The sequence below is a fragment of the Alligator mississippiensis genome, chromosome 12, assembly GCF_030867095.1.
Source record: "Alligator mississippiensis isolate rAllMis1 chromosome 12, rAllMis1, whole genome shotgun sequence".
In the NCBI taxonomy this organism is placed as follows: domain Eukaryota; kingdom Metazoa; phylum Chordata; order Crocodylia; family Alligatoridae; genus Alligator; species Alligator mississippiensis.
Window position 1 is genome coordinate 30,938,484 of NC_081835.1, and position 1,055,154 is coordinate 31,993,637.

General features: G+C 45.5%; 4 protein-coding genes and 2 long non-coding RNA genes across 15 annotated transcripts; 3 read left to right on the top strand and 3 right to left on the bottom strand.

Moving 5' to 3' along the window:
• Positions 1-1,285: 1,285 nt before the first annotated feature.
• On the bottom strand, positions 1,286-120,418 carry PPARG (peroxisome proliferator activated receptor gamma). 6 transcript variants are annotated; one of them, XM_019494977.2, is made up of 10 exons: positions 120,349-120,418; positions 102,679-102,769; positions 97,015-97,156; positions 93,098-93,164; positions 56,728-56,955; positions 49,199-49,368; positions 47,389-47,527; positions 27,965-28,164; positions 18,616-19,066; positions 1,286-6,180 (listed from the first exon to the last, which is right to left on the bottom strand). In XM_019494977.2, the coding sequence occupies exons 5-10, from the start codon at positions 56,945-56,947 to the stop codon at positions 5,933-5,935; spliced, it is 1,428 nt and encodes a 475-aa protein (XP_019350522.1). In that variant the 5' UTR covers positions 56,948-56,955; positions 93,098-93,164; positions 97,015-97,156; positions 102,679-102,769; positions 120,349-120,418; the 3' UTR covers positions 1,286-5,932.
• Positions 120,419-188,122: 67,704 nt separating this feature from the next.
• Positions 188,123-811,511, bottom strand: SYN2 (synapsin II). Of its 5 annotated transcripts, XM_014597696.3 has the most exons (13): positions 811,020-811,506; positions 526,109-526,166; positions 505,098-505,189; positions 472,101-472,257; positions 430,797-430,886; positions 302,215-302,277; positions 297,046-297,188; positions 284,718-284,792; positions 282,555-282,657; positions 257,792-257,941; positions 198,750-198,810; positions 194,352-194,595; positions 188,123-189,019 (listed from the first exon to the last, which is right to left on the bottom strand). In XM_014597696.3, exons 1-13 carry the CDS (start codon positions 811,355-811,357, stop codon positions 188,884-188,886), a joined length of 1,710 nt encoding a protein of 569 aa, XP_014453182.1. In that variant the 5' UTR covers positions 811,358-811,506; the 3' UTR covers positions 188,123-188,883. The 5 variants fall into 5 exon arrangements, 4 of the variants coding, with proteins under 4 accessions (XP_014453182.1, XP_019351843.1, XP_059571899.1 ...); XR_009456083.1 differs by lacking the exons at positions 188,123-189,019; positions 194,352-194,595; positions 198,750-198,810 and adding exons at positions 210,611-210,698; positions 211,682-212,045 and having other exon boundaries at positions 811,020-811,507; XM_019496298.2 differs by lacking the exons at positions 188,123-189,019; positions 194,352-194,595; positions 198,750-198,810 and adding an exon at positions 209,753-210,698 and having other exon boundaries at positions 811,020-811,511.
• On the top strand, positions 374,142-423,668 carry TIMP4 (TIMP metallopeptidase inhibitor 4). The gene is made up of 5 exons (XM_019496430.2): positions 374,142-374,462; positions 413,821-413,918; positions 420,864-420,978; positions 422,053-422,177; positions 422,436-423,668. The coding sequence occupies exons 1-5, from the start codon at positions 374,333-374,335 to the stop codon at positions 422,631-422,633; spliced, it is 666 nt and encodes a 221-aa protein (XP_019351975.1). The 5' UTR covers positions 374,142-374,332; the 3' UTR covers positions 422,634-423,668.
• Positions 555,029-568,287, top strand: LOC132244522 (uncharacterized). Its single transcript, XR_009456081.1, has 3 exons — positions 555,029-555,111; positions 562,344-562,380; positions 567,324-568,287. It is a non-coding gene; the product is annotated as an uncharacterized LOC132244522 (long non-coding RNA).
• Positions 811,512-918,963: 107,452 nt separating the features above from the next.
• Positions 918,964-924,654, top strand: LOC132244525 (uncharacterized). Its single transcript, XM_059715919.1, has 2 exons — positions 918,964-922,396; positions 922,516-924,654. The coding sequence occupies exons 1-2, from the start codon at positions 919,255-919,257 to the stop codon at positions 922,608-922,610; spliced, it is 3,237 nt and encodes a 1,078-aa protein (XP_059571902.1). The 5' UTR covers positions 918,964-919,254; the 3' UTR covers positions 922,611-924,654.
• Positions 924,655-1,040,924: 116,270 nt separating this feature from the next.
• LOC109285356 (uncharacterized) lies at positions 1,040,925-1,043,273 on the bottom strand. Its single transcript, XR_002093102.2, has 3 exons — positions 1,043,106-1,043,273; positions 1,041,712-1,041,841; positions 1,040,925-1,041,095 (listed from the first exon to the last, which is right to left on the bottom strand). It is a non-coding gene; the product is annotated as an uncharacterized LOC109285356 (long non-coding RNA).
• Between the last annotated feature and the right edge of the window lie 11,881 nt (positions 1,043,274-1,055,154).

A 1,055,154-nucleotide genomic window follows, 5' to 3' on the forward strand; every position in this document is an offset into this window, starting at 1 on the left:
ACACCCTCAAGCTGCAGGGCGAATTTAGGATGGAGATTAGAAGGAATGTCCTGACTATGAGAGCGATGGAGCATTGAAACAGGCTACCTAGAGAAATTGTGGAATCACCATCCTTGGAAGTTGTTAAGAGCAGGCTGGACAGACACTTGGCTGAGATGGGTTAGTCAGGAAAGATCCTGCCTTGAGCAGGGGGCTGGACTAGATGACTCCGTGAGATCCCTTCCAGCCCTATTTTCCTGTGTCCCATCTACATTATCAGTCAAGGTTATTTACAGGAGTGGTTGCTAGGAAATCTATTGGTGATGAATATTATCAGTGGAGGGTCATTTTCTTAGTATAAAGGAAGCTTTAAAATTCTAAAATAAATTTCTGACACATATCTAATGCTTGATGAAAAGGTAAGACGGCTATTAAATGTACACAAATTGAGAATCAGTTCCTGAAAACCTTATTCAAGCAAATAATCTTTAGCAGGGGTGGATTCGGGGGGGCGGGGAGGGGGCAGTAGTGAGGTACCCTAGAGCAGCAGCAGGGAACTCTTTATATGTCCCCAAAGCAGGTAAGAATCCCCTCCCTTACCTTGCATGCTCAGCAGCATCTCCCTTTCTCTCCCATTTCTCCCTCTTGCTCACTGCTGTTGCTTTCCCCAGCTGACCCTGGGTGAAGTAAAATCCAGAGCCACTCCTGACCAGCTCCAGTTGGGCTCAGCCAATGACAGTGGTAGCAGATGGGGTCCCTCTCCCTGCCCAGTTCCCTTGGGTGTTCTCCACCAGCCCAGGAGCAGGCTCAGGGAAGGGAAACCTGCCCACCACCACTGCTGTCTCTGACTGAGCCTGGCTTTCTGCACAGCCAGTGTTTGCATCCCTGGCTGGAGTGGGGCAGGAGTGGCTAGGACACTGGTGGTGGTGGTAGGTGGGCTTCTCCAGCCTGTGCCCAGAACTGTAAGTAGAGAGGGCAATGGGGGGAATGCCGGGGGGAATGCCGGAGGGGGCAAAATGCTGCTGAGGATATAGAGAAGGGGAAGGCTAAATGGGGTGGGGGTGGTTCACACATGATTCAGGGACTTAAAATGTACCTGGCTGCTGTTCCTGTGACAAGATCTGTGTGCCGGGGGGGTGGGACACAGGGTACAGCCACCCCCACAGCAGCAGTCTCTGATCCAACACTCCCCTTTTCAAAATCCTGGATCTACCTATGGTTTTTACTCATGTGAGCAGTGCCTGCCTCCCCATTTTATTGTCTAATTTTATATTTTCTCCCCTAAAAAAGAAAGGCAAGTTTAAACTAGGAGACAGAATAGCGGTTTAATGTTTTTAGAATGCATAGAAAAGTAACAGAAGCTCACTTTCCCACATTGTGTTAGAAGATGCCACAATATGGTGGACAGACAACCATGGGGGAGCGTAACATTCAAACATGGTTAAAAATGTCTTGAAAAGGAAGACACATACCTGCTGAGTGTTTCTAAGTGTTAGCAACAACATTTTTTGGTAGCTCTCAAAATCAAAAAACAAGTTGTTGATATACAGCTTGGGACATCTCTCCTAAGCTCCAGAGTTTCTGAAAATTTCACAACCCATTTATAAATTCCCATTAGCAAGTTCCTTATTTTTAATAAATAAAATCCCATTGAAACAAAATGTATTTACAATTAGACCAAAATTGTTCATGTAATTCACATGAGAAAAATGCTATTTTTGAGAAAATGCTTTTCTATCTTCACTACAGTCATTTATTCTAAATTAGTACATACCAATTGTCCATTAAATGAACATTTTTCCCTTAAGACCTATACTTGTAGAAAAAAATATTTTAGGAGGGACTTCCTAACCATTATGTAACTGTTTAGAATCATAACTTTTTTGTTATGAACCCTGCAGATAACTATAACAATCTAGATACTGTTGGCTGTATTGCACTGATTTATTTGAAATGTGCCACAGCTTAATTTTACTTGGTTACAGATGTGCATGTTTAAGAAAAGTAGCAGTTTAGCAATTTGAGTAAATGTGTTTTTTGGTTACACATGTTTTCCTGTCATGAAGCCATGACTTTAATTTAATTTTCTTTGACTTTCATCCACTGTCTTTTTCAGAAAGCACTTTAGTTTTACATCTAAAAGAACTTGCCCTGCAGTTATTCTTTTCACAGGAACTAATTCTGTGCTACTCACCCAACTACTAATGAAGCCACTGTTGGGTAGATTGTGCAAAATATGCAGTTTCAGATTTATAATTTGTGCTATGTATCATTACTGTGGGAAATATATAGCAGGGAACCATTTAAACTAGATTTGATACAACATCTTTTAGGAGAGGATGAACTCCTTGATTATACAGGGGTTTCCCCACTCTGTTGATAGGCAGCAAACTTCAAATAGCAAATATCCTATGGAAAACTACTAAAAAAATAGAACACTCCTTTTTGAATCTTAACAACCACAAATTGGCCAATGTATAATCTCCATCACAACTTGATACCCTGCAAGCAACCATCTGCCTTGTTTGAACTGTGCACGATTCTGTGCATGAACTGTGCAAGTTCTATCACAGCAAAACCCGCTGCCATCTTGCAGTATTCCATCTGCAGGAGGGCAGTCACATCACAAGTGTCTGGGGTGATCTCCTTGCTAGATGAGCAGACATCAAAGCTGTGCCCACACTGATTTTGGAACTCTATTTGTAGGTTTTAAACCTTAAAGCCCAATTCAGAAGTCTAAACTGGCAAACAATTCCTAGTGGGCATAATGCTTACATAAGTCAGAGACCCAGTAGCTTTAGAAATGTTTTTAGGATTGGGCTGTGTATTCCAGGAATTTGGAACTGCTCTGATGCCTTCTTCTAGGCCATTCATTGTGTAAATTACATCAGCTTAGACTTTTTAAGGCCAGATCTGGAGCAGAGCAGATTCACACTGACTGAAGATCCAACCTGGATTTTTAATTCATAGGCAAATAACACCCCCTAGTCCACTTAGTCATCTCTGAACTCTATTCATTAGGTGTAATTACCCTTGTCACTTATAAAAAACAAAACAATACAATAAGGAATTCTCAGGGGAGTCAACTCCCTACTTTACATCTTTCCATCAGTTGCTTTTTGGTTCCTTGCTTTCTTCTGGCCTTCAGTCTTAGGGCACAGACAGAAGTTACATTTTTCATGTGACTGGCCCCCTGAAAGGGCTCTACAGACATGCCATGACACATGCGCATGGCTGCAGAGTGCTTTAAAAGTGGCCAATCATGCAACAAATTAACCTTCAAGTGAAGGACCAGATGAAGGCACTCCACTTGGGAGCACCTTAGGTAACTTGTGTTCCATAGGATTAATTTTTGTTGGGATCGGGGCTGGGCTGATGAAGCCCACACCTGACCCTGGGGTTGTCTGCAGGAAGGGAGAAGAGGGGTGGAGCAAGCTGCAAGCTGGGCAGGTGCAGGTGGATTAGAGCCTCCCTGCTTCATGACCCCCACCTCCTCTCTCCAGCTCAGGCCAGACAAACCACAGCCTGCAGCTTGCTCCCCCTCCTGTCTTCCCCCTCCATTCCTGCCGACAGCACCAGAGCTGGGAGGGAGAGGGGGCAGGGCTGGGGGACAGGGGCAATCCCTCCACTGCCGCAAGGCTCCATGGGCTTCTGCAGCCAAGCTCAATTCCCCCCACTCCCTCCCCCCAGACTCCACAGGTCTGTTGGGTTGGGGCGGGGGGGGCACTCTAACTCATAGCTCTTTATGTAAGGCACCATGAGATAGAGCAAGGGCTGCACATCTGTCAGTGCCTTTAATTACACCAATACACCTCTCTTCTTGAGCCAAACTGTTAGGCTAGGGACAGACATTCAAAAAGCCTGAGCCTGTATTGATTCACTCTTTGCGGGTTAGTCTAAGCTGCGCAGCTTAAACTGATTAATAACTGAACAGACATTCTCTGTTAAACCAGGAAATGCAGCCACATGCCTGCAGTGACTCAAACTAGAAGCTAGTGGATGCTAGAGCATGCCTACCAGCCGCTGCCAAAAGGGAGGGAAGAGAGATGCCCTCCAAGGCTCTCATGCCTCTCTGCTTGAATGGAAGGGGCGTGGCCAGGCACCAGCCGGAGCTAGCAGATGCACAGGATGCTAATCACCAGCCTGGGGTGGGGAGGCTGACAGACTGAGGAGTGGGGTTGGGGAAAAAGTCCTTTCTCTGAAGCAATCATGTATTGAACATAGCAATTTGCAAAGCATATAACAGGGAACTACCAAAAATCTTTGCCTAAGCTAAGATTCAGCCCAATAAACACAGCATACACAACTTAGTTTAATTTAAAATGTAAACCAGGAAGACAAGAATTAGTTTTACTAATCCTGAGGGCAGAGTTACAGACAGGCATTCAGAAAGGCTCTGTTTAGGCATATAGCTCTCTGCATTCTTTGGTGAAGCTGTCTGCAATTTCCCTTAATTACATCTCCAGCACGGGTGATGATTGTCAGGTCTTTGCCAATGCTTTCTATCTCTCAGTCTGGTCCTGCAGGTCTAAACCCTGGGCTCACAAGTGCAGGGCTTGGATCTGCACACAGGATTCTAGCTTGCCTCTCTTCCCCATCCCCCTAGGATATGCTGTGAAATCAATCCCCCCCCCTGCAAGCTGCAGAGACTGCAGCCAAATCCCTGGGGGGTCTGAGGGAAAGAGGGGACAGAGGGAGAGTGTCCTTGCTTGGCTGCAGGCAAGCCATGGAAGTGTGGCTGGGGCTGGCAAAATGGAGCTGCAGTCCTCAGGGTTTGCCAGTGGGGGGTGGGAGGGGGTGCGGAGAGGAGACAGAGGGAGAAATTTGCCTCAGGAACCATGGCACGCCAGCATCTGGGCACACCCTGCCCCTGCACGAGCTAGAGAGCAGAGGAAAGGGACAGAGAGCATGCTGGGATGCTGGGGCTCCTTACTGGTGGCAAGTGAAGAAGTTGGAAGTGACTTCTGCTTCCCTTAGATTCATTCAGGATCACCTCCAAATATAGTCCTTCTGGTATTCTTACATGAGATGATGGGGGCAAGACATGTAACACCACGACTAATCATATGAGCAGCGAACATTTCTAAGTTTCTTTCCTCCCAATGCTAAATGCTGGCATCTGAATGCAAAATAATGCAGCAGGAGATTACATTGCAGGTTTATGATTGTACAAGCAAATCTAAGTCCTGCTTTTGTTTTATGGAATTCACCTTGTTTCTATTTTAGATGGCATTTTGGGATGAATATGTTGTTCAATGATGATGTATCTCATATACTGTGGAAAGGTCTTGGCATGAGTTAATTGCAAAGGCTCCCTTTTCCTAAGTGTGATAAACAGTACATCATTTCCTGACTTCACTTTGTCCCTTTTGGTTTTACCTATGAAGGCTGAGCCAGATTCACATTCATACTAACCCTCTTTGCTCAACTCTGGCAGTATAAAGGGGTTTTAAAACGGGCACAAATGTAATCAGAACCAACAAGCCTAACTTAAGTTTGAAGTAAAAAAAACTGCAGTAACCTACAATTCAATCACTGCTGTTGTTGCTGACTTTAGATTTCAATCATACAGAACCAGATATCTTAAATGTTCCCTTAAGAAATGTTTGTGGAAAAAGACTTTTATTTTGAGTTGAAAACTTAACTGCATGTTTAACCAGCTTCACTGATGTTTTAATCATATTGGACAAGCAATTTTCTTGTAGAAATAAGATAGTTAAAAATTAAGTCTGAAAATACTGTCAACAATTTCATGATATAGACATTTTAATATTAAAAGTATATTGTAAATGTGTCTTTATAAACAATATGCATAAAATAGATCTACTATGCTAAAGCTCTCTTTTTAAAATGCTGTTTCACAGTAATTTCTTAGATATGTATTGGTCTCTCAAAGAAATAGTGCAATTTGAAGAACGTACATTATGTCAGTGGATTAGAATGATTGGGGTCACTAATACAAGTCTTTGTAGATTTCTTGTAGGAGTGGGTGAAGACTCATATCTGTCTCCGTTTTCTTTATTATTTGCAATAACTGCACATGTTCTGTTACAATCTGTCTGAGGTCCGTCATTTTCTGAAGCAACTTTGCAAACAGCTGTGATGACTCTGGGTGATTCAGTTTTAACTGGAGCTCCAAAGCTTGCAACAAATTATCTTGTATATCTTCAATGGGTTTCACATTCAACAAACCAGGACGATCTAGAAAAAATAAGTTAGGATGGGGAGTTACTGACTGTATTAGAAATTTTAATCTAATTTGTTTATTAAAGGTTTCTCCAGCATGCTGGCCTTCTAAAAGTAGCAGCTGACAACCATACAGAATTTTTTTTTTTCTCAACAAGACCTTTTTTAGAGCACTCACAAGGAAAAAGTAGTCTTAGAAACAGCACATCAAAGTTGCTTATGTAGAGGTATACATGCAGCCTATGGCAATGTATAGTCCATCCTGGATTTCAAGTGTCTCCATGATGGGAGAGTAAGAAAGAAAGATGCTTTGAAGGATAACAGTCTTAATTGGTCATCCAACAATGAATCATTAAAATACAGGTACATGAATCTGTTTGTTACCTTTTAAAAAATTGCAAATGGGTTTGACTACAGCAGTTTAAAAATTGCATGGGCTCTGGAAAGCAAGCTGCCAAGTTAGAAATAGCTTCAATGGAAGACACACAACCTAACAGAAGGCAAAATTTGGATCAGAGGATCTCTATTCCTCTACCTTGCTAGTCTTAAAGTTTTTAGCATTAATTGTGCTATGCTCATACTGTATTTGTTTATAATCCCAATTCTTTGCTGCACTACCTCAAGCACCAGAGGAATCTTATGGATATTATGGCAGTGCAGGAAGGATGCTTCAGTGACATCTTCTCCTCAGGATGCTTGTACAACTGGTGCAGGGGCTGTCTCTCTTAGGTTCATGGTAGCAAATACAGCACAACCTCAAGGTAATGTACAGTTTACAACAACCCCTATTTTAATGATCCCAAATGCAGGAACTGATTTTTCCACTATCATGATGCAGCAAACTGACTAACCCTTTAAAGTGAACAATTCCCAGGCCATACATTACACTGAGGTTGGACTGTAGGGGCATTGACAGACATGCAACTCCTTGGTCTAACTCATGGAGCTTCATAGAAAGCACCATGAATTAGACAGACCCCCTGACCCAACAGACATTCCCTGTTGGATTGGGGGGGGGCGGGGGGAGTGGCGGGGAGAAGGGAAAAGTGCAGGACTGAGCTCCAATCCAGCCAAGGAGCTGCCTGCCTGCAATCTGTCTCCCCTAGCCCCGCTGAAGGCTCTAATACACCTGCCCCCACTTCAGCTCAGGCTGGGCAAAACCCAGCCTGCAGCTCCCTCCCCCTCCTTTCTCCCTCTTCCATCCTGCAGACAGCAAAGGGGGCAGGCCTGAGTTGCATCAGTCCAGCCCTGCTTGTGTGTAGGGACTGACGGAAGTTAATAAAGGTGCTCCGCTTTGAGGTACCTTCATCTGATCCCTCATTTGATGAGGGTTAATTTGTTGCATGACTGGGCACTTTTAAAGCACTTTGCAGCCATGTACTTCTGTCACGGCATGGCTGTAGAGCACTTTCAAGAGGCTGATTGAATGACAAATGCCACTTCTGTCAGCGCCTTAGATTTTCTCCATGACAGGAATCCTGTGCCGGATATTTACAACCCTTTGAAGTGCTAAATTTGTGTGAAGAGTCAGATTGAAGAGGGCACTTAGGCACTTTATTTGTTTCAGGTCTACAAAGAACAAACTCTGTGCTACATCTTAGTACTGATACTGGTGTACCTCTCCCTATCTTTATGCGTATGGGAATACATTTTCTTTTACTTAGTAATGGCATTCTACTGCTAGGGAATACCAGTTTATTGCTGCTTTCAGGCATACAGGTATCTTGATATATCTTAAAAAGAGTCTTGGGTTGTTTGCTTCATGTGAAACCATTTGACAGACTCTATAATAGGACCATTTGCTCTCTTAATTTCCCACTCTGTGGTTCTTTTTAGGCAGTGGCCATTGCCATCTAACATGATTCCTGGTTATTTTTCTAATTTCAAGTTATATATGACTTGATTCTACAGAAACTGAAACATAAGGACAGTGTCTTCAAGTGTCTTCGCGCTTGACAATGAGAGCTAGTGGTTTGCTAATGCTTTGGTTGCTAATGAATAACACGATAAACCCACTTTACAATGGTTATGGCATCTTGACAATCAGAATCCAGGATATGGATAGGATACAGCACAAGTTAGTAATGTAAGCAAAATTGTCTGGTTAGCAACCAGATTAATCACATGCATTAGCCAATAAAAAACAACACATACAACCAGTCTCAATGACTTCTGTATGGAGATCTCTCCAGTTTGGAGAGGAGAAGTGGCTGATTGGTACCCAGTATTCATTGCTGGTTAATTACTCTGCAAGATACGTGTCACAAGAAGCTTAGCCAATATTGGCAGTGGTTGATGAGGTATGTTATCCTGAGTAAACATTAGCTCAGCACTAGATTTGCAGGAAAAAGGGTGCTCTCTCTCACACTTCAGCTTTATTTATCAAGCACCACTTCCACGGGTGTAATCTGAAACCAAGATAAGTAGCACTGTGAAAAGTATGTTTGTACAGTAAGTCTGCAGGGTAGCTACAGCTGTGGCACCTGAGACATGGCCTTAGTCTACAGCTGTGGCACCTGAGACATGGCCTTAGCAGGGAGAATGATCGGGCTTTACTGTAGACACTTTACCCCAGACTTTAATTTATTCAATCCCTGTGTGTGAGGTAAGAATGGAGGATTGGGCCCAGGCTACTCCAAATCACCATTATAATCTCCATGTGCTGGGACGTGTTAGCTTGCTATCACTGTCAGTAGTAGCCAGGCTAATCTAATATCTGACAGGGCTGATCGCAGTCCCCAGAGAAGCGGAAACCAGCTCTTGTGCAGCATGCTGTGGCTAAGCGCCCTCTTTGCTTCTTATGCTGAGGATATGGAGAACAGTTAGTATTGTGTCCTGGAACCAGCTCTGTACTAGATGGGAAGAATCCCTTTGTATTGTCAAGAGTTATATACATAAAGGAGAGTTAGTCTACTGAAGAATCAGGCCTGGCCACAGTCAAAGGCTAGATCAGCAGTTCTGCAGGTACTGCTCTTAAGAAATGGTGTTCAACTATGGTCTGTGGACCAGATCCAGCCCCCAGAGTGATAGGATCCAACCAGCAGCATAGGGGATCAGCGGTGTACAGCTCGATCTGGCATGTCCCTTTACCTTCCCTGAACCCATGCCACTGATCCCCCTCCACAACCAGAGGTAAACTCTTCCTCTCTCTCCCCACTTCCCTCTGTCCCCTTCCTCTAGCATAGACAGATACTTCTCTTCCTCCTCACCTCCCCTATCAGGCTATGTGTATGGAGGGAGAGTGGTAGCCCACAGTGCAACTGAATCACAAGCACCTGGCCCACCACTCTTAAAAGACAGGGCTCCACTATTCTGAGATCAAATCATTGGGATTCAATTACTTAAAATAGTTGCTTTATTTCTGGGTGGTTGTGGAGATAAAGTTTTCTTACAATGATCTCTCCTAAATAAGAGCAGTGTTTGTGTTATTCCCAGCTCTTCTCAGACAGATAGTTAATATGATGCAGCCAACACACGTGGAGCAAAATCTGAGTTTCAAAGTTCAGGAGCATTTTGATTTGAGGTTTTGGCTCAAGCTCATTTCTAGCTTTCACATCTCTATACTGGATAGCAGAATTACAATCCCAAAATCATAATGCAAAGGAAACTGGGACTCCAACTTAATCCATAAATATTCTTTATATATAAATGTCTGGATTTATTTAAATAAGCAAATGAAATTTGCCAACACTACACATTTGGGAGGTATTTTCAATACAAAGGTAGATGGAAATAGCATAAAAGAGGAACTGGACAACCTTGAGTCCTGGAATCACTGGGATAGAATGACATTTTATACTACTAGAAGGTCATACACTCAATTCAGTGACTAATACCAAGAATTCTTGATATAACCTGTGACTCCTCAGAAATTTCAGAGAAGGAGTCCAAGGTGTATTAATCCATCACAGGATGGTTATGAACCACCAGTGTCATGAAGAGGCAAATTCAATCCTAACACACTAAAAGACAATATTTTGAGAAGGCACAGAAACAAATGCAGTGGCACTCTGTCAGAGGAGTGAGGTTTGGGAACAGCCTTCCAATAAGATGTAGGGCACACAACCCAACTGCTTTTAAGATGAACTTCAAAACTTTATGACTGCATTTATATAACCTACTTGCCTGACACAGTGTGGGACCCCATAGTCTTAGAGGTCCCTTGCAGCTCTCTATTGCTAGTTATTAACCCGCACAAAGTTGCCAGAGGTCACTAATGCATGCAAGTCTACTTGTAATACTATACTTTTATGGCCCCAAAATCTGGCAGTGTGAGAAAACTGCAATCAGAAAAACAATATGTAAGCAAACAATTCCTTCTTACTGGTTTTCCAGAGGGCTTTGACAATAATTTCAAACTATTTTTTTAAACTATCTAGAGGAATGGGACAACTTATGGAGACTGGTTTTTAGACTATCTGGGCCTGTTAAAGGTGATGTAATATCCATTTGATCTCCAAACTATCCTCCAGAAAACTCCCAACTCTTAATATTTCAAGGCTTTTGGAATGCAGTAGCTTTAAACATCGCTGTGGGCTGAAGATGAACTCTGAACTAACAGAGTATGACTCAGTGTACAATAATATAAGAACAAAGACTTCACCCTTTATTTCCTTTGAGATTATCCTCCATTTCCCCTGTTTCTCTTAATGGTGGGAATTTTTAGGGTGAGTTTTTCAGACCAAAATCCACATCAAGACAAGCAAATATAATTCTTAAATCTGACTTTCAGGGTCCCTGAAACAAACTCAGAATGTCTGCATTTAGGCTAGCATTTTCCAAAGAGCGTAAAGGAATGAAGACCCCCAAATTCAACTGATATTCAGTCAGAATTCAGGTCCTGACTTTGACAGGCTCATCACAGGGTATTTGGTAGGAAGGAGGACACCAATACAAGATGCTCCAGGCAGAGGAGGCCCTGTGGAAGAAGACACAAAAGTGGGAGGGCAATATGAAGGTGAAGATTACCTGGGAGACTTCAGATGAGCAGAAAACGAGAGTGGGATTAGAGATAAATGAAAAGCAAATTATGGATAGGAGCTTTGAAATTGAAAAAAAAAGAACAGAGTGAGAGGAAGCCAGCAAAGGGAACCAATAATAAGAGTGACAGGACAGAAGACTTTTGGAAGTGGCATTTTTAAAGACTTCACTGAGGAGATATTTGGTGATAGGAGGCCAAGGAGGAATAGGTGGCAACTGCTGAAGTGGGAAATGACCAACATGAGAAAGGAGTGAAGTAGAATGATGTTTTAAAACTTATATGACAATTACACAGTTTTAATCAAGAGCAGACAGAAACAAGTCCATTCCCTGTAAATTCAGGATGCAGTCCCATGACAGAGCCATCATGGTAACCAGCATATTTTTGAGGCTATATTTTTATCTGTTTTTCATAATCTCAGATTATTAAAATTGAGTGCAACAGTTTGCTAATAAAGTACCTTTTATCCAGCTCAGAAAATCTTAGCAAAATGGCCTGGTTTCACTTTTTGATTATTATAGAAGTCTTTAAACAATCTTATTCCTGTTTCTCACTCATTAACACAAGTATTTGGTTGGAACTCATTAACACTGTATTTGGTTTGGAAGTACTGCAGGAAAATTTTAAAATTAAGATAAAAACCAATTTCAGTGACTGGAAAAGTTACTTAAATTTTTATGAACTTTGTAAAACTTTTTTTAAAGGTCCCCTAGATTTGGGATCTAAACTGTGTTTGTTTAAATTAATAACATATTGTCTTAAGCAAAAAAAAAAAAAGGGTTTACAAATCTGAAAGCCTCTTTTGGATGCTAATGCCTTTAATATTACGGACATTTGTTTTTTGTTATTTGTTGCTTATGAAATGGCCATCTGCCTGACTCGATGTTTTAGGCTAGCATGGGGAACTGCATCATGTGTTACATCTCTCACAGCCATCACTGTTCAAGGTCACCTAGCTTGAATACACATTCTGAAATCAAAATGTGATAAAATACACAAAGCAACTTACTGGCTGATTGAATTTTTATAAGTGCTGCTTCCATTACTGAGGCAGTTATGACTCAACAGTTTTAGTTTTACTTACCAGTCTGTCACATGCATTCTCTCATCAGGATTTTGGTTCAAAGCCCATACTGATTATCTTCAGTCACTAGTCTGACAGAAAACACTTCCCTATTCTAACAGGGTTACAAGAAGTGGAATCTCTATAACAGTCAAAACAAAATGATTTCTTGATAATATTCAGTGATAAAACCTCAAGTTTTTCAGACTGTAAGCAATGGTTTAATATAATAGGTAACAAATGGTTGCTAGTCAGTGCTCTAGATTTGTTATAAAACACACATAGTAAAAGACAGACAAATCAGTGGTGCACACAGACTTGACCTGAAATCCTGGGTCTGAATGCACTCTGACTGTTAGATCAGAGCATGGATCCAATTGCACAGCTAGACCCTTTCACAGTTAGACTGAATTCTAGATTCAAATGCTCCCTAAACTTTGCAGGGTATTAAATGCAAAAGCTAGGGTTTGGAACCAGACATTCCTATGTGGCTCCATCTATGCCAGAGGAATAACTCCACAGAAGTGGCCCTGTAAATTTGGATTCGATTTGTTTATTAGATGGTTTAATGAGGCACTGAGTAATAATGAGAACTGAGCTTAATCTGAAATTCAGTATTCCGTGTCTCAGAATGAAGAGGTCATTTGGGCCCTGTTTTAGCAAAGCATGTTTTCATTTGCAAAGCATGTTTTCATAAGTTATGTGCTTAATTAATTTGCTGAGTCAAAGCCTTGGTATAGAAATATTTTAATTCACCTCTTTTATTTTTATGGTTGGGTCATACATTTAGCTGGATCTGGCCTTTCATAGGTATTTCTAGCTATGGGGTTATATCTAGTACATAAACACACACACACAAAATAAAAATGACAGCTCTTCAGTTTTTCCTAGACATGTATTCTATAATGCAAACACCCTAAAACAAAAAAAGAAAAAGGGACAGGATGGGAAAAGCAGCCAATCATACACACCTTCTTTTTATTTACATGCAACCAGTAAGAAATCATGTGCACTGAAACAAAAGTGCACAGAAATGTCTCATAAGAGCCATGCTCAGATTTATAAATGTATAAACTAGACTCTTGGTATCCTTCCATCCAAATTAACATGGCAAAATGTAAATGTATACACCTTTACAAAAGGATAACACAACAGAAAAAAGCCCTTCACTTTTTAACCCTTTGGCCATCCTCTGTCAGAATTTATACCTCAGTTTCTGTGAAGAAACACCTCTCTTTTCCAGTAATCTGGTCAGTTATGAACTTTACAGGAATGCTAATGAATTAGTTCAGTGAGACTGTGTACATTTAAATGCATTTAGACAATGGGGGAAAGGCACTTTTGACATCTAAAATTTCATTTTTAGTTCTGCTTGCATTACTCAGATGACATTCATTAAACAATCAAGGTTCTTTCCATTCTGATGTAATAGTAAAAGTCTGCCAACCATTATTTTCCCTTCATCAGTTATTATATTCTGTGAGCTTTCCCCCTTTTGATATGAAACTAAGCTAGTGGCATGCTTTCTTCACCACTGCATGTGAAATAAGCCCATAGACATAATGAACTTCTCAGTGAAAAAGTGTCATTAAAGTGGCCTTTAGGATAGTCAGCATGCTAGGACCAAAATCTGAACTATCCTATTCCTCTAGATGGTCTTTTCTATCACAACATTTGTACAGGGCTGTAGGGGGAGGCCTTCCTATCTGACCCTGCACTACAGCTGTTCTGCAACCTCCTGGGGTGATAATACAGCACTTTTCACAAGCTTATTCACAAGAGTATTTTTTAGAGAAAGAAAATGCTGCACGAAGAAGCAGTCACTTTCTCTATGGCCCTGCTGAATCTCTTATATTCTACATGTAGTTGAGGATGTATTGCTGAGGGGGACACTTGATGGAGGGTAATAATGACTGGGGCGAGGGAGAGACATTCAAAAAGCCTGAGCCTGAATTGATTTAACCTTTGCAGGTTAGTTTAACCTGCCTAGGCTGAATCAGTTTGTAACTGTAGAGACATTCCCTCTGGACTGAAAAAATGCAGGCACATGTCTGCAGTGGCTCAGGATAGAAGCTGGGGGGGGGGGGGGTAGAGCAGTCCTCTCTTCCCATCTACAATGCTGAGCTGGGGGGGGGGGGGGGGGCTCTGATTAGGGAGGGTTCCCTCCCCTCCTGACCAGCCCAGCAGGGAATTGATAACACAGTGTTTATCACCCCTAAATGAGTGTTTATCAGCCAATGGGATGTTACAAACTACCTACTGATTATGACTTCGTCCTGTCTGCCACAGCATGGACCATAGCCAGCATGTGGTCTGCTAGTTAATGCTGAGAGGTGTCTGTGTAAGGCAGAGGAGACAGGAATCTCTGCTTCAGCAAGGAGTGGAGAGGGGAAGGGGGGAGCAGGAGGAAGCCAGGCAGATGCTTGCAGTCTCTGTGGGAGCTGTAGCCAGGGAGCAGAGGGGAGGGGCCAGCCCTGCTGTGGAGGAGAGGGGCCCATCCAGCCCACAAAGCATGCCGGGATGCTGGGGATGTCTGCTTTATCTTAAACTAGCAAGTGGTCTGGGACAGACATTGCATAAAGTGGCTTGAACCAAATCAGTTAAGTCTGATACTACATTCAACCAGGTTTATCTCAAACCGGTTTCAGCCATTTTCAAACTGGTTTATGTGCCCCGAACATCAGTTCTGTTACAGGTTTAAACCAGTTTCTGATCACTTAAACCAGTTTGTGTGTAATGTCTGTCCCTAGCCTGGGAGAGTCTCTGAAAATGTTTTTCCAAATTTTACTTTAACAAAGTACATTTTTAAAGTACAGCAAAAGCTGTGTTAACCGGCACCTTACAAGCTGGCATGCTCTGTTAACTGGCATGCTGGCTTGTAAGGGCTTGTAAGGGAAAAGTGAAACTGGAAGTGCCTACCGTGGCACTTCAGGTTTTGTGGAGCTCCCACAGCCTGGGGGAAAGCAGCCTGTGCTGCCAAGCCCTTATGGCCCAGGGGCATAGCAGGCTGCGCAGGTCCCCCCTCCCTGGCCCTTGGAGCCTGTGGGAGGGTTGGCGATGTGGTAGGAGGGGCAGCAACATGGCGGGAGGGTTGGCAACACCCCAGACGTGGTGGGAAAGGCAGCGGCCCGAACAGGCAAAGACGCCTATTCAGGCCGCTCAGTTATCCAGCATATTCTGTTATCTGGCACCCTCCATTCCCCGTGCATGCTGGATAACAAAGCCTTTACTGTAAAATGAATTATAAAAAGCTTGGATGAAAACTTTACATTGCTGACAATAGGATAAAAAATGTCCCTTGTCAGAAATAGGCATTTTTTTGCTGCCCATGAAAAGCACTGTTTGGCTATGTGTCTATGGTAAGTTTACTGTTCCTGGAGATCCTGCCTTCAAACACACTGTCCCACGCTGGGCAGGCCACCTTGTAAACCAGCAGCAGTGTAACTGCATACATATGAGCAAGCTTATTAGTTTGAGGACAAACTAATTGTCATTGTCAGCACAGCTAATTAGCCCAAATGCTGTGCAGAGGCATCAACCCTGCTTACCATTTAAGCAGCAGCCCACACAGGCTAACACAGCATTTTTAAGGTGCTCACTGCTGGGGATAGTAAGTTTACTATCTGGGCATAGCCTCGGTCCTGCCAGCATTTTTTTGAAGCAGCAGAATATTTTTTCCTTAGCTGAAAATGTTCAGTATTTTTTTTTTCAGGCAGAACATACACATACACATTAAGAACAGCTGTTAGGTTTTATAATAATGGGCACCATGCAGCATTTGGAGGGACCTCAGCTAAACAAAGTGGCCCACTGTGCTTTGAATAGCTTAGCTGAAGCTCAAGTTGGTGACTCTGGAGGTGGGATTACTTTTAATTTGTTGCCATTACAGTTCATTTGTCAGCTTCTCCCTATGATTATAATGTGGGCATTTTGCCTTGTAAAATACACCATGTATGAAACTGTCTCAATCTCAAATGATTTAGAAGTTCAGAGGAACTGTGATGCGTTCCAAACTTTCACTTGACAATGAGAAACTTTTCCCGTTCAATGTTCCAGCTGGAAATAGCCTTTTCTTTTTCCTCCTTTTTAAACAGCATAAGAGGTACCACTTAAGGGGACAGCAGATTCAGCATTATTTGCCTAGGCAATGACAGTGTCACTTAAACAGAAGCAAACTATTTGGCTGTAGAGTCTTTGTAAACTGCAGCTAAGAGCACTTGCTAGTTATTTTCTAGGGTATACATATATACACAGATATATTTTTAAAATTCTTTTAACATTGCAAGATTCTAATGAATGATTCAAAAAGGATGTATTGGCTCTAGATCTCTAATTTTCAAGTGTAACTGTCCTGATTCTTCAATTTTTAGGCTGGCTAAGGCCCCCTGAAATATTAACAAGATCATCCAAAAGAGCCAAGAAACAGGATTTTATTCTCACACTTCATTAAGCCTGACAGTATTAAATTGCCTGTTGTAAAGAGAGAAGACTGCTTTTCATGCATTTTACTAGAGATATGCGTTTAAACATCATAAGCAGGGATCTGACTCTCTAAACTAAAGGACAATACTATTCCCAAGAAGACAATGAGTACTTATTGTCATGGATACATGTTTTACAAAACACTGTTCTTATTTTAACAAGTTTTGAAGACAAATAGGAAGCCATCACATTCAGGAATCTGTCTTAGTATCTGAAAACTACAAGATTTCTGTGAAAATGGAGCTCATTTATATGTTAGAGTGATTGGATCAAATTCAGAATTATTTTAGGACTAATTAATAAAGTTCAATAACTAGTTTATGAATCTCTGGTTTCAAATTATTCATACAAGACAAAGAAATACTACTGGCTGATGAATCTAACTCAGAGTAGTTCAGTATTTTTGTGGATTATTATCTACATGGGATCCAAAATTTAACATTACTTACATCATACCTGTTTCCTCAAATATAAAACAAACCTCACTGAAATTTAACAGACCCAGAATTACAGTAACAGATTATGAGTACTCTTTTTTCAATTAGTATAGGGAGGATTTTAGGAGGCCTGTTTCTCATCTAACTTTTCACTAATATTAGAAAACTCAAAATATTGGCTCACTTTCTGGAATACCCTGGTAAGCTTATATAACTCCTACAGCCAACTAAAAATGTACTGGTATCATATTTCTTCTTTACTGAATTAACTCAAAGTCCTCAGGGATCAATTTGTTTAAAAGTCTTGCTCAAGAAAAGGTCTTCTGAGAAGAGCTGTACTTGTTTGAAGTGGATTTAGCTAGTCTAATAAAACATGTTGTGATATTGTATTTTCACTGAATGAAAGAGAATGCTAGAACTAATTTTGCATTAGTTTAAATTCAATGCATAGCAAATCAAACTTAACAAGGCTCTCAACAAAATGTTTGATATTGGTAGGATAATGTGGTTGCTTATGTTAAAAAATAATTTAATAAAGAAGCCCTCTGTATTCAGAAGCATGCACATGTTTCCTATCTCACATCTGCAGTGCAGAACTGAGCCCACATACACAGATAGCTGGATGAAATTCTATTCTAGTTTATATCTGTACCACAAAGCTGAAGTCAGTGGAGCTACAGAGTAAAAGAACTGATTGGCTTCAGACTGCTACCAGCAATTGATTCACAAAATTCCACAAGAGATGACAGACATGGAAGGAGACAGAAGAGCTGATAATCTTCAATAAAGAACAGAAAAAATTCCCTGCCTTCTTTAATTCTAGGTTGTAAGAGATTACAAATACTCTGCTGCCTTAGCCTTAGGATTCATTCTGTCCTGAAAATACAAATATACATACTAGCCTGTCAGCCAGGGAAGGTCTGAACAGAGCTTATACCCCATCTGATTTTCAATGTTAGTAACCCCTGGTTTCCTAAGTAACTAATTATTTTTATTTTACATTGAAGATTCATTACTTCAAAAAAAAATCTATATTTGTGTAAGTCAAATGCTGAGTGATTATTTGAAATTATTATTGGGATGCAAGTTATTGGTAAACTATTAAAATTCTACACAATCTAATTCTGGGTGTAAAAGAACTCTAATTATAGCAAGCTGCCTTTGAAATGCTCTTGCTGGGATGGTTCCCACCCTTCCTGTTTTGAATAAGACAGCCCTGATTTTGTTTTTTTAAATGAAATATACTGCTGACTCAGCAAGCATGGCCAAATTTGTTGGTAACAGCAGCACGTCTGCATGAGCACTTTGTATCAGGGAGTGAAGGAGGTGCAGGGAACATCAAAGCATTGGAAAGTCAATCAAAGGTTATATTTAAACAGCTTCATCTCTATCCCTGAGTACTTCTGACCCCCCCTTTCCTGTTTTGACAACTGTTAAAAATGGCAACCATATACAAAAAAACAAGTATATTAAAAAGCAATACTTACCACCACTGAGTATAATGACTGCTATAAATATTGCCAGGTCACTGTCATCTAATTCCAGTGCATTGAACTTCACAGCAAACTCAAACTTGGGCTCCATAAAGTCACAAAAAGGTTTTCTCAAACTCTTCAGAAACTCCCGTGTCATGAATCCTTGTCCATCAGATATAAGAACCCCATCTTTATTCATCAGAGAAGCCAGAAGTGTATATATAATCTCATGGACACCATACTTCAAGAGAGTTACTTGGTCATTCAAATCGAGGTTCACAAAGCCTGGAATATTCTTGGCAAATTCTGTGATTTCTTGCACTGCCTCCACAGAGCGAAACTGACACCTCTGGAAGATGCGAATTGCTACCTCTTTGTTCTGTTCTTGAAGGGGTGACACATGTTTGCATTTGATCTGATCTTCTCCCATCATTAAAGAATTCATGTCATAAATAACAAATGGCTAAAAATAAAAGGAAAAATATAATTCAGTTTCACGTATCACTTCTGTGTACAACACATTACCAAAAGACCGCAAAGTACAATAAAACACATAAATCACTGTTAGGAAACACATGGAAGTAGAACAGGGAATGTGCAAATACGTATCAGTGTACCTAGGGAGATTACTTTTGGGTTAAAATGTACATGTCACTCTTTAGAACAAACATTCTTACAGTTAAAAATAGTTTGTTGAAGAGAAAAGTCATTCCAAAAAATTTCTCACACTTGCTGTGAATCCACCTTCTGGAGTTTAGAGTTTTGGAAAGGCAATTTTTAAAGAAGTCAATAAAAGCAATTTTTTAAAACAAAAAACAGTTTTCACTCCTAAAAAGTATCTATTAATGATGCCTTATTTATTTTCATAAAAGTGTTTAATTCAATGTTCAGAATGTTATTAATAAAATACTGTTACCCCTTTTACCTGAATTTTAATAGTTTATATCCAATAATATATAGAATTATACTTGACTGTTAGTAGTTAGCAGTATTAGTCTGAAGTCAGGTAGAGGGCAGGGCAGGGTGGCACATTAGGACACTTTTACATGTGCTCTAGAGGTGGGTGAGGGGCAGAACTATAATTAAAGTAGCTCTGAGAGCCACCCTAAAGTGCCACCACATCTTGTATATCAGTATCCCTGTGCTTAAAAATGGTGGCAAGGGTGCTTGAACTAAAGCTCATTAGACCACCTTTAGTTCAAGCACCCCTGTCACCATTTTTATGCATGGGGACACTGATACACGAGATATAGGAGGGTGCTGGAGAACGGTAATTGCCATGATCCAGCAGACTCGATTAATCAAGTCTGCTCTGACATGCTGGAATTCCAGTATGTTGAAGCACCCTCCACACTTGTGTATAGGCACCCCTAGAAACTAACTTGTTCAGAAATGCACACACTTTCATAGGCATCAGTCTACTTTTTCAGATGCTATAAATGGAAGTAGGCTGCTGCCTATAAAACTTTTGCATTTTTGAATGAGTTAATATCTAAGATCCTGGCCACACATTCAATTTAAGGCATGATACAAACAGGCCAGAAAGTTATTCCACGTATAATGCAGAATAACATTGTGGATCGTTTACTGTACTATCATGCCTTAACCTGATTTGCACGTGTGGCAATTAACAGGATGCAATAACCTGTTAACTGCATCCTAAACATAATGTGTATCAGAGACCTAAGGTGCCACCCTACCCTGCCTTCTACCTGAATGTCTGAATTGTATCTTCATTGGTAGAACATTTTTATAGACAGATATAGTATCTTCAATATTTTTTTACCTCATATGATCATTTAAAATCCTATCCTAGAAAGTGTTGCAAATAATCTACACTCTTTAACCGTGACCATTTTATAAAATGTACTCATTGCTATTAACTTCATCATACTAAAAGGAGTTAAGAGTTTCTTAAACTCAAAAAACACGTTAATGAAGAGCTACTTCATACAAAAAATAGCATGATGTAAATTACAATAAAAGCAATTCATATGATGAGTATGCCTGAAAAATAAACCCAGGCATAAATAAATAAACCCTGGAATATATCAATTTGAAAACAGATTTAAAAAAATTATGCCAGAAAATCTTTTATAAGCTGGAAACAATCTATTTCAAAATAAGCAGATGTGAGTCCTCTGGGTACGATCTGTTAAAATAGGTGGACAAGTGAAGAGCTCTGAATTTATTTTAGGAACCTTCATCTTTATGCCAAATTATTAAATCAAGCGCATGCATCATTTACCCAAGATTGTTTGAGTCTGCCTTGGAAAACAAAGAATTCATTTGGCTACCTTATGTTTTTCCATGCTGCAGTTCACTTTTTCTCTTACTATTTCTGTCATACTTGTCTGTTTATACTCTTTCAAGGGATTAAGCAGCACCAAAACCTCTATTGCACCACTATGCCAGATATGTAGAACTGAAAAATGATGTACTTTGTTAGCTTTCATGCTTGCAACCCAGATTTTATAGTCTTCATTGCTCACCTTATTCCATATCCATTAATATTAATGAAGAAACTTCCATTCATCTCAAGAAGCACTGGATCAAGTCCTAGATTACTGAAGTCATAAAAGTATTTTAAACATGTACCAACTGGATTGTGTTTTGCTTCCAGGAAATGTGCCATTTGAATTTTTATTTTTCAGCAAAAAAAAAAAAATCCTTTTGGCAGTTTAAGAAAAGATTGCAGAATTGGATGAAAAACCTCCATGTTAAGTTTAAAAGGGAAGACAAAGACACGGAAGAAGCAGAACAGTTGGGGTGCATCTAGATGAGCGCATACATGTGGTATATGGCGCTGCAAATATGTCTGCAGTACCACATACTGCACAGTCAGGTGTTCTTTGTGCTGCACGGGCATGCTGCCCATGCATATGCTGCTCCGCCTTTTTTTTCCCTGTTTTTTTTTTACTCCTGGATATCCAAAAAAAGAAGCAGTGCACACATGGACAGTGTGCACTGTTGAAAAGCAGAGCTGGGCTGCCCAGAGCTGCACTGCAGCTTCCAGCAAGGCTCTGCCTGGCAAGATTACCTCTGCTGCAGCCCCAGGAGGCCCCTAGGACTCCAGGTAAGGCTGCTGGAGTCCTACCGCCCTTGGGGTAACCTGCCACACACCAAAGTGCGCATGGCATACGTGTTCCCTGGGGACAAGTAGCTGTGGTGCAAGATGAGCCACTGCTACTTGTCCCCAGAGAACCAAATGTCTGTGCTCAACTGGATGCAGCCTTGCAGTTTATAAGGTGGTCCATGCTTTATAAGACGATCTACTGCTTCAAAAACATTTTAAAGATAGATGCTAATACATAAACAAACTGGATCTACATAGATAGCTATAAACGTGAGCTCTCAATATTATCTTTAATAGATAATAATCATGGGGTGCTATTATTTCTGAATTGCACTGATTCTCTTAGTTACTTTCCTGCCTCAGTTCTAAATACATCAAAGTTTCTTCTTAAGTTCTCAGTTTCCATTAATAGTAGATATACTAAGTGCTCAAAAATTCTATGAATTCTGACACACAAGTAGTTCCTTCATTAGGAACAAGTCTTTGGAAATCCATCTTGTGAGTTGTGCCATCACCCTGTGTAATGTTTATTCGTGTCTTTGACTAGTCTTTAGTGGAGAAAATTCTGGTATGTATTCAATAAGACTAACAAACAAAAGTTTTAAATCCTTTGCAGGGGCACTTGAGTTTTTCTGGGAAATAGTATGCAGTACACTTGGTGCATCTATACATGCAAATAGCACATAGCAAGAAACTTCAGCACGGTGTGTGCCGGAATTTATTGCTGCTGGGTGCAGGTTGCTCCTGGGCACGGTGTTTACACATGTGCCCCTGACCACAACACATTGAGTCGGGGTGGAGCAGCCCCAACTGGCAGAGGGTCCAGGGGATCAGACTGCCAGCCTGGAGCTGCTCCATCTTGGTTCAACATGCTTCCGAGGGGCTGGCTGGGGCACAAAGGTGCTCCAGTGTGGGGCAGGCAGCCCTGCACTGTAGCAACCTTCTGCCCTAGCCAGCCCCAGTGTTTTGGTTCACTAAATAACTCTGCTGTAGGATGGTCTTTGTCTCAGACAGTACTATTCTACAGTGGGGCTAATTAATTTATTGCACCATAATAGGGGTGCATGTGTAGAAAGTGACACTTAACTGAGGAGCTAATTAGTCAATTCCACAGTAAAGCGTGTGTATAATGCACCCACTATGAAAAAGGACTCAGTGCTTCTGTCTGTAAGCCCATCAGAATTTTCCACCTTGTTCCAAGATCTTGCTCATCAATTTTGCTATGAAATACAAGGAGGGTGGAGGGATAGAGGGGGGCATATTTTGGATACCATAATGTAACTGTTCTTGCAAAGCAATCCTCTTGGCTATGTAAAAAAATCTTATTTCCTTTATGCAAAAAGCTGTTTTCTAGGAGCCACATGGCACTCTCTTAAAAATTTAAATTAATTGTAATATGGCTTCAGAGAGACCAAAACCAAATGAAATAAAGGGGTCTTTTTCAACAGAATCGGCATCTAAAACTTTTGCCTATATAAAAAATATTATGATTTAATTAAATCACTCGGGAAACCTAATTAAGCTTCTCAATATAAGGCATCCTTAAAAATAAAATAAGTGTCCATACAATGGAATCATACTCATTCAATTAACTTATTTCTAAACCAGTTTAGTTAAATTAATAGCTTTCTTACGTGTACAAGACCTATACAATTCTAAAATTCCAATTCCAAAAAATTGGCTAAGTGGCAAATGGCTTCAGGCTAGGAATCTGAATTAAAATACAAGCAGCAGAAGGTACAACACTGGCTACATAGCTACTGTACTAGGACACAACCCTTGTAACTTCTTTGAGGGGTATGAAATTTAAAAAAACCCATGGCTCTGAGAAATATCAGCAAGATCTACACAGATGTTTCTCAAGATTTAATGTACACATTCTTCCAGTTCTGGCAACAGAGGAACACTTTCATGTACATAACTGGATGGAATAATGGCTAAATGAACATAGGCTTCTGAACCTCCCGTTCTGCTATGTCATTCTCTTATTCTTTCAACAGATTCCTACTTGCTCTTTAGCACCAAACTTGAGAAAATCATTGTTAATAACATCTGTTCTCTGCATGCTTATCTGCAAAAGATATAAAACTAGTTTATATCATTTGGGCTATTACACAAATTGACACTTATGGAGTGAAAATAAATAAAAAAGCTAAAATGGGCCAAGAAAACATGATTTAAAGATTCAAAAGAACTCTGTAATCAGAAGCTTATCTTGCTTTGGTTGAGGAGCTCTATACATTCCAGAACAGGACTGGTTATTTAGTAATTTTAGATTTTACACACCACTTCTGCATATCCAATCCTTTTCATGTGGTGCAGATATAATTAAAGAATATAAATAGTCATTGTAGTAAACAGCTTCACATCTCATAGCACAAAGTCCATTACAGTACAAATAACATAAATGTTTTAATCATTATTTACTGTCTAAGAGCATTCAGTCTCTGTGGGTAATTTAAACATGACCTGAAAAGTGGCAGCAACTTATGCATAGAGGTGTCTATTTGTGTACTGTTTTATGATTATCTCTAGTCTGGCAAGGGTTTTTAAATTTTAATAAACAATAAAACATCATGTGATGGCACACTATATACATGACATAGATGTAACATCCAGACATCACAAAATCACTTCCAAAGTCCAAGCAGTTATTAATTAACTACCCACCAGAGCATAAGACCAGTTATTGAAATCTAAGACAGCTTTAAAGCATCTTGTAAAACAACACAAAGATTTGTGGATGTACCATCATCGGTACCTGTACCATCATCGGTACCATCATCGGTATGGATTTCTGGCCACAAATATGAAACAATTGAAGACAAGATAACCCATAAAGAATCCATACAAGTTTCAATGTATTCTGGGATAGGATATCATGTTTTTATGCTCTGACCCTTTAAAAACTTACATAGTTCAGTAACTTTTGTACAAAGGACTATACAAAGTCAACTCAATGTAACTACTAATATGCATAAAATGATTCACGCCCATAAAAGTTTGTAGTATCAGAACCTCAGTCAGTGCTGCGTATACATCCCCTCAATGGGTGTGTCTACATAAGATGCTTTACTGCACATTAAACTAATCTAATACATAGTAAAGAATCACTGTCTACATGTGCACAGCAATTACGGAGCAGTATATTCATGTAATGCACCGTCTTCTAGTACCTGTAGATACAGGTACTAGAAAAACAATGCATTAACTAATGCACTGTACCACATGTGTAGATGCTGACTGGGAGAAATTGATGCTGACAGCAGGGGGCCACACAGGGTCAAGGAGAGCTGTCATGGCTGCTAGGCAGCTGCTTCCCAGCCACATGGAGATTGGGATGGGTTTCAGTTTCCGTGTGGCTGGGAGGTAGCTGCTTCGCAGCTTGACAGCTCTCCCCGCCCTGTGGAGATTGGAGGGGTCCTGATCTCCATCTGCCTGCCCAGCTGAGACAGCTTCCCCCATTCCTTTGGGGCCAGCCTGATCTCCCCTGAGCTGGGATGGAGCTGCTTATCCAGCTGAGACAGCTTCCCTCATCTCTTTGGGGCCAGCCTGATCTCTCCCGAGCTGGGATGGAGCTGCTTATCCAGTTGAGACAGCTTCCCCCATCCCTTTGGGGCCACCCTGATCTCCCCCGAGCTGGGATGGAGCTGCTTATCCAGCTGGGACAGCTCCCCCCACTCTCCAGAGCTTGGGGTTAGTCCCTGGTGCTCCCTGCCAGCCTGGGGCTGGCACCTAGGAGAACCTGGAACTCCTCCTGGCTGCTGCAGTGGGGCAGAGTAGGGCAGGAGCAGCTCTGGACTGGTCTGTTCCTATTGGGCTCAATTTGCTCTCAATGGGGGTATACATACAGATGTGTGCCATGGAGCTCTTTAATGAGTTTGAATTTTCTGTACAGAAAATTCAGAAGCATTAATTGCACGTGTAGATGCACCCAATGTGATTGCATTCAATAACATTGATTTAATACTGTATTTCATTACATTAATTTAAGTAATGTGGAACATCAATGTGAAAACTGCATGTAGATTCACATTAGTTATAATTTTGGGACAAATTCCATACTATTGTATAATTAGGGCTTAGTTAAAAAAATAAAAATGTAATATGCAAAAAAAGAGAAATTATAGTAAAATATATAAAGATTCCATTAAGAAGGCTCAAAATTTCTCTAGAATTTAAGTGTGTCACTGAAAAAAGTTTTCAGACAGTTCAGGAAGGAAATCTTTTTGCTGTGGACTGATTTGAATTTGCAGGGAGAGACAATTACTTCAAGGATTTTTTGCTTTTCTGTTGCATTGGCATGTGAATCAAGACCAACTGCATCAAGTTTAGAAATAGAAATAGGATAAGAATCAATCCTGAGGAGAGGAGTAGAACACCTCATTTTCCTCAATGAAATGTTGACTCTAATATTTTAAAAGCCAATGCTGTTAGTGGTTAATTTTTTTTTACTGGTTATCTTAGCAAAAAGATTTGGAAAAATATCCTTATCTGCTACTGATGAACATAGTGGCAGTTATGGGATGAGAGAACATTTAATCAAGTCAGCTCTTTCATTTCCAAACAGAAAGTGGTGGATCTCTTAGCTCAGATCTTTCTCCCTGAAAGGAGAAATTTCTGGGATGTCCCTTTAGCTGAATTGTCCAGCCAAGCCTAACCTAAAGACTTGTAAGCTTCCACTGTGCTTCTCAGCTTCCTTCATAACCCGAATACAGAGGATTCAGGTTATGGAACTTTCCTTTTAGTTCTGCCCTCTATCTCCAGCCAGATCCAGAGGAAATGCTATAAGGACACACTGAATGCATACCTGAAGAAAACAGATGCCAACATCAAGAGTTGGGAGGGGCAGCTTGCTAACTGACTCCAGTGGTGTCAACCTCAAACACACAGCAGCCTGTTTTGAGGTAATGTGTCTTGCCCTCAAAGCATAGAAATGAGTGCAGAGGAAAGAAAAGAAGAGGAATCCCAGGCTATAGCCTATGCTACCCTGTGGAAAGACCTGCAACTCTCAAGTCATCTCAATGCACTGTGGTAGATCATCATTGAATTTAGGGACTGCCAATGACTTTCTCTAAGAGGTTATTCTTGTGCCTGATTAACCCAGGTTGGATCAAACCAACTCAAGATTATGTCAAATCATCTAATTCAAGTTCAGATTTTCTGTGTGTGCACAAGGCTTGAGTCTAAAAGAAACATTCAAGTGATAACTCAAATTAAGTTTGTTGTAAAGACAAACCATTAGCTATGACTATGACCTCTGGACCACACAAGGAAGCACTGAAATGAAGCATGGCACACCTGCTCAATAATTTCACTGCTGCAAGGTATCTACGTTATATCCATTTCAACTTACAGCACATGTTTCACTGTAGCATTCCCTAATATGATCCTTTGACAGTGTAGACATGCCCTTAGTGGCAGCCCAAAATGTGTAACATTCTTTTTTACTCTTGATAAAATCAAAGGAAATCAAATACACTGTCTCTAGCATGTTCCTGACAACCAAACTCTCTGCTATCTGTTTAAACAAATATATCAACACAAACTGATTTTGGTTTTAGAAAAGCTGTTTTTATCCCTATGTAACTGAATGATACAAAACCAAATTCCACATGGTTAAAAGGATGCTATGTTGCTACATGTTGCTTTAGAATTTTTCAAGGAAACCCTCAAAGTACATATCCCTCTATGTATAATGTTGCAAAGATTTTCCTGTAATGTGTTTTCTTAAAATTCTACTTGCAGCACCACAGGATGCTGAATTGACCCAAGATAACTAACTTAAATGCAGGAAATCATCGTTACATCTTAGGAACAAGCAGTACATTTTATGAAGAGATGCAATCCTGGTTCTGTGAATCATTTGCCAGTTATGGGAAAGGAAAGTAGAAGAGTACAACTACATTAGATTATTTCTTTGGGGTCACTGCTAGTACTGGTAATATGTTACTATATGAATGTTTGCAACAGAATCTCAGCTTTTTGTCTACCAGATACTTAGCCCTATTAAACAGATAGTATGGCAGATAGAGGAGGGGGGAAATGGGAAGAATGGTTCAGGGAGTACAAAAAGGTTAAGATGACCTTCAAATTCTTGTACTGGTTTCAAGTATTTTATTAGGTGAACTTGGAGATTTTTCAAATAATGTTTACTTATCCTATCTAAAAACATTTCCTGTGTTTAAGACACAGCTTGAAATATGTAACTGCCAACAGCAATTTTTTTTTTACTGTGTCAATGTGGTAAATCATTTACTCAAAAAAAAAAAGCAGAGAACTAACTGATTTGTCTGTCGTCTTTCCTGTCAAGATTGCCCTCGCCTTGGCTTTGGTCAGAGGGAAGGACTTTATGTATGAGTCATACAAATGCTTGGCGAGGGCTCGCAGGTCAGCAGATTCAGGGTTTAGCTGGTCGATGTCACTGGAAATCTCCGCCAAGAGCTTCTCCTTCTCAGCTTGTGGCATTCGCCCAAACCTGATAGCTAAAGAAGATGACAAATTATTACATTAGTCATGGCTGCACCTAAACACACATGGTTTTTTAAAATAATCCTTTTCTCATTTTTCATAATGATCTTTCTAAAATTTCATTATCATTAAAACAATGCTTAGGTAAGCAAGAGGAAAAATTATTGTACTTGGTAATCTGGATGAGCAACCAAAAGGCTTCAGGAATTGTTGTAAGAGCACAATTAGGGTGTAGGCAGAAGTGTAGCTCCCTGGTCTAACCCTTACAATCTATGAATCTGTGGTGCTTTACAAGAAGGAACCATGAATTTGATTGATTCTCCTGACTTACAAACATTAGATGTTGGGTTGGAAGGGTCAGGGACTGAGCTCTAATTTGGAAATGATCCAGGGAGGGAGGCTGCATCTCTACGGACTCTTCCCCTAGTCCTGCCCCCCGCTCTCCCAAGCCCCCAGTGCTGTCTCAGGATGGGAGAGGGAGAAGGCAGGGGAGGGAGGTCCATTCTGGGGTTTCCCCAGCCTGTGCTGGAGTGGCAGGGTGTGGATTGAAGCCCCCCATCTTAGGGGGACTTTGGAGTGCCTTCATTTAAACTCTCATGTAACGAGCGTTCAGATTATCATGGGATCAGGCCCTTTAAAGAGCTCTGTGGCCATCCACTTGTGTTAGTTCATGGCTGGACAGAGCTTTCAGAGGCCAGATTGGGCAAAAATTGTTACTTCTGTCTGAACCCCTAGAAAAGGAAGCAATCTGTATCATCAAGCAGTCTGAAAGCATGTCAGATGAATGGGGACCCTTGTTTTCTGTGATAAAAAAAAAATCCTCAATTTTTGGATTAAAAAAAGGAACCCAAAATCCACATTTTCCCATGATTAAAATGAAACACCACTATCACCACTATATATATTATACATAGTGGCATTTCATTTTAATTATGAGAAAATGTGGATTTTGGCTTCCTTTTTTCAATCTGAATATTGGGGATTTTTTTTATCAGAGAAAACCAGGATGCCTGAAGATGAGCACCATTAACCTTGCACATGGCATTAGGAGAGTCAAGAGGCCTTGAGTTGTTGGTTCAGTTACTGTTAGGGTCTTGGGCAAGTCACTATACTTCCCTGTCTCACATTCTCCATTTAAAAGTCCCTACAAGTTTCACTGGGGTACTAGGAGGATCAGTTAATATCTGTAAAGTGCTAAATAATTGGGGTGACCATATGGGACAATATGAAATCTGGGACAAAGTGAAATCTAGGGCACTGCCCCACTCAAGTCTGCAGTGCTGCTGCAGACAGAGGTGGGGTGGGGCAGCATGTTGCAGTTCTGATACTACTATTCAGGCCTGTTAATGACCCATTATTCTTTACTTCACAGGTATTAACAACCACCTCCCTTTTTTAAGGGTCATTCCACTAACCAAGCTAACCTATTATAGGGCAATTTTGCTGTCTGCTAGGGCTTCCTATTTCATAGCTCATGGTGTATCACCTCCCTGCCCTGTGCCCAGGAAGCTCATTTTAATTTTCCTCAGCCGGTTGGACATGCTTCTAAAATCCATGACTGTTCCAGTCAAATCGGGACATACGGTCACCCTATAAATAATAGAAAGTATTATCAGAAGTCATTATTAGGAGAATTAAGGGGTGAGACAGAAGACAAAATCCTGAAAAACAGATAGCTTTTAAAAGGCAGCTTAACAAATGCAGGTTTGTTGTTTTTAAGTTAAAAATAAAGAAAAAGACAAGGAAATGGTAGGTGTTGAAAGTTAGTCCCAAACACATGCTATGTTAACATAACAGGAAGTGATTTTTCCTAATTACTTTACCTCATAAGAGACGAACTCAAATATAAGGCAGGATACAAGGCTCATGTCTGTACAACTATGTACCATCCAAAGGATTGTTTGTGCGTATGGGAATAGATATTGCAAAATATTTCAAACAGCTTGCTAATGGACTTAATTTTTATACTGAATTAAGTGCATGGATTACATCAGTTTTGTTGAAGAAAATAGGACAGAAAGAGCAACAAGATTAGACAGAAAGAAAAAAAATCAAGAGATAAAATAAAAAGAAAAAAAAAAGTTTTGGTTTACATTGGGTAGAGATTTTCCAGTTGCCAGGGTTTTGTCTCTTTTTTATACTAATATGTTAACACAGGACTTCTAAACCAGGGGCACTTATTTGAACTATGCCTCTTTCCTTCTGTAAGGATACTTGCAGGAATCCTCTTTACACTGTGTTGTTGGAACAGAAATAGCATTTTCATCAAGACTGAAAATAATATGTGATGACATAAAAGCAAATCAGAACCATTTAGCACCTGTATACTCACTAAGGTTCATACCTAGTAAAGACAGGATTGTTTATTCTTACAGTTTCCATCATCGTTGTCTTTCAGTAGAGCTGTACCACTAAAAGAAACATGCTATCTCGCTTGAAATGTTCTGGGTGTCCCTTCAGTTCACATTTCAGAATTAAATCAGAATGGAAGGAAACCTAGCAGTTCAGCTGGGACTGCTTAATACATACTATATTTAGTTTTTTTTCCACCAAAATGTCCCCTGCTTATAATTTCTTCATATGGAAACTTTTGAATAATTGCCAATTGATATTTTTTTTTGGACCAGAGTCCATCGTATATTCTTTTTCTTTTTTTTTCCACAGGGAGAGTAAATGTACTTAGTCAGCTACCAGCAATAGTTTCCAGTGAGATATCACTGCCAACCCTCCTGATTACTTATGGCTTGGGAAAAACATTCTCCAAAATCCCAACTACAAAACATTTAAAAAAAAAGAAGAGATGCCATATGTGAATTTGGATGGCAGCACGATGGCTCAAAAGAAGTCAAACAATTCTTTAAGAATGAGATGAAGAATCCTGCATCAAGAACGTGCTTTCATGTGTATTTCTGGCAGCCTGTGTCACTGTAATGGGAGTAAAATCTCTCTTTCCTGTAGTCTATGACCTGGTGCCCTTATGTAATCCCTGCTCAGCACCTCCACATCACTATAACGGTGCTGGTACACTGGTAGCTGGCCTGATGTCCCTCCTCCCAGTAATCCACTGCAGTCAATTTTTTCTATTGACTTCAGTGGGCTCTGGATCAGGCCTAGGGAGATGAAAGCCCCTTCTATATGGGAGTTCCCTCCCACAACCTCATGAGCAGGTGGGATGTGTAGGTTCTCTGGCAGGGCCTGTCACTGACAAGTCACTTCCATCACAAGATACTAGACTTGTAGATGCACAGTAAAATTCATTGCTAATATGAACAAAAACATTACATTCAAATTCAAACCTACATTAAATCTATTAATATTACTGAAATGCTCAAATCAATTAAATAATACCAGGGATGATTTAAGCTCCAAATGCTTAAATAAATATTCTGAGGGAGCATCTACACGCGATACTTTACTGTGCATTAGATTAATTGAATGTGCAGTAAAGCATCACCATAGGCTAATTAGGCTAATGCACCATTTGCTAGTACCAGGAATAGGAGTACTAGATTAATGGTGCATCTGCTACTGTGCAGTAGCACATTTGTAGATGCTGACCAGGAGAAATTTGCTCCCAGGTAATAGGTGGGGGGTGCCACCGCTTGGTTAAGCTCTGAGGCAGAAGAGGAATTATGCCGGAGGGGAACTATCTTCCTGATCCCCGTGTGGCTGGGAGAGCTGTCCCAGGAGTTGGGATAGCTGCATCCCAGCCATGTGGAGATCGAGTCAGGACCCAATCCCCACTGAGCCCAGGAGAGCTGTCCCCACTCAGCAGGGACATTACCTTCCAGACACATGGGGATCAGGAGGGTCCCAATCCCTACGTGGCCAAAAGAGCTTGGCTGCTAGCCACATGGGGATCAGGACCCTCTCAATCCCCAAGTGGCCGGAAGAGTTGTTCCTGCTCAGTGGGGATGCTGCTTGCCAGCCACATGAGGATCCCACATGGCCGGCAGGCAGCATTGCTGCCAAGCAGGGACACCTCTCCTGGGCATGTGAGGATCAGGACCAGCCCCCATACCCAATGTTAGCCCTGGAACTGGCACCCAGGGGACCCTGAAGCTCCCCCTGGCTGCTGCAGGTGGGCACAGCAGGGCAGAAGCACCTTAGATTAAGCTGTTTCTGTCAGGTGCAATTTGCTCCTGACAGGGGTGCACATGTAGATGTGACCTGGAGTGCTTTCATAGCCCTGAATAAAATTCAGGGTCATTAACTGCAGGTGTAGATGTGCCCTGAATGGAAAAACAGAGCCTTGATTTTAAAGTTGAACTAGATTCTGTTGCTATGACCAGAACTTATACATGTAAATGGGTGCATCTACACGTGCCCTTTAATGTGCAATAGCCAATTTTACTGCACATTAAAGTGTTACGTAAAAAAAATGCGTAATTACACTAATGCATAGTAAAACAGGCTACTGTCTATTAAGCATCACTTTAAAACCATGCATATTAATTACTGGGCATTTAGAACCCATTTCTTTAGTACCTCACATTGGAGGTACTAAATTTAATGCACATTAGAAAAAGTGCCTTAATGCACCCAATAGCACTTACTCAGCCACATAGGTTATATACATTTTTGGGCTCATACACAGTTTATCATTTTATTATCCTGTAATGTTTGAACTTATGCTTCTCTTACGTCCCAACCAAGCACACCACACCACAGGTCAGGCATTATCTAGTTCCTTCTTCTGCCCTCTCACTGCACTGTTCATTTTAGTCACAGGATAGAGAGCAGTATGGAAATTTATGGCCCACTGACAGCAGATAGCTAGGCTAGAACGCAAAGCTTATTTTCTTTCAGGGCAGCCATCACCTCACTGAGACGTGCATCAACTTGCTCAATACTTCCTGGGCTCATATATTTCTCTTTCTCTCTCTCTTTTTTTTTTGGCTAACAGGGGGCTTCTGAAGGAGAGGGGACTGGTTAATAACTGACCTGTGTGGTAGGCATTAGAGCACTATGCTGAGAAGTCAATTTGGCAGTGGCTATAAGAAGGTTAAAGCTTTAGCTGCAGGGAGAGAATGTGACACTGAGGAGGAGTGGGCTCTGGCCTACAGCATGCCCAGCACAGATCGAGTACTGGAAGTCATTCCAGCTTCCATTCCTAAATGGGAATTAGCTCCCTTACTTAAAACACCCATCCCAATTTTGGGGGCTAATTTTCAGGGGAAAGGTCCATGTTGTATGCAGATAAATATGGCATATGCCTGCCTGCCTAATGAGAAACCCATGGAGCATGTGCAGTAGCTGTGTGTACTTTTGTGCATTCACACTGCATGAGTAATAAAATAGCAAACTGTGCATAAGGCTGCTTACAGACATTTGGGATAGGGTGGGGAGTGTTAGAGGGAGGTTAGATCACGTTAAAAATGGTCACCTGATCTTAGTTTGCCCACATGTGGACCTTGCACTTAGCCCTAATTAAACTGAATTAAGTGTGAACTGTACAGAAGTTCCAAGAACATTAGATCGTTCTAAAAATGGCCACTCCAATCTAAATTAACCCTTCCTCTGAGGTAGTCTATCTTAAATTGGGTTGCCCATTTTTAGACCAATCTAACTTTCCTGAACTTCTGTATAGTTCACAGCACAGACCCAAGGCTGGGAAAGCCAAGCCAGTGGCTCCAGAGCCTCTGGCACTGGGCCATTTTTAGCCCCACAGTCCCTCTCCGCTGCAGACCAATCAGCCCAAAACCCCCATCCCACAAGCCACTCCCAGTTCTGGTTTTATCAGTGTTCATCAGTGTTGGGAGCCAAGGAAGTAAGTCCCAGTGGGGAGAGGGGAAGAAGGGATTGGGGTTGTAGGTTCACTAGGGAGGTTGGGGGGCTAAAAATATCACTGCATCCCTCCAAGCCCTTCTGCAGACATTGTGAGCCCCCCCCACAATCCTGACAAACTCTTTCAGACCCAAGCAAGCCTCCTGCAGATCCTGCCTACTCCCTTAATCCTCCCATGGATCCTGCTTGCTCCCTGATCCACCTTCCCCCTATCTTGACTTACCTTATATCAGGTGGCTATTTTTAACTTGATGTAACCTCCCTCTAACCTCCTTGAATGTCTGTACCCAGCTTGAGTGCCAAAAACACCACTTAAACAGCTGGGTAAGCACCATTTATGTACATGAAGAGTAATGGAATTTGGATTTATCTGTATATCAAGGATACTAAAAACTCATTTGTTTTTGCTATTACTCATTAATATCAGGAATCATAAAACTGAAGTCACAGGAAGTATACTAAACTGATTCCTTTAATATTCCCTGCATGAAGATTTTTCTCACATTTCCTTATAAAGCTCACTTGAAGACTTTTCATGTTGAAAACTATGGGAACTTCGGCTGCATCCGGGCAAGAAGGGACATGTACCTGTAGCAGCATAAATTGCTTCAGTGCATGCCCTGGTATGTGTGCTTTATTGCCAGACAAATTGTCCCTCAAAAGGCAAACTGCTCTTGCCCAGCTCCTCCCAGCTTTTCAGCCAGGGATAGCTGGAGATTGGAGCCAGTCTTACCTGGTGTCCTGGGGCATTTTACATGTCCTCTCGATGTGGCACTGTGTACTTTTAATTAGCAAGATACACTAATTAAAAGCACCCATGTATCACATGTATCAGCAGTGCCATGTGCCTCCACTCAGAAAATGGGGGCAGTATGCTTTGAACTAAAGCATATTGAATGTGTTGTAGTTCAAAGCACACTGCTGCCATTTTCTCAGCGTGGATATGTGCTGCACTGCTGATACACGTGATGCGTGAGACTGCCAAAGCACATCAATTTATATGCTCCAGTGTGCTGGACTTCCAGCGTGTTGGAACAGGCTCCCTGCATGTGTGTAAGTGTCCCTGGTGGTGTGCTAGAGGAGCAGGGGCACAAGTCAGGCAACACAGAGGCTGGGACAGTAGCTGGCGCATGCTTATTTTGTGTGTGTTGTGCCACATTTTATTCTGGCATTTTTGTAGCACAGTACACATTTTAACATTCACCATGTGCAGTTTGTGGCACCACAAAGAGGTTTGTGGTGCTACAAACCTCATGCCCCTGTTTGTCTGGACGTGGCCTGTGTGTTGATTTCATACTGTTGGCATCAAAGATTGCTCTATAAGTTTTTACAGAATTTTTATGCTTAAAGAACCCTAATCCTTCCTCTTTGCTTTGATACAAATATACTGTGATGTACATTCCCACAGTTTACATAGTTCCATAGTTTATAAGCTTGCTTCCTTTTTCTTAAAATTCTACCTGGAGCATAATTTTGGAAGAATATGAGTGAGAAAGAAAATAAGCAAAGCATTAATAAAGTCAACAAAATATCTCTGAAACAATAAATTAAATTTCTCCCTTGTTGAAAAAACACAGGACCCTTAGTTCTATATGTAGATTTAAAAAATGGCTTCAGATGTTTTTATAGAAATATTGATTTTCTGGCTATTCAAGGAGAGACTTCTTGTTAATCACTGAATACTGTTAATGGCTTGTTTATAATAAAGATTAATGCAGTCTGCATAGGGAAGTCACATAATAGATTGTTAAAGAATGTTTTAAGTTTCACTTTTGGGGTTCTAGCATTGCATAATCAATATCCTGTTTAATAAAGTGTCTGACTACTATCAATGTAACACAAGGCCAACTGTAATACCATGTACATAAAACAGATAGACTGAATATATTACATTATTTCATATGAGAATGCAAACAAACTATGACATTTCAAACTCCTGCTGACAGCAAAAAGGGTTAATCAAAATAAAGTTTAAATTACTTTTTATAGTAGACTGCATGGAATCATAGTGTGAAATTCAGATTTTCATTAAAATCATATATGTTCTCATGCAGGCTGGTTACATGCTTGAATGAGTGTCAAACTTCTGACAATTAGCAACATTATATCTTATGATTAATGTGTCCACTTAAAACATATTTGTTCATTTTGCAATAACGTCACTACGGCAAAGTGTCCTGCAATACTCTGATGCCTTTGTAGAGCTCTTGCCAACAAGTTGAACTCCACCTCTCATCTCTCTTTTGAGGAAGGATTGACAAAATGATGACTCAACTTAAATGTGGTCTAGAGAGACTTGGCAGGTTATTAAAGTGAATTTTCTAACCTTAAGGCAAAATAAGACACAATATTGGTGTTAAAATTTAGGATCTGTGATACAAACAGATTATCACTTTTGCCCATATAAATAGTAACAAATACTAAATTCATACTGCAGTTTCTAGATACAAAGTATCGACAGTGACAAACTCATGCTTTAGGACACTCAGTATTTACCATATATCTATTGTCTCTTTAATCAAATGGAGATAGTGCCACTAGCTATTTGCATTTACATCCTAATTCTGCAAAGTAGGGAGAAATGCCCAAGACATGAATGGGAATGGAATTTAGTAGGAGTTGGCAGTTCTCATTATTTCATCAACAATACTTAGGGACAAGCCCTGGGAAGGCATTGCACTTTCCTAACAAAGGCTAGGCATTACACGCAAGCTTGATAGTCAAATTGCTCCGTTATGTTAAATCCTGTTTCTAAGTGGTATTGTATTTGTATGCAATAAATTCTTAAGTAAGCACACATTCTGAGAATTTCAGATATACATACTATGAACTCCCTAAAGCAGGCTCTTAGATTTCAAACAATTCTTATTTTAAGATAGAGCCTAACTAGAACTAGACTAGATACTGGGCATATCTATGTAAGATGCTACTGTGCAGTGGTTACTGTGCATTTATTTAGTACTTGTATAAGCAAGTACTAAACAAATGTGCAGCAACTAGAGTTACTGTGCAGTAGCACCAGCAAATGTCTTTTAAGTGACGCTACTGTGCAGTAGCCTAAAAATACTGTGCAGTAGCTTATTAGCACTGTCCATGCTATGACGTGCTACTGCGCAGTATTATTCAGCTGCTGCAGTCAGTGTCTCACGTAGATGTGCCCACTGATATGAGGCATGATCCTGAGAACTTTTTAACTAATATAAATTGTTCTGTTCCTTTCAATTGGGACTATTTTCAGGAGTGAAGGTTTGCAGGATTGAGCTTTTAAACTGGAAAACTCATTGGAAATAGTCCACTTTTTATAAGACTACTTTTGTATAAAAGAAAAAGAAAAAAGGACCATGTGTTACTTCTCCTTGCTATATTTAAATATTCTTTCAGCTCTAAAATAATTTACTAACTTCCACAAGTTCTTAAATGATAAGGTTTAATTTAATTTTTTCCATCCTGAAATCTCTTGAGGTCAAAGTTCTTTCAGCAAATGTCTGCTGGAACATACCTAAATGCTCTACCATTGCAGAGGTCAACAATATTTTTTGGCAGAGTGCCGATAATACCGGCCATCAGCAACAAGCCAGACTGGGGCTCTGCAGACGCTGGTGTAGCCGTTTGCAGCCCCCCAGTTGCCTGCCGCAGCCAAACCAGGCTCTGGGTAGGCCTCTGCCACCTGCTAGAGAGCCCAGGCTGCTCACAGCAGGTGGTGAGGAGGCTGCAAGAAGCTGCACCAGGGTCTGCGAAGTCCCAGCTTGGCTTGTTGCTGGCAGCAGGTACATGTCCTCCTTGGCTAGGGACAGACATTCAAAAAGTCTGAGCCTGAATTGATTCAATCTTTGCAGGTTAGTCTAACCTGGTTAGGCTGAATTGATTTGTAACTGGACAGACATTCTCTCTGGACTGAGAAAATTCAGGCACATGCCTGCAGTGGCTCAAGCTAGAAGTTGGGGGGGTGCAACAGCAGCCCTTCCTGCCCTTGCACAGCGCTGAGCTGGCAGGGGAATGGGGTGTATGGCTCAGCTAATTAGGGAGGTCTGCCTGCACCATCCCAGGCCTTTCCCCACTGGGTGCTCAAGGGGTAGGAGTGTTACCGGACCCCAGCCCCTTGCTATCACTCTGAGGCAAGGGGCAGGGGGATGCAGTGCATGCATCTGTTGACGATATGGAGCTTTTCAATCTCCCTCCTTGCTTCTTTATACGGTCTGCAGCAAACTAACAGGCAAACAGGTCAGCAGGGAGCTGATAATAGTGTTTATCACATCATCAGCAAAACAATAGTCTCTCTCCATTAGTTAAAACTCTTCAACTTACCAGCTTACCTAAGCGGTCACTGTTCTGTCTGTGTGTCCCAGTGAAATGGGAGACACAGACAGACACCTCTCAGCATTAGCTAGCATACCACATGCCTAGGGTCCATGGGGCTGGGGTCTGTACTGTGGGAGATGAGAGGGAGGGCGGGGGGATTCCTGCTTCAGCAACGAGCAGTGGGTTGGGGGGTAGGGCAAGGGGAAGCCAGGCGGACCCTGCTGTGCCTGCAGTCTGTGCCAAGCTCCAGCCAGGGAGCAGAGGGAAAGGGCCAGCCCTGCTGTGGAGCAGACAGCCCTGCCCAGCCCAGCCCAGAGAGCATACCGGGATGATGGGGAGTCTGTTTTATCTTAAACCAGCAAGGGGTCTGGGACAGACATTGCATAAACCAGTTTAACCCAAATCAGTTAAGTCTGATATGCTACATTCAACCAGGTTTATTTCAAACTAGTTTCAGCCATTTTCAAACTGGTTTATGTGCACTGAACATCTGTTCTGTTACAGGTTTAAACCAGTTTTTGATCACTTAAATCAGTTACTGTGTAATGTCTGTCCTTAGCCCTTGGGGCAGACAGCAGTGAAGGGGCTAGGGCTGCACTGCTGCAACAAGGATCAGGCCTTTCACAGCTCCCCCACCATCCAACTCAAGGCACACATGCTAAGCAAAATGCCTTCACGTACCATGATCTGGCATGCATGCAGAGGGTTGCCTACCCCCATACCATGGGATCTTGTCAGACAATGAAAATGTTAGAATTGCCATAACAGGTTTCTGACAGATCTTTAGAAACAACAAAAGTTAACTGGAATAATTCAAAATAGAGAGGTTGATTTTCTGTTGGGGGTTAAGCTGTATAAACTGCACTGGTTTTAAGACTAAAAGGGAAACCAGACTAGCAACAGGAACTTTGCTAGGATTTCAAGTACTGGTGATTTGGTTCACTGCTTTGTGGTTCAAGAACTTTATTTCAAGCCATGTTACAAATTTATGGGAGCTTTCCTACACATTGATAACAGCCTATCACTGGACAAATACTGCCAATATAAGTATTTCATGAAAGGAGCTTGGGTTTGGTTCTGTAGTATAACATTGCACCACAATGGGTACATCTGTATGAGAAACTTTACTAAGCAGCAAACTAATTTGCTTCACAGTAAAGCATCACTATTTACACATGTGCAGCAATTAGGACACAGTACACTAATTTACTGCACTGCCAGATAGTCCTTTCAGATACAAGTGGTATCTGGCAGTGCAGTAAATTACTGTGCTTAAATGCACATGTAGATGGTAATGTTGATATTAGTTTAATCCAGCTCAAATTGAGCCAGAGTATATTCAGTTGCATTAACTGCATGTGTAGATGTGCCTAGTATTCCTAACATGTTGTGTTTAAATATTAGCCCAGTCCTATAAACCTTGATCTAGTGAGTTTGTCCCACAAGTAATTTAATTTTGATGCCAAGAGCCATAGTGATCTGTAGTTTGCTGTACTAAAGCCAATAGTGTCTTGGCATATGCATTGCAATGAGTCACATAAGTGCAACAAGTTACACATAGCTGTAGTTCTACATGAGGCTGCACGCAGAAAGTGATTGTTAAGCTTTCCCTTGTTTCAGGGGAGCTAGTGGACCTGATTCAGAAGAAGGGTCAGAGGATAACAGATGCCCCTCATCTTGTACAACTTGAACATTTCATTTTTCCAAAATAACTTAGGCTGCTTACAGATATGAAATCCCCCCCAAAACAGTACTTTATTTTTAGCTTGGTGCACCCCTGCACCAAGTACAGCACATGCCCAGAAGAAGCCTCACACCAGTTTGACCCTGATAGTTTCAGCTATTAGATAAAAGTGCCAAAAAAGCACTGCTGAAGTGCATAATCTATACAGACACTGGGCAAACTGGGTCAAACTGACATGATGCCTCTTCTGGTAAAGCACCATTTTTTCCCCACATCTGTCAGTGGCCATAGTGGTATAGTGCTGAGGATGCTCTGCTGAACATCAATTAACCTATAGTAAAGTCAAAAACAATTTTACTGTGCTTATTTTTCCAGCAAAATTAAGTAATAACTAACAGCATTATGGAGACTGTGGAAGTTGAACTGTGTATGGGTTAAGGGTATTTCTGGCCTGTTTATATACCTTTGACAAAGGGATACCCAGGGCAGAATCTATTTCACTTTGCCTGCCCAAATGGCATTTACCCAGCCATGTAACTGCCATTTTTGGCACTTATGCACAGTTTGAGATCCTATTCCATGTGCAGTATGGATATGCCAGTGCCTACACAGCTACTGAGTATGTTCAGCCCTACACCCTGGCAGGACTACATAGTTCCGTATATATCAGGGTTGGAAATTATTTCAGCTGGAGGGCTGCTTAATGAGTTTTGGTGAGCTGTTGAGGGCCATGAAGGTAGCCGCACCCCTTTATAGGTGCCCACCCCCTGGTTGCCATCTTGGGAACCAGAAGCCCCGCCCCCTAACCCCAGGCTCCACACTCCTGCCAGCTCCAGCCCCATGCTCCATGCCCCCACACAGCTGCAACTCTCCCTACCCCCACCGCTTCCCTACTTGCTGCCCAGAGCAAATGCTGCAGCAGGGAGACAAGGAGGAGCTGCTGGACGCCAGGGAAGCTGAGCAGTTCCCTGGTGGCTGCAGTACTGGCAACAGCAGCCGCACCCAGAAGCTGTGTGCTTGCTGGGCTGGGCCCTTCAGCACACGAGGGTGGAGGCAAGGAGTATGGGTTGGGTGGGGTACAATTAATTGATAGTTGCCTGCGGGCTAGATGGAATTGCCTGGCAGGCTGGATTCAGCCCATGGCCCATATTTTCCCCGCTTCTGGTATAAATGTAGCTGAGTATAAGTCCTGAAATTGTAGCCTGGAAAAAGAAGTGGAAGAGGAAGACCCTCCTATATTTTAGTTTAATTGTGGCAGAAGGCCACCTCTGTTTCTCCCCAAAACTCTGCTCTGTGACCATTTGGTTAAGATGGGCCCTACAGAGGGTACACACCTTACCCTATCTTTTTAGGTAACCTGAGCTGGATATATTCCTGAGGGAGGGGGGAAACCTGCTCCCTCTGCCTACGTTACTGGCATCACATACCTGGGTGAGGGGTTTGGGCTACCTGGGGAGCTAGGAACTGTCAGTCTGCCCAGAAACTAGTGATGCATTTCAAATTGGTTGGCTGACAGCCAACAGGTGCTGGCCTCCATTGGAACAGGTAAATGAGGTCATAAGGGCTATATAAGTTAAGTACTGCCCAGGAGGATGGAGTAGCAGCCATGAGGAAAACTCAGAGAGAGAAGAGCTGGACCATCTGAAACTTGCTCTCTCTCTCAAAACTCATGATCAATGGACTGCCTGCCTCCAGAAGGAATCTCCACCTGCCTCTGGATGATACCTGTGAGTAAGCTACCTGAGATCTAACTAGATATATAGCTTGCATTAACTCAGATGCGTGATCAAAGGCTACTCCAGCCACCCAGTTTGCTCTATGGGATTTCTCTGATATTGCTCTATCCTGTACCCTATTCCAACCCTACCCTTCGTAACCAATAAAGTTTTCCTTAGTACCTAGCATGGGAAGTCTATTGGGAGAGGGTCTAGATTATGCCTTGGGGGTCCCCTTGGTTCGGCTGACTAAGGGAGACTACTACCTGTACTTCTGACTGAGGGAAGCATCCCAAGTTCTTGAAGTGAATCAAGAACCCTCGAGGACTACTAGGCCTGTGTTTCCCAGGGGGCACAGAGTCAGAATCAAGCCCATCCCTGGGTGGTGGCAGTTCTACCCCCAGGCTAGCAGCTTTGCTCCAGGAAGGGGGTCGGCCAGACGTGAGGCACCCCCAGGGAGGCACTCAGAGCCTGGAAGGTGGTCGGGCGCAGTGAGGTGGGTGGCTCAATGCAGGAGCACCCCCTACTGGCCCGCCACACTAATCTAGTAATTAGGGTATTCACTCAGGCACAGGAAATTCATGTTTTCACCCCCTCTCATCCACAGTAACTGATATAAATTGCAGGCCACAGCTTAGGTATTACATAATTCTCTCTCTAGCCCTCCTCTTGAAGCTAAGCCATTATAACTTATATTTAATATTTAATATTGGATAAAATGGATGGAGAACAGTGGGGATGTTTCTGCTGCTTTGAAAGCCAAGGTCCAGATTGGAACCCAGAGCCCCCTCCCTTTAAAATGCATCCATGAATTTAACATGCGTCATTTTTATTTATTATTGTTTTTAAGTTGCCCCTTTTTAAAAAGTCTTTTTCTTCTTTGGAATTTTCTAATTTAATTTCTTGGGTTTTTTTTTTTCTTTTGGGAAGTATAATTTACGAAGAGATGTCAGAAATGCTTAGTGGAAAATAAAGTTGCATCAAATTTGGAGTGAACTTTATTTGTTATGAATGGGTCAAGAAGAGATTATTTATCAAAAATTTGTAAAGGTTTATTTTAATACAATCACAAACAAAAAATTGGTGTACCATAAGGGAGAATCTGAAATCTTCTATTCAATTTTTGTTGTTCCATGACCATGAATGCATTTATGCATAATTTAATTTAGAACTAAATCTCAGTGGCATAGGGGGAAAATCCTACCCAATGACACATGAACAAAGTGTTATACAATTTCCCATTTATTTTCAAAGATATTTTAGAGTAGGAAAGGCTCAGATCTTATGTCAGCTTGACTACAAGGATTAAAAGAGAGACTTTGTATTTAAAGATATAATCAGCTTGATTCTTATTTTTTGAAGTGAAAAAAAAATAGCACAATTGAACATGACAGATTTACCCAGCAAATGATACTCTTAGGCAAAAGTCTAGGGAATTGATTTCTTTGAAACAAAATTACCTTGGCAATCATATCTTAGATCTAGATATAATTTCTCAACTTTTTCAAGCTCATCCACGCTGCCTTCAGAATTTAATTCAAAACAAAAAAAGCCAAAGCCAATTCCTAATGTACAGCACTCTCAGACTAACATTAAATAATCCAGAGCTACATTCTAGTACTCTACCAGTGTGTGTTAGCTACCAAACAAAGTGGTAAACAGGGGCTAACCAAACTTTATGTACTAGTTAGGAAACAAGTCTGCCCTTGTTGTTTTACAAACAAGTGCCATTACTGTTTTACAAACAAGTGGGCCCTTATTGATTTCTGTGCTGTATACATGTTTGGGATTTTTAAAGTTAGCATCTGGGTCGGACCCAGAGGGTGGTGGTTGACAGAAGACAATTGTCATGGTGCCCTGTGACCAGTGGGGTCCCCCAAGGCTCTGTCCTTACACCTATATTGTTCCACATCTTCATTAATGGTGTGGACATTGCAGTCAGAAGTGGACTGGCCAAGTTCGCCGATGATACCAAACTCTGGGGTAAAGCATCCACACCTGAGAACAGAAGGGCGATCCAGGCTCAGGAAATGGGCGGCTGAGAACCTGATGGTGTTTAACACCGAAAAATGCAAGGTTCTCCACCGTAGGAGGAAAAACCTGCAGCATCCTTCTAGGCTCGGCAGTGCTACGCTGACTAGCACTATGGATTAAAGGGACTCGGGGGTCATGATTGACCACAAGATGAACATGAGCCTTCGATATGATGCTGCAGCTAGTAAAGCGAGCAAAATGCTGACTTGCATCCATAGATGCTTCTCAAGTAAATCTCGGGACATCATTCTCCCCTTGTACTCGGCCTTGGTGAGGCCACAGCTGCAGTATTGCGTCCAGTTTTGGGCCCCACAATTCAAAAAGGATGTGGAGAAGCTTGAGAGGGTCCAGAGAAGAGCCACGTGCATGATCAGAGGTCAGGAAAACAGACCTTATGATGGCAGGCTGAGAGCAGCAGAGGCATGAGCAGGGGTCATATCGCCAGGGCAACAGGAGGGGAGCTCAGCGGCAAAGAGATTCCCATGCAGCCCCACTGTCCCCAGCCATGCAGGGTCATGCCCGCAGTGCTGTGGAGGCCCTGGGGGGAAGGAAGCAGGGCGGGAACTCAAGTCTGCAGCCTGTGCCTGCCTCATGCACAAATCTGGGGAGTGCAGGTCCTCCCTGCCCCATAGGAGTGCATGTGGTGGCAGGGAGCAGGCCCTCCTCCTCCCCCGCCTGAGCCCGCAGCAGGTGGGAGTAGGGGCAGGGGATTGCGGAGCTGGGTCCACAGCCTTGGCAGTTGGGGGCCCCCTCTGGCAGGGCTGGGGAAGCAGAGGCTGTGGGTGGGGGGCGAGGGGCACCAGCAGGGTTGGGGGCGGGCTTTCATTTTAATAACGGATTTTGGGTTTTTTATCAGAGAATTCATGCTTTATGGACTTCAGTGGAGATACATAAATGTACCCTGTTGTGATATTAGAATCTGACCCAGTGCCTCTCTTTATCTTCCAAATTGGTGATACATTTCCATATACATCACTGCATGGTACTGCATTTTAAAAGGTACAATTTTGCTTACCTGTTTCACTAGCTTTTAATCTTCTACCTTCATGAAATGTAAATATATTGTGGTAAGCATAATGGCAAGGATATGACTAAGTAGGAATAAAATGTTTGATTCACACACTATTGCAAAATTCTGCCTTACATGCTCATGGTTAACACTGAAATGAGTGGAAACCACAATGCTAATCTGCAAGAGAATTTGGCACACACCTTGAAAATAATAATAGTAAAAAACCCTGAATTACTATAAAAATACCCACAGAAATACTTTATACTGAGATTTATTTTTGAGAGTTAGTGTTGCATCCCAGGAACTTAAAAACCATATTTTCTATTAGGAAAACATTTCCCATACCAATTTATACTCACTGCATGTATTAAGTTCACAAACCACAGTTAAGTTTTCCTCTGGGGCACAGTACACTCATTTTTTATACTGAGAATAATGAAAGTTCTAAAAAAACCACAGAGAAATTATTTTCCCAGTCATGTTTGCAATTCTTTACTCTTAGAATTACATAAGTCTCTGCGTTATGACATTTAATTCCTGTTTTTATAAGTCTTTGCCAAAGAAAGAGTAAAGAATCTTCATTTTGTCTGTCTTGTCACCCTTCAAAAGTCCTGAAATAAGCATTTTCACATGAATTCATAAACTGACTTTAATGTTCAAAGAAACTTAATTTCTCTGTGCCCTGCAAGGAAGGGGAAAATTAGAGATGGGCCAGTAATTTACTATTTATGCCTATCTAAAGTTCTGCTGGGATCCTTTTATACCATTCTTAGCATCCAACCTAGTTAGACATTTTATGCAGCAAGTTCCAGTTATGATTATTTATAATTTGTGGTACATTCCCCATTCTACTTGCTGTAATTAGCAAGATCATTATTGAATTTGGCCCTACATGCAAAAGCAGAGTTTAGCTAGGAAGTGATACAGGTCACAGTCAGCTGTGTTGTATTAAGCGCTCAAATATGCTTGAGGTGGTCTGAACACCAAAGACACAGATGTACATGGACAAACAAGCACTTTAAGGGTACATCCAGACATGAAGGGCACATATAGTTTGTGGCCCCACAAACTTTTTTGTGGCCCCACAATCCTCACTTGTTGCACATTAAACCATGCACAGCCCTGCTAATTTGCCACCTGTGGGCAATATCCCCTGTTACCACATGCTGCTCCCTGACTGGCTGGTGCACAGGGTGCCTCAGTGCAGGGGCTGCCTGCTCTCTGACTGGCTGGTGCACAGGGTGCTTCAGTGCAGGGGCTGCCTGCTGGCTATCTCCACACTCTGGCACTCTGTGCCCCAGTCAGCCCCTCCTTCCCCACCTCCTGCTCTGCAGCACATGGAGCCCAGCTGGGAGCTGGGAGAAGCTGGATACAGCCCATAACAAAGGGCAATTGCAGGGGCACGCACTGTGGCACAAATTTGTGCTGCTACTACTTGTGCCATGGCAAGCACACAACCTTGCTCATCTGGACATGGCCGAAAGCTGGTCGAAGTGCTTCAAAAATGACCCACAGAAAAAAATTAAAAAGGAACAAGTTTGAAGCACTTCCTAAAATGTTTGTATGCCCCAGCAGTCCTCTGCATTCCACAGTGCTCTGTTCCCCACTCCACCTCCCTTAGGGAGTGGTGGGAGGAGCAGGACAGTCAGCCAATGAATGCTCTCCTTGCACTCAGCTGTCTTTGGAAACCTCCAAGCTAGGGACAGAAATTGAACATAAACCAGTGTAAGTGACTGGAAATCAGTTCAAATCTGTAACACAATAGAAGTTCAGTGCACATAAGCCACTTTCAAAATGGTTGAACACCATTTAAGATAACATGGACGGATAGAGGGTCAGACTTAACAGATTTAGGTTTACTGAACTCCTGTCCCTGATCCCCTCCAGATTCAAGTTTACTCAGAGTCCCCCCAGAATCCCAGGATGCATTGTACCTTCCCCACAAACCTCCCTCCACTTGCAGGGTAGGTGGGCTAGCTTTGACCCAAGCTGTCTGCTTCAGCTGAGCAGGGAGGCATGCTCTAGCAGTGCCTGGCTTCTGGCCTGAGCCACTGCAGGCATGTGGCTGCATTTCCAGAATCAAAAATGAGTGTCTGTTCACTTGCTTATCAGTTCAATCTACACAGCTTAGACTAACCTGCAAATATTGAATTAATTCATATTGGGCTTTTTGACTGTCTGTACTTAGCCCCAGCGACCAGAGACCAAGAAGCATGCAGGGGTCCCTGCTATTCAGTCCCCTGCCTGGAAAGCAGTGTCACTGAATACCTTCATGGCCTTTTTGTAGCTCTCCAGTGAGGGAGTGGCCGCAAGGGCACACATCTATATGGTGTCAAGTCTGAAGTGCTCTGGAATTTGAAGCTCTTCAAAATCTGTCCATGCCCACAGTGAAACAGAGGAAGTTAATAATGACACTAGTCATGAGTACTGGAAAAAATGTATCTTGCCCAGGAACCACAGCAATATAAAAACACAGGCCTCATATTAGCAGTAATCGTAGATCTCCCTTGCTGTTTTTTGTCTAATACAAAGATGGTGCATGTCTTGTAAAATTTTCATTCTAGTTATGTGTTTATACAGTACCTGGTACAATGGGGCTGATGTTCATAGGTACTCCCACAAGACAAATGAAAATTTATTACTTGTATGTTATATTTTACAGATTAAATATCATTTGTAAAAAAAGTGCTGAAAATCTAATACTTACCATTATGTGACATGCCAACTGCAAGGCACTTCTGGAATCTGCAGTACTGACATTTATTTCTGCTTTTCTTATGAATGCGGCAATTAAGATCACATCTGTCATAAATCAGCTTTAATCTGATTGTTCTTCGAAAGAAACCCTGCAATAAATATAAAAACATGGGTAAAATATCAGCATAAAAGTATCTGTGATTATGCAAAAAACATGCTACACGTGCTCCATCATGAGTCATAATATTCTATTATTGACCATACAACAGGTTTTCCATCTTCCCACTCTTTTGATGTTAAATTTCAAGCAAATTCTAACACTAGCTGTGGGATATGTTTCTTTCTCTTTTTTACTGTGTTTCTTTACTTTCTTGCAAATCTTTTTGTTTTTCCCTTTTTAAAGATTCATTTTCCTCTACCTATACTGTTTCCCTGGGTGTTCTTAGGGCTGACCTTTTTTAAATAGGTATTTCTGGAATCTATTGCCTAGGATTATTATTTATCCAGAGCATTCAATTTTTTTTTATTGTTTGGAACTTACTGGTGTGCAAAGTACAAGAGCACATGAAAAATTCTAAACCACTTGCGCAGGGTAACTACTGAACAGAGCAATGTAGGCCTATAAAGAGATACATTGTTGTTGATTATTATGGAAATTCAAAATCTTGTCTTTTGCAACATTCTTTTATTACTTCAAAGTTTATACAAATAGAATCTAACAATGTAACAAAAATATTTCTGCTCATGTGGTGGTTCAGAATTTAGTACCAGTTATGAATTCTGCATAAAGATGCAGCTCTTTTAGCCAACTATCAACAGCATAAATAATAGCCAGTGAGCAATAGGACATTTCAGAAGCAATGTGTTTCTAAATGGATTATTGCTCTTGTTGGATTAGATCTGTAATGCAAAATTAGGACTGTACTTGAATAACCCCCATATGATTGTAATCTTAGATTATTCATGCACAGTTTATAGCCAAGTTTATTACAAATCATTACTTGCTACAACCTCATACCTAAATTATAAGCATGGTGCTGACTTCTATTTACATAATTCATTGTGACCTTAAGTAATCAACAATACACATACTATTCTTTAGATAATTTTTTTGTTTGCAATTTTGACTTTCATGCTTTTGTTCAACATTAGATTAGGTCTATCCCATTATGCATCTTTCACAGGACATGATGAATTTCACTTCAGGTGCTTTAAAATACTGAATGTTGATTTACCTTCTTTACTAGTGACTCAACAAGCTACAAGAAACAAATATTATCATTTTATTTATACTTTCCTGATGACCCTGGCATTGATCACCTATTGCTGAAGATAAGATGTCTTTGTAGTTTTTTAAGTCACTCTCTAATATCTCGAGACTTTCTATAACTGTCTACACCTGGGCAAAGCGAGTGCAGAATGCTACCAAATCAGAATAATAGAAACTGAACATGCAGTTACCTAAGGTTGGACTAAAAACTGGAATTGGGCACTAATCTTCCTTTAACTCAAATCTACCTTTTAAAGTAGTAATGGGATAAAACTGATTAGATAACCTTTTCTTGTAATTGACCAAACTGAAAATAAATCTAGCATAAATAATAAAATGAAAATTATTAAATTATTATTTATAATTAATTATATTAATTATTAAATTAATTTTAATTATAGAACGTGTCTGTAATAGATAGAAAAACATTTTAAACAAATTGCATTAAATTTAACAGTAATCTCTCAGATTCTTTTTTTAATGAGTGATTTTTCACTTGGTAATAGTAGCAAGTTCTCATGACAGAGAGGACACTCATGTGACCACCTACCTTACAGCCTTCACATGCATGTACACCATAATGAAACCCAGAAGCCTTGTCTCCACACACTCTGCATTCTATAATCATAAGGGAATTAGAAGATTCTTCATGAGGTTTATTGTACAACTGGACTTTTTCTGAAAAATAAGGTGGAGAAGGAGGCTCCATTTTGATTGCACCTGTGTATGAAAAAATAGTACCTGGTCAAAAAGTACAATAAGATGTCAAGAAGTAACAATAAATAGATTCATTATAACTAGCAACCATAGTATAAATAAGGCCAGATTCTTAACCCTGTTTAATAAATATTAAAAATAATGAGTTGTAAACAAAAGGTGTAAAGTACTATAAGCTACATGCAGCCATATAAGCAGGCTATAAATGAGGCTGAACAATTCTGAAGATGGTAGGCTCTGGAGTAGAAAGAGGATCATAGATTCAGAATTCAAATCTGTAGTGTACTCTCTCACTGTTCAAAGGCCTTGTAGTATTCATTGCAAATGCAGGGCTGAAGTCCCTAATGTGGTCTAAAAACACAATTACATGAAAGAACCAGTCAGTTTGATATTTTGGATCATTAAAGAGGTTAATGGTTCTAAAGCTGCTTAAGCTCTTAAAAATATGTCTTTCTACTGGAAAATGTGGTTCAGTCTCAGTGGGTGCATCTACACATGCTGTTAAGGCAACACAATACACTTAGGCACAGTTTCTGCCAGAGTTAACTGCTCCTGGGCACAGGGTCTACAAGTGTGCCTGGGACCACAGCAATTACAGCTGGGGCAGAGCAGTTCTGAGCTGGCAGGGGCATGGGGGGTCAGCCCCAGGCTCTGGGTGGTGGCGTCAGGTGGTGGAGGGGCTGTCAGGGTCCAGAGGTCTGGCAGGGGCCAGAGGTCTCCATTAAAAGACAGTACTATCCCCAACAGTACTATCTTACAGAAGAATTAATCTACTGCACCCTAATACCAGTGTATGCAGGGCTGGTACAAACATTAGGTGAACTAGGTAGTCGCCTAGGGCACCAAAGTTTGGGGAGGGGGTGTCAAAAGTATATGCAGAACAAAATAACAGGAACATCATTGTAAATAACAGCCCTGGCACCACCTTGGTCTAAGAACTTTGGTTCGGTAAGGGGAGAAAGACCTCTGAAAAGATCTCAGAGGAAAGCTCACTAGAATCGCGACTCCTACCTTTTCAACTCTCAAGTGGACTTATGACAAGAGCATACCACTGGCAGTGTCATCCTAAAAAATGAACCCCTACTCCTATATCATCTTACAGCTCATTAAACTAATTTCTTACACCATTTTTCTCCCTTCTAACCACTCCTTTTAAAATCTAAAGCATCTTAGATTTCATCAGATGCATTTAAGATTTCATCAAGAGTAAGATGACCAAAATACACCAACTCCGGGTACAGATATGAATTGTGCCTGTAATTCAGGAAACAGGCTTCAAGGTAGGAATTTCTTGGTTTGATTTTGTAGATCTCAATGTAGTTCTTGACGTAGTTATCGTAGGTACACCTGAGTGGTCATGTTTAATATTCTCAATTTTATAATGTCTAGAAATGGTCAGAGTATGATTGCTGAATCATTACATTTAATTCTTGTAAGAATGCATGTGATTTTTTAAAGTAAGTTGAACTAGGGATAAGGATTTATGTACAAATTATGTTTGGATACTTATGTGAGAGATACGTAGGCATTTAGAATATGTGTGTTAAGGCAGAATGAGTGCTAATTAATTGCTAGCAAGCTCAAGAGATATTTTTTAATTAGTTCATTATATAATGCCTGTATCATTGTTGTGTAAGGAAACAGTTGTATGACTGTGTGTACAGAACATGTAAGGTTGGTTGACCCAGAAATCATAGGATATGTGAGATAAATAAACATAACTACTCAATGGATAATGACAATTTACTTTATAGAAGACCATGCTAAGGAAACAGGAAAACATCTGCTTGACCACGCAGTCTTGACCAACATTAGATAACCAGTTGCCATGTTTACACCCTTAGTCGTACATCCTAACAAATACCTTCCTGATTGCAGGGGCAGTTTGCCCATTAAGGCACTTTAGGCAGTGCCTAGCCATATTTCTTTCATGATAATTTAATCAATTGTCCACATTATTAATGTCATCACAGCCAGAATTTTCTTTGAAATTGTTCTTAGATTCATGAATGACACGTGCCCCTGGCGGCGGCAGGAGCATGGCGGAGGGAGCACTGACTGCCTGTAGACACCACCAGCGGTGTCAGCAGTGGGGGGAGGGGGGTCACTGGCCACAGGCACCGCTGACAATGTCGGCAGCGCCTTTTTGTAGGGGGTGCACCGCTACGCTCACGGCATTGCCCCTATGCATTGCTCCTGCTTAGATTGATTGTTCTCTATATTGATAATTTATTTGAAACAGTTTAAAACCGTGTCAGGGGAATGGTACCATGGCAGATAGAAAAAACCCGTCTGGAGCTTAGTATCATAAACGAAAAGCTGAACAGGAAAAAGAATAAGCAAAGCAAAAGGGTTCCATCCTGAAATACCTTCCATTTCAACCACATCAAGATGGAAGCAGTTCACAACATCAAGGTGAAGGAAGCTCACATCAAGACAAAGGCAGCTCACAGCATCAAACTGACACTGAAATCGAGAAAATTTATTCACCTACAAACACACATGCTGAAGTTGAGGTAGATAAAGATAATAAGGGAGCAGAAGGTACATATATGAAAGATGAAGAAGGTGCAAACAAGTTACAGTACGGTGACCCTGCTACATGGCCTAGATGTGATGACCCTGTGCGACAAATAGTGGTGGAACATGGACCACCTGAACAAGTTCAGGAATTTCACTTCCCTAAATATGGAAATAAAAGAAAATTCTCTGTGCATCATTGCAAGAGATTACTTACCAATGGGGAAGAAATGTATTGACAGTGGCTACAATATTCAGTGTCAAAAGACTCAAGTGTTTTGCTTCTGCTGCAAACTGTTTAGCAGTAAAGCAACTGGTGCATCATCACTTACTGAAAACAGTTCGAAGGACTAGAAAAACATATCTGCAATTGTCTCTTCTTATGAAAAAAAGTTGTGAACATTTGGAAAATTTCCCAAACTGGAAAGAACTTGAACTGTGATTGAAAAACCAGAGAACTATTGATGAAGAAAATTTACATGGAATCAAGTGAGAAGAAAAATACTGGCAGTAAATATTGGAGTGACTGATTGCTTTAGTGAGAGTTCCTGGTGGGCAAAACTGGGCATTCTGCAGGACAAATTAAAAATTATATAGTGCTGGTAATGGAAACTTCTTAAAATTTATTGAATACCTGGCTGTGTTTGATCCAGTCATGAAGGAGCATCTGCATAAAATAAGTGACCATGAAACACATGTTCATTAACTTGGAAGAAGGTGTTGCAGGGCACTAAGGTGCCTGCTCCTTTAAGGGCAGAAACTGCCTAGAGAGTGCACCCTAGCAGTCAGGCAGGAACCCCCACAGGTGCAGGATATTGTGGCAGCAGACCTAAGGAGGGAATGATCCTGTACCTGCAGCCAGTCAGCTGATCAGAAGAGGCAGGGCCCCAGGGCTGGGACTAGAGGGTCAGTTCCCTGCCAGCAGCCAAAGGGGAAGGAGCCTCCCGGGAGGAACTGCCCAGGGATGCTGCAGCTGCCAGACATGCTGCACTTAGGGCTAATGGGGCTCCAGGAACTCACCAGGTACCCTTGCCTACAAGGCACTTAGTGCCAGGGAGGAAGTTTGACTCTTTTAAAAGGGCAGAGCACACCCTGAACTTTTTGTGTTATGTTATAGCCCAGGGGCTCATATTTTTGGTTGATGTTTCTATAAACACCGGTGGATCAGGCTGAGGCTATTGGGGAAGGAGGAGCCTCACTGGGGGCCCACTACAGTGTGGGGACCCCAGTGACAGGGAGGCACAGAGATGTAGGGGGTGAGCAGACCCCAGCGGCAGGGGCATAGAGATGAAGGGGGTGAATAGACCCCAGCGCCAGGGGGTGTGCAGACAGGGCTGTGGAGAGCCCAGCACCAGGGGGCATGGAGAGAGACAAGTGGTGAATACCATCTGCAAGGCTTGGGGCATGGTAAAAGGGAGGTTTTGGAGCCATGCATCTAGCCCATAAGGCTGAAGGTGCCCCAAGGCAACCATTTTTGTGCAAGACTCAAAAAGGGTCCAAGAACCCATAGGGTTCAGCGGGGTCCATCAGGACCGTGCCCAATGTAAACTCGAGGGCAGCCTCCCTATTCAAGATAATTACCAACAAGATGTGGCAGGTGAGAAAGAGGGTGTCCAATGGGTAGGACTGGCAAGGTCAAGGAGCCCTAGGGGTATCACGGCCGTCCCTGGGGACCCTGTACCATGACAGAAGGCCACAGAATGAACTGATTCAACTCCTAGCAAATGCTGTTAAAGAGAAAATCGTAGAAGCTGCCCATTCTGCAAAATACTTTTTAATAATTCAGGACTGTACACAAGATGTGAGTCATATTGAGCAGATGACAATGATCATTCATTTTGTAGATGTGGCAAAATCTACAGATGTGGATAATGCTTACATCTCAACATGTACTGAAGTTTATTTCTGAATATAAACTGATAGTTTTCCCAACATCTTCATTGCTCTCTGCATTCTTTTGACTCCTAGTTTCTGTTTGCTAGTGAGGAGCGTAGGTTCTCAAAGTTAAAATTGATAAAGACATACCTTCGTTCTTCTATGCTGCAAGAGAGACTTGTTGGACTGGCCACCGTGTTGATAGAACATGAAATAGCTGGAAAACTTTGTCTTAAAGAACTTGTTTCTGAATTTACAAAACTGAAAGCATGAACAGCAAAGTTCTCATTTCTTACACAAATGTTCGTGAAGATTTTCTTTTAATTGTACACATTATAATAGATTCTATTAGATTTTTTGCAGTATAATTGCTAGGGTTAATGAAAAGTGTGAAATAATCAATACTGTTTTTGTTTTTATTGTTTTACTGTTCATTTTGAATATCAAATAAGTACATGTAAAAGTTCATTCTAGACTTCTTATTTTCCTCTATATTGGAAGTGGTGGGGGCACCAAGGTAAACAGTTTGCCTAAGGTGCCAGTTACCCTTGGACCGGCCCTAAGTGTGAGTGTGGATGGTGTCACTTTACTGTGGAGCTAATTTGTCAACTCCACAGTAAAGCACACATGTAGATGCACCCAGTGGCAGCTTACTGTTACCATCTTTCTCTTATGAAAGTTGTTCACTGAAGCATCCCAGTAAACACAAACAAATATGGTAAATCTTCAACGATCTACAGTGTTGACCATAAAAGAAAGCATTGATCTTTCTACCCATGATCACTAATCATACGAATAGGACAGGTGCTCTCCAAACCAGCAAAGTTAAGGACAGAATTTAGCAGTTGACAGACAATAAATTATAGCAAAAAATCAAAAATATGCATTTAATAATTAATTATGAACATGGATATTTAACAGGAGGACAATGGTTTTTAATCAGTCTTTAAATACCTTTTTATAACACTTGCAGTTCACCTTCTTTGCAACAACTGGATGTCAAGATAAAAATCGTTCTGATATTTTAGAATGTTAGAAAAGACCAAATCCCAAAGTCTTCACAGTCATGTTAATGGAAAGTTGCCTCATTGAGGGCATCAAGATTTTATATTCTATTTGTTTCTATGCTGGGTTATTAGAGCCTCATGGGTATTTCCTACCAAAGAAATGGTTATATATAAAAATGTTTTTTCACCTATTGGGTTAAATAGTGGTTCAGTGGAACTGCACAGCTTCTCTTTGTATCTTCCCTATAATAAATGGCTAAAGAACTGAATCCCAAATAGAGGCTTAACAATGCAGCTACTTGCCCATGGCAGCTGTGACGTAAGAGAGCAGCAGCAACTTCCAGATGCCTCTTGCCACTGGTGTGATCACGACGCTGCAGAAGCCCCGGTTCCCCTGCCCTAGCTATGTTTCTGCCCACAAACAAAAATAATATCAGGTCAAAGAATCTTCTAGCTGATCTTGCAACAGAAGGTCAATAATCTGATCTTCAGCAGGAGTAGGGTGACCAAGCCTGACTGGGAAAGGTTCAATTGAGGTGTTACTGACAACTCAGAAGCTAGGGGCTTCTTTGCTATCCTCTAGCAATACCAAAGGTAAACTGTACAATTCTAAGGGCTTCCCTACATTAGAAAAATCAATATTGTCATATTAATACAAACTTCCCTAATACAGACAAGATTTAGGCCACGATTTCATTAAACAGCTTAGGATGCAAAAGAGATTCTCACTTTTAGGTAACATGCTATGGAAATGCTAGCCCTCTTATCAGATGAAAGCAGGCCTGTGCGAAGTGGCTAGTATTCGCTTCAGATTTGGCTGATTCAGGGGACAGTGATTCAATTTGGTGATTCAAATCACTGTCCTGATTTGATTCAGCCAAATCTGATTCAGAGATTTGGCTGCTGCTGAATCTCCAAATCAGCCAGGCCCATCCCCCCCAGCTGGGCAATCGCTGCCCTGCCCACCCCAGCTCCTGGCACTTGTTAAAAAAAAAAGCCCCGACTCAGTGGGTGTTGCCGGGCAGGTGGTGATCCCTGCTGCCCCCCACTGCCCCATGCTGCATGGCGGGCTCTGCCATGAGCCCCCCAACCCCCCCTGTCTGAGCCCCAGCCCTTCCCATGGCTGCCCTGTCCACCGTGATGGCCCTTTAAGAACTCCCCCCCAAACCCCCCCCCGACACACCATTCCTGCTGGTGGGAGCGATCCACATGAGACCCTAGAAGCCCCAAGGCTGCTGCAGGAGCTGGTGAGTCTTGGGGTTTTTCTTGTTTTTTTTTTTCTTAAACGGCCAGCGCTGACCCAGGCAGGGCAGCCGTGGGGAGCCTGGGGGAGTGAGGGGGGGGGGGTCGGGGGGCTCATGCAGAGACCTCCATGCAGAGTGGGGCAGTGGGGGGCAGCCAGGATTGATTCCCCGCTCAGCAGCACCCAATGAGCACTGGGGCTTTTTAAAAAAATGCCAGGAGCTGGGGTAGATGGGGCACCCGTGGGAGGGCTGGGGGAGCAGGCAGGGGATACGGGCTGGCAGGGGTCCCCCATGGTCCCCTCCCCCATCACCCTCCCACTTACCAGAATGGAGTCTGGGTCCAGCTCCCTGCTACAGCCACCAGGGACTGTCCGAAGAATCAAAGCTCTCCGAATCTTTTCCGAAGATTCAGAGAGCTTTGAATCAATTCAGACCTTTTAATTGCTCCCCTGATTTGATTTGTATTCAGAGATTCGGCCACCAAATCGGGCCAAATCTCCTCCAAATTTAATCACTACCCGAAGCTTTGCACAGCCCTAGATGAAAGATATTTGATTTGGTTATTTTTTAAATAAAGCTTCAAGAACATTTTTGTCTAAAGATGTGACCCTTATTCCAAAGGGTCTGAAACAAAGCTCTTTTGTTGAGGGCATGCTTCTTAAAGCACTATGCAATTCAAATAGGTATATTCTGAGATGTAAAAAGAAATTACTTACTTTGACACTCCTGAAGCTTGATGTCATATTTGTAATCAAGGACTGTCTGGTCAGTTCTTGCAAGAGGAATATCTTCATAATGTGGTGAAGAAATGCTAGAAAAATCAACGGTTGTAAATGGCTTTATATCGAAGGAATGGGAGTGATCATCCATTGCAGAGAGATCCACTGAGTTAATTCCAAAATTAATCGGCCAAAATGGCATTTCTGTGTCAACCATTGTAATTCCTACCAAAAAAAAAGGAGAAAAACAGACAGACATTTAAAGAGTTGGCTTTTTCTTTGTGCAATGGGGCTTGAAAGCTTCATATGACAAAGTGATTTTGGGAATAAATGACAAAAATATACACAGGAAGCATGATATACTGAGAATTTAAACTATCATATTAACTTGCACACCTTTCCCCAGAACTGGAATACATTGTTGTAAGCTGGGAAGCTAATTTTTTTCTGCCCAAAAAAGAAGCAGGAAGATGCTGTAAAGTGGCTTCTGCTTCTTTTCCTTCTTTTCCCTCCAGCAGCCCCATTTAGGGAGGGGCGGAGTCCAGCAGGGGCAGATCCAGAAGGGGGTGGAGTGGTGCAATCACAACCCATTTTCATTCCTGCTCAACCCAAATTTAAAGACAAATGTACAGGACAGCAGCAGCATTTCTATTCAGGACTGGCTGAGGGAGTCAATTGATTTCATGTCTCATCATAATCTAACTGATTCCTGCTAACTGCTCTCACTTCACAGGTGTTAACACCCCTGTCTCTTTTGTTAATGGTCTTAATTAGGCCTGTGTGAATAGGCAGCTATATGATTCAGCTTCGGATCCGGCTGCTTCAGATGCCAGGGATCCAATCCAGAGCTCCGGATTGGGTTCCCGCTTCGATTCGGCAGAAATGGCTCTGAAGCTTCAGAGCTGCTTTGGAGATCCGGCCATAGGGTGTAATGGGGAATCAATGAAATATCTATAACTTTGTTGTTTTTGTCTGATCTGGATGAAACTTGCAGAGATGGTAGCCTATGCTGAGAGCATGAAGCCTACCAAGTTTCAATAAGATAGGTGTAGGGGTTTGGGGAAAACTGCACCCCAAATTCTTGAAAGTAAAACTCATGTCACTTGTACGTGTTACACCACAGGGGGGTAAAAACTGCAGGGGTGGTGTCCCCTGCTGAGGCCATGAAGCCTGCCAAGTTTCAAGGAGATAGGTGCATGGGCTTGGGGGGAAGTGCACCTCAAGCTGCTGACAGGCAAAACTCATGACAGATGAACCTGTGTGTGTTAAGGTGCAGCGGGCTGAGAACTGCAGGGATGGTGGCCCTTGCTGAAGCCACAAATCCTGCCAGCTGTCAAGGAGATAGGTGCAGGGACTTCTGGGTTCTAAAGCCCTGCGCCTTTAGCTGCTGATGGGCAAAGCTCGTGACAGATGTGGCAGGATCTGGGCACGGTTGCCCATGAACAACTGCCCTGTCCTGTCTACCAACCTGTGTTCCAAGCAAGAGGGTGTTCAGTATTGCTGGTGATGTAGTGACACACCATCGCACCTCCTTGGATCCTGGCTTAGTGGAGCAGCTGGTGTTCCTCAAGGTGAACCTCCCGCTGCTGGGGTTTCCCAAGCTCTACCTGCAGATGGAGTGAGTGCCACCCTCTTCACTCTGTCCACATCCTTTTCCTTTTTTCATTTTTTAAAAAACATTTAATGCCCCGCTCTCAGAGCTGGAAGCAGCACTCACTGCATCACCAGTGAGTAGGGGAAGAACATGTTCCTGCTGAGCTCCCATGCCAGGACAAACGTGGAAGTATGGGCTGGTGCTTTGGGGAAGGAGGAGGCCCCAGGTCCTGGGCATGACCAGTAAAGCTGCACTCTGCCAGGGTTGGGAGGCATGGTGGGACTGTTGGTGGTGCGGCAGCCTCAGGAAATGACAGGACCAAGGATCTCCCTGGTGAAAGATGGGTAGGAGGCACCATAACCTCCAGCCACCACACACACGCACACAGTCCTGGCTGGTGAAAGCCCAGACCCATCATTTCTTTGACAGGCCTGAGACTTGCTGGTTGCAGTGGAGTTCTGAGGCTCCAGGTGAGTTTAGCTTAGCTGCCTGGGATACCAGCTTTCAGGTATCCTTCATTAGGCTGAGGAAGCACCTGCAGTTGGTGTGTGTGCTGTTCCTGGATGGAAGGAATAGCAAAGAAGCAAGAGGCTGGCATGCAATGCAAGCAAGAAAGCCAGTCAGTGAAAATGGTAATGGAGGCATCAGGGGGTGAGGGATTGCTTGGGATGTTGGGGGAAGAGGGACGAACCACTTTTCACAGATGAGCCTATGAACTGCACTTCATCAATCTCCTAGGTACAGAAACTCATGGACTCAATATAGACAGTGGAATTCTGCCACACTACAACCTGCCAGACATCTGACTCCCCAGGTACCTCTCCACTTCTACCTGCTATATCCTCTGCCCCCATTCCCCACCCCGCAAGGTTTCAACCCGAAACCTTGCTAAGATATATTTCTCTAATTATTCAGTTGGTCTACTAAAAGATACCAGATTGACCCAAAGAACCTTGTCTGCCAGTGCCATGTCTTTAGACCAACACCCCTAGCATCTGTCCCCGGTCAGCTGCGCGGAAGGAGGCAGGGCCCTGGGCACATCTAAGCCCCAGGGCTGGGGCTGGCAGGGAGCATTCTCTGGCAGATGCTGGAGAAGAAGCTGCTGCAGAAGAGGAAAAAAATGCTCTGTGACAGTTTGGCTGCCTGAGATGCTGCTGGTGCTACTGTATCTGCTTACTAAGTTATTATTATGTGGTGTTATTTAAAGTGGTGGACTGGAATGAGGCTGTAGGGAAGGAGGAGTCTTAATTGGGGCACTCTACCACGTCATGTAGAGGCCCTAGCACCAGTCAGGGCACGCCTTAACACACAGCAGCTTGAGGTGCAGTTTCCCAGAAACGCCTGCACCTATCTCCTTGAAACCTGGCAGGCTTCATGGACTCAGAAGGAGCTACCTTGCCTTCTATTTTCACCGTACTGTGCCTTAACTCACATACGTGACACAAGTTTTGCTTGTTAGCAGCTTGAGGTGCAGTTTCCCAGAAACCCATGCACCTATCTCCTTGAAGCTTGGCAGGCTTTGTGGCCTCTACAGGGGCTAGCATTCCTGCTGTTTTAATTTGAATCAGGCAAGAAATGACAGTTATAGGCAGTTTCGTTATCCCCCATTATAGTCTATGGGCAAGACATCGAAAAAGCATCAAAATAGCAAAAGTTTCAATGAAACAGAACGGAGCAGTGCTTCAAAACGAGACATCGATACAAAACACTGTCCTGTCAAAATGGTGAAACATAAGTTGAAATGAAACAGCACTGTTTCGCACAGCCCTGGTCACCCTATTCATAGATGGTTATTCTTTTTTTGGACAGTGGTTCTAGATATGGATGTATCACAGCAGAAATTGCGGACTTTTTACAAGCAAGTACTCACATGATTCTAGGATCTACTTCTCATTTCTAAACTTCAGGTGAGAGGGAAGATCTAACTGATTAGGAAAGAAGAGCCCACTAAATTGAAATTGTTCTAGGATGAAGTACTAGGCAGCTCCTTAGCAAGCCCTTCATCTCCCTGTTCCCACAAATTCTCAACAGTTGGACCCCAACCTACTCTTAGCAGAAGCAAGATCTGATTAATGGTAATTCCTGGCTAACTTAAACAAGCCAAAATGACCTTGTGAATTTATATTATTGGTTGTCAAACTTTCAGACTTGTTTTAGATTTCATTAAAAATATATTATTTCCACAAATTCCAAATATCCCTGTATATCCATAGTAGAATTGTCTCTCTTTTTAATTAATCAGATTTCCAAATAAAAGCATTAAAAAGTATAAATGAAAAAATTATCAGTAGCTTGTTTAACTAGTTGAACCTTCTCCTTAGGAGTCCATTCTGAAACATCATAGCAATCATTTGCTTAAATACATCCTTGTTTAGTTCAGTGAAGTATTTGACACTGTAAGCAGTGCTGTTAATGAGACTTAACCCCATGATTATGAATGTCAGAAATTTCCAGCACTGGAAATCTGTTTAGGTGAGAGAACAGTATAGGCGTTCAGCGCACAGCTAGTCTCTCTTCCCTGCTCCATGTGCCGTCCCCAGACCAGCATGACCCTGGTCTGGAGAAACCATGGGCAGCACTGTCTGCTCTATTCCTCCCATTCCCAGATGGGGAAGGGGTGGGGTGGGGTGGGGTGGGGAGAAACAGAGTAGCAGGGAAAGACATTTTCTGTCATTCTACTCCTCTCACATAGACTGAACTGGGAAGGGAGTGGAGCAGCAAGGCAATGCCCTTTTCCCATTCCCCAGACTGGGGTGGCTGCAGTCTGAAGAAGGAATGAAGACAGTGGGACAATGTGCCCTGCCCATTCCCAAACCCTGGTATCCCAGTGTGGCATCAGCATCAAGATTAGGTTGGCATTGGGACTGGTGCCCTGGTCTGCAAATGGGCTGTCAGGTGAGTGGGTAAAGTGCAAGGTTCCCAGTCTGGGAAACTGAGGTTCCCACCAGGAACCTTACAACCCCAGCAGCCAGCAGACTTTTTCACTTTGTCCTACAGCACCTTGGGGGCCACGAGGCAAGGAACTTTTAAATGCCATGTCAGGGAAGCTCTGGAGCTCCCCATGACCTGTGTGCCTGTTAGCCCTGCATATATACAAATGCTGCACAGGGGGGAATTTTCTCCATGTGGCACTTGCACAGCCACATGCTTGCTGTCCCATATCAGACTGGGAGGGGAGTGGAGCAGCAGAGCAATGCCCCCCATGTGTTCTCAACACTGAAGTCCCTGGTCTCAGGATGGCTCAGAGGGGTAGCAACAGCTTACCTCCTCTATGATCAGAAGTGAGTTGTGCATAAGTGTCTCCCAAGCTTGAAGAGTGGGGCCTCCCCAGAGTGGAGGCTCGTGCTTCACAGAGGAGTCTAGCAGAAGCATACAGGCCTTCAGTCTTGTGAGAGAAACTTGCACATGGAAAATCTTTCAGGTCTTAACTAAGATCCCTCTCCTACAGAGGTCATGTTTCCTTCTGGAGAAACTGAATGAACACTTGTATGCTCCTAGTTTCTACCAAAAGAGTAGTGAATTCTTCAGTAAAAAGGTGTCACTTGTATGTGGCCCATGTCTACAGTTACAGCACATGCATAAAGTTAAATATAAATTTAAGGTGTTTGTTTAACAGTGATTGATCATGTGTTTAATGTTAAGGATACCCTTTGCAGAATTCAGGTATATGAAAGTAGAACTGCCATTAAACTCAACCACAGTGATGCACTGAGGTTAGTCTTCAAAGGAAGCATCAAAATAAGAACTCCAAAATATCTATACATTATTGATAATCCATGCATTATATTCACATCATTTTAAGGGGTCAACGAGTTATACTTTCTAACTAATATGCTTCAGTTTGCAAACTGCTATGAGGTAATCAAATTAGCTCAAAGGCTCATTAAGCTATATTTTATGCTATAGCACAGTACCTAGGTGTGATGACTAGGGAATCTATCTATGCATAATTCATGAAATTACTGAATCATTGAATGTATGTTGAATGCACCATTTATTGTCAGAGCTGTGTTAGGTCAAGAACAGGGACACTGGAGGGTTGTTAAACTGATGGCTTTCATTCTGGTGAGGGCACCTCAGAACAATGGGATGGTCAAAGCTTTTAAAACCAGTTTTATCCAACTTCTTGGAAGGGGGCTGGGTTTTGAAAGAGTGGAAAGTCCCCAAACAAGAGAATAAGAAGGAGGACAGGTGCTTCCTGAGTCCTAAAAATGACAAACCTGAAAGACTTAGGAGGAAACTCAGATGAAAAGAGATAAGGGAAGTTTAGCAGTTTCAAAGCTCATGGGTCCTTTAAATCACAGGACCAGCTAAGGAAGCAGGTAACTGACTGCCTGATTCAGAAAAGACTGCATGTGGTGGTATGTAGAAAGGAGGTGGAGCAGGCCTTGGACTCTAGCAAGCAAAGTGGTGAAGAAACTGCAGCAGGGAAATGCATACTTGTGTTCTTTTGTTTTTTTCTAGATCTGTTTCTTGTGCTATTTAAAGAGAGACTGGCTATAGAACCTCTTGCACTATCTGTGTGCTTGCACTGTCACGTGTTCCTGTGAAGCCCCAATATAGCAGCCTGAGGAACATTTAACTATAGGACCATTAGCAGGGATGTGATTATAAGCATCTCCTTAATTTAGGACAAGAAGAAAAAGATCCAGTTTTATAATAAGACCTGGATCAAATAAGATCACATCTACTAAAACAGACTGTCTTCTGTGTTAGATAGAAATTAATCAAAACTGTCATCATAAGCAGCTCTAGCATTATGGCATGAAATAGGCTTTCCTTTAAAAAAACCCAAATGTGTGATGTGTACATATACACTGAACCTGGAGAAACTGCATTTTTGCTTTAGTTGATTGTTGTATACTATTTCTTACACATAAAAAAATGAGTATGAATTACAGGCATTCTTATTCATGACCATCAATGCCAATCTACTACTATGTTGTAGACAAACACATGATTATCCAATGACTGGCTTTAATGCAATCTTCTCCAAGGGGTAAGGCTGACTTCTCCTACCTCTCCAAGGAGGGGTCCAAACAAGGGTACTTTTAGTTTATTAGGATTTCCTTGGCCATGGAAAACTCCCTTTGGCTTCAGAAGGAGTTACATACATGTAGCAGCAGTAGGGTCACACTTCCATAACCCTGGAACACCAACATTTAGAACAAAAAATGAGAAATGTTTCTGTCAAAAAAACGGAAATATTACTAACTGTTGCAGAGCACTTAGGTGCCCTGCTCCTTTAAAGAGTAGAAACTGCTAGGGAAAGAGCGCTAGCAGTGAGTGGGGAGCCCCAGCTGCTGGTTACCAGGGCAACCAGAGTACGCTAGTGGCCCACACCTGCCAGTGGTCAGCTGACTGGAAGGGGCAGGGCCTGGCTCACACACAAACCCCAGGGTTGAGGTCAGGACGGCAGTTCCCTGCCAGCAGTCAAGGGGGAAGGAGCTCTCCCAGAGGAGCCAAAGCGGAGAGGCCTGACTGCAGGTACAGCCTCTGATACTGGTGAGGGACAGAGCACCCCTGGTGTGGCTTGAAAGATGTTATAGCCAGGCAGCTTGAATTTATGTTATAGCCCAGGGGCTTGTGTTTTGTTTGCTGTTTAAGACTGGTGGCTTGGGTGAAGCTATTAGGGGAGGGAGGAGGCCTCATGGGGACCCATGGAAGTGTGGGGACCCCAGCACCAGAGAGGGCGCAGCATTAGGGGTTCAGTGAAGGCGCGGAGCGAGACAGGGCCGCGGAGAGCCCGGGCGCCAGTGAAGGCGCGGAGCGAGACAGGGCTGCGGAGGCCCAGGGAGGACAAGGGGGCCAAATTACAACAGGGCCCAGACCAAACAATGTCGGTACCATCTGTGAGGCTTGGGGTGGGGTAAAGGGTTGTTTGGAGCCACGCATAGCCCATAAGGCTAGGGTGCCCTGAAACACCCACTGTAAATGGGATCCACAAGGGGTCCGGGAGCCCATGGGGTTAGAGAGAGTACAGCAAACCACGTCCACGAGGACGTAAAGGCAGTCTCCCTACTATATAGCTACCATCAAAGATGTGGCGGGCAAGAATCGAGGGTGCCCATTGGGCCAACTTGGCATGGTGAGGGGGCCTTGGGAAGATCACGGCCATCCTGTAGGACCCCATCCCATGACAACTGGTGCATTGGACAGGAAGCCAGCCATGCACGGGGAAGGAACCCATGTCCCTGAGAAGGGGAATGAACCTTAGGGCTAGAACAGATATAGTGAAGTGCAAGGCAGTGAGACCAGGGCTCGGGAAGACGAATCAAGATTAGAGACTAGACTGCCATTAGAGACTATAGAGGGGAAGACGTTAGGTTTGGCCTAGGAATAAAGTAGAACCATGGCAGAAATAGTGAGTCTGGAAGGCAGGCAGAAAGAGGCCTTTACCTGGCAGTTGTGGGCAGACGATGTTGAGGAAAAAGCTGCCCGTCTAGAGTTTGAGTTGGAAACGGTGAAGTCACAAAAGGAGCAAGCTGAGGTGAAAGTGGCCACTTTAGAGCTGCAAGCACAACCCGGGAAGAAAGAAGGCAGGTCTAAGGAGATCAAGCACCTGATTGCAGTGGAGGTAGAGAAAACTCGAGCGCTGGAACGGCTCATGGCAGATGAGGCCAAGAAGAGCAGACAGAGGGAGTAGAAGTTGCAGGAGATGCAGAAGGAGATGGCTGAATGGAGGAGTAAGTCTCCTGAACCTGGTATAGCCCAGATAGTAGAACAAAAGGAGGTACTACAGAAGCTAGAAATATTAAAGAGCCTCATAGGAGCCCTCCAGAAAGAAGGCCTGCATGAGGACCTGGACAGCTGGCAAGAGTGATGCTTCCAGGCCGAACACCTGGTTGAAGAGCTGTGAGAAAAGCTAATGGAGAGCCATAACCAGCCAGAAGAGACGGGGAAAGTTATAGCAAAAGAAATGGAGAAAGTGAGAGGATACATAGCGAGTCTTGAGGCATTACAAGATTAGACACAGTCCCTCAAAACGGAGGTAAGAGCCAGAACTGAGGAGTGTGCGGAACTGTGGGCTCAGTGGGAAAAGGTGAAGAAGGAAAAGGACCAACTGGGGGAAGAGAGACAGTCCCTGAAGACCCTTTTAGAAGAGAGCACAGCCAGGGAGACGGCGTTGCAAGCAGAGAGAGAGCAGCACACATTACAGAGCACTCAACAACAGAGGGATAAACTGATTGCAATAGGCATGCAATTGGAAGAACATGCATCCAGGGCTAATGCACAATGCCAGGAGCATTTTTGAGAGCTTGAAGACTTGAAAGGGATCTTGATAGAGACCGAAAGACAGGTGGAGACTGCGCGGCTGACGTGCCTAAAGGTCCAGGAAAACCAAGAACCACCCAAAAATACTGGGCTAGAAAGCCCCAGGAATGAGGGGGCAGCAGAGCAGCAGGAAAAGAATACAATGACGGAGGGACCTCCTGAAACGGATTCTACAACAACAGGGGAAGAAAGTATCCCCATAGTTATCGAGTACCTGGAGCAAAAATGGGGTTAGTGGGTAAGTCAGTATGCAGAGGAAATGAACTGCCTGGAAGAGAAACTAGAAAGACTGGCCAGCAGGGATTGTACTGGGATATTGATAGTGCCAAAATAGGTACAACAGATGGAAGTAGATGAGGGGGATATGGCAGCTGTGCAAGAGAGTGAGCGGGTCAGTGTGAGAAGCAAGAACAGTGAGCTAAGCTACCAAGGGCACACTCAAAAGGAGCAATGTCCAAAACAAAAAGGCCAGAGACCAAAGATGGCCCAGGCTCTGGCATATAGTAGACCAGATACAGGTTCTGAAGGAGAGAGAGTGGCAGAAGCCCTAGGTAAAAGGTGGGCCCAAGAGCCCGAGACAGGGAATAGAGGCCAACCCCCCCAGGGAAGCTAGGGGAAAAATAGAAGTATGCCCTGAGCTCTATCTTGAGGGCAAGCTACCAAGCCCTGCACAGAAGCAAAGGCCATGCCAGACTCAGACAGCAGACCGAGCTAAGGAAGCAAAAGGTTCCTCAACACCAAAGGTAATTTGGCTAGAGGAAGAATGAATAGGGGGACGAAGGCCTTGCGTATATGTTTGTAACATCCCAGGGCAAGTTAAATGGTGGACCCTGAGGAAATTAGTTGAAGCTAGAGTCGGGAGAGTAGCCTTTGTGAAGGTGTATACAGGGCCTGGCGGAAGACAGAATTTTGGAGGGAGGAACATGCCCAGAGAGCCCTTAGGGTACAGTGGGAGCTTTGGGGAAGGCTCATGGACTGGCAGGAAACTAGAGGGAGAAGGGACTCTTTATAAGGGGCCCAAAGAAAAGGAGGTCCGGGGCACTTGAGGAGTAAAGGGGAAAAGGTACGTCAAATAGTAGGAGGCAGCTCTCCCAGGAGGAGGGAGGAGGCTTTCTCTTCATGTTGAAGAGCTGTAGAAGAGGAGAAAAGACAGGCCTAAGTTACTCTACCAAGGCTGGCTAATGTGGAGGGACTACCTGTGGCAGGGTAACTCCGGGCAAATCCCACATGGTGCACCCCTGGGGAAAATGCAAGTAGGAGGTGCCTGAAAACCTCCACCTCCTGTTTCTGAGTTGCCGGGTGACTGAAGAAAGGCTGAGAGAAGCCCAACGGATGCAATACCCGAAAATGTGAAAACCCACTCAGGTGAGTTAGGTTCTTAAGGGGAGAGGTGTGTCACAGAGCACTGAGGTGCCCTGCTTCTTTAAAGAGTAGAAACTGCTAGGGAAAGAGCCCTAGCAGTGAGTGGGGAGCCCCAGCTGCTGGTTACCAGGGCAATCAGAGTGAGCTAGTGGCCCACACCTGCCAGCGGTCAGCTGATCGGAAGGGGCAGGGCCTGGCTCACATATAAATCCCAGGGCTGAGGCCAGGATGGCAGTTCCTTTCCCGGAGGAACCAAAGCAGAGAGGCCTGACTGCAGGTATAGCCTCTGATACTGGTGAGGGACAGAGCACCCCTGGTGTGGCTTGAATGATGTTATAGCTGGGCAGCTTGAATTTATGTTATAGCCCAGGGCTTGTGTTTTGTTTGCTGTTTAAGACCGGTGGCTTGGGTGAGGCTATTGGGGGTTGGAGGATGTCTCATGGGGACCCCAGTGCCAGAGAGGGCACAGCATTTGGGGGTGTACTGACCTGGGCGCCAGAGAGGTGCAAAGCGAGACAGGGCCACGGAGAGCCCAGGCGCCAATGAAGGCGCAGAGCAAGACAGGGCCAGGGAGGACAAAGGGGCCAAATTACAACAGGGCCCAGACCAAACAATGTTGGTACCATCTGTGAGGCTTGGGGTGTGGTAAAGGGGTATTTGGAGCCACGCATAGCCCATAAGGCTAGGGTGCCCCAAAACACCCACTGTAAACGGGATCCACAAGAGATCTGGGAGCCCATGGGGTTAGAGAGAGTACAGCAAAACGTGTCCACGAGGATGTAAAGGCAGCCTCCCTACTATATAGTTACCATCAAAGACGTGGCGGGCGAGAATCGAGGGTGCCCATTGGGGCAACTTGGCACGGTGATGGGGCCTTGGGAAGATCATAGCCATCCTGCAGGACCCTGTCCCATGACACTAACATTTTATTTTCTTTTTAGCTCTAGAAGTATGCTATTACTGAATAAAATGCAGCGTTTAGCATTTGTATGCCTAAACTTCACTGTTACTTGGTATGGACAAGCCTGGTATCTTCCTTCTATCTGCAGATAGAGGCAGGGATGGTACAGTCAGTGGACAGCACATCTGGCTGATAATACCACAGCACTTTCCTAACATGTTTTCAGGCCTGAATTATGAAATGTTTTTCTTTTTTATTAAGTTTTAAGGGAGACAATGCAAGTTAAAATAAGCAGATTCCATTTTTCCCAATTATAATGATTGTTTAATCTGAGGGGCTGGGTTCTGTACAAGCTGGTCTTTCCTGGCTATTTCTCACTTTATTTAGTTTGTCTTTATAACGTGTGTGTGTGTGTGTGTGTGTGTGTGTGTGTGGTGGAAGGGGAAATAAAATCTTCAAGACTATGCTGAATTATAGTCTATATTCCTCCTTTGTTCTTTGCATACCAAGAACAAGGAAGGAAACAGTGGTTGCAACCATTGGTTACTATAGGTCACATTCTAATTTCCTTTTATACCACTCTTATTTTTATTGCACAATAACATTTTGGGTCACAAGACATTTACAATTCCTTGAACAAAGGCCTATGCATGCCTCACCTTCTGTAGGTCAGTATCTCATGATTTTTTTCAAGACTTCTTTGTGCAACTACAAGATTTAATTAAGTCAAACCAGTATGCTTCTATACACATATTTTTAAAAAATCCATTAAGTGGTCTATTTTTACAGCTGCTTCAGAAGGCCAAATTCGTTTTTCAGGTGTCTAGCAATTGTATCATGTATATCCAGTCTACTGTTAAGATGTAAGGGCTTCTTGGTTGATTGAAGTCAGTTGGCACGTCTACATGTGCGCCTTAATGTGCAGTAGCTTATTTTACTGTGCATTAAAGCATCACATAAACTCTGTGATTATGCTCATGAACAGTAAAATAGGCTACTGTGCAATTCATTACTGCACATGAAGGCAGCCTAATGCACATTTCTTTAGTACCTCACACTGGAGGTACTAAATTTAATGCAAATTAGAAAAAGTGCCTTAATGCATGTGTAGGTGCACCCAGTGGTACTACTCATAAAAAGAATGTTAGTAATAGGCTATAAATTTCTTATTTTTTCCCATTTAACTTGATTAATTTGGCCTATACCTTTAGCCTATACCGGTGGTGCTCAACCTTTCAGCCACATGGGCCAGATAAGTGGCATGGAACCAGTCCGTGACCTGGGTCCTGTGCTTGTGGTCAGTCTACAGGCCTGATCGAGCAAAGGGTCAGTAAATGGTTTCAATGTGACATTGTCCTGGCCCCATACATCAGATCTAGCTGTGCATGCTAGCCCAATCTCATGTGCTGGATCTGGCTATGGAGTGACCTGCATGCCAGCCTCACTACATGCTAGGATGAGCTAATGTATATGGCCATGTTATCTGGCCCATAGGGATTCCCAGGGGTCTAGAAATTTCTCAGCAGGGGAGCTACAGTTAACGTTACCACCACCCCCCCACCAGATTTTTGGACCCCTGGGGAGAACCATGGGCCAGTTGACATGGCCTTCCTGACTGGATCTGGTTGAGCACCAGTGGCTTATAAGAACAAACCATAGACTCGGCCAATTTGCTTGCACATTGCCTGCAGAAATGCAATGGATTTGTTTTTGGCAGATTAAGGATATGATTCAGGCAGTAAATCACAGTATTTAGCCACAGCAAAGAAACACTGCATCCCTGAAAGGCAAAATATTCCTGAGACCTTCCTTATATTCAGAGGACAGAAAATATATCACACGCCTTTAAGCAACGTAGTATATTTTCCAACATTGTGACCAGCTAGCACCACAAGCCAGCACAGCTAATTGTGTATGAAGGGAATGGTGACTTTTGCCTCCTCTTGCTTTTTCCATTGTAAGTCTAGCTATCTGTGTCTAGCTGTCTGTCCCTTATTCAGATTGGGCAAGGAGTTGTAAGCAGCTAATTTCCTCCCCTACCCCCCACCCTGCCATTACAAGGCTGTATAATTGCTAGCACACAACTTGGCTCCCTAGCATTAAGTGCACAGGTGCACTTCTGACTTGCTGGTTGGGAAAAAATGCAGTATGACTTATACCAGGGAGTTCAAGACGGCTAGTATTCTGCACACAGGAATATCTCAAGCTTCAAATATATCACAGCTTTGTGTCACTCTTTTTCATATCAAACTTCATCTATAGGGCATTTATGAAAATAAGAAGAGCCAGGCAACAGTGATACTGCAGCCAGTATAATTTACAGATGTTTCAGAATTATTCAACCTTTTGAATTTGCTCAGTATTTTATCTCAAAATCAGAGCAGTTGTGAATTACTCATTATAGTTTAGGAGTTAAAATCTTCACATATGTAAGCTGACAACTGTTTAGCCATTTGTTTTAGTCTCAGATTTACTTAAAGATACTTTATTCAGTTAAATAAATGCATTGTTGAAAATAGATGGATTCTACCACAGACTTTTATCCAGTTTCTGTTCTATTTCTTAATATTAAACTAAATAAAAAATTTAAACAAGTGCTAATTTTATTCTCGTTCTTATGTGACTGAACTAAAATGGTTATTAGTACTCCAGTATTTATGTTTAACAGTTCAGTTATGAGACATGTTACTGTATTTAATTACCCTTATGTTTTGTTTTTTTGTCTGGCTTTTCTTGCCCATAAGAAATTATACGTACAAACCAACAAGGATTTTAATTGTAGCCTTTTTCATAGCCCTGAGGTATTTTCCAACAACTAACAATGGCTCAGGGGTAACAATCTCAGTAAGCACTTTCATAATTCTGGGCAGTGCCATAAAACTCAATATGTCTCTCCAGGCAAAGGGGATTCAGTATAAACTGGGGGAGAATTTCCACTCCACACTGCAAATTCTGACTTATGAATTTTAGTTCTCAGCCAGCCTAAAGTGGCAGCAGAGACATCTTTCACATAAAGATATATATGGAAATGCTTCCACATTCAGTCATAATAAGGACAAGAAATGAAAGGGAGAGCATATGGAGGTTTATATACAAGGAAGTAAAGAAGAGACGCATGAACTTGTGCAATATTTGCCTGGAAGAGTTATCAACCTGTATAATTTTAGGAGCAGCCCTGATGACAATGTATTGTTGATTTGGTGCTGATTGTGGAAAGCAGTCATATCTCTAGGAAATTCCATTCAACATGATTTGCAAATAAAACCAGTTCCAAATTTGTATGAGGGTAATTCACTGCAATTTTTTCCTTATTAAGGCAACAGTAAACAAAAGATATAAAATAAGAGATTACCATGGTATGAAAAACAGCTTGGGTCACAAGTTATCCCTTACCATAAACAAAACTTACTCTCAGTTACCCTGAAAGGCCTGTTGTACAACATTCTAGACATACTCTTTTCATATAGACAAAACTATCAAAATGTTACCAGCCATTTAAATGAAGCAGCCAGAATGCCCTACTTTAATCCAGGCTACACAACAGCAGAAGAGGAAAAATACCAAAAAAATCTGGACTTAAAAAAAAATTAAAATAAACTGGTTGCAAATACACACATACACAGAGATAAATATATTATTTTGAGATTGCTTTAATTTTTGTACTGAAAGATATTACATGTACAGTTTGAATTTTTGTGGTGTGTGACTGACTGATTACAAATTATTTTACAAATTACACTGACATGCTATATACAAGTCCTACTCCCACAGAACTAATAAGGGTTTTGCCAATGACTTCAATGGGAGAAGGATCAGGCCATAGTGAAATAATTTGACATAAATAGGGTGTTACATTTGAAACTGTCCATCTTTAGAGGAGACCACAGTCACCCCTAACCTTAAAAGATGTAAAACTATCGGCTTGACATTCCTGCATAGTTGCTGATCCTCACCACAGGAACAGTGCAAGTTTTCCACATATCCCTACCAATATCATTCACCCTAATTACATGCACCATTTCCTCTGAAGTAAAAAGTTCCATTTATATTGCAAGGGGACAGAGGGTCAGAAAAGTACTATAGGAAAAGAAAGAATTGTCTCATGGTTAAATCCACTGAATTCTACCTACAGGGACTAAGTACTCTCTGCCTCTGCCACAGAGTTTCTGTTTGCCTCGGGGAAATCACTTGCAAAATGTTTTACTTCATTGGCTGCTAATGATGTATTGTTTTCTAAGTAACCAGTTTGAGATAGCTGGGGCCTGATTTTTCACACATGCTGTGTTCTCACAACTGTAACTGAAATCAAAGGGAGCTGTAGATGCTCAGCCATTCTGGTAGAAAGACAGTTTGGTCAAGAAAAAATGTACTCTTTTGGAAAATGGGGAGTCATAGTTCTGCTACTGATTCATCGTACAATCTTGAGATATGACTTGGCATTTCAGCCATGACTTCCCAACTACAAAATGGAAAGACTGCTACTAAATACCTGTATCACAAGTGCCTATCTGTAAAATGAAGATAACTGGTAATACTGCTGTTCTTCTATTTCCTGTCTTGTCTATTTAGATTACAAGTTATTTGAGCAGAAACTGTCTGATTCCATGTTTGTACAGCACTTAGCACAACAGGGCCCTTATCTTGGTTGGAAATCCTAGGAGGTATCTTATTAAATAATCAGATATAAAATTATCTACTGGAATCTTTTGTCAGCATAACAAGATTTACTTTTTTAAAAAGTAACATTTTTGTACTACATATTAAATAAAGGTCCTTTGATTTGAAAAGCATCAGAATTCACATATTTTTTCTATATCTTAAACAATAAATGCAATGCAGACAAGTGTTTTTGTTAAAACTTTTAAAATAACTGATGTTTGAATTCCTGATGCCTTTTTATTTTAATAATTTTCTGTTCTGTTGGGGATACAAAAATCCAGAAAGTGGCACTAGCACTGTTTTGTGCTCTGTAGCTACAAAGTCAGTAGAGGGAGCACAACATAACCAATACATCTTTTCACAAGGACTCTAGCACCATCAATGATGCTGTTACACAAACAAGACATTACATAAAAAGAGCCATCTTGGCTTGTAGTCTATAAAAATCAAGGTCTGACAAAATAGCTGAGGGAAAAAAATGCAAAAGTCTGGTGAAGTTCAAGCTTCAGTAGAAGATCAAATTAAAAGCAAAAGTGATAAAGAAGTGCTTTAAAATACTCATTATGGGTCTTTTAGAGTGCCTCCTGGATACCTAAACATTACCGAGAAAGAGACAAAAATTATCTATTTTTAGATTCACACACTTGTTAATAGTTTTAGTACAGCAGATAGGAGAGACTGGCAGTGTAATTCACATAGATAAAGGATACACTGAATGATATTTACAGGAGTTCAAAATGGTAATTTAGATCAACCGTTGGGGAACAAATTACAAGTTACGAACTGCCATGATCATTGGGAAAAGCAGCTTTACTTTAGTTAAGCAATGAAACCAGGTTTGCCAACTTTTCTGCACAATAAACTCAAATGCCTTTCCCTGAGAATTCAGTGTTACCTTTTGACATTCCTCCTTTACAGCGACATACTGTAGTAATGTAATATGTTGTAAACTCAATTCTGCATATACCTTAGACCATTTAAGATGCATTGTATTGCTGCCAGCAATAGATTTGCCACTGTTTATCAAATATGGGTTCATAAAAACAGAACATTGCTAAGAAAAAAAACCCCTGAGCTTACTGAAGAACAAACATTTAGGAAGGTTTTCAAAATTATATATTTTAGAATTAAACAAACTAGAGGTGATGAGCTGGTGAAAGAGAAAAGGACTGCTTTTATTATTATTGTGATTTACTAGTACAACCAAAGCTAAAACACCCACAGTGCCCACTAGCAAATACTGGATTAAACTCAGCCCTCAGGTAACTAATGACTCTTACACAAGAGAGTAACCTGTTACAACAGGATTGATCTGGCCCATTCCTTTTAACTCCAAAATCTAGACAAAAGACTTCCATCTTTTAGGGCTTGACCCTAACTTCTGTCTTATTTAAATTCAGGCTAGGACTTGACCAATCTCTTACGACAAACACCTTGACAGCAAAGATTCAATGCAAGCACCTTACTTCTTTTTGCAAAGGGAAATAAGCATTCTGTATAAAATAGAAGACATACCTTAATGCCTCTAGACCAGATGGCCTTGTCATATTTGTATGTAGGGAAGAGATGTATTATAGCTGATAGAGGTATATTCAATAGAGCCTGATACAAGAATTGGTCAATTACTATTATGTTCACTGTCCCTGTATGATTAAGATACAAGAGAACTTCCTCAGCCAGGTACATTCATAGCAGCAATGGGTAAAATTCTGGTCTTTGAAGGGGCAGCAGAAATTAGGATCATTTTCCCTGGAAGAAGCTGCACAAAAGAGCTCATCAAAGAACTGAAGAATTTTCGCCCACTAACTCTAAAAACTGCAAACAATTTCTCTAGAAATGTAAGTTGAGGATTATGGACAGATCAAACCACTCACCAGTTGCAGGCATTCGTGTTGTTACCAAAAGCATGTATTAATCACCAATATCAGAACAAAACAAACTGTTCCTGCGCAATGCAAGAAAAACGGGTGCCCACAAGTATGTTGCAGCGGCCTGTCTTGAGCCAATAACAGGATTGTTCTAGTACCCAACACGCAGTTGTCAACATCCTGCAATTTGCCTTAAGAAAGGCCCGATTTGAGCCAAAATTTACATCTTTTATGCATAGAGCAAATTCTCTAAGATATACAGGATATGTTTACACAGCAGAATGCACTGTCATGTACAGATACTTAAAGTACCTCTAAATAAGTCATATCAGCTACTGGGAGCAGGAAAGCTTCATTAGGTAATTAGACCTTGAGACTTAGCTTGGGTGTTTCTGCACAGCACCCTACTGAGCTGTGTATGCATTGCATTAATATGAAGGTAGATCAGTGAGATTCAGCTTGGCTTTCCCCATAAACACATTCTGTAGCTGCAGCCATTTCAAAAAGGTGTGAAATTCCTTCACACTTTTAAGACATGATAGAACTAAAATCTAGTCTGACCTTACAACCTATAATGTTTGTAGAGAAGTAGGAGGCAACCACATCAGTGTCAGTAGGAAATAGCTTTTGAAAGGTAATTTTTGTCCACAAAACTGAATGATCCTTGCAAGCAGCGATCCCTCTAAGAACAATTTTGTTGAAGCTGTTGTCATTTTTATTGGAGTCTGGCTAGTGCAGGGGCATAATGAACTGACAGAAGACAAAAAATGACAAATAGGCTGGAGTCTCTCATTTATACTAACAGTATTTTATACCCCTCTGGCAATACGAAGAATCCTCAATGCAAATTAGAAACAGGCCCAAATATGCCTATTCAGGTGTGCTAGAAATTCTACAATCTTACTTTAAAGATTTCATTTAAGCAACTAATTGCATTCTGAAAATGTGTTAATATTGTGAAGATCTCAAAGTCTAGTTCATTATACAGGATATAAATGATTATTATTTACATGGCCATGAACAAAATAGGGTTGACAGAAGCTGAAAAAATTGGAAAATGGAAGATGGTGGTAAAAGCTATATGGCTATGTATAGACAGTCAAAAAGCCTGAGGCTGAATTTATTAAACTGTGTTGATTGAACCAATAAGCAAGTAAAGAGACATTCACTTTTGATTCTGGAAATGTTGCCACATGGCTGCAGTGGCCCAGGCCACTAGCCTGGGGGGCACTAGAGCATACCTCCCTGCTTGGATGGAATAGACAGCTTGGCCCAAGGCTAGCCCACCCATCTGTGAGGGGAGGTGCAAAGCATCCCGAGATGCAGGGGGACTGAGAGTTATTTGAATCTGGAGGGGATCTGGGACAGAAGTTCAATAAACTGATTTAACTTAAATAGTTAAGTCTGATCCGTTCAGGTTTATCTTAAATTGGTTTCAGCCACTTAGAAAGCAGTTTACGTGCACTGAACTTCTGTTGTGTTACAGATTTGAACTGGTTTCTGATCACTTATACTGGTTTATGTGTAATTTTGGTCTCTAGCCTATGTGTTTATACACTTCAAACAGCTTTATGTACTTAAAGGGATTAGAATATATTTTTAAGAATTAGTTTTATAGTAAGCAGAAAAAAGAGCTCTTTTAACAAAAGAATTTATGAAGGACCTGAAATGAAAATGATGCAATGTCGTTCTCTGAATGCTAGAAGGTACTAGAAATGAAAGTATCCTGTTCTTACAGATTTTCATAACACTAAGAGGTATAATAATGTTTGGTTTTTACCATATTATCAACAATGACTCAAATACAGTCTGTGGGGAGCTGCCCACAATGTCCTTGGAGCTGCCTGGGCCAAAAAACTACACAGGGTATTTAACTGCTTTTTGTAATCTGCACTGTATTAACCGTAGGGCTGTGTGAAGCTTTGGTAGCTAATTCAATTTGGAGAAGATTTGGCCCAATTTGGGGACAGAATCTCCAAATCTGAATTGAATTGGGAGACCAATTAAAAGCTCTGAATAAATTCAAAACATATGAATTGATTCGGAAAAGCTTTGGAAAAGATTAGGCCACTTCGGATATTCAGCCATAGACTAAACAGGCAGCTGACACAGCTGCCTTCAGCTGGTAAATCTGCTGGGGTTGGGGGTGGAGGGACGGAAGGGACATGGGGGAGGGAGGGATTGGGGCTGGGACAAGATGCCCAGCTGGGGTGGGGAGGGGCCCACTACTCGGGGAGGGGGCTGGGCAGGTGCAGGATGTGGACACGGCAGCGCTGGAAGTGGGGGCTCTGCCCTGCTGCCGCTTGCCCAGCCAGGGCAGGTGGCGAGGTTGGGATGCAGGTGCGGCTTACTCTAGGCAGAAGGGGATAAGTGGCAGCAGGGCAGAGCCCCTGCTCCCAGTGCTGATGCAGGTGTGGCAGTGCTGAGAGCAGGGGCTATCCCTTGCTGCTGCCTGGAGTGAACTGCTCCTGCATTGTGTCCATCCCCACCACTGCTACCCCTGCAGGGCTTTTTTTTTTTTTTTTAAAGCTCCGCACTCACCGGCTGCAGCAGCAGGAATTGGGGCCTCTGGGCACTCATGGCAGAGCCCACACATGCAGCACAGAGCAGTGGGCAGTGGGGATTGCCCCCCTCACTTGGCATCCATGGGGATCAGCCCCCTCGCTTGACACCCGTGCGGCAGCTTCCCTATGGCAGGATGCCACTCACTGTCTGGGAGTTGAGGAGGATCCACGTGTCAGCTGAAGCCCAGCAGTGCTCAGCCCCAGTGGCCCCAGCTCCCAGGTAGTGTGTGGTGCCCTGACGAATCACGGTGCACCTGTGCCATGGGGCAGCTGCCGTGCAGGTGCTAGGTTGGGGGGGGCATCCCCACTGTCCCCCACTGTCCCGCACTGCATGGGGGGGCTCTGCCACGGGTGCCCACAGGCCCCAGTCACCACTGCTGCAGTTGGTGAGTGAGGGTCTTTTTTTTTAAGTGCTGGGACTAGGCTGTGGCCAGGCTTGGGATGGAGCCAGGCAGGGTAGCCATGGGGACTTCTCCTGAGGCTCCTCCCACTCAGGAAGAGGCAGGCAAAGCCAGATGAGCAGCAGAAGAACCTGCAGCCACTCGGCTGTGCCTGCCTCTCCCCGGCTGATCCAAATCACCGAATCTCTTCAAACTGGTGCTGAATCTTCCAAAGCCAGTTCAGGTGAATTGATTCAGGACAGTGATCTAAATCTCCGAATTGAATCACTGTCTTCTGAATCAGCCAAATCCGAATGGAATACTTCCCTATTTGCACAGGCCTAATTAATAGTGTTATGAACTTAAACTAAAACTAATCTTAATTAATTTTTTCTTCCTATGCCCTTTGCTCAAGCACAGCTTAAAAAGATCATATTGTCTAATATGGAAACAATTATTAATTAATTTTGTTGTATAGAAAATTAAAAGGCAGAGTCATAAAAATAAGATACATTCTGCTATTGCCCAATCAGAAACAACAGAACATGGATCTCCTATAGCTACAGAAAAGAACTGTTGAAGTAGAGATATATCTAAATGTTATCTAATTTTCTGATCACACAATTAGGCACAACAAATTAATACTCTGAGTAACAATTATCCTGAGGAAAAAAATGTAATTAATTGCATTTCTCTACAAAATTGCCCTTGTTGCACTCAATGATACAGAAATGGTATCTCATGACGTAAATCTTATCCATTGCTCTATGAATCATCATTATTTGAAAAAAGATACTGATAGACTGGCAGGTAATCAGGGTCAGTTTTGTAATAAGAAAAGATGGCTTCTTTCTGGAGACCTTTGCCTTCTTTGGCAAGTCATAATAGCAGACTGTACCAAGCTATGAATGTAGGAGTAGGCTTTCTCTTGTCATATAAGTGGCTGAAGACTACACTGAATTGCTGATTTACAAATATACCAACATACTTTACTGTATGTCATGAACAAAACCCTATTGACTAAAAATCGAACCTTATTTTAATTGACAAGCGTATTACAATTTTCAGAACTGTACTTGGCCCAAAGAGTCAACACACATTTATAACTGGCATTATTTATTATGGGTAACATTTCATATTCCTCAGAGGGCTACCACAAGTTTTGCAAACTGCAGGATATCCACATATTCTGAATGCTATTTGTGCAGTTTTAAAGCTACATTGAATGCTGGATACTCTTTTGAGATATTTGGCAACTGAATAACCTTATATTTGAGAACAGGATCTACTTCCAAGTAATTTATGATTAAATTTCTTTTTTTGTTGAATGAGGTGGCTAAAGAGAATGCTGCAAAAAGTCCTTTCTTGTATCCCAAGGAACAGGCACAAATACAAGGAAATCTATTCTATTTTGTTTCAAATAGGTCAATACCATTTTAAATATCATGGTTTAAAAAAAATAAATTTCCTACTATATTACAAGGCATAAAGCTGGTTCCACTGAAGCGAATGAAAAATTTTGCATCAGTAGCAAACAGAGGAGGGCCCAATGGGTTATTAAAAGAAACTAATTTCTTTTCACTATTTATATTACACATTGAGTTGTTGTGCTGTGTTACTGTATTTTAGATAAGATGATAATGCTTTTCAGAAGTTTATGACATAGTAACTTTTGGAACAGAGATAACTGAACTCATGATATGCATGTACTGTGGAGTCTTTTTCCTCTCCAGAGTGTCCTAAAATGAATTTCCTTTGCCAGCTACAGAAAGCATTTGAAATTAATCCTATAGTTCAAGCAAATAGGACATCACTTTATACCAAGTAAACTGCATGTTACTTCATTTATCTGGCTTTAAAGACTGACTTGATTCTAGTGTAATTTAAACCTGTTATTACACGTACCCTAGGAGTTGTGGAATTTAGATGGCTAAACACCACTACCTTTGCTGTATTAGGCACCATTGCATAACCTCTGAAACAAGCAGAGTTGTTGCAGCTGTATGCATGGAGGTAGTTAGCATTATTACTCTGAAGTCAGACAAAAGGTAGAACTTAACTGGGTGAGAGGGCTGGGGCATGAGAGTCCCCAAAGTGTGGAGCTGTGTGGCTAGGTGGCAGGCAGGGGTCTGGGCCCCTGCTGTCTGGGCTGACTGGGAGCTATTTCTGCCTGGGTCAGCATTTACATGTATATTTCACTGCATTTAATATCTGTGCCGTAAGACAGTACTATCCCGGCAGTATGGTGAAGTTAATTAATTTACTGCACCCTAATACTGGCACTCATGTAGACGCTTTACTAATTAGTCAACTCTGTGGTAAAGCACACATGTAGATGCACCCAGTATCCCTTTAATCTCATCTTTGTAGTTTATTGTTTTTGCAAGCCTTTGTTTTGCATTTCTATCTTGAAAGCAGATAATTCCAAAATCAGGGCATTTCTAGTATTAATAAGTATACTATGAAATGTAGATGTCAGAATGAAAAGACAAACTTTATTAAGGTTTTCATTCAGGTTTACAAGATCTACTATGTTTCAAGTATATCATATTTTAAACAGAAGTTTTATTTTCATGCCCAAACATTTCTAATTAGTAACAGTGTGTTAGGGTATAATCAAGCTTCTCTTGAAGGTAAGGGAAAGACTGATGACTTCCATGTAATTTGCACTGAGCAAAGCCCTGAAGCACATACTTAATTGTGAAGTATATGGTTAAGGCTTATTGACTTCAAATAAGTGTTTAAATTCTATTGAAGTTAAGCATTTGGCTAAACACCCTTGTTGGACTGGGATGATCCCTAAATTTGGGCCTTATTGCTAAATTACAGATGATAACACACACACACACACACACATGCATGCACATGTATATAAACACATATGTAAATCTGTTGTACAATAGCTGCACAAGAAATTAGGTTCCTTCCAATTCACTACTTACAAAATTCATGGCACGTAATGGTGGATATCTGGCACCTAATAAGATAGCAACAACACTAAACCCAAAGCCACAAACTAAGTTTAAAAACCCCCCCAAACCTTGATAAAACAGACTCAGAACCAGAGGCATAACTGGATGCTTGAGCACTTGGTCAGCTGTGGCACAAGGGGCAGCATCAGTGGCTTCACTGGCAGTGGTCGCTGGGCAAGCAATGCAGCTGCTGCTGTTTTTGCACCCCCTCCCCACAGGGGTCAGCACTCAGGCATCAGCACCCAGTTAAGTGTGATATTACATCCATCCAGGTTTATCTTAAATGGGTTTCAGCCATTTTGAAAGCAGTTTATGTGCAATAAGAAGTCCTTAGATATGTAGGGAACAGGAGGAAAACAAATGGAAGCATGGGGCCATTGCTTAACAACTTGGGACAGTTGGTTACCAACACGCAGAAGAAAATTGAACTCCTGAATGACTATTTTGCTTCAGTATTTCACCAGACTAAGGGGAAAATCATACTAGATAAAGTTCAGAATGGGAATGGTGGAAATAACCACCTTCCTATTGTTGACGTTGAGCTGGTGTATGATCAGTTACAAAAGTTAGACATTTATAAGTCAGCAGAACTGGATAAACTTCATCCGAGAGTGCTGAAAGAGCTGGCCAAAGTCATCACAGGACCTCTGGCGAAACTAATTGCACTTAGGGAGGTCCTTGAAGACTGGAAGAGGGCCAATATTGTGCCCATCTTCAAGAAGGGGAGGAGAGAGGACCTGGGAAACTATAGGCCAATTAGTCTAACTTCTATCCCAGGGAAAATCCTGGAAAAATTCGTCAAGAAGTCTATGTGCAATATGCTTGCAGAAGGTAGGATTCTGAATGACAATCAGCATGCCTTCGTCATGGGCAGGTCTTGTCTTACCAATCCCATGTCCTTCTACAACCAGGTAACTTGCCACCTGAATAAGAGAGAGGAAGTTGACGCTGTATACCTAGACTTCCAAAAGGCCTTTGATCTGGTATCCCATGATGTTCTCATGGGAAAATTGGAGGATAGCAGGCTTAACTGCTTTACAGTCAGGTGGGTAGGAAGTTGGCTGCACGGTAGGACCCTGAGAGTTGTAATTAATGGATCTGTGTTGTCCTGGTGAGAAGTGGCCAGTGGTGTCCTCTCACTGATTTCATATTTCTTACAGAAAGTGTGTGGGATCAGGATGTAAGCATAACAGAATTTGAGACTGAAATTGCACTCTTGTTCAACTGTGAAAAATGACTAAAGAAAGTCTGTGAATCAGTTATTAATGGTGTCATAGAATGAAGCTACTTTATACAGTTTCATTTTTGAATACTTGCTGAGATAAAAGTAATTTTTGTTTTGTTGCCCATTCTTGTTCTTTTGTGGGGAAAGAAGGGTGGCATCATAATGTATAATGTAACACTTTATACCCTATAGTCAACCCAAAAGAAAAATACACCTAACTTTTCTTATGAGATAAAGAATGACAACCATAATTGATATTTATTTGGCACTTCTCAAAATGTGTTTAACTGAATACTAATACTCCAAATAGAAATAATGAAATTCTTTAACACAGGGGTACTAGGTCTCAAATCAATTAACTGCTTATTTTCAAAATCAATAAACTTAACCCCCACCCTGAAATTCAGTTCAATGGTAAATATATTTTCTAATGTAGAAAATATAGAGATGCTGCCACAACCCTAACTTTCTATGACCAACCAAAGAACTGCCATTTTGAAAAGTGACACATACAGTAGTTATTCAACACAATTTAAGTATGCTGTCATCAAATCCCCATTGCAGTTTCCACTAGAAAAAGCTCCTTTTCATTAGCTTCCCTCAGGAATAGGCCCGTTGGGAGTGTAAAAGGAATTCAGCAAAGATACCTGTAACTGGGCACATCTATGTGTGCAATTAATGTGGAGCTTATTGCCCCAGAGTGTATTATTCCTGGGTGTGCTGTTTGAACATAGACCCAGGACCACAGGATGTTGAGGTGGGTCAGAGAAGCCCTGGCTAGCAGGGAGTCTGGGGGTCAGCCTGCTAGCTCAGGGCTGCTCCTCCCTGGCTCAACGTGTTGTGGAAGGACTGGCTGGGGCATGAGGGTGCTTCAGTGTGGCACTAGCCAGCAGGTATCCCCTACACTGAAGCACCCTCATGCCACAGCCAGCTGGGGCAGCATCTACATGTGCACTGCTGCTGAGTAAAAAACTCTGTGGGACAGTACTTGTATTTACAAGTACAGTAAAATCTCTGTTATCCGGTACTTCACCAACCGGAATACCTTACTAAGTGGAATTTTCTCACTGCGCTGCTTTGCCCCCTGCTGTGCTGCCAAAAGTGGCTGGATGCACACAGTGCTGCACCATGCCACTTTCACCCCCTGCTGTGCGACTAAAAGCAGCCAGGTGCACACGGTGCTGTGCTGCGCCGCTTTTGCCCTGTGCTGTGCCACCAAAAGCATATGCATCTGGCTGCTTTTGGCAGCACAGCAGGGGGGCAAAGCAGGGCAGCGCAGTACCATGTGCATCCAGCTGCACCTCTTTGCCTCCTGCTGTGCCACCAAAAGCAGCCGGATACACATGGCACTGCAAGGTGTCGCTTTTGCCCCCTGCTGTACTGCCGAAAGCGGCCTGACTCACACAACACTGCACCATGCCAGCTCGCCTCCTGCTGTGCGAAGCCCGATGCACACAGCACCACGCCATGCTGCTTTGCCCCCTGCTGTGTGCAGACCAACATACATGGCACCATGTCACACTGCTTTACCACCTGTTGCACTGCTTAAAGCAGTGGGAAGCACACGGCACTGCATTGCCTTCCTGTCTGCTGCACCACTCTGAGGGTACCCGCAGAGGTTATCTGAGTGTGCGTGCCTCTCCCCACTGCTGCAGCAGCCTGTTGGTTGTCAGCATAATTGTCAGGCTGCAGCAGCCTGACAATTATGGCAACCAATATGCTTTCTATTGCATCAAAAAGCAAAGGTGAAAAGCAACAAAGAGCTGTGTTGACATTAATGCAGAAAATAGGCAGATGTCTAGAAAAAGGTGAGACCCATAATGTTCTGATGAAAGAGTTCAATGTTGGATCATCAACAATATACGATATCAAGGCTCAAAAGGAACAATTGCTCAAATTCGTCTCTAGTTCTGAGACAAGTAAAGCTATTGAAAAATACTGTACTCTACATAAGCCTAAATTAGAGCAGCTTGATACTGTTTTATATGAATGGTTTTCATTAAAACAATCAGAGGGTGCCCCTATCTCTGGTCCAATGCTCGTTGAAAAGGTGAAAGATTTCTATAAGTAAATGGATTTGACTGAACCCTGTGCACTTTTGGCTGGATGGTTTGTGCATTTTAAACTTCGTCATGGCATTAGAAGGCTAGATGTGTCTGGTAAAATTAAATCGGCTAACCATGCAGTTGCTGAAAAATATTGTGGATTTTTTAACAAATTAGTTGCTGAGCACGATCAATCCCCTGACCAAATCTACAATGCAGATGAAACTGGCATATTTTGGTGATGTTTGCTAAATTCTACCCTTGCTGGTACAGGTGAATTTAGTGCTGCTGCTTTCAAGCAGAATAAAGACCAAAGAACTGTGTTTACGTGTGCTAATTTAGGAGACGCACATAAAGTGAAGTTCTTGGTGGTTGGAAAATTGAATCATCCTAGAGCTCTTAAGGGTATTATACATTTACCTGTTGTTTACAAAGCCCTAAGTAATGCATGGATGGACAAAGGAATTCTTTTTGACTGGTTTCATCATGTTTTTGTACCTGCAGTGAAAAAACATTTTAGAAAAATTGGAAAACCTCAAGATAGTAAAGGTATTCTGTTATTAGCAGGGATCTGGGTTTTCTGTTTCCCACAGAAAAACAGAGAAAACCATGGTTTTCTCGTTTTTATCAGAGAAAAAAATGGATTTTACCTTTTAGCAAAGAAACCCATAGATTTCCCAATTTTGTAAAGAGTTCTGCAGGCTGGCAGAGTTTTAGCCTACAAGAGGAAAAAGGGTGCGGAAATCCACAGACGGGGTGAGGGGGAGAGGAGGGCTTGCATGCGGTGGCTGGGCTGTGCACATGTGGCCCGCAGAGGCCCTTGCCCCTCCAGCCCTGCTCCTGGGTGTGGGCACAGAGACACACTCCCCACCCCCATTCTTGATCTGGCTCCTCCCAGCCCCTTCTCTTTCCCCTGGCCTGCCCCTTCCCCTTCCCCACACACTTACCTGCTGGGGGGGGGGGGGTGTCTGTCTGTGCCTGTGCCTGCCTGTGTGTATCTGTGCCTGCATGTCTGTGCCTGCATGTGTGCATCTGTGCCTGCATGTGTATGTCTGTGCCTGCACATGTGGGGCTGGGGGGAGTGAGGGGCACTAGCAGGCCCAGGTGAGACTGTGGGGGACCTTTAATTTTAATCACAGATTTTGGTGGGGGGGGGGGTTATCAGAGAATTTGTGATTTTTTTAATCAGAGAATTTGTGATTTTTTTATCAGGCAAAACCAGGATCCCTGGTGATTAGACAAATCGTTGAGCTCACCCTCCTGAACGTGAGTTTGGCTAGGGACAGATATTACACGTAAACTGGTTTAAGTGATAATAAACTGGCTTAAACCTGTAATAGAACAGATGTTCAGTGCCCATAAACCAGTTTGAAAATAGCTGAAACTGGTTTGAGATAAACCTGGTTGAATGTAGTATCAGACTTAACTGATTTGGTTCAAGCTAGTTTATGCAATGCCTGTCCCAGACCCCTTGCTGGTTTAAGTTAAATCAGAGTCCCCCAGCATCCTGGCATGCTCTCTGGGCTGGGCAGGGCTCTCTGCTCCACAGCAGAGCTGGTGCCCCCGCTCTGCTCCCTGGCTGGAGGTTGGCACAGACTTGTAGGCACAGCAGGGTCTGCTGGCTTCCCTGTGTCCCCCTCTCCTCCTCCCTCTCACCACTTAATGCTTAAGCAGAGATCCCTTCCTCCTCTCTGCCACAGCAGGGACCGTAGCCAGCATGTGGTAGGATAGTTAATGCTAAGAGGTGTCTGTATGTGTCTCTCTCTCCAGTTTCACTGGGATATGCATACAGAACAGTGACCCTTTAGGGCTTTTGGAGCCAATCAACAGGTCAGCTAGTAAGCTGTTTAAGAAGTCTGAAGTAATGTGGAGAGAGGCATTTGTTTTGCCAATCAGGTGATAAAGACTGTTATCAGCGCCCCTCCTTCCCCCACTCCCGCTCCCCTTCCTCCGACTGCCTAGCTCGCCTGTCAGTTTGCTGTAGACAGGATAAAGAAACAGGGAGGGAGATTGAAAAGCTCCATATCATCAACACATGCATGCACACTGTACACACTGCCCCTTGCCTCAGAGTGCTAGCCCGGGGCTGGGGGCTGGCAATACTCCTGCCCCTTGAGCAGTCAGTGGGGAAAAGCCTGGGACCATGCAGGCAGACATCCTAAATGAGAGAGTCCTGCCGGGGCCTGTCCACACCACCTTCAGCTCATCTCCCTCCAGAAGGGAAGGGACAGTTGCTCTAGCACCCCCTTACTTCTAGCCTGAACCAGTGCAGGCATGTGCCTGAATTTCTTCAGTCCAGAGAGAATGTCTGTCTAGTTTCAAACCAGTTCAGCCTAGTCAGGTTAGAATAACCTGCAAAGATTGAATCAATTCATGCTCAGGCTTTTTGAATGTTTGTCCTTAGCCTTGGTGTCAGGTAATATTTGTAGCAGTTTCCTGCCTACCAATATAACCTCACTAATTCAACCAGTGGACCAGGGCATTATCCAGAATATGAAGTGTCATTACAGACGAGATTTTCTGAGACAGTTAATCAATCATGAAGGCACTATGCAGAACTTTCAATTTCTTTATAACATAAAAGATACAATTTTGAATGTGGCTTGTGCCTAGAATTCTGTAAAAGGTAAAACATTAAGGAGGACTTGGAGAAAATTGTGGCCTAGTGTTCTGTTTGCAGAAGGGTCTTCTTAAGAAAAAGACTTTGAAAAGGCTTTACTGTGAGACCCAGAAAAAATACAATAGTTCAAATTCTTGAAATGGTGAAGGATGCTCCTTCTACACATCCAGTCAACAAACTTAAAGAAAGTGAGATTTCATAGATTTCATAGACATTAGGGCTGGAAGGGACCTCGGAAGATCATCAAGTCCAGCCCCCCGCCCAAAGGGCAGGAAGTCAGCTGGGGTCATAAGATCCCAGCAAGATAAGCATCCAGTTTGCTCTTGAAGGTGTTCAATGTAGGCGCTTGAACCACCTCCGATGGCAGGCTGTTCCAGACCTTGGGGGCTCGGACAGTAAAAAACTTCTTCCTTATGTCCAGCCTGAAACGGTCTTGTAATAGTTTATGACCGTTCGACCTAGTCATCATCCCTTGGGGCGCTCTGGTGAACAAACGTTCCCCCAGATACTGGTGGTCACCCCTGATAAACTTATAGGTGGCCATCAGATCACCCCTGAGCCTGCACTTTTCCAGGCTAAAGAGCCCCAGGGCTCTCAGCCTGTCATCGTAGGGTCTGCTTCCCTGACCTCTGATCATGCGCGTGGCTCTTCTCTGGACTCTCTCAAGCTTCTCCACATCCTTTTTGAATTGTGGGGTCCAAAACTGGACGCAGTACTCCAGCTGCAGCCTCACCAAGGCCGAGTAGAAGGGGAGAATGACATCCCGGGATTTGCTTGAGAAGCATCTATGGATGCAAGCCAGCGTTTTGGTTGCTTTACTAGCAGCAGCATCGCATTGCAGGCTCATGTTCATCTTGTGGTCAATCATGACCCCCGAGCCTCTTTCTTGCATAGTGCTAGCCAACATAGCACTGCCGAGCCTATAAGGATGCTGCGGGTTTTTCTTCCCAAGGTGGAGAACCTTGCATTTATCGGCGTTGAACACTCATCCGCCCACTTGCTGAGCCTGTCGAGGTCAGCCTAGATCATCCGCCTGTCTTCTGGTGTGGATGCTTTGCCCCAAAGTTTGGTGTCATCGGCGAACTTGGCCAGTCCGCCTCTGACTCCAGTGTCCATATCATTAATGAAGATGTTGAACAGCATGGGTCCAAGGACAGAGCCTTGGGGGACCCCACTGGTCACAGGACACCATGATGAGTGACTTCCATCAATTACTACCCTCTGGGTCCGACCACGGAGCCAATTTTCCAGCCAGTGGATCGTGGTGGACCCAAGGCGACAATTGGCCAGTTTCACCAAGAGGTGATCATGGGATACCAGATCGAAGGCTTTTTTGAAGTCAAGATATATAACATCTATCTCTTCTCCCTTGTCCAGGTGATAGGTCACCTGGTCGTAGAAGGAAATGAGATTGGTCAAGCAAGACCTACCCGCAACAAGCCTGTGCTGGCTATCCCTTAAGATGTTGGTGTTGGCCAGTCCGTTAAGGATGGCCTCTTTAATAAACTTTTCTAAGATCTTCCCCAGGATAGAAGTCAGGCTGATGGGCCTATAGTTAGCCGGATCCACTTTCCTCCCTTTCTTGAAGATAGGCACCACATTGGCCTTCTTCCAGTCTTCGGGCACTACACCAGACCGCCAAGAGTTTTCAAAGATCCGTGCTAGAGGCTGGGCTATGATGCTCGCCAGCTCCTTGAGTACCCTGGGGTGAAGATTGTCAGGGCTGGCTGGCTTGAAGGTATCCAGCTTCTCAAGATGTTCCTTCACGAAGTCAGCATTAATGGAGGGCAGGGGATCACCCTCACCCGGATTTCCCTGTCCCGTAGCGGGCATGGGTGTCCTATGGGACTGATGAAAGACCGACGCAAAGTACCTATTTAATAGGTTGGCTTTTTCCTGGGCGTCACTTGTCAGTTGCCCCATCTGGTTCAGCAGGGGTCCAATGTTGCCCCTGCTTTTCCTCCGGCTCCCCACATATCTGAAAAAGGACTTTTTATTGTCCTTGATGCTCAAAGCTAGTTGGAGTTCAGTTGCAGCCTTGGCTTTCCTGGTATGCTCCCTACAGGACTGGACCAGTGAGGAATAATCCTCCATATAAGATATATCTTATAAGATATAAGAGTGGGTCGAAGTTGACAAGGAAGTTGAAGTAACACATGGTTTTAGTGATGCAGAAATAATAGTGTTGTGAATCCTGAAAAGTCTAAGGTCACTGAAAAAGACTCTGAAGAGGATGGCTTTGGTAAAGAGGAGAAAATATCTTGGGCTAGAACTGCTTCATATATTGACAACTTCATTAAATTTGCTGAAAGGCGGAGTTGTTAGTCTGCACAGTAGGTTATGCAGTTACATGTTATTCACTTTAATTTCATGCAAAAGGGACAGGCAGCAAGTAGGCAGGCTGATATCAGGAATTTATTTTAAAAAAGATTCCAGGGCTTGTTATAAAGCCAGTACAGAATCAGCCCCATCACCATCAACTTCTGCACCTACAATTGATGTAGATGACTCTGAGGCACTGCAAGACCCCCCCTTGCCCCTTGAATCTCCAAAGAGGCAGTAAATTATGTACAGTACAGTAGCGTAAATGATTTTAGTTATAAGTTACATCACTGCCTCAGGATTTCTCTTCACTCCAATCCTGCTTTGCTACTACTTGATTGGTGAGTACCTCTTTACTATTTTATTCTTTATACAGTATGTTATACTGTAATGTACTGTACATTAATTCTTCAAAGATTTGCACAAGTATGGCACTATATAACTCTCAGATAACTGGAATTTTTAGATAACTGGCACCCCCCATTCTCCACTCGTGCCAGATAGCAGAAATTTTACTATACTATTCTGCTGCAGAGTTAATTAGTTTACTCCAGCCTAATAGGGGTGTGCGTCTAGATGCATGACGCTTACTGGCTGCATCTACATGAGACAATGACTGTATAGTAGCCTGAGACTACTACACAGTAACACTGCGTGGCAGTAACATTACTGCATAGTAGTTTCAGGCTACATGCAGTCAGCGTCACAAAAAAAGTCATTGGTTGACACTACTGCACAGTAACCCAAGTTACTGCACAGTCATTTAGTATTTGTTTATACAAGTACTAAATGACTGCACAGTAATGACTGGGCAGTCAGTTTCCTGTGTAGACACAGCCACTGAGGAGCTAATTAGTCTACCCTGCAGTAAATGTCTCATATAGATGCACCCACTCTGTCTAAATTAATTATTCAGAAGAGGTTTTCTTTTGAACTGATTTAATAAAAACATTACTTGAGTGTTACCTTAGTTCTCTGGTACCAAAAGTTCTTATGTTATTATGCATTAGTTGTTATCTGAACACAAAGAAAGAAATGACTTCTGCCTCTATGGATTTGCAACGGAAAAGACAAAATAGGCTTGGTCTGCAGGATAGGGATAAGCTCATAGTCTTAATAAGTACTTGGTTTCCAAAGGCAAGAAAGTACTGTACAGTAGGCTCATCTACATGAGACGCTGACCACACAGTAGCAGAATAATATTGTACAGTAGTGCGTCATAGCACCAACAGTGCTAATGCACTACTGCACTGTATCACTGTATTAGGCTACTGCACAGTAGCATCTCTTAAAAGATACTTGCCAGCATTACTGCACATTTATTTAGTACTTGATTATACAAATACTAATTTATTTATCATTACTGCACATTTATTTAGTACTTGATTATACAAATGCACAGTTAGCACTGCACAGTAGTGTCACACACAGATACGCCCAGTATGGATAAAACTCTGGTAATCTGGATGTTTCATTGCAAGAAACCACAGGTATGGCACTGTTACAGACCTATGCTGTTATGGTATTCTACAGCAAAAAACCTTGCTGTGTTACAAGTTTGTTCAACATGCAACTAAGCTGAAACAAAAGAAGGGTGCTTTTTATTTTACTTTCCAGATTTATTATTTCTAATGTTTTTTTTTCATTGATTTTAATTTTCCAACTCCTGTGTTCTGGATCCAAAGTTTCTCCAACTCATCCATTAGTCAGATATCACCTGTATAATGCCTTGCTCCCCTCTCCCCTTTGGCCACATGAGGCATTTATTATGTAGCTAATTTGTTAATTGTCCACCAGAGTTCGTGTGTTTTCCATGAACACCATTCACCCAGGAAGCACATTTTTGACATTTAAATAAGTTTACCAGTATCCTAATCTTGTTTTTTCAAAGCTATTTTTCAAAGCTGCAAGTATTTGTACCCATAACTTGCAGGACCCAAATGTTCCACATTCAAAAGATTACTTTTTATATTTTCTTCACATGTTAACTACTGAGGACCACTTCACAGAGTGAATCTTCTACTGATGTCAATGGAAATGTTATACTACAGAGGCATCTCTGTCCAAGAATGATGGAAACTAGAATTTCAGGTTCTAATAGCAGATTTCTGCAGTAGAGTCAAAATGTCATTTTTTTTTGTCCAATGGCAAAGGCAGAATAGTGCTCCCAAGAACAACAGAACACTTAAGAGATGCAAGCTTAGAATTTCCTTACTTTTGACAATTTATATCACAGCTTTTACATTAACATATTTTAAAAATTCCTTTGTTTTTCAACTGGAAAGTAAACTGTAAAAGTGAGAGAGAGACATTAAATAGATTTGAAAAGCTCTTAACATTGTGTGCATAAATATCATTGGGACTATGAAATATTTCTCCATCTTAACCTTTAGGAAAACTCCGCTTGTGAGTTCAGTCAGAATGTTCATTTTAACCCTTGGGCTCCAGGAAGCTGCACTAGAGAGATGGAAAACTGTATATTGAAAAAGGATTAACAACATTAACTCATTTCATAGTGTATCAAGCAGCTGTTAAGAGTAATGATTTTCAGTTACTAACAGCCTGTCAAGGTTTGTAACAGTGACATTGAAGGGGAAAGGCCAGATATGTTAATACTAAGTCCCTGAACCATCTAGTCCTTCTTAACTTGGATTTCTTAGAATCAACCGAAAGATGCCACTCCACATTACATTTTTTTCCTGTTTTCTTCCTGGCTTTGACTTACATTGCATGTTTCAACCCAGTGAACAGTTATAGTCAAGTTTCAACCCCATAAGTGTAAGAGCTAATGATTAATTGGTGATACAACTTTAACTATAGTGGTGCAAACAGAGAAGTCACATTAAATTTTAGCAGCAATAAAAGGGGAGGAAGAAACAAATTGGGTAAATTTCAGTTCCCTTCTTCATGTCATGTGTTCTTGTCATCAGCTTGCCTCTTCTATATTTAAAATTATATAAACATTCTCTTTCTAAGTCCTAGAGATCTTTCAAGTTAATTGTCATGATAAATTATATAGAGCACAATTTAGGTTTGACACAAATGTTTAAGCACATTTATATACTTTTTTTCTAGAAAGTTTACTATGAAAAATCATATTAATATTATATACATGCATTACCTCAACCTTCATATGCTTGTGATTTCCATATTGTGCAACTACAAATTAGAATCCTGCCTATACAGTTTGGAGTACTTAAGTATTAGACTGCTGTAGTTCTAAATCAATTTGCTCTTTATCCTCACTTCATTTTGACAGAATCCCTATAACTTAGCATGCAATAAATTATGTTGTCATATTTCAGTATCTTTACAACTAGGTTTATTTTCTAGGTAAGCAATTACCCTATGAGGAACTAAAAGTTCTTACTGTGACTTTTTGTAACTGCTCAAGCATGCCTGTGTACAGCTAAAATATTGTGTGGTTCTGGAGGGATGTGTTATATCTGTGAGTAACTGTAGCTTCTTACTGTTCTAAGTTTTCTACTCAAGATGATTTACTGTAGCTTTTTACTGCTCTAAAACAATTAAAAAACAAAAGTTTGCAAATTTTAAATTAACTGAATTTGAAGCAAAAATCACAATGTAAATTATAGAGTTATAAATTATAACTATAAAGACTGAGTATTACTTAAAGAACCATTACAAGATTAAAATATTTCCAGTTTAAAATGTAGCAGAAAAAACAGCCCCCACCAACAAAAGAAAAGAAATAAACTAACAAAGTTCATAATGGACATTTGGATAATATCCAGTGCATTATACTACATTACGCAGCTGAATGTCAGGAATAGGACACTTCTTGCATTCTTTCTGTATGCAAAACTCCCACTGAAACTATTCTGGACCATTTCAAATACAAACTGGGTCCTTAAAAACAGGCTGCTTCCCACACCCCACACTTCCTGTTCTTGTGTAGCAAGGCAAGTACATTTGTTATAATCATACTACCACCTTCATGCATAGAAACCTGATCTTTTTGTGGTAGTTTTAAATGACCCCTCATGAGGAATAATATATTTGGTTTAAAAACAGGACAAAACTTGAAGCAAAGGAAGAGCAAGGACAAATTTGTTCAAACTCTTAGTGAGGAAAAGTTCAGAATTTAGGGCTTAGGCAGACAAGGTTCCTTGGATGAATTTGATATCTTTTATTAGACCAACCCAAATAGTTGGAGAATAGTTATTAAGCAAGCTTTCGAGTTCAAAAACCCTTTGTCAGGCTAAGGAAGTTTCAGCAGTTGGTGTGTGCTCTTCCTGAATTTAGGGCTTGATTTTCATTCATCTCTTAATTTTCCTCACAAACTATGAATGTTGCCTGGAAAAAAATGTTAAAATGGAGGGGCAAATGTCAAACTTTGTCCACTATCCAGAGATTTCTGCCTTCCCCAGGCTCACAACAAGACAGTTGTCTTGTATCCAATGAGTAGCTTCACTTAGGCCAGCTATTCTCAACCAGGGTGATGCTGGAGATAAGAGATAAGTGCAAGCTCAGGTGAGAAGGTAAGTGCAGGCTCTTCCCTTTCAACTGCTCTTCCTTCTCCCTCACCCCAACCCTCCTCTACCCGCTCCAAAACTCACTGCAGTGCAGGCTCTTTGCTGGCAGCTGCTACTCCTCCTTCCTGGCCACTCTTCCAGCAGGTAAATACTATAACAAATATATTAACAAATACTATATGTTAGATTTTTTTAATGGGATGCTGCTCAATTCACAAAAGTTATGGAGAGGTGCCTCAAGTCTAAAAGAGTTGAGAACCACTGATCTAGGCAAGCCTAAAGTACAAAGGTTGACTCTACAAAGTGTGCATGACATAAGATGTAGAACTGGTAGAAAGAAGCAAAACTCCTCATGTTGTGGACTATGGAGCAGATGATCAGCTAGTATAAACTGTTACAGGATCTGGCTCCTGGTTCATTCTGTATTACATTACACAACCTACGTTCATTTATTTAACCAAGATAATAGCTAATATTTCTGTGGAATCCTGGCTTTTAGGAAGCCAATGGCAGAACTTCTATTAATTACAGTGGGCAGGTCTATACAAGATGGTACTGTGCAGTGGTTACTATGCAATTATTTAGTACTTGTATAATCAAGTACTAAATAAATTCACAGTAACTGGAGTTACTGTGCAGTAGTGCTGGTAAATGCCTTTTTAGTGATGCTACTACGCAGTAGCGTATTAACACTGTTTGTGCTCTGACATGCTACTGACTACTTAATTAGTATTATTTGGCTGATGAGCAATTAGCGTCTCGTGTAGATACACCAAGTTAGGTCAGGATTTCATTCTTGATCTTTTATTGCCAGGGTGCTTGGTGTGCCTCCTGATCAATATTAGGATATGGAGTATTCAAATCCCTATGGCCAGCACAACCAGATGTAGCATGCTAATGGGATTCTCCCACGTAGTCCCTGCAGCGAGCAGCTCAATCACTTCAAGAAAAACATTCCTCTACAATCCCAGATCTGGAAAAAGGCCACACACTACTGACACCACTTAAAACCAGCTCTGGTGTACTGTTTTCAGAGAAACAAGGTCTACATTTTCAGACATGATGCAGAGAATAGTTTACACTAGTATAGAGAATTTATATCGTATTGTGGACCAGAGTTGAGGACAGAGAATGGCACATTAAATTCATCGTCCTAGCGTTAAAATAAATCAAGATGCACCATAAGCACTGACAGAACTTAAATGCAAATATCACTATGTTTCTCAAAAGAAGACATAAAGGAAGGTGATTGCTAGAACGATACCATTTGTTTGCTACTTATTTTTTGCTCTGTGATAGAACAGAAGCAATGCTGCACAAGGGAACATGTTACACATTAGTGAAAAATCTCTGTGGGAGTCCTGATGATCTTAACATTCATATTCAGAAGGAATATCACTCTGTCTAAACACAAAGCAAGAACTTTAATGTAGTTCCCTGTGTGTGCCAAAGCTTAAAGAGCCATTATATTGCTACATGTCATGGAACAAAAGAGAATAGGAGGAACAGGAGATGCTTAAATCAAAAGCATATGGAGCCAGTTTGATCAATTTGAGGAGGTAATTAGCCCAATCCTCTGTTATTTTTACCTATAAAGAACAAGAAAAGTTGCTGCCAACTTTTATATATGCAACAACCTTTAACAGTTGAAACTGTTTGACAGAAAGGGTCTGAATAGTATTCCCTATTTCAATTACAAGATAAAATATCTTCAAAACTCAACTTCCCAATTAATTTAAGAGCAGTTTTTCCTGATTCTGTGTCTCATGCCGAAATGGCCAGTGACATCTTTCTCCTTTTCTTCCCTCAGAAACAGACACATCTCCTGTTGACTTTAAAGGCCTTGCAAGAACCCTGGAAAAAAGCTACAGGGGGTTATGGAACATATCAGCATTACAGAGGAGGGAAGAGAAAGGAGGGGAAAACCTAAAGATAAAGATCTCTCAGAATCATCAATGAGGGATGCCCCCATAAATCTAAGGCCAGAACTGGAAACTGTATCCTGCTGATTTGTCTCTTTATTTCACTAATTCTTCCAAGATGCTAAAAGACACTCACTGGAAGCAGTTTAATAGCACATTGTTGGAAAATTGTTAGTGCCTTAATCATACAAGATCATTCTGAGGCTCCTTGGGAATTTAGATTTGCACAGCTTATTAGGATGTGACCTTTCCCTCTGATTTTTTATTTTAAAATCAAGTTAACATGCAATTTCCCCAGTGGGAGTAGCTGTGCTTCCTTCACAGATAAGGAAAATAGTAATGGCAATTCATATAGAGGAACTTTTATATTTCTATAGTACAGGCAACATTGTGGTCTTGACAGACATCCAAAGCATTCCTAGAGACTGAGGGGAAAATCACGTGATATGTTAATGAAAAAAAAGCCCAAAAACATAATCAAAAGGTATTTCCCTGAATCTTTCACCCAATTTTTTTCAACAGCCAAGTCATATGATATTAAGTTTGAGTCACTTTGGAGACATATAGGTCCCACCAGTTAGGGTGATGCTACTGCTGGTTGTGAGATAATTTTGGTATTAATTGCTTTGAATCTGGACTACTATTTTATGACACAATTCTGAAGGACCCATTATCCTCACTGGATTCTACAGAACTCAGCTCTGTTTCTCTGTAGCTCTGAAATTGTCGCACTTCATCAGACTCCCAGCACCTCTTTTCTACCAATTTATTTACTCTTAACTAGAGATCCAATGAAAGTGGTTGGACTGGTGCAGGAGTAAGAATTTATCTGCCCAGTTCCTCCCTAATTATTTTTCTTTGCCCTTTTTATAATAGTATAATCTTTTCTCTGTACCCCCAGACCCAGATTCCTTTTAATTGAGTTTAAATTTCCAAGTAACATGCAAATACATGAAGAAATAAATAAGAAATAAATGGAAGTTTCAGTGGTGCTGCATATATCAAACACATTTCTATATTCTAAATTTTATATGAATCAAGATTGCAAAAGTTCACAGCTTTTGATTATGAAATTATTTCCTTGGCATAGTAACATTCTTGACGACGATTAGGTCAGTGGTACACCAGGAAAGGAATAATTGAAATAAAGAAATTAAATATTTTTCCTTTTGAACATTAAGGGAAAAGGATAAAGGTATCATTCATTGTGGCATTCCTATCCAAATAAGCTTTTCCCACAATCACAAGGTAGTAAATAGTGAAATAAAGTAAACATTTTCCTTAAGTGTTTAATTCCCTAGAATAATCTTGTTAAATTAATACATTGGCTAAGCGGTATAAGTTTTTATTCTACATATGATCATCTTCATGACGTGAATGCTGTCACAACACTGGAGTCAACAGAAGAATGGAACAGCACAGGTGTTCCCTGAAATAAATTTGGTGCAAGCCAATCTGTTTTAAAGCAGCAGGAGTCTCTAATCAGTGAGAAATTATTCACTAGATTATGTGAATCTATGTAAAACTGCACATATTAGGGTGGAATCCTCACTGGAGACATGTGAATTGTCCTAACTACTTTGTACTTTGTAACTGCTCTGCAACCAAAGTTTGGCTTCCTAAAATTTTCCTGCAATTACTATTAGAATGGGTGCCCCTAAGTATTTAGATTTGCATTTCCAGAAAGAACCCTCCTTTCAATGACTGACAAAAGATACTGGTTTATTGATTTCAGAATCAAGTAACTGGCAGCCCTTAAAATCAATTTAAATTCAGGGTAGGCCCTAGGAGTTAATTTGCAATTGACCTGAGGCTAATCTACCTCTTGGATAAGTAAGAAGAGTCATTATCTAAATTACAGGTTTAAAGCCTTATATAAAGAAAATGTAACACAAGACTAAATACATTCAACCTAATACAATTAATTTAATTCATCTCCACAGTATATTGGTGCTGTATGTATCAGATCCCAAGTTTTTAGTAAGAAGCTCAATACAGTTACTACTGCACAGAGAATTAAATAAAAAAAACTTGACAAATTATAAAGCAAGAGTAAGGAAAAGCAATCTGTTGACTAACCTCATTTTAAATGGCACTGCCCACATGTTTGAAAAATGATTCAGCCCAAGCTGTATCTGTGTTCCTTCTGCTGTGACACCGAATTTCTACATAGGTGCATAGCGTAGGTGCTAAGAGTTTATTTACAGAGGGCAGGACCAACCTTGCATGTAAACACATAAAGAACATGATAAAGAGCTTTGTGTCCCATTAGTAATTTACAGAATTATGATTTGCTCCTCCCAAACACACCTATAATTGAATTCCTCTGTCATAAAATCACTGGGACCAAACAAGTTCTGATATCTTTTATCAAGCCTCTTTTTCTCATCATTTGTTAACATATTTATTATGGACCTTTTCTTCTTTTTATAGATTCATTTACTTTAGTTATAAATTAACCCTGGAATTTACCCTCCCACAGATCACAAACTCCAGCTCTTTTATTCTGCTTGCAAAAGTTTCAAGCTTATGAATTTATGGTTTAGAGCCACTTTGAACAACAGTTGATAATTAAAATGAGTGAAAAAAATGAGCTTAAAAATTCAGATTCAATATGCATAGAATTCAAAAGTTTACATGCTTCTTTGTGCCTTTCTGATCTAAAAATCAGGCTAGATATAGTTAAGGGGAAACATGTTCTCTTGTGAGATTTCTGGTGCTTCTTTCATGGTTGACAAATATAAAGCACAATCCAAAAATTCTTACTCTGGATAAAAATTCAATGTTTCAACTGAAGATGTATGCTATTTCCCAAGTTAGACAGCATTTTTTCAGAAGGAGATCCAACTTCATTTTATCCAATTAACAAAACATAAATATGTTTTTAACACAATAACAAAAATAATGAGCATTCAAAAACCCCACACATTTTTATTAATGTAAATGTTTAATATACAGCCAAAACTTTAGTTTCAGTAGCTAGGATAATACACCAACCATTTGCTTTATTACAGTCTGTCTTTCCCACATGCAAAACAGCTTAAATTTTGAGGCTTGATGTAATATGACTTTGCAAGGTAAACCTGGCTTGTCTAAAATTTCACTCCTGTTCATACTAAGAATTTTCAGTGAAAAAAATGACTTAGTGATGATTCAGAGAACTGATAATCAGACTTACAGAACCTTCCATCCCTAGGTCACTTTAACAGATCCAGCTTAGTCTGGCTGTGACCATGGCTGTTACATATACTGTATATAATGAGGTAATAACTTAATCTTCTTCCTGGTATATATGTCTTCCTCATCAAAATACAGTCACAAATGGCACCCATGTTTTAAAAGGAATTTATCTGGACTTTTTATGTCACGTATATTTATTCTCCCATAAATCACAAGTTAAAAGGTTCAGTAACCTGTACATTACGTGATTTTATGTGTAAGTAATGTATTTGTCTCACAATGGGGTTTTCCACTCTTAATCCACCTTCCAAGCAAAAGGAGCTTGATTTTGCTTCTCTTATTGGTAGTGTAACAATTCTACTCATGAGGTTACTTGACAGTCAACTGAAGTTAAAACATTTTGTCTCTCTGATTTATAATATTCTATAATTATCAATAACGTCTAATACATAAAACTATGTCTGGTGTTCTTTGCGAATTTTATAACTGATAAAAGATATGTTCCCAAATATTTCATTTATTTAATTATCTACCATAGGTTATTGCTGTATCTTTGTTTTGTCTTTGCAAAATATGGCATATTTTGCTTTTTTAACAGAATCAATTGTGATATACTGGAATAGTCAAAATAAATTATCTCAACTTTTACAACACATTTGATTCTTCTATGGTAAAATAAAGACCAAGCTGTTGAAATATATACTGTTAAATATCTTAAGCTTAAAGTTTTCATATCTTTTGAAATATAAACTTAATTTAGCAGTCTTCTCCTGATCGTACAAATCACACTGATTTTAATATTGCCCTTGTTAGTGCTGCATATTTTGAAAAAGCAAGTCTTGTGCTCTTATATACAAGTCCCACTGTGCAACAGAATCAAACCCAGAAGGCCCTAATACATAACTGTAGTTCTAGTGAAGTCAATGAGTCTTTGGGGTGACCTGAACAGACCTGAACAGAGCCCTCTGGAGGATCAGAGCCATAAAATGTGCAAAGTACCATCTACTGCCACACCTTGTGTACACAAGCTCATAATTTTGTTTGCATGGGGGGACTTTCACTCAAGGCAGAAGGAATTTTCAGAACAAACAAGATGTTATTTATTCTTTAAAGGTGACCTGAATATTTCTGCATCTAAAAATATGATATAATGGTTGATATGTATAGGACAATACATTTTTTTGCCACATAAGAAGCAATAACTGAGTCCCTTCCAAGGGTTTAACTATAAGAAAAACAGGTTTTGAGTACCCAGGGGTATGATTTTTAAATCAAGACTTCTTTTAGATCTAGAACAGCCATTGCTGGAACTGTAGTGGATCTTGCTTATCTTGAGCCTCAGGTAGGGAGAAATTTGAGAGAAAGGAAGACAAATGCAGAGAAAGGAAGATATATTTTTGAGACAGGTTGGTTTTAAATTGGAAAGACTCCTGGACAGTAGAGCAATAATTGCAAGTATCTTTTTTAACTATGAAAAGATTAATACAGATTGAAGTTTCAGCAGTGCCTAAGCACTTTGGAAAGGAAGCCCAATTGATCTTCCATGGTATTTCAGCTCTCAAGTTGCTTAGGTACTTATGAAAATGTCTAATATATTTATGTGAGGGGCAAAGATTTCTTAGAGTGATATCTTTTATTGGACCAACTATGCATTTGGGATGGAGTTAGACAAGCTTTCAGGTAACCTGAGAAAGAATGTCTTGGTTTCAAAAGCTCCTGGTCTGCTCCAGTCAAACACGGACCCAAGCCGCACGCAGTGCCTGTGAGCACCGTGTGGTGTGTCCTAGAGCATGTGGTGAGTACTGTGCAGTAGCCCTGTGCAAAGTGGCTAGTCTTCGCTTTGGATTCGGATTCGGCCAATTCAGGGAACAGTCATTCAATCTGGTGATTCGAATCACTGTCCTGAATCGATTCAGCCAAATCTGATTCAGAGATTCGGCCACAGCCAAATTGGCTGAATCTCCAAATCAGCCCCATCCCCTGCCCGCTCTCAATGGCTGCCCTGTCTGCTCTCCCAGCTCCCGGCTCTTTGAAAAACAAAGCCCCCAGTCACTGGCTGCTGCCAGGCAGGGGTGGTGATCCCTGCTACCCCCAGTTGCCCTGTGCTGTGTACCCCCGCCCACTCCCCCAGCTCCACCCCCATGGCTCCCTCGCCCACCCCAGCTCCCAGCCCTTTAAAAAAAAAGGCCCCACACTCACTGGATCCTTCCAGGTGGTGGTGGCTATCCCCACTGCCCCCCAGAAGCCCCAAGGCTGCTGCAGCAGCTGGTGAGTTCGGAGTTTTTTTTTTAAAGGGCCAGAAGCTGGGGTGGGCAGGGCAGCCATGGGAGGCAGGGGTCAGGGGGCTCATGACAGAGCCCCCGATGCAGCGCGGAGCAGTAGGGGGCACTGGCGATCGCCACCCTGCCCGGCAGCAGCCAGTGACTGGGGGCTTCTTTTAAAGAGCGAGGAGCTGGGCTCAGGTGGGGCAGCAATGGGGAGGGCTGGGAGAGTGGGCAGGAGCTGGGGAGCACTCAGGGGGACTGTGGAAGCAGGCAGAGAAATTGGGCCTGGCAGGGGTCCCCCCACGTTCCCCTCCTCCCTCCTCCAGCCTCCCCTCCCCCACCCGCTACTTACCAGCATGGAGTCCGGGTCCAGCTCCCTGATGCAGCCAGCAGGGACTGCCTGAATCGTTGAAGCTCTCCGAAACTTTTCCAAAACAATTAGGAGAGCTTTGAATCGATTTGGACCTTTTCACTGGTCCCCTGATTTGATTTGGATTTGGAGATTCAGCCACCAAATCGGGCTGAATCACCCCTGAATTGAATCAGCACCCAAAGCTTCTCATAGCTCTACTGTGCAGTCCAGATAGGGTGGCCACTACATGCTGCACAGCTGCTGAACTGGCCAGACTGTGCCACACACGATGCCCACTCCAGTCACTCCGGGATCTGCATGGATCTCAGACCAGCTGGAGTAGCTACCAGGTCAGGTATGCTGAGGGAGGGTAGAGGGGGAAGGTAAAGGGAAGGAGGTCCAAGGGCCAGATCTAGCCCATGAACTGGCCTTGCACGATGGGCATGCACCGTGCCTCATATAGGTCTGATCAGACCTGGGGGCTGCATGGGAGGCCAGATAGCAGGGTTCCATGGGCTGGATTCAGCACTCAGGCCATATGTTTGACATCCCTGCTGTAAGATATTACATTTCAGTATTATCACGAGTCTGTGGTCAATGCTCTTACAGATTAATGTAAGAGGAATATTAACACAATTCCTTATTACATATTCTTTTTCTCCCAGGTTTGCCAAACTGGGGCAGCTGAAGGGCTACTAGGGCCAGCAGCAACTCCCCTTACGTTAGTAAGTACCTGAATGCACTATGTAGGGGCCTGACAGCTACCATGAAACCTCTTACTTTCTTTCCTATCCCCCATGAGCTACAATAACTCATGCAAAAATAGTACAGTTCTTCCTGGGCTGAATAGATTCCATTTTAGACTGTGACATCTCAAAAGGCATAAAGCAAATTGGTTTTAATAAAACTAATTAGGGAAGGCAGAAATGGAAAAAGTCATATTAAATTTGTCAGTGCATATTCTTTTCAGTAAACAGTATTTTCTACAATATATTTTCTCCAGTCTAATTTGAGAAGTCTGAATCAGTAGCACCTCTCTCACTTTGTGGAGGAGCAACTCCACAGTTTAATACATTGCATTGTCAGAAAGCCCTTTTTTCCCAGTTTCCAGACTAAATTGCCTTAACTTTGTTCTATTATTCTTAGTTATACCACTATGCATTAGTCTGATTTTGTATTTTCCAAAGAAGATTGAAGGAGTTAGATCCTCAAAGCGCATTGGGCTACATTGAAAATGCCAGTCCTAAATAATTCTTTTTCCTCTTTGGTATGATATTTGCATCATTTATATACTTCTTGTCATGTTGCGTGGCTGAAGCCATAAATTAAATTAATTTGTGGTAATTTAATTCCTTCCATGCTCCTGATACTCTGCCTGGCAACATGGAACCCCAAACTGAATGCATTATTACAGAGAATATTGTGATGTTTCACCTTTGTAAACTCACGTCTAATTTGCTGTCCTCTACCATACTTGGGGTAACCCCCATTTTCCCCTACTCCTCTTCTCCCTCCTTCATCCCTCTCCCTTCAAATGCAGGTCTGAGAAGACTGAGGAAAAAGTAAGCTAGATAAGCCACCCTCATCTTCCCTGCTTGGTTTATATTTAATGCCCACAATACTTGGAGGATGCTGAGCTGACCAGAAGCCTGATTGCTGCCTCTCTGAATAGTTTGTTCATTCCAATACAGAGCAGTGACTAATGAAAGGGCAGCCAGTTCATAGCCAAGCTCCTACAAAAAGGTCAAATTTCAACAAAAGGTTAAGGTTGCCACACAGGCTGAATGACATTATGCTATGCCACACTTCCTGTTGACTACCAGGGAGTAGGAGAAGCAAGAACCAGTTGTAAAGTCTGAATTAGAAAATACAGCCATGCTACATTACAGAAGCATCAGTATTATGTAAAAGTATTTTATTATTAGTTAAGTATTATATTAAACTTACCTCAGTCTTTACTTCTATACACTTTCTGTTCTATTGTCCTTAGTGACAGGGGACCTGGCATTTGCTGTTAGTACATCAAACAGTTCGGGTTCTGGCAGAAGTAATGAGAAGTGAGATTGCATTTAAAAACCAGGAACAATCTTGAACTAAAACCAGCAACCAGCAGAACTCCCAAAATACTGCAGAAAGACTGTTTTTGTGGCACTGGTACCATGTCTTAAACCAAACAGAGACAAAAAAAATTAATAGGAAGCCAGATATAGTGCAGTTTTGAGACCAAACAGGTTCCACAAAGTATTTTAAGCGCTAAGTAATGGATCTTATTCAAATGTCTGTATTGTAAGGATTCTCTGCTTAATTCTTTCCTCTAAACTAGCACCATCAGAGATAATGTCTCCCAAACCTCCCTATAAACTTCCTCAGATATGTCTTGATTTTTAATTTTCTCCTTGGCCACATTCATGGTTTCTCTCTGGCTTTCTTCTCTACTGGGCAATTACAGTACACCAGGCTCAATTCACCACTACAAGAAACAATTATGCTAACCCTTCAGAACATAAAATAGCTCTTAATATCAGATTAAAGGTAATATAAATTCTCTGTAATACATTGGACACAGAACATATCACAGGTTTGCAAAATGTTCCACTGTGCAATTTTAATTTTGGAAATATTTTTGTTTGTAAAAGTCAGTAGAACACATTGTTGATACTATTTTTATTATTTTTTTAAAACAAAGTTGATAAGCCACACAAGAGCAATTTTCTGAGTCTTCATTTAAACTTTCACCTATTTAGAACTGGCACCCTGATAACCCAAAGTGAATTGAAAGAAATGTATGACTTCCAAAACTTCAACATTACATCATGAAGTATTAAACAGTGAATTACGTAGAGTTCAGTTGTCTGATGTGATTTATGTAACTTTTTCCTTGTAGAGAAATCTGTCTTCCTCTACAACACTGGGAACCAATCAAAAGATGACAAATACTACATTCAGTTGGTGATGCACAGAACAATGAAAATGGTAATATCAAGGCAATAATTGCTTCATACAGGGTCCACTGATGAAATAATTTACAGGAATATATATTTGCAAGGAGAACTTCAATTACAAAAAGATTTCTGAAATATATATCTACCAGAACTGATGTTTCCTCCAGGAAATAAGGATATATTGGCACTAGAGTGCCAACTGGCGTGCCCAGTATTTGCTTTTTAAGATACTAAATCAATTACTTTTTTCATTGGTGGGGCAGCACAATGGTCTATGCCAGGGGTTTTCAACCTTTTTTAATAAGTGTACCCTGGTGTGGGGAGGTTGCAAGTGGTGGAGCGAACCCAGAGCGGGGAGCCAGCAGCGCAGAGTGGCAGTGCTCCATCCCCATGTACTCCTGTGTACCTCCTAGGACGTTTCAAAGTACCCCCAGTGGTATGCATACCACCGGTTGACAACCCTTGGTCTATGCCATAACATATGCCATATCTTTGTACTTTTTTCCTATTTAACCTAAATGTAGCCCATAATACAGTGATTTAATTTCTAGTGATCTAAGTTTTATACAATGAGTTAGGCTACCCTAAGTAAAAAAATTCTGAAGATTTCCTATATGTAACCATATCAGGTTGGTAAAGAAAGTAGACACACTGATGTTAAGTGGGCCCAATGAACAAATATTTGACTACATATAGGCATATTGCCAGGAAATTATGTAAGAAACTCTTGTGGGTCCCTAATTCCTGATGTTATAAGGTTTTTGTTGCCTTTGTGAAAACTGCTACCCAGGTCAATGGAACTGACTATTTCTTATTGCAAGAGGCTCATGATGGCAAAAATGTTACAAAATGAAATTGAGATGAATGGTAGAGTTGGATATGGGAAACAAACATTACATTTTATTATATGACACCAGATTCTCTCTTTCAAAGTATTAATACACAGATATTATTTTAAAAATCTACCAAAAACGAATAATGTTTTCACATGATTTCCAAAAATATGCTTTTTTACTGGCCGTAGCATTGACTGTACTCTTAGCAAACAACAAGTATTTTTACAGAACTGTTAATAATTTGAAGCTTGCAAAAGAACAGCACAAAAAGTACATTTTTATTTTCTGTTTTTAAGTTACATGCTGTCACTAACAATTGTAATATTATTTTTTCAACTTCATCTTACATTCAACTGTAAGAACACCTAGTTACTGAGACTTGATACATTTAAAACTATTGTACTTTTAACTCAGGAGTCAGCAATCTATGGCCTACAGTGGGATTCAGCCTGCAAAGAGATTTTATCCAGCCCACCGTGCTGGGCCAGCAGTGGCACTCAGCAGCTCGGAGAATCAATGGCAATCAGCACTCGGGAAAAACAGCAATGGTGGCTGGGCCACAAATATCAGAATGACTTCAAAGACACATATATTTGGCCCATCATTGCTTAAAGGTTGCCAACCCCTGCTTTAACTGAGTTAAGTAAGCTAACAATGGCCCTAGTGCAGGGGTGGTCAAAATACAGCCCACAGAAGGCTTTTGCCTGGCCCACAGTGGGTTTCTCCATTCTGCCCAGCCCAGGCACGAGGGGCAGCCCAGGCCATGGCACAAGCAGCCATTCTCTTCCCCCCACCGCTCCCCTGGGCACAAAGTAGAGTTGTGGTGGCATGGCAGCCGGACTCCATTTCCTGGCAGCCCCAGTGGCGGCAACTCCTGGCTGCCACATTCAGACCTAGCCCCAGTGCCAGGGCACTCTGGCTCATCCAATCTGCACCCACCACCAGGGTCAGATCCTGAGCGAGCAAGGCACATGGTTGGGTGGCTGGGATCATGCCATGGGCTGGCTGGGATCATGCCATGGCTGGCAGGGTGTGGGGCCTAGAGCAAGATGGGCAGGCAGGGCCAGGGCCCTGGGAGCTTGAGGCAGTGACAGCGCAGGGTTGGAACCCGGGGCAGAGTCACGATCCGCTGCCTGCATGCCCCTGCAATGGGCATGGGTTCCATTGGCAGGGGCATGCAGGAAGCAGATCACACCTCTGCCATGGCTGTGGCCCCACGCTGTCACTGCCCCATGATCCAGGCCCCAGACACAACTCCCTGTCAAACTACTTGTGCTGTCTGCGTAACTCCTGGCCAGTTTCCATGGAGACCCTGGGATCATGGGGCCATGACAATGTGGGGCCAGGGCTGGGGCTGGGGCCAGGCCAGAGCCCCAAGTCTGTGGGCAGGAATGTTAAGGTGGCCACTGGACCTGTATTATACTAGACTATTATGTTTTTAATCCCTCTGTCCCCTGTCCATAGGGCCATTCCAAGGGGGTGCGAATCGGGGCAACCACCCTGGGCCCCATGCTTTGGTGGGGGGGCACAGAGCTGGGCGGAGTGGCCACAGCCCCTCCTGTAGGGCCCACCTAATGCTGGTGGCTCTGTGCCGCTGCCACTACTGGCTTTGTGTCCAGCTGCTCACGCCCTCCCCCACCGCTGCTGCCAGCTTCTTTGCATCCGGGCCCTGCACGGGCTTATTTGCCCTGGGCCCCACACCTTGCTAGGGTTGTCTGCCTGTCCCTTCCTGTTTTGCAGTTTATTGGTAGAAATGGATATCAGTCATTTGTTCCCACGATTCTATTGGCTGTAGAGGTGGGGTAGTGCACAGCTAGGAGGAGCATGTTCTGAGCCACCCAGGGAGGAGGGAGCTGAAGGATCCTAGAGGCTGGCCCCTCTGCTAGGGTGGCCATCATAGAGGACAGTCTGGTTGTCCTCTGCCCTCTATTGATACTAAACCAAATGCCTTTATGTCCTCTATTTTTCTCTTGAAGGAGAAATAGAGGACATAAAGGCATCGGATTTTGTATCAATACAGGACAGAGCACAGAGTAGTAGAAAACCAGAATGTCCTCTATGATGGCCGCCCTACCCTCTGCGCCTGTGCGAGGAGCCATGGTTGCAGTGCATGTGTGGGCACAGCAGGAGCTGAGGCACTGCTGCATGTTTGGCGTGTGCAGGTGGGTCTGGACCCTGGGGCAACTAATCTGCTGGAGCGGGCACTTGGTTAGCACACATACTTCCCTGCACTGCCTCAGCACAAGGTAATGGCTTTGAGAGCAGGGAGGGGGAGCATTGCATTTGTATCTGCTGGAACACCAGTGGGACTGGGAGGAGGGTCTTGTCACCATCTTTACACTTACAGAGCAGTCTGGTGAGTCCCTGGGGTGTTCTACTGAGTGGGGAGAGGAAGCTTTGGGCAGAGCTCTGGACTCCTGAGCACCTGGGCTGGCTCATTAAACCATTAGTTCTCCTCTGGGACAGGCAAACTTGTCTGTATTCTGTGGGAGGAATGGAAGATACTGCTGGGCAGCTGGCTGCACTGCCAGAGGCATCCAATGCCCACTGACGCCACTCAGCCCAACTCTGACCAGAATGTGCCCAGGGCAGATTCCTGGGTACCCAACGTCTCTGCTGAATACTGATGGGGGGAGGGGAGGTCCCTGTGCAGTGTGTGCCCCTGGCTCCCAAGTCTGGAGCTGGGCTGGAGTGAGATCGGATCTCAGTGTGGGGAGGGGTTTCTCAAGCCTCACATCAGCTATGCCACATTCTCTCAAGGCTGGACTGTCTGGATAGAATAGCTGAGCTGTGGGATATGTGAAACCATGATGCAGGGGGAGGTAAGGCTCCCTGTTGGCTGAACTGCAGAGGCTCACAAACTTGCTGCTGGTCTTAGCACTTGCTCTTGCTCATCTCACAAGATGCCATGCATTCATCAGCGTGGGGTTCATGGATCAAATAGCAGTCTTTTTGTGGTCTTTTTGTGATGGCCCTGCTCCTTGCTGCTGATTGGCCAAAGGTCCCAGTGGCCCCACCCCTTGCTGCTTATTGGCCAAGGTGGTGGCCCCCACCCCTCAATACTGACTTGCCAAGGGGCAGTGGTCCTGCCCTTCACCAAAAGGATGTCCTATATTCTGGGGATGTGTCCATGACCACCCGAAGGGATGTGCAAGGAGTGCATCGTGGCTCTATCCCAGACCCATGCTGTCACTGCCCCGAGATTCTGGGGTCTCCATGGAGACTGGCCAGAAGCCACACAGGGGGGGTATGTGGGTGGGGAGATGTATCCTGGGCTGGGATTGTGGGGCAGTAACAGTGCAGTGCTGGGGCTGAGCCATGATCCACTCCCTGCATGTCCCTGACTGCACAACCTGTGCCCATTACAGGGGCATACAGGAAGTGGATTCTGGCCCTGCTCCAGGCCCCAGCCCTGTGCTGTCACTGCCCTGTGACCCCGCCCCATGATCCTGGTGTTGCCCACCTGTCCCGCTTCCAAACAGGGTTCCCTGCCCACCCTGTGTCCCCATCTCACATAGGGAGTTTTGGTGAGTTGTTGTGCTGGGGGGCAAAGGGGTGATGACCCAGTCTCACCTCAGCAAAATTCCCTATATGGCCTGAAGGCCCAAATAATTGCCCGCCCCTGCCCCAGTGTAAATAAAATAATACTAGCTTAAAAAAATCATTCTGCTAGTGTAGGTTATTTAATTCAGAGAACTGGTATGAAGTTACAGTGGCAGAAGAACTTTTCTGTTATGAGGGTTTGTTAGTATAGCTATAGAAGCATAGCTGACAAACACTTTCTTATACAGGCAAAGATCAACATCTGAAAGATTATTTCATTTGTCACCTCAGAAACTGTCTCCAACAAAAGAAAGGTACCAGATTGGTACAAGAAAGTTCTGTCAGTAAGCAAAGTTTTAAAGACAAGTAAAAGAATAGCAAAAAACCCTCACATTCCAATAAATAAATAAATTGATATACTTTTAAGTTAGGAAGTATGTTCTTTAAATCAAATATATACTGGTACTGACTAAGCAAATAGAGAATGGTAGACATGCTTAAGTGTGAATGAGGGTACTCCAGCTGCTTAAAAGAAGAATTTTAGTAAAAACTTACTAAATAATACTAATTGGTAGGGCTGTGTGAAATTTCAGCAGCTATTTTGTTTCAGAACTGTTTGGCCCATTTTGGTGCCCAAAACACAGAATCCGAAACAAAACGGAAGACATCTATGAAACTAAACAAAACCATCTGAAATGTTTCAGAAATGTTTTGAATGTTTTGGAATGTTTCAGAGGTGAACTTGTGGGGAAACAGAAACTCAGAAGAGAGAGGGGGAAGGGGCGGGGAAAGGACAGCTCTGATATTGACATCTCTGGCTTGGCTGTGTCTGAGATCTGTCCCTGAGGTCCCTTCCAATCCCAGTGCTCTGGGGGAGGGACGGCAGCCTGCTATCATCCCATTCACAGATCCAGGGGCCCACACCCCTGGGAGGAGTCTGGCACAGCCCTGCAGCCCTCTGGGGGGTGGTGTGGGCCCCCAGATCTGTGTGAGGGATGACAGCATGCTGCTGCCAGCTAGGGCCAGCGCCAGCACTCGAGTCTACTCAGTGCAGACCACACTGAACACTGGAAAGAACCCAGTGCTGGCACTGGCCCCAGCCAGCAGCAGTAGCCTGCTGGCATCCCGTGTCCAGATCCAGGGGGCTACACCCCCCAGGAAGCATCCAGCACAGCCCCACAGCCCTCCTTTTAAGTGCCGGGAGGCTGGGGCCGGGCAGGGGATAGGGCCAGGCAAGCCAGCCATGGGGGCTTCTTCCATGGCTCCCCCTACCAGGGCAGAGGCAGGCACAGCTGGAGGAGCCATGAGAGAAGCCCCCATGGCTGCCCTGCCTGGCCCTATCCCCTGCCCGGCCCCAGCCTCCCGGCACTTAAAAGAAAAAAAATAAAGCCCCACACTCATCGGTTGTAGCAGTGGTGATCAGGGCCTCTGGGGGGCTCATGGAAGAGCCCCCCAATGCAGCGAGGCAGTGGGGGGCAGCGGGAATTGCCCCCCCGCTTGGCACCTGCACGGCAGCTGTCACATCGTGTGAGTGCAGCAATGCCCACTGCCCCCCACTTTCCTTCACTGCACGGGGTAGAAGGGCTCTGCCATGAGCCTTCAGAGGCCCTGATCACCACTGCTAAAGCTGGTGAGTGTGGGGCTTTTCTTTTTAAGTACCCAGAGGCTGGGGACGGGTGGGGGATGGGGCTGGGCAGGGGCACCATGGGGGCTTCTCCTGTGGCTCCCCCCACCAGGGCAGAGGCAGGCACAGCCAGAGAAGCTGCAGGAGAATCTGCAGCCACCCGGCTGTACCTGCTTCTTCCCGGCCAACCTGAATCTCTGAATCAGCGCCAGAACAGCGATGAAACTCCGAAACAGATTCAGCCGAATCGGAATGGAACAGTGATCTGAAATACCGAAACGAATCATTGTCCTCCGAAATGGCCAAATCCAAAACTGAAACAAAACACAGCCATTTCACACAGCCCTACTAATTGGGTGAAGAAAATCTAGCCACTAGCAATTTGTTACTGTTCAAGCAACAGAGGATCACTTGCACCACTAGTGAATTTTAAGTACCTCATCTCAGGCATAGATGTGAGTTGGAAATAGGGCTAGCAGATGAAATGCTATTCTTTCATTGTCATAGAGACAGCTGACACCTCAGTCTCAGACATTCTCAGAATCTTCCATACTTGTTCCTCAATAAGCTTTAAATCTCCACTGGGTTTTCAATTTATAGAAATGTGTGGAAGAGTGTAATTTAAATAAGATCACAGAAAAAGAAAACTGTATACATGAATGCAATGTTTTGCTTCTTAGGTATAACTGTTATCTCTTGATTTTCAGGGGTTTATAGGTGTGCAACTGATGGAAAAAATTGTTCTTCTTGTTTTGAAATTATTGGATGGGGTTAAAAGTGAATCTAGTAACAGTACAAAATAAGCACTGAAAATTCAACATAAAATATGGTAGCTGAGGTACCACAGAAGGAAACACATATAACTAATTTTGAGTTTTTTATCATAGAAAATCAGAGGTTCCCCTGCCCTCTTCACTCACCAGGATGCAGGTCCAGCTGTGGCTGTTGTCCCCTACTCCCCACTGCTTTATGGCACTGAGCAACCCTGATATGCCAGTGCCCTGTCTATGCCAAATTGAACAGCTGTGCCATAGATGACTATACAGTCATGTGGGTGGCAAACTGGCTTAAGGGTTGTACCTAGAGAGTGGTGGTGGATGACCTTGAAAGATATGGGCAGTGGGGTCCCCTAAGGTTTGGTCCTTGGGCCAGTGCTATTCAACATCTTCATCAGCGACTTGGATGAGGGCGTGGAAAGCACTCTGTCCAAATTTGGAGATGACACCAAACTATGGGGCCAAGCAAACACACTCATAGGAAGAAACCGAATTCAGACGGACCTGGACAGGTTAGAGAAGTGGGCAGAAAACAACAGGATGCAGTTCAACAAGGACAAGTGCAAGGTGCTGCACCTAGGGAGAGGGAATCACCATCACACCTATAGGCTACGGGATGACCTTCTCACCAGCACAGAGGCAGAAAGAGATCTTGGAGTCATTGTCAACTCCAGGATGAACACGAGTAGCCAATGTGATGAAGTAATTAGCAGAGCTAACCGCACTTTGTCATGTATTAGTAGGTGCATCACAAACAGGTCCAGGGAGGTGATGCTCCCCCTGTATGTGGCACTGGTCAGGCCACAGTTAGAGTACTGCATCCAATTCTGAGCTCCACAACTCAAAAAGAATGTGGACAACCTTGAGAGGGTCCAGAGGAGGGCCACTCATAAGGTTAAGAGGCCTGCAGAGAAGGCTTTATGAGAAAAGGCTGAGGGACATGGGCCTTTTCAGGCTCCACAAAAGAAGGCTGAGAGGGGATCTTGTGGCAGTATACAAACTCATCTTGGGGGAGAGGGGAGGTGAGCAGCAGGGAATAGAGATGCTCTGTTTACCAGAGCACTCCTTGGACTAACCAGAAAAATGGCCACAAGCTGACAGAGAGTAGATTAACGTTGGACATCAGGAAGAACTTCATGGTTAGGGTTGCCAGAATCTGGAATGGGCTTCCAAGGGAGGTGGTGTTCTCCCCTACCTTGGGGGTCTTCAAGAGGAGACTGGACAAGCACCTGGCTGGGGTCACATGATCCCAGCACTTTTCCCTGCCACTGGCAGGGGGTCAGACTTGATGATCCTTTTAGGTCTCTTCTGACCCTAGCATCTATGAATCTATGCTGTTGCCCCTCACTCCCAAGCCACAGCCCCCTGACCCTGATGGTGCCCCTCACTCCTGACCCACAGCCCCCTGACCCTGGCAGTGCCCCTCACTCCCAACCCACAGTCCCCTACCCCCCCAAAGCAATTCTGATGCCCCTCACAGCCAACCTGCTTCCCCCTGTCCCCGCCAGTGCCCCTCACTCCCAACCTGCAGTCCCTGGCTCTCCCGGTGCCCCTCACTCCCTGCTGGAGTGGGGCCCCCAGCTGCCCCATGTGACTTCACAGGCTAGTGGTCTGTGGGGACACAGTGGCGATGGCCTCCAGAACGAAGTGCATGCAGCACACCTCATGCAGAACCACAGAAGAGCTGGGGCACCATATGCAGGCTTGCACTGCTGGCAGAGGCTGGGGCTGAAGCATGGTGGGGAGGACCAGTGCCATCCTCCCCAGCATTAGCCTTAAGTGGAGCATGGCTCTGGCTTGGGCCATGCTGCAGGCAGCAGGAGGAGGGTGAGGGGCTCCAGGGCCTGTCCCACCCGGGCCAGGGTGCAGTGGCTCCAGTGGCTCCAGCTTGTGCGAGTGGTGGTGGAGTGAGTCCAGCCCCATCACAGGCTGGAGGAAGGAAGAAAGAACACCTCTGGCACCCCCCGCTGAGGGCTTGGGGTGCATGACAGTATGGGTGTGGCAGAATGCCATCTCAGTCTCTCCCCAAACTCTGCTATCACATTTATAACCTATCTGACAATTTGGTTACCATGGTCACTGCAGAGGGCAGGCACCCCTGCCTCCATCTGCTTCAAGTAACCCTGAGCTGGATAAATTCCTAAGGAAGAGGGGAACCTGCTCCCTTTGCCTATGTGACTGGCCTCACACACCTGGGTGGTGGGGCTTATCTTCCCTATTGTTCTGAGCAGTGACATCATGACTGGGGGCGGGGCTAGAGATGGTGCCAGTCTACCCGGCAACAAGTGATGCAATTCAAATTGGTTGGCTGGCAGCCGACAACTGCTGGCCTTCATTGGATCAGGTAAATGAGGTCATAAGGTCTATATACGTTAAGGACTGCCCAGGAGGAGGTGTGGCAGCCTTGATGAAGACACAGAGAGCAGCTCAACTGTCTAGCTCTCTCTCTTGAAACACATGGGCACACTACAAACTGCCTGCCTCCAGAGGAAAGCTCTATCAGCCTCTGGATGATACTTGTGAGTAAGCTCTGCGAAATCTAACCAGATATATAGCTTGCAGTAATACAAGTGAGTAATCAAAGGCTACCTAGCCAACCCATTTGCTCTAAGGTATCTTTCTGATATTGCTCTACCCTGTACCCGCTTCCAAACCTATTTCTTGTAATCAATAAAGTTCTCCTCTGTACCTAGAGTGGGAGACTTATTGGGAGAGGGTCTAGATTATGCCTTGGGGTCCCCTTGGTCCAGATGACTAAGGGAGACCTTGATTTGTGCTTCAGACTAAGGGAAGCACCCCAAGTTCTTGTAGTGGGTCAAGTACCCTTCAGGTCTATAAAACCTGTGCACCTCATAAGGCACTGAGCCTCATGAGTGGTGGCATTACTCCCAGGCTTGCAAGTGTGCTCCAGGAAGGGGGTTGGCCAGGAGTGAGGCACCCCAAGGGAGGCACTTGGAGTCTGGAAGGTAGTCAGGCACAGTGAGGTGGGTGGCTCAGTGCAGGAGCATCCCCTACTGACTTGCCACAATGGGCACCAACCTCCAGCACAACCAGCCTAGCCACACGGCTCCCCACAGCCTCTGAAGGACCCCTCTGCCCCCTTCCCCTGATGGAGAGGAGGTGCCTCCGGGCAGGCCACACTGGTAACAGTGCCAAGCTGGGTGCATTATTAACACTGAATGCTACATCAGACCCCCTGCCCTGCCACAGCTCCAGCACCCAGACACCTTCCCCCCACTCCACATGCCCCTGCCACCCACCCACTCACACATATGCCCCACACAGCCCCCTGGACAGTCCCCAAGCCCTGGCCCTCTAACCCTCCCCCCCCGCCAACATAGACTTACCCCACCACCCCGGCTGGCTATATGCTGGCCATGTGTGTGCCTACCTTCAATCGCCATCCTCCTGCTCTCCCCAGCCCCAAGCAGCTCCTTGCAGGCTGGAAGGCTGCCAGTCTGCAAGGGGAAACCCATGATTTCCTGTGGTTTTCTCCTTTAAAGGAGAAAATCCCCATTTTTCTGCAACAAATGGAAAACCTGGATCCCTGCTAGTTAGGTAGGAAGACATCAACAAAGACAGTATGTAGAACCTGAACCTATCATGAAGAAATATGCACCCTATGAGAAACAGTAAATAGAAGTGCCTGCATTTTCCACAAGCCCCATACCTAGCCAGTACTACAATGCATCATCCCGTGGGAAATAAAACCTGTTTTTCTGACTACACGTACTATAAGATCCAAGTGAGAATGTTAAAACATATAATTAACATTTTTGTTTTCAAAGCTCCTTTTTTGAAAAAAAAACCTAAGTCTTTTGGTATCCTGTTAATTTCAAACCACTGAGGTTGAGAATTTCCTTCAAAATAACATTAAATATGCCCAACATATATATTGAAAAAAGATTTAAAAATGGATATTGAGTGTCAAAGATCACCTGCGGTGGGGAGGGGAGTGCAGAAGGAGGGAGAGAGAGATGCAAATATCAAATGTCAGTATTGCTGCCCTAACAGCAGCTATAGTATTTACACAACAGATGGCTTGTATGATCTGTAGGTATGTACAAATGCACATGCAACTTATTATATAGTATAATGAAAGAGTACAGTATGAAATAAAACACTGTATGATAGAATGCAATGTAATTACATATGATATAAAGTGGTTTAAGAGAAGATTGTAATTCTGGATATGGCTACTTTAAGCAAATATGAGCCTCCCTGCAAAATAATTTGATTGGACTTAACTGAAATGTACGCAACCTTTCCCTCATCCTACCTGCTTCACATACTCCATGCCAGCTGCAAAAGTTTATGCATAGAGCTGTGTGTGTATGTGAAGAGAAGTTAGAGGAATTTTAGCGGTTTCCTTTTGAACAAGAGTTGGAGCTAAGAAGTGGAATCTATAACACATCATAGCTGGATTTGTGATAAATATGAAACACATCCTAATTCCCTGTGAAGCTCATGTTATTATTGACAGAGAGATGCAAAACAATGTGAAAAATCTCATTCTCTTTATGTTTTACGGCATAAGCAGTAAACATTGTATCATTAACTGTGGGACCTCACTTACTTCAGTCTGATTTGTATGACTAGCATAAACTAATCCTCAGTGCAAAGCCTGTACAAAAAAAAATAACATAACTAAACTAGCATGAGAATCTAATCACATTAATTGGAAAACACGATGCAGAGAAATCTATCACTTTGGTTTCACAAGTCTTCCAAAACAACGTAAAATAAACTATTTCGGTGTCCTTTATGTGATCATATGAGCTTTAGCCATCTAGCCTTGCTGAACAAACATCAGCTAGCCTGGAGACCAGTCCTATATTCTCTGTACACTCAAATTCCTCAGTGATTTCGCTGGGAGCACTGGAAGCATTCAAAATGTAAGTTAGTCTCTTTTACAGTCTAACCTGTGTTAAGTTGACTGAAAATACTGAAGTCAAAAGCAAATCTCTCAAGGACAACAATCTAGAATTTAAGTCTTGGATGGTGTGTGTTGTGTGCATGTACATGTTTTGTAGGGCAGTTTTCTTTAGTGTTTACTTTGAGTACTGTGTATTATATCTCTCAGTTTAGGCATCTAGAGTATCTATATATTTATTCATAATATATACATTATTAATATGATATAACTAGGGGAGTGACTGAGTCACACCCCTCCCCTGCCCCACACTGACTCCTGGTCCACCCAAAATTTAAAAAGAACTGCCTAGCAGTGGAAGCAACATTTCTATGCAGACAGCAGTGAGTACATGACTTGACTTCATGGTTTATTATAATCTATTTGATTCCTTCTAAACTTGTCATTCCATAGGTGCTAAAGGCCCTATCTCCTTTTTAAATATACTGATGTTCCACTAATCAAGCTATCCTACTTTCTGCAATTCCCGGTGTCCTATTTACCAATTATTTCCTATTTCAAATTGCAAACTGTTTTTAACTCTAGCTAAAAACAGTCAGGTGTGCAAACATTAATTCAGGTGAACACCAACTCAGGTGCAGAAATAATTTCTAGTGAAGCACTGGATGCACTGTCATGATGATCAAGAAAGCTAGATTTTGTTTTATGAATTTGAAAGATATGTGAATTTAATTCTAATGACAATAGGACTAATGAAAGAGCATCTTTGGATCAATTTTTGCCTAGTTTGTTGTAGTTTTTTTATACATAATATATGATACAATAAATTAATGCGCATTCCAGTAAAGATAAGTTTGCTTTTGCTTCTATCTTAAATTAAATAATATAGCTTTAGGCCCTTAGCATACTAGTGAAGCTTTTAGTTTCTTTTTACTTGGACAAAAATATGTGTTGTGTTACATGTGGTAATGCACCATACCACCTGCACCCCCTCTTTTCATAATCCTAGATCTGCCCTTCATTATATGCATGTATGTTTGTGTGTGTGTGTGTCTGTGTGTGTGTATTATATGCAGTCTTTGGGCATATGGTGCAATAAGGAGGATTCTGTTGCATAATAGTGGGATAACATGCATACATGCACATCTTGTATTGCAAATGTACATAGATACTGCACATGCACTTACCCACATAATGGAATATACGTGTGTGCCTGAACCTACATATACACAGATAGTTAAGCTTTGTTCTTACAAAAAAAAAAAGGTAATTATCAACCAGCATAGTAGACTTTGGGATTCACAGACTTGAATTCATAGACTTTGTCCTGAATGCACAGACTGCATGGCTTAAAGGTGATATGCTTAGTCATGAGGGAAGGGGGTGGCTTAAGCATGTCTGTGAAGCATCACCTGCTGTTTGATTCCAGAAGTTCATGACGTGGCTTTTGAGGTAGCTGCTTATCTTCTTGTTTTTCTATTTTTAACGGACATTTTTTCACTACAGTAGCCAACATCAATGAAAAAGCAAAGTGAAAATAAATGTACTTAGGGACAGGTATATAGAGGGGTGGATGTTTTCTAAATGTTTATGTATTATATGGTTACAGTTTTGTCATAGCACGTATGCCTAACTTTATGTATTTTAATTCTTATAACAGAATCCATTATTGTTGTATACATTAACAAAAACACATAAATATAATTACAAAGTTTGAGTTGTAAACCAGATCATCTGTGCTCTGCTTCTGCATTTGCATCTTGTGTACTGGGATAAGCTACTGGGGGTAGCCCATTTGTGTATTTACAGTGCTTAATTCAATGTCCACAATCAGATGCAAGTAATACATAATTCATAACATTAGATACATAATTAATTTTCAAGAACTGTTTAGGGAAAGGATATGTGTTTTGCCTAGTAGTTTTGCTACCCTTAGGATTTAATTAGTAATTGGGCCTCAAAACATGTTGGAGAGGAGGTGAGATAAAGTGTATGAGCTGGTCCTGTAGTCTTGACTTCTAAGAGCATTTTAACTCTGGAAGAAGTGCATGATTAGACCCTACATGTAGTTAATTGTTTGTTAAGTCCTTTCTTGTTAAAGAAACCTATGGAAGACTGAGCTATATGGCCTCTGCACATGGGAGAGGAGAGTGAGCTTTATTACAGCAGAAGCCGCAAGAGGACCCCCCAGGTATCTGAAGGAACCCATGCTGCAGTGACAACTTCAGATGGGGCCTATGTGCAAGCCAGATCTAAGATTGGGCCCTGGAGGATAGGAATTCTGTGATTCACAAGTCTCATACAGCACCTATAGGAATCAGTTTAAGTTCCATTACCCTGAATTTTGTTAATGCTGAGCCAGGTCCCAAGGTTCCCAATCAGTTTTCATTTAGCCTTTACTTGGATGAGCCCTCATAGTAGGTAAGGGAATTTCACTGGATAAGGACTCAGTAAGTAAGACCCTTAGGAACTGACTTGTTAATAGGAACCACATGAACCCATCCTTTTTACAATATTTCAGGGTGTGTAGTTACAGAAGACTGACCAGAGCAAAGTGATTTTTCCCTCCACAGTTATTAATTTCTTTTAACTTTTTTAACATGTAGAAAATGAATTGGTATATTACTGACAATTATTGCAAACAATTGAAAAAATAAGGGTCTCTTTTAAAGAGGGAAAAAATGAACATTACAAAGATTAACCAGGATTAATCATCAGATAAGAGGCTATGTTGGAAAAAAATCTGCTTTAATAATCCAGTAATGGCTTATTTTAAAAAGGAAACTAGTGGAAATAAAGTCACAACAACGCAACTTGAAAAAAAGTGAAAAGCATGGTGTCCGTGACTTTTACAAAAAATTATCTTGGAGTATTTTGCAAGTATTTATTCAGATTTTTCTACAAGTTAAATTTAGGTAGTGCTTATCTCCTTATTTAGCTTGTTTTCTGTGGTAATTCTACAGAAATGTTTTAGAGCAGAAACATACGTGGACAATTTTCACAGAAAGTGAATTTTAAATTTACAGTCTTGGGTAGCTGTCCTCTAGACCTGAATTATACCCACTAGAACAGGGAATAGAAAAAATCCTCATAACATCCAATCACAACTAATTAAAGTAGCTGAGATTTTAAATACCAAATATTCACTACTAACTGCTCACAGTTTGGCCACAGGCAGATAGCTAATGAAAATGTACTGAAAATAATTCTGAATAATAATTCGGGGAAAATCAAAATGTGTTCTCAAATAATTCCTAAACTGTAAGAGGCAAAAGTCATTACGTGAATTATTGGCTGTGAATTACTTTGCCCAATTTTATTTCTACTTATTTCCCACTTTGCTGATGTAACTATGGGCAAAATCATTCTAGTACTTACTGCTGTAGGAAAAGATTTATATTGACATCAGTTGAACTGGGCCTGAATGCAAGAGCTCTTTAGACACTGAAGGAAAAAAATCAGAAAAAAGTTCATCCGCCATGTCACTGCTAGATGTTTTTACCAGTACCATAAAGCAAAAGTTAAAAGTTGAAATTATAATACTCATCCTAACAGCCCACCAATTTATGGTCATTTTGCTGTAGTATTTTATTGTGTAAAGTACATACTTCAAATTGGAGAAGAAGGCTAATTCTTTATATGAAGGTATGCTATGACAAAAGTTTCATGGTACACTGATTTCCAATAACATGTAATATATTTTTACGATTAGGTATCATCAAGGAATATAAGTGCATCAGTAGGGCTCCAATAGCGTGTGTGTGTCCGCGTGTACCTATAGGCAACTCTACTACATACATATGCACATATAATGTAAACCATTTATATACCTGATGTCCAAGTATATCCAAACCCAGCAGCAGGCCTTATAAAAATACTATTTAAAATGCGTGTCTTCAATTTGATCAGCTATTTGTCCCATTGACAAGAGTCCACATTCGCACTGTGCGGACTACCCTATCACTCTAGAGCAGTGGTTTTCAACCTGTGATCCACAGACCCCTGGGGTCTGCAGACTATGTCTAAGGGTCTGTGAAAGATGACTACGATTAATCAGAAGTATGTGAACAACCACACTTACAATTCAAAGTGTTCTGCACCTCCATTTGAAATGTTTTAGGGGTCCACAAATAAAAAAACGTTTGAAAGCCACTGCTCTGGAATGATTCCTCACAAGCTTAAAACTAAATCTTGAAGTCAGTTTACAATAACTTTCAGTGAGACCCAGAGAGACTAATGATGAGAATAAGAGTGTAATATCAACGAGAGCCCAACAGACGGGACTTGTGCGAGTGGGACAGCAATGGACACAGTGGGGGAAAAAAACCCTGGTCATACCCAGTTTACTGTCCCTTTCAGCCTCCACTCTCTGCCCTTGTGACACAGGGCACTGGGCAAGATGGACCTACGGCCTGACCCAGTAAGTGGCAGTTCTCATGCCCTTATGACACTGCAGGTTCAACAAGGTCCAGTGGTTGCCTATGGGCTATACTTCTGAGCTAATATGTACTACAAGTATTATACAGTATCTATACAGAGCATCACCAACACATTCCTGGTAGATATTTTATACGTTTGGAAACCAATCTCTGCAACCTATTCCCCAGCAGCAGCAGCTCTTTCCGAGCTGCAGGAAGCGGGGCACAGAGGCCATTCACCAGTGAAAGATCTGCATTTGGGGGCAATTAGAACTAGTCCTTTCCTGTCTGAGGAAAGGACAGATAACAAGCTGCCAGTTCTGGAGCCCAGGCGCAGGGGGACAGCGGCGGATCTCCGAGGCCTTCAGAAGAAGGCTTCTACGTCATGGCACGGGTATAACGTCACGACTAGCTCAGCATGTGCCCGCATGCCGCTGAGTTAGCCGGCGGGACCCGCGCGGCTCAGTGGAGAGAGCCCCGGGGAGCCCCGCCGCCCCGCCGCCCCCTGCGCGCAGGGCGCGGGCACCAGACGCCACCCGCTGCCGCCCGGGCTGCTCGCGCTCCCCCGCCCCGGCCCGGCCACGGAGCGCCCCGCGCGCACTGACCTGCCGCTGTCAAGTCTCGCCCCGGGAAACTGTTCCCTTCTAGCGGGATAAACTCGCCCCCTCGGCCCGGCCCCCGCCAGGCGCCGCCCCCGCCCGCCTGGCACCGCCCAGCCCGCACGGCCCTCCCCGGGCTGGCGCTGCCTGGTGCCGGCCGGTCGGCCAGGGGCGAGGGGTGCGGGCGGGCCGGGCCACCCCACCTCTCTGCTTGCTGACGCCCGTCCCCGCGCCCCGGCCAGCGCTGGAGTCCGGTCCCTGCCGCCTCTGCCCGAGCGCGGCCCGGCCGCCGGCACATGCAGCTGCGTCGCGGGCCGGAGTGGCCTGCCCGGCGCCCGGGCACTGCCCGGGGGAGACGTGTTTCTGAGGACGCTTCGCAGGGATGGAGCTGCAGCGAAATCTCCCCGGCCCCTGCCCCTGGGTCCTCGGTTCTCCTTTCCCCACGGCCACGGCTGCAGGGGCTGGGAACGGTCTTGGTTCGGTCTTGGGCTTTTCTCCGTCCTGCCCAAGAGACAGCAAGCTCTTTTGTGCAAAAATATGTATTTCTATAGATAGAAATAATATACACGTTATATAAACAAATTATAAACCTATAGAAACACACACACATGTTTATGTAGGTTTATAATATCATAGAAATATACACCTATACCTTTACTGTCCTGTGACCAGTCTTCACTTGAAGACAAACTAAGTGTTACCAGTTTCATTTGACAGTCAGTAACACACATGCACAGTTAACCATCACCACCCCCATTACAATGACTGCACCCGCATGGCCTCGCGACCCCTCGTCATCTCCTGTAGAGTTACAGCCATGCAAACTGCCTGGGGTCCCGCTTCCTCTGTCCGTCTCATTCTCTTGGATTCTGTTGGCAAGCACTTGGATGGGAAAGAAAGTCCTAAGATGAAGAACATTTAGAGTGGCTTCATTTATTTCCAGATGCTCCAGGATACAACATCTTATCTTTGCACTGTCCTGTCTTATACAACACCCCTCCACCTCCCAAGTCGCTTGGACATCATTAGAAAATCCAGAGGGTCCCTCACTAGAGTTCTGTCATCTGGCAGTCTTAATGGGGCATCTACCTTTGCTTCAGCACTTCTATGTCTGAGGCAATTTATAGGTTAGTCTTGAGTATGCCAAAAGACCTGATGTACACATATACACTAACATAGCCGAACCCTCTTTTTTTAATTTTATTTTCTGAGAGCAGTCTTTTTGTAGAAACTTGAAGCAGTATGGTTAATTTTTTTGTGACAAATCTGTCCAGATGGGCTTCAAGTGATTGCTCATTCTGCTTTTCACACAGAGAGAATTTGCCAACATGTGCCTTCCCCTCTCACTGTAAAGTTTATGCCCCACTAATGTGGAATTTGGTGGCAGTGTTCTCTTTTTATTTTTCTATCTCATGTTCCTATTTCCCCCTGTTCATATTAATACTATAATAGCACCAAATTGGCTTAATCTACAGTAAGGCAGAAAAAACAGCTAAAACAAAGTTGGCAGTCACAGAGCTCATGGTCTAGAATTATTACAAGGTGCCACTGATAAGTGGAAAAATAAGGGAATGGTAGGTAATAAGAAACAGAAAAAATAGATGTATGTGTATCAATTATCAACCTTAATTACCTGGTTTTTTTTACTCTGGACACCTGATAATTATATAGGTCATGTCCAGTTGGAGATGACAGTGTATTTAGCCAGAACCAGGGACTCTGAAAGGTAAAATGACTTGTTCATCATTGCTTTTTTATTTTTAACAAAGAATACAAAAATCAGCTTTAGATATTTTCTGCAAGACATTCCAAGTTGAACTGCTTCCTTTTTTAGAAAGCAGTCTTTCCTGCCCAAGTACAGGGGGGCTAGACACAATGCTCTGAAAGGTCCTTTCCAGCCCCTAACAACTATGAAACTGCATTCCCTATTCAATTTGAGTAAATAAGTTTCTCAGAGAGCAAGAAGCGCTGCAGTTTATTCATGCACAGCACATGGAGCCTGGTCGGAGCACCCCCAGCTGGCTGGGGATTTGGAGGGGCCAACCTGCAACCCAGTGCTGCTCCCCATGGCTCAGCATGCTGTGGAAGGGCTGGTTGGGGCGTGAGAGAGCGTCAGTGTGGAGCTAGGCAGCTGGCACTGAAACACCTTTGTGCCCCAGCCAGCCCCTCCAGTGTCTGCACATGTGCTGCTTTGGAGTCTTTTACTGCACAGCAGGATAGTACTTGTATTTACAAGTACAGTCCTGCTGCAGAGTAAATTTGTTTACTCTAGCCTAATAGGAGCACACATGTATATGCTGAGATGTTTACTGTGCAGCTAATTAGTCTATTGTGCAGAAAATGTCTCATATAGATGCGCCCCCAAAGTCTCAACATTTGTAAGGGTAACAATCCTTTATACATTTTCATCTATACTTTCTTTATAGATGTGAATATTTTTTAGGGAGCAGATATTGAAGGTTTGCATTCCTAAAACGTATAGACCATGAACCAGGTGCTTGTATTTTATGATATAGTAATTCCTAAGACTGGTATGCAAATGGTAAAAATCTTACAAGGACACGAAGGGGAAAGATTGATACCCTTTACCTTATCTGCAAATATCCTAGTTCCAATTCATATTTAATTATTTAGACTTTTTCCCCATTGTGTGTATGCATGGAGTCTCTAGGTGCATTACAAAAGTTTAAAAGCACAATTCACACACTGTATCATCCTTTGTGTTCTGGAAAGGAGGGAAGAGTATCCAGCCAAACTTCCAGCACCTAGAGGGCAATCTTATATTCACACAGTATAACTATAAATTCAGCAGTCAAAAGGACTGTTCTGGTTGTGGGAAATGTGCTGATTATGAAATAACAGCATTTACATTAAATATGTCAAGTAACTACTATATGGCTACTTATGTAACAACAAGAACATTATAGTATCCATCCTGTTTCTTTTTGGTTGTTGGAAGCATAGATTGATAGAGAAAGTAAACTTAAGACCTCTTTCTGAACTGTATAAACTTTCTACTGAATGTCAGCTCATCTAGAGTTAACAAGGGCATCATAGTGGAATATCTTAGACTAATTTGTCTGTACTGCCATCTTTTTGTCTCCTAAGAAAATGTATATGTATAAAGAGTTTCACTGGCATTATAGCCGTGGTCCTTTCTTCTTTGACTTAATTCTATATTTGTTTCCACTAAAGGGAAAATTGAATAACTGGAATGCTACCATTGGAGGTATACAGAGAAAGATGGGCAACCTGCAGAATATGGTAAATTTCCTTAGGCAATGACAGGTTCTTGTTATGACTTCTTTTTTCTATTTGGAGTAGAGGTGGGCAAAATACAGCCCACAGGCGAGATCTATTCTATTTGGCCTGCGGGGCCCCTAAAAATTTTAGAAAATTAATATTTATCTGTCTTTGGTTCCTGTCAAAAATTACAGGAACCAGAGATAGTAGGACCCAGGGGAAGCCCGGCAAGCCTGCCCGGCCCCAGCAGGGGCTTCTGGCCTGGGACCATGTCACTGCACTGGCACTGGAACCTCAGGTAAGGGGCAGGGGGAGGGCAGGGAAGGAGCCTGGGGAAAAGCCGCCCCTTGCCCGCCCTGTGGCCAGTGCTCCCTGCTCCAGCCACTCGCAGCCCATGCGGGGTTACCTGAGCAGGCACAGGCAGCCCCATGTGGGCTGCGAGCGGCTGCAGTGCGGGGCGCAAGCCATGAGGCAGGGGAGGGGCCGCTTTTCCCATGCTCAGCACCAGCTTGTAACCTGCCCCCAATGCCAGCCTAGGCCCTGCTTTGGAGACTACATTCTGAGTACTGTCATCCCTTTTGTCACATGGAAACTAACTCTGGAACCAGCGGAAGCACTGAATATAGTGCATGTTGCACGTTTAGCTAGAGCAGGTCAAAACAGGAACCTTTAACTAAAACTTCTTTGAATTTTAATGTTTGGATAAAAAGAAATAACAATCTCAACCCTATGGTTTTAATTTTGGAAAACTGATACAACACCATGGTGCACAGCTGTAGTTAAAATGATCCTTGCTTCACTTCTGTTCCCACCTCTTCTCTAGACTTATCTCATTTTTCTTCTCTCCCTCTAGAACTGTAGTTAGTTCCTTCTGTTGTCATAGAATGTCGTCTTCATCTCTCTGAAGAGTCTGCTTGATTTCCTTGGCTCTCTAGACTATATATTCAGTCTGACCAGCAGTCTCCAATTTACACATTTTATTCTTCTGGAGTTTGAGTAAGGGAATCTACCATCGTAATAGAACACAGTGGAAACAGAAGTGTGCTCTAGACAACTCTGTCTCTCAAGCAATCACTTCAGGGTATCTAAAGATTCCAATTAGTTATGCTGACCTTCACTTAAAACAATCAGTGCTTCCTGGTTCATTGGGTAATCAGACCATGACAGCCTTGTGACTGAAGTGCAGAGCAGTGACTTTTTGAAAATTCATATAATTTCTGCAGTTGGACAGATTTAGAATTCTTACACGAGCCAGAACTGCAACCTGAACACAAAACTGTGCTGGCATCAATGATTAGGGGGTGGATAGTATTGTGGTTAAGGCACGGGACTAGCTGCTGAGAGATCTGGGTTCTATTACTGGTTGTGTCACAGACTTCCTGTGGGTTATTGGGTAAGTCACTTAACTGAGTCTCATTTTCCCCAACTGTAAGATGCAGATAATAGCTACATTACAGAGGGATCATGATGCTGAAGTCCTAAGTATTTATCAGATGGCTTCCTGCTTTCAAATGGAAGATGGCATGCTCCTCGTTCTTTTTTTTCTTTAGCTGCCATTGAAACTGATTAATGGAACATTAATGAAATGTTTTAATTAATGACGCTTTTTATTATTAATCAGCAATTAATCATTTTCAATGGGAATTTGCCTATGAGAGAGCTTTAAAAAACTAAAGAAAAAAAATCACAATTCTTGACTCAAAGATTTTAAGAATATTTGTTTGTCAGAGTCAAAACAACTTCATTCTTAAAGAAAGTTAAGTTTCTTTGTGCTAGTGTAAAAAAGGCTCTTCCATGACCTTTACACCCTCATAATTCTTCTGAAGGATTTAATTTTCTTCCCTTCACTGTTTGTTTTGGAAGACTGCTGTGAAAGTCTCAGTGCTTCCATTTCCTATAACCTTTGCCTTATTTTATAGTTTGTATACATTAATACTCTCATAACAATGTTAAAATGGTATCTGCCTTTATATATTTTAATTTTTAGAGTACTCTTGGATATAGAAAATACTGTAGCCCAACTGAATGATGGTTCTATAGATAAATAGAACATAGATATACTTTTAACTGAAAAGTCCCAATGAAGGTGATGAAATTGAGAACATCTGATATAATAGTGTAGAGACTAAAGTATTGTCATTTTGGCCACGTCCAGATGAGTGCGGACATGTGGTATGTGACACTGCAGTCTCAGCTGTGGCACCCCACATGCAGGTATTCCCTGTTCTGCTACTTTGCAACCCAGGGGGGTTTCCTGACTCCAGGAGACCTCTGGGTCAAAGAAAACACACCAAAAAAAGGTGGGGCAGTGCATGTGGCGGCAGTGTGCACTACCCAAAACTGAAGCCTGGCTGGCCAGAGCCACACTCCAGCTCCTGGACAGGCTCCCTGCTGCAGGAGTGTCACAGCTGCAGCTCCCCAAGGGCCCCAGGACCCCAGGTAAGTCTGCTGGGGCCAGCACAGTTTTCCCCAGGCTCCCTTACCCCACCTGGGGTTACCTGCCACACCAGAGCACACAAAATGAGCCACTGCTACTTGTCCCTGGAAAAAAAAACATCCATGCTCATGTGGACATGGCCTTCCAGTATTTTGGCTATTGTGGTTTATCTCTGAAACTGGTGCATTACAGCTCCATTTCCTATTCTGAAGAAAAACCACAGAAATAAGACCAATATTGAAATATTTGTCTTGTTATATATTTAAAAACAATATCTTTCTGGATAAACTCATTGTATCCAGTTGTTAAGAAGCTAGAACAATTTTTAAAGAAAACCACTTGTTTAATCTCCCTATAGGTAGATACATTTAGATGGATGGTTTTAAAGCTTACACATGTTTAATATTAATTTATAAATATTTTCTACATAATTATAATACTACAAGTGCCTGTATTTATTTGAATATAAGATGAACCACCAATAATTAGATTCTATATATGGAATATTTATACATTTGTTATACTTTTCCAGGTAAGAAATCTAATTATTGGAGGTTTGCCTTGAATTTGTCCCCCTCCCATTGTTACAGCAGGGAAAATAAATCTGGAGGGTTGGGTTGCCCCCTTGCCCTCTGCCCCTTCTCAACTTTTTTCCCCTGCAGCGCTTTCTCTCCCTCCTTACTGTCCAACTCTGTTCTTCCTGAGCATGTGGGAGGAGCAAATTTGAAAACACTGACCTTAAATAAACATATTTGTAATAATTTGCATATAATACCTGTAGACTTAGTCATCCAGAATTGATATATTTTATCTTTTTTTGAAACTGCTGCAAGTTTTGGAACAGGTATTCCATATTTTGAAACTGCTGCAAGTTTTGGACCAGGTATTCCATAAACACACTTTAAAGCAGCACTTTTGTACCTACTTATATATGGCAAACTATGCATGATATTAGTCCAAAGGCAAAAGGCTCATGATTTACCATGGGCTGGTCCCCAGCAGGGTCAGTTGTGTTTCAAGCCATGGTGAACCCCACAGCTCAATGCTGTGTATACTCCAGATGCCCCCAACAAAAGATCTATGGGCTAATTAACCCCTACTCATGACTGGAAATGGGTGTTCTTGTCATGAGTCCTGGAATCCTCCAAAAATTTATATGCAGATGAAGTGCAGAGCAACCTGGTCCAGCTCAACCTCATGGAGGGCAGAGCCACATCAATCATACACTACTGGCTGAGAGAAGGAGGCGAAAGAGGTTGGACTGGGTGGACTGTTCGGGGCCCTGTTTGCCAGCCATTTAAGGCTGGTAAAGGAAAAGGATTAACTGGAAATGGGAAAGAAAGGTGCAACTCAGCTGCGGAAGTGAAGAAATGTATGTAGTGTAGTGATGTGCTGCACTAACCTAGCTTTGTGTTAGATTCTCATCAGCATGTTCGCCCAATATGGACCATGTGTTTTATAATCATGGTCAGCGTTGGCTGCATTCAATCAACTTCATACTTGGTTTCCATTACTGATCACATACTGTTTTTGGCAGCAGTTTAATGATAAACAATGTATTTAATGAAGTTTCCTTGTATGCAAATTTAAGATGAGGGGCTTTTTTTCCCCATGCTTACTGGGGGGAAAGCCTCATTTTGTAATTGAGTAAATATGATAATATGATGTTGTCAGAAGGCAGGTAATGTTCACCATATAATACACCATTTACATTTATCTCAGCAAGAGTAATTTACCATTATTCAATCTGGCCTGCAACTCTGTCCCTCAGTGTTCAACCTCCAGACTGCCATATTCTGGGGAAGAGAAGATGAGCCGAAGAAGAATCTTGAATTGTGGTTCCATTATGTAGTTCAAGAATATTATTGTAGTTTTGAAAATCCTACAATTATATAATTTAGTATTATTGTATTTGCATTGCTGTACCCCAATAAAATTAGAAACACTAGGAAAAGCAATATCAAAACTAAAATTTAAACACACTTTACTAGCAAGTGTACTTGACAGGGCTTCTTTGTGCCTTATCCACAAAGATTATGAGTTTGTGACACCTTCACCTGGAAAACATTGGGCTCCTATAGATATGTGTGGAGCCTGTTCCAACATGCTGGAAATCCAGTGCGTCGGACCAGACTCGATTAATCGGAAATTGATGTGCTCTGGCAGCCTTCCATGTCATGTGTATCAGTGCCCCCACACTGAAAAAATGGTGGTGGGATACTTTGAAATACAACACATTCAATGACCTTTAGTTCAAAGTGCCCTGCTGCCATTTTTTCAGTGCAGGGACACATCGGGACACTGATAGATGTGACGTGCAGGTGCTTTTAATTAGTGTGGCTTGCTAATTAAAGTGCCCAGTGCTGTGTCCCAAAGCACGTGTAAAAATGCCCAATTACTGAATTCAATCAGTAACAGTTCGTGCAAATCCCTCTGGAGGTCCCTGGTTTCCTCTACAGTGTTTTGGCCAAGATAACAGCCATCACACAAATAATGCTCATTTGTCCATCTAAGCATACCCCAACAAATCAGGGTCACACACAACTTTAATGCTGCATATTTTTACACATGCATTTGCACACATTAGTTCAACAATGGGTCTAGTTGGCAAAATGAAACCTGAGTATTTTTAACATTAGGGCCACAAATATCAGTTTTTGGCAAACTTCAGTGTAGATATATACATATGCCAAACACCTTGATTCACTAAGGCCTCAGACTAGAGTCAAATTTCATTGCTCACTTATTATTTAATAATTTTTGTGATTGAATCATCATCACAAACACATTCTTATCTTCCATAGTTACGCTGGGTAAAGAATCTCTATTTTTACTCCCCGTTCATAACTGAAATCTGTTTTACAGAAGTATAAAAAAAATAAAATGTGGTCAGGAATCACAGCCTGAAATAAATACTATATCAAAGTCTTCTTTTTTCACTTACACCAGTGGTTCCATTAATGTCTCAACTGCCCTCTTGAATTGGGCCTCATGAATCCAGGGCTCAAAATATGGGGGAGCTCGGGGGGGTTGAGCCCCCCATAAGAGATGAGAGCCCCCCAGCCCTCCCCTTGCCTCAGGTGGTGACAGCTCCTTCTGGCTTCCAGGTGTCACCGCCATAGACCCCCCCCCCACAAGAGTTGGAATGTAATTCAAACCCTGCATATAATAAATAATGGTTTTATCATGTATCATAAGTACTTTTTAAAAATAGTACTGTAAAATAAATAGCCAGTTTTTAATTTCTATTAACCATTAGAGGATACTAGGTAACTTTAATAGTGAATCAGTGGCTATTTTGGGAGAAAAAAATGTAACAGTAATTTTCAGGAAATAGCTTTTTTGTTCCAAAACAGCTGTCATTGAACACCATTATATCTACAACAATTAAAATTATCTTTGGTAACTTTTAGTATCTGGCACTGCTCCATTATTGTTCAGTTAAATATTTTTCAAGTATGTTAGGACTTCTGCCCACTGTGTGCCTCTGCGACCCTTCATTGTCAATATTCCACTTCTTACTTTTGTGACATTACAATCTCTCTTCAGAAGGGACCTATGTGATTTTTACATGAAGATTCTGCAAGGTCCAAAAGATTTATTAGAACTAAAGCAGGAACACTACAGGGTAATTACAAACCAAAATTTATAGCATAGACTTGCTTTGTGAAGTGGTGATTGGCAAGAATAATAGCTGAGAGCACAAGCTAACATTTAAAGTAAATTAGGAAACATGTCCAGACATCCTGGTGAATTTAAATAACTGATTGGACCAGAAATGGGGGAAAAGTAACACTGAGGCAGGGACAAAACAAAAAACAGCAAAAATAAATGCATTTCTAATTCAGGGTATAAATACAGTAAAATATTTTTTTTTATAAGTTATGACATTAGATTTATTTTTTTTTAAAGCAGGGGATTTTTCTTGCTGGGTGCTTCAACTCTAATCCATATGAGATGCTAATTGCGATTGGATGTTCATCAGTGTAAGGACCTTATCTTCTTAATTCTCCATACCTAGTACAATGCTGATGTCTCTCACACGCAGAAATAATAGTGCTTTAAAAAGCCCAAACTATACTGATTTCCTATGTACTTTATTAGTTGTTATTATATATTATGGAAGTGTCCATGAGCCCTTTAAATGCATGGGAATTCCCTTGTGCTAGGTGCTGTACCAAAGTGGGACAAAAAAATGCTCTCTACTCCAAAAAGCTTGTCATCATAGGTACCATATATAAATTCTTTATCAAGAGAATATTTTGTATATTGGATTTATGCAAGATTGTATATGCAGTCGTAGGAACTTAGCAGCATAATTGGGGCAGGGTAAAATGGGCACCAGAACCAGGCACCAACGCAGAGAGGGTGCCAGAAAGATGCCACCTCTTCCAGAGTCTTTACCACATTTGGAGGAGCCCTGCCTGCTCTGGCTGTAGGAGCCAAGCTGAAGAAGCCTTATGCCACTTGGCTGTAGAAGCTATGTACAGGACCAGCAGGAGTAGATTTGTGCTGCCCAGGCCTTAAAGTTGAGTGGAGAAGCCCTGTGCTGCCAGGCCACTGAAGGTGTATACAGGGACATGGCAAAAGCAACCCCTACTGCCTGGCCAGGTTCAGGGACACAGCAGGACCTTTGAGTCCTCTGGGTAGGTAAGACCCTCCTATGACTGGACAGCACAGGGGCTGCTCCAGCTCAGCTTCTAGGACCAAACAGCATGGGGCTGCTACTGCTGTGTCTCCAGCACCCAGCTCCTATGGCTCCTAAACTGAGTGCTGCAAGGTGTCTCCAGCTGGGCACCTATGCCCTGGGAAGCACAGAGCTGCTTCAGATGTGGCCACTTGCTGGTGTTGCCAGGTGCCCAAAGTTTTGCTCAGGGCACCAAAATGTATAGTTACACCTCTGTAGGAACTAATATGAATATTCCCCTTTCACATTGCACATGTAACATACATAACACGAGATGCCTTACGGAATACATATGTGTATGAAATACATGTATTTTCTACTTAGGTGGTCTTGTGAGCTTTAGTGGTAAACTTTTCTTTATACATTATTTTCTAATAATGACTATACTTGTGTGAGTACATATGTCAAATAATGTCTTATAATTAACATAGGCAGTGTGTTTTACAGACGGTTAAATGTAGCAGAACGAACAGTGAAAAAAAAACCTGTCACCCTCCTGTTGTTGAAGAGGACTGAAATAATTTTAAATTGTGCTTCCTTGTCTTGTGTTTCAGAATTTGTAAACTTTGGGCCAGTTCATTCCTTTCTGTGTTTCTTTTCCTCTCAGTATGCTTTACACACAGCATTATGGAGAGTTTTTGAGTATAATAGTTTACAAGTTAAGAACTCTGACTGCCAAAAATGGAAAGTAGGAGCAGACAACCAGAAAGTAGGGGCAAACAACCAGATTTATTTTTGAAATTATGAATTCAAAGTCATGCAAAATAACTTAAAGCACACTTTGAAAAACTCTCTCTGTAAAAATGACATAATGGAGGCCCATATTTATTGCATACCAATTTCTACAGAACAAATCTGTTTAGTTAACAAGCATCAAAAATGAATGCTTAAAATGTAAATCTAATCACAGTAGATCCTTTACTTGTGTACTTCCATTAAAAAATTAAAATATTCAGGTTTTGTTATCAATCATTGTGGGAAAAATAGTTTTTTATCAGGATAACTTAGCTAAGTTAACATATTTAAAATGATATCTTTTCTTTTACCATTGTTACCCTTTTTCCAGAAGAAGTGTAAGCATGGATACTAGGCTACAATTCGGGTCCATACAAACATTCAGGCAGGTTAGGAGGAGATTATATCACATTAAAAATGGCCACCCAATCTAATTTAGTTCATCCAGGTATGGACCTTATCCATAAATCCCTAGTTAGGTTGATCTTAGTGCAAACCACACAGAAATTAAAGACAGTGGATCGGTCTAAAAATGGCTGACACAATCTAAGTTAACACTCCCTCTGAGGTAGTCTAATTTAGACTGGGTTGGCTATTTTTAGACCAATCTAACTGTCCTGAACTTCTGCACAGTTTCCAGAGCAGCTCTAGGTCTGGGAAAGGTCAGCCCGGGGGCTGCATTTTTCCAACCCCCTCCCTGGCACCGGGCTATTTTAGCCCCCCGGCCCTTCCCCCATTTCCCCAACTGCTGAGCCCCTGCTTCCTCCTCACAGGCTCTGCTTGCCCTGTCGCTCACCCCCATAGACCCTGCCCGATCCCCAATCCCTTCAACCACCCCCCAAGCCTGAATGCTCCTCTGATGCCCCCAAGTTCCATCCCCACTAGCACCTCCATCCTGACTTACTTTACATTGGGTGGCCATTTTTAACTCAATCTAACCTCACCCTAACCTCCCCTAATATCTGTACACACCCTTGAAGTCACTTACTTAATGGGACAGATGAGACACTGTTTTTTCATTTGCAACTGTTGAAAATAATTACCAGAGCAAGTGTGAACCACCATCTCTGGTGGATGTGAAGAGTTTTTGATTTGGTACATTTTGTGAAAGCAACATAAACATTTCAAGGCACTAGAAAATGAAGCCTAATGCCTTTCCTTCCCAAACTAGGTGCATGCTTCTTAGAGGAATCAGAACAAAAGAAAAAGCTGTTTAGGAAAAAAAATGTTTCTTGAACCATGTTGTGAACCCTTCAGCTTAGACATATTTTTCTTTGAGGACATCCGATTCTTGTAGACAAAGGAGAACAAACTGTCTCATCTGAGTTGCAGTAGCATGAAAGCCCTACAGTAGGGTGAAACCTCCACAAAAGAACCATTCCCTGATGCTTAAAATCCTCACATTTAATTTTCCATTTTCGTAATCCAAAACCAGGAGCATATTTCAAGATTTGCACTCTCACTACAATTAGTAGGTCAAAAACAGTTTTACTAAAGCAGTTGCCCTAATGAAACTTACATTAGACAGGTTAGAAAAATACAAAGAAATTGGGTTTAATAACCTAAACCCTTGTCCTCTGACTTAGATTATTAAATTTACTAATTTTACCTCAGCATGTTTCCATTGTTCCATAAAGAAAGAATTAGCATAGCTCTGTTCTCACGTATAGCCCCAAACTCCTTCTATTTTGTTTTCCCTGTCTCTAATATCCTGTTTACTCACCAAACAGTTCCAGCTCCTTTTTGTCCAGAGGCCTTTACCTGAATACACCTTTTTTCACTACCTTTTTTTGGTTAGTAACCTACTTGGTTCTATATTGGTGTGTTCTATTTTCATCTGATCATTTTCCAGTTCAGATTCTTGAATACTCTTAATACTTTTGCTGTTCTGTCATTTGAGGAATTGTCCTTTTAGAAGAATATTTTAATACTGGCAGTTTTCTCTTTCTGTGCCTGTACACTCAGACAGAATGAACCTGGATGCCACTTAAACATGTGAACTGATAGTGCTCTCCCATTAGTGGGTGTTTAGGGGGAGTGTCTAATTGCAAAAAGCTACGCTGAACAACCCTGAGCAACCCTGAGTTCTGAGAGCATGGCAATTCTTTTGCATTGAAAGTGGAAACAAATCTTAAATTCAGCTTTTTCTGCTTCCCCATTCCACACCACATGCTGTTGTAATGATTATCTGAATATTCAGGCTCTTTCCAGAAGAAATAGAAAGTAATTTATGAAATGACTGTATTTTCAGATTGATTTATTTAGCCACCTCACACATAAAATTTTCTCTCCAGTTTGAATGTTGTTGACTTGTGGCTATCCTTGATTCTTAGCATTTTCTGGTTTTTACTTGTGCCAGTTTTCTTACTATCCTGCAGTTTCTTAACCTTGGACAACAACTACTAAACTAATGTGGAAGCTCTCCCATGTGACCCTTTAAATAAATTCTAAATTTTTCCCATAAATAATTTCAAACCGAAATATGTCCCTAGACCCACATTTGAAGCAGAGAACTACACTGGATAGATTCCAGTCCTTAGAAATCCCTTGTAAATGAAATGAGTTCTGCTTAATTGGTTTAAACTATTTTTAATGGCTAGGTTTCTGCTAAAGAGGTAACATCAACCTGCATGTGCCCCAAAATGAAACCAATTATGATGCCGGTATGATAAGTTGGGGTGTGGCCTCCAGATCCTAAACATCAAGGTTTTTAAGTACAATTGCTTCAGACATTCGCTTTTATTAAAACGACAATGCACCCCTTCTTTTGGTACACTCACAGCAAATCACAACTGGCCAAATCTTGCACTCAGACATGTTCAGCATGTGGTTGTAACAGGAATTATGTGGGTATTTGAGGGAAGATCTTGGTCCAATTAATGCACTGCCTGAATTAACATCTCCTTTTGCTGTACAGTAGGATAGGAATTCACTCAATGTCCAAAAAAGGAAAAGAGTGTATAGCAGTCTGCAAGTGCATAGCTGCGGTCCCAAGAGGTTAGTTTGGAACCAACAGTGAACTGGCTTTCTGATGAAGAGACAAGACAAGGGAAACGTTCTAAACTGTAGTAGATAAATAGCATGGGTGTATGCATGGGGGGGTTACTCAGTGTTTATCAGTATTAGTGAGTGATGTTTCTAATTTCTTCTGACTCCAATACTGCCTTAAATAAGAGAGAAAATGAAAAATAAGTAGGAATGTAATGACATGGCCTTCCTTCTCCCCCTTTGCACTGGGTAGACAGAGAATTACGAAGACATTTTCAACTCTGTCTCATGTATAGGGATCTACTGAAATCAAAGCAGATGCTGGCCAATTTTGCAGGCAAACCATGGGCCTGGCAGCCATTTTCAAGGCAGAGTGCAGTGAAAGCCTCTGCTTGGCCAAGGAGCCCCAGTGGTCCCACCCCCCACTGCTGATTGGTTGCAAGGGCTGTCTGTCATGTGGCCATGCCCTGCCTCTCATCACCGATCAGCAGTGAGGGGCAGGAGCAGCAGTCATCTTGTCATGCCAGTAGCTCCCTCACCCCTTTCCTCCCCTGGTGGGCTGCAGCCACAGAGAGTGCTGGCTCCTCAGAGGGAGCCAGCATTTTATTTTCGGTGAGTTTTTCTTTTTCAGGGAACCCACCAAAAGTGCAGATTCCATACTTTTTTGTGGGGCCTGCCTGAAATTGTGGTTTCTGCAAAAATTGCAAAATTGCAATTTCAGTAGGTTCCTACTCATGTGTACTTCACAACAGTGATTCCAGTCAGTCAGAATATATATGTAAGAGACTAGAAGCCTTCTGTATCCCTAGATTTCTCCTACAGTTAGGCACAGATAATTTCAGTTAGACACAGATATCTTCTTCACACTTTCTTTTTCTCTCTGCTGAAGAACTTGCAAAAGCATTATGAGAGGCATTAGCAATAACATTTATGAAGTTGTAGCAGATGGATGAGGTACCAGACAACTGAAAAAAGGTGAACAGAGTACTCTTTAAAGAAGGGAACAAGGTGGAGCTGGTGAATTATAGATGGGTCAACCTGCCTTTGGTACAGAGGAAGTTACTGGACCAAATTATAAAATCAGTTTGTAAACATCTACAGAAGGTGATCACTAGCAGCCAGCATGTGTTTGTTAAGAACGGATTCTGACCAACCAAATTGCTCTCCTCCTTTAACCAATTACATAGTTGAGTGCATGAAGGAAATGCAATGGACATAGTATATTTGGACTTTAGTAAGGTGTGGCACAGCACCTTTGGGTGCCTGCCAGCTTAAGGGCAGAGTCAGGCAGCTACCAGGTGTCTGATGGCAGCAGCCATTTTGAGACAAGTGATATAAAGGCTGCAGTTTGCTGCTGCCAGCCCAGGCAGAAACATCACTTGGCTGAGCTGCAACAGGAAAATCTTGAGATAAGAGCAGGAGGCTCTTGGTCCTGGGCATGACCTAAAAGTGCACCCTGCTAGGGAAGGGTGGCCTGGTGGGGTTCCTAGTGGCATGGGAGCCCCTAGGAAATGCCAGGCCAGTTATCTCCCCAATGAAAGGTGAGGAGGGGCACCTTAACCCCAGCCCCTATCTTCAGGTGGGCTTTGGAGGCAGTTGTGAGAGTAGTGGGACCAGGCATGGCAAGCAGAGCGCCACCTGGGCCCAGCAGGGATGTGAGATCCCAGAGACCCTAGAGCAGGTAGCGTGGAGTTGTGGGAGTCAGGTATGTTCATGTGTAGGCACCTGAGCCCAGCAGGGATGTGAGATCCTGGAGACCCTAGAAGGGGTAATGTGGAGTAAGTTGGCTACGGCCCTTCCTGTTGCTGGTTGCTACAAGCTTGGTCTCAGGAGCTTCTAGGGAGAAGGTGGCCAGGCCTTTTCCTGCCTCTGGCTACTGCTAGCTGCTGGCTTGGTCTCAGCTTTTGGGGGTAAGTTGGCCACACCCCTTCCTGCCTTGGGCTGTTGCTGCTGCTGCCCCCTCCCATGAGGGGGTCCTCTGCTGCACGCTGCTGCCTCCCCTTGGGGAGAAGCCCACTGCACTGCACTACACCCCAGCTTCTGCACCCCTGTTCTGGCCTGCTGCCCAGCCCACTGCCGAGCCGCAGGCAGGGGACAGCCTGGAGAGGGAGCCTGCACTGCCTGTGGACCCTTCCCCCACCATCACTGACGGAACCTAAAGGTGCTTTGCCTGCCCCAGCTGCTTTGGCAGGCCACCCTCTGCCTTCACCTCCACTTTCACCTGAAGCACACCCTGCATGGCTGAACTGGATGGCTACTACCATTGCTGCTGCTGCCACTTCCATTTTTCCTCTGCTGCTCCCTCCCAGGATAAAGGGAGATTTCCCCGCTGCACCACTTTGCACCACCTGGCACCATACCTGCACTGGATTTACTCCCTAATTGACTGATTGCTCCTGCTCCTGCCACTTTGTTTTTCCTGCCTATTGCTCTGTGGAGAAGCCTGAGACCTCTGCTGCACTGGCAGGTGATACTCTGGCAGGGAGCCAGCAGGGCCAGAGGCTCTCCTCTGACCACGACCCTCCCTGGGGGGTTCCCAAGCCCCCTTCCCCACCATCAGGGACCAAGGGCAAAGGCAGTGGGAAGGGCTCCTCTTCAGCCTCCTCCACAGTGTGGGGTGGGAAAGGCAAGGGCCCCACCCCCAAGCCTAGACTACCAGTGCCTGAGGGGACCAGGTGCACCACACCAACCAGCACACCCACTCAGCCTGTCCCTGGCCCTAGCTCCAGCCCCAACAATGCAGCCCCCCAATAGGGGAACCTCAGCAACGTACAGGTGGTCGTGGGGTGATGTACAGCTGTGGGGCCTGGACCCTCTACCACTGGCCCTCCCAGTTTGGGTGGCAGGGCCCCCTTTCTGGAACTCACCTGCAGGCACAGGGTGAAATGCCAACTGCTCAAGTAGGAGAACCTGCACTTTGAGACCTCAGTGCAGGCCCTGGCTTGGGTAGTGGGGGCCCCCAAGATTGTGGATGAGGTTTAGGGGCTGATAGATAGTCCCAAACAGAAGGCCATGGAGGAAGCCGCTCATTCTGCTGGCCAGGGCCTACTCCCCTGAGACCACAGGCACCAAGGCTGAGGCCTTGGCCTATCCAAAAGAAAGCCCAGCATTGGATCCTCTTCCATCTGACAATCTGGGGAATACAGGGGCCCTAGGGCTCACCCTGGTGAGTCCTGAGGAGGGAGATCCTCTTTCCCAGGACCCACCCCAAGGCAGACAGTGAAGCCAACCCGGTGCCTGATGGGTCTCTTTCCTCCCAGAAAAACCTCACTTCCAGCCTGCCCCATGGTCCCACACCAGAGGGGGTTGGGGTGGGGTTCCCTGATCAACAAGATGATCTTGTAGGGGACCCTGTGCAGACCTCCCAGGGCTCCAGCTCTACCCTACCATCTTGTGAAGGAGCCCCATACCTACCCTTACCCCCACCCCTGTCCAAAGGGGCTGCAGAGCTCTCCCAATCCCAACCAGAGTCCAGGGTCTTAGCGGACTGGGGGGTTCAGATGATGCCCAAGGAGCCCACTGAGGCTCAGGACCAGGAGGAGGATGCCCAAGAAGCAGCAGGCTCCATGGAGCCTGCAGGCCTCTCAGTCCTGGTGGTCCCGGGGTGAGCTACTTGCATTTCTTGACCACAGCTACACCCACCAGTCCGCCAGCAAAGTACAGCTCACCTTGGACCACTGGGAAGACTTTGACAGCGTCCTTGCTACTGCAAGGGTGCTAGCAGGGGATGGCTAAGGGCCCAAAAGCTGCATTGCCTGAATCTATAGGTGGGCCCACAGTTTCATAGATGCCCTCTATAGATATGGGAGGGCTTTATGCTAGCTGATGGGCCCTACACTGGGCATTGAGATGTGTGAGGCCCCTGATGAACTGCCTACTCCACCCCCCTAACTATGAGGTCATTTAAGATTGCAACCCTCAACGTCCGTGGCTATTGAAAGGGTCTCCAGAGATGCTGGGTGCTCTCCTTCTTTCAGGAGGGTGGGGGGTACCCCATGGTATTCTTGCAGGAGACCCTGACAACTCCAGCTGATGAACCTAATTGGCAGCTGGAGAGGGGAGGCAGGATCCTTTTAGTCACCTCTCGGCTGCCTGTTCTCCCCAGGCCTGCAGCCAGAGATTCTCGAAGATGTTGAGGTAGTGCTGGACCACCCGCTGCACCTCTGGGTCCAAGTGTAGGAGCTGGTCTTGAACCTTCTGAACATGGCACCCTGTGGGTGTTTGGCTTCGGGCCCCACTTCATGTGGGCTCTCCAGGTGCTGTATGTTTCTGCAGAGTGTTTGGTCAAGCTCAACTTGACCCTGACAGAGCCCATCCTGTGCAGGAGAGGGGTGCATCAAGGCTGCCCACTGTCAGGCCAGTTGTACACCTTGGCCCTAGAGCCCTTCCTCATTATCCTGTGGAGGTGGGTGGTGGGGTTGATGTTCTGGGAGCCGGTGGTGCAGATGGTCCTGTCAGAGTGTATGGTTTGTGCCTCACGGTCCAGGACTCGGGAGACCTGGTGCAGGTAGAGGCCTGCCAGGCATTGTACTTGATGGCCTCTTCTGCCCGGGTCAACTGGGTCAACAAATAAATAAAACATTGCTCAACTAATTTGATCTCTCTCTCTCTCTCTCTCTCTCAAGACTTGCATGTTTATCTATATCTCCATATAGATATAAAGTGAGATCAAATCAGTTGGGCAAATTTACTGATATATTTACAATTTTAAAGCAATTTGGAAGCCCACCAGTGCCTCTATCATCATAATATAATAAATTCTAAATATCTATACAGTTGGCATTTACTTTAGGCTTTTTCCCCTAGAAAAATCAGAGCTGCCCCTACCCCCCCTTGCTAACCAGGATGTGTAGTTCTGAGCAGTACTGATATGCCAGTTCCCTGCCCCTGCCCTTGTCCCTCACTCTCAACCTATTGCCTGTCCTCCACTCCAGTCCCCTCACTCCTGACCCACTGGGCCAGGTATGTGGGTGAGGGGTTTGTGGGGGTGGCTTTTGGGTGTGGAGGGAACATATGGGGGGTTGCTCAGGAGGGGTGCATCCCCTGCACAGCTCATGGACTTTCCCCCCCAACAGGGGCCAAAGCCCCCTAAGCAGGGCCACATGCCCCCTCTGCAGGGTCTACTGCCCCCCATACAGGGCCCATGTGCCCCCTGCCTGGCCTCAGCCACCTGCTTGCTCACCCACCCAGCCCCAGCCCCCAATCACTCCCCCACCCAGCCCCAGTGTCACCACACTTGCTGTCAGTAGCAGTGGCTGTTGGGGCAACTCAGGGCCTCATGGCATAGCACCCCCTGCATGGTGTGGGACAGCAGGGCTTGGCCCCTGGCACCTGTGCTACCGCTGCTGCATCATGCTGGTGTGGCTTGGCTTGATAGGGCGGGGCACAGTGCTGCGCACTGTCGAGCAGGTTAGGGCCACTGTGCCTGTCACCCAGGGCCCAGCGCTGCTCAGCCCGAGTAGCCCTGAGCTGCCTGACAGTGCGCAATGCCACATGGTGCCCTGCCAAGCTGGGCTGCACCAGCATGATGTGGCAGTGGCAGGGGCAGTGCAGGTGCCAGGTAGTCAGAGCTGAACTCCGCTGATCTCTGCTGTCCTCCCACTGCCCCACGCCATGGCAGGGGGGAGCTGTTCTATGAGGATCCGAGTGGCTCCAATGACCGCTGCCACCACTGGTAAGTGTGGGGCACTGGGGCTGGGCGGTGGAGGTGGGCGGAGCAGGGGCTGGGGCCAGGTGTGGGAGTGATCAAGGGAGTAATCAGGGGCTGAGGCAGGGTGGGGGAGCAATCAGGGGAGTGATAGGAGGCTGAAGTCCGGCAGAGGAGTGATTGGGGGCTGGGAGAGGGTGGGGGAGTGAGTGGGGGAAGCGATTGGGGGCTGGGGCCAGGCGGGGGAGTGATTGGGGAAGTGACTGGGGGCTTGGACTGGGCAGGGAAATGATTGCAGGAGTGATTGAGGGCTGAAGTTTGGCAGGGGAGCCATCAGGAGCTAGGAGTGGGTGGAGAAGCAATCGGGAGTAATCGAGGGCTAGGGCTGGGGCTTGGTGGGGGAGCGATCGGGGGGGGCTGGGGATGCGGGCAGGTGGGGGACCCACCCCTCCAAAGGGCCCCCCTATGGTCCCCCCCTTCAGTTCCCCCCACCCTCTACTTACCTGTCACAGAGCCCAGGTCCAGGTCCATGGAGCCTGCACTGCTGTTTGTCCTGCACAAGCAAGCAGCATGCTTAAGCCCCGGGGCAAGGGCCAGCCATAGAGATGCTCTGGTTGGCTACCAGAGCAGCTCTGTGGAGGACCCGAGCCTCTGGTTGCCTCAGGGCATGGCTGGAGTATTCCCCCCCCTCCCCCTCAGTATTTTTTGATACCTGGATCTCCGGGTTTCAATTTTTGCCCCTGTATTTCAAATACACAGTGCGGGGAATGTTTTTTTGTTCCCAGTGTGCATCTTGAAGCATCTTATAGGAGTTTGAGATGCTGCAAGAGGCACATGAGCACTTGTCCAGCATCCTATGATTCTATGACTTCCAGATCTGTTGTACTATATACCATTAATAGATGGATCATGATCTACCATAAATTTTACTGTACAAGGAGAAGGAGAAAAGGGGGGAGGGGAGGAGGAAGCTTTCTTCCTTTAAAAAGACTTGCATGCTTATTTAGGATTCAACAAAAAGAAGAAAATTTAGTTCTCAGAGACCTTCCAGAGAATTTAGCTTGACCAATCCAGTTTTCAAGAATCAATGTGCAGTTTAGAGAGAGTTGATTTTCAAAGTCCCTACCACACACAAATTTAGTCACAGCTATTCCCTCTCTTACTTCTCCTTGGAGAACATTAGTCTCTCTCTTCTAAATCCCAGATTATCAAATGAGGTGCACCTGCTACAACTGTGAAGCCTGCAGTAGAATCTAAGTAGATCCTTTTCAGTATCCTTGAAACGAGTGTGAGGAGCTTCTTTAAGTTCTGACTTTGCTGGAATTCTCTTGCACTATTGTTTGTTTGCATTATCTTCTGTAAGACAAATAGTCCTTTGGTACTAAGTGATATTTTACTACCATCCTGTTTTTTTAAGTACCAAAAAAATAAGTGAATATTTATGTGAAAGTTGGGAAGCTGTGACTTGGAAAAAAGAAGAGACTTGAGTAGTAGAGGTGGCAGAAGGGATGCTGCAGTTAAAGTTAGTCACCTTCTAACCTGCTAATTTTAAATTTTGAAATATTTGCATGGCAATAGCTCTTCTAAAAGCCCTCCACTCAGAATGGAGCAGAGTTATGAGTAAGTATTTTAACTACTTGTGGTCTATGAAAGAACAGAAAATAAATGCAGTAGTTCATTTTTAAACATTTAATAAATTCTTTAGATGTAATGCGGAAATCAGGCATGTTTGTGTGTGGCTGGACTGGGGTACAGGGATACCTAGATCTTTGCGTGATGGTAAAATTCTATTTTTAAAATGCTCTTTGGTACAAGCGCACTGTTCACTCAAGCCTTGTCAAAAATGGAAATTACTGATAGCATGCATGTTGGATAGTGAAGGCTTCTATTTACCTGTAAAGTACCAGATAAATTATATGTGACATATCATTCTTTTCTTCACCACTTTGTATAGCTTCTGAATAAGCTTTTTTCTCTAGTTTTCTCTAGTTTCTTTAGGCCAGAACCTAAATAAACTAAACAGGGATAATATCACTCCTCTTTACACCTTTCACCATTGGTGGCTGACTTCTTTTATTATTTTGCATAATAATGCAAAAATCTCTGTAGTCACTCAAGACATGATCACAAACTGCTTACTGTAAATTATTTAAGCAATCTCCTTTGGGAAAGTCTGCCACTTATTTTCACTATTATCAAATGATGTCTTAAGATAATTGTTAGCAGGCAATTACTGGCACAGTAATTTGCCTTGTTGAAGAAATACATGTAAATATATGTAAAAGATGTATAATGCTTACCGGGATCTAGGAATTTAAGTTACGGCCAGAGTCTGAGTGCAGCTTGCCTAGGGCTTTAGTGCCACAGACACGATGTACTCATAGTTAAATAGTACAGGGTGTATGAGTTCTTACCATGTACGGTCGCTTTTACAGTATACATGTAACACCCTTGAAAAAAAGACACCATAACTTAATGAAAGGGTCAGAGCAGGGATAGTGAGAGAGGCGTGAGCCCTAGGTGTTGATTCAAAGGGGGGCCAGAACAGACTCTGGCACTGCCCTTTGTGAGTGCATTTTGCAAAGTAGTGCAAAGTTAGTGCATTTTGCAAACACCCAGAACAAAATACACATTCAGAAGAAAAATGGTCTTTTACTGTTTGGTATCATCTTGTGAACTGCTTGTTCATCATGTGCCACCCCCTAAATTATTGTCAGCTCCACTGAATATCACAAGCCTTCATTGTACCTGTGCATGTGACATCATTAGGGTTTGACTGTATATCATCAGTCATTATGAACTGGTCAATTCCATAGAAAAAGTTTAGCTGTTGTCAGTGTCCTTGTCTCCCACTCTTAGAATATGCTGAGGTTCTATCAGTTATACAGCTCAATTGAAGCAGGAAGAGAGCGCAAGTGTGATACTATTAAAGAGCCAAACATTTTTCTTGGGCATTAAACACAAATTAACAAAACTGGGAGTGGATGGTGACAACTACTGTCTTGGAACTTTACAGAAAATAATATTCCTCCCACTTATAAGGAGAAGAGTTAGCAACAAACTAACTGAGGCTGATAGGATGAGAGGAGCAGCCTTCCATGGAAGAAATTACCTTTATGCAGTTTTGAAAGGATGTTTTGCACAGTGTCTCTCTCTGCCTGAAATTAATCTCCATGTTTAGCCCTCCTTTTCAGTATCTGCTACTAGGTAATAGATATTATGGAGATAGCGGCTCTTGGCCTTTCTATGATGTTCTATGATAACATCATATAAAGATAACATTTATATGATAACATTCTGCCATCAACTGAATGATTTACTTGGCTGCTGTACTGATATCTCAATTAAATGGTAAGTCCAAGCAAAATCCCCAGTACCTACCTGGATAGAGGCTTATCTGAATCATCAGAAAGCCTGGTGTGTGTAGTGATGTACCAGGGGTTAATTAATTAGACAGGACAAAGACTCCCAAGACCTATCCAGGTTCCATTATTAGAGCACCAGTGAAGTTAGCTATGTAGGAGGTAATGGGAAAAAAAAGACAAGAGGATGTGATATTCTTTATGTTTAAAGAATATCTTGTGTATGGCTTATGTATGCAAGACCACTGGCTAATTTACGATCAAAGTGTGGGTGTCTGATAGAAAGATGTACTTAAAAGAGTAGGAGAGCTACATAACAGCTTATAATTTAGCTGGTTATGGCCTATGACATGAGAAGCTGAATTCTATATAGGATTAAGTGATTCATTTATGGTCTATAAGTGTGTATATGGGGAGAAGATTTCTGATAGCAGAGGACAGTTTAAGGCACAAAATGCAATGATTGGAAGATAAAGCTAGAAAAATTTTGAATAAAAAAAAGGTGCACATTGTTACCAGTGTAATTACTGGAACACCATGCCTGGTTAATTGCACCACACCCCTTTTAGAATGCCTTACCTAGAGAGGCATGCTAGTTGTGGTCAGTCTAGTAATGATCAATTGCCCATTACTTAAAGTCTTAACCAAGACTAGATGTTTTTCGAAAAGATGTGTTTTATCACCATTTATTTCTGGCCTGGGAGGGCATATCCAATGTATGTGCCATGAAAATCAGACCATGTGATCAGAAATGTTTCTTTTGACATTAAAATCAATAACATAGTTCTTGACATATATGATAACTTTGAACAAAATCTAGCAATAAAGTATTTCTGTGATTTTTAGAAGCAGGAGTCATTCTGAAAGATTATCTACTATAACAGAGGGATCTACTCTAGCCCTCTGTTTAAAGTGTTCTCACTTCCATCTCCTGTTTTTGATCCTATAGCCATCAAACCTTCTATCTAACAATCCATGATTATAGGTATAATAAATCTTGTTCAGCAATGGCTAGGCTAGGGAATTTATTCCGTGGGCAGGTTGTGCTTGTTTTGTAATCAAATTCTGTGCACATTTCTTGTTTCATCCTAATTTCTAAATGTAATTGTTTAGATTCCATTCTGTCTTGATTTTTGCATAGTCCCACACCAACATGAAGCCCTTGGCATATTTAACAGTATCACATAGTGCAGAATACTAAGCGCTTTGATTACTCCTCTCTTCTAAGTATGGACCAAACCCTCAGCAGATGCCATTTTCTTTAGCTGCATTTCAGACTGTGGAGCTATGCTGATTAACAAAACTGAGGATATGGTCTACTATCTCTAATGGAAATAGAACAAATAAATATAATTGAGGCAAGTATATCTTGGTTTCCTTGTGATGCAGTTTTTTAACATAGCAGTAAGCTTTCTCAATAATTCCTGAAAATGCTAACCTTTGCCCTCCTCATTACAAAGTGCTATATCCAGCAGCTGAGGTGAACTCTGTTGTGCCACCCAGAACTGAATGGGACAGCAGTCACATCCACTCTTGGCAGATTGCTTTAGTCTTGGACCCAGTTCCTTGCATCCTGATGCTGAGAATTCTGTTTACTGCTGTTTTCACAATAGCCTCTGAGAACAAGTTCTCTGAGAATACAATAGTGTACCTCCAAAAGAGTTGCCAAGAGAAAAAAATCTTGACTTCCTTTTTTGGCTGTGGTAGGATATAGGTAAGGCTGAGCAAAGGTTCTTAGCCAACAAGAAGGGTATAACAACATATTTTGGCTCAAATAGTTTCCTCAAGGGGAATTTTTGGGGGGGAAGGGAGGTGGAGAGCAAAAAGTCTATGTTGATTTGTAGGGGAGGGATGCACATAGGGGATAGAGGGAAGGAAATGTATTTCAACCAATATTTATAGCACTGAGGAAGGAAACCATGTTCAATTCTGCCATGGTTCAAATGAGTGGTGAAGAATCCAATCCAAAATAGAAGAGAATGCAATGACCCTCCGTTATGAAGAGCTGGACTTCTTGTAAACAAACAATGTACTATATGTGCTTTATTAATAATAATATCTTTACAGTCAGAGAGATTCCCATAAAAGGAATAAGTAACAATGTCCTAGATACCTAGGAAAAGATTCTGGAGTGAAGGGGCAGAATGGCACATAGAAAGATGTGAATCCACAAGGTGATTATGCTCCCCAGTTAACCAGGTACCATAACTCTTCTCCAGCTGTCTTGAAATCCTCCTTAAAGTCTGATCCCAGGATGAAAGAGAAAATATCCATGCTGGCTTCCTTTTCTTCTCACCTTTGGCAAGGAGACAAAGATGTTAGGTGTTGAGGGGAAAGGAAAAGAATCTTGAGCGCAGAGAACAGAAAAGAAGTAGGGTAGCCATGACCTCAGAAGGGTATATGTAGAGATCTACACTGACTAAATACCATTGATTTCTTTCGTCGATACCTTGAGGGGATGAAGGGGGGTAGATTAGAGGTAAGAGATTTTATTTACAAGGTTGAACAGAAGAGACAAAGATGATTGTCGGGGAATATATTTTTTTAATCAGAGATGAGAAAAGAGAAAATCAAAGGGAAGAAGAGACTTGGAAGGATGAACATACTAGCTTCCAGATGCTGTTTGATCAAAAGAGGAAAAGGAAGGAGCAAACCATTTCTAAATACAAATACAAACTGGTCATAAATATTTTTACTAATTATAGAGTTGGTATTAAGTAGGCAAACTAAAGATAGGACAGTAGTTTTATAATGCTGGCATTAGTCTTATGGAAGCTCTTGTAAGCACACTGTTTATGCAGTTCATGTTTAGTCTCACTTTCAAAATGAGAATTGCTTTCATTTCGCTCAAAATCCCCCATGTTTTTTAAATTAAACTTCAACTGAAGAACAAATGGATTTAAATTACAGGAAAAATGTTTCATAAAATGTTGAAAAGTTAAGTGAAGCCCAAAACTTAAATTCTAGAGGGTTGGCAGAACTCCAAGCACCATTATGTTCTCTCTTCTTTCCTCATCGCTATAAAACTGAAGTCATGAGGCCACAGCTTTAAATCCCTGTTCCTCTGAAGGGTACTTGAACTAATATGGACTACCTCTTTTATGTTTGTTAAGGCTTTCTGGAATCTCAGCTTCAAGTGCAGCATTTCTAGTGTGTTAATGGTTCTAGCAATGAGACTTAATAGGAGAAGGAAATAAATCTTGTTCAGAAATAAATAATCACCTTAGGGCAAGGATCAAGTGAGAGATATGGGTTGCCTCTAGGGCAGGTGTAGCATGGTAAAGCACGCTGGCTTGTTTGGTTGTTTTTTGAGGGTTTTAAAAAAAACCCCACAACTATATTGGCCAGAAGTAGTAATTGCTCTGGGGAAGGGGAGGATGAGAGAATGAGCGTGGGTGGTGCACAGGAATTCACTTTGGTTGGCTGAAGGCTCAACTCTAACTAGAAATATGCTGACTTGAGTTTGTGTGTGTGTGTGTGTGTGTGTGTGTGTTATAAGAATAGCTGATTTCTTAATCCAGTTTTGCAAGTACAAACAATTACATTGCCTTGTAAAATAGCTGCTCAGATTCCATAGTCTCAATGTAACAAAGATCAAAATGCTTCTTGCCTTTTGGACTCGTTTTTTTTACTCTTGGTAATGCAGAAAAAGTCAAGGAGTTTGAAATTCATTCTTTAAAATCTGTGTTAACGTAATGTTATCTTGTGGAAAAATCTCTCTGAAATGGACTCTGCTGCACTGATCTTTTGTATTCAGTGGTGTCAGGGAACCCTTGTGGTTTTAAACATACTTGCTGTTTTGTACTATATATTGATGTGAGAATTGTGCTACCCAGTACCTGTGGTTGAAACTGGCAGATGAAAAGAGCCTTGGCTTTTGAAGAAAGAGAGTAAAATGCTCCATGCTTGTCACTTTCAATATTGTCTGATTAGGGTAGTTGTTATATACATATGAAATTTCAGAATAGCTTGTTGCTTTATGCATGCGTCTAGATATTATATCTGACGTATGCTTTTTCAAAATGACTGTGACACTTAAAGAGCCATATGTACCCACAAGAACCCACCAGTGGGGCTGCATTTAGAATAAGAAACATACAATACTTAACTGCTTCATGCTTAAATCAAGTCCCAAGTGAACAGTTGTGTATTGGCATTTGAAACCATGCAGAAAATAAATCGGCACAGCATCACATTTTTGGCAGGAATGTTTGCTCAAGATAATCCCAAGGCTGATCTGGCCCATGCTGACTGTCTCTCATCCCAACAATGAGTTATTCTTGTAGCTTTTTAGGCCCAGTGTTGAGGTCATTTACCTTTTTGAAGTAGGGCTTCAACATCTACGGTCAACAGAAGCATAGTTAAGAAATAAACATCCAATGAAAGTGGAATACCTCGTAATCAACTGGACCAACCTGCCTCACAATCTCAAATGGGCCTTGCCATTAGGTCAAAAATTTGCTCATGGAGCAGGGAAGGAGGACTAGGACTCATTGTCTCATCTGGAACCCTTGCTCCCTTGCATTCTTATCGTACTGCTCCTTTTGCCTATTCTGTGCATTATGTCAGTTATCTGCAGCTATCCTGTTAATGACCCACAGCCTGTCCCTCAGGGAGTTCACATATTGAGGGCTTCACCCTGCCCTCTTCATCTGTCTCCCACCCTCCATGGACCAGGTCCAACAAACTCTGTGGGGAATGCCCATATATCAATTCAAAAGGGGCATAACTCAAAGAGGCCTGAGGTGCCTCCCTCACTGCAAATAGGAAGGGAGGAACTAACAGGTCCCATCACCTAGGGTCCTCTTGGGTACAGCAGTGAAGCATATTCTTAAGGGTCCAATTAAAACGTTCAACCAGCCCCTTGGTCTGAGGGTGGTAAACCAAAGTCCTCAAGTGACTAAACGTGAGGACTTGACAGACACTCTTGAGGACATGAGACATGAAGTTAGTCCCCTGATCCGTTACTATCTCCTGGGGAATCCCCACTCTGGAAATCCATTTAATCAGTTCCTCTGCTATTTTCAGGCCCTTAAGAGTCCCTAGAGGTATGGCCTCAGGATACCAAGTGGCAGTTGATAATCACCAGTATAAATTGGTGACCACTGGACCTCAAGAGATCAAGTGATTTCCTGATGCCCTCCTTTAGCCGCCCCACCAGTGCCTGCACATCTGGTGACAGCGGCTTGCCCCAGCCAAGAACATTGATCCCCTGGAAGCTCTCCATTTGGCTTTGAAGTTCCCTCACTACATGGATCACCCAGCTAAGGAGGGCATCGCCAGCACTGAGGCTGTCGGTAGCTTCAAGGAAGGGCTTGAGGACCACCAAGATCTGGGACACGGTTACCACTCAGCTCTGTTAAGGGGGATGCTGATCCCAATCTCCCTGAGCAAGGCCATCTCATAGATGGCCTTCTGTTGCTCCACCAGCCTCTCGAGCATCAGGTATGTGGAGTTCCACCGAGTCTCCATATCCTGCATGATTTTGTGCTGTAGGATGTTCAGCTCTGCTTGTTTGTCCCACAGGATCTTGGCCCTCTTGAAGCTCCAGTGGAAGTAGCCTGCCAACATCCTGCATTTGGAATTTGCTGGTGGTGCTGGCATCATCAATGGCAGCCCCGTCTCCCTACAAGGAGTCCTTAAAAATGAGGTGGAACTTGTGTGCCACACATTTGATACCAACAAAGGTGGCATCATGGACCACTTTCACCATATTGGCCTCATTGTCAGTGACCTTGAACCTGCGGGTGAGCTCACCATGACCAACAAGCTACCCCTGCACTAAGCGGTTCATGGCCCCCATGATCTCTGTCGCTGTGTGGGACTCATCCATCACCTCGGCTTGAAGGAGAGCCCACCAATGGCCTGACTGGTCATGCCATATACCCTGTGAGGGGCAGGTAGGCATGATTTCCACCCTGGCTGCTCCAGATGTCCGAGGTAAAGTGTAAGGCCACCTGTGGACCTGCCTTGTGCAGCTCCTCCCTCAAGTACTCCCTGCATGCCTAATACAGGGAGGGTACCACCATCCTGCTGAAGGTAGTACATGTGGGCACTTGGTATGATGGGGTCACAAGTGCCATGAGCCACCTGAACCCTGGATGATCAACTAAGGAGAAGGGCTGGCCATTCACAGCAAGCATCTCCCCAGTGGTCTGGGTAATCTTGCTCACCTTTGCAATGCACCCCTCTTTCCCCCACTGTTCCAGGGTGTCCTGCCTCTCCTTTGTGGGGATGGAGGCTTTGGAGCAAGAGGAGGACTTCTTTTTGGGCATGCTTCCACTGGTGCCAGGCTGAGGAGAGGCAAGGGCAAAGGGGTGGTGCCTGCAGAGATGCATCAGCATCCCCATGGTGGTCATGTGTTTTGTTCCCTTGCCCTGGCTGGTTTGGCTCCGCAGTGCAGGCAGATAGCATATGTGGGATCATCTGCCAGCTCAGAATGATCCCGTACCACGCTACCCGCTCACTTCTGGGGTTTGCATCTGTGGATGCTGCCTTTTCCCCCTCCTCAGCTGGCAGAGGCACAGCAACAGGAGGAGTGGACTCAGCTGAGCTGCTTACCTCCACAACCTCTACCTCAACCTCCTCTGAAGTGCCTTCTGGGAAAGGAGACCTGGCTCTAGGGGAAACTTGAGGGGTGTAGAGCACATACGCAGATAATTCCTCCTCCTTCCCCAGAATTTCTCTTGCTATGGTACTCAGATCCAGCTCCAGCTCTTCCTCTGGTACTGGAAGGCTCAGCATGGGAAGCAAAATGGGGGTGGAGGAGACTGTCATGCTGGTGCTATATGTTGTTGTGGTGGTGGGCTTATGGGTGCTGCTATTGGAGGGGAGTGCCACTTAGGCAGTGGCACTGCTCCTCTCTCCTTGCTGCCAGTAGAACCAGAAGCCTCATGCCTGCTTGTTGTAGGAAAAAGGCTGCATCTCAGTTTGGGGGGGGGGGGGGGGGGCGGGACTTACACCTCTCCCTCATACCCCTCTTCTACTCCTCCCTGAAGGCTTGCCAGCTGCCTTTCCAGCATGGTTCATAGTGTGTTTGGTGTGCTGGAAAATCTGTGTGTTCTTCTGTAATGTAATATGTATTTATGTAATGTATATAGATAATTGTATGTATATATTTATGTAATTTATGCATGTATTTATATATTTATGTAATAACTAGAATATATATGTACGTATATGTTCCAGTATAAATTCTATATTATAATATGCAATATTTGCTGTGTTTCCCTGCCCGGTAAATGGAATGCACATTCTGAGAGAAAGCACAGATTTCTTTTCTGGGGAAAAAGAATCAAAATAGACTAACAAAAAGAAAGAGGAATTTGCGGGGAGGAATAAATTGAAAGGAATGAATATAATAATAAAAGTTATTAGGAAAGGAAAAGGTATTGGAGGATCTCACTTGCTAGTCACAAGCTAGCAAATAGGAAGTGATAAGTTTTCTTTGACACTGCTGAGCTGCTGGAAGACACAGCTCAGTAAGCTGACCCCTATGTACAGAGAAAGCTCAGTTTGAACAATGTTTTTTTATGTTGTTTTTCTGTCCCTTTCCCAGAGCACTAGGATTGGAAGGGACTTCAGGGAAGGATCACAGTCACTGGCCAGCTACACATGTCAATATCAGAGCAGTCCTTCCCCCCTCTTTCCCCTCCCTCTCCTTAGTTTCTCTTTAGCTGCAAGCAAGTCTAGCTTCCAAAACTCGAAATGTTTTGAAACTTTTCGCGTGCCCTCGTTCCATTTCAAAGCTGTTTTGAAGTCTTTCATTTCAATTTCACTGTTTTGAGCTTGAAATGAGTCAAAACAGTGTTGATACAAAACACCTGTCAACATTTTGCACAGCCCTAACTTCTAACCAGGTGTGCTGGAAGGGAGAGAAGATCTTATTTATTTAAATTGGCTTTTGGTTGCCACAATAATCATAGAATCATAGAAGTAGGGTCAGAAGGGACCTTGCAGATCTTTAGGTCCGACCCCCTGCTTGGGCAGGAAGAAAACTGGGCTCAAATGTCCCAGCCAGGTAGGCATCAAGCCACTTCTTAAAGACCCCCAGGGTAGGAGCCAGCACCACTTCCCTTGGAAGTTGGTTCCAGATCCTAGCCGCCCTGACTGTGAAGTAGTTCTTGCGAATGTCTAATCTAAACCTACTCTCCAACAACTTGTGGCCATTATTCCTTGTTATCCCAGGGGGCGCTAGGGGAAACAAGATCTCCCCCAACCCCTTCTGGTCCCCCCTAGTGAGTTTATAGATGGTCTCCAGGTCCCCCCTCAGCCTTCTCTTGTGAAGGCTGAACAGGTTCAGGTCCCATAACCTCTCGTTGTAGGGTCTGCCCTGCAGTTTCCGGATCATGCGGGTGGCCCTCCTCTGGACCCTCTCAATGTTGTCCACATCCCTCTTGAAGTGGGGTGCCCAGAACTGGACACAGTACTCCAGCTGTGGCCTGCCCAGTGTCACGTAGAGGGGGAGGATCACCTCCTTGACCTTACTTGAGATGCACCTGTGGATGCACGATAAGGTCCGGTTAGCCCTGCTGACCTTGACCTTGCATTGTCAGCCCATGTTCATCTTGGAGTCAATAATGACTCCAAGATTCCTTTCTGCCTCCGTGCTCTCAAGAGGGGAGTTTCCCATCTTATAAGTGTGCTGCTGGTTACTACTGCCCAAGTGCAGCACCCTGAACTTGTCCGTATTGAAACGCATCCTGTTTGTGTTAGCCCACCCCTGCAACCTATCCAGGTCTTTCTGCAGTCTTTCCCTCCCTACTAGCGTGCCCACCTCGCCCCATATTTTGGTATCATCAGCAAATTTGAACAGGTTGCTTTTCACCCCATCATCCAAATCACTGATAAAGAAATTGAACAGTGCAGGCCCAAGGACCGAGCCCTGGGGGACTCCGCTGCCCACTTCCCCCCAGGTCGAATATGACCCGTCCACCACCAGCCTCTGAGTATAACCCTTCAGCCAATTCGCAATCCATCTGACCGTGTAGGCATCAATGCCACAGTCACCTAGTTTTTTAATGAGGATGGGGTGGTCGACAGTGTCAGAGGCCTTGCTGAAGTCCAGAAAGACTACATCCACGGTGACATCTGCATCCAATGCTTTTGTGACCTGATCGTAAAAGGCAATCAGGTTGGTCTGACATGACCTGCCCCTAATGAAACCGTGCTGGTTGCCCTTGAGCATCATCCCTGATGCCGGCCTGTCACAGATGTGCTCCTTGATGATCTTCTCAAAGAGTTTCCCCAGGATTGAGGTAAGACTGACGGGGCCTATAGTTGCCCGGGTCCTCCCTCCTCCCTTTTTTAAAGATGGGGACCACATTGGCTATCTTCCAATCATCTGGCACCTGGCCCGAGCACCACGAGCACTCGTAAAGCCGTGCCAAGGGCCCTGCAATAACCCCTGCTAGCTCCCTCAACACCCTGGGGTGGAGAGCATCTGGACCTGCTGATTTGAACAAGTCCAGCCCCTCCAGTAGCACTCTAACCTGGTCCTCCTCAACCTTAGGTCTTGAGGCATTCCCCTCGAGTCCATCTTGAATCACAGTGGGGCAGTCCCTGTCCCTGCACAAGAAAATGGAGGTGAAGGATTTGTTAAAGAGGTCTGCCTTCTCCTCTGGCGCGACCACCAGATTGCCCAGCGTATCTTGCAGGGGCCCCACATTTCCCGATGCCTTCTTCATCCTCCCTATATATTTGAAAAAGGACTTTTTATTATCTTTGATCTTGGACAATAGTCCTAGCTCTATGTCCGCCTTAGCTTTCCTAACAGCTCCCCTACAGGCCCAAGCAGTGGAGGTATACTCCTCTTTGGAGATCGCGCCCCCTTTCCACCAGGTGTACACCACCTTTTTGGCAATGAGGCATTCCCGGATGTCCTTGGTGAGCCAGGGAGGCTTTTGGGCACTCTTGCCCTCCTTGATTCTAGTTGGGATCATCACCTCTTGGGCCCTGAGTATTATCTCCTTAAGGAACGACTACTCATCTTGGGCACTGAGTTCCCCTGCCCTCGAGAACCCCAGCACCTCTCCCACCAATCTCAACTCCTTGAAGTTGGCCCTCTCGAAGTCTAGGTCTAACGCCTTATTGCAGGCCCTTGTCACCCTGCGCTGGATGATGAATTCCAGCAAGCGATGATCGCTATCACCCAGGTGGTCAAGGACCTGGAGGCCCCTTACCAGATCATCACCTGTGGCCAGGACCAGGTCCAACAGGGCATTTCCTCTGGTGGGACTGTGCACCTCCTGGGTTAAGTGGAGGTCCTGTATCTCAGCCAGGAGCCTCCTGGATCAGTCCGACCTGGCTGACTGCTCCTCCCAGATGTCTGGGTAATTTAGATCACCCATGACAACTACATCCCTTGCCTTAAGTGCCTCTGCAAGCTGGCCCGAAAATTCCCGGTTCAGCTCCTCCCCTTGGTTGGGGGGTCTCTAGTAGACCCCCACTGTTACATCCCTCTCCCCATGACCCCCTTGTATCTTGACCCAAAGCACTTCAGCTTGCCCCTCCTCCAACCCCATTTTGCTGGCAGAGGATGTGAATTGCTCTTTGACATAGAGCACCACACCCCCTCCCTTCTTTCCTTCTCTATCCTGCCTGTAGAGCCTATAGCCCCTAATGCTCACTGCCCAGTTGTGGGATGAATCCCACCATGTTTCTGTGATCCCTACTATGTCTGGGTTTGAACGGGCTATTCTGAGGGTGAGTTCCTCCTATTTATTCCCCATACTCTGAGCATTAGTGTAGAGGCACCTGAGGCCTCCTGAGGTTGCTCGTGCCTTCCTCCCACTCCCAGGACAGTTGTGGCCTCCTGCTCCTGGGATGTTTATACTTACCTGTGCTTCCCTTCCTCTTGTCACCCTGTGTGCTGGTGAAGCATCCTCTCCGCTCGTAATGATAATGAAATGGATTATGAGCCACAAAGTCCAAGAAATATGCAGGAAGCAAGATTTATTTGGTAATATCTTTTATTGAACCAACTATAAATGTGGGCATTCTATACTTCTAAATGGAACTATATAGCATGCTACAGTTCTTTCCAAGACCCGAGGAAGGGCACTCTGTGCCTGAAAGCTTGTCTAACATCTCTCCCAGTGATACTGTTAGTCCCAATATTACTAAAGAAACCTTGCTTCTTACAGTAATCATGGCATATCTATCTACTTGAAATAAGGAAACACAGACCATATGCAGTCATTTGCAAGTTATAGGCATTTTTTGTGCATTGTATGGCAAGGGCCTAATGTAATCTATATGTTTGCTTGAGTGTTTAGTCAGAAAACCAGGCAATACAAGAGCATATCCTTCTCAACCAAAATATACAGAGGTAGCAAATATTGCCTTTGTACCTGGAGAGTTTTACACATACATGTTTCTAACAACAAACATTTGCCTAAAGTGGTGGTTCTCAATCTTGTTAGATACAAGGGATCCCTTATTTTACTCAAGGCACCTCTCAGAAAATGCCAGCTCTTTGCTTTTGCTCTTTTCTTGATTATGGAAAAATAATAGAACACTTCTTGTGTTGCAAAAAATTCAAAAAGACAACAGGTCAGAATGTTTTTGACACTATGGATTGCAATTTGAAATCTCTGGCTGCATCCAGATAAGCGAGCATGTACCTGTTACAGCACCTCAAAGCAGCTTGAAATGCCACAAGAGGCACACTGAGAATGAATAAATGTGCAGTGTGGACTCTAAATTTAATACAAGGAAATCCCAATATCAAAAAATAACATGCCGGAAAATAGTAGCGCAGCTGGACAAAAGGCCCTGAAGCTACCAGAGGCTGGGTCCTCCAGAGAGAGGGGTGGTTTCCGTGCCCATCCCCTGGGGTGACAAGGAACAATGGTCATAAGGTGATGGAGAATAGGTTTAGGTTAGAGATCAGAAGGCAATATTTTACAGTTAGGGTGGCCAAAATCTGGAACCAATTTTCCAGGGAAGTGGTACTCGCCCCTACCTTGGGCAAATTCAGAAGAAGATTGGATGATTACCTGTCTGGGGTCTTGTGAACCCAGAATTCATTCCTGCCTGTGGCAGGGGGTCAGGCTAGATGATCTGTTCAGGTCCCTCCTGACCCTAGCTACTATGAAACTATGAAACTATCCCCCTTCACAGTGCACAGCTCCACCTTGCAGCTGCCAGCAGCAGCCATCAGGGTGCTTATGGCTTGCCTCAGGCACAGGTCTCCAGTAGTGCATGGTGCTGCTTCAGACCTGGGGGCTGCACATGGTGTCTGGCCTGCTGGTGCACACCCTCAGACAGAATCAAGATGCTCTTGTTGTCATCTGGGCTCCTGGCACCACACACAGGGGCCATGCACCCTCAGGCCAGGGTGGGTCCTGCCTCCATGGAGCCGACCTGGACCAACAGCATGTGGGGCACATGGAAGCAGGACCTGGCCCAGCCTGAGGGCACATGGCTTCTGCATGCAGTGACAGGAGCTGTGGGTAATATTAAGAACCAGCCTGGTTCTGCCTGAAGGAGTGAATCAGCAGGCTGGGCATGCATCAGGTACAGCTCTCAGGTCTTAGGTGGTGCCTCACCATTGGAGGTCTCTACCAGGAGCTGGCCATGAGCACCCTCATGGCCACTGCTGCTGGGGGGGGTGGGTGGGCAGGCGCTGTGCGGGGATGTGGGTAAGAGACCCACACCTCCCAAAAAGTCCCTCTCACCCTCACACATTCCCCCCAGACCCACAAACTTCCCACAATCCACCCACAAACCCCACACCCCAAACTACCCCCAGAAACCCTTCACCTGCATACCCACCCACAAACTCCACACCCACAAACTCCACACCACCCCAAGCCCCTGCACAAGCCCCGCACCACCCCCACAAACCTCACCCTCACAAACCCTACACTTACCCACAAGCTCCCCCACATCCCCCACAAACCCCACCCCCAGCCCCCACACCCCTTCCCCCAGAACCCCACATCCTCCTGACATATCTCATACCCTGCATGCCCAGCCACCAGACAGGATGGCACAGGACCTGCTGGTGGAAGCTATAGCTGCAGGGCAACTGCCACACTGCAGCCCTGCCCTTTGCCCACACTGGTGGTGGGATATGTGGCCCCAGCCTGGGGGGGGGGGGGCTTCTGGTCTCAGGAACCACTTGGAGAGTGCAATGGGCTGGGGGAGAGGTGGAGATGGCAGCAGAGGTGTGTATGTGTGTGAGAGAGATGAGGGTCAAAGATAGGGAAGCACTTCAGGTAGGAGTATCTGTGAGAGCCAGACTTAGAGCACCCCCTGTTCCCCACCAGAGTAACCTGTGCAGGGGGATACCATCTTGGAAGGAAAGGGGCTTGCCCAGCCCAATCCCTGAGCCACAGTCAAGGGCTTCCCAGGATCACTGGGGCCTGGGCATAGGTGCAGGGAGCAGGACATTAAGGGCTGGCACAGTTCAGAGCCACAAAGCAGAGGGAGAGACAGCTGCGGCTAGATGCATGTCCTGGTGCTGGGACAGAGCTGCTGCCAGGAGGGAGATAAGTGGGGGCAGGCAAGGGCAGTGGGTCAGGAGTGAGCAGCACTGGGGGGCTGTGGGTTGGGAGTGAGGGGCAAGGGCAGGGGAAGAGAACCAGCATATTATCAGTGCTGCTTAGCACCCCACATTCTGGTGAGCAAAGGGGGCAGGAGTAGCTCTGAATTTTTTATGATAGAAGAACCAAAAGCAGCCACCAAAGTGTAGAGATATTTAGAATTCATTTTATGATGATGATAAAGGCACTGGTAGGCTTCCAAATTGCTTTAAAATTGTAAATATATCAATAAAACTTTGCCCAACTGATCCTTCTATATCTAGTGGCAATTCATTTTGATTATAGAAAAAGAAGGATTTGGGGTATTTTAATGGGAGAATTTGGATTTTTTATCAGAGAATTTGCCATTCTTAAACAGGGAACACCAGGATCTCTGCTAGTGAGGCAGAGAAGCCTGCCCAGGGCCAGCACCAGGGACCCAGCTGGAGGGCAGATGAGGTGGCTGACCTCCTGGCCATTTGGGGCCAGGAGGCCATGCTTTGACAATTCAAAGCAGGTGATCACAAGAAGCACATCTTCTTGGACAATAGCTGCCCAGATGGCACAGCGGGAACACAGAAGACATAACCGCATAGATTTAATAGATTTCATAGACACTAAGGGCTGGAAGAAACCTTGTGAGATCATCAAGTCCAGCCCCCCTGCCAGAGGCAGGAAGTCTGCAGGATCAAATGACCTCTGGGGGGAGTCTGTTCCAAACCTTGGACACCTGGACTGTAAAGAAGTTTTTCCTTATATCAAGTCTGAATTCGCCTTCTAGAAGTTTGTGGCCATTAGACCTAGTTATCCCTTGGGGAGCCCTGGTGAGCAACTGTTCTCCCAGATCCTGATGCACCCCCCTTATATACTTATCCACATCCTTCCTGAAGTGGGGAGCCCAAAACTAGATGCAGTACTCCAGCTGCAGCCTCACTAAGGCCAAGTAAAGCAGGAGGATGATGTCCCTGGTTTTGCTTGAAATGTATCAGTGGATACATGTCAGAGTTTGGTTTGCTTTGCCGGCTATGGCATTGCATTGGTGGCTCATGTTCATCTTGTGCTCAATCAAGACTGCTAAGTCTCTTTCGGTCATGGTGCTAGCGAGTGTAGCACCACCAAGCCTATAAGTATGATGATGTTTTTTTCTCCCAAGGTGGAGTACCCTACATTTCTCTACATTGAATGCCATCAGGTTTTGGTCTGCCCACTTTGCAAGCATGTCCAGATCAGCCTGTATCCCCAGCCTGTCCTCCAACATGACCGCCTTCCCCCATAGTTTAGTGCTGTCTGCAAACTCTGCCAGTCCACATCTGAAGCCCGAATCCAGATCATTAATGAAGATATTGAAGAGTACCGGCCTAAGTACTGAGGCCTAGGGGCTCCACTGGTAACCTTGCACCACATTGATTTATTTCCATCAACTAGTACCCTTTGGGTCTGACCCCAGAGCCAGTTCCCCAGTCACTGGACTGTGAGATGCTCAAAACCACAGCTTCTCAGCTTGGTTATGAGGACAGTGCCACCTGAAGGCCAACTGTGCAGCCATGGCCCACTGGCAGCTGGCCCAGAGGTGCAGTATCTGTATCACAGCCCATGTGGACATGTGGTCCCCACCTGGGTCTGGCAGGCATGCAGCCATGGGGTTGTGGATCCAAAGGGGCGAATGCTGCCACAGGTGGCAGCAGGTCACATCTAGGCAGCAGCCCCCATGGCCAGACTGCTGCAGTGGATAGAGGCTGCAGGGGCCACTCTAGGTTAGGGCTGTTTCAGCAGTCCAGCTGGCACAAGAGGGTGGTATCCCCAGACACCAACTGGCCAGGCCTCAGACGTTCCTGAGGGTAAGTAGCCCTGAGCTGCTCACCACGGCAGGTTCTTACACTGGTGCTGGCCCCAGCCTCTATCTCCCCCTAGCTGCAGACCAGGGAGGAGCTGAGCAGGGTCAGTTTGCCCCAAGTGACACAACTTGCCCACACCAAAGTCATGTTCAGGCACGTGTGCTGAGGTACAAATCTCTGGCACAAATTTGTATGGCTGCTATTTGAGCTGCTGTAAGTGTACCTGCCTACATGTGTGGATGTGCCCACTTGGTTTATCTTGTATGTCTTGTTTAGGTATTTGCACACATAATTTCATAGATTTCATAGATTTCATAGACATTAGGGCTGGAAGGGACCTCGGAAGATCATCGAGTCCAGCCCCCTGCCCAAAGGGCAGGAAGTCAGCTGGGGTCATAGGATCCCAGCAAGATGAGCATCCAGTTTGCTCTTGAAGGTGTTCAATGTAGGTGCTTGAACCACCTCCGGTGGCAGGCTGTTCCAGACCTTGGGGGCTCGGACAGTAAAGAAATTCTTCCTTATGTCCAGCCTGAAACGGTCTTGTAGTAGTTTATGACCATTCGACCTAGTCGTCATCCCTTGGGGCGCTCTGGTGAACAAACGTTCCCCCAGATACTGGTGGTCACCCCTGATAAACTTATAGGTGGCCATCAGATCACTCCTGAGCCTGCGCTTTTCCAGGCTAAAGAGCCCCAGGGCTCTCAGCCTGTCATTGTAGGGTCTGCTTCCCTGACCTCTGATCATGCGCGTGGCTCTTCTCTGGACTCTCTCAAGCTTCTCCACATCCTTTTTGAATTGTGGAGCCCAGAACTGGACGCAGTACTCCAGCTGCGGCCTCACTAAGGCCGAGTACAAGGGGAGAATGACATCCCGGGATTTGCTTGAGAAGCAGCTATGGATGCAAGCCAGCGTTTTGGTCGCTTTAGTAGCCACAGCATCGCACTGCAGGCTCATGTTCATCTTGTGGTCAATGATGACCCCAAGTCTCTTTCTTCCATAGTGCTAGCCAACATAGCACTGCCGAGCCTATAAGGATGCTGTGGGTTTTTCTTCCCAAGGTGGAGAACCTTGCATTTAATGGCGCTGAACACCATCAGATTCTCGTCCGCCCACTTGCTGAGCCTGTCTAGGTCAGCCTGGATCACCCACCTGTCTTCTGGTGTGGATGCTTTGCCCCAAAGTTTGGTGTCATCAGCGAACTTGGCCAGTCCGCTTCTGACTCCAGTGTCCACATCATTAATGAAGATGTTGAACAGTATGGGTCCAAGGACAGAGCCTTGGTGGACCCCACTGGTCACAGGACACCACGATGAGTGACTTCCATCAATTACTACCCTCTGGGTCTGACCCCAGAGCCAATTTTCCAGCCAGTGGATCGTGGAGGACCCAAGGCGACAATTGGCCAGTTTCTCCAAGAGGTAATAATTGCGTGGTACCCTGAGGCACCCTTAAAAGGATCTCACAGAACCACAAGGTGCTGTAGTAGCTTGACTATACACCTTTACAAGCACTCATGGTGCTCTGGCCAGGTGCCAGAGGACTGGAAAAGGGCCAATGTGGTCCCCATTTTTAAAAAAGGGAGGAAGGAGGACCCAGGAAACTATAGGCCTGTTAGTCTTACCTCGGTCCTGGGGAAGCTCTTTGAGAAAAATATCCAGGTGCATATCTGCGAGGGGCAAGCAGGGGAGTGTATGCTTAGGGGCAACCAACATGGGTTCATTAGAGGCAGGTCCTGTCAGACCAACCTGATGGCCTTCTATGACCAGGTCACAAAATCCTTAGATGCAGGTGTCGCGGTGGACATAGTCTTTCTGGACTTTAGGAAGGCCTTTGGCATTCTTTCACCCCATTCTCATTAAAAAACTAGGAGACTGTGGCATTGATACCTACACAGTCAGATGGGTCACTAATTGGCTGGAGGGCCACATGCAGAGAGTGGTGGTGGATGGGTCATTTTCGATCTGGAGGGATGTGAGCAGTGGGGTTCCCCAGGGCTTGGTCCTCAGGCCTGCACTGTTCAACATCTTCATCAGCGACTTGGACGAGGGGGTGAAAATCACCTTGTTCAAATTCGCAGATGACACTAAGATGTGGGGAGAAGTGGGCACGCTAGAAGGGAGGGATAGGTTTGAATTGGGTCTGAACAGGTTACAGAGGTGGGCAGATGAGAATAAGATGGGATTCAATACTGACAAGTGCAGGGTACTGCACCTAGGGAGAAAGCACCAGCAGCTTACCTACAGGCTTGGGAACTCCTTTCTTGTCAGCACAGAGGCAGGAAAGGATCTTGGAATCATTATAGACTCCAAGATGAACATGGGCCGCCAATGTGGGGACGCGGTCAGGAAGTCTAACCGCACCTTGTCATGCATCCACAGATGCATCACGAGCAGGTCCAAGGAGGTGATCCTCCCCCTCTATATGACATTGGTCAGGCTGCAGTTGGAGTACTGTGTCCAGTTCTGGGCACCACATTTCAGGAGGGATGTGGACAACATCGAGAGGGTCCAGAGGAGGGCCACTCGCATGATCAGGGGCAGCAGGGCAGGCCCTACGAGGAGAGGCTATGAGACCTGAACCCATTCAGCTTCCACAAGAGAAGGCTGAGAGGGGATCTGGTGGCCGTCTATAAACTGGCCAAGGGAGACCAGCAGGCAATGGCAGAGTTTCTGTTCCCCCCGACCACTACTGGGAGTAACAAGAAATAATGGGCATAAGTTGATGGACAGTAGATTCAGGTTAGATATCAGGAGGCACTACTTCACAGTCAGGGCAGCTAGGATCTGGAACCAATTTCCAAGGGATGTGGTGCTCGCTCCTACCCTGGGGGTCTTTAAAAGGAGGCTAGATAGACATCTTGCCAGAGTCATTTGACCCCAGCATTCTTTCCTGCCCATGGCAGGGGGTCGGACTTGATTATCTGCTCAGGTCCCTTTCGACCCTACCAACTATGAAACTATGACTGAGAATCACTCATCTGGAGAATATCAGTTAATGATAAAGATTTTTAACAGTCTTTGAGCAAATCTTATCTTGGTGCAGCAATGAAGCTGGCAGGATGGCAACAAAGATTGGTCAAATAAGGCTTGTGTCATGACAGGTTATGGTACAATACCTGCCTAGTCTACTTAGGCTTCAGTAATAGTCATGGTTCCACTCCTGCTATGAAACAGATGATCCTCTTGATCCCTGTGGAACTCACCACCACCAGCTATGTTGGTTCTCTTTTACTCCCCTTGCAAGGGAACAGGTTCATGAGCTTTCTGGTATGCTACTTGAGTCACCTCCACTTTTCCTGTAAAGCAACATTATTGGTCATAGCTGGTATTTACCTGCTTTTCAGGATATTTTGTAGTTAAATAGCTTTCTTCAGGAAGGTGACACTTAACTTCAGTAGGTATGAAGACAAATGCCTTAGACGCAAAAGTAGAATTATTTTTCCATTCATAGTTTGCTTAGATACTTTCACTAGTTCTTGAAAAATCCATTAATTTTTTTTAAGCCTATGAATCATTTTGTTTCTTAAATGTATTGCTTCTGAAAGAAAGAGACAAGAGCTGCACTGTCATAACACTGCTTGCTCACAAAGCTACACTGAATTCCTGCTGGGTGGCAGGGCAGGTTTCTTTTGACTTTGTCAGGTTTAAATGTTCCTGATGTTCAATACCTGATTCTTACTTTCGGTTGATTAGAAAGTGAATGTACTTGGCTTTATCAATTTGCTGGACCCTTTGTGGCTTGGATAGTTATAGACATGGGATACTTACCAGGCAACTGTTAAGTGCCAATATTTTACCCAAGGTTATCCACTCTGTTCTAGGAAACTGAATAACTGCAACTAAAAAAAGATAAAATGGGTATTATTATAATAATAATAACAACAACAACAACAACAACAATTAAAACAACAATACAATGAAGACTTACTTAGTATTATTTTAAAGGCTATTGAAAGAAGTTCATGTAAATTAACATGTCCTGATAGTATATATACTTTTCAATCTACTCCAATTTTTATTTTCTGTTAATTTTCTTTTCATTCTAATTCAATGGTATTTTTCTCTTTTTGGCAGCATATTTTGGAGCCTTGTCCAAGAAATTTAATTTGTCAAAAAACCTTGATGTGAACAGAAAAGGCTTTTTGTCAGAAGCAGTCAGTGTTTTCTGACCAGTTCCACTCTGAAATCACTTTCAGCACTGGTTCAGAAGGGCATGTTGCTGAATACGGTTGTTGGCAATTACACACTTTCTAATTTAGATGATGGACACATGAGAATGCACCAGAAAATGTACTGTATAACTTAGGGACAAAAGTTACTCTTGACTTCATTATTCTTCCAGCATGTTACTCAAACTTTTTGAACCTATGCAAGGGAAGTTATAAAATCTAGATTTTAAGAAAATAATGTTTGACATTTTTTTAATGGTTAAAGTGCCATGAGAGTAAATGTAGCCTGAAGTATAGTATAGTATTTTGGCTTAGAAATGGGAACAGATACTTGTGGATCACTCTAAATAAGCCACTGGTAAATGAATTGAAACAATGCTTAAGTTAGAAATTGGAAACATCTGTGTCCTGCTTGATTTTTTTCCCTGTATGTCTATAACTGTTAGGGACTTTTTAGAAGATCAAGGCTGACTGGAAATACGGCCCTTAAATTCTTCTAATTCTTAGGGACCATTTTAAGCTCCATGCATAGCCCAAAGGAAATGCTGGCTTTATCACTGCCTGATGATGCAATTCTGTTAGTTTAGATATGTGGTATCTTATTCCAGTATCTTGCTTCAGACACGTATGTGATTGCTTCCTGTGAGGGGGAAAGGAAGTAATTAGTAAATAGCAGAAACTGCAAGCATAATGAATGACAAGGTACGCTGAGCTGGGTCTCCAAATCAGTGAGTTCTGCTATCATTGCATCAGCCTTAAGTAGAGGCTAGTCTGGGTGCAGAATGAGGACAGAAATGTGACGTGGCAGTCCTGTGTTATCCCCACAGCTTTCACCCACAAAGTGAAATGCACACAGGTGAGCACCATGCATTAGGTAGAGGTATCTTAGTTGTAAGCTGGGGCTGTGACCCAGTCACTTCAGAATGTGGATAGGTACAGGATTCTGGCAGCCTGTCTTGTTGGATTCAGGAACCTTGTAATGTGTTGCACAATGGTAATCTGGAGTATTCAGTTGGGAACAAATGTTTCATCTTTATACTATAAATACATAAATCCTTTGGGAGGTGAGTTGATCTAGCACATGGTATGACATAATACTTATTGTCTTATGCCCCCCCTATCGGAAGAATTGGCACTGATTCAGAGAGATTCAAAGATTCAGTCTTAGACTATAATGGTGAATCACTGAAATACCTACAACTTTGTCATTTTTTGGCTGATATGAATAAAAGGTGCAGAGATGGTAGCTCCTTATGAAGGCATGAAGTTTGCCAAGTTTCAAGGAGATAGGTGCAGGGGTTTCTGGTAAACTGCACCTCAAACTGCTGAAAGCTAAACTTATGTCATGTGTGTGTTAAGGCAGATTTGGATGAAAACAGTAGGGTTGGTGGCCTCTTCTGAGGGCATGAGGCTTGCCACATTTCAAGGAGATAGGTGCAGCTGTTATTGGGAAACTGCACCTTAGGCTGCTGACAAGCAAAGCTCATGACATGTTACTTTATGTGTGTGTTAAGGCACACCTACACTGGTGCTGGGGCCTCTATGTGACACAGTAGTGTGCTCCAATGAGGTCTTCTCCTCCCCTGCAGCCTCATGCTGGTCCACCATTTTAAATAACAACAGGTAAGCACTGAAACATAGTAGCACTAGCATCTCAGGCAGACAAACTGTCACAGAGACTTTCTTTCCTTTTCTGCAGGAGCCTCTTCTCCAGCAGCTGCCAGAGAGCTTTCCCTGCCAGCCCCAGCCCTGGGGCTTAGATGTGCCCAGGGCCCTGACTCCTTCCAGTCAGCTGCCTGGGCACAGATGCTAGGGGTGTTGGTCTATGGACATGGCACTGGCAGACAAGGTTCTTTGGGTCAATCTGGTATCTTTTAGTAGAACAACTGAATAGTTAGAGAAATATATCTTAGCAAGGTTTTGGGTTGAAAAACCTTTTGTCGGGCTGAGGAAGCACCTGTAGTTGGTGTGTGTGCTCTTTCTGGATGGAATAGTAAAGAAGCCAGAGTCTGGCATTCAATGAAGGCAAGAAAGCTAGTTAGTGAAAATGGAAATGGAGGAGTCAGCAAATGGAAATGGAAATGGAAATGAGAGAGACAGGCTGGGGTATGGGGGAAGGGGGAGACTAAGGAGAAATTCTAGCCATCCAGAGCAACCACCTCCCCAGTGCTTTGGGTGACCTCGCTTACCTTTGGAATGCATCCCCCTTTGTCTGAAGCTTTCCACCACTGCTGTAGGTTGGCCTGCCTCTGCTTCATGGGGACAGAGGCCTGGAGTAAGAGTGGGACTTTTCTTTGGGCACACTCCCACTGGTGCCAGGCTGAGGAGGAACAAGGTCAAGGGGGTGCTGCCTCCTGAGATGCAGCAGCATTGCTGTGGTGGTGATGTGTTTCACCTCCTTGCCCTGACTGATCTGCCTTTGCAGTGCTGGCAGATAGCATACTTGGCATCATTTGCCACCTCAAAACGATCCCACACTACACTATGCCCCTCCTTCTGGATTGAGGGTGGGGATCCTGCTTTATCCCTCTCCCCAGCAGGCTGAGGCACAGCATGGGAAGCTGAGCCACCTGCTCCCACAGCCTCCTCTGAGGTGCCTTCCTGAGAAGGAGACCTGGCTTTGGGGGAACTTTGAGGGGTGTGGAGCACAAACCCCTCGGTCCCCACAATTTCTTTAGCTAGGGTGCTCAGGTCCCCTGGTTCAAGATCCAACTTCTCCTCTGGCACTGGGAGGCTCACACTGGGAGATGAAATTGGGGTGGAGGGGGCTGTCATTCTGCTGCTGGTGGCTATTTCTGGTGTTAGGGGAGGTGGTGCAGGTGCAGGGACATGTACTGCTCCCACCTCCTTATTCCCACTGGCAGCAGAAGATTCATGGGTGCCAGGAAAAAGGATGCATCTATGTTTGGGTGTGGGGGGGGGAGGGGGGGACTTGCAGCTCTAGCTCTCCCCCTACCCCCTCTAACCCCTCTCTCTCCCCTGCCAGAAGACTTGGCACCTGCCTTTCCAGCGCGCTTCATATTAATCTTTCCTGTGCTAGAAAATGTGTCTATGTGTGTGTGCAGCTATAATATCCCTTCTTTTTCTTCTCTGATGTATGATTGTGTCTGACTTCTGTGTTTTGTTTCGTTTTGTGTGTGTAACTAAAATAATATATCTTCTTTTTCTTCTCTGATGTATGACTGTCTGAATTCTTCTGTGTTGTGTTTAATAATATCTCTTCTTCTATGATATATGTGCATCTGACTTCTTCTGTGTTGTGTTTAGTCTGTATGTGCATGTAACTAATAACTATATATAACCTCTTCTTCTTCTTCTATGAAGTATGACTGTTTCTGACTTTTTCTGTGTTGTGTTTAATAATATCTCTTCTTATTCTATGATGTATGTTTCTGACTTCTGTGTTGTATTTAGTCTGTATCTGTGTGTAACTATATAATATTTCTGCTTCTTCTCTGTGTATGTATGTGAGTGTGTGTAATGTATGTGCTTTCCTGTACAGTGATGGATATCACTGCCAGGGAAAACACAGCTTTATTTTTAAAAACTATGGGGGGAATATAACAAAACAAGAACAAATAAGAGGTTTTTGGGGGAAGAATAAGTTGAAAGAAATGGATTGGATGGGGATAAGTAGAGGGATTTTAGTTAGTAAGCTGTATCCAACCCTTCCCAAGAACAGAAACTAGCAGGAGATTGACTAGGTAGGAAGCCAAGCCAGTCCAGTAGTACCTGTCAGATGCTGTTACTCAGGAAGAAACAGCTGACAAAAGACACAGAAAGGCTGTAGACAGTGGCTTATATGCTGTTTCTATGTCCCTCCCCCAGAGCACTGTGATTGGAAAGGGACTCAGGGAAAGATCACAGTCACTGGCCAGCTAGAGATGTCAGTCTCCACCCCCAACCTGCTCCCCCTCTCGTTCCCAGTTTCTGTTCTTCTGAAAGACTGCCTTCCAAATCTCCAAATCTTTTCTGAATCTTGGAGGTATTTTTCCCCTCCTGATTCAATTTGGATTCAGTGATTCAGCCTCCAAATCGGGCCGAATCTTCTCCTAAATAAAATCAGTGACTGATGCTTTGCACACCCCTATTAAAAATACTACGTGCTGTTTCTGCCCAAACAAACTTTCTGCATACAAATTTGAGTGCCCCTTCTTTGACTCTGAACATTGTTGTTATCAGCAATCCCTGATTTCGAGGCTGATTTCTATCATGGCTCATTGATGAGTCTTGAAGTGACTTAAAAGTCCAATTTTTGAAACACAGTTCTGTCTGCAGAAATTGCAGGTCTTTCTGCAGGGAGAAAGTAGGCTGCAGGCTGGGATTTCTCTCCTTTTCCTTCCTCTACTTTTGTCTCTGGTTTGAGGGCAAGACACTTTATCTTGAAGCAGGCTGCCACTTGATTGAGGTTGTGTTGCCACTGGAGTTCATTAGTAGCCAGCTCTTCCCAGCTCTTGAAGCTGGTGTCCATTTTTTTGAGAATGCCTTCAATGTATCCTTCATAGTTTCATAGTTGGTAGGGTCAGAAGGGGCCTTAGCAGATCATCAAGTACGACCCCCTGCCATGGCAGGAAAGAGTACTGGGGTCAAACAACCCCGGCAAGGTGTTCATCCAGCCTCCTTTTAAAGACCTCCAGGGTAGGAGCCAGCTCCACTTCTCTTGGAAGTTGGTTCCAGATCCTAGCCACCCTGACAGTGAAGTAGCACCTCCTGATATCTAGTCTGGATCTACCCTCTGCCAGCTTGTGACCGTTATTTCTTGTCACTCCTGGTAGTGCTCGGGGGAACAGGGACTCTCCTAATGCCTATTGGTCCCCCCTGACTAGTTTGTAACAGGCCACTAGATCCCCCCTCAGCCTTCTCTTGTGGAAGCTGAACAGGTTCAGGTCCCTTAGCCTCTCCTTGTAGGGCCTGCCCTGCTGCCCCCTGATCATGTGAGTGGACCTCCTCTGGACCCTCTCAATTTTGTCCACATCCCTCCTGAAGTGCGGCACCCAGAACTGGATGCAGTACTCTAACTGTGTCCTGACCAGTGTCGCATGGAGGGGAAGGATCACAACCTTGGACCTGCTTGAGATGCATCTGTGGATGCATGACAAGGTACGTTTGGCCTTCCTGACCGCGTCCCCACACTGTCAGCCCATGTTCATTTTGGCATTATAATGACTCCAAGATCCTTTTCTTCCTCTGCACTGACAAGAAGGGAGTTCCCCAGGCTGTAGGTATGCTGCTGGTTCTTCCCCTCCAGGTGCAGCACCTTGCACTTGTCAGTGTTGAAACCCATCCTGTGCTCATCTGCCCACCCCTGTAACCTGTCCAGGTCTGATTGCAGCCTATTCCTCCCCTCTAGTGTGCCCACTTCTCTCCACATCTTAGTGTCATCTGCAAATTTGAACAGGGTGCTTTTTACCCCCTCGTCCATGAAGATGTTGAACAGTGCAGGCCTGAGGACTGAGCCCTGCAGAACCCCACTGCCCACATCCCTCCAGGTTGAATAAGACCCACCCACCACCACTCTCTGGGTACAGCCGTCTAGCCAACTAGTGACCCATCTGACTGTGTAGGTATCAACACCACAGCCTCCTAGTTTTTTAATGAGAATGGGGTGAGAGACAGTGTCGAAGGCCTTCCAGAAAGACTATGTCCACCGCAACACCTGCATCTAAGGATTTTGTGACCTGGTCATAGAAGGCCACCAGGTTGGTCTGACAGGATCTGCCTCTAATGAACCCATGTTGGTTGCCCCTAAGCATACTCTCCCCTGCTTGCCCCTTGCAGACATGGACCAGGATAATTCTCTCAAAAAACCTTACCCAGGACCAAGGTAAGACTAACAGGCCTATAGTTTCCTGGGCCCTCCTTCCTCCATTTTTTGAAAATGCGGACCACATTGGCCCTTTTCCAGTCCTCTGGCACAACTCCAGAGCACTATGAGTGCTCGTAAAGTCGTGCCAGGTGTCCCACAATGACCTCTGCTAATTCCCTCAGCACTCTGGGGTGGAGATCATCAGGACCTTCAGATTTTAATTCGTCCAGTCCCTCCAGAAGTTCCCTGACTAGGTCTTCTCTGATCCCAGGCCTGGGTGCACCTCCCCTGGGGCCTACGGGGGTCCCGGTGGGGGGGATGACCCGGTCCCTGCTCGAAAAATGGAGGCAAAGAAATTGTTAAGTAAGTTAGCTTTGCTGTCTGGTGCGATGGCCAGATTTCCTAGCGTGTCCTGCAGAAGCCCCAGGTTACCCAGTACCTTCTTTTTACCCTCTATTTATTTAAAAAAGGACTTCTTGTTGTCCTTGATCCGGGTAGCTGGTCCCAGTTCCATCTCTGCCTTGGCCTTCTTAACCATCCCCCTACAGCCCTGAGCAACAGAGGTATAGTCCTCCCTGGTGATGGCCCCTCCCTTCAATTGTAGCATTTCCTCTGGCCACCATGAGTTCTCAGGCTGCAACTAAGCTGGGAGCTGAACACTTGTTTTGGGAGTCAAGAGTTGGTCATACATACACAATGTATGGCCTAGCAAAGTTGCTGCTTGAGGAACATTGACTCAATGCTGGTAACATTGGCTTCAGTAAGGATGCTGGCATTTTATGCAGCCATCTTTCCATTATATGCAGAGGATTTTCTGGAGGCATAATTGGTGATATCTCTCCAGGTTCTTCAGATGACAACAACAGGGTGCCTATATTTCACATTCATAGAGTAGACCTGGATGTTGGTGTCTTTCTGGTTATTGTAATCAATAAAATTATGCCAGAGCAATTTTTTGACAGAGGTGCCTGAGCACCAGATCCTGTGCTGGATTTTCTCATCAGTGTTTGCTCTCTGAGAGGTGGCTACTGAGGGAAAGGAAGTGTTCAACTATCTCCAGGATTTTTCCCTCAAAGGTAATTTGTGGAGGGGGGGGAGTCACATTCATGGCCTGGAGCAGGCTGATAGAGTTTGTTAAGACTTAGTGATGTTGAGAGAAGCCCAACATTTAGTAGGCTGCTGCAAAGAAATACAGCACAATTTTTTTCAGTGTGAGCAAGTATGGCCCAGTCATCAGTGTAGTGAAGGTCAAGGATGGTTACTTTGAATATTTTGTTCTTCAAGTGAAAATGTCCCAGGTTGAAAAGCCATTTGGTATTTAGTGTTGGTTCCAGAAGTTAGGTGATCCTTAACAAGAACTAGCACATAGAATGCAAAGAGAAACTACCTCCTGGTTGTTAACTCTGGTGCCTAACAACAACCCATATATCAACCTTAAATGTGCTACTGTCAGTTGCTTCTGCATAGATGTCCATGAACATGGGTAGTGTTTTGTGGCTATTTTCAACAATTCTACCAAACCCCAAGTGTATCCTGACTATAGCAAAAAAACCAACAGGTAAGTTAGACTTACCCAAGCCTCTCTATAAAGAGAATGCAGGGATGTTGGCACCAGTAAATTTTGTGTGTATGGTGGTATTGGTTTGTAGTTGTTTTTAAAAAAAATTCTGAGGCAGCTGCTGATCCAGCTATCGGTGTCACTTGTGAACACTTTCCTTTTGTCCTTTTCATGGTGTTCGAAGAGAAAGTATTAGTGGCTATTTACCAACATGTAACTAGAAAGAAAATGGAATTGTGTTCTTTCTGAAATGCTGAGTCATGCTGATGTTTTTTGCTAAGCACTGATGCGATCCTCTTTATCACAGGAAGAGCCCTTCTTTGGTAATTAAAGGCACACCTCTTATTTCAATAGTTTTTTGTAAGAGATTGTTGACATCTTAGAGCTAACCCAATCTGTACACATCATATGTTTCCATTCACAGTACTAAAGAATTAAAGGTTTAACATTTTAAAAGATCTAAAAGGCAAACTTTTGTGACGTATCTTACCCTGTTGCCATGGGAACAGGAAGAGTATATGCACAGCCTCAGAGGGGATAAGAGACTCCTCTGTGCCGTGTTAAAGTAAACTTACTGCTTTAAGACAAGAAAGGCATTTTGAAGAAACTGGTTGAAGGATCTGTCATTCGTTTACATAATCACTATACCACTGAACACACTTACAAGTATTTGTCAATCTTAGCCAAAGAACTAGTACTAGAAAGTAAAGGTTTGGCTTCATTAGAGTTTAAACTTTAATAGAAAATGTGTTGCTCCTGTCAAATAAGAAATGTAGGAAGATAGCCAAAGATAAACTAACTTCAGTATTTCCTTCAGGAGCTATAAAGAATATTACAAATATTGAGGTAAAAGCAGTCGTTTTTAAAAATGAACGAGTTCCAAAGCACGACTTCAAAGTCTCTAACATCAACTCAAGCAAAAAACAAACTATTCATCTTCTTATAGTCAGTTGTTTATAACAAGATATTGTGTATGCTGTAAGATAGAGACTGCTTCAAAAGTCCCTTGCTTATTGTGGACTATGGTTTGTAGTTACCTGAAATACTTTAAGATTGTTATGAACTTGCTTTTTTATATAGAAAATAATTTATTGTATTAGGGTGGTTGCTTTTTGCTTTTTGCTTGTAATCAATGTAAGCAGTGTATAAATAAATGTGGGCAGTTCTAGGAGCATTGAATCTGACTGTGCACGAGATGTAGTCAATGACCAAATGGCTGTTGATTTCAGTAGTACAATGACAGGTCTACTGTTAGGTTCCCATTTCAGGAAAGCAAAAAAAAAAAAAGTTCAGGTGACTTAAAATGGCTAACGTATTAAGTAGACATGAACTGCACTGGGTGTGTTAGGGGAGTTTAGATAATCAGATGATTAGTTCATGGTCACTTTGCTGTTAGGGGATCTGTGGTTGGAAAGGGTGGGTTTATTTTACCTCCTTTGTGATTCTTAAAGGATCTTGATTACATTTCCTGCAGGACTTAACAATTTCATAATACATTGCATACATACCTTGCCTACTTGATATTTCCTTAAGGTTCTGCCAATGTTTTCATTATTAGGTTGTGTTTTTGTGCTAGGCATGGGTTGTAAAAAAAGAAAAAAAAATCACGCCCAGCATGAGCTTGCCCTGCTGTCCCAGCTTCCTTTAAATTTAACCACAAATAGTGTTGGTTTCCAGCAGCCTTTGTGCATTTTTTCAATTTTTAAAAGGCTTCATTTTCTTTTCTATTTCCTTTGCAAGCCATGTGAAGAGCCGTTTATCATACTCTGGAGCTGTGCTTTGGTGTGGGGAAGGGGAACATATGTAAAATTAACCAAACTCTTCGTTCCATTGACTAAAGTGAGTATTATGCTTGCATGCTCCCCTGTCTTAAATCTGATATGTGCTTCTAGTAAACTAACTTTGGACCTAACCCAGGCTGATTTTCCAATAAGTAAAGTAACTATGGGGAGAGGAGATGCAGGATTGTGTCCTTAGCGTGGGAGTCACAGCAAAAGCATGGACATTAAGACAGACCTAGGAGCCCAGGAAATGCATTTCATTAATATTTTGTTCCATTAGTTTTGTTCTAATTCTGGCTAAGGTGAAAACTGGCAACATTGGCTGGTCTCTTCCTTGCATCTTTTTTAACCAGTGAATTTTGGGCTGACCTTCCCAAGTGCATTTGCGAGTGGCTGTAATGGTATACTGATTGAACAGTCTGTCCAACAAAAGGCTTTTGGCTTTTGTATAGAATAGGAGTGAAGTCCTTTTGTAGTGGCTTGGTGTGAGTGCCAGGACTGCCAGAAATGGAGCAGCATGGTTCTTATGGGTCAGGACATGAGAGGATTCTTGGCAGGTGTGTGTGGTAAAAGCTTCCATTTCTTTATGGTATAAATTTCACACCTGAATTACTAACATGGCCAGAAATAAAGGATTTTATCATTTACATTGACAAGAATCAATAATATGGACCAAAAGAGGCCTGAAGAAGTTACATAAAGGACAATACAATCCCTTTCAATGGTGGTATAGTGGTGTTTCATCCTGAAATGTGAACATGTAAAAATGGCACCTTCTTACATTCTTTGGCTTCTTCATGCCTATTAGAGAGTTAAATCTACTTTAGTAACAAACTCCTTTAGTATTCATATCCCGCTGAAACTGGCACAGCTAAGATGGGCCGGCCACCTCTCAAGAATGCCTGACACTCACCTGCAAAAGAAAGTCTTCTATGGCAAACTGTCAAATAGGGTACGCTTTCCTAGCACAGCAAAGACACCTTAAAGGTGTCCCTAAAGAGTTTTGGCATTGACCCAGAGTCATGGGAGCAAATCGCTTGCAACTGTCCATCCTGGAGGTCCCAAATCCAGAATGGAGCATTGGCCTTTGAACAGCAACGCATGGCAGAAGCAGTGAAGAAACATGCGGCCAGGAAAACAAAAACCTCCTGTATCCTCATCACTCTCCTGCCCCTGCTGCAGCAGATTGTTTAAAGCAAAGTTCTGACTTATGTCACCTGTGTACTCATGTGACCTAACCTCCACCCCGCTTCATTCTCCTCCCTTCCCCTTTTTTCTCCTTTTCCTTCTTTCTCCTTTTCTCTTTTCTTCTTCCCTTTTTCTTTCCCACTTCTTTTCTCTCTTCTTCCCTCCCCCTGCTGGATGCAGTTGTCTTCGCCTGCGAAGAATGAAAGTATATATAGTAACAAAACTACATATTTTCTGATGCTTTTTACTCCTCTTACCACTGCAGGGAGTACAGATGACAAAGGGGCTGGATTCTGTTTCTCCTTGGCCATAATTAACAGACTTGCTCATTAAGTTCCAGAAAGTTCTTTGGTTCTCCTCTGTCAGATCTGTAGTGAAGATAGGTCTGAATTAAGTTTTTTTTTTCATTTATTCAGTTTCTGTGGTCTAATATTTCCAAGTGTTTGACTGTGACTTCTTATGATTACGATATCTAGGATTCCCAAATAGTCTCCCATCAGAATATTAGCCCAGTCCCAGACCACTTAAAACTGAGATCAGATGAAACTCGATTCAATATGGTGTAACTGTAGGCTCCAGACCATGGAAAATCATGTAAGTTCACTGGGGGAAACTGCTTTTCAGCAGGTTCACTGATGGTATAACTTGGACTTGAATGGTTTTTGAGAGTGGAAGGTTTAATTCTGGCATCCTGGACAAATTCAAGCTTGTTCCAAACAGCCTACTCATCCCTGCACCTGGGGCGCTCCTCCCAAGATCTGTCTGCGTTTCACCAATATGTGAAAAGATCCCCCTGCACATCATGAACATTTATGTGAAGCTTGTCAAGTACTTGAAGTCCTAGGTGTAAAAGTATAATGATGTGTGGAATGTAATGCTAGTGGGTGTGCTTTTTGCTATTTTCCTGCACAGAAGTAAAAGCTCCTTGTTTTCCCCTTTTAAAATCCCCAAGACATTTAAGCCACAAAGCAAAGGAATTACATGACAAAATGTGCCAGAGTGGAATGCATAATTATTCCAAAGAAGGGTAGATCAGTTCAGAACTTGTACTGACAATAAGGGAAGAAGCAATATTCTTGCCATGAAGTTATTTCAGCTTTGCATGTCCCAGGCACATTTTCTCTTTTAGCAAAAAAGGTGTAAAAAGTGTTAAGGTCTTAAGACATGTATACCCTGTATGACAGACCCAATATGACGTGTATGGCAGAACCAATATACATCATGCTGTGATGAGCACCTGCCAGTGAATGTTATTGTAATGGGAGAAGAGACTGAGATGTTGCGCTTGGAAAGTGAAGCCCAGTAGAGACAGCCACTATTTGCAATGGCCAAGGGAAAGACCTGAAGAAGAAACAGAAGAACGCTTTCTGGATCACATTTCAGACATTCCCCGAACATGTGGGGCTCAGGCCCTAAAGTTACAGTACTTCATCAAAGACTGAGATTTTTTACAATCCTATCATCCTATGAAAAAAGATATATTTATAATAAGTAGCAGTGGGTGTAACTAACAACACCCTTTGAAAAAATGAATGCTTCACTGGGACAGAGAAGGGCAATGACTGACCTGTAGTAGAAGCTGGCAAATAAAGAGTTAAGAAACCTTTCTGAATTCCCTTGATGTTTAAGCACAAGTACATAACTAACCACATGAAAATGACTCTTTTCTTAGGAACCACTGAGTTTCAGGGCAAGTTAATGATGGTCAGAGCCATATTGATTCACTACCACTGTTCTGTAGTACTTGCAGCCTGATTCTGTAGGCACAGAGACCAGTGGATAATTCTCATTGCTCTCATAAAAGGGATGAGGTGCTTGCTGTGATTGTCTGCTCCATTGTCTACTCAGTTTGCCTGGCATGTACAGATCCTCTGAGGGGGCCCACTCTGATGTTGCAAGTTAATATGGCAACATGGTCAGCAGGCAGACCTGCTTGTGTGTAGTATCTTGAGACAATCTTTGTAGCAGGCTGCTACACTTCTGAGCACACCAGGACTGGGGGCATGTGAGCCTCTGAAACTTCTTGTGTGTTAAAAACAAGCTTGTGGGGAACACGTACATCATGTCTTGCATGCCGTGTCACAGGGGACATTACAGATGGACCATTTCATGTCATTATTGTTAGTGCAGCCAAACTCTGTAAAAGACTTGTGCAAATAGCAGACCACAAAAGTTTGACTTGAACTGTCCAAAGCCAGGAAATGTTGAATGAGGGTGGAAATAATCAGGTTAGTAATCTACAGTTTGAAAAGTCCCTCTGTAAGTATTTACTAATCATCTGTTTCAGAAATCTTTATACACTAAATCTCCAGCTAGTGAACTTAGCATGAGTTAGCATGAGAGGTGTCAGTTTAAAGATAGTTTTTGCCAACACATACTTTTCTATCTTTTTTTTTTATAACTACTGCCTGCAAAAGTACCTGGCTTGTTCTTGCTCTAGGTGAAGTTAGAGCCAAGACTCCCACTGATTTCAGTGGAGCAGGAAGTAACAAATGGGGCTGCTGACACTCCCCAATCTCACTATACTCAGCAGAGGCTTGCCATTTCCCTTCCTCCCTTCAACGGGACTTCCTCCTCTTCTCCCCCATCTGGCTTATTACGTTTTGCCTGAAATTTCTAGCTCAAAATCTCAGCAAACAAAGCCATGTCAAAACCCTGACATGTCAGCCCTGGTTTTGTGCTACTTGTTAGTGCAGGACAATGAACAGTCCCAGATCCCTGGTATCTCTTTTGACCAACTGCTTCAAAGTTCTGAGTTTGAAATCAGAATAAAAGTAGGTTGGGGGGTTTTTGTACCATTTTGCAGAGGCCTGGTGTTTGGCTTGGTGGCAGCATTAGCAAATCACTTGGACCTTATCTGTGAAACTCCTAGCTCTTGTCAGAGTGCTGCTTAACATGAATGCTGCCTGCACATAGTGCTAATGGAACCACTGTATGAGAATCCTGACACATCTTACATTAGAAAAGACAGAATGAACTCATATAATGGTATAAAAATAACTGATTGCTGCAATTTTCTTGGTTCCTGGATTTACATCAAAGATGGAGCTAATTAATTTACTAAAAAAATGCACCAGGGACACCAGCATACACACCGGATTGTCAATAAACAATATTTCCACTGGAAAAGGAGCCCAGTCTTTACTCATGCTTTACTTTGAATTTCCAGAATGTTATTCTCATGTGTGGGACTTGCATGCATCCTAATCATTGGAAGTGAGTATTTCACAGGTGTTACTGAATTATCCTGAGTCTGGATGGGAAGCTTATCTATCTGAATTTGCTCTTTGCTTATATTAGGTTAAAAAATGCCTTGATTCTTCAGACATCTGTTTCCTCTTTTTCTTTTTAAAATAAGAGTCTGTTCAGAACCTTTCTTAGTAAAAGAGGATTAATTTGTAAGGAAACACTCTTTTAAGTAGAGCTAGGCAAATGTAGCTTTCTCTGGTTCTAAGTGTATGCTAGCATTATGAATGCAAATGGTCTCAGCAACTGAGACAGCATAGGCAAGTGGGAAAATCGGGCACTTATTTGAGTGACTAAGTATTGGATTGGAAATCTAACCTTAGGTGTCCTTGAAAAGTTTCATCTTAGAGGTCATAATTTATAATTTTTTTGGAAGGAAAAAGTTCTGACTAGTTGAAAAAATTGAGCAAGTGCCATAAAAAAGCATTTCCATGTTAGAGACATGATGGTATTCCAGCATACAAAGCCACCCAAAAAACCCTCTTTCTGATGAGAGGTGGTCTTTTTAATAACAAAGCAAGTTTCTAGTTCATAATATGGTTGGATCAGTAAAAATGTGTGTTAGTATATGAGTGCATGTGTGTATGTATGTGTGATACATATGTGTGTATGTACACATATGCATGTAAATATTAAATTGTTACAACAATCAAAACTGGCTACTAAAATGCTCCAAGTAAGTTGAATGCTAGCAGAGGGCTTTATCTTGCCAGTAGCAAGTGGAAGGGGGCAAGGTTTACTTAATCTCCTCTCACACCTAATCGAGTGACCAGGAATGGGACAGAGGTACATTTTCCATTGAGGGGCTGCTTTGGGCTTGGGAAGGCCTGAGGAGCTTATATAATGACATGAGGGTGAAATTGTCCTGTCCCCCCACCCCTCCAGTAGAGAGCCCCTCTCTCAGTCAAATATAAGCAACAGCAATGTAGATCTATTTTTTTCCACACATTTTTTAAAATAGGGATTTCTATTGTGTCACTCATTGAGAGAATTGACCAGGTGAGCTCCATAGAAGTATTAGGGTTGCCTTTTAAAAACAACCATAACACCACATTCCCTGTTTTTTACTGGAGAGATAAACAAATCATTCATAACCAATCTGTTCTCCTGGGTGATATTAATTATAATATTTTAACAATTGCTTAACTATATTGGCATGAACAGGAGCCGTCAATGCCAGGCCGCAGCCAGCAAGGCCAGCCATACCTTGTCATGCATCCAAAGGTGCATCTCAAGTCGGTCCAGAGAGGTGATACTCCCCCTCTATGTGACTTTGGTCAGGTTGCAGTTGGAGTACTGCATCCAGTACTGGGCGCCACACTTCAAAAGAGATGTGGCCAGTCTGGAGAGGGTTCAGAGGAGGGTTACCCACTTGGTGAGAGGGCAGCAGGACAGGCCCTACGAGGAGAGACTGAAGGACCTGAACCTGTTCAGCCTCAGCAAGAGGAGGCTGAGGGGAGACCTAGTGGCTGCCTACAAGCTCATCAGGGGAGATCAACAGCAAATAGGTAGAGCCCTTTTCTCCCCAGCACCACCTGGGGTGACAAGGAACAATGGTAATAAGCTGATGGAGAATAGGTTCAGTTTAGAGATCAGAAGGCAATATTTTACAGTTAGGGTGGCCAAAATCAGGAACCAACTTCCCAAGGAAGTGGTCCTCGCCCCTACCTTGGGCAAATTCAAGAGGAGGTTGGATGATCACCTGTCTGGGGTCTTGTGAACCCACCATTCATTCCTGCCTGTGGCAGGGGGTCAGGCTAGATGATCTGTTCAGGTCCCTTCTGACCCTAGTTACTATGAAACTATGAAACAATGATTGGGAACCTAACTGAGAAAGCAATCACTAGAAGGCATTTTATAGCGGTCTTCACAAAGTTTTGTATTATATTTAGTTTACAAATGGAAGATGAAACAAATGTTGCATGGGCCAAGATATAGCACTGTATGCAGGGGCCAATGGTCTTCATAAACTGCAGTCTATAGTAAAAGTGATCACATCTGCAGTGGGCTTTCCAACTACATTATGTCTGAATTAGATGCAGTCTTTAGGCTACTGGCATTTTAGCAGTGCGGCCCAATAATTGGTGCCAGTTATAGAAACCTAGCAGGACAAGGGGCAAGTGGGCATCTAGACTAGGCGCTAAAGTTACACATAAACCAGTTTAAGTGATCAGAAACTGGTTGAAAGCTGTAACAGAACATAAGTTTAGTGCACATAAACCAATTTAAAAATGGCCCAAACTGGTTTGAGATAAACCTGGTTGAATGTAGACTTAATCAATTGAGGTCAAACCAGTTTATGGAACTTGTGTCCTAGACCCCTTCCTGGTTTAAGTTAAATCCAAGTCCTGCAGCATCCCAGCATGCTCTGCAGCCCAGGGTTGGGCTGGGTTGGGCTGTCTGTTTCAGCCAAGCAGGGCTGGTTCTGCCCTTCTCCTCTCTAGCCAGAGCACTATCATTGGTCTGGCTGGCTGAAAAAGGGTGGGGAAAACCAGGGAAAACCCTGCTCTGGAGTGCTGCTGGGTTTTCCTGGCAAGGGGGCAGCATCCCTCGCCAAAAGACTGATTTAATCCTCCCCTTCCCCTCAGGCTACTGGTGCCACGGCCCTGGGTGCATGTGGAGCCTATTGGTGCCAGCGCTGGCCCCCTGCAATGGGGGGAATTAAACTCCTGCTTCCCCTCAGGCTACTGGGGTCTGGCCTCACCCCTGTTCTGCTGCTGGCCAGCAAGTGAGTGGGGACTGGGAACCTTTGACAGGCAATGCTTCTCCCCTCCCTCTCCAGGCATACCCTGGCTGGAGTCCCTGCAAGCCAGGGTGGAGGTTTAAACCCCTCCACAATCATACTCAGGCCTGCCTGGGCCTGGCCACACCCCTGCCCTCAACTTAGTTTCCCTCCCACTGAGGGCTCACTCTAGTACCCCCTGGCTTCTGGCCTGAGCCGCTGCAGGCACGTGCCTGCATTTCCAGAGTCAAAAGTGAATGTCTATTCACTTGAAAATTGGTTCAATCTACACAGGTTAGACTAACCTGCAAAGATTGAATCAATTCAGGCTCCAGCTTTTTGAATGCCTGTCCCTAGCCTTAGAGCTCACAACTTGCATATAAATTCAAAACCCAAGCTGCGTAGTGAGGCAACAGCAATTATTTACATGGGTGACAGGGCGAGTGACTGATTGGGATTCACAAACTAATGTTTATTGAGGTCTTTTGTCATAGTTTAGAGGTTTAGTCTCTTAAAGCTGAAACTTTGCATCTGGAACACAAGCATGCACCAGCTTGCATGTGACATGCAATAGCACACTTGGAGATACAAAGAAATTTTGGCACTGCAGAGAGGTGATATGTTATTAGACTGTGTGGGAGGACACAACATGCAAAGCTGATTGCTTCATCTGTTTTTTGTTTCAGATGGCAAAACGAAGACTGTGGTGAAACCTGTTCTCTCAAAAGAAGAGGTGGGAAGAAATTTTATATTACACTGAGATACTTTGCCTCAAGTACAAAGTAGGGGCCTGACTAATGAACTACCTGTAATGCATATTGTACTATATGTAGTTAAGACTAGACAGGTACTAATTATGCACAGTGCCACATTATGCATAATCTCTGTGCTTACACTGTAGTAGTAACAAATTTCATAATTTCATAGTTTCATAGTTGGTAGGGTCGGAAGGGACCTGACCAGATCAACAAGTCTTACCCCCTGCCATGGCAGGAAAGAGCACTGGGGTCAAATGACCCCAGAAAGGTGATTGTCTAGCCTCCTTTTGAAGACCTCCAAGGCTGGAGCGAGCACCACTTCCCTTGGAAGTTGGTTCCAGATACTAACCTCCCTGACTGTGTAGTGCTTCCTGATGTCTAGCATGAGCCTACTCCTGTGGCCATTATTCCTAGTTACTCTGGGTAGTGCTCGGGGGAACAGGGCCTCTCCCATTCCCCACTGGTTCCCCCTGGTAAGTTTATAGCTTGCCACCAGATCCCCTCTCAGTCTTCTTTTGTGGAGGCTGAACAGGTTCAGATCCCGTAGACTCTGCTTGTAAAGCCTGCTCTGCTGCCCCCTGGCCACGTGGGTGGCCCTCCTTTGGACCCTCTCAATGCTGTCCACATCCCTCCTGAAGTGCGGTGCCCAGAACTGGATTCAGTACTCCAACTGTGGCCTGACGAATGTTGCATCACCTCCTTGGACCTGTTCGTGATGCATCTGTGCATACATGACAAGGTGCGGTTAACTTTACTGACCATGTCCTCACATTGGCTGCCCATGTTCATCTTGGAATTAATAATGATTCCAAGATCCCTTTCTGTCTCTGTGCTGACGAGAAGGGAGTTCCCCAGCCTGTAGGTATGCTGCTGGTTCTTTCTCCTTAGGTGCAGTACCTTGCACTTGCCAGTATTGAATCCCATCCTAGTCTCATCTGCCCACCCCTGTAACCTGTCCAGATCTAGTTGTAGCCTGTCCCTTCCTTCTAGCGTGCCCACTTCTCCCCATATTTTAGTGTTGTCCGTGAATTGAACAAGGTGCTTTTCAACCCCTTGTCCAAGCTGCTGATAAAGATGTTGAACAGTATGGGCCCACGGACCGAGCCCTGGGAGATTCCACTGCCGATATCCCTCCAGGTTGAGAATGACCTGTCCACCATCACTCTCTGGGTGCGGCCCTCCAGCCAATTTGTGATTCATCTGACTGTGTAGGCATCAATGCCACAGTCACCTAATTTTTGAATGAGAATGGGGTGAGAGACAGTGTCAAAAGCCTTCCTAAAGTCCAGAAAGACTATGTCCACCGTGACACCTGTGTCCAAGGATTTTGTGACCTGATCATAAAGGGCAACCAGGTTGGTCTGACAGGACCTTTCCCTAATGAACCCATGTTGGTTGCCCCTGAGTATCACCTCCCCTGCTGGTCTGTCGCAGATGTGCTCCTGGATAATTCTCTTAAAGAGCTTCCCCAGGACTGAGGTAAGACTAACGGACCTATAGTTACCTGGGTCCTCCTTCCTCCCCTTTTAAAATTGGAGAACACATTGGCCTTTTTCCAGTCCTCTGGCACCTGGCCAGAGCACCATGAGTGCTAAAGTCATGCCAGGTGCCCCGCAATGACCCCTGCCAATTTGCTCAGCACCCTGGGGTGGAGATCATCTGGACCTGCTGATTTAAACACATCCAGCCCCACCAGAAGTTCCCCAACTAGGTCCTCCCTGACCCTAGGCCTGGCAGTGCCTCTCATGAGTCCGTCTGGAACTCCAGCAGGGGAGATGTCCCGGTCCCTGCTCAGAAAAATGGAGGCAAAGAATTTTCATAGATTTCATAGACATTAGGGCTGGAAGGGACCTTGGAAGATCATCGAGTCCAGCCCCCTGCCCAAAGGGCAGGAAGTCAGCTGGGGTCATAGGATCCCAGCAAGATAAGCATCCAGTTTGCTCTTGAAGGTGTTCAATGTAGGTGCTTGAACCACCTCCGGTGGCAGGCTGTTCCAGACCTTAGGGGCTTGGACAGTAAAGAAATTCTTCCTTATGTCCAGCCTGAAACGGTCTTGTAGTAGTTTGTGACCATTCGACCTAGTCGTCATCCCTTGGGGTTCTCTGGTGAACAGACGTTCCCCCAGATACTGGTGGTCACCCCTGATAAACTCATAGGTGGCCATCAGATCACCCCTAAGCCTGCGCTTTTCCAGGCTAAAGAGCCCCAGGGCTCTCAGCCTGTCATCGTAGGGTCTGCTTCCCTGACCTCTGATCATGTGCGTGGCTCTTCTCTGGACTCTCTCAAGCTTCTCCACATCCTTTTTGAATTGTGGAGCCCAAAACTGGATGCAGTACTCCAGCTGCGGCCTCCCTAAGGCCGAGTACAACAGGAGAATGACGTCCCGGATTTGCTTGAGAAGCAGCTATGGATGCAAGCCAGCGTTTTGGTTGCTTTATTAGCCGCAGCATCGCGCTGCAGGCTCATGTTCATCTTGTGGTCAATGATGACCCCCAAGTCTCTTTCTTCCATAGTGCTAGCCAACATAGCACTGCCGAGCCTATAAGGATGCTGTGGGTTTTTCTTCCCAAGGTGGAGAACCTTGCAGTTATCGGCATTGAACACCATCAGATTCTCGTCCGCCCACTTGCTGAGCCTGTCCAGGTCAGCCTGGATCACCCACCTGTCTTCTGGTGTGGATGCTTTTCCCCAAAGTTTGGTGTCATCGGCGAACTTGGCCAGTCCGCTTCTGACTCCAGTGTCCACATCATTAATGAAGAAGTTGAACAGTATGGGTCCAAGGACAGAGCCTTGGGGGACCCCACTGGTCACAGGACACCACGATGAGTGACTTCCATCAATTACTACCCTCTGGGTAGTAACTTGTTAAAGAGGTCAGCTTTTTCATCTGGTGCAACTACCAGATTGCCAAGCATGTCCTGCAGAGGCCATACACTACCCAGTGCCTTCTTTTTACTCCCTATGTATTTGAAAAAGGACTTCTTGTTATCTTTGATCCTGGTCGCTAGTCCTAGTTCCATCTCTGCCTTAGCCTTTCTAATAACCCCTCCACAGTCTTGAGCAACAGAGGTATAATCCTCCTTGGTGATAAACCCTCCCTTCCACTGGGTGTACACCTTTTTAGCTTTCAAAGGTTCCTGAATATCTTTGGTGAGCCATGGGGGCTTTTGAGCACTCTTGCCCCCTTTGGTTTGCATTGTGACTGTCACCCTTTGGGCATGGAGGATCGTCTCCTTAAGGAACAACCACTTGTCTTGGACTCCCAACTCCTCTACCCTCCGGGACCTCAGTGCCTCTCCCACTAATCTCCTTAACTCATTGAAATCAGCCCTCCTGAAGTCAAGGGCTACTGCCTTGCTGCAGGCATTTGACACCCTGCACTGGATAGTGAATTCCAGTAGGTGAAGATCACTATTGCCCAGGTGGTTGAGAACCCGCAGTCCCCTCACCAGGTTGTCACCTATGGCCAGGACCAGGTCCAGCAAGTCATTTCCCCTGATGGGACTGTGCACCTCCTGGGTTAGGTGGAGGTCCTGTATCTCAGCCAGGAACCTACGTGAGCGGTCAAACCTGGCTGACTGCTCCTCCCAGCAGATGTCCGGGTAGTTTAGTCCAGGTAATTTGCTTTAGTGACCTTAATTCTAGACAGATTAATCTCTGTAAAGTATTTCAGAGACACAAAAGGCTACCAAATGCTTACTGCTGTTACTGTAGCACAGCATCAGGTGTTTAATCTAACAAAAATAATTGTTAAGATACAGTGCAAAGTTGTAGGTGATATTTTATTGGATTAATCAGAAATGGCAGCTAATTTAGTGGAGAAAGGTTTTTAACTCATAGAAACAGAAAATGATGTCCTCTCCTTGGCATGGACCAAGTACACAGGAATAGTGGCACAAGCAAAGAGGCTTTCCTCCTCAAAAGAGCATGTCCCCGAAGGTAAAGTTGAATCATGGCTAGAGCAGCATGAAAGCTGACACATGGAGGTGTTCACACACTTCACCAAGACTGGCATTTCATTCAGTAGCAGGCTGTGCTGTGCACTTGAGACCATCACAAACAACATCATCACAGACTTCCCCACCAACATGCTTCAGCCTTGACCTGGAGAGAGCATACACCCTGGCTAGTAGGGCTGTGTGAAGCTTCAGGTGGTGATTTGATTTAGAGGAGATTTGGCCCGATTCAGTGGCCGAATCTCTGAATCTGAAGTGAATCAGGGGACCAATTTAAAGGTCCAAATTTATTCAAAGCTCTCTGAATCTTTGGAAAAGATTTGGAGAGCTTTGATGATTCGGGCAGTTCCCGGTGGCTGCAGCAGGGAGCTGCAGCTGACTTGGAGCTGGTAGGTACTAGGGGCTGGGGGAGGGGACCATGGGGGGGACCCCTGCCAGCCACCCCAACCCCTGCCTGTGCCCCTAGCCCCCCCACCCCCTCCCGCTCCCCCATGGCTGCCCCCCCACCCCAGTTCAGTACTTTAAAGAAACACCCCAGTGCTCACCAGGTACTGCCAGGCGGTGATCCCCCCCCAACCCCCCTCACTCCCCCAGCCCCACCCATGGGTGTCCCGCCCGGGTCAGCTTCAGCCCTTTAAGAAGAAAAAAAAGCTGAGAAAAGCCCTGGGACTCATCGCTCCTGCAGTGGCCTTGGGGCTTTAGGGGCTCATGCAGAGCCCCCCATGGGGTGCAGGCCACCGGAGAGCAGCGGGGATCACCCCCTGCCAGCAGGAGTGGTGAGTTCTGGGGTTTTTTCATTTTTTTTCCTTAGAGGGCTGGAGCTGGCCAGGGCAGGGCAGCCATGGGGGGGCTGGGGGAGTGAGGGGGCGGTCGGGGGGCTCATGCAGAGCCCCCCACGCAGCATGGGGTAATAGGGGGCAGCAGGGATCGCCCACTGCCCAACAGCAGCTGGTGATCCAGGGTTTGTTTTTTGTTTTTACAAGTGCCAGGAGCTGGGCCAGGCATTGCCAGGCTGGGAGAGCGGCAGGGTATGGGCCCGGCCTGGATGATTCAGAGATTGGGCAGCAGCTGAATCTCCGAAACAGATTCAGCCGAATCGAATCGGGACAGTGATTTGAATCACTGGATTGAATCACTGTCCCCCGAATCAGCTGAATCCGAATCCGAAGCAAATACTAGCTGCTTTGCACAGGCCTGCTGCCTACTTTCTCTGCAGACTAGTTCAGTTTCTCGACCTGCTGAGTCCTCAGCTGAGAATCCAAACAGGGAGACACTTGTGATGCTGCTTGTGATGCGGACACCTGCTTTTCAGAAAGTGTTTGCTTTAAGATTGTCAACCCTCAAAGCACTAACTGACAGATAGCTGTCAGGTGCTAACATTTTCCAATTTAGTTTTGATTTGGAGTTGGAAGTGAGGAAATCCATATCTCATTGCCATCCTCCTGATCTCCTGAGCCCCTTAGGTTGCTGAAAAAACCTGAACTGTATTGCCACTGTCTGTGCATGTGACTGTGTACCCTTTATCTATACTTCTTAAACTGACATTTTAGATTAAGGAATAAACAGAAGCCTCTTAAGTCTTACAGAAGATTTCACTTTTTCATGTAAATCAATTGTATATTACATAGGATTTTAATACAGCAATGCACAATACTAACATGTTATGAACTCTCTTTTTAACTACCACCCCCTGCACCTCCAAACCCTAAAAAAGTGCTGTTTTAGGACAAATATAAAAGCTTTGTATCTCATAATGGCTGCATATTTGTTGTATGTGACAACTGCCCCCATAGACCTACCATAGTGATTATTTTTCTGTCCTCTCTGTGGTATACACTCCTTAATGTAATGAAAACATGACAATATTTTCACTATGTGTAGAAGTGGGATTGATACTTCCTTTGCTGCTGTTTATCTTGTTAGCATTTCAGTGTAGGGACGGCCTTTAACTGGATACATGAACAAAAATAATTATGAATAGGCTTTTCAGTACTTGGGGTTTACGTCTGCATGTATGTTATAGGTTTTTCCCTCTTTCTTTCTCCATAGTTTGGCAGAGATTTTTCCCCATCTTCTACTTGTTGTGGGGAAGACGATGATCCCACAGCTGTATAGTGTAGGAACAGCTACACCTGTTAAGTTTCTGTCGTCTGGGGGATGTAGGTAGATGATACAAATGCGTGCATGTGGTGTCTATCTTATTAACAGTTTTTACTGGGGTTTTGTCTAGAGCAAATCCACCACCTCTTGCAGACGAAAAGATGTCAGTCAATCAATGTTTAGAACAGAAGCGAGGGCAGATCTAATGTGAATTCTTACCTCTGGATCATTTAAATGAGGTATAGAATATATCTCAGTAGAGTCTAGCTCAGGATTCTGAAGGCAAGTTCTCCATGAGAGGAAGATTTAAGGAAAAGAATTAAACAAACACCCACTCACATTCCCCTCCCCCATTCAGTGTCAGTTTGTAACTCAAAAATCTTTGCTAAAGACTATAGCTATTTAAGCTTGACATTCCAATGGCCCCTTTTTTCTCTGTACTTCATTTTCAGATCACAAATGAGCACATCACCTATTGTAACCTTTTAGTCTTGTAAAATTGCAACTTCAGTTCCCTAAATATTTCCATAGGGGGCCAAATTCTTTTTAAAGCAATGGCAGAAAGTGGAATTACACAGGACTTGGGTGTATTTTTGATTTAGCGCATCTAAATCAGTCTGTATCTTGTTGCACACTTGTTCAGTCTGTAGAATTAAAACATAACTTGATACAAACACGAAGAAAAAAAGATTTGAGGATCTGAAAGCAAGTTCCTCTGTGGGAACGTAGAAAACCAGCAGCTTATTTCTCCTCACAAGAATTAATGTGGCAAATAAGGGAAAGGAAATGCAGAGATCTCTTGACAAGGGACCACACTCTATGAAAAGTGTATGAGACAGAGGGAGCATGGTATTAACTTGGCCTTAAGAATTCTAGTCATGATTGATTCTGCTTCACACAGACTTTTACTTTAGTGAATGTTTTAAAATGCTGTAGAGAAGGTTTTTTGGGTAGATGTGATACCTTTTATTAGATGAACTAATAGTCGGGCAAATTGTTCTTTGCAAGCTTTCAGGCACAAACACCCTTCTTCAGGCTTATAGGGCATTTATACATGTAGCTCTGTCTGCTCCGATGTGCCAGAAATCCAGTGCATCAGAGCAGACCTGATTAATCGAGTCTGCAGAGCACGCCAGCTGACTTGCCCAGTGCTGTGTCATATGCATTTGTATAAATGACAAAATGCATGTCAGTGTGCAGAAAATGGGCATCGGTGTGCTTTTGAACTAAAACACCTTTGATATGTTTTAGTTCAAAAGCACAATACCACCATTTTCTCAGCACCGACATGCATTTTACCATTTATACAAATGCCTAAGATGCAGCACTGGGTGGTTTTAAAAGCAGCTGGTGCTGCAGCACATCCACATGTACTATGGAGAGTCTGCTGGTGAATTGTGTTCTCTGCTGGGTAGAATAGAGGCCAAAATGCAAATTTATGAAAATACAAATGCGTGGCATTGAGGATCAGAGGGAGGGGTGGAAGACAATATACGTGAGACAGGTGGGAGGGAAGGGGAGATGTTGAACTGCTGATAGAAAAATGTAGCTGGTAAAATGCAGACAGGTTACCTGGGGTTATCAGATGGCAGGCAGGTTATAATGTGCCATACATCCAATGCCTATATTTAATCCATGATTTTTTGTATCCAGTAGATTTAGGAAGTTAAGTTCATAGGCCCATCTACAAAAGGTGTTTTGTAAATTCCCTTTGAGGATTAAAGGATTAGAACCAACAACCTTAAAATGCTGCAGTTACCCCATCCCCGAGAACTTTTCTGTTGCAGCCAGTCAGGGCAGCATTTCAATATGCAAAATATCTGAGAAAGCCTAAGCTCAATTCCAGTGAATGGTAATTTTACTACACTATCTTCCTCTTGTTTGATGTATGCAGTTATTATTTTGGTAATCTAACTTCTTATTGGCAGTGACTTCAGTGCCTAAATATTTATCAAAGTACACCACTGATTTGGAGACAAAGTCTGTACAAAACACCAAGTACACCTACTTGGAGAAACACTCTTTGCAGAAGACTGCTTTTTATCAAGCATGATGCTTTGCATTTATTAGAAGATGTACACAAAAATAGGGTTAATAGTATAGATCATGCATGTTACTTTACAACTCCGATCACTTGTTACAAGTTGGAAATAAATGCTCAGTAGACATATGTGAGGATACAATAGTACATACACATACTTTGTTTATGACATTCTTTTAGCATTAGGGACAACTCTCAGCAACACAAGCAGAAGTCTATAGTCACTGGAGATGGAAGGATTGTCAAAAGAGGAGAAAACTGCTCTAGTCTCTCACAATATTGAAGTGGCAGAACAGGAAGTACCAGTATGAATTGCCTCTCAAGGATGTGAGGCAAGAACAAATTAGGTTAAAACTATACCCTGGCAGTATAAAACGTTTACACACAAAATAAACATGCATTGCAGTGCACCGGAGATGAGTAAAGCAGGGAGAACTCCCTTGACACCGTGCTCTATTACTACAGTTTTACACAGAAAAGTCCAATAGTGTGATATATAGTGCAGTCACAATAAGGCCACAATATTACAATTGACAAGGACCTTAAAATTAAGCGTTCTGTAATAATATAACTTTCTATCATTTATATAGATTTTATACAGTGTACCTGAATTTCATCTCATCATAGTCCTTTTTTCAGAAGTTTAACATATTGCTTAATAACACACTTGAAACAGTTGAAAGGAAGATGGCTCACAGGGGGAAAACACTAATATTCACTAAATTCTAGACTATATGCACCTGGATGAAACTGGCTAATCAGAGAAAAGGCTAGCAAAGGATTTCCTCAAGTTTCGGATAGTTTCAGCTTTTGCTTCATCCTCATTCACAGATGATCGAAAGAAGGGTGATTCTGTGAAACTGAAGGCATTTGTCAAAGACTGTGACTTGCTGCAAGATAAAAACATGCAACGTGGTTAGTACAGTCCCACTGTCAACCAGCTTCCATACAATCATGTTGCATATGTATGGAAACTATATAAAAAGGGAAACCTCCATGGAATGAAAACAGTTTTACAAATTTAAACAAAAGTGAACAAGAGGAGAAAATATTAGTCAATAGCATACAGAGCTGCTAGAAAACAGTGCATTTCCTCTGTCTTTTAGTTTGAGAAGCAGGCTCCCATGCATATTTTATAGGATAAGTTGCTTAATAACCAAGCTAAGCTCTTTGCTGTTCAAAAATACTAGGGCTCAATTGTTCCTATTGAATAAAAAGACTAATGGAGAATTTGGCCTATCAAATCAAATTCAGAGCATAGGAAGCCCAAATCCAGGATGATTACTTAAAGGGGTAGAGTTTTGTTTCTTAGGAGGCAATCTCTCATTGCCACAAGGATGAAAGGAGGCATGTCAGTCAGTTTGAAGACTTGAGTCCTAAAGTTGTAATATCTGGTGATGACATTAGGTGTTTAACCCTTAACTCTTGCTTTTTTGATTTTTAATTTTTTTTAAATGTCTTTGATGATTTTTAAAGAATAATTATCAGCATTGGTGCATTTACTGTAAGCAAGTAGCCTAATTATGACAAGTTGTCTGTAGTGTTGTCATGTAACCCTGGTATAAATATGTCTCTGTGAATAGAAATATGTCCTAGCATAAAGAAGCATAATGGCTAAAAGTTAAAACTGTGTCTAAGCCAAAAGTCTTAAGATAACTTTAGAAAGCTAGGTTGAGATAAAAGAAAAAATTACTGAAATGTACATACTGCTGAATGTTTTAGTATGTATGCAAACAATTGTCCATACTTTAATTTGTAAAGATAACTGGCTTTCTGGGTATTCAGTCAATCAAGTTCTCTTTATCTTATCACATATCAAACAATTTAGCAGAAGACTGCTGTGAGATTTTGCTGTATTAAACCAACAACACAGTTTCCTCATTCATGTTGTCTCATACTCGCCAAGTATGACAGTATAATTTGCAACTCCTCTGCTTCCAAACTACTAGCATACAACAAAGTAGTGCTACAGGCATTTCATGCATTTCATAAATTATAGCTGGGTTAATGAGAAAAGGCCAATAAACAGTTGAGTTTGCACTGCTTAACGGAGGGAGGGAAGCAGCGCTTGATCAGTAACACAAAAAGCCTAATTAAATATTTATTCATAGTTTAATAACCTGTATGCACATGTTAGGCAACAGCATGTGGGTGAATACAAGAGATGCAAATGCAAATACACACAGTGCAGTTAAGCCAAAAGGCAGGAGATTTTACTTGGACACTAAAATCTGCTGTGGAATAAATTTGCCTCTTGGTGAAAACTGCAAAAAGTGTTTTTAACCTCAGCAGGAATGCCAGACTAGACCTGTGGTCTGAAATGCTTGCCAATGAACACTGACCTCTCAAAAAGTTTTTATTGGAATAGGGAAAAGTGGAAGGAAAAATGAGTTTAGTTAGTGTTAAACTGGGAACAGAGATACAAATAAATGGTGGTGGTGGGGTATCATTCTAATATAATAAAAGCCGTAACACTTCCAATTGTGTGTCTGTCTGTCTCTAATGCTCCAGGCCAACTGTGCACGCACTGCCTTATTGACAGATAGACACACAGGCAAGGTGGAGGTGGAAGTGGAGGGGACCAGGGTGTGTTCCACCGTGTGGGGAGTGTGGCTGCGGTGGGGCATGGTGTGAGGTTGCAGGGTGCCTCAGGGAGTGGGTGTGGGGTGTGTGGGCAACAGCTGCCGGCTGCAGCAGGTGGTTGTGGGGCAGGGTACGCACTCCACACTTGCTCCCTGTGCAGCACTCTGTGGCTGTGTCCCCCATCCCCATAGGGCATGAGTGCCAGCTGTGGCCACGAGGTGCGCTGGGCAGGGGGTGGGGGCGTGGTGTGCAGCTGCAGGGTGCTGCACAAGGTGCCGGGGGGCAGGAAGGGGAGGCAGGTCACGGTGGCCTGCTGCCGCCGCCAGAAGGGCTGGTGGGGGACTGGGGCTGAGGCTGTGCCAGGTTGATCCTGGCAGGAGGAGTGGGGGCCTGTGCTCAGGCTGGGCCAGGCTGTGAGGCCATGAGAGCCCAGTGGCTCCTCCAGGGCCAGAGGCGGGTGGCTCCCGCCACTGCGCGCACCACAGGGGAGTCGGGGAGGGGGACCCACACTGCCCCCATGCTCCCTGGTGCCCTGGCCCTGCATGAGCCACCAGGCTCTGATGGCCCCACAACCTGGCCCGGCTGAGGCCCCAGTTACGGTGAATGTGGCTGTGGCTGGGTTGGGCCATGGGACACTTGGAGCCTGGTGGCTCTTCCAGACACAGTGCCGGGGAACCCAGGGGGGCATGTGACCCCCTGGTCTGTGCATGGGGCAGGGGCGGCTGCAGCTGCAGGATCCACTCTGCCTCTGCTCCCTGCCTTGCTACCCCTGCTTTGACAGTGACGTGGCCATAGGGCAGGCCAGGCTGGGCAGCAAGGCACATGTGTGTGGTGTGGGGATGGTGTGTGACTATGGCTGGGTGTGTGTGGCATGTAGCATGCTGGCGGGTGTGTATGGTGTGTGGCTGTGTGTGTGTGTGTGTGTGTGGGTGGGTAGGCAGGTGGGCGGGGGTGTGTGAGGTGGGTGGGTGGTGTGTGGCTGGGTGGGAGGGTGGCATGTGGCTGGGGAGGGTGGGTGTCACGTATGGCTGAGTGGGTGTGTGTGTGTGTGTGGCGTGTGGGTGGCATGTGGCTGGGTGGGTGGGTATGGCATGTGGCTGGGTGTGTGCATGGCATGTGGCTGGGTGGGTGTGTGTCATACATGGTTGAGTGTGTGTGTGTGTGTGGCTTGTGGGTGGCATGTGGCTGGGTGGGTGGGTGGTGTGTGGCTGGCTGGGTGGGTGTGTGCTGCTGGGTGGGTGTGGGATGTGGATGGGTGGCTGGGTGTGTGGCGTGTGGCTGGGTGGGTGGGTATGGTGTGTGGCTGGGTGTGTGCATGGCATGTGGCTGGGGTGTGTGGTGTGTGGCTGTGTGTGCATGTGTAACGCATGGCTATGTGGATGTGTATGTGTGGTGTGTGGCTTTATGGGTGTGGCGTGTCTGTGGCATGTGGGTGGCATGTGGCTGGCTGGGTAGGTGGTGTGTGTGGCATGTGGTTTGGTGTGTGGCTGGGTGGGTGGGTGGCATGTGGCTGTGTGTGTGTGTGTGTGTGTGTTTGTGTGTGTGGTGTATGGTTGGGTGGGTGTGTGGCATGTGGCTGGATGTGTGTGTGTGGCATGTGGCTGTGTGGGTCGGTGTGTGTGGCATATGGCTTGCTGGGTGTGTGTGGCATGTGGCTGGGTGGGTGTTGTGTGCGATTGGGTGGGTGTGTGGCATGTGGCTGTGTGGGTGGGTGTGTGTGGCTGGGTGTGTGTGAGGTGTGAGGGGGCACATGGGGCTCAACACAGAGTGTGTGTGTGTGTGGGGGGGGGGGGAGCCGTTGTGCATGGCCAGACATGGAGTGGCAGCAGCGTGGGGCAGTGGGTGGTGGCGCTCTGTCCCTGCTGCCCACCCATCATTCTTGATGGGCACTTTGTTAGTGTATACAATAACTGTTTTTTAAATGTCATCAGCAGAACCTCATTAAAGTTTCAAACTGTTTTTTTAATCATCTGTCATGGCTAAAGAAAACTTCTTCCATTAACAAGTGTGTATGTAAAGAATGGATTAATTTATCTTAGAGGGAGGACAACAGGAACATGAAATCCAATGGTCCAGATGCAGCCACATTTGACCTCTTCTGGACACGAGTGTCCATTTGAGCCTCATTCTTTGAATGGCACTAATCAGATCCCCATCATAGTCTGTCTGTAGGTGGAGAGGGGGCAATTGATTCACATTTTAGTTTTAATAGTTTAGTAGGGGAAAAAAAAGAATTGGTAACTCACGTGGATTTATGGTGTGATCCAAAATCTATTTTGTTTCTTTGTTTTTTTAACATAGGGCATGTATGAACATACATTTTAAAGGGGGTGGGAGGAGCTGCTGTTCAGGAGTACACATTACCTATTATGATTTAACTGCTAGGTCTGTCTTATCCTCTAGAGATGCAGGTTAGATAACAAAATCACTGGATGAAGCAGAGTCAAAGTTGGAGCAGTTTTGCTACACATGTTTTGATAAAGAATGATGCAGGCATAATAGTTACACTGTAAGATTTGGAAAGCTTTGAATTGATTCAGACCTTTAAATTGGTCCCCTGATTTGATTCAGATTCAGGGATTTGATCACCAAATCAGACCGAATCTCCTCCAAATTGAATCACCACCTGAAGCTTCACACAGCCTTAGTGCACAGTGCTACATTGGAGAGGTCTCCAGCGGTGAAGCCTGGAACCATGTGCAACTGATCCCACCTAGTCAGCGTCCAGTCAGCGACTGGTGGGGGGGAGGGGTCCCCCCATGGCCGATCACGCCAACCAGAGTGGGAGTCCCCCGTGGCTGATCGCATTCACCAGGAAGTGGCAGCTTCCAGGAGTGCTGCAGTTGCCTCGTTTGGTGCTCATACTCCCCAGGCAGCGCTCGGAGGGGTGATACTGGCACTCCCACCCAGCCGCCCTGCCCATCGCCTAAGCAGGGATCACGGCCTGACAGGGGGTGCACCAGTGCTCTCAGGGGGTGCATGTACACCCCTGTGCACCCCCTACATGTCGCCACTGCCTGGAACCAAAGGATTCTTTTCTGTTGTACACACTTAGTTGAACAAGCATTTCCACTTCCACTACTGTATACAATAGAGATGGTTTGCATGAATTACTGGTACTGTTCATTCAAGCATCAATGTGTCACTGAAAAGCAGCATTCCACAGAAACCCATCCTAAGCGTTACTGAGTGCATTTGCTTAGATTATTTTTCATTTAGGTCTTTTGAAACTGGAATCCGTTGTGTGAATGACTTCAAGGTTAAAAGTTTAAACAGATAAGACTTCCCTCTTTTCTGTACAGCCTCTCAGCACACCCAGATCATGAGTCAATGACATTTAAGGAGGAAAAAAAGAAATGAAAGGGATGATGCATTTTCAGGGTAAACCTGGTTTGAGCAGAAAATGTGCAACTATTATAGGAAATTTTGCTTTTACAGCACTTAGAATATCAATAATGACTTTCTCTGAATAGGAACAAGTACAGAATGGTGTGTGTGTGTGTGTGGGGGGGGGGTGTTATACCTTCTATACACTTTTGCACCCTTCTATTACATATGAAGTTGGTACTCAAGCTACTGTAATGGAGACACAGTCAAATTCCACAATGAGGAGGGGAGGAGAAATAACAAACATCTTACTTAAGTTGTGGATGAGACTGAGGCTTCTGCTGTGGAGCAGGCTGTGGCTGTGGTTCCTTTTCCATTGATAACCCGACACTGGAAGGACCTGGAGCCTTGGCACGGGGTTGCTGAGTTGTAGGTCCAGGTGGACGCTGTGGCTGGGAAGTTGAGGGCTTTGCTGACTGCCCCGAGGGGAACATGCGCTGTGGTTGCAATGGCTCCTGGCTTTGTGATTGCGTTCCTTGGGGTTGCACTGGGCCCCCTAGGTTCAGTACAAGAAAAACTTCATAATGTGACAGTTTCAAAGAGCTCAATAATAATCTGTCAAGTGTTGAGGCAATGTTTTGTTAATATGAACTACCAATTTAGTTTAGTCAATACTATTAAATACAATCAGTACATTAATAGCTTACTTATGGCTCTTCTCCATTCTTCTTAAAATAACTATGCAATATGAGGGGCCAAAGTTATTCCACATGTAACTCCACTGGGATATCTTTGGTGAGAGATTTATAAACAGAAGGACATGCCAACATTATATTACCTCAATGGAAGCATCTACTGCTTTTTATGTTGTTATTGCAATACTGTTTATCCAGACTTTTAAATGATCTCCACCTTTATTCACTTTCCATTTGTCTTAACTTGTGTAGCAGTAAAACTACTTTAAAATTACACTAGTTCTTTGTAATGACACTAGTTGGGAGACTTTAAAATAATTTGGTAACTTATTTGACCAATTAAGAACACAAAACATATGATATTCAAAGCTAATGCTTAATTACCCAAGAGAATGAGTTAATGCCTTTCCACAGTCTACAATATATTCGGACATATAAAATAGCACTGAAAAAAATTTGAGAACAGTACATGCAGCAGAAACCTAAGTTGTGAAATCCATGACTGAACGGATTAGCACGCTTCTGTGGAGATGCTTCCTGACAGAAAATGTCCTCAGTGGGTGCTTCTCCACATGCAGGGGCATGTGGTTGCCACAGCAAAAACAGTAGTGGCACAAATTTGTGCTGTTGCTTTTTGCTGCTGTGCACACCCCTGTATGTGGAGCTGGTGCAGAGCAAATTGCCCTGGGTGAAGTTAGGGAAGGCTGGAGCCAGCACCTGTACTGGCTCCAGCAGTCCTCTCTGGAGTCCGGGGGCCTCCCAGGGCAGCAGCGGTGGTGATCCATCCACTTGGAGCCTGGCTGGCAGCTAGCGTGTGGCTCTAACCAGCGAGGCTGTTTCTGGTGGTGCACACTGCTGCTGAGTGCGCTGCCTTTTTTAGTGGTTGACACACTGGGCTCTCCGGGTGTCAAAAAACCACCGTGCTGCTAATTAACAGTTAATGGGTGCACATGTGCCATGTGCAGTTTGTGGTGCCTCAAACAGGTTTAAGGTGCTGCAAACTGCACATGTGCACTCACTGGGACGTGCCCAGTGAGATTCCAGTCAGCTGGCACTATACTTTATCTAGTATCAAGTGTCTAAACATGATTTTCACTGGGAGTCTTTTGGTGATTTAGCACTTACAGAATAATATTTATTCTTGCATGTGACATGGCTCATCTAGTACAACTGAACTAAGGGGGCACAGAGCAGGGACTGCCAAAGCTTTCATAGACTTGCTTGGATAATCAGTCAGTCAGTCAAAATCTGTATGCAACTGAACAGCAAAAATTACATAACTCTATTGATCTCTCTGTTTTGGAAATATCAGAATTTTAAGACCTCTTATGAAGACACTGACTGCCTGCGTAAAATTGCTTCTTTTTTCAATAATCCCAAGAGAAAAAAATAACCATATCTGTAAGGAATGGTACTGGTGCAATATTCCATAGTTTTTCTTTTAAGTAGATTTCCTGTTTATAGCTAGTTTTCCACTTACTCCCAGTTCATTTGTGTGTCTAAGAACAGTACATACTAGTGCTTCTAAGTGTCTAAATACTGCCAATTATAGCAATGAGTTCTGCCATCTAAAGGTAAAGACCTATTGTGTTGGGGAGTGAAACTTCATCATTTATTAACTTTAATGATGTTTGTAAGAAATGCTCAAAGGTGGTAATACTTTTTGCAACACCTTAACAATATTAATTTGCTTATTAGCCTCCCTTTACTCAGTACTGAAAAAAAAGATTCCCCCCCCCACTTGTATATAGAGGCTTATAATGCCAGAAAATTTACACTGAAGACAGATGTAACTTTCTTTTATTGCACATTAAGCTGTACAAGATATATCACATAAGAGATACTGCTGTCACACTTCCAGCATTTGCTCACTTTCTTGCATCTGGATTGTACAAAAAAGCAACAATCATGAAAGAAACTTTTACCAAAAGAACCAAAAGCAAAACCAAACATTAATCCTACACTGTAAAACATCTGTTCCCTGTTACCCACAATATTGCACCTAAGCATGCTTACATGCAGAGAGACATTTTGGCTTGCTTCTTGTCTGTGATATTTAGTAATGGTGTATGCCCTTGTAAGTCCTTTACAATCAACAAGCTGGAGTCCTATCTCAAATGCAAATCTCTTCTTTGCACACACAGCTCACAAACGTCACATGAAAAGCACTTGTGAATACTCACACTACTACATGCAAAAAACACTAACTGCTTTAAATAAAAAGCATTCACCAGATTCATTTTGTCACCCAAGGGCAGTATACTTGATTCACATCTATATGGTATCTTGGAGGTAAGGATTTGTGAATCTGATCTGGAGTGGTCTCTTTCCCCACACACAATGTAAATAGCCAAGGACATCATCAGAGAGATTACAGACCCAGAAAAACATTGATTACTAAAGCAAAATTTTCACGTAATTTACTGAGAGGCAGTAAACCATAGCACTTGCCACTAACATTTATATAGCTAATAATGCATATTGAAATTGTCACCCGCCAGCCTGCTTTTACAATAAAAAAGTGCACAATGCTGAATTTCGTTGGTTTTTTTCCCTAGTGTTTGTAGGGAAAATAAAAGTAGAACATAATTTTGTTTTAAAGGAAAACAATATTGTTTGTATTAAGGTAGTTACCACTATTTGCCTTTGTATAGATTCTAAATGACAAAATAAAGGTTGGTTTACAACTAAGTTTTACAGTATGTTAGAATAGTGCAGCTTGTGTTCCTAGGCTAGAATTCTCATAACAGTTTAACTGCCTGCCTGAATATTGCATGTGATATCAAGAAGTGAATTGAATATATGGGAGTCAAAAGCAGTTATGGCTATCGAAAGTCTGGCAGTAGTCAGACATGTTGGGTCTTTTTTTGCACGTTGAGTTATGAGTAAAGATTTTATAAGCCCTATCATGTGATTCATCCTGGAATAGAATATTTTAATGCATATCCTGACATTTCGGGGCTAGAATACTAGTGCTGTGATGACACTTGAATGTTTTTGTCTTTTATTAATGAGCCAGATCCTTAAGCTAGCTGAACCTACAGCAGCTGAGGCCTTGATATTTAGAAAACGAGATTTTATAAGGGGCTTAAACATTTTAAAACACTTTCTATTACACTTTGAGATAGGTTTAACTTTTTTGGTAGGTAAAAATTTTGGGAGAAATATTTGCCTTTGTTTTTATAGAAATTGTACATGGCTAATTCAGAATGGCAATAAAGAAACATTAAATATGCTGTTTCTGAAGATATTGCACATAAATGGACCATTTACATCGCTTTCTAGGTAATAAGTTAATGCAGAATTACTAAAAATATGAATACCAGTATGTAAAATATAGGATATTTAAATGTTTCTGGGAAAACCGTCTTGTATCTTATGGAGTCACAGAAACACTAGAGTTCTACTACTCTTATCTATAAGTAAAACTCAAATATTAACAAACTTTATAAAATTATAAAAAAAAAGCGCCTCATTCAACAAATACTAAATTAGATCTTTTAAAATATCTGGATCAGCTGTCTATGTTAGTCATGCACACACACACACACACAAATAAAAAGTACGAATATCACACGCACATACTCACGGAGTTAAGCAAAAGTATTTAAATCTGAATCTTATTTGTGTTTTACCTCACAATATATAATACTTAAAAAATACTGTCTAACCATCCATAATATACAGTCTCACTGGACTCTGTAGAGGCACAATTTTTTTTACACTGTTGACAACAGCCCTGAAATCACAAGTTATACAGAGAAACGTAGGTAAGCATTACAAGCACAGACATGAACAGGTAAACAACCAGACAGTATAGTTGACACTGCATAGAAAAAAACACAGTCCAGGTCAGCACTGAAACAATGCAAAAACTGCACAAAAACTGGTATGTTTGCTTTTAAGGTTGTTTTTTGGCTTTAACCCCTGCTTTTATTCTCAATTATCTAAGTAGCCTGGACTTGTTTTGGTCCTACTGCAACGCCATTACAGTCGAGAATGTACTGTAAACAACCTTGAGGTGGTGGTCGCTGAGGTGGGAGTTTGTTTGGCTCTGGCTCCTTAAGTGGTCCACTCTGGAAGATAAATACAAAAACAGAAGAGAGTGAAAATTAGAGTGGCATAGTTACAATAACAAGTCTGCTTGTGTTTCCATTTGTTTGCAGCTTACCATGGTCCCTTAGAAGTTTATTTAGGTAACATGTAAAAGTCTAGTGTAGAAACTGCTTGCTTCTGTGTGTGTATCATGGCATACAAGAGCTCAGCTTTGGGACATTTTCAAAAAATGGTTTTCCTTTTCAGCATGTAGCCATTATGATCTATCTAATATGGGCAGTGTCTCCTTACTTCTAAAGGATGAGGGCTCTCCAGTATCTCATATCTGCTGCTTTCTCTATGATTCTGTGAAGGAAGCCATTGGCATGGATTGAGGGGTGGAGGGGGGAAGGGAAGGGGGTTGCCTTCTTTTGTAACTGGGGGTGCTGAGCTTCTTCCTTGGATCTCTCAAGCATATTTTAACCACATTTACTGTGACAGGTTATTAGCAGTGCCCTTGTTGCCCTGCTTTACCTGTGGCAGGTTTAGGGTTTCTTGGTGTTTTCAAGGCAAACTTCTTTGTACTTGTGCAACAAGGTTGCTTGTGTAGTTTTTGGAATATCTAAGACACATACAGGATGGGTTGGATACGGGTGATCCTGACTTGAACAAAGGGTTGGACTAGGTGTCCTCCTGAGGTCCCTTCTGGACCTACTTTTCTATGGTTCTACAATTCCTTTCAGGTCTTTCTCTTCTGATTTCTGTTATCTTGAACAACATTTCTGTGTCACTGACTGTCCCCTTTTCAATGTATAAAATAAAACATTTGAGTTTCTGCTTGCAGCTCAGGGATAATTGGAAACACAGCAAAGCAGAATCTGTGGGTGCTAGTTTCACTTTGATTCTAAGGCTGAACATGGAAAAGGAAATGAATTACTCTGGCTTAGCTGTTTTTCTGAGCAAAATTAAAGGAGGAAGCAAAACCACAGATAAAGAATGAAAATCATTTAAATTACTTCATTCTACCCTGTGTGACATGTTATTAGAAACATGTCCTATTTAACTGTTCAAAATAGATTATTTTCAATGTATATTTCTTTGGAGGAAGCAATAGGCCTGAACCAAAACTTTCTGGCAGCATTAAGACCCAGACCTCAGCTTTGTCTTAGGCTCATCATTATTATTTTTTAAGTATAATATATTAAATTATTGGACAAAGTAGCTTGTGTTTTTTTATAAAAAATCCAGAAATTGAATTTCCATTTGTCAAGAAGGAGAAAACCCAGAATCTATTAAATGGTGAATATAAAATGAATTAATATGTGTTTTTTTTGGGGGGGGAGGGAGTTCTTGAAAAACTCACTGTTTTTAGACAGATTTGTAATTGATCTTAGCACTGAAGAAATAAATCTTATGCCTAATTATTAAAGTTCCTATGCAGGAATCTAGAAATTGTAATTTTTGTGTGTTGCAAGGCAACAGCATTCTAGCCTAAGCAGCTGTGCGGAATTTTTTTATGTCTACTTTAGCTGCATAAATAAAAGACAACGTGACAGGTCCAACACTTAATTGTTTTGGATTACTAACTCCAAGAAAACAAGAAGGGGGGTAAAAAAAATCATACATATGTATAAAAGGAATGTGGCAAAATCTGGTTGTCATAAGAGGGGCTGAGCAATTACATAGTTTGCTAAGAGCATCAATACAAAGACAGGGATAAGTAAAGGGAAAGACACTTTCACAAAGGACATGATTACCATACCTGGGAAGGTCATTTAAAAACCTCTAAACTGGGAGTGAACTATTTAAAAGGTCAGTCATCTTGGTTCTACAAATGAGGCTGTGGCCTAGAAATTGTTCTTATAGCTAAATTAGACAATATTATAACTCTGGAAATAGACCAGTCACTCTTTGGACGCTGGGCAAACCAAGACAGGGAACTGGAAGCCTTTAAGGTTCCGCTTGGGGTCATTTCCTTCATGTTATTCCAGTGAAACACTGTATTTGGCACTTTCCTCCAAATAAATTCATGGCCTTGGGTGCTCCAGGCTGAAGAAGCTGAAACTTTCTGTAACATTAGGGAGTTGCTGTTGCTTGTGCCCTCCCCACATGCAAAACTCCAAAGAAAGTAGCAGTCCTGGGGGAACTAGGTATAATAATGCCATAGCAAAGACATTTCCCCATTCCATGCCCTCTTGGCTGGAGTGTGTGTGATGTATATCCCCTGTGCTTGCACAGACCTGCTGCAGAACACACACTGCGTGGGCAAGAACCTTCAGTAACTTCTGGAGGATGGAATCAAATGAGCATGTGACTCTTCTTTGAGAGCTAACACTATACTCATTTGTTTTATAATAGTAGTGACTGCTAGAACTACCCTGAGGGGTTTTGTGGCCCTACTTCTACATTTTCTTTTTTTGTGTAGGCCTTTTGGCTAAAATCAAGTGTGACATCTGAACTTCCTGGGATTTGCACATAGGATGCTTGCCTGGATACAAGGAGTACCTGAATTCCCTGGCCTGTGGGTTTGGGAGGGAGGATATTAGCCTGAATGTAGTTTTAGAGAGAATCAGTGATTCAGACATAGACACAGCTTTAAATGTTTTTTGCTACATACCTCGAGGTACCAGCATGGCTCATGAACTCTGCAATGCTGGGGTGCATAGAACATCCCACAGGAACGCAGGTGACCCCCCACGTGCTTGGTGGCAAACCCAGAAGTGGATTGGAAGTACTTCCGGTCCGCTTCTGGGTCCGCTGGGGAGTGAGTAGTGGGCCCCCCTGCACACTCCCCTGACTTGGCGATCAGCCACAGGGGACCCCAGTACCCCCCAGACCCAGAAGGCACCAGTTGCCAAGCCAGGGGGAGGTATGGGGGGCCCCCCCAAGTGCTCCCTGGCGGACCCAGAAGTGGACTGGAAGTGCTTCTGGTCCACTTCTGGGTCTGCTGCTGAGCGCGCTGGGGAGCCCCCCACACTCCTGTGGGATGCTCCATTTGCCCCAGCATTGCAGAATTCATGAGCCGCCTGCTACCTTGAGGTATGTAAAAAAAACATTTAAAGCTGTATCTATGTCTGAATCACTGAATCTTTACGAATCAATTTGGAGGGTTCTGATTCGATTTGGAGAGATTAAAGGGTCCTCTGATTTGATTCAGATTCGGAGATTCAGCCACCAAATCGGGCCAAATCTTCACCAAGTCGAATCAGGGATGAAAGCTTCACACAGCCCTACTGTAGCCATTTAGTACTTGGTTATGCAAGTACTAAGTGACTACACAGTAACAACTGTGAAGTCAGTGTCTTGTATAGATGCAGGCTGTATGTATTTGTTTTTGTTCTTTTTTTAAAGTTGAAATAAACGATTGTGTGAAGAACAATCAAGTCTTGTTTACAGGACCTAAAAATGGAAGCTGATTCTTTAACATGGTTATGAATTTAAAACAGTGTCTAAAGGTCCTTTGACTGTTCTATACCTTGAGGCTAAAATAAGTTTGCTACTTTTCCATGTGCTGGCAAGGTCTTGGGCTTTATTACAGATCCCATTAATCTCTCTTCCCAGGACAACACCTTTTTACATGGAATGCTATTATCCTAAATGAAGCATTCCAACACACCTGGTAGCATTTTACCTTCACTTTACTCCAATACATTCCCTGTCTAAACTGTTTGGAAGCTTTAAAACCTTTGCATGCTTTCCTACTGAAGATGCAGTTAGCTATCTCTAGTTGCTGATTGCAGCTATCTTGATTTTACCACCCACACATCTTCTGTTCACCAAATATCACCTGGTGCTTCCAGGAACCTTCCAATCACATGTCTATGCTACTTTTGCTAATTAGCCAACCCACCCCAAAAACCTAACTAACATTATAATCTTAAACTAAGAGATTTTACTTGTTCGATTATTCATTGGTCTACAGTAATCGGTTCACTTTCAGGAGTCTGCTTCTCAGACAGTAACCTTGATGTTAAAAACAGGCTGGGAACCAAGTCTTCTCATTCCCCACTTGCTTGATTTATGAGCCAAAACTTCTAATGAAATCTGGACTTTTCTTAAAACAGCAGTTGTTGGCAAATTGACTATAGACCATTATTCTCACCTCTCTTAGTTGGTGTACTAATGCCATTTTGTCAGTTCTTGTGGGCAATGTAATCCCTCTCAAAAGAGATGCGCAGGTTCTAGGTCTGTGCGGAAGATCTATCCTCCTAATATTTCCATAATTGTCCAGCCTAGAAGCTAAACCTCTTTCCAGTGAAAGCCTTCTGTAGTCAGGTGAGTGCTATAAAGCAGGCTACAGTGATTTCCCAACTATGTGTATAACAAGAGGTACTTTGCTTGCATAAGTATCTGGGAAAAAAAACCAACCCTTGAGCTAGTATAATTACAACCAGAGTATCTCTTCTGTGGCTAGATAATACCCTCCTTGCTTGGAATCAGTGCAGTAGTATCACATAGACTTTAAGTAAAGACTCTATACATTTCTGTGGAAGAAGAAATAATAAAGTGGACTTTATCAAAATTTAGGAAGGACAGGGATAAAAAAAGGATTAGTTGCTCTCCAAAGCCTCCAAAAACTCCGAGGACTTGGTCATACAGTAAAAGTTGTGTTATCTGGCACTTTACTATCCGGAATGCTCTATTAACCGGCATGCTGATCGATGCAGCAGAAGTGAAACTGGAAGTCCTACCATGGCACTTCCAGTTTTGCTGAATCCTACTTTGCCAACTTTGGACCACGGCCTGAGGCAAAGCAGCCTGTGCGGGGCCCCGCTTCCTGTCCCCTGGCACACTGATGCCAAGGAGTGAAAGCCCTAGTGCACAGGATGCAGTGGGAGTGATGGTGGCCCAAACAGGCAAAGACACCTCTCAGATAACTGGCACATTTGATTAACCTGCACTCCCCATTTCCCATGGATGCTGGATAACACAACTTTCACTGTATTAACACTTGTTCTATCTATATATGCATAATATAGAGACAGTGCGTTTTTATATATGATTGAGTTTTAGATAGTTTGGATAATGCTGAAGTGGGTGGCTGCTGAAAGCAGTAATTTGGTGGGGATACAGCTGTTGGGCAATAGAGATGCTATACTGTGTACCTGTGAAAATTGGTTTTGATTTAGCTCAGTTGGAAAGTTTTGAAAACTGTAGTAAGAACATGTGCAGTGAAGTTTTTTTAAAACAATGAAGGAAGCTTTTTTGTAACTTGTTCAACATTCTAGAAGGAAACTACGTCTTACAGTTCAGGAAGTATAGGTATAAAATGAGAACTGACAGAAGTTAAACAGCATTAGAGTTTGCAAAGATGATTAAAATTAAATAACAAAGGTTCTTTTGTCATAAAGAACTAAGCAAGTTGTGTGAACACAATGAAGGGAGGATAGGATAGAGAATAGAAATAACCTAGCTATGGCCTAAATGCTTAATTAATGCTTTGCTTCACTTTTTCATGGCTATAGCATTGAACATGTAGGCAAACACAGAATGGCTACCCTGTCTTCAAAATAGGATGGCTAGAAGGACTGAACGTATGGAAATGGAATGGAAATGACTACATCTAAGTTGGAAGCAAAACCAAACTAGCTTAATATACTCAAAATGGGGAGACTGGATAACATCACAGGATTCTGGAATACTGGCACATAAAATTATGAGAGGGAGAAAAGGGGCAGGGCAGCCTGCACATGTGGACCCTGGCAGCTCAGAAGTTTGACAGCCCTGTTTTAGACAAAGGAAATCTCATCTATCTAGACTTCAGTAAGCCATCTGATACAGCATCAACATTACTAATTAAACTGGAGAAGATAAGGATTAGTAGAAGAATTGTAAAGTGGGTAAGGACCAAGATGAAGGAGAGACAACAAGGGGAAGTGTTAGTCTGGAGACATTGATGTTCCCCAATGAATGGCCTTGGGAAAGACCTTGTTTAATATATTTTTATTAATGAGTTTGGCACAAACAGTGGGAGTGTACTGGTGAAATTTGCTGATGAGACACATGGTTGGGAGGCATTATCGATACAAAGGATCAGGGATATCATGTAGGAAGAATTGGATGGTTTGAAGATTGAAGTAACAGAAATTAAATGAAGTGTATTACTCTATAGGTGCATGCAAGTGAAAGTTAAATAGTTTGCTCCCACAGTCTACACTATTTTGAAAGTCAGAATGAAAGTCAATGTGCGCTCCTGCCCTCCAGGAAATAAATGTAGATAGAAAAAAGATCCTTGGTACAGCATTTAAGGCTGCCTTGCATTCTAGTTCTAATTTGATTTATAGGTGACTTCTTAGAGTAAGATAACACAGCCCTGAAGAGAACTAGTTCCAGGAAACTGATAAGCAGTCTTACATGCTGGCACACGCCTCACTTCAGAATCAGATTCTGATTATGAGAGATACAGTGACTGGTGAGACAGATTCTAATGTTAATGCAAACAATAAAAATCATTATATTTATTTTTTCCTCCTTCCTGGAGAGACTTCTCCAAGTTAATATTGCCAAGATGAATTCATGAATTGGAAAAAGCATAGATTAGCTATTGTTGCTAAACCAGTTTGCCCAGTTACCTGTGTAAAACGTCTCAGTGTTTTCCACACAATGTGTGCATGGAAAAAATTCTTACAGGAAAGGAAAACAGTCATGGACTTCTTGTGCTTAGGCCACTCTGCAGCAGCACAAAGTACAAAGGGATTTATTTCCAAGACTTCAGAGGAGTAGCCCAAATTGAATTTTATAAATGTGCTCCCTTATTTAATAACTCCTTAACAAGTGATAATTTTTTAGTGTGGCCTTAAAAAAGCATGCTAATATGACTTGCTTCTTTTTAACCAGGGGACCCTAAATATAAAAATTATAAAAAGCAGGATTCCCCCACTGTGAAAGAAATGCATTAAATGGTTAGAAAATAGTAGTTAAGAAGTGTAGTGTCTGCTAGAGCTGGATTATTCCTTTCCATTGTTCGCCAGGAACTCTGTCAGAATGGTGCTGTCTTATTTTATTGAACCTATTGCTTAAAGAGACCAGATTCCTAGTCAGTATAAGAAAGGGGACTATTAAAACTGTAGTTGTAAAGCAGGCTTGCAGGCAAGTCACTCCAAGTCAAAGAAGTATTCCCTGGAGACAGTGAAGGAATGCAGGCTATGTAGTGGAAGAGAGCTCCCCCCTGTGTGATAAAGGGTAAAAACAGATGTTGCATTTGTCCCAGGAGAAATCCCTTTGTTCTCAGCTCATGCATATCCAGCTATTTTCCTGTTTCAAGTCCCTCTGAAGTATGCTAGATAAAATGTACTAACACTTTAGCCTAAGATATGCCATTGTATGTCTGTCCAGTTATTCTGGTTCATTCTAGGGACAAGCCTGTCAGGCTGCATTCTGTCGCTGGCCACCTACTAGGGAAGCAGCAGCAATGAAGGTTGGAAAGGTAACAGCGTAAGCAATTGTGCCACTCCTGTTTTGATCTGGGTCAAATCCTGGGATAAGCAGTCCCAGTTACATGAGACATCTGTTTACAAAGGAATACAGAAGCTGAGACTAACACATGAAGAGACATTTTAATTACACGCATGTATAAGTGTATGTATGTCACAGAAAATACAGTTTATGAAAGTGAACTAAAGACTGGGTAGAAAAGACTAGCATGTAGATTTCATCAGGAATTTTCTTATGAATTTTTTAATTGGAAAATAGTGATGCATGAAAATTAAAATTTCTCACATAAGTGTATGTACCATTTCGACAGGGATAGAATTAGTCAAGATGAGGGAGATGCACCTGATAGCCTGATTCAGACCAGGGACTTGGAGCTCAATCTCCCACATTTCAGATGACTGCCCTGGAGACTTAACTATCAACTGTTTTGGAAAGGACCAGGCACTCATTTTTCACTTTAAATGGTCTCTTTGTTGTGTCCTGATGTAGAACAGGAACATTTTTTGATGTTGCAAAACTTTTGCAGGGCAAGGTAATCATTTTCCACTTCGCTCCACTAATAGGGATAGAGAAGCATCTATTGTAGTATATTCAACATCCTTTAAGGATAAAGTCCATTTGTTCTTTTCTTGAGAACAACCACCTATAAAATTTCAGGATTTTCAAAGACAATGCTTGCTTCCGCAGACTGAGATGAAGAGAAAGGAGATGATCCTCTAGAATGTGGCTGACAAGGATAATACACCAGTTTGTACTGAAGGATGGAGGACAGAAAGGAAAAAAAGATACTTACTGGGCATGTCTACACATTCAATTACTGCTATATGGGTTTACTCCACACTAAATTACTGTGCAGTAAACCCGCCCTGGGCAGGTGTCCACATGTGCAGCCATTTAAGAGCAGATTTGCTGCTTATGACAGTAGCTTGCCCCTGGCCACCTCCAGTCCTGCACTGCTCTGCTGCAGCAGCCAGGGAGAGCTGGAGGCTCTGGTCACAGCTGCCTGTGGGCAGGAATCTTCTTTAAAAGCCAGGAGCAGATCTGAAGCATGCTGCAGCTTGCTGGCACAGCCCTCTGTGACTCTTGTCACCACAGCCTGGGCCCACTGCATGATGGCTGTTTCATCCCTAGGCCCCAGGAGTGACAACCTGCACCCTGGGCTCCTGCATGCCACCCTGCTTACTGCGCTTCACTGCCGTGGCAAACACTACCTGTTCCAAGTCAGTTTCAGTGCTGCCTGATCCCCTGCATGGCACGGCCCCATGGCCAGGCTCACCACGGCATCTGAGGCCCACTGTGACTGTGCTGCTGCTGCCCAGACTAGTGCCATCCATGAGCTCCTGGGGCTCCAGCCCCGCCATTTGTGGGCCCGTTGGGTCAGCCAGGACTGGTGGCTGAATGTCGTCCACCACACCTGGGATGACAAGCAGTGGCTGGAGTCCTTTCACATAGATTCATAGATTCATAGATGTTAGGGTCGGAAGGGACCTCAATAGATCATCGAGTCCGACCCCCTGCATAAGCAGGAAAGAGTGCTGGGTCTAGATGACCCCAGCTAGATACTCATCTAACCTCCTCTTGAAGACCCCCAGGGTAGGGGAGAGCACCACCTCCCTTGGGAGCCCGTTCCAGACCTTGGCCACTCGAACTGTGAAGAAGTTCTTCCTAATGTCCAGTCTAAATCTGCTCTCTGCTAGCTTGTGGCCATTGTTTCTTGTAACCCCCGGGGGCTCCTTGGTGAATAAATACTCACCAATTCCCTTCTGTGCCCCCGTGATGAACTTATAGGCAGCCACAAGGTCGCCTCTCAACCTTCTCTTGCGGAGGCTGAAAAGGTCCAGTTTCTCTAGTCTCTCCTCGTAGGGCTTGGTCTGCAGGCCCTTAACCATACGAGTGGCCCTTCTCTGGACCCTCTCCAGGTTATCCACAGCCTTCTTGAAGTGTGGCGCCCAGAATTGCATGCAGTACTCCAACTGCAGTCTGTCCAGCGCCCGATAGAGGGGAAGTATCACCTCCTTGGACCTATTCGTCATGCATCTGCTGGTGCAAGATAAATTGCCATTGGCTTTTTTGATGGCTTCGTCACACTGCCGGCTCATGTTCATCTTGGAGTCCACTAGGACTCCAAGATCCCTTTCCACCTCTGTGCCACCCAGCAGGTCATTTCCTAGGCTGTAGGTGTGCTGGACATTTTTCCTCCCTAGGTGCAGCACTTTGCATTTCTCCTTGTTGAACTGCATTCTGTTGGTTTCTGCCCACTTGTCCAACCTGTCCAGGTCTGCATGTAACTGTTCCCTGCCCTCCAGCGTGTCCACATGACCTGAGCCACCTCCCAGCAACTCCTTGATCAGCTCCTGGAGCAACAGGCGACCACCATGTGGCTGCCTCTCCCTGCGGAGACTCAGCTGGCCATCACCCTGCTCAAGCTGACAGTGCCTGCCACCCTGTGCTACATCAGCTATCTCTTCAGCATAGGCAGGGTGACCACTGGGGAGGCTGTCCTAGAGGCCTGCGGCACCCTCCAGAATGTGCTGGTGCATACCATGCTCCAGTTGCATGACCCCCTGGAGGTGGTGGTGGGGTTCCATGCCCTGGGCTTCCCCCAGTGCATCAGGGCCCTGGATGGGACCCACATCCCCATCACCTGCCTGCCCTGGGGTGACTGCCCCTACTACAGCTGGTGGTGCTTTCACTCCATCATGTTGCAAGCCATCAGTGTCCACCACAGCACCTTCACCAATGCGCGTGGTAGCTGGGCATGCAGTGTCCATGATACCTGCAGCTTCCTTAATTCTGCCCTGCCAGCCCTGGAGAATGGGTGCTTTGTACCACAGGTGCTAGACCTCTAGCTGGGCGAGGTGGCAGTTCCGCCTCTCCTCATCAGAGACCCTGCCTACCCTCTCCTCCCCTGGCTCATGTAACCCTAAACCAGTCGGCTGGACCCCTAGCAGACACACTTCAACAGGTGCCTGGGCCAGACCCGCACACTGGTGGAGGCATGTCTTTGGCTGCCTGAAGGTACACTGGTGCATCTTCACTGCCTGCCTTGAGATTGTGGAGGCCAACATCCCCCCAGGTCATTGTTGCAGACTGTGTGCTGCATAACATCTGCGAGGCCTAGGGGGAACTCTTCTGTGAGGCCTGGGCAAAGGAGGTGCAGTGGGCAGAGGATGCCTGGCACTGGGAGTGCCAGCTGTGTTGGCAGCAACTGCGATGGGTCCCACCTCCAGGGCCCTGGGCGAGCCACACACCAAGCAGTTGGGGACTGGACACCGAGTGCAAGAGAGGCTGGTGGACTACCTGCTGCTGCACTCCCTGCTGTAGGCCACCTGGATGACCAGCCATGGACCCAAACTGCACCACGCACCCCCAGCACCACGCTCAGTACAGACAGTTTTGTGGAAAGCACTTTATTTCCCTCTACAAACACAGACTACATCCCCACTTCTTCCCCAACAATAGAGTCCCTTCTCTGTCCCTCAACAGACCCCACCCTGCAATCCCTCCCATACCACAGAGCCCCCACCCGAACCACAGAGCTCCACCACTAATCACCCCACCCACCACCAATAAAGCATTGTCTTCCCCATGCAGACTATGTACAGTGTACTTTGTGTGCCCTCTTGGGGTGGGGGACAGTAGGGTGGGGTCTCCTAGGAGGCAGAGCCCGGGGACAGACACCCAGCACCCTAGCCTATAGCCACACCATTATGAGTCCACATGCCATGGCGAGGCTGGCAGGTGGGGGGCTCACCTGGGGTTCAGGGCAGCTGCTGCTATGCTAGTGTGGCTGGCTCCCCAGCCTGCAGCCAGTGGCCAGGGCCAGCAGGGCCCATGTGCGGTTCTGGCTCCACTGAAGGCAGCTCCTGCTCTGGGGTCTTATGGACCTAGGGTGAATGCAGGGTGGGAGGCAGGGCACAGGTGGGGGGGATGGTTGGTGGGGGTCCTGTCATGGGTGCCAGGGTTGGGGGACCTGGTCACTGGAGGCACCATTACACCTCAGCCCAAGCCCACTGTAGGGCTTGCAGCTGGGCAGTGGGTGGCTGCCAAGGGACAGGCGGGGCTAAGGCCAGGGGCTGGTCAGTAGATGGCACAAAGGTAACTGCCAAGGCCAGGATGGTGTTTGGCACCCAGTGGTCCTCCTCCATGGCCTCCACTGCCCTGGCCACAACAGTAGCCTGCTGTTCCTGGGCCTCCAGCATTGTCTTGAGGAGGGTGATGTGCCTCTCTTTGAGGGCCAGGAGCCTGTCCCAAAATGCTGTGTCTGCCCGGTACCTCTCCCACTCATGTGTGATGTCCTCTGTGGACCAAGCCTACAAGCCCATGAGCTGCTCCTCTGCCATGATAACCAGCCAGTCCAGCACCTGGATCTGGTTTTGGTTCTGCTGCTGCCAAAGCTAGCACATATGGAGGGCTCTGGGTGAGACTGGCATTGACCCTGGTGGTTCATCTTCATGTGCAACTGGTCCTTCTCCCCCTCGTGCAGCTGCTGGACCTGCAGAGCCAAGAGAAAGAAACTGTTTGTGAGAGCCTGCAACATTTCTGACATAACATTCACTATACCAGGGGGCTCTGCACTATCCGGCCTCATTTCAGGGGTTGTGCGCACACAGGTGCTCAGGGACCATGGTAAGTTGGGTGGGCAAGCCCTGGCACAGGCAGATGGTGGCCGAGCCCCACATCCCTGCTGGCTCTGCAGGGGCAGATAGGCTACTGGGAGCCTGCCACAAGCAGCCTGCCTTCTCCACCTCCTTCCCAGGCCTGGCTCCTGGCAGCACCTTCTGCTATGGCTCCAGACCCATTCCTCTCCCACTTCTCCTCCTGTAGGCCAGACCATCTCCTCTGTTGCCACCAGGCCCACAGTGCCGAGGCTCAGGAGGCGAGGGGCTCCCAGCTGATTGGGAGGCAGAGCTGGTGATGCCCCCACCCTCTCCACTGGGGCCCTCCCAAGAGAGGCAACCTGTGGCTGCTCTCTCCCCCCCTCTTCCCCCTCTGTGTACCCTGTGCTCCAAGCATGCCCCTAGTGAAAGTGTCCCAGGTACACCACAAGGAGCTGTTTGTGTGGACCAAGGGGTGCCTGACCCACTACACCCTGCTGCTACTGCTCACCATAGTGCCCTAGGTGCATCTGAGAACTGGTGTGGGACCCTGGGCTTTGACAGCATGGCGGGAGAGCTCACAATTCTCTGCAATGTTCACTGCTGCCTCAAGGGGCATCTGTGCTTGCACAACATGTTCCTGCCCCCTGGAGCCGAGGACATTGCCACTGCCAGTGACATGTTTCTCTGCATATGAGAGGCCTATGGTTGCCTAGCTGAGGAGGCACAGGCTGCTAAATAAAATATTGTACTCCCTTTCATCTCCCTGCATGCTGTAGGGGAGAACTCTGGAGGACAGGGCAGCTCAGCTGGGCCAGGCAGGTAGAGGCAGAGGCAGGTGCAGAGGTGGGGAGAGCAGTTCCCTCAGTGTGGGTCTTACCAGGTGGGCGTGGCAGGTGTGACCTGTGGCTTGAGTCTGTCCCCGCTGGCGGCAATGACATGCGAGTCCTGGTGCTGTCCTAGGGTGCAACAGCATGGTGTCTGGCTGCTCAGGCAGGGGCCCCCTCTGGGGAGGAGTTGGAGCTGCTGAGAGTAGGTTGTGTCATGACTGGGTTGGCCTTCTGGGCAGGGCTGCACACCTGGAGCTGGCAGGGAAGACACTGGCTGAGGATGCCAGAGCTGCTGGATGACGCTGGGAGCAGGGACTATGGCGAGATGGGGTCCTGGCGTTCCGAGGGGGCCTCCTCTGCTGATGCCTTGTCATGATGCCAGGCTGCAGTGGAGGCTTGGGCAGGCTTCCTGTGCTAGAATACACAGCACAACTCAAGCCAGGGTGCTGGGGCATGATAACCTGATCCAGCTGCTGTGTAAAGTGCATGGACCTGTGGGCAGCCCCTGTCTGGCAGTTGTAGTCAGAGATGCTGACCAACTGTGCCCACAGAGTCTTGACATTTATGCAGCACTGGCACACTGATTGGTGGTGCCAACTCTTTTGTGTGCAACCCGACAGGCCTTCAAAGACATGGGCATTGGAGCGCTTGCTCAGCGAACTGGCTCAGGACCTCATCCTTGCCCCACAGTGCCACAAGGTCCGCTGACTCCTTCTGGGACCAGTTCCACTCTGGGAGGCAGTGTGCGCCAACAGGGATGACATCAGTGGGTCTCCCTTGATGGCCCACAGGGGCTGTGTACCAGATGATGGTGAGTCTGGGTAGATGCCTGCAGCACCCAGCACAGAGGCATGGCATGGGACAGGCAGGGAGGTGGTGGTGCTGTGCCAGGGGCCAGCACCCAGGTCTAGGCAGGCTGTTATGGCTGGCCTGGGGTCACTGGTGTGGGATTCAGTGGCCAGAGATTGGCTGCAGGTGGTCCAGGGCCTCAGAGTCACTGCAGAATTTTAAGAAGCAGGCTGGGGCAGGCAAACAGCTGCCTCAGCTACAGGACTAGAAAAGCTCCAAACCCTGTGGCCCTGGGGCTAGCCCAAGGGTGGCCCGTTGGTGGTGGGGCTGACCCCCTTGGTGGTGGGGCTGACCGGGACACTAACTACAGTGTGGTTAATTTGCTGCCTGTATTTGCAGATAGCAAATTAACTCCACAGTAGATTAATTTACTGTGCAGTAAGCATCAGCATGTATAGACAGTGACACTTTACTGCACAGTAAAATTAGTCTACTTCACAGTAAAGCATCTCATGTAGACATGCCCACTATGTTTAAACATGAGCTAGAACAAGCAAGGAAAGCATATATTGTTAGTTATAAAGATTTGCCTCAACTTCTATTTTTAAATAACTGGGGGAGATGAGCATCCTCCCTCCTGAGAAGGCTACTGAAATGATGCCACTTGCTGCCACTCTGTCCTAAGGCTTACTTAGGGTAGGGTGAGGGCAGGGCCTTTTCCAGGGCCCTTGTTTGTAGGACATTGTCTCTCAGCAAGTCCTGAGAAGAATATTTTGAAAGCACTATCACTTCCACTCATGTTTAGCTGTGTTCTGCTTGTCTACCAAAGCTTGGAGCTTGGTCACTGGGTCTGGTTTATGATTTCTAAATTGGCAATTTCTCAGGTACCTTTTTGGTGATGTATGTGCAATTATCCAATACTAAATAAATCTTGCTCCTACTGTACTCTGCCTTTATTTGGGCAAACTTTTGCTAATGTCAATGGGATTTGGCCTCAACAAAGTCCTTAGCATTTGTTTCCTACTCTATTCTCTACTTCAGCAAAGACAAGTAAGGCTGCTGACACACATGACATTTAATACATGTTTAATAGGCTATTCATGCCTTAAATAATAATCCAGCCACACAGTCAAGTCAATTTAAGGCATGGCAATATAGTAAACAACCCACTAAATTAGTCCACATATGTGTAACAACTTATGGCTTGCTTGTATCATGTCTTAAATAGAATGTGTGGCCATTTGAGGCTGGCTCATGACAGATCCCGACACTCAGCTGAGTATGAGTAAAAATTCTGTGTGCTGCAGCAACCCGATCCCAGGGTCTCTGTATGCTGGGACTTGTAAAAACCATGTGTGCTCCCCCTCCCCCCCAGCTAAGGTTTTGAAAATCAGCTGATTGTTGGCTGGTGCCAGGAACTGGACTATGGCTGGTTCCAGATCACAGCTTATTCCCTGGGCCCAGCTGATAATCAGCTGATTTTGGGCACCTGTGTTTCAGTTTTCAGGGCAGGATCATGATCCTAGGCTCCCCCTGCACTGGCAGTAAAGTACAATTGGGATCAAATCTCTGATCCCCAAATTGTGCATCCTGCCATACAAGTGTAGCATTACTGGAAATGCAATTGTTGGGATCATGGATTTGGTCCTATCATACTGTAAGATGAAGGTCTGTCAGGGGCCTAAATATCCATCTCTTATGGAAGGGGTTTTAAAGCTGCTTACTGGAGGGAATTTTTTAAACAGTACTTATAGGTTGTTATATACTCTTTCCTAGCTGGCTGGGGCCATTGTTTAGTGTTTACAGGGTGTGTCTACATGTGACACTATGTCGGCATAGTGATGCACTATGGTGACGTATTACTGGAAGGCACAATCCATGATGCTGATTCTGTGTTGCTGTAACAATGAGCCACCTTGCTATATACAGTGCTATATTAAAAAAAAAACCAACATGTGCTGCCAAAAAAAAAACAAAAAACTGTTACTACACCGTCATTTAGTACTTCCTAAAGCAAGTACTAAATGATGGCACAAAAACAAATGCATCATGAGGGGCACGTATAGATGTGCTCACAGTTGCTTACTCAGTAATTACTGACACACAGCTAATCACAAGAAGTATTTATATAGACATCATCACTAATAAATATCCAGCAAGCTGCATCTTCACCAATTCCTGCAGCTCATCAGTGACAGTAAGCAAGCAGAAGAGTTGGGTAATAAAGGCAACCACATAATTCTAATATTATAAAAGCCTTAGTCTGTCTGTCTGTCTGTCTGCCCATAACACTTTATCTGCACTCTGACTGGCTGACTGAAGCAGCCAATCAGAGTGCTCCACAAGCGTTCAACAGGAGATGGTGCAGCAGAGCACCATCATGACAGCGAAGTGGCAGGAAGGACCGTTCAGAGCATGGGGGAGGCGAGGCCAGCACCACTGGTCTCAGCTCCCCTGCCCTGCTCTCTGCAACCAGTGCCAAAGACTGGGCAGAGTGTGGGAGAGGTGAGGCCAGTGGTGCTGGCCTTGCCTCCCCCTCCCCACTCCCTTGAAGTGACACCGAGGACAAAAAGTGGGGGTGGGCCCAGACACGGAGGGATGCAGAGCTGCTGGTACCCAACAAAAGCCAGCAGGGAGGGAGAGAGAGGGGAAAGGAAGGGGAGGGAAGGGAAGGAGGAAGTGGGGCATGGCAGCAGTGCCCCACCGCTGCCACGCCCCAACAACAGCCCTGAAGGGGGGGAGGGATCAGGCCTGGCCCTGAAGTGGTGGGGGCAAGGGTGGGGGGAATGGGTCTGCTCACCCCCTCTCTGAACTGGATGAAAAGTGGGGGCAAGGCCAAACATAGGACTCTATCTCTGCCCACCATGATGGTGGGGGGGCACTGCTGCCACCCCACCACCACCGGGCCCCAACAAAAGCTGGCAGGGGGGCATAGTGACAGTGCCTCGCCATCACCAGGCTCTGCCAACAGCTGGGAGGGAGGGAGGGGGGAGGGGAATGGGGAGGGGCGGCCAGTGGATGTGGGCCGGGTGGACCTGGAGCACGGCCGGGGGGGGGGGGGGGGGGAGACACGGGCCTCTGTCCATGCCCTCACCCCCCCCACATCAGTCTTGATGGGCATTTGGCTAGTTTACTGTATAAGAACATAAGTATTTTTCTTTGACAGTGGTAGGGGTGGATGCTATAGAGGGAGAGCGTTGAGTTGGATAGATCTAGAGTGATCCATCCCCATTCAGTATCCTCCTTGTCATCCACCATTATTGATTTAGAGATGCCAAAGTAAACAACTTCAACCATTCTGTTCAATAACCATTAATATATTTTCATCCATTAATTTATCTAGTCCTTTTTTGAACCCGGCTATGTTGTTACTCCATCTGCTGATGTGTTAGAGCTTGCTGAGAGGAAAAAGGTTGCAGGGAAAAGGGAACCCTTGAGATCAAGGAACAGGAAACAGGCAAGCTGCAGAGGTGTTTGCTAGGGAAGGCCTCCTTGGAAAAAGAGGCATGAAGTGAGAGGGAGCAGATTAGAAGACCCAGACATATGGCAGGAGGATGTCACAATCCCAGAGCCACTGCCCCTTCCATCTCTTCCTCTGCTACTGCCTGTGAGATGTCTGTCCAGGAAGGACCACACACCATTGAGGCTTCTACCCAGGTCCTGGTTTGGTGCTCTGCAGACTGCAGCTTGCAGGTTCCTTCCAGTGACAGCCAGGTTGAGGAATGCCTGCGATGTGAGTGGTGCCTTCTGGTGGTGTCGCTCAGGTAGCAGGCAAGAGATCTACAGGGACAAGTAGCAAGGCTCCAAAGCATCCTCTGCCATGAGGACTTAATTCCATGCTGGAGGAAACCTTTAGGACTGCGGAAGAAGGGCTGCCAGAGGTGGTTTTAGAAAAGGAAGGGGGCAGGGACTCCCAGGAAGGTGGAAGCTGGAAGGTTGTATCTTCTGGCAGCAAGAAAAAATCATTACCCCCATGTGCCTGGAGAACAGATATGGAGCACTAGCAACAGAGGAGGGCACATTCCATTAGTGGAAGAGGCCAGGCAGGAATCCCCAAGGTGGAGAGCACTGAGACCAGTGCCACAAAGAGCAAGTGATGGATGGTGGTGCTTGGAGACTCCCTTCTGTGGGGGATGGAGGAATCCATCTACCAACCTGACCTGTTGTCCCAGGAGGTCTGCTGCTTGCCTGCAGCGTGGATCCAAGATGACACAGAAGGATTACTGAGACTCATCTGACACTCTGACTACTACTCTATGCTGCTCATCCACGTGGACACCAGTGATACTGCCAGGAGTGACCCTTAGCAGATCAGGAGTGACTACAGGGATCTGGGTGCAAGGGTGAAGGGAACAGGGGCACAGGTCATGTTCTCTTGAATCCTTCTGATCAAGGGGAAGAGCCTTGGTAGGAGTGGATGCATCCTGCAGATCAATGTATGGCTATGCAGGTGGTGTCATGCAGCGATTCGGCTTCTTCAACCATGGGAAGTTGTTCCAAGAAGGATTGCAAGGAAAAGATGGGATCCACCTGATGAAGAGAGGGAAGAGCATCTCTGCAGACAGGCTAGCTAACCTAGTGAGGAGGACTTTAAAATAGGTTCACCGGGGGACGGAGAACAAAGCCTTGAGGTAAGTGGGGAAGCAGGGCACCTGCAGGAAGCAGAAGCAGGAGAGGGTGACAGGGGAGGCCTCATTCTTCCTGAGAAAGTAGGGCAATGGGCTACTCACCTCAGGTGTCTGTACACAAATGCATGGAGACTGGGAAACAAGCAGGAAGAATTGGAAGTCGTCACAGTAAAGGAACTATGACATAATTGGAATAACAGAGACTTGGTGGGATAGCTGGAGCACTGTAATGGATGGGTACAAACTGTTCAGGAAGGACAGGCAGGGGAGAAGAGGAGGAGTTGCACTGCATGTGTGGCAGAATGACACCTCTGTCTCTCCCCAAAAACTCTGCTATGTGACAATTTGGTTAACTTGGTCCCTGTAGAGGGCAGACATCCCTCTCTCAGGTGACAATGAGCTATAACCTGAGCTGGATACATTCCTGAGGGAAACCTACTCCCTCTGTCTATGTGACTGGCATCACATATGTGGGTGAGGGGCTTATGCTCCCTATGGTTCTAAGTCGGGGCTTGAGACCAGAGCAGGTGCATGTGTGCCTCCAGCACACATGTGCCCCCTGTACTCACTGGCAGCAGTGGCAGTGGCAGATCTTCAAAAGATAAGTGGGGGTGAAGGCATGGAGGAGCCAGTGTAGCTGAGGAGGATCTGGAGGGGGAGCCCCCCAGAGCCCTCTTAACTGAACTGGCAGGGAGCCACACTCCCAAGCGACGTGTGAAAACAGCGTGCAAACAGGTGCACTCTGTAGGGAGCAGGTGCACAGGCAGGGAGCAGGCTAGGGGGAGGACTCCCCCCTGAGCAAGTGGGGGCTGCCCTGAGGCTGATCCCTGGGGCAGTGGCTGTGGCAACCCCAGGAACTGGGGTTCTCCCTGCAGGAGTGAGACGTAGGGAGCGGGGCAGCCAGCAGGCTCTTCCGGGGAGGCCTGATTGGCTGAGTTAGCCGGGAGTGGCCTGATTAGCTGCTGGGCTGGCGCAAAAAATTCAAACTGTGGCCTTTAAAAGCCACAGTTTGATCAAGCCCCCAGCAGTTGGGGCTTGAGACCAGAGTGGGTACATGTGTGCCTTTAGCACGTGTGCCCCCTGTACTCATCGGCAGCGGTGGTGGCAGTGGCGGTGGTGGCAGATCCTCAAAAGGTAAGTGGGGGCAGAGGTGCGGAGGAGCCAGCGCAGTTGTGGAGGATCCAGAAGGGGAGCCCGCTGGAGCCTTCTTAACTGAACCGGACGGAGCCACGCTCCCTAGCCATGCATGAACGGAGCACGCAAACAGGCGCACTCTGCAAGGGCATGCCAGCATTTGTGCAGGTGTTTGTGCAAGGCGGGCGCGCAGGAGTAGCCAGGAAAGAGTCTCCAGCAGGGGAGAAAGGAGGACTCGTAGCTCTACAGACATGGTAAGGACATGGCGCGCTGCTGCCTGGGACTCTGCCCTGGTGGCTCTGCCTACCTGGGGCTCCTCTGAGGCCTCCACCCAGATGGGGCCCATGGGGGGCTGGTGGCGCCCTGCCCCCCTGTCTATGGGGGCTGCCTGGCAGGGACCCTGCGGCCGGGGGCGGGAGAGGGGAGTGGGAATCCCCTCACCTGTCCCTCTTGTGTCCACCTTCAGGCCTTGGAGGAGCAGGTGAGGGAGCTCCAAGGGTGAGGTCAGCAGGCTGTGAGGGATCGGGGCTGCTGAGTGTCACAACCAAATTAAGTAGTGCCCATGTCACAAACAAGTAATAACCATTTAAAACAGTTTTTTCTGCACTGGGTTAACAATAATGATAGTAACCGCTTTTTTCTGCGCATGTCAAAAAGAAATTTATTGCTGCGCCACTAACAGAGATAAAAACTTTTGCCTTCTTTGCTTTATATAAATCATTATAATTGGTCAAAGAAAACAAGGAGTAACCCTGTGAAAATAACACCCTAGCAAAGACCGCTAGATAATTGGCGATTCTAATTAGATTTATGACGTGGTGAAAAACAATTGGCTATCATACAAACAAAACCCGTTTACATTTTTCGCAAAGTCGAAGACAACTCTGCCCACACCTTGGAGTAAATCTGACAATTTGATCAGTTGTCAGCGTCTTCCCGCCGCGACCTCCCTGGCGTACCCTTGCCCCGCATGCCCGATAAGCCGACCGCCGGCCCGTATATATATATCTGCAGAACGACGATCTCTAAGCTGTAACTAACTAAGTATCTCTGACCTCCGTCTTACACCACCTTGACGTGAGTAAACAATCTTGCTTTGCAACCGATAAACGTCCACCTAATTAATTCCACTCCACGTGTCACAAGTACCCGCCTGATGGCCTTCTAAGGCCCCAGACCCTTATCTGCCCGGGTGGGAGTCAGGGAGAGCTGCTGGCCAGCTGCCCTGGGTCCCGACACCGAGGACAAAATTGATAGGTACTTTTGCAGGGTCAGAAACCTAGTGGAGAAGCCTCCAGGGACAGACCCACCACAGCGGTATGGCAGATGGTCTACTTGTGCTACCACAGTGTCATCTCCCCAGGTACAGCTGAGGAACAGGTACGAGGCCCTGGAACTGTGGAGGAGGAGGTAGGAGAGGATGCCTCCAGAGAAGCCGATGCCACTTCATGCACGGCACTGACTGAATGATGCTGGAACACCAAGAGGAAGTGACGGCGGGTCCTCATCATTGGCTATTCCATCCTGAGAGGAACAGATGGGCCCATCTGTCACCCCGATCCCATGGCATGTGAGGTTTGTTGCCTGCCTGGAGCTTGGATTTGGTACACCATGGAGATGATCCGGACCTCATATGACCCTCTGAGCAATACCCCATGGTCCTCATCCACATGGGAATTAATGATGCAGCCAGGGGCATCATGAGAGACTATAAGGCTCTAGGGGCCAAGCTCAAGGAGATCGGGGTGCAGGTGGTTTTCTCTTCTATTCTTCCAGTGAGCAGACTCAGACAGTGCCATAAGGCATGCATCGGTGAGGTCAACTGGCAGCTTTGGATCTGGTGTTACCAGTGGTCCCAGGGGCCTTGGACCATGACCCACATTTCCGCACAGAGGACATGCTTGGGCAGGATGGGCTTCATCCCTCCCCAAAAGGTAAGCGTGTTTTTTCTTACAGGCTGGCTGATCTCGTATGGTGAGCTTTAAACTAGGTTCACCAGGGTACGGGGACACAGAGGAACATGAGGACACTTTGCCATCAAGCCAGATGATATGAGCAGGTAGTATTCAGGTAAGTGACAGGGGCCAGGGCAGACTTAAGAAAAAGGGGGCAACACGTGCACCTACAGGAGGCCTCAAAAGCCTCTACTCAAATGCTCGAAGCAAGGGGAATAAGCTGCAGGAACTCACCCTCCTGCTAGCTAGCAAAAACCCAGACCTAGTGGGGCTCACGGAGACCTGGTGGGATTCTACCCATGACTGGGCAGTAGACATTGAGGGCTACAGGCTGTACAGGTGAGACAGAGAAGGGAAAATAAGGGTGGGGGGTGTAGCGCTCTACGTTAAAGAGCAATACATGTCCTCGATGATCATGATGGGGTCAGAGGAGGGGCAAACTGAGGTGCTCTGGGTAAGAATGCAAGGCGGGTGTGGGGAAAGGGACTTGATAGTGGGTGTCTATTACAGACTGCCTCACCAGGGAAATGAGCTGGACCTGGAATTCTCAGGTCAGCTCATGGAGGCTGTAAAGTCAAGGGATGTGGTTGTCATGGGTGACCTAAACTACCCAGACATCTGCTGGGAGAGGTATTCAGCCAGGTCCGAATGCTCATGTAGGTTCCTAGCTGGGATACAGGACCTCCACCTAACCCAAGAGGTGTATAGTCCAACCACGGTCAATGCACTGCTGGACTTGGTCCTTGCCACAGGTGACAACCTGGTGAGGGGTCTGTGGGTACCCAACCACATGGGCAACAGTGATCATTGCCTGCTGGAATTTACTATCCAGCTCAGGGTGGTGAGAGCAAGCAGTAAGGCAAAAATCCTTGACTTCAGGAGGGCCGACTTCAGTGAGCTAAGAAGATTAGTAGAAGAGGAGGCATTGGAGTCTCAGAGCATCAATGGGATAGGAGTCCAAGATGGGTGGTTGTTCCTCAAGGAGATGATCATCTGAGCTCAAAGGGAGTCAGTCCCAATGCATACCAAGGGGGGCAGGAGTGCTAAAAAGCCCCTATGGCTCAGCAAAGGCATCCAGGAATGCCTGAGGGCAAAAAAGGAGGCATACAAACCGTGGAAGCAAAGGGCTATCACCAAGGAGGATTATACCTCTGTTGCTCTTGGCTGCAGGGAGGCTGTTAGGAAGGCCAAGGCAGAGATGGAGCTAGGACTAGCAACCAGAATTAGGGATAACAAAAAGTCCTATTTCAAATACATAGGGAGTAAGAAGAAGGCACTGGTGGTAATGTGGGTCCTCTACAGGACAGGCTTGGCAATCTGGTGATTGTAGCAAATGAAAACGCTGACCTCTTTAATGAATTCTTTGCCTCCATAAACCTGAACAGGGATCGGGACATTTCCCCCACTAGGATCATGGACAGACCCAGGGGAGGCACCACCATGCCTAGGGTCAGGGATGACCTAGTTAGGGAACTTTTGGAGGGTCTGGATGTGCTTAAATCAGCAGGTCCCGATGCTCTTCAGCCGAGGGTGCTGAGGGAATTGGTGGGGGTCATAGTGGGGCCCCTAGCACGGCTTTATGAGCACTCATGGGGGCTCTGGCCAGGTACCAGAGAATTGGAAAAGGGCCAACATGGTCTCCATTTACAAGAAGGGGAGAAAGGAGGACCCCAGCAATTATAGGCCAGTCAGTCTTACCTCGGTCCTTGGGAAGACCTTTGAGAAAATTATCAAGGAGCACATCTGCAAGGGCCCAGCAGGGGAGGTAATGCTCAGGGGCAACCAACATGGGTTCATTGAGGGCAGGTCCTGCCTGACTAACCTGGTTTCCTTTTATGACCAGGTCACCAAGTCCTTGGATGTGGGCGTTGAGGTGGACGTTGCCTACCTGGACTTTAAGAAGGCCTTTGACACTGTTTTTTACCCCGTTCTCATCAAAAAACTAGGCAACTGTGGTATTGATGCTTACAGTCATATGGGTGGCAAATTGGCTAGATGGTCGCACCCAGAGAGTGGTGGTGGATGGATCATTTTCAATCTGGAGGGATGTGGGCAGTGGAGTCCCCCAGGGCTCGGTCCTGGGGCCTGTACTGTACAACATCTTTCTCAGCGATCTGGATATGGGTGTGGAAAGCACACTGTCCAAATTCACTGACGATACCAAGATATGGGGCAAGGTGGGCATGCTGAAAGGGAGAGACAGAATTCAGCTAGATCTAGACAGGTTACAGAGGTGGGTGGATGAGAATAGGATGGAATTCAATGCAGACAAGTGCAGGATACTGCATCCAGGGAGGAGGAACCAGCAACACGCCTAGAGGTTAGGAAACACCCTTTTTGTCAACACAGTGGTAGAAAGGGATCTTGGAGTCATTGTTGACTCCAGGATGGACATGAGCTGCCAATGCGAGGAAGTGGTCAGTAAGGCTAACCGCACCTTGTCGTGCATCTACAGGTGCACCACAAGCAGGTCCAGGGAGGTAATCCTTCCGCTCTATGTGGCATTGGTCAGGCCGCAGTGGAGTACTGCATCCAGTTCTGGGCACCACACTTCAAGAGGGATGTGGCTAGCATTGAAAGGGTCCAGAGGAGGGCCACTCGCATGGTCAAGGGGCAGCGGGTCAGGTCCTACAAAGAAAGGCTAAAGGTCCTGAATCTATTCAGCCTCCACAAGATAAGACTGAGAGGGGATCTGGCGGCCATTTACAAACTCACTGGGGAGACCAGCGGAAATTGGGTGAGGCTCTGTTCCCTTGGGCACCACCGGGGGTTACTAGGAATAATGCCACAAATTGTTAGAGAGAAGGTTCAGGCTGGACATCAGGAGGCATTACTTTACAGTTAGGGCTGCCAGGCTCTGGAATGGATTCCCAAGGGAGGTGGTGTTCTCTCCTACCTTAGGGGTCTTCAAGAGGAGGCTGGATAGATATTTGGCTTGGGTGTTATGACCCCAGCACTCATTCTTGCCCGGGGCAGGGAGTCAGACCTGATGATCTGTTTAGGTCCCTTCTGACCCTAAGCATTACAAAACTTTGAAACTATAAGCAATGCCAACCTGACTAGGAGGGGGATAGAGACCCTGCCAGTCTACTTGGCAACCAGTGATGCATTTCAAATTGGTTGGCTGGCAGCCAACAGGTGCTGGTCTCCATTGGACCAGGTAAATGAAGCCATAAGGTCTATATAAGTTAAGGACAGCCTAGGTGGAGGAGCAGTAGCCATGATGAAAACTCAGAGAGAGAAGAGCTGGACCATCTGAAACTTGCTCTCTCTCTCTTGAAACTCATGATCAATGAACTGCCTGCCTCCAGAGGGAATCTCCACCTGCCTCTGGATAATACTTATAAGTAAGCTACCTGAGTTCTAACTAGATATATAGTTTGCGGTAACTCAGATGCATGATCAAAGGCTACCCAGCCACCCTGTTTGCTCTATGGGACTTCTCTGATATTGCTCTACCCTGTACCCTATTTCAAACCTACTCCTTGTAACCAATAAAGTTCTCCTTTGTACCTAGCATGGGAAACTTATTGGGAGAGGGGCTAGATAATGCCTTGGGGTCCCCTTGGTTTGGCTGACTGAGGGAGACCACTATTCGTGCTTCAGTCTGAGGGAAGCACCCTAAGTTCTTGAAGTGGGTCGAGTACCCTCAGAGACTACTAGGCCTGTGTTTCCCGGGGGCACAGTGCCAGGATCAGGCCAGACTCTGGGTGGTGGCAGCGCTACCCCCAGGCTAGTGAGTGTGCTCCAGGAAGGGGGTCGGCTAGAGGTGAGGTGCCCCCAGGGAGGCACTCAGGGCCTGGAAGGTGTTTGGGCACAGTGAGGTGGGTGGCTCAGCACAGGAGCACCCCCTACGGGCCTGCCACAGTATGTAAAAGAGCTGTATGATTGTTTAGAGCTTCAATATGAAACTGGAGATAGGCCTGTTGAGAGTCTCTGGGTTAGGGTCAGAGGGAAGAGCAACAAGGGTGATGTTGTGGTGGGGGTCTGCTATTAACACCAGACCAGGAGGAAGTGGTGGATGAGGCTTTCTTCAAACAGCTATCAGAAGTTTCCTGATCACAGGCCCTGGTTCTCATGGGGGGCTTCAATCACCCTGACATCTGCTGGGAAGTTAGTACAGCAGTGCACAGGCAATCTAGGAAGTTTTTGGAGAGCATTGGAGACAATTTCCTGGTGCAAGTGTTGGAGAGACCAACTAGGGACCATGCTCTTCTTGACCTACTGTTCACAAACAGGGCAGAATTGGTAGGGGATATAGAAGTGGGTGGCAAGTTGGGCAGCAGTGACCTGACCACGAGATGAGTGAGTTCAGGATCCTGGCAAAAGGAAGAAAGGAGAACAGCAGAATATGGGCCCTGGACTTCAGAAAAGCAGACTTTGACTCCCTCAGGGAATTGATGGGCAGGATCCCTTGGGAGTCCAGTCTGAGGGGGAAAAGAGTCCAGGAGAGCTGGTTGTATTTTAAAGAAACCTTACTGAGGGCATAGGAACAAACCATCCCAATGTGCAGGAAGAATAGCAAATGTGGGAAGCAACCAGTTTGGCTTTGCAGAGAACTCTTCAGTGAGCTTAAGCACAAAAAGGAAGCTTACAAGAAATGGAAGCTTGAACAAACAACTTGGGAAAAGTATAAGAATATTGCTCAAGCATGAAGGGATGAAGTCAGGAAGGCCAAAGCATAATTGGAGTTGAAGCTAGCAGGGGACATGAAGGGTAACAAGAAGGTTTTCTACAACTAAGTTAGCAACAAGAGGAATGTCAGGGAAAGTGTGGGTCCCTTACTGAATGGGGGAGGCAACCTAGTGACAGATGATGAGGAAAATGCCTTTTTACCTCAGTCTTCATGCAAGGTCAGCTCCCAGACTACTGCAACCAGGTAGCACAGTTTGGAGAGAAGGTGAGCAGCTTTCAGTGGTGAAAGAACAGGGTAGGGACTATTTAGAAAAGCTTAGATGTGTACAAGTCCATGGGGCTGGGTGCAATGCATCTGAGGGTGCTGAGGGAATTGGCTGACATGATTACAGAGCCACTGGCTGTTATCTTTGAAAACTTGTGGTGATCTGAGGAAGTCCTGGGCAACTGGAAAAGGGTAAATATAGTGCCCACCTTTAAGAAGGGGAAAAAGGAGGATCCAGAGAACTACAGACCAGTCAGCCTCACCTCAGTCCCTGGAAGAATCATGGAGCAGGTTTTCAAAGAATCCATTTCTAAGAACTTGGAGGAGAAGAAGGTGATTAGGAACAGTCAGCATGGATTCACCAGGGGCAAGTCCTGCCTGACCAAACTGATTACTTTCTATGATGACATAACTGGCTCTGTGAATGCAGGGAAAGCAATTGATGTAATATACCGTTTTTGATTGTAATATACCATACTGATACTATTTCCCACAGCATTCTTTCAAGCAAGATGAGGAAATATGGGTTGGATGAATGGAATGTATGGGTTGGATGAATAGAAAGCTGGCTGAATTGTCAGGCTTAATGGGGAGTAATCAATGGCTCAATGTCTAGCTGGCAGCCAGCATCAAGTGGAGTGCCTCAGGGATTGGTCCTGGATATTTGTTCAATATCTTCATTAATGATTTGGAAAATGGGATGGAGTGCACCATCAGCAATTTTGCAATGGATACCAAGCTGGGGGGTATGGTAGATACACTGGAGGGTAGGGCTACGATTCAGAATGGGCCAAAAATAGGTTCAATAAGGAAAAATGAGAAATCCTGCACCGAGGATGGTAGAATCCCATTCTGTGCTCGTCTTGCTTTGAGTATCCATTCACATGCTGCCCTGGCGTGGGTGCCTGGTAGTGGACGCAGGGAGGTTTCGTGCAACCTCTGACAGGGGCCTTGATCACCCTGGGGAAGGCCCCAGAACTCGCCTGCCATGACTTTGAGTGTTTCTTCAGTGGTGGGGTCTCCTGTTGGCGGTCCCTCGAGGCTGGTTGTTCTGCCTGATGGATATTCGCGGGGCTCCACCTTCCCTACACCCCTTCCGTATGCCAGCCTCTGATGGGCCACCTGATCTTAGTGTGGTTGGCCCTCCAGTCTTGATGACTCTCACCCATCACTCAATCGCAGGTATTGGGTCTACTCCTTGTGTCTGATAGTCGTCTGTTGCTTCTTGCAGGCGGTCCTTTGATGTATGACCGTTGCCTGGATCTCTCAATTAAAAGTTGCAAGCAAGTAAAATAAAACAACAAAATAAAACCGGAGACTACTGAGGAATGGGCACCAGTCAGAAGGAAACAAAAGGGAAGATGCCAGAGAGAGGGAGAAAGAAAGGAAAAAGGAAAAGGCAGGTACGCAACAAAAAAAGAAATATCAGGTTGAACTGCCTTATTATACTGGCTCTGCCCTAGAGCCTGTGCCCTGCTGGGTCCCCCCACACTGATCTGCTCTCTACTGGATGAGAGCTTCTCATTCCTCTCTCTCTGGGATAATTTACTTCCCATGATGCAGTATGTACATTTCTGGTATGGAGAGTGTCTGCCATACCCTGTGTTTTTCCCCGCTCTTCTTGGAGCAAGGCCTCTTCCACTGCCTCTCCCGCTCTCCCTCACTTCCAGCTGGTGCCAGCTTTTATCCAGGCCAGCCAGTGATCATCCGTGATGTCACCTGCTGGCCTCAGCTGTATATAGGCACGGCTAATGAACCGTGTGGGTTCTCCTCGTCAGCAGTGCTCATTTGGTGTCTGGAGCCTTAAGGTAGGTAAGTTTTCTTTACTTTTGGGGTTTCTCCTCTGGGGGTGCATAGCCCCTGTGCTAGTACCCCTGGGACACATGCACTGCTATAGCCTGGGGACTGACTGGCTAAGCAACACCTCTGCAGAAAAGGACCTAGGGGTTACAGCAGACAATAAGATGGATAAGAGTCAGGAGAGTGCCATTGTTGCCAAAAGACTAACAGTATACTGGGCTGCAGTAGGAGGAGCATTGCCAGCAGGTAAAGGGAAGTACTTATTCCCCTCTATTCTGCACTGGTGAGGCCACACCTGGAATACTGTGTCTAGTTTTGCCCCCCCCCCCCCCCCCCCCCCCCCCCAACTATAGAAAGGATGTGGACAAGTTGGAGAGAGTCCAGCCAAGAGTAACAAAAATGGTTCAGGGGCTGAGGCACATGACTTCTGAGAAGAGACTGAGGAAACTGGGGTTATTTAGTTTGGAGAAGAGAAGACTGAGAGGGAACTTGATAGCAGTCTTTAACTACCTGAAGGGTGAGTCCAAAGAGGATGGAGCTACACTATTTTTAGTAGTGACAGGGGACAGACAAAAGACCAATGGTCTCAAGTTGCAGCAAGGGAGGTGTAGGTTGGATATTAAGAAAAACTTTCTCACTTGGAGGGTGGCAAAGCACTGGGACAAGTTACCTAGAAAGATGGTGGAATCTCCATCCTTGGAAGTTTTTAAGGCCCAGCTTGACAAAGCTATGGCTGGAATGATGTAGTTGGGGATGGTCCTGCTTTGAGTGGGGGTTGGACTAGATGACCTCCTGAGGTCCCTTCTGACCCTAATTTTCTATGATTCTAACCAAATGGGCATTTCCAAAGAGTAGTTTTTTAAAACTATTATCATGACAATATCTGTAAATTCTTATAAACTTTCTTGAACATCTGAGAACTACAATGTAATCAGAGCATTACAGTATGAATCCAGTTTGAGGGAAGCACTCCTCAAACATGATCTTCCATTGGTTATTAATGTGGTTAAAACTAACTAGAGCCTTACAAGACTCCTTATGATGCTCTGTCACCAACATTTTCTAACCTTTGTATTCTGTTTCTCAAATATGCAGCTCCTTCTGTTGGAGAAGTCAGTTAATAACATTCTTCAGTATTCACACGGGACTTAGTATGTGGTTTATCCTACCGCTTTGATTTTACTTCAGTACTGCCACTAGGGGCTGGCATTATTTTCATGTTTAGGACATTTCTCCTAGCCTCCCAATTACTTATTTTGGAACTAACATCCCCACTCTCAAAACCAAAAACAGGGAAATCTGTCATAAGAAGACACTCAAGGGGGCTAATGTAAATCAAATGCTTAAATGGAGTGAAGGATGCTTGTTGGTGACTGTCTGGATTCTGTATATTTAGGGATCTTTTCAGCCTTTTAGACTACTCAGGTCCCACCTCAGCCTTCAACCCCACAGACACATTCAAGATTTTGTAGTTATGATGAAGGAAAAAAAACACCTGAGCAGTCTGTGAATTATTAGGGCGTGACTAGGAATGCCTTTGTGCAGTTTATCTTAAGTCTGCATGCATAATGGACTAAGCCAAATTGAACAGAGCTACAATATATAGAATAAAAGTGTCCAGGGGCACAACAGTAGGAAGCTTAGTGTGGGATAGTTTTGAGGGTTATTTCCTTGCATGGACTGGGCCATTGAGCCTGTATAGGGAAGCCGTATAGATGTAAAAGACTTATTTTACAGACCTGTATAGGAATCTGATCCCTACTCAGGAAGGGCAGACAGTTTAGTGTCAGAAAATGAGGTCTATCTACTAGTGGTTCATCTGTTGCCTCTTATAGCAGCAAATAGAAATAAATTGTTCTTATTCACCCATTTTGATTTTATCTGCTCTGTCCTGTCTAAAATTACATATTCTTTCATAGTGGAAAATTAGATCCATAGTAGTAGCTCTGTGTTCAGAAGTGTTCAAGCTTACTATCTGTGATACTAAGTATCTGTGACATGTCTTCTGTGACATCTGTGATGTGTCTCAGACTTAGTATCTGTGACATGTCTTCTACCTGTCCAAATAGATTGAGAGTGATCACTCAAGAAGTTTCTGTTTGGAGGACTACACATCTCTTTATCCAGACAAAATGACTAATTGTCAAATGCGACTGATCTGGATATTTGTCTTAATCTGGATGCCTTGCCAGAGATGAAATGGTGGGGTCAGCAGCCCCCTGCCCCCCTGTCCGTGGGGGCTGCCTGGCGGGGACCCGGAAGCTGTGGTTGGGGGGGGGGGGGGTCTAGAGGCTCCCTTGCCTGTCACTCTTGTACCTGACTTCAGGCCCTGGAGGAGCAGGTGAGGGAACTTCAGGCTGAGATGAGCAGGCTACAGGGGATCAGGGCTGTGAAGGATGAAATTGACATGTATTTCCATTCTCTGCAGGATCAGTCTTCCAGCAGACAGAGCTCCTGGGAAGGATGCCCAGCAGAGGAATGGCAGAAGGTGACCACCAGAACCACGGCGGCTCGGGCTAGCATGGTGGCAGCTCCCCAGGTACAACTGGGGAACAGATTTGAGGCCTTGGCAGCCTTGGAGGAGAAGGTCAAAGTGGATGCTTCCGGGGGGACGGTGCCACTCTACACATGGCACGGTCTGAGCAAGGACGGAACACCACGAGGAAGAAACACTAAGTCCTCATCATCAGAGACTCCATCCTGAGGGGAATGGGGGGTCCCATCTGCTGACCTGACCCCATGGCATGTGAGGTCTGCTGCCTGCCTGGGGCTCAGATTCAGGATGTTACAGGCATGATCCTGGACCTCATTCGACCCTCGGACCAGTATCCCATTGTCCTAATCCACGTGGGAACAAGTGATACGGTGGGGAGCAGTCCAGACTGCATCATGAAGGACTACGAGGCCCTGGGGGCCAAGCTCAAGGAGATGGGGGTGCAGGTGGTATTCTCCTCTATTCTCCTGGTTGGCTGATCTTGTACAGTGTGCTGAGCACTGCTAGGAGTAACAAGGAATAATGGCCACAAGTTGACTGAGAATAGGTTCAGGCTAGACATCAGGAAGCACTACTTCACAGTCAGGGCGGCTAGGATCTGGAACTAACTTCCAAGGGAAGTGGTGCTCACTCCTACCCTGGGGGTCTTCAAAAGGAGGCTAGATAATCACCTAGCCAGGGTCGTTTGACCCCAGCATTCTTTCCTACCCATGGCAGGGGGTTGGACTTGATGATCTGCTCAAGTCCCTTCCAACCTTACCAACTATGAAACTATGAATATAACTCTCTCTCAGATTTCCATATTTTAATATTACAGGGTACAGGGCCTTTCAGATATTCAGCTACAAATTTGGTGCTGTTTCTAAGAATATGATTCAGAGCACAGGGCATAGAATATAATTCAAGATATAAAAGACTTTTCAGTTAAATGCAAACAAACTAGTATCTGAAGGGTTCTTCCATTTTGCTGTGAGCTAGAAATTAGTTTGTAATCCTGATAAAATTATTCTTAGGAAGGTTTTTTTTTTGTATAAACTTCTGTTTCCTAGTGAGAATGCATACATGGCATCTGTAACCAAAACTTTGAGAATTTAAAAACATTTTTTTCCACCCAGCACATGGATAACTTTAGGCATGTGAGGGGTCTTGTTTTCAGAATGTAGGATAAAACTAAGAAGACATACAAAAAACTAAACTTTTTGTTCCAAAATGATAACTTTTATTAGACCAACTGGGAAATCACAAAAAAAAAATGTCCTTTTCTGCAAGCTTTTGGGATCAAAATCCCTTCCTTCATCAGACTCTGGGAAAAGTATAGATGGTACAAGAGGGTAAAAAGTCCCCATAGGTAGGAAATAAATGTCATTTATAAACTTAGGGTAAAATTAAGGACTTTTTGATATAGATCTCAGACAACATGCTATGATAAGAGCAGTTCTACCTGTTTTGACATTTCTTTTCACCACTATGCTTCTGGTTTGGAGTTTTGTGTTCTTTGGCATAGTAACTGAAGAAGCAAATGTAACAACAGTTAGTAAAGAGAGGTTAATCTGAAGTCAGACAGATGGCAGGATGGAGTGAACTCTTCCTACCAAAATTTATGCATCTCTGATTCAGTTAGTCTATGAAGTGCATCTCTACCCTGTCTTCTAATTGTTAGTAAGTTACAGATCTTCTGCCCTCCTCTTATAGAAGAGAGTGAGCTCAGATTTTTTGGCCTAAGAGTTCTAAATTTTATTACACTAAAATCTAATCAGAGATATTGGAGATGGACATGTGGTTCCACTGTAAAAACTGAAGTATGGGGTTTCACACCTAGGGTCTAGTCTTGCATGTTACCTTCTTATAAGTTATACTTATATCAAAGTGAAGCCCCCCTGAATTTCACTTAGGACCATCACACAGAGGAAACTAGGTGCCAGTTTTCTCATAACAACTTTAGTTAGTTGATGAATACAAAGGGTGTCTGTAGATGTGCGGGACACCTACTCTGATATGCTGTAATTACAGTGTGTCAGAGCAGACTCTATTAATCAAGTCTGTTAGCATGCTTCAGCAGCGTCGATGTCTTGTGTATTTGGCATCCCCATGCTTCAAAATGGTGGTGGGGGCACTTTAATTAAATCTCATTGTACAAGCTTTAGTTAAAGTGCCCCTGCTGCCATTTTGAAGTCTGGGATGCTGAATACATGAGATGCTGTGGGCGCTTTAATTAGAATGGCTTCCAAGACCTGCTTTAATTAAAGCACCACTCCCTGCCCCCAAACTTGTGTAAAGATGCCCAAAGATATTTTTTCTGTTAGCTTTAATTCCGCAGTTTTAACCTGGAGTCTGAAAGGGAGCTATCTATTCTTCTTGGTGCCTCACACAGGGAACATATGTAAAACAATGTTACTGGAAGCTTGATTTAAGTCAGTCTCTTCCCATTCTCCTTTGAATATTAGGGCTGTGTGAAGCTTCACTGGCTGTTTTGTTTCAATGCTGCTTCGACTCATTTTGAGCTGGAAACAGCAAAATCAAAACGAAACAGAGGGCTTTGAAACAGCCTCGAAATGAAATGAGGGCAGTCGAAACTTTACAAAAGTTTCAAAAAATTTCAAGTTTCAAAGCTGAAGATGGGCTTGCCTTCAGGGAAACAGAATATAAGGAGAAGGAGGGGAGAGAGGGGGGAGAAGAGGGGGGAGGAAGAGGGGGAAGAGAGGGGAAGGACTACTCTCATATTGACTGTGTCACTGGCCAGTGACTGTCATCCTTCCCTGAGATCCCTTCCAATCCCAGTGTTTTGGGAGGGGGATGGAGAAACAGCATAAAAGGCAGCATTGTTTGAACTGCTCTGCTTTCTGTCTTGGGGTCAGTTATACTGAGCTATGTGTTCCAGTAGCTCAGCGTCAGTCAATGAAGGCTATAGCCCTGAATGATCTTCTGAAGGGTTTTCTACTTGCTAGCCTAGGCTAGCCTAGCAAAAGGGATTTCAGAATACCTTTTTGGATTTTTCTTTCTTCTAGATGCTTTTATTTTATTATTATATTAATTGAGATATTCTTTTTGAATTTTATAATTATATTGGATAGGATCACACTATAGAATTTAATTTATATAGGAAGGCAAATACATTTATATTTTATTTCTATATAGTTAAAGCTTTGCAGCATACATTAGAGAATTTATATAGGAAGAAAGATATATTTATATTTGTTTTTATACATGTATGCTTTGCACCACACACATTAGTGTGTACTAAGGTGCCACCTTAGTAAGGGGGGGCATGTGCCCCACCTGTGACCAGTCCTGCCAACTGGGGGGGAGGTCCCCCACAGGTGATCCTGCAGACTGGGGTGGGAGGTTTGCCCAGGTGATCCTGTCATGGTCAAACACTGCGGCCAATTGCTGTGATCGCTGCAGCTGCTTCTGGGAGTGGCTGTGGCTGCTTCTGGGAGCGAGCACCGGCTGATCATTGCAGCCACTCTTGGAAGCTGCTGCAGTGATCACAGCAATCAGTCGGTGCTTGCAGAAGAGGCACCGGTGCTCCTGCCTGCCCCCCGCTTATCACCTAAGTGGCAAGCGTGGCCAGTCAGGGGGTGCACCGGCACTCTCAGGGGGTGCATGTGCACCCCTCGTGCACCCCCTACACATTGCCACTGTCTGCAGGCACCACCCCCTTGCTCCTCCTCAGCCTGGCACCAGTAGGAGCGTGCCCAAAGGGAAGTCCCCTTCCTGCTCCAAAGTCCCCGTCCCTCCAAAGCAGAGGCAGGCCACCCTGGAACAGTGGGGGAAAGGCGGACAGAAAGTGGGGCACATTGCAAGAGTAAGAGAAATCAACCAGAGCACTGGGGAGATGCTTGCTGTTCATGGCCAGACCTTCTCCTTAGTTGGCGGCCAGGGTGCAGGTGGCTCATGGCAGTTGTGGCCCCATCTTACCAAGTGCCTGCATGTACCACCTTCAACAGGGCAGTGGTGCCCTCCCTGTATGAGGCATGCAGGGAGTACTTGAAGGAGGAACTGCACAAGACAGGTACACAGGTGGCCTTACACTTCACCTCAGATATCTGGAGCAGCTGGGGTGGCAATCACACCTATCTCTCCCTCACAGGGTACTGGTGCAACCAGTCAGGCCACTGATGAGCTCTCCTTCAAGCCAAGGTGATGGATGAGTCCCACATGGCAACAGAGATCATGGTGGCCATGAACTGCTACTGCTTGGTGCAGGGGTGGATTGCTGGGCAGGGTGAGCTCACCCACAGGTTCATGGTCACCAACAATGGTGCCAATATGGTCAAGGCAGTCCCTGATGCCACCTTTGTTTGTATCAAATGTGTGGCACACAAGTTCTACCTCATTCTCAGGGACTCATTGGAGAGACTCCTTGGAGGGGGTGATGGTGCCAGCACCACCAGCAAACTCATTTCCAAATGCAGGAAGGTGGCAGGCAACTTCCACTGGAGCATCAAGGGGGCCAAGATGCGGTGGGACAAACAAACAGAGCTGAACATCCCACAGCACAAAATCATGCAGAATGTGGCGACTCAGTGGAACTCCAGATACCTGATGCTTGAGAGGATGGTGGAGCAACAGAAGGCCATCCATGAGATGGCCTTGCTTAGGGAGATTGGGATCAGTGGCCTCCTGAACAGAACTGAGTGGGATACCATCTCCCAGATCTTGGTGGTCCTCACGCCCTTCCTCAAGGCCATCAAGACCCTCAGCACTGGTGATGCCCTCCTTAGCCAGGTGATCCCCATAGTGAGGGAACTTCAGAGTCAAATGGAGAGCCTCCAGGGGATCAGTGCTCTTGGCTGGGGCAAGCTGCTGTCACCAGATGTCCAGGCACTGGTGAGGCAGCTGAAGGAGGGCATCAGGAAATGGCTTGATCCCTTGCAGTCCAGTATGGTCCACATGCTGGCAGCCACATGTGACCCGAGGGTGAAGGGCAGTGTATGCTGCAGCCAAAGCTTGAATCAGTAAGATGGAGGTGCTGGTGAAGATAGGGAGGTAGAAGGTTGGAGGTGGGGGGACATGGAAGAGGGGGATCCTCTGTCCCATGCTAGCACGCCATCCACCAGCCAGTCTTCTCTTCCACCACAGGTGCTGCCCATGTGGGCCAGGTGCTTGGCTTCCATGGTGGGGTCCAGAGGCACCAGACCCCACCATCAGGCAGGTAGCTCTCAGGCCTTGGTGGCCTGTAAAGTGGTTTGTAAATTGTTCTCTCTCAGGACCCGGCATGAGAAACTGAAAACAGAATGGGTTTTTTGGGAGGAATGTGCCCCTACAGGTAGTTGGGTATTGTTGTCTTTGATAAATTCTGGGGGTACTGGAGATTGTTGGCAGGTTCTGTGTTTTGAGCTGTAGGAAGTTGGCTTCAGTTCTGGTGACGCAGTTAGGTGCTTGTTTGAATTTACAAACCACTTTTCAGCACCAGGCCTATGAATTTCACTCCATCAGCCTCCTAGGTATAGAAACTCATGGACTCAATATAGACAGTGGAATTCTGACACACTACAACCTGTTGGACGTCTGACTTCCCAGGTACCTCTGCACCTTTACCTGCATTGCTACATCCCTTTTCCCCCTCCACACCCCACCCTGTCCCTCACCCCCTGATGCCTCCATTTCTATTTTTACTGACAGGCTTTCTTGCCTGCATTGCATGACAGGCCAGCCTCTGCGCTCTTCACTATTCCTTCCATCCAGGAACAGCACACACCCCAAATGCAGGTACTTACTCAACTTGAGTAAGTTTTTCAAACTGAAAGCTTGCTAAAATATATTTCTGTAACTAATCTATCATTTAATTTGTCTGCTAAAACATACCAGATTAGATTGAGTCAAAGGAAAGGACCTTGTCTGCCAGTGCCAAGTCCTTAGACCAACACCCCTAGCACCTGACTGGAAAGAGCCAGGACCCTGGGCACATCTAAGCACCAGGGCTGGGGCTGGCAGGGGAGTCCTCTGGCAGCTGCTGAAGAAGGAGCTCCTGATGGAAAGGAAAGAAAGGCTCTAGTAGTTTGTGACAGTTTGGCTGCCTGAGATACTGCAAGTGCTACTGTGCTGCTGCTGCTCACTAAGTTATTATTTTACTTGTTATTTAAAGTGGTGGATCGGACTGAGGCTGTAGGGGAGGAGGAGACCTCATTGAGGCACACTGCTGTGTCATGTGGAGGCCCCAGCTCCCGTAAGGGTGCACCTTAACGCACACACAGTGTCACCCACCCATGTCACGAGTTTTGCTTGCCAGCAGCCTGAAGTGCAGGGTCCCAGAAGCCAGAACCCCCTGCACCTATCTCCTTTCCAGCTGACAGGCTTCATGGCTTCACCAGGGGCTAGCAGGCCCACAATTTTTACCCTACTGTGCCTTAATACACACGTGACACAAGTTTTGCTTGTCAGCAGCTTGAGGTACGGCTTCCCAGAAACCCCTGCATGTATTTCCTTGAAACTTGACAGGCATCATGGCCTCAGAAGGGGCTACCATCCCTACAAGTTTCATCCAAATCAGGCAAGAAATAACAAAGTTATAGGCAGTTTTGTGCTTCCCCATTATAGCCTATGGGAGAAACATCAAAACAGCGTCGAAACCACAAAAATGTTTCAACGAAATGAAATAGAACAGCAGTTTTGAAACAAAATGAAATTTGAAATGAAACACTATTCCATTGAAATGTTGAAACAGAAATAGAAATGGAACAGTGCCATTTTGCAGAGCCCTACTGAATATGCCTATGGTAACTAACTATATTAAACTAAAAATGAAGAAAAATTTTGAAAAGCTGAATGCTTTGTGTGGGGGGCATTCTGGTTACTTAGAGGAAGCACAGAATTTATTCTTAATTTCCTGTTTAATGTAGTATTGCTTCTGGAATTGAATGAAAAAGCTAATATCAAAAAGAAGAAATACCACAAGATGTCACTATAACTCAAGTAACCAAGATACATTATAGCAGAGATGCTGCTCTCTATGCAGGAAGCTTTCGTACTTTAAGAAAAAAAAAGAAAGGTTTCCACCATTTACAATTCTTTTTGAGGGTCATCATTGTGTTTCATTCATATCATTCATGTGTTTCATATGTATCATTTGTATCAGTTTTTACTGTTTCTTAACTTCAAACAGAATGTCTTAGACTGTCTCATGGCATTTAAATGAGGAAAGCATAGGCCACCTAACTTTCTTGGTTTCAGGGCAGGGATATCTCAGTAAACACATTTTAATGTGAAGGGAACTTTGTATATTGTAGTTTACATCTTCAAAAGAACTCAGGGTCAGATACTAATTCTCTGTTGACTTGTATTGTAAAATTATTTATTTAAATATACCTAAAGTGAGTAATAAGTCAAAAAAAGTTTGCACACAAACTTCCTGGATATTTCCAATACAAACGAGACACATAATCAATACAAGAGAGACACATTGATCACTTTCATTGATGCAGCCTGCAGAGAATTAATTGATCATATCTGAACAGTCAGATAGCTGACTTGCATTTTTTGACAATACTAATTTATTTACCTTATGTCAGTTTTTAAAAATATAAATCCTCAGTTAAGTGGGCATATTCAGATTAGTAGAACCACAGATTGCTTCCACCACAAATTCCAGGAATGTGTCTAGCCTGTCTGTTTCCCTGACCTTAGAAAAAGTTTTTGCCAAGCTAGTAAGATAACATAATTTGGAGAAGCTTGAAGGTTTCAGTTTCCAGAAGATGTCCTTAATCTAGAGTTATCCTAAATTTCTAGTTACCTTTAAGTCCAGAAACTACTAACTGTGCAGTGCAAAATAACTCCATTGAACCTCAGCATTTCTGTCCTTAATTTTAAATATTGTACTAAGAGACAGAAAGAGGGCATAGGACTGCTTTATGGATGCTACAGAATTATTTAAACATAAACAGTGATTTTAACCAAACTATTTAATGCTAGACTGCACTACTATGGATATAATTACAATAGGCAGTTTATTTTGCTCCAGTTTAGCAAGACATTTAGTGTTTACTTACCAGGATATACATTTGCTGCTACTCATGGAGAACAATTTAATGCAGTCTTTAATTTGCGTATCTGTTGGGTGGTCTTTCCTCCCCGAAAAGAGGCAGAAAAATAAGTGCTTAATGCCAAGGATGGAGAAAAAAAGAAATCTTTTCCTTCTGGCTGTGGAGGTATTCCAGAGTTATGACAACAGTCTGGATGCTGGTGGGTTTGTGTAGCAGAAGCTCTTCCAGCCTTGGTTCTGGTCCTCCCCCGAGTCATCCTCTATTGTGCCTCAAACATTCTGGGTGCTTGCACACGTGATGGGGGCTTAATCCCCTAAATTGAAATGGTGGATTTTTAATTGTGATGATTAAAAACTCATTGTTTTAATTAAGGTGCTTCTGTCACTCTTATGGCAAGGGACCTGATTTTTTTTTTCCACAAAGACTGCCCGCCTCTCCAACAGCCAGGGGGTGACCTGCTGCCAGGCCAAGCAGGCCTTGAGCTGTGGGGGCCCACAGAACTTTCCCTCTGCAGCAGCAACACCCACTGGGTCCACCCAGGTGGGCTGCTAGTGGGCTGGGGACTGCCTCAGCTTGGAGGCACCCAATCCAATGCTTCCATGAGTCCGCCTGGGCTTCCAGTGCGTTGTGCACTGTTCCTGCCACCTGCTCTGGCTGCCACCACAGCCAGCTGCAAGGCAACCTGTTCCCGGGTGGTCCCTGGTGGTGGGAGCAGTGCATGGGGCGCTGCTCCCCAGGTGTGCTTGGGGATGAGTTGGATCCAGTGGGTGCTGCCTCCAAGCTAGGGAAGTCCCTAGCCCACTAGCAGCCTGCACTATGGAGGGAAAGACTAGGTCCCTGCAGCTCAGCGGCCACTCAGCATGCCAGCAGCTCATGCAAGCAAGCTCCACCAGAAAAAAAAATTGGTGAGGGGCCTGATCCATTTTTTTTTCATGGAGCCTGCCTGCAGCTGGGGGGCAAGTTGCTGGTGGGCCATGAGTTGTGGGGGCCCCAGTCCTTCCCTCTGTAGTTGTGGTGCCCCTTGGGGCCACCCAGACAGGCTGCTAGTGGGTTGGATGCTGCCCCAGCTCAGAGGCAGCAGCTGCCAGATCCAACTGGGGGAGTGGGAGGGGGGAAGATTTCTTTTTGATCAATTTCTACACCAATCTACTGTATTTCATTTCACTATACCAGGTTTTCTTTTGGGAAAAAATGTTTCAAAATACATATAATGACATGATACATTAAAGATTGAAATCCTTCTGGATCTGAAAAATATTGCAAAAAAAGGCCAGTAGAATATTGGGTTGTAATTAACAGGACTTATTGCTTATAAGTCAAGGGAAGAAGTGTTTCTTCCACTCTCTTCAGCATTGGTGAGGCCTAACTTGGAGTACCTTATCCAATTTGGGCACTGTACTTCAAGAAAGACATGGGCAAATTAGAAAGAGTCCAGTGCAGAGCAGCAAAAATGATTAGTGGTTTAATCACTAATGACTTATAATAAAATGTTGAAGAACTAGGGTTATTCAGCCTGGAGAAGAAGACCGAAGAGAGATTCAATCAGCTATTAGATAAAAGCACTGAAAAACCCTGCTGAAGTTGAAGTGCATGGGCTATACAGACACTGGGCAAGCAAGGTCAAACTGATGCAATTCCTCTTCTGGGCATGCACTGCATTTGGTGTGGGGGTACACCAAGCTGAAAATAAGTGCTTGGGGTTTTTTTCCACATCTGTAAAAGCCCCAAATGCCTACAGGGTGTTTATAAATAGGATGGTGATTGACTATTCTCTCTGGTTGCAGGGACAGGACAAAAATAATGGTCTTACATTCCACCAAGGGAAATTTAGGTTGGTTATTAGGAAGAACTCTCTAATTGTAAAGGTGACTAAGCACTGGAATAGGTTATCTGGAGATGCTATGGTATTTCTCTCTTTAGAAGTTTGTAAGAGCAGGTTAGACAAACTCAGAGGCATAACAAGGCAACCAGATGCCTGGGGCAATGTGGGGGCAGTGGCAACTTCTAGATGCTGCTGTGCTGTTGTTACTATTACGTGTCTGTGGTGGCAGAAATTAATTTTGCACCTTCACAAGTCAATGCCCAGGGCTGCTGCTCTGTTCACCTTGTCCTAGTTATGCTACTAGATAACACGTGACAAGAATGCCACAGGAAAGCCCAAGCCTGAGGTGAGGCCGCCTGAGGTTTAAACAGGGATCCTGCCTTGAGCAGGGGGTTGGACTTTATGGTCTCTTGAGTCCCTTCCAGCCATAATTTTCTGAGATTCTATGATCCCTAATTCAAACTAGTTGGAGAAGTGGCTGTTTCACTAGGGAACTGTTGATCATGCACCTATTACGTTCCTTTACGTGCTTATTTTTAAAGAAGGTGAAATAAAGACAACAGCAAAGATACTGTACCTAGCTTTACTTCAAACTGACTTCAAATATGCTTTGCTGATATATCATAGAATCATAGAAAATTAGGTTGGAACGGATGTCAGGAGGTCATCTAGTGTCCCCCCCGCCCGCTGCCCCCCACCCCACTCAAAGCAGTACAGTCCCTAACTAGATCATCCCAGGCAGGGCTTTGTCGAGCTGGGCCTTAAAAACCTCCAAGGATGGAAATTCCACCACCTCTCTAGGTAACTCATCCTAGTGCTTCACTGCCCTCCTAGTAAGAAAGTTTTTCCTAATATCCAACCTCTTGCTGCAACTTGAGACCATTGCTCTTTCATTTGTCGTCTGCCAACAGTCTAACTCCATCCTCTTTGTAATCACTCTTCAGGAACTTGTAGGTTGATATCTAAGCCCCCTCAGTTTTTTCTCTAGATTAAATAAACCCAGTTCCCTCAGGCTTACCTCAAAAGTCATGTGCCCCAGCTCCCAAACCATTTTTGTTGTTACCTGCTGGACTCTTTCCAACTTGTCTGCATCCATTTTGTAGTGGAGGACTCAAAACTGGACATAGTACTCTAGATGTGGCCTCACCAGTGCCAAACACAGGGGAATAATCACAGTTTCATAGACATTAGGAGCTGGAAGGGACCTTATGGATCATCAGGTCCAACCCCCCTGCGCTTGGGCAGGAAAGACCGCTGAGGTCAGATGACCCCAGCAAGACACTTTTTGAAGATCGCCGGGGTGAATTACTGTACCACTTCTGGGGGAAGCCTGTTCCAAACCTGCAGCGCTTGGCTTGTAAAGAAGTTTTTCCTTATGTCTAGTCTGAAGTGATCTTCAATCAGTTTGTGCCCATTGCTTCTTGTCCTCCCCTGGGGGGCCTTGGTGAATAGATACTCTCCCAGGCCCTGATGCATGCTCCTGATATACTAATAGGCTGCCACAAAGTCCCCTCTGAGTCTTCTCTTCTCCAGGCTGAACAGTCTCAAGTCTTCCAGCCTCTCCTTGTATAATCTGGTCTCTAGGCCTCTAATCATGCACATGGCCCTCCTTTGGACTCTCTTGAGCTTCTCCACATCCTTCCTGAAGTGTGGTGCCCAGAACTGGATGCAGTACTCCAGCTGCAGTCTCACCAAGGCCGAGTAGAGTGGGAGGATAACATGCCTAGCCTTGCTCGAGATGCCTCGGTAGATGCATGCCAGTGTTTGATTAGCTCCACCAGCTACGGCATCCTATTGGTAGCTTATGTTCATTTTGTGGTCTATCATGCCACCCAAGTCTTGTTCAGTTGTGGTGCTGGCAAACATAGCACTGCCAAACCTGTAAGTGTGTTGTGGATTATTTCTCCCCAGATGGAGTACTTTCATTTCTCTGTATTAAATGACATCAGGTCCATCCACCTTGCAAGCCTGTCCAGGTCAGCCTGTATTGCCAGCCTGTCCTCGAGCATGACCACACTGCCCCATAGTTTTGTGTTGTCAGAGAATTTTGCCAGTTCACTTTTAATACCTGTATCCAAATCATTGATGAACGTGTTGAAAAGCACTGGTCCAAGCACTGAACCCTCAGGGACAACACTGGTCACCTTCCGCCATGTTGACTCAGTTCCACCAATCAATACTCTCTGGATCCTACCTCAGAGTCAGTTACCAAGCCACTGGACCATAAAATAGTCGAGGCCACATTTTCCCAATTTTACCATGAGGACATCATGTGAGACCAGGTTAAAGACCTTTTTGAAGTGCAAGAATATGACGTCAACCTCATTTCTCCTATCAAGGTGGTTAGTTACCTGATCATAGAAGGAAATGAGGTTGGTCTGATTATGTCTGTCAATCTGCTGGGAATGCTCCTACTAATGCAGCCTAGTATGTCATTAGCTTTCTGGGCAACAGTGGCACACTGTTGACTTATATCCAGCTTATTGTCCTCTGTAACCCCCTGATCCTTTTCTGCAGAGCTGCTGCTTAGCCAGTTAGTCCCAAGTCTGTAGCAATGCATGGGATTCTTCCATCCTAAATGCAGGACTTTGCACTTTTCCTTGTTGAACCTCATGAGATTTCTTTTGGCCCAATCCTCCAATTTTTTTTAGGTCAGTCTGAATCCTATCCCTACCCTCCAGCATATCTACTACTCCCTCAGCTTGGTGTCATCTGTGAACTTCCTGAGGGTGCAGTCCATCCCATCTTCCAGGTCATTAATGAAGATAGAGACTGAAAGAGACTTGGGGGTCATGACTGACCACAAGATGAACATGAGTCACCAATGTGATACCATAGCCAGCAAAGTGAACAAAACACTGGCTTGCATCCACTGATGTTTCTCAAAAAAGTCCCAGGATTTCATCCTCCCATTGTACTCAGCCTTGGTGAGGCTGCAGCTGGAGTACTGCATCCAATTAAAAAAGGACATGAAGAAGCTTGAAAGAGTCCAGAGGTGAGTCATGTGCATGATCAGAGGGCAAAGAGAACAGGCATTATGAAGAGAGGCTGAGAGCCATGATATTCTTCCACCTGGAGAAACAAAGGCTCAGGGGTGACTTGGTGGCGGCCTATAAGTACGTAAGGGGTGTTCACCAAGGTATGGGGGAACACCTGTTCACCAGAGCATCCCAAGGGATGACAAAGTCCAACAATCACAAATTCCTCCAAGACTGTTTTAGGCTGGACATAAGGAAAAACTTACTTACTGTCTGAGCCCGAAAGGCCTGGAATAGACCCATCCCCAGAGGTGATGCAAGCACCTATTCTGGACTCTTAAGAAACATTTGGATGCTTATCATGCTGGGAACTCTTAACCCAGGGATGGGCAAAATACGGCCCGCAGGCCAAACCTGGCCCATGAGGCCATTCTATCTGGTCAGCGGGGCCCCTAAAAAAAATGTAGAAAATTAATATTTCTCTGCCCTTGGTTCCTGTAAAAAATGCAGGAACCAAGGGCAGCAGGACCCAGAGGAAGCCCGGCAGACTCCAACAACAGCAGGGCCCACCTGGCTCTGCCCCCCAGCCGGAAGACCTAGCCAGGGTTTCTGGACTGGGAGCACATGGCTGCCCCGGTGCAGGAAGCTCAGGTAAGTGGGGGTGGCAGACCCCAGGCAGGGAAGGTGGCGGGGAAGCAGACCCTCCATGCCCTACACCTGGTGCCCTGCACTGCAGCTGTTTGCAGCTCACGTGGGGCTGCCTGTGCCCACTCTGGACAGCCCTATGTGGGCTGTGAGCACCTGCAGCGTGAGGCACCAGGCATGGGAGGGGCTGCTTCCCCCCCCCGCGCTCAGCTTTTCCCTGGGCTCCTTCCCTGCATGGAGAAAAGCAGCCCCTCGCCCACCCCATGGCTGGCGCTCCCTCTTGCAGGTGCTCGCAGCCCACGCGGGGCTGTCTGGAGCAGGCACAGGCAGCCCCAGGTCAGCTGCGAGCAGCTGCAGTGCGGGGTGCCAGGCATGGGGCAGGCAAGGGGCTGCTTTCTCCACCCCCCATGCTCAGCACCACCTTGTAACCCGGCCCCACTGCCAGGCTGGCAGTGGGCTGTGTTACAAGGTGGTGCTGAGCATGGGTAAAAGTGGCCCCTCGCCCACCCCATGGCCAGCACCTTGTGCTGCAGCCACCTGCAGCCCACATGAGGCTGCCTGTGCCTGCTCCAGACAGCCCTGTGTGGGCTGTGAGCACCTGCAGCAGGGAGCGCTGGCCCTGGGGCGGGTGAGGGGCTGCTTTTCCCTGTGCTCAGCACCAGCTTCTTCCCTACCAGCAAGCAGGGGGTCAGGGCTGTGCGCTGCCCCCCGCCTGTACTGCGAGGCTGGGGGGCACTGGGTGTGAGCGGGAGGGAAGCCAGTGGGAGCACAGGGCCCACACCGGTGTTCTGGGGCCAGTGTCGGTGGGGCCCAGAGTAGGGTGGCAGGAGCACGGGGTCCTGGCTGGCAGAGGCTCTATGGAGTCGGACCAGCTCCCCCCTCCCCCTGCTGGTGCAGCCCAGCCCAGCTCCACAGACCCCTGCCAGCCTGCACCCTGCTCTGGGCCCCACCAGTGCTGGCCCTGGGACATTGGTCCCAAGACATTGGGACATTGGTCCCAAGATGGTGACCAGGGGGTGGGGCACCTGTCAAGGGGTGGGGCACCTGTCAAGGGGAGGGGCTACCCATGCAGCCCTCGACAGCCTGCCAAAACTGGGTAAGTGGCCCTCCACCCAAAATAATTGGCAGCCCCTGCTCCAACCCTAGCTGACTTCCTGCTACCTGGGCAGGGGGCTGGACCCGATGACCTTGTGAGGTCGCTTCCAGCCCTAATATCTATGAAATCTATGAAAGTCTATATTGAACAAAACTGGCCCCAAGACCGACCCCTGGGGCACTCCACTTGATACTGGCTGCCAACTAGACAAATCATGAATCAGTATCTGTTGAGCTCAACAATCCAGCCAGCTTTCTATCCACCTTACAGTCCATTCATCTAACCTCAGATTTCTTGCAAGAATTCTGTGGGAGACTGTATCAAAAGTCTTGCTAAAGTCAAGGTATATCAAGTCCACTGCTTTCTTCACATCCACAGAGCCAGTCATCTCATCATAGAAGGCAATCAGGTTGATCAGGCATGACCTGCCCTTGGTGAATCCATGCTGACTGTTCCTGATTACTTTCTTCTTCTCCAAGTGCTTAGAATTGGATTCCTTGAGGACCTGATCCATAAGTTTTCTGGGGACTGAGTTGAGGCTGACTGGTTTGTAGTTCCCTGGATCCTCCTCCTTCCCTTTCTTAAAGGTATTTCACTGGTAAGAAATATATCATACATACATACATAAATATGACATATTTCAGACCAGCCAGACTCACCTTAGTCCCCAGAAAAATAATGGATCAGGTCCTCAAGGAATCCAATTCTAAGCACTTGGAGGAGAAGAAAGCAATCAGAAACAGTCATCATGGATTCACCAAGATATCTCTATCTCTATCTGATATATTTCTTAACAGTGAAACATACAGAATCTCTGTGGATGTACTTTTTTCTCTGTTAAAGGCTGTCCCTTTTACAACAGCCTAGCCCTTTTGGCAATATTGTGGATGTTGTAACATGGTCTTGATACAGCTCAATACAGCTCAAATGAGATAGACTTGACATGTTCTTACCAGGACCTTTTGTAGATCTGCATTATCAAACTTACTTTATAATTTACCGTTGTAGTGTGGTATTTGTGCTTCTGTACTCAGGTCTAACTCTGTATCTTACTATTGCTAAATGGTTTATCTCAACACTATTCAAGTACCACTGGCTGCATCTACATGTGTGCTTAACTGCCAAGTATACTAATTTCATAGATTTTATAGACACTAGGGCTGGAAGGGACCTCAGAAGTTCATCAAGCCCACCCCCCCCACCCAAAGGCAGAAAGTCAGCTGGGGTCATAGGTTCCAAGCAAGATAAGCATTCAATTTTTTCTTGAAGGTGTTCAATGTAGGTGCTTGAACCACTTCTGATGGCAGGCTATTCCAGACCTTGGGGGCTCGGACAGTAAAGAAATTCTTCCTTATGTCCAGCCTGAAACAGTCTTGCAGTAGTTTATAACCATTCGACCTCGTCATCCCTTGGGGTGCTCTGGTGAACAAACATTCCCCCAGATACTGGTGGTTCCCCCTGATAAACATATAGGTAGCCATCAGATCACCCCTGAGCCTGCGCTTTTCCAGGCTAAAGAGTCCCATAGCTCTCAGCCTGTCATTGTAAGGTTTGTTTTCCTGACCTCTGACCATGCATGTGGCTCTTCTCTGGACTTTCTCAAGCTTCTCCGCATCTTTTGAAATGTGGGGCCCAAAGCTGGACGCAGAACTCTAGCTGCAGCCTCACCAAGGCCGAGTACAAGGGGAGAATGACGTCCTGGGATTTGCTTGAGAAGCATCTAAGGATGCAAGCCAGCGTTTTGGTCACTTTACTAGCCGCTGCATTGCATTGAAGGCTTATGTTCATCTTGTGGTCAATGATGACCCCCAAGTCTCTTTCTTCCGTAGTGCTAGCCAGAGTAGCACTGCCGACCCTATAAGGATGCTACAGGTTTTTCCTCCCAAGGTGGAGAACCTTGCATTTTTCAGTGTAAAACACCATCAGATTCTCATCCGTCCATTTCATGAGCCTGTCCAGGTCAGCCTGGATCGCCCTCCTGTCTTCAGGTGTGGATGCTTTGCCCCAAAGTTTGGTGTCATTGGCGAACTTGGCCAGTTCACTTCTGATGCCAATGTCCACATCATTAATGAAGATGTTGAACAATATGGGTCCAAGGACACAGCCTTGGGGGATCCCACTGGTCACAGAGAACCATGACAATTGACTTCCATCAATTACCACCCTCTGGGTCCAACCACGGAGCCAATTTCCCAGCCAGCTGGTTGTGGTGGATCCAAGGCCACAGTTGGCCAGTTTCGCCAAGAGGTGATCATGGGATACTAGATTAAAGGCTTTTTTGAAGTCAAGATATATGACATCAATCTCTTCTCCCTTGTCCGGGTGATAGGTCACCTGGTTGTAAAAGGAAATGAGAATGGTCAAGCAAGACCTACCCACAACAAACCCATGCTGGCTATCCCTCAGGATGTTGGTGTCGGCTAGTCCATTAAGGATGGCCTCTTTAATAAACTTTTCTAAGACCTTCCTCAGGATAGAGGTCAGGCTGATGGGCCTGTAGTTTGCCGGATCCACTTTCCTCCCTTTTTTGAAGATAGGCACCACATTGGCCTTCTTCCAGTCTTCGGGCACTACACCAGAGCACCAAGAGTTCTCAAAGATCCGTGCCAGAGGCTGGGCTATGATGCTCGCCAGCTCCTTGAGTACCCTGGGGTGTAAACTGTCAGGGCCAGCTGACTTGAAGGTATCCAGCCTCTCAAGGTGTTCCTTCACGAGGTCAGCATTGATGTGGGGCAGGGAGTCTCCCTTATCCGAACCTCTCTATGCCGTAGCGGGCATGGGCGTCCCATGGGACTGATGAAAGACTGACACAAAGTACCCATTTAATAGGTTGGCTTTTTCCTGGGTATCAGTTGTCTGTTGTCACATCTGGTTTACCAGGGGTCCAATGTTGCCCTTGCTTTTCCTCTGGCTCCCCACATATCTGAAAAAGGACTTTTTATTGTCCTTGATATTCGAAGCTAGTTGTTGCAGCTTTGGCTTTCCTGGTTTACTCCCTGCAGGACTGGACCAGTGCAGAATATTCCTCCTTAGTTGCAGAGTAGAGCAGCAGCGTCTACACATGCAATGCTATTAGGCTACAATAAACTAGTTAAGCCACCATAAGATAGTACTATTGGAGACAGTACTATCTTATGGTGGGGTAATTAACTGAGATTAAACACATGCATAGAAGCTGACCACAGATATAAATTGTGACTGCTCAGCCGAGCCAGCAGGGGGCCAGATTTCTGCCTGCCCCCTAGCCACATGACTCTGCACTGTCAGCACCCTTTTGTCGCAATCAGCTGTCTGCAGCCCAACACCACCACTCAGAGCCCAGAGCTGACTCCCATCCCCTTAGCCTTGGCATGAACTCCTCTGCCCTGACTCAGATTGCTGCTGTCCTGGGTGCATGTGTAGATGCTGCACCCAGGAGTAGTTTACTCTGGTTCATGCTGCTCCAGAGTTTATTGTTTTAAATTAATTGTACATGTAGATGCACCCACTGCGTACCATAAGTACCCTTAAGTTGGAATCATTACCCAATCTATACAGATCTGACATATTTTTTCTTTTTAATTACTAAATCTAAAGGCTCTGAGACATTGATATAAAATCATTTGCACTGTTTGAATATTTGTGTCCAAAATCTAGCTTGCTGATCTACATGTTTGACAAAGATCCTTCCCACCAACAGATGTGGCCACAGGAATGACATCTCTATGTCTCTAAGGCTGCAAAAAGAAATTCCAGAAATCCTCTTGTCTCAAGATCCTACAAACGGCCACACCCATTGTTCCACTTCAAGTACCCATGAAGTATGAAAGATACGAATGTGCTAAAACTTTTTTTCCAGGGACATCTCTGGACAACTTGACTTGCATTTAAAATATGCAAATAGTAAAAAAAATACATCTTTTGGCCAAAAATATAGAGCATTTTCAAGGAAATCAGACACATCCTCTGCATGCCTCTCTACAAAAGATTAAGTGGAAAATAAAATCCTGTTAAGACACAGTTCTGAAGGTGACTTATTAGAATAATCCTATAAGTATTATTACAGCTGGGCTTCTCATGAGTTCTAGGCTTCTCACATCTTTGCATGGTGGAACCTCTTAAGGGATTTGAGTGTTGGTATTAGGGCTGTGCAAAACAGCACCATTTCATTAAGACTTCTGTTTCTCCATTTCAACAGGACAGTGTTTCATTTTGAGTTTCATTTCATTTCAAAAGCACCATTCTGTTTTACTTTGTTGAAACTGTTTCACTGTTTTGACTCTGTTTCGACGTTTCGCCCATAGGTTAAAATGGGGAAGCATGAAACTGCCTATAACTTTGTTATTTTTTGGCAAATTTGGATAAAAGCAGCAGGGATGATAGCCCCTTCTGAGGGCATGAAGCCTGCCAAGCTTCAAGGAGATTCATAGATTCATAGATGTTAGGGTCGGAAGGGACCTCAATAGATCATCGAGTCCGACCCCCTGCATAAGCAGGAAAGAGTGCTGGGTCTAGATGACCCCAGCTAGATGCTCATCTAACCTCCTCTTGAAGACCCCCAGGGTAGGGGAGAGCACCACCTCCCTTGGGAGCCCGTTCCAGACCTTGGCCACTCGAACTGTGAAGGAGTTCTTCCTAATGTCCAATCTAAATCTGCTCTCTGCTAGCTTGTGGCCATTATTTCTTGTAACCCCCGGGAGCGCCTTGGTGAATAAATACTCACCAATTCCCTTCTGTGCCCCTGTGATGAACTTATAGGCAGCCACAAGGTCGCCTCTCAACCTTCTCTTGCGGAGGCTGAAAAGATCCAGTTTCTCTAGTCTCTCCTCGTAGGGCTTGGTCTGCAGGCCCTTAACCATATGAGTAGCCTTTCTCTGGACCCTCTCCAGGTTATCCGCATCCCTCTTGAATTGCGGCACCCAGAATTGCATGCAGTACTCCAACTGTGGTCTGTCCAGCATCCGATAGAGGGGAAGTATCACCTCCTTGGACCTATTCGTCATGCATCTACTGATGCATGATAAAGTGCCATTGGCTTTTCTGATGGCTTCATCACACTGCTGGCTCATGTTCATCTTGGAGTCCACTAGGACTCCAAGATCCCTTTCCACCTCTGTGCCACCCAGCAGGTCATTCCCTAGGCTGTAGGTGTGCTGGACATTTTTCCTCCCTAGGTGCAGCACTTTGCATTTCTCCTTGTTGAACTGCATCCTGTTGTTTTCTGCCCACTTGTCCAACCTGTCCAGGTCTGCTTGCAGCTGTTCCCTGCCCTCCGGCGTGTCCACTTCTCCCCATAGCTTTGTGTCATCTGCAAACTTGGACAGAGTACATTTGACTCCCTCGTCCAAGTCGCTGATGAAGACATTAAAGAGTATCGGTCCAAGGACCGAGCCCTGCGGGACCCCACTGCCCACACCCTTCCAGGTCGAGACCGACCCATCTACCACGACTCTTTGGGTGCGACCCTCTAGCCAATTCGCCACCCACCGGACTGTGTAGTCATCCACATCACAGCCTCTTAACTCGTTCACCAGTATGGGGTGGGATACCGTATCGAAGGCCTTCCTGAAGTCTAAGTATACGACATCCACCCCTCCTCCTGTGTCCAGGTGTTTCGTAACCTGGTCATAGAAAGAGACTAGATTGGTCAGGCACGATCTGCCCGCCACAAACCCGTGCTGGTTTCCCCTCAGCATAATTTGCCCTGCTGGGCTCTCACAAATGTGAGCCTTGATAATTTTTTCAAAGACTTTACCAAGGATGGAGGTGAGACTGACTGGCCTATAGTTGCCCGGGTCCTCCTTCCTCCCCTTTTTGAAAATGGGGACCACGTTAGCCCTTTTCCAGTCCTCCGGGACTTGGCCCGTGCGCCACGAGCGTTCGAATATTCCTGCCAGTGGCTCTGCAATGATGTCGGCCAGTGCCTTCAGCACCCTCGGATGGAACCCATCCGGGCCTGCCGATTTAAAGGCATCCAGTTCTTCCAGATGACTCTGCACCACCTGAGGATCTACGTATGGAAGTCTGGCGCCTTGCTGCTGCCTCTCTACAACCCCAGTGAGAGACTTGTCGTGCCCCTCACTTAGGAACACTGAGGCAAAGAACTCGTTGAGGAGTTCAGCCTTGTCCCCCCTGTCTGTCACCAATTGTTTCTGCCCATTTAGCAGTGGTCCTATTCCTCCCTGGGCCTTCCTTTTACTCCCTATATATCTAAAAAACAATTTCTTGTTGTCTTTTACTTGGGTTGCCATCCTCAGCTCCATGGTAGCTTTGGCCCGCCTAACTGCCTCCCTACAAGCACGAGCAGAGGAGGTATATTCATCTTTAGTGATCTCACCCTGTTTCCACTTTTTATGTGCTCCCCTTTTGGCCCTTAGGCTGCCCTGGATTTCTCTGGTCAGCCATGGAAGCCTCCTGGCCCCTTTCCCTTTTTTGCCTTGCTCGGGGATCGTCTTGCTTTGTGCCGAAGGATCGTTTCCTTTAGGCACAGCCACCCTTCTTGGGCTCCCCAAGTTGGGGAAGCTATGTGGGAAGACTGCCTTTCTAGGCATCCCAGGTGGTGGCGGCTCCTTCTGGCTTCCACTGCCACCACTGCCCCTGGTACTGGTGGGGAACTATGCTGAACAGCCCTGACCTGGCCCATCCTGTGCCCCCTTTGGACTCACCTGTCCAGGCTGAGCAGCAGCAGCAGCAGCAGCAGAAACTGCTGCTTGGCATGAGGTGAAGGCGGCCCCTCCCCCTTGCTGCCTCTAGGCAGTTCTCGCTGCTGCTGTCAGGAGCCTGCACCGCACTCGGCTGCCCTGCATCTCTGTCACTGCCCCCTCTGGGCTGCCCTGTGGCTGCTTTGTACTGTCACTGCTGCCACACTGGGCAGCCCAGAGGTAGCAATGACTCAGGGCAGTCCAGAGGCAGCAGTGATGGAGACGTAGGGCAGCCTGGCATGGTGTGGGCTCTGGGAGGCTGCAGTGAGAACTGTCTAGCAGTGCTGAAGGGGAGGGGATGCTTTCCCCTTGTGCAGAGCCTGGTGCAGCTGCTGCTCAGCCTGGGTGGGCAAGTCCAGAGGAGGCACGGAGCGGGCCAGGTCAGGGCTGTGTAGCACTGGTTCCCATCAGTACCACGGGGGCTGGGGGCAGCAACTGGAAAGAGCCATCACTGCCCAGGCTGCGTAGAAAGATAATCCCGCTGTGTAGCTGCCTCATCCCTGCTGCATGCCCTGGGGGTGGCAGGATGCACCACAGTCAGGCGATGCAGAGCAGGCACAGGGTGGGGCTGAGGCTGCGCTCTGCTGGTGGTGATGGGGAGGTGCCACAGGGCACATGGGCTCTGGGCTGTTGCAGGGTGAGGGCAGGTGCTGACTGGCTCAGGGGTCACACACAGAGGGCTCCCATGTACATCCCACCATATCCTCAAACTCTCCCCTACAAACCCCACAACCACACCCTCCCCCACCATAAACACCCCATAAACACTGCACCCACCCACACCCTCCTCCACACACCCCACAAAATCAACACTGACACCTGCACACCCCACTCACTGTTACACCCCCCACAATATACACTCACCCACACATATACCCCCAGCCACCCTCCCTCTCCACATACCTCACAACCCCCACAAATCCCATACCTACCCCCACATACACCCACACATCCCCACAAACCCCCATACCCACCCACCCACCCACATCCCCACATAACCCCACAGCCTTCCCCACACCCCACATACATACACATCCACACACAAACACCCACAGTGCCCCACAAACCTCATACCCACCCACCCACCCACACCCACACCTACCCATGCCCACCTACGCCTCCCCCAATATAGCTCAAGATGAAGTCTTACTCTTGTATTACACAATCATCTCTCTATATAGCATACAAACACACACAAATCAGGACAAATTTAAAAAATAAATAAAATTAAAATATGTTATTGTGGATGTTTGATTTTTAGTATATACTTTGTTTTATTTCTGATTCCAAGATGGAAACCCCCCTTCCAAAAAGGAGTACTTCCAGGGGCAAAGGTAGGGACTTCAGGTGGCAAGGGGCAGGGCTTGGGGGGGGCAGGGCTTCTGGTCCCAAGATGGGGACCAGGGGGTGGTGCGCTTGTCAAGGGGTGGGTCCACACTTGCAGCCTTCAACAGCTCACCAAAGCTCATTAAGTGGCCCTCCAGCCAAAATAGTCACCTGTCCCTAATCTAAGCTGTAGAGTGAATTATGGAATGAAATTCCAGAATGGAAGAGCACTGTAAAGGTAATACACTCAATGTTGATCATATAAAAAAAGTAGCATGAGGAGGTATGAGCCCTACTATGTCTTCTCTCCTTTACAGATTAACTTTGCTGTGCTGAGACTGGCATACCATTGTGCCTCAGTAAGGAGTCCGGGCTGAAGTTTTATCTGCTGCATGTTATCTTAATGGCTCATATTAGTTGAAGCTTTTTGCTGATACTCCCAAATTCTGCACTCATGAGGACCCCAGGCAGGTCACTGGTGTTGGAAGGTCCTTGACTTTGGAACTCACTCCTCTGGCAGTCCAACTATGCATGAACATGTTATCCTTCAGGCATCATTTCAGCAAAAGACTTGGCTATTGTGGCTCTAAACAAAGGCTTCTTTTTCTAATTTTCAATTTGTTTCCTGGTGGGTGGGTGGTTGTTTGGGAAAGGGTTAGTGATGCTGACCATTGTGGGCACTTAAAAATTGAAGTTTTCTTTTATGCACAATGCACCCAGATGGCACAGTAGTGGGCACACTATAAATAATTAAAACAAAAACACAGATAGTACTGTAATTCAAAACTCAGCATGTCTATAGTTGCACCACTGACTCTACTAAGCTGTTCATTTAAAAGTGGAATAAGTAGCCAAATATAGAGATGACTCTTTCTTTGCTGTTTATAATACTAAAGCTATCTATTTTGGAATCTTGCAGACCACACATATATTCACACACTTTAGTTGGAATAAATTACTGACTGCATGCTATTTCACAATGACCACAAAAGAGAGCGGGGGGGGGGGGGAGGGGGGGGTTCCCTCAGGCCCTCTGAATGGCCTGTATTTCTCAAGAGAACCAAGGAACAAATTAGAAAATAAGCAAACTGTCCAACTGAAGGTAGGATAAGCTAGGCCTACCTGATTGATCTGATTAGTTTTATAAGATCAGCTGTTTAAAGCTGACCTGCACAATGGAGAAAACTGGCTTGCACTCTTTTTTGATTAAAGATATGCTTTAAAAACCTGAAATTTTGGACTTTTAAAAAGTTTTATTTTTCCTGATGTTTTTTAATCTAGAAACTCAAAACTTGTTTGTCTTGAAAACTGGTAAGGTTATGACATAACAAATATCAAGAAAGGAAAACTTGACTAATTAAGAGGCAAACCTGCAAGCAATTTTGAAGTTACCATACATAACAGAAAAGGAAAACCACTACATTTCTCTTTTTTTTTTAAAGGAAGTTTGGATTTTGGTTGCATCAAAGCATTTGTCAACTGTTAACTCAGTAGTTTTGACAGGATATAGAAAAAGAGAGGGTTATTTTAAATATTATCCCTTTGCAGGTTTCAAAAAAACAACCTGAACTCTGGCTGAACTCTTCAGTAACCTACACTTGCCAATAGCTGTTCCTAAGGCCCATAGCAGAAATTACAGATGTGCTTAACTGATTAATCTGCAATAACAGGTTAATCATATCTTAACTGGTAACCTTGTCACATGTTCATTTAGTTAATGATATGATAAAACAGGAAATAAGCTATAACATTATTACACAGAATATGTGTAACAACTTTGTGGCTGGTTCCTGTCATGCCTTAAATTGAACATGTGGCCAGTACCAATCAGATGATCTGCGCTCCCAGCCCTTTAAGGCTCCAGTACACTCCTGCGGCTGGTGATCTGCTGCTGGTGTCCCCTTTAATTTAATGTCTATCAGAAGTCTAAAGTACAGTAGCAGAAAATAAATGGAAGCTCAGTAATTACAACTGAATGCTATTTCTTTAACAAAATCTCCTACCACATCATCCCATCCAAAGATTCACTCTTAAAAACTAGATATCTTTTCATGCACACCACATGAATTGCATCAGTTACTAAAGAAGTATTTTAAGGATTTCTGTAATAGTAAACTGATGAACTGCACTTTTAGTTTTGAGTGTATAAATAGGAAAATACCCACTTTGTGTATAAAGTACAGCCAATTTACTTGTGTAGAGGCAGCAATTGCATGCACAAATACCTCTGAAATCTAATGCATGGTGTCTAACTAGTACCTATGATTTTCTAGAGGAAAAAAAAATTGCCAGCTAATCTGAAAACACTTTTTATTCAATCCATCTATCTTACAAAACTTTCTGATTTATGTTGCATCTTGTTTTGGTACTTTGACAACTCTTTTTAATTAGAATTTGCCACATTTTAGTATAGAGCTAGCAGCTTACTGGTCCTGAGGAAATGTGTTTTCAAAGTAAATATTTTTTTTCTCTGTGTTATTCTTTTTTGGTGCCCTTTACAATAGACTTAGTCAACGTGGATGGAAACTTCTTCATTGTGTGTGGTTATGTGGTTGAAACAATTTTGTGTTCGGTCTCAAGTGGCTATAATATAAATAGAAGCCACACCACTTCTTTATGTAGGATGGTGTTTTTTGTAACTTAAAGTATGATGATACATTTGAAAAGCAAATTAGTCCTACTCCATCAAGAGATGGTCTGCTTGAGGTGCGCCACAGACTTGTTTTCAAACTGTTTACCTGGGTTCAGGCCTATTCAGAATAAAAATAGACTTTTGATGTAGGTTTGGGAAGCCCTACCCTGCAATATGGGCTTGCTGCTTAAATGACCAATGCTAACCCTCTGGGTGCAGCTAGACAATTTAGTTCTCAATTGCTTTTTAGGACTGAGTCTGAGTAATGCCGGGTACTTCAGTCTATTAACTGATATCTATAGAAGCTACAGTTGCTCAACAGAAGTTGGGATCAATCCCATTGACTGTCCTGTGAACTCCAGAAGAAAAAATATTTAGCATTTATATGGCACTTTACATTTTCAAAGCATGGTGCGAATAGGAATTAATCCTTGGGAGTGTGGCAAGGATGAAATAAATAACATCTCATTTTGTAGAGAGTATGCACATCCCCTGTGGACCCCTAGTGGCATCCAAGGCCCAAAAATGTAGTCAACCAATACTATGGAAAGACAGGCTTCTCATCCTTTGGATTCTAGGCTTCCCCTCACCCAAGATGAGGTATCTTTGGCTCTTTCTGACTCCCCAATATGGTACTTTAACCAACACACAATAGGACAGGCATTTCTCAGTGCCTTCTCTGCCACTCCTTTTGAAAGGCAAGGTTCTTGGAGTAGATGTGACATATTTTATTAGAGCAACTGAGTAGTTGGAAAAAAATTCTTGGCAAGCTTTTGGGCACAGTCACCCTTCTTCAGGCATAGGGAGTCTGCTGTTCTGAGACTCCAAGAAATGAAAGGATCTAAAAATGTGGCAGGATGTTAGTGAAAATGTAAATAGGTAGAATTAATAAGACAAAAGGTGAGGCAGAGAGGTGAAGCAGAGGGGGGAGGGGGAGAGGGAAGAGAGCAGGGGAAAAAAGGCTTAAGGAAGACAGTGCAGTGATAGAGTACAAGGTAGAAAAGAGGCTGTCAGGCAGCTACCTGGTGAATCAGATGTCAGGCAGGTTATAATGTGTCATAAACCCAATGTCTATGTTGAGTCCATGATTTTTTGTATCCAGTAGATTTATTAAATGATTTATTCGTAGGCTTATCTATGGAAGGTGTTTTGTAAGTTCCCTTTGAGGATTAGAACTGAGAGATCAGAGAGGGAGTGATTGTCCTGTGAGAAGTGTGCACCCACAGGTAGTTGGGTATTCTTGTCTTTGATATATTTTCGGTGTGCGTTCATTCCATTGTGTAGTTGTTGTTTGGTTTCTTCAAAATATTTCCCCTCAGGGCAAAACCTGCCAACATATCTCCACCACCCCCAGTATAACTGCACCCCACAACAGAACCATCACCATTACTGGATCTTACAGTGGAACCTCCAGAAATATTATATATCTCATCCCATGCACCAAATGCCCTATGGAAAAATATGTTGGAGAAACCAAACAACAACTGCACACCAGAATGAACGCACACCAAAAATCTATCAAAGACAAGAATACCCAACTACCTGTGGGTGCACACTTCTCACAGGACAATCACTTCCTCTCTGATCTCTCAGTTTTAATTCTCAAAGGGAATTTACAAAACATCTTCCATAGATGAGCCTACAAACTTCACTTCATAAATCTACTGGATACAAAAAATATAGACTCAATATAGACATTGGGTTTATGACACATTACAACCTGCCTGACATCTGATTCACCAGGTACCTGCCTGACAGCCTCTTTTTTACCTTGTACTTTATCACTGCACTGTCTCCCTTCAGCCTTTTTTTCCCTGCTCTCTTCCCCCTCCCCCTTCTGCTTCACCTCTCTGCCTTACCTTTTGTCTTTCTAATTTTACCTATTTACATTTTCATTGACATTCTGCCACACTTTTAGCTTTTTTCATTTCTTGGTGTCTCAGAACAGTAGAGGCTCCCCGTGCCTAATGAAGGGTGACTGCTCCTGAAAGCTTGCCAAGAAATTTTTGTCAACTACTTAGTTGGTCTAATAAAAGATATCACATCTACTCAAAGAACCTTGCCTGCCTATGTCCTTTGACCAACACGGCTACAACCAAAAACCCAGCTCCTTTTGAAATGGATCTACTGCCCCTTGCATTCAATATAGTCATTGGATAACATGGGTGGAGAGCAGTTGAGAAGTTTCTGCCTCACTGGGCATAAGGGTCCACACTAGAACTGAGGTATCCCTCCCTTCCAGGACAGCAGCCACTTCACTGAGCCACATAACCTCTGGCTTATTTTTCTTTCCGGCCTCACATATCTCCCACATACCTCCCTCTTATGGCTATCTGGAGAGGGTTACATTTAAAAGGAGAGTTGGAGAATATACTTGGTAATGGATACCTGGGGCAAAGCAGTTAGCATGTTATGCTGGGAAATCAGAGAGATGCAAGTTTAAATACCATTCTGGGGAAAGATTGGGGATTAGAATAGGTTCTTCAACTTCCTGGACAAGCACTCTAGCCACTTGGCTAATGGGCAAAAGACAGGAAGGCGCTCATTGTCTGCCTCCTTATCCACATACTTGCCCAGGCTTTGTGGCCAGGAATAGCATTCCTAACTGGGCATAACTGGCATTTTTGGCACTTAGATGTACAAAAATGGCATGCAGATGACCAAATCTGGTCACTTAGATGAGCAGGAAGGAAAGAGAATGCTAGCCAAAGTGACTTGTCCAAGATCATAAGAGAAGTCCTGTCTTCAAGCCATTAGAACATGTATGACAAGAGGAATATTGCTTCTTTCTGGTAACACTGCAAGTTAACATTTTCACCCAAACAATCTCATATTGAAAGTGCTCTACCAAATGCAGTAAACAGTTCTGGTGCATTTTAATTTTGATCCAGTGCATTCCCTCCCACCCTTCTACTAGTTTGCCTATTAGCTTAATGATATGATTACATTATTAGCTTTACACAAAGCAGTTCTCAAGAAAAAAACTACTTTTTTAAGGCCACTTGTCTAGGCAAATCAAGGCAAGTGATATCTACTGCAGTGTCTCTTTCATTTCTATGAGTCCCAATGCTTATGTTTTCCCAGAAACAATGCCTTCTAAAAATGACAGTTGTGTGCAGCATAGACTAATGGCATATAAATCCTCTTGCTGGGAGTTGCATGCTAGGAAGTTTTTGAATCCTTGAAGTTGTAGCTGTATAAAATTTCTCATGTTAAATTATTTGAAGCAAGTGAAATATTGTTCTCAAATTGATACAGAGCATTTTACTGTGCAATAAAAAAAAGCAAAAGTTACATACTTGAGGCTGTTGAGTGGCAGTGGGTCTCTGAGGAGATGGTATAGGTGTTTTGGATAACGTTTGGTTCATTTTGCTTACAACCAGCTCAGTTATATGTTGCCTGTCTTCAGCCTGATGTTCACCAATCAAAGGCATTGCACAGTCCATAACCTATAATATACAACAGTGGATTAGTTAGTGAACTAGCTTTGCAGCAAACACATGTCCAGTATATGTAAATGTCAGGTCATCCACCTCATTTGTTCCATTAAAAAATGTGTTCAGAGGAAATGGAATTGAGCCTATCATCATGCCTTCAGCAGCCTTGAGACTGCAGAAGCCCCTTTTTATGATTTGAGAGCAAGGGAATAGCCACTCTCCAAGGCAGCATCACTTCCCAAACTCAAACCAGTATACACAAAGGTGACCTTTTTAAGGGATGCCATGCATGGTCAGTCCATGAGGAACATAGTTCCTGAGAGAAGAGACTCTAGACTTCCCTTTGGATAGTCTGAGATCTGAAGTATTTCCCTAAGAACACTGGGCTAACTTATGTTTTGGAAGGCCATCCATCTTGCAGCATTGTGAGGCTCAAGCCATGACCCTTCAATGGAAAAAAAAACACTGAATTTTAATTTCTTGGCATTTTTCTCGGATTTTTTCTCATGCAAGGGAGGAATCATTCTTTAGTGATTAATGTAGAATTTGAAACAAGGCCATTTGTGCAGCTATTATTGTTAAGTTTAAGACAGTCTACTTGCAGTGTGGAGTGCTGATGACCAAAGTGTTACCACAAACAAATCAGAAATACCACACAGTGTATTGTGTACTTTGTGTACTGTGTGAGTTCAAGTGACCTGTTTTAGTAATTATTTGCTCTATAGCTGGACAAAACACTGATCTCACATACCGGAGACTATGTCCAGTTTGGACAACCCAGTCGTATATCTGTGTTTGCTTTTGAAATCAAGAAAAGGAATGATTAAGTAACGAGCAGAAGTGCTGCTATTTCTGTGGGAGAGTAAAGAAAAACTATTTGTTTTTTTAAGAAATTGCCATCACTTCATGCTTCTGTATAGAAACTGTTCTGCAAAAGGAAAGGTAGCTCTCTCTCATTGGCTTGTAGTCTGTGTGATTTATAACTGTGAATTGGAGTTGCCTGGAAGCTTCTAGGCAATAACACAAGCTGTTAGACATTTTGGGTGGAAAAAGTAGTTGAACTAAGCCTTGGCACTGGCAATACTGTATATTTAATAAAGTCTGTACCTACACTGTGTTCTTCCTCCAAAGTGAATCCTAGTCCTCTACTTTTCAGTCTGCAAAAAGCAGAATTGGTGCATTTCAATTGCACAAAGGAAGAGGCAGAGATTGGTATAAAAAATGAGGGGGCAACTGGAACAGCAGCACCAGGCATTACCTTTATGTGGGGGGCATAAGAATAGCCACTGCTGCCACGAGCATGGTGGCAGCCAGCACTGCTCCAGGTGTCATGGGTGCCCTGAGCACAGAGCTGCCCTGTGACACCTTTGGTGGAGATTGTGAATTCCATTATGATGTGGCCAAAAGTCTATGAGTACTTGCCATGCAGCAGTACACGGTATGTTTAGAGGTGGTGCAGGAAACCTATGGATAAGCAGAAAGTGAGAGTACCTGCACTATATGGATATTCTGGTTTTCTTTTGTTTTGGAAGGAGTATCTTAGCAACTGCAGAATTTTCCCATGCCATTATCCTGAATAAATGTGAGTCTCTGCATAAAATCTTGTCCCATTTCAATGTGTACCCCTTTTTAGTCAGTGCCTAACCCACACACTCAAACTGGATGCTCAAAGGAGAACTTTAGACCTAAATGAGCAAATGTTCAGTCTAATAATGTTTCAAAACTGTGGTGTCCAGTCTGAATCTCTGTGAGCTTGAGGATTTTCAAACTCTGATTATAGCTTTAAATCAATTCTTAAAATGACCCAAATAACAATTTTATATTATTTTATTTACTGTTACTGTGAAAACATAAAATATAACTGTATGTGATACCCTGAAACTCGTATACTTATTTTCCTTTTCCAAGCTCATTTTCAGTAGACAGAAGTGTTTTATACTCATAATTGAGATGATGACAACCCTTGATTTGGGGATCTTCAGATCTATGAAATCTCAGAGATACCTCAAGCATCAAAAATCTTTTTCACAGATAACAAATCCCAGACTAAGGCAATCCCAAATTAAACTAATACATTAAGTCTTGAGCAGCTGTTTATAAAGTCAGAAGTAATGCAAAAAGTGCATAATACTTGCATTCTAGGCTTTTATAAAGTGTATAGGGCTTTTCCCACATGATTTTTCTTCAGTGGAACAATGCACTTTTCTATATTCCTTGTTATGTTCCTTTGATTTATTGCATATTTAAGTGGCAGCTGGAAAAATGAGGTAAACCAAATACTATATTTATATTTTTAACACAGAGTTTATTCTTAAGGTTGTTTCCTAGTTCACCATGTCCTTGAGAAAAGGCTAAATGCAAAATCTGCAGGAATAGCTTGCTCTGATTTTTTGCAAAAGGAAGTTACAGCCAGTACATTTTAAGGCTTAAACCTGCTGTCATTTGGTGTTAACTTGGAGTAATTTCACTGAAGTCAATAGACTTTCATTGGACACCAGGATCATGCCTTATGAGACTATTATGCATTGTCTCTGTGTTTAGCACCCAATCTCTACTCCTATGTAAAACTGGATTTCTCAATGGAATGGAGAACCAGGAGAGTTAAATATAATGTAACATTTGCTATAATTCATGGCCTTTGTACAGATTGTGTCAAGAGCTAGGCACCTCAGCCTTCACTCTAGGGCAGGTTACTATAACTGGAACACTAGTTTTAATTGGTACTGCATTAGTGCCAAATGGCCCATTTATTAGTATTCAGCAGGTTATCATCAGATTATTTCTTCTGGCTAAAAAAATAATTGTCCTTGAGGTGGGAGTGGGAGAGGGCTACCAGAAATAGAACAGACATTCTGGCCAGGCTGTGATAAGTGATTTGGAAACATAAGACTGCCTGAATGCTTAACATGAGCCATTATTCATGCTAGGCATTTCAGATGGTCCTTTAATGTGCTTATTTGGTATCCATAATCAGTAGTTATTTTTTAAATCATGGACTATCTTTTAGAGGCCTTTCTGACAGACCTTCTACCTAATTTTATCAATGTTTTCACCAGGAATAATTAATGCTACATAATGTTTTGAATTTAAAAAATTGCCTTAGGTATTAGGTATTGGGCATATTGATGCCTGCTGTGGAAATAAGTTTAACCAGGCCTCTTACTTGACTAAGAAGAGAGAGAAAGAGAAGAGAAAAAGATGCTGATGCTATGTGTTTTAAAATGTTCTAAGATAAGGAAAAACCTTCATGCCTTGTTTTGTCTGTGTGCAGATGTTAACCTCCTCCTTTCCAGGAACCAAAAAAAAAAACCTGATAGCTGTTCCCAAAACACAATGTGTTTGCTGAAAAAGTAAACTGCTTATGTGTGACAAATGAATGATCAACTTCTTCCTGTTTCTTTCAAGGTTGCTTTGTCTGAACCCTGCATCTTTTCTCGCTGTCTAAAGTATAAATACGCTTGTAAACGTGTAGAGGTCAGAATTCCTTTGAGAACCCTCCTTGTGATCACTTGTATAGCTTTAAATAAACCAAGATGGCTCTGTCAATTCTGATACAACCACAACGCAAAGTTTGATTTCTTCCACACTGCCTTGCCCCAGCAAGATAGGCAAGAATTATCCCTGTTAAACCTAAGGAAACACTTATTAGTAAACCTAAGGAACGTCTTATCTTTGAATTCTTTTTTATAAAGCTGGTGCTCATAGGGCCTTATAGAATAATGGAAAAATAGGACTGGAAGAAAACTCAGTAAGTCATCTAGTCCAAATCCTTAAAGCAGGATTGTCTCTGACTAAACCACCCTTGTCAAGTGTCTGTCTAACCTGGTCTTAAAAATTCCCAAGAATGAAGATTCCACAACCTCTCTGCATAGCCAGTTCCAATGTTTACTTTCATAGTGAGAAAGTTCTTCCTAACATCCAACCTAAATTTTCCTTGATACAGTTAAAGACTATTGCTCAAGTTCTGGCTCCTGCACCCACAGAGAACTTCGTAACCACCCTTCGGGTATTTGAAGATTATCAGATCCCCACTTGGTCTCATCTTCTTTATACTAAATAATCCTAGTTCTCTCAGCTTTTCCTCTAGTCCAGTTTCTCAGGTCTCTAATCACGTTTATTGCTTTCCACTGAACTCTTTCTAATCTGTCCACATTTTTCTGCATGTGCAGGGACCAAAACTGGACACAATACTCCAGGTGAAGTCTCATCAGAGCCAAACAGAGCAGAAGAATCAGCTTTAGATAAAAGTGCCAAAAAGCCCCGCTGAAGCACCTGATCTACACAGATGCTGGGGAGCAGGTCAAACTAACATGTTACTGGAGCCTGAATTGATTCAATCTTTGCACGTTAGTCTAACCAGATTGAACTAATTTGTTAGTGAATAGACATTCCCTCTTGACTCATTGACTCTGGAAATGCAGGCATATGCCTGCAGTGGCTGTTCCAGCCTGCAGCACAACCCCTCCGTCTCTTCCTCCACCCCCGCTAGGAAGAGGCATGCACTCCTTGGGAAACCATGACAGGGGGTCATAGTCCCTCCCCACCCTTGCCACTCCAACGGCAGGAGGGGGTGTGGCCAGAGGCCAGTCGGAATGGCTCCCTTAGGTGTTGGAGGCACAGAGAGGGTTTATTTCCCTGCTCCCTCCAGCATCTGGTGGAGGGGGAAGGGAAGAACCTTATTCCACTGCTCACCCAGCACAGGGAACAACTGGTGGAGGTGGCAGTCGGGGCTGCAGCCCCCTGGGGGCAGAGAGGACAGTAGGGGGAATAAACCCCTTCCCTCCCTCCTCTGCCTCAGGGGGCCATGCCAGCTGGCCTCTGGCCATGCCCCTACCCCTACCCCTGCCACTGCAGCAGAAACGGAAAAGTGCTAGGCAGACTCCAGCTTGCGTCCATGCTGGTGGGACAGGAAAAGAGAATTAAACCCCCTCCTGGCCAGTTCACATGAGGCTACTGCCCAGGTTGGCCATGCCTGTGCTGTTTGAGCAGTGAGTGGAGAAATGCCCGGCAGGTCTGTGCTAGTGAGAAAGGGGAGGAGGAGGGAATAAGCCTCTTCCTTGCCCCCTTTGGCTTCGGGGGGGGGGGGGCAGCGTATGGCCGTGCCCCCGCCCCTGCCCCTGCCTGCCTGTGCTCTGGCTAGGGAGCAGAGGGGTGGGGCCAGCCCTGCTCCACTGGAGCAAAGAACACAGCCCTGCCCAGGGCTGCAGAGCATGCTGGGATACTGGGGGACTCTGGTTTAACGTAAACCAGGAAGGAGTCTGGGTCAGAAGTTCCATAAATTGGTTTGATCTCAATCAGTTAAGTCTGATACTACATTCAACAAGATCTATCTCAAACTGGTTTCAACCATTTGGAAACTGGCTTATGTGCACTGAACTTATGTTTTGTTACAGGTTTAAAACAGTATCTTCTCACTTAAACGGGTTCATGTGTAGCTTCTGTCCCTAGCCCTGGGGTTTTAAGTTCCCAGTCATACACTCCTTCATTCAGACACTCCAAATGCCCTGCAGTTGGGCTTTCTCAACACGACTGACTGTTTCCTCTTAAAGGGACAGGCCAACTTTTTGTAGGCCTCCCAGCCTTCTATTTTTGATCCTATCACTCAGAAAAATTGAATGAACAAAACCAAATTTTAAAAGGTTTGGGTAGAAATTCAGCAGGAGTCCTCAGGTTATACAGAATGTGTCCCTGAGTTTAGAGAGAAGCACTCAAAGATGAGTCTGAGAGAGGAGGAAAATATATGTGAAACAAAAAACAAGGTAATAAACCTGACTTGCTACCTACAATAACTTTAAACTATCCTTAATTCAACCAGTTATGCTAACTTGTTTTACAGTTATTTGGCTTTTGTGGTTCTCATTCAGGCATTTCAATTATTTTCAAGGATTTTTTTTCCTGAGGTTTTTTTCCTTTAGCCATATCAATAAAGAGAACAACAAACAATTGTTCATCACTGTGATCAAGAGAATAGAGCCTTCTAAAAGTTCTTATCATTTACCAAGCAGACAGTGCTGTTGCCCTGTCATGTAAATTCTTGTCTCATGACATTTTTAAAAACTTATTTTATTTTCCCATGATGGAGCATAGGGCTATTTCTTAACCATTATAATAGCTTTAATCAGAGGACTTGGAGACTCTTAACATCCTTATAAATATTCTCATTACCAGTATTTAAAAAAAATGAACCTCACTCTGCAGTGTTTCATATACCTTTATTTCAAAATCAAGTCTTATTCATAGTCACTATTCCCTTTTTCATATTTTTGAAAAACATGATTTATGCAGATTTTTTTTAACTACTTAAATACACTGGACCTTTTCTCTCCCTTGACCTTTTATCATACTAGTGCAAAGTAATCATTCTCTGTATCCCGGGTGGCTTTGTTTTGCTGCTGGGAATGACACCAATATGAAACAGGATGACAGGATTGTGTTAAAGCTGGTACTGCTGCATGTGTAATGTCTTCTGAGGACTGGGAGCAATCAGGCCAGTTTGGTAGGTTTTTGGAACTGGCAGCCCCATATATCACACTAAAACCTGCACTGTTACAAAAGTTGCTGCACTTCTTTCTAGTGCTTCACTCACTTGCACAGCCATGGCTGACAATCTGCAGAGCATTCAGCTTCATAGGCCATGACCAAGGGTGCTTTATTATTATCATATTTGCCCTGCCAGAAAATGCACCAGTTGGTCTGCATCAACCTAGTCAGCACTAGCTCAGTGTCTTGCCAGTCAACATGTTTGCTGACAAAGACTTTACAATTAAGTCTTTTATACTTTGAAGCTATCTGGCCATACTTGGGGGGGGGAGGCTTTCTAAAGCAGCAGTTCTCACCTGAGGGTCCGAGCTGTTAGCAGGTTTCAGGGGGTCCACTTGGCCCGGCCCTATGCAGGAAGGAGTCACCTTGGCCCCCCAGGGCTGAGGCAAGTCCCTAGGAAGGGACGGGGTGGGCCCGCCCTGCCTGGTCTTGCAGCCTCCATCTTGCAGGTGGTACTGCAGGCAGGTGGGCAAGGCTCTGCATGCTGCTGCTTAGGTGAGTGGGGTCCTGCGGCTCCCCACTGCCTAACCCTGCCTGCTGCACCTGGGGCTGTGTGGGTGGGGCTGGGGAGCCCATCAGTTGTTGAAACACTGTGAGCTGTGGAGTTTTTATAGCATGCTGGGAGGTTGGGGGGGGTGGGCCTCAGGAAGAAAGAGGTTGAGTACCCCTGCTCTACAGAACCCTGAGAAAGGGTTTGGAAGAACTCCCTAAGTTTTCAAAGAGGATGTGTAAGCACAGCGGGCATATTGATGTGGAATCCACCTAGATAACATGACAAAAATGGCCATCTCTCCTTAATAATGCTCCATAGGATGGGCAGCCCTTGACACTCTTGAAAGCTCTCCTCTTAGGTGGTCTGTCAAGGAAAACATTGAACAGATAGCCCAAGAAATGCTGAGTCAAAGGTTGATGTGAAATGCACACCAACACATGATGAACTAGGGAATAAATCAATAAAAAAGGAAGGGTAGACTTTGGAGCATCCAGAAAGGGTACTAGTCATCAAGGGCAGGGATGCCCAAGTACCATAGGATCGTAGGAAAATAGGACTATAGGAACCTCACAAGATCATCTAGTCAAGACCCTTGCTCAAGGTAGAATCATCCCTGACTAAGCCATCCTAGCCAAGTGTCTGTCAAACCTGATCCACAATTTCTGTAGGCGGCCTGTTCTAATTCTTTGACAACCCATCTGTTTAGATGTCTAGTCTAAACCTACTAGGCACTACTTCACAGCCAGGGCAGCTAGGATCTGGAACCAACTTCCAAGGGAAGTGGTCCTCACTCCTACCCTGGGGGTCTTTAAGAGGAAGCTTGATGTCTATCTGGCTGGGGTCATTTGAGCCCAGTTTTCTCTCCTGCCCAGGGCAGGGGGTCGGACTTGATGATCTACAAGGTTCCTTCCGACCCTACTTCTATGAACCTATGAATCTATGAAACCCTTATACTAGAGTGGTATCTATATGGGAAATGGGTGCATTATTCTGAGGGGCAAAATTTTTTATAATTTAATTGGAACTGATTGGAAAGTATGGGTGGCAAATAACTTACATTAAGCACCCCTATAATAAGGAAGGACAGAAAATTGAAGGCACATTGGCTCATGAAAGGTACTCTCTCACTTACTCTTGTTGAAAAGGTAATTGTTGGCAGAATGCTCAGAGAACACCACTAGGATGGCATGAAACCCTTGCTGGCAGAGGGCCATGCTCTTCACTGTACTCTGCTACTATTGTCCTCAAGGGTTAAAGAAAACATTAGTGCAAGGGTAATTCTGGCACTCAGGCTAAGAAACTAAGACTAAGGAGTGAGAATCCTTCACAGATGGTATGTTTGGGGATTATATTTTCTTTCCTAATAAAATAGTTATAATGACTATTTTCAGGCCCAGGGTCAGAGAGGACCTAGTCAGGGAACTTCTGGTGGGGCTGGACATGTTCAAATCAGCAGGTCCTGACAATCTCCACCCCAAAGTGCTGAGGGAATTAGCAGAGGTCATTGCGGGACCCCTGGCACAGCTTTACGAGCACTCGTGGTACTCTGGTAAGGAATGGGGATGAAGAGGGAGTACTGGAAACAACTGAAGCCCTAGGACTATTTACTGCTAATACTATATTTTAGAAGAGAGAATAGCACCTCCTTACATATAATAGTGGTTAGAGGAGAAACTAAGTAACTTATATCCTAGTCAGCAAAGAGAAAGGAAAAGGTTTATAAGCAGCAAGTTCACACTGGCGAAAACAGTACTGACTCATCATAGACCTCTGATTGTAGTTATAGTGATAGAGTAAGAAAGAACTATTACAAAAAAGAGAAGAATTAAAGTGAATTCACAAGGAGAGAATTTCAGAATTAGGAAGGAAAGGACAGACAACAGAGAAATCGGGCTTCACAAATTAAAGGGCTCAAGAATTAATGAAATACTATGAAAAAGATAATGCTGAAGAAGTGAATTGAAAGACAAAGAAAGGGAAATGGAAAGAGACATTGTATGGAATGTAAAAAGTGCAAAGCATAATAAAATAAAAACAGAGAATGGCTGAATACTAGATATACTAGTTGAGGAAGAATTTGTAAGAGAAACATGAAGAGTGGTAAAATTCAAAACACTGGATACCAGTAATGGTATAATATGTTAAAGACAAAGGAAGGAAGAAAAGCTATATACACAACAGCAGCAAGATTAATGTGGCGAATATAGTACTGGAAAGGGATAAAGATGGGACCAGCCTAACTAAAGGAAAGAACATAAAGTATCAATGGAAAGGTTATTTTGAAGAACTGGTGAATGTTGAAAATGAAAGAGAAACCATGAATTTAATGGGAAAAATGGAAAGACCAGAACCAGAAAAAATTACTATAGCTGCAGCAAAACTTAAATCTTCTAAAGCATATTGTTTATCTATATTGAGATGATTAAAGCAATGAGAGGAAGGGGCTGAGTGACTCTAGAGCAGGTGCCTGCAAAGTCTGGCCTGTGGTAGGATTGGGCTCACAGTGGACTACATCTTCCAGCTGCCCCTGCTAGCATTGCTGTGGCTGGTTTCCATGAAGACCCCAGCAGCAGCAGTGACACGACAATGCAGGGCCAGGGTTTCCATGGAGACCGGCGCTGGCAGGGCACATGGCTGGGTGGGGAGCTGCTCTGGGATTGGGATCCTGAGGTGGTGACAGCATGGTCCAGAGCTGGGGCAAAGCTGCAATCCACTGCTCGTATGCCCTGGGCAGGGGCTTGAAGATAGAGGATGGTGGATCTTCCCTGGCTCTGGACCATGCTGTCACTACTACAAGATCCCAGCTTCAGCTATGGAGCAGTTCTCCACCCAACCATGTCCCAGACAGTGCTCCTGGGGCCAGTCTCCATGGAAACCCTGGCCCCGCACTGTCATGGCACCACTGCTGCTGGGGTCTCCAAGGAAACTGGATACAGTAACACAGGCAGGGGTTGCTGGGAAATGGAATCTGGCTGCCATTAGGATCCATCATTTTGCCCACCCTTGCTCTAGAGACTGCTAATGGAAGTTTGGTAGAGAGAAACAATCTCATATATAAGCAAAAGGGTGATATGTTAAAGCATAAATGATATAGGAAAATAAAGTTTGTATAAGAAATGTCTTTGAAAGGTCATGTGTAAGTAATTGAGAGAGAGAATAAAGAAACACAAAATGAAGTTTGGATTTGTGCATGGTGAAGACCCAGAATTACAATATTTGTGATGTGAGAGATGTACAAAACATTTCTACAGGAGGAATAAGAGACAGCATCATGCATTTTTTAATTAGAAGAAAGTTTTCAGTAGAATTCCCCATGTACTAGTGCAGGGGAAAGCAATTATTTCAGCTGGAGAGCTGCTTAATGAATTTTGGTGAGGCATTGAGGGCCTCAAGGGTAGCCCAGCCCCTTGATTGGTGCCTTGCAACCTGGTCGCCATCCCACCCCCTAACCCCTGACCTTTGCCACTACAAGTCTTTCCCCTTGTCAAGGAAGTACTCCTTTTAGGGGTGAGGGTTTGCTTGTATATTGTGTGGGGAGGGGTGCGGGGGTGTTGGGGGAGTATATGGTTGGAGGTGTGTGTGGGGTGTGGTTATGGTGCAGGGGTGATGTGTGGGAATGTAGCAGTTGTGTGTCTGTGGGATGTGAGTGGGGTGTGTGTGGGTGTGGTTGAGGTGTGGGGTGTGTAGGACCGTTTGATGTGTGTTCCCTGTTCGATCAGGGAATGGGGTGTGTGAGGGGGTGTGGGTGCACATGTGAGAAGGTGTAGGTGTGTGCGTGTGTGTGGTGCGTGGGTATATGTGTGGGTGTGTGTGGGTTTGGGATATGTGTAGGGGGTGTGTTTGTGGTTGAGGCCTGGGGTGTGTTTGTGGGCATGGTGGAGTGTGCTGTATGTGTGTGTGTGTGTGTGTGTGGGGTGTAGGTATGGCGGTGGTCAGGGTGTGGGAGTATATGTGTGGGACGTATATGGTGGGTGTGTGGTTGGGGTATATGGGACAGCATTTGGGGTGTGTGGGTATGGAGAGGGGTGGAGTGTGTGAGGGGGTGTGGGTGCATGTGTATGGTGTGGGTGGGTTGGGTGTGCGCATATGGGAGACTTCCCCCCTGCCTGCTCTTTGTGATGTGGCTCAGCCCAGCCCCTCTGCAGGTGGAGGGAGAGGAAGTGGATCAGTGCTGACTGCCTGGCTTGTAGCATGTTGTGAAGGGCAGGAAAGCAGCTGCCACCAGCTGGCAGCAATAGAAGCCCCTGCAAGAGGGGAGGGAGGGCAAGGAGCTGAGCCTGGCATCACCAGCTCTCTTAGTCTCTGTCCCACACCTGCCTGGTGGGACTGCAGCCAAGCCTGTGCTGGCTCCTGCTGCTCTTTCTCCTTTCTCACGTGCCTGCCTGCTGGAGCTGCATCAAGTGCTCATTGGCTCCTGCTGCTGCTCCCCACTTCCTGTCTGTCCCTGCCTGCCCATTAGGGCTCAGTGAATGGCCAAACTCCTTCACATCCCGTCCCATTCCCCACCTCCCTTCACATCCACACAGGCTTCCCCACCTGGCATGAGCAGGACCAGAGTGAGCTGCAGGCAGAGCCCACTCCACTCCCTCAATGCTGCAGCTTCCCCTTCCTACGGGCTGCCCGGAGCACTGAGGCAGGGATAGGAGGAGGTGTCGCTGGAGGATGGTGGAACACAGAAGTTCCCTGGGCAGTGGCAGCAGCAGCCCTGCTCAGATGCTTTGCCTGCTGACTAAGGAGGCTGGGAGCACAGCATAATCTGCCCCGGGCAGGACTCAATCCCAGGCAGAGCATGGTGGGGCAGCCTTAATTGGTGGGTGCCTGCCTGCAGGCTGGATCCAATCAGCTGCAGGCTGGATCCAATCAGTCTGGATCCGGCCCGCGGGCCATATTTTGCCCATCCCTTTACTAGTGTATTGGAAGAAGCATCAGAGAAGACCATGATTCTGAAAGCAATACTTGGAGAGATAGAGCAGTAGGCAGAGTTGAATGAGAAATTACAGAAGAATTTGACAGCAAGACTGGCCTACACCAAGATTCAGCATTATGTCCATTCTTTTTTATTTGGTGGTCTGGGACCCATTCCCTGCAGTGAGTCCACAAGGGTCCCAGAAATGGAGCCGTTCCTGAGTGCAGGGAGCAGCATTCACAGTGGCATGGCCCTGGGTATGCACGAGGTGGCCCAGGCTTGCAACTCCCCCTAAGAAGGATTGAGCCACTGGGATGCATGAACAAGTTATGCCACTCCCCTGAGGCCTGGACTGAGTCCTCCCTTGGCGAAACATTAGCCAGGCCAGGGAACTTATGAACATGGCCCCACACAGCTCCTTGGGACACTTTGGTCAGTGGGGCAATGGGTCTCCCACCGGGAAGTGGCACTTGGGTAAGATAGCCTCAATAAAGAGGCAGGACGAAGAACTTCCCTAGAGGAAGGGAACCACTAGAGAACTCTTGCGTCTCATATTTTGGAGTGTTTATTGATTGTTTGATACATTCTGTGCATTTTTGGAGTGTTTATTAACTATTAACTGTACACCTTGTATTGTAGAATGCCATTTATTGTTGTATTTACTTGTTCATATCATTTGAACCATTATGTTTACCTGTTTGTATTTGGGTATAGTTATATGTATTTATAACCTGTAAATACTCACTTTAGTTCACTACCTTTTTATATATACCTATATTAAATTTGTATTTGGTTAAGACATCACTTTCTATTCCTCCTCTATTGAGACTGTAAGTATAAAAAGAAGTGAAAGTTTAATGGACATTAATTTGATGTTTTATTAGCATGATCTGGAGAGAGAGTTAAAAAACTATATGTTGAAATGATGCATTCATAAAATTCTCTCTCATTTCTACAGCCAGTCTCTGGTGTAATGGAGCCTGGCAGCTCAGTATTCAAACAGGTGAAAAGAGCAGAAACCAAATGAATAGTTCAGATTCCTGCATAGAATAATTACTTGGCTTTCCTACTGCTAAACCTGACAACTCATTCTCCTAGGTAAGTGATTCTTTAATTAGTTTCATTACTTCCTGATAAGACTTTGACTTTACAGACATGGTCCTTTGGAGTATGAAAGTAAATCTGCCAAGCATTCCATTTGCCTTAGCACGTAGCAAGCTGCGCTTTAAGTCAGTAAGATTTGTGATAAAGTACATGAGTGGTCACACCAGGTATTCACAGTGTACCTCTTAATTGGAATTAATCAGAAATTGTAGTCTTTCATTTTTTCAGCAAATGATGGTGTCCCATCAAAAATATTTGCTTCTTCTAAAGGATCTCTAACTTTGAACAAAGAATAGGCTAAACAGGACTTCTTTGTCAAAGGTCATGTAAAGTCCCAGGAGTTGTTCCCAACACTTTTCTTGGACCTGACAGGCTACAAAGATCATGTCAATTGCCCCATGGAATAGTCTGAAACCACTGAGATTCTGGCAAGATTTCCTCAACAAGAGGTAGAAGATGGTTCAGGAAAAAGTAGGCAAGGATTTTCCCTGTTGTGAAAAGAAGGGCAATACCCTTGATAGTTCCCACATACAGACTTATCTCCTTTCTTGAAGATAGTGATGATGGTAGTCATGATTCCTTAGGTCCCCAGGGATCTCCTTGTTGTTTAAAATTTGAAGAATAAATTAATAGTGTGTCAGTATAAGTTCCTCATCACCAGCCTTGTAGATTTAAGCAGGTATGTCACCTGGTCGAGTAACCTGTTGTTCTTGGTTTCCTTGATGATTCATGCCAGACTTCAAGGATAGGAGGGTTAGCAAGGGATCCCCATACAGGTTGTTGGGGGACAGACTTGATAGTGGCATCCCTCAGTTGACTTGACTCATGGTTCAGGAGCACCTCTAAGTGCTCTTGAAGACCTCACTATGGCCTTTGACTCCATCAATAGCATGGCCCTATTGAAAGTACTGGCCAGATTTGGATATCCTGAAAAGTACATCAAGGTCCTAAGGCTTTTCCATGACCAGATGACTTTGACCATTCTTTGCAGCTGACTGGAGACAGATCAATTTGTCATCTGAACTGGAACCAAGCAAGGATGCATCATTGCCCCATTCTGTTATCAAGTTTTCATAGATTTCATAGACATTAGGGCTAGAAGGGATCTCGTGAGATCACCGGGTCCAGCCCCCTGCCCAAGGGGCAGGAAGTCAGCTGAGGTTAGATCATCAGCAAGATAAGCATCCAAGCATTTCTTAAAGGTATTCAGAGTAGGTTCTTGCACCACTTCTGGGGGGAGTCTATTCCAGACTGTGGAGACTCAGATGGTAAAGAAGTTTTTTCCTTATTTCCAGTCTAAAATAGTCTTCCAGCAGTTTGTAACCTTGTCTTCCCTTAGGGTGCCCTGCTAAACAGATGTTTTCCCAGTTCCTGATGCACACCCTCTTATATACTTATAGGCTGCCACCAAGTCAAACCTGAGCCTTCACTTCTCCAGTCTGAAGAGTCCCATGCCTCTCCGCCTCTCCTCACAAGACCTGTTCTCTTGACATCTAATCATGCTCTCCTCTGGACTCTCTCAAGTTTCTCCACATCCTTTCTAAAGTGTGGACCCCAGAATTGGTTAAAGTAATCCAGCTGTGGCCTCACCAAGGCTGAGTAAAGCAGGGGAATGACTTCTTGGGTCTTGCTTGAGATGCTTTGGTAGATGCAAGCAAGAGTTTTATTTGCTTTGCTGGCTGCGACATTTCATTGGTGGTTTACTTTCATCTTGTGGTCAATCATGATACCCAAGTCTCTTTTGGTCATAGTGCTAGTGAGTGTAGCACTGCCGAGCCTATAAATATGATGTGGGGTTTTTCTCCCGAGGTGGAGCGCCTTGCATTTCTCCATGTTGAATGTCATCAGGTTTTGATCCACCCACCTTGCGAGCCTGTCCAGGTCAGCCTGAATTGCCAGACTATCCTCTAGCGTGACCACACTTCCCCATAATTTGGTGTCAGCTGTGAATTTAGCCAGTCTGCTTCTGACACCCTAATCCTGATCATTTATGAATATATTAAAAAGTAGTGGTCCAAGTACTGAACCCTGGGGGACGCCACTGATCACCGTGCACCATGTTGACTCGGTTCCATAGACTATCACTCTCTGGGTCCTACCACAGAGCCAGTTCCCCAGCCATCAGACCATAAGGTTGTTGAGGCTGCAGTTCCCCAATTTTAACATGAGGACATCAGGGGACACTAAGTCAAAAGCTTTTTTGAAATCTAAATATATGACATCAACCTCTTCTCCTTTGTCCAGGTGATGCATCACCTGATCATAGAAGGAAATGAGGTTCATCAGGTAAGACCTACCCACAACAAAGCCATGCTGGCTATCTCTCAGAACACTGTCTTCCATTAGCCTGTTGTTGATGTGTTTTTTGATGATTTTTTTTCCAGGATCTTTCCAGGGATTGAGGTCAAACTGACTGGCCTGTAGTTCCCTGGATCTTCCTTTCTTGAACTTTTCTTTCTTTCCTGAAGATAGGAACCACATTGGCCCTGTTCCAATCTTCAGGAACCTCTCCTGAGTGCCACAAGTTCTCAAATATCCTTGCCATTGGTCATGCTATGATGTCAGCCAACTCTTTTAGCACTCTTGGGTGTATTCCATCCAGGCCAGCTGACTTAAGGATGTCCAGTTGTTCCCTCACAAGATCTTCACCAATTATAGGTGTATGATTGCCTTTACCCTGGTAGTCCTGCATCCTATCAGGTAGGGTGAGATCCCCTTGGGCTGGTGGGAAACCAACACAAAGTAATTGTTGGGGAAATTAGCTTTTTCCTGGGTGTTGGTTGTCAGTTGCCCCATTTGGCTCAACAAACTGATGTTGCCCTTGTTTTTTTTCCAACTTCCCATGTATTTGAAGAAGAACTTTTTATTGTCCTTGATTCATGTAGCCAGTTTGAGTTTGGTTTCAGCCTTGGCTTTTCTGGTCTGCTCCCTATGTGTGCAGGTCAGTGCTGCATATTCCTCCTTAGTAGTAGTTCCTGACTTCCATCCCTTATAAGCTCCTCTTTTCAGATTCAGAAGGTCCATGAGTTCCCTATTGAGTCAAAGGGGTCTCCCAGTCCTTTTGCTATCTTTCCTATGGGCCAGAATAGACTTCCATTATGCTTTTAGGATCATGTCTTTAAAAAAGCAACCACTCATCATGGATTCACCTCCCTGTCAGATCATCGTCTCTCAGGGCCTCAAGAACCAACCCCCTGAGCTTGTGAAAATAAACTTTCCTAATGTTGAGGATTTTTGCATTGCTGACTGATATGCCAGCTTCAGGATGGAGAGAGAAAGTGATGAACTCGTGATCACTGTCACTAAGCTTCCCTTTGATCCTCAGGTCTCTGACTAGTTCATCCCCTTTGGCCAGTACCAGATCCAGCAGCGCCTTACCTCTTGATGGCCCATAGACTTCTTACTTCAAATAAAGCTCATCAATGCAAGTGAGGAAGCTTCATGTGTAATAAGATTTGGCTGAATGCTCTTCCAATGAGATGTCAGGGTGGCTGAAGTTGCTCATGATGACCATGCACTGAGAGTGTGCAGCCTCTGCCAGCTCCCTAGCAAATTCGTGGTCAAGCTCTTCCTCCTGGTTAGGTCTGTAATAGACTCCTACAGTTGTATCTCCTTTACCACGTTCTCCTGTATTCTAACCCAGAAGGTCTCAAGTCACCCTCCTTGGTGCCAGTCTCTGCTTATAGGGAAGTGTACTGCTCTTTCACATAGAGAGCTACACCCCCACCCTTCCCTGCAACATGATCCCTCCTGTACAAGGTACAGCCATTAATACCTGTGGTCCAGTAATAGGTAGAGTCCCACCAAGTCTCTGTTATCCTTATGAGATCATATTCATTTTTACTTAGCAGAAGGGCCAGTTTCTCCTGTTTGGCACCATGCTCCTGGCATTTGTATACAAGCAGCTAAGCCTGCCATAGGAAGCCCTAGGCTTCCGTGTCCTCTTAGAAGAGTTCCGTTCTTGGGAGTGAGTTCCCTTGTGTTACCTGACCTGCTGATTCTGTGTTTAACACTTCCAAGGCTTGCACTAGTGATTGTCCATCTGTACCCTGGCCATCTTAGTTTTTGACTGTCATCCTGGTTCTTGTTAAGGATTGCCTCCCTTCCAGAATCATCAATGAATACCAAACAGATGAAGGGATTTTCAACCTGGGGCGTTTTTGTTCAAAGACCAAAGCATTCAAAATAACCATCCTTGACCTTCAGTACAATGAAGACTGTGCCATTCTTGTAGACACTGATGAAAGCCTCCAAACTACACTGGATTATTTCACAGAAGCCTACTGAACTTTGGGCCTGTCTCTCAACGCTAAGGAGACTAAAGTGCTCTATCAGCCTGCTCCAGGCCAAGAATGTGACCAGCCCTCCCACCCTCAAATTACCATTGAGGGAAAGACCCTGGAGGTAATTGAGCACTCCCCTTACCTCATTAGCTAACTCTCTCAGAGAGCAAATGCTGATGAGGAGATCCAGCTCAGGATCTGTCACACAACCACTTTCATATTGTTTTGGCATGTTTTTATTGATCAAGATCGCTGGAAATACGCTAAGATCCAAGTCAACCAGGCAGTCATTATCCTCACCCTCCTCTACACATATGAAATGTGGGTGACTTACCGTAGGCACCTCAAGAGCCTAGAAAGATCAATGATGTCTGGAAAATCTTCTTCATCAAATGGGAAGATTGCCACACAAACACCAGCATCTTTACTGAAGCCAATGTTACCACGATTGTGTCAGTGATCCTCAAGCACAAGCTTCACTGCACTGGACATTGTGTGTGGATGCCTGACTCTCAACTCCCAAAACAAGTGCTGTACTCCCAGTTTAGGAGCAGCCTGCGATCTTGTGGTAGCCAGAGGATATGGTACAAAGACACATTGAAGGCATACCTCAAGAGAACAGATCTGTGGTTTAAGGACTGGACTCTTAAGTCACCTTAAACCCCGTCAGTGAGCCATGGTACAGATCATCTTTGAATCAAGGGCTTTCTGATGTTATTTGTCCAAAAATGAACAGGGATTGTAACCAGATTCAAGAGAGGATAGCTATAATATGATATTTGTTTCATGAACAGCATCACTTTAACTCACTGTGCTTCCTACTCTCAGATGTCTAGATCTGGATTATTTTTTTCAAAAGATGCATACAGAATCATGCAAGTATGAGTTTTTCCTCCTTAACATTTAAACTCTAAGGAAAATGAATATTTAAATTGGAAACTGAAGGAGATTTGAGGAAGTTCTGTTAAAATTATCACCTCATTTTCATCAGGAAATGTTTGATATTTGTCACTGAACAAACCACATTCTAGAAAAATTCATTTAGCTGTAACAATGGGTCACATGCACACCAGTACATTCCAATTTGTGCATCAGGGCATAGCAAAAGAGATGAATGCCCATTATTTAGGTTTAGAGACATTCTAGTTGCAGACAGAGACTGATTTAGGCAACCCTAGAGAGCTGGAATATTTTGCATTCCACTCCTTTTGAAAAGAGAGAGACAGGTCCTGAGATAAGATACAAATGCATTATTGTTTATTCTGGTGACAGATCTCTGTAATGAGAGTGCGTACAGTGATGACTGTTCAAATGAAGGAGAGAGGGTGAGGTAGAAGGAATACTGAGATCCAGACAACAACATTTATAGGCAGCATTCTTGGTCTAACTGAAGACCACTTCCTTTGCAAGGTGTCCGCAAAAGAAAGAATCTGTAGTATCTGTGATTAACCATAAAGGAACATTATAAGACCGATGTGCCACAGTAAAGGCAAAATGAGTGATGGCTGATGTCATAAGTGTCAGGGACTGATCAGGCACACTGCAATGATTAGGCAGCCATACCCAATCTATTAACTGAAGCTATTCTTACTCAGTGAGAGTGGTGAAGGAATGGGAGGTACAGAGAAAATGGAAGCTACCGTTTGAAATTAAATTATTTTAAGTAAAAGAATTTTTTTGCTTAAAATCCCTTTATTCAGTATGTGATTGAGAACAGCTGTATTGGCCTTAAAAAGCTGCATCAGTGGAAAAATTCCCAATAAATAACAGTATGTGTATGCATGGAGAGAAAGAGGTGGTTTTGGTGACAGGTTTGCCTGATTCAAAAATCTGAAATATATAGACTGAATTTTTACTTGTAATTGCTTATCGCTAAGAGAGATATTGAAAAGCATTTATAAACATGTTAAGGCAAGAATCGAAATGCCATCAGGAAAAATTCGACAAGGAGCTAAAACTTTCACAATAGTTTTCTTTTGTTTCATAACAAACTTATTCCTTACTGTGGGACGCTAAGTACTTGTAAATATGCTTAAGTGTTGCCAAAAGTCCTTTGGCAATATTTGTATTTATTAATTTAGTATTCTAGCAGTGCGGTTGTAGCCATTATGGTTCAGGAAATTTCCAAGAAGCAAGATTTTGAGATGTGGTACTCTCTTTCATTGGACAGACTTTATAGTTGGGAGAGCTATTAGACATGGTCGTAAGCACAAAAATGCCCTTCTTTGGGTCCAGGAAGGACACAGATATAGCTTAAGCTAAATGCCAGTTAAAGCAATTGTTTTTGTTTAACCTCATTATACTAATGAAAATGATCACTTAAAATGGGCAGCTAGCCTATGGATCAAAGAAAAGTTATCAGTAATGGTTACAAACCAGGTAAAGTTGCTGTAGTTAAGCTATAGAAATAGCTACAGACAAGGCCATTTGAAATGGGAGAGGGCCATTATTACCCACAAAGCAAAAAGACGTTAGTAGAGATACCAGGTTGGGAAAAAATCCTTGAAATCTTTACGCAATTCCACCATACCCTTGAAAAATATCATACCTTGAACAAAATTTTACTACCCTCTGCCTGACTTTTAGACAACCTCCCAACCTTGCCAAGCTTATCAGGGGCAAATTTTCTACTAACCAAAACCCACTCAGAAGAAAATCAAGCCTAAACAATTAATGCAATGCCTTCCAATAAATCTCCACCATCACCATGACTGACATACCTCACAATAAACCATCAGAATCCGTAGATCCTACACATATCTATCAAAAAACATTATATAACTCATTTAAACCACTGACTGCATCTATGGAGAACACGTGTGTAAAGCTAAATAAGCACGATGCTCCAGAATGAACTCCCTCAGAAAAGTGATAAAAGGATAGAAAAAAACAATCACTAGTGGATTTACACTAGTCACAGAGCAACCACTCCATATCTTACCATACATTACTTGTCCTCAAAGAAACATAAACAATTACATAAAAAATTTCAGCAGATAAGTGTGGGAACAAAAATTTGTAACTTTACTGGATAACAAAAACCATGGACCTAACAAAGACTTTTTTTAACTTACTAGTTCCGGCTGCTAACCTTGTTTTGTTCTACAGGTGATAATGATCCTCTTTCTTGAGGAAGCGCATGTTGTGCCCAAAAACTTGTTCAAGATCTTCATTAAGTCAGTTAATTCAGGAAATGTAGTTATGCTTATGATCAGTCTTGTCTCTAGTACACGATATGAATGTTATTATTAATACGTGCCTGCCTAGCTCAAGAGCTTTGAAAGGAGACTAAACAGCTGATTATGGAAAATTTGCCAAACAACACTTTAACCACCTTCATTTTTGTAAGAAGAAATTATCACAAAAGGCTAAGCAATAAAGCAATAAAAATATTTTAGTTTTTTCTTTTCTTTCTTTCTCTCCTCTTAAGTGCTTGTTAGACATTCTCTCTCTATGCCAGATAGAACACATATATGTACTTAGAGACTCAGTTATGTGAAAACTTATTTCTAGCAAATGCTACATGAAAACCTGCTGAAGTTGGTCAATCTTTATCTGGGAAACTATATACACAGGAAGATACATTTGTGGATCTGGGGCCAAATGTTGCACCTAAATCCAAAGTTGATTTATGTTTTCCTAATGTGTGTGTGTTTGTATGTGTGTACACGCATGCATGCCCATGCAAACATGTATTGTACAGTGATCTATGAATAACAACTATCAGTACCTGCATTATTTTATCCTGTCAACATGTATACACAGTTTGACATTAAATCTGCCAGTATTTAGCCTCTTCTATAAAAACATATCCTAAAAATGAGGTTGCGACCCTAGCACAAGTAGGTATATTCATACTAACTTTGATGTAACTAGCACAGGTAGCACAGGTAGTAACAGCAATGAAGACAGGATGGCACAGGCTAGCAACATGCACATGGATCCAGGGTCCACAGCTTGTATAGCCCCTGCTGAAGATTTTGCCACTCGATACTTTACTCAGAGGTACTTTACTCATGCTAGTTAGATTAAAGCTAGCTTGGGTACACTCTTCATATTAGTCATATTCATTTTGCTTTGTAAAAAAGACCTGACATAACAGCTTTTCAGTACGACAGTAGGTAGGTCTTTGCCCTATCTTGGGACCATGGGCGACTGGTGCTGCCTTAGTCAGAAGGGCATGTGCCCCCGCAGTGACCAGTCAGTGACCAGAGGGGTGGTCCCCCTGTGGCCGATCTCGCTGACCAGGTCGAGGAGGTCCCCCTGCAGCTGATCATGAGGCAGCGGATCACTGCAGCTGCTTCTGGAAGCACCACGGTGGTCCCATTCCTCGGCCAGCACTTGCAGGGGGGAACCTGCACTCCCGCCTGCCCATCACCTAAGCGGCAAGTATGGCCAGTCAGGGGGTGCACTGGTGCTCTCAGGGGGTGCATGTGCACCCCCGTGCACCCCCTATGCATTGCCCTTGCTTGGGACTGATATCATATTGCCACTGCTTGGGACCACAGTAAAGGCTGCTTAGTGCTAACTTTTTAATTGTTACCACTATATTTACACGTTTTTTACAGGTATTGTCACGAATCTGAACTCCCAAAGCAGTTCTGCATTTCAACAGATTGCACAAATTTCTAATTATCCATTTTGGTGAGCACGTGCTACTATTTTCCAAACAATCCAGTTGATTTTGGAGAAGGGGAAGGGATTGCTCTATTTTAGAAGCTTTATCATTCCGGTGCAATGTCTCTTTTTCATTACATCTATATATATAAAGGGCTTAGTCTATCTGTCTGTGTGTCTGTCTGTCTGTAGTGGTTTTGGCCAACTCTGCATGTACCGCCAAGAGGGTGGGCAGTGATTGGCTGCCCAGGCTTGGACTGCACAGGCCCAAGTTGGACCCGCTATGGGGGAAGTTTATGGCGGTGGCAAATACCACAGCCACCTGAGCAGCAGGGCTTCCCCAGTCCTCCCTGCCTGAGGGTGAAGGGGGGGTCATGGTAGTGGTGCCCCTCTGCTGCCCATCCCTGACACCCCCCAGAACAGCTGGCAGGGAAGGGGAGGCAGCGGGCAGGGATGGAGGGAGTGAGGGAGGGAAGTGGGGTGGGGGGAGGTGAAGGGGAGGTCATGGTGGTGGCTGTTGTTGGGGCCAGGTCATGGTGGTGGTGCCCCCCCCACTGCCCAGCCCCAACAACAGCTGGCAGGGAGGGGAAGACAGTGGGGAGGGAGGGAGGGGAGGGGACAGGGGAGGGGAAGGGAGAGGAAGTGGGGGGAAGCCCCGCTGTGAGATGGAGGCGGGAGGGGGAAGGGAGTCCCTGTACTGGAGGCTGGAGGAGAAGGCGGTGGTGGCAGAGGGAGTCTTTACATGGCTGGCCCTGAAGGGTGAGCCGGTGGGGGGGAAGGGGAGGCCATGTAAATACTCCCTGAAATCCGTCATTCTTGATGGGCAATTAGCTAGTTTTTATATATTTACTGCTACTGGAAAGATAGAGATCAGTTTCTGAAACTGTTCTGCTGTTTAGAATTGTAATCATCTAAAAAGCAGGAGTTTGTCTGGTATAGAAAGTTAGGTCAGGAGAGGTATCATGTTTGTAGTTGCATCTGCAGCTTACCTTTCCTCCCACAAATTCTGACAGGTACTTATGCTGACTGAATGCTGTAGGCCTGATCCAGAAAGGTATGAACTGCCTTTTGGCCTTATGGGGAGTGGTAAATTTTCCTAGATTGGCTCAGCAACTTGTAGAATTGTGCTCTATGTCCATGGTAAACCTTGGGTCCAAGAACTATCCTCTATTTTTCAAGTCAAGGTCTGGCAGCCCATTGGGTTAAGGGACACCAGTTACTATAGCAACAGCATGCAAAGGAACAACTGATCTAGCATCATATCTGGTCACCCATTTTCAGCTGAAAAAGCTGGAGACAGCCTTCCAAGAAAGGCTTGAACTCACACCTCCGAAGTCATAGCAGAACCCTATAAGTGCTGTGCTCTGTGGGCTTAGGTTAGAAGCAAGATAAAAGAGGGGGTTATCTTTAGAAAAAGGAAACATGCACTTTTTCTTACTCTCTAAGTTCTACAGCTTAATAAAAAAATTTAAATAACCACTCAGAAGAAGCACATTAGATTTAGATATCTGCAGCATATGAGAAGGAGTTAAACTAGGGGAGTTTGGAATAGAATTGTTCACTTTGATCTGCAGGATTTGTATATCATAGTTTTGACATGGACAGATTGAAGAAATGTGACTACTGTGGTTTCTATTCTTCCAGATCAAAGGGACATAGTGATTAAGTTTTGAAAATTATGGCACTGAGGATTTGTTCCAGCAAGATGCCATATTTCCTCAGCTACTACAGACTCTACCAAGACAGCACTTAGTAATCAATACTGATGACAGATGAGTCCCAGTGGCATTTTTTAAAGTTCTATGTGCTTTGTTTTTTCTGAATCTCACAAAAAATCAGCATACACAACACAAACCTTGTGGTTTAACTTTACCTTGTGCCATTATTTTAGTGGCAGATATGACTAACTAGCAAGAGGGAAAAACTTGAAGATCTCAATGTACCTTGGTGGCTTGCATAAAATCACCATTGCTTTTTGTTTCTGCAAATCAGCATTGCCTTCAGAGCTGTGAAATTCTGCAATCTTCATCAATTTTGATGGCTTGAGTAAAATGGAAAGCAGCAGCCAATACTGCAAAGATCTTGGGTGGTTTGATAAATAACTTGGGATCACTCATTTTTTGGCTGTGATCAATGACAAATTTGAGGTAAAATATCCCCCAAATGACAAGGGTTAAAAACTCATACTTTTAAAAACAATACATAACAATATCTCTTCTTGCATTGGTGGTTCATGAGGTATCAGATCTCGAAAATCATGTTTCAGGCTGAAAAAGGCACATGGTTTCTATTATGTTCTTAATTTCTTTTTCCATGTAAAGATATAATTTTGTTGGGGTTCCTTCAGGACATTTCTGTCTATAAATCTTCCACCAAAGTAATATTGGTGAGCCCATTCAGGAAGAGAAGCATAAGGGTTGGGAAAATATGATATCTACATTTGGCTGTGTTTTGTAGTTTGTGTACATTTCCTCAAAGACTAGAAAACATTATCATATGATATGGTTATATTTTCCAGCAAGCAATGCCACTAACTTGGACATGTGGCCTTGCATTATGACTTAAACATTGTTCAAAAATACCCTGAAACACAGACAACCCAGAATGACAGCCTAATCTTACAGAAAGTGGTTTTACTGAGGTCTTTTAATAAGTACAGGTATATGACGAGACAACTCTCACCTCAAAAATATAATCCTTTCCATCCTTGCCATGTACAGCTTTGACAGCACAGATATCCAAACCACCAAACAGTTCAGAACAGGTGTCAACCCAGAGCTTGTACCTGTTGAGTGAAAAGAACATTTCTGAGTCTCATCCTATCTTTCATCTATTATCAACCAAATATGAACTCAAGGTGGTCAATGCTACACTTATAAATAAATCATTTAACAGTGAAACTGTGGAATAATTCTGTATACAGAAGTCTTATAGCATTCAATAGAAAATGATACCTCACCAGTAGCGCTTGGGCTGGTTTCCCTGGCCCTATGCTGTCACAGCCCTGCTGCTCCTGGGATCTCCATGGAAACCAGATGCTGCGATGCAGGCAGAAGCTGCTGGGAAATGGAGTATGCTGTGGGGCCAATCCCTTTGCCCACCCCTGATCTATAGTATTGTAAAGTAGGAGTGATATGGGTTTTAAAAATACCTTAGTAAATCAACAAGGTTTGAGATGCCTATTTAATTATTATAGCTATTGCATTTTACAAGTTTTTTCCATATGGGATGTAGTATTGATTCAGCATTCTTTAATATTTTAGATAGCATAGTATAATGAACTGGCCATTTTTAGACTCAAATACATTACCTCTTGCATTTTTTTAAAGTTTATATCCTCGGAAAAATAGATTGTTACAATACTCTTTGATCCTGTTGGATAGTTTTCCTCTACAACAAGTAGTAAAAAGTAGTTAAAGTTCTTAATACAAGAAAGGTTTTTCCATTCGATGCTCCTCACACTGGAAAGCATGGGTAACTGTCTAGTGAATTAACATAAGATTTTCTTGCCCCCCCAAAAAAGAGTAAAGCAATTGCTGCACAGAGTATGGAAGAACTGAATAGAGGATATAGGGAATCACACAATTCTACTGTGCATGTGTCTGTATTCTGTCTTCAGTTTTTAGTATTCAGCTTTAAGTGAAGACACCATGAGTTGAGGGCAAGATGGCAGTTGTTGTCCTGAGAATTTTTATTTACAAAAACTCTCTACACATAGCCTAGGGACCCTCATGGTACAATCTTGAAATGATGCACCAGCCAAATATCACAGCTCTTCCCAATCCATGGACTGACAACTCTTGTTTTTACATTTAAACTGAAGAGAAACTTATATTTTAAACAATACATTTATCATGTACTTTCCCTGTCAAAGATAAAATATTTACATTTAAGTGAGACCTATTCTTTTTACTGCCTATCTCCTCCTCTTTCTTGATCTAGCCTCTGACTCATAATAATGACTGTCACATCACAGTAATTTATGCTACAAAAAACTGATGCAATTAAAACAGGATTTTGACAGTGTTGTAGAATTTCAGGAAAAGAGAGTCTGGACTGTAAGAGACAAAGCTCTTATTCATAAATAAATAATTTCAGTAACAATATACTTTCCAAGTAAATCTATTGCACATTCTGTGTACTTTTTTATTTCAAGTATGTTCCAGTGGAAAGGCTTCTCTTTAAGCAAAATATTGTTCACTAATATTTGTACAAATGTTTAAAAATTCCAGATGGGAACATTTTGCAATGAATAATTTGTTGTTTTTTCTTTGGGCAAAATATTTTTCTCTAAAAGTAGTGATTTTTGGATGCTGGTCAGTTTCAACATCTGTAGCTATACTGGCTGTTCTGATAGCATCCACTTATTTATAAACAGTTTTTGCCTTGTAGCTGTGCAGAGTTTTCAAGAACGAACTAGTAGGCTGTTCATGAGGTCAGATAGCAGAAAATGTGGTGTATGGGTGAATATAGGAATAGACTGCTTAGTAGTAAGAGAAAGAAAGTTTAACCCAAGCTAAGGAGAAATTGTTGACAGATGCATGAAAGGAAAATTTAAAACAAAGGTGAAAAAGTCTGCTGGGGATAAGACCTCAGTCTTGGTGCAAAAGTGTCCTGAGAGAATCCCAGGTGATTCCAAGGCAAGTGCACAGATTTAGATTTAGATTTTGACTTGTCTAGGCATGCTCATGTCCTTTTATGTCATTTAATGGATTTTTTTCAGAAGAAATTAGTAGGACCTTCATTTAGTAGTAGCAGCACCAGAATCAGAAATGTGGTTTTTAATTAAGTTAAAAAGGAACATAATTAAACTTCTAATTAACTCCTATATAAAGCTGTACTTACTTATCTGACATAGCAATTTGTTCCAACATTGCAGAGCCTGTATTTGTCTTCCAGTTTCCAGATATGGAAGTCCGCCTGAGTGAGAAAAAAATGACAGACAATCAGGATTTCTATGTTTTCACTCTTTCTTGTTCAAGTTGTTCTTATTCCTACATGAATTCATACAAACAGCTAACTTTTTCTTCAATCCTGCAGCTTGCATTAGAACATCCAATGTGTAAAACATAAGTCTCCATAAAATGCAGTGCATAGATGTTATAAAGTATGGAAATGGCAGTTTTCTTTCCTTCACAGCCTTTTACTTATTCACATCTACAGGTGCTTAGGACAAGTGTTACTACTCAGCCGTGATATTATTAATAGATTATAATTAAATTGCTGACACAAGTAAAATGGCCACAAGTATAAAATTGTGGTTGTACAAATATCTCTCTCTCTTGGCTTCCATGGTGATCAGCTTTAAAAGGAGGACTGAAGAGGGGCTAAGACAATATCTAATTTATGGCCTGATGGTTTGTGTATTGAGCTGGGGAGCAGCAGATGTAGGGTTAAACCCATCTAAGTGAAGGAGGACTAGAACCTCATTGTCAAAGTGCCTTAACTACTCAGAAGTTGGGCTAGAACGTGGAAGGATCCTCCTATTCCACCCCTGCTTTTGTCTGGTTATGATTTTTCGACTTATGCTTGCTCACATATTGTGTCCCCACACTGCCTGTGGAGCAGGATTAAAAACTGCATATAAATGCCCAAATGGCAGGTTTATGGCTGGAATTGCCATTCAAGGCACATAAAGTGAACCTAGGTTCTGCCTTTTGGGTTCATCTCTGAGCAAAGTGAATTTTTTTCCAACAATAACCTTATTTTTAGACTTTATCTGACATCCTTAATTTTCTAAGTGATACTAACTTAAATATATTCTGAAAGAGTAGTCAAAATTACTCTGTTAATGGATTTCACCACTATTAAGTCTCTCAGAAGTCAAAGACCAACAAAGACCAAAAGTCCAGTTCTGGGCACTGCACTTCAACAGGGATGTGGAAAAACTTGAGAGGTTCTAGAGAAGAGCCACCCATATGATCAGGGACTTGCAAGACAAGCCATAAGAGGAGAGCCTGAGGGACTTGGGCCTCTTCAGCCTACAGAAGAGAAGGCTGAGAGGTAAATTGATAGTGGCTTACCGCTACATCAGGGGAGTACATCAAGAACAGTGAACAGTTGTTCACTAGAGCTGTGCAAAGCTTCAGATCGCAATTCAGATTCGGAGATGATTTGGACAATTTGGAGGCTGAATCTATGAATCCAAATCAAATTGCTAGAAGCTTTAGGCTTTGAGAATCGATTTGGAGCTTCTGAATTGATTCAGAAAAGATTTGGCGATTTGGCCATAGGGTATAATGAGGAATAATGAAATATCTATAACTTCGTTATTTGTTGGCTGATTTGGATAAACTTGCAAAGATAGTAGCCTCTGCTGAGAGCAAGAAGCCTGCCAAGTTTTAAGGTGATAGGTGCAGGTGTTTCTGGGAAACTGCACCTCAAACTGCTGACAAGTAAAACTCATGATATAGGTGACACTGCGTGTGTGTTAAGACACAGGGGGTGAAAACTGCAGGCCTGCTAGGGCCTGCTGTAGCCACAAACCCTGCCAGCTGTCAAGGAGATAGGTGCTGGGGGAGTCTGGGTTCTGGAGCCCTGCACCACTGGCCACAGGCAGGCAAAACTCGGGGCATGGGTGCTTGTGAGACTGTGTGTGTTCAGGTGCACCCTTCCTGACACTGGGGCCTCTGCACAACACGGCAGTTTGTCCCCGTGAGGCCTTCTCCCCCACAAACTCATGGGCTCAATATACACAGTGGAATTCTGACACACTGCAACCTGCTGGACAACTGACTCCCCAGGTACCTCTGCACTTTTACCTGAGCTGTTACATCCCCTTCCACCCCCCACCTCAACCCCAGCCTATCCCTCACCCCCTGATGCCTCCATTTCCATTTTCACTGACTGACTTTTTATCCTGCATTGCATGCCAGGCCAGCCTCAGGCTTCTTTACTATTTCTTCCATCCAGGACCAGGAGACACACCAACTGCAGGTGCTTCCTCAGCTTGACAAAGGGTTTTTCAACCCAAAAGCTTCCTAAGATATATTTTTCTAACTATTTCATTTTTTTCATGATAAACATATAAACATCAAAACACAAGATAAGCCATCACACACCATGAGTAACATATATCCAACACAACATCTGTACTTCTTGCTGTCAATTCCTTTATAAAAAAAAAAGGCTCTCTGACAGTTCCGTCTGGGTACCTTTGATGCTGCTGGTGCTATTGGTGTTGAACCAGCTAAGTTATTTTGACCTGCTGTAGTTTACAGTGGTGGACCAGACAGAGGCTGTAGGGGAGGAGAAGACCTCATGGGGGCACACTGCCATGTTGTGCATAGGCCCCAGTGTCAGAAAGGGTGCACCTGTACACACACACAGTCCCACAAGCACCCATGTCCCGAGTTTTGCCTGCCTGCTGCCAGAGGCGCAGGGCCCCAGAACCCAGACTCCCCGCCCCCGCCACCGCACCTATCTCCTTGATAGCTGGCAGACTTTGTGGCCACAGCAGGCCCTAGCAGGCCTTCGATTTTCATCCCCCTGTGCCTTAACACATACACAGTGTCACCCATGTCATGATTTTTGCTTGTCAGCAGTTTGAGGTGCAGCTTCCCAGAAACCTCTGCACCGACCTCCTTGAAACTTGGTAGACTTTGTGGCCTCAGCAAGAGCTACCATCCCTGCAGTTTTCACCATGCTGTGGCTTAACACACACATGTGACATGAGTTTTGCTGTCAGAACTTTGAGGTGCAGTTTCTCAGAAACCCATTCACCTATCACCTTGAACCTTGGCAGGTGTCATGCCTGCAGCAGGTGCTACCATCCTTGTAAGTCTCATTTGAATCAGCCAAAAACCCCTGAAGTTATAGATATTTCATTGATTCCCCGTTATATCCTATGGCTGAATCTCTGAATCTCTCCTAATCAGCTCCAAATCTTTTCTGAATCAATTTGGCCGAATCAAACCAGAAAAGTGATTCAAATCTCTGAATCGAATTGGCTGAATCTGAAAAGGCCAAATCTGAATCCAAATTGAATAGTTGCCTATTTGCAGAGGCTTGTTGTCCACCAGGGCACCCCTAGGGAAGACCAGGAACAATGGATACAAAGGATGGAGGATGGGATCCACCTCCAAGGAGGAATATTCTGCACTGGTCTGAACCTGCAGAGAGCAAACCAGGAAAGCCAAGGCTGAGACGGAACTCCAACTGTCTACAGGTATCAAGGACAATAAAAAGTCCTTTTTTAGATTTGTGGGGAGCCAGAGAAAAAGCAAGGGCAACATTGGACCTCTGCTAAACTGTATGGGTCAACTGACAACCGATGCCCAGGAAAAAGCCAACTTGCTAAATGGGTACTTTACGTCGGTCTTTCACCAGTCCCATGGGATGCCCCTGCCCTTTACGGGATGGGATGACCTAGATGAGGGAGATTCTTTACCCTCCATCAATGCTGACTTTGTGAAGGAACACCTTGAGAGGCTGGATACCTTCAAGTCACCCAGCCCTGACAGCTTACACTCCAGGGTATTCAAGGAGCTAGCAAGCAGCATAGCCCAGCCCCTGGCATGGATCTTCATGAATTCCTGGCACTCTGGTGAAATGCCCAATGATTGGAAGAAGGCCTTCAAGAAAGGGAGGAAAGTAGATCCGGCAAACTATAGGCCCATCAGCCTGACCTCTATCCCAGGGAAGATCTTAGAAAAGATTATCAAAGAGACCATTCTCAACAGACTGGTCAATGGAAAAATCCTGAGGGATAGCCAGCACGGGTTTGTCATGGGTAGGTCTTGCTTGACCAATCTTATTTCCTTTTATGACCAGGTGACCTATCATCTGGACAAGGGGGAAGAGATTGATGTCATATATCTTGACTTTAAAAAAGCCTTTGATCTGGTATCCCATGATCACCTCTTAGCAAAAGTGGCCAACTGTGGCCTCGGCTTCACCATGATCTGCTGGCTGGGGAATTGGCTTCATGGTCAGACCCAGAGGGTGGTGGTTGATGGAAGTGAATCATCGTGGTGCGCTGTGACCAGTGGGGTCCCTCAAGGCTCTGTCCTTTGGCCTATATTATTCAACATCTTCATTAATGATGTGGACATTGGCATCAGAAGTGAACTGGCCAAGTTTGACGATGGCACCAAACTCTGCTTCCACATCTGAGGACAGGAAGGCAATCCAGGCTGACCTTGACAGGCTCAGGAAAGGGGCAGATGAGAACCTCATGGTGTTTAACACTGAAAAATGCAAGGTTCTCCACCTTGGGAAGAAAAACCTGTAGCATCCTTAGAGGCTTGGCAGTGCTACGTTGGCTAGCACTACGGATGAAAGAGGCTTGGGAGTCGTGATTGACCACAAGCTGAACATGAGCCTTCAGTGTGATGCTGCAGCTAGTAAAGCAAGCAAAACACTGGCTTGCATCCATAGATGCTTCTCAAGCAAATCCCAGGATGTCATTCTCCCATTGTACTCGGTCTTGGTGAGGCCGCAGCTGGAGTATCGCATCCAGTTTTGGGCTCCACAATTGAAAAAGGATGTGGAGAAGCTTGAGAGAGTGCAAAGGAGAGCCACATGCATGATTAAAGGTCAGGAAAACAGATCTTATAATGAGAGGCTGAGAGCTATGGAGCTCTTCAGCCTGGAAAAGCGCAGGCTTAGGGGTGATTTGGTGGCCATCTATAATTTTATCAGGTGTGTTCACCAGGATCTGAGGGAACATCTGTTCACCTGAGTGCCCCAAGGGATGACAAGATCAAATGGTCACAAACTCCTCCATGACCATTTTAGGCTGGACATAAGGAAGAACTTCTTTACTGTCCGAGCCACCAAGGTTTGGAATAGACTGCTGTCAGAGGTGGTTCAAGCACCTACTTCGAATGCCTTCAAGAGACATTTGGATGTTTATCTTGCTGGGATCCTAAGACCCCTGCTGACTTCCTGCCCCTGGGGCAGGGGGCTGGACGCGAAGATCTTCCAAGGTCCCTTCCAGCCCTAATGTCTATGAATCGATGAATCTACAATCTCCTGGAAGGTTGCTTCAGGCTCAATTCCAGGAAAAACTCCTTCACAGTCAGGGTGTCCAGACTGTGGAATAAACTCCCTCCAGTGGTGGTGCAGTCACCTATGCTTGAAATCTTCAAAAGGAGACTGGATAGAAACCTGGGTATCTTGACCCCAGTAGTCTTTTCCTACCTAGTGTAGGGGGACTAGACCTGATGATCTACAAGGTCCCTTCCAGTCCCTAACAATCTGTGAAAATATGAATCTATGAATAATATAAACTTACAAAGACTCCTTATTACAGCAGGTTTCATTCTAGGAATCATGGTGAAATCACATTAATAATAATAATTAGCTCATCTCGGTTTTTTCTTTAAAGCTCTTTAGGAGCATTTAGATCAGGAGCCTTGGCTGCCATGAATGTAGACTTAGCAGAGCTGAAGACCATGACAGGGAAAGATGTCTCACTCGAAGCCAGTTTTTGCTCTCCTTATATGAAAATTCTCCCACTTTAAAAGCAGGTCTGTTATGCTGGCTGTAGAACTATCATAGGGACAAGGTATGGTGCCTCCCCAAACACACTACTTATCACCTTCTACTTGCCTTTTCCCCCACTGGAAAGAAGGGAACATGTTGTCTGCTACCTAAGGCTTCTCATTCCTAGCTGCTTGTTTAGACTAGGACTGGCCAACTGGAAGCCCACAGGCTGCATGGGGTTGGTGTATTCAGTCACTGCAGCGGGAAGGGATCACTGGGGGTATGCTCCTGCAGTGTAGCCCAGATAGTGTGTGGCTTAGGGGCTATATGATGCTGCCACATGTGGCTCCTGGCCATGCTGAAGTTGGACACCCCCGGTTTAGACCATTTCCCCACTGTTCATCAGTGCAAAACAGCCAGAACCTTGAGCACCAATGTTCAACTAAGTTAAGGTTCTGTCTTGCTGTGCATACAGTAGTTACTCTAAGTCCTTCCAGCTTCCTAATTTTTCCTTCTCTGCTGGCCCATGACACTTCAGAATGTCTCATCTCAATCTCTGAGAGCTCTGTAGCTGACCTTCTGTTCCTGACCCCAGTCCATTTTGCTTATTCTATGTTTTCTATTACAACAAGATAAAAACTACAAAGCGTTTTCTGTGATGCTATTTAACTTTGTACATGGATGTGCTTCAGATTATTTAAGTTTAACATAGAGCAAAAGATTTGAAAAAAAAATGAACAGAGGGCATATCTGAATGCAGTTTATTGCAGTTGACTAAGAGTGTGACTAGCACCACAGTAAAGCATCACAGTCTACACATGCACCTGTATTAGGGCTCAGTAAACTAAGTAACTCTAATGTAGGATAGTACTGCCTGACACAAGTACCATCCTACTGTGGAGTACTTATGTGCGCTTAAACATATGTGCAGACTGTGATCAGGTCTGGCTGGGGCACAAGGGTGGTACCGTGCATTGACTGCCTGCCAGCTAGTCCCACACTGCAGCACCCTCATCCCCAGCCAGCCCCTCCATCGCCCAATGCTGCCACTGGGAGTGAGGAGCTGATCTCCTGGGCTCTCTGCTCTAGGTCAGCTGCTCCCAGATGCCACATCTTCACATGCACCTGGGACCACCCCAGCTCAAACTGCTGTGATCCTAGGCACATGCAGGCTAGGGACAGACATTCAAAAAGCCTGGGCCTGAATTGATTCAATCTCTGCAGGTTAGTCTAACCTCACTAGGCTAAATCAATTTTTTAACCAGACATCCCAGAAATACAGGCACAGGCTAGAAGCTGGGGGGGGCGCTAGAGCAGCCATCCCTTCCCTTTCACAGGGCTGAACTGAGTGGGGCGTGGCCAGACCCCAGCAGGACACTGCGATTGGGAGGGATCCCCCCCCCCTTAATAACAGAGCATTTATCAGCTCTGTTATAAGCCTTTAACACACCATCAGAAAACAAAACCTCGCTCATTACAAGCTCTTCTTAAACAGATTTTTCCAAAGGAAAATGCCTACCAGCCTCTGGCTTCTTTACTATTCATTCCATCCAGGAAGAGCACACACCAACTGCAGATGCTTCCTCAGCCTGACAAAGGGTTTTTAAACCCAAAAACTTCGTAAGAAATTTTTTTCTAACTATTTAGTTAGTCTAATAAAAGATATCAAATTTACCCAAAGAACCTTGTCTGCCTTTTCCAAAGGAAGGAATGCAGGGACATTACCATCTGAGCTGTTGTTTACCTCCAAAAAGCTCTAAGTGAACACTGTCCTATTTGGCTTACATACATAGCATTAGCTAGCATACCACATGCTGGCTACAGTCTGTGCTGTGGGGGAGAGGAGGAAGGAATCTCTGCTTATGCAGCAAGTTGTGAGAGGGGTAGGAGAGGGGCATGGGGAAGCCAGCAGATCCTGCTGTGCCTACAAGTCTCTGCCAGAGCTGTAGCCAGGGAACAGAGGGGACAGGCCAGCCCTGCTGTGGAGCAAAGAGCCCAGCCCAGCCCAGCCCAGCCCAGCCCAGCGAGCATGCCAGGATGCTGGAGGTGTCTGGTTTATCTTAAACCAGCAAGGGGTCTGGGACAAACATTGCATAAACCAGTTTGACCAAAATCAGTTAAGTCTGACACTACATTCAACCAGTTTTATCTGAAACTGGTTTCAGCCATTTTCAAACTGGTCTATGTGCACTGAACGTCTGTTCTGTTACAGGTTTAAACCATTTTCTAATCACTTTAAACCGGTTTGTGTGTAATGTATGTTCCTAGCCATGAAGATGTTGAGCCTAGGAGCACCTGACTGTGGTTCAGACTCGGCAGGAGTTTATTGAGGAACATTAATATTGCATGTAGATAATCCCAGAGGTGCTAATTACAGATTAAGTAGGGAAATGACTCCTAGCAGATTGAATATAATACATTTGTTTCTAGAATGCATCTATAGCTCATATCTATCTTTGTGGAGTGTGAAAAGAAGTTATCATAAACTTAAAAAATTAAATCCGAGATTAATACAATGCTTCCTACTAGTTCACTTTTAAAATGTCCCCGTAAATTTGATGAAAAAGCATTGGCACTTCAAAGCAGAAATTTGAAGGCTTTTCTAGCCAGTGGCTATAAAGTGTCTAGGTGGATATGGATAATTTATAAATATATGGATAAATTACTAGTTGCTGTACATGCAATGATGATCTGACGTTTTGATATTATAGTACAGACTGTGACTTTACACTGATGTGAGACTACAAATTTGTTTTGTTGTTTTGGTCAGGATAAAGAAAGTTATAGACTCAATATATGGTGCTTTGGAAAAAGAGACAGATGATTTAATATCAGTTGGTATTTTTATATTTGCATGGTTTTTTCATAGAAGGGTTTCATTAAATCTCTTTAACTATACTTCCTGCAAGTCAGATGTAATGAATCCTGCAGTGATACTAGTGCAGTTAAGTATGCATTGCAAAAACTTTTGAGGAGCTGTGGTATTTGGAATGATATAACATTGCATTTTGCTACCATCTTTCCTAACAGATGATAAACACCCTTGTTCTGTGAGTCATGGATTTAGTTATACCACAATTTACCACAGAATTACAATACTGACCATCTTAATAGCTCTTTTAAAATACAAAAACAAATGTTCAGCTGGCATTTTTGTGGTGGCTCTAAGTACTATGTTTTTGTCTCACAGCAGAAAATAGGAACCATCTGGAGAACAATATGCTACTAACACAACTTTTATGAATGCACACAACAGGTGGCATGCTATTTCCCTGTGGTCATTTTTCAGTTGTCCAATTGACATTTTTGGCAGTTACCTGTCCAGGAATACCTTCATGTAACCTTGCATGCATGGATGACTACATAAGCATATACCTGACCATTAGTCCTGGAAACATCTTCTACTTTTTAGACTCAGTAGCTTGTCTGCGCCTTGCCCAAGGGGTAGATAAACCTACATTTTTCTGACTTCCCAGAAACAGTGCACTAATCACAGCACCATAGGTCTGCAATTGTATCAACTACTTTTCCATGCCCCAGTTGAGACTGAACTACTGTCCCTTGCATTTAATAATACTTAGAAGGAAATTGATGGAGGGCAGTATGGTCCAGACTGTAATCTAGGGACCCTTCTCTTGCAGGCCAACAACCCCCACACACTCTAGCTTGCCTACTTCCTTCTGGCCCTACATGTCACTCCCTTGTGGCTGCCCAGAAGGTCAGGTTCAACTGGAGCACTTGAGCACACAGTGGTGCTCAACCTTTTTAGACTCCAGGCCCTCTTCCACAACTTTTCTGAATCTGGCAATTCTCCATTTCAAAAACTAATTTATTGCAGTGCTGACCTCCACACATGGGGGCTGTGCTAGGGGAAGGGATGAGCATTTACCTTGCTACACAGGGGCTGGGCCAGAACAAACAAATATTTACCTTTTTACACAGGGATCAGGCAAGGGCTTATACCCTGCATCAGCCTTTAAAGATCTCACAGCTCTGCAGGGTGCAGCAGTACCCCAGCTGAGTATAACTGTCCTAAGCCAGGCGTGATGAACTCCTAGCCCAAGAAGCAGATCTGGGCCACGGGGCAATGTTTTCTGGCCCATGAGCTCCCCAAGGACTTAGAATTTGGTGGCAGGGGAGTAATGGCAGCTAACTGCTGCTTCCCTGCTGTCAAATTTCTGGACCCAGGGGGACACCTGTGGACTGGATAGCAGGATCCTGGTTGCTAAATTGAGTTGGGTGCTGCAGGGTGGCAGTGAGCCAAGTGGGACAATGTGGGGCAGCAGGGAGCAGAGTAGCAAGGGGCAGCATGGAGCAACGTGGGGCAGCAGGGAGCCAAGCAGGTCAGCAAAGAGCAGGATGTGGAGGCACAGGGCAGCAGAGAGCAGAGCAGAGTGGCAGGGAGCCAAGCAGGGCAGGAGAAAGCTGAGGCGGGTGGCACAGGGCAGCAGAAAGCTGAGTAGAGTGGCAAAGAGCACAGGAGAGAGGTGTGGGGCTGCAGAGAGCCCAACAGGCTGCATATGGCCTGATCCTGGGAAGCAGAACACAATGGGTGTGTCTATACATGCATTAACACACTTTAGTTAATGCTCATTAAATCTAGTACCTTCATTGTGAGGTAGAAAATGTGCATTATCTTGTCTTAATGTGCATTAACTAAAGAGGACAGTGTTTAGGTAATGTTTAATGTGCATTAGCTTATTTTAATGTGCAGTAACTAAATAGCACATTAAAATAGGCTAATGTGCATTAAAGCACACATGCAGACCCACCCAATCTGGCCTGTGGACCCACCCCATGCCACTTATCCAGCCTGTGTGGCCAAAAGATTGAGCACCACTGCTCTAGACAATGCCTGACTTGTGGTGTGGTGATTAAAATGCTGTGTTTGGAAGTTAAAACAATGTAGGTTCAAACCACCTCTGGGTAAGGAAATAGCGTCTTAATTAGTGCCCTAAACCACAAAGTCATTAAGTCAAAAAGATGGACAGTCCTTCCTCAGTCTACCAGCCTCTAGCCCTTGGCTTTGGGCTGCCTAAATTGTCAGGTTGCAACCACCCATGTTAGCCATGTACACAGCTAGTATGTATCCTACCGGACATGTTCAGTCTATGTGCATAGTGGGTATGCCCACATACACTTCTACACTCCCAGGAAGCAGAATGGGTACCAGCTTGTAAGTCCCAAAAATGACACTCAGATTACTAAAAATCTACCATTTAGATGGCCATGTTTCATGTCTCAGAGTTTGGAGAGCGTTCTAGTCTGTGTTCACAGTAAACAAATGTAGGGCCCAGCACTGTGAGAGGCCAAGCTCTGAGTGCCTACTAATTTTGTTACTGATGAGGCAGAACATACCAAAGCAGGAGTGGTCCATTACCCCATATGATTAGGTCATCAGCCAGAGAATAAACCTCCTTAGGACACATGTCATAACTATTCTGCAGTCCTGCCTCACAGTTAGAACTATACTTTTAAGGGGCCATAAGCTGCAAGATGCAGCTAAGCAGACCTGATGGGTGTGATCACTTAATCATATGGATACACTGCTGTTTTCAGTTAAATCCCCAAATTAACCTACCATAAAACTTGCAACATCTGTATAACATGTATTAATTTCTATGACACATCTCTAACACTTGTGTATCTTAACGTTTCTCATTTGTTTGAAGTCCAATAAAAGAATTAGAATGTAATTATACATACGCAGATTTATTTGCCCAATTTTGTGTTCATATACAATAATTTTCTCATGCTGACAATATGGGAGCCCCAAGCCACATATTATACATTTCTTATGTTTCATTGTTTATTACACCAACAACTCAGTTATAAGCATGAAGACCAAAATGAGGCTCCAGTCATGCACTGGCATGTAGGCAGATCTTCACAGATATCAAAGGAGCTCTTCATCCTCATGTGTACATTTTGTTGCAGGACTAGGGCTGTATTCTAAATGCACATGATGTAACTCTAGTTTTTGTACCATTGACTAAGAGGTACATAGTTCTCTGTGGATGAAAGTTACAAAGTGCCATCCCAAAATCTGTAGCATGTAAAGAAAACTGGCTCTTGTGTTGTTAAAGAGATTTAAAAAACAAACAAACCACGATTTAAACATCCCCTATAAAACAAATGGATCCCACTTCCAATTGCTTATTTCTTGACATTTAAAATACTCTGAGAAACTGCTGAGGGCAACTTGTTTCATAAGAGCTGCAGGAAACTATTCTGGTATGCCTAAGAGAGGCATTATTTCTCCACCATAACTCCTGCCCCTTCCCCCCCCCCCCCCAGCCTGCCCCCCCATCTCAAGCATTAATTTGGCATCTTTTAAATCTTTGAAAAATAAAAATCCATCTTACTATGTTCACAAGCTCACCTTAATTCCCTTTTTTTATAACCTCTGTAAGTTTTCATTTAGAAAGATCACATTCATTTATTTTTCTTTTCTTGAAGCTTTCTTATTGTTACTTCTCTAATAAATATAATTCACCACAATGCATTATTAATGTGACTATGAAGCAGTTATGATCAGATTTTTAGAAACACTTTTTAAATTAATGGAAATATGCATCAAATTATAAGTATAAAAGCATAAAAAAATTCCTTCTAAAAGTTAAGATAATACTCTATCTTTTTAAAGACAGATTTCAATCAAGTGACCCATTCAAAAGTCTTAACTCTGGCTCCTTTGTAAATGTCGAAATTGGAAAATGAAGGAAGAAGAAAAAATTTGGCTCACATGTATGCTTTGTAGTTACTGCCTATCTTTTGGATCCTGATGTCATACTTGGAGTCTATGAAGGGTTCAGTGGTAGCATAGGTCTGGGTAAGTGCTACCACACTGGCTATGTCCTGAAAATCGTAGTGGTTGTCTACCTTGACCTGTTGTCATATCGCAAATAAACAGCATGTGAAAGAGAAAAAAAATGCAACAACAGTTAGAGATGTGTTGTAAAATGACACTTGTGAGAAATATGCTTTTTAATATTAAGTTTACAAAATTTAGCATAGACATTTTAACTATGTAGAAAGAGCCATCTTTCACAAAACCAGAATAAGGCAATAAATATTCCTACAGGAAGGTGTGTAATTTATAAGCAGAATCATAATCATTTCTTCTGTAGGACTCAATTTTAAAATGCTGATGGCTTTGTGTCAAGTTCTACTAAGAGTATATTATGTCAAGTTTTAGAAAGAGTGTGATGATATGACACATCTGCAGCTTATGAATTCTGGTTGGTAAGACAATCAGTTTTCTTCCCCTTCTTTGCAAGAAGCTGAAGCTTGAATGAATGGAATTTCTCTGGGTATAGAACAAATATTAGGTGTTAGTGCTGGGTCATAAACACTACAGAGCTTGAAAGATTATAGAGGTCCTTAGTGGAAAAATTGATAGAGGGAAAGAGGGGATGCCTTGATGGTGGGACCAGCCTCGGTCAAAGGAAACTGGTCACGGGAATGAAAGAGCAGGTGTTGAGATACTGAACAGAAACCTCACCTAGAGGACTAGATTCCAGTTCTGAGGAATACTTCATAGATGAGGAATGTGAGATAGCATTTAACATATATATATTTCAGTGTGTCTGGATCTATACATTTCTTGTGTTGTATCACATGAAATGTGCTTTCATTACCATGCGTTTCTGAAGTAGAAAATTGTAAATCAGAATGACCACAATGTTTAAGCTCTAGGAAAAGGGTTTGTCAAGCTATTGGGGAAATTTGGAGAGACAGGATTAGTCACAGAACTGAAGCACTATGGGCTTGGTGTGTGGCCAGTGGTAGGTAAAGAAAAGAGCTTTGTGGCAATAATTATTTCACTGTAGTAATCTGGCCTGTCAGTTTTACAGGTGTATTGAACAGTACTTCTAGTAGGAACAGTTATGACACGTCAAAAGGAAAACTAAGAACTTAATGGCATGATTTGCCCATCAACACTGAAATCTGGCTATTATTTATGCCATTATGATCCAGGACATCATGCTAGTTAAGCTGCCACTAAACTGAACTTAAATACATCTGTGGAGTATTGAGTACCAGTAATGCACAGATTAGGAAGAAATAGATTTATGAAAAAATTGAAACTGAAGGTGTACAAATCCCTCTTTTCTCAAGGATGCACAAACTTTTCACCACTTTTACTTTTTCCTTGTTTTAACCAACCATATTATAGGAATCATGAGCTAGTCCTCTGAAAAGCTGTGTCCTGGACCATAGAGCTCAGGACACACACAAGAATTCCTCAAGATAAACCCAGTTTTTCAGGATCTAAACCTGCATTTCTGAAATGTGAAGTGTAGTGCCTTGCTTAATGGGCCAAATGCTACTCCAGCTGAAGTCAAAGTGAATTTTGCCATTGATTCAGTAGAAACAAGAACACAGTCAAAATGATCTATTCATGCTTGAGTTCACGGGCTAGGCTGGGCTGGGATTATATGCTTTGATATCAAAGTGGCCCAATTATATCACAGCTTGATATAATATGATACATATAATACATACACACACAAAATATTAAAATAAAAGTACAACAAAACATTTATTAAAAAGCTATCTGTCAGTTTGGAACACTTCATAAACCAAATTCATTGATGATAATAATCGTACTAACTAAAAAAATCTAGTGTAAGTTGTTTAGAAAACAAATGGCAGAGGGTGTAAATGGCATTGCACCGATCCTGGCATTTAGCAGTGATGCACAATTATGGTAACATCTTCCTTAGGGGAAGTGCTGTGGTAATACGAACTTTGTACCTGTTACATTGAGTTCAACAATGTATTTGGATCAAAGATTTCCAGGGGGGATGCATTTCCTTTACTGAACCAGTTCAATCTAATTTCCGATCACAGGTCTGCGCTGTTGTTTAAATTGAGTTTTATAATAAAATTTAATTTTTAAACATTTACTTCCTCTCATGCCATTGCAATGTAATGATTTTAGTTCAATAAAAAAGAAACTGAAAGGCAGATTTCCTATTTCCTCCACATCCTTTATAAACTCTTCTTATAAATAAGTATAATGCTCTAGTGCCCATGTCTTGAAAGAGCTCACACTGTAAACACTTAAATGGGTGTTGAATGCACATATATGAGGGCAGAGCTTAGTCATTAAAATGGAAAAAATCATTAATAAATGGAAAACATTAAATGTTGTAGTAAAAATCCCATTAAAGAACCAGTGTTTGTGGGAATGGAGGAAAAATAGAGTGACTAAGATACAATACGGAGTTTAATGCAGGAAGAAGAGGTCATAAACTCTCCCCAGATCAATGGGGTGAAAATATTCACCAAGGTAAATTTGGGTCATTTTGATTTTTCTAAAATGTAAGCATTTAAAGACATCTTTAAACAAGAAGTGGATTGCTTAGATGAGGGCTGTCATCTAATAGGTGGGGATTACATATGCAGTAAGGGCGGCCCCTAAGGAACCCCTGCACTGTGTGGGCTGCACTGGCAGCTTGCAGCCTGGTATCAATAGAATGCAGGCCCTCTTTCCCTCCGCCTTGTGGATTGCCCAGGTGGAATGCAGACCCCAGCTGCACAGCCCTGGGTTAAACAAAAGAATTCTTAAATCATGTGATTAGGCACTTCTAGGTTTCAGTCACAGGTTACTCCTGGATATATCCATAACTAAGGATTTTACTGAACCTATAGATAAGGACTACTTATATAATGGTTTCAGCCTGCCCTGTATTTGTGGATCTCCTGAGGGCCCATTTTTCAGCTCTATTTTTCTATGATTTTACATTGTAAGCCACTCCCTCACTCATCATTGTGAGGTGAATGATATAAAATCACCTTAAACACTGTGGCTGTGTGAAGCTCCGGGTGCTAATTCGATTTGGAGGAGATTTGGCCTGATTCAGTGGCCGAATCTCCAGACCCCAATCGAATCAGGGGATCAATTAAAAGGTCCAAATCAATTAGAAGCTCTCTGAATCAATTTGGAAAAGATTAAAAAAGCTTTGGTGTTTCGGGCAGTCCCTGCATGCTGCCACAGGGAGCTGCACCCGGACTCCAAGCTGGTAAGTAGGGGGTGGGGAGGTTGGAGGAACCCGGAAGGGGGACCATGGGGGGACCCCTGGCAGGCCCCATCCCCTGCCTGCTTCCCCAATCCCCCCGAGCCCCCCCCCAATCCCTGCCTGCTCTCCCAGCCCTACCCCATGGCTTACTTGCCCCAGCTTCCAGCCCTTTAAAATAAAGCCCCCACTCACTGGCTGCTCTTAGGTGGGGGAGGGTGATCCCTGCTGACCCCCACTGCCCCATGCTGCATGGGGGGCTCTGCCATGAGACCCCCACTTGCTCCCCCAGTCTTTCCTCCTGCCATGGCTGCCCCGTGCACCCCAGCTCCTGGCCCTTTAAGGAAAAAAATCTGGACTTGTGTGCTGCTGCAGTGGCCATTGGGGTTTTGGGGGCTTATGCAGAGCCCCCCACACAGCTCAGGGCAGCAGGGGGGATCATGCCCCTGCTGGGCAGGAGCCAATGAGTCAGGGCTTTGTTGTTGTTTTTTTTTTTTTTAAACAGCCGGAGCTGGGGCAGCCATGGCAGGCCTGGGGGAGTGGGCAGGGGTCAGGGGGCTCATGGAAGAGCCCCCCCCACAGTGTGGGGCAGTGGGGGGCAGAGGGGATTGTCCCCCTGCCTGGCAGCATCAAGTGAGTGGGGGCTTTTTTTTTTTTTCTTTCCCAAAGAGCTGGGAGCTGGGGCCAGGCGGGGCTGGGAGAGTGGGCAGGGGATGGAGCCTGTGTGATTCAGAGATTCAGCGGATTTGGCAGCAGCTGAATCAGACTGGGCCGAATTGATTCAGGGCAGTGATTCGAATCATCAAATTGAATCACTGTCTCCCGTGTCGGCCGAATCTGAAGTGAATTCTAGCTGCTTTGCACATGCCTATTAAATGCCTGTGACATGCAGCTGTCCCAGGAAATGAACAGAACAATTATTTAACAACATGCAGGTACTATACAGCCCAGTAAGAAAGAAATAAAACATATTTCATCTAGTTGACAACTGTGAAAATTTTGGCCACCCCAGGCAAAACGTATTTCTCAGCCCAGACTTCCCAACTTGTAAACCTATAATTGGGTTTTCAAGTAATTTTGCTGCAGTCAATGGAATTATCAGTATTAAAGTCCTGATTCAGGAAAACACTTAAGCATGTACTTACATCTATCTCCATTCAGAACAGGAATTAAGTCACCTTGCAGTATAAATGTGTTTAAGTATTTCCCTGAACAGAAGTGTTTTCTTGAATGTAGGCCCAAGCAAGGTTTTGACTAGGGTCAGATTAGGGTTGCCAACTGTCTGTAAATTTATGGACAGTCCATTAAAAAAGAGCTCAAAATTGCTGGTCCATAAATCCTGTAAAAAGAATAGAGCTTCAAAATAAGCAGTCCTGAGCTCCTTTCAAGATATGTTGCCTGAATGAAGCCACATTCAAGCATCAATGCTGGACAGAGAGTGGAGCAGTACTGCTTAGAGTCTAAGTGGGAATGTTGCTCAGCACCCTGCAGTGCTGTCTGTCTGTCAGGGCTTTCTGGTTCACTGGAGCCTCTGTGGTTCCTTGCAGCAGGGATGGATCTGCGGGGCTGGGGGCAGGGGAGGTGGGGACTGGGCTAAGCTGAGGTAAGGCTGCGGAGTGAGGTGGTCGAAAGCATGGTGTGGGGTGCAGTCAGGCTCGTCAGTAAAATGTTTGCAGACTGCTGGTCAAAAAAAGGAAAAAGAAAAAAAGATTCTTGTGGTGGCAACCCTGAATCAGACTCCTAAGATAGAATTTGGCCAGCTTGCAAGTTTTAACATCCAGTTTGGAGAAGACTCCACATGTTAATATTTACAAACTTTTTTTTTTTTTTTTTTTTTTTTTAAATACTAGGAGCAAGAAAACCCCTAACATATAAGATAGCATCTTCACCTTTCCCATGCCTGAATGAGCATGTCCAATCTTCACAACAACAGGGAATGTCGGCATTGTTAACTAAGGGGGAAGAAAAGAAAAAAAAAATTAATTCAGTCATCTAAGGCATGAACAATTTTATTCTTTATGTAGCAGTTCAGGATTCATCGATAGTTCCAGGCTACATCTATTAAGGTTTTAAAGAACACTATTGATGTGGAACACTCTTCTCCATCCCATTGAGCTCTGTCTTTAGTTTATACAGAATAACAAAGAATAATACAGTCAGGGCAGTCCTTCTCATGCTGGTTATTTTAAACTGACATTTGTAGACTGCTCAGACATTTAAACTTGACTCCAAGGGTTAGTTTAAACAGAAATTATACACATGAATTAAATACCATGCACAGCATTAAGTGATTGTATGATAACAAGCTACTTTCCATTAGTTCAATTTCAGAAACGATAAGTTTTATTTAAATAAATTTGAAGCATTTTCTATTAACCTTTCACTGTCAGCCATTCCCATGACTCAGCACCTCCCAGGTTCAAGGTCTTAACTGCAGGAATGGGGCATCTTTGACAGACAGTATAGTTAGGATGGTGGTTGTTGCTCTGCTTTGTCAACTTTTTAACTTGACATTCCTGGACTTCCCACTGCTTGCTTATTTATTTATTTAATCAATCAAGCACGTGATTTCTAGTATTCTTAGCACCTATCTGGTGATTTGACTGTGATTCCAAAGCATGAGAACAGCATAAAAATATAACAGATACAAATATGCCAAGGTACCAATGTGCCTTGAATATGCCAAGGTGTTTCATCTCCCATGAATTTCAGTGCTTCACAACTAAGGCTGGTTCTTACCTGCTATCCATTCATCCATCCTTCCATTTATCCATCCACCCATCCATGTCTATTTTCTTCTTAAAAACCCATTAAACCAAAGTTTTTACTGATGTGAAGCAATGTGCAAGTAAACAATAGTAAATATTTACATAATGATTTATAGAATTTTACCTAGCTGAAATAATTCTGAGAATTTAGACTATTTCAAGCAAAACTTATTTCCCAGCCCAGGTTCCCAGGTTTGCAAACCTTAAATTGGCTTTTCAAGTATTTTCACTGCAGTCAGTAGGATTATCAGTATTAAAGTCTTGATCCAAAAAAACCACTTAAGCATCTATCTTTAGTCAGAGTGGCACTTAAGTTGCCTAGCAATATAAACACCGTAAACATTAACCTCATGATTTGTAGAATTTTTGGCATTCTTTTATTGTGCTACAGTAGTAACCTTTAATAACAACATCAGTAGCCCACTCATATTTTTATTTCTTTATATCTTTTAAAGAGGTTTTAAGATGCACGGTGAATCTTTTGGAGCTGAACAACTTTGCAACCAGTCCTGCTGCCCAATAGCACATTTCATTGATGAATCACTCTGGATCCACCTTTCTTTCTGTAGTATGCAGAAAAGCTAGTTGTTTTTGTAGCAAGTTGCATAATGTTACTGTTTCTTTATTTTACTTTTTTCCCCTCCAAAGCAAATGTTGACTATAATAATAGAAAGGAAACATGAACTGAAAACCTTAAGGCTTACAAAATAAGTGTGGAATTTCCTATGTAATGCCACATCCTCTGGCTGAGTTTAAAAGCATGTACTGTGAGGATACACTTTGGCATAAGGCAACAAGGTAACTAGCTAACGTTCCATGAAAATTGGCATCTGCTGCTGTAAATTCCAGCTGCACCTGGGATTTCAATTATTACAATATTTACTTGAATAGAACATGACCTTGTTCATAAGATGACCTCCCCCAATAACTAGATACTCTATATGAAAAAGTTATAAATTTGTTATAGTTTTCCAGGTCTAGAATCTAATTATTGGAGGTTCACCTGAAGTTGTTCCCTTCCCACTGCAACAGCAGCAAAAATAAATCTGGATCAGATAGTTCTATCTTCTCGGCTTCCCCCAAACTTAAAAGCTAGGGGGAAAGCACAAAAGTAGTCACCCATTGCCACAAAATTGTGCAATTGAGATCCTCACATTTGGGGCTACTTACAGGACTCAGCCTGCCTGAAGTTCAAGGGACATGCCTCATCCTGCACAGGAGCCAAATGAAATTAAGTAATTTTGTCTTAGGCCAAATTAGCCAAATCACTAATTCTATCTATCAGCTGAAGAGAGCTCAGTCATTCAAGCCTGTGTGGCGCTACCACCAGCAAGTATCTTACTTTCCGGATTTTTTTTTTTTTTTTTTTTTTTTTTTACAGCCTGGAGCTTCAGATACTCTCAAATTCATGACAGGTATCCTGTGTGCAGGCTCCAAGGCCTCAGTTCAGATGCTGTCTGGTCTTGCTTGCCTGTAGCCAAAAGGCCATAGGAGGAAGCTAGAGGAAGAGATTTATTGGCCTTTTGGCTCAGATCAAGTGTAGCTCCTGTTACTCACTGGAGCTGGCATGTAGGATGTCAGCCTATTGTGGAAGGTAAGATACTTGCCTGTGGTAGTGCCACACAGACTTGAATGATTGAGCTCTGCTCAGTTGATAGAATTCAGAACTAATTTGGTCTGAGACATGAAATTTAATTAAAAAAAAACCAAACAACCTGACGACAATGACAACTGAAAGAACTGGAAAAGAAATAGGCAGGGATCAGGGAGATAGGAATGGGGAGCAGGGACAGAATGAGCTTATGGACATCCTCGCTGATCCTGTTCAACTGCACAATGGAACTGCTAGCCCAGATGCTCAGACAGGATCCTGGAATCAGTGGAATGCAGGTCCCCAGGGAGAACTGGGAGGTGATGGTTCAGGCCTACATGGATGACCTCAACATCTTATGCACAGACAAGTGGAGGACTGAAAAGGTACTGCATCACATAGGTATGTGAAGCGGTGGCAGGGCCAAAACTCAATGTGAGGAAAAGCACCTGCCTAGTACTCGGTGATCTCAGGGACCTGTCATCCCTGGAAGTCTCCATCCCCCACAAGGGGTAAAGTGTGTCAGGGTGGAGTTTGAGCCATAGCTGACTGGAGAGAGGGCATGGGAAAAGACTGGGTCAAAGTCAAATGGAGACTGGCTTTGTGGCACACATGCCACCTGTCAATGGGAAGGCGTGTGGTGCTCACGAAGGTTGTGTTGCTACCAGTGCTTCTGTACACCACACTAGTCTTTCTCCTCACCCCAACACTCCCTCCTTCCCTTGAGTAGATTGTCCACAGAATCCAGAGAACCATGTGTGTCATCTTCTGGGGCTCCAGAGGGGAAAAAGTGGTGAGGAGAACCTTGTAAAAGATGAAACAGAAAGGCGGCCAAGGAATGCCAGATGTCCTGCTATTCATGTGGGCCAAATACACAAGTCAGATCTGCAAGCTGGCAACTGGAGCAGGGTCTAAAACAGCCTACTTTGTGAAGTATTTTGTAGGTAACATATTACAATGCTGGGGAGTACACATACTGCCACTGATGAGCCTAGCCACCTGGGAACGCCCTGGTTCTACAGAATCCTGGAGCAATTCTACAGCAAGTATGAACTATGAAAAGAAGGCCTGATAACCCTAGCACACCACTGCAAAATGCAGGAGGTGGTGATAAAAAGGGACATTGCGTTACCAGTGGCCTTACTCCATAGCAACAGCTGCCAGTCCATGTGGGAAAGGATCTTCCATAAGGACCTACTGAAGTGGCAGGTAGACATGAACTGACAGGTAGTCCACTGACTACTCCCAGTGTGGGCACAGCGACCCAGGAAGGGGCAGAGAAGCCAACCATACTGCTTCAGGGAAACCTGCCCATGGAAGAGAGAGACAATGAACCACATCCTGTGGTACTGTCCGTATGCCAAAGGGGTATGAAGGAAAATGTTTATACTGCTCCAGATGGTGACAAGAGTCAAGCTCCTAACCAGAAAAGCAGCTGTTTGGGCACCTTTCCAAGCAGCAGGAGACCCCGATGGCCAGTTGGGGGAAAAATCCTCATTTTAGGATCAATTAAATCTGGTATGTAAGCTACTGTGATGACTTCAGACTCCACTAGGTTGGTAACAGAGCTAAGACATAACATTATTTGCTGATGCCTCCAAATTCACTGCTCTAAACATTGTACTATTCAGGGAGGAGATATAGTATAAGGAAGCAAGATAATATAATATTCAGAAAAATAGAGTCTGGAATTACAAACAAGGATGTACAGTTTGGATTATTTTTAAACAAAGTAGGCACATACTGACAGCCCAGTTTTTTCTGCTCTCCACAAGTTAGAAACAGGAGAAAAAGTCAATGTGGAAAACTGCATGATTCCATTTTAGCCCTGTGAACAGCCAGAACAGTACCTGAAGAATTTTGAAACTATGCATTAACAAGAGATCTTATGCTGTAGCTGTAAAACTAAATGATAATATTCATACATTGAAACTTGATATATCTGAATAGTATTTGACATCAAGAGCCTTTAGGAAGAGTGTATTTTATAAAATTAAAATATCTGGTTTTAAGGTAACATTAATTTATAGAAAAATGCTAAAAATACAATTTTCAGTATATATAATATTGAAATATCACTTTTCAGACACTCTTCAAATACTTTTCAGAATGCTGGGGAATTTAAAATCACAAGAATGCATATGTAATAATGTATTAATATATTAATGTTTATTAATGCTTTTAATTTGCTAACCATTTAACAGACTCCATATAGTATATGAAACATATTTCACAATTGAAAGCCTGTTCAAGCCTAAATAAGTATATGTTTATATACAATTTTGTTATGCTCAGATGGTCAGTTATACTTCAAACTTAGGTATTTACAAGTGTAAATGACAGCTTATGTGCATATTCAAGAAACTTTATCTGCAAATTAGGAGTACTTTTGAATGGGTATAAATTTAAAAAATATTTAAAAGGCTTTGGGAGGATGGGGGGGGGTAAAATGTGTGATATTATAAGGGTGTAGTTACAGATTACTTTAAAATATTTTAAATCTGTGGAATGTTACCTGGATCAAGCAGTCCCAGGGGGCACTGCAGGTGAGGAGGGAAGCACTGGGCCCCTGTGGAGCTCAGACAGGCAGGCTCGGGGGAAAGGGGGGGGGAGGGCTGCTGCTCTCCCCACCAGTAGTTTGCTCTCTCCTCCCAGCCACTGGAGAAGCAGGTAAAGATCGGGCTCCGACACGGGTGTACATGATACGGGGGTTTACTTTGCTCTAAATTGAAGCGGTGTTTTAAAAAAAGAACACTGCTTCAATTTAGGAAGAATTAAGCACCTGTGTCGTGTACAAACCCCCAAGAAGCCCACCACTGTGGTGCTTGCATGTGTAAAAATGCCCTATGCTTTCTCAGAGGCGTAGAAGCAAGCATGGAGGCTGTGGCTTCCCTCACTCTGCAGTCAGCAGCAGCCAGCTGGAGCCACAGGTGGGAGTAGAAAAGTCTTCAGAGAACAACTGTTTGAAGTGAACGAGCAGGGGGAGAAGTAAAGAGAGGTAAAGAAAAGGACTGAAAATAATAAAGGACTGAAATCTTGTACTTTTCACTGAATTGGGATTACATGGTGGGGGGAGGGGGAGGGAGGAGGGGCATGTTGGGTTTGCACTCACAGCAGGGCAGAGCTGAGGCCCAGCAAACTCACTGCATGCCATAAGGGGAGAGGAGTTTGGTTAGCACTCATACCAGAGAACCAATGGGCACACTGGGAACAGAGCCGAGACCTAGGGGGCTTCATAGAATCATAGAAATTTAGGGCTGGAAGGGACCTCGAAAGATCATCGAGTCTAACCCTCCTGCTCTGGGCAGAAATATTGCCGAGATCAAATTATCCCAGCAAGGTGTCTGTCCAGTCTGCTCTCGAAGACTTCCAAGTTTGGAGATTGCACCATTTCTTTGGGAAGTCTAGTCCAGATTCTGGTCACCCTTACCGGAAAGAGGTTCTTCCTTACATCCAACCTGAAACAATCCTCTAACAATTTATGGCTATTGCTCCTTCTCCTCCCCTGGGGCACCCTAGTGAACAGTTTTCCTCCCAGCTCCCAATATTCACCCCTTAAATACTGGCTTGTTATATGCCATACCAGGGCAGAGATGAGACCCAGCTGAGAATGATTTCCATTCTCTGGCTCATTTTCTTCATGGAGGTAGGTAATAGGATTGCTGTTGCTGTTTGCATAAAGCCAAGCAGTGAACTGGTAAACTGCACCTGGGTGCTCTAAGTGGTCAAGGTGTGCTAGCAATACATTCCCTAGGGGTGGGAGGATGTGTTGGCTTAGGGCCAGTCCTACCACCTTGGGCAGTAGAATTCAGGAAGGTTGAAAGTCTGCTCACAGAACAAAGGAATAGGAAGGTTAGGAATAGTGCATTCTGGGATGCTAGATGAACGGAAAATCTCCCTGAAGCAGAATGACAACATTATGGAACAACCTGTGTAAAACAGATCAAAGATAACCCTCACCTGAAGTGGTGAAATTAAAATATTTAGAAGGTACTTAGCATGGATTAACACCCTTTAATGGGCAAATACTCCCATTTTAAGTGCCTTTATGATAGTTTAAAGTTAACCTATAACACCACCTTAAAGTTTTTTTTCTGGTTGTTCAAATCTTGGCTTGTCAAGGGATATAGAAGGGGCTCCTTTTAATTTCACAACACTCCACCCAAGTGCCGTGTCTCCTCTCAAGGGCCTATAAAAAGCTGGCTGAATAAATAAGTTAAAACTTTTCTGTTAACTTGAATGGTTGACTTCATTTTTGACATTTAGCTCCCAATTCAGCAAAGTACTTAAGCTATCATTGATATTAGGCTTGTCCTTGGAATGCTTTAATGAATTGCATTTTTAATTGTCTGGGGATTGTTTTTTGTTTTTTTTTTTTTTTTTTTACTGTTGCTCTGGGGAAACAGCTTCATTGGGAACTTATCCAATCTTTCAGTATTTGGGAACAGAGTTAGAAGTATTAATAACAGAATGTCAACATTTAGCACTCAAGCAGATCAATGCTGATCTATTCTGGTCATGTTTGTGTTTCTATATATTTCACCAAAAATTGTCAACATGGTAGGAAATTTTTTGTTCCCCAAATCTCCAATTTCTGGCAAATGAAATTGCAGTATCATTCAAATAAACAAACCTTTTAAAACAAACCTTTTATCCTAATAACAAGTTTAAAATATCATTTTTAATTCAACTGGTTTTCCTTAACAAAATTCATTCACAACACTTATCTCCATTATGTGACCCATCAGGGTAAAATAACTTTAACAAGATCACCGAATGAATTAGTTGCAGACTTTGGAATGAAAGCCTGTCCAGCTTACCTATTCAGGGGACTGCAGTGCTCACAAAGATGCAATGTACTTATGTAAGACCCAACATTCTCATTTGAATTATTGTATATATTTTCTAAGTTACATACATATTTCCTAAATGACCTATCATCCTTGAGACACATTTTGCTCTTATTTCTTCTATAACACTTTTGCATGCGTCTATTTTTGACTTAACTGCACTTTTATCATTTGAATTGCTGCCAGCTCCCTTTTTATGCCTTCCTTGTTACTGTGTTTTCTGACCCATGACTCTCACTTGCTGAAGTTATCATCATTAATGCATGTCAAATTAATGTAAATGAACTTTTTGCTTTCCCCATGTGGTTCCCACTATTTAGCACAGTTGTAAAATACTTTTGAGGAGTGGATTTGCTTAGGAAAGGAATAGCTGGTAATAAATTGTAATTTTTTCAGTATTTCTTGTCTTCCACAAGCAGATAATACCTAATGTGTTTCTTTCTGTTAAAAATTCAATATACAAACTATTTCCATTGTCTGATACAATGCCTCTAGGCCCAATCTTACTTTATTACCTTTATTTATACATGAACAAGTTGGTACTGATGAAACTCATTACTTAGACTCAGTGGTCATCACTGTGGAAGTAAGAGTTATTTCTCCTCTCTCCTCCAGCCTCTTGTACTAAGAAAACCAACAAAGCTACCATGTGAACCAAGCAAAGCTAACATGATGGCAAGTTAAACAAATTCTATGAGCCTTCAAAACAAAGTTGTTTTCTGAATCTTTTTTTAAAAGCTTGTTATATGGTTAAATAATCTGCAAACTTTTTAATTGTGATTTGCTCAATGCTGCAGAGGACGTGGGGCAAACAACCATTTTTATAAAACTACTTGGGCGCATCCACACGAGCGCACATGTGCCTCTTGCCCTGCCTCAAACCCCTTTGAGGCAGGGCAACAGGCACATGCGGGAACAAAAAAACCCTGTTCTTTGCGCTGCAAGTTTGCAGAGTGGGGAGAAAGTTAGACCCCTGGATATCCAGGGGTCTAAAGAAAAAAAAATAAAAAATAAAATAAAAATCAACGTTTAAAAAAGCGGCACAGGAGACCTCCATGGAGATGCTCTGGCTGCCAGAACGTCTCTATGGTTGGCCCTTGCCCTGGTGCTCAAACACACACCTTGGGGGCCTTTCATGCCAACACTCAACTATGGGCGTATCCACTCATGCAAGCACTGGCTCTTCCTGGACCTGCCGCCAGGGGGAGCTAGAGCACCTCTGCTGTCCTCAGCAGTATAAGAAGCTGCCATGTACTGGCCCCATCCATACAAAAAGCTGCCCTGGTAAGTAGCTTGGGGCTACTTGCTCTCTGGAGCTTCTGGGGCCCAGCCAATTGATACCCAGGGACACTACTCCTTCTGCCAGCTGGACTGCTACAGCAGCATCCCAAATCCATTTTTTAAAATACTCCAAAATCCATGTTCTTCCACATTTAAAACAAAACACTCTATACACAAACACACACATATATCTAGACAGAGACAAGTTGGGTAATGCTTTATTGCTAGATTTACAATGTTAAATCAATTTGGAAGCTTACCAGTGTCTCTATCATAATGAAAAACTAAATTCTAAATATCTATACGTGTTGATGTGTGCTTTTGGTTTTCTTCATACATGATGGGTATGTGATGGCAGGATGTAGTGTTTGTAGAAAGGGGGTGAGAAGGGGTGTGGGGGAAGGTGGGTGGGTGGATGGATATGGAGGGATGTGGGTTGGTCTGTGCATAGGAGTGGGGCAATTGCTGGGGGCACTGTGGTTGTGGGGACTCTTGTGTGGGGGCTGCTCAGGGTGGGTGGGCCCCCTGGCCCCCACAGGGTGCAGGCCCCCCAAGCCCCCCACCCAGGGTCCCAGCTCCCCCCTAGGAGGGCCCCAGCCCCCCTGCCCAGGGTCCCAGGCACCCTAGAGGGCCCCCCACCCAGGGTCCCACCTCCACCCTGGAGGGCCACAGCCCCTATTCCCTACAGGGCCCCAGCCCCCCTGCCCAGGGCCCATAACTAACTTTTAATAGCAGCAGTGGGGGGACCATGCACTAAGCCCAGCCTGGTCCTGCCAGCCCTAGGGCTGCTCTTGCCACCCAGCTGGGCTGGTCTTGTGGCAGCAGGACCCAGCACGGCATGCGGAGACCGTGTGCCAGGCCCAACCAGCTATGGCCATTGTAACAGGACTCAGTGTGGTATGTGGGGACCGCGTGCCAGGCCCAGCCGAAACTGGGGCCCCTCTGCAGCCTGGCCGGGCTGGACCCAGATCCCTGTGATTCGCTAGTCTGGTTTTGCACTGGAGTGGGTCGTGTGGCTCTGGGAAGTGTGCACAGGAGCCACGCCTCCTGGAGCCCTGTGATCCACTCCCATGCAAAGCTGGACTAGCGAGCCACATGGGGCTGGACCAGGTCCTCACCCCCCCACAGGCACAGGGGGTGGAGGCGGGAGCTGGCCCTGGGGCCTGGCTTATGCTGACAGGACCCAGTAAGGCACGTGGTTTCTGCGTGCTGCGCCGGGCCCTGCCACCTGGCCAAGCCCTTCCTATAGTGGCAGGACCCAGCCTGGTGCATGGGGACGACATGGAGGCAAGCCAGGTCCTGCCAGCCCTGGGGCTGCTCATGTGGTGGCACGAGTAGCTCCAAGGCTGGCAGGACCCGGCTCGGCTCCACACGGTTCCGCCAGGCTGAGCGGGGGAGCGCGAGCCATCTGGGGCTGGCAGGATGCGGCTAGGCTCCGCACGGACCCCAGCCCTGGGGCTGCAAGTTTGTAGCGTAGGGAACATTTTGTCATTCCTGCACATGCCTGTTGCTCCACCTCAAAGAGGCACGTGCGCGCTCATCTGGACACACCCTATAAGGCAGCAGCAGCAGATTTTTTATAGTTGAGCTATAAACCACTGAAATGGTGTTTATAATGGAGATGCTGTCTAACCTCTAACTATAGGAATACAAATGGCACCTCTGTAATTAACAGGACCATACATTTTTCCCCCATGATTCCACAAGCATGCAATCCTTTGGAATAAACATTAAGTAAAACTTTGCTTCCTGCCTTACAAAAATGAGCCAAAATCTTTAATGGAACTATGTAGGGTTCATCTGTCAGTAGAGTCTGTATCATGTTATTGGGATATGATGCATCATGTCCCAGTAAAGGCAGAGAGGGTAGAGGTGGGTCTGGTGGAGGTAGGTGGGTATTGACAATGCCAAGATTGAAGCAAAAGCAGTATACCAAGCATTATGCTTTGTTTGTACCCATCACTGAGGTAGCATCCAGCACAAAGCCAGAGTTGAAAAGTAAGCAACCTGATACAGGTATTCCTCTATTGCTTGCCTTGTGAGCAGTACTGAAAGCTATGGCATTACAAAGACTGGAAGAAGGCCACTGTGGTGCCTATCTTCAAGAAAGGGAGGAAAGTGGATTTGGCAAACTACAGGCCCATGAGCCTGACCTCTGTCCTGGGGAATGTCTTAGAAAAGTTTATTAAAGAGGCCATCCTTAATGGACTGGCCAAAGCCAACATCCTGAGGGATAGCCAGCACAGGTTTGTTGCAGGTAGGTCTTGCTTGACCAATCTCATTTCCTTTTATGACCAGGTGACCTATCACCTGGACAAGAGGGAAGAGATTGATGTCCTATATCTTGACTTCGCAAAAGCCTTCGATTTGGTATCCCATGATCACCTCTTGGCAAAACTGGCCAACTGTGGCCTTGGGTCCACCACGATCTGCTGGCTGGGAAATTGGTTCTGTGGTCAGACCCAGAGGGTAGTAATTGATGGAAGTCAATCATCATGGTGCCCTGTGACCAGTGGGGTCCCCCAAGGCTCTGTCCTTGGACCCATACTGTTCAACATCTTCATTAATGATGTGGACACTGGAGTCAGAAGCGGACTGGCCAAGTTCGCTGATGACACCAAACTTTGGGGCAAAGCATCCACACCAGAAGACAGGAGGGCAATCCAGGCTGACCTAGACAGGCTCAGCAAATGAGCAGACAAGAACCTGATGGTGTTTAACACTGAAAAATTCAAGGTTCTCCACCTTGGGAGGAAAAACCTGCAGCATCCTTATAGGCTTGGCAGTGCTATGCTGGCTAGCACTACTGAAGAAAGAGACTTGGGGGTCATCATTGACCACAAGATGAACATGAGCCTTCAATGTGATGCTGCGGCTAGTAAAATGAGCAAAATGCTGGCTTGCATCCATAGATGCTTCTCGAGCAAATACCAGGACGTCATTCTCCCCTTGTACTCAGCCTTAGTGAGGCCGCAGCTGGACTACTGCATCCAGTTTGGGGCCCCACAATTCAAAAAAGATGTGGAGAAGCTTGAGAGAGTCCAGAGAAGAGCCACGCACATGATCAGAGGTCAGGAAAAAAAGACCTTGTGATGGGGTCTATGGGGCTCTTTAGCCTGGAAAAGCGCAGGCTCAGGGGTGATCTGATGGCTACCTATAAATTTATAAGGGGTGGCCACTAGTATCTGGGGAAACGTTTGTTCAGCAGAGCGCCCCAAGGGATGACGAGGTCAAATGGTTATAAACTACTACAAGACTGTTTCAGGCTGGACATAAGGAAGAATTTGTTTACTTTCCAAGCCCCCAAGGTCTGGAATAGCATGCCATTGGAGGTGGTTCAAGCACCTACATTGAATACCTTCAAGAGAAATTTGGATGCTTATCTTGCTGGGATCCTATAGCCCTAGCTGACTTCCTGCCCCTCAGGCAGGGGGCTGGACTCGATCTTCCGAGGTCCCTTCCAGCCCTAATGTCTATGAAATAAAAGAACTGGCCAACGTCATTGCGTGACCTATGGCAAAGTTATTTGAAGACTTTTGGTGCTCAGGAGAGGTCCCAGAAGATTGGAACAAGGCCAGAATGGTCCCTATCTTTAAGAAAGGGAGAAAAGAGGACCCAGGAAATTACAGGCCAATCAGTTTGACCTCAACCCCTGGTAAAATCCTAGAGTCAATTATCAAAGAAACCATTACAGACAAGATAGCAAAATGCAGTATTCTGAAGAATAGCCAGCGAGGGCCCAAAGAAGAGCCACTTGCCTGATTAGAGGCCTGCGGGGAAGGCCCTATGAGGAAAGGCTAAGGGACCTTAACCTCTTCAGCCTCTCCAAGAGAAGGCTGAGAGGGGGACCTTGCGGCGGCATACAAATTCATAAGGGGAGAGCAACACGAAGTAGGTGATGATCTGTTCACCAGGGCACCCCCTGGAATGACAAGGTACAATGGCCATAAGCTACTGGAGAGAAGGTTTAGGCTGACATTAGGAGAAAGTTCTTCACAGTCAGGGTTGCCAGAATCTGGAATGGGCTCCCAAGGGAGGTGGTGCTCACCCCATCCTTGGGGGTCTTCAAGAAGAGACTGGACAGGCACCTGGCTTGGATCACATGACCCCAGGGTTGGTGACTCTCTTTTTTTGCCTGCCAGGGGTAGGGGGTCAGACTAGATGGCCCACTGAGGTTCCTTCCAACTCTATGAATCTATGAACCTATGACTCTATAAGTATATCAAGGGCATACATCAGGGCTTGGGGGAGCATCTATTCACCAAGGCCCCCCAGGAGAGGAGAAGAAATAATGGGCACAAGCTGATTTGAGGATCGCTTCAGGCTAGATATAAGGAAAAACTTCTTTACAAGTCAAGTACCGAGGATTTGGAACAAACTCTCCCCAGAGGTGGTACAGTCATCCACCCTAGTGATCTTTGAAAAGCATCCTGACCCCCATCTTACTGGGGTCATCTGATCCCAGTGGTCTTTCCTGCCCAAGTGTAGGGGGGCTGGACCCAATGATCTGTAAGGTCCCTTTCAGCCCCTAACAACTATGTATGTATACTATGCAGGGGGCAAGGGGAAATGCACCTGCCTCTTGGCCTACTGCTTCCTCCACCTGCTGTACAGACCCTGGCTGGGGTGGGCCAGGGCATAGGTGGTCAGTTCCCCCCTCACCTGCCACGCAGTGCTGGGCAGGTGGGTGGACAGACCTCTGACCTGCTGGCACAGTGGGGGAAGTTGGGCAGGAGCAGCCCCACCCACCCACCTGCCTGGCACCATGAGGATGGACTCCATCTCCCAGGCTGCCATACAATGCTGAGCACGTGAGGCTGCTTTTGCCCAATGTCCTTCGCTGAGCCAGCAGAAGCCAAAGCTGGAGATGCCACCTGCAGGCCTACCAAATTATTTTATCCAGCCCACGGGCAGGCTGCAGCTCTGGCTTCTGCTGGCACCACAAACCAGATACAGTCAATTGGCAGTCTAGATATGGCCCAGGGGCTATATTTTGCCCACCCCTGATATATTTTCTCAATTTTCAAGCATTTAAAATAATAAAAGTCTTATTAATACCTAATTTAGTGAATTTGTGGCATTGATTGTAATTTAGCTCTAGGGATTGTAGAAACACAGAATGGAAGTCAGTCTTTGAAGCAGTGACTAACATCATCAGAAAAGCAAAAATGTCCAAATGTAACTACTTTTCATATTTTAAAAGTGATTTATTTTTAAGAATGACATATTCTTATTAAGTCAGAAACAACAAGAGTGGTGGAAACTATCGGGTATGCTAGAGATGTCATGTCATGTTATGTGCCCACTAGCACAAACTTTCTTGTATGGAATACGTAAATTACAGATTAAAATGTTGCAGTTCTTGATAAATTGGTATAAATTGATATAGTTCCACTAAAGCTACATCCACAGAGGTTCAGGCCCACTGGTTTTAGGCAAGTTACATAGCTGAGGATTTAACCTCAAACAAGATAACACGAAAGAGGAGGATTAGGCCCATTATGCTGTCTTATGGTATTCAGTGGGGCTGTGCGAAGCTTTGGGTGCTGATTTCAATTTGGAGGAGATACGGCCCGATTCAGTGGCCAAATCTCTGAATCTGAATTGAATTGGGAGACTAATAAAAAGGTCTGAATTGATTTGAAGCTCTCCAAATCAATTTGGAAAAGATTCAGAGAGCTTCGGACATTTAGGGAGTCCCCACTTGCCGCCGCAGGGAGCTGGACTTAGACTCTGTGCCGGTAAGTAGGGGTGGGGTGGGAGGCTGGAGGAGGAGGGAGGGGACCACAGGGGGACACCCACTGGGCCCCATCCCCTGCCTGCTCCCCCAGCCCCCCGGAGTGCATCCCATCCCCTGACCACTCTCCCAGAAATGTCGATGACAGCTCCACCTGGCCCCAGTGTACTGGTGCTTTATTTAAAAAAAAAAGCCCTGTACTCACTGGCTGCTGCAGCTGTCAGGGCTTCTTGGGGCTTATGGCAGAGTGTCCCCGCACAGTGTGGGTCAGTGGAGGGCAGCAGGGACCATCCCCTTGCCTGGCAGGAGCCAGTGAGCGTGGGTTTTTTAGGGGTTCTTTTTAAGTACTGGGATGCCAGGCAGGGCAGCCATTGACGGGACTGAGAGAGTGGGTGGGGCATGGGGCCTATTTGATTTGGAGATTTGGCCAATTCAGCATTGGCTGAATCTCTGAATCAGATTTGGCTGAATCAATTTGGGACAGTGGTTTGAAACACCAAATTGAATCACTGTCCCCTGAATTGGCTGAATACGAAGCAAATACTATCCAGTTTGCACAGGCCTAGTATTCAGGCAATAACAAGGACAGAAGTGTTTTCTATGATTTTTTTTAATACTTAGTCTCTGAGGGTGTGTCCACACATGCAAGCACGTACGCTTGCACCAGCTCAAATAGAAATGATGCAATTTGAGCCGGGGCTTTCTGCCTCAGTGCACATGCTCAGACATGCACTTTAATGTGGAGCAAATTGTGCCACTTGGGGCAAAAGAACCCTGCCTGGCTCCTCCCAGATCTGCAGCCAGGGGGAGCTAGAGCCTGGGGCCAGCACCTCTGCTGTCCCCAGCCGTATAAAAAGCTGTCCAGTCCTGGCCCCATCCATACAAAAAGCTGCCCTGGTAAGTAGCTTGGGGCTACTCGCTCTCTGGAGCTTCTGGGGCCCAGCCAATTGATACCTGGGGACACTACCCCTTCTGCCAGCTGGACTGCTGCAGCAGCATCCCAAATCCATTTTTTAAAATACTCCAAAATCCATGTTCTTCCACATTTAAAACAATACACACACACACACACACACCCCCTAGAGGAGGAAGAAAGACAGAGATAGTGAGAAGCTGCATAATGTTTTATTGGTATATTTACAATGTTAAAGCAGTTTGGAAGCCTACCAGTGTCTCCATCATGAAAAACTAAATTCTAAATGTCTATGTGTTTGATTTGTGGTTTTGGTTTTCTTCATATGTGATGGGTGTGTGATGTGGTGTTTTGTAGAAAGGGTGTGGGGGAGGGTGGGTGTTTTGGATGTGGGTTGGTCTGTGCATAGGAGTGGGGCAATTGCTGGGGGCACTGTGGTTGTGGGGGCCCTTGTGTGGGAGCTGCTCAGGAGGAGTGGGTGCCCTGGCCCCCACATGGAATGCCCACCCCCCCCAGTCAGGGTCCCAGCTCCCCCCTAGAGGGCCACAGCCCCTATTTCCCCACAGGGCCCTAGCCCCCCTGTCCAGGGCCCATAACTAACCTTTATTAGCAGCAGCAGGGGGACCATGCGCTAAGCCCAGCCTGGTTCTGCCAGCCCTGGGGCTGTTCTTGCCATCCAGCTGGGCTGGCCTTGTGGCAGCAGGACCCGACACAGTATGCGGAGACTGTGTGCCAGGCCCAACCGGGTCCTGGGCCCCCTCTGCAGCCCAGCTGGGCCCAGATCCCTGAGGCTCGCTAGTCTGGCTTTGCACTGGAGCGGGTCACACGACTCCAGGAGGTGCGCCCAGAAACGGCACGTCCCAGAGCCCTGTGACCCGCTCTGGTGCAAGGCCGGACTAGTGAGCCACAGGGGGCAGAGGTGAGAGCCGCCCCTGGGGCCCAGCCCATGATGACAGGAGCCGGCGCGGCATGCGGTTGGTGTGTGCTGCACTGGGTCCTGCTACGGCTGGGCCCTTCCTATAGCTGCAGGACCTGGCCCAGCGCACAGCAACCAGGCAGAGCCAAGCTGGGTCCTGCTGGCCCTGGGGCTGCTTGTGCTGCCTGGCAGCCGAGCAGCATGAGCAGCCCCAAGGCTGGCAGGACCCAACTCAGCCCGGCACACGGAGATTGCGCGGAGCTAGGGAACACAAGCCGCCTGGGGCTGGCAGGATGCAACTCGGCTCCGCACAGTCCCTGGTCGCCAGGCCAGGCGGCATGAGCTGCGCGGTCCCTAAGCAGCTCATGTTCCCCAACCCAGCCTGGCGTGCAGGGACCGTGCACAGCCGAGCTGCATCCTGCCGGCCCCAGGTAGCTCGTGTTCCCCGACCCAGCCCAGTGCACAGATACCACGTGGAGCTGAGCCGGGTCCTACTGGCCTTGGGGCTGCTCGTGCCACCTGGCTGCCAGGCAGCACAAGCAGCCCCAGAGCCAGCAGGACCCGGCTCAGCTCCACGTGGTCGCTGCATTCCAGGCCAGGTCCTGCAGCTATAGGAAGGGCCCAGCCACGGCAGGACCTGGCATGGCACGTGGGAACCGCATGCTGTGCCAGCTCCTTTCAGCATGGACTGGGCCCCAGGGCTGGCTCCCACCTCTGCCCCCTGTGCCTGTGGGGGGAGGGGGGGGTTAGGGCCTGGGCCAGGCCCATGTGGGTCGCTAGTCCGGCCTTGCACCGGAGTGGGTCACAGGGCTCCGGGAGGTGTGGCTCCTGGATCTATGTGACCCGCTCCAGTGCAAAGCCAGACTAGCGAGCCTCAGGGATCTGGGCCAGGTCTTCACCACCCCCGCAGCCCCAGGAACATCTCCCCCCCACCACTCTCCAAACCCCTCCCGACATCCCCCTGACATGCATGAACCCCCTCCCCACCAACTTACCTTGGACAGCACCGGGGGCAGCAAGAACACAAAAGAGTTGCTCTGGCCAAAACCAGAGCATCTCTTTTGGAGGACTGGCTCTGGGCACAGTCTTGAACCATGCCTTGCTCCACTGTATTGCAGAGTGGGGTTTTTTTAGACGCCTGGATTCCAGGGGTCTAATTTTCTTTTTCAAGTTTGCAGCGCGGGAAACGTTTTTTCATTCCCACACTTGCCTGTTGCCCCGCCTCAAAGGGGTTTCAGGTGGGGCAACAGGCATGTGAGCGCTCATCTGGACACACCCTGAGAGGTTTTCCTACTGTTTAAGACAAGGAATAACGAAGTGGGCACCTAGAAACTTTAAATGATTGCAAACCATTTAGTAGTAGGTCTGCTCTGGAAAGAAAGTATCGCTGTATAGCTATTTGGAGAGGTGAGAGACATAGACATGTTATTAAAAACATCAAAGCTTTTTCAGACAGGATATTACAGTTGCATTTTAAGCCTATATATGCTGCAGTACTTCCATTACAGATTTAATCACTTTGAATATTTAATCCCTCATTCTCTTTTGTCCTTGAACCTTTCAGCAGTGCAGTTAACCAAGACTGGTTAGACTTCTAACACTTGGACAGGTGGCCAGTCTGCCAAGAGATTTTAAAGTATTATTACTATACTCATTAAGGCTCATGTCAAACATGAATGAACTCCAAGTCTGAAGGTGCCCTATGATAGCAACCATTACATTTGCCTGATCATTAAATATATTAATTTATTTCCTGATATTAATATATGACAGAAATCATTAAAATGTCATTTCAGTGAAAGCAACTTTCACATTAAATGCTCTCCAATATGAACTGTAAGCATCTTAACTTTTCTTATCTGAATTTTAAAGGATTATGCCTCTGTAGATTTTCAGTTCTTCTTTTTATCTGCAGAACATAATATGCTTTTTACTAGGGCTGTGCAAAGCTTCGGTCCCTGATTCAATTTGGCAGAGATTCCGCCTGATTCGGTGGCCAAATCAGAATTGAACCAAAGGAACCTTTAATCTCTCCAAATCAAATCGAAACCCTCCGAATTAATTCGGAAAGATTCAGCAATTCAGACATAGATGCAGCTTTAAATATTTTTTCTGCATACCTTGAGGTAGCAAGTGGCTCGTGAATGCTGCAATGCTGGGGCACATGGAGCATACCACAGAAGCACAGGGGGCTCCCCAGCGCACTTGACAGCAGACCTGGAAGTGGACCAGAAATACTTCTGGTCCACTTTTGGGTTCACCACTGAGCATGCGGTTCCCCCCAACCCTGCTGTCACGTGGGATGCTCCATCTGCAGCGTTGCAGCATTCACAAGCTGTGCTGGTACCTCAAGGTATGTAGAAAAAAACATTTAAAGCTATGTCTATGTCTGAATCACCAATTCTCCGAATCAGTATCGAGTCTTCAGGTTTGGATTCAGCCGATTCGAATTGGGGACAGTGATCAGAATCAACAAATTGAATCACTGTCCCCGATTTGGGCTGAATCCGAATTGAACACGGCCCGCTTCACATACCACGCCCCCCCCCTACTATTTACTCCCTCAGGGACCATGTCTCCAGGTTCACAAATCAAAATTGTACCAGCCATGAACCATGCAGCTCACTCCAAATTCAGATGCTTTTTGAAATTAAACTATACTTTTATTATTAAAAAATGTGAGAATTTTTAAATTCCCTGAGGAGAATTCTACTCCTTAGAGTATGTATATTTGTATTCATTAGAAGCAGATAAACAGAGTTTGTCATTCAGCATAACAGCATTATTTTACATTAGAAAAAAACCCTCTCGTTCCTAAAAATAACAGCATTTGTACCAAAGTTGTGAATTACTAATATTAATATATGTGGTATTATATAAAGAACCATAATCCATATTTGGAAAAAAAAATGTTGAACTTATTTATTCAGCAGCACATTTTCTACATTCCTATCCCAAAATAATTTAAGTATTTAATACCTAGCTCTTTAGTACTCCATGTAGGTATAAAAGTTCAAGCTAAAAGATTTCACTTCAAGAGTGAGGGTCTGAGTGAGCTTGTGCTTTTATATTTAAGACTAAGTTTGAGTGCATTTTGCAGCTTTAGCATCCATTTGCCTTATTTTACTTTATGGTACAAGCTTGAAACCAAACACAGTGTGAATGTACCCAGTAGATTGGTTTTTTGTTCAATACAGTTTTTCTTTCATTTGTAGTATTGCATATCCCTTGCATGTGTGTCTTTGTCTAGTATTTTCATGTCATTACTTAAGATACATTTTTGTAGCATATTAGCTAAGCAAAAATATTTCATAAAAATGTTGTGCCTAATGATTTTTCCTGTTTTACTTTTTTTTTTAATTGAAAAACCCAAATCTTTTGAAGAAACATCTTTTACTTAGAAATCCTGAAAGACCGATTTTCACAATTAAAAAAAATAGACTTGAATGAAAATTTTCATCTTACCTGTGGATTTCACAAAAGAGCAGCCTTGCACACATTTTCTAGAACTCCTTTTAATATACATTACAGTTCTATTGTGATTGATATTTACCTATCTATATGGTAGTTTGGGGAGCTGTTTTATAGAGGTCAAAAGGGTAGGGTGTGGGTAGAGAGATCAAATCTCATACATTTTGTATAATAGTAACAAAATTGCCCCAGCTAGTCCATAGTAGTGAGAGCCTATAAGAGGGCAGCCCATACAAACAAAGTGAGACTTCTAGCATGTAGCATTAGATAGGAGCACTAGTGAGGGAGTAATGCCATAGCTTTCAGTACTGCTCACAAGGCAAGCAATAGAGGAATACCTGTATCAGGTTGCTTACTTTTCAACTCTGGCTTTGTGCTGGATGCTACCTCAGTGATGGGTACAAACAAAGCATAATGCTTGGTATACTGCTTTTGCTTCAATCTTGGCATTGTCAATACCCACCTACCTCCACCAGACCCACCTCTACCCTCTCTGCCTTTACTGGGACATGATGCATCATATCCCAATAACATGATACAGACTCTACTGACAGATGAACCCTACATAGTTCCATTAAAGATTTTGGCTCATTTTTGTAAGGCAGGAAGCAAAGTTTTACTTAATGTTTATTCCAAAGGATTGCATGCTTGTGGAATCATGGGGGAAAAATGTATGGTCCTGTTAATTACAGAGGTGCCATTTGTATTCCTATAGTTAGAGGTTAGACAGCATCTCCATTATAAACACCATTTCAGTGGTTTATAGCTCAACTATAAAAAATCTGCTGCTGCTGCCTTATAGGGTGTGTCCAGATGAGCGCGCACGTGCCTCTTTGAGGTGGAGCAACAGGCATGTGCAGGAATGACAAAATGTTCCCTACGCTACAAACTTGCAGCCCCAGGGCTGGGGTCCGTGCGGAGCCTAGCCGCATCCTGCCAGCCCCAGATGGCTCGCGCTCCCCCGCTCAGCCTGGCGGAACCGTGTGGAGCCGAGCCGGGTCCTGCCAGCCTTGGAGCTACTCGTGCCACCACATGAGCAGCCCCAGGGCTGGCAGGACCTGGCTTGCCTCCATGTCGTCCCCATGCACCAGGCTGGGTCCTGCCACTATAGGAAGGGCTTGGCCAGGTGGCAGGGCCCGGCGCAGCACGCAGAAACCACGTGCCTTACTGGGTCCTGTCAGCATAAGCCAGGCCCCAGGGCCAGCTCCCGCCTCCACCCCCTGTGCCTGTGGGGGGGTGAGGACCTGGTCCAGCCCCATGTGGCTCGCTAGTCCAGCTTTGCATGGGAGTGGATCACAGGGCTCCAGGAGGCGTGGCTCCTGTGCACACTTCCCAGAGCCACACGACCCACTCCAGTGCAAAACCAGACTAGCGAATCACAGGGATCTGGGTCCAGCCCGGCCAGGCTGCAGAGGGGCCCCAGTTTCGGCTGGGCCTGGCACGCGGTCCCCACATACCACACTGAGTCCTGTTACAATGGCCATAGCTGGTTGGGCCTGGCACACGGTCTCCGCATGCCGTGCTGGGTCCTGCTGCCACAAGACCAGCCCAGCTGGGTGGCAAGAGCAGCCCTAGGGCTGGCAGGACCAGGCTGGGCTTAGTGCATGGTCCCCCCACTGCTGCTATTAAAAGTTAGTTATGGGCCCTGGGCAGGGGGGCTGGGGCCCTGTAGGGAATAGGGGCTGTGGCCCTCCAGGGTGGAGGTGGGACCCTGGGTGGGGGGCCCTCTAGGGTGCCTGGGACCCTGGGCAGGGGGGCTGGGGCCCTCCTAGGGGGGAGCTGGGACCCTGGGTGGGGGGCTTGGGGGGCCTGCACCCTGTGGGGGCCAGGGGGCCCACCCACCCTGAGCAGCCCCCACACAAGAGTCCCCACAACCACAGTGCCCCCAGCAATTGCCCCACTCCTATGCACAGACCAACCCACATCCCTCCATATCCATCCACCCACCCACCTTCCCCCACACCCCTTCTCACCCCCTTTCTACAAACACTACATCCTGCCATCACATACCCATCATGTATGAAGAAAACCAAAAGCACACATCAACACGTATAGATATTTAGAATTTAGTTTTTCATTATGATAGAGACACTGGTAAGCTTCCAAATTGATTTAACATTGTAAATCTAGCAATAAAGCATTACCCAACTTGTCTCTGTCTAGATATATGTGTGTGTTTGTGTATAGAGTGTTTTGTTTTAAATGTGGAAGAACATGGATTTTGGAGTATTTTAAAAAATGGATTTGGGATGCTGCTGCAGCAGTCCAGCTGGCAGAAGGGGTAGTGTCCCCAGGTATCAATTGGCTGGGCCCCAGAAGCTCCAGAGAGCGAGTAGCCCCAAGCTACTTACCAGGGCAGCTTTTTGTATGGATGGGGCCAGGACTGGACAGCTTTTTATACGGCTGGGGACAGCAGAGGTGCTGGCCCCAGGCTCTAGCTCCCCCTGGCTGCAGATCTGGGAGGAGCCAGGCAGGGTTCTTTTGCCCCAAGTGGCACAATTTGCTCCACATTAAAGTGCATGTCTGAGCATGTGCACTGAGGCAGAAAGCCCCGGCTCAAATTGCATCATTTCTATTTGAGCTGGTGCAAGCGTACGTGCTTGCATGTGTGGACACACCCTCAGAGACTAAGTATTAAAAAAAATCATAGAAAACACTTCTGTCCTTGTTATTGCCTGAATACTAGGCCTGTGCAAACTGGATAGTATTTGCTTCGTATTCAGCCAATTCAGGGGACAGTGATTCAATTTGGTGTTTCAAACCACTGTCCCAAATTGATTCAGCCAAATCTGATTCAGAGATTCAGCCAATGCTGAATTGGCCAAATCTCCAAATCAAATAGGCCCCATGCCCCACCCACTCTCTCAGTCCCGTCAATGGCTGCCCTGCCTGGCATCCCAGTACTTAAAAAGAACCCCTAAAAAACCCACGCTCACTGGCTCCTGCCAGGCAAGGGGATGGTCCCTGCTGCCCTCCACTGACCCACACTGTGCGGGGACACTCTGCCATAAGCCCCAAGAAGCCCTGACAGCTGCAGCAGCCAGTGAGTACAGGGCTTTTTTTTTTAAATAAAGCACCAGTACACTGGGGCCAGGTGGAGCTGTCATCGACATTTCTGGGAGAGTGGTCAGGGGATGGGATGCACTCCGGGGGGCTGGGGGAGCAGGCAGGGGATGGGGCCCAGTGGGTGTCCCCCTGTGGTCCCCTCCCTCCTCCTCCAGCCTCCCACCCCACCCCTACTTACCGGCACAGAGTCTAAGTCCAGCTCCCTGCGGCGGCAAGTGGGGACTCCCTAAATGTCCGAAGCTCTCTGAATCTTTTCCAAATTGATTTGGAGAGCTTCAAATCAATTCAGACCTTTTTATTAGTCTCCCAATTCAATTCAGATTCAGAGATTTGGCCACTGAATCGGGCCGTATCTCCTCCAAATTGAAATCAGCACCCAAAGCTTCGCACAGCCCCACTGAATACCATAAGACAGCATAATGGGCCTAATCCTCCTCTTTCGTGTTATCTTGTTTGAGGTTAAATCCTCAGCTATGTAACTTGCCTAAAACCAGTGGGCCTGAACCTCTGTGGATGTAGCTTTAGTGGAACTATATCAATTTATACCAATTTATCAAGAACTGCAACATTTTAATCTGTAATTTACGTATTCCATACAAGAAAGTTTGTGCTAGTGGGCACATAACATGACATGACATCTCTAGCATACCCGATAGTTTCCACCACTCTTGTTGTTTCTGACTTAATAAGAATATGTCATTCTTAAAAATAAATCACTTTTAAAATATGAAAAGTAGTTACATTTGGACATTTTTGCTTTTCTGATGATGTTAGTCACTGCTTCAAAGACTGACTTCCATTCTGTGTTTCTACAATCCCTAGAGCTAAATTACAATCAATGCCACAAATTCACTAAATTAGGTATTAATAAGACTTTTATTATTTTAAATGCTTGAAAATTGAGAAAATATATCAGGGGTGGGCAAAATATAGCCCCTGGGCCATATCTAGACTGCCAATTGACTGTATCTGGTTTGTGGTGCCAGCAGAAGCCAGAGCTGCAGCCTGCCCGTGGGCTGGATAAAATAATTTGGTAGGCCTGCAGGTGGCATCTCCAGCTTTGGCTTCTGCTGGCTCAGCGAAGGACATTGGGCAAAAGCAGCCTCACGTGCTCAGCATTGTATGGCAGCCTGGGAGATGGAGTCCATCCTCATGGTGCCAGGCAGGTGGGTGGGTGGGGCTGCTCCTGCCCAACTTCCCCCACTGTGCCAGCAGGTCAGAGGTCTGTCCACCCACCTGCCCAGCACTGCGTGGCAGGTGAGGGGGGAACTGACCACCTATGCCCTGGCCCACCCCAGCCAGGGTCTGTACAGCAGGTGGAGGAAGCAGTAGGCCAAGAGGCAGGTGCATTTCCCCTTGCCCCCTGCATAGTATACATACATAGTTGTTAGGGGCTGAAAGGGACCTTACAGATCATTGGGTCCAGCCCCCCTACACTTGGGCAGGAAAGACCACTGGGATCAGATGACCCCAGTAAGATGGGGGTCAGGATGCTTTTCAAAGATCACTAGGGTGGATGACTGTACCACCTCTGGGGAGAGTTTGTTCCAAATCCTCGGTACTTGACTTGTAAAGAAGTTTTTCCTTATATCTAGCCTGAAGCGATCCTCAAATCAGCTTGTGCCCATTATTTCTTCTCCTCTCCTGGGGGGCCTTGGTGAATAGATGCTCCCCCAAGCCCTGATGTATGCCCTTGATATACTTATAGAGTCATAGGTTCATAGATTCATAGAGTTGGAAGGAACCTCAGTGGGCCATCTAGTCTGACCCCCTACCCCTGGCAGGCAAAAAAAGAGAGTCACCAACCCTGGGGTCATGTGATCCAAGCCAGGTGCCTGTCCAGTCTCTTCTTGAAGACCCCCAAGGATGGGGTGAGCACCACCTCCCTTGGGAGCCCATTCCAGATTCTGGCAACCCTGACTGTGAAGAACTTTCTCCTAATGTCAGCCTAAACCTTCTCTCCAGTAGCTTATGGCCATTGTACCTTGTCATTCCAGGGGGTGCCCTGGTGAACAGATCATCACCTACTTCGTGTTGCTCTCCCCTTATGAATTTGTATGCCGCCGCAAGGTCCCCCTCTCAGCCTTCTCTTGGAGAGGCTGAAGAGGTTAAGGTCCCTTAGCCTTTCCTCATAGGGCCTTCCCCGCAGGCCTCTAATCAGGCAAGTGGCTCTTCTTTGGGCCCTCGCTGGCTATTCTTCAGAATACTGCATTTTGCTATCTTGTCTGTAATGGTTTCTTTGATAATTGACTCTAGGATTTTACCAGGGGTTGAGGTCAAACTGATTGGCCTGTAATTTCCTGGGTCCTCTTTTCTCCCTTTCTTAAAGATAGGGACCATTCTGGCCTTGTTCCAATCTTCTGGGACCTCTCCTGAGCACCAAAAGTCTTCAAATAACTTTGCCATAGGTCACGCAATGACGTTGGCCAGTTCTTTTATTTCATAGACATTAGGGCTGGAAGGGACCTCGGAAGATCGAGTCCAGCCCCCTGCCTGAGGGGCAGGAAGTCAGCTAGGGCTATAGGATCCCAGCAAGATAAGCATCCAAATTTCTCTTGAAGGTATTCAATGTAGGTGCTTGAACCACCTCCAATGGCATGCTATTCCAGACCTTGGGGGCTTGGAAAGTAAACAAATTCTTCCTTATGTCCAGCCTGAAACAGTCTTGTAGTAGTTTATAACCATTTGACCTCGTCATCCCTTGGGGCGCTCTGCTGAACAAACGTTTCCCCAGATACTAGTGGCCACCCCTTATAAATTTATAGGTAGCCATCAGATCACCCCTGAGCCTGCGCTTTTCCAGGCTAAAGAGCCCCATAGACCCCATCACAAGGTCTTTTTTTCCTGACCTCTGATCATGTGCGTGGCTCTTCTCTGGACTCTCTCAAGCTTCTCCACATCTTTTTTGAATTGTGGGGCCCCAAACTGGATGCAGTAGTCCAGCTGCGGCCTCACTAAGGCTGAGTACAAGGGGAGAATGACGTCCTGGTATTTGCTCGAGAAGCATCTATGGATGCAAGCCAGCATTTTGCTCATTTTACTAGCCGCAGCATCACATTGAAGGCTCATGTTCATCTTGTGGTCAATGATGACCCCCAAGTCTCTTTCTTCAGTAGTGCTAGCCAGCATAGCACTGCCAAGCCTATAAGGATGCTGCAGGTTTTTCCTCCCAAGGTGGAGAACCTTGAATTTTTCAGTGTTAAACACCATCAGGTTCTTGTCTGCTCATTTGCTGAGCCTGTCTAGGTCAGCCTGGATTGCCCTCCTGTCTTCTGGTGTGGATGCTTTGCCCCAAAGTTTGGTGTCATCAGCGAACTTGGCCAGTCCGCTTCTGACTCCAGTGTCCACATCATTAATGAAGATGTTGAACAGTATGGGTCCAAGGACAGAGCCTTGGGGGACCCCACTGGTCACAGGGCACCATGATGATTGACTTCCATCAATTACTACCCTCTGGGTCTGACCACAGAACCAATTTCCCAGCCAGCAGATCGTGGTGGACCCAAGGCCACAGTTGGCCAGTTTTGCCAAGAGGTGATCATGGGATACCAAATCGAAGGCTTTTGCGAAGTCAAGATATAGGACATCAATCTCTTCCCTCTTGTCCAGGTGATAGGTCACCTGGTCATAAAAGGAAATGAGATTGGTCAAGCAAGACCTACCTGCAACAAACCTGTGCTGGCTATCCCTCAGGATGTTGGCTTTGGCCAGTCCATTAAGGATGGCCTCTTTAATAAACTTTTCTAAGACATTCCCCAGGACAGAGGTCAGGCTCATGGGCCTGTAGTTTGCCAAATCCACTTTCCTCCCTTTCTTGAAGATAGGCACCACAGTGGCCTTCTTCCAGTCTTTGTAATGCCATAGCTTTCAGTACTGCTCACAAGGCAAGCAATAGAGGAATACCTGTATCAGGTTGCTTACTTTTCAACTCTGGCTTTGTGCTGGATGCTACCTCAGTGATGGGTACAAACAAAGCATAATGCTTGGTATACTGCTTTTGCTTCAATCTTGGCATTGTCAATACCCACCTACCTCCACCAGACCCACCTCTACCCTCTCTGCCTTTACTGGGACATGATGCATCATATCCCAATAACATGATACAGACTCTACTGACAGATGAACCCTACATAGTTCCATTAAAGATTTTGGCTCATTTTTGTAAGGCAGGAAGCAAAGTTTTACTTAATGTTTATTCCAAAGGATTGCATGCTTGTGGAATCATGGGGGAAAAATGTATGGTCCTGTTAATTACAGAGGTGCCATTTGTATTCCTATAGTTAGAGGTTAGACAGCATCTCCATTATAAACACCATTTCAGTGGTTTATAGCTCAACTATAAAAAATCTGCTGCTGCTGCCTTATAGGGTGTGTCCAGATGAGCGCGCACGTGCCTCTTTGAGGTGGAGCAACAGGCATGTGCAGGAATGACAAAATGTTCCCTACGCTACAAACTTGCAGCCCCAGGGCTGGGGTCCGTGCGGAGCCTAGCCGCATCCTGCCAGCCCCAGATGGCTCGCGCTCCCCCGCTCAGCCTGGCGGAACCGTGTGGAGCCGAGCCGGGTCCTGCCAGCCTTGGAGCTACTCGTGCCACCACATGAGCAGCCCCAGGGCTGGCAGGACCTGGCTTGCCTCCATGTCGTCCCCATGCACCAGGCTGGGTCCTGCCACTATAGGAAGGGCTTGGCCAGGTGGCAGGGCCCGGCGCAGCACGCAGAAACCACGTGCCTTACTGGGTCCTGTCAGCATAAGCCAGGCCCCAGGGCCAGCTCCCGCCTCCACCCCCTGTGCCTGTGGGGGGGTGAGGACCTGGTCCAGCCCCATGTGGCTCGCTAGTCCAGCTTTGCATGGGAGTGGATCACAGGGCTCCAGGAGGCGTGGCTCCTGTGCACACTTCCCAGAGCCACACGACCCACTCCAGTGCAAAACCAGACTAGCGAATCACAGGGATCTGGGTCCAGCCCGGCCAGGCTGCAGAGGGGCCCCAGTTTCGGCTGGGCCTGGCACGCGGTCCCCACATACCACACTGAGTCCTGTTACAATGGCCATAGCTGGTTGGGCCTGGCACACGGTCTCCGCATGCCGTGCTGGGTCCTGCTGCCACAAGACCAGCCCAGCTGGGTGGCAAGAGCAGCCCTAGGGCTGGCAGGACCAGGCTGGGCTTAGTGCATGGTCCCCCCACTGCTGCTATTAAAAGTTAGTTATGGGCCCTGGGCAGGGGGGCTGGGGCCCTGTAGGGAATAGGGGCTGTGGCCCTCCAGGGTGGAGGTGGGACCCTGGGTGGGGGGCCCTCTAGGGTGCCTGGGACCCTGGGCAGGGGGGCTGGGGCCCTCCTAGGGGGGAGCTGGGACCCTGGGTGGGGGGCTTGGGGGGCCTGCACCCTGTGGGGGCCAGGGGGCCCACCCACCCTGAGCAGCCCCCACACAAGAGTCCCCACAACCACAGTGCCCCCAGCAATTGCCCCACTCCTATGCACAGACCAACCCACATCCCTCCATATCCATCCACCCACCCACCTTCCCCCACACCCCTTCTCACCCCCTTTCTACAAACACTACATCCTGCCATCACATACCCATCATGTATGAAGAAAACCAAAAGCACACATCAACACGTATAGATATTTAGAATTTAGTTTTTCATTATGATAGAGACACTGGTAAGCTTCCAAATTGATTTAACATTGTAAATCTAGCAATAAAGCATTACCCAACTTGTCTCTGTCTAGATATATGTGTGTGTTTGTGTATAGAGTGTTTTGTTTTAAATGTGGAAGAACATGGATTTTGGAGTATTTTAAAAAATGGATTTGGGATGCTGCTGCAGCAGTCCAGCTGGCAGAAGGGGTAGTGTCCCCAGGTATCAATTGGCTGGGCCCCAGAAGCTCCAGAGAGCGAGTAGCCCCAAGCTACTTACCAGGGCAGCTTTTTGTATGGATGGGGCCAGGACTGGACAGCTTTTTATACGGCTGGGGACAGCAGAGGTGCTGGCCCCAGGCTCTAGCTCCCCCTGGCTGCAGATCTGGGAGGAGCCAGGCAGGGTTCTTTTGCCCCAAGTGGCACAATTTGCTCCACATTAAAGTGCATGTCTGAGCATGTGCACTGAGGCAGAAAGCCCCGGCTCAAATTGCATCATTTCTATTTGAGCTGGTGCAAGCGTACGTGCTTGCATGTGTGGACACACCCTCAGAGACTAAGTATTAAAAAAAATCATAGAAAACACTTCTGTCCTTGTTATTGCCTGAATACTAGGCCTGTGCAAACTGGATAGTATTTGCTTCGTATTCAGCCAATTCAGGGGACAGTGATTCAATTTGGTGTTTCAAACCACTGTCCCAAATTGATTCAGCCAAATCTGATTCAGAGATTCAGCCAATGCTGAATTGGCCAAATCTCCAAATCAAATAGGCCCCATGCCCCACCCACTCTCTCAGTCCCGTCAATGGCTGCCCTGCCTGGCATCCCAGTACTTAAAAAGAACCCCTAAAAAACCCACGCTCACTGGCTCCTGCCAGGCAAGGGGATGGTCCCTGCTGCCCTCCACTGACCCACACTGTGCGGGGACACTCTGCCATAAGCCCCAAGAAGCCCTGACAGCTGCAGCAGCCAGTGAGTACAGGGCTTTTTTTTTTAAATAAAGCACCAGTACACTGGGGCCAGGTGGAGCTGTCATCGACATTTCTGGGAGAGTGGTCAGGGGATGGGATGCACTCCGGGGGGCTGGGGGAGCAGGCAGGGGATGGGGCCCAGTGGGTGTCCCCCTGTGGTCCCCTCCCTCCTCCTCCAGCCTCCCACCCCACCCCTACTTACCGGCACAGAGTCTAAGTCCAGCTCCCTGCGGCGGCAAGTGGGGACTCCCTAAATGTCCGAAGCTCTCTGAATCTTTTCCAAATTGATTTGGAGAGCTTCAAATCAATTCAGACCTTTTTATTAGTCTCCCAATTCAATTCAGATTCAGAGATTTGGCCACTGAATCGGGCCGTATCTCCTCCAAATTGAAATCAGCACCCAAAGCTTCGCACAGCCCCACTGAATACCATAAGACAGCATAATGGGCCTAATCCTCCTCTTTCGTGTTATCTTGTTTGAGGTTAAATCCTCAGCTATGTAACTTGCCTAAAACCAGTGGGCCTGAACCTCTGTGGATGTAGCTTTAGTGGAACTATATCAATTTATACCAATTTATCAAGAACTGCAACATTTTAATCTGTAATTTACGTATTCCATACAAGAAAGTTTGTGCTAGTGGGCACATAACATGACATGACATCTCTAGCATACCCGATAGTTTCCACCACTCTTGTTGTTTCTGACTTAATAAGAATATGTCATTCTTAAAAATAAATCACTTTTAAAATATGAAAAGTAGTTACATTTGGACATTTTTGCTTTTCTGATGATGTTAGTCACTGCTTCAAAGACTGACTTCCATTCTGTGTTTCTACAATCCCTAGAGCTAAATTACAATCAATGCCACAAATTCACTAAATTAGGTATTAATAAGACTTTTATTATTTTAAATGCTTGAAAATTGAGAAAATATATCAGGGGTGGGCAAAATATAGCCCCTGGGCCATATCTAGACTGCCAATTGACTGTATCTGGTTTGTGGTGCCAGCAGAAGCCAGAGCTGCAGCCTGCCCGTGGGCTGGATAAAATAATTTGGTAGGCCTGCAGGTGGCATCTCCAGCTTTGGCTTCTGCTGGCTCAGCGAAGGACATTGGGCAAAAGCAGCCTCACGTGCTCAGCATTGTATGGCAGCCTGGGAGATGGAGTCCATCCTCATGGTGCCAGGCAGGTGGGTGGGTGGGGCTGCTCCTGCCCAACTTCCCCCACTGTGCCAGCAGGTCAGAGGTCTGTCCACCCACCTGCCCAGCACTGCGTGGCAGGTGAGGGGGGAACTGACCACCTATGCCCTGGCCCACCCCAGCCAGGGTCTGTACAGCAGGTGGAGGAAGCAGTAGGCCAAGAGGCAGGTGCATTTCCCCTTGCCCCCTGCATAGTATACATACATAGTTGTTAGGGGCTGAAAGGGACCTTACAGATCATTGGGTCCAGCCCCCCTACACTTGGGCAGGAAAGACCACTGGGATCAGATGACCCCAGTAAGATGGGGGTCAGGATGCTTTTCAAAGATCACTAGGGTGGATGACTGTACCACCTCTGGGGAGAGTTTGTTCCAAATCCTCGGTACTTGACTTGTAAAGAAGTTTTTCCTTATATCTAGCCTGAAGCGATCCTCAAATCAGCTTGTGCCCATTATTTCTTCTCCTCTCCTGGGGGGCCTTGGTGAATAGATGCTCCCCCAAGCCCTGATGTATGCCCTTGATATACTTATAGAGTCATAGGTTCATAGATTCATAGAGTTGGAAGGAACCTCAGTGGGCCATCTAGTCTGACCCCCTACCCCTGGCAGGCAAAAAAAGAGAGTCACCAACCCTGGGGTCATGTGATCCAAGCCAGGTGCCTGTCCAGTCTCTTCTTGAAGACCCCCAAGGATGGGGTGAGCACCACCTCCCTTGGGAGCCCATTCCAGATTCTGGCAACCCTGACTGTGAAGAACTTTCTCCTAATGTCAGCCTAAACCTTCTCTCCAGTAGCTTATGGCCATTGTACCTTGTCATTCCAGGGGGTGCCCTGGTGAACAGATCATCACCTACTTCGTGTTGCTCTCCCCTTATGAATTTGTATGCCGCCGCAAGGTCCCCCTCTCAGCCTTCTCTTGGAGAGGCTGAAGAGGTTAAGGTCCCTTAGCCTTTCCTCATAGGGCCTTCCCCGCAGGCCTCTAATCAGGCAAGTGGCTCTTCTTTGGGCCCTCGCTGGCTATTCTTCAGAATACTGCATTTTGCTATCTTGTCTGTAATGGTTTCTTTGATAATTGACTCTAGGATTTTACCAGGGGTTGAGGTCAAACTGATTGGCCTGTAATTTCCTGGGTCCTCTTTTCTCCCTTTCTTAAAGATAGGGACCATTCTGGCCTTGTTCCAATCTTCTGGGACCTCTCCTGAGCACCAAAAGTCTTCAAATAACTTTGCCATAGGTCACGCAATGACGTTGGCCAGTTCTTTTATTTCATAGACATTAGGGCTGGAAGGGACCTCGGAAGATCGAGTCCAGCCCCCTGCCTGAGGGGCAGGAAGTCAGCTAGGGCTATAGGATCCCAGCAAGATAAGCATCCAAATTTCTCTTGAAGGTATTCAATGTAGGTGCTTGAACCACCTCCAATGGCATGCTATTCCAGACCTTGGGGGCTTGGAAAGTAAACAAATTCTTCCTTATGTCCAGCCTGAAACAGTCTTGTAGTAGTTTATAACCATTTGACCTCGTCATCCCTTGGGGCGCTCTGCTGAACAAACGTTTCCCCAGATACTAGTGGCCACCCCTTATAAATTTATAGGTAGCCATCAGATCACCCCTGAGCCTGCGCTTTTCCAGGCTAAAGAGCCCCATAGACCCCATCACAAGGTCTTTTTTTCCTGACCTCTGATCATGTGCGTGGCTCTTCTCTGGACTCTCTCAAGCTTCTCCACATCTTTTTTGAATTGTGGGGCCCCAAACTGGATGCAGTAGTCCAGCTGCGGCCTCACTAAGGCTGAGTACAAGGGGAGAATGACGTCCTGGTATTTGCTCGAGAAGCATCTATGGATGCAAGCCAGCATTTTGCTCATTTTACTAGCCGCAGCATCACATTGAAGGCTCATGTTCATCTTGTGGTCAATGATGACCCCCAAGTCTCTTTCTTCAGTAGTGCTAGCCAGCATAGCACTGCCAAGCCTATAAGGATGCTGCAGGTTTTTCCTCCCAAGGTGGAGAACCTTGAATTTTTCAGTGTTAAACACCATCAGGTTCTTGTCTGCTCATTTGCTGAGCCTGTCTAGGTCAGCCTGGATTGCCCTCCTGTCTTCTGGTGTGGATGCTTTGCCCCAAAGTTTGGTGTCATCAGCGAACTTGGCCAGTCCGCTTCTGACTCCAGTGTCCACATCATTAATGAAGATGTTGAACAGTATGGGTCCAAGGACAGAGCCTTGGGGGACCCCACTGGTCACAGGGCACCATGATGATTGACTTCCATCAATTACTACCCTCTGGGTCTGACCACAGAACCAATTTCCCAGCCAGCAGATCGTGGTGGACCCAAGGCCACAGTTGGCCAGTTTTGCCAAGAGGTGATCATGGGATACCAAATCGAAGGCTTTTGCGAAGTCAAGATATAGGACATCAATCTCTTCCCTCTTGTCCAGGTGATAGGTCACCTGGTCATAAAAGGAAATGAGATTGGTCAAGCAAGACCTACCTGCAACAAACCTGTGCTGGCTATCCCTCAGGATGTTGGCTTTGGCCAGTCCATTAAGGATGGCCTCTTTAATAAACTTTTCTAAGACATTCCCCAGGACAGAGGTCAGGCTCATGGGCCTGTAGTTTGCCAAATCCACTTTCCTCCCTTTCTTGAAGATAGGCACCACAGTGGCCTTCTTCCAGTCTTTGGGCACTACACCAGAGTGCCAGGAGTTCTCAAAGATTCGTGCCAGGGGCTGGGCTATGATGCTCGCCAGCACCTTGAGTACCCTGGGGTGTAGATTGTCAGGGCCAGCTGACTTGAAGGTATCCAGTCTCTCAAGGTGTTCCTTCACGAGGTCAGCATTGATGGAGAGCAGGGGATCATCCTCATCCAGACCTCCCTGTCCTGTAGTGGGTGTGGGCATCCCATGGGACTGATGAAAGACCAACTCAAAAGTACCCATTTAATAGGTTGGCTTTTTCCTGGGTGCCAGTTGTCATATGTCCCATCTGGCTTAGCAGGGGTGCAATGTTGCACTTGCTTTTCCTCCAGCTCCCCACGTATCTGAAAAAGGACTTTTTATTGTCCTTGATACTCGAAGCTAGTTGGAGTCCAGTTGCAGCCTTGGCTTTCCTGGTTTGCTCCCTGAAGGACCAGACCAGTGCAGAATATTCCTTCTTGGAGGTGAATCCCATCAATCCTTTGTAGGCATTTCTTTTTAGCCTCAGGAGGTTTGCCTCAGGATCCCTGGAGAGCCCTCCAGGGGGGGCTGCTGTGCCCTCTTGCTGCCTTTCCTCCAAGATGGAATAGAATTAGCTTGTGCATTGAGGATCGCTCCCTTAAGGAGCAACCAGTCTTCCTGAACTCCCCTCCCCCTGGGGTCGTGGTCCCTTAGGGCTTCACTGACAAGCCTCCCGAGCTTGTCAAAGTCGGCTGTCCTGAAGTCAAGGACTTCAGTGTTGCTGACTGACTTGCCAGCTTTACGGCGGATGGTGAAGGTGATCAGCTCGTGGTTGCCGTCACCCAGCTTCCCATTGATCACTAGGTCGCCGATGAGGTCATCCCCAGTTGCAAGTTTCAGGTTGAGCAGCGCTTTACCTCTCATTGGCCTGTAGACTTCTTGGGTCAGGTAAAGGTTATCCATGCACAATAGGAAGCTTTGCGACTGCTTGGATTTTGCTGAGTGATCCTTTGGGTGGGAGGTCTGTAGTATACTCCCACCATTGTGTCCCCTGTGCTGTGTTTCCCACGGATTTTAACCCAGAGGGTCTCCAGTCATCCACCCTGGTCACCAATATCAGCTTTTAGGGATGTGTAGCTTTCCTTAAGATAGAGAGCTACACCCCTCACCCTTTTATCTACTCAGTCTCTCCTGTACAGGGTATAGCCATCTATACCTGTGGTGGAGTCATGGGTGGAGTCCCACCAGGTCTCCATTATCCCTATGACATTGTAATTATGTTTGTTAAGCAGGAGGATGAGTTCCTCCTGCTTATTCCCCAAGCTCCTGGCATTTGTGTACAGGCAGGAAAGTGTCCCCTTGAGGGTTCTTGCCTTGCCCACAAATTGTACCAGGGCTGGGGCAGAGGTGGGCTCCCCTAAGTGCCTTGACCTGCTGGTTTTGCAAGGGTTGCTCAGCAGGCCAGCAGTGGCAGTAGTCCCCCCTGTCCCCCAGTAGGCTTAGTTTAAAGCCGGGTGGAGCAGGTCAGCCAGTCTGGTTGAGAAGAGCCACCTCCCCAGTGGAGAGAGGTGGAGGCCATCTCTTCCCAGCAGCTCACTGCCTCTCTCACCAAAGAGCGGGCTGTGGTCATGGAAGCCAAAGCCTTCCCGATGACACCAGTGCCGCAGTCTTTGGTTCACTACCTGGATCCTCTTCAGCCCATACCCTGAGACTGGGAGGATCAAAGAAATCACCACCTGTGCTCCCAGACTCTTTAGTCCCCCTCCCAAATTCCTGTAGTGCTTCATGACCCAGCTGGGAGCACTCTGAGCCATGTCATTGGTGCCCACATGAATAAGGAGCATGGGATAGTGGTCTGTGGGCTGGAGGAACCTAGGGATTTTCTCCGCAATGTCTCAGATGTGGGTCCCTGGCAAAAATGTCACCCAGAGTCAAGAGCTTGACCAGGAGTTCACCCAGGAACTGGCTGAGGCCGCATGCTCCAGGAACATGGTTGTCTTGGGGGACTTCAACTACCCAGACATCTCGTGGGAGGATCACAAGCACCTTAATCACACAGACATAATTTTTAGCTGTCACAGTTGATTTTCTGGGGGGAAAAAAAAAAAAAAAAATGTTTTAGGATTCTTATGGAGACAAGGTTCTTTGGGTGAATCTGATATCTTTTATTAGACCAACTTAAATAGTTAAACAGTTTAATAGTTGATCTAATAAAAGATATTAAAATTCACCCAAAGAGCTGTGTCTCCATAAGAATCCTAAAACATTTTTTCCAGAAAATCCACTGATCAATATTAAATGGTAGAGGCATATACACAGAGCAGTAGCAATATCTGGTCAGTGTTCTGCTCTGGAATATTAACAGTCACACCTTTTTGCTTTATGTCACAAAACTAATGGCCCATTTGCTACAAACCAGGACAACATCAGTGAGAGGAAACAGTGGTCATCCACATTTAGTCTTCCCTGGCTAGCTTGATTTGTTCCCTTCTCCTAGTCTTTCAGCGGGAAAAAGAGAAAAAGACATTCTTGCCTCCCTTCAATGAGAAACAACTGTACACTGTAAGTTCTTGTTCTCAATCCCCGTCTTCTGGACATGTTTAAAACTAGATATGCCTTGATATCTGATATCTTGCATTATTTAAGTTGGTCTAATAAAAAAAAATATCAGATTCACCCAAAGAACCTTATCTGCCTATGTCTTTAGACCAACACAGCTACAACCTCCACCCCTGTTAGGATTCTTATAAAATACACTGAGATTTATTTACAGGTGAATGCATTTATATAGGCAAAATATTTACATTTCTGCATGGAAATTGGGTGCTTAAATCAGGCCACATTATACACCAGAGTCCCAAGTGCCATGTCTGAGACAATTTTTGTGGAGGGTATCAATTTGGAACTGTAGCATGGGGCGGTAATAATTAGTGGCAGGAGCCAGGCAAACAAAGGCACCTTGAGAAATGATTCAGAATTTTGGCAGCTTCTCTGGCTGACCTTGGAGAAAGGCCAAGCTGTTTGCTAACTACAATGTGGTAGTGGTATGCAGCTCACAGGAAATTAGGCATGTGAAAAAGTATGGGAGATGTAACATGAAAAGGAGCAGGTGAAAAAGAAGGTATTGTAGTAGGTGTTGTAGCCCTTTCATCTATAATTTTACTCAACTCAATTTTAAGGCCTATAGGTGCTTATTAGATTTAATGCTTAATATGGGGAAAGACCCCACTTTTTGACCTAGTGAGAATTTTTCACTGTTGCTCAGGGCTTGAATGAAAGGAGCACAGTGAAGATTGCAGTAATGTTTCCTGCTCATTCATCTCTCCAAAGTTCTTCATCTTGATTTTTTGTATTGAAAATTATATAGTGGAATGAGAAAATCCTCTGTGAAGGCACCTGCAATCCAGGAGCAGCAAAAACAGCCCTGCTACTTAAACATGTCAACAAGGCTAAGGAAAGACATTACACATAAACTAGTTTAAGTGGTCAGAAACTGGCTTAAACCTGTAAGAGAACAGATGTTCAGTGCGCATAAAGCAGTTTGAAAATGGCTGAAAACCAGGCTGATAAACCTGGTTGAATGTAGTACCAGACTTAACTGATTTGGGTCAAAATGGTTCATGCAGTGTCTGCACCAGACCCCTTCCTGGTTTAAGTTAAATCTGAGCCCCCAGCATCCTGGAATACTCTCTGGGCTAGGCAGCACTCTCTGCTCCAGAAAGCTGGGCTGGCCCCTCCCCTCTGCTCCCTGGGTGCAGCTCTGGCAGACTGCACGTACAGCGGGTTCTGCCTGGCTTACTCCTGCTTCTCCCCTCCCCCTCACCACTCCCTGCTCAAGCAGGGATTCCTCCATCCCCTCTGCCTTACACAGACTCCTCTCAGTATTAGCTAGCATACCACGTTCTGGCTATGGTCTGTGCTGTGGGAGACAGGACAAAAGGTAGACAGGACAGTGTCTGCTTAGAGCTCTTTGGAGCTAATCAACAGGTAGCTGGTAATGTCCCTCCCTCCCTTCCTTGGAGACAGTTGTTTAAAAGCTTAAACTAATTAGAGATCCTTTTGTTTTGCTGATGCAGTGATAAATGGTCTCTGTGTAACTTCCTGCTGTGTTGTGTAAATCCCTGCTGGCTCCCTTGTTGACCAGCAAGGGGGGGGGGGGGGAACCCCTCCTTAAATCAAGGAGAGCTGCAGGATTGTGCCAGACTCTTCCCAAGGGTGCGGGACCCCAGATCTGTACACCAGATGACAGGAGGCTGCTGCCGCCACCTGGGACTGGCAGCAGCAATAATCTGCCTTGGTGCTGAGTGTGGGCTGGGCCCAGCTCTGGCCCTAGGCAGCAGTGGCAGCTTCCTGACATCCGGCGTACGGATCTGAGGGCCTGCACCCTCAGGAGGAGTTTAGCACAGCCCTACAGCCCTCTTGAGGGTGCGGCCCCCATGGTCTGTGCAAGTGTCACGAGTTTTGCTTTGAACAATTTGAGGTGCAGTTTCCCTAAAACCTATGCACCCATCTCCTTAAACCTTGGCAGGCTTCATGCCCTTAGAAGGGGCTACCATCCCTGCAATTTTCATCTGAATCAGGCATGAAATGACAAAGTTTTAGGCATTTTTATGGATTCCCCATTATAGCCTATAGGCAAAATGTTGAAACGCGTCAAAACAGTGAAAAAGTTTTGATGAAATGAAACGGAACAGTGTTTTGAAATGAAATTAAACTCTGTCCCTTCGAAATGGTGACATAGAAGTTGAAATAAAATGGTGCTGTTTTGCACAGCCCTGTCTATCCACCTCCAAATCGGTTCAAGCTTTGCAGGTTAGTCTCACCTGCAAAGATTGAATCACTTCAGGCATAGGCTTTTTTAATGTCTGTCCCTAGCCCAAGAGTCATGTCCCTCCACTGAACCTGACAAAATAAACTGAGCCTATGCTTAAAAAAAAAAAAGGAACAAAACATATTGTGTAACTACAGGCAACTGGCAGTGCTATCAGTCTGGTGGATGTGGATTCACTTCATTGGATTTGTGTAGTGAGCAGAAGTTCTGACATCCTTTTTGTTATAAACAAATTTCTGCATTGTTGTGTTATTCCTTTCTAACCACCAGCAAGAACCTGAAACTTTTACCCAAGGAAAGATCAGATAAATTTAATAAAATTTTTGCTTAAGCAAAAAGTGAATAAAGAGCTCAGGATGTTAACTCATGGGCTCATGCAGATTGTTTTAATGCTTAGAAATCATAGCAGACCTGTCTTACTCAGAGGCTGATTTAGGATACAAAATTGAAAGTATTTGTTCTGTAAAGGGTACATGACTACAGCTTTCCAAATGAACACAATAATAAATGTATCAGCAAATCTGCCCCTTTATTTGCTCTTATCAGGTCCATGAATACTTAACTGCAATAATAAAAAGAATGTCCTGGGATTTGGAAATGTGATTCTGCTTTTGTAGAATTAGAAACCTGTAGATATTTAAGTGCTTAGTTTTCTGACTGACTGACAAACTCAATAAATCAGAGTTATGTGAAAGCATTAAAATTCACTAATCTTGAGCTGAAGGCATTTCCCCTAAATGTCTAGGCATAACAATCTAAAAAGCCCAATTGCTTCTATAATTCTTAGTGTCTTATAATGGCATGAAATGTAGCTCATTATCACCTTTCAAGAGTTAATCTGATGCAATTCTTATAGATTTCATAGACATTAGGGCTAGAAGGGACCTCGGAAGATCATCGAATCCAGCCCCCTGCCCAAAGGGCAGGAAGTCAGCTGGGGTCATAGGATCCCAGCAAGATAAGCATCCAGTTTGCTCTTGAAGGTGTTCAATGTAGGCGCTTGAACCACCTCCGGTGGCAAACTGTTCCAGACCTTGGGGGCTCGGACAGTAAAGAAATTCTTCCTTATGTCCAGCCTGAAACGGTCTTGTAGTAGTTTATGACCATTCGACCTAGTCGTCATCTCTTGGGGCGCTCTGGTGAACAAACGTTCCTCCAGACACTGGTGGTCACCCCTGATAAACTTATAGGTGGCCATCAGATCACCCCTGAGCCTGCACTTTTCCAGGCTAAAGAGCCCCAGGGCTCTCAGCCTGTCATCGTAGGGTCTGCTTCCGTGACCTCTGATCATGCGCGTGGCTCTTCTCTGGACTCTCTCAAGCTTCTCCACATCCTTTTTGAATTGTGGAGCCCAAAACTGGACACAGTACTCCAGCTGCAGCCTCACTAAGGCCGAGTACAGCAGGAGAATGACGTCACGGGATTTGCTTGAGAAGCATCTATGGATGCAAGCCAGTGTTTTGGTCGCTTTACTAGCCGCAGCATCGCACTGCACGCTCATGTTCATCTTGTGGTCAATGATGACCCCCAAGTCTCTTTCTTCAGTAGTGCTAGCCAACATAGCACTGCCAAGCCTATAAGGATGCTGCGGGTTTTTCTTCCCAAGGTGGAGAACCTTGAATTTATCGGCGTTGAACACCATCAGATTCTCGTCCGCCCACTTGCTGAGCCTGTCCAGTCAGCCTGGATCACCCACCTGTCTTCTGGTGTGGATGCTTTGCCCCAAAGTTTGGTGTCATCGGTGAACTGGGCCAGTCCGCTTCTGACTCCAGTGTCCACATGATTAATGAAGATGTTGAACAGTATGGGTCCAAGGGCAGAGCCCTGGGGGACCCCACTGGTCACAGGACACCACGATGAGCGACTTCCATCAATTACTACCCTCTGGGTCCGACCACGGAGCCAATTTTCCAGCCAGTGGATCGTGGGGGACCCAAGGCGACAATTGGCCAGTTTCTCCAAGAGGTGATCATGGGAAACCAGATCGAAGGCTTTTTTTTGAAGTCAAGATATATGACAGCAATCTTTTCTCCCTTGTGCAGGTGATAGATGGCCTGGTTGTAGAAGGAAATGAGATTGGTCAAGCAAGACCTACCTGCAACAAACCTGTGCTGGCTATCCCTTAAGATGTTGGTGTCGGCCAGTCCATTAAGGATGGCCTCTTTAATAAACTTTTCTAAGATCTTCCCCGGGATAGAAGTCAGGCTGATGGGCCTATAGTTAGCCAGATCCACTTTCCTCCCTTTCTTGAAGATAGGCACCACATTGGCCTTCTTCCAGTCTTCAGGCACTACACCAGAGCGCCAAGAGTTTTCAAAGATCTGTGCTAGAGGCTGGGCTATGATGCTCGCCAGCTCCTTGAGTACCCTGGGGTGAAGATTGTCAGGGCTGGCTGACTTGAAGGCATCCAGCTTCTCAAGATGTTCCTTCACGAAGTCAGCATCAATTGAGGGCAGGGGATCACCCTCACCCAGACTTCCCTGTCCCATAGCGGGCATGAGCGTCCCATGGGACTGATGAAAGACCAACGCAAAGTACCTATTTAATAGGTTGGCTTTTTCCTGGGCGTCAGTTGTCAGTTGCCCCATCTGGTTCAACAGAGGTCCAACATTGCCCCTGCTCTTCCTCCGGCTCCCCACATATCTGAAAAAGGACTTTTTATTGTCCTTGATGCTCGAAGCTAGTTGGAGTTCAGTTGCAGCCTTGGCTTTCCTGGTCAGCTCCCTACAGGACCGGACCAGTGCAGAATAATCCTCCTTGGAGGTGACTCCCATCCTCCATCCTTTGTAGGCCTTTCTTTTTAGCCTCATGAGGTCTGCTAGGTCCCTGGAGAGCCAGGGGGGCTGCTGTGCCCTCTTGCTGCCTTTCCTCCGAGATGGAATAGACTTAGTTTGTGCATTGATGATTGCTCCCTTGTGAAGCAACCACTCTGCTTGAGCTCCCCTCTCCCTGTGGTCATAGTCCCTTAGGGCCTCACTGACAAGCCTCCTGAGCTTGTCAAAGTCGGCTATCCTGAAGTCAAGGACTTCCGTGTTGCTGACTGACTTGCCAGCTTTTCGGTGGATGGTGAAGGTGATAAGCTCGTGGTCGCGGTCACCCAGCTTCCCATCGATCACTAGGTCGCTGACTAGGTCATCCCCAGTTGCCAGTACCAGGTCGAGCAGCGCTTTGCCTCTCGTTGGTCCATAGACTTCTTGAGTCAGGTAGAGGTCATCCACGCATGAGAGGAAGCTTTGCGACCGCTCAGATTTTGCTGAGCGATCCTCCCACGAGATGTCCGGGTAATTGAAGTCACCCATGACAACCATGGTCCTGGAGCATGCGGCCTCAGCCAGTTCCTGGGCAAACTCCTGGTCAAGCTCAGGACTTTGGGTGGGAGGTCTGTAATAGACTCCCACCATTGTGTCCCCTGTGCCATGTTCCCCACGGATTTTAACCCAGAGGGTCTCCAGCCATCCACCCTGGTCGTCAATATCGGCTTGCAGGGACGTGTAGCTTTCCTTAACATAGAGAGCTACACCCCCGCCCCTTTTGTCTACACGATCCCTCCTGTACAGGGTATAGCCATCTATACCCGTGGTCCAGTCATGGGTGGAGTCCCACCAGGTCTCCGTTATCCCTATGACATCATCCTTATTTGCATTGAGCAGGAGGATGAGTTCCTCCTGCTTATTCCCCAAGCTCCTGGCATTTGTGTACAGGCAGGCAAGTGCCCCCTTGGGGGCTCCTTCCTTGCCCACACAAGGGCTGGGATTTTACCAGGGCTGGGGCAGGGGTGGGCTCCCTTAAGTGCCTTGAACTGCTGGCTTTGCAAGGATTGCTCAGTGGGCCAGCAGTGGCTGTAGTCCCCCTGTCCCCCAGCGGGCTTAGTTTAAAGCCCGGTGGAGCAGGTCTTCTTGTGTAACTTTTAAAGTAGAGAACATCTGGCTATTGGGATGCTATTTTGAACATAATTCAGATGGCTCTAGCTCTGGCTGTTATATCCATTTTATTCTATCTCTATAGCTACCTGCCTAAAAAAGTCATAGATCTGTACTTCATATGCTGTACTAAGGGAATGAAACTTTCAAATTAAATTAAGACTCTTTTTGTAGCGTTCTTCTATATTACTAATCTGCAGAGCTATGTTATTAACCAGTGAGTCAGGAACTTTGGGCTGCCATTCACGGCTCTGTCATTGATCTCCTTTGTGACTTTTTTTCACTCCTTTTCTCTATTGCTCAAACATCCAAACTTCAGCTGCTGCACTAGGTGCTCAAGGTCTTTGAAAATCAGGCAGTTTATTTAGGTAGTCAGATCTGGATTAAATACTTAGTTTTAGGTATGCATATCTAAAAATGTTGACTTCAGCCTCTCTTTCTTTCCTATCCAGACTTCCATACTGAACTTATCAATACTGTCCTATTTTTGTGCCTCAAGTTAGATGAGATGGTTTGTGTCCCAATTTTAGTTGTAATACTGGGAAGACTATTTACTCCTTTCTATCATCACATTTTGAAGTTCAGGGATCTGTTTTACTACTGTTGTATTCCAGGATTTCACCAATATAAGTGCATTTATTTCAAAGAGGGCCTACTTCTTTAATACTGCACAGCACTTTAAGATCCACAGTTGTAAGCGCTCTAGAATGGCAAAGGTTTATTGATCTCATGTTCTACTCTCATTATTTCCATTATTTTAAGAGGGATTAAGTCATATTATATGATTTTTCTTCCAGGAAATTTAATTTTAAATGCATCTCTAAATGTAAGATGTATTTTAATAAGACTGCAAAAATGTTAGACTTAGGGAAGACCGTTTACTTAGAAACTTACAAACAGCTAGAAAACAGGGAATATTCACACTGAGAACTGTCTGGGGCTTTAAAATCCTCAGAATTGAATGAACTAGAGAGACCACAATAGGAAATCAGAGGGAGAAAAAATTTAGCAACAACAACAAAAAAGTTTCATAAACATGACTCAAGGTTAGTGTTTAAATATTTATCTTTCCAATAATCCCCATGGAAAGTTCACTCGACCACTCAAATGGTCAAACGTTGTAATTTGTTTGTGGATTATGCATCAGCCTAAATCTAGTTTTGTACTGCTTACTTTGGAAAAAGGCAATAACAAAAAAATTAAAGAATAAAGGTGTCTTTTTTGTTCATTTGCTTCCTTCCCAGAAATAGGCAAGAAGAGCACTAAGTCAATAAACAAATAGAAGACATATTTTATCTTGCCTCTTTGGGTTTAGTAAGTATAATATTAAACTAAAAAGCTTAAACTTTCAGTTCTTTAAAAGTGCAGCTATGAGAGAACAGCATGTAACTATTTGTAGAGGCAGCCTAACACATTGCACCGTTAATTACCAAGTAAAGGTAATTTTTAGTAGCCTTGAAGTTAAAATTCTTAAAATGGGTGCAAGGAAAAATCATTTTCTTTTATTCAATTGGTTTTAAAATACTGAAAAAGGTTGGGTGTAGGGGGGAGGGGAGCGTGTTTTAATTAGATTGGTTCCCAGACAGCTGCTCTAATTAAAATGCTGCCCCTGAACATTTAAAAATGGCCATGGGATGCTTTAACTAAAGCAGGGGCTTATACATGTGATACTGTGGTGATGCTAGAAGATTCTAATTAGATTGCAGAGCAGGCTTGATTAAGCATTCTAATTAGAACATGTTGGAGCACGTGTATAGGCTCCTGTTGGAACTTGCATATTGACACTGCAGACTGGGTGCAAAATGCTACCAATTCAATGTAATCACTTTAGGGTACATCTACATGTGCAGTTAATTTGAAGCAATAAACTGGTGCTTATTGCATTAGAGTTTATTTCTCCCAGGCACACTGTTTGAATGTGTGCCTGGGACGATAGCACATTGAGCTGGGTTGGAGCAGCCCCAGCTGCCAAGAGGTCCAGAGGGGTCAGTCTACCAGCCTATGGCTGCTCCAACATGGCTCAACATGCTGTGGAGGGATTGGCTGGGGTGTGAGGGAGTTCCAGTGAGGGGCTAGTCAGCAGGCAGCTCCTGTACTGAAGCTCCCTTATGTCCCAACCAGCCAGATCAGTGTCTACACATGCACTGCTGCACACAAATAAACTCTGCAGCAGGGTAGTAACTGCATTTACAAGTACTACCCTGCTGCAGTGTGTATTAGTTTCCTGTGGCCTAATAGGGCCACGTGTATAGATGCCAAGAGGTTTATTCCATAGCTAATTATGCAACTCTGCAGTAGACATCTCATGTAGATACACCATTATGGATTCATTTTGCCTTGGTGCAAATGATGACACAAGATGCAAACTAGTGGGTAATCAGCCACACTGATATTTTCTTGTTAAGCTCCAGGATACTTGCTGTAAGTGTTGTTAGAACTCTGTCTCCTAAGAAATCTAAAGATGCAGTGGGAGGGATGGGAAAGATGCTGCCATTAGGGAGCAAGGTCACTGAAGACAGACAAAGCTTAATTCTAGTTCCATTGTTCCAAATACAGGATTAAGGAGGTTTATATGCTAAATCATAAGTGAAGTATTGACTGAATTCTGTGAAGTGGTGAGTTCCCTCAATTCCCACTGAAATTAGTGGGACTTGAGGATGCTCAGCATTTTGCAGAATTGGGTCCTATCAGCACTGGCTATACAATACTGAGAACCCTCAGTTTCTACTGATATAACCCTGAGAGACTGAGTCTTATGTAGGCATTTCTTATATTTACTGAAGTCAATAGCAACTTGCTTCCAGCATAAGCAGGGTCATGCCTAAAGCATCATACTAGTAAAAAACTGCTAAAAAAACAGGTCTAAATCTGTAATGAGTGACCTGATGGTAGAAAATAGTGTATTCATGCCAGTATATTACTCTCCAGAATGAAAACAAAAATAGTGAATAAGAAAATACCCTAAGCATGAAACAGTGATAAACCAAAAAGCCCAGATGTCACAATGTTTGAAATACCCAAGATTACTTAGTGAAATTTTGGAAAAACCTTTAGACTTCCATAAACAATACCTCTACTCAGGCACAGCAGTGTTTAACTAAGTCCCGGTTATTCTGCTTTTTAAACTGCTAGCTGGTGTTTCCAAAAAAAGGTGGTACTTGACACATTGTAAAAAAAAATTATGACAAATGCTGTGTTAACTTTCGACAAGAAGGTTAAGATGTTGTAACCCCAGGGCCTAAGCTTCTCTTCTCTGTTCTACTGTGTGTCTTGGGGGACAGAATAGATCTTACTCCTGGTATGACCTCTCTCTCACCCCAGACCAGACCTTCATAGATCCAGCAGAGGAAGCTCTGCCATTATCAGCCTGGGTTTCCAGGACGGAAGGAAGGAAATTCTCCTTCTGAGGAAGAAAAATACCTAAAACATCAGTTGCTTTGAGATCGTGCTTGCCACAGGCAATCAGTAAAGCAAATCAGGAAGAAGGATTTATTACAGAAAAAAAAACACTTACCTACAAAAGCGACTATAGTTTGAGAGAGAGATGCAGGAACAAAAGTCAGAAGTATAAAATATTACTCTGTTTCTCTATCTAGAAATGGCCCCACAGTAATCCCTTGTAACCAGCAATTTCCCTGCAGCTGGTGTCAGCCTGTCCCAGATGAGCCCTAGGTGGATTATCCAATTCTCTTTACCAGTTCGGAAGCTGGTGCCAGAAAATTCTAGGGATTTCCTGAACACCCTTTTCTCTGCAGGCACCAGGTTTTACATCTTTCTAATTTCCTCTTAGTTTTTAGAGAGAACAAATAGTATGTAGATAAATTGTCTTTCTGCACCAGGTGGGACTTGACTGAAGAGGTATCTCCATCCATGTTTAACTCCCCTTTCCAGATAAAAGCTTCTGTGCCAATTTACCTAGTCATTGTTTCAATTCATAAGGCCCTTGCCTTAAGGGTGTCAAATTCATTTGGCTCCACAGGCCGGATGAGTGGTGCAGGGCCAGTTGGGCTGGATTAAGCTCCATTCCAGTGCCTGTGTCACCTGCTCTAGGACTCATGCTGCACACAGAACCTGTTCTAGATGGCCTGGAACCTATGTTGCACACAGCATCCTTGCTGGTCCAAGACTGCACTGCATGTGGCCCCCAAGGCTGCTGCATTCAGTGCAACTCCTGGACCAGCTGGAGTGGGTGCTGTATGCAGCATGTGACCCAGGCAGGCATCATACGAGGTGCTGGTCCCAGAGTGGGCACTGTGTTCAAGTGTAGTCCTGGACCCATCAAGGCAGGTGCTGTATTGCACAAATCAAAACCAGCCCGAGTAGGGGCTATGTGCAGTGTGCTTCTCAGGGCCCTGTATGTGGGGCCAGTCCAGCAGCATGTGGGTCAGCTCAGGCCCAGGGGCAGCACCATGGGCCTTATGATGGGACTCTGCAGGTTCAATCCAGCCCACAGGCCATATATTAGACATCCTTGATGTAAGGGGTAAGTGTGACCTTCTCTGAATGGGAATGGTTCTGTGAACTTCATAAAGGGAATTCTCTTTTTATAAACTTATTTTTTACAATGTAATGAAAATATGTTAAGCAGCATACATTATGACAAAGAACAGCACAAATGTCCCTATTATCATTGCTTCATGTACAAGTATTTTTAAGGTTATTAAATCTGATGGATATTAAAGTGGCTTAACTTTTCAGAGACATTAGACACCCAAAGCTCCTACAGGAACTACAGGTGATTATCAACCTCTCTGCCAATCTGGCCATAATTTTTTTGTTTGCTTGTCTTAAATATTGATGACTCTTCAAAGTACCTGTTGTTCACAAATCTTAGATCTTTTTGATGTGTACAAGACTACTGCAAATGCTGTAAGATTCCAATAACTATATGAAAAGAAGCTGATACAGTTTTGCTTAAAGACAGATATATCCAAGATGGATATATCTTAATTAAATTTATTTTACTTATATGTTATTTATGAATTCCAGTCACTTTTTCCTTGTCTCAAATGCAACTCCTACTATATTCCATGCAGATAGTGCACTAAGTTAGTTTTCCCACAATGAGACCTAGACCAGGGCCTCAGGCATAGCTATCATACAAACAGATAGTAAGAGTGACAAGCCTGCAGTCTTTTTAATTGCCCAAATCTAAGACAACTTGTAATTTAAGACACAGAACTTAAGTCTAAAATTAACACCCCCTTCCCACCCATTGCAGTGGGGAAGCAGCACTGGGGAGAAAGCAGTGGCAGGGAGAGAGGGAAGTGGCGGGGGGGGGGGGGGGAGTGAGGCCATCCTGCCCTTCTGTGCCTTTCCCCATAGTGTCTGCTCCTCCCCACACATGAATACCCCTCTTCCTGTCTGCCCCTCAGCTCCTTACTACACTCCCAACCACCTAACCCCCTCACTGCTGCATGCGGCACTTCTGGGTGGCTCTGAGATGGGTCCTTTGCTGGGTCCATTGTTGCTCTCTGGTTGTGCACTGGGTTCTGCACTGCTCCCTGAAGGGGAATCAACACACAAACAAAAGAGCAGCAGGAGCAGCATACAGCCAGAGAGTGGAGAAGGAATCAGCACTGGGTCTTACGCTCCTCTCTCTACCTCAGCTGATTTCCCTGGCTCAGCAGTGATTCTAAGACAAGGCTTCATTTTCCCCATGATGAACAGAGAAAAAACAAACAAACCTCATCTTGGAAATCACATAAATATGGTACTACCATTCTTAATGTTCACAGATATCACAGCTCAGTCAAATCTGCCCCTGTAGGTTGAATTTAAAGTTTTAAACAATTAGAGTTAAGTAAGAAACTGGAGATAGCTTCAGTGAAATCCAACCTCTAGAAGGCCAAAAAATAGAGCTGAAAGTGAGAGCCCCTCAAAGAGAACACCCTCCTAGTTGTCCCCCTCCTATTCTAAGCTAAGGAGACCATAGCTTGTGCCTGTCTGGATGACTGCCAATATGGACCTGGGAGACCTTCTCAGGGTGCCTACAGATGTTAAGAGCTGCACTCTACCTCATGGTGCTTTACAGAAAGCACCATGAGTTACAGCTCCCCAGTGTTTGCCTATTGGGTTGGGGGGGGAAATCAAGGGTGCCTGCACTAGACCTAGCTAGCAGCCTCCAAGGGGAGGGAGCAGTGCAGAGCTTCTGAGTGGGCTTTGCCTGGCCAGAGCTAGAAGTGGAGGTTGGGGGGAGGAATGGAACCCTCTCATTTTGCAGGCACCCCCAGCTACCCTGGAAGGTCCATGCTGCTCCCTCCCCCTCTGACAGCCCTGGGGGTGAGGTTGCACTGGTTGGCCCAGCTCCACAAAGCACAAAAAATGAACCCTGGAGGGAACGCAAATTTCCTAAGGCACTCTGCTTTAGAGCACCTTCATTTAAGACTTGTTTTGAAATAGTTAATTTGTCGCGTGATCATTCATTTTAAAAGCACAAGGCAGCCATACACAGGTGTTGCATCATGTCTATAGAGGGCTTTCAGGGGCCCAATCACATAAAAAGTGAAACCTGTGTAAATGCCTTCAAGTAACCACACCTCAAACCATTTAGGGATTAATATAATATTTTTCTTGCCGTTGTTTTAACTGCTCAAAGTTATTGTGTTTAAAATATTTGTACTGTTTATCCTGTTAGCCCTAAACCAACTAATGCTTAGTTATTTATTTGATATATCAATGTCCATGGTGATCAACTTAGGAATAGAGTCTGCAGAGCCCAGTGAATGAAGTGCCTACAGTACTTGTCTCCAAGATCATGGTACATGCTGCTACTGCTTAGACCCCGTAAGGACCGATATACCACAATACTAAAATAGGGTTAATTACCTCACTGAAGGTAAACCATAAAGCTCACCTTGACATTTTCAGATGGCCAGAGTAGACCTTTATGAAGGGGTGTAGAAGGTTCTTGTATAAAATACTGCTTACCAGGCATGCAGCTTTGAGCTTTTTTAGCAGCAGCTTCCTAGCATATGGATTGCAGTGGATGCCGTGAAAGCTTATGTTGACTTTCCAATATTCTAATAGTAATTAATCTATGGCAGTGTATCTTAAAAAGTGATAATGTGAAGGACTAGCATGGAGAGGAAGGGATAAGAGTGCAAGTTACTAGCAGATTCGGTTCTGAAGTATAAAACTGAAAGTATGATCCCAGAATAAGTGATGCACAAATGCCTAAGTTTGAGAGATTTCTGTAATGGTAGCTTTGAAGTGTAAATTTGGCCATTGGCTGCTAACTCGGAGCATATAAGAGAAAAAAAAAAAAAAAAAAAAAAGGTATTGTATTAATGAAACAGCACAACTTTCAGTGATCTGTACGTATCAGCATGCTGTGAGCTATCAGTACCCCCCCAGCTGTAATTTAGTACAAAGAGATTGGGGGTGGACTGTTACACAGCAATCCCTGCAGTAATTTACTGTGAATGGCACACTGTGCATTTTATGAGATTTCGGAGAGAGCACATGTACACAGCGAGGGAAAAAAAAAAAAATAAAACTCTCTCCTATAAAATCCAATTCCTACTGCTTTTGTGAAGTAGGCCTCTATAAGGGCGCTTGTACATGTGACAGGGGGTTTAGTCCCCAGGGTTTCATTTTATGCCCCCTAAACTGAAACAGTGGGTTTTATTTTTTCCCCCCCTCACTGTGTATATGTGCTCTCTCAGAAATCTCATAAATACTCAGTGCACTATTCACAGTAAATTACTGCAGGGATTACTGTGTAACAGTCCACCCCCAATCTCTTTGTACTAAATTACAGCTGGGGGGTGCTGATAGCTCACAGCATGCTGATATGTACAGATCACCGAAAGTTGTGCTGTTTCATTAATTTAGATAATTTTATTGTGTCATTTCATTATTTTCATTAATTTAATTAATTTTTACACATATTTTACACACTCTTAAACTTTTTTACCACCCCCACCCCCCGCCACTAAGCAAAGAAAAACCTTTCAGCCATCTTTGGCTTCCCCCACACCCCTCCCACCCTGTCACCACAGACCTAAGGGCCAGCTACTACCCTCTCCTCCCCTGCCCACCACAAAGCAAAGGAAAAAACTTTAGGATTCAGCCATCTCTGGCTTCCTCTCCTCCACCATCAATGAAGACCAACCTCTGCCCTCCTGCTAGAGACAATGTACGTATGGCAGAAGTGTTGCAACAAAATCTTTTATTTTATTTATACAGTCAACAGTAACTATTAACTGCTGAATGTTTTAATGTTCAGTTCCGATTGATTGGTGGCCTACAGAGCACCCACTCCATCTGCATCAGCCAGAACATGTGTGGCCAGGCAATTCCATACAATAGCTCCCTGATCACTGTTCGCTTGCTGATCTCAGGAGGCACCTGCCTGCCCACCTCTGTCTGGCTGCTGCCTCCCTCACTTCCTGCACTACCTCAGATCATGAGTCACTGAAAACCTTTCCCCCGATATCACAAATATTGTGAAGCATGCAGGCTGCCACAATGAAAGTTGTAACGTTTCCTGGATCCACCTCAATCTATTGCCCTGTGGGGTAAGGCCAACTCTCAGGATCTCAATATTGCGCTGTTAGACAGGAGGGTGAGACACAATTGCACATATACAAACTGTAACAGGAGGGATGTCAGGGTTGCCGTGCTCTCCCCTGCTGCCCCCTTTACCACGCCAAGCTGTCGGCTCGCACCCTCATATTCTCGTCCGCCACGACTTTGATTGTATATATTTTTATAGGGAACCTACCTTCCTTCTTCTTGGCCATGGTTGTCCTGTCACCTCTATTTCTTCTACTCATAGATTCATAGATGTTAGGGTTGGAAGGGACCTCAATAGATCATCGAGTCCGACCCCCTGCATAGGCAGGAAAGAGTGCTGGGTCTAGATGACCCCAGCTAGATGCCTATCTAACCTCCTCTTGAAGACCCCCAGGGTAGGGGAGAGCACCACCTCCCTTGGGAGCCCGTTCCAGACCTTGGCCACTCGAACTGTGAAGAAGTTCTTCCTAATGTCCAGTCTAAATCTGCTCTCTGCTAGCTTGTGGCCATTGTTTCTTGTAACCCCCGGGGGTGCCTTGGTGAATAAATACTCACCAATTCTGATTTGTGCCCCCGTGATGAACTTAAAGGCAGCCACAAGGTCGCCTCTCAAACTTCTCTTGCGGAGGCTGAAAAGGTTCAGTTTCTCTAGTCTCTCCTCATAGGGCTTTGTCTGCAGGCCCTTGACCATACGAATGGCCCTTCTCTGGACCCTCTCCAGGTTATCCGCATCCCTCTTGAAGTGCGGCGCCCAGAATTGCATGCAGTACTCCAACTGCGGTCTGACCAGTGCCCAATAGAGGGGAAGTATCACCTCCTTGGACCTATTCGTCATGCATCTGCTGATGCACGATAAAGTGCCACTGGCTTTTCTGATGGCTTCGTCACACTGCCGACTCATGTTCATCTTGGAGTCCACTAGGACTCCAAGATCCCTTTCCACTTCCGTGCCACCCAGCAGGTCATTCCCTAGGCTGTAGGTGTGCTGGACATTCTTCCTCCCTAGGTGCAGCACTTTGTATTTCTCCTTGTTGAACTGCATTCTGTTGTTTTCTGCCCACTTGTCTAACCTGTCCAGGTCTGCTTGCAGCTGTTCCCTGCCCTCTGGCGTGTCCACTTCTCCCCATAGCTGTGTGTCATCTGCAAACTTGGACAGAGTACATTTCACTCCCTCGTCCAAGTCACTGATGAAGACATTAAAGAGTATCGGTCCAAGGACCAAGCCCTGCAGGACCCCACTGTCCACACCCTTCCAGGTTGAAACCGACTCATCCACCACGACTCTCTGGGTGCGACCCTCTAGCCAATTCGCCACCCACCGGACTGTGTAGTCATCCAAGTCACAGCCTCTTAACTTGTTCACCAGTATGGGGTGGGATACCGTATCGAAGGCCTTCCTGAAGTCTAAGTATACGACATCCACCCCTCCTCCTGTGTCCAGGCGTTTCGTAACCTGGTCATAAAAAGAGACTAGATTGGTCAGGCATGATCTGCCTGCCACAAACCCGTGCTGGTTTCCCCTCAGCATAATTTGTCCTGCCGGGCTCTTGCAAATGTGAGCCTTGATAATTTTTTCAAAGACTTTGCCAAGGATGGAGGTGAGACTGACTGGCCTATAGTTGCCCGGGTCCTCCTTCCTCCCCTTCTTGAAAATGGGGACCATATTGGCCCTTTTCCAGTCCTCCGGGACTTGGCCCGTGCGCCACGAGCATTCAAATATTCCCGCCAGTGGCTCTGCAATGATGTCGGCCAGTGCCTTCAGCACCCTCGGATAGAGCTCATCCGGGCCTGCCGACTTAAAGGCATCCAGTTCTTCCAAGTGACTCTGCACCATCTCAGGTTCTACGCATGGCAGTCTGGAGCCTTGCTGCTGCCTCTCTACAATCCCAGTGAGAGACTTGTCGTGCCCCTCGCTTAGGAACACTGAGGCAAAGAACTCGTTGAGGAGTTCAGCCTTGTCCCCCCTATCTGTCACCAATTGTTTCTGCCCATTTAGCAGGGGTCCTATTCCTCCCTGGGCCTTCCTTTTACTCCCTATATATCTAAAAAACAATTTCTTGTTGTTCTTTACTTGGGTTGCCATCCTCAGCTCCATGGTAGCTTTGGCCTGTCTAACTGCCTCCCTACAAGCACGAGCAGAGGAGGTATATTCGTCTTTGGTGATCTCTCCCTGTTTCCACTTTTTATGTGCTCCCCTTTTGGCCCTTAGGCTGCCCTGGATTTCTGTGGTCAGCCAGGGAAGCCTCCTGGCCCCTTTCCCTCCTTTACCTCGCATGGGGATTGTCTCACTTTGTGCCCAAAGGATCGTTTCCTTAAGGCATAGCCACCCTTCTTGGGGTCCCATCACTTCAAAACTCCTACCCTGAAGTGCATTCTTGACTTTTCACCTGAGTTCATTGAAATCAGCTTTCCTAAAGTCTAGCACTTTCACCCTACTAGTTACCTTACCCACTCGACGTCTTATGGACTGTAGTGTGTTTTCTGTACTCCTCAGCCTTATGGGATATGCGTGGCTCCTACCTCTCCAATACCATGCCCCAAGCCTCACAGATGCAATAGACGTTGTTATGCCTCTCTGTTCGTGCCCTCTCTAGTACTCGGGCTCTCCAGTCCCGTCTCTCTCTCTCTCTTTCTATGCCCTTCACTCCAGGGCCTTCTCAATAGTGCCGCCCTTCACTCCAGGGCCTTCTCAATAGTGCCGCCCTTCACTCCAGGGCCTTCTCAATAGTGCCGCCCTTCACTCCAGGGCCTTCTCAATAGTTGCCCCCTTTTCTGGGGCTTACCACGCCTGCACTGGGGCTTCTCAACAATGCCTCCTTCTCTGGGGCTTCTCAACTGCCCCTCTCTGGGGCTGGGGTCTATGTACTCCGTATGCAGTCTCCTCACTGACGCTGGGGTCCCCACACTATTGTGAGTCCCCTATGAGGCCTCCTCCATCCCCTAATAGCCTCACCCAAACCACCGGTGTAACCAATAGCAAACACAAACAGTAACATAAACACCAGCCTCTTGGCTACCACATAAACATAAGCCACTAGCTATAACTATGCTCAGGCCTACCGGGTTCTCTATCCTACCGCGGTGACCAATGTTGCTCTGGCATTCAGGCTTAGCTTCTCTTTTCTGGCAGGGAGCTCCTTCTCCCTTAGCTACTGGTCAAGAACTGCCTCTGGCCTCCTGCCTGTGCTTTATATAGGAGCCAGGCCCTGCCGCTTTCTTCAGCTGGCTAGGCAGGTGCGGGTCATTATCCCACTAGTTGCCTCAGCAACCAGCACCTGAGGAGTCTTCCCTGCTCTTTCAGGAGCAGGCACCTTAGTACCCTGCTACACAAACACACAAATCAATTAGGTGCATATACACACACACTACCAACTCAGACACATACACATTCAAACCAGCCTAGGCACATGCATACCTATCAATTCAAGCACATATGCTATACGCCCCAAAAGTTAGACACAGATCACTAATTCATATATTATGCACACAATGATATATATACATACATACACACACACACAAAACCCACCTACACATACACACAGGTAAGTTCCTAACTTGGATAGTACAGTGTGTATGTGTGTGCTTGGGGTACCTGGGGGAAGGTTCAGGTGAGAGAAAGTTAAAGCGTAGGGAGTGAAAGTTGCCAGAACTGGGATTAGAACCAGTAGACTACAGAGAACCTGGCTGAGGAACTGAGGCTTAGGTATACTTAAGGTAGACTGGGGCTGGAAACTGAGGCAGACACCTGAGCTATTGGGGGGGGGGCAGATAAGTGGTGGCAAGGAGGAAATAGTCAGGAAACAGACAAAAACACAACTCGGGATTCAAAATAACAGGTTTGTTAAACAGACAACACACTACACAGCCCCATGAAGTTATTGGTTCCCACCCACCCACTCACAATAGCAGCAGGAGAAAGAGACTCAGTGGAAGGGTTGAAGTCCAGGTGGGGAAGAGAAGCAGAGTCCAAGTCCTTGGTTGAAGAGGGGGTAGGGGGTGATAGCTATCTATCCAGGCTGGAAAGGGGTCCTTGTCCAGTAGGTGTTGTCCAGAGGGGGGGGGGGTCGCTGGTAGGGCCTCTGGGTGGATAGGTGGTGTGGCATGGTGCTGGTCCAGATGGAGAGGGCGTCCCAAGGAGTCAGTCTTCACTACCTCTTTTATGGGGCAGACTACCTCTAATCTCCTATGGGGAGGGCCTGTCCAGGCAATATCAGTCTTGTCCCAGAGGGCTCCAGGTGTTCTTACTGAGCATGTGCAGCCTGGCACAATGGTGGGTTGCCTCATCTTTTGTTTCCTGAATGCTGAGGGTGGTTCCAATGGCTGGGTCATTGGTCCAGGTCATTGGTCCATTTTCAGAAATGGTTGGGGAAGGGGAGGGAATGCATTTTAAAAGGAAAAAAAAGAAAAACTGGGGGTTTTGCTACAAAGCCTGTACTTGAAGGACCTCCACTTTGCTTTCACATGGCCAAAGACACATTCAACAGTCATATGGCATTTGCTGAGATGGTAGTTGAATATGGACTTTTGCCAGTCAGTAACTTGTCCTCCATATGGCTTCATGAGTCATGGCTGGAGGGGGTAAGCCACATCTGCTATGATAAGCAGGGGCACCGCAACACCCAGGATCACTGCATCATGGACCCTGGGTGCATATAGTCCTTTCTCCATCATGCCAGGCAGCGGCAAGTTTCGAAAGACATGCACATTATGAGTGCTGCCTGCCCAGCCTGTATAAATATTAGTGAAAGGTCCTCAGTGATCCACTATGGCTTGGAGGATCACCAAGGCAAATTTCTATCTGTTGATGAATGACTGGCTCTTCTGGGATTGGGATAGGACCGGGATGTGTGTGCTGTCCAATGCAGCCACACAATTAGGGAACCCCATTGCCTTGAAGCCTTTGACAACTTTTCTGGGGTTTCCTGGGGTTATGGAAGCAAAGTATGAAGTTGTTCACCACAATGTCCTGCAGCTTCACACACTGCCACTTCAGCCTTGCAGGGAGCCAAGCTGAACTGATTTCTGATGCAACGCAGGCTGGTGGGGGTGGCCAATTTTATGATGGCCATGGCCACCATCTTTTTCTGGTGGTATGGGGTGATGTATGACAGTCTCCCGGTGCTCAATGTATGGTGATACCAGCAAGACTATGTGGAATAATGTGTCCCTGCTCATGCAGAAGGTGTTGAGCCACTGCTGATCATTGCAAGACAAGAGTACGATAATTCCCACCAGTCAGAGCTGCTTGTGTGTATCCAGACCATGTGATCATTCCTCTGTAGGTTGATCCATGGAACCATGGCAATCTCAAGATCCGTAGCTACCCCTAGGGTCTCCAACTGCAGCTGTTCGGACATTGCCTCGTATAACAAGGTATGTGAAGCTGCTACCCTGCATTGGTGCCTCTGTACAAAGGCCTTCATAGCATGCATTGCATTTAGTAGCTGCATGCCTGCATTATCAAGTGTCTCCATTCTCCAGTTGGACACCTCCAGGGAGTCCAAGAACATCTGGTTCTCATCACTGATTCCATCAGGAGTGAGCTAAGCCATTTTATTATGCAGAAAACAACTGTTTCCTTGGAGCACTACTTGCTTATGCTAAGAGGGTTGACTACGTAAAGCTTTTGAATACGAACATTAGCATTAGGATAGTCATGTCCTTTAAATTTAAATTCCTAACCTACACAGCTCAGGTTCCTGTAAACACACCTCCTGTAAAACCTTGGGGTGTCCAATGTACCCAGAAACTCATCATCCACCCAGGGGTGCAGAACATAGCACCTAGCAGAACAATGACCAGAGCCACCTTGAATTCCCCTCCCCACCCCCTGAGAAAACACCCTAAACATGGCAGAAGCTGGGGGAAGAGAGGTGGGTGTGAGGTCCCCACACCCTTTTTTTGAATAGCTTCCATTAGTACATTGAGAGCTATGCCAGACATCTAATTGTCCGAGGTCTCCAAACACCCTGGTTTTCCAGGACATGTGTTCAGTGGGAAAAAAGCAGATGTTGAGCAGAACGCTGAAATGACTGAACCCTGAATTAAGGAAGAGATGGCAAGTTTCAGGAGATTGGTCTTAATGGCATTACTAGCCCTGCTCTTTACATTTCAATTCCTACACATTGCTGTAGCTGCCCCTCTTGTAAAATCTTGGGGAGTCTGATGACCCCAGAAACCTGTCATCTGCCCAGGGGTGCAGAACATAGCACCTAGAGGAACAATTATCAGAGCTGCCACAAATTTCCCCTCCAGCAGACCCCCCAAACCTGGCAGAAGCTGGAGGAAGAGAGGTGCATGTGAGGTCCCTGCATCTTTTTGTTTTGAATAGGTCCCATTTGCACCGCCCATCTTGGGGGTTTTTGCTTTTTGGGGTTTACCTCTGAAATCTGTCAATGCTCAGTGGTAAAAAGGCAGGTGCAGAGCAGAAGACTAACTGAAAGAACCCTTATTTCTCCCCCTCCCCCCCATGACCTAATAGACCCCCTAGGAGCACAGTTTAGTGACTGATAGGTTGGACATTGTGGTGGAGTGGGGGCAGGGAGGGGGAAATGTGCTTGAAGGGCCAGCAGCAATTCCTTTTAATCAAGCTGCATAGCAGGCAGGCAGTGAATTTTGTGTGTTATTGGCAGCGAGCCATTAAGACCTATCATTCGGGACAATGGGTGCATGCCTTTCAAAGGAGAATGTTTAAGTTGCCCAGTGAACTTTGGGGACCCATTAGACTCCTATTAGGTGTTAACTGCTCAAAGCAGAACACACCCAACAGGACCAGAGCCCACCTCTATTATTGCAAAGATTGACTGCAAAAAATCCCTGTCCATGCATGGCACAACAACATGCCAAATAGTGACCATGTGTGAAGACACTGCTCCTGAGGGCCCCTGGCTGACAGACTGATTGGCCGCGCAGGAGCCTCACAGTGCCAGGCTGCCCAGTGGCCCACGTGTTAAGACATCACTCCCAGTGGGTCATGGTGTGAAATGCTGTGCATTTGAGAAGTAGCCAGTGAGGAAATGAATGGTGATGGAACTTACCCGCTATTCATAAAGCGGCCACACTTTAGGTTCATGATGAGGTTCACGGAACACCTCTTGTTGGGTTCACAGAAAAGCAGCGAGCAAATTAGTGGTGCTTTCAGGGACAATCACTCTGCAGCCAATTAAAAAGGGATGTTTTAGAAGTGTGGGGTAAAGGGGCCATAGAGGTCTTGCTCCCAGTGGGACTTGTTTCCTGTAACCACCCCTCCACTGGCTGGAACAGGACACACCCAACAGGGCCAGAGCTCACCTCCCATGTTTTTGTAGAGAATGAGAGCTAGACAACTGTCTGGACAACAAGGGAAATTTGGGGATCCATTAAGCTCCTATTACATGTTAAATGCTCAGAGCAGAAGCCTTTAATACAGCGGTCACCAACCAGCGGATCTCAATCCACTGGTAGATCTCGGAGCCTCTTGTGGTAGATCTTGGAGATTCTTGGAGTCAATCCAAGGCTTGGGTGGGGGGCTGAGTGCCCACATGCATGCACGTGCATGCCCCAGCCCAGCAGGTCAGTCCATGGGGGAGGGAAGGGGCGGGGGCTAGATTGAGGCCCCCAAGGTGAGGGACAGTGGGGCAGAGGCAGGAGTAGGGTAAGATGATTGGGGGCCTGGCTGGGTGGGACTTACCTGCTGGGGAGGTTGCCCCCAAATATTTTTTTCTTCTTTTGCCTCAATCTGCACCCTCTACTTTTCTCCTCACAGATTTACCTGCTGGGCGGGAGAGGGATGGAGGGGGGTGGCAGCAGTGCACAGTAGATCTTGGGTTGCTTTTAAATGCCAAAGGTGATCTCCTACTTAAAAGGGTTGAAAACCACTGCTTTAATAGCATGCTTCACTGTGTGGGATTTGTATACTAGCGCTGAGGGGGTCAGGGTACGTCATGCACCACATTATCCCCAATAATGGAGAAGGAAATCCATACACCACATATTCTCACCAATCTACAAAAGAGACCGGGATCATCCCAATCTTCCACTCCCCAACACACACTAGAACATAACTAGTGAAGTAAGAGATGACAAACAAAAAAATTATTTATTTGAATGATTTATTTAATGAAGTAAGAAAAAGAGGTCAGCAGAATATTGATTCATGTCAGGCTCTGCAGCTACACCTGGTGTCCTAAAATATTCATTACACACAAATACCTGCAAATTGTAGTGGTACCTGGGGGACAAAGGGGCTCAGTACACATAATTCAGTACACATAATTCAGTGAATTAGCATGTACACATGACAGATTTATGGCTTCATCATTGCAAGTTGTAACAATGCAACTAAACTACATCGGGCTGTGGTTTAGTTTGTAATGATGAAAACTAATTTAAAGCACTCAAACCTTGTGTACATGTAAAGTGTGATGCCATTAAGCCACACAAAGGGAAATTAAGCCACATAAAGAGAAATTTTTATCACATGTACATTGTCTTGCCATCACATGTACAAGCACCCTAACACCATGTAGCATGGCTGAAAGACAGAATGATTGGTTTAATTTTCCAGGTTATTTTCTCATGTTGCTGAACTCTATTTTATTTTCTCTTTAAGCTCAAAGTTTACCAGAATAAACATGTCCTATACCAACTGACATTTTTAAAAACAATGATACAAATTTAAATATTTGAAGTTACAAGAAATGGCTTCTTTTCATTTCAGGAAAAAATACTTCATAAGCAAGCTGTCTTACTGAGACCAGAAGAGGGGTTTGGGAGAGCAAAGGGTGGGAAGCCAGGATAGAAGAGCAAAAAAGCAGACTCAAATGATAAAAACAGGTTGAATCCACCTCCCCACTTGAGTTTCCTTTAAAGTAGGCGAAGAGAAATTAGGAGCAATGACACATGAAATCCATGTGTTTTGGACTGTCAAATGAGCCATAGTAGCCATGGGACAGGTTGGTAGACCTACTGTGGTGTGTGCATGTACACACACACACACACACAATATTTTTTTTAAAAAAAGGCCTGCTAGTTTCACCTGGGTAGACCCCTCAGGCCAGACCAAGTCAGCAAAGACCCAAGGGATGAACAGTATTGAAAGCCAAATCCTCGGCTTGGATGGTCTGCTTCTTGGACCACTGCCTCCTAACAATGAAAGCAGAAATGGAGGACAGATTGGGGGGACAAACTGAGAGGTGCAGAGGCATGTGGAAGATGAACATCAGCCTCCTGGATGATGAAAGGATACAGCAAGAGTTCAGGCAGAGCTATGAAGACTGGAAAACCCTAAGAGCAGCATATAGGAACTACATGGAGTGGTGGGCCAGTTTGAAAGAGAGGACAAGAACTTTCCTCCAATAGGCCAGCAGAAGATGAGCCTGGTTCCAGAAAAAGAAAATGTATATGGCTTAGCTTTTATGCTTAGCATAGCTTTTACAAGCTTTGGAGGGTAATATTCTTTTTCATTATTTCTAGGTTTGGGTCAAAACCAGAACTATTTATCTGATCCACCCTGATAATGGGTCAAGATGAGATCTGAATCATTTGCAAATACTATCCTTTTTGATACAACGTTACATTTGCCATACTATCACTATCACATGGGAAGACAATAACCAGTATATACTCACATACCATATGAACCATTTCCCCAAAATCAGTCCTTCAGAATTGGAGCACGTATTTTAAACAGGGAAGCTGATTCTTCTTTCCCAGAATAGAAGTAGGGTAGAATACCGCAAGCCAGACACTGACTCATGGCTTCCCCTTCCCCCTGGAGATGCAAAGGGCAGAGGCAGAGTCCAGTGTTAATACTCTCAGCCACTGGTGAGGCAGTAGCTTTTGGCAGAAAGGGTACTGAACTGGCCGAGGGTGAACGAGCTGCTGCAAGCAGTCTGTAGTAGCTTGATGGGGCTTGTGGTGTGGAGATAACAAGTGGTGCACCAATAAAGATTTTTTGGGTTGATACCGATGGTTGATTATTAACGAGCCATATGGACCAATACTGATCTGATTGCCAATATGCAAGTCTGGCAGCTTGGAGAGCAGCGTCAAGCTGGTAAGTTTGTGGAGGGAGGGAAGGGGTGGGGGCAGATCAAGGCCCCTGTGGTGAGGGGGGGAGTGGGGCTGGGGATGGAGCCATGAGCAGCTCATCCGGGGGGCACGGGAAGGGCAGGGGTGGCTCCCACTGCTGCATGCACCCCTGGGGGAGGCATGAGGGGCATGTGCCTCCTGGATCTATGTGTGGGGTGAGGGCGGGCTGCCCGCTGAGGGCTGGGGGTGGCACCAGGCTCCTCCGGGGGTGGGTGGGCTACTTAGTAGATTACAGCCACCCCAAAATTCACCATGGCCCCCCACATATCTCCCCTTTCCAGCACCACCACTACCCAACCTGAGCGCAGCCCCAGCCCAACCCCTGCTGGAAAGAACCCAGCTCTGCCTCTGTCGGGGAAGAAAGGGGGGGGGGGTTGTACTTTATGTCAGTGAGCAATATACATCAACCCTCATCAAGACAGAATCCAAGGTTGAGAAAGTAGAAGGATTGTGGGTTAGGCTACATGGGGGGCAAGGAGAAAGGGATTTGGTAGTAGGGGTCTGCTACAGACCCCCACACCAAGGGGAAGAAATAGATGCAGGGCTCCTGAGGCAACTCTCGGAGACCATAAAAGCTAAAGAGGCGGTAGTCATGGGGGACCTAAACTACCCGGACATCTGCTGGGAGACGCAGACAGCAAGGTCCCATCGCTCATGCAGGTTTCTAACCTGTGTACAGGACCTCCACCTGACACAGAAGGTGCATGGTCCCACTAGGGGGAATGCCATACTGGATCTGGTATTGGCAACAGGGGATGATAGGGGACCTCCAGATTGGTAGCCATTTGGGAGACAGTGATCACCTAATAATAGAATTCAACATAAGACGTCGAGTGGGTAAGGTAACTAGTAGGGTGAAAGTGCTAGACTTTAGGAAAGCTGATCTCATTGCACTCAGGCGATTAGTCAAGGATGCACTGCAGAGTAGGAGTTTTGAAGGGATGGGAGCCCAAGAAGGGTGGCTGTGCCTTAAGGAAACGATCCTTCGGGCACAAAGTAAGACGATCCCCGAGCGAGGCAAAAGAGGGAAAGGGGCCAGAAGGCTTCCATGGCTGACCGGAGAAATCCAGGACAGCCTAAGGGCCAAAAGGGGAGCACATAAAAAGTGGAAACAAGGTGAGATCACTAAAGATGAATATACCTCCTCTGCTCATGCTTGTAGGGAGGCAGTTAGATGGGCCAAAGCTACCATGGAGCTGAGGATGGCAACCCAAGTAAAAGACAACAAGAAATTGTTTTTTAGATATATTGGGAGTAAAAGGAAGGCCCAGGGAGGAATAGGACCCCTGCTAAATGGGCAGAAACAATTGGTGACAGACAGGGGAGACAAAGCTGAACTCCTCAACGAGTTCTTTGCCTCAGTGTTCCTAAGTGAGGGACACGACAAGTCTCTCACTGGGGTTGTAGAGAGGCAGCAGCAAGGCGCCAGACTTCCATATGTAGATCCTGAGATGGTGCAGAATCACTTGGAAGAACTGGATGCCTTTAAGTCGGCAGGCTCGGATGAGCTCCATCCAAGGGTGCTGAAGGCACTGGCCGACATCATTGCAGAGCCACTGGCGGGAATATTCGAACGCTTGTGGCACACGGGCCAAGTCCCGGAGGACTGGAAAAGGGCTAACGTGGTCCCCATTTTCAAAAAGGGGAGGAAGGAGGACCCGGGCAACTATAGGCCAGTCAGTCTCACCTCCATCCTTGGTAAAGTCTTTGAAAAAATTATCAAGGCTCACATTTGTGAGAGCCCAGCAGGGCAAATTATGCTGAGGGGAAACCAGCACGGGTTTGTGGCGGGCAGATCGTGCCTGACCAATCTAGTCTCTTTCTATGACCAGGTTACAAAACGCCTGGACACAGGAGGAGGGGTGGATGTCGTATACTTAGACTTCAGGAAGGCCTTCGATACGGTATCCCACCCCATACTGGTGAACAAGTTAAGAGGCTGTGATGTGGATGACTACACAGTCCGGTGGGTGGCGAATTGGCTAGAGGGCCGCACCCAGAGAGTCTTGGTGGATGGGTCGGTCTCGACCTGGAAGGGTGTGGGCAGTGGGGTCCCGCAGGGCTCGGTCCTTGGACCGATACTCATTAATGTCTTCATCAGTGACTTGGACGAGGGAGTGAAATGTACTCTGTCCAAGTTTGCAGATGACACAAAGCTATGGGGAGAAGTGGACACGCCAGAGGGCAGGGAACAGCTGCAGGCAGACCTGGATAGGTTGGACAAGTGGGCAGAAAACAACAGGATGCAGTTCAACAAGGAGAAATGCAAAGTGCTGCACCTAGGGAGGAAAAATGTCCAGCACACCTACAGCCTAGGGAATGACCTGCTGGGTGGCAGAGAGGTGGAAAGGGATCTTGGAGTCCTAGTGGACTCCAAGATGAACATGAGCCGGCAGTGTGACGAAGCCATCAGAAAAGCCAATGGCACTTTATCGTGCATCAGCAGATGCATGACGAATAGGTCCAAGGAGGTGATACTTCCCCTCTATCGGGTGCTGGTCAGACCGCAGTTGGAGTACTGCGTGCAATTCTGGGCACCACACTTCAAGAAGGATGCGGATAACCTGGAGAGGGTCCAGAGAAGGGCCACTCGTATGGTCAAGGGCCTGCAGACCAAGCCCTACGAGGAGAGACTAGAGAAACTGGACCTTTTCAGCCTCTGCAAGAGAAGGTTGAGAGGCGACCTTGTGGCTGCCTATAAGTTTATCACGGGGGCACAGAAGGGAATTGGTGAGTATTTATTCACCAAGGAGCCCCCGGGGGTTACAAGAAACAATGGCCACAAGCTAGCAGAGAGCAGATTTAGATTGGACATTAGGAAGAATCTCTTCACAGTTCGAGTGGCCAAGGTCTGGAACGGGCTCCCAAGGGAGGTGGTGCTCTCCCCTACCCTGGGGGTCTTCAAGAGAAGGTTAGATGAGTATCTAGCTGGGGTCATCTAGACCCAGCACTCTTTCCTGCTTATGCAGGGGGTCAGACTCGATGATCTATTGAGGTCCCTTCCGACCCTAACATCTATGAATCTATGAATCTGTCCCCAGCCTGTAATGGAAGCCTGCCTTGCCCCCCAGATCTGTGCATGGGGCAATGTGCCCCCCATGCCCGCCCCAAGGTTATGCGCAGTGGCGGGAGCTGAGCTCCCTGCCACCTCTCCCTGGTGCGTCCTGGACAAGCCGCTTGTGGCTGTGTCCCCCATCCCACCCCAGCTGGGCAGCATTTGTTCCAGCCTCAGCCCCAGCCCCTCCCTCACCATGCAGGCCTCAATCTGTCCTCTCAGCCCCTTCCCCCCTATGGGCTTACCAGCCAGACTCTGCTCTCCAAGCTGCCAGGTTGCGCTTCAGGCTTCATGCATGCTGTGGCTGCATGCACATATGCAGCATTTAACTGACAACATTACGAGTCACATCAGCCAAAAAAAGCCAATTGTTGATAATGTAAATTTTCCTTTTATTGGTGCTGATATGCACCTCTAGGGATAACACTTTAATATTTATAGGAGCTCATATGAAGAACTATTTAAAATAAAAAGGTAACAGTCTGTCTACTGCTTTTGTAAGGGTCTAGGGCCTAGCCTTTTTGCTGTTCTGGCATACCAGGAAATTCCTGCTGTCTCACTTAAGACTGCTGCCTGGGATGCCATACTTTCTGGCATACTGTGTTCCCAGGAGGACCTACTCTATGTCACACAATTGACCATGACTTTGGAAAAACCTTTTTTCCAACATTCTGCCTTCCAAAAACAAGGTGTGTTTCTTATTAGGGACATATAGTATGCAAGAAAATATGGTACTAGACTGAATTAGAGTTTCATGAGGTTCTCTCCATATAAATATCACTGGGTATGTTTAGACAAAATGGGGGCCCTAACTTGAAGTGGTGGGTTTTAAAAACTGCTTCAATTTAGGGCTGATTAAACCCCTAGGTTGTGCACACACCTTACCTGACTCTCCAGCGTGGAGGGGAGAGCGAGTTGCCAGTAGGAGGACCTGCAGAGGGGAGTTGCAGGGGGTGTGTGTGGCAGCGGTGGTCCCACCCCAGGCGGCACCTGCCTGTAGGCACTCAGCTCAGACAGTCCTGGGGGCACCACAGTCACAGAGCACCAGGAAGAACCAGGCTCCCTCGCAGCTCAGGCAGACAGGCAAGCTCCAGTGGGGGGCAGGGGGAGATCAGGCTCACTGCTTTTCTTGGGCGGAGCTGCTTTCCTGGGCTGTTGCCAGGCTACCTGCAGAGCTTCCTGCAGAGCTGTGGAGCTGGATGGAGCCCAGTGCTTCACTTCACAGCTGTAGGGCAGCAAACTAAAACTCCTCAAAGGGTTTTAGTTTGCTGCACCCCAAGTCATTTAAGGTGCATTATGCCACCGAATTTCGTACAGTAGCTGGAATTAATGCACAATATGCCACCAAGGCATGCAAACACTGACACTATTAAAGCAGGGCAAAAGCATTTAGCCCTCTTTAAAGTGTTATGCACACATGCTTCTCGCTTTGTCTACACAAGGCCAGGATGTTGATATTATATTTTGCTTCAATTCTGTTCCCATTCTATCATTTTAAAATTCATTTTCTTTGCTATGCTTAAGGTTTTTATTTTCACTCCACAGCAAAATAGGTGTAACCCTAAAGAGTCCCATTACTGTTAACCACAGGTATGTAATATATGTTGTTTTTTCTTTCCACCTTTATTTCATCTTTAAGTTCATTTTTATGCTGGAGATCTGTGTCCTATTTTGAACACCACACTTCAATTTCAATTTATTAAGGATTCTGGCTGAAAGCCATGCTCCCATAAACAACATAACCAACATACAACCATAATATAAATTTAAATAAAAATAACAAAATGCAAATACAATAATAAAATACGGCCAATCTATTGAAAAGCATTATTCCTACAACTAGAATTAACATAATCAATTACAAATATGCTGATAAATCAGTTTCATAGATTGTAAGGCCAGAAGGGACCTTGGAAGATCATTGAGTCCAGCCCCCCCCCCACCAAGCAGGAAAGATAACTGGGGTCAGGTGACCCCAGCAAGGTGACTGTCTAGACTCCTCTTGAAGATTTCCAGGGTAGGCGATTGCATTACCTCTGGACACCACAGCTTATTCCACACTCTGGACACCCTCACTGTGAAGAAGTTTTTCCTAATGTTGAGCCTGAATCAATCTTCCAGGAGTTTGTGGCCATTACTCCTGGTTTTCCTCTTGGGTGCCCTGGTGAACAGTTGCTCACCAAGCCCTTGATGTACTCCCCTAGTGTAGTGGTAAGCTGCTACCTGGTCCCCTCTCAGCCTTCTTTTCCTCAGGGTGAAGAGTCCCAGATCCCTCAGCCGTTCCTCATATGGCTTGCCTTTTAAGACTCTGATCATATGGGTGGCTCTTCTTTGGACTCTCTCAAGCTTGTCCATGTCCTTGTTAAAGTGTGGTGCCCCAAACTGGATGTAGTACTCCAGCTGCAGTCTCACCAGTGCCGAGTAGAGCAGAAGAATCACCTCCTTGGCTTTGCTGGAGATGCATCGACTGATGCATACCAGGGTATTATTTGCCCCACTGGCTACAGCATCACACTGGCAGCTCATATTCATACTGTGGTCTATTATTACCCCCAACTCCCTTTCATTCATGATACTAGTCAGTTTGGTGCCATGAAGCCTGTAGGTGTGTTGGGGGTTGCTCGTCCTGAGGTAGAGCACTTTACATTGCTCAGCGTTGAACTCCATCAGATTCTGATCCGCCCAACTTGCTAGCTTGTCTAGGTCCACCTGTAACTGTAACCTATCTTCAAGCGTGACCACGCTTCCCCATAATTTGGTTTCATCTGTGAACTTGTCCAGTGAGCTCTTCACCCCCACATCCAAATAATTAATAAAGATGTTGAAAAGTACTGGACTGAGCACTGACCCCTATGGGACACTACTGCCCACTTCTCACCAGGGTGACACAGATCTGTTCACTTCGACTCTCTGGGCCCCATCTCGCAGCCAGTTTCTCACCCACCTGGCTGTCTCAGAGTTAAGCCCACAATCCTCCAATTTTCTCACAAGGACATTGCGGGATGCTAGATCAAAGGCCTTTTGGAAGGTTAGGTATACAATGTCAACCTGCTCTCTCATGTCCACGTGGCGAGTTACCTGGTAATAGATGGAGACGAGGTTGGCAAGACCTGCCCTTGATGAAGCCATACTGGCTGTCATTCAGAATCTGACCTTCTGCAAGCTTATTGCAGACAGACACCTTGATGAAGTTTTCTAGGATTTTCCCTAGGATGGAAGTTAGGCTGATTGGCCTATAGTTATCCGGTATCTCCCTCCTGCCCTTCTTGTGGATGTGCACAACACTGGCCCTCTTCCAGTCCTCAGGGACTTCTCCAGAGCGCCACAAGTTGTGGAAGAGTTTTGCCAGGGGTTCTGCAATGACTTTGGCCAGCTCCTTCAGCACTCTTGGATGAAGATCATCTGGTCCTGCTGACTTGTATATCTAATTTTATTAATTGATCATACACCAATTCTATGGCATACTAAGAAGACGATTATTCCTACCATGCTCATCCTCTACTCTACCTGAAGTGGTTTTCCCCTTGGTCTGGTGAAAGACCAAGGTGTAGTAGTCATTCAGGAAGAATCATGAATCTATAAAAATGTTCTGCATAATTCCACAATTAAGACAGTAAAAAACAAATATAGCGATAAAGTTTATTGGTCATATCAACAGTAGAGGATGATCGCTTTAGCCTTGTAAGCAAAAATAGTAAGATGGTGTACTAAATATGGGTCTATTTGCTGCAGGAGCCATATTAATTTCTCTCTATGTGAGAAGTATTAGGGTTGATAGCAGTCGATAAAATTTGGAAGGAATTTCAAGCACCTCAATGTTGCGCTGCCCAACTTTTGTGATACTACAGGTGTCCTGAGTTTCAGAAAGCAAAATTAGATCATTCCTGGCATTTCATGTAGACCATCCTGAGAACTGAGTTATCCAGAATCACAAATTCCTTTAGAAAATCTTGTCCAAGATGTATAGTTTTTGCTTATGATAGAGGTTACATCTGAGTAGTTGTAAATTGTTGCCCGAGTTCTACACTACTGTTTTGTGGTTTTCACACTGTATTGCACTCAACTAGCCCTATAGAGAATAAAAACAGGAAGCACTTTTGTTACATGAAAACAGCCCTCTTCTATGGTCACTCACTTTTCCAATCATTACCACATTTTAAAAATATCACCTATGTGCAGATGGCATTGAAAGATTCTCTTAAAGGTCTAATAGGATTGCACCAAGAGCACCCTCAGACAATATGTAAGATAATAAAAATAAATTGTTATTGTATTCACACAATTAACATACTTCCAAACAGAACAATTTAAGGATTATTAAAACATGAGATTCTCTTTTTATGTTGATTATGTTTAAATTTCTGTAGCAAGTTTTATGCTCAGTCTAACATAAAAATCTAATGCCTGTTGGCCCCTGTAAAAAAAAAAGTAATGATTTTACTTTTATTTATTTACAGACATTATTTTAATCTTCTGGGGCGCACATGACGGTCGTCACAATATACATATGACAAAAATGTAATTTGTGTGGCTTAATGGCATCACACATTACACACGTGCAGGTTTGGAGAATTTTACATGACGTCTGGACGTAGTTTAGTTTGCAATGTTGCAAAATGAAATGATGCAGCTGTCAGCTTGTTCCCCGGCCATGGGAGAGGTGGGCAGGCTCTGCAGGAAAAAAAAAAAAAAAAAAAAAAAAATGATTGGGCCCCTCACTGCTTCTGCTTTCAGCAGGCGTCTGCTGAAAGCAGAAGTGGTAAGGGGCCAGATCCCATTTTTTTTGGTAGAGCCTGCCTGCCTGTCTTGTGGCTGGGGTGCAAGCTGCTGCTGGGTCGAGCAGCTCCTGAGCTGCAAGGGCCCCAGTCCTTCCTTCAGTGGTGGCAGTCCCCCCCAGACAGGCTGCTAGCAAGCTGGATGCTGCCTCAGCTCAGAGACAGCTCAGATCCAACTCTTCCCCAAGCCTGCTGGGGCTTCCAGTGCCTCATGCACTGTTCCCACTGCCTTTCTGCTGCTTGTGAGCATCCAGAAATGGGTGGCTTTCCCTGGGGCAGCATGGGAAGGCAGCAGGAGGGCAGCTGGGTGTCTTAGCAACTGGAGAAGGCAGCAAGGACAATACACGGAGTGCTGGAAGCCCGGATGGAATAAGGGAAGCTCGGGGTTGGTGGGCTTCCAATGCCCTGCACACCATCCCTGTAACCTTCTCCGGCCACCAGAACAGCCAGCTGCTCTCCTGCCACTTTCCCGTGCTGCCCCAGAGGCAAGCCAGACTTTTTCTGGGCAGTCCCAGGTGGTAGGAAGGTGGCACGTACAGTGCATGTGGTGCTGGAAGCCCTGGTGGGCTCAGGGAAGAGTTGGATCAGGCTATGTGCTACCTCCAAGTTGGTGCAGCATCCAGCCCATTAGCAGTCTGTCTGGGCATCCTGGGGGGTGCTGCCACTGTGGAGGGAAGGATTGGGGGGGCCCCCTGCAGCTCAGAGGCCACTTAGCCTGCTGGCAGCACACCCCCTGGCTGTGGGCAGGCTCCACTGAAAAGAAAAAAAAAAAAAAAAAAAGGATCGGGCCCCTTGCCATAACAAATGAAAAATTGAATTGGTGGGTTTCAATTAAAAACCCACTGTTTCAATTTAGGAGGCATATAATAAAACCTTGGGGATTAAACCCCCATTATGTGTACAAACATCCCTGAATTACAAGCTTTTACTCAAAGTGCTTTTAGTAAGCTACTAGACTGACAGCATCGGACACAAAAGTCTAGCACAAGTAAAATGCCAATATACACATTTTGGCACACAACACTAAGGTGTCCTAATTAACTATTGTTAGGGGAAGATTCTTCATCCTCTAGATTTATTCAGTCTTTGAACTTTGCTAAGATGGTTGCTAATAGTGTCTGTCAGTGCCATTGGCAATAGGAGTTCTCAGGTCCTCTAGGAACCTGTCAATCAATTTTTTTTATTTTTTTTTTTTATATAGACCGCTAAACAGTCACCCCACTGTCACTTCCAGCACCTACTGTCCAGAGTTAAAGTTCATAAGTGATAAATGATTTGGCACTCGCACGCAATTCTGTTTCACCCTGCCCAAGTCCCTGAAAAAATGTTAGTTACTTCTGTAAGCATTTTACTCTTAACACTAAATCACAAAAAGCAGCAAGGATGAGGAGGATGCCTTTTGAATTAACTGTTTCTCAAAGATTCAAGCAGTGTGGAATAGGATCATTTCTTGGCACCTAAGTCCACTTAGGTATCTAACAGGTGGAGTAAGATGTGGTCCAGTGTGACAAACTGCTTTTCTTTAAGGGGTTCTATTTTAAGTCACCTCATCAGTCTTAAAAAGGCTTTCACCCAACAAGGACACTCCTCCAGAGAGATAATTTACACATTTGAAGGAGCCAGCTGGATACCATGAGAAGAACTGCTGCAGTACAGAACATCCCCCACCTCCACGAATCACACACCACTGGTTATGACATATCACCCTTCCCTCGAACGCACACGGAAAATCCTCAAACAATTGCAACCCATACTAGAAACAGACCCTATTCTTAAAAAGATCTTCCCAGAACCACACATCCTACCCTTCAAACAAGCACCGAACCTCACTAACCTCATCACCAGAAGCAAACTTCCTTAGGCCCAAAACACACTGAATGGATCCAGACTATGCCATGACAAGAAATGCAAAACCTGCCAACACATCTCCACCACCCCCACAATTATTACACCCCACAACAGAGACATCGGCATCCCTGCATCTTACAGCTGCACCTCCAGAAATGTAAAATCTCATCCAATGCACCAAATGCTCTGATGGAAAATACGAAGGAGACACCAAACAACAACTGCGCACCAGAATGAATGCACACTGGAAATCTATCAAAGACAAGAATAACTGCAGGGGCTCATTTCTCGCAAGAAAACCACTCTCTCTCCCATCTCGCAGTTCTAATCCTCAAAGGAAACTTACAAAATACTTCCTAGAGACAAGCCTATGAACTTCACTTCATCAATCTCCTGGATACAAAAAAATCATGGACTATAGACCTTGGATTTATGACACATTATAACCTGCATGACATCTGACTCCCCAGGTACCTCTCCACTATTTAACTGCTATATTCATCCCCCTTTTTTTCCTCTCTCACCCACTGACTTCTCAATTTACTTCTTCACTGACTGCCTGTCTTGCATGCATACCAGACCCGCCTCTGGCTTCTTTACTATTCATTCCATCCAGGAAGAGCACACACCAACTGCAGAGACTTCCTCAGCCTGACGAAGGGTTTTTAAACCTGAAAGCTTGCTAAAAATTTTTTGCCAACTATTTAAGTTGGTCTAATAAAAGATATCAGATTCACCCAAAGAACCTTGTCTGCCTATGTCCTCAGACCAACACAGCAACAAACTACACCCCTGTAGCTTATATACAGGTTCCTCTCAAATGTATAAAAATCACCATCCTCTCTGCTCAGACCTTAATGTGCTGTTCGCATGAGAAACCATCTATTATAAGGGCAGTAGAAATTCACGTATACAGGCTGTGAAAAAAATCCAGCAGATTATAGGAGTAAAAGGTTTGTAGGTAAGAGATGAGGGCTCTTCATTTCTGGAATTAAACTATTTTTTCTATGTGCCTACTGAGTCCAAGGAGCCTATGGACTCGTAGTAGCTAGCAGAAAGGGCATATCTGTTGATTAAGATTCGTAAAATCAGGACGGCAGAATAAGGGGTCCACCCAGAACATTTATCACAGGGATATTTTTGTTGTTATTTCAAATTAAGTGTATGCTGAAGTAGAAAAAAAAAAGGCTTATATTTCTGCTTTTATTTTTAAATTGGTAATGCTTGTAGTGACCAATTGTTCAAAGTTTACATGCATGGCATTGAAACATTTCTCTTTATTCATAAAGTTCTATACAACCTGAAAACAGGGAAGTTATTTCAAGAAAATGTAGGGAGGAACAGGGGAAGATCCAGGGCTGTGAATGTAACCAGAGCTGAAACAAGGATATTAGGATTACTTTTACATATGTTGTTTACGTTGGCCATGATAGGGAAGGTGGCAGAACTTTTTCTTTATTAACATTGGCATGAAGTTTATCAGATTATTTTATTAATCTCTATTCTCCTAAAGAGCAGAAATCAATTGCAGAAATATGAAAAAAGATTTTTTCAAAGCTTTTGATTATTAATAGTCACACTGACTCATAACAACAACATTGTGATGCAACCCACTAAGGTAACATCTCTTTTGGTACAATAAGCCTGTCATACAGTATTTTCACCAATGATGTGCTTTTTCCTTAAAGGAAGGCGGGGTTACTAGTTAGTGTCACAGCCATAAATAAGAGGGTCCTATGTCCAGGAAATTAGAAGTCAGTTATCATTAGCATATACTCGGTCTGAGCATTAGAGGGCTTTTCTAACCATCTAAGTCTGTTGAAATCGAACTTCACAAGGAAGGAATCAGACAGACACTAGGAAATTTAGATGTAAGATCACCAGTAAGAGAATATTTTCTTTAGCTGGCCAGTTAAACGTGGTTAAGGCAGCATGAACTCTGTACTCAGTACCTTGTTGTTTTCAGTGCTGCTTCTTCTGACGCTCAGAATTCAGGAGCTCGTAGAGGCATGCAGCTGTGCCCCTGCACATCCACAGCAACTAATCTGTGATTCCGCTTTAGGTGAGTCATAACAACTATACTTTTAACGTTGTCAGCAAGAAAGTAATTGTAACTAAACTAAGTGCTGTGATATTTTTTGTTCTACTCTCTAGGGAATACATTAAACAAAGTAGATTATTCACTGAAAAGGTTTAAAAGCAGAGTGTTCTTAATTAAAGAGACAGGTATATAAGATAATGCATTTTAAAATGTATCTGATATTTGTTAGTAGCTGTTCTGTTTCCCTTCCTTTTTCAGTAAATATTCTAGACTATATGTTGTTGAGTTAGCTGCTATATTAAATTAGTACTTTTTAAAATGCAAGAAAGAACTTCTATATTAGCTTTCCAAGTGAACAGGAAAAATATTGTCACTGACAAATAATTCCAGCTATGTTAAATATATAGAATGGGAAATTATATATAAAATATGTAGGTACAATATATTAAGCAGAAATTATGTATGTGTGTTTTAGGAATAACTAGCTGCCACAGCTCTGTAAAATCCAGTGAGGATATATATTTAAATCAGTTGATTTGTGATGTACTATAATAAGGTTTGGGTATTTTTCCATTTTGCAACAACAATTTTAGCAGGTAAGTATAGGCCTTTTTATCTATAGACAGATTAGCCACAGGAATTCTGTACTACATTTCACTTTCCAGTCCTAAGATGGCTGTGTTTCATGATATTCAAATCAATATATAGAAAAACTAAAGATCTCAAAATTAGACAACATGGGGATAAAAAAAAGTGACATTTTGTAGTCTTTGATTTCATTAGCTCAAGCTGTGGCTGGTTAGCTTCTATCCTGTGTGAACAGTAAATGTAGAACATGAGTTTCCAAAGTGTCGCAAAATTAGCATCTCTATGGGGTAGGCAATACCTTCTGCATACTGATTAATTGCTTTTATACACTGATAGAAATTCTTTGTAGCCATGACAGACTCTAAGCTCTGTTTATGGCCATCAGTTAAATTGTTTTTTTTAATCCGGTTTTGTTAAGCAATCCTTTTATTAATTTACCTATACCAAACATCCCAGATTAGGGTTATTTGAGGTGTGGAAAGTTCAGGTTACTTACTGCTTAAAAATTATTATACTACACTATTTGTCCTCTGCATTGAAAAAGTTGTTGCAAACACCACTTTTTTCAACAATCAACTTATATTGTTTATTTGACAAACATCCAGCATTAGAAAAAGAACTCAAGATACTTATTACATAAAGTATTCCATTAGGTTAAGGGAAATTACAAGGTTCACATTTCCACAAATATCTTTTATAAACAGGGGATCTCCCTTTTTCTTTGTTATGACTAAGTATTAGGGGCAGAAAATAAAATTACATTGTATTTGATATTGATCCTCAAGCACTTACTAACACACACAGTCCCACTGATATTAAATGGAGCATGAACACAAGGGCCCTTTGTTTGGTGTTTACCACTTGAATTTGCTTTTATAAGTACTGTAAGTAGATACATTTATATACTGAATAAATATCCATATAGATATACATGCTATAATTTCTATAAGCAAAGAGGACTGTTTGGTTTGCTAGAGCAACGATACACCATATAAGCATTGCAAAGTGGCAGGGAAAGACCAGTAAAGAATTCACTGTGGGCTGGGGAAGTCTCTACTGACAAATTTAGCAAAGGTTGTTCTACATTATCCTCCACCCACAATGTAAGAGGAAGGAGATGTACTGGGGGAGTTTTATGGGCAGGGCATTGGAGAATGCTGTTCTTCTCTGCAACACTATTATACGCTGGGGCCAGGTGGATTTGAACCAGGAAGTTAGTTAGCTCCTAGTGGTCAGCCCTTTCCACTCTCTACTAGACTGTCTAACCAAGGCACAGAACATTTTATCCCTTATCAAATACACACACAAGAATACTTTTAATCTGTTTTGATTGAAATATTATTAAATGTTAAAGATAATTTTATTTTAGTGTTTATATAATTCCAGATATTTGTAATAACAAAATGTAGAGCCTGCTGCCTCAGTCACTGATGTGATGGGAATTTAACCTTTAACTTTGAAGGGACCAGTCCAATCCAAGTTAAGATTTCAACACTTAACCAGAATTGCAGAGTTTTTCAATGATGTAAACGTTAATCATTCAATTACAGAGACTTTGCAGAATACAAAAGAGGTGAATCTCTGTTAAACAGGACACAAACAGTGAGATAATGCCTCAACCTGTCCTATTTATATAGCACAAAGAATGGCCTATAATGAAGTTATTATCTTCCAACTTCAATTCCTTTCTACAATTCAGTTTTCCTTTCCCTCAGGTCATTTCCAAATGGAATGGGTGGAGGGGTGGTGGTAGAGAGAGTTAAATCAACAGACCTGACTCCAGCCACTAGCTGAATGTGTGAGGCCACTCAGAAACCTCAGCATTCAGCTGGATCCCCAAGAAGAAACAAGCAGAGAAATTAATTAAGTCTGGGCCAAGCACTTTTCACTGTAACTTTTGTCCATGTGATTAGTGGTGTGACACTTTGTCTTTTCCTGTCAGGGGGTTTTGTGGCTTCACACTGCCTTTCTCTAAACATCCATAGCTACCAAACAGTGCAAGTAACTTGGTAAAAATCACAGACTTTCTGACAGTTCTAGAGTGAGAGGCAGTCTCTAATCCTGCCACTTACATGCAAGAGGAGGACAGACTGGGAGAATGTGAGAATTTAATAAATGCCAGTCATGGATACACAAAAGGGGGTAGTGTGATAGGTTAGTAGGTTCTGTACAAACACCACCACAGCTACTGACTTCACAGGTGGCCCTGGGCTAATTATTTAATCTCTTTCAATCTGTCAGAGACAAATGTTGTAAGGCACTGAACACCAACTTTAAATTGCTGAAGAGCCTTACCTCATATTTTACTTCAATGGAAGAGGAGGGTACTCAACAATTCCCGTGAGGGGTCATGCATTTTGCAGCTAGAGGTCCTCAGTTTTAAAAAAGGATAAGTCCTTACTCATTTGTGGCTCATTCCTGAAGGTTGTGGTGGTCCTTCAGGAATGTGCTTAGTGTCTTCAGCAGCTTGAGGGTTAGTAGCACTCTCAGAAGAGATTGGTGTCTCAGACCAGGGTGATAAGAATTGCCACAGAGTACTAAAATTATTAACATTCTATAAATTAAATCAAAATAAGTCTGTATTCAAGGCTAGCTTCTATGGTTCCAAAATACCTGTCAGAATCAGAAAGGTTTGTTTTTAAGTAAACAACATGGTACAAATACCTCCATTGTATGGTACTAATATCTTCAAATGCATCTGATAGAAAGGAGCAGAGGTTTCAGGCTTGAAGTAAGCTCAGTCTAACAGCAAGTTGGACCCAAGGCAGCCAATGATATTTTTTCCAATGACTACAGTTGGCTAGGAGTGTATCCCTTAGTGACCATTTAAATAGAGTTTCATGGTGAAAAATTGCAATCATTAATGCACTGTGCACAAAAAATATTTTTGAAATACTAACATGTGTAGACTTAAAAAGACTGTATAAACCCCAGCTTTCTTTAAAAGGTGGTTCTTGCTATTGTTGTAATGTACCATGCTTGATGAGGCAGTAAACAAGTTGATCATTTGGGAAAAGAGTAAATATTTTGCTGGGTTTTTGGTTGTAGTAAATATTTTTGCATTTGCCACCTATAGAATATTGGATTCCCTATCTTTGAAGTTAGCTCAGTTCTTGGTTAAACAGTTCTTTTCTTTATATAATGGAAACAATATTTTTATTCAAGCAGTTAGCATTACACAGTAATAGAAATGACAGATCTTGGGCAGACATACGTATTTTTATAGAGACTTCCAGAGATTTATTGAAGCAGCATTTCTCATACTATGAAGGAGGCCTTATGGCTGAAGCTTGTCAGCATTTTAAGCTAATTAAAATCCTTATAAGTCCATTGAGACCTGGTATTGCAAAACAGTGCCAGACTATACTAAATTATTTCACATTTAAAAATAATAGTAAGTATTAAGCTTACCAAAACAATTTCCAGTCAGCTCTGGTAAGAGTGTTCTAAAGTGACAATAGGTCATTTCTATTTCACTGAATTTCAAGTGAAAACCTTCACTATTCTATTTCTTTTTATATCTGCAAGCCCCTCACTCACCACATTTTTCTTTTGTGTAAAGTTACTACAAAACACCCATTTTTTCACTGAAAGTCATTTTTCAGTGTCAATGTGGACAGCAGCTCTACTTGAGAGGGAAAAAATACCAAACCATTGTCAGTGTATACAACTTGGGAAAATTTATCAGAAATATTTCAAATTTAGAACAAGAAGTGATTACAGTGACTGTAAAACAGGTTTCATGTTTTGCTAGTAATACATGGCTAACCTGTACTCTAAATTTACCTCATGGTGAGGTACAGTCTGGATGATAAGTCATTGAGAAAAGTTAAGTATATGCATAAAACATATTTGCACATTCAGAGCTTTAGTATCTATATGAATGGTAATAGCTAGGGGTGTGAGAAGTGGGTCCTATTCGATTCAGATTCGGCCCAAATAAGGGTCAGTGATTTGATTCATTGATTCGGATCACTGTCCCCGATTTGATTCGGCCAAATCTGAATCTGAAGATTCGATGATTTGGAGAATCAGCGATTTGGACATAGACACAGCTTTAAAAGTTTTTTTCTACATACCTTGAAGTAGCAGGTGTGGCTCTTGATTGCTGTGATGCTGCAGCGCAAGGAGCATCCCACAGGAGTGGGGGGTGCCTTCCATGTCCTTGGTGGTGAACCCAGAAGTGGACTGGAAGTACTTTGGTCCACTTCCAGGTCTTCCAGGGAGCGTGCATGGGGCCCCCACACCCCCCCTCCCCGGCTCAGTAATTGGCCACAGGGGAACCCCGGGTCCACCACCCAGACCCAGGAAGCACCAGTCACCGAGCTAGGTGGGTGCAGGGGAGCCTCCCAGCATGCTCACCAGTGGACCCGGAGGTGGACTGGAAGTGCTTCTGGTCCACTTCTAGGTCTGCCGACAAGTGTGCTGGGGAGCCCCCATGCTTCTGTGGGACACTCCATGCACCCCAGCATCGCAGCACTCACAAGCCACCTGCTACCTAGAGGTATGTAAAAAAAAACCATTTAAAACTGTCTCTATGTCCAAATCTCGGAATCTCTCTGAATCACTTCAGAGGGTTCCGGTTTGATTCAGAGAGATTAAAGGGTCCTCTGACTTGATTTGTATTCAGAAATTCAGCCATCTAATTGGGCTGAATCTCCACCGAATCAAATCGGGGACTGAAGTTTCACACAGCCCTAGTAATAGCTACATCTTATCACAATGAGAATTCAACACATATGGGTTGGATCCTTAGTATTCAATTACTGTACTGCATTGCTATGGCAATGCACAGTAGCTGTATGCTGGCTTAATTAGTCATTAGAGCCTTCTCCACCCCAGAGGAATTTCAAGATGGTATACAACCAATGGAATAACTCCTATTGCTGCCCTTGTCTGGTTTCAGTGCAGAATATACTCTCTCATAATACACATTCCTTCCCCACCCCCCAAAGTCTCCAAGTACCAAAATGACTACTTGGGGTCATAAGCAGATGGGCATAAATTAAAACAATCCTGAGCTACTTTAATTTATGCTGTGGACAGAACAACCTCCTAGCTGGACCCTGGATTGAGGGTTGCCTTTGCACCTTGCAGAACAGAGCTCAGACAGACTGGCCACATCCACATGAGCATGGACATTTGTTTTCCCGGGGACAAGAAGCAATGGTACAATTGGTGCCACTGCTATTTGTCTCCAGGGAATGCGTGTGCCATGCACCCTCTGGCATGTGGCAAGTTATCTTGGGTGGCGTAGGGGAGGCTGGGGACAGCATTGGGATGGTCCCAGCAGTCTTACTTGGGGGCCTCCTGGGGCCACAGCATCAGTGATCCTGCTGCTCGAAGCCAGGCCAGCAACTGGAATGTGACTGGCCAGCCAGGTTTTGGTTTTGGACAGTTTGCACTGTCCCCTCATATGCCCCTCCACTTTTTTTTTTGCACAGGTTGTTTTGACCCCGGAATCTCTGGGATCTCCTCTGCCCCCACATGCTGCTATCTTGCAGTACAGAGAACACCTGGGTATGTGGTGCTACAGATGTGTCTGGATGCAGCAACTGGGGCTAGACAACTTAATTTTTGATGTCTCTTAGTTTTTTGCATTTTTTCCCATAGCATGTAAAGGGAAACACTTACACAATTTAGCACGTCTACCATTTATTCTACTGCTCTCTGCCAGATAGTAGATGTCAATGCTTTGTAGGCTGGCTTTCCTTTGGAAGAGAAATCAGTAACACCAAAGTCTGGGTGTTCTCCTAACAGCACTATTTACAGCTCCTGAAAGGAGGCACTTATAAAACCACACTACTTTAAGGGATCTCAGTCTCAGTATCAATGCTCGACTCCCAGGGTACAATTCTGGGAAGTAAGAAACATTGAGGCAAACAGCAAACTCTTGATGCTTCCCATAGTTCTTCCCTTTCTCACCATGGAACTACCCTAGGAAACTAACATGCAGCATTTCTTCCAAAACTAAAAACATGCTCATATGCTATGAAAAAGAGCTATTTTAACAGCACCATTTAGTGACTCCTGCTATTCTTGTTTCCAGAGGACTGTATATATTAACTCATAAATTGTTTCAAAGCCTGTGCAAAGTAGAAAATAATATTACACAATTTGTAAGATATGGAAGATACAGAAACAGAAGTACTTCAACTGGAGGAACCTTCCTAATACAAAATTAGTGGTTGAAATAGAACTGAGCCAAAGTTCAATAAACTTATTCACAACCCAGAAAACAATATGGCAGGATGTTGTTTAATATGCAAGAAGTTTATGAAACATGGATACTAAGTTCAATAAGTGTCTGAGGGATTCATCTATTTCTATAAATGCAAATCTCAATTCATTTTTAACTATGATTGTGACAGGGGGCCATATCGGGCCCACCTGTCCAAGTAGGGGAGTCCACCCTGTCTCACCTGCCATGACTTTGGTGTTCCCAAATGTGGTGTGAAAATGTGGGAGGTTGCCCATTTTACTGCCCTAATGCCAGGGGGCACTATCCAGGGCTTCATACCATCCCTATATCATGGCCCATGCCTCGCAGATGTTATTCCTGAGTTGTCTATGCTCTGCCCTGAGGCCAGACCAAACTCGGCATACTGTTAGGCTTCACTCATACAGACCTGTTCTGGGCCTCACGCATACTGCCTCCCTCTTATTGGGGCCTCTATCATTCTGCCCTCTCACTGGGCCTCTTGCACTCACGCCCTTTATTGGGCCACATTCAGCCTTCCCTGCTGTCTTGAGTGGCTCCCATAGGCCATCAGGCTTGTCTCTGCACTCCTTGGCCAGCTGTGGTACAGCCTTTTGGGCCTCTCCCGCAACACTTATCTGCAAAGTGGCCGGGCAATTTGCCAAACACTGGGCTAACTCTGTCCCTGGTCCTTCACTGGGTAACAACCCACCGGTTCCCTAATTGGGGCCAGTGACTCGCTTTTCTATTCAGGTTCCCTCTATGCCACCTCACCCAGCCTTAGGCCCACTTGCAGCCTCAGGTGTCCAAAGACTTACATAGGTCTCAATACTCATCCCCATCTCTCTCATACTCCACCTCTTTGCATGCGTGGGCCCTGTGCCTGTCTCTGAGTGTGGATAACCCACCAGGATGTGGGTGCTGGGTTTTAAGGTACCCCTCCTCGCCTTTCACTGGGGAGGTAACTGGCCTGACATTTCTGGGGGACTGTCTCAGCCCTGTGGGCCTGGACCTAAAATGGCCACCTCATCAGGGCTGGCCTGCACCTGCCAGTTACCTGGTCTCAGCCTTAAAGTGGCAGCCACTCAAAGGCACACTGCTACTATGATGCAATTACTAGAAACATCCAAATACTAGGGCTGTGCGAAGCTTCGGGTGGTGATTTGATTTGGAGGAGATTTGGCCCGTTTTGGTAGCCAAATCTACAAATCCGAATCAAATCAGGGGACCAATTCAAATGTCCAAATCAATTCAAAGCTCTCTGAATCTTCGGAAAAGATTTGGAGAGCTTTGATGATTCAGGCAGTCCCTAGCGGCTGCAGCAGGGAGCTGCAACCACTCCGAGATGGTAAGTACTAGGGGAAGGGGAGGGGGACTGGGGGAGGCTACCATGAGGGGACCCCTGCCAGACCCCCTGACCTCTCCTGCTCCCTCAGCCCTCCCAACCCCCGCCTGCTCCCCCAGCCCCCACCATGGCTGCCCCCCCCAGCCCCAGCTCAGTACTTTAAAGAAACTCCCTAGTGCTCACTGGGTGTTGCCGGATGGAGGGGTGATCCCTGCTGCCCCCCACTGCCCCATGCTTCATGGAGGGGCTCTGCCACAAGCCCCCTGACCCCTACCTTGCTCCCCCAGTCCCCCCCACAGGTGCCCCGTCTGTGCTAGCTCCGGCCCTTTAAGAAAAAAACCCCAAGAAAAGCCCCAGGACTAGCCACTACTGTAGTGGCCTTGGGCCAGTGGCATGGGGCAGCGGGGGGCAGTGGGGATTGCCCCCCACCCCTGCCGCTGGCAGGAGTAGTGAGTCCCAGGGTTTTTTTCTTTTGTTTTTTTTTCTTAAAGGACCAGAGCTGACCCAGGCGGGGCACCTGTGGGGGGGGGGGGGCTGGGGGAGTGAGGGGAGGTTGGGGGGCTCATGCAGAGCCCCCCATGCAGTCTGGGGCAGCAGGGATTGCCCCTGCCTGGCAGCACCCGGTGAACCAGGTTTTGGGGGGTTTTTTTGTTTGTTTGTTTGGGTTTTTGTTTGTTTGTTTTTTTTTTTTTACACACACAAGTCCTAGGAGCTGGGGTAGCCATTGCTGGGCTGGGAGAGGGGTGGGGGATGGGCCTGGCCTGGCTGATTCGGAGATTTCAGCAGCAGCTAAATGTCTGAATCAGATTTGGCTGAATCGAATTGGGACAGTGATTTGAATCACCAAATCAAATCACTGTCCCCTGAATCAGCTGAATCCAAAGTGAATACTAGCCACTTCACACAGGCCTACCAAATACACAACAGTAATGCATCTTATTTTTGTCATCCAGTAAGCTACCATAATCAGTTATATAAAGAGTGCATTTTCTTATTTATGTTTATACAAAATGTTGATGTAGTATTTCAGGAATCCCTTATTATTCTTCACTTAAACATGGTTCTACAGATGTGAATGTTATTCACACATTAAACAAAAGTGTGCAAGTGATTTATTCATGTCTGAACTATTTTAGTCAAACTTCTGCTTCTTCCAAAACACACTGTAATTAGTGCCAATCCTACCTCACAAAACAAAGCTCTTATCAGTAAAGGATGCACTGCTAACACCTTTTTACGAAGTTTTTCCATACATTGCAGTTAAATTGCAATAGAAGTAGATATTATTTCTTTAATAACTAATGCTCCAAGCCCTTTGAATGCCTTCCAAAATCCATAACAAACAAACAAAAAACCAACAACCCCCCACCCCAGGAATGATACTGCAGTAGAACGTACCCATACTTGTTGCAGAAATGCTGTGGTCTCAATTTGGAGCAACTGATCTTTGGGGTCCTTTCCAACCCTATCATTTTATTCAGTTACTGACCCACACATGACCATCCTAATCTATCCTGTTACTTTTTTAATCAGCAGTAGTGTAAGGCTCTCTAAACTGCTCAGTGACTTCCTCAATAACTATAAAGAATACAAATCCTTGTGCTGAAAGTAACAGAAGGGACTAGTTTTTGTGCATCTCTCTTGTAATTACCTGTAATGATAATTTCCCTACAGCATCCTTTAGGGTCTTTGTAGGATGTGGATCCTCATGGTTAAACTTAAAGATCCTTCCTGCCCCTGCACATGGTGAAACCAGCCTAAACTGCAGGAGGCAAGGGTCATCTGCTTGATGTCCATTTGCCCAGCATCAACTACTGTTCAGAGCCCATATGCAGTTCCAATGGAATCAGAATGCCAGGACTTATCTTCTCTCCTCTCTTCATTATAGTTTAACTCTGGGAGGTTGGGAGAGTACTCTTTAAAGAAAGGTCTGGTCGTACCCAACCTCTTTATATACTTGGTATACACAATGACTCCCTTCTGCAATTTGGGATAATGGGGGAAAGGGTGGTGCTTAAAAATGGTTATTCCATGTGCAAGATGGTAGTTCCCCACACATATAGTCCAAAATTGCACAAATCTCCCTACTTGGATTGGCTGTTAATCCACATGTTCAGACTTGCTATCACTTTTTGAATTTCTCACTGACATGCACTCAAGTATGGAACCTGAAGTCAAAGAAACTACTAGTTTAAATAAGGATTGAAATACCACACTCTTCTTGAGAATAAGAACTATTCACGTGAATATAATCTGCAAATCAAGCCCATGCTCACTTCAGTTATGATACGCAGGCATTTTGAGAACTTACTGACTTAAAATTCCTCTTTCGTTAGACTTCATGGCTAAATTCCTAACTAATTTTTCAGTTAATGACATGAAATTTTTTTAATGCATACATAAGCATGCTATCCGAAGAAGGAACAACAACAACAATTTCCTATCTACTGGAATTAGTGTTTCTTTTGGAAGCCAGCCATTCAGATATGCAAATAGAGCACCATCTGGAAAAATAAAATATCTTTTCTTTCAACATTTTCCTAGTGCTGTCCTTAATAGTTTATAAGCCACAACTGTAAAAAGCAGTGACACAATGAATCATTATACAATACAAGAGAAACTGAAGCAGAGATTTACTCACTGAGTGGATTATTGTGAATGCATGCTGCACTTTTCAATTGGAATAATGGCATCAATTGTAAAATATTTAGTTTTGCTTATTATCAGAGATAGTCATACCATGTAGTAAAATAAAATTATAAGAACACCCAAAATCTAAAAATCTAAAAGTCATATATGCAGTACCATGTTTCCTATCTAAGCCTGGCTCCATGTGCATCCCAGCTGCTGGGGGCAGGACCTGCTTTGGAGCATCCTCCACCCCACCCCTGGTTTAGCTGTGGGCTGCAATAGCAGCAAGCAGGGGAGGAGGGGAATGGGAGGGCAGGGAATGTACAGCTGAGTATGGGGTGAAGGTAGAAGGGAGGTCAGATTCTTACCAGCTTGATGGAGTTACAAAAAATGCCCCATTGCTGCTCCTGTGGCACAGTCTGCCCACTCTGGGGGGGTCGGGGGGGGAAGAGGGGAGAGGACTGGGAGTCAGGGTTCAGACATCCCTGAAGCAAAGGTCGCTGCTCCTGCATGCTGGTCTCTAAAAACCTGGACTGGCCCATGCATCCTTCCTCTACTTGTCAACATACCACATCAGTTTATTTGCAATTCTGATGCTATTTGCAGACTTGCAGACTTTCTCTTGTGGCTAAAGGCCTCAGAGGTTTTGTATTACACATCCTTTACTTACCCCAAGTGATACAAGCCTGCCTTATGCAAGCTAAAGATCCTGGGATATTCCTTTAATATTGTTTGTCTGTAATTCAAATTGATGATTGTGGCCTCAAATTTGGGGGCTGTGGCCCCAAATATATTACCTGGTGAAAGGGAATTCATCACAGTCCCAGATAAAGTTTTTCTGAGGTCCTTCCTATTCTCTGATGTGTAAGGTAGATATGCCTTCCTTTCCTTTCAACCTCCCACCTTCTTTCCTTAGTTCTACTCCATTTGGGGTTCCTCTTAGTTTTGGGTTATAGACCATCAGTAGGATTTTTGTTTTGCTCAGGCTAGAGGCCTGCTGTTTTTTCAAAGAATTTAAAGGCTTTTTAAAGTTTAATTTGGAGACCTTGAATTCAGAGGATATATTTTCTAGTGGTGCACTGATATATTGGTGCCATATCAGATTGGCACTAATAAAAGGAAAATTAACATTATTGGCTATCAGCTTTTTTTGGCTGGTGTAGCTGAAAACATCACTGATAAAAATCATGTGCCTTCTGGCCAGGGCCCCAGACACTGCATGCATGCACGCAGCCACAGTCTGCACATGGCCAGGAATGTAGCCTGCAGGTAATTCTGTGGAAGGGAAGGGATGTGGGATTGCAGATTGAAGCCCCCACAGTGAGGAAGGGAGTGGGGTAGGGCAAGGCCTGGGGGTGCTGCCCAGCTAGGGCAGTGAATGGGACCCTGGGACTGGGGTGGGGAGAAGGACGGAGCCGCGGACGACTTGCTCAGGGGGATGGATGGGGAGGCAGGGTGGCTCTCTGCTGCTACACAAACCCCTGGGGGAGGCATGGGGGGCATGTGCCCCCCCCCAATCTGTGCTTGGGAAGGAGGCAGGCTGCCTGCTGTGGGCTCAGGACTCTCTGCTCTGCTGTCTTTGCCCCAGGAGCTGCACACTGGCTGCCCATCCCCTGCTCACTTGACAGCAGTGGCAGCAGCAAGTTGTGCCTCCTGCCACCAGGCAGGTAGGGGACACACCGCAGCTAGTATGTGGCTCCCAGGATAAAGGCAGCTGAGTGGAGAGCCCTGGGCAGCCTGCCTCCACCCTCACCCAACCTGGTTCCACTCCTAAAAGCACCCCCATGCTTAAAAATGGTGGTGGCAGCACTTGAATTAAGTCATTCAATGAGCTTGAGTTCAAGTGCCCCCACCACCATTTTAAAGCTCCAGGATGCTGCTACCCTGGACGAGTTGCCCGCAGTTTTGTCCTGCTCTCTGCCCCAGCCCCAGGGTCCCATTCACCACACTGGCTGCACCACCAGCTCCAGCTCTAGCCCCTGTCCCTGCCCCTGCCTTTGCTCCACTCCCTCCCATCAAGACTGGGCAAATACCTCCTATGTTATCCTACAAAGGTTGCCTTCCAAAGAAGAAGAGAGTCTACTATGGTAACTGCTAGTGGACATTCTCCAGTTGTGTTTATGGAACCATAGATTATAGGTCAAATTTTGCATTCATTTCTATTCCTGCCTTCTCTCTTGTGGTCAATATTTGTGGTCCAGCTGGTGATTGTAATTTTGTGTTTGGCTATTTTATTGATCACTGTTGCATTTATCACCAAGGTAGCCTTTAGCTGTACTCACAGAAAATGTAAAACATGAGACATGAACAAAATGAATACTTATAGTTAAATATTATTAATATTACTTACTAAGCAGTAAAATATTCATTATAAATGCCTTTTGCACTTAAGGTTGATTGACATTGGCTCCAATTCGCTTCTAGGCACAGCAAAAAGGAGGTCTTCAATTCAGAAAGCCATCCCATTGTACACAAAGAGTGAGATTTTTTTAAGTGCTCAGCACTGGTCTAATTCTGCTCTCAATTTAACTCCAGTCTAAGTAAAATTAGGGGAGGGCTATGCAATTCTAAAATTTCACCCATAAAGTTCAGACTTTGGAAAGAAATTATTGTCTTGCTTATATTCATTGGCTTGAAGGCAAAGAAGTTGAGAAGTGAGATCTCTACTAACCATATTTGAGGCCATTTGGACATTAAAAGATAGTTCCTCATGGACAGAGTAGAAAGTGTGCACAGAGCCTTGATTACAGATGTAACACTTTTACTCTAGCACTAATCATTCACGATGATCTAGAGCAGGGGTGTCAAATATATGGCCTGTGGGCCAGATCTGCATCATAGAGCCCCACCATGTGGCCCCCGGTGCTGCTCCTGGGTCTGATTAGACCTACACAGGGCATGCTGCCCCATTTGACACCTCTGAGATTCAGAGCTTAAGCTGAAACCTAATATGCATTCAAATACTGTCCTCCACCTTTTTCTCCAAATGACCATGGCCATTAAGCTTCTACCTAGATTCTCAGTAATGCTAGTATTAATTCAGTGAAACTCAAATTAAAGATGCAGAACGTTACTTTATTTGAACTGCAGTGTCTAGATATGCATATCCAAAACTCCTGGAAGAGGCTTAATTAAAGGCACTATGGGCTCTGATGCACAATCCCAACAATTGTGCTTCCTGCCATGCTACACATGTATGCAGGACATGCAGTTGTGGGATTGGGGATCACATCCTGATCGCACTATATTTCCAGTGTAGGGGGAGATGGGGATCATAATCCAGAGCTTCGCCTACACTGGCAAATAAGAAGCTAGCCAACTGTTCCCAGCCTTGGGAGCGTATTGGAGTCAAGGGATCCACTGCTCCCCAGAGGCTAGGAGCGCAGATCAGGTGACCTGTGCTCCCAGACTCTGGGGCACAGCTAGAGTCTAGGGCTCTCATATGTCCTCATGGCTGGGAGTGGCAGCTGATCATGGCTCCTAGCCTTGGGGACACACCTGATGCATCCCCAGGCTGGGAGCAGTTGGTGCTTCCTGCCTAGGCAGTGCATGGGAGTCAAGGGCTCTAAATACTCCAAAGGCTAGGAACTCCAGCCTGGCCACAGGAATTATTTTGTGTAATAACTTTGAGGTTATTCCTTATTTTATCCTTTCATAGTATCATAATACTTAGGGTTGGAAGGGATCTACACAGATCATCAGGTCTGACCCTCTTCCCTGGGCAGGAACGGGTGCCATGATCATATCACCCCAGCCAAATGGAGGTTGAATAGGTTCAGGCATCTCTTTGTAGGGCCTGCCCCTTGACCATGAGAGTGGCCCTCTTCTGAACCTTCTCAATGCAGGCCACATCCCTCTTGAAGTGCGGTGCCCAGAACTGGACACAGTACTCTAACTGTGGCCTGATCAATGCCCCATAGAGTGGGAGGATCACCTCCCTGGACCTGCTTGTGATGCATCTGTATATGTGTGACAAGGTGCCGTTAGCCTTACTAACCACTTCCTCGCATTGGCAGCTCATGTTCATCCTGGAGTCAACAATGACTCCAAGATCCCTTTCTGCCACCGTACTGACAAGAAGGGTGTTCCCCAGGCTGTAGGTGTGTTGCTGGTTCCTTCTCCCTAGATGCAGTACCTTGCACTTGTCCATGTTAAATTCCATCCTATTCTCAACCACCCACCTCTGTAACCTGTCTAGATTTAGCTGGATTCTGTCCCTCCCCCCCAGTGTGCCCACCTCACCCCACAACTTGGTGTCATCAGTGAATTTGGACAGTGTGCATTCCACACCCACATCCAGATGGCTGATAAAGATGTTGAACAGTACAGGCCTCAGGACCGAGCCCTGGGGGACTCCACTGTCCGCGTCCCTCCAGGTTGAAAATGACCCATCCACCACCACTCTCTGGGTGCGACCATCTAGCCAATTTGACACCCATCTGACTGTGTGGGCATCAATGCCACAGTTGCCTAGTTTTTTTATGAGAATGGGGTGAAAGACAGTGTCAAAGGCCTTCTTAAAGTCCAGGAAGATGACATCCACCCCAACTCCCTCATCCAGGGACTTTGTGATGTGATCATAAAAAGAAACCAGGTTAGTCAGGCAGGACCCTCAATGAACCTATGTTGGTTGCCCCTGAGCATTACCTCCCCTGCTGGGCCCTTGGAAATGTGCTCCTTGATAATTTTCTCAAAGGTCTTCCCAAGGACCAAGGTAAGACTGACTGGCCTTAATTGCCGGGGTCCTCTTTTCTCCCCTTCTTGTAAATGGGGACCACATTGGCCCTTTTCCAATCCTCTGGTACCTGGCCAGTGCCCTACGAGTACTCAGAGCTGTGCTCCTATCCAGAGTCTGACTAAACCCAGCTCTCTTCCTGTGAACTGGGGCCCTCTTTAGTTCCCTCACCACTTGCATGTTGCTTTTGCAGGCTGCCAGTCCCCTTAAAAGGGCAGGTGCTCTAAGCACACTGCCACAAACATACCTCTCAAAACTGTGGTCTGGCAAAAGCCCACAGCTAGTAATGGGGGGACAGGAGGAGCAGGAGGAGGAGGAGACTCCTCCCATGTTCAAGCCAATAGCTAAGTTGGTAGTCTACCTGCCCAGAAATCAGGAGACCTGCCCCCTCCCACAGGGGGTTTAAACCAATATCCTCCTAGAATAGTGCTGTAACCATAACATCATAAGATAGGCATTATTGAGGCTCTTTTCCTCTTGAAGATGAACTGGTGCACTTTGTATTTAATATTCTTTTGAATAAAATGGGTAGGAAGCAATGGGGAAGTCTCTTTTCAATTGGGAGTAGTGTCCAAGCTAGACTTCAGGATCCCTACCCTTTTGGAGCAGCAGCCACCTCAGACCCACTAACTTGTTCTTTTCCCCCTGGCTCTACATATCTTCAACTCTTGGCTGCCCAAAGGCCAACTTGCAAAGGATGGCTGGAAAGGGGGACTGGTTAATGCCTAAACTGTGGCATGGCAGTTAGAACAGTGTTAGGAAAGTGTAACAGGGGGCTTCCTCAGGGCCAACCTCCGTGGCCCGCCCACCTGTTCTTGGGCCAACCACCCACTTTCTCGCCCACCATGCCTTTATGTGAATTGATTCACTAATTGATGTCACTCAAGCAGGAGGCTGCCCATTTTTGTGCCCTGATGCCAGGGGGTGCTCTCTGCGGCTCCTTTCCTCCCCAGTACCGCAGCCCAAGCCTCACAGATGGCATCTTGATGTTCACATCTTCACCGGCCCCCACGCTGGGCCCCAAATCCTCCTAACAGGACCCCTCTATGATCCCTCCAATCAGACGGCCTCTCCGCCTTCATTCAGGCTACTAGCCCCCCAAAACCATTTTCCCCTCAGGTGTGGTCCCCCTGGGACCTTCAGCTACTAGCCCTGGCCCACCTCCAGGCCAGTCGGGACCCCAGGCCCCCAGCTCTTGGGCATCCCTCCCGGTGGGCCCCTGGTCCTTTTGACCCTCCTGGTCCTGTCCCCAGCATGGGCCAGTCGAGGGTACTCTCTTGTTCAGATTGGGTCTCTAGCCCCTCACTCTCTCCCAGGGTCCACCCTCTGGGCCCCTCACAAACACTGGGGTTACCCACCCAGTGGTGGGGGCTAGGGGTTAAGGCACCCCGACCCGCCTTTCACCAGGGTGGTAACTGGCCTGGCATTTCCTGGGGGCTCCCGCACCACTGAGAGCCCCACCAGGCCACCCACTCCCGGCAGGGTGCAGTTTTAGGTCATGCCCAGGACCAGGAGCCTCCTTACCATCCCCTACAGCTCCTCCCTTACCTCCAGATGATCTCAACAGCCCTCCAGCCAGGCAATGTTGCTGCCTGCCCTCCAGCAGCCAAAGTGCCCTGTTTATATAGGCAGCCCTTGCCTCCAAAATGGCTGCCCTCGTCAGGCACCTGGTGGCTGCCAGCTCCAGGCCCTTAAAGTGGCAGGCGCACACAGTGCCCTGCCACAGAAAGATAACTTTTGAAACCACTTCTGGGTGAGCAAGCCCTAGAACCTGATGCCTGTGTATGTGGCCCAGCTATTTGGTTAGAACATGGGTCTTCCTTCCTCTCCTGCTTCTAGTCATGGGCTTTTGTTGGGTAGAATTTTCTGACTTATACTCACTCAGCGTAGGCACATACAGACCTGCATACCAGCTCAGGCAGTGTCTCTCCTACTACATATGCTCAATAGCTGTGTAGATGCTTATGGATAGGATCACAAACTGTGATCACAGACTGAAAAGTGCCAAAAAATGGCAATTATGTGGCTTGGTAACTGCCATTTGAGTGCATAAAGTGGAACAGTATTTTGCCCCTAGACTTTGATTTTAAAGGATTTTGCATCCCCATAGCTTCAACTGAAATCAAAGGAGCCAGAGGTGAAAATAAGGGCTCCAGATAATTTTGGTATCCCAAACTAGGACACATTCTGAAAAATGTGAGTCTTTACAGTGATGATTATAACAACCATGTTATTGGCACTCTGGCTAAAAAGGGATTAATGGCAATTGTCACTTGACTTCTGTCTCAGGTTGTATGGGCCACCTGTGACCACAGCCTTGAATAACCTGAAACAAAGTCTAGGTTCCCCTTCAGGGGTCATCCTAAATAGCATAGAGATCATCTTAAATAAAGGAATGTGAAGTATGATTTGCACCAGAATTCCTCCTGCCTTCCTGTGGCTCTGCTGCAAGCATAGGCAGACAGTGATGTGGCGCTGTGTGACCTGGGCTCCTACATGCTGAATGGACCCGGTCTGGCCCATCCAAGGCCATGCACTAGTGGGCTAGGCTAGGTCCATTAAGCATGTAGGAGCATGTAGGTCACACAGCACTGTGACATTGCCCACTGTGCCTGCAGCAGAGCCACAGCCACGTTGCCTGCTGCCACCGGTGCTGTGGGGCAGGGTGGGGGGGCAGGCATGTCGCAGCCCCAGCTCAAGCCCCTCCACATCCCCCCCTGCCACTCCCCATCCCCTACCACTCCCCATAGCCCCCAAGACCCCCCTCCACTCCCAACACCCCCCCGACATCCCCCTGCCACTCCTCACACATTCACATCCACCCACACCCATAAACACCCCCCCATCCCATTCCCTAAATTACCTTGGACAGCGCCAGGGGCAGCAGGAGCACCACAGAGATGCTCTGGCTGAAACCAGAGCATCTCTTCTAGAGGACTGACTCCTGTGTTTGCTCCAGGCATGGATGGTCTGGGACTGTGCCTTGCCCCACTGTTCTCTGGAGCATTTTTTTTTTTTACCCCTGGATAACATTTTTTCGTTCTCACATGTGCCTCTTGCCATGTCTGACAGGGGTATGAGACGCAGCAAGAGGCACGTGCGCACTCACCTGGACGTGCCCATAGGAACAATGGAGTCACAAATACTAATCCAGGTAATGAGATAAAACTCCATAGTCTCTGTCTAAACCATACTTGGCACAAGCCAGTTAGCAGATGATTTCTTGTTCTGCAAGTGCCCATTCAAAAAGCTTTTTAAAGGTTTGCTTATCGAACAAGCTATAGTTAAGCACTCCTGCCATAATTTTTTAGTGCAGGGACGCTGATACATGAGACACTGGAGTTTATTCCAGCATCAAGTCTGTTCTGATGAGCTGTGATTACAGCAAGTCAGAGCAGCCTCGCTACTTGTATATAGGCAACCATTCTTTCTATTCTTTCTATAAAGTGCATATCTACCCTGCCTTCTACTTGACGTCAGACTAACACAGCTAACTACATCTATCTTTTATTGGACCAAGTTTATAATGGGGGAGGGGGTGTTAGATTTAAACATTAATCAATTTAAGCATTGAAGTAGACCGTAGTTCCACAGCAGAACTCAGTAGCTTATTTTAAGTAATTGTAATAATGTCCGTACATAATTTTAGTCACTTTAGTACTATGTATGTTGACACTGGTAGTCTCTTGTATACAAAAACTTATGACAACGTGTAAGAAGTTCCTGTAGTAAAAAATACTGTTCCTAACTCAGAAAAGTCATTTCAATGCATATAGGATAACCACTTCTAGAAGTTAATTCTCTGCCACATTTTGATATAGAGCTGCACTATTTGATTATATTATGGATTTGCCATCTGGTTGGTTTTAAGGCTGGAGTCTTACCAGTGAACTACATTTTTGCACAGTCATATGATTACAGAACAGCCACATGAAAGTATGTACAAGAAAAGTGCTAATCCCCAAGAATATTCTAATATAGAAGGAAAAGAAAACAGCATTCAGAAGCACAGAGGAACACAGTAGCATCATAGCAGCAGCTGTACTTCTGCCAATGTAGGAGACACTAGAGCAGGGATCGGCAACCTCTAGCATGTGTGCTGAGTGTGGCACACAAGGCCATTTTGCTTGGCACACCGTGGCCAGCCCCGGCTCCAGGTAGCTGCTGCCAGCGACGGAGCCCGAGCTGCTCCCAGCACTCTGCCCGCTGCTTGCTGCAGCTGCCCAGAGCCCGGGCTGGCTACAAACAGCTGTGCCAGGCTTATCACCTCTGTGCCAGGAGTGGGGGAGAGACCAGGGCTGAGCTGCCCCAGGCCCCACCCGCTCCGACACGCCAGTGCACGCGCCGGTGTGGAGCTGATTCCGGAGCCCGGCACAGCTGTTTGGAGCCTCCCAGCTGCAGCCGGCCCTGGCTCTGGGGAGCTGCTGCCATCCAGGATCCCCGGCTGCTCCCAGCAGGCAGCTGGGATGCTGTAAGCCCTGCTGGGAGCAGCCCAGGCTCCGGCAGCTACCCAGAGCCGGGGTAGCTGCTGGCAGCCAGAGCCTGGGCTGTGGTGCAGGGGCTTTGGGTGGGGGCAAGGGGCAGTAGGGCTGGGGGGCAGGGGCTTTGGGTGGGGGGCACAGAGCAGCAGGGCTGGGGGGCAAGGGGCACAAGCAGGGCATCCTCCCATGTACCCCTTGCCCTCATTTTGTTTTTCTGCCATGCTGGCACTCCGGCACCTTCCGAGGTAGGCATTATGGTGTTTTTCAGCACTCCGGCCAAAAAACATTGCCTACCCCTGCACTAAAGTTATCCTATGAACCAAATGGCAGCACTGGAAGGAAAAATTTCAAAGCTTAGCTTCTGTGACTGCCATCCACAGAAAAGGTAAAAGGGCTTATTTTATAGAAATATTTTCTTTGTAAAAAGATTTTAAAAAACCAATTTTTTATAAATGCTTAACTTTTGCTTCACCAGTTACTGAAATATTTTCCAGTGCACTCTGTAGGTTAACTACAAGATTATTTTTTTATGCCATTACAATATTTGTTTTATTTATTCAGATTTGTTTTTACAACATTTAATGTGTATTTGTTAACCTTCCATGAGATAGTTGCTACATGAATTCACATCAGTGGGTGCCTATACATGAGCAGTAAGGCTGTTCCAACACGCTGTAATTACAGCACATCATAGCAGGCTTGATTATTCAAATCTGCTGGAATATGGTAATTACTGCACTCCCACAGATTCCAGCGTCTCGTGTATCAGCGTTCCCATGCGTAAAATTGGTGGTGGGCATGCTTTAGCTAAATCTTGTCAAATGAGCTTTAGTTAAAGTGCCCCTGCTGACATTTTGAAGTGTAGAGACACTGATGCACAAGATGCTGCGGGCAATTTAATTAGAGAGACTCTTGGAGCCTCTCTAATTAAAGTCCCCCTCCCCCTCCACTCCTGGACCACACGTATAAGTGCCAAATGTACTTTCTAAATTAGTTGAAAGAGAAGAGAAATGAAGTAGAATATCCCAAGGCCTTTAATCAATACACATACATGGACATGAGAATTTATATGTGCAAAATTAGCAATTCTTTATCTAACAGCAGGAATAGTGTGTAAAGGGTGTGTGTGCATGCTAATACATGTAGGTATTTGGGGAATTCTTTCCATGCATAAAACTTGTAAATATTTGCTTATTGGGCAGGGACCATGGCTTTGTGTTGTCTTATTGGAACAAAATTCCAAAGCCTAACATCTCAGTGGAGTCGTATTAAGAAAAAAAATATGGTTTAATATTTAGTCCTTGTCGTGAAATGTTTCTCACCTCTCAAAAGAAAAACTGTAACACTGGGTACATCTACATGTGAAATTAAGGTGTAGAAAGAAACTCTGTAGCAGTTTGTGCCTGAGTCAACTGCTCTTAGATACAGCATTTACACATGCCCCTGGGATCACAGCACTGTGAGCTGGGGCAGAGCAGCTCCAGGCTAGCAGGGGGTACAAGAGGTCAGCCCCAGGCTCCAGGTGTCAGTGCTGAGTGGCAAAGGGGCTGGCTGGGGCACAAGGGAGCTACAGTGCAGGGCTAGGTTGCAGGCAGCCCCCGCACTATAGCACCTTTGTGCCTCAGCCAGCCTCACCATTTACACATGCATTGCAGCACAGTTAAGTACTCTGCCATAAGACAGTACACATTATTATCTTACAGCAGAGGTAGTTAATTTACTGTGTCCTAATATCACTGTATGTGTAGATGCTGACACATTACTGTAGAGTTAATTAGTCATCTCCACAGTAAAGCGGACATGTAGGTGCACCCACTGTGAAGTATTCAATGTTTTCCATATGGGCTGAGAGATTCACTAGCATCAAACTTAGGGAACTAGAATAATTTATGATCATGTTCTATTTACATATTTTTCCATCCCTCTCAGGCATGTGGCAGGGCTGTGGGGTGGTGAATGGGTGCAGGGGGCAAGTGGCCAGAGCTGGTGCTGCGTGACTCACTAGTCCAACTTTGTACCAGAGCAAGTCACATAGCTCCTGCACAAAGGCACAGTAGCTGCATGGCCTGGACCGGATCAGGCCAGTGGGGCACATTTTCCGTGAGGCTTGGCAGAGCACATTTTCCATGAGGCTCAGGTGCACCTGAGCCTCATGGAAAATGTACACTGCTGGCCTGATCCGACCCAGGCTGCGCGGCTACTGTGCAGCACAGGAGCCACGTGACCCACTCTGGTGCAAAGCCGGACTAGCGAGTCATGCGGCGCTGGGCTGGGTCCTGCTGCATGCTGCCTCCCCGCCTGCACAGCACAGGGGCAGTACTGCTGCCAGAGGCTGGACCCGGTGCAGCACGCAGGGACCATGCACCAAGCCATGCTGGGTCCTGCTGGCACTGGGGCTGTCCACTGTCAGGCTGGCCCAGTCTCATGGTGGAGGACCTGGTGCAGTTGAGCACATGGTCCCTGCACACCACGCCAGGTCCTGCCACCATGGGACCAGGCCGGCCTGGCTGTGTGAGAGGCCCCAGTGCCGGTAGGGGCTAGTCGTGCGCGCAGTCCCTGCCGGACCCTGATGGCATGGTCCCTGCCAGCCCACGGTCCCTGCTGCAGAAGGTAAGTTATGGGCCCCACATGGGGGGAGGCTGTGGCCCTGCAGGGTGCCTGGGACCCTGCGGGGGGGGGGGCTGTGGCCCTTCAGGGGGGCAGCTGAGGCCCTGTGGGGCAGGGCAGTCCCTGTGCTGTGCAGGGGGGTCTGCACCCTGTGGGGACCAGGAGACCTACCCCTCCTGAGAAGACCCCCCACAAGGTCCCCCCACACCCACAGTCCCCTTGCAATTACCCCACACTCACCCACACACCAACCCACATCCCTCCACACTCCCCCACACACCCACCCGCTTTCCCCCACACACCTTCCCAGCCCCTCCCTGCAAACCCCACATCCCCCCATCATGCACCCATCATGTGCGGAGAAAACCAAAAGCACACATTCACACATATAGATATTTAGAATTAATTTTATCATGATGATAGAGACATTGTTAGACTTCCAAATTGCTTTAACATTGTAAATATACCAATAAAGCATTACTCAACTGATGGATCCCTCTCTGTCTCTCTCTTTCTCTCTCTCTATATATGTATGAGTGTGTATAGAGTGGTCTTTTGTTCTAATTGTGGAAGAACATGGATTTTGGGGTATTTTAAAAAATGGATTTGGATACTGCTGCAGCAGTCCAGCTGGCACAAGGGGTAGTGTCCCCAGATACCAATTGGCTGGGCCCTAGAAGCTCCTGAGAGAGAGTAGCCCTGAGCTGCATTCTAGGGCAGCTTTTTATACTGTTGGGGCCAGCACAGGTGCCCCAGGCTCTAGCTCCCCCTGGATGCAGATCTAGGAGGAGCCAGGCAGGGTTATTTTGCCCCAAGTGGAACAATTTGCTGCACAACATAATGTATGTTCGAGCACTTGTGCTGAGGCAAAAGGCCCCAGCCCAAATTTGCATTGCTTCTATCTGAGCTGCTGCAAGCGCACATGCCTGCATGTGTGGATGTGCCCAATGGGTTCTTTACTTGTTTACTCCTCCCAGTGCTGCCACCTCCTGCTCTCTGTGTTTTCTCCCTTCCCCCCATCCCTTCCACCTTTGTATTCAAATCTCTCTCTCTCCTTCTTATACACTGCTCCCTGCATATTCTTTTACAGAATCTGATGAAGTTAGCTTCAGCCCACAAAAGTCTGTGCTCTCTCTCTATATACATATATACTATTCACTTAAACATAAGATGAGGTTTCCCTCTCAGTCAACATAAGAAGAAAGGCACCTCATCTTACATTTGCATACAAGGAAATCTCATTAAATACTTTATCTATCATTAAACTGCTGCTAAAAGCAGCATGTGCTCAGTAATGGAAACCAACTGTGAAGTTAATTAAATGCAACGAACACTGAGCATGACTATAAAACATGGCCCATATGGGGCAAAGATGCTGAAGAGAACCTTTTTTAATGTGAATGTGTGTGTGTGTGGCCCTTCAAAAAATAGGCAGTTGTTTCCCCAAGAAAGAGCAAGCACCAGGCCTAGAGGTAGTGCAATACCAGTCTGGCATGCAGAGAGGCTGAAGAAAACTCTGACACCCTCCCCTAGTGCCAAAAATGGTGATGGGAAACTTTTTCTACATACAGAACCCCATGGGAAATGATTACCTCAGTAACCAACTCCAACTCTCCACCCATCCCATCAGTCCTCTGCTGGTTCAGTGAAATAAGTGTCCCCAGTCCTTTTTCCTCCACTTCTTCTCAGATCTCTTCCTTGTCCTGATCGATGTAGTATTCATTTTCATGCAGCCCCAGCTTCAGGTGCTCTCTTTCAGTGAAAGCCAACCCCTTAAAAATGGAGGTTTCTTACTTTCTATAAGCAAGTTTTAAAACATGTTAATAAAGTTTTTAATAACACATCCTCTAGTCTCTTTGGTATGAGTCCATATAATACCATCTCCCACTCTAATGACACATTTATTTTGGTGATGCTCAGAAAGTGGTAGACCCTTTACCACACCCCCTTTGCACGGCCCATCGTTCCTTCTTCCCCACATCGCTCCCTTGGCACAATGATGGGCTCGTCGAGCTCCATCTATTTCCACCTCTCTCATCAGCAAGATATTTATTACAACCATCCATGCTAGCTCAGCATGTCCCCTTTTAGTTGTTTACCTTCCACCGCTCCCCACACTCTCCTTAATTGTCCTTCTGTGAAGCTCCCTATCAGCACCATCCTGTCCCTCTCCCTTACCACTTTCATCAATTTCTTTTAATCCTTCAGGATCTCCAGCCCCACCTTTCCTATTTTATACCTCTGCATGAAACCTTCCATCCTGATATAATGAATTGGTAGTTGCCATGCCCATGGACTCTTTAAAGAGGTCTGATATGCTCCCCATTTCCTCAAAAATGCAGCTGCATGAAATCGAGTGATAAGTGTTGCTTTCCCCTCTCCCTCTGTTACTGTCTTGCATACTACACTTACATATTTCACATAGATGAACAATCCCAAGTCCAGAAGCCCCCAACCCCCCTCTCTCTTGATTTGAACAGTTCAGTTCTAAACAAGCTTTCCCTTTTGGCATTCCAGAAGAACACACATAGTTCCCTTTGTACTTTTGCTATCTGCTGCCACATCAGTGGGAATACAATTCTGGTATATAGAGTAATTAGCAGTAACACAGCCTTAACCATCACCACTTTCCCAGCAAAGAACAGCAGACTTCTAGACCATAACCAAAGTATTTGCCATATCCTTGCTGTTACCTTTTCCCATGCTGTATTACCTTTCCCTTCAGCATCCATTTGGATCCCTAGCACTCTGATTTCTCTCTCTTATTTGAAGTCCCAACTTCTCCAAGGTGCTCCAGTTCCCCACTCCCATTATGGTGCTTTTTTATCTATTTAATTTAGCCCCATCACTTCTCTGTACTCTGTATGCTTTAGCACCCTTTCCACTGAAAATCTCTAACTACTGTATTTATATCATTCATGTATAATATGCATTTTACCTCTCCCCTTCCCAATATATCTTTACTCTGCTTATGACCATGTCTTTTCTTATTCTTTGTGCTAACAGTTCCATGCCACACACAAATAGTCCTGGCAACAGAGGGAACCCTTGTCTCACTCCTGTACGGATTTTAAAGGCCCCACTTAGATACCCATTAATTTGAACTTGACTCTGCTTCTCTATACAATAACCGTACCAACATATATATTTCTCTAGGAACCTCATTTTTCCTGGCACTTCAAATATGTAATCATGATCCACTGTGACTCATACTTTTTCTAAATCCAGGTTCACAATAACAGCGTTTATTTTCCTGTGTTGGATGTGGGACAGTGTATCTACCTCTGATCATTCTGATAGCTTTAGAGATCCTTCTACCTTGTACTGTGCATACTTGGTCTTCATGTATTATCTTCTGGAGGTTTCTCCTCATCCTCAAAGCCAGCAGCTTGGCCATTAACTTAAAGTCTATATCGGGGTTGTCAACTGGGGGTACGTGTAATCCTGGGGGTACTTGGGGAGGTCCCAGGGAGTACATGACAGCAGTGCAGAGAAGCAGGGGTACTTGGGAAGTGGCAGCACGGGGGGTGGGGCCGCTCCAGGGGGTGAAGCAACATCCATCACTCCATATTGCTGCCATGTGCCATTTCCCATTGCCAAAGTACCCCACTTATCCACAACATTGGCTTTGCATCCATCCATCCGGTGGGGGAAGGGTCATTGCTGACAGCCAGCTGGACACAAAGCCAGTGGTGTGGAGAAGCGGGGGTACCTGGGAAGAAGCGCCATGGGGGACAGGGCCACCACCACCATCCATCACTCCATGCCACTGCCACCAGGTGCTGCACGACGCTTTCCTGTGCCAAAGTATCCCCACTTCTCCACACCACTGGCGTTGCATCTGGCTGGATGACAGCACCCCCTGGTGCACAGCAGTGGCACAGGGAGCTTGCACATGGCAGCCGCCCCCACTGCCATCTATACACTGAGCACCGCTGCCGCACGCCATGGAGGGATGGGGTGCTGGTGGCCAACCACATGTGAAGCCAGCAGCACGGAGAAGCAGAGATACTTGGGTGCAGGAAAGCGGCATGAGGCTGGGCTGCCACCCCCATCCATCACTCCATGCCACCACCGGGAACTACTTTCCTCTGCCCAAGTATCCCTGCTTCTCCTCACTACCAGCTTCATGTGAGGCCAACCGCCAGCACTCACTCCTCCCCCAGCATGTGGCAGCAGAGCTGAGTGTTTAGGTTGTGGCAGGGATGGCCCTCATGTGCCAGCTCCCCGCGGTGCTGTCACGCGCCGGGACAGAGGGGGTGCTGACGGCCGGCCAGACTCAAAGCCATTGATGTAGAGGAGTGGGAATACTTGGGCATGGGAAAGCAGTGTCCCATGACGACATGCAGTGTATAGATGCTGGTGGCGGCCATGTGCGAGCTCCCCGTGCCACCAGTTCCACATCTGGCCATCTGTCAGCACCCCTGTGCTCCCCCTACGCTCTGCATCCAGAAGGGGTACCCACCAGAAGGGGTACCCTGCTTAAAAAAGGTTGAAAACCCCTAGTCTATATTAAGGAATGTAATCAGTCTCCAGTTTTTCAGGAGTTTCTTCTCCCCTTTTTTGAAGAGTAAGATCACAGTGCCTTTTGTAAAATCTTTCCCTGCCTCTCCTGTTTATATTTCCTCAAAAACTTCCACTATATCCCTCCCTAATCATGCCCAAAATTTTGCATAAAATTCCATAGGTAGTCCATCTGCTCCTGGTGATTTCCCTCTTTTAAAGGCTTTTAAGCACCCCTCCATTTACTTTAAGCTAATCTTTTCTTCCATCATCTTTGCTTCCTCCTCCTCTACTTTCTCTTCAGCCTATTCCAGCAAATCCTTCATCTTCCTGTCTATTTCCTTCTTCCGATACAGCTCTTCATAAAATCTTCTCATTGCCTCTAGTACCTCCTCCTGCTTTTCCACCCTGGTACCACCTTCTTCCCACACCACTTTCAATTCTCTTTTTGGCATATTCACTCTAAAAGAAAAGTACTGGGACCACTCTTCATTTTCTCCTACTCAGAGTGCTTGTGCTAAAAAAAAAAGTTCTCTCTCATCTTTCTTTTAAACCAGATTTCTATCTCTTTCCTTTTTCCTTCTAGTTCTTCACATCAGTACATAGATTGATAAGTGACACAATCCTATCAATTTATTTAAAGTCTTGCAAATTTCTTCTAATTGATACATTAGAAAGACTTACTTGTAGAACCTGACATGCAGCATACACAAGGCAATGCTGGTAGTACTAGTGAGAAGCATACAAAGCCAAGAATGATGTCTGATAACAAACATTAACAAGCAAGGCAAAGAGGGATTCTCTTTACACACACAGATTCACAGAAGTTTAGAGCTGGAAGGGACCTCATGAGATCATTGGGTCCATCCCCTCTGCTCTGGGCAGGAAAGACTGCTGGGGTCAAATAACCCCAGCAAGGTGTGTGTCTAGTCTCCCTTTGGAGCTCTCCAGGGTAGGTGCCTGCACCACCCCCACTGGGAGTCTATTCCAGAGTCTGGTTACATGAACTGTGAAGAAGTTTTTCCTTATATCCATTCTAAAACTTTCTTCTACAAGTTTATAATCATTGCTTCTGGTTTTCCCCAGGGGTGTTTTGGTGAATAGTTGTTCACCTAGCCCCTGATTCTCACCCCTGATGTATTTGTAAGCTGCCACCAAATCCCCCCAAGAAGAGACACTTGTATGATTAGAGGCCTGAAGAGCAAGTCATACAAGGAAAGGCTGCTTTAGGGTCTTTATTTCTACGCTTAAAATAAGGAAGCAAGGGAATTTAACATCCTGGCACTGCTTCCTTACTCATAGTCAGTACAATCAGGGACCTATCCTTTCCTCACAGGATAAAAGTTATGTAAAGTCTGATGGGAGAATGCGGTTCCCCTCATTCTAGTAATGTGACTTTTGGTTATGTAACAATTTTCTACCTTTAGTGCAGAGATTCAAATATATAGAAATAGATCAGAGAGGTCAAGAAATGAACCAAGAAAGAACTTAGCATTTTATCACTTTTATAACTACAGGACTGCTTCAAACTAGATTCGCAGCTTTCAAAGTAGTCTGTCCAGCACAAGCAAGTACAGGTCAGAGTTCTTCCCAGTCTATGCCAATTTAAATCAGACATTTATCTCTGAATGGCCAGGAATTAACATGCAGCAAGTAGAATGTAAAATAACTAAAGCTGGCAGAGCTGACTTATCTGCCATATTCATATGAATACAAACTATACTACAGCAATAATGTGATTTATTTGATCATATTTTTTACTGGCAGAGTAGATTTGCACTTTATAGACTAACTAGAGCAGATATACTGTATTTACTCAAATCTAAGATGACACTGAATATAAGAGTACCCCCCCCCACCAATAACTAGGCTCCGTATATGGAAAATTTATAAATTTGTTGCCCACCCACTGCTACAGCAGGGAAAATAAATGTTGGGGGGTCAGTGCCACCTCTCCCCTTACTATCAGGCCTGCTCTTCCTGAGCACATGGAAGTAAGAAACACATTTGGAAAACAGTGACTTTGAAATAAACGTACCTGTAGTAATTTGCATATAGGCAAATTACTATGGGTGCCTGTATACTTAGAATTGATACATTTATCTTTTATGGAAACTGCTGCAAGTTATAGCATGGGGCAGGGGGAGGGGTTTGCGGAGGGGGGGGGTTGGAAAATGTTTTGTGTTCCAGGTCAGCTAGCCAGATTAGTTCTGAATCCTTTTGATTGAGCAAAACTCAATTGTTCCAACTCTGTATGTGGTGCTGCAAGTGGCAAGTATCTTCCACTCCAGACTTTTCAGCCTGGGGCTTCAGATACTTCCAAATGCCTTGGCAAGCATCCTACATGCAGGTCCAAGCCTGGAAACTCAGGGTTTGGATTCCCCCAAGTCTCACTTGCCCTCAGCCAAAGTCCAAAATAGCAAGCTAGGGAGGAGTCCCTCATTTCCATGAAGCAGGTGTGTAGCCAAGATTTTCCAACTGGAAATTGGCCAGTAGGAAGCTAATTACAAGACTTGCAGGGTTTCCTGTCTGCAGTGTATTTGGACAGGTTCACCTTTCACTTCACAATGCCATTTGAATCTATTTCAGCTCAGATACCAGACCAGTGCAGCTTATATTAGTAGATGTTTAGGATTGTGAATCCAAAAAAGATGACAAAGTTGGTAGGGAAATACATAGTGCCCGAGCAAGGGACTAACGATAGAGGGATGGGGATGAGGAGGGGAACACAACTAGGTTACAGGAGATACAATGTTAGCCAACTAAGCCCGGGGGTGGGGAGAGGGGGGAAGGGGGAAGGGGCGGGGAGGGGGTTCGTGACGTTGAGAGAAAAAGAAGATAGATACATACAGACCTGTTACAATGGTCCGCAATGGTGGAAGAAGTGGTTCGAAGAAGAAGTGTCTCAGTCCATATAGAGTCTCATCGCAGGGGTCCTCTTTGGGTGGAGCAGGGTCATCTGTTGTTGAAGAATCCTCTCGAAGTGAAGGTCCATCTGGTGCGGGGCGGGGGTCAGGCGGTCTGGTCCGGCGGCGGTTCATCTGGTGGGATTGGAGTACTGGCGGTGGTCCATGATGTGTTCCATGTAGATGTTGCGGGACCAATAGATGGTGTCGGACACCATGAGGCAGCGCATCAGCTTGGCGTAGCGGTGGGAGATGTGGCAGGCACGCAGGAAGCTCTCGTTGCTGGGGTCCCAGGCTGGGGCCCCACTTGATCTTAGCCCACAAGAGGCCGAGAAGCAAGCACTATTAGGCCAGGTGGGGCTGGCCCTATATGCTTCTGCCTTGTGCAGCCAGGGACTTAGGTTGGAGCTGCATGTTACAGGGCCATGTGGTGCTGGCCCCACATGCTGCCACCAACTCCAGTTGAGGACTGGGGTGGGAGCGTGGGAGCTGCATGTTATGGGGCCAGGTAGGGCTGGCCCCACTTGCTGCCACCATGTGCAGCCAGGGACTTGAGTGGGAGCACTATTGGTCTCAGTGAGGCTGGCCCCATCTGCTGCTGTGACCTGCAGCTGGGGACTGAGGTGGGAGAACGCAGAGCTATGGGGCTGTGTAGGGCTGGCCTTGCTCGCTGCCATCACATGTAATTTCAGGGATTTTCACACTCTGGGGACTCTAAGGACTCCCTCACACACACACAAACACCCTCACAACTTCCCACATACCCCACCACCCACCATACCCCCAAACACCCACAGCCTCCCATAGCCCCCCTACACACTCCCACCCGCATACCCACACTCCTCACATCCTCCCACACATTCCCACCACAACCATATAACCCACACCCCTTCACATTGCCCCCCACATCCCACCCACCATATCCACACCGCACACCCTCCCACACATACACTTCCCAATCATCCCTCCTACATACACCCCCTTACTCCTCCAACACAATATACAAGAGTAAGACTGTATTTTGAGCTATGATGCAAGCACCTATAGATACACAATGCAAACACACATACATCAGGACAAAAATATTTTTTAAATAAAATGAAAACAAGTTATAATAAATGTTTGAATTTTTTAGTCTATGATTTTTTTTCCAGTTTCAAGATGGCACCCTCCCAAAAGGAGTACCTCCAGAGCAAGGGAAGTGACTTTCAGTGGCAAAGGTCATGGGTTAGGGGTGGAACTTCTGGTCCCAAGGTGGTGACCAGGGGGCAGGGGAAGGGGCTACCCTTGCAGTCCTTGACAGCTCACCAAAATTTGTTAAGCAGCACTCCAGCCTAATTAATTGTCCACTCTTGTCTTAGGGACATACAGACAGATTTATGTTGATGTATACTGACATACCTCCATTAACAATGGATACCGCTATGCCAATTTATATCATCTGTAGTTTTCTCCTTAGAGCTTTATACTAATGTACCCAGCTAAATAAGAAAATAATACTTCAATATTTACAGAATCTTGAATGGAAGGTAGGAAGAATTGCATTACTATCTTTTGAGATGACAGACAAATACATTCCTTATACAGCCACAAAAATCCAAGCTGTCTTGATCTTCTAATAAGGGAGGAAAACTATAGGCAATGAAGTATGCTGTCATACAGCTGTTATACATGCTATCACACAGCAGCAGAGAGGGCAGTGTCATTACAGTGTACAGTCTGAGTATGCTGGAAAAAATTCTAGTTATCTTCTAGCTTAGTTTACCATCTGTTGAATCACCACACCTACCACAGAAGATTGGACTGTTTAAACTCCAAGCTCCAAGCTAGTGATTTGGAATTTTTGTACATGTATTTGTGTTGCTGTTCTTTATTGTGGTTCTATAGTCCTATAATCCGGCCATTTCTGAACTCAGTGTTCTTGTTTTATTCATGTTCATTTATCCTTTTCAACCTAAAAATGCATTCAGCAGGAAGGATGGAATTTGAAGGCTCAAGCCCAGCATTTAGATACTTACCAATTTCTAGGGCAGTTTCAATTATTTAAAATTCTAGTTTACAACCTGAGCTAGAAGGTTAAATAAGAAGTATTTCCAGAATATGTAGACTGAACTTTCATCTGTGCTGTGACAATTCTGGAGCCTGTGAAGCAGTCAATGTCCTGGTACAAATGGGACAATAATTGACGTGAGAGTCCAAGAAAATTTCCTCTCCCCTGTGTAGCAGAACTGCATTCGTTCTGCTTTATCCATGGTCCTCTGTGCCTATAGAAGGGTTGAAGCACAAACTTTCCGTCCTGCATGCACAAAATGGTTCATCAACTTCAAATACATAGTGGGTAAAAAGAAGGTACCGAGTAATGTGGGGCCTCTGCAGGACACGCTTGGAAATCTGGTGGTCGCATCAGATGACAAAGCTAACCTCTTTAACAGATTCTTTGCTTCCATTTTTCTGAACAGGGACAGGGACATCCCCCCCACTGGGATCCTGGATGGACACAGGGGAGACGCAGCCAGGCCCACGGTCAATGAGGACCTAGTCAGGGAACTTCTGGTGGGACTAGACATGTTCAAATCAAGAGGTCCTGATGATATCCACCCCAGAGTACTGAGGGAATTGGCAGAGGTCATTGCAGGACCCCTGGCACAGCTTTACGAGCACTTGTGGTGCTCTGGCGAGGTGCCAGAGGACTGGAAAAGGGCCAATGTGGTTCCCATTTTCAAAAAAGGGAGGAAGAGGACCCAGGAAACAATAGGCTTGTTAGTCTTACCTTGGTCCTGGGAAAGCTCTTTGAGAAAATTATCCAGGAGCACATCTGCAAGGGACCAGCAGGGGAGATTATGCTTAGGGGCAATCAGCATTGGTTCATTAGAGGCAGGTCCTGTCAGACCAACCTGGTGGCCTTCTACGACCAGGTCACACAATCCTTGGATGCAGGTGGCGCGGTGGACATAGTCTTTCTGGAATTTAGGAAGGCCTTCAACACTCTCACCCCATCCTCATTAAAAAATTAGGCGACTGTGGTGTAGATGCCTACACAGTCAGATGGGCTGCAAACCGGCTGGAGGGCCGCACCGAGAGAGTGGTGGTGGACAGGTCATTCTCAACCTGGAGGGATATGGGCATTATTTTAGCCCAGGTAAAGAACAGCATAACTGTTATATCAAATGGTTCACATGACTGTGTGTGTATCATTACTCAGAAACCCATAGTTACATTTGGACATTGTGGATGGGAGGATGTTGGGCTGTTTTCGGGGGTTTTTTTTTTTACCAGTTATAGCATTTAAATAAACTAAACTTTCTTCTTTTAAATGTGAGAGCCACCACCACTCTGGGGTAGGGATCCATGAGTACTCCTTTTTATTATCTGACTTAAGAGAATGCTTCATAAATTTGGAACTGTTTTGTTATTGTATTCCCTCTTCTTTATTTAGCTGCTTTTCCCATAAATAGGCAATTACATGTGATGAGAAAGAACATTAAAAAACAAGAGGATAGATTGGAGCCAGGAAGAGAAAGAGCAGTTGGAGTTTATTTACCTTGTCCAAAGCAATTAGTTTGCTCACCTATGTATTCCTAGTGGCAAGACTGTATAAACACAGAAGACATGAGTTGTATCAAATTTTTCCAGACTCATCTACCCAGGTGGGATCTTGTCAGAAATTAATTGCTATAAGATCACCAGAGAATAAAAGGAGGTTTAAATAGAAATAACTGTGACAGCCACAGAATATTAATTAGAAACTGTTGTGACATCAAGATGGATTTGGTGTCACATTATCTAATAGCTGCACCAACTGGAAATATATAGACATGTTGACCTCAACAGTTGGTATTACTAACTATAAGTATAACATAATAGAAAAAAATATTGTCAGATGTCATAATATTCCTAGATTAGGAACAGAGGGTTGTGGATTAAATGTTCAAGGCTTATATTATTTAACACTATACACTTCTAACAAATATACTAATTTTTATTCAATTTTCCCTCACTTAACCCTAAACAAGTTAGAAATAACTCAGTGACATTCTGAGAATACACTGCTTTTAAAACTTATTAGGGAAAAACTTATTAGGGACCGGGTCACCCCCCACAGCGGGACTCCCGTAGGTCCCAAGGGAGGTGCACCAAGGCCTAGGGTCAGTGAGGACCTAGTCAGGGAATTTCTGGAGGGACTGAATGTATTTAAATCAGCAGATCCTGACCATCTCCACCCCAGAGTGCTGAGGGAATTAGCAGAGGTCATTGTGGAACCCCTAGCACAGCTTTACGAGCACTCATGGTGCTCTGGTGAGGTGTCAGAGGACTGGAAAAGGGCCAATGTGGTTCCCATTTTCAAAAAAAGGAGGAAGGAGGACCCAGGAAACTATAGGCCAGTCAGTCTTACCTCGGTCCTGGATAAGCTTCTTGAGAGTGTTTTCCTGGCATATGTCCACAAGGGGCCAGCAGGGGAGATTATGCTTAGGGGCAACCAACATGGGTTCATTAGCCACAATCAGTTTAAACTGTGCAGCTTAGACTAACCTGGAAAGAGTGAATCAATTCAGGCTTGGGCTTTTTTAATGTCTTTCCCTAGCCCTGGAGATACTATTTTGATGTGCTGTTAAACAGTGCCATGCTCCATCTTAAAGATACGGATATTTCAAATGTGAGCACATCACTTCCCATACAGTTTAGAAGTGACTTTAGTATCTTTCAGGCTGAGTGTTACTCTGAACATTTATCTTTATTTTTTATTTATGTTAAGAATGATAATGAAAAAAAAATGTATTACTATAGTTTGTCCAATCCACATAAAGAAACCATTTTTAATAAAAATTTGACTGGCAGGGATGCTCTAGCACCCCCTGGCTTTTGGCTTGAGCCACTGCAGGCCTGTGGCTGCATTTCCTGATTTAACAGAGAATGTATGTCCAGATTTAGAAAGATCAGTTTGGACTTATCACATTAACAGCCTCATGCAGACACTTCTGTATACCTAGATTCTTGATAGGGACCTAATAACTAGTTCATAAAATGGTATGGTGATGCTAAAACAACACAGTAGTGACTACAGTTAGTTTTCAGGTACACATTCAAGAAGCCGAGTCAGCAGTGCTACAGTTGAAATCACGGTATAAAAAAAAAAAAGACTACAGACCAGGAAGAATCATGTGTCAAAATCTGCATTAGGAGTAGAGAAGCAGCATTGTATAGGCCAAAGAATGCTAAACCAGGAAATGCTTGTGGTTAGAAACAGAAGCAACTGCATGAATAAGAGGTTTTAGGAGATAGCTAGAAGGTATGATTGAACAATTTAACTTAAAGAACAGAAATAAGATAAACAGGAAGGACTAAAAGGTCCTGAAAGATTTGTGTGTGTTTGGATGAGAATTGAGGAGAGCAGTGTTGAGAAATAAATAAAAAATACTTGAGTCCCAGACTTCCTTTAACAAACATAATTTTTTACCTTAAAATCTCAAGTTAGAATCCTTCTAACATTAAGATGTTTTCTCTTAAAAATATGAAAACACAACAACAAATCTAAAGATCAATTTTAGTTTTTCCTTTAACCCTGATTGCCTGTTAACAATATTAAAACATTGTACTTCCAGCCATATATAGTTCCAGTAGTGCTGTTTGACCCATTTAGTGATAGCAAGTGTGCATTCTTCTCTGATAGTCACAAGTAATAAATAACTGAAAATAGCTTGCGTTTCAATTTAAGGTGCAAAGAGGAATGTAGCTTTAGCTGGATTTTAAAAAGTTTCATTAACTGTAAATACTGTCTGATATTGGGGCTATTTTTGTAATTTTGGAACTACAGCCCCTTAATAATTTTCTTTATGTACTGTTAAGCCTTTTAAGTGACAATTGTTTTAAATAAGGAGTGTTGCAAGGAAAGGCTAAACCTACTTCCTTTCCTCCGAAACAAAGAATTAATGCTCACCATCCTCAACACACCATTTTAAACTATATTAAAGCACTTGAAAGCACTTTTAAGTGGGAGCATAACACATCTGTAGGTACTTTCTGATCTACCCTTTCCTCATCATCCAACTCATAAGTTGAACATACTTTTAGGATCTAGAATGATATTTCATTCAAGGATTCAGCCTCCAAGGCTGCAGCCATACGTATCACACACATTAATTTATCCATTTTGCTCCCCTAATAAATAGGAAATGAAAATTGCCTGTTATTAGCTGAAGGTGACCTTTTTACTGCTCTAAAAAAATTACAACCTGGGCCACATTATAGGCCCACTTCTTTCTTGCTTAAGATACAATGGCTTAAGGTCATCTACAGTATGGCTGCTGACAGACAAGAAAAAACACCGAACAAACCGGGCTTTACTGGAAGAGGCAGCGTGTTAGTTCAACCCAGCTCCACAATGGTGCAGTTCAGCAGGGCTTTTTGGCACTTTTATCTAATAACTGACTTAGTCAACTATTAGATAAAAGTGCCCCCCTCCCTGGCTGAAGCACCCGATCTATACAGACATTTAGTGAGCCAGGTCCAAGTAACGGGATGGCTCTTCTGGGCATGTGCTGGGCTTGGTGCAGGGACATGCAGAGTTTAAAGTGAAGTACTGTTTTTTGTTTTTCGGGGGTTTTTGTAAGCAACCTATGTTTTCAACCTTTACTTTCTAGATGGAGCCATGACCCTTGTTTAGCAAGTTATGATGAAAAACATTCCAACTTTAAATGTGTTATAGAAATCAATTCATTTTTTTCTCGGATCTAATTACCAAGAGACCTCCCCCCACCTTAGGATGACAACTGTGATTTTTTTCAGAGTGTACAGACCACATTTTTAAGTGACATACATACATTGCATATTTATTTTAAGAAGTGTGACCTCTTTTACCTTCTTCAATGGTAGAAATAAAAACAAATACAACTGTGAAAGTATCTAGAACTATTTCCAATAACTGTTGAAGAACAACTTCTGCCTTCTTACTATATGCCTGAAAAAGCTTTAGAAGAACTTTGTGCCTAGTCTCTTATCTACTTTTACTTAGTATCTGTAGATAAGAAAACTAGATAGGGAAAATGGGGCTTTTCTAACCAACTAGTCAAAAGACTATTTTTATACCTACACCTGTGTCTAGCTGCCTGCCATCTAAATACTAGGTAGAATATTTTTAAGGGATACTTGGTAAAAGATGGGAAAATACTGGGTAAACATATTCTTCCAATACAGAGGAGGAAACAGGCATTTTAAATGGAAAAAATGAGAAGCAAAGGACCATGATAAAAACTTCAGGCCAGAACCTTTGTTGCAAGAGTGAAAGGGCAATTATACCTCTTCAACACAAATGAGAATGCAGTATAAAGTCTTCTGCTGAGGCAGTCAGCAGTTAAGCCAGAAATCATAACATTAAGGTCCCCCCCTACCCACACACACACATTACAATCATTTATATGTTACCTGAGTATTTATAGCACAAACCATTTGTTTCAGGATAAAAACTGAAGTGTTTTATTTTCTGTGCACAAGGTAGGTAAAGCATTTAAGATATCACTAAAGGCAACAATAGACGATACACAGTTACACAGTTTGACACAGCTACTGTGCTGTGGCTACTTTTTGTTGCAAAAGAAAGAACTTGGATGCATGATTTTATCTACTAATTTCCTGCAGAACATTCATATTTCTAGCTCACTTGTCCTGATCTTACTGAATGCTGACTACAGTCTGTTCAACTGCTGGATTTATGCATACTGATTCAAAGCCATATACATTTTTTAAAAAGTCTTTCCACTGATAACTGTGGGTGCAGAATCAGGCCAGAAGAGCCAAGGTTTGAGATTTTTCAAACCTCAATAGGGCAGGGGTCAGCAGCCTTTTGCCTGTGCACACCAGACCTTATGATCTAGTTGTTCCTGAGGGCCAGAAGAGTATACCCCTCTTCCCAGCAAATATAAGCTCGGGTGCTGTGGAGCCGCAGGCTCCACAGTAGAGGGGAGCACTGCAGAGCCAATGGGTGGTGTGGCACAGCTCTATGTCACTGATTCCCTGTGTGAGATCAGATCTCAGGTTGTACACCTTCATAGCCCGGATCTGGAATGCAGGCCTTAGGTTGCTGACCTCTGCAACAGGACATTTAGGCTAGGAATAGACATTTAAAAAACCTGAGTCTGAATTGATTCAATCTTTGCAGGTTAGTCTAACCTGGCTAGGCTGAATCAGTTTGTAATTGTACAGGCATCCCAGAAATGTAGACACTTGCCTGCAGTGGTTCAGGCTAGAAGCTGAGGGGGCACTATAGCAGCCCTTCCTCACTTCCATGGTGCTGAGCTGGGGGAGGGGGGGTATGGCAAGGCCCTGGCACAATGCTCTGATTAGGGAGGGGTTCCCCCCCCTTATTACCAGTCCAGCAGGCAATTGATAACCTAGTGTTTGTCACCCATAGCTCAATGTTTATCACTCCATTAAGAAAACAATAGAGGGACATTACCAGCTACCTGCTGATTCTGCCTTTGTCCCGTCTGCCACAGCACCAGCCGTAGCCAACATGTGATCTGCTAGCTAATGCTGAGAGGTGTCTGTGTAAGGCAGAGGGGACAGAGAAATTCCTGCTTAGCAAGGGGTAGGGAGCGAGGGGGGAGAGCAGGGGGAAGCCAGGCAGACACCTGCAGTATCTGCTGAGCTCCAGTCAGGGAGCAGAGGGGAGGAGCCAGCTCTGCTGTAGAGCAGAGAGCCCTGCTCAGCCCAGAGATCATGCTGGGATGCTGGGGGAGTGTGGTTTAACCTAAACAAGCAACAGGTCTGGGACAGATATTGCATAAACCGTTGCCAAATCAGTTAAGTCTGATTCGACCAGGTTTATCTCAAACTGGTTTCAGCCATTTTCAAACTGGTTTATGTGCACTGAACTTCTGTTCTGTTATAGGTTTAAATCAATTTCTGATTACTTAAACTGGTTTTGTGTGATGTCTGTCCCTGGCCTTAGAGATACAGTTTTCACCTAAGGCAGTGTGCATCTCAAGCCAGACATCCAGAAGAGCTCAGAAGTCATGAGCTCTGAATTGAGTATAGAAATAAATTGGCTGAATGGGATCCGCTTGGTGTTGAGACCATTAGAAAATCTGGTCCTAGATCTATAATATTGGAAAATTTCAAATCAATGCAACATATTTTGCTTTATTGAAAATGATGGTATGTTTCCATACTAGACTATGGCAATATTTTTAGGTGTTAACTTAATCTTTAACATATTTGCATTAATGAGCATTAATAGTTTTTTCTGAACATTAAACGCAACATCCACCAGAATAAAGCAGCAAGCAACCAGTTATGTTGATTGTAAGAAAGGAAAAATATAATATGCAATAATTATGGAAAAATCAGGCATATGCTCTTTTGTAATTAAGCCTTTTTTTCTCCTGGCAGTAATTCGTGCAAAAATATCCAGTGAAAAGGTGGTTCCTGCCAGTGATGACCCTCTTGACACTCACAAAATGATCCGGTATGAAATCAAACAAATAAAGGTACATGGAATCATTTGGTTGTTTTGAAGTGCAATTCTGATTAATTTAGTAGGGCATGTTTCAGCTGAACTAAGCAACAAAAATCTCTAGAATTTGTGAGCAGGATTTGTCTGACTCTTAGGATTATGGCGGGGTGAACTGCTCATCGTGGATAATTTAATAAAAAAATGTATTTCTTATTCCTGTTCATTTAAGTATCTGCCAACAAGCTGATTTTGAAGAAAGTATCTGTTATTCGTAATTGTTTGATGAACACTTTATGCAAACATACTTTTAACCTATGTTCACTATGACTCTTTGCTTATTTTCTCTTTGTAGTCAATGCCTGGTCATCCAACTCACATGACATTGTTCCTGATTTTTCCTGGATGACACAAATTTTATAAACAGAGAACAACAAACTTTTCCAGCTGAAACAGCAAAGACCTTTGTTCCATAAGTGAATAGGGGTATTTGCAAAAAGAAGAGCCCTTCCCAGATACACATACAAACAAAAAATCCATTTATATGAATGTTCCCAGAAAAGCAAACAAAAATGTGGGTGTGCACAAAATCCAAAAGTGATTCAGAATTTGGGAAAATGTTCATCAAACTGTTTTTGCCCCTATTTGTTCACCTCTACTTGTCAGGTACTTTCAATAATACACTCTTACAGGAACAGATCTTGGCCCTACACAAATCATGTACAAGCTCTCATTGTGGTGAATAAGACTATGATTTAGCTATTTCTTGGTATCACTAAAAAATGCAGGGGGGGAGAGGTTGGGTGTGGTGGGGGAGGGGGATTGTTATGTGTCTTCAATGGGCTTACTGCTAAAATACCTTTCACAGTCTAGTTTTGGAACAGCAAACATGACACATGGAAACAGTGCAGAGACAGAATTGCTTACATTGATGGTGATGGTGATACCAGCAGGTATCAATCTTACCAACTATCAAGGAATAATTAAAAAAAAAAATTCATGTTGTGCTCTAGAAATGCTATGACTGATAAATAACAACTGCAAATGAAATGTAATGGATACAGTTCTCTTTTTTGTATACATAGCATTCAATTTACTTAGCACTGACTTTAAGTTAAAGCATAGCGTATTAGATCATTTATGATCTCATATACTGTACATACATTTCTAAATTCTAAGAGATACTGGTTATAACCTCTCTTTGGATTCACCTGGTAGCACTGACCATTAGAATGAAAAGTAATGGATCTCTTCCCTAGCATTTGCCTTTAAAGAAGTCATAAAATAGTGCAGTGAGAAATACTTACCATAACTGTTGCATGCAGTATTACAAATAATCATTTATGAACATTCATCTAATTTTTAAACAACTTTCCATCTGCTATACTGGGACTTCTTTGGGATTCACATCCATGAATATTCCAACATAGGGATTCTCAAATAGCTCCATTTAATGCAATTTAACAACTGAACATAGAGTTGGGAATTTTCCATTAGAATGGCTTGGGAAACTGAAAACAAAATAGTGTAATTTAGATCAGTTTAGCCCAAACTGGAATATTTTAGATTTTGAACTAATATGACACATTACATTTCCATGTGGTTCATTCCCTTATGGGAATGATTGTACCAATCCCATTATTTCCTATGACCCAGGCTCTCTGGAAGACTACTTTTCCTATTATATAATGAATTGATTTTTCTGTAACCAAATTGCATGGTGCATGTTGGGAATCATGTGATTATGCATAATTATAGTACATGGAAGCCAATTAAGGCATGTGAATCTAAAAGACAAAGAAGCAGCAGCACCATATGGAAAGCAGTTAATGCTGAAATGATTCAAAAGGACACATTTTGTATCATTTCAACAAGCAAAATATTTTTCTTTTAGGAATATCAAAATGTTGGTTTTAAATAAAAATATCAAAATGAAGGATTTGGCCTTTCTGAATTAGTTTTTTAAATGCTATTGTGCAGAAAATTTGAAATTTCAGCTATTCATCCCATTGCAGGAAAAAACAACCTCAAATGCTAACATACCAGTATTTCCTCTAGGACAGAAATTCTGAATTCTTCTCAACTCCAGCTGGAAATAAGGAAGAGTAGGATTAGCCAGCTCTCTGCAAACCAGAGCTTGGAAACTAATTTGCAAACAAGCTGGTTAGCAGAAGGGCTCAAGACTAAATTAAATATATGCATTCGTGTTGACAATTTGTCACAGAAACTCCATGCTAATTTGCTCATTTTCATGTGACATATAGCAACAAAAACATGTGACCTATGTTTAATGAAAATAGCTCCAATTTCAAATTATGTATCTGGAACACTGTTACTGAACTGTTTGATCTGCTTCTACTCAGTATAAGCAAATAGGAAATGCCTTTTAAAATGTTTTCAATTACTTCTCAACAGGGTCTTAGAGAAGGTTATAAAAAAAGTATTTGAGTGTAACAGGGCATGTCTACATGTGCATTTAAACACAACTAAATTGAATGCGTTAAGATAATGCGCATTAAGTGATTTTTTTTGGCAAGTGTCTACATGTGCAGGCACTTGGCACTAAAGTTAGTGTAGTTGGACAATTGTACACGCCACAAAATTGGCCTTTAAAGCAGCTTAATGCCCTTTTGCACCACTTTAATGGTGCAGCTGTTTACACATGTCGTAAAACATGAGGTACAAATCTGGGGTGAACTAATTTACAGTGGGTGGCCATTTTGAACCCAATCTAACCTCCTCCTAATACTCCCTAAATGTCTGTACTTAGCCTTTTTTTTTTGTAAACAAATGGTTTTATAGGTAGTAGTGAGCAAAATAGTGCATTTTTTCTTCCACTTATTTTTACCCTTGGTAAAATGTTGGGTACTTTCAGCATAGAAGGGACTCCTTTAAGCTATTCCCATTGCAAAAAAAACACCCAACCCAAAACAAAACAAAAAACATTATGTTGAAATTGTTATTTTAAAAGTATTGCTTCCATTACAGCAAAATACAAGTTTCAACGGGCTGGAAGAAACTTTACTCATATTTAAAGTTTGGGGCACTAATGATATTAGCACAATTATTTTTTTTTTGCAACTAACAGCATACCTTTATTACTAGTTTTATAAATTATTTATTATAATAGTAACACAGCAATACTGACACACTGTACTCTGTATGTTTTCCATTTACAAACAGTTACTTTAATTAAGCTAGCAATTTTTCCAGTTGCTATTATTGTCTTTCACTGGAACACTGTTTAGAACTTTGTGTTAACAGCAGGGGAAAGTGAATGATCTGTAAGAACATGTGGTTTTTATAAATAATAATTGGCTTGATTTTGCCACCCACAATTGTACTGAGTAGTACTTTACTATGCAAGTAGTCCTACTGACTCTAATAGGAACAGCTGTGAAAAACTGCTAAGGAAACGAGTGGTAAAATGAAGACCAATATGAACACACCATCTGAGAGAAAACCAATATACTTCATAAACTTTGATTAATACATAGGAAAAATTCAGATCTAGCACATGTGAATGCAATTCCAATGAAATTTCTAGGCTGTATGACAAGTTTATGACAGGAATGAATTTGTCCTACAAACAAAAAGTGGGACAAATTCTCACTACTCCTGTACTAGAGGAATGTATCTGGATCCAGAATAAAACTCAGTGAATGCTTAAACGTCACTATACTACACAGTAATTTAGAAAAGTAATGTCTGATACAGCTGAAAATACCTGGAGATATAGCATACAGAACATAATATGACAGCACAAACTTATTTGGGATATTGGGGTTAGAGCACATGTTCCAAAGAAAAGTAACATGAGGTCTTTCAGTGACTCCCAGTGGTCATGGCCTGAAGTATGACTCTATGACAGCATAGATCTCTACACATGCTCTCTAGGGCCAGGACTGATCATCACCTATAGAGAGAATGGTGCCACCTACTGAACAACCAGTACTGCCGCTTCCATCAGTCAATTTCTTTTATAGAAGCCTTTTATCTAAATTAGTTACCCTAAAGGAACCTAAGAGCTAAGTGCATCACAGCATAGGCCTTTATTTATTTATTTATTTTAAAGGTCCTGTGTCCGGACTATGGCAATACTTTTCACAATTTAAAGTTTGATTAGTATAGGTCTCTATGTCTGCCTTAACTTGAGAGTATTTTACAGTGATCTACTCTAGTTAATCTCTCTCAAATTAATTAGCTCACATGAAAGCAACTATACTGTAAAATAACACTTTAGCTACAGCTTGGTCTTACAAGCAATTGACAAGTTATGTTAAATTAAACTACAGATTATGCCAGTGATTCTCAACCATGGTGTAGTGGCATTCTGGGGGGCTGTGAGATCCCTTTAAGGGTGCCGCACCACTTAGCCCCTGTGTGAGTACATACATGTGCCTGCCCCAGCTGTCCTGATTTTCAGAGGGCTGAGCACTTGAAACAACTTTAATTTCAACATGAGTCATACAGTCTTGGCACTCAAATATTCAGGTTTTTTTTTTTTTACTATAAGCAGCCTTTTTATAACATGCACATGTTCTCTGGCCTCCTTTTTTAGAGGATCATATATATTGGGACAAACTTTGTAGGCTGAGATAATTTAATTTACCTCATGGAAATATAAATAGATACTATCCGAATTATTCTTTAGTATTTTGGGGCTTGCTTGTTTTGTTGACATGGGTGTTGCTTTACTTACGATGGAACATCTTTTGGTTGGGATTTTGTTCCCGTCATTAATTTCAGTTTAGCATCTAATATTTTTGTACCAGTCTAATGACAACAGTCAGTTTTTGCATTATTTTTCCATTCCTTAATCAAAAGGCTTAAGAAAATCAACATATTTACAGTATATTTTCTAGCACCCTATACCACTTAAATTCCCTGAGACAACTTGCATATCATAAACATATTTTCCAATGACGCCAACTGCATTTGGGAGAACCTGCCCTTGGGAGCTATGAACCTTGTCCACAGCTGTCTACACATAGCATGATGTAACAAAAGGGGCCTCCTCTGTGATGTACTTTCAGTTAAATCATATGAGATGATGACAACCAATCAGAACTTGATTAGCACCTAATGGTTTCCTCTCATGTTTGGGTATAATAGGATTTATTTTGCTCTTTTAACAGGAGCTATTTTAAAAATGTATTTCAGAATTTTCTATGCTATTTGAAGAGTAAGCTATATCTTGAATACTGCATGGGCTATGTATTAAGCTTTCCCATTTCAGTTGACTTCTGAATGTTGGAAATTTGTAATGCCTTATCTCATTAAACAAAATTAGTTGTTTTTACAGTAAATCACATTGGGCTAAGCTCTGTACCTGGATGCATGTAGGCAACTGTCGCAGGGCACTAAAGTGCCCTGATCCTAGAAGAGCAGGAACTGCCTGGGGAGAGCCCAAAGAGCCAGGTAGGAGCCCAGGTGCAGGTTGCCATGACAACCGGAAATTAGTCAGCACTTGTATCTGGTCAGCTGGCAGGAAGGGGCAGGGCCTTGCGCCCATATAAACCCCAGGCTGGAACTAAGGGAGGCAGTTCTCTTAAGGAGCCCTCTTAGAATGAGAAGGGAAAGAGGCCTGACTAACCCCTGCTCCGAGTAATGGTAAAGGAGCAGGTCACACCTTTGGCAGCCTGTGTTAAGTTATAGCCCAGGGGCTTATGTTCTGTTTGTAGCTTTATAACTCTGGTGGTTTGGGTGAGGCTATTTGGGGAAGTAGGAGGCCTCGTTGGGGACTACTACAGAGTGGAGACCCCGGCATCAGAGAAGGTGCAGCATTTGGTGGGGCGCAGAGACCCCAGTGCCAGAGAGGGTGCAGCATTTGAGGTGCGAAGACTCCGGCCCCAAAGAGGTCACAGAGACAGGGCTGCAGAGAGCCCAGTGAGGACAAGGGGCCGAATTACAATGAGGCCGAGGCAAGACAACGCCGGTACCATCTGCAAGGCTTGGGGTGTGGTAAAGGGGTGGTTGGAGGCACGCATATAGCCCATAAGGCTAGGGTGCCCCGAAACACCCGTTGCGAAGCAAGACCCACAAGGGGTCTGGGAACCCACGGGATTCAGTAAGTCCATCAAACCGTGTCCAAGAGGACTTAAAGGCAGCCTCCCTATTTTAATATTTGTCATCAAAGATGTGGCGGGTGAGAACTGAGGGTGCCCATCGGGCCCAAACTGGCACGGTCAAGGGGCCTTAGGAGAACACAGCCAGCCTTAAGGACCCCATCCCGTGACAGCAACCTTTACGTGAAGATAATACTTTTGCAATAGTATTTTTTGCTACATGTGTTCTTTCATTACACCACCCCCAAGACAATACAGAGGAAGAATCTCCTTAATGTTTTGATAACTGTATTAACAGTGTTCCACAGTTTGTACTAACGATAAAAATCTAGGTACAATGCTGGGATTCTCAGGCTAGATGTATGGTGTCCTTAATGGTACTTACAAAGATAGTTACAAAGACATTTACCAAAATTAATACAATTAATAAATCCTGTGTCTTTGGGAATCAGCATTACACCATGCAGTTTTAGATGGGCTAGTAACTACAGTGCTGTTAAATCCTTAAGTCCTTATATATAAAGTATAAAAAAAAAACAGACTTTCTAATATTAAGAAGTGGTGTGAGCATCCACAATAAACTACTAAAAGCTGTAAGTCTATAAAATGCTAGCATCATTCCCTTCACAAAACAACAGAATAATTTATTTTCGAAGTAGAGATGGAGGTAGAGCAAAACCCAGATCTGAACAATGATAAATGTTTTTAAGTATTAGTATTTCTGATACAGAATCCAGACTGCACAGCTTAGGTTCAATTCTATTCTCAAAGAGGAATATTGTATCATCCTTTCAGCTATTGCCCATGTGTGAAATACTGTTCAACTACTCAAAAGTTTTGCTTTTTAAAATCATATTTATATTTACCAATAAAATTGTTAGGAAAATTACACACAATTTCTTGGTAATTTTCAGATGTTTAAGGGGTTTGAGAGACTGAAGGATGTCCAATATGTCTACACTCCTTTTGATTCATCTCTTTGTGGAGTGAAACTTGAAGCTAACAACAAGAAGCAGTATCTCCTTACGGGTAAAGTACAACAAAAACAACATACCAAATCGCTATAATGCAGTGGTTCTCAACTTTTTTTGTAGCAGAACCCATTTGTAAACATTGATGGCCAGTCCAAACCCAGTGCCCCTCAGTCATGACCTACTGCTCCTCACCTCCAGGCCCCAGTCCTCCAGTGTTTGGGGTAAGAGGTGGGTATTTGGGGGAAAGTGGGGTGTGTGTGGGGCATGGGGGGCCCCCAAGCAGCCCCTTGCAGGCTAGAACTCTGCCAGCCTGCAAGGGAAAAGCCACAATTTCACAAATTTTTCTCCTTTAAAGAAAAATCATTTTTTAAAGTTTATTGATTCATTTTTAAAGTTTGTTCGTGACCCTTTCATATATTCTTGCAACCCACTCTTGGGTCATGACCAATGGTTGGGAAACACTGCTATAATGGATATACTATTTAATGGTGCACAAATGTTACACAAATGCTGAGTTTGTGTAAATATAATTTTGCTACTCAAATTACCCAAAGTGATATCAACATTCATAAGGAATAACATTTACATACTGAGGAACATTTGGATATTAATGCTCTCATATACCACTTTCAGTATTTCAATTGGTAGATATCAAAATAACTGACAAGAGAGGTCAGTGTCATGACAATTATTTTTATAAAGGCTGGAGTTGCTCTAGCAAGACTTAGTCCATTGTTTTATCATATCCCTATTGAATTCAGGCTCATCATGCAAATGCTCCCATGTGTGAATAGTCCAACAGAGTATGATATAACTAGTCATACCCAAAAGTTTGCAGAACTGGGGCCTTAATTAGCTGCAGAAGCTTAAGAGTGCGTGAAAACACAAGTCTCACACATTGTTGTCCTAGTTGTCCCTGGTTGGCAGAATATCACCATCTTCTGGAAAAAGATACCCTCCAGTCTTTAATATTAATTCTGCATGAGGAAAACTGCACTGTTGTACTTGTAGTTTAAACAACATTTACAGAAAAAAAATGTGAGAAATTTCAGAGTTGTCTTGAAATGTAGAATGCTGATTAGAATACATCCATTTATTTACTTTATTGCTAATGTTTTCGCCATTACAGGCCAGATTTTAAGTGATGGTAAAGTTCTCATCCATTTATGCAACTACATTGAACCATGGGATGATCTATCCTTGTCTCAAAAGAAGAGTCTTAATCAAAGATACCAAATGGGTTGTGACTGCAAAGTAAGTACAAAGTTGAGTTTTTAAAATGCCCTTTCTAGCGGCAGTGGAACTTTTGTCTTGATGGGACTGCAGAACATTCACAATATATTTTATAAAATTATTTGATCTCCACATCAATAAATATTATTTACAGATCACCACTGACATTGCAGATAAATATCATTCATACCCTGGAAAAGTATGATGTAAAAGAGAAAACTGATATTCTAATGGAAATTGTAATGAATATACTGACTCATTTAGCTTTTCACATTTTAGATTACTACCTGCTACATGGTGCCTTGTTCAATCACTACACCAAATGAATGCCTTTGGACGGACTGGCTGATAGAAAGAAAGCTTTATGGACATCAAGCCAAGCATTATGCCTGTATCAAGAGAAGTGATGGTACTTGCAGCTGGTACCGAGGTGGCCCTCCCCCAGAGAAAGAGTTTATTGACATCAGTGAACCTTAAAATTATCACTTCCTATAAAGCCCCGGGGGCTAATTCCATCAAACGTTGCGCACACAGCTTTGAACTGCCATCGTCTAATGTATCTGTTGTTTAGAAACAAAAACAAATTGTGCTGTACAATGAAGCACAGAGTTTGAGGAATTGGCACCCAGGCAAGAAGAGGAACAAATCCCTTTGAGGTAGATGCTCTGTAAAGTTCTACCTTGTATAGAAGGGTTTTAGTTGAAAATGTTCCTCTGTGTCCTTTAAGGCATAACAGCTTTCCTTTTTATCAATATGAATGTACAAGAACAAAAGAAAGATCAGAGTTTTTCCCCCTGCTCCATTTACCTATCAGATTAAGAAAACTCCATGTTTTATTCCAAATCAATCTTTCTGATAAAATGAAGAATATTTTATAGAGCTATTTTTTCTGTCTGGAGCTGTCTTAGTACAGAAGAATTATTGTACAGTGTATATGTAAAGTATTAAGCAATGTGCTGTAAAAAGATGCAAAGATCCATGTTTTGTTCATTTTTGTTGAAGCAAGTTAAACGTGTTTGTGATTAAAAACCTCCATAGTCTTTGTTTTGTACATTACTTAACTATCATGTCTTTCTTTACCCATGTATTGTGACACTTGCTAGTAATTAAGCTAAAATACATCTTTGATAATCAGAAACACCTATTCAGTTCATTAATCTAATGGACTGCATTATATTGTAGATAAAGAAGTTGAATGTTCTAATGTTTTGCTATTGCCTTGTATCAACAGAAACGTTATGACAAAGCCTAGTCTAACTAGATTTATGACAAGAACAAACCACAAACATTTTCAGTGCAGTAGTGGCGCTTAGTAATACCTTTATACATGTCTCATTATTATACTTCAGTTGTATTACTGTTATAAGCACTGATTCTAATATTTATGTGAACAATCTACAAACAAGGCATTTAGAGTCTCAGCTGGAAGTGTCTTATAACAAAAAATCCCATATAATTTATTTGTCATCTGTAATTGTTCAGGCTGAAATAAAAGTTTACCATTTTTGGATACTCATTTGCACTTTGTCATAATGAATTTTACAGCTTACAAAATTCTAGCAGGAAGTTAATCATTTTTGTATTAAAAAAACAGGTAAGATTCTAATATCTGACAACAGGATGCTAAGGGCCAGATTCTATCACATTTATTAAGTGTGTAAGTGGATTTAAGCACCAAGTGCAGTACTATTCTCTGTTCAAATCCCTGGAAAACTGTTAAAACAAAAGATGGGTGCGCCATCTCCTCCTCACTGCTTTTGTGTGATTCACTCTTAAGGGTTACACAGTGCTGTGTTCCAAAAGTAGGTGGATTAATGGATTTTCAGGATTTTAGCATGGTAGAACAGAATCATATTTAGGCACCAAGGTCAACTTAAAGGAATTAACAGATGGAAGGGAATCTGGCTCCAAGGACACACATCAACAGCTTGAATAAGATAAACACCAAAGTTTAGAATATATATCCATATTTACCTCAAACATTTAAGGTTCTAGATAATGAGCAGGAAGCATTATAATGAAACTCTGCCATAACATTTCCTGTATTTCTTGATTGTGGCCGGGCAAACAGAAGTTGATACTGCATTTCATTATGTAGACTGCAGTGTTGGCTAGAACTAGCTCAAAGCGAGCTGGCGTATGAAAATTTAGAACACTTAGGCTAATTATTGCAAAACTAAAAAATAAGTGTAGGCTTGGTTCGGTTAATTCCATTTATTGTTGTATGCAAGTTGTTTATCCACTCCTAATATTCAAACTGTAATATTTCTAAACTACTGATTGATGCATTATGAAACAGGTATATTATTAGAAGAATAAATGCTCTATGGAGCTGTTGTAGTCTACTGAGTCTAAAATCTAGTATCTGAATAATGTCCATATTTAGGTTACTCTACAGATCTGAAAAAGCCATTAAGACCCCAGCCTTTCAAAAGAGATATGCATATACTTACATTTATGTTCATCAGCTGCTTCTTTCAACTTAATGGATGCCCCTCACATGCATAAGTAGGTGCCTAAGTGTGTGTTGGATCAGGGGCTAAGATCCTATATATACATTGGGTAAAAGATGTACATTTGCAAAAACTATAAAAATATGTATTTTGATTATAACCTATACTCAGTACTCCCTATTAGTACCCCTATAGCATTTATATATATTAAAAGACAGTAACAGCTTTAGGAAAGCTATATATGTAGAATAATAAACACTACTGAAATATTTCCTGGCCAAATATTTCCATAACAACTTGGTGAAATTTTAATACTGACATTCCCATGAAAATGTTTGGTTTGGGGTGGGGGGGAGGGGGATGACTGTAAAAATAAATAGAACAGTCTCATCCAACAAAAAGTGCTTATGTTGCAGAGTACATATGTCTTCCTTGTGACAAAAAAGAATGAATATTTAGCAAGAAAAGTGAAAAACGGAATACAAAGCACCACCTACAGTTGATATTTACAGCCACAAAGTGGATGACCTGATATACCCGTCCCGTTGCCAGTGCCATTCTGTAAGTGCCAACAGTGGGATAAGATTAGAGCCTCAGCCTTACATCTGAATGTGCTTACTTTTTTTACTTTATAGTAAAATAGAAGATAGCAGGTTATAGTTAACACAACAAAGGAAACATGTTGCCTTCAATCTATATAAAATATATAGAATATTAACAAGGTGTAACAATTAAAGAAAAATGCTTTGTTCGGTTCCAACAGAACACAAAAGGGACTGAAGCCAATGGGAACATGAAGCATTGTTTGTTGGAAGAATAACTCAACAATATCACCTAATAATCAATACCTCACCCTTTATTTTATTTTAAATCAACTTTATTTTAACTTATGAAAATTAAATACCATAATTATTCATAATTAAATATAAATCACTGCTTGTATTTTGCACCCAGGAAAAAAGCAGTTTGTAAGAAGCTGATTTTATCCAGACTTATTTCAGTTATTTACATGCCCTGAAGGCAACACTACTTCCAAAAGTGAAAATGAAATGCAAATATACTTTCTGGTAGTGTGACATACTGTTAGTACAATATATATATGTCTGAATATATTCTATGGATATAGGTAGAGAGCTACAACTTATTTCCCTCCATCATACCAAAACAAGTCCAAGATGGAACTGCAAGAGCTTAATGATCATATAAGTTTTCTATCCATGTAGCTAATTTATTCAGCAGAACACACAGAGTATCATTCTATTGTAATGGTCCATTTTGAACAGCACTAGTAAATGGATATTTTCTGCTTTGTAACTTGTTTATTGAAGTACTGTTTATTTTAAAGTTACACAATAACTAAAACTTAAGCTCAATGAACATAACAAACATTGTCTTTCATCCAATATTGTGCAATAATTTTTATTCTTCAAATATTTATGATTTGTATTTCAAATAAAACTTTTAGGTATACATTTTACAATATGAGATATCCATATCCTATATGGAGTCTTATGAACATTCTGTAATTGATTTTCCATAAACTATTCAATATAACGTATTTCGAAATCAATTGCAGCCCAGTCTGATTTCTGTCTGAACTTGAATCTGACCGTGTTTTCCACACTGGAGAAAAAGAGACCAATCTTTCTAACATCACTAAAGAGGGATATAGAGCTTTAAAAAGCAACTTTCTTAATTTATATTTAATTTTCCTTTTGATTTGTCATTGAAAAGGACTGAAAGGAAATTTGCCTACGGTACAATTTTTTTCAGACTATATTATTTTCCTAACAAGAATTTTCCTTGTATTTGCATTAATTTATTACAAACAACAAACTATTTTTAGAATGACTGCTCTCTACCTTCTGAAGTGTGTGTGTGTGTGTGTGTGTGTGTGTGTGTGTGTGTGTGTGTGTGTGTGTGCAGGGTACATTGAAGGTCAAAGAAGAAAAATACTGCATGGTACATCATTTGGTTTTACTTTGAATGTGACCCATCTGATTTATATTTACAACTGGGAAAACATAAGAAAAAGTCATGCAGAAAAACAATGAAAAATCAAAGAAAATTACTGAAATTAGGTAAGAGTACTTGGATGTAGTTTTCATAACATCCTCCTAGTTAAATTCATCACCACACACAAAAAATAAACTGGACAGGATTTTTTTTTTTTTACATGGCAGAAAAAGTAGGAGAAAATATACTGAAAAAGTGAACTAATTCCAGAAAAGGTTGCAAATATCCAGGCAGCAATGAGTTTGAAAGCTTCACAACACTGTAAAGATTTAATCAGCTTTTGAGCTAAATGTCTTTGTTCCAAGAAGCTTCTCATGAAAGCAGCTCCCAATATTGCATAAAGGTATTTTATTTACTTACCTTTTATTTCCTTTTGAAAACACAGTACTAGAGAGTCATGTACAAATGATCATCAGACTATATAAGAAGCAAAAAGAATAGAAGCATAACAATAACTCAGGCCTGCTAAGTTCCAAATCTCTAAAGCTTCAAAACACCCTGCAAGTCCTAACATAGACAGTTTTCAATTAGAGGGAAAACGAATTTATTTATGGCTGAATGTAAAAACGGGCAGAGGCAGACAAGAGTAGAACTACAACAGAAACTCTTTAAACATCTGGAAGCATCATTATAGGTAAAAGCAATCTCAAACCAGTTTGAACATTAAGAATAGTCTGAACAAACATTCAACTCATATACTGAGAAAACTCCCACCTATGAATCATCATTCAGCCCAACCCTGTACAAATATCCTAACCAAACTATTTGGTATCCTGTCTTGACCACATGTTTTCTAAGTTACTGGGTTCACAAAATTTCCCCCAGAGGGAAAAACAAACAAGGCGTTCTAAATCTAACTTTCCTCAGTTATGTGGTACATTTGAAATGTGTCAACACAATACTAATAGAGTCATCTCCAGCCTAATATTAATTACGTGCAAAATGGTTAACATCTCCCAAGACTAGTTAGCTTTTTACAATGAAATGAAAAAAGGAAAAGGCCTGCTAACCATTCATGTAAGAGAGGTAACTGAAGGCATAAGGGCAAATCTGTTTTCAAATATTAAGTCTCGTGTCTGTCAAACAACCTGGGCACTTTTACACGTGCTCTGGGAGTGTTGGGGGAGGGAGGGCAATTTAATTAGAGCGACTGTGAGAGCTGCTCTAATTAAAGCACCACAGCTCTCACATATCAGCGTCCCCACGCTTCAAAAGGGCAGCGGGGGTGCTTGAACTAAAGCTTGTTCAATGAGCTGTAGTTAGCTGCCCCGACCGCCATTCTTAAACGTGGGAATGCTGACACACGAGATGCAGAGACTGGCTGGAATGCAGTAATTACCATGCTCCAGCAGACTTGCATCGGAGCAGCCTCACAGCACATGTACAGGCACTCCCTTTGATGCACTTGGAAGAAATGCTTTCCATTAACAGCTCTCCATCTTTTTATTTCTGTTGTAGACATAGAATTCAGCTAGTAATCTAAGATAACAGTTTTCAAAAGAACCTGATGGAGAAATTGAAACCTCAACCAATTCTTGTACTTCAATAATGGGATATTTTATTCTTCGTTTCTATATACCTATATTTAGAACACATACAAGCAAAATAGGCAGGTTTTCAATGTGTTTGTAAAATTATTGAGAGCACCCATGAATTATGCAAAGAAGAATGTAGATCAGCCATTATGTAGATCTCGGCCATTATCAGGATTATAAACAAGATATAAAGTAAAATTTAGGAAGCAAAAAATTTACTGCATCACTAATGCGCTGTTCTGCTTCTGGAATTAATTATTTCATATCCAACAGAAAGGACATTTGGTCCTCTCTTGCTTCACTTTTCAACAACAGAAGTAACAAAGCTGTTGACTTCACTATTGTATTTACTTATCCTTGTGTCAGGAAAAGCCCTCCTGCTCTCAAAGGATATTTATATGTTCAGGACCACAGTTTGAGACTCATTGCTGTGTACCACTCTTACCATGGCTATGTCAGGAGCTCCTTCAAAGAGAAATTTACCATGCAACAAAAAAAGAAACAAATGAAGCAAACAGTCCAGAGGGGCTAAAAAACACTAGGGCAAGAAAAATGGAATGTACCACTATTCTGCCTCCCTCACCACACATAAGAAACACAGTGGGAAAGCAACTCATGATGTTCAATTGTCTGGGGCACAGAAAAAAAAGAAGGCATACACTGCAACAGTACATACTGCATTTGATTTACAGTGATGAAACATTACACAACAGCACTGAAAAATGACATCAGGGTTTGGTGCTGAAAATATTGTTTTGTCTCAGTGGGATACTTTGTTTCATTCAAAGGGTATTGGGCTGGGCTCCTCTACCCAGAGTAAGAAAGTAAGAATTAGGGAGGTAAATATCATTTTTAAAAATATTTGTTTAACCTCCTCTAATTATATTGGTTAATCATGTAACAGACAATACAGCAGCTCAGACACAGCTCCTGGGGTGAGGAGGCAAGCCCTGCCAGACAACACAGCTCACAGGAAACCCTGCATCTGGGAAGGAGGGAGGGAGCACCTGTAAACAAGCATCTAATTGCTTAATTGCTGAGTTATTAGGCTGCTCCTTGTTTTCCTCCTAGGCTATGGGTACTAGTCCTCACCCCCTCCCCACTCCCTTTGCCTGCTCTGCTGCCTTCTTATTTCTGCTGTGCTCCTGCATGGCTTCCCTTCCCTGCCAGACTGTGCCTGTTCAGGGTTAAAGGATATCAGTAAGCTAGCCAGTTATCACTGTACTTATTGGTTAAATGATGTAGGTTTGCTTGTAGATTGAGGATGCTACATATAATCTGTATCTCCAGGAAAACTCAAAAAAACCTTAAATTTATTCTCCTCCCCTTGATCAATCCTCCCCATTTTCTACTTGACATTTTAGAAAGGACTCAGATTTGGTTTCAGCCCACCCACAAAACTCCAAGTTATAGGTATCATATTAACTCCCCTGGGTCTGCAGCAGATGCAAGATGCAAGCCTCTTTCTTCCTTGAGTGTGTTAATAATTGGGTTGCTAGTGAAGGCCACCATCTCTCTGTGCCTGGATCTTTCTTAGTGGGGTAGGAAGTGGTGTGGGACAGACCTCTGCTCTTGCTGCCAACGTTTTTGGGCACATATACTATGTGACGGAGCTCTGCTCTGATGCATTCTAATTAACATGTGTTGGAGCGGACTCAATTAATTAACTGAGTCTGCTGCAAGTCTTCTGGAGCGTGTCAGAACCTCTCTAATTAAAGTGCCCTCCTCTCCACCCTGGAGTACATGTATGAAATGAACTATTTGTGAGCTACTTCAAAATTCCTTTTGAGGCAGCTAGGGAACTCCAAAAGTCACCTACCAATAATGCATTAAGGTTGAAAGCATCTGACATCTTTAATACAGGGGGCTGAGAATCCCTATATGAAACAACTGCATGTAGAATTATAGGGCATCTTACAGCTTACCAGACAAGCTGCTGGCATTAGGGACATTCAAGCTGTATGGTGACATCAGATTCATATACCTGCCTAGGTATTTCCTTCCCAAGAAGTTAGTTCATGACTTGAGAGAAGCAATAGTCCATCTCTAGCAACTCGTCAAAGAAAATGCTGGAGAAAGTAGCCACCTGAGTCCTCTAAAGACCCAACATTTGTGCAACCAATTCACAGGAACAGCTTGAAAAGGTAGATAGCATAAAGTACACTTGATTGTGGGTGTGAACAATTATTGTCTGGGCAGAGGGGTGCGACTTATCAGCAGAGCAGCTCCAGCATGTGAAGGTAACAGCACGTGAAACAATCTGATTTTAGGTGAGTTCAAGGTTTTACACAAATATGTCATACAGCCTTACTCACCAGCACTAAAGATACTGAATATTCTAGCATGCAACCCACAGGACTAGCCTGGAAACATATCCATACACTCTCCTGTGTACTTTATAATTCGTATTTTTTCTGTTCTTTAGAACCAGTTTGTCTTTTTTAAAGCTGAAGGTACTAATTTTTCAATTAACAGAAGGATGCTTTCTCGTTGTCATCCAGTATCATGCCACTGGAAGTTTCCAAAATGGTATTTTAAAATAACTGAGAGGGGGAAAAAGGGAAAATGAATCATGGGTAATTATAGTTTCAGTTCTATTCATACAGCAACTGACTTTTAGTGTTGTTTGCACCTACCATTTCCTTGTGATTTGGGTAAAATGTTTGTGCAATTAGAGGGAACTTCTCAGGACCCAGAGTTTTGTAGATGGACACCATCTGCGCAAACTGTAAAAGAAAACAAAGCAAAAAATAATGTTTAAAGACTGAGCAAATTCTGTTGAAATCTTCAAATTGTCATTCTACATCTTAATTCTGTAAAAGCTAATCCTTTTATTGCATATATGCATAGATAATACACAGTGGGATAATGGGTTTCAACATCTTATACTTTATGTACCTTAAGATGATTTTGTGATAATAGCATAATTATATGAGAAATTATACAAGCAACATTATATTTTACTACCATTTTTTATTTCAAGGTCTTGAAGTACTTTACAATTATTAATCTATTAAGACTTTTCGCAAGTCTGTGAAATTGATAGGTAATTTTACCAGATGGGGAAATAGAGAGAGAAAAATTGGCTTGCGTTACATCACACAAAGTCAGGTAGGGAGCAAAGAATATGAGTTTATTTCCTAGTTGCTTTACCTGTGTCTTAGCATCTGTTCAGTGTTGTTGGTCCACAAAGATCCCAATCACTTAACAGAATGTGCATTATATACACCTGTATGAAACAACCATTTCGCTCTTTCTTTTTCATGTGGACAGCAGTAACAAACAATGCAAAGCAATCCTACTCAATAATTTATGGAAGAAAATAACAAGGAATTCCATAGCCAATGTCAACTAATGGAAAATATTTATAGCCTGATCCCTCTAATGCAGAGCTTTCCAAACTTTTCATGTTGGTGACACTTTTTAGACATGCATCATTTCGCGACACAGTAATTCAGTTCCGGGGGAGGGGCCAAGGGAAGCAGACATGAGTAAGGGAGCTCCGCAGTGCCCTTCCGCAAAATTTTCTGCATTTTGCGCGACACACCTACACACTGCCGCCGACACACTAATGTGTCGCGGCACACAGTTTGGAAAGCTCTGCTCTAATGAATAGATTGATTTTTATATTATGGCAGTTTAAAAAACTAAATCACTCCTGAAATTACAGCTTGGCAAGTAAGGTTTCTAGGGAGCAAGAAGAGGTTGGCAGTCAGAAGACCCACTATTGTTTCAAGCCTCCAAAGCTTTTGGCTTGTACATGCCTGTGATGTATTTAATTATCAATATGCCAGCATTAGACATACACATCTTAGCACAAGTTTGAATAGTGGGTTTTGCTGGTAAAAAAAGAAAGAAAAAAGAACAATAGAACACTGTATTGTAAAGCAGTTAGATCAAATATCTACTATGTTAATACAAATTAGGGTATGGGCCAGAAACTGAAAGTTATGGAGAGGAAATAAGGCTGTTGAAAGCTCTGAGTTGCATTTTCAACTGGCAGAGAGGATTTGTTTATTTTAATAATGTTTATTTAAGTTTTCTATTTCATAAACACATTTTTAAATTTTGCAGGACAAGGGAAAATGCCTTTCTATTGAGTAGCTTACAGTGGAAGTTGGGTATACATTAGTTGGATAGAATACAGAACAAAGATAAATGAGGGAAAGGAAGTTTTATTCTGAAAGAAAGAAAACTTTTATGGGTAGGATTCTTCATAATTTATTATTTAATTATATTCCAGTTAAGGACCTCTGAAAACCCCTGCATTTGGAATCAGATATACCCATTCTATCAGAATATCAAAACAAACAAACTCAATTTTCAGACTGAACAGAAGACATGGGCCTTTCATATTAAAGCCCATTTAAAAAATATATGCTTAAATAAACCTGCTCAAAAACCAAGCCATTGTGTTTTACTTGTGGGTCTTAAACACAGAAGAGCTAATAGCCAATGAACAAGGAAGGTATGAACCAGGTTTTCAATTGTGATATACACTTAGAGATTATGATTAAGATGAGTAAAACAAGCAAGGAATAAATTTAAGAAAAAGAAGTCACTTCAATGTTGTATACTTAACACTGAAACAAATTAAAGCTAGCATGGGCATATCTACAAGAACTGCAGTCACCCCTTTACTTTTAGTCAAACCCTCAGTTTCAACACTAACCATTAGGGCTGTGCAAAGTTTAGGGTCCCTGATTTGATTCAGTGGAGATTCAGTGATTCATTGGCTGAATCTCTGAATTCAAATCAAATCAGGGGACCCTTTAATCTCTCTGAATTGATTCGGAGAGATTAGGACAGATTCGGCCATTTGGACGTAGATACAGCTTTAAATGACTTTTCTACATACCTCTAGGAAGCAGGGGCTCTGAATGCTGCAGTGCTGGGGCAGATGCAGAGTCCCACAAAAGCTCAGAGGGCTCCCCAGCATGCTTGGCAGCGTACTCGGAAGTGGACTGGAAGTACCTCCGGTTCACTTCTGGGTCTGCTGGGGAGCATGCTACAGGGCCTCCTCATGCCACTTCCAGGTTCACTGCTGAGCATGCTGGAAAGCCCCCTACACTGCTGTGGGACTCTGCATTTTCCACAGCACTGCAGTGATCACAAGCCTCACTGCTACCTCAAGGTATGTAGAAAAAAACTTTTAAAGCTGTGCCTGTGTCCAAATAGCTGACTCACTGAATCAGCATCGCAGCTTCAGATTCAGATTCAGCTGAATCAAATCAGGGACAATGATCCGAATCAACAGATTGAATCACTGTCCCCCAATTCAGGCCAAATCCAAATCGAAATTGAATACAGCCCATTTCACACAACACTATGAACCAAGTTAGAGAACTTCTGGAGGGGCTGGATGTGTTCAGATCAGCAGGTCCAGATGCTTTCCACCCCAGGGTGCTGAGGGAATTGGCAGGGGTTATTGCGGGGCCCCTGGCACAGCTTTACGAGCACTTGTGGTGCTCTGGCCAGGTGCCAGACAACTGGAAGAGGGCCAATGTGGTCCCTATCCTTAAAAAAGGGAAGAGGGAGGACCTGGGCAACTATAGGCCTATTAGTTTTACTTCAATCCTGCAGAAGCTCTTTGAGAAGATTATCAAGGAGCACATCTGTGATGGGCCAGCAGCAGGGATGATGCTCAAGGGCAACCAGCGTGGTTTCATTAGGGGCAGGTCCTGTCAGACCAACCTGATTGCCTTCTAAAATCAGGTCACAAAATCACTGGGCGCAGGTATCGCAGTGGATGTAGTCTTTCTGGACTTCAGGAAGGCCTTTGACACTGTCTCCCAGCCCATTCTCATTAAAAAGCTAGGCAACTGTGGCATTGATGCCTACACAGTCAGATGGATTGCAAATTGGCTGAGGGGTCATACTCAGAGAGTGGTGGTGGACGGGTCATTTTCGACCTGGAGGGAAGTGGGCAGTGGGGTCCCCCAGGGCTCGGTCCTTGGGCCTGCACTGTTCAATTTCTTTATTAGTGACTTGGATGATGGGGTGAAGAGCAGCCTGTTTAAATTCGCAGACGACACCAAGATTTGGGGTAAGGTGGGCACGCTAGAAGGGAAGTACAGATTACAGCAGGACCTGGACAGGTTACAAGCGTGGGCAAATGAAAATAGGATGGGGTTCAATACTGACAAGTGCAGGGTGCTGCACTTGGGCAGTAGGAACCAGCAGCATACCTATAGGCTGGGGAACTCCCTTCTCAAAAGCACGGTGGCAAAAAGAGATCTTGGAGTCATTATTGACTCCAAGATGAACATGGGCCGACAATGCGAGAACATGGTTAGTAGGGCTAACCGTACCTTGTCCTGCATCCACAGATGCATCACAAGCAGGGCCAAGGAGGTGATCCCCCCCTCTACATGACACTGGTCAGGCCACAGCTGGAGTACTGCATCCAGTTCTGGGTGTCGCACTTCAGGTGGGATGTGGACAGCATTGAGAGAGTCCAAAGGAGGGCCACTCGCATAATCCGGGGACAACAGGGCAGACCCTATGAAGAGAGGCTATGGGACCTTAACCTGTTCAGCCTTCACAAGAGAAGGCTGAGGGGGGACCTGGTGGCCATCTATAAACTTACTAGGGGGGACCAGCGGGGTTCAGGAGAGACCTTGTTCCCCTGAGCGCCTCCTGGAGTAACAAGGAATAACAGCCATAAGCTGCTAGAGAGTAGCTTTAGACTAGACATTAGAAGGCACTACTTCACAGTCAGGGCAGCTGGGATCTGGAACCAACTTCCAAGGGAAGTGGTGATGGCTCCTATCCTGGGGGTCTTTAAGAGGAGGCTTGACGTTTACCTGGCTGGGGTCATTTGAGCCCAGTTTTCTCTCCTGCCCATGGCAGGGAGTCAGACTAGAAGATCTACAAGGTCCCTTCTGACCCTACATCTTTGAATCTATCTATTATAATGACCAAAAACAGTCTGTGACCATAGCAAACAAACTGAAACACCAGAACTATTTTGTTGTTTCACTTCAGTGCATCTCTTCAATGTAAAAAGATTTTGCTATTTGTTTTTTATGTTTTTTGATTCTTCCATGCCAAAAAGCAATGCATCTAATTTTGTCTATTAACAAAAGCTTTATAGAGTTTCATGAGCCCAATCCTGAAAAAAATGTACTCTGTGTGCTCAAATGCATGAGGATACCCAACAACTTAAAAAAAAAAAGAGTTCGTCATGGAGCAGATCCTCAAGGAATCCATTTCTAAGCACTTGGAGGAGACAGTGATTAGGGACAGCCAGCATGGATTCACCAACGGCAAGTCTTACCTGACCAACCTGATTGTTGCCCTGAGGGGGTCAGGCCAATGCTCAGGATCTCAATATTGCACTATTAGACAGGAGGGCGTGGTGTACAATTGCACATGCACACATAAAAATCAATTAAGCACACAGACAAGGTTCCTTGGGTGAATTTGATATCTTTTATCAGACCAACCCAAATGGTTGGAGAATAGTTATTAAGCAAGCTTTCGGGTTCAAAAACCCTTCGTCAGGCTAAGGAAGCTGCAGCAGTTGCTGCATGCTCTTCCTGGATGGAATGAAAAGTAAACAAGCCAGGGGCTGGGCTGGGCTGGGGAGTCAGTTGCCAGGCAGATTGTAATGTATCAAAAATCCAATGTCTATTTTTAGTCCCTGATCTCTAGTATCCAGCAGGTTGATGAAATGGAGCTCATAGGCTCATCTCTGGGATGTGTTGTGTAAATTTCCCTTGAGGATCAGGACTGAGACTGGAGAGAGAGTGGCCCTCCTGTGAGAAATGTGCCCCCACCGGTAATTGGGTGTTTCTGTCTTTAAGCACACATACACTCACTAGGTGCATGCACCCCTACTAGGCATACACACACTAGCAACTCAGATACACACACGTTCAAAATAACCAGTCTAGGTTCATGCACACCTATCACCAGTTTAAGCCCATACACACTATACACACCAAATTTAGACAGAATCAGTTACCAACACCTGCACATCCAACACACATACGTGGATTACTAATTCATATACCATACACACACAATGATATCTATATATGTATATATATATATATATGTGTGTGTGTGTATTCACTAATGCACACACATACCACCCACCTACACATACACACAGGTGAGTTCCTAAGTTGGGTGTTGTGATGTGTGTGTATATATGTATGTATGTGCTTGGTGTACTTGGGATACCTGGGGACAGGTTAAGGTAAGAAAGTAGAAGTGTAGGGAATGAAAGTTGCTGAAAGTGAAAGTTACCGGGACTGGGATTAGAACTGGTAGACAAGAGGGGCCTGGGCTGAAGAACTGAGGCTCGGCGGTAACTTTAGGTTAATTGATCTTAATTGATTAAAAGACAATGCCCAAAGCCTGCAGAACAGGGGAGCGATGCCGGCACACAGGCTGGGACTGGAGCCAGAGCTATGGGGGAGCTGAAAAGATAGGTGGGGAGAGGGAAAATGGGACTAAGGGAAAATGTGGGTGTTAAAGAGGGGCTCTGGGTGTGGGGAGCCAGAGGATGCCTCTGGGGCAGCTAGAGAAGTTGCAGGGAGCGGCAGTAGGTGCTGGGAGCTGGAGAAAGGCTCCAGCTGCTGGAGAAAATTGCAGGACAGCCATGAGGAGCTAGGAAGCTGCAGGTGGGGGGGAGGGGAATGACTACAAAAGGTGTAGGGGAAGCCTGAAAACAGAGAGACGGACAGCAGAAAATCACAGGAAAGGTGGCAGGAGAGACTGAAAGGCAGCAGGGCAGCGGGAAAGCAGAAAAAGACAGCAGAAAGTTAGAAGGAAAAGGCAATAGGAGCAGAGGGAGAGCAGAAAATCACAGGAAAAGCAGCAGGAGAGACTGAAAGGTGGTAGGACAGCGGGAAAGCAGAGAAAGACAGCAGAAAGTCACAGGGAAAAGGCCATAGATGGCATGGGGGGCAGAAAGGCAGCAGGAACAGCCAGAAAGCAAGGAGAGGCTGAGAGGTGGCAGAAAAGGGGAGACGGAATTGGGAGGAGATCGGGACACTAGTGAGGGGGGGGGGGAATGGAGCTGAGAGAGAGAGAGAACAGGGCTGGAATTTAAGATGGGGAAGGAACTGGGATTCAGTAAAGCATGACCCGACTTGAGGTTGCAAATGACAGTGGTTTTATTGAACAGGGGAGATGGTGACACAATGTCTTATTGGTTCCCTTGCACCCACCCCCACACACACACACATGCGTGCATGTTAAATAAACAAAAAAAAAAAAAAAAGGAAAACTGGGGGTTTTGCTACATGATTGCCTTCTGTGATGAGATGATGTGAAGGAAATGTAGCAAAGGGGGGGGGTGCATGTCACATGGGCTGCATCAGCGGGGATCACATGCCTTATGGACCATACCAAGGCCCCCCCAGGCTGCACACCCCATGAACACCCACCCCCAACCATTGTACCATGCACCCATGACCCCCACTGTTATACCATGTACCTGTGACCCCCCCCCCCATACTGTATGCCCACAGCCCCCACTGCTGCACCATGCACTCATGCAGGTGCTTTCCCCCCACCGCACTGCACACCTGTACCCTTGACCTCCCAAACCCTTCCCACTGCACCTCAGGCTTTTGACCCCCCAACCCTCCCCACTCCTGGTAGCGTTGCATGTCCCAGGCTAACTTCCATTTCCCTGTGCTGCTATGCTGCCCTGCTCCTTGAGGTGCATGTAAGAAACAGCAGCTGGAGGAGGAGTGGGGGGCCCAGAGACACTAGCTTTTATTGCAACCAGAGAGATGAGGGGAGAAGTGGCTGGGCACGAATTTGGAAGCCATAATTCAACCCCTTGTGAGCTGCATGCAGAGACAACCCAAGCAGAGTGCGGGGCCCGGGGCAAATCAGTGTGTGCAGGGCCCTGCCCCTAGACATGAGGAAGCCAGTGGCAGATTCAGCAGCGGGCGGGGGGGTGGTGAGCGGCCGGATGTGCCGGATTCAATGGTGGATTTGGTGGTAGGAGGGTGGGGGGGTTTGCTGAGTGGCCATAAGTAAAGCTGGCAGCAGTGAGGAGTCGCCACACTGTTCTGCCCGGCTCCGTGGGGCCCCCCAAAGTGCAAGGTGCAGGGCGGTCACCTCAATTTGGACCCCCCAGGGATGGTCCTGGCTGCATGTGGCCAATGGTCCACCAGCTGGATAGCTTTCCTTTAGAATATGACTTTTGAGGGTATGCTATTAAGTCAAAGTAACTAGTTTGGTCTTAAATCATACCTCTATAGTGCAGGCATGACAAGGCTACCATGCATTATTAAGGGTTCCTGTGGACATGTGGGAATGCTGCTCTGACGCACTATAATTACAGCACATCGGAACATGCTAATTAGTACACTCCAGAAGCTTTCATGTCTCATGTGTTCAGCATCCCCAGGCTTTAAAATGGTGGTGGGGGTATTTAACTAAAGCTCACTGAATGAGCTTTAGTTAAAGTACCCCCACCATCATTTTGAAGGGCAGAACACTGAATACATGAGATGCTGGGCATGGTTTAATTAGAACAGCTCTTGGATCTGCTTGAATTAACCCCCTGAGACTGTGTAAAGACTGCTTAAGTTACCAAAACTATTCCTGTGCTGGGGCAACATGGGTTTCTATAGTAAATTCTTGAAAGACTGTCTAGTTTAAAGTTAAATGTTTTCAGTAATAAAATTTCCATGAAGTGCAGAACATGGGTAGGCTTCTGTTACTGAAATAAAATATAAAGTCAAATATACTAACACCAAGTCACTGGGGGAAATCCTTTCTAAAGAAGTAAGCCCACTGAGCTTAACATTTCAGCAGGGGTATTCAACTCTTTAGCTAGGAAAGAATTTTAAAAAATGAACAGAGATTCAAGTTCTTTTGATTGTGATTTTTAGCTGAATTTACTCAGCAGTGTTTGAAGATTGGTTTTGCCCTTTTGAACTGACAGCTATGAGAAATATTCAGTTAAATATATTTATGTTTTTCAGGTTCTCCTAAAAAAAATCTTGTGATGTGTAGCATTCTCAGTAATGTTAGCTCTTCCCTTTCTAATGTCTTCGGAATGAAAATAATTTCATCTTGACTAATAGATTGTATCTCAGTGAGAGAATAGTAGAGGGCCAGCTGAACTCTCTCTGATCTGCAACAATGCAGAGGAACAGTCAGAGGAACAATGCAGAGGATACAGATAACAAGAAACACTTAGGGAGTGCTTTGGTTTCAAATAAAAGCTTTCTGAGGTTTTTGTTACACTAAGAATGGAAGACTGTAAATTTGACTGTACAAATGTACTGCAAGCAGGCAGCTAATGGTTATAAAATTTATTTTGTGTTAGCAGTAAAACTAAAGTTTGAAAAAAGAACTCACTTACTATTTCAGTTTTATTAAAGTGCAGTTAAACAGAAGAATATAATCAGTAAAAGCCTCAAAGTAATACTAAAGCTGAAAATGTATCTATGGTATTTGAAACGGGCCTGTGACACCTGTCAGTAATAAAAGTGTATAGTTGTACCAGGTTGAAGAATCTGGGTATTTTGGTATACTTTAAAGGAGAGTTGCCTCCCAGGTTCCCAGGTGAAGACCTATATGTAATCTATACCACTGTTTCCTACTGGAAAAAAAAAATCAGAATTCCTGAACTACATACCATAAAATCTGTACTACAAACTGAAAGAGATTTTTCTTTTCTCTTGTGTCTTAGGGGCTTGTGGTTTTAGAGTAGGAGGATCTATGTTTTGTCTTACTGGTCCTTTGAGATTCCAGCTGGTCACAGAATAAAGTATGGTGACAACCATGGGATGCTGAGTGCTCACAAACATATGGACAGAGAGTATCTTCCAAACTAGAAAATAATATATTTCACTAATCCAGAATATGCATGTATCCTACTTCTAAGAAAAGAAGAACAGGGGCAGAGGAGACCACAACTGTTTTTTAGGCACAGAAAAATATGTATACTCACTCTATATAGATTAATTTTTTAACATGCTTGCCACTGAGAATCATCTTGCCTTCCATTGCAATGGCAGGTGGGCAAGGCTGAGCAGCAAGGAAACAAATGCAGCACCATTTCAATTTTGGTGAAATAAAATTTCCCTGAACACCTGAGGATGTACCTGCTGGAAACAAATTGAAGGGTGAGTCTCCCATGGTTTAGCCCAATAATGGTTTAGAGCAATCACAAGTCCTCACTCAACTCCTGCTTCCCACCAAATGGTTCTATCTTCCCCTTGAAGATTGCTCCTGGATAGGAATATGTGGGACCACGTGAAGGTAGTTATTTCAGGTGGAGGGCCACTTACTGAGTTTTGGCAAGCTGTCGAGGGCCGCATGGGTAGCCATGTCCCTTGACAGGTGCCCTGCCCCCTGATCACCATCTTGGGACCAGAAGTCCCACCTCTAACCCCTGACCTTTGCCACCAGAAGTCCCTTTCCTTGCCCCTGGAAGTAATCCTTTGGGGAAGAGAGTTTGCCATTTTAGGGGGAAAAAAAAATTACAGGCAGTCCTCGACTTACGACGGTTCAAGTTCCGATGAACCGCAGTTAAGAAGTTTGTAAACTGACACCTGGGTTTCTAAGTTCCAACCCGGGTTTTAACTTTACGACGCTGAATGAAGGATACAGGTCTGTTGGTGGAAGGGGAAGGGGAAGGAAAGGGCCATGGGGGCAGATCAGATCCCCTATGGGAGGGGGGGTGCTGGGGCTGGAACAGTGGGTGGGGCAAACGCTGCCCAGCTGGGGCTGTGCTGGGCTCTGGGAGCAGGGGCTATGGGTGGCGGGAGAAGCTGCAGCTCAAGCCATGGCTCATCTGCCTGCTCCCCTGGCTGTAAGGCAGGCAGCTCTGGGCTGAGCCAGGTGGCCGCGGGAGAAACCACAGCTCAACTGCCTGCTCCCCTGGCTGCCCCCGCCGGGGGGAGGCAGGCAGCTCTGGGGCTGAGCCGGGCTGCTGCAGGAGAAGCCACAGCTCAAGCCATGGCTCATCTGTCTGCTCCCCTGCCTGCCCCTGCTGGGGCAAGACAGGCAGCTCTGGGCTGAGCCAGGTGGCCACGGGAGAAGCTGTGGCCTGTCCAGTGGCTCCTGCTGCTTGTCCAGAAGGGCACGGGGTGTGGGAGGGACATGTGACCCCCAGATTTGGTCTGGTTGGGCAGGGGTGGGCTGCACTCGGGGCAGATCCGGGGGCACATGCCCCCCCACCCTCCATGCACTTCCAGCCATGTGGCCAGAGCAGCAGTGCGCCACTTGTCTGGGAGCCATTTCCTAGGCAGCTCCTCTGGTGCTCAGTCATCACTGCTGTTACTACCACTACAGCACTATGGTACAGTACTGTACCTGTACGGAATAAAGAATAAGTCCCAGTACTGTACTGTACAGTACAGTACTTTATAACAAGTTCACTGCGCTGCCCATGTGCTCTTCTGTTTCCATACTTTTTCCAAACTGCCCATAATAATGGCAGAAAAGCATAAATCCGATAGAAGTGATATTTCTTCTTCTAAGAAATGTAGAACAATTACTATGGAAACAAAAATGGAGATAATTAAGAGGTATGAAAAAGGTGAGGTCCCAGCTGAAATGGGAGAGCTTTGGATATCCCCCAAATGACTATTGTGACCATCCTGAAAGATAAGGCAAGAAGTCAGGAGCATATTAAGGATTCAGCTCCTATGCACTCAACTGTGAAAACTAAGCACCGTGTCGGACTTATTGCTCAGGTTGAGAAACTGTTAATCATTTGGTGGAAGGATCAAAATAAACACCATGCTCCTGTGAGTTTAGGCATCATTCAGGAAAAGGCTAGGAGTCTTTATGATGATCTAAAGAAACAACAGGGGGAGAGTTCTAATGCTGAGCCTTTTATTGCAAGTAAGGGGTGGTTTATGCATTTTAAAGCCAGGGCCAATTTGCATAACATCAAGGTCTCAGGTGAAGCTGCAAGTGCTAATGAAGAGGCAGCTCGTGCTTTTCCTGAGACATTGGCTGAAATCATTGAAGAGAATGGCTATTGTGCTCAGCAATTTTTTAATGTTGACAAAACTGGGCTCTTTTGGAAAAAAATGCTATTGAGAACCTACATTGCCAAAGAGGAGAAAGCCATGCCAGGGTACAAAGCTGCTAAAGATAGGCTCACTCTTTTGCTTGGTTCCAAAGCTGCAGGTGACTTTAAACTTAAACCTTTACTTATGTACTGTTCAGAAAACCCCAGAGCTTTGAAAGGACATTCCAAGGCATTTCTCCAAGTGATGGGAAATCCAATCCTAAGGCATGGTTCAATAAGAACATTTCTGAGGATTGGTTTAACCATAATTTTGTGCCAAGTGTCAGGGATTATTGCAGCAAAAACAATCTTGCATTTAAAGCGTTGTTAATCCTTGGCAATGCTCCTGGTCATCCAACCATCCTTGATGACATGCATCCTGATATCAAAGTGGTGTTTCTGCCCCCCAACACCACCTCATTGTTGCAACCTATGGACCAGGGGATAATCGCATCCTTCAAGGCCTACTATTTCAGGTGCACATTTGCCCAGGCCATCAGGGCAATTGAGAAGGAAGGTGGACCAACTCTGAAGGACTTCTGGAAGGGCTTCAACATATACCATGCAGTTAAGAACATTGGTAAGGCATGGAATGAAGTCAAACAATCAAATATGAATGGTGTTTGGAGAAAATTGTGTGTGTCAAATAAGTTTGTGTCTGACTTCCAAGGCTTTACAGACGCTGTTGAAGAGGTGACCAAAAATGTTGTTGAAATGGGCAAAGAACTCAACTTAGACGTTGCACCAGAAGATGTTGATGAGTTGCTGGCATCCTATTCTGAAGAATTAATTCAATGAGGTCCTTATTGGTTGGAACAGCAAAAAGTGGCAGAGGAAGAAGATGCACCTACTGTTGAAGAGACTCCTCCTTGTAAAATCTTGACAACAAAAGTGTTGGCTGAGGCATTTCAACATTTGGAAGCTGCCATGTCCCTGTTTGAGGAACATGACCCCGACATTGAATGCAGTGCATCAGTGAATAGGGGCATATCCAGCATGTACAGCTGCTACAGAGAAATTTACAAGCAAAAGAAGAGAACATCTGTCCAAACTTCCTTGTGCACTTTCTTTAAGAAAGCAGACAAGACTCCTGAGAAGACTCAAGCCAAGAAACCTTCAAAAAGTCCAGCAGAGAGCAGGCACAGAAAGCCCCAAATAAATATGATTGCTATTTACAATACTGTATAAATACATAAATAAATACATATAGACAAGTAATACAGCTACATTTATTTTATATAATTGAGTGAGTACTGTACAAAATTCTGGGTTATTTTGGGTGAAAATAGGGTATCAGGCCTTGGTTCAGGAACCAATCCCCCATTATAACATTGTTTCCTATGGGAAAATTGATTCCAAGTTACAATGTTTCAACTTAAGACGTGGTTTTCAGGAACCAATTGTGTCATAAGTCTGAGGACTGCCTATATATACTAAAAATTAAACACCCATAATAAGATACTTTAATTTAATTTAAAAAATATATTTTTGTCCTGATTTGTGTGTGTGTGTGCTGTATATGTAGAAGTGATTGCATAATAGCTCAAATGCAGTCTTACTCTTGTATATTGTGTGGGGTTTGCAGGGGTTTTGGGGGGTATGGGTGGGTGGGTATGGGGTTTGTGGGGAGCTGTGGGTGGGTGAGTTTGGGGGCTGAACATCTGGGCTGAGCAGCAGTGGTGTGGAACAAACTACTGCTCAGCATGGGGGAAAAGCTGCCTCTCCTCCTCCCGCTGCTGGTACTTCCTGGTGTAGCCATTTGAATCCCACATGGGGCTGTCTGTGCCTGCTCTCTGCTGCTACCACTGCCCCATGGGGCAGCCCAGAGGTGGTGGTGACACAGAACAGCCCCACCAGGGCTCCGGGTGGCTGCACCAGGAAGCGCTGGCCACGGGGAGGGGTTGCTTTCCCCCCCACTGAGCAGCAGTTTGTTCTGCGCCGCCGCTGCTCAGGCCAGATGGGCAAGTGCAGGATGCATGGGTTTGGGGCATCATACGCTGGTTCTTGCCTGTACTGGCAGGGGCAGGGGATACTGGGAGCAAGCAGGCAGATGGGAGACAGTGACAGCTGGGCAGGAGCACAGGGCCAGCACCCATGTCCTGGGGCCAGCGCTGGCAGGGGCCACAGTGGGACAGCAGGAGCATGGGGCCCCAGACAGCAGGGGCTCTATGAAGCTGGGCAAGCTCCCCTCTCTCCCTGTTGGTGCAGCTCAGCCCGGCTCCGTAGACCCCTTTCAGCCCGCACCCTGTGCTCCTGCCACCCTGCTCTGGGCCCCGCTGGTGCCCTGTGTTCCCACACACCCACTCACTTCCATACCCCCTGCCTCTGCTATCACTTTCCTCAGTGCTCTGTCCGCCTGCTGGCCACTCTGCACCTGCCACTCTCCACATGGCTGGACTGCAGGACTCAGCAGGAGCCAGCCTGGCCCATCCCCGAGGACTGGGGCAATTGCCAGCTGTCCTTCGCTGCCTTCCCACCCCCGCTTTTTACCTGAATTTCCCTCTGGCACAGGGAGACGGGAACAGCCCCATGACCCCAGGCCAGAAGCTTCTGTTAGGCAGGGGCTTCTGTCAGGGAGTGGAGGAGGTGGCTGGGTGGGCTTTGCTGTTCAGCATCCTGCCATGCCTTCTCCTGGATCCTATTGCCCCTGGCTCTTGTCATCTTTGACAAGAAATTTTAAATTTAGAAATCTTTGAAATTTAGAAAATTAATGTTTATCTGCCCCTGGCTAGCTGTGTAGCCAGGCACAGATAAACATTAATTTTCTAATTTTTTAGGGGCCCAGGCCCAATAAAATGGCCTGGTGGGCTGGATCCAGCCTGCGGGGCGTATTTTGTCCACTCCTGCATTAGAGGGTATATGGTTCAGTGACATGGATGTTGTCCTGGTTAGGAGAGGGCTCTTTGTTCTAACCTAGGCTCTTGTTTCCAAAGTGGCAGAAAACTTCCCCATGGGTCTACTTCCATTTTACATAATGAATGTTAAACGCAAGACGCAGAGGATCAGCTTCAAATGGAGGCTGTAAAGGTCTGGATAATGCCTAACCTGTATCGTGGTGATTAGAGCACTGTGTTGGGAAGCAGGATGAAACCCTCTATGAGTAACAGGAGGCCTAGAACCAGGGTTTCCTGCTCCCCAGGTGACTGCCCTAGCTACAAGACCTTTTGGCTAAATCACAAGAAGTCATCCACCTCCTCGTCCCTCCTATTTGCTAGTCATAGGTACTGGCCTGGCTACAATGGGACTTTCCAGGCCTTATGAGTATACTTAGGTGAACATGCAGCAACACACACCTACCCAGCCAGAAAGCAGCTGTACTGAACCAATAGAATCACTGTACTGTTGGCCTTAGCCTCAGATTTTGTGGGAACCACCAGATTTAAAAGCTCCATGGCCCTTTCAAAGAAAGTGGAAATTACATCTTGGGGAAAGTGGAGGAGGCACAGACCATGCATCCTGCAGAGGATAGCCAACTGGCTGTGCCCCAAACAGCAGTTGGGGAGCCAGCTGCACCCCACATGGGGCAGGCAGGGAGGGAATCTGGGAATACAGTGCCTGCCAGATGTGATGGGGAGATACTGTGTATTGCCTTCCTGGAGGCTGAAGAGGCCTGACAAGGTGAGTGAAGGGATGTAGGGTCCAAAGTAACTCACACCCCAAGAAAGGGGAAGAGGCTCTGGACAGCAATGCAATGGTGCCCTGCCTAGTCACCAGGCCGAGCCATTTTGAGTTCATCTTATCAGTTGATTAACATTATTTCTGAGCCCTACATTAATGCAGACAGGGGGGAAGAGGTCCCCAAAAGGATACCAGCCTCAGCCTAACACTGTGAGATGCATCACATGACAAACACCTCCAGTATTTCAACAATAGCAAATATCACCTGAGTGGAAAGGGGTGAGGTGTGGGGAAGGAGCAACCCCACAGAAGACGCACCCACAGTCATATCCAGCCCACAAAAAACTACTGGAGTGTCTCCAGGTGAGTACAGGGTTATCATATGAACACCAAGTTGTGGCGGGCAGGCAGGTTAGGTATGACATAGCTAGGCGTGCTGGGCACACCCATGATACTGCAGCAGTAGCGCAGGGTGGGAGCCTATCACAGTCATGTTTATATTTCCTGTGATTTGTATACAGTTCACTTTTTAAACTTACATTGTATGTGCATGTGTTACCTTTGTTAAATTATGCATGATACCAGCATTCTATCAAGATCGTTAACAATACCCTTGTTATGCTTTTGTAAACATTAGGTACTTTTCCAGAGGCTGGGTGTACGCACTTTTGCTATCTGATGCAGAATGGAAGGAGAAGGGAATTTGTTTCTAATCTACAGTATAATTATTTGATGCTGACCACATTTTACATATTCCATTTAATCATTAGTGCTGAGTAAGACAGACAACTCATTTAAATGATTTAAACTTTCAAAGTGAATGCAGAATTGACAGACCCACTCATCTACCAAATCTGTTTGGATGCATTAATGGAACACAGAAAAGATGGGAACTGACAGAAGAACTTCATGTCCATCCTATTATTTCCTACTATTACATACAAGGTAAAAGACAAAACAGTGTGATTATGAAGGGAAAATAAGCTTTTATGGTTACTTTTCAAGTCAGAAAAACTGAAGATGAGTTAAAACAGGAATCAGAAGAGGATCCAAACCAGAAATGTTAGGTAACAATATATCTGGCAAAGAGAAACACTTGGACTACTGAAAAAGGGAGTAAGCAAGCATTTAAAAAAGTAAAGAGGTTAGGATTTAAGGAAGAAAAGGAAGAATAGAAAGAAGAATTGCAGCCAAGGTTACAGTTTAAGAAACAGAAAGATTTAGGGCAATATTTATTAAATCAAGCATCACATCATCCTCAGCCAAGAAATCTTTCAGAATTTGCTGTTTTAAATATCACAGGATATAGAGGGAAGTTCATGGATACCACATGGGCTTGATAATCAGGTATCAGATCAAGCCCTGTAATGAGGTCTCAGTCTCACCATACCTTCTATTGTCGCTGGGCTCTCTATGTCCCTGTAGCTGTGCCCTCACTGGCACTGGGGCCTCTACATGATATGATAGCATGCCCCAATGAGGTCTCCTCCCTACAGCCTCAGTCCAGTCCACCACTTTAAGTAACAACAGGTAAGCAGCACCAGGCAGCCAAACTGTCACAGCCTTTTTTCCTTTCTTGTAGGAGCTTCTTCTCCAGCAGCTGCCAGTCCCAGCCCTGGGGCTTAGGTGTACCCAGGGCCCTGCCTCCTGGTCAGCTGACTGGGGACAGGTAGTAGGGGTGTAGGTTGTAGCCGTGTTGGTCTAAAGACATAGCAGACAAGGTTCTTTGGATCAATATGATATATTTTAGTAGACCAATTGAATAGTTGGAAAAATATATCTTAGCAAACTTTTGAGTTAAAAACCCTTTGTCAGGCTGAGGAAGCACCTGCAGTTGGTGTGTGTGCTCTTCCTGGATGGAACAACCAGTAAAGAAACTAGAGGCTGGCATGCAATAGAGGCAAGAAAGCCAGTCAGTGAAAATGGAAATGGAGGAATTAGGGGGTGAGAGACAGGCTGGGGTAGGGGGGAAAGGGGATGTAGCAGGTAAAAGTGGAGAGGTACCTGGGGAGTCATGTGTCAGGCAGGTATAGTGTATCATAAATCCAATGTCTATATTGAGTCCATGAGTTTCTGCACCTAGGACGTTGATAAAGTGCAGTTCATATGCTCATCTGTGAAAAGTGGTTTGTAAATTTAAACAATGAACCTTGCTAACCTCATCACCAGAAGCCAACTTCCTACAGCACAAAACATATCAAATGGATCCAGACCATGCCATGACAAGACCTGCAAAGCCTGCCAATAATATGTCCAGTATGGGGATATCTTCACAATACATATCTCCATCAGGGCACAAAATGCCCTGATGGAAAATATGAAGCAGACACCAAGCAACAACTGTGCACCAGAATGAGCACACACTGAAAATCTATCAAAGACAAGAACACCCAACTACCTGTCTCCAATCTCTCAGGCCTGATCCTCAAAGGGAATTTACAAACCACTTTTCATAGATGAGCCTCTGAACTTCATTTCATCAACCTCCTGGATACAGAAACTCATGGACTTAATATAGACAATGCAGAATTATGACACACTACAACCTGCCAGATACCTGACTCCCCAGGCACCTCTCCACTTTTACAAGTTACATCATCCTTCCCCCTGCCCACCCCAGCCTGTCCCTCACCCCCAATGCCTCCATTTCCATTTTCATTGACTAGCATTCTTGCCTGCATTGTATGCCAGCCTCTGGCTTCTATACTATTCCTTCTATCCAGGAAGAGCACACACACCAACTGCAGAATCTTCTTCAGCCTGACAAAGGGTTTTTCAATTTGAAAGCTTGCTAAGATATTTTTTCCAGCTATTCAGTTGGTCTACTAAAGGATATCAAACTGACCCAAAGAACCTTGTCTGTTCGGTGTGTGATTCCACAACTCTGTGCCTTCCCTACACTGTGGCCTATGCCTTGCAGACGGCATCCAAGGCAGCTAAGCTGAGCTCACCTGGAGCCTCACAACTCCACTGCAACCAGCAAGCCTCAGGCCTCTCAAAGAGCTTAGGGGTCTGGGCTTTTCCCAGCCAGGACTGTGAACGTGTGTGGCGGATGGAGGTTAAAAGGAGCCTCCTACCTGCCTTTCACCAGGGAGGTCCTTGGTCCTGGCATTTCCTGGGAGCTGCCATGCCACTGGCAGTCCCACCAGGCCTCCCAACCCTGGCAGGGTGCAGTTTTAGCTCATGCCCAGGACCTGGGGCCTCCTCTTTCCCCATGGCCCCATCCCATTCCTCCAAGTTCATTTTAGCATGGGAGCTCAGCTAGAACATGCTCTTCCCCTGCTGGCTCTTGATGCAGTGAGTGCTGCCTCCAGCTCTGAGAGCAGGGCATGAAATGGTTCCAAAACCAGAAGCCAAAAGGAAATAGGTATGTATGGAGGGAGGAGGGTAGCATTTACTCTGTCTGCACCTGGAGCTTGGGGAACCCCAGCAGCAGGAGGTTCACCTTGAGGAACACCAGCTGCTCCACCAAACCAGGATCCAAAGAGGTGCAGTGGGGTGTCACAACATCCCCAGCAATGATAAACACCCGATTACTCAGAACACTGGTTGGAGGACAGGACAGGTGTTCCTGGGCAACTATTGGCCATATCTTGCCACATCCGGCTATGGCTTGCCCAGTAGGCCAAGGGGTCACACAACAGTGGCTCCACGCCCTCGGAAGATAGGCAGCCACCAAGGCCTGAGTGCTACCTGCTTGATGGTGGGGTCTTGTGCCTCTGGACCCCACACTCTGCCCCCTCTCCCACCCTGGCCAGAAGAGTGGCCTCCTGCCTTTCCAGCACACTTCACATTTGGTGTGCTGGAAAATCTCTGTGTGTTTCTATAATGTAATGTATGTATGTATGTAATATATAAATATGTGTTCTTGTAGCATATGTTGTGCTTTCCTGAACAGTCAATGCAGACTGTCAGGGAAAACAGAGATTTCTTTTATGTGGAGAAAGAATTCCAGAGAATAACAAAAACAAAAAGAGGATTTTGGGGAGGAATAAATTGAAAGAAATGGATTAGGAAAGGGTATTAGGGTATTTTGGAAAGGACTGGATCCCACTTGCTAGGAACAGACTAGCAAGTAGGAAGTGAGAGCCTTCCTGATGCTCCTGCTGCTGCTGAAGGACACAGCTCAGTAAGCTGACAATGGCACAGCTGACAAAACTCATTTCAAACAATACTTTTATGCTCCTTCTCTGCCCCTCCCGCAAAGCAATGGGATTGGAAGGGACCTCAGGGAAGGATCACAGTCACTGGCCAACAGCTACACATCAATATTGTGCGGGCTGGGAGCGGTCCGAGGTTCTCGGGGGCGCGCGGCGGGATGTGGCCAGCAGCCCTGGCACGCGGGTCGGGGAATGCAGGCCGGCGGACTAGAATTAGGCACGGACGCTTAGCGGTTGATTAAAGATTATTTCACTTACACCGAAGATGGTTGCGGTGCAGGCAGGAAAACTTGCTTGAGTTGCGGTTACAGACAGAAAAGAAGAGAGGCGGACAAGAGTTCCTTCCATGTGAACCTCTAGCCCAATCCGGTTGAAGGCTCTAGACACGCGAGCCCGTCGTGTCAACCAAAGAAAACAACTAAAAGCAGAGAGCTCTGGATACACTCACACGAAGTTTGCTAGGCTCCGTGGAACTTGCGCGCAGGGAAGGGGTTCGTCGAGGGATCGTTTGGCGACGGGGAGAGGCCAGAGGTTGATCAGACCCCTGTAGCCTTCTTAAGATACACGCTGGGTCCAATAGGCTCCGCAGCGCTTAGAGATCTTCACAAGACGTGAAGTTCTCCTCCTCCAGATGGTTGTGGAGTCCTCCAACTTGGGCGGAAACTGCTCAAGCCTCTTACAGGGCTAGCAAGCCAATCGCTAGCCGCCACGTGGGAATAATTTAGAACTGGCCAATAGTGGGACACAAATTTGCATGCGAATGGCGGGAACTCCTTTGCACCATGCATTTCTCTTTGCAACTAAGAAATGCACCCTGCAAAGAAAGCTCCTAGTGGCGGGAAATAATTTAGCAGTGCTGAAGCGCACACACATCAAATCACACCCTTGAGTTGTGACACCCCCCCTTGCTGAAGGCACAGCTGAATTATGCTACATGTTCGTCACTCGGGTGATCAAGAGCTCTTACCACGGGTCGCTGAACTAAACGAGTAAACACAAAATTCGCTAACATAAGAAGTTTGTCCTCAAGGGATCGAATCAAATAATAACCAGCACAAATACATATACACATAATCAGATTCATAACAAAGAACTGCACGATCAGGGCTTCAGTGGGCGTCATGGCGAAGTTGCGCGTCAGGCCCTCACTTCTTCCGATGATGTTATCTTTCTTGGGGCTTCTCTCCGCCACGCACTCTGAATTCCAGATCTGTAAACAAAAACTCTCAGAAAATAAGTTAACGTATAACAAAATATTTACAAAGTTTCCATGGAACTACACTATCATATAATACAGGTGTTTGCTACCTTGAACTACCCTCTCTTGCACACTCAACTAGATGAAATCGTCGAGGAGCCGTCGTCTAGTTCTTCTAGATAATGGAAACCTAACTCATAGGCCAGTTGCCATTGGCCTGCGTCCCCTAAAATCCGAAGTTGCCGCTTATTGAGTCCAGAATGCTGTAGGAGAAATCCAAACTTGTATCGCTCCTCTGGTGTTCTCTGTGGCAATGATGGAAGATCGGATTCGCGATGTCTTGCGCCTTGAGTCTCAGTCGGGTGTCGACGTTCCCGATCACTAGATAATCTTGGCTCCATCAGGATACGCAGTCATGACAACTGACGAAGGAGGTTGCTCACGGGTTGGTTCACCATTGGGTTAAGCAGAATCCGGAGGACGATGATGTTCTTTCGCCCATAAACCTCAAGACAACTATCTATGCTGTGAACGGTCACTGGAACAGTTCCAGGATCTCGTAGATGACGGTGAGGCCATGGTCTTATTTGCTGGAGTGATGTCAGTCCCAGCACACATGCTCTGGGGTTCCAGGCACAGTACGAGACTCCGATGATCGCTAGCATAAGTTGTTCTGCGCCGGTATGTTCTGGCCATCCGTCATGCCATGCGTGGGCTTTCTGACCGATCAGTCCTGCAACAAGCACTGGCAGTGGAATAGGCCAGTGAACGTTGAACGCCACCATTTCGATGTCAGTGACATGTCCTCTACTCCATGAAGCTTGTCTGACCAAGAAGCTTGCTTCTTCCTGGTTCAGCAGGTCAGATCCAAGTTCCACAACCAAACGTCCCAACCATACAGCTAGAGTTTCTTTAGGTTGGATTCTTGATTCTCTGCACAACTCCTGTAGTTCAGTTCTGGTGCGAGCATAGTAGGCAGTAGCAACTCGGTTAGTTGTTACAGGCTGAACTACTGCTGCAGGAGTCATTGCTGCTGTTATTACTTCAGGCAGGAGGGGCGGATGCACTCCTCCGCTCGACTCACCCTTCCGTTGGCATGAAGGCATGGTCGCCAGAAGTGACGCTGCGTCGGTGGGCGGGGTCGCCGGAAGCGACGCTGCATCGGTGGGTGGAGTTGCTGGCCGAACTCTCGTGGGTTCCTCCGAAGCTCCACCCTTCTCTTCCGTTTCTTCCACACGCTCTCCCTCTTGCTCGGCGCCATCTTGGCGTGGCATCTCAGGATTTTCTTTCGCAGCCGCTTCTTTGACCGCTTGATCGGCCATACGCAGCTGGGCTTTCAAACTTAAATTCTTTTGCATTAAATCAGTTATTGTACGGAAAGTTGCAGTTAGTACTCCCCCCTTGTCGTATTGTGGGGCCACCCTCTCATTCGCGGCGCGTTCCTCCGTCTCCAGATCTTTGTGGAGCTCGGATGGAAGCTCGTGACCCCTTAATCTAGACGCCAGCATAAAGGGGGCAAACCAGTCAATCGGCACCGGTTCTTCACTCTCCGGAGCACATCTTAGGCAACGGGCACACTCCCAGGTGAGGGTCGGGTTCACTGCGCCTGCTGGGTTGACTCTGGCGAGGAACACTGTCGAGGGACCTGAACAGGACCCGCTCATTGCTCATTATACACCCGAATGCCGCAGGGTGCAGATACACTTCCCTCTCTCTTGGGGCTCCGTCTTCGGAAGCTCCCTCTTCTCCAGCGAAAGACGTCCGCTGATAAACCTCTCACCCATTCCGCCTGCCTGGTGGTAAGCGATATGTGCCTCCAGTTCCATAAAGCTTTCTACTTGGTGTTTTCCACTGCGCCAAGGGCAGTTCTTAACTAATTCTAGCTCCAGCGTGCCTTCCCCTGATCCCATCCTCATCGCCATGTGTGGGCCGGGAGCAGTCCGAGGTTCTCGGGGGCGCGCAGTGGGATGTGGCCAGCAGCCCTGGCACGCGGGTCAGGGAATGCAGGCCGGCGGACTAGAATTAGGCACAGACGCTTAGTGGTTGATTAAAGATTATTTCACTTACATCGAAGATGGTCGTGGTGCAGGCAGGAAAACTTGCTTGAGTTGTGGTTACAGACAGAAAAGAAGAGAGGCGGACAAGACTTCCTTCCACGCGAACCTCTAGCCCAATCTGGTTGAAGGCTCTAAACACGCGAGCCCGTCGTGTCAACCAAAGAAAACAACTAAAAGCAGAGAGCTCTGGATACACTCACACAAAGTTTGCTAGGCTCCGTGGAACTTGCGCGCAGGGAAAGGGTTCGTCGAGGGATTGTTCGGCGACGGGGAGAGGCCAGAGGTTGATCAGACCCCTGTAGCCTTCTTAAGATACACGCTGGGTCCAATAGGCTCCGCAGAGCTTAGAGATCTTCACAAGACGTGAAGTTCTCCTCCTCCAGATGGTTATGGAGTCCTCCAACTTGGGCAGAAACCGCTCAAGCCTCTTATAGGGCTAGCAAGCCAATCGCTAGCCGCCACGTGGGAATAGTTTAGAACTGGCCAATAGTGGGACACAAATTTGCATGCGAATGGCGGGAACTCCTTTGCACCATGCATTTCTCTTTGCAACTAAGAAATGCACCCTGCAAAGAAAGCTCCTAGTGGCGGGAAATAATTTAGCAGTGCCGAAGCGCGCACACATCAAATCACAACCTTGGGTTGTGACAAATATCAGAGCAGTCTTTCCCCACTCTTCCCCCTCCCTCTCCTTAGTTTGTATTTCCCTGCAAGCCCGGCTTCAGAACTCAAAAATCCTCGAACTTTTTAAAACATTTCGAGTGCCCTCATTTTGTTTCAAAGGTGTTTCGAAGCCCTGTGTTTCATTTTGGTTTTGGTGTTTCAAGCTCAAAATGCCTCAAAACACCTTCGAAACAAAATGTCTGTAGAAATTTTGCACATCCTTATTTTACATGCAGCTGCACAAGTCATGGCTGTCACACCATTATGCTGAGTACCTTAAAATGCAGAGCTACAGCTACTTTACCACTCAGGAAGAATATGGTGGAACTTCGGGTTCTCATTCTAACTGCTTCCAGTGGTGAGTGGAAGGAACTGGTTTTGCTGTAGCTGTCCCCTAAAGACTGGTGGGATGAAAAGGCCATCAAGAAAACCTGTTTCAGTAGGATTCATGCACTTCCATATCCTCACTAGGTGAAGTAGATGTCTGCTCAGTGTGCAGCCCAGGGGCTGAACAAAAGCTAGACAACTCTGATTTACCAGAACTTATATAAAGAACTATTTACAGTAAAAATGTGACAGTCTTGATATTGCCCTTGAAAAGATATGTGGCCACGCCTTGCTGCTGTCTTGCCATATCAGGAAGTTCCTGCTGCCTTACCGTGACTGTCCCCTGGGATGCCACACTTCTTGGATCCTCTGTTTCCAGGAGGACTTACTTTATGTCATATAGTTAGCCATGGCTCTGCAAAAATCTTGTTCCTTACATTCTGCCTTCCAGAACCAAAGTATGTGTCTGATTTGGGGGTATGGTGAAAGAAAATACAATACTAACAATATAGAGGGAGGAATAAGGGATATACAGAGCTCAGTGAGGTCAGGTGTATATGCAATGAAACATGCATCATAACCCCTGACCATATTACCCTGGAATAGCTATTGGCGGCTTTACTTAGGAAAAAATACAGAACAGACTCCTTTGTATGATTAAGTTGCAGCCAGTTTCAGGGTGGATGTTTTCTATACTTGTCCTCCACCAACAAGGATTTTTTTGGCATGTACCTAGGTGCAGCCCTGAGCCAATTTTTGGCCTATTGTTTGGAGTTGATGTTCAATTCCTGTTTTTCTAAATGGAAACTGTGTACAGAATTTCCATAAACAGCAATAACTATTCGGTAGAGGATTTGTATTTTAACACCTTTGTCACAGGCGTGAAGCAATGCTAAAAAGTCTGTAAAAAAAAAAAAAAGCAAATTTACAGTCAATAGAAAGTTTCCAAAATACCTTTTTTCTCTCTTGTGCACATTTATTTTTTAGCTGTGTCTTAGTTTCCAGCAGATTCTTTGACACAAGATTGAAAGTTATCAGTATGGTTGTGTTCTGCCTATTAGCATAATTTCAATAATTTAGGTCAGCAGGAAGCTGGAACAAATACAACTCAATTCTTTTATAGGCCCTCTCCCTGCAGAGTGTCTACACATTTCATGCCAGTGCTCAGATTATCAGCGTGTAGCCTTCAGTACAAAAGGGAGCAAGACAGCAAACTAACAGTGTAGACAAGGAGAGGTAAAATACACTAACTCAGCACTCAAAGAAACAAAATCTATTTAAAACAGACTATCCAAAGAGAGAAAGATGTGAGACTGCAGAAGGAAAGTGCTCAATAGGAAGACAAACATGAAAGCAAATGGGGAAAATGCCCTGCAGAAAAGATTCAAGGCAAAATGCAACACACTGAGTTAAGTGATCTTGGCAAAAGACAACTGAACAAAAAGTGTACCATGACAAAAAACTTGTTAGCAAGGGGCTTGACCGAACTGCTTGTAAAACTGTGAGGGAAGAGATGCATGAGATTTGTAAAAGATGTATTATTAGTAAACACACAATTATGAGAAAAGGAAAAGTTGTAACTGGACTTTGCTTGGAAACTAAATAAATTTCCTTAAGTAGGATTTCAGATTGATTACAGGCCTCAAGGCAAATTGGTTCTGACATTAAAAATGATTACTTGAATCTTTCCTGACATTAAGCTGCTTATCAACAATATTTCCCTGGAAGGAAGTATGTGAAGCACTAGTGATCATTGCAGGGGTTTTGATACAAGCTCATTTCACATATGAACTCCACCAAAAAAAGCAGCTTTTGAAATTTTCTTGCATTTAAAATAGGGGTGGAGCGATAGAGATTTTGGGGGTCAATACCAATAGCCAATTTTTTTGGGGGGGGGGGGCAGCTCCCACCACTGCACACACCCCAGGAAGCCACGGGGGGGGGGGGGGTGCCCTCTGGATCTGCACAGGAGAGGCCTGGGGGGACTGGAGCTGGGGGCTGGGGCCAGGGCTCCGCAGGGCTCTTCCCAGCATGTGAGGTTTTGTGCTCAGGGCTGCACTTCCAGTGCTGGGAGGGAGGTTAAGGGTGGGGGGGGGGAACTCCATAACCCCCCTCCCAGGGCCGCCTGCCCCAAACGCAGCCCCCATGCACCGGGAATGCAGCCCTGACCACAATACCTCACACACCAGGAAGAGCTCCCCAGAGGCCTGGCCCAAGCCTGCAGCTGCATCCCTGCCCTCCCCCCCACAATTCCTCCTCCCCCACACAGATCCAGGGGAAACATGGCATCCCCGTGCCTTCCCGGGGTGCACGCAGTGGTGGGAGTCATTCCCCCCACCCCCGGATGAGCTGCGGCTCCGTCCCGCATCCCGCTCCACCCCGGCAGGACAGCACCTGCCCCAGCCCCTGCCCAAAACCCTCCCTCACCATGGAGGCATTGATCTGTCCCCCTGACGTCCCTTCCCTCCCCTTCCACCACAACAGACTTACCAGCTGCACATAGCTCTTCAAGTTGCCAAACTGTGCTTCTTGCCATCTACATGTTGCACTGCGGCTGTGCGCATGCACAGACATTTATCAGCTAAATTATCGGCCCCATCAGGCTGATTTCCAATACAATCAATTTTTTTTTTATATCGGTGCCAATCTGATATTGGACCTATATATGGATGCACTTCTAATTTAAAATTTAAAATTATGTTAATGTAGCCACAGTCTGGATCTTAATTCTACAGTCCTCCATCTGTTAACTACAAGCAGCATCTTCTTCCTTTCCTCCCAACCTATCATTTGGGGAAGGCAACAGCTGAAATTATTAATGCAATCCTTACAATACTTTGTACTGTACTAAACCAATTTTATTTTAAATGTAGTCTAGTGACGTATTCATGAATTAATTTACTCTATTCCATGCTTTCACTGAATTATAGAACTAATAACAATTTGCAAACATTTAAATATGTGAATCTTAGGCCCCTGACAGACATTACGTTTAAGATGTGATTAACTGGTTAATCACAGCTTAAGTAGTGACCTGACCACACACTGTGGTGTGGTGTGGTAAAATGAGGAATAAGCCACAAAGTTACACAAAATGTGTGTAGTAACTTTGCAACTGGTTTATATTATGCCTTTAACTGAACTAATGGCCAATGCCCTGTCTCTGGAGCACACTGGAGCTTTTCAAGACTCCCATGTGCTCCATAGGCTGGGAGTGCCCCTCAGCTGAATGAGCTTCACAACTAGGGAAGTGCATAGTGTACTCCTGCAGCTGGGAGCTCTCATCAGCTGAACAGGTGCCCACCTGAGCTGGGAGCTGGGAGCCAAGCAGTGGTGACAGGTAGGGCATGCATGGGGGTGCATGTGCACCCCCTGAGAGTGCTGGTGCATCCCCTGACAGGCCATGCTCTCTGCTTAGGCAATGGGTGGAGGGGCAGGAGGCAGTGCTGGTGTCCCACTGTGAATGCCAGCTGGGGAGTGGAACATTCGGGAGCACCATGGCCACTTCCAGGAGTGCCATGGATCCTTCCTGGTCAGCGCGATCAGTCATGGGGGGACCTCCCCAGTCGCTGACTGGTTGCTGAAGGGGCATGTAGCCCCCTGACTCAGGTGACACCAGTCGCCCATGGAGCCAAGCTTGCTACTTATCAATGTAGGGGAGCCTGAGATTGGGCTCCTGCTGCACTGGCTATATGGTACAATAGGATCTGATGCAGGATCTTACAATCATGTCTCCTGCTGTACATGTATGGCATGATAGGAAGTGCTATTATTGGGATCCTGCATTAGATTTAATCGCACCTTTACTTTTAAGATCTCACTGATCGTCATGTAATATATAATCAGAGAATATGTTTTAAATGTGGGCTCAAACATATCACTCAGTAACAAAACATAGACTTCACTTAGGGTATGGATAGATGTAATAAAACATTTTCAAGGCCTTTGGAACATTTCAAAGGGTCAGCTATGCAGACATATATGCCCTTTGAAACTTCTGAAGGTGTCTGAAACATTCTGATTAGGCATGATACCATGATGATCAGCTCTGCAGCATCATATTATCCAAGTTCTGTTTCCTGTAGAATACCTTAAAGTTGGTAACTAGGAAGTTTCTGTGGTTCTACAATGCCAAATAATCAATATTTGGTGGATTTTACATTGTATAAAGCAGTAACAATTTCTGAAATGCTCACCATCATGCTACAGAATAGGACAAGTCTATGTAGCAACTAACTCTAAAAAACAGTGTTTTCCCATCCTCCCAGCCCCCTTTCCCCCCACCCCAAGAAAAAAGTCAATGTTCATAATGGGTCTATAATTGAAGGATGATATGATACATTATATGGGCTTCCAGTTACTTCAATGGGTATCTTCAATTCAGCATTTCAAGTTAAAACCAAACCCTGCCAGCCTATGACCAGTGAATTAAGATCCTACTGCTCATATGTTCATTGCAGAACCTACTATTATGTTGTAGATTATGTCATCCCTTCCACTAGGGCAAAGGTACAATTAATTTATCAACAAACCCATAAGATATTTTTCCAGAACCAGCCATTGTTACATAACCTTCACAAGGCAGAATGCAAATGCTGACAGATTCACAGCCACAGGGGCTGCTATACTTTGTCTTTACCATAAAGAGAACAGAGCAGCCATCATGGAATTACACCTACTCCACCTGTAAGGACATCTCATTTCTCTGAACATAAAGAAGAATGACCGTACAACTGAAAACCTTTGTTACTTGTGCACTGTATAATTTTGCGGAATTGGGGCAAACCACATACAATATAGTTGAATATATATAGTTGAATATACATAGCTCTGTTTGAAGATTCTATAGCTATATACAAGACTAAATCACCAACAGTGTTACTTGGAAAGAACTCCATGGTAAGGCTAACAGATTTGTCAACTATAAATGTTTTTTCAAGATCAAGAGCTTGCCCTTTGGGCTGTCTTCAATTTTCTGGCTAGGATTCCTGGTGTTGAAAAACACTGAGGTTAGGGACAGACATCCAAAAAGCTAGAGCCTGAATTGATTCAATCTTCTTAGGTTAGTCTAACCTGGCTAGGTTGAACCAATTTGTAAGTGCACAGACATTCCCTCTGGACTGAGGAAATGTAGCCACATGCCTGCAGTCCCTCAGGCCAAGAGCCAGGGGGCACCGGAGCATGCCCTTGGCTGAAGGGAAGCTGTGCTGTGGGGCAAAGCCAGCCCAGGTAGTAGCCTGAATTGAACTGGCCAGGGAGGAGGTTTAATTACCCTGTCCTTGTCCCACTGGCACACACCCAGGCCAGGGTCCATTTGGCGCTTCCCCCTAGCTGCTGCAGTGGTGGAGATGCAGCCAGATGCCATCCAGCAGGGACTCTGAGGCAGAGAGGGAAAGGAAGGGGGTATTCCCCCCTCCCTGCCCCCTCTCCAGGAGACTGTAGCCTGGGTCTGCCCACCCTGACAGCCACTGCCGCCGATCGCTCCATGAGTAGGGCCAGCAGGAGTGTCTACACATCACCCTATGGCGACATAGCAGTGCACTATGTTGTTGTATGGTGCACTATAGTGACATAGCAATCATGTGGCTCTATACTTGATCAGCAGCTATGCTGCCGTAGCAGTACACTCCCCCATTTTAGTGCAACCTGTGCCACACGCACGGGACAGTATGGGCAGTTACTGCACCGTGCTTTACTACTTCGTTTTAGAATACTTCCTTTTGGAATACAAAGGAATACTTCCCAAAATGAAGTACTAAAGCACGGCCATACAGTGATGTGTAGATGTGCCTAAGAGAGGCTAATCCTTGCTGCCCACAACCTGGCAGAGTTGTATCTTTTTCCATGATTTTACAGAGTGACACTTTATGCTTATCTAAGTATGTGTGCCTGAATTGCCCCCAACATGGTCTCCATTTCCTCACTTGCCCAGCTCCCTCATCTCCCATGAGACCCTTGAGGTCAACATTATGATATAATACTGTGATTATTCATGAATGGTTTTTTCCATCATGTTTCCAGTCATATATATTAGGCACTATAAAACAAATTTGATTTTTTCAAATGTAGTACCACAAAATTCAGAAAAGTTATGGAGGGGGCTTGGAGTCTATAAAGGTTGAGAACCACTGGTTTACACAGTCCATCCATCTTCATTCACTGATACCTTTTTAGGTAACCTGTTAAGTAACCCATTTGCTTTTCCTTTGAAAGAAACAAAGGAAACATTGCTAAATATATCATGACAGTGGCAACAGTTTATGGAGCAAAAGAAGAACCTATCTGTTGTTCTGAAATAAGAACTTCAATGGATTAGCTGTTACTTTTTACCAGAACATGAAACACAAAAGACTTCATCCAACATGATGGACAGAAATAGTAATATAAAAATTATTATGTAGCAACCTCAGTTGTACTTAAACAATAATTATAATAGCCTCTGACTCTAAAGCATTTTTGGGCACGTCCATACATGCAAGCACGTGTGCTTGCAGCAGCTCAAATAGAAGCAGTTCAAATTTGAGCCAGGGCTTTTTGCCTCAGCACATGTGCTAGGACATACACTTTGTTGTGGAGAAAATTGTGCCACTTGGGGCAAAATAACCCTGCCTGGCTCCTCCCTGATCTGCAGACAGGGGGAGCTAGAGCCCAGGGCCAGCACCTGTATTGTTCCCAGCAGTATGAAAAGCTGCCCTGTCCTGGCTCCAGCAGTACAAAAAACTGCCCTGTCAAGTAGCTCAGGGCTACTTGCTCTCTGGAGCTTCTAGGGCCCAGCCAATTGGTACCTGGGGACGCTGCACCTTGTGCCAGCTGGACTGCTGAGGGAGCCCTGAGAGTTCCCTATACCCTTTACCCACTGTAGCAGTCTGGCAGTGGTGGCTGCTGCCTGGCTGTGACCTGCCAGACCTGGATGAGGCATCTGCCACTCTGGGACAACTGGCAGTGGGCTGTGGCTTCAGGGTTGACCTTTGTGTGGCACTACTGCTATGTGTGCCCTTGCCCGGTCATCCGGGCAGCTATCACCCAGAAGATGTTCTGGGTGTGGTGGCCTGCTTTGAACTGTCAAAGCATGTCCTCCTGGCCCCAATTGGCCAGGAGGTCAGCCACCTTCAGCTGGGTCCAAGATGCCAGCTCTGAGCAGGCAGGGTCCTGCCGCTGGCCTCCCTATCAGGAATTCTGGTGTTCCCTATTGGAAAACTGAAAAATCTCTTATAAAAAAAATCCCAAAGTCACTCTGTAAAATACCCCCAAATCCATGTTCCTCCACAATTAAAACAAAAGACAGCTATACATAGAGAGAGAGAGAGAGACAGAGAGACAGATAAACAGTGATCAGTTGGGCTTGTTTTATTGATATATCTACAGTGTTAAAGCAATTTGGAAGACTATCAGTGTCTCTATCATAATAATAAAGTAAAATCTAAATAAATGTTTCATGAATTCATGAATACATGAATATATGTTTTGCTGCCCTCCACAGGGGCTACTGCCCCCCCCCAGTGGCCACTGCCCCCCCCCCACAGGGGTTACAGCCCTCCCTCAGGGGCCATGGCCCCCCAAAAGGGGAAAGCCTCCCCAGGGGTTACAGCCCCCCTGGCCCTCCAACAGGGGTCACAGCCCTCCCTGCATGGCCCATATGCCCCACCCCCACTTGCTCCCCCAGCCCACTGGATTGCTGCCCCACCTGGCCCCATCCCCTGCCAGCTCCTGAAGCCCCCATATAGCTACCCTCCAGCCCCATCCCCCACTTGCATCCCCAGCCTCCAATGGCTGCCCCCCCAACCCCAGCCTCCGGCACTTAAAAAAACCAAAGCCTTCACTCACTGCAGGAGTAGGGGCTGGGGCAGCTCTGGAGCCTCCCGGCAGTCCCCCCAGGCAGCACAGGGCAGCAGGGGTTTGGGGGGAAGGGAAGGGATCAGGGGGCTCAGGGGGCAGGCAGGGGTTGTGGGGCTGGAGGAGGGGGTGGGGCTGGGCAGGGGAGGGAAGGGATTGCGGGGCTGGAGGGGCAGGCAGGAGGTGGGGCCAGGCAGGGAAGGGATTGAGAGGGCTCAAGAGACAGGCAGGGGGTAGGGCCTGGCAGGGAAGGGATCTGGGGGTCAGGGAACAGGCAGAGCCAGTGGTGGTCCCCCCCATGAACCCCTCCCCCCTCCTCCAGCCCCCTGACCCCTTACTTACCGGCAGTGGAGCTTGGATCCAGCTCCCTGCTGCTGCCATGCTGCCTGCATCTCTATGGAGGATCCAGCCTCCAATTGCCTCAGGGCACACTTTTTTTCTGTGCAGATTTTTTTGACCCCTGGATACCCAGGGGTCTAATTTTGCCCCTGCACTGCAAGTTTGCAGCATGGGGAACATTTTCTCATTCTTGCTTGTGCCTCTTGCAGCATGTCAAAGGGGTTTAAAACGCTGCAAGAAGCACGTGCGGGCTCATCTGGATGCGCCCATTGACTCTAAAGCCTTATAATAGCCTCTGACTCTAAAGTTCTTATTGATAAGAAAACTAAAATTGTTTAAAACGTGATCAAATGCTACAAAAATATGCATTACATTTGCTTAGACTATGCTCCACGGTAAATTTTTTATGGGAAGTGGGTTGGGGACCACTGAATGACTTAAAACTGTTCTGAGAAATGCAGGAGGTCCACTGAATCTGGACAGTACTGTAAAATACTTCCACCCATGAGTTTAAACCCAGGTATTTGAAAGACAACTTTTGCTTGCCAGAAGACATTTTGTCCCCAGCTATACTAATTTTTGCACCTATCAATAGGGCTGTGCGAAGCTTCAGTTCGCAATTCAATTCAGAGAAGATTCGGCCCAATTCAGAGGTCAAATCTCTGAATCCGAATTGAATCTCTAGTGTCGCTGCCGTGCACTGCAGCGGGGGGGGGGGGGGGGTCCAGAGCCTTAGAGGCCGTCAGGCGGGTACTTGTGATGCTTGGAGTGGAATTAATTAGGCTGAGGCTTATCGGTTGCAAAGCAAGATTGTTTACTCACGCCATCAAGGTGGTGAAAGACGGAGGTCAAAGATACTTGGTTAGTTACAGCTTAGAGTTCGTAGGTCGGTCTGCATAAGTGGTCGGATAGAAATGGTCGGGCAGAAAAATGGTCGGGCCGGCAATCGTTGATTTACGTCTGAGATTGGGTCGAGACACGGGGGGGCGCTGACAAGTGATCAAATTGCCAGTTACTCTGACACGTATGTTCAGAGGTCTCCAAGGAGCGTACGGAGGTCCCCCTTCTTCTTCCTCTTTGCGGAAGTGTATGTGGGTTTTATTTGTGTAATAGCCAATTGCTTTTCACCACGTCATAAATTTAATTAGAATCGCTGATTACCTAGTGGTTTTCGCTAGGGTGTTATTTCACAGGGCTACTCCCTGTTTTCTCTGACCAGTTATAATGATTTATGTACAGCACAGAAGGCAAAAGTTTTATCTCTGTTAGTGGTGCAGCAATAAATTTCTTTTTGACATGCGCAGCAAAAAGGCGGTTACTATCATTATTGTTAACCCTTAGTTAACCTAGTGAAAAATAAAACTGCTTTAAGTAGTATCTCTTGCTTGTGACATGGGCACTACTTAATTGGGTTGTGACATCTAGAAGCTTAAAACTTTTGGAATCGATTCAGAGCCTCCAAATTGATTCAGAAAAGATTTGGAAGAGATTCAGTGATTTGGAGATTCCAAACATGGTCTTTCTGGGGAAACAGAAACTTAGAAGAGGGAGGGGAAGCAGAGGGACGAGGGGCGGGGAAAGACTGACATCTCTAGCTGGTTAGTGAGTGTGATTTCTCTCTGACTGCCCTTCCAATCACAGTGTCTGGGCAATGGGACATAGAAACAGCATAAAAGCCTCTGTCTGCAGGCTTGCCGTGCCTTCTGTGAGCTGGTTCTGAGTGAGCAACAGCATTAGAAAGGTACTGGACTGCCTGGCTTGCTTCCTAGTCAGTCAATCGCCTACTCCTTTTTTGTTCCTAGAAAGGGTTGGATAGGATATAGCTTAGCTTAGTTTAGCTTAGAATCTCTCTACTTAATACTTATCCAATTCATTTCTTTCAATTTATATTTGTTCCTTTTTTTTCTTTTTGCAAACTTTTAAAAAAGAATGCTCAATGTTTTCCCTGGCAGTGTGATCCATCATTGTGCAGGGAAGCACACATTAAACACACTCACACAGTTTGAGCTCCACACCCCTCAAAGTTCCCCTAGACTCAGGTCTCCTTCTCCAGAAAGGAGCATCTTGGAGGAGGGTGAGGTTGTGGAGGCTCATCACCAGAACTGAAGCCAACTTCCTACAGCTCAAAACAGAAAACCTGCAAACTATCTCCAGAGAGATACACCAACTGCAGGTGCTTCCTCAGCCTGACAAAGGGTTTTTTAATCCGAAAGCTTCCTGAGATATATTTCTCTAACTATTCTGGTTTTTTTCCATAATAAACATATAAAAATAAAAACACAAGATAAGCCATCACACACCATGAGTAACATATATCCAACACAACATGTGTACTTCTTGCTTTCAATTTCTTTATAAAAAGAAAGGCTCTGTGACAGTTTGGCTAGAGATGCTGCTGGTGCAACTGCGCTAGTGCTGCTCACTCACTAAGTTATTTTACTTGCTGCCATTTACAGCGGTGGACTGGACTGAGACTGTAGGGCCTCACTGGGGCACACTACTGTGTTGTGCAGAGGCCCCAGTGCCAGGAAGGGCGCACCTGAACACAAATATACACACCCAGTCACACAGTGAGGGTGCTTCTAACAGACACACACTAGGTGCTCCTACTTGAGAGTAAAGAAGGGCCTGACAGTTTAGTCTGGCTACCTTAGATACTGCTGGTGCTACTGATGCTGAGTCACCTAAGTTATTTTTACCTGCTGCTGTTTACAGTGGTGGACCTGGATGAAGCTGTAGCGGAGGAGGAAACCTCACTGGGGCACAATGCCATGTTGTCCAGCAGCCCCAGAGTCAGGAAGGGTGTACCTGAACACACACATGGTGTCACCCGCCCATGTCATGAGTTTTGCCTGCCTGTGGCCAGAGGTGCAGGGCCCCAGAACCCAGACTCCCCCTGCACCTATCTCCTTGACAGCTGGCAGGCTTCATGGCTGCAGCAGGGCCAAGGAGGCCTGCAGTTTTCACCCCCTTGTGCCTTAACACACACAGTGTCACCTATGTTACGAGTTTTGCTTGTCAGTAGCTTGAGGTGCAGTTTTCCAGAAACCCCTGTACTTATCTCCTTGAAACTTGGCAGACTTTGTGGCCTCAGCAAGAGTTATCACCCCTGCAGTTTTTACCCTGCTGTGGTGTAACACAGACATGTGACATGAGTTTTGCCTTCAGAAATTTGAGGCGCACTTTCCCAGAAAGCTCTACACCTGTCAACTTGAAACTTGGCTGGCATCATGCCCTCAGCATAGGCTAGTATTCCTGCAAGTTTAATTCAAATTGGCCAAAAACCAACAGAGTTATAGATATTTCATTGATTATACTCTGTGGCCTGATCTCCGAATCTCTTTGAATCAGCTCCGAATCTTCCGAAGCTGATTCAGCCAAATCAAATAGCAAAACTGATCTGAATCTCTGAATCAAATTGCTGGCATCTGAATAGGCTGAATCCAAATCCAAATCGAATAGTTCCCTATTCACACAGCCCTACCTATCGACACTGCTGACACAGATGGTAATTGATGCCAATCATGGTCATGATTTTTTGTGTTTTATTACAAACTTCACTCTGACAACTGAGTGATTTTCCTTGGGCCAAACAGTTATCAGCTACTCCACCTGAGCCAGATTCAAGACATCCTTTATGTAACCTTTTATCAATCCGTTGCACTTTCTAGTCCGACACTATAATTCACTTCCAGCTAAATAAATTACCTGGGGCAGACACTGTCTATTTCCCATCAACTGTTAATAAAAACTGTGACTAAATAGATATATCTGGACATTTGGTTTATAATTTTAAATTAAACTTTTGACCTTTTACATAACTTTTCCATGTAAGGTAGCTGGCCTGGATGAGTCCCCAAAAATACCTTCTCAAAATTTGCATCAGCCATCATCTCTGAACACACATGCCATTAGACCAGGAGTGAGCAATTATTTTCATTGGTGGGCCACTTAAGTTTTGGGGAGCTGTCAAGGGCTGCACACAGAAAATATTTCAGAAGCTACTATTTTAACAAATTATAGATAAAAAACCCAAATCATATACTAAAAAATAAGCATATATTATAACATATTTTAAGTTTATTTTTAAAATATTTTTATTTTTCTGAGTAGTATATATAGAGATGATTGCATAATAGCTCAAAATAAAGTCTGACTTGTATATTAGGTGTGGGGATGTGGGGGTGTGTGGCGGGGTCTTTGTGTCAGTGTTTGCATGGGATGTGGGGGTGTGGGGGGTGTGAACATTTCAGGGGAAAGGTGGGGACCGCCCACGTGCTTGGTTCCTGGGAACTGGTTGGGGTGGGGGCATGGGGAGCATGCAATAGAGCTCGCCATGGCAGTTTGGTGCAGTTGCAGGTGTGGGACCAAGCCCCGTCTTCTCCCACTGAGGGTAGCCTGTGCCCACTGACAGCACTGCCCTAGCTCCAGCCCTAGCCCCAGCTAGCGCACAAGTGTTCCTGGTAGGGCTGGTTCTGCTGCTGCATCCACCTGGGTACTGCTTGATTACCCTCACCTCCAGTGGCTCCTCCTCCTCCTGCCCCTGCTGTGCTGCTCCAGGAAGCAGGTACTGAGGGTAAGAGACAGTGTCTGTGAGGTGTCTGCCAGGCACCACATGCCCAGCCAGGTGGTGGGGAAGCTGCAACTGGGTGGCTCCTGCCCCAGCATACGGGGTTACAGCTCCAGCTTCTGGCCATCTTCCACCCACATGGCAACTAGGGCTGTCCAAAACAGCACCAGTCCAATTTGACTTCCATTTCAACAATTCAACAGAACAGTGTTTCATTTCAAGTTTTGTTTAATTTCGAAAGCACCATTCCGTTTCGTTTAGTTGAAACTATTTTGCTGTTTTGACATTGTTTCAATGTTTCACCCATAGGTTATTATGGGGAAAAATAAAGTGCAGCAGGCAAGCAGATCAGGGGGTCGCTGTTGCCTGGGACAAGTGCTGGGAAGATGAGGGGTCCACATCCCTGGGAGGACTCCAGCCCAGCCCCTGGAGCCCTCCTGGGGGTGTGGGTGAGCCCCCAGTCTGCCTGCTGGATGAGAGGAGGTGGGTGATGCTGCCTGGGACCGGAGGCAACAGCGAACTTCCCGGCATTGGTCCCAGGTGGCAGCACTCAGCTCCTCTCATCTGGCAGGAAGATCAGGGGCCCATACCCCCGGGAGGACTCTGGCACAGCCCCCACAGCCCTCCAGGGGGTGCGGGTGAGCCCCTGATCTGCCTGCTGGATGACAGGAGACGGGTGCTGCCAGCTGGGACTGGCGCCGAAGCCAGAAAGACTGGCTTCGAAACTTGAAACAATTCAAAACTTTCAAAACATTTTGAGTTCCCTTGTTTCATTTCAAAGCTATTTTGAAGGCTTTTGTTTCATTTTGATTTTGCTGTTTCGAGCTTGAAGTGCATTGAAACCACTTCGAAACAAAACACTGGGTGAAATTTCACACAGGCCTAATGGCCACTTGCAGGGGGCTGCTCATTGCATTAAGCAGGCAGAGTGAGTGAAAGGTGGCTGGCAGATGGAGCTGAAGCCCCTCATACTGGGGCAGGAGCTGCCTGGCTGCAGCTTCCCCCCTGCCTAGAACAGCACAGCAGGGGCAGGAGGAGGAGCCACTGGATGTGGGGGGAATAGAGCAGTACCTGGGCAACTGCAGCTGCAGCAGGAGCAGCCCCACCGGGAAGGTCAGGGTTGGTTGCCTCACAACCAGAACCCAAGGAAACAGCTTGAGGTGCTGCAGGTGGCAGCTGGTTTCGCTGGTTGCCGCTGGAGGCTTTTAGAGAGGCAGCCGCCATTACCTGGGTTTTGAAGGGGCTCCACGGGCCGGAGGGAACTGTTTGGTGGGCCAGATCCAGGCCGTATTTTGCCCAACCCTGCTCTAAGGGGTGTCAGAGGCTGTGATTAGTCCATGAGGCAGCAGGTGCCCTGGGGCCACATACAGACATAGAGGGCCCACCAAGTGTGAAGACTTTAGTGAGTCCAGTAGGGTCTGAGGTAATTTACTGGCAGGAGGCTTGCTTGGAGCTTGTTCTAGGGCCCTGAGGGTAGCCTCCCTTTGCAAAATTTACTAAGAACATTAAGTCATGATGAAGGTGGGGTGAAGCGCCAAAGTAGGACAGGAGCTGAGTGGCCACTAGAGGGTGTCAAGGTTGCCCTTGGAACACTGGTCCTATTACAGTACCCTATTCTGATTTTATTCCACCCTGGTCAAAGTCACCAAAAAAATCAATGCAAAAGGTAGATTTTTGTTTGTACTCTTCTTTTATGACTCAACCTTAAGGGCAAGATGCTGCTGCATTATTAAAGTAGATTCAATAATGAATTTTCAGGGACTTGAACAGGATGAAAATTCATTGCACTTAGATACCTAATAGATGGAACAGAATCTGGCCTTGAGTGCTGGCATATGTTGAGTTATTGAAGAGCCTGCCCTAAAGTGAAAGAATGTCTGAAATCATAAAAGCTGATGCTGGTTGGATGCCTGTAGAAATGATTCTCTGTGGGCATTCTGCATGGTTATAAAAAAAGTGTATCACTTTACAAGTAGACTTATAATTAGAGGACACAGTTAGCAAAGACCAGATCAAAGGTTTCTGGTGAGGTTTCTGAATAACTGAGAGACTATTAATGACCCCTAGTAACAATTATATCAATGATGATCACCAATGGTATTAGGAAATTCAAGTTAAGGTGTTCAAAACAAAAATAATATTGCCCTTTTGTGTCTGATACCACAGGGATGTTCTGTGCTTAGCTAGAAGCTATCGCTCTTGCTCTTGCTCTCTCTATAGATATATGCACAGAAACTAGAAATATTTACAGGTTCAAATTATGCCTTCAGTCACGTACCTTAGTAAAAATAGCTTTTGAGAAACAATCTGTAGTAGATGGTTGAAAACTTAAAGTGGTTGAAAACTTAAAGTGGCCCAGCATGTGTAACTAGAGTGACATCTGAAAATAGTCTGAATATCTGAATTTTCTCAAAATGGTAATCTTTGAAAGGTGTCAAAAGGTGGTAGTACTTGCTGGACTATGTCCAAACAAGGATCAAATATTTAAAAAATAGGATGTTTAGAATTGAATAGAAATCCTATTTTGCCATTAAATGTTGTGTCACTATCTAACATTCTAATGTTATCTGGAAACACTGTCTTTTAAATACTTATGCCTAAAAATGTCAGTAACAGTGCATTTTGTTTGGTTGTAGGGTATACAGTATAAAATGAGCAAAATATGCAACGTTAACTGGTTTAATTTAGTTTTACATATGTAACCTCATATTTGCTTTAGCATAGTGTTCTGCACTGATGTTGTAAGAAACACATAACCAAGGCTCATGGCTGATCTTTTTACATATAAAAAAGTCAGTTGTAAGAGAAAAAAATGCTCCTTTTTCGCTTTGATGGAACAACTTAGTTGAAAGTCTAGCACAGGGGTAGGCAATGTTTTTTGGCTGGAGTGCCGAAAAACACCACAATGCCTACTTTGGAAGGTGCCAGAGTGCCGGCATGGCAGAAAAACAAAATGAGGGCAAGGGGTACATGGGAGGATGCCCTGCTTGTGTCCCTTGCCCCCCACCCAAAGCCCCTGCTTCCCAGCCCTGCTGCCCCTTGCCCCCCCACCCAAAGCCCCTGCCCCCCAGCCCTACTGCCCCTTGCCCCCCACCCAAAGCCCCTGACCCACAACCTGGGTTCTGTGGCTGCCAGCAGCTAGTCCGGATCCAGGTAGCTGCTGGAGTCCGGGCTGCTCCCAGCTGGGCTTGCAGCATCCCAGCTGCCTGCTGGGAGCAGTCTGGGATCCCAGCTGGCAGCAGTTCCCCAGAGCCGGGGCCGGCTGCAGTCGGGAGGCTCCAAACAGCTGTGCTGGGCTCCAGCATCAGCTCCGCACCGGCGTGTGTACCCACGCATCAGAGTGGGCAGGGCCTGAGGCAACGCTGCCCTGGTCCCTCTTCCGCTCCCGGCATGGAGGTGATGAGCCTGGCGCAGCTGTTTGTAGCCAGCCCAGGCTCTGGGAAGCCGCAGCAAGCAACCGGCAGAGTGCAAACAGCTGTGCCGGGATCATCACCTCCGTGTTGGGAGCTGGGGAGAGACCAGGGCTGTGCTGTCTCAGGCTCTGCCCGCTCCAGCATGCGGGTGCATGTGCCGGTGCAGAGCTGATGCCGGAGCCTGGCACAGCTGTTTGGAGCCTCCTGGCTGCAGCCGGCCCCAGCTCTGGGTAGCTGCTGCCAGCCAGGATCTCGGGCTGCTCCCAGCAGGCAGCTGGGACGCTGAAAACCCTGTTGGGAGCAGCTTGGGCTCCATTGCTGGCAGCAGCTCCCCAGAGCAGGGGCTGGCCGCGGCGTGCCAAACAAAATAGCCTCGCATGCCATGCTTGGCACGCGTGCCAGGGGTTGCCGACCCCTGGTCTAGCATATTATGTTTACAAAAGCTTTCAGCTGGCTAGTCAAGCTCAATACAGACATAGATATTTCATCCCCCTCATGATTCTAATGCAACAAGAAGAAGACTGCAATGAGGTATTATTCGTTTGATTTTATTACACCATTATTGCATATAAATGTCACTGCTACTGCCTCACTGCCCAGCTTTACTGCATACAATGAATCAAAGCATTAAGAAGTGCCACATGGTGCAGAAAATAACAAATGCATTAAAATAATGTGTGGAGTAAGGTAAAATAATCTTACTAAAGCAAAGTAAGTGATATGTTAATTATGAGGTTCCTACTTTTGTTTATCACAACATATAAAATGTTATACAATTAGCTGAGAGCTGTATATATTAAAGGATTCTTGGAGGTGTTTTTTTAAAAGTAAAGAGCTAAAAAAATAGAAACCTGAAGGCAGCGAATAGAAGAGAAGAAAATTGCCAAGTGTACATTTTCTACTCATATTTCAGAGGAGAAACATATGAATCACCTACTATTTATAATGCATGGCAGCAGTTCTGGAAGTTTTATTAACTACTGGGCAATTAAAACTGCCAAAGAAAAGTAATTTCAAGGACCATAATCATCTTGTGCCTCTCTCTCAAATGAACAATGTAATGCACAGATCTCTATAGTAAGTTCCTATTCCATACACACCACAAAGATCACATTATATCTTAATTCCATTCAACTTTATAAAGTGAACTCAAACAGAACATATGAGTATCTAAAAGGCCTGAATAAATGTTTGTTTTGACTTGGATATGGTTTTTATAAGGGAACAATCAGTGACCCCACTAATTTCCTATTATCCCATAAGTAACCAAGGGCAGAATCTGATTCCCAGTAAGTACATACAGGATTATGAAAAGAGCTTTCTAACAAGGAAGACTAATAGCTTCATATTTCCATACTAGAGCACTGGTTAAAAATTCACAAGTGTACAGAAAACACTGGCTAAGAGTTAACTTAGATTATGTTCAAAGCCACAAATACAACAAATATTTTCTTTTTTTTTTTTGCGGGAGAAGCAGTGAAGAAACTGCCTTCCTCACTAGAGGAGGATCTTAGCACAGTCTGTCAGCCAGTTTCCTCTCTTTATTTAACCTTTTTTATTAAAAAATATTTTCTTTCTTTACTGTACTGACACTGTAAACTGCAACTGGGTTGCTTTCTAGCTCTTTCATTATAGGTCAACCACCTTAAAAATTAACTTTATGGCTTATTACCTAAGAAGAAATGGAGATAAAAAAAAAGTAATGACATAATGTTTTGCACCACACATCTACATTCAAAATTTTGTATCTCACTTACCACCCATGGTTTGTCACAGAAGTTGTAGATTGACTCAAGGGAGTTAACACTCGGGATGCCAGCATATTGCATTCCAATGATTAAGTTACGGAAATCTTCATTCTCAGCCATACTGAACGAATGTTGTCGAACAAGAACAAAATCAGGTCTGAATGATCTGAAGAGAAAAAAAGTATGTAACTATTAAGTGATGATCAAATTACTTTTTCATCTGACAATAAACAGCAGTCTTAGAAGGGAAAGTTGTACCAGCTGCTGGACAGAAAAAAAATTAAAATAGTATTTAAAAGGAAGGTAATGAGTTGAAAATCAAAGACAGCTTGGGGCAGTGGGGAGCAGCAGGGATTGCTCCCCTGGCAGCAGCCAGTGAGTAGGGGCTTTTTTTTTTTTTTTAAGAGCCGGGAGCTGGAGCTGGGAGAGAAGGCAGGGGATGGGGACTCATGACAGAATGCAATGTGGGGCAGTGGGGATCACCCCCCACTCCACCTGGCAGCAGCCAGTGAGTGCTGGGCTTTTTTTCCCCAAAGAACTGGGAGCTGGGGCCAGGCGGGGCAGCCATTGGTGGGGCTGGCAGAGCAGGTGGGGGATGGGGCCTGTCTGATTCGGAGATTTGGCTGATTCGGCAGCCGCTGAATATCTGAATCAGATTCAGCCAAATCAGCTTGGGACAGTGATTTGAATCACCAAATCAAATCGCTGTTCCCCAAATCGGCCAAATCTCAATCTGAAGCAAATACTAGTCGCTTCGCACGGACCTACTGGTTTTCATACAAATTACTTACAGATGCACCTATGTACATATGTTTAACACCAACAGAACATTTTCTTTTAGAAAATCCAGTTGGGTCATACCTTTATACATAATGCCATGCTACAGATGAGCAGAACAAAGTAGCAAGAGCTTGTAGATTGCTCTCCTATTGGAGGATAATTCAGTGAAGTAGAATCTGCATGATTTCTACTTTTGATGTGCTTTAGGCAATGGATGGGCATTACATGTTTGCCAGGAGAAAATCCTTTCTCTGGGGACACAAATCTAGCATACTGCCATTCAAGGGGTTGCTTGCAGAAGAGAACTGGCTCTTAGGCAAAAAATTGAGAGTACTTCCAACCAGGAAGATCTCTCTTCTCTCATGCCATCCTGAATATTTATACACACCTCTCAGTACTATAATAAATCCTTGGCTGTCCCTCCTCTCTACCAAGAAGGATGGCGGGCAGGAGAGAACTGGCTCTCTGACAGCTTGCCCAGGGGTCTGCTGCCATTGTTTTAACACTCCGGGAGAGTCCTTGGACTTTTCAGGTCACCTTGGGTCTGTTCAAGGTATGAGGCATCATTCTTCTGTGGGTGAATCCAACATGAGCATCCCCAGCATGAGTCAAGCTGTGGGGGAATGCCCTCAACCCTCAGTTTGCTAATTGGCAGGACTTCAAGGGGTGGAATCCCTGGGTTCCATGGCACTCCCAGTCACAGGCTCATCTTCCTGTCCCTAAAGCCCATTGAACCCAGTGGAAAGCATAAAGTTAACTTAAATAAACTCTACTTCAGGCTCTAGAACAATAGTTCTCAACCTTTCATGCTACCCCTCATTGGAATCAAGGCACCACATGGACAATTCCAGCTCGTAGCTTTCTGGTTTTTGACTATGGAAAAATAATATAGCAAAACTTTTGTTGCAAAGAACTCAGAAAGACCACAACAGGTCAGCATGTTTGATGCTATGGATTTCTGTTCGAAATCTCTGGGTTTACCTTGTGAATCATGTCTAAGAGTTTGCATATCAAATAGGGCTAATATTGTCCTTAAAAGGATCTTAGCAGTCTGGTTCAGAATCACTGGTCTAGATTCACCACAAGACCTCTTGTGTGGGGGAGGCCACTCATAGCAGAAAGAATGCAAGGCATGGAGGCTGTCCTGGCAAAAACAGAACACAATTTCACTATATACTGGGAGAAAAAGGAATCAGTGTCATCTAAAGCAATGACCTTGAAGAGGAAATTTGCAGGACTGCCATCACCTCTCAACCAAAAAATTGTTCAGACAGCTACAATTCAGCCACTTTGGTAGTTACATGAGCCCTGAAGGAGGGTATTAGTGACAACTTTCCTGCCCTCACTTAGTTTGAATCCCCATTTGAGCCTTCATTGCCTGGAAGAATAATTTACGCTTCCTTGCACTGGCTTTTGTCGGTGTGGCCCACTAAGTCATATACTTTCTATATGATGTAATATTTTGTTTCTTAACTTTTGCATTTCAGGACTGTTTTATTTTTTATAAAGTTGAAGACATTTAGTGTTTCTTTAATAAATGTACAATGTCTTAACATTCAGCTTTATAGAAACCTGAGTATATTGTTATAGTTTCAATATGTATTTTCAATTACTGTAATGCTAATCAAACTCAATTAGGTTAATGCGCTTGCTTTACTCAAGTGCAATATAATTGTTAATGACAACTCTATTTTAGTACAATAGGGACCTAATTTATGCTAAATCAGCTGTCTTTAAAAAATAGGAAGTGTAGGTAACATTAAATACAAGTCTGTGAAGGTGCAAATCTACCCTGCTGTCTGACTAACATGACTAACCACTTCTTGCAAATATTGAAATGCCATTAAACAAAACAAGCAGTGTTTGTCAAAGAGCTTAACAGGAAACACCAAACACCAAGCCAAAGTGAAAAATGATGCCAGAGAATATTTTTATGATTCGAAAACAAGTCTGCCCACATAAATTTAACTTCAACATAATTAAGGGATGTGTTTCATATTCCCCCTGTATCCTTTTTTGGCTGTGATAAATCATCATGTTCCACAGAAGGTTAAACACAGTTGGCAAGACTCTGACCTCATTTAAATTATTGTAAGCCCAAAGACATTCCTTTGACTTCAAAACTGTGCAGTGTAAGGATGATCAGAATCATTTCAGTATATGCAATCAGTAAAACAGTTCAATGCAGTACCTCATACAGTTGTTAATTTAAGACTAGGGTAACATTCCATTCTTTCCTGGACATCTGAATGCCCACATTTGGTCACCTACATGGTAAATGTGCCAAAATTGCTACTTATGCACAAGTTAGCCTTCTATCTCTGGACACATAGCCCTGAGCATCTGGACAAATATGAATAACTACATATGCACCTAGCTGGCAACAAAAAAGGAGAGAGGAAAAGCCTTTGTGTATTTTTCTGCCAAACGGCTCAGTGGTTATATGGCACTCACCTAGGAATGTGGAAGATCTGGGTTTTGGCCCTCCTCTCTCACCAGAAGAGGTTTAGAAGCTAAGCTTCCTTTGACTTCCCAATATAACACTGACAATCACACCACACATCAGCCATCAACTAGGACCTTCCCCAGTCCCTGCTTCGAAGCAGGTTCCTTGGGCATCCACAAGAGGGAGGTATGTTAGAAATCTGTGGACCAGATGCAATGGATGACCTGTGGCATGATGATTAGAGTCCTAAACTGGGAAGTCCAGAGTAATGAGGTTCACCAAGAAAGGGGGTCTAGATCCCATGACCTCCAGCCTCCCAGCTGAGTACACTAGCTACTGAGTTATGGGGTCACAGAATCACCCCCTTTTATGTTCCTAAGGCTAAGTCTAGTAGTTATTGGTTCTGGTGGACTCCATTTCTGGGCATCTAAGGACACTGTGTGTCTACATGGGGTGTATACAAATGCCCTAGTTGCTACTGCGCATGCCCAGTCAAAGTGACTTATGTAGCTGCCCAGTCATCAACATGCTTAGGGCTGTGTACTCTGGAAGAGAATGCCAGCCTAGGCTTAAAATAACATTTTTGGCACTTAGATGATGAAAAGTTCCATGGAGATGGACTGATCTGGACATTTAGCTGACCAAGAAAGGAACAGAATTCTACCGTAAGTTCACCCCTTATGCTCTAAGAAGGGAATATATAAAAATCCCACACTCTTCCTCAGCAGATGTTTCTCCCAATGCATATTTTGTCCTCCCTGATGACTTGAGTGACAAAACAAATACTGTTCTTTATTCCTGTTAGATCTGCTGAGCTAAAATAGATACAGAAAAGTGAGCTGGATCCTGTTGCTTCTTGTATATCAGCATTCAAAGTACTTTCTTTAGGCTTCCCTTTGCTCCCCTTGAGGGAGGCCTCAGTAAAATTCCTGCTTCTGTAATACATGCAGAGCAGGAAAGGTAGCTCCATAGTCAAGAAGGGATGGGGACAAATTTTACTCCAGCTGGGTACTGTGGATTCCTTACACTCCTCATACAGAGGGGCAGTTTATATGGAGTAATGTTCCCAGAGGGGACAAAGCATACGAGTTCCCTCTCTGATTTTAGAAGTCCCTTTGTGCTCTCCCTCACAAACTCGAACTTGGAACATTTTGTGATGTCACGAAAAAATGGGTGTATTGCTTAACTTCCATGAAAATCAGATGTCGGAGCATAATATGTGCAGTTGAAAGTGCAGTCCAGTGTCACTTCTACAAATAAAAATAAAAAACCTGATGTTAAGTACCAGGTCTGAACCAAACTTTCTTTAGAATCTAAAGGATTATGCCATGCTTTTCCATTTCCATTTTCCAAATTGGAATAGGAAGTGATGAAACACTGTGAGACATCCTTCTCTTCTATGATTCCTAGTAGGGATGGAAACAGAAATCCCAGACATGTTATTCTCAGAAGCCTGTCAGCTGGATTTTGAGGAACAAATCCGGAACTTTACATTCAGAATGGCTTTAACTTGCAAGGGAATCTCCAGGGGACATCTGAATATGGGGTTTTGTGTAGGCCTATTATCAAAAGAAGCACCATTAACAACATTTAGAGCTAGACAGGATTCTGCTTTCAAACACTTCCAAAGTAGGTAGAGCCATAGGCTCTTTTTTGGATAAGCTGGTTCAGGTACAAATCTGACCTCAAGACAAACTAAATCTTCCCTTCATTACTACACTTTAACAAAGTGAGGAGGTGGAACTTCGGGCATTTTACATGTGTTCCCGATGCGGTGCTGGGCACTTCTAATTAATGAGTTGTGCTAATTAAAAGCGCCTACGTGTCACATGTATCAGTGGTGCAGCACGCCTCTGAGAAAAATGGCAGCAGTGCGCTTTGAAATAAAGCATGCTGAACCATGTGTTTTAGTTCAAAGTGCACTACTGTCATTTTCTCAGCATGGACGCATGCTGCACCACTGATAAACATGACACATGAGACTGTTAGAGTGCGTTCATTTATATGGTCCAGCAGACTCGACTAATTGAGTCTGCTCTGATGTGCTGGATTTCCAGCATGTTGGAGCAGGCTCCCCACATGTGTGTAAGTGCCCTTTGATATTTAACAATGCAGAAGGTTAAGGGAAGCAGATGACCTGGAATCATAACCCTGGAATAAAATCCTCATTATGCTTCCTAATATAATAAGGCCCTGTAATTTGCTGGTGACTGGCTTTTATCCACACTGTTTTGTTGAGAGCAGTGGTTCTCAACCTTTTTAGGCTTGAGGTACCCTGCCTTTAACCTGAGGAACCCCTTGGAAAATGCTAGCTCTTGTTTTTCTGTAGTGAAAAAACAAATGAAAACTAATAAAGCAGTTCTGTTGCCAAAAACTCAGAAAAACCACAGTAGATCAGAATGCTTTTGACTGGACCATGGGTATAGACAGTTATACCCTGTACAGGAGAGATTGAGTAGATAAAAGGGGCAGGGGTGTAGCTTTCTATGTTAAAGAAAGCTACACATCCCTGCAAGCTAATATTGGCGACCAGAGTGGATGACTGGAGACCCTCTAGGTTAAAATCCATGGGGAACACTGCACAGGGGACACAACAGTGAGAGTCTACTACAGACCACCCACCCAAAGTCAAGAGCTTGACCAGGAGTTCGCCCAGGAACTGGCTGAGGCTGCATGCTCCAGGACCATGGTTGTCATGGGTGACTTCAACTACCCAGACAGCTCGTGGGAGGATCACTCAGCAAAATCCGAGTGGTTGCAAAGCTTCCTAGCATGCGTGGATGACCTCTACCTGACTCAAGAAGTCTGCGGGCCAATGAGAGGTAAAGCGCTGCTCGACCTGGTACTGGCTACTGGGGATGACTTAATCGGCGACCTAGTGATCCAAATGGAAGCTGGGTGACAGCGACCATGAGCTGATCAACTTCAGCATCTGCCATAAAGCTAGCAAGTCAGTCAGCAGACTTCAGGACAGCCGACTTTGACAAGTTCAGGACGCTTGTCAGTGAGGCCCTAAGGGACCATGACCCCAGGGGGAGGGGAGTTCAGGAAGAGTGGTTGCTCCTCAAGGGAGCAATCCTCAATGCACAAGCTAATTCTATTTCATCTCGGAGGAAAGGCAGCAAGAGGGCACAGCAGCCCCCCGGCTCTCCAGGGATCTAGCAGACCTACTGAGGCTAAAAAGAAAGGCCTACCAAGGATGGAGGATGGGATTCACCTCCAAAGAGGAATATTCTACATTGGTCCAGTCCTGCAGGGAGCAAACCAGGAAAGCCAAGGCTGCAACTGAACTCCAACTAGCTTCAAGTATCAAAAACAATAAAAAGTCCTTTTTCAGATATGTGGGCAGCTGGAGGAAAAGCAAGGGCAACACTGGACTTCTGCTAAACCAGATGGGACATATGACAACTGGCACCCAGGAAAAAGCCAACCTATTAAATGGGTACTTTGCGTCGGTCTTTCATCAGTCCTATGGGATGCCCATGCCCACTACGGGACAGGGAGGTCCGGGTGAGGATAATCCCCTGCCCTCCATCAATGCTGACCTCGTGAAGGAACACCTTGAGAGGCTGGATACCTTCAAGTGAGCAGGCTGTGACAATCTACACCCCAGCATACTCAAGGAGCTGGCGAGCATCATAGCCCAGCCCCTGGCATGGATCTTTGAGAACTCCTGGTGCTCTGGTGTAGTGTCCAAAGACTGGAAGAAGGCCAATGTGGTGCCTATCTTCAAGAAAGGGAGGAAAGTGGATCTGGCAAACTACAGGCCCATCAGCCTGACCTCTATCCCGGGGAACGTCTTAGAAAAGTTAATTAAAGAGGCCATCCTTAATGGACTGGCCAACGCCAGCATCCTAAGGGATAGCCAGCATGGCTTTGTTGTGGGTAGGTCTTGCTTGACCAATCTCATTTCCTTTTACAACCAGGTGACCTATCACCTGGACAAGGGAGAAGAGATTGATGTCATATATCTTGACTTCAAAAAAGCCTTCGATCTGGTCCCTGATCCCCTCTTGGCAAAACTGGCCAAATGTGGCCTTGGGTCCACCACAATCCTCTGGTTGGGAAATTGGCTCCGTGGTCAAACTCAGAGGGTGGTAGTAGACAGAAGTCAATCATCTTGGTGCCCTGTGACCAGTGGGGTCCCCCAAGGCTCTGTCCTTGGAGCCATATTCATAGATTCACAGATGTTAGGGTCAGAAGGGACCTCAATAGATCATCGAGTCCGACCCCCTGCATAAGCAGGAAAGAGCGCTGGGTCTAGATGACGCCAGCTAGATACTCATCTAACCTCCTCTTGAAGACCCCCAGGGTAGGGGAGAGCACCACCTCCCTTGGGAGCCCGTTCCAGACCTTGGCCACTCGAACTGTGAAGAAGTTCTTCCTAATGTCCAATCTAAATCTGCTCTCTGCTAGCTTGTGGCCATTGTTTCTTGTAACCCCCAGGGGCGCCTTGGTGAATAAATACTCACCAATTCCCTTCTGTGCCCCCGTGATGAACTTAAAGGCAGCCACAAGGTCGCCTCTCAACCTTCTCTTGCGGAGGTTGAAAAGGTCCAGGTTCTTTAGCCTCTCGTCGTAGGGCTTGGTCTGCAGGCCCTTGACCATATCAGTTGCCCTTCTCTGGACCCTCTCCAGGTTATCCGCATCCTTCTTGAAGTGTGGCGCCCAGAATTGCACACAGTACTCCAACTGGGGTCTAACCAGCGCCCTATAGAGGGGAAGTATCACCTCCCTGGACCTATTCATCATGCATCTGCTGATGCATGATAAAGTGCCATTGGCTTTTCTGATGGCTTCGTTACACTGCCGGCTCATGTTCATCTTGGAATCCACTAGGACTCCAAGATCCCTTTCCACCTCTGTGCCACCCAGCAGGTCATTCCCTAGGCTGTAGTTGTGCTGGACATTTTTCCTCCCTAGGTGCAGCACTTTGCATTTCTCCTTGTTGAATTGCATCCTGTTGTTTTCTGCCCACTTGTCCAACCTATCCAGGTCTGCTTGCAGCTGTTCCCTGCCCTCCGGTGTGTCCACTTCTCCCCATAGCTTTGTGTCATCTGCAAACTTGGACAGAGTACATTTCACTCCCTCATCCAAGTCACTGATGAAGACATTAAAGAGTATCGGTCCAAGGACCGAGCCCTGCAGGACCCCACTGCCCACACCCTTCCAGGTCGAGACTGACCCATCCACCACGACTCTCTGGGTGCGACCCTCTAGCCAATTCGCCACCCACCGGACTGTGTAGTCATCCACATCACAGCCTCTTAGCTTGTTCACCAGTATGGGGTGGGATACCGTATCGAACGCCTTCCTGAAGTCTAAGTATACGACATCCACCCCTCCTCCTGTGTCCAGGCATTTCGTAACCTGGTCATAGAAAGAGACTAGATTGGTCAGGCATGATCTGCCCGCCACAAACCCGTGCTGGTTTCCCCTCAGCATAATTTGCCCTGCCGGGCTCTCACAAATGTGACCTTGATAATTTTTTCAAAGACTTTACCAAGGATGGAGGTGAGACTGACTGGCCTATAGTTGCCCGGGTCTTCCTTCCTCCCCTTTTTGAAAATGGGGACCACGTTAGCCCTTTTCCAGTCCTCCGGGACTTGGCCCATGCGCCACGAGTGTTCGAATATTCCTGCCAGTGGCTCTGCAATGATGTCGGCCAGTGCCTTCAGCACCCTAGGATGGAGCTCATCCGGGCCTGCCGACTTAAAGGCATCCAGTTCTTCCAAGTGACTCTGCACCATCTCAGGATCTACATATGGAAGTCTGGCGCCTTGCTGCTGCCTCTCTACAACCCCAGTGAGAGCCTTGTCGTGTCCCTCACTTAGGAACACTGAGGCAAAGAACTCGTTGAGGAGTTCAGCTTTGTCTCCCCTATCTGTCACCAATTGTTTCTGCCCATTTAGCAGGGGTCCTATTCCTCCCTGGGCCTTCCTTTTACTCCCAATATATCTAAAAAACAATTTCTTGTTGTCTTTTACTTGGGTTGCCACCCTCAGCTCCATGGTAGCTTTGGCCCGTCTAACTGCCTCCCTACAAGCACGAGCAGAGGAGGTATATTCATCTTTAGTGATCTCACCTTGTTTCCACTTTTTATGTGCTCCCCTTTTGGCCCTTAGGCTGACCTGGATTTCTCTGGTCAGCCATGGAAGCCTCCTGGCCCCTTTCCCTTTTTTGCCTCGCTTGGGGATTGTCTTGCTTTGTGCCCGAAGGATCGTTTCCTTAAGGTACAGCCACCCTTCTTGGGCTCCCATCCCTTCAAAACTCTTAATCTGCAGTGCATCCTTGACTAATCGCCTGAGTGCATTGAGATCAGCTTTCCTAAAGTCTAGCACTTTCACCCTACTAGTTACCTTACCCACTCACTGTCTTATGTTGAATTCTATTATTAGGTGATCACTGTCTCCCAAATGGCTACCAATCTGGAGGTCCCCTATCATGTCATCCCCTGTTGCCAATACCAGATCCAGTATGGCATTCCCCCTAGTGGGACCATGCACCTCCTGTGTCAGGTGGAGGTCCTGTACACAGGTTAGAAACCTGCGTGAGTGATGGGACCTTGCTGTCTGCGTCTCCCAGCAGATGTCCGGGTAGTTTAGGTCCCCCATGACTACCGCCTCTTTAGCTTTTATGGTCTCCGAGAGTTGCCTCAGGAGCCCCGCATCTATTTCTTCCCCTTGGTGTGGGGGTCTGTAACAGACCCCTACCACCAAATCCCTTTCTCCTTGCCCCCCATGTAGCCTAACCCACAATCCTTCTACTTCCTCAACCTCAGATTCTGTCTTGATGAGGGTTGATGTGTATTGCTCACTGACATAAAGTGCAACCCCCCCCACCTTTCTTCCCCGACCTGTCCTTTCTGTACAATCTATAGCCCTCAATATGTACCGCCCAGTCATGGGATGAATCCCACCAGGTCTCTGTTAGCCCCACTAAGTCATAGGTGTTTAGTGCAAGCAGGAGCGCTAGTTCATCCTGCTTGTTCCCCATGCTCCTAGCATTAGTATATGGGCACTTGAGCCCTGCGACTGGTGCCTTTGCTGCCCCCCCGCTCCGAGTCCCAAGGGGCCCATTGTTCAACATCTTCATTAATGATGTGAACATTGGAGTCAGAAGCGGACTGGCCAACGTCACCGATGACATCAAACTCTGGGGCAAAGCATCCACACCTGAAGACAGGTGGGTGATCCAGGCTGACCTGGACAGGCTCAGCAAATGGGTGGACGAGAACCTGATGGTGTTTAACACTGAAAAATGCAAGGTTCTCCACCTTGGGAGGAAAAACCTGCAGCATCCTTATAAGCTTGTTAGTGCTACGCTGGCTAGCACTATAGAAGAAAGAGACTTGGGGGTCATCATTGACCACAAGATGAACATGAGCCTTCAATGCGATGCTGCGGCTAGTAAAGCGACCAAAATGCTGGCTTGCATCCATAGATGCTTCTCAAGCAAATCCCAGGACATCATTCTCCCCTTGTACTCGGCCATGGTGAGGCCGCAGCTGGAGTACTGTGTCCAGTTTTGGGCCCCACAATTCAAAAAAGGACGTGGAGAAGCTTGAGAGAGTCCAGAGAAGAGCCATGCACATGATCAGAGGTCAGGAAAGCAGATCTTATGATGACAGGCTGAGAGCTATGGGGCTCTTTAGCCTGGAAAAGTGCAGGCTCAGGGGTGATCTGATGGCTATCTATAAGTTTATCAGGGGTGACCAACAGTATCTGGGGGAACATTTGTTCACCAGAGTGCCCCAAGGGATGACAAGATCGAATGGTTATATATTACTGCAAGACCCTTTCAGGCTGAACATAAGTAAGAATTTCTTTACGGTCCAAGCCCCCAAGGTCTGGAATAGCCTGCCATCAGAGGTGGTTCAAGCACCTACATTGAACACCTTCAAGAGAAAATTAGATGCTTATCTTGATGGGATCCTATGACCGCATCTGACTTCCTGCCCTTTGGGTGGGGGGCTGGACTCGATGATCTTCCGTGGTCCCTTCCAGCCCTAATGTCTATGAAAACTATTAAATCGATTCCTGGGTTTATTGTGGTTGCCCCCTAACACCTGTGAAAGGATCTCAAGGCATTCCAGGGTGCTGTGACACCCTGGTTAAGAATCACTAATCTAGAAAACTCTAAGAAACTTTAACATTCCCAGCCTGAATGTAGTGGTCCAAGTATGGACAGTTGTATTTGATTCTGAATATATTGCATAAAATTTTTCAGAAGCAATATTTTAGACGTTAAGAGTCAGTAAGTGACATTGTATTCTGGATGACCAACTGGTAAAGCAATGCCTGTTTCTAAGAAGTTATCTAAAAGATATTTGGAGGTTAGTTCTGAGAACGTGTGATCCAGGTTTCATGGCAGAGTGTCAAGGGCATTGAAGTGCGTCTGGCATAAGGAAATTCAATTTAATGGCACAGCATGGGTAAAATATTTGAAGGATTAATTATCCTTCTTTAGTTTTGCAGACCACTCAGGGCAAGAGAGAGACTGCACCTCTGTCTGAAAAAAAAGAACAGGGGGCTGAGGCCATCATCTCAGAGACATACTATGCACTTAAAGGAAAATAACTAGAAGTGTCCCTTTCTAATACGACCTCCCTGATCAGAGCTAAGTCTTTATTTGTTTTAAATGTTCAGATTCAGGTTTTCCAGATTTTCTACATGCTAATAAGAATGATTCTGTAAGTAGTACTGGATGGAACTGAAAAGGGCTGCAAAACAGCGGCACAAGGCACTGAGGCAACACAGGAGTCAGTTCTCCAGGAGAGATACTCTGGTTTCTGGCCAGATCATCTCTGTGGTGCTCCTGCTGCCCCTGGCACTGTCAAAGGTGTTAGGGACATGGGGTGGGGGGGTTATGGATGTGGGTGGGAGTGGGTTGGTGTGAGGAGTGGCAGGAGGGTGTGGGGGGTTATGGGGAGTGGTGGGGGATGTTGGGGGGGTTGTCAGGAGTGGAGGGGTTTGAGAGGGGCTATCAGGAATGGAGAGGGATGTCAGGGGGTGTGGGGAGCAGTGGGGAGGGGGATGTCCCATATGTGCTTGAGTTCATGGAGGGGCTGAAGTTGGGCCTGCCACACACCTGCCCCCTCCACCTGGCAGCCGCAGGCAGGGTGGCTGTGGCTCTGTTGCAGGCACAGTCAGCAGCAATGTGGCACTGTGTGACCGAGGCTCTATACATGCTGAATGGACCCAGCCTAGCCTGCTAGTATATGGCCTTGGACAGGCCGGGCCAGATTCATTCAGCATGTACGGAACCCGGGTCATACAGTATTGCATTGCTGCCAGCTGTGCCTGCAGCAGAGCCACAGCCCCGCTTGCCTGCTGCTGCCGGCGCCATGGTCACTGGGTGGGAGGGCAGGCATGTGACAGTCCAAGAGCCATCTCTAGGGGTGTGTGGGGCCTGGGGCATATCAGTTCATGCAGTGCCGGGAGATGGCAAGTGGGGACAGGGGCTTGGCGAGTGGCTGGAGTGCAAAGCTGGTGGTGTGCGGTATCCGCGGCAGAACTGGCAACATGTAGCAGCCACAGTGGAGCTGAAGGCACATGGCAGCCATGGCGAGGCCTGTATGGCACTGTCCACAGGGCCCCCCCAAAGTGCGGGGCCCAGGGCAGTTGCCCCAATTTGACCCCTCCTAGAGAAGGCCCTGGGCAGCCCCCACTGAAGTCCCTCCATAAAGCACATGGCGGGGGACAATCCGGCCCAGCCCATTGTGGCACAGCAGCCTGGCTTTCCACTGGAGTGGGATGCATGGCTCCAGGAGGAAAACGTGCCATGCTGCTAGCATGAGTTTGCATAGGAGCCATGCCTCCCAGAGCACTCTGGTGCAAAGCCAGGTTAGTGAGCCATGCTAGGCCAGGTCCAGTCCCACCATGTGTCTCCTCGCCACAGGCACTGTGGGTTAAGCAGCGCTGCTGCCAGATGCAGGACTAAGCATGGTGTGCAGGGATCATGTGTCGCATTGACCTGGATGCTGCCAGCACTGGGTCTACTCACACCACCAGTTTAGGCTGGTTCCATGGCAGCAGGAACCAACTCAGCATGCTGCATGCTACGCCAGGTCCTGCCACCATAGAACCAGCCTGGCCTGGTGGTGCAAGCAGCCCCAGTGGTAGCAGGACCCGGCTCAGCTTGGTGCGCTGTACTTGTGTGCCACATCAGGTCCTGCTGCCATGGAACTGGCTCGGCCTGGTGGTGTGAGCAGTTCCACTGCTGGCAGGACCCAGCTTGGCATGACACGCGGTCCCCACAAGCAGTGGGTGACACTGGCAAATGGCATCAGTCCTTGACAAGGGGTGCAGGCAGTGTCAGCTCTGAGCTGCTTGGGGCTGTGCCGTGCCATGGGGGGGCTGGCAGCAGCAGGCTCTGAGTGCCCCACTCCCATTGCTGCTGCAGGGGGTAGATTTTGGGGCCTGCAGGGGGGCTGTGGCCCTGCAGGGTGGCTAGGACTCTGCAGGGGGGAAGCCCATGTGCTGTGTTGGGGGGGAGGCTACACCCTGTGGGAGCCAGGGGATACACCCCTCCTGAGCAGCCCTCCCACAAGATCTCCCCATGCCCACAGTCCCCTGCAAATGCCCCACACCTACCCACACACCAACCCGCATCACACCACATGCCTCCACACACACCCACCCGCCTTCCCCCACCCCACTCCTGCAAACCCAACATGCCCCCATCACACGTCATGTGAGAAGAAAACCAAAAGCACACATCAACACATATAGATATTTAGAAGTTATTTTATTATGAGGACAGAGAAACTGGTTGGCTCCCAAATTGCTTTAACATTGTAAATATACCAAAAAAGCATTGCCCAAATGATTTCTCTTGTATCTGTATTTGTATTGTGTTTTTTTGTTCTAACTATGGAAGAACATGGATTTTGGGGTATTTAAAAAAAATCAGTTTGGGATACTGCTGCAGCAGTCCAGCTGACACAAGGGGCTAGTATCCCCAGATGCTAATTGGCCATGCCCCAGATGCTCCTGACTATTCGTATCTTCCAGAGATTGTGGGCCTTAAGGCCCACCTTGTTAACTAATAGCCGCCACTGTGTGGGGCCAAAGTTTGAAAGATACAACTGGTAATGTTTAATCTATTTATTTATTTATTTTGGTGGGGCAACTAAGGAAGAAAAGGGTAGGAGTGACATGGGGGTCAACGGTTCAAAATGCGAAAAGAAGTTCTCTGGAGGGAGACACTAAGCAGAGCCCTCCGAGGACCTACCAGTCCTCAAAGGCATCCAAGGAACCAGTGGATGCTGCCCACTGGTGCTATGCCTGGAAACGTGCATAGACAAGTGAGAGGAAAGCAGCCCCACAGTCTCTGAGCACCTTCCTGGCCAAGTACAGGGTCCACTTGGCTAGGGCCAGGAGGAGGTTGACCATGAGGTCCTGGGACTTGGTGGGGCAACCAAAAATAAAAAGATGAGGGGTGAAGTTCAACCAGAACCTCAGGAGGTGGTTCTGGAGGTGGAGGGGCTGCATCTTGGTGCACTTGAGGGTCATGTGCGCCAGGGTCTCCCTCTACCCACAGAAGGGGCAGGAGACTGGGGTGTCTGTGAAGCTCGCCACATCCACATCCTTGGCAATGGCTCCATGGAGGGGCCACCAGCTGAGGTCCCCAGTGGCTCATGAGATGAGGGTGGAGTACAGACTCAGCCACTGGGGTGACCCAGCCATACCCTTGCCGAGCAGGTTCTGCCACTTGGTGTCTGGGCGGAACGCGAGGGTGGCATGATGGATCATGCAGCACACAAACATGTAGAGATGGTGATGATGGATGGTGGAAAAGCAAACTTGTCTGGTGTTCCCCCAGCCAGCACAGGTGGTAGAGCAGGGAGCGCCTTGAGGCCAGGTGAGGCATTGGCCCCACAACAAACTCTGGTGGGCTGGAGGACATGGGGGAGGGTGGGAACTGCCACCATGCAAGACCTGGTCAACAAAGGTAAGGGCATTGGGAGGTAGGGCAGATTTCACCTCCTGGACCAGATGCAGGTCACACATCGTGAGTAGATCCATGTGGTGGGCCAGTGCAGCGGGGTCCACATACTTGTGCCTATCATAGTCCAGGAGGTCTCCAATGTGGGTGACACCAGCCAGGATTAACCTCTGTCACAACCGGGGTGCCTCTGCTGTCAGCACCTCCAGCTGGGGGTTCCAGAGGAGGGGCTTGACGAGCAGGTCAGCACCCTGGGTGAGTGTTGCTGGGGACCTGGAGGTGGAGACCAGCCTTCAGGCCCAGAGAAGTTCCTTGTAGAACTCTGGTAGCCCTCACAGGTCCTGTAGGGAGAAGCATTCAGCGGAGGAAGGCACGCCCCAGGTGGCCCCATGCCTCATGGCTACTGACACCGTATAAGAGTTTCAGGAGGGCCTGATGGGAGAAGGTCAGAACTTGGGTGCACACACAAACCAGGACCTGGCTGCCCTCCTGCAAAGGGAGGCTCACAACCTCCTCAGCAACCCAGTGCTGTTCTGGCCAGAAAAAACTCCAGTGCCCATCTCTGGAGCCCTGCCAGGCATCAGGCAGAGGGCAGCCAAAAACTTGGACAGAGTGAGAGGAGCCTCCAGCCAGTCCTGGTTGCCTGTGCTGACCTGCGGGAGTCCCTCCCACAGGGCCTGACAGACTTTGGCATCGGTCGGATCCAGGGAGAAGAGCTCTTCATAGAAGGCCCCCGTGCGTCGGCGCACCTCACCTGGATCTGTGAGGGGGGTGCCATCACCTGCCAGAAAGAAGGTGATGTACTTCTTGGCTCCCTGCTTCCTCTCGAGGGCATAGAAGTAGTGGCAGCCACAGTCCAGCTCCCAAAGGAGTTGGATGCACAAGCAGACAAACTTACTGTGGGCACGGTGGTCGTCCAGAGACCAAAGCTATTCCCGCCTCTCCCGACACACTCCGCAGAGGGACGGGTTGATTGGGTCAGTGGCCAGGCAGGTCTAACACTTCCCACTCCAGCTGCTCCCAGACCGCCTCCCTCTGCTGGGTGTGCCCCTGAGTGTAGCTGTGGCAATAAGGCCTCCGCAATTCAAGTAGTACACTGAAGAGAAGCCTCAGCAGTACTTGTGGGCAGCAACCAGGAGGAGGGCGAGAATAATACAAAATGGATCTGCAGAACTTGTGCAACAATTCAAGACAAAAGAGAAGTCCTAGCAGTACTAGTGGCCATAAACAATTCACATATTACAGTGTGTAAAGGCAATTCATAATTCTTAATAATTCATAATTCTTAATAATGTTGGTATTTACTTTGGTACGTATTCATTACGCATTTCATTACATGCTTATTTACAGCAACAATCAGTTGATAGTAGGCTAGTGAGGGGACTGTTGCTCAATGAACATGAGTCCCCTCAATGATACAGTTTATACTGCATAGTGTACTATTGAAAATAGCCTCAGCTGCATTTGTGGCCTGGCCAGCAACCAAGAAGGAAGGTGACAAGAAAGCCTTGCCTTCCTCCTGGTGTGGTATCAGGCTCAGAATTCAGTGCTTTTCTCCAAAACAGAAGGCCCAGCAACGAGCATAGAGGGACCTAGGGATGAAATTGCTCATTATAACCAGTAACCAGGAGGTGGGCATTCTCCCCTGCCCCCCCACCCGCCATGGGGGAAGAGGCAGGGAGGGTGCATAATACCCTGGCTTATGCTTACTATCTGCTTTCTCATCATATAGAATCAAACTGTAATTATAAGTCTATATAACATAAGTCTATATCATATATTGGCTATAGGTATATGGCGGAGGCCCAGGATATGGGTGATGTACGCCCAGGGTATGTGGTATACATGCTACAAGAGGCACTTATGAGGGGTGGGGGGAGTGATAAGGCAGATCTACCTGCTTTGAAATGCTGTGATAAGGAATCGAACCATTACAATTATTATTGACCATTAATAAATCATAATTAATCTTAATATTATTACAAACTCTTATTAATATATTACTATTGGAATTAATATTATTTACTCGTATTATTAGTATGACCTGTTATTATATTATAAGTGTATAGCATGAAAGTCAACTATAATTATGATGCATAATAGTTCAGTTGTTGAGAGTATCCTGAAGGAAGTGTTGTCATCCTCTTCATCTTCTCTTTCTTCCTTTCTTTTTCTGCCTCTTGTCACACCAACACGGCTTGATCAGCCTGTGGTTAGCAGTGGAAGGGGATCTAAAAACTGGAGGGAGAGAGGATAAAAAGAGCATTGGAATTTGTATTGGTGCCTCTTGTGCACCTTGTGTACCTTCCTTCACACCCATTAAATTCCACCAGCCCTGTTTACAATAAAATTGAACTAAACAATGCATCCCCCCAAACCAGAGATGATCCTATCAGAATGCAGGGCAGTGGCATACTGATGGCTGTGGTCAGGGTGGCTGCACTGGATGTGGACGCAAAGGGGGCGCCATTGGCAGGTGCAAAGGGAGCACCACCACTTTGCGCCATTCACCCCCCCGCCACCACTGATGCTGACAGCAGCTGTCTGGGGCATGTGGGAGTGAGGATGGTGACACCCCAGGCCCTGGAGACCCATGGTATGCCACTGGTGTGGGGCTGTGGCCAAATTAGCACCCCCACTACAGAGCTGATCCTGCATGCCATCACAGCAGTGGGGGGGTGGGGGGGGTGGAGGGAGTAGGGGAGTTAGTGAGCATCTGGATGTGAGGCCGGAGGAGGCGCTGAGGAGTCGCCCCCCTCTGCTCCGTCCGTCTACATGGGGCCCCTAAAGCATTGTGCCCAGGGCAGTAGCTTGTATTTGCAACCCCCTAGGGACAACCCTGCCACCTTCAGGGCACAGACAGGTGTCAGGTGTCACTTACCAAAGATGGCGCATAGTACATTGCTATGTCCTCTTTCCAGTCATACATCGCAGAGGTGTGGGCAACAAATAGCACTCGAAGCTTCATTGCACCCCAGTTGATCAGTTTGCAGTCTTCTTGAACCCTGGATTCACGTTGCTGTGCCCCCAGGGGCAAGTCTCCTAACTGGGATGAGTCCTTCTCTGCCCTCGCTGTGCTGTCATCCCTCACCCACCTCAAAACTCCCTCGTTGATACAGCAGATGTGCACCCTGACCTCTGCTCCCCCAATTTATAGTCCTTCAGCAGGGCAAGTGCCACGCCCTCCCCACCAGCAACTTTGTTTTGGTGTGGAAAAAAACCCAGACACTCTGGCGCCAGGCTGGAAAGGAGCACAAAAAGGAGGGAAAGTTTGCAAAGTCCCTGGGTTTGTGTGCAAGCAAAGCAAGTCTTAAACCCCATGCCGCCTCCCGACCCACACCCTTGCTTTGGTGTTCCAAAACAAAGGAGACAGTGCCTGGCACCTGGCTGGAAAAGAGCATGAAAAGAATCTTGAAAAAGTGCATTTTCAAAGTCTCTATCTAGGGAAAATGCAATGGTTGTCAAGGATGAACCAAAGAGCCTGGGAAGGCATGACCTCTATCTGACTCAAGAAGTCTATGGGCCAACGAGAGGTAAAGCGCTGCTCGACCTGGTACTGGCAACCGGGGATTACCTAATCGGTGACCTAACGATTGATGGGAAGCTGCGCGAAAGTGACCATGAGCTGATCAACTTCACTATCCGCTGTAAAGCTGGCAAGTCAGTCAGCAATACAGAAGTCCTTGACTTCCGGAAAGCTGACTTTGACAAGCTCAGAAGGCTTGTTGGTGAGGCCCTAAGGGACCACGACCCTAAGGGGAGGAGAGTTCAGGATGGGTGGTTGCTCCTCAATGGAGCAATCCTCGATGCACAAGCTAATGCTATTCTGTCTTGCAGGAAAGGCAGCAAAAGGGCACAGCAGCCCCCTTGGCTCTCCAGGGAACTAGCAGACTGCCTGCAGCTAAAAAGAAAGGCCTACCAAGGATGGAGGATGGGATCCACCTCCAAGGATGAATATTCCGCACTGGTCCAGTCCTGCAGGGAATGAACCAGGAAAGACAAGGCTGTGATGGAACTCCAGCTAGCTACAAGTATCAAGGACAAAAAAAAGCCCTTTTTCAGATACGTGGGCAGCTGGAGGAGAAGCAAGGGCAACGTTGGATCCCTACTAAACTAGATGGGACAACTGACAACTGACGCCCAGGAAAAAGCCAACCTATTAAATGGGTACTTTGCGTTGGTTTTTCATCAGTCCCACAGGAAACCCATGCCCATTATGGGACAGGGAGGCCCGGGTGAGGGAAATTCCCTGCCCTCCATCAATGCTGACCTCATGAAGGAACAGCTTGAGAGGCTGGACACCTTCAAGTCAGCTGGCCCTGACAATCTACACCACAGGGTACTCAAGGAGCTGGCGAGCATCATAGCCCAGTCCCTGGCATGGATCTTCAAGAACTCCTGGCACTCTGCTGAAGTGCCCAAAGACAGGAAGAAGGCCAATGTGGTGCCTATCTTCAAGAAAGGGAGGAAAGTGGATCTGGCAAACTACAGGCCCATCAGCCTGACCTCTATCCTGGGAAAGGTCTTGGAAAAGATTATCAAAGACTCCATCCTTAAGAGACTAGCTGACAGCAATATCCTGAGGGATACCCAGCACGGGTTTGTTGCGGGTACATCTTGCAAGGGAGAGGAGATTTCTAGAGGTTTTTCTAGAGGAGATTAATGTCATATACCTTGACTTCCAAAAAGCCTTCGATCACCTCTTGGCAAAACTGGCCAGCTGCAGCCTTGGGTCCACCATGATCCCGCTGGCTGGGGAATTGACTCTGTGGTTGGACCCAGAGGGTGGTGGTTGACAGAAGTCAATCATCATGGTGCCCTGTGACCATTGGGGTCTCCCAAGGCTCTGTTCTTGGCATTTGGAGCATTGTTTCTAATATATGTAGTTATTGTGTTCTTAATGTTTGTGGTATTTCTTAAAGCTAAGCGGTGTTATATGTGTAGCAAAGAAATTTAAAATAAAATTGCGTTGTATGAATTAAGTGTGCAATCATTGTGAAATCGTGCAATCAACTAAATACTCCCCCATCCAGGCACATCTAATGAATCAGTAAATTGTGTGGGACCTTTATTTCATAACCCACTAGAGACACATCCATAGATGCTTCTCAAGTATATCCTGGGACATCATTCTCCTGTTGTACTCGACCTTGGTGAGGCCGCAGCTGGAGTATTGCATCCAGTTTTGGGCTCCACAATTCAAAAAGGACATGGAGAAGCTTGAGAGAGTCCAGAGAAGAGCCACGTGCATGATCAGAGATTAGGAAAACAGACCTTATGATGACAGGCTGAGAGCTATGGGGCTTTTTAGCCTGGAAAAGCACAGGCTCAGGGGCAACCTGATGGCCACCTATAAGTTTATCCGGGGTGTTCACCAGGATCTGGGGGAACAACTGTTCATCAGAGTGCCCCAAGGGATGACAAGGTTGAACGGTTATAAACTCCAGCAAGACCATTTCAGGCTGGACATAAGGAAGAATTTCTTTACTGTCTGAGCCCCCAAGGTCTGGAATAGCTTGCCATTGGAGGTGGTTTAGTCACCCACATTGAACACCTTCAAGAGAAATTTGGATGCTTATCTTGCTGGGATCCTATGACCCCAGCTGACTTCCTGCCCCTTGGGCAGGGGGCTGGACTCGATGATCTTCCGAGGTCCCTTCTAGCCCTAATGTCTATGATATCTATGAACCCCTGTGAGTGACTTTGCAAAGTGGTTGGTGGCTTGCAAAAAAGCAAGCCAGGTTGTTCGGGGGTGACAAACCACTTTCCTTCTCTCAACTAAGGGAGGTAAAATCAGAAGCACTATGGCCTCAAAAGTGACTTTCCAAAGTGGGTGCTGCCTTTGCAAAATACTGGTGTGCAGGCCAGCACTTGTGTGTTGTAACCCACCCAGGCAGTCCCTCTGTTTACCTCTGGAGCCCCCCTGTGTACCTGTCCAGAGAGATTGCCATCCCCTCCCCACCCCAGCCCCGTGCAGTAAGCAGCAGGAAAAACAAACAGAGAAATTAACCCAAACAATGAACGAAATCCACCTTCACAACCAAGCAGTGTAAGGGTAGATATGGAGGCAGACACAGGAAGCCAGAAAACCATGAGGTTTTATTGTTTGCAATACACTATTACACTATTATAAGCAACTTGTGCAACATGCTCTTATAACGCACTATTATAAGCAACACTATTATAAATCAACTTGTCCTTCTTTGCCTTCACCTCACCATAACCCTGAACTGCCCCTGTCTCCCTGAAATGCAGTGGCACCCTTTTGGCCCTGCTGGAAGTCATATGGCCCTCCTGCAACCCCAATGAGTTATGGGGAACAGGCTTGGCTGTAATACTCTGTCCTGGTTTTTCCTGCAAAGAGGCAAGCTGAGCAGACCGACGTTTCCCTTTCAGGCGTGGTACCCATTTATTTAAGAGGTAGTTGTGCACACTCTGAAAGGTATCGCTGAAATTGTCCTATGACCTCTGTAATTCAACATGGGACTCATTGAGTACATCTTTCAAATGGTGTCTTGCACTTCCTTGAGGATGTGCTTAGACTTCAGGAAGGCCTTTTAGACTTCAGGAAGGCCTTTTAGACTTCAGGAAGGCCTTCGATATTGTATCCCACCCCATACTGGTGAACAAGTTAAGAGGCTGTGACTTGGATGACTACACAGTCCGGTGGGTGGCGAATTGGCTAGAGGGTCGCACCCAGAGAGTCGTGGTGAATGGGTCGGTTTCGACCTGGAAGGGTGTGGGCAGTGGGGTCTCGCAGGGCTCGGTCCTTGGACCGATAATCTTTAATGTCTTCATCAGCGACTTGGACAAGGGAGTGAAGTGTACTCTGTCCAAGTTTGCAGATGACACAAAGCTATGGGGAGAAGTGGACACGCCGGAGGGCAGGGAACAGCTGCAAGCAGACCTGGACAGGTTGGACAAGTGGGCAGAAAACAACAGAATGCAGTTCAACAAGGAGAAATGCAAAGTGCTGCACCTAGGGAGGAAAAATGTCCAGCATACCTACTGCCTAGGAAATGACCAGCTGGGTGGCACCGAAGTGGAAAGGGATCTTGGAGTCCTAGTGGACTCCAAGATGAACATGAGTCGGCAGTGTGACGAAGCCATCAGAAAAGCTGATGGCAGTTTATCGTGCATCAGCAGATGCATGATGAATAGATCCAAAGAGGTGATACTTCCCCTCTATCGGGCGCTGGTCAGACCGCAGTTGGAGTACTGCGTGCAATTCTGGGCACCGCACTTCAAGAGGGATGCGGATAACCTGGAGAGGGTCCAGAGAAGGGCCACTCGTATGGTCAAGGGCCTGCAGACCAAGCCCTACGAGGAGAGACTAGAGAACCTGGACCTTTTCAACCTCCGCAAGAGAAGGTTGAGAGGCGACCTTATGGCTGCCTATAAGTTCATCACGGGGGCACAGAAGGGAATTGGTGAGGTTTTATTCACCAAGGCGCTCCCGGGGGTTACAAGAAATAATGGCTACAAGCTAGCAGAGAGCAGATTTAGACTGAACATTAGGAAGAACTTCCTCACAGTTCGAGTGGCCAAGGTCTGGAACGGGCTCCCAAGGGAGGTGGTGCTCTCCCCTACCCTGGGGGTCTTCAAGAGGAGGTTGGATATGCATCTAGCTAGGGTCATCTAGACCCAGCACTCTTTCCTGCCTATGCAGGGGGCCGGACTCGATGATCTATTGAGGTCCCTTCTGACCCTAACATCTATGAATCTATGAATCTATGATGGCATCATCCTTATGCAGTGACTCTGGAGTTCATCCCACCAGGAATCTGTGTATGCCACTCTGGCTAGTGAGGACTCCGCAAAAATCTCAAGCAAGGTTTTGCAGGACCATCTCTGCTTGCTGTGAAAATCTCTGCAGTGCTCTGCTGTAGTGTGAGCAGGGTGCCATTCCTGGCGGCCATGGGTCACGGTAGCTGATAAACAAAGGAAAAAGCAATGGTTGCCTTTCCTCCAAGAGGAGGAAAGTACACACCCCCATCTCTACCATGCAGTGCACAAAATGCTGGCAGGCCCGGAAACAAACCCTGCAACAGTAGGGTACCACTCATATTGCCCAATATGAAGTAGTACCCACTTCAGAAACAGGTCCATGATTGCCACTGCCCATGCTAACTGCAAAAAATTAATTAAAGCAAATAATTAGTTTGGTGTCTGTTACATTATGAGCTAATGAATCTGTCATGCACCACCACTGAAAGAACATGGCAACTGACCTACAGCAACACATGAATTCTCCCCCTCCCTCCCAGACCTCCAAAGCCAACCAGCACAAACCCAGGAGTTGCCTGGCAGTGGCAAGAAGCACATTACAAGAGACTTACCAGGTCCAGCATGTTCCTGGGTAGCAGTAGATGATGTATCAGCCACATGGGTTTCTTCCTGACCCTCCACCTCCTCTGCTTCAACATCCGTGCTAGTCCTTGGAAGGGAGCTAAGTGACACTAAGTGTATGGTGACTGACGGTTCTTCTTGCCAGTCATGGTCAGCAGGGAGCAGTGTGCATACAGCTGAGACATGTTCATGGTTTCACCCACAGGAGAGGCTGCTGCTGCTGCCTCCTCCTCCTCCTGCCCAACCCCAGGGCTGAAAGTCTCCATACGTGGGTTGTCACCCACATCCTTGGAGAGAATAATAGACAGCTTGCTGTAGAAGGGAGCAGTTGTGCGACCTGCCCCACAATGAGAGTTTGCATCTTTGGCTCTGTAAAACACTGATCTCAGGGACTTGATCTTGCACCAGCCCTCGGTCCAGTCTGTTACGTCTCAGCTCTGTGTTCTTGGGCAACCCTGGCACAGGATGCAGTCTGTCTGACTCACAAAGGACTCACCCCCCCCCCCTACCTAAATGAAACTGATTAAGATGCAGTGAGAGATGCACCTAAGACCCTCACCAGATAAGGGTGATAACAGTGAAACAACTGCCCTAGGTCTCATTTGCATCCGAGATGGAACCAGATGACCATTCATTTACATGAGAGATGGAAAACAGAAAGCCTGAAGCAGAGACTGCAGTGAATTCTGGGACCGGAGAAGCAGGAGAGCACTGCATGATGGGGAATCTGTGCTTCCAATGTTAATCAACCCATGTTCACACACACCCAGCTAAGCATTTATCAGACCAGTTCTAATCTGGATTTGCTAAGGACTTCCCCCCCCCCGCCCCAGACACACACACACAGCTCTAAGTTTAATAGGCATCTCGGGCCGTACATTCCCCGGTCCCACTATGGGAGGCCTATTTAAACTTGATTGACTAAAACTTGGTTGCCGGGTTAGGGAATGCTGAGGCAAGAGACCGAGTCAGAGGGGGTACGGGCAACATTTGAACAATGGTTAAGGGTTCATCACAGCATCCAGCCTGCTGGAGCCCTAATCCCAGGTGTTGTCATATCTTTCCCGAGACGACTGGTGGAAGTCCTCTCCACAAAAGGTTATGAGCACCCCAATAATTGCTTTAAGTCTGTTAAAAGACTATAGTAAGATCTGGAAAAGTCATGCTAAGCTGAGGCTTGTGCACAACAAGTAAAAATCCAAAATCCTGATGCTGCAAGCTATCTATTGTTCCTGAAGAAACAATGAGATATCCCATCAGTATATCTGCCATCCATAGGAATTTCAAGCTGGCTCCCAAGTATTTGGGTTACTCCCTAATCTTAAGTGTTTCCTGATTATCAATCAGTTTCTTGAGATGGTCCAAACCAGATAACCCCTTGTCAATAAGAAAAGACAATGATTTACACTACTGAGGGTGCTTCAAAGCAGCTGAACTGAGGGTATAAAAATCTGTAAGTGTGTATGCTGCAGAAAAAAAAAGAAGAAGCAGGAGGAAAGGAGAAGGAGAGGAAAAGGAAAGAAGAAGAAAACTCCTGTGCTGACAACATCCCCTGTTGTTCTTAGGACGCTGGAAGAACAGATCGTCTCTCTCTTCAAGGACTGTGCTATGGACTGTGCCTGTCAGCTTTGCAGCCTGAGTACTGTGGACTAGGTGAGATCCCAGCGTTCTCTCTTCTTTCTAGGCATAAACTTCTGAACCTGAACTGTATCAGTTAAGCTTGAGCTAAGTTTCCCCAAATACTTAGTGAAACCAGGGTAGTATTGTCATTGTTTGTGTTTGTTTTTCTTTTGCATGTCTATTACTACTAGTACTATTATATATTTCATATGCTTAGCAATAAATAACTTTTATAGGCAAACTGGTAGTAATTGGGTATATTTTTCCTTCTCTGCTTCTTTTTCCTCCCGTGCTCTGCAGCAACACTTCTTTTACCTATGCTAAAGATCCCTGTGAAGCCCAAATTATTGTGGGGTCTGCTCATCAAGAGGCCAAAGATTGGGACGTGTTGAGTTTGAAACACATAAGGGGATCAGCTTGTACAGGCTGATTGACCCAGTTTGACTCAGACGTGCCCTTATGAACTGAATGCTGGCCCATGAGGGTGTCAGCTGGACACCCAGCCGGATTCAGAGGGATTCTGTTTACCTGTGTGCTTGTGTTTGACTGCAGTTTATTGTTGCTCTTATGAACTGATTCTTGGCATATGAGGGTGTCAGACTGTCAATGCTGATCAGCCCGGCCAGGTCAGGTGTGTCACATTAATTTGTGTGTGTTTGTGTGTATGACTGATTTGGTGACTGGAGGAACCCAGTCCCATTGAGATTGAGTCCTGCAAGATAGCTCCACTGGGGGTGAGGGCTTGCAGAAGGGAGAAATACAGCTCCGTATAGTAACACAAGCAGCACATTGACAGAATCACCAAGACCCTAGAAACTATCCCTAATAAATGAGCACACCCCAAAGTAATGGGCAATTTGGTAACAAGTCACAATTGTGCCCTTGTGCCTGCATGCCTTTTGCGATCTCAACATAAGCAGGCTTATTCCTCCTACTTTCCAGCCTGTCTATGATCCTTTGCTCTGACCAAATGTCATTTAAGTCCTCCAGTTCTTCCCAGATCCAGTTGGGTCCACGGGCATTGGAGGTATCAGCCTCCTGGTTTGTCAGCTCCACAGTGCTGGCCTTGGCTTTCTGAGACATGGTGAAGCAGTTTGTGGTCAACAGCACAAGCAATTTATGAGAGAGGGCTGGAAAAATTTGGGGTGAGGGGTGCCTTTATACTCAGGCTGTGCTTGCATGAGGGTCTGGGAAAATTCGTAGGATTGTGAAGTCATTATCTATAAGTGTCAAAACACCCAAAGGTGATGAAGCACCCAGTTTACCAACAAAGACCTGGTGATGGGGTAAATAAGGCCATTGTACTTTGGGGTGGCTGCTCAATGGCCTGGAATATTGCAAACACTGATACCTATCCACCTGCTTGTGCACAATAATTTTATTGCAGAAACACAGCCTGTTTTCCCTGAAGTGGCAAAGGTTTTGTGTAGCCTAACAGGAGAGGAGTAAGCAAGACATTTTTGTTTGCAAGCTTGATTAGATCAGAACACCAATGGCTGCTAAGAATGTGCAAAAGCCCCAATGCCCCAGAGTGCTGGGATGAAGTGTTGAAAAAACAGCTACACCAAGCTCCATACCACAGAACACCCTACAGTCCCTGCCCCCCACTTGGTACAGACAGGTGAGAAGCCACTGCTGATGGAGAGGCGCAAAATGGGGAATGAGAAGCGCTCCCAGCCGGGTCATGACCTATTGATTACAATGGGCTGTGGGCCTAGCCCACTAAAATGACGTGTGCCACCACTGTTGGGCAGTGTAGAGCCTTGTTACAAATCAAATAAATACAGGGGACAAAGAATGAAAAACAGGGTGTGCATGTGAAGGTCACAGCGCCAAAACAAGTGCTCCCTGGGGGGAGGGTACCAAGCAGAGCATGCCAGACAGCACCCACAAGCACTCAAACTCAGCTACAGTGCCAGCGGCTACTGTCCAGCGATGCTTCACTCAGATTCTCGACTGGAGGACACCAAGGAAGAACACCCCAATATCCCATCCAGGTCATGAGGTGCTACAGGGATTTGGGAGCAGGGCTAAAGGAGCTGGGGGCACAGGTGGTGCTCGCTTCGATCCTCCCGGTCTCGGGCTATGGGCTGAGGAGGGAGAGGAGAATCCAGGTAGTGAACCAAAGACTGCAGTGCTGGTGTCATTGGGAAGGCTTTGGCTTCCATGACCAGAGTCCACTCTTTGGTGAGAGAGGCAGCGAGCTGCTGGGAAGGGACGACATCCACCTCTCTCCACTGTGGAGGAGGCTCTTCTCAGCCAGACTGGATGACCTGCTCCACCAGGCTTTATACTAAGCCCTCCAGCGGATGGGGGGTCTACCACCACTGCTGGCCTGCTGAGCAACCTTTGCAAAGCCAGCAGGCTAAAACACTTAAGGGAGCCCACTCATGCCCCAGCCCTGGAACAACCAGTAGGCAAGGCAAGGGCCCCCAAGGGGACACTTGCCTGCCTGTACACAAATGCCAGGAGCTTAGGGAATAAACAGGAGGAACTTGTCCTCCTGCTTAACGCAAAAAATTACGATGTCATAGGGATAATGGAGACCTGGTGGGACTCCACCCATGACTGGACCATGGGTATAAATGGCTATACCTTGTACAGGAGAGATTGAGTAGACAAAAGGGGCAGGGGCATAGCTCTCTATGTCAAGGGGAGCTATGCGTCTCTGCAAGCCAACATTGGCAACCAGGGTGGACGGCTGGAGAACCTCTGGGTTAAAATCCGAGGGGAACACGGCACAGGGGACACAATAGCAGGAGTCTACTATGGACCTCCCACCCGCAGGCAACAGCTTGACCAGGAGTTCACCAAGGAATTGGCTAAGGCCGCATGCTCCAGGTCCATGGTTGTCATGGGAGAATTCAATTACCCAGACATCTCATGGGCAGAGAGCTCAGCTAAATACAATCAGTCACAAAGCTTCCTCTCCTGCGTGGATGACCTCTATCTGACACAAGGGGTCTATGGGCCAACGAGAGGTAAAGCGCTGCTCGACCTGGTACTGGCAACTGGGGACGACCTAATCAGTGACCTAATGATCAATAGGAAGCTGGGTGACAGCAACCATGAGCTGATCACCTTCACCATCTGCCATAAAGCTGGCAAGTCAGTCAGCAATACAGAAGTCCTTGACTTCCGGAAAGCTGACTTTGACAAGCTCAGGAGGCTTGTCAGTGAAGGCCTAAGGGACCATGACCCCAAGGGGAGGGGAGCTCAGGAAGAGTGGTTGCTCCTCAAGGAAGCAATCCTCAATGCACAAGCTAGTGCTATTCCATCTCAGAGGAAAGGCAGCAAAAGGGCACAGCAGCCTCCTTGGCTCTCCAGGGAACTAGCAGACCTCCTGCGGCTAACAAGAAAGGACTACAAAGGATGGAGGATGGGATCCACCTCCAAGCAGGAATATTCTGCACTGTCCAGTCCTGCAGGGAGCAAACCAGGAAAGCCAAGGCTGTGATGGAACTCCAGCTAGCTACAAGTATCAAGGACAATAAAAAGTCCTTTTTAAGATATGTGGGGAGCTGGAGGAAAAGCAAGGGCAACATTGGACCTCTGCTAAACCAGATGGGACAACTGACAACCAACACCCAGGACAAAGTCTTTCATCAGTCCCATGTGATGCCCCTGCCCATTACGGAACAGGGGGGCCTGGGTGAGGGAGGCCTGAGTGAGGGAGATTCCCTGCCCTCCATCAATGCTGACCTCATGAAGGAACAACTTGAGAGGCTAGACACCTTCACGTGAGCAGGCCCTGACAATCTACACCCCAGGGCACTCAAGGAGCTGGCTAACATCATAGCCCAGCCCCTGGCATGGATCTTCAAGAACTCCTGTCACTCTGGTGAAGTGCCTGAAGATTGGAAGAAGGCCAATGTGGTGCCTATCTTCAAGAAAGGGAGGAAAGTGGACCTGGCAAACTACAGGCCCATCAGCCTAACCTCTACGCTGGGGAAGGTCTTGGAAAAGATTATCAAAGAGGCCATCCTTAACAGACTAGCTGATGGAAATATCCTGAGGGATAGCCAGCACGGGTTTGTTGCAGGTCGGTCTTGCTTGACCAATCTTATCTCCTTTTACGAGCAGGTGACCTATCACCTGGACAAGGGAGAGGAGATTGACGTCATATATCTTGACTTCAAAAAAGCCTTCCATCTGCTATCCCATGATCACCTCTTGGCAAAACTGGCCAAATGTAGCCTCGGGTCCACCACGATCCACTGGCTGAGGAATTGGCTCCGTGGTCAGACCCAGAGAATGGTGGTTGATGGAAGTCAATCGTCATGGTGCCCTGTGACCAGTGGGATCTCCCAAGGCTCTGTCCTTGGATCTATATTGTTCAACATCTTCATGAATGATGTGGACATTGGAGTCAGAAGCAGACTGGTGAAATTCGCCAATGATACCAAACTCTGGGGTAAAGCATATTACCTGAGGACAGGAGGGCGATCCAGGGTGACCTTGACAGTCTCAGGAAATGGGCGGATGAGAACCTGATGGTGTGTAGCACCGAAAAATGCAAGGTTCTCCACCTTGGGAGAAAAAACCTGCAGCATCCTTATAGGCTCAGCAGTGGTATGCTTGACTAGCACTACAGATGAAAGGGACTTGGGAGTCATGATTGACCACAAGATGAACATGAGCCTTCAATGCGATGCTGCGGCTAGTAAAGTGAGCAAAACACTGGCTTGCATCCATAGATGCTTCTGAAGTAAATCCTGGGATGTCATTCTCCTGTTGTACTCAGCCTTGGTGAGGCCGCAGCTGGAGTATTGCATCCAGTTTTGGGCTCCACAACTCAAAAAGGATGTGGAGAAGCTTGAGAGAGTCCAGACAAGAGCCACGCACATGATCAGAGGTCAGGAAAACAGACCTTACGATGACAGGCTGAGAGCTATGGGACTCTTTAGCCTGGAAAAGCACAGGCTCAGGGGTGATCTGATGGCCAACTATAAGTTTATCAGGGGTGTTCACCATGATCTGGGGGAAAGATTGTTCATCAAAGCGCCCCAAGGGATGACAAGGTTGAACGGTTATAAACTCCAGCAAGACCGTTTCAGGCTGGAGATAAGGAAAAATTTCTTTACTGTCCGAACCCCCAAGATCTGGAAGTGGTTCATGCACCTACACTGAATCCCTTCAAGAGAAATTTGGATGCTTATCTTGCTGGGATCCTATGACCCCAGCTGACTTCCTGCCCCTTGGGCAGGGGGTGGACTTGATGATCTTCTGAGGTCCCTTCCAGCCCTAATGTCCATGAAATCTACGAAATCTATGAAATGCATGGCAATGGTGAACAACACAGTGAAGAGATCTCCAATGTGGAGAATATGGAGGACATGGGTGAGCAGGAAGAGGAAGTGGTGGTACTGCTTCTGCAAATGCTGTTTACCCAGGGATTACTGCTGCAACGCTTGAGAAGGATAGTAACGGTGCTAGATTGTTCAGTGGCAAGTTGTGTTCCTGCTTTAACAGCATTAATGATAATAATAATAAGAAAAATGTACCCAGTGGACTTGGAACAGGTACACACAGGAAAGCAAAGAAGTAGAAGTTAACTGGACTTAGTTGAGAAACCTGAGGAGGACGAGAATCTGCAGTGTGGGCCTGTGAGAGCAGCTCGGACTGGGGGGAGTGAATCATGCTGACTTGGAATGACCAGCAGTGGCTGGAGATGTTCCAAATGAAAAGGGAGACGTTCTATTATATCGTCTTGATGCTGGGGCCCCACATCGCGAGGCAGGACACTAACATGGGTTGGGCCATCCCACCAGGCAAGAGGGTTGCAATGGCCATCGTGAAACTGGCCAGCCCTTCCAGCCTCTCCTACATCGCGAACCAGTTTGGCATGGCTGCCTGCACGGTTGGGCTGGCAACTCGTGAGGTATGCCAGCTGCTAAAGGAGATTGCTGCAAACAAAATTATCTGCGCAGCAAGTCAGAGATTGCTTTAGTGAGAAGGGGTTCCTGAACTGCATAGGGGCTTTAGACATCACTCACATCCTAGTGCTGTGACCTGTGGGGAAGGGAAGGGCTTTCACAAACAGGAAAAGATATGCCTCTATGATCCTGCAAGCTCTGGCGGAGCACTGGGGCTGGCTCATGAACATTTATACTGGGTGGGCTGGCAGCACGCAGGATGCATGTGTGTTCAGAAACTCCCCTCTACCTAGCCTCATGGAAAAAGGACACTATGCACCCAGCGTGGAGGAGACAGTGATCTGCGGTGTTGCTGTTCCTCTAGTTATGTTAGTGGACGCTGCCTGCCCCTAAAGTCCTGGCTCACGAAGCCATATGGAGGGCATATACGCACTTACAAGATGGAGCCAGAAAATATCATGGGCTTCGTAGTGGCAGCCTGAATGCTGCACAATATCTGTGAGAGCTTCGGAGAGGTTTTCAAGGAGTTGTGGGAAGAAAAAGCATGACAGGCAGCGGCCAGACAACAGAGATGTGTCCGGACAGCAGCAGCAGCAGCACAGGGGCTGCGGAGATATCCTCGAGGAGAGGCTGGTCAGGCAGCCCTTGTGCGTGATTGTTTGGCAGGATATATTGCTGACAACAACACCTAAGAGTGCTTTGTTCTTACTCTTGGTTATGTTAAAATAAATACATTTACACTTTAAATCTGTGTTTGTATACAAGGGCATGCGGTGTTGCAAATGGGGGGTGGAGGAGAGGACAGTCAGCGGAAGGGAGAGGAAATCTGGACTGGGCTAGGGGTTTGCTGCTTTCAGACTGTCAGTGGTTTGGGGGAGAGGGGCATTACACATTATCACCCACATCTGAATGAACCCCTCCCCCTCCCACATGGCTGAGAAAAATAACTATAGCTCTTGGCAGGCTAGGTGGGTGGGGAACCAAGCTGAACAGCAAACCACATTTTCAAAAACATTTCAAAAACATTTATAAAACATTTCACAACACACCCCCAAAAGCCATATGAGGCACTACACAAACAGATTGACGATGTACCTGGGCAGGGAATGGGAGGGTTCCAATGGGAGCCCCTCTTGGAAAATGAGCTCAGGAATGCTGGGAAATGTAGTCCAAAAAAAAAAACCAGAAAAAAAAAAAAAAAGCCAGAAGAGCTGACCACCACCACCAACATCGACAGCAACTGCCAATAAAGCAGGGGGAAACAAACACCCACCTACCCGCTACTCTAAACCCTGAACATTTTATGATATCAAAGCAGTTATCATAGCAGTTATAGTAAATTTAAAAAACACATATATTTGTAACATGGTGGGATGGGAAGGGAAAGGAATGGGAGGGGAGGATTCACATGGATTGTCCTTGGGATTGGGATGGGGTCTTTGGGATCGCATATTGACAGTGAGAGACCAGGCAGACTAAGCATAGGCAGGTGCAAGTGACAAGGATTTTTGGGTGACCAGGGAGACTCCCAGTGAGAGTCAGGACTGTCCGGTCTGGGGATGGGAAATGGGGAGACTGGCCAAATGAGAGGCTCCTGCTGTAATACATTAGGAAAGATATTACAGGGGGTAAATTGGCATTTGACTCCCCCTACTGAAATCTGCAGGGAATGACACACGAGAATTAACTCACTTGAAAGCACCATTGGTGCAAACATGAATGCTGTGTTGTGCAAACACAAATGCACTGCACCAAAAAAAAGCTGTGCTAAAATTTTCAGGCACTCTGCATTAATGCCCATGTTGTCTACACACTTCCTAAGTCATTGTCTATGATACATGTCTTATCAAGATTCCCTGCAGCTGCATTAAATACAGCCAAAGAGTGAACATTTTACTAGGGAATCCAAGTTAAATTTTCCATTCACAGATTATTCTTCCAAATTATTTCTGTTGATTTTATTTTACTTTATACAGTTTTACTTACCTGACAACTTTGGTGCCATTTCGAAAGACCTGGATGTCTATAGCATAATTGCCATCAGCATGGGCTATCAAGTTGATCTCTGAAAATTCTGCCTAAGAAAAAAGAACCGCAATAAATCAACTGGTTTTTAATTTACATTGTAACTAATATCTTTCTTCTCATTTTAAATTTTTGTGTTTAACAGCTAATACTGTACCTAGCATTGACAACAAATACCTTTCACAATAATAAAAAAAATGACTCAGACACACATACACCACCACAGATTTGGCACAATTCTAGCATGTGGTCTCTGAAAAAGAGTAAAAGGGCTACACATATGAGGGATTTGTCATGAGTGAGAGCTTGTGATTCATGTGCAGGATGATTATAGGGGTAGTTAAATCCCAAGCTGACAGAGAGGAGCTACAGAAAGGTCTCACCAAGTTAACGGAGTGGGCAAAAAAGTGGCAGGTAAACTTTAATGTTGACAAGTAGGAGGTAATGCACATAGGGGAAAACAACCTTAAGTATAGCTCTTGGCAGGCTAGGCGGGTGGGGAACCAAGCTGAACAGCAAGCCGCATTTTCAAAAATATTTCAAAAACATTTATAAAACATTTCACAACACACCTCCAAAAGCCATATGAGGCACTACACATACAGATTGATGGTGTACCTGGGCAGGGAATGGGAGGGTTCTGCATGTTGCACAATATCTGTGCAGATGCAATGCTAGGTTCTGAACTAGTTATACTGGGACTGGGCAGCAGGGAGATGCGCTGCAGTCACACCTGAGGAGTGGGAAGGAGCATTGGCCATGCAGGTACAGCTCCTCACCACCTGGCCCTGGCATAGGCAAAATTCCCCTTTATGGATGCTCCCCAGCACTAACGTGCCACTGAAGCCCCCTCTGTGCACTGAATCTAGCAGCTTCATGGACTGCATGTTGCCAATCCTTGGTCTATAACATCATGAAAAGCATGGATAACATGAATGCAGAACTGTTATTCACCAAACTGCAATATACTAGAACTCATTGATGTTAGCAGTTGATGGGTCTAAAACTAAAAAAAGAAAGTACTTTTTTTAAGCAGTGTGGAACTTACTGGCACAGGAAGTCATAGAGGCAGATAGCTAGGTTCAAAAAGGGACTGGATAAATTCATGGGTGATTAATCCATTTATAGTTATTCAACAGAACAGTCATGAATGTATCCTCTAACACCTCTAAATCAGTGGCTGCACATGCTAAGGAGGGTATGAGAGGGCAAAGATCACTATAGATATGTCCTGTTCATATGTTCTCTCTCTAAAGAAGGGCTGTCCAACTTCTAAACACTTGGGGACTATATGACAATGGGTCACACCAGGGCAAGCCTCAGGACCCCAGAAATCACATAGAAAAAACCCCTCTTCCACACCCCCTCAAAGGCCTCCCCACTGCAACACAGCCCAGGGTTCACTTTCAGCTTCCTGTACAATGCTGCACCACTCTGCATCACCCCACCTGTTGGGGGGCAGAAATTGGAACCTGGAGGAGGTAGGGGGGCCTGGAGACTCTGGCTGGAACAATGGGGGAAGTGGCAAACAAGGGACAGGGTGGGGGGAGGGGGAGCCTGGCAGCCAAACCTTACATGGCCCACAGGCTGCCAGCTCTAAAACATTCACTCTTGCCACTGTCAGAGGCAGGCTTATCTGTTGTGCTCAGCAAATGTAGTAGGGCTGTGTGAGTCAGCAGCGATCCAATCTGGCTTTGGATGCAGCCGCTTTGGATGGACGCGATCTGATCCAGGGCTCCAGACTGGGTTTCCGCCTCGATCCAGCCGAAGCAGCCCTGAAGCTTCGGATCCACCTCGGAGATCTGGCCATAGGGTATAATGGGGAATCAATGGAAGATCTATAACTTTGTTGTTTTTTGTATTATTTGGATGAAACACGCAGGGATAGTAGCCTCTTCTAAGAGCATGAAGCCTGCCAAGCTTCAAGAAGATCAGTGCAGGGGTTTGGGGGGAACTGTACCCCAAATTATTGAAAGCCAAACTCACGTCACGGCTATGCGTTATACCACAGGGGGCTGAAACCTTCAGGGCTGGTAGCTCTTACTGAGGCCACAAAGTCTGCCAAGTTTTAAGAAGATTGGTGCAAAGGTTGGGGGGGAACTGCACCCCAAGCTGGTGACAGGCAAAACTCTTGTCACGTCTATGTGTTACAATGCAGGACGGGTCAAAACTGCAGGGGTGGTAGCTCTTACTGAGGACACAAAGCCTGCCAGCTGTGAGTGCGTGTCCTAGAGGAGGTCTGAGTGAGTGCTGGTCCCTGCCAGGCTGCAAAGCCTGTCAGCTGTGTGTGTCTCACTGGGAGGAGTCTTTTGTTTGGGGCCCTGCACCCCAAGCTGCTGACAGGCAAAACTCGTATGTGGGTGGGTGACACTGTGTGTGTGTTAAGGTGTGCCTTTCCTGGCACTGGGGCCTCTGCACAACACGGCATTGTGCCCCACTGATGCCTCCTCCTCCCCTACAGCCTCACTCCCAGTCCTCCGCTTTACATTAGACCAGGTACAATAACTTAGCTGGCTCAAAACCAGTAGCATCAGCAGCAGCATCAAAGGTACCCACATGGAACTGTCACAGAGCCTTTCTTTTATAAAGGACTTGACAGCAAGAAGTAAAGATGTTGTGTTGTGTTGGACATATGTTATTCATATGCCAGGCCAGCCTCTGTCTTCTTTACTATTCCTTCCATCCAGGACCAACTGCAGGTACTTCCTCAGCCTGACAAAGGGGTTTTCAACCCTAAAGTTGGCATCCCGGGCAGCTAAGCTGAGCTCACTGGGAGCCTCACAACTGCACTGCAACCAGCAAGCGTCAGGCCTGTCAAAGACATGACAGGTCTGGGCATTCCCCAGCCAAGACTTTGTGCATGCGTGCACTAGCTGGAGGTTATGGTGCCTCCTCCCTGCCTTTCACCAGGGAATTGTTGGTCCTGGCATTTATGGGGCTGCCGTGCTGCCAGCAGTCCCGCCAGGCCTCCCTACCCTGGCAAGGTGCAGTTTTAGCAGTCATGTCCAGGACCTGGGGCCTCCTGCTTCCCCACAGCCCCAGTCCCATACCTCCAAATTCATCCTGGCAGGGGAATGAGCTCAGCAGGGACATGTTCTTCCCCTGCTGGCTGGTGATGCAGTTAGTGCCCCCTCCAGCTGACAGCAGGACATTACTTGGCTTTTCAAAACCTCAAAAAAGGAAACTGGTGCAGACGGAGTGAGGAGGGTGGCACTCAGTCCATCTGCAGGTGGGGCTTGGGGAACCCCAGCAGCGGGAGGTTCACCTTTAGGAACACCAGTTGCTCCACCAACATAGGATCCAAGCTGGTGTGGTGGGGTGTCACAACATCCCCAGCAATGCTGAACACCCTCTCGCTTGGAACACTAGTCAGTGGACAGGACAGGTGTTGCCGGGCAACCGTGGCCAGATCCTGCCAGCTGTGGCTTGCCCAGTAGGCCAAGGGGTCACATTCCAGTGGCTCCACATCCTCAGCGAGATAGGTAGCCACCGGAGCCTCGGCGCTACCTGCCCGAGGCAGGGGTCTGGTGCGTTTGGACCCCAGCATTGAAGCCATGCCCATGGCCCACATTGGCAGTGGCTGGCATGGAGGAGACTGGCTGGTGCTAGTGCTGGCACCGGTGCTGCAAGTGCTGGCACGGGAAAGTGGATGCCCCTCTTCCACATCCCCTCACCTCTGCACTTCAGCCTGCACTCCCTGACTTTGTTAATCAGCACCTGCATTCAGTGATCAAGGGTTTTGGGGCTGCCAGTGCACGTGCTCCCCTTCACCTCCGGGTCGCACATGCCTACCATCATGTGGACCGTACTGGGCCATAAGGAATCCAGCCATCTCCTGATGCCCTCCTTCAGCCGCCTCACCAGTGCCTGCATGTCTGGTGACAGCAGCCTGCCCCAGCCAGGAACATTGATCCCCTGGAACTTCTCCATTTGGTTCTCCAGATCCCTCACTAGGGGGATCACCTGGCTGAGGAGGGCATCGCCAGTGCTAAGGGTCTTGGTGGCCACAAGGAAGGGCTTGAGGACCACCAAGATCTGGGAGATGGTACCTCACTCAGCTCTGTTCAGGGGGGCACTGATCCCTATTTCCCCAAGCAAGGCCATTTCATGGATGGCCTTCTGTTGCTCCACCATCCTCTCAAGCATCATGTATGTGGAGTTCTACCGAGTCTCCACATCCTGTATGATTCTGTGCTGCGGGATGTTGAGCTCTACCTGTTTCTCCCGCAGCATTTTGCCCCCCTTGATGCTGCGGTGGAAGTAGCCCACCACCTTCCTACATTTTGAAATCAGCTGGCTTGTAGCAGTACTGGTGGTGGTGCCGTCACCGGCAGCCCTGTCCCCCTCCAAAGCTTCCCTCACTATTAGGTGCAGCCTGTGTGCCACACAGTGGATGCCAACAAATTTGGCATCACAGACAGCCTTGACCATATTGGCCCCGGTCTTGGTGACCATGAACCCGCGGGTGAGCTCGGCCTGCTCAACAAGCCACCCCTGCACCATGCTGTTCATGGCCCCCATGATCTCCCTTGCCGTGTGGGCCTCATCGAGCACCTCGGCTTGCAGTAGAGCCCACTGATGGCCTGACTGATCGCACCAGTGCCCCGTGAGGGAGAGGTAGGTGTGATCACCACCCTGGGTACTCCAGATGTCAGAGGTGAAGTGCAAGGCTACCTGCGGCCCTGCCTTGTGCAGCTTCTCCCTCAAGCACTCCCTGCATGCCTCATACAGGGAGGGCACCACCGCCCTGCTAAAGATGGTGTGAGCAGGCACTTTGTAAAATGGGGCCAGAAGTGCTATGAACCACCTGAACCCTGGTCACTCAACTAGGGATAAGGGCTGGCTATCCAGGGCAAACATCTCCCAAATGCTCTGGGTGATCTCACGCTCCTTGGAAACGTGCCCCCCTTTCTGTCCACATTTCCCCCACTGGTCCAGGGTGGCCTGCCTCTGCTTTAGGCGGAAGGGGGCTTTGGAGCAAGTGGGGGACTTCACTTTCAGCACACTCGTACTGGTGCCAGGCTGAGGAGCAGGAGGAAGGAAGGCAAGGGTGTGGTGCCTCTTCAGATGCAGCAGCATGGCTGTGGTGGAAAAGTATCTCATGTCCTTGCCACGGCTCATGTGCCTTCAGCAGTGCTGGCAGATGGCAAACCTGGGATCATCTGCCACCTCAAAATGATCCCCCACTACACTACTCCCCCGCTTCTGGGTTGAGGGCGAGGATCCTGTCTTTTCCCCCTTCTAAGAAGGCTGAGACTGAACAGCAGGAGGAGCTGCCTCAGCTAAGCCACTTGCCTCCACGTCCTCAGCCTTCTCTGAGGTGCTGCTTTCCAGAGGAGACCTGGTTCTAGGGGATGTGTGAGGGGTGTGGAGCACTAACTCTAACTCAGGCAAAGCGCTGCTCGACCTGGTACTGGCTACTGGGGATGACCTAGTCGGCGACCTAGTGATCGATGGGAAGCTGGGTGACAGCGACCACGAGCTGATCACCTTCACCATCCGCCGAAAAGCTGGCAAGTCAGTCAGCAACACGGAAGTCCTTGACTTCAGGAAAGCTGACTTTGACAAGCTCAGGAGGCTTGTCAATGAGGCCCTAAGGGACTGTGACCACAGGGAGAGGGGAGTTCAAGAAGAGTGGTTGCTCCTCAAGGAAGCGATCCTCAATGCACAAACTAAGTCTATTCCATCTCGGAGGAAAGGCAGCAAGAGGGCACAGCAGCCCCCTGGCTCTCCAGGGACCTAGCAGACCTCCTGAGGCTAAACAGAAAGGCCTACAAAGGATGGAGGATGGGAGTCACCTCCAAGGAGGATTATTCTGCACTGGTCCGGTCCTGTAGGGAGCTGACCAGGAAAGCCAAGGCTGCAACTGAACTCCAGCTAGCTTTGAGCATCAAGGACAATAAAAAGTCCTTTTTCAGATATGTGGGGAGCCAGAGGAAAAGCAGGGGCAACGTTGGACCCCTGCTGAACCAGATGGGGCAACTGACAACTGACGCCCAGGAAAAAGCCAACCTATTAAATAGGTACTTTGTGTCGATCTTTCATCAGCCCCATGGGACGCCCATGTCCACTACAGGGCCGGGAAGTCCGGGTGAGGGTGATCCCCTGCCCTCCATTAATGCTGACTTTGTGAAGGAACATCTTGAGAAGCTGGATACCTTCAAGTCAGCCGGCCCTGACAATCTTCACCCCAGGGTACTCAAGGAGCTGGCGAGCATCATAGCCCAGCCTCTAGCACAGATCTTTGAAAACTCTTGGCGCTCTGGTGTAGTGCCCGAAGACTGGAAGAAGGCCAATGTGGTGCCTATCTTCAAGAAAGGGAGGAAATTGGATCCGGCTAACTATAGGCCCATCAGCCTGACTTCTATCCCAGGGAAGATCTTAGAAAAGTTTATTAAGGAGGCCATCCTTAATGGACTGGCCGACGCCAACATCTTAAGGGATAGCCAGCACGGGTTTGTTGCGGGTAGGTCTTGCTTGACCCATCTCATTTCCTTCTACGACCAGGTGACCTATCACCTGGACAAGGGACATGAGATTGATGTCATATATCTTGACTTCAAAAAAGCTTTCGATCTGGTGTCCCATGATCGTCTCTTGGAGAAACTGGCCAATTGTTGCCTTGGGTCCTCCACGATCCACTGGCTGGAAAATTGGCTCCGGGGTCGGACCCAGAGGGTAGTAATTGATGGAAGTCACTCATCGTGGTGTCCTGTGACCAGTGGGGTCCCTCAGGGCTCTGTCCCTGGACCCATACTTTTCAACATCTTCATTAATGATGTGGACACTGGAGTCAGAAGCGGACTGGCCAAGTTCGCAGATGACACGAAACTTTGGGGCAAAGCATCCACACCAGAAGACAGGCAGATTATCCAGGCTGACCTGGACAGGCTCAGCAAGTGGGCGGACGAGAATCTGATGGTGTTCAACGCCGATAAATGCAAGGTTCTCCACCTTGGGAAAAAAAACCCGCAGCATCCTTATAGGCTCGGCAGTGCTATGTTGGCTAGCACTATGCAAGAAAGAGACTTGGGGGTCATCATTGACCACAAGATGAACATGAGCCTGCAATGCGATGCTGCGGCTAGTAAAGCGACCAAAACGCTGGCTTGCATCCATAGATGCTTCTCAAGCAAATCCTGGGACGTCATTCTCCCCCTGTACTTGGCCTTAGTGAGGCCGCAGCTGGAGTACTGTATCCAGTTTTGGGCTCCACAATTCAAAAATGATGTGGAGAAGCTTGAGAGAGTCCAGAGAAGAGCCACGTGCATGATCAGAGGTCAGGGAAGCAGACCCTATGATGACAGGCTGAGAGCCCTGGGGCTCTTTAGCCTGGAAAAGCGCAGGCTCAGGGGTGATCTGATGGCCACCTACAAGTTTATCAGGGGTGACCACCAGTATCTGGGGGAACGTTTGTTCACCAGAGCGCCCCAAGGGATGACGAGGTCAAATGGTCACAAACTACTACAAGATTGTTTCAGGCTGGACATAAGGAAGAATTTTTTTACTGTCCGAGCCCCCAAGGTCTGGAACAGCCTGCCACCGGAGGTTGTTCAAGCGCCTTCATTGAACACCTTCAAGATGAAACTGGATGCTTATCTTGCTGGGATCCTATGACCCCAGCTGACTTCCTGCCCTTTGGGCAGGGGGCTGGACTCGATGATCTTCCGAGGTCCCTTCCAGCCCTAATGTCTATGAAATCTATGAACTCTGATTCCCCCTCAGTCCCCAGAATTGCCTGAACCAGCGCGCTCAGCATCCCTGGTTCTGGCTCCAGCTCCGCCTCTGGCAGTGGAAGGCTCACACTGAGAGCTGAAATTGGGGTGGAAGAGGCAGTGACTCCACTGCTGGTTCCCACTTCTGGACTGAGTGGAGGTGGTGCAGGTGCAGGGACGTTAGGTGCAGACACTGCTCTCACCGCCTCACTTCCATTGGCAGCACTGATGTCATGGCTGCTCAGGAATAGAATGTGTCTGTGTTTGGGACGGGGGCGGGGCGGGGTGGGGGGCTTGCAGCTCTAGCTCTCTCCTTACCCCCTCTCCCTCCTCTGCCAGAAGACCTGGCACCTGCCTTTCCAGTACACTTCATATTGATCTTTCCTGTGCTGCAAAAGGTCTCTGTGTGTGTGTGAATCCTTTTGTATATCTGTCTTGTTCTCCTGTGAATAGCTGTGTCTATCTTATGCTGTGAATTAAATTATTTGTGTCTTCTTTCTGGGTCTCACTATATTGTCTCTGCTGTTCTGAATGAAATGGTGTCTTCTTTCTGGCTCTCATTATATTGTCTATCTTGTCTTGTGCTGTGACTGAAATTATTTGTGTGTCTTCTTTCTGGCTTTCATGATATTGTCTATCTTGTGGCGTGAATGAAATTATTTGCATGTATTCCTGTGTCTCAATACATTATCTGCGTCTTGCTGTTCTGTAAATATCTGTCTGTCTTCTTCCACTGTGATTTTTTTTCTATATTCTGGGTCTCTGTGTGTGCGTGCAAGAAAGCAAGCAATCTGTACCTCCCTGCACAGTGATAGGTAACACTGGCTGGGAAAACACAACTGTTTTTTTGCAAAGTTTCCAAAACAAGTTCCCCAAAAAATAATTCAAAGAAATAAATTGAATTGTAATACTACTAATAATTGAATTGAATAACTAAGCTAAATTAAACTAAGTTAAGCTTATTCCTGACCACTCCTTTATAACACGAAAAAGCAGCAGGCTGTTCTCAGTCGCAGCGTTCTTCTCTCTCTCAGCTGCTGACAGGGAACGAGCTGCAAAATGCACAGAAGGGCTGGAAATAGGCACTTTTATACTTTTTTTAGTCCCACACCGATGCTGCCATCGGAAAGGTAGCCAGGGAGAAATCCTTCTCACTGGCTACCTAGAGATGTCAGTCTTCCCCCCCCCCTCCCCTTCCCTCCCTGCTCCCACTCTCCATCCCTCCCCCGCTCCCCCTCCCTCTTCTAATTCCCTCAAAATGGCTGAAGCATCTCTGAAGTGGGTCTGAAGCACTTCAGATGCCCCTGACCCACTCCGGACACCATTACTGGTATCCCGCTTCGACCCGGAAGTGCCGCTTCGGACACTGAAGCATCCGAAGCGGGTCTGGATCCAAAGCGGTATCCGAAGACTTGCACAGCCCTAAAATGTAGGCCTAGGTCCACCACAAACAGCTAGAAATCCCCCTTAAAAGGGAAGCCACTGAAAACACAAAAACTGATTTGTTTCAGGCAAATAAAAAAGAAACCAGGAATGGGAGTGAGGGTTACAGGTTCAAAACACGAGATCCAGAAGAGGACACTGAGTAGAGCACACCAGTCAGCTGTCAGAGACAGGATACTTGGCTATCTGGATCACTGGTTTGACCCAGTGTGGCACTTCTTATGAGCATATTTCCTTTTTAATTTCCATTTAAAAGGAGAGGTATTTATTTTTGCTTTCCCTAATATTTTAATAGGATATAACTACAGAAATAATAACATTGTCAATTATATTTCCCAGACACTTCATTGCAAAACTGTTATTTAAAGACAAACTTGGTATACAAATAGAGCAACTGCAAACTTGGTATACAAATACAGCATCTGCTTAAAGCATGTGTTTGTGAAAATGACCTGCATTTATCAGGACTGAGCCCTTGGACCATCTTTTATAAAACTGATGTGAACACTATACAATGGAAATGGTCAGGGTTTGAATTACACTTTGACTCTTGGGGTGGGTCTGCAAAAAAAACCCAAACTTGTTCATTGATTAACAAGTCCACCTAAGTGAAGGAGCAATCTGATCAGAGTCATCCCCCCAGGTTATGATTTGTAAATCTTACGGAAGGGCTCTTGTTTCTTATGAAGGGGCTCAGCTGCTTCCCCCCCCCCCAATCCCCTAGCTCCCCCTTAATTCACACTCTGGAAATGGTAACAGTTTTTAATAGTTGCTTTATTAGTGAACCTTCTACAGAAATGTCAACTAAGATAATATTTAATTTGATACTGATTTCTAAACTTTCCGATTCATAAATCAGACCGAAAAAACAAGAATTAACATTTCATATCATTCCACTTAGCATTTTTTCTCACTTAATTACAAGTTTAGTAAGTGCTAAAATGTTGTGTGTTACCTTTATTTATACAATGAATGAGCCTGCCTCCTTCAACACAGAGTGAGGCAAATTGCTCTGAGATCCAGAGTAATGGAGAAAGGGATTCTCTCAAGCCAAGCAAAAAACTGTTATTTTGGTTCACAGGCAGCTCCAAAGTAATGGGAAAAAATATTTCATGCAACAAACATACTTATTAGTACTCAGATCTGAAAGGACACCCACTTCCTGTCTGTTCCTGCCCTACACAAACTCACTAGAAATGGGAAGCACCTGCTATATCTAGGGCTGCGCGAAGCTTCAGTTCATGATTTGATTCAGAGAAGATTCGGCCCGATTCTGAATCAAATAGCTAGAAGCTTAAAATTTTCTGAATCAAATCGGAAAAGATTTGGAAGAGATTCAGCAATTCAGAGATTCTGAAGGCGGTTTTTCTGGGGAAACAGAAACTTAGAACAGGGAGTGGGGGAGAGAGCGGGGTGTGGGAGGTGGGGGGAAAGACTGACATCTCCAGCTGGTCAGTGAGTGTGATTTCTCTCTGAGTGCCCTTCCAATCACAGCGTCTGGGGGAGGGACATGGAAACAGCATAAAAGCTTGCTGTGCCATTTGTGAGCTGGTTCTGAGTGAGCAACAGTCAGAAAGGTAGTGAACTGCCTGGCTTGCTTCCTAGTCAGTCAGTTGCATGCTACTTTTTGGTCTTAGAAAGGATTGGATAGGATATAGCTTAGATTAGCTTAGAATCTCTCTACTTAATACTTAGCCAATTAATTTCTTTCAAGTTCTCTTTTTTTTTGTGCAAATTTTTAAAAAAGAAAGTTCAGTGTTTTCCCTGGCCCTGTGATTCATCACTGTGCAGGGAAGCACACATTATACACACACACACACATCATAGAAGAAGTCCGATATTCATAGAAAAAGAAGAGATTGTATATAGTTATTACATTAGTTATTAATATTATTAGTTATAGTTAGTTTTAATAGTTTGCATACTGACTAAAGACAACACAGAAGGAAACAGATAGAGATTCAGAAAGAAGATGAAGGTATTTTAGGTACACTACACAACACAGAACAGTACAGTAGGCCTATGCAAGCAGGCAGGTATTTGATCTGGCTTCGGATTTGGCTGCTTCAGATGCCAGGGATCCAATCCAGAGGTCCGGACTGGGTTCCCATTTTGATCCGGCTGAAGCAGCTCGGAAGCTTTGGAGCTGCCTCGGAGATCTGGCCACAGGGTAAAATGGGGGATCAATTAAATATCTATAACTTTGTTGTTTTTTGTCCAATTTGGATGAAACATGCAGGGATGGTAGCCTCTGCTGAGAGCATGAAGCCTGCCAAGCTTCAAGAAGATCAGTGCAGGAGGTTTGAGGCAACTGCACCCCAAATTCTTGAAAGCAAAACTCATGTCACGTGTATGTGTTACACCATAGGGGGGTGAAAACTGCAGGGGTGATGGCCCCTGGTGAGGCCACAAAGCCTGCCAAGTTTCAAGAAGAAAGATGCAGGAGTTTGTGGGAAACTGCACCTCAAACTGTTGACAGGCAAAACTCAAGACATGGGTGATCCTGTGTGTGTTAAGGCACAGCAGGCTGAAAGCTGCAGGTCTGCTACCCCCTGCTGTGGTCACAAAGCCTGCCAGCTGTTGAGGAGATAGGCGTAGGGGGGTTCTGGGGCCCTGCACCCCTGGCTGCTGACAGGCAAAAGTCATGACATGGGTGCTTGTGCAACTGACTGTCTCTGTCTTGGGGCAGTTGATTGTCTGTATTGATTATTTCCTCTCCTTAGTCTGTGGTTTTGTAGGTGTTAATCATTGCTAATTAACTAATTATCTAGTAGCTACTAGTAGCTAGGTTCTGTGTATTGAGCTGGTTCCTGAGCCAGGAGTTTTGCCTGTCAGCAGCTAGGGGTGCAGGGCCCCCAAACCCAGAAGCACTGCACCTATCTCCTCGACAGCTGTGGCAGGCTTTGTGGCTGCAGCAGGTGCTAGCAGACCAGCAGCTTTCACCCTGCTGCGCCTTAACACACACAGTGTCACCCATGTCATGAGTTTTGCTTGTCCGCAGCTGGAGGTGCAGTTTCCCCCAAAACCCTACACTTATCTCCTTGAAACTTGGCAGGCTTCATGCCTTAGCAGGGGCCATGCTCCCTGCAGTTTTCAGCCCGCCGCATCTTAACACACACAGGGTCATCCATGTCATGAGTTTTGCTTGACCGCAGCTTGAGATGCGGTTTCCACCAAACCCCTCCACCTATCACCTTGAAACTTGGCAGGCTTTATGGCCTCACCAGGGGCCACCATCCCTGCAGTTTTGACCCCACTGTGATGTAACACATACACATGACCTGAGTTTTGCTTTCAAGAATTTGGGGTGCAGTTCCCCCAAAACCTCTAAACTTATCTTGTTGAAACTTGGCAGGCTTCATGCTCTCAGAAGAGGCTACCATCTCTACAAGTTTCATCCAAATCAGGCAAAAAACAACTAAGTTATATATATATATTTCATTGGCTCCCCATTGTACCCTATGGCCAGATCTCTGAAGCAGCTCTGGAGATTTTCCAAAGCAGCTCGGAAGCTCTGAACTGCTTTGGAAAGCCTAACGAAGCCAGCACTTTGATCCAGACATGCTGCTTCAGACGCTGAAGCGTCCAAAGCTGCTCCGGATCCGAAGCGTGGTCCAAAGCCTCGCACAGCCCTACAGTACAGTAAAGAAACACAACCCAGAAGAAGAGAGAGAAGTTAAACAGTCACCCATTCAGAGTCAAGGCAGAGAGCACATCACTGAACAACAACACATACACACACCATATACTTTATTAACAATCAATCAATAATCAAACTGCAGTCTATTACACAAAGTGAAGCAAATAAATCAGAGAAGCTAGAAGGGCAAGAAGAAATCTTAAAGTCACCCAGTCGGAGTCAGGGCAGACAGCACATCACTGAACAACAGGTGAGCTCAGCTTAGCTGCCTGGGATGCCAGCTTTTGAGTTGAAAAAGCCTTTGTCAGGCTGAGGAAGCACCTGCAGTTTGTGTGTCTCCTGGTCCTGGATGGAAGGAATAGTAAAGAAGCCAGAGGCTGGCCTGGCAAGAAATGCAGGCAAAAAAGCCAGTCAGTGAAAATGGAAATGAAGGCATCAGGGAGTGAGGGACAGGCTGGAGTGGTGGTGGGGAGGAAAGGGGGGTGTAGCAGCACAGGTAAAATTGCAGAGGTACCTGGGGAATCAGATGTCCAGCAGGTTGTAGTGTGTCAGAATTCCACTGACTCTACTGCTGCTGAGTCACGTAAGTTATTTTTACCTGCTGCCATTTACAGTGGTGGACTGGGATGAGGCTGTAGCAGAGGAGGAGACCTCACTGGGGCACACTGCCATATTGTGCAGCGGTCCCAGTGCCAGGAAGGGCACACCTGAACACACATACAGTGTTACCCACCCATGTCATGAGTTTTGTCTGCCTGCGGCCAGAGATGCTGGTCCCCAGAACCCAGACTCCCTCTGCACCTATCTCCTTGACAGCTGGCAGGCTTCGTGGCTGCATCAGGGTCTGGCAGGCCTGTAGTAGTTTTCTTCACCCCCTGCACCTTAAGACAGACACAGCTGGCAAGCTTCATGGCCACAGCAGGGCGAAGCAGGCCTTCAGTTTTCACCCCCCTGTGCCCCAAGACAGACACAGTCACACAAGCACCCATGTCATGAGTTTTGCCTGTTAGCAGCTAGAGGTGCAGGGCCTCAGAACCCCACTGCACCTATCTCTTTGACAGCGGGAAGGCTTCATGGCCACAGGAGGGCCTAGCAGGCCTGCAGTTTTCACCCCCCTGTGCCTTAACACACACACAGTCACCTATGTCATGAGTTTTGCTTTCAGGATTTTGAGGTGCAGTTTCCCAGAAAACCCGGCAACTGTCATCTTGAAACTTGGGAGGCATCATGCCCTCCGCAGAGGCTACCACCCCTGAAAGTTTCATCTGAATCAGCCAAAAAACAGCAATGTTATAGATATTTCATTGACTCCCCATTTTATTCTATGGCCTGATCGCCGAATCTCTCCGAATCAGCTCCGAATCTTCCAAAGCCAATTCAGCCAAATCGAATCACAAAACTGATTCAAATCTCTGAATCAAATCACTGGCAACTGAATTCACCGAATCTGAATTGAATAGTTCCCTATTCGTACAGGCCTAGCTATAGCCTTCCACCCTGTTCTGGGGCCCTCTGCAAGCCAGTATGCTCCAGTGCTATAGCAGCCAGGGGTCTTCTACACATGAATTTTCTTGCTGTTTTCTTTTCCTGCATTTCAGAAATTGCTGCTTGCTTAGTTTGTGAACTTTCTCCACTTGCTTTATGCTCGAAATAAAACTCCATATATGTATAAAACACTATGACTGTTATTTAATACAACATGTTAAGATAGGTTCATTGACCCAATGTAGCAGAATTGGGACCCAGGGATGGCCATGACACCCCCTGGTGGCCTTGTGACACTTGCTTTGCTTCAACTTTCTGAGTACCCTCCCCCTTTTACCCACTTGCCTGCACCACCTTGCTGTTAAATCTTACTGGGAGAAAAGGAGGCTGCTCCGGGTCCCAGAGTGAGCTTTTAAATGTTAGGTGGGCCCTCCCAGCCTGTTGGTGCCCCAGGGCACTAATTACCTTAATGGCTAATCTTGTGGCCTCCAATCTCCCTTACAGCCACACACCATGCCTCCGAGGTATTACCAATCTTCATATAAGTGGGCCCTTTGCCCCAAAACCATCAGGCCACCTCAGGCCTCATTTCCCTTGTTGGGGCCTCAGCCTTCCTGGCCTCCACCCTCTGCTCTGGCTGGCTCCTTTTTAGTGTGGACCCACTGTACTGGATCTGGCTTCCTGGGCTCCAGTCCTACTTTTGCCCATTTGGGCCCTGGTTCTCATGCCTCTTGGGCACTGGGCCACCTGGACCTGTTCTAGGCTGCAAACTTTTGCCTGGTCACCACCTCTCTGCACCAGCCCCTGGCAAGGCTCAAAGCTGTCACGTGCCCCTCAGGCACTGCTGGGACCTCCATCTCCCCTTCAGTCCTGAGCCAGTTCACTGGTATAAACCATAACAAAAGAATAAGCTCACTGGCTGTAACCCAAAGATCTAAGCATGCTGGTTGCATAGCAAAGCACTTCTCATCCTGCGCTTAGCTCCTGATAAGCTCTCAGAACCTTACTCATAGTTGCAGGGTCTCAGTCCATTTGCTAGAGCTCCAGCCATCTTGGAGCAGAGCTTCTTCCCTGGGAGTCTGCCCAGCTAGACTGACTCCCTGGCCCAGACTTTGAGCTTATTATCTCTCAATCCCCGCTCATGTCAGTCATGTGTAGGGTCTTAAGAAAACTGTGATTTTGTGGACTGAGCAGATACCATGAAATTAGCACCAAGGGTCATGAGCCTGTGCCAGAAAAAAGTGTGAAAGCATAGGTTTCCCTTTGCAGCGTGGCAGCATTCCAGCCTGCAAGAGGAAACCTGCACTTTCACAGCCTGCAAGTGGCTGTTGGGGGCATGGCCAGGACGCAGCCAGGCAGCCACAGTGTATAGGGAGCAGAGGGGGAAGGGCGTTTGGTGGGCCAGAGCTTGGAGACTGTCAGGTGGGGACAGGGTGTGTGCCGTAGGTGGAGGGAGAAAATATTATTGGGGGGGCTGAGCGAAGGAGATTACCCAACAGGTAAGTTTGTGGAGGGAAAGGGACGGGGGGGGGCAGAGCGAAGGAGCATTGTGTGTGGGGCAAATCAAGTCCTCTGCAGTGAGGGATAGAGTGGGGTAGAGGCAGGGGCATGGGTGAATGGAGCCCCAAAGCAGATGGTGGGTCAGTTGGATCCTGGGCAGCTCATCGGTGGGGAGGCTCCTGTCTCTACGTGTACCCCAGGAGAGGCACAGAGGGCACATGCCCCCCAGATTTGTGCTTGGAGTGGAGGTGAGCTGCTGCTGCAGGCTGGGCTCTGTGCCTGCTGCCATAGCTTCAAGAGTCACATGATGCCATGTGTCTGCTGCCGCTGGGCAGGCAGGCAGGAATGCAGTGCAGCGGAGCAGCAGGAGGCACATGTGGCTCCCCAGCCATACACTGGTGTTTCTGATTGGGCTTGCTGGCTGGCTAGTCTGCCAGGGTAGCTTATTCCTGCTGGCCAGCCTGTTTGCCCTATTAGGGCTTGGCTCGGCTGCCTGCAGTTCTGGGTTTTCTGATGCCTGTGGACCTGCCCAGTTTGCAGCTTACAGCTCTGCAACTGCTCCTATGGAAAGTTACTCCCCAAAAGGGCCACCACCTGTGTAGTTATGAGTCTGCCTGATGGTGACTGGCTGGTTTATTAATAGCTAGCCCAAATATTAACTCTCTGCCTGCCTGGAGCCAACTCAGATTACTGCAGCTTCTCTTAAAATGATAGGAGCCCTCTGACTTCCTATTACACCCAAGTTAAGTGTGCAAACTTGTGGCTGTGGCAATTCAAGTGCCCATATGATTGGCAGGGTCCAGAAAAAATTAAACATCATCTCAAACCTTCATTGTCTCATCCACAAAAGCAGTTCTACGACCTAAAAGGAACTCAGTATGAAAAGACCCTTGAGCTTATGTTTAGCTTTAACTGACTTCAATGCATTTGAAAGTGAGCAATTCACATGACGCAGACGGCACAGAGAACAAACACCAGCAGGAAGAAATGCCAGGTCCTTGTCATTGGGGACTCCATCCTATGAGGACTGGAGGGTCCCATCTGCCATCCTGACCCCATGGCATGAGAGGTCTGCTTCATGCCTGGGGCTTGGGTTCAGGACATCATGGAGAGGATTCCGGCCTACATCCGACCCATAGACCAGTACCCCATGGTTCTCATCCACGTGGGAACAAATGACGCAGCCAGGGGCAACCCAGACCGCATCATGAAGGACTTTGAGGCTCTGGGGGCCAAGCTTAAGGAGACAGGGGCACAGGTGGTATTCTCCTCTATTCTCCCGGTCAGTAGGCGTGGACAGCGACACGAGGCCAGCATTGGCAAGGTAAACCAACGGTTATGGAGTTGGTGCCGCCAGGTAGGCCTCAGGTTCCTGAATAACGACCCATGCTTTCGTGCAGGGGACTTGCTTGGGTGGGATGAGCTACACCTCTCTCCTAAAGACAAGCATTTCTTCTCTTTCAGGTTGGCTGATCTCGTGTGGTGAGCTTTAAACTAGCTTCACCGGGGGAGGAGGCTGCAGGAAGTCTTAAGGACACCTCCTGACCAAGACAGGTAACATACACAAGGAGTACCCAGGTATGTAACAGGGGTCTAGATAGTCTTGAAAATCGGGGAGTGGCACACGCAGCAATCCGAGGCCTTAAATGCCTCTATACAAATGTTCGTAGTATGGGGAATAAGCAGGAGGAACTGCCCTCTGAATAGCCTGTTCAAACCCAGACATAGTAGGGCTCACAGAAACCTGTTGGGATTCATCCCACAACTGATTGGTTAACATTAGGGGCTATAGACGTTACAGGTGAGAGAGAACAGGAAGGAAAGGCGGGGGTGGACGCTCTATGTCAAAGAGAAATACATATCCTCTACCAGCAGGATGGGGTCAGAGGAGGGGCAGGCTGAAGTGTTCTGGGTCAGGATACAGGGGGGCCATGGGGAAAGGGACTTAACGGTGGGGGTCTACTACAGACCTCCCAACCAAAGGGAAGAGCTGGACCGCGAATTCTCAGGTCAGCTTGCAGAGGCACTTAAGGCAAGGGATGTAGTTGTCATGGGTGATCTAAATTACCCAGACATCTGCTGGGAGGAGCAGTTAGCCATGTCAGACCACTCACGGAGGTTCCTGGCCGAGATACAGGACCTCCACTTAACCCAGGAGGTGCACAGTCCTACCAGGGGGAATGCCCTGCTGCACCTGGTCCTGGCCACAGGCGATGACCTGGTAAGAGGACTCCAGGTCCTCGACCACCTGGGCGATAGCGATCACCGCTTGCTGGAATTCACCATCCAGCACAGGGTGCCAAGGGCCTGCAGCAAGGCAGTAGCCCTAGACTTTAAGAGGGCCAACTTCAATGAGTTGAGATTAGTGGGAGAGGCGCTGGGGTCCTCGAGAGTAGGGGAACTCAGTGCCCAAGATGAGTGGTCATTCCTTAAGGAGACGATACTCAGAGCCCAAGGGGTGACAATCCCAGCAAGAAGCAAGGGGGGCAAGAGTGCCCAAAAGCACCCCTGGCTCATCAAGGGCATTTGTGAATGCCTGATTACCAAAAAGGAGGTGTACACCCGGTGGAAGGGTGGGGCTATCACCAAAGAGGAGTATACCTCCACCGCTCAGGTCTGTAGGAGGCAGATACGGAGCTAGGGCTAGCATCAAGGATCAAAGATAATAAAAAGTCCTTTTTTAACTATATAGGGAGAATGAAGAAGGCACCAGGTAATGTGGGGCCCCTGCAGGATATGCTTGGCAATCTGGTGGTTGCACCAGAGGAGAAAGCAGACCTCTTTAACAAATTCTTCACCTCCATTTTCTTGTGCAGGGACCGGGACTCCCCGACCAAGATTCCAGATGGACTTGGGAGAAACGCTGCCAGGCCTATGTTTGGGGAGGACCAGGTTAGAGAGCTTCTGGAGGGGCTGGACGTGTTCAAATCAGCAGGTCCAGGGTGTTCAGGGAATTGGCAGGGGTTATTGCGGGGCCCCTGGCATGGCTTTACAAGCACTCGTGTTGCTCTGCCCAGGTGTCAGATGACTTGAAGAAAGCCAACGTGGTCCCCATCTTCAAAAAAGGGAAGAGGGAGGCCCCGGGCAACTATAGGTCGATTAGTCTTACTTCAATCCTGGGGAAGCTCTTTGAGAAGATCATCAAGGAGCATATCTGTGATGGGCCAGCAGCAGGGATGATGCTCAAGGGCAACCAGCATGGTTTCATTAGGGGCAGGTCCTGTCAGACCAACCAGATTGCCTTCTAATATCAGGTCACAAAAGCATTGGATGCAGGTGTCGCCGTGGATGTAGTCTTTCTGGACTTCAGCAAGGCCTTTGACACTGCCTCCCAGCCCATTCTCATCAAAAAACTAGGTGATTGTGGCATCGATGCCTACACAGTCAGATGAGTCGCAAATTGGCGGACAGGTCGTAGTCAGAGGGTAGTGGTGGACAGGTCTTTTTCGACCTGGAGGGAAGTGGGCAGTGGAGTCCCCCAGGGCTCGGTCCTTGGGCCCACAGTGTTCTATTTCTTTATTAGTGACTTGGATGACGGGGTAAAAAGCAGCCTGTTGAAATTTGCTGATGATACCAAGATTTGGGGTGAGGTGGGCATGCTAGTGGGGAAGGACAGATTACAGCAGGACCTGGACACGTTACAGGGGTGGGTTAATGAGAATAGGATAGGTTTCAATAATGACAAATGCAGGGTGCTGCACTTGGGCAGCAGGAACCAGCAGCACACTTATAAGATGGGAAACTCCCTTCTTGAGAGCATGGAGGCAGAAAGGGATCTTGGAGTCATTATTGACTCCAAGATGAACATGGGCCAACAATGCGAGGTCACGGTCAGCAGGGCTAACTGGACCTTGTCGTGCATCCACAGGTGCATCTCAAGCAGGGCCAAAGAGGTGATCCTCCCCCTCTATGCGACACTGGTCAGGCCACAGCTGGAGTACTGTGTTCAGTTCTGGGCACCGCATTTCAGGAGGGATGTGGACAGCATTGAGAGGGTCCAGAGGAGGGCCAGCTGCATGATCTGGGGACAGCAGGGCAGACCCTATGAAGAGAGGCTACAGGACCTTAACCTGTTCAGCCTTCGCAAGAGAAGGCTGAGGGGGGACCTAGTGGCCATCTATAAACTCACCAGGGGGACCAGCAGTGTTTGGGAGAGACCCTGTTCTCCCTAATCCCCCCAGGGTAACAAGGAATAACGGCTACAAATTGTTAGCGAGTAGGTTTAAACTAGACATTGGAAGGCACTACTTCACAGTCAGGGCAGCTAGGATCTGGAACCAACTTCCAAGGGAAGTGGTGCTGGCTCCTACCCTGGGTGTCTTTAAGAAGAGGCTTGACATCTACCTCGCTGCAGTCATTTGATCCCAGTTTTCTCTCCTGCCCAGGGCAGGGGGTCAGGCTTGATGATCTACAAGGTTTCTTCTGACCCTACTTCTATGAATCTATGAATCTATGTAATGTCAGTTGTAAGTCTGGTGTACCTTTGAACTGTTTTCAGATCCAGATAATGTAGTTCTTTTTCTCATTCCTCCAGGCTCCTCTCCCTATGGCACTTTCAGGCTAACATACCCATTCAGTACTGTTTTCAAAATGTGCTAAAACTGCAGTTTCTGGATACTCTTAAAGAAGTAATGGGGTGAAGCACGAATCCAAAATCCAATATTTAGACCCATTGGTCCTTTGGGAAATCAAGTGCTGTAGTCTACAACTTTGGTCATTTCATTTTTATGCCACAGTGCAAACCTAAAGGGATCTATCAATAGTTATCCTAACATATATACAAACACTTGAAACTTTGTTGTCATCTGCTTAGGCTGCATTTCAGGGCCAAAGTAATCATTGGGATAATCAGCTACATAATGAAGGGGCTAGTACTTTGACCTTAGACTGCAGTTTGTCATTTCACAACCATGACAGTGTATTAGAATAAACAATTAATGGAACAGGACACTTAAGCACACCCTCTACCTCCACAAGTGATTTTTTTCAGCAATTATAATTCCCTATGAAATTTTACAGTAGAAAAGTTTTCACTAAGTTTGTTTTTGGAATTGTTAATGAAATTCCACAAATGAAGAGTCCAAAAATTCAAAAACACAGTTTTACCTACATAAGTTCTCTAATGTACAAGGGACTAGACAGAAAATAATACAAAAAATTAAAATATAGAGTAAAAATTGTTTAGTTACCTGTTCCACTTTTATGTCATATTCTCCATGGATCTTTTTTCCACGAAAACTCTTGGCCCTGGAAAAAGAAAAATATTGCTATGTCAAATACAATAATAAATAAACTGGCTGCATTAGTGTACTTGAGAAAGAACATAGAATCACATAGGAAACGGGGGGGAGGGAATGTGAGAGGTCATTTGGTTCGTATCACTGGCCTAGGGCATAATCAACTATATCAGGACTATTTTTGAGTGATGATTATTTCACCTGTTCTTAAAAACCTTCAGTGATAGAGATTTCATAGCCTCACTAAGTAATCTAGTCTTCATCTAAAACAACATTATGATTAGAATGTTTTTCTTGAAGTTTAACCTGTATCTCTTGTCACAACCCAGTGATTTTGGTGCCTCGGCACGGTGGAATTTTCCCACCACATGAGAGCCTCTTGCAAAGTAAAGGTTTTCTGTTGCAGCAGAAAACCCCCGGTGCAAGAGAGTTCCCGCCATTCGAATGCAAATTTGTGTCCCGCTATTGGCCAGTTCTAAATTATTCCTACGTGGCGGCTAGTAATTGGCTTGCTAGCCGTTTAAAAATTAGCGCGACTTCCGCCCAAGTCGGAGAACTTTGAGCACGCTGCAGAGTGCCTCTGGAGAGATCTGACTCGTGGCTGAGCTGATCGATAGACTGATCACCTATCGATTCTTCTCCCCGTTGCCGAGTGCAATCCCAGACGTATCCTTTTCCCTGCCGGCCTGATTTGTAGACGGACGTGCTGGCCTGAACCCTGCCAGCTGGAACAACTAACGTAGTTGTTCAGATGACCGGACCATTTTCGTCGCAACCACAAGCGACGTAAGTAAAGTTTTACAACCATAAAGCTTTCTCGGCCTCTCTATTCACCAGCCTGCCCGATGAACGAGCAATTATTAAATCACCTCGAGTCGGCTTTGGCCGTCCGAGACATCTCTAAGCCCTTTACTCCTGGTCCTAACTAGAGATGATATGGAATAACGTTTTACCTTCCTCTTTGCAGCAACCTTTGATATCAATTTGAAGATTGATATCCTGCCTCCCTTCAGTCTTCTCTTCTACAGCCTAAACAAAATATCTTCTTTTAATCTTTCCTTATAGGTCACATTTCAAGACCTCTGATAATTTCTATTGCTCTTTTCTATCTATCCAATTGGTACACATAATTTTTGAATTCTGCTGGCTAAAAGTGGACACAGTATTTTTTACCAGTGCCAACTGCAGGGGAAGGATTACTTTGTGTGCATCTTAAATATAATTTGCCTGTTTATGCATCCAATATGAAGTTTTGTTTTATTGTTTTCCTTTGTTTGGGGTTTTTTGCCACAGTGTGAAATGTTTGGTTTATGATCTACTACAGGGGTTTTCAACCTTTTTAAAGAAGTATACCTTTTAGTGGCAGCAGCTGGATGCGGAGTGGGAGGGCAGGGGCGTGGTGGTGGCCACTAACACCACTCTGCCACTGCTGCGCCCCGCCTTCCCACAGCTGGTCACACATGCAGCTCCATGCGCTGCTGATGGGCCTTGCATCTGGCCAATCACATGCTGCCTGTCAGCAGCTCATGGAGCTGCATGTGAAACTGGCCGTGGTAAAGTGGTGTGTGGTGGTGGCATGGGGCGGTGGTGGCGGCACAGGGCAGTGTATGGAGGCGGTAGCTGCTCTGTGCAAGCTTCCTCCCCACCACGTCTGGCCAGTTGGACAGTGCCTGTGTAGCCCGCAGAGGGGCGCTGCTGTTCTCGCCCCCCTGGCCCTGCTCCTGGGAGGTGGCAGTGCTTCATCCCTGTCTGCCTAAATATACTCCCTAGGACCTTTCCAAGCACCCCTAGGGGTACATATACCCCTGGTTGACATGCCCCTGATCTACTAGACTCTCTAGATTATTTTCTCTGGAAATGCTGCCTATTCAGTTTTTTCCCATCTTGTATTCATATTAGGAATAGCATGTTGCTGTTGCTTTTGTCTTCACTGAATTGTATGCTGTTTCCACTTCATCAAGAAAATAAATAAATTCCAATCCTGTTCTCGATAGTGGTTGCACTCCTCCCCATTTTGGCATGATATGCAAATTCAGTAGTTTTTCTCTATTTCATCATCCAACTCAAAAATGAAAATATTGAATACCATGACAGACCCCACCTCGAATCAAACTTTTTTCTGTTTCACAGGTAACTATTCTGCATATGGCTTTCCAATTCATTGGGAATCCATGTGACAGTTATTTCATCAGCCACACTTCTCTAGATTGCTTAGGAGAAAGTCATGACACAGTGTCAGAAGTCTTCTTAAAGTTGAGCTATATCATATCTACTACTTTTCTATATACATGATTTGACACTCTGTCATAAAAGCAATTAGACTGGTTTGACATGATTTGTTGCTGATACATCCATATTGGATACAATTTATCATCTTATCTTCTTGGTGTGTAGGAATATGTTATTTGATTATTTGTCCAGAAATTTTCCTGGAAATTGAAATTTGGCTGACTGATTTATAATTCAATGGGTCCTCCTTTTCCTCCTTTTTTAGAGACAGGCACTATGTTTATTCTTTTTCAGTATTCTGGAAGCTCATCCATCTCATAAATGTATTGGTAACAGCTCTGAGATAGCTTCAATCAGTTCCCTAAGGACTATGGGTTGAATTTCATGAGATGATGTGGAGAATGATAGTTAGCCATGTTATAAATACAATGTGTTGCTTTGTCCAGTGATATATGACCTATGTGGATGACTTCTCTGTGTTGATGAGGACAACAGAATTCCTCTTGTTGTCACCTACAACCCCCAGCTTGAACACCTGGGATACATCATTAATCGTGTGTAATCATTAAACACTAATGACCAGTGAGCTGACAGGGAGCTCTGCTGGGACCCTTCTGCCACGAGAGCCAGCAGATCTTAAGCTCTGTGGCCTACAGTGCATGGGACCCTGCCCTGTTCCACCTACCAGCTGATTGTCAGAGCCAGGCAGGGGTGGTTCTGTCATGGCCCCCACATGGCTGCAAGAGCTACAGGTGTGCCTGGGTTCCACCAATTAGCAATGGAGGCTGTGGAGCTGATCAGGATAGCTGGGCATGAGGGAGTGTTCATTTCAGCAACAGTGTCAGCTGATCATTGGGGATCCGGGTTTTCTGTTTCCCACCGAAAAACAGAAGAAAATGCAGATTTTCCCCTTTAACCAAGAAAAACACGGATTTTTCCTTTTAACAGAGAAACATGCAGATTTTCCACATTTGCAAAGAGTTCTCTGCAGGCTGGCAGAATTCCAACCTGCAAGGGGCTGGGGGAAGTGGGAGGGGGGTGGTCAGGCAGGAGGTTCCATGCCCATGTGCGCACTCACACATGTGCATGACTGCCAGGGATTGAGGCCCCCATAGGGAGGGAGGGAGTTGGGCAGGGCTGAGGCTGGGGTTGGGGCTGCTGCCCAGCTGGAGCCTGGGGCTGGAATGCGCAGGTACAAGGCCCAGGCTGGGAGCGGGACGGTGCTGTGGGAAGCTTGCCTAGAGAGCGGCAGCAGGGGCTGGACTGGATCCCTGCCATTGTGCACATTCTCAGCGGAAGCAGAGAGGGCACATGCCCCCCAGATTTGTGTATGGGGTGGGGGTGGGCTGTACATCGCAGGCTTGGGCTCCCCACCCTGCCGCCCTCCCATCCAGGGCTTCTGCAGCCCAGTATGCAAGACCCAGCACTTGAGGGCAGAGTGGCGTGAGGAAGCTCCTTGCCGCTGTGAGCCCTGTGCTGCCCTGGTGAAGTGCCCCCTGCCAGCCCAGCAGTAGTGGGAGTGGCGGAGCAGATTTGTGTCTCTCGCTGCTGCTGGGCAGACAAGGGGCACTGTGCCAAGGCAGCATGGGGCTTACAGCAACAAGGAGCTTCCATGCCCAATTCTGCCCTGTCTCATTGGGTCTTGCCCACTGGGCTGCAGAGGCTCTAGGGGGAGGGCAGCACAGTAGAGAGCATGAGCTCACAGCCTGCACCCCTTCCAATGGTCTCCACTCTAGCCATGCAGCCCATGGGGGAGGAGAAACCAGATTCCATACTCCACTCCACCGCAGCAGCCACCTCCTCCCACAGACTGCAGCCAGGGCTCAGGCACTGCTGGAGGAAGAGCAGGTGGCTGCAGACCAAGGTCCATGACCCTGTAACCCTGGCAACTGGAGGCCCCCTCCAGCAGGACTGTGGGGCTGGAGAGCTGTGAGTGGGGAGTGAGGGACACCAGCAGGGGTGGGAAGGGGCTGTGGATGGGGAGTGAGGGGCACCAGCAGGACCAGGGGGCTGTGTGGGGAGTGAGGGGCATCAGCAGGGGCAGAGGGGTTGTGGGTGGGGAGTGAGATGCACCGCCAGGACCTAGGAGGCTGTGGGTGGGGAAGGAGAGGCACCAGCAGGGCTGGGATAGCAGTGAGTTGTGAGTGAGGGGCACCAGCAGGGTTGGGGGACTGTGGCTTGGGAGTGAGGGGACTGGACCTGTGTCCTGTTGAGGTAAGGGGACAGGGGGAGCTCTGACTTCCCATGATAAAAAGCCCCAAATCAAATATCAACATTTATAGGTACTTAGAATTAATTTTATTATACTGATTGAGGCATTGGTAGGCTTCCCAGTTGCTTTAAAATTGTAAATATATCAATAAAAGATTGTGTTCAATTGATACCTATATATATATATATATATATATATATATATATATATATATATTAGTGGTGTTTCATTTTAATCACATTTTGGGGGTTTTAGTTAGAGAATTTGCAGGGTTTATCAGAGAATATGCAATTTTTAAACAGAGGAAACCAGGATCCGTGCTGGTCATTGACACTCTCACAGGGAAGAGAGCAGGCTGCCAGTGACTGTCTCTCGTGGGGACAGGGGACCCCAACAAGCCCCATAGCCCCATGGCTGGAGAGCTTTCCTTTAAAGTGACTTTGTAGCTCTCCAGCAAGGGAGCTGGAGTGCCTATACATCCCAAAGCGCTATATTTTTGTAGTGCTACCAAATGAGAAGGCACTATGTACTATGCAGCACTAACAATTAACACCTCTCCCTACCTTCATACCTCTTTGTAGTTGTGCCTATTTTGTGCCTTGGCCTTTCTGATTTTTTTTCCATACATGTGTCAGTAATCAGAAGCCAGTCTTAAGTTTTTTTATGATCTTATATGTTATGTACATATACACACAGTAGATTATACACTGATGTATTGCATAAGCACATCCTCAAACCTACATCTTCTCTTTCTTTAGGAGCTTTTCAATGATCTTACTTTGGAAAAATCAACCTCCTGACATAAGAGGTATCTCTTATAAGATTAAAATACATTTCAATCCATTGGTTAAAATATTGTCAAATAGTTATTGATTACAAGATTTGATCCTGCTCCTCCTAAAACCAATATAAAAAGTAATTATTTGCAAAATGAACAGGATCCTAAAATGAATCTTGTTACTCTATATAAATTAGGGCTGTGTGAAGCTTCGGTCCCTGATTCGGTTCAGTGGAGATTCGGCCCAATTTGGTGGCCGAATCTTCAAATTGAATCAGAGGATCAATTTCTTGGAATCATTCCAGAACCCTCCAAATCAATTTGGAGAGATTCAGACAGATTTGGATGTAAATACAGCTTTAAATGTTTTTTCTACATACCTCTAGGTGGCAGGGGCTCTGAACGCTGTGGTGCTGGGGTGCATGGAGCGTCCCACAGAAGCATGGGGGGCTCCCCAGCACGCTCAGCAGCAGACCTGGAAGTGCACCAGAAACACTTCCGGTCCACATCCTGATCCACCAGGGAGTGCTCAGGGGAGGCTCCCCGTGCTCCACCCCGAGCTCGCTGATTGGTGCCTCCTGTATCTGGGGGGGAGGGGGGGGCACCTGGGGTCCCCCTGCAGCCGATTGCTGAGCTGGGGGGGGGGCCACAGGAGGAGGCAGTGCACTCCCTGGTTGACCAGGAAGTGGACCGGAAGTACTTCTGGTCTACTTCTGGGTTCACTGCCGAGCATGCTGGAGAGCCCCCAGTGCTCCAGTGGGTTGCTCCATGTACCCCAGCACTGCAGCATTCATGAGCATTCTACCTCAAGGTATGTAGAAAAATTTTTTTTAAAGCTGTGCCTGTGTCTCCATGCCCTTCCGGGGTGCAAGCAGCGGCGGGAGCCACCTCCCCCCCATGAGCCACAGCTCTGCCCCACCAGCCCTCCTGGGCAGCACCTGCCCCTGCCCCCCCTCACCATGGGGGGGCATTGATCTGCCCCCCACACCCCTTCTCTCCCTCCTTTCCCCTCCTCCCTCTCCTTCCACCACAACAGACTGACCAGTTGGAGACAGCTCTCCATGCTGCTGGCTGTGCTCCTTGCTGCCCGAGTGCTGCACTGTGGCTGTGCGCAGCATGGGCATTTATCAGTCAAATTATCAGCTCATCAGGCCGATATCCAATACAGCTAGTTCTCTTTATATTGGTACCAATCTGATATCACACCAATGTATCAGTGCACCTCTAATTCTTAAGTAGTTATTCCATGTTTTATGGTTGAGATTCCGAGAATTTCAGATATATAGCCCTTAATTAAGAAGACCAAAGGCAAACATCAACACTATAACGTTACTGTCCCTTCTTCTAATATCAGCCTTTCATCCTGACAACAGTGTTGCTCTCTGCTGAATGGCAGCAAGGGCTTGTAGCCTTGTAGACTAGTTTTCAGTGGAGAAAAATACAGTGAGGAGAGCTTTCTTCATCAAGGGATTTCAACTCAGTATCAAAGGCCTGTTTCTTAAGGAGAAATACACCTTAAGATCTGACCTCCCCTAGAATCCCTGGCAGAAAGCAAACTATCCCACTGTTTATATTGTCCCCACCACACCAAATGGTTGCTTAACTTAAATCTAACCATAACAATGTCTTCCAAAGTATCAGAAAGAGAAAAAGACCTTGGAAGCCTCTATGGAACTGCACCAATTTGTAATATTTTCCATAGTAAAATTTACCTAATTAAGTTCATTCTTTCCTATTGATGAAAACTATTATAAAATTGATTTTATACAGCAACACCTTTAATTAACGAATTCTAGCCAATTCTTTTCTAATTCAAGTCACAGATGGTCTTTTCATCCATCCTCCCAGTCAGCGGTCATGGACGACACCTCAGCAACTGCATTAGAGAGGTCAACTCACAGCTTCGAAGCTGGTGCCATTGTACAGGGTTTGGATTCCTTGACCATGACCTGTACTTCCAGGATAAGGCCTTGTTTGGACGAGATGGGCTACGTCTCTCTCCAAGAGGTAGGAGTCTGTTCTCTTCCAGGTTGGCTGATCACCTATGCAGGGCTTTAAACTAGGTTCGTTGTGGGACGGGGATGTTGGCAACAGAGTGAGACCAGGAATGATGAACCATGAGCTAGGTGCTGGAACAGTCCAGGTAAGTACCAAGGGCTCTGCTAAGCATCAGGATGGGGAAGTAGTAAGGGTGCCTACTGGGGGGCTTAGATGTCTCTATACTAAGGCTAGGAGCATGAGGAACAAGCAGGAGGAACTTGCATTACTGCTTACAAACAAAGAATTCGACCTGGTTGGGCTATCAGAAACCTGGTGGGACCCTACCCATGACTAGGCAGCGGGCACTGAGGGCTACAGGCTGTACAAACAGGATAGAGTGGGGAAAAAGTGGGGGGGGGGGCATTGCTTTCTATGTTAAGAAACAATATACATCTTTTATAGTTAAGTTGGGCCTAGAAGAAGGGCAAATTGAGGTACTATGGGTCAGATTACAGGGGAGTTGGGGAGATGCACCATGTGTTGTACCTAGGGAGGAAGGATCATCAATACTCCTATAGCCTGGGAAGCACCATTATAAGTAGCACAACTGTGGAAAGGGATCTTGGAGTTGTAGTCGACTCCAAGATGAACATGAGTCACCAATATGATGATAAGTAAACCTAACCATACTCTTTCTCGCATAAGTAGATGCATCACAAACAGGTCTAAGGAGGTGATACTTCCCCTTTATGCAGCATTGGTTAGGCTGAAGCTGGAGTATTGTGTTCAGTTTTGGACTCCATGCTTCAGGAGGGATGCAGATAACCTGGAAAGGGTTCAGAGGAGGGCCCCCCACCTGGTTAAAAGTCTACAGGAAAAACCCTGTGAGGATCGATTGAGGGACCTGAATCTCTTTAGCCTCCGCAAGAGAAGGCTGAGAGGTGATCTTGTGGCCATCAACAAACTCATCGGGGGGGACAGCAGGAAATAGGAGATACAATGTTTACCAGGGCACCCATTGGGGTAACTAGAAACAATGGCTACAAACTGAAGGGGAGCAAATTTAGATTGGACATCAGGAAAAAAAATTCTTCATCATGAGGGTTGCCAAAATATGGAATGCGCTTCCAAGGGAGGTGGTGCTGTCCTCTTCCTTGAAGGTATTTAAGAGGAGATTGGACAAACACCTGGCTGGGGTCATCTGAACCCAGAACTCTTTCCTGCCCAGGGCAGGGGGTCGGACTCGGTGATCTAATAGGTCCCTTCTGACCCAAAAATCTATTAAATCTATGAAGTTCATCTGAGTTGTACCTCTTTCTTCAGTGGCAGCAGAATCAAACTCCTACTAATTAACTGAAAATACTTGGCTAATATATTTCCCAAGGGTCTACTGGCTGCAATGGATGAGAGCTGACACAGTAAATTAACAAATATATATATATATTTTGCTATGACATGCAGAAAAAACATTCAGCAATTTATTCTGGAAGAATAAGTATCTGGTAAGAAGAGAAAAGGGAACTGTGGATTCACAATGGGAAGCTACTACTGGCAATCGCTTACATTGTCCTCTTGTAATAGAGATAAATTATATTGTAGGTTTTAATTTTATTGCATTGCTACAGGAAATACATTTTCAATGCAAACACAAGATTACTTACTTCATTTTTTGCCAGAGTTTTAAGTAGAAATTTAACATGTGATACATAAATATTATTAATTACATGCAGTTCTTGACTTGAGACTTTTTGAGTTGCGACAAACATCACTTACAATGTTTATAAATTGACACCCCGTTTCAATGTTCTGACATGGGTTTTGACTTTATAACAGTCAATACTATGTGCACCTGGTAAGTGGTGGAAGGGAAGGGGCATGGGGCACAGATCAACACCCCTTGGGGTGAGGGAGGGATCGGGGATGGGGCTGGGATCAGGGCTGGGGCAAGTGCTGGGGCTGGGTGGGCATAAGGGGGGTGGCGGTTCCCACCACTGCACGCTGCTTGTCTAGCCACTCATCTGGCAGTTCCTGCTGCTGCTCCTGCCACTGGTCTAGAAGGGCATGGGGGGGCATGTGCCCCAGATCTGCGTGGGGTGGGGTGGGCAGGGCCAAGTCTCCACAGAGCTGCACTCTGGATGGGCAGCAGGGTCTACAGTGAATTTTCAGGTTGCTGCAGCCTCCTCATAGCCCCTGCTCAGCTGGCTGCCCCGCCCTGATCTGGGTGCAAAACCCCCCATGGCCTGTAAGCCAAGGCTCATCTGGGGGGGATGAGAAGGGAGGGGTGGCTCTTGCAACTGCACGCCGCTAGTCTGGAGGCAGCACAGAAACTCCACCCCATGCCCGCCCTGCCCCAGCTGGGTGAGAAGCAGGAGGGCATGAGGGGGCATGTGCCCCCAGATTGGAGCAGGGCAGGTGGTGGAGTGGGGGCTATTGGGGGGGCTGCAGCCCCTCCAAAATTCACCGTGGCCCTCATTGCCCACCTGGAGTGCAGCCTCCTGCCTCCCTGCCTCACTGCGCAAAGATCCGGGGGCACACGCCCCCCCCCATTCCCTCCTGGACCAGTGGTGGGAGCAGTGGTAGGAACTGTTGGTCTAGCTATCAGACAACCAGCGTGCAGCAGCAGGAGCCATCCCCCCCACCTGCATGGCCCCAGCTGGGCAGTGCTTGCCTCCGCTCTGGTCCCATCCCCATCCCCAGTCCTTCCCTCACTGCAGGGGGCATTGATCTGCCCCCACATCCCTTCTCTTCCCCCTCTCGTTCCACCACTTACCAGCTGAACGCAGTATCAACCATTGTAAAGCAACCAATCCCCCATTTGTAACACTGTTTCTATGGAAAAATTTGTTCCAAGGTGTGACTTCTTGACTTAAGACATGGTTTTTAGGAACCAAGTGTGTCGTAGGTCTGAGGACTGCCTGTATTATTATTAACTAATTGTGTTCTGAAATAGCATAAGTAATGAGTGTCTGAATATTCACTAATAGATAAGATTTTCTGCATATTAAAGGAAAATTTTTAATTTCATCACTTTAATAAATCCAGTTTCTGATTATACATTCTTTAATTTACATTCTTTAATTTTTCTTTCTAAATATTGAATAGTCAGCTGTTATTTAGAAAAGTCTTTTGATCAAGGAAGGAGCTGTCTATGCAATTCTATAAGTGTCATTAACTCACTCCAAATCAGGATTGATCATAGAATCATAGAAGTAGGGTCGGAAGGGGCCTTGAAGATCTTCAAGTCCGACCCCCTGCCTGGGCAGGAGGAAAACTGGGCTCAAATGACCCCAGTCAGGTAGGCATCAAGCCGCTTCTTAAAGACCCCCAGAGTAGGAGCCAGCACCACTTCCCTAGGAAGCTGGTTCCAGATCCTAGCCACCCTAACTGTGAAGTAGTTCTTACGGATGTCTAATCTAAACCTACTCTCCAACAACTTGTGGCTGTTATTCCTTGTTATCCCGGGGGGTGCTAGGGGAAACAAGGTCTCCCCCAAACCCTTCTGGTCCCCCCTAGTGAGTTTATAGACGGTCACAAGGTCCCCTCCTCAGCCTTCTCTTGTGAAAGCTGAACAGGTTCAGGTCCCGTAGTCTCTCATTGTAGGGTCTGCCATGCTGTCTCCGGATCATGCGGGTGGCCCTCCTCTGGACCCTCTCAATGTTGTCCACATCCCTCTTGAAGTGGGGTGCCCAGAACTGGACACAGTACTCCAGCTGTGGCCTGACCAGTGTCAAGTAGAGGGGGAGGATCACCTCCTTGGCCCTACTTGAGATGCACCTGTGGATGCACGATAAGGTTAGTCCACGGCAGTTAGCCCTGCCGACCGTGACCTCGCATTGTCAGCCCATGTTCATCTTGGAGTCAATAATGACTCCAAGATCCCCTTCTGCCTCCGTGCTCTCAAGAAGGGAGTTTCCCATCTTATAAGTGTGCTGCTGGTTACTACTGCCCAAGTGCAGCATCCTGCACTTGTCCCTATTGAAATGCATCCTGTTTTTGTTAGCCCACCCCTGCAAGCTATCCAGGTCTTGCTGCAGTCTTTCCCTCCATACTAGCATGCCCACCTCACCTGAAATTTTGGTATCATCAGCAAATTTAAACAGGTTGCTTTTCACCCCGTCGTCCAAATCGCTGATAAAGAAATTGAACAGAGTGGGCCCAAGCACTGAGCCCTGGGGGACTCCACTGCCCACTTCCCCCCAGGTCGAATATGACCCATCCACCACCACCCTCTGAGTATGACCCTTCAGCCAATTCGCAATCCATCTGACCGTGTAGGCATCGATGCCACAGTCACCTAGTTTTTTAAAGAGGATGGGGTGGTCAACAGCGTCAAAGGCCTTGCTGAATGAAGTCCAGAAAGACTAAATCTGCAGTGACACCTGCGTCCAATGCTTTTGTGACCTGATCGTAAAAGGCAATCCGGTTGGTCTGACATGATCTGCCCCTAATGAAACTGTGCTGGTTGCCCTTGGGCATCATCCCTGATGCCGGCCCATCACAGATGTGCTCCTTGATGATCTTCTCAAAGAGTTTCCCCAGGATTGAGGTAAGGCTGATGGGCATATAGTTGCCCGGGTCCTCGCTCCTCCCTTTTTTAAAGATGGGGACCACATTGGCTATCTTCCAATCATCTGGCACCTGGCCCGAGCACCACAAGCGCTCGTAAAGCTGTGGCAAGGGCCTTGCAATAACCCCTGCTAGCTCCCTCAACACCCTGGGGTGGAGAGCATCTGGACCTGCTGATTTGAACACGTCCAGCCCCTCAAGAAGCACTCTAACCCGGTCCTCCTCATCCTTAGGTCTGGGGGCATTCCCCTCGAGTTCATCTTGAAACATGGTGGGGCAGTCCCGGTCCCTGCACAAGAAAACGGAGGTGAAGAATTTGTTAAAGAGGTCTGCTTTCTCCTTTGGCACAACCACCGGATTGCCCAGTGTATCTTGCAGGGGCCCCACATTTCCCGGTGCCTTTTTCATCCACCCTATATATTTGAAAAAGGACTTTTTATTATCTTTGATCGTGGATGCTAGTCCTAGCTCTATGTCCACCTTAGCTTTCCTAACAGCTCCCCTACAGGCCTGAGCAGTGGAGGTATACTTCTCTTTGGAGATCGCACCCCGCTTCCACCAGGTGTATGCTGCCTTTTTGGCAACCAGGCATTCCCTGATGTCCTTGGTGAGCCAGGGGGGCTTTTGGGCACTCTTGCCCCCCTTGCTTCTTGTTGGGATTGTCACCCTTTGGGCCCTGAGTATTGTCTCCTTAAGGAACGACCATTCATCTTGAGCACTGAGTTCCCCTGCCCTCAGGAACCCCAGCGCCTCTCCCACCAATCTCAACTCATTAAAGTTGGCCCTCTTGAAGTCTAGGGCTACTGCCTTGCTGCAGGCCTTTGGCACCCTGCACTGGATGATGAATTCCAGCAAGTGATGATTGCTATCACCCAGCTGGTAGAGGACCTGGAGCCCCCTTACCAGATTATCACCTGTGGCCAGGACCAGGTCCAACAGGGCATTTCCTCTGGTGGGACTGTGCACCTTCTGGGTTAAGTGGAGGTCCTATATCTTGGTCAGGAACCTCCTGGAACGGTCTGCCATGGCTGACTGCTCCTCCCAGCAGATGTCCGGGTAGTTTAGATCACCCATGACAACTACATCCCTTGCCTTAATGTGGGTGTTCTCTAGGTACCATGCATATATATTTCCCCAAATTAGATTGCCAAACACTAAATATAGTGTTTGATCTCTAAATATAGTTGATCACTAAATATAGTTAAGATATAAATATGACAAAACTGAACATGTTTGTATGAGCCAGGGTATTTGAAATTAATCTATTTTTTAATTTTATAATGTGACTGGGAAGCAGCACACTGGACACACCTTCTCCATCACTGCCTATCTCTCCAGCTATGACAGTAATGAGAAGCAATGCCCAAGGAGAACAGCAGTGGGATCTTCTTTGAAATCTGTCTAGGAAGGCACTATATACAAGGCACTATACACGTGGACAGCCAAGACTCAAGGTACATCAAACCTGCATTCTTGCTGCCTGCCCCACCATGACCCAGACACACTACCTAGTCACAGCAATGTCAAAGCAAGCCTGCCTGGCTCATGGCACCCTGCAGAAGATGCCCATTGCCAAAAGCAGCGTTTCCCAACCTTTTCTATTCCATGGCACACTTACACGGCCTTTTTCATCCCATGGCACACTGGCTGGACATGGAGCAGCAGGGGGAAGGGGAAGCAAGTGGCCGGATGCAGCAACAAAATTGAGATTGCATTGTCTGAGACTGGATTTTCGTTTGTAACAGTCAACCAGAATGTGTCCAACAGCATGTCACCAAATTAAATTTTAAAACTGTGATCCATCCTTAATTTAGTAAGTTTCTCTTGAGCCAATAATGAAATATTCTTAGTGTTTTCCATTGCAGATAAACTCCAAGGATCACTGACCCAGTTAAAATTTTCAATATGAACTGAAGAGAAATAAAAACTAAATGTCTCTTCAAGATTTTTCAAATGCTGGACCAAAACACTAATAGTTGGATCTGCTGGAGAGATTTTCATTTTTTCCTTGCATTTTCCTGTTCAGATCATTGAGGTGTTGGAAAATATCAGCCAGGTAAGCAAGCTTTGCGCACCATTCTACATCAACAAGCAGGTCCATGTATTCCAATTTGTCAGAAGTTAACATTTTTAATTCCTCTCTCAGTTTGTACAAACATGATAAAACCTTTCCACGGGAAAGCCAGGGTACTTCCATGTGCAGAAGCAAAGTCTGATGTTCTGCTTCCATCTCCTCATACAACAAGGAGAAAAGGTAACTTTTTAAAGGTTGTGCTTTTATGACATTTACAATCTTTATTGCTCCCTCCAACACTAAAGAGAGCTCTACAGGTAATGTTTTAGTCATAAGCGCTTCCCGGTGCAGGAAACAGTGGGTCACCAAAACACTGAGGTTTTGTTCTTTGACCCTGCTTACAAATCTTTTCAAATTCCCCATCTTTGAAGCAGCCTTGCCTGTGCAAACACTCAGGCAGTTTTTCCAGTGTAGTTCTCTCTGTTCAAGATAGTCCATTGTCACGCCGAAAATTTCTTCTCCAGTTGTACCTGGCATCTGCTTGCAAAATAAAAAAATGTCCTTTATACTATCTCCATCAATGAACCTGACCTTACCCAAGAGCTGAGCATGACCACTGATGTCTGTTGACTCATCAAGCTGCAGTATGAATTTTCTGCTTGATTTCATTTTTTCTCGAACAACAGTTTCAATGTCAGCAGACATGTCGTCAATGTGGTGATGCGGCGACTTATCTTATTGACTGAAAGGGGAACCTTTGCAATTTCTTTGATTGCATTTGAACCTAACATTACTCTCACAATGTCTTTGCATGCTGGTAAAACTAAAGACTCTGTGATTGTGTGTGGCTTTTTGTCTTTGCAACAAGCTCAGTGACGAGGTAGCTTGCTTCCAGCACTTTATCAGACACTGCTACACTGGCTGTCATAATTCGCACCTGCTTTTCATTTTGATCCTTCAAACACATGAAATAGTCTTTATCCCTGTTAGCAAGGAATGGATGCTTGGTTGTAAGATGTCATTTCAATTTACTTGGAACCATGGCATGATTTGAAAGTTTGTCTTTGCACACAAGACAGTGGAATAGGGCAAGATGGTTCCCCAGTAAAAGAAAATCCATAACGCAAATAACTGTCACAGTAGTCTCTGCTCACAGATTTTACTTTCTTGTGCTCGTGTTCAGCTTCGTCACTGCAAGTGGATGCGGAAGCATCAGAATCTTTTCTTTTCAAATATTTATCTATTTTCCTTCTCCCTTTTCTATTGTAGTGACTGGGGATTTTTCAAAGCAAAAATTTTTAACGTGGCGTGAGGTTTGCAAAAGGCAGCCTATTAGAAAGTGTTCCCCACTCTAATGCATTCATATCTGGTGCCAGAAAGTGGATCTTTAACTTCTAATTAGCACATCTCCGGATCTGTCCAAACAACCCTGCCATGTCTATCCTTGCAAACACAAACAGATGAGCTCCCCTGGGGACTCTCAGCCAGCTCAACACCTACCAGGGAAGTCTCGTGCCAGAGTTAGCAGCACGCTCACACTCTGCAAAACACATGCAGGAAAGAAAGGACACTAGATCTAGCCATTAAATTGGATTCCAATATTTACACACCTTCTGTCCCTGAGCCACCTGACCATAGTTGGAGGGGAAAAAAAAACTTGGGGGGGGGGCTGAGCGTGTGCATGTACATGTGCACGCGTGGCCCCCTGGGCGGGAAAGTCTGTGGGGGGAGGGGTTTGGGGGATAGAGGGAGAGGGAGTGGGCCTGTGGCTGGGACCAGGACAGGGAAGGGATTGGGAGGGGGTGTAGCCGGGCCAGGCCTGGGATCAGGGCTGGGGCCTGCTGTGCCCATTCCTTCCTCTACACCTGGGTTCATTGCATGGCACCAGCACTGGGTGCGCCTCCCCCCAGCCCCACACATGCCCCAACCCCACGTTGCCCAGGGGCCAGAGTGGGGCCAGCCTTGGCTGCGCTGATGGGCCAGAGGCAACAGAGCCCCTGGAATGTTTGTGCTAGCCCCGCCAGGCCCTGCACAGCTGGGGTGGGGGGCAGGGCACGGGACAGAGCCGCAGCTCATCCGGGGGGCATGCAGAGGGGGTGGCAGCTCCCATCACTGCATGCATCCCGGGAGGCACAGGGGTCACATGCCCCTGATCTGCATGGGGCAGGGCACTGCTGCTTCAGGCTGAGGCTGGCACAGTGCTGGGCTCTTCCCAGCAGGGGGGCCATGCTATCCTGGGGGTGGGCAGTGGTGGCATTGGGAGGGGGGTCAGGTGGGCTATAGAGAATCTTGGGGTGGCTGCAGACACCCCCGTAGCCTCCTTCCAGCACCACTGCTGCCTACCCCCAATGTAGCATGCACCCCCTCACCGGTCAGTGGCAGCTTGTCCTTCCTCGTGTAGATCTGGGGGCGCACACCTCCGTGCTGCCTGCGGTGCATGCAGCAGCAGGAGCCATGCCCCCCTGATTAGCTGCTTGCAGCTCAGTCCTGTATGGCCAGCTGGGCTGTGCCTGCCTTGCCCCACCCCAGCCCCACTCCCGGTAACCCTACAACTAGTAAGCCGAGCTGCAACCAAGAAAAAAAAAAAGGGACACCCTCATTACATTTTTAATTAAAACCCCATCAGTGACTAATTAGGTACTGTAAAACCTAATTTTGAGCAATCTCAGACAGACACAGAGCAGGGGGGGAGGGTGGCACACGGCCAAAGCCAGTCTAGATGCGCCACCCCCTGGGGCCGGCACTGGCTGGAGCCATGCCCTGCCAGGAGCCACACCCAGCACTACTTCACAGTCAGGGCAGCTAGGATCTGGAATCAACTTCCAAGGGAAGTGGTGCTCACTCCTACCCTGAGGGTCTTCAAAAGGAGGCTAGATAATCACTTAGCCGAGGTCATTTGACCCCAGCATTCTTTCCTGCCCTTGGCAGGGGGTCAGACTTGATGATCTGCTCAGGTCCCTTCCGACACTACCAACTATGAAACAACTATGAAACCCCTCCAAAATTCTGTGGCATACCTGGCCAGGACTATTTGCTATACAGAGAAACCACAGCTTGCAGAAAGGCAGTTAAACTTTGAGGCTTTATACTGGAGTTACTATGCAAATCAGCCAGCCAGGGAGATGGCAGTGTGGTTGTGAACCCATTCACAAACAGCTGATATTTACTAGAGGTGTGCAAATTGGGCCCTATTCAATTTGGATTTGGCCCGAATCAGGGACAGTGATTCAATTTGTTGATTCAGATCGCTGTCCCTGATTCGATTCAGCCAAATCTGAATCGGAAGATTCAAGGCCAATTTGTAGAATCAATGATTCGGATGTAGACACAGCTTTAAATGTTTTTTCTACATACCTTGAGGTACCAGCACAGTTTGTTAATGCTGTGATGGTGGGGTGGATGGAGCATCCCACAGGAGCGCGGCGGGAGCTCCACACGCTCAGTGGCAAACGCAGAAGTGGACCGGGTCCACTGGGAAGCACACTGGGGTCCTCCTCATGGCCCCCTCGGCTTGGTGATTGGCTGAGGGTGATGAAGCACCCCTGGACTTCCACTTAATTTTAACCAGGGAACAGCTTTGTATGTTTTGAAAAAGTATTTTATCTAACCAAGGGCATAGAGTAGGTTGTTTAGGCTGGGGGAGATTGCTTGTTGCGTAGTTGCTGATTGCTGGCCTCGCTAGAAGGAAAAGCTGTATCAACAAAGTTCCGGAGCTGGAAGGGGGGTTACTTTGGGGGGAGCTGGAAGGGGGGTTACTTGCTGGGCTTGCTATACTTTTCATCACATCAGCAAGTTTAACCTGTTACGTAGCTATATAAGGCAGACGCCCACTGGGGTGTGTGTGCTTGCTTTGCGAACGATTGCCAAGCACTATTTTCTGCGCAGAAATAAAGATTAAGTTGGATCCTTCACCCCTGTGTGTTTATTGGCACAAGCGCACCGGGCACAAACTCACTGTCCTTTGGGGACAACAAGGGGGGACCCTGGGTGGCCCCCCACACCTAGAAAGCACCAGTCAATGACCCAGGGAGATGTGGGGGGCCCCCCCAGCGTGCTCCCTAGCAGACCTGGAAGTGGACCAGAAGTGCTTCTGGTCCACTTCCTGGTCTGCTGCTGAGCGCACTGGGGAGCCCCCCACACTCCTGTGAGGTGCTCTATTTGCCCCAGCATTGCAGCATTCATGAGTTGCCTGCTATCTCAAGGTATGTAGAAAAAACGTTTACAGCTGTGTCTATGTTCAAATCGCTGAATCTTTCCAAATCTCTCCAAAGCGATTCAGAGGGTTCCGATTCAATTTGGAGAGATTAAAGGGTCTCCTGATTCAATTCACATTTGGAGATTCAGCCACCAAATCAGGCTAAATCTCTATCGAATTGAATCAGGGATCAAAGCTTCACACAGCCCTAATATTTACATTTCAAAAGAGGAAACCTTTAGCAAAGGGAATCCATTCTCAGGAGGCAAACATCTGGAAGGAATTTCATAAGAATATAATAAGAGAGAGCCTATATGGGTAGCCTAGGAGATATGGGTAGCAGTTTATCTGTCCAAAAGGATGTAAATATTTCTTTGTTTTAAATATAATGGTAAACCAAGAATAACATTGGGCCTGGCATTTAGGGCATGGACCAATGTAATGCTCAGAACATTCTAAACACACTTTAAACCCCCAGGGCATTTATACACATACCTTTTTGTCACTCAATGCTCCAGAGATCCAGTGGGTTGAAGCACACTTGATTAATTGAGGCTACTCCACATGTGAGCTGACGCACATTGCACTGTGTAACGTGCTATTGTATAATAGGTGAAATGTGCGTCTGTGCACAGAAAATGGCAGCAGTGTGCGTTTGAAATAAAGCAAGGTGTTTTAGTTAAAAAGTGCGCCACTGCCATTTTCTCACCTGACACGTATTCCACTGCTTATAAAACTGCATGTGCAGCACAAATATGTGTACAAATGCCCCGAGAGTCTCAACATACATACCACTGAAGACCAGCTTAGACTTGCTAGAATGTTTCAACTTGAAAATCAAATATTTTTTTGAATGAGTCCTCCATGTACTGGCTCAATGTTATATGGGGACACAGAGTATTCCATGCCTGGTATTTGGTCAGTCCTCTAGACATCCCAGACTGCACTGCTTCTTACCCCTGACACGTGCAGGGCAAGGGGCTGCCAGAACTATATCAGGAACATCCCTTTGCACAACAATGGGCAGACTGCACCATGGGAGCAGAAGCAAGGACTGCTTTAAAGTCCCAAGACCATGGATGGCTCCAGAGCTGTTCCTACCCCATGCCAGTTACATGAGCCTGGAACCATGGAGAATAGGGTCTTTAGCAGGGAGGTGAAATTAACAGCATGGATTTCAAGGCAGCAGTTGAAAAACTGTTGATGATCTGGGGAGCTGTTGAGATCTTGGGGGCCTCTGGAGCACACACCCCTTGGGAACCATAAGCAGGGTACCACACAGCTCCCCAGACCCTGCCAACTCCTCCATTCTTCCCTGGAAGGCATAATGGTCTGGAAACTCTACCACCCTCTGGTGGCATTTTGGCACCAATACACTCTCCAAAAGGTGAGGGTTCTACTTAAGAAACCTTAGCATTGTACATGCAGACAGTTCTATCCAGGGACAATGGTAAATTATCCCCAATCAGTATCACTCTTGGAACAGTTCAAGCATTATGTCTATCCACACCCACAGATGCATAAATGGGAGAGGAAGTTACCCGCATAATAGTATATGGGGAAAAAATTCTGAACTGGGGTATCACAGCACTTTGGTGTGCCATGAGATCCTTTTAAGGGTGCCAGACAATATTAGCAATGTGGTGTGCAAATATCTATACGTGATTCACAAGATAAACTCAAAGATTTCAAATTGGCTTCCACAGTGTCATAAACAATCTGATCTTCTTTGGTCTTTCTAAGTACTTTGCAGCAGAATAATTGTTTTATAATTTTTCCATATTCAAAAAAACCCAATAAAAGCTGGCATTTTATGAGGGAAACCTAGAATCTAATGACAGGGTGCCTTGAGTCTAAAAAGGTTGAGAACTGATATAAGGGTGCTTATAAGAACTGAGAGGTTCTGATAAGTTCTGTGGTTCTATAAGGTGAGGAGTGCTGATAAGTTCTGTGTCTAAATGTGTGATTCTCAAAGAGGATGCCATGGCACCCTGGGGTGCCTTTGAGAGCCTTTCAAGGGTGTAACAGTCTCATATAACCATGGGTGACTGGTGTTGCCTTAGTTGGAGGGTACATCCCCTCCCCCGTGACCAGTCCCACCAACTGGAGGGGGGTCCCCTGCAGTTGATCCTGCCTGGGGAGTCCCTCTGCAGTCAATCCCATGACAGCCAATCACTGCAGCCAGTTGCTGCAGCTGCTTCCAAGAGTGGCTGCGGCTGCTTCTGGGAGCGGCTGCAGAGCTTGGCCAGTGCTTGCAAGGGGGGAACCAGCGCTTGTGCCTGCCCCCCTGCCCATCACCTAAGTGGTGAGCGCAGCCAGTTAGGGGGTGCACCGGCACTCTCAGGGGGTGCACCCCTATGCATTGCCACTGCATATAACATTAGCACTGTTAGGTTGGCAAACATGAATTCACAAGATTAATCCAGAGTTTTCAAACAGAAATCCATAGTTGTAGACTTTCTGAGTTCTTTGCAGCAGAAAAACTAAATTACCATATTCACTCAAGTCTAAGTCGACCCTGTATTTAAGATGACCCCCCCAGTAATTATATTCTATATATAGAAAATTTATAATTTGTTATACATTTCCAAGTATACAATCTAATTACAAGAGAGTTGTCTTAAATTTGCCCTCCCCCCCTCCATTGCTATAGAAGAGAAAGCACTGGTAAGTTATGAGGGGGAAAGAAAAAAATGCTAATAGAATATAGTATTTTTTATGACTTGTTTCAGTTCTAGTATTATTAGAGATAATATTAGAGTGATGATATAGCTGTGATAGTCCAGGAATTATGTAAGAGACAAAGATTCTTTGGATGACATCTTTTATTGAACCAACTGCATGGATATCTTAACTACGCAGTTGGTCCAATAAAATATATCATTGAAAGAACTCCTTGCCTCTCAAATAATATTAGACAGTTTTCCTAAGTACTATGGAGGGTACGAAATGTTCAGACCAAAATATTTATTTATTAGATATATATGTTGCCTCTTCCAACAAAGACTCAGGGCAGCTTACAGTAAGAGACAGAATAAGAACACAAAAGCAAGTGGAATTTTAAAATAAAATATGAAACAAAAACATCTTAAACAAATGTGACTTGTGAAAAAATGTAACTTGAGATTTTACACACACATACAAGTAAGAACTCTTTGCCAGTCAGCTGACTTTAAAAGAAGCAGCTATTTATTGTTTAGATATAGCAAATATGCTCCTAAGGACAGCTGTATGAAGATGCGCAGAGGTTTTGAATTTTAAATTGCAGACGTTCGCCATGCCTAACTTTAAGCATGAATTCAGTTAGGCTGCTTACATACTTACATTTAGGCAAGTTCATAAAATGTAACCAAACAGGGACATCTTAAATAGAGTACAGATAAGCTGGGCAAAGATACACAATAAAAACAATTTATTGCGTGGCTATCACATTGTCCTATGCTTTTGGATTGCATTTTTGATTCATCAAGTCCAAGCTTTATTCTGGAGCAAGGCAAATTCAAGTTATTATGAGGTACTATATTATCTAGATCATTATCTAGATTGCATGGCACGCAAAAGAATTTTGATTTCTGCACGCACCTTGGGTCAGACGGTTAAGAAGTCAGGGCTGAGCTGCCACAACAAAGATCAGGCTCCTTGCAGCTCCCCAACCATCCACCCCTGGCATGCCAACATCTTATAAGTCAAGGCAGAAGGTGTTTTTGGCTCTCTGCCAAAAACATTGCTGACTCGTGATCTAGGTTATTAGGGTTGGCAGGCTTTTGTTGATCAAGGGCAGAGCTTGTCACCCAAATATATCTAGAGGCTGGAAGTCTCTCCTGTCCCTCCTTCCCCAGCAGCCAGCTGCCTGCATTCATTCTGCTCTGCTGAGTCTATGTTCCCTTTTCTGCAGACAGCAGAGGGGAGCACTTCAGAAGGGAAGGGCAGCATGGCACAGCTCCATGCCACTGATCCTTCCCACTATGACAGATCAGACCTTCACAGGCTAATCGGACCTCTTTGAAGACCTCCACAGGCTAGTAGGACCTGCCATGGACCATAGGCCACATACCCTGTAGTAGACGACAGGAAAATAAAAAAAATCTCTATATTTTGGGGATAAAAGAACTATAAAAGCCATAGTTGAAACAGAAAAACTGTTTTTTTTTTTTCAAAAATGGAGAGCACTGATGCAGACAATGAACTCTTCAGGAAAAGTTCTTAAGTGTACAACAATGTATGCAAGAGACAAGGATCTTCTTGTTAATACCTTTTAGTAGAAGAACTGTATATTTGGGAGAGTTCTTAGAAAAGCTTTTGGGCACAAATTACCCTTTCTCATCTTTTGGTACAGGCCTGAAGATGGGAACTTTGTGCCTGGAAGCTTGCCTAAGATCTCTTCGAACTATAAAGTTGGTCCAGTAAAAGATATCACCCCAAAAGTTCCTTGCCTCTTGCACATTTCTTGGATCATCACAGCTACAACATCATTCTACCAGTACCAAAACAATGCATGACTGAAACATTCCAATGTATACCAATGTATACCTGTTTCAAAAAGTGGGCCTTACCTCTGGAAAGCGCTAACAACTGAATCGTTCTGCCACCGAACTCCTCTGAAAAGATGTTAATGTATTTGGAAGCAGATATTAATATATTTGGAGCTTCTGAGTTTTATTTATTTATTTATGCTATAGCAATAGATGAGGCAAATGCAGCATAAGACACAGAATAAAATAGTTTCATAAACTAATAAACATAGAATGAGGTAAGCTGAAAAATACGCTTGCAAATGATTCAGCTTTGTGAATAAGTTTTGACCATTTAGATGTATCACCAGTCCCACAGCACTTGCCCTAACAAATGCCAAGAGCTGATTAATTCCATGGCAAAAGTTTGTAAATTAAATTTTTTAAAGTTCTTTCTTCAAACAACCAGCAAGGGGCTCTTTAATTCCCTACATGATTAGGGTCTAGTTTATGTACTGGAACATGCACAGTGTCATAGTTAAGGTGAAATACTATTCCTTTGATTCACCTTTTCTTTATGAACAACCCCTGGATGATCTCTGGCATGGTTCACATTTCAACAAATTATTTCAGCTTAAAAAATAAACAGTAATAGTAAGTGGTAAGTGATTTCATCTAAAGCCTGACAACAAATGTTAAACACAAGGGAGCCAAAAATATATAAACTGGCTTAATTTCGTAGTAGCATTAAAGGCTGCTACATAGCATGCATATATTCAGCATTTTCCTGTAAACTGCAAAACTTTGATCTGCATTTCTCTAAAACATAACTTTTATGGTGAGCAGTCATGAATCCCTAGTCTCACATGAATAATTTTAGAGTGTTCATTATGCACTAGAACCTATGCAATCATTTACTAACTGCCTAAATTACACTCTGTCACTGAAAAGGGGGGTTGAGGAGCAATAGCACAGCATGCTGTGGGTGCTGTGACTTATTTACCAAATGTCACTTTAAAATCCTTGGAAGTTCCTATATGGTCTTGTCACGGTGGCAGAAGGCCACCTCTGTTTCTCCCCAAAAACTCTGCTCTGTGACAATTTGGTTAGGATGGGCCCAGCAGAGGATACATACCTTACCCTATCTCTTTAGGTAACCTGAGCTGGATACATTCCTGAGGGAGTGGGGGAAACCTGCTCCCTCTGCCTACATTACTGGCATCACATACCTCGATGAGGGGCTTGGGCACCCTGGTGAGCTAGAGACTGCCAGTCTGCAGCAACTAGTGATGCATTTCAGCATCCCAGCAACTAGTGATGCATTTCAAATTGGTTGGCTAACAGCCAACAGGTGCTGGTCTTCATTTGACCAGGTAAATGAGGTCATAAGGGCTATATAAGTTAAGGACTATCCAGGAAGAAGGGGCAGCAGCCACGAGGAACACTCAGAGAGACAGAAGAGCTGGACCATCTGAAACTTGCTCTCTCTCTCAAAATGTACTATCAAGGAACTGCCTGCCTCCAGCAGGAATCTCCACCTACCTCTGGATGATACTTGTGAGTAAGCTACCTGAGATCTAACTAGATATATAGCTTGCAGTAACTCAGATGCATGATCAAAGGCTACCCCAACCACCCTGTTTGCTCTATGGGATTTCTCTGACACTACATAACTGTGTACCCTATTCCAACTCTACTTCTTGTAACCAATAAAGTTCTCCTTTGTACCTAGCGTGGGAAACTTATTGGGAGTGGAGCTAGATTATGCTTTGGGGTCCCCTTGGTTCGGCTGACTAAGGGAGACCACTACTTGTGCTTCCACCTGAGGGAAGCACCCCAAGTTCTTGAATGATTCAAGTACCCTTGAGGGCTACTAGGCCTGTGTTTCCCAGGGGGCACAGAGCCCATCAAGCCCATCCCTGGGTGGTGGCAGTTCTACCCCAGGCTAAGCAGGTGTGCTACAGGAAGGGGGTCGGCCAGACGTGAGGCACCCCCAGGAAGGCACCTGGAGCCTGGAAGGTGGTCAGGAGCAGTGAGGTGGGTGGCTCCATGCAGGGCCATCCCTACTGGCCTGCCACAGTCACTACTGGTAATGAGTTTTAATCCATCCACAGAAGCTCCTGAATTGCTTCAGTGGAAGGTAAGAAGTTTAAAGCTAGGATTCCTAAATAAGGCATTTTACAAGAGTATTGTTAGCTGTCAGTTTGAGGAAGGTTAACAAAACAAATTACACCAAAGGCAAGTAAAAGTAGCAGCTCCCTGCATAGGTGTGTGTGAGGGAAGAAAATTGATGGGCTCTTTTTTTTCTTTATGTGAAATTCTCTGCATAAACAGTTACTTGCCAGAGCCTAATGTACAGCAAACAGACAGGTATTAATATTAATGTCCTATACCAAGGCTGTCAGAATCAGCACTTACATACAGGGTGTTTTGAAAACGAACAAAAATATTTACACGGTTCATGCTACACATTTCATACTCTAGGTAAAATCTCACGCTAATTTAAAATCAAACAACTTTGCAAACAGTTGTCACAGATACAGCTGAATGTGAACTCAAGAAGCTACCCATTTTTGGCAACAACAATGAATGAAGTAGCAAAGGTTTTTAAAAATGCTGTATAAATAACAAAGACCTGCAAAGTTTTCTTTTTAACCAAGAGAAGCAAACTCTGAACCTCAATTATTCATGCAAAGATACAAAACTTCATATATTAACTTAAGGTGGCATGCAAACTAATCATACTTAACTAATCCCAAACTAAAGTAATGAATAAAAGAGGAGAAAAACAAAGTTCTCTCTCTGGAAAAAAAAGAAGTGTGGGGGGGAGAATACTTGGATGAATGTATTTACCTAAGCTGTATATTATGAAAGTGCAAATATTTCACTTGCAGTAAATAACAGATTAAATTCCCTGCCCTTCCACGAACTATTTAAAACAACTGTTTCGTATGCATGAGTGGGAAAGGCAGAAGACATCATCAATGTTCAGAAGTTAAAAATAATTCAAATCTTTTATTTAAATTGCAGAGATTTAGGAAAAAAAGTATGTGAATGTCCACATTTTGGTGTTAACCTAACAGAAAACAAAAATTATACCTGGACATAACTGTTCATTTTTTCAAAACCTAACTTGTCAGACATTTCTTTAAAACACAACTAGGGACAACATCAACAGAAGACTGAATGTAGATTGAGTTAGTTCCTCAATCTTGACAATTTTACTTGTCAGCCACATCCAGCATCTATATAACAGGTTCAATTACACCAAAAGGTTGCATCCAAAATAAATATGAACCCAATTCAGTAAATCCTTGTTCATTTGAGTAACTCTTCTCACTGGGATTGGGCAGCAAAAGAATTACTTGCATATTGCTTCTTTTCCACTGGGTTTTCTATGTGCAATCTTCATTTTAGGTTACTTTAGTTCACATATGATTTGACTTAAGAAAGGAAATACATTGAGGGTCAACCTTTCTCTTCTGGGGAACAGAATGATCATGATGCTTATTCACATCCATGAGAATAACAGTGAATTAAGAGGAGTGATAAAAAGGAGTGCTGTGTTAATTAGAAAAAAGTTTGTGCATTAGTTAGAACATTAGTACCCCTAGGGTGTACACAGTAAGGCTCTGTGTGTGCACAGTGTATATAGACATGAGCATAATATACTTCAAGCAAGATATTGCTATCTAGCACAAATTGCATACCTCCCAAATTGGATTTACAGGTACTCTTCACTTAACGTCATCCTGGCTAACATTATTTCATTACTACATTGCTGATCTATTAGAGAACATTCTCATTTAAAGTCACGCAATGTTTGGTTATAGCACCACCTGCTAGTAGGTAACAACTGCGATGTAATTGGATTTGCTTAAAATCATTGTGCATAAAGTCGCATTGTTCAAGAACATAATTCCAACATTAAGTGAGGAGTAGCTGTACTAATAGTACTATATGTAAGTAAGAGGTATCAGGAATCTCTGTGTTACTACATCTCTTATTAGCATATACTTGTTAATTTTTCAGTGAAAACAGTGTTGAACCATACACTGAATAAAGGTTTTTTTATCAAGGTATGACTCACTTTCAATTTAAAGCCAGGTTTTCAAAAGATGTAATATATTACTTGTACCATTCAAAATCTCTATTTTTGCTTTATGAAATTTTGTGCGTTCTTTTTGTTTTGCTGACATTTATACAGACAATATAAAACATGTAAGACACAATACAGTGCAAATTTTATTCTATTGAACATAAAGAAATTTCTGTTATTTTCACAAACAGCATTATGGTGAAAAACTGGTTTCTAAGAGTTAATTAATTTGTTTTAACTTTGCCAAATATTTCATTTTCATATTACCATAGTAATTATCTTCTGAAAATATTTTAAGAAAAATAAAGTCACTGTACACACAGTGGCCTTATTTTTATTGGATCTTCACCACTCTCAGGAGTTGTAGACACCTGTAGATCTTACGTATTCAGAGTTCCATGCTTCAAAACGGCAGTGTTCAATAAGCTTTAGTTAAAGATCCACCACAACCATTTTGAAGTGCAGGGACACTGAATACATGTGACACTGAGGCTGCTGGAGAGTGCTAATTAGCAGATTGAGTCCACTCTGACACGTGCTAGGAGCAGGCATTGGGCTTGTGTATTAGGGCTGTGTGAAATTTCACTGGCTGTTTCATTTCAACGTTGTTTCGACTCATTTCGAGCTCCAAACAGCAAAATCAAAACAAAACAAGGGCAGTTGAAATGTTTTGAAAGTTTCAAAACGTTTTGAGCTTCAAAGCAGCCTGGCTGAGTTCCTCTCCCCAGTGCTAGGATTGGGTTGGGGAAGGGAACTCAGTCCAGTTGAATTCCCCTCCCCAGCACTATGATCAGCTCAGCCCAAACATAGCCCTGGGGAGTGGAACTCAGCTGAGCTGGGCTGAGTTCCCTTCTCCAGCCCGACTGTAGCACTGGGGAGGGGAACTCAAGTCAGCTGGGCACAGGGTTGCAGCCCCTGATTTGCCTGCCGAATGAGAGAAGCCGGCTGCTGCTGACTGGAACTGGAGGTTTGCTGGCCTGGGTTCCAGGTGCCAGCACCTGGCTTCTCTCTCTCATCTGGCATGAAGATCAGGGGCCTGCAACCCTGGGAGGACTGGCACAACCCCCACAGCCCTCCCAGGGTTGTGGGCCCCCAATCTGCCTGCCAGATGAGGGAGGCTGTTTTGAGCTTCCCCATTATAAACTATGGGTGAAACATCAAAACAGCATCGAAACAGCGTTGCTGTTTTGACAAAACAAAACGGAACAGTGGTTTTGAAACTAAACAAAATTTGAAATAAAACACTGTTCCGTCGAAATGTGAAATGCAAGTTGAAATGCAACAGTGCCATTTCACACAGCCCTAATGTTGTCCCTAGATGTCCAAATTTTGAGGACTTTTGGACTCTATATGCATTATAGAAATTGCTAATATCTATTTGAATGTAACAGATGCTCTTTTGTCTTTGCCTATATACCTCTTCTACCATTCATTGTTTTATATAAAGTTAGTCCCAAAACTTCATGAGTCTCCAAGACTATCAAAAATTACTTTAGAGAATAGAGGACTTTAAAAGACAATCACTTGCTATCAGATAAGTGTTAAGACATATTGCTGCATATGAAAAAGGTGAAAATTTGACCAGTATACAAGACAATGGCTGGGGCAAGACTGGATTGTGGTAACAAGACTGCCAAAAAAATAAAACTTCGCTAATGGCTTGCAAACCATTAGGCATTGAGACTGTGGAGTACTTGTGGTACCCGATACCAGACCCATGCCATAAGATGATAACAGTCATAATAACAGTCTTCATCCTTCTACCACATCTGAAAAGACATGGTTAAAAGTATTGGCAGAGTGCTGACATGCTCATCACATGTGTATTTCCAAGCTAAGAGAGCCAAAGGAAAGGCTGAGCCAGTGAAGGTGAGGTAACTACTGTGAAAATAAGTTTAACCAGGTCTCTTACTTGACTAAAAAGAGAGAGAAAGAGAAGAAAAAAAGATGCTGATGCTATGTGTTTTAAAATGTTCTAAGATAAGGAAAAACCTTTATGCCTTGGTTTGTTTTAATATATTAATTTCTGTGTACAAATGTTAACCTCCTCCTTTCCAGAAACCAAAAATTAATAGCTGTTCCCAAAACACAATGTGTTTGCTAAATAAGCAAACTGCCTACGTGTGACAAATAAATGATAAACTTCTTCCTGTTCCTTCAAGGTTGCTCTGTCTGAACCATGCATCTTTTCTGGCTGTCTAAAGTATAAATACGCTTGTAAACATATAGAGTTCAAAGTTCCTTTGAGAACCCTCCTTGTAATCACTTGTATAGCTCTAAATAAACCAGATGGCTCTGTCAATTCTGATACACCCACAACGTGAAGTTAGATTTCTTCCACAATTTGGCGCCATGACTCGGATAGGGACACCCAGAATGATCGGTTGAGATACAGACCGTCTCCTCACTGACGCCCCAGTGCCAAACTAAGGTAAGAGACATTTTGAAATCTCTATTGGGGCTTTTCAGTGAGAGAGTGTCTTCCTGTTCGCTGCTTGAGGCTTACCCTATCCAGCCCTTTTGCTGCCAGAATTGTCAGACCCACTATGTAAGTAGGAACTGTGAGTAGAAAAGAGTTTGAAACTGTGTTGCTGTTGTCAGTTAATGTGTTTCCCCGTGTGAATTGAGTTAAGTTCTGTAAAGAACTATGAGGTCTTTCTGAAGCTAGGAGTGGAAACCTCATGCAGCCACCCCGAGGATGCCAGACTTGTTCTGTGTGATCTTCGAAAGCAAGGGTGCAAGGTGGAAACTCTTAAACTGAAGACAATCAGGATTGCGTGACAAATTTTCCCTACCCCGACTCTCATGAATGAGCCGTGTCTAACAGTGAGTAACTGCATTGTGTGCCGTTGCTACAGAGTCTTGTCTTTGAACATTAGCCACAGCATTCCCGTGCCACTAGCAAATCTCACGACCTGACCGAACACCCTCAATAAGCCTCTCCTGTGTGAAAGACCTGTATGAATTGAGCTTAAAGACATGGGAAGCGCAGGGTCTAAAGACGTAACGGCTCCACCAAAAGGGACTCCAGCATCGTACATGTACACACACTATGGCGATAAAAGTTGTAAGTTTCTAGAAAAATGGAACTGGTATACCGGAGATGATTCTAGCTTGCAGTTTCCCCTGGAGGGAACATTTGATTTAAGTAAAATCATTCATCTCCGCAGAGCACTTGAGTCAAGAGGCAGTAAAACGTCGCAGACTCAGTGGGACACATTTTTTGATTGGTATGCAAAAGCTTCCAAAAAACATCAAAAATCTAAAGTTTGGAGCCTTAAGGACTCCCAAGAAAAACTAAAACCCCAGAAGTTTAAAGATGAATTGGAAACTGTAAACAATTGTTATGTGCCAACATGGGCAGATTTAAACCAATTAATGAAAAGCGTTCTGCCCTCTGAGGTCCGTAACCACCTCATCACACAGGCTAATTGGCCTTCTCAAGACCCCGGAATGGAAGGTTGCTTAGTAGATGCCCGAAAACGCCTTCTTGAGGCCGTGCTTAAAGCCCCAGAAAAACTGACTGGGCCAAAATAAATAACTGTTAGCAAAATAAAGGAGAATCCCCAGCAGACTACATGGATCGCTTGAAACTCGTATTTGAAAGACATTCTGGCATTAAGGATGCAGCTGAAACTGCCCCAGAAGCAGTTGCCGCCGCTTTTGTCCAAGGACTTCTTTCTAAAGTCCAGGAACAGCTGCGTACAATTGCTGCAGGATGGCAAACTAAAACGCTTACAAAACTAGTCACCATTGCTAATCATTGTACAGTCTGCCAAGAAAAGAAAAAGGAATCCACGGAAACTAAGCTAATGTCTTTACAAATACAGACTTTAGGCAGAGGTAGAAACCAAGGTTTCCATCAAGGACAATTCAGAGGCAAGGGACGTGGTCATGGAATGGAATGAGGAGAATTTCAGTCCCAAAATAATGACAGTTGTCATTACTGTGGCCAACCAGGACACTGGAAGGGTAAATGTCCTCACCGGCCTGGCCAGCTGGGGATGACGTTTGACCAGCCACCACCTCCTCTCACTCAATTCTCTGTCCCAAATCAAGGAGCCTCCTGTTAAAACAGCCTAAGAAATGATAACGTCATCACAGCCCCACTTCTCTCACTGAATCAAGAGGATCCCTTCGTTTTCTTTTTAATAAATAACACTCCTACAAAATGTTTAGTAAACACCAGTGCAAGTCACTCTATTCTCCAAGCTAAACATTTTTCTACAACTCCCCTCTCCTCTGCTGTTGTAAATGCTGTAGAAATTTCAAATCAGATAGTTCCTCTTCCTGTTTCCCAACCTTTACATGTTTCTCTAGATCCTGTTTCTGATCAACATGCCTTTCTCCTCAGTCCTTGTTCTCCTGTTAATTTGTTAGGCAAAGATTTGCTTTGTAAACTCGGCTGTACTATTTATTGTTCTCCTAATGGTGTTTATTTAGATGTTCCTGTGTTAATAAAATGGCTGTACTTGCTACCCTAGCTAGCTCACCTCCTGAGCCTAAGTCCCCTAATCTTTCTGTGTTACAAAAAAAAATCATAAAGGCTGTCCCTCCATTTCTCTGGTCCCAACATGCTAATGAAGTAGGGCAAATCCATACTGCCCAGCCTGTAAAAATTAGATTAAACCCTTTATTCTTTTTTGTCATAAAAAAGACAGATTTGCACTTGCTGTGCTCACTCAAGCACATGGAGACAAGCACCGTCCCATTGCTTATTATAGCTCTGCTCTTGACCCAGTTGCAGCCGGACTTCCTCCATGTCTTTGTGCTGTAGCTGCAGCTGCTATTACTGTTCAACTGTCCTCTACCCTTGTATTAGGCTCTCCCCTTACTGTTGCTGTCCCACACGCTGTAGCAGCCCTTTTACTAAAAACTAAAACTCAACACCTTTCAAATGCTAAATTGACTAAGTATAAAATTTTGCTTCTTTCTGCTGAAAATATTATTTTAACTAGATGCCCTGTTTTAAACCCTGCCTCCCTGTTACCTACTCCTTCAAATGGTGAACCCCACAATTGTACTGCTGTTACTGCCCACCTAACAATGCTCCGCACTGATCTAAAGGACACCCCCTTGCAAAACCCAAATCTAGTATTTTATGTTGATGGATCATGTCAAAAAAATTCAGAAGGTTCTCTTGTTGCAGAATAGGCAGTATGTTCCCAATATGATGTTATAAAAAGCCATCACTTGCCTAATGTGTATTCAGCTCAAGTTGCCAAGCTTGTGGCCCTTACCAGGGCTTGTACCCTAGCCTCTGGTACATCTGTTAATATTTACACTGATTCTCACTACACTTTTAGTATTGTACACAATTATGGTCAACTTTGGAAGCAAAATGTCTTCCTCACCTCAAAAGGTGCCAAAATTAGTAATGGTCCATATGTAAATGCCTTAAATGCTTTACAGTTACCTTCTGCTGTTGCTATTATTAAATGCCAAGCTCACCAGAAACCTTATGATAATGTTACACGTGGAAATGCTCTGGCAGACTCCCCTGCCAAAGCTGCGGCTATTTCCACTCCTCAGGCTACACCTGTGTTTTTGTCTATCTTGACTAACCAGTCTCCATTGGCAAGTCTTCACGATGTTGCTCTCCTCCAAGATCAGGCTCCAGAACCAAAAAAATATACGTGGAGACTGGCTGGGTGTTTGTTACACCCTAACCATTTGTGGCGCTCCCCGAATGGCTGCCTCGTTGCCCCAACAGTCCTTCTTCCCTATCTTGCTTGCATACACCACGGCATAGCACACGTAAGCAAAGGGGGGATAATAGAAGCTGTTAAGCTTGATTGGTTTGCTTCAACTTTTCCATCTGTGGCTCAACAATACTGTTATACCTGCCCTATTTGTCAAGCCCAGAATGTGAAAAAGCCTGTAAAAACAAAAAGGGCAGTACATCCCCCCACCTTGGGGGCCGTTTGTAAATTTACAAATAGATTTTATTCAAATGCAAAAATGTTGTTCTTAACAATATGTCCTTGTTATTGTATGTATGTTCTCCGGATGGGTAGAAGCCTACCCATGTGCAAAAGCTGATACCATCACTGTGAGCAAAAAGTTGCTGGAAGACTTTATTTTGAGGTTTGGTATTCCTTTATCCATAAACTCTGATAGAAGAACTCATTTTACTGGGCAAATAATAAAAAAAGTCTGCAAAGTCCTGCAAATCCAGCAGAACTTTCATTGCCCGTACCATCCACAGGCCTCAGGCCAAGTGAAACGCCAAAATGGCATTTTAAAAAATAAACTGGCCAAAATTTGTGCTAAAACTCACCTAAAATGGCCAGATGCACTTCCTATAGCCCTTATAAGCATAAAATCTACTGTCAACCGAAAAACTGAACTTAGCATATACATTTACATAATAATACTATTTTAGACTACTGTATAGCACTAAAAAAGTATGTTAAGGCTTCTCATTCATAGGTACAAGCAGTTCTCCCCAAAAAACAAATAAGCCATACCATTCCATCCTGCCTGGTAACTGGGTCCATGTAAAAGTCCATCAATGAAAGTCATTGCAGGAACCCCGCTGGAAAGTCCCATTTCAGGTACTTCTGACAACCAACACTGCAATAAAGTGTCAAGGACTCCAAATGTGAATCCACGCTTCACACAGTAAAACAACCATCAGCCCCGTTAGACCCAAAGTCTCCTCCATATCAACCTTGTAATCAGCCTCCACAAACTGGTAGTAAGCCTAGCGCCTGCCAACAAAAAAGCTCAAAACCAGTAGTAAGCCAAGCGCCTACTGGCAAAAAAAATTTGCCACTACAGAGTAAAAATAATGTACCCCAACAACACCACTATGCCCTCCGGGAAAAAAAAAAGGCCTCTACCTAGTTCCTGGTTCCCAAGGTGGGGTTAAATAGTCATAACTTGGGTACTTCTCAGTCTTGCCTTTTAAATCATCTTATATAAACTTAAAGACTCACCAGCTAAAAAAAAACTTTGTAAATCAAACTAAACTTCAAAACAGGTCAAAAAATCACTCCCACACTGGCATGCTCACCAAAACACTTTTCTTCAACTGTCTTATCAATATGCAAAGAATTTAAATGTTTCTAAATGTCAGGCCAAAAACAACAAAAAAAAAAAGGCCCAAAAGGGGGAATGTGAAAATAAGTTTAATCAGGTCTCTAACTTGACTAAAAAGAGAGAGAAAGAGAAGAAAAAAAGATGCTGATGCTATGTGTTTTAAAATGTTCTAAGATAAGGAAAAACCTTTATGCCTTGGTTTGTTTTAATATATTAATTTCTGTGTACAAATGTTAACTTCCTCCTTTCCAGAAACCAAAAATTAATAGCTGTTCCCAAAACACAATGTGTTTGCTAAATAAGCAAACTGCCTACGTGTGACAAACAAATGATCAACTTCTTCCTGTTTCTTCAAGGTTGCTCTGTCTGAACCATGCATCTTTTCTGGCTGTTTAAAGTATAAATACGCTTGTAAACTTATAGAGTTCAAAGTTCCTTTGAGAACCCTCCTTGTAATCACTTGTATAGCTCTAAATAAACCAAGATGGCTCTGTCAATTCTGATACAACAACGCAAAGTTTAATTTCTTCCACACTACATATGCATTTCAATTGACCTAGCAGTGAAAGAAAACACAAGACTAAATATGCATTTCAAGAGAAACTTGTAAAAGATACAGGAAAGATGCCCTGTACATAACAAACACACCCAGCTTACATTTCTCCCAACAAGCGTCCAATGTACAAGGTGTTAACATGTCTGAATCATTCAGTGTATGTCTGGAGTGTGCCCCATTGATAAACAAATAATCCAATAGAGGTTTGGTGACACCTCTAAGGATCCTTTTGGACCACTCAGACCGGGGGCAGGCAATTATTTTGGGTGGAGGGCTGCTTACTGAGTTTTGGCAAGTCATCGAGGGCTACATGACAGGCAGCCAGGGGCAGATAAATATTAATTTTCTAAATATTTTAGGGGCCCCGCGGGCCAGATAGAAAGTTCTGGTGGGCCGCATCCAGCCTGTGGGCTGCATTTTGCTCACCCCTGACTCAGAACCATCACCTGTAAATTGACCTATAATTGCAGGGGCTGCAGGAAAAAACAAGTCTTCACACCTACACAGAGCCAAACAGGAGCCAGGCAATTAACAATTATACCTTTTTCTCCCTATTTGTTTGGACTCTAATCGGCCAACTATCAAGGAAAATGCTTTGCAGAAACAATATAAAAACTAAGCAGATTTCCCAGCAAGTTGTGTGCAGTCCAGACCAAGCCATCCTGCCACCCAGCCAAGTAGTGAAGGATCCACGCTTTGAGGCTGTACAAGAACAACTTCCTGCCTGCACTGGGTAAAGAACTCTGTGCAGCTAAGATAATACTAAGGACTAATAGCTTGTTTTATATTGGGAAAGAGTCTTTTCTGTTTAGTTTTGTAGCTTGTTGGAAGTTATTAAACAGGCCTTTCTGCTATTCATCAACTGAATGTTGTGTCAATTCTCAGAGCACTAGGTTTAAAAACCCGCTTTCTAAGTACAACAATATTTCCAAGAACTAAATTTTAAACTGGTTCATGTAAGAGTTTTTAGTTTTAGCAGTGGCATCTACTGAGGTAGAGCTTACTAGTTTATGATAAAATCTATCATGAAGAGCCTATAAATTTGCAAAGTATTGCTTTATTATTATTTATTAGCTGGCTCTGTACTAAGCATCATGGATTATTGTAACAGGTCCCCTAGGTCACATTTCAGTTAAGGCAGTTTAGCTATGTTATTAATCATTAATTCAGCTGAAAAGAGCCTTGTTCAATGGAAGGCACAGCAATGCCAAGTGCATAAAGGTTATTCTTTCCAATGAGTCACTGCATGGTTTGACACTTCATGGAACCCCCCCCCCCCCCCCCTTTTTTTTTTTAGCTTTGGTGTATGACAGGACATGAGTAAGTACATTTGCTCATTCTGAACCAAATCCTGCCATTTTGAGAGAAAAATATGAAAACATAAAAATGCTAGTTTCTGTCCACAGAGTTCTAGGGAAGCAAGCACATCCTAGCCTATTTTTGCATGAGCCTCTGTTGCCAAAGATATGTTTTTTCAGGCCCCTTCTCCTCTGCTTGCTGCTCCCCAACCATGATCATTATTCTTCTGCTTCCATGTGGCTTCCCTCTTTACAATACATCTTCATCTTCCCATCATGTTTCAATGTGCAATCACTGTCTTAGCTGTCTGTATACCAAATTTGTCCATCTTAACATCTGGAAATAACATTATTGGCAAAAAAGCTACATTCCTGTGGAAAGGCCATGATCCCAGTGGATGTTATTCCATGATGGATCATCCCAGACAGTATACCAAAATAATAATGCATCACAAGGATAGAACTATCACAAATAATTAGCTTCCTGCTTTGATTTATATGACTCAATTAGGCTGCATAATAGTTCTCCATGGGAAGCAGTGAAAGCCCCATAACTTGGGACACTTAAAACTGGACTCAGTAGAACACAAGTAAATTACTGCAAAAAGCAATACTTCACTGGCAGTGGGCCAAAGAAGATAAGTTATTTTCCATTTCTAATGTCTATGTGTGGTAGCAAAGATGAGGGGAGGGAGGCAGAGGAATTATGGAAAATTATGAAAAAACTGAAGTTTCTAACTTATTGCAATGGCCTTCTCTTCCCAGAGTCAGAAGTATGGATCATACTGAGCTTCAGGAAAAGGTGAGATCTTAAGCTATTTAAACCCTCCAAAATGCCACTTATGGTAGATCCTGTGCTTCAAATCCAAGTGATGCCTGAAGAGCAAAGCATTTATTTATCAAAGAAGGATTCTCCTCTCTATGCAATGATGAAATTGCAGGGATAGGTTTAACTTTAACGCCCCTAAAAAGTCCACAAATAATCTAGAAATGGACAAGAAATATTAAAAATATCCCATACATTCCCTTGTCTGAGCAGGATTTCTCTCTTTATTTCTTGTGTTTTGTCCAGAATCATTTTAAATGTACCAAGTAATGAGACTTCCATAACATTCTGTGGGAAATTATATTCCACAGGGTAAGAGAACTCTGTCAGGAATTTACTTCTCTTTCTTAATTCAAACCACATTTTCCCTCTAATTTATCCCATCCCTCCTTGTTGTATCCCTTTATTCTACTAACAAATTATTTTCTTTTGTATATTTACTCAATATTGTCTTTATTGTTTTTAACAAGATAATGCATGTTGCAGCTGTTTTAATCTTTCCTCATAAATTAGACCCTCCAGCCTATTATCCATTTTTTTCTCTATTCCAAACTCCTTCCATTTGGTTTTCCAGTAACAATATGAACATAACTGGATAAAGTATTCCAAGTGCAGTTTTGCGAGAGCTGTAACACTGTGCCTCCTAGTCTTGCACAAATAGACCATATTTTAATTTTATGGCCATTTTTGCACAACACAAACACATGTAATCTGCTGGCCACCATCATGACAATCTCTTTCATCATTATTACATATTAAGTTCTATGCATTACACGTGTTCCCAAGTATCATCTTGCATTATTCCTAACTCATTTTCATTTTATTTTCTCATCTCATTATATTTTGTGTCCATTTTAATCACATTCTATCCTTTTTTATTATTCCTTTTCTGTCTCACTGGTATTTACAATTCCAGCTCAATATAATCGGCAAATTCATGGATGTGCCATATACTTTGGCTCAAAGATAATTAATGAAGGTGGCAAACATTTTGTCAGCCTTTTATTTATCTTTATTTTATCTGATTATACTGTACTTACCATACCAGCTAAAATAAAAATAATAGTCTGTCTGAGTTCTACAATATTTGTATGGTACTACTTTGCATAGATCTTAGGACTAGATTCTTATAGTTCCCTGGGAACAACTGTGCCATAGAATCAGAGAAAAATGAGAGTTGAATCTCATCAACTCACCTAATTCCAACCCCTTGCTCAAGGCAGGATCAGTCAACAGTGCACCTGGGCACAGAGGGGAAACTTATTTATGGCTGACTGCACATGAGGGGTTGATGCAACTAGCATCATGCCCAGCTGCCACTCTCTGGCCTAAATAACTAGATCCCTATGTACAAGTTCACCTCTAGTGTTTTGGAGAAGAATTTTAAGTAGAGTGAGCATATTGCTGCAGACATGACAGAAAAAGACAAATAATCACCAACCGAACAACCCAGAACCCATTTTTTCTCTCTATTAAATGTAAATTTTTATTAAGCTCACTAGCCTGAGGAAATAGTGAGAGTGCTGAAGGAAATCTTAAGAACTCCTTGCAAAGAAGACAGTCGATCTCAGTACCACAGGTCAGATAGAAGCTGTAGCAAATGACAGAGAGAACTGGAAAAAAATAGTTTCTGCCCTGGTACTAATGTTGGTGTGGAAAGGATGACTGAATGGAAGCAGTATAAATGTTTTTAAAAATCCTTTTATGTATTTTATGTGCCAGCCCTTATGCATTGCTGTGGGTAATGGCTCCACTTGGGAGTTGGGAGAAAAGGGTAACTGGAGTGGGGAAAAGAAAATGCACATGCTGAGTATAATACAGCTAACAAGGGCTTGCATAAGCCACTGGCCCTGGCAAATGAATAAGAGGACTCCTGTTGGAGTGCCTTCATGCCTGGATTAGCAGAGCTCTCACTCCTTGGATTAACACAGAACCATATTTTTGACTGATGAGGGTATTACAATAGAAAATGTGTGAACAATCAGCACAGGGGGGCTGGTAATTACCTACCAAAATATAATACAGTAAAAGCTGCATTATCTGGCACCTTACAAGCTGGCATGCTCTATTAACCGGCATGCTGGCTTGTAAGGTAAAAGCAAAACTGGAAGTGCCCACCGTGGCACTTACGGTTTCGCTAAGCCCACACGGCCTAGGGCAAAGCAGCCTGCGCTGCCGACCCCCACGGCCCAGGGCATAGCAGCCTGTGCTGGGCCCACCTCCCTATCCCTTGGGGGCCGTGGGAGGGGTGGCAATGTGACAGGAGGGGTGGTGACACACCGGATGTGGCAGGAGAGGCAGCGGCCCACATGGGTAAAGACGCCTGTTCGGGCCTCTCAGGAAACCAGTATATTTTGTTATCTGGCAACCCCCATTCCCCATGGGTGCCGGATAACAAAGCTTTTGCTGTATTGGGTTCCTGTATTATCTGGGGCCATGAAATGCACCTCTCTAGACAAAGGGTAGTTCTATTTTGGGACAATGTAAGGGAGGAAGTTGTTAATTATATGGAAAACTGGTGCCAGTAAGAAAGGCGGCAGCCAAGCTAATTGCTGGCATCACCTTGTGGAAGGCACTCCAATGAAGGTTCTGATTTGTTACTGGAATTAGAAGTGGACCGAAAGGAAACCATTCCTTCCACATCCAAAAAAAACAAAACAAAAGAAAAACCCAGAAGCAGTGTAACAAGCATTAAGGACCTTCAACCTGAAGGTTTTATTGGACATATGTTAGGGACTCTATGGCCAAATCAAAAAGTCAAGTGGAGCCAGCACCTTGTTTTCTTGGTCCATGCTTATAACTTGACAAAATGAAGCGACAAGCACAAGCCCACACCTTCTAATGTTTGGGCAGGAACCGTGTCTGCCTATTGACCTCTGCTTCGGAGCTGCAAAGCATAAAGAGGAGTACATTACCTATCATCAGTACATGACAAGACTAAGAGAGAGGCTATGTCGGGTCTATCAGGTGGCTAGGGGAGCGGCACACTGAAACACCACCTGACATAAGGCCCGGTATGATTTGCGTGTGTGCGCCCAAGAGTTGCAGCCAGGCGACCAACTTCTCCTGCAGAATGTGGGGGTGGTTGGCAAGCATAAAATCACTGACTGATGGAAGGCAATTCCATATATAATTATACGGCAAATGGGAGACTTACCAGTACAGGATAAAACCCAAGGTCAGTCTAGGACCTGAAAACATTGTACACCATAATTTGCTGTTACTTGTGGGAGAGTTAGTGGGACACACCATTGCCTGACCTTGAAAAAGAACAGTCTTGACCAGTCAGAAAACATGGCATGAGAACTCATCAGACTAAGCTGTACAATAGCCCATGAGAGTATCTGACCCATGAGACTGACGGTGAATTGGAAACAGATTTTTCTGCTAGATTGGATATAAGTGACGGAACGTGCTGTACCCTGTACCTCCTGGAGGAACCACAAATGCCAGGTGTGGCTGGGTTCACTCTTCCCAGTGATGAAACAGCAGAAGGCCATGACAACCGAAAGATGACTCTGGTCCTCCCCTCTCCTAAATCGCTGTGTGAAAGGCCTTTCTGGAACCCAGTGAATGACACTCCTCAGCCCATTCAAGTGAGGAAGCCAGTTCAGTGCCTTACCTATGACACCCCAGGCATAGCCTTCAAAATTCCCATCTCTCATACTGGCAATGCTAAGATAACGATGTCACTACCTCAATTTACTGGGGACAGTAGATCATTCACACAGGGGAGGATGTAACAAGCATTAAAATGCACGTACCTTAGAGAGGAGTGCTTCATGCCAGACACAGTGTGGCTTTGCAGGAGCAGAGGTTTGTCTCTTCTAAGGCACCATAGGGAGCAATGAATTTTGTCCCTCTGGGGATACCAAACTAAGGACAAATGAAAACCTGCCTAAGTGAGGACATCTTGGAAGTTGGAAGCCCCAGGTAGGAGGCTTGCAAACAAAAGGATCCATCAGCGAGCTCAAGAAAAATCCCAGCCTCCTGATTAGCTGGGAGGACTCCTTAAAGAGAGGAGGTTTTTTTCCTGCCCCCAGGGGGGCAGAAGTGGGAGAGAAGGCATACACTAGAAGATGGCAGAAGGAGCTGTGCAGAAGTGGATCCACCCCGTTGGGCCGGCTGGAGCTCACAAGGGGACCTCCGAAGGACCAGGGAGCACTCAGCTTGGAGAAACCAAGCCAGGGATTCAGGAAGTGACAGGCTGAATCCCACAGGCATACCATCCCCAAGGAACCCATGACCCCTGTCCAGGGTAAGAGGGAAGGGGAGCCTGGAGGGAGTTAGTCCCAGGTTGCCTTTGGTCATTTGTGAGAGGTCAGGCTGACCTGAGAAGAAGGGGATACTGAGCATCATGCAGGGAAGCTGTGTAATGGAGGAAATCCTAGGAGGGGTGAGCAAAGGGATTTAGAAAGACCAAGAGGGGCTGGAAAGTGAGGTGGCCCTTGCGTTGCTTTGTTCTGTTTTTGCTTTTGAGTTAAGGTTTGTATCAGCGGCAAGATAGCACTGTCTGAGGGTATCGGAAGTCAGAGTCAGCTTATCAGACGAGCCAGAAGGCACGGTGTCCTCTACCGGCTGCTGCCTGAAAAGCCGGCTGAAGACAAGGTTGTGTGCGCTAAGCCCAGCAGGCCCCAAGCTGCACCCTCTGCTGACCACTGGAGAGACTGCAAAAGGCATTTTATTGTCACCCTGATGCATAGTGGTAGTAAGTCAGAGTACCCATGTATTTGAAGTGCTGTATTACCAATGTGAATTATAGTATGTTGTAGTTTAATTTGTGAATGTTGAGTTGTTTACTATTGATTGTTAACTGGTATTATTAGTCTAGTTATACATTTTTCTTTTCTGTGTCATTTATAAATTCAAGTTCCTATAATTTATATAGTATTAAAGTTTTATATATATTTATATATCAGTTTGTATAGTCTTGCACTGGATGAAGGGAACTCAGAGTACTCTGCTGCTTGGCTGCTACAAATTCTCTGGTGGACTGGGAGAAAGACTGAGGCCACTAGCAACCCAGGATCCAAAATTGGCAGTAGTCCTGCCCCAGAACAGTGGACCAGGATTACAGAAGAAACTGAGGAAAGGAACAGACAGTGTTTATGTCTAGTATACATAAAGTGGTCCCACTGGGACCCAGTAGCTGGTCCCACTAATGGGAAGGGGACCTGCTGTGACAACAGTATCAGAACATTAATCATCGTTAGTGCTTCAGTAAATGATTAAGGAAGGAATCTTGCCTTGAGATGTAATGACTTGCATTTGCACTGCTGGGCTGTTTCCACAGGAAGTAAAATTAAAGTTCCACCCTAATTAAACTGTTTCTTGCCTCTTGTTTTTCCTGCAGTCCAGAGAGCACTGCACTGCAAGCCCTGGTGTAGAGAATAAGCCAGTGGCTATGAACAAAGGCTTGAGTGGTAAGAAAGAGAGAGTTGCAACAGACATAGATGAACAGATTTTGCAACTGGGCTGCATCATCAGTCTCTCACCTATCTGGAGACACAGAAGAGGATCTGCCCTTTCAAATGCACCCTGGGCTTGAAGTTCATTTTTTAGAAAAGTAATGTTCCTTCTCCTGTACTCTAGGTTGCTAGCATTACACAACTATCTTTGAGGCTGGTATGAACAACTGGCCACAGGACTATACAGGATATGGCAACTGTCACAATATTTTCTCAAGGGATATTTTGTAAGGTGAAACCAGTATGCTCTCATGACCAAATATTAGTCTGTTTTCCTATTAATGTCTCAAAAATCCCACACCTCAGATTATGTAATACTTACCATTAGCCCATTACTCCTGGGCAAGAATTATAGTCACTCCAAAATCTCTGTTTTTCTGCAAATCAGATGACAAATGAAAATATTTTACATATCCATTCCCTTGTCGCTAGAACACCTCATACTTGAGGTAACATATTACAATCTTTGCCAATTCTGTTAAACTCATTAAGACTAACAACTTTTCCACTTTTCTGTGGATGAGTTCATAAAAATATTTTGCTCTTCTTATAATATGAAAAAATCAAATTTTAATTGTAGCCAATGTTACGCCTCAGCTCTGTATTCTTGGGCAACCCTGGCACAGGATGCAGTCTGTCTGACTCTCAAAGGACCCTGACAGAAAGCCTGAAGCAGAGACTGCAGTGAATTCTGGGACCAGAGAAGCAGGAGAGCGCTGCATGATGGGGAATCTGTGCTTCCAATGTTAATCAACCCATGTTCACACACACCCAGCTCAGCATTTATCAGACCAGTTCTAATCTGGATTTGCTAAGGACTTTTCTCCCCCCCAGACACACACACACAGCTCTAAGTTTAATAGGCATCTCGGGCCGTACATTCCCCGGTCCCACTATGGGAGGCCTATTTAAACTTGATTGACTAAAACTCGGTTGCCGGGTTAGGGAATGCTGAGGCAAGAGACTGAGTCAGAGAGCGTATGGGCAACATTTAAACAATGGTTAAGGGTTCATCACAGCATCCAGCCTGCTGGAGCCCTAATCCCAGGTGTTGTCGTATCTTTCCAGCCTGCTGGAGTCCTCTCCACAAAAGGTTATGTGCACCCCAATAATTGCTTTAAATCTGGAAAAGTCATGCTAAGCTGAGGCTTGTGCACAACAAGTAAAAATCCCAAATCCTGATGCTGCAAGCTATCTATTGTTCCTGAAGAAACCATGAGATATCCCATCAGTATATCTGCCATCCATAGGAATCTCAAGCTGGCTCCCAAGTATTTGGGTTACTCCCTAATCTTAAGTGTTTCCTGATTATCAATCAGTTTCCTGAGATGGTCCAAACCAGATAACCCCTTGTCAATAGAAAAGACAATGATTTACACTACTGAGGGTGCTTGGAAGCAGTTGAACTGAGGGTATAAAAATCTGTAAGTGTGTGTGCTGCAAAAAGAGAGAAAAAGAAAGAAGAAGAAGAAGCAGGAGGAAAGAAGGAAAAGGAAAGAAGAAGAAAACTCCTGTGCTGACACCATCCCGTCGTTCTTGGGACGCTGGAAGAACAGATCGTCTCTCTCTTCAAGGATTGTGCTACGGACTGTGCCTGTCAGCTTTGCAGCCTGAGTACCATGGATTAGGTGAGATTACAGCGTTCTCTCTTCTTTCTAGGCATAAACTTCTGAACCTGAATTGTATCAGTTAAGCTTGAGCTAAGTTTCCCCAAATACTTAGTGAAACCAGGGTAGTATTGTCATTGTTTGTGTTTGTTTTTCTTTTGCATGTCTATTACTACTAGTACTATTATATATTTCATATGCTTAGCAATAAATAACTTTTATAGGCAAACTGGTAGTAATTGGGTATATTTTTCCTTCTCTGCTTCTTTTTCCTCCTGTGCTCTGCAGCAACGCTTCTTTTACCTATGCTAAAGATCCCTGTGAAGCCTAAATTATTGTGGGGTTTGCTCATCAAGAGGCCAAAGATTGGGACGTGTTGAGTTTGAAACACATAAGGGGATCAGCTTGTACAGGCTGATTGACCCAGTTTGACTCAGACGTGCCCTTATGAACTGAATGCTGGCCCATGAGGGTGTCAGCTGGACACCCAGCCGGATTCAGAGGGATTCTGTTTACCTGTGTGCTTGTGTTTGACTGCATTTTATTGTTGCTCTTATGAACTGATTCTTGGCATATGAGGGTGTCAGCCTGTCCATGCTGATCAGCCCGGCCAGGTCAGGCGTGTCACGTTAGTGTGTGTGTGTTTGTGTGTATGACCGATTTGGTGACTGGAGGAACCCAGTCCCATTGAGATTGAGTCCTGCAAGATAGCTCCACTGGGGGTGAGGGCTTGCAGAAGGGAGAGATACAGCTCCATATAGTAACACAAGCAGCACATTGACAGAATCACCAAGACCCTAGAAACTATCCCTAATAAATGAGCATACCCCAAAGTAATGGGCAAATTTGGTAACACCAACTGTACAAATTTTAATTGTAGCCAAAGAGGCTTGTGTAAACCTGTGCTGTAAGACTCAAGTAACATGTTTTACTCATAAATTTGTATGTGCTTCCTTCAATCTCATGTACTATAACTAGAGTATATGTGAAGTGTTATACATGCATATGCATGCTCCAGAACTCACTTGGAGTACTGTCTCCAGTTTTGAGCCCCACACTACTAGAAGAATGTGGATAGCTTGCAAGAGTCTAGAGCAGAGCAAAAATTATGTCTGGGAGGCATGACTTCAAAGGAAAGGCAAAAAGTTATTTAGCTTAGAGAAGACTGAAAGGGAATTTGCTAAAAATGTTCAAATAATGAAGAGCAATTATAGAGAGGATGGAGTCAGTCTATTCTCTGGGACTATAGGAGACAGAACTAGCAGGAATGGACTTGAGCTGCAGCAAGGGAAATTTAGGTTGGAGATTAGAAGGCACTTTAGGACTATGAGCGTGGTCAAGCATTGGAACATGCTACCTGGAGAAATTGTGGAATCTTCATCCCTGGCCATTTTCAAGAGTAGGTTAGATAGACACTTAGCTGGGATGGTTTAGTCAGAGATGTTCCTGCCTTGAGATGACCTTGTGAGGTCCTTTCATGACCTAATTTCCTATGATACTATTATGAATACATGGCAGAGTGAAATCATCTGATCCATTATGTTACCATGAATAATCAGTTTAGGAAAAGCCCAAAAGACTTAGCTCCCAGAATTTCAATGCACAAGCTAAACCAGTTCACTGTGATGAACCATCACTGCTTACAGAACCTGGGTGGAGTTCAGGTGTCAATTCAGCAGTAACATACCATTGTTGTGTATAAAGGCATACCATTGCCCAAATGTCCTTCAGTGTCTGTCTTTGCTTTCTAGAGAAAGAATATCTGGAAACATATTTTATTTTGGTTTTTTATACTGAGCTGTGTGCGGGCCGGGCCCCGATCCCGCCCTCGTCGCCATGCGACGATCATCAGAATCATCGGTGATTCCGATCCCATTCTGGCCGCCATGGGCAAGCCGGGGACGAACCGGGGTCGTACCGGACCCGTCTCCAGTGCACACGGGCTGTGGCCGGCAGCCCGGACATGCGGGGTGGGAGAGAACCGCAGGGCGGTTTAGCGCACGCGAGTTAGAATTAGTTACGGAGGCGTAATGGTTGATTGAAAAGATTGTTTACTTACACCCAAAGATGGTATTGGTGTAGGCTGGACAGGTTTCCAGGCATAGCTCCTGCTTGAACCCTCATTGGAGGACTCTGACAAATCGATTGCTCCCACTGAGTTTGCTAGGCTCTGCGGGTCCGGTTAAGTTGGGCTCGAAAAGCTTCCCCAGAGTTATTCAGGCTCCGCGGGTCCGATAAGTTTTTCCCCCGGAGTTTGCTAGGCTCCGCGGGGTCCGAAATTACAGGAAAGGGATACGTCTAGGATTGCGCTTGGCGACGGGGAGAGGCGAGAAGCGAAAGCTCCGTAGGCTCGGTTATATTGCCTCTCTTGCCTGCTTAGGGGAGGCGCGTTGGGTCCGCGAGGGTCCACAGTGCTTGGAGATCTTCACACAGAATCTCTGTCTCTTCCTCCCTCCTCCGGCTTGGGCGGAAACTACCCAAGCCTTTTGTACGGCTAGCAAGCCAATTGCTAGCCACCACGTGTGCCTAAATTAGGAATCGGCCAATAACATGGCGCGGATCCTAATACAAATGGCGGGAACTTCTTTGCAATGTGTATCACTACAGTGCAAGAAAGAGATGCACACTGCAAAGAAGCTGCAATCCGGTGGGAAATCCCCTGCTGCACCAGAGCTCTCTCTAGCAGCAGAGAACTCTACCGTGCAAAGAAAGCGACAAATTTGGTGGGAAATAATTTAGCGGTGCCGAAGCACACACACAAACAAAAAATCACAACTTTGGGTTGTGACAAGCTGAAGAGCAAAAAGAAAAACCTGAAGGTTTGTATAGTAATGGAGGGGATTTAGGACTGTACGGTTGAAATTCTATACAACATAGCTTGAAAGGACTGAACTCACATTCACTTAGAAGCTCTTCAACAAAAACCTAGATACATACATCCCTTTGAGAGCAAATGCATCAGTGTCCAACAAACTGTTTTAAAGACAAGTTAACAATACATTCAAAGGGCATCATATTCTTTACGTCAGTCACGGGCCAAATATATAGGGGGTAGGATCAGTTTCGTTGGTCCACTGTGCTCTTTCATGTTGTCTCACGTAATCCAAATGGAGTGGAAACCTCCCCCAACTCATATTATGTAGGAACTGGCTTTGCCACATTTTGTATCTCCCTCCTGGCTGATCAGTGGTAGGGGTAATTAGGAAGTACAGAGGAGCTGGCAGGAGGAGAGAACTCAGTACAAATCACACTCACAATCCCCTACATATTAACTTGCATTATTCCAATTCTTCTCTTATTTCTTACTGTGCCAGGTATAGTTTCTATACAGAATGTCCCTGTTTTTCTAAGTATCCGCAAGAGTTACATTTATTTGCAAGCATAATGTTGCATAAGTGTCCATATTCCCATAGTGTATACTTGATCTTTACTCATTATTCTTGTTATTTAATTTCCAGGAACTCCCACAGTGTTTTTTTTCCCCATATAACCAGGGAATAATACAGTCCCAACCACAAAAAGCTCATGCTTTCAAACCCCAGCCCTGAAAACGTCTCAGTATGGTATGCATGACTTCTGTATTGAAACGGTCCTGCACTGACTTCAGGAATCTGTCCCTACAAAGCAAGGTGAGACTGGAGCTTCTCAGGAATTTTCCAAAATAGTTTTTCCTCAGAAAATGCCAATGCATCCAAGTGATGTATAAGGAATATATTGATTTAAATGAACTTCTGCTAAAACAAAGGCTCAGTATGGATGGAAACCACCCTGTTTTCCTGCCGGTTTGCCTGGTAGGCTGCCAGGGAGTTTTGGGATCACAGGTTTTCAACTCTGAAGATTCTTATTTGAACTGCCTAGAGCTGTGGGACCCAGGGCTTCCAAGCTCTTTGAGGCACTCCCCAGCTGTAGCAGTGGCTTTTAGGGGTTTGGCTTCAGACTTTGTGCTGATTTGTAACTAAAACTTTTCTAGAATTTCTGCAGAAGAGAAATCTCTAATTTAAACCAGCTCTAACTGGTACCTAAGACAACTAGCAAAATTGAAAGGGTGGGGAAGAAGGATAAAGCAGGATGTTCTTCTATGGTGTTGCTTACAACAAACTACCGTATTAATATATTTATGTCTTATGTGAATCATATTAAAGCTTGCCCTATACTTGTCCAGGCAATTCAAAGAGCTTCATTTACTCTGCGGTGTGCTTTCCCAAGATGCAACAAAAGCCACATCCTAGAAAATTATACTGTTTAAAACCACTAAAAAGTAGTAAATAATCTTTCCTTGGTGGCTAGATGATTGTATCTTCCATCAAAGTAAATGGCATGGCTCCCTGTGGCAGGACACTGTTAGTACCTGCCACTTTAAGGCCCAAGAAGGCAGCATCCAGGTGCTTGATTGCGGTGGCCATTTTAGAGAGCAGGCTATAAATAGGGAAGCAGCAGTTTCCTACTAGTAACCATGAGAGAGACATCAGCTGGTGGAGCTGAGGCTCAGGAACAGCTTGGAGGTTTATAGGCTGGGGCTATGGGGGTGGAGGAGGCTCCAGGTCCTGAGCATGACCTAAAACTACACCCTGCAGTGGAAGGGAGGCCTGGTGGGACTGCTGTGGTGTGGCAGCCCCATGAAATGCCAGGCCAGTTACCTCCCTGGTAAAAGGCAGGATGGGGGTGCCTAATAACCTCCAGCCCCCACACAGTCCTAGTTGAGTAATGCCTAGACCTATGAAAGCGTAGACAGGTCTAATTAACACCATAATCATGTATCATGTATCATCAAGGTGTGGCAGGAGAGAAAGGCAGGCAGTTAGACCAGAGACAGGTGGCCAACATCAAACTGGCCCGTGAAAGGCCACCTGTTGTATTCCCTCTGAATCATAATAGCATTATTAAGACCCTAGCAAATTGAACAGCTAGCTCCTCCATGTATATTCAATAACCCCAAAACCCTCTGTACAGGCAGCCAGTGAAATGCTTCCACCTTATTTAGCATTCTTCATGCCACCATGTCCTACCTCAGACCCTGCTCTGGTGAAGAGAATTCACATGCCTCTGAGACACAAAACATTCACAATCTTTCAAAGTATGTATAGCTGTGCTTCATTCTCTCAGAGTATTTTTAATGCATCTGAAATATCAACTGCATGTAAGATGAGGTAACTCCTATGCAATATGTTTTTAAGATTTCTTTCACTTTATTCATAACATTGCTCATAATTAGACCAAGGTGGAGTAACAGGCCAATGCAGCGATATGGTTTTTGGTACTCAAGCCAGCTTGCCTATCTCTGCCCAGCACCGTACTGTGCTATGTAGACATACTCTAAGTTTAGTATAGCAGTTGGCAGTGTCTTTCTAAAAGTACTATATGCACTGAATCCAAGTATATCACATGCTGGTTTTTGCTGCCCTCTTCTGTAGAAATAAACGTATACAAGACTTGCTGAAAAAACTCATTTCCAGTGCAAGTTAAATAAAGGCTTGAACGTTCATTTTTTTAACTGCAAATTTTTAAATCAAACTATACCAATAGTTTGAGAAACCACTCCCTCCACTCTTAAAGATTATTGGCCAGTTGGTTGCCACATGACAGATCTGGTTGAAATTAATAGCACTATTCATTATAGTAGTGTCAAGCATGTGTGTGGGATTGTGTTGAATTACTTAACAAAGGGTAGAACTAACAGGAAAAATCTTGCCGTGCACAAACTTTTTAAGGCTGCGCACCTGCCCAGAGAGGAGCTGGGTGTGGAGTGCGGTGGAGGCACCGGGGCTGGCATGGGACACCTACTGAAGGTAAGCTCCTCACTCCTCAAGCAGGGCAGGCAGCGGCTCCTCCCCGAGGTGAGGTGAGGTGAGGTGAGGCAGGGACAGGGGCTGGCACAGGCTCTGCCAGTTCTGGGGAACTGCTCTGCACCCCCATATCACCTCGGGAAGTGAGGAGGCACATGGCATCAGAACTGGCGAGCGGAGCAGTTACCCAGAGCCAGCGGAGCCCGCGGAGCAGTTCTCCAGAGCCGGCAGAGCCCGCACCAGCCCCCAGCCCCAGCCCTGCCTTGCCTCACCTCAGGGAGGAGCTGCTGCCTGCCCCACATGAGGAGTGAGGAGCTTACCTCTCACAGCGGCCCAGGTGCCTCCCTCTCAGTTCTATCAATTGATTGTGTCTGGCCCATGGCTGGGCCACAGCATCAATTTTACCAATCGACTGTGTTCGGCCCATGGGACACTTACTGGCAGACCGTGCAAAAAGGGGGAGGCGGGACCAAAGTGGCGCGCTCACGGACTGAAGTGGCATGCTCACGGACCGCTACTCCTTAGAGGGAACATTGTCTAGGATAGCCTCGCCTCTCCAAGCCATCAGTCCTTTTCTGGCACTGTCCCCTCTGCCGTGCTTCTCCCGCCAGAGATTACCAGTTTAGTGGAACTACTTGGAGCTCCTTAGCCAGCTGGTTGCTGGCTCGCTGCCTCCAAGGTGATCCCACCTGTCTTTGTGGGTTTTGGGATGCATGTCCTTCCCTCTCCTCTCCACATCCGGATTCTCTCCCCTCTTTCCCATCTTCTGAGGCTACTCTAGCATTATGGAGCAGCTACTCTGGAACTGCAGCTCTCGGGGAGCTCTTCTTTCTTTCGCCGGCTTCTGCCAGCACTCAGTAAGTATCCTCGTAGTCTCCTCTTCTCTACAATGTGCCTAAATGACTGGACATTTGAGTTCAGGAATGGTATGCAGTATGTCTAGAAATTAGCTTTGGATCCTTTGAGGTAAATGCGCTAATAGAACTGATAATGAATATTTCCTGTACACAGCACAGAAAAGCATTGAGACAGGGATGAATAACAGTTCTTGATAATCATCAAATTTCCTTTTTACTTTCAATAGTTCTTTTTTTTTATTTTAACTTGGGTCCCTGAAAAAAGTACCATTAAACTATTTTCACACATATTGAGTTTGTATGGGCTTCATGATATCCTTCCCCTTATTGTAAATGGGGCACTTAAATGTACAAGAAAGTGGAATAATATGTTCTAATATACCATGCCCTCAGGTATGGACACAGTGCACAGCGGTCTATGTGGTAGACCAAAAATCAATTAAAAAGAAGGAGTCATTCCTACTATGTATGAGTGGTAAAGAGCTTTTGTGATATCTTCTTATTAAACCAAATGTATAGTTGGGAGAGCTGCTGGATAAGCTTCTAGGCCTGAAGTGCCCTTCCTCAGGTCTAAGACCAATTCCTTGCATCTGAGGAAAGGCACTTGAGATCCAACAGCTTGTCCAACAGCTCTTCCAACTATACAATTGAGACAAAAATGCCTTCCCTCTCATACATTTCCTGGACTATCACAGTTACAAAAACACTCCAGCCCTACTACTCATACTTTGCTAACACATACGGTCACTGTTTGAGGCTGGGTAGTGATATAGCACTGTGTGGTTGTCTCAGACCTATTTGTGTGAAACTCACATCAACATGATTCCTTCTGCGACATCTAGCGTGTGTAGATGAAACAGGGGCCCTAAACTGAAATGATGAGTTTTTTAAAACACCACTTCAATTTAGGGCAAAGTAAACCCCTATGTCATGTACGCCCATGTCTTACCTGCCTGTACAGTGGCGGGGAGGGGAGGGCAGATGCCAACCGGCAGAGTGGTCCCTGGGCTGTAGGCGGGGAGCGGGGAGGGAAAGTGCTTCCCTCCGCAGCAGCGGCAGCCCCCCCCCAAGGTGGCACCCTCCCACAGGTACTCAGCTCAGGTGGTCCCGGGGGGCACCGTAGGCACGGAGGAAGGACCAGGTCCCTGCACAGCTCATACAGGTAGGTAGGCTCCAGGGGGGAAAAAAAAGATCAGGCTCACCGCTTTTTTATTTCTTTGGTGGAGCATGACTTCCCAGGCTGCTGCTGAGCTGCCTGCACAGTCCCTGAGCTGCACAGAGCTCAGTGCTTCACTCCACAGCTGTAGGGCAGCAAACTAAAACACCTCCAAGGAGTCATTTAAGGTGCATTACCTTTCACTTTGGCTGGAATTAATGTGCAATATGTCACCAAGGCATGCAAACATCAACACCATTAAAGCAGTGCAAAAGCATTTAACCTGCTTTAAACTGTTGGACACACGTGCTTCTCATTTCATCTATGCATGCCCTTTGGCTCTACAATTCTTGCCTGTTAATTTTTTCAGCTGTAATGATGTTTTAATTCTGAAAAATGCTTGTTACATATTTTTCTGAGAGAATTCCACTGCATTAATGAAAGATTTGAAAATTATTACATCATTTTACTTAGGTTCTATACTGCAAAGATTGTAGTGTGCCACAGTATGACCACTGAAACTACAGGAAGAAAAATACACCAAGAAAATAAAACAAGGCAACTTTTCTGACAAGTCTCCTCCTCTTCTCAGAATCCAGCTTCCCAGGGCATTTCACAAAACCAAACAGAATCCAGTGTATTCTAATATTATACTTAAAAGTATGCCTGGGTTTGTTTTGTCTGGACTAAAAATATCCCCGGTACATGGATTATTGATTTCTCAAAATAGCAATGTTAGCTAATAAACAGAAGGGCTGAGGGCCTCTGTCCCTGAAGATTTTCAACCTCCCACTGAGGATTAGCTAATAAGACAGTTTACTGGTATCACTGATGCTGCTGAAATTAATTTGCTTTTGGCACTGAAACTGCAAAGCCATCTTATTGTAATAGATTTTCATCCCTCTTTGCAGGCCAGCAAAAATTTCAGGCTGCTCTGATAGCTGCTTCAAGTTCACTAGAGGCATCTGGCTGAAATAGTTCTTAGACAAGAATGGCATAAATACCATATTCTGATACCTTAAGCTAAGGTATCAGCAACTCAAGGTAAGGTAGCAAGAACCCCCTGTAACATTTACAACCTTTACAGGTCTTGCATCTATTATGACCTAATGGAGCCTAATGAAAAGAGTATCTAATACATATGGCAATATGGTAAATGAGCACTATTGGTTTTGCTATTTAGGAAAATATACAAAGACTTTCTTTGCTTCCAGTTTATGTGAATTAACTTTGAATTTGGGGACTGAAAATCTCATAGCAATACAATTACAATGGCTGCATTTTGCTTGCTTTCAAATTTGATTCACAACCACTTGAAATGAGAGTTGGGTGCTCCCAGCAGACCTTATTTGAGGTTTTAGTCCCTAATGAAAGCTCAAACCAGGGAAAACTTGTCTTTTTCTCAAATAACAGTATTACAGACCCTGCAAATGTGGGTATATATCAAAGGATATGGGTGTAAACTGTTAAGATACAACTGTTACATCATAATTCTATAGCAGAACTGCTTCAGCTGTATGCTGTTTAATTCAGGGTCAAAGTCAGATTTAACTAATTTCTGTCACTGCAACATCTTGCAACAGCTCCCCTCCCCTTTTAAATTTTGATGTGGTCAAAGAGTATTTTGTCCATACCCAGAGGGGCACACAAACATTTTAACATCACCCCAACAAATATAAATATAAAAGACAATTTCTGTAATAATTTTGCAGTTATAGCCCCAGAACTGTAGGACCAATTCATCTAGGAGCACTTGGATGGAACCAAAACCCCTTCTTTGCTCATAGAGGAGCCATGATGACAACTGTAGATTGCTAAGGGCCTGGGTAAGTTGTAACACTACTTTTTTCCGAGATGCTTTGCAAGTAAATGGCTGCTGTAAAATCTAGCTGGACCTCTGTGGGATAATGGTACAGGCTGCCTGAAAGATGATCTGAATCCACTGCATTCCTAGTTGCTCCTTCCAGGGCTAGTCTGTTCAATTTGTGGGTCACACCCACTGATTTCAGCATTGAGTGAGCCTCTACTGTTAATCAGTGCTCAACTATTGACCCTCAGGCAATTACAAGTCTACAATCCATGGCACAGATTTCATTTGGATGAAAAATCATTGATGTAAAGGACTACAGTACTGTTCCCATGAAGATATTGCCATCTGGCAAAGGAATAAGCAAAGTGTGTACGTCTTGCTGTTATACAAGATCTGGACTCCACTTTTAGCTACTGGTAAATGTTTTTGTTAGTGAACTTGTGACAGAGTGAGGATAATTTTCCTCATGAGCAAACAAAACAATAAAAACTGGTTTGGAAGAAACCACTTATTTTCTTATCCCACAATGACCTCTGTTGTGATGCAACTGCCTAGCATGTGTAGAGTTTCCAAAGAACAGAAACTCTACATACTCATATCACAAGTTTATTTTAAGAGAGAAATGTTAACTTGTTCATCGAGCTGTCTCACCAAATTAATCTTCTAATTTATAGTAGTTACCTTGGGACAATTCTACTATCAAGGTAGCTGCACCTTGTGTAACATAAAATAGCTCTAGTGTCATGGCCATGTGAAAATCTTCCCTAAGGGATGTCTTTAATACTTACTATTTGTTATAATCTGATTTGTTCCAAAAATAATAGATTTTCTAATTAGAAGCATTTTCATTATCCCTAAGGATGCCATCCTGGCAGAGGAACTGTAACTCCATCACAGGCAGGGGAAGCAGCCCCACATTTCCATCAATATGGAGAAGTATAATGCTGCTTATGCTTCATTTAGTATCTTGTTGCAATATTAATTTTGCCAAAGATGATACTATCTTGGATCTAGATCAGTAAACCCACACAAAACCCTTTGTGCAACTTGTTCCTACTAGAGCCCAGATTATGTTCCTTGTGTACAAGATTATTTTGGAGCAGAGAAAACTACCTTCAAGATTGGACATGAAACTCTAGGATCAAAACATGGAAACTAAACCCAGATCTGTCACAGTAGCAAGAAACACCAGGGCCATCTTAAAATATATTGAAATGCAAATGCCAGTCCCATTCTTCATTAATAATGTTTCAACTAATATGTACATATATAGATACTGTATTTACTTGAATCTAAAATGAACTCCCCCCCTCACTCCCCAATCAGCATGGGGAAAAAAGCCCCACAGGGAAAAAAGCAGAAGAGGAGGGTAGGCATTAGGGCTGTGAGAAATGTCGCCTGGCATTTTGTTTCAAAGCTGTTTTGATGTATTTTGAGCTCAAAGCAGTGAAATCAAAACAAAACAAAACAAAAGCCTTAAAAACAGCTTTGAACTGAAACAAGGGAAATGTTTTGAAAATTTCAAAACATTTTAAGTTTCAAAGCCAGGCTTACTGGCTTCAGCCAGCAGCACCCACCTCCTGTCATCTGGCAGGCAGATTGGGGACTCACCTGCATACCCAGGAGGGCTGTGGGGGCTGTGCTGGACTCCTCCCAGGGGTGCGGGCCCCTGATCTGCCTGCCAAATAATAGTCTGCACCCGGCACTGGGAAGATCAGTGCTGCCACTGGCCCCAGGTGGCAGCATCCACCTCCTGTCATCCGGCAGACAGATTGGGGGTCTGCACCCCCAGGAGGACTCCAGCACAGCCCCCACAGCCCTCTCGGCAATGTGGCTGGACCCCCAATCTGTGTGCAGGATTACAGGAGGTGAGTGCTGCTGCCTGGGGCCAGCAGCAGCACAGATCTTCCCAGTGCTGGATCTAGCTGGCAGCACCCGCCTCCTTTCATCTGGCAGGCACACTGGGGGCTTGCCCGCACCCCAAGGAGGGCTGCGGGAGCTGTGCCGGACTTCTCCCAGTGATGCAGGTCCCTGATCTGCCTGCCAGATGGCAGACCAGTGCTGTGTGCAGCCCACACCCAGCATCGGGAAGATCAGTGCTACCGCTAGCCCCAGGCAGCAGCACCAGCCTCCTGTCATCTGGCAGGCAGATCAGGGGCCTGCACCCAGGAAGGACTCCAGCACAGGCCCCACAGCCCTCTCGGGGGTGCAGGCAGGCCCCTGATTTATGCACAGGATTACAGGAGGTGGGTGCTGCCTCCTGTCATCCAGCAGGCAGATCGGGAGGACCCTTGATATGTGTACGGGATTACAGGAGGCATCTGCCTCCTGTCATCCAGCAGGCAGATCAGGAGGAGTCTGGCACAGGCCCCACAGCCCTCCTGGGGGTGTGGGTGAGCCCCCAATCTGCCTGCCTGCTGCATTTTATGATTCCCCATTGTAACCTATGGGTGAAATGGCAAAACAGCATCAAAACAGCAAAACAGTTTTGATGAAACGAAACAAAACAGTGCTTTTGAAATGAAACTTGAAACGAAACACTGTTCCATCAAACCAGAAGTCAAAGCGGAACAGTGCTGTTTTGCACAGCCCTAGTAGGCACAGCTATAGCTTTGATTCTGGTCCTGAACTTGGATCAGAACTAGTCAGACCCACAGCAGTCACCTGCCTCTGTGCCCCACTTTCGCTTACCCTCTGCAGCTTCTGCCTGCCCCTCTGCCCTCTTCCTCCCCGCCCCGCTGTCAGGCACAGCCCAGCTCTAGCTCAGGCTGGATTCCCTCCTGGGCACAGGACACAGGGAAACTCCTTCCCCTGCCAGTCAATCAGTATTGCTGTATGGTCCAGCAAGATCTGTGCTTCAGCGAGGGAATAGAGCCCAAGAAGCAACTGACATTAACAGCAGAGGAGAGCTAATAGGGAAGAGGCAGAGACTGTTGGGAGTAGCGGGGAAGAGGGAGAAATTGTGGAGTTGTGGGGGGAAGAGGCAGGGGCTGTGGGGAGCTTGGGGGTGTGGTGCAGGTGGCAGAGGCAGGAAGTCTGTAGGGGAAAGAAGTAGGGGGGGGAGGGCAAAGGGCCACCTGACCCCCGCAGCCACCTGACCCTCTCAGCCACTACTTTCTCTGATGTATCAGTGGGGAGGAAGGACAAAATCAAGGCAACCCTTGATAATTAAATTCTACACTTTGAAAAGTATACCAAATTTACAAATTTTCCATATATACAATTTAATTATTGGGATCATCTTAAATTCAGTGTCATCTTAGATTTGAGTAGATACAGTAAGCACACATGGTTTCCTGTGAACATAATGTGAGAATTTGCTATTATTTCTTATCTCTGAAATAACAGAACCAACTCTGTGATAGCAGAAAAGTTAAATTGTGAGGAAAGTACTGGTAAGGGAAAATCACAACTGAGAAGGGACCCTATTGCCTGCTTTGCCAGTACAGGTAGAGGGGATGAGGTTTCAGCAGCTCTGGGGGGCATGGAAGGAGGACTTCAGTCCTATAAAATTCCATTACTAAGGAGATCACAACCACCCACACTTTTTTTTTGGTTCAGTGGCCAAACTGAAAAATTAAAAAGGACCAAACTCAAGAAAAGAAAATATTTTTTGGCAAACAAAAAATTTGATTCAAATTAAAAACAAAAACCAAAAGAAAAGAAGAAGAATTTTGAAAATCAAAAGTCTTCTTCACAAAAGGGCTTGAGGACCACACTCAGACCCAGGAAAAGGAGGTAGTGTTTACTCTTTCCTTACCGCCTATCATTCAATGATTAGGACACTCACCTGGGATGTGGAAGATGCAGCTTCAAACCTTTCCCTGCCTCATTAGGAAAGATCCTTGCACCTGGATCTTCTCTCTCTCAGGAGCGTGCACTAACCACTGGAATTTCAGTTATATACGGACACTGACAGAAGCTCTACCACCATTTCCATTACTGTATTTACTCACACACTACGTATCTCCAAACACTATACTTTCTCACATATAGCTTGCTCATGAATATAATACACATCCTATTTTTGAAAGACCTGAAAAAGGACAAAATGATCTTACTTTGGAGTATGTTTATGTATCTGAGGGCTGCAGTCTCTGGATCCTGGTTGTGGTGGGGGTCATGTGCTAGGTTTAGCTGTGGACTAACCCCACATGCTGGCCTGGACCAGTTCACAGTGCCATGTCAGTCAGTTGGGTGCTTCCCAGAGGTCCAGAGATTTGGCAGTGGTGGCAGGGATAAATGCTATGGGGGAACACCTCTGGATGAATGCTGCCACTGCTCCCACACTGCAAAGTCTCTGGAGCCTTGGGGAGCTGTATTTCTCACATATAATGTGCATCTGTGTTTCCCCCTGCTGGTTGGAGGGAGAGGGAGAGGGTGGTCATGCACATTTTATGAGAAATATATGAAAATACATACAACTTGTTTTTGGAAGAATGCAGAAAAAAACATTTGCAGAATCTTAACTGCCACATCATGGGCTCAGCATGGCTGAATGGTGCCATGCAGAAGGGGAGGAGGCCAATCCTCAGTGTCACTTAGTCTCTAGCTGCAGCTTCAGAACTAGAGTTCCACTGCTCAGAAGTCATAACAAGGTGAATGCTAACTGCGACCCTGAAGGCCACCCTGGGCTGGAAAAAAACACAGCTTATGGCAGTCATTACAGGAAGCTATTACATGGCAGGCATTAGATGCTTCCATTTCAGTGCAGAAAATCAGCTTCTCCACTTAAGACATGCACTCTAATTTTGGATAGCTGATTTTTGAAGAAAGAGTACCTGTGGTATACTAGCAAATACACTGTGCACATGGGGCCCAAGTGCCCTTAGAGATCTGACCTTTTGTTCCCAAATTTAATGTGTATTTATGTTAACAGTGGTTTAAATGCCCGCAATGCAAACATAGTGCATTTTGAACATATGTTTATTTGTTCCAATGATTTTTTTTCACATTGCTAAAAAGTGAGGAAAAAAAGTTAGGTCAGCCCAAAATGTTTCTTAGGCCACCAACTCTCCCCTCTCTCCCCACAATGTACCAGTTATTCAACTTTCACACTGCTCTGTTTGTGGAGTACCTAGCACAATCAGTTTCCAGGCTCGGATTAGCCTGCCAAGCACTTATAACATTTATTGTTCCCTGAATTAAGGAGGCCATCCTTAATGGACTGGCCGACGCCAACATCTTAAGGGATAGCCAGCACGGGTTTGTTGCGGGTAGGTCTTGCTTGACCAATCTCATTTCCTTCTACGACCAGGTGACCTATCACCTGGACAAGGGACATGAGATTGATGTCATATATCTTGACTTCAAAAAAGCCTTCGATCTGGTGTCCCATGATCGTCTCTTGGAGAAACTGGCCAATTGTCGCCTTGGGTCCCCCACGATCCACTGGCTGGAAAATTGGCTCCGGGGTCGGACCCAGAGGGTAGTAATTGATGGAAGTCACTCATCGTGGTGTCCTGTGACCAGTGGGGTCTCCCAGGGCTCTGTCCTTGGACCCATACTGTTCAACATCTTCATTAATGATGTGGACACTGGAGTCAGAAGCGGACTGGCCAAGTTCGCCGATGACACCAAACTTTGGGGCAAAGCATCCACACCAGAAGACAGGCGGATGATCCAGGCTGACCTGGACAGGCTCAGCAAGTGGGCGGATGAGACTCTGATGGTGTTCAACGCCGATAAATGCAAGGTTCTCCACCTTGGGGAAAAAAACCCGCAGCATCCTTATAGGCTCGGCAGTGCTATGTTGGTTAGCACTATGGAAGAAAGAGACTTGGGGGTCATCATTGACCACAAGATGAACATGAGCCTGCAATGCGATGCTGCGGCTAGTATAGCGACCAAAACGCTGGCTTGCATCCATAGATGCTTCTCAAGCAAATCCCGGGACGTCATTCTCCTGCTGTACTCGGCCTTAGTGAGGCCGCAGCTGGAGTACTGCGTCCAGTTTTGGGCTCCACAATTCAAAAAGGATGTGGAGAAGCTTGAGAGAGTCCAGAGAAGAGCCACGCGCATGATCAGAGGTCAGGGAAGCAGACCCTACGATGACAGGCTGAGAGCCCTGGGGCTCTTTAGCCTGGAAAAGCGCAGGCTCAGGGGTGATCTGATGGCCACCTACAAGTTTATCAGGGGTGATCACCAGTATCTAGGGGAACGTTTGTTCACCAGAGCGCCCCAAGGGATGACGAGGACGAATGGTCACAAACTGCTACAAGATCGTTTCAGGCTGGACATAAGGAAGAATTTCTTTACTGTCCGAGCCCCCAAGGTCTGGAACAGCCTGCCACCGGAGGTCGTTCAAGCGCCTTCATTGAACACCTTCAAGATGAAACTGGATGCTTATCTTGCTGGGATCCTATGACCCCAGCTGACGTCCTGCCCTTTGGGCGGGGGGCTGGACTCGATGATCTTCCGAGGTCCCTTCCAGCCCTAATGTCTATGAAATCTATGAATCTCAAAAGGGAGAGTTTATGAAGTTCTACGCTGTGGGAGAGGGAACCTAGGGGGGGAGATGCCCATTCTGTTTGGTACTATTATCCCCTAAGCACCGTGGTAGCAGGTAAGTGCCTGCTGATCCTACTGCCCATTTACAGACCCTTCTTTCAGAGGTGTTCTGGAGGAAGTGCCTAATTAGGGGAAAAAAGCACTTGGAAGCAAAGCTGAGGGAGGACAGGAGTTGGGGGTTAATGCTGAAGTCCAGGGTCTCTATTTGAATGACATCTGAATGGATTTGATGGTATACACAAGTTTTGGGGATGCAAAACTTCCTGGTACTGTTGTGAGGGCAGAACAGTTGTTTTAGATGGTATCTCTATGGAGCAAGGACTGTCATTTATTACAGGTGTGCATCACTTAAAGTAATTGGAGCCCACCACGGTTGAGACTTTTCAGCCTGAAAATGCCAGTCTAACATTATCATTAAATTATAATAAATAACTCTCATGTTGGATGAATTAAGAGAAAGTACTTTAGGAGTGGAAACTGATGGCATTTCCTTTTCTAATAAGCCTATTTAGGGCGAAGGGTAACGGGACCTCAAACATATGCCCAGTACTGATATAATATTGCTTTCTGGAGGAAAAGGATACTTAACTCTTTTCCATCAGCTTTTAATAAACAGAGATCAAACCCAATATCAGCTAGGATTAGATTGTGAATCCCTTGTTTACGATGGTGACCAAGATGAATAGTTCCACTGACATCAATAGGATTATTTATGTGGCAGTTTAACAACATGAGGATGAGGCCCCCACCATGATCTGTAGATTACAGACATCTCAGTGGACAACTCTGTGAAGTGCCATGCAGATACAGTGGATTCCTTATTGAAATCACTTTGGGAAATGGTGATTTGATTCAATAACGGGCTGATTCCATTAAAAGGAGACCCCTCCCCTCCACAGACTGCTTGTGCCCCTCATCCCCCACCAACAGGTGCCTGGCCCCCCAGCCCTGCCGGAGGGGGCCCTCAGCTGCCAAGGCTACAGGGTCAGGGACCCGGGACAGCAGCCCTCTTGTACTGGCAAGAGGTGGCGGCTGCTGCAGTGGAGCAGAGCATGGCTCCCCACCTGCTGCTGTCTGGTGCAGGCTCAGTTGGGGGTGGGGCCACTTCCCCAGAGTGGTGCGCACTCACAGAAGGGCAGGAGGGGACCCACACTTCTCAGATCTGTGCACAGGGTGGGAGTGAGTGCAAGCAGTGAGGGCAGTGGCATGGGGTTGCCCCTCAAAGCTACCGCGCATGCTGGACCCCTCAGCATGAGAGGTATACTGCCTGCCCGGAGCAAAGATTCGGGATGTGAAGAAAGTAATTCAGGCCAGGATCAAGACCACCGATTACTACCCCATGGTCCTAGTCCATGTGGGTATTAATGATGCAGCCAGGAGAACCCCCGATCACCTGATGGCGGACTACAGTGCTCTGGGCGGCGTGCTGAAGGAGTTCGGTGCACAGGTGGTATTCTCTTCCATCCTACCAGTGAACGGACGCGGAAGACGGCATGAGAACTGCATCAGAGAGACCAACTGGCGGCTTCGGCAGTGGTGTCTCGAGGCAGGCTTCGGCTTCCTGGACAACGACCCACACATTACGACGAGAGACATGCTCAGTTGGGATGGACTTCACCTATCCCCCAAAGGTAAGCGTGTGTTTTCTTCCAGGTTGGCGGATCTCCTCCAGCAGGCTTTAAACTAGGCTCGTCAGGGGGAGGGGAAGATGAGGGCGGGGGAAGCTGTGGACCACCAAACCATGTGGAACCCACAAGGCCAGCCCAGCCTGAAGAATGAACATTGGGAACCTGCAAGCCATGGGGCGGCCAGCACTACAGCACAGGTAAGCAACGAGAAGGTAAGAAATAAGGGGCCTCTTGGGACTCAGAGCGGGGGGGCAGCAAAGGCACCAATCGCAGGGCTCAAGTGCCTATATACTAATGCTAGGAGCATGGGGAACAAGCAGGACGAATTAGCGCTCCTGCTTGCACAAAACACCTATGACTTAGTAGGGCTAACGGAAACCTGGTGGGATTCATCCCATGACTGGGCAGTACATATTGAGGGTTACAGATTGTACAGAAAGGACAGGGTGGGAAAAAAAGGGGGAGGGGTTGTGCTCTATGTCAATGAGCAATATGCATCAACCCTCATCAAGGAATCAAAGGATGAGGAAGTAGAAGGATTGTGGGTTAGGATACATGGGGGGCAAGGAGAAAGGGATTTGGTGGCAGGGGTCTGCTACAGAGCCCCACACCAAGGGGAAGAAATAGATTCAGGGCTCCTGAGGCAGCTCTTGGAGACCATAAAAACTAAAGAGGCGGTAGTTATGAGGGACCTAAACTACCCAGACATCTGCTGGGAGACGCAGACGGCAAAGTCCCACCGTTCATGCAAGTTTCTAACCTGTGTACAGGACCTCCACCTGACACAGGAGGTACATGGTCCCAGTAGGGGGAATGCCATACTGGATCTGGTATTGGCAACGGGGGATGACATGGTAGGGGACCTACAGATCGGTAGCCATCTGGGGGACAGTGATCACCTAATAATAGAATTCTTTATAAAACGTCGAGTGAGTAAGGTAACTAGTAGGGTGAAAGTGCTAGACTTTAGGAAAGCTGATTTCAATGAACTCAGACGATTAGTCAAAGACACACTGCAGAGTAGGAGTTTTGAAGTGATGGGAGCCCAAGGAGTGTGGCTGTGCCTTAAGGAAATGATCCTTCAGGCACAAAGCAAGACAATCCCGATGCGAGAGAAAAGAGGGAAAGGGGCCAGGAGGCTTCCTTGGCTGACCAGAGAAATCCAGGGCAGCCTAAGGGCCAAAAGGGGAGCACATAAAAAGTGGAAACATGGAGAAATCACCAAAGACGAATATACCTCCTCTGCTCGCGCTTGTAGGGAGGCAGTTAGACGGGCCAAAGCTACCATGGAGCTGAGGATGGCATCCCAAGTAAAGGACAACAAGAAATTGTTTTTTAGATATATTGGGAGTAAAAGGAAGGCCCAGGGAGGAATAGGACCCCTGCTAAATGGGCAGAAACAATTGGTGACAAACAGGGGGGACAAGGCTGAACTCCTCAACGAGTTCATAGCCTCAGTGTTCCTAAGCGAGGGGCATGACAAATCTCACACTGGGGTTCAGCAGCAAGGCGCCAGACTACCATGTGTAGACCCTGAGATGGTGCAGAGTCACTTGGAATAATTGGATGCCTTTAAGTCGGCAGGCCCGGATGAGCTCCATCCGAGGGTGCTGAAGGCACTCGCCGACATCATAGCAGAGCCACTGGCGGGAAGATTTGAACGCTCGTGGTGCACGGGCCAAGTCCCGGAGGACTGGAAAAGGGCCAATGTGGTCCCCATTTTCAAGAAGGGGAGGAAGGAGGACCCGGGCAACTATAGGCCAGTCAGTCTCACCTCCATCCTAGGCAAAATCTTTGAAAAAATTATCAAGGCTCACATTTGCAAGAGCCCGGCAGGACAAATTATGCTGAGGGGAAACCAGCATGGGTTTGTAGCAGGCAGATCGTGCCTGACTAATCTAGTCTCTTTTTATGACAAGGTTACGAAACGCCTGGATACAGGAGGAGGGGTGGATGTCGTGTACTTAGACTTCAGGAAGGCCTTCAATACGGTATCCCACCCCATAATGGTGAACAAGTTAAGAGGCTGTGACTTGGATGACTACACAGTCCGGTGGGTGGTGAATTGGCTAGAGGGTTGCACACAGAGAGTTGTGGTGGATGGGTCGGTTTCGACCTGGAAGGGTGTGGGCAGTGGGGTCCCGCAGGGCTCGGTCCTGGGACCGATACTCTTCATCAGCGACTTGGACAAGGGAGTGAAATGTACTCTGTCCAAGTTTGCAGATGACACAAAGCTATGGGGAGAAGTGGACACGCTGGAGGGCAGGGAACAGCTGCAGGCAGACCTGGATAGGTTGGACAAGTGGGCAGAAAACAAAAGAATGAAGTTCAACAAGGAGAAATGCAAAGTGCTGCACCTATGGAGGAAAAATGTCTGGCACACCTACTGCCTAGGAAATGACCTGCTGGGTGGCACGGAAGTGGAAAGGGATCTTGGAGTCCTAGTGGACTCCAAGATGAACATGAGTCGGCAGTGTGACGAAGCCATCAGAAAAGCCAATGGCACTTTGTCATGCATCAGCAGATGCATGACGAATAGATCCAGGGAGGTGATACTTCCCCTCTATCGAGCGCTGGTCAGACCGCAGTTGGAGTACTGCGTGCAATTCTGGGCACCGCACTTCAAGAGGGATGCGGGTAACCTGGAGAGAGTCCAGAGAAGGGCCACTCGTATGGTCAAGGGCTTGCAGACCAAGCCCTACGAGGAGAGACTAGAGAACCTGGACCTTTTCAGCCTCCACAAGAGAAGGTTGAGAGGCGACCTTGTGGCTGCCTATAAGTTCATCACGGGGGCACAGAAGGGAATTGGTGAGGATTTATTCACCAAGGCGCCCCCGGGGGTTACAAGAAATAATGGCCACAAGCTAGCAGAGAGCAGATTTAGACTGGACATTAGGAAGAACTTCTTCACAGTTCGAGTGGCCAAGGTCTGGAATGGGCTCCCAAGGGAGGTGGTGCTCTCCCCTACCCTGGGGGTCTTCAAGAAGAGGTTAGATAGGCATCTAGCTGGGGTCATCTAGACCCAGCACTCTTTCCTGCCTATGCAGGGGGTTGGACTCAATGATCTATTGAGGTCCCTTCCGACCCTAGCATCTATGAATCTATGCAGGAGTATGTCACCAGGGATCCCAGCCCCTGCCCCCTGGATGAGCCATCCACAGCCCCATTCCAGTCAACACTGAGGCCCCCAGCCCTGCCCAACTCCCTCCTTTTCTTCCTATGGGGTCACAATTTCCACCCCCTCCACTACCTGCAGAAGCTGCTTCCCAGGCTCCCTGGGGCCATGTGTATGTACAGTACATGCACATGGCGCCCCCTGCCTGACCACCCTCCTTCCACTCCCTCCCTGCAAACCGGAACTCTGCCAGCCTGCAGAGGACTTGTTGCAAAACTGAAAAATCCTCAGGCTTCTCCTGGAAAACTGATTCCAAAAACCAAAAATTGTGATTCTAGTATGAGCGATTTTTACATGTAATAATATACACACACATAGTTTTGATTTTCACAAGTTGATTGAAATAAGCCGCTGATTCTATTAACCAGTGTTTCTATAAAGTGGAATCCACTGTACATGCACAACTCATTGCAAATTACAATAATGCAGCACACTGCAAAGTCAGATGGCAGAGACTGGGGTGAAATGTGATCAGGTCCAAATCATCCAAAGCCTAGGTTATGCAATCACGTTGATTTCCACCTCTTTCTAGTTAAAGGGTCAATTCTGTAAGGTGATGAGTATCCTGGACTCACAATGAAGTCAACAGGAATGGAAAGCACTCAGCATGTCACAGGATCAGGCCCTGGGTCATTTCCTTTAGTAATTGTGCTTCATTAGTTTTGCAATTTTGGCTTCCTTTGAAGCCAAAATTCCTTTTAGTTTGTGTTGTCAGAATACATACTACTATTTATGACAATAGTTTTAGGCAATTTATTTTCTCCTCCACACATTTCTTGCTGTTGGCTCCAGGTACTTTGTAATGATGTAGTGTGATAGTGTATACTAACTAGAAGTTAATGATAACACAACACTTCAATTACCCTTAGAGAGCTGGTTTTAGGCACCCTGGAATCCAGAGGATTGGGATGTTAATAAATGTTAATGTGTGCCTATCCTTTTTTATTTTTATGGGCATAACTGACATCCTGCCCACTCTCTCAGCAATCCCTAGACAAATAAAACCAAACCTTTTTAGGTTCCTTAATCTCTCTCTTGATTTTTATAATTCACTTTAAGAGGAAAGAAAACAAAAATAAAGAATCAGTTTATTATGTGTTTTAAAAGATAATGATGGACCCATATAAGTGACATAGGGAGCTTTATTTGTCTGCATTATTAAGCAGACCAAGCACATACCAAGGCTCATACCAAGATTCTGGTATAACACTGCCATCTGCCGGCTAAAATTTTATTACAGTCAAATATAACGTTTAAAAATTCAAATTTTTTTCATGTATGAAAAAGAGTAGCTTGTTTTCATTTAGGAAGTATTACTGAGATATCAAAGATGTAACAACGTTAATACAAATTCATAAAAACATTTGATACTGGTACCTTGTATTATTTTAAATTCCACTATTATTCATCATATACACTCAAAATTAGAATGAACAGAAAAGGTATATTCTGAATTTGAATATTTATTTTCTTCTCTTTAGTGATGCTGGCTATTATATAAATAAATGTTATAATTTTGCTACTGTGGGTTAGAAGCTAACGTAAAATTAAGCTACAGATCCAGAAGTTCTATCCTAGTTCCCAAACTGTATTTACCAAAGTATTAAAAAAATTTAATCCATTGGAAAGTAATATTTTCAGTATTTATGTGGAAGTAAACTTCACAATACTATAGTCATAAAATAAGTATATTTAAAATATATTTTATTATGGAATAAATGATAGTAATGAATCACATATAACATACTGAATAACAGAGGCACACATTAGAAAACATAATTTTAATGTCTTAACTTTCTTTAAAAACAGCAAGTGTCAGATCATTCAGCTAGTGACTTATTGCATATAATTTTCATATCCAGAGAAATGATAAATCAAATTAAACCTTTCATTCTAAATGCATGTGTGTATGTATACACACATGCCATTTATTTATGAGCCATAAGCAGCTGTAGTCAGAATATCAATGTAACTGCATCCTTTGCATGAAATCTGACACTCAATTATAACTTATTTATCAAATCTGAGGAGTAATGATGATATTAAATCCTACAAGAACTGATATACATTTCCACATTGCATTAATCAAAATGTCTAAAGGATGAATAGGAATAATAGGATGATATATTTCATCCATCATATTTTAGACTAAAAAAACATTTATAAAAATAACGCTGACATCATAGCCAGCGGTACAGCTTTTCATAAATTTGATGAATATATTGGTGTAACTTGACATAAGCCAAAAGCATAATTCATTTATTCATCCTGACTTTGCAATTTGGCTAAGTCTTTCATACTGAGCAAGGTAAAATGTGAGACCCTTGGATTTGCTGGAAAAAGGATAGCAACATAGGGCAGGGTGTACTGGAACTATGCTTTATACTTTAGTCTATTTCTATGTACCCATAAAACAATTAAGAGGTTAAATCAAAACCACCCAGTATCTGAGCCCTAAAAGGGCTGATATATTCCCCCTGCCCATACTAAGAATCAAAAGTAAAAGGGGACTAGAACTGTGGCTATGTCTCCGCAATATGTCCACCTGAGAGAAAGGAGAGGTATATTAAACATGCGGTAGAGAAGAAAACAGTATGCACCGCTGACATGCTTCTAGGGTTATCATATGTCCAGGTTTTCCTGGATATGTTCTGTTTTTTGGCCCCCCTGTGTTGTGTCCGGGGGGGGGGGGGGGTTAAAATAAGAGCAAAATGTCCCGGTTTTTTGCTGTTCCTCTGCCCTCCCAGGTAGCTGAGAGCAGTAGGCAAAGTGATTGGCTGTCGGTGGTCACATGACCCCAACAGCCAATCACCTTGTAGTAGAGCACAGATATAGCAAAAAACAGCCAGGGGGAGGGAGGGAGAGCAAGAGAGCAGCATGGAAGCTGCTTGGGCAGCAGAGCTGGGGGACAGGGGGCTGCGGGACAGGAGTGAGGGCCACTGGTAGGGCTGGGAGGCAGGGTATGTGGTCAAAGGTGAGAGGCATCACTGGGTAGGAGGGGCTGTGGGTGGGGAGTGAGGGGCACCAGTGGGGCTGGGGGGGCAGGGGCCACAGATCATGGGTGAGAAGCACTGCCTGAGCTGTTGGGAAGCTGCAAGTCAGGGTTGAGAGGCACCAGCAGGGCTGGTCGGCAGGGTGCTGCGGGTTGGGAGTGAGGGGCACTGGCAGTGCTGAGAAGGGCACAGGGGGCTAAGGGTCTGGAATGAGGGGCACTGGCAGGGGGGAAGGGGCACTGACAGTGAGGGGCACTGGCAGGGGGGCAGGGGTAGGGAGTAAGGGGCATCACCAGGGCTGGGTGGGGGACCAGGGGTTGCAGATCAGGAGTGAGGGGCATGGGGGATGGATGACTGCATGTTGAGTGTGAAGGGCACTGGCAGCACAAGGGGGTTGTGGGTTGGGAATGAAGGGTACCAGCAAGGGGTGGGGGGCAGGGTACTGCTATTTGGGAGTGAGGGGCACTGGCACTGCTGGGGTCTGTGGGTCCAGAGTGAGGGGCAGCAGCAGGGCTGGGGAGGTGTGACTTGTCAGTGAGGGGCAACAGAATGAGCAGGGCACCAGCATATCACTGCCCCCCACCCCCCCCCATCATGTTTTCCCTACCACACCCCCACCACTCTCCCACTCCCTGTGACAGGCATCCTTTTTTTTGGACCTGGAAATAGGGTAACCTTACTGTTTCCCACCCTCCCCATTACACTAGCTTCTGCTGTAACTGCCCTTCTCTCCCTCATGTGCTCTCTTTCTCTGATTTCTAACAGTTGTGAATGATTTCGGCAAATCCCAGCCATAGTAATTTATGATGCTGAATACTACATATGTGACAACCAATATAAAGAGGAACCTGACTTGCTGAACAGCTGTACCTAACTCTGTCTGTGGTTAGTGCCCTGGTAGAGAGACCTCAGTCTTTGCAGGTTAGTCTAAACTGCACAAATTAAATTAAAACACAAGCGAAAAGACATTTACCTTTGATTCAGGAAATGCAGCACATGCCCACAGTGGCTTAGGCCAGAAGCCAAGAGGCACTACAGCACAGCTCTCTGGCGGGTAGCCAGCATGAGCTGTCTGTTCATTTCCTCTTCCTGCTGTCCCCAAGGTCTCTGGGATTTTAAGTCCAAAACACCAACAGCAGGACTCTGCAAGGTTGCTCATCACTTCCTCTTCCTGCTTCTAGGTGCCTCTAGGATTTGTAGTCAGTTGCAGCCAGCAATAAGCTTAAGAGAGGGAAAGGGTGTTTAACACACCTTCCTGGCCCCAGACACCAGCTGGGGTTTGTGTGGTGGAGGCAGTATCCCCACCCCTGAAGACTGGGCTGCATTACCAGCTGGGCTTGCCACCCCGCTTCCCCCCATCAGCCAGCCTTCACTGGTCCAGCTAGGGAGCAGAGGTGTGCGGCTAGCCCTGCTCTCTGGAGCAGACAGCCCAGCCCAGCCCAGCCCAGCCCAGCCCAGGCCTGCAAAGCATGCAGGGGGACTGTGATTTAATTTGAACCAGGAAGGGTTCTGGGATAGAAGTTTCATAAACTGGTTTGACCCAAATCAGTTAAGTCTGATACTACCTTCAACCAGGTTTATCTTAAACCGATTTTGGCCATTTTGAAACTGGTTTATGTGCACTGAGCTTCTGTTCTGTTACAGGTTTAAACCAGTTTCTGATCACTTAAACCGGTTTATGTGCAACTTCTGTCCCTAGCTCTAAACACTGGTGGAGAAGGAATACCACTCCTATCTACTTACCCATCTAGGCCCTGATAGTCTAAAAACATTCTTTCAAATTTACCACAATTGAGCTGCCATATAGCTAAAGGAAGAAAACGGATGTCAAGGCTTGGTAGCAGCAGATCTCCCAAGTATGTTTCATTTGTCCTCTAATGAGACTTGCAAGTTTTACCATGATTCTAGAATTAATATTTCAAGCTGAGGCACAGCACCCATTGTCCCACAGCAGAATGGAATGTATTTACACATATCCCAAACTGACAAGGAGAAGGTACCCTGATGCAAAGACCAGGAAAAAGCCTTTTTTTCCAGTGTTCAGGAGACAGAAGAGAAAAAGAGCATAAAAAACTGAGATAAACATTAGAACTAAACTGCGTTTCTAGCAAATTTCCAAACTCCTGTTTGTCCCTCATGTATCAATATAAATCTACAGTAAAGCTATAGTAATCAGTTTGTGGTGCCCAAAAGTTTGTCCATTAGTTCTCCCAACTATACACTTGGTCCAATAAATCACAAAAAAAGCCTACCTTCTTGACATTTCCTGGACCATCATGGCTACAGCACACTAACCCTATTATAGCAATCAGTGTAATGAGATATAAATAAATGAGAAAGTCAAGAACCAGTCCCTGCTAATCCAATTAGTATAGTGGTGCTTATCTTCCTCCTTTAGTTATTCTGCAAGTTACATTATAAAATATTTAGAATATAAGGCAAAAATTTTCAAATGAAAATATATGATATACACCACGGGTGGGCAAAATACAGGCTAGTATGGTACCCTGTACAATAATTATTTCACTGAAATAATATAAATTGACAAGAAAAACTATTAAGACTTCAGAATAAAAAATGGCCTTCTACTAAGGATATGAAGCTATGCCATTAGGGGTGAAAGGATGTCAGAAATGATGTGTGTAACTTTCCTCCGCTGGAGATGTCCTCATGTCCAGACCTCTGGGATTCAGCAGTTTAAGGAAATTCAGCCTCTTTTGGCTAAAATTTCAATTTCCTACAGAATTTTCTAATCCGTCTTGCTTCCTCTGATAGTTCTTTCTCATTTTGGTCCTTAGTTCATAGCATGCATGATGATAGCATAGGTCAGTCTTATATTGATACATAAGAAGCAGTTTAACATCAAAGTCCATATACAAAAACAGACAGTATAGCTGGTTCTCATCAATGTGTGCTTAAAGTAACAAGTAGCTGTAAATGAGCTGTAAAGAGACATTTCATGTAGGTTACTGACACTGACAGACATTCAAATTAAAAGGAACAGTGGAATCTGATCCATGATCCCCAATAATCTCAACTCCTGCCGTGCAAGATTGTGGGATCAGATCCCAGTCATGCCATTTTGCTGGTAGAGGGGGAGCCCAGGATCTCCTTGCACCAGCAAGTAACAAGCTGGGTGCCTAGAGCTCCCAGCCATGGGAGAGCTGGTCAGCTGATGCTCCTAGCCACAGGAGCACATCAGAACCCTTCAAGGCTCTGGGGCACTCCTGGGGCTGGGAGCACTGATGAGCTAGTCAGCTCTAGTGATGCATTCAATTTAAGGCACAAGGGGAACCAGCCACAAAGTTATTACACGTACTTTATGTAACTCCCTGTTTTATTGCAGTATTAATTGAATGAATATATGGCTGGGTTACTACTTAAGACATGATTAACCAGCTAATCACATATTAAGTGTAATGTCTGCCAGGGGCTGTAGTAATAGAGACGGTGGCCAGAGATTCCTCCAAAATCACTCTTATTTAAATATAATTTTCAGACTTGGTTGTCAAGGCAGCCCTTAGAGACCTGCACAGCTTAGTTTGATTTGAGTGTTATTCACATTTTAGTTGGAGTGTTTGTGAAACAGTCCCTCTGTACATATAAATTGTAAGCTCTAGCATTTTAGGATTCACAGTCTCTCCTCTCAAACAGACACACATACACACACACACACATCTGAACATTCCTTAAGTGTTTATAAAAGGTTTATCTTTAATTATCTATTTTTTTTTTCTTTTTTACAACAGAAGCTAGTGTTCTGAGTTTTCTTTTCCTGTAGTTGAAGGAAGTAGGATCCTTCTAGGATGTATTTATCTTATGTGGGTTAAATAGCCCCCAAGGATTAGTTCTTTTCTGAGGTGCAGATTTACCAGTCAAATTCCATAACATGCACAATATGCTCACTTGCAAAGAAAGGCATCAAACCCACCAGCCTGAACAGATGGAATCAAGTCTGTGGGAAGGCAAAATCTGTTAGCACGGGAATCTGAAGCATTCAAAAATTAATGTCTGTCTGTTTTTTGAGCCTTTAGGGTGCACTCCTGTCATGTTTTTAAGCTTTCCCCCCACAGTGATGAGTGTTAGAAAACTACTATTAATTTTTAAAGTGATGCCTGAGATTCTCACATAATCACATACCCCAAGGAGTTGGAGCTTTAAGAAAAGACATCAAGTATCTCAAGACTCATGATAAAATCACGAGCATTGCCAACATTGACAGCAGGACTGGTACTGTTAGTGGTTATTAATACAACAGACTTTGGAGGCTTGGTTTCATATTGTGCTGGACTCACTGTCAGGTAATAAAACAAAAGGGAGTTCACTAGGTTTGGGAGGGCTGTGATTACTTACATCTTGAACAGCTATTAGGTCAGGGGTCAGCAATGATTTTGGGCAGAGTGCCAAAAACACCCAACAACCTCATCTTGTAATATGTTGGCATGCCACGGGCAGATGGGAGCCACAAGGGGCCCAATCCTTCTTGTGGCAGTGCAGCCCTAGCCCCTTCCCTAAGGCACATATGCCAAGCAAAATGCCTTTGCGTGTCACACTCTAGCATGTGTACCAGGGGTTGCCTACCCCTGCACTAAGCTATAAATTATTTTTTCTGTGGGTAGACAGTTTTGTTTAACTCACAGGTCACATCAATTTGAACTTGAACAACACAGATCAATAATATTTTACCATAAAAGATACTATTAAATTTATTAACATTATAATAAATTCTATAAATGTCCTCCTGGGTAAAAAAAAAAAATAATAATAATAATCAATAAACATCTTGCTTTTCACCTCAACCAAAATCTTTATTATGAGAGAAAATATATTTTTAAGAAGGTATAATATTTAACAGTGAAAGATTTTAAAAGTTTACAAGTGGATGGAATTTTAAATAAGGAAATTAGATACATTAATATGTATCACTAAAAAATCTAAAATTTAAAAAACCTTTAGAGCTATCTCATGTTCTATTTCCATGATATTTCACATAAATCAAATAAAGCTAATTCAATATAACAAAATTAGATCAGTGATAAAATTTCATATCAGAATACACTAGGTCAGCAGTTCCCAAACTCTGACAGACAGAGTATTTGACAGACAGTGTATCATCAATTTAAAATGGTACAGACTTAGGTACCAGCAGCAAATTTTTCATACACATAGGTAACAGCCTATGTACTAAAACAACATCAAAACATTTAATAATCATAAAACATTGTTTTATCAGTTATGGTAACCATATAAAACAACTGTAAATTGAAAAAAAAAAAAGAATGTAAATCAGGGGTAGGCAACATTTTTGGCCAGAGTACCAAAAAAACCTGCAATGTGTACCCTGTAAGGTGCCAGAGTGCGGGCACACCAGAAAAATAAATGGTTTACAAGATGCCTTTCAAGCTCACCAGGATTTATGTGCAGGATGGAGGCGGCTCCCACTGCACACTGGGCTCTGTGCCTCCGGAACCGCACGTGATGCCATGTGCCTTCCACCACTGGGCAGGCAATGCACGGAAGGCACATGACATTGAGTGTGGCCATGAAGCAACAGCAGCCCACCCCACACACAAACCCGGGGGGGGGGGGACAGGTACCCCCCTATACCTACCCCAGGTGTGCACACTGGTGGAAGCACCCCTCCACGCCCTGGATGAGCCACCTGGGGCTCCCACTGTCCCACCCCACTCCCCAGGGCCACATTCACCTTTGCCCTTGCCTCTGCCTTACTCCCTCCTTCACTGTGGGGGCCTCAATCTTCCCCCCTGCCCCTTCTTCCCCCCATGCCCCTTTCCTCTAACACACTTACCTGCTGGGCACTGCTGCACATGTGGCCGGGCTCCATTCCTGGCCACCTGCAGCAAGCTGGGGTAGGTGTCTGTGTGTGTGCCCCACCCCTGCCCCAAGCTTTCCGGGTACCACTCACAGGTTGTCTGCGTACCACTGGTGGTACATGTACCACACTTTGAGAACCACTGCACTAGGTAAAACTAAACTGGTTACCTCTCTAAGATAACATAATCATGTTAACTATATCATTTCAGTCTTTGCTCTTGTTAAAATCAGCAGATTTAAATATTGAAATAAAAAAAATCAAATAGTTTCCATGTGTCCATCTGTTATATTGTAAAAACACATAAGAAAAAGTAGTATTTGCTTCTCAGGCAGAAATATGCATATAGAATATGGTTTACAGTTGATTTTTTTTACAAGCTTTTAGATAGAAAAATGCTAAAATGCAGCAGAATCACTTGTCATACTGTTGCAGCAGAGGGATAGCTCTGTCAGAGAATGCCACAGTAATTCATTCTATGGAAACCTTAAGAAGAAATGAGAAGGCCATGAATGAAAGTAGGAGGTTCAAAATATATATATGTTTGGGCTGGGCTGGGCTGGTTTTGACAAATATTTAATTTGTTAGAAAACCCTGTTCTGATCAACTGAAGGCAAGATGGTAAATTTGACACCAAACACTTTTAGCTGTTAAAATTTGCCTGCATGAAGGAAAATTGATGCCAGGGTTCCACATTTACTGAACATCCCAATTTTCAGGGTACTCAACCCCTGAAATGTGAAACCTGGTTTCAATTCCCTCCCCTGCCTGACAGGATGTGAATAAATTTCTCCTACCCAAAGGAATCATGCTGCAAGGTATTCTGGGATGGACTTCTCCCACTCAGAATAAAATATTTAAATACTAATTAGAACAGGAACTGGAATCCACATGTCCCTATTACTATATTCTCACCCTCCCTGGCTCAATGAATATTTATTTTTTTATAGAGTGGAACAGTGATTCACTGCAAAAGTCTTTTCGATGTGTTTATACTTTTCTCCTGACCGCTTAAAATTGTTTGCTTCATGGCAATCCTCTTGTCAGGTCCCTTCTTAGAATATCCGCTTCTTAGTTGCTACTGGCTTATCATTTTACCTATGCCCTTCTCCTCTTCTGTTTTTGTTTCGTTTCAGTTTGGTTTGGTTTGGTCTGTTTTTTTGTTTGTTTTTTTTGTCTCTCTTCTGTTTTTCTTAAATGTATTTGTTTTTTTTTAGCCCTCTATAGTTTTTTCCATCCTTTTCCCTTCTTGTAATGGCTGTATACCTATGCTACATGGTGCTATGCTGCATGACATATGAGAACCCTGCTAACAGTTTTGCATAATCTCTTATGGTTTACAAGATGCCCTTCAAGCTCACCTGTAGCACCTCTGTCTTTAATGGTACACTAGATAAACAAGCAACTAATTTCTAACCTACAAACCCAAGGATTATACCACATCTACACAAAGGTGTCTGCTTATCACATGATGTGGCACTGAGACATCTATATACATTTACTCTGTAAAATCCACTCCTGCTTTTAAAGAGTTTAGATGCAGCAGAGCTAAGAATCACTTGTTATATAATATACTGCTTACAACCACTGATACAGCATCAAATGGTATTATAGCAAAACTTGCTCCATCCAGACACTCAGAGCAATAGAGAGAGAGAATTAGATTCATCATAGTAGGCACAGACTAACAGACCCGAAACACACTTTTTACAATGTCCATTCACAGCAGACATGGATACACATAGTGTGGACAGTGACAGGCAGGAAAATGAGGTTGGCGTGAATGTAGTAAAAGTGCTTCTAGAAAATGAACAGGTGTCTGTTTTTAACAAGATTTTAGTTTTTAGAGCTGATCTTCATAGCACATCTTTGTAACTGGATTATAAGCTACACTAAATTAGGTCAATGTCTTTCCTCAAGTTTGACTCACTCATTTTAAAGATCATCATCTCTAAAATAATAGAGGTCCTCAACACATGGTCAGTTCTTCTAATACTCTAACAGTCATACACGAAAAATTAAGATTCTCTCTAATAAAAATAAAACTGTAGGGAAGGAAAATTCAACGGATTTTGGTCAGAAGGCAGGTGGGCAGGATACAGTTATTTATGAGAATTTTTGTCATGGGACAAATAGACTGAGAAGGTTACGTTTCTTCCAAATTAGCAGAGTCAGTTGCATGCAAGATTGATATTATCAGATGCTGAATACATTTATACAGAGCCCTTCAGATGATATTTTAGTTACCAGATTGATTTAGATGATCTCCATCTCCTACTGAGTCATTCCTTGGTTCAGACTGAAGAAAACAATGACACTGGCTATTTGAACATGATGTTCATGTCTTCACTCGGAAAAATATTGGCTCGCTGAAAAATAAATGCTACCCAAACCCCTTCATTTAATTTTAGGCATCTGTATCACCAAGATTGCAATTTTCTGTTCGATCAATCTATGGATTAGACTTACTACGGCAGTAAGAGCCCTACCCAGGAAACAGGGAACTGGTATATCGGAGTTCCTCAGGAACAGTAATTTAGTGAAACAAAAAAAGTGATACACATACATGAGCCTTGAAGATAAAAAACCCAATCACTAACTGGCTCCATAATCCTGGGCAAGGTAATTCATTTCCCTGTACTCAAGTCTACCCATCTATAAAAGGAGGATAAAAATAACTTAGGGCAACTGCAAGGACTAAATTCCATGCAGAACTTTGAAAGCACACAATACTTTAAAAAAAAAAAAAAAAAAAGTCCAATTTTATTTCTAGTTAAGCCAATGAATTGCTATATGACACAAGACAAATCACCTGTATATCTTAGTATCCCTGTCTAAAAACAGCAAAAATGTCACCTCTAGCACTGTATTAAATGGTATGTAAAATGTGATTTGCCATTATCATCCTGATAATTCAGTTCCTGTTCAACTGTAAGTCTCAGCTCAGGAAAGCATTTGAATGTATCCTTAAACCCATCCATATGCATAAGCATAAGAAGAATCCATACACAAACATAGAAGATTATGGATCAAAATCAGGTGGAAAAGCTGCGTATACAACATTCTTCCCTAAGCCCCCCTAGTGATCTTATTGAGGTCTCCCAATTAATAGGATGGGGCATTTTTTTAACATTACTCTCCAGTGGCAGTTTTATAAGTAGCTGCATAGGTTTTACAACCTGGAACTGGACTTGTACTATTTGGTACAAGAGAGTAACAGGCATGGAAAACATGAGTCAATTTAAAACCTACCAAGGAACATGAAAAGATATAAATATTTGAGCGCCTTTTATTGAATTTGGAGCTGAGGTATGTTTACAAGATACTGATGGCAAACATTTTCAGTGAAGAGGGCCATCAAAATACATATATAAACTATGCATAAGGCATACAGAAACACTCCTTGCAAAAATAATTGGAAAAAAACACAGCTTTAAGACTATATAAAAGATAAGCACAGCTTACAAAAATTAAATTAGTAGTCCTTTTAATGGAAAATATTCAGCTCTGTGTCTTGCAGAATGTTATGGTTATTTTCATTCCTGTTTGTAAGTTTGAAATCTGAACTGGTATTTTGGAAAAAGATAATTAATTGCTCTAGCTCTAATACTTGGAACAGAACATTTTAATCCTAAGGATATAGTTTCAGAATTGTCAATTTATATGTTTTTTATAATGAGTTTCACAATAAGTGGCATTTTCCTCAACACACTAACTTTGAAAGTCATGTGATTAAAATGAAAGCTGAGATTTTTCTACAAAACTGTTTCTGTGATGCAGAGAGAAGTTTGGAGAGTTAACAGGTGGGACTCCAAAACCAGAAGGTAAAAACCACTCAAATAGAAGGGATTTTAAAAAGACGCAGATGATTTCTAAGCCAAGCACACGTTGTTAGGGGCATGAGCAGCAATGTTTGAATGACTAAGCTAAGCGATACAGCAGTTTTCTAAAGTCTCTGGGAACATGAAATGCTTTTTTGTTATTCACAATGCACTGTTCTATTACTAGGGAGTTGTATTTATCCTTATGGAGATGGAAAAGAAGGATTTGCCATATCAAGTAGGGCTGAGCGAAGCTGTGATTCGTGATTCGATTTGGAGAAGATTCAGACCGATTTGGAGGCCGAATCTCTGAATCTGAATCGAATTGTTAGAAGCTTAAAAATTTCTGAATCAATTCAGAAAAGATTCAGAAGAGATTCAGTGATTTGGAGATTCAGAAGGTGGTCTTTCTGGAGAAACAGAAACTTAGAAGAGGGAGGGGACCAGGGGGAGAAGGACTGACATCTCTAGCTGGCCAGCGAGTGTGATTTCTCTTTGACTGCTCTTCCAATCACAGCGTCTGGGGGAGGGACATAGAAACGGCATAAAAGCTTGCTGTGCCTTTTGTGAGCTGGTTCTGAGTGAGCAACAGCATCAGAAAGGTACTGGACTGCCTGGCTTGCTTCGCCTGCTCCTTTTTGTTCTTAGAAAGGGTTGGATAGAATATAGCTTAGCTTAGCTTAGAATCTCTCTACTTAATACTTATCCAATTCATTTCTTTCAATTTATATTTGTTCTCTTTTTTTGTGAAAACTTTTCAAAAAGAAAGCTCAGTGTTTCCCCTGGCACTGTGATCCATTAATGTGCAGGGAAGCACATGTTACACACACTCACACATCACAGAAAAAGTCAGATATTCATAGAAGAAGAGATTGTATATGGTTATTACATTAGTTATTAATATAATTAATTATAGTTAGTTTTAATAGTTTACATACTAACTAAAGACAACACAAAAGAAGTCAGAAAGAGATTCAGAAAGAAGAAGAAGGTATTTTAGGTACACTACACAACAGAACAGTGCAGTAAAGAAACACAACCCAGAAGAAGAAGAGGGAGAAGTCAGAAAGTCACCCACATTCAGAGTCAGGGCAGAGAGCACATCACTGAACAACAACACACACACAGAACCATATACTTTATTAACAATCAAGTCGCAGTCTACTACACAAAGCGAAGCAAACAAATCAGCCAAGCTAGAAGAAGTCAGACAGACACACCTTTTGTAGCACAGGAAAGATTAATATGAAACGTACTGGAAAGGCAGGTGCCAGCTCTTCTGGCAGGGGAGGGAGAGGGGCTAGAGGGGGCAGGGAAAGAGCTAGAGCTACATAATTCCCCCACCCCCGCAACATAGATACATCCTCTTCCCAAGCAGCCATGAGGCTTCTGTTGCCAGCGGAAGAAAGGAGGTGGGAGCAATACCTGAGGTCCCTGCACGTGCACAACCTCCCCTAACTCCACAAATAGGCACTAGCAGTAGAATCACTGTTTCCTCCACCCCAGTTTCATCTCCCAGCATGAGCCTCCCACTGCCAGAGGAGAAGCTTGAGCTGGAACCAGGGGACCTGAGCGCCCTGACTCAAGCAATTCTGGGGACCGAGGAGGAATCAGAGTTTGTGCTCCACACCTCTCAAAGTTCCCCTAGACCCAGGTCTCCTTCCCCAGAAAGCAGCACCTCAGAGGAGGCTGGGGTTATAGAGGCTCAGGCCAGTGGCTCAGCTGAGACAGCTCCTGCTGCTGTTGTGCCTCAGCCTGCAGAGGAGGGGGATAAGGCAGGATCTCCACCCTCAACCCAGAAGCGAATGAGTAGTGTAGTGTGGAAGCATTTTCAGCTGGCAGATGATCCTAGGTTTGCTGTCTGCCAGCACTGCTGAAGGTAGATCAGCCAGGGCAAGGAAGTGAAACACTTCACCACCATGACAATGCTGCTGCGTCTCAGGAGGCAGCACTCCATTGCTCTTCTTCCTGCTCAGCCTGGCACCAGTGCAAGCATGCCCAAAAAGAATTTCCCCGCTCGCTCCAAGGCCCCCATCCCCCTAAAGCAAAGGCAGGTCATCCTGGAACAGTGGGGGAAAGCTGCAGACAGAGGGGGGCACATTCCCAAGGCAAGAGAGATCACCCAGACCACTGGGGAGATGCTTGCTCTGGATAGCCAGCCCTTCTCCCTATTTAAGTGAACCTCAGGAGGCTCATGGTGCTTGTGGTCCCATCTTACCAAGTGCCTGTACACATCACCTTTAGCAGGATGGTGGTGCCCTCCCTGTATGAGGCATACAGGGAGTACTTGAGGGAGGAGCTGAGCAAGGCAGGGCCTTGCACTTCACCTATGACATCTGGAGCAGTTAGGGTGTGGATCACACCAACCTCTCCCTCACAGGGCACTGATGCAATCAGTCAGGCCATCAGCGGGCTCTCCTCCAAGCAGAGACGCTGGATGAGTCCCACACAGCAAGGGACATCATGGTGGCCATGAAACGCATGGTACAGGGGTGGCTTGTTGGGCAGGCTGAGCTCACCCATGGTTTCATGGTCACTGACAATGGGGCCAATATGGTCAAGGCTGTCCGTGATGCCAACTTTGTTGGCATCCACCTTGTGGCAAACACGTTTTACCTCATAATCAGAGATGCTTTGGAGGGGAACAGGGCTGCCGGTGATGGTGACCCCACCACTACCATTATGAGCGAGCTGATTTCAAAATGCAGGAAGGCGGTGGGCTACTACCACCACAGCATCAAAGATGGGAAGATGCTGTAGGAGAAACAGGCATAGCTGAACATCCCACAGCACAAAATCATGCAGGATGTGGAGACTCAGTGGAATTCCACATACCTGCTGCTCGAGAGGCTGGTGGGCCAACAGAAAGTCATCCATGAGATGTCCTTGCTTGGAGAGATCAGGATCAGTGGCCCCCTGAACACAGCTGAGTGGGGTACCATCTCCCAGATCTTGGTGGTCCTCAAGCCCTTCCTCAAGGCCACGGGAAACCCTTAGCACTGGCGATGCCCTCCTCAGCCAGGTGATCCCCATAGTGAGAGAACTTGAGAACAAATTGGAGAGCTTCCAGGGGATCAATGTTCCTGGCTGGGGCAGGCCGCTGTCACTAGACATGCAGGCACTGGTGAGACAGCTGAAGGAGGGCATCAGGAGATGGCTGGATCCCTTACGGTCCAGTACAGTCCACGTGCTGGTGGTCACGTGCAACCTGAGGGTGAAGGGCAGCATGTACACTGACAGCACCGAAACCCTCGATCACTGGATGTAGGTGCTGGTCAACAAAGTCAGGGAGGCAGAAGGGCAGAGACGAGGGGATGTTGAAGAGGGGGATCCACTTTCCGGTGCCAGCACTCCCAGCACCTGCACTGGCACCAGCACCAGCACTGGCACCAAGCAGTCTCCTCCACGCCAGCCACTGCCAATGTGGGCCATGGGTATGGCTTCAATGCTGGGGTCCAAACGCACCAGACCCCAGCCTCAGGCAGCTAACACCAAAGGTTCAGTGGCTACCTATCTTGCTGAGGATGTGGAGCCACTGGACTGTGACCCCTTGGCCTACTGGGCAAGCCACATCCAGATGTGGCCAGATCTGGCCATGGTTGCCCGGCAACTCCTGTCCTGTCCACTGACCAGTGTTCAAAGTGAGAGGGTGTTCAGCATTGGTGGGGATTTTGTGACACCCTATCACACCTGCTTGGATCCTGGTTTAGTGGAGCAGTTGGTGTTCATGAAGGTGAACCTCCCACTACTGGGGTTCCCCAAGTTCCACCTGCAGACGGACTGAGTGCCATGCTCCTCACTCCGTTTGCACCTATTTCCATTTTTTCCTTTTTTTTTTAAAACCAGTGGATGCCCTGCTCTCAGCTGGAGGCAGCACTCACTGCATCACCAGCCAGCAGGGGAAGAACATGTCCCTGCTGAGCTCGCTCCCCTGCCAGGACAAACTTGGAGTTATTGTAGCATGAACTGAACTCATGTAGCTAACGTTAACATAGAGTGTAATAATAGTAAATATAACCATGTTAGTCTTGTCCTGTAAGCAACTTGAAAACTCCATTTTGTATCCTTCTGCTTGACATAAGTGAATGAACTCTGCGTAGCCTTTATGTATGTGTGTGTGTAAAAGGGTGAATGGTAAGAGAATGGCATAGAGATGGGAGAAGAAGATTTAATTGTTTATGTAAGCAACAAGGTGCCAAATGTAAGTTACAAGTCAGTAAACTAATTAATGAATGGCTGAAGAATCCCTTTGAAGCTCAAGGACACAAAGGAGATAACAGAAGAAGAAATTCTGCCATATGGGCAACAAGAATACTCCAAGGCTAGATAAGCTGAAGACAAAAGAAGAACAACGGCAAAAACAGAAGCTGGGTATGGAAAAACCCCAAAGCATTGAAACAAAGGACGCCAATCCCTATAAAACAACACTTTGAAAATGCCAAGTTGGGTGAGTCTCTTTCTCTCCTGCTGTTTCATCAGAGCACAGATGCATCTGTTCACCCCTCTCCAGCTGTTATCTTTAAATCTGCTATCTTCAAATCATTATCATCTACTCAATAAGCCCAGGTTAGCCACCCTGGGCTGATATCGATCAACTATTGCTGGTAACTATATCTGGTGTATGTGTGGATGAAATGGTTGTTTTGTGTACGTGTATGCCTGTGTGTAATGATGTGTATGATGATTTGTGTGCGTCTGTATGAATGGTGTGCCCAAACCTCTATGTCTAACTCATGTAATCAATAAATGCGGCACCTTGCCTTATCCCCCTTTATAAAGTCTCGCTCGTGATTTTAGCAGTTGGCAATTTGTGTAACAGTATGGGCTGGGGCTATGGGGAAGGAGGAAACCCCAGATCCTGGGCATGACCACTAAAACTTCACCCTCCCAGGACAGGGAGGCCTGGTGGCAGTGCAGCAGCCCCATAAATACCAGGACCAACAATCCCCTGGTGACAGGTGGGTAGGAGGCACCATAACCTCCAGCTAATGCATGCACACACACAGTCCTGGCTGGGGAAAGCCCAGATCTGTCACATCTTTGACAGGCCTGAGGCTTGCTGGTTGCAGTGCAGTTGTGAGTCTCCAGCTCACAGGAAAGTTCAGCTTAGCTGTCCAGGATGCCAGCTTTTGGGTTGAAAAACCCTTTGTTAGGCTGAGGAAGCACCTGCAGTTGGGGTGCCTCCTGATCCTGGATGGAAGGAATAGTAAAGAAGCCAGAGGCTGGCCTGGCATGCAATGCAGGCAAGAAAGCCAGTCAGGGAAAATGGAAATGGAGGCATCAGGGGTGAGGGACGGGGGGAGGAAACGGGGGGTGTAGCAGCACAGGTAAAAGTGCAGAGGTACCTGGGGAGTCAGTTGTCCGGCAGGTTGCAGTGTGTCAGAATTCCACTGTCTAATCTATATTGAGCCCATGAGTTTCTGTACCTAGGAGGTTGATAAAGTGAAGTTCATAGGCCTGGCTGTGAAAAGTGGTTTTCACAGACATCTGACTCCCAGACATCTGACTCCCCAGGTACCTCTGCAATTTTACCTGTGCTGCTACATCCCCCTTCTCTCCACTCCAGCCTGTCCCTCACCCCCTGATGCCTCCATTTCCATTTTCACTGACCACCTTTCTTGCCTGCATTGCATGCCAGGCCAGCCTTTGGCTTCTTTACTATTTCTTCCATCCAGGACCAGAAGACAAACCAAATGCAGGTACTTCCTCAGCCTGACAAAGGGGTTTTTCAACCCAAAAGCTTCCTAAGATATATTTCTCAAACTATTCTTTTTTTTTTTCATAATATAAACATAAAATCACAAGATAAGCCATCACACACCATGAGTAACATATATCCAACACAACATCTGTACTTCTTGCTTTCAATTCCTTTATAAAAAGAAAGGCTCTGTGACAGTTTGGCTAGGCTACCAAAGATGCTGCTGCAACTGTGCTAGTGCTGCTCACTCACTAAGTTATTTTACCTGCTGCCATTTATAGTGGTGGACTGGGATGAGGCTGTAGGGGAGGAGGAGACCTCACTGGGGCGCACTGCTGTGTTGTGCAGAGGCCCCAGCACCAGGAACAGCGCACCTGAACACACACACACACACACACACACACACACACACACACACAGTTGCACAGTGAGGGTGCACAGCGAGTGCTAACGGACATGCACTTGAGAGGAAAGAAGGGCCTAACAGTTCAGTTTGGCTACCTTAGATGCTGCTGGTGCCACTGGTGCTGAGTCACTCAAGTTATTTTTACCTGCTGCCATTTACAGTGGTGGACCGGGACGAGGCTGTAGGGGAGGAGGAGACCTCACTGGGGCGCATTGCCATCTTGTGCAGAAGTCCCAGTGCCAGGAAGGGCGCACCTGAAGACACACACGGTGTCACCCACCCATGTCACAAGTTTTACCTGCCTGCAGCCAGAGGTGCAGGGCCCCAGAACCCAGACTCCCCCTGTACCTACCTTGACAGATGGCAGGCTTCGTGGCCACAGCAGGGCCTGGCAGTCATGCAGTAGTTTTTTTCAGCCCCTTGCACCCCACCCTAAGAGACACACAATTGCACAAGGACCCATGTCATGAGTTTTGCCTGTTAGCAGCCAGAGACGCAGAGCCCCAGAACCCAGAGTCCCCCTGTACCTATCTCCTTGACAGCTGGCATGTTTTGTGGCTGCAGGAGGGCCTAGTGGCCTGCAGTTTTCACCCCCCTGTGTCTTAACACACGCAGTGTCACCTATGTCATGAGTTTTGTTTGTCAGGAGCTTGAGGTGCAGTTTACCAGACACCCCTGCACCTATCTCCTTGAACCTTTGCAGGCTTTGTGGCCTCAGAAAGAGTTATCATCCCTACAGTTTTTACCCCACCGTGGCCTAACAGATACATGTGACATGAGTTTTGCTTTCACAATTTTGAGGTGCAATTTCCCAGAAACCCCTGCACCTATCACTTTGAACCTTGGCAGGCTTCATGCTCTCAGCAGAGGCTACCACTGTGGCAGGTTTCATCCAAATCAGCCAAAAAATGACAAAGTTATAGATATTTCCTTGATTCCCTATTATACTCTATGGCCAAATCTTTGAATCTCTCCAAATCAGCTCTGAATCTTCCGAAGCCGATTCAGCCGAATTGGATCAGAAAAGTGATCCAAATCAAACCACTGGCATCCAAATTGGCCAAAATTGAATCAAATAGTTCCCTATTTGCACAGGCCTAATACCAAGCATTATACTAATCTCTGTAGCTTGCTATCATCTCACACAGAAATCTGTATGTATGTCTTTGAAGAAGGGCTAATTCTAGAGATTCCGCTTTTAGTGCAAATCAGTAAGGCTAGGGACAGAAGTTATACATAAATTGGTTTATGTCTTCAAAAACTGGTTTAAGCCTGTAACAGAACAGAAGCTTAGTGCACATAACCAGTTTCAAAATGCCTGAAACTGGTTTAAGATAAACCCGGTTGAATGTAGTATCAGACTTAATTGATTTAGGTCAAACTGGTTTATGAAACTTCTGACCCAGACACCTTCCTTGTTCAGGTTAAACTAGAGTCCCCCAGCATAGGCTGTGTGTTCACTTCCTCTTCCTGCTGCCCCCAAGGTCTCTGGGATTTGCAGTCCAGACATACAGTAGTAGGAATCTGCAGGGTTGCTCATCACTTCCTCGTCCTGCTTCCAGGTGCCTCTGAGATTTGTAGTCCATGATCCCAGGCAGCAGGACTCAGCAGGGTTGTTCCCTTCCATCCAATACACGCTTACTTCAGAGAAAGGACTATTCTTGTTCAAACTTTTATGAATTCAATGCCGTTACGTTTTCCCTGACTCATCCACTTCTCAGCCTGGCAGGCACTGCCCCCCGCCCCCTCCTTCCCCTTCTAGGGAGACCTTCCAGCTAGCTCTGGGCTGGAGTTTAGCCACACCCCCTCCGCTCGACCTGGGAGCAGGGAAAAGCCTTGGAGCTGGCAGGCTGGAAGGTGTGCTCTAGTGACCCCTGCTTTTGGCTTGAACCACTGAAGGCATCTGCCTGCATTTTCTGAATCAAAAAGTGAATGTCCATTTCCTTGCTTGGCGGTTCAGTCTCTGCAGCTTAGTCTAACCTGCAAAGACTGAATTCAGCCTCAGGCTTTTTAACTGCCTGGACTTATCCCAAGTGGTTACATCCTCCTCAACAAAAAAATTTTAGCTACTAAAATTTTGTTGCCTAAGACAACGGTTCTCAGCCTTTTGCACCTTACATCCCACCAACCATTTTGTCAAAAAACCCTGGTCCCACTATGATAAACCCCCCCCCACAAAATTGCACTGTTTGAGACATCTGTTGATTCATCTATCTGAAGTGCAAACAACTGATTTGTTCAATGAGTTGAAATCCCACCTACACGACTTTCAAGTCCCACCAGTGTGACACGTCCCACTGGTTGAGAAACACTGGTCTAAGACACTTTCCTTATGTACCCAAGTATTGCATCCAGTGATGCTTTAAAGAAAAGTGAAACTTCACCCTATGTGCATATGTTTGTTTGTAGTGCTACAAAAGTGCTACAAAGACCTGAAAAGTCCCTGCAAAGATGCACTCTCTGGCCAGGGGGAACAGGAGGCTGCTCCTTTGCCATTCCCTCCGCTGAGGGCCTGTCAGTAAGCCTGACAAGCTCATGAACCAGCTTGCCTGATCAACAATAGGTGTTGGGGTGCCTCAAAGCTGCTATGACAACAGCTGATTGGGTGTTCCTCCGCCCCTAGTGGATACCACCCAATCAGTGGTGGTATCAGCAGCGGGGACATGGCGGCAGTGAGCAGGGAGCTCCAGCAGGCATCCACTGTGGTTTTGGTGGTGGGGGCAGGACAAGTGGGGAGCTTCTGCAGGCAGCCACAGTGGTGTCGGTGGCAGGGGCGGGCCAAGCAGGGAGCTCCCACAGCTAGCTGCAGCTGTGTCGGCAGTGGGGAGGTGGGAGTGGTGCCAAGCAGTGAAAAATAGAGGATATAAAAGGCGTCCGGTTTCATATTAATAGAGGACAGAGGACCAGAAAACCGGAATGTCCTCTATAATACCAGATGAATGGCCACCCTAGTTGCTACCCCTTCAGCCCAATCAGCTATTGCTCATGTAGTATCCATCCCATTAGCTGTTGCAGCTGCAGCAGAAGAACACATGGCTGTGACAGTTGGAGCAGTGAAGAGACCTGCAGCTCTGCTCCCTGCATGTTGTCATGAGGCCAATGGTTCTCTCTCTCCCCCCCATGGCAGAGGGGTGGGAGAGCCAAGTACTCAGGGATGCTGCAGGTACAAGAGATCTCCTGTTGTGCTCCATGGATCGGTCCAAAACCTGCATGTGGTGTTATAAAATGCAGTGCTACAAAGAAGTTCCTGTCTGAAACAGGAACTCTCTTGTGGGAGATCCACCATCTTTGTAGCACTACAAACAGAGTGATCCTATGGACACAGGCTTTTTGTAGTGCAATCAGGGCATATATGGTTTTAAAAAGTAGCATGTGTAAAAACATCAAAATGTACACAACCAGTCATACAGCACTCTATGATGAAGACAATATGGAAAAAAGGGAGAGGAGGGCTCACAACCCTTTTTTTCTTCATGCCTGGCCACAAATGCTGCTCTCATTGTTGAAAAAAAAAAATCTTAGCAAGCATTCTACTTTAACAAGTGTGTATTATTAATTTCATATGGACATGCTAAAGGCTACTTTACATAAGGCATACTAGCTAAAAAAATCCTCCATCAAATCGTAAGATTTAAAAAAAAATTTTTTAAGAGTTCATATGATTTGAAAACCTGACTGCTAAAGACCTGCTTAATGAGAGACAGTTTACCAACCTTACTACTATGTGTATAGTACAATATGCTTTTTCAGTAACCTCCTTCCTAACCTAGAATAGTAGCCAGGTAACTTCAGACCTTGATTTATTTTGAGGATAAATATTAAAAAACAATTATTTTGCGCTTGGTTTAACTGCAAAACCAAAGCTAGGTGTGTCTTTGAACCAATGAATTCAATCAAGTATATCTGACATATGAAACAGTCATTAGCAGAGCATAGTGTAGCTGCAAAGCTGCTTTACAGAACAGAGTTCAAGTAATTTAACTGCTTGCAAAATCCAGTGGTTCATGAAGAGTCTTTTTTCTCCTAAGTGAAGTTGTTTTGTATGTGATTTAATGCTTATGGCCATCGTCTTTCTGTAACACTGTTTCTAATTCGAAGCAACTCAGTATAGACATCACTGTAAGAAAGCCTGCAGTGAGATCTGCAGCTGGAAAACCCAAACAGCTTCATGTTTTAAAGAACAGTGCAGTGCAAGCTGAATGTCCAGGTACATGATACTGAAAGGATAAAATAAGAATGAAAAGGAAGACAGACGAAAAGAATACAAGGAAGTCACAATTAGCTTATAATAGTATGGACAAGTATTTTTCAGTAATTCTGCAAACTATGATGACTCTTATACTCACTTTGTGTTCTGCTCAGTAAGGTTTCTGGCCTCAGTCTATTTTTTCTTTTATTATATCAATTTTTTAAACAACACAAATCATTTAGGGCAAGGCCTGATTATAACTTACAGGAAGAAGGACATCTTGATTTGTCTGCCATATAATAATTTTTCCACTTCCTTCCCTTTCCTTTTTTGTGTCCTGAAATACATAAGGTACATTAGTGCCCTAACACCACAGTATTATTTAAAGATTAAGAGGATAACCTTAACCAAGTATCTTGCTGTATTTGAAGTGAGATAGCTAATGCTCTTTTATATAACACCTCCCTGTTTAAAACATTTTCAGTGTGTACATACAGGGAAGTATTTACACAATAGGCCAAATTCTTTGTCCATTTATACTGAGGCAATCTTCATTAATTCAGCTGGAATTTCACAGGTGTAAGTGAAAGCAGATTTTGTCTCTGAAAACACATACTGTGATAAAAGAGCATTTCAGGCCATTAGAGAACAGTGGGTATAAATAAAAATTTTAAAAGGCTTAAAGAAAGAAAACAAGGTTTCTGAATCACAAAACAATTTCATACATTGTCACAAAAAAATAAATCAAATGTTACTCAGAAGCAGTTAACTAAATGTTGGCCTTCTCCTTCCCAAGTCCTTCAAAATTGGAGCTACTCTATTATTCTCTAATAGTTATAATTTTTCTTAAGGTGACAGATGAGGGGGACAACATTCTGGCTAAAAGATACCAACATTTGATACATATACTTTAAACACGCATGCATACAAGCACTATACACGTGTGATATGGGACTGTTCAACTTAGAAAATAGAAGGCTCCGGAGGGATTTGGTAGCAGCTTACAAATATATCAGGGGAAACCATCAGGGGCTAGGCGTACAATTATTCACCAAAGCGCCCCAGGGGACAACCAGAAGCAATGGTCATAAACTCCTAAAAGAAGGTTTCAGACTGGATATAAGGCAAAATGGCAGCCCTAAACTTCTGTGAATGTGTGTGTGTATATACACGCACTCACGCATATGTGCACAAGTATGTGCCAAGGTTTTCATAAGCACCCAATGGTCCCTCCCGACAAACTTGAGGTCACATCAGGGGGGAAGTAGGGGAGACAAGGGCTAGGCAGAATTCCCAGCATATTCTTAAATAAATAAATGAATGAATAATTAAACTGTGAAGACAGTATAAAGCACAATAACTGTTACATTTTGAAATTATGGCTGCACAGACACAAAGATGATGCTATGAAATGTTGTTTGAAAGCTCTCTCTGCATCTCCCCTAGCCCATTTGCACTTAGCAAGTTCTTCACAAAAAGCAATGGTCTACCCTTTCTTCATAGACAGCTGCAGTAGAGAGCTCAAGCAGGAATAAGCAGCAGTGTGGTACTTTGATGCCGGAAGGGTTCCCTCCATTCCTCCTGCCAAAATTAAAAATGTATACACATGAAAACCCATATTCCCAAGTGCCCATATGCTTGGAGGGCAATACAGCAGTGCACAGGCAATCTAGGAAATTTTTGGAGAGCCTTGAAGACAACTTCCTGGTGCAAGTATTGGAGAGAGCAACTAGGGGCCATGCTCTTCTTGACCTGCTGCTCACAAACAGGGAAGAATTGGTGGGGAATGTAGACATGGATGGCAATTTGGGCAGCAAGGACCACGAGATGATTGAGTTCAGGATCCTGACAAAAGGAAAAAAAGAAGAACAGCAGGGTATGGATCCTAGACTTCAGAAAAGTAGTCGTTGACTCCCTCAGAGAACTGAAGGGCAGGATTCCCTCGAAGGCCAGTCTGAGGGAGAAAAGAGTTCAGGACAGCTTTTAAAGAAACCTTACTGAGGGCACAGGAACAAACCATCCTAATGTGCAGGAAGAATAACAAATATGGAAGGCAACCAGCTTGGCTTAGCAGAGAACTCTTCAGGGAAATTAAACACAAAAAGCAAGCTTACAAGAAGTGGAAGCTTGAACAGATGACTAGGGAGGAGTATAAGAATATTGCTCAGGCATACGTGGATTAAATCAGGAAGGTCAAAGCACACCAGGAGTTGCAGTCAACAAGAGACATGAAGGGTAACAAAAAGGGTGTCTACTAGTATGTTAGCAGCAAGAGGAAGGTCAGGGAAAGTGCGGGTCCCTTACTGAATGGGGAAGGCAACCCAGTGACAGATGAGGAAAAGGCTGAAGTACTCAAAGCCTTTTTTAGCTTGGTCTTCACAAGCAAGATCAGTCCCCAGATTATTGCACTGGGCATCACAGTTTGGGAGAAGGTGAGCAGCCCTCAGTGGCGAAAGAACAGGTTAGGGACTGTTTAGAAAAGCGGGATGCATACAAGTCCATGAGGCTGGACCATCTAGTAGCAACAGGGGGCACAACTCCATGCTGCCGCCCCCACTGCTGCCAGCATACTGGGTAACATTGGTCAGAGTGCTGCCAGCAGATCAATGGAAGTGATTATTCCCCTCAAGTCAGGACTGGTGAGGCCACATCTGGAGTACTGTGTTCAGTTTTGGGCCCCCCAATATAGAAAGGATGTGGACAAATTGGAGAGAGCCCAGCGGAGGGCAATGAAAATGGTGAGGGGACTGAAGATAGGCTGAGGGAACTGGACTTATTTAGTCTAGAGAAGAGGAGACTGAGATGAGACTTAATAGCAGTCTTCAACCTGAAGGGGGGTTTTGAAAGAGGATTGAGCAAGACTACTCAATGGTGGCAGATGACAGAACAAGCAGCAAAGGTCTCAAGTTGCAGCAAGGGAAGTTTAGGTTAGATATTAGAAAGAACTTTCTCATTAGGAGGGTAGTAAAAAACTGGAACAAGTTACCCAGGGAGCTTTTGGACTCTCCATCCTTGGAGGTTTTTAAGATCCGGCTAGACAAAGCCTTGGCTGCGATGATGTAGTTGGGGATGGTCCTGCTCTGAGCAGGGTGTTGAACTATTTGACCTCCTAAGGTCCCTTTCAGTTCATCTTTACTATGATTCTATAAACTATCACAGATTATTCTGATAAGCCTGATAAGTCTTCATCCTGTAGTTTTCAGATCCCTGGGGTCTGCAGATTCTATCTATCTAAGGGGTCCACGAAAGATGACGACAATTAATCAAAAGTATGTGAACACTCACACTTACAATTCAAAGGGGTCTATACCTCCATTCAATTTTTTTTAGAAATCCACAAATGAAAAAAGGCTGAAAACCACTGTGATAAGTTAAAGGGAAAACTCCCAGAAAAGGACCCTCGCTATATTAGTGAAATTTGGTTTATTCGTGAATTATGATCGGTCCTGATGTAGCAGTCGCAGGGTAAGGGCAACTCTTGACTCTGCATGCGTGTCATAAATAGAACATATTTCAACATCGTTCCTTTGTATGCATTATTTTCTAGATAATTTTTAGGTATAATTCGGGCTGTTGGTTTTAACTTAAGACAGCTCCATATGACTTAGGTAATAACTACTGCTAATTGGGTATCTTTCTTTGTACCTTTCTTCAGTGGTTTGAATTTCTTAAATGTTGGAACTAGAACTAGCCAGTTCCTTGATTTAAAAGGCCCAGGCTAAAGACAGGAGGATCAGTGGAAGGTCTTATTTTTCCTCTGGATTGACAGAAGCAATTCAAACCACCCTATACAAGTGCTTGTTTAATTTATTCCTAAAATTGAACAAACACACCTGATTCATAACTATAAGGCATATTGCACAAACACACCAAGAGCACCTTAACCTGCTACAAGTAAAGCAAGGGAATTAGATAACGGTCAATGTCCTGCTGCTGCACGAGTTGTTAAAATACACTCAAGGGGAAGAGGGTCATGCCCCGGCTATAGAAGGTGGCAAAAAACCTCACAGTCCATGCCAGTCCAATCATGGGGTAAAATTTCTTCCTGATCCCAAATGTAATCGTGAGCAGACGGGCAAGATCTTTTAATCAGGATCCTCACAATTCTTTTAGTGTCTGCGGAAGCATTGGTAGACCTTAGTCAAACATCCACAGCCTTGGCTGCAGCCAACACCCAATTCTCCTATGAACCATTGAGGGGAAAAACCCAGATATGTGTAGCAACAGGAAGAGAAAAAAGTTCCTTCCCAGATCTACATGGCAACCAACAAGGCCCAGAATCATAAAAAAACCCAAACAAGTTCCACTCAACTTAGCAAACTTGGGACAGCAAACAGCTCCACACATCACACTTCTTAAATGGAGCCAAAAACCCCTTTCTTGTCATCCTATCCCCTCCATAAACATAGCCCAACTCATTTAACCTTCTTTTGTAAATAAGCCAGTTGTGGAGCACTGTTTCATTTTGCTGCAAAGAAAGGTCCTCGCCAATATCCATTGCTCTGAGCTGCAGTTCTTCTCATTCAGGGGTTGGACTAGATGCCCTCTGAAGGTCCCTTCTAGCCCTATGTTTTTCTATGTTATGTCAGTGGTTTAAACTGAGGATTGGAGGGATTATATAGAAACTAAATCTTCATTATGACAGTACCATATTTAACAATTTCACAACTGTCATCAAGAAGCATTTACTTTTGAGATGGGCATAAATACAGGAAGCATCTTTAGGTTAGCAAAACTGATAGGAAGCAATCATTCTTATTAAGAGAATACCTAATTTTATGATGTTATACTGTGTGATACAAGATCATTGGAGAAATATTACAACATTTCTGAAAGTATGACACTTTAGGGTTGAAAAAAAGATTCAATGTATCATAAAGGCCAAGTTGCCAGGGTAACTCTTTTTTCATTTAATTGTGTATTACACAGAAATCTAAAGCACACAAAATATCTAGCTGTAAACTGTTCGTGTGCCACTTCTGCTGTCTTTACTGAATTATTTGTTTCAATATTCTTTTTGTTGGCTAGGCAATCTCTCTATACAGGTAAATCATAAATATGGATTAGATTAATAGAAATTCCAGTTGTGCTCTTATAATGTTATTTTTTCTAGGTAAAGGTTCATTTTTAAATGGACTGGCCGACGCCAACATCTTAAGGTATAGCGAGCACGGGTTTGTTGCGGGTAGGTCTTGCTTGACCAATCTCATTTCCTTCTACAACCAGGTGACCTATCACCTGGACAAGGGAGAAGAGATTGATGTCATATATCTTGACTTCAAAAAAGCCTTTGACCTGGTTTCCCATGATCACCTCTTAGAGAAACTGGCCAATTGTTGCCTTGGGTCCTCCATGATCCACTGGCTGGAAAATTGGCTCCGGGGTCAGACCCAGAGGGTAGTAATTGATGGAAGTCACTCATCGTGGTGTCCTGTGACCAACGGGGTCCACCAAGGCTCTGTCCTTGGATCCATACTGTTCAACATCTTCATTAATGATGTGGACGCTGGAGTCAGAAGCGGACTGGCCAAGTTCGCTGATGACACCAAACTTTGGGGAAAAGCATCCACACCAGAAGACAGGCAGGTGATCCAGGCTGACCTGGACAGGATCAGCAAGTGGGCGGACAAGAATCTGATGGTGTTCAATGCCGATAAATGCAAGGTTCTCCACCTTGGAAAGAAAAACCCGCAGCATCCTTATAGGCTCGGCAGTACTATGTTGGCTAGCACTATGCAAGAAAGAGACTTGGGGGTCATTCATAGATTCATAGATGTTAGGGTCAGAAGGGACCTCAATAGATCATCAAGTCCGACCCCCTGCATAAGCAGGAAAGAGTGCTGGGTCTAGATGACCCCAGCTAGATACTCGTCTAACCTCCTCTTGAAAACCCTCAGGGTAGGGGAGAGCACCACCTCCCTTGGGAGCCCGTTCCAGACCTTGGCCACTCGAACTGTGAAGAAGTTCTTCCTAATGTCCAGTCTAAATCTACTCTCTGCTAGCTTGTGGCCATTGTTTCTTGTAACCCCCGGGGGCGCCTTGGTGAATAAATCCTCACCAATTCCCTTCTGTGCCCCCGTGATGAACTTATAGGCAGCCACAAGGTCGCCTCTCAACCTTCTCTTGCGGAGGCTGAAAAGGTCCAGTTTCTCTAGTCTCTCCTCGTAGGGCTTGGTCTGCAGGCCCTTGACCATACGAGTTGCCCTTCTCTGTACCCTCTCCAGGTTATCCGCATCCTTCTTGAAGTGTGGCGCCCAGAACTGCACGCAGTACTCCAACTGCGGTCTGACCAATGCCCTATAGAGGGGAAGTATCACCTCCCTGGACCTATTCGTCATGCATCTGCTGTTGCACGATAAAGTGCCATTGGCTTTTCTGATGGCTTCGTCACACTGCCGGCTCATGTTCATCTTGGAGTCCACTAGGAGTCCAAGATCCCTTTCCACCTCCGTGCCACCCAGCAGGTCATTCCCTAGGCTGTAGGTGTGCTGGACATTTTTCCTCCCTAGGTGCAGCACTTTGCATTTCTCCTTGTTGAACTGCATCCTGTTGTTTTCTGCCCACTTGTGCAACCTATCCAGGTCTGCCTGCAGCTGTTCCCTGCCCTCCGGCGTGTCCACTTCTCCCCATAGCTTTGTGTCATCTGCAAACTTGGACAGAGTACACTTCACTCCCTCGTCCAAGTCGCTGATGAAGACATTAAAGAGTATCGGTCCCAGGACCGAGCCCTGCGGGACCCCACTGCCCACACCCTTCCAGGTCGAGACCGACCCATCGACCACGACTCTTTGGGTGCGACCCTCTAGCCAATTCGCCACCCACCGGACTGTGCAGTCATCCAAGTCACAGCCTCTTAACTTGTTCACCAGTATGGGGTGGGATACCGTATCAAAGGCCTTCCTGAAGTCTAAGTATACGACATCCACCCCTCCTCCTGTGTCTAGGCGTTTCGTAACCTGGTCATAAAAAGAGACTAGATTGGTCAGGCACGAACTGCCCGCCACAAACCCATGCTGGTTTCCCCTCAGCATAATTTGCCCTGCCGGGCTCTCACAAATGTGAGCCTTGATAATTTTTTCAAAGACATTACCAAGGATGGAGGTGAGACTGACCGGCCTATAGTTGCCCGGGTCCTCCTTCCTCCCCTTTTTGAAAATGGGGACCACGTTAGCCCTTTTCCAGTCCTCCGGGACTTGGCCCATGCGCCACGACCGTTCGAATATTCCCGCCAGTGGCTCTGCAATGATGTCGGCCAGTGCCTTCAGCACCCTCGGATGGAGCCCATCCGGGCCTGCCGACTTAAAGGCATCCAGTTCTTCCAAGTGACTCTGCACCACCTCAGGATCTACGTATGGTCATCATTGACCACAAGATGAACATGAGCCTGCAGTGCGATGCTGCGGCTAGTAAAGTGACCAAAACGCTGGCTTGCATTCATAGATGCTTCTCAAGCAAATCCTGGGACGTCATTCTCCCCTTGTACTCGGCCTTGGTGAGGCCGCAGCTGGAGTACTGTGTCCAGTTTTGGGCTCCACAATTCAAAAAGGATGTGGAGAAGCTTGAGAGAGTCCAGAGAAGAGCCACGCGCATGATCAGATGTCAGGGAAGCAGACCCTACGATGACAGGCTGAGAGCCCTGGGGCTCTTTAGCCTGGAAAAGCGCAGGCTCAGGAGTGATCTGATGGCCACCTATAAGTTTATCGGGGTGACCACCAGTACTGGGGGAACGTTTGTTCACCAGAGCGCCCCAAGGGATGATGACTAGGTCGAATGGTCATAAACTACTACAAGACTGTTTCAGGGTGGACATAAGGAAGAATTTCTTTACTGTCCAAGCCCCTAAGGTCTGGAACAGCCTACCACCAGAGGTGGTTCAAGCACCTACTTTGAACACCTTCAAGAGCAAACTGGATGCTTATCTTGCTGGGATCCTATGAACCCAGCTGACTTCCTGCCCTTTGGGGACTCGATGATCTTCCGAGGTCCCTTCCGGCCCTAATGTCTATGAAATCTATGAAATCTATGATTAAATATTAAGTTTTACAAAATACATTCTAAGAGGATTCTCTCAAATTATTTAAGTTACAAATTAAGCAAAGTGTGCCCACCTCTGTTCAACTAAGCGCTCCCGCGCAGCCTTCACCCGGACTATGGATCGCGTCTGTCCTGGGCTCATGGGTAGACCCCACAGGCTACCCCTGCTGATGTCAGGGAGACCCCTTAACTTTTCTGCCACGACTTTGTACATTGCTTCAGTGGAGGGGTTCCCCCTTGGGCAGCCTCCCGGATCGTCGCGCCTTCCGGTGGGCACTCACAGGGCTCTGGCCTCCCCTACACCCTGGTCACTCACCACCTTGGGCTGCCGATCTTTGGGCCCCTTTGGTGTCCTCGGCTCCTCCCCAACTTCTGTCTATGGCTTGCCAGCCGCGCATCTGTGTCTTCGGGCCTGGTGTAAGGTCCATGAAGTCCCATGGCCTAGTCCCTCCAATAGGGCTCCCTATCGCCCTATACTAAACAACCTGTGACGTGACGTGACGTGCCTGACCACCATCGTGATAACTAAGGCCTCTAAACTACTGGGCCGAGAAGCCCAAAGGGGTGCCTCTGGCCTCTGGCCTGTGTGGATTGCTCTGGGCTCGGGTTCCACCGCCCTAGCAGCTCACCCACTGGGGTGTTGAATCACTGCCTCTCTGTAAGGCTGCTATGGGCCCCGAAGGTCCATCATCCAACCCCATTCCGGGTCTTCGTCCGCCCTCTGGTGTGACCCGATGATGCCCCGTTGGACTCGCCCCTCTGTTACCTCGTCTCCGAGGCCCGCCCCCCCACAGGCTCGCTCCTTGGCCTCAGCACCGGCTCGCCCCGACACTGCTCTCTTGGCTCCTCCTTCTGGTTCCTCCAAGGGTGCTGCCGCTGGCTCCACTGTGGGTGCAGCTGCTGGATCTCCCACCGGCATTGCTCCCACCTGCACTGCCGCCTCTGCGGCTGATGTCGCTGCTGGCTCTCCTGCTGACTCTTTTGCCGGCGCTGCAGCCGGCTTCCCCGTCGGCTCTGCCACCGTCACTGCTGCCAGCTTCCCTGTCGGCTCTGCCACCGACGCTGCTGCCAGCTTCCCTGTCGGCTCTGCCACCGACGCTGCTGCCGGCTTCCCTGTCAGCTCTGCCACCGACGCTGCTGCCGGCTTCCCTGTCGGCTCTGCCACCGACGCTGCTGCCGGCTTCCCTGTCGGCTCTGCCACCGACGCTGCAGCCGGCTTCCCTGTCGGCTCTCTCGGAGCCCCTCCTGGCTCCGCCCTCGGCTTCCCACGCTGCCAGGTGCGGCGGCTGATCCTCTCCAAGTGAGGGCTCATTCCTCCAGCCTCCACCCATCAGCCGCCCTGCCGCATCATCGGGGCCACTTTTTATTTCTCCCAGGCAGCGTCTCCCGCCCACGCTGCTCGGCCGCAGCTGTATAAACGCGCGGCTAATCACCTTCACTGGTGGTTTCGCCGCGTGCCTCTCCTCCAGCTCTTCGGGCTCTGCAGGAGGTAAGTGGGGCTCTCTTTCGGCCCGGGGTCCTCCTGCCACCCCAGCTCCCCTGGGACACAGAGATATGTTACTGAACTGGGGATAAAACAAAGCTGGATACTATAACTGAGTTACATTGAGACGGGGAACCTTGAGGGAAAAGCACTCAGGCTCTCTATGTTTAAATGAACATCTGTCCCAGATGGGGGACAAACTTCAACTGCTGAAACTCAAGTGTTTCATATTGTTTAGAGCAGGGGTGTCAAACATATGATCCACAGTGCTCCTGGTGGGTTTGGGGATGTGGGTGTGAAGCTGGTAGGAGTGGGGCCTTCTGCAGAATCCAGGACCTTATTGGATATGGTTGTTAGCAGCAGGGGGATGAGTGAGAGCTGTAACAGTAGTGCCCTGCTTTCCCTACTAAAAAATGTCCTGCAGCCACTTGTCCCATGACCTCTTGCCCCACCACTGCCACTGCCCCACTGTCTCCATTGCTTCCAACACAGATCTGACATGGAAACTTGGAAGCAGCCCTGTGTTTAAGATCCAGCACAAGGCACAGGGTGAATTTAACATCTTTGCCTTAAAGCAAAGGGCATATTTTTATTGTCAGGATGATATCATGCATGTCAAGTCACTGATGAGTAAAGAAAAGAGGTTAATTGGTCTAAAGGAGTAGAAACTTCAATTAAACAGGTGCCATTTGCTCTCCCTACTGAGAGTCTGAACCTGCATTCCTTTGTGATGCATGGAACAAATTTTTCAAGGGTCACAATTCTGAAAAGGCTGGTGTAGAAACATAGAAGAAACATTGTCACTGAAAAAAAAATCCCAAATTCTGTGCATCATTAAGAAGTTTGAGACCCTCAGTTCCTTGGCAATATTACAATTCTCAAATCAAATGCTACACATTTAAAATTAATTTTAAAGTCCAGAATTACTATGTCATATGAGGTGGTGAAATATTTTTTTCTGAGCACACATCTAATGATCAAGACAGATTTATGGTGAACAATAGGATAGGAACTTGTGTTGGCCACATATCAAAGATTCTTTCAAAATTCAATATAGCAAAACCTATCTAGCTTTTTCATTAAAATTCTGCAGGAATTCTAACAAAATTCCTTCTCTTCAGTTGTAAAAGAGCTGCACTGGGCCCCAGAACAGAAGTCTTACATTTTTGTATGTGACTTACTTAAAAATTACCACAAAGCTCTCTTTGTAGGTGTAAGGTTCACTTGAGATCTTTTATTCTACTTTTTAATAGCATGCCTCTTGGGCATCTTTACACATGTTCTGGAGTGGAAAAGAGGGGAAGGGCACTTTAATTAGAGCGGATCTGAGAGCCATACTAATTAGCATCCATCGGAGCAGACATTCGGCACGTGTATAGGTGCCCCTTGTGTCTATGTAGCAAGTGGGCATCCTGGGGCCAGTCAGATTGTTGCCCTGCCCACTTTTCTCTGGGAAAACCGCCTACCTACTTCTCTCACCATGCCTTAGATGATACAACCGAATAATGATAACAAGGTGCCAGCCTACACATTTACTTGACCTTATGTCAAGGGCCTATGTACATGGCTCCGACCTTCCCTGTATTGTGCCCCATGCTTCGCAGATGGCATCCATGTTCTTCCAGTGCCTCACACTGGGACCTGAGCTCCAGAGTCTCACATAAGACTCTCACTCCCTGCTGGAGCTCGTAGTTCCAGTGCCCTAACACTGGGATCTCCTTCTGTCCATTGCTCAGCCCTTACCAACTCAGGGCTCCAAGCTTCACTCCTACTCAGGGCTCCAAACCCCATCCCCTTCCTTACACTGGGCCTGGCCTTATCCCCTGCCCTACACTGGGCTACAACCCCTTATCCCTTCACCCCAGGAGCTTCTCGCATAGCTCCCTGTAGGCTCAGGGCCCATCCCTCTGGAGCCACACACTAGGCTCCTTAATGCAGCCTCAGAGATCACAGTGAGTCTGGGCACTGTCTCTAGCCCCTTCACTGAGCCAGGACCCTGCCTTAGATCTCACACTGAGTCTGGCCCCTTGCTTTGTTCTTCAGGGTGTGCTCCCCTAGCCTTTCCCCTCCAGAGGGTTTCCTGCAAGGCAGCAGGGGGTAAGGCTTTCTGGTGCCCCATACTCGCCCTCCACTGGGAAGGCCCCAGGTGTGGCATTTCCTGGAGACTGCCCTGCTACCAGAAGTCCCACTACACCATCCAACCCCAGCAGGGTGTAGTTTTATGTCATGCCCCAGGACCAGGAGCCTCCAGCCATTTCCATAGCTCCTGCCCTTACTTCCAAGATTCATGAGCAGCACCTCCAACTGGGTGGTGTTTTCCAAGCTGCTAGGTGCAGACTGCTGGCTTTGCTGCTCAGGGCCCTGCTCTTGTAGTGCACAGCGAGACCCTTTTCCCAATTAGGTAATTAGGCCTGATTCGGAGAATAGTCAGCTGCAAGCTGCTTTGCTACTGCCCATGCCGCTAGGAGTGACAGAACACACGCTGTGCTCTGTTACAGTCTCTCGTGTCCACAAAGAGCCCCACTGGAGCACATGCCAGTCTGAATTCCCTAAGACCAGTATAGGGAACAAACAGATGTCTTGATTTCCAAATCTGGAATTACAATTCCAGGATGCCACAGCTACAGGCACTGTAAATTTTAGATTACTCCACTCTCCAACAACAGGCTAACTTCTATTCTCATGGAGGCACCAGGTCTAGCAAAAAAACCAAATGTCAGTGGTGCCCCCTCATAAACACAGAGCACATCATCACTGCACTGAATAAAATGGATTATAACATCCAAGGTTCATTCACCTGCTCCTCCACCAACATCATATACACCTTCACCTGCTTACACTGCTCCTCTGCTGTCTATAATGGACAGTCAAGGCAATCCCTACGTGAAAGATCTGACACTGAACTGAAATCAAGTCCAGAAATCCATAAAACCTTGTGGCAGACCACTTTAACCTCCCTGGACGTTCCATCACCGACCTCAGAGTAGCTGTTCTCAACCAGCAAAATTTTAAAAACCACCTTGAACATGAAACTGTGGAATAAGAATCATCCCCAGATTGGACTGCATTGAGTAGAGCCTAAGAGGCACTATGGATTCTTACTGCATTACCTGGATTAGCTTTTATGATGCCTATGTCCCTATGGGTTGATTGGTTTGTTTTCCTCTTCAAGCCCCTTTGCCTCTCTCAGTACTGCCCTCTCTCCTTCCTCCCCCACTTTCCCTGTCTTTTGTATTTGAATCTCTTTTTCTGCTTGACAGCTTGCTCTCTGCAAGTCCCTTCATAGCATCTGATTAAGTTGCTTATGAAAACTGCATCTTTGAATTAGTTAGTCTATAAAGTGCAACTCTGTCTTGTTTTATGCCTGATTTCTGACTTAGTTAACTGCCTCTCTGTATAAGGCAATATGCATATTACCTATGCAATGACTTTTCTGTTTCTACTAAGATAAAATGAAACAGTTAAATTTTCTATACCAGCTATTGTTAACCAATAACTAGTTTGCAGCTTAATGACTAACTCTTTACTAGGTGAATTCTGAGATACTCTAATGCTATGTGTCATTATAACTGATGTTCAAATCATGTCCCAAAGACTAAATGTCTAATTAACATAACTTTTTGCTTTACAGTTTGGAATATTGTTCAGAAAAGAGCCTCACTAAAATTTTAAGAGCTGTACAGCTGTTGGGGTATGATCAGGATGTAGATGGTCAGAGCTGAAACCTATGCAGTCACAACCCAGGGGATCAGAAACAGACAAGGTCAAGGAAGTAAGGGCCTCAAGTAGAGTCACAGAATCAGGAGCAAGCAGGTGGGTTAGGAAGCCAAGGTCTGTAGGGGGCTAAGTTGTAAACAGTTACCCTGGGTAGAACTATAAGCTGATGGAAATCAGGAACAGGAAGCAGGGACTCAGAATACAGTCACTAACCAGGGAGTCTCACAGGTAGCTACAGCTGTAGGGGACCGGCACATAGGCATTCACCAAACTAAGCCACAAGCCAGCTGTCAGAGGACAGGGGTCTGGACTGGAGTCTGAAGCTCCAGGGGTCAAGGAACTGGCAGGTCAGGAACTAGGAACAAGGATGAAGCCAGGAAACCAAAAAGCAGGATGTAGGAACAGGAAACTAGGTGTAACAAGGATGATCCAGGACACTAGAAACAAACAGGTAGGAACCAGAAACTGGCAAACTAGGAATCAAAATGTAGGAATCAGCAGGAAACCAACAAAGTAACCAGAGCTGCCTAGGAGCAATTGACCCTGCCAGCAGCTCTGATTCCTGACAAAAGCCAGCTGATGAAACTGCTTGGAAAGGCTGATTTTTTAAATGAGAACACTATGAACTAAGATGGGGAAAGATATTGTTACTAAAACCAAAGCAAATGGGACTGAATGTACCCTCCAAATATTTTAGGATGATTTTTACTGGTTTCCATTTAGAAAAGAGAGAGTTGGATTCCTGCTAAGTAGATATCTCAGTCTGGTCTGATGGACCTTCTATATGTCGTTTTGAGACAAAAATATTCCATTCAGGGACAATTAGTAAGGACCTACCACATTCACAGCAAAAGTGGGATGTGCTGCAGCTCCTTTAATCATGCAGGTTCCCCTGTGCACCTCTCCACCACTGATTGGTGAAGGGATCACACTTGCAGCTAGCTTCTGATAGGTGGGGAGGTGAAAACTGTTCTTTTAAATATGGCACCATTTTTGCTTTCTGCTGCTGATTTCCTGAGGGGCCCCAGTGGCCCTGAAGTTTGTTGCTGACTGGCGGGGAGGCAGAAACCATGCCATGTTTAAAACCAGGGTTTTTGCTTCCCTGCTGATCAGGAGGAAGCAGTGGGGCACACATTCATGTTCTTTTGCCTGCTGCTTCCCGCCCCCTGCCATTGATTGGAAAGGAAAACCATAGTTTTAAACATGGCATGGTTTTTGCCTCACTGCCAGTCAGCAAAAAGCATTGGGGTCACAGTCAGTCAATCAGTGGCAGGGGGCAAAAATGGGGCCATATTTAAAACACCAGTTTTCACCTCCCTGCCAATTAGAAGTGAGCTGCAAGTGAGGTCCCTTCATCAATCAGAAGGGTTGCGTGGGGGAACCTGCAAGATTAAAGGACCCACAGTGCACCCCACTTCTGCTGTGACTTAGGTAGGCCCCTGAAAATAATATCTGCAGGAATTCAGAAGTGACTCAGCAATGAAATAGAATCCAGTTATGTTGGATGCGCAATCAAATCTCTAGCAAGAAGAACAATTGCTCTTAAACCAGTAGTTTACTTTTAACAGGTACCTTGAGTTTTTTTGGAGACTTCACATCTAGGGCTATATAGCTTATCCTGCATAATGAAATCAGACTCCAAGAAGGTATGACTGCAAAGTGTTCTATATATTAGTTCAATCAGAAATGGAAACTGTCAAGTAGGTATCAGCTCCGCTGTAACACAATAAGTAGATCTTGGATCTAATTAAGAAACTGGTGGGGCATCCAGGGCTAATAAATAAAGACAGAAGAGGGAAAAGGCAGCCACATGGGATCTGGCATGGAGTTCCATAGTAAGAGCCAGAACTGAAGGGCTGGAGAAGGCTGAGATTCAGGAAGTCGGAAGAGGATGGAAACCTTTTGTGAGCTGGCAATCAAGGGCCAGAAGTCTAGAGAAGGCCAAAAGGGGGACAGCAGAAGAGATTTTCTTACTGAGTTTCCCAGTCCAGAGCTGGAGGGACACTAGGGGCTTCTTTCTTCCTTTGCAGGGCAATAGAGGTAATTAGCAGAGAACAAATAACCAAGTCCAGATTAGTCCATTTCAAAAGTGGCTTGATGTAGGCTTGAGATGCTACTTGTAAAAGATCAAAGTGGGCACAGATTTTTTAAAAGATGGTCCAGTTTGGGACAGCTATCCACAGTCACAATGCTCATTGTCTATCATTTTCTAGAAGTATAAGAGATTATCATATTTGTATGCAATTTTCTAAAATGGGTCAAGGCACACCACTGTTTCTCAGGTAGTTTGGAGCTTGGAAGTTATTTTGTGAGGTATTTGTTCAAGGTATTATCAGTCTAACAAAATTTTTCTGCTATGCCTCAGAACTTTAAGCTTAAAGCTCAGATAAAGCTTAAAGAAAATGGTTTGTAAGACTTCAGCAGCCTTGACAGTAGATTCCAAAATTAATCATAAATTGACATATTCCAACTGGCCACAGTAGTCATGGTCCAAGTTCCTAAGCAGATTTTGGGGGGCAGTATATGTGCACTATCAAATGGGCATTCATTTTTAAACATTCCAGTTGTGATTCTCAGTGAAGCATTACATTAGGCAACCAGAGACTAGGTATGCATGCTGCTCAGCCAGACAGGTACATAGAACACTAGAATCACAGAAAAGTAGGGCTGGAGGGACCTTGGAGGACATTTAGTCCAACCCCCTGCCTGAAGCAGGATTATCCCTTTCCAAACCATTCCATACAAATTCTTGTGTGACCTATTACTAAACCTACACAGATCAACCCTGTCACAAAACCTAAGCTGCCACAGGTAAATCAGGGGGACACTGTGGCTAACATCCTGCTACTGCAAGGGTTATTAAAACATACTTGAGAGATCCAAGGAAGAGGGCCAAGTCCCTCCCTAAGAAGGCAAAACTTCCACAGTTTTTGCCAATCTGACCATGGGATAAAATTCCCTCCTGACCCCAAATGTGGCAGTCAGCCTGATCCTGAGCAGAGTGACAAGATCCTTTAGCCCAGGGGCGGACTGCAGCCAGTTGCCATGGAGACCCCAGCACCATGACAGCATGAGGCCATGGTTTCCATGGAGAGCAGCCCCAGCAGTGCTGGCAGGAAGTGCAGCTGGGTGGGAAGCTGCTCCAGGGCTGGGATCTTGCCATGGTGACAGGGTGGCCCAGAGCTGGGGCAGAGCTGCAATCCACTGCCTGCATGCCTCAGGCAGAGGCATGCAGGCAACAGATTGTAGCTTTGCCTTGGCTCCGGACGACACTGTCACCATGGAAAGATCCCAGCCCTGCCCCTGCCACTACTGGGATCTCCATGGACACTATCTTCAACGATGCAGGCAGGGGCTGCTTGGAAAGGAAGTCCAGCTGCCAGCTGGATCCGTCATTTTGCCCAGTAACTTCAAGATTTTAGTTCCAGCAGGAGCACTGACAAATCCCATTCAAAATCCTCAATGCCCAATGCTTCTGAAGAAGGGAAAAAAAAAAACCCTGATGGGGGGAGGGAAGAGGGGAAAAATTCCATCCCAACATGATGTGGCAACCAGCAAGCCCAAAAACATGAGAAATACCCATTGCATAGCATAGGCATAGCTACTTGTTGATCATCCCTTACGAGTGTTTATCCACCTCTTTTTGAAGATTCCACAACTTTTTAGTCTACTTCATTGTCTCACTGTTTTAACAGTGAAGACATTTTCCTGATACCCAATCCAAACCTACTTTGCTGCAATTTCATGGCATTGCTCTGCATTCTGCTCTCTGCAGCAAGAGAGAAAACGTGTTGTGCCCTATCTTTAAGGCAGCTCTTCAGGTATTTGTACACTGCTATCATGTCCCTTCCTAAGCACCTTTTCTGCAGGCTGAACATGAATGGATACCAGATGGATAGGACAGGAAACAAAACTCTGGTATCATCAAGAGAAAGAAATAATATTTACATGAAACAGAATAGCAGAGCAGCAGGGAAGAGTTGCACCTTAAAGATTACTGTATTTAATATATGATAACCCTCCAATAATTTGTCTCTATTTATGGAACATTTATAAATTTCTTATACATTTCCATGTACAGGATCTAATTATTGGAGGTTTGCCTTGAATTTGTCCCCCTCCTACTGCTATAGCAGGGAAAATAAATCTGGGGCATCAGGTCAGACCTTGTCCCCTGGCCCCTGCAGCCCATTCCCCTCTCCTTACTGTCATAACCTGCTCTCTCTGAGCACATGGAAGTGAGAAGCAAATTTGAAAACACTAAGCTCAAAATAAACAGACCTGTAGTAATTTGCATATAGTAAACATAGACTTAATTCATGCAGAAATTATTCATCATACCTCATTTTTTATATTGGTGTAAGTTTTAGCACAGATAAACAGACTTTTAAGTAGTGCTTTTGTACTTACTTATATATGGCACAAACCGTGCATGATATTAGTCCAAAGCCAAAAAGCTCACAATTTATGATATAGTTCACTGGGATGGGACCCCAGCAGAGAAAATAGCATTGGAAGCCATGGTGACACTAATTCAGTACATGTGCACACTCCAGATATCCACAAAGGAGCCATGTGCTAATTAACCCCCAACTCATGACTGGAACCACGTGTTCAGAATATTCCAAAAAGTTATATGCAAATGAGGTGCAGGGCAACCTGGTCTAGCTTCACTTCATGGAGGGGGTGGGGTAAGGAAGGTTCACTAGTCATGTGTACCAGGCTGGGAAAGGATTCTGGGTGAACTGTTAGAAGACCTGTTTGGTGATGTTTTCTATGAATTTGCTCAGATGCTATGAATCATTTGATGAAGTAAGTTGTCATCTATGAAAGCTTATGCTTTTCTGAATGACCAAGTCTCTAAGGGCCCTGACAGATACTATATTTATCACAAAATGCATTAATCACATGATCAATTGTAAGATCCTACATGCTCAGTCAATTTAGAGCGCTGCACCTCATGGCTCTTAGAGTGGGGTCCCCTTGCAATGGCAAATTGAAAGGCTGATGCCTGGCTATCCCTTATACTCATCTGTGTGACTGGGATCTGACAAACTGTATCCTAGATCCCAAAATTCATGCATCCTATCATACGACAAATACCGTTGCAAGACATGCAATTTTGGGGATCCATGATACCAATTAGCAGATTCCAAAAGCATGACTAAACTAATACCTGCCAGGGGTCTAAGGTGTTGCCTTGACCTGCCTTCAACCTGATTTCAGACTAACAGAACTAGCTGCCTCTGTCTATGAAACAGAATTTGTATTAGACAAGGGCTAAGGCCCTATCAAAGGGTCCACAGAACTGAACAGGAGAATAGATAAGGAAGACAGGGAATCAGGAATTTAAGGAGAGGTCTCTTAGTGTGGGGGTGGGGAGGAGAGAGAGCAGAGAAACCTTGTGAGACTAGAGGAAAGAGGGACACCAGCCAGGGAGGCTGAAAGATCATCTGAAAAATTAGCAGGATTAGTAGCTGCTAAAAAGAGAAAATACCAGGGAGCTGTTTCAGGTTAGATGGTAGCAGCGAGGCTTTTCTAGGTTTTGGCATTGTACATCTGCTTCCATACCAAACAACCTTTTTTCTTTTTTTTTCAGTAATAGGCAATAAGCCTGTTTTGGCTTTTTATCTTACAGGTCATCTTGCATGAGAGTGATTTCAGGATGATTGGCAATAGCAGGCATTCCATTCACATGGGAATGGCAGACCTATTGTGTTTTGTAACCCCAGGGAACCCTAAGAATGTGTGCGTCTTTCCCTCAGTTGAGATAAAAAGTCTGGCCAGAGTGCTCATAATACTGAGGCTTGCTAGACAATGAAGAGTCTCCAACGAGTGGAGCTCTGAGTACAGGTAACAAGACAGTGGGAAGAAGACCTGGAATTTTGAGGTCACCCCAAAACGAGACCAGAGGTTGTCACTGCTCTAAATAATTTTTTTTCTAATATTTACATTTCTTCAGTTGTATTTTCAAAATACCCTTTTACTGGTTTTGACCACCATTGATTATTTAATATCTTGTAATATATCCAAGGTATTCATCTATGTGAATTGTAGTTCCATTTTTATATTTGGAACAGTCCATAATGAATTCTTGCCGGATAGGCTTAATGGAATTGTGGAAGATTCACTAGCATTTGGAAGTCATCCATTTGTAGAAAAGGTTTTGCTTCCTTTCCAAATGTTTTATTTTTTTAAAGAAGTAAGACAAATGCTAATATATCCCCCTAATTTGATAAGGCATCATCATCTTTTCATAAGCAACATAAAAGCTACTTATGGTATGAATTATGCTCATGTACTATTCAAAAGAAAAAGTAATGTTGGCCTTTTTAAGTAGCCTTGGATTCTGCCCTCCCCAGAACATGCATACACATATAGGTGGTACTCAGCAAGCTAACAGCCTATATTCATTCTTCAGACTTGTTTTTAATAGTTTTTGTAATGCATTATCACCACATTACATAGAAGAAGAGTCTCACCTGGAAACCAACTCAGATTTCTTTTATTTCCTAAGAGGAGACAGAGACATATGTTTAAGATAAGTGACATACATCCTCAACTGCCTTTTTTACTCTTTCAAACTCTCATTTCTCTATTTTCTGCAAATAAAAGAAATAAATATTTGATCTGGAATAGGAAACTCCTGAAAAAAAAATCAGAACTGCATTCTGGAACAGTTGATTCCTGCTTGTGAAGTTGTTCACAAATACTGACACAGGGATGGCACAAATCTCCTTCCCTATTCCCATGATGCCTCTGATAAAAGTTGATCTAAAGTAAGCCTTATAATTCTCCACACTAACACGTAAAAAATGAGCAACTTCTAAAGAACTAGCCCCACGTGTATTACGTTGGCCCACCAACCACACTTAGCTGCACCATTGTACTATTTCACACTCCCTTTAAAGGTAAAGGGTAAAATGAAGCACAAAGTAGTGAATTGCCCAAGATATCACAACATGGCAACAACATAGGAAACCAAAGCCAGAAATCTTGCTCCCGAGTTCCCTGTTTTAACTCATTCAATTATGATGCCTAATCAAGAAAGGGTCCTCGGTGTGCATTGTCAAACAGAGGGAAGAACTCAGAAGCTGCTAAACAAACAAGAAAAGCAAATATTAAAAAATCATGAATGAAAGCCTCTGAACTTTTTAAGTACATCTGAGTATGAACAGATTAGCCATTTGGTAGGTCTGATGTATGTAACTGGAACTAACAACACAGTTCATACAAAATTATCTATTCTCTGACATCAAAAATGTCTCTTTCTCTATGAAACTTCCATAAAAGTCACCAAGAGTTTCTCATACAAAACCCTTGACTGCTAGTCCTTACTGACTTTTGTTTCAATAAAATATTTTCTCTTTCCCATGTATTGAAGAAAAGTGTATTGCATTTATTTTTTTAAACTAGATTGTGCATGCAGATTTCCGTTTCCCTCTTTACCTCATTGGCTTAAACAGCAAATTCCAATCTCCAAAAAAATTATACTGTTCTAATATCCCACAACCAATATCCCAATATTTTTCCCACACAAACTCACCAATTAATGGAGTACTGGCTGTAGTTTTGACACCCCTAAGCAGAGAAAGGAAATTAGCTATATTAGGCAAAGCCATGTTAGGCTCAAGTCAGATAGAAGGTGCATCTCTATTTTGACACTTTTGATATAGAACGACAAGTATTTTCTGAATATCTGCACTTGAAATCTCATTTTGGGTAATTTTATTATTTTTCATGATATCCTGAATAAATATTGAAAGCTATATTTGATTAATCATGCAAGAAAATGCAACATATTGAATGAAATAGAACAAAAGGGCATGAGGGCCATCTGGAATACATAGTAGTTGCAATGCAGTTAAGTATTTCTGTGGGTAAAATTTCTACAGATCACTTTTGTACTAAACATTGATAAATATCTTGATAATTATTATAGAAACTACCAAATTGCTCCAAATCAAAGACAACTTCAAATTTAAAACAATCCTTCAATAATCAGATTCTCTACATGAAAATGTATAAATTTGTTAGAATTTTCCATGTAGAGAATCTAATTGTTGGATGATTGTCTTAACTTTGTCCCTACTCCTCTCCCCAACATTGTGGTGGGGAAAGTGGTGGGAAGCAAGGAGCTAACCCCCTGCCCTCCCTGCCTACCCCCACTGTTCCTTGCCCCCACCATGGCTGTACCTGCCCACATACATGCCCCCTGCCACAAATTCCACTCCCTGGGAGGAACATGTGGCAGAGAGCATGTGGGCAGGCACAACTTGGGCTTGTCACCCATGACTGTGCCTGCCCCTGCCACTTGCTCCTCCACCCCCTCTGCCACCTACCCCCTAATCACTCCCCACCATTTCCCCCCACACCTGTGCCTGCCCTCTCGCCATTTGCTCCCCACCCCCTCAGCAACCTGCCCCATACGTATGTGACACCTGTGCCTGCCCCACCCAACCTCTGTTCCCTCTGCTGCCTATCCCCCACCTCACCAACTTATCTTCTAATTGGCTCCAGCTCTGGCTGTGGCTTAGTCAGGAGCAGCAACCCCAGCTTCAACCCCAACCCCAGCCAAACTTGGCCAGGTGGAAGCAGCAGCAGGAGCTTTGGCACTGGGGCTGGGGCTCTGGGGCAAAGGTAAACAGCAGTGAGAAAAGGTAAACAGTGGTGGGTGACAGGCTGCATTGTCTCTTCCACAGTCTTCCCAATCTACACATCACAGGTCTCCCCCGTGCATTCCCCCCCCTGCCACAGTCAATCCTGCACTCCCATCACATACCTCTTCCCCTGCTGCATGAGCATCTCAGGTCCAGGCAGGTGGTGGCTCAACTCTAGCCTGAGCCCCAGGCCCAGGTCTGAAACCAGAGCAGAGTCACCACCTGCTGTAGCCCAGTACTCAAATCTAAGAGGAAGTTTTACCACTCCCCATGTTGATTGAACAGAACAAACCTTGCCTTGGACCAAGACTGGTAAATATTAAAGTAGTTTAAAGGCAGTGCCTTTTACTGTAAAAAATCAACAAACAACTTATGGCACGTAGCTAAATTAGACATTCAAAAAAGAGAATTCATGTAAGCTCTTTCTTGCAACTCCCTACCAAGATCCAAGATTGGTTATAATTAGGGATCCAGATTTTCTGTTTGCTGTGGAAGAATGCAGGTTTTCTCATTTCAAGGAGAAAGCCATGGATTTTCATCTTTAAAGGAGAAAACCACAGATTTTCCTATTTAAAGGAGCTGCTTCAGGTTGGGGGAGCAGGAGAAGGTGACTGATGGCAGGAGGTACCACATGCATGCATGTGGCCGGCATGTAGCCAGGCAGGGGGGTGGGAGCAGCCCTGGCAGTTGGATGCAAGTAAGTCTATGGGGGGCAGGGGGTGGAGGGCCAGAACTTGGGGACTTCCTGTAGAGCTGTGGGGTGTGTGTGTGGAAGGAGTGTGGGGAGGGGATGGGTGTGTGAGGGGAAGCAGATGCCTGCTGGCACTGGAGGAAGGTGCCCAGGCTCTGGGTCTTCAGCGGGGCAGGAAAGATAGGGTGAAGATGTCTCCCTCCAGCAGGAAAATGGGGTGGGGGGCCAGAAGTTGCTACCCAGGAAGGGCCATGGCAAAACCACTTGGCAGAGCATGGGAAAGCCAGCCCAGTGTGGGGAGTGCCACAGGCCTCCCCCGCTCCTCCTCCCTCCAGCCTGCACCAGGGCCAGACTCGCTTCACCACCACCTGCATGTGTCGGAACTACCATAGCTGCCATGCTCTGGCCCAGGCAGAACAAGGGCACCTGGAGGCCCCCTCCAGAAGGGCTGGGGGGGGGACAGGGAACCACGGCTTGGGAGTGAGGGGCACCAGCAGGACTGGGGGGGCTATGGCTTGGGAATGAGGGGCACTGGGAGGAGCTGCTGTTAGAGAATGCACAGCAGTTGTTATATATGCATGAGTCTGTGGTGATACAAGAGTAATAAAAGCACTCCAGTTTTAATCTCCATTCATCCAAGGTCAAAATTAGGAAGATTTTCTCACTTGTGTCACTGTGGCCTAATCCATTTGAAACGCTAGTGGGAAGGAGGTTGATGCCCGACTTTAAACTCCTTTGAAAATCCCAACCAGAAAAAACAACTCCAAGTTACAGTCCATAGGGATGATTTATTCCTCTCTAGCTCTAAGCCTGCTTACTTTAGGGAAGTGTTCTTCAGGGCTTCCTGCAGAGCCAGAAGCCAGAAAAATTAATTTGCTACTGAACATCATATTTAATCAAGTGAGCAAGCTTGTGAATGTTGCTGTATAATTTCACTGATATTCATGAATGCAGTATTGGCTTCCCACAAAGATAAATGAAAAAACTTCAGAATGCTTTCTTCTGCCTTCTGTGGTCTATAAGCAGTTACAGAAGTTACATTTTTTTATGTGATGGGGCTCTGAAAGCTCTCTACAGCCATAACATAAACATTCATGGCTTCAGAGTACTTTAAAATGGCCAATCACATGAAAATTTAACCCTCATCTGATGAGGTATCAGACAGGGAGGCACTGTAAGGCAGAGAGCCTCAGGGAACCTGTGTCTAGTTTCCGTATGAAGGTTAATTTCAATCAATTTCACCTGCATCCCATGTGGCTTTACATGGCTGTCACAGAGATGAGACAGACTCCTCCCTGCACAGAAGGGGATGGGGTAGAAGAAGGGAGCTCCCCCCACCCAGCCACCTGGGCCCAACCCAGCTACCCCTGCTGGGGTCTTGGGGGGAGCTAGGCCAGATCTGCATGGCAGGGGGGCTCCCTTCCTGCCCTCTCCCTGCACATGAGCATCTTGACAGCAGCAGAGGTTGCCACACCCAGAGCTGGGGTGGGGGGGAAACAGAGGTGACCCCCACCCACCTCACAGACCCAACTTGGCTATCCCTGATGGGGTCTTCTGGGGAGCTGGGCCAGCCCAGGTCCATGAGGTGGGGGTGTTTTGTTTCCCCTCCCCTGCCCCAGCTTTGGGCACAGAAGCTTCTGCAAATGTCAAGACATTCATGTGAGGGGGAGAGAACTCCCCCCACTGTGTGGGCATGGCCTGGCTATCCCCAAAACTCGAGCAGGGGTTGCTGGGGAGGGGGACATTCATGGCAGTGGGGGTGGAGGCTGGGGAGAGGGGCCAGTGAAGGTAGGCTCTGAGCCCCTCTATCCAACAGACAAACCCTGTTGGGTTCAATGGCACTGTAACTCACAGCACTTTAGAGTGCCACTCCAACACACTTCCTGTACTTGTGTACACACCTTATGGGTTAATAACTGACTGTCACTGCAATCTTCTTTATGGGCCCCAAAAAACAAGAGCCAATCTATACACAGACTTTGGACCAATATGACCATGCTTTTTAGATGAAAAACACAGCAAAGTCTCACAAGTGACTAACTGATCCTTGTACACCATATATATTATATTGGAATAACTATCTACACAGCAGGCACACCAGCCTATTTTAAGTAGGCTAGTATAGGAAAAGAGCACAGACAAAATTTCATGGAGCAGTTTTAAAGGGCGTGGAGAGTTGCTGCAAGTGTTATGTTGTAACATTTATACACACAAGAACCTGCCGTGATACAAGTGTAGGAAAAAATTTAGCCCTGCTTCACCTGGGTTGAAATTATCATGATTTAGCTCATTTGCATTGCTATAGGCTGCTGTGTGCCTCCAAGTAGCGTCTTCCCCTCCCCTTTGAAACCACTCCTACTCAGCACTTGTCTATGTTCAGAGTAGCCCACTTGTTGTACCTGAGGTGACAGGCTGTTTTACTGGCCAAAGCATGGAGAGGGAAGCCAAACATACCACAGCAGTAGAAAAAAATAGCCAGAATGGAAAGTTAAAAAGGGCTAGTTGGCTTAAACCATACTGAATGCAGGCAAACCCAAGGTAGTTCAAGATATAATTAAGGGTATATTGATTAACTGAAATACAGATATGTGAGGCTAAATTCTCAGCAAGGCATGTTTGTCTCAGAGGAGTGCCACACTAAGGCAGCTATGCTGATTCCAGCACCCAAACAATGTCATTTACAGCCAGCTTGGGGAACTTTACTCAATACTACACTATCACGTAGACAAACTTCAGTGAAAGAAGCTCAATTCTAATTAGACTTGCCAACAGACTCTGGTGGGTAGAAGGGGAACATCATTACCTCAATTAACATTACTTGGAATTCTGTTACCCACCTTTTTTTTTTAGCATAGGCCAAATGAGCAACCCAGGACTGGTCTACACACCAGATGGCTCAGGGCTGGCCTTGTAGGGTGGACTGGACCCACGGACACTTCTTCCCCTCCCCTGGCATGCTGGATCTAGTGTCCATGGCACTCATACCAGTTTGTCTGGGACTCCAGCTGGTCTGGGGTAGATACTGCATGCAGCAGGGGGCCTGGACCAGCTGGAACAGAGCAATCTCAGACCAGCCGAAGTGGGCACTGGAACCAACAGAGGACTCACAAAGCCCCTACCCACACATGCCAGATCCAGTATTTGCTCTGGACAGTCTGGGGCTTGCGCTGCATGGCACACTCACCTGCGACCAGTTGGAGTGGGTGCTGTGTGCAGTGCAGTCCTGGACCAGCCACAGTGGATGATGCAGGCACTGGATCTGGTGTGGGGGAGGCGGGGTCCTGGGCTGGTCCTGTGTGGGGCCAGCGCTGGAGGCCAGATGATGTGGCTCCAAAGGCCATATCCAGCCTGCATCTTTGATATCTCTGCTTTATACTGTATTACACATTCCCAACTTGTTTATGTTCTTTCTTCTTTCATTGGACTTAAACAAATCCAGTAAATGATTTCCAGGCTTCGTGCCAGAGTATGAGTCACTTTAACTGGGTATTTCTAGTCCTTTTTTAAAAATATAGATGAGAATTTGTTAAAGCCCATAAACTGCTATTGGGATTGATCTCTAATTGCACATTCTATATCAGAAAAGATTCTTCCATGTTTAGTAATTCCTAAGTATTTAGAGAAAGGTTCTTTCTAAATTTTACTTTTGACCTAAACCTTCCTATTCTTCTGAAGATTGCCATTTAATTCTATTGTACAGTATCTCTGCAGACGTGAATTATTGTGAAGATCATAAACCCTAATATATACAAGATAAACTAAAGATCTCCACCAGCAAACCCAGAAATAAAAGATGCAAAATTAACTTGCAACAAAAGAATATCTTATATACAATCAATCACTGATTTTATTTAAGTGAGAGAGACAAGGTTAAAAAGCTTATTATACAATCTCTGTCAAACAACGAAAGAAAAAAATTCTCAGTTCGGAAGTATTCATTGCTGAGTTAAAACAGCAATGAATTCTGAGGAAAATTCCTGTAAATAATATATTTATTGGTCATTGCTTTAAAGTATTTTTTACTTTATATTGCACAGATAAAATGAGCATTGTAAGAATGAGAAGAATGATACTTCTCAGATTATGAAAGAGCTCCTGCTTATAAACAAAAGCTATGAGTAACTTGAAAGACATCATAAACAGCTTTATTTTAAGTGTCATTCTAGCCCCTAATCAGAAATGAGTACTAATTCCTAGAAATTGCACACTCTTCTAAAGTATGGAATTTCAACATGATCCCTGGGGTGGGAAATTAGTTTACTGGAGGTACAGGTTGTTTTTGACAGTGTGGCAAACTTGGCTCTCAGTAACATTAGTAGGAAAGCAAAGAGCTAGTCATGAGAAGGGCCCAGCTCATGAATATCATAGCCTTTTCCTGTGGGGGGAGGGAAGGGGAGGGGCACCATTTTTGTGGTGCTCCCCCCCACCCAATGCCCCCAATTGGCTGAGGGGACTGGCTGAGCCTGGCCACCATTGCCAGACTTGGGGCAGGGATCAGAAGTGTCCAAGCAGGAAGCAATGGGGGAGGGGTGGGGGGGAGAGGCAGGATAAAGGGTTGCAAGGTGGGCAGGGGGAAAGGAGCATGGGTGGCATTGCTTGCACGTGGGGGGCCACTGCCCCCCAGCCTTTTCCAATGCCCACCTCTGTGCCTGCCCCAGGCTCTGCTCACGTGCCAGGGGGCTGCTGCCCCTCAGCTTTGCTTGCTGCTGCCCCTGGCCCTGGTTCTGTTCTGCATGCAGAAGCCCAGCTAGGGCAGCACTGAGCATTTCCCTCCCACCGCCCGCCTGGCCCTGCCTGGTGATACACCACTGCTGATGATGATGTTGCAACTAAATGCCATGGGAAATTCCACAGCAAGCAGCCATATCATGGTATTTCATTGTAAATTGCATTTTTCATGAAAATCACTTAATTTCACAGTTTTCACACAAAAAATATACAAAAAATTGTGATTTAGACTAGGCCCTAGTCACAAGGGTTGCTCCAGCTTTACGCTGAAGGCAGAGTTTGACCCAATGTTATCAAAGCAATTAAAAATGAGTTGCAAACTTGCTTTGCTGTAATTCACCTGACAAGTGGTAGGCAAGGAACTGCACAGAGACATCAAAGTTCTACTACTACAAATCACAAACTTACTTGATTCACTTATAACTCTCATCACATTATGAATCTATGGAGAAAGTCAGTATATCAGCTCTTGGAAAACTGTCTTCTAGTTGTCAAGATACAAATGGTCATGTATAAATTGCAGTACATCTGCTATCATTCATAAAATATTTTGAATCTGAAGCATTTAATGTCTATGTTTACAGCAAAGGTATCAGTTCACAGAATCTTCAAAAGGACTCACAGGTAGCTTTTGTTTAAATCATAGATCATAAAGAAGTAGGGCTGGAAGGGTCATCGAGTCCAACCCCCTGCCTAACGCAGGATCATCCCTATCCAAAGCATCCCATACAAACCATAATCTAAACTCTACATGAAACTACATAACCCCCGCTACAAAGGAAGGCAAAAATCCCCACTGTCCATACCAATCTGACCATTGGGTAAAATTTCTTCCTGACCCCAAAAATGGCAATCAGTCTGATCCTGAACATACACCCATCTCTCAAACTGGATATGGGAGGACAGATCATTGGGCCCATGTAGAATATCATATTTACTCAAATCCAAGATGAGTTTTTTTTCCCTCATTTAACATGGGGGGAAATTAATCTCATCTTGGATTTGAGTATGGTGCAGGGCAGGCAGTTGCTGTGGCTCCAGCTCCAACTCTTGCCCTGACCCAGGGGAGACTGCATGGTATGTGTGGGGGGTGGGGAGAGGAGGGGAGGAATACAGGGGAGACCATGCAGTACCAGGGAGCTGCTGTAGCTCCAGCTCCAACCCAAACCTAGGGCTGGAGCCAACGCTGCAGCTACTGCAACCTGGCTGGGGATGGAGCCATGTGTGCTCTGTGCCCTGGGCCAGAACCACTCAGAGGTGCTGAACAGGGTAACTGGCAGGGAACAGGGGGCCCACACCAGAGGAGCAAGTGGCCATGGAACAGGTACCAGGGGGGCAAGAGGCAGGCTACTTACCGACCCCCTGCTATTGCTTCCCCCCTGGCTGGCCCCCTGCCACAGAGGTGGGGGAGGGCGGATGAATTTAAGATGACCCCCAATAATTAGGTTCTATACATGGAAAATTAATTAATTGTTGGTGGGTCATCTTAAATTCAAATTAATTTTAGATCCAGATTCATATTTAGATTAATAAGATTCCAAGTGACTTAAAGGGTCCACCTGTATTGATCTGAACAATAGATTAGGATCGGATTGAGAAGCTAAACTGAATACCTGTGAACATTCTAAAATCTTTTGAGTGAAGCTGGACTGTGTTAGGTTATGGGTAGCTAGTCACTTGTAGCATTACAAAGTAGCATGACTTTTCTAGTTGGGGAGCTATAGAGTTGCGTCCAAGGCAAGCTCTCCAGCCAGACAGTTCCAGCCAGGGGACTCTTTAGATTTGCCCACCCCCAGGGGAGCCTCATCATCGCTGACAGCCTGTCCTCACCACTGCCAGACTGTCAGTGACCAGCTGGCAAGTGTTGAAAAGCAGGAGCTGTCAAAGACAGGCCTCTACCCCCTGTGTGTTGACAGGAGTGAGAAGAACTGTGCTCCTTGGCTCTGCCATGCCCATTAGTGCCACTGTGCTGAGGGAGCACTGGTTCTTGCTACTGCTCTGGCAGTTGTTCCCACAGTGCAGTGGCTACAAGAGCACCAGGTCTTGCTAGGGCTATAGCAGCTCTGGAATGGACTCCTATAGTGCTGCTGCTGCCAGAACCCTTGCAAGGCACAAACAACACTCCCTGCCAGCCTGCCAGCTAGACAAGCCACACTCCCATCCCTCCCTCCCTCCCATCCCTTTGGAGCAGGGACAAGGCGAGCTGCCAGGGCTCCAGCTTTTGCCAGGATTTTGGCAGCAGTAGCAGGAAATCAGGCTCTGGCAGTGCTGACAGTGCTCTGGCAACTGTGGCTGTGATAGCAGGGTCTCAGCAGGCCTCTCTGCCAGCTCACTGGTTGGGTAGGCCATCACGGGACAAGCCAGTCTCCCTGCCTCTCTCCGTCCTACTCAAAGATGGGCAGGAGAGGGCTGTGAGATGCTGGGGGTCCTGGACACCACTGTAATGCTACAAGCAACTAAACAGCCATAACACATGGCACTACAAAATACCATGTTACAGACAAGATCCTTTTTCAAATTGGTGCTTTTCTATAATGCTGACACAAACTTTATAGCACTACAGAGAGGCTACATATTTTGTAGTTCTACAAACGTAATGGCTGTCCATAGAGAACCCTTAGAATTCTAAGGGATCCAGTTTTATTGCAGGTATTTCACAAAGCTCACAAAGTTACTGCTTTCACTAAGAGATTTCATTACATTTTCAAAGAAATAACAATGTTTAATTATAAGGAGGACTATGTTGCCCCAGATACAAGCTTCTCCAGCCAAGTTTGTTATTGAAAGATGATAACTAGGGAATTGGTTAGCAGGTCAACATCCTAAATTGTTACTGTGCATCTAAAGTCACATCTACTGATTTACTGCAACAATAGTAAAATATGGAAATTTATATTAGGTGAACATTTAACCCTTATTATGCAAAATGTGGATATTTAAAACAAATGATGATACTGCAGACATGTAATCAACATTGTCAAACAGTTCTCTCTATAGTGTTGGATTTGAATAACTTACAAATATTAGTTTAATGATTAATCTGTCAAAGAGACCCCTGAAAGACAGGTGTATTGTATATCAATAGACAACTGAAGATCCATTATGAGCATTAGATTACCATTACTATTGCCACTGGGAAACCTCTTGGTAGGCAAAAAGCACTCTCTGGTGTCACTATACGTACTGTCATGAAAATAATCATAAGCTAATATTTAGGCACCATTCAAGGCATACAGACAAACAGTGAAAGGTTTAACAAAATCCAGATTAATATTCACCTGTGTAGTGTGCACTTCATTTCTATATTTCCTATGTATTGAAATTAATTAAATAAAACTAAGCTAAAATATTTCCAGTAATGTCAGTAGGATTCTTGACACTTCAGTGATGAGAGGTAGATGAGAGGTGTTAATAAGAAGCTTGTTCAAAGACTTTATTTTAAATTGGGCAGGGTCTTGTTTTACCCAGGCTACATTTGCCTCTAATGCTATATAATATTTGTAAACATTGCTGGGGGAGGGGGGAATCCCAGTGAATAGCCAGCTTCATTCAATTAACTTCACTCATGATCTTTTATGTATATTTAAGTTAAATTTACTTTTTGATAAAGCAATGCTATATAATTGTTTTGTTCCAGGATTATTTCTCAGCAAGGTGAAATGATGTTATTTAAAAGCCTGAATGGAAAACTTTGCTCTTGAGGTAGATGCATCTCCCAAGGAGACATTTTCCATCACCAGTTACATATGAAATGCTAATAGTACTCTTGTTAATTATATAATCTAAGCAATAGCATCTCATTATCTTCTTAATTTTAGCAGACACAGGAGAAACCAAAATATCTTCCTCCTGCTGTTGATCCAGTATATGCAAACATATATATAAATATACACACATGGGTTTAAAATTTCTGCAAGGTAAGGATAGGAGATAAGGTTCAACATGGATGTATTTAGACTAAGAAAAAGAACTAGGGATTTAAAACTTTCCAGAAACAGTAGTCGTAGGTGTGCATCTTACGAGTAAAAATACATCCTGAACAAACATCCATGCCGTTCAGCTAGCGGACTGAAAGCAATGTCTAGACCAGATATTCCTCTAAGTTCTAATCATCAGTATGAGGCCTCAGCTCTGGACTCCCCAAGTACTGCTCATTAACTTTACTATCTCAGTCAACTTGACTTGTTTTCTAACAGATGGCGAACTGACTTTCTCTGACTAAAGGATCTTTCTTTAGTGGCAGAAATAGGGTCAGATCTTATTCCACTTATTGGGCACCTAAGTGGACTCCAGCACCTGACTGCAAATCTACTCCCCACAGTTCAAGTCCCTGAAAATCCACATTACATCTACTTTTTAATGCACCTTCAAAATGAGACAAAAAAGAGCAATGAGGAGATAGAGGATCCAACCACTTTGTTTTTCAGAGATTCGACCATGTGGAATAGAACTGTACTTGGGTATCTAAGTCCACTTATGTGCCTACTAGATGGAGTAGAATCTGGCCCTTAAACCCTCTGTTGCCCAAATTATTCTACATGTTGGCACCTAATTTAAAGGCATTTTCTATGCCAGAATGCCCTATAAAAAATAAACAGGCTACAAGAGTCTTTTCTGCCAACATTTTAACTATCATCTTACTGACTAGAGCCACTGAAACTGAGCTTATGCAGTCTTTCCAACAATGGATTACCTAACTCCTTTTCTTACCACGGTACCATGCCTTGCAATAGACCCAGATGTCAGCTGTGCCCCCTCATCAATACAGACTGCCTCATCACTGGACTGAAAACATAGATTATAACATCCAAGGTTCATTCACCTGCCCCTCTAGCAAGGTCGTGTGTGCTAACACCTGCTTACGTTGCCCCTCTGTTGTCTATTTTGGACAGATGGGGCTATTTCTATGTGAAAGCATGAATGGAAATTGATCTGACATTAAGCCCAGAAATCCATAAAAGCTTGTGGCAAAATATTTTGGCCTCCATGGACATGCTACCACTGACCTCAGAGTAGCTGTTCTCAAACAACAACATTTTAAAAACCATCTTGAACATAAAACTGCAGACTAAGAAATCATCCACAGGCTGGATTGTGTTAGATCTGGTATGAACAGGGACTATTGAAGCTAATCGCATTACCTGAATTAGTTTTTATTAGGGCTGTGCAAAGCTTTGAATGCTGATTTGATTCGGAGGAGATTCAGCCTGATTCAGTAGCTGAATCTCTGAATCCGAATCGAATCAGGAGACCAATTAAAAGGTCTGAATTGATTTGAAGCTCTCTGAATTGATTCAGAAAAGATTTGGAGAGCTTCAGTGATTTGGGCAGTCCCCGCTGGCTGCAGCGGGGAGCTGGACCTGTACTCCATGCTGGTAAGTAGGAGGCAGGGGAGGGGGGACTGGAGGAGGGGGCAGGACCATGGGGAGACCTCTGCCAGGCCCCATCCCCTGCCTGCTCCCCCAGTCCCTCTGAGCACCCCCTGACCCCCGCCTGCTGTCCCAGGCCCCCCCATGACTGCGCCCCCCGGTCCCAGGTCGTCCCAGTTGTTTAAAAGAAAAGCCCCTACTCACCAGCTGTTACCAGATGGGAGGGTGATCCCCACTGCCCCCCACTGCCCCATGCCACATGGTGGGCTCTGCCATGAGCCCCCTGACCCCCGCCCATTCTCCCAGCCCCACCATGCCTGCCCTGCCCAACAAAAAAAAACCCTGCACTAACCGGCTGCTGCAGCAGCCTCGGGGCTTCTGAGGGCTCATGGAAGAGCTCCCCATGCAGCATGGGGCAGTGAGGGACAATGAAGAACGCCCCCTGCCAGACAGGAGTCGGTGAGTCCCAGGCTTTTTAAAAAAAAATTTTAAAGGGCCGGGAGCTGGGGCAGGTGGGCAGCCATGGGGAGCTAGGAGAGCAGGTGGGGATCAGGGGGCTTGTGACAAGAGTCCCCCACATGGCATGGGGCAATGGGGGGCAGTGGGGATTGCCCCCCTCACCTGACAGCAGCCAGTGAGTACAGGCTTTTTTTTTTCCCAAAGAGCTGAGGTGAGCAGGGCAGCCATTGAGAGTGGGCGGGGGATGGGGCCTGTGTGATTCAGAGATTCGGCTGATTCGGCAGTAGCCGAATCTCCAAATCAGATTCAGATGAAAAGATTCAGAACAGCGATTCGAATTACCAAATCCAATCACTGTCCCCTGATTCGGCCGAATCTGAAGCGAATACTAGCCACTTCTCATGTGCCTAGTTTTTATGACCATTATGTCCCTATAATTACTATATATTTGTAATTAGGTGCAATTTTACTCTATTTTCTGGCTGACTTCACACTACTATGGCTACCTAACTCTCTCCAATTAAAAGTGTGTAATCATTTAATAAGTTAATGCAATGAAGTACAGATCTAGCCAATACCACGAAGGAGGAAACAAACAGAATGAACAAAATTAGACAGTGTCTGTATTCTTCCACTTCTAAAAAAGAAAAATGACTACATCAAATTTTCACAATTATTTTCATGTGAGCAAATAACATGTCTACTATCCAGACATTATCATGAATGGCATGAATGGGAAGGAAAGTGGACCAGAAGAAAATGAACAGCAGAGAAAGAGGTCCACACTATAAGAAAGTTTAAAGATATAAAATTCATTGGACGATTTTTTTTGGAAAGGTGGAAATGCCCTTTCAATAGAAATCTCACAGATGCATAATGCTGCACACTACCTTCACTTTTAATATAATTCATTTAGATACATGTGAAACTAGTATTATATTTGATGTAAATGAATGAATACTGTAAATGAAAGTGGGATTCAGTGCCTTTCCAGGCAAGCAGTAACACTCTTGATGTGCTCTGGAAACCACCATGGAAAACAAGTGAATGTGAAAAATGCCAGCAGCCCTATAATAATGATGTAAAGCCACCTCTATATGTGTGGATGGCACAATGGAATCTAGTATGTGATCCACATAATTGTGCCTCCTGCCATGCTATGCGTACCTTATTGCTGGTGTGGAGGGAGTCCAATCTGGAGCTCCCCCTGCACTGGCAGGAAGCAAGCTCAGGAGGCTAGGAGTCCCCTCAGCTGTGAGGGGCTCCCAACCACAGAAGCACTCCTCCACACCCCCCATGGCTGATGGCTAGAAAATGGTATTTAAAGGTTTGCTTTTGGGAATTGGCTTGTAGGTAAAGTAGATATGCATGAGAACGATGGTTCAGGGCAACAGCAAGGGTTAATTGATTTCTAAAAGCCTGTTTGTGACAAGTTTCTTTGAGGTCCACTGTGCCTGACACAGACAAGCAGCAAGCAGACACACAGGCTGGGAAATTGAAGACATGTACCACACTGTTCCATAACATGAGATAAGGGACTCTGTCATGTTGGCCAGGTCATAGTGCCCAACTTCAGGGCCCTTAAGATTTCCAATTTTGGTAATGGACCAAATTAGGAGAACCTGGTAAAGCCCAATTTGGATGTGTGCATGTGATGGGTTTGTGAAACAAAGGAATATACTGACAAGACAGAACATGGACAGTATGATGACCACAGGAAGACCAATCAGTGATGCTCAGAGATGAAGAGGCATCAGAAGGAAGAAAAGATACAAAAGGAGGGATTTCAGAGCAGCAAAGGGTCCCTGAGAAGGGAACCCAAGGCCATCATGGACAGAAAGCACATCATCAGCCTGTCTCACCCACTCCACTGGGAGGCTGGGTGGGGTGGTCAATCTCAGCCTCTGACCTCCAGGCTGCTGACATCTGACATTCAAGAGAACCTCAGAGTGAAGTTCATGTATTTGACAGATGTACCCTGTGAACCCCGTGACTGGTCGATATAGAATTGTTTGCATTATTCTTATCTGCTATCACTGTGTATCAATAAAATGTGCCTATTATTGAATGGAGCGGCTGTGGTTGGTCTGAGGGTTTGGGTCTGTCCGGAACAAAGTATAAATCCAGTGCCAACAGTGGCTAAGAGAGACAGCTGCCATGATTTCGCAGTTTCCACACTTCCCTGAGACTGGAAGATCACAGCTGCTGAGATATCCCAATGCTGGTGATTTCAAGCAGCCCCAAGACTGGGAGATTACAGCTGCACCCCATGGCTTCCTGGACCCAGCTCACTTCCAGCACCAGGAGGTGTGCTGCCATGACCCAGTGGCTGCAGCTGCAGGCTCAGTTGTGGGACTACCAGCCCTGGCTGGGCATGGTGCACCCCTACAACTGGGATGTAGCACGGGCTCTCCAGAAGCAAACCCCTGCTACACATGCAAATTAAAGCTCGATAGCAACCAGCTATAAAGTTAATACACAATTTTTAGTTCTAACTTTATAGCTGGTAGGAGCTTTTTATGCATGGTAAGTAATTTGCACATATAGTTGTTCTCAAGGTAACTGTGCAATTAAACAGGTAATTGTGTGATACCTGTAATGTGCAGAGGGGGCCTAATATGCTCACAAAATATCTCTACTTTGCCATAATCCATGAGAAAAAGAAGGTATCTATATTTTTCACATAGAAAAAATAGGAATACATAATTTTTGTACTAGCCTTCAATAATCAGAGAGAAAGGGCAAAGGGAAAGGTTCCCTAGTGATGCCACGAGTGGGTAATTATATTGAACCTACCAAAAATCTGATTATAATAATTTCCCCTCTCATCCTATTGGCATTGGCACTCTTTAAATATATCATGCATGCAATTTAATATGCCATTTCAGGACAAGAGAAGCTAGGTCTACATTTTCTCACTTCACTTAAATCCTTTATTTAAGGCAATTCTCTACAGCCATGAAACTATTCTTTGTTTCATGTACCCTCTTTTCATCACTGTATTGTGTTTTTACTCATCTCCTTCAAATACCATATGCTTTTCTACTGTCTCTCTTCTGCACATTTTAAAGGAGTTTATGCATGTATTTAAATAATGCATTGTATTTTCTCATCTCCTAAAATTACAGCAAGTTAGGGTATTGTTTACTAATTACTTTATGAAATACTGCTTTGTAGTAGTGGTGGTAGCTGTATAAGGCAGCTCTCAGTTTGCTCTTCAGTGCTTATTTCAGAGTGACAGAAGCTAGGAACAGATGTTGCCTTTGTCCTGGGACAAGTTGTGCCTGTGTTTGTCCCAGAATAGAAAACTCCTGGTCTTGTGTACATAGAATGGGGACACTGTACATAGGATGCACAGTGTACATAGAATGGGGACACTTGAACTTCAATTGGTTTCAATGGGCTTATTAACTCTGTGTTATTACTAGAAGTTCTGTTGGGAACTTAATACAAACTGTGGCTTTATTGCTGTTTCACCTACTCTCTACAAGCCTGGGAAGGAAGGATACAGAGTGAAATATATCCTCCAGTTGCCATGCAAGCCAAGCCAACAACATTATCCCTCACCTTCCAAATCTGGCATCAGATGTCAGTCCATGCAGTCCCAAAGAACGGGCAGACAGTACTACAGAAGTGTGAACTGCCACACCCCATTCCAAGCGAGTGAGGTCAAATTACTGTGCAGGGAAGAACTGTCAATACCTTATATGTAGTAAAATAGAAAAAGTAAATTATTTATTTTACAACATATTTTATGTAAAGGCTGCAAAGACAGAAACTGTGTACTTCATAAACCATTAACATTTTTCACTGCAACATTTTTTTCTGTAAAAAAAACACAGACCAAGTGAAACAGTTTTTTCCTTTTTATGTTTTCTAAGATTTTTCCATATCAAAAATTGTTGAGCCCTCCCATCTGTCATAGTTTAACTTTTTTCCCTCGCTGAAAACAGGAAAGAAGGGAAATAATGGACATACATAGGTTTTAGTGTTTTAAAAGTTATAGAAAAATTTCAACCAGTCCAAAGTTGCAATGTTTTAAGGAAGAAAGGAAGTGCAGGGTCATAACATGCACGTCAATGGGTACTTCCTGGCACAATGTCAACCCCATGCAAACCTATGGGGACTTATAGGGAACAACTACAAGCAGACCTGGACAGGTTGGATATATGGGCGGAAAACAACAGAATGCAATTCAACAAGGAGAAATGCAAAGTGCTGCACCTAGGGAGGAAAAATGTCCAGCATATCTACTGCCTAGGAAATGACCTGCTTGGACGCGGAAAGGGATCTTGGAGTCCTAGTGGACTCCAAGATGAACATGAGTAATCAGTGTGATGAAGTTATCAGAAAAGCTAATGGCACTTCATCGTGCATCAGCAGATGCATGAGGAAGAGAACCAAGGAGGTGATACTTCCCCTCTATCGGGCGCTGGTCAGACCGCAGTTGGAATACTGTGTGTAATTTTGGGCACCGCATTTCAAGAGGGATGTGGATAACCTGGAGAGGGTCCAGAGAAGGGCCACTCGTATGGTTAAGGGCTTGCAGGCCAAGCCCTATGAGGAGAGACTGGGGCACCTGGACCTCTTCAGCCTCCGCAAGAGAAGGCTGAGAGGCAACCTTGTGGCTGCCTATAAGTTCATCATGGGGGCACAGAAGGGAATTGGTGAGGCTTTACTCACCAAGGCGCCCCTGGGGGTTACAAGAAATAATGGCCATAAGCTAGCAGAGAGCAGATTTAGACTGGACATTAGGAAGAACTTCTTCACAGTTAGAGTGGCCAAGGTCTGGAATGGGCTCCCAAGGGAGGTGATGCTCTCCCCTACCCTGGGGGTCTTCAAGAGGAGGTTAGATAGGCATCTAGCTGGGGTCATCTATACCCAGCACTCTTTCCTGCCTATGCAGGGGGTCGGACTCGATGATCTATTGAGGTCCCTTCCGACCCTAACATCTATGAATCTATGAACATAAAAATATAGTGCTATTACCAGTCACTCAAACAGAGCTTAACAATTAACTTAAAAACCAAATGAGCAAAAATGCCCAATAAAGTATTACATGAAGATTCCTAAACAGAAGTCAGGGTGAGATTAATGAATATAGTAAAGATAAGTTATTCTTTATGGCCAAGGAATCAAAAGAAGTGGTAGAATAAAACAATCTCTTAAAAAGCGCTAAGGGTTAAATCTTGTTTTGTTTTATGCATATAAATCAGAGATGCTCAACCAGGGTGTCCCAGAGATCCTTTGAAGGGTGATATGGGGTCTCCCCTTTTTGGACCCCAGCTGCTGTGTGAGGAGGCAAGCATTAAATTAGTTTTTGAAATAGGGTACCACTCAATTCACAAAAGCTATGGAGGGGTGCCTGGAGTCTAAAAAGACTGAGAAACTCTGACCTAAATGGCATGTACACAGCCATGGAACTGTGGTTTTTGGCACTTAACCCACACTTTAGGATTTTACTTCATCACAGGAGAAAATGGAACCACCATATATGTACATGTGGCAGAAGTAAAATGGAGGAAGAGGAGGCCCCTTCCTATCTGTCAGACAAATAGCCTAGAGGTTAAGGCACTTGTCCAGGAAGTAGAAGACCCAGGCCCTAGGTCACACTCAACAAAAAAAGTGCTCTAACCAGGAGGGCCAGGAATTACCCAGACCACTGTCCAGGACTTTTCTAAAAGCTGGTTCAATGTACCTTGTATTTAATATTAATTGAATAAAATGAAAAAAACCCAACCCAGCATTGGGTCCAAGGTTCCTTCCATGGTAGCATCCATTCCATTGAGCCATAGACCCTCTCACTTTCTTGTTTTCTTCTGGAACCACTAGTGGGAAAGCTTCAAGACGGTGGCGATGCATAGGGGGTGCATGGGGGTGCTCGTGCACCCCCTGAGAGCACCAGTGCACCCCCTGACTGGCCACGCTCGCTGTTTAGGTGATGGGCAAGGGGGGCAGGTAGGAGCACTGGTGCCCCCCTGCAAGCACTAGCTGGGGAGTGGAGCACCATTGCACTCCCAGAAGTGGCCACAGCTGGAGCGATCGGCCACAGCCACTCCTGGAAGCAGCCACAGCCACAGCCACTTCTGGAACCAGCTGCAGCAATCAAACAGAGTGATTGGCTGCTTTGCAATCGGCCGCGGGGAACCTCCGCCCCCACCCCCACCCCGTCAGTGGGATCGGCTGTGGGGGGGGGAAGCCCCACCCTCGGTCACTAACTGACTAAGGTGGCACTAGTTATCCATGCTTCAAGAAAAGGACTGAAGAGGGGTCTGGGTAATATATACTGCCCTCAGCCTGGTAGTTAGCCCAAAGTCACCAGGCTCAGAAGGTACATATATACTTATGAAGGAGTTGTGGATGAGTGTCAGTTAGAAATCACTCTTTTGAGATCTGGATAAGTAAAGAAAAGTACAAGGCAAACTGGTTTGGAAAATCACTTACATGAGGATTTAAAAGACAGGTCCTGACTAAGATAAGAGGACATTTCATAGAATAATGAGAAATACAGAGCACCAAGGACTTTTATTGTCTCAGACATGAGAAGCAGGGAACAATCAACAACAAAAAAAAGGGGGGAGAAGGTCACAATTAATAAAAGAAACACTTTTTATAAAACATGTAATTAAGCACCATGGAACCCACTATCACAGTGACTAAAGTAAGAATTCAGCAAAATTCAAAATGAGATTGGACATGTATAAGAATATTAATAGCATCCAAAGATGTCATAGAAATCACAGAAAATTGGGGCTGGAAGGGACCTCAGGAGGTCATCTTGTCCAACCATCTGCTCAAAGCATCCCAGCTAGATCATCCCAGCCAAGATTTTGTTTAGCCGGGTCTTAAAACCTCCAAGGATGGAGATTCCACCATCTCTCTAGGTAACCCATTCCAGTGCTTCACCACCCTCCTAGTGAGAAAATTCTTCCTAATATCTAACCTAAACTTTCCTTGCTGCAACATGAGACTGTTGCATCTTGTTCTTGCCACCACTGAGAGCAATCTGGCTCAATCCTCTTTGGAACCACTCTTCAGGTAGTTGAAGGCTAATCTCAAATCCATCCTCACTCTTCTCTTTTGCAGACTAAGTAATCCCAGTTCCCTCAGCCTCTCCTCAGAAGTCATGTGCCTCAGCTCCCTAACAAACTAGTGTGCCTCAGTCCACCTCTGTTGGACTCTCTCCAACTTATCCACATCCTTTCCGCAGTGGGGAGCCCAAAACTGGACACAGTACTCCACGTGTGGCTTCACCAGTGCAGAAGAAAGAGGAATATTCCCTTGACCTGCTGGCAATACTCCTACCAATGCAGCCCAGTATACCATTAGCCTTCTTAGCGACAAGAGCACACTGTTGGCTCATATTCTGCTTATTGTCAACTGTAACCCCTAGGTCCTTTTCTGCACAGTTGCTCCCCAGCCAGTCAGCCACCAGCCTATACTGGTGCATGAAACTGTTCTGTCCTAAGTGCAGGAATTTGCACCCATCTTTGTTGTACCTCATGCATAGGCAACATGTAGGGGGGGCACAGGAGGGCATGTGCCCCCCCCCAAGATTGGCCTCTGTCAAAGCCGCCACTGGCTTCTGTGGATGGTCACCTCCCCCCCCTCACTGCCGATGCAGCTGCCAGTGGCTGCAGGTGGTCCCCGCTCACCACTCACTGCTACTGACAGTACAGATGGCAGCTGCAGGCAGTCCCTGCTCAGCCTGCCCTTGCCACCAACATCACCGCAGCTGCCTGCAGGCACGTCCCCACTGCTGACACTGCCTGTGGGCAGTCACCATGCCCCCTCCACCTCCAGGGGCATGCGTCATTCATGACCTCATGAGATTTATTTTGGCCCAATCCTAAAATTTGTCTAGGTCACTCTAAATCCTAACCCTACCCTCCAGTGTATCTAGTACTCCCCCCAGCTAGGTGTCATTTGAAAACTTGCTAAGGGTGCACTCTAAGCCATCTTCCAGGTCATTGATGAAAACATTAAAGAAACCAGCCCCAGGACTGACCCCTGGGGCACTCCACTTGATACCAGCTGCCAACTAGACATCAAGCCATTGATTACTACTCTCTGAGCCCGATGCTCCAGCCAGTTTTCTATCCACCTTACAGTCCATACATCCAGCCCATATTCCTTAGTTTGTCTGTGAGAATGCTGTGAGAGACTGTATCAAAAGCCTTGCTAAAATCCAGGTACACCACATCCACCAGTCTTCCCACATCCACAGAGACAGTCACCTTGTCCCTTTCTTAAATATGGGCACTATGTTTGCCCTTTTCCAATCATCTGGGACCTCTCCTGATCACCATGAGTTTTCAAAGTCAATGGCTAGTGGCTATACAATTACATCAGCCAAGTCCCTCAGCACGCTTGGGTGCATCCCATTCAGCCCCATGGACTTGTACACATCCAGCTTTTCTAAACAATCTCTAACCTGTTCTTTCACCACTGAGGGCTGCTCAGCTCCTTCCCAAACTGTACTGTCCTGTGTACTAGTCTGGGAGCTGACCTTGCCTTTGAAGACTGAGGGGGCCACAGGAAGACGAGAAGACACCACCCAAGCAAGATAGATGATGCATGCAAAGAGTGCCCAGGTAAGAAACAGGGGTCCGAATAGTCTTCCTAATCGAGGGGGTGGCAAGCACAGCTATGCAAGGCCTTAAATGCCTGTATACCAATGCTCGGAGTATGGGGAACAAACAGGAGGAACTCGCCCTCAGAATAGCCAGTTCAAACTCAGACATAGTAGGGCTTACAGAAACATGGTGGGATTCACCCCATGACTGGGCAGTTAGCATTAGAGGCTATAGGCTCTACAGGCGGGATAGAGAAGGAAGAAAGGAAGGTAGGAGGTGTGGCACGCTATGTCAAGGAGCAATACACATCCTCTGCCAGCAAAATGGGGTCGGAGGAGGGGCAAGCTGAAGTGCTCTGGGTCAAGAAACAAGGGGGTCGTGGGGAGAGGGATTTAATGGTAGGAATCTACTACAGACCCCCCAAGCAAGGGGAGGAGCTGGACCGGGAATATTTAGGCCAGCTTGCAGAGGCACTTAAGGCAAGGGATGTAGTTCTCATGGGTGATCTAAATTACCTAGACATTTGCTGGGAGGAGCAGTCAGCCAGGTCGGACCATTCCAGGAGGTTCCTGGCTGAGATACAGGCCCTCCACTTAACCCAGGAGGTGCACAGTCCCACCAGAGGAAATGCCCTGTTGGACCTGGTCCTGGCCACAGGCGATGATCTGGTAAGGGGGCTCCAGGTCCTTGACCACCTGGGTGACAGTCATCATTGCTTGCTAGAATTCATCATCCAGCGCAGGGTGACAAGGGCCTGCAGCAAGGCGGTAGCCCTAGACTTCAAGAGGGCAACCGTAAACGAGTTGAGGAGATTGGTGGGAGAGGTGCTGGGGTTCTCGAGGGCAGGGGAACTTGGTGCCCAAGATGAGTGGTCGTCCCTTAAGGAGACGATACTCAGGGCCCAAGGGTTGACAATCCCAACAAGAAGCAAGGGGGGCAAGAGTGCCCAAAAGCCTCCCTGGCTCACCAAGGATGTCTGGGAATGCCTGGTTGCCAAAAAGGCTGGGTACACCTGGTGGAAAGGGGGGGAGGCTATCTCCAAAGAAGAGTATACCTCCACTGCTCGGGCCTGTAGGGGGGCTGTTAGGAAAGCTAAGGCAGACATAGAGCTAGGACTAGCATCCAAGATCAAAGAGAATAAAAAGTCCTTTTTCAAATATATAGGGAGGATGAAGAAGGCATTGGGAAATGTGGGGCCCCTGCAAGATGCGCTGGGCAATCTGGTGGTTGTGCCAGAGGAGAAGGCAGACCTCTTTAACAAATTCTTCACCTCCGTTTTCTTGCGTAGGGACCAGGACTCCCCCACCGTGTTTCAAGACGGACTCAAGGGGAACGCCTCAAGACCTAAGGGTGAGGAGGACCGGGTTAGAGTGCTTCTGGAGGGGCTGGACATGTTCAAGTCAGCGGGTCCAGATGCTCTCCACCCCAGGGTGTTGAGGGAGCTAGCAGGGGTTATTGCAGGGCCCTTGGCACGGCTTTATGAGCGCTCGTGGTGCTCGGGCCAGGTGCCAGATGATTGGAACATGGCCAATGTTGTCCCCATCTTTGAAAAAAGGGAGGAGGGAGGACCTGGGCAACTATAGGCCCGTCAGTCTTACCTCAATCCTGGGGAAACTCTTTGAGAAGATCATCAAGGAGCACATCTGTGATGGGCTGGCATCGGGCATGATGCTCAAGGGCAACCACCACGGTTTCATTAGGGGCAGGTCATGTCAGACCAACCTGATTGCCTTTTACGATCAGGTCACAAAAGCATTGGATGCAGGTGTCGTCATGGATGTAGTCTTTCTGGACTTCAGGAAGGCCTTTGTCACTGTCAACCACCCCATCCTCATTAAAAAACTAGGCAACTGTGGCATCGATGCCTACACGGTCAGATGGACTGCAAATTGGCCGAAGGGTCGTACTCAGAGGGTGGTGGTGGACCGGTCATATTCGACCTGGGGGGAAGTGGGCAGCGGAGTCCCCCAGGGCTCGGTCCTTGGGCCTGCACTGTTCATTTTCTTTATCAGCGATTTGGACGACGGCGTGAAAAGCAACCTGTTCAAATTTGCTGATGATACCAAGATTTGGGGTGAGGTAGGCACACTAGTAGGGAGCGAAAGACTGCAGCAAGACCTGGATAGGTTTCAAGGGTGGTCTAACAAAAACAGGATGGGTTTCAATACAGACAAGTGCAGGGTGCTGCACTTGGGCAGTAGTAACCGACAACACACTTATAAGATGAAAAACTCCCTTCTTGAGAGCACGGAGGCAGAAAGGGAACTTGAAGTCATCATTGACTCCAAGATGAACATGGGCCGACAATGTGAGGTCACGGTTGGCAGGGCTAACCGGACCCTATCGTGCATCCACAGGTGCATCTCAAGTAGGGCCAAGGAGGTGATCCTCCCCCTCTACTTGACACTGGTCAGGCCACAGCTGGAGTACTGTGTCCAGTTCTGGGCACCCCACTTCAAGAGGGATGTGGACAACATTGAGAGGGTCCAGAGGAGGGCCAGCTGCATGATCCAGGGACAGCAGGGCAGACTCTACAATGAGAGGCTACAGGACCTGAACCTGTTCAGCCTTCACAAGAGAAGGCTGAGGGGGGACCTGGTGACCATCTATAAACTCACTAGGGGGGACCAGAAGGGTTTGGGGGAGACCTTGTTTCCCCTAGCGCCCCCCGGGATAACAAGGAATAACGGCCACAAGTTGTTGGAGAGTAGGTTTAGATTAGACATCCGTAAGAACTACTTCACAGTTAGGGTGGCTAGGATCTGGAACCAACTTCCAAGGGAAGTGGTGCTGGCTCCTACCCTGGGGGTCTTTAAGAAGCAGCTCGATGCCTACCTGGCTGGTGTCATTTGAGCCCAGTTTTCCTCCTGCCCAGGCAGGGGGTCGGACTTGAAGATCTACAAGGTCCCTTCCGACCCTACTTCTATGATTCTATGAAAAAAGGCATCGAGCATTTCAGCCTTTTCTGCATCCTCTGTCACAAGGTGCCTCCCCCATTTAGTAAGGGACCCACACTTTCCCTCATCAACCTCTTGGTACTGACATACTTGTAGAATCCCTTCTTGTTACCCTTCACATCCCTTGCTAGCTGCAACTGCAATTGCACTTTCGTCTTCCTGACTTCATCCCTGCATACCTGAGCAATGCTCTTACATTCTTCCCTAGTTATTTGTCCAAGTTACCACTTCTTATCAGCTTCTTTTATGTGATTTAGTTTACTGAAAAGTTCTCTGGTAAGCCAAGGTGGTCTTCTGCCATACTTGCTAGTCTTCCTGCACATTGGGATGGTTTGTTCCTGCACTCTCAGTAAGGCTTCTTTAAAATACAGTCCTTTCCTCAGGATCCTGAACGCAATCATCTCATGGTCACTGCTGCCCAAGTTGCCATCCACTACTACATTCCCCATCAATTCTTCACTGTTTTTGAGCAGCAGGTCAAGAAGAGCATGGCACCTAGTTGGCCACTCCAGCACTCGCACCAAGAAGTTGTCCCCAACACTCCCAAAAACTTCCTGGATTGCCTGAGCACTGTTTTTTTGCCCTCCCAGCAGATGTCAGGGTGATTGAAGTCCCGCATGAGAACCAGGGGCTATGATCAGGAAACTTCCAATAGTTGTTTGAAGAAAGCCTCATCTACCACTTCCTCCTGGTCTGGTGGTCTGTAAAGGCACCCACCATGACATCACCCTTGTTGCTCTCCCCTCTGACACTAATGCAGTGATTCTCAACAGGCCTATCTCTAGTTTCACAATGGAGCTCTGAGCTATCATATGGCTCTTTTACATAAAGTGCAATTCCTCCTCCTCTTCTCCCCTGCCTGTCCTTCCTGAACAGTTTGTATCCATCTATGACAGTGCTCAAGTAAAGCGACCTATCCTACCAAGTCTCTGTTATTCCAATCACATCATAGTTCCGTGACTGTTCAAGGACTTCCAATTCTTCCTGCTTATTTCCCAGGCTCTGTGCATTTGTGTACAGATACCTGGGATACTAGTTGATTCCTCTGATTTTTCAGGAAGTATGAGAGCACTTCCCCTGTGGCCCCCTTCTGCTTGTTCTTCCTCCAGGTCTCCCACTTCCCCACTTACCTCCGGGCTTTGGTCTCCATACCCCAGCAAACTTAGTTTAAAGGCCTCCCCCCCCACAGAAGGGAGTCTCCAACCAGAGTCTCCAACCACCACCACCTGTCCCTTCTTCCTGGCAGCAGTCATCTTTACCTTTCCCAATTTGGTGAGGCCTGGCCTGTCATCCTCCACCAATGGAATGTGCTCCTCCCTCTCTGCTGCTAGGGCTGCATATCTGTTCTCCAGATGAAGCATTGCAGGCAGAGGTGAAGATCTCTGCTTGTTGCCAGAAGTCACAAGCCTCCAGCTTCCACCCTCTTGGGTGTCCATGTTCTTGTAACAAAACCTCCAATTTTTCTTTTTTTATTATTTAAAAATACATCCCCTTCCCTTCCCCTAGCCATTTCTGACTTTCACTCTGCCCTCTCTATCCCTTATAAATGATTACAAGTAATACTAGGTAAGCTAAGTTCTTGTATACTATTATTGTAATAAGCCCCTTTTTATATTGTAAATAGTGTTCTGTTATGTTTGTATTTATTTTTACTGTTTTATATTGTTTTATATTGTATTCCTATCATTTGTGCATTGATTTTTATTGTTTCATATTAACACTGTATGATTTAGGCCTGCAATGTGGGTTGGCATGAGTGATGTCAAGTATCCATTTTGTGTGTCAGGTTCCCATCTTGTCCCCATGCCCTGTTGTGTAAGTATGTTGTAACCCATGATTCATACCTACCCCTCCTATGTAAATTGGTTCCTGAATAAATGGGGATGAATGAGGGTGCTTGAGAGACAATGGTAGTAGGTCTAAAAATAGCTCCCTCTGAATGACCGAACCATCAACTCGATGACCCAACCATCACACTGCATTGACCCTCCCCGGCTCAAGATTTGGAAGACAAAGACTGCTGCAGAAATCAGTCAACCCATCATTACAGACACCTGAAACTGCATGTCCTTACCTAGGAGTGCACATGCTCAGTACACCCAAGGCTGACTCTTGCCTGGGCATGCCCCTGCCACGAGGGTCATAGGAGGTCTGCCCCTGTAAAAGGGGGCAGTGAAGATAGACCCAGTGGGACACCATCTTCACCTGGACTAGACCTGCTCCATGTCACGCTGCCTATCAACCCAGAGGCCCTGCCAGCAACCCCCCCCCCTCCCCTTTGGACAATACCTGCTGGAGAAAGACCCCGACTGGCCATCAAGGACCCCCTCCCAGCCTGGATAGGTAGCTATCATCCCCCATCTTCTCTTCAACCAAGGACTTGGACTCTGTTTCTCTTCCCTACCTGGACTCCAACCCTTCCACTGAGTCTCTTTCTCCTGCTACCATTTTGTGAGTGTGTGTGGGAGTGCTTGTGGGAGTGTGTGTAGGAACCAAGCTGTATAGTACAGTGTTCATTTAATAAATCTGTTATTTGTAACCCTGAGTTGGGTTTTGCTTTACTATGGTTCGGCCCTGCTCCAATCTCTGCTCCTCGCCCCTGATCTCTGCCACTTGCTCTTTAGTTACCAAGCACCCCAAGCATAGGTACCACAGGCACCAACACACACACACACACACACACACACACACACACACACACACAGTCACCTGAGTCAGTGTTTAACCTGTGTGTATATGTGTATGTATGTGTATGATTTCATGTCATTATCATTAGAACATATATGTGCTTGAATTGGTGATAGGTATGCATGTGACTAGGCTGGTAATTTTAGATGTGTATGTGGCCTGAGTTAGTAGTATGTATATGTGCACCTGGTGGGGGTGTATGTACCTAGAGTGTGTGTGTGCACCTAATTGATTTTTGTGTGTTTGTATGTGCAATTGTACACCATGCCCTCCTGTCTAACATCATGATACTGAGATCCTGAGCGCTGGCCTGGCCCCACAGGGCAACATTCTCTCTCTTCTCTACTGCTCCCTCTTGCATTTCTTCCTCCACAATCCAGGAGGTCTCCTCCAGCACTGAATCGATGAACGCCTCATGGCGGAAGATGCTTTGGAGCCTCACCACCTCCTCTTGTAGTTCTCTTGGCTGTTCCCTGAGAGACACCATGAGGAGGCACCACGCACACCTCAGCCACTCCCTGACCTGGCCACCACTGGAAGGAATGTGCAAGCCACAGTCCCCACAGCACTGAACCTGGACCTGGGTGGCAGCGTTGATGGTGAGCAGTCCTGCCTGGACAGAAGCCCCACAGGTGCAGTGGCAGTGGCTCTGGTGTTGAGACATCCTCCACCATTTCCCTGGGTCTCTTAATCTGCTTTCCCTCTCTTACTGCTCTTCTTCTAAGCACACCTTCTCTAGCAAACTCACCTGGAAGCTGGCTTGCTTATTGCTCGTTGACCACCAAGGGGTTCCTTTTTTTCCTGATTCCTCATGCTAAGCTGAAAGGTTTGCCCCTCAAAAAGGTGGGGGGAGGGAATGAACTGGCCTAGGAACTGGCCAGCAAACTGCCTGCAAAATGCTTACCCTGTTTACAGCCTCTGTTTGCTGGCTCCCTGGTCAATGTTATATATAACCACTAATAACAAAAATGTTGAGGAATGGATAACAAACCTCAGGATCTACAGCTAAAATCAATCTATATCTACTCAAAACCAGGATTAGACATAATGCAGGAAGCAGATTTCCCTATTTATGCAGGGTTCTTATACCTTCTGATACCAGTATTTGGTACTACAGGCTGGAGACAATGGAGCAGATGAACTTCAGTCTCACTGAATCTGGCAATTTCAAAGTTAAGCTTCTTTAAGTATTAATGGCAGAATTATGTCCAAAATAACATATACTTGTTATACAACCTAGCATCATGTACACTGTAGCTGATTAGTCAATAGCATGAAGACAGGAGATGTACCACTGCCACAATTCGTAAGTATTATGGCTACACAAAGCTGCTCAGAACAAAAAGATTACAGATCCCTATCTCTTCAAGAGTGAGTAGTCCAAAACCCAGAAGAAAAATGGCAGCTGCTATAGACACCAGATAATATCAGGAAGGAGCAGAAGCTCAGCACAGTGCCTGTGACAGCAGTTGTGAGGAACCAGATGCTGCTGTTGAAAAAAAACATCTTTCACAGATCTGTACCTAGATTTTCCTACTCTCATGAGAAAAACATGGCAACAGAAAATAATTCCCCCAAATGAGCTCTTCTGACTGAAAGATATTACCAAACTATCTACTAAACATGAGTGCATGCATATGATACATAGGAGGATGCATCATACGCTGAAGAATTAATTTGAAAGTTCAGGTGCCCTGCCTTGTCATGTTGCTTGCCTGTCATGCATGCACAACTGAATGGCAAGGTAGAGACATCCAAATGATGTGTGGCTGCCCTAGACAACATTTAAAGTATGCTTTCAAGTTGCACCTGCTGTAAACAATATACTAGTTAACCAGTAGGAGTCACTGGCTGTTGACAGACACCACTGTGCATAAAGTAAGAGACAAGACAAACTGTATTTCAAACAGTGATTGGTGTAGCAGACTGCATAAAATGCAAAAGCAATAGTTACACAGTGGGTTTTTTTAGGACAAATGAATTCTGGAAGAGGCTTCTTGTTATGTATTAGGAATTGGCCGTCTTCCCATTTGGACACCCATTGCAGGTGGCTTCCAATCCTGCTACCATGGCACCATCATCTGTGGTTACAAAGGGCATAAGGTGACAACAATTTGTGTATCAGAAAATATATCCCAGTTCTCAATATCATTTTTTGTTCAGATCAGGAAAAGAAAGGGGAAAAAAAAGGAATGCATCTAATACTTATCTCCTTCCATTTAGCCTACTTACAATAATGCTTACTGTAAAATACAAAAGATAACATTACATATCTGTCTAAAACTCTTTATTACACAACCATAATAGCTGTATTAATAAAGGAGTGTAGTTGAAGTGGGAGATAGAACTTGATCTTAACTGTCTGCTTTAGCATATATGAATGTGACAAAAAGAAATTTACATGACTGATTTTGTAAGGTGCCCTGGAGGACTACTATACTGAAAAATGCACCCGTTATTTTTGCATTGAGTAATAAATATATAAAAGCAGGTACTGTCATGTGCAAGCAGAGAAGAAATTCCAAATAATGCTATTTGAAAACTTGGTCTTTGCTGTGGGTACAAAAATAATAAAAATTCTAAAGGCAGCTTACTAATATACTAAAAGGCTTAGCTTGTCTGTCTGTCTGTTCATAATGCTTTTGTCTAACTGCACATGCACCAATTGGCTTTGCAGGCTGGGCAGCCAGGGGTGGGGCCACCTGAGTTCAAATGGGAGCCTCTCTGCCACACCACCTCCTCCTGCAGCCTCTTTGGGGCGGCTCCCTCTGACCCACCTCCACAGAGGCAAAAAAAATATTGAGTAGAGCACTTTAAAGGCCAATCAGTCTGACATCCATCCCTGGAAAGATCCTGGAGAAAATCACCAAAAGGATCCATTAGCAACAGGCTAATGGAAGGCAACTTTCTGGGTGCCAGACAACATGGCTTTGTTGCTGGAAGGTCTTGCCTGACCAACCTGATCTTCTTCTATGACCAGGTGACACGTTGCCTGGACAAGGGAGATGAGGTTGATGTCATATCTGGATTTCAAGAAAGTCTTTGACTCGGTCTCTCATGATGTCCTCATGCTTATGCTGGGGAACTGCAGCCTCGACCATCTCATGGTCCAATGGCTGGGGAACTGGCTCCAGGGTCATACACAAAGAGTATTAGTTGACGGAAGTGCAAGTGGTGTCCTTCAGGGCTCAGTACTCGGGCCAGTACTCTTCAACATCTTCATTAATGATCTGGATTTGGGCATCAGATGTGGACTGGCAAAGTTCATGGATGACACTAAACTATGGGGGAAGGCAGTCACGCTGAAGGACAGGGTGGGGATACAGGCCAATCTGGAAAGGCTTGCAAGGTGGGCAGACCAAAACCTGATAGCATTCAATGCAGACAAGTGCAGGGTGCTCCACCTTGGGAGGAAAAACCAGCATCATACTTATAGGCTCAGCAGTACTATGCTCACTAGCACCACGACCAAAAAAACACTTGGGGGTCTTGATTGACCACAAGATGAATATGAGCCACCGATGCAATGCCATAACCAGCAAAGCAAACCAAACTCTGGCATGCATCCACCAATGCATTTCAAGCAAAACAAGGGATGTCATCCTCCCGCTCTACTTGGTCTTAGTGAGGCCACAGGTGGAGTACTGCGTCCAGTTTTGGGCCACTTCAGGAGGGACATGGATAAGCTTGAGAGAGTCCAAAGGAGAGCCACTCACATGATCAAAACCCAAGAAAGCAAGCCTTATGAGGAGAGACTGAGGGACAAGGGACTCTTCAGCCTGGAGAAAAGAAGGCTCAGGGGGGATTTGGTGGCAGCCTATAAGTATATAAGAGGGGTGGCACCAGGATCTGGGAGAACAGTTGTTCAGCAGGGCTCCCCAAGGGATAACAAAGGCTAAAGGCCACAAACTTCTGGAAGGCTGATTTAGATTGGACATAAGGAAAAACTTCTTTACAGTCCGAGTGTCCAGGGTCTGGAACAGACTCCCCCAAGAGGTGGTGCAAGCACCTACTCTGGACTCATTCAAAAAACATTTGGATGCTTATCTTGCTGAGATCATTTGACCCCAACAGACTTCCTGCCCATGGCAGGGGGGTTGTACTCGAGGATCTTGTGAGGTCCCTTCCAGCCCCTAATGTCTATGAAATCTATGATCTGCTCCAGACCATAAGCTCATATAAGCTTGAATTACTAAAAGCTAATTATGCTTTATTTTCCTTTCTTTCCTATTTTGGTTTGCATCTGGATTGTCAGGGTCCTCAGTAAGAACAAAATACTGTCCATTTGGTTTCCTAATCAGCCAGTAGCATTTTACCATAGATAACTTTCTTGCTTGCCTTTTCTAAACTTAATACCACTCAAGCTCAGATGTTACAAAAGCCTAGGGTGCTGAAATCTGGTCCTAGAGTAGAAGCATTACTAACTAGGCAACTAGGCAATCATTCTAAGACAATCTGTCACAAAAGACAGAAAAATTAGGTAAAAGCTTTGTTATTGCTGCTTGATGAATAAATTTAGTTTCTTTGTAAGAAATAAGAACATATTACTCATCTTTATGTAGTTTATTCCAACGGTACTCAGAAATCAATAGTAAATAATTCAGCTGCTAGAAGGGAACACTTTTATACTGATACAAGTTACAAAGCATATTACTATAGCAAGAAGCCCACAGTATATGTTAAATGACTTCTAACATAGCAAAGAAGCAAAGTCCATTTAAATTAAATGTCACTTAGAAATTGCTGCTCTGTTGCACTAATGGCTCTAATTTACACACAATTTAGAAGCAAAATAGCTGTATTAAAAACTTGCTGAAAAACACATTTTTAAAAATAAATCATTGGCTTTTTTAATGTTTAACAAACAACCCAGATCTACCATCAAATTCACCCAAGGAACCTTGTCTGCCTATGTCCTTAGACCAACACAGCTACAACCTAAACCCCTGCCAGATCTACCTTAGCATTTATTAGAGAAAACCTTTTACAGGTTATATTGATATTTTTTCCCTATTCAAATACTCTTCTAGCGCTATTAAAAGTAAATGACATCAGAAAATAGTTACATTTCTTAAAAGAAGGTGAACAAATATTTGATAAGAAATGTATTTAGGGAAACAGTATAAACAAATCTAGTATGTATGCACTCTCCTGAGAGGGTCTTTAACAATCCTGTACTTTGGCAATAAAAGTACATTCAGATGTTAAAATACTAACACACCCATTTAAAAGGTTGCTGTATTAACTATAACATTAACTATTTATAGATTCACAGATTGTTAGGGGCTGAAAGGGACTTTGTAGATCATTGGGTCCAGTCCCCCTGCACTAGGCAGGAAAAGACAACTGGGGTCAAGTGACCCCAGAGAGGTGACTGTCCAGTCTCTTTTGAAGATTTCCAGGGTAGGTGACTGCACCACCACTGGAGGGAATTGATTCCACAGTCTGGACACCCTGACTGTGAAGGAGTTTTTTCCTGGAATTGGGTCTAAAGCAGCCTTGCAGGAGCTTGTATCCATTGCTCTTGGCCTTCCCCAGGGGTGCCCTAGTGAATAGCTGTTCACCAAGTTCTTGATATACTCCCCTGACGTAGCGGTAAGCCACTACCGAGTGCCCTCTCAGCCTTCTCTTCTGTAGGCTGAAGAGGCCCAAGTCCCTCAGCCTCTCCTCGTATGGCTTGTCTTGGAAGTCCCTGATCAGGTGGGTCTTCTCTCAACCCTCTCAAGTTTTTCCACGTCCTTCTTGAAGTTCAGCGCCCAGAACTGGACGCAGTACTCCAGCTGTGGTTTCACCAGTGAAGAGTATAGTGGGAGTATTACTTCCTTAGTTTTGCATGAGATGCAATGGTTAATGCATGCCAGAGTGTTGTTTGCCCTGCTGGCCACAGCATCACACTGCCAGCTCATGTTCATGTGATGGTTGATCGCTACCCCTAGGTTCCTTTTGGCCATGGTGAAAGTCAAATTGTCACCACTGAGCCTGTAGGGATGTTGGGGATTGTTTGCCCCCATGTGGAGCATTTCACCCCCACATCCAAATCATTGATAAAGATGCTGAAAAACACCAGTCCAAGCATGGACCCCTGAGGGGGTCACTGGCCACTTCTCACCAGGAGGACACAGATCCGTTCATGAGAACTCTGGGTCCTACCATGCAGCCAGTTTTCTACCCCCTGAACTGTTGAGCAGTTATGTCCGCAATCTTCCAATTTTCCACAAGGATATAGTGGGATGCTAGATCAAAAGCCTTTTGGAAGTCTAGGTCTATAATGTAGACCTTCTCGCTCGTGTCCAGGTGGCAAGAGACCTGTTCATAGAAGGAGATGAGCTTGGGAAGACAAGATCTACCCGCAACAAAGCCATGCTGGCTGTCGATGAGACTCTACCCTCAACAAGCGTATCACACTTGGATTCTTTAACGACTTTTTTCAGGATTTTCCCTGGGATGGAGGTTAGACTGATTGGCCTATAGTTGCCAGGGTCCTCCCTCTTCCTCTTCCTGAAGATGGGCACAATGTTGATCCTCTTCCAATCCTCAGGGATCTCCCCTGTGTGCCACAATTTCTGAAATATTATCAAAGAAAAAGCAAGTTTAGGCTTCAATTTCCAGCTACAATATATAGACCCTTAACTATGAAGCAACTTGTAAGGACAGACCCTTTATTTTCAAGGCAATTGCATTTTTAGACTTGATCAATCCTAGGCATTACAACGCATGATCTATAAAACAACTTTCTTTAGCGAACTGTGAAGATCTATTTTCAAGAAGAACGAGAACATAAATGAAATACACTGCCTCTTACAAACACATGGTTTCTTCCTATGTCAGCCTGTGACAGGCTTCTACCCTACTCACCACAATGCCAGCGTCCACCTGGACAGTCTGGAGGCAGGCCAGCCAGCACCATGTGACCAGAAGGAGCTCCACCAATTGGTCTGGGGCCCAGAGACCCCAGCATTAAAGAGATCCCAGAGACAGAAGCAAGGGGAGAGCAATTCGGTGCACTGGAACTGGAGCTGGATTCTCTCCCCACAGCTAGATGGGACTACTTCCTCCCAGGGCCAGCATGCCTGGAGAAGCAGCATGCACGCAGCCCACCAGAGTTGCACTCTTTGTGGCTGAAAACTGGTTGCTCTCTCTGGGGTCAAGTTCCCTGGGAAAACCCAAGAAGCCTCAATCGCCAACAGGGCACCGGGAACCCAATCAGGCACCAGCCTAATTAACACAGCTGGCATGCTACACTGCCCAGACCTGACTGTACTTTGGCACCCACGGGGGCCCACACAGGACTATGCAAGTCAGATGAGACTGAAAGAGGACAGACTAATGGGCAATCTGGGCATCCACCACAGGGAAAATCCAGCAAGGAGCTCCCTCTGGCACTGAATGTCCTGGCAGAGCATCCACAAGCCCAGAGCATGCTGATAGGGGATCGGTGGCACTGCAAGCTTTGTGTAGGCACAGCAGGGCACACCTCACAGCATTACCATACATGACTAGGTGGCAAGATGGGCAGAGCTCAGACCAGAGCACCAGCAGAGGTACACCAATATATTGGTGACATATCGTATCAGCACCAACGAAAGGAAAATTAACATTATCAGCTATTGGCTTTTTTTGGCCGATGTAGCCAATAATGTCACTGAGAAATATAATATGCCTTCTGGCCAGGGCCCCTGGATGCTGTAGGCATATGCACAGCCACACACAAGCACATGGTCAGGAATGCAACTGAGCAGTGTGAAGAGCTGGTAAGTCTGTGGACTTGAAGGAGTGTGGGGGAGGGAAGGGGCATGGTGGGGCAGGGCGAGGCCCCCATAGTGAGGGAGTGGGGCAGGGGCTTGGGGTCCTGCACATCCAAGGCAGTGAATAGAACCTGAGGCCAGGGCAGGGAGCAGGACAGAGCCACAGGTGACTTGTCCAGGGGGCATGGCAGGATGGAGAGGGTGGAGGCTCCCCACTGCTGTGCACACTCCCTGGGGGAATTATGAAGGGGCATGTCCCCCCCCGCCGATTAGTACATGGGGCAGATGCGGGCTGCCACTGCAGGCTTGAGGTACGTAGAAAAATCATTTAAAGCTGTGTCTATGTCTGAATCATCGAATCTCTGAATCTCTCCAAATTGATCCGTAGGGTTCTGATTCAAATCGGAGAGATTAAAGGGTGTCCTGTTTCAATTCAGTTTTGGAGATTCAGCCGCCAAATTTGGCTGAATATCTGCCGAATCAAATCAGTAACCAAAGCCTCACATAGCCCTAGTGCCCTGCCCCTTGAGCAGTGTTGCACCTGGGTCTATTCACCCACCATGACTTGCTGTTTACACTGGATTTTACCCGTGGAGGTGGTGATCAGTGGTTCCCATAGGGACCAGAGTGGCTCTATTGGCATTTCTTCTGTGGGGCTCCTCCTTCCCTACACCTCACCCTTTTCCAGTCAGGTGTTTATGACCAGCCTGGGTGAAGCTCAGTGGCAGGGCCTTCTCCTCCTGCACTGGGGCCTGATGAGGATGATGACTATGAGAGGTCTTGCTGCTGTCCTGTATGCTCTGAAATTTACAATGCAACTAAAAATTAGGGGTGCACCAATAAATATTTTCTTAGCCAATACCAATATGATATTAATGAGCCATATCGGCCGATACCAATCTGATAACCAATTTACAAGAATGCAGAAGGGCAGCATGGAGAGCAGAGCCCTGCAGGTAAGTCTGTGGAGGGGGGGGGGCGCAGATCGAGGCTCTCATGGTGAAGAAGGGAGTGGGACAAGGGCAGGGAAGGGCAGGGACTGGAGCTGGGGGCACTGCTTAGCCAGGGTGATGAAGGGGACCTTGGATGTATGTTCGCACCACTGACCAGCAGATAGTGCTTAGGGATCGTTAAAGCACAGTTCACATTCCATTTAAGGGTTAATTAAGAACACAGACAACTCAGTCTCCTAAAAATCAAAGTTTAACTTTATTACTTAAACAAGTATTATTTTATCAGTTTCTATATTCAGAGAGAGAAAAACACTTAGTACAATGATCTCACCCAATCCCAGATGTTACTTTGCTTCACAGAAAAGATGGCCACTCTGTTCCTCTGTTCCAAAGGGTGCATCATTGGCTGGGATGATCCAGACATACCTCAAGGGTGAGTTTAGGGCTCACCATTCATAACTCAAGGGACCAGGCAGCTTGTGAATGCTGAGATGCCAGGGCACATGGAGCATCCCCCAGGAGTGCTGGGGGGGGGGTCCACAGAAGTGGACTGGCTCAGTGACTGGTGCCTCCTGGGTCTGGGGGGGCACCCAGGGTCCCCCCATGGCCAATCGCTGAGCTGGGAGGGGCACAGGTCCTCTTTTGGGTCTGCCTCCGAGTGTGTGGGGGGGCCCCCTGCACTCCTGTGGGACATTCCATCTGCCCCACCATTGCAGCATTCACGAGCCATGCCTGGTACCTCGAGGTATATAGAAAAAGCATTTAAAGCTGTGTCTATGGCTGAATCACTGATTCTCTGAATCAGCATTGAATCTTCATATTCAGATCCGGCCTAATTGAATCGGGACAGTGATCCGAATCAATAAATCGAATCACTTTCCCCCTATTTGGGTGAAATCCAACTTGAATACGGCCCGTTTTGGACACCCCTACAGGGCACACACATTGGCTGGTATGGTAGTTGTGAGCCTATCACACAGGTTACTATATTTTTTATTTTGTGTAAAATCTTTGCCTTGCTACTAAAGTCCATTTGACCTTGAGCTATTTTGCACCCATGAGACCTGCTTCAGACTGCACTGAAGCTGACTGGCAAAAATCCTTTAGATAACAGAAAGATGACCAGATTCATGGATAAAAAAAAAAATAAAATACTTTATGAAACCTTGCTGATGTCTCAATTAATTTGATGGATGGCAGTAGCTGAGTCAGAAGTGGTATGTATTGATTTAGATAAAATACGGTTACCCACCACACATAAGATACATACTCAAATATGATGCAACAGATATGGAAAATATGCTAGGATTTTAGGACTCTTTTTTAATGGTTATGTTTGAATAATAAACTGACCTGAAAGTACTTAGAAACAACAAAGTCTACAATCCTTAAAGGTTAATAAAGAATTTAGAAAACACATGATAGGACTAAGCTGTTCTTTGGGGAAATCAGCAGTTTTTCAGTACACTGACATGGCAGATAGAAGTGCTCTGATCATGAAGTTCAATTTATCATCTGACCTGATCTGCTACCTGCAAAAGCTTTGAAGCAGTGCATTTGTTATACACTCCTTGCAAACTCTTTTTGGAGCTGCAGGTAGAAAAATCACCTTCATCTCCCATTGGCAGTGTGCCATCAAAATGATAGCAGCAGATTTCCTATTTAAAATTAGCACAATTGTCAATCTGTTATGCCATATTAAGTCACATCACACATTAGTGTTACTGTATCACATCTTAAATCCACCTCACATTATGTGGTGCTGAGGAAAAAATAATTAATTCTAAAGTTACTGTATGGTGCAGCAAGAACCTGATAATTGCCATGTATCAGTGTAACCCTAGGAAAACATAGGAGGAACAGGAAAAATAATTTATTCAATAGGATGACACTGAATTGGCAACATGGGGTGGTGTATTGAGAGGGTCTGATTTTCTCAAAGCACTCAACGCATTTTTTAATAATTAAATAATCTGGACATTTATATTCTGTGGCTTTGATTCAGTTTCTTTTCTTCCTTTTCCCCTGACAAGCTTCACTAACTGTAATACCCTGGAAGTTGTTCAGCAGTAACTGGAACAAAATGTGGAAGACAACAGAAAAGTATACACAACATAGGGCTGAAAGAGAGAGGTTATCTACCCCTGCCCCAAGGTAGGATCAGATCACTAAAATTCCTGACAAGATGTTTCTCTAACCTATTTCTAAAATCTTCCAGTGATGGAGATTCTACAATCAGGCAAGGCAATCTATTCCAATGATCAATTATCCCTTAACATTAAAAAGTTCTCTTTATGTTTAATCTAAAGCTTTTTTGTGGCAATTTAAACCCACTGCTACCCGTCCTACTCCCACTGACCCTGGAGAATAACCTATTGCCTTGCACTTTGTAAGAATCTTTTATATATTTGAAGGCTGTTAGCATACCTACTCTTGACATGGTTTGGTCCAGAAGGTGTTAAACAGAGATGATCACTGGAAGAATGGCATATTTTAGGAGAAAGGGAAGAACTTTTTCATTTTTAATTTACAGCCATCATGCAGGCAAAGTTGGAAAGAAGAATGTTACTAAGGAGGCATAAAGTTTGGGGATGAGGAAAAGTTACTGCAAAATAAAGCATATTCTTCCGGCATGAGATTTGCCATTTTAAGACTCCACAATGTTGCTTCTTACATATTAATGGACTGCTCTGATAACTTGCATTCCCTTGATCTTCTGGTTATTCATATTTTAACCAAAATTTAATCTATTCTATTTACTCTTCCAACAGACTACTTGTAATGATCAGGGTTCAGAATGAAGAAGAAATACTGTTTCACCAAGGCTCCATCCTCAGTTACACTTTAAACTTAATAAAAAAAAGGTATCAGGAGAAATAAGGGGTCAGGAGAAATAAGAAATTTATAAATGGTTTGTAATATATTACTAAACCAGACATAGCTCATTTTTTTTCTGAGACGCTGCCCAAGGCTCCAGGCAAAATGGAAGCGCTGTACCTGTTAATCTTGAAGCACAGAATTTTGTGACCGTGGTATTACCTTTTGGGAAAAAGTTTTATCCATGCACAATGATTATGATATTTGAAAAGAAGAATAAATGGCAGGTTCTCATCAGGAAGATGAGAAAGAGGCCACCGTTCTACAACTCTTTACTTCATTTTCATTAGATTTCATCTCTTTAATTAAGAAAATCAGATTGGTTAGAGAGGTGTTCTTTAGATTTAAACTATATGGGCACATCCAGATGAGAGAGCATGTGCCTCCTGCAGCATCGCAAAGCCCTGACAGACACTACAAGAGGTATGTGCAGGAACAAAAAAAGTTCCCCGTGCTGCAAATCTGCAGTGCAGGGGCAAAATTAGGCTCCTGGATATCCAGGGGTCAGAAAATACCCCAGGGGGAAAAATGTGGGGCAGGCAAAAGGAGGCAAGCAAAAGGAGGCTCAGGTCCTCCACAGAGATACTCTGGTAGCCAGCCAGAGCATCTCTATGGCTGGCTCTTGGCAGTGTGCCAGGAGATGTACCCATGCTCTGCGCTGGTAAGTAGGGGGTGGGAGGGCTGGAGGAGGGGGAAGGGAACCATGGGGGGGACCCCTGCCATCCCCATCCCCTGCCCTCTCCCCAAGCCCCCCAGATCACTGTCCCACCTGGCCCCATCCCCCACCTGTCCCCCAAGCCCCATCATCCCAGCAATTTAAAAAAAAAAAATCCTTGTACTCACCGGCAGTAGCAGCTGCCATGGAGGTCACTGGGGCCTCGTGGCAGAGCCCCCGCACACAGCATGGGGCAATGTGGGGCAGCAGGGACTGGCCCCAGCCGCCTGGCATCCGCACTGCCACTGCCACTTCATGAGGGTGCAGCCTGGGTCGGCAGGGCTCCATGCACTGTCAGGCAGCTGGGGCCACTCGGGCTGAGTGGTACCAGGCCCCAAGTGACAGTCACTGAGGCCCCAGCTGTCTGACAGCGCATGGAGCTGCATGGCACCCTGGCGACCCAGGCGCACCCGCACGATGGGGCAGTGGCAATGTGGGTGCCAGGTGGCTGGGACCAGTCCCTGCTCCGCCCGTTGCCCCATGCTCTCTGGGGTGACTGCCATGGCAACTGCTACTGCTGGTGAGTGCAGGGTTGTTGGGTTTTTTTTTTTTGGGGGGGGGGGGGTTAAGTGCTGGGAGGCTGGGGCCAGATGGAGCAGCTATCAGGGGTCTGGGGGTGCAAGTGGGGGATGGGGCCAGCTGGAGCACCCATCAGGTGTCTAGGGGTGCAAGTGGGGCTTGGGGCCAGGTGGGGCAGGCGCGGGGGGTCTAGGGGTGCAAGCAGGGATGCGGCCAGGTGGGACAGCCATCAGGGGGGCTGCAGGAGCTGGCAGGGGATGGAGCCAGCCAGGTGAGGCAGCAATCCGGGGAGCAAGTGGGGTGGGGCACATGGGCCCTGCAGGAGGGGGGTGGCTGCTGTGGGGACCATATGGCCCCTATTAGGGGGCTGTAGCCTCTGTGGAGAGGCAGTGGCCCTGTGAGGGGGCAGTCCATGTGCTGAGCAGGGGGGCTGTGGGGCAGGGAACCTACCCCTCCTGAGAAGTGCCCCCCATAGTCCCCCCCAATGATCTACTCTCACCTACCCACACACCCCATGGGTCCCCACATCCCTCTAAAGCCACCCACACCCCCCACCCCACATCCCCCCAAGCACACATCCTCCATGCCCAGCTGCCAGACAAGATGAGACTGGCTGGCAGGATCTGTGGTTGCAGGGGAAGCTGTCCCCATATCCTGGTTCATGAAGGGGTCAGGAGGAGCTCTAACTGCTCTATGGTAAGAAAACCAAAAGGCAAACAACAAAACATATAAGTATTTAGGATTAATTTTATTATGATGAGAGAGACACTGGTAGTCTTTCAAATTGCTTTAACACTGTAGATATATCAATAAAACATTGCCCAACTGATCTCTGTCTCTGTCTTGTTCTCTCTCTCTCTCTCTCTCTGTCTTTTGTTTTAATTGTGAAGGAACATGGATTTTGGGGTATTTTACAGTGTGACTTTGAAAACTGAAAAATCCATGATAAAAAAATCCCAAATAGGGAACACCAGAATTCATGTTAGGGAGGCAAGTGGCAAGACCCAAGCAGCAGAGCCTACTCAGAGTTGGCACCTTGAACCCAGCTGGAAGTGTCTGATCTCCTGGACAATTGGGGCCAGGAGGACATGCTTTGACAGTTCAAAGCAGGCCACCACACCCAGAACATCTTCTGGGCAATAGCTGCCCAGATGGCCAGGGAGGGGTACACATGACAGTAGTGCCGCAGAAAGGCCAACTCTGCAGCCACAGCCCACTGTTAGGTGGCTCAGAGGGGCAGATGCCTCTACTGGCTGTGAAGTCCCCATCCAGGTCTGGCAGGTGTACAGCAGCTCACAGCCAGGCCCCACTGCCAGACTGCTGCAGTGGGTAAAGGATGCAGGGAACTCCCAGGGCTGCTTCAGCAGTCCAGCTGAAACAAGAGGTAGTGTTCCCAGGTACCAATGGACCAGGCCCCAGAAGCTCCTGAGAGCAAGTAGCCTTGAGCTAATTTACCAGGGCAGCTTTTTACACTGCTGGGGCCAGCACAGGTGATGGCCCCAGGCTCTAGCTTCCCCTGGCTGCAAATCTGGGAGGAGCCAGGCAGGGTTATTTTGCCCCAAGTGGCACAATTTGCTCCACAACTAAGTGCATGTCCGGGCATGTGCACTGAGACAAAAAGCTCCGGCTCAAATTTGCACCACTTCTATTTGAGCTGCTGCAAGCGCACATGTCTGCATGTGTGGATGTACCCTATGTGTATATGTATGTAACATCTAGTCCTCTCCTCTTACCGTTTTTCCATGAACTTGGCTTTTCCCCAAGTAATTACACACAGCATCTTATAACACTATAAGAAAGCAGGACTTTTTGGCCACCATTTTAGTTATTTATTAGATTTATATCCCACCCTATCCAAAAGGCTCAGAGCATTTTAAAATAAATAGACAAGTGATTCAAAGGTAGGATCTAGCAAACAATATCCCCAGAATTTGAGAACTCCAATGCTCTCAACTACCACTTCTTCACCTAAAGCCCCATGCACACAAACCCTCCAGGCAATACCAACCATGCCTCGCAAATGCCATTTCCCTCTAGATATAAGAAACCTCTTCCTACTCCCCCTCTCCTCCCCCATCCACTCCCACTCCCCTGCCTCATCTCCAGGGAAAAGCTTTCCACCCTCCCCAGTATTCCTTCTAAGCACGCACATCCAGAGGACCTGTTGGTCACACAGAAACACACCTAACTCCTCCTCCCAACTAATGCAAGCTTACATTCAAAAGAAACTTAACAAAAAGGTAAAAGACTCCCTCATCCTTACCTCAATCACCAATGAAGGGCAACACCAAAGGATACCCTCAATCAAGTGAGCATTCTGAGGTGAAATGGGTTGTTCAACAAGTTTCTCTCGTGAGCTGGAATTTGCTGTGTACAGAACAGTCTTGTGAAAGCAGTTAAACACATGCTATATTGTACAGGTGACGAACTAAGAGTACATGTTAAAACTGCTCTGAAAAAACGAAGCAAATACTCCCTCCTCATAAGATCCTCCAACATGGCCCTTAAGAATTTGAAAGCCCCAATAAATGCAGTGTTTTTAAAGTGTTTCTGCAGAAAACATAAAAAAGGAAAAAAATTAAAGCATGGAAGCCCAGCGTCGCTGCAGCCACCTCACCCATGACTGTGCAATGTGAGAGGGCCCTGGAGGGATCCATGCAGAGTGTATAGATGGTGGTGGGGAAGGGGCATACACCTGCTGTGCAGCAGCCCACACAGGAGGATGTGGAGAGCCATGCACTGCTTAGATCATGCAACAAAGAGCCACACACCACTAATGCAGCCCATGTAATAGAAACCATGCGTTGCTCAGAATACCTATGCAGCATGGGACCACATGCCAACACTGTTGTTGCCTGCACAGTGGGGGGGCAGATTCTGGGGAGGGGCCACAGGCTGCCTCCAGCACTGCCAGAGTGTCAGGGCAGATTCAATGGATTCCAGTGGCCTACTTCTGCAGCACATGGCCAACACAGTCTGAGGCCCTAGGGTCATACACCACCACTGCATGCAGCCCCCAGCTGCACTGATGTTGGACAGTCCCATGTTAGGTAACAGTTTCATAAGTACCCCACAGCCTGAAACAGTCTTTTAGCTACTTCTGTACTGTAGCCTGTGTTATAACAATTTGCCCTATTCGCCATCAGCACACAGTGTATATCCCCAGTTCAGTTTCTGACCTTGACTCCATATAGGCTAGGGACAGACATTATACATACACTGGTTTAAGTGATCAAAAACTGGTTTAAACCTGTAACAGAACAGATGTTCAGTGCACATAAACCAGTATGAGAATGGCTGAAACTGGTTTGAGATAAACCTGGTTGAATCAGACTTAACTGATTTGCCTCAACCTAGTTCCCAGATCCCTTGCTGGTTTAAGATAAACCAGACACTCCCAGCATCCTGGCATGCTCTCTGAGCTGGCTGGAGCTCTGTGCTTCACAGCAGGGATGGCCCCTCCTCTATGCTCCCTGCGCATCACTCCTGCTAAGCAGGAATTCCCCACTCCCCTCTGCCTTGATGAGATGTCTGTGTATTAGCTAGCAGACCACATGCTGGCTACAGTCTGCCCTGAATCGACAGGTAGAATCAACAGGAAGAATCACTAAGTAGCTGGTAATGTCTCTATGGTGTTTTCTTAAGTGGGTGAGAGACACTGTTATCAATTCCCTGCTGTGGTCAGCTCTTCAGCTCCATGCTGTGGAAGGAAGGGAGGGCTGCTTTAGCACCCCCCAGCTTCTAGCCTGAGGGGGCAATGTCTGTCTGGCTATAAAACTAATTTAACCTAGTCAGGTTAGACTAACCTGCAAAGACAGACTAACCTGCAAAGATAGAATCAATTCAGGCTCAGGCTTTTTAAATGTCTCTCCCTAGCCCTTATAGCAATCATCATAATTTAAATTTCTACATAAGATGCCACCATAGTTCCAAGTTGACAGGGATTCTGAAAAATCTCACATTCTCTGGTAAATGCTGTAAAATGTTGACATTAAGAGTACAGCTCTGTGCTGTACCACATAAAATGCCCAAGCCTTTAATCTCATTCCTTAAGTCAACATCTCAAAGTTTAAAGAAGAATGAGGAAGCCTGCTGAACAAAATAGCACAAGGCCTAAATTTATCGTGTCTGCAGTGAAAAGAAGAAATTCACATGTAAAGGCTATACAATTTTATTTCCCTAATTGCAGCCTTCCTACCTAAACTAAGAGAGTTCCTTCTTTGCCTATAAAGGCTCAGAATGGCTCTGTAGAAAATGACCTGAGTCATGTTGGTCTATTCACCTAAAATAGCTAAGGCATGCCAGCTTCTATTTCCCATGGCATACAAGCAGCAGATGTGGCTGGAATTCATGTCTGCTGACTCCCCAGCTCAAATAGTCATGTACCCATTTACATCAGGTTTGACTGTAAGGGGGAATTAGGAAAAAATATGGAAACGTGACTCACTATGCACAGCAGGACGTTTAAATCACTCTGTCACCGTTTCCCCTCATGTAAGATGAGGATTTCTATATTTGAAGGCCACTGAATAATTTCCAATAAAAATGTTCCAAGAGTATCTAAAAGTATATTATATACAATTTGACATTAAAGGTTGTTTCTTTTTTTTTCCTTTTATGATTTGCTCCCTTATAAGCCATTCTTTTTAACACGAAGTTCTATATTTGTTGAAATGTTTTGCTCTCCCTACATAACTACTGCATGCAGAATGTAGAATATTAATTGAAACATCCATGGGCCCAGATGCCAACATAGAAAGGCATATCTTTGGTGCCTTTGGGTGGATACAAACCTGATGACATTCAATACTGATAAATGTAAGGTACTCCACCTTGGGGGAAAAAACCCACAGCATACTTATAGGCTCGGTAGTGGTACGCTTGCTAGCACCACTGCTGAAAGAGACTTGGGGGTCATGACTGACCACAAGATGTACATTAGCCACCAATGCGATCACAGCTGGTAAAGCAAAACAAGACTCTGGCTTGCATCCATAGATGCTTCTCAAGTAAATCTCAGGATGTCATTCTCCCATTGTAATCAGCCTTGGTGAGGCTGCAACTGGAGTACTGCATCCAATTCTGGGCTCCACAATTCAAGAAGGAAGTCAAGAAGCTTGAAAGAGTCCAGAGGAGAGCCACACACATGATCAGAGGGCAAGAGAATAGGTCTTATGAAGAGGCTGAGAGCTGTAGGACTCTTCAGCTTGGAAAAGTGCAGGCTTACCAGAGCATCCCAAGGAAGAACAAGGACCAACGGTCATAAACTCCTCCAAGACCGTCTTAGGCTAGACATAAGAAAAAATGCCTTTACTGTCCGAGCCCCCAAGACCTGGAATAGAATCCCTCCAGAAGTGGCGCAGGCACCTACTCTGGACTCATTTAAGAAACGCTTGGATGCTTATCTTGCTGGGATCCTTTGACCCTAGCTGACTTCCTGCCCCTACGGCAGGAGGCTGGACATGATGATCTTTTAGGCCCTTCCAGCCCTAACGTCTATGAAATCTTTTGACCTCAAGGTTAAGGTAACTGCAAGTTGCATTTTAATTGCAAAACATAATTTTGTATTTTACTATAAAAGCTGTACCTAAACATACAGTTCATAATGTGATGTCTTTTGTCTCTTGTACAGACAGCAATTTGAAAAGTAACAAATGTTTAAAAACCTTCAAGGGATCTATACCACAAGAACAGAACAAGTAATAAAATCCTACTCATCTCCACTTCCTTTATATTTTTTAACTAAATACTAATAGCTGGAAGGTAAAGGAAGTCTGTAAGCAACAGGCACTCTTCTTAGTTGTTTTTATTAACTATTTACATAATTAAGTCATGTCTTAGGAGACTCCATAGAATTTTGATCTCTGATACAGCACTGCCAGTTCAGAGTAACTCCGTTTACTTAATGGAGTTTCTGGTCATTGCAACTTGTTAAAAGAGTGTAGGGTTAGTGCTGACCAAGGCAATTCAAAACTCTCAGAAAGTTATCAGAGATAAACAGAATAAGTCCACAAATGCCTTTGAAATTACTGCACTGAAAGAAGGCTGGATTATGATCTTCTGAACTATGTCCTTTTGTTACTTTCAATTAATATGATCTTCATCAACACTACTGTTGCAACCAACTACACTTTTCTATCTTCCTTGTGTTTTGAGTATAAAAGGTTAAGAGACAAAACTTTAGTTTTTACCAGAAAAGGCTATCCAAAGTGATGCTACAAAACCCTTAGGCAGGGCTGTGAAAGAGTAGCGGTTAATATCTACTTTTATCGTTTCTGCACTGTTTAATTTAGAACTGCCAGAGCTGTGAATAAGCACTGACTAAGCCCCTGTTTCATTTTCCTCAAGTACTAAGCAGTATTCATTTTAGAATAAATGAGGAGACTGGAAGAAACCTTCCAATGCAGAAAATATTTTTTTCTAAATAATGCACTGCCCATTCAATTCAGATCAATAGCCACATAATGCCATAGCTGTTCAGGCTTCATAAAAATAATCTAGTACATTTTTAATCACTATGGACACTTACAGCCGTGATAGCACAAATAGAGAAGTACCTTAACATTTTATCATTGTTCTGAAGGAAGAATTAAGCCAGTAGATATTTAATATTTAGAGATATTCATAAATATCTACCTGTGTAATTAGAAGTATACTACACAGGGCATATAGAGCTCTCACAATGTGTATAAATCACCAATGTAAGTTGAATTCTGGAAACCTAAATATCCCCAAGAAAAACAGCAGTATTTGGTACATCTGATATTCTGGTCTGCTGGAATTCTGAACTCAACTATTTTTCTTGCCCTCGACTGAATGCATTGCCCAGATAAAATACATGTAGAGACACCTCTAATTTTTAGAGAGCTGCAGTAAAGCTTCTGCATTCTGCTGTCCTAGAAGCACAGGAGTTATTTTTGCCTGCTAATTACTGATATGAAGGACTGTAACATGGCAGAAGCAGTTTGATTCATCAGTTGCAAGCAAACAGCTGAACTGACTTAGTTCTCTTCTGGATTCAACTCCCTACAGATGTTCCTTTAAATTGCTGCAAGAGCATTCTACTTCTCAGGACACAGAAAGGGGATCAGACACTGGATGAGGCTGCAAAGCTCTCAGGAAAATGGCAGCCAATTAAGGTCCTCTTGCAGTCTTATTTCTGTACTTGTAACTTACTCTGCTTTCAGACCTAAGGATGGAATTTTCCATCCAAGAAAAAGGACAATGCCTGTTAACAGGGCTGATCTGTGGCAGTCTTTTCTCCTATCCCATGATCTTTTGGAGAAGAAGGACCAGGGAGGATGTTTTCCTTTGACCTGAAACAAGCAGGATACTGTTTTTTAGTGACTGCCCTTCTGAGTCTGCTAATCCTCCAGTTCTCCCTGATACCTGTCTATATCCATCAGCAGAGACATGACCAGAAACACAGAAGGCAGTTAAAGTGCCTTAAGAAAAATATGGAGCAGCCACAGAAGAAGCAAAAAAGAGGGAAAATAATCAAAGGTGACAAGAGGTTGAACTTTGTGGATACAGTGTAGAGGGGAAGAATTAAAGAGGGAATAAAAAAAAAAAAAAAAAAATTGTATGCACCCACCAGTCTGCTGGTTCAAGCCCCAGTGACCATTATCCTAGGGAGAAGTTTCCATTCATCCCCTTTTCCCAAGAGATGGGTTATCCAACCACTTTATTTTTGCTTTGTCAGGGGTGGGAAAAAATACGGTCCATGGGCTGGATTCAGCCCACGACAGGTCTTTGTTCAGCCCATGGTGGGTCCCTTGGTTTCCTGGCCTAGGCACAGTCCAGCTGTGGTGCGGCCTGCAGCGTGGTGCACCCTGATCATGCAGTGGGACTGGAGCAGCTCTGCAACTGGATTGCATTTCTAGGCAGCCCCAGTGGTGATGGCTTCTTCCGGCTGCCACCTCTGCCACTGGCCCAAGCTCTGTGGTAGTGTTGGGGACACGCACTGCCAAGCCCTGACCCCGCATGCACTGCATCTGTTCTGGGCTCACCTGCCCAGGCTCTGTTGTGGCTGTATGGAACAAATGCTGTTGTTAAGTGTCGGGGAAAATGACATCCTCTCCTTCAGCTGCCGGCTGTTCCTGCTACAACCACCCAGAGCCCACACTTGGCTGCCCTGTGGCTACTCTGTCCTGCCACCACTACCCAATTGGGCAGCCTGAAGATGGAAGAGATGCAGGGCAGCCCTGCACAGGTGCTGTGTAGCTGCAGCAGGAACAGCCAGCAGCTGGAGAAGGGGGTGCTTCCCCTGTGCTGAACAACAGCTTTTGTCCCATACCACCGCTGCTGAGCCTGGGCGGGCAACCTGGAGCAGGTGCAGGGCACATGGGGTTGGGGATGTAAAGTGTGGCTTCCTGCTGGTACCGCAGGGCTGGGGCCAGCAGCAGTGGCAGCTGGAAGGAGCCGCCTGCCACCTGGGATGCCCAAAAAGGCTGCTGGAAGTGGCTGGGAGGCATTGCAGGGTGCCCGGGCTCTAGACTGTTGTGGGGCAGGGGGTGGATGCTGACCGAGTGAGGAGTGTGCATGGGGGGCTCCCATGCACAACCCACCATACCTACAAACCTTCTCCCACAAACCCTACAATCACACACCCCACAAACATTGCACCCACCCATACCCTCCCCCAGACCTCCAACAACCCCACACCCTCCCCCCACATGCACCCCCCCACACATACACCTGTGTGATTCTAGGGGGAGTCCTGGTTACTGCTATATTCACACATGCATCCGCACTCCCTCATCCACCCGACAAAACTGTAACCACCCACACATGCACACATCCTTCTTCACACCGCCCACACACACCCACAGCCCTCCACAAGCCCCATACCCACCCCTCCATGCCCCCCACTGCTCCATACTCACCTACAATATACAAGAGTTAGACTTCATTTTGAGCTATTACATAGTCACCTCTATTTGCACCACACAAACACACAAATCAGGACAAAAATTTTTTTTAAACAAAATTAAAATATGTTGCCCTGAGGAGTCAGGCCAATGCTCAGGATCTCAATATTGTGCTGTTAGATAGGAGGGCGTGGTGTATAATTGCACATATACAAAACACACATAAAATCAATTAGGTGCATACTCACACACACACTACCAGCTCAGGCACATACACATCCAAACCAGCCTAGGCATATGCATACTTATCACCAATTCAAGCACATACACTTTATACCCCAAAAGTTAGACACAGATCACTAATTCGTATATCATGCACACAATGCCATACATATACATATAGATATACACACACACTAGCAACTCGGATACACACACATTCAAAATAACTAGTCTAGGTTCATGCACACCTATCACCAGTTTAAGCCCATACACGCTACACACATTTAGACAGAATCAGTTACCAGTTACCAGCACCTGCACATCCAATACACATAAGTGGATTAATAATTCATATACTACACACACACACACACACACACACACAATGATATCTATATACGTATCTATCTATCTATACACATACATACATATAGATATATACACACATATCTGTGTGTGTGTGTGTGTGTGTATCTATATGTGTTCACTAATTTACACACATACCACCCACCTACACATACACACAGTGAGTTCCTAAGTTGGGTGTTGTGATGTGTATGTATGCATGTGCTTGGTGTACTTGGGATACCTGGGGAAAGGTTAAGGTAAGGAAGTAGAAGTGTATGGAGTTAAAGTTACTGGAAATGAAAGTCACTGGGACTGGGATTAGAACCGGTAGACTAGAGGGGCCTGGGCTGAAGAACTGAGGCTCAGGGGTAATTTTAAGTTAATTGATCTTAATTCATTAACAGATAATGCCCAAAGCCTGCAGAACAGGGAAGCATGTTGGCACAGAGTCTGAGACTGGAGCCAGAGCTACAGAGGAACTGAAAAGGTAGGTGGGGAGAGGGGAAAATGGGACTAAGGGAAAATGTGTGGGTGTTAAAGAGGGGCTCTGGGTGTGGGGAGCTAGAGAAGTTGCAGGGAGCAGCAGTAGGCTCCAGCTGCTGGAGAAAACTGCAGGACAGCTAAGAGGAGCTGGGAAGCTGCAGGGGAGGATTACAGAAAGTGCAGGGGGAGCCTGAAAACAGAGAGACGGATAGCAGAAAAATCACAGGAAAAGCAGCAGGCAGCAGGGCATCAGGAAAGCAGGGAAAGGCAGCAAAAAGTCACAGGGAAAAGGCAGTAGGAATTGAGAGGAGATAGGGAAACTAGTGGAGAGGGGTGGGGGCTAGAGCTGAGAGAGAATGAGGCTGGAATTTAAGATAAGGAAGGGACTGGGATTCAGTAAAACATGACCCAACTCGGGGTTGCAAATGACAGTGGTTTCATTGAACAGGGGAGATGGTGACACAATGTCAAATTGGTTCCCTTGCACCCACACATACACACAATGGCAGCCAGGGTTAAAGAGGCTTGATGCAGGGGCTGAAGTCCACTGAAGTCCAGGAGAGGGAGAGGGAGGGGGAGGTGTGCAGGTAATATCTACCTATCCAGGCTGGAAACAGGTCCTTGTCCAGAGGGGGGGGGGGTCGCCGGCAGGGCCTCTGGGTGGATAGGTGGTGTGGCATGGTGCTGGTCCAGATGGAGAGGGAATCCCACTGGGTCTGTCTTCACCGCCCCTTTTTATAGGGGCAGACCTTGTATGACCCTAGTGACAGTAGGCATGCCCAGGCAAGGGTCAGCCCCTGGCATACTGAGCATGTGTGCTCCATGCAGGGATGTGCAGTTTCGGGTGTCTGTAATGGTGGGAGTTGCTGGTTTTGCAGCGTCCTTTGCCTTTCAAATGCTGGGTTCTTGTCTCTGTTCCTGGGTGAAGTCCGTGGTTCCTAGGTGAATCAATGCGAGGTGATGACCCAGTCATTACAGGCCATTCAGTAGAGGTCTGCTACCGTTGTATTTCAATCATTTCCAATCACACTCATTCATCCGGGAACCAATTGGGAGGGATACGTGACTCATACAGTTGCAATACAGGGCAGAGGACACAAGATGAAAACTTGACATGACTTTGGTTCACTTACAAACACAGGCCTAAACCATACACTATCCATATGAAACAATAAATATCAATACAAAAATGATAATAATACAATATACAACAGTAAAAATCAATACAAACCTAATTATAAAACAGTGGATGTCCAAAACCAAAAACTTGCTACTAAAATAAAAATGTTTAAAGCTTATCCTACAGCTTAGCTTACTTATACTTATCTATAGGGAATAGAGAGGGAGAGAAAGAGTCAGAAATGGTTGGGGAAGGGGAGCAAATGCAATGGAAAAAAAAAAAAAGGAAAAACTGGGGGTTTTGCTACAGTTATTGTAGATGTTTCATTTTTGGTATATAATTTAGGTTTTTTTCTGGTTTCAAGACTGCAAACCCCCTTCCTAAAAGGAATATTTCTGGGGGTAAGGGGAGGTATTTTCAGTGGCAAAAGTGAGGGGTTGGGGGTGGGACTTCCAGTCCCAAGATGGCAACCAGGGGTCAGGGCACCTGTCAAGGGGCAGGGCTACCCTTGTTGCCCTTGACAGCTTGCCAAAATTCATTAAGTGGCCCTCCAGCTGAAATAATTGCCTGCCCCTGCTCTTTGTAGTCTGGGCCTATATATGCAATGGGCACACGTTTCCTATGGCTTCCTCTCTGTGTGATCTGGGATCATGAAGCTAAGCCCAATATCCATTTCCCACACATGGATCTTTTCTTCACAGTCTTACAATTCATCAAGATTTTGGTGCAACTATAGAGGAAGGACAAACTGGTGGTTGAAGCCATCAACAAAGGTTGGGATCCTTGTAGCTCCCCTGTGGCTCCCCTGGCAGGCCATGCTGAGGCATGGGTCAGGGTTGGGGTCTTTCTGGCACCCCAGCCAAAAACCTTGCCGACCCCATTCATATAATGAAAGAGAGAGGGAAGGAGGAACGGATGACACTATGCATGTGTACATACTGGGTTTGCATGAGCCGGATGTAAAACAGACCCAAACAGCATAATCAATGTTGAAAAAGTAATTTCTGCTCTGGTTCACAAACAATACTTAATAGTTGTAATTAGAAAAGTTTTAACTTCACTGACTCTAAAAAGGATTTTTTTTATTTTTTTTAATGAAAATAAGTTATTCAGCCTCGTAAAGCAGCCACATGACATCAGCCAACTGAGACCAAACATGGTCAGGAATTAAAGTTTTGAAGGGATTTGTTAGTGGTACGTGGGCTACAAACACACACGTAGTTAAGTCTCCAGTAACATACACCTACTATAAGAAGTTATGATTTTAACTTGTGCTTTTTCTTCCATAATGACAAAAGCATGAACTAGCCTGTGTGAACTTTCTGATTAAAATGATTTACTGAGACTCGTGTTCATACTTAAAAGGTTTAACTACAGATTGCAGTCCCCCCCGACATTAGCATTTTACACTGCAAAGAGCTGTGGAACTTAATGTATAACAGAGCTAATATGAGCCTTGTAAGTTACTCTCCTGTAATAAATATTTCTGTACATTCTCATGATTTATTCTGCAGCAGTTTTTCAATCTTGTATGTCAAACAACAGTAAGTAATAACCAACTTTCATTTCCATTCGGCTGTTTGAAGAATAGAAGTTGGCAAAAGCTAAAGCAGGGATCTGCAATGTTTTTGGCCAGAGTGCCAAAACACCCCAAACCGACCCACGCCTTGACTTGGCATGCCAGGAGCAGGCCACGAGGGGCCCAAAACCTCAGTGCAGGGGCTTGAAGCCTCCTGGCTGCCTGCAACAACTGGCCTAGGCGCTGGGCAGGCCCCTGCCACTTGCCATGGAGCCTAAGCTGCTCACAGCAGGCAGGCTGCAAACAGCTGCACAAAGGTCTGCAGAGCCTCAGCCCTGACCATTGCTGGCAGTGGGTACACATGTGCCTCCAACCAGATGGTGGGGGAGGGACTGGGATTGTGCTGCCCCAGTCCCTTCCCCATCACATGCATGCAGCCACCGCTGGCCATGGAACTAGGCTGGGGCTCCGGACCTTGGTGCACCAGTTACAGCCTCCTAGCTGCCTGCCACAGCTGGCCAGGGCTCTATGCACCTGCTGCCAGCCATGGAGCCCAGGCTGCTTACAACCTCCCCTGCCACCTGTTGCAAGCAGCCTGGGCTCCATAGCCAGTAGCAGTTACCCAGAGCCTGGGTTGGCTGTGGCATGCTGAGCAGAATGGCCGCGTGGTCCATGCTGTGGCATGTGTGCCAGGGGTTGCTAGCCCCTGATCCAGAGACCTATGTAAGAGCTGCGGTGTCACGGTCAGCAGCCTAGATAGATATAAGCCAGCAGTACCAGGAAATATATTCAACAAGATAAAGTGAAAAAAAGAAATCCATTATTTAAAATGTAATTTATCTATAAATGAGAGCAATGCCATCTTGCACAAAAAGAATGAAAATCCAGGGTACTCTCATAATGCTGTCCTCTTTCAAAAAGATCCTTGGATATTTTTACTACACATGCTACTTTGGAGAGAGGATCTTCTCATAATTTAAAAGAGTTCATGTTTGCATTGGCAATGCATAGGGGGTACATGTGGATGCATGTAGACTCCTTGAGATTGGCAGTGCACCCCCTGAAAGAAGCACCGCCGATGCTGCTGGTGATGCCTGCGGGTGCTGACTGCTGTCCCACCCCCCTCGCTGCCAACACTGCCACGGCTAACTGCAGGAACTCCCTGCTCACTGCTGCCACATCCCCGCCACCTCCACTGCTGGCGCCACCTGCGGGCAGTCACCGTGCCCCCCCAGCCTCCAGGGGCATGCATCATTCATGCACATTTGTAACTCCTCCTGAATCCACTCCAGCTTTCTTTCACCTGTTTGGCCTCATGGGCCAGGAATGTGTTTCCACAAAAATCAAGAGTTACTCTAACAACACAGAACTACGTACACACCCAGTCACCTCATTGGCTTTTAATGGGATTTCAGCCTTTATAAAAGATGTATTCAAACATTCAAATATAAAAGTTCATTCTGCTTAACTCAAAGATTTGAAATTTCTGCACCCCAGTATTTTAGGATTAGTAAAATATGTAGATACATAATCTCTTCATCAACAAAAATGTCCTACTCTGACTCAAATTACTGTGGTTCCACCTCTTTAAATCCACAATGTTGGATGCATAAATCCTAGATAGTTTATCAGCATTTATATTGTTTACATGTTCTATGAGCACTCTGCTGCCCTTCCAAGTCAGTGCAGCCAAAATACAAAGCATTTACTAAAACTAAAGTGGATGAGTTTCTAGGATTTGGAAGTTATCAGAGGTTGCTAAACACCAGTGTATGCTCAGCTGAAAATTAAATAGCAGATTTTAACTTCTCCTGAAACCAATCTCTGACTCTGAGCCCCCCAAAAAGCCCCAAGTATCTGCATGTACATGCACATTTTTATGTTGAAATAGGTATGAGCTTATATTAATCTATGCTACAGTTATCTAAATCTATTTTACAATTTAAATAAACAGAAAAATCAAATATAGAAGAGCTGTTCCCTGAAAGAGTCTCTTGGGTATAGACTGGTATACTCAGGTAGCAGCTTCCAATGCCTGCCCCTGCCGGCAGGATGAGGCTCCATGGCTCACAGGGCTAAAGGATCCTGTGGCTGAGGGCCTGGGGGGAACTGGGGCACCAGTGTGACAAAGCAAGAAGAACCCGCAGTGCAGTCCCATGAGGGGGGATCCACACAGCACAACACAAGAACATAGACACAATGCAGCAGGGGAAGTGCCTGCTGTGCAGTGTGGTATGGCAGGGCCCAAGTGACATTGCACCTAGCCCATATGGCATGCAGTCCAGGCACCGTACAACCCATGGCCACAAATAAGTTGGACAGCCTACCCTAAATCATCAGGATACAGGTTCATGTTCCCTTCTAAACTCCCAGGCTAAGTACAGACAGCCTAAAACCCCGAGGCTGAATCAATTCAATCTTTGCAGGTTAGTCTAAACTGCATAGATTGAACCAATAAGCAAGTAAACAGACATTCACTTTTGAGCCCAGAAATGAAGTCATATGCCTTCAGTGCCTCAGGTCAGAAGCTGGGGGTGCTAGAGTGTGCCTCCCAGCCTGGTGGCCACTGACAAAGCAAAGGAAGGGAAGCTGGGAAGGAAGCCCTCCAAGGCTTCCTCCCACTCCCTGCTCGAGCAGAGAGGGATGTGTGGCCAGGCCCCGGCCCACTATAATTGGGGAGGAAGCGGGTTGAACCCCCACCCTGGCTCAGCTTGCTAGGCTGGGCTGGAACCTGGCCATGCCTCCCCCTTCCCCCAACCTCTCAGCCTTGGTTGGGAGAGGAGGGAAGAGCCTCTGAGGGCTTTTCCCCCATCCTCCACCCCAGCCAGGCAGACCCCAGCTGGGGTCTTTGCAGCCCAGCATTGGGGTTTAACCCCCCCCCCCCCTTCCCCATGCTCTGCCTCAGCCTGGAGCCTAGCCACACTTCCCAATCTCCGATTGGTGGAGAGTGGGGGGAAAAGCCTGGGAGGGGTTACCACCCCGGCCAGGGGTCTGGGGAAAAGCTGGGGTCTGGTGCCAGGTTCCCCTCCGCCCCCTTCTCAGCAAGCCGGAGCAACGATAGTACTCCAGCTAGGGAGCAGAGGGGTGGGGCCAACCCTACTCTGCTGGAGCAGACAGCACAACTCAGGGCTGCAAAGCACCCTGGGAGACTGGAGGACTGTGAATTAACTTGAACCAGGAAGGAGTCTGGGACAGAAATTCTATAAACCAGTTTACTTTAAATCAGTTAAGTCTAACACTACACCCAGCTAGGCTTATTTTAAACCTATTTCAGCCATTTTGAAACTGGTTTAGGTTCACTGAACTACTGTTCTATTACAGGTTTAAACCAGCTTCTGATCACTTAAACTAGTTTACGTACAACTTCTGTCTCTTGTCCCAAGCACCTTGTCTCATTTGTTTCAACTTGAACAGGAGGTGCGAATTTAGCCTGGTGATTAAGAGTGTGGTGACAGCAAATGTCGGAGTCTAGCTCTGAAGGAAAAGTTCAAGCCTGTTCTAGACTCAGGTCAAAGGCTGCCTCCAGCCTAATGGGTACCTGGTCATTTAGGCTGAGAACCCAAAAGGTGGCTGGATTTAATGCTGGCCAAGAAACCAGTGTGCTAAGCTACCCAATGGACTGATATGCTCAAATGGACCTTCCTAGTGAATAAGGCATTCTCCTGGGAAGTGAAAGATATGCTTGAATGCCCTCAATACGAGAAAGAGTCAGTGCTGCTCCACTTAGGGTCTTGATAGGAATTCAATTTCAGCACTGCAAATTTCCAGCACTGGAAAGTGTGGCAAGAGGGGGAATGTATAGGTGTTCTAGTCTCCTGTATAGACAGCAACAAAAATGCCTCAAGGGAAGGGCAATTCCAGTTATAGGAGAATCCCCCCCACTCTGTGCACAGCTCCAGGTTGACTCAGGAGCATGTGCAGAGTGGGAGGCAGATGTGCATACAGCTGGAGCCACCCCAGAGCTCTGGAATGGTTTGAACTCTGGGAGAATCCCCCCATCTCCACCAAGTCTTGCAATCAGCTGATTGGCAGGACAGAAGCATTGTGCCATAGCTTTCCCTACACCTGGGAGGGATTGAGGTGCAGGGGAATGTGCCCTCTCCTCCCTCCTCACTTGTGCAGACCCATGGTTGCCCAGAACTGTTTAGTTGGTGGGGGGCGGCGAGGACGAGGACAAAATGGGACAGGTACCACTGTTTAAGCAGTCTGGGAACTCTCCCAGAGTGTTCAAGGTTGGAAGTGCTCTCATTTTTTCATTTCTCCTGGGACAAATGTAATGCCCATCCATAGCCTTAGTTTCCAAATCCCAATAGGGATTAGGCAGAGCGTGGTGCCTGGTTTTCTTTTACACAAGGGCAGTTTACTGCAGGCTCTTAGGAAACTTTCAGGAGGAATAGGAAAGTGTCTAATGAGTTTTTACACAACTCCAAGAATAGGGCTGCTAAGGAAAGGAGTTTGGGTCTCAATTTTGGATTTAGGCATCTGAAGTTTGCATAAGTTCCATCTTAAATGGCTAAATCCATTTGCAGATTTGAGCCTTCAGTCCCCATGTCTTATCTACAGACGCAGACCCCAGGCGGATTTGAGCCCAGGTGTTTGTGACAGATGCCTGACAGGTAAACTATAAGTATGAGATGTACAGTCCATCTGTAACAAGAAGCCCCTTTTGCCTGCACCCCTCCCCCCTTTTGGTGCATTTCTCTTTTCTTCTTTTCTCCACCTCTTCTTCTCTCCCTCCATTATAAAACATAAGTAATGAAATTGTACTTTAAGAAGTATTTTATAGGACATAAAATAGGATATGAAATTGTATAGGTATTTTATAGGACATAAAATAGTATTTTAAATAGGTATATTGCAAGACCCTGTATTTTGGTTATTCTGTACTGTTATATTTCATCTTTCACCTTTACCTTTTGCCATGACATTTTGTATTTTATATGTTATACTTTTGAACCTTAAGGAATACATTCTCTGTACAGTAAGTTAAACTCTGCAATATTATTAGAACTATTCTTAAAAAGTGCATTGAGATTGTAATTGTAAGAGCTGGAATTGAATTGCTGCTCTCTCTGTCTAGTGGTACTGGTTTCCTGAATGAGTAGGAGTGAGTTTGAATGAGAAAGTGATTGAGTATTAGGTGTAACTGGCTGCAGTTACAAGTTAACGAGCAGCAATTAACACCTCTGAGCTGCAGACTGACAGGAGGAAGGTATCAATGCCCATGCCTGGAGCTCCACTGTATGTGCAACAAAGTCTCTGGGTTGAGTTAATCAATGCCAGAGACCAGTTTCTGAGGCTGAATCCCACCCGATCGACCACTCCTAGAGCCCCTATTCATGCCCACGGTGAATTAACAAAAAATCCAGAGCAGACCATAGAAACTACACATACCGGTGGGCAAGAGCCTCAGTGACTGACAGCTGTCATCCACGAGTGTCCCACAAGGGTCAGCGACCCCTAGATTGGGTAAGCCCAAGAACTGGGGGATCACTGAAATCTGCCAGACAGGGATAAAAGGCAGTGAAATGAGACCCTCAGTGGCACTCCTCCTCATCTTCAACTTTATCAGCACCTGACCTGTCTGACCAGAAGGACCACCTGGTGACCCCCTTCTGAAGACAACACTGCCTTGAAGGAAACCTCAACTGGCCACTGATGGTGGACTCCAATGCTCTGGATAGGTATACCTGACACTGGTGCTCTGTTGCAGCTGGGAGGTGTGTGTGTGTGTGTGTGTGTGTGTGTGTGTGTGTGTGTGTGTGTGTGTGTGTGTGTGTGTGTGTGTGTGTTTAAAGAGACCAACACCCCTCACACTTGCATTTGTGACTTTATTAAATTTTGCACTGCGTCTAATAAACTGGAATTTATGATGATCCTAAGAGTTTGGTCATTTGCAGCCAACACATCTATGGAACACAGTTTTCATGCAATTGCTAAGCAAGTTGCCCTTTCAAAAATAGGTTGGTACACTAACTCATAGACAACCAAATTTGTTTTGCGTTCTTTCTGATCTAGATATGAACTATCTACCTAGAGGAGAAATGCTCCATGTATCATACATTATTTATTCCATGCATGAGTCAACCATTTCCTTGGTGCATAGAATTTAACATTGGCAAGGAAAAATATTAGTTTCTGAAAAGACTAGTTAGATCAGGGTGGGGAAAATATGGCCCAAAACTCATTAAGTAGCCCACCAGCTGAAACAATTACCCACCCCCCGAGTTAGATATGTGCAAGAAGACTATTTCAAGCCTCTAAAATCCATGCTTGGTTTTATCAAGATAACTAAATGAAAAAAAAAATGTAATGTAAATCATTAATGGTCTTATTGTATGCTCCAAGCCGCAATTGTTTCTATTTTTAAGGAATTAACTAAAACTTAATCCTGAATAAATAAGAAATGTCCAGGTAGCATGCCCAATGTAACTTTAAGCCAATATTATTAACGTTACATTGCATAAACTTTTGTGGCTAATTCTCAGATGTCACTGCTTAATTCATTGTCATATATCTCATGTTGGATACTTTTCCTTTTTATTCAATATATCTAATCATGTCATTTTCACAATTCATTGAGCTGATGCAACAAGATCATCACAAAAAATATAGGAGGCAACAAAATACTTTATATTCTTGCAATATAGCCTGCACTTTCCCTCACTCCCCAAAACAAGAAGTGAAAATTTGTGCATGTTATATGTAACAAAAAAAGATCCCACTGGTCCATAAACTTGGCAGTGGAGGAGTGGTGGAAGCATTAATTGCTATGGATCTGGGAGTGTTAGATGAATTAAATGAGTACCTGTTTGAGCACCTTTAAAAATGTATTTTTCTACATCTTTCAGTTAAACTATATATTTTCAAAAGTTGATCTACTTGCTTTAATTATATCAAATACAGTGGCAAGTGAAGTGTATGGATTGTTAGAGAGTGAATGGTCTAGAAGATGCCCAAATTTCATGCATTCCCATATTCTTTTTGGCATAAGTGCCAAAGAGTTGCTTAATAATTCATACTGAACAATCTTATCATCTCAGTGGTATAGCTCTGTGTAATGAATCATAAGTACAAAAGCCAAAACCTACTGTTGTTAGAATGACTTAATTTCTGTTCAAATGCTCATACACAGGCATGGAAACTATTATACTGGTTCTCTGACAATGATGCAGACCACTGTGTAATTTTTCCAAACAAATGATAAGGTAAACAGTGATGGCAAACAAGCACCAAAGAGTCATACATTTCTAACCACATTTTAACTATGCTAATTTTTCTGTGGTATTGTTTGTTAGCTATAGGATTGCAGTTCTGAGAGACAGACTAGCAAATATTGCATTATTTTAAAGTAAAATCCAATTAAATGTGGCACCCAAGGCAAAGTACAATTATTAGGGGTGTGTGAAATGGGCTGTATTCAATTCAGATTCTGTTTGGCCCAAATCGGGGACAGTGACTCAATTAGTTGATTTGGATCACTGTCCCCAATTCGATTCAGAAGCTGAAGATTTGATGCTAATTCAGAGAATCAGTGATTTATTTGGTCATAGACACAGCTTTAAATGATTTTTCTACATACCTCAAGGTACCAAGCGTGGCTTGTGAATGCTGCAATGCTGGGGCAGATGAAGTGTCCCACAGGAGGGGGGGGACCCCGCAAGCTTGGCGGTGAACCCAGAAGTGGACCAGAAGCACTTCCAGTCCACTTCTGGGTCCGCCAAGAAGCACGCAGGGAGGCCTCCCCCTGCCCGCCCCCTCCCCCCTCCGGCTGAGCAATTGACCATGGGGGGGACCTCAGGTGCCTCCCCAGACCCAGGAGGCACCAGTCACTAAGCCAGGGGGGCCTGGGGGCAGCCCCCTGAGCACTCCCTGGCAGACCTGGAAGCGGACCGGAAGTGCTTCTAGTCCACTTCTGGGTCTGCTGCCGAGCATGCTAGGGACCCCCCTCGCGTTCCTGTGGGATGCTCCTTCTGCCCCAGCATCACAGCATTCATGAGCCACCTGGTACCTTGAGGTACACAGAAAGAACATTTAAAAGTATATCTGTATCCAAATCATCAAATCCTTTTGATTTTTTCTGAATGGATTCGGAGGGTTCCAATTCAATTCAGAGAGACTAAAGGGTGTCCTGATTCATAGTTTCATCGTGCTTAGGGTCAGAAGGGAACTAAACATATCAGGTCCGACCCCTTGCCCTGGGCAGGAACGAGCGCCGGGGTCATACTACCCCAGCCAAGTATCTGTCCAGCCTCCTCTTGAAGACCCCCAAGGTAGGAGAGAGCACCACCTCCCTTGGGAGTCCATTCTAGAGCCTGGCAGCCATAACTGTAAAGTAGTGTCTCCTGATGTCCAGCCTGAACCTTCTCTCTAACAATTTGTGCCCGTTATTCCTAGTAACCCTGGGTGGTGCCCAGGGGAACAGATTCGATTCGGATTTGGAGATTTGGTCACTGAATCAGGCCAAATCTCTGCCAAATTAAATCAGGGACCAAAGCTTCACACAGCCCTAACAATTACTGCTCTTGTAAAACATTTGAGACTTTTTATGATATATCCTGTAGTATTAATAAACTAACAGCAATAAGAGAAAGGTGTCTCTACAGGTCCTTTAATCAGGAATTTATTAACAGAATGCACACTACATGTCCAAAAAGAGAACATCCCAAAAGAGATGTGTTCTGTAATTGTTATAGTTAATGGACATGGAACCCAGTGTTTCATATCCAAAAAGCAAGTCCCTACAAAGTAAAATAATTTAACCTAGAATATATTTTCTGTGATCTGATCAGAACTCTAAAAGCTAACCATGATTGGACCAGGTCACTATTTAGTAGGAAACCTCTGGAGAAACACTTCAGTAGTGTAGAAGATGCTGATTCTAACTCAATTTGTGTCACTTCTGTTCTACATCAGCACTGAACTGATGCCTCAGTCTTATGTTTGAGGCACTATGCTACTGGGGATTTTTTTTTTTTTTTTAAACTGTATTTCAGGCCATTAATGTTTCCATAGTCATTTTTTTAAGAACTGGGTTTTGAATCGAGCATGCTTGCTTAATTCTAATTTGGCTAATAATCTGTTTATGTAAATTATGTCTCTCAGATTCAAGTGGGTACACTATTTTTCACTCCTTGCTACAAAATTTCATTTATTATTATTCATTTTTAGGACATTAGCAAAACATTACCCAATAAAATCCAGCTGCACTTGTATGTGGTAAAGTTCTTCTAAATATAAAGTGTATATTTAGCTAATCTATAAATTGCCTTTATACATGTGAGTCGTCTTCTATACATCATAACTATTTGTGTGTTTGATGCCATAGAGAGCTCACATTCTTTTATAAAGGCTCATTTTTGCTTTGGAAATTTCATAAATGCATAGGAATATGAATGCCTAAGACGTGAATAAGAAATGAAATTATGTACAATAAGCTACAATGTGAAATGAGCAGTCCTATCAAATTAGCTGTTCCTGTATAATGGGTGATTATAATTTATGAATCAGAAGATAGGATAAAAGACTTGTTCTCCTAGGAGACATTCCACGAATATTTTAAAGCACAGGGAAAAATGTGCTTATAATACAGGGGGGAAATCTACGTCATATATGAAAAACTTTTAAAGAGAATTTGTTTTAACATATTTACACAGGCGCTTCTAGAAGCCTTGATGTTAAGAAAACATTGCATTTTTGCACATACAGCACATTCCCAAATAGAACAGGTATGTTGTTTTTAAGAGGAGCCTGAAGGAAAAAAAAAAATTATATTAGTGGTAAATAAGTAGCAACAGTTGGGGAGTCAAGCTTGCTGTCAGCCCAGATGGGGTCTGTGAACTGACCCAGCAAGCTGGGTCCAGAGCTCTGTCAAGTCCAACGCCACATATTTGCACCATCTCAAAAGTTATAGGACACAGAAGTGATAAACCCTAAGCATCATGGATGACTGATGCATTCTGAGACTGGAGGGGCACAGTTTGTGAGTGGCAGCATCAGCAGCATCAGCCACAGGGTGGTGGGGGGTGGTGAGCAGTGACTGCCTGCAGAAGCTGGCAGCGGCATCAGCCAATCCCCATGCCCCCCTACCAGTTGCCTATGCTAAGCATCTCATACTTTTACAAATATTTTCCTCTTATCTGTACACATCATTTTCAAGCTAAAAACTTTTTAATGCAAGTATATCTTTTTTTTCCCCCCACGGGAGAAAAGTTCATAAATTAGTAATATATGTCTATAAACTCACTAGGGGGACCAGAAGGGTTTGGGGGAGATCTTGTTTCCCCTAGTGCCCCCTGGGATAACAAGGAATAACGGCCACAAGTTGTTGGAGAGTAGGTTTAGATTAGACATCCGTAAGAACTACTTCACAGTTAGGGTGGCTAGGATCTGGAACCAACTGCCAAGGGAAGTGGTGCTGGCTCCTACCCTGGGGGTCTTTAAGAAGCGGATCGATGCCTACCTGGCTGGGGTCATTTGAGCCCAGTTTTCCTCCTGCCCAGGCAGGGGGTCAGACTTGAAGATCTACAAGGTCCCTTCCAACCTTACTTCTATGATTTTAGCTTCTTGGGAAAAGCACGTAATTTAGACAAAACCATTCTGTTGCCCATATCCACATAAACACAGAGAATACAACTCCCAGACAAATGTATTACACTACTTCCAAAATATTATAATGAATCATATCTAGGGTGACCAATTTCCCCAAATATGAAAACAGAACATTTGACATGTGCAAAACCCCTGCCAATTCTTTGGCATGCTCATCTGTCTCTGAGCTCCAGTGTCAGCAATGTGAGTCAGGAAGCAGGGCAGGGAAGGAGGGCAAGAGAAACTGGAGCATGTGGAGTGCCAGAGCTCAAAGGGAACAGGGGATGGAGAAAGCATCACCACTACTGCATTCCCAGTGGAAATGGGACAAAGTGGTCATTTGACTAAGCTGACAGAATGTCTGGGACAGGCGTTTAAAATAGGGTTACCATATGTCCGGGTTTTCCTGGACATGTCCTCTTTTTTGATCCTTTGATCTCCGTCCTGGCAGTTGTTTTTGTTTTTTGGTTTTTTTAATCTGATCAAGTGTTCCGGATTTTGCTCAGCTCAGCTGTGTGTGTTGGGGTGGGGGGGGGGGGGGAAGGGGGCAAAGGAAATATCCACAGGGTCCTAGTACCTATGAAGTTCAGTTTAGCTTCTCTGCCACAGTAGAGAACACACACCAGGGTCCTAGCACCTGCCTTTTAATCTCCCTCTTGTAGCAGCATCTGTTCACCCTGGGGTGTGGGACTGCAACTTGTGGAGGGGGCTGGGTTGTAGACAGCAGTCCACTATGGGAAACAGGTTGCAGGGACCTGGCAGCCAGGAGATGGAGGGAGCAGGGGGCTGTGGCTTGGATGTCAGGGGTGGGGGGACTGTGGATCCAGAATGTGAGGCAGGAAGCTGTCAGCCAGAAGTGAGGGGCACCAGCAGGGCCGGGGGAGGGGGGAAGGGGGCTGCAGGTTGGGAGCAAGGGGCACCGGTATGGCCTGGGAGGGGCAGGGTACTGTGGGTTAGGAGTGAGCAGCACTGGCAGGGCCAGGGGTCCCCAGGTCAGGAGTGAGGGGCAGCAGCAGTGTTGGAGGGACTTTGGTTTGGGAGTGAGGTGCAACAGAATGTGCAGGGCCAGGGCACCAACATATCACTACCCTCACAATCATATACCCCCCTCCACTGCACATGCACGGTAGGCGTCTTCTTTCTTGGAACTGGAAATATGGCAATCCTAACTTAAAAAAACAGGATTATCCTCAGTCTCTGTTTCAGCAGAACAGAGCCATATAAGTGGCCTCAAAAACAAGCTTGATGTTATTATGATATACCCAAGGTACATAATTACATCTTTATCATATGGACATATAGGAAGAAATTGCCAGATAAATTTCACCAGGACTTTAAGAACTTCCACCTCTCTAACAACCTGATTCTTGAATACTCTACCCAACAAATTCATTTCTTCAACAACATGGTGAAAGCTTGCAAGGCCACACTGTGACCACACAGTATTGGAAACAAAGTGAACACTACAGCTACCTCTACACCAACAGCCTTTATCCTACTGCATGCCTCTAGATGCATTTCTTACAGCCAGTGTCACAGTCAAGCTCTATGTTACAACTATATCTGCTTTGATCGCACCAACCAAGATGCACACCTTAAGATGCAAATCTTAAGGATCCCAAGCAGGAATTCCTACCTTTACAATACAATCCTGAAATTGTGACTCAAATCAAAAGAGCCAAACTCAGACCCTGCTCTGATCATCTACAACAGTTGTTTTCAACCTGTGGCCCATGGACCCTTGGAGGCCTGCAGTCTACTATGTCTAGGGACAGATATTGTACATAAGCCAGCTTATGTGAAACTCGTTTAAACCTGTAACAGAACAGATGTTCAGTGCATATAAACCAGTTTGAAAATGACTGAAAACAGTTCGAATGTAGTATCAGACTTAATTGATTTGGGTCAAACCGGTTTCTGCAATATCTGTCCCAAACCCCTTCCTGGTTTAACTTAAAACCAAAGCTTTCCAGCCCTGGGTGGGACTCTCTGCTTCAGAGCAGGCTAGCCCTGCTCCACAGCAGTGTCTGCCTGGCTTTCCTTTACCACCCCCCTTCCTACCACTCCCTGCTCAAGCGGGGATTCCCCCACCACCGTCATCCACAGCATGGATGTAGCCAGCATGCGGTATGCTAGCTAATGTTGAGATAGGCCTATGAACTTCACTTTATCAACCTCCTAAATACAGAAGCTCAAGTACTCAATATAGATATTGGATTTGTGACACAATAACCTGCCTGACATCTGACTCCCCAGGTACCTCTCCATTTTTATGTGCTACATCCCCCCTCCCAGCCTCTCTCTCACCCCCGATGCCTCAACTTACATTTCCATTGATTGGCTTTCTTGCCTGTATCCAAGCCTCTGGCTTCTTTACTATTCCTTCCATCCAGGAAGAGCACATACCAACTAGAGATGCTTCCTCAGCCTGACAAAGGATTTTTAAACCCGAAAGCTTTCTAAATATATTTCTCCAGCTATTCAGTTGGTCTACTAAAAGATATCAGATTGACCCAAACAAGCTTGTCTGCCTTGTGTGTGTTGAGGCAGAGTGGGATGAATGCATCGGGAATGGTAGCCTGTAACAGGGGGCCTTCATGGTGCTGGTTAGCTCTTGGATGGCCCACCTGATTCTGGGCCAACCACCCAACCCTCTTTTTCTTGCCACATCTTGATGGAAAACTGATTCAGATGTTACCCAGGTGGGAGGCTGCCCATTTAGGCCCCTGATGTCTAGGGGTGACATCTGTTCTGCAGATCCTACCTTCCCTACACTCTGGCCCATGCCTTGCAGATGGCCTCCCAGGCAGCTAAGCTCACCTGGAGAGTTACAACTGCACTGCAACCAGCAAGTGTCAGGCCTCTCAAATATCTTAAATGTCTGGGCTTTCCCTAGCTAGGACTGTGTGCATGTGGTGGCTGGAGGTTTTCAGTTGCCTCCTACCCACCTTTCACCAGGGAGGTTTGGGGTCCTGGCATTTCCTGGGGGCTGCCACGCCACCAGCAGTCTCACCAGGCCTCCCTACCCTGGAAGGGTGCAGTCTTAGGTCATGTCCAGGACCTCGGGCCTCCTCCATCCCTATAACCCCTGTCCATACCTCCAAGTTCATCCTGGCATGGGAGCTCAGCAGGGAGAAGTTCTTCCATTGCTGGCTGGTGATACAGTGAGTGCTGCCTCTAGCTCTGAGAGTGGGGCATTAAATGATTGTGAAACCAAATCAAATAAAAAAGGAAATGGGTGCGGACAGAATGAGGAAGGTGGCACTCACTCCATCTGCACATGGAGCTTGGGGAATCCCAGCAGCAGAAGGTTCATCTTCAGGAATAGCAGCTGCTCCGCCAAACCAGGATCCAAGGAGGTGTCGTGGGGTCACAACATACCCAGCAATAGTGAACAGCCTTTCAGCCTTTGTTATCCCTTTCAGTAGAAAGGGATAACAATAGGGATGGTAGGCAAGGCTAAGTGGGAAAGGATTGGCTACAACTCGGTAGCAAGAGACTACCAGTACCTACTGCTACCAAGCAACCGTAGACCTTCAGATGCTGTGTGCTCTACTGCAAGAGAGACAGAGCTGACAGAAAAGGTGGAGAAAGAGCTTGACACAGAGCCTTATATGTTGTTTCTCTGTCCCTCCCCCAGAGCACTGTGACTGGGAGGGAACAAAGGGAAAGATTGTAGTAACTGGCCAGCTACAGATGTCAATATCAGAGCAGTCCTTCCCCCACTCTTCCCCCTCCTTCTTCTTAGTTTGTTTCCCTGCAAGCCCACCTCCTAAACTCAGAAAAATTCCCAGTTTCGGATGCTTTCATTTAATTTCAAAGATGTTTCAGAGCCTTCCATTTCAATTTGGATTCAGTGATTTGGCCACAGAAATGGGCCGAAACACTTCTAAAACAAAATAGCTGCCGAAGTTTCGCACAGCCCAAGTCTGCAGCTCCATTTCAAATTTTCAAAGGGGTCCACAAAAGAAAAAGGGTTAAAAATCACTGATCTGCAACATCAATCTCAGGACAAGGACAACAGGATTCCTCTGGCTGTCATCCACAGCTCCCAGCTTAAACCCCACTTGCCTCTCAATATTTTCCTTTCTGCTTCCTTCCCCCTGTTCCCTGTCTTTTGTATTCAAATCACTCTTTCGATTTAATATCCTGCTTTCTGCATGTCCTTTCATAGTATCTGACAAACCTAGCTGTTGCTCACAAAAGCTTCATGCACCCCTGATTCAGTTATTTGATAAAGTGCAACTCTACATTGCCTTCAGCCTGACTTGAGACTAACATAGCCAACTTCCTCTCCCAAGGCTATCCTGGCACAAATGGCATGTATGGTCATCCTATATCATATCAATATGAGACAAGAAGAATCATGGACTACTTCTGTTAAAATGCTGTCGCGGTGGGGTCCTACAGGAGGGCCGTGATCTCCTTAAAGCCCCCTCTCTCCATGCCAAGTCGGCCCAAGGGCACCTTCTAATTCTCGCCCGCCACGTCTTTGCTGTTCAACTATATTAGGGAGACTACCTTATGTCTTCTTGGACACAGTTACTTCTGGCCCCATGAACTCCCGGACTCTTCGTGGGTCCCTCTCTACAATGGGTGCTTCGAGGGCACCCTAGCCTTAGGGGCTATGCGTGGCTCCAACCACCCCTTATACCACGCCCCAAGCCTCGCAGTTGGAATAGACATTGGTCTGTCACATATACACTCTCTCTCTCTGGGGTCCTCCTCGTAGCGCTGCCCTCTCTCAGGAATCCTCTACGCTCCTGCCCTCTTCTCTGGGGCCTTCTCTGTACTGTTGCCCTCTTCTCTGGGGCTCGCCATGCCCGCACTGGGGACTTCTCAATAGCGCCCCCTCTCTGGGGCTTGCCACGCCCGCACTGGGGGCTTCTCAATAGTGCCCCCTCTCTGGGGCTGGGGTCTATGCACCCCGTACACCGCGCCCTTACTGGCGCTGGGGTTCCCACGCTGCTGTGGGTCCCCTATGAGGCCTCCTCCAACCCCTAATAGCCTCACCCAAACCACCGGTGTAACAACAAAACAAAACACAAGCCCCTAGGCTACAACTTAACTTAAAGCCGCCCAGCTAAATCACATGGCTCAGACATCCTAGAGCTGCCATCCTTTACCCAGCTCGAGCTGTACCTGCGGTCAGGCTTCTCCTCGCATCATTGTTCCAGGAGCTCCTTTCTCTCTGGCTACTGGCAGCGGACTACCCTGACCTCAGCTTCTGGGCTTTATAAGAGGCAAGGCTCTTTAGGTTCTTTGTGCCTTTGGATTTAAGTCTTAATGTTAGGTCAAGAACAGAGAGGCCAAATTCCTGGTTTGGGGACAAGAATTCTCTCTCCCTGAAACAAATATTTGCAATTAACTTTCTGAGAAAAAAAGCAATACAAATCAATCGCAAATCATAAGCACGTACACTACATCAAAGAAAGGATGAACAGGCATCTGCACAGACAAGGGGGAATAATGTAGTTAAAACATATTTCAAATTCACACTTATTTGTAAAGACCTCAGTTTGAAATAAGTGAGAATTTTTAAAATATTAACTGATATACTCAACACATCTCCAAATTTAGTTTTCTTTGGTCTGTTCCATTCTTCTCTTTCTGCTCAACACACAGATGTTATACTTAGAATTAGATATCAGATCAGCACCAATATAAAGAAAATTGACTGTATCAGAAATTGGCTTTTTTTGCCTGATGTGGCCAATAATTTGGCTGGTAAATGCCCTGTGCATGCATGCAGCACATAGATGGTGAGGAGCACAGTCTGGCTGATTGGAGATCTGTGTCTGGCTGGTAAGTCTGTTGTGGTAGAAGGGGAGGAGGGGATGGAAAGGGGCATGGGGGGGGCAGGTCAAGGCCCTCCACATTGAGGGAGGGAGTGGGGCTGGGGCACGGGCTGGGGCAGGTGCTGCCCAGCTGGGGCGGGGCGCAGGACAGAGCATGAGTCCCCAGATCTGCATGGGGTGGGGCAGGCTGCCACTGCAGGCTGGGGCCAGGGCTATGCCAGGCTCTTCCCAGCGGAAGCTGGGCCGGGCTGTGCTTAGGGCAGGGTGGGTGGTGGCGCTGGGAGGGGAGGCTGGGGGTGTTATGGCGAATGTACAGGTGGCTGCAGAGCCCCCCATAACCCCATCCCAGCACTGCTGCTGCCTGCCCCAAGCTCAGCCCAGCCCAGCCCCACACTGGGAAGAGCCGGGCACAACCCTGCCCCCAGCCCGCCACAGCAGCCCACCCCAACCCACGCAGAACCGGGGCATGCCCCTCATGCCTTTTCAGGGTATGCACAGTGGTGGGAGCTGATTCCCCCCTTGCACCCCTGGATGAGCCATGACTCTGTCTCGCATCCTGCCTGCCCCAGCTGGGCAGTGCTTGCCCCAGCCCGAGCTCCAGCCCCACTCCCTCCCTCACTGCAGGGGCCTCGATCTGCCCCCACCATGTCCCTTCCCTTCCCTTCCCCTGCCCCTTCCACCACAACAGACTTACCAGCTGGACATGGCTCTTCAAACTGGTGGGCTGCATATCAGAAATAGGATCAATATTGGCCAAGATGTCCCCTTAAAAATCGGCGCTCAGTATTGGCCCCAAAAATCTCTATTGAAGCACCCCTACTTAAAATTTATCAACTGTTTACAACAATGGAAATTTTGAAATTTAAACCAACGTACACTGTGATAGTACTCTAATCATACAGCTATATCCAATTTGCTCAGAAAAAAATATTTCTGTATTAGTTGTTCATTTCACCTATCATGATTCTAAATGAGCTGCTTCATTCTTGCTTAGCTTCTCTGCTATTTGAGTCTAATGTCAATCCGATGTTTGAATCTTGCTTAGATGGTAAAAAGAGGTTTAAATCTTTTTACCATCTCCTAGAGTGCTCTAGTCTAACCCCTCTGCTTCCTTCCCTCTCTGAATACACCCATGATAATCTCTCATTCATCTTTCCCATAATGCATCTCAAACAGAAATTTACAAGCACAGTCCTTGCATTGCTCACAATTTAAAAAACAAACACTTGACCATCAGGCCTTAAAAATTAATATTCATTAATATTCCAGTTTAAGCTTAATTTTCCAATGAAACTTTAGTCATACACAAATTAAAAGGGATTTCTTAATGGTTATACCTAGGATTGGCAAAATTCAATTCTTATTTTTTAATAATTTCAACAGATAATATCAATGTGTATTATTAGGGTTTTTGGTTGTAGCCGTGTTGGTCCAAGGACATAGGCAGGCAAGGTACTTTGAGCAGATGTGATATCTGCTTATTAGACCACCCTCTGTCTTTCAAATTTCTACCTATTTACATTTTCACTGACATCCTGCCACACTTTTAGCGTCTCTCTTTCCTTGGAGTCTCAGACCAACAGAGATCCCTATGCCTGAAGGGTGACTGCGCCCAAAAGCTTGCTAAGAACTTTTTTCCAACTACTCAGTTGGTCTAATAAAAGATATCACATCTACTCAAAGTACCTTGCCTGCCTATGTTTATTATTAAGCATTAATTTAGATTTTTATCAATTTAAATTTTCAGGACTGCAAAATTAGGAATGGGGGGCAGACAATTAATGACAGTATTCTATTATTATAGTGCAGTTTAACTGCCTTCCACGACAAGTGGAACTACTGTAGGACTGCCACCACCTGAGCAGCTGAGGTGCCAGTCCCAGATCCACTCACCCATTGCTCCCTCATCCACTTTGTCACTTCTTCTTCTTTTGTTTTCAGTCCCCTGGGGTTTCTGGGAATTGCAATCCTAACTACACTCTGCACAGTTCTGTAGGACTAGCTCCTCTATCAGCCATAATTTTTCTTATATCCTCCTTCTCTAAATTTTGACTATTAACAATGGAAATATGTTTTTGTCAGTCTGTGAGCGTGAGGTAAAATCAATGTTTATCAACATTTACTGATAAAAATTAAATCCTGCCAAGCCTAGTTATACCTAAATACGCTAAACATGGGTCAGGTAGGCTGACCTAATACAAAAGACCCAGATATGAATAAAGAATCAAGTTATCCCATATTTAAGGTGGGTAGGATATGCTCTATCCAGAACTAGGCTTGTCCCTGGTGTGAACCAAACTTGGAGTTCAACTTCATTAAATCAGAGTACAATCCTGAATTCAGGATACACTTAGCAAGAGAAAACATATACTTCTAACATTTGGCTGCTGCAATTAGAATACTGCCATATGTTGTAAGTGGAAAATATATGCATATAAATACATTGCAAGCAGATTCTGGACATAAGCTTATAACTGAAAACATGCTGAGGACAGAGATCAATATGGCTAATGTTTAATATTGACTGAATTATGGATAAATCATTCACCAGTATACACCAGTATATAGCAGGTCCATCTAATTATTTAGTTGTGTGGTGTTGTGTGCTTGATGAGCATTACTGTGATGTCTTACAAAATTACTTCAAACTGAAACCTCCCTGATAGACACCAAAGCATGAAAGCCAGAGGCAAAAAGGCCCTGATGTCTAGAAGATCTTATAATAGAGAATCCCAACTTTGCACAGCAGGTGGGAAATTTCCTACAAGTTCCCTTGAGTACAAACACACTGAAATTAGGGTTGAACTAATTACCAACTCTAATTTAATGCAAATAAATAGTATTTAATAGATTAATTAGTATTAGCAAAATAAATATTGCTTTAGGTTAAATCATAAGAAGTTCAAAATCAAAACAGCAAGCTGGCTTTGCTATGACAGCACAAATCTGCTTGCTGCTGAAAACTTGTGTAGGACATCTTGTTTAGTAAATCGTTCCTTCTTCAGGACTAAGTTTGATAATCAGTAAAGAGGCCTTTACAACTGAAAAAGAAGAATATCCAAAATAAACATGTCTCCTTTATCACTGGTCCCAATTAGTGAAAAAAAAATTCTGCAACTGCATCTAGACAACATCATCTGCAAAATTATCAAATGAAGAGCTCCACAGGTGTGGATATACAAAGCACTTCAAATCTGTATTTTTGAAGAGCTTTTAATCTGTAGTGAGTCACTAGTGTATAGAAGTACAGCTAATCCCAACTAAAATATCACTTTGAAGCACTTCAGAATTGTTTCATCCAGGATCATAGATCTGTAACCCAGGCGGTACTCCAAGAGGTACCCCCTCTCCAACTGAAGGGATCAAAACAGGTGCACAAGCACTGTGGGAGGTGTAGGGACTCTCCTCCCCCTATACAGCAGAGCCAGACCACCAATGGGGACTTAACCATATACCTTTTAATGAGGGAACAATACTGGGAACATAACCAGTATAAACTAGGGGGGTATAGGGGACACTACAGTGCCCCAAAGGGACAGGATTTGACAAAGGTTATACGCTTACAATCATAGACATATTCATCCAGTTGACAAAAGACAGGGTTAGCCAAAATGTAAAACACAAACAGCAAAACAAACAATACTGGTTGGTATTACTGGTAATACAAAAGGCACAAAATACAAAATGTCAAATTACAAAGAATATAGGGCCTAGGTACCTGGAGGAGGAGAAAGGGGGGAAAACACAATGACTCCTTTCCACTGCAAGAAGAATGTCTCCGTTAGCTCACTCACCCAAAGTCACCAAAGCTGGAAATTAAAGTTGGATCTCCCACACGGTAGGCAGAAACTCTGCCACACAGCCACCAGTGCTAGTATTGGTCCAAGCTGCTAGGGGTCTTGACCTTCTCGGAGCCCCGGCCTCATGTCGAGCTGCCTGGCCTCTGATTGGAGGAGCTGAAAGCAGAGCTGGGAACCTCTCAGGTCGCTGCTCAGATCCTTGCTGGAGCCCAGTGGGGAGCCTCTCCTGCTGGCCGTATGCCGCGTTGCTGAGGACCCAGTGCTGCTTGCAGGTCCCGCTTCTTCAGGCTTTTCTGGGGCAACTGCTCCCACTCTGCTGGCTCAGCTCTTGCCAGCTCTTTGAAGCTCCTTCCTTGTGGTCCCTCGCTGGTCTCCCCTTTTGAGTCAGCTGCGCTGCCCCTTTTATCCCCCTCCAGGTGACCCAAGGGGCCAATCAGGGGACGTGGAGGGTGAGTCTCTGGGGCCTGATTGGTGAGGAAAGGGAATCCCAAGTCCTCCAATCATCTTTTATCCTTTCAAAACCCCTGGGCTAAGTCACTACCAGCTAGCCCATCACTGATTCATAGATGTTAGGGATGGAAGGGATCTCAATAGGTCATCGAGTCTGGCCCCCTCACCTGGGCAGGAAAGAGCACTGGGGTCAGACGACCGCGGCTAGGTGCTTGTCCAGTCTTCTTATGAAGACCCCCAAGGTAAGGGAGAGCACCACCTCCCTTGGAAGCCCATTCCAGATTCTGGCAACCCTTACTGTGAAAAAGATCATTTTCATAAGGTTTGAAGCAATTTGTAGATCTGTAGGACTGAGCACCATTTCTCTACCCTGTTTTATTTGTGCTTCAATGTTGTTTCAAGGAGCTATAAACATTATGGCTAGGGACAGAAATTACACATAAACTGGTTTAAATGATCAGAAACTGGTTTAAACCTGTAAAAGAACAGCTTTCAAAATGGCTGAAACTGGTTTAAGATAAACCTGGTTGGATGTAGTATCAGACTTAACTGACTTGGGTCAAACTGGTTTCTGGAACTTCTGTCCCAGATTCCCTCCTGGTTCAAGTTAACTCACAATCCCCCAGCATCCCATGATGATTTGCAGCCCTAGGCTGTGCTTTCTGCTCCAACAAGCAGAGTCTGCCCTGCCCTTCTGCTCCCTGGTCAGAGCAATATTATTCTGGGTAGTTGAGGGGGTGGTGGGAAAGCACCAGCCCCGCAGCCAGGTGCTGCTGGAGATTCTCATCCAGGTGCTGCCAGCCTGGGGAAGCAGGGGAGTCTGCAGAGGAGGCTTAGCTCTGCCCACTAGGTCCAGGAGCTGAGTGTCATGTCCCCTTCTCAGTCTGCTGGCTGGCTGTGGGCAGAAGGTGGTCAAAAACCCAGCACTGGGCCTTGTCTCTGCCCCCAGGGCTGGGACCCAGAAGCCACACCCCCTTCTCAGCCTCCAGGCTGGTTGGAAGGAGGGAGAAGCCTGTACCCAGGTTTGGCTCCACCCCTGTAGAGCCAGGAGCAGGCCTTGAGTCCCCTTCCCATGTTCTCTTCTAAGCCTCTCAGCTGACTGAGGACAGGGGGGGGAGGGACAGAACCCACAGCAGGGCTTGGCACTGCCCACCAGAGCTGGGAGGCACACACCCCTCAACCAGACCAGAGGCTGAGAAGGAGACTGGGTAGGGGAGTATAGCTCTGCTCCCGGCTCTCGGGGGGCAGAGCCAAGCCCTGGTACAGGCTTCTCCCTCCTCCCAACCAGCCTGGAGGCTGAGAAGGGAACCTGGCTCCTGATGAGCCAAGCCCCAGTACAGGCTTCTCCTCTACCTCCTTCCCCATGCCCCACTCAGCCAGCCTCCAGGCTGAGGAGGCATGACTCCCAGCTCTGGGGGCAAAGGCTCCTGGCCCTGGGGGCAGGAACAGAGCCAAGTCCTCCCTTCTTCCCCTCTCCCCTCAGCCTGCTTGGAGGCTGAGAAGGTGGTATGACTAGGGTACGCCAGCCCCTGCTCCCACCTCTGGCAGTGGGTGGAGCCAAGCCCTACTGTAGGCTCCCCCCTCCTATCCATGCTGGTGGCTGAGAAGTGGGTGTGAGGAGTGGCTTCTAGCTCTGGAGGCAGAACCAAGCCCCTGCTGCAGGCTTCCCCTCCCTTCTCCCCTCAGCCAGCCCCAGGCTAAGGGGGGTATGGCTGCTAGCTTCCAGCTCCAGAGCCAAGCCCAGGTGCAGACTTCCCTTCCCCACTGCCTCAGCTGGCTGGGAGGCTGAAAAGGGGCAATGGCTAAGAGATTCCAGCCCCACTGCCAGCTGGGGAGGGGGGCAGAGTACAGCCCCCAGCCTCAGTTTCCCCTCCCTGGACTGTTCCCAGCTGGGGAGCTGCTGCCAGGAGGGACAGGTGGAAAACCCTCCCTGCAACCCTTGCTCCTCCCGTGGGGAAGCTGAGGAGGCTGGTGGCTTGGGGAATGAGAAGGCTCTAGCTCACTGCAGTGACCAGCAGGTTCGGAGACATGCTCTAGCTCCCCCAGCTATTAGTATGGGCCACTACAAGGGTCTGACTGCCTTTCCTATTTGAAAAGTCAATGCCAGCTCACTTGCTTATTGGTTCAAACTATGCAGTTTAAAAAAAACTGCAAAGGTTGAATCAATTCAGCCTCAGGCTTTTTGAGAGTCTGTACTTAGCCTATATTAAAGCTATGTGAAATTTTGGCAGCCATTTCATTTCAGAGGTGTTTCAGGCCATTTCTGCACCTGAAACATCAACTCCAAATCAAAACAGAAGACTCAGAAACATCTCCAAAACAAAACAAGGCATCTGAAATGTTTCAGAAACGTTTCAGAGATGTTTTGAAAATTTTTGGAGTTTCGGAGCTGGGCTTGCAGGAAAACAGCTGTCCGCTGCTGCCCTGCTGCATGACTTGGCTCTGCAGAGAGCAGAGATTCGCAGCAGGGGTCTCCTCAGTGCTGCTGCCTGTCCCGTGCTGCCCCAGCAACATAGGACTGCACAAGGTGGGCAGCGGTGGGCAGGAGACCCCAGCGCAGATCTCTGCTCCCTGCAGAGTCAGGTCACATGGCAGGGCAGTGCTGCTCCCTCCAGTGTGACCTGACTCCACAAGGAGCAGAGATCTGGGGCTGCACGGGGCAGGCAGTGGTGGGAAGGAGATCCCGGCACAGATCTCTGCTCTCTGTTGAGCCAGGTCATGTGGCAGGGCAGTGCTGGTCCCTGCCACATGACCTGGCTCTGCAGGGAGCAGAGATCCGGGGCTGCATGGGATGGGCAGCAGTGGGGAGGGGACCCCAGTGCAGATCTCTCCTCTCTGCAGAGCCAGGTCATACAGCAGGGCAGTGCTGGTACCTGCCATGACCTAGCTCCACAGGGAGCAGAGATCTAGGGTTGCATGGGGTGGGCAGCGATGATGAGGAGACTCCCAACACGGATCTCTGCTCCCTGAGGAGCCAGGATTCATGGCAGGGCAGTGCAGGTCCCTGCTAAGTGACCTGGCTCCACAGGGATCAGAGATCCGTGCAGGGATCTCCTCACCTGCATGGAGGGCAGTGGCCCTCTCCCTCCCCCGGAAGAGCCACCCATGGCCCCATCCTGCTCCCCACTGGGGCCCTGCAACCCTGTCCCCAAACCCTGCCCAGCTGTGATTCGAAACAGATTCAGCCAAAATGAAACAGCACAGTGATCTGAAACACGGAAACAAATCACTGTCTTCTGAAACGGCCAAATCCAAAACTGAACTGAAACACAGCCATTTCACACAGCCCTAGCCTATATCTGTCCATGCCCCATATGCCTTTATATCAGGATAGTGAAGACTGGCTATAACTTACTTGACAAGAGAATTCATGGAAGCACCCAGCCCAAGGTCAAACTTTACATATGTTCACTTTTATTAATTGTGCCTACCCCAAGTTCTAAGGTGCCCTACAAACTCTTAAAGGCATACACGGTTAAGGTATAGTAAATCAGATCTCCCAAATAGGAACTGGCCTTGTAGGTATTCAGAGAGTCACAGACATCGTCAAACTATGTACATGACTCCAAAGAATAGCTTCTATGGCAACTCTCCACCCTCATCTTCTATTGTTGCCATTTCACATCCTTACAACCGGAACAAATGAGTGAACAAATCTGGCCTTCTTTTCTAGAAACTGAGAACACTTGAACTAGGATAGCTAGCTGCCAATCTCCTGATTAAACCAGAAGCTATAAAGCTTATTTTAAGTACAATGGACGAAATTCCAGCCTCTGTTACACCAATATAAACATGTTACACTAACAGTGTAAAATGTGACTCATTGTGTCACAATTCAAACTGTACAAATGTTCAATGATAATAAATTTAAAAAGCATGAAAATGAGTAATATGGTGTTACACCTCAGCTCTGTATTCTTGGGCAACCCTGGCACAGGATGCAGTCTGTCTGACTCACAAAGGACTCACCCCCCCTCCTCTACCTAAATGAAACTGATTAAGATGCAGTGAGAGACACACCTAAAACTCTCTAGATAAGGGTGATAAGAGTGAACAACTGCCCTCTGTCTCATTTACATCCGAGATGGAACCAGATGACCATTCATTTACATGAGAGATGGAAAACAGAAAGCCTGAAGCAGAGACTGCAGTGAATTCTGGGACCAGAGAAGCAGGAGAGCACTGCATGATGGGGAATCTGTGCTTCCAATGTTAATCAACCCATGTTCACACACACCCAGCTCAGCATTTATCAGACCAGTTCTAATCTGGATTTGCTAAGGACTTTCCCCCTCCCCCCAGACACACACACACAGCTCTAAGTTTAATAGGCATCTCGGGCCGTACATTCCCCGGTCCCACTATGGGAGGCCTATTTAAACTTGATTAACTAAAACTCGGTTGCCGGGTTAGGGAATGCTGAGGCAAGAGACCGAGTCCGAGGGAGTATGGGCAACATTTGAACAATGGTTAAGGGTTCATCACAGCATCCAGCCTGCTGGAGCCCTAATCCCAGGTGTTGTCATATCTTTCCCGAGATGACTGGTAGAAGTCCTCTCCACAAAAGGTTATGAGCACCCCAATAATTGCTTTAAATCTGGAAAAGTCATGCTAAGATGAGGCTTGTGCACAACAAGTAAAAATCCCAAATCCTGATGCTGCAAGCTATCTATTTTTCCTGAAGAAACAATGAGATATCCCATCAGTATATCTGCCATCCATAGGAATCTCAAGCTGGCTCCCAAGTATTTGGGTTACTCCCTAATCTTAAGTGTTTCCTGATTATCAATCAGTTTCCTGAGATGGTCCAAACCAGATAACCCCTTGTCAATAGAAAAGACAATGATTTACACTACTGAGGGTGCTTTGAAGCAGCTAAACTGTGGGTATAAAAATCTGTAAGTGTGTGTGCTTAAAGTAGAAGAGAGAAAGAAAAAGAAGAAGCAGGAGGAAAGAGGGAGAAAAGGAAAGAAGAAGAAAACTCCTGTGCTGACACCATCTCCTGTCGTTCTTGGGATGCTGGAAGAACAGATCATCTCTCTATTGCACTACGGACTGTGCCTGTCAGCTTTGCAGCCTGAGTACCGTGGACTAGGTGAGATTACAGCGCTCTCTCTTCTGTCTAGGCATAAACTTCTGAACCTGAACTGTATCAGTTAAGCTTGAGCTAAGTTTCCCCAAATACTTAGTGAAACCAGGGTAGTATTTGTCATTGTTTGTGTTTGTTTTTCTTTTGCATGTCTATTACTACTAGTACTATTATATATTTCATATGCTTACTAATAAATAACTTTTATAGTCAAACTGGTAGTAATTGGGTATATTTTTCCTTCTCTGCTTCTCTTTCTGCCCGTGCTCTGCAGCAACACTTCTTTTACCTATGCTAAAGATCCCTGTGAAGCCCAAATTATTGTGGGGTCTGCTCATCAAGAAGCCAAAGATTGGGACGTGCTGAGTTGAAACACATAAGGGGATCAGCTTGTGCAGGCTGATTGACCCAGTTTGACTCAGACGTGCCCTTATGAACTGAATGCTGGCCCATGAGGGTGTCAGCTGGACACCCAGCCGGATTCAGAGGGATTCTGTGTACCTGTGTGCTTGTGTCTGACTGTATTTTATTGTTGCTCTTATGAACTGATTCTTGGCATATGAGGGTGTCAGCCTGTCCATGCTGATCAGCCCGGCCAGGTCAGGCGTGTCACGTTAAGTTGTGTGTGTTCATGTGTATGACTGATTTGGTGACTGGAGGACCCCAGTCCCATTGAGATTGAGTCCTGCAAGATAGCTCCACTGGGGGTGAGGGCTTGCAGAAGGGAGAGATACAGCTCCATATAGTAACACAAGCAGCACATTGACAGAATCACCAAGACCCTAGAAACTATCCCTAATAAATGAGCACACCCCAAAGTAATGGGCACATTTGGTAACAATGGGCCCTTGTACATGTATTCATCATTTAGTCGCTAAAAGTGTTCCTGGTTTTTCTTTCTTCGTTTAAGATGGCTAAATAAGTAATATGGATGTGATTTACCATGCAATGGCTTAATAAAATGCGCTAGGGGGCATGTCAGAACAATTTTCCCTCCTGCCCTTTCAGGACTACTTTACTGCCAGGTGGCATTTTAGGACAAGATTTGATATTTTGCCTGGTTTATTTTCTTGGGTTGTGCCGGGTTGCTTTTCTGGAGGGAATTGTTGGCAGTTTTGCTTCAGAAGCATGCATTTTGGCGGGGGGTTGCGTTCAATAGGCAGTGCTGCCTGTCTCCCCTGCAAAGCCTCCCGCTTTTTTCTGGGTGCTTGATGTATGGGGCACTGCTGGTTGGGGAGGAAAATCTTTTCATGTAAAGGTCCGCAAGACTGAGCCTGCCTGCCTTCCCCTCACAAGTCTGGATTGGCATTGGGGGTCTGTACTGCAGGCCTCCCAAAGGGACTGTCCCCCTGCCGAAGTCTAATCCCCAAGCAGTTCTGCCCCCTGCTTTTTCTGCATACTTGTTGCACCACACACTGGGTGTGGGGTACATTTAAAGGCTACACAAGGGTACACTTAGGGTCTGGCTACCTCCCCCTGCACCTCCTTATGTGTTGGCATCTGGATATCATGTAATCAGGCTACCCAAGCTAAAGCCTGAATGGAAACATTACTATAGGAATTTTTATGAGAGGTTCAATGAGAGGAATTTTCAGCAGAGACTCCCCATGCCTGAAGAAGGGTGACTGCACCTGAAAGCTTGCCAAGAACTTTATTCCGACTACTTGGTTGGTCTAAAAAAAGATACCACATCTGCTCAAAGAATCTTGCCTGCCTATGTCCTTAGACCAACACAGCTACAACCAAAAATCCAGACGCCCTTTGAATTGCTTTGTCTGCATTAACAGTGCGCCAATTAAACTCCTTTTTGGCTGGGGCCCTCGGGCCCTGAATGAGAGTACCAGCAGGGCTGGGGAGTCGAGGCTGCAGGTTGGGAGTGATGGGCAGTTGCAGTGCTGGAGGGACAGGGGTTGCAGGTTGGAAGTGAGAGGCACCCCAAAGCATGAGAAATCAGTGACCACGCTCTTTTTGATTCAGCAATTTTATTTTTATTTATTTATTTTCATACAGTCAAACAAGCTTTCATCATATTATGCTGCAGGATCCAAGGACCCCGGTTCTGCTTTTTGTGGGGAGACTTGAAATCTGACAGTGCATTGTCCTATCAGTGTTGGAATGTTTTGGAATATGTTATAGCTATGCCATTATTGTTTAAAATATGTTATACTTATACTATGATTTTGCTTATGAATGCTTATGCTAAGCAAGCCATTTGCTTATGCTAAGTAGCCATCTTAACTGTGTCAACCATTTTCTGAAAAAAGCAGCAAGCGAGTCTGTGTAAGTCTGTGTGCTGTGAATGATGTGGGAATAATGGTTGAATGAAGGCTGGTATGAACCAGCTATAGTAAGTAACAAGATAAGATACAGGGGTCTTAGGAATGTGGAGATGGTACAATTTAGGACTGAAAAACAGACTGGAATGTGAAAGACAACATGTAACTGGTGACAGAGTCCAAAATAAACATATGTGAAAAAGTGAATGATAATTAGTGAAGAAGATTCCAGAAGTTTCCAGGCTTTAGTCGAAGTCTTCCCTAAAGGAAATAAAAAGGCAGTGAAAAGCCAACCTGATGAGCGCCTTGACCACCAGCACAAACCTACCCACAGATTGAGAGAAAGAGAGCGAGCCAGCGCCCCCTCTCAACTGGACATCACCTTGAAGAAGCCTGTGACTGGCCATCATAGCATGACTCCAAGAGCCACAGATAGGTGACTTAGTGTGAATGGTGTGCATGATGAGTGTATGATATGAGTCTGTGGTGTGCTGCTAAATAGTCTGACTCAGTTGCCCATTACTATGCAATAAACCCTGGCTTGCTTAACCCGCGTGTTGGTTTTATGTCCAACATCAGTATTTCACAGTAAATCTATTTGCATATCAAATCCAGTTCCCCTGCAGCTCAGGTTACAGCTGTCATCGGTCTGTGCCTTGAGGCAGACCTCCGAATCTGGCTTTCCAGGAGTTTGAACAGACACCAGCACAGTTCAACAAAACATATAATTTCCTATAGATGTGACTGTTCTAGGGCAAGCAATATTATTATTTTCTTGTTGCTTGCCCCATTAGGAATAGAGGAAGCCATGCCCTAGCAAGCAGTTCACAAGACAAAACCCCATTCCTGCATTACCTTCTGGTATGTCAAAGGCCTATTCCATGATTAATTACCCAGAGCTACCTGACCCATACCATATGCACCCAATGCTACATGTTAGGGTTTTCTTCCAGAATTGGCAAAAGCCTGCTTAGCTATGACTTGCGCTTGGCAAGCCATGTACTCTATTTGCTCTGTTCATCAGTCACCCACCCCCCACATTTCTGAGATCCCAGGAACATTTCATTTGCAAAATTCCCTGCCAGTCTCCGCTCTGCCCAGGCCTGAGGCTGTGGAGGATCGCCTGCTTGCAGTGAGTGGCCTGCTCTCACCATCCACTGTTTTGGAGCACCCCAGGCCACATGCTCGGGTTTGTTCCCTGAATTTCAAACTGCCTGTCTCTACTGAAGGTCAAAGAACATCTGCACCATACAGTCCCCTCCCCCTTCTCACTGCCTGTGGGCAGGGAACCCTGGCTGGCAGTGACTGGCCTTCTCACCATCCACTGTTTTGGGGTGGCCAATGCCAGGGCTACATGCCATGGTTCATAAGGCTGCAGTTTGTTCCTTTAAGTCCCAGGTCCTTATTCCTAGTTCCTTTTTCAAAGATAATCTATATCCAATAAAAACTTCTTATTAATGGATTACACATTCTAAAGAGAGAGAATGTCATTAGCTATGCATATTTACCAAATAATATGTAAATTAATATCCTGCATCCACCATGCCTGTGTACCACCAGGGGACTCTCCTGGATACCTCTGACCTGAGTCTTGCACAGCCCTAAGAGTGGCCTGATTGACAGCCCCTGCCCCCCCCTATACACTGTAATAAGTATATAGGCTTGAGTAAGGAAATTCGTTTGGGCTGGGATTAGAGATGGAAATCCTTCTTAGGCTCCCTATACCATGACTCTGTGCCACTGGGGGACATCTCTTTCTCAGACATCTCTGACTAGAGTCTTGCCTGGCCCAAAACCTGTTTGTTCATGCCAGGCTGCCAACTCACAGCCCCCCATGCCCACTATACTAAGTATATGGGCTTGAATAAGGAACTGTTTTTTTGGGCTGGGATGACAGCTGGAAATCCTTCCTGGACAAGCCCATATTGTCAGGAGTGTCCAGGAGAGTCCCCAGTGCCAAAGGCATGGCATGTGGTGGCCCTAGCTTTGAGATGTAATGGCCACATATAACAGTGCATGGGGAGGGCAGAGATGCACCCAGTTCTGTGGTGTAACTGTTACATATAACAGTGTATAGGAAGGGCTGAGACACCCCAGAGCTGCGTGCAAATGTCCACATATAACATTTCATCACAGCCCTCACCATACACTGTTATACGTGGCTGTTACACTCCAGAGCTACGTGCACCTGGGTCAGTCCTGGGTCAACACAGTTTTGTCCAGAGAGATGAGGAGACAGTACCATGGTCTGCTGCTGTGGTTGGTGTCACGGGGAGCTGTCCTGGCAATGAGGGAACTGCCTGGGTGACCAGTGGGGTCACCCTAAAACCAGGACCCCAGCAAAGCTGACAGACAAGGCATGAAACCCCTGGTGTGCACCCCCATTGGAAAACCCGATGGGCTGCATGGTGCCAAAGGGCTACAAAGGGTGTGTGGACAGCGCTGGCATGGGCAGCTTCCCTGTCACCCAGCAATGTTAGTGACTCCATTAATCCCCAAAGTCTGTGACTTTGCCCCATTTTGGGGCTTTAAAATAGGGGCTGTCAAAAGTGGGTGGGCGGCAAGAAAAACCAGAGAAAGACCAGGCTTGGCAATGTTTTGGTGGCCAGCCAGGGCAGGGTGCACCCTCAACTTCCTGTCTATGCCACTGGGGGACTATCCCAAAGAACCCTGACCATAGTTCTACTCAGCCCAAACCATGATTTGTGCATGCCAGGCTGCCAACTGACAGCCCCCCATGCCCACTGCACTAAGGATATGAGCTCAAATAAGGAACCAGTTTTGGGCTGGGATTATGGCTGGAAATCCTTCTTGGGCCACCCCATACCATGCCTCTGTGGCACTGGAGGACTCTCCTAGACGCCTCTGACCAGAGACTTGTGTGGCCCAAAGCCCAATTTGTTTGCGCGAGGCTGTCAACTGACAGCTTCTCCATGCCCTCTGTACTAAGAATATGGGCTCAAATAAGGAACTGGCTTTTGGGCTGAGATTACAGATTGAAATCCTTTCTTGGCCATCTGACACCATGCCTGTGTGCCACCATGGAGACTCTCCTGGACATTCCTGACTAGAGTCTTGCCTGGCCCAAAACACAGCTTGACTGTGCCAGGCTGCCAACTGATGGCACCTCAGCCATGGTGCTAAATAAGGACCCAATATGGACCCAAATAAGGAACTGTATTTGGGGCTCAGAGTATGGCTAGTATGGCTATGGAAATCATTCTTGGGCCACCAAATAGAATACCTCTGTGGCACCGAGGGACTCTCCTGGACATCTCTGGCCAGTCTTGCCCAGCCCTACCAAACCAAAAACCCAGTCCAACAAAAAGTAATTTTAATTAGCCTGAGTCCTGAACTGCCTGACACATAACAATTTAATCTTTGCTATGAAGTACATGCGAACATAGGGAACAATTTTTTTTGGACTCCAAAAAAGTTGTATTTTTCATTAATCTGAACCTTGAACTAAATCACCAGTAAGCATTTGCAAGATTAGTCCTTTGAGTCTTGTTGAAGTATTACAATAGAGATTCAATGGATTTCCATGGATTACCAAGTGAACCCAAGCGGTACCTGGTGGTGTAATAGTTGCAAAGCAGGAAAAATCACATTTTCAGGCCCAAGTCAGATCCACATTGAAAATTTAAAACAATAAAAAAACCTTCATGGAAGAAATTCAGGAGCTAAAAATAAAACATGGCAGAGGTGTTTTAAATTACCACAATAAAAAAATAATATAAAACAATAAAAAACAACGGACAATGTGGATACACAGATGCTATTTAGCTAGCTTAATGGTGATTTTTGTCACATGGACACAGGAAAAGTGTAACATGGTAACAGGAGAGGTGTAATGTGGACAAGCGCCCTATGATTTTTTTGTGCTCTCTATTGCAGTGCAGTCTGTTCATCCTTTAGGTATAATGATCAGTAAATGGGTAGAAAACTGCATTAAATTCTTTTCGCAGTCTTCAGATTCTCATAAAGTCTTGGGATTCCCTCCAGATTGCCATTTCATATGATACAGGAATGTTACAGAAATTTTTAAATCAAAGAGCATGGAATCTTTATTCTCAGAGAACAGGTTTCTGATCTAATACAAAACAAATCTCATTTGTTCTCAATTCATTTACATAATTATTTTTCTCATGTTCACGGAAAATTTTCATCTATAAAAAAAATCAGGTTTCGGTTTCAAATGATCAATTTGCCTCTCAGAGAAGACTTTAAAGGCAAAAAAAACAGCACCCAGAATTTTCTGGAGACTAAGAAAATCTTGCTCATTTAATGTTTAGAGAAAGTGAAACATTAAATCTTGTTGTTTAGAGGTCTTTGAGAAAAAATAAGCAACAGCACCTCAATGCTATTTCACAGGCAGAAATCCATGGAATATCTACCTTACTGCAACATTTTTCCCTTTCTTGGCGCTGAATTCAAATAATTTCTCACAAGAACACTGGCAGTCTTAAACAAAGACAACTTGTTATTTGGTGAAGCTCATGACATGATATTAGAAGCAAAAATAGAAGAAATCCATAGGATTTACACGTTTGGGAGGACGATAAGTAGAACAAAGCAATTTGCTAATCTGTATTTTCATTTGTCTGTCTGTCTGTTATTTAATTAAAGTAAAATATCTGCTTTATCTAATATTCATCACTGAGTCCTCTACTGCACCAGTTAACAATGTTTTCTAGCAGCAGCTTGGAAAGACCCAGCTCATGTACCAAGGGAGCTGCCACTGCTCCTCCATGCTGCCTAGATGCCACCTATGCAAAGCTCCCCACTGCCCACCCATGACATGGGTAAAGCCCCCGCCTCCAAAATACCACCAAAATGCAGCCAACACCCCTGGGCCCACAGGCCAAAACAAATGGTCATAAACTCCTAAACCTTGTTCTACTGCATTTCCCTCATCTCAGACTCCTCATTTGCACAAATGCTATATAACCCTGGTGCAATCCTAATGCCCATTTTTTTTCTTCCATCTTTCCATATTGTTCAGCCCCAAATCTGTTTAAGAAGCTCTCTCATATTGTCACATATGCAGCGTCTTTGGCTCCACTGCCTTGCAATTCTCTTCCATATCTAAATTACCATTGTATTTATTGGTACTTGTAGCTCCTTCCTTTAGTAACTCCTTCCTTCATGCAACCGCTAAAATCAGGGACAGGCACTTATTTAGAGTGGAGAGACACTTAACGAGGTTTGGCGAGCTGTTGAGGGCCGCATGGGTAGCCCCACCCCTTGACAGGTAACTTGCCCCCCGGTTGCCATCTTGAGACCAGAAGGCTCACCCCTAACCCCTGACCTTTGCCACTGGAAGTCCCTCCCCTTACTCCCCAGAACTATTCCTTTTGGGAGTGGGGGTTGCCATCTTAGAACCAGAAAAAAACAAATCATACACTACTAGTCAAACACCTAATATATTTTAATTTTATTACAAAAAATATTTTTGTCATGATTTGTTTGTGTACTGTATGTATGTGTCTGTATCTGAATCGCCAAATATTTCCGAATCTCTCCAGAGGGTTCCAATTCAATTCAGAGAGACCAAAGGGTCTCCTGATTCAATTCAGATTCAGAGATTTAGCTGCTAAATCAGGCTGAATCTCCACCAAATCGAAATAGGGACTGAAGCTTCGCACAGCCCTAATATGCAGCCAATGAAGCTCTTCAGAACTGGCTATTTTGCTTTGAAAATGACCCAAAGAAAAAAACGTGTTCAGAGAAGCAAAATAATTGTTAATGTTTAAATACAATGAAAGTTACATGAGCATCGCGTCTTGGATACCCCTCCCCCAGACAGCCATATCCACCTAATCATTTTAGACCCTCACCCTACCTCCAAATTCCATCTAGCACTGCAACCAAAACCCTGCCTAGAAATAGAACTTTGCTCCCCAGGGTTTAGCCCACAGCCTTGTCCCCCATCCTGCTTTCTAGTTCCTACTCCCAGAGCTTTCCCCTACCATGAAGGCAGGCCTGAGGGCAGGACACTAGTTAGTCTTAACTACTACCTGGACACACTAGCAGCTTGCAGATACTTAAAAAAAAACCAACCCAAAACAGTGTGATAAAACACTCTAGCTAATTTATTATCTGTTAAAGTATAAATAGTCTTCTTCAACTGTACACATAAACTAAATCATAATGGAATTTGCTCCTGATAATTAGTCAGCTTAAGACATACTGGGCACATCTACATATGCTAGTAATGTTATAATAGCTTACTGAGCAGTAAAATACCACACAGTAAGCCTTCCTTTGTCCAGAGCAAGTCGCCCAGTACAGTGCTGCTCCTAACCTGCGCTGGCCCCCTGCAGCAGCCAGAGGGAACTCCAGGCTCCCCCAGGGTGCTAACTTGGGGGATGGCAGGGAGCATGGGGCCCATCCCCAGGTGCACAGGGCCAGGAGAGCTCTGCCAGATATCCCAGAAGTGGGACAGCTCTTGGCTACCCCCTGGTTGCACAGGGAAGCAGGGAGCTCCCGAGTCCCAGCACTGCTTGGATCCTGGCTCCTGTGCCCAAATTCTGAGGTTATGATGGGGACATCGAGAAACCTACCTAAACTTGAAATAAAAGTCTATTGTTTAGTTAGAATAAAATACATCAATGCTATAGAGCCTTATGTTGCTTTACGCCTTTTCTTCTGTTTGTTAGATTTCTACAGATAAAAAAAATACCTGTCACTCTAGTCTGTCACTACACTTTCATTCAAGTCACAGGCTCTCAGAGGGAAGCCTAAGCAGGGACCTGCTGAGGAAACAGTTGAATTCAGGAACAACATAACATTCTGAAGAATAGGATGAAGCACAGGGATTTCCTGCAGGAAAAATAAGTTTATTACAGGGTGGGCCTATAACTTGGAAAATGTGGCTATGGAGAGACAGAGTTTAATGTCTCTGGTAGGCTGGCTACGGCTGGGACTGTCTACCCTGCAGGGTGCGCAGGAAAGGTCTTGGGCCCTCCCGTGTGAACTCCGCACTAACTCACGTGCCGGCAGAGAAGCGCACCTGTTTGCACAGCCTGTTCGCATGGCTCCCTGGGGGGCTAGGCGAAGTAGGGGCCTGAGCGGGGCTTGACCCGGCCTGGCTCCACTCAGCCACCTCCTCCCACACACTAAGGGGTTAGCCCCCTCTCTCCACGGGCCTTGCTTACCTCCGATGTAAGCTGCAGGATGCTGCAGCTGCGGGATGCTGCAGGACTCTTATTTAACTTAAACCAGGAAGGGGTCCGGGACACAAGTTCCATCAACCAGTTTGATTCAAATCAGTTAAGTCTGATACTACATTCAACCAGGTTTCTTAAACCAATTTTGGCCATTTTGAAACTGGTTTATGTGCACTGAACTTCTGTTCTGTTACAGGTTTAAACCACTTTCTGATCACTTGAACCGGTTTACATGTAACTTCTTTCACTAGCCCCTGACGTCTGGAGCAAAGAGAACACCCGGTGCTTATCACAGAAAAGCCATCAAAACCAGGCTGTGTAGGAGCTGATAGATTCTGAGATGGCTGCTCAGAGACACAACAATGAATGGGCCTAGTGCTGAAACAAGGCCAACGTACACCAGGTACAAAAGAGCCTGTGATACCAGCCATCTCAGGTGCCTGGAGAGTCTTATTATAAGGAGCTGTCACAAATACTGCAGCTGAAATAATTTCTTGTAATGTCAGGGAGCAAGTACTAATAGACCCTTTCAGGACATGGTATGCAGGTGGTCCCAGAGAAGATTTCTGTCCATGGTGTCCTACAGGACTTCATTCTTAGGCATGTTCCAATTGATGGTATGGAGCAGGTAGCATTTTAAGGGGTTGCTTTTCAAGAGCCTCAATCATGGCACCTAGCTCTTCCATGCCATAACCCACTATCTGGCAGCTGAGCTGGAAGGAGGTGGAAAGCATAGCCAGGTGGTTGATGACTCTCCAAGCAGAAAAGGAAAGACAGTACCTTGCTGTGCTGCAAAGCCAGAGACTACAGGGCAGAAGACAGTAGGTATCCATGTACAGCTCGCCAGGGTGACTGAGCTGCTTCTGTATCTGAAAGGCCCTCTTGAGGCAAAAGTGATCAGGCCTACAAATGGCAGGGATAACCTAGCAGAAGCTGGGGGAGGTCACACAGACCATCAGCTCTCTCCTCTCCACTTAGCCATCCTTGGGAGTCCCCAGACTTAGGCCTGAAAAGCAGGCTGTAGTCCCTGCTCACCAGCCCCCAGCTGCACAGCTCCACTATAGCATGGCTTAAGGCAGTGGTTCTCAACCTTTTTTGTACCAGGACCATTTGGTCATCTTAACTTAGCTTTCTTAGTTGTCTGTTTAGAGCATGCTCACAACTTGCTGAAATTTAAACATAACATACACTGGTATTTGGCCAGGCCTACTAACACCTATAGAGTAAGCTACATATAAGGAATTGGATTCTTTCTTGAATTCTGCTGAACTACAGGTACTAAAAGGCAAATATACTTCTCTTCATTTGTCTCAACTTGGGGGTATTTGTGGACTTCATTTATAGATTGTGGAAAAACTAATCAACAACTTTGGGCTTAGATGGTTGGGTCTCTTTTTTTGTTTGCTAGACTAACCTCAACTAATATATACTGCAAATACCTGGCAGAGACTTGAATACTCTATAAGTAATGGGAGTTGAATACACTTGACAAAATATCTTAGAATGCTCAGTACCTGAAAGATTTAATTCCTTCATGACTGAAAAAAAATCCAATAAATACTAAAAAGTGTTTTAAAGTATGATCCTTGAAGGATCCAAGAGTGGGATCCTTTTTCACATTCTAAGCATAGCACCAGTCCTTAACTGACAGAATCAAATTTGGACTTTTAGGAAAATGTATTTGTTAATTAAAATCCCTTCCAGATCCCACAAACCACCAAACAAAAGGAGGAATGTATTCAAACTGGCAGAAAATTTTAATGTGAATACCCGGACAGAAAAAGCCTAATAATTACAATGTATCTCCTGTACTTCAAGATAAATAGAGGTTGGTGGCACATCGAAACTGTGCACAAGAAGGATGAATAAAGTGTTTAATGCCAAGGGTTGTTCAGGGGACATTAGATACGTTTTACTTCTTTAAACGGCAATAAATACTGAAAGAATTAAAATAAGATGCATAAGCAACCTATGTGGAAAGCTATATGCACTATTTTATTGCATTCTATATTCCACAGGGATGGAACAGGAATAACAGATTTCCATTGTATTTTAGCAGATATCCAACAAAGATTTAGGTCCGCATTTTCAAAAGGTGCTATACACTTCAAAAAGTGCATTTTTTCTCTCTATGTTCATGAGTTGAGGCTCATAAAGAACATTATGACATGATTTTTAGAGGTTCCTAGCACCTGTGTCCCACTTACATTTTTTTAATTACCAATATCAGAATGTTCACAATATTCTCTAGAATTTTAAGAATTGCCTGAAACAAAAAAGTCATTTTTACAACAGGGGGCTAAAACCCTTTATAGATCCACCTGTCCCTACATCTCTCACTGTGTTTCTGGCAAACCCTTTATTCTTTTATTCCAACAAATTGATGCCAGGTTTATTAACCCCTTCATTTCTTCACCAGCTTCCATCTTGCAGCCTTTATCAATATTGCCTCATGCATAATATGACCTCTTAACCTGAGTACATTAGACTATCACCCTGCTCCCATTAAAAAGCCTTTCCTTTCTTTTCCAATGTCTTCTACTGGAGGCTTGTGTCATAACTTCGGGGTTCCTGATTTTGGGGGTCTGAATGAGTACGATATGCCTAAAATCAACTTTTAACTGCCTTTGAATAAAGATAAATTTCAAGATAGATTTAAGAGCTCTTCTAGTAAACTGTAAAATACAGAGTACAAGAAACATTATTTTATAGGTTTCCAGACCTTTTCAGATTAGATAGTTGATTAAGGAAGGTATTAGCATGCCTTGTAACAAACTCAGCAGTTTCTAAGATTAGAGTATTTAATGTTCATTCAAACATTTTGAGCAGGGAGCTGCAATTTTTGAGAATCATGCTTGACATTTTGTCAGAAGAACAGCAAAGTTTGATACTCTTAAGATACTGACTGTCAACCTTCAGTTCTAACTGAATATCTTACAACATTCAAAAATGGATTTAAAATTGAAACTGGCTCATGCCCAGCCCTGGACTGGTGCAAAGCAATGATAGGGATTGGGTCAGCCCAAACATCCCTTGGGATTCCTACTGCAATGGCTTCCCTCCCCTAATGCAATGGTAAATTGAAAAGGCACAATTTGTATTCTACACATATGCACACACCACACTCAAGATTACATCATAGTGATAGCTTTTCCATCATAAATTAGCTTTTCATCGTAAGCCAGTTTTGTTTGGGGCTATACAGAGATACATTTTGGTACTTGGCTGCTAAATTAAGATATAAAATATTCTTCTTAAGAATATGCCCAAGTGAAATAAGACCCAATGAATATGTAGTCTAATTTCATTTCTCTCAAACTGGCCAACACTGCATGCTTCAGAGTAACGTACAAGAACTTAACAAATTGGAAAGATGTAGAAAAATCTGCCCCACCAATAAAACACCTCTTCTGGCCCTTAGTACATCAATTCCCCATCCAACATCTTGGAATCAAGCACAAAGGGGTGGGGGTGGGGGAGGGAAAGGAGCTGCTGCAGCTTCAACTTTGGCCTCCCAGGCGCAGGGCACAGAGCACATGCAACCTCTGGCACCTGTCTGGCCATGCAGAAACACCCTGGGGATGGACCTGCTGCTGGCACTACTGCATAGCTCAGCAAAAGCCAGAGTTTGCATCTGCTCTATGCCCTGGAGGGAATAGAGCCAGAGCTGGAGCTGTGCCTAACAAAGCAGTGTGGGGAGAAGTGAGGAGGACAGAGGCTTAGGGGGAGGGCAGGGAGCTAAGGCTGAAGGGGAGCAGTGACTGCAGGGGGAAAGGGGGCAGAGGCTGCAGAGGGGCAGGCTAGAGGTCAGACACTTCAGAAAGGGGCAAAAGTTGTGGGGAGCAGGCAAGGGACAGAGGTTGTAGGGGAAGAGGGGACAGAGGCTGTGGGAGACAGGTGGGAGGTTGGTGGCTGTAGGAACGGGCAGAGGCTGCAGAGGCACAGACACTGCCAGGGGGCACACTGTAGGGGGAACAAGTGTTGGAGGGTGGTAAATGGAAAAATATATAAGTTTTCCATGTATAGAATCTGATTATTGGGGGGGGGTCATCTTGCATTCAAAATACTCTTGGATTATACAGTACCTTTTAGCTCTATTGAATGTGCCCTTGATCTCATGTTATGAGAGGGGAATAACAAATTCCACATATACCTTCCCCATACCATTCATTATTTTATGTACTTCCATTAAATTCCCACTTACCTCCCTTCTCTGGTAAACCATCTTAATTTAATTAAACTGTCTAAATCTCTTCATCTCAGAGTCTTTCAACGCCCTCAACAACCATTCTTTTTGCCTTTCTCTGAACCCCTTTCTCTTCCTGCAATATTCTTTTCAGATATAATCACATAAAATACAGGGCAAACTGCTGTTGACTGAAGCAGAGCTCTAAATAATCTCTGTCCTGAGATGGCAACCAACAGATGAAGATTAGAAAAAAGGAAGAACAAAATTCAGGAAAGAGACTAGGAAGAGTAGCAGCTAAGGCACGGGTGCCAAAAAAACTTTACCTCCCGCCAAAAAAAACAAAACAAAAACAAACAACAGGCTGGATGCAGCTCAGAGTGTAACTCTATCCAGACCACTTGGCTACCAGCTGGTTACAGAAGTAGGGCATGGCTGGGGGCATGGCATGGCACAGAACCTGGGGCCCCAGACCCTGGCAGGCATAGCCATTGGCAGTATGGGTGTGCAAAGCTTCAGTCGCCAATTCAATTCAGAGAAGATTTGGCCTGATTCGGAGGCCGAATTATCAAATCCCAATCAAATCAGGAGACCCATTAAAAGCTCCGAATCAATTCGGAAAAGATTTGGAAAAAATTTGGCGATTCAGATGGCAGTCTTGCGGGGAAACAGAAACTGAGAAGGTGGGGGAGGGGGGCAAAGTGTGTTCTGATATTGACATCTGTAGCTGGCCAGTAACTCTGATCTTTCCCTGAGTTCCCTTCTAATCACAGGGTTCTGGGGGAGGGACACAGAACAGCATATAAGGCTCTATGTGAAGCCTTTCCCTCCTTTTTTGCGAGCTGTCTGGAAGCAACAGTGTGTCAAAGGTACTGGCTTCCTAGTCAGTCTCTTGCTAGTCTCTCTTCTTGAAGAGGACTGGATACACCTTACTCATTACCCTTGCCTAGAATCCCTCTACTTATCCCTATCCAATCAAGTCCTTTCAACTTATTATTTCCCCAAAATCCAAATTTCTTTCTCCAAATTTGTTCTTGTTATTTTTCCCCCACACTTTCAAAAAAGAAAACTGTTTTCTCTGACTGTGTGTCATCCATCACTGTGCACGAAAGCACATATATTACATGTACACACACACACACACATATTGAACACATACAAGATACATTACAGATACACACACACGTTTTCCAACACAGCAAACATTACGAAGCATGATGAAAAGGCAGGTGCCAGGTCCTCTGGCAGGGGAGGAAGAGGGGCTAGAGAGGGTAAGGGGAGAGCTGCAAGTCCTGCCCCCCCCCCCGAAGCACCCATGGCCTCTGGGCACTCTGGAGAAAAAAGGATTGGGCCCCTCAGAGCTAAGGCAGCACCCAGTCAGCCACAGCCTGGTCAGCCAGGTGCAGGGCAGAAAGTGCCACCAGAGCTCCAGTTATAAAGTTAGTACATATTTTTGAGTTCTACCTTTATAGCTGACTGGAACTTTTTATTGTGTGATAGCTACTTTGCACGTGTAGCTGGTATCACTAGTTAATTCCACAATACCTGTAACATGTAGAGGGAGACTTTGGTATGAAATTTGAACCTGAAAAATAATTTCTGATATTATTTTCTTCAAAATGAGTATGTTCCCACAAAAAAACTAGTTTCAACAAAGCAGCATTATTTGACAAAAAAAATTCAGTTGAAAAACTTCCCACCATCTCTAATTCAATTGCATTACTGGGACAATGAGAAGACTAAGGTTTATAACTAATTTTGCCACAGGCTTGCTGTGTGACTTTACACTGTGTGTCTCAGTTTACTCATCTATACAATGGGAGAATTCATTACTTATCTTAGAAGGGTGCTGGGAGACTTAATTTACATTTGTAAAATGATTTGAAGCTAGCTCTATACATCATTAAAAAGCAGAGAAACAGAAACGACAAATTTGTGTTACCTTTAGGTGATACTGAAAAAATGCCAAGGGCCTAGTTTTGCAGTCCTTAGTCAAAAGTCCCACTAAAACAAGGGCTGAGTGAGAAGCAAGACGGCTGAACTCTGTGCGGGCCAGGGGTGAGCCGGGCCCGTCTTTGCGCACGTGGGCTGTGGCCAGCAGCCCGGGCACGCGGGGTCAGAGGAAACTGCGCGGCGGCAAGGCACGCACGGGCTAGAATTAGTCACAGAGGCGTAATGGTTGATTGAAAGATTATTTACTTACACCCAAGATGGTCGCGGTGTAGGCTGGACAATTTCCAGGCGCAGCTCCGCTTAAATCCTCGTTGGAGGACTACGACAAATTCGGTTCTTTGGCCCCGGAGTTGTAAGGCTCCGCGGGTTCGGCAATTCTTTCCCACGGAGTTGTCGAAGCTCTGTGGGCTCTGTTCGGTTCTCAAGCCCCAGAGTTGTTAAGGCTCCGTGGGTTCGAAAATTGAGCATATAGGAAAGGGATACATCTAGGATTGCGCTCGGCAACGGGGAGAGGCCAGAGGCTGTTTAGACCTCTGTTGCCTGCTTAAGAAATGCGTTGGGTCCGTGAGGATCCGCAGCGCTTAGAGATCTTCACGCTCTAAGTGATTTCTCTCCAAGTGATTTCTCTCCAACTTGGGCGGAAGCCACCCAAGCACTTTATACGGCTAGCAAGCCAATCGCTAGCCGTTACGTGTGCATATATTAGAGTTGGCCAGTAATGTGGCACGAACTCTTATACATATGGCGGGAACTCCTTTGCACCGTGCATCTCTGAGATGCAAAAGAAATGCACCATGCAAAGAAGCTGCAAATTTGGCAGGAAATTCCCCGTTGCACCGGAGTTCTCTCCTGCAGCAGAGAACTCCACTGTGCAAGGAAGCTGCAATTTTAGCGGGAACATAATTTAGCGTTGCCGAAGCACACACAAACAAAAACTCACAACTTTGGGTTGTGACAAACTCCACTACAGTTTTGATTCAGCAAACATCAACTCAATAACTCAAGTCACCTCTATGTAGATTTCTAATCAGAGCTTCCAGTGTGGGCTTTGCTGCTCACTTCACACTACATGTCTTTAGAAACATACTGATAATATTGATATTTAACTTGTTTAAACACTACTAATCTAAAGTTGGAGATACTCTTTCTATTAACTGAAAGGACTGAGACTTTTATGATCCACAATTTCTTTTCATATAAGGGAGGGACAGGTAAGAGAGTGATGAGGCTAGCATGTCTCTGAGCAAGTGTCTGAGTAACTAGGCTATTGGGCGAAAAGGTGGGAGGTGCCACCTCCCATGCCCCACCATGCTTTTACTACAACTAAGATTTCAGGATTACACATGAATTATGCATGTGTCTGTGTGATTTTATCCTCCCCAGGCACTGCTGAAGGATAGCCAACATGGTTTTATTGCAGGCAGGTCATGTCTGACCAACCTCATCTCCTTCCGTAATCAAGTAACGAACCGCTTAGATATGGGAGATGCGGTTGATGTCATATACTTGAATTTTAAAAAGGCCTTCAATATGGTCTCTCATGATGCTTTTATAAAAAAAAAAAACTGGGGGATTGTGGGCTAGTCAGGTGGGCTGGGAACTGGCTAAAGGTTCGAACCTAGAGAGTGCTAGTGGACAGGTCTGTATCGTCTTGGTGGAAGGTGGCCACTGGTGTACGCAGGGTTCGATTCTTGGCCCCATGCTGTTCAACATCTTTATCAACAACTTTGGATGAGGATGTGGAAAGCACACTGGCCAAGTCTGCAGACAATACTAAGGTATGGGGAAAAGTGGTCACGCTAGGGGATAGGAAGTCTATCCAAGTGGACCTTGACAAGCTGGAAAGGTGGGCGAAGCAGAACCAGATGCAGTTCAATAAGGATAAATGCAGAGTGCTTCATCTGAGGTGAAATAACCAGCGACATAAATATAGGTTAGGAGGAGATGTCCTGGTCAGGACAGTGGCTGAAAGGGACCTTGGGGTTATAAAATCATAGAAAATATGGTTGATCACAGGATGAACATGAGCCGCTAGCGTGACACTGTAGTCAACAGAGTTAATAGCATACTGGGATGCATTACCAGGGGCAGGCGATTATTTTGAGCAGAGGACCACTTACTGAGTTTTGGCAAGCCATCGAGGGCTGCATGACAGGCCAGATAAATATTAATTTTCTAAATTTTTAGGGGCCCTGCAGGCCAGATAGAACGGCCTGGTGGGCTGCATCCGGCCCTTGGGCCACATTTTGCCCAGCCCTGCATGAGCCGATGCATCATGAGCAGGGGTAAGGAAGTGATGCTTCCTCTCTAATCAGCACTGGTGAGACCCCAGCTGGAGTACTGTGTCCAGTTCTGGGTGCCGCATATCAAAAAAGACGTAGAGAATCTTGAATGGGTCCAGAGAAGGGCCACAAGAATGATTAAAGGCTGGTAGAACAAACTAGGAAAGACTAAGGGATCTGTGACTGTTCAGCCTGGGGAAGAGAAGACTGAGGGGGGTTAAAGATGTACATTTCTACTGGTTCTCTCAGAAAATAAGATTTAAGATTGATGATATATATACATTTTTTAAATAAAAGTTGATTCTAGGAAAAACAAACCTCAGTAGGCACTGTTTTCCAACTTCTACCCCCAGGAATTAGTTTTGATAACCATTTCACAAAAAAGTTAATGCAGATGCTATCATGAGAGGAAACTAAGAAAATGTTATTGCATAAAATATCATTTGAAAAGGACATTAAGTTAAGAGACAGACTCAGTAAATTATTCATGCTTTTGAAAAGCAAAACTTTATTTACTGATCTTGCCACTATGGTTGAAGACAGACACAAACAGAATTTTAAATCCCATTAAAATCTGAACCTTAATTTACTAAAATGATGTTTATGCCACCAGAGCACACCACTAGCACCTGGAACCAAGTAATAAAAACAGGAATTGAATGTTTCTCTCTCTTTTTCTAAACATAAAATAATACTGTTTAAAGTGTTTTTTTTCTGGAAAGTTCATCTCTTCCTATTAGATTATAGTCTGTTGACAAATTTCTTGTAATTTCCCCCACCTCAGATATCTTGTTTTCTAAGATGCTCACTGGAAAAACACACTTTTACACTTCATGAAATATAGCCATGTAAACTTTGTAAACATATTTATTTCACAAATAAACAGGCACATACCGTCTAAAACGACAGGTTTGCAAATATGCAAGTAATACACATGTATGCCATAAGAGTTCTTCAAAAGAATCAGGGCATGGCACCTTCTCCCATCTCTTTTTAGCTATAGATACTTTTATCAATCTCAATTTGTTTATAGAACCTTCTCTTTTATGTATTGACCAAACCAACCCTAACTGTGCTGGAAATAGGCTCCATTTATATTAAGGAAAATGGATATTGCAGGCTAAAAATTGACAACATTCTTAATACAACTCTCCTGTGTCTCATGGATTTCACTTCTGCATTTTTCTACCATTTTGATCTAGGAGCCAACAGAAGAAAAAACAAAATCTTTACAAACAAATTTTTGTAGAAAAAATATTCACCCTATTAAATGCTAAAAAGAAAAGAAAGAATTCAGTCTTGACTTCCAAATCAACCAAATTTCAGCCTACTTTTCGTGTTCTGGATTCAACTGAAATATGTCACACTGACTAGAGCACCTCTAAATTATCTTACATTTTTATCCTTTTGTAGTTCCAGTTTTTGTGTTTTTCAAGCCAGATTACAAGCCTCAAATTTCCTTCATAATTATGTAAAGTTGGTGTTCCTATTTCAACTTGCATACAGTGTTTGCCACCTTAAACTCACAGTCATCTTCAGATTCTACAAAATGTTAATACACTTGAAGCAATCGAAAACACAATTCACCTGTGGGTTATACCAGGAGTCAGCAACCTATAGCCTGCAGGCCAGATCCAGCCCACTGAGCCATAGGATCCAACCTAAGGACATGGGGCCTTGACAGCATGTAGTGGCAGGGGTTTCACCTGCACTGCACCATGGGCGGGTGACTGAGTGCTTTCCAGTGCCACAATACACTCAGGTAGCAGGGAGAAGCAGCAGCCATGACAGCATCCAGGTCCTAGCACCTGTCTGCCTCAAACACAAGGGCTAGGGACAGACATTCAAAAAGCTGGAGCCTGAACAGATTCAATTTTTGCAGGTTAGTCTACCCTGCCTAGGCTGAACCAGTATGTAACAGGACAAACATTGAAGCAATGCAGGCACATGCCTGCAGTTGTTCAGGCTAGGGGCCAGGGGGCACTAGAGTGGTCCTTGGCTGCAGGGAAGGACCCTGCAGGGGGGTCAGGGGGCGTGACCAACCCAGGCCGAACTGGCCAGAGAGGGGTTTAATTCCCCCTCCCTAGGAAAATATATTCTAGGAATGTGAGCCCCTTCAGCGGGGGGCTGTGCTGTGGAGCACTGCGGGGGCTTGCAGGACTCTGGCCCGCTTGGGACCCCGGCACTGCCACATGCAGCCGGCCGCAGCTCTGACAGCCCCACAGCACAGCCCCTTACCAGAAAGGGGCTCATGCTCCCGCACAGTATGACAGGGACTGCTGCCCCCAATAAGGGCCCTACTGCCCCCTGCTGCAGTGGCAGGGAGTAGACCCAGCTGGGCAGGGACAGGGTTATTCCTCCTCCGTCAGGCCTCTGGCAGAAGGGACAGCCAGGGGGCTATTCTGGGCAGCAAGCGAGGGCCAAGTGCCAGGCAGACATGGCTCCGGTCCCTGCTGGTGGCACAGGGAGGGGGAATTAAACCCCTCTCTGGCCTGACCTCCACCCTTGCTCGGGCTGGGGAGCTGAGGGGCAGGGCCAGCTTGGCTGGGCTGGAGCAGAGCACCCCGCCCAGCCCAGAGAGCATGCAGGGATGCTGGGGGTCTCTGATTAAACTCAAACCAGCAAAGGGTCCAGGAAAGACAATGCATAAACTGGTTTGAGCCAAATCAGTTTAGTGTAATTACATTCAACCAGGTTTCTCTCAAACCAGTCTCAGCCATTTTGAAACTTGTTTATGTGCACTTAACATCTGATCTGTTACAGGTTTAAACCAGTCTCTGATCACTTAAACCGGTTTATGTGTAATGTCTGTCCCTAGCCAAGCTGGACAATTCTAGCCCACCATTACCAAACATCATCCTTTGTCAATCAACCAACTATGGGATTGAACATCCACAGCATACTTTAGGGATAGGCTAGATCAGGACTGTCCAACACCTAAGAGACCTGCAGCATGCCACACCAGGAGGAGCTGCACCATACCACCCCTGCCGGAGTGGAGGCAGGAAGCAGAAGTTGGCAGTGGCAGGGAAGTCCAGAGTTCCTAGCTGCTTTAGCTGGAGAGATGAAAGGCCACAAGTTAACCCTGAAGCTGAGATCAAAGGCCACAAGTTAACCCCTCAAGAGCCATGAAATGGACAGCCTTGGGTTAGACATTACCTATTTTTCAATGAAGCTTGCTTATCCTGCTGAACAACTGCCACAAGTGTAGGTGGCTACTACCAGGAAGATCTCAATTCTCTCATTCTATTTTTGTTGTATAAGCAAACAGTAAGTGTAGAATCCTGTTTCACCAAACAAGCCCAAGTGTCAGGTTTCCAGCAATATAACTGTCATTTTGACACTTATACAGAGTTTGTGATCCTATCCCACCTATTAAGCATCCACACAGTTACTGAGTATATTCAGTAGGCTGTGCTCAGGCTGGAAAGGTTGTATGCACATGCCTGAGTGTAAGTCCTGGCATAAAATAAAAGTAGAAAGGTCTTTCTGTGTTTTAGCCCTAATAGTCAAGTGGTTCAGGAACTCATCCAAGAAGCAGGAGATACAGGTTCTAAGTTCCCCTCACTCAGAGATGGTTTGAAACTATATTGCTCTGACATCCCAGCACAGTGTTCTAACCACCGTACCCCAGGTTAGGTAGCATCTAACATCCAACATCATAGCATCTGATGAAGTGAGTTCAGCCCATGAAAGCTTGTGTACAGTCTACTTTGGTTTATCTATAAGATGCAAACCTACCCTTCAATATCTAACCCTCCTCTTGCATTTAAGAGTCATTGGTTAAAATGTACAGGGAGCAGTTGGGAAATGTCCATCTCATCCAGAGCAAGAGTCCAAGCTAAAAGGAGGGACCTGCTCATTTTTCAGAAGAACAGCTATCTCATTCAACTACACTCTTTACCTTGTTTTCTTCCTTCTGGCTTTATGCATCTTCCTCTCTTGGCTGCCCAGGGTGCCAGCTTCAAAAACAATGCTGAAGAAGCATGTGGATAATACCTAAACAGGTACTAGTAGCCTGGTGGTTAGAGCACAGTGCTTGAGAAGTCAGAGAAGCAGATTTAAATCTGAACATGACCTGGAACCTGTGTCTTCTGCTTTCATGTACAAATATCATTTACTTAAATAAGGAGGGACTAAACACAAAATGTTTACATCCTACACAGAGAACAATACTGAAGATGGACTAGAGCAAACCTGTAAATTAAACAAGTTTGATAAGCATTATTCACAGTTTAGTTCAATACTTTCTATTCAGGTTTTTATTCTTTATCCCTCTCCCTGTTAACTAGGCAAACTTAGATATATCATGTCATTATTCGAGAGAGATTTAGTTGGAGTTAGTGTTAGTTGTTCCATAAAATGACTAAGACTTTTAGAACAGCCAAACCCTTCCTATTTTGAGTGCCTGCTTTTGTAGCTGTGTTAGGCATAAACACGGGAATTTTTAAGATAGGACTCAATCTCAACAGGACTCTCTACTGAGAACAGCCCTGATATTTAGTTGTAATCAATAATCAGCAACACACCTGAACAATTTTGCCAAGTAGCAGTGCTCCTTAAAACAACTCAAAAGCTCATCGTGCAGCTCAAAAACAATGCTCCTCCCCAGAGAAGGAAAAGAGAAATTCAAGATTCAAAAATACAAAATGCATTAGGCAGGGGCAGGCAAAATACTGCCCACAGACTGGATCTAGCCAGCCATGCAATCCCATCTGGTCCACGAGGTCCATCCATAAGCCAAAAGACAATTATCACCAGCCCTGGTCCGCGGCTGCCCCTCTGAAAGCCAGTGTCTCCACGCAGGAGGTGCAGACACCCGCTGCAGCAGCAGCTCTGACTGGTTGCTAAGCAGCCAACTCCCACCACAGCCTGGCTTGACCCACCCCAAGGTGGGGGTACTGGAGACAAGAACCTTCTGCCTGGCAGAGGCTTTCACCTGGTGACCCTGTGGCTGTTTCCCAGCCTCCCTGCTTGCAAGAATGGAAATTCAGGTAAGAGCCCCACTGGGCGAGGGGGCCAGGGACTTTCACTGGGGGAAAGTGGGCTGAGAGTATAGGGAGCCATGTCCTTTGGGACCAGGTCGGGCTCGCCCTGCACACTGCCACCACATGCAGCTGGGGACTCAGGCAAGAGCGCAGGGAGCCATGTGCTATGGGGCTGGGTCAGGCTGGTTCCATACACTGCTGCCATCTGTGGCTGAGAACTCAGGCAGGACCATAGGAAGCTACACGCTATGGAGCCAAATGGGACTGGCCCCACACACTGCCTGCCATGTGCAGCTTCAGGGACTTGCATACTTCAGGGACCCACCCCAGCCATTCCACACCCCACACTCACAGCCACAGCCTTGCATACAACCCCACCCCAACATACCCCCACACACACCCATACCCCCCACTATACCCACACACACATCCTCCCACAAACACCCCATTCATATAAACCCATATACTACCCTATACCCCATGCACCCTACCCCTCCACCATACCCACACCCCTACTCCCCAACTACACATTACACACACCCCTCCACATACACTCCCTACCCCCCCCACACACAATATACAAAAGTAAGACTGCATTTTTAGCTATTATGCAATTGCCTATAGATACACAATGCAAACACACATACATCAGGACAAAAATATTTGCTGAAATAAAATGTTATAGTAGATGTTAGATTTTTTTAGTGTATGATTTGTTTTTCTGGTTCCAAGATGGCAAACCCCCGCCTCCCAAAAGGAGTAGTTTCGGGGCAAGGAGAAGGGCTTCCACTGGCAAAGGTTAGGAGTTAGGGGCAGGACTTCAGATCCCATGATGGCGACCAGAGGCCAGGACTACCCTTGCGGCCTTCAACAGCTCACCAAAACTTGTTAAGCAGCCCTCCAGCTGAAATAACTGCCCATCCCTGCATTAGGGCTTGATAAAGAAAAGAATCTGCTTGAAGTCCAGTTTAAATTTCAGATGATACACAAAATTGTTTACACAAAAGAAAAAGTAACCAATAGGAAAATTAGAACAATTAGCAGAAGTTATTGGCCAAAAGCTTGAGGATTCACTAAAAAAACAAGTAGACACAGCTAACTGGAAAAGTGTATAGTAAACCATAAAGTTAGTCTATTTACAGTTGGAAATGTTTTACATTTACATTTTAATTTTACATTTTTACAAAATTTTACATTTTATAAAGTTTACATTTTACATGTTTTAAATTTACATTGCAGCTGGCGTAAAGGCCCCTGGTACATTGCTCCTAAATAAATTAATAAGAGGACAAGAAGCAATTACACTGACAACTATACTTGGGGATTCTATAATACAAATAAATACTGAATCATTTATCACAAAACACTTATTTAAAGTGCAGGCCCAGCAACAGAGAAGCACATTTAGATGCACTGGACCTGGGAGCTCTATTAGATGACTTAAGGAGAGAAAAAAAAAACAAGCAGCCAGAAAAATTAATTAGAAATTCTTGAGTTTCTCCCAGGAGAAACTGAGTGTTTATGAGACCAATGCATGCACGTATGGACATGCATGTAAAGATTCAGGAAGAGCAAAATGATTGTGGTCGCTATAGCAGAAAATTTGCTTGTATAGGTACTGCAACAGTCAATCTATTTTGTAACATGGGCTTTTGAATTTACAGCATCAAAACAACAACATTCCAGGAAAAAAAACTTCACCAAATGCCTTTTAAAGAAGACAACTAGAATATTTTGGGATATCTTCTCAGATCTAAAAGAATGTTCTTTGTTAAGATTGTAAGACATTAAATATGGAAATTAGATTTCATTATATAAAATGAATTAGACTTAAAAATTGCCAGAGCTAAATAGGAATCATTATTATTATTATTATAATTTAGATGTATAGCCTACCCTATCCAGACAAGTTCAGAGTGGTTTGCAATAAATGACAAACAACCTTTTAACATATCTGAATTATGAGCTGTATTATTTTAAAGAATTTCTAAGAGTACAGATGCAACAACAGATTTCAACAATCAGATTTGTTTGCATGTAGAAGAGGGCTAAAGAAATTTGATGTAAAAAAACTCTCAGATAAGTTAAATTACTAACTGATACTATTTATAGTCTAAACAAAATGATAAGTCAACCAGTTTAAACAATTACAGCCAGCATGCTTAAGAATATTCTATAATAGCTGAAATCTGATTCTGTATTAAATACATACTATAAAAATGTAAGGCAAATTATTTTAATATGTTACTGACATTCACACTTCAAATAGCTTCTAAAGTTATTGAAATCAGTTAGTCTAACGTGATTGCACTGCTAAAGCAACTGTCACTATATAAATTAAATCAGACATATGGTATTTTATGGTTAATTCACCGTGGTTCAATTTTTGACTGTTGCTCTGATTTTATCTTGGGTAATACTGCAACCTCTAACAGAACAATACTTTTGAAGTGCACCATGAAAAAAAAGAGGCATAAAGAGAGAGAGAGAGAGAGAGAAGGAAAAAAACCCAGCAGTACCTTCTGTGACAAACCCATCTGCAAGGGATGACCAGAACCCTGAATTTCTCTCCACTGTGCTATTCCTTGCCCCAAGGAACAGATCAAGGTTGCCCTGGGATAACTCCTTGTCCCCAGCAAATCTCAGCTCCACTTCATTGGCAGTCTCTCAGTCAAGGATGATCATTCCCATGGGTCAATAAAGGGTTGTAGATGAATCCCTTGATGGCTAAAAAGGCTGATCCTAGAGCCACAGACTCTCTGGCAAATGCCACAGGTAGTAGTTAAAAGATGGTCAGACCACAGATTTCTTGGTCTTGTTTCCTTTCCTTCCATTTCTGTCATTTTTCTGCCTCCAGGGCAAGAAGGTTTTCCTCAAAGTACCTTCTCTCACAAGGCATTGCCATGTAGCCCTATCCCAGGCTAGTTTTTCTCAATTTGTGATGCCAATGCCACGCTTCTTAACATTCACCTTGAGGGTGTCCTTGAAGCATTTCCTCTGCCCCCCACATGTCCTTTGTCCTTGGCCGAGTTGGGAGTATAGCAGTTGTTTTGGTAAACATACATCAGGCATGCACACACAGCGCCTGGTCCACCATACCTGATGTTGAATAACCAGTGTTTCCATATTGGTGGTGTTAGCATCAGTGAGGACACTGGCATTTTTGCCATGATCCTCCCCAGGGGCGATGCATAGGTGGTGCTGTTACATCTCAGCTCTGTGTTCTTGGGAACCCTGGCACAGGATGCAGTCTGTCTGACTCACAAAGAATTCCCCCTCCCTCCCCTCCTCTACCTAAACAAAACTGATTAAGATGCAGTGAGAGAGACACCTAAGACCCTCTAGATAAGGGTGACAAGAGTGAAACAACTACCCCAGGTCTCATTTGCATCCGAGATGGAACCAGATGACCATTCATTTACATGAGAGATCAAGAACAGAAAGCCTGAAGCAGAGACTGCAGTGAATTCTGGGACCAGAGAAGCAGGGGAGCACTGCATGATGGGGAATCTGTGCTGCAAATGCTAATCAACCCACATTTACACGCACCCAGCTCAGCATTTATCAGACCAGTTCTAATCTAGATTTACAAAGGACATTCCCCTTCCCTCCCAGACACACACACACACCTTTAAGTTTAATAGGCATCTCGGGCTGTACATTCCCCAGTCCCACTGTGGGAGGCCTATTTAAACTTGATTGACTAAAACTCAGTTGCCAGGTTAGGGAATGCTGAGGCAAGAGACCAAGTCAGACGGGGTATGGGCAACATTTGAACAATGGTAAAGGGTTCATCACAGCGTCCAACCCATTGGAGCTCTGACCACAGGTGTTGTCATACTTTTCCCGAGACGACTGGTGGAAGTCCTCCTGCCCAAAGGTTATAAACACCCCAATAATTGTCTTAAGTCTGTTAAAAGACTATAGTAAGATCTGGAAAAGTCATACTAAGCTGAGGCTTGTTCACAACAAGTAAAAATCCAAAACCCTGATGCTGCAAGCTATCTATTGTTTCTGAAGAAACCATGAGATAGCCCATCAGTATATCTGCTATCCATAGGAATTTCAAGAGGGCTCCCAAGTGTCTGGGTATTCCCTAACCTTATGTGTTTCCTGATTATCAATCAATTCCTTGAGATGTTCCAAACCAGATAACCCCTTGTCAAGAGAAAAGAGAATGATTTACACTATTGAGAGTGCTTTAGAAAAGCTGAACTGAGGGTATAAAAATCTGTAAAAAGCAGCAGTGTGAGTGCTAACACCCCTGTTGTTCTCGGGACAGTGGAAGAACATATCGTCTCCCTTCAAGGATTGTGCTAGGAACTTTACCTGTCAGCTTTGAGACCCAAGTGCCTTGGACTGGTGAGATCTCAGCGCTCTCTCTCTCTCTTTTCTCTCTAGGCATAAATTTCTGAACCTGAACTGTACTAGTTAAGCTTGAGCTAAGTTTCCCCAAATACTTAGTGAAACCAGGGTAGTATTGTAATTGTGTGTTTGTTTTTCCTTTGCATGTCTATTACTATTAGTACCATTATATATATTTCATATACTTAGCAATAAATAACTTTTATAGTCAAACTGGTAGAAACTGGGTACATTTTTCCTTCTCTACTTCTTCTTCCTCACATGCTCTGCAGCAACGCTTCTTTTACCTAAGCTGAAGATCCCTGTGAAGCCCAAAAATACTGTGGGGTCTGCTCATCAAGAGGCCAAAGATTGGGACGTGCTAAGTTTGAAACACATAAGGGGATCAGCTTGTACAGGCTGATTGACCCAGTTTGACCCAGACATCCCCTTACGAACTGAATGCTGGCCCAAGAGGGTGTCAGCTGAACACCCAGCTGGATTCAGAGGGATTCTGTTTACCTGTGTGCTTGTGTCTGACTGCAGTTTATTGTTGCTCTTATGAACTGATTCTTGGTGTCAGCTTGTCCACGCTGATCAACCCGGCTGGGTCAGGCGTGTCACGTTAATCTGTGCGTATTTGTGTGTATGACTGATTTGGTGACTGGAGGAACCCAGCCCCATTAAGACTGAGTCCTGCAAGATAGCTCCATTGCGGGGGTGAAGACTTGCAGAAGAGAGATATACAGCTCCGTATAGAAACACAAGTAACACAAGCAGCACATTGACAGAATTACCAAGACCCTAGAAACATATCCCTTAAATGAGCACACCCCAAAGTAATGGGCAAATCTGGTAACAGTGCATGTGCAGGGGGTGCCTCAAGAGGCACTGGACACCCATGATCCTCCCACTTCATGCCAAAGATCTTCTAGAGGTAACACTGGTAATGGCATTCCAGGCTTTTAAGGCGGTCACTGTAGGTCACCCAAGCTTCACAGTCACAGAGAAGAATTGGCATTACCACAGCCTTATATAATAGTACCTTTGCTCAAGTCCTGATGTTGTGATCATTGGGGACGTGATTCAGGCTTCCAAAGGCAGAGCTGGCACATCGGATCCTATACTGAATCACCTCAATATTGGCCTTCTTTGAGAGACGGCTGCAGAGGTATGCAAAGTGTTCAATATTCTCCAGCTTCTGTCCTTCAGCAAAGGATCTTAGCTGAGGGAGTTGGCAGGCTGGTGAAAGACCTTAAATTTTTCCGATGTTAAGGGTCAGTCCCAGGCACTAGTATCCTTGAAAGAAGCTGTTAAAGGCTGTTTTTAGGTTCTCCTCTGTATGTGCAATGACAGCACAAACATCAGTGTACTGATGTTCCATAATAAGACCAAAGTAATTTTTGTTTTGGCACAGAGGCAGGAGAGATTAAAAAGGTTCCCATCCATCCTGTACTTGATGTTGATGCCATGTGGCAGATGGTCATAAATGAGCATCTTCATTACTACAAGAAAGATGAAAAATAAAATCGGTGTGATCATGCAACCCTGCTTGATGCCAGTTTGAATGGCAAAGGGTTCTGTAGTGGAGTCACTGCATCTGTAGTCATCTGGGTCATAGAGTCTTAGAATGGTGATAAATTTCCCTGGGCAGCCAATCTTTGATAAGATATTCCATAGGGCCCCATGGTTAACACAGCCAAAAGCTTTGACCAAATCAATAAAGGTCATATACAGTTCCTGATGTTGTTCTTGGCATTTTTCCTGCATCTGCTGGGCCACAAAAATCATATCAACAATGCCTCTCCAAGCCGCACTGAGACTCAGGAAGGATTTCCTTGGTGAGAGAAAGCAGTCGGTTCAGCAGAATTTGAGCAAGGAACTGCCCAGAAATGGAGAGGAGGGCGATATCTCTACAGTTTTTACAGTCAAACTTATCTTTCTTTTTAAAAATGGTGACAATATTGACACTCCTTAGGTCAGCAGGATTTTCCTCATTGTTCCAGATTTTGAGAAACAGTGTTTGGATCTTGTTACTCAGGTTCCCCACCAACTCTCAAGACCTCAGCTGGTATGCCATCAGGACCAGATGTTTTTTCTTCATCTGTCTTATCATCTGGTGGACTGGCAAGTATGTCCCTTAATGGATACTTCAAAATGGAGTCAATGGCTTCATCAATCACCATCGATTCTCAGTTCAGGAGCTTTTGGTAGTGCTCCTTCCAGTAGTTTTTGATGGACTCATCATCTGTGAGAAGTGTACCTTCATTTTCAGATCTATGCAGGGTAAGTCTGCGAGAGCTTGGCTCATACACAGCCTTGATTGCACCGAAGAAGCTCTGCATCTCATGACTATCAACAATTTGTTGGATTTCTTTTGCCTTTTCTTCCCACCATTTATTTTTGATTCTTGAATCTTCCTCTGGGCTTCAGCTTTAAGCTGTCAAAAAGCTCTGTGCTTCTGACTGGATATAGGTAGATTTTGCCAGTCACAGAAAGCTTTTTTTCTTCCAACAAGAGGAGCTATGACCTCAGTGTTGTTTTCATCATACCAGCCCTGATGGTGTTGGGTGGTAAAGCTAATCGATTCCACGCATACCTCATGCATGGTCTCCTTTAGACCTTGCCAAATCTTCCTCAACACAAGTCTTTCATTTCCAATCCTAAAATGGGTGAGTTTCTTGCTGAGATATGTTTGGAGGGCTTCATGGTGTCTAGGGGTCTGGAAGCATTTGATGTTGTACTCTCTTCAAACTGATTTAGGTTGATTCTGATGTTTCAATGCAACCCTGACGGATATGATAGATCTCACTAAGCAATGATCAGTCCAGCAGTCATCAGCTCCTATCATAACACACGTGATATGAACGTCTTTTAGATCATATACTCTTACAGCAATATAGTCAAGGAGGTGCCATTGTTTTGAGCATGGCTATTGCCATGTTGTTTTATACCTATCATGTTGTCTGAAGATAGTGTTAGTAATGACAAGGTCATGCTCTACATGTTTACTGAGTAAAAGGATGCTGCTGGAATCACTATCCTCTACTCAGCTCCACTACCCTCACACTGGACCCTGCAGCATCAGTAAGGGAATCTCTGCCAATCCCAGAGAGCCACCCCATTGGGTTGTGAAATAACTTTTATGTCCCCCTTTCCGTAGAAAGGGCTAGCCTGGAGTATCACTCACCCAGAAGTCATTTTCCACAGGCAATCACTAAGGAGGCAAAATGGCAAAAGAATTTATTGTACAGGAGAAAATAGTTATGCAAAACAAAACTGACCGTAAACTTTAACACAGAAATAAAAAAAGACAAGAAAAACTTTTCGTACTCTCTCCTCTGGCTACACTGGCAGCTGGAATCTCAGACCCTTCTCCAGCTTGGGAAAAATCCAGAAGACCCCAATTCTATCCTAGATATAATCTAAAAAGCCTCCTAGGCCAACCCCTTCCTCATCAGCTTTTTCTAATTTCTGGACACTCTAAGGTACCAGAAATTCCCCTGGCTAGAGAGCCATTTTTCTCAGGTGCCTTTTCCACAGGGGAACTGATTTCCCCTATTACATGGAGACAATGCCTTGGGTGTGTGCTAAATACCTCATTTGATTATCTTCCAGTTACATCATGAAATTACAAAAGTACATTTATATCAAATACTATAATACATATAGATATAAGAATAACAAAACTTAACCAGCTTCACAATTTACAGAGACTAAATTTGGGAATTAATCTAATTTGGGACGATATCTATGCATGTCACAGAGTGAACCCCAAAGCCAACTCAGTTTTGAGGCAAATCTGTGATACTTTTGAAACAGAGCAAGAATGTATGTTAGAAATAGTGTAGATAATAAAACAACAAATTCATGACAGCCCCAAGCCAACACCCCCTCCCACAAACAGGGCATACAACTTCAGCACACCCTGACCACCCTAAGCACTCAGGTGCAGCTAACCAGTTTGCTGTCTTCTCTAGCACCCCTGTGAAAACAGCAATCCTATCACCTACCTGTTGAAGATAATGAGCCAAAGAATGAACCAATCTCAGCTGGGTTTCATCTCTGCCCTGGTGTGGCATGCAAGCAGCAAGCCCACTGGGTCTCAGCTCTGTTCTAGTGTGAGTGCTAACCCAACTGCCCCCTGGCCCAATCCCAATTCAATGAAATGTTTAAGATTTTGGTCTTTTCTTTTTACTTCTTTTCTTCCACTGTTTTCTCTTTACTTCTCCCTCCTGCTCATCCATTTCAAACAGAGTTGTTTTTTTCCCAAAAAACTTTTCTGTTCCACGCACAGCTCTGGCTGGCCCCTGCTAGCAGCAGAGTCAGAGAAGTCACCACATGAGGAGCTATATGCCATCACCCTCTCCTCTCTCACCCCAGAGGAGTCCTGGCTCCTGTCCATGCCCCTGCTTACCAGGCATGCTGGGCTAGGGACAGACATTACACATAAACCGGTTTAAGTGATCAGAAGCTGGTTTAAACCTGTAACAGAACAGATGTTCAGTGCACATAAACTGGTTTGAAAGTGGCTGAAACTGGTTTGAGATAAACCTGGTTGAATGTAGTATCAGACTTAAATGATTTGGGTCAAACTGGTTTATGCAATGTCTGTCCCAGACCCTTTCCTGGTTTATGCTAAGCCAGACTCCCCCAGCATCCTCTCTGGATTGGGTGGTGCTCTCTGCTCCATAGCAGAGCTGGCCCCTCCCCTCTGCTCCCTGGCTGCAGCTCCAGCAGAGACTGCTGGAATCTGCCTGGCTTCCCTCTGCTCCCCCCCTCCCCTTGCCAGTCCCTGCTAAGCAGGGATTTCCCCCTCCACTCTGCTTTACACAGACATCTCTCACTATTAGCTAGCATACCACATGCTGGCTATGTTCTGTGATGTGGGAGACAAGGCAGACAGGACAGTGCTGCTTAGGGCTTTTTGGAGCTAATCAACAGGTCAGCTGGTAACATCCCATCTATTCCTTTGGAACAAGTTGTTTAAGAAGAGCTTGAACTAATGAGAGATCCTTTAATTTTGCTGATGGGGTGATAAATGCTCCCTGCTGTTTAAGTAAATGCTATGTAAATCCCAGCTGGCTCCCTTGATGACCAGCGAGGAGGGCACCCCCCCCAATCAGAGCATCCTGCCAGGGCCTGGCCACCCCCCCCCCCCCCAAGCCCAGCACTGTTGAGAAGGGAGGACTTCTCTAGCACCCCTTGGCATCTAGCTTGAGCCACTGCAGGCATGTGCCTGCATTTTTTCAGTCCAGAGGGGATGTCTGTTTGGTTACAAACTGATCAGCCTAGGCAAGTTAGACTAACCTGCAAAGATTGAATCAATTCAGGCTCAGGTTTTTTGAATGTCTGTCCCTAGCCCTAGTGGCAATTCACAGCTGTGCAGCTCTGAGATGGCATTAGTTGTTATGCTCTGAAATTGTTCTAACTTTATGATGGTATAACATTCCACAGAATAAAAATCTGTAACAGTACACTAAAATACAGCCTAATTCAGTGTAAGGTATTTTTGTGAACAAGTGAACTAAATCAAACTAAAAGAGAAGAAATTACAACTTGCTGTATTTACCATGAATTGTTAGCTCAGTACTTGAAACCAGCCAATTAGACTGCATCTAGTTACTGCTTCAGAACATGTGCATATAAATAATGCCCACTGTCTTTCCAACCTTTGTTAATGTTTAGCCATCTGTCTCTGGATGCAGAAATTTCCCCTTTGCTTAAAATAAACAAAGTGATTCACATTTTGTTAAGGTTGAAAGGGACAAAAAGAGAGAGAGAGAGAGAGAAAGAAAGCGACAGTGTACTTAATACATGTTTCCATTAAATTCTACTGTAACATTTACCTTTAGTTATAATGTTACACAAAATTGTGCTGTATTATACTTGTTTGGAATTTAAAAAAATGTCATGTCAAGGTTTTCTCTCTTTTCAGCTTATTAGAGATTGTTTGATAGACTAATAGGAAGCACTTGCTCATACACAGTCTTGACTCTATTAGTACTGCTTGGTACAGATATTTTATCTTACCATTTTTTTTTTATTGACATTTTTCACAATAATAGCTTTTTTATTCTAATATTTAGCATAACATTTTTGACATATAGATTTCTGAGTACTTTACAAAGATAAACTTGATTTTAACGACGGATTATTTGAAGTGCAGAAAAATTAAGTAACTTAGTGTGTATATAGGTATCTCATTTGAGGTGGGCCAATTGTCCCAGGTTTAGAAATACTTGCAGTGTGTTCTGTCAGGCATAACATTTTGGTACAGGTGTTGGAGAGGCCAGCTAAGGGGAAAACTCCTCAACTTGCTGCTCACAAACGGGGAGGAATTGGTTGAGAATGGGAAGGTGGAAGGTAATTTGTATGACAGTAACCACAAAATGATAAAGCTCAAGATCCTAAAGGGAATAAGGAAAAAGAGCAAGGAAAGAGAAGAGCAGAATGAAGATACCTCCAAAAAAGCAGCCTTCAACAAACCAAGGTAACTGGTATATGGGATCCCCTGGAAGCAAATCTGAAGGGAAAAGGAGTCCAGAAGAGCTGGCTTTAGTTTAAGAAGGCTGAATTACTGGTACAGAAGCAAGCTATCCCAGGTACAATGAAACAAGGGGAAGTGCAACAAGAGACTAGTCTGTCTAGACAGCATTCTCTTCAATGAGTGGAAACTCAAAAAAGAATCCTGCAAAAAGTAAAAACTTGATCATATTACTAGAGAAGAGTATAAGTACTGCACAGATGTGCAGGAAGGAAATTAGGAAGGCCAAGGGAAGGAAAGAGCCTAGAGTAGTAGAAGAACAGATTAGGGATTACTTACAGAAGCTAGATGCTTTCGAGTCAGCAGGGATGGTCAGAGATGTGCCTGCATTGAGCAGGAGGCTGGACTAGATGACCTTCCAGCCCTACTCTCCTATGATCCTATAGATGTTGCCCTTGCAAGCTGCATTGCTGCATCGTCAGATGGCCAGTAAGAGCCCACAGCCAGGCCAGGAATGACCTGTAATAACTTTAGATATACATAGCCATGTCCCAGGAAAAAGCATTAGCACATTCTATCTCACATATTTCAGAGGGACGTGAAGTGGGACAGTAGATTTATACAACTGTAGGATCCTAGCACTTCCTCGGGGATAAATGCAACATCTATTTATAGCCTTAAAGCCATACTTGAGTAGAAAGAAGTGCTACCCAGCCCTGCATTATGCCCTGAAGTCATACAAAAAATTACTGGCAGAAATGAGTCACAGCTCCTCCTAACTCCCTTATGCCCTACTCATTGAACCATAATATATCCTGTCATCTCACTTGCTTATTGCAATGACCATCCCTTACGATGCTTTCTTGATTGTAATGGAATGGTTCTGGCATCCAATTTTAGTCTCTGATGTTCTGTACCTTTTTAAAAAAAATTATTGATGGTTTGAGTGCAGTTACTTTCACCGCTTCTTTAAATTCCTCCTTTCCGCCTCATTACTCAGTGAATAAAGGCTATCTAGGATTACACATCATTCCACATACCCTACAAGGGGTTGAGAGCAAAGGAAACTGTTCACTTCAATATATACCAATAACGTAAAAAGAAATTTTAAAATGTTTTAAGAATGGTATTCATCAACAAAAGATAAAAGTTCTTATTTCATGCTCTAGAGACTTTTGACAAACCCTTGAGAATATAATAAATGCATAACAAATACAACAACATAATTCCACCCACATAGCCTCAGTAAGAAACATAACTGTGAAAAGATATATAATCCCCTACTATCCCCTTCAAAGAGAAAACCTCAGTTTTCGCCTTCTTTCCCAAAGGCTAAGAAAATAGATCAGTGTCTTAGCATTTCCCAAGTCAGATCTGCCATATTTCATTTTGAAGTGGAGGTTAAGGATTTGGTTCCAAACTTGAAGTCTCCAAGAATTCTACAGACTATTTAAATTCACTTTCTTGAATGAACATATACATTTGTAAATTTTAGCATAAAGACAATAATGCCCATCTTTCCCCACATTTCTATATTACTAGGGAAGAGTCATAAATACTAGAGAAAGGATATTTTCATGACAGAGCAGCATTTTGGTCTAATTCTAACATTTACCTTCTAGTATAAAAATATATTTCTTATAATTATCTCAAATGCCAAAAATGAATAGTACCAATTATAATCAATTAAAAATAATGTTAGTAATAATGATATGGCAGTTTTGGAGATTAGCATGTCCAAGACAAAAGACCTAAATCACCTTCTGCATATCATTGGATGTCACTGGTTACCCTCTCAATCAAATTCCAACCTAATTAGAAGGCTGGATAGTCAAAAAGGCCAGAACAGCCATCTGGCAAGGTTAGCTGTCACAAACTGTATCCTGAAGAAAATAATTAACATAACTGTAGCTACTGCAGGGAAGGGCTAATTTAATAGAACTGAAGGAATCAAAGAAGTGAAGAGCAGAAATTTACATTTTTACCTTCCTGTACACACTCATTTCCTGAGAAACATTTCATTATGGTTTCCTGCCCATTGCTAGTTTCTTGATATGTTTATATTTAACATCAGAAGAACTGCAAACAAACAGTTTGTGAAGGAAACCTCAGCAGAGATACCATTCTTTAATGCAATACATGGATGTACAAGGAGAGGTCAAGACACCATTTAACACAGCAGTTCTCTAAACTGAACAGTTAGTGTGAACGAGGAAATAAATAAGTTAAATCAAATGTGTTACAAATTATTCTGATTAACACAGGCAGTTACAGTGTCAATAGTTAAATGAAGATCCTACGATAATCCTAATGCAAATAATACATGTTGCTAGTTGAAATAAAGATATGTGAGTAGAAAGGACCTCCTGGGTCAGCCTGCCCTCCCCTTTTGCTAATGCAGACGGCTATCTTGTTTATCTCAGAAACCGAATAATCTATTTGTAAAACGGAGCTGGTCTTCTAGCTACTCCCACTAAAAATCTGCTTCAAATCCTCACTGTCCCGATGGTTAGTAACACTCTTATGTTCCCAGCCTATATAAATTCACGGTCCATTTACATCCATTTGTTCTTCTGCAAAGTTCATCCTTTGAGCTTATATAATTATCTCTCCTTCTCCTGTTTACTTCTCTTGAATTTTACATATATATATAAAAATCATACTCCCTCTCAGCCTTCATTTTGCCAGGCTAAACAAGCTAACCACTTTTGGTGCATATCTGCACTGCAACAGACTGTAATATACTTAGCTGTTCCAAACAATCTGCCTCCTAAACCAGAAGTACTGTAGCTGTGTTTATGCAAACCTTGGGCAGCCTAACCAGCTCTGCCCTCCCAGTGCCACATGGAAGTACTTGTGCTACTTATGGTCCAGCAGGTAACATATAAGAAGCACCTATACATGTGCCTGATGCCTGCTCCAATGCATGCTTATTAACAGGCATCAGAGCAGACTCAATTAATCGAGCCTGCTGGAGTGTGCTCATTAGCATGCTCCAGTAGCCTCAGCATCTCAAGTATTCAGTGTTCCCACACTTTGAAATGGTGGCAGGGGTGCTTTAAAAGCTCAATGAACAAGATTTAAAGTGCCCCTGCTGCCATTTTGAAGCACAGGATGCTACATGAGAGGCTACAGGCATTTTAATTAGAAAGGCTTCTGAAAACCACCCTAATTACAGCGCTCCTCTCACCCTGCAGCATACGTAAAGATGCACAGGGAGTTCAGCCTGTGCACAGTAAGCTTGTGGTGTAGACAAGCATCTTTGGGTAAGGACAAACTTTTATTTTAGCTTCCTTAAAAGGGGAGGGAGAGCTGCTGTTCAGGAGCCCACAGCAGCTGTTATACTGTGACTGTTATAAAGGCATGATCCTAGAGAGAAACAAATGACATAAATCACCTTGACTTTCACCCTGAATGAAGCAGGGTTAAAGTTAGAGCAGTTTGGCTAGATTTGCTGCTAGAATCATGCAGTTGTTACAGTCAAAGCATAGCAAGTTTGTATCCCTGTCCTTTGATTACAATATACTTTTTACATCCCAATATCCTTTGTAAACTGTTATTGCATCTGCACCCATTTGAATCCAACTCTTCTGAACATAGGTGACCAGAACTAATGTGATCTTATCAAATGTCCTGTAAAATGGCATTAAACAATACTAACTCTGCAGCGTAGGATCACATTTGCCTTTTCATGGCTACAACACAATGGTAGCTCATTGACATCTTTATTGAGTAATACACCAAGATCTTTCTCTGCTGTCATTTCCAAATGCTGAGCCCTAGAGTTAAGCAAAAATGCTTATGTCATTAATCTGTAAATGTATTACTTCAGTTTGTACTACCAAACTTTATCCCATACTCCACTCTACTCCACAAAGTCATCCAATTCTTCCTGTACAACCTCCCAATTCTCCCCTATATTGAAAGTGCTTCCTAACTTTGTCATTTCATTAGTACAGTCCAACATTTTCTACCAAAGTAATGAATGAAAGATAACTCCCAGACCAGTGTCTGAAGAGCTCCTTGGTAACCTCCCTCCTCCTCAATGCTTACCCTTTCAGTACTACCCATTTTTGTCTTCCCTTCAGCCAGTTCCTTACCCATATTAAGAGGGTTTTACTGAGATCCAGAAAGATTTCCTTTGTCTAGAAAAACAGTTCTCTTTGCAGAGACAGATATCAAGTTAGTCAAGTATGACCCACTTTTGGTAAATCCATGATTTCATAGATTTCATAGACATTAGGGCTGGAAGGAACCTCAGAAGATCATCAAGTCCAGCCCCCTGCCCCAAGGGCAGGAAGTCAGCTGGGGTCACGAGATCCCAGCAAGATAAACATCCAATTGACACTTAAAGGAATCCAGAGTAGGTGCTTGCACCACCTCTGGTGGCAGTCTGTTCCAGGTCTTGGGGGCTCGGACTATAAAGAAGTTCTTCCTTATGTCCAGCCTGAAACTGTCTTGGAGAAATTTGTGACTGTTTGACCTCGTCATCCCATGGGACACTCTGGTGAACAGGCGTTCCCCCAGATCCTGATGTACATCCCTTATATACTTATACTTATGATACACTTCCCCCATTTCCCATCATATCTGAGTATTCTTTCCTTCAAGGTCTCCTCTAAAACAGTTCAGAATAACTGGCTAGCCTGCAATTGCTCAGAACACCCTTCCCCTTTTTTAATACAGATCCCACATCTCCACTCGTGCTATCACTCTAATCTTCACAACTTTATTAAAATAGGTTTCACTGGACATGAGATTGTATGTGCCAGTTCTTTTAGAATGCCAGGATAGAGATTATTCAATCCCTACAAAACCGAGTTTTGCTTTCACCTTAACTGTGGTAATTTCCATTTGCCTCTGTCCCCATATTCAGCAGGGTCTTTACTGAAAACAAACATTTAGTTACATTTTGGACACTAATTACCTTCATTTTGTGGATAATCCTCATTTCATAGAGGCTGTACTTCTTTCCCGGTTCTCTTTTTATATGAATGGGTGTAGAATCTTTCACTGTTTTAACTTTCTTTGCAAAATCTAACCCAACCTGTCTTTTGTCAATTTTCTGCACTTCTTGATCTCCAAAAAAGTTTCCTTTGCTCTCAACCCCTTGTAGGTTTTGCTTATTCCTAATATCCTATCTGAATAAACAGCCAACTGGAAAAAGGATAAAAGTTGAAAGGTGGTGGGTAACTTGAGTGACAGCAACAACAAAAAGATGCAGTTCAAGTTCCTAAGAGGAGGAAGGAAGGAGAGCACCAGAAAGACACTGCACTGCAGAAAAGCAAACTTAAACTAATACAGGGATCTGGTGGGCAGGATCCCTTGGGAGGCAACTCTTAGGGGAAAAGGAGTCCAGAAGGACTGGTTGTACTTTAAGAAAGCTCTGTTAAGGGCACAGGAGCAAGTTATTCCAGTTAAATGGAAAAATGGGAATTGCAACAGGAGACCAGCCTGGCTAAACAGCAATCTCTTCAAGGAGCTGAAACACAAAAAGATGTCATATAGAAATGGAAGTTTGGTCATAGAACTAAGGAAGTACTTCTTTGGAAATCCCTCGCCATCAAGGATGGTTGTCTCCCATGACTGCCTTATCTGCGTGTCCAAAGATGGCTATCTGGGATCAACAGACCCTACTACAGTGGAAGAGTATAATAGTACTTCAAGGGCATGCAGGAAGAAAATAAAAAAGGTCAAGGCACATTTTGAGATGCAGCTGTCATGATAGGCAATAAAAAGGAATGCTACAGTTATGTGGAAAATAAGAGATTTCAAAGCTCCCCTGAGGAATGCAGAAGGTATTAGTTACAGACACTGAAGATAAGGCTGAAGTATTTCATGCCCATTTCAATTTTCACAAATAGTGGCAGCTGCCAGATGATGAGTACAATTGGCAGCTAAGAAAGGGAAGGAGACAAAAAGAAAGAGTAATGGAAGAACAGGTTAGGGATTACTTAGAGAAGCTAGATGCTTTCGAGTCAGCAGAGCCAGGTGGGATATACCTAAGGGTAGTGAATGAACAGGCTGAGGTAATTTCACAGCCATCAACTATCCTCTTTCAGAAGAACAGGTCAGGTGAGGTCCAGGATGACTGAAAGGGGCAACTATCATCCCCATCTTTGAAGGGGAAGAAGGAGGATCTGGAGAACTACAGACTATTCAGTCTGGCCTTGATACCTGGAAAGATCTTGAAGCAGATCCTCAAGGAATCCACTGTGAAGCACCTAGAGGACAAGGTGATCAGGAACCACCAGCATGGATTCACCAAGAGCAAGTCACACCTAACCAACTTGATTTACTTTGCTGATAAGGTGACAAGTTCTGTGGAGAGGTGGGGGGAAGAGCAATGGATGTAACAGACTTTGATACCTTGAGTTTGGCCAGGCTTCTGATACTATCGTGACATTCTCATTAACAACCCAAGGAAATACAGACCAGACAAAAGTACTGTAGGAGTCGGTCCTAGGTCTGATGTTGCTTAATATCTTCATTAATGATATGGATGATGGGACTGAGTTCATACTTAGCAAATTTGCAGATGACACCAAGTTGGGTAGAACTGCAGACACTCCAGAGGGCAAGGCCAGGATCCAGAAAAACAGTCCACAATCAAACAGATGAGATTCAACAAGGACAAGGACAAAGTCCTGCACTTGGGACAGAATAACTGCATGCATATAGACTGGGGAACAACTGGCTAGGCTGTAGTACTGCAGACAAGGACCTGGGGGTTACAGTGGATCACAAGCTGAAAAGGAGCCAACAGTGTGCTCTTGTTGCAAATGGAGCCAACAGCATCCTAGGTTGTCATCTGCAAATCAAGGGAACTGATTCTTCCATTCTATTCAGCACTGGTGAGACCTCACCTGGAATACCACCTGGAGTACTGTGACCTTTTGGGGGTCCCATACTTCAAGACATGGATAGCATGGAAAGAGTTCAGAGCAGAGCAACAAAAATGATCAGGGGCCTGGGAAGCAAGACTTATGAAGAAGGCTGAAATAACTAGGGTTATTTAACCTGGAAAAGAGAAGACAGGGGGGAGGGGAGAGCAGAATTCAAATAACAGTCTTCAAATACCTGGAGGGTGATATAACAGAGCACCTTTTTGTGTATCTGTCACTTTAAGGGCTGGAGGAGGGAGCTACCATGTGGCTGATGAAGGCAGCCACTTTAGAGCCGAGCTCTGAGAGAGTAGAGAGCAGTGTGAGACCAGCCAGCAGGGAAGAAACATCTCCCTGCTGAGCTCCGGCTCCAGAAACAACTTGGAGGTACGGGTGACGCTATGGGGAAGGAGGAGAGCTTGTTGGTCTTGGACATGACCTAAAACTGTACCCTGCCAGGACAGGGATGCCTGGTGGGACTGCCAGTGTCATGGCAGTACACTTAAATACCAGGACCGATCACCTCCATGGTATAAGGCAGGTCGGAGCACCTAAACCTCAGCCCCCACCTTCAGGTGGGTTACTAGGAGGGTTAAGCAGAGTAGCTGCACCTGAGCCCTATGGGATGTTGGACCCTGGAGTGAGGGCCAGGCACACTGAGTGAGCAGCACACGAGTCCTAGGGGTGTCAGAGTGGAGGTCAGGGTGAAGGCCACAGGAGAGGCCCAAAAGACCACGCTAGGGCTGACCGAGGGATGGAGAGCAAAGCCCAAGGATCTCTTTGAGTAGGGCAGAGCGAATGTGGCCTGGAGAGGCAGTGTGCATGCAACAGACTGGATGAAAGCCGGTGGATGGAGTGCAAGCGGCTCCAGTGAGAGCAGGGTGGTGTGTGTGTGGGCCCTGAAGGTGGCAGTATGATAAAGATCCAACTGTGTATGCAGTTTGACCCAGCCTTGAGCCAGAGTACCATCACAAAATTTGACATCTGCAAGGCATGGGACACGTGTAAGGGAAGGTCAGAACGTGTATGCGCTGCCCTGTTACAGTTGGGCACTTGAAAGGCAGCCTGCTGCCTATTTAACATCCAAATCATTTGCCAACAAGGCATGGCTGACAGGCAAGGCACATGGTTTGTCCAGAGACAGGGGCGGGTCCATACTAACACTGGGCCTGGAAGTTGCCTTTGTCACAGGTGATTATAGAGAGGATGGGCTTTTCCTTATGGCTGTAGGGGACAGGAGAAATGGCCTCAAGCTGCAGCAGGGAAAATTTACATTGGAGATTAGGAGGTACTTTCTGAGTATAAGAGTGATCAAGCATTAGAAAAGGCTACCAAGAGAAGTTGTGGAATCTCCATTCTTAGATGCTGTCAAGAGCAGATTAGATAAATGCTTGACTGGGATGATCTAGTTTGGGATTATCCTGCTTTGAGCAGGACTAAATGACCTTGTGAGGTTCCTTCTAGCCCTACATCCCTATGATCCTAAATTCCAAAGCAATGAGGTAACACTTGTAGGGGAGGGGAGAAAACATCATAAGGAAATAGGAATCATTTCCATTCCATTTAGTTTCCAACTAAAACATTACAATTAATATGCGGTACATGTCAGCTGAAATACAAAGGACGGGGCAGTGAGAGAGTAAAAATATGCACACATTCAAGAGAAAAAAGGCTGCAGACTCTTAAGATTAAGTAAAGCATTCCTCACGTTTGTCTTGTATATAAACTAAAGACATTGAATGTGTCTAGATGTAAACGTTTCTTGTATGCCATAATTAAAACATACACAAATAAAATCAGATTACAGGCTATATTTAACAAAACGATGTAATGCATAAATAGCTGAGTTTATCTTTCCTCCTCTTTTCTACATTTAAATCTCATTCATATTTTGAAAAAAAAAGTAATATTACATTTCCGAGCTTTCCAACTTAAAGGAATTCACTACAACATCTAGTCATTGAAGTTATATTTTTTTTAATTCTTCAGACACCGTTCATACAAATAATGCATGCAATCTAAAGAGGTGAAAGTTGAGTCAATTTTTCAAAAAGTGTCTGTGCATCTGTTATAGAAAAATCAATTTTTTTTCACGTACACTGGGCAATTTGGAAAGTTTACAGTAATTAGCAAGTACTATGGCAAATTGCAACAGTCGAGAGAAGAATTAGAAAATCTCAACCTTTTAATGTAAACAGGGCTTTTTTCCTTAAACAGAGCTATTTTCAGATATCCTAGGGCTAGAAAATATCCTAAAATATCCTTTCATACTCTTAGAAGTGAGGCAGGGAGTGTCAAACATACAACCTGCAGACCAGATCTAGCCTGTGCAAGTGCATCGTTCAGCTTGCATGGATTCTCACTGTGGCTACAGCTGCAAAGGAGCCTTTTTACTAGTGCCAGAAACAAAGAAGTTAATGCTGTTGCAGCTTAACCACTGTTGATGTTTCAGGATAGGCAGCTGCACTGATGAGGATTGAGAGGTGACCATGTTAACTCTGGCTGCTGGTGCCAATATGGCAGCTCTGGCAGCCACAGCAAAGAACCCCATAGGACAGATACAGAGGTGGATTATCCAGCCCATAAGGAGCCCCACAGGCTGGATCCAGCCTGCAAGGAGTCGAATGATTTGGACACCCCTGTCATCGAGGAAGATTTGTTCAAAAGTGGTTGTGTGCTTTACAGACAAGCTGGTACCAAAAGCATTTCCCCCCATTACATAATGAATGCATCCAAAACATGACACGAGACATGCTAACAAGGCAGCTAGTCACAAGCCAATCCTTCTCTCCCACCAAGTGCAACATTAAGTAGAGGAAAAGACTAGATTTATTGAGGACTGAAGGCATGTGTAACATATTTAGACTTTTTGGAGCATTGTGTATTTATTTATTTCGTTTATATGCAGCCCTACTCAACAAAGGCTTGGGGCAGGTTACTATAAGAGTATAATTTATAAACAGGAGAAAAAAAGAAAAGGAACAAAAGAACTTACAAGCAAGTAGAGTCTGTCCCCTATGGAGGCATTGATAACCCCACCAGCAGTGCCCCTAGTCTCCCCTTTTACAAGCCAAAATGGGCACGGGTCCAATTTCTAACTGGTCACCCCCATCCACACAAACACATCTTATGCATCAGTGAGTGACAGCAGTTTAAACTGATCCAAAAAAGTGGGGCAAGACCAAGCTTTACCTACCCCAAAATCTGATTACAGAAAAAGTGGTGGAGGTTATAGAGTAGAAGTTATAGACTGACTGGAGAGGGAATATTATGAGAGGGGAGGCTGTATGTTGAGCATGGTGACGCTGTTGGAAGCTTTAAAATTGAAGATTAAGCTTAGGATAGACAAATTTTGAATCTTCCTTCTAAGTCCTGATCTACAACCAATGCTTTAAAATGCTCCCTGGTTTTGACAACATTTATACTAATCCAAGAACAAGCTTCAAGTCCTGCAAGATAAGGGAAAAGCAAACTTTAAAACCACAGCATTCTTGCACCATCATGCATATTTCAATTTTGCAATAAATAGCTTTTGTTCTATCACAAATCACTATCTGGGTTAATGTTATCTTTTAGAATTTGAATTCCAAGCTCTTAGAAAATAAACAAATATAGAACTGATGTTTATCTCTAGGCCATGAAAACTTTACTACTTTAGGCGGTAGCCTTCGTCATCATGTCAAATGATGCAGTGGAGGAGAAGGGAGAGAGAACTCTACAACCAACAAGAAATAACAGGCACCTGTACATGAACGTGGAGGCTGCTCCGACACAGTGGAATTCTAACACATCAGAGCAGAGTCAATCAATCGAATCTGCTGGAACATGGTAATTACTGCAGTACAGCAGCCTCCTGCATCTTGTATTTCAGCATCCCTGCACTCAAAAATGGTGGCAAGGATGCTTGAACTAAAGCGAGTTTGAAAACTCAGGATATCACTGAACATATATACTTCATCCTCACACACAACAACTTCAGTTTCAACAACCAACACTCCTCCAGACCATGGGCATAGCTATGGGCACCAAAATGGTCCCACAATATGCCAACCTTTTAATGGCCCATCTAGAAGATGACTTCAAGAACTGCACCATCAAACCCTTACTATACCTGAGATACATAGATGACAACTTCATCATTTGGACCAAAACCCTGCAGTCTCTGATGGACTTCCACCAAAAATTGAACAGTCACCACCCCTCCATCAGACTATCGCTTGAATACTCTAACACCAGCATTTCCTTTTTGGACACCATGATCAATATCCAAGATGGTAAAATTCAAACCACCATACACAAAAAACCCACAGACCAACATACATATCTAGACAAAACCAGCAATCACCCTAAACACACCGAGAAAGCTGTAATTTACACCCAAACTCTCCAATACCACTAAATTTGCAGCAAGGAGAGTACCAGTGATTGCCACCGCACAAATCTCAAAAGGGCCTTCAGCCAACAAGGACACTCCTCTAAGAGAGAGAGATCCCACTTTTGAAAGAGCCACCTGGATACGACGAGAAGATTTGCTGTAGTACAAAAAGAAAATCCCCACAAATCACACGCCATTAGTGATGACATATCACCCTTCCCACAGAAAATCCTCAGACAACTGCAACCCATACTAGAAGATGACCTCATTCTTAAAGAGATCTTTCCAGAGCCACCCATCCTAGCCTTTAAACAAGCACAGAACCTTGCTAACCTCATCACCAAAAGTGAACTCCCTATGACCCAAACCACACCCAATGCATCCAGACCATGCCAGGACAAGAAATGCAAAACCTGCTAACATATCTCCACCACCCCCACAAGAATTACACCCCACAACAGTACCATCACCATTCCTGGATCCTACACCTGCACCTCTAGAAATGTAATATATCTCATCCAGTGCAGCAAATAACCTGATGGAAAATATGTAGGCAAAACCAAACAACAACTGCACACCAGAATGAATCTATCAAAGACAAGAATACCCAACTACCTGTAGGGGCACACTTCTCACAGGACAATCACTCCAATCTCGCAGTTCTAATCCTCAAAGGGAGCTTAGAACACACCTTTTGTAGATGAGCCTACAAAATTCACTTCACCAACCTACTGGATACTAAAAATCATGGACTCAAAACAGACACTGGATTTATGATACATTACAACCTGCCTAACATCTGATTCACCTCTCATCTCTTTCCCACCCACCCCTACCTTTTCTCCCATTCCCTCTCCCTCTTCTCTGCCCTTTTTCTTCCTGATTCCCTACCATTTCCTTTTTATTTATAGCTTCCTTTTTACCTTATTATTACCACTGTAGTGTTTTCCCTTTAGCCTTTTTTGTCTCGTTTTTCTTCGCCCTTCCTTCCCAGTTTTATCTTTTGTTTGTCTAATTTCTACCCTTTTATATTTTCACTGGCATCCTATCATATTTTTAGCTACTCTCATTCCTGCTTTCCTGATCTCCAACTATTCCCTTTTTCACAGACTGCCTCTTTTCCACCTTGTATTTTATCACTGTTGTCTACCTCTGACCTTTTTTTTCTTTCCCCCTGATCTCTTCCCCTTCCACTCCCCTGCTTTATCTTTTGTCTTGCTTAATCTACCTATTTACATTTTCACTGACATCCTATCACACTTTTAGCTTTTCTCATTCCTTGGAGTCTCAGACCAGCAGAGACTCCCTACGCCTGATGAAGGGTGACTGTGCCCCAAAGCGTGCTAAGAACTTTTTTCCAACTACTCAGTTGGTCTAATAAAAGATATCACATCTAACCAAAGAACCTTGCCTGCTTATGTCCTTAGACCAACACGGCTGCAACCAAAAACGCAGCAACAAATCACTCCACCATTACAAATATCAGTACTGATATTATCCAGAAGTCTTGTTTCCATCCACATGCCTAACAGCATCATCAAGAGCAAATTTACTTTTGTTAGCAAGAAGAGCTATTCATTTAATTTGGTGGATTCATTTTAACTATTCTCTAAATGTTAAATTGTTCCCCACAGGTTTACTTAACAACATTTCTAGGTCACAAGAATGGTTCTGCTCTAAAAATTATCCAGCATTTACACATTTAATCAAGACCATTCCCTTTTAAAGCATTTTGGAGGCTTGAAAAAAAAAAATCAAACATGAGATTCATTCCCAACCGTAACTCTGTAAAAGTCTTTTACATTGTATGAAGATGAAGCTGAGAATCTTACTTACACTAGATGACCTTTACATAGGTTTTTACGGAGCCTAAGGAGAACTGAAATTACTCAAATAAATGATTAAAGCAAGAGATTGGGAAAATATATATCCAAAGTGAAAATACTGTCTTCAATGTCTAAGATCATTCTATTGCTATGCTACAAATCCTCTTGTTCATGCAACAAGAGTCAAATAAGTGAATGCAGATATCTTCCTAATCCCAGACATGCTTGCAGTTTTGTGGGAAAAAAGCTGATCGCTTCTAAAATGCTAACCATGTCTTATGTGAATTTTTGCAGATTGCTTAAGAAAATATTTGTATTAATTAGATTTGAAATTATCTGAATATTCATTGCATTTGACATATATTGATGTTCTCTTAACAGCATAAACACATGCCATAATTTGTTATTGTTGATCACTATGCAAAACCTTTTTGTTAAGGTAAAACAGATTCCAGAACATAGGGCACTTGTACACATAACCAAAATTGCTTTTTGCGGTTTAACTGCATCACCATTTACACACACACGGGTTTTTTTGTGCAAATGGAATTACTTTTTTACAATTCAAAATAAATCACATCCCGATGTATTCTAGTTTGCATCAATACAAATTAATATCCATGGATCTGTCACGTGTACATGGTAATTCACTGAATGACATGTAATGAGCCCCTTTGTCCACCAGATGTTGCTTTCAATTTGCAGATAGGAGAGAAAGAGGATAAAGAAGATACCAGCATTTTTTAGATATGTGTGTGTAATGTGTATTTTTGGACACCGAGTGCAGCAGCCCAGCCAGTCTGAAATGAATCAATGTTCTGATCATCTGTAGAGAATGGCATACCCCTAATGCTATCCCAAACGACACCTGTTAGCAATAATTTCCCCGAAGTGTTTTTCATTCAAATTGACACTATTATTTGGTGGACAATGGATTTTGAATTGGGTATCTTATGATACTGGAAAATGCTACTTTTAAACAGGTGCATTTTGCAGTGTTTTAAAATGATATACTATAGGGCCATGTGGCCCATATAGGATGTTAAATAAGAGGTTTAGTACCTTAAAAAGAAAACCCCAATTAACTTGTAGCTAAAGCATGGGATTCTTTGTTCACTTTGCTTACACAGTGGGTTAGAAAAGTTTAAGAAATTACAAACAACATACTAGATGATGTATGAACATCAGCATTATAATCACATACAACTAACATATATCTTGCTATGGTAAAGTATGCTATATTGTATACATTAGTATGTGTAAACAATATACTGTATTTTATCACATACAACATGCACCTTTTCTCCAACTCTGCTGGAAATTGGAGTGTACATTATATTTAAGGAAACACACACACATTGTCTGTTGTTTACCAAGCCAACTTGAAAATAAAGTCTGCGCATGTTCCACAGGGACCAGAACAATAAGAAGGCTTGGCTCCCTAGCTGCTGTTAGTTACACACTACAAGGAAAGATCTTTTCTTCTTCAATCTGCCTTTCAAATACAAGGTGTTACTCCTTGTATGCAAGGAAATACGGTAACACTTTAAGTTTAACCATGCGGCTGATTTATTCAATACCCCTCAAAATAGCTTGTCAATAAAGGGCAATAATTCTGTTTTGCTTTATGCTGCATTTAGCTTTACTGAAAGATTAGAGATATCTTGAGACATCTTTGTTGGATGTTTAATCTCTTCACAATATTGGCTACAGTGAAATAAAGCCAGAACATTGATAGATCTTTAGATCATTATCATTCCTCTTAACTCACAAATACAACACAGATTTCAATGATTATTTCTTAAATGAAACTGCATGAGGTAGGGGTAAGCAGAATGGAGAAAGTTTAAGAGCCGTGACTAATCAAGCGCTAAACCTTTTATTTGTCAGAAAGAGACTTCTTTCAGGTTCAATTCATGTGGCTACAACTTTAGGCAGATATCTAACTAAATTTTATAAACAACTATTTTTCATGTTGTATAGACATAAAGTGGAGACTTATTACCTACTGGAGATTGGATAATGCAAAAGACTTCTAAGATGTGTATTTCAGACATATTGTGCAATAACAGTATGTGATGACAGCTCTCCTTCAGTTACACTTCATGTGCTATGGCAATAGGACCCTGGGATTTGAATGAATGGATGGATGCCCTCAATGACTTTCAGATAGTTACAGATAGAGCTGTGCAAAGCTTCAGATCATGATTCAGATTCGGAGATGATTCGGATAATTCAGAGACCAAATCTATGAATCCAAATCAAACTGCTAGAAGCTTTAGGCTTTCCGAATCGATTTAGAAAAGATTCGGAAAAAATATGGCGATTCAGCCATAGGGTATAACAGGAAATCAATGAAATATCTATAACTTTGTTATTTTTTGGCTGATTCGGATGAAACATGCACAGGTGGTAGGATCTGCTAAGGGCATGAAGCCTGCCAAGTTTCAAGGTGATAGGTACAGGGGTTTCTAGGAAAGTGCACCTCAAAGTTCTAAAAGCAAAACTCATGTCACGTGTGTGTTAAGCCGCAGTGGGGTGAAAACTGCAGGAATGGTAGCAATTGCTGAGGCCACAAAGCCTGCCAAGTTTCAAGGAGATAGGTAAAGGGGTCTCTGAGAAACCGCACCTCAAACTGCTGGCACGTAAAACTCATGACATAGGTGACACTGTGTGTAGATGGAAGGAACAGTAAAGAAGCCAGAGGCCAGACTGGCACGCAATGCAGGCAAGAAAACCAGTCAGTGAAAATGGAAATGGAGGCATCAGGAAGTGAGGGACAGGCTGGGATGGGTGGGGAGGGGCAAGGGGGATGTAGCAGGGCCTGTAAAAGTGAAAAGGTACCTAGGGAGTCAGATCTCCAGCAGGTTGCAGTGTGTTAAAATTCCACTGTGTATATTGAGTCCATGAGTCTGTGGGGGAGAAGGCCTCATGGGAGCACACTGCCACGTTGTGCATAGGCCCCAGCGCCAGAAAGGGTGCACCTGTACACACACAGTCCCACAAGCACCCATGTCCCGAGTTTTGCCCATCTGTGGCCAGAGGTGCAGGGCCCCAGAACCCAGATTCCCTCTGCACCCATCTCCTTGACAGCTGGCAGGGTTTGTGTCCACAGCAGGCCCTAGCAGGCCTGCAGTTTTCACCCCCTGTGCCTTAACACATACACAGCATCACCCATGTCATGAGTTTTACTTGTCCACAGTTTGAGGCGCAGTTTCCCAGAAACCCCTACACCTACCTCCTTGAAACTTGGCAGGCTTTGTGGCCTCAGCAGGAGCTACCACTCCTGCAGTTTTAATCCCGCTGTGGCTTAACACGCACACGTGACATGAGTTTTGCTTTCAGAAATTTGAGGTGTAGTTAACCAGAAACCCCTGCACCTATCACCTTGAACTTTGGCAAACATCATGCCCTCAGCAGAGGCTACCATCCCTGCAAGTTTCATCCAAATCAGCCCCAAACAACAAAGTTATAGATATTTCATTTGCTAGGGTAACGATATGAAACTTGGATGTTGGGGCAACAATATGGAATCTGGGTGTGCAGCTAAATAAAGGCTTTTTCCTGTGTCTCAGCAAAAGCTGCTGGTCACAAGGCTGGCTGATATATTAGAAGCAACTAACTTAGCTAATGCTTAAGTAAGTGGATTCTTAAAAAAAGAATAGGGTGCAAAGTGCATGATGTGTTGAGTAAAAATAGAATAGCCCACCAACTAGTGTCAGGAGACAAAAGCAGAAATATGGCCTTGGAGATGGTGCTGAAGTCAGCAAGAAAACCAGCAAGAACCAAAGAAAAACCGCAAGTGACTAAAAGAAGATGGGGGTCAAATTCTTATGCATGTGCTCTTAGCAGAGAGGCATGTAAATGAATGAAATGCATAGGCAATACCATGCTAAGGAAACAAACAGTAAACAAAGGTGGAGCTTGAGATGGGAGGAAAAATAGGTGGAACCAGAGGAGGGATATAGGCAGGGTAAATGTTAATATGTATGAACCAAGGTATATAAATACTAGAAAGAACTGCTGTTCAGGGCTGCTCCCCGTGTTCATAGACTGGGTGTCTCTGAGGGATCTCGCCCGAAGCTGTCTCGATTCTGAATAAACTGTTGTGAGCAATGTGTGCTGGTGTTTTCTCCCTGCTTGCTCTGGCTAACAAGTACCAAGATCCACGAGCAATTGGACCATCGTCTCCCTAGTCGTTGGGCGCCGCATGGAGTCTGTGTTTAACATCATTGATTCCCCATTATACCCTGTGGCCGAATCTCCGAATCACTCCGAATTGGCACCAAATCGATTCAGCCAAATCAAATCAGAAAAGCGATTTGAATCTTTGAATTGAATCGGCTGAATCCGAATCTGAATCAAATAGTTACCTATTGGCACAGGCCTAGTCTCAGAGAAGCTGGTAGGCACCTCCAGTTTCTATCATTGTAGAATTACATGAACAAAAAATATATATACTGTAGAATTAAATCATAAACAACTTTAAATAAGAGAGAACTGGGGATCAATGTGCCACTAAGCTAATAGCTACCGTGAGACAGCAAGCAATTCACATTTTAATGCTAAGCTGGTAAACAAATTTGCATTTTTCCTACTAAGGAGTTAATAACATAAAACCGCTAGTATTGAAAGCCATGGAGGATAAAAATCAATGATTATTTAAATAAAAAAAATCAGATTTTTTAAAATTTAAATCAGATTTTATTTAATTTTTTTGTGTTAAGATACTGTTTTAAAAAATAAGCCTATATAAAAGTTTTAATTTAAAATATGTTAAAGCTCAAAAATATCATCATGGAATAGGGATTATAACCAGGGATCCGGGTTTTCTATTTCCCACAGAAAAACGAAGTAAACCACAGAGTTTACCTTTTACCAGAGGCAAATGCAGATTTCTCATTTTACCAGAGAAACGCATGGATTTTGCAGTTTTGTGACAAGCCCTCTGCATGATGGCAGAGTTCCAGCCTATAGGGGGCTGGGAGGGAGCAGGAGGAGGGCGGTCAGGCAAAGGGCACCATGTAACTGTGTACACATGGCCCCAGGCAGTCTGAAGAGCATCTCTGAAAGGTAAGTTGGTGGGGGTGAGGGGATTGAGACCTTCATAGGGAGGGAAGGAGTTGAGCAGGGCTGGGGCTGGGGCCGGGGCCGCTGCCCAGCCAGGCAGTGCCTTGGGCTTGAGGCCCAGTGCCACAAGGCACAGCCATGGGGCCCCAGCAGGGAACAGGATCGGGCCGTAGGCAGCTCGTCCATGGGGTGGGGCCAGCTCCTTGCTGCTGCATGCACTCTGAGGGATGGGGCGGGGGGGGGATCCATGCTCCCCAAGATCTGTGTACGGGGCAGGGGCTGCCCACTGTGGGGTCAGGCTCCCACCCTGATGCCCTCCCCTGGGGCCTCCAGCACCCAGCATGTCTGATCCAGTACTGCAGGGAACAGCAGTCATGCAGGAAGCTGCCTGCCACTGTGAGCTCTATACTGCCCACGTCCCCTGCACACAACCCTGTGCTGCTGCCCCCGCTGCAGCCGTGCAAGCAAGGGATGCCTCACCAGGATATACAGAGCTTGCAGCAGCAGGCAGCTTCCTGTGCAGCTTCGCTCTTCCCTATAGTGCTGAGTCTCACATGCTCCTTTCTGTATGGTTGAGAACACACACTTCATTGACATGGTTCAGTCATTATGACCAGGATACAGTCCACCCAACAGAGCAGCTATAACAGGCTAATTCATAGATGAAACATGTGAGAAAGAAATTGAACAGTGTGCAAAAAGTCTAGAGGGGAAAATTGTTAACCTGAGTCTCGATGGGTGGAGCAATGTCTATGATGATCCAGTAATATGTGCTTGTGTCACAACAAAAGATGGGAATGTCTACTTTACAGAAGCAACTGATGCATGAGGAAATGCACACAGAATACTTACAAGTAGTAACAGTAAAAGCTATAACAAACTTCAGAAAAAATTCAAATTTCTAGTGCACAGCTTTGTCACAGACAACACTGCAAACGTATCAAAGATGAGAAGAAATCTAGAAGAAAATGAAGAAAGCCCCAAGGTAATCACATATGGCTGCATTGCTCATTTGATGCATCTTTTAGCCAAAGACTTCAGTGCTCCAGAAATAAAGGCTAATGTTGTTGAAATTGCAAAATATTTCAGCAACAATCACTTTGTAGCAGCTGCTCTGAAGAAAGCAGGAGGAACAAAACTAACTCTCCCACAAGACATGCGCTGGAACACAATAGTGCACTCTTTTGAGCAATATATTAAGAATTGACCTAATCTGATGGCAATTTGTGAACAAAATCATGACAAAATAGATGGAATTGTCATAGCCAAAGTTCTCAACACTGGACTAAAGAGAAATGGAGAATATATGCTGACAATCCTGAAGCCTATTTTTGTAGACTTGAACAAAGTACAAGGAAATCACTAGTTTATTTCTGATGCTGTTGAAATTTGGAAGGAACTGAGTGAGACCTTCAAAAGAGAAATATGCAGTGACAAAGTTAAATTACAGGCATAAAATAAATGGATCAAGCACCCCCTCTAGCTCATTTTCTTGCCAATATTCTCGATACTCAGTACCAGAGTCAATCCTTAACTGCTGAAGACGAGGAGTTGGGTACGATATGGGCATCCAGCAATCATCCCTCCATAATACCAACAATAATAAATTTCAGGGCTAGGGGTGAACCAATCAAGAAATATATGTTTGTGATGAGGTATTAAAGAAAGTCACACCAGTGAACTGGTGGAAGTCACTTAAGCCCTTGGATCCAGAGACTATTGAAGTGATAATCCAGCCTAATAGTAGTAGCTTCTTTTGCACATATAGAAAGAATATTTTCTTCCTTTGGACTGATTCATTCTAAATTGGGAAACTGCTTGGAAATGAAAAGTCAGGAAAGCTTGTTTTTCTTTTCAAGCCTATGAATGAACAAACAGGAAGAGGAAGAGGAAGGTGAAGACTGAGTTTGCTGCATAACCCAGTATTTTAAATTTCTCACACCGACCTGGTAGAAACAATCTATTTAATTAAAAACAAAACAAAAAAACAAAAAAAAAAACACTTTTCACATTTATAACTAAAATAGTTAAAAATTTAAAAATACATAAACTTTTGTTAAAATAATTATATATTTGTTGTTGAAGAAAAATATCCAAAATACACAAGCTTGTTGTTTTACTTAAATAAAACAATTTAAAAGTTATAATTCAGTTTTCTGATGTAGCTGCAAAATTAATCTGAATAAACATCAAAATAAATCACCGCTTTAAAATGTATAGTGTATGCCTTCCAAAAATGAAACCTACCCCTATCTCCGAGATGTGAATAATGTGCATTAAGGTTGTATCAAACAAGAAGAATGCACTTTTCATAGAAAACAATGATTAAAGTGAGGCTTCCTGACCAGTGATTTAAAACATGATTTAAATTGATTTGATTTAAATCAAATCCACCCTCTTGAGAACAGAATACAGAGGGTGTCTAATTTAGTAAATCATTGTGGTATTCATAGAATGTATGAACATGATTCCTTTTCCTTTATACTTCTAACTGTATATGAGAATTCTTGTTAATTTAATTCAGTGACATGGTGCTATGCCAGAATAGACAGAGAACAATACATATTTCACTCTGATCTACTAAAATGTGAGCAAAAACCCCATTCTACCTCGGCTGAATCATGTTATCAAGGTTTTTTATAGAGCAAGAAACCTTTTTGCCTGCCCCCCCCCCCACTCCCCCCTCCCCACCAAATGTGAAGCTCCTCCATATGGCAAAAGCCCCTTTTGCAGTATTTGTCCCCTTTTGGGGATGCTTTCTCTTTTCTACCTTTTCTTCCTTCCTCTCTCTCTTTCTTTTATTATATTATTATTATTTTTATAGAAGGTGTACTTGTAGTGAAAATAGAGCTTGTAGATGCTTTTACAAATGTACTTTAAGTTTAAAAGTAAGTTGTACCATGTAACAATGTTAGCAAGGGCAGGAACCTTTGTATGGAGGGGTCCCCGAATGAATCATGGTTGATTGTATAACACAGTAGCTAGTCTGGATAAACAGGTTAACGAGTGGCAATTAACACTTACAAAACTACAGACCAAGAAGAGGAAAGAATCAATACAGAGCCAGGAAATCCCTGAAACTTCATTGTTAAAGGTACAGAAGCCCCGGTTTGAACTAATCAATGCTGGAAACAGACCCTTGGGGCTGAAATACCCCCTGATCAACCACTTCCATAGTTCTATTCATCATGGCACTGAATCAATCAAAATTCATCAACGGACTCCCGAGACTGCACATACCTTTGAACGTGACCCCTGGGGCTGACAACTGCCATTCAGCAGCTACCAAGAAGGACGTCCCTTGAGGTCAACAACCCCTGGATTGGGTAAGCCTGAGAATTGGGGAGTCACCAAAGTCTGCCTGTATAGCCAGAAGTACCAGCCAGCGATCCCCTTCTGAAGTAACATCGCACTGAAAGAAGCCTCGACTGGCCATCAACGGCGGACTCCAGCGCTTGGGGATAGGTATATCTTGATACTGGTGCTTAGTGTTCATAGCTAGCTGTGTACGTGTGCGCATGAATGTGTATGTTTGAAGGGATCAGCACCAAGGTTTATGGTCTGACTTTTGTATCCGTCCAATAAGCTAGAATTTTATGATGATCCTGTGCATTGGTCCTTTGAATTCTTGTTAATTTCATTCAGTGACATGGTGCTATGCCAGAATAGACAGAGAACAATACATATTTCATTCTGACCTACTAAAAAGTAGGCAAAAACCCCATTCTACCTCTGCTGAATCATGTTATCAAGGTTTTTTACAAACATACACACTACTTTGTTATCCAAGTACCTTGAGAAGTGAACATGTAACATTTTTATGACAATAGAATATCTGGTAATTTGTAAGAATTTTTCACACTAAAATGTCCAATAGTAAATATTAGCTTTGTTCTACCAACATATCTTTTATGCACATTTCCTTTTGAGGTAACACAATTTAAATTTAGCCCAAGCAATAAATCCTTCAACTGAACAGAGAATGGATGAGTTTTGAAAGATGCATCTATCATTTTATACAGGTTTTCCTAATGTTCCCATTGTATCTGTTTAATCTAAAAATGCTCTTTTCCTTAAAACAATACTTCACCATATATATATATATATATATATATACACACACGCACACACACACTTTCACATATCTTTCCAGTGTTAGAAAGGAGCCAATAATTTACTGTGTGTGGAACCAGAGAACATGTGTGGGTGAAAGCAAAATGACTGGAAGCATTAACAGAAGGGAGGGCCATAGAGACTAGTGTAGCATGACCACCCACATACATTTTATCAAAAGTGAATGGCAGCTGAGTTATCACACTGGATTCTACCCAGAAAAGTGATTGTGAGACAACTGTGTTTAAATGACAATTTCCATTTTCCAAGTAAAAACCTCCAATATTTGGATTTCTAATATAGTAACTTATAAGGAATGTGCCTTTCTATTTGGATTGTTAATGACCAGGGAATTTTAGCTATAAATATATTGTGAACATTATTAGTTGAATTCTATGATTTGTAACTTGGCTTTAGTGAAAAATGTGCATTAACTTTCTGATCCATTATCTTATATATATAGTAATTTTAAATAATTACAATTAAATAATTTTAGTATTAAGTCAGGGTGGCAGGAGCGCAGAGCCCAGGCTGGCACATAGCTGAAGCGACAGTGGCAAGAAGCGGTGGTAACCAATTATATTTATTTACATTAAATCCTATAGAGAAATGGGTTTCGCTTAGCGCAGTTCCACTTAACGCTTGGTTTTTCTGGAGCCAATTAAGAGCGCTAAGTGGGGATTGCCTGTATTTATATAAAATGCAGAAAGTGCACCTCTAACCTGTGCTCTAACTGCTTGTTCAGGCAATAAAATAACAAAGAATGCAAGTTAAAAAGTGTAATAATTATAATGCAATAATTGCAATAATGTAGTTTTAATTATATTATCTTTGTAATTACCATTATTGTATTACTGTAATGACTGTATGTTTATATAATCCATTATAACTACATGCATTATTGCATATTTTATATTTTTATATATTTAAAATTGTATGTTGTATTATTAAAGTTGAATTGTACTACTGTATAATTTCATTACTGTATTATTACAAATGTAATAAAGTACATTATTACTATTATTAAGAATTACATTAACTACCAAATACTCCTCAGCAACTGAGCTTCAAAGTGTAGGTCTACTAGGAGTTTTGGGAGCAAAAAACCAAACTACTTTTATAAAGGAACTTGATCAATTTATGACAAGGCTGCCTTTGACAGGCAGGAACTGGACTGGTCTCGATGAATCAGAAAGCCTTACCGGGGAAGGTGCTAGGCCCTAACAGATTACCTGTTAACTAAGATCTTTCAGCCCCTCCTTGTCCTGGAGCTCCTTCCAGGACAGCTCAGAAGATGGAATCCTACTGGTCAGTTATGGGCAGCAATGTGGGGACTGCTTGTCAAAGAAAGGAGATCTTGTTAATATTAAGAATTGGCAACTGGTATTGCTGCTGTATAATTACAAAATCCTGATCAAAGCCCTGGCCAGCTGGCTCAAAATGGTCATGGCCTCTGTCATGTGTCCCAAACAGAGTTACTACATACCCAGCAAAACTGTCCAGGACAAGCTGCTTCTGCTCTGTGACCTGTTGGCAGCCACAGAACTCTTTGGCCTGAACGTCAACTATGTCTCCATGGATCAATAAATAAATAAATAAAAGCCTTTGATCAAATGAACCATGATTTTTCATTCAGGACTCTGGAAGCCTTAGGTTTTGGGATTGTCTTCACCTCAATCGTCTGGCTCCTGTACTGAGATATCTGTAGCCTCCTGAAGATGAATGAAGAGCTATGTGCCCTATTCCTGGCATGCAGGGGCATCCAGCAGGGCTGCCTTCTTTCTGGAATACTCTATGCCCTAACCATTGAGCCACTGCTCCACACAATACAAAATGCCCCTTAGCATTACATATAAAAAAATGTATTTAAAAAGTGGACACTAACCATGTTTGCCTAGCTATTTTTAACTGAACACTGATGGCAAACAGTTCCTAAAAATCTGGTAATTCACCTTAATGAAGAGAGAGAGATCCAGGAGACATGAAAAGGAACTGACAGGACAAAGGCAAACATGTCAAGGTGTGATTTGGCAATACACCAGATATAAGCAACTACAGATCCAACACTTTTTTTCTCTCTGTTTGACAAACATCCATTGTTAGATGAAGGGAAAAAACAAAACAAAGGCAGTATGTGCAAGAAAACATTAATGCTAGAGGACTGAGTCATACATTGCTTCAATATTTACTCTGTTGGCCATACACTATCCATATTCAGATATTGAATATAGTTTATTTGCCACCTAATCAAAACCCAGTTATGAGATTTTACTAAATAAATAAACATTGCTGTTCAATTAAGGTTAATTTGCTCCAGCTAATCAGCGAGATTAGCTGTTTGCCCTTACAGAGGGAATAGTTAGGGGTCACTTTTTAGGTAAGGAAAGAAGTAAAGGAGAAAATTCTGTCATAGGATATGTATAGATATGGCAAAATCTTATTTCACTTTATGTGACCAAATGACAGGTAAGCAATTAGATAAGTACCATTTTTGGCATTTGTACACAGTTTGCAATCCTACTTTATCTGTAGCATGGATGAGAAAGCATCCACACAGCTACTGAGCATGCATATCAAGCTATGTTCTGGCCAGGCAGGTACCCAGCTTGGTACAAAACTCAACTGAGCAAAACCTATGATTAAGCAGGGGATGATGAAGAGCCATCCAATATTTTAGCCCTATAGCCTCCTGGTAAGGGCACTCACCCAAGTTCTGAGCACTCTTCACACAGAGGTGGCTTGAACCTACATTTTCTGCTATCCTAATAGTGTTCACTAGCCACTAACCCATAAGTTAGGCACTAATCAGATGCTTCTTCAGTTCTCCCCTTGAAGCTGCCCTCTTAGGAAGCCAAGAGTAGATATATGTGGAAGCATAAGGAAAATAAAAAGCTAGAGGATGTGTGGCTCAAGTGCTGCTGCTCAGGTACAGAAGTCCTTGTTCCTTCTGGGACAGAAGCTTCCCTGCTACTCTCCAGCCATTTTATAAGCCACTAGGTTTTTTGGGTAAGAGCCCTTCTCTTCCTCCTTATCCTTGCAAAATTAGTCACATAGTTGCCCAGCCTTCTGTACATGCTCAGCAATTTTTGCAGATAACACACACTGAATAAGATAGCAAACTGTGTATGAGTGCCAAAACTGGTAGTAATGTGGCTGAGTAGCTGCTATTTGTGCACATAAAATGAAGTGGTATGCTGTCTGTAGTTCCTATTCAAATGAATCAAGACAGCACCTCCACAGAGAGAACAGCTCACATAATTTTAAGGACAGTTCTTGGTCTACATTTTGTTTTGCAAGAGTATAGTTGCACACATTAATCTGAAACCATGGAGGCACATATTAATTTAATGGTACAATGGGATATGATCCCTGATCACAACAATCATGCCTCCTGCCATATCATAAGTTGCATGGTAGAATATGCAATTTTGTAGTAAGGGATAAGATCCTGTGGCAGGGCACTGTTGGTGCCTGCCACTTTAAGGGCTCAGCCAAGCACCCAGCAGGTGCTTGATTGTGGCAGCCATTTTAGATCTCTGGCCGCCTATATAAACAGGGCAGTTTGCTGCTGGTAGGCCAGACAGAAACATTGCCTAGCTGCAAGGCTGAATACAATATCCTGGAGGTAAGAACAGGAGCTGTAGGGGATGGTTTGGAAGCTTCTGATCCTGGGCATGACCTAAAACTGCACCCTGCTGGGAGTGGGTGGCCTGGTGGGACTCCCAGTGGTGTGGGAGCCCCCAGGAAATACCAGACCAGCTACCACCCTGGTGAAAGGTGGGTTGGGGTGCCTTAATAACCCCAGCTGCTCCCACAACTGGGTGGGTTACCCCATATAAGGGTCAAGAAGGTGGATCCAAGTTAGAGTGGGGGCTACAGGCTCAGAGACCTGACTTGAAATCCCTCCACTGGTCAATGCTGGGGCCAGGACCGGAAGGGTCAAAAGGGCCAAGGTTCACTGTGAGGGATGCCCGGAGCTGTGGGCCTGGGATTTCCAACTGGCCTAGGAGGTGAGGCCAGGGCCTGTGTGGCCAAAGGTCCTGGGGGGACCACAGTTGAAAGGGGGAACAGTTCAGGGAGCTAGGCAGCCCAGAATGAGGGCAGAGTAGGCTACCTGAGTGCAGAGACCTTGCAGGGGTCTGGACTGGAGGATTCTGGGGCCCAGTGTAGGGCCAGTGAGGTTAACATCTGTGGATGCCACCTGCGAGGATTGCGCTGCGGTGTAGGGAAGGAACGGAGCCACAGATGGCACCCCCTGGAATCAGGGCAAGAAATGGGCAGCCTCCCACCTATTTAACAACCCAATTACATATCATCAAGACATGGCAAGTGAGAAGGCAGGCAGCTGCCCATAGAAACAGGTGGGTGGCCCATTGGTAGGCTGGCCCTGAGGAAGCCCCCTGTTACAGATCCCAACGGCACCATTACTACTGGTCTGTGGAGGGGGAGCCTGGAACTGAAAGCTGGGTTCCCACAGCCTGGCTGAACCCAAGCAGTGCTTGGGCTGGGACTGACAATCAGCACTGGGACTGCACAGGGGTCATTTGAGACTCCTGTGCAGCCCCAGAGCTGGGACCTACTATCAGATGACTGTCTATCCCAGTCCCAAGAACATGCTGGAGCCAGTTCCAGACTCCCAGGTGATGCTAGACCTGGATCAACAACTGCAGTCATGAATACAATTATTTAGTTGAGTGCAACTGAAAAAGATGAGGTAATAAACTGAATAAAAATTCTTCCCTCACCCACATAGTTGTCAAACATCTGCAACCAGAGCAAGACTCGGCAACAACACCACACCCCAAGTACAGTAACACTTAGTCCAACAGGGATTCTGGCTTAGCTTGAAATCACATTTCATATTCTTACATTTGCCTTTATTTGTAGGCAATGCTGTTAAATTTAAGACTAGACTACAGATTTATTTAACATAAATAAATAAGATTAGACAATCTTTGAAGAATCAGTTTGAATAGTGGCAATAGCTTAAGAGAGGTCCCTAACTAAGGCTAACAGTACCATACACACTCATTCAGATATGCATGCACTTTCATAGGCTAAAGCCTACTGCTTCAGATGCTAGGCCTAACCAGGGTGGGGGGGTTCTTTTCCTTAGCCCTGTAAAAACTTGTCAGTAGTCCTTGCCAAGATAATTAAGCTACTTCAAAGCACAGAATATAATAATAAACATGCCTACATGTTGTTTCTTCTAATATTTTATATCTTTCATTGTGACTTATAAGCCCCCCATATAGACATTTCCCCTATTATGTGTTCCCTGCTGATAATAGAAAAAAAAGTCAAGTAGGAATTGCTTAATAATCAAGTGGCAATATGGGGGGTGGGACAGGAATGTAATATCTGTATAGTTAGAAGAGATCTTAAACATGCTTTCGAGCACAAGATATACTTTTTCAGTTCACTTTAACGAGCAAGAACATAGAAAATGACACCAATGATTTGTAAAATGATCTGAGCTTGTTCCTCTCACTGAATACTTTTTAAAATCTATAGGAGTTCACTGCCATATCTAAAGACAAAACTGGGCCCCAAATAAATTTCACAACCCTACTTTTATAATATCTGCAGATACCCTGAACAGCGTGGATTGGTTTAAATCAAGGCTATTTTAAATCACTGGTTTAAATCACCAAGAAAGAGAGAGAACCCTGATTTAAATCAAATTTTCCCTGATACTTTTTCACATATTTCTTAAACAATGGCACAAATCTGACCACTAAAACATGTAAATTTACAACTTAATACAGCATTTTACAACATCTGTCCTTAAACTTTTTTTCTAACTTTCAAAAAACAGACAAGTCATCACAACACTAAACGGATGCTGTCCTTAAAACTTCTACAACTAGATCTCATCTTCCCCACTCCCACTGTCATTTTTATTCATTGACTGAAACAAATATGAGTTTTCCTGCTTTTTCAACTCCCAGTCGATTTCTTAGCTTCAAATGAATAATACCAAAGGATAAAAATATTCTCTCTGTGCCTGCAGAGGAAGCTACTGCTGTGAAAAGTTGGATTAGTAACTGAAGGACTGTTTTAAGATGCCTGGCTAATGACTTCCACCAATTCAGGGAGTGACTTTGTTCAAAACATCATCAGTAAACATGTACTGTTTAAATGGTTCCCTACCAGCCCTGGAATTTTATTATGACTGGTATAACTGAGGAGTGATTTTGAGCAGCAGCATCTTCAGAAGTTAGGCATCTACCTTTATATCTGGGGTTGAGAATGTTTGCAAGAAAATGAGTTGGAGTTAGTGCTTGATCCATTTGCTTCTTTATTGCCTGCAGTTTAACTTTCTGGTTAGGTATTTCTTTCTTCAATTTCTCTTGAAGTGCCTTCCAAATTTCAACAGTATCAGCAGTGCAGCAACAAACTCTCTGAAGTTTGTTTACTGAAACCTATATCCATAGGATTATACTGAGCATATCCCTCTACATTCCTCTTTAATCCAATGTTAGACGCTTTGGATGAGGCACTTCCATCTTTTACTGCAGTTTTCTTTACAATTTTTTATGAGACTAAGTTAGTTCTTAATAAACTGTTCAAAACAATCAACCACAGAACTCCCTCGAACATCTTGAGGGAGAATTAGTTTGGATCCTCCTCCTCTCTTCAGTGAAGCTGAAGCAAAATGGCTGTTATAGAAGTATTTTGCGACTTCAACATTTTATTTTATTCCTGGAGAAGTACTTAAGTTTTTAGCTAAAAGATACACGAAATGGGCACTGCAGCTATATGTTATTAAGGAACATCCTTCCATCTCTGCTTCTAAGCATCTTCTCATGTTTGCCACCTTTGCAAAATTGTCTGTGACAAAACTGTGCACATGACAGTTGAATTTTTGTTCACAATTTATTACAACTTTCACTGCCACTTCTTTTAAATATTCTGCTGTGTGGGCATTTCCCGACGTATCTATTGTTTTTAAAGAAATGCAACCCTATCTTCTTTTGTCTCACAGGCACATATTACTGGATCATTGTGTACATTGCTCTACCCATCGAGGATTAAACTGGCAAATTTTCCCTCAGTATTGCTTGCACACAGTTCAAGTTCCTTTTCATACACTGTATGTAGCAACCTTCCACCAATGTCTGCTCTACCAGGTAGAGTCTGGTCGTAAGGACTCAACCATGTCAATGAAGTGTTTATTGTTAACAATACGAAAAGGAGAACTTGTGGCACAAATGAACCAAGTAATCTTTTCATCGACAGTGTCTTGCTGGTATTTGCTGGTCCTTACTACAGAACCATCCACGATGGTTTTACTGGATGATTGAAATCTTTTGTTTGCTACTGATACTTTGTTGTGTGAAATATGTTTAGTTGCAGCACTGCTGCTGAAAGTACCAGCGGATGACTCTGAAGTTGTTGCAGATAGACAGTCAAAGTCTCTTACGCTTAAATGGGATCCTGAAACAAATGATTTTTGAATAATCGTTATTCTCACTCTATTATTCAGTTAATCATTTAATTTTTTTCTAGCAAGGATGCATATCCAATTTCAAATTACCAAAAAAGCTAAGCCTGATTGCACTTAAGGTGCACTTAATTTTGGAGTAAGCCCCATTGAACTCACTGGCACTTGTGTTAGGTTGTTTTTTTGAGAAAACAAGTACAGGATGGGATTCTCTGGAGAAAGCTGAGTTATGCTGAAGTAAAATAGGTAATAGATTTATGGCATCACCATTATGGTCTGGGGCCATGATGTTCCAAAATAAGGGGCATGTATAATGTAATATAAAATAAGAAAATGACACCCAGCGGCAACCAGCAACTCTAGATTTCTCTTACTCCAGCTTTCTGTACCATAAACTTGTGTGATAGATTCTAAGCCTAATTAACTAATTAAACAAGCCATAAGGAATAGCTAAGCCAAACTCTTTTTTTTTTTTCTAGCAATATCCAACATAGCAAACAGCTTGGGAATTTACTTGTTAAATCATACTTATACTAAAAGACAGAGAGAAAGTCTTGAAGAATGATGCATTGCAAAGTGAATTATTTAATTTACTAACCAGTTGATCTACATTGTTCTTCAGACATATCCACATCATTTCCTCCCAATAAACAGCTTTCATTATGATGTTTCATTCTTGCAACTAGGCCCTGCATCTCCTTCTTACACTGCTTACACTTGGCACATTTTCCTATTTTAACCCACAGAAGGAATTACTTCAAAATATTCCCAAATAGGGTCCCTCTTACACCCAGAAGCCATGACAGTTTTTCCTGTGGCAAAAGTGTGGGGGAATATAGGAAGCTGTGTGAATACTACTGAATAATGTCTTCCCTTTTTCTTTCCAGTCCACTTCACTGTTCCTTTCTACTCTGCCTCTGTCTTTTCCTATATTGTCTGTGTCTTTAAGACAGTGTCTTAACTAAGTCCTCTGCCTTGCTTGTCCCAGCTCCACCACCACATAAGCACAGAACAACAACAATCCTATCTAGCCTGGGACTTTGCATATGTGACTTTAATCTGCTGAGAAATAGAAACTGAAAGCCCAGAACTTTCAAGGGACAAGAGCTGATAGTTAGGCTGGACAGACAGACTAGAGCCACTTCCATGAGATGAAGAAAAACTGAAATGAATGCCCATGTTTGACTAGTAGGTAACTCAATGTATGTGAGTGTGACAGAAGCATTCATTCATTTTTATGAGACTGTAAGTGTAGGTTTAGCATGATTGTGATGAGATGTAATTGTAACTTATTTTTTAAATGAGAAATTTAGTGTTTTATTGATAATTTTAAAAAAAATTAGAAATCCAACTTAAATATTAAAAATCCCATTTTTTTTTTTTTTACTTTAAAAAAAATCATTGATTCTTGATCCACCCTGAATGATCCATAAAGAATCCACAAAGTGATCCATGAGGACTGTTCACAGTATAAATAAGGTACAGTTTTAAAAAATTAAATCATTTAAAGTCAGCATGGCCTTGCCAAGACTAAGATTTAAAAGGTATGCTGTTGGCATATTAGTCAAAACATGCTAGTACTTTCTAACTGGGCACGGAACATTGCTTTTAACAAGTGAATGGATTAAGGAAAGATCTCAGGGTAACATTCAACTATATAGGTTAAAGTATATACTTCCTTCACTATATTATGGAAGTGTTACAGTGATGCTGTAGCTGTGATAGTCCAAGAAATGAGAGAAGATGCTATCTTTGGGTGGTATCTTTTAGTGGATCAACTACATAGTTGGAATAGAGTTAAACAAGCTTCCAAATTTTGGGGGGGGATTTATTTTTTCATTCTGAAAGTTTATTTTCACTGTATGTACAACTACAGACATGTAATAAAATACCATACCATGCCATATTATGCCAAGAGTAGTTGGCACAGAACTAACATTCATGACAGAAGTGGCTATCAGGCTGACAAGGTTCTTTGAGTAGTTGTGGTATCTTTTATTAGACTAACTAAATAGTTGGAAAAATTGTTCTTTGCAAGCTTTCAGCCATAAAAAATCATGGACTAAATATAGACATTGGATTTATGGCATTAGTCTAACATCCTGGAGCTACATGTCAGGCCTGAGTAGTGATAGATCACCTGACTGCTCGCTAAAACAGAAAACACATTTACATAGAAAATAACCTGTGAAAAACAGGAAACCATCCAACCTTACTCGTCTATTAACTGTACTAACATTAGAAGTAACAGACCAGTGTAAATAAGGAAGGGAACGAGATAAGGAACTTGTCTCTCTTCACTGTTTTTGCATTTGCCCAATTATGCGACATCTTCCAGGTTAGCAAGAAATCTAGTTTAATCCAGTTCTGAACTTTCCAATGAAGCAAAGAACTTTAAATAAAGTCAATCATAGATCATTCCTTATAATATTGAAATCATGTTTAGCAGCCATCCATAAACAGGCAACCTAGAGAAGCCATAGAATCTCCATCCGTAGAAATTTTCAAGAGCAGATTAGACAGCTACTTGATTGGGATGGTTTAGTCAGGGATGATCCTCCACTGAGCAAGGGACTAGACCAAATGACCTCATGAGGTCCCTTTCAGCCCTATTTTCCAAGGATCCTAAATCTCACCATATACAAAGGCTGCAGTGTTTTGCTTTTCAAAAGAGATGCTACTTGCAAAAACATTTCATCTAGTATTACACACTGTTTTCTGGTATATGTAAATGGAGTAAAAGGAGTGTCACTTGCAAATCAGGGGAAGTGATTTTTCTCCTCTATTCAGCACTTGTGAGGCCTCACCTGGAGTACTGTGTCCCATTTTTGGCCCCACACTTCAAGAATGATATAGACAGTTTGGAAGGAGTCCAACACAGGGTGTACATCCGTTGTGCCCCCATGAGCCCAGGGATCCCCCAAATGACCCCAGAACACCCGATGAGCCCCAGCCTACCCGCAGGTAAATGGGGCCCATGCTGGGAGGGATGTAGCCTAGCTCAGCTGCAGAGAGGCAGTTGAGTGGAGCCGAGGAGGGTCATGCCCCCCCCTCCCCATGGCTCCTACTTCACCCAACCCCACAAGGAGCCTTGTGACTGGAGTCTTGCAAACAGGACATGCAAACAGGCACGCTTCTGGGCCCGTTGCATGAGTTTAGAGCAGGAGTTTGAGTGGGAGGGCCCGAGGCCCTGTCAGTGAGCCCTAGGGAAGCTAGTCCCATCAGTAGCCGGACTACCAGTGGCACGATGCAGGTGGGCACACGCCACACCCTGAGGGTCCCCTCAGAGTCTGCGGCCTCACCCTCTGGCACCTCAGAGGCCTCCACCCAGACGGAGCCCATGGTTCCGGGCACCAAGCAGACAGAGCCTCTGGCTCTCGGCTGTGGGAGCTGCCTGGCACGTTTCCAGGCACATGGGACCGGGAGCATGGCTGCCTCCCCTTGCGAAGTTTGCTGCACTCTGGAGTTTCTGGGGCACCAGATAGAGGAGCTCCAGGCCACAGTCCAGAGACTGAGTGCCATCAGGGATGTCAAGCAGAAGATAGACTCCTACTGCCAGGCCCTTCGCTTACTAGAAGCGGAGGGTAGACCAAGGTCGCCTTTCAGGACAAGGGAGGTCTCAGGGATCTCCCATACTGTCCAGCCAGGGGGTTGGACCAAGATGGTCAAGGGCCCCAAGGCCTGCCACACCAAGGTCCCCTCCCCTCTGGGGCTTGGCAACAGGTACAAACCTCTTGGAGCACCAGTAGAGCCTGCAGAGATGCCAGCTCCTGCAGGCAAGGGAGGATCACCCATCCCTACTCTTCCTAAGACAAAACACAGAGTGGTCGTCGTGGGAAACTCCCGACTGAGGGGGACTGAAGGTGCAATCTGCCATCCCAACCCCTCAGCCCGAGTGGTCCACTACTTCCAGGGGGCCCATATCTGGGACATAGCGGAGAGGATCCCAAAGATTATCCAGCCCTCCAACCACTACCTTATGCTCCTTATCCATGTGGGCACGAACAACATGTCTTGGAGCAATCCCAGCCAGGTCATGAGAGACTACAGGGCTCTGGGATTGGGGCTTGGGGAGTTGGGAGCACAGGTGATCTTTTCCTCGCTCCTCCTGGTTGTGGGTCATGGGCTGAGGAGGGAAGAGACGGATTGAGGTAATCAGCCAAAGACTACGGCACTGGTGTCATCACGAAGGCTTCAGCTTCCATGGTCACAGTTCACTCTTTGGTGAGAGGCAGTAGGCTGCTGTGAAGAGATGGCATCCACCTCACTCCACTGAGGAGGCGGCTCTTCGCAGCCAGACTGGCTGACCTGCTTGACTGGGCTTTAAACTGACCCCGCCAGGGAACGGGGGGACTACTGCCACTGCAAACCCACTGGGCAGCTTTTGTAAACCCAAGGGGCTAAGGCACTCAAGGGAACCCACCCCTACCCCAGCCCCAGAACAATCTGTAGGGAAGGCAAGGGCCCCCAGTGAGACACTTACGTGCCTGTACACCAATGCCAGAAGCTTGGGGAACAAACAGGAAGAACTGGTCCTCTTGATAAACAAAAAGGATTACGATCTCATAAGGATAACAGAGATCTGGTGGGAATCCACCTATGACTGGGCCACAGGTATAGACAGCTATACCTTGTACAGGAGAGATCATGTACAAAAAAGGGGCAAGGGGAGAGGCTCTCCCTGTCAAGGAAAGCTACGCATTCCTGCAAGCTGATACTGGTCCTTGGGGTAGATGACTCAAGACTCTCTGGGTCAAAATCCATGGCAAACAAGCCACAGGGGACACAATGGTGGGAGTCTGCTACAGACCTCCTAGCCAGGATCATGAGCTTGACCAGGAATTCGTCAGGGAACTGGCTGAGGCTGCACACTCCCGGTGCATAGTTGCAATGGGAGATTTCAACTACCCACTGGGCTGTGGAGGTGAGTCCTGCTCAGTGCCAGTCTGGCCAGGCTGCAGCCCCATGCCCCACTGTGGGTGCAGAAATCAGCGGGGGAGGGGGGGCACTGTGCTCCTCCTTGCTGTTACCAGATTTGCCCATTACTTTGTGGGGTGCTCATTTATTAGGGATACGTTTCTAGGGTCTTGGTAATTCTGTCAATGTGCTGCATGTGTTACATGTGTTTCTATACGGAGCTGTATATCTCCCTTCTGCAAGTCCCCACCCCCAATGGAGCTATCTTGCAGGACTCAGTCTCAATGTAGGCTGGGTTCCTCCAGTTACCAAATCAGTCATACACACAAACACACACAAATTAACGTGACACGCCTGACCCGGCCAGGCTGATCAGCATGGACAGGCTGACACCCTCATATGCCAAGAATCAGTTCATAAGAGCAACAATAAAATGCAGTCAGACACAAGCACACAGGTGAACAGAATCCCTCTGAATCCGGCTGGGTGTCCAGCTGACACCCTCATGGGCCAGCATTCAGTTCGTAAGGGCACGTTTGAGTCAAACTGGGTCAATCAGCCTGTACAAGCTGATCCCCTTATGTGTTTCAAACTTAGCACATCCCAATCTTTGGCCTCTTGACGAGCAGACCCCACAGTATTTTTGGGCTTCACAGGGATCTTTAGCTTAGGTAAAAGAAGCGTTGCTGCAGAGCATGTGAGGAAGAAGTAGAGAAGGAAAAATGTACCCAATTACTACCAGTTCGACTATAAAAGTTATTTATTGCTAAGCATATGAAATATATAATGGTATTAGTAGTAATAGACATGCAAAAGGAAAAAAACAAACACAAACAATTAAAATACTACCCTGGTTTCACTAAGTATTTGGGGAAACTTAGCTCAAGCTTAACTAATACAGTTCAGGTTCAGAAATGTATGCCTAGAGAGAAAAGAGAGAGAAAGTGCTGGGATCTCACCAGTCCAAGGTACTCGGGCTGCAAAGCTGACAGGCACAGTCCGTAGCACAATCCTTGAAGAGAGAGACGATCTGTTCTTCCAGCGTCCGAAGAACAACAGGGGATGGTGTCAGCACACGAGTTTTTTTTCTTGAAGCACACACACTGTTGCTTTTTACAGATTTTTATACCCTCAGTTCAGCTACTTCGAAGCATTCTCAGTAGTGTAAATCATTGTCTTTTCTCATGACAAGGGGTTATCTGGTTTGGAACATCTCAAGAAACTGATTGATAATCAGGAAAGACATACGGTTAGGGAGTAACCAAAAACTTGGGAGCTAGCTTGAAATTCCTATGGATAGCGGATATACTGATGGGATATCTCATGGGTTCTTCAGAAACAATAGATAGCTTGCAGCATAAGGATTTTGGATTTTCACTTGTTGTGAACAAGCCTCAGCTTAGCATGACTTTTCCAGATCTTACTTTTAACAGACTTAAGACAATTATGGGGGTGCTCATAACCTTTTGTGGAGAGGACTTCCACCAGTGGTCTCGGGAAAAGTATGGCAACACTTGTGATTACGCCTCCAATGGCTGTGATGAACCCCTTTACCATTGTTCAAACGTTGCCCATACCCCCTCTGACTCAGTCCCTTGCCTCAGCATTCCCTAACCCAGCAACCGAGTTTTAGTCAATCAAGTTTAAACAGGCCTCCCATAGTGGGACCAGGGAATGTACGGCCCGAGATGCCTATTAAACTTAGATGTGTGTGTGTGTGTATCGGGGGGGGAGTCCTTCGTAAATTCAGATTAGAACTGGTCTGATAATTGCTGAGCTGGGTGTGTGTGAACATGGGTTGATTAGCATTTGCAGCACAGATTCCCCATCATGCAGTGCTGCCCTGCTTCTCTGGTCCCAGAATTCACTGCAGTCTCTGCTTCAGGCTTTCTGTTCTCCAACTCTCATGTAAATGAATGGTCATCTGGTTCCATCTCAGATGCAAATGAGACCTAGGGCAGTTGTTTCACTCTTATCACCCTTATCTGGAGGGTCTTAGGTGCGTCTCTCACTGCATCTTAATCAGTTTTGTTTACGTGGAGGGGGGGAGGGGGAATTCTTTGTGAGTCAGACAGACTGCGTCCTATGGCAGGGTTTCCCAAGAACACAGAGCTGAGATGTAACATTGCTCCCCCACATGCCTATGCTCCCCATATAGATTTACCTGAAGGGAGGTGCGGGAGCTGCCCTCCACCACATTGTCTGGCTGCAGCCACATGCATGCATGTGCATGCACATGCACATGGCCCCCTGCCTCTGATCATCCTTCTCCCACTCTCCCCAGCCCCAAGAAACTCCTTACAGGAAGAAACTCTGCCAGCCTGCAAGAGGAAACCAGCAGTTTCCCGGTTTACTGCCATTTAAAAGGGAAACTCCGCATTTTTCCATTAAAACAGAAAATAGAATATATGATGAGCAAGGGGGGAAAAGTACTTCCCTCAATCTGCAGGCAGTGCTCCAGTATGCTGTTAGCCTTCTTGGCAACAAGGGCACACTGCTGACTTGTATCCAGTTTACTGTCCACTGTAACCCCCCAGGTCCAGAGCTGCTGCTTAGCCAGTTGGTCCCAAGTATATAGCAGTGCACAGGATTCTTCCATCCTAAGTGTGCAAGACTTTGCACTTGTCCTTGTTGAACCTCATGAGATTTCTTTTAGCCCAATCTTCCAATTCATTTAGGCCACTTTGAATCCTAGCCCTACCCTCCAGCATATCTACTACTTCCCCCTCTTGCTTGGTGTCACCTGCAAACTTGTTGAGGGTATACTCCATCCCACCTTCCAGGTAGTTAATTAAGATATTAAACAAAATCAGCCCCAGAATCAACCCCTGGGGGCACTCTACTTGACACCATCTGCCAACTAGACCTTAAGCCATTGATCGCTACTCATTGAGCCTGATGATCCACCCAGCTTTCTATCCACCTTACAGTCCATTCATCCAACCCATACTTCCTCAGCTTGCTTGCAAGAATTCTGTGGGAGACTGTACCAAAAGCCCTGCTAAAGTCAAGAATATCATGTTCACTGCTTTCCCCGCATCCTTAGAGCTATTCATCTCATCATAGAAGGCAACCAGGTTGGTCATGTCTTGCCCCTGATAAATCCATGCTGACTGTTCCCAATCACTTTCTTGTCCTCCAAGTGCTTAGAAATGGATTCCTTGAGGACCTGCTTCATGATTTTTCCAGGGACTGTGGTAGGCTGACTGGTCTGTAGTTCCCTAAATCCTCCTTCTTCCCTTTCTTAAAGAAGGACACTATATTTGCCCGTTTCCAGCTTTCCGGGACCTCCCCCAATCACCACAAGTTTTCAAAGATAATGGCCAGCAGCTCTACAATCACATCAGGCAACTCCCTCAGCAACTTCAAGTAGAGCTGCCTGGACTTGTACATGTCCAGCTATTCTAAACCTGTTCTTTCACCAGAGGGCTGTTCACTTCCTCCCAAAAATCTGTAGCCACATACAGTAGTCTAGAAACTGACCTTGCCTGTGAAGACCAAGGTAAAAAAGTCATTGAGTACTTCCACTTTTCCTCATCATGTGTCACTAGGTTGTTGCCCCCATTCATTAAGGGATCCACACTCTCCCTGACTTTCCTCTTGTTGCTAACATACTAGTAGAGACCCTTCTTGTTACCCTTCATGTCCCTTGCCAGCTGCAACTCCAATTGCACTTTGGCCTTCCTGATTTCATCCCTGCATACCTAAGCAATACTCTTATACTCCTCTCTAGTCATCTGTCCAAGCTTCCACTTCTTGTAAGCTTGCTTTTTGTGTTTTAGCTCACTGAAGAGTTCTCTGCTAAGCCAAGCTGGTCACCTGCCATATTTGTTATTCTTCCTACACATTTGGATTATTTGTTCCTGAGCCTCAGTAAGGTTTCTTTAAAATACAACCAGCTCTCCTGGACTCCTTTCCCCTTCAGACTGCCCTCCCAGGGGATCCTGCCCTTCAGTTCCCTATATCACCGTCTGCTTTTCTGAAGTCCATGGTCCATACTCTGCTGCTCTCCTTTCTTCCTTTTGACAGGAAACAATTAGCACATATTCCCTAACAGATCCCCCTCCTCAGAAAAAGGGCAGGCTAACACATCAGCAGTTGGAGCTTCTGTAATGGATTTCAAGGGCAGCCCTACTCAAAACACAAGAGACGAGAAAGGCATGATCTTTGCACAATCTATGTTGGATAGGAATGGTGACAAGTTCCTCAACGACCTACAAGGAAGATCGCATTAGCTCCAATGCTACCTACAAATTCCAGCTGAAACAATGTAGTTCCAAGCTATTCTGAGAAAGGTAATATAAACATTAGCAAAAGGTAAAGATTTCTACCCCCCCTTCCTCTAAATGAATTCACCTGCCAACAAGATCCAATACACTCTTATAAAATGTTAGACCACAGCCAAATCACACAATCACACTGATCCTTCCTAGTCAAAAACTGGGAAGACTGAGACTTTGGAACCAGGGTTCAATTAAAAAGAGAATTAGAACTTAATATCAAACTGTAAGTTACTGTATCTCCAACTTTTCATGCTCACACTGGTGAAATTGCATGAATGTGACTATGTGTGAACATCTTCCAAATAATGTACCATGGGAGATCTCACAAAAGAAGTGACAAACCCAATAAAAGTCCACCCTATCTAATTCCACAAAATCCCTCAGGCAAGTCAACAATACTTCACTGGTAAAAGCTACTGCTACTGAAATAAATCTGTATGGACAAATACTGTCGTCCATCACTGAAAATTCTTATAACTGTTAAGTTAGTATGTCAAAGAAAATAAGAAACATTTTACAATGTTGACAGCTGGAATACACAAGTCCTTTGATGATTTACAACTATCTTACCTGGGAATTATCAGTAGGCAAAAATGCTATCAAAATATTGTAACTGAAATAAAGTTGATGAGAGTCATCTTGAAGCTTAAAGATAATATAGCTAATGTACTACTATAAATGCCAAATTTAAATATAAATATATAAATGGTCCAGCTCATGCACTGCAGACATGGGGCACAAGCCCCAGACTGGCTGTGTGTGCTGGCTCCAATCCAAACTAGTGCCAGAGCCAGTGCGCAGGTTCAGTCTGGTGCAGGTGCCACATGGAGCGCATGCCCTAGACTGACCCTCTACTGCATTCAGTGCCTGTGGTGCCAGGCTTAGCCCATGCGCCACATGTAGTTTGTGGGGCCAAATTATAATGAATCCACAGGCCGGAACGAACCCATAGACATTTCTGCCTTATTTTACACCTCTTAGGTTTAGCTTTTTAAAATCTGCACAGTTCTGTCACAAATATAAAACCAATCAAAAATCTTAAATATTATATATAACAAAAATAATACAAATCCATTGTATTAAAAAATATGCTGACCAAATAAAAAGTGTACCAAAACCTGGAATACAAAAGGTAATAATATACTGAAGAACATGGTCATAAGTCAGCCACATGATTATTTTTAAGTGCAGAAGTCAGCAACAAATGGTATGCTCTACTTCATTTTGAAGTAAATAGTAAAAGTAAGAAACATCTGGCTGGAAAGAAAGTCATATTAGGAGATCCTAAATATTTTCATTATTTTTTATCAGAAAAAAATACTGAAATTACTGCACTATAAGACAATAGATCTCTACTTGCACACACTGTGCTCACCCACCTGAAACTACTTCCACAGTTCACAGGGTTGGAGCAGCCTCCACGCTTGCGTATGGGGCACATAACGTCAATCATACAAGATCACACGACATAGTCACCATACTTAGAAAAGTACACAGTATGAAGCTTTTTCACCACAAGCTTCTTTAAAGAGAAGGCATTGTTCATAGATGGATCCAAAAAAAGAGATTCATGTTGAATGTTGCAATTACGTTCATAAATACAGGACAATAATCATCCTATGCCAACATTTATATCGGAGTAAACGAGACGTGTACAATGCAGTAAGAGGATACTGGAAAATAGCCACGGGTCAGACATATAGAAAGCTGTATCCACAAAACATGCAGTTTTCAAAACAGATGGAGCAGCTTCAAGTGCAGTTAGAAAAAAGAAACACTATGCAAATAGGATGTATGAATATGGAAAGTAGATGCTCTGTTTTCTACAACTTCATCCACACTACATATCTGCAACAAAATCTTTGGTCTGTAGAACTGTGGGAATAGGTGACTCAATCTCCACATGCAAAAATAATCTAATTTCTGAGTCTTGTATTTAAAAGTTACCACGTCTAAGTCAAAATCCTCCAACTGTATAGGCAGCTGCTAGTACACAAAACCATACACACAGTAGCGTGTACCTGTGCACAAATACAGGCCAGACTAAAACCAGACAATCAGCAAAAAATTTAAGTAAAAAATCATTTCCTAATGCAAATCTATGCTATTACAGAAGTGAAAGACTTTGGCTTAATACCATTAAATTGTCCAAACAGATGTATAATGCTTCTAGAAGTGAAAGACATGAGAAACCCGAAATCATTGGGTCTAATTCCTTGGCAGTGCAGTTTTGTTCCTTATCTAGTCAATATACTTGATCACTTCATTTATGGCTCCAAAAGGTTTTGCCAAGAACAAAATTAGAAGCTTTCATTCATGGAATAAAGCCTTCTATTATCAGACTGCAGAAACAAACAATTTTTTTTATATAGCATAGCAGCTATATTACAATGAATCTTGTAACTTCAAGTGTCCAAAAGAATGGCTCTATGCAATAAATAACTAAATATAACGAGGATTTGATTTTCTTTTAAAAACGCACCTTACTTACCTTTTAATTACAAAGGAAAGGATAAAAGAAAACTTTTTATGGCAGCACAAAAGTCAAGCGGACATCCATACCCCTTGTCACGCCACAAACGTCCAAAATTTGTGGGTGCAATGAAGCAGATTTCTGCAGCTTTAATGTAGCAGAAGTATGTTTGCTTTTTGGTGGGTGAGCATGGACAGCCTGTTCCTGCATGCTCCAAGATTTTCCACACAGGATTGGCCCCCTGCAGCCCCAGAAGTGCCTGCCTGACTTTCCCCAGGGCACATCTCTGTAAGCAGGTATCCCAGATTTCTTCAGTTACAGAGACACACATTGGAGAGTCCCCAAGATGCATCTCTGTAAGTGGGGAAAGCTGGGAAATTTCTCAGATGTATCTCTAAGCAGCGAACACGCCGACTGTTGTTCCTTAGGATTCAGCCCCTGCCTCATACAGGATAAGGGCGAGGTGTATTTGTACAATGTAGCAGCTGCACTTCGTTTCATTTGGTGATGTTTGTTTCTCTGTAGTGCTACTTTCTGTAGCAGCACATTTAATATCTGTCCAGTACACAATAGCGCCCCACAGTTTCTTAGTCCCCAGGATCCCACAAAGGGGAGCGAGAAAGAGTAGGGTGAACTGTCATTGAGCACAGACCCAGGCAAGAGTAGCCTGCCCACTCACTGGCTACCCACTTTCCTTGGGGACCAGACTGTCAATGAGTGGTCCAAGTCCTGTATTCACTGACAGCCTGGTCCCAGCTGGGCTGTAATTGTCTGTGAGTGAGGGTACCTGAGCTGGGAACAAGCTGACAATAAGCCTAGTCCTGGATGAGTTGCAGTTGTGCTGCCCACATTCTGCGAGAGGGCAGCAGGCTGTCAGTGAGCATGAATGGGCTCCCATGAACTGGGAGACATAGGGAGAAGCAAATCTGCTAAGCTGAGCAACTTCCTTTGTGGTGACTTTACAGCAGTCCAGCCATGGGGCTCTGCATACCTGTCTGAGCCTAGCTACAATTTTGCAACACTTATAGCACAACAAATGTATGTCTGTCCATGGCTGTAATGGCAATCATTTTTTTAAAAATCACAAGCATGCATGTGTGTGCACATGTACACCCATACACACATGTCTCCCTGGTTGCAAATAAAAACTTGACTTGAGAACACTTGAATGGTCAACCAGAAGTGAAAGAAAAATGGCAAAGTGGATCCATATTTAAAAACAGCTTGGAACTGGCTATCCTGGAACAATCCTGCTTTATAACTGGGATGAACAGGTGGGTCAAGACTGTTTCCTGTTCATTTATTTTCTTTAGTCATGAAGTAAATCAAAATAAAAAAACTAGGATGTTTTGTCACAGTTTTTAGGATGTTTAAATACATCTTTTGCTAAAATAAGTTATAGTATTGCTATTCCAATCTTTTCATGCAGACACCTGCCTATTTTTCAGACAACAGGTAATTTTCCAATAACATTGTTCTGGATGTATTTTATGATAAACACTGAACATACATTCATTTGACTTTGCTTCACCATGGTCTTCCTTCATTATAGTTAATCCTCATTTGACTGGACTATTTGCTTTTATCAACAGAATCAAATTCAACCTGATATAACAGTATAATAAAATAATAGTATAGTATTAAGTATTTTATGATTAATTTAAGCTTCATAAGATTTGATTGGTAAAAAAAAAAATTGTATGGTCTCTTTAATTAGTCTGTTTATACAAATTCCATCGTTCTGGAAAAGTGAACATCTTATCCAGACAAACATAACATTTAAACTTACTTAAGTTTTAGTCTTACAGAGAACAGAATCATAGGGTTGGAAGGGACTTCAAGGGTCACTTGGCCCAAGTCCCAGTTTTTACTATGACAACTTTTTTACATGTTTATTATAGCCCTGAAATACTGTGTTTTTCCTTTTTCGTCTCATCCCCCCCATATCACACACATGGAGTTGTTGGTAAAGCCATCTATAAATAGGAAGCACATTATTTATGTTTTTCTAATTACTAATATTTTTAAATGCATTTTATATACAGATGTATGCAGCATTGATATCAAAATGCTCCTTTTGCACCTGAAAAGGATTAAATAATGTTTGCAAACTTTTTTCTTTTTAACTATAGGCAGCAAACTGGGCATTTACCTCATGTATTTACTATACCACAAGGTGAATGGACACAAACAAATATAACAATATGAATCTTGAACAAGATTTTTTTTGTATCTTTTATCAAAAATGATGCAGAAAATGTAAGTAAAAATATTCTTCCTTCTATTGTGTTATACAAAAAGAATATGGTTCTTTTTTAGATAGTATCAGCAAGGAAGATACAAATTAAGGCTACTTTAGTTGGTCCACCAGCTGTAGTGAGTAATCAGTCAATTCAGTATATGCCTACAGACATTACTACTGATCAGCTGTTAAGAAATCCAGAGCAAAATGTCATGTTATAGGAATATTCAAGTTCATTTAAGTCAGGCTAACTCATTTAACTCATGCTGACAAAAAAATCCACACTTGTTGCTACAGATGAAAAAGATTATTTTTGTATAAAATGACACTGGTTCTGTTGAAAAATGCTATGAAAATTTATAAATGAATTCTCAAATCAGTGTGAATTTTGAACAGAACCAAAATTTTGGAACAATAATGGAAATGAACAAATTGACTAAGATAAAAGGACAGAAAAATAAACTGAAATCTGTTCTAATTAGTTTTACTCTGTGATTAATCTGAGATGTTACTCTTGTCTGCAAAGCAGTTGAGAAAGCAAGCAATTTAAAACAGTTACAAAATGAAAAGAAAACAAGTGCTCTGAACCTATACCATCACACTGCATCTTTGGAAAAAGAGGGAGATGTATAATTTTTGTTTTAAGAGAAGATATTTTTCCCCTTTCCAGAATCTCAAATCAGAGCCTGTAGCTTTCGTTTTCAAGCTATTAACCTTGCCCATTCTGTTCCCTGCATATCAACCCCTTTGCATTTTTACAGATAAACAGTGACAGAAAATATGTCCACGGTTGCACAGCAGCATGCTTCACTAGGAATACCTCTGAATGTCATTCAAAGTTTTTTTCAAATAATTCCAATGCCAGAGGAGGAGCTGGATTTGACAGTGCTGAGTGCCATAGCTAAGGAAATTCTGGGGAAGAAGGGGTCCACTCCCAGTCCACTTCTGGATCTGCTGGGGAGCGTGCTGGGGGGGCCCTGCACCCCCCCCCCCGGCTCAACGACTGGTGCCTTTTGGGTCTGGGGGGACAGCCAGGGTCCCCTCGCAGCCAATCACAGCACACTCCCTGGCAGACCAGAATTACTTCCGGTCCACTTCCAGGTTTGCAGCCAAGCACATGGGGGGGCCCCCGCACTCCTGTGGGACACTCCATGCACCCCAGCATCACAGCATTGAGGATCCCCAACCTCAACCCAGAAGCAGGGAGTAGTGTAATGTGGGATTATTTTGAGGTGGCAGATGATTCCAAGTTTGCTATCTGCCAGCACTCCCAAAGGCAGATCACCTGGGGTAAGGTGGTGAAACACTTCACCACCACGGGGATGCTGCTGCATCTCAGGAGGCAGCACTGCCTTGTCAGGTTGAGGATGAACAGGGGCAACAGTGGGAACATACCCAAAGGGAAGTCCCCCACTCACTCAGAAGCCCCCATCCCCCGAAAGCAGAGGCAGGCCAACCTGGAGCAGTGGAAGAAAGCCACAAAGTGGGGTGCATTCCTAAGGCGAGCAAGATCACCCAGAGCATTGGATAGCCAGCCCTTCTCCTTAGTTGAGGAGCCAGGGTTCAGGCAGCTTATGGCGCTCATGGCCCCATCTTACCTAGTGCCCGCATGTACCACCTTTAGCAGAACGGTGGTGCCCTCCCTGTATGAAGCATGCAGGGAGTACTTAAGGGAGAAGCTGTGCAAGGCAGGGCCGCAGGTAGCTTCGCACGTCACCTCCGACATCTGGAGCAGCTGGGGTGGGGATCACACCTACCTCTCTCTCACAGGGCACTGGTGCGATCAGTCAGACCATTGGTGGGCTCTCTCCTCCCAGCCAAGGTGCTGGATGAGTCCCACATGGCAAGGGAAATCACGGTGGCTATGAACCACATGGTACAAGGGTGGCTCATTGGGCAGGGTGAGCTCACCCATGGGTTCATGGTCACTGACAATAGGGCCAATATGGTCAAGGCCATACATGAGGCCAACTTTCTTGGCATCTGCTGCATGGCACACAGGTTGCACCCAAGTCAGGGAGGGGGACATGGCTGCCTGTCACTACCACCCAGCTCATTTCAAAATGCAGGAAGGTGGCGGGCTAATTCCACCAGAGCATCAAGGGGTGCAAGATGCTGTGGGACAAACAGGCAGAGAAAGGCATCCCGCAGCACAAAATCATGCAGGATGTGGACACTCGGTGGAACTCCACATACCTGATGCTGGAAAGGCTGGTGGAGCAATAGGAGGCCATCCATGAGATGGTCTTGCTTGGGGAGATCGGGATCAGCAGTCCCCTTAACAGAGCTGAGTGGGGTACCATCGCCCAGATTTTGGTGGTCCTCAAGCCCTTCCTCGAGGCCACCAAGACCCTCAACACTGCTGATGCCCTCCTTAGCCAGGTGATCCCCATAGTGAGGGAACTTGAGAACAAACTGGAAAAGTTCCAGGGGATCAGTGTTCCTAGCTGGGGCAAGCCACTGTCACCAGACGTTCAGGCACTGGTAAGGCAGCTGAAGGAGGGCATCAGGAGACAGCTGGATCCCTTGTGGTCCAATACAGTCCACGTGCTGGCAGGCATGTGCAACCCGAGGGTGAAGGGGAGCATGTGCTCTGGCAGCACCAAAACCCTCAATCACTGGACACAGGTGCTGGTCAAGAGAGTCAGGGAGGCAGAAGGGCAGAGGCGAGGGAACATGGAAGAGGGGGATCCACTGTCCCATGCCAGCATTCCCAGTACCAGCATCGGTACTAGCACCAGGCCCAGCCAGACTCCTCCACAGCAGCTGCTGCCAATGTGGGCCAAGGGCACGCCTTCAATGCTGGGGTCCATACCCACCAGATGCCATCCTTGGGCAGGTAACACTGAGGCTTCAGTGGCTACCTATCTTGCTGAGAACGTGGGGCCACTGGACTGTGACCCCTTGGCGTACTGGGCAAGCTGTAGTCAGATGTGGCCGGATCGGGCCATGGTTGCCCGGCAACACCTGTTCTGTCCACTGACCAGCGTTCCGAGCAAGAAGGTGTTCAGCATTGCTGGGGATGTTATGACACCCCACTGCACCTGCTTGGATCCTGGTTTGGTGAAGCAGCTGGTGTTCTGGAAGGTGAACTTCCCGCTGCTGGGGTTCCCCAAGCTCCACCTGCAGACGGACTGAGTCCCATCCTCCTCACTCCATCTGCACCTATTTCCATTTTATTGTTTTTACACCAGTTGGTGTTACTGCCCCGCTCTCAGAACTAGAGGGGGTACTCACTGCATCACCAGCCAGCAGGGGAAGAACATGTCCCTGCTGAGCTCCCATGCCAGGATGAACTTGGAGGTATGGGCTGGGGCTCTCAGGAAGGAGGAGGCCACAGGTCCTGAGCATGACCATTAAAACTGCACTCTGCCATGGTAAGGAGGCCTGGTGGGAATACTGGCAACATGGCAGCCACATAAATGCCAGGACTGAGTATTCCCTTGTGGAAGGCGGGTAGGAGGTACCATAACCTCCAGCTACCACACGCATGCACAGAGTCCTTCCTGGGGAAAGCCCAGATCTCTCACATCTTTGACAGGTCTGAGGCTTGCTGGCTGCAGTGGAGTTAGCTTAGCTGCCTGGGATGCCAGCTTTTGGGTTGAAAAACCCTTTGTCAGGCTGAGGAAGCACCTGCAGGTGGTTTGTGTGCTATTCCTGGATGGAAGGAATAGTAAAGAAGCCAGAGGCTGGCCTGGCATGCAATGCAAGCAAGAAAGCCAGTCAGTGAAAATGGAAATGGAGGCATCAGAGGGTGAGGGACAAGCTGAGGTGGAAAGATGGAAGATGTAGCAGCACAGGCAAAAGTGCAGAAGTACCTGGGGAGTCAGATGTCTGGCAGGTTGGAGTGTGTCCTTCCACACTTCGTGGCCATAGCAGGGCCTAGCAAGCCTGCAGTTCCCCTTCCCCACACCCCCATGCCCCAACACAGTAAAGTCGCACAATCATTCATGTCAACTGTGCTTATCAAGAGATAGCTGACCTTATTTGAGAAGACTTAAGTAAAAAGGCAATGAACACTTCAGCCTTCTCCACATCATCAATGATTAGCGTTCTGTCCCCATTCAGCCAGGGACCTATATTTTCGTTGGTCTTCCTCTCATTTCAAATGAAATTATAGATTGCTTTTTCTCATCTTATATGTTCTCTACCAGCTGTATTTCAATTTGTGTTGTGACGTTCCTGATATACTGTTCATGTACTATCCACTCCTATCCTTGATAACATAGCCAAGTTTCTACTGTTCGTGAGGTTGTGTTTCAAGTCACCAAACAGCTCACTTCTTAGTCAAGTCAATCACTTCCTATTCCTCTTTTACATCAAGATAGCATGTTCTTCGGCCCTTGATATGGTCTCTTTAAATGTACAACCAGTTGTAGGAGCCCTAGACTCCTTTTTCCCTTGGACTTGCCTCCCCTTGGATTCTGCCCACCAGTTGCTAATTTGTGAATGGCTGCTTTTCTTAAGCCCAATGCTTTTATTCTGCTGCTCTCCTTTCATAGTTTCCTTAGGATCATGAATCTGTCATTTCATGATCACTGTCACCCCAAATGCCTTCCACTTTCAGATTCTCAACCAATTTCATCCTAATAGTAAACAACAAATTGAAAACTGTTTCCCTCCTAGTTACTAAATCATCTGTACCAAAATGCCATCCCCAACACAATGCAAAAATTTGCATAACTGTCTGTGCACTGTGTTCCTTCCCAGCAGATATCAAAGTAATTAAAGTCTAGTATAAGCACCAGATCTTGTTATTTACACACTTTGGTTAGTTTTTAAAAAGCCTCCTCTTCCTGATTTAGTTTATATTAGACACACACCATGACCCTTTACCTTAACCCAGAGAACTCCAGCAGGTCTACCTCCTATCTCTCCCTAGAAAGAAACTAAGTATGGACTGTCTTATATTACGGATAACAATTACTGAAAATTACTACAAATGTAGTATAATGTTAACTCCAAATGAAAAAATATACCTTCTTAAAGGAGCTTAAATTCTAATTCGACAAGCCCTGTATGCACTCAACTTCTACTGTAGTTGAGAGATGTTCTGCCAAAATCAAACCAGAAATAAATAAATGAAACCAGAAATTAGGCACAGATATAAAAATAACACCATTTATAAAAGATCAATAAGAAAAATAAAGCCTAATCTTGAAATCTTAATGTGACCATTCACAGTACATACTAACTTTAACACCGCCTAACATTCTTTTGAGTTAGTTTCAAATAGACTAAATCTTGAAATACCTAGGGATAAAAATACCTTTTAAGAAAGAGCTATATCACAGAAGGAGTTCCATATATAAGCAGGTGCAGAGAAGAAAAGTACAAAGATGAAATGCAAGGGAGTTGTCAGCCAGGGAATACTGTGTACAGCTTGAGGGCCAGAAGCTACTGAAGGCCATAGTCTGCCACAGCAAAGTTGGAGCAGAGACTCTCAAGAGCCATTTGAATTATGGAGGATGTTCAGGATGAACTGTACAGTGTTCAAGTCAGTGGGGAACTGTAAAAGGGACAAACAGATGGCCAACTGGCATGATACAGGTTGGAAAATCAGGCACCAACCTACAGCAGATTTTCTTCTTGTGAAAATGTAAGCTAACAGCAATAGCTGGAAGTCTGACTTTTCATTATGATCACGTGGTATTCCTGATTCTCCTTTCAGCTACACAGAGCTGCTTCTAGGGAGCTTAGAAAAAAAAACATGCCCATAGATCCTTCTATTTTTAAAAAAACCCTCAAATTACCTTAGACCCTTTTAGGATGAGCAGCAATTATCAGATTGTTATTCATATTATTGCAGCTGCCTTAAATTCAGGGTGGATTTGATTTAAATCAAATTGATTTAAATCGTGGTTTAAATCACTGATCAGCAATTCTCAATCTAATTATTGTTTTCTAGAAAAAGTATATTCTTGTTTTTGATATAACCTTAATACATATTATTCAAAACTCAGAGACAGATGTAGGTTTCATCTTTAGAAGGTACACATTACACATTGTAAAGCAGTGATTTATTGTGATATTTTTTCAGATTAATTTTGTAGCTACATCAGATAACTGAATCATAATTTTGTTATTTTATTTGCCAAAACTAATTGAAGCAGATACTTATGAAGGCATTGGGAGGTGAACTATCTCTAATTCACTAGATTAATCATAGATATTTGGGGGATATTTTTGCCACACTTTTAGGAAAGCAAATCAGGGCTGCAGCCATATATGATTAGCTTGGGGCTATCTTCAAGATTTCTTCTCATCTTTGATTTTTTTTCTCCATTATACAGCCTGGTAAGTCTGCTGCCATGATATGTTAGAAGGGAAAACCTATCATTTCCTCATTAGATCTCAAATCAATGGAGAGACTATACTCAGAAACGTATCCCTCAAGACTTCTAGAATATTCTGCTCAACATTTTTCTCTTTTGTTTCTAATACCCCTTACTCCTTGCATTTATCTCCAGACTCATCCTCCTTGCCCAGATCTACTCCACCCTCAACAATCCACTGTTCATTAACTTCTTGAAACTACTCTTTTGGAGAAAGGTAAGAGCTAGACTCTGTGTACACAAACTTGCAGAGAGACAACAGGGCTGAAGGGTAGGTTAGCAGGTCTGTTCTCTTCCATCTCCATATACTACTGTTAACCAGGATGTTATCTCTGGAGAGACAAATCTACAGTTTGAGAACTGAAACTAAGCATCACAGAGATGCTTAATGGGATCTTCTAGACTGAGCACTGAGTCTCATTGGGTAGAGTGGTTTTCTCTAATCTTTACTAATCTGTAGAGGAGCCTCTGGGAACCCCATAACATTGAGCCCCTAATATAGTTCATGGCCTGTTGTGGCCTATTTATAAAACTTTTCTAAAAAGATTATATACTATTTGAGACACATTCATGTAATTAGAAGTTATAATCCCTATTCTATTATGATATCTTTATATAGGTTTATTTTGTTTAAAAATTATCTTAAAGATCATAAATATAATTACATAAAAATATATTAATTTAAATAGTCTGATTTTATTTTTTTTAAAATACACAGATTTTTATCCACCCTGTTCAAATTCTACTCCAGCTACCTGACTTAAAGTGAATCAGCTTTCTTCTAAACAGCCAGTTTGATTTCTACTATTTAAATCACTTTGCCTATACCCTAAGGAAAGTGTAGTCAAGTAGAGTAAACACAGAAAAATGGGTTTCTTACTTCAAATTCAAACTCTGATGCTCACTCCCCTGTGTAGACTTAGAGAAGTCTTATCAGCTCCTTACACATTCTGCTTCCCTCCATGATTTCATAGATTTCATAGACATTAGGGCTGGAAGGGACCTCGGAAGATCATCGAGTCCAGCCCCCTGCCCAAAGGGCAGGAAGTCAGCCGGATTCATAGGATCCCAGCAAGATGAGCATCCAGTTTGCTCTTGAAGGTGTTCAATGTAGGCGCTTGAACCACCTCCGGTGGCAGGCTGTTCCAGACCTTGGGGGCTCGGACAGTAAAGAAATTCTTCCTTATATCCAGCCTGAAACGGTCTTGTAGTAGTTTGTGACCATTCGACCTAGTCTTCATCCCTTGGGGCGCTCTGGTGAACAAACGTTCCCCCAGATACTGGTGGTCACCCCTGATAAACTTATAGGTGGCCATCAGATCACCCCTGAGCCTGCGCTTTTCCAGGCTAACGAGCCCCAGGGCTCTCAGCCCGTCATCGTAGGGTCTGCTTCCCTGACCTCTGATCATGCGTGTGGCTCTTCTCTGGACTCTCTCAAGCTTCTCCACATCCTTTTTGAATTGTGGAGCCCAAAACTGGATGCAGATACTCTAGTTGCAATGGCATGGGTAATGTTGCAGAAGAAAATGGAAATATTGGTTTTAAATTGGAAATACTGGTTATTTATTGTTATTATATATTTAGTCTCTATTTCCATATAACTAAAATTCTTGACTTTATATCTACTGAGCTGTGGCCTTCATGCATTTCAGTCATTTCTCCTTTTGTTTCATATGTCAATCACCTCCTTCATCCTCCCTCAGTATAGGTATTGCAATGGATGAAGTCTTGACTATATGAAAATTTTGCATTAACTTAAGTGGAGCCAGGTTTTTACACTTGTTCTTAGAAAGAGACATGGCCACATTTAAAACATTAACTCTGGTGACATTTGTGGCTATTTTTCAGTCCCTAAAATCAACATGGCTGCTTATAGATTCTAGATCTGCTTTTTAACATTTATATTTCATAAAGAATGTAGGACACAGGAGTGGGAGGAATCTCCTGGGTCACCAAGTCCCAGCTACTGTAGACTACCAAGTCATCATTCCTTCCATTATCTTCTAAGGCCTCATCAAGACAAGCAGGGGTGTGCGCTTGCAGTGGCACAAACAGTAGTGACACACATCTGTGCCACAGCACATGCCACTGCACATACACTTTCTTGCAGGACACATTGTCCTGCTGTGGGTAAACTCTCCATGCAAACTGCCTGTTCTCCTCCCAGCTCCCAGTGTGCTGCTGTAACCAGGCTCCATGTGCTGCAGGAAGAGGGTTGGCTGAGGCACAGGAGCAAAGCGCCCCCACGCTGAGATACCTGCATCACAGCCAGCCAGGGAGCGGCACGTGGAAACGGGGGAGCACGCAGCCCCTCTCCTACTCTCCCATCTCCACATTTGTCCCAGTGCATGTTTGCTCTCCCATCTCCACATTTGTCCCAGTGCACGCCATTTTGGCCTTCTTTGTGGTCTTTTTTTTTCCTGGGGTTTTCTTTGCTACTGGGAAACTCTAATAGAAAATTTCACCCTTGTCCTGTAAATCAGCAGCACTATGCATGGTTTAATATGCAACACACGCTGTTTGTGGCACCACAAACTGCACATGCCTGTATATGTGGATGCAGCTTAAAGCTCCATCTTGAAACCAGTTAGGTTTTGTTCCCATATATTCCTCTGGGAATGCTGTTCCAGAGCATCACTATTCTGCTGATTAGAAACCCCCTTCTAATTCCCAACCAAATTTTATTTGTGGTTAATAGTGACCCATTTGTTCTTTTGCCAAAAACTGTCCTTCAGTTTAAACAGCTCTTCTCCATCTATGATTTATTTTAATGTTGTTAAAAAAAGAGCAGTCATATTCCTTCTCCGCATTTGTTTTGATAAGCTAAAAGAAACCAAGGTTTCAGAGGTCTCTTGTACTTACAGGCTCTCTATCCCCCTACTGTCTTAAAAGTTCTTTTCCATACCAGTTCCAGGTTGAATTAATCTTTCCTGAACAAAGATGACCAGAATTTTACACAGTACTCCAGATGAGGTCTTACAGTGCCTTGTACAATAGGACTAATACTTCCCTACTTCTGAAAGAAATAGATTATCTAATAAAGTCTAGAAAACATCTGCCTTTTTCTTATCTCCTATTTTGCCAATTCCTTACCTACCTTATAATTCCTGCACTAATCCCAGAGCTCTCTAGGTTAACTAATGATTTCCCATGTGGCCTATATGAAATGCTGTACTGAAGTGCAGAAAGATTATATCTGCTACATTCCCCTTATATGTAAAAAAAATCAGTTTTTATCAGACAAGAGCAACAGGTTTGTTTGCTATGATCTAACCTAGGCAAATCCATGTTGCCTTTTACCGTATTGATGTTCATGTCTTTGATTACTCCTTCCTTCAAAATTTGTTCTAAATCCACAGGGAAATGAGTTATTGCTGATCCCTCAGATTATCCCACTAAATACTTTAACAGTCCTTCCCCAATACAATACAACCACAACCAAGTCTTTTAACCCTGTTCTTGCTTCATCACAGATGAACATGCCATTTTAATATACAATGCTGTTCACCATCTTTACTTTTATTTTTGTTTTTCCTATACTGCAGACACTTTTCACTACCTGAGTTTCAGTTATGATTACTATTCAACCCTATTTCTATTTCCCTCTATGGGCGTGTCCACACATGCAAGCACATGTGCTTGCAGCAGCTCAAACAGAAGCAGTGCAAATTTGAGCCGGGCTTTTTGCCTCAGCACACGTGCCCAGACATGCACTTTATTGTAGAGCAAATTGTGCCACTAGGGGCAAAATAACCCTGCCTGGCTCCTCCCGTATCTGCAGCCAGGGGGAGCTAGAGCCCAGGGCAAGCACCTGTGCTGTCCCCAGCAGTATAAAAAGCTGCCCTGTCCTGGCTCCAGCAGTATAAAAAGCCACCCTGGCAAGTAGCTCAGGGCTACTAGCTCTCAGGAGCTTCTGGGGCCCAGCCATTTGGTACCTGTGGACACTATCCCTTGTGCCAGCTGGACTGCTGAAGCAGCCCTGAGAGTTCCCTGCACCCTCTACCCACTGCAGCAATCTGGCAGTGGAGGCTGCTGCCTGGCTGTGACCTGCTGCGCCCCTGCCAGACCTGGATGGGGACTACAGAGCCAGTAGAGGCATCTGCCCCTCTGAGCCAGCTGCCAGTGGACTGCGGTTGCAGGGTTGGCCTTTGTGAGGCACTACTGCCATTTGTGCCTCCTGCCTGGCCACCTGGGCAGCTATCACCCAGAAGATGTTCCAGGTGTGGTGGCCTGCTTTGAACTGTCAAAGCATGTCCTCTTGGCCCCAGTTGGCCAGGTGGGTCCAAGGTGCCAGCTCTGAGCAGGCAGGGTCCCTGCCACTGGCCTCCCTAGTAGGAATTCTGGTGTTCCCTATTGGAAAACTGAAAAACCCCTGATAAAAGAAAAAAATCACTCTCTAAAATACCCCCAAATCCATGTTCCTCCACAAGTAAAATAAAAGACCACTATAAAGAGAGAGAGAGAGAGAGAGAGAGAGAGAGAGAGAGAGAGACAGCAAACAGTTGGACAATGTTTTATTGATATATCTACAGTGTTAAAACAAGTCTCTTATCATAATAATAAAGTGAACTCAAAATACAGGTTTCATGAATTCATGAATACATATATTGCTGCCCTCCCACAGGGCGATGGCCCCCACACAAGGGCTATGGCCCCCCAACACAGGGTTCAGCTCCCACACAAGGGGTTCAGCACCCCAACAGGGGCCAAATGGCCCCCGCAGGGGCTGCCATTCCCCCTTCAAGGCCCACATGCCCCACCCCAGACCCCCAATTGCTGCTCCCCCTGGCCCCACCCCCCACCAGCTGCTGCAGCCCCCCCCCAATGGCTGCCCCACCCAGCACCACCCCCCCAATGGCTTCCCCACCCAGGCTCACCCCCCCAGGCCCTCAAGACTACACCAACAACCCCAGGCACCATCACTAAAAAAAAAAAAACTTCAGAAAAAGAGGAAAAAAGGGGAAAAAGAGCCTCTGCTTACCTCAGAAGCAGGGGTGGGGGGGCTCCAGGGCCTGCTGTCAGAGCCCCCCAGGCAGCACAGGACAGCACAGGGGCAGGAGGGCCCGGGCTGGGGCCGCTGGGGTTGTCACCCTGCCCCGCACTGTGCGGGCGGGGCCCCAGTCAGACAGATGGCAGCTCCAACTGCCGGTAAGTGCCAGGTTTTTTTTTGGTTTTTTTTTAAAGTATGGGTTCGGGGGGCAGCGATGTGGGGGCTTGGTGGGATGGGGCCGGACAGGGCAGGGGTTGGAGGCTGGCAGGGGGAAGGGCCAGCCTCGGCAGGACTCAGGGGGGCTGGCGGGGGGAGGGGTCGGCCCCAGCAGGGGTCGGGGGCCTCAGGGAGGCTGGCAGGGGGGAGGGGCCAGCCCCAGCAGGGGTCAGGGGGCTCGGGGGGCCTGGCGGGGGCAGGGGGGACTGGCAGGTGGAGGGGCTGGCTGTGGCAGGGGTCAGAAGCCTCGGGGGGGGGGCTGGCGGGGGGGAGGGGCCATCCCTGGCAGGGCTCGGAAGGCTGGCGGGGAGAGGGGCCATCCCTGGCAGGGCTCATGGGGCTGGCAGGAGGAGGGGTCATCCTCGTCAAGGCTCAGGGGGAGGGGGTCTGGTGGAGGGAGGGGCCGGCCGTGGCAGGGGTCAGGGTCCTTGGGGGGGGCTGGTGGGCGGACGGGGGGCTGGGGAAGTGGGCAGGGCCATCAGGGGTCCCCCCCACAGTCCCTTACCCCCTCCTCCAGCCCCCCCAACCCTTTACTCACCAGCACCAGAGCCCTGGTGGTGAAACACACAGCCTGGCCAGCCACATGTTTCAGCACCAGGGCGAGGGGCAACCACAGAGATGCTTTGGCAGCCAGAGTGTCTCTATGGAGGACCCAGCCTCCGGTTGCCTCAGAGCACGGTCGGGGACCATGCCCTGTGCCGCATTTTTATACTTGCTTTTTTTAGACCCCTGGATATCCAGGGGTCTAATTTTCTCCCTGTGCTACATACTTGCAGTGCGGGGAATATTTTTTTGTTCCCGCACATGCCTGTTGCTCCACCTCAAAGGGGTTTGAGGCAGGGTAAGAGGCATGTGCGTGCTTGTCTAGACACGCCTATTTGGCTTCACATCCTAAACCAGTAGTTTTACTTCCTTTACTTTTGTTTTTGCCAAGAATGCTTGCATTAGTGTCTAAGCAAGTCACATCGAAGCCTGCCTTACATATCTCCATGAGCAAGATTACAACTCAGAGTACAGACCTAAACATGTTACTGAACTTATACACTTCATCCTCACATATAATGTCAGTTTCAAAATTCCACCCAAGACAGCACACAAACCACCAGCAGACTCTCCTTATGCCTGAAGAAGGGTGTTTGTGCCCAAAAGCTTGCAAACAACAATTTTTCCAACTATTTAGTTGGTCTAATAAAAGATATCACATTTACTCAAAGAACCTTGTCTGTCTAGGTCCTTAGACCAACAAGGCTACAACCAACAGCCCTGTATACACAGGTCTGCATTTTTATAAAAAGAGCAAGATGCAACTTATGGTTTGATAGTGTTTAGAATAATTTTGACAAACACAATAAAGAGAGAAAACCCAACGACCGCATACTGACTTTTAAAATCAGCCTCCAATGTGGATTCTAAACTTAGAGTGAATAATACTGGGTGTAATCAAATTTTATTTATGAGAATTTGTAGCATCAGCTTATTTTGATTATATCAAAATACTTTCCACATCTCTGTAACATTTAGTTTTCATAAGCCAAGTGACAGGATAGAGGTGAGGAATAAGAACTGGAAGTGAGACTTGCAATAAGAAAACTGAGGGTACAAAAGGACAGGGAGGTATTTAAGTTGCATGACCAGAAGATGAAGAAAACACACAGAGAAGCAGAATAAAGATGAAGGAAAAGACAGAAACCAAAAGAACTCAGTTTTTGTACTCACCTGGCTTCATGGAGCCTCTCTCGTGTAGCCCTAGAATGTGAGCTTGGATCCTGCAGCAGAGGCTGCTCCTGGTGCCTTGATGTTTGGTCACATTCTCCCCAAGGGATACCCTGATACTCACCTGCCACATCTTGGATATTATGTTTAGTAGTGGGGTTCTCTTCTGCAGGGGGAGATGTGCTAGGCATTGTCACCAGCGGGTGCTCCTGGGGCTCCACCTCTCCTACACCCCAGCCATGCACCAGCCTGTAGGAACAGCTGGATCATGGACAGTTCGACTCCACTTGGATATCATGTCCCAGTTCCTCTCATTCTTTCTGGCCCTCGGTGTTTGCAACAGTTTTCCTCTCTGCCGCACAGGTTTACTTGGATGGTAAGGTAACCCCAGTGACAGGTCTCCAAGCAGCCCCAGCCCAGTCAGCCTTTTGCATACATCCTGTGGCCTTTCTCCTGGCCTCCAGGGCGTTAAATGAAATGAAAGAGAAGCAAATAACACAAACTCCAGGGAGGTGCCTTCGCCCACTCCCCACTCACGCATCCTGCATCTGACAACTTCGCCGTCCCTCGGTGTCTTCCTCCAATCCATCTCCCTTGCCATCCAGGGCAATGTATCCCTTTAAATATATCCCAGACCCCTCTGCTGGGTCCCTCTTTGGCCTCTCCCTCCAGCGTTCAGGAAGCCTCAGCTTGGCTCAGGGGGAGGTCTCGCAGCTCCTTCCCTCCTGCATCCCCCCAGCTGTTTCCCCACCACTGGCTTTCACCTCAGCTAGGCAATGTTCTTTGATGATGTCACCTGGCCATGCCGGCCCCAACCACAGAGAAAAGTGGCTGATAAACCACTCTACCCCTCTACAGGTCATCCGGCCCAACTGTACCTGTTAGGGGTAAGTTTGTCCTGTTCTCAGGGTTTTTCTTCTTGGTGTCATGGTGGGCTGCCCGTGCCACGATGCACGCCGTGGGAGGGGTCTCCCACTCCTCCTATCATCCCCCTGGGACAGTTTTGAAATTTGTTTCAATTCTTTGTCAAAGTATGGAACAGATATTAAGAGTGGCAGTTAGCTGTGTTAATCTGTAGTCAAGCAGAAACTAGGGTAGAGTGGTACCAGTTAGTCTCCAGGGCAGTTTCAACCAGGGTGCCATGGAACCCTGGGGTGCCACACAACATTAGCACTGTTAAGTATGCAAATGCTTCCACATGATTTGCATAATAAACTCAGAGTTTTCAAATAGGAATCTGGTATCAAAACCATTCTGACCTTTCAGAGTTCTTTACAAACACAAGAATTGGTCTATTTTCCCATAGTCAAGAAATGAGTAAAAACTAAAAATCAGCATTTTCCACAGGGTACCTTGACGCTAACAAGTGATGTCTTGAGTGACAACGTTAAGAACCACTGCTCTAAGGCTGCATGTAGACAAAACAGGAGGCATATGTGTACAACACTTTAAAGCAGGCTAAATGTTTTTGCACCGCTTTAATGGTGTCGGTGTTTTCACACCTCAGCAGTGCATTGTGCAGTAATTCCAGCTGCTGTAGGAAATTTGGTGGCATAATGTGTCTTAAAGACTTGAGGTACAGCAAACTAAGACTCCTCCGAGGAGTTTTACTTTGCTGCCCCTACAGCTGCAGAGCAAAGCACTGGGTTCTGTGCAGCTCCACGGCTCTGCAGGAAGCCTGGCAGCAGACCAGAAAAGCAGTCTCCGCCCAAGAAAAATGGCGAGCCAGATCTTCCCCCCCCACCCCAGAGGCTGACTGCCTGCCTGCACTGCCAGGGGCCCGGTGCTTCCCTCCGCAGCTGCGGTGACCCCCGGGACCATGCAAGCCGGGTGTCTGTGGGCGGGTGCTGCCTGGAGGGAGGGTTGCCATTGCCACAGAAGGAAACACCAGCCCCCTCCCCACCTCCTATGGCCCAAGGGACCACTCCGCCTACCAGCAGATCGCCCTCCCCTCCCCACCAAAGAGGCAGGTAAGTTAGCGGGGTATGTACATGACGCAGGGGTTTAATCAGCCCTAAATTAATGCAGTGTTTTAACACAAGCCCTAAGACATCACCTTATCCCAATAAAAATGCAGTAAAGTACTGTTATCCTCATAATACACATGGAAAAAATGAGGCAAAGACAAATTATTTGCCAGGTGTCTCCCAGGAGGCTAGAAGCAGAGCTAGGAACAGACTCCAGCTTTCCCTAAGTCCTAATACGTTAAGTAGAAGTCTTTTAAAAAATTGACTTCACCAGGGAGGCCTGCACAGCAGTCTAGTGTTGCTCCAGAAGAGAAGAGCATGACATGATTTTTAGGAATATTTAAAACTATATTTACGCATTGGTTTTCAATAGGATGCATGTGTGAAAATGAAGCAAGTGGTTTGGTACATATTGTTGCTGTTTTAATAGATTCTAATTTGTTACTGGCAAGTTCGGTCTGAACAGCAAGAAATTAGGTGGATCCACAGGATCATCAGGATGGATTTCTAAGTATGACAATGTATATACACCCTAGATTATCTAAAATATTCTATATTATATTTTTTATTTGCATGTGTAATACATAGTCAATATTCAGGGCACAGAAGGCCTTTCTTTTAAAGCCAGGCTACTTTTTTTTTGTTATAGGTATCTAGTTCAAATGCAGATCTATGCAAACTAATTTTCTTTATTGTTTATATTCACACTTCAAATAATTATTCATAACCAAAGTTTGCAGAAGGCTAAAAACCCTGAAGGATTATATTTTTGTTATTTCAGCTTGGAGTGGAATGCCTAGCCCTGACAAGGAAAGGAAAGCAACATGTCTGCTTCAAGCACTATTCAGTGTTCAGTCAATTCAAGAAAACCAACACATACAGCATGTAAACCATTAGTAGAAACCTGTCTTTCCTTTCTCTCAATAGGGCCTATGATATAGTCTCTGTTCATAATGAATGGATACACAGGTTGAAGTGGGCACCTTTCTTCCAGAAACCCCACTGCCACAACCATGTCTAGCTATAGGCTCCTTCCAGCCTGTGGATGTGAATTTTGTTTGTATGTAGCAACCCCTTTTTGTGCTTACCTCACTCCTTTTATTTCCTTATGTTCTTGCAATTCTCTTGTAATTGCAAGAGAGCCATTACTAGTATGTGTTGTGAAGTAGAGATGAGTTAATTCACTGGGTTCAGGCAGTCATTTAAGCCCTTCCTGCCCTGGCCTGGCATCTTCTGTTTGTACCCTTTCGCACTACAGCGGCATATTAGAAATGTAGTTCAAAGAGACTCAACTGGAACTAATGGAAGGCAGTCACAACAGCCACCTCTAGAACACAGGAATTAGTGAGTAATAATGGACAGTTGTGTCAGAGTACATGAGATAAATAAAATATCCATGCATGCCTTTCCTTGCTTTTCTAGTTATATATAATAGTCTATTCCATGCTCGGCTCATTTCTAAACAAGCTTCATATGTAATAAAACTTAGAACTATCACAGAATGAACCTTGCAAAATCAAGCAGTCACAGAAATTTATACTAATCTCTCTCACACTTGACTGATCTCAGTGGGATTTCACAAATGTGTTGTCTACCTACAAATTAGTTAAAGGCACACAATCCATGTTTCATCTAAGGTTTCTATTTTCATATTAAAAAGTGAGACTCTTTATTGTCATATAGGGCACCAAAGCTTTTGATTAACAGATATCATGTTTGAAAACAAGGAATTTAATTTCTCCTCCTCTAATCTCAAAGAGACAGACTGATGATTAGAATGTCTCTTCTCAAGTCATACAACTGGTTTTACCCATCTGATGCATCCCAAACCTGGACTTTCCAATGAGCATCTTCCTTTCTCTCAGAATTCCTTTCCAACAGGTTATAGATTTTCTTTCAACTATGCTTTGCTAAACAAATCCAAATAACACTTTCTGAAAAAGGGATTAATGAATAAAATACATTTTCACAACAGGAGAAGTGAATATTGTAGGTACTGAAGTTCCATATTAGTGTCAGATTTATTTTAAACTGCTAACTGTATTGCAATTATTGAAAAGACGAAGGGCCTAATTATTTATTTAAGATCCAAGATTTACTCATGTAGACAGCCTCACTGAATAGGTGCACAGACAAGAATTTGAGTTTCAGTTTGCATTGTTTTTTTGATGGTATTTCTTACAAATAATGTTAAATGTTAAAAAGTTGTTTTTTAATCTAATTTTTGTTAAAAAGTTGTTTTTTAATCTAATTTTTCATCACTTAACTACTAAACAATCAAAACACACAGCCAGAATTTCATTAATTTTATGCTGAATCATATTCTGGTCCTTGCACACTAGAACAACATTCCTTGTCAAGTAGTAAAGGCAAGTAATATTTTACTTTTAAGTGACTTCTCATTGATATTATAAAAAGAAAGTTCTATGTTCAGATGGAATTCTTCTTTGGAATTTTTTAAAAATAAAAATATTCTAGACCTAAAACAAGATAAACATTCAATAAACATTAGCAAAGCTACATGCTATGGAAATGTACTGATAATGAAAATAAGATTTGGTTTGAAAGAAAAGTGTATAATCTCAATTTTGACTACTTCCCTTGCATTTCTTATAGCCTTGTCTGAACGAGTCTGGTTTTGATGCTTTCACACACAAGATCATGCACTGGACATTCAGGAAGTTTAGATGGGAAAAAAAACAACCAAAAACCCCTTTAAAAACATAAAAATGTCCATATTTGAACATAAAACATTTTTTTTTCCAGATGGGCAACTTGCTCCCTCAAATATTTTCAGCAATTTCCTTTTCTGCCAACCCATCTTGCTGGCAGCAGTCCTGGCACAAAACAGGAAACAAGGACATCAGATGATTACTTATGGCACACAGCTAGAGCAGAGGACAAATGCAATTCAAGTATCTATTCTTTCTGATTTTATTTTCAACCCAAAAAGGAAAAATGTCCTCTCTGTACCTAGAGAATCCATCACATTCTTCTGCTATCTTATTTGAAAAAAACTTAGGAAAGAATACTATAGCAGTAATGATTTAAAGCTATATCAAATAACAAAAATATTGCTTCTTTCATACTAATTCACATAAATTGGAGTTTTCCTCCCACTTTTATTTTTACCACCACCGATTCTTCAGCAACAGAAAGTTTCAAAAACAAAAAATTCACATTTTAAAGATTTTCTTCGTCATGAAAGCCAGACACCTTTTAAAAATGAAATGTAACAATTATGGATTACTAGAGATGCAAAGTTTGCAGGTCCTTGGCCACAACCTTTCCATTTTTAAGTGATGCTGCCCATTCCATTTTTCTCCATGTTGTCTGGAGTGAAATCCAATTCATCTGAAGCTAGATGAGATTCTGAACAGGTGCACAAGAAGCATGCAGAAGAGCAAAAGCTTGGACAAAGCCTCAACGAGAGATCTCCTAGTAAACTATTAATATGTCTTAAATGTTTTTTCTTTTTTTTCCCCTCAGTTACATGGAGGAAGTATTTCAAAGGAGAGAACAAACGGCTAGAAAATGGAAGACTGCAGACTACCATCTTGGTAGGCTTTGGGAAAAGTTACAATATACAAATTTAAAGGATGCAACAAAAAATTCCCAATGCTAACTACTCTGAGAAGTTATGCTTCATAGAGATGTGGTATCTTAGAGTACCATAACTGAGAAATGCAAGGTCACAGTAAAGAATTTTTTTTCTAATCTTAAGGAAAACCGTACACTGACAGACTGAAATGCCGTAAAGACCATAGAACAATGTGCAAATTAACTCCAGGTAACAAACTGGGACTTGGCTCACTTGAGCCTTACACTCATAGTCATTGGGAACCTTTTCCTTACAAATTACTCAGGAAAAACCCTCACTGAATTCAACCTAAATGTTATCCAGCTAAGAGCTGCAGGATGAAGCGACATACATACAGCATTTCAGCAGACACTGGTGTACACCCACCCCACCAACACACTATACTGCTCTGAATGCACACAAAGGTACGTGCACAGCTAGAATTAATTCCCCAAGAATCGTAAATGAGATAAATTAGTAGAGACATGGATATGCAGCAGATAACTTAGAATAATCATTGTGATCCACTGGCTAGGAAAACCAGACTAGAAGTCATAAGACCTTGGATTTATTTCCAGCTCTTCCACTAACCTGCTGTGTGACCTTCTGCCTCTTAGCTCCTTCTGTTTGTAAAATGATAAAAAAGAACAAATTCAATAATAAAAGAAGAAAATTCAGAACTGATAAAAGAAAACTCTTTTTCAGACTGTGGAACTCTGCCACAAGAAGGCCCAATTACTTAAAAGAAAGAAAAGGATTGGACTACTCATGTTATGAAGAACATCCAGAGTTATCCTTAATAAAAACAACAAACATCCTGAAAGGGATATTAAACCTTCTTCTTTAGGGCTTAGGAGATGAGATCTACTTTTGGAGGAGCAGAGAAGAGTCACCATTTGCCTACACCAAAATTAATTCAGCTTCCTCTGAAGCCTCTAGATCTAGCTCTATTGGATAAGATACTGTGCTAGATTGGACCAGAGCTGAAATCAGACTTCTGTTTCTTTAAAGACTGAAATGCATTGCATCCAGGTTGCAATCTATAAACCATTAACTTAATATGCCTGAATAAAAGCAGTCCATGTTCCAAGTTGCTCCCACATTAAATTAATTTTTATTACTATATAAACCTAAAATTCAGAAAAATCCCAAAATAACTCAGCATTTATCAGGTGTCTATTCAGGACATGATTTTCTTTTTAAGAAAGTGTATTATATGAGGGGTGTTCTACATACCTCATCTTGTTAAAACTACATGTCACCACATCACACCATATACAACCTGGCTAATAGATCAAGAGTAGCAGAAAAAACTGCTTTAACTCATCTTTTGCAATAGAAAATCAAAAGAAATATTTATATATTTCCGCCAATTAACATGTATTATGTATGTGTGTTTTCTACAACTAGTCAAATTAAATGAAGTTTCAACATAAACTTCAATAATTCCAAAGGCATAAGTTCCCCATTACTGTATTTACTTTTGAGATCCAAACACTTACATTTCAGCAGTTATTTAAAAGGTTTTAATTACAAAATGGTTTTAATTCTTTGGAAAATAGTTCAAATACAGGTAAAAAATATTGACTGCACACTGTTCTTTCTAGAACTCTCACATATCATTTTCAAAGTATTTATCAAAAAGTCAAAGTCAAATATGCACATATGAATAGGATTAAGCACATTTGTGAACACATCTGCTCTCCTAACAGAGATGGCACCCATTTTCATTTACAGTACAGAGTTTATCAGCATTAACAAGGCTTAAGAGGCAGCTTCTGCTAATTCTGACTGCATTATAAAACTGTTCAAAACTTCAAGATTACAGTACCTGTATACTGACCTGGATACTATGTATGTTGACTATCACTACAAAAACACAGGTCTCAGTAGGCATGGACAGATGCCATCAGGGGCTAACTTTACTGGACAAGGATTTTAGGGTGATTTAATTTACAAAACAGGGGCTTGTACACTGTGAAACACTTTCCTTTTGATTTACACTGAGTAAAGAAAAAAAATCCTTCATTTATTAATTCAGACTGCAATACAGTAGGCTGCATCCATTGATGCTTACCTAAACACTCTGTTTGGGTATAGTGGTTTTATTCCACCCCCCCAAAAAATTAAGAACTTTTTTGTACAGTATTAAAACACTATAGACCAATAATGATGTTTCCCTACATATATAAATTGTTTTATTACCCTAATCATACTATGTTTTAAATTTCGATTTCAAATATTTTATTAAATCAGAAGATTGAAAAATGTTTTTGTTTAAAATTAAGCCCTGCAACTACTTATAGAGTTTCCCCATTTACAGATAATATTGTGAAAATGTGGGCCCTATCAGTAACACACCCAGGTTTAGACTCCAATAGCAAAACAAGCAATTGCCACATTATAAGGCTCTCAAGTATAGGCTACCTCATTCATACCCAGAACTCAGGCATGTCAAACTGCAGCTGTGATGCTGAATGAGATGCTAGGTGGCTGGATGGGGAGATGCCGCTGAAGGGGGAAGGGTGACTTAATGAACAAACAGGAGGAACATGGGGCCTGTCCTGCATCGTGACAACCCACATCCTAAGGTGTGGGTCCGCACCGCAGACTTCACGCAGGTCCAACACATCTATGAACACGGGTGCTATTGAGACACCTTGGGGGGGGGGAGCGTCCATTTGCCCACCTCCTTTTTGTGGCGATTCAATGAGAAGCACAAACCTCCAGGTGATAATGGGAATGGGAAAGTTGACTCCTCAGCCGGGAGCCCGAATGACGCTGGCCAGTACCTGACGGCTGCCCGCAGCCTCATGGCTCCAGAGCACCACGTCCCACAAGTTTTCCACATTGCGACAAAAAAGGCTGAGGACCTGCGGGAACCACCCCCGGTCCCAGGGACGCAGGCAGGCCGCCCTCCAGCACGCTCCGCCCGCCGCCCGCGCGAGGCCGCCTCGGGGTGCGCACGGCGGGCTCGTCCCCGGGGGCCTCAGCTCCCTGCCAGTCTGCGGGCCCGTGGCCTCGCGGGCCACTGCGCCAGGGCCCGAGCCCGTGTGAGGCGGCAGGACGGCGGGGCCGGGCCGGGCCGGCGGCACTTACCAGTCCGTGTGCGGCTCGTCGATGACCAGCAGCAGCTTGAACTTCCTGGCGGCGGCAGCGGCCGAGACGGAGGAGGCGTCCACCAAGCCGGCCGAGGCCGCCGTCTGTTTCACGGCGTTGGAGAGGGAGCTGAAGAAGCTGCTGCCCGCCGACTGCGGCGCCTGCTGCGGCGAGGCCGACTGCGGCGGCGGCCGGCGCTCCGAGCCCGGCGAGGCGGAGCAGGGCGCGGCGGGTGGTGGCTGCTGCGGCTCGGGCCGCTGCAGATCGGTCATGTAGCCATTGGGCAGGTTGGCGATGAAGCTGCTGTCCGAGAGCCTGCGCCGCAGAAAGTTCATCATCTGGCCGGGCGGGCGACGGCGGCCCCACCGGCGGCGGGAGAGCACGGCCGGGTGCGGGTCACGGAGCTGCCTTCTGCGGTGCGGCGGCGCCAGCGGCTGCTTCTCTGCCGCTGCTCGCGCGCGTCTGCTGCCGCCGCCTGCGCCCTTGGCCGCTAGGGGGCGGCGGCCGCGGCTGCTAGGCTGCGGCGCTGCACCGGGGGCTGGGCGGGGCCGGGCTGCAGCGTCGCCGCGCCTGTGCGGCGCCGGGGCTTGGGCGGCTCGTCCTCTGCTGGCGCAGCGCCCGGGTGGGGCCCGGCGGGGGGGCGCTGTTGGCCCCACTGTGGCTGGACTCTCGTGTCCTCGTGGGGGCCGGGAGCGAGGGTGGGCCCCTGCCGCCCTATGCCCCCCACGCAGCGGGAGAAGGGCACCCACGGGGCGCAGGGCCCCTCCCGTCTACTCGACGCAGAATTTTCTCAGTTACAAATGAGGCCGAAGCTGTACTAGGGGGCGCGGGTCGAACCGAAGAATATGGCTGCAGGGACGCCGGGGCAGTCTGCAGGCCTGGCAACAGGAGATTCCTGCCCACCATCAGCCGGGGGGGCCAAGGCCGTGCCCCTAACACCTTTGTAATGAAGTGGGTGGAAGGGAGCTCCTGGATGACAATGAGCCAATAAGTCAGGTGACTCCCTCAACACTGCCCGACAGGACTAGAAACGCCGCTATCGCTGCCAGGCAGTTGGTTTTAAACTTTGGGCGGAGCAGGAATGAAAAGGGGGTGCAAAAGTGCAACCACCCTGGGATGCCTCCCATCTCTGCAAGAACTGCTGACACTGACAGGCCTTTAGCAGAGCAGAGGCATCTCTGCTGCTCCTGTGAGGAACAAGGGTCCAGATATGGCCTGGAGTTCATTCTGTATTCTACTCTCTGACATCACTTTATCTGGTTTAGTTTTATGTATCCTCATCACAGTCAGCAGAACATGTAACTGTTTGTACAGTCTTACCTGTAACAGATCATGTAATGTTATAGCTGTTTAACTCTACTGTTAATTCTCATGTCATTTTAGTAGAAGCTGTAAATAAACTCCTCATCCTACATAATCATAAAGTCATTGTACGCTGTCACAGCAGAGTAGAACATGTGCATGCCCAAGGCAGTTTCACACCTTAAAAAGTTTGAGTTTGTATCAGTGTAATCTTACCCCTGACTCTCCTGCATGGGTAATGCTTTGTTCTGGGATGATTACAGCATCTCCGAAATGTAGTTTAATCTTAATTTATTGAAATATTATTTAAACTTTAATGTAATTTTTTGTCTGGAATGTAGCTGAAATATATGTTCTACGCTGCATTTGACAACTGTTTAGAGATGACGTATCACAAACACTTGAAGCAAAATAAATGTTGTTTTCTCACATTATAGGGGCTAGTCCTATGTTCCAAATATTTCGCCTTTCAATTTTCTATGGCTACGCTGGTGGGATGTAGCATCCTGCATAAGCCTATTTAATGAATCACTGCATTCATAGATGTTCATTTAACATCTAGTGGTAGAAAATAACATTGACCCAGTTAAATGCAATTCCAAAGCTTCTTTTAAAATGATGTGTTTATACCATAAATGCATCCTGAAGATGATAAGAAAATGATTAAGATAGGCATGGCTCATTTTTCAAAATCACTCTGCGACCAATATTCTTTTGTAATTTGCATTAGGACCATGGGAAGCTTAAACAAGTGAAGTAACCTGAAGTTAAGGATGTAGTTAAAATGTCTTGTTCACTTCACCAGTCAATGGCTGGCACTGCTGGAAGATATTTGGAGCTACAATTACTTCAGAGTGAATTTAGGACTGAAGGAATACAATCAGGAAGAATGGCTGGATTTTCATCAATGCCATTAAGACTTATTAGAATTACTGAAGATTATTTTTAAATGGGATGAACAAGCTTTCATAGTTTCATAGTAGCTAGGGTCAGGAGGGACCTGATCAGATCATCTATCCTGACACCCCTGCCACAGGCAGGAATGAATGCTGGGTTCACAAGACCCCAGACAGGTGATCATCTAACCTCTTCTTGCATTTGCCCAAGGTAGGGGCGAGGACCACTTCCCGAGGAAGTTGGTTCCAGATTCTAGCCACCCTAACTGTAAAATATTGCCTCCTAAACCTATTCTCCATCAGTTTATTACCATTGTTCCTTGTCACCCCAGGTGGTGTTGGGGAAAATAGAGCTCTTCCTTTTTGCTGATGATCTCCCCTGATGAGTTTGTAGGCAGCCACCAGGTCCCCCCCCCCTTCCCCCCCAGCCTCCTCTTGCCAAGGCTGAATAGGTTCAGGTCCCTCAGTCTCTCCTCATCGGGCCTGAGGAGAGCATACCAAAGTATTAAATAATGTTATCTATGAGTAGACAGAAGCATATATATAAAATGATTTATATTACATTGACACAGCAAGTTGTCGACAATGATGAAATTACCTTATTATCTCTTGATTCTCTTGATTATTATGATCCTTGATCCTTATTTTCCCAACAATTACACATGTGCAACTTCCATTCATTTCGGTGGGAATTAGTCATGTACATATGTTAGGTGTCGCAGGGCACTGAGGTGCCCTGCTCCTAAAGGGGGGAAACTGCAGGGAAAAGAGCCCTAGCAAGGAATAAGGAGCCCAGCTGTGGGTTGCCAGGGCAACCAGGAGGTCAGCTGACTGAAAGGGGCAGGGCCTGGTTCCTATATAAATCACAGGCTGAGGCCAGAGGTGGTTCCCTGTCACCAGCCATGGAGGAAGGAGCTCTCTGCTGCAGAACCAAGGAGAAGCCTGAGCAGCACATGACACTGCTGTGGGATGAAGAACCCCAGTAGGCTGAACTGTGATTATAGCCGGGTGGCTTATGTTTTAAGTTATAGCCAAGAGGCTTGAGTTTGTGTTACTGTTTGTTAAACCAGTGGTTTGGGTGAGGCTATTAGGGGTTGGAGGAGGCCTCATAGGGGACTCACGGCAGAGTGTGAGGACCCAAGGCGCCAGTGAGGGCGCAGCATTCAGGGTACATAGAACCCAGCCCCAGAGAGGGGCAGTTGAGAAGCCCCAGAGAAGGGGGTGTTGTGGAGAAGCGGCATTGCGGTGAGCCCCGGAGAAGGGGGCGGCATTGCAGTGAAACCCGGAGAAGGGGGCGGCTTGACTGAGGTGCCCCGAGGGGTGGCGATGTTGCAGAGGAGGCCCCAGAGGAGGGCGGCGTTGCAGAGGAGGCCCCAGAAGTGGGCGGCATTGCAGAGGAGGCCCTGAGAGAGGGCGTGGGAAGAGAGAGAGAGAGACAGGGCTGTCGAGAGACCAAGTGCTAGAAAGGGAGTGGAGACAGAGAGAGAGAGAGACCGAACAATATCTATTCCAGCTGTGAGGCTTGGGGCGTGGTATAAGGGGTGGTTGGAGCCATGCATAGCCCATAAGGCTAGGGTGCCCCGGAAGCACCCATTGTAGAGCGGGACCCACAAGGAGTCCGGGAGTTCACGGGGTCCGAGTAACCAGCTAGAAGTGACCAAGAGGGCGTAAAAGGCAGCCTCCCAAATATATAGTGACATCAAAGACGTGGCGGGCGAGAATCTGAGGGTGCCCTTGGGCTGACTTGGCACGGGGAGGGGGCCTTGAGGAGATTACGGCCCTCCTGTAGGACCCTGCCCGTGACATTAGGAATAGCAGGCTCCAGGAATTTTTAGTAATAGATCCCTACTATCATCACTAACAATGCATCCTTTCTTCTATTGAAAAAATCTGAAACAAATTAGTAGGGCTGTTCAAAGCTTCAGGTGGTGATTCGATCTGGAGGAGATTCAGCCCAATTCAGTGGCCAAATCTCCAAATCCAAATCGAATCAGGGGACCTAGTTAAAGGTCCACATTGATTCAAAGCTCTCCGAATCTTTGGAAAAGATTCAGAGAACTTTGATTTGGGTAGTCCCGGGTGGCTGCAGTCAAGAGCTGCAGCTGACTTCAAACTGGTAAGTATATGAGGGGCTGGGGAGTGGGGGCTGGGGGAGGGGACCATGGGAGGACCCCTTCCGGCCCCCTCACCCTCAGCCCCCACCTGCTCCCCCAGCCCCCCTGCAATGGCTGCCCCAGGTCTCTGTGTTTTTTAAAAAAAGCCCTTCTGCTCACTGGGTGCTGCTGGTGGGGGGCGATCCTTGCTGCCCCCCCCCCCGACCTCCACCCTCCCACAGCTGCCCCTCCCGGGCCAGCTCCGATCCTTTAAAAAAAGAAAAACGGAGAAAAGCCCTGTAGCTCACTGCTCCTGCATGAGCCCCACACATGGTGCAGGGCAGCGGGGATCGCCGGCAGAAGCTGTGAGTCCGGAGTTGTCTCGTTTGTTTGTTTGCTTTTCTTAAAGGGCCAGAGTTGGCCTGGGCAGGGCAGCCATGTGGGGCTGGGGCAGCACGAGGGGGGTGAAGGGCTCATGCAGAGCCCCCCATGCAGCATGGAGCAGTGGGGGGCAGCAAGGATCACTCTCCACCCCCAGCACCCAGTGAGCAGCTTGGCTTTTTTTCCCAAAGAGCTGGGAGCTGGGGTGGGCAGAGCAGCCGTTGCCAGGTTGTGGAGGATGGGCCTGGGCGATTCAGCTGAATCGATTTGGAACAGTGATTCGAATCGGCGAATTAAATCACTTTCCCCCACATTGGCCGAATCCAAAGCGAATACTAGCCACTTCGCACAGGCCTACAGATTAGTGTTCCTGATTGTGACAAGACAGTAAGTGTAATAATAACACCTTCATGTTCAGAAATCTGCATGGAATCAAGTCTACTGGTTTAACTGTCAGAATGAGTTTATTCCTTTCTACATCCGTTTGCCCTGTAAAGCCAACACTGGGAGAATGAGCTGTAATACATTCGACTGTGCACACAAACAGAAATATTAACTAGGTGTAAACTGCAAGGCTAAAAATCCATCCTCCATATCAGCAGTGCCACTTTCTATTAGGTTAAGATACCTACAACAAAATAAAATGGTAGGAAGAAAATTAAACTCTAATATTCATTACTATAAAATAGTGCATAATAATAATGAAGTCATGGAGTAAAGCTATTCTATTTAAGCTTCTTGGACATGAGATCTTCCAAACCTGGTATATGTAAGTGAAAAACTTCCATATGCTGAGGGCTGAAAATTTGATTTTCTTTCTATGGGACTTTCCACAATAACTTCATGGTTTTGGTGGAGTTAAAGTCTATCTAATTCCAAAAGACATTTTCCATTTATAGGTGTGGCAAATAGCAGCCATGTTTCATCCCTGCAATGGGTGATCTTCCTGGTTGCAAATCACCTCAATTGTACAATTTTGGAAAGTACTGTATTCTAGGATCTCCTCTCACCTCACTTCAGGGAGGACTCTTAGGCTCTTTTGAAGTTATCACTTAAAACATATATTAATAATTTATACCATTACTTAATTTTAACATAACTCATCTAAAACAAATCTTTTACTTTTATTCTTAACAACTTTGTTTCCAAACTGACCAAAGCTAAAAGAAATCCTCAGAATAATCCTTAAAATGCTGGATTTTCAAACATGGTGCTCAGTTAGAATGGATTAGTCACTGTTTTTTTACTACTTTCCTTAGTAATGCTTCTCTCTTCCTTTCTCTCATCTCCTCTCTTCTCTTCTCAAAAAATTTAACAAGAAGAGGAAAGCACCATTATGGTATCCCACTAGGTGTCCAAGTTACTTTTGAGTATTTCAGTGTTTGCCACTGCTAGAGTTAGATGGCCGCACAGTTCTTGTGCCCTTTTAAGAATTTTAACTGTATTGGTTCAAATTTGGTTGAGGAATTGGTTGAGAATCTCAAAACATAGGGTAACTTGAGTGACACTCACCATGCCACAACAGCTTTCAAGATCCTAAGGAAAAGAAGGAGAATAGCAAAATCAAAACACAACTTCAGAAAAGCAGACTTAGGGAACTGGTGGGCAGGCTCCCAGGAGAGGCAAGTCTATGGGGGAAAAGGGTCCAGGAGAGATGGTTGTATCTTAAGAGCAATATATTCAGGACACAAGAGCAGGCTATCCCAAAGTGAAGAAAAGATAGGAAGTATAGCAAGAGGCTAGCCTAGCTAAAACAGTGAACTCTTCAATGAGCTGAAACTTAAACAAGAATCTTCCTGCCCAGGCAGGGGGTCGGACTCGAAGATCTACAAGGTCCCTTCCGACCCTACTTCTATGATTCTTACAAAAAGTGGAAACTTGGCCATATTACTAGAGATTAACATTAAATTAGACCACATGCATGCAGGGAAAAAATCAGAAAGGCCAAGACACTGAGTTACAGTTAGCACAGTATGTAAAGGGCAACAAAAAAGCATTCTACAATGATGTTAGAAATAAGTAGAAGACCAAGGGAAGTATAGGTCCTTTACTAAAAGAGGAGGGTAATAATGGTTGATGCAGAGAAGGCTGAAATATTTCATGCCTCTTTTACTTCAATCTTCAAAAATAAGATTTCATGAAGAGTGCAGTTTGTAACAAGGATAGGGGAGAAGACAATCAGCCAAGAGTAGGGAAAGAACAAGTTAAAGATTACTTAGAGAAGTTTGATATTTTTAAGGAAGCGGAACTAGACAAAATGGATCCTACAGTACTGTATAGTGATTGTTAAGTTAGCCTCTGTAACACCCAAGCCAGGAATCTGCAATCTTGTAGAGTGGCAGGTTGGACACTTGTGACCTGACCACTGCCATGGGCTGTCAGTCTCCACCCCCACTGCTGATCCTCTGCTGCTCTGATCCCACACTGCTCCAAACCCCTCTCTTTTTAGTGGATGCTGCCAAAAAGCATGAACAATACCAACAGGGAACCACAAATTTGGTATCTTTAAAAAGCCTCTTTAAAGTACCCCTTTAAATGGCTGCTTTAATAGAGCTCCTTTAAATTTTCACCCTCACCCCTAAATCAGACATCTGCAGGCCAGATGCAAGCATTATGTTGACCATATGTTGCCAACCCCTGACCTAAGCCATTTCCATTCAGGTCAGAACACTGTCTAGATTGGCAAAAACAAAAAAAGTTTATTACTAGCTGTTAGGGAAGTATTTGGTAGCTGTGTTGGTCTGAGACAAAAAAGAAATGCAAAACTCTAAAACTCTGTCAAAGAAAATACCTTTACTAGATTAAGAACTTGCAAAAAAATTATCTTTCTTTCCAAGCTTTCGGGCACATGCACCCTTCTTCACTGTCAAGCATTTGGTGGTCTCAGTTAAGTTCCTAGCAAAGTAGTAACCTCCTCATAGACCTAGACAGTTTATCTGTTCTTCAACCTGTGGTATCATCCTCTTGTAAACAGATATGGCTCACAAACTTCACTTTTGCCATTAGAAACAATCCCTTCAGATCTTTCACTGTCATTGTCATACCTGTTCCGTGGATAGTCTGTAGTTTCATAGTTTCATAGTTGGTAGGGTAGGAAAGGACCTGAGCAGATCATCAAGTCCGACCCCCTGCCATGGCAGGAAAGAGTACTGGGGTCAAACGACCCTGGCAATGTGTTCATATGGCCTCTTCTTAAAGACCCCCAGGGTAGGAGCCAGCACCACTTCTCTTGGAAGTTGGTTCCAGATCCTAGCCATCCTGACAGTGAAGTAATGCCTCCTGATATCTAGCCTGAATCTACCCTTTGCCAGCTTGTAGGTATGCTGCTGGTTCTTCCTCCCCAGGTGCAGTACCCTGCACTTGTCAGTATTGAATGCCATCCTATTCTTATCTGCCCACCTCTGTAACCTGTCCAGATCTAGTTGTAGCCTGTCCCTCCCTTCTAGTGTGCCCACTTCTCCCCACATCTTAGGGGAGACGTGTGTGGGGGGGATATGTCTGCAAATTTGAACAGGGTGCTTTTTACCCCCTCGTCCAAGTCACTGATGAAGTTGTTGAACAGTGCAGGCCCAAGGACCGAGCCCTGTGGAACCCCACTGCCCACATCCCTCCAGGTTGAATAAGACCCGCCCACCACCACTCTCTGGGTGCAGCCCTACAGCCTACTAGTGACCCATTTGACTGTGTAGGTGTCGACACCACAGTCTCCTAATTTTTTAATGAGAATGAGGTGAGAGACAGTGTAGAGCTGACAGTAGAGAACCTTACAATCTATGAGTCTTATTGAAAGGGGCTGGAAGGGACCTCACAAGATCATCAGGTCCAGCCCTCCTGCGCTAGGCAGTAAAGACAACTGGGATCAGGTGACCCCAGCGAGGTGACCGTCCAGTTTCCTCTTTGAAGATTTCCAGGGTAGGTGATTCCACCACCTCTGTAGGGAGTTAATTCTACAGTATGGACACCCTGACTGTGAAGAAGTTTTTCCTACTGTTAAGCCTAAAATGCTCTTCCAGGAGTTTGTGGCCATTACTCCTGGTTTTCCCCAAGGGTGCCCTGGTGAATAGTTGCACTTAATTTTTTTTTTAAATAACTTTAAAGAGAATTATGATGATGTAAATCAAATGTTTCAGGGATTTTTGTGCCTAAGAAAAGAAGTATTAGTTTCCCTTTCATGGTTCTACCTACAATTTATTTCCATAATTTTACATAATTTTACAATATTTAGAGTGAATCTGGGATAAGTAAAAAGTTATTTTTAAGGCACTTTGAAGACCAAAGGCCCTTTCTAGCATATACAGATTTATATACTTAAAACATTTTCTCTCTTGTTATAACCCAATTAAGTAGTGTCCATGTCACAAACAAGTAAAACTATTTAAAACAGGTTTTTTTTGTACTAGGTTAACTAAGGGTTAACAATAATGATAGTAACCGCTTTTTTGTTGTGTATGTCAAAAAAAATTTATAACCGCGACACTAATAGAGATAGAACTTAGTCTTTTGTGTTGTATATAAATCATTATAACTGGTCAGAAAAAACAGGGAGTAACCCTATGATAATACCCTAGCGAAAACCACTAGATAATTGGCGATTCTAATTAAATTTATGACGTGGCGAAAAGCAATTGGCTATTACACAAATAAAACCTGTCTTCCGTTCTGTGAAGAACGGGAGACCTCCGCGCACACACCTAAAAAAACCTCTGAACATATGCGTGAGAATAACTGACAAATTGATTGCTTGTCAGTCTCCCCCGTCTCGACCTTATCAGATGTAAATCAATGACCTGCCGGCCCGATTTTTTTTTTTTTTTTCTCCGTTTATCTGCCCGACCAAAGAACTCTTATGCAGACCGACCTATGACCTACGAACCTTAAGCTATAACTAACCAAGTATCTCTGACCTCCGCTATTCACCACCTTGACGGCGTGAGTAAATAATCTTGCTTTACAACCGATAAGTGTCCACCTAATTAATTCCACTCCAAGCATCACAAGTACCTGCCTGACGGCCTTCTAAGGCCCCGGACCCTCATCTGCCCGGGTGGGAGTCAAAAAGAGCTGCTGGCCGGCTGCCCTGGGTCCCGACATGGCATCACAAACAGGATCAAGGGGAAATGTGATGGAGTGGGAATTAATTAAGAACTGCCCCTGGTATAGTGGGGGGCGCCATGTAGATAACACAGATGAATTGTGGGCCCACATCGCTTATCACCAAGCGAGTGGAGCGGAGTCAGGGTGCGTCAGCGGCTACTTCTCACTGAGAGGAGAGGAGGGAGTTAAAAAGGAGTGGGGAAGCTCCGAGTGGGACAAAGAAAAGATGATTAATGTATTGTCACTCCTACTGCGTGAAAATACAAACTTAAAAACCCAGTTAGCTACAGTCAGCAAAGCTGCTGCGGAGATCGCAGCATGCCAAAACCCTCCGTTGCCACCAAAAAATGGCACCGAGAAAAATATGAGCTGCCCGGAGGACCTGAAAAAGAAGGGCAGAGCCACAAAAGAACAGGTGGGACTCCACCCAGCAAGCCCGCCCCCTGAGATGACGTTGCTCCCAACGGCCCCACCTCCGTACCACAGGGAGGGGGCAACGAGCGAAAATCCAATCCTCCCACCAGACACAATAACAACTACAGCTGCCGCTCACCCTGTAACAATAACCAAACAAATAACCAACCCAGAGGGTGCAACTACCACCACTACCCTTGACGTCATCGAAGCATACATAGAGATTTATAGAAAAGAGGATACCATCAACCTTCGCCTTCTCCTCAACCTGCTCGTTACTCAGCCAGAAGAAAATCTTTTAAGTCAGCTTCCACGACTGCAAGCCCTTATAAAGTCAACAACCGCAAACTCAGCCATGGCCATAAGCCATCTTACTGCATATCCAGTCGAATACCAAGGGCCAAGACATTCCCAATTCAACTCATGAAAAAAATCAAGACTACCACCCCAGAGGACACCAGAGAAAAGAGCCATGTTTGAGTTCCTCCTAAACCACTTCACGCTTACCAAACAATGGCTGCACGTCCTAGGACATGCGGGACAACGACAACTGGCACATATACTAGGCTACCAACCTCGACCAATCCCGCCAACTGGTCCGGGCCCCAGAGGCACCCACGCCTAACAGCGCATTCCGGATAACACCGCAACCTGCTCCAACAAACAACTACTCGAAGGGGGCATTGATGAACTATTCCAACCACTACGACATTATGCTAGTAGATATACAAAAGACAATTTAATTGTTTTTTAGTTTTCTTTGTTTGTTTGTCTGTTTGTTTGTTTTATCCCCTTACAGGCCCAGCGGTAACGAAGAGGCAATCTGTGACTGCCCGATCGCAAGAATCACCGAGCACCAACCTGCAGCACACCTGAGTCAACGACACAATGACCGCCTGCTCATATGTCGCAAGCAGGGTCGTCGCTCTATTCCTGCTGTTACCAACAGGTTCCTCGGCGAATGGAGCTAACTTCAAAACCTCCAACTAGATCCTAAACCTTCTGTCATTTTAGGCCAAAAACATAACTAACGACTCATTCTATGGTTTTTCTTTTCCTATTAATAATCTTATACATACTTGTTTTGTTTTAAAACCTGTTTGAGACTTTACACAGTAAAGCCAAGTCATAATGTTTTAAATAAAAAACTCTAAATTATTAAAAAAAACCAACATTGATAGTCTAAAGGTTTGGGGGATGTCACAAAAAGGTCGGGTGTGGACAAAAGCATTAATTGAGGGGACATAAAAAAGAGATGAGGGAGATGATGATGGAAGGGGGCAAAGAGTCAAGGTTCTAAAGGAACCTATACATTCAAAAAAAAAAAAAAAACGATTTAAAAAGAGAGATAACAATAAAAAAAGGCCGCTAATAGTACAAAAAATCGGTGTTTTCAGAGCTACGATTTAACTCAAGTATAATAAGCCACAATTTTAAAAACCCTCCATATAGGGGGCATTAATCTGATACCTCACTCTCAATTACCTTAAAAAATCGAATTAAAAAAGATTACATAAAATCAAAAATAACAGTTTACTGCGTTTAAGTTAATTCAAGTGTCGGCGTCTTTGATTCTCTTGTGTTTACCATTAATCATAATAGCCATTGTTATATTTGTGTGTTTTAGTTGTTAGATTTTACAATATCTCAAAACAAAGGTAACCACGCTTTTTGCTTTTGTATACACCCGCTTGCCAAACTCTAACAATGATAAACAAAATGGTCTATATATAAACATGATGTGACTTGCTATACCATGGGCAAGGAGACATGTCACAACCCAATTAAGTAGTGCCCATGTCACAAACAAGTAAAACCATTCAAAACAGTTTTTTTCTGCACTAGGTTAACTAAGGGTTAACAATAATGATAGTAACCACTTTTTTGCTGCGCATGTCAAAAAAAAATTTATAACTGCGACACTAACAGAGATAGAACTTAGCCTTCTGTGCTGTACATAAATCGTTATAACTGGTCAGAAAAAACAGGGAGTAACCCTATGATAACACCCTAGCGAAAACAGCTAGATAATTGGTGATTCTAATTAAATTTATGACGTGGCGAAAAGCAATTGGCTATTACACAAATAAAACCCGTCTTCACTTCCGTGAAGAACGGGAGACCTCCGTGCACACACCTAAAAAAACCTCTGAACGTATGCATGAGAATAACTGACAAATTGATTGCTTGTCAGTCTCCCTCGTCTCGACCTTATCAGACGTAAATCAACGACCTGCCGGCCCGATTTTTTTTTCTCCGTTTATCTGCCCGACCAAAGAACTCTTATGCAGACCAACCTATGACCTACGAAACTTAAGCTATAACTAACCAAGTATCTCTGACCTCCGCTATTCACCACCTTGACGACGTGAGTAAATAATCTTGCTTTACAACCGATAAGCGTCCACCTAATTAATTCCACTCCAGGCATCACAAGTACCTGCCTGACGGCCTTCTAAGGCCCCGGACCCTTATCTGCCCGGGTGGGAGTCAAAAAGAGCTGCTGGCCGGCTGCCCTGGGTCCCGACATCTCTGAGGTTCATGAAATATTTTAACAGCTCACTACATCTTTGTGAATTAGATAAATTAGATCTTGGACCTATTTAGAAACAAGACTCTAAAGCATCAATAATTTAAATGACTTGTCCAAAACATTGTCACTGTCACTACTAGGACAGGTCTTACTCCCAATCCTGTTTTCTAACCTTAAAATCTCAATATATCAGGGATCAGATTACTGGCAATTAAAGTAGTAATATTGTCTCATTGCAAAATAAGGGGGAAAGATGAAGCCCCCTAATTAATGCACTGTCTGATGACTGCCTGTATGTATTCATGCTGGAAGTATATATAAGTGATTAGAAAAGAGTCAAGCAAGAACAACCAAAGGACCATTCAAATAGGTTAGGGAAATGCATTATTTGAATCTATATTCTTTTGCTACTATCATCTAATTCTCAACTTTAGGCTGGGTAATGGAATGAAGAAATCTGTTATCCCCAAGTTAGGTTAACATTTTATGAATAATTACTTTGGTCAAGTTATACCTGTTAGAGATCAAGGTTCACTTGCATGCTGATCACTTGCACGTATTTCATTTTAATAAGATTTAAATTAAACCCGACTTTTTAGCAGGATTAATGACATTACATGACATCTCTGCCTTTAAAGTTAATTATGTTTAATGTGAAAACATTTTGGTTTAATCTTTTCTGCCAATATACTATTAATCAGATATTGTATAGATTGATAGAAATTAGAGACAGAAAGGCTGTGTCCAAATGAGTGTGGACATTTGTTTCCCCAGGGACAAGCAGCTGTGGCACAAGGTGTGGTGTGCCACTGCTGCTTGTTCCTGGGGAACATCTGTGCCACACGCTCTCTGGCACATGACAGTTAACCCTAGGTGGCATAGGAGAGGCTGAGGCCAGCAACTGTGCTGGCCCCAGCAGCTTCACCTGGGAACCTGGGGGTCTTGGGGAGCTTTATCCACGGTGCATGGCTCTGGCAGGCCAGGCTCGAGTTTTCGGCAGCACACACTGCCTCCACGTGTGCCACCCTGCTTTTTTAAGGTGTGGGTTTTTTTGAACCTGGGATCTCCTGGGGTCAACCCCTCCCCCCTATACTGCAAGATAGCAGCATGGGGAATATTCGCATGTGTGGTGCCACAAACCGGTCCATAGACCACATACCACACATCAACGTTCATCTAGATGTGCCCAAAGAGTCCATCCCAGTCACAGGGGAGGAGTTTTCTTTTCAATATATGGTCTAGTGCTTTGCCTGGTTTATTTTTAAATCTTGCAAGCCGTGTGGGCTTTCACCCACCACAGACAAACTATTTCATGGTTTAATTGAGGAAAATAGCTTTAAATGTTTATTATTTCATATTATCTTTCCAGTAGAATATTACATCTGCATATATGCATGCAGCTACTTTCATATGCAAAAATAAAGACAGCTGAAGGAACAGAGGATGGGTGCTGTTCATGGTAGCAGCTATTGTTTAGAAAAAATAATATTCCAAGTTACTAGACCGATAACATAGTTCTCTAAAATGAATATATTTTCAATGGAGCAATTCAGTAAGGGTATCGCTGTTGCCAAGTGTTTGGGTAACTAAGACAGGGTAGGTAGCCAAGAGAGGAGTTTTGAAGGAGTCCCTTTTAGTTACTGAAGAAACAGTGACTAGTACAGTTGCATATTTCCCCTCTCTCCCTTTTTGCTCACTCTAGCATCTTTCTCCCCACCATTCCTGATACCACTGCATGTGTTTGACTCCATTTCCAAACACCCAGCCTCAATTACTCTCCTAGTCATCAACCCCACATCAACCAGGTTCCTTATTCACTCTTCAGAACACTCTCCTGACCAAATCAAGAAGTATCTTTTCCCCTGCCCTCAGTCTAAGAAAGGGGAAGCTAAGAGCAATAGGCATGGTCTCGTCTTCCCATTCTGTAAGCCTATAGGTGGTATTTAAATTCTAGGTATGGCTTGTTGAAAGCCTCGACATCAAGATAAGAGGGGAGAACACCAAGGATAATGGCAGAATGTATGTCTGCTATAGACCACAAAGCCAGGAGGAGTAAGGTAGATGATTTTTTTTTTTTTTTAACTAGGATCCTATTCACAGGATCTGTTGCTGATGGGACACTTTAATTGCTGTGACATCTGCTGGCAAAGTAACCCAGGCAATCCAGCAGGTTTTAGATTGTCAGAAATCATATTTTGGTACAAATGGTGGAGAAGCAAAATAGGGAGAAAATTCTTCTCCATTTGCAGCTAAAGAATAGGGAAGAAGTGGTTAAGAATATGAAGGTGAAAGGCAACTTGGGTGACAGTGACCATGAAATGTTAGAGTTCAAGATCCTAAGGAAAGGAAGGGGAAAAAAAGGATCAGCATAAATAGACTGGATTACAGAAAATCAGACTTAAACAAACTCGGGGAACTGATGGGTAAGATCAGGGGGGCTCAGGGAAAAAGGAGTCTGAAAGAGCTGGTTGTTTCCTATAGAGACCATATACCGGGCACCAGAATAGGCTGTCTCAATAGGAAGGATAGGAAATGCAGCAAGATACTGGCCTTCCTTAACAGCAAACTCTTCAATGACTTGAAACTTCACCAAGCTGGGTGAAATTAAAGATTCAAAAAGCGCATGTGCAAAGTCCTGTACTTAGGAAGGAACAAGCACATGCATTAAATATAGATTGGAGAACAACTACAACTGGTGAGGCTGCATTTCTGCAGAAAAGGACCTGGTCATAGTAGTGGACCACAACCAGAACATATTCTCATGTAAAATAAGCCAAAAGTATTCTGGGTTGTATTAACAGGAGTGCTGCTCACAAGATTATACACAGACATCTACATCCAACTGGCCAGAGAGGTTTCAGTGAGCTTAGGCATGAAAGCTCATGGTCAAATTTCAAAATTCATCAGAAGCAACAGTCCTAGAAGCAGTTTTATAATTTACCTGATATATTAACAACCTGCTGCAAATCTAGTGAAATTTGTTTATATCAGTGTACTCAATCTCTGGCCCGTGGGGTTCCCGTTTGGTCTGGAACTTTGGCAGCAGGGGAGCAGTAGCTCCTTTCCTGGTTGCCCTGTTTCCTGACCCATGAGGAGCCCTAGCCTTGCACACTGGATCAGCATGCAGGACAAGGCAAGTAGCTGTACCAGGTTCCAAGGCCCAATCCCAGTGTGGGGGACCAGGCAGGGACAGTGAAAGTTCACCATACAATCTCAGTGCACAGGGCAGAAGAGGGTGATGCCAGGCCCCCAGGATCCAATCTCAGTAGGTGATGCCAGGCCCCAGCATCCAGTTCCAGTGTATGGGGGTGGGATAGGTTGGTGCCAGGCCCCCAGAGTCCAATCTCAATGGGATGGGACATTGCTGGCCCCCCAGGGTCCAATCATAGCACATGGAACAGACAGGGGAAGTACTTGGGCCCATGGCTCAGTCCTAGTACACCAGACTCAGTCTGACCTGTAGACTGGCCCCACAGCACTTATCTGGCCTGTGGGACCAAAAGGTTGAGCACCACTGGTTTATGTAATCAGTGAAAAATACCCTCTTTATATCCCAATCTTTGGAGTATTTGCTGCCCCCCTTCTTGAAAAATAAACAAAAGCTGACTGCACAGGTTAAAAATGCCAATAACGAAATAGCATGAAATGGCATAATTGTGTTAATTTTATATTGATGTTTTCATCTGTGAAATAGTGCATCTGGGATATAGGTCAAACAGAAAGGTTTGTAAACAGTCATGAAAACAAACCAGACAATCACTACAGAGCTAAATGTCTACTAAGGTCTGCATGATCAATGAGCCATTAGGAGTAAATAAGATCTGCGTTTTGAAAATAATGCAAATATGGAAGATAATATTCCAAAATCCAGACAACTACCTAGCAGTCCTAGGACAGATTGGCACTCCAGCTGAAGATTCCAAAATCAATCAAAACAAATTACAACAAGGCCGGTGTATTATTTATAGGCTCAATAGGCTCAAGAGAAATCTGAGACTGTTGTGATTGAGGTGGATCTGTTGATATAAAAATTCCAATATTAGGGAATCTGGCTTCTAGAAATGTAAGACAAAAGCAGGAAATGCACTCCAAATGTTAATTTTAAACAATAGCAAAACCTAACTGAATAGAAAGGATTTATATCTTGAATCACACTGATGTGAGAGAAAAATCCAGCAGTGGAACTATAGCAGAGCTTTATAAATTTTCAGACACTGAATTACCAGGGTTCTTACACTGTGATGCTATACAGTACTACTCTAAATGAGGTCAGTGAAATAAATCTCCATGTTTGACTAAAATATAGAACTTCACAGCCATATTATTAAAAATAATCAGTTGTCCCTGTCAAATTTCCCAGTCACTAATTAATAGCTGAATAGTGAAGGCTAATATTAGTGAAGACTAATATTACTAAAACTATTTTCACAAGGCCCCAGTTGGAGTACTGTGTCCAGTTCTGGGCACCACACTTCAGGAGGGATGTGGACAACATCGAGAGGGTCCAGAGAAGGGCCACTCGCATGATCAGGGGGCAGCAGGGAAGGTCCTATGAGGATAAGCTACGGGATTTGAACCTGTTCAGTCTCCACAAGAGGAGGCTGATAGAGGGGATCTGGTGGCCGTCTATAATCTGGCCAAGGGAGACCAGCAGGCAATGGGAGAATCCTTGTTCCCCAGAGTACTACCAGGAGTAACAAGGAACAACCAGCCATAAGCTGACAGAGAGCAGATTCAGGCTGGATATCAGGAGGCACTACTTCACAGTCAGGACGGCTAGGATCTGAAACCAACTTCCAAGGGAAGTGGTCCTCGCTCCTACCCTGGGGGTCTTTAAAAGCAGGCTAGATAGACACCTTACAGTGGTCATCTGATCCCAGCATCCTTTCTTGCCATTGGAGGGGGTCGGACTTGATGATCTGCTCAGGTCCCTTCCGACCCTACTAACTATGAAACTATGAAAGGCACTATGGAAACCTTCCCAGTATGTTAGCAAGTGTCACTGAATTTCAAACTATTCTGCAGCTATCAAACACACATTAAGGGTTTGATACTGCACCCTATAAAAAGGGGGGAGTTTTGTTACTGAACAGATCTGGGACCCTCTTCTATCTGTTTAGCAAAGCCAGATGATATAACTCTTGATATTTAAATGCTTTTTCATATATCTAGACAACGTCTGTTTAACCATAAGAAAAGCGTATTGAAAATCTATTTCATCTTAGCACTTTGGAAAGGAGAAAGGAGATATCAGTAGCTATTTACCAGAACTACTTATCAGGGCTGTGCAAAGCTTTAGGTGGTGATTTGATTCAGAGAAGATTTTGGTCTGATTCGGTGGCTGAATCTCTGAATCCGAATTAAATCAGCCAGCCAATTAAAAGGTCCAAATCAATTCAAAGCTCTCAGAATCTTCTGAAAAGATTCAGAGAGCTTTGATGATTCAGACAGTCCCTGCCCACTGCGGCAGGGAGCTGTAGCCGGACTCAGAGCTGATATGTAGGGGTAGGGGGGGGCCTGAAACAGGGGGGAGGGGACCATGGGGGGACCCCTGCAAGTCCCCATCCCCTGCCTGCTTCCCCAGCCCCCCCATGGCTGCCTTGTCCACTCCAGCACCTGGTACTTTAAAATAAAGCCCCACTCACCGGGTGCTGCTGGGAGGGGGGGAATCCCTGCTGCCCCCCACTGCCCCATGCTGTGTGCGAGGCTCTGCCTTGAGCCCCCAATCCCTCCTCACTCCCCCTGCCCTCCCATGGCTGCCCCACCTCCCCAGCTCTGGCCCTTCAAGAAAAAAAAGAATGAGAAAAGCCCTGGGACTCACCGCTCATGCAGCGGCCTCCAGGCTACAGGGGGCTCATGGAAGACCACCCCCATGTGATGTGGGGCAGCATGGGGCTTCAGGGAACACCCCCCACTGGCAGGAACACTGAATCCGGGGGATTTCTGGGGTTTTTTCTTAAAGGGCCAGAGCTCGGGCGGGCCAGACATCCATTGTGGGGGGAAGGGGCTGGGACAGTGAGGTAAGGGTCAGGTGGTTTGTGAAGAGCCCCCTGTGCAGCGTGTGGCAGAGGAGGACAGTGGAGATCACCCCCTGCCCAGCAGCACCCGGTGAGTCAGGGCTTTTTTTCTCCATTTGCTGGAAGCTGGGGTGGGCGGGGCAACCATTGCCAGGCTGGGAGAGTGAGTGGAGGATGGGCTTGGGTGATTCAGAGATTCCGCAGAATCAATTCATAGATTCATAGATGTTAGGGTCAGAAGGGACCTCAATAGATCATCGAGTCCGACCCCCTGCATAGGCAGGAAAGAGTGCTGGGTTTAGATGACCCCAGCTAGATGCCTATCTAACCTCCTCTTGAAGACCCCCAGGGTAGGGGAGAGCATCACCTCCCTTGGGAGCCCATTCCAGACTTTGGCCACTCTAACTGTGAAGAAGTTCTTCCTAATGTTCAGTCCAAATCTGCTCTCTGCTAGCTTGTGGCCATTGTTTCTTGTAACCCCCAGGGGCGCCTTGGTGAATAAAGCCTCACCAATTCCCTTCTGTGCCTCCATGATGAACGTATAGGCAGCCGCAAAGTCACCTCTCAACCTTCTCTTGCGGAGGCTGAAGAGGTCCAGGTGCCCTAGTCTCTCCTCACAGGGCTTGGTCTGTAGGCCCTTAACCATACGAGTGGCCCTTCTCTGGACCCCCTCCAGGTTATCCACATCCCTCTTGAAGTGCGGCGCCCAAAATTGCATGCAGTATTCCAACTGCAGTCTGACCAGCGCCCGATAGAGGGGAAGTATCACCTCCTTGGTTCTGTTCGTCATGCATCTGCTGATGCACGATAAAGTGCCATTAGCTTTTCTGATGACTTTGTCACACTGCCGACTCATGTTCATCTTGGAGTCCACTAGGACTCCAAGATCCCTTTCCGCTTCCATGCCTCCAAGCAGGTCATTTCCTAGGCAGTAAGTATGCTGGACATTTTTCCTCCCTAGGTGCAGCACTTTGCATTTCTCCTTGTTGAATTGCATTCTGTTGTTTTCCGTCCATATGTCCAACCTGTCCAGGTCTGCTTGTAGTTGTTCTCTGCCCTCCGGTGTGTCGACTTCTCCCCACAGTTTTGTGTCATCTGCAAACTTGGACAGAGTACATTTCACTCCCTCGTCCAAGTCGCTGATGAAGACGTTGAAGAGTATCGGTCCAAGAACCGAGCCCTGCGGGACCCCACTGCCCACACCCTTCCAGGTCGATACCAACCCATCCACTATGACTCTCTGGGTATGACCCTCTAGCCAATTCGCCACCCACCGGACTGTGTAGTCATCCAAGTCACAGCCTCTTAACTTGTTCACCAGTATGGGGTGGGATACCGTATCGAAGGCCTTCCTGAAGTCTAAGTAAACGATGTCAACCCCTACTCCTGCATCCAGGTGTTTTGTAACCTGGTCATAAAAAGAGACTACATTAGTCAGGCATGATCTACCTGCTACAAACCCATGCTGGTTTCCCCTCAGCATAATTTTTCCTGCCGGGCTCTTGCAAATGTGAGCCTTGATAATTTTTTCACAGACTTTGCCTAGGATGGAGGTGAGACTGACTGGCCTATAGTTGCCTGGGTCCTCCTTCCTCCCCTTCTTGAAAATGGGGAGCATGTTGGCCCTTTTCCAGTCCTCCGGAACCTGGCCTGTGCGCCATGAGTGTTCAAATATTCCTACCAGTGGCTGTGCAATGACATCAGCCAGTGCCTTCAGTACCCTTGGATGGAGCTCATCCGGGCCTGCTGACTTAAACGCATCCAGTTCTTCCAAGTGCCTCTGCACCATCTCAGGGTCTACGCTTGGTAGTCTGGCACCCTGCTGCTGCCTCTCTACAATCCCAGTGAGAGCCTTGTCTTGCCCCTCACTTAGGAACACTGAGGCAAAGAACTCGTTGAGGAGTTCAGCCTTGTCCCCCCTGTCCATCACCAATTGCTTCTGCCCATTTAGTAGAGGTCCTATTCCACCCTGGGCCTTCCTTTTACTCCCTATAGATCTAAAAAACAATTTTTTGTTATCCTTAACTTGGGATGCCATCCTCAGCTCCACGGTAGCTTTGGCCTGTCTAACTGCCTCCCTACAAGCGCGAGCAGAGGAGGTATACTCCTCTTTAGTAATCTCTCCCCGTTTCCACTTTTTATATGCCCTCCTTTTAGCCCGTAGACTGCTCTGGACTTCTCTGGTCAGCCAAGGAAGCCTCTTGGCCCCTTTCCCCCTTTTTCCCTGCATTGGGATCGTCTCCCTCTGTGCCCGAAGGATCATTTCCTTAAGGCACAGCCACCCTTCCTGGGCTCCCAACTCTTTAAAACTCTTACTCTGCAGTGCGTCCTTGACTAAACGCCTGAGTTCATTGAAATCAGCTTTCCTAAAGTCTAGCACTTTCACCCTACTAGTTACCTTACCCACTCGACGTCTTATGGTGAATTCTATTATTTGGTGATCACTGTCCCCCAGGTGACCACCGATCTGTAGGTCTCTTACCATGTCATCCCCCATTGCCAATGCCAGGTCCAGTAAGGCATTCCCGCTAGTGGGACCAGGTACCTCCTGCGTCAGATGGAGGTCCTGTACACAGGATAGGAACCTGCATGAACGATGAGACTTTGCTGTCTGCGTGTCCCAGACGATGTCTGGGTAGTTTAGGTCCCCCATGACTACCACTTCCCTAGTTTTTATGGTCTCTGAGAGCTGCCTCAGGAGCCTCAAATCTATTTCTTCCCCTTGGTGTGGGGGTCTGTAGCAGACCCCTACCACCAAATCCCTTTCTCCTTGACCTCCATGTAACCTAACCCACAATCCTTCTACTTTCTCCTCCTCCGATTCTGTTTTGATAAGGGTCGATGTATATTGCATAGAGCGCCACCCCTCCCCCTCTCTTTCCCACTCTATCCTTTGTGTACAGCTTATAACCCTCAATGTGTACCGCCCAGTCATGGGAAGAATCCCACCAGGTTTCTGTTAGCCCTACTAAGTCGTAGGTGTTTTCAGTTTCACTGAATCGATTCACTGTCCCCCGAATCGGCCAAGTCCAAATCCAAAGTGAATACTAGCTGCTTCACCTACTAGTTATCCACCTGGAAAGTACATCTAATTTCAGATGAATAAATCAATAACTGCATATTTACTTTCAACATATTACATAATGATATCCAAAGCCAAAGATTACATGGCTGGTGATGTCACTGTATACATCTGTATACATACTGTGAAGGCCATGGGGAGGCCAGCACTACAGAACAGATAAGAAACAAGAAGGTAAGAAACAATGGGCCCCATGGGACTTGGAGCGGGGGGGCAGCAAAGGCACCAGTCGCAGGGCTCAAGTGCCTATATACTAATGCTAGGAGCATGGGGAACAAGCAGGATGAACTAGCGCTCCTGCTTGCACTAAACACCTATGACTTAGTGGGGCTAACAGAGACCTGGTGGGATTCATCCCATGACTGGGCGGTACATATTGAGGGCTATAGATTGTATAGAAAGGACAGGTCGGGGAAGAAAGGGGGGGGGGGGGGTTGCACTTTATGTCAGTGAGCAATACACATCAACCCTCATCAAGACAGAATCCGAGGTTGAGGAAGTAGAAGGATTGTGGGTTAGGCTACATGGGGGGCAAGGAGAAAGGGATTTGGTGGTAGGGGTCTGTTACAGACCCCCACACCAAGGGGAAGAAATAGATGCGGGGCTCCTGAGGCAACTCTCGGAGACCATAAAAGCTAAAGAGGCGGTAGTCATGGGGGACCTAAACTACCCGGACATCTGCTGGGAGACGCAGACAGCAAGGTCCCATCGCTCACGCAGGTTTCTAACTTGTGTACAGGACCTCCACCTGACACAGGAGGTGCATGGTCCCACTAGGGGGAATGCCATACTGGATCTGGTATTGGCAACGGGAGATGACATGATAGGGGACCTCCAGATCGGTAGCTATCTGGGAGACAGTGATCACCTTATAATAGAATTCAACATAAGACAGTGAGTGGGTAAGGTAACTAGTAGGGTGAAAGTGCTAGACTTTAGGAAAGCTGATCTCAATGCACTCAGGCAATTAGTCAAGGAAGCACTGCAGAGTAGGAGTTTTGATGGGATGGGTGCCCAAGAAGGGTGGCTGTGCCTAAAGGAAACGATCCTTCGGGCACAAAGCAAGACGATCCCCGAGCGAGGCAAAAGAGGGAAAGGGGCCAGGAGGCTTCCATGGCTGACCAGAGAAATCCAGGGCAGCCGAAGGGCCAAAAGGGGAGCACATAAAAAGTGGAAATGGGGTGAGATCACTAAAGATGAATATACCTCCTCTGCTCGTGCTTGTAGGGAGGCAGTTAGGCGGGCCAAAGCTACCATGGAGCTGAGGATGGCAACCCAAGTAAAGGACAACAAGAAATTGTTTTTTAGATATATTGGGAGTAAAAGGAAGACCCAGGGAGGAATAGGACCGCTGCTAAATGGGCAGAAACAATTGGTGACAGATAGGGGGGACAAGGCTGAACTCCTCAACGAGTTCTTTGCCTCAGTGTTCCTAAGTGAGGGGCACGACAAGTCTCTCACTGGGGTTGTAGAGAGGCAGCAGCAAGGTGCCAGACTTCCATACGTAGATCCTGAGGTGGTGCAGAGTCACTTGGAAGAACTGGATGCCTTTAAGTCGGCAGGGCCGGATGGGCTCCATCCGAGGGTGCTGAAGGCACTGGCCGACGTCATTGCAGAGCCACTGGCGGGAATATTCGAATGCTCGTGGCGCACGGGCCAAGTCCCGGAGGACTGGAAAAGGGCTAACGTGGTCCCCATTTTCAAAAAGGGGAGGAAGGAGGACCCGGGCAACTATAGGCCGGTCAGTCTCACCTCCATCCTTGGTAAAGTATTTGAAAAAATTATCAAGGCTCACATTTGTGAGAGCCCGGCAGGGCAAATTATGCTGAGGGGAAACCAGCACGGGTTTGTGGCGGGCAGATCGTGCCTGACCAACCTAGTCTCTTTCTATGACCAGGTTACGAAACGCCTGGACACAGGAGGAGGGGTGGATGTCGTATACTTAGACTTCAGGAAGGCCTTCGATACGGTATCCCACCCCATACTGGTGAACAAGTTAAGAGGCTGTGATGTGGATGACTGCACAGTCCGGTGGGTGGCGAATTGGCTAGAGGGTCGCACCCAAAGAGTCGTGGTAGATGGGTCGGTCTCGACCTGGAAGGGTGTGGGCAGTGGGGTCCCGCAGGGTTCGGTCCTTGGACCGATACTCTTTAATGTCTTCATCAGCGACTTGGACGTGGGAGTGAAATGTACTCTGTCCAAGTTTGCAGATGACACAAAGCTACGGGGAGAAGTGGACACGCCGGAGGGCAGGGAACAGCTGCAGGCAGACCTGGATAGGTTGCACAAGTGGGCAGAAAACAACAGGATGTAGTTTAACAAGGAGAAATGCAAAGTGCTGCACCTAGGGAGGAAAAATGTCCAGCACACCTACAGCCTAGGGAATGACCTGCTGGGTGGCACAGAGTTGGAAAGGGATCTTGGAGTCCTAGTGGACTCCAAGATGAACATGAGCCGGCAGTGTGACGAAGCCATCAGAAAAGCCAATGGCACTTTATCGTGCATCAGCAGATGCATGACGAATAGGTCCAAGGAGGTGATACTTCCCCTCTATAGGGCGCTGGTCAGGCCGCAGTTGGAGTACTGCGTGCAATTCTGGGCGCCACACTTCAAGAAGGATGCGGATAACCTGGAGAGGGTACAGCGAAGGGCATCTCGTATGGTCAAGGGCCTGCAGACCAAGCTCTACGAGGAGAGACTAGAGAAACTGGAACTTTTCAGCCTCCGCAAGAGAAGGTTGAGAGGCGACCTTGTGGCTGCCTATAAGTTCATCACGGGGGCACAGAAGGGAATTGGTGAGGATTTATTCACCAAGGCGCCCCCGGGGGTTACAAGAAACAATGGCCACAAGCTAGTAGAGAGCAGATTTAGACTGGACATAAGGAAGAACTTCTTCACAGTTCGAGTGGCCAAGGTCTGGAACGGGCTCCCAAGGGAGGTGGTGCTCTCCCCTACCCTGGGGGTCTTCAAGAGGAGGTTAGACGAGTATCTAGCTGGGGTCATCTAGACCCAGCACTCTTTCCTGCTTATGCAGGGGGTCGGACTTGATGATCTATTGAGGTCCCTTCCGACCCTAACATCTATGAATCTATGAATCTATCTCCTTTTGTGTAGTTGATTATTTCTCTGTTTCTAAAATTTTTCTATACTAAAATTTCTCTATACTAAAATATACTAAATATGCTAGATATCAGATACAGCAGAATAATGATATGCATAATTGTCACATAATTAGTCCAGGACTTTATCTGCACAATTAGTCCCACTGATGTCAACAGCACTTTTGCATGACTGATTATCATCATTAAAACAGGTTTGTAGGATCAGTTCCCAATCAACATAAATACTAATATTTTCTTTTTTAAGAAATTCAAATTTAATTTTAATGCATTTTTTTCATAAAGGGCCTTTTTCTACATTATAACTTACAACCTTAGAACTGCGAATTGGGGGACTGGGTAGGCTATAGCATTGCAGAAAAGGACTTGGGAGTTACAGCACACCACAAGCTGAATGTAATTAACAATGTGATCTGTTCACAAAACAAGCCAAAGGTATATTGGATTGCCTTGAAAGAAGGTTTGCTTTCAAGTCAAAGGAAGTGATTCTTCCACTCCATTCAGCAACGTTGCCTCATCTAAAATATTGTGTCCAGTTTGGGGAACCACGCTTCCAGAAAGATTTAGAGAAATAGAAAAGTCTGGCAGAGAGTAGCAAACATTATTAAAGGTGAGGAAACATGATTTACAAGGAAAGTTTGAAAGAATTGAAGGATGCCTGCATGTGTGGCATGTGCATTTTGTGGCACCACAGACGGGTCTGCAGTATACCACACATACATGCTCATCTGGACATGCCTGTAACAGGGAACCCTAGCCCTGTTACCAGAAAGCAGGCCAGCCCCTTTAAGACCAGAACTTTCTGGGCACAGCCTGCTGGCAGGCTGGCTGGCAGGCTGGCACACTGGCAGGGTAGCAGTTAAAAGCTGAGCCTTGCTGGCTAATCAGGTGACCAGAAGGCGGCAGACTAGAACTGTAAAAACCCTGGGCTGAGCTGACTAAAGGGACTTTTGGCTGAAGAGGGGGTAGACTTCTGACAACTCCCAGTGAAACTGAGGTAGCCCCACAAGAAGGAGCACAGCAGACAGTGGGAAGCAGAAGCACAGAGCCATGGAAAATGTGAGCTGGCAGACTGCATTCCTTAATTTTATTTTGGTTATAACCCATTGGCTTACTGTTTGTGTTTGATTGGTAAACTGGTGGTTTGTAGTTGAGGCTGTAGGGGAGGAGGAGGCGTCATTAGTGCCTTGGGGCACAGTCACAAAAGGCCAAAGGGCCCAGTGCACTAGTGGGTGCAGCTGTATAGGGCCAGCGGCCCAGAGCCGGCTGCAGGAAAATAGGACTTTGAAGCCAGGTCCTAGTTGGTGGATCAAGGCCAGTAGTCCAAGCTATAAGAAGGGGGCCAAGCCTGAGGAGGCAGAAGACCCAACAACTCAGAGCCCAGGGGTGCAGTGTGAAAGGGGGACCAGAAGACCTGATGCTGTAGTGAGCACAAAAGGAGGACCACGGGCCCAGAGAGTATTAAGGAGCTAGGGCCTCAGAGTCAAACCCTAGGTGGTGGGTTTAGGCCAGTAGGTCTAGCTAGAGGAAGACAGGGGTGAGAAGACAGAGGTGGCTGAGAACCCCAACATACAAGTACAAACAACATCTGCAAGGCATGGGGCATGTACAGGGGTAGTCAGAGCATGCAAGGACAGCCCTACTCATCGGGCGTACAATAAGTAGTCCCCCGCTTGTAAGAACACCTAAACAATATTTACATCAAGATGTGGCAGGTGAGTAAAGGCGGGATACAGGACAAAACACAAGAGTGAAGCATTAAAGGACTTCAAGGGTGCCCCTTACAGACCGCTAGAAAGCCACTGGGGATGGCAACATGTTATAGTGCCCTATAAACCTACTAAAAACTCTATAGGTTATTTTATTTAATAAACATTGATTTGACACTGCCTTTAGCATGGCTGAATTAAGGCTGCTGGAAAAAAAGCTCTGAGCAAAGATGAAAAAAGTAAGCACCATGAAGTTCTGTATAATGTTCATATGAGAGGAAGATACAAATGAAGAAGTTATAAAACTACAAGTGGCATAATAGATGGCTGTGGGATAAATAGATTACAGCAGCAGATGAAATGTAAAATATATTTATATAGTTTAACTTGCTCAAGATTTATTCCAGTATGTAAATCTATGGTAGGTTTGTAAACCTATAGTATGTAAACCTATGTCTTAGTCCAATTCCAGACCAATTTCAGTGCTGAAAATAAAAATTACTTATTATTTCCAGTGCTAAATTATTATTCCATTGCTTATTTCATTTCCAGTGCTGAATGCATACAGCTATCTTCAGATTTTTGATCACAATAAGTTAAGTTTTACTTTCTGTACTAGGTTGTACCAGGTAGTTGGTTATCTTAAGGGTCTTCCCTCTTAGTTTGGTAAGTATGTCCATAGTCTTCTTTTGGCAACTGTCCTGCCACACCTTGAAGGGATAATTTATAAATTAGTAAACAACAAGGACATTCAGGACTATATAAACTAAGGTTGTATTTGTCTCCCAGACTTCTTGAGATTAGCCCTAGCATGGTGAAATGCATGGTATATTCTTCAGTTAGAGTCCGTGTTCATGATATCAAAGTCCTTTGAATAAGCAAGCTGTCTTTAGCCTTGCTCACTTTAAAAGTATATTCCTAGATTCATAGATTGTAAGGCCAGAAGGGACCATGGAAGATCATCAGGTCCAGCCTCTCCACCAAGCAGAAAAGATAACTGGGGGTCAGGTGATCCCAGCAAGGTGACTGTCTAGTCTCCTCTTGAAGATTTCCAGGGCAGGTGCTTGCACCACCTCTGGAGGGAGCTTATTCCACAGTCTGGACACCCTGACTATGAAGAAGTTTTTCCTAATGTTGAGCCTGAATCAGTCTTCCAGGAGTTTGTGGCCATTACTCCTAGTTTTCCCCTCAGGTGCCCTGGTGAACAGTTGCTCACTGAGCCTCTGATGTACTCCCCTAGTGTAGTGGTAAGCTGCTACCAGGTCCCCCCTCAGCCTTCTTTTCTTCATGCTGAAGAGTCACAAATCCCTCAGCCTTTCCTCGTATGGTTTTCAGTGTAAGACTCTGATCATATGGGTGGCTCTTCTTTGGATTCTCTGAAGCCTGTCCATGTCCTTGTTAAAGTGTGGTGCCCAGAACTGGGTGCAGTACTCCAGCTGCAGTCTCACCAGTACTGAGCAGAGTGATAGAATCACCTCCTTGGTTTTGCTGGAGATGCATTGATTGATGCATGCCAGAGTATTATTTGCCCTACTGGCTACAGCATTGTGCTGGTGGCTCATATACATATTGTGGTTTAATATTACCTCCAGGTCTCTTTCATTCGTGGTGCAGATCAGTTTGGTGCCACCAAGCCTGTAGCTGTTTTGGGGGTTGCTTGTCCTGATGTGGAGCACTTTACATTTCTCAATGTTGAACTTCATCGAATTCTGATCCACCCAACTTGCTAGCCTGTCTAGTTCCTCCTGTATCTCTAGCCTACCTTCAAGTGTGACCACGCTTCCCCATAACTTGGTGTCGCCCGCAAACTTGGCCAGTGAGCATTTCACCCCCACATCCATATTGTTAATAAAAATGTTGAAAAGTTTTTGAAAAGGACCAGGCATCGACCCCTGCAGGACACCGCTGCCTACTTCTCGCCAGGATGACTCGGTTTTGTATCAGTCTCCTATAGCATCCAGTCCACCATCTCTGGATCCATTAGTCCTTCCAAACTAAAAGAGAGGTCTCACCTTTCTCATCTGCTGCTAAGTTCCGTCTGCTCTTTCCAAGTAGCAACTTTCCACTTTGTAATCCACTGTCAATGAGACTCTGCACCTCCGCACAGATTTTCGCACCCTGCTTGGCTCTCCCTATCCCCTTCTGGGGAACTATGCTTACTGACAGCAGTCTTCTGCCCTCATTTCCAGTCAATAATGGTGCTTTCTTTTCAGGTGCAGAGATCTCTGGATGGCGGGACACATCTTGATGACATCATTGCCCCGGTGACCCATGTCCCGGACTCTCGGTAAGTATTAACAGTAATGTCCTTCGTAACAAGCTGGAGCTTGTCTCTCTGTTACATTTCCTATATTTTTTTTCATTATGGTAGAAGTATAGATGCATCTTAAGTGTTTTAAACCTTGCCTTTTAAGGGCAAAATGCAGCAGAACTCATTTAGATAAAAGCTCCATTAACTTCAATAAGAAGTTTCCCTGAGTAAAATTGCAAAATGTAGTTGAAAGATACATAATGTTTTTTATTTTATAAGAAGTCTTGTAGCAAAAATTGATTAAGGAGGCTTTTAGTAAGACTTGATGGTGTGCTTGAACTGAAAAAATATATTTAAAAAACAGAAAAGATATGATATATTTATGCTCTACCTTGTTTAGTAGTATTGCTATTTTACAGGGACTTAACAACAACGTATCATGCTTTTTGTTACTTAGATGGTACTAAGCTAATTAGTTTCTCCCATTTTGTTTTTTCTCAACTTGAAGCTGCACTGCCTCTCTGGTCTTGCAGTATACATTTTAATCTATATTTAAATGTGGCACATATTTCCTTTGCTGTAAAGAAGCTATATAGTAATCATCTATTGATTTTCCATAATATTACAGAAGTCTCATGTAATAAGGCTGACTGATATTCAATATCTCCCTTTGCAAGCAACCCTACTATTTAGAAACTACACATACATTTATAGGGGTGATTTTATTAGCATAACCCAAACACCTCTGTAGAATGGAACAAAGACAACATTACCAAAACTTTAGAAATGGAAAGTGACAAAGAATATTTTATGCACAATTTAAAGCAAGCAGACAGAGAAAATACCACCAATGCTGGTCATTTTTATGTTGAATTTTTAATTTATTGTTTATTGTTAAATAACTTTAACTTGGCTTTATATGATAAAGTAGCTTGTACATGAGGTAGGGAAGGTAAAAGCAGATATGGTTCATACTATGTGTTTTTAATAGATATATTCAAAAGAAGCAGCAAAAACAACTGCATGTCTTAGAATCAATAGAGTTGAATACTTAAGCCAAAATCACTCATGTACACAAACACATAAAATGAACAGGTGTTCCTATACACTATAGTGACTTTATCTTGGGCCTCGGAAAACCACTGATTTTTTTTAAATTTCTCAGAAAGCAAATCTGGAAAGGTTATTACTGAAAAGTAAATGCAATCAAAGCAATTAAGTTAATAAAGTATTTTAACTACTTTTTTCTCCTACCAAAGCAACCCAATCAATTTTCATGAAGATTTGGAGGAAAATATGCTGCAAATTCTATGACTCAAATTCTATATACTCAAATTGCCTGATATTTTAAAATGTTAGACAAAATTCAACAATGGTTTGGCAAGAAATAAATGCATTAAAATAATTGACACAAAGGTAAAATGATGTAAACAACAACACTATATGGAATGCAGTAAATAAAGAAGAAGAATATGAGATTTACCTCCATTTAAACTTTCACATTTAAGTAATTGACTTTACACTCATTTATAAACAGTTATTATGGTGAATGCACATATTGCTAATTAATGGCTGCTTTAGTTGTCACACATTAATTTTGAATGCTAAGGTTGTAAAACCTTGATAAGCCATTAATGCAGTTTGCAGTGTATTAGGTTAATGCAGAATCTGAAAGGACAATGATAATAGAACTCATTAATACAATTATGGTTTGGTACACAATGTTTTTCCAAGTGAGTTGAAAAAACAATGTTAAACAATACGGGTATTCTATTAAAAATCATTACCTTCTATCATATATAGTGAACGAATGCAGCACATTAATTTTTTTAATAAAATATAAAAGACTGAATGCCTACTGTAGTATCAACAATTAAAAAGAAAACTATGTTATAGATGCAATATATATTTCCTGCTTTTTGTTACTGAGCAAAGAGATGCCAGAAGTGTAACCAGAACTTGAAACATGCTTCCTTTCACCCCAAACTTGAGAAAGATTTTCAGATAAAATTTTCTTGGCCAGACAAAGATTGCATTTTTCAAAATCCCATCCCATCCAGAACGTTTTGATTTGGGGGAATTCTTTGTTATGTTGAGGGTATTCAATTTATGATCATTGGACAACATCAAGTCTGGCACTGCTGTAGGCTATAACATCTCCCCCAAGTTCTTGAAGCACCTCAGCCCACATGCTCATTCTTTGTTGGTTTAATTCTTTACAAGGGTCACATGAAAGGGAAAGCTGCCAAAGATCTGGCACATATCAAAAGTCACTGTCCTCCCCAAATCAAGAAAAGACCCAAACCAGGTGTCAAGCCGTATATTGCTGCAGTCTTTTTGTTTCAAAATCCTTGAGTGACTGATTCTACAGCACATACTCCCAGAGGTGGAGAACACCCTGGGTATCAATCAATCAGATTTCTGACAGGGTTGAAATACATGCGACCAAGTACAACATTAATTGAAAATGGTTTTCAAAGGAACCTCAAGACAGGCACTGTTTTCCTTGACCTCCCAGCAGTGTACAATACCATTTGGCACACTGGTCTGCTCATAAATGTCTCGGATGGCCGGAGCCGACTCGAGGTGATATACAAACTGCTCAGTCATTTGGGCAGGCTGGTGAATGGAGAGGCAGACAAAGCATATTGGTTGCAAAAACTTTACTTACGCCGCTAGTAGCCGCGACGCAGGTGGTCTGATCGCTTAAACAACTCCATGAGTTGCTCCAGCTGGCAAGGCTCAGGCCAGCTAATCCGTCCACAGATTAAGCCGGCAGGGAAAGGGTACGTCGAAGGATTGTGCTCGGCGACGGGGAGAAGAATCGATAGGTGATCAGGCTATTGATCAGCTCAGCCGCAAGTCAGATATCTTTAGAGGCACTCTGCAGTGTGCCCAAAGTTCTCCGACTTGGGCAGAAGTCGCACAAAATTGTATACGGCCAGCAAGCCAATTACTAGCCGCCACGTAGGAATAATTTAGAACTGGCCAATAGCGGGACACAAATTTGCATGCGAATGGCAGGAACTCTCTTGCACTGGGGTTTTCTGTTGCAGCAGAAAACTTTTGCTGTGCAAGAGACTCTCATGTGGCGGGAAAATTCCATCGTGCCGAGGCACTAAAATCATTGGGTTGTGACAATAAAGATAGCAAGAGTTCTACCTGCATGGCGATGACATTGTTGAACTGCTTCTCTGTAACAAAGTTCAGGGTGCACATGGGTGAGAAGACAAGTACTTGAAGAAGACAGACCAATAGATTGCCTCAGGGATCTGTGCTTGCTCCAACCTTGTACAAAATCTATACCAATGACCTACCACAAACCCAGTCATGGAAAATCATCTGTTCTGATAATATCTGCTGTGGATTCCAGGCCCAGACTTTCTCTGAGCTAGAACACCCTCTGAACAGTGACGTAGCAAAAGCTGGCTGACTACTGCAAGACATGGCACCTCCAGCCAAGCATCAGTAAGGTGATTTTCAGCACTTTCCACCTACACAATGCCAGTGCTGCTCAGGAGCTGAACATCTACCTGAATGGCCAGAGGCTGAGGCATGATGTACAACCTGTCTACCTGGGCATGACGCTAGACCAGACACTGAGCTATCATAAACAATTAATAAAGAAACCAATGAAAGTTAAGATATGCACCCACCTCCTTAACAAGTTGGCTACATCATCATGGGGTACAAGAGCCTCAACCCTAAGGTTGTCAGCTCTTGCCACCTCATACTCTGCAGCAGAGTACTGTGCACCAGTCTGAAGTAGGGTCATCACACACCAAATTCATTGATGTGCAGCTACATTCGATGATGTGCATCATCTCAGAAAGCATTCAACTGACCCCTCTACCATGTCTGTCAGTCCTGAGAAACATTGTTCCTCCTCATATCTGATGGGAAGTTGCAAATAGCAAGCTACTGGAGAAGATCTACACCAATCTAAGCTTGCTGCTGTACAACAATTGCTTAAATACACCTGCTGCATGTCTACCATCATGACACCAGCTGTGGCCCAAACTGCTGCACCAGGACCACATGAAAGAGACCATCTGGTGTGAAGAATGGCAGTTGATATCACCACCAAACAAGTTCCTTATCACATATCCTGCAGTCTGCCCACCTGGCTTCAACCTGACATGCCATCAGTGGGCCTTGCTGAATAGGTTCTGGATAGGGCAAGGTCTGTACATTGCCAACCTCCACCACTGGGGTCTTTACAACAACCCAGACTGTAGTTGTGGCAAAATACACATCATGTTGCATACTGTTGAGGACTGCCCACTAAGTTCAGTGGTAGGCTATAGAATGCACATGGCCACTGAGGACACTATTGGGCTTGGTGATTATGACCTTTATATAAGAGACTGGTGGCAGAATCAGGTGGATAAGGAGTTCTAGGAGAGGGTCCTGGCCATGGAGGAGCAGCACATGGAGGCCCTGGAGCAGCAGGCTATCCTGGTGGCCAGGGCAGTGGAGGTGACAGAGGAGGGCCACTGGGTGCTGGACACCATCCTGACCCTGGCATTCTCCTTTGTGCTTCCTGCTGCCTTGCCCCTGGCCTTAGCCCTAGCCCTGCCTGGCCCCTGTCATCTGTCTGCCACCCAGCAGCAGGCCCCCACTGTGGGTCTGGGCTGAGGTACAGCAGAGCCTCCACCAACCAGAAGCCCCTGCCCTAGCCCTCACCCTGGATCCCCCACCACCCAGCCCCCTGCCTGGGCCCAGCCCTGCCACTCACCCGAGCTCCATTTGGCCATCTTCACAGGGAAGATCTGCATTCAATGAGGACAGGACCACGTGACGGCCCTGCTGGCCTTGCCCACTGACTGCAAGAGGGCAAGATGGGCATGCTGGCAGAGCAGCGCCCACTGTTGAACCCCGGGCCTCACCATGGTGTGTGCACCTGTGAGGGAGCAGCCAGAGGCTTGGGTTCTGGTCACCTGTTCCAGGGTTTCACCCCCTAGGTGCCCCTAGCCCATGCCCCCCTCACTCTGGGAGGGCACGCACACACGCACGCACACACGCATGCACACACACACACACACACACACACACACACACACTGTAAATAGTCTGCATAGGGAAGAGGGTGTTGTATTGGTGGTGGGTGGAGTGGGTGGTTAAGGGGCTCTGTAGGGAGCGGGGAAAGGGAGGATGGGCTCTGTTGCTGGGGAGGGAGGGGGGATGGGCTCTGTTGTGGGGGAGAGGATTTTTCAATGTCTTTATTCATGATTTGGATGGGAGGGTGAAGAGCTCACTGGCCAAGTTCATGGATGACACGAAATTATGGGGAAGCATGGTCACACTTGAAGATAGACTACAGATACAGGTGGACCTAGAAAGGCTAGGAAGTTGAGTGGATCTGAAGCTGATGAAGTTCAACACTGAGAAATATAAAGTGCTCCACCTTGGGATGAGCAACCCCCAACACCCTTACAGGTTTGGCGGCACCAAACTGACTAGCACCGAAAATGAAAGGAACCTGGGGGGTAATAATAGACCACAGCATGAATATGAGCTGGCAGTGCGATGCTGTAACCAGTAGGGCAAATAATACTCTGGCATGCATCAATCGATGCATCTCCAGCAAAATCAAGGAGGTGGTTCTTCTGCTCCACTCAGCACTGGTGAGACTGCAGCTGTATCCGGTTCTGGGCACCACACTTTAACAAGGACATGGACAAGCTTCAGAGAATCCAAATAAAAGCCACCCATATGATCATAGTTTTACACTGCAAGCCATACGAGGAAAGGCTGAGGGATTTGGGACTCTTCAGCATGAAGAAAAGAAGGCTGAGAGGGGACCTGGTAGCAGCTTACCGCTACACTAGGGGAGTACATCAGAGGCTCTGTGAGCAACTGTTCACCAGGGCACCCGAGGGGAAAACTAGGAGTAATGGTCACAAACTCCTGGAAGACTGATTCAGGCTCAACATTAGGAAAAACTTCTTCACAGTCAGGGTGTCCAGACTGTGGAATAAGCTCCCTTCAGAGGTGGTGCAAGCACCTGCCCTGGAAATCTTCAAAAGGAGACTAGACAGTCACCTTGCTGGGGTCACCTGACCCCCAGTTATCTTTCCTGCTCGGTGGAGGGGCTGGACCCAATGATCTTCCAACATCTCTTCCAGCCTTACAATCTATGAATTTATGAGAGAGAGAGAGAGGGGAGGTGGTTCTGTTTCTGCGGAGAGGAATAAAGTACTTTTCTGAGAACAGTCCACAGTGAGCATGGTGCTGCAGGTGTGTGGTGGGGCAGGAGGAGGTGGCTGGCCAGTGCCTCTCGCACCCAATACTCTGGCTCAATGGGAGAGGTCTGCTGCTGTCTCTGCCACCTCAGCTTGCTCTCCTGATGCCAGGCACCCTCTGCCCACTGTGCCTTCTCTGCCCAGGCCTTGCAAATATTATGCAGGACATAGGCTGTGACGATGACTGGGGGGGATGTTTGCCTCCAGAACCTCAAGGCGGGTGGTGAGGGTGCACCAGCATTGCTTCAGCCAGCTGAAGGCACACTCCACCAGGGCGCAGGTCCAGCCCAGGCTCTGATTGAAGTGTGCCTGGTGGGGGCCAAACTGGCCAGTATAGAAGCACATGAGCCAGGGGAGGAGCAGGTAGGTAGGGTCCCTGATGAGGGGAGACGGGACCACCCCAGCACCTAGAAGGAGTTCTGGCACTCCCAGTGCAAAGTGCCTGCTCTTCACTAGGGCTGGCAGAACACAGTTGTGGAACACACGGGTGTTGTGAGCACTACCCACCCAGCCAGCCCTCATGTTCGTGAAGGTGCTATGCTGATCAACAATGGCCTGGAACACCACAGAGTGGAAGCCCCTCTGGATGTAGTAGGGGCGGTCACTGTGGAGCAGGCAGGTGATGGGGATATGGGTCACATCCAGGGCCCCAGTGCACTGGGGGAAACCCAGGGCAAGGAACCCCTCCACCACCCCCATGGGGTCATGCATGCAGAGCACAATGTGCCCCAGAACATTCTGGAGAGCACCACACACCTCCAGGACAGCCTTCCCAGCAGTTGACTTGCCCATGCCTAAGAGGTGGCTGATGTAGTGGAGGCTGGTAGGCATGGCCAGCCTGAGCATGGCAATGGCCAGTCAGGTCTCTGCAGGGAGATGCTGCTGCATAGTAGTGTCTTGATGCTCCAGGTGCAGGCAGAGCTGCTCCAGGAGCTGCTGGAAGTTGTCTTAGGTCATGCAGAAGGACTCAAGCCAATGCTCATTGTCCCAGGTGGTCTGGGTAATGTGCAGCCACCAGTCCTGGCTGGCCAGGTGGGCCTAGAGGTATTGGGGCTGGAGGTCCCAGGAGGGTATGGACAGTCCTGGTGGTGGCATCCAGGAGCATGTCATTGGCATTCCTGCTGGGGTCCGGGTGGCAGCACAGGGTCCAGGCAGCAGTGGCACAGAGGCAGGAGGTCTTGGATGCCACCGTGGAGAGCCAAGTGTCAGAGCAGCCTCTCTGCATGTGTATAGGTTCCCCATGTGTTGTGGGGAGGACTGGCTGGCACACAGTGCTTCAGTGCAATACTAGCTGGCAGGCAGCATTTAATGTGCAATGTGTGCAGTTTGTGACATCACAAACAGATATTATTTATTTTGATGCAATGAATATAATATAATAATAATGGGTGCATCTACATGTGAAATTAATGTGACACAAACTCCAGAGAAGTTCAAGCCAGAGTCAGCTGCTCCTGGACACAGCATCTACACGTGCACCTAGGACAGCAGCAGTCTGAGCGGGGTGGAGCCCTAGGTTGGCAGCACTATTGGGGGGGGGAGCGGGGGCGGTCAGCCCTGGGTTTCAGGTGTTGGCATCAGACAGCAGAGGGCCTGGTTGGGGCATGAGAGTGCTAAAGTGTGAAGCCATGCGGTAGGCAGCCCCTGCACATTAACACCCTTATGCCCCAGGCAGCCCCTGTCACTGTCTACATGTGCATTTTGTTGCACTTAATTACTCTACTGTAAGAGTCCTGTCCTTGACAGGACTATCTTATGGCACCATGAATTAATTTACTGCACCCTAATATCTGTGTACATGTCATACTTTATTGCAGAGCTAATTAGTCAACTCTGCAGTAAGCGCATGTGAAGATGCACCCACTGTGTAACAAACTTCATTATATTCTGCAAATAAGTTTTCCAACACAATTTAACTACTATATTTACTTGCAGAGTGCATATACCTTTTCCACCAAAATCAGCCCTCCAAAATTGGGGTGTATGTCTTAAGTGGGGAAACTAATTTTTCTGAACTGGATTAAAAATCAGGAAGACTATTCGAGCACAATATCTTTTAGCTTCTAGCTGCTAAGATGGCTGCTACTTCTCTCTGGATCCAGCCAATAGACAGGGTGAAGTCCTATCTTAACCCTTTCACAGTTGTAGCTATTGGCTGGACACCATATCATAGGCCTTAAGCAGGAATAGAGCTGGCTCAGAGCAGCATACAATTGGCTGTATTCAGTCTGTAATATCTTGGTGAAGCCTGTGGTATAGAAATAACACTATTATTTACAGGAAATTATATAACGAACTATTTACAGTAGAGAAATAACAATCTTCCTATTTGTAAGGGTCTGGAGCCTAGGCTTCTAGCTATCCACTGGGAAGTTACTGCTACCTTGCCCAGACTATCTCGTGGGATTCCACACTTCCTAGACCCTCTAGGTGCTTTAGTAATAAAAGGTACTAACAATGCACCATAATCAGCACTACTGCTCAGTAGTGCTGACGCATGCTTTTTTGTGATGCTAATGTGCAGTAAACTAATTCTACTGCACATTAGCGCATTAGCACAGTTTTTGCCTGCACACTAATTCTCAGTAGAATTAGTCTACTGTGCATTTAGTGTCTCATGTAGATGTACACTCTATGTTTCCAGGAGGGCTTTACATCATGCAGTTAGGCCCCTTCGTACAGGGTTTTTCGAAACATGTAAGAAAAAAACATTGACAGAGTAATTGGCTTATGGCTCCCCCTTTCACCCAAAATTTTCTTTCTTGGGCTATTTCCCAGGGTTCCGGCCATGTACAGATCTCTGTTCTTCCACCTCAAGGTAGCAGTTGTCAGTGTAATAGCTAGAGCATGGAAATGAACAACCCCTCCAAACAAGGAAGATAACTTCTAGGGCTGTGCAAAATTTTGCCGGCTGTTTCATTTCGACACTGTTTCAACTCATTTTGAGCACAAAACAGCAAAAATGAGATGAAACAAAAGACTTTGAAACAGCCTTGAAAGGAAATGAGGGAAGTCAAAATATTTCAAAAGTTTCAAAATGTTTCAAGTTTCGAAACTGAAGCTGGGCTTGCCTGCAGGAGAACAGAAAGTAAGGAGAGGGAGGGGGAAGATGGGGGAAGGACTGCTTTGATATTGACTGTGTAGCTGGCCAGTGACTGTGATTCTTCCTTGAAGTCCCTTCCAATCCCAGTGGTCTGGGGAAGGGATGGGAAAACAGCATAAAAAGCAGCATTGTTTGAACTGAGCTGCTTTCTGTCTTGGAGTCAGTTACTGAGCTGTCTTCCAGAAGCTCAGCAACATTAGACAACAAAGGCTACCATTCATTTCCTATTTGCTAGCCCAGCAAGTGGGATTCAGCAATACCTTTTGCTTTAGTTCCTATACCTTTTTATTTTATTATTATGTTCATTGATTGATTCCTTTCAATTCCTCCCCCCAAAATCCTGTTTTTGTTTAGTCTGTTTTACTTCTTTTCAAATCTCTGCTTTCTCTCACAGTGTGCATTCCATTCACTGTGAAGGGAAGCACAGCATAATTATATTGCATATTATAATATAGAATGTATATAGGAAAACACATACATATATTTATATATTTTATTTTTTTACTACATAAAAAATACATACAAACATACATACATTACATTAATACACATACATACAATTATCTTATCTACATATATTATGTAAATCAGATAGATAACATTACAAAAGAAGAGACAGATTTTCCAGCACACCAAGGCAAAGATAAGACACTGAAACACACCATGAAGCATACTGGAAAGGCAGCTGGCAAGCCTTCAGGGAGGGGTGGAAGAGGGGGTAGAGGGAAAAGTATAAGTCCCACTCCCCGCTGCCCCACATTGAGATGCAGCCACTTTGCTACAACAAGCAGGCATGAGGCTTCCACTAGTTCTATAGACAGCAAGGAGAGGGGAGCAGTGCCAGTGTAACTGCCTTTGCATGAGTCTGAATCCCCTCCAAGAGCACCAGCCTTAACACCCCCCACTACCATCATGACAACAAGCAGCAGCACCAGCATGACAGTCTCCACCACCCCCATTTCACTTCCCATCTGAGCCTTCCAGTGCCAGTGTAGCAAAACCCCCAGTTTTTCTTTTTTTATTTATTTTAAAATGCATTCCCTTCCCTTCCCCAACCATTTCTGACTTTTTCTCTCCCCCTCTCTATTCCGTATAGATAAGTATAAGTAAGCTAAGATGCAGGATAAGCTTTAACATTTTATTTTAGGTAGTGTTTTATTTTTCTCTACCCTCTTTGCAAATAAGTTCCATGCTACTTTAATATCGATACCCACTGTTTTATAAGTTATAATTATTATGTTTGTACTGCTTTTATATTGTGTGATTACTGTTTTAGGCCTATATATGTAAGTTAGCATAAGTCATGTCAAGTTTCCATTTTATATGTCAAGCCTCCATCTTGTGTCCTCTGCCCAGGCATCCCCTGTGTTGCCACTGTATGATTCATGTACCCCTCCCATGTAAATTGGTTTCTGGATGAATGAGAGTGATTGGAAACAATTGAAATACAATGGTAGCAGGCCTCTACTGAATGGCCTATAATGACCAGGCCATCACCTCGCATTGATTCATCCAGGAACCATGGACCTCTCCCAGGAACAGAGATAAGAACCCAGCATTTGAAAGACAAAAGACCCTGGAGAACCAGCAACTCTACCATTGTACCCCATCGTTACAGACACCCGAAACTACACATCCCTGCATGGAGCACACATGCTCAGTACACCGGGGCTGACCCTTGCCTGGGCATGCCTCCTGTCACTAGGGTCACACAAGGTTTTCCCCTATAAAAAGGGGCAGTGAAAACAGACACAGTGGGACACCCTCTCCATCTGGACCAGTACCATGCCACACCACCTATCCACCCAGAGGCCCTGCCGATGACCCCCCTCTGGACAACACCTACTGGACAAGGACCCCTTTCCAGCCTGGATAGGTAGCTATCATCCCCCACCCCGTCTTCAACCAAGGACTTGGACTCTGCTTCTCTTCCCTAGCTGGACTCCAACCCTTCCACTGAGTCTCTTTCTCCTGCTGCCATTGTGAGTGCTTGCGTGTGTGTGTGAACCAATAACTTCATGGGGCTGTGTAGTGTGTTGTCTGTTTAATAAAACTGTTATTAGGACCCCTAAGTTGGGTTTTGCTTTACTATGGTTTGGCCCCGCTCCAATCTCTGCTCCTCACCCCTCTAACTTCTGTCTCATTTCTCCCTCTGCTGCTTCTGCCTCACTGCCACCTCCAACACCTGTCTTGAGCTCCTCTCTGCCTCCAAACCCCCTGTTTCTTTGCCACCGTCTTATCCCCACTGCCTTTTCCTTTTCCCCTGAGCAACCAGGTTTCTGCCTCAGTTTCTTTCCTGGCTGTCTCCTCCTTGCCACCACTTATCTGTCCCCCACCAATATCTCAGCTGTCTGCCTCAGTTTCCAGCCCCACTCTACCTTAGGAAAACCTAAGCCTCAGTTCCTCAGCCAGTTTCTCTTTAGTCCACTGGTTCTAATCCTGGTTCTGGCAACTTTCACTCCCTACACTTTAACTCTCTCTCTCTCACCTGAACCTTCCCCCAAGTATCCCAGGTACCCCAAGCATACACATACACACTGTACCATCCAAGTTAGGAACTTACCTGTGTGTATGTGTAGGTGGGTTGTATGTGCATGAACTGGTGAGTGTGTGTGTGTGTGTATATATATATATATATGAATTAGTGATCTGTGTCTAACTTTTAGGATGTATAGTGTATGTGCTTGGATTGGTGATAGGTATGCATGTGCCTAGGCTAGTTTGGATGTATAGATGCCTGACCTGGTAGTGTGTGTGTGTATGCACCTAGTTGATTTGTGTGTTTGTATATGTGCAATTGTGTCACACCCTCCTGTCTAACAGCGCAATATGGAGATCTTGAGAGTTGGCCTGACCCCACAGGGCAACACCAGATAAAGAGCTGGAGTGGGATCTGGATCTGAGTGCTACAGCAAGGGAAATTCTGGAGAAGGAGGGGGAATCATCGGAGTTTGTGCTCCACACCCCTCAAGTTTCCCCTAGAGCCAGGTCTCCTTCCCCAGAAGGCACTTCAGAGGAGGCTGGGGTAGAGAGTGCAGGGGCAAGTGGGTCAGCTGAATCCACTCCTCCTTTTGCTGTGCTTCTGCCTGCTGAGGAGGGGGAAATTGCAGCATCCACATATGCACCTGCACCCCAGAAGCGAGCAGCTAGTGTGGTCTGGGATCATTTTGAGCTGTCAGACAATCTCACATATGCTCTCTGCCTGCACTGCCAAGCCAAAACCAGCTGGGGCAAGGGAACAAAACACATGAGCACCACAGAGATGCTAATGCATCTCTGCAGGCACCACCCCCTTGCCCTTGTTCCTCATCAGCCTGACACCAGTGGGAGTGTGCCCAAAAAGAAGTCCCCATCTCACTCCAAAGCCACCTCCCACCAAAGCAGAGGCAGGCCACCATGGAACAGTGTGGGAAAGGTGGACAGAAAGTGGGGTGTGTGGCTAGGGTGAGCAAGATCACCCAAAGCATTGGGGAGATGCTGGCTGTGGATGGCCAGTCTTTCACCCTAGTTGAGCACCCAGGGTTCAGGCAGCTCATGATGCTCATGGCCCCATCATACCAAGTGCCCGCATACACCACCTTCAGCAGGACGGTGGTGCACTCCCTGTATAAGGCATACAGGGAGTACTTGAGGGAGGAGCTGTGCAAGGCATGTTCACAGGTGGCCTTACACTTTACTTCGGACATCTGGAGCAGCCAGGGTGGAGATCATGCTTACCTCTCCCTTACAGGACACTGGTGTGACCATTCAGGCCATCGGTGGGCTCTCTTTCAAGCTGAGGTGATGGATAAGTCCCACACAGCAAGAGAGATCATGGTAGCCATGAACTGCCTGATGCAGGGGTGGCTTGCTGGGCAGGGTGAGGTTACCCATGGGTTCATGGTCACCGACCATGGGGCCAATATGGTCAAGGCACTCCATGATGCCAACTTTGGCATCTGCTGTGTGGCACACAAGTTCCACTTTGTAGTTGGGGATGCCTTGGAGGGGGACAGGGCTGCCGGTGATGGTGCCAGAACCACCAGCAATCTTATTTCCAAATGCAGGAAGGTGGCAGGCTACTTCCACCACAGCATCAAGGGAGACAAGATGCTGTGGGACAAAGAGGCAGACCTGAACATCCCACAGCACAAAATCAAGCAAGATGTGGAGACTCAGTGGAACTCCACATACCTGATGCTCAAGACACTGGTGGAGCAACAGAAGGCCATCCTTGAGAAGGCCTTGCTTGGGGAGATTGGGATCAGTGGCCCCCTTAACAGAGCTGAGTAGGATACCATCTCCCAGATTCCCAGATCTTGGTGGTCCTCAAGCCTTTCCTCGAAGCCACCAAGCGCCCCCCCCCCCAACGCTGCCCTCCTTAGGCAGGTGATCCATGTAGTGAGGGAACTTCAGAGCCAGAGGATCAATGTTCCTGAGTGGGGCAAGCCAGTGTCACCAGAGGTGCAGGCCCTTGTGAGTCAGCTGAAGGAGTGCATCAGGAAATGGCTGGATTCCTTGCAGTCCAGTATGGTCCATGTGCTGGCTGCCATGTGTGACACAAGAGTGAAGGGCAGCATATGTAGCAGCAAAGGCCTGAATCAGTGGACAGAGGTCCTGGTGAAGAGAGTCATGGAAAGAAAATGGTGGAGGCGGGGGGACATGAAAGAGAGCGATTAACTGTCCCACGCTAGCACACCATCTACCAACCAGTCTTCTCTTCCACCAGAGGTGCTGCAAATGTGAGCCAAGGGCATGTCTTCAATGTTGGGGTCCAGAGGCCCCAGACCCCACCATCAGGCAGGTAGAGCTCAGGCCTTGGTGGCTGCCTCTCTCACTGAGGATGTGGAGCCACTGATGCGCGACCCCTGGGCCTACCGGGCAAGTTGCAATCACATGTGGTCAGATCTGGCCACAGTTGCCCAGGAACACCTGTCCTGTCTGCCAACCAGTGTTCCAAGCAAGAGGGTGTTTGCCATTGCTGGGGATGTAGTGACACCCCACCACACCTGCTTGGCTCCTGGTTTTGTGCAGGAGCTGGTGTTCCTCAAGGTGAACTTCCCACTGCTGGGGTTCTCGAAGCTCCATGTGCAGACAGAGTGAATGCCACCCTTCTCCTTCCATCCACATCTATTTCCTTTTTTCATTTTTTAAAAGCCATTTAATGCCCTGCTCTCAGAGCTGGAGAGGGGCACTCACTGCATTGCTAGCCAGCAGGGAAAGAACATGTCCCTGCTGAGCTCCCATGCCAGGATGAACTTGGAGGTATGGGCTGGGGCTATGGGGAGAAGGAAACCCCAGGTCCTGGGCATGACCACTAAAACTGCAATCTGCCAGGGTCAGGAGGTGTGGTGGGACTGCTGGCGGCATGGCAGCTCCAGGAAATGCCAGGACCGATGATCCTCCTGGTGAAAGGCGGGTAGGCTGCATCTTAACCTCTAGCTACCACACACATGCACACAGTCCTGGCTGGGGAAAGCCCAGACCTGTCATGTCTTTGACAGGCCTGAGGCTTGCTGGTTGCAGTGGAGTCGTGAGGCTCCAGGTGAGCTCAGCTTAGCTGTCTGGGATGCCAGCTTTCAGGTTGAAAAACCCTTTGTCAGGCTGAGGAAGCACCTGCAGTTGGTGTGTGTGCTGTTCCTGGATGGAAGGAATAGTAAAGAAGCTAGAGGCTGGCATGCAATCCAGGCAAGAAAGCCAGTCAGTTAAAATGGAAATGGAGGCATCAGGGGTTGAGGAACAGATTTGGGGGCGGGGGCGGGGTGAGAGATGTATCAGCACAGGTAAAAGGTAAAATTCATGGACTCAATATAGACAATGGAATTCTGACACACTACAACCTGTCAGACATCTGACTACCCAGGTACCTCTGCACTTTTACCTGTGCTGCTACATCCCTCCCCTCCCACCCCCAACCCCAGCCTGTCCCTCACCCCCTGACATCTCCATTTCCATTTTCGCTGACTGGCTTTCTTGCCTGCATTGCATGCCAGGCCAGCTTCTGGCTTCTTTACTATTCTTTCTATCCAGGAACAGCACACACACACCAAATGCAGGTGTTTCCTCAGTCTGATGTAGGGTTTTTCAACCCAAAACCTTGCTAAGATATATTTCTCTAACTATTCAGTTGGTCTACTAAAAGATACCAGATCAACCCAAAGAACCTTGTCTGCCAGTGCCATGTCCATAGACCAAGAGCTCTACTACCTGTTCCCGATCAACTGACTGAAAGGACGCAGGTCCTCTGGGCACATCTAAGCCCCAGGGCTAGGGCTGACAGGGAGAGTTCTCTGGCAGCTGCTGGAGAAGAAGCTCCTGCAGGAGAGGAAAGAAAAGCTCTGTGACAGTTTGGCTGCCTGAGATGCTGCTGGTGCTACTGTACTGCTTACTAAGTTATTTGGCCTGTTGTTATTTAAAATGGTGGAGCAGAATGAGGCTACAGGGGAGAAGGAGTCCTCACTGGGGCACACTACCTTGTTGTGTAGAGGCCCCAGCACCAGTGAGGGTGCACCTTAACACACACACACACACAAAGTCACACATGTCACGAGTTTTGCTTGTCAGCAGCCTGAGGTTCAGTTTCCCAGAAGCCTGTGCACCTACCTCCTTGAAGCCTGTCAGGCTTCATCGTCTCTGCAGTGGCGATCATGCCTGCAGTTTTCACCTTGTGCCTTAACACACACAAGTGACATGAGTTTTGCTTTCAGGACTTAGGTGCAGGGGTTTCTGGGAAAGTGCACCTCAATCTCCTTGAAACATGTCAGGCTTCATGTTCAGAGAAAGTGCTACCACCTTTGCTGTTTTCATCCAAATCTGCCCAGAAATGACAAAGTTATAGGCAGTTTTGTGCTTCCCCCTTATAGCCTATGGGTGAAACAGCGAAATAACTTTGAAACAGCAAAACAGTTTCAACAAAACAAAACAGAACAGTGCTTCAAAATGAAACAAAACTTGAAACAAAACACTGTCCCATCAATATGGTGAAATGGAAGTTGAAACAAAATGGTACTGTTTTGTGCAGCCCTAATAACTTCTCTACCTACTTCAATAAAAGATAAGTATGAGGATTTATGTCAGGTGGTTGCCATGATACAAATATCTAACACAAAAGGTCTATAAAAGAAAAGTATCACAGTTACACTGACGTGTTGAGATATAATAGTATATTTGAAACTGAAAAGACAGCATGAGACAGTCCCCCTTTTGAGCAAAACAAAATAAAGTGACTTTGAATGAAGTAACTGGAACATTTATGTAGATAATCACAGCTTCTACCCCAAAATATGCTTTTATTATATAGTTCTTTTATTTATATAGTTCTTTGTATATGCTTCTTTGGTTGTGTTAATAATAAAAGTTAAAACAATAATGAGACAAAGGCATGGAAGAATAGGGATCAGATTCACATCCAAAATAAAGTTATGGTACTTTTAAAACATAAACAAATATAAATGGACTTGAGCAGGAGCATCCAAAATATATTACTTAATGGACTGAATGTTAGATATTACATCCAGACAAGGATCTAAGTCTTTCCATTTTAGTACCAAAAGTACAAATAATACCTATCTATCTGGACCTTTATGAACAGAATAAAATTCACGATTATTTGAGTTATAGTTGTCATAGATTTCATAGACATTAGGGCTGGAATGCACCTTGCAAGATCATTGGGTCCAGCCTCTGCTGAAAGGGCAGGCAGTCAGCAGGAGTCGAATGATCCCAGTAAGATAGGCATCCAAGTGTTTCTTAAAGGAATCCAGAGTAGGTGCCTGCACCACCTCTGGGGGGAGTTTATTCCAGGCCCTGGGCATTCGGACAGTAAGGAACCTTTTCCTTGTGTCCAGCCTAAAATAGTCTTCCTAGAGTTTGTGACCATTGGACCTTGTCTTCCCATGGGGTGCTTTGGTGAACAGATGTTCTCCCAGTTCCCGTGCACACCCCTTATATACGTATAGTTTTTTCCATTGAACTTCTCCACATCCTTTCTGAATTGTGGAGCCCAGAACTGGACACAGTATTCCAGCTGTGGTTTCACCAAGGCCAACTAAAGTGTGTTTCAGCCTTGAGGATGACTTCCTGGGTCTTGTTTGAGATGTGTCGGATGATGCAGGCCAGAGTTTTGTTTGCTTTGCTGGCTGCAGCATTGCATTGGTGGCTCATGTTCATCTTGTGGTCAATCATAGTTTCATAGTTGGTAGGGTCAGAAGGGACCTGAGCAGATGATCAAGTCCGACCCCCTGCCATGGGCAGGAAAGAATGCTGGGGTCAAACAACCCCAGCAAGGTGTCTATCTAGCCTCCTTTTGAAGACCTCTGGGTAGGAGCGAGCACCACTTCCCTTGGAAGTTGGTTCCAGATCCTAGCCACCCTGACTGTGAAGTAGTGCCTCCTGATATCTAGCCTAAATCTACTCTCCATCAACTTATGGACATTATTCCTTGTTACTCCCAGTAGTGGTTGGGGGGAACAGGGACTCTCCCACTGCCTGCTGGTCTTCCTTGGCCAGTTTATAGATGGCCACTAGATCCCCTCTCAGCCTTCTCTTGTGGAGGCTGAGCAGGTTCAGGTCTCATAGCCTTCCCTCATAGGGCCTGCCCTGCTGTCCCTCCGCCCCACTTACCTTCGGGGGATCAGCTGTTGCTGCCCCCGCTGCCGATTCCTCTGCTGCTGCTGTTGCTGCTGCTGCTGCCTCCTCCGCCTCCGGTCAGCAAGTTAGTAAGGGGGCACACGTGCGTGCGGGACACACGTGTGCCTGGATCCTCTCCTTCCCACTGCTGGTTACCCCTCGTAGATGTGCACCTGGATATTTTCTCAAAGATCTTCCCCAGAACTGAGGTAAGACTAACAGGCCTATAATTTCCTGGGTCCTCCTTCCTCCCTTTTTTGAAAATGGGGACCACATTGGCCCTTTTCTAGTCCTCTGGCACCTTGCCAGAGCACCAGAATTGTTTGTAAAGCTGTGCCAGGGGTCCTGCAATGACCTCTGCCAATTCCCTCAGCACTCTGGGGTGGAGATCATCAGGACCTGCTGATTTGAATACGTCCAGTCCCACCAGAAGTTCCCTGAACTAGGTCCTCTCTGACCCTGGGCCTGGCTGAGCCTCCTCTGGGACTATCAGGGATTTTGGTGCGGGGGATGACCTGGTCCCTGCTCAGAAGAATGGAGGCAAAGAAATTGTTAATAGGTTAGCTTTGTTGTCTGGTGAAACCACCAGATTTCCAAGTGTGTCCTGCAGAGGCCGCACATTACCCAGAACTTTCTTTTTACCCTCTATGTATTTATAAAAGGATTTCTTTTTATCCATGATCCGGGTTGCTAGTCCCAGTTCCATCTCCGCCTTGGCCTTCCTAACAGCCCCCCTACAATCCTGAGCAATGGAGGTATAGTCCTCCCTGGTGACAGCCCCTTCCTTCCATTGGGTGTATGCCTCCTTCTTAGCTTTGAGGCATTCCTGGATGCTTTTGGTGAGCGATGGGAGCTTTTGAGCACTCTTGCCCACTTTGATCCATGTTGGGATTGCCACCCTTTGGTCTTGGAGGATCGTCTCCTTCAGGAATGACCACTCTTCTTGGAATCCCAACTCCCCATCACCCCAGGATGTCAGTGCCTCCCCGACTAGTCTCCTTAGCTCAATGAAATCCACCCTTCTGAAGTCTAGGGCTGCTGTCTTGTTGCAGGTCTTTGCCACCCTGCGCTGGATGGTGACCCCCAAGTCTCTTTTAGACACGGTGCTAGCTAATGTAGCACTGCCAAGCCTATAAGTATAGTGTGGGTTCTTTCTCCCAAGGTGAAGCATCTTGCATGTCTCAGCATTGAATGCCATCAGGTTTTTATCCACCCACCTTGTAAGCCTGTTGAGGTTGGCCTGGATTGCCAACCTATCCTCTGGGGTGGCTGCACTTCCCCATAGTTTGGTGTCATCAGCAAACTTAACCACATGTAACACCCGAGTCCAGATCCTTTAAAAACACATTGAAGAGTACAGGTCTGAGAATGGAGCCCTGGGGTGGCTACTGGTTACAGTGCATGAAGTTGATTTGGTAACATCAACTATCACTCTCTAGGTCCATCCATGGACCCAGTTTCCCAGCCATCAGACCGTGAAATTGTCTAGGCCGCAATTCCCCAATTTTTCCATGAAGTTGGTCAGACAAGTTCTACCTGCCAAGAAGCCGTGTTGACTATCTCTCAGAATGTTACCTTCTGTTAGGATGCTGGTAATGGTTTACTTAATGACTTTTTCCAGAATCTTTCCAGGGAATGAGGTCAAGCTAATTGGCCTGTAGTTCCCTGGATCTTCCCTTCTCCCTTTCTTGAAGATAGTGCCACAACTTCTCAAATATCCTCGCCACAGGCTGCGCTATAATGTCAGCTAGTTCCTTTAGCACTCTTGGGTGCATTCCATCCAGGCCAGCTGATTTGTGGATGTCCAGCCTCTTAAGATATTCCCTCACAAAATCAGTGGTAATGGTGGATGCATGTTCACCCTTCCCCTGGTGATCCTGTCTTTTATCAGGCAGGGTGATCCCACTGGGCTGATGGAAGACCGGTGCAAAGTAGTCATCAAGGAGACTGTCTTTTTCCTGAGTGTTGGTTATCAGCTGCCCCACATGGTTTAGTTACCCTTGTTTGTTTTCGTACTTCCTACATTTTTGAAGAAGGACTTTTTGTTGTCCTTAATTTGAGTGGCCAGTTTGAGCTCGGTTTCAGCCTTGGCTTTCCTAGTTTGCTTCCTATAAGTGCGGGTTAGTGCTGAGGGATACTCAGTGATGTTTCCCATCTTGCATTCTTTATAAGCTTCTTTTTTTAGTGCATGAGTTCCCTATTGAGCCAAGGGGGTCATCCAGCCATTTTGCTACTTTTTCTGCAGGTTGGAATGACCTTCCCTTGTGCTTCAAGGATTGCATCCTTGAGGAGTGACCATTCATCATGGACATTCCTCCCTGCCAGATTATGGTTTCTCAGGGCCTGAACAACTAACCTCCTAAGCTTGTGGAAGCTGGCCTTTCTAAAGTTGAAGACTTCTGTAATGCTCACTGACTTGCTAGCTTTGTGGCGAATAGAGAAGGTGATCAACTCATGGTCACTGTCTCCCAGCTTCCCCTTGAATCTCAGGTCACTGACTATATCATCCCCTTTGGCCAGTACCAGGGCCAGTACCAGGTCCATCAGTGGCCCCTTGTCATTCTGGCTGAAAAGAGCTTCTTCTTTATGTGAGGTGGAGGCCGTCCTTTCCCAATAACTTGCTGGCTCGCTCTCTGGAGTGCGGCCCATGGTTGTAGACACTGAAACCTTCTCGATGATGTGCGCGCCGGGTCTGACCCCGGGTCGCTTTCGTCGCTCTGCACGCGGGCTGTGGCCAGCAGCCCGGGCAGGCCAGGTCGGAGAGGGCGGGTGCCGAGCTAGAATTAGGCACAGACACGTAACGGTTGATTTTAAGATTATTTTACTTACACCGAGATGGTCGTGGTGTAGGCTGAGAACTTGCTTGAGTTGCGGTTACAACAAAAAACATGAACACACGTGGAGGTTGCAAGGCTCCACGCAGACAGAACACGACAAACTCCGGATGTCCAGGACAAGCGCGCATTAAACTTGTCGTTATGTCTTATAGTAGGCTCCGTTCAAAGACGGGAAGAGATGGGCGGTGGATCAGGCCGCCAAACTCCTCTGAGCGACACACAGGGTTTCTATTACCCTGCCACGCACACCCAGGGTCCCCACAAGATGGATGCGGAGTCCTCTTCGGCTTGGGCGGAAACTGCTCAAGCCTCTTATACGGCTAGCAGGCCAATCGCTAGCTGCCACGTGTGAATAATTTGGAACTAGCCAATTGCAGGGCACGAATTTGCATACGACGAGCGGGAACTCTTTGCACTGTGCATTTCTGTGTTGCAAAGGAAATGCACCCTGCAAAGATCGCTGCAAAGTGGCAGGAACACTCCTTTGCACGCGGGTTCTCTGCGCAGCAGAACTCCTCCATGCAATGAAGTTGCAAACCCACGGGGATAATTCTTAGTGCCGAAGCGCACACAAAAAAAATCAGACCTTTGGGTCATGACATCCCCCCTTGCTGAAGGCACAATAGAATTATACTTCAAACCTATCATCCGGGTTGTTCATAGCTCTGTCAATGGTTCGCGAAACTAAACGAGCAAAAACAAAATCAGTCAACAATAAAAGTTCGTCCTCAAGGGATCGAATCAAATAATAACCGGCATACACACATATACATAAAATCACATTCATAACAAAAAACTGAACGATCATGACTTCGGTGGGCGTCATGGTGGAATCGCGCGTCAGGCCTTCGTTCCCTTCAGTGATGTTGTCTCTCTCGAGGCCTTTCTCCACAACGCACTCCAAATCCCAGATCTGTAAAAGAACTCTCTTAAAATGGTTATTCACTATTATTTACAAAATCACACGGGACCGCACAATAATGCAGTCAATTAAACTTATCAGTACTATTAAATACAAATACGTAAACACGATTTTATACTGGACAGCTCTCTTTCTTTTTTGACTCAGCAACTCGACGAAATCATCGATGAGTCATCGTCGCCTTCTTCTAGATAGTGAAAACCTAACTTGTAGGCTAGCTGCCATTGTCCCGCATCTCCTAAAATCCGAAGCTGTCTCTTATTAAGTCCAGAACGCTGCAGGAGGTATCCAAACATATATCTCTCCTCCTGTGTTCTCTGGCGTAATACTGGACGCTCGGATTCGCGGTGTTTCGTGTTCTGAGCCTCAGTCAGGGATTGACACTCCTGATCACTGGGTAGTCTTGGCTCCATAAGGACGCGCAGTCTTGACAACTGATGAAGAAGACTACTCACAGGATGATCGACCAGTGGGTTCAGCACAATTCGCAGAACCACGATGTTTCTTTGCCCATAAACTTTAAGACAACTATCTATGCTGTCAAGGGTCACTGGAATAGTTCCAGGGTCTCGCAGGTGACGATGAGGCCATGGTTGCATTCGTTGGAGCGGTGTTAGTCCCAACATACATTCTCTTGGGTTCCAGGCACAGTACGAAACTCCGATAATAGCCAGTACAAGCTGTTCTGCACCGGTGTGCTCTGGTCGGCCGTCATGCCATGCGTGGGCCTTCTGTTCAATCACTCCTGCCACAAGCGCTGGAATCAGAATAGGCCAGTGGACGCTAAACGCCACCATGTCGATGTCGGTGACATGTCCCCTACTCCATGAAGCTTGTCTCACCAAGAAGCTTGCTTCTTCCTGGTCCAGGAGGTCGGACCCAAGTTCCATGACCAGACGTCCCAACCACACAGCCAGAGTTTCGTCGGATCGGATCCTGGATTCTCTACACAAGTTCTGCAGTTCGGCTCTGGAGCGAGCGTGATAGGTGGTAGCTTGAACTGCACTCTGCGGACCGATGACTGGGCTGCTTGATACTGCAGGCTGATCAATCTCCTCATGATTTATCATTGCTGTTGTTGTTTCTGCCGGAGCTGCAGTCATTGTTACAGTGGGAGTTGTTGCTGTTTCAGGCGGGAGGGGCGGATGCACTCCTCCGCTTGACTCCCCCTCCCTTCGGCAGAGGGGCGTGGTCGGCAGAACCGACACTGCGTCGCTGGGCGGAGTTACCGGCTGAACACTCGCGGGCTCTCCTGAAGCTCCATCCACTTACGGCTCCTCCACGCAGTCTTCCCTCTGCTCGGCGCCATCTTGTTGGGGCTTTTCAAGATCCCTTTTCTTAGCCACCTCTCCGACCGCTCGAACGGTCATATGCAGCTGGGTCTTTAAACTTAAAGTTTCACTCATTAAATCAGCCATGGTTTGAAAGGTTGCATTTAGTTTTCCCCCCTTGTCATACCATAGGACCACTCTCTCATTTACGGCGCGGTCCTCCGTCTCCGGGTCTTTGTGGAGCTCAGACGGGCAATCTCGACCCCTCAGTCTAGGCACCACCATGCAAGGGGAAAACCAGCCGATTGGCATCGTCTCTCCCATCTCTCGGGCACACCGTGAGCAACGGACACACTCCCGGGTGGGGGTCGGGCTTACTGCGCTCGCCGGGTCGACTTCGGCAAGGGTTACAGCTTCGAGGGACCTATACAGGACCTGCTCATCGCCCATGATACACCCGAACGCCACGGGGTGAAGATATATCTCTTTCCCTTCCAGGGCTCCGACTTCTGGAGTTCCCTCTTCTCCCCTTAACGAAAGGTGTCCACGGACACATCTCCGACCTGTTCTGCCCGCCTGGTGGTACGCGAGGTGTGCCTCCAGTTCTCCGACGCTTGCTACGCTGCGTCTTCCACTTCTCCAAGGGCAGTTCTCAACTAATTCTAACTCTAGCGAGCCCTCTCCTGAGCTCATCCTCGTCGCCATGTGCGCGGTGAGGATTTCGCTGGATCCCATCATGGGTCGCAGTGATCCTGATCCCATCCTCATCGCCATGTGTGCGCCGGGTCTGACCCCGGGTCACTTTTGTCGCTCTGCACGTGGGCTGTGGCCAGCAGCCCGGGCCGGCCGGGTCGGAGAGGGCGGGCGCCGAGCTAGAATTAGGCACAGACACGTAACGGTTGATTTTAAGATTATTTTACTTACACCGAGATGGTCGTGGTGTAGGCTGAGAACTTGCTTGAGTTGCGGTTACAACAAAAAACATGAACACACGTGGAGGTTGCAAGGCTCCATGCAGACAGAACACGACAAACTCCGGATGTCCAGGACAAGCGCACATTAAACTCGTCGTTACGTCTTATCGTAGGCTCCATTCGAAGACGGGAAGAGGTGGGTGGTGGATCAGGCCGCCAAACTCCTCTGAGCGACACACAGGGTTTCTATTACCCTGCCGCGCACACCCAGAGTCCCCACGAGATAGATGCGGAGTCCTCTTCGGCTTGGGCGGAAACTGCTCAAGCCTCTTATACAGCTAGCAGGCCAATCGCTAGCCGCCACGTGTGAATAATTTAGAACTAGCCAATTGCGGAGCACGAATTTGCATACGATGAGCGGGAACTCTTTGCACCGTGCATTTCTGTGTTGCAAAGGAAATGCACCCTGCAAAGACCGCTGCAAAGTGGCAGGAACACTCCTTTGCACGCGGGTTCTCTGCGCAGCAGAACTCCTCCGTGCAATGAAGTTGCAAACCCACGGGGATAATTCTTAGTGCCGAAGCACACACAAAAAAAATCAGACCTTTGGGTCATGACAGATGATACCAGCACTGCAGTCTTCTGTTTACTTCCTGAATTCTTCTCACCCTCCTAAGCCCATGTCGAGTAACAGGAAGGATCAAGGAGAAAACCACTCACTGCTGCAGGCAGCTGGACCCGGACTCCATGCCACTAAGTGTGGGTGGAGGGCTGGAGGAGGGGGGAGGGGACCATGGGGGGACCCCCACCAGACCCCACCCCCTGCCTGCTCCCCCAGCCCCCCTGACCCTCACCAGCTCTCTCAGCCCTGTCAATGGCTGCCCTGCCCGGCTCCAGCATCCCGGCACTTTAAAAAAAACGAACTCACTGGCTGCTGTAGTGGCTGTGGCAGAGCCCCCCCATGCAGTGCAGGGCACTGGGGGGGCAGCGTGGACTTCCTCCCCTCCCCCAACCTGGCAGGAGCCAATGAGTGCCGGACTTTTTTTTTAAGTGCTGGGGTGCTGGGACCGGGTGAGGCAGCCATCAACAAGTCTGGGAGAGCGGGCGGGGCATGGGGCCTGTTCGATTCAGAGATTCAGCCAATTTAGCAGTGGCCAAATCTCTGAACCAGATTTGGTCGAATCAATTCAGGACAGTGATTTGAATCACTATATCAAATCACTGTCCCCTGAATCAGCTGAATCCAACTCTGAAGTGAATACTAGCCACTTCACACAGGACTAAAAACCACCTTCACCCCCAACCCCTCGAGCCCCACTCCTAAAGACCTGTAGTCAGTCATGACCTGGCTGGGATTGCGCTGAGCCATGTAATTTGTGCCCACATGAATAAGAAGCATGGGGTAATGGTTGGAAGGCCAGATAAGTTTTGGGATCCTCTCAGCTACATCCCATACATGGGCCCCTGTGAGGCAGCAGACCTCACGGGCTGAGGGGTCAGGGCAGCAGGTTGCTCCCTCAGTCCCCCACAAGAGGGAGTCTCCCACAACAACCACTCTGTGTTTCTTCCTAGGGGTGTTTGCAGGATGCCTTTCTTCTTCAGTTATAAGAGCTGGTGATTCTGTTGGCTCATCTGGTGCTGTGACGATTTCATACCTGTTTCAAAGGTCCAGGGGAGTGATGACGACCCTGATGCAGTGTGCCCTGGGGCCAGAGACAACCTTCATCCAGGCAACCCCTAGCTTTTCTGTCTTCTGGTGAAGGGCCTGGCAGTAGGAGTTGATCTCCTGTTCACCATCCCTGATGGCAAACAGCCTCTGCAACACAGCCTGAAGCTCCCCTACCTGGTAATCCAGCATCTCCAATGTGGAGCAAACCTCACAAGGGGAGGTGGCAATGCTTCTAATCCCAGGTGCCTACAAGAGTAGCAGGCAGCCCCCATAGCTGAGAGCTAGGGACTCTCTCTGGGTGTAGGCTGGAACCAGGGGTTCTGTCTGGGTGGAGGCTTCAGCAGTACCAGAGAGGGGGACCCAGACTTGGAGCAATCCCTTTTTCTACCCAAAACAATTTTGTGTTTAAGGGGAACAAATCTGCACCATGGAACTATTCTAAAATATCAAAGGTTGAAAAACAAATCCAGCCTGTTCAGCTTGTTAAGTGATTCACAAAAGACCCACACTTGTTATACTAGAGGATGCAAGTGGGATGAGAAATATCGGACTTTCACCAGGTAGTCATTTTGATTTCTATGAAGATATTGAAAATTATTTTTATTTAATTATTCATTAAGTAATCATCACTAAATAGGCATGTAACATTTAATACTGCATGTACATTTAAAAATTGATTGACAGTTCCAAGTGTGTGTTGAAATACATTCAAAACCAGTACTTCATGAGCTAATTTCAAAACACTATATAAACGTTGTCAATACAATGCAGCCTTCAACTTGACAGTATAAAGATACACTAGGTAAAGCACATTGGCACCCAAATTCTGCATAACAGAGGCTGCATCTACACAAGATGCTGACTGTGCAGTAGCCCATGACTACTTCTTGGCACATGGCAGGAAGCAAGACACAACGCTACTGTGCAGTAGTCACTAAGAATCAGAATCACAAAAAAGCTGTTCCTTGGCAAAACTGTGTAGTAACTTCACTTATTGCACAGTCATTTAGTACTTGATTATACAAGTACTAAATGACTGTGCAATAATGACTGCGCAGTCAGCATCTCATGTAGATGCAGCCAGTTTGTAGGTATATAGATTGATGAACATAAGGAGTTGCTTTTAGTTTTTAGTTCAGAAACTAACCCTATTCAAGGAAGTGCTTAGGAAAGTGCTTAAATCCAGTTGACGTCACTGAGATCTACATATATGCTTAAACTTCCCTGTATCTGGCACTTGATCTAGGTTTAGCTCATTAGGTTTGGGTTACACAGAGAGACTTTCAAAGTGTTTATGGAAACTAGAAACATTCTGACACTAACTCACAAGACAGCAACCACTATAATGGGTCTAGCAAGATTGAAGACATTCCCATCCAGCAGCAAAATACCTGTGGCCATGGAAGGACACTTCGGAGAAATTAAGATACCTAGATCTAGATCAGAAACAGCATAAAAGCCTCTGTCTGCAGGCTTTCTGTGCCTTTTATGAGCTGGCTCTGAGCAACAACATCTGAAAGGTACTGGACTGGCTTGGCTTTCTAGTCAGTCACCTGCTCCTGTTTGCACTTAGAAAGGATTGGATAGGATATAGCTTAGCTTAGCTTAGAATCCCTCACTTTCTTTTCCAATTAATTTCTTTCAATTTATATTTGTTCTCTTCTTCTTTTTATTTATTTATTTATTTATTTATTTATTTTTTCACAATACTTTTTAAAAAGAAAGCTCAGTGTTTTCCCTGGCAATGTGATCCATCACTGTGCAGGGAAGCTTAGCACACATTACACATACTCACACACATAATAGAAGAAGAAGAAGAAGAAGTCATAGAAAAAGAAGAAGAGATTATATATAGTTATTCATTATTAATATTATTAGTCATAGTTAGTTTACATACAGACTAAAGACAACACAGAAGAATTGAGATAGAGATTCAGACTGAGATTAACACACGCAACACAGAACTCAGAGTCCTAGAAAATGTATTATTTAAGGTATACAACACAGAACAGTACAGTAAAGAAACACAACACAGAAGAAGAAAAAGTCACACATTCACATTCTAATTTATATATTGCATCACAGAAGAAGATAGCATATATATAGTTATAATAATCAATAATCATCATAGCAGAGTCCACACACAACACTGAGTAAAGAAAACACACAACATAGAAGAAGAAAAAGAAGAAAAAGAAGTCACACATTCACCTTCCTAATTCATATATCACATCACAGAAGAAGAGAGCATATAGTTATCGATAATCAATCGCAATCATAGCAGAGTCCACTAAAAACAACACAGAGTAAAGAAAACACACAAAACAGAAGAAGTCAGACACACACACACCTTTTGCAACACAGGGAAGATTAATATGAAGCGTGCTGGAAAGGCAGATGCCAGGTCTTCTGGCAGTGGAAGGAGAGGGGCTAAAGTGGGTATGGGGAGAGCTAGAGCTGCAAGTTCAGGTCCCCCCGCCCCCTCCCCCCCCAAACTTAGACGCATCTTCTTCCCTAGCAGCCATGAGGCTTTTGCTGCCAGTGGAAACAAGGAGGTGGGAGAAGTACCTGATGTCCCTGCACCTGTGCTACCTCCCCTAATTCCAGAAATAGCCACCAGCAGCAGAATTACCATCTCCTCCACCCCAATTTCATCTCCTAGTGTGAGCCTCCCATTGCTAGAGGAGGAGCTGGAGCTGGAACCAGAGGCCTGAGCGCCCTGGCTACAGAACTTCTGGGGATCAAGGAGGAATCTGAGTTTGTGCTCCACACCCCTCAAAGTTCCCCTAGACCAGGGGTGGGTAAAATATGGCCCGCAGGCTGGATCTGGCATGCCAGCCCATTCTATCCAACCCATGGGGACTTTAAAATTTTTAGAAAATTAATTTATATATGCCCATGGCTGCCTGTCAAAGATGACAGGTAGCCAGTGGTAGCAGGACCCAGCGGGAGCCTGTGGCTGAGCAACAAGGCTAGCCTGGCTCCACCCAGTCCCTTACCCCCTTCCCACCCTCAGCCCCCAACCAGAAGCCTCTGCAGCTTCTGGCCCTGTGCCCCTGGAGCTGTTCCCCCTCCCTCTGTCTGAGTGCAAAATAAGGTAAGATTGGATGAAAAGAGTGACTGCAAGTGGTGGATGCAGGGAGCGGTGGGGGCTGCAAGGAGTGGCATGGTGGCAGGTGGGCCTGTAGGGAGCAGCTCAGGAAGTGGCAGCTGCAGGGAGCAGTGGGACCCACATGGTGCACAGCAGGCAGTGGAGCCACAGCAGGGAGTGGAGCCACGGTGGTCCCCAGTGGGCAGTGGGGCTGCAGCAGGCCCCAGCAGGCAGCACAGTGGGCCCTGATGGGTGGCAGAGCCACGGCCTGGCCCCAGCGGGTGGCGGGGCTGCCGTGGGCCCTGGGAGGCAGCAGAGCCATGGCGGGAATATTTGAAAACTCGTGGTGCACGGGCCAAGTCCCGGAGGACTGGAAAAGGGCCAACGTGGTCCTCATTTTCAAAAAGGGGAAGAAGGAGGACCCGGGCAACTATAGGCCAGTCAGTCTCACCTCCATCCTTGGCAAAGTCTTTGAAAAAATTATCAAGGCTCACATTTGTGAGAGCCCGGCAGGACAAATTATGCTGAGGGGAAATCAGCATGGGTTCGTGGCAGGCAGATCATGCCTGACCAATCTAGTTTCTTTTTATGACCAGGTTATGAAACGCCTGGACACAGGAGGAGAGGTGGATGTCGTATACTTAGACTTCAGGAAGGCCTTCGATACGGTATCCCACCCCATACTGGTGAACAAGTTAAGAGGCTGTGACTTGGATGACTACACAGTCCGGTGGGTGGCGAATTGGCTAGAAGGTCGCACCCAGAGAGTCGTGGTGGATGGGTCGGTTTTGACCTGGAAGGGTGTGGGCAGTGGGGTCCCGCAGGGTTCGGTCCTTGGACCAATACTCTTTAATGTCTTCATCAGTGACTTGGACAAGGGAGTGAAATGTACTCTGTCCAAGTTTGCAGATGACACAAAGCTATGGGGAGATGTGGACACGCCGGAGGGCAGGGAACAGCTGTAAGCAGATCTGGACAGGTTGGACAAGTGGGCAGAAAACAACAGAATGCAGTTCAACAAGGAGAAATGCAAAGTGCTGCACCTAGGGAGGAAAAATGTCCAGCACACCTACAGCCTAGGGAATGACCTGCTGGGTGGCACGGAAGTGGAAAGGGATCTTGGAGTCCTAGTGGACTCCAAGATGAACATGAGTCGGCAGTGTGACGAAGCCATCAAAAAAGCCAATGGCACTTTATCGTGCATCAGCAGATGCATGACGAATAGGTCCAGGGAGGTGATACTTCCCCTCTATCGGGCGCTGGTCAGACCGCAGTTGGAATACTGCGTGCAATTCTGGGCGCCGCAATTCAAGAGGGATGCAGATAACCTGGAGAGGGTCCAGAGAAGGGCCACTCGTATGGTTAAGGGCCTACAGACCAAGCTCTACGAGGAGAGACTAGAGAAACTGGATCTTTTCAACCTCCGCAAGAGAAGGTTGAGAGGCGACCTTGTGGCCACCTATAAGTTCATCACGGGGGCACAGACGGGAATTTGTGAGTATTTATTCACCAAGGCGCCCCCGGGGGTTACAAGAAATAATGGCCACAAGCTAGCAGAGAGCAGATTTAGATTGGACATTAGGAAGAACTTCTTCACAGTTAGAGTGGCCAGGGTCTGGAACGGGCTCCCAAGGGAGGTGGTGCTCTCCCCTACCCTGGGGGTCTTCAAGAGGAGGTTAGATGAGTATCTAGCTGGGGTCATCTAGACCCAGCACTCTTTCCTGCTTATGCAGGGGGTCAGACTCGATGATCTATTGAGGTCCCTTCCGACCCTAACATCTATGAATCTATGAATCTATGACTTGACATATAAAATGGAAACTTGACATGACTTTGGTTCACTGACAAACACAGGCCTAAACCATACAATATTCATATGAAACAATAAAAATCAATATGAAAATGATAATAATACAAAATACAACAGTAAAAATCAATACAAACCTTATAATAATACAATATAAAACAGTGGATATCCAAAACCAAAAACTTGCTACTAAAATAAAAATGTTTAAAGCTCATCCTAAGTCTGAACTCACTTATACTTATCTATAGGGAATAGAGAGGGAGAGAAAAAGTCAGAAATGTTTGGGGAAGGGGAGGGAATGCATTTTAAAATAAATACAAAAAAAAAAAAAGAAAGAAAGAAAAAACTGGTGGTTTTGATACAGTCTGAAGCTGTCTCCATTCTGAATAAAGCTGTTGTGACCAATGTGTACTGGTGTCTGCTCCCTGTCTACTCTGGCTAATGAGTACCAGGATCCATGAGCAACTGGACTGTCATCTCCCTAGTCATTGGATGCCACATGGAGTCTGGGTCTAATAATAGCATGCACACATACAGCTAAAATTTCCCCCAGGGGCCTGTGCCCTACAAGGTATGCACTACAGGCACCACCGGGTGTAACAGCTGTAAATTATGTCTGTGTAATAAAAGTGCTTGCTGAAAGCTCTATAAAGATTAGACCAAGTGTTTTTCTGTATTTGTTTAGATATTAAGCTGTACGTTGTTGATAAAAGCCTAATTAAAGTTTAAGATGTAGTAAAGCCTTGTATAAAGTAAAGCCTAATACATTTAGCAAAGCCTTGAAGTAGTAAGGCCCTGTAGCATAGTTAAAATTAACCTTATCAAAAAAAATGCAAAGCTTGTACTGCTATTAGTCAGTCTAAGGACAGTTAAAGTAAAAGGAATCTGAGTGGCTGTATGTTATCAGTACCGTTCAGAAGCTATAAATTGGCTAAACATCCATAAATCATTCAGAAGGAAGATACAGGTCTGTGAAAAGGATTAATTAGCTGTTGACCTGGATCAGTGGGTCCATAGATCTCGAAGAGCCCAAGGACTGAATACCAGGGTCCTTCCCAGTACCTCTCAGACAGCACTGATCAAGGATGCCTGACTTCGCTGAGCTTTGTAGAAAGAGAAACTTTTTGTACATTAAGAATCAGAGGGGACTCCGATAAGTTGCCAATGCGAATTATTCTTGTCTGTCATTGTTTGTCTTGTTACTACGCGTGGTTGTGTTTTTGTTAAGTCGATAAACCTTTCTTACCTTTCTACCCCCGACCATACTCTCAATCCCCAACCCTCCGCAGGTGGCTAGGACAACTGGGGAGAACATTAATACTAAGAAATATCAGAAGACCATGAACAGATAACAGTGGTCTATGCAAGAGCATCGAGGAAAAGTTTATTTTTTCATTGTTCTTTAGAGTCTCCCCTTTCACTTTAGAGTCTCCCCTTAAGACTTTAGTTTTAACTTTGGTGGACAGCCCCTTGCTTACACTGCTAGTGCAATGATCTAGGTACACACATGTATGTATCAAGTTGGAATGCTATGCTAATGCACATACTCCATTAAATCTGATTATTTCAAAACTTTAAACTGGCTGAAAAAAAGATGTGATTATTTCAAAAAAGGTTGTGTATTTTCAGAGAAAATGCAGAAGACATTTTATTTACCAAGAATGTTTTTGCAGAAAAAGTTATAAAAAGCTAAGAGGGAAGAGTGTCTCAAAATTTAATTATAACTTCACTATCAAAAGAAATTTGGTATGACCCAATAGAAAGTATTGGGGCCTGAGAGTAAGGGAATGTAGGTTTTATTTCCCACTTTTCCACTGCTGCACCTTGTGACTGTAGGCCTTGGTTCTGAATTTCTAAATTGGATTTTAATGCTTACTAAACTTTGTAAATACACTTTGACATGTTTGGCAAAAAGCATTGTGGAAGTGCTGCTATAAAGCCCTATCAGTTTTTCACTAATGCTGTCAAGACTTTGTTAAGTCTTTATCAAGTAGGGCAAGCAATGTATCTTCATTTATATTTGTATACTCCAACAGAATGCAAACATTGGTGACAAATGGAAGATAAAGGTTTCTTGTGACTTTTTATTTCAATTTGGTGAAGTGACTAGCCTTAACTGAAAAACAACAACAACAACTGTGCATTATAACAGAACTGGTTCTGGCAGCTTCTATGTAAAGTTCATATATCAGACATAGGCCACAAAGCCATGGAAGCCTGTAATATAATGTGTTATATTGAAAAAAAGTGAAAAGCCTGAGAGCTGGGCAGTTAATTAATGAAGAATATATTGCTTGAGCTATTAATATATATAGGTTTTATAAGATATTAATGGTTTGAAAACATTTTCACACTGTTCTGTTAGATTAATAATTTCAAAATGTGTGGCAAGATATGACCCAATTATAGTGCTGTTTTTATCTTACATGTGTTGCAGAGTATAGATTAGCCAATACAAGTTTCTGTATTACCTTAAGATGGCATTTATAAGAGTGTAGAATGTAGAGCTGCACAGGACAAAGACATACACACCTCAGTTGCTCAATAGTGCCTCATTTTTATTAAATTAAATTAAATGTGTGAATTAAATGATAACTGTCATGTGCATGAAGAAAATCTGAAAAACAGAGTGTCAGAGCTAGAAACAACAGCTGTGGCTATTTGCAGAGAACCTAAATCAGGATGACCATGTATGTACTGGCCAATTATTTCAATAGGTTCTAACTCAGAGGCCAGTGGAAATGTGTTAAGGGCACAGTCATGCACCTAAGCAGGATTTATGGAGCCATCTCATTGCAGTTTTTAGGGTATTCCCAGTATTTGTATTCTTTTTCTATCTGTGGGGGAATACATTATACATGTACCTGCCAGAAGAAAAATGGAAGAGGACCATTCCATCCTTTCATTACATTGCGGCAAGGATCCCCTTCCTCCCCGGTCATCATTCATCTCAGTGAGCCCTGGCTTGATCTCTTCCTCCTAGCCTCGTATGTCCCCCTTCCTGGCTACCCACTGAGCTAGCTTTAAGAGGAGAACTGGAGAGTGCAGTAGAAAATGTCTAACCCGTAGTCTGGGTAGTTGGAGCATTTTGCTTGTAAGCAGAGGTTCAAACCTCACCTTGTAGGGGAGGGGAAGGGAAAGAGGACCTAGACTCTCAGTCTTCTGCAACCTGAGAAAGCACCATGACCAGTAGCCCAGGGCCATCAAACCCACCCTGCCCCTGTCAGGCTGAATCCAGGCCCCAGAGTTTCTTGTGGGCTAGATCAGAATATGGTGGTGGTGGAGCAAGTGGTGGCAAGGCAAGCAGTGACATCACTTGATGCCCGCTACCAACACACATTGCCAGCTGGGGTTCCATACTCCAGATTTAAACTCTGTCCCCACTTGCCCCGCACTTGAATTCCCAGCCCCTCTATGAGCTATATAGGCCACACAGTACAGCTCTGTGGGTCAGATCCAGGCCACAGGCCATAAATTTGATACCCAACACTATGCTATTTGGCAAAAAAGGTAGGAAGACACTTCCATGCTGAACACTCTTTCTATACTGAACACTCACTCATGGTATTTATGCTGTACCTGGCAAGAGTTTCAGGCTTATTCTGGTGTTGCAAGCCAGGTGACAGAATAGAAGAGCAGAATTATATATAGGAGGTGACTGTGCATCCTGGAGCTCAGGGTGAGCTCAGGGCAAGCACAGCTATGTGCAATCTAATTTGTGAATAAATGCCAAAAACAGTAGTTAGGCTATACTGAGGTAGTTGCACAGCTGTGCAAAGGTAAAATATGTTTTAGTCCCAAATATCAACATTGTTCAATTTTTCACTGAACAATGACATGTAAGAGAGAATCTGTATTGTAAAGATGCTTCAATGCAAAGGTGTTTCCCCAGGTGATTCCTAATATTAGGACTGAAGCTTTCCAGAATTTGGGAGTGGTGCATTAGTCATATAGCATTAGATTAATGCTACATTCTCAGATATGATTTTTTAATATCTTTAAAATGGCAGTGATATTTCACATCACAGTGGCTGCCCTAAAGCCAAGTAGATAGTGTCTACTGTACAAGATTCCACTCTGAATGATCCTAGCAAGTCAGTTTATACAAATTGGTATTCAGGAATGTCTGAGGATACTCATTCATATTTTCTAAGTCAGGGGTGGCCAACCTGTGGCACACATGCTGCAAGTGGCATGGGCTGTCTCTCTGTGTGGTACATGACAAACCAAAGGGGACAGGCAGCACAACAGCAGATAAGGCAGGGAGCAGGCAGCAGAAAAGATCAGAAATGGAGTGCAGGGCAGGGAGCAGAGTAGCAGCTCAGACACAGGAAGGAGATCAAAGTGGCACTTGGGGAGGGTGCGGGGCTAGTTTGCGGCATGTCTGCCAAAAAGGTTGGCCTCACTGTTCTAAATGATCATTTAGTTCATCCTTTTTCAGGTCACTCATTATTTGCTATTCAAAGAGTTGTATGGAAGGGTTTTGTTCTCATTAGTGTTTGGGAAATGGTTGTTTTTCATATAACTAGTTATATGCAAAAAGTGCTAATTATTTGCCATTCTTCTGTTTAAAGAAATCTAAACAGTCAGTTGAAAAACAGAAATAGTACAGGCAGTCCTCAACTTACAACATTTTGAGTTACAACGTTTCGCACTTACAACGTTTATAAATTTGACACCCTGTTTCAACTTTATGACGTCAGTTTCAACTTTACACACTTGATCTGATGCGAAGCCATGCCAGCAAACAAGTTTGCTGTGTTACCCATCTCCCCTGGAGAACATCTGTCCAAACTTCCTTGGACACTTTCTTTAAGAAAGCAGACAATACTCCAGAAAAACCTGCAGCCAAGACTCCTGAGAAGACTCCAGCCAAGAACCCTTCAAAAAGTCCAACCAAGAGCCCTTCAAAATGTCCAGCAAAGTCTCCTCAAAGAAGTCCTTCCAAATCAATATGATTGCTATTTACATTACAAATACATGAATGTAGCTATATTACTTACCCATAATTGACTGAGTACAAAAGTCTGGGTTATTTTTGGTGAAAATAGGGTATTGGGCCTTGGTTCAGTAACCAATCCCCCATTTATAACATTGTTTCCTTTGGGAAAATCAGTTCCAAGTTACAATGTTTCAACTTAAGATGTGGTTTTCAGGAGCCAATTGTGTCTTAAGTCTGAGAACTGCCTGTACCAAGTGAACAGCCATATGCCACAAACAGTGAACTGCAAGAACAAACAATTGACAAACAACATAGGGAGTGACATGTACTTTGCAGGAACAGTTAAAGTAGATAGGAATAGTATGTAGATAAGTAAATATTCTTTTTGAACCAGACAAGTTATCTGTATCCTTATTTGCTTGTTCCGTAGGTCACTTAAATTGAAAAAAGTAAAAGCAGCATCCAAAAACAATTTTTAAACAAGCAAGTGTTGGGGTTGCTTAGCAACAAATTGACACTGTACTGAAAAGTAACTGAGTCCCAAATCAATATATTTGAACAGCAGCTACAAAAGTGACAAACTATTAGGGATGAGATAAAAATCAAAAAGAGCCTTGTCACGGCGGGGTCCTATAGGAGGGCCGTGATCTCCTTAAGGCCCTCTCTCCATGCCAATTCGGCCCAAGGGCACCCTCTATTTTCGCCCGCCACATCTTTGATGTTCAGTAGGTTCAGGAGGCTGCCTTGCGTCTTCTTGGGCACGTAAACTCCTGGACCTCTCGTGGGTCTTATCCTGCACCCATGGGTGCCTTGGGGCACCCTAGCCTTATGGGCTACGCGTGGCTCCTACCAACCCCTAATACCACACCCCAAGCCTCGCTGATGTGCTGGACGTTGGTCTGTCACGATACGCGCCCGTTCTCCCGGGCCTTCTCTGTAATCTAGCCCACTCCTGGGCCTTCTCTAAAAGTGTTGTCCCGCTCAGGGACCCTCTAGCGGGTCTCCTGTCCTTTAGGCCAACCGCATGGCTACCCTCTCTGATCCCAGCTCACCGCACTGCTATCCCCTTTGGTCAGGGACCACCGCAGCACCTTGCCGTTCTCCTGGGGCGTTGTACTACTAACCCCTTCTGTCGGGGTCCACCGCAGCACCCTGCCCCTATCTGAGGGCTGTTGCCGCACTAGCCTACAGCCAGGCTCGCTACGCCCGTCTCAGGCTTCTCAATAATATCGCCCCCTCTCTGGGGCTTGCTGTGCCCACGCTCGGGCTCCTTAATACTGATGCCCCCTCTCTCGGGCTTGCTGTGCCCGCACTGGGGCTTCTCAAAATGCCCCTCTCCTGGGGCTGGGGTCTACACACCCCGCCAGGTGCGCCCTCACTGGCGCTAGGGTCCCACCCCCTGTGGGTCCCTATAAGGTTCAGCCGCTCCTCTCTGAGCTTAACTGACCCCACGACTTTGCCCTGCAACTCTCAGGGCCTAGTGCACCCTCACTGGCACCAGGGGCCCCACTTTACCGTGAGCCCCCCATGAGGCCTCCTCCAACCCCTACAGCCTCGCCCAAACCACCGGTATAATAGCAACAACGCAAACGCAAAACACAAACCTCTAGGCTATAACATAACTATAAGCCGCCTGGCTATAACTTAGCATCAGGGCTCAAGCCTCCAGAGCTATCATGAGCTATACTTGCGATCAGACTTCTACCCATAACTCGACTAAGGGAGCTCCTGCCTCTCTGGCTGCTGGCAAGGAACTCCCAGCCTGGCCTCAGCCCTGGGCTTTATAAGGGCCAGGCCCTGCCTCCTACCGGCAGCTGGCTCTCCTTAGTTGCCCCGGCAACCCACAGCTGTACTCCCTAATCACTGCTAGGGCTCCCTATGCACTGCCAGAGCTTTTCCTCTGGCAGTTTTCCCCTCTCTAGGAGCGGGGCAGCGAGGTGCTCCGTGGCAAGCCTCAATAAATACAGTGAATTAAGGTGAATTTAAAACCTATACAAAAGATCACGCAATCTTAAGAAAAGTTAAAATCTGGCCTTCAATTCTTGGTTTCTCAGTACACTTGTTGATTTCCAAATAGGTGGTGGTAAAACAAGGTCTGATTTGAAACTTCAGATTTTTATAATTTCACTAGAACTGATTGGAAAATATTGTAGCCCTTCTGCTGGGCATTGGTTGGCCACAAGAAGGGCTGGGTTTGCATTTCAGGGTACTCCATAAGATATTCTCAAGCTCGAGAGTAGTTCAAGTCTCCACCCAGAAATCTAGGAATACTAAATTTACTGAATTGTCCCACAGACAAAGCCCCCCCTCCTTGCAAGTAGTGTAAACACAAAAAATCCAAAAGTATTACAAAAAATAAAGGCAGCCCCCCCCCCCCAAAAACCCCCAATAAATATAATTTTAAAACAGTATTAGCTGCAAAGTGAAGTCTATAGGTGGCATCCTCTTAGGAAGGCTTTGCCCATGCCCAGGTAGTCTGGGACTTAGGGCTTCCCAAAGGGTAGTTCCAGGAGACTGGGGCTCCCCAAAGAGGAGATTCAGAGATTCAAACAGTCCCCACTCACCACCACAGGGAACTAGACCTGGGCTCCGAGCTGGTAAGTAGGAGGTGGAGGGGAGGGGCTGCACGAGGGGGGAGGGGACCATTGGGGGACCCCACCAGGCACCATCCCCTGTTTGCTCCCCCAGCCCCCTGAGTGCCCCCGACCCCTGCCCACTTTCCCAGCCCCATCAACGGCTGTCCCACCCACCCCAGCATCCCAGCACTTCAAATGAAAAAAAAAAAAAGGCCCACACTCACCAGATGCCGCAGCAGTTGTTGGGGCCTTTGGGGGCTCATGGCAGAGTATCCCCCTCACCAAGCGCAGGGCAGTGGGGATCACCCCCCTGGCTTGGCAGGAGCTGGTGAGTGCTGGGATTTTTTATTTTATTTTATTTTTTTAATGCTGGGACACTGGGGCCAGGTGGGCCAGTCATTGACGAGGCTGGGATAGTGGGTCAGGGATGGGGCCTGTTCAATTCAGAGATTTGACTGATTTGGCAGCGGCTGAATCTCTGAATCAGATTCAGCCAAATTGATTTGGGACAGTGATTAGAATCACTGAATCGAATCACTGTTTCCCAAATTGGCTGAATCCAAATCCAAAGCAAATACTAGCCACTTCACACAGGCCTACCAACCACACCACTTGGTTTGGACATAAACTAAAAAAGAGATGAAAGGAGTCCCAGGCCTATCTCACTGGGCCTGAATATGGCAGCAAAAGCTGGTCAGCCCCTATACTGCACTGAGGCATGGATTAACAAGTGCCAGGTCTCACCCTGGCCAAACCATGCCAGGATCCACTCTGGCCCAAATCTGTCATCCAAACATACAGCTAGGGTTCAGCCACAAAGCTAGGCTGAAACACAATAGCTTTGAAATAGCAAAAAGGGCCCAGGCCTATGGCTGGAGCCTGGACAGCCAGTCTCAGCTACACTACTATGCTGAGACACTACAATTATAGAACAGAGGGGGCCAGAACCATGTGACCAGTAACTGCCAGGACCCCATTCCTGGTCAGCCTGCTCCAGGGATTAATACCCCCATGGTATTATCCCACTCAAAATAAGTGGCGGGGAAGGGAGGAAAGAGGGAGGAAATAGGGGTCTCGAAATCTGAGACAGACTTTCTTTCCCTGAGGCTTTCCCTTCACATAGCTTTTACTTGCCTTTCCAGTGGGGAGCAGTTTTTCTGGCTCCCAATTCAGCTGTGCAGCTCTTAGCAGCCCCAAGGAAAAAAAAAAAAAACTTACTTGAGTTGTTCTTATATACCTGGTGTGACATCACCCAAGCCTTGTCCAATTAAAGAGTGCCATGCTACAGCCTCTCTTTTACTCAATCTGCCTGGAGAATCTCCTGCTTCCTCTGGCTAATAAGGTCAGAGGCTTTTACATATTTTGCCCACATACAAGGCCCCAGCTTTCCACAGGCAGAGCACATAGTCAAAACAACAAGGGCCATCTTGCCCACAATGAAAAACACACAAAAAACCCACAATACACAACAATCAAAAGCACACACTCTACCATACCCAACCCAAGTGTTATAATATTGATCATTTGTCTTATGTGCTTCCTTCATCTGAGGCAAGGTTATAATGATTTACATGAAACTGCCACTGATAACAATTGATCTAAGTGAGCAGAATGCCCCTGAATATAAATGTAAAAAGGAAAAACTTCCTCCAAATTTAAAGAACTAGATATGTTGGCAACAAAATATTCTGATTATGAATATGGTCTTAAAAGCTTATTTTGAGCTGTATATTAGGGCTGTGCAAAGCTTCGGGTGGTGATTCGATTTGGAGGAGATTCAGCCCGAATTGGTGGCCGAATCTCTGAATCTGAATCAAATCAGAGGACCAATTTAAAGGTTTGAATCAATTCAAAGCTCTCCAAATCTTTGGAAAAGATTTGGAGAGCTTTGATGATACAAGCAGTCCCTGGTGGCTGCAACAGGGAGCTGCAGCCAGACTTCAAGCTGGTAAGTACTAAGGGTGGGGGAGGGGGAGCTGGGGACCACAGGGGGACCTCTGCCAGCCTCCCAGCCCCCCTCACTCCCCCAGCCCGCCTGACCACCCCCACTCCCCCAGCCCCCCGCCCCCATGGCTGCCCCCACCCACCCCAGCTCCCAGTACTTTAAAGAAAAGCCACAGTGCTCACCAGGTGCTGCCAGGCAGGGGAGTGATCCCTGCTGCCCCCCACTGCATGGGGGGGCTCTGCTTGAGCCACTTGAACCCCCCTTCTCCCCCAACCCCACCACAGGTGCCCCACCCAGGCCAGCTCTGGCCCTTTAAGAAAAACAAAATGAGAAAACCCTGGGACTCACTGCTCCACCCAGCAGCACCTAGTGAGCACTGGGGCATTTTTTTTCCAAAGACCTGGGAGCTAGGGCAGGCAGGACAACAATTGCTTGGCTGAGAGAGGGGTGGAGGATGGCCCTGCCTGGTTGATTTGGAGATATGGAGATTCAGCAGCAGCCATATCTCTGAATCAGATTCAGCTGAATCAGATTAGGACAGTGATTCGAATCACCAAATTGAATCACTATCCCCCGAATCAACAATACTGGTCTGCATGCAGGAGATGGTATCCACCTCATGGGCAGAGGGAAAAAAATCTTCTCCACAAGAATTGTAGACTTGCTGAGGAGGAATTTAAACTAGACAAGCCCACGAAAGTGGGGGAAGATTCAGCTGCTGAGCACAAACCCAAACTCCTGGGCATAAATCCACTGATCAAGAGGACCCAGAGGAGGGTATTCACATCAGAGACACCCAGATTACTACCAACACCCAGAGACACATGCAGAGAGACAGAAAACATGAGCTGACTAGGGGTGAGCTCAGCTATCTTTATGGGAATGCTAGAAGCATGGGCAACAAACAGGATGAACTGCCACTCCTTCTGGCAGATGAGGATTTTGACCTCATTGGATTGACAGAGACTTGGTGGGATGATACATATGACTGGGCAGTGGATATTGAGGGCTACAGGCTTGATTGGAAGGACAGTGTTGGGAAGAAGGGTGGAGGAGTGGTCCTCTATGTGAAGGAGTGGTACCCCTCCCTGCAGGTTACATTTGATGGCAGGGGGAAGTCCCTTGAGACCCTCTGGGTCAAGATACAAGGGGGCTTAGGAGAAGAGGACCTGATGGTGGGAGTCTATTATAGGCCTCCCCACCAGGAAGAGGAGAGCGATCAGGCATTCTACAGTGAACTGGCTGAAGCAGCCAATACTAAAGACTTGATTTTCATGGGTGACTTCAACTACCCTGACATCTGTTGGGAAGATCATTCAGTCAGCTCCAGCAGATCAACCAACTTCTTGTTGACTACAGACCACCTGTTCTTGACAGGCTGTGGAGGGGCTGACTAGGAGTAAAGCCACTCTGGACTTGGTGCTGGCAAAAGGGGAAGATGTGGTAAGCAACCTGAAGATTGGAGGAGCTCTGGGTGACAGCGATCACAATCTGATCAGATTCACCATCCACCGAAAAGCTGGGAACTCTACCAGCAGAAAAAAGTCCTAAACTTCAGACAAGCAGACTTTGGTAAAATCAGGAGTCTAGTTTGAAAGGTCCTTTGCAACCAGCAACTGGATGACTTGGGAGCTCATGAAGGATGACACTTCATTAAGGAGGCTATTCTTACTGCCCAAAAAGAGGCCATCCCCATAATCAAAAAGAAGGAGAGGGGCCTGGCTCAACAGAGACATTAGATAACTTCTCAAATAGAAAAAAGAAGCATACATGCAATGGAAAAATAGATCAGGATCCAGAGAAGAGTATGCTCATGTGGCCAGGTTCTACAGACATGAGACAAGGAAAGCTAAGGCATCCATGAAAATCAAGCTGGTGACCGATATTGAAGATAACAAAAAATCCTTCTATAGGTACATAGGGAGCAGAAAAAAAATCAAGCTCCACTGTGGCACCCCTACTGAACACAGAGGAGAAGTTCACAGTTGACTTCTATGAAAAGGCAGAGCTCCTTAATAATTATTTTGCATCAGTTATCCTGAAACCAGGTGAGAACTGGTCACCAGACAAGGGGCACAGGGAGTACAGCAATGACAGCCGTCCTTATAAAATCAGTCCAGAACAGGTGAAGACACTCTTAGATCATTTGGACTGTGATAGGGGCAATGCCCCACGGGAAAACTTACCACAGAAGGAGGAGCTCCCAAGCCTTCAGGACATGCCTAAATCCAGAAGTCTGGCAGGAGCAAAACCGCGGCAGAGAAAAATGGCAATGAAAGAAAAAAAAAGCACAACCGGTCCAGGAAGAGCCGGGGTTGGCTCTAGCCCTGGCATGGACCTGCTTTATGGCAGTGTGCCGGTGCCGATTTGCTGCCTGGCCCCTTAGGGCAGAGATAAAATTTCCACCAGGAGCAGAGCCGGGAGAATTGGAAGTGAGGCTTCCAGTGGGGCCAGGAGAGCCCCAAGGATGAGGGAGCTCCAGAAAGGATCAGTGGTGGCTGCCCCAGGAGGGGGCACACAAAGAAGGAAAAAGCCCGCAAGGGCCAAGGTACATACCTGAAGCTGAGGTGTGGATCTTGGACACCTCTGGACATGATTGGATGGCCAAGGACCCTGCAAAGGGAAAAAAGAGCTGGGAGTCTGGACCACAGTAACTACATAGCAAAGAAGCAAAGACATCCCTGGCAACAAGGTAACCTGGGGATAACAAGGACCACGAGCCAATCTTAACTACAGCTGGAAGCTCAGGCCAATTGAGGTCCATATCCTATTTTCCTTTAAGGTCAAAAGGCCAAGACAAAAAAATTACTACCATGGCTCACCTTACAGGTGAGCGGAAGATAACAACTTAAGGTTGGCGTAAGGTGGGGTGTAGGGGAGATGGAGCCCTGAATCGGGAAACTGGACAAACCGGGTTACAAAGAGTCCTAGGGAAGGTGGGAAGTAACATCCTACTCCCAGTAATCACTTACTTTTCCATCAAAGACATGGCAGGAGAGAACCCCCTGAAGGCCTTTCAAGGCAAATACTTCAATACCAAACTATCCAGATCCCAATGAAACAGTGAACCCTGAGAGGTCCCTAACAGCTAGGCATATTAACAAATGCCATGGGAACTTACATGGACATTTTCAAGTTGGTTGATCCAGACAACCTTCACCTGAGAGTGCTGAAGGAGCTGGCTGAGCTCATAGTGATGCCTCTGGCAGGGCTCTTTGAGGAGACGTGTAATTCAGAATTTGTCCCTAATGACTGGAAAAAGGCGAACATGGTTATCATCTTTAAGAATGGAAAGACAGACAATTATAGACCCATCAGTCTGACTTCGGTCCTGGGAAAGTTCTTTGAAAAAATTGTCAAGGAGGTGATCAACCACAAGCTCGCATCTGGTGGGGTACTGAGAAGAAACCAGCATAGCTTTGTAGAGGGGAGGTGATGCCTAACAAACCTGGTGTCCTTTTATGACCAGGTAACTAATAGGGGTGTGTGAAGCGGACCCTATTCGTTTCAAATTCAGCCTAAATCAGGGACAGTGATTCAATTCGTTGATTCATAGATTCATAGATGTAGGGTCGGAAGGGACCTTGTAGATCTAGTCTGACCCCCTGCCATGGCAGGAGAGAAAACTGGGCTCAAATGACCCCAGCCAGGGAAACGTTGAGCCTCCCCAGGGTAGGAGCCATCACCACTTCCTTTGGAACTTCCCTTGGAAGTTGGTTCCAGATCCTAGCTGCCCTGACTGTGAAGTAGTGCCTTCTAATGTCTAGTCTAAACCTACTTTCTAGCAACTTATGGCCGTTATTCCTTGTTACTCCAGGAGACGCTCAGGGGAACAAGGTCTCTCCCAATCCCCATTGGTCCCCCTAGTAAGTTTATAGATGGCCACCAGGTCCCCCCTCAGCCTTCTCTTGTGAAGGCTGAACAGGTTAAGGTCCATGATTTGATTCAGCTGAATCTGAAGATTCAATACTGATTCAGAGAATCAATGATTCAGACATAGACAAAGCTTTAACTTTTTTCTACATACCTTGAGGTCACAGGCATGGCTCATGAATGCTGTGATGCTGGGGAGGATGGAGCGTCCCAAAGGAGTTTGGGGGGGCCCTCCACTTGCTTGGTGGCAAACCCGGAAGTGGACCAGAAGTACTTCTGGGACTCAGAAGTGCTGCTGAGTGCACTGGGGAGCCCCCTGCACTTCTGTGGGACACTCCATGCAACCCAGCGTTGCAGCACTCACGAGCCGCCTGCTACCTAGAGGTGTGTAGAAAACACTTTTAAAGCTGTCTCTATGTCTGAATCTCCGAATCTTTCCGAATCTCTCTGAATCAATTCAGTGTTGCGATTCCATTCAGAAAGATTAAAGGGTCCTCTGATTCAATTCAGGTTCAGAGATTTGGCCACTGAATCGGGCCAAATCTCTGGTGAATCGAATCAGGGACTGAAGCTTCACACAGCCCTAGTAACTAACCACCTGGACATGGGACAGGAGGTGGACATCATCTACCTATATTTCAGCAAGGCCTTTGATACTGTTTCCTATGAAATTCTCTCAGTTATTTGGAGAGTACTAGCCTAAAACAGGGTACAGTGAGGTGGGCTGAGAACTGGCTTAGTGGCCGATCCCAATGAGTCATAACTGATGGGGTGATCTCAGCCTGGAAGGCAGTCTTCAGTGGTGTACCCCATGGGTCAGTGCTTGGGCCTATGCTCTTTAATATCTTTATTAATGACCTGGATGAGGGAGTGAAAAGTGCAATGATTAAGTTTGCAGATGATACCAAGCTGTAGGGACAAGCAGGCACTTCAGAGGACAGGTCAAGGATTCAGGAAGACCTTGACAGGCTATTCCTATTGGCTGAGCAGAACCATATGAGGGTCAACAGGGACAAATGCCAGGTCCTTCATCTGGGTAGGAAGAACCCTCGCCATATCTATATAATGGATGGTAGTCCACTGGCTGGCGCTGCATCCAAAAGGGACCTAGGGGTGTCAGTTGACCAGAGGATGAATATGAGCCATCAGTGTGATGAAGTCACCAACAGAGCAAATAGAACTCTGGTGTGCATCAGCAGATGTGTTGCCAGTAGTTCCAGAGAGGTGCTCCTCCCCCTCTATTCAGCATTGGTGAGGCCACACCTGGAGTACTGTGTCCAGTTCTGGGCATTGCTCTTCAAGAAGGATGGGGGCAAGCTCAAAAGGGTGCATAGAAGGGGCACCCACATGATCAAGGGCCTGGGGGAAAGGCCCTATGAGGAGAGACTTCAGGATCTGGGTTTGTTCAGCCTGAGCAAAAGAAGTCTGAGAGGTAACTTGATAGCCATCTACAAATATGTCAAGGGAGAACACCAGGATCTAGGAGAACAACTTTTCAGAAAAGCCCCCCTCCCCACCCCGGAAAACATGAACCAATGGACACAAGCTAGTCAAGGAAAAGTTTCAGCTGGACATAAAGAAAAACTTCCTTTCCATATGGGTAACTAGAATCTGGAACACACTTCCAGCAGAGGTGGTGCAGTCGCCATCTCTGGCAGTCTTTAAGAGAAGGCTGAACAAATACCTCATTGAACTCGCCTGAGCCCAACTACCTCCTGCCCATCGCAGGGGACTGGACTTGATGATCTTACAGGTCCTTTCCCATACTTCTTTCTGTGATTCTATGATTCTAGGAATTAACCATCATCAGTGCTGGACAACACTAAAAACCTTTCCAGGTAAAATCTCTACAACATTGCTGCAGAAGATGTTCTTAGTAAAATGGCTTTTCTTTATAAACTGAACTAAAGGACACCAAATAAAACAACAATAAAGAAATTTGGGGGGGGGGGGGCGGCAGAAGAAGAGCAGCTGTCCAACTTTTCCTAAAGAGAAAGGAGATGGAAATCCTTTGCTCTCTTCATTCCACTGCAGTGTCCCCTCCTTCACTACAAATGCAGTGAGAGCTCCCTCTCCTGCTTCTATCTACTCCACTGATGTTTCATAAGTAGCTCAGCAGGAAAGCACATCAATAGCCTAATATGGAAACTCCCTTTCAAACAATTGTGTCTTTTTCACCATTAAATTCCTGATTTACTTGGACTTTTTTTGTAGCAGACATAGCTCTTTCAGTTGTCATTAGGGATTAGGTTAATCTTGTTTCTGAAACAGAATTTGCATCAGACATTGCTGGACATGTCTGATGCAAATGGCTTAGAGAGCATAAAGAGGGTACTTCCCACGTCTCTGTGGGATTGTATCAGAGGTGTTAATTCTCTGTTTTCACATGGCTATGCTGTTACAGTTACTGCAACTTATAGATGCTACATTATTGCAATGTCTTCTCAATTTGTTTTCAAAAGCCATTAAGTTTTGCTGCAGTTGTAATGGGGAAGTACATTAAAGCTCCTGGCAATTTGCCTCACTCACATGAAATCAAGAGAGACCCCTGAGGACTTCCCCGGTTGACCTCTTCTGAGTTAAAGGCTCAAGAGCTGTAAAAGCAAATGTGTTTAGTGGAAATGTGCCAAGAGTGATATAAAGGTATCAAGTGCACAGACTAATCCCAGTCATGCAGCATCAACTAAGGCAGTAGAAAATATTTTACTTTTGAAAAAGGTGCAGCAGCAACATTTTATAACAGCATTTCCAGCTGAAAATTATGGAAGCCAATAGCTGCTAAGCAGTTAAGTTTCCTGAGAGATGGATTTGACTAACTAGGCATCAGTGACATCTATGGAACACAGTATATGTCCTGACTATTACTGCTACTGTCTTCATCCTATTGATTTGTCAACCTGTCTCTCCTGCATTTCAGTCCAGCTGGTTTGTTCCTGTCAACTAGTATAATGTGTTATTTATCCTCAAGATCTTTGGACCAGGGGCTGACATCAGGGTCCAATCTAGCTATGACCCATAGGTACAACCATGATTTTAAAAGTAATTAATAATAGTGATGATTCATAATTCAGGCTTGAACAGCAATATCAATCTTGCCAGCATTAGGTGACTGACCAGTTTACCAAAGCTAATCTACCTGAACCTTAAGCAACTCAAATTGGTGCAACAGCAGATAAAATCAGGTAATGAATTTTCAGTGACTAACGGTCAATGACATAAATTGGAAAATGGAGATTAGACAAGTTATGCATGTCAGTTCATTAGTCTTTAACTGGGAAAACGTGGGACCCCAAGTTTCTTATCACCATCCTGCACCAAGCCATATTTGCACTTTAATTAGCAAGTTCACTTTCTCAGTCTGTGGAGAAACAAGAAGAGATTCTATAATAAAACTTGATCTATGTTATTTCCCTCCCTAATTATGGATCAATTTCCAGAGTCATGCACACAGAATCCTTTCTTTAGGTCTGATTCATGAGATTTTTATAGAGAACTGGTAGTATTGCAGGGCAGTGGAGAAATTCATGTGTGTATTTATTAGTGACTATGATTTTATAAAGGGAAATTTCATCCAATAAATGAATGTTTAGCAGCATTTGAAAATAGGTAAATTAAGTATTAAGCAAACATGATTTTAGGCATTTCTTCCTCTCAGGGCCTATACTTTGCATTGAGGGGAATCTGAATTTTTTGTTTATGGAATCCAAATTCTATAAATACAGACTATGAGAACACATCACTTTTGGACGAACTTTAGTTAAAGCACCCCCACTGCCATTTTGAAGCACAGGGAAACTGATACACAAGATGTTCCAGGCACTTTAATTAGAACAGCTCTTGTAGCTGTTCTAATTAAAGTGCCCCTCCTCTCCCCTCCCCCCAGAGCTCATATAAAAAATAACCTAGGATGCCACCTTCCCCTACCTTCTGCTATTCTTGGTTTGGAAATCATTCGGGATAAATTACATATTTTGGGACATTTGTGAAGGGAACAACTAGTTCACTTGTCCCTCTTATTCTTAAATCTTATTTGGAAACTGGTAGATAAGTCAATGAGTGCCTGAAAAGTACAGAAGAATGCCAAGAAACTTAATACAGCATAGCATGTAGTCATGGTGAATAATGAAAGAATTGTACCTATGTAAATCACCGAGGAAATAATTTTGCTTTATCTACTCTCTTGCTGTCCAAGAACAAGTCCAAGTGAATCATTTAACTTAGCAGAGGTGGACTCCCTAATTATTCATTACTCATGTAACTAAGATCTATGGAGTCCTTCACTTTTGCAGAGCTATTATTATAGGGCCTCAAGGCTTGCTCTGCAACTGGAGTTGAGCTTGTTATGCCTTTGTAGAAGTAGGGTCTTAGATAAGATTGGGAATAGCCAACATGTCATCAGTTATCACAATACAGTAGATAAAACTGTTTAGGACAGGGGTTTTCAACTGGGGGTACAGGTACTCCTGTGGATACTTGGGATGGCCTCAGGGGGTACTTGGCAGCAGGTGCCACCACCAGCACTTCCACCACCGCCACACTGCTGGCACTTCTGTTGCTGCTGTGCACTTCTGTGGCCCCCAGTCTCTGATTGGTCACTGTGGGATGCTGCTCCCCCCGCCTGTCTGGCCGCCAGGGGTACACTGACCCAAAAATGTTGAAAACCTCTGGTTTAGGAAATAATATTAATAACATGGAAAGGGAATTTTTAGAGATATTAATGTGATTTATGTACAATAGATTCACTGAAGTAAATAAAAATCAAATTTAGAGTTAAGTTTGGATTATTCAGCAGAATATTTAAATGCACACTAACAAAATTTATTCAATTCTGAACAATGAGTTGCTAGGTGATATGAATATGAGTGTTGATAGTTACACCATGGTATGAGTTATTACCATAAATGCAAGAATAGAGAGCCAGACGTACTGATATAAACTCATTCTCGTTTAAAACATTTAATGCATTTCTACTCTGAAAAGTCATATCACCCCTCCCTTGAACCTGTACGAAAAATCCTCAAACAACTGCAACCCATACTAGAAAGGGACCCTATTCTTAAAAAGATCTTTCCAGAGCCACCCATCCTAGCCTTCAAACAAGCACCGAACCTTGCTAACCTCATCACCAGAAGCAAACTTCCTCAAGCCCAGAACACACCAAAAGGATCCAGACCGTGCCATGACAAGAAATGCAAAACCTGCCAACACATCTCCACCACCCCCACTATTACTACACCCCACAACAGAGCCATCAGCATCCCAGGATCTTACAGCTGCACCTCCAGAAATGTAATATACCTCATCTAATGCACCAAATGCCCTGATGGAAAATATGTAGGAGAGATCAAACAACAACTGCGCACCAGAATGAATGCACTCCAGAAATCTATCAAAGACAAAAATACCCAATTACATGTGGGGGCACATTTCTCACGGGAGGGCCACTTTCTCTCCAATCTCTGTCCTGATCCTCAAGGGAAACTTACACAACACTTCCCAGAGACGAGCCTATGAACTCCATTTCATCAACCTCCTGGATACTAGAGATCATGGGCTAAATATAGACTTTGGATTTTTGACACATTATAATCTGCCCGACATCTGAGTTTCCAGCCCAGCCTCTGGCTTCTTTACTTTTCATTCCATCCAGGAAGAGCATACACCAACTGCTGAAACTTCCTTAGCCTGACAAAGGGTTTTTGAACCCAAAAGCTTGCTTAATAACTATTCTCCAACTATTTGGGTTGGTCTAATAAAAGGTATCAAATTCACCCAAGGAACCTTGTCTGCCAATGTTCTTAGACCAACACGGCTACAACCTACACCCCTGCAACTCTATAAGAATGGCACTGTCATACTTAACTACTTCTTGCATATATTCAGACCACATTAGTGTCTCCAGTTGGGTTCAGAGAGCTAACAGTAAAAACTGTATAGTCTATATTCTGCTTCTCTGTCCATCAAATGTTTACTTGTTCAGTTTTAATAATTTTTGTCTGTGAACCCAAAGAAGGCAGTGATTTTGCATAGAATCAGCCAGGTATCATTTGTTTTGCTAAGTCTGGGCTGTTAAATTTATGAAGATGCACAAAACCAAAAGAACCCCTAGGTGAATTTGCAGTGCTGGGTGTTAATTTCTTTTTAAATCTTAGGCTATTTTAGATAAAGTTAGTGGGTGATTATAACAGGGAGCCAGGGGTCCCATTACTTTAAGAGGAGATAGCTGAATTGGGGCCAGCTGCATTTTGGATAAGCAGCCAGGAGAAAGCCCACAGCAGCAGAGATCTGGGCCTTGAGACTAGGACCCAGGTAGTACTGCAGTGGAGGGGCATCCCAACAGCTTGTTAGAGCAAACCCCTGGGCCCATTTTCAAAGTCAGAAGTCAGATGATGGGAAGGGACAAGGCTTAGCTGTTTATAAGTCCAACCTCTTGCCTGTGGCTATTGGTCCATGCCTGTAGGCTGTAGGGGAAAGAGCTGAGGATGGAACTGTCTGCCAGGCAAAATGAGGTACCCTGTGAACTGGGGAATCAAGTCAGCTTCTTACGGGAGGAATGTGGCAGCTGTTATAGCCCTGAGGGGGGTTGAGTAAATCACAACCAGATGGCTAGCACTTTTTCTAGTTTTTTTGTGTTTGTTTAAATACTGGAGGACCAGGTTCTGGCTATGGGGTAGATGTGGAAGCCACAGGAGTGACCCAGGGGCACCCAGCATAGTCCTGTAAGAGTCAGGGCCCTAGGGACTGGTACTGGGAATAAGAGTAGCCTTGCCAGGGTTGGGTATCCCAGGACACTGGCATAAAATTCATGGAGGCTCTAGTCATTGTCCCGCTAGGCACTATATTCTGCACCCCTGGGCAGATGATGGGTCTCTGGGATCATTGGACACCCTAAGTTTTTACAGGATGGGTGTTTATAGGAACCTGACCTGTGAAGGTTAGGAATTTAAATTTGAAGAGCATGACTGTTACAATGCTAATGACCATATTCAAAAGCCCTACCGAGTCAACCCCACTAGTGCACGCAAATGGTGCTCCAAGGAAACAGTTGTTTTCTGCATAACAAAGTGGCTTCACTGACTCATGATGGACTCAGTGATGAGAACCAGATGCTCTTGGATGCCCTGGAGGTGTCCATTCAGAGAACAGAGGCACTTAATAATGTAGGTACGAAGCTATTGAACGCAATGCATGCTATGATGGCCCTTGTAAAGAGGCACCAACACAGGGTATCAGCTTCACATGCCTTGTGTCGCTGATACGTATTGTAGGGCCTGGGTCCCCTCTTGGTCAATACCCTACTCACTGGTGACAACGGGGTGGGACCTAGGGTGTCACCTGGGTATCCTGGTCGTTGTTCCTTCTCACCTGCCACAACTTGATCTTATATTACTGTGAGCCAGTTCCCCCACAGGTGACTTTCTAGGTCCAACACCCTGGCTTCTTTGTGGGGCTCCAGTCTCCCCTATACTCCACCCTTGCCACTTCCAGCTATGAATTGATGTAAGTGGGCACATCTACACATGTGCACTTAAAGTGACATAAGGAAATTAATGTTGCATTAGTTACCATATTTAAAGCACATTAGGGATGGGTCTATACATGCCCATCCTTACTGCGCCTTAAATATGGTGACTTAGGACAATCTGGGAGTAAATATGGTACCTGCATAAAGCAGGTATCAAATTTACACTCAGGTACTTAAGGTGCCATAAGCCATGTGTAGACACAGTATGGTGCCTTAATGCTGTCAGCTGTGCCAGCTGGAGCCAAGCCTGTGGGGCCATACACTGCAGTCAAGCACCACCAGGAAGAACAGCAGCAGAAGAAAGAATGGGCCTCTGCCTTGCGGTGGGGTTTCTGGCCAGGCAATGCAGTGCTGCAGACTGTAGGATGCCTAGCTGCCCACCCAGGATTCAGACACCCTTAGAAGCTGGCATTGCAGCTCCCCACAAGACAGCAGATAGGCTGGGTCTGTGTCTACCCCAGTGCCTGGTGTGGCATTGCCTAATTAAGCTTCAGTGGCTCCAGCACCTGGTGCAACTTTTCCCTGCCTATGCTGGTCCCTGCATGCCCAGGCTGAGCCCAGAGAAGCTGATGTTGTCTCTCTCACAGGCAATGTCTGGCAGGGAAGCAGGCAGTGTCAGTTTTTTGGTGCTCAGCCTGGGCACACTGGGTGCAGTGCAGGTGGAGAAAAGTTGTGCCCAGTGATGAAGCCACGCTGGAGAAAGACCTGCTGGGCTAGAGCCATGTCTTGCTGGAGCCATGCCGGCTGAAGCAGGCAATGCCACACTGGGGGCTGAAGCAGAAACAGATCCAGCCTGCTTGCTGTCTCAGGGGAGCCACAGTACCAGCTTCTAAGGGCACCTGAATCCCAGGTGGGCAGCAAGGAATCCTGCTGCCTGCAGTGCTGTATTGTCCTGCCAGGAACCCTGACTCAAGGCAGACACTAGTGGCAGCAACAGTGCCACTCCCACCTACTTTTACTGCTGGGGAGAGGCTTAGAATCCAGGCATGCAGGGAACTGTTTTGGGTGCTGACAAAGGCAGGCTGCAAAGTGTTTGCTTAGAAAGCCATGTTAAGGCAAGTTAGGGCATCCATGTGTAGAAGCCTGCCTAGTGCACCTTAAGGGGCATTGCTATTAAGGTGCATTAGGCTTAATTGTGTCTTAATGGATGTGTAGACACACCCAGTGTCTTAATGTCTGGGCCTACAGATGTTACCACACTCATCTCTCAAATTAGCAGTCTCTGCCAACAGGCTGTGCTAGAAGCAGCTCTCTAGCACCAAGCCCCCTTCCCACAGTCCTCAATGGGACCCCCTTAGGGCTAAACAAACCTAACAGACCTTCTTTAGGGATAGTTCCTCTGTCTAAAAACAAACAGGTAACTTAATCCAAAAGTATAACTGAAAATGACACATGATCAGGGACACTTTTAGGCCAACTGCAACTTCTCTCTATCACTAAGCCTTCTCCCCGTAGGGGTTTTACACTCCTGGGGCACAGTCCCCTCATGCTCTTCCTTCAGTCCTGCAAGGACAAAGGACCCCTTGAAGCTGGTGGCCCCAAAGCTGGGCCCCTCCCCACACCATCATCTGACCTGTATTTGGTTTCTTCACAGTTGTCTCCACCGGTACCACCACTGCTCATCATGGTGTCCAGCACAGGCTGCAATTGCAAAGTGACACTCCTCCAATTGCCTCACAGCACAGCCAGGTCAGCTGCCACATCCTTGACTGCCTGCTAATCCCTGTTGGAGAATCCCTCCGACATCCGCTTCTCCAGCATGACTTGGACTCTCCCTGGAGGCCCCACTCCAGGGCCAGAAGTAGACCCACCAATCCACTGCACTCCAATACAGAGGGCAACACTGATCTGGAAATGATGTACAGGAGCTGGCCTGTCATCTGTGTTCACTGCCTTTGCTATGGTAAGTAATGGGGAGGGGCTAACTTCTGGATTTTCTCTTTCCACTTCATATATCTCCTCCCCACCCTCCAGATGATGCAAGGTGTTCTTTTCTCATTACCTGGCATGGTCTGTTCTCTTCCTGATGTCCCTCCTGAAATTACCTGACATAGCTCAGGGATCTCTCTTGAATGGTAAGGAGACAGAAAGTCAGCTACCATGTTATTCCTTCTTGGCTTGTATTCTATTGATAACTTAAAATGTTGTAATGCCAAGTACCACCACATTATACGTGCATTATCTGTTTTTGCCAATTTGAGCCATTTTAGAGGGACGTGATCTGTTACTACAGTGACTCGTGTTCTAAGAAATAATACTGAAAGTACTTTATTCCCCAATTAAGAGCCAAGCATTCCCTTTCAATAATAGCATACTTCTTTTCCTGCTCGTTAAGTTTTTTACTGGCATAAGCTACCAGTCATTCATTTCCCTCGACTTTTTGGGAAAGTACAGCCCCTACCACTTGTCCCAATGCATCCACCTGCAGGACAAAAGGCATTGAAAATTCCAGTGTATGCAAGACCACATCCTGACAAGGGGCTGTCTTGACTTCCTCAAAGGCCCTCTGTTGCCCATCATCCCACCTAATTAAACTATTCCACTTCCCCTTGATAGCATCCATGAGGGGAATGGTAAGCCCTGCAAAATGGGAGATAAATCTTCTATAATAACTAAGAACATGTGTATCTGTCTCATACTCTGAGGAATCTCATAGTTCCTTATTATCTCTACCTTGTAAGCCAAGGGTTTAATTTGACCCTAGCCCACTAAGAATCCTATGTATTTGGTTTCAGATTGCCCTAATGTGCACTTCCTTGGGTTGGCTGTCAAGCCCACCTGCCTCAATTCTTGCAGCACTGCTCTAAACGCTACTAGATGTTGGTCCCATCTTTCCATATATACCACAGTATCATCGATGTAAACCGCCACATACTCCTGATGTTTGACTCACACCCTATCAACCTCTGAAATATCCCCGCTACCCCATTGAGGCCAAATAACATTCTACAAAATTTGTAAAGTCCACAAGGGGTCCCAAAACCTGTCTTAGCCTGGTCTTCCAAACACAAAGAAATCTGCCAGTATCCTTTAGCTAAATCAAAAGTCAAAATAACCTTGGCCTGTCCTATTCTCTCCAACAACTCCCCCCAACCTGTGCTATCAGGAACACATTAAACTGTGATGGCACTGAGTTTTTGAAAATCAATGCAAAGTCATAAGGTCCCATCTGCTTTCAGGACCATCACTATAGGGCTCCTCCAGGGACTCCTGGACGCCATGATTATCCCTTGCCTGAGCATTATCTTTATTTCTTCGCTTACCAACTGGTAATGATGATACCATATCCACCAGCACCTTTACCTCATGATAGCCCCTTCATGTGTCACAATTTTATGCACTGCACCCTTTGCTCTCCCAGGAATGTCACTGAATACATCTGCAAAATCTTGGACTATCTGAGCCAGTTTCCCCTGCTGATTTTCCGTAAGGTTTTGTCCCATAGAAACCTCTCCCCTCTCCATTACCCCCTCCAAAGTGTCATCCAGCTCTCTCCCAGACTTTTCCTTCCCTGGCAGAGGGGTAGCTAGGATCCCCTCCAGCTCCCACCATAATTTTAACAAGTTGTCATGGAAAATCTGTTCTTCTCTTCTATGCCCAGGCCGCAGCACTTCACAGTCAACCAGGCCTACTTGGCATACTACCTGAAATGGCCCCTGCCAGCATGTCAAAAATTTACTCATTGAGCTAGGCAATAGAACCAATACACTTTGACCCACCTGGAACTCTCATTCCCTGGCATTTTTATTATACTGTTGCTTCTGTTTCACCTGTGCCTCCCTCAAGTTACAGAATTTCTCTACATCCTGACAGAGATGGGGCCAAAAAAAAAAATCAGCCTGACAGTCAAGCTATAGTCTTTTCCCTCTCCAAGGGACCTCCCAACAGACTTGTGTGAGCCAACCACAAGTCCAGCCCATGTGTCTAGGGAACCATTATCTGTGCCATTTCCTCACCTTCCTCCCGTCTCCTCTTTATATGGTACAACAAGCGGCTTCACACTGGGGCAATTGCCCACAAAATTCTGGCTGGATCAGTTGCTGCTCCCATCTGGCAATATCTGTCTCCCAAATAGCCCAAAATGTGAATTCTTCCCACTGTGCTTCTTTAAGTTGAGCTCCACATGTTAACGTCTCCATATCCTCGAGAGCCCAATCATCATCCTCAGACTGTTCTTGGACCCCTTCCCTTACTAGGCCTTTATATAAACTTCCCTTTGCCTACTTTCTCTCTAATATTTCATAGATTTTGGGACAGCCCTGCCCTAGAACCACAGGGTATGGCAGATATGTCCCTATCCTGACCAGCATCTCTCTGACAATCCCTTGCTCAACTGGCTGAACCTGCTGTCTAGGTTATGTTGGAACTTGATCATGTAACAGACCATCTTGATAGGAGTCACTTTTGCACTTCTGGGGAGATCAGCCCTGCCTTTACCAAAGTCTGGTTAGACCCCACATCTATGATGGCTTGCACTTTTCATCTTGCCACATTTGCCACCACAAAGGGTTTGGCCTGGAATCTCTCCTCAGCAATCCTTCCCAGGCTGCAATCCATCATCTCCACCAGCAAGATTTCTCATGGCTCTTGATGACTTTCTTTAACCTCCCTGCTCATATTTCCTTCCGGTACATAAAGGCATGGATTTGTCAAGCACTCCCTCACTATATGCTCCTTCTTGCCACACCAAAAACAGGTAATCCCTATAGGACCTGGTCAACTTAAGTTTTTACTTTCTCAGTCTCCCTGCCAATCTGCTGGTTTAGTATCCAGAGAGGTCCCAGTCTTATTGCTTTTCTCATGGGGCACCTCATCTTGGCACAGTCAAAATCCTCCACCAACCACAATGCTTCCTTCAATATTTTCGGATGATGGTGGCATACCCAATTTTGTGTATTTTCTTCTAGATAAGCCAAGAATTGTTCAAATAAAATAGTGTCTATAATCTCTTCCCTAGATATCACAGCAGGCCTTATCCATCTCTCCAAGAGGTCCACCAGATTCTGTAGAAGCACCCTGGGAAACTTGTCTTCCCTCTTTTTCTGCGCTCAAAACAACTGACAATAACACTCAGGTGTGATGTCCAAACAATATAAGATATTGCCAAGTAGGCCTAGTTTTAGTGTGAGAGATTTTTCTGGTCTTGCATGGCCGAGGACATTAAAACCAAATGCCAGACCTGTGAACACTGTGTGAAGCAGAAAACCCTGCCATCACGTACCACTTACCTATTCAGAGCTCACAGCCACTCAAACTTGTCTGCATGGAATTTCTTACTATAGAGGAAGATGGAAACCAAAAGAGCAACGTCCTGGTGACAACAGATCATTTTACATGATATGCCCAGGCTTTTGTGACCCATGACCAGACTGCCCAAAAGGTGGCTAAAATGTTATGGGAGAAGTACTTTTCTGTTTTTGGACTGCCTGCCCACTTACATTCTGATCAGGACAGGGATTTTGAGAGCAAGTTACTCAAAGAGGTACTGACTGTAGCAGGGATATGGAAATCCCAAACGACTCCCTATCACCTGCAAAGGGATCCCCAACCTAAGCATTTCAACAGAACGCTATTGAACATGTTGGGGACCCTAAGACAGGAGCAAAAGGCATCATGGGGCCAACATCTGTCTTTTCTTGTACATTCCTATAATTCAACAAAGAATGATGCCACGGGGGTAAGCCCATACTTCCTCATGTTTGGGAGGCAGCCGCGGCTTCCTATAGATCTGCTTCAGAGTAGAGAAGGCATACAGACAGCACTTGTCACATGGGCAGTATGCCCAGCAACTGAGAGACAGACTGAGGCGGGCCTACCGCCTGGCTGGAGACATAGTGAACCACAACCAGCTGAGGCACAAGTGAAATTATGATGCCCGAGTAAGGGAGCAGGGACTGAGCCCTGGGGACCGGGTGTTATCAGGTGAATTTGGGCCTGACTGGGAGACATAAGATTACAGATCATTGGAAAGCTGAACTTCACGTAGTTGTCAGAAGGATGGGGAATTTACCTGTGTATGAAGTGGCCCCTGAGACTAGGCCTGGGTGGCCCCGAGTACTGCACCACTACCTACTCCTGCCTATTGGTGAATTAGTTGGCACGGGGTCCCCACCAGCTGAGCTCCACCACAGACCCCCTCAGTCTGAGAAATGGGCTAGGCCCAGGACAGAACAAGTTCTTCCTCCAGCTCCAGTGAATGAGGAAGACTCTGACTCAGACAGTGATGGGTGGTACCCCTCAGAGTTCCATTCCAGCCTACTGCCAATGACCCCTGTATGGGATGTTCAGGATGGAAGAGTGGGAGAGGCTCCAGAACCCCACAATAGCCCAACAGAAGAACCATGACCATTGCAGTCTCCCAGGACTGCAAGCCCTGCTGCCAGACCATCCACCTCCAGGGTTGAAAGCCCTGATAGCAGGGATGAAGGGAATGCCCCTGAGTCCCCATGGGTCTTGGAACATGAGCCCACTCCTCGAACCCACCATGAAAGGAGGCCAGTTAAATGCCTCACCTACAATGGCCCTGGCTTGCAAAGCAAGGTGCCCATCTCTGCCCCCTGGACTCAATAACTGCAGGGGGCCAGCCCTTCACCAGGATGGTGAAGAGTTCTTCAGGGGAGAGTGTAGCAGGCTCACCTTTCAGAGCTTGGATTGAGTCCCAGGCTTGAGATCCTGATGTTTTGATTGGTGGAGCCTATCCACCAATCAGGAGGCAGCAAGAGAAATAAAGTCACACCCCTTTCCTGAGGGGAGGGCGAGAAGAGTTCCCAAGAGCTCTCCCAAACCTGGTTGAAGACTGTAAACTGTCAGGTCTGGAAGACTCTAGGGGTGGAACCCTGGAGCATATAAAAGGAGCTGCATGCCCAGCATGAGGGGCAGATGCAGCGAGGGACTGAAGAAGAGTGGAGCCAAGAAAAGCTGGGGAGCTCTCCCCCAGTGGGGAGCAGGCCCAAGGCTCCTGAATCTGCCACTGAAGGAGCAGTCTTGGGAGTGGTGCGAGACTGCTCGGGCTGTTGACAGCGCATGGGACACTGTGCAGAGACCAGGCCCTGAGAGCGGTGTGAGATTACTCAGGCCCATCATGGTGCGCAGTTTGGTGCATGGAGCCCAGGCTTTGGGAACTGCAAGCGGCGGCTTGAGCCTACAACTCTGGTAGGGCCAGCAGCCACACAGTGCATAGGGCAGTGCACAGGGTAAGGCCTTGGGACTGCAGTGAGGTGGCTCAGGCCCCATCTCCCAGCAAGCGGCCAAGTCCCACAGTGCGCATGGCGGTACATGGGCCCGAGCCTTGTGAGCAAGGCAGCATCAGAGGCTGCTTGGGTTAGCCACCCAGCGTGAAGACAGCCAGCTGGAGCCTGAAGGGCCTGGCCTGTGCTAAAAGAGCCTTTGGTGCTGAAGCCAGGGCACAGGGAAATAGTAGTGCTGCAGCGTAAGGCTCAGCACCCAGAAGCCAGCAGCGGTGGTGCAGCAGCTAAGAAGAGCTAAGCCTTCAGTGCCCAGAGTGGGGCACATGGTGGGGAGGAACCCAGAGGTGCAGGAGAGGCCTGGAGAGGTATTCCAGCAGAGGAAACCCAATCAAGCTGTGCCCTGACCACCACCACCTGAGGGAGCATAAGTCATTGGGCCCTTGGGTCCCACAGGGGAAAGACATTTGGGGTGGGCAAACCTAGAGAAGTGGCTGGGTGAGTAGCCCCCCACCTAGTCAAGGCCCTAAGAGGAGGGGCCCCTGGTGCTTCCTGGACATCCTCCCACCCCCAAGGGACCCCATTGGAAGAAGGACTTACTCTTGCCATTGGTCTGGGGCTATATTAAGGAATAAACATTATTAAGATTGTTCATGTTTGCGCCTTATATTTTGTAATTGAAATGTTGTATTGTAACATTGTAAATAGTGTTATTTAGGGTTTGACCTTGGTTAATGTTCACTGTGTAAATATATGTATATGATATTTAGTTTTATGTTTATGTATATTATAACTCAATAAATTGTATATAGTTAAGAACTTTGGGCTTGGGCTAACTCTATAGAGGATTCATAGATTTCATAGACATTAGGGCTGGAAGGGACCTCGGAAGATCATCGAGTCCAGCCCCCTGCCCAAAGGGCAGGAAGTCAGCTGGGGTCATAGGATCCCAGCAAGATAAGCATCCAGTTTGCTTTTGAAGGTGTTCAATGTAGGCGCTTGAACCACCTCCGGTGGCAGGCTGTTCCAGACCTTGGGGGCTCGGACAGTAAAGAAATTCTTCCTTATGTCCAGCCTGAAATGGTCTTGTAGTAGTTTATGACCATTTGACCTAGTCTTCATCCCTTGGGGCGCTCTGGTGAACAAACGTTCCCCCAAATACTGGTGGTCACCCCGATAAACTTATAGGTGGCCATCAGATCACCCCTGAGCCTGTGCTTTTCCAGGCTAAAGAGCCCCAGGGCTCTCAGCCTGTCATCGTAGGATCTGCTTCCCTGACCTCTGATCATGCGCGTGGCTCTTCTCTGGACTCTCTCAAGCTTCTCCACATCCTTTTTGAATTGTGGAGCCCAAAACTGGACGCAGTACTCCAGCTGCGGCCTCACTAAGGCCGAGTACAAGGGGAGAATGACGTCCCGGGATTTGCTTGAGAAGCATCTATGGATGCAAACCAGCGTTTTGGTCACTTTACTAGCCGCAGCATCGCACTGCAGGCTCATGTTCATCTTGTGGTCAATGATGACCCCCAAGTCTCTTTCTTCCATAGTGCTAGCCAACATAGCACTGCCAAGCCTATAAGGATGCTGTGGGTTTTTCTTCCCAAGGTGGAGAACCTTGCATTTATCGGCGTTGAACACCATCAGATTCTCATCCGCCCACTTGCTGAGCCTGTCCAGGTCAGCCTGGATCACCTGCTGTCTTCTGGTGTGGATGCTTTGCCCCAAAGTTTGGTGTCATTGTTGAACTTGGCCAGTCCACTTCTGACTCCAGTGTCCACATCATTAATGAAGATGTTGAACAGTATGGGTCCAAGGACAGAGCCTTGGGGGACCCCACTGGTCACAGGACACCATGATGAGTGACTTCCATCAATTACTACCCTCTGGGTCCGACCACGGAGCCACTTATCCAGCCAGTGGATTGTGGAGGACCCAAAGTGACAATTGGCCAGTTTCTCCAAGAGGTGATCGTGGGAAACCAGATCGAAGGCTTTTTTGAAGTCAAGATATATGACATCAATCTCTTCTCCCTTGTCCAGGAGATAGGTTATCTGGTCATAGAAGGAAATGAGATTGGTCAAGCAAGACCTACCCGCAACAAACCCGTGCTGGCTATCCCTTAAGATGTTGGCGTAGGCCAGTCCATTAAGGATGGCCTCTTTAATAAACTTTTCTAAGATCTTCCTCAGGATAGAAGTCAAGCTAATGGGCCTATAGTTAGCCGGATCCACTTTCCTCCCTTTGTTGAAGATAGGCACCACGTTGGCCTTCTTCCAGTCTTCAGGCACTACACCAGAGTGCCAATAGTTTTCAAAGATCCGTGCTAGAGGCTGGGCTATGATGCTTGCCAGCTCCTTGAGTACCCTGGGGTGAAGATTGTCAGGGCCGGTTGACTTGAAGGTATCCAGCTTCTCAAGAAGTTCCTTCACGAAGTCAGCATTAATGGAGGGCAGGGGATCACCCTCACCCAGACTTCCCTGTCCTGTAGCGGGCATGGACTTCCCATGGGACTGATGAAAGACCGACGCAAAGTACCTATTTAATAGGTTGGCTTTTTCCTGGGTGCCAGTTGTCATATGTCCCATCTGGTTCAGCAGGGGTCCAATGTTTCCCCTGCTTTTCCTCCGGCTCCCCACATATCTGAAAAAGGACTTTTTATTGTCCTTGATGCTCAAAGCTAATTGGAGTTCAGTTGCAGCCTTGGCTTTCCTGGTCTGCTCCCTACAGGACCGGACCAGTGCAGAATAATCCTCCTTGGAGGAAAGAGGGATCTGCTTGAAATTCTGGCATCCCTCTCACAGCACCCCTTCCTGCCTACCTATCCCACCCAAATGAGAATAGGGCACACCCTTGGGTGTATCCAGATTACATAAGCATGATACCAGGTTTACACATAACAAAATTGAAGCACAGGCATAGAATTACAGAAAAGTAAGGTTGCGGGGGGACCTCTGGAGGTCATCTAGTCCAACCCTGCCTGCCTGAAGCAGGATCATCCCTTTCCAAACCATCCCCTTCACATCTTTGTCTAACCTATTACTAAAAATAAATGATCAACCCTGTTACACAACTACAAGGCAGAGCACAGTAACCTGCCACAGATAAAGCAGGCAGACAATGGCAGTCAGCATCTTCCTGCTGCAAAGATTAAAACACGCTTGAGAGACCAAAGAAAGAGTATCACACACTACCATGTTGACCTAGAGCACAGTAGCAAAACCAGATATGGAATTGAGAAAATTTTCACTTCTAAACCTTAACACTTGTGCTTTACAATACATGCTTTTTCCTTGTCTAAGACATTTCAAAGTTTCATAGTTGGTAGTTAAAACACAGTAACATACAGACAGTAACCATTTTAAATTCACTCAGTGCATGCTTCTTTGGACTTGATATACAAGCTGTAGAAATACAAAATATAAATTATTGTCCCAATTTTAATATCTTATTTGCAATTCTCTGCCCTGACCTCCAAAGAGGAGTAAAGAATCCTCCTACTTCTGTCTACCTTAGAAGACTTCCCATGAAGCAAGAAGAGAATTGCACAAATTTCTTAGGAACAGTCCACAGAATACAGACTATTACCACCTGCCAACTTCACAATAATAAAGAAACTGCAGATAAAGAAAGACAAGAATTCTCTACATCTTGTGCAATGCTATCTGCCTAGGTATTAAATTCCTTCTTTACTTTGCTATACAGTAATCCATATGATGTTTTTACTTATATGATTTGCATCACTTCCTGGTTTATACAGGTATTAGGGGATTTTACTTTTACTAATGTCCAGGTACAGGGATTTTCCTTGCTGTAAAAGAACCTAATAAAACTGTATCAAGAAGTGCTTTTTTATGCTGGGAGAAGGAAGTAGGAAAGCAAAGTCACCTGGTATTCAGAGCAGACACTTTAAAGGAAAAAAATAAGTGCCAAATGTGTGACTGGAGGCCAAAAATAAGGTATGGAAATTAACTGATCTACCGTAGAACTCATTTCAGTTCCATTACAAGCAAAGCCAGTTCTAAAGGTTAAGGATAACATACTGCATTTTTTAATATGTAAATATGAACTAGTCAAAAATGGAGAAGAATTGGTAGGGAAAGTAGAAATGGATGGCAACTTGGCCAGCAGTGACCATGAGATGATTGAGTTCAGGATGTTGAGGGAAAGAAGGAAGGAGAGCAGCAGAGTATGGAACATAGATGTCAGAAAATCAGACTTTGACTCACTCAGGGAACTGATGGGCAGGATCCCCTGGAAAGTCAGTCTAAGAGGGAAAAGAGTCCAGAAGAGGTTTCAAAAAACTTAATGAGGGCTCAGGAACCATCCTGATGCACAGAAAGACTAACAAGTATGGAAGAAGACCAGCAGGGAACTCTTCAGTGACCTAAAACACAAAAAGAAAGCTTACAAGAAGTGGAAACTTGGACAAATGATTAGGAAGAAGTATAAGAGTATTGGTCAGGCATGCAGGAATGAAAACAGGAAGGCCAAAGTGCAAATGGAGTTGCAGCTAGCAAGGGATATGAAGGGTAACAAGACGTTTTCTACAAGTATGTCAGCAACAAGAGAGGTTAAGGAAAGTATGCCCCCCTTACTGAATGGGAGAGACAACCTAGTGACAGATGATGTGGAAAAGGCTGAAGTACTCAATAACTTCTTCACCTCAACCTTCACAGGCAAGGTCAGCTCCCAGACTACTGAATCTGGCAGCACAGTTTGGGGAGGAGGTGAGGAGCCAACAGTGGTGGAAGAACAGGTTATGGACTATTTAGAAAATCTGTATGTGTACATGTCCATGGAGCCAGACACAATACACCCGAGGAGGTTGAGGGAGCTGGCCAATATGATTTCAGAGCCACTGGACATCATCTTTGAAAACTAGTGGTGATTGAGGGAGATCCCAGAAGATCTAAGGAACTGAAGACTGGTCAGCTTTGCCTCAGCCCCTGAAGAAACCATGGAACAGGTCCTCAGGGAATCCATTGCTAAGCGCTTGGGGAAGAAGAAGGTGATCAGGAACAGTCAGGATGGATTCACCAAGGGCAGGTCATGCCTGACCAACCTAATTGTCTTCTATGATGAGATGACTGGCTCTGTGGATGTGGGAAGAGTAGTGAACATGATATTCCTTGACTTTAGCTAGGATTTTGATATGGTCTCCCACAACATTCTTGCAAGCAAGCTAAGAAAGTCTGGGTTGGATGTATGGACTGTAAGGTGGATAGAAACCTGGCTGGATTGTTGGACTCAAAGGCTAATAATCAATGGCTCAATGTCTAGTTGGAAGCCAGTATCAAGTGGAGTGCCCTAGGGGTTGGTTCTCAGGCCAGTTTTGTTCAATATCTTCATCAATGACCTGGAAGATGAGTGCATCCTCAGAAAGTTCACAGATAACACCAAGCTGGGATAAGTAGTGGATATGCTGGAGGGTAAGGCTAAGATTCAGAGTGACCTCAACAATTTGTAAGATTAAACCAAAAGAAATCTCATGAGGTTCAGTATAGACAAGTGCAAAATCCTGCACTTAGGATGGAACTATCCCATGTATTACTACAGGCTGGGGACTGACTAGCTAAGCAGAAGCTCTGCAGAAAAGGACCTAGAGGTTATAGTGGAAAATGACCTGAATATGAGCCAACAGTGTGCCATTTTGGTGCAGAAGGCTAATGGCATGCTCAGCTGCATTAGTAGAAGAGTTGCCAGCATATTAAGGGAATTGATTCTTCCCTGCTATTCAGCACTGGTGAGGCCACGTATGGAGTATTGTGTTCAGTTCTGGGTTCCCTATTACAGAAAGAACGTAGACAAATTGTAGGCAGTAAAGCAAAGGGCAATGCAAATGGTTAGGGGGCTGGGGCACAGGATTTATGAGGAGATACTGAAGGAAGTGGGCTATTTAGTCTGGAGAACAGAAGAGTGAGGGGGGATTTAATAGCAGCCTTCAATTACCTAAGGGTGGTTACAAAAAGGATGGAGCTAAACTTTTCTCAGTGGTGACAGATGACAGAACAAAGAGCAATAGTCTCAAGTTGCAACAAGGGAAGTTTAGGTTTGATATTAGGAAAAACTTTCTCACAGGAGGGTAGTAAAACATTTGAACAGGCTACCCAGAGAGATTGTAGAATCTCCATCCTTGGAGGATTTTAAGACTTGGCTATAATTTGTCCAATTTACTAGCAAGAATTTTAGCCTAGTCCTGTTCCCTTTAGAATGTCTTTGTGAGTGATATTGTTTTCCATATTTAAATATACAATAGTAAAAATAAAATTTACAATCTATGAGCTTTGTCTTACAAGCTTTACTTGGATAGATAGTACTAAAAGAAAGAAGTAATGCCTCATGTAAGCCTGTACTGGGGCCCAGTGGGGAGAAGCACATCTGATCTGCTTCTGGCCCAGGATGGCTCTCTGCTCTGCCCCCCTGAGACAGATGCAGCTGTGCCATGGCCACATAAACTGGTTGGAAGTTCACATGGGAGGAGCTGCCATGACAAGCAGCTCCAGCTGGGGAAGTGCCCCCAGCACAATTGGAAGCCTACCTGTCCCTTGCAAGGCAGAAGGACTTGCACGTACATGGGCAAGGAGCAAAGAGTTAAAAGCAGCCAGGAACAGCTGCAAAGGGGGTTGTCTTTTGGGTGAGAAGCATGTCGCTACTTCCAGGGATGCTTGGGCAATGTGGTACTTGTATAGCCTTTCCCTCTCCCAGCCAAAGTCCTGCTTGGGACACTGGAACCACAATGCAGGGACTGGACAATGGAGACTGCAAACAGAAAGCATGATAAATGCAACTTCTTTCATTTATTATTGCTGTTATACAAATAGACTTTTTGCCTATTGCTTTTAATCTTATGTATTTTCTTGAGTTTTGCATTGCCTTAAGAAACTCCAATTAAGAAACTTGATGTATGTTAATGGTTATGGACTCTGGGCAGGGAGCATTAGTGAAAAATAGAGAAGAATTTGAAGAATAAAAAGATAAAAGCAGATTTTCTGTCCTGCAATGTGCTGCCAAGTCTGAAGCTAGAGATTGAGAGTAAGAGATTCAGCATCAGTGCTCAATTTGCTTAACAGCTGAGTTGCAGGCAGAGGCTGACATGAGATAAAACCTATGTTTTGTTTCTTGTTTTTAAAGCCATCAGCCACAAGAATTCAGAGAGATGCCGGAAGGCAGAGAGATCTAATACATTTAGACAAGGTCTGCTGCCTGGGTAAAGTTACCCTACGCAGGAAGAGTTCTGATGTTCTCTCTCCCTACTTCAAGATTTGTTTTTTTCTGACTCTTACCAAAGTTTCTCCTAACAACGCTTTTGGTTCAAATTCAATTCAAGAAACATTAGTTCAGCTGCTGCCATTTACGTGTGCCAGCCATTTACACAAAACAAAGATCACTGACCTACACTAACAGTGCTAGTAACACGTCAGGAGCTAGAGAGCTCTATCTGTTTGCAAGTGTTCGACACCTTCATCCATCACAAAATGCCCAAACCAGGAAGCAAAGATTTTGTTCTCTGTAGTAACACAAATAAACAATTTTACCTATGCAGTCAAGTTCCACATTCAGGAACACATTGGTGTTTTTAACATGTCAAAGCTAATTTAAAATAGTAAATAGTACTATTTTAACTGGTAGTATTCTGGTAAATAGGCACCTACCTACTCCCCTTGCAAGGAAATCTAGTCACACCTGCATCTGATAAACAAGCAGAAATCTTCCAGGATTATTGTGGAAAATGGACTTAAATTGAAGATTGTCTTTCCAGATAACAATTGTATTCTTTCTAACATTGAAAAGGGGGGAAAGGCTGTTTAGATCAATGTGTGTTCACTGTACCCAAAGCAATATTATTCACTACAAAGGACATTGTTGAAAGGAACAGAATGTAAGAAAATAGACAATCTGCAACTTTATATCAAGAAGAGTTCCACTGTACTTTATTTACTCTTTAGCCATTCAGTCCTTACACTTTCCACACTGTAAGTTATTTCTTATGCCTGTGGCAGGGCACTAAAGTGCCTGCTACTTGGAGAGCTGAGATAACCCCTCAGGCACCGGTTGCTGAGGCAACTAGGGGGAACTAGTGATTCACACCTGCCTAGACAGCTGACAAGAAGGGGTAGGGCCTGGCTCCTATATAAATCACAGGCAGGAGGCAGTTCCCTACCAGCAGCCAAGGAAGAAAGAGCTCTTGGTCATGAAAGAAAGGAGAAGCCTGATGCAAGAGCATCTGACACTGCTGTAGGAGGAAGAAACCCTGGTAGGCTTGAGCGTGATTATAGCTGGGCGGCTTCTGTTTGTGTTATAGCCCAGGGGCTTGTGTTTGTGTTGCTGTTTGTTACCGGTGGTTTGGGTGAGGCTATTAGGGGTTGGAGGAGGCCTCATAAGGGCCCACAATAGTGAGGGAACCCCAGCGCCAGCAAGGGTGCAGCATTCAGGGTACACAGGCCCCAGAAAGGGGCAGTTGAGAAGGCAGCATTACTGAGAAGGCCCCGAGAGAAGGCGGCATTACTGAGAAGGCCCCAGAGAAAAGGGCAGAGAGCCCGAGCGCTAGAGAGGGCGCGGAGAGAGACAGGGCTGCAGAGAGCCCGAGCGCCAGGGAGGGCACAGAGATAGAGTGACCTAACAACATCAGTCACATCTGCAAGGCTTGGGATGTGGTACAGGGGTGGTTGGAGCCATGCATAGCCCATAAGGCTGGAGTATACAGGAACATTTTCTACTGTTGAAGAACTAGAGCTAACAGGAGAACTGTGGACCAGAAGACAAAAGGCAGCCTCCCTATAAATATATATATATATATATATATATATATATATATATATATATATATATATATATATATATAACATCAAAGTTGTGGCGGGAAAGAATTGGAGGGTGCCAGTCGGCAACTTGACACAGTAAAGGAGGCAACAGGGGAGAGCACGGTGACCCTGACTGCCCTCTTGTTACAATGCCATTCTTTATCTTTGCTGCTTTCACCAAGAAAATGGCTTAGATATCTATAAATATGTAATACAATATATCTATAAACAGTTCTAAAGCATTAATCACCATTATAACAGTAGGTACATCTACACAAGAGCCTGTGATCAGGGAGGCAGCAAGCAGGGACTGCCAACAGGAGCAGTTTCCAGGCAGTTGCTGGAGGCAAGAGGAGGGAGGAAAGAAGTGAGAAGCCAGGCCAGGCACTAGATCCTACCCAGGAAAAGTAAGTGATCCAGCTGCCTGAAGCTTTGGTTCAGCTGAGCGTGTGTCTGTTTGGTGGGTATGTGCTCTGAGAAGCTGGGAGTGAGTGAGTGTTGATTGCTGATTGTGATTGCTGTGCGATAGCTGCCTATGCCTGAGTCAGCCCAGGCCAGGCCCAGGAGGGTATAAAAGGGGATTCCCCAGGCAACCAGGTAGCCAGCAAACAGGGACTGCCAACAGGAGCAGTTTCCAGGGCAGTTCATGGGAAGGTGTACACAGGATTTTCTGCCATAGATTTTTCAAGGTCATAGGATAAGGTAAGCAGGGCAGAGGGAGCCAGCACAGCACACCAGCGTTTGCACAGGATGGCAAGCATGAAGGGCCAGGAGGAAGTCTTCAGCAAGGGTAAGGAGAAGGCAGCATGCACATGTACAGTTCCAATGTGGAGTGCTGCTAGGGCCCCTGCCCGGGGGCTGCTGCCTTCCCAGGGCTCCTCTGAGGCCTCCACCCAGACAAAGCACATGGGGGAGCTGGCATCACCCTGCCCCCTGGCCTGTGGGGGATGGCCAGGGGGGCACAGAATGGGGGCCCCCACACCTGTCCTGCAGGTACCCATCTTAGGGCCTTGGAGATATGGGTGAGGGAGCTCCAGGAGGAGGTTAGCAGGCTGAGGGGGATCAAAGAAGTGGAGAATGAAATTGACAGGTATTTCCTTTCCCTGCAGGGCCAAGCACCAAAGGGAGAAGCACCCCGGGAGATGCCCTCCACAGCAGAATGGCAGAAAGTTCCCTCCAGAGCCAGGACTGCTCGTGGCAGTGCACTACCAGTTCCCCCAGTCCAGCTGGAGAACAGGTATGAGGCCCTGGTGATACTGGAGGAGGAGGAAGGAGAGGAGGAAACCTCTGGAAAGGAGGCCACTCCATGCACTGAACAGACTGAAGGAGGCAAGTTGACCCAGAAGAAGAGCTGATGAGTGCTCATCATAGGTGACCTCGATACTGAGAGGTACAGAGGGTCCCACTTGTCACCAGGATCCCTTGACATGCGTGGTCTCCTGTCTGCCCGGAGTGAGGATTCAGGATGTGACAGAGATGATCCCGGCCATTATCCGGCCCACTGATTACTACCCCACTGTACTAATTCATGTGCGCACAAATGATGCGGTCAAGAGAAGCCCAGACCATCTGATGAAGGACTACCATGATCTGGGGGGCAAGATGAAGGAGACAGGGGCACAGGTGGTAGAGACCTGAATAGTCCTAGGATTAGGGGGGTGGTGCATACACCTTCAGGAGGCCTTAAATGCCTCTACAGTAATGCTTGAAGTATGGGGAACAAGCAGGAGGAATTTGCCCTCCTGCTAGCTAACACAAAACCAGACATAGTGGGGCTCACCGAAATGTGGTGGGATCCAGTGCATGACTGGGTGGTGAATATTAAGAGCTATAGGCTGTACAGGAGGGATAGAACAGGAAGGAAAGACGGGGGGTGTGGCGCTCCATGTCAAAGAGCAATTCACATCCTCAATGAGCAGCACTGGGTCAGAGGAGGGGCAGACTGAAGTGCTCTGGGTCAGAATACAAGGAAGTCAAGGGGAAAGGGACTTAATGGTGGGGGTCTACTACAGACCACCCAACAAGGGAGAAGAGCTGGACCGGGAATTCTCACTTCAGCTCGCGGAGGCACTTAAGTCGAAGGATGTGGTCATCATGAGTGACCTAAACTATCTGGACATTTGCTGGGAAGAACAGTCAGCTAGGCCTGACCACTCATGTAGGTTCCTAGCCATGTTACAGGACCTCTATCTAACCCAGGAGGTGCACAGTCCCACCAGGGGAAATGCTTTGTTAGACCTGGTCCTGGCCACAAGTGACAACCTGGTGAGGGGACTGCAGATGCTTGATCACCTGGGCAATAGTGATCATTGCCTATTGGAATTCACCATCTAGCGCAGGGTGGCAAAGACCTGCAACAAGACAGCAGCCCTAGGCATCAGGAGGGTGGATTTCATTGAGCTAAGGAGACTAGTCGGGGAGGCACTGACATCCTGGGGTGATGGGGAGTTGGGAGTCCAAGAAGAGTGGTCATTCCTGAAGGAGACGATCCTCCAAGACCAAAGGGTGGCAATCCCAACATGGATCAAAGTGGGCAAGAGTGCTCAAAAGCTCCCATTGCTCACCAAAAGCATCCAGGAATGTCTCAAAGCTAAGAAGGAGGCATACATCCAATGGAAGGGAGGGACCATCATCAGGGAGGACTATACCTCCATTGCTCAGGATTGTAGGGGGGCTGTTAGGAAGGCCAAGGTGGAGATGGAACTATGACTAGCAACCCAGATCAAGGATAACAAGAAATCCTTTTATAAATACATAGAGGGTAAAAAGAAAGTTCTGGGTAATGTGCGGCCTCTGCAGGACACGCTTGGAAATCTGGTGGTCTCGCCAGACGACAAAGCTAACCTATTAACAATTTCTTTGCCTCCATTTTTCTGAGCAGGGACCAGGTCATCCCCTCCACCAGAATCTCTGACGGTCCCAGAGGAGGCACAGCCAGGCTCAGGGTCAGAGAGGACCTAGTCAGGGAACTTCTGGTGGGACTGGATGTATTCAAATCAGCAGGTTCTGATTATCTCCACCCCAGAGTGCTGAGGAAATTAGCAGAGGTCATTGTGGGACCCCTGGCACATCTTTACAAGCACTCATGGTGACAGGCAATATGCCAGAGGACTGGAAAAGGGCCAACGTGGTCCCCATTTTCAAAAAAGGGAGGAAGGAGGACCCAGGAAATTACAGGCCTGTTAGTCTTACCTCAGTCCTGGGAAAGCTCTTTGAGAAAATTATCCACATGTACATCTGCGAGAGGCAAGCAGGGGAGTGTGTGCTGAGGGGCAACCAACATGGTTTCATTAGAGGCAGGTCCTGTCAGACCAACCTGGTGGCCTTCTATGACCAAGTCACAAAATCCTTGGACACAGGTGTTGCGGTGGACGTAGTCTTTCTGGACTTTAGGAAGGCCTTCGACACTGTCTCTCACCCCATTCTTGTTAAAAAATTAGGAGATTGTTGTGTTGATACCTACACAGTCAGATGGGTCACCAATTGCCTGGAGGGGCACACCCCGAGAGTGGTAGTGAACATTTTTAACCTGGAAAGATGTGGGCAGTGGGGTCCCACAGGGCTTAGTCCTCCAGCCCGCACTGTTCAACTTCTTCATCAGCGACTTGGATGAGGGGGTGAAAATCACCTTGTTCAAATTCACGGATGACACTAAGATGTGGGGAGAAGTGGGCATGCTAGAAGGGAGGGATAGGGTGCAAATGGATCTGGGCAGGTTACAGGGGTGGGTGGATAAGAATAAGATGGGATTCAATACTGACAAGTGCAGGGTACTGCACCTAGGGAGAAAGGACCAGCAGCATACCTACAGGCTGGGGAACTCCCTTCTTGTCAGTGCAGAGGCAGAAAAGGATCTTGGAGTCATCATAGAATCCAAGATGAACATGGGTTGCCAATGTCGGGATGCAGTCAGGAAGGCTAACCACACCTTGTCATGCATCCACAGATGCATCACGAGCAGGTCCAAGGAAGTGATCCTCCCCCTCTATATGACTTTATTCAGGCTGCAGTTGGAGTACTGCATCCAGTTCTGGGTGCCGCACTTCAGGAGGAATGTGGACAGCATTGAGGGGGTCCAGAGGAGGGCCACTCGCATGATCGGGGGCAGCAGGGCAGGCCCTATGAGGAGAGGCTACGAGCTCTAAACCTGTTCAGCCTGCACAAGTGAAGGCTGAGAGGGGATCTGGTGGCCATCTATAAGCTGGCCAAGGGAGACCAGCAGGAAATGGGAGAGTCCCTGTTCCCCCGAGCACTACTGGGAGTAAGAAGGAATAATGGCCATAAGTTGATTGAAAGTAGATTTAGGCTAGATATCAGGAGGCACTACTTCACAGTCAGGGTGGCTAGGATCTGGAACCAACTTCCAAGGGAAGTGGTGCTCACTTATACCCTAGGGGTCTTTAAAAGGAGGCTAGATAGACACCTAGCCGGGATCATTTGACCCCAGCATTCTTTCCTGCCCATGTCAGGGGGTCGAACTTGCTGATCTGCTCAGGTCCCTTCAGACCCTACCAACTATGAAATGTGCAGTAGACTAATTGACTACATGGTAGAACATCATGGCCTACACCTGAAGGCTTTGAATTAAATATGACAGACAACTAAGTTTCAAAACGTATTAGACTATTGTATTAGTCACAAGAGGTCACAAGAGTATTACAACTAAAGAACAGGCAAAATACATGGTCAACAAACAAAATTAACAGCTATATACATGGCACTACATACACTACTGACACTGAGTATCAGTATACTGCACCCACAGGCCTTGTCACCTTGTGGCCCTGACAGCTCTCACCAACAGAACATGCCTGAGACCCAGGGAGGTTTATACTAGACCTGTGTGAAGCAGCTAGTATTTGCTTTGGATTCAGCCAATTTGGGGGACAGTGATTTGATTCAGTGATGAGAATCACTGTCCCGATTTGATTCGGCCAAATCCGATTCAAACCAGCAGGAAGAAATGCTGGGTCCTCATCATCGGAGACTCCATCCTACAAAGGCTGGAAGGACCCATCTGCCGGCCTGACCCCATGACGCGGGAGGTCTGCTTCATGCCTGGGGCTCAGGTTCGGGACATCATGGAGAGGATCCCGGCCTACATCCGACCTGCAGACCAGTACCCCATGGTTGTCATCCACGTGGGAACAAATGACGAGGCCAGGGGAAACCCTAACCACATTATGAAGGACTTCAAGGCTCTGGGAGCCAAGCTTAAGGAGATGGAGAATACCACCTGGGCCCCCTCTCTTCTTCCTGTGACTAGGAGGGGACGGTGATACAAGGCCTGCATTGGCAAGGTCAACCATCGCTTACGGAGTTGGTGCCGCCAGGTGAGCCTTGGGTTCCTAGATAATGACCCATGCTTTCAGGCCGGGGACTTGCTGGGGCGGGATGGGCTTCATCTCTCTCTTAAAGGCAAGCATGTCTTCTCTTTCAGGTTGGCTGATCTTGTACGGTGAGCTTTAAACTAGCCTTGCCGGGGGAGGGGGCTGCAGGAAGACGTGGAGACACTACCCAAGCAAGACAGGTGATGCATGCAAGGAGTGCCCAGGTAAGAAACAGGGGTCCAGATAGTTTTTCTAATCAGGGGGTGGCATGCACAGCTATGCAAGGCCTTAAATGCCTGTATACCAATGCTCGGAGTATGGGGAACAAACAGGAGGAACTCGCCCTCAGAATAGCCAGTTCAAACCCAGACATAGTAGGGCTTACAGAAACGTGGTGGGATTCATCCCATGACTGAGCAGTTAGCATTAGGGGCTATAGGCTCTACAGGCAGGACAGAGAAAGAAGGGAGGTGGTGTGGCGCTGTATGTCAAAGAGCAATACACATCCTCTGCCAGCAAAATGGGGTCGGAGGAGGGGCAAGCTGAAGTGCTCTGGGTCAAGATACAAGGGGGTCATGGGGAGAGGGATTTAATGGTGGGGGTCTACTACAGACTCCCCAACCAAGGGGAAGAGCTGGACCAGGAATTTTCAGGCCAGCTTGCAGAGGCACTTAAGGCAAGGGATGTAGTTGTCATGGGTGATCTAAATTACCCAGCCATCTGCTGGGAGGAGCAGTCAGCCAGGTCAGACCGTTCCAGGAGGTTCCTGGCTGAGATACAGGCCCTCCACTTAACCCAGGAGGTGCACAGTCCCACCAGAGGAAATGCCCTGTTGGACCTGGTCTTGGCCACAGGTGATGAGCTGGTAAGGGGCCTCCAGGTCCTTGACCACCTGGGTGATAGTCATCATCACTTGCTGGAATTCATCATCCAGCACAGGGTGACAAGGGCCTGCAGCAAGGCGGTAGCCCTAGACTTCAAGACGGCTAACTTCAACGAGTTGAGGAGATTGGTGGGAGAGGCACTGGGGTTCTTGAGGGCAGGGGAACTTGGTGCCCAAGATGAGTGGTCGTTCCTTAAGGAGACAATACTCAGGGCCCAAGGGGTGACAATCCCAACAAGAAGTAAGGGGGTCAAGAGTGCCCAAAAGCCACCCTGGCTCACCAAGGACGTCCGGGAATGCCTGGTTGCCAAAAAGGAGGTGTACACCTGGTGGAAAGGGGGGGGGGGGGCACTATCTCGAAAGAAGAGTATACCTCCACTGCTCGGGCCTGTAGGGGGGCTGTTAGGAAAGCTAAGGCGGACATAGAGCTAGGACTAGCATCCAAGATCAAAGAGAATAAAAAGTCCTTTTTCAAATATATAGGGAGGATGAAGAAGGCATTGGGAAATGTGGGGCCCCTGCAAAATGCGCTGGGCAATCTGGTGGCTGCACCAGAGGAGAAGGCAGACCTCTTTAACAAATTCTTCACCTCCATTTTCTTGTGCAGGGACTAGGACTCCCCCACCATGTTTCAAGACGGACTCGAGGGGAATGCCTCAAGACCTAAGGTTGAGGTGAACCAGGTTAGAGTTCTTCTGGAGGGGCTGGATGTTTTCAAGTCAGCAGGTCCAAATGCTCTCCACTCCAGGGTGTTGAGGGAGCTACCAGGGGTTATTGCAGGGCCCTTGGCACGGCTTTATGAGTGCTCGTGGTGCTTGGGCCAGGTTCCAGATGATTGGAAGATGGCCAATGTGGTCCCCATCTTTAAAAAAGGGAGGAGGGAGGACCCAGGCAACTATAGGCCTGTCAGTCTTACCTCAATCCTGGGGAAACTCTTTGAGAAGATCATCAAGGAGCACATCTGTGACAGGCCGGCATCAGGGATGATGCTCAAGGGCAACCAGCACGGTTTCATTAAGGGCAGGTCATGTCAGACCAACCTGATTGCCTTTTACGATCAGGTCACAAAAGCATTGGATGCAGGTGTCACCGTGGATGTAGTCTTTCTGGACTTCAGCAAGGCCTTTGACACTGTCGACCACCCCATCCTCATTAAAAAACTAGGCAACTGTGGCATCGATGCCTACACAGTCAGATGGATTGCAAATAGGCTGAAGGGTCGTACTCAGAGGGTGGTGGTGGACGGGTCATATTCGACCTGGGGGGAAGTGGGCAGCGGAGTCCTCCAGGGCTTGGTCCTTGGGCCCGCACTGTTCAATTTCTTTATCAGTGATTTGGATGATGGGGTGAAAAGCAACCTGTTCAAATTTGCTGATGATACCAAAATTTGGGGTGAGGTGGGCACGCTAGTAGGGAGGGAAAGACTGCAGAAAGACCTGGATAGGTTGCAAGAGTGGGCTAACAAAAACAGGATGCGTTTCAATACTGACAAGTGCAGTGTGCTGCACTTGGGCAGTAGTATTCAGCAGCACACTTATAAGATGGGAAACTCCCTTCTTGAGAGTACGGAGGCAGAAAGGGATCTTGAAGTCATCACTGACTCCAAGATGAACATGGGCCGACAATGCGAGGTCACGGTCGGCAGGGCTAACCAGACCTTATCGTGCATCCACAGGTGCATCTCAAGTAGGGCCAAGGAGGTGATCTTCCCCCTCTACGTGACACTGGTCAGGCCAGAGCTGGAGTACTGTGTCCAGTTCTGGGCACCCCACTTCAAGAGGGATGTGGACAACATTGAGAGGGTCCAGAGGAGGGCCACCCGCATGATCTGGGGACAGCAGGGCAGACCCTACAGTGAGAAGCTACAGGACCTGAACCTGTTCAGCCTTCAGAAGAGAAGGCTGAGAGGAGACCTGGTGACCATCTATAAACTCACTAGGGGGGACCAGAAGGGTTTGAGGGAGACCTTGTTTCCCCTAGTGCCCCCCGGGATAACAAGGAATAACGGCCACAAGTTGTTGGAGAGTAGGTTTAGATTAGACATCCGTAAGAACTACTTCACAGTTAGGGTGGCTAGGATCTGGAACCAACTTCCAAGGGAAGTGGTGCTGGCTCCTACCCTGGGGGTCTTTAAGAAGAGGCTTGATGCCTACCTGGCTGGGGTCATTTGAGCCCAGTTTTCCTCCTGCCCAGGCAGGGGGTCAGACTTGAAGATCTACAAGGTCCTTTCTGACCCTACTTCTATGATTCAGAGATTTGGCTGCTGCCCGAGCATGAGCCACCGAAGCCCCAAGGCCGTTGCAGGAGTGGTGAATGCTGGGCTTTTCTCAGGTTTTTTTTTCTTAAAGGGCTGTAACTCACCCAGGCAGGGCACCTGTGGAGGGGCTGGGGGAGCGAGGTGGGGTTGGAGGGCTCATACAGACCCCCCCATGCAGTGCGGGGCAGCAGGGATTGTTTCCCCACCTGGCAACACCTGGTAAGCACTGGGGCCTTTTTTTAAAGTACTGAGCTGGGGCAGGTGGGGCAGCCATGGGTGGGGACTGGGGTCCCCCCATGGTCCTCTCCCCGCTCCCCCAGCTCCCACCCCCCTGGCCCCTATTTATCATCTCAGAGTCAGTTGCAGCTCTGTGCTGCAGCCACCGGGAACTGTCCGAATCATCAAATCTCTCTGAATCTTTTCCGAAGATTTGGAGAGCTTCGAATCAGTTCGGACCCTTAAATTGGTCCCCTGGTTTAATTTGGATTCAGAGATTCAGCCACCGAATCTGGCCAAATCTCTTCCAAATCAAATCACCATCCGAAGCTTCACTCAGCCCTGGTTTATACATTTCCCCTGCACCATTGAAGAAGGGTAATGGAAATTAAGGACTTCGATGTTGCAAATGAAGCAATCCAGAGCATCCATCACTTCATACACATGCACTCACTATAATAATCTTGCAGGACGCACCCACACTGCAGGAGGCACTCGCATTTCAGGAGGTACTCATGCTGTAATTAAACTATGCAAATACAGAACAGAACCAAACAAAAGACAATGACACAAACACCACAGGATACTATACGTGCCTGCAGTGCAGCACATCACCCCTATTTATATGGTCCACTTGTCAGTCATCACTTCTGTCAATCATGTTGTGAGCCAATCAAAACCTTATGCACACAACACTCATTTATCTCTCCACACATCTCTAGTTTACACCCATTGTAAGGTTTGACCTAGAAACTACTATGCAAAGCCTAAGCAAAAGTGAATGTTGTGTGTCGAATGCCCATCTGCAATGATAAGGGGCAGACAGTCTTAGATAGAGGAAGCTTGAAAACAAAAAAACAGAATCAGAGGTACTGGAGCAAAGAGCTCATTAAAATACTAAAAATCACACCCCGAGGCGGGGAAGATATATGCTAATGTACGTTAATGAGATACATAGCTAAAACACAGGTATAGAGACATGCTCAGTAAAGAACTCCTTGCGTCACTCCTTTATAACCAATTAGCAAACAAGGATGCTTATGAAGATTCAACCTCTGGTATATAAGGGGCTCAGTATTGAATGCGCTTGTGCTTGTCTTGGGAGATTATTCCGCTTGCACCTTTTATTGCTAGCAATAAATCATTTTTATACTTTCACCCCTGGTATCTTTATTGGCCTTTGCATACCGGGCACGAACCCAGACTTGGGCTGGGGCCTAACAGTTTTTGGCACCCCAGATGGGACTGCCGTAGATAAGCTTTGCCCAGACTAACTGACGACCGGTTTATCTGCTTTTTCTTATCAAAAGTCGAGCGCGCCCCCGGGATTTCTTTTCCTGGTGAGACTTTTGTTTCAGGAGAAGCTGGATCGCTGAGGCGGCAGTAGCCTAACGGTGCAACACCATAGAGTGAAAGTATCAGTAACAGGCACCTGGGTGAGAGGGTAGAAAGGGCATAAGGCCTACCGTCAGTAGGTCTGCCTGGGATTATCTCTGTAAGTATTCTGTCTGGCCCGAGTCCAAGACCAGTGATTTTTCCCCTGTGAGGACAAGGACTAAAAACAGATCCCTGGATCCCAGGTAAGTCGGACGGTCAGAACCGGGAAGGCAGTCCTGAAATGGGTACTATTAACAGTAAGGTTAGCAAATGTACCCCCCTGTCTTGTATATTGAGACATTGGGCAGAGTTTGGTGAGGATGCTATGACTAAGAAGAAAGCTAAATTCTTCTGTGAAACTGCGTGGCCACGCTATCAGCTAGATGATAAAGAATATTGGCCTCGGGAGGGAAGTGTTAATTATAATACCATCTTACAATTGATTTTGTTCTGCCGGCAGAATGGTAAATGGGAGGAATTGATGTATGCGCAAGCGTTTATGTCTCTTTGTAGAGATAAAAAAGTTTTGGAGGAATGTGGATTGGGGGAGGGGGTTGGGATCTGTGAGATGGCTGTGGCTTGACCAGCTGCAAATCCTGTCCTGGACTGTCCGGAGCCGGAGGCTCTTCCCCCTGTGTTGCCTTTACCTTATCCTCTTCCTCCTCCTCCTCCTCCTCCTGATTCATCTGATTCCTCGTTGGCATCTGCTCTTCCTGCTTCTTCCCCCCCTGAGGCAGAAGTTGTAAATACTCCCCGACATAGGGATCTGGAACAGCGCCAACCATGGCCGTCAGGTGTTTGGCAATCTCCAAACTCCCCGACTTCTCCTGATATAAGCCCGGGAGGAGGATGGAGAGTACAGTTAGAAGCAGACTCCGGGGTTAAGGGAAAATATCACAGGGAATCTGATTCTGGCCGTGGGAAGGGAAATGGGGTATTTCCCCTAAGAGAACAAGTGGTACCCGGGCCTCTCGAAGATGACGGTGAGCCAACCTACCGTCGAACCTTTGTGCACATTCCTTTTAATACCTCAGATTTGTATAATTGGAAGAACAATAACCCCAGCTTGAGAGAGAATCCTGAAAAGGTACAGAACCAGTTTAAAACGATTTTCAAAACCCATAACCCAACTTGGGCAGATGTTCAGTCTCTTCTAGATATCTTGTTGACACCAGAGGAAAAGAGAATGGTAGTGAACAAAGCTTGTGAGGACGTGGAAAAGGAAATTATTGCAGGGAACCTGCAAGGAAATAGAGACGATCATGTCCCCATCCAGGAGCCAGATTGGAAACCAGACCAAGATATGACCTCCATCTGTGCCTATCGAGAATATATCCTCCGAGGATTGAGATGCTGTGAAAAAAACCTCAAAATCTCAGTAAGGTGTATGAGATTCGACAGGAGGCTAATGAGACCCTGAGTGCTTTTTTGGAAAGAATTTACAATACTTTCAGACAATACACTCGTGAGGATCTGGAGGATGCATCGAACGCTCGCATGGTAAATATGATCTTTATGGCTCAGAGTGCACCAGACATTAGAAAGAAGTTGCAGAAGGCAGACGGAGCAACAGGTATGCCTATTTCCCAACTAGTAGACATTGCTTACCAAGTATTTACTAACCGAGAAAGTGTTCAGAAAAAGAAACAGGACAAGAAAGAGGAGAGAGAGAGATAAAAATGCAGGCAGCCCTAGTGGCAGCTGCAATCACGAGAAAACCTAGAGATGAGGGATCCTGGAGACAGCCGCAGAGACGGGGTCCATTAGAGAAAGATCAATGTGCCTTTTGCAAAGGAAAAGGACATTGGAAGCAGGAATGCCCTTATCGAAAAGTTGGGGAAGGTGAAAAGAAGAAAGAGGAGAGCAGTGGATTGTTCGCTTTTGGAAGGGATTCAGATTGAAGGGGACCGGAGGCCCGGGAGGGAAAGATAACCCAGATCCCAGTGTCCCCTGACGAGCCTCTGGTTAAAATGCAACTAGGGGACAGAGATGAATTGGTAGATTTTCTTGTAGATACAGGTGCTGCCCATTCTGTTTTAACTCAAAAACTGAAACCTTTAAGTAAAAAGATTGTGCCGGTGGTAGGGGTTACAGGGAAGGCAGTAACACAATCCTTCCTACAGCCAATGACCTGTAATATTGGGCAGGCCGAAGTTACCCATCAATTCTTGTACATGCCAAACTGCCCCGTTCCCCTTTTAGGGAGAGACCTCCTCTGTAAACTGCAAGCTACGTTGTCGTTCCAGGATGGGCAAATGTTTTTAACAGTGCCTCCTGAAAAGGGGTGGCATTTACAGGCTTGCCTTCTTGGCCTTCTCCAAGAGGAGAGTACACCGGATATTCCTCAACCCCTGCTCGATGCTGTTGTTCCATGGGTATGGGCAGGTCACCGACCTGGGAAGACTAAAAATGCTGACCCTGTGAAGATTCAACTTTTGCCAGGGGCCCAGCCTCCATGTGTGAAACAATATCCAATGCGGGTGGAAGCCAGGAAAGGACTGAAGCCGTTAGTTGAACGGTTCCTGGAGTATGGCCTTCTCCGTGAATGTACATCAGCTTTTAACACGCCCATCTTGCCTTTGAAGAAGCCTAAGAGTAATGAATATCGTTTCGTCCAAGACTTGAGAGCTGTAAATAAAGTGGTTGTGAGTATATACCCGGCCGTGCCTAATCCGTACACCTTGCTATCTGCTTTGAACCCAGATCATAATTGGTTTACGGTTATTGATTTAAAAGATGCTTTCTTCTGTATACCGGTAGAGAAGGGATCTCAGGAAATATTTGCATTTGAATGGGAAGACCCAGATACTAGCATTAAGACTCAGTTGTGCTGGACTGTTTTACCCCAAGGATTTAAAAACAGCCCAACCTTATTTGGCAATGCATTAAGCAAGGATTTACGCAGGCTAGAATTGCCACTGTCCTGTGCTCTTTTGCAATATGTAGATGACTTGCTTTTAACAGCCACCACTGAAGCAAGCTGCCTGGAAGGAACAATTTGCCTCCTTAATTTTCTGGGTCAACAAGGGTATCACATTTCCAGGAAAAAGATGCAGCCCATATCCCAGAAGGTCACATATTTGGGATTTGAATTACAGCCTGGTCAGAGAGCCCTGTTGCCTGAAAGAAAAGAAGCTATATGCCGGCTGGCACCCCCAATAACAAAGAAACAACTACGAGGATTTTTAGGTACAGTAGGTTTTTGCAGGATTTGGATTCCAAATTTTGGGGTTATTGCAAAACCTCTATATGAGGCAACACACGGAGATGAAAAGGTACTTGAATGGACTGAAGAGTGTGAGCAAGCATTCTGCCAGTTAAAGCAGGCTCTCATTGAAGCACCCGCCTTAGGACTACCGGACACGAGTAAGCCTTTTTCCCTTTTTGTGCATGACCGAGGTGGGGTAGCCGTGGGAGTCTTAACACAGAAATTGGGTAGCTGGCAACGACCAGTGGCATATTTTTCAAAAAAATTAGACTTTGTGTCATGTGGATGGCCTGCTTGTCTCCGGGCTGTTGCTGCTACCTGTCTGCTAATACAAGAAGCTGAAAAATTAACCCTAGGCCATGAAATGATTGTATATATTCCTCATGCAGTACTTACAGTCTTGAAACAGAAAGGAGGGAACTGGTTAACTCTGGGACGAATGGCTCGATATCAGGCCATCCTCCTAGATAAGCCTGAAATAAAATTAGCCATTTCTCGCAATGTAAATCCAGCAACACTGTTGCCATCTATGGGTGACACACCAGATCTTGTGCATGACTGTTTGCAAACATTGGAAACTGTTTATTCTTCAAGACCAAATTTGAGAGACAGACCTCTTGAAAAAGCTGACCTGGAGTTTTACACTGATGGCAGCTTGAGTATAGAGAATGGAATTCAAAAATCCGGATACGCTATCGTGACTGCACAGAATGTGATAGAAGCAGGACCTTTAAACCCATCTGTTTCAGCTCAAAAGGCTGAACTCATTGCTATGACTCGGGCTTTGCAATTGGCGGCCAACAAAACTGTCAATATTTATACTGACTCTAAATATGTTTTCCTTGTTTTACATGCTCACGGAGCACTATGGAAAGAGCGAGGTCTACTTGATTCAAAAGGAACAGGCATTAAACATAGCAAGCAGATAAAAGCCCTCCTTAAGGCAGTCTGGGAACCAAAAGAAGTAGCGATAATGCACTGCAAAGCTCATCAAAAGAAAAATGATGATTCATCCACAAAAGGTAATCGATTTGCTGACGCTACAGCAAAGAAAGCAGCTAAAAAACCTCAGACAGACTTGCTGCCCGAAGTAAGTAATCTGTTACCTCTCCTCCCAGACTTATACCAGCCTGTGACACCACAGTATGGGGAAAGAGACAAACAATTGATAAGAGAGTTTCAAGCAAAGAAGGGGGAGCACGGGTGGCTAGTAGCAAAGGATGGCCGCATTATCATCCCAGCTGCCTGGGTTTATGTGGTAGTGAAGAGAGCTCATCATGGCACCCACTATGGACCCAGGGCCCTGATAAGGTGGATCAGTCACTATGTAACTGGAGTGGGATTAAGAGAGGCTGCCAAGAAGGTATCAGAGACATGTGAGGTCTGCCAGAGAAATAACCCAAAAGGAGGGAGAAAAGAAACTTCAGGACATCAGAGAATAGGCAATGGGCCAGGAGAAGAATGGCAGGTGGATTTTACTGAGTTACCCCGGCAACAGGGGATGAGATATCTCCTTGTCTTTGTGGACACTTTCTCTAATTGGGTTGAGTGCTTCCCATGTCGGACTGCCCAAGCCCGAGAGGTGGTCAAGGCACTCCTACGAGAAATTATACCTCGCTTTGGACTTCCAAAAGGAATAGGGTCAGACAATGGCCCACATTTCATTGCACAAATTACTCAAAAGGTTTCTGAGTTCCTGGGAATCAGCTGGCATTTACACACCCCTTGGAGACCCCAGTCCAGTGGAAAAGTGGAACGTATGAATCAGACCTTAAAAAGACACCTTGCAAAGATTTGCCAAGAAGCTCGACTCAAATGGCCAGAGGCCCTACACTTGGCCCTGTTGCGAGTAAGGGTCGCACCACATTCTAAATTGGGATTAAGCCCATTTGAGATAATGTATGGTAAGCCTTACCCTCTGAGTCTGCCCATGGGTACTGAACAACAGTTACATGTTTTAGGAGAGGGAATGATTAGAGAATATGTATGGTCTTTGGTTTCTGTTTTGTCTTCCATTCATCAGCAGGTACGGGACGTGCTGCAGACACAGAACCAGTCTCCTACCCCGGAAAATCGATTATTACCTGGAAGTTACGCTCTTGTGAAAGATTGGAATGAGGAACCACTTCGAGCCAGATGGAAGGGCCCGTATAGAGTACTTTTAACGACCCCGACGGCAGCAAAGCTCGAAAGAATCAAGACTTGGATACATTCCAGTCGCCTAAAGCCGGTGGCTGAACCAGAACAAGAAGAAACTCCTGCAAACTCCGGGACCGGAGGCAGAGAACAGTGGAAGGTGGAGCCAATAAGGGACTTAAAATTCCTATTCAAAAGAAAGGAACTTTGAATAATTTGTCAATCTTTGATCAAGTTTTACAAGCCTTATTATGAAATTGTTCAAGGTTTTAGTGTGGGGCACCCTAATTTGTCCACTCCTACTTATAGGAGGGGAAAATCTTTTACCACAAGAATTTGACCCTCAGGAAAATGTCTGGATTTATCTGGCCCGGGAAATATTAAATAGAACAGACTTCTGCTTGGCAGGAGGGATCAATGCTCATCTGGTTTTTACCTCATGCTTAATTGCAGTACCTACCCCTTTGAAAATTTTACAGAATTATACTATGCTGAAAGATGTAAAAAAGGAAAATACATATCAGGATATATATAAGTGGGGGACTGTTGTAAAAGAGAAAAGCAGAGACATGTTTTCTGTATGGGTTCAGGCAACAGCTAATTTCTGAATGTTTCTTAATAATGAATTGTACCAGTAATTGCTTTAAATTGAACCAAGGTAGAAAAATCTTCTGTAATAAGACCAGTCAAATATCCTATGTATATACACATACCATCCTTCCTCGAGGATGGTTTCTGGCCTGCGGGAGAATGATATATTCATACCTTCCAGCAAATGCTACTGGGGGACCATGCACCATTGCCCGGGTAACTGCAGCTCTTCCAAGGAAGTCTGACCTAATGCACACTGAACAAACCCCTCTTGGTGGGAGGTTTAAACGAGCATACACTACTCTCACTGCTGATTGTGACGAGAATTATTCCCCTGGACTATTATCTAAGGCAGAATACATAGCATTAGCTGCATCTATGGTGGGGGTTCCGGGTCTTGCTGTAAGTAATAGCAGAAATCTTAATGCAGTAGCCTGTGTTTTAGCAAAAGCACTAAATGCTACATCTCGAGCGCTCTCAGCCTTGAATGCTGAACAAAAACAACTAAGGGACGCTGTCTTAGAGAATAGAGCCGCTATTGATTATCTCTTGTTACGACACAATCTGGGGTGTGAAACCTTAAAAGGAATGTGCTGCTTCAACCTCACTGATAATTCTGTGCTAATTGAAGACAAAATTGGTGCCTTACAATGATTGACACAGACATTGAAAGAAACATCTGGCTTAGACTTTTCCTGGTTAACTTCCTGGCTTTCCAATTTTGGATGGTTGAAGCAGTTGTTTTGTATGGTTATTCTGTTTTGCTTTATAGGGATTATGATCTGTTTCTGTATCCATTGTATACCGGTTTGTATCGCATCTATCTTCAGGCCTAAGGTAAATCAAATGATTTTGCAAAAAAAGAAAGCTGAGAATACTAGATTTGTGTTAAGTCAAATTGAATGGAGCAATCATAATTAATAATAATTATAAATGCTCCAGATGAGGGAAATGTAAGGTTTGACCTAGAAACTACTATGCAAAGCCTAAGCAAAAGTGAATGTTGTGTGTCGAATGCCCATCTGCAATGATAAGGGGCAGACAGTCTTAGATAGAGGAAGCTTGAAAACAAAAAAACAGAATCAGAGGTACTGGAGCAAAGAGCTCATTAAAATACTAAAAATCACACCCCGAGGCGGGGAAGATATATGCTAATGTACGTTAATGAGATACATAGCTAAAACACAGGTATAGAGACATGCTCAGTAAAGAACTCCTTGCGTCACTCCTTTATAACCAATTAGCAAACAAGGATGCTTATGAAGATTCAACCTCTGGTATATAAGGGGCTCAGTATTGAATGCGCTTGTGCTTGTCTTGGGAGATTATTCCGCTTGCACCTTTTATTGCTAGCAATAAATCATTTTTATACTTTCACCCCTGGTATCTTTATTGGCCTTTGCATACCGGGCACGAACCCAGACTTGGGCTGGGGCCTAACACCATCACTGAATTCCACTCAGTTTCCCACTCAGAGGTTACTAGAACTGTGCATGCTTCAGTCCTCTTAAGAAGATGGAACTGGGTCATGGCATGCATAATGAGGCTATGACATCATAAAGGGCAGAAGTCCAGGCCTTCTGGAATCCTCCAACCCTGTCTAGTCATACCTATATGAGGCAATCCATTACAGATAAAAGTCTGGGGTTCCACAATAGGTCTGGTACCTTCAGGCTCGAGAGCCCAAGCCTTAAAAGAGCCAGGACCGACAGCTTGGCCCTAGTGTTACACATGCTTATGAGCCACCCTTCTGGTCTCACCTACCACCTCTTGATTTTATTAAGTAAATAAATGACTTTGGCTCACCAAAGGCATTCAGGAACATCTGAAAGCTAAAAAGGAGGTGTATAACCAGTGGAAGGGAGAGGCTATCACCAAGGAGGATTATACCTCCATTGCTTGAAACGGAAGTGGGGCTGAAAGGAAGGCTAAGGCAGAGACAGAACTAGGACTAGTGACCAGGATTAAAGATAACAAGAAGTCCATTTTTAAATATATAGGGAGTAAAAAGAAGGCACTGGGTAACATGGGGCCCCTGCAGGACACGCTTGGCAATCTGGTGGTTTCATCAGATGATAAAGCTGACCTCTTTAACAAATTCTTTGCCTCCATTTTTCTGAGAAGGGACCGGGACATCCCCCCCACCACTGGGATTCTGGACAGACTTGGGGGAGGCAGTGCCAGGCCTAGGGTCAGAGAGAACCTAGTTAGGGAACTTCTGGTGAGGCTGGACATGTTTAAATCAGCAGGTCCAGATGATCTCCATGCCAGGGTGCTGAGGGAATTGGTGGGGGTCATTGTGGCTTTACGAGCACTCATGGTGCTCTGTCCAGGTGCCAGACGACTGGAAAAGGGCCAATGTGGTCCCCATTTTCAATAAAGGGAGGAGGGAGGACCCAGGAAATTATAGGCCTGTTAGTCTTACCTCGGTCCTGGGGAAGATCTTTGAGAAAATCATCCAGGTGCACATCTGCAAGGGACCAGCAGGGGAGATTATGCTCAGGGGCAACCAATATGGGTTCATTAGGGGCAGGTCCTGTCAGACCAACCTGGTTGCTTTTTACAACCAGGTCACATAATCCTTGGATGCAGGTGTCGCAGTGGACATAGTCTTTCTGGACTTTAGGAAGGCCTTCGACACTGTCTCTCACCCCATTCTCATTAAAAAATTAGATGACTGTGGCATTGATGCCTACACAGTCAGATGGCTCACAAATTGGCTAGAGGGCCACACCCAGAGAGTGGTGGTGGATGGGTCATTTTTGACCTGGAGGTATGTGGGCAGTGGAGTCCCCCAGGGTTTGGTCCTCTGGCCTGTACTGTTCAACATCTTTATCAGTGACTTGGACGAGGGGGTGAAAATCACCTTGTTCAGATTTGCAGATGACACTAAGACACTAAGATGTGGGGGGAGGTGGCCATGATAGAAGGGAGGGACAGGTTACAACTAGATCTGGACAGGTTACAGGGGTGGGCAGATGAGAATAAGATGGGATTCAATACTGACAGGTGCAAGGTACTGCACCTGGGGGGGAAGATCCAGAGAACTCCCTTCTCATCAGTGCAGAAGTAGAAAAGGATCTTGGAGTCATTATTGATGCCAAAATGAACATGGGCCGGCAGTGTGGGGATACAGTCAGGAAGGCCAACCGTACCTTGTCATGCATCCACAGATGCATCTTAAGCAGGTCCAAGGAGGTGATTCTCCCCCTCTATGCGACAATGGTAAGGCGTACAGTTGGAGTACTGCATCCAGTTCTGGGCACTGCACTAAAGGAGGGATGTGGAAAACATGGAGAGGGTCCAGAGGAGGGCCACTTGCATAATCGGGGGCAGCAGGGCAGGCCCTATGAGAAGAGGCTAAGGGACCTGAACCTTTTCAGCCTCCACAAGAGAAGGCTGAGAGGGGATCTAGTGGCCATTTACAAACTAGTCAGAGGGGACCAGCAGGCATTGGGGGAGTCCCTGTTCCCCCGAGCAGTACCAGGCGTGACTAGAAATAACGGTCACAAGCTGGCAGAGGGTAGATTCAGACTAGACATCAGGAGGCACTACTTCACTGTCAGGTTGGCTAGGATCTGGAACCAACTTCCAAGCAAAGTGGTGCTGGCTCCTACCCTGGGGGTCTTCAAGAGGAGGCTAGATGAGCACCTTGCTGGGGTCGTTTGACCCCAGTACTCTCCTGCCATGGCAGGGGGTTGGATTTGATGATCTGCTCAGGTCCCTTTTGACCCTACCTACCAGCTATGAAACTATGAAACTTCAGGAGGGATGTGGACAGCATTGAGAGGGTCCAGAGGAGGGCCACTCACATGGTCAGGGGGCAGCAGGGCAGGCCCTACGAAGAGAGGCTATGGGACCTGAACCTGTTCAGCATCCACAAGAGAAGACTGAGAGGGGATCTGGTGGCAAGCTATAAACTTACCAGGGGGGACCTGCGGGGAACGGGAGAGTCCCTGTTCCCCCGAGCACTACCAGGAGTAACTAGGAATAACAGCCACAAGTTGATGGACAGTAGGTTCAGGCTAGATATCAGGAAACACTACTTCACAGTCAGGGCAGCTAGGATCTGGAACCACCTTCCAAGGGAAGTGGTGCTCACTCCTACCCTGGGGGTCTTCAAAAGGAAGCTAGATAATCACCTAGCCGGGGTCATCTGACCCCAGCATTCTTCCCTGCCCATGGCAGGGGGTCGGACTTGATGATCTGCTCAAATCCCTTCCAACCCTACCAACTATGAAACTATAAGTAAACAGAAGGGTCCTCATTGTTATGGGGCTCTGTGTGTGGGTCTGGATTCCTTTTGTGGGGCTCCTGCCTCCCCTTCATCCTATCTACATGCCAACCAAGTATTTAAGGCCTCAGGGCCAATCTTAGATGAAAAAGGAAAAAAAAACATACCTGAGTACTTGATGCCAGGTCAGGACCACTGGTGTGTTCTCTGGGTCCTGATTTTGAGTTCCAGGGTTTTCAACTCAAAGCTGCCTTTCTGGCTTATGCTAATGCTCCCCTAAGTAAATAGCTCTCGGCACAAAAAGGAATTTTTGCCTTTGAATCAGGCTCAGTGATACCTCAGGCAACCTGCTGGCAATTCATTAACTCAGTCCTGCCAGGCATTTAACACTCCCCGCTGCCAAATCAATTAAAGAATAATAAATCAATTAAGGGATAATAAATCAATTGTAGCCCTGTTGGTTCATTGACTCACATGCTGGCCCTGCAGTCCCACTTCTCTGAGCACCCCTGCTTGGGCCCCATTAAAAAACTGCTAGTGCCTTTTTACTCATGTGGATCAGATCCTCTGTTGTCTCAGTTGCCATGGAAGAGTCACAACAGGCTGTCCATGGTCTTCGGCACAAGATGTCAAGTGCTCCTTTGAGCTCCTGGACATCAGGCTGTTTCCCTTATTGGTGTTGGAGGGATCACCTGAGCATTCAGTTCCTGGAGCATTCCCTGCTCTGCTCCTGTGCTGTGCTGCCTCCATGCTGTGCCATCTCTCCCTCCAGCTAGCACTGGACATCCGGTTATTCCAGATGCCCTGGTGTGCCTGCCTATGTGTAGCTAGCATGCACTTCTAAAGTGTGGCTGCTGCTGTGCCTGCTGCTCCTGCCACTCCACTGATGGTGTTCCTACAGGAATGTAGGGAACACCTCCAGGCCTTACTGGGCCATGCCACTTTTCCCTGGTGCTCAGGGATGATTCTCCAGGAGTCCCAGGCTCCCACATCATGTAGACACTTCCTGGGTCCCAAGCTCACACATCATGTTGACACTTACTGTGCAGTAGTCTATTGCATGGTTAATTGCTACCTGCAAATGCAAGTAGCAAATCAACCACACTGTAGTTACTGTGCACTAGCACAAGTATAGACACCAAAAGGGAGCAAATTTGCTCCTGCCAGCCCCACCACCAGGGGGCCAGCGTTGGGCTATCCCCAGGGTCATGGGACTTGGAGCTTTTTCAGCCCTAGGGTTGGGGCAGCTCTTTGCTTGCCCCAGCCTGCCCCTTAAAATACTGCAGTGACCCCAGGGCCCTGAGCCACCTGCAGCCAGCCTCCGGCTACCAGGTCCCACAGCCATGGCCCTGTGCTGGCCTTAGTAATTTGCCCAGACCCCAGCACTGTCCCCCGGCATAGCCCCACTTCTTGCTTGCCTGTCCTGTGCTGGGCCTCTGGTGCTGCAGGCGCTTGCCCAGGCCCACCAACACCCGGACTTTCACATGCAGCCCCTGAGGGCAACCAAGGAAGCCACTCTGGCATTATCCCAATGGCACACACCACCTCCTGGGGGCAAAAATGGTCCCAGGAGAAAATGATAGACTTTGTAGTAGGGCTGTGTGAACTTTGACCAGTTGTTTCATTCTGATGCTGTTTCAATTCATTTCCAGATTGAAACAGCAAAATTGAAATGAAATGAAGGCTTTGAAACAGTCTCAAAATGAGAGCAGTTGAAATGTTTCAAAACATTTCAAGTTCTGAAGCTGAAGCTGGGCTTGCCTGGAGGGAAACAGAAAGTAAGGAGAGGGAGGGGGAAAGGGGAGGGGGAAGGACTGCTCTGATATTGACTGTGTAGCTGCACATCCTTCCCTGAGGTTCCTTCCAATCCCAGTGCTTCGGGGGAGGGATGGAAAAACAGCATAAAAGGCAGCATTGTTTGAACTGCCATGCTCTCTGTCTTGGTGTCAGAGGGGGGAAGGACTGCTCTGATATTGACCATGTAGCAGGCCAGTGATCCCAGTGCTCTGTGGGAGGGATGGAAAAACAACATAAAAAGCAGCATTGATTGAACTGAGCTGCTTTCTGCCTTGGGGTCAGTTACTCAGCAATGCTAGGCAACAAAGGCTACCATTCATTTTCTATTTGCTAGCCTAGCAAGTGGGATTCAGTAATACCTTTTGCTTTAGTTTCTATAGCCTTTTATTTTATTATAATATTAATTGATTGATTCCTTTCAATTTACACCTCCCCCAAAAGCCTCTTTTTCTTTAGTCTGTTTTACTTCTTTTCAAATCTGTGCTTTCTCTCACTGTGTGCATTCCATTTACTGTGAAGGGGAGCACAGCATAATTATATTGTATATTATAACATAGAATTTATATAGGAAAACACACACATACAGTTATATATTTTATTATATAAATAATATAAAAATACATACATAAAAATACATACAAACATACATACATTACATAAATACACATGCATACAATTATCTTATCTACATATATTACATAAATCAGATAGATAACATCACAGAAGAAGAGACATTTTCCAGCACACCAAGGCAAAGACAAGACACTATGAAACACACCATGAAGCATGCTGGAAAAGCAGCTGGCAAGCCTTCAGGCAGGGGTGGAAGAGGGGGTAGAGGGAGAGCTGAATGAAACAACTGGTCAAAGTTCACACAGCCCTACTACAAGTCCATCATTTCCTCCTGGGACCATTTTTGCCCCCAGGAGGTGGTGTGTGCCATTGGGATAATGCCAGAGTGGCTTCCTTGGTTGCCCTCAGGGGCTGCATGTGAAAGTCCGGGTGTTGGTGGGCCTGGGCAAGTGCCTGCAGCACCAGAGGCCCAGCACAGGACAGGCAAGCAAGCAGTGGGGCTATGCCGGGGGACAGTGCTGGGGCTACAACAAGAAGGCATGAGGCTTCCATTAGTTCTACAGGCAGCAAGGAGAGGGGAGCAGTGCCAGTGCCACTCCCTGTGCCTGAGTCTGCATCCCCTCCAAGAGCACCAGCCATAACACCCCCCCCACCACCATGACAACAAGAAGCAGCACCAGCATGATAGTCTCTGCCACCCTCATTTCAATTCCCATGCTGAGCCTTTCAGTGCCAGAGGAAGCGCTGGAATGGGATCTGGATCTGAGTGCTACAGCAAGGGAAATTTTGGGGAAGGAGGGGGAATCATCTGAGTTTGTGCTTCACATCCTTCAAGTTTCCCCTAGAGCCAGGTCTCCTTTTGCAGAGGGCACTTCAGAGGAGCCTGAGGTGGAGGGTGAAGAGGCAAGTAGCTCAGATGAGTCTGCTCCTCCTGTTGCTGTGCCTCTGCCTACTAAGAAGGGGGAAATTACAGCATCCACACATGCACCCGCATTCCAGAAGTGAGTGGGTACTGTGGTCTGGGATCATTTTGAGCTGGTAGATGATCCCACATATGCTATCTGCCTGCATTGCCAAGCCAAAACCAGTCGGGGAAGGAAACAAAAGACATGAGCACCATGGGGGTGCTGATGCATCTCCACAGGCACCACCCCCTTGCCCTTGCTCCTCCTCAGACTGGCACCAGTGGGAGTATGCCCAAATGGAAGTCCCCCTCTCACTACAAAGCCCCCATCCCCCCAAAGCAGAGGCAGGCCACCCTGGAACAGTGGGGGAAATGCAGAGAGAAATGGGGCCGTGTTGCAAGGGTGAGCAAGATCACCCAGACCATTGGGGAGATGCTTGCTGTCAATGGCCAGCCCTTCTCCTTAGTTGAGTGCCCAGAGTGTAGGCGGCTCATAGTGCTCATGGTCCCATCATACTAAGTGCCTGCAAGCACCACCTTCAGCAGGATGGTTGTGCCCTCCCTGCATGAGACATGAAGGGAGTACTTGAGGGAAGATCTATGCAAGGCAGATCTGCAGGTGGCCTTACATTTCACCTCAGACATCTGGAGCAGCCGGGGTGGAGATCATGCAATATGTCTCCTTCACAGGGCACTGGTGCGACCAGTCAGGCTGTTGGTGGGCTCTCTTTCAAGTCAAGGTGATGGTTGAGTCCCACACAGCAAAGACGATCATGGTGGCCATGAACCACAGGGATCCAGGAGTGGCTCTTCGGGCAAAACCAGCTCACCCGTGAGTTCATGGTCACCGACAATGGGGCCAATATGATCAAGGCATCTGTGATGCCAACTTTGTTGCCATCCGCTGTGTGACACACAAGTTCTACCTCATTCTCAGGGATGCATGGCGGGGGAGGGGGAGGGGACAGGTCTGCTGGTGATGATGGCAGCACCACCAACAAGTAGGACTGTGTGAAGCTTCTCTGGCTGTTTCATTTTGACACTGTTTCAACTCATTTTGAGCTTGAAACAGCAAAATTGAAATGAAATGAGGGCAGTTGAAACGTTTTGAAAGTTTTGAACCATTTTGAGTTTCAAAGCTGAAGCTGAAGCTGAGCTTGTCTGCAGGGAAACAGAAAGTAAGGATAGGGAGGGGGAAGAGGGGGAAAGGGGGTGGAGAAGGACTGCTCTCATATTGACTGTGTAGCTGCCTAATGATGGTCATTCTTCCCTGAGGTTCCTTCCAATCCCAGTGCTCTGGGGGAGGGATGGAAAAACAGCATAAAATGCAGCATTGTTTGAACTGCCATGCTCTCTGTCTTGGTGTCAGTTATTGAGCTCTGTGTTCCAAGCAGCTCAACAGCATCAGACAACGAAGGCTATTAGCACTGATGTTCTGAAGGATTTCTTACTTGCTAGCCTAGGCTAGCCTAACAAGAGGGATTTTAGAATACCTTTTTGGCTTTTTATTTCTTCCACATGCTTTTAATTTGATTATTATATTCATTGATTTATTCTGTTCAATTTTATAATTATATTGGATAGGATTGCTATAGAATTGAATTTATATAGGAAGGCAAATACATTTATATTTTATTTCTATACATTTATACCTTGCAGCATACATACATTGTAGAATTTATATAGGAAGAAAGATACATTTATATTTTTATATACATTTCTACTTTACACCACACACACACCTTATTGAATTCATAAAGGAGGAAAGACATATAATTCATTCATTAAGATTTGTTTTTATACATTTCCACTTTACGCCACACACACTCACATTATTGAATGCATATAGGGGAAAGACACATTCTTCATACCATGAAGCATGGTGGAAAGGCAGGTGGTGGCAAGCCTTCAAAGAGGGCCGGAAGAGGGGGTAAGTCCCCCCTCAACTGAAAGACAGTCTCTTTCCTCCAGCTAGAATGGATGAGGTATGCACAAGCAGCAAGGAGAAGGGAGTAGTGCCAGTGCCACTGCCTGTGCCTGAGACTGCATCCCCTCCAGAAGCACCAGCCATAACCACCCCCAGCCACCACCACCATGACAACAACAAGCAGCAGCACCAGCATAACGGCCACCTGAACCCCCATTTCACTTCCCATGCTGAGCCTTCCAGTGCCAGAGGAAGAGCTGGATATGGATCTCAGTGCCCTAACAAGGGAAATTCTGGGGAAGGAGGAGGAAACATCTGAATTTCTAATCCACATCCCTCAAGTTTCCCTTAGAGCCAGGTCTCCTTTCCCAGAAGGCACTTTGGAGGAAGTTGAGGTAGAGGTTGTGGATGCAAGCAGCTCAGATGAGTCCACTCCTCTTGTTGCTGTGCCTTTGCCTGCTAAGAAGGGGGAAAGTGCAGCATCATCCACAAATGCACCCACACTCCAGAAGCAAGCAGGTATTGTGGTCTGGGATCATTTTGAGCTGGCAGATGATCCCACATACACTATCTGCCTGCACTGCCAAGCCAAAACCAGCCAGGGCAAGGAAACAAAACACATGAGCACCACAGGGATGCTGATGCAACTTCACAGGCACTGCCCCCTTGCCCTTGCTCCTTCTCAGACTGGTACCAGTGGGTGCACACCCAAAGGGAAGTCCACCTCTCACTACAAAGCCCTCATCTCCCAAAGTAGAGGTAGGTCACCCTGGAACAGTGGGGGAAAGGCAGACAGAAAGGGAGGCATGTTACAAGGGTGAGAGAGATTACCCAGAGCATTGGACAGATGCTTGCTGTCAATGGCCAGCCCTTTTCCTTAGCTGAGCAGCCAGTGTTCAGGTGGTTCATGGCACTTGTGGCCCCATCCTACCAAAGCCCACACACACAACCTTCAGTAGGACAGTGGTGCCCTCACTGTATGTGGCATGCAGGGAGTACCTGAGGGAGGAACTGTGCAAGGCAGGTCCACAGGTGGCTTTACATTTCACCTTGGACATCTGGAGCATCTAGGGTGGGGATCACAAGTACCTCTCCCTCACAGGGCACTTGTGTGACCAGTCAGGCCATTGGTGGGATCTCCTTCAAGCTGAGGTGATGAATGAGCCCCACATGGCAACCGAGACCATGGGGGCCATGAACTGCTTGGTGCAGCGGTGGCTTGCTGGGCAGGGTGAGCTCACCCATGAGTTCATGGTCACCGACAATGGGGCCAATATGGTCAAGGTGCTCTGTGATGCCAACTTCATTGGCATCCACTGTGTGGAACACAAGTTACATCTCATTGTCAGGGAGACAGGGCTGCAGGTGATGGTGCCAGCACCCCAGCAATCTCATTTCCAAATGCAGGAAGGTTACTTCCACCAGACCATCAAGGGAGGCAAGATGCTGTGGGACAAACAAACAGAGCTGAACATCTTGCAGCATAAAATCATGCAGGATGTGCTGGTGAAGAGTCAGGGAGGCAGAAAGGTGGAGGGACGTGGAAGAGGGGGATCCACTGTCCCATGCTAACATGCCATCCACCAGCCAATCTCCTCTTCTACCACAGGTGCTGCCTATGTGGGCTAAAAGCATGGCTTCAATGCTGGGATCCAGAGCCACCAGACCCCACCATCAGGCAGGTAGCACTCAGGCCTTGGTGGCTGCCTATGTCACTGAGAATGTGGAGCTGCTGTTGTGCAACCCATTGGCCTACTGGGTAAGCCACAGCCAGATGTGGCAGGATCTGGTCACAGTTGCCCATGGATACCTGTCCTGTCCACCTACCAGTGTTCCAAGTGAGAGGGTGTTCAGTATTGCTAGGAATGTAGTGACACCCCACCGCACCTGCTTGGATCCTGGTTTGGTTTGGTTCCTCAAGGTGAATCACCCACTGCTGAGGTTCCCCAAGCTCCAGGTGCAGAAGGAGTGAATGTCACCCTCCTCACTCTGTCTTTACCTATTTCCTTTTTTCATTTTTTAAAAGCCATTTAATGCCCTGCTCTCAGAGCTGGAGAGGGGCACTCACTGCATCGCCAGCCAGCAGGGGAAGAACATGTCCCTGCTCAGCTACCATGTCAGGGTGAACTTGGAGGTATGGCTCGGTGCTATGGGGAAGAAGGAGGCCCCAGGTCCTGGGCATGATCACTAAAACTGCACCCTGCCAGGGTCAGGGAAGCCCAGTGGGACTGCTGGTGGTGCAGCAGCCCTGTAAATGCCAGGACCAACCATCCCCCTGGTGAAAGGCAGGTAGGAGGTGCCATAACCTTGAGTTACCACACGCATGGACAGAGTCCTGGCTGGGAAAAGCCCAGACCTGCCATGTCTTTGACAGGCCTGAGGCTTGCTGGTTGCAGTGGAGTTTTGAGGCTCTAGGTGAGCTCAGCTTAGCTGCCTGGGACGCCAGCTTTTGGTTTGAAAAACCCTTTGTTAGGCTGAGTAAGCACCTGCAGTTGGTGTGTCTGTGTGCTGTTCCTGGATGGAAGGAATAGTAAAGAAGCTGGCTGGCATGCAATGCAGGCAAGAAAACCAGTTACTGAAAATAGAAATGGAGGTGTCAGAGGGTGAGAGACAGGCTGGGGTAGGTGGGGAAGGGGTGGGGGGGGGGGGGATGTAGCAGGTAAAAGTTTAGGGATACCTGGGCAGGTTGTGGTGTGTCATAAATCCCATGTCTATATTGAGTCCATGAGTTTCTGTATCTAGGAGGTTGATGAAGTAAAGTTCATAGGCCTGTCTGTGAAAAGTGGCTTGTAAATTCAAACAAGCACTGAAACTTGCTAACCTCATCACCAAAAGCCTACTTCCTACAGCCCAGAACACACCAAATGGATTTAGGCTATGCCACAACAAGACATGTAAAACTTGCCAACAATATCTCTGTGAGAATCAGGCCTGAGATGGGGCCAGGGCCTAAGGGAGAACCAAAGGTCCCAGAGAAGAGACCACAGCTAATGTGGTGATGAGTATGGCTGAGTTAGCTGCCTGGGATGCTATCTGTGAGGCTTGGACCACAGTGTAGGGATGGAATGGAGTTGCAGCTATTCCCCTAAACATTGGGGTTCAAAATGGGCAGCCTCCCACCTGATTAACAGCTGAATACTATTACATCAAGGTGTGGCAAGCAAGTGAGGTAGGTGACTGGCCCATAGACAGGAGACAGGCTGTTGCTTTCACTGGGTGCGATAGCTTTCCCCTGTCATAGCATGACTCTGGAGTTCCTGCCAGGATCTGGGCAGCAACATGGGGGCAGGAGGCCTCAGATGCCATGGTAAGCCTGGCCATTCAGCTGTGCAGCACAGAGGGGGAAGGGGGTAGGTATGACCAAGACTAACCTGGGCCAGGTCGCAGTTACTACAGTGGTGAAATGTAGTAAGCAGGGTAGCATGAGTGACTGGTGCCTCCTGAATCTGGGGGGCACCTGTAGAAGCCGCCAATGGTAGCAGCCCTATCAGAAGGGGCACCAGCCCTACCGCCGTCAGTGATCTGGGGGGGACACCGGTCCTGTTGCGGGGGCACGTGCACCCCTGTGCATCCCCTATCAGTTGCCTATGCAGGGTGGTAAGCAGGAACCTGGAATGTAGGTCATCATTCCTGGAGATGGAGTAGCCATTGTGCAGTGGGTACAGGCTCTGGCAATGGTCAGCATGCTGCAAGCTGCTTTGGGCCAGAAAGGTAGGTGGCCAGGAAGTAGCACATGGAGCTGGCTTTTAAGGAGGGCCCCTGGCCACAGGCAGCTGTGGCCAGAGCTTCCAGCTCCCTCTGGCTGCCGCAGGGGGGTGGTGCAGAGCAGGAGGCAGCCAGGAGCAGGCTAGTGCCATGAGCAGCAGATTTGCTCCTACGTGGCCACAGGTGTAGATGCCTGCCCAGGGCAGCTTTACTCTGCAGTAAATTGCTGTGGCAAAAACCCATATAGCACTAAATGGACATGTAGATATACCCAGTGCCAGTTGTCCTGACCAAGGTTCTCACTGTTGATGTCAAATTTATTCCTATATTTCCAAATGTTATAATATTTTACTTAAATTATTAAACCATTTGAACAATGCTATGATCTACCTTTTCTACCCAACAATTCCTACCTATAATGAGATTGTGAAAAAACACAAACACCTTTTTAATACTGTATATCATCTGAAGAAAGCTCGTAACTTCTTTGACAATGGGTGTGGTTCAACATAAATCTTTTAAAAAAATAACAGCACCTAGAAAACTACTTTTCTTGACATACTCTATAAGCCAAGCTACTAATAAGAAATCACGCTAGAATAGAAAGGCTGTAATTTGCTAACTAGGAAGACAGTCCTTTGAAATACCAACTGAAACATATGCTACTAACCTTCTATAATGCTGATATTTTAACTGTTATAAATACATTATAAAGTATTACAAATATCAAATATTGCTATAGTATTATGATAGTCAGATGATGCAAGTTGATGACTACTTTAAGCATTTCTTGATACAGAGGCTAGGCAAACTTAGTTTGAGAGGAACTTCCGTTTGTACATTTCAAAAGCTTGCAAGTCTCATTGAACAGATTATTTTCCAAGTTGTAGTTAATTATACAAACTACTGGTAACCCTGAAAAATAATAAGAAGTTGGACTATATGCCAACATGTTATCAGGATGCTTCTGTACATGATGATTTAAAATTTGTAAGTAAAGAAAATACCAGGCATTGACAAGCACATGCTAATATCTGAGACACATTCTGAATGCGATTGATTCATGGGATTATTACAAATGGATGAAAAAGTCAAAACATGTAGAAGCATCCCTATAAACCCTAATGCCAGTACTTGATTCACTGAGAACAAATCTCACAGATTTCTGTTAAAAATAATACAGAACTCCAAATAGTAGTTCCATGAAAAGCAGCTGGTCTTCATATACTGGAAGGATCAACACTCATTGCTTGAGCTTTGCTTATTTGTTTCTAAATCATTAACAGATTTCTGCTACATGCTCTTGGTACCCAGACACAATTAAGAATTCCATCCAGGTGTTTGGTGGCTGAAAGTCAAATTGGATGGCGAGAAAGACAATACGTAGCATTAGGGGTGCACTGGTAGAGACTTTTGGGGCTGATACTGATACCCGATGTTTAAGGAGGCATATCACTGATACTGATATGATATCTGATACAGCTGCCTCCAGGAAGTAAGCCACTCTAAGCCCACCCCCACTGAGAAGAGCCCCGCGCAGCACCAGAAGAGCCTCAGGGTGGGCACTGGTGGTGCTGGGAGGGGGCTGCAGCCACCCCAGATTTTGCCACAGCTCCACTCCCAATGCTGCTGCTGCCACCATGTACCCAGCACAGCTTTGGCTCTTCCTGGCACATGGGTGGAGGTGGGACATGGAACTGGGCTGTGCCTGGTGACACAGGGCTGGGAGCAGAGTGGTAATGAAATCTGGGATGGCTGTAGCCCCACTCAGAGCCATTGTTGCCCATTCCAAGCCTAGCCCTCTCCAAGAGCTGCACAGCTCCAGCTCCAGCCTGCCCCCCCCCCCCCCCCCCGTGCAGATCTGGGGGTCACACCTCCCTGTGCCTTCCTGGGATGCAAGCAGCAGTGGGAGCCACTTTCCTCATGAGCCACACCTGTCCCATGCCCCCACCCCTCCCAGGCAGCATCTGCCCCTGCCCTCACCATGGGGGCATTAATATGCCCCCCCCCACGCCCCTTCCCTCCCCCCTCCGCTTCCAACTTACCAGCTGGAGGCAGCTCTCCATGCTGCCAGTTCTGCTCCATGCTGCAAGGCAGCTGTGCACAGCATGGGCATTTTCCGGCCAAATTATCAACCCCATCAGGCCAATATCGGATACAGTGAATTTTCTTTATATAGGTACTGATCCAATATTGGACCAATGTATTGGTACACTTCTACTTAGCATTGTTAAAGACAAAATGGAAAATGTTTGTACTATCCTGTAAAGAAAGAGGCAAGAAGAACCAAGGGAGAAACAAGATATTTGCAGTTCCTTCTGAAGTAAAAACATGATTTACTATTTTGACTGAAAATTGTCTGTTTCCCTAGCCATCTACCATATACAAGCCGGACATAAAACAAGCAATAGGTAACTATGCCATTTCATCAAATTATAGTAGTTGTTGACTAATTTCTCAAAACCTGCAGCAGGAGAATCATCTGACAGGGTCTAGAGTTTTAAGAATGATAGGTGCAGCTGAAAAGTGAACAGCAAAAACTAGGTGGAAGCACAGAGTAAGTTTGCCATACAACAAACTGAAAGCTGCAGGAAACAAACCTACTGTATTTTTATTCAAAAGTAAGTGCAATGTTAAGAGTTAACATTATGTGAAAGTTTTGGATGAACCTGACATTTTTTTGTTAGTTGGGGTGAGAAAATTTTAAAAAGTTTGCATGTATATTGGTACTGGACAACTTCTCTCCTGCAAACACAGTGTTTCTGCTTTTCATCAGTTAAGTTATCACCTGATTTTGGTTAGCAGTCATCTAGTTTCCTTCTCCCCAAACACTTATGAGCAACATTCTTGTTTCGACTCTAGTCAACATTGGATTAAAGGCTAAAAGCAGCTATGACTTCAAAGTACTGTTAAGTCTTGCCGACCGCCAGATGCTGCTGCTGCTGAGAGCTGCCAGGTCTGCTGTCACCACCACTGAGTGCAGCTGGCTCTGGTTCGCTCACCACCATCCCTTCCCCCTCTGGTCCCTCACAGGCTGATATGCCCTGGGCCCCACACACCCCTAGGGATGGCTCTATATTTGTCCTTTTCAAATCATCCGGGACTTCCCCCAAAATGCCACAAGTTTTCCAAGATAATGGTCAGCACCTCTGCAATCACATCAGCCAACTCCCTCAGATGCACTGCATCCAATCCCATGGATTTATACACAGCTTTATTAAATAGTTCCTAACCTGTTCTTTCACCACTGAAGACTGCTCACCTTCTTCCCAAACTATGCTGTCCCGTAATGTAGTTTGGAAGCTGGTCTTCCCTGTGAAGACTGAGGTAAAAAAAAGGCACTGAGTACTTCAGCCTTTTCCTCATCATCTGTCACCAGGTTGCCTCCTCCATTCAGTAAGGGACCCACACTTTTCCTGACCTTCCTCTTGCTGCTAACGTGCTTGTAGAAAACCTTTTTACCCTTCACATCCCTTGCTAGCTGCAACTCTGGTTGCACTTTGGCCTTCCTGATTTCATCACAGTATACCTGAGCAATACTCTTATACTCCTCCCTAATAATCTGTCCAAGCTTCCACTTATAAGCTTCCTTCTTGTGTTTTAAGCTCACTGAAGAGGTCTCTAAGACATTTTCATAGGGTTAGTTATTTTAACTGATTAGTCCCCTTATGCTTTGTAGCTGCTGCATGCATAATGTATCTTACTTTCTGCACATCTATACACTGAAATGTTGTAGAAATGTACATGATACGACATCAGCAATAATTCACATCAGTTTCTCAGTTCCTGAGTTTCTAATGTAAGTTTACTTTTGGAGTAGTATGAGCTGTCATTCATTTTTCTATAAATAACTCTATGACAATAAGCTTTAAGGGAATGTGAACTTAAAAACCTTGACTGAGTATCTTTAAACTACTCAGGTTCATTGTCCTGTTTCAAAGGGAAATATTTCTTCAGAAATACACAAAGAAATATAGCATTCACAATCATGAAAACTTGACAGTGGGTGTGTCTACACACATGCCAGACTGCACAGTTAACCTGTGCAGAAATAACACCAGTATTTCTTCCATGCTACTGCCCAGTATCAATGAGCTACGGCAACATAGCTTGTCACTATGGTGATGTAGCATCATATAGATGTGCCCAGTAAAGATTAATAACATGATCACATAGCCCATTCATTGAAGCTCAGTACTTTCATATCAACAAGCAGCTACTCTGGTTTCCTGAGATAAGCTGAAACAAAAGGCTTATTTTGAAAGGGATTTTTCCCCCTAACTCATTGGAATTGGTGCAGTGCAGTTTGCCTTGAAGAGGGCATGTTCCTGCTGTCTTGGTTAAAATAAGTGAAGATCCAGTTTATGTTTTCTGATGCTGCATGCATACTCAAGAGAACATGACAGTGTGTGATGCCATCAGTATATGCCAGCATTAGAGTTTTTTGTTAGGTTGGTTTTTGGGTTTTTTTGTTTGTTTGTTTTTTTAGTTATTGGGGGGTGGCTATTTTGAGACTGTCACCTTCTCATATTCTTTTTTAAAGAAATGTGGCCCGTCTTTCACATGTACTTCCAAAATAGCATTTCTAGTGTCCTTCCATATATTTTATTAATGGGATCCAATAAGGGTTGTCAGTTAGAGAAAGTGCTTTCTTCAGTAGGCAGAGCAGTATTCTGAACATTACAATATTTTATCTGCTTATTACCATAGTGGTGAACAATTTGTCCAAAATATATTTATTTAGATTGTGAAACACAACCCAAAGGGTTTTTGTCTTTTGGAAGGAGGCCCATCCATGGAGGAAGACCAAACTTGGAATAATTTGGTAAATTAGGAGTAGAGTCTTACTTGGAGTGGATTATATATTATTCAGCTGTTCTTAATAAGTAGTGAGTTTTCCATGCAAATTGTTTACTTATTTATGATGTTGTATAAGAAACAGGTGTTACCTGTTTCAGACCTAATCTATAACACCAATTAGAACTAATGATAGTAAAAATGAATGCTAAGAGGTACTAATGTGGTGGTACAACACCACTTATTTAATTATAAAAGAAAGTAATTAGAACCATTCTGTAGCAACTTAGAAGCATGCTAACCTTCAGGTAAACCAGGCTATTGGTACCCGTGTGTCATGGCGGGGTCCTGCAGGAGGGCCGCGATCTCCTTGAGGCCCCCTCTCCATGTCAAGTTGGCCCAAGGGCACCCTCTATTCTCACCCGCCACACCTTTGATCTTAAGTTAAGTTGGGAGGCTGCCTTACGCCCTCTTGGACACGTAGACTCCTGGACCCCTCGTGGGTCTTGTCCAGCACAAATGGGTGCTTCGGGGCACCCTAGCCTTATGGGCTATGCGTGGCTCCAACCACCCCTGATACCATGCCCCAAGCCTCGCAGATGGGAAAGGCGTTGGTTTGTCTCTCTACGTACACTGACGTCCCCTCCTGGGGCTCTCCTTGCCCACTCCGGGTCTTCGCTGCGCCATTGCCCTCTCTCGGGGCCTTCTCTGCGCTGTTGCCCCCTGTCTGGGCCTTTTCAATAGTGCCCCCTCCTGGGGCCTGCTATGCCCTTACTGGGGCTTCTCAATAATGCCCCCCTTTCTGGGGCTCTCTCTGCGCCCACCCTCAGGCTTCTAAAATGCCGCCCCCCTTCCTTGGGGCTTTCCACACCCACACCTGGGCTTCTAAAGTATTGCCCCCTTCCTGGGGCTCGTCATGCCCGCACTGGGCTTCTCAATGCTGTCGCCCTCTCTCGGGGCTTTCTCAATAGTGCCCCCTCCCTGGGGCTCGCCATACCCACACTTGGGCTTCTAAAATATTGCCCCCTTCCTGGGGCAATCACGCCCGCACTGGGGCTTCTCAATAGTTGCCCCACTCTGGGGCTTGCTACACCCACATGGGGCGTCTTAAAAAGGCTGCCCCTTCCTGGGGCTCATTGTGCCCAACTTGGGCTTTTCAAAGTTGTCCCTCTCTGGGGCTTCTCCAAAGTGCCCCCTCTCTGGGGCTGGGGTCTAAGCACCCCATAAGCTGCATCCTCACTGGCACCAGGGTCCACACATCGCTGTGGGTTCCCCCTGAGTACGCTATGCCCTCACTGGCACTAGGGCCCCCACACCACTGTGGGTCCCTATGAGTATGCTGCGCCCACTTGGGCACTGGGATCCTCACCAATGAGGCCTCCTCCAACCCCTATAGCCTCACCCAAACCACTGGTGTGGTAAGTAACAACACCAAAGCAAAACCACAAGCCCCTAGGCTGTAACACAAATTGAAGCTGCCTGGCTATAACTTAACACCAAGGCTCAAGCCTCCCGAGCTGCCTTCTGTAACTCTGCTCAAGCAATACTTGCGGTTCTCACTGCTTCTGGTGTCATGGCTGAAAGAGCTCCTACCTCTCTAGCTGCTGGCAGGGAACTACCAGCCTAGCCTCAGCCCTGGGCTTTATAAGGGCCAGGCTCTGCCTCCTACAGGCAGCTGACCACTGGCAGGTGTGGGTCATTTTCTCCCTCCAGTTGCCCTGGCAACCCACAGGTGGGCTCCTATTCCCTGCTAGGGCTCCCTATGCACTGCCAGAGCTTTTCCTCTGGCAGTTTCTGCCCCTCTAAGAGCAGGGCACCTCGGTGCTCTGCGACACTATGTCTAAAGCATTCATTTGTTTGCAACAGTTTTCTTGACTAAAATTTGATTGCTATGGTGAGACCATATATTTGGGATCCTAAGAGGCCAAAGTTCAAATTTAGGTTATAACCATTTTAGAGATTTGTCTGATTTTTACAGAGAACCTGGAACATTAGAGTTCTGAAGTATGAACTTTTCATTCCTTTCAATGGGTATCAGCTTAACTTCTTATGTAATAATTTATATGAAAACATTGCTGATTATTTCGCTGCTGAAATAACTCCAGAAAAGATGAGAAAATCCATTGTTTTATATCTGCATTTTCCAAATTGGGAGCAGCCTAAGGACTAGTGGGGTGCTGTGCGGAGAACATGAAGTAATGTGTACAGCTTTATCACATAAGGAAGTTGTACAGGTTCTATGACTCATTCTCCTGAAAGGAGCACTTGGATTTACAGCTGGCCAGGCATTTTTTTAATTAAAGACTATTCAATCAGAAAAATGATGGTGCAATCCAACTGAAATGTTGCATGGAAAAATCTAATTTTCAATAAGCTTTTACTAAAAACAGGGCTCCTGCTTCTTTTCTTGCCAGTTCATTTGAGTGACTACTTGGAAGACAGGAATTCCAGAATTAGTCATTCTCAGAGGAGCCAGGAAATGGGCAGGCTCTGTCTGCACAGCCCTCTTCAGTAGAGATGAGCTAGTATTGAATGTGAGAGCTTAGGTACTGGGAGTTGCATAACCATGTTGGTGCAATACTCTGCAGGTGTGTCTACACAAGATGCTTTATTGCATAGTTGACTAATTTATTGCATAGTAAAGTGTCACTGTCTACATATGCAGGCACTTACTGCGTAGTAAATAAGTCTACTGCATGGTCAGTTTACTATCTGCAAATGCAGGTAGCAAACTAACTGCACTGTTACACCACAGCAGCGCACATGTAGCCACTGCCCAGGGACAACTCTTTGTCTACCCCTTGCTATGCTCCCAGGGCCTGTGCCACCTGCTGCCTGCCTCTGGCCATCGGGTCCCACAGCAGTGTCCCTGTTCTAGCCACAGCAGCCTCCCAGACCACAGCAGTGGCTCCTGGACCCATCCCACCACCTGCCTGCCTCCCAAGCACTATACCCCTGAGCTGCAGGCACCTGCCAAGGCCCAGCAGCACCCAGACTCACAGACATAACCTCCCAGGGCCATTGATGGAGCCAGGCTGGTGTCCTCCCCAATGCCACACACCATGTCCCGAGGGCCCAAGTAGTTCCAGGACAAGACTGCAGACCTCATGGCACAGTGGGGACACTGAGCTCCAGAGCCAGTTTGCCCAGGGCGGGCACTCCAACGCCCATATCTATATCTGGCAGGCCACATGTGAGAGCATGGGCATGACCGGCACCTCAGCAGTGCTGCATAAAGGTCCCTTCAGGTACAGTGGGTCTGTGTCAATGACCACAACCGCTAGTCAGGGGCTACCCTTTATGCGGTAGCTGGACCACATGCTCACACCATGGGACCCTGGATAAAGCCATGTCATGTCCCCCAGCAGAGGCAGCCAGCTGGAGCCTTCACTGTGGCCTGGCAGAGGTGACTCTTCTGTGCTGGAGGGCCCCTCGGGGCACCAGGAGCAGGTCCCAGTGTGCTTTCCATTCCTGGCCTTGTCAAGCAGCTCTGGAAGCCCAGGCCAGCAGCTGCCACATCAGCTCCAGGTGCACAGCCCCATCCAGGAGGACAGCTCACAGAAGGCACCACCCACTGTGATAAGCTCTAGCTCCTCCCTGGAAGGGGCAACTGCCCAGGCAGCCAGGCACCATGCCCCTGCAACCCAGGACACCAGCAGGAGCTACACATTGTTGCTGCCTGTGGGGACAGACTTGGGCTACTGGGGACACTTGCCATGCCCATCTGGTAAGCCCCATATTGGGAGCAGGGCCAGGGGAAAAAAGCAGTGACATGGTCACCCAGGGCTGCACCAGCTCTCACATCCACCCCTGGACTGCATACCTGGAGCAACGGGCCCCTCAGGGAGGAGGGACCTTCCCTTCACTTCTTGCTTGTGTCCCTGCCCCCACTCCCTGCTTTGCCTGGCCAAGCTCCCCTCTGACTGCTAGAGTTCCTTCCCACAACACACAGGTAGGCAGGAGGCAGTGCAGAACTTTATTGAGCAGCCAGGCAGAACTTTGTTGAGCAGCCCTCCCAGCAAGGCATCCAGGGGACTCTCACATGTGGAGAAACTGATCAATACCTGCAGTGTTCTCATCCTTGGCCACAGGAGACAAGGAGTCCTAGCACAGGCCAAGATGCCCCTCCAGGTGGGGAAGTGCAGGTTTGCCTGGGGTGCTGCTGAAGTTCATCATCCTGTGCCAGGTTTGCAGGTGCACTTGGGGTACCATGGTGATCAGCAGCACCAGGGCATAGTAGGGTGGGCACCCCTCAGTGTGTTCAAACAGCTTGTCACAGTGCATGCAGGAGACTCTCACCAGGAGCACACTTGGGTGCAGGCCATGCGCAAAGGGGCCCTGTCCCAGGATGCCTCTCTGGAGAGGCCCCCTGGGGAAAGGCTGTGGGTGGCACCAGCTCCATGTCCCAGGAAGCTGGTGTCCCAGCCATCTGCGGAGGGTTTGGGATTGAGAGTATGGTCGGGGGTAGAAAGGTAAGAAAGGTTTATTGACTTAATAAAAACACAACTACATGTAGTAACAAGACAAACAATGACAAGAACAATTCACATTGGCAACTTATCGGCAGTCCCCTCTGATGCCTGATGTACAACAAGTTTCTCTTTCCACAAAGTTTCAGCGAAGTCAGGTGTCCCTGATCAGTGCTGTCCGAGATGAACTGGGAAGGACCCTGGAATTCAGTCCTTGGGCTCCTCAAGATCCACGGGTCCACCGAATCCAGGCCAACAGCTAACTAATCCTTTTCACAGAGCTGTATCTTCCTTCACAATGATTTCCGGATATTTCGGCCAATCTATAGCTTCTGAATGGTACTGATAATGTACAGCCACTCAGATTCTTTTTACTTCAATTGTCCTTAGACTGACCAACAGCAGTACAAGCCTTGCATTCTTTTGATAAGGTTAATTTTAACTATGCCCCAGGGCCTTACTATTTCAAGGCTTTGCTAAATTTACTAGGCCTTACTTTATACAAGGCCTTGCTACATCTTAAACTTTAATTAGGCTCTTAGCAACAACATACAGCTTAATATCTAAACAAATACAGAAAAACACTTGGTCTAATCTTCATAAAGCCTTCAACAAGCACCTTTATCACACAGACATAATTTCAGCTGTCACACTCTACCCCTTGCTTGTTGAAGCACTATGATAGCTACAACTGAGATGCTAAAACCACATGCGCTACATCGGGCAATGGGGAGGGACCTGTAAATTTAACCTGCATAGCATGAACAGATTTACGACAACAATGGTTAAAACACTATTTAGCTGTTGCCACTAGGGCAATGCAGAATACTATGATGCTTAAGATGGTTAGCCATGTAGTTGAGGTGACACTTGGTGACACATGAATAGTACAGATTATTACATCATGCTATTTACATGGCTCGGGCACGTTGACAGCCAAACTGACAATTTGCCCACTCTCTCGAACAAGGAGAGTCAACCGAGTACCTTGCCGAGCTTTTGCCTCAAGCTTTGCAGCTTATTTTTTACTTCATTCCAGTTTTTTTAACCGTGGCATGTTTACATCTGATACCCATGAAGTGGGTATCATAAAGTTGAGAGGTATAGTCTCAGAGGAAATTTCTGGCCATTTTAGGGCAGTTACTTAATTGCAGTAGAGCAATGGCTCCACTTTTAGCTCCTAAGCAACACAAATTGCACAAAGTCCAGGTGGTACCATTTTCATGCAGCAAACGACCTGGTCCTTCCCAACAAACATGTCGCCCTATTGTTACATATGACACATTAGGTAACTCATATACGCAGGTCAAGTTAGGTGGGCTGAGAGGCTAGCCTCACCATAGGGTCCCTAATCCAATCAAGGTGCTACTAATTTGAACTAAGGGGGACTGTGCAACATACCGAGGGACATCGCGGGTAACTATTTCCCATATGGGGTGATGCAGATTCCAGTCCCAAAGGCATCCTCCTCCTAGCCCTGTTTTAGCAAATAAGCAGTGGTCCAAGTTTCCATCTTTTACCCCTTGCACCAGGAATGAACACTTTTCTTTATCACAGCTTTCCCAAGTGGTAATCTAGGTACTTTGATAGGGGTATCTTTTTTTAAAATGTTGCAGGCATTCCATGATGCTCTAAGCCAGGAGGTCATTTTCTATTTTTAACCTTGTTTATTACCTGGGAAAAATGCATATTTAATGATAACTGGACTTGCGCACAAGCAGTACTTCAAGATTGATTTTTGTCTGCTTTAAAATCAATATCCATCATGACCTGGGCAAGATGGGTTGTCTCTAATTCTACATCAGTTAGTAATTCATCAGTATGCTCTAAAATTTTTCCTTCGAGCATGCCTCCCCTAGTGAGCAGCCCTACCGCCTGTCAGAGATTGGCTACTTCTTCAGTGTTTTTTCTGGGATTTATCCAAGTTTCACACATTCATAGCTGAGTTAAGTTCATCTCAAAGATACCCTGGAGTATCTCTTCATCTGAGGAACTTAGGTGTATTTATGGAACAGAAAATGATTGGCCATTTTCATCTAAGCAACCCTTTAGCTATACGGGTTCCTGCTGAACAGTTTGGAAAAGTAGCTCAGACATACCAGTATTCTGGTCTGAACAATATTCAGGCAGTGAACAATGAAACATTTAGAAGTGTTGGGATTTTAACTTGTGACCTCCACCGGGGTGTGGAGTTACACACGGACGGTGTTGGGGCCTCCCATGGGGGAACGGCTAGAGACAATAGTGAACACCCTGTTCTTTTACAGATTATATTTATTCTCCCCACTTTGGGAGTTTGTAACTATGCTTCATTTTCCAGAGAGCAAAAGAGTTCCCACTGTCGCTCATGGGGATGATGCCATACTGGGTTGATGAAATGGCACTGCCCTGGCAGAATCATAGCACTACTTTGCTTTAGAAACTCTACTGGTATAAAAGGATGAGGATAAGTGGTGGAGACTTGCGGATACAGCCTCCTTTTAGTTGTATTAAAGTGGGTACTATTTCACCATGCCTCTGTATAGGTATGATTTACAAACCATGTAATAACTTTGTTTCAACCTGTAATGTGCTCTTCCACCTGGTGGGCCTCACACCATTGCTGGAGAGTGTTGTCAACCATAGGAATGGGAGGGGGAAGATTTTCCCATAAACACAGCAGCTTGAGAGGCTGAACAGATGCAGAATGCACTATTGGGGACACAAACTTAGGGGCGTTGAACTCAACGGGTTTTTTTCAGGAAGTATGTAACAACAAACTTTCAAACGAGCAGAACTACAACAATTACCTCCCCTCTCACAGTTAGCCATTCCAGCCTTCAGGTAGGAAATGTACCCAAGATAATAACTGGTGTTACAGGTGCACTGACAGTTATCATCTTGCCAGTCAACTATTCTGTTTCTTTTACTCAGAAACCAGGACCTCACTTGCTCTGGGGTAGAGGGTTTCTTCCAGGATGGATACTGCAGCTGGACCATGTGAAGGTCATCTGAACATGTTTCCAGGAGATGCTCTTCAGGGTCAGGCCTCTCCTTGAGGTCTTCAGGAGCAAGTTTATTAATATCTGGGTAATAAGAAGGATAGTAGACACGCCCTACCCAGGAAACACATTAAGGCATTAATAAAAAGAGTACAGTTATAACAGTCCACTACTTCATGGTGTCAGTCAGTTTAGACCGATGACAGAGCAGGACCAGTCTTCAGCGGCAGGCTCAATTAGGAATGGTTATGGATCACTTGTGGACAGATCCAAACTGTAGGAACAAGACAACAAAGAGCTTCTCTCCCATTAGATGAATCTGACTTAAATATCTACTGTGTATTATGCATACCTTTTGCTAATAGTGTCCCCTCCCATTTATTTCCCTGAGGATGCTTCACTACTACCCGATCTCCTGCCTGGAGCTTTCCTGAGTCACCAACCCTAGGTCGCTCTACTGCCAGCTCATGGTGACCACCCAATCCAAAGGCTTGTTGTATAGGGCTACCTCCTGGATGGGGTCAGTTATTGGCCCAATTGATAGCTCGATCCAGGTGCAAGTCCCAGTCTTTAAGAGCCAGGCCAGGCCAGTGGCCAACTGCAAATTGCATTTGAGGATGCCATTGGCTCGCTCTACCAATCCATTGCGGATGGTATGGGATGTGATATGTCCATAATATGCTATGTTTCGCGGTCCAGTCATACACAAGATGATTGCAGAAGTGGGGGCCATTATCGCTCTGTAGTTCTATAGGTGGTGGATACACAGCTAGCAGAGTTTCCAGTGCTGCACAAGTGTCCTGGGTTGTAGCTTTTGCTGAGGCGTGGGTGAACGTTATTCCTGTGGCAACTTCTACAGCTACAAACACATACTGTCACTTTCAGGAAGTCCGATGGAGGGGGCCTATGAAATCACATTGCTATACCTGCCATGCTACCTTTTCTTCACGTAATGACAACGGGACAGTTGGGCAGGGTTTTAGTCACATTTTGGCCTCACGGCAAGTGATGCATGCGTTGACTATTTTTTGTGCTTCTTTTTTAGGGACATGAATGTCCCAAGATGCCTCCAGGTGGGTGGTTCCATCACGCCTGGGGTGTCCATGTTGTTGATGTAACCATTCTGCGGCTCGTTTCCCAGGTGTACAGTGGGAGGAGGAATTGGGCAATGATGGACTAGCTGCTTTATTTTTTTCTTCAACATACAAGGTTTCAGCACTCTCTTCTCTTGTTAGCTGATCAACTCGCCTATTCCACTTTGCTTCCGGGCCTTCTCCTGACTTATTTCCATGTGCTGCACTCACATGTCAGATGTGTAGAGGAAGCTTATCTTGGGCTAACTCCCATAAGGCCTTCTACTCCTTGTGGCTCCAAATGTCTTGTCCTTGTCTTTTAAAGTTCTTTTTGTTCCATAGGGGTAGCCATTTAGTACATCTTTCTACTACCATCCAGGAGTCGCTATAGATATAAATGGGCCTTCTAGGACGTGGACCTTCTACTAATTCCCACACAGCCATGCCGAGCACTGCTTGGAGCTTGACATACTGAGCACTTTTTCTGAGACCTTGTAATACTACTTGCTTGCCATCTCGAATCCTCAAGGCAGCTGCTCTCTAGGCACGACCTCGAGCAGACCCATCTGTAAACCAGACTTCAACATCAGCTGAGGTCTCCATTTTAGGTGAGAAAGGAGGTGCTTCTTTGAGGGGTGAAGGTTCACTGCAGCTGCACCTCCTTTCTCACCTAAAATGGAGACCTCAGCTGATGTGTTCTAAGAGAGTACACCTTGCTTTCACCCCTTTCCAGCCTTGGCTCCAGAATCCAAGGGGTTTTCCTTCTGCTTCCGAGGACTCCTTCTGCCACATGCTCCAGTATGGTCCTCCTTCTGAGACACCTATATGGAGCCAAAGCTCTCCTTCTAGACATTGTGCTGCTAGGGAGGCATGAACAGTTACTGCTTCTTTAAGGACTTGTAAGGCATATTTATGCTCAGGACCCCATTCCCATTTAGGTCTCTTCTTACATAGGTTATATAAGGACAAGCTAATATGCTAAACCCAGGAACATGCATGCGCCAAAAATTGAGTGCTCCCAACTGGGCTTGCAGTTCTTTCACATTAGTGGAAGTCGTAGTCTCCACTATATTTTGCAGCTCCTCGGTTGGTATTGTGGGCCCCCCATTCTGCCATTCTATTCCTAGAAATTCACACTGGGGCCCTACTTTTTAGATTTTCTGTTCAGACAGTATGAATCCAAAAGTAAGCACTTTCTGTTTTAATGATTCAAAGGCCTCGGTGGCAGCCTCTCTGTCTTGACTGCTTACCATGACGTCATCTACAAACTGCCACATGTGTATGTTGGGGTACTTTTCTTGGACTTCATGAACTATTGTAGCTAAAACCCATGAGCCAGGGTGGGGCTGTGTATCCACCCCTGGGGCAACACAGTGTAGGTATACTGCTGCCCTATCCACATCAAAGCAAATACTGGACAGTGGCTCTTCTGGATGGGAATAGCAATAAACATGTCTTTGATATCAATAGATCCCATCCACACAGGTCCATAACACCGGATGCTTTCTGTCAAGGCTGGTAGAGATGGGACAGCAGCTGTCAAGGGGTCAGTATTAGCATTCAAAGCTCAAAAGTCAATAGTCAGCCGCCACCCTCCATTTGGCTTGCGCACTGGCCACACTGGATTGTTATACGGAGAGTGGGTTGAAATAATAGCCCCATCTTTTAGCTGTTGACTTATGATACACTGGATAGGTTGGGTGGCCTCGGGGGGAGTTTGATACTGGGGTCTGTGTACTCCTTTCATGGGAGGCAGGGTTAGTGGGATCATGCTACATCAAGTTACAGCTGTTATAGCTATTTCTTCTGTTTCTCGGTGAGGCACTGCACACCCAAAGTGCCAATTCTCTTGTTCAAGGTCAAACTGCTGTCCTCTTAGTACATTAAGTCTCAGTAAGCTTGGTCCCCCTTTAAGTATTACTGCTGCAGCTGTTACTTCAGAGCTATTAGGTAATGCGAAGTTTGCTCGGACCAGATGTCCTGGTCGTCTGGTGCCTCCAACTCCAATTACTTTATAAGGGGTCCCTATCTCCCCCTTCCAATTTGCAGAATTTAAAATGCAAATCTGGGTACCCGTGTCTAATAGCATATCAATTGACTTTTTACTTTTACCTAATTGAATCTGTACAAGTATCTGAATTAAGGGGCCAATATTAACTTTAGATACCAGTCCCCGGCCCACTACTGCCCCCATTGTGGCCCCTTTCATTGGGGCTTGGGCCAGCCAGGCTCCCTAGGCCACATAATTAGGGGATGTAAAGGCTGGCGGCCCCGCATGTGCCTGGGAAAATGTCAACAGTTTTGCCCTCAGGGCAGAGAATCCCTCCGGTGACCCTGCTGGTGGTGCTGACAGCTCTGCTTTTGGGCTTGCTTTTTCACTGCAGTGTTTAGCCCACAGCCCTCGCAAAACAGTGGTGGGCACTCCATCAATGTGCACTTTATTAAAACCAGCAGCTAACAAGTCTTTCCACAATTTTGCTTTCAGAGTCTTGGGCCAGCCTTCTCCAGCTTTTTCTAACAATTCAGGGGGGCCAGGGGGTTTCTCTTGTGCTGAGGCCACTGCCATAGCCTTGGCAGTTTTTGTTGGCTTAGCCAGCACTGCCTTCTGCAAAATGGGTAAAAGCTGCACTAATCGCCAGATCGCATTTCTTACCAGGTGATCTACTGCCTCTGGCTCTAAGGCCAACAGGGCTGAGGTGTGCTCTGTTGGTGCTTGTCGGCAAAAACTCCTCCACAACGGTGCTGTCATAACTTCTGCATCTGGTGTGTGAGTCCAAACTGCTGCATTGTAGCAGGACACTAAGGTGCCTGCTACTGAGAGAGCCAGGAAGACTCTTCAGGTGCCAGTTGCCAAGGCAACTAAAGTGAGCTAATGGCTTACACCTGCCTAGCCAGCTGAAGGAAGGGGCAGGGACTGGCCCCTATATATAAAGCACAGGCAGGAAGCCAGAGGCAGTTCCCTACCAGCAGCCAAGGCAGAAAGAGCTCCCTGAGCAAGGATGTGAGAACTGCAGGTACTCAAAGCAGGGTTAAGGAGGGCAGCTCTGGGACGTTTTAGTAATGTAATTACAGCCGGGCAGCGTTAAGTTCAGTTATGGCCTAGGGGCTTGTGTTTGCTTTGTTTGTTTACACCGGTGTTTTGGGTGAGGCTATAAGGGGATGGAGGAGGCCTCATAGGGGACTCACGGTAGAGTGAGGACCCCAGCTCCAGCGAGGGCACAGAGTTTGGGGTGTACAGACCCCAGCTCCAGAGAAGAGCCCGGTGAGACGGGGCGGCGTACGGAGAGGGCCCGGTGAGACGGGGCGGCGTACGGAGAGGGCCCGGTGAGACGGGGCGAGAGGAGAAAGACTGAGAGATGGGGCTGTGGAGAGCCCGAGCGCTAAAGAGGGCACGAAGAGAGAGAGAGGAACAGAACAACATCCCTTTTACATCTGCGAGGCTTAGGGCATGGTATTGGGGTGGTAGGAGCCACGCATAGCCCTTAAGTCTTGGGTGCATGGGACAACCATAAACGGGAGGACCGTGACCAAGAGGACTGAAGGTAGCCTCCCTATAAAAATTCATAACATCCAAGATGTGGCAGGAAAGAATCGGAGGGTGCAAGAAGACAACTTAGCACAGTAAAGGAGGCAACAGGGTAGAGCATGGCGACCCTGACGTCACTCCCTGTCACAGCATGAATGATTTCAGTTAGTGCTACAGATATAAGCAGCGAACAGCCTCTAAATTGGCCCATGCCCGAGGGGCAGGGTTAAACTCTTCTTCCATATTACCATAACTGGCTGCAGTGGCTTGGAGCACAGCAGAAAACAAAGTAACATTTTCATCAGCTCCTGCAAACTGATTTAACTGGAGCTCGGGGCGCAGAATGATTTGTGTGGCTTCGGCTCTACTCACTGAAATTGCAGAAGCTCCTTCACTATACATTCAAACTAGCCCGTCTATCACTGGTTCTCCAGCTCTGTAGAAGAGGATCTGGGGTTTACAGTGGACAATAAGTTGGGTAAGAGTCAGTGTGCCCTTGTTGCCTAGAAGGCTAACAGCATACTGGCCTGCATTAGTAGGAGCACTGCCAGCAGAGCGAGGGAAGTATTTATTCCCCTCTATTCTGCACTAGTGAGGCCACACCTGGAGTACTGTGTCCAGTTTCCCCCTCCCCCCCCCCCCAACTATACAAAGTATGTGGACAAGTTGGAGAGAGTCCAGAGGAAGTGGACTGAGGCACACTACTTGGTTAGGGAGCTGAGGCACATGACTTCTAAAGAAAGGCTGAGGGAACTGGGTTTATTTAATCTGCAGAAGAGAAGACTGAGGAGGAATTTGACAGCAGTCTTCAACTACCTGAAGAGTGATTCCAAAGAGGATGGAGCCAGACTGCTCTCAGTGGTGGCAGATGACAGAACAAGGAGCAACCAGGAGAGGTAGGGCCTTGGGCAGCTTTAAACCCCAGAGCTAGGAGCAGAAAGGCAGTCCTCTACCAGTGGCCAAGGGGGAAGGAGCCCTCCTAAAGGAAGCTATGCAAAGAGGCTTGATTGCAAGTCTAGCTTCTGGTAATACCAGGAGCTAAGTTTGATTCTTTTAAAAGGAGAGAGCACACCTGTAACTGCTGTGTTATGTTACAGCTCAGGGGCTCATGTTTTGTTTGCTGTTTTATAACACTGGTGGTTTGGGAGAGGCTATTGGGGAAGGAAGAGGCTTCACTGGGGACCCACTACAGTGTGGGGAAACCCCAGCGCCAGTGTGGGCACAGTGTAAGGGGCTGCAGAGAGCCTGGCACCAGTGTAGGGTGCAGAGACAGGGCTGCAGAGATCCCAGTGAAGACAAGGGGGCCGAATTATAGCAAGGCCTAGGGAAGACAACGTCAGTACCATCTGCAAGGCTTGGGGCATGGTAAAGGTGTGGTTTGGAGCCACACATATAGCCCAGAAAGTGGAGGGTGTCTCGTTGAAGTATCCATCATAAAGCAGGACACCAAGAGGTCTATGAACATGGTTCAAGCAATTAAACCAAGGGCAGCCTCCCAATATTAATAGTAACAGCAAGACGTGGCACACGAGATAGAGGGTGCCTGTTAAGTAAGATTGGCATGGTTAAGAGGCCCTAGGGGTAACACAGCCATCCCTAGGGACACCATCCTGTTACAGTCTCAATTGCAGCAACGGAGGTTTAGGTTGGTGTCATGGCGTGGGGTCCTGCAGGATGGCCATGATCTCCCCAAGGCCCCCTTCCCATGCCAAGTTGGCCCAAAGGGCACCCTTGATTCTTTCTTGCCACATCTTTGATGGTAAATATATTAGGGAGGCTGCCTTTACATCTTCTTCGACACGGTTTTGCTGTACTCTGACCCCATCGTCTCCTGGACCCCTTGTGGGTCCCATTCTGTGATGGGCGTTTTGGGGCACCCTAGCCTTATGGGCTATGCATGGCTCCAACCATCCCTTTACTATGCCCCAAGCCTCGCAGATGGAACTGACGTTGTTCAGTCTTGGCCTTGTTATAATGTGGCCCCCTGGTCCTCCCTGGGCTCTCCACAGCCCTGTCTCACACTACGCCCTCACTGGCACTCAGGCTCTCTGCGGCCTTGTCTCTCACTGTGCCTCCACTGGCACTCAGGGTCAGTGCACCCCAAATGCTGCACCCTCTCTGGCACTGGGGTCCCCACACTGCTGTGGGTCCCCTATGATCCTCCTTCCCCTAATAGCCTCACTCAAGCCACTGGTCTTAAACAGTAAATAAAACACAAGCCCCTGGACTATAACATAAATTCAAGCTGCCTGGCTATAACATCATTCAAGCCACACAAGGGGTTCTCCATCCCTCACCAGTATCAGAGGTTGTACCTACAGTCAGGCCTCTCCCTTTTGCTTTCTCTGGGAGAGCTCCTTCCCCCTTGGCTACTGGCAGGGAACTGCCATCCTGGCCTCAGCCCCTGGGTTTTATATGTGAGCCAGGCCCTGCCCCTTCTGGTCAGCTGACCGCTGGCAGGTGTGGGCCACTAGCTCACTCTGGTAACCAGCAGCTGGGGCTCCCCACTCACTGCTAGGGCTCTTTCCCTAGCAGTTTCCACTCTTTGAAGGAGCAGGGCATCTAAGCGTTCTGCGACAATTGGATATCAACAGAAATGCACTAGGAGGGTGGTGAGTTGCTGGAATGGGTTACTGTCATGGTGTGGGGTCCTGCAGGAGGGCCGTGATCTCCTCAAGGCCCCCTTCCCGTGCCAAGTTGGCCCAAGGGCACCCTCAAATTCTTTCCTGCCACCTCTTTGATGACGCCATATATTTGGGAGGCTGCCTTTTATGCCCTCTTGGTCATTTCTTGCTGGTCACTCGGACCCTGTGGTTTCCCAGACCCCTCATGGGTCCTGCTCTGCAATGGGTGCTTCAGGGGCACCCTAGCCTTATGGGCTGTGTGTGGCTCCAACCACCCCTTTACCATGTCCCAAGCCTCACAGATGGAATAGACATTGTTCTGTCCTGGCCTTATTATAATCTGGCCCCTTGTCCTCTCTGGGCCCTACCTCTTTCAATCTGTACCCTTCCCAGCGCTAGGGCTCTCCACAGTGCTGCCCCCTCCTCTGGGGCCAGTGTACCCCAACTTCTGCACCCTCACTGGCGCTGGGGTCCCCACACTGCTGTGGGTCCCTTATGAGGCCTCCTCCAACCCCTAATAGCCTCAGCCAAACCACCAGTTTTAAACAGTAAACAAAAAACGCAAGCCCTTTGGCTATAACTTAAACGGAAGCCGCCCAGCCATAACAACAGTCCAGCCTACCAGGGAATACTCCATCCCTCAGCCGTGTCAGACACTGCTCCTTCAGTCAGGCTGCTCCTCTCTTCCATGAGCGAGCTCCTTCCTCCTTGGCTGCTGGCAGCAAACTGTCCTCTGGCCTCAGCCCCTAGGATTTATAAGGAAGCCAGGCCCTGCCCCTTCTGGTCAGCTGACCTCTTCTGGTTGTCCTGGCAACCCACAGCTGGACTCATCCCTCACTGCTAGGGCTCCTTCCCTAGCAGTTTTTTCCTTCTTAGGAGCAGTGCACCTAAGTGCTCTGTGACAGTTACCTAGAGAGGTGGTGGAATCGCTACCCTCAGAGGTTTTTAAGGTCTGGCTTGACAAAGTTCTGGCTGGAATGATCTAGTTTGGGATAGTCCCACTTTGAGAAGGTTGAATTAAATGAGCTCCTGAGGCCCCTTTCCTAATTTTCTATGATTTTAGGACTATGAAATAGAAAATTCTATACTGTTGTATCCATTCAAGGCCTCAGTCCAACAAATTAGTTAGAAGCACAAGTAAGTCAATGGAACAACTTCTGTGTTTCCAAGTGTTTGTTAGATCAACGCCTAATAGGACATAACTGCTCCTTGGGTGCGGGGGGGTGTCTACATGTGCATTAATGCCCCTTTTCTAATGCACATGAGATTTAGTACCTGCAATGTGAGATACTAAATTAATGCAGATTAGACTGTGCTACTATGTGGTACTGCATTTTGCACACATTTTTAGTGATACTTAATGCACAGTAGACTATTTTATTGAATATTAGCTTAGTATCATGGTTTTTACATGACACTGTAATGCACAGTAAAATAGTCTACTGCTCATTAAAGAGCACGTGTAGACATGCCCAGGGTGGTTCAAACAATAATTCAGTCATCATTCTGTAGATTTTTAGGTTAATTCTTATAGCTTTTCCCTTAAGTTCTGAAACTGTTAAGAAACTGAAGTTCAAGGGTTTATGTATAGCAACTAAAAGTGTTCTAAATATACCTACCTTGCTGGTATGGCTTCAGCAAGCTGTCTATTGCTGACTTCATATGGTTACATATATTACAAAACTATTTCAAAGCAGCAGCTACTGACTGTGGGTACAGTCTGGAAGCTGCATAAAGAAATACTGCATATGTGTAATCTGAACTGAGGAAGATGAAACACAAAATGTGGTATGAGGAAGAGTTATAAAAATCAAGGAGGCTTTTCCATTATTTTCTCAATTTAGGATATAGACCTAATGGAAAAGTCTGTCTAGATTCCTACTTGGATTCAAAAGGGTCAGACAATTTTCTGTGTAAATCAGTCCCTTTCTATAGACGCTAACATAATATCTATAGACATTAACATCCAGTCCACACATTTCACAGACTTTGCATTTTTCTTTAATTTAGTAGTTTGACTTATGCTAGAATATAAGCCTTGGGCTCTTTTATGTTTTCTGTTAGGAACATAACAAAGTAGCTTTATGTTATCAAGCTCATTCCCTATTTTCTTACTGCATTTGACTTTCTGTTCAGAACTGTGGTATTGGCTGAATCCAGTTTCAGTCTGTTTTTGACTTGCCACTTCTTTCACTGAGGTTGCTGTATTTTCCCCCCCCCCCCCCAAACATGGATTTTCTACTTAATAGCTTTCTAGGGCTACATGCTATGTATCTGGTTAGGATGGGACTGCTTTGCTTGACCACTGCTGCTTCCAATTTTGTCTCTTGACCTCTGAAATCCAGGGGATATATTATCAAGAAATGAAATTGATTTATTTTTGGAGGAATTAGCAGTCTTTCAGTAGTTTTCCCCTTTTTCCTACTTTCACCAAATAAACTAAATAACTATGTGCTTGGATAGAATACAAAAAATACATTGCATTTAAAATATTGTCTAAGTCTCTCCCAACCATACAGTTGGTTCAATAAAAAAATATCACCCACAAAAGTTTCCAAGGATGCAGATTTGATGATTTCTTTAAGTAGCCTATTCTAATAGCTGACCACCTGTGTAGTCAGAAAGTTTCTCCTAATCTCCATCCTAAATTTCCCCTGCTAAAACCATTGTTCATGTCTCATATGGCCACAGAGAAAAGCCCATTTTCATCTTCTTTGTAATCACCCATCAGGTATTTTAAGACTGTTATCAAATCCTACCCCCAGTCTTTTCTTCTCCAAACTAAATAACCCTAGCTCAGGGGTGGGCAAAATATGGCCTGTATGCTGGGTCTGGCCCACCAGGCCATTCTATCCAGCCTGCAGGACCTGTAAAAAAAAAAAAAAAAAAATTAGAAAATTAATATTAATCTGCTCCTGGCTGCCTGTCAAAGATGACAGGAGGCAGGGGCAGTAGGACCCAAAGGGAGCTGACAGGAACCAGCAACAAGGCCAGCCTGGCTCTGCCCCAAGCCCAGCCCCCTCCCACCTCTACCCCCACAACTGGAAGCCTCTATCTGCCCCGGATTTCACTGCTTTCCTGCATGCCAGCCAGGCTTCTGCACCACATGGCCCCCAGCTGCATTGCTGGACCAAGGGAGCATGGGGCTGTGCCAGTACCCCAGGGCTAGGAGCAGGAGGTGTGTGGGTGGGTGAGTGCATGCAGTGAGGGAGGGGGAGAGAAAGAATTCATAGGGTGAGTCCCACAAGCACAACCTGCCAGTGGCACATGCATGTGTACCCCCTGAGAGCATTAGTGCACCCCCTGATAGACTGTGCTCCCAGCTTAGGCAACGGGCACAGGAAGCAGGTGCAAGTGCTGGTGCCCCCCCTGCAAGCACCAGCCAGGGAGTGGGAGCACTAGGTGAAACACTGCTGCCACATCCAGGAGTGCTGCGGCCACTTCCCAGTAGGAGCAATTGACCATGGGGGGGACCCTCCCCCTGGTCAGCAAGATTTGCTGCAGGGGGACCCCGCCCCCATTGGCATGATTGGTCATGGGGGGGACCCTTCCCTCAGTCTGGTAGCTGGGGGGGGGGGCACGTGTTCCCCCGATTCAGGTGGCACCAATTGCCCATGCACCCTGCCATACATGCAGACCCATGCATCCCCTCACACACCCCAGCCACCCTCCACCCACATATAGCCACTCACAAACCCCATACCCACCCACACCCCACATATCCACACACACCCCCACATGCTCCCTCTCCCCCACATACCCACAGCCCCCCAAAAGCCTATACCCACCCCCATGCCCCCCCACAGTATACAAAAGTAAGACTTCATTTTAAGCTATTGTGTGATCATGTCTGTGTACACTACACAAACACACGTAAATCAGGACAAAAATATTTTTTGAAATCAAATGAATGAATGCTGTAGATGTTCAATTTTTAGAATATAATTTGGTATTTTTCTGGTTCTGAGATGGCAAAACCCCTTGCTGAAATGGAGTACTCCTAGAAGCAAGGAAAGAGACTTCTGGTGGCAAAGGTTGGGGGCTAAGGGGGAGGACATCTAGTCCCAAGATGGTGACCAGGGGGCAGGGATACCCATGTGGCCCTTGACAGCTTGGCAAAACTTGGTAAGTGGCCCTCCACCTGAAATAACCGCCTGCCTCTGCCCTAGCTCTTTCTGCCTTTCTTCGTAAGTCTTGCTTCCCAAGCCCCCAGTCATTTTTGTTGCTTTGCACTAGACTTTTTCCAATCTGTCCACATCCTTCTTGAAGCGTGGGGTCCCAAACTGGACACAGTACTCCAAGTGAGGCCTCTGCAGTGCTGAATAGAGGAAGAATCACTTCCTTTTATTTGCAAGTGGCCCTGCTGTTACTATAGCCTAGGAGGCATTGGCTTTTTCTGCAACAAGAGCACCCTGTTGGCTCATATTCAGCTTGTGATCAGCCACAGCTCCTAGGTCCTTTTCTGCAGTACTGCAGCCTAGCCAGTCATTCTCCATTCTGAATTTGTGTGTTCAATTATTCCATCTCAAATGCAGAACTGCACTTGTCCTTGTTGAATCGCATCCGATTGATTGTGGACCATTTCTCTCAAAGTCATTCTAGACCTGCTCTCCAGAGTTTCTACAACTCTACCCAACTTCATGTCATTCAAAAATTTTCTAAGTCTGCACTCAATGCCAGCACTCATTCTATGATTCAACAACATTAATGATTTGGATAATACCAGACCCAGGACAGACTCCTGGGGAACCCCACTTGGTACATCCTCCCTATTAGATATTGAGTCATTGATGATTACTCATTGAGCATGATGATCTAACCCACATTACAGTACTTTTATGTATTCTGCATTTCCTTAGTTTATTAAGGAGAATTTCAAATGGAGACTGTTTGAGGCTTTTTTAATAAATCATAGTTCTGCTGATAGAGATCAGCTGTCAACAGCAGTTAGGGCTTCACTTCAGTATTTAGTTTAAAAAAAAAAAAATATCAGGAAAAGGAGGGTTAGTCTGATAGGTTAGGGTTAGCTGAAGGTTAAGCAGCCATAACTGAAGAAAAAGATTTTTCCAGATTCCACCTTCTCCAAAACAAGGTGTGCAAGAAAATACAGTGTATGCATTTGCCATGAAACTATGTGAAGACAGAATATTTTGTGATCTTTTATATGTTCACTAGTCAGGGAATTTATGGGGCAAAACTCATCTAAGATTTTAGAAGCAGTGAGCTAATTTAAAGTGAGAAAGACTAAAGATAATATAGCCCTCTAGGCTGAAAGTAGGAGCTTTTCATTCAACTCTGGTATCATATACCATTCTTAAAAAGAACATTTACCTCACATTAAGGTAACAGAGGCATTAGTGCTTCCTGGAAGAAAAGTGATAATTCTACTTGTTCATTTCTCAATTGAACATACTAGAAAAACAAATTTAACTAATATCCCATATAAAGACTGGTAATGTACAAAATTCTCCATATTAGCATCAAGATCAATTGTTAATTGGCAAACTGAAGTTAGAACCGAGGTTCTAGCAGTTCCCAATAACTATAGAAAAAAATACCCTGTTAGAAATGGTCAGAGTGGAGTTGTAGGTGTAGAAGTACTTATGACAGTGCATGAAGTAAGCATATGTGCTTTTTCAGTAAGATAATATAAGATTATTCACACAAAAACATTATACTCTGGAGAGAGGGCTTAGATAGCCATCCTAAGAGCACCCTAAATCCTGAAACATCTGAAGTGCTGAATAGAAGATTGCATACCCAACAAATCATCTCCTGCTGCTGAACCCTTAGGCAGATGGAACCTTCAGTTAAATGCATCAAGTAGGAATAGCTGAACTGTGACATTACATAGTACTTAAGGTGGCAGGGACCCCCCCCCAGGTTCTATCCCCTTTCTGGTTGTCCAACTGTCTACATTTGGCTGCCTCCATGTGACATTCTATTCTTTCCTGGTTCTTTACAGGGCATTTAGGCACCCAGAGGAATTATCTTCCTGGACACATAGTCCTGTGCACATGGCCAATTGTGTACACACTGAGACTGAATAACAAAATGTGAGTGAGGGTCATTTCTCATTGTTTCCCCTCAAATAGCTAAGTGGCTTGAATACTCAGCTGGGAAGTCACAGGATCTGGGCTTTAGACTCCCCCATTCATCTAGGGGGTCGAGGGGATTACAAGCAATTCTCTCTTGCTACTGTGTTACAGGTTAGCTGTTCTCTAGTGTTTGTTTTGAAGCTGCCCCTTCCACCCTGAGCAGCCATGAGAGGAAGATATGCCAGGTCAGGAGAAAAGGAGTAAAATCAGTGTAGCCCAGTGTAATGATGGAAGGGCTGGCTTTTGAGGCAAAAGCTTCTCTCTGCACTTCTCTCCATCCATTTTTTCCAGTAACTATGTTAGCTTATCAGCTTCAAAGGGAGCATCAGATAAGTTGGTGTGTAACTGCTGACCTGTGATGGGGTGTTTGGCATGCTGTCCTGGGATGTCACAGGCATCCAGGTTCAAAAACCCTCTGGGGGAAGGGAGTGGGGGTGTCTAGAACCCAGGACCTCCCTGTGCCTGGGTAAGTGCCCTAACACACTGTGCTCTAGGGCAAAGGAAAAACAAGAAAAAAAAAAAGAAATGAATGGACACACAGGTACACAGCCCTTCTGTCTCTGAGTCTCAATCTGGCAGTCATGGCTCCACAAGGAGCAGAATTAAGGACTATGGCTAGTATTGCATGTGCTCAGTCTGTGTGACTATGTAGTCACACAGTCATTCACATGTGCAGGACTATGCATCTAGGAATTCCCCTGGTTGAATAAGTGCCAAAAATGCCTTGCAGACATCAGTAAAAACATCAACAACAAAAAAGGCCACTTAGAATTAGATGACCAGGAAAGAATGCAATGTGACCTGTAGAGAATACTACTTTATGAACAGCACAGAGGGTGCCTGTAGATATGCTGGGATGCTACTCCAATGTGCTGTAATTATAGCATGTCAGAGCACATTCTATTAAATGAATCTGTTAAAGTATGCTAATTAGCATGCTCCAGCAGCCTCTGCATCTCATGTATTCAGCGTTCCTGCACTTCAAAATAGTGGCAGGGGCACTTAAACTAAAGCTTGGTGATTCCAAAGCTCTCCAGGCCACATATGGTTTGCAGGCCAGAGACTGAGCACCCTGATCAAAAAGTGCCACTTATGCACAGGTAACAATTACATCTCCCCAGCAGTGTGGACATGTAAGTGCGCGCACACACTAAATATGTGCAGCAGGCTACATGTTGCCACCACATACACCCAGCAAAGGCATGTGACCTTTGTCACATCTACTTCACAAAAAGATAGGCAGCTGGAAACCCATGACAAGCAAGTATTGGACTTTGGAGCATAAAGGTCCTTGCCTGCTTTAACCCTTAATAGCAAAGGCATTAGGTTTCACCCAGGAAACAGGACACCCAGGTTCTACATCAGAAGAAGTTGGGAAGACCGAGGTTTTACACTCTTCTTGCCCATGTTATAACCATCATGTAGATCAGTCATTACCTATAACACTCTTTGGCACCCCTGGACAGCCAAGAGAAGGAGGAATATGGAGCCAGAATGACAAAACCAATCCAGAGGGGGTGTGGCTCAGTGAGATGCCTGCTGGCCTAAAAAGGAGCAGGCTGTGGGTTCCAGCCTAGAGCCTTGTTCCTGATGGCACAGAACCTTCCCCCACAGGACTTCCCATCATCCTCTTTATCCAATGACTATTAAATGCAAAGGACAAGGGCCCAGCTTCAAAAGAAGTGCTGGAGAAGGGAGACAGTGTAATGCCTGGTTTGTAGCATGGTAGCCAGAGCCCAGTGCCAGGAGATCAGAGAAGGGTTTAAAACCCAGGGCCCTATTGCCTGAGTGAGTACCCTATTGACTCAGCTTTTAGAGTAAAAACATAGGAGGGCTGTAGTCATCTTCCTCCATCATGTTCTCTGGAACTCACACTCAGGATATGCATTACAGGTCTGTGTGTGCATGTTTACAGCTATGTATGTGCACAGGCTTACATGACCAAAGTGCAAAAAGAGTAAAAGAGAAATAGCCAAGCAGACCAGTGGTCAGGAACGTGTTTTTTTGTTTGTTTGTTTTTTAAAGCAGCAGCCAAAATCATCCAACTTGGATGCAAAGCTGGCCAGAGCTAGGGATCAGCCGCTACCTGCCTGCTGCCAGAAAGCCATTGAAGTCCCCTGGTTTGGCAGGCTAGATGCAGTGGTGCCAAGAGCTGGAGGTCACTGATCCCAGGAATAAGCAACTAGAAAACTGCCATTTGGCTGCACAAAAGGAAACAGAATTCTATTCATGTGTATGCATGTACATGTTAAAGAAAAAAAAAAAAAAAGAACACATATGATGTCAGCAGACATTTAGATCTTATGTAAAGGAATTAAAAGAAAAAGTTAGTACAGTTCTTTGAAAGGTTATTTTTTCCTGAGATAAGAAACACCTTACTATAAGATGTATAAAATGGTCATGAGTACTCCCCCTTTTCTTTCTTAGCACCCTTGGTCACATCTGCTGGTCCTTTGCATCAGGAGATTACATCATGCAGCCTTTTCTCCACCACCAATCCAGTTGTTAGCTTAGTCACCCAAGTTACCAGTCTTGTGTCCCAGGTTCTGCATTGTAGTGACATCTTTATCCCCTTCACATAGACACTAAGATAGGTGGACTCATCCTGCACCACAAAATCCTAGCCAAGAGCTCTGCTTCTGCTCCATTATGAGGATTATCCAATATGTTTCATTCAGGGATGGGTGAACAGGGCATGTGCCAGAGGTGCTACCCAACAGCAGAGATACTAGGAGGATACCTGGGGCTATTACCTACCTCATGGATGTATGCTGGCTGCCTGCCTAGCTCTGCCTGTACTTTCAAGCTCCAGGAAGGAGGCAGCACAGGCAGTGCGTGTAATAAAACACAGGGCATTCTGGGAATCATAGTTTTGTAAAGCAGCAGTGGAGTTGACAGCTGTGGGGGAGGGGAAGAGAGAGAAGCTAGCCCCCATTTTTTTTTGCCACCAAAAGCAATATTTTTGTCATCTGGCCACAGGTTTTAGCAGGAAAAGGGGAAAAAAGAGGGCTGAAAGTTTCCTGACAACAGCAAACTCCATAGCCACTCTAGAGAACTAGAATTCCCAGAAGTCCTTGCACTCCATGAATCTGCTTGTGGCTGTTCCTTCATCTTCAAGCCACAAAGGTGAGTGGGAGGGGGTGGGGGAGTGAGAGGGGAAAAGGGTAGGAGAGGATTGCCTTGAGCACATGCTACACCATGCGTCTTACCTCTGTCTTCCCAAACCCATAGGGATTTTTTGGAGGTTTGTTTTTTTATGTTCTTAGTCTTCCATCCTGGGGCAGTAGCACCTCTGCTTCTTTTAATCTTCAGCACAGCCTCAGATTGGAAAACATTCCCTACAACCGTCTAGCCATGAACCAAGTGGTCATGGAGTTCCTATTTTTTGGCTGTCCAGACAATATCGAATTTCCCTCCTGCTCTGTAGTCTTTGTAATCCCAGAGAGATAAGAGCCAGAAGTGGTCAGCCATTTGCATCTTAAAAGTAACCTCTTCCTGAATTTCACTTAAGATCTCATGCCTCTTTCACCAGGTGAGTTTTTACAAAAACCTCCAGAGATATCATTGAGCTCATTAGAAGGGAAGTATATCTTAAAAGTTTTTTTTAGCTAGCTTAATTGAAATAGCATGAAGGCTAGTATTTCTGAGACCTTTAATTTCTTATGTCAGTATAAAAATCTTTAATGCTTAAAATTGAGCGTTCTTTCTGGTAGCATGTAGGATGTACAATCAAAAGAGCACCAGAATATTTTCATCATATGGTAAATTAAAACAAATGAATCAATCAATACTTCTATAAAGCACATATTTTGAGGCTGAATGAGTTTGAAGTCTGAAAGGCGGCACTGACTAAGTAACATCCTTTTGTTAGGAGGAAGGAAAGACAATCTGAGAACTGCTTTAAATACTCTCAGACAAACAGGTTTTTTTAGTGTTCCTGAAATCTTGGCTATTGTTTGCATTTTTAATTCTCCCATATAATGGGCTTGAGTAATGCCAGAGATGAATAGAAATGTTTCCACAGGAGGGGAAAAAAGTATAAACATCATTTTCTCTTCCCTTTATGGTATTCTCTCAGAGCTCAATCAAAACCAGCATAATTGCTGCCAAGCTACTAGGAAAAAAAATCTAACTACCTTTGAAACTGAATATAGGAGTTTTCATTCAATTAATATGAATATAGGATATCCACAGGTGCCAACACAGTGCACTTGCCTTTGCGTCTTCCCACTACTGTCCTTTATTCTTTCCCCCTGTATTCTCACCTGCCACATCTTGATGTAATAACTAGATGAGGACACTGTCCAAGAAGTGAAGAGAGCTTTGGGAAAGCATAAGTTTGTTTAGACCATAGCTCCCCTGACCTTGTCCCAGTTTTATTTTGGTTGAACTTTCTAGCTTGGAGCCCACTGCTCAGGGCCACAAGCTTCTGGCTCAGCTTTGGCCATGCCCTCATGACCTCAGGCTCCTAGCCCCATGAGACCACTACATGAGCAGATGCAGCCCTGAGTCCCATTTTCCCATGTTTGACTCCCATCTTTCACTCCCTGGCAGGCTCTGCCCATCTCAAGCTCAGAACATATCTCCAGTTTCTATCTTCCATCCTCTGAACAGAGCCTGAAATGCAGAGTACCCCCAAGCACCCCTTTCAGTTGGTGCTGTTTCACACAGCCCTGTTTCATTTCAACTTCCCATCACAGGTGGGGGTCCTCCAGGAGGGCTGTGATCTCCTCAAGGCCCCTTCCCCCGTGCCAAGCCGGGGCAAGGACACCCTCCGATTCTTGCCCGCCACATCTTTGATGTTTATATAAGTTTGGGAGGCTGCCTTACGCCCTCTTGGACACGGTTTGTTGGGACCTCCGTCCCTGTGGTTTCCCGGACTCTCTGTGGGTCTCACTGTACGATGGGTGCTTCCCGGGCACCCTAGCCTTATTGGCTATTCATGGTTCGGTCTCTTGGTCTACTCTCACGCCCCTCTCTCCGGGCCTTCCCTGTACTGCCGCCCTCTCTCCGGGGCTCTCCATGCCCACTCTGGGCCTTCTCAAGAATACCACCCCTCTCTTGGGGCTCTCTCTCTAATGCTGCCCCCCTCCAGGGGCCTTCTGTGCCCACTGGGGCCTTCTCGGTCAAGCCACCTGTCTCTCCGGGGCTCGCCGCACTGCTACCCGCTCTCTCTGGGGCTCGCCACGCCCACACTGGGGCTTCTCAGTAGCACCCCCTCTCTGGGGCTGGGGTCTATGCACCCCATACACCGTGCCCTTACTGGTGCTGGGGCCCCCACACCACTGTGGGTCCCTATGAGGCCTCCTGCAACCCCTAATAGCCTCACCCAAACCACCGGTGTAACAACAAAGCAAAACACAAATTCAAGCCTCTTAGCTACAACTTAAACATAAGCCACCTGGCTATAACAACATTGCTCCAACATCCCAGAGCTGCCATCCTTACTCAGCTGAAGCTGTACCTGCAGTCAGGCTGCTTCTCGCCTCTTTACTTCAGGAGCTCCTGCCTCTCTAGCTGCTGGCAGGGAAATGCTAGCCTAGCCTCAGCCCCTCAGCTTTATGAGGGCCAGGCCCTGCCTCTTCCTGTCAGCTGACCTCCTGGTTGCCCCGGGCAACCCACAGCTGTGCTCCTTATTCCCTGCCAGAGCTCTTTCCCTGGCAGTTTCCCCTCTCTAGGAGCAGGGCACCTCAGTGCTCTGCAACACTCCCGTTTTGCCATTCTGAAGGGACAGTGTTTCATTCTGATGTTTCATTTTGTTGCAAAGGACTGTTCCATTTTGTTTTGTCGGAATTGTTTTGTTGTTTCGACATTTCGCCCCTACGCTAAAAGGGGAATCATGAAACTGCCTATAACTGTCATTTCTTGCCTGATTCAAATGAAAGCATCAGGAATGGTAGCCCCTGCTGAGGCTACAAAGCCGGTCAAGTTTTAAGGAGATAGGTGCAGGGGTTTCTGGGAAACTGCACCTCAAAATTTTGAAAGCAAAGCTCATGTCACTTGTAAGTGTGAGGGCACAGGAGGGTGAAAAGAGCAGGCATGGTAGCCCCTGCTAAGGACACAAAGTTTGCTAAGCTTCAAAGGGATTGGTGCAGGGATTTCTGGGAAACTGCACCTCAAGCTGCTGACAAGCAAAACTCATGTCATGTGTGTGTGTTAAGGTGCAGTGGAGTGAAAACAGCAGGCATGATAGCCCCTTCTGAAGCCATGAAGCCTGCCAGATTTCAAGGAGATAGGTGAAGGGGTTTCTGGGAAACTGCACCTTAAGCTGCTGACAAGCAAAACTAGTGACATGTGTGACTTTGTGCGTGTGTTAAGGCGCGCCCTCGCTGGTGCTGCAGCCTCTACACAACACAGTAGTGTGCCCCAATGAGGTCTCCTCCTCCCCTACGGCCTCAGCCTGGTCCACCACTTTAAATAACAACAGGTAAGTAGCACTAGTATCTCAGGATGCTGAACCGTCACAGAGCCTTTTTTCCTTTCCTACATGAGCTTCTACTCTAGCAGCTGCCAGACAACTCTCCCTGCCAGCCCCAACCCTGGGGCTTAGATGTGCCCAGGACCCTGAATCCTTTGGTCAGCTGACCAGGGACAGGTGCTAGGGGTGTTGGTCTAAAGACATGGCAGTGGCAGAAAAGGTTATTTGGGTCAATCTGATATCTTTTAGTAGACCAACTGAATAGTTGGGAAAATATATCTTAGCAAGGTTTCAGGCTGAAAAATCCTTCATCAGGCTGAGGAAGCACCTGCATTTGATGTGTGTGCTCTTACTGGATGGAAGGAATTATAAAGAAGCCAGAGGCTGGCATGCAATGCAGGCAAGAAAGCCAGTCGGTGAAAATGGAAATGGAGACATCAGGGGGTGAGGGACAGGGTAGGGAGGGGGAAGGGGGATGTAGTAGGTAAAAGTGGAGAGGTATCTGGGAAGTCAGATGTCCAGCAGGTTGTAGTGTGTCAGAATTCCAATGTCTATATTGAATCCATGAGTTTCTGTACTCAGGAGGTTGATGAAGTGAGATCCTCAGTCCTGGCATTTCCTGAGGCTGCCTGCAGTCCCACCAGGCCTCCCAACCCTGGCAGAGTGAAGATTTAGTGGTCATGCCCAGGACCTGGGGCCTCCTCCTTCCTTATAGCCCCAGTCCATACCTCCAAGTTCATCCTGGCATGGAACCTCAGCAGGGACATATTCTTCCCCTGCTGACTGCTGATGCAGGTCTGAGTGGGGCATTAAATGGTTTTTTAAAAATGAAAAAAGAAATAGATGCAGACAGAGTGAGGAGGGCGGCACTCATTCCATCTGCATGTGGAGCTTGGAGAACCCCAGCAGTGGGAGGTTCACCTTGAGAAACACCAGCTGCTCCACCAAACCAGGATCCAAGGAAGTGTGGTGGGGTGTCACTACACCACCAGCAATGCTGAACACCCTCTCGCTTGGAACAGTGGTCCGTGGACAGGGCAGGTGTTTGCAGGCTACCATGGACAGATCCAGCCACATCTGGCTGAGGCTTGCCCAGTAGGCCAAGGGGTCACACATCAGAGGCTCCATGTCCTTGGTGAAATAGGCAGCCATCAAGGCCTCAGCACTACCTGCCTGATAGTGGGGTCTGGTGCCTCTGGACCCCACTACGGAAGCCATGCCCTTGGCCCACATTGGCAGCACCTGTGATAGAGGAGGAGACTGACTGCCTCCACCCTTCTGCCTCCCTGACTCTCTTCACCAGTACCTCCGTCCACTGATCCAGGGTTTGGTGCCACATGTGCTGATGCTCCTCTTTACCCTCAGGTCACACATGGCAGCCAGCATGTGAACCATACTGGACTGCAAGGGATCAAGCCATTTCCTGATGCCCTCCTTCAGCTGCCTCACCAGTGCCTGCACGTCTGATGACAGTGGCTTGCCCCAGGCAGGAACATTCATCCCCTGGAATTTCTCCATTTAGTTCTCAAGTGCCCTCACTGCAGGCATCACCTGGCTAAGGAGAGCATCACCAGTGTTGAGGGTCTTGGTGGCCTCATGGAAGGGCTTGAGGACCACCAAGATCTGGGAGATGGAATCCCACTCAGCTCTGTTCAGGGGGCCACTGATCCCAATCTCCCCAAGCAAGGCCATCTCATGGATGGCCTTTTTCTCCACCAGCCTCTCGAGCATCAGGTATGTGGAGTTTCACAGAGTCTCCACATCCTGCATGATTCTGCGCTAAGGGATGTTCAGCTCTGCCTGTGTGTCTGCAGCATTTTGCCTACCTTGATGCTTCGGTGGAAGTAGCCTGCCACCTTCCTGCATTTGGTAATGAGATTGCTGCTGTCACTGGCAGCCCTGTCCCCCTCCAAGGTGTCCCTGACAATAAGGTGGAACTTGTGTGCTACACAGCAGATGCCAACAAAGTTGGCATCACAGACTGCCTTGACCATATAGGCCCCATTGTCGGTGACCATGAACCCAAGGTTGAGCTCTCCCTGGCCAGTGAGACACCCCTGCAACAAGCAATTCATGGCTCCCATGATCCCAGTTGCCATGTGGGACTCATCCATCCCATCAGCTTGAAGGAGAGCCAACCAACAGCCTGACTGGTCATGCCAGTGCCCTGCAAGGGAGAGGTAGGCATGATCTCCACCTTGGCTGCTCCCCATTCCCAAGGTGAAGTATAAGGACACCTGTGGGCCTGCCCTGTGCAGTCCCTCCCTCAAGTACTGCATGCCTCATACAGTGAGGCCACTACCATCCTGCTGAAGATAGTGCATGCAGGCACTTGGTATGATAGGGCCGTGAGTGCCATGAGCTGCCTGAACCCTGGCTGCTCAACTAAAGAGAAGGGCTGGCCATTCACAGCAAGCATCTCCCCAATTGTCTGGGTGATCTCGCTTACCTTTGCAACACACCTCGCTTTCTGTCTGCCTTTCCCCCACTGTTCCAGGATGGCCTGCCTCTGCTTTGGTGGGACAGGGGCTTTAGAGCAAGACAGGGACTTCTTTTTGGGCACGCTCCCACTGATGCCAGGCTTAAGAGGAACAAAGGCAAGGGGGTGGTGCCTGCGGAGACGCAACAGCATCCCCGTGGTGCTCATGTGTTTTGTTCCCTTGCCCTGGCTGGTTTTGGCTTAGCAATGCAGGCAGAGAGCATATGTGGGATCATCTGCTAGCTCAAAATGATCCCAGACCACACTACCCGCTCGCTTCTAGGGTGCAGGTACAGGTGTGGATGCTGCCTTTTTTCCCTCCTCAGAAGGCAGAGGCACAGCAACAAGAGGGGTGGGCTCAGCTGAGCCACTTGCCTCCACAACCTGTGCCTAAACCTCCTCTGAAGTACCTTCTGGGAAGGAGACCTAGCTCTAGAGGAAACCCAAGAGGTGTGGAGCACAAACTCCAATGATTCCCTCTTCTTCCGCAGAATTTCCCTTGCTTTGGCACTCAGATTCAGCTCCAGCTCTTCCTCCAGCACTGGTAAGTTCAGCATAGGAAGTGAAATGGGGGTGAAGGAGACCGTCATACTGGTGCTGCTGCTTGTTGTCATGGTGGTGGTAAGGGGGGGGGGGAGGGTTATGGCTAGTGCTCTTGGAGGTGATGCAGAGTCAAGCGCAGAATGTGGCACTGCTCCCCTCTCTGTGCTGAGTGGGCCTGAATAAAACTTGTCAATAGACTGAACAAATATAAATCAGCATCTCCAGAGATACTAAGAAAGGCCACAGGATTAAGACCTCAACTTGGCATTTGATTGGTTAGGGTCCAGCCAAAGCATGCAGCAAACTTGTGAGCCAAGGAAGGGTATAAAAATTGAAGGATTGCATTTAATCCTTGGACCTCTTCATGATGCCCCTAGACCTTTCCCCACTCCAGTAATGGTGGAGGGGGGCTGTTACAATGGTACCCTTCCAATAGAAGGCTCAGGTGACTGTAAGCAAGCTTTAGATGAGGTGGACAGGTGAAAAACTTCAAACAGACCCTTGGGTCATTCCAACAAATGTGAGAGATTTATTTATTTATTGAATGACAAAAATGAGATGAATAGCAAAGCAGAATCTTACCAGACAAAGAAAAGCAAAGCCAGCCAAGCTTTCAGTTTTCATCAGTAGGGGTCATCCAACTGGTTCTGAAGGCATGTAAGCCTTCTCAAGCATCTCAGAACTATACATCATTAAAAAAAACAAACCCCAAAGCTATGCCGAAGTACATGTTTTAACAAGATATGTTAATAGTTCTACACATAATTCTTCAAAACCCAGCAACTGTCATCTTCCATATTGTTGGAAGATGGAAAATACAAGATTTCAGATGTCCCTATATCTTAACTACTTTGTAAGAGATGATTCTGACATAACTGTTATCTTGCCTGAAAATTATTTGGAGAGGCATCAAAGGAATTTAAACAGACCGTGTTCTTCATGTCCCAAGAGGTCTGCTGGAATGAATGCAATAAGAGTGTCAATAAAAGACAATGACAGATGGGGTATTCACAACAACTGCTGTAGCATCTACACATACAAGTTCCAAGGTTAGAAAGTGCTTGCAGGTGGATGCTAGATAGCATACTAGACAACCAATAGGCACCTTTATTGGTAATACAGGCTTAAAATACAGGATACCTTTTATAATCTTAGCAAGATGGTATCCTGAAAGACAGGCAACAGAATATTTTTCAACTGTTTGAGAAATTTAGTTTGCCCTCATTTATGATATTAAGGCATCTAAAACCCCCTGCTTATGAGGACAAGATCCAAGAGTCAGGCAAAGGAGAAGATGTTGCCCACCATGCACGATACCATCTTATTCCCTCCATACTTCATGTAATGGCAACTCATCAGCTACAAATATAGGATGTTAATACTAATTCTGCATGCCTTGCTCTGACAAGTATCCTATTAAGGCAGAGGGCATTTCCCTTGAGTAGAGGCTAAAATTGAACACAAAGGATTATATCCTGTTTTAGCTTTATGCACCTAAATAGACTGACATAGCCATGTAATATTGATAACTTACGCAATTTTGGAATGTATTTGAACTTCTGCAACTATACTTGCTCTGCGTTTCCTCAGAAGGCTGTATTCTGGCTATAGGATGGAAGAGAATTGGAAACACATGAACCTGACACTATGCAACTCTTGAAACTTCAGTCATAGAAAAACTATGAGCTAGTGTTTGATGCTGCAGAAAAAGATCTTCCCATCATTTAGCCTAAGACCCTAGTGATTAGAGCACCAGGCAGTAGAAGACCCAGGTTGTATACTCCTCTCACTCAGAGGGGACTGTGTACCTTGCTTCCTTAGGGAATAAGGGGGTCTCCAATCGCTGGACCATAGACTAGGCATTGCTCAAAGAACTTTCCATGCCTCCTCTTGAAGCTGGGGGTCAGAGGAAAAGGAACCCTCCCTGTCAGGGTAGTATTCATCTCGCTAAGCCACCCTCACTCTGGTTTGCTGTTCCTTTCTTGGTCCTATAGGTCTTCCTCTTCTCTTCAAGAAGAGGGCTAGAAAGTACCCTTGGCAGTGCCTAACTAAGGCCAGGTGTCTAGAGAAATTTGTGGGCAAGTGGCAGAGAGGAGTTCAAACCCACTCTGGATAGGAGATGCCTGTAACAGGTTCCATATCTAAGGTAGCTCTGAGATTCTCCACCTAGGCCTATTTTGAACTCTGGTCCCCACTAGGTTACTGTTCTGTGCTCATCTACCACAGCTTGATGTTGATTAACTTAAATTAGGGAGGCAGACCTAAGCTACTGGAACAACATCTTAAGTGCTTCTAGGGTCATCACCAGGCCACCTCTTCCTGGCCTTATCTTTGACTGATACCACCTTTAAGCAAAGTGTTTCAACTATCAGGTGGCCTCTGCCACTTGGCTCTCATAAACCAAACGCACATTACCTTTGCCAGGTACCTACAGTGGTTTTACAGGAAAGACTCCTCACATCAACATGGGAAACACCACACCCTTTACCAAGTGTCCTTAGTGACTCTAATGGGGCTAACATCCCAAATCAACAGAGCCAATAGCACTTTCTCTCCAGGCATTCTCCCCACAACACTGCTCTATGTCTTTCAGTGGACACAAATAAAACCATCAATTTATTACAATGAAATTGCTAATCCCCCTGAGAGTATACATACAACATAGCCAACTGGCATGGGGCAGGGGGTCAGCTATCCCAGCCCACCCATTCAGGGCTACCTTACTGTCTGCAAATCATAGTTTTGAGGCTACAGCCTTTCCTAAGGGAGCTGAGCTCTGCTCTTCTCACTATAGCCTGGACCAGACTGACACCTCAAGTCAAAAGCCAGGCTTATATGGCCCCTAGGTTCTGCCCCCTACTACTCACCCAACCTGTCCCTCATGATATGGCACAGGATTTCTTCATTAGCCATCTGCAAGCTTCTGTCTCAACTGTCTGCAGCCTGTATTTTCAGACGGCTGCCCACATCACTGTAGCATTATGGTGTTGCCTCTATTTGAGTAGCAGGGGTTAGGAGCCCCTCCCTGGTTGACTGCATTAACCACTAGGATGTTGGGCTAGAAGGAAGGACTCTCTTCCTCCGTTTTGTTTCTGGAGGTTACAGATCTACCCTGGGCAATCCTATTTCTCTACTGATGAAAGTAGAATCTAAAAGCTGTGTAAGTGCCAACAATTGTAGTTATGCAGATGCCACACAGGCATGTAAAGGTAGGATAGGATTTAGCCAAAAGGATGCATCCACACATGCAGGCACATGTGCTTGCAGCAGCTTAAGTAGCAGCGGCATAAATTTGTGCTGGAGTTTTGAGCCAAAGCGTATGTGCCTGAACATGCACTTTGGTGTGGGGCAAGTTGTACCACTTGGGACAAACTCACTCTGCCCAGCTACTCCTGGACCTTCGACCAGGGGGAGCTAGAAGCACTAGCCTCAGCAGTATAAAAATCTGCCCTGGTGAGTAGGGTTACCATATTTCCAGTTCCAAAAAAGAGGACACCTGTCTGGGGAGGAGGTTTCTAACTGTTACAGTAAATAACAAGTGTTATTGCCTCAGAAATATAATGAGAAACAAAAGCATTAAGTAAATGCTGAACCTGCACTCAGATGATGGACTGCACTTCTGCTTCATGCAATATTTGCTCTGTCACTACAGTAAGCACCAGGTTTTCATTTTCTGCTTAAAAATTGCAAATTCTCTGATAAAAAACCTGAATTCACTGATTAGAAAAAACCTGAACCCACATTTTTCTGTGATTAAATTGAAACACCACTATATATATATATATATATATATATATATATATATATATATATATATAGTTATCAATTTAACACAATATTTTGAGTTATTTACAATTTTAAAGCAATGTGTAAACCTACCAGTGCCTCAATCATCATAATAAAATTAATTTGAAATGCCTATTTTTTTTTTTTTACTTTTTTCTTTTAACAGAAAATAAGAACTCCCTTGCCCTCTTTGCTCAACCAGATGTGGGTCCAGCTGTGGCTGTGTCTCCCACCCCCCTTTCTGCTTTGTAGCACCGAGCAACCCCAAGTGATATACCAGTGCCCTGCCCATGGCAGTGCCCCTCAGTCCAAATCCAAATTCTCCAGTCCCCTCTGGGCTCTGCTGGTGCCCTTCAGCTTCCACCCACAGCCCCCTGTCCCCCCAAGACTCTGCCAGGTCCCCCGTCCCAATCCAAATTCCCCAATCCCCTCTGGGCTCTGCTGGTGCCTCTCCCCTCAGCCGCCCCTGCTCCGTCCCAGCTGGAGTGAGTGCAGCGGCTGCATCAGCAGCTCCGACTCCTGTGGGTGCTGCTGGAGCAAGTCCAACCACTGCATGGCCTGGAGGGCGGAGGAGGGGAGGCCTGTGCACCCTCTACCCTGGGCAGCCTCTCCCAGCCAGCCAGGCTGCACAGCTCCCTGCTGTCCCTCCTTCCAGCCCCCATGCCCTGCTGCAGCCCCAGTGCCCCACCACACATACACACACACACCACCTTCCAGTTTACTTGTATCCAGGTGCTCTGCTGGGGCAGCTCCCATACCCTGCCTGGCTGTCCGTGTCTGTATGTGCATGCAGAGAAACACCGTAACTCCTGCCCCTACCCCTGCCCCAATTTGCTGAAGTGGTATTGCATTTTCCTTGTTTTTCTGCAATAAGTTGAAAACTCGGATCTTGATTGAGAACTTGATTGAGAACTGAGCTTCTGGTCATGTGCGCACACTAGGTATGAGCACATTTCTGGGAAATGTAGTTCTGCCTAGCAGTGACCATCTTGAAAACAGATGGGGGAGGAAATCCTGGACATTTTGCCTGCAAATTTTAAAAAACCTGCCCAGATGCATCATGGGGGGCCAAAAAAGAAGACATGTCTGGGAAAACCTGGACGTATGGTAACCCTACTGGCAAGCAGCTCAGGGCTACTTGCCCTTAGGAGCTTCTGAGGCCCAACCAGTTGGTATCTGGGGACACTAGCCCCCTGTGTCAGCTGGACAGCTGAAGCAACCCTAACTTAGAGTGGCCATTGTACCTCTACCCACTACAGCAGTCTGGCAGTAGGGACTGCTGCCTGGCTGTGACCTGCTGCCACCTGAGACAGCATCTGCACCCTTGGACCTGTGGTCTCACAGCTGTGCACCTGCCAGACCCAAATGGGGACTGCACAGTTGCCTAGGCTGTGGTACAGGCACTCCAGCAGAGCCACCTGCACCTCTGAGCCAGCTGCCAATAGACCATGGCTGCACATTTGGCCTTCAGGAGGCACTGTTGTCAAGTCTTCTGGTGTCCCCGCTCTGCCATCTGGGCATCTATCACTCAGAAGATGTGCTAGTTGTAGTGGCCTGCTTTGAATGGTTGAAGTGTGTCCTCCTGGCTCCAAATGGCCAGGAGGTAAAACCCTTCATCTGCCCTGTAGCTGGGTTCCCAGTGCTGGCTCAGCATAGCTTCCTCTCCCTGGGTCCTGCCACTTGCCTCACCAGCAAGGATCCTTCTGTTCTCTGTTTAAAAATTGCAAATTCTCTGATAAAAAGCCAAATTCTCTCATTAAAATACCCAAAATCCGCATTCTTCCATGATTAAAATGAAACACCACTATATATATAAAGAGAGAGAGAGAAGTTGGGCAATGTTATGTTTTATTGATATATTTACACTTTTAAAGCTATTTGGAAGCCTACCAGTGCCTCTATCATCATCATCAAATAAATTCTAAATATCTATACACTTTGGCATTTGCTTTTGTTTGTTTTTTTTATTATAGTAAAGATCAGAGCTGCCCCTGCCCCCTTCACTCACCAGGATGTGGGGACAGCTGCAACTGGACTCGCAGCTGCTTTGTGGTAATGAGCAGCACTGATATGCCAGTGTCCTGCCCATGCCTGTCTTGCCCCTCGCTTCCATCCCACAACCCCACCAGTGCCCCTCATTCCTGACCCACAGCCCCTGCCTGCCCCCCACTCACTTTGTTCTGACAGCAGCTCTGTCCAAGCATCAAGACATGAATTCAACTGCAGCTGTCCCACCCACTGCTTTGTGGCTCTGAGCAGTGCCAGCCTTTACTATTCTGCTCCCTGTGCCTGTGCCCAGGCCCCAGCAATCCCCATGCTGTTCCTGGGAAGCCCCTTACTGGGGCTCAAGGACTGGGCTGGGCAGGCTCCTTCCCTTCCAGGCTGGCCTTGCCCTGCATAGGCCGCTCTAGTGGGGCAGGAGGGCTCCAAGGCCAGCTCTGGTGGCCTCTCCTACCTGGAGCACTCCCCTATTCCTAACCCCCATCTCTCTCTCTCTCTCAAGCACACACACACACACACACACACACACACACACACACACACACACACACCCTGCTACCACCTCTGGCCCATCACACCCATAAACCACTGCCACCTCAATCCCCCCTGCCCATCACCCACCTGTGCTGCCACCCCTCCCCCCAACCCATCACCCCCCCACCCCCAAGTTGTTCCTGGGACCAGGAGCGCCCGGCCTCCCCAGTGTGGGTACAGGGCAGGGCTTCAGTGTGGCAGTTGCCCATGCAGCTGCAGTGCCCACCAGCAGCTCCTGTCCCATCTGGCAGCTGGGCATGCAGGGTGTAAGATTTGTGGGGAGGATGTGGGGGGTAGGTGAAGTTGGGAGGAAGTTTCTGCCCCAAGGGTGTGCTGCTGGCTGCTGCTGCTGCATGGTGTGCTGTATGCTGTGGGGAGGGTGGGTGGGGAACCCACCCTTCCCACACAGTCCCCTCTACCCCGACATAGTCTCCCCACCCCCACAGTCCCTCCACCCCCACACATACTCAGCTATATATGAGCACACATAGCTCAGGTGTAGGCATCCCTGAGCATTACTCCTGGAAAACCTGTTTGGGGGAATGGTGAAGGGAAGAGAGTTCTTCCATGTTCTAGCTCCAATACTTGAGTGAACCTGTGCCTCTGATTTCCCAGCATAGTGTTCTAACCACCACAGCACAGGGCAAGCATTTTTTAAAATCCCTTTCTGGTGCTCTTTTGAGGCTGAGCTTCTGCCCCTTTTGTTTAATAGTCACTGAATAAAATGGAGAGAGAGCAGTGCTGTGAGGAATTTTCTGCCCCAGTGGGAAGAAGAGTCCAGACTAGAAACAAAGGTCTACTTATTTCTAAGGCAGCATCCCGCTCACTGAACCATACGCCCTCTTGCTTGTTGTCTTCCTTCTTGTCCCCGTATCTCTCACAACTGCCCAGGGGGTCAGCTTCAAAAAGAATGCCAGATACTGGACAATGTTTGACCTGTGGTGGTGCCTAGTATCCTCTGGGAAGCCAGAGAGATTCTAGTTTAAACTCCCACTGAGCAAGGTGAAGCCTGCTTTCAGTTTCCTGGGCACATAGCTTAACACAGCTCTTGGGGATAAAAAATTGGAGAGCTACCCTCATCTAGAATCTAAAACCATTTAGTTATGGGTTTCTAGCTACCTACATTTTTCACACTTTGATGCAGGTACAAATCCTCAACAGGTGCACACATGTGGCTGCACCTGTGTCACATGTAGTGTATGTAGTATATGATTGAATGAGGTTTTAGCAATATGTAATGCAAGGCCAGAACATGATAGTTTAAATGGCCTGGCATTTGAATAGGTTATATTTAGACTAAGTAATAACAGCATTATATTGATAGTAATATGGTTAGTGTGTATGTGTATATATATATATAGAGAGAGAGAGAGAGAGAGAGAGAGAGAGAGAGATATCAATATACACATGCACACACACATATATATAATGTGTAATCATTTATATAATATGTAATCAAGCTATGTATTTTTATATAGTGCATTAAGGATAATAGTATAATTGATTGAATGAATGAAGAGTGTATGGGATGTTTAGAATGTGCTTATGTAAGCAAGAAGACATTTGCTAAGGCACTGAATATGCAAGTTACCAGACAATGAACTGTTAGATGGATGGCTGAAGAACCAGTCTGTGACCAGGCACAGAGGAGATAGGCTAAGAAACAGGATAAAGGAGGAAATCTTCATGTCCTACAATTTAACCTAAACAACTTTCAAGGCTGGAAGCCTGACTTTTATGACAAGAGCAACCTCGAGTTGAGATAACAAAAAAAATGATGAGAAACAACATCTGGATAGAGACGTACAGATGGAAAAGTACCTTGACTTTGGACAAAGACTTGAAATCCCTATAAAAGTGGGATCCAACAATGCAGAGTGGAGAATTCACACAGATACAAATACAGAATTATTCTAAATGGATTGGATTTTACCTAAGGCTGCCTCCAAAGTCTGTAGCACCACAAAAATAACAATACCTATAGGCAGCCACACATTCAGAGGCCCCTGACTGGAGAGCAACAAAGGCAATCACTCCAACCAGGGGGCATTACAGGGCTGCTCCACAGCAGCTCTTAGGCCCAGGGAAAAATATCAGTGAACCAGATAGGCTCACTGACAGGCTTGCCAGCCTGCCTATGAGACATGACAAAAGCCCATCCCATTCTGGGGTGCCCGGGATCCCTTTAAAGATTTCAGCACCAGCAGCCCTTCAGCAAGCAGCCCCCTCACTTGCAAAGGGCTCCTGAGAAGCAGAGGTTGACTGGGATTGGGGTCTCCACTCCCCAACACCCCCTGCCACTGCTTGCAGGAAGGCCCCTCACCCTTGAAAGTCTGGCAGCCTTGACAGCTCACCTCTGAGCTTGTCCTAGATACTAATATTTAAAAAGTCAGCACAGTCAGCTGTTTCCCCTACAAGCTGGCCATCAATCAACGTACAGAAATAATGCCTGCTGCATTTGTGCATGCTATGCATTTTTACCTGAGGTAACTTGGCACAAGCCCTAAAATTCTGATCCTAATCCGAGTCTGAACTTTGAAAGATCCATAATTGAGGTATATTTAGAACAGTGGTTCTCAACACTTTTGGATGCAAGCCACCCTTTGTTAGGCTCAAGCTACCCTTTGTTAGGCTCAAGAAAATGCCAGCTCTTCATTTATACTTTTTTTTTAAATACAGAAACATAACAGCCATTCTTCTGTTGCAAAATACTCAGAAAGACCACAACAGGTCACAATGTTTTTGACAATATGGATTCCTATTTGAAACCTCTGGGTTCATCTTGTGAATCATATGTAGGTGCTTGCACACCTAACAATGCTAATCCTGTGTGGCACCCTTAAAAGGATGTCAAGACATTCCAAGGTGTTGTGTCACTCTTGTTGAGTATCCCTGGTTTACAGTCAGGCTCTTTGGTAAAGAAATACATCTTTCAGAGTATCCTGCCAGGAAAGCCAACTGTAAGGGACACTATTACGTCACAATTCTTTTTTGTAGCTAACTCTAGTTATTTACCTTACTACTAAGAACAGAGAAGAACAGAGAAGGATTTTTTTTTAACAATGAAAGGAATCAGAGTTACTCTCCTGTTACCAGGAGGCAACTTGGGACAACGGTAAAGCACAGATGTGCTGTGCAAAACCTCCCAAAACTCTGGATAAGCATGGATTTAAACATAATCTCTAATTAAGCATCTTCTTCTATTGCTTTTATTAATGTTGATATAATGTTAAATACTTTAAGTTACATGTGATAACACTTTTAGGCCATGATTCTATAAACACTGCGGTATATTGGAAGGGCTGCCAAATGGCTAGGGGACAAGACTGCCTGAGACTTGGGAGAGCATCCTTCATCCATCCTCTACACAGACTGCGTGTGGCCTTGGACAAGTCTCTTAACTCTGTAGAAGGGATTCTGTAAGGACAGATAAAAACATTAAAGGTTGTGAGGCATACAGTTACTATGATGGTGGGAACAAGGTAAGTACCTGCACGAAATGCTACCTTTCATTTGATTTAGTTCTAATGACCACAGATACCAAAATGTACTTATCATCTTGAGAGTTCCTATTAGCCCCTAATTAGAGACACAGCACTTCGATCTAAAGAATTCTGTTATTTTAGCATCAGCAATGAGAATAACTGTTTCAAGGCTTCTGTAACTTTGCTATTGTTTTATAAAGTGGCAAAATCTGACAAATAAGAGCCAGGATGTCATGAAAACATGACAGAGCTGGAAATGCCTCATGACCACTCAGCAGCTTCAGGACAAAAGGTTTCTTTCTAGTATTGTGTTATAAACATCAAATTCTATGTTTGTCATTTGACCACTGAACTATTACCATGATGTATAAATTGATACATAACATTTGTAAGTCCTTTCACTGAGCCCCACCTTCCTTCCTTTTGCCTATCCAAGATTTCTTGTTATATCGCCAGTACACCCTCAACAGATTTCTGAGCTCTCCATTTCTAGCTCCCTTCATCTCCTTTCTGTTATCACCATCAACACCACTCTATTTCTCCCTCTTTCTCCACTTCACTCAGCTTCTGCATTTTACCCCCATTTTACACCCACTGTTACGGCTTCACAGCCACCCACTGCATTGCTGTGCTATGCCCCACTCCCAGCTCTCCATGTTCCTTACTTGACACTTGGCCTTTCATCTTCCTTTGTGTCTTGATCACTCACTCCATCTGTGCATAAATAAATTTCCACATTATTGACCACCTCTGGATTCCTGTCCCCAGTTTGTTGATTTGATCTTCAGGTTTGGGTCATTTTCCCCAGCTTAGATATTTGCTTGACCTAAGCATTTTTGTCTCACTCAGTTCTTCATTAGTACAATTCTTCAGAACAAATTTATTTCCTTTCCATTCACTTTACCAGCTTCTTTGTACAAAGGTATCATTCCTCCTCCCTAAGGAAATGCTCTCCCTCCTGTCATAGATGCATAGATTCATAGATGTTAGGGTCGGAAGGGACCTCAATAGATCATCGAGTCCGACCCGCTGCATAAGCAGGAAAGAGTGCTGGGTCTAGATGACCCCAGCTAGATACTCATCTAACCTCCTCTTGAAGACCCCCAGGGTAGGGGAGAGCACCACCTCCCTTGGGAGCCCGTTCCAGACCTTGGTCACTCTAACTGTGAAGAAGTTCTTCCTAATGTCCAATCTAAATCTGCTCTCTTCTAGCTTGTGGCCATTGTTTCTTGTAACCCCCGGGGGTGCCTTGGTGAATAAATACTCACCAATTCCCTTCTGTGCCCCCGTGATGAACTTAAAGGCAGCCACAAGGTCGCCTCTCAACCTTCTCTTGCGGAGGCTGAAAAGGTCCAGTTTCTCTAGTCTCTCCTCGTAGGGCTTGGTCTGCAGGCCCTTGACCATATGAGTTGCCCTTCTCTGGACCCTCTCCAGGTTATCCGCATCCTTCTTGAAGCGCGGCGCCCAGAATTGCACGCAGTACTCCAACTGCGGTCTGACCAGCGCCCGATAGAGGGGAATTATCACCTCCTTGGACCTATTCATCATGCATCTGCTGATGCACGATAAAGTGCCATTGGCTTTTTTGATGGCTTCGTCACACTGCCAACTCATGTTCATCTTGGAGTCCACTAGGACTCCAGGATCCCTTTCCACCTCTGTGCCACCCAGCAGATCATTCCCTAGGCTGTAGGTGTGCTGGACATCTTTCCTCCCTAGGTGCAGCACTTTGCATTTCTCCTTGTTGAACTGCATCCTGTTATTTTCTGCCCACTTGTCCAACCTATCCAGGTCTGCCTGCAGCTGTTCCCTGCCCTCCGGCGTATCCACATCTCCCCATAGCTTTGTGTCATCTGCAAACTTGGACACAGTACATTTCACTCCCTCATCCAAGTCACTGATGAAGACATTAAAGAGTATCGGTCCGAGGACCGAGCCCTGCGGGACCCCACTGCCCACACTGTTCCAGGTAGAGACCGACCCATCCACCACGACTCTTTGGGTGCGACCCTCTAGCCAATTCGCCACCCACCGGACTGTGTAGTCATCCATGTCACAGCCTCTTAACTTGTTCACCAGTATGGGGTGAGATACCGTATCGAAGGCCTTCCTGAAGTCTAAGTATACGACATCCACCCCTCCTCCTGTGTCCAGGCGTTTCGTAACCTGGTCATAGAAAAAGACTAGATTGGTCAGGCACGATCTGCCTGCCACAAACCCGTGCTGGTTTCCCCTCAGCATAATTTGCCCTGCCGGGCTCTCACAAATGTGAGCCTTGATAATTTTTTCAAAGACTTTACCAAGGATGGAGGTGAGACTGACTGGCCTATAGTTGCCCGGGTCCTCCTTCCTCCCCTTCTTGAAAATGGGGACCACATTAGCCCTTTTCCAGTCCTCCGGGACTTGGCCCGTGCGCCACGAGCGTTCTAATATTCCCGCCAGTGGCTCTGCAATGATGTCGGCCAGTGCCTTCAGCACCCTCGGATGGAGCTCATCCGGGCCTGCCGACTTAAAGGCATCCAGTTCTTTCAAGTGACTCTGCACCATCTCAGGATCTACGCATGGAAGTCTGGCGCCTTGCTGCTGCCTCTCTACAACCCCAGTGAGAGACTTGTCGTGCCCCTCACTTAGGAACACTGAGGCAAAGAACTCGTTGAGGAGTTCAGCCTTGTCCCCCCTGTCTGTCACCAATTGTTTCTGCCCATTTAGCAGGGGTCCTATTCCTCCCTGGGCCTTCCTTTTACTCCCTATATATCTAAAAAACAATTTCTTGTTGTCTTTTACTTGGGTTGCCATCCTCAGCTCCATGGTAGCTTTGGCCCGCCTAACTGCCTCCCTACAAGCATGAGCAAAGGAGGTATATTCGTCTTTAGTGATCTCACCTTGTTTCCACTTTTTATGTGCTCCCCTTTTGGCCCTTAGGCTGCCCTGGATTTCTCTGGTCAGCCATGGAAGCCTCCTGGCCCCTTTCCCTCTTTTGCCTCGCTCGGGGATCGTCTTGCTTTGTGCCCGAAGGATCATTTCCTTAAGGCACAGCCACCCTTCTTGGGCTCCCATCCCTTCAAAACTCCTACTCTGCAGTGCATCCTTGACTAATTGCCTGAGTTCATTGAGATCAGCTTTCCTAAAGTCTAGCACTTTCACCCTACTAGTTACCTTACCCACTCGCAGTCTTATGTTGAATTCTATTATTAGGTGATCATTGTCCCCCAAATGGCTACCAATCTGGAGGTCCCCTACCATGTCATCCCCCGTTGCCATTACCATATCCAGTATGGCATTCCCCCTAGTGGGACCATGTACCTCCTGTGTCAGGTGGAGGTCCTGTACACAGGTTAGAAACCTGTCTTTCTACTAAGGACTCAGTCAATTTATTTAAAGAGAAAAATTTAATCAAGTTGGCAAGAATTTGATTTCAATTTTGTGCTAAATCTTAGTGTGCCATGTTCAGTGATGAAAATATGTTGTACACAATTTTCTGAAGTCTATCATGCTCTGGTAGAAACTCTTCTGTAATACTCCTTTTCTAATTAGGTATATACCTGGTTCCCCTTGGTCCATTAGCAATAAATGAAGCAGCAGGCAGGCAGACTGTAGGAGAGAGTGAGTACACCAAGTATGCACAGGGCTAGTATTCCATTCAGAAAGGCCTGCATGTTTTCCTGGTAGTGACCTGGACATAGTCTGAATTCCTGAGACCACTGGGACCATGTTAAGTCAATCTACCTCTGAAAACTGTACCTTTCTTCACTTCACTTCATCATAGTGCACACATCAATTCACCATCAGAGCCTCACAAACCTCAGCATGTTTGTCCTCATAACAGCTAACATCTGTTAGGTAGAGAAATGTTATACTTTTTTTTCAAATGGAGAACTCAAAGAGAAATTAAGTGACCTTCCCAAAGTCAGACAAGCAATGTACAGTAGTATCAGGAACAGAACCCAGCTGTCCTCCCTCACAGTCCCCATTATTTAAACTATGGTTCAGTGCCTTGACTAGGAGCCCTAACTTGATGTTTTCTTTATATAGTGAAGTTAATTGCATTTGTACTTCCAAATGCACTTTCCTTACTAAGACCTGCTATTTCATAACCTTGTTCTGTGTGTGGATAATCATATTAAGCTCTACCAGACATTCCTGTTTTATTAAAAGTCATGGCAGAAAAGCATGTTTCTGTTTCCTAATCTATTTAGCTGCCTCTCACATAATATAGGGATCATTGAAAAAACCTGATGTTCTGCAGCTTCTGCTCAGTTTGATACATAGATAAACAATGATGGCTGCAAAATCTAATAATGTCTAGCTTCAGATAGGATTAAATAATTACTGGGATTTTTTTTTTAAGAGATGTCCAGGAAGAGAACATGACTTCTCTTGGAAAAAGGGAGACTTTAATTAAAATAAGTCAATATAAAAATAAGCATTGTTCTATCAAAACAAAACTGATGTCAGACATGGATATTCTTTCTGATGAACACATTGCTGTGATACTTAAAGTCCTTTAAACAGCAGCACTGATAATTGGATATTATTATTCATTTTTTCTATTTCAATAGCATGTAGGAATGCCACAGAAAAATGATCATATTCAAGGTGTTACAGGCATTCTACAGTGAGGAAATGTTAGCCACGGATCAGATAGCTTACAATCTGGCTGAGGCATCAGCAAACCCTGTCACGGGAGGCTTTTAGGACTTAGAAATTGTATGCTAGAGACAAGTCTGAGTTGCAACCAAACCTTCAAGTCTGCAGAATTTAATGGCACTGAGCCTGCAGGCTCCCCCTCCTGGACAGAACCCCACTGAGGTAAATGGGGCATCGCAAAGTGCACAGGTTCTGCCCACATGGGTCAGATCACAGAACTCAGTGGGCTGTGGATCTTCATAAGAAAGCCTGAGATTTTGAATATTTCTAAGCATTGCCCAAGTGATAACAGTCTAAGCACCAGGTTTAAGTGATGAGGTTTTTTTGTTGTTTGTTTGTTTGTTTGTTTGTTTTGCTTAAAACCAAGGATATTGGGGCATTTATTTATTAATCGTAATTCTTAAAACCATAGGCGACTACACCCTCGCTACAAGAAACCGGCATTGTTCAAGGTAATAATGATTCTTGTTGCTTAGATACTCTTCATTCCAAGAGAGAAAAATCAATATATTTCATCATGTCATTACATAAGCACCAATGTAACATCCAGTTTTTAGCAAAATTAATCAAGAACAGCAGGTCTACAACCACCACCATTCAAGATAGATCTGCATAATTCTACTACAATTATTACACCCAGAGTGTTAGGAAATACACAGTGGGTACATCTACACAAGATACTGACTGCACAATAGCTGAATAATACTGCTCAGTACCGCATCACAGCACCAACAGTGCTAATATGCTACTGTGCCATATTATTAGGCTACTGCGGAGTAGCATCACTTAAAAGGCATTCGCTGGTGCTTCTGAGCAGTAAAAGTGGTTACTGTGCATTTATTTAGTACTTGATTATACAAGTTCTAAATAAATCCACAGTAACTACTGTGCAGTAGCATCTCATGTAGATGTGCCCAGTAAAACATTACCTTATTGATAATAGAGATGTGGAGAGTGTTTGTTTAAATACTTTGGGGTTTTGTATATAGAACTCAGGTTATAACTCCTGGCCTTGTTGTCACAGATAGGAAGTCACATGGACCTTGATTACAGAGCAGATTACAGAATCAGTGAATTGGAATGGTGATAATCAGTCTTCTCTCTGTCAGATTTTCCTGTTTCTAGACTCAAATCAAATCTTTCAGAAGTTATGAACATTTTAATGATTACTGGCTTCCGAAACTTAACTTTTTACTTCAGTCACATCAGATGGACAAAAAAAATGATCCTTCCTAAACCACTTTTCAAGTCACGGAAATCTGTATTTGTAATTGGAGTTTACCAAGCTCCACTTAAATGTCCAAGAAATAAGTTTGTCTAATAAATGAATAAACCAGAAAGGGAATATGATTGACTGATAAAAGGACATTTTGCTATCAGTTATACAATAGTGCAACTATTTCATGCTCCATTTCTAGACTTTCCTTTAATTCAGAGATGGAAACAAACAAAAATTACTGTCTACATGGGAGACAACAATGATAGAAAGCTATGTTAGCCTATAGTGGATACAAGTGCTCAGATCTGGTTCAGAACTAAGGGAAAATCAGGCTTCCTTGAGGTGAGGCAGGATCAGAAAGTACCCCCCCTGTCAGTGAAGAAAGTGAGCCACCCCCCTCACTATGCCCCCACCCTGACACATGCACACTCTCAGGGCAAATCTTTATTACTTTTTTCTAATATTCTTCATTTGCTACTTAAATGAGTCTGTTTCTTGGATCTGATGGGATAGTTTTGCCTCTGCTCTGCAAAACAAGGAAAGATCCTTCCCACCCAAAATCCTTTGTGTTAGCACAAGATAATGGTATTTGTGATTGGAAATATTTGTGTGTTTATCTATTTCATTTGTAGTATAATGTTTATATGATTATTTTAGTGTATTTTCCTCATTTCTTTTATGCTACATTAAAACACCCTCTAAAGTTTGCCCAGTGGGCCTTTGAAATATTGGTTACTTAGCTAAATAAAATTGGGACTATTAACAATGTAATACTATCAGTTATTGGCAGGCAAATCAGTTTATGGACTTGGTTCTGAGTGATGGTGGGAAAAGTATAATAAGGCAAAGGCACCAATTTTTTAAAGTGAAAGTTAATTAATTGTCCCTTAAACTTCTGTTTTCTAATTCTGCTGTATTACTAAAAGGATTAGATCCTTGATGAGTTACTTTGGGCATGTGTAGATGACACAGGCATTAATGTAAAGTGCCCGAAAATTTTAATGCAGCTTTTTTTTGTGCGGTGCATTTTTTTTGCATGACATGGCGTTTGTGTTTGTACAAATGGCACTTTTGAGCAAGTTAAGCCCCCATGCTTTATTCCCCACAGATTTCAGTAAGGGGAGTCAAATACCAATTTACCTCCAAGAATGTCTTTCCTAATGTATTACACCAGAAGACACATATAAACCACCTGGGCTCCCATGTGTGGGGGAGCCTCATTCACACGTGTGATTGTGCGTAATAGTTTCATAGTTTCATACTTGGTAGGGTCGGAAGGGGCCTGAGCAGATCATCAAGTCTGACCCCCTGCCATGGCAGAAAAGAGTACTGGGGTCAAATGACCCCAGCAAGGTGTTCATCCAGCTTCCTTTTAAAGACCATCAGGGTAGGAGCCAGCACCACTTCTCTTAGAAGTTGGTTCCAGATCCTAGCCGCTCTGACAGTGAAGTAGCGCCTTCTGATATCTAGCCTGAATCTACCCTTTGCCAGGTTGTGACCGTTATTTGTTGTCATTCCTGGTAGTGCTCGGGGGAACAGGGACTCTCCCAATGCCTGCTGGTCCCCTCTGACTAGTTTGTAAATGGCCACTAAATCCCCTCTCAGCCTTCTCTTGTGGAGCCTGAGCAGGTTCAGGTCTCATAGCCTCTCCTCGTAGGGCCTGCCCTGCTACCCCCTGATCATGCAGGTGGCCCTCCTCTGGACCCTCTCCATGTTGTCCACATCCCTCCTGAAGTGTGGCGCCCAGAATTGGACACAGTACTCCAACTGCGGCCTGACCAGTGTTGCATAGAGGGGGAGGATCACATCCTTGGACCTGTTTGAGATGCATCTGTGGATGCATGACAAGGTATGATTGGCTTTCCTGACTGCATCCCCACACTGTTGGCCCATGTTCATTTTGGCATCAATAATGACTTCAAGATCCTTTTCTGCCTCTGCACCGCTGAGAAGGGAGTTCCCCAGAGTTCCCCAGCCTGTAGGTATGCTGATGGTTCTTCCTCCCCAGATGCAGTACCCTACACTTGTCAGTGCTGAAACCCATCCTGTGCTCATCTGCCCACCCTTGTAACTGTGCGGGCCGGGAGCGGTCCGAGGCTTTCGGGGGCACGCAGCAGGCTGTGGCCAGGAGCCCGGAATGGTAGGGCGGGGACTCTGGCACGACGGACTAGAATTAGGCATGGACTCATAACGGTTAATTAAAGATCGTTTTACTTACACCGTAGGTGGTCACGGTGCAGGCAGGAAAAACTTTCTTGAGTTGCAGTTACAGACAAACACAAGTGGAGTTTGCTAGGCTCCACCGAAGACACATGCACGGAATTTGCTAGGCTCCGCAAAACAAACACGACAGAGCTCTGGATACCCTTGACGAGCGCGCAAAACCGTAGATACGTCTTAAGAATTTAACGAACAAGACGGGAAGAGGTTGGTGGTTGATCAGGCCACCCAACTCCTCTGAGACACACACAAAGTATCTATTACTCTGCTGCATGCTCAGAGTCCCCACGAGATGGTTGTGGAGTCCTCTACAACTTGGGGGGAAACTGCTCAAACCTCTTATACGACTAGCAAGCCAATCACTAGCCGCCACGTGGGAATAATTTAGAAACAGCCAATAGTGGGAAACAAATTTACATATGGGTGGCGGGAACTCCTTTGCACCGGGGTTTTCTCTCTGCAGCTGAGAATTGCACTGTGCAAAAAAAGCTCCATGTGGCGGGAAATAATTCTGCAGCCATGACAGTAACCTGTCCAGGTCTAATTGCAGCCCATTCCCCCCTTCTAGAGTGCCCACTTCTCCCCAAATCTTAGTGTCATCTCCGAATTTGAACAGGGTGTTTTTTACCCCCTCGTCCAAGTCGCTGATGAAGATGTTGAACAGTGAGGGCCCAAGGACCGAGCCCTGGGGGACCCCACTGCCCACATCCCTCCAGGTTGAATAAGACCCATCCACCACCACTCTCTGTGTGCAGCCCTCCAGCCACTTAGTGACCCATCTGACTATGTAGGTATCGATGCCACAGTCTCCTAGTTTTTTAACAAGAATGGGGTGAGAGACAGTGTCGAAGGCCTTCCTAAAGTCCAGAAAGACTGCGTCCACCACGACACCTGCATCCAAGGATTTTGTGACCTGGTCATAGAAGGCCGCCCGGCTGGGCTGACAGGACCTGCCTCTAATGAACCCATGTTGGTTGCCCTAAGCATAATCTCCCCTGCTGGTCCCTCGCAGACATGCACCAGGATAATTCTCTCAAAAAGCTTCCCCAGGACTGAGGTAAGACTAACAGGCCTATAGTTTCCTGGGTCCTCTTTCCTCCCTTTTTTGAAAATGGGGACCACATTGGCCCTTTTCCAGTCCTCTGGCACCACACCAGAGCACCATATGCATTCATAAAGCCGTGCCAGTGGTCCCGCAATGACCTCTGCTAATTCGCTCAGCACTCTGGGGTGGAGATCATCAGGACCCGCTGATTTAAATATGTCCAGTCCCTCCAGAAGTTCCCTGACTAGGTCCTCTCTGACCCTAGGCCTGGGTTTGCCTCCCCTGGGGCCTACAGGGGTCCTAGTGGGGGGGGATGATCCAGTCCCTGCTCAGAAAAATGGAGGCAAAGAAATTGTTAAATAGGTTAGCTTTGCTGTCTGGTGCGATGACCAGATTACCTAGCGTGTCCTGCAGAGACCCCACTTTACCCAGTACCTTTTTTTTACCCCCTATGTATTTAAAAAAGGACTTCTTGTTGTCCTTGATCTGGGTAGCTAGTTCTAGTTCCATCTCCGCCTTGACCTTCCTGACCGCCCCCCTACAGTCCTGAGCAAGAGGTATAGTCAGTCTTCCCTGGTGATGGCCCCTCCCTTCCATTGGGTGTACACCTCCTTTTTAGCTAGGAGATGTTCCCAGATGCTTTTGGTGAGCCATGGGGGCTTTTGCAACCTCTTGCCCCTTTTGATCTGTGTTGGGATTACCACCCTTTGGGCTTGAAGGATCGTCTCCTTAAGGAACGACCACTCTTCTTGGACACCCAACTCCTCTCCCCTCTGGGACCTCAGTGTCCCCTCTCCCCTCTGGGACCCCCCCAACTATCTCCTTACCTCATTGAAATCTGCCCTTCTGAAGTCCAGGCCACCTTGCACTGGATGGTGAATTCCAGCAGGTGATGATCATTGTTACCCAGGTGGTTGAGCAACCACAGACCCCTCACCAGGTTGTCACCCATGGCCATGACCAGATCCAACAAGGTGTCTCCCCTGGTGGGGCTGTGAACCTCCTGGGTTAGATGGAGGTCCTGTATCTCAGCTAGGAGCCTACGTGAGTGGTCAGACCTGGCTGACTGCTCTTCCCAGCAGATGTCTGGAAAGTTTAGGTCACCCATGATGACCACATCCTTTGACCTAACTGCCTCCGTGAGCTGATTTAAGAATTCCAGGTCTAACTCTTTCCCTTGGTTGGGTGGTCTGTAGTAGACCCCCACCGTTAAGTCCCTTTCCCCTCAAACTTCTTGTATTCTAACCCCGAGCACTTCAGTGTGCCCCTCCTCTGACCCAGTGCTACTCTTTGAGGATGTGTTTCTCCTTGACGTAGAGCGCCACACCTCCATCTTTCCTCCCTGTCCTATCCCTCCTGTACAGCCTATAGCCCTTGATATTCACCCCCCCAGTCATGTGTTGGGTCTCACCACGTTTCGGTGAGCCCCACTATGTCTGGGTTGCTGTTAGCTAGCAGGAGGGTAAGTTCCTCCTGCTTGTTCCCCATACTACGGCATTAATGTAGAGGCATTTGAGGCCTCCTGAAGATGCATGCACTGCCCCCCTAATCCCAGTATTACCCGGGCCCCTGTTTCTTACCTGGGTATTTGTTCTGCTCATCATTGGTCTAGGCTGGACTGCTCTTGTGGGTAACGCTTGATTTAGTGGTCCAAGGCTTCCTCTGCCCTTGTCTTCCCCTTCCCCCGATGAGCCTAGTTTAAATCCCACCAGAGGAGATTAGCCAATCTAGAAGAGAACACAATGCTCCTCTCCCCCAAACCACTCACAGTCTTAAAGGAGCAAACCTCTAGCCCAGTGCAGATTTCCTCGCCCTACCCCTGACCGTCCTCCCTTCCACCCCCTGTCTGCAACACCACACACCACTGTAGACAGATGCAGATTTAAAGTGTAAAAAAAATTATTAATTTTAAAACAAAGCATTAGGTATTGTTGTCAGCAATATATTCTGCCAGACAATCATGCACAAGGGCCACCTGACAAGCCTCTCCTTGAGGATATCTCCTCCGTCCCTGTGCTGCTGCTGCTGCCCCACATCTCTGTTGTCTTGCCACTGCCTGTTGTGCTTCTTCTTGCCATGACTCCTTGAAAACCTCTCCACAGCTCTCACAGATATTGTGCATCATGCAGGCTGCCACAATAAAGGCCATTATATTTTCTTGCTCCATCTCCAGCCAACACGTAAATGCCCTCCATCATCCTTGCGGTCAGCCAAACGCACATTTCATGGCCATACTGCAACTGATGAAGTGGTAGTTAAAAACCAGCTTCTGCAGGGAACCTCATGTAGACCCCCGAGGGTACCTTGATTACCTTCGGGGTGCCCCCCAAACTTGCTTGCCATGGCTTTGGATGGTCTTTCAGTGAAGGGGGTCCCCTTTGAGGGTGTATCCAGAGTGGTCACACATCCCGGCGGATGTCCACGGGGCTCCAACCTCCCCTACACCCCAGCTATATGCTAATCTTCTAAACGAGCCTCAAGATTTTTTGCGGCTATTCCCTGTTGATATCTTCCCAGTCCCCACCTGTCCTTCCTCGCTGATGGGCACCTTGGGCTCTGGCCGAACCCAGAGGGTCTGGTGGCACGCGGCCTTTGGAAATGTCCCTTTCGATGCCCTGTGCTATCTATGACAGATGCTGCTGTTCCTCTCCGCACTCTCACACGGTCTCTTTCCTGCCTTTGACCGGGGTCCCTACTCCCCAAGCCTGGAATGGAGGGCTCCGCTAACCTGCTCTAGACAGGGAACTAAAATAGATCAGCCCAAGAACGGAAAACACAACTGATACCCTCACCACCATAAAACCCCAGGCTGCAGAAACAACCCAACGTGAAAAATAGAAACTGATACCTCGACTGCAAGAACAATGAGACAAAGGAAGAACAAAACAGATGAGGGGGAACCACGGAAAGCGTTCCATACTCCCTTAGCCCCTAATGCCCTAATGCCCCCAAGCTAGGGGTCCATGCCTCCACCCCAGCCGGGGTCTCTGTCTTCCCCTCCGGGACCCACCTCTGCCCTGGAGCTGCAGCCCCCATCACCTCTGGTGAGAACTCCCATGCCAGTTCTCATTGTAGCAGCTGGTAGTCTCTCCACCAGCTCCTTTGATCCCCACCGGGTTTCTCTGGCACGGGGATTCCCCACAGCTCCTGCCACTACCACTGCTGCCACTGCTGGCCTCCCTGCCGGCGTCTTCAATCCCCTCCAGTCTTCCCCAGCTCAGGGATCCCTTGCAGCTCCTGCTGCCTCCGCCACTGCTGCTGCTGCTGCCGGCCTCCCTGGTATCCTTTGCAGCTCCCAGCCTCCCTCAGGTATCTTTTGCATCTCCTGCAGCTGCCACTGCTCCTGACTGCAGCAGCTGGACACTCTCCACCTGGGAGTTCCCCGCCAGTCCTCCAGCCCTCAGCATCCTCTTTCCTGCACTTTCAGGGCTGATTTTTATCTTCACCGGGTGATGCCTATTCATTGTGTCACCCGGCCCCAGCTGGAGATGGGTGCAGCTGATAAACCGCTTGGGTGGTTTTCCACAGCACGCCTCCTTGCTCCTCTGGGCCCTTGCAGCAAGTATATTTTTTTTCCATTTTCTTTGGTCTAGGGTTTGCCTCTGTACAAGGCTTCCCCCTTGCCTGACTCTGTGTTCCTGGGACATGCTCCCTCCATAAGGCTTCATGAGCCAGGGCTTTAGGGTGTAGGCAGCATCTGCTAATATAACTCAGGGAATGGTGACACTGTGGATCACTGTCTCCTCCACACCAGGGGCATAGTGTCCTTTCTCCACAAGGGCAGGCAGAGGGGAGTTTCTGAACATGCATGCATCATATGTGCTGCCAGTCCACCCAGTATAAATTTTCATGAACTAGCCCCAGTGGTCCACCATGGCTTGCAGAAACATAGAGGCATATCCTTTCCTGTTTGTGTTAGTCCTCCCACTCCCTGCAGGGCACAGCACTGGGATGTGAGTGATGTTTAAAGCCCCACACAGTTCGGGAACCCCTTCTCATTAAAGCCATCTATGACTTGCTGCAGCTTCATCAGGAAGACAGCTTTGTTTGCAGTGATCTCTTTAAGCAGCTGGCATACCTCATGAGTTGCCAGCTTGATCATGCAGGCAGCCATGCCAAACTGGTTCGCAATGTAGTGGAGGCTGGGTGGGCTAGCCAGTTTCGTGATGGCCATTGCAACACTCTTGTCTGGTGGGATGGCTCAATGCATGTTAGTGTCCTGTCTCTGATGTGTGGCCCCAGCATCAATACAATATGATAGAATGTCTCCCTTTTCATTTGGAACATCTCCAGCCACCGCTGGTCATTCCAAGTCATCAGCACGATTCACTCCCACCAGTCCAAGCTGCTCTTGTGGGCCCACACCATGTGGACTCTGGTCCTCTTCCTCAGGTTTTTCAGCAGAGCCTGGTCAAATTCCACTTCTTCACTTTCCTCAGTGTATTCCAAGTCCCCTGGGTACCTGTATCTTATTATTATTATTGTTATTAATGCTGTTAAAGCAGGAGCACAACTTGCCACTGAACACTGTAGGACAGTTCCTATCCTTCTCAAGCATTCCAGCAGTAATCCCCAGGTAAACAGCATTTGCAGAAGCAGTACTGCCACCTCCTCCTCCTCCTCCTCCTCCTCCTGCTCCATGTCCTCCATGTCCTCCTCCTTCTCTATGTCCTCCATCATGTTGCATATTTCATCCTCATTCTCCATTTTGCCCCTCCCCATCAGCAGTGGCCTCTCACCCCCAAGTGGGGGCGGGTGGGGGGACAGGACTGTGTGGTTGGTCTGGAGCTTTGTGTAGCTGCTTTTTCAACACTTCACCCCAGCACCCCAGGGCATTGGGGCTTTTGCACAGCCTTTCATCCTGAGCTTAGCAGCCACAGGTGTTCTGATGTAATCAAGCTTGCAAACAAAAATGTTTTGCCTACTCCTCTCCTAGCTACTCAAAACTTTTGCCACTTTAGGGAAAACAGGCTGTGCTTCTGTAATAAAATTATTTTGCACAAGCAGGCACGTAGGTATTGATTTTTGCAACATTCTGGGCCATTGAGGAGCCATCCCAGAGTACAATGACCTTATTTACCCCATCATCAGGTCTTTTTTGTTGTTAACTGGGTGCTTCATCACCTCTGGGTGTTTTGACAATTACAGGTAATTACATCACAATCCTTGGAATTTTCCCAGACCCTCATGCAAGCACAGCCTGAGTATAAAGGCCCCCCCCAAAATAATTTTGCTAGCCCCCTTTCACAAATCACTTGTGCTGTTGACCATGAACTGCTTTGCCATGTCTCAGAAAGTCAAGGTCAGCAGTATGGAGCTAATGGCCCAGGATGCTGATACCTCCAATGCCTGTAGAACCAACTGGACCCGCGAAGAACTGGAGGACTTAATCAAAATTTGGTTGGAGCAAGGGATCATAGACAGGCTGGAAAGTAGAAGGAAAAAACCTGTTTATGTCAAGATCACAAAAGGCATGCAGACACAATGGCACAATTGTGACTGGACCCAGGTTAAGTGCAAGATCAAGTCCCTAAGATCAGCGTTTGATAGAGCCAAAGATGTGAACACTCAATCTGGGGCAGGTCACACAACTGCCCCCTTCTATGACAAGCTGTTCATCATTCTATCCAAGGATGCAAGTGACACCCCTGGTATGGAGGTTTTCAGGTCGGGCTGGAAGAGAAGGAGGAGGAGGAGGCAGCAGCCCCTCCTGAGGGTGAAACCATGAGCATGTCTTAGCTGTACGGAGACTGCTCCCTGCTCTCTGATGATGATGAGTGGCAGGAAGAACCATCAGCCACCTTACACTTAATGCCACTTAGCCCCTCCATTCCACTGACTAGCACGGGTGATGAAGCAGAAGAGGTGGAGGGTCAGGAAGAAATCCATGTGGCTGATACGTCATCTTTTACCAAGACCCAAGAACATGCTGGACCTGGTAAGTCTCTTCTAATGTGCCTCTTGCCACTGCCGGGCAACTCCTGGGTTTGTGCTGGTTGGGTTTGGGGGGCCCCACAGGGGGAGGGGAAAAAATTAATGTATTGCTGTAGCTGGGTCACCATGTTCTTTTGGTGGTGGTGCAGGCCAGGTTCAATACCTAATTATTTGCTTTAATTAATTTTTTGCAGCTAGCACAGGCAGTGGCAGCCATGGACCTGCTCCTGGAGTGAGTACTCATAAGTTTTGGGCAGTACAAGTAATGCCCCAGTGTTGCAGGGCCTGTTTCCATGCCTGCCAGCATTTTGTGTACTGCATGGTGGGGATGGAGGCATGTACTTTCCTCCTCTGGGCGGGAAGGCAATCATTGCTTTTTTCTGTGTTTATCAGCCACCACAATCCATGGACGCCGGGAACGGTGCCCCACTCACACTACAGCAGAGTGCTGCAGAGATTTTCGCAGTAAGCAAAGACAGTCCCGCAAAACCTCACTCAAGGTTTTGGCAGAGTCCTCACTAGCCAGAGTGGAATGTGCAGATGCATGGTGGGACGAACTCCATGAGTTGCTGTGTAAGGAGGATCCCATCCCCAAGGAAGTGTGAGACACCATGCAGAATTTGGAAGACGGGGTCAATAAGTCCCGTGTTGAATTACAGAGATCACATGACATTTTCAAGGATGCCATTCAGAGTGTGCAGAACTACCTAAATAAATGGGTACAATGCCCGAAAGGGAAAAATCGGTTCACTTGTCTTGCCTCTGTGCAAGACAAGCAGAGAATTACAGCTGAGCCTATTTCCCCTTACTCAGTGGGGTCACAGGAGGGGCGTATGACTGCTAGGAGGGCCAGGAAGGCACCATTGCATTTCAGGGTCATGGTGGGGTGCAGGCAAAGAAGCACAAGTAACTGCTTATAATACTGTGTTGCAAACAATAAAATCTCATGGTTTCTGTTAGGATGACTGTATTTGGATCTTGGGGAGCACTGGATTTGCAGCTGAATAAAGGCTGTAACCTGTGGCCTAGCAGAACTGCTAACCACAAGGCAGAATGATATATTAAAAGTATATTGCAAAACGCTTAGGCAAGCAGATTTTGCTTATTAATTCTTATGCTAAGTCAGCCATTTGCTTATGCTAAGTAACCACCTTAACTGTGTCAACCATTTTCAAGTGAGTCTGTGGAAATCTGTGTGCTTTGAATGAGGTGAAGTCTTAGGAATGTGAAACATGGTACAACTTGGGACAAAAAAACAGACTGGAATGTGAAAGTCAGCACGTACCTGATAACAAAATCCAAGATGCACATATGCAAAAAGGTGAATGGTGATTGGTGAAGAAGCTTCCAGTTTTTGATCAAAATCTGCCCAATGACTGAAGAAGTGGGGTGAAGGCCTTGGACATGTGCTCATAGCAAAAAGACATGTAAATGAATGAAATGCATAGGCAATTCCATGCTAATGAAATAAACAGTAAACAGAGGCAGAGATTGAGATTGGAGATGATATGGATGGAACAGAAGGAGGACAGAGGTGGAATAAATGTTAATGAGCATAAACCAAAGTGTATAAATGTGGAAAGAACTATTTCCAGGTCCCAGGTTTGTTGATTTTTTGGGACTTTTGCCCAAAGCTGTCTCCATTCTGAATAAAGCTTTTGCAAGCAATGTGTGCTGGTGTTTTCTCTGTGCTTGCTCTGGCTAATGAGTAACAAGATCCATGGGCAATTGGATTGTCATCTCCCTAGTTGTTGGGCGCCACATGGAGTTAGGGTCTAACAGTTTCCTGCCTTTCTGTGTCTTCCTTCATATCCACCCTTATGCTGCTTGGTTGCAAAGGTGGATTTTGTTCATTGTTTGGGTTCATTTTCCCTGTTCATTTTTCCTGCCGCTTCCTGCATGGGGCTGGGAGGGAAGGGTTGGAAATCTCTCTCGGACAGATGCACAGGGGGCTCTAGAGGTAAACAGGGAGGCTGCCTGGGTGGGTCACAACACACAAGTGCTGGGCTGCACACCAGCATTTTGCAAATGCTAGCTGGTGTGTCACCCCCCCCCCCCCCCCCCCAGCAGCCCGGCTTGCTTTTTTGCAAGTCACCAGCCACTTTGCAAAGTCAGGGGCTCATCCCTTCAGGCTCTTTGGCTCACCCTTCACAACCTTTCCTTGCATTTTCCCTAGACAGAAACTTTGAAAATGCACTTTTTCAGGATTCTTTTTGCACTCCTTTCCAGCCAGGTGCCAGGCACTATCTCCTTTGTTTTGGACCACCAAAGCAAGATCATGGGTGTGGGGGGGGGAGGGGGCAGCGTGGGGTTTAAGATCTGCTTTGCTTGCACACAAACCCAGGGACACTGCAAAATTTTCCACCTTCTTTTTGCGCTCTTTTCCAGCCTGGCACCAGAGAGTCTGGTTTTATTTCCACACCAAAATAAGGCTGCCAGAAAGGGAGGTTGCCCCACTCAAGTGCTATAAATTAAGGGAGCAGAGATTGGGGTGTGCATTACCTGTATCGACTAGGGAGGTTTGAGGCAGGTGAGGCATGACAGTACAACAGGGGCAGAGAAGGACTCATTCCAGTAACGAGACTTGCCCCTGTGGGGAACAACAGTGCAAATCCAGGGTTTGAGAAGATTGCAGGCTGATCAAGTGGGGTGCAGTGAAGCTTGGAGTGTTATTTGATGCCCACCTGCACCTCTGCAATGTACAACTCAAAAGAGGACATGGCAATGTGCTACATGCCACCTTTGGTAAATGACACCTGACACTTCTCTGTGCCCTGAGGGTCATCCCTAGGGGAGTGTGAATACAAGCAACTGCCCCAGGCACAGCACTTTAGGGGCCCTGCACAGATGGGTGGAGTGGATGGGGTGACTCTTCAGCACCGCTGCTGGCCTCACATCCAGATGCCTGCCAACTCCCCTCACCCGCTGCCGTAGAACGCAGGATCGGCTCTGCGCAGGGAGGGTTAATTTGCCCAAGGCCCTGCACCAGTGTTGTAATGTGGGTCTCTGGGGCGCAGGGAACAAGGCCGGGTTGCCACTGCCCTCGCTTCTGCATGTGCCCACCCCAGACAAGACCCCTTCTGCAGCGGTTTCAATGGCAGGAAGGGGGAGGGGGACAAGCAGCACAGAGTGGTGGCACCCCCTTCACGCCCGCCGCTGTTGGTATGCTACTTCCCTGCACCCTGACAGGGTCAGCTCTGGTTGGGGGGAGGCATTATTTAGTTCAAATTTATTGTAAATGGGGATGGGAATTTTAGGGGCGTGAAAAAAGGTACTTGAGGTGCACAAGAGGCACTAGTACAAATTCCGATGCTCTTTTAATCCTCCCTCCCTCTGGTTTTTAGATCTCCTTCCACTGCTAGCTGCAGGCGGGTTGATTTCTGTTGGAGTGACAAGAGGCAGAAAGAGAAAGGAAGAAAGAAAGAAAAGGAAGAGGATGACAACACTTGCTTCAGGATTCATTCTCTCAACAACTGAACTATTATGTATAATAATGATTGTTGACTTTCATCCTGCCTGATATAGACTTATAATATAATAACTGGTAATACTAATTATAGGAGGCAGCTATTAATTCCAATAGTAATATATTAATAAGAGTTTATGGTAATAGTAATATTAATTATGATTTATTAATGGTCAATAATGATTGTAATGGTTCAGTTCCTTATCACAGCATTTCAAGGCAAGTAGATCTGCCTTATCACCCTGCACACATCACACACACATCCTGGACCTCCACCATATATAGGTAGCCAATATATGATATAGACTTCTGTTATATATACTTCTGTTATATATAGACTTATAATTACAGTTTGATTCCTTACAGTGAGAAAGCAGATACTGAGCATCAGGCAAGTGATTATGCACCCACCCTCCCTCTTTCCCCATGGGGGCAGTGAGGGGTGAAGGAAATGCCCACCTCTGGTTCCTAAACCTGGTTCCTGAACTTGTCTTACTTCCTCCTCCTGATTGCTGGCCACAAGTACTGCTGAGGCTTCCCCTTTGTGTAATACTTGAATTGTAGAGGCTTTCTTCCCTTGTAACTTTGGAATAATTGCTGGCCACAAAGCAAGCTGTGCTCAGGAGCTATGACCACTGAAGTGGCAGAAGGCTCGGGTTTCAAGGGCTGCCTTCCACTGGGGAAGCTTCAGCTTGAGTTTCTCCTCTGAATTGTGGAGGCCTTCTTGGTTGCTGGCCAATACCTCTTCACCCCCACTTGCCCTCTGCCTTACACCTTTTCCTGCCTTACACCTTTCCATTGCACCCTTGTAACTTTGGAATCAGTGCTGGGAGAAAGCTTCTTGCTTCTTGGTGAAAACCCTGCCTGACTCTCGCCCTCCTCCTGGTTAGCTAGGACCACTGTAGTGGCAGAAGCTGAGGCTTCTTCACTGGCTTTGGCATGAGCATCAACACTTGCCCTGTGACTTACACCTCTCCATTGCACCCTTGTAACTTTGGAATCTTTGCTGGGGGAAATCTTCTTGCTGGGTGGTGAAAACCGTGTCTGCTTCTCACCCTTCTGGGTAGCAGGCTCTTTGCCCCACTTGCCCTCTGCCTTACACCTGTCTGTTGCACCCTTTTGGCTTTGCAGTCATTGCTGGCCACAAAGCAAGCTTCTTATTCTCCTCCTGGGGAGCCAGGACCACTGCAGTGGCAGAAGCTGAGGCTTCCTTCCACTAAGGAAGCTGATGAGGCTTCAGTTTCTCTTCTGACCCTAGGGGACCAAGCCTGGGGCCCCCCACCTGAGGGGGCTCCCTTTGTGACCATGGCTGGGGCCCCACTTGACCCAGCCATCTTCCTGCTGGGACATATTCAGTAACTGGGAAGGGGGTGCAGGATGCCTCCCTCCATCCTTCTCCCTCACCAACCTGGGGGACCCTTCCCTCCCTCCCTAAGCTTTGTTCTCAGCAAAGATTCCAAAGTTATAATGTGACATGGAGAGTAGCATGGCCCAACTCAGCCAGCCAGCTGAGACATTTATCTACACCTGAGGGGGCCCCAACTGTGCCTGGGAGCCCCACCTGTGGGGGCCCCAAGGGGACCTTGCATGGGGACCCCCACCCGAGGGGGCCTCTCCTTAACTAAGCTTTGTGAGTGGGTTCACTTAATCTTCTTTCTTGCAAGAAAATGCTGGCTGCAGACTAGCACTGGTCAAGCATTTGACCTCCCTCTATCTGATAACAGTTCACCCTGCAACTTTCCACTAATGCCATGACTCCATAAAAGTCAGATACTAGGAACCAGGAAGGGCCAGAACCAGGCTGGCTGCCTGCTTGCCTGCCTACCTCCCTTCCTCTCACCCTCCCACCATGCAGCCCTCAATCCATCCATATCATACCAAGGGATTACTCAAGGGACCATGGGAGCATATTGATGTTTTATTCTATTGTACTGCATTTGGTGGCAAAGGCTGTAGTGTAAAAAAATGTATTCACCAATTCACAACAAACAGAATTGTTGAGTATAAAAAAAAGTTTATACTATTTTAGCTTTATTGTGATTTCTCAATTGAATTGATTGCAATTCAATTTATTGTGAAATAAATAAAGATGAGGAACAAAAAATTCTGATTTGTACTTACTCCTGCTGGCTGGCTGACTGCAAACTGCTCCCGGCAGGAGACAGCAGTTTGCAGCCAGCCAGGGGCAGGAGTGAGTGCAGTAGCTTCACAGGCTGGACACAAACAGGGCCCATATTTCAGATTGGTTGGCCTTGTAGCATGAACTGAACTAATGTAGCTGATGTTAACATAAAGTGTAATAGTAGTGAAATGTAACCATGTTAGTTTTGTCCTGTAAGTAACTTGAAACCTCCTTTTTGTATTCTTTTGCTTGACATAAGTGAATGAACTCTGTATGCCCTTTTTAGAATGAGTGTATGTGAAAGGGTGAATGGTGAGAGAATGGCATTGAGACATGAGAAAAGATTTAACTGTTCATGTAAGCAAAAATGTGCCAAATATAAGTTACCAGTCAGTAAATGAATTAATGGATGGCTGAAGAATCCCTTTGAGGCTTAGGGCACAAAGGAGATAACAAGGAGGAGGAATGCACACATCCTGTCAGATGGGTAGCAAGAACACTTCAAGGCTAAGATACCAACTTTTACAACCAAACTGACCTCGGGCTGAGATAAGCTGAAGATGAATGAAGAACAACCACAAAAACAGAAGCTGGGTATGGAAAAACCCCAAAGCACTGAAACAAAGGATGCCAATCCCTATAAAAGGAGACTTTAAAAATGCCAAGTTGGGTGATTCTCTCTTTCAACTGCTGTTTCCTTGGAGCACAGATGCATCTGTTTCAAGCCGCTCCAAGCTGTTATCTACAGGATCTTTCTCTCATAATAACCACCCTACCTGCTATCTGCATCTTCTCTCAATAAGGCCTGGGCCAGCTGCCCAATGCCATTATTGAACAACTGCTGCTGGTAGCTATAATGTCTGAATGAAATGGTTGTTTTGTGTTTGTGTGTGTGCCTGTGTGTACTAATGTGCATAATAATCTCTGTGTGTCTATATAAGTGATGTGTCCGAACCTCTATGTCTAATTCATGTAATCAATAAAAGTGGTATTTTGCCTTAGCGTCCTTTATAAGGTCTCGCTCTTGATTTGGCAATTGATATTTAAAGTAACATTGGTGGAGAATGCTTGTGGAGGTGAATAAGGTTCTATGTTGTGGTTATTGATTAATTTCATGCTATCTGTATAGTAAGTCTTGTCTGTGTGTCTGTTTGTCTGTCCATTTGAAGATGTGCACACCGCCCGGTATAGTGGTCTTGGGTTAGACCGACCACATCAGAGAAATAGAGGAGTGCCTGGAGATAGGCAATTTGTTTGACTTGGAAGCCCACTTGTGGATTGTGGTAAGTTGGAGCCCACTTGTGGGTTATGGATAATTAGAAGCTCACTTTGTGGGTCATGGACTGCTTATGTAGGGGTTTGGACCCCCTGTACAGGGGTCCATTGCTTTGGTCTGAATTTTGTTTTGGGACTTGGTTATATTGGAAACATGGACTTTTGGCATGTTTTATGGACTAGTATACTGGCTTTGAGAGATAATAAATGGTAACTAAATAGAATAAGTAGACACAGTACTGGGAACTTGAGTTGAGATGTTTAAAAGGAAAACAGTAAAGAGTGAGGCAGATGTAAAAGATGTAAAAGATCCCCTGCCTACATATATGCAGGATGTGAGCCTTTTAAAACAAGTTCTGCAGCTATTTGGACATAGCCCATGGACCAAACAGACAATACAGACTGTACCATTGCAGATTTAAAAGACAAATTTAAGAACTATATGCAGATATATAATATACCACCACACCGCATGAAAAAGGAGGCTGCAGCAATGTGGTTTTTATGGGAAGCTACTAAAAATCTGTTCCGCTATCTGACTAACTGTTAGGAGGCATTTTAAAGGGGTTAGCTAACATTTGTAGTAAGGTAGACTTGTATGGTAATTGTGACTATGGTTGTAAGTTTTGTGCAGGAGAGGTGGTTTGTTATTGCTGACCTGAAGACTTTGTTTATCTGGGTCAGGCAGAGTAGTGAACATGGGTATATGCTGTGGTCCTCTTGGGATTAAGTAAAAAACCTCCTGTTGTGTATGCAATAGGAAGCTAGAGAGCAGAGAAAGTCATCTCTCTGATGGCAAGGCTGTGTAAATAAACAGGGTTCTTTGACTCAAGGGTCCTTGGGAAGGGATACAGTCTTTTATGGATGGTTACAAGAGCAGTTTGTGTTTTCTGTAGTGTTTGTAAGGTGTAGGCTACAAGTGCAGGTTATGGCAAGGCAGAGTGTTGTGCAGGCAGTGCAGCTTCAGGAAAATCAGAAACAGTTAAAAAATGTGAGATACTCTGGAATCCTGTGTACACCAGAGAATAGAAGCAGCCAGTGGCACAGAAAGAGACAAGGTATGTTACTGGACATCTGCTCAGGCAGTGGCAGAGAATTTGTGATTGGAAGTGAGAGGGAAACTTGATTCTCCTCCCCTCCTCTGCCTCTCCAGGAACAGTAAAGAGCCTAAAAAAAAATAGAGATCGTTATAGGAGTGTGAACAGCTTGTTTTGGGAAACATCAGGGTACAGCTGTGTAAACAGAGATCAGTGTCCAGAATTACTTTGAGTTACTCTGGGCGAGGAAAAAGGAGTGAGCTTATCAAAGGCATATTTTGTTTCTTCTCTGAAAACACCTAGTTTGAAGGTTTCCTGTTTAAATTAGTAAAAGCTTTCCTGAGGGCATTGTGTGTGGTGTGTAATTCATCACCCATGATCTTTCAGGGAAACTTTCTTGGTTCTGAAGTGGAGCTTGCTGGGCTGTGTAGCTGTAAGAGAGAGAGAGAGAGAGAAAGAGAGAGAGAGAGATTTGATGGATGGATTGGTTTGCAGCGAGCAAGGTAAGAGGGGGCCACTGATGAGAACAGATTGTGAAGCTTATAGCCCAGAAAGGGTTTTGGTTAAGAACTGTTAAGGAAAGGAAAACTGGAAGTTAGGTAAGACCTAGAAGAGAGAGTTGGGATTCTAGAGAGTTGCTAGAGAGAAAGATCTGCTAGAGCAAGTATTGCCATCAGAGCTGAGAGAGAATTGCTAGACCCAGAGACCTGCTGGTAAGTGAGAGATCTTTGAGGGGTTTGAGAGACTTAAAGAGCACAAAGAGGAATTGAGAGTGGGTGCTAAAGAGCAGATCCCAGCCAGAGTTTGTGAGAGCATGGAAAGCCAGGGACTCAGTCTGAAAGATATGTGAGACAGAGTCAGTGAATTGGAGTCCAAAAGGAGTTAGATTAGGAAAGAATAAAACTAGATGAGTCCAGAGGCTCTGAGAAGAGCCAGGTGAGAAAGAAAAAGAAAAATCTGGGAGAGGTCTGCAGGGCCCTAGAAGACCAAGTGATCTGGCAGTCCAGAGAAGGGGCACAGAGAAAAGATAACTGTTACAGCTGCCAGAGCCAAGAGCCTGCAATCTCAACTGGCCCAAGGAGGGGCCAAGAAGCCCAAAAGTGAGAAACTGTGCCCATGAGGAGTAAAGAAAACCATAGCAGGAGAGTGGAAAGTTTGATCCTGGGTATGATCTAAAACTACCACCCTCCTGAATGTGGTTAGTGTGGTGGAGCTACCCGTAGTGGGATAGTCTCTGCAAAATGCCACATAATAATCACCCTGGGGAATGGGCAGGGGCGAATATAGGGTGCCTTAAAACCCTAGCTTCCACCACCTTCTGAGTTACTCTTAACTGGAAAAAGGCTAGGGGGAACATACCCCGGCAGGAAAACCCTTGGTAAAGGCCAAACAAAAAGGATAGAGGGAAGTAGGAAAACAGGCTATGAGGCAGCTGTTATAGAGAGAGATGTGGAAAGTATTTAGAAAGAAAGGAGAGAATAAAAGATTAACAGAGTTTGCATGCTAAAGCAGGTAGAAGGAAAGAGTAAGAATGTAATTTTAACAATAACTGCTTTAAAGCAGGAAAAAATACAGTTGCTTTAAGAAAAAGTTGTGTCCTGATCTCAGAGTTCCTGAGGTCATGCTGTGGTCAGTTTGGGTTAAGTACAACAACTTCTATCACTGGTCCAATAAGAAGTCAGTAGCAGAGAAGACTAAGTTCTGTGCTAGAAACTGTAAATGTTTGTAACAGAAGTAAAGCCTCAAAAGTGGGCTGTATTGCAGAGATTGTTGAGGTGTTTGTGCAAAACGGCAGTTAGACACGGGAGCGGCGAGAGACGCACGGGTGAAAGCTCGCTGCGCCCCCGCTCCCCCGAAGCCCCCCAGAAACCCTCCAGCAGCCGCGGAGCCCCCCGCTGACCCCCAGCACAGCTGGGGTAAGCGGGGCCCGTGGAGAGAGGGGGCTAACCCCTTAGTGTGTGTGTGGGAGGCGGCGGCTGAGTGAAGACGGGCCTGGTCAAGCCCGCCCAGGCCCCTACTTCGCCCAGCCCCCCAGGGAGCCGCGCAACCGGAGCCGCGCAAACAGGTTGCACAAACAGGCGCGCTTCTCTGCCAGCACGTGAGTTAGCGCGGAGTTCACACGGGAGGGGGTGCGGGAGGGCGCCGGACCCTGCCTGCGCACCCCCCCAGGGTAGACAGCCCCAGCCGTAGCCAGCCTACCAGAGGCATAACACGGATGGGCACGCGCCACACCCCGAGGGTCCCCTCGGGCTCCGCGGCCCCCCCCGTGGCACCTCAGAGACGGCCACCCAGACGGAGCCCCTGGTTCCGGGCTCCACGGAGACGGAGCCCCTGGCTCTCAGCTGCGGGGGCTGCCTGTCCCTTTTTCAGGCTCTGGGGCCTGGGAGCATGGCGACCTCCCCTTGCGGGGTCTGCTCCCTTTTGGGGTCTCTGGTGCACCAGCTGGAGGAGCTCCAGGCCACAGTCCAGAGACTGCGTGCCATCAGGGACTGCGAGCAGGAGATAGACTCCTACTGCCAGGCCCTTCTCCCCCAGGAGGCAGAGGGTAGATCACAGTCTCCCTCCACGCCAAAGGAGGACTCTGGGACCTCCTGCTGTGTCCAGCCAGGGGCATGGACCAAGGTGGTCAAGGGCCCTAAGGCCCGCCGCACCAAGGCCCCACCCCCGCCACAACTGAGCAACAGGTACAAACCTCTTGCTGCCCCAGCAGAGCCTGCTGAGTTGCCGGCCCCCACAGGCAACATGGGCCTAACTGCAGCTCCCACCCCTGCTCTCCCCAAGACAAAACGTAAGGTGTTTGTTGTAGGAGACTCCCTCCTGAGGGGGACGGAGGGGCCAATCTGCCACCCCGACCCCTTAGCCCGGGAAGTCTGCTGCTTCCCAGGGGCCTGCATCTGGGACATTGCGGAGAGGCTCCCCAAGCTCCTCAAACCCACAAACCACTATCCCATGCTCCTTATTCATGTGGGCACCAATGGCACGGCTCGGAGCACTCCCAGCCAGATCATGAGGCACTACAGGGATTTGGGAGCGGGGCTTAAGGGTCTGGGGGCACAGGTGGTGTTCTTGTTGATCCTCCCAGTCTCAGGCTATGGGCTGAGAAGGGACAGGAGGATCTATGTGGTCAACCAAAGACTGCGGCGCTGGTGTTGCCAGGAAGGCTTTGGTTTTCATGACCACAGCCCGCTTTTTGGTGAGAGAGGCAGCGAGCTGCTGGGAAGAGATGGTCTCCACCTCTCTCCCCTAGGGAGGAGGCTCTTCTCAGCCAGACTGGCTGATCTGCTCCACCGGGCTTTAAACTAAGCCCGTTGGGGGACGGGGAGACTACCGCCACTGCTGGCCCGCTGAACAATCCTTGCAAAGCCAGCGGATCACGGCACTCAAGGGAGCCCACCCCAGCCCTGGTAAAATCTGTGGGCAAGGAAGGAGCCCCCCAGGGGGCACTTGCCTGCCTGTACACTAATGCCAGGAGCCTGGGGAATAAGCAGGAGGAACTCATTCTCCTGCTCAGTGCAAACAATTACGATGTCATAGGGATAACGGAGACCTGGTGGGACTCCACCCATGACTGGACCATGGGTATAGATGGCTATGCCCTGTACAGGAGGGATCGTGTAGAGAAAAGGGGCGGGGGTGTAGCTCTCTATGTTAAGGAAAGCTATGTGTCCCTGCAAGCCGATATTGGCGACCAGGGTGGACGGCTGGAGACCCTCTGGGTTAAAATCCATGGGGAACATGGCACAGGGGACACAATGGTGGGAGTCTATTACAGACCTCCCACCCAAAGTCCTGAGCTTGACCAGGAGTTTGCCCAGGAACTGGCTGAGGCAGCTTGCTCCAGGACCATGGTTGTCATGGGTGACTTCAATTACCCAGACATCTCATGGGAGGATTGCTCAGCAAAATCTGAGCAGTTGCAGAGCTTCCTCTCGTGCGTGGATGACCTCTACCTGACTCAAGAAGTCTATGGGCCAATGAGAGGCAAAGCACTGCTCGACCTGGTACTGGCTACTGGGGATGACCTAGTCGGCGACCTAGTGATCGATGGGAAGCGACCATGAGCTGATCACCTTCACCATCCGCTGAAAAGCTGGCAAGTCAGTCAGCAACACGCAACTCCTTGACTTCAGGAAAGCCGACTTTGACAAGCTCAGGAGGCTTGTCAGTGAGGCCCTAAGGGACCATGACCACAGGGAGAGGGGAGTTCAAGAAGAGTGGTTGCTCCTCAAGGGAGCGATCCTCAATGCACAAACTAAGTCTATTCCATCACGGAGGAAAGGCAGCAAGAGGGCACAGCAGCCCCCCTGGCTCTCCAGGGACCTAGCAGACCTCCTGAGGCTAAAAAGAAAGGCCTACAAAGGATAGAGGATGGGAGTCACCTCCAAGGAGGATTATTCTGCACTGGTCCGGTCCTGTAGGGAGCTGACCAGGAAAGCCAAGGCTGCAACTGAACTCCAGCTAGCTTTGAGCATCAAGGACAATAAAAAGTCCTTTTTCAGATACGTGGGGAGCCGGAGGAAAAGCAGGGGCAACGTTGGACCCCTGCTGAACCAGAAGGGGCAACTGACAACTGACGCCCAGGAAAAAGCCAACCTATTAAATAGGTACTTTGCGTCGGTCTTTCATCAGCCCCATGGGACGCCCATGCCCGCTACAGGGCCGGGAAGTCCAGGTGAGGGTGATCCCCTGCCCTCCATTAATGCTGACTTCGTGAAGGAACATCTTGAGAAGCTGGATACCTTCAAGTCAGCCGGCCCTGACAATCTTCACCCCAAGGTACTCAAGGAGCTGGCGAGCATCATAGCCCAGCCTCTAGCACGGATCTTTGAAAACTGTTAGCGCTCTGGTGTAGTGCCCGAAGACTGGAAGAAGGCCAATGTGGTGCCTATCTTCAAGAAAGGGAGGAAAGTGGATCCGGCTAACTATAGGCCTGACTTCTATCCCGGGGAAGATCTTAGAAAAGTTTATTAAAGAGGCCATCCTTAATGGACTGGCCGACGCCAACATCTTAAGGGATAGCCAGCACGGGTTTGTTGCAGGTAGGTCTTGCTTGACCAATCTCATTTCCTTCTACGACCAGGTGACCTCTCACCTGGACAATGGAGAAGAGATTGATGTCATATATCTTGACTTCAAAAAAGCCTTTGATCTGGTGTCCCATGATCGTCTCTTGGAGAAACTGGCCAATTGTCACCTTGGGTCCTCCACAATCCACTGGCTGGAAAATTGGCTCCGTGGTCGGACCCAGAGGGTAGTAATTGATGGAAGTCACTCATCGTGGTGTCCTGTGACCAGCGGGGTCCCCCAGGGCTCTATCCTTGGACCCATACTGTTCAACATCTTCATTAATGATGTGGACACTGGAGTCAAAAGCGGACTGGCCAAGTTCGCAGATGACACCAAACTTTGGGGCAAAGCATCCACACCAGAAGACAGGTGGATGATCCAGGCTGACCTGGACAGGCTCAGCAAGTGGGCGGATGAGAATCTGATGGTGTTCAACGCCGATAAATGCAAGGTTCTCCACCTTGGGAAAAAAAAACCTGCAGCATCCTTATAGGCTTGGCAGTGCTATGTTGGCTAGCACTATGCAAGAAAGAGAGTTGGGGGTCATCATTGACGACAAGATGAACATGAGCCTGCAATGCAATGCTGCGGCTAGTATAGCGACCAAAACGCTGGCTTGCATCCATAGATGCTTCTCAAGCAAATCCCGGGACGTCATTCTCCCCCTGTACTCGGCCTTAGTGAGGCCGCAGCTGGAGTACTGCGTCCAGTTTTGGGCTCCACAATTCAAAAAGGATGTGGAGAAGCTTGAGAGAGTCCAGAGAAGAACCACGCGCATGATCAGAGGTCAGGGAAGCAGACCCTACGATGACAGGCTGAGAGCCCTGGGGCTCTTTAGCCTGGAAAAGTGCAGGCTCAGGGGTGATCTGATGGCCACCTACAAGTTTATCAGGGGTGACCACCAGTATCTGGGGGAATGTTTGTTCACCAGAGCGCCCCAAGGGATGACGAGGTCAAATGGTCACAAACTACTACAAGATCGTTTCAGGCTGGACATAAGGAAGAATTTCTTTACTGTCCGAGCCCCCAAGGTCTGGAACAGCCTGCCACCGGAGGTCGTTCAAGCGCCTTCATTGAACACCTTCAAGATGAAACTGGATGCTTATCTTGCTGGGATCCTATGACCCCAGCTGACTTCCTGCCCTTTGGGCGGGGGGCTGGACTTGATGATCTTCCGAGGTCCCTTCCAGCCCTAATGTCTATGAAATCTATGAAATCTATGAAAACAAAGAATGAGCAGTGTTGTATATTTGCTCTGTGTGTATTGCAAGGCAGGACAACTGCTGGAAATAAGTATCTGCAATCTCATTGTAAAGGGAGTGAGAAATGCTTTTTTTTAACCTCCCCTCACTCTTCAGAAATAGTATGAATCTTTTAGAGAGGAAAGTGTTAACAACTTGTTAAGGCAAAAAAAAAGGTGTTTATAAAAACTTGTCAAGAACTATTAAGAGTCTTGCTGTAATTAATGGGGTTAATCAAAACAAGTAAATGAAGGCATTCCTCAAGCTGCAGGCAGAAAAAGTTGTGTGTGGCAGAATATACGCATGTGTTTTAAAAAAGAAATCAAACTTTCCCCTATAAAGGCAGTGTAAATATTTATTAAAGGATAAAATAAAATTATACTTTATAGTAAATAATTTAAGTTAGAAAATAATAGTATCAAATATTTAACATGTATAGTTCCCCAATTTTGGTCTGTTTTAAGGGCAAACAAGAAAACCTGAAAACTGACAATAAAATTCAGAGCTTTAAATGCAGTAACAACTGTTGTAGCTCCTTGTATGGCAAAATACTCTGAAGTTACAGCAGCTATAGCAGGAGCGGTAAATGATTTTTAATACTGAATTTGGCTATATAACATTTTGCTTATTTCCTTGGCACAAACATGCTGGTATAATTTAAAATTGCTTTCCAGGGAAACAATAGTATTGTGTTTTGTAAAGGTTCCAATTCCAGTTTCCAAAATGGTGCAATAAACCATTGAAAATAGTAAAATAAATGTAAATAATCCTTGTCACTTAATATATATATATATGTATGTATACAAGAAAAACACCCCAAGAATTGTAATAATATGTGCATTGTTACTGCAGGTCAGCATTGTAAATGTGTAAATATGAATAATATTTTACTGCAAGGAGTTTTCCTTGGCAGGTTTGTGTGTGTTTGTTTGTTTTCTCTCTCTCTCTTTTGCAGAAGCTATAATGTAAAATTCAATCTAGTACTAGAGGTGACTGAAAGACTATGAGGCCTCATTACTATCAACAGAATTTTCTTCACCTAAGCCATGGTTTTATCGTCACAGCAAAATTGTTTTGTCTGTCTGTTTTGTGTTGTTTGTCCTCTTGTCTGGTGTTTTTTTCATGGTTTCATAGTAGGTAGGGTCAGGAGGGACCTGAACAGATCATCTAGCCCAGGAGTGTCCAATCTTTTTGAATGTGGAGCTGGATCACGAACTTTTTATCATCCAGTGGGCCAGCGAGCCATATTCAAACACCACACAGGAAGTGGTGTCACATCAGGAAGTGATGTCATGTGACCTTTGACACCAATGAAGTTGCAGGAAGTGACAATGAAATGGGTCTGGAAATGTGGTTTAAAATCCATATTTTGCCTACCTCTGATTTAGGCATGGCTATACCTCTGTTCTACTATGGGTACTTCTCATGCTTCTGGGCTTTGCTGGTTGCCCCTACCACCACCCTTCCCCTTTCAGCTATATGTGCCAGGGTGTTTTTAAGTCTTCCTCAGAGGTACTGGGTCTGGCTACAGGTGAGGCTAGGGATTTTGACTGGGGTGTGCCAGTGTTCCTTCTGGGACCAAATCCAGAGGTTTTTGGCTAGAGGGTTATGTCCAGAGGTAGGCAACCCCTTCCATGGGTGCCAAAGCATAGCACACAAAGGCATTTTGCTTGGCATGTATTGCCTTGGGGCAGACTTCAGGGGAAGAGCCAGGGCTGTGCTGCCACAACAAGGATAAACCCCCTCATGGCTCCCCCGCTGTCTGCCACTGGCACACCAACATTTTACAAGTCAAGGCTGTGGGTGTTTTTGGCACTGCCCAAAAAACGCTGCCAAGCCCTGGTCTTGCCCCTCTGCTTGGGGTCCCACTGATCGCCAAATTTGGGGTCAGGAAGGAATTTTGCCCCATGGTCAGATTAGAGAAGACTGTGGAGGTTTTTGCCTTCCTTTCTAATGCTCCAGCACCCGGCTTCTGGGACATGGGCACAGCTGGCTCCCAGGAGAGAAGACCAGGCTTTAAGGTTAAAGCCTTGGCCCCAGGAGATGGGGGTCAGAGCTGAGCCTCCCTCCCCTGTGAAAGGCAGGGACCCCCCCACACACACACACAGGTTCCAGGAGCCCACAGTCACTGGCCCGGCCCCGGGGGAGATGCCATCTTCCCACCCCAACCCCGGCCCCGGCCCCAGCCTCAATCCCGGCCCCGGCCCAGCCCGACCCTACTTGCGGTACCCAGCCCAGGCAGGAGATGGCAGAGGCAGACAATGAGGGCAAGCCTGGCCGCTGCACCGCCTCTGAGGGTCCACATTGCTGAGCCGTGCCACACCATGCTGCGCTGGGATGGAGGGAGCTGGGGCTGGGGCCGGGGCCAGGGCTGGACAGCACCTCAGGGCACAGCAAGCGCAGGCTCTGCCTGAGCCTGGGGCCGCCCCATGTGGCTCAGCCAATGCCGACAGCCTGGTGGGAGGAGGCGCCTGCTGGCACACTCCGCCTCCGCCAGCAGGCCAGGGATGGTTGGCCAAGCTGGACTGCCTCTCACCTGCAGGCGGGGAGCGTTGAGTTGCTAGGGCCAGGAAGCAGTGGCTTCCCCATGTGGTGCTGGGGATGGGAGGAGGTGGGCTGGGTCTGCACCGGCCAGCAGAAGCGGCGGCGGAGCTGTGTGCTGCTCGGGAAGGGATGAGCCCGGCTGAAGCAGCAGGGGCTCAGCTGCATTTTCCCCCTGCCTACATGCAGCTGAGCTCCCTTATGCTCTGGCTGGGCTCATCCTGTCCTGAGAGGCACATGGCTACTCATCTTCCCACACGCACCGCATCAGCAATATCAAGCTGCATGTGGGAAACTTGTCCTTTCCCCAGCACTTCAGTAGCCACTGAGAAGCTGCTGAGATGCTGGGGGAGGGACAAGGGGTGGGAACAAAAGTAAACCATGTTTACTTTCATTTCCCATTGCAGCACTGCGGGCCACAGAAAATGCCTTGGTGGGCCACATGGTGGCCCACGGGCCGTATGTTGGACAAGCCTGATCTAGCCTGATCTGCTGCCATGGGCAGGAATGAATGCTGGGTTCACAAGACCCCAGACAGGTGATCATTTAACCCCTTTTTGAATTTACCCAAGGTAGGGGTGAGGACCACTTCCCTAGGAAGTTGGTTCCAGATCCTAGCCACCTGTGGAAATAAGTTTAATCAGGCCTCTTACTTGACTAAGAGGAGAGAGAAAGAGAAGAGAAAAAGATGTTGATGCTAATGCTATGTGTTTTAAAATGTTTTAAGATAAGGAAAAACCTTCATGCCTTGTTTTGTCTGTGTGCAGATGTTAACTTCCTCCTTTCCGCCGAACCAGAAGCTGATAACTGTTCCCAAAACATAGTGTTTTTTTCTAAATAAGTAAACTGCTTATGTGTAACAAACAAATGATCAACATCTTTCTGTTTCTCTCAAGGTTGCTTTGTCTGAACCCTGCATCTTTTCTCACTGTCTAAAGTATAAATACGCTTGTAAATTTGTAGAGGTCAGAATTCCTTTGAGAACTCTCCCTGTGATCACTTATATAGCTTTAAATAAACCTAGATGGCTCTGCCAATTCTAATACAACCACAACATGAAGTTTGATTTCTTCCACAATTTGGTGCTGTGACTCAGATAGAGATGCCCGGAGTGATCGGTTAAGATACAGACCGTCTCCTCACTGATGCCCCGGCTAACCAAACTAAGGTAAGAGACCTTTTGAAATCTCTATTGGGGCTTTTCAGTGAGAGACTGCCTGTGTGTCTTTCTGTTCGCTGCTTGAGGCTTACCCTATCCGACCCTTTTGCTGCCAGAATTGTCAGACCCACTATGTAAGTAGGAACTGTGAATTAAGGTTAAAGAAAAAAGTAAAGAAACTGTGTTGCTGTTGTCAGTGAATGTATTTCCCCGTGTGAATTGAGTTAATTATTGCAAAGAACTATGAGGTCTTTCTGAAGCTAGGAGTGGACACCTTGTGCAGCCACCCCGAGGACACCAGACTGTGTGCTCTTCAAAAACAAGGGTGCAAGGTGAAAACTCTTAGACTGAAGGAGATCAGGGTTGTTCAGGATCAAATTTTCCCTACCCCCACTCTCATGCATGAGCCATGTCTAATAGTGAGTAACTGCATTGTGTGTTGGTGCTATGGACATTAGCCACAGCATTTCTGTGCCGCTAGCAAATCTCACGACCTGACCGGACACCCTCAATAAGCCTCTCCTGTGTGAAAGACCTGTGTGAATTGAGGTTAAAGATATGGGGAGCGGAGGGTCTAAAGACGTACCGGCTCTTCCAGAAGGGACTCCAGCATTGCACATGTACACACACTATGGCCATAAGAGTTGTAAGTTTCTAGGCAAATGGAATGGGTATACCCGAGATGATTCTAGCTTGCAGTTTCCCCTGGAGGGAACATTTGATTTAAGTAAAATCCTTCATCTCCGTGGAGCCCTTGAGTCAAGAGGCAGTAAAACACCACAGACTCCGTGGGACACATTTTTTGATTAGTATACAGAAGCTTCCAAAAGACATCAAGAATCTCAAGTTCGGAGCCTTAAGGACTCCCAAGAAAAACTAAAATCTCAGATAAAAGAATTAAAACGGAAAAGTGCACCAAAAGGGGATCCCCCATCAACAACATTATCAGCACCAATACAGCTTTATCCACAATTGACTGAGAATGAATCTGTAGAAGACATAACTGATTTTTTTTAGTGTGCCACCCCCATACCAGTCCCAGGAGATCTCCTAAACCCTGTTAAGCAATTCCCCAATATCAGGGAAGAACCCCAGAAGTTTAGAGAGGAATTGGAAACTGTAATCAATTGTTATGAGTCAACATAGATTCATAGATTCATAGATGTTAGGGTCGGAAGGGACCTCAATAGATCATCGAGTCCGACCCCCTGCATAAGCAGGAAAGAGTGCTGGGTCTAGATGACCCCAGCTAGATACTCATCTAACCTCCTCTTGAAGACCCCCAGGGTAGGGGAGAGCACCACCTCCTTTGGGAGCCCGTTCCAGACCTTGGCCACTCGAACTGTGAAGAAGTTCTTCCTAATGTCCAATCTAAATCTGCTCTCTGCTAGCTTGTGGCCATTGTTTCTTGTAACCCCCAGGGGCGCCTTGGTGAATAAATACTCACCAATTCCCTTCTGTGCCCCCGTGATGAACTTAAAGGCAGCCACAAGTTCGCCTCTCAACCTTCTCTTGCGGAGGCTGAAAAGGTCCAGTTTCTCTAGTCTCTCCTCGTAGGGCTTGGTCTGCAGGCCCTTGACCATATGAGTTGCCCTTCTCTGGACCCTCTCCAGGTTATCCGCATCCTTCTTGAAGTGTGGTGCCCAGAATTGCACGCAGTACTCCAACTGCGGTCTGACCAACACCCTTTAGAGGGGAAGTATCACCTCCCTGGACCTATTCGTCATGCATCTGCTGATGCACGATAAAGTGCCATTGGCTTTTCTGATGGCTTCGTCACACTGCCGGCTCATGTTCATCTTGGAGTCCACTAGGACTCCAAGATCCCTTTCCACCTCTGTGCCACCCAGCAGGTCATTCCCTAGGCTGTAGGTATGCTGGACATTTCTCCTCCCTAGGTGCAGCACTTTGCATTTCTCCTTGTTGAACTGCATCCTGTTGTTTTCTGCCCACTTGTCCAACCTATCCAGGTCTGCCTGCAGCTGTTCCCTGCCCTCCGGCGTGTCCACTTCTCCCCATAGCTTTGTGTCATTTGCAAACTTGGACAGAGTACATTTGACTCCCTCGTCCAAGTCGCTGATGAAGACATTAAAGAGTATCGGTCCAAGGACCGAGCCCTGCGGGACCCCACTGCCCACACTCTTCCAGGTCGAGACCAACCCAACCACCACGACTCTTTGGGTGCAACCCTCTAGCCAATTCGCCACCCACCGGACTGTGTAGTCATCCACATCACAGCCTCTTAACTTGTTCACCAGTATGGGGTGGGATACCGTATCGAAGGCCTTCCTGAAGTCTAAGTATACGACATCCACCCCTCCTCCTGTGTCCAGGCGTTTCGTAACCTGGTCATAGAAAGAGACTAGATTGGTCAGGCACGATCTGCCCGCCACAAACCCGTGCTGGTTTCCCCTCAGCATAATTTGCCCTGCCGGGCTCTCACAAATGTGAGCCTTGATAATTTTTTCAAAGACTTTACCAAGTATGGAGGTGAGACTGACTGGCCTATAGTTGCCCGGGTCTTCCTTCCTCCCGTTTTTGAAAATGGGGACCACATTAGCCCTTTTCCAGTCCTCCGGGACTTGGCCCATGCACCACGAGCGTTCGAATATTCGCGCCAGTGGCTCTGCAATGATGTCGGCCAGTGCCTTCAGCACCCTCGGATGGAGCCCATCCGGGCCTGCCGATTTAAAGGCATCCAGTTCTTCCAAGTGACTCTGCACCACCTCAGGATCTACATATGGAAGTCTGGCGCCTTGCTGCTGCCTCTCTACAACCCCAGTGAGAGACTTGTCGTGCCCCTCACTTAGGAACACTGAGGCAAAGAACTCGTTGAGGAGTTCAGCCTTGTCCCCCCTATCTGTCACCAATTGTTTCTGCCCATTTAGCAGGGGTCCTATTCCTCCCTGGGCCTTCCTTTTACTCCCTATATATCTAAAAAACAATTTCTTGTTGTCCTTTACTTGAGTTGCCATCCTCAGCTCCATGGTAGCTTTGGCCCGCCTAACTGCCTCCCTACAAGCACGAGCAGAGGAGGTATATTCATCTTTAGTGATCTCACCCTGTTTCCACTTTTTATGTGCTCCCCTTTTGGCCCTTAGGCTGCCCTGGATTTCTCTGGTCAGCCATGGAAGCCTCCTGGCCCCTTTCCCTCTTTTGCCTCGCTCGGGGATCGTCTTGCTTTGTGCCCGAAGGATTGTTTCCTTTAGGCACAGCCACCCTTCTTGGGCTCCCATCCCTTCAAAACTCCTACTCTGCAGTGCTTCCTTGACTAATTGCCTGAGTGCATTGAGATCAGCTTTCCTAAAGTCTAGCACTTTCACCCTACTAGTTACCTTACCCACTCGCAGTCTTATGTTGAATTCTATTATTAGGTGATCACTGTCTCCCAAATGGCTACCGATCTGGAGGTCCCCTATCATGTCATCTCCTGTTGCCAATACCAGATCCAGTATGGCATTCCCCCTAGTGGGACCATGCACCTCCTGTGTCAGGTGGAGGTCCTGTATACAGGTTAGAAACCTGTGTGAGTGATGGGACCTTGCTGTCTGCGTCTCCTAGCAGATGTCCGGGTAGTTTAGGTCCCCCATGACTACCGCCTCTTTAGCTTTTATGGTCTTCTAGAGTTGCCTCAGGAGCCCCGCATCTATTTCTTCCCCTTGGTGTGGGGGTCTGTAGCAGACCCCTACCACCAAATCCCTTTCTCCTTGCCCCCCATGTAGCCTAACCCACAATCCTTCTACTTCCTCAACCTTGGATTCTGTCTTGATGAGGGTTGATGTATTTGTAAAGACATTAGCTTAGTTTCTGTGGATTCCTTTTTCTTTTCTTGGCAGGCTGTACAGTGATTAGCAATGGTGACTAATTCTGTAAGTGTCTTAGTTTGCCAATCTACAGCAATTATATGCAGCTGTTCCTGGACTTTAGGAAGAAGTCCTTGGACAAAAGGATGGGTGGATTTAAACCAATTAATGAGAAGTGTTCTGCCCTCCGAGGTCCATAACCTCCTCATTGTACAGGCTAATTGGTCTCCTCAAGACCCCGGAATGGGAGGTCGCTTACTAGGTGCCCGAGAATGCCTTCTTGAGGCCGTGCTTAAAATCTGCCCCAGGAAAATTGACTGGGCCAAAATAAATAACTGTAAGCAAAACAAAGGAGAATCCCCAGCAGACTACATGGATTGCTTAAAACTTATAATTAAAAGACATTCTAGCATTGAAGATGCAGCTGAAACTGCCCCAGAAGCAGTTGCCGCTTTTGTCCAAGGACTTCTTTCTAAAGTCCAGGAACAGCTGCGTATAATTGCTGTAGATTGGCAAACTAAGACACTTACAGAATTAGTCACCATTGCTAATCACTGTACAGCCTGCCAAGAAAAGAAAAAGGAATCCACAGAAACTAAGCTAATGTCTTTACAAATACAGACTTTTAGCAGAGGTAGTAGCCGAGGTTTCTATTGAGGATAATTCAGAGGCAGGGGATGTGATCGTGGGATGGGATGAGGAAAATTTCAGTCCCAAAATAATGACAGTTGTTATTATTGTGGCCAACCAGGATACTGGAAGGCTCAATGTCCTCACCGGTCTGGCCAGCCGGGGATGACGTTTAACCAGCCACCACCTCCTCTCACTCAATTTTCTGTCCTGAACCAAGAAGCCTCTTGTTAGAACAGCCTGAGGAATGATAACATCATCACAGCCCTGCTTCTCTCACTTAATCAAGAGGATCCCTTTGTTTCCTGTTTAATAAATGGTACTCCTACAAAATGTTTAGTAGATACCGGCGCAAGTCACTCTACTTTCCGAGCTGAAGAATTTTCTTTAGCCCCCCTCTCCTCTGCTGTTGTAAACTCTGTAGGAATTTCAAATCAGATAGTTTCTCATCCTGTTTCCCAACCCTTACATGTTTCTCCCGGCCCTGTTTCTGAACAACATGCTTTTCTCCTCAGTCCTTGTTCTCCTGTTAATTTGTTAGGCAAAGATTTGCTTTGTAAAGTTGGCTGTACTATTTATTGTTCTCCTAATGGGGTTTATTTAGATGTTCCCTGTGTTAATGAAATGGCTGTACTTGCTACCCTAGCTAGCTCACCTCATGAGCCTGAGTCCCCTAATCCTTCTGTGTTACAAGAGGAAATCGTAAAGGCTGTCCCTCCGTTTCTCTGGTCCCAACATGCTAATGAAGTAGGGCAAATTCATAGTGTCCAGCTTGTAAAAATTAGATTAAACCCAGCTAAGCCATTACCTAAAGTTGCTCAATACCCTTTATGCCCAGAAGCCGAAGAAGGGATATGTCCTGTTATAACAGCTCTTTTGAAGCAAGGTATCATTGTCCCAACTAAGAGCCCTTGTAATACACCTATTCTTCCTGTAAAGGAACCTGGAAAGAATACCTACTGCTTTGTACAAGACCTCCGTGCAGTAAATTCTGCAGTTTTACCTACTTTTCCTGTTGTACCAAATCCAGCCACTATCTTGTCCTGTTTTCTTCCTAATGCCTGTTATTTTACTGTTGTTGACTTGTGTTCTGCATTTTTCTCTATCCCTATACACCCTGATAGCCGGTTTCTCTTTGCATTTACCTATCAGAGACTTCAGTATACCTGAACGCGATTGCCCCAAGGCTAGACTGAATCCCCTTCTCTTTTTCCTCAAATTCTGAAGAAGGATTTAGATGACATAATATTTAAAGAAAATTCTGTGCTTGTGCAGTACGTTGATCATCTGCTCTTAGCATCTACCTCCCTTAAAGCCTGTAAAGCTGATTCTTTAACTCTTCTAACCTCTCTTGCCCTAAAAGGACATAAGGCATCTAAAGAAAAGCTACAACTTTGTCTCCCTCGTGTCCACTATTTGGGTCATGATATTTCTGCTATGCCTCTATAGTCAAGCCACTGCAAGCCACAAGCCGAAGCCACTTTTGCCTCTATTAAACAAGCTTTGTCACAAGCTCCTGCCCTAGGCCTTCCTGATTATACTAAACCATTTATTCTTTTTTGTCATGAAAAAGACAGATTTGCACTTGCTGTGAACATGGAGACAAGCACCATCCCATTGTTTATTATAGCTCTGCTCTTGACCCAGTTGCAGCCGGACTTCCTCCATGTCTTTGTGCTGTAGCTGCAGCTGCTATTACTGTTGAACTGTCCTGTACCCTTGTATTAGGTTCTCCCCTTACTGTTGTTGTCCCACATGTTGTAGCAGCCCTTTTACTAAAAACTAAAACTCAGCACGTTTCAAATGCTAGATTGACTAAGTATGAAATTTTGCTTCTTTCTGCTGGAAATATTATTTTAACTAGATGCCCTGTTTTAAACCCTGCCTCCCTGTTACCTACTCCTTTAGATGGTGAACCCCATGATTGTATTGTTGTTACTGCCCACCTAACAATGCCCCACACTGATCTAAAGGACACCCCCTTGCAAAACCCAAATCTAGTATTTTATGTTGATGGGTCATGTCAAAGAAACTCAAAAGGTTCTCTTGTTGCAGGATATGCAGTATGTTCCCAATATGATGTTATAGAAAGCCATCACTTGCCCAATGTGTATTCAGCTCAAGTGGCTGAGCTTGTGGCCCTTACCAGGGCTTGCACCCTAGCCTCTGGTGCCTCTGTTAATATTTACACTGATTCTCGCTATGCCTTTGGTATTCTACATGACTATGGTCAACTTTGGAAGCAAAGAGGCTTCCTCATGTCAAGAAGTGCCAAAATTAGTAATGGTCCACATGTAAATGCCTTGTTAAATGATTTACAGTTACCTTCTGCTGTTGCTATTATTAAATGCCAAGCTCACCGGAAACCTTATGATAATGTTACATGTAAAAATGCTCTGGCAGACTCCGCTGCCAAAGCTGTGGCTATTTCCACTCGTCAGGCTACATCTGTGTTTTTGTCTATCTCAACTAACCAGTCTCCATTGGCAAGTCTTTATCACGTTGCCCTCCTCCAAGATCAGGCTCCAGAACCAAAAAAATATACGTGGAGACTGGCTGGGTGTTTGTTACACCCTGACCATTTGTGGCGCTCCCCGGACGGCTGCCTGGTTGCCCCAACAGTCCTTCTTCCCTATCTTGCTCACATACACCACGGCATAGCACACGTGAGCAAAGGGGGGATGATAGAAGCTGTTAAGCTTGATTGGTTTGCTCCAACTTTTTCATCTGTACCTCAAAAATACTGTTATACCTGCCCTATTTGTCAAGCCCATAATGTGGGAAAACCCGTAAAAACAAAAAAGGCAGCACATCCCCCACCTTGGGGGCCATTTGTAAATTTACAAATAGATTTTATTCAAATGCAGAAATGTTGTTCTTATGAATATGTTCTTGTTATTGTATGTATGTTCTCTGGATGGGTAGAAGCCTACCCATGTGCAAAAGCTGATACCATCACTGTGAGCAAAAAGTTGCTCAGAGACTTTATTCCAAGGTTTGGTATTCCTTTATCCATAAACTCCGATAGAGGAACTCATTTTACTGGGTAGATAATGAAAGAAGTCTACAAAGTCCTGCAAATCCAGCAGAACTTTCATTGCCCATACCATCCACAGGCCTCGGGCCAAGTAGAATGCCAAAATGGCATTTAAAAAAATAAACTGGCCAAAATTTGTGCCAAAACTCACTTGAAATGGCCAGATGCACTTCCCATAGCCCTTATGAGTATGAGATCTGCTGTCAAGCGAAAGACCAGACTTAGCCCACATGAAATCCTGATGGGAAGACCCATGAGGCTCCCTGCCTCACCACCTGTTGCCTCCCACTTTTGCAATATACATTTACTTGATGATATTATTCTAGACTACTGTACGGCAGTGAAGTGTATTAAGGCTTTTCATTCACAGGTACAAGCAACTTTCCCCAAGGAACCAGATGAGCCATGCCATTCCACCCTGTCTAGTGACTAGGTTCATGTAAAAGTCCATCAACGGAAGTCATCGCTGGAACCCCACTGGAAAGGCCCATTCCAGGTACTCCTGACAACCAGCACTGCAATAAAGTGTCCAGGACTCCAACCGTGGATCCTTGCTTCACACACTAAGAAAACATCAGCCCCGTTAGAGAGTCTCCTCCATATCAACCTTGTAATCAGCCTCCACAAACTGGTAGTGAGCCTAGCGCCTGCCAACAGGAAAGCTCAAGACCAGTAGTAAGCCAAGCGCATACTGGCAAAGAGGATTTGCCACTACAGAGCGAAGAGGATTTGCCACTACAGAACGAAGAAAATGTACCCCAATGACACCACTATGCCCTTCGGGAAAGGAAAAAGGCCTCTACCTAGTTCCTGGTTCCCGAGGTGAGGTTGGTTCGTTGTGACTTGGGTACTTCTCAGTCTTTCCTTTTGGATCATCTTATATGAACTTAAAGACTCAGCAGCTAAAAGAAATTTTATAAATCAGACTAGACTTCAAAACAGGTCAAAAAGATCACTCCCACACTGGCATGCTCGCCAAAATGCTTTTCTTCAACTGTCTTATCAATATGCAAAGGATTTAAATGTTTCTAAATGTTGGGTATGTTCCCACTTGCCTCCTAGTACAATGACAGGGGTGCCCACGATTGCTTTATCCCTTATTTGGATGACTTTTGTGATATGTATGTTAAAATAATGAAAAGGTAAAAAGAAAGAAAAATTAGAAGTTAAAAGGCTCATGGCTATAAATATCGAATATGTTGGGTCAAAAAGGCCCAAAAGGGGGGAATATGGAAATAAGTTTAACCAGGCCTCTTACTTGACTAAGAAAAGAGAGAAAGAGAAGAGAAAAAGACGCTGATGCTAATGCTATGTGTTTTTAAATGTTCTAAGATAAGGAAAAAACCTTCATGCCTTGTTTTGTCTGTGTGCAGATGTTAACTTCCTCCTTTTTGCCGAACCAGAAGCTGATAACTGTTCCCAAAACATAGTGTTTTTTTCTAAATAAGTAAACTGCTTACGTGTGATAAATGAATGATCAACATCTTTCTGTTTCTCTCAAGGTTGCTTTGTCTGAACCCTGCATCTTTTCTCGCTGTCTAAAGTATAAATACGCTTGTAAACTTGTAGAGGTCAGAGTTCCTTTGAGAACTCTCCCTGTGATCACTTGTATAGCTTTAAATAAACCTAAATGGCTCTGCCAATTCTAATACAACCACACCATGAAGTTTGATTTCTTCCAGACCACCCTAACAGTGAAATAGTGCCTGCTAATCTCCAACCTAAACCTATTCTCCAGCAACTTCTGGCCATTGTTCCTCATCACCCCAGGTGCTGCTGGGGGGAATAGGACCCTTCCTATTTGCTGCTGATCTCCCCTAATGAGTTTGTAGGCAGCCAACAAGTCTCCCCTCAGCCTCCATTTGCCAAGGCTGAACAGGTTCAGGTCCCTCAGTCTCTCTTCATAGGGCCTGTCTTGCTGCCCTCTCACCAAATGGGTGGCCCTCCTCTGAAACCTCTCCAGGCTGGCTACATCCTTTTTAAATTGCGGCACCCAGTACTGGATGCACTACTCCAATTGCGGCCTGACCAAAGTCACATAGAGGGGGAGTATCACCTCTCTGGACTGGCTTGAGATGCAACTTTGGATGTGTGACAAGGTATGGCTGGCCTTGCTGGCTGCGGTCTGGCATTGGAGGCTCATGTTCATCTTGGAGTCAATAATGACTCCAAGATCCCTTTCCGCCTCTGTGCTTTCAAGAGGGGAACTCCCCAGCCTGTATGTATGCTGTGGATTCCTTCTCCCAAGGTGCAGCACCCTGCATTTGTCTACATTGAACCCCATCCTATTCTCATCTGCTCACTTTTGCAGTCTGTCTAAATCTAGTTGCAGCCTTTCTCTCCCTTTAAGTGTGTCCACCTCGCCCCACATCTTAGTGTCATCAGCAAATTTGGACAGCATGCTTTCCACCCCCTTGTCCAAGTCGCTGATGAAGATGTTAAACAGTGCGGCCCGAGAACCGAGCCCTGGGGTACCCCACTGCTCACATCTCACCAGGTTGCGTACAACCCGTCCACCACTACTCTCTGGGTGCGCCCCATCAGCCAATTTTTTACCCATCCAACTGTGTAGGCATCAATGCCACAGTCACTTAATTTATTAATGAGAATGGGGTGAGAGACAGTGTCAAAGGCCTTCTTAAAGTCTAGAAAGACTATGTCCATGGAGACACCATCATCCAAGGATTTAGTTACCTGGTCATAAAAGGCAATCAGGTTGGTCAGACAGGACCTGCCTTTGATGAACCCATGCTGGTTGCCCCTGAGCATGATCTCCCCTGCAGGCCCCCCACAGATGAGCTCCTTGATGATTCTCTCCAAGATCTTCCCGAGGACGGAGGTGAGGCTTATGGGCCAATAGTTACTTGGTTCCTCCTTCCTCCCTTTCTTAAAAATGAGGACCACATTAGCTAGTTTCCAATCCCCTGGCACCTGGCCAGATGACCACGAATGCTCATACAGCTGGGCCAAGGGCTCCACAATGACCCCTGCCAGCTCCCTCAACTCCCTTGGATGGAGGGCATCTGGACCTGCACATTTAAGAATGTCCAGCCCTTCCAGAAGACCCCTAACTACATCTGCACTGACCCAAGGCCTGACAGAGCTATCCCCGAGATTGTCCCTACCTCTGGTAGGAGGGATGTCCCGGTCCCTGTTCAAGAAAACACAAGCAAAGAAACTGTTAAAAATATCGGCTTTCTCATCTGGCGTATCCACAAGGTTACCATTTGAGTCTTGCAGGGGCCCTACATTGCCTGGTGCCCTCTTCTTGCTCCCAATGTACTTGAAAAAGGATTTTCTGTTGTTCTTAATCCTGGACGCTAGCCTGAGTTCAATCTCTGCCTTGGTCTTCCTAATAGCCCTCCTACACTCACGGGCCAAGGAGGAGTACTCCTTCTTGGTGATAGCCCCTCCCTTCCACTGGTTGTATGCCACCCTTTTAGTCCTCAGGCATTCCTGAATGCCCTTGCTGAGCCATGGGGGTTTCTAAGCACTCTTGCTCCCCTTGCTTCTCTCAGGGACTGTTACCCTTTGGGCCTGGAGGATCGCCCCCTTAAGATACGACCATCCCTCATGGAGTCCCATCTCCTCTACCTTCTGGGTCCTCTGTGCCTCCCCCACTAATCTATGAAGCTTGTTGAAGTTGGCCCTTCTGAAGTCAAGGGCTTTAGTCTTGCTATAAGCCTTTGACACCCTGCACTGGATAGTGAATTGTTTGTTTGATTGATTAGTTTATGATAAGTTGTCAAAAGTTTAAATGTATATGAATATCATAAAGATGTATAAATGTATATGAATATCATAAAGATGTGATAAAAATCATCAGTAATACTCTCTCTAAAAATTGAATCGGTCTGTGGATCCCAAACACTTCTGTCCAGTTGGACTGGAAATATGTTCTAATCTTTGAAACAAAAAACAATTCATATGAAAGTTTTAAGTTGTAAAGTTTACTTGTTTAGCCAAATGGCATTAAAAAAAAAAGTAATGTGTGTGTATTTATGTAAACAACCTGATAAAATGTTATAAGACTATAAAGAAAATCTCATTTATATTTAGATACTATGTATAACACCAGCATACCAGGATGTGTGTGAAAACTGCATTAACCCATTGTTTTATAGGAAAAGTTGAAAAACCTGGCACACCAGTATTTGTATAAAGAAGGAAGGAAACTCTTTATTGATTAAAGCAAAATACAGAATGGATGGCCCATGAAGTTGGTGATGAACGTGGATCAGTTTAATAATGTGGGACATACCACTAACTATGATGTGTATAAATGGTTGGCTCAATACAGGAAGAAAAAATGGCAACCTACTTTATGGGAAATTGATAATCAAGTTATATATTTATAACTGGGTAAGAAAAAAAACATACTTTGGATTCAAAGTGAATTGGACTAGTGCATATCATTAACCATCTTAGTATAGTCCTTTATAAAATATAATTGGGAAAATAAATCAAAGTAAGTACACATATTTCAGTTCAAGTTATTCAGTGATGTATGAAATTTATTGTATTAAATTTATTTAAAAGCCACAGGATGCCAATGATACCAAAGGACTAAAAGACGAATGGCTTTTAGACACCAATAAAGGAAAACAAGTGTTAATTTGTATTTGTTGTTGTACTTGCAAAAATCATAGATTCATAGATATAGGGTTGGAAGGTACCTAAGTACATCTTCAAGTCTGACCCCCTGCCCTGGGCAGGAGAGAATACAGAGCTCACCCTGACTGTGAATTAGTGCCTTCTAATGTCTAGCCTGAACCTACTGTCAAACAGCTTATGGCCATTATTCCTTGTTAACCCAGGAGGTGCTTGGGAGAACAGGGTCTCTCTCATTCCCCGCTAGTCCCCCCTGGTAAGTTTACAGATGGCCACCAGGTCCCCTCTTAGCCTTCTCTTGTGAAGGCTGAACAGGTTCAGGTCCCATAGCCTCTCCCCATAGGGCCTGCCCTGCTGCCCCCTGACCATGCAAGTGGCCCTCCTCTGGACCCTCTCAATGCTGTCCACATGCCTCCTAAAGTGCGGTGCCCAGAAGTGGATGTAGCATTCCAACTGTGGCCTGACCAGCATCACAGAGGGGGAGGATCACCTCCTTGGCCCTGCTTGTGATGCATCTGTGGATGCATAACAAGGTGTGGTTACCCTGCTGACTGCATCCTCACATTGGCAGCCCATGTTCATTTTGGAATTGATAATGACTCCAAGAGCTCTTTCTGCCACTGTGCTTTCAAGAAGGGAGTTCCCCAGCCTATAGGTATGCTGCTGGTTCTTACTTCCCAAGTAGAGTACCCTGCACTTGTCAGTATTGAATCCCATCCTATTCTCATTCACCCACCCCTGTCCAGGTCCAGCCGTATCCTGTCCCTCCCTTCTAGCATGACCACCTCACACCAAATCTTGGTGTCATCAGTGAATTTGAACAAGGTGCTTTTCACCTTCTCGTCCAAGTCACTAATAAAGAGATTAAACAGTGTGGACCCAAGGACCGAGCCTTGGGGGACTCCACTGCCCACATCCCTCCAGGTCGAATATGACCTGTCCACCACCACTCTCTGGGTGCAGCCCCGAGCCAATTTGCAACCCATCTGACTGTGTAGGCATCAATGCCACAGTCACCTAGCTTTTTAATGAGAATGGGGTGGGAGACAGTGTCAAAGGCCTTCCTGAAGAGCAGAAAGACTACATCCACTGCGACACTTGTGTCCAATGATTTTGTGACCTGATCATAGAAGGCAATCAGATTGGTCTAACAGGACCTGCCCCTAATGAACCCATGCTGGTTGCCCCTGAGCATCATCCCCCCTCCCCCCCAGCTGGTCCTTCCCAGATATGCTCTTGGATAATTTTCTCAAAGAGGATCAAAGTAAGACTAATGGGCCTGTAGTCACCCAGGTCCTCCCTCCTCCCTTTTTTGAAAATGGGGCCCACATTGGCCTTCTTCCAATCATCAGGCACCTGGCCAGAGCACCATGAGTGCTTGTAAAGCCATGCCTCCTCCCTTTTTTGAAAATGGGGACCACATTGGCATTCTTCCAGTCATCAGGCACCTGGCCAGAGCACCATGAGTGCTTGTAAAGCCATGCCAGGGTCCCCTTGATAACCCCTGCCAATTCTTCAGCACCCTGGGGTGGACAGCATCTGGACCTGCTGATTTGAACATATCCAGCCCCTCCAGAAGTTCCCTAACTTGGTCCTCCCTGACCCTAGGCCTGGCAGAGTCTCTCCTGAGTCTGTCCTGAATCTCGGTGGGGGAGTCCTGGTCCCTGCTTAAAAAAATGGAGGCAAATAAATTGTTAAAAATGTCTGCCTTTTCCTCTGGTGCAACTACCAGATTGCCAAGCATATCCTGCAGGGGCCCCACATTACCTGGTGCCTTCTTCATACTCCCTATGTATTTAAAAAGGATTTTTTGTTGTCCTTGATGCTAGCTCTAGTTCCATATCTGCCTTAGCTTTCCCAATAGCCCCCCTACAGACCCAAGCAATGGAGGTATAGTCCTCTTTGGTGATAGCCCCTCCCTTCCACTGGGTATATGCCTCCATTTTGGCTTTCAGGCATTCCTGAATGCCTTTGGTGAGCCAGGGGGCTTCTGAGCACTCTTGCCCTCCTTGATTCTCATTGGGACTGTCACCCCTTGGGCTTGGGGGATCATCTCCTTAAGGAACAACCACTCATCTTGGACATCTTGGTGTTCCTCTACCCTCCAGGACCCCAGTACCTCTCCTACCAATCCCCTCAATTCATTGAGGTTGGCCCTCTTGAAGTCAAGGGCTACTGCCTTGCTGCAGGCCCTTGACACCCTGTGCTGGATGGTGAATTCCAGTAGGCGATGATCACTGTCGCCCAGGTGGTCAAGAACCTGGAGTCCCCTCACCAGGTCATCGCCTGTGGCCAGGACCAGGTCCAGCAGGGCATTTCCCCTTGTGGTACAGTGCACCTCCTTAAGTGCAAGGAACCTTTATGAGTGGTCCAACCTGGCTGACTGCTTCTCCCAGCAGATGTCCAGGTAATTTAGATCGCCCATGACAACTACATCCTTTGCCTTAAGTCCCTCTGCAAGCTGGCCTGAGAATTCACGGTCCAGCTCTTCCCCTTGGTTGGGTAGTCTGTAGTAGACCCCCACTGTTAAGTCCCTTTCCCCATGACCCCCCTGTATTCTGACCCAGAGCACTTCAGTCTGCCCTTCCTCTGACCCCATCCTGTTAGTTGAGGACATGTATTGCTCTTTGACAGAGTGCCACACCCCCACTTTTCCTCCCCATTCTATCCCGCCTGTATAGTCTATAGCCCCTAATGTTTACTGCCCAGTCGTGGGATGAATCCCACCAGGTTTCTGTGAGCCCTACTATGTCTGGGTTTGTACTAGCTATCCAGAGGGGAAATTCCTCCTGCTTATTCCCCATGCTATGAGCATTAGTGTAGACATTTAAGGCCTTGTATTGGTGCATGCACCCCCCCACCCCCTAATTCTTAGGAGTATCTGGACCCCTGTCACTTACCTGGGTACTCCTTGTGCACATCACCTGTCTTAGCTAGGAGATGTCCTCATGTTCTCCTGTGGCCCCATCCCCCAGTGAAACTAGTTTAAAGCCCACTGTACAAGATCAGCCAACCTGGAAGAAAAGACACGCTTGCCTTTAGGGGAGAGATGTAGCCCATTCCTCCCAAGCAAGCCCCCTGCACAAAAGTGTGGGTCATTGTCCAGAAACCCAAGACCTGCCTGGCAGCACCAGCTCCATAGCTGCCCGTAAACCTTGCTGACGCAGGCCTTGTGTCACCGTCTGCATCTACTTACTGGGAGAATAGAGGAGAATACTACCTATGCCCCTGTCTCCTTGAGCTTGGCCCCCAAGACCTTGAAGTCCTTCATGATGTGTTCTGGGTTGCCCCTGGCCATGTAATTTGTTTCCACATGGATAAGGACCATGGGGTACTGGTCCGATGGTCGAATGTAGGCCAAGATGCTCTCTGTGATATCCTGAATCTGAGCCCCAGGCACGTAGCAGACCTCACATGCCATGGGGTCGGGTCAACAGATGGGACCCTCCATTCCCCTTAGGATGGAATCCCCAATGATGAGGACCCAGCATTTCTTCCTCCTGGTGCTCCCTCTCTGAGCCATCTGTGTCATGCGTGGAGTGGCACAGTCCCCGCTGGAGGCATCCCCTTCATCCTTCTCCTCCAAGGCTGCCAGGGCCTCGTATCTGTTCCCAAGTTGTACCTGGGGAGCCTCCACCATGCTAGCCCGAGCAGCCCTGGTTCTGGTGGGTACCTTCTGCCACTCCTCTGTTGAGAGTTTCTCCTGTACACTGGATGCCTGGTCCTGCTGTGAATGGAAATAGGTGTCAATCTCATCCTCTGCAGCCCTGATTCCCTGCAGCCTGCTCACCTCAGCCTGAAGCTCCCTCACCTGCTCCTCCAGGGCCCTAAGCCAGGCACAGGAGGGACAGGCAAAGGAACCACCAGGCTCACTCCTACTACCAGACTCCAGGTCCCCTCCAGGCCACCCCCACAGACAGAGGGGGCAGGGGGCTGCCAACCCTCTCTCTGTCTGAGCTCTGTCTGGGTGGGGGCCCCAGACGAGCCCAGGGCAGGTGGCGCCACTGGGGCGGGGCACCTAGCAGCTGTGCTTTGAGTCTGTACCACATCCACGGAGCTGTGAATCTACTTCTCTTGCCTGTCGGAGGTCCCTTCTGGACTGCTGCTGCACGCCTGCCTTGCCTGTTTGTGTGCACTGTTCAGGTGCGCTCACCGCACACAGCCCGGGAGCGTGGCTCCCTGCTGGCTGAGTTAAAAGGGATCTGGGGGGCTTGGCCTCTGAATTCACCTCAGCTGCTCTGGCCCCCTCTGCCCCACTTACCTTAGGGGGATCAGCTGCTGCTGCTCCCTCCACTGCCACTGCTGTGTGTAAGGTGTGGTAAGGGGGCACATGTGTGTATGGGGATGCATGTGTGCCTGGCTCCCTCCTCACTCTGCTCCTAGCCCCCAACTGCCAATCTTACAATTAAGTTGATTCTGAAGCAGTAGTTGGGAGCTATGGTCACTGCATTGGCAGCACATGATGGTGGGGGGGCGGGGTTGTGGGAGGACATAGACTATAGGTGGCAGGGGGGGTGAACAATTAAGAGAGGGTAGAAAGTTATATGATTATTTCTCTCCCCCATTTTAAAATAATAATTGGTTTCAGCAAGCAAGCAGACATGTGCTGACCGTGTGCTGTGAGGGAAGAGGGAGGAGTGAAGGAGGGTAAAAAAGAACACACAGTGGCACTTACTGGCTAAAGGCCAGAATGCAGGCCCCTCATGGCAAAGGAGATTAATTAGAGGTCTTTGGAGTCTCTGGCTGTTTGCATGAACAAATCCACAGTTGGAGTGGCATAACAAGAAAGCACCACAAATCAAAACATCTCTGAGTAGTGTTAGTTTAGGCACTAAATGGACTTTAGAGTGGTGGGAAATCCCGGGTCATGCAAACACAAACACAGTTGCATCAACCTAACCGGGAAATTTTGTTTCGTCTATACACACCCTTTGTCTATAAATAAATGCTACTAAAAAAATAGTAAAAACTATGCTGTGAGTAATTTCTATGTGGTGTAAATACAGTTAAGACCTAACTGCACAGCAGTTATAGACTGATTATTCTTCATACTTATGGAGAATTGTTCTTCAGTTTCCAGGAAAAAGAAGTATCTTCAATACACATCATCCTCCATGTATTTGGTGCTGTAAAACTACCAGGTAGATTTCCCAGCCTGTGAAACCAGCAGAGTATGAATCAGCCTGATTCAAGAAGAGAAGAAGATTAAGGTATTTAAATGTTTCCCCTTGTTTCCTCATATATACATATTGGAGAGGAGGTGCAAGAGGTACAATATATATGTTTTCTAATATTTTTTGAATGCTAATAAGTGAAGATAGCAAGAAGCAATCTAATTTTAGTAAATGCGATAAGAAATAAAAAGCCTTGTGATGTTCCTTTCCCTCTAGCCACTGTCTCTGCTATGGGTGTTTTTCATCGTCACTCACTATATATATCAACCAGGGGTTTCTTGTGTCATAACAGCCATGGATGGTGCTCATTAGTAAAGGATGATCCGGCATGGTATGGTTTTCTATAGTATTAGAGACTGAATTATGACAGGATATGTAAGTATGAGTGGATCACTGTGGGCACAGCTGATGCTAAACTGCAGTCTGGAACAGGTTGTGTGGCTGCAGCTTGTTTTATCTGCAGAGAAACAAGCTTTAAATATCAGCGTTTAGTGAATCAACACAAACAGAGAACAATAGTATGGGAACCTTGTCAGCAGCAGGTATGCTACTCTGATGGCAAGACCACAAAACAAGTCATAACCAAGTGCAGCTGCTAGGTGTTATTTTAACAGTAGTTTCTCAGTTAGGGAACAATTGCTCCTACCAGCTAAGTACTGCCAAAAGCATCTATCTTTGCATTATTACTTGTCCCTACCATCTGCATTCTCAACTGGACAAAAATTTATTACTGTAATGAAACCAATAAATTCTGTAATAAATACCAGTTTCTGGTGAGGAGAGCTAACTTATTATTTAGTGGAGACCACTGGGTAAGATGAAGGTTGGCTCTTGAAGTCAGATCTGCATGATTTTTAGTCATTGCTGCTGTAACCTGGGCGGTACTCCAAGAGGTACCCTCTCTCCAATTGAAGGGATCAAAGCAGGTGCATAAGCACTTTGGGAGGTGTAGGGACTCTCCTAACCCTATAGAGCAGAGCCAGACCACCAATGGGGATGTAACCATATATCTTTTAAAGAGGGAACAATACTGGGAACATAACAGGCATAAATCAAGGGGTATAGTGGACACTGCAATGACCCAAGGGGGCAGAATTCAACAAAGGTTAGACACTTACAATCAATGACAAAAAACAGGGTTAACAAAATATAAAACACAAACAACAGGGCAAACAATACTGGCTGATGAAATATAAAAGGCACAAAATACAAAATGTCAAATGACAAGAAATATAGGGCCTAGGTACCTGGAGAGGGAGAAAGTGGGGAAAACACAATGGCCCCTTTCCACTGCAAGAAGATTTGCTTCTCATTATCTCACTCACCCCAAGTCACCCCAGCTGGAACTTAAACTTGGATCTCCTATGTGGTAGGCAGGAACACTGCCACACAGCCACCATTGGTAGCACTGCTCTATGCTGCTAGGGGTCTTGACCTTCCCAGAGCACCGGCCTCACGTTGAGCTGCCTGGCCTCTGATTGGAGGAGCTGGAAGCTGAGCTGGGAACCTTTCAGGTCACTGCTCAGATCCTTGCTGGAGTGGGGGAGCCTCTCCTGCTGGCCACAGCCTTTCATAGGGGACCCTGGAGCCCAGCGGGAAGCCTCTTCTGCCAGCCACACACCACGCTGCTGAGGGTCCAACTGCTGCCTGCAAGTCCTGCTCCTTCAGGCCCTTCTGGGGCAACTGCTCTGCCCCGCTGGCTCAGCTCTTGCCAGTTCTTTGAAGCTCCTTCCTCATGGTCCCTCACTGGTCTCCTCCCTGAGTCAGCCATGCTGCCCCTTTTATCCCCCTCCAGGTGATCCAAGGAGCCAATCAGGGGACATGGAGGGTGAATCTCTAGGGCCTGATTGGTGAGGAAAGGGAATCCCAAGTCCTCCAATCATCTTTTACCCCTTCAAAACCCCTGGGCCAAATCATTACCAGATTAGTGAGGAAAGGAAATTCCAAGTCCTCCAATCATCTTTTGCCCTTTCAAAACCCCTGAGCTAAGTCACTACCAGCCAGCCCATCACACTGCCAATCCTGCTGAGTCATGTTAGGCTTTGAAGTCAGGCTATGATTATTTTTCATCAGTAATCCAAGTCAAATTTGCTTTCATTGATATCCAACTCTCTGGTACTATTTTTCCCCTGCTCTGGAAGCTGAGGCTGGAGTTGGGGAAGAGCAGGGAAGGTGAGCAGATAAACTGCATGGCCAATTAAATGGGAAAGGAAAGGGCCTGTCCAAGCCTGTGGGCTTTGGAAAAGACTGCCTGCTGCCCAAGCATAGCTTTTAGTGCTGGAGGGGAAGAAACAGGGGTGAAGGAGTGTTTTATTTCAGGACTGTCCAACTTCTAAGGGTAGGGACAGGCATTTCATAGTTTCATAGCTGGTAGGGTCAGAAGGGACCTGAGCAGATCATCAAGTCCGACCCCCTGCCATGGCAGGAAAATGTACTGGGGTCAAACGACCCCAGCAAGGTATTTGTCTAACCTCCTCTTAAAGACCCCCAGGGTAAGAGCCAGCACCACTTCCCTTGGAAGTTGGTTCCAGGTCCTAGCTGCCCTGATTATGAAGTAGCGCCTCCTGATGTCTAGTCTGAATCTACCCTCTGCCAGCTTGTGACCATTATTTCTAGTCACTCCTGGTAGTGCTCAGGGGAACAGGGACTCCCCCAGTGACTGCTGGTCTCCTCTGACTAGTTTGTAACAGGCCACTAGATCCCCCCTCAGCCTTCTCTTGTGGAGGCTGAACAGGTTCATGTCCCTTAGCCTCTCCTCGTAGGGCCTGCCCTGCTGCCCCCGATCATGTGGGTGGCCCTCCTCTGAACCCTCTCAATGCTGTTCACAACCCTCCTGAAGTACAGTGCCTAGAACGGGATGCAATACTCCAACTGCAGCCTGACCAGTGCCGCATAGAGGGGGAGGATCACCTCCTTGGACCTGCTTGAGATGCATCTGTGGAGGCATGACAAGGTGTGGTTGGCCTTCCTGACTGTGTCCCCACACTGTCGGCCCATGTTCATTTTGGCATCAATAATGATTCCAAGATCCTTTTCTGCCTCTGCACTAACGAGAAGGGAGTTCCCCAGCCTGTAGGTATGCTGCTGGTTCTTCCTCCCCAGGTGCAGCACCTTGCACTTGTCAGTGTTGAAACTCATCCTGTTCTCATCTGCCCACCCTGTAACCTGTCTAGGTCCATTTGCAGCCTATTCCTCCCTTCTAACATGTCCACTTCCCCCCACATCTTAGTGTAGTCAGCAAATTTGAATAGGGTGCTTTTTACCCCCTCATCCAAGTCACTGATGAAGATGTTGAACAGTGCGGGTCTGAGGACCAAGCCCTGGGGGACCCCACTGCCCATATCCCTCCAGGTTGAAAATGACCCATCCACCACCACTCTCTGGGTGCAGCCCTCCAGCCAGTTAGCAACCCATTTGACTGTGTAGGTGTCGATGCCACAGTCCCCTAGTTTTTTTAATGAGAATGGGGTGAGAGACAGGGTCGAAGGCCTTCCTAAAGTCCAGAAAGACTATGTCCACTGCTACCCCTGCATCTAAGGATTTTGTGACCTGATCATAGAAGGTCACCAGGTTGGTCTGACAGGACCTGCCTCTAATGAACCCATGTTGGTTGCCCTAAGCATAACCTCCCCTGCTGGCCCTTCATGGACATGCGCCAGGATAATTCTCTCAAAAAGCTTATCCAGGATCGAGGTAAGAATAACTGGCCCATAGTTTCCTGGGTCCTCCTTCCTCCCTTTTTTGAAAATGGGAACCACATTGGCCCTTTTCCAGTCCTCTGGCACCACAACAGAGCACCATGAGTGCTTGTAAAGCCGTGCCAGGGTTCACGCAATGACCTTAATGATTTTTTCCAGAGTTTTCCCCAGGATAGAGGTGAGACTAACTGGCCTACAGTTTCCTGGTTCACGAACAGCCGTGCCAGTGCCTGTGCTATGACACTGGCCAATTCCTTCAGCACCCTTGGATGAAGTTCATCTGGGCCTGTTGATTTGAACACATCCAGCCCCTCCAAGTGCCCTTTTACTAAGTGTGCACTAACAGTTGTTGGGCTGATGTCCCTCCTGTGTCTACCTATGATCCAATTGGGAGATGTGTCTTGGTCTGTGTCTAGGAATACAGATGCAAAGAACTCATTGATGAACTTAGCTTTGTGCCCCCTCTCTCTCACCAATTGCCCTAGTTTGTCCTGTAGAGGTCCTATGCTATCCTGCACCTTCCTTTTGCTCCCTATATACCTGAAGAAGGACTTTTTGTTGTTCTTACATTTTTGTCACCAGCCTAAGTTCTAATCCTGCTTTGGCCTTCCTAACTGATTCTCTGCAAGTGACAGCCAGGGAGGTATACTCCTCCTTGGTAGCTACCCACTGTTTCCGCAGCCTGTATACCTCTTTCTTTGCCTTTAGGCTTTCCTGGACTTCCCTGTTTAGCCAACAGGGTTTCTTGCCCCTTTGCCCCCTTTTATGTGCAATGGGATTCTCTGGACTCTCTCAAGCTTTACCACATCCTTGTGAAAGTGTGGCGTCCAGAACTGGATGCAGTACTCCAGCTGCAATCTCATTAATGCCAAGTAGAGTGTGAGAATCACTTTGATTTTTTGGAGATGCATTGATTGATGCATGCCAGGTTATTGTTGGCCCTGCTGGCTACAGCATTGCACTGCTGGCTCATGTTCATACTATGGTCAATTATTACCCCCAGGTCCCTTTCATTTACAGTGCTATTCAGGTTGGCACTGCCAAGCCTGTAGGTGTGCAGGGGATTGTTTGCCCTCAGGTGGAGCACTTTACGTTTCTTGATGTTGAACTTCATCTGGTTCCGATCGACCCTACTTGTAAGCCTATCTAGGTGTGCCTGCATCTGCAGCGTATCTTCAAGTTCCATAGATTTCATAGACATTAGGGCCGGGAGGGACCTCGGAAGATCATCAAGTCCAGCCCCCTGCCCAAAGGGCAGGAAGTCAGCTGGGGTCATAGGATCCCAGCAAGATAAGCATCCAGTTTGCTCTTGAAGGTGTTCAATGAAGGCGCTTGAACCACCTCCGGTGGCAGGCTGTTCCAGACCTTGGGGGCTCGGACAGTAAAGAAATTCTTCCTTATGTCCAGCCTGAAATGGTCTTGTAGTAGTTTATGACCATTCGACCTAGTCGTCATCCCTTGGGGTGCTCTGGTGAACAAACGTTCCCCCAGATACTAGTGGTCACCCCTGATAAACTTATAGGTGGCCATCAGATCACCCCTGAGCCTGTGCTTTTCCAGGCTAAAGAGCCCCAGGGCTCTCAGCCTGTCATCGTAGGATCTGCTTCCCTGACCTCTGATCATGTGCGTGGCTCTTCTCTGGACTCTCTCAAGCTTCTCCACATCCTTTTTGAATTGTGGAGCCCAAAACTGGACGCAGTACTCCAGCTGCGGCCTCACTAAGGCCGAGTACAAGGGGAGAATGATGTCCCGGGATTTGCTTGAGAAGCATCTATGGATGCAAGCCAGCGTTTTGGTCACTTTACTAGCCGCAGCATCGCACTGCAGGCTCATGTTCATCTTGTGGTCAATGATGACCCCAAGTCTCTTTCTTCAGTAGTGCTAGCCAGCATAGCACTGCCAAGCCTATAAGGATGCTGCAGGTTTTTCTTCCCAAGGTGGAGAACCTTGCATTTATCGGCGTTGAACACCATCAGATTCTCATCCGCCCACTTGCTGAGCCTGTCCAGGTCAGCCTGGATCACCCGCCTGTCTTCTGGTGTGGATGCTTTGCCCCAAAGTTTGGTGTCATCGGCGAACTTGGCCAGTCCGCTTCTGATTCCAGTGTCCACATCATTAATAAAGATATTGAACAGTATGGGTCCAAGGACAGAGCCTTGGGGGACCCCACTGGTCACAGGACACCATGATGAGTGACTTCCATCAATTACTACCCCCTGGGTCCGACCCCGGAGCCAATTTTCCAGCCAGTGGATCGTGGAGGACCCAAGGCGACAATTGGCCAGTTTCTCCAAGAGGTGATCATGGGAAACCAGATCGAAGGCTTTTTTGAAGTCAAGATATATGACATCAATCTCTTCTCCATTGTCCAGATGATAGGTCACCTGGTCATAGAAGGAAGTGAGATTGGTCAAGCAAGACCTACCTGCAACAAACCTGTGCTGGCTATCCCTTAAGATGTTGGCGTTGGCCAGTCCATTAAGGATGGCCTCTTTAATAAACTTTTCTAATATCTTCCCCGGGATAGAAGTCAGGTTAATGGGCCTATAGTTAGCCGGATCCACTTTCCTCCCTTTCTTGAAGATAGGCACCACATTGGCCTTCTTCCAGTCTTCGGGCACTACACCAGAGCGCTAAGAGTTTTCAAAGATCCGTGCTAGAGGCTGGGCTATGATGCTCGCCATCTCCTTGAGTACCCTGGGGTGAAGATTGTCAGGGCCGGCTGACTTGAAGGTATCCAGCTTCTCAAGATGTTCCTTCACAAAGTCAGCATCAATGGAGGGCAGGGAATCACTCTCACCCGGACTTCCCTGTCCCGTAGCGGGCATGGGCGTCCCATGGGGCTGATGAAAGACCGACGCAAAGTACCTATTTAATAGGTTGGCTTTTTCCTGGGCGTCAGTTGTCAGTTGCCCCATCTGGCTCAGCAGGGGTCCAACGTTGTCCCTGCTTTTCCTCCGGCTCCCCACATATCTGAAAAAGGACTTTTTATTGTCCTTGATGCTCAAAGCTAGTTGGAGTTCAGCTGCAGCCTTGGCTTTCCTGGTATGCTCCCTACAGGACCGGACCAGTGCAGAATAATCCTCCTTGGAGGTGACTCCCATCCTCCATCCTTTGTAGGCCTTTCTTTTTAGTGTGAACATGCTTCCCCATAACTTGGTGTCATCCACAAACTTGGCTAGTGAGCTCTTCACCCCCACATCCAAATCATTGACAAAGATATTGAATGGCACTGGACCAAGCACAGACCCCTGTGGGTCACCACTGGTCACTTCCTGCCAAGATGACAGATTCATTCATTAGAACTCTCTGGGTCCTGCTCCACAGCCAGTTTCCTACCCACCTGACTGTCTTGCAGTTAAGTCCATAGTCTTCCACTTTTCTTGTGAGAACATCATGGGATACCAGATTAAAAGCTTTTTGGAAGTCGAGGCATGTAATATTAATCTTTTCTCTCTTATCCAGGTGGTGAGTCACCTGATCAAAAAAGGAGATGAGGTTGGCAAGACAAGACCTGCCCGTGACAAAGCTACGCTGGCTGTCATTCAGAATCTTACCTTCTGCAAGCCTCCTGGATTAATTTTTTCAGGATTTTCCCTAGAATAGAAATTAGGCTAATTGGCCTATGGTTACCAGGGTCCTCCATCTCCCCTTTTTGAAAATGGGAACAACATTGGCACTCTTCCAGTCCTTGGGGACCTCCCCAGAACGCCATTAGTTTTGGAAGAGGGGTTCCGCGATGACTTTGGCAAGCTCCTTCAGCACTCTCGGATGAAGTTCATCTGGACCTACTGACTTATATACATCTAATTTCTTTAATTGATCACACATCAGTTCTACAGCAATAGTAGGATGGTGGTCATTTGAACCCTGCTTATTTCTGTACCCTAGCTGTCGTGATTTCCCCCTTGGCCCAGTGGAAGACTGAAGCAAAGTAGTCATTCAGGAGTTCAGTTTTCTCCTGAGTGCTGGTGACTAGCTGTCCTGAGTTGTTGAGCAATGGCCCCACACTCCCATTCATTTTCCTCCTGTTCCCTACGTACCTAAAGAAGGACTTCTTGTTGTCCTTGATTCCTGTTGCTAGTTTTAGTTCAGTCATCACCTTAGCTTTTCTAATCTGATCCCTACAAGTGTAGGCCATATCTATATAGTCCTGCTTGGGGGCTGTCCCTAGCTTCCATTGACTGGATGCCTCTTTCTTCTTGCTTAGAAGGACTGTGATTTCCTATTTAGCCAAGAGGGCTTTCCAGCCCTTTTGCTATATTTTCTCTGCATGGGAATGAGCTTCCTTTGTGTTTCAAGGATTATGTCCTTTAGGAATGACCACTCTTCATGCACTTCTTTCACCTTCAGTCCCTGGCCCCTCAGCACATTCCCTACTAGTGACCTGAACTTGTTGAAGTTTGAATTTTTGAAGTCCAAAACTTCAAGCCTGCTATGTGATTTGTCTGCCCTGTGATGGACCGTGAACATAATGGCTTCATGGTCACTATCACCCAGGCTGCCCCCTATGTTTAAGTCAGTTACCAGATCATTTCCTTTGGCCAGGACCAAGTCTAGAAGAGCATTACCTCTGGTTGGCCCGTGCACCTCCCAAGTCAGAAAAAGCTCTTTGATGCAGGTCAGGAAGGAACGTGACTGATCTGACTTGGCTGAGCTTTCCCCCCAAGAGATGTCTGGATAATTGAAGTAGCCCATGATGACCATATCCCATTCCTGGGCAGCCCCTATTAGTTCTCAGGCAAACTCTAGATCAAAGTTCCTCACCCTGGTTTGGTGGTCTGTAGCTTACAGTTAGATCCCTCTCACTGCCCGTCCTTGCAGCTTGACCCAGAAGGTTTCAAGCTGTTCATCTTTGGAGCTTATGTCGGCCTCTAAGAAGGTGTGCTGCTCCTTCACATAGGGAGCTACACCTCCATCTTTTTTGCTTATTCGGTCCCTTCTATGCTACATTTCAATTGTATGAAGAGTTCCACCAGGTCTCTGTAATCCCTACTAGATCATAATGGCCACTGGAGAGCAGGAGGGCCAGCCTCCTTGCTGGCCATCATCCTGCTTGTTCCCCATGCTCCTGGCATTAGTGTACAGGCATTTGAGTCCTCCTACTGAGGCCTCTGACTTCCTGTCACACTGAAGGAGAACTATTTCCTCAGCTCCCATGAGAGTGGTCTTCCTACTGTCCCTATCTATGGAGCTTCCTTGCATGTCAGTCCCTGGGCAAGCTCCAGTCAGTGTTTCCCCATTCCCCAGTAATCTTAGTTTAAAGACCTATCAAGAAGATTGGCTATCCTGGATGAGAACAGGGACTTACCTCTCCAGGTGAGGTGAATTCAGTCTTTTCCCAGGAGTCCTCTCTCCTTGAAGTACATGCTGTGGTCTAGGAAACTGAAGCCCTCTCGGTGGCACCATGGTTGGAGACATTGGTTCACTTTCTTGATACATCATTCACTCCTAGGACCATGGCCTGCAACAGGGGGCACAGAGGAGAAGACTACCTGAGCCCCCCACCCCTTGACCCCAGCTCCCAGAGCCCTGTAGTCATTCATGACCTAATCCAGATTACTCCTGGCTGTGACATTTGTTCCCACATGGATGAGGAGCATGGGGTAGTAGTTGGAGGGCTGGACAAGCCTGGGGATCCTCTCTGCAACCTCTTGGATACAGGCCTCAGGGAGGCAGCAGACCTCATGGGCTAGGGGGTCCAGACGGCAGATGGGTCCCTCAGTGCCCCACATGATGGAGTCCCCCACCACCACCACCTTGCACCTCCTCCTGGGGGTGTCAGTATGGTGCTTACCTTCCATCGAAGCCTCTTCATGCATGGGGAGGGGAGCATACCTGTTGTGCAGGGCCAGAGGAGGAGCAGCTATGGCCCTCTGTTTCCTGGAGCATGCAGTGACTGTCTTCCAGGTAGCTCCAGGTGTGTCTTTGTGGACAGCCTCCTTGCTGGCCATCATCTCTGTCTCCATCTCTTCTTCCTTCTCCTGGAGAAAGGCCTGGCAGTAGCCACCAATTAAGTCTTCATGAGCCCTGATGGTGCATAGCTGATGTACCTCCTCCTCAAGCTCCCACACCCAGCCCTCTAGAGACTCCACTAGAGAACACACCCCACAAGTGGGGGTTCCCCCTGCCCAGCTGCCAGTAGCCATGCCAGACAGCCCCCACAGTCAGGTATTCCATCTGGGTGCGGGACAGGGCCATGGGTTCTGTCTGGGTGGAGATCTTGGTGATGCCATGATGCCTGCAGCTGCAATGCATCACCACCATGGTTGAGAGTTAGTTTTTGCCCCTACTTGGTCCCAGCAGCTTCTCTTTGGGCCTCTGATCCCACACTTCTTGCACAGACCAGCCCTCTGGATGTCTCCTGTGCACCCTCTGCATGAACTCCCGTGCACACTACTGTGCCCTAGTAGAGCCATTCCTGTTTGCACGCTCTGTTCACAGGGCTCCCTGGGAGGCTCAGCCAAGCATGGACCCTGTGGGGAGGGGCATTCCCCTCCAGGGCTCCACTCAGCCAGCACGTCCTGCCTGGCATGGCCCCACAGTAGAGAACCCCAGATGTGACAGTGTTAGACTCAGCTAGGACAGTTGAGCATACTGAATGTGACATACCTGATGTGACTGTGAAGTAACCAAGTGTAACAGCTAAGCGTGGCCCAGTTGGGATGTGAGGTGGAGTGCAGCCTAGCTCAGGTAATATGTTGGATTTGACAAGAACTGGATGCGATTGTGACAGTGCCATCTGTGAGGCATGAGACATAGAATCATAGAAAGTTAGGGCTTGAAGGGACCTCAGGAAGTCATCTAGTCCAACCCCCTGATCAAAGCAGGACCATCCCCAACTAGATTATCCCAGCCAAGGCTTTGTCAAGCCAGGTTTTGAAAATATCCAATGATGGAGCTTCTACCACCTCTCTGGGTAAACTGTTCCAGTGTTTTATCCTAGTGAGAAACTTCTTCCTAATATCTAACCTTAACTTCCCTTGCTGAAACTTGAGACCATTGTTCTTACTTTGAGGAAAACCATCTTGCTTTGGTGGCAGAAGAACAACAGAAATGGAAGAAAAGGAAACAAGACCAAGAAATCCGCAGTTCAACCCTCCCTTTAACCATCAACTGTGGCAACTGCTAGAGAGTCTGTGTCTCTAGGATTGGCCTTCTTAGTCATCAATGGACTCATCTACAACCCTTTACCTTTTACACCCATGGGAGTGACCATCCTCAACCATGAGGGATCACCAACGATAAACAGGAGAGACAACCTGTAACAGGTAGCCCTCCCCAGCATCATCTTCCTGGTCATCCATGCTTTACATGGGGTGCCCTTGGAGCCTTCTTTGGAATTCTTCTGTCCCACCCTAATCTCTCCTGCCATGTCTTGATGGAAATTATTATGCAAGTGGGAGACTGCCTATTATATTGGGTCTGTTGGGGTCTCTCCTAGGATGGCCTGACCCTTGTTTTTTCTCTAGCCAGGCCTCCCCGTCCAAACCCACTACACAGGGTTTGACTCTGAGGCACTAGCTTTTTTTTTTTCTCTCTCTCTCTTCAGTGTCTGGAGGCTCGTGGCCCCCTTTCCTGCTCCCTTCTGGAGTCTGGCACTCCCTGGCCCTGCTGCCCAGGTGCCAGCCCCACAAGTTCAAAACCAGGGTGCTAACGCAAACCTGTACCCTGTCAGTCCAAACAAAAAACCAAATACAATTGCACCCCAGGTGCAACCAACCTCCATAGCCTTTTTAAAGTCATCCTTTGAATGTCATGGTTTGTGCCCCCCCAAAAGCTTTGCCCTCACTGGCACCGGGTCCTGTGCCCTCACTGGCACCGGGGTCTGTGCCCCCAAAAGCTGTGCCCTCACTGGCACCAGGGTCCCCACTCCATAGCGAGTCCCCAAAATGAGGCCTCCTCTATCCCCTAATAGCTTCACCCAAACTGCCAGTGTTATTCAATAATTACAAGAAAAATAATAATAACTGCACATGATCAAGCAAAGCAGCAGATCAGCTTACATGAACTTGTTTTGGACTTTGGCTCCGCACCGTCAGCTCTGCACCTGGCTGTGATGTAGCCACCATCTCTCAGGGGCTTCCATAGCTTCCCCACTTTGCTTCCTGCTGTGGATTGCTCCCCAAGCTTCTTCACAGAGCTCTCAGAGACACTACTTCCCCTTCAGCTACTGCCCCCCTACTGCCATTCAACCCAGGGTTTGTATAGTCCTGCCTCTTCTGGTCAGCTGACTAGCCATCCAGGTTCAGCATTTAACCCCTTCCTCACCAGCCCCTTGTGCCCAGAAAGTTCTGGCCTTAAAGGGGCGAACCTGCTTCCTCGTGAAAGGATTAGGGTTCCCTGTTACCCAACCCTTGCCCTGAGGACCTTACAGTCTAATTAGAAATGGTAGACAAAGAAAGTTTTCCTCTTCTTTTGAAAACAGGAAAATGAAAACAGAGATTACAAATGGCTTTCCCAGACATAGCAAATGTCACAGTGAGGATATGGCACAGCCACACCGCCAAAGCCCTGAGTTAGTGCTTTAAACATAAGACCTTTTTTTCTCTGGAACTGGGTATCTCAAAAATGGTATCAGAGCTACATTGGAACAAATTTTAAAAAACAAGACAACAACACAACAATAATAAATAAATGGCCAGAGACTAAGTAGGCCATTTTATCAACTTCCATTTCCTATAGAGGAATTAATTTGTTTCCTCTATTAGCTGGAAAAAAAATTAAGATCTAGTAATATTTCTCTTAATCATTAGATGAGAAAAATGTTTAATATATAGCAGAGAGGGAAGTAGTTTCATGTAACAAAATCATCGTGGAGACTGGGCTGAAATATATAATTAGCTTGACCTAGGGCATCAGAAGTGCCAGTCATTTAAGACAGCTTCTGCCTAAAGATGGAAGATTTACCTCTGTAAATCTGTATTGGGCAGTTTATTGATCTATTTTGTTTTTAAATTAATGCTATATTTTTTATCCAGTAGAATCTTTTTAGGTTGCAAACAAGCAGATATTGTAAGAAATCAGCTATCTTCAGCATTAAATCAGAACTGCTTAAATATACTGGACCCTTCAGTAAGACACATGGAGATTTAATTCAAATTTCAGTGTTTTTGAACTACAAGGCAAAGATTTGTATTCCCAAAGCTTCAGTGAGAAGCGTTTAAGATTTGAAGTAATATGATATTATAACACATGGTAAAATAGCTTGTAATATTACATGATCAACAACATGAAAAAATGGTTGCACAAGTAACTGTACTGCTAAAGAAATACAGAATTTTAGGGCTGTGCAAAATAGCACCATTTCTTTTCAACTTGTTTTGCCATTTCAAATGAACAGTGTTTTGTTTTGCTCTTTTGAAGCATTGTTCTATTTCATTTCATTGAAACTGTTTCGCTGTTTTGACGCATTTTGACATTTTGCCCATAGGATATAGTGGGGAATCACAAAAATGCCAATAACTTTGTCATTTCTTGCCTGATTCAGATAAAAAATTCAGAGATAGTAGCCCCTTCTCAGGGCATGAATACTGCTAATTTTCAAGGATGTAGATGCAGGGGTTTCTGGGAAACTACATCTCAAACTATTTAAAGCAAAACTCGTATCACTTGCTGGCAGCGGCAGCCTGATGTCATCCCGCACGCAGATCTGGTTGCTCACAACCCCCAGGAGGGCTGCAAGGCTGTACCAGACTCCTCCTGGGGGGCGTGGGCCTCCAGATCTGTGTGCAGGATGACAGCAGGCTGCCGGTGCTGACTGGGGCCAGTGCCAGCACCCGAGTCTGCCCGGTGCTGCCTGTGCTGAGCACCAGGCAGACTTGGGTGCTGGCGCTGGTCCCAGCTGGCAGCAGCAGCATGCTGCCATCCCTCACACAGGTCGAGGGATCCATGCCCCCCAGAAGGAGTCTGGCACAGCCCTACAGCCCTCCCAGGGGGTGCAGGCCTCCAGATCTGCATGCAGGGTTTCAGCATGCTGCTGCTACCACCTGGGGAAATATCCCAAAGCCACCACCAGCACCAGCTAGCAGAAGCATCATGCTGTCATTCTGCATCATCTGGGGGCCTGCACCCCACCAGGAAGAGCCACCAGGCTCTGCTCTATACGAGGAGGAGAGTCCCTATACCTCCCATAGTGCTTGTGCACCTGCTTTGATCCCTTCAATTGGAGAGGGGGTACCTCTTGGAGTACCGCCCGGGTTACATGACTAAGAAATGCAGCACCCAAAATCCAGCTCCCTGATCATTTCCCCCAGCTCTCCCATGGTGTGCAGGCCCCCAGATCTGTGTGCTGGGTTTCAGCAGGCTGCTGCTGCAGACTGGGGCCAGTGGCAGCACTGCAGTCTTCCCAGCACTCGGCATGGTCTGCGCCAAGCTGCTGCCGCTGGCCCTAGCCTGCAGTAGCAGCCTGCTGAAACCCCGCATGCAGATTGAGGGCCTGCACCCCCCCAGGAAGAACAGGGAAAATGACTAGAGAGCTAGGGGAAGTAATCAGAGAGCTGGGGGAAATCGAACTGGGAGCTAGATGTCACTATCAAAGCAGTCCTTCCCCTCTCTTCCCCCTCCCTCCCTCTCCTTAGTTTCTGTTTCACTGCAAGCAAGCCCAGCTTTGAAACTGAAAAGTGACCTTGCCTTTCATTTCATTTAAAAAAACATCCCTTTCTTAGGGCTGTGTGAAATTTCAGTGGGTGTTTCATTTTGAAGCTGTTTCAATGTGTTTTGAGCTCCAACCTCCCTTCCATTAAAAGAAATGCAGCACCCAAAATTGAAGGTAGTCCCCTGTCCAAGTAATAATAAGACCCACCTCTACTCCCTTTCCAAAAGCAGGCTTTGTTTAGGGTGGTAGGGCCAGAGACAAAAGTCTGGAAAAGCATTAATATTTGTTTGTGCACATAGATTCAGATAACCATAAACTGTACAGGAAATTAAAATAAATCAATATTGATTGCATGTATTTTTGGTTGGTCACCTGATCGGTTATCACTATGATTAGTAAATTTACTCTTGACTGTGACGGACTGGTTGGTAGTGACTTAGCCCAGGGGTTTTGGAAGGGCAAAAGATGATTGGAGGACTTCGGATTCCCTTTCCTCACCAATCAGGCCCCAGACACTCACCCTCCATGTCCCCTGATTGGCCCCTTGGGTCACCTGGAGGGGGATAAAAGGGGCAGCATGGTTGACTCAGGGGAGAGACCAGCGAGGGACCATGAGGAAGGAGCTTCAAAGAGCTGGCAAGAGCTGAGCCAGCGGGGTGGGAGCAGTTGCCCCAGAAAAGCCTGAAGGAGCAGGACTTGCAGGCAGCAGTTGGACCCTCAGCAGCATGGTGTGTGGCTGGCAGAAGAGGCTTCCCGCTGGGCTCCAGAATCCCCTACAAGAGGCTGTGGCCAGCAGGAGAGGCTCCCCCACTCCAGCAAGGATCTGAGCAGCGACCTGAGAGGTTCCCAGCTCAGCTTCCAGCTCCTCCAATCAGAGGCCAGGCAGCTTGATGTGAGGCCAGAGCTCCAGGAAGGTCAAGACCCCTAGCAGCTTGGAGCAGTGTTACTGTGTGGCAGCGTTTCTGCCTACCACATAGGAGATCCAAGTTTAAGTTCCAGCTGGGGTGAGTGAGCTAACAAGAAGCAAACCTTCTTGCAGTGGAAAGGGGCCATTGTGCTTTCCCTCTTTCTCCCCCTCCAAGTACCTAGGCCCTATATTTCCTTGTCATTTGACATTTTGTATTTTGTGCCTTTTTATATTTCACCAACCAGTATTGTTTGCTCTGCTGTTTGTGTTTTATATTTTGTTAAACCTGTCTTTTGTCAGTGATTACAAGTGTCTAACCTTTGTTGAATTCTACCCCCTTGGGGCATTGTAGTGTCCACTATACCCCTTGATTTATGCCTGTTATGTTCCCAGTATTGTTCCCTCTTTAAAAGGTATATGGTTACATCCCCATTGGTGGTCTGGCTCTGCTCTATACAGGGAGGAGAGTCCCTATACCTCCCATAGTGTTTGTGCACCTGCTTTGATCCTTCAATTGGAGAGGGGGTACCTCTTGGAGTACCGCCCGGGTTACATGAATAATTTATGAATAAATGTGTCTTTATCATGACCATGTCCTCCTACCAAACTTTACACAGTCTGTCTTTGCCCATTCACCTGAAGCATATTGCCTAGATTCTAGATTATTACTCCCTGGGATAGTGATTGTGGAATGTATTTATTTCTGGAGGACGGATTCTAATAAGTGCTGATCTAGAAAAGGGCCATTAGAACTACTGCAATAGAAACATTACTTCAAATAATTTACACAGAGAGACCTTCCATCTGAATTTCTAAAGGGACATATTCTGTTGCTTCAGCTTCTAAAACTGAGAGGTTCTAAAATTTAGAGAGAGATGCACAGGTGTAGGGCATGAAGAAATGGACATAACCTAGTCATGTAAGTGCCACTGTAACTCAACTTTTTCTTGAGATTGACAAAAAGTTATCCATAAATCTATATTAAGTTTGACCTCTGAGCACAGAATCAAAGCAACAGGCTTTGAATTTCTAAGTCAACTATGGAGGTGAAAATGTCAGATGTAAAGTTCAAGAGAAACAGCTAATATTTTCATTTCTTCCTTAATGAACCTCCTTCAGCATAATTTCCCTCCAATGATGAAGTTTGTGGCAGACAAATTCTCCAGGAGGTTCTGTGATAGCAAGCAAGGAAAACAGTTCATATCAGTTCTTCTCTGTCTTATTAATCACATATAGCTTTTCAGCCTTTGGGCTCAGATCAAGTGTAGTAGTCTTGCTGTGGAGGTGAGCCTAAACCACCATGCAGCACCTTAGCAAGAATGTCAGCTACTGCTAGACATAGTGTGAGGAGTGGGAGAGCTGGAGGTCTCACTGCTTCCAGCCCCTGTCACCAACCAGATCATTATCAACCCGCACATCAGGACCTGCCTGGAAAGGTTCCTGAAGAATGCTGAATGGGCCAAGTATGTCAGTGACCTGAAAATGAAACCCAAACAGGGAAGTCTTTGAGGTTACCTCAAAGTGGGATGTCAACTACATCATGCCCCACAGAAACTTCATGCACTTCACAGACAGGTCCTTCGTGCACCAGGCTCATCCCAACTGCCTCGCACTTAACAGCACCATACGCTATGGAAACAGAGACAAAAGGTGCCAGAGATGTAGATACAAGACCCTGCCCCACATCCTGTGTGGCTGCAGGCCCCATGCCAGAGCTTGACAACTACTGTACTTTTCCGCATATACCCCACCCACGGGTATAAGCCACACCCATGTATAACCCACGGGAAATTGTATTTTTGTAAATAAATCCATGTATACACCGCACCCATGTATTCCCCGCGGCGGCATATACACGGGGAGGCAGCGCAGCCCAGCCTGCCCCAGCAGCGGCGGCACAGCCCGGCCTGCCCGGGCCCAGCGGGTAGGCTACACAGCCCAGCCCTCCATGGCCCCAGCCCCCGCAGCAGCGGCAGTGCAGCCTGGCCTACCTGGGCCCAGTGAGGAGGCAGCGCAACCCGCCCCGGCCCCAGCCCCGTCAGCGGCAGCGATGGTGCAGCCCAGCCTGCCATAGCCCCGGCGGCAGCGGCAGCACAACCTGGCTGCCCAGGGCCCAGCGGGAAGGTGGCACAGCTGGTTCTGGCCTCTGCAGCAGCAGCAGCACAGCCCGGCCTGCCTGGGCCCAACGGGGAGTGGCGTGGTGCAGCCCGGCCCGCCCTGGCCCTGGCCCCGTCCCCCTGCAGTAGTGCAGCCGGCCCCGGTCCCCACGGCAGCAGCAGCGACAGCGCAGCCCAGCCCTGGACTCAGCCCCCACGGTGGTGGCAGCGCAACCGGGCCCTGGCCCTGCAGGGGAAAAAAGTTTGTGGATAGCCCGCACCCATCCATTTTTTTTGTAAAATCTCGTATACCCCGCAGGATATATGCGCGAAAATACGGTACATCCCAACACTATCCACACCCAACAGTTGGGATGGTAGCATAATTGAAGTTGGCCAGAATCAAAGTATTCTAATATTTTTATGGGCCACCTTCAATGTAAATGTCCTTAATCTATTAGCTCTCCCTGGATCTATAAGCCATTTGCTATTCCATGTGTACCTGTCTGTTTATATATTGATCTACCTAACTTTTTCATTCTAAAGAGGTCTGCATCTGTTCTTCTATTCTTCTCAGAAACAGTCCTAAAACCCTCTTTCAGATCCATTTGTGTAAAATCTAAAGTCAATGTCTGTCATTGGTAAATTAGTCAGTCAACTAGTTTATGTAAATATCTCTGCTGTTTCCTGTTCCCTTTTCCCACCTGCATTTGGTTCTAATCCAGTAGTCATATACCTATAAAGGGCAAAACATCCACTCAGACTAACAGCTTCTAAAACACTTCAAATTCCATTCCCAGCATTATCTTGCTTTAAAATCTGGAATGGATTATATGAACATAATCTATGGATGTTTCACTACTTAAAAATGTGCAGTTAACAGGAGGAGGACCCAATCTATAACTTTTCAATCTCAAGCTTCTATTCTTCTAGCCAAGGTTTTGAAACAGTATGAGGCAGAATCTTTATTGAGAAAGTTCCAATCTAGATATTATGTCCTTAGAAAAGTATCTAGGCTATGACATAATTCCCCTTAACGGTGAAGAGCTCTATCTTTATGACAAAAGAATTTACACTGCAGATTTATACTACTCTAGACTGGAGTTATGTCTTTATCTGCTTGCAGTCATTATTGTAGACTGTTAGGCTGAACTAAACAGAGGAGAGATTTTGTTAAAATATAGGTCGTGTTGGATATTTGCCAGTGAATGTAGAGGTACTTGCTAAAATATTGTTCCTGTCCTAAGGCAAGTATTTTATTAGATATGAATGTAGTTCTCTATGCAAACACACTAGATTTTCATTTGTTAATAATTGATAGAAAGGCATTAGTCATTTTTTTAAATGCTGAAAAGCTTTGAAGTCTAATTTCTATAAGAATAGTACATAAGGATGTATGTGATGAAGCAGAGGAGTGTGGATGTAATATTTGGACTATCCCAAAAATGAGAGCAAAGAAATTCTTATCTCAAGTAAAAGAAAACAACTGCAACAATAGCTAGCCCACACTCAAATCAAAACCAAACATTAGTTCCATTTATGCTACATTTCAATTACATTGAAAAAGGATTTTTAGGGGCCTTCGTTTTGTTTGTATTATTGGGTCTTAGAAGTAAACTATATTGATTCTCTTATCAGGGTAAACATAGAAAAATGTATTGGTATGAATATTTTAGCTTTATCTGACCATCTTTTAACAATATCTAATCAAGTAAAATTTTCCATTCCAGCTGCCCATGCTCCTATGGTGGCTAAAAGCTTAGCACATTAAAAGTACATTCAGAGGATCTAATAATCTTTTTTATTCAGGAAAATCTCCTGATGAATTCAAAAGGGAAAGTTTTGGAAGGCATGCAGGACCAGGATCAGAATGAGGCAGCTGCAGTGCACTCAGGCAACCAGTCTGTTACTTGCAGTCTTTCAGTCTCAAAACATATTTTTTTTCCAAAAGAAAAAGCATCCTCAATTATTACATGTGAAACATCCATTTCATGTATTAATGCAATGCCAGTTAAATGGATTTCTTCTTGCAGAATCAATCATCCCACATGTACTGGCCTAACAAAAATAATAAATACATAAACTTCAGGTACAATATACTACACAGTAAGCCAGCCCTGGGAACACGTCTACATGTGCACCCTGTTGGGAACATATTTTCTCCTATGCCCCACTGCAGTTGCCAGGGGGAGCTGCAGGCTCCAGTCACAGCTGTCCAGATGCCAGGAGGGCAGGCTCAGCCTGGCAGGGAATTCTTATGGGGGCAGGCTCAGCCTGGCAGGGGACTCCAGGGGAACAGGCTTAGCCTGGCAAGGGGCTCCCAGCCTGGCAGGGGATTCTGAGGGGCACTACCAGGCTGGCAGAGGTTTCTGGGGGGACAGGCCCAGCACTGCAGGGGTACCAGGGGTAAACTGCAATCTGGCAGTGGTCTCCAGGTGGGCAGGCTCAGGTTGGCAGGGGTATCTGGAGGAACAGACCCAGGCTGGCAGGAGATGCTGTCCTGAAAGCCTGTGGCTAGTGTGCCATGGATGCTCCCACCCCTCCCCACCAGCAGCAGACAGAGCACCATGTCTGCAAGGTGAACATGGACCACCTCCCCTCCACCCCTGCAGTAGGGCACCTGAGTGGCTGCCCACAGACCCCAGAAACACAACACCCCCCCCAAGACTGCACACACCCTGGACAGTTTCCCTTCAACAATCTTTATTTCCCTGTACCACAACACATGCCCTCCCACCCTCTCTCCCCAAAAACACACTCTTTCCCACCCTCCCTCCCCAACAACAGCCCCTACCAAACCCCCAATGTCCCCATCAATAAAATACCCTCTTCCCCATGCAGATATTTACAAAAGTGTGGTTGGTGTAGTGTCGTGGGCGAACAGTGGGGTGGAGGAACCTACAGTGTGGAGCCTTGAGAGAGGTGTCCAGTACCCCAGCCTCTGGTGGCACCACTGTGGGTGTGGACTGGGATCTCACACAGGAGTGAGGGCAGGCATTGTCCAGCCTGCTCCCCCTCCTCCTCCCTGGGGCTGAGATGAGCAGGGCCTGTGGGCAGAGCTGGCCTAGTGGCAGTCATATCCTGCTTAGGAGCCACATGATGGGCAGGTGGTCAGCCTGGCTGCTGGGAGACCTGACTCAGGAGCAGAGGCTGGAGGTGTGGCAGGCCAGTAGGGGGTGCTCCTGCATTGAGCCACCGACCTCACTGTACCTGATCACCTTCCAGGCTCTGAGTGCCTCCCTGAGGGTGCCTCCTGTCCAACCAATCCCCTTCCTGGAGCACACCTGCATGCCTGGAGCTAATGCTGTCACCACCCAGGGTCTGGACTGATCCTGGCTCTAGTGCCCCCTGGGTACTTGAACCACTGCAAGAACTTGAAGTTCTTCCCTCAGTCTGAAGCACAAATACTGTGGCACTGGTGTCATTGGGAAGGCTTCGGCTTCCATGACCACAGTCCATTTTTTGGTGAGAGAGGCAGTGAGCTGCTGGGAAGGGATGGCCTCCACCTCTCTCCACTGGGAAGGAGGCTTTTCTCATCCAGACTGGCTGACCTGCTCCACTGGGCTTTAAACTAAGTCCGCCGGAGGATGGGGGCATTACCACCTCTGCTGGCCTACTAAGCAACCCTTGCAAAGCCAGCAGGCCAAGTCACTTAGGGGAGCCCACTCCTACCCCAGCCCTGCAGCAAGTAGCGGGCAAGGCAAGGGCCCCCAAAGGGACACTTGTCTACCTGTACACAAATGCCAGGAGCTTGGGGAATAAACAGGATGAACTTGTCCTCCTACTTAACACAAATAATTACCATGTCATAGGGATAATGGAGACCTGGTGGGACTCCACCCATGACTGGGCCACAGGTATAGATGGCTATACCCTGTACAGAAGAGATTGAGTGGACAAAAGGGGTGGGGGGGTGTAGCTCTCTATGTCAAGGAAAACTACACATCCCTGCAAGCCGACATTGGCACCCAGGGTGGATGACTAGAGACCCTCTGGGTTAAAATCCGTGGGGAATGCAGCACAGAGTACACAATGGTGGGAGTCTACTACAGACCTCCTGCCCAGGATCAAGAGCTTGACCAGGAGTTTGCCAGGGAATTAGCTGAGGCTGCACACTCCCAGTGCAAGGTTGTCATGGGAGACTTCAACTACCTAGACATCTCGTGGAAAGAGCGCTCGGCCAAATCCGAGCAGTCGCAAAGCTTTCTCTCGTGCGTGAATGAGCTCTACCTGATGCAAGAAGTCAATGGGCTGATGAGAGGTAAAGCGCTGCTCGACCTGGTTCTGGAAATGGGGAATGACTTAATCAGCAACCTAATGATTGAAAGGAAGCTGGGTGACAGTGACCATGAGCTGATCACTTTCACCATCCGCTGTAAAGCTGGCAAGTCAGTTAGCAAGTCCTTGACTTTAGGAAAGCTGACTTTGACAAGCTCAGGAGGCTTGTCAGGGAGTCCCTAAAGGGCCACAACCCAAAGGGGAGGGGAGTTCAGGACAAGTGATTGCTTCTCAAAGGAGCAATCCTGGATGTGCAAGCAAAGTTTTGGATGTGCAAGTTCCAGTTTTGGGCTCCACAATTCAAAAAGGATGTGGAGAAGCTTGAGAGAGTCCAGAGAAGAGCCACGCGCATGATCAGAGGTCAGGGAAGCAGACCCTACGATGACAGGCTGAGAGCCCTGGGGCTCTTTAGCCTGGAAAAGCACAGGCTCAGGGGTGATCTGATGGCCAACTATAAGTTTATCAGGGGTGACCACTAGTATCTGGGGGAACGTTTGTTCACCAGAGCACCCCAAGGGATGACGACTAGGTCGAATGGTCATAAACTACTACAAGACCGTTTCAGGCTGGACATAAGGAAGAATTTCTTTACTGTCCGAGCCCCCAAGGTCTGGAACAGCCTGCCACCAGGGGTGGTTCAAGCACCTACATTGAACACCTTCAAGAGCAAACTGGATGCTTATCTTGCTGGGATCCTATGACCCCAGCTGACTCCTGCCCTTTGGGCAGGGGGCTGGACTCGATGATCTTCCGAGGTCCCTTCCAGGCCTAATGTCTATGAAATCTATGAAAGTCTATCCCATCTTGGAGGAAAGGCAGGAAAAGGGCACAGCAGCCCCCTTGGTTCTCCAGGGAACTAGCAGGCCTCCTGCAGCTCAAAAAACAGACCTACAAAGGATGAAGGACTGGATCCACCTCTAAGGAGGAATATTCTGCACTGGTCCAGACCTGCAAGGAGTGAACCAGGAAAGCCAAGGCTACGATGGAACTCCAACTAGCTACAAGTATCAAGGACAATAAAAAGTCCTTTTTTAGATATGTGGGGAGCTGGAGGAAAAACAAGGCCGTTGGACCCCTGCTAAACTAGATCGGACAACTGACAACAGACACCCAGGAAAAAGTCAACTTGCTAAATGGGTACTTTGCATCAGTTTTTCACCAGTCCCATGGGATGGTCCTGCCCATTACGGGACAGGGAGACCCAGGTGAGAGAGATTCCTTACTGTCACGGCGGGGTCCTCTTGGAGGGCCGTGATCTCCTTGAGGCCCTCTCACCACGCTACTTTGGCCCAAGGGCACCCTCCATTCTCGCCCGCCACGTCTTGATGGAACATGTAATAGGGAGGCTGCCTTGTGTTTCCTCGGGCACGTTAGCTCCTGGACCCCTCGTGGGTCTCCCCGTACGATGGGCGCTACCCCAAGCACCCCAGCCTTATGGGCTATGCGTGGCTCCTACCAGCCCCTAATACCACGCCCCAAGCCTCGCAGATGTAATAGACGTTGTTGGGTCTGTACGCCCGCTTCCTGGGCCTCCTCTAAAGTGTAGCCCACTCTAGGCTCTCTCTCTCGCACCCAGCCTCTCACTGGGACTCTCCTGATGGTGCGGTCCCGCTCTGGGACTCCCTAGCGGGCCCCGGCCCTTCCGGCCAACCGCACGGGTACCGTCTCTGAACCTGGCTCACTGCGCTGCTACTCCCTGTCTTCTCGGGGGCAACCGCAGCGCCCTGCCTCGGTCTGAGGGGTGTTGCCACACTAGCCTGCGGCCGGGCTCGCTATGCCCATCTCAGGCTCCTCAATATGGCCCTGCTCTAGGGCATGCCCGCCTCAGGCTCCTCAGTAATGGCCCTGCTCCAGGGCTCCTCAGTAATGGCGCTCCCCCTCTTTGGGGCTCGCCGTGCCCCCACGGGGCTTCTCAATAATACAACGCGGCGCTCCCCCTCTTTGGGGCTCGCCGTGCCCACCCTGGGCTTCTCAATGAAATTGCCCCTCGCTCCGGGGCTGGGGTCTATGTACCCCGCACGCAATCCGGGGTCTCGGTCCCCCGTCCGCAACCTACCGGTTGCGCCCGCGACCCACTGGCCGCACTCCTTGCCACCAGTTGCTCACGCACTGGCGTTCAAGCTGCGCCTTCCCTGGCACTATGCAAATAATGCACCCTCTTGGCGCTAGGGCACCCC

Excerpts from the sequence above, each read along its gene's own strand:
- PPARG (XM_019494843.2), bottom strand. The coding sequence starts at position 56,947 with ATGGTTGACACAGAAATGCCATTTTGGCCGATTAATTTTGGAATTAAC. Across the intron at positions 49,369-56,727 it reads CAAGCTTCAGGAGTGTCAAA|GTGCAATCAAAATGGAGCCT; the intron begins GTAAGTAATTTC and ends TTTCATACACAG. Across the intron at positions 28,165-47,388 it reads AGTTGGCATGTCACATAATG|CTATCAGGTTTGGGCGAATG; the intron begins GTAAGTATTAGA and ends CATCTTCTTTAG.
- TIMP4 (XM_019496430.2), top strand. The coding sequence starts at position 374,333 with ATGAACTCTGTACTCAGTACCTTGTTGTTTTCAGTGCTGCTTCTTCTG. Across the intron at positions 413,919-420,863 it reads ATGAAATCAAACAAATAAAG|ATGTTTAAGGGGTTTGAGAG; the intron begins GTACATGGAATC and ends GGTAATTTTCAG. Across the intron at positions 422,178-422,435 it reads AAATGGGTTGTGACTGCAAA|ATTACTACCTGCTACATGGT; the intron begins GTAAGTACAAAG and ends TTCACATTTTAG.
- SYN2 (XM_014597696.3), bottom strand. The coding sequence starts at position 811,357 with ATGATGAACTTTCTGCGGCGCAGGCTCTCGGACAGCAGCTTCATCGCC. Across the intron at positions 526,167-811,019 it reads GACGAGCCGCACACGGACTG|GGCCAAGAGTTTTCGTGGAA; the intron begins GTAAGTGCCGCC and ends TTCTTTTTCCAG. Across the intron at positions 189,020-194,351 it reads CAGTCTCATCCACAACTTAA|CAAGTCACAGTCTTTGACAA; the intron begins GTAAGATGTTTG and ends TTTATCTTGCAG.
- LOC132244525 (XM_059715919.1), top strand. The coding sequence starts at position 919,255 with ATGCAACTAGGGGACAGAGATGAATTGGTAGATTTTCTTGTAGATACA. Across the intron at positions 922,397-922,515 it reads CCCATTTGAGATAATGTATG|CAGGTACGGGACGTGCTGCA; the intron begins GTAAGCCTTACC and ends TCCATTCATCAG.